At 33.1% G+C, this 1153433-nt stretch overlaps 4 protein-coding genes and 2 non-coding genes across 7 annotated transcripts in view; 4 read left to right on the forward strand and 2 right to left on the reverse strand.

Moving 5' to 3' along the window:
• Positions 1-34259: 34259 nt before the first annotated feature.
• Positions 34260-806802, forward strand: LOC140443448 (protein-L-histidine N-pros-methyltransferase). Of its 2 annotated transcripts, none has more exons than XM_072534711.1 (5): positions 34260-34706; positions 274567-274757; positions 769072-769281; positions 799184-799362; positions 806591-806802. In XM_072534711.1, exons 1-5 carry the CDS (start codon positions 34536-34538, stop codon positions 806797-806799), a joined length of 960 nt encoding a protein of 319 aa, XP_072390812.1. In that variant the 5' UTR covers positions 34260-34535; the 3' UTR covers positions 806800-806802. The 2 variants fall into 2 exon arrangements, with proteins under 2 accessions (XP_072390812.1, XP_072390813.1); XM_072534712.1 differs by lacking the exon at positions 34260-34706 and adding an exon at positions 109303-109445.
• A 21642-nt stretch (positions 806803-828444) lies between these two features.
• On the forward strand, positions 828445-828528 carry TRNAL-UAA (transfer RNA leucine (anticodon UAA)). Its single transcript has one exon. It is a non-coding gene; the product is annotated as a tRNA-Leu (tRNA).
• An 18666-nt stretch (positions 828529-847194) lies between these two features.
• Positions 847195-847278, forward strand: TRNAL-UAA (transfer RNA leucine (anticodon UAA)). Its single transcript has one exon. It is a non-coding gene; the product is annotated as a tRNA-Leu (tRNA).
• Positions 847279-855765: 8487 nt separating this feature from the next.
• Positions 855766-861139, reverse strand: ATPsynD (ATP synthase, subunit D). Its single transcript, XM_072534713.1, has 3 exons — positions 860929-861139; positions 860550-860768; positions 855766-856148 (listed from the first exon to the last, which is right to left on the reverse strand). The coding sequence occupies exons 1-3, from the start codon at positions 861048-861050 to the stop codon at positions 855965-855967; spliced, it is 525 nt and encodes a 174-aa protein (XP_072390814.1). The 5' UTR covers positions 861051-861139; the 3' UTR covers positions 855766-855964.
• A 6913-nt stretch (positions 861140-868052) lies between these two features.
• The window catches only part of LOC140443451 (tyrosine-protein kinase Src64B-like), a 459485-nt gene continuing 174104 nt past the window's right edge, over positions 868053-1153433 (forward strand). The window contains exons 1-2 of the mRNA XM_072534716.1: positions 868053-868243; positions 1100975-1101010. The gene's annotated coding sequence lies outside the window, so the exon portion shown is untranslated. The remainder of the gene's footprint in view (positions 868244-1100974; positions 1101011-1153433) is intronic.
• Positions 1034929-1064492, reverse strand: LOC140444347 (uncharacterized). The gene is made up of 4 exons (XM_072536096.1): positions 1064169-1064492; positions 1061712-1063466; positions 1059303-1061150; positions 1034929-1035159 (listed from the first exon to the last, which is right to left on the reverse strand). Exons 1-4 carry the CDS (start codon positions 1064490-1064492, stop codon positions 1034929-1034931), a joined length of 4158 nt encoding a protein of 1385 aa, XP_072392197.1.

Below are 1153433 nucleotides of genomic sequence, written 5' to 3' on the forward strand. Positions count from 1 at the left end.
TTGTATAGTAGCTTGCAGGTGGCAGAATCATAACATGATCTTTGTTTGGAATGGGATAGATTTTATAGGTAGTATAAGGAATTTCATGGAGTATAGGGATTTTAATTATTATGAGCATTGTATTTGAAGTTACACAAACTAAAGTTTTTGTTGACTCTATAAGTTCGTAAGGGTGTTCATTACTATTGGGAATTGAATTTCTGGGATAAATTTTGAGAAGGTTCTCTTTAAGGTCTATTATTTCCTTTAAAGTGAATAATTCTATATTAGAGATATTAAGTTCAGATAAAGTAATGGTTCTTATAAGTTTCATTAGAAATTCGTTTATATTTTGGAGATTTATTATCTCATTGTGTAGAATGATATAGCTGTCGAAATCAGCTGATAATTTGTTGAGTGCAGATATGAGAATTGAATTATCAGAATTTAGTTTTTCTAAAAGTTTATCGAATCTCGTGTTAAAAGAGTTTCCATAAGATATTTGGTTATTAAATTTTTTTATGATTTCGTTTTGTTTATTTTCTAAAGAGATTATGTGTGATTTTAACAAGTCTAAGTCAGAGTCGTCTGGATTTCCAGTCACGTATTTGATGGCTGTACCTAGAAAATTAAAAAGTCCGCGTTTCTGTTTTCGCGTAATCTTGTGTAGATCGTCTTTTGTTTGTTCTTGTATGTGGGTGTATTGGGAGTACAGTAGCGAGAGAGGTGCATTTTTGAAATGATCTTTGAAATAGCTTGTCGGACTAGCGTCAATACTGTCGGATAATTTGTCTAGTGGAATGTGAAGAAAATGTCTGTGATAGTGGGAGATTTCTCTTGATTTGCCTATCTCTTCAGCATAGTAACCATTATTCGGAATCTCCTGAATATTGAGTGGATGGACCAGGGCGAGGATTGTCCTGTGAAAAATTTGGGTCTTGAGTAGGTTTATCTACATGTTTTCGTATTCGTTTTACATATTTAAGGTGAGTGCTTGTTAAATTTTGTTTATCTGTTTTACCGATTATTTTTGTTTTGTCTTGCGTTTCTGGATGAATAGTGGAGAAAGGGGCTTGTAATTTGGACTTATGTTTTTTCTTAGAAACATATAGGGATTTTGTAAGGTCTATTTCCGGAATATCTTCGGCATTTTCGTTTTGTCTATCTAAAAGTTGTTGTCTTTTTTGTTTTTGTTTATTATATAGTTCTGCAATAAAGGGTTGGAGTTCTTCTTTATGTCTTTGATTATATGTTTCGTATATCGGAAGATCAAAGTCGAAATGTATTTCTTCTGCATAGGGTCCGTACAGAATTGAGAACGGGGAATAATCTGTGGAACTGTGGATTGATTGATTGTAAATAAGAATGGCGTGTGTTAGAATGTCATCTAACGAATCATTTGGATTTTGGGCTTGTAAGGTCCTAAGTTTTTCAATAAGAGTTGAATGAAAGCGCTCTACAGGAGAGTTTGAGGAAGAATTGTTTACTGTTGTAAAATGTATTTCGATTTTGTGGATATTTAGGAATTCTTTAATGACTGCGGAATTAAATTCGGTGCCGTTGTCGCATACAATCTTTTTTGGGTAATTGTGGTGCGAAAAGTAGTGTCTTAATTTATTTAGTATGGAAATGGAAGTTTTGTCGGTGAGCTTATAGCATTGACCGTATTTGGAAAAAGAATCTATTATTGTGAGATACAGGTTTTTATTGCAGTGGAATAGATCGATATGTAATATATCAAAAGGTTTTTGACCTAACAACGGTCCTAATTGGGGAAGTTTATAAGGGCGTCGTTCGTATTTATTTTTTAGGCAAATTTCGCATTTATTGATAAAATTAGAAATAGTTGTCTGCATTGAGGGCCAATAAAATTTTTGTTTTAAATGTTTGTAGGTTTCAATTATTCCGTTGTGATTTTCTACGTGATATTTCTTTATGCATTCTATTTGTTGGTTTTCTTCTTCTATGTCCTGAAGTAGTATATTGCAAAATATTGCTTTGACTGTGGGATTTATTTTTTCTTTAAAATAGTTACAGATAAAAGGTCTAAATTCGTGAGGGATTGTTATTGCAAATTTTTGATTTGGTCTAAGGATATTTTGGAAGGTATTTGCTATTTCTGTTTTCCAATTATTTGTTAAAGTGACAGTGTAACGGTGTTTGTTAAAAATTCTTTTGTATTTAATTTCAAAATTATTTGACTCTGGTTTAAAAATAATTTGGTTTGAGGATAAATTAATTGGTTCAGGTGAAATCTCTATTCCAGTGATAGGGTTCTCAACTGATGTATGTTGTGTGTTAGTACTGTTTTGTAAGTTGTCAAAATCGGCAAGGAAATCGTCTATGTCGAAATTGTCGGGTGGTTCAGCACATTCTGAATTCGGGGGTTCAGCACATTCTGAACTCGAGCTTAGGGCATTTATTTGGACTCGGCTAAGAGCATCAGCAACTTGATTCTCTTTGCCTTTTTTATATTTAACTTCAAAATCATATTCTTCTAGTTTAAGTCTCCATCGGGCTAATCTAGAAGTGGGGTCTTTAATTTTGTAGATCCATACGAGAGGATTGTGATCTGTTTCTACAGTGAATTTTTGGTTGTATAAATACATACGGAAGTGTTTACAAGAATCTAGTATGGCTAAAAGTTCTTTTTCAATAGTGGAGTAGTTTCGTTCTGCGGAATTTAGAGTTCGAGAATAGTAGGCAATAGGGTGATTATTTTGAGATAATACTGATCCTATAGCTATATTAGAGGCGTCTGTAGTCAGTACAAAAGGCTTTTCGAAGTCTGGATATTGTAAGACTGGAGAATTAGTTAACAATTGTTTGCATTTTGCAAAACATTCTAAATAATTTGGATTTGTGGGGTCGATAGTTGCTCCTTTTCGAGTACATCTCGAAAATGGGGACGTTATTTTTGCAAAGTTGGGTATGAATCTTCGGTAGTAACCGATTAAACCAAGAAATGATTTAATTTCTTTTACTGTTTTTGGTAGAGGATATTTTTGTATAGCTTCGATTTTTGCTGGGTTAGGTTTGATTCCTTCGGTTGTCACTACGTGACCTAAGAAAGAAACTTCTTTCGTGAGAAACTCAGATTTGTCTAACTGAATTTTTAAATTATTTTTTCTAAAAGTGTCAAAAATAGTCGCAATATGAACTAAGTGTTCTTGCAGTGACTTGGAAAAAATAATGACATCGTCCATGTAGACGAAGCAAAACTTATGAATAAAGGGCCTAAGAATATTGTCCATTAACCTTTCGAATGTTGCTGGGCTATTCTTTAAACCAAAGGGCATACGTAAAAATTCAAAGTGACCATGCGGAACTGAAAAGGCTGTTTTCCGAATAGAATCCGGATGAACTTCAATCTGATGGTAACCTTGAGCTAAATCTAATGTTGTGAAATAACTGGCTTTTCCTAAGTTATCCAGTATCTCATCTATCTGAGGAAGTGGGTAGCGATCACTTTCAGTATGATCATTGAGCTTCCTATAATCAATTACTAATCTAAATTTTTTCTGACCTGAGGCATCAGCTTTTTTTGGTACTATCCAAACTGGAGCTGAGTACGGTGAAATTGACGGTCGAATTATCTTATTATCTAATAAATTATTTATTTGTTTTTTTATTTCTTCCTGCATTGCTTTGGGATGCCGAAATCCCTTTACATAAATTGGATTTTCATCCTTAGTTTTAATTTCGTGTCTAACAGCTGACGTGAAAGTTAAATTTTTATTTTCGTCGTAGAATACGTCTTTAAATTTTTTGCAAAGACTTATAATTTTATATTTTTCTTCGTTATTTAAATGCGAAGTACGGATTTTGTTTTCGTTAAAATGCGTCGTTGGAATTTTTGCTATATTATAATTACAAAAGTTCTCAACTTCAATTCTCTTATTAAATTTCATAGGCATAGGTAAGTCGAAAGTGTCTAGAAAGCCGTTTTTTGCAACGTGAATAGAATTGGGAATTTTGATACCTTGAAAGTGTCTTTCGCGCAATAAGACTTCGCCATTATGAACGCTTACTGGAATTTTTTGGTATAAAGTTTCAAATGGAATGCTAACGTGAGGATTCTCAAAGGTTAAAGTATGAGTTGCGTAGCTAATTGTGGCGTGGAATCTTTTCAGATCGTAAGTTCCAAGGAGGAGGTCAAAGAATTGACTAAAGTCGGCAATTTTTACGTCGAATGTTTGTGGAATTCCATATTCTAGGAATAGTGGCGTCTTAATATTTAAGTCGTGCTTGGAAGTAATTTTCATTGACGTTAGCGAAAAAGGTTTTCGATAAATATGATTTTTATCAAATAGTTTGAGAGCTCGCGGATTTAAAATTGAATGGGAACCGCCGGTATCGATTAAAACGCGTAGATGTGTTTTGGGTGTAACGAAACAGGGTAACCCAGGGGAACTTTCGATATTATGTAGGTTTATACAGGGGGTGGATGATCGTCTAACGGGATGGCTTGAAAATCCTGATGATTTTCATCATGCAAATCGGGCTCTTGTTCGGATTCGTAATTTTCGAAATCGTTTTCGAAATATTGGGTATCATTTGAGTCTATGTGAAAATTGTGGCTTCTATTAGTTGTAATTGTCATGGGCTGATGGTTTCTGGTTGTGGTAGTTTGAACACCGCTCATTGGAGTAGCAAAATTTGGTTGGGGTCGAGGAGCTTTATATTTATTTAATCTTTGTTGGTTGTTTTTCGGAACATTGTTTCGTTGGAAGGATTGATTTTGTTCGTGAGAACTGAAATTTTGTCTCTGAGGAAAATTATAGTTCTGTTGTGGAGTAAAGTTAAAATTGGGCTCTGTGTTGTGAGTTGAAGGTCTCACATAATTCGAATGCGTGGGTTGGAAGTTTGTGGATCTTTGATTATTCGAAGATTGATAGGGTTTATTTTTGAGTGGGGCCTTTTTGTTTTGTTGGCTCTTAAGGAAGTTCATGTATTGTTGTTGATTTTTGTGGTTATCGTAGGCAATACACTTTTGAAGGGCTTCTTCTAGGGAATTTAATTCAAAATGCGATAAGTATTCGCAATAAGGCTCGTTGATTCCGGTACAGAAAGTTTTGAGGGCAATGTTTTTGAAATATGGAGTTTTAAATGTTACTGTCGCGGGATTATCGTTTAGGGTGATGTGTTGGAGTAAGTCGTTCAGATTTGTAGTTATTCTCTGATGATAATTGTCGTAGGATTCACTATGTTTTTGGACGGTAGTGGATAGTTGTGTTACTAATATGTCTTCGGAACGTCTGTCTCCGTATTTAGTTAATAATGCTGGACGAATTTCTGTCCAATTGGTTTTATTAGAATAGTTTAAGAAATTTCTAGGTTCTCCTTTAATTCGAGATACGATATGGGAATTTAAGATAAATTCTTGGGACGGATTTAAATCTTGGGTGCCTAAGAAAACTATTAAATTATCTACTGCTTTGATAAAGGTGGAGAGGTTGTCTCCAGAAGAGAATTCGGGCAGAGTTGAGCAAAGGCTAGCAATATCGCTATTGGTCATCGGCATTTTGGAACGTAATTTAGATGCAGGCTTAGATTTAGAGGTTTGTAGATTTCTTTTTATTTTTAAATTTAAATTGTCGAATAGTAAACTTAAATTTTCGATACTATTTTGGGAAATATCATTCAATGTACTCATAAAATATATGCAAAAATATAAATGCAAGTATATATAAAAATTCGTTGAAGTAAAATAATATAAATTCAATAAACAATAAATAATAAATTCAATGTAAATGTTTAAGAATTCAATTAAAATAATAAATGCTCATAAACAATGGTAAAGAAAGGAAAAACTTACGCAAGGATGATCGTGTTTGATTTCCAATACATTTTTCTCTTTTACCAGGTTCTTCAGGATTTCATTAAACTAATGTAGACCAGGAAACGACTATGTTTCTGTATGAAATATCCTGTTCGCAGCGCCAGAAATGTTTCTTCAACGTCGATATTCCCAAAAAAAAATCTTTATTTCGAAACAAAAAGTTACAATTTTTGAGAAATTCTACAAACTACTACATTTAATGATTTAAAGTTGACTATTGAAACATAATAATTACAATAATAATAAAAATATTGATTTCTTCCTATTTATAACGTCGGATATCGGAATCTGCTGATTCTTAATAGTAAGGGAGCTTATGGCTACATTTCTATATATATATATATATATATATATATATATATATATATATATATATATATATATATATATATATATATATATATATATATATATATATAGAAATGTAGCTATAAGCTCCCTTACTATTAAGAATCAGCAGATTCCGATATCCGACGTTATAAATAGGAAGAAATCAATATTTTTATTATTATTGTAATTATTATGTTTCAATAGTCAACTTTAAATCATTAAATGTAGTAGTTTGTAGAATTTCTCAAAAATTGTAACTTTTTATTTCGAAATAAAGATTTTTTTTTGGGAATATCGACGTTGAAGAAACATTTCTGGCGCTGCGAACCACAGGATATTTCATACAGAAACATAGTCGTTTCCTGGTCTACATTAGTTTAATGAAATCCTGAAGAACCTGGTAAAAGAGAAAAATGTATTGGAAATCAAACACGATCATCCTTGCGTAAGTTTTTCCTTTCTTTACCATTGTTTATGAGCATTTATTATTTTAATTGAATTCTTAAACATTTACATTGAATTTATTATTTATTGTTTATTGAATTTATATTATTTATAACATTTTACTTCAACGAATTTTTATATATATTTGCATTTATATTTTTTGCATATATTTTATGAGTACATTGAATGATATTTCCCAAAATAGTATCGAAAATTTAAGTTTACTATTCGACAATTTAAATTTAAAAATAAAAAGAAATCTACAAACCTCTAAATCTAAGCCTGCATCTAAAGTACGTTCCAAAATGCCGATGACCAATAGCGATATTGCTAGCCTTTGCTCAACTCTGCCCGAATTCTCTTCTGGAGACAACCTCTCCACCTTCATCAAAGCAGTAGATAATTTAATAGTTTTCTTAGGCACCCAAGATTTAAATCCGTCCCAAGAATTTATCTTAAATTCCCATATCGTATCTCGAATTAAAGGAGAACCTAGAAATTTCTTAAACTATTCTAATAAAACCAATTGGACAGAAATTCGTCCAGCGTTATTAACTAAATACGGAGACAGACGTTCCGAAGACATATTAGTAACACAACTATCCACTACCGTCCAAAAACATAGTGAATCCTACGACAATTATCATCAGAGAATAACTACAAATCTGAACGATTTACTCCAACACATCACCCTAAACGATAATCCCGCGACAGTCACTTTTAAAACTCCATACTTCAAAAACATTGCCCTCAAAACTTTCTGTACCGGAATCAACGAGCCTTATTGCGAATACTTATCGCATTTTGAATTAAATTCCCTAGAAGAAGCCCTTCAAAAGTGTATTGCCTACGATAACCACAAAAATCAACAACAATACATGAACTTCCTTAAGAGCCAACAAAACAAAAAGGCCCCACTCAAAAATAAACCCTATCAATCTTCGAATAATCAAAGATCCACAAACTTCCAACCCACACACTCAAACTTCCAACCCACATACTCAAACTTCCAACCCACGCATTCGAATTATGTGAGACCTTCAACTCACAACACAGAGCCCAATTTTAACTTCACTCCACAACAGAACTATAATTTTCCTCAGAGACAAAATTTCAGTTCTCACGAACAAAATCAACCCTTCCAACGAAACAATGTTCCGAAAAACAACCAACAAAGATTAAATAAATATAAAGCTCCTCGACCCCAACCAAATTTTGCTACTCCAATGAGCGGTGTTCAAACTACCACAACCAGAAACCATCAGCCCATGACAATTACAACTAATAGAAGCCACAATTTTCACATAGACTCAAATGATACCCAATATTTCGAAAACGATTTCGAAAATTACGAATCCGAACAAGAGCCCGATTTGCATGATGAAAATCATCAGGATTTTCAAGCCATCCCGTTAGACGATCATCCACCCCCTGTATAAACCTACATAATATTGAAAGTTCCCCTGGGTTACCCTGTTTCGTTACACCCAAAACACATCTACGCGTTTTAATCGATACCGGCGGTTCCCATTCAATTTTAAATCCGCGAGCTCTCAAACTATTTGATAAAAATCATATTTATCGAAAACCTTTTTCGCTAACGTCAATGAAAATTACTTCCAAGCACGACTTAAATATTAAGACGCCACTATTCCTAGAATATGGAATTCCACAAACATTCGACGTAAAAATTGCCGACTTTAGTCAATTCTTTGACCTCCTCCTTGGAACTTACGATCTGAAAAGATTCCACGCCACAATTAGCTACGCAACTCATACTTTAACCTTTGAGAATCCTCACGTTAGCATTCCATTTGAAACTTTATACCAAAAAATTCCAGTAAGCGTTCATAATGGCGAAGTCTTATTGCGCGAAAGACACTTTCAAGGTATCAAAATTCCCCATTCTATTCACGTTGCAAAAAACGGCTTTCTAGACACTTTCGACTTACCTATGCCTATGAAATTTAATAAGAGAATTGAAGTTGAGAACTTTTGTAATTATAATATAGCAAAAATTCCAACGACGCATTTTAACGAAAACAAAATCCGTACTTCGCACTTAAATAACGAAGAAAAATATAAAATTATAAGTCTTTGCAAAAAATTTAAAGACGTATTTTACGACGAAAATAAAAATTTAACTTTCACGTCAGCTGTTAGACACGAAATTAAAACTAAGGATGAAAATCCAATTTATGTAAAGGGATTTCGGCATCCCAAAGCAATGCAGGAAGAAATAAAAAAACAAATAAATAATTTATTAGATAATAAGATAATTCGACCGTCAATTTCACCGTACTCAGCTCCAGTTTGGATAGTACCAAAAAAAGCTGATGCCTCAGGTCAGAAAAAATTTAGATTAGTAATTGATTATAGGAAGCTCAATGATCATACTGAAAGTGATCGCTACCCACTTCCTCAGATAGATGAGATACTGGATAACTTAGGAAAAGCCAGTTATTTCACAACATTAGATTTAGCTCAAGGTTACCATCAGATTGAAGTTCATCCGGATTCTATTCGGAAAACAGCCTTTTCAGTTCCGCATGGTCACTTTGAATTTTTACGTATGCCCTTTGGTTTAAAGAATAGCCCAGCAACATTCGAAAGGTTAATGGACAATATTCTTAGGCCCTTTATTCATAAGTTTTGCTTCGTCTACATGGACGATGTCATTATTTTTTCCAAGTCACTGCAAGAACACTTAGTTCATATTGCGACTATTTTTGACACTTTCAGGAAAAATAATTTAAAAATTCAGTTAGACAAATCTGAGTTTCTTACGAAAGAAGTTTCTTTCTTAGGTCACGTAGTGACAACCGAAGGAATCAAACCTAACCCAGCAAAAATCGAAGCTATACAAAAATATCCTCTACCAAAAACAGTAAAAGAAATTAAATCATTTCTTGGTTTAATCGGTTACTACCGAAGATTCATACCCAACTTTGCAAAAATAACGTCCCCATTTTCGAGATGTACTCGAAAAGGAGCAACTATTGACCCTACCAATCCAAATTATTTAGAATGTTTTGCAAAATGCAAACAATTGTTAACTAATTCTCCAGTCTTACAATATCCAGACTTCGAAAAGCCTTTTGTACTGACTACAGACGCCTCTAATATAGCTATAGGATCAGTATTATCTCAAAATAATCACCCTATTGCCTACTATTCTCGAACTCTAAATTCCGCAGAACGAAACTACTCCACTATTGAAAAAGAACTTTTAGCCATACTAGATTCTTGTAAACACTTCCGTATGTATTTGTACAACCAAAAATTCACTGTAGAAACAGATCACAATCCTCTCGTATGGATCTACAAAATTAAAGACCCCACTTCTAGATTAGCCCGATGGAGACTTAAACTAGAAGAATATGATTTTGAAGTTAAATATAAAAAAGGCAAAGAGAATCAAGTTGCTGATGCTCTTAGCCGAGTCCAAATAAATGCCCTAAGCTCGAGTTCAGAATGTGCTGAACCACCCGACAATTTCGACATAGACGATTTCCTTGCCGATTTTGACAACTTACAAAACAGTACTAACACACAACATACATCAGTTGAGAACCCTATCACTGGAATAGAGATTTCACCTGAACCAATTAATTTATCCTCAAACCAAATTATTTTTAAACCAGAGTCAAATAATTTTGAAATTAAATACAAAAGAATTTTTAACAAACACCGTTACACTGTCACTTTGACAAATAATTGGAAAACAGAAATAGCAAATACCTTCCAAAATATCCTAAGACCAAATCAAAAATTTGCAATAACAATCCCTCACGAATTTAGACCTTTTATCTGTAACTATTTTAAAGAAAAAATAAATTCCACAGTCAAAGCAATATTTTGCAATATACTACTTCAGGACATAGAAGAAGAAAACCAACAAATAGAATGCATAAAGAAATATCACGTAGAAAATCACAACGGAATAATTGAAACCTACAAACATTTAAAACAAAAATTTTATTGGCCCTCAATGCAGACAACTATTTCTAATTTTATCAATAAATGCGAAATTTGCCTAAAAAATAAATACGAGCGACGTCCTTATAAACTTCCTCAATTAGGACCGTTGTTAGGTCAAAAACCTTTTGATATATTACATATCGATCTATTCCACTGCAATAAAAACCTGTATCTCACAATAATAGATTCTTTTTCCAAATACGGTCAATGCTATAAGCTCACCGACAAAACTTCCATTTCCATACTAAATAAATTAAGACACTACTTTTCGCACCACAATTACCCAAAAAAGATTGTATGCGACAGCGGCACCGAATTTAATTCCGCAGTCATTAAAGAATTCCTAAATATCCACAAAATCGAAATACATTTTACAACAGTAAACAATTCTTCCTCAAACTCTCCTGTAGAGCGCTTTCATTCAACTCTTATTGAAAAACTTAGGACCTTACAAGCCCAAAATCCAAATGATTCGTTAGATGACATTCTAACACACGCCATTCTTATTTACAACCAATCAATCCACAGTTCCACAGATTATTCCCCGTTCTCAATTCTGTACGGACCCTATGCAGAAGAAATACATTTCGACTTTGATCTTCCGATATACGAAACATATAATCAAAGACATAAAGAAGAACTCCAACCCTTTATTGCAGAACTATATAATAAACAAAAACAAAAAAGACAACAACTCTTAGATAGACAAAACGAAAATGCCGAAGATATTCCGGAAATAGACCTTACAAAATCCCTATATGTTTCTAAGAAAAAACATAAGTCCAAATTACAAGCCCCTTTCTCCACTATTCATCCAGAAACGCAAGACAAAACAAAAATAATCGGTAAAACAGATAAACAAAATTTAACAAGCACTCACCTTAAATATGTAAAACGAATACGAAAACATGTAGACCAATCTACTCAAGACACAAATTTTTCACAGGACAATCCTCGCCCTGGTCCATCCACTCAATCTTCAGATTCCGAATAACGGTTAAAATCCAGACGACTCTGACTTAGACTTGTTAAAATCACACATAATCTCTTTAGAAAATAAACAAAACGAAATCATAAAAAAATTTAATAACCAAATATCTTATGGAAACTCTTTTAACACGAGATTCGATAAACTTTTAGAAAAACTAAATTCTGATAATTCAATTCTCATATCTGCACTCAACAAATTATCAGCTGATTTTGACAGCTATATCATTCTACACAATGAGATAATAAATCTCCAAAATATAAACGAATTTCTAATGAAACTTATAAGAACCATTACTTTATCTGAACCTAATATCTCTAATATAGAATTATTCACTTTAAAGGAAATAATAGACCTTAAAGAGAACCTTCTCAAAATTTATCCCAGAAATTCAATTCCCAATAGTAATGAACACCCTTACGAACTTATAGAGTCAACAAAAACTTTAGTGTGTGTAACTTCAAATACAATGCTCATAATAATTAAAATCCCTATACTCCATGAAACTCCTTACACTACCTATAAAATCTATCCCATTCCAAACAAAGATCATGTTATGATTCTGCCACCTGCAAGCTACTATACAAATAATAAATGGTTCAACACTTGTATAGGACAAGGCGATAACATAGTTTGTTCCAACTATGTACAATCCAAATGTAACATACCCAATGTAGATAATTGCACAAAAACATTAATCACAGAGAACTTTTTCCAAGAAACCAGCAAAGTCATATTGCTAGGAATAGTTCACCCAATGAGAATCCAGCAGATAGAAATTAATTCAACCAGCCTCTTGACGACAGATGTACCAATAATGATTAAAGGTATCCAATGTAATAAAAAGACGTCTCAAGATATTTCCATTCCAAAAATTGTTCCAATAAAATTAATACCAAACCATGAGATGAAAATTGAAAAATTAACAATCCCAGAGACACATGGCCAAATTCAACCAATAGATACCATAGAAGTACTACCCCGATTATCCATAGGACTGAGCACCACTTCTGTTATAATATTTTTAACTATTTTAGCTTTCCTAATAATCTTCCTAATTAGGAAAAGAAAACGAATTTCCAAAATCCTATTTGGAGAAAAATTGCATCCTGCCCAGATCCAGATACTAGACGAGCTGATAGCCGAAGTAACCAAAACTTCGAGGACGAAGTCCCAACCAATGGAGGGAGGAGAAATGTAGCCATAAGCTCCCTTACTATTAAGAATCAGCAGATTCCGATATCCGACGTTATAAATAGGAAGAAATCAATATTTTTATTATTATTGTAATTATTATGTTTCAATAGTCAACTTTAAATCATTAAATGTAGTAGTTTGTAGAATTTCTCAAAAATTGTAACTTTTTATTTCGAAATAAAGATTTTTTTTTGGGAATATCGACGTTGAAGAAACATTTCTATATATATATATATATATCTTTAAAACCTAGAGCATGAAATTTTAGTTTTGAGGTTTGGCAACAAATGTAAGGCATTTGAAATGTGCTTAAAAATGTGCTTAATTACACTAGTACGTTTTCAAAAGTACTTAACTTCTACTATACATTACACCCCAAAAAGGTCTTTTTTGCATCTTTTTTGGGGATCCAAAATTAATATACTCGGCAAAATTTAGCTTGTTCGTATGATTTTTAGGGGTCACATCTCTGACGACTGGACGACGTTATCAAATAAACAGAATGTAAAATGTTAATTTTGCTTTAAAATTTTGCTGCAGAATTGTTAGTAGAAGTATTAGTAATTACTAATTTACTAATGTTTGTATTTTGAGAACGATTTCCGAAGTGGAAATTGAAACGTCAATAAACGTACTTTAACCTTTAATTGTGGCTTATTCCCATTTAAATAGTAATTACTTTAAAATGCCACAAGAAAATAGCTTCAGAACAATAATATTTACAGTGTGTTGATGTAATAGCTAACAATAAAATTATTTAAAGAAAGAAACATTGTTTAGCTCAAATAATTTAAGCCAATTTAAGTGCAGCTGCTACTCTCTAAAACAAAGTTAACATATTATCAAAATTTTTAATTGAAATTGAAAAAACCAAAAAAAAGTTCCTAATTATAACTATTTTTTTATGTAATAAAGTCGTCAAATAAATAATATATAAGTTAGAGCTAAAATTAATACTATTACAGATATTAATATTAAACTCAATAGCCTTCCGGGTTGAATCGCGTCGATTATCATGGCACCGAACTTTCGAAATCCTCTTCGATGTATTTTTCAAGGCTTCCGAGGTCTCAGTCTCCCGAGCCACCTGATACTACTACCCTGACCACTAACCAATGCATTACTGGTGCTGGGAATAGAGGCCGGTTCATTTATAACGTCAACGGTAGCGTGGTTTGGTTTGGGTGGAGGTTGACGTGGGGGTGACAGTAGAATTTTGATTCAAGTGGAGCGGACGATATTTTCTTTATGAAAGGTCTCCAAGTCGAAGGAAACAGTATACCGTCATCTCTTTTATTGAGACAATTTGGCCTTTTTTCAATATCTATGGCTTCTCGGATATGTAATTCTTGGTTTATAGAAGTAGGGGACAGTGTGGTTACCTGGACCGTCAGGTTAACTAGACCACCGTATTTTCAATTTTTTCGCGGCACTGTATTGTGCTGTTAAACGTTTGTCGATTATTCCCGAGCTGTGCCAAAACCCCGTGCAGAATAGGTACGCTCTACCTTTAATTGTTGTTTCGTCTGCAGTCGATTGTGGTTTTTTAAGGTGGAAAGTTACTTTTAACGTATTTTTGCGACGACATTTTTGGGATTCAGTTTTAGTTGTATTTTATTAGCGGCTGAATAGGTAAGTACAATAACTATTGTAGAATACGTGTTTATGCAAAAAAATAAGTTATTACGAAACGATAAACATGAAAAATATTTAAATAACATTTTTTTCACAGTGCGGTTGACTGGACTACTTGTAGGTCAGGTTACTTGGTCCTGGTCTAGTTAACCCCACAAACATTTTCGCACGTGTTATAACAAAATCTTTTAATTTTACAGGTTACAATGCCACGTAATCGTAAAAGAACAACTTAAAATCGTTCATTTGATCCAGAAAATTTGAAGAACGCTGTTCGAGAGGTAGTAGAAAATAGGTTGGGAGGTAAAAAAGCTTCAAGAGAGTTTCAAATACCTAAAACAACGTTGTTGAGATTTAAAGCTAAAGCTGATGCTATTGGATTTGAAAATGTGAATTTTAGCCCTAAGAATCAACACCTGAAGGTTTTCTCTATTGCCGAAGAAGAGGCCCTTGCTAAATATATTAAGCAAGCATTAATGATGAACTACGGCTTAAATCTGAAGGAAGCACGTAAACTGGACTTTGATTATGCTACAGTAAACTAAAAAACTATTAGAAAAGGTTTAGAAAATTGGACTAAAGAGATGATGGCCGCAAAAGAGTGGTTACTGGCGTTTCTGAAGAGATATAATCTTTCCCTTATAACGCCAGAGCAAACTAGTGTAAGCCGAGTCTCGAGCTTCAACCGTCATAATATTGCCATATTTTATCAAAATTTGAAAACAGTTTTAGAAACCAATAATCTTGAACCGCAAGATATTTATAATTTAAAAGAGACAGGTTTGTATATAATTTTTCTATTTGTCAAGTTTTTTTACTTAAAATATGAATGTATTGATTTTAATTTTAATTTATTTTGTTCTGGAGTGTTTAACTGTTCATAACCCCCAAACATAATCGCAGCCAAAGGTATACGACAAGTTGGACAAGTTACCTTAGCAGAAAGAGGAACCTGTACAGTATGTAGGCTGTACAGGAAGAGTTATTCCCCCTTATCTAATTTTTCCAAGAAAACATTTCAAGGATCATATGTTGAAAAACGCACCTATTGGAACTAAAGAAAATGCCACATCGTCGGGATGGATGCAGGGAGAACTATTTTTAGATGTTTTAAAGCATTTTGTCACTTGTAAGAGACCAGCCCCTGAAAGGCCCAAATTAATTTTGCTCGATAACCACGAGAGCCATTTAAATTTAACGGCTCTGGATTATGCTAAGAAAAGTGGAATTATCCTCTTAACATTCCCACCCCACTGTAGTCACAAGCTACAGCCGTTAGATTTATCAGTATTTGGTCCTTTTAAAAAATATTATTATGATGCTAGTAATAGGTGGATGACAAATTACCCCGGCAATGCAATTACTATATACGACGTTGCCGAGCTTGTAGATGATGCCTCCCCAAAGGCATTTACATCGCAAAATATTAACACTGGTTTCGTAAAGGCGGGGATATGCCTTTTTAATGATGATATATTCACAGACGCTGATTTTTTACCGTCATTCGTTGCAGACCGATGCTTAGAACCATATTTTAGAACCATATTTTATCGAATGACGTACATATGTATCGGCAACTTTTCCAATATGTCTAAAGAGATCGAACGATCTGATTCAAATGCCAATATGTCCAAAGAGATAGGCCAATCTAATTCAAATGAAGTTTCAGACGTTCAAATGGATCAAAATAACGATTTGAATAAATTTGACAATAGCCAGCCGGGATGTTCGAAATATCCCGATAGAGTGACCAAAATACAGCAGGTTTGCCCCAGTAAGAAAACTGGCGAAGAAAAACAAATTGTTTTTCCAGAAAAAAAACGTCCGCACAAAAAAAGATTACCCGTAAAGTTCTCCAATCTTCCTCATCTGAATCAGAGGAAGAGCCGCCATATGAAGATTCTTCTGATTGCTCTGATGAAATTAAGTCTAAAGAAGCTACGACTTATAAACCGCCCAATGAATATGACGTAGGAAATTACCTTATTGTAAAAGTGCACGGTAAGAAAACCTCCCGAAATTATGCTGCAGAAGTCATAAAAAACTGTATAACGGTTATGAAATTATTTTTTTAAAGAAGCAGAATCCTTTAAATCGTTTTAAATACACAGAGGATCCCCGTTTTATTTCTTATGAGGATATAGTGTGTAGTTTACCAAATCCAGTTAAATATTCGATATGAGAATATGCTTTATTTTAATATTGATGTGACTGAATATAACATTTGTTAATATTTTAATATTTGTTTCTAAATACAGCCTAAAATATTAATTACAATGTATTTTTATCAACCTGCAGTATCTTATCTGATTAGGAAGATTAAAAAGAATCAATCTGATTAATCACGTTAGGTGGACCACTGGGTAGGTTAACTGGCCCACCGATGGTACACCTAACCCAACGGGATAGGTTAACTGGTCCAGAGAAACAATTTTGAAAAAAGGGTGCTTACATAATTTATTTAAATATTTGAGATATTATAGTCACTAAGTATATTGATATATTTTTCATTAATAAAATGTTTATACATCGTAAAATATATCTTAATAAAAAAAGTGGTCCATATAACCACGCTTTACCCTATATAGGGCCTATGGTTCTGGAGTTTTCAAAATCAATATTGTGACGTACGAAGATGGTGTTGACCTAGAGCTGAAATTGAGTCGAAATTACGAACAGAAGGGGAATGTTCATAAATTCAATTTTTGATTTTACGATTTGTTTGGCCTATGTAGTATCGGGGGCAGTCCCCGATACTACATAGGCCAAACATATTTTTGTTAATTTGAAATTTTGTCTTTAATTGATCGAAAAAGAGATGAAAGTTTTTGTTGGGGGGTAAATATTGTCTTTATTTAACACACAAATTAAAAAAGAATTGGACCTGCAGCCACTTCCAAAAAAATAAAATATATTTTTAAGTTATGTGCAGTCGACCTATGGGTCTATAGAAGTCATAGACATATAATGCAAATAGACTGACTCTTGCAATATAGACCCATTTCTCCAGTGCGATAGAGAAAATTAAAGCAATTCCTGCATCTCTTTCTAATGGTCCAGGTTTGTCTACCACATGTGCTTCTGATTGGTCGTTTAGGTCACGCAGTCGATAAACCCGGAAAATTAAAAAGAGATACAGGGGCTGCTTTACATCAGTCTTCTCTGTCGCACTGGGAGAACGTGGCTATATATCAGCCATTTGTATTATATATCTATGATAAAAATAGACAATGCGTTATGTAATTTTTTAATCACATAAAAAGTGAAAATATAAAAATTTATTCAGGTTGTGTCGATGTCAAAAATATAATTAACTTCGCCAAAACCTTTAAAACCGTGAAAAACATGGCTTTTTTTGGGGTGTTTCGCACAATTTTTTAATATCCCAAAGGCCTCATTCGGCGAACTGAAATTCCGCTGAGCATTATTTTTTAAATACATAGAACGTAAAAAAATTGAAAAATTAAATTCTGGGATTGAGGGCAATGTGCCTATCTTAAGAACGTAGGTGCAAAATTTCGGGCCAATGCTTTTTAAATGCATTCATTTTTTTCGAATCCTGAGAAAATTTAATAATTTTAATAATTTAATAATAATAAATAAAAGTATTATTAATAAGTATTTTTGAAAAATTTAAACGCAGAATGAAAGAATACATTATTACTGAGGGCCGAAAGTCCCTGAAAACTTCTATATTGTTTATTTTAATAAGTTACAGGGGTGAAAAAAAAGAGAAAATTTTAGTATGATTTTTAATTTCAAATATCTCATTCAAAAAATTTTTTGTTTATTCTAAGGGACTTTCGGCCCTCGGTAATAATGTAATCTTTCATTATGTGTTTAAAGTTTTCAAAAATATTTGTTAGTTTTCTCAGGATTCGAAAAAAATGAATGCATTTAAAAAGCATTGGCCCGAAATTTTGCGCCTACGCTCTTAACTGTAGGATTCTGCTTCTGCTTTAGAATATATTTGGAAAGCATGAGTACATTAGAAAGAAACAAATTAAAGACTTTCGACATTTATACCATGACTACTCCCACAAATACTTAAACAAAATCTGTAATGAATTCATCTACCAACCAGAAGAAACAACTCATATTGTAAAATGGAAAAAGCTATTACTCAACAAATGGGGCATTAAACAGAAACTCTATCTGTGATATCTAATCTCTAATCTGTGATATAATAAAAAATGTATATGTGGCGTGCAGTAAGACAGAAATTCTGCATGGAGTCTCTTTTATGGAGGAGTATCTTTTGCATGCAAATGACACGGCTATTCAGATTGCCCATTTTTGCAAAGAAAAGATTTGATTTGACAGAACACGGAGTGTGCAATGAACAAAAGTGTTTTACAAATGATATGAACCGGAAGCACTTCCAAGTCTGATTAAAATATGTTATCTTTGACGCACTAAATATAATCTGCTAGGTCTCATAATGGAGACAAATACTAAGACAAAAACGTGACTGGGAAGAGAAAAAAGACATGATAAAAAAATGTAACAGAATGAAAAGACATGATAATGTTTTCACTTCTAAGGATCGCACAAAATTTTTATCAATTTGCCTTAATGATGTTCAACATTCGGTAATGAAGGGATGAAGAGGGCAATTAAATAATTAAACGAAGTTATTATTATTAGTTAATTTTATGAATTTTAAATTAAATTTTTCATTAAAATGTTTTTCAGTGTATCTGCCATTTATTAAGTCAAACACATCCGTCCTTGATTGAAATGGAATCAAAAAAGAGTATTAACCGGAGAATGCCGGGTACACTGTTATTATAAACTTTGATGTACGATTACAAATTCGTTTCCGACGCGTAGTGCCATGGTCATTGTCAGTCTGACCGCAAATTATCAATAAGATTACTTCAGATCTCAGTCGCAGGTAATGGCAGAACTCACAATATCAAGGATTCTTCGGTCTAATCCGTTTTTGTTGCATTAACTGACCGTTCTGATATAATTATACTCGCAGTAAAAACAGTTAAAGCTTACTTTCATCAGAAATCGAATGTTTTAAGATTATAAAAATTACGAGGAAATTACATTGCCTAAATACAAACAAAAGCAATGAATATTATTAAAATGTAAAAATATTCAATGACTGGCAACAGAAATCATAATGCCATTGCTACACTTATTGTTAATTGTTAATACAGTGTATCCGATAATTTGGAGAAATAGAAGTTATAGTCATACACACACACACACACACACACACACACACACACCTATACACGTTTCGCAATATTTGTGGCATCACATACTATATCCTCAATTGTGGCAAATCGGTGTAAACATACCATGATACTGGCACCCGTCGTGCAGAGTGTTTATAGATAGGAATTGCTTTGATACACTCCATGGTTCTAATATTATCGACGAATATAATTGTGGCACCGGATTCCACAATTATTTTGTCATCAGAAACTGTGTGCAAAAGATGCCACAAATATATCCGTAACACATTTTCTGTGTTTGGGGGTTCCATAAGTATTGCTGTATATACAGTGTGTTTGAAAGCCATGTTGCCATATTTGTTATAGGAATAAGTTGGTGCTTTACCTTTTCTGTGATACGGATACTCTGTTGGCTACTATTATATTTTTTTATTTAGTGTACGATAGTGTTATAATATTTTAGAATTAAATATAAGAAAACTAAAAACGTCTTCGACTATAGTTACTATAAAGATCTTCGAAATGCAGTTACTAACGCAGTCCGTCTGGAGAAGAATGGTTACTTAAATTATCGGTCTGCTTCTTTGATTAAAAAAGATCTTTGGAAAGCTATGAGGTTATTCAAAATTGTAAATAAACCAGTTATAGAGATTCCTCATGAGCTTAAAGATCCTGTATCTATAAATAATTATTTTACATCTGTCTTTAGCCCTGTAAATTGTTGTCCTGAGACAACCCAATGGTATCAGTCAAATATTTTCAACCCAGATATTGTTTTCTCGTTTAAAATGGCCACTATTGATGAAGTTAAATTCGGAAGCTGTTGGATATGGATGTGATAATATTTCTGCAAAGATGCTACAACTCTCCCTTTCTATTACTGCTCCTTATATTACGCACATTATAAATTGTTCTTTGGGGGTTGGTTATTTTCCGGACACTTGGAAATACGCTTTGGTAAAACCACTGCCCAAATCAAATAAACCTGAATTACTTAATGATCTTCGCCCAAAATAAGCATTTTACCGGGACTGTCAAAAATTTTAGAAAAGGTTATGTATAAACAGATATACGATTATATTTTTAGAAATAATGTAGTTACGTATATACAATCAGGATTTAGAAAAGAGTTTAGTACAACGACTCTGCTTCTTGACTTAACAGATAATATACTTCGATCATTTGATGCAGGAAAAGCAACCTCAGTCATCGTGCTTGATTTTTCTAAAGCCTTCGACACTATTGATCACGCTCTTCTGTGTGCTAAATTGAAATATTTTGGATTTAATGATACCTCCTTACAGTTTTTCAAATTTTATTTGGTAAATCGTTATCAAAAGTCATAATCGATAATAATTCATCAGAATTTGCATCTGTCAATTCAGAGGTGCCTCAAGGTTCGGTTCTTGGTCCTCTTCTTTTTTAAATATATATTTCCGATCTGTATAAATCTTTAAATAATCTGAAATTGCACTCTTTTTTAGATGACACACAACTGTATTTCTCTTTTGAACCTAACACTGTTCAGGATAACTTAAAACTAATTATAAAAAATGAACCTCTAAAAAATGTTAATAGTTGTAAAAACTTAGGAGTCATATATGACTGTACGCTACGTTTTCAAGAGCATGTCACCCTTTTAGTAAAAAAATGTTATTTAGTTATGAGTCAACTGTATAGAAGTACAGGCATTTTAAACTTTAAATTGCGTAAGTTACTTTGTGCAACTATCGTAATGTCAATTCTTAATTATGGGCTCTTGGTATTTTACCCTTGCTTAGATCAGGTTACGAAATTAAAGTTGCAAAAAATTCAAAATAATTGTTGCAGATTTGTCTTTCGCATAAGAAAATATGATCGTATATCATGCAAAATAAAAGAACTTCAATGGTTAACCATAGATAATTTATACAAATATCACCTCGCCTCATTGATATATCGAATTATTTCGTCGTCAAATCCTATTTATTTAAAGAACAAATTAGTATTTCGTGGAGACGCTCATAATCTGGATCTGAGATATCCTCATAGTCTTATGCTGCCAAGATATAGACTAGCTATTTTCCAGCGATCGTTTACTTACAACGCTGTTTTAGTGTTTAATAGTTTAACAAAAAATTTAAGAGGTAAATCTCTTGATTTCATGAAGCGGCATTATAAGAAATTTTTACCTACAATCGCAGTAACGTTATTATTATTATATAGTATATTGTTGTCGTTATTGTTACCATTAGAATTTTTTTTGTTTTTATTTATCATTCATATCATTTATCACATAACATTACAAATTATTTTCTTTATCTTATTTTTCTAGTAGCCACATGACTATTTCTATCATTTCAATATTATATTATCATTTATGTCAATTTATAAATCATTTTTTTTTCATGTTCTACTTATTTCAAACTGACTTTGTAAACTTGAGGTTAAGTGGAGTAGCTCTAGCTAGACTTCGCCTCATGTATCTCGTGTTTGTAAATTTTTACAGACTAAATAAAGGCAATTTATTATTATTATTACTATTATATATAATATAATATAATATAATATATGTGGATCCCCCTATATAATAGAATAGAGTTATTTCTGTCCTTGTTTAAAAAAAATATAAAAACGATGACACCCTTCGACTTTTAATACATATAAATGTGTGCCTTTTAAGGAAAAATTTAAATGTACAGGATAATTCACGCATGCCTAGCATACTGCATAAGTTTTATTTTTAATAGACTTCCCTGTATATTTTTTATTTTTAAAAGCTGCTTAATAACCTGATCTCGACAAACTATATCTTGTATTATGTAGGGTCTATTATGAATAATACAGGGTGGAATTTTAAAATTATACAGTGTGTAAACCACTCATGGAATACAATTGTTTGCGTCCTTATTTTAGAAAATTATAAAAAACCGCCTCACCTGTTACTTTTAAATTCAAATGTGCTCTTTAAACATGAATTTAAATGTACAAGATGATTCATGAGGGCAGAAGATTCAAGGACACAAACAATTTTATTCCATAAGTGGTTTCCACACTGTTTAATTTCAACATATTAACTACCCTTTAATACTCATAATAGACTCTACATGACATAGTTGGTTGAGATCGGGTTATTAAGGAGCTTTTAAGAATAGTAAAATATACAGGAAGTTCCATTAAAAGTAAAGCTTTTAGACTATGGTAGGCTTGCCTGAGTCACCTTGTCCAGTATATTTAAAAAGCGCATATTTATATTCGACGTGCTTCAGCATTTTTTATAGGACCATTAAGCTTGCGGGGGCACATAAGCTAAATCCGATTTAACCTTTGCAATATTTTTTCACCGATTTTTCACTAATTTTTGACCACCAAACCACCCTTAAGTGGAGTAATTCTGCTGCCTTAAAGTTCAAGCTAGCAGAATTCAAACAAAAAACTTTTTGTCTATGACATTTTTTTTTTCACACATTTTTCACTAATTAATTACTACCATCATAATTTTTCACCACCGAACCACCCTTAAGGGGAGCGATTCTCCTGGCATACGGTTCAAACTGGCAGAATTAAAAAAAATATATTTTTGCCTATGCCATATTTTTTCACCCATTTATAAATTATAACTTTTAAATAAAATAAAGTGTTCTGTTCTGCTCCCCTAAACTAATCTTGGAACGTCTGAGGTGAATAGGGCATGTAATGCGGATGGAACAAAATGACCCAGCTAGAAAACGCTCCTTGATAGACCCATTGGTCAGATAAGAAGAGGAAGACCTAGAACAAGGTTCCTTGATAACATCGATAAAGACATGAAAAATATGGGAATACGTGCTTGGCGGAGAGAGAAAGGTGAGGGTTGGGGACGACTGGAGAGAAATTCTTGAGGAGGCTAGGACCCACGTAAGGTTGTAAAGACGGAATGATGATAAACCAATCTTATTTGAAAACGTTACTGCTAGCTTAATATCCGAGCCAGTGGAATTGGAAAAAAAAATATTTTTGAAATGCCACAGTGTTCTGCTAGGATTTTACAAATTCATTACCACCGTAGTAATTATTCACCCCTCAATTTACTCCTATCGGAAGTCAATAATTCTGTTACGTTAAAATTTAAGGAGAAAAAATATTCTTTAAAATTTCACCGCCCTGTACTTATAACTGAAATAAAACAGTAGTGTTCTGCTGTTAAGTTTTTACTAAACTTTGACCATCCTAATCATTTTCCCCCCTAAATCAATCTTATTTAGTAAAGTTCTTACTAGCTTAATATTCGAGACAGCGAAATTTAAAAAAATAGTTTTAAAATACCATCATGTTCTGATGTGATCAGGTTTTTGTGAATTTATTACCACCCTAGTAATTTTTCACCCCTTAACTAACCCATTAATACCCCAATACTCTGTTAATTTTTACCTATATCCAACTGACAATAAATATAATATCGACATAAAATTAAATAATATAAATATATTTAAATTTTTGAAATGCAGCTAATATAAATCTATTTTACTACTCAAATAATCTAAACTAGCTGTTCTATCCAACTTGTAATTTCCGTCTTATTTTAATATTCTTAAAATATTTATCTGCTAAAATGTTTTCCAAGTAGTATAAACTCTTTATGTTATACAACTAACCTAAACAGTATATTTAATACCCTTATTATTTAAATAATAATAAAATATTTAATACCTAAGCTTTTTTCCAAATTTTCAGGTACCTATCCGGTATCTTTTAACAATAGGTGTGCAAGGTGTCTCGATCCGCCTTTACAATTAGCTAATTAAAGTAATGGATGTAATAAAATTATTGGAATTTAAATATTTCTTACCTGCTAAGTATTATGTTAAATATAACAATTCCATTGTATTTACTAAAACTCAACTTGATTTCAGTTATTTTATATTCATAAAAGGGTACTCACGACGCGAATCCGAGTAACTTTTTTAAAACAGTTAAAATTTATAATTTTTGTAACAAAGTATTTTCATATTTTCAATATTTAGACTATTCTATATTTAAAATATTCAATATATTTAAACATTTAAAAAGTATATATTATTTAGCCCCGAGTAACATTTGAGAATGCTTTTTAATTTAAGTAGTCGAGAAAAAAATGACTAGTCTGTTAAAAATATAGTAAAACACAAAAAATATAGTAAATGTGTGGCTGATAGAATTGGTTTGGTTGGTTAACATTTAGTAAAAACGTGTAGTTGGTTAACATTTACTAAAAACAGATCAGTTTCTTATTTTGAATAAAGTGCAGTATAATTACAAAAAAATTCTACCCCTTTAATTTTAACCTACCAGAATTATTGACTCCCCACTAGTGTTAGTCTTGGGATAAAAAATTACTAAAGTACTAATAAATTCGTAAAAACCTAGCAGAATACTGTGATATTTCAAAATTTTCTTTTTTAATTCACTGCCTCGAATATTAAGCTAGCGGAAACGTTTCCAAATAAGATTGATTTAGGGGTGGAAAATTATCAGGGTGGTCAAGGTTTAGTAAAAACAAAACACTTTTTCATTTCAGTTATAAGCGGAAGACGGTGAAATTGCAAAAGAAGATTTTTTCACTTTAATATTATCTAAACAGAATTATTGACTTCCCATAAGGGGTAGTTGAGAAGTGATAAATTACTAGGGTGGCAATAAATTCATAAAAATCTAGCAGGACACTGTGGTATTTCAAAAATATATTTTTTTAATTTCGCTGGCTCGAATATTAAGTTTGCGGGAACTTTTCCGAATAAGATTGGTTTAGAGGTGGAAAATTCTCAAAGTGGTCAGAGACTTTTTTATTTCAGTAGAAGTAGAAGATGGTGACATTGTTAAAAAGATTTTTTCACTTTAAATTTTAACCAGAGTTATTGACATTTTATAAGGTCTATTGAACATAAAATCGCTACTTTTAAAAAGACGATCTAGAAGCAGTCGAAGTTAATAATTTTTGTTTAAATTGCTTTATAACACGATAACGATTTATTTTTTTATTTATTTATTGTATGTTATTATCATTTTTTCTTTAAACGTCGATTTCGAACGTCGAAAAATTGTTTGTTGACGAACATTGACAGATCCTGAGCATTGTTTTTAAATGGAATGTTCCATACTTTATTACATAATTGGATAGGTTCTTCTGAGAGAAGAAGATTGATACAATTACTATAGCGTTATCAAATCATATTAGAAAATTGGGGAAGAAAAATCCGGCCTACAATGGGACTCGAACCCACACCTTTTTGTCTGGCATACACAGCCTGATTTTTATCTTTGAATTTCAAAATATCATTTGATACTAATCTCCATCAGATCAGAAAGTAAACAATAAATGCTATAGTGTTTTGATAATTGGTTGTTGAGTTAAAAAACGGCATATTGTATAAAAACGCTCAAATTTGACAGCCGTCATTTTTGTGGCAACGCTTTGATTTGTGTTTTAAGTTATTATATAAACCTCTAAAAAGAGGGTATCATATAATCTCCCATTATATTTAAAAAAAGATCCAAGATTAGCATTTTGAAATACTTATTTGCAATAACTGAGGGAGATGTTTGAAAAGCATTTTATTTCATTTGACTCTAAAATTATAGTTTTCTAAGATTTAAAAAAAATTCTTCAATTAAAAATAAAATAGTTTCCATATGTCCGAAAATGTATAGTGAGGACTCTACCAACAATAATTCCAAAAGTTTTTCTCCAGGCTGGTCGGAAGCAATTCTTGTGATAAGTCTTTTATTCATTGATAATGGAAAGTTCATGCAGCTGCTATTTCAACTCCAATTTTAAATTGTCTTAGACTTAATAAAAATTTTAACTTGAATAACTCACAACAGACCCTTTAATTTGATCTAAAATTTAAGGCATAGTATTTCAGTTTTCTTTATACTTAAAAGTTTATTTTTCACATAACTATTCGCAACTGGGTCATATGCACCAAATTTCAATTTAATCGGTTTCGTAGATTCGAAATACATTTTGTGTAACAGAGTCAGACGGACGGATGAATAGACGACCAATTTTATATTTTTTTTTAAACGGGTCTACAGAACTCTTAAAGTGTAATTTTCATAAGTCAAACTTACATAATTTGCATGAAAAGTAGGTGTGAAAAGTTATACGAATGGCCACATTACATCACTGAATATAGAAAACTTTATTTTAATTAGTATCTGATACCCAATCTAACTATAATGGAGAAATAATACGCTTTTTTTTAAAGTTACTATTCCTTTAATCTTTCCATAAATTAATATTCTATTATTTCTGGTCAACATCGCCATCGCGTATAAGAAAATTGTTGCACTTTTGTGGCACCTTTCACACACTTACACGTTTTATTCCCAAAATCGAAATAAAAATCATTTTATTTCAACTGAAATGGGCAACACCGCAAGGCCATCTCAGAGGGCGCCACTTTACGACCACGCCCACGATGCCACAATTACGTGTGTAAATTCAATCTGCCTCAACCTGATTTCTGGCAACATACGCAGAATCGGCGTAATACAATTTTTATTTAAGCTCTATTCGATCCTATGTATTAAAAACAATATCTATTAAAAGCACATGAGAAAAAAGAGTATTTAAAGTTATTTAGACAGTAAATACTACTAAAACAAAGAAAATGTTGGGGAATGAAATTGTGGTAACGTGTGTAAGTTACCACAATTTACGAAGTTACCATAATACAGGAATATGTTCACACACGTTACCACAAATATCAGTGCACACACACACACACACACACACACACACACACACACATACACACACACACACAGACACACACACACACACACACACACATACACACACACACATATATAATATAAAATTAGTATTTCTTAGGTTTAGGTTCAATAAGATATATATATTACTAGTGGAACTAGATTTTATTTTCCATAGCAAATAACGTTTCGGCAGGAAACCCTTGCCTGTGTCAAGATTCAAAACGTAAAACGGGACACAGACATTAATGAACTTGATTAATGTCTGTGTGAGTTCATTCTCTCTCAAGTCGATAAAGGTCATATGTGTTTCAGTGTTTTTTTCTTTGTTCTTTTCAATCACGTGTCTCATAATGAATATATTATCTAAACATGATCTGGCTTTTCGGAATCCGGCTTGTTCTTCGCTATAATGGTCCATGTGTTGCTCTAGTTTTTCTTTTATAACTGATGAAAAGATTCTTGCTATTGAAGGCATTACACTGATCCCTCTGTAGTTATTTGGTGACCTTTTGTCACCTTTTTTGAAAATGGAGGACATGTATGATAAATTCCACTCGTCGGAAATCTTCTCTCCTGCTTCGATTTTATTGAACAACATTCGTATAAAGGATACTATCCTTGCGCCTCCATATTTCAGCAGTTCCATTTTTATGTTCCCTGGTCCTGGTGCTTTATTGTTTTTGGATTTCTTTAGTGCTTTATTTATATCTTCCTCTGTGATTTCTGCTTCCTCAGTTATTATTGTCACAGGGTCGTATATATACTCCGGCCTATTCTCTTGCAATAATTTTGTGTAATGCTTTGTCCACTCCTTTGATGTAATTATCTGTATGGTATTTTTACTTCGTTTATTACTTCTGATGTTTTTTATTTTTTTCCATGTTTCCGTTGATCTGTTATACCCTATCGTGTTGTCTATGTCTCTGCACATTCTCGTAACTTAAATCGTAACTTAAAGAAACATCTGCTGAGAGTCCTGCTCTTTTGTATAAACTTTAGCATTTAGCATTTTCATCAGTGGGATAAGTATTGATACGCAAGCCGAATCGGCTGAAAGATCTAGCCTCGCTTGGTGAAAACATGTTAAATCTGAAATTAAATTGTTTATCAGTTCCCATTCTGTTGAACTGGGAATATATATATATATATATATATATATATATAAACTAAGGTACACTCGAAGAGTGGTGGGTTTTTCGGTCAAAGTGGAGAAATAAAAGACAAAGAAGGTGGCTACTTCATCTATTTATTGAAGACGTTTCGCTTTCTGCTCAGAAAGCATCATCAGTTCATCTAAAAAGAACAATATGAAACCACACATCCATAGAGAAGTTACAACAAAAGTGTGTTACCTTACAAAGACATGTAGCAGTCAATGATGTTAAAAATATGAAAAAACTTACGAAACTGGACATTCAGAGTTAACGTTGTATAAAATAATTAATTGAAACTAGGTATAGTTTGCAATTTAACAAAATTAGCACAGCAAAAGAACATGTGATAAAAATACATGTATAAAAAAGTTATTATAAAAACTTAAGTAAAAAACATTAAGGTTTATTTTAATGTGTAAAGAACTAAAAAGATCATACGAATGCACTTCCAACAAATTTATTTAATAAATTAGATTTTAATTTTAACTTTAGGTAACATTATAAGTTATTTAGATTAATAGTAATAAGATAAAATGAAGTTACCAGTCTTTAGCTTACTGAGTCTCGCCGATAAATGAATTTACAGGTTTAACACCCACAAAAACACGTGAAAATAGGTGGCCTTGAGGTTAAAGTGACATAAACAGCAAGGCAACCTACCAACCTCTATATATAAGGCGGTATATTCAAAAATTGTTATAAATTTGGTTGACAGCTTGTCGTTAAAAAACCAAACAATGAAAGGAAAAGGTGGTTAAAATCACCACTCACCCCAACAGTGATTGATCTGTCAACAAAGAACAAAGCATGCGAAGTCAATCCAAAATATCATATATTATAATATTATGACGTCACTAGTTAGCCAGCTAACAGGTGAAGATTAATACAACTTCCACAGTCCAAAGGTTCAAACATTTAGGACCGTAATGAGAAAGATTCTATGAATCAATTTCAGTTTAATTTTATCAAACAAGTTTATCAAAAAGAACAATTACTTAATTATGTAAAAGTGATATTGACAAATATTAATAAAATATAAGTTGATAAATCTAAGTTAAGGAAGGAATAATTTATTTTATTTTATTTTTATTTAAATTTATTATATGAAAATGTAATAACAAAACCCCAATGTGGGACAAAATTTAAGTAAACAACATATCAAGCCTAATTCTGTAAAATTAATGCATGATAAATTTGACTCAAATTACTAATGTCGGTTCTCTTATTAGGATGTTTTAATATTGAACACATTTCTAAAAACTGTCTTTTTACGAGATTGCGTTCAGTGCCAAGAATTTTAACTTCATTAAAGTTTACTTCGTGCTTAGTGTTGATAGCATGTTGGGCAAGAGCACAAGTATGCTTAGATAAATTAATATCACTGCGGTGAGTCGTAAGACGCCCTCTCAGTGATCTCCCTGTCTGACCGATGTAACATGAGTCACACTCAGCACAAGGTATATGATATATTACATTAACTTGTTCCAGAAGGGACAGAGGTGTTTTAGTTTTAGAAAACAAATTCCTGACAGTCTTATCATTCTTAATAGCAATTTTAACCGGTACGTTGTTATGTTTGTACAGTTTAACGAGTTTCTCAGTAACTTGAGGAAAATAAGGTAAAGATGAGTAATGGGTAGTTGGATTCCCAAGTACAGTATTAGGCAGAACAGTGTTATTAATTGAATTATTTGATATTGTTCTGAGTTGGTCACCATTGGGTATGTCATTTAAAGAAGAACCATAACTTTGAGTATAAAGGTATTTATTAATAAGGGAGGATGGATAGGAATTCTCAATCAGAATATTTTTAAGTAATTGAAAGGATTCCCTTCGATTAATCGGATGTATCAGTCTATTTAGCCTGCAGCTTAAAGCTTTAATAATGCTCTAAATTTACAAATAAAATAAATAAATTCATTACACACTTAAAAAATATTAAGATCATAGATCAACCACTTGCAAAATTTTTACATAATTATAATGGATATGCTCCCAGATTTTACTGTCTACCTAAAATACATAAGCCCACATTGAGCATGAGGCCAATTGTTTCCTCTATTAATTCACCTAACATTAATATTGCTAAATTTTTAACTGACATCTTATCTAAATCTTATAATTATAATAACAACTTTAATATTGTTGATTCTTTTCATTTTAGTGAATTTATTAATAATTTTGAACTTCCACAAGGTTACATTTTAGTGAGTTTTGATGTGGTATCTCTTTTCACTAATTTACCTCTTTCTAGCGTTATTACCTCCTTAAGAAATCACTGGAACTCCATCCAACCTAACTGTCCTGTATCCTGGGATGTATTTGCAGAACTTTTACAATTAATATTCGACACTAATTTTTTGGTCTTCAATGACAAATATTACCTTCAAATTTTTGGGACACCTATGGGTTCCTCAATCTCTCCCATCCTGATTAATTATGTACTGGATGATTTAGTATCTGACCGGCTTGGTCGTTTAGATTTCCAAATCCCTTTTATTAAACGGTATGTTGATGACTTATTACTAGCCTTACCTCCAGACAAGATTCAGGCCATCTTGTCTTTATTCAATGAGTTTGATCCTCATTTACAGTTCACTGTTGAACTTGAGGACTCCAACACAAATAGTATTCCCTTCTTAGACATGCGTGTCATTAGAATGGGAGATAACACCCTTACTACAAGTTGGTACAGGAAACCAATGGCCTCTAATAGGTTTCTCAACTACCACTCTTGTCATCCCTTTAAATATAAATTAAACCTTATTAAAGCTTTAAGCTGCAGGCTAAATAGACTGATACATCCGATTAATCGAAGGGAATCCTTTCAATTACTTAAAAATATTCTGATTGAGAATTCCTATCCATCCTCCCTTATTAATAAATACCTTTATACTCAAAGTTATGGTTCTTCTTTAAATGACATACCCAATGGTGACCAACTCAGAACAATATCAAATAATTCAATTAATAACACTGTTCTGCCTAATACTGTACTTGGGAATCCAACTACCCATTACACATCTTTACCTTATTTTCCTCAAGTTACTGAGAAACTCGTTAAACTGTACAAACATAACAACGTACCGGTTAAAATTGCTATTAAGAATGATAAGACTGTCAGGAATTTGTTTTCTAAAACTAAAACACCTCTGTCCCTTCTGGAACAAGTTAATGTAATATATCATATACCTTGTGCTGAGTGTGACTCATGTTACATCGGTCAGACAGGGAGATCACTGAGAGGGCGTCTTACGACTCACCGCAGTGATGTTAATTTATCTAAGCATACTTTGATAGGTATCTATCAAAAACCGACCCATTCTGGTAGATACCTTAACTACAACTCATACCATAATAATTCTACCAAAGTCAACTTAATCAAACAGATGAAAAATAGAGTAACAAAACTATCAGATCCTTCATTTCATACAAAAAACCTACAAATCCTACAGAAACTTTTTATTTCAAACGCTTATCCAACACCATTAGTTAATAAGATTTTGTTTAATACTATCCATGACGAAGATATTTCACCTTCCTTCGCGACTAACAATGCTGATCCTGATGTCTTAAGTGGGAACCCAGTCTCGGATACTCCTATAAACAAATATTTTTCATTACCATATTTCAGAGATATCACTCCGGGGTTAACAAGGATTCTGAAAAGTGTTGAAAATAGCTTTGGCAATAATAATAACAACATTAAACTTAATGTAGCTTGTAGATCAGCCCTAACAATTAATAATCTTTATTCTAAGATAAAAGATAAGACTCCCATAGATAGGCTTAGTAATATTGTCTACAACATTCCATGTCTCTCTTGCAACCATTCCTACATCGGTCAAACATCTCAATTATTGAAATCACGTATTACACTACACAAAAGTGATTCTCGACTTCACCCTGACCGTTGTGCATTAGCCAAACATGCCCATTCCACTGGTCATCTCATGGACTATACTAACACCACAATTCTCCACCGTGAGAACAATAAATCTAAAAGAGAGTTCATTGAAATGTCTTATATTTTCCTTAACGATTTCTCCATTAATGTTAAGAGTGACATCAAGAATCTAAGCGATATATACCACCTGTTACTTAAATCAGATACCAAGAACAATACTATATCACAGATTACTAACTTGACTGATATATCCATTAACAACTAACATACCTTTATAATTAATTTTCATTAACAAAAAATATATAACATTCCCTTGCTTTTCTTAGACACGTCTCAATAAGATTCAATAATACATGAACAATATAATATAATTAAATAAAGAAAATCAAAATAATATTTCCCTTTACTGGGATTTAAATTCATTCGTTTTTTACCAATGAACCTTAACGACATAAAGATTCATACGAACTAATAATGAAGTTGTCAGCGCTTGCGTTCTGGCTTAAACAGAACCTCACTTTTAACTATCTAAAAATCAAAAAATTTAGTTATTGCCGACATTTCAAAGAATTACCTCCTTTTAAATGTAGTTGCATTGGGTTTTTCGATTAATCTTGGGTAAGCCTTTGCGTGTCAAGTTCGAAGCTACCATACATTTCAATCCTTATAAAAAAACTTTTTTTGCACATAGTAACAAAAAACACCACTAGTTACTAGCAAAGTTTTTTAATATTCTAACTCTACAATTCTAAGTTACGGTAAGATCAATAATGTTTTAATAGATAATATATGGTAGCTAATTATAATTTATTCTCTTTCAGCCCTGAAGAAGCCAAATTAATTCTCTTTGGCGAAAACGTTCGGCGAAACAATTGATACGCATTAGAGTATTTCTTGCAGATTTCCCCAATATTTAAGAGTTTACTATATATATATATATATATATATATATATATATATATATATATATATATATATATATATATAACATGGGCCATATAAAAATTGCATTTTCCTGTTCGAATTCCACATCCTGAATTAACATATGTTTTGGCAAATTGCAAGTATATTGAAACTGCCTTAAGTACCTGCACGTTTGTCCACTCCTTTTAAAATGTTCCACAATTTTTCATTTTTTAATTGTCTTATCAATTAATTCCTGTTTTAATGAAGAATCATGAATTACAAAATGTAATGAGTGAGAAACACATCTTAGAGATGTAAATTGTGTAAAACAAATAGTTGCGACCATATTTGCTGCATTACATGAATTTTGTTTTCTATTTTGAAATTTTTAATTATTTCATTAAGTTTACTTTAATTTAACTTTAAGACGTTTTGGACTATGAAGAAAATGTCAAAAGAGAACAGGTTTTAGCAGGATTGCTCCAAACGTTTGTGGTAAAACTTATCCATTCGGCTTTGGAAACTAAATTAGACACTTTTTTCCAAACCCTATTCATAGGTAGCTGACATTAAACTAGTTCTAAACTAATGCAGCACAAAGTGCCGTTTCATCCCTAACTGGAGTACCTTTTGTCATTTAAATATTATGTCTGTACTGTACCAAGTGAATCACTCTTTAATTTTAAAAAATATAATAAATCATGCTAAAAATATTCTTAGTGCAATACGTCCTTACTAAAATCACGTACTTCTCGCCTATACGTGTATTTTAACACCTAACTTTTGATTTTACACCGTAACCACATAACCACAACATGGCAATTATAATCTCTTAATACACTTATCATACAAAAACAAAATTTGTTTGCATTATAAAAAGTGTAAACCAAACGCATCGCCCTGTAACTTTCAACGTCATCATAGGCGATTTGTGTTTAAAATTTGCCGCTACGAATCATCTGTTCGCGGCGACAGTGTCTCCACCAAAACAAACACCATACACTACCTGCTTTTAGGATTTGATTTTAAGTGTCAAAACATTGTTACAATATTTTACGTAGTTGCTAATAAGATAATTAAAAAACTCATTGTATTTGTGTAATAATAACCCTTGCTCCACGATAACGTATAATTTTACAATTTTCTGGTGCATTAACGTGTATAAAACTAAAGAACTTCCTATATAACCTCACTTTATAACAGTTTGTGAACGCAACATAATTGGTAGTAATATTTAAACAAAACGATAAAATAGTGAGTTAATATGGAAAACGGACAATGTTTAAGTGATACTTGTGATGGAATAAACTGTAAAGGTATTGAAACACCTCATTTAGGACCTTCATTGAGTTTTAGACCCAAAGGTTCTCTTGCTAGGGCTCTGTATGAAAAACAGAAGCATGATGAGTTCTTAGAGCAGTTCGACAAGAACGAGGTATGTTATATATTTATAAACAAAATATTAATATTAGAATACAACACAGAACACAATACCTGCAATTGTATGAATAGGTGTTGATATAAATATTTTTTATATTTCAGAATACATAGTGGGTTCTATTTAAAGTTCTGAAAAATAAATGATCCCTATCTTTCGTTTAATAATTTTAATTTCAACAATAAAAATAATTATAGAATTGTTACGAAATTATAAACATAACAAAGTTGATTTGTTTACAAACTACATTATATGGCTAATATTACTTTACTTTGTAACAAGATTTATATGCTCTGCTGTAGTAGTTCATAGCGTTCGTGGATTGTAAGCGTGAGATGTGAGTTCAATCCCGCTTTCGGTTAAAAACTTTTTGTTTTTTTTTAATGAATTTTTAATTTATAATAATATTATTTATAGTATTTATTGTATTATTTATTTTATATACTTAAGACACAAGATTAAATATCGTATATACACTTATAGATTATTCGATATCTCACATCTGGTAAGAAATTGTACTTATAAAAATATAATACAAAATACGATGAATTGTAAATTTATTTTTTAAAGTTAATTTTTAGACCTTAGGCATTTCTTTGAATGGGTGTTTGTATCGCATGTTGTGAAAACTTGTCAATTTTAAAACAAATATTCTTATTACTTATATCTTTCGATAAAATAATTAGAGGATTTTTATAATCGTTACACAATTGTTAACTATATTGACTTGAAGTAACAAAAATTGGCTAGACGAATGGATCTAGTACTTTCTTGCACCAGGGGGTTCATTTTCTGATCTAGTCCGTTTTAGTGAACATAGTGCGTCGAGTTTGATTCTTAAACTTCTGTTTAAGTATATTTCACCTGGTAATTTCTCACAAGAAAGTGGTGTCGCTCTATATTTTAAAATAATTTCCTGTAATTTCTTATGTATGGATATACGAGCAGTAGACATAACTTGTCTTATTTTTAGGGTTTAAACAATCGTTCAGTTAAGCCATTAGTAGCTGGAAGACTAGGAGCAATAAACTTTTGAAAAATTCCATGGATATTTGAAAACTCTTTAAATTGATCACTTAAAAAAATTGTAGCGTTGTCTGATAACATAAATTAAGGATATCCATGAACAGAACATATCTCTAACAGAAGACTAACGTTTTTTTCTGATGTTGGCGCATCCCTAAGAACTTTGATATCAGATCGTCGTGATTAAACGTCAACCACTACCAAAAATTAAAAACTTTAGAATGGACCCGCTAGTCAATATGGATGCTCTCCCAATTTTCTGTTGGAGTACCCCAGTGATATACTGGTGCTTTTGAAGGAGATTTTCGAATTTTAGCGCAAGGTTGACATAATTTTTATATTTGTATCTATGTTTTTCCAATAGTAATATTTTCTTTTCAAGTTGCTTCATCTTTGTAATGCCTATGTGGGTGCTATGGAGTTCTGATAGGACTAGTTGTTGGATTTAAGTTCTTCTTCTTCTTCTTCTTTTTATGTAGACATGACTCTGTCTAATTTTCAATTTACCTCCAGTAAGTTGTCGTCCCATCATTTTCGTGGTCTTCCTACTGATCTTCCTATCGGGGAACCATCTCTTGCCGTCTTTACTACTCTATTCGTTGTCATTCGGCTGATATCATCGTTCCATTCTACTCTTCTATTTCTTACCCAGTCTGATGACTGTTTTGTAAATGCTGCCTTTAATTTTTTCCCGATATTTTTATTTCTCTATATCGTTTCATTCAGGCAGCCTGCGGCTCTGTTTTCTCTATTCACTTGATCTTTCACTTCAGTTTCGAGCTTTCCGTAGCTAGATAATGTGATGCCTAGATAATTAAACTCCATCACTTGTTCTATTATCTGACCTTCCAGCTCCAATTTACATCTTAGTAAATTTGCGGTTGTAACCATGCATTTTGTCTTTTTTGGGGAAATTAACATGTTAATATTTCTGGCGGTTATGTTAAATTGGTGCATCCAATTAGGATACATTTACAACGTAGCATACGTGGTAAATCGTCTTCACTTTGAGAGGGTAGTATTGCATCCTCTGTAAACTGTAACTCGTGCTAATGACCATAGATGTCACATACGTGGTATTTTAAATAAATAAATAAAATTTTTACCTCTTTTTGTTAACTTTATTAATAAAACAGGGCACCAAAAATCTTTCACCACAGTTTATTTTAAAGGTCTTTTGATGAAATATGATGCTTAAATTGCTTAAATTCTTCTTCTTCTTCTTCTTCATCTAGCCATTCACGTCCACATCTGAACATAAGCCTCTTCAAGTCTTCCTTTCCATTGTTTTTTATTGTACGCTACTTGTAGTCAATTTTTCCCGGCAGTCCTTTTCAGATCATCTGTCCATCTCATAGGAGGTCTGCCTCTGGGTCTTTTGTGTTGGTGTGGTCTCCAGGTTAAAATTGATCTGTGCCATTTGTTTAGATCGCTCCTAGCTATATGTCCAGCGTATTCCCATTTCAACTTTAATGATTTTTGCACCACATCGGTGACTTTGGTTTTCTGTCTTATCCATGTGTTTGTTTTCTTGTCCTTAAGTGATATACCTAGCATTGCTTTTTCCATCGCGTGTTGAGTGACTCTAAGTATATTCATATTCTTTTTTGTGATTGTCCATGTTTGTGCCGCATAAGTTAATATCGGAATAATGCATGCATCAAAAACTTTAGATCTAAGATGTAATTGAATTTGTTGATTTCTGAGTATATAGTTCAGTTTACCGAATGCTGCCCAAGCTAACTTTCTTCTTCTTTTTATTTCTTCAGTTTGAATTTCCCTATTTAGTATTATTTTTTGTCCTAAGTATATATATTCTTCAACTTTTTCTATAACTTTATCGTTTATTATTGTCACGGTGTCTTCGGAGTGCATGACTTTTGTTTTGTTTAAATTCATTTTCAGTCCTTAAATTATTAATAAATACAAATATAGGAAAAAAATAAAAAGCTTTTGGTATTCTACCTATACAGGACCTAAAAGAATTATGATGACTAGTAGTTACAGTGACGGTCAAAACAATACTGTATTTTTGCTCATTTCCCTGAGCTACTATCGTAAGTTTGTATTAGTCTTTAAATATTTAATGCTAATAATTTTCTCCGACAAATTGCTTGCTTTAATCTTTTGGAAATAATTGTATCAGGATGACTAGTAATATCTCTAGATAATTGCCTGCAACGTACGACGGGACAGAACTGCGAGGAAGAATATTTGGAATTATGTTGTAGCAATGAGAAAGAGAAGGTTATATCTTTTGATTTTTCACAATAGGCCAGTGATGATAAATACTGAAGCGTTTATTTTGGGCCACATAAAAGTGATATAAAATTGGTTAAGCCACACATTGGTCGCGTGTTTCCCATTTTTTCTTTTTAAAAGTATCTTTTTTTAGTTTAATTATTAGATGATTTCTACTGATATTTTTGAGAGTTTTGTTTGAACACTGAACAGGATAGTGCCAAATTCTTACCATTTAAGGACTTTTGTCAAATTTTTTGGCATTTGACCGGCATTGCCGGTCACAAGGCCGGATAAGAAAGGTTATAGTGAATGGCTATTGATAGGTCTTAGTGGTAGTATCCATGCCAAGTGGATGCTGTCAATAAATGACAACTAATGTCATGTCTACACATGTAAATGCCACTAGAAAATCTCACCCATGAAGGGATGGGTGAAGGCGAATTTCCATCGCCTTTTCCATTTCCTGGAACATCTTGGCTAAGGTAGGGTAACCCTAACAGAAGTGTCCATGGTACTCCAAATTAAGGGGCGGGGCAAGAGGCTAACTCCCTTATCCTGTAAAATCCTATTTTTACGAAATCTAAGGACAGAAAAACCGGACTCAGTTCAAGACTAGTACTTGGAATCTAAGAACGCTATATACGACAGCGGAAGTGAGGTTGCTTTAAGATTAACTTTTAAAATATAGAACATACATTCCAGTTATTCAAGCGATTCGATGGACAGGAACCAGCATTATGCAAAAAAGAATATGATATATATATTACAGCTGCAACCTGCATGAAACAAGTTCAGAACCGCGTTCCTAGTATCAAAGAAAATCAAAAAACCTATTATTGGTTTTAAAGCCATAAATGATCGGTTATGTATTTTGCGCATACAAGGAAAATTTTTCCTTGTATGCGCAAAGTAGGTATGCATGATCAACGCATGCACGTTGATCCAACGAGGATAATTTTCGCCAACCGAGGAAAAAGACGAATAAATTTTAAATATCAGACCAATGGTGAAAAATTGTTAGGAATATTGGAAGAAATCACGATCCTGAGTAATAGGGAATCGACAAGAGAGAACCAAAAACGAAATTAAAATAATCATTGGGGATACATGAACGCCCAGATAGGAAAAGAGATATACTACCAAGATTATATTGGTAAATACAGCCTTCACGATGTTACTAATGACAATGTTTTATTGCCCAAGACATGATTGTGCATGTATTTACATGTTTTAACTCTTTGAGGGGCAAAAGTTTTCATGCAAAAAATGCTCTAGTGGAGCAACAATATTCTATTCACAAGTAGATAAAAAAAATACACAAAGAGGTTAATTATCTACTATTGATAAACAGTCAGATCTTTTTTTTTGCTACCAAGTTTTTATTCTTTTAGTTATGGGGTGGTATAGCTTTAGTAAGGGAAGTGCGGGTATTGCCGCCGACTTAAGCAATTTGTTGAATTAAACAAAAACTATAGGTCTTGAAACAGAATTTCAACTGTCAAAATACAGTCATGTTATCGACTTCTAATTATTTAAGCCTGAAAGTGTTGATTTACTTTATTTTGCGGAGTATTACATTTATATTCACAAACCTACACTCGGGCGGAATTATCCGACCATGCGGGTAATTGCGCCCAGTGATGGTATAATACCGCCCAGGGTTACATTATATGAAAATCAAACACAAAATAATTATTTGCTCACAAACAACATCTATATATTTATTATGTAAAAAAAAACATATTCAAAGAACTACTTAATTAAAAAAACGAATATAAAAACATTTAAAACTACACTCTATTTGCAATAATCGCATACAAAAGTTTTGTGATTATCGTAACCACTGTATTCCTTATGCGCCCATTTATGGCAAACTCCGCATCTGTACCACATTTCAGATTTTCCATATTCACCACAATACATGCATTCTTCTTCTATGTCGCTGTTGGGATCATCGGAACTATGATCGTTGCAAATTTCCATTTCATCGTGGGATGAAGCACTTGAACAACTATCGTCAAACTTGACTTTCCTCGTGGCGCGTTTTACCTTTTTGCTGACGTTTTTGACAGGAAGTTTTTGCTTTCCTTTCTTCTGTAATTTTCTATTCTCTTTCTGCTCCAATTCTATTTTTTCTGGAGTTGCCGTCAAAATCTTTGAAATGCCTAATTTTTTACCCCTCTTTTTTAATTTATTTTTATTCACTACGCACAACGGTGTCATTTGTTCAATAGATATATCTCCTTGTCTCTCGTTTATAAGCTCCGATTTTGATGATCTGCGACATCTGCCTGAGCTTCGATGACTTTTGATGTACTTGGAATAACATCAGGTTCATTTATTCCCAAGACTGCATCTTTTGAAGGTACTCGATTTGGTTTGGAGGTATAGGGAGTAATATCAGCTTCAGGAAGTTGTAGTTCGACAGCGGGAATGTTAGAAAGGGTGGAAGGCAAAAAATCTTCATCCGTGAAAATATTCGGTCTATATGGAACAATACCACTTATTTCAAAGCCTCTTTGAGCTTTTTCCATGGTGGCTACATGAACGAATGCTCGATTGAAAATTTCCGATATATCAAATGGTGTTATTTTTTGGTGAACATTTCGTCTCATATAGAGAGAACATTCACTCGAATAGGCAGATTTTAGCGGCCCAAAAAATGTCAGATCTAGTGTCTGTAGCTTATGGGACGTGTGGGGCGGAAACGATAACATACTGATCCCATTTTCACGGCAAAATTCATATGCAGATAAAGAACAATGACTGCTGTGATTATCAAGCAACAGCAATGCTAGGTTTTCCTTAGAAGTAGATGCATGTTTATTAAAATGCTTAAGCCAAATCAAGAATAAATCTTCATTCATCCAGCCTTTGGCCGAGCATTGCGTTTGGACCTATCGTCCTACGGATCTAAGGACCTACCGGTCCATTGCGTTTGAGCTGATCCGACATTCGGATTCTAGGATAAATAAACATCGTATATATATCCCTGATGCACTTACTGAGCAGCACACAGTTATATTTCGACCTCTCTCCCAACTTACAGCTTTTCCCAGTTGTTTGACACCTTTTGGGGCTATAATTTTGGATGGCACCTGCACCGTGGTAATACCTGTCTCGTCGACATTAAATATACGGCAGGCTTGAAAGTTATATTTTGTTAAGACTATATTTAAATTTGTGAAAAAAAGGCCTACACTTTCAGCATTAAAACCCGAAATTCTCCCTAAACTGGTTGCCTCGGGTTTCCTCAAACTAAGATTTGGATGCCGTTTTAAGAAAGCTTGAAGCCAGTCTTTACCGGCCATTTTTTTGTCATCGTTGAAGCAGTTTTAATATTATTTTTAACCGCAAACTCGTAGACGATTCTTCGTAAATCAGTGGCCGTTAGACCATAGAACATCTTCGCCAGATAGATGCAGCGATCAGCCACTTGCTGTTCTTGTTCACTGGAAAATATAGGTTTACGACCTAGTTGTGCTGCACAAGCATTGTTGGCATTTAGTCTATCTTTTAATGTAGAATATGGGATACCTGAAAAAAGAACATTAGAAAATGGATTAAAAAATAGAAATCCTATATTACCAAACTCTCTTGCACTTTGCCTTTTTCCCTTTCCGTTTCTAACTGCATTTATAGCTACCTGAAGTTGTTCTGCACTCCAAGTTGCCTTTTTCTGTGAATTCACCGTTGCCTTTGGCATTCTTTATCCTAAATTAAAAATGTATAAATTAATGTTTAATACCGCTCACTGGAGGGTAATACCGCCCAAGTTGGGCGAAATTACCCGCCATCGCCATATTATAAGCAAAACAATTGTTAATCGTTATTTCTCAAAATATTGAAAGAATTTGTTTCGATCCATATATATAAGAGGACCGGTCACTAATTAATAAAAAAATCAATAAATTAAGTATAAAAATAAGTTACTTACAAATTATTTTCGAGCACGTAAATATTATAGCGGCACCACACAAAATACGTTTATCCCTGTCAAACAACTAAACGTGCTTATGGCTGGCGATCTTGTTGCTCGCTTCTCTCGGTAGTAACGTGACGTCACTTCAACGTTGTCAAAGGTACTATTTCTCTATGTTTAACATATTGTATAGAGTGGGCTATATTTGCCGCTGGGCGGTAATACCCGCATTTCCCCTACCACCGTACCAGTTGGTGCAAGTTTGCAGACATAAAGCTAATATGGTCTAATATAAAAAATCGAACCTACAGTTTATTGTAATATCTCATAAAGCATAATTTGCTTTAATTTTACACACAGAACAAATCCATTCACTCCTAACTTGTGTGTGATTGCAACTCGTAAGATATCCTCTTTTTGGAAACAATTTGATCTGACAATAATCCATTAATAACAGCACGGTGAAAATCTTTTAATTTTAAAGACAGTATGCATTTACAATCGCAGTATCTAATAAATAAAAAAAATATATTCGATGCTACCACTTTTGACTACGACGATCAATTTTGTAACCTGATAACATCTGGTCAAATTTATCTACACTTTACTGACTCCTTCAGTATTGTAGAAGTTGAAAAAGTATATGCACTACTCTCCTATCGTTCCATTTTACTGCTACCAATCCAGAATCGGCGGTTAATCACTGATATTTTCCTCGATTCATTTTTTGACGTCTTCAAAGTAGGCAGATAACGGTGAGTCACATTTACAGTACCTACTGCATGGATGTTGTGTCTCTTCAATTCCTCCATCAAAGGTACAATATAAGCTGTCAACAACTAATAAATTATATGGGGTTGGATTACCAAGGTCTTGAATACAGTCAGGTTCCTCAGAAGGATGTGTAAAGTTTTCAAGAGAGATAGGTCTATGATTAGTTGATCATATTGGAGGTGTATAAGCAGAAGTATAATTTTCCGGTCTAGGAGCTCTAGCTATATCTGTTGTCACCTCTAGCGGAAATCCAGACTCCAGCTCTTCACATGCTAGATTATAAATTTCTTCTACAGATGGTATTGCCTCTACATCTTATTTATATTATCCAGTTTCGCTTGTAATTCGTTCACGTCATACCAATTAGGGTAAAAGATATATCGTTCTTTCTTAATCTTGACATTTTCGTTGATAAACATTAATTTTTGTAAAATATCATTTGCGGAGTAGTGGTACGAAGATTGTACCACGAGAATACTTTGTGGATTTTCAATTCCCACATAAATATTATCAATCAGGTTAATTATTACTTACCTAGCAAAATAAACACTAGTCTTGAATACAAATATTTTGTAAATACTTCAGTTTTCAGTAACTTATTAACCCAAATCTATCGACAAGCCTCAGTTCCCGATACGAAAATCTGGATTTAGGCATACCCGTGTGTTTGTCTACTTTTCAGTAGATGGTTGTTTATAATCGTCATCATCATCATCATCACCATCATTATCATCATCATCCAGCCTTAAACGTCCACTGCTGAGCATAGGCCTCTTCCTCGTGTTGTCAACCCCGTCTATCTTGCGCCACTCTCATCCAGTTTTTATTTTGTCTTCTTAAATCGTCAGAACATAGTGTAGGTGGTCTTCTCTTGTCTTCCCTTGGTCTCCATTCCAATAACTCTTTGTCCACCGCCCATACGTCATTTTAACTATGTGTCCTGCTTATCTCCATTTTAGTCCGGCTATCCTTTCGAGGACGTCAATCACCTTGGTTCTTCTCCCGACCTCTTCATTTTTTATATTATATCGGAGTGTAATTCCTAACATGGATCGCTCCATTCTTCTCTGTGTAACTCTGAGTTTGGTAGCGGAGGCTTTTTTTAAAGTAAGTGTTTCTGCATCGTATGTCAACATTGGGAGGACGCATTGAGTAAATACTTTTCTCTTCAGTCATGTGCGGAGCTCTCTTTTAAAAGTTTCTCTTAGTTTTTGATATGCTGCCTACCCAAGACCGATTCTTCTCTTTAGTTCATGGGTGTGATTATCCCTGGCAATCGCAATTTCATTGGTTGGATGATTGTTGTTACGGTGGTCGAAAAGTTGTACCACACCAAATATAAACACCACAAACCAAAATAACCATGTTATAATTGACAACAAATTACTAGAAGAGCAAGACTAGCATGGGCAGGATTTGGAAAACTTAGTTGGATACTTAAGAATCACAAAATACCCCAATACTTGAGGAGCAAAGTGTTCAACCAATGCATCCTTCATGACATATGGATGTCAAACCTGGACCTTAACCAAGGCAAACATGAATAAACTAGCCACAACAGAAAGAACAATGGAAAGAGCAATGTTAGGTATAAGAAAGTAAACGACTAAGAGGAAGACCACAGATGAGATGGGTTGATGACATTAAAAGAATAGCCGGAACAAATTGGAAATATGTTGTTCAGGATAGAGACCGATGGAAGGAGTTGGGAGAGGCCTATGTCCAAACATGGACGACAGAAGGCTAAGAAGCGGAAGAATAATTGTCGAGGCCCTTTACAAATCTAATGGAAGTCAGAAGTTACATAGGCGCAAGTATTGACTAATTAGCAGCTGAAAGCACATTGGGAATATTTCGGGCACAAGAGAAAACCGGCTGGTTCGACCAAGATTGCAAAGCAATAACAGTTGAGAAGAACGAGGCATTTAGAACCATGCAATAAAGACGAACTGGGGCAGCAATGAATAGGCACAAAAACTTAAGGAAGCAGGAGAAACTCATATACTGAAAAAAGAAACAGGAATCAGAAAACACCATATTAGAATGGCTTGAAAGCCATATGAGTCAAGAATAAACAAGAAAATTCTACCAGCAAAAGAGGAACCTACTAACAACAACATAGAACTGTAGTACTCAAACGAATGATCTCCTACTCTCCAACGCTTGAAACGGACAGGCACCCTAAGAAGAAGAAGACCGACATGAGGAATGGTGTGGAACTCCCCCCCCCCCTTCGGTAAACGAAGTGAAAAAATCTATATAACAAAAACCAAAAAAATGACAAATCTACTTCCCTCCGTAGAAGAAGCGAAAATATTTATAGAAAAAAAAAAACCAAAAAACCACAAATCTCCAGACAGCGATGGTATTCCAGTAGAGTTATTTAAAGGATTGTTGGAGATCACACAAAAATAGTTTGTAAAATGTGGTCTTAGCAGCAAATGCTTAAGGAACGGAGCTTTAGATATGTACCACTTTTTTGTCGATATTAAAGCGGCATATGACAGTGTCAGAAGGCATTCTTTAAAATGCTATGAATAAGTTGGGAATTTCAAAAAAACTCATATGGATGCTAAAAGTAACAAAGACCAAAATGCTATCAGAACTAAAAAATTAAAACGACTCGTCAACCTCATTTGAATTACACAGGACGTTAAGGCAGGGAGACACGGTGGCGTGTAAGTTTTTTAACATCGCCTTAAAAAAAAGTTATGGGAGACACTTTTTTAGATATCAGGGAAACTATATTTAATAGATCCGTCAAAATTCTAGCATATGCTAGAACCACACAAATCCTAACCGAGCTAGGGGCAGCAGCATAACGAATGGGATTACATATGAATCACAATAAAACCAAAATCATGCCGACTAACATAATCACAAGAGCTGGAAATGTTAACGCAGATCTAATTTCAATGACCAGTCAATGACCGCAGTCAATGACCAAAACTCAGAAGCGGTAAAAGAGTTCATATTTTTCTCCCACAGAATCTAGACTCTACCAAGAAATGCATGACTGAAAAATTCGAATTAGTAGAAAAAGACTTAAAACTACGAAAGAAAATTTCGAAAGCGTACACGAAAAGTTTGACAGTTTATTGGCAGATAATTTCATTACGGGGAAAATAATGCTCTTGTGCACTGAAACAAAAACAAATCAAACTCTAAAGGCATCTTCGATGTATAAAGCTGCAGGATAGTCACAGGAATGTCTAAGACGTTGGTGGTTTCGTTACGACGTGGTGAACTTCAAATTAGTTAATGTTCTCGGACTTGTAGGATAAATCAAACATTTTTTGGGAAACACTAACCAAAGTCATGGAATTCGAAGCAGTGCAGAAGAGTATTTTAAGAGGTTTAAGGTTTAAGAGGAGAATCTATTAAATGCTTTGTTTTACCCAACGTAATATTATAGAAGTTACAGAAACAGTTAAAAAAATAATCAACAACCACTTCGTCTCCTACAACATTTCACGCTGGCAACAGAAAAGAGAACGTTGATGACCACCCTGGCAAGAAAAATAACAAAAGTTCTTCTGTGACACCGCTAGTATAATAGACATAGTTCATAAAGGATTATTGAAGCTCAATCAGCTTGAGAAAAAATTGTTAAAATATGCTACTATGACAATATTGTTGAGATTTTATTACATCTGAAATATGTTCAATTTGCAACATACAGCTTGATAAAAACTATTTTCGGGTTAGTCTATTAACCCAGTGTTCGTGCTGGTGAATTCTATCTCTGTTTCTTGTCTAGCTTAAAGTGAAACATGTAGGAAATAGGTCAAGGGAATGCCTTTTTTATTGGTAGAATGTAGAAAACCACGGTATAAATCAACTGAGTAGCCAAAAAGTTTACACAATTAAAATATCAACGAGAAGAAAAAGATATCTCATTAACAGAAAAAGATGAAAATAGTAGAAGATAAATGTTTTTTTTTATCATCAGGTCAGTGTCGGTATTAACTGGCCTATTTAATCTGAAATTGTCCATAGGTGCTGTTTTTGCTCTAACCATACAGTTCCCATAAAATATTCAGAGAGCAAATACTAATTTATTATTGAATAATTGTTAATGATTATTGGGCGCTTTGATGACCTACACGTAAGGAAAATTGCCGATAATTGGACTGTACTACTCTATTCAATTATTTATGCAATCATTATTTGTAACGAGGGAATCTAAGAGTGCTTTATGAACAGAAAGATTTTTTCCAAGTTCATACATTATTGTGAAAAAGAAAAACCACTCAATACAATTCGAAATTATATTTATTAAGTTGAACATCAAAAGAATTTGAAATTACAGCTTATTTGTGATGATTACATTTATAACAGGAGTTGGCGTGTTTTAAACAATTTGTTTTGAATGAGCTCTTCAAAACAAAAATACTTTTATGTCAAATAATGCCAACTCCATAATATTTTATAATTAATAGATGATTCCACCCATTTTTTATATCAAACGCTTTACCATTATTTATACAAGTGTGACTGACACAAAAGTAGGAAATTATAATTATTGTGTAGCAATACGAATAATACAGGATGTATAATTATTGTTTTTCATCCTGATAAAATATGGGCATAGTTTGTTGATAATTCTTTTCCTTGGCATAAATACTTTACAAAACTGACAGAGAATTAAAAAAAAAAACATGTCGCAGTTTTTCATTTTACACTGTATAGTGGGTGATCTAATTATTAGAACCAATTAGTTATTTAACTTTTTTTACAAAAGTAGTATATAATTGAGCTATATATGTAATATATGCATGCGTTTGTTTCCATTTTATTATGTTATAACACTTTATGAAATTACAATAAACTTTGAATAGGATTACGCATCCAGTTGTTGGATCCAAGTTTAATAGGATTATTAATATGTTAAGTAGAATTTTTTCAACTAAAAAGTTGCTGACAGAATCAAATCAATCATACTTAATTCATCTGCAGATATTGATTCCAAAAGCTGAACTTCTTTAGACTGAAATCCACAAGGAAACAAAGTTCCTGTATTTGGCTGTATACTATATATTAAAAAATTTTTTTTGAATAAAATCCTTTATAAAAAGGTATATAAAAAACCCAGTTGGGCTATGTTGAATTGACAAAACGTTTTCGGAATAAGTATTCCATCATCAGTGTCCTAAAATAGTATTTAACCACTTAATTAAAAAGAACATGAAATAATTTAAGTTTTGACTAAGGTTAATGTAAAATGTGGTTAATACTTACTAGTTAATACATGGATGTAGCCACTAAATATGTGGGTAAAAACCCTTTAAAAATTATTAAATGAAATTTAGTTTACATTATGTCATTTTTAACTATCTTAACCGGCTAGACCCTTTATTTTCAGTAGCTTAAAAATTAAAATTTAAATTAAATATTGTAATTGTTTTATAGTAAATAAGTTTTATGCCATTTCCAAGAATGTTCTTAACCTTTTGTTTATTAATTGCTTCATAAAGCCAAGATTGTATGTTTTCAATGTCATTTTTGTCCCCCCAGGTTCTATCGCATTTTATATATATACATCGGTTTAGAACGTCTTTCGACGTTGTCCGATACCTAAACACCATCTCTTCCTATCTTCGCAGTCGTTTGTTGTTAAATTTCTTTCGCTCATGGACTTGTTTACGCCGTGTTGCCATTCTAATCTGGGTCTTCCTCTTTTCCGTCGACCTATCGGTTGCCATTCTATTACTTTTTTGGGGAGTCTTGATGCTGGCATCCGTTGAACATGCCCATACCACCTTAATTGTTTCTTCTCTATATCTTGAGTTATATTTCCTTCTATTCCCATACGTTGTTTTATTACATCATTTCTGATTCGGTCTCGTCTGGAAATACCTAAAGATCTTCTCATTGCATCCATCTCTACTGCTTCTATTCGCTTTTTGTTCTTTTCACTAATTCTCCATGTTTCAGCGCCATAAAGAAGAGTAGTTTTAATCATGGTCTCATATATATTAAATTTCCTTCCTTTCGTTATCTCTTTACTCCACAGTATACTATTGAGACATCCTAAGACTTTCTTTGCTTGAGTGATTCGTTTTTCTATTTCCCGTGTATCAGTTCCTGTATTGTCAAAGGCAACACCCAAGTAGTCATAGCTCTGACAGCAGGAAATATGTTGTCCGTTTTCGAGGTCTATGTTATCTGACTCGTTTCCAATACAAAGATATTTGGTTTTTGTTGTATTGACATTCATTCCCCAGTCGTTATATTCTTCTATCAGTTTTCTTAGCATGTACTGCATGTCTTCCCTGTCGGTCGCTAGCACTACCTGGTCATCAGCAAACTGGAGTGTATATATACATTCATTGCTAAGCTCTATACCTATCCTATGTACCTTTCTTTTCCATCTTTCCAATGCCGCTGCAACATATATCTTGAATAAGGTTGGTGAGATACAGCATCCCTGTCGCAAGCCTTTTGTAACCAGGAATTCTTCCGTTAGATATTTTCCTGTTTTTATCTGTGCCTTAGAATCTCTATATAGTTCTTGTACAGCATTTATCAATGTGTGGTTGATGTTAGATCTTTTCAACGTTGTCCACAGTTTTGTTAAGGGGATGTTGTCATATGCTTTTTGCAGGTCTACAAAAGTAATATGAGTTTCTAGATTCTTAGCCGATCTTTTTTCTATTATTTGTTTAAGACAAAATACGTTATCGGTGCACGATCTTCCTGCACGGAACCCGCTTTGTTCTTCCTCTTCATTGTGCTTATATTCTTCCTCGATCATATTTCTCAAAATTCGTCCATACAGTCTGCTCAGGGTGCTGGTTACAGATATGCCTCTATAATTATTACAATTCCTTTTGTCCCCCTTTTTGTGTATTGAGGACATGTATGCCGTTCTACATTGTTCTGGTACTGGGTGTCCATTTAGACACTGATTGATCACATAAGTTAATATTTCAAATAGTTTATGAGTTCCATTCTTAAGCATTTCAGCATAGATTCCCTCAGGTCCAGCGGATTTACCATTCTTTAGGGTCATTACAGCCTTCCTTACTGTTTCGATGTCTACCCTCGCTTCCTCTCCTTGTATATGTACTGACTGTGTTGGGGAGTTCGCTAGGTATTCTTGTCTTGTCTCTGTCAGCAAGCTTTCATAGTGATCTTTCCATTGTCTTGGTTTTATGGTGTGTATGTGTGCTTTGTCTTTTCCTGTATTTTTTACTGATTGTATAAAATTCCATACCTCTGTACATTGCTTCCCTCCGATGTATGTATCGCATTTTATTCTGACTTAAAATCCCCTTCCTATTTCTGGATAGCACCAACTTTATCGATGTCATTGTCGTTTACAAAATTTTCTTTATCACTCGAGTATACCTATATACACATTTATACACCTATAATTATATTTCTAAGTGCTTCGGCATCTTCTGTATTATCGATTTTAAAATTATTTTTTCTGGTAGCTCTATTTCCAAAAAAGTACATTTTTGCAATCATTCCATTAAACAAGTTAAATTTACAATATACAACAATATGAAACAATAAAAATATAAAAACTTACATAAAAGGTCTCTTGTATGTACCATATATGACAGAGGTTATAACTACTTAAATAAACTAATCTCAAGTGACAAAATTTGACAACGTATTAGCATTACTAAAACAGAGAAATAGATAAAAGCACGAGCCCTCACTTGCACACCACGTACCACATACGCACGCCTGTAGGAAGGTTAATCAACTATACATCTTAAATTTCCAGAATATTATTATATTTATTTAATTTCACTTTCGACATGCGTACGGTACCCCTAGGGGTTCGCGAGTCTCAGTTGAGAAACGCTGATCTAGGGCATGTACTTATTATTGGAGATTAATGAAACGACATAGTTTGGTCCAAAGACCTCACGACCAAGTTCCGCAGAGAAGTATTTATCTAAGAAGAAGAAGAAATAAAAGAAAAAGCGTTCATTTGCAGAATTCGCGTCGATCTTCGAAACGATGAATATGCATCCGTGAAATATTTGTTGTTGAAAGACATGCCTGATAAAAAAAAAGAAAAAAACTTGGTTAAACTACATTGTATAGCAAAATATCTACATGTATTTATTTATCACATATCAATTCTAGGAATACCCTATCATTAAAAAATATAGAAAGCTTAGCTTGTAGGGAAACGTTTCACTACTGCGTTTATATTAAATAATTATGTCCATAAAAGATCAATATAAATAACTGTAGCTGCTGCAACTTGATTAACAACTTTTAATTAGTTCATATGCATTGACTAATTACATGTTATCTTACATCTAAAGCGTTGTAATAATCACACATAAAATGTCAACAGGTTTTTTGCATTTAGTATTCTCAAATGACATGTAATTTTCTCTGAATGTATTAGAATTTGATTAAATGGTTTACACTTTCGAACATTATATGCTAAAGGTCGTGGCATATTATCCTGCACGTTGCGTTTCCAGCACATAGCGTTTAGTTTTCGAAAAATATAATTTAAATGGTTTTAAATATGAACAACGCACACTGTCCGGAACATAGCGTTTCAGACACTTAACGTTTCCGTTCAGTATATTTGAAAACAATATTTTACTGATGCCGACGGCTACGTAACGAGTCGTAACCGGTTGGTAAGGATAATGTGAATTAGATGTCCGTCGTTTTGCCCCCGTTGTTTATTTAGGTATTTGTTTGATTTTTATACAGAGTATTTAAAAAAATAATTTTCGAGGCTATTTTGTCATTTATGCATGTGTTTTTATTGCTTTGTGACAATTAATCACGGAAGTGGTGAACAATTAGGACTTTTGTACGGAAGTGATACCTCTTCTTTTTAAAAATTTGTGGTGGAGTATTTATTTGTTTTTATTCCGCGTATGGCTACATCACAGATGAGTTTTGTGTATAAACAAAGAGAACAATACATTACAAACAGTAAATAACAATAATTAATTTTTACAAAAAAGCATTTAGTTAACAAATACATCCAATTGACTCTTTGATCGTAACTAAGAAACCGGACAGATTGCTACTGTAGGATCTGATCGGGCATTCCTTCACTAGTTGTTTAACCGTTTATTTTGCAGTACCGCAATCGCAATTCAAAAGCGGAAGAAGGAAGGAAGGCGAAGACCCCATCTAAAAAGTAAGTCGGAGCAGCTGCCACAGTTTGTTCTTATTCTGTTCAATGTGGCGCAGATTCGTCTTGGTTGGTCGAAAAGCTTTGGCTTGCTTGTGCTACATGGCATATTCCTGGTGGCAGGCGGTAAATTCATCTCTCATTCTTCTCACCAACGGTCGGTTATCTTGAAGTTCCTTTCAATTAGAATTCTTGCAGGATCTAGAGGGTTGTTTCTAGAGCGAAGTCTACTTACGTCTCACAGAATAGGTGTACATTTTTCTATACTCCCTGACAAGGGCATGTTCTCGGCAGGGATGTGAGGAGGCTATGTGGCCCACTGCTTGTAGTCAGTACGTTGGCGTGGCCTTGATTGTGCCTGATATAAAAAGCAAAGCCTAGTTTAGTTGGCGTCAACACGTTTGGTATGCGGGTTGTTGAGCCACATCTGTACACAATCCTTCGTAACGGGATACACGAATCTCAGTGCTGTTGATCTAAGTGTAGTCGCTGTGGAACCCCATGGGGTGGAACCCCATGGGGTTTCACAGCGACATAACTTCACCATATAACTTCTGCAGAATATTATTTCATGTTTTAAGTTTTGCAGTCGTCTTTGTGAGATGTTTTTTAAAGCTTAGCGTTCTATCGAGTATCACTAGATAGATATTTTGGGTGATTAGTATGACTGAGAAGTTTGTTTTTTGGATTTTTAATTGGTAGTTGGCCAGTCCGTTGTTTAAATGGAATCATGATACTTCCGTCTTAGCGCATCGGGTTGCAATCTCCAGCGGCAGAAATATCTTCCGAGGGTAACCAGGTCGTTTGTTAATATTTACTCAATTGTCTCCAATTATTTATAGATCATATCGAACTTCTTTGAAATAATTTCGGGCATGTCTGCTATATAAACGCTAAATAGTAGGGGGGCCTGCACCCATTCTTACGATAGTCCATTGTTCAGTTTTATTTGGGTACTAGTCTTATTACCCAGAAACATCTGTTGCATAGCATATGAATAATGACATCAGTGATCTTTCTTCATGGAATCGCTCGCATTACTTTATATCTAGTCTCCATACGGTATCGTACGCTGCTGATAAATAAATGACAACAGTAAATATTTTTAGTTGTTTTTGAAAACCCGTTTTTGCACAGGTAGTCAGTGCTAGCACTTAGTCTTTGCAAGGTGCGGTTTGGTCGAAATTTTTCTTATTCTACAGGTACGTGTTGGAGTATTATTTGACGAAATTTGCCCTTTTTATTTCATGGGGAACATTTCCCGTCTGAGAAGAACTTTGCAAACCACTCCCTAGTAAATCTGCCACTGTGCTTTAGAAACTCATCATGAATACTATTAAAGCCAGTGGCTTTTCCAGTTTTCATTTCAGTAAGAGCTTGTTTGATTTCTTTACCGGTGAAAGGGTTGGAATACTCTGTTTCAAAAGGACAAGTGGATTCTAAACTTTAGAGGCCTTTTTAACTTTAATTGGGTGCAAGCGGTTTTGGAGTTCTCTTGAGGTGGATATAATGTGGGAAGCCACTTGACTTGGTGTTAATACATTAGTTGGGCGGTCAGGTGGGTTACTGCCTCGTAGTTTTCGCCGCAGTGACTAGACTTGTTTACTCGAGTTTTTGAAATCTAGATTTTCAACTTGTAGTTCATTTCTGGCGCGAAGCGGTATCAATCATCCTCATCATCAACTAGCCTCTAACGTCCCCTGCTAAACATAGGCCTCTTGCATGCTTTTCCACTTAGTCCGATTTTGCGCCATCTGAATCCAATTTGTAGTCACTCTTTTTATGTCATCTGACCATCTCGTTGGGGGTCGACCTCTATTTCTGTTAGCTTGTATTTGGGGTCTCCATTCCAAAATTCTTTTTGTCCACCGGTCATCAACTGATCTTGCTAGATGACCTGACCAGTTCTACTTTAGTGTTGTTATCCTTTTAATAACGTCTGCTATTCCTGATCTTTTGCGCATTGGGTATTCTATCACGTAGAGAAATCCCTAACATTATTCTCTCCATTGTCCTTTCCTCAACTTGTAGTTTACTCACTGTTGTTTTTGTGAGTGTTCGGGTTTCTGCGCCGTAGGTCATCACTGGCAAAATACACTGATTAAATACTTTTCTTTTCAGACACATTGGACTCTTAGACCTAAAAATATCCTTTATCTTTCCAAATGCAGCCCAAGCGAGGTTTATTCTTCTTTTCAGCTCGATTGTTTGGTTGTCTCGACTTATTCTGATCTCATGGCCCAAGTATTTATAGGAGTCAACTGGCTCAATATCTTTGTCTTCTACTGAGATGTTTTTGTTGTGGACTAAATTTGTCATAAATTGTGTTTTTGAAAAATTTATTTTAAGACCAACTCTTTTTGTGCCAGTATGGTGATCTATTCTACATTGTGTTAGAGCTTAGAGCATTTCACTTTGATTGACCGTATCAAATGCTTTTTCAAAGTCGACAAAGACAAGTATCAGGGGTCTATTATATTCAATGGTTTTTTCAATCAACGATTTAATGGTTTGGAAATGATCATTTGTTCCGTATCCAGCTTTAAATTCTGCCTGCTTGCAAGGTTGATAGAAGTTTAGTTTTGATGTCAACCTATAAGTTATTATCTTCATAAACAACTTATAAACGTGAGATAATCAGCTAATATGTCTATAGTTCTTTAGCTCTGTTATATCTCTCTTTTTGTGCATGATCACTATAACAGCTTTATTCCACTGAGATCGTGTAACCTCTTTTAAAAGGCATACGTTATATAATTGTATCAATGCTTTCAATACTATCTTTCCTCCTGCTTTAACTGCCTCAATAACGATTTGGTCATCACCAGCTGCTTTATTGTTTTTTATTCGATTTAATGACTTTGAGACTTCTTCGATTGTTATTTCTGGGATATCCTCTGAACCCACATTCTGGACTTTTCTCAACTTGGTGCCATATTTCTTACCCCTTTCTCTATATAATTCTGTGTAAAATTCTTCACTACCTTAATTATCTTTATCTGTTACCACTTTTCTGGTATAGTTATCTGTTATGTATCAATGCTGTGGAGTTTGTCTGCAATTTCGTGCTTTCCGTGTTCCCATAATTTTTATACAGTTTTTCGCTTTCTTCAGACATTCTATTCTCCTAGCATTACTGCTTGTTTTACTGATTGTAGTGGAGTCAAAGCAGTGTGAAAAAGACGCACGCACGTACGCATGCAAGAGGTAAGCATGTTCGTAATTTATAATCGGGTATCCATTCTTGCGAAGGAGAGGATTGGCACCTGGAAAAACCAGAGACAAACTGTCCCAGTCTCAACGCTCGCCAGATACTCCACCACCAATTTCCCACATATAATTCCTATTCTGGTTGATTGCGTGGCATTCCCGGTATGGTCTCTCTTGATGTGTCATGGTCGTGTTGAGTACATATCGACGTTGCTTAATTCGCCGCCCCGTGTGAGTTATCCCCTGTGTTGTTTTGTGTTTTTTAGTAATTTGTTACTGATGCCGTTTTGTTGGTTTTCTCATTTTTTTTTTGTGTCCGATGACATTGTAATTTTTTTAAATGGGTATATCTAGGAACTAGGAACATTTTGTTGTTTAGTTCTTCTGTATACATTTATTTTTACATTATCTTAAGTACTCTGATCTTATGCGTGTTTTTGAACAGAAATTGTTCAGCCACACAAGGGGATACTTTTGCTGCTTCTCGTAGGGTGGTTGGGTTTGCCTCGATTTTCTTTTTTTATTATTTGTTCTACACGTATGTCCCCGGGACGTATGCGGGCGATGCATATGTCGGTAAAATTAGTATTATGTCGTTATCCAGTCTTATTTGAATGCTAGTTTGGTTCTTCTTTCTACGAGTCATCTTATGTTTGCTTGCCGATGCTTTGTGGATGATTGCGTTTAAGTGGAGAGTAAACGTCAGGAGTCCATTAAAATGTCTAGGTACTTAGCTTCGTTTCTTTATTCGATGAGTCTATTTTACACTACCAGGTTTCTGTCTCTTTTCATTTTTCTCATTTTCATTTTTTTAATATAGCTAGTTTCCTTTAAATGCACCAGTCTTCATGTGTGTTTAGAGCACTCTGTAGATTTCTTACACTTATGACGTGCTTTGCCGCAATTGAGGTGTCGTCCTCTCATAAACCTGAACTTCCGGTCAGTTAGGTACGAGATAATCAGTTTTGTTATGATAGTCCCTCTCTATCCTTAGTTCTTCATTTCGTATACCAATCCTTTATTTGGCACTCTGTCCTCGCCTTTGTTTACATCCAGAAAACTGGTCCTGTGTGATGTTTATCGATAAAGCCAGCAAGTGCAATAAAATATATAAATTCATGGTTCAAATCTGAACGTATTTTCTTCTTACTTCCTTGGTTTTCCTATTTTTCATTAACAATGCAACATCAGAAAATTTAAAAAATGAATAATTAAATCTCCTTGTTAAAGGACCAAAAACAAGATACAAGGAATGAATACATGGGTTTATTAAGTACCTATGTTATTTTTTTAGCTACCTCTGAATCGATTATTTATTGTTAATAATTTGACAGTTTTTGAAACCAAAAGTGGGAAAACATGTAAAGGAAATGTGATTACGAGGCCAAAACATGAATGAAATATGAGAGCTCCAATGGATTCTAAGGAGCGATAAGAGACCAATTCCCTACACGGCGAAAACGGTATTCCCTATTCCAAGGAAGACAAAACAGAGTTGATAAGGAGAATTCTCGAAAGAGAATTATCCCGAAACTATGAACAACTTAAAAGGTGTTGACTTTACCAAAGAAGTTGAAAAGAAAACACTGAAAACTTTGTTTTCAAAACTTCCACAAAATTTATTTTAAATTCTTATCACTACAGCTGTTTCGGCTGATTGCCTTTCTCAAGTGATCTGTTTTTGGCATGGGTTTACACTTTATAGTCTCTAATGAAATAGGTTGAGGAGGGGAGAACTGTTTGTCTCAAGCTGGTCATTCAGAATTATATCTGTGTTTTTTAATTTGTTGATTTCCATAGATTCTAACAAAGATAGCTTAAGGCCTTTATTTTGAATGTGTAGAATTTTAAATTCGTCATTAAAAGAATGATTATGATCTAGAAGGTGAAGTGCGTATGTAGAATCTGTTTTTCTATTATTGAAAGCCCTTTTATGTTCTGCTATTCGTTTATTAAAATTTCTACCTGTTTGACCAATGTAAGTTTTTGGGCAGTCGCCACATTTAAGTTTGTACACACCACTGTGTAAGTGTTTTTTATGTTGGCTCTTATTGTTTTTAATATATTTGCCTAGGTTGTTATTTGTTCTGAAAGCTGGTGTTATTCCTTTCTTTTTTATGTGTTTGGCTATTTTTGTTGATATTTTGCCTGTATATGTAATCGAGCTGAAGGTACTGGGTTTTTTCTCTGGTGGTGGAAATACTAAGTTCAGGGCTTTCTTGTGTAGTTTTTGATTTAACATTTTATTAATTGTTTGTTCGTTGTATCCATTGTTTACTGCTATTTGTTTAATGATATTTAATTCTGTCTCAAAATTGTATTTTGACATAGGAATTGCTGTTAATCTATGTAACACACTATGATAGGCTGCCAGTTTATGTTGTCTGGGATGGGATGATGAATTTTGAATAGTCGTGTCAGTATGGGTAGGTTTATGAAATATGGAGAAGTCATGTTTGTTTTTAAGTCTGGTAATTTTTAAATCTAAAAAATTTATGGATTGATTTTGTTCTGTTTCTATTGTAAATTCAATATGACTATGAAGAGAATTAATATACGATAAAAATTGGTCGAGTTGCCTGTTAGTTCCTGTGAAACATACCAGTACGTCGTCTACGTATCTCCACCAATATAAAAACTGTTTGAATATGGGAGGTTTGGAAATCTTTGTCTCTAGATGATCCATAAGAATATCTGATAGCAATGGGCTTAGACGATTGCCCATTATAAGTCCTGCACTGTTATTTGTATATAATTCGTTATTAAATTCAAAGTAGTCTTGGTTTATGCAAACTTCAAGAAGATGTAAAATTTCAGATGTAATGATTGGATTTGTACTATTTTGGTCTAAAAGGTTTTTTACTAGAATAAAAGTTTCTGTAGGAGGGATACTAGGAAAAAGATTTTTTACGTCAAATGAAATTAATCTGGAGTTGTTAGGTAACTGAAAATGTTGTATTTTATTAACTAGTTTTATTGTATTTTTTATGGTAAATTTAGGTGAAAATTTAGTGTGTTCTAAAATAATCTCTAACAGTTTTTTTGAAAGTTTATATGACGGAGCTGTATAAATAGACACTACAGGTCTTATTGGGTGATCCGGTTTGTGTAGTTTAATGAAAGAGTATAATTTAGGAGGCTGTGTGACACACAGCAAATAGCAGTAAACAATGGATACAACGAAAAAACAATTAATAAAATGTTAAATCAAAAACTACACAAGAAAGCCCTGAACTTAGTATTTCTACCACCAGAGAAAAAACCCAGTACCTTCTGCTCGATTACATATACAGGCAAAATATCAACAAAAATAGCCAAACACATAAAAAAGAAAGGAATAACACCAGCTTTCAGAACAAATAACAACCTAGGCAGATATATTAAAAACAATAAGAGCCAACATAAAAAACACTTACACAGTGGTGTGTACAAACTTAAATGTGGCGACTGCCCAAAAACTTACATTGGTCAAACAGGTAGAAATTTTAATAAACGAATAGCAGAACATAAAAGGGCTTTCACTAATAGAAAAACAGATTCTACATACGCTCTTCACCTTCTAGATCATAATCATTCTTTTAATGACGAATTTAAAATTGTACACATTCAAAATAAAGGCCTTAAGTTATCTTTGTTAGAATCTATGGAAATCAACAAATTAAAAAACACAGATATAATTCTGAATGACCAGATTGACACAAACAGTTCTCCCCTCCTCAACCTATTTCATTAGAGATTATAAAGTGTAAACCCATGCCAAAAACAGATCACTTGAGAAAGGCAATCAGCCGAAACAGCTGTAGTGATAAGAATTTAAAATAAATTTTGTGGAAGTTTTGAAAACAAAGTTTTCAGTGTTTTATTGTTACATAAAATGAATTTCCATCAAGTAACGGTCGAATCCATCAATTAAGTTGAAAAGACCTAGAATAAAATGCTCGACAATAATACAAACACCCATTAAAGTCAAAGAAGCAGATGTCGGTAGCAACTTATCTCTAGCGATACAATCCTAGTACTTACAACATATGTTGAAGCTGGATTTCAAATAAAGCAAAAGACTTCTATCTTCATAGATTTATATGCGGCCTACGACACTCTCTAGAGACAAGGTTTTATCTGCAATCTTGTGCACGAATACTTAAGGACCGTGTCTCTTGTAGATGATATGATCTTGAACACAAAGGATAGAAAATAAATACATCATAACAACATTCAAAACAACCAACACACTAAAATCTATTCTAACCAAAACCAAATCTAACAACACACAAGAGGGATCAAAGAACTGCATTTATAAAATGTCCTATGAATGCAAAAATTTTTATGTGGGAGAAGCCGTAAGACTACTAAGCGTTAGGATAAACGAACATGTAACATGAAACCGACAAATCTCAGATATGCAATTATGCGATGCTTGGGATAGCGAGCACAATGGAAAATGCGTCAATAATCATGAAAGAAACAGACATTAAAAAGAGAATAGTTAAAGAATCATCTCGCACCCTAATTAATGAAGAAAAATTTGTATCACACCCATTAGCAGAATGTAGCAGGCTTTGGCTGTAAATACTAAAAGAAGAAGCCAACAACAAGAACATACCAACAGTAGCGGATTAAAGGAAGTCGCAGAAACATTACAATTATTCGAACAAATTCAAATATGGAAGGAATTTATGGAAAAATCCTTTGCCGATGACAGACTTGAATTGCAACAGATATCCTAGACATAGAGGTAAAACACACGGTGCAAAGAATTGATAGATGATAAGCTTTATTGAAACAAAGAAGCAACCTTTAAATATTTAAAATGCTCTATTAAAAGCGTTAGTATACAAAGAGGTATCCGACAAGGATGTGTTATGTCTCCATTACTCTTTAGCTTGTACCCTAAATGCACATTCCAACAAGCACTACACTGCGCCGAAATTTGAATAAAAATAAAGTTTAATGTATTCCCAATATCAGGTATGCAGACGATACAGCTCTGATAGCAGAAAACATGGAAGACTTACAAAATATATATATATATATATATATATATATATATATATATATATATATATATAAATAATGCAAGTAAAGCAATGGGACTGACAATAAATCTTTAACAAACTAAAGTAATAGTAATTAGAAAAACAGATGAAAATTGTCGCATTGATCTCAATAACACTTAATTAGAACAAGTTTACAAATTCAGATATTTAGGAGTAGCACTAAATGATAAGTGGGGTCCAGATATAGAAGTCAAAACACGAATAGAATAGGCCAAGAATATGTATAATAAATGGAAGCATATTATCTATAACCGAAAACTAAAGTCCTTCTGTATGGAGTTGAAGTCTGGACATTAAAATGAAATACCATGAATGAGACGGCTAGAAGCCTTTGAAATGTGGCTTTAAATCGAAAATCGAAACGTAAACGTTAGGTTAAAATATAATTTTCATTACAATCAATTGTGGCTTGATCTCATATAAACATGATATTTTACATCATGAATGTGTTGCTTGTGTGAGTCCATTTCAAATAGGTAAAAGAAATAAAATAAGACTTACTCACAATCAGTTTAATTTTACTACCAAAACGACCGATTTCGCTTTCTACACTTTGCAAAGCATCTTCAGGTCAAACGGTACAAAGTAAATTAAACGCTGAAATTATAAAAGCTCATATTAGGGTGCTGTCTTATAAAGATAAAGATCAAAAAACTTATAGTAATTATGCCAATATTACAGGTCTGTATCTATCAATATGCATAAAAGTGATTAAGCAGACAAAGTAAAAACTCACAAATTGGTAAGAGATAATCTATTGAATTGTAATAAATTAGTAACAAACAAAATACTACTCACATGCCGGTACAAGAATTATTAGTTAATGATTCGTGATACATAGTTCAAACTATCTTGTATTGCTGATGATGGGTGATCTTCGGTTAATATTGTAACTGTCTAACAATTAGCAAGGAAGCTTCTTAAGGGGAGAGATGTTAACAAATGAAATAGGGATAAGGTAAATGTGATTGTTTGTGAAATGAAGTGATGTTTTGTATTATTTAAATTATTAAAAGTTATTCATATTTATTCAAGAGATATATTTTAAAGATGTGTGTTAATTTATTGAAATTTTTACAATAAGAGGACACTTGTATGACAATGAATGAAATTAGATGTACTATTTTGTGGGTGTGCAATTTCTTTGACTTGTAATTATCAAATTTTTTTTTGATAAAGTGCATTTGATTTATGTTTTGGCAAACAATTGTGATGTCATATATGTTAAAATTATAAAACTAAAACATATAAGGACAATTAGGGACAAACAGAACACAATTAAAAGGACAAAACAGACATTAAATTTTGAAAAAGGGAGTTACTGGCACTACATCAATTTGTAGGAGAGGAACTGGTAAAATTGAGTTTTTTTGTTGTCTACTAGTATAAGAGGTAAACTTGACAAGCTAATGTAGGTTAAAGTGTGCCAGTTCTTCTTCTATTTCTTAGTGTTGTAACTAAAGTTAAATAGTTTTGAAACAAACAGACCTTGCTGAAATAGTAATTAAACATTTAAATGGAAATTGTAAGCTAATATCTATAATATTGGCATACTTTTAACAATCACTAAATGAATTAGATTAAAATTTAAATGTGACAATCGAAGTAATTGAAATAATTTCTTATTTAAGAAAATTTTAAAAAGTCAGAATTACAAAACAAACTTTAGGTGAGTATTTGGTAACAAAATATTAATCCAAATATGTAATAAATATATGTACAAATTTTTTGAAAAACTTTGAAAAAACTTATTGTCGGCGTGGGTGAGCCATCTGTAATGGTATGTGTAAAAATTTTTCAATTTTAGTTCTAATATATTAATGTGGAAACTAGAGAAATAGATAAATTGTTGATAGCAAATTTATTAACAAATTCCAGAAATTAACTGAGTTATTAAATTAATAATGAGGTTGGCAATTCTGGTATATGACATTTAAGCACCGGATATGGGCATGCCTGTCGGTAACTGATGTACTATTTAAACGGTGTCACAGTAAATTTTAATCTTATTAGAATTATTAAAGAAATATGTATGTAGTCTTTAAAGACTTTTGCAATTTTTTAAGACTGCCTCAAATTTAGGATTGGCTTTCTTGAATAACAAGGACAGAGGTGACTTATTTGAGTATAGTGGGGTATATAAGTTGAGTTGCCATACCTGCAATGCGTGTTACATCGATAGAACCTTTAGATCCTTCAACATTAGATTGAGAGAACATCTTAGATATATAGAACGTCCAACATCAGGGCAATCCCATTTATCATAACATATTCGACGTACAAACCACATCTTTGATCCACAGACAGATTTCACAATTCTTTATATTTGTAATATAGGTTTCTTATTAAATAACCTGGAACATTTAGAAATTTTAAAATCTTTAAAAAACCCCACATCAGATACATTAAATGCCTAATTAGAACTTGAATTCACATCAGTCTACTCAGTATTAATATAACTATTTGAATATATAAAATAACGTTACCTGATTCTATTCTACTTCTTTTGTCTACTCTCAATCTATATACATATTTGATGGATCCCCTAGTTTCTTGTTTTCATAAGATTCATATGGGATCCATTATCACCACGTGGTATTTAAAAGTAACTTCAACATCATGTAAAATCCACATATATATTTCATAACTTCATATATAGTCAACACAAATTATAATACATTTAATACACTTTATTAATTATTCCAATCTTCAACAAAAGATTTCAAATTTGGATCCGACGATATCCTCACATCCACAATACTCTTCTTGATATATTTCCAATAAACTTTTTTTTATCTAAAACTAAATTAAGTATGGTAATATTTGACTGTTATGGTACCTCAAGATATTTGTCACAAATTTTCTAATATAGTCCAACTGGCTTTGAATATAAAATATGTACTTATTATATAGAATTTGATTTAAGTCAACACGTGGTTTAAAATTCCAACACAACATTGAAGAATCGTTCAGACTAGTATTACTAATTAAATCAATTTATTTTAATCTTAAATCATATACAAATGTCACGTTGTCGAATAGAGATACTAAACTTATAACCATAAGTGACTATAAATTTGAATTTGTTAAAGTGTTGCAGAAATTTATTGTAGAGACTTACCAATGTCGACGTGGACGTTACATCTTGTCTTGGTACATTATAAACTCAAAATAAGATTAAAATTTCTGTGACACCGTTTAAATAGTACATCAGTTACCGGCAGTCATGCCCATATCCGGCGCTTAAATGTCATATCCCAGAACTGCCAACCTCATTATTAATTTAATAACTCAGTTAATTTCTGGAATTTGTTGATTTATTTTTCTATCAACAATTTATCTATTTCTCTAGTTTCCACATTAATATATTAGAACTAAAATTGAAAAATTTTTACACATACCATTACAGATGGCTCATCCACGCCGACAATAAGTTTTTTTAAAGTTTTTCAAAAAATTTGTACATATATTTATTACATATTTGGATTAATATTTTGTTACCAAATACTCTCCTAAAGCTTGTTTTGTAATTCTGACTTTTTAAAATTTTTAAAATTTTCTTAAATAAGAAATTATTTCAATTATTTCGATTGTCACATTTAAATTTAAATTTAATTCATTTAGTGATTGTTAAAAGTATGCCAATATTATACATATTAGCTTACAATTTCCATTTAAATATTTAATTACTATTTCAGCAAGGTCTGTTTGCTTCAAAACTATTTAACTTTAGTTACAACACTAAGAAATAGAAGAAGAACTGGCACAGTTTAACCTATATTAGCTTGTCAAATTTACCTCTTAACATACTAGTAGACAACAAAAAAACTTATTTTTACCAGTTCCTCTCCTACAAAGTGATGTAGTGCCAATAAGTCTCCTTTTTAAAATTTAATGTCTGTTTTGTCCTTTTAATTGTGTTCTGTTTGTCCCTAATTGTCCTTAACTGTTTTAGTTTTATAATTTTAACACATAATGACATCACAATTTTCTGCCAAAACATAAATCAAATGCACTTTATTAAAAAAAAAAATTTTGATAATTACAAGTCAAAGAAATTGCACACCCACAAAATAGTACATCTAATTTTATTCATCGTCAGACAACTGTCCTCTTATTGTAAAAATTTCAATAACTTAACACACATCTCTAAAATGTATCTCTTGAATAAATATAAATAACTTTTAATCTTCTTCTTCTTCTTCTTCAGCCTTCATTCATCCATTGTTGGACATAGGCCTCCTCCAATTGTTTCCACGCTTCCCTATCTTTTGCAATTCTCATCCATTGTTTTCCAGCTACAGCTGTTATATCGTCTATCCATCTCTTTTTGGGTCTTCCCACGCTTCTTTTTGTTTCTCGAGGTCTCCAGAATGTCACTTTATGAGACCATCTGTTGGTGTCTTGTCTTGCTACATGTGCTACCCATTGCCATCTCAATGTCGCTATTTTTTCCATGATGTCGGTTACTTTAGTTCTTCGACGTATTTCGGTGTTAGGAATTTTGTCTCTGAGGCTTATATTTAACATGGCCCTCTCCATGGCCCGTTGAGTTACTCTTAATTGTTCTGCCATTTTTCTTGTTATTGCCATAGTTTCCAATCCATAAGTTGCAACTGGTAGTATACAAGTGTCATAGGTTTTTCGTTTTAAGTGTATTGGGATTTTTCTGTCTTTTAAAATGAAGCTCAACTTCCCAAAAGCAGCCCATGATAATTGTGTCCTTCTTTTAATTTCTAGGGTTTGATTTTCCTTTTCGTTTTTAATTGCATGTCCTAGATATATATATTGTTCTACCTTTTCTACATTGATGTTATCTATCGTGATGTTTTCTAGGCTGTTGCTTAATATCTTTGTTTTGTCGAGATTCATTTTTAATCCTATTTGATTCGATTTGTGATTTAAATCTTGTAGCATTGATTTTAGTTCATGGATATCTGTGCTTATTAGTACTATGTCGTCTGCGAAACGCAAATGGTTAAGATATACTCCATCTATTTTTAATCCCTTTTCGACCCAATTTAGTTTTTTGAAGACATTTTCTAATGCCAAAGTAAATAACTTGGGTGAGATGGTGTCACCCTGTCTCACGCCTTTGCCAAGGTCTATTTTCATAGTTTCCAGATCATCATCTATTTTTACGTGAAAAGTAGCATCATCGTATATATTCTTAAGGAGGGCAGCATATCTTGAATCTACTCTGGCGTCGTCCAATGCTGTTAAGAAAGCCCATTTCTCGATACTGTCGAATGCTTTGTGATAATCGACAAATGCCAGATGTAGTGGTATGTTGTACTCTATTGTTTTTTCAATAACTGTCCGGATTGTTTGCAAGTGATCGATAGTGCTAAAACCCTTACGAAAGCCTGCTTGTTCCACCGGTTGGTATGCATCTAGCTTAGCTGTCAATCTATTTGTTATTATTCGGGTTAGTAGTTTGTAAAGGTGTGACAACAAGCTTATTGGTCGGTAGTTTTCTATATTTGCGGCGTCTCCTTTTTTATGGAGTAGAATGACTTCCGCATTTTTCCATGGTTTTGGTATTTGTCCTTCCAATAGGCATTTATTCAGTAATGCTCTCATTGCCTCTTCTAATGCAGTGCCTCCCATTTTTAGCATCTCTGAAGTAATTTTATCTTCTCCTGGTGTTTTCCCATTTTTCATTTGTTTTAGGGCGGCTCTAATTTCTGATGTTATTATTTCAGGGAGATCCTCTGAGCCCACATTTAAGATATGTTTTGTTGGTATACCGGGGTTCGGAATAGTAGAAGTATACAGCTTCTCGTAAAATTTTCGGATTTCTCTAACGATCTCTTCCTTATGCGAGCACAATGTTCCACGGTCGTCTTTTATCTTTATGATTTTATCCCTGCCAGCGGATTTACATGTTTTTAGTACTTTCATGTTCTTATTGTTCTCTATGGTTTCAAGAATCTGGTTTGTTCTATAAGCTCTGAGGTCTTTTCGAATATTTTTCTTAACGCTTCTGTTGAGCGCTTTATAGTCCGGGTTATCTCTGTTCGTTCTTCTTCTTTTCTCTATCTGTTCTAGAGTCTCGGGTTTTAGTTTAGCTTCTTTTTGTTTTCTTATTCTGCAACAAAGTTTCTTAGTGACTGTTTGTATGTCTTTAGTTATTTTCTCAGCTAGTTCATCTATATTCTTGTGCTCAAAGGTATTTGCTACTAGTTTCCGTGCTAATTCCTCTTGATATTTCTCTTTATTACTGGCTAGGATGTCTGCCGTCGGTAAAGGGTTTGTTGTTAATAGTTTTCGTCTTTCTCTCTTTACGTTAATATGTATATCGGCACGAACTAGTCTATGGTCACTGCCAGTATTAAATTTGTTCAGCACCTCGATGTTTTTACATATTGATCTATCACTGGAAAGGATAAAATCTATTTCATTCTTAACCTGGCCGTTCGGGTTACGCCATGTCCACTTTCTTTGTATTTGTTTTTTATAGAACGTGTTCAGGCAAAACATTTTTTCGGTTCTTATGAAATTTGCTAATGTCTCTCCTCTGGTGTTTCTGTTACCTAGACCGAAGTTTCCTATGTAGTCTGAGTCGCCTGGTATTCGCCGCCCTATTTTTGCATTAAAATCTCCGGTGATGATAACATAATGTGTTTTTTCTAGGTCTTTAGCTCGCGTTATATCTTCGTAGAGTTGTTCTATTGACTCGTCATCCGCAGTGGAAGTTGGAGCATAGCAATGTATTAATTGTAAGCTATATCGTTTATTCAGTTCTAATACAAGATATATCACTCTTTCCGACACTGCTGAGTATTTTACAATCTGGTGTTCTATTCTTCGGTTGACCATGAAAGCCACTCCTCCTTGACCGTGGTTCTCTTCTGAATTATATTGGTATAAAGTGTGCCCAGATTTTAGGGTGGTCTTTTTCTCTCCTTGAAGTCTCGATTCACATAAGCTTACAATATCCCATTTAATAGCCCCTAGTTCCTGCTCTAATTCCTCTAGATGGTCGTTCGTTCTCATGGTTCTAATGTTGTATGTAGCAAATTTAAATTTTTGAGAATTTTTATTATTGTCATGTATTTTCGATCTTCTGCCTCCCCCAGAATCCGTGAGGCAGTCCATATTGGAGTGGGATTCTGAGTTATAAACTCTACCCACCTGGGGTACTTTATTTTTGAATCTCGATGTATACATGGATATATTGAAGGGAAAATGGCAATTAAAACGCCACGCTTGCCGAGCGGGTTGGCGAGTTGACAAGGATGTAGGTGAGGATGAATTGGGAAAGACAGGAAAGGGTATAAGGACCCGACTCCCTCGAGTGAGATGTAGGGATGTCAGGGGCTAGCATGGGGCAGAGTCACCAAGCCCTGTAGTAGCCTATCCTCTACCGGGATCGTAAAGGAGTGCCACCCGCTACCCCTTTTTACTTTTAAACTTTTAATAATTTAAATAATATAAAACATCACTACATTTAACAAACAATCATATATACCTTATCCCTATTTCATTTGTTAACATCTCTCCCCCCAAGAAGCTTCCTTGCTAATTGTCAGACAGTTACAACATTAACCGAAGATCACCCATCATCTGCAATACAGGATAGTTTGAACAATATATCACGAATCATTAACTAATAATTCTTGTACAGGCATGTAAGTAGTATTTGGTTTGTTACTAATTTATTACAATTCAATAGATTATCTCTTACCAATTTGTGGGTTTTTACTTTGTCTGCTTAATCAATTTTATGCATATTGATAGATACAGACATGTAATATTGGCATAATTACTATAAGTTTTTTAATCTTTATCTTTATAAGACAGCACCCTAATATGGGCTTTTATAGTTTCAGCGTTTAATTTACTTTGTACCGCTTGACCTGGAGATGCTTTGCAAAGTGTAGAAAGCGAAACCGGTCGTTTTGGTAGTAAAATTAAACTGATTGTGAGTAAGTCTTATTTTATTTTTTTTACCTATATGATATTTTACTTTTACTAGGTTACTTTCTAAATCAATTTCAGTAATCGTTAGTGAGTCAAATAGTTGGTAAAACAAGAAAAACAGTTAAAAAGTACCCATTAAAAATTTTTCTTTAACTTAAGTTAACGCAATCATGCGCTTTTATCTAACCTAACCTAACCTTGATCGTCGATCCCAAATTGTCTTAAAAGTTTGGAATATCTTATTATCAGTGGATATCTGTTCAATCTACTAGTAGCTAAGTACATAATATAAATATGTATGTATAGGATTAAATTATATATTAGAGGTATTATTCTATTATGTAGTATAGTTATTATATAATATATGTATTCAATATTCATGGTTAACACAAACAAATAAGCTCAACCAGAACCAAGTTGAAACCAGATTACCAGTAGATACTTAACTGAAAGTTTTTGGATAATCCTAAGACAAAATTTCAGAACAATTTCTTTGAACAAATGAAATAACAAATTGTAGGTAATGGTTGTTAATAAGTACTTATATCTTGTATAAAATATTATGGATTTACTTATAACGTATAGTATTTGTAAGTTACGATTCCGAACTAGATTTTTGCATTTAATATCCACATATGACTCACTTATATTACATTATGTATGTCAACTTAGTTGTTAACCAGTTAAATAAGTGCACACGATGACTGAACACTCGTTTACTGTGGATACCCGCAACCCAAATAAATACTCTAAGGTAGGCACTTGCATTGTCTCTGACGTAGATGAATATATTTTAATAGATAGAGTCATACGGTTTTTAGTAAACAATATACCACGCACGAACTTTTGCATTAGAATGTTTGTAGGCTTTTCTAGGAATCCATAAATTTGTTATTTATTACTATGCATGTTACGAGAATATATAAAAACTTGTATTAAAAGCAATAATGATTTTCTGTTATAAAAAATTACGCCCTTTAGCTGTTGACTTATTATTAGTGCAATTAATCTAAGCAGACAATGTTTAGTCCTCTCTTCTGATTAAAAGTTATGCCCATCTCAATTTTGATGAAGTTATATGGTGTCCTTATAATTAAAATATTTTCTGAGATCAGGTCTTGGAGGTGATCTCTAGACCAAACTTCGGAAATGTTTTTGCATAATAAAAAGAATACATTTTGTGGAAATTTTTGATTTTTTAGAGAAAGAGTGTATAAGAGACCAATTTTAGCTGGTTGAATTATTGTTATTTATTTGATTCCATCTGATCGTGTTGAGCTTTGACCTTAAATATAGGTATGATGGGATGCTCTCTGATTTCAGAGGAAAATGTTCATTCCGTTAGTACATTTTCTCAGAACTATATAGACTCAAGATCTCTGCATTTGGCAATACAAAATTATTTTACACTACAAAGATGGAAGTCTACTGAGATGTCAATCTAATGGCCAATATAAATTTTCCAATAATCCTGGTGACATGGTTTTAAGAATGTGTAAACACATTTCTGGTTCACGCATTAACTTTACAGTTGATAACTGTTTTACATCAGTTTCAGTAATTTGTAAAAAAGTTGCTTCGGGATTTCAAAATAACTAAAATTGGAACCCTAGGAAAAAATAAAACAGAATTACCAGTCGAGTTTTCAAACCCCACTAAACGTTCAATCCATACAACCATGTCTGGCTTTACACAGGTAATATCACTAAAATAATGGCGATATTGATATCATCATCATCATCATCATCATTATTATTCTGGCTTTACAGCGCTGCGTGGGTCCTAGCCTCCTCAAGAATTTCTCTCCAGTCATCCCTATCCTTCGCCTTTCTCCGCCAATCACGTATTCCTATATTTCTCATGTCTTCATCGATGTTATCAGGGAACCTGGTCCTGGGTCTTCCTCTTTTTCTCTAACCGATGAGTCTATCAATGAGCGTTTTTCTAGCTGGGTCATTTTGTTCCATCTGCATTACATGCCCTATCAACATCAGACGTCCTATCTTACTATATTTTACGATATCAGGAGCGCTCCCAGGTATACAAATTCCTTCCCTGCTTTGATGACGTCTTTTTCTTTAATAAGTGGCCGTAGGATTTGTGGTTACGTGCTTATTCTCATATACTTCGTTTTATTGGTGTTTATTATTAAACCAATTTTTGTAGTTGATTCTTTTAATGCTACATACGTCTCTCGTACAGCGTTTTCCGTTCTCCCAACAATATTGATATCATCAGCATAGGCCAGGATTTGCACTGACTTATTATACAGTGAACGGCTAAATTATGGAATATTATCATTATTTCTAGAACCGTCGAGTTTTGAGGGAAATCCCGAAACAGGTCGATTTTTGTTATAAAATACCCATGTTATAACGTACATGGAGTAGGGACGATGTGGATGTAGTGACGTAATCTTTAATTTTTTTAAATAGAAATCGGTATAATGCGACACCTCATTTAAACGAGAATTTAATTCTTTATTTAACGACATTACATTTTTAACTAAAATATTTTTTAAGGGATATTTAAGATTTTCTTTAAAGAAAAAAGGGCCAATGATTCTGTCAATAATGATCCCTGCCCATACATTTACTTTCTGAGGATATGGCGTGTGTGACTCAGTCATCCAATGTGGGTCTTCTTGACTACAATATCTGCAATTTTGATAATTCACGGTACTATGTATAAAAGATGTGGCTTCGTCGGAAAAAAGGATTTGATTGATGAAATGTGGATTGCGGATACATAAATCCTGCATAATTTCAGAAAATTGAAGCCGGCGATCGGGATCGTCGTCGTTTAATTCCTGATGTAGTTGAATTTTGTAGGGATGGTATTTTTCTTTTTTTAAAATACGTAATACCGATCGTTGGGAAACTCCAGCATATTAACCCATTTGTGTTAACTACTGTGAGGATTATCATGTACATTTAATAAAATATCAAGTTTACATTGCCTTCAATTTTAGGACGCCCAGCGTTTGGAATATGTTTAACGTGCCCAGTTTAAAGTCTAAAGCCGAATTGGTAAGGTGGAATGATATTGTGTTCTGTGGTAAAGTCTATGAGTCTTTCTTTAAGGATCCTTTCGAAGACTTTAGCCAAGACATTAAGGAGAGATATCGGCCTGTAAGAGTTTGGATTGGTACGTGGCTTGCCCTTCTTTAAGAGCATGATTGTATTGGCTACTTTCCATGGGGATGGAAAGTAGTTTGAGTACTACAAACAACGACACGCACCCTCAAGCCGAAATCAGTGGAGGGGAGGCGAGTGGGAAATATAAATATTGCCTCCGTAGTCCAACGCAGCGTCATTTTCAGGTTACAAGCGAAGCAGTAACATCTCCAGAAGATGCCAACCCCTAGTGTTGACGAAACGTCGAGAACTAATCTCAGAAGACAACGGCCTAACAGCCCGAAAACAGTTTAACAAGTTAGACGATGGCCGTGAAAGCCTAACGCAGTTTAGTTATTTTTATTTATAACTTTTTATTTTCCATTTTACGATTAAAAGTGGTAAAAATTAAGTTGTAGACAATTTAATTTACTACAAATAATGTCTGATAACATTTTCTGTAGTGCTACCAGTTTACGAGATACAGCGCGATAACCCTTTGCACCCCTTTTTCCAAGATGGCGGCCGTGGGACAAGGGTGTCGACCCTACAAACTTGAACTTAAGCCTATTGTACCCCCTCCCCCAATATATCAAAAAAATAAGTTGCGTCTTCTCAAAAAGGCAACCCTATGTAACTTTTCAATAGAGTAAAAACAGAAAAAGACGAATTGTTAATTGAATTGGTCAAATGCAACAGATCAATTCTTCTCTGCAACAAAGACATTAGATTAGAACTGAGGGTAAGAGCACTGAGATGCTACGTGTTTCCGATACTGCAATATGGACTTGAAAGCTGGACATTAAAGCAAGAACACATAAATAAGTTACAATCCTTTGAAATGTGGTGTTACAGGAGGATGCTTAGAATAGCATGGACACAGAAGAAAACTAACAGGAACTAGTGAAAGAAATGGACAAAGAATGCGAAATAATAAACTCAATAATAATATAAAAAAAGTTACAATATCTGGGACACATAATGAGGGGACATCGATATGAACTGCTAAGGCTAAGAAGGAGAGTGTCATGGTTGAAGAATTTAAGGGATTGGTTTAAATGCAGATAGAGTAAAGATAGTGATGATGATATCCAACCTCCGATCGGGAGACGACACTTAAAGAAGAAGAAGATGAACAGATCAATAAAAGATGCCAGTGGTAACAATTATAAAAACAATATTGAAAAACATAAATGTTGTTTTGTATATGTATTAAGTAATCATCATTCTTCTCATCCACTTCGAGTCAAATAAGAGTCAACACTGTTTGATCATCCATTTTTAAATAAAACAAGTTGAAAGGTCGCACTTGACTGATACAGATGCGAACATTATGCGCTTATGCGTAACGTTCTGTAGTGACTACGTGAAGTTGTTGGTTAAGCACAAACCCTGTACGCGACGCGACTTAAGCAAAGGTTAAGGTAAGCCGCGCCTGTCCCTGCCTGGTCGGTGTGAAAATAATCCTATGTATTTAGGCAAGCCTGACCAAAATTCACCAGCACCCTGACAACCCGTGTGCTGGTAGTCGGACTTAGACTTTTACCGGAATGAACGTTTAATTCTGGTTTCAGGCACCTGACACCGATTTGATTTTTATTCGTTTAAAGTGTAATACATGATGGATATCGAGGAATTAATAACAAAGGGGTTTTGTGGTAATTCGCCCAGTTCTTTCAGCAAGGTTCCTTAGACAAGGAGTAGATATAAGAGGGCAGCCAATAATAGACTGGGTCGTACAAAATAAAGGAGACATCGTCATTAGTGGCTATTTCCTAATAATTGACAACACTAGATACAAACTAATGAGAGTCACAGCACTTCCGTTGTCGGTGAGAGGTGGTGTTGTGCGCTCGTTGTTGGTCCCAAGGAATCTACTTGCAGTAGATTACAATAACTACTTACACTATTTTGAAGTGACATAAGAAGATAAAGGAATGTGTATAGAATTAAACAAAGTAGAGTTGGCATGTTCACCAATGGGAATCATTAATATGAATACCCAGCCAAACTGTATCTTAAATGAATTATATGATAGAACTACCAACACCACCTGCAATATAATAGAGTACACGATAAAGGAACCCAGTTGGTTGAAAATGAGCACATCTAACGTGTCATTCCACCATACGTTATAAATTTAGCTATAATGTGCGACGGTTCTCGATCTGAACCTGAACATATAATCAATCAAACGAATTTTATAAAGCTGTCACAAAATGCGTTGCTCAGACCTGAAACATAACATTACTTACATCCAGTAATCTTCCAATTGCTTGGAAACAGCAATTGGAAGTTATTTAAAGACTCCTATTAGTCCCATTGAAGAGCTTATGCAGATGCCAATCATAAAGCAGATCAACATTTCCAGAAATAATATAGATATTCGGGGAGATGAGTTGCCAAATATTGTACTTGAGGCAGAGCAGTTTGACCAAGATATATCCGAACACACGTGGAAAACCATTGCTTTTGTGCAGTGGATTTCTCATATAACCACGGGACTAGTCACTATATTCATTGTTATGTTGATTGTCATTATGTGGAAGGTAGTCAGACATATTCGAAACTTCAAGAGAGCCAGAAAACAAAGGCATCAAGGTTCTTGCATCCAACCTCATCCAGCGCCTCGAAGACATACGGTATCACAACCAAATTTAAATAAAACTTTAGAGAAAGCCCCTCCTAGATCAGTTTCACTTAATGAGCTTAGATTTGAAATAGATAGTTTAGCTGAATCATAAATTCTTAATATTCAAATTATAGGTAGCACTGCTGGGGTGAGATAATAATTCAAAAACCGAGTGAATTAGTGTTTTGATTAATGTTATATTATTATTATTTTATATGTGTTTAGATATTTTCTATTGGTCGTCTGTTTCTTTTATATACTGGCCAATATGTTCAATCACAAATTAATCCCTTAATTTGTAATCTCACATTATTCTTAACTTCTTAACCTTTTATAGTTTCACCGTGTATAATTAAAACATTGTGAAACATACCGAGTAATATTTTAATAATCAAAGTCCATTCAATCTGCAAACCTGCAAATTTAATAAATTGCCAAATAATACCTATATTTTTTAACTCAACTTCCCAAGTGTTGCAATAACGGCCTAGATTAAATTGTATTGTAAGCTCATAGTTCAAAGTTTGTCAGTATGATAGAAGCATTAACCTCTGTGCTGAGGTATACATTATTTGTGAAATTATAAATTGGAGATTTGAGCTCATTTGAACAACTAGAGTGTAATTATCAGTAGCTGTCAATAAAACTATAATTTTTACTCCACACTTCAACTATTTATTTACCATCGTCGATCGAGAAAAATCGGACAAAGGGGCAGTAGAAAACAATTCGATCCTGATATTTACATCGAATTGTCCAGTAAGTCTGTATTCCGTTTTTGACAAAATAAAATAAAAGGTGTTCGGATTCATTCTGAAATATTTGAAAAATCGGTTTTCGTCTGCAAGTAATTGCGGATAAAGTTGTTTGTACTCACTGTAAATATGCCCTAACTTATTAATTGGATGTTTTTCCCTTCTGATTGGTATTAAATTTGTAAAAACATTGTCATTAGTTCCATGCTACATTTATTAGTCAACGCTGTACACAGAGTCAGACAGTCTGAGTTCGAAAATCTGAAGATGACCTAATAATAAATGGACCCTCTACAAAATTAACAGAAGGATCTAACAAAGCCTTTGGAAAACAAAATATATAGAACTTTGTATAAGTTTAAAGATTATTTAACAAATTATCAAAAACGAATAATTACCCCTCATTACCGCGAGAAAACTCATTTTTACGGAGTACCGAAAGTTTATAAAGCAAATACATCATTTAGACCTATTTTTAATACACTGAATTCTTCTTATAGCCAATTGTTAAAATTTTTATTAAATATTATACAACCATGTGCAAATAAAAATGGCTTATTTATAAAAAATACACAACATATTTTAAATAAATTTTCGAATCTTGAATTTAATTCAAATAATATTTGTGTAAGTTTTAACATAAATAGTTTATTTACAAATCTGTACCCTGGAGGTAAAGGACACTATGTCCATTTTCTGACTTTTTCAGGAGAGCAGTTTTAACATTTTTTAAATTTGTAATCAGTAAATACTCCAATGTTTCTTATGTTTAACCAAGATTAATATATTATTATTGTTATGTGTATAATCGTTTTTCCTTCCATGGAGTGTTATATACCTGAAGTTTACCGTTCATTGTCTACAAATTTTTTAAAAATGTGTAGTTGGACATAGTGTTGTTTACCTCTATAAACTTTTTTAAATAATGTGACATTGCTTGTTAGTAGTGTTGCCCAAAACCGGTCTTGGTCTTGCAGTCTTGGTCTTGTTCTTGCGTTTTTGCAAGACCAAGACCAAGACCGCCTAATTTTAGCAAGACCAAGACCAAGACTGACCGTGCAAGATTTAAGCAAGAACAAGACTAAGCCTGCGAGACTCTTGCGTCTTGCAGTTAGGACTGAGTGTGGTTTTAGCGAGTATAGTAGTTCGGGTATATGCTTAAAGACTCTATGAGACGCAAAAAAATATGTAATAAAAATTTGAAAAACTGGACTTACGCGCATTACAAACAATACCATAAATATACATACCGAATCAAAATATTCATTAAAAAACCACATTTGACCCGTGCTCAGAGGTCATAATTACAATGTAAAAATAAAATATTTTGTACATTCTTTTCCAGCAGACGACTTCTTCGCTCTGAAATTAATTGTCCATATTTTGAGAATAGCCGCCCTCTAATCATAAAAATAATATTCTTGCATTGCGACGCCGACAGTAATATCGTATCGATATATTTTTTAAATATGTCACCCTAGCTAATAAAAAATATAATTGTTACGGACACCCACTTAATAATTCAATTTTTTTCCCATTATAATTTAGTCAGGAGGAATCTAAATAAACAAATCTTATCGGCCTAAGACTATAAATTGTTTCTGCTGAGTTTGCGATGAGATCATTCGGTTAAACAAAATTTGCTGAAATAGCGTGGCTAATATTCAAAAGTACCGAGACAAATTAATAACAGATAATGTTAGTAATGAAGTATTTAGAATAACGAAGTAACGATATATAATTCTCGGTTTGTTATTAGATACTTAGGGTATTGGATAGTAACGAACACAAAGTAACTAGTAGTATAGTAGTTACTTTTTCGACATCACTTAACTTTATTCCCAATTGAGCTTTCCATTGAGTCTAATGTAATAATTGTTTTTCATCTAATCCTTGTTGTTCCCTGAGTGACAAGTTTACAATTTGACATGAGGGACATTAGAGTTATAGATCTAAAAGACCTAAAAGCAAATTTGATGAGTTTTTCGAAATAATTCATGCATCCCAAATTGCTTTGTGTAAATTGTGCCTACATAAAAAGATTAAAATGAGAATGATCAACAGAAACACGTCAGATTTAAGGAAGCATCTAATATCTTTTCACAAAAAGGAATTACAAATATTTCTTCCCGAAAAACCAAAATTAGGTGGAGATATCACAAGCTTTTTAATAACCTCTAGAAAAGGTGGACATGTAAAAAAATATAGTTATTACCTTGTTACCAATTACATATATTATGTACCTACTACTTTATTTTGGCAAATTAATGTATTTATTAAGTAGGATCTCCTTAATTTAAAATAACTTCTTTTGATTACCATTGCTTTTTTAACTATTCTTTATTTTTTCAAGTTAGTTTTTTATATAAAAGTAGAGATAAGATTGGTAAAAACATTTATTTTGCTTTAATAAGTGGATTATAGTTTGTTATCTTATCACCTAAAAAATCTGTGCCCTTGATACATGTATGTGGATTTTTTGCCCATCATGTCCATCAATCCCTTTCTAGGCAGATAATGTTCTTTAAAATACAGGCATGCTTATGTCATTAATTTGTTTTTTTTTTGTTTTAACCATGTTTTAGCACATGTAAGCTTAGTAAATGCAAACATTTATTAAGAAACAGATTGACTTCCGTGGGGCCTGGTAGATAGCCGAGTTAGTTAGAGCATAGGCACGGATCGCTTAGATCGTCGCTTTAAACCCCACCCGGTGTCAGTTGTTTAGACATTTATTAATTTAGTTAGTCTTTATTATGGCTATGTTAATTCAAGCTTAAAATGTACTTACTCTGTTACGTTGTTCTAAGATCTAAAGTAACGTTTAATAAATAGCAATAGGCTAATTAATGGGTAACTGCAAGACTTGCAAGACTCTTGCTGCAAGACCAAGACCAAGACCAAGACTGGGAGTGCAATACCAAGACCAAGACCAAGACCAGGTGTATTGGCGCAAGACCAAGACCAAGACTGTCTAAGTCTCGTCTTGTTCTTGCATTTGGGCAACACTACTTGTTAGGGTCTCTACGAAATAAACAAGACAAACAGAATAAACAGCCTATACTATTATTTTAATAGAGATAAATATTATAATATTATAACAATTAAGTACAATTATAGACAAGTCTCAAAATTGTTAAAGAGGCTCCATATCATCTTTATCTTCCTGGGGGTAATCGTTTGTGGCTACATCGCTGTGTTAAATTATGATAAAAAGGAAGGCAAACCGACGGAACAAAAGGCAATAGTGCAATTAAGTCATTGCACTTTTATTTTGTGATTGGTAATGGGATTACTGAGACTTGATTTAATTGGGCTGAAAACGTTACTTGCTGTCTTCGATACCTCATGAAGTCCACCTCATGCATATTTTGATTATTGAAATCGGTCTTATAAAAGAGCTTTCCATTGTGTTCTTGTTGGACTTGCAGGAAAACACATGTTCACAGTAGAACAGGTTCTTTCTTAACATTCTTTTTTCTACTAACAAAAGAAGGATTAATTGACAGTTTTTTATCGAACAGCGTTTTGTTCAACAAGTTTTTGAAATCTGCAAGTTTCATATTTTGCACTATGTATTTACCTGATGCTTCGGTAACTAACTGTTGCCAGTCCCATGGTGTTAAAATAGCCAAATTGGAAAGTTTCTTTCTTTTCCTCTCGATCAAAGCATGAACACTGTCTGCTTCCGTATGTGTGTGTGCCCTTTCAATAAAACCTTTTGAGTGATCATCTTTATTTGAGGGTACGTATGCAGTATCCAAAAATGGCACATTATAATACTTATATTTTTATTTTGTCCATAGCAGTTATCGGTCCAAAGAGTGATGTCCTCTACTTGACTACCTGGAATTGTATTGTCAACCCATTTCAAAATTGACGAGGCAATTTCATTTGCACCACGGGCCCCTTTCGATTCGTCCCACATCATACATTGTACAGAAGAATCACTGGCACCATATAATGTAAAATTTAATGTCCAAAGTTTCCTTTTGTAGAAACTAATTTGATTATTTTTTAGTGGTGAAGGCAAATATTTTTGCAAATCATCAGATAGTACTTTGTGTTTTTGGTGAATCTTTAGCCATTATAAAGTCTATTTGTTTTAAGTTATAGCGAGTTTCAAATTCAATTAGGTGGGCATCATGATCAGCCTGGTTAGTTTATCTGCAATAAGATTATTTTTCAATTGAGCGGTGAATGTACTGCATGAATTGCAAGTGTCTATTTCGGGTGCTTTAAACGACAACTTGAAGTCTTTATTTAAAATATCTGCGTACAACCACTTTTTTGCTCTTAGCTTTGGATCCACATGTCTTTCATTGCATTAATCAATGTACAGTTGATACATCTTTTCTATTGTAAGTTCTGTGCCCAGATAATTTCTCTTGCTCCTTTCTCAGGAATAATGACTCTCGCACTTTGGGAAGGAATTGATATGTTGATATATATATATATATATATATATATATATATATATATATACTATTTATGGTTTCGGTAGGAATTTTCTTTTCCCGCGATAGTTCGGATCCATTTTGCAATATTATTAAACAAGGGATTTATTATACAACTTTTAAAAATCTAACACTACTGCGAACTAAATAAATTGGTTACAATTATTTTAGTTCATGAAAATTCCACCAGATAACAGGGTACGTAACACTATGTCCGGATGGTAAATAACAGTGCACACATTTAGTAGAGGTAAACAATTCCAAGTCCACATGGTGTTGTTTACCTCTGACTGGAAGTGGACTTGGTGTTTACTAAAAAGTCGGTAACTTGCCGTAGAATTGCCTCTGGACATAGGTTTACCTCTGTGTAGAGCCAGAAAAGTTATATTCAAAAGTGCAATAATCCCAATTTTGATAAAAATGGATATAGTGTCCTTTACCTCCGGGGTACAGAAATGTACCATTAGATAAGACTTTAAAAATATCCAAACCAAATTAGAGAATGATGATATATTGGAAAAGAAAAAAAGAAGCGGTTCTAATTATGCTAAATGAATCAGCTTTTACCAGCATTCATCTTGGACGTACCCTTAGATTTGGAGACGCCGTGCTACCTAATGGATAATTATAGAATATTCATATTTTTAAAGTTAGTTGTTAAAAATGTGTAGAAGCCAGGAAATTTTCAATTTAATTTAATTTTTATAATATAGAATTGGCACTAAAACCATTGTTCAGTTGTGAAATATTAAACGGATTTAACAGCAAAAACAATATTTTCTAAAATTAACTTGTTGTATTTATACCTATATTAAACCAGTCACTTAAATAAGTTTTGAAATTTATTGCCTTCTACATTATTCAATATTTCATTACACAATATTGATATTATACTATGAGGTATTTGCCGCAACATAAATCTTTCAATTCAATTATATTGGTTTCAACGTATTTTATCAAGAACATTATGTCGTTGAAAATAAAACAAAATTATAAAATAAACTGTTTTTTAAAGTTTTGTTGAGACACTTAACGCTAAATCAAGAGTTCATTTTATAATTTGTAATTAGTTTCTCACAAGACATTTTATAAAAGTTAATTTGCTTTTCGAAAACATTTCCAACATATTACAATTTCTTTTTGGGTGGTGAAACTGTTTTCTTGTGGAATATTTAAGTAAAATATTGTTTTTTTATTATTATTATGGGATTAATGTTTATTAATTGGTGCTGTTTCTGCCAATTTGAGTGAATTTGAAATTATTAGAGAATTAAATATACAAAACACTACATAAATTGTACCTGACATATTACCAAAGAAGAACACTAAGACCCCACTACATCAGGACCCCGCACCTGTACGGTGTCCCAAAAATACACAAATAAATCGAATCTCTCAGAACAATATCCAGCAGCATGGGTTCTCCTTGCAGCGAACTATTAGTCTAGGTGCCAGGCGACATACTGTATCACTCATACATAACAGGCTACAATTTTCAGGATAGCTTCATAAGACCTCGACCCCCAAATATCTCTTGGGATACTTTCTGTATCGGGTGCTTTTTCTCTCCAGCTTATCCAAAAGTGGTCATTTCGAAGTGATGTATTAAATTTATTAATAACGTATTGCTGTTTAATGAATACAAAAGTCGACTTCGTGAAATATCCGAAAAAAATCTTGTCCGACAAAAATTTTGGTTCCATAAGGGAGTCCACCAAACTAAACATGCCAAAAAAACAATTTCACAAAATTTAGTAATAACAAGCTGATTTTGTCTGTATCGTTCAAAAATAACGTGAAAAATACTATTTTTACATTGGCCGACAAAATGTACTCGCCGTTTTTTCCGTCCGACAGTGAAAATCGGCTTTTCCACGAGTCAGTGGAAATTTATTAATAACTTTTTTTTTTATGATCTTTAGTTTTTAAATGAAAAGTTCAACTTAAAGAATGAATTGTCCGACAAAAAAATTTGTCATTTTATGTAAAAATTATAAAAATATACAGTCGAGATTACTTTTTTGTAGAATGTGTGAGCATTAAAATTATAGATAGCTATATCCTATTTATAAATAACAAGCTGATTTTTTCAAAGCTGTTTTATAAAATCTCGTAGTATACAAATGTAGAATTGACGGACAAGAATCTTTTTCCGATTTTTCAGTCGGACACGGTTCGTCGTACCCTTCGCTGAAATTGTGCATATAAATTTTTTTTTAATTGTAAAACTTTTTTTAAAAATATTTTTTGCTCAACAGATTTTGGCAAATTATTAAGAAATAGAACTTTTAAAGAAAAGTTTGTGGAATTTCTCATTGAAGACTGGTGCAACGACGAATTTGCTGAGATATGTGAAGGAAAAATATTAAAATTGAATTATTATAATTGTTACGTGTATGAAGTTTTCAACAATCGAATAAAGAGATCTGTAGATTATAATTCGTCTTGTACACATGAAGAAGCAGATACAAAGATTGTATACCATATTTGTTAGATGAACACGAACTACCGAGTGACAGTTCCTTGTACCGATTCTAACATACCTATAATTATGCTATCCAATATGGATATTTTAAAATCTAATGTGGAAGTAATTATAGATATGTCAACCAACAAAAAAAATGGAAAATTTTTATATTAATGATATTTATCAAAATTATGAAGAGCAAATGACACGAGCTCTAACAGTACGTCGTGTTTTTACTGGCAATGATTATAACCGTGCATTTTATAGAAAAGGAAATATTTGATATTTTGAAGAAAAATCGGTTGCCTGTAAAGTCGGTTTTACGGGCGAAGATTTTACGTGACAACGTCTTTTTCTCGGTAGAATATTTATTGATATGAATATTATTAAATTGCACAATAGGAACAAGGAATTGAATGAAAATAAGAATTGCACAAATTTTAACTATAGAAATATATTTTGTTTACTAAAACATTGTACATGTAAACTTAAACTTAACTAATTTCTATTTGAGTGATTTTGTTGAGGATAGGACGATGATAGGAGAAATATGAAATGAAAGGAAGTGTTTCTGCTGTAATGTGTCTTGAACGCCAAGAACGCTCGAGAAAGACAGAGACACAAGCACGGAAGCACGCACCGATTCAACGCGCCTAATTCTCTAGTGCTGCGCGCGCAGCGGACCGATCATGTTTGAGTGGGAGAGAGACGCAAGACATTCGCCGGTCCGGCGGGCCTCTCTCTCGTTCGGTGACTCACTGTAACAGACGTGAGCGGGCGTTACACTTTTTCATGAATGACTCCGAGCCACAACCTTATTTAAGACGTTGTCACGTCAAAAACGAGAGATACCAGGTAGCCTTCCTGGATCTTTTAAGAATCCCTCCATCTGAAAAGAGTACTTCAAACCCAACATTTAAAGTCATTGAATAATTTATTTGTAAAGTTTATTCCTTAAAAAGCAAAGACGTCAACATGGGGCGAGTTGAGCTCTTTGAGAAGGCTTTTGGAAACAAAAATCACGATGAAATGGTAATAAAAGCTCAGTTAAGAGGTTTCGATGCATCAAGTATACCTCCATCTAAAGAAGAGCTTTTGCAACAAATTAAAAGAACAATTTATATATGCAGTGTGTGGTGCAATGCACATTTAAGATCACCAACAAATTTAAAACCTGAAAATTGTGGATGGACACTGATGGAAGAAAAATATTACCACCATTGATTTGATGGCCCTCCGTGTCCTACATTTGATGATATATCTTCAAATATATCACGCAATAATATTTTATGCTTGTTATTTATATTTGAAATATAGTACTTGTAAAAAATCATAATCTATTATTATTTCAGATACGGAAAGTCAAAATGAAGAGAACGATGAGGACATTATTAGTTCAAGTGATGAAGAGTTAAATAATATTTCTGATGTAGAATGACAAAAAAAAGTTTAATTATTTAATTATTTTTTATTGTATACATTGTATATATAATATGTTTATATTACATATATTTATATTATCTTTACAATTTTTTTTAATAATTATACAAAATATAATATAAAATATCAAATACTTACTTAAATACCAGTAATCCTTGTTATACGCATGATTCTCAATAACGCGATTTAATAAATGCGAATTTTTGCATTTCACGCGAAAAATAACTGATTTTTTCATGGGGCGCTCCCGCACCACATGATTTGTGGGCCAATAGAATTAAACATTAAATAATTAGCTAAAAAATGAACTTTGTACTTAGTCCGACGGTTATTAATAAAATTTAAGCTTTGCGTAATATCTGAAATTTATATAGATTAAATAAATAAAAAATTACCATTTTTTGTCGAACTGCAATTTGGGTACATTATATTTGTCGGACACATGTTCCATTTAGTATGTAAATCTTTAACAAATCTAATTTTTTTTTGTCCGACAGTTATTAATAAATTTTCACAGACTCGTGGAAAAGCCGATTTTCACTGTCGAACGGAAAAAACGGCGAGTGCATTTTGTCGGACAATGTAAAAATAGTATTTTTCACGTTATTTTTGAACGATACAGAGAAAATCAGCTTGATATTACTAAATTTTTTGAAGTTGTTTTTTTGGCATGTTTAGTTTGGTGGACTCCCTTATGGAACCAAAATTTTTGTCAGATAAGATTTTTATCGGATATTTCACGAAGTCGACTTTTGTATTTATTAAACAGAAATACGTTATTAATAAATTTGATACAGCACTTCAAAATGACCACTTTTGGATAAGCTGGAGAGAAAAAGCACCCGGTACAGAAAGTATCCCAAGAGATATTTGGAGGTCGAGGTCTTATGAAGCTATCCTGAAAATTGTATCCTGTTATGTATGAGTGATACAGTATGTCGCCTGGCACCTAGACTATATCCTCTAGATATACTATTTCTCCTAGATATCCTACAACCATTTCCTTAAAAAAAAAAACTAGTAAAAATAGATTACGATCCTAATGCCTTTGACACCAAACAACAAAAACAGCTTAATCTAAACGAAGCTTAAAATAGGACAAAACCTCGCAAATTTTTCGGAAAATACCGATTTGTATAAAAATTTGGGATTAGGTTTATCTTATCCGCTGCTTCAAAATCTATATTGTTCCGACGGCCGCTTTTTATTTTTTAAAGGTGAAAATTATTGCCAAAATCTATAAAAAAAAAAAAGATTAAAAAGTGTAAAATTTGGTTCAAATGAATTAAATAATGATTGTCTGATACTCTATTAGGTAATGATTGTCTATAACTGTTAACAATTTTAACCCCTTAAAAATACATTTTTAAGGGTGAAAACTACCCCTAATTGCTAGAATTTATAAAAACAGCTTAAAAAGAATAAAATTTGGATATTGTGATTTAGGTAGTAATAGTTCGATATCCTTAATATCATTTCTGACTATTTCAACTCTTAAAAATTTATTTTTTAGAGGTAAAAAATACTAGACTTTTAAAAAGAAAGTTTATAAACAGTGAAATTTTGTAGATGAATTAAATAATGATTTTTGGTGGTCTAAATATAATTTTTAAATACGTCAATACTTTAAAAATTCATTTTTAGGGTTAAAAGTAGCCCATTATTGCCAAAATGTATAAAAAATCTGGTGTGAGAAGATAACAAAATTTGGTGTGAGTTACGTAATTATAATCGAAGTAAAAAAATAATACAATCCTTTAATATATGTATTTACAATTATAATAATACAATTTTACATACAAATATTTAAAAATCATATAATAATAATTTAAAAATCAAATCTCATTTATAATATATATATATATATATATATATATATATATATATATATATATATATATATATATATATATATATATATATATTCAGGGATTCTACAGTATTGCCTTCCATCGCTCAACCGTTTCCATCTCTCTCTGTTGTTCCATTCTCCATCGTTTAGGCCTCTCTTACTCATGGCGTCGTCTACTTCGTTCCTCCAGGATTTTCGGGGTCGTCCTCTTTTCCTCCTTCCTATGGGGCTCCATTTGGTTATTCTCTTTATCCATCTGCTGTAGCTAGTTCTTCTTACATGTCCATACCACTTTGGTCTTTTTTGTTCTAAATATGTTAGTATGTCTGTTTCTATTGATGTTCTTTGCTTTATTTCGTCAGTACTTCTCCTATCCATTCTTGTTACTCTGCAGCATCTTTGCAGGCATTTCATCTCTGTTGCTACTATCTTACTGCTGTTTTTCTTGTTTATGATCCAATTTTCAGCCCCATATGTCATAATACTTCGCACTAATGTTTTAAAAATCTGTATTTTTGTCTTCATATTTAGGTGTCTGTCCCACCATACTGAGTTAAGTTGTCGGATTGCTGTTCTTGTTTGTCCTAATCTTTTTCGTGATTATAAACCCGTAAATAAAGTATTTGAATTTATCCTTTACTTTGATTGTTACGTTGTCATCAATCTGTAGATCTTCTATGTCTTCTTCACTTGTAGATAAGTAGTCTGTTTTCGCGAGGTTAATATCTAGGCCAGCCTTGGTATATTCTTCTTGTAGTTTCTTCATCATGTAGCTGAGGTCGTATTGGTCTTGTGCAATCACTACTTGATCGTCTGCAATGCTTAACGTATATAGGTATTCGTTCCGTACCGGTACTCCCATGCCTTCGCATTTTCTTTTCCATGTAGTCAAGGCTTTCTCTAAGTATATTTTGAATAGGGTTGGAGATGTGGAACAACCCTGCAGGAGCCCTTTTGTTGTGATGAAGTCTCCTATGATTCTTGTTCCCATTTTAATGGACACTTTATTTTCTTTATACAGAGCTTTTGTAGCTTCTATAAGTTCCGTCTGTATTTCCAATTTGTACATTGCCTCCCATAGTTCTGACCTTGGTACAGAGTCATACGCCTTTCTCAGGTCCAAAAATGCCAAATGTATGTAGTGTGTATATGTGGTCTATGCATGATCTTCCTGCCGTGAAGCCTGCCTAATCCTCTCCGATTTTACCTTTTATCGCTTGCTCTATCATTTCTCGCAGTATCTTCCCATATAATCTTCCTATTGATGATATTACGCTTATTCCTCTGTAGTTTTCGCATCGTTTTCTATCTCCTTTCTTAAATATAGATGTCACATATGCCTCCGTCCATTCCTTTGGGAGCTGTTCTCCATTTATGGCTTTCTGAAATATCCATTGTATCATCTTATTTATATTATATATTTATATTATACATTACTAAATTTCAAACTTCATTTTTGCCACTCGTGTCGCTTCTTTCACCATCTTCTTCGTTATCTTCTATTATTAGAGTAACTACTATTACTGCAATTATCATCAGAATAACCAGAGCAAGTTTGGTTACAATTAAACCCCAGTTTTCTGCAGCTACATGAGGCACCGCCACCTTTCTTGCAGTGACAAAATATCATTTTTAATTAAGTTCTTCAGGAACAGGCGATTCTTTCATTTTAATGGATGCAACGATCCATCTTTTGAAAACCACCCCCAGTCAGTTTGATGAATATTGTTGTTTCCAAACCACTGCTGGATCTAAAGGTAAGTCCTTTTTGAGTGCTCATCTAAAGCATCTACAGTAGCTTTGGTGAATGACTCGTAGTTTATTTGCTCAAGTAAAACCTTTAGGTCTTCACCTTTTTTCAATTGATTGAACTATAGCAGTTCCGTACAATAAAATTGCACAGTACCTGTCGGCTGTTAAAATGTTTTCACTTTCAGCAGTATTACTGTAGAAAATTCCGCCTGTTCTCTTATATCTGACCTTCTTTCTATAAAATGAAAAATTTTTTTTGCCTTAATTGTGAAATGCAGAACAAGTGTCACATCTAGTAAATGCATGTAAATAAGCGATTGATTTTGACCTGTATGGGTTGATGGGTAATCTACTTCAAAACTTTCACTAAAATATATTACTCATGGAGCATTTGGTAATGAAATTGTGTAAAGAAATAAATTACCTTGTCTTCTTACTTCTGACTCTGGCAGTTAAAATTACAGGTATGGCGACATCTTCCATTTTTTTACAAAAAATTTATTGGTTTTTTTAACCGTTAACTTGTTCATTTTTGGCCTTAGAAAGATTTGTAAAAAAGCATTTTGTAGGTTTTTACAAGAACTACAAGGCTATTAATAGTAAATCCTGTTAAAACCTTCAGTTTCAAAAAAGAGTGACTTTGAAAGGGTTGGTAAAGGTAGTTTTTGCATGTTAATACAAACTTTAATTATCAATATCTCACTCAATTTTTGCCGTACAAAAAATTTGGCAAGCCAAATTCTTGGGAATTAAAAAAGCTACAATTTTATATATAAACATTTTTTTGTATCTTTAATGCTAGTCATTCTATTTTGAAGAGAAGGTCATTTTTTACCAAACTACAAGAATTTGTTATTCGCTTTTAACTCCATTTTTTTAAAAAATCATTCGGTTAAACAAGGTCGGTCAAACTTCTGGAATGTATTAATAACACATAAATAAAGAAGACTGAACAAGGCCAAGAAGATAAAGGAACTCACAACAAAGAAAAGCTACAATATTTTATCGAAAGGGCTATGCGATGATAATGGAAATCTACAACTAGACCCCGACAAAATAGTTAGAATCTGGAAAACTTATGTGGAACAACTGTTTAATGATGACCGTCCTAGTGGGTATACACTGAGCAATGATGATACTGGCCCTTCTATTCTAAAATCAGAAGTGGAGAATGCTATAAAGGGTCTTAAAAATAACAAAAGACCAGGCAACGATAACGTATACGGGGAAGTATTGAAAATGTTGTGCGAAACAAACAGTCAATTTCTAGACTCACTCGTCAGACTCTTTAACAATATTTATAACAGCGGGGAGTTTCCTGAAGACTGGCTAGAGTCAACTTTTGTTGCCATACCTTCTTCTTCTTCAAGTGCCGTCTCCATCAATGGAGGTTAGCGGTTATGGTGGCAAACGTTTGTCTATCTTCAGCTGTTCTTAAGAGTTCCTCAAATCCAAGTCCTGTCCAGTTTCTGATATTACGTAACCAGGACAATTTTTTTCTTCCAATTCCTCGCTTTCCTTGCCATACCGAAAAAACCAAAAGCAAAGTCTTGTGATCAACATCGGATGATAAGTCTAATTAACCACATTTCGAAGGCATACACCAAGGTTATTTACAACAGAATAAGCAAAAAATGCGAGGATAACATTGGAGATTCGCAGTTTGGGTTTCGGAATTCTCTTGGGACAAGAGAAGCACTTTTTAGTCTACAGGTACTCATCCAGCGCTGCAGAGATATGAACAAAGACGTATACATATGCTTTATAGACTACGCAAAAGCATTCGATAACGTAAAGCACGAAAAGATAATTGAAGTTCTCCATAAGATCGGAGTCGACTACAGAGACATTCGAACAATAGCGAGTCTCTATTGGGGCCAAACAGCTAAAGTGAAAGTAGGATCTACATTGACCAATAAAATTGAGATCAAGAAAGGTGTACGACAGGGCTGTATCTTGTCTCCTATTATCCTTAATATATACTCAGAAGAAGTATTTAAGACAGCGCTGGAGGAAAGCACAGAAGGCATAAAGATAAATGGAGAAATAATTAATAACATAAGGGATGCTGATGACACTGTGATTCTAGCAAGTAGCATGGAGGAACTGAGTTGCCTAATGAGTAAGATACAAAAAACAAGTGCACAATACGGACTCAGACTAAATATCACAAAAACCAAATGGATGTTAGTAAGCAAAACCCAACAACCACCTTCTTCTTCTTAACATGCCATACACCAAAGTGCGTAGGCGACTATCTCATTACTAGAATTCTGTTCTTGGCGGCGTGACACAGCTCGCCTGTATTGTGTATTCCTGTCCATTCTTTAATATTTCTTAACCAGGATAATTGTTTGCGGCCGGCTCCTCTCCTACCTTCGATCTTCCCTTGTAGGATTAACTGTGGTATTTCATATTTTGCTCCTCTCAATATGTGCCCAAGGTAACCAATCTTGCGTTTTTTAATTAATTTAAAGAGTTCTCTTTCCACGCCGGCTCTCTTAAGGACGTCATCGTTTCGAACTCTATCCACCCAAGGTATGCGCATCATTCTTCTTAATGACCACATTTCAAATGCTTCAAGTTTGTTGATAGATGTTTTTTTCAAAGTCCACGTTTCCATGCCATAAAGCAAGATGGACCATATGTAGCACTTGACCATTCTATAGCGTATTTCGAAATTTAGGTTTTGATTACATAGGAGCGGTCTGAATTTCACAAAAGCTTGTCTTGCCATTTGTATTCGGGTTTTTATCTCTTGTTGTGGATCCGATTGGTCATTGATTGTGGTGCCAAGGTATTTAAAAGTTTTCACGCGTTTTATGCGATCGTCACCTATGCATATTATCGGGTTTTCTGGAGGGTTTCTGCTAATGACCATATATTTCGTTTTCAAAATGTTGATTTTGAGGCCATATTTTTTACCTATGCTATTCACCCTATCAAGTAATAACTGCTGATCTTCCAATTTATCAGTTATAATCACTGTGTCGTCCGCATAGCGTAGGTTGCTAATTGGTATGCGGTTCACCTTAATGCCTAATTCCGTGTCTTCTAATGCTTCCGCAAATATATTTTCAACATATAAATTAAAAAGCATCGGAGAGAGTATGCAGCCTTGGCGGACACCTTTCCGGATTTCAAATTCATCCGTATATTGGTCTTGATCAATCCTCACCTTTGCCATTTGGTTCCAGTATAGATTCTGAATAATTCTGATCTCCTTCTGGTCAATGTTGGCCCTATGTAGTAGTTCCATCATGATATCATGTTTAACATTGTCAAATGCCTTCTCGTAGTCGATGAAGGTGAGGTAGACATCTTTTCGTTGATCTAAACAGTTTTGTATTAAAGTGTTCAAACATAAAATTGCCTCTCTTGTTCCTAGTCCTCCCTTAAAACCGAATTGTGTTGACCCGCTAAGTTCTTCTAGTATCTTGTACATTCTTGAGTGTAATATTCTAAGGAAGAGTTTCAGCAAGTGACTCATTAAACTGATTAAGCGGTGTTCATTGCATTTTGTGGCATTAGCTGTTTTTGGGATCATCACAAAGGATGACTGCAGCCATTCTCGCGGAATGTAACCAGTATCATAAATTCTATTGAACAGCTTTACCAAGATTTCGATATTCTCCTCGTCTAGTAGTTTTATTGCTTCTATATTAATTTCATCTGGGCCTGTTGCTTTATGCATCTTTGTGGTTCTAACTGCATATTCTATTTCACTTCGCATTATTGATGGCCCTGATAAGTTTTCGGAAGGAAGTTTGCGCGTTGGTTGTGTTGGTCTTTCGTCATTAAAAAGTCTTTCTGCGTATTCTTTCCACGCCATTGCTATCTCCTCTTCTGACTCTATGTATTCGTTTCTGTCGTTGCGTATTCTTGTTCTGTGGTGGCTTTTGTGTATATTCGATATTTCTTTGATCTTCTTATGTAGTCCAAAACTATCTCCTTTTTCCTGCAATTGTTCTATTTCGTTGCACCTTTCCACCATCCAACGTTCTTTTGCTTTCTTAATTTTCTGGCGAATTTCTTTGTGTATCTGTTTGTATTTGTCTTGATTACGTTGTTGTTTATGTTGCCTGCGCTTTTCCATTAGATCCATAATTTCGTCCGTCATCCATTCGTTATGCTTTCTCTTCCTGATCTGTGTTTTAACTTCCCTGTTTACTGCCAGAATCGTTCCTTTAATATCATTGACCATCTCTTCGATATCATCATTTTGTTCTATTATTCGCATTCTTTCATTAATTTGATTTGCATAACTCTTCTTCAGATTTTCGTCTCTCATCAGTTCTCTTGTATTTATAGGCGTGCTGGTGTTTGTATTTGTTCTCTTAATTTTTGCTAGTTTTAACCTCACATCTGCTATTAGCGGATTATGATCGGATGCAATATCAGCACCTGGATATGCTGCGATTCTTTTGATAGCGTTACGAAATCTTCTGTTTATTAAAACGTAGTCAATTTGGTTTCTAATTATTCGATTTGGACGGTCTCCTGGTGATTTCCAAGTATATAACTTACGAGGTGGGAGCTGAAACCATGTGTTCATGACGACAAAACCGTTTTCCTGGCAGAATTCACACAGCAGGTCGCCTCTTTCATTTCTTACTCCAAGGCCGTACTCTCCAATTATGTCTTCATATCTTCCTTTACCCACCTTGGCGTTAAAGTCACCCATTATTATGATTATGTCCTCTTTCTTTGTTAGTCTTATTGCTTTTTCCAGATCTTTATAGAACTTAGTTATTTCTTCTTCTGACTTATCTGCTGTTGGTGCATATGCTTGTGTCACATTTATATTTACTGGTTTGCCTGTCATTTTGATCAACATGACTCGTTCGGAAATTGGAACAAAATCTGTCACCGATTTACTGGTCTTCTTGTCAAGAGCAATAGCCACTCCATGTCGGTGATGTCTATCTGTTGGGTCACTACACGAGTAATACATAGTAATTTTATCTTTCGTAAACTGTCCAGATCCAGTCCATCGGACTTCACTGACTCCCATTATATTTATTTTCAGCCGATTCATTTCCTTTATAAGGTTGTGTAGTTTTCCTGGTTCGTAAAGACTATTAACATTCCATGTTGAAATTCGTTGGATATCATCTATTTGGCACCGGGAGATTCTTCGCACCCTCTGACCATCTAAGGCCTGCCCGGGACTGAGGGCCATTGTTTTGTTTTGTTCTGCCATAATGAGATGAGTTATCCTGGGGAAAAGGTAGTGTTGTGGTATCCCGTTACTTTCAACACCGCAGTACCACAGCCATTCAAACTGTCCTAGTCATGCCTGTGGAATTCCAATAACAAGCCGGTCCAAGATAATTTCTTTTGCGCCTTGTGTTGGTACTGGTGATCGCTGCTGCCCTTCACCAGGGTTGAGGACTAGGAGAGATACATATGGAGGGTGTAGGATAAAGGTTATGGGACATGAGATTCCACGGTGTGGGATGGTGGAATATCATGAGCTAGCGTGGGCAGGGTCGCTAATCCCTGAAGTGGGTCTGTTTCCACCGGGATCGTGAAAAGTGATCGTGAACAACCACCACAGCAACTGATATTAGACAATGAAAGAATTGAACACGTGGATTCGTACATCTACTTGGGAACAACAGTTAACTCAAATTGGGATCAAGCAAAGGAAATACGTATAAGAGTAGAAAAGGCAAGAGCATCGTTCACTAGCATGAAGCAAATTTTCACCTCTAAAAGCCTCACCCTACCTCTCAAAATTCGACTTCTGAAATGTTATGTATTCCCGGTTTTGTTATATGGAATGGAGGCGTGGACAATGACCGCAACAATGATGAAAAAAGTAGAGGCCTTCGAAATGTGGGCTTACCGACGTATATTACGTATATTCTGGACTGAGCACGTGACCAACGAAGAGGTACTACGCCGGATAGGTAAAGAGAGAGAGGTAGGAATAAGTATAAAGAAAAGAAAGTTGGAATACTTGGGTCACGTTATGAGACATAATAAATATAGAGTACTACAACTGATCATTCAAGGGAAAATAGACAGCAGAAGGGGTCCAGGGAGGAGAAGACACTCGTGGCTCCAAAACTTGCGGCAATGGTTCGGATTGTCATCTGCTGAACTATTCAGATCTGCCGTAAACAAAGTCAGAATAGCCATGTTGATTGCCAACGTTCGGAACGGACAAGGCACATGAAGAAGAAGAACAAGGCCAACGACTCATTTTAATTATGGAGGTAACTAGGGGGTTAAGTAAGTAAGACCAATCCTAACATATGCAGCGGACACAAGGACCGATACAAGAAAGACGAAACAACAAATCAACAATATCATTAAGAGACAGACAAACCAACAGAAGTATCCGCAAACAATGCAAAATTCAAAATATTAACAGGTGGATAAAAACAAGAAAAAAACACTGGAACGAACATGTAAACCGAATGGGACCAGATAGATTAGCGAACATCTGTAAAAACAACAAGCCGTATAGCAGAAGACCCGTTGGAAGGCCGCCAAAAGGTGGAAAGACAATGTACAGTCAACAACGACTGAAACAGAATAAGTGGCAGACAAACAGGAGTAATCCTAGTCGCGCGAAGAAGAAGAAGTAGAAGACTAGGTGGTTGTTTCCGCTCACTTTCTCGCGGAAAAAAATAGGGACTGACTTGCTTTTTATCATAAGTCAGTCAATATTGTTGCTAGAGACTTGACTTTAATTTAGCATTCGACGAAGAAGAGCCAACCTATAATAAAGTATAGCTCAATTTATATTAGGCCTAAAAAAATATAAAAAAAGACTATTTTGTATTTTTTCAAAAGGTAGCTTTTTGTTAATTACATTTTTTTGATAAAACTGATTAAAAACATTCATTTTTTTTTTTCGATATAAAACAAACACTTTCGATAGCGAATAAATCGAAGAATATTAATTTTATTTAAAACATGTGTGAAATATTTTTTGCTTAGAATAAATTTTTCTACCAATACTACCAATACCAATCTACGGTTGTTGTCATCTTTGGCATTGTTGGTTCATTATCGTCAGTTTTAGCAAACAGGAATCGAAAGTTGTCTGTCCATGTTTCCTTCTGAATGTGTTTCGTTTTTCGAAAATACCTTGCGAATGTAACAATTTTTGTACGGAGAAACTGCAAGACCACCAAGTGTTGTAATAAACAAGAATGAATCATACATAAAAAACATAAACTTAGACATATCCCACATATGCAAACATGCTTGAGACAATTAGAACAGATTATAATGCTACCCTTTGAACGAAAACTGTCGTAACTCATTTTGTTCCATTTGTGAGTTATTACTGTTTTAGACATTTTATAATACTAATAACAACTCACATATATTAATATTAGCAACACAATATGCATTAATGTAAATATCGTAAATATCTCGATCCCCTCCGTACGTTACCGCGAAGAAAGTAGTAATATGGTCTTACGAGGTATAGTATTCGTTGGAAATTTGTGAGAAAGAAACGAGACATAAAACAATGTTCTTTCAAAAGGTAAAAGAAATAATAAATTAGACTTACTCACAATCAATTTAATTTAACTAATCAGACGACCGGTTTCGCTTTCTACAATATGCAAAGCATCTTCAGGTCACGATACAAAGTTAAATAAATGCTGAAAATAATAAACCCATATGAGGGTGTTGTCTAATAAAGATAAAACAAAGATAGGTGATATAAATTATATAAATTACAGTAATTATGCCAATATTACATGTCTGTGGTTTTTAGAACTGTGTAATTTAGGATTGACTTTCTTGAATAACAAGGATAAACGTAACTCACTTGAGTATAGCGGAGTATATAAGTTGAGCTGCCATACCTGCAATGCATGCTATATCGGTAGAACCTTCAGATCCTTCAATATTAGACTAAGAGAACATCTTAGATATATAGAACGTCCAACATCGGGTCAATCACACTTCTCCCAACATATCCGAAGAAAAAACCACAGCTTTGATCCACAAACAGATTTCACAATACTTCATACTTGTAATAAAGGCTCCTTACTAAATAACCTGGAACATTTAGAAATATTAAAATCCCTAAAAAATCACACATCACAAAAAACATTTAAAAAAATCAGATGATTTAATTCGTAAACTAATTAAAATGAAATATTTTCTTCCATTAAATCTATCACACATTTTATTAACTGCCAATAGAAACACTTTAGAACTTCTAGTAAATTTTATTAAAGAAGTAAAAATAGAAATTTAAAGCAGCATAACCCACAACTTTGTATTCATATTATAAGAAAAGTTCTGTATACAACTTTCTGTGACAAATGGACTTGATTCCGTGCCATTATCCTTCCACACACACATCACACATCAGATACATTAAATGCACAGTTAGAACTAGAATACACACCAGTATACTCAGTATTGATATAAAATTTAATATAAATAATATTACCTGATCTCACTCCATTCCTGGTTTCCACACCAAAACCCATATACTTATAGAATTGATTCCCCAAAATCAACTTTCATATGAGGTTTCCATATAGTATCCATTATCTTCATGCATTTTTGGAATTAACTTCAATATCATGGTCAAACAATACTTTATTCCAGAATCCCATATACATTCAAATACATTTGATATACTTCTTGGATTATTTAAATTTTCTACATAAATTTTAAAATATGGTCCCCCATGGATCTAGGTTTTTTGTTCACAGAATTTCATTAACATATTACTAGAAACTAGAGGTGTGCTTATTAGTTCTTTTATACGAACTAGTTCAAGAGAACTATTTCACAAAAATGAACTAGTTCAGTGAACTAGTTCGCGAAAGAACTATTTGTAGGACCGAAATCGAAATCCAACCCTAACATAACTGGTTGCCATATGTCTCGTCTTATTATCACACAAGCTCGGCGCCGGCCGCGCGGTTTTCAGTATTTCAGTCAGTCTTTCACTCTTTCACTACCGTACAAGTAGTTCGGGTTCGGAACCATTTCTTTTGATCATATGTTTAGGTTTAAATGTTTTAAATTTATTTCTCAAACGTTTTGCAAACAACATTTTTTTTATTTGCAAAAAATTATTAAGATTTGTTTTTTATTAACCGTTATAAATATAAATATGGTTCACGTATGATTTATTTTTATATTTACGTATATTTAAACTCATAGGTATCTATATTAGGTTATTTCTAAAAGAACCTTACAAACAGTACCATAGGAACATTAAATAACACATTTTCATTCTCACTTTTACATAAAATTATATTTTATGTAGATGCATCAATCATTTTAACCACAACTTAAAATTGTTATTTCAAAATTATAATACGAGAAACAACACAGCATGTCAACGTTCAAGCCAATGCATGGGCATAAGATCCGAACCATTATGATATTAAGATAAGACTGCTTATGTTATTGTCACGTTCATAAGAATTATGATCTGTTATCTGAGGCTAATCGGCACTTCTTTTTTTAAACTAGTCAGTCCATCCCATTCACAAAATAGAAAATATATGATCTCATCCATTCATTATTTTCTTCTTTAAAAGTTGAGACACAATTTATAATGCAAATCGTTCGCAGTGAACTAGTTCTATGAAAATTAATGAACTAGTTCAATTAGTTCAGTTGAAAGAATCGTTCATTTGAACTATTTCGATGGTGAACTACACATCTCTACTAGAAACTACATTTTCCTAAAACTATATTAAATATCAGTATTGAACTGGTATGGTACCTCAACTTATTTAACCCAAAATTATTATTACATCCCATCTGGTTTCGAAATACACTCATTTTACAAAATATTTGATTTCAAATTCAACACGTGGTTTGATTGTTCCCAACACAACATTGTAAAGTCGTTCAGACTAGCAGTATTAATTGAATGAATTTTGTTATTCCTAATAATATGCAAATCAACATTTTTACTGATGTTGATATCTGATATATAACATAAAAAACTCATTGCCTCCAAGTAAGAGATGTAGTTCTGTTAAAATCCTCCCCTTTTTAAATTTAATGTCTGTTTCGTCCCCCCGTTTTTTAAGTGTTTTCTGTGTGTTTTCTGTGTGTCTTAAAGTGTCTCAATTTTAATTTTTAATTTTTAACTTTATATATTGGACTTTACAACCATTTGCCATATATTGCAACATAACTTTATCAAAGAAATTTGATAATTACAAGCTGATATAATTGCACACCCACACAATTTGTACATCTATTCTTATTCATTGTCTCACAACTGTCACCTTTCAAAATAAAAATAAAAATCTCAATAAATAACACACATTTCATAAATATATCTCCAGAATAAATATAAATAACTTTAAAGAACTTAATGGTATAGAACATTACTTTCATCAAACAAACAATTACATTTACCTATCTCTACTTAATTGGATAAAATCTGTCTCCTCAAGAACTTCCCCGTTTACTGTTAAACAATTACAATAGTTGACTTGAGTTCTGCAATCAACAATACAACAAGATAGTTTGAACCATGTTCTTTCAACCATCAATTAATAGAGTACCGGCATGTAAGTAATGTTTTATTTATTTGTTTATTTATTAATTCATTACAGTTTAATAGACTAATTTACCAATTTGTGGGTCTTACCTTGTCTGCTTAAACATTTTATTCATTTTGAAAAACCACAGACATGTAATATTGGCATAATTACTGTAATTTATATAATTTATATCACCTATCTTTGTTTTATCTTTATTAGACAACACCCTAATATGGGTTTATTATTTTCAGCATTTATTTAACTTTGTATCGTGACCTGAAGATGCTTTGCATATTGTAGAAAGCGAAACCGGTCGTCTGATTAGGTAAATTAAATTGATTGTGAGTAAGTCTAATTTATTATTTCTTTTACCTTTTGAAATGGACTCACACAAGCAACACATTCATAATGTTCTTTCAATTTCTGAAACTTCTCATAGCACTGCATTAAAAAAAAAACGAGTGAAGGTGGTACAATGATAGAACAAGACAAGAGAGGGAAACATAACTCTAGACCGCATAAAATCCCAGAGGGTATATAAGATAACATTGTGGAGCACAATTAAGGCTAATTATATTTGTACAGAATGCACGTAGAATTTGCGAAACAGGGGTGCCCTAAACTCACAATTATGGAAAGAAGAAGAAAATTACACTACCCATGTTTTAAACGAATACTTAGACATCTAAAATATACTAATAAAAATGAACGAAAAGTTATAAATCATTTTAAAAAATATGCTTTAATTTGGAGAAGGTATTAGTAACGCCTAAGATCGTAAGTAACTTTTATTACAAGAATAATATTGCAACGTATAATTTTACTGTATATTCTGACAATTACGGATACTCTAAGAGCCAGGGGTGGTTGAGTATACACTTTTATGTCCACTCGCTACCTTTACATCAAGGTCAACAGGTTTATTTAGAGCGGCGGTAGATAGAGTAATGTAATAATGTGATAAAGGATAGGTACTCTAAGAAAAATAAATATTAAAAATTTGTATAGTCAAAAAAAAAAAAAAATGTTACATTTACCATTATATAGTCATCGTTGAAGTCATCGGCCTTTTCGCAAAGGCCTAGGAACACGTGAAGCTCTTTTTTCACTTAATATACTAATACAAAGATGCCTGGACGTCAATCAAGATATATACGCATGTTTAATTGACTATAATAAAGCATTCGATAAAGTTCGACATAAACATTTAATGAATGTCCTGAAATCAAAGAAGATTGACTACAACGACCTCAGGATCATATCAAATTTATACTATAAACAGCGAGCAAAAGTACGTGTTAACGAACAGCTGTCAGAAGAAATTGAAATTAGATGTGGAGTAAGACAGGGATGCGTATTGTCGCCAATTCTTTTCAATGCCTACTCCGAAGAGATCCTGAAAAAAGCTCTTGAGGGTGAAACAGCTGGAATAAAGGTAAATGGAGTTCCCATTAACAACATTAGATATGCGGACGACACTGTGATCTTAGCCGAAAACATTGAAGATCTTCAGAGACTGGTGACCAGATTAGCAGAGTATGGAAAAAAATATGGTCTAACAATGAATGTCAAGAAGACGAAATTTATGAGAATATCGAAAACTCAAAGAAATAACGAGAATCTTCTAATAAACGAAACCAATGTCGAACAAGTGGACAAATATGCATACCTGGGAACAATGATTAACTCCACAAATGATTACAATCAGGAGATAAAAATAAGAATAGAAAAGGCTAGAGCAAATTTCAACAAAATGAGAAGAGTTCTATGTACCAGGGATTTAAAACTGGAACTAAGAGTTAGGTTGGCGAGGTGCTATGTTTTTTCGACTTTATTTTATGGAATGGAATCTTGGACCTTGAATGCGACATCAATGAAAAAATTGGAATCATTTGAGCTGTAGGTGTACAGAAGAATTCTGAAAATATCATGGACAGAACACGTCACAAACCAAGAGGTTCTGGGAAGGATGAACAAAGAAATGGAAATTTTAAATTTCCGAATAGTCCAAAAGTCCGAATAGCTATGATGATTGAAGACCTCCGCCGCGGAGATGGCACTTGAAGAAGAAGAAGAAGTCATCGTTGAAGTTTAATTTTTACAAATCATTTTTAGTTAATATATCTTTCAGAATCCAAAAAGCTGTTTGTGTTAATTTACTATCTAGTCCCAAATAATTCTTATCCTGCCAAAAATATTGCAATTATTTGATAAGTACTGTAACTTTCAGAACTCAAAAATAATTTTAACATTTATCTAATATTATTTTGAATAATTTTTTCTCAAGTTAGTCTGCTAACATTTCGTTGTATTATCTTTATTTTTTATCTTTTAATACTTTTCGTGTGAATAATATTAAGTACGTGGCTCAAAGCCGTGCGATCTTGACTATTCTGATTACCAAAGCCGTAAAGAACATTTGAAATAAATCGAAGCGTATACTATTATTATAAACGTATACTTTTTTGTTTTATATCTCACCAATCTGATCATCAGTAATGAAAGTAGCACCTTAGTTTTCTTATTCTCCAGGTTTAAATATTACTCTACTATACACGTTGTTTTTTGGCCAACTTATAGGTTTTTTAAAATTTTAAAATCTTCGCGAATTTATCAGAAGTGTTCAAAATTCAATAAATGATATTAAAAAAACTTCAACAAAAAAAGTTCACCATTAAATGAATAATTTCCCAATTCTTACATCGACGTTTCACTTAAACGCTTTGATTTGGTTCATCTAAATTGACTGATGACGTATATGTAAAGAATCAATGGAAGGAGTGTATCGATATTTAAAAAAAAATTGCTTCTGACATCACTCTTTAGTCGTTTATATCCATTAAATATATACACCTTCTTTATATACGCCAAGCCATTCAAATCTGGTTAAGTCTGTACTATAAAACAGGATTTTAATCTCGTCACCGATGGTAATATTTTTTATCAGATCCTCCCAAAACGGTCGCTGATTGCTTGACCACACAGTAAAACTAATCCTATTAGTCCATACAGATTGATATGTAGTGTGGATTTAACGTAGAATGCACTGATCAGATAGGTGAGCACTTAAACAGTTCGTGCCTCATTTGACAGTTTGCGAGATTAGGACCCCTCCGGGATGTAATTCGCCCGAGATTTCATTCCATTTGCTATTTCGTTCTTTTCTATGCGTCGTTGAGGGAAGTGGCCATTACTACGTCTTTAAACTGACAGGGTATTAAAATCTTTTGTATATAAGGTACTTTACTATTTTATAGCTACTTAAGACATTTACATTACGTGATTTAATCAGCCAGTATCCTTATTCCTTTACACCTCGGCTTTCTTTATATGGCCCCTGAGAATAGAATATTTGCTTAAGAGTTCATCGATTTCGTTTTAAAAATTCAATCAGTGAAGTAGTAATTTAGACAGTTCTAAACATACTTAATTTTATTATCTTAAAGGTATATGTTAATTTCCATAAAAATATGATATATTTTTGTAAACTATAAACATTGATTTGACTGATAAAAATTTATTTTAATAAACACTGAATACAATTATTGTTTTGTTGTTTTGTTGTTATTGACGAACATAAAAAACGTCTATCTCATTGTTGTGCCATACGTATATTTTGACCGTAGTCTAACCCCCTCCTGTATGTACAAAGTGATCCAAAAGTCTGGAAACGCTTAATTATCTCTTAAATAAATGGTCCGAATTGTATAAAAATTGGGATAGGCCTATTCTGGAATATGGAGATTTCAAATGTGATACTTGCAATGTTGCCAGATTTACTATGTTTCTGATATCATTATCATTATTCGCTTTGGTATTTTTATTACAACACTCTGTATATTACATTATTATTTTAATCTTTACTTCAATATGAGTGCAACCAAATATAATACTTGTATTTTATCTAGTCACAAAGGTCTGAAATAAATAAAACTTCTCAGTGCAAATAGTTTTGAAGTAATTCAGTGAGTATAGAATGCTGTGATTTTGACATTAATTCATAAAAGTATCATTAGCTTGACATTTATTAAAAATTTTTGTAAAATAAATTGTATTCATAACTAAAGCTGACAGTTGTTTTATGTGCTTTTAAAAGCTCTATTTTAAACATGGTTTTTAATGAAAAAGAGCGAATTACTGTTTCCATGATGAGGGGCTACGGCGATATAATAAGATCTTATAATGAAATAGCCAACTTATTCAACGATACTCTTTCAAACCACTCTGCTATCCATAAGGCGACAGTACCAAAAGTTGTAAAGCACTTTGAGGAAACTGGACGAAAAAAAGATGGCATTCGAACAGCTAGACCAAAAACTGTTATAAATTACATACTAAATACATCCTCACGCAGAGCTGTCTCTTTCTTCTTCAGATGCAAATCCACTAATGGATGTTAGCGATCACATTTTCCATTAATTCTCTATTTCTTGCAGTATGTATCAGAGATTGTATGTCGTTAATCCCTGTCCATTGCCTTATGTTTCGGAGCCAGGACATTTTCTTGCGTCCCATTCCTCTCTTGCCTTCAATTTTACCCTCGATTATAAGTTGGAGGAACTGGTATTTTTCATTTCGCATGATGTGACCTAGATACGCCGTTTTCCTTTTCTTGATGGTTTCGAAAAGTTGGCGTTCTTGGTTTATTCTTTTAAGGACATCTATATTTGTGATTTTCCTGTCCATGGTATTTTTAGGATACGGCGATAGAGCCACATTTCGAAAGCTTCTAATCTGTTTATATCCCTCGTTTTGAGTGTCCAGTCCTCTACGCCATATAGCAGCACTGACCACACGTAGCACTTAGTAAACCTTAGTCTCAGTTGAAGATCGAACTCTGAACAAGTCAGTACCTTCTTGAATTTTACGAAAGCTTGTCGAGCTTGCTCAATGCGACATTTTACTTTCCTGTCCGATGCCCAGTCTTCAAAAAGCCACGATCTCAGGTATTTAAATTTACTCACTCTTTCAATGGACTTAGTATTCAGTGTTATGGTGGAGTTTTCAAGTGCATCCAAGTTTCTGGAGATGATCATGAATTTGGTTTTTTTGTTATTAATCTCTAATCCCATTCGCTTACTGTATTCTCCGATTATAGTGACAAGTTGTTGAAGATCGACTATGTTGTCACAAATTAAGACACCATCATCAGCATATCGTATGTTGTTGATCAATACTCCATTCACTTTGATTCCCATCTTTGCATCCTCTAAAGACTCTTGAAATATGGCTTCCGAATAAATGTTAAATAAAAGAGGGGAAAGCACACATCCCTGTCGAACGCCCCTTCTTATATGTATGGGTTTGGGTATAGAATTGTCTATTTTTAACTGTGCCGTTTGATGCCAGTACAAGTTTTCAATGCATCTTATGTCTTTTTGGTCTATATCAACTTTCTTGAGGATCTGCATTAACTTGTGGTGTTGGACACGATCAAACGCTTTTTGGTAATCTAAAAAGCATAGGAACACATCCTTCTTCTGATCGTAACAATTTTGGACCAGCACCTGTGTTGCTACTATTGCTTCTCGTGTTCCTAAACCTTGCCTAAACCCGAACTGGGAGTCACTGATATCCCATTCACATTTTTTGTATAATCTTTGATGTAGTATGACTCATCAGGCTAATGAGTCTGTGATCCTCACATCTTTTCGCAGAGCTGTACAAATACATAATATAGGTCTTTCTTTAAACTTGCATGTATTACACAAGAATTGATTTAAACCTTACAAATTCCAGTTGAAAGAATTGAACGAAGATGACTACAACTGTAGATTACAGTTTAATGAGGTAATGATGAATAAAGTTGTAACTGACGAGAACTCTGTAAACAAGATATGTTTTTCCGACAAAGCAATATTTACACTTTGTGGGAGTGTAAATCGCCAAAATTAAAGGTATTTAGTGAGGCAGTTTTTATGATTTTATTTAGCTGTAACTTGCCTTAGAGTATTTCTTTGATTTTTTTGCACACTTTCACTAATATTCTTTTACTTTTATCAGAAACTAGTTTTGGTGGACTGGGCTTTTACCTTCTTCATCTTAGATACTTTCTATTTCCCTATAAAGCTTAGTGATATTTCACACAGTAGTTTTAGCAATATTAAGTTTATCTGCCACTTCACGATTGTTTTTACAGTAATAATTTTTAATTACCAACTCACGAATTTTTGCTTTTGTAAAGATACCACACATTAGTTTATTAAAATAATACAGTTAATAATAATAGAATATAGTGACGTGTGTTGGAGTGTCTGGCTGTATTGTTTTCGCAGCTTACTTGCTTTATCTTGTTTGGTTTTTAGAGGTTAGTTTATACTGTCCGACTATTTAGTTGTCACTATTTTTTAAATAATTTGATGATCATTGTGACATTAATTTTTTATATGGGTTGTATAAAAAAATAATAATTAAGTTGTGAGTATTTCTCATTTCAAATTTTGCTCATTTAGCATCAACACCTAAATTTAGTTTGAGGCTTATTTTTAATATCAGTTTATAAAAATTTTAGTTGCTAAAAGTAAACAGCTTCAGAATAGCATTCTAATCTCATGTTTTAACTAATAATAAAGAAAAACGTAGACAGGTTTGTCAATTTTTATGCGTAACTGATCAAAGTTTTTCTGCTCTATAGAAATGGCCCCCTCTGTTCTCCACTAGTAGTTATAAGATAGAAAAATGAATAAAACGTCGATAATTGAGTTTGCACAACCACACTGGATTATTTATGTAATCTCTTCGCGAGAGGGGAATTAAGTGCCATCAGACCCAACAAGCCACTATAGGGATTTTTAAATCCCAATGCTTTTTCTCGAAAAAGCGACAAAAGAATAGGGCAGAGCACTGGCGTAACATGAGAATATAACAGATATTATTCTGTAAAACGACAAAACTTTGCTGTATCTGTAATATCTCTGTAAAATAAAAATTTCTGTCTTAGAAATATAATATGTTATAGTCTTATCTGTTTTCTAACTTTCGTAAAAATGCCAAAACATAGAGTCATCGAGTCTAAACACTCAAAATTGTTTATTCTTCTGAAATGGCTACCGATGGTAGTATATATGTCCGCTAGCCGTTTCGCTGACCGATGACATGGGTTAGGTTAGCTGGGGCTTGTTATGGGTTCGCTGTGGTTATACGCATAACGCCATCTAACAACAGAACACAAGTCGTTGGTGTCTATATGATCCAATTCAATTAAAAAGGACTTGCCGGTGATAACCTGGACTAAATAAATATGGACTGTCGACGCCATCAGCCCAAAATTCACAACAAGCAGTGCCATTATCTAGAGGCATTGGAATCTCTTGGATCTCGTCTGGATTTTTATTATCCCAAATTCGACAAATCTGTTTTTGGTGTACCCTTTCATCCAAAAATAGGCCCGATCGCCGAAGATGATTTTTGATGAAAGTAAGGGTCAGTTTCCACCTACTTTAGAGCCCGTCGTTGTCTATGGTCGTTTATCTTCCGTTCCTGGGTCAGTTGAATTTTATATGGATGCAGGCGATATCACGACGCAAAATTTGCCAAGTTGTGGTCTGTGAAAAATTGATTTTTTGTGAGAGACGTGAAATCGAATGCCTCGGATTCTTATACATATTCTTATAAATAGATGCAGTATTTGTAAAGCTTGCAGATCTTGCAATCTTGCAGATAAAACAGTTTTGTCATTTGTACGTATTATTGTACGCTATATCCATGGTTATTTGGCAAAACAGACTAAATAAATGATATCCAATTGACAGATATAGCTTCAACAATATGGCCGCTACCAATTGTCGAAGTTCGGAAGTCGTTATTGCGGCCCTACATATAAGGTTTAACAGATTTCTATAACCGAGATTTGGATAAGTTAATTGTACCGAGGAAAAGGTATTTGGAATATTTTATTCTTACTAAGAATTTTTACATTTAATATTTATTTCTAATATTATCATACTGTCATGGATTAAAAACTAAGTCACAAGATCGAAATTACTTTTTTAAAATGGTTAATTTCAGAAATCAGTGACAATTTAAGTAACATTGAACTCTAAAGCCTATAAAATAAACTTATTCAATAAGCATTTAAATAAACATTTTCAATACCGTTGTAACAATACAATAACCGATGTATAACAGTGAAGTAACTAGCTATAACATTGGGTGTTAATAGAGGCGTTTTTTGTAAAAACCGTGAAAATTTGTCGTGAATTGCAAAATTGAAGAAAATTCTGAAATTCTCAAATTAGTGATTTATTGTTTTGATGATTACACACATTTGTCAATATAAATAACATTCTTCTTTCCTTTGGTTTTCTTACAAAGCTTATTTTCTCATTCGACATACTGGGTTTTTGCAGAAAATTTTCATTAACGTATAGGAAAAAGGATATTTATAGTATCAAACTAAAATGAAAAATAAACGAAAACTTCTATTTGAAATGTATACAACATATTTAGTCTTCATCACTTACACCACTGCTGTTATCGTCTAAATCGTTAATCCTTTTAGACTGATGACCAGATTCTGTGAGCAGTTGGTTACAAAAGTTTTGAGCCTGTGTTTTTTTTTCAAATATAGGGTTAAATCTTTAAGGTTTTTTTCCCTGTGGAATATCACAACGCATACTAATTAACGGTTTAAATTGAAACTCTTTCGATATACCACGTTTGTTTCTTATAAGGGGTTTTTCCCAGCTATCTGTATAAGTCTGTGTTACTAAAAGAATGCCAGGTTCATCAACTGAATATACGAACATATGTGCGGTTTTGATTTTCACTAGAGGCCGAACTGATGTAAAAATGGTGATGGTTTGCTCTTCGCATCCTTGATAACGTTTTCCATTATTTAGGCGTTTTGACGGTTTTAAATTTTTTATTATTTTCAATCAATGAAAAATCTTGATCGCAACTTAAAAATGAATGGCCTCGAATAGGAAATACATGTGTGGTAGTGTCAAACATGTGTAAACCATGGACAAGCAGGTACCTTACTAGATTGTAAATATTGGAACAACAATTAATACTTATATTTTGTACTTTTCTTCCAATGGTTTCATCGTAATAGAACATAGCTGTAGTATTATTTTCATTATTGTGCACCATATCTGCCTAGTATAGAAAACTCCATATAGTCAAAGGACAAGCAACTGTCTTCTGGTCTCTGGATCAGCACGTGCTTTTAGTTTATATTTTCTTTTGAGTTCATAAAAGATCTCAGCTTCCCTTGAGTAGAGTTCTTTGTCAAGTCGTATGGATCGTCACAACTCACTAATAGTTTACTTTGATACCGATCGCAAGTACCACTTCTCGGTAAGCCAAATTTAAGATTCAATTCGGTATGGAATATTTTTTAATATACTTTATAAGAAGACTTGACACCGAGTTATACAATATACATTTTTTGCACAGTTAGCATCTCAGGAATATAGTAGGTACTCGGTTTTTTTCTTCTTGAATAATGTTAATCTTCTTGAGTTAATTGTTAGTTATTATAATCATATAATGAAATAAAATGTATTTTAATATACCGTCAGTTGCGCACTAAGCCTAAAAGGCACATGATTATAAATATCATTTATTATTACAGTAGCGCATTAGAACAGAAATGCTTACGTCAGAAAAACATGAAAAGAAATAGCAGTGTAAACCAAAACTTAAAAAAATGGTGAGAATAAACCGATAGAAAAAGCTATCGAACTACCCGACATCAAACCAACCTGTTTAAATCAGAATATCAGAAATTTGGACGTCTTTGGATTTGGTGCAATTCCACATCAGACGAATACTTTTTGCAATACATACCCTGTAATATCCTTTAAACCCTACACATATTTAAACTTGCACTTTCAAGTCAAAATGTCAAATAATGTTTGAACGAATTTATTAAAAAAAACTTTTTAACACAAATATAACTAACGAATTTTAATAACTCTGTGAGCATTATTGTTTCTCAGAACATCCTGGGCAAACTTTAACTTGATGTTCTGCAAGGGTGAATTCACTTTCCTTCAAAATACCCTTGATAGCTTCGTGAAGATATACTGGTAAAATTCGCCAAGTCAATCTTTCTCTAATATAGGGCTGCACGAGTGACAAAGCTAAACTTTTTAACGAAGGGTTCTCCTTGATACGTAGTATTGGTGCCAAAGCTTGTGTATACTATCAACCCTCTCTTTTGTGCTGTTGTAGAACTGTATTACCTCGGGAAATTGAACACTGTTATTTTTATCCGTTTCCTCATGCATGCTGGATAGCAATATAACAGTTTTTTAGTTTTAGCTTTGTATTTCAGCTTTATTCACTTTCATAGTACCTACAATTGTCCTCCGATGTTCTGTTAACAACTTTTGATATGAACTTTTGATCTGAATAGAAGTGAACCAGTTATCAAATGTACAGTTTCTGTTTGTGCCGTGGATGGGCTTGATCATTTCAACTGAATAATATTCTGCAACGGGTATACCTCCAGGAGTTGAACCTTTTCCAGTGTAAACCTTGGCATCTATCATATAAAATATTTTTGCGTCATACATCATTACAATTTTAATGCCATATTTATCAGACTTTGACGGAATGCACAGCTTAAACGGATAGTTTCTTCTGACTGCAAATAGCTGCTCGTCCACAGTGCAATATTCGGATGGGACTTATAAATCCTGACTTCTCTGAAGTAAATGATCAAAGAGAGCTTTAATAGGGGCTAAGCGATCTAATTTATTTCTTTCTTCCCTGCTATTGCGATCCTCAAATCTTAAGCAGTTAGTCAGATACTCAAATCGGGCTTGGGGCATCGTATAGCGAAAATAGTTTACACCTGAATACCTATCAAAATAATTTGTTTATTGTGACATGATTCGTGTTCAGAACTGCTACCAATATTTAGAGCCCAAATAGTGTCTTCAATTCGATTACGGTAGTATGTTTGGTAAAAATGGGTAATACGGCAGCATTCACCAACTCTGCTTGGTCTCCCACCCGCTCACGCTCACTGTTATACTGAGGATGCTGTCTATCTATTTCTTTGTTTTTTTAATCTTGTATCTGTTATATAATGTCATCGTTAAAAAATAAACAGAATGCTTCATACCCTGACTTATATCGAGGTTCATTTTTATTCCCTGGTAGATGAACTACAATATTTTTGCAGCGCGTCTAGTACGATTGATGGGCCTCACAACACTCCATTTTAATTTGTTTTTACCGTAGTCCTGTAGGTACACTAACAACGTTTACCACGTATCCAGAATCTTTCACTCGACTTTTATTTTAACCATCATTTTCCGCTTTATCGATATCTTCCGTTTTTTTTTTCAAATCGTTCCAAACAATGGAACTCATGTTGTTTCAAATACTTTGATTGCCACTTCTGTCCTTGGCCCCAACTAGTACTAGAATTTGGAGCATCCATAATTTTATTCTATAAAAATACGTCTAAGTGAGTATGTAAAATCTACAATAATTGTTATCAACATATAACTGGGATTATGAAATAATATAACTTACCGGAAACATTTATTCAAACGTCTAAATTATAATCACAATTTGTTACACTTGTCCTACCCAGGGGTACTACTGTACTCCAACACGTCTATGTAGCGTGGTGTATCGGGAGCAACTGAACAAAACATACGCTGTGCCGAGCCTAATAGAATTTTAGGAAAGTAAATGGAGGACCGGCGCTAAATCTTTAAAATTTCAAAAATTATAATAAAATTAATTTTACTTAGGTACTCTAATACTTGGGCAGGGTTTAAAGGTTTTAATGTCCCATTGGTACTATATCTTTAATTCCAAGTCTTTACGTCCTCCCCTTTTTATTTCAATAGATTTTGCTTGGATCAAGAGGAAATTATGTACTAGGTTTAAAGAGTCCACATATTTTCCTTTAAGAGTTATTGCACAGACAGACAGACAGGTTTTGTCCGGTCCTTAATTAAAAATATAAAAAGGAAGTGCTGCCTAATCACTAGAGAATTTTTTTTGCAGTGCGCCCAAGTTGGAACTAGTCATATTTCCAATGTTTATCTTTGTCGAATTTGTAATTATGTTAAATCAAATAAAAAACATTTCATTTCATTAGATATCTTAATTTTTAATAATAGTTGACCTTGAACAGTTTTTCATTCTTGAGATAGTGATGTTATTTAATGGGACCTTAATTATTTAATAAAATATTTGAACGCCTTTGTATATAAAACAATATTAGATAAAAATGTAGAACTCACATACAATTTAATTAGATTTGTCATTGTTTAAAATACTTTTATTATCATGATAAGAAAGGTGCACTGTACCTATATGTTATCAACGTTTTATGCTTCCGCATGTAGTTGCTTCTGAGATACCGGATTTTCTACGTCGCGTTGTGTCTATAGTTTGTCTTGTGTTTTCTATCATCAAGTGCCTGTTTTTGGAATCAGTTAAATTAAATAAAAAAAAAACAATTAAAAAATGAGGAGATACAAATTGAGGATTGAGGTAAATAATAATACAGCATTTATTTGTTCATCATGTATTTCTTGACATATAATTGAAAGGTTAGAACGTTAATAAGAACTCCAAAAAATAAGATATATGGAACACAATGTTTTATTTTAATTTTGACAATCTTTCTTCTCAAACCAACAAAGTTTTTCTTCTTACTATTCTTTTCAATCAAAAATAAACCAGTTCTCCAAATACAAAAACACTCTTTATAATCTACCTGAATGAGACACTGAAGAAATAAAGGAGATCATGTTCTGGAATGGGTATAGGGAGGAAACAACCTAGATCTACAGCTGATGACAAAGCGATTAATAAAAGAATACGAGCGATGGAGTCTGAATGAATTTAACCAAAAAGGAAATACATGTGCGTGGGAGGAGTCGAAAACGATAAATTTAACTTAGAAGATGGAAAGGTAATTTCATCATGTTCCGAATATATCTATTTGGGGACAAAGATCGACAGAAATGGAATTGAAATACACATCGAAGAAGAAATTATACAAGGAGAAAAATAATAGGCATACTGAACTCAGTACTTTGGTCTAAAATTATCTTTCGACAGAAAAAGATACAGGTGTATAATAGTATTTTTACAAGCGTTGTACTTTATGGATGTGAAACCTGGCAACGGTATATCCTGAATGATACACGTAACTAATAAAAGAATTAGACAAATCATGAACAGAACAGCCACCATCATACAAGAAAGACAGTAAAAATAGCTTATTTGGTATGGATATATACAGAGAATGACCCACCATTTCCTAACGAAAATAATATTAGATGGGAAACCACCTGAGCGAAAAAACGGAAGAACAAAAGAAATACCTAGCTTAAAGGAGTCCATAACTCAATGTAAGAGAGAGAGATCTGCGACTAGTAGACTGGGCCGAGAGACTTGAATGGAGACTGGGAACCGGAAAGTGCAGGACAATATGAACCTAACATTATTATTACCATTCTTTTGTCGTCGATTTTACTAGTTGTTAATTCGAATATTATTATTTTCCAATATTTGATATTCGGCTATTTGGCTATCATATATCTCAATATGTGTTTTCGGGAAATATTGAACCTAGGTCTTCTTTATTCCCTACGAAGGTCAATGGCAACCATAATTTTCGAGGATTAAAGAGATCTTTCTTTTCACTGGTATCTCTTTAGTTCTATTTTTCATCCTTCTCTACCTAGTGTGTTTCTTAGGATCGCGAATCCATCGCATCTGGATCTTCCTCTTGCCCTGTTGTATTCTCTTAGTTACTAGTATATTATTTTCCTATACAGTCTTGCCTCTTTTTTTCGGATGATATTACCTGCAAATTACCAATCAAATACTCGTAAATGTTCATCAGTAGGAGTATTACAGCCCTTACAATGCCTTGGTCTTCTTATTTTCGTGGCACACTGTTCTGTTCTATTTTTGAGTTTTCCAGTTGGAAGCACCGATCTTCTTAGCATCTTACGTCATATTGTGTATTCACCTGAGCTTAAGTCTACCCCGTTTTCTGGTACTTAGTGGTTTCCCGTTTGTGATTCTTTTTATCATATTAGATTTTAGTGCCTGGGCTATAATGTTCCACGTATTGTTGATAAGTAGTTCTATCTGTGCTTGCATTTTCCTTCTTTATAAACAGCTCCAAAGGTATTACGTAGTATTTTTCTTTTGGTGATAGATTAAAAAGGGTTTATCGGATTTGATTAGGTTTCGTCCTGCTGGTCCAAATGTGAGGACCAAGACTATCAGCGCCATTCTTTTTGGTATGTTGCCTATGCATCCTTCCGCATGTTGGCAATCATCATGGGTATCTTCACTTTGCTAATTTGAAATATGTTATTAAATATACTATTTCCGTCTTCCTCCTGATCCGTTGTTGCCATTTACCTACTCTTGGTGAATCTATTAGAAAAGACCGTAACGTTTTTGGGTTCTTACTATTCGTCATCATCATATAGCCTTCTGAGTTCAATGTAGAACATAGACCTCTCCTAGTTTCTTTCAGTTCTGTCGGTCTCGAGCTTCCTGCAGATTCTTTTGACATCGTCTGTCTAGCGTTCACGGGGTCTACGTCTGCTTCTTGTGTCTGCGTGTGGTCTCCACAATGTCATTTTTTCGGTCCTCCACTTGTCATTCATTCTGGCTATATGGCCCGCCCAGTTCCACTTCAACTATGCTATGCGCTTCATGACATCTGTGGTGCCTGTCCTTCTCATTTACTCGTTTTGAACCCTGGCTCTGAGAGTCCATCCAGGTAACGACTGCTCCATCCTTCTTTACGCCAATCTGAATTTGGTTTCTGTGGACTGGGTTAAGCATAGTGTTTCGGCGGCGTAAGTCATAACTGGAAGCACACATTGATGGAACGTCTTCTTTTTCAAATAATTTGGTATGCTGCTTTTGAAGATGTCTGATAGAGCTAAGTGATTCTTCTTTGCAGTTTAAAAATTTGTTTATCCCTGGCAATTTGGATTTTATGATCTCAGTATTTATATTTATAAAAAAATCTCTTGCGTTGCAGCCGGATTTTGGATTTTTGCTTGGTACCAGCTTTGTCGTGTATAATGTCTCTTTCCAAAATTTATGTTCAAACCAACTTCCTTACAGGAAGCATTTAGCTTAGTAAGCATAGTAAGTAAGCATTTGACGTCCCACATCAATTTTTTAAAAGCAAGTTCCAGAACTGTTGGAAACAATTTGGAAGATAACATGTCTCCTTGTCTGATTCCTTTTTATAGTGTTGCCCAAAGTCGGTCTAGGTCTTGCAGTCTTGGTCTTGTTCTTGCGTTCTTGCAAGACCAAGACCAAGACCGCCTAATTTTCGCAAGACCAAGACTGACCATGCAAGATTTAAGCAAGAACAAGACTAAGCCTGCGAGACTCTTACGTCTTGCAGTTAGGACTGAGTGTGGCTTTAGCGAGTATAGTAGTTCGGGTATATGCTTAATGACTCTATGAGATGCAAAAAAATATGTAATAAAAATTTGAAAAACTGGACTTATGCGCATTACAAACAATACCATAAACATACATACCGAATCAAAATATTTATTAAAAAAACACATTTGACACGTGCTTAGAGGTCATAATTACAATGTAAAAATAAAATATTTTGTACATTCTTTTCCAGCAGACGACTTCTTCGCTCTGAAATTAATTGTCCATATTTTGAGAATAGTCGCCCTCTAATCATAAAAATAATCTTGCATTGCGACGCCGACAGTAATATCGTATCGATATTTTTTTAAATATGTCACCCTAGCTAATAAAAAATATAATTGTTACGGACACCCACTTAATAATTAAATTTTTTCCCATTATAATTTAGTCAGGAATCTAAATAAACAAATCTTATCGGCCTAAGACTATAAATTGTTTCTGCTGAGTGTGCGATGAGATCATTCTCTTAAACAAAATTTGCTGAAAGAGTGCCGCTAATCAAAAGTAATGAGACAAATTAATAACAGATAATGTCGCCTACCGCGTAAACAAAATACCGAAAGTAACTAAACATAAAAACATAGTAGTAACTAACATAACATAACATAAAGTAACATAGTAGTATAAATAGTAGTTACTTTTTCGACATCACTTAACTTCATTCCCAATTGAGCTTTCGTTTTACTCTAATATAATAATTGTTTTTCATCTAATCCTTGTTGTTCCCGGAGTGACAAGTTTACAATTTGACATGAGGGACAAAGATTCAAATATTTCTAGTCGGAGTTATAGATCTAAAAGACCTAAAAGAAAATTTGATGAGTTTTTCGAAATAATTCATGCATCCCAAATTGCTTTGTGTAAATTGCTCCTACATAGAAAGGTTGAAATAAAAATAAACAACAGAAACACGTCAAATTTAAGGAAGCATCTAATATCTTTTCACAAAAAGGAATTACAAATATTACATATATTATGTAACTACTAATTTATTTTGGTAGGTATTTATTAAGTAGGTATCTCCTTAATTTAAAATAACTTCTCTTGATTATATTGCTTTTTTACCTATTCTTTATTTTTTCAAGTTATTTTTTTATATAAAAGTAGAGATAAGATTGGTAAAAACATTTATTTTGCTTTAATAACTGGAATATAGTTTTTTATTTTATCACCTAAAAAATCTGTGCCCTTGATACATGTATGTGGATTTTTTGCCCATCATGTCCATCAATCCCTTTCTAGGCAGAAAATGTTCTTTAAAATACAGGCATGCTTATGTCGTTAATTTGTTTTTTTTTGTGTTTTAACCATGTTTTAGCACATGTAAGCTTAGTAAATGCAAACGTTTATTAAGAAACAGATTGACTTCCGTGGGGCATGGTAGATAGCTGAGTTAGTTACAGCATAGGCACGGATTGCTTAAATCGTGGCTTCAAACCCCACCCGGTGTTAGTTGTTTCTTCTTCTTTAAGTCCCATCTTCTATCGAAGGTTGGAAATCATTATGGCTATGCGGACTCTGTTGACTGCCGCTCTAAAAAGTTCTGCACTACTGCATTCAAACCATTTCCTTAAGTTCTTAAGCCAGGATATTCTTCGTCTTCCCACATTTCGCTTTCCTCGGATTTTGCCTTGCATAATAAGTTATAATAATGCGTATTTTTGCCCTCTCATCACATGTCCTAAGTCTCAAGACTACGTCAGTTGTTTAGACATTTATTAATTTGGTTGGTCTTTATTATTTCTATCTTAATTCAAGCTTAAAATGTAACTTAAGCTTAAAATGTACTTAAAATGTACTGTTTTTCTAAGATCTAAAGTAACGTTTAATAAATAGCAATAGTCTAATGGGTAACTGCAAGACTTGTAAGACTCTTGCTGCAAGACTCTTGCTGCAAGACCAAGACCAAGACCGGGAGTGCAATACCAAGACCAAGACCAAGACCAGGTGTATTGGCGCAAGACCAAGACTGTCTAAGTCTTGTCTTGTTCTTGCATTTGGGCAACACTACCTTTTTGCATCTTTGTGTAGCTTTACGGTCATGGCTGCATTATTATATACGTTAGCGATCGGCTTGAAGTATCGATAATCTATACGACTTCCTTCCAACGCCTCCGTTGCTCTATTAATTTCTGTCGTATCGAGTGCTTCATGAACGTCTGCGAAAGCCAGGACCAATGATCGGTTGTGTTCAGTGGATTTTTCTATTAATTCTTTTATGCAGTGGACGTGGTCGTTAGTGCCAAAGGTTTTCCTAAAACCTACCTGTTCCCTAAGTTGATAAAAATATAATTTTGTTTCCAGTCTATTTGTTATTATTCTTGTAAATAATTTGTACAGGTGGTTTAAAACGTTTTTGGGTTATTAATACTCGAGGTCTGTTGGACCGGCTTTTTGTGTAATAAAATGGTAAGCACATTGTGCCATGTTGTAATCTGCACTTTGGTGCAGATATAAGTTGATTAGTTCCTTTATATTTATTTGATCAAGGTCTGCCTCCTCCTGAATTTGCTGTTTTTATAACTATGTGATCTTCTCCCGGTGCTTTATTTCTTTTTATTTTCTGCAGTGTGTTTCTTATTTCGTCAGTTGATATATCAGGCACAAAATCCGATCCTTGGTTGATTAATCTTTTTTATGAATTTTCCAACTTTTTTGTTAGTTGTTGCTGTAATTGCTCTTAATGCTTTTGTTTACTTCTGTATAATTTTGTATAGAAATCTTCTACTATCTTTAGTTCATTTCATGTGTGTTCGTGATGATATTTCCATCTTTATCCTTTAATTTAGTTATTTCTCTTTTATCATTTGTTAATTGTCTCCTCAGAACTTTGAGGCTCCCGTTATATTCAATCATTTGTTTGATTTGTTTACCTTAATGCTTTTGGTTGTCCAACCTAATAGATTTTTGTATTCTTTTACTTATCTCTCTGAGTTCATAATATTCTGTATGTTTCAGATATTGTAACTTCCGAGTTTTTATTGTCATTTAAATTTTACATTCTTTCGAATAACGAATGCAGTTATTGATTTTATTATGGATTGTTTTATTTCTGTTAAATAAGACCATTATCTATTTAGATTGATGCCGAGATGTGTATAATACTCTACTACTGGAAGTTGAGGATTGGATGTTTACTAATTTTTGTTAATCGTCTAGGTTATCTACAAAAACTATGGTGTCATCTGCATGCTTGATGTTATTTAGCCATTCAGTCAATAATATTCCTTTGATGCACCCTTCCAAAGCAGATTTGCCTTTTGATATCTTTTGATTATTCGTTTGGCTGTTAATATTTTAGTAACGTTGAAACTGAACGACAGTTTTGCAGGTCCAATCTATCTATATATATATATATATATATATATATATATATATATATATATATATATATATATATATATATATATATATATATATATATATATATATATATATATATATATATATATATATATATATATATAGATAGATTGGATATATATATATATATATATATATATAATTTTATCTGTAGAATTATGATTATGGACACATTCCAATTGTTATTAATTTTTCTTCGTCATTTGATTCATTAGAGTAAGAAGAGTATTGATGATGATCATTTCTCTACTTTGAGCCTTTTAACACTAATGCCATCTTGTCCAGATATTTTATTATTTTCATATCATTCAATTCTCTCTGTATTTAAATTTTGACAATTTTCGTTTGAGTATCAGAATTTTTGAATTCAAATTCAAAACTGCGATTTAATGTTACTACAAAAAAAAGTAATGTATAGAAATTGCACTTATCTTTTGAGTACAACTAGTCTGCGACCCCCTTCTACTCTTTAGATCCTATTAAAAATGTACAAGTATGCGTGAATTTCTCGGTAACTGTAGATGCTATGAAATATAAATGCAGTTTAAAAAAGCAGCTGCTGCTGTGTTAAATGTTAGATGTTGGATTTTGAAGTAAAAAATTTATATGCGTTGCGGCTTTTTATACAAGTTTTATTGCTTACACCTGAGACGTTGCCACAATACTGTTAAATATAAAATAATAAAAAATTACACCTTAAAATCGTGTAAATCGCTATTAAGCTATTTATTTCTAAATTATAATGAAATATTAGTTATCTAAACGATGGATGAAAGCTATGAATTTTATTGTTCCATTCATCTTTTACAAATTGTCCCTAACTGTAAGTACTGTTAAACTGTATCTGGATTAATGATCTAATCTTGATTTAACACTAGATGTAAATTCGTGTAAATAAAGATATTTTATACATATCTATGCAAAGAGCCATTTACTATCAGATAGAAATTGAAAATTTGTGTAAAAATACCAATATATGTGCATTTCCTCACAATCTTAGTGTATCAGCATCTTTTAATTCTTCTCCTTCCTCTATATCAGCAATTTTGCTTGTTTATTGGCGGATTGTTGCCTCTACGGAAGATTGTCGTGATTCTATCACGTGGTGATATGTTTCTTGATATTTTAAGGGCTCTTGCGTCCACCATTCTTCTGATGTGATTGTTCTATATTATTCCTTATTCTCTTTATTACAAAATGAAGAACTGAAAATAAGCAGATGGAACATAAGAACGATGTTGGCATCAAAGCGCCAATTAATAAACAGTTACAGGTTAAATAACTTTATATTTAAATTATTTTCTTAAACAATTTCCGGAGATTAAATGGAAACGTCAAAAACAAACGTAAAATATAAATTTTATTTCAATCACTTGTGGTTTAACTCCAGATGGTCCAGTCGTCAGATATTTGACCTCTAAAAAGCATACAAACAAGCTGAATTTGCTGAGAATGTCAATTGCGGGATACCAAAAAAGATGAAAAAAAGTTTGCATCTCCCCTTCTCGTAGGGGAGAAACGGAAAGTATCGATTTACCAAGAATATGTACGCCGTAACAAAAAATGTTTCAAACAGGAAATGTAGCTGAAATAATTTTGAACAAAAATATGGAGGGGGTCCAAAATGTTTATCAAAAAGAAACCATGGTAATCGCTAAAATAGTGAATATTAAGACAAAATTTTCAATATTTCAAGAAAACTCAATATTTTTGGAGTTATTCGTGACTGAAAGTTAGAAATTCTAAGGCAAAAAGCATGTTTTCAAACGGTTTTTCGCGAATAACTCCCAAACTTTTACATTTTATTAAGAAAACTGTTAGGATATAAAATGAAGCTTATAAAAAACAGAGATTCGTTTTTTTATTATTATCGTAAACTTAATACTAACAAAGTTAGGATTTTTGGTAAGTAGACTTTTATTTATCAAATAACAGATCCAAACGTATGATGTTGAATAACCGGAAAAAGGTTAAATAAGTTTTACATGGAAAACTTATAACAAATGTTTTAAAGATCTGAAAAAAATCTTTATAATGATCACTGCAATTTGGATAAAAATTAACGTAAGCTGTAACTAAAATAAAGTCTGCTAATATTTTTTGTGACACAAAAAGTAACACACCCCAGTCAAAACCACCCTGGTTGAAACTATTTTTAGTTCACGTACAATGTGCTCCACTTATATACAAACAATACATTCTAGAAGTTTAACTGGTTTAAAAGATGTAGTTTTGAAAAAATGCTCCGTCACTTTCATTTACCAGTCGTAGTAGATTTTCCATTGTTAGAGTTTAATCTTCAAAACCTATAACATTAAATTTCGATTTTGAGTTTTGGCATCAAATATGAGCGATTTGAAATATGCCTAAAAAACGCAGAATTTAAACTTTTACCCTACAAACGATCGCAGATCACAGGAAAGGTCTTCACGAAACAACTAAGCCAAATATATTAAAAACAACAAGAGCCAAAAAAAGCACTTACACAGTGGTGTATGCAAACTTGAATGTGGCGACTGACCAAAAACTTACATCGGCCAAACTGGTATAACTTTTAACAAACGGATAACAGAGCACAAAAGGGCTTTCAATAATAGAAAAACAGATTCTACGTATGCACTTCACCATCTAGACCGTAATCGTTCGTTGATGACCAATTTAAAATTCGTGACATTCAAAATAAAGGCCTTAAGCTATCTTTATTAGAATCTATTGAAATTAAAAAATTAAAAAATACAGACATAACGAACAGTTTTCCCCTCCTCTACTTATTTATTTGAAGACTATAAAGAGGAAGTGATGAGGAATGAGGAATATGAGAGGTAATTATGAGCAGGGAGCTTTAAGAAACTTAGACCAAATTATGGAAAAATATACAATAGATATCCTTGCCCTGCAAGAAACGAAAAAATTTGGGAAATAAAATAATAAAAATAGGAAAGAGCATACTGTTCAAGAGTGGGGGGACCAAGAGATATTTTGGAGTGGGATTCATGGTGTCGGAGAAAGTAAACAAAGTAGTTGTAAATTTTCAACCAATATCAGACAGAATATGTTACTTGAGAGTAAGAGGAAAGTATAGGAAGATAAGTAACATTAATGTACATGCGCCCACTGAAGATAAAGACTTAGAAACGAAAACACAGTTCTACGAAAAGCTAAGCACCCTAATAGGGAGTATACAGAAATACGATATAAAGATAATCATTGGTGACATGAATGCGAAAGTCGGAAAAGAGGAAATATATAGAGGAATAACAGGAGGATGAAGTTTACACAAGGAATCAAATGCAAATGGGAAAAAGTTAATATAATTTGCTACAGAGAACAAAATGAAGATAACAAGCCCAGGGTTTGACCACAAAGACATTCATAAGGTAACATGGACTTCTCCCAATGGAAAAATATAAAAATCAGATAGATCATCTCCTAATTGAAAGCAAACATGATATGGCAATAATCAGTTGCTGGAGTTGCAGAGGGGCAGATACCAACAGTGACCATACACTAATAATAGCAAAACTAAAACAAGAACTACCAATAATACCAGAACCTGTTAGAAATAGATTAAATTATCAATTAGAGCGCCTTCAAGAGTAGCAGGTTGTAAACAAACTAGAGGAAGAAATAAATAAAAAACTAGAGAATCCAGTCAAACAGGATACAGATGAAGAGTGACAGACCGTACAGACAGCCATGTCGGAAGCAGCGGAAATAAGAGACTTAAAAAATACCAAAAGTGCAGGAGAAAGTCGTATCCCAGCTCAGATTTTTAAGGAGGGTAGATATGTAGTAATAGATTTATAAGCTATTACTCTCATCATCCAAATAAGATGAAAATGAACCTTATAGCAGGATTAAAAGAACGTGTTTTAAAACTTTCTCATCCAGATTATCTACACGATCTTCAATTGTTAAAAAATATTCTAATTGAAAACTCTTATCCTCCAGATATGCTACATAGGATGCTTTTTTCTAATATTGGTAATATAAATAACTTAACACCATTTTTGCTAAATCTCAAAACATTGTATCTAACAATCAGAACATCTATTATCATTCACTACCTTTTATACCATCCTTAACACCTAAATTAATACAAACACTAAAGGTTATTGACAATATAAAAATAGCAACAAAGAACATCAAAACTATTTCATCTTTATATTCCAAAACTAAATATCCTATAGACAAATTTGAAAAAACGAATTTAGTATACAGCATTAGTTGTACTCAGTGTGAGGCTGAATTTGTTGGTGAGACCGGAAGAAATCTTTCAAATCGCATTATTTCTCACAAAAGTGATTGCAGAATTAAAAAACCATCTTGTGCTTTGGCAGAGCATGTAATCGATAAAGACCATATTATGGATTTTGATAACATTAAAATTTTATGTACCTAGTGAAAGTAATAAATTTAAAAGGACTTTTTTGGAAAGGGTTTGTATTGGCAAAAGTGATAATAATTTAAACAAAAGATCAGAAATTCAAAATCTAAGCAAAATTTATAATTATATTCTTTCTTTATGATTTATATATAAAACTTGTAAAATGTCATATTTAATTCTCCATATATCTGTTACATTTTTTCAGACATCTGTCAACGGTAAATAAATCTTCTTCTTTTTTGTTACTAAACAAAAAATAATGTTTAAACGAAATTTTATTTTTGGCAATATAATTGTCAAAAATAAAAATTTTAAGTTGGCATTTATGCCATTAAGGCTTATTTGTAATTGGTTGCTATTTTAACTTATTTATAAATTCAATTGAGGGGCTGAGAGGAAAAGTGGTACAAGTGACATTTTGTATAAAAGTGAGATATGTGCATGAGTGGCTAGAGGATGTTGAGATTTATTAATATAAAAATGGTACAAGTACAAAACACACTACAGTACGGACATCTGTATGTGAGAAGTAAAAGCTCTCACCAATTTCTGGTAATGGTTTTCTGTATAAGTGGTCCAAGGTTACATGTCCCACTTTTGTTCTAAACCTTATGTAGTTGTTTGTGACAGCCACGTTTTAAAAGTGTGCAGGAATATTAATACAATTTGTGAAATAGCCTTAAAATAATGCAAGGTAAGTCTTCAATGCGTTTTATATTTTTTCAATTGTTATTTTATAGGGTTATTTTATTTATCTATGTCTTCAAAAAGTAGTAGTTGAAAGAAACTTATAGCATAACCTTAAAATGTTTCTTTTTTGTTTCAGAATCTGACAGTTATTCGGAATATGACGATTCAGAAGAGGACAGAAACTATAATCCAATAGAAGAAAGTAGTAGCGATAGTAATCATGATCTACAAAACATTGCAGATGTTCATTTAAACAAGTCATTAAAGAAAAAGGGCAAAAAACGTTTGAGATATAGCGATTTAGATAAGAGGCAAGTAAGAAAACGAAAAAGAAATGCAGGTGAGGAATACGTAGGCTATAAAAACAAGTTAGTAAAAGCAAGAAGTTTGCAAAATTATATACATACTTGCAGATTTCAGTGTCAAAAATTCACCGATGAAGAAAGACAGGAAATATTTAACCAATTCTGGGGTCTAGGAAATTGGAATCTGCAGAATGCATTCATTACGTCTTGTACAGAGATCGCTTTGCCCAAACGACGACGTACAGAAGCTGTTACTAATAAAGGAAAGAGCGTTACTATCAAACTAAAAAATATGAGAGTTTGCAAAATGTTTTTCTTAAAAACTTTGGATATCAGCAATGGACGTTATTCGAGAATTTTAAATGGGATATCTGACGTTGGAATCACCGCTGTTGATAAAAGAGGAAGAGCTCCATGTCCTAATAAACTATCACAGGATGTAATTGATAAGGTAAAACGACATATTGATATGTTTCCAAAATATACCAGTCATTACACCAGACATTACAATCCCCGTAGACGGTACCTTCCTTCATTTTTGACCATAAGAAAAATGTATAAGTGTTACCTAGAGCATTGTCAAGAAAATAACGAAGCTCCTGTCAAGGAATGGTTCTACAGGAGAGTGTTTAATACCAAATTTAATCTAAGTTTTCATCATCCCTTGTCCGATACTTGTAATAAGTGCGATAAGTTCGAAACATCAATAAAATCGTGCACAAGTGAGTCAGATAAAAAGAAAATAATGTGCGAGAGAGAGCTTCATCACCGAAAAGCCGAATCGGGAATACAAGCCAAAAAAGAGGCAAAAATAGTGGCTGAAACTTCAAGGAATGAAGAAGTGGTATCAGTTTGTTTCGATCTACAAAAAACTTTACCTACACCAGCACTTACAACCAACAAAGTGTTTTATATGCGAGTATTATGGACATATAATTTTGGAGTCCATAATTTGGGCAAGAAATGTGCTTCAATGTATATGTGGGATGAATCGGTAGCATCCAGAGGCTCTATGGAAGTTTCTTCATGTCTTTGGAAATTTATTGCTGGTCTTAATCAAAATACACGACATCTTATTGCATTTAGTGATTCTTGTTCGGGACAAAATAAGAATAAAAATATTGTGAAATTTTTTATGTATGTGGTTAAAGAAACTCAGCTAGAAATAATAGACCACAAATTCCTTGAACCGGGACATACCTTCATGGAATGCGATGAAGATTTCGGAGTCATTGAAAAGTACAAAAAGCAAGTACCTTATATTTTTGTACCCAGTGAGTGGATGAATGCTGTGAGAAACAGTTCTAAGAAGTTTAAATGTGAAGAAATGAAGATGGAGCACTTCATTTCACTCGAAAACTTCAACGAGTACGTGCAGGAAAATATTAAAAAGGATGATGAGAATAATCAGATAAAATGGAGAGAAATAAAATGGATTCGGTTTGAGAAGAAAGACCCATTTACTATGAAATTCAAGTACACTCTCAATGAAGAGACTGAATTTATAACTGTTAACTGTATGAAGAAGATGCGTGGAAGACCACCTCAGAATATTAGTCTTAGCCAACTGAATAGTTCACCCATGAGTCTGAAGTATGAAAAATGGAAGAATTTACAAGACCTACTATGCTTTGTGCCACCAATTTACCATCAATTTTACAATCAGCTCAATCACACTGCGAAGAAGGGAAAACAAGGTCAGAAAAAGAAGCCAATGCAACCTGAAGAAAGAAAAGAGAAGGACAATGAAGATGACGATGAGGTAGACGACAATGATAAAATACTTTTGAGCGACTATGATGATGAGGAAGATATTTAGCTCAGTTGGTAGCACGTCTATATAATATCATTTCGTTATTATTTTTATGCATTTTTTGTTCCTGTATTTTTGTGCAATATACATTTTGTTTTCGTATCTAATGTAGCTTCTTAAATAAATGTTCAAAAAATTACGTGTATTTCTTTTATAAAAGATATTATTTATTTATTTACTCATGGTAATATTTACTTGTACCATTTTTACTCTAAACAACAAAAATGGTACATGTACATTTTGTAAAAAATGTTTCAAAAAAACTAAATGTATATGATTGTAAAAACTGCACATGAAAACATTAAGAACTTACTAATAATAATATCTTGATTAGATTTTAAAATTTTGTTTGGTCTTTTTGTGCCACTACTTAAACTTTAACTCTCATTTTCTCAAAACTATCTAAATGTCACTTGTACCACTTTTCCTCTCAGCCCCTCAATTATTTTTGTATTTAAAAAAATGTTTTCAAAATTATAGTAAAAATTTTCAGAGAAGCATTTATTAGATTAGGACATTTTTATATTAATTATTTTTAAGATGTATTAGCAGCAATTTTTATTTACTAATTTAATTTTTATTTGGTAAGTTAACAAAAATTGTTTTTTCTTTCTAGTTCAACCTTGTAAGATATTTTGTCTTTTTTAGCTCTTGATAATAATTGTAAACACAATTGAAAGCTCGAGATATAAAAAAATAGTTAACCAATAGCCCTTTTACTGACTCCAACCCATCCAAAACAGTTATATATTTTTTCCAAACGAGTCAAGTACTTCTGTTTTCTCATATATATATATATATATATATATATATATATATATATATATATATATATATATATATATATATATATATATATATATAAACAAGTATATGATATAATTCAATATTGGGTTTAACAAAAAATGCATAAATATATACCTCACTTAATAAAAAATAATACATGTATTCTACACTGACTACATTTTTAACATCGTGACGTAAACTAACGTAAGATATAAAATAGACCGCTTGACGCCATTTGTTTGGTAAGCCAGAATGTTCGATACGCCTACCTAGTTCCAAATCTAAAATATTCCACATGATGGAAAATTTTTCGTCGTATCACCTATTGCCAGCCTTCGTGTACATATTGGCATATTAAGCTGATCTGGTCGATCTCCGGTATATTCTGCTCTTCTTTCCGGCACTCCTGTCTCTCGTTTGCATCCGGGGATGCATTCCGGGAACCTGTTTGTCGCTTCTCTCGATACTGAAAAAAAAGACAAAATACATATATGGATTTTATCATTGAATTTTGTTGACTTAAGGAACTTTTCTAGTGTTATACTTTTGATTTTAGGTTATTTGAAATAGTGAAAATGATGCAAAAGTCGTGCATTGTTTCTTTCTGTTATACATATAAATATTTGATATTTAAAGAGAATTTAGTTAATATACGACTTAAATTTAAAATTAAATTTAAACTTAAATTTAAATTTACAATTATGTTTGTCACATTATGCAAATGTTAAATTTAATTAAGTGATATGCTCCTATTAAAAATTATCTTTTTAACCTAAAATTTTTCTTACCACAATGAAATTTATATAGTCATAGTATTTACAACTCATCATTTTTATATCAATAATCGGAAAGCTGTTTGGCTTATTTTTTTAGGCTAAAACTATGTTGTCTACTTGTATGTTTGTATGTTCATATATTGAACTACTTATCATCATCAAGTCTCCAACGTCACTGCTGATCATAGGCCATGCAACATGCTTTTACACTTAGTCCGATTTTGCGCCATCTGAATTCAATTTGTAGTCACTATTTTTATGTCATAGGTCCATCTCGTCGGGGTGCTAACCTCTATTTCTGTGAGCTTCTATTAGGGGTCCTCATTCCAAAATTATTTTCGTCTACCAATAACTAACTGCTCTTGCTACATGGGCAGCCCAGTTTCAATTTAGTGTTGATATTTTTGCACGAACTCGTGAGCAACCAAACCACTTGTGGTAAATGGGCGACTTAAAGAGAAAGCCAAACATAGAAGCTTCAAAGTAGAAAATCGATGAATTTAGGGACATGGAACGTCAGAGGACTTCTCCAAACTGGAAAACTTCAAATAGCCGAGAAAAATCTAATAAGGCAAAATATAAACACATGTGATCTAGCAGAAACACACTGGAGAGATCAAGGACATTTTAAAACAAAAAACCCCACTATATACGTATTAGGATATGAAAACACAGGATATAATAGAGTAGTCATACTTAGAAACAATAGAACATCGAAATATATCAGGCAATATAAAACAATAAACGATAGATTTCTAAAAATAACATTAGAAGCAAAACCAGAAAATTTCCATGTCTTTTAGGTATTGTTATGTTATTTATTTCAATGTCTATTTAATTTATAATGTCTTGTTCTTATCTTAATTCATTAAAAGGCACAATAATTTATATCAATTTATTTAAACGAATAATACACATAATTTATTTAGGCGAGCGTAACAACAATATCGCGAGCGCGAATCTTCTTTATTAACTGTCCCTCCATAACCAAAATTCCTCTATAAATATAAAGTCCTGTTATTCGAGAATGAAAACAGTTGTTTCTCGAAACACATCGAACATAGACCGCTGTTTTGCTGAAAGGCCTTCTAGACAGAGCGGCGAATTGTTCTCAGAACCGGTATGGTTAAATCGGCTTGTCTCCAGAAGGTTCGAATTGTTGTTTTTATTACAAAGGGGGACCCATCGTGTGTCAGGTAGGCATTACCTAAAAAATACGTGAATGAATGAAAATATTAGTAATAAATATATTTACGGTTTTGGGTCAGAATTTATCGTAACATTGCCCCCCTCTTAAAAGATTGTTCCTCCTGGAACCTTGTCAGGACTGGAACCGGAACGGTATGCTGGTATCGGCAACTGGACCCTCTTTTACAACTTCCAGTTGTATAAAAATGACAAGGGACGGTTTTCTCTCCGCACCAGTAACTATGCGGATTGCAACAGACTAACACCTGGACTTCGGTGTCTTTAAAGATCTCTTCCACCATATTTCGGATAACCCTCCAATCTAATTGGCGGCACTCCAACTTTGGCATGGCTAACTTTTGCACGTCGGACTCTAGTACGTGCTCTCTCAATTGAAGTAAGGCTTCCCATACATCTCGGTAGGTAGGTTGGTCACGGGCAGTGTCTTTTGTTACCAAGTAGAAAAGGTAACGTGATGCATCTTGGAGTTTCAAGGTTTTACCGGGAGCTGGCACCTGGCATTGCAGTTCTGCAACTCGACCAAACTTCCTTCGAAAGACGGATGCCAACCCTGGTGCGTCTTTGATACTGGCCGGGATGGTAAGGGCCAGCGAGTAGTCATCGGGGAGCGCGAGTAGATCTTGCTTTTCTTCAGTGGTAACACCATGTCTCGCTTTACCGGTACCTCCATAGGCACCCATGAATTCCTCAAACGTGAGGTCAGACACGTCTTGGACTTGGTTTACTTCCACTTCTTCATCTACTTCGTGGTCACCTTCGAAAGACGCCAGCCGGTTATGGTGTACTATCATCGGCTTTCCCCTCAGAATCTTGTTTATTCGGTAGATGACATCGTTGATCTTCTCCATGATGAGGTATGGACCTTCCCAAAACTGCTGCAATTTGGGAGAACAACCTTTCCGCTTCTTGGGATTATACAGCCAGACTTTGTCGTTCTTCTTAAAGCAACCCTTTTCGGCTTGTGTATCGTACCGTTTCTTCATTCGGTCGCTAGCGATCTGAAGGTGGGAACGGACCAACTCATGTACATCGTCCATTCTTCTTCGTAATTCGATCACATAATCTTCACCTGCTACATCTTCTCCAGGTCGACACCCAAACTCTAGATCACAAGGTAGTCGCATTTCGCGTCCGAATAGGACTTTGGCTGGTGTCTGGCCTGTTGATTCGTTAACAGCAGATCTGTAGGCCATTGTGAAGAACGGAAGGTATTGGTCCCAGTCTCGCTGATGATCGGACACCATCTTTGTCAAATACTTGCCAACTGTCCTATTCATTCGTTCTACCATACCATCCGATTGCGGATGATACGCGGTAGTTCTTGTTTTCTTCATGCCTAGTCTATCACATATTCCTTGGAATAGATCGCTTTCGAAGTTCCTGCCTTGGTCACTATGGATCTCCAAAGGCACTCCAAATCGGCTGATATATTCTTGGATCAACTTATCTGCAACGGTGGCGGCCTTCTGGTCGGGAAGTGCGTAAATCTCGACCCACTTAATGAAGTAATCCATTACTACCAGCATGTACTTGCCTCCCTTTTCACTTTCTGGAAATGGCCCAGCGATGTCCAAAGCTATTCTTTCAAACGGGCTTCCAACATTATATTGTCTCATAGGAGCTCTCCTTTTTCGGTAAGGCCCGTTACTCGTGGCACAAATAGTACATTTCTTACACCAGTCTTTTACATCGTCGGAACTGTTCATCCAATAAAACCGTTCCCGAATTCGCTGAAGGGTTTTCCTTACACCAAAATGCCCTCCCGATGGACTGTCGTGTAACTGACGAAGCACTTCGGCTATTCTGCTCTTTGGGATCACCAACTGTCTTCTCTTCTCTGAACCGTCATCATTTTCCAGGACTCGTTTGAGCAAGCCATCTTCGATGATAAATGAGTCCCACTGGGCCCAATACGTCTTAACTACTGAGCATAGGTTTGATATTTCCTGCCAAGGTGGTCGACGGTTTTCCTCTTTCCATTTTCGGATTTTCTGTATAACTGGATCTCTCTCTTGTTCTTCCCTTATCTTAGTAGGCGTCCAGTCGTCGTTGACAATCGTCGTTCTTAGCACTGCTGCTTCCTTGGATTCCGTTTTGTTGCAGTGGGAACACTCTGCTGGGCATGGCCTTCTGGAAAGAGAATCAGCGTTTCTGTGGCTAACTCCGGCCCGGTGCTCAATCTTAAAATCGTATTCTTGGAGTCGTTCGATCCACCTGGCTATCTGACCCTCTGGATTCTTAAACTGCATCAACCACTTAAGGGCGGCATGGTCGGTTCGGATTAGAAACTTTCTGCCATAGAGGTATTGGTAGAAGTGCTCTACTGATTTAACTACTGCTAGAAGTTCTCTTCTCGTGACGCAATAATTCCGCTCAGGTTTTGAAAGGACTTTACTAAAATATCCGAGGACTCGTTCCTGTCCTCCTTGAATCTGAGACAGCACTCCTCCAATTCCCACGTTACTTGCATCCGTATCTAAGATGAACTCTCCTTCTGGCAGTGGATACCCCAAAATTGGTGCTGTTATTAAATGCTTTTTCAACGTTTCAAAGGCATTTTGGCAGTCTATATCTCAGCGGTATTCTCTTGCTTCCTCTGTAAGTCGCGTTAATGGCTTAGCGATATCTGCAAACTTCTTAATAAACCTCGGGTAGTAAGTACATAGTCCAAGAAAACTTCTCACTTGATGTTTGTCAGTTGGTTTTGGCCATTCCTTAATGGAATCGATTTTTCCCTTATCCACGGCCACTCCTTCTTTACTGACTATATGACCCAGATAATTGACTTTACCTTGAAATAGCTGGCACTTCTTGGGGTTTAGCATCAATTGGGCAGCTTTATGTCGATTAAAAACGTTTTCTAAATTCCTCAAATGATCTTCGAATGTCTCCCCCAAGACGATTATGTCATCTAAATAAACCAGGCATGTTTTCCAAGATAACCCTCTCAACACATTTTCCATAAGCCTCTCAAATGTCGCAGGAGCATTACAAAGTCCAAATGGCATAACGTTGAATTGCCACAATCCAGATCCTGTGGTGAAGGCTCTTTTCTTTATCGACTGGGTCCATTTCTACCTGCCAGTATCCAGACTTCAAATCTAAAGTAGAAAACAATTTACTTCCAGCCAATGTGTCCAATGTGTCATCGATCCGAGGCAGAGGATAACTATCTTTCTTGGTAACGTTGTTCAGCAAACGGTAATCCACACAGAACCTCGTCGTTCCGTCTTTCTTCTTAACCAGGACCACCGGAGAGACCCATGGACTCGTAGAAGGTTCTATCACCCCGTCTTTCTTCATTTCCTGAACAATCGTTTTAGCTTCCTCTCTCTTCGCCTGTGGTAATCGTCGAGCTGTTTGACGAATTGGCTTAGCATTACCAGTATCAATTTTATGCTTAACAACGGTAGTTCTTCCCGTCTTTCCTCCTTTCGGTACGAAAATATCACGATACTGCCGAAGAAATTCCCTTAATTTCCTTTTCTCCATCTGATTTAGAGACTGTCCTGCAACTGCAACCATTTGGTCGAATTTGTCGTTGGAATTATCAGATGTTGTCGCCTGACGAATTATGGATGTCACAGGTACACAAGTTCCTACTTTTGTCTCTTTCTTTATGGTCACTGGGTAGTCGTTGACATTGATAAGTCTCACAGGAATTTCTTTAGCCGAAGTCACCAATTCCTTTCCAATTATGATTCCACGGCCAACCTCATCGTCGTGGTTCCAAGGCTCCATCATAACAGGTCTCCCTTCGTCTACAATTCCCTGTAGTCGCGCTACTATGATCGTTTCGCTTCTCGCAGGCACAACTGTATCTTCTGTAATGGCTGCTTGCACAGTGTTGTCATTATGTGGATGGAGAAATACCTCCTCGTTGCCAACTTTGATTACCTTATTCTTAAACTTCCAATTGGAATCCATGCATATTCATTACGTCCATTCCTAATATAACATCCTCTTCGATGTCAGCAACTATAACAGTATGGACAAACTTTTCTGCCCAAATTCCCAATTGTACCTGGATTTCTCCATGAATGTTGGCATTTTCACCTGTAGCGGTCCGAAGTCGTAACCTTGTTGGTAACAGTTTCTTTCGGCTGTTTATAACTGTCGGGCGTATAATGGTTCTGGTCGCTCCGGTATCCACCAACAACGTATGCTTTTTACCATTTATGTCTCCATCTACATATACACTATCTTCACGACATTTCAAAGAAGCTATTAGTATGAGAGGGTCTTTGGAAAAGTTCTGGGTCGAAGCTGCCTCCCTAAGGCTGACCCGTTCTAGTTTTCCTGGTGGTGAGTTTCTTGATTTGCGTCGTACCTAGGGTGCTTACAGGAGCTTCGTACGTGTCCTATTTCGCCACAATTCCAGCATCTGATGGTCTTCGTTTTCTTGTATGTCATGCTTTTTATCATATTAACGAGCTGGTCAAGTTTATCTTCATCTTCTTCCTCTTTTACAGTCCTAACTTTACTGTAACCGCCAGAGGCCTGCGTAGCTGACTCATATTCGAGGGCGGCGGATAAGACATCAACCAGCGTCTTGTGACGAGCTAATCGTAGTGTTCTCTGCATTTCATGATCACGAAGACCATCAATAAACGTTTGAACGGCCAACTTTTCCATCATGTCTTCGGGAGCTGTTGGATAAGCATATCGTACTAATCTGGCAATATCTACTTCATATTCTTGAAGAGCCTCATCTTTCTTCTGTCTACGATTTTTAAGCTGCGACTGATATACATGCTCCAAATGTTCGTGGCCATATCGCATATTTAACCTCTTCTTCAGTTGTTCGAAATCATCGGTCTCCTCTACGGCTATGGTCTGAAGCACATCTAAGGCATCTCCTCGAAGAGCGATAGTCAGGTTTACAGCCTTTTCTTTTTCAGACCATCCATTCGCTCTTGCAGCTGATTCGAACTGTTTCATGTAGTTGTTCCATGACGATTTTCCGTCGAAAGTTGGGACTTTGACATGCACAGAACTTCCACTTCCTTCAAATTTCGGCCGTGTTTCCAACTTACATTTCGTCTCGTCTTCTTTTATCTCTACTCTAATTGGATTGTTTCCTCTCTCTGCTGTCCCTGTTTCCTCCATCTTCCTTTCCATCTCTTTCCATATCTTTTCTTCGAAGGCCAACATATCGGCAGCAACTTGGTTTTTTAACGAAGACACTCTATCGTCAAGAGCAGACATCTCAGAAGTGACTTTAGAGATGTTAGCAGAAACTTTGCTTTCCAGAGAAGAAATCTCGTTAGAAACTTTGCTTTCTAAAGAAGCGATGTCGCCGGAAACTTTCGAAATATCGCCAGAAACTTTGTTCTCTAATGATGCGATGTCGCCGGAAACTTTGGCTACATCACCAGAAACTTTGGCTACATCACTAGAAACTTTGGCTACATCAGAAGAAACTTTCGAAATATCGTCAGAAACTTTGTTCTAAAATGATGCGATGTCACCAGAAACTTTGTTCTCTAATTTCGAAATCGACGAGATGACAGCATCTTCAAATATATAAGTCTCTGGATCTAGACCTTCTTCTAGCAAAGCGTTCTTTAGTCGTTGGACTAACTCAGCCTTTTTTCCGGTAGAAGCTAATTCTCTGTCTTCGAGATGTCTTCTTAAATTCGTCACTGTGAGCTCATAAATCGTAGCCATTTTCACAATTTATTTTACGTATTCCACCATTCCGACACCAATGTTATGTTATTTATTTCAATGTCTATTTAATTTATAATGTCTTGTTCTTATCTTAATTCATTAAAAGGCACAATAATTTATATCAATTTATTTAAACGAATAATACACATAATTTATTTAGGCGAGCGTAACAACAATATCGCGAGCGCGAATCTTCTTTATTAACTGTCCCTCCATAACCAAAATTCCTCTATAAATATAAAGTCCTGTTATTCGAGAATGAAAACAGTTTTTTCTCGAAACACATCGAACATAGACCGCTGTTTTGCTGAAAGGCCTTCTAGACAGAGCGGCGAATTGTTCTCAGAACCGGTATGGTTAAATCGGCTTGTCTCCAGAAGGTTCGAATTGTTGTTTTTATTACAAAGGGGGACCCATCGTGTGTCAGGTAGGCATTACCTAAAAAATACGTGAATGAATGAAAATATTAGTAATAAATATATTTACGGTTTTGGGTCAGAATTTATCGTAACAGTATATATACCCACAACAGATGCCTTAGATAAGACATTGACGACATTAACAACATAGAAAACATCTTGAAGAAAATCCCACAAAAAAACCAGTATATAATTATTATTTAATAATTAATAATAAAACTTTATTGCAAAGGTGGGAAAAACTGAAAATGAGCCACATTTGAGAGATATTGTAGGGTCATTTGGCTCGGGCATTAGAAACAACAGAGGAGAACGTCTTGTACAGTTTCATAAACCTTCATATAAAAGACAGGCTATTAAAAAAAGTAAACCGAGCATACCTAAATAACTTTGGCCACATAGCTAGAAGAATAGGGACCAGGGAACTGTTGCTAGTAGAAGGAAAGATAGAAGGCCGAACATCAAGAAAAAAATCTCCAACATGATGGGCAGACCAAATAAAGACTCGGTGAGAAAATGCCTACATGGAGTCATCCATGTGGCACAGAATCGCAGCCAATGGTGACAGCCAACTACCAATATTTAGAGTGTCACCACGTCCTGATAAGGACCCAAGTAATGAGGAAGTTTCAATTACGTCTGTTACAGAGCTTTTGCGTACAGTAGCATATTCTAGCACGTAGATAAACCCCTTAATACGTAGTTTACTCGCTGTTGTTTTTGTGATTGTTAGGGTTTCTGCACCATATGTTATCACTTGCAGAATTCACTAATTAAATACTTTTATTTTCAGACAGATCGGAATCTTTGATCTGCAAATATTCTTTATCTATCCAAATGCAGCCCAAGCTAGGTCGACAGGTTATAGAAACTGTTCATTTCATCCCAAAATTCGCCTCTAAGCAAATATTTTATAGTTAATACTATTTGAACTTGTGATAGATCTGTCAAATTCGATTTTTAAAACTATTTTAGTTTAGTACATAGTTCAAAGACACACAGTGGTATCTATTTCCTACTATCCAAGGTAGATATCACTCACATAATCTTGTCCATCCCTGGTGGGACATATGGATGAGAGATTTACCACTATCTGAAAATCTGTAATAAGATGAACCATATAGTTTGTATATATTTTTACATATATTTTTATGTTATAACAAGCTACATGATGAGTATTCCATAATTATGCGTCCTTGACACTAAACCTTTTAGTGTCAGATGTAAATTGTCGCGTCGTCGTCTAAGTTAATTTCAGAAAAGTTTTAATAAATAATTAGTAAAGTATCTAGTGAGCCATAAATGGAATTTGAGGTTGCCCCTCTATTTAGATTTGAATATTTTTATATCCTGTATTGTTTACTTCTTTTAAAAAAACGGATATATTTTTAATATAGATTATTTGAAATGGTTTTACCACAATGTGGTGAAATACCACAGTTAATCCTACAAGGGAAGATCGAAGGTAGGAGAGGAGCCGGCCGCAAACAATTATCCTGGTTAAGAAATATTAAAGAATGGACAGGAATACACAATACAGGCGAGCTGTGTCACGCCGCCAAGAACAGAATTCTAGTAATGAGATAGTCGCCTACGCACTTCGGTGTATGGCATGTTAAGAAGAAGAAGAAGAAATGGTTTTGACTATAGATATTTTTAAGATCGTTTGTAAAAATCCTTCTACTCTGTCCTTCATAAGCATTCAGTAACATTATACTTTGACTGATAGTTGTAAACAGTCTATTATTAATATAAGTTCTACTAAGATTGAGTTGAAACGATATTTTAATAAAACTAGAACTTAAGAAAGGCCGAAAAAGATAATGCAGAAACTTTAACTGTTGACCATTGTAGCATTTTTGTTGTCCATTCTGTATAGGGTTTTAATTTTGGTCTTACACTTAAATATTCGAAAGAGAGTTTTTTCATAAACATTTGAATTGCATCTTTAGATCTTCGAAGAAATACACTCTTTTGTCTCTTTAAGTAAAAGTAAATAATCCAATTGTTTATTTACATTGCCAAATGCCTCTACCCAGATAGATATTTATTGTTTTTTTCTCAATTTATTTCTTCTCTGTTTCGCGAATAGTAATTTAAAAGTAATGGCTGAGTTTTTAATCGATGTGTCAGCGATTGACAGATCCTTTTCTACGCGTTAAAAATAAAACTCTTGAGACCCACTTGGCGCGGTACTGCGGAGGAAGAATTTTTTCGGAGAGCACTTTTCGTCTGGGCAGTGAGAAGGCCGGTTTGTAGTTTGAAATGTATGGCAGTAGTGTTGAAAATAGTATGCAATAAATAAAATAGTCTTAAGTAAATTAAAGTATATAGTAACCCAACAAGAAAAAATTAAACAAGAAATAAGGATTAAGTTAGTCCAGAAGGGTCCACTTTTAGCTGCGGTGAAAGAATGCGTAACTGTAATGCTTTACCTTTTTTATATTCTACTAAGCAGATTCAATTACAATGTTGAATATTTTCTGATGGTGATATAGTTTTTTCGATGGGGAATATTCCTTTTTTAGGTTGTTTGAATGACCATTGTATTTTATAATACACTACATTTATGTGTAAATTGTAATAAGAGATAAATTCTCCTACCTACATTATCATGATATAATGATCAAGCTAAATTCTAATTTTCCATTTTTTGTTAAATTAAGTCTTAATAGGTCAAGGTAAACTGTGTTTGTATAAGTTAGCCAGTGTTAAATACAGGTAGTAGCTAGACCACTTTGTATTTTTTTTGTCATAAATTGAGTGTGATTGTTCTTTTTTTTGAACATCATAGGAAAAGATCTAATTTATGTGCTCTGTTGTTTCTATATTTTTTATGAATCCTCTAAAATATAGAATCCTTGAGTTTTCCTTGTCATTCTAAGAATATATATGGTGGTGACTTTTTCCTTTTTATTTGGCTATTTTTTTGTCTATTTTCTTTCAGTAATTACGATTCATGTTTTTTAATATTTCTGACATTAGTATTAACTCCGCCTGAGTTGTCTGATGGGTGAATTGAGTAGCTCATTGGATGACACTCCCGGTCCCAAGCCCGGATAAAGGAGGAGGGCCCCTAAGGTGAGGTTAGCCATCTACCTGTGGTAAAGAATCCATACTGGCTCACAGAACTGAAGATACAGCCTCGGATACCGGACGGAACTATCAGATGACGACACGCTCTATGACAACGGAAAAACGAATTGGTAAACGAAAACCTAAACACCCCATTACAAGAATCGCATGCTGGAACATAGCGTCGTGGAACGGAAGAGACCAGGAGATCATAATAGAAATGAAGAAACATAATATTGACATCTGCGCAATCTCCGAAACAAAGAAAAAAGGCCAAGGAACATCAAAATACGAAGAGTTTACACTCATAAACAGCGGAAAAGCTAAACAAGAAAGAGTACATTCAGGAGTCGGAATTTTGCTGCACGATAAATACACGCAAAGCATCGAAGATATCGAATACATCAACGATAGGTTATTAAGAATCTCTATCAAACTGCCTACAGCAGCAACTGAAAATTTCTATCAGCAACTACAAAACACCGTAGATAATAGAACATAAATTCTACACACAAATTTATCGTATTAGGGGATCTTAATGCAACACGATGACATACCAGGTATAAAACAAAAGTACAACAAAGAAGTAATTAATGAAAACGGCGAAGTACAAATAGACTTTTGCGCTAGAAATGAAATGAGAATCAACAACACATACTTTTCTCAGAAAAACCAACATAAATACACTTACTTACCAGCAAACTAGAAGAGATCGAGTTACAACCAGAATTGGGAGTATAAGATACTTGGCAAAAAATCAGGAAATGCATCAACCAAGCAGCAGAAGAAGCAATTGGAAGGCGGAAAATTAACACGAGGGCGATAAACCACACCAAACCATGGTTTTGTCAAGAGGTAAAAGAACTCTCTGAATTATGTCTCTGATATGTCCAAGTAAGAAACGAAGTAAACGCAAGAATAAAATCAATTTAAAGAGAACATTGGGCTAAATTCACAAGCGACATGGACTACGACCTACGTGGTACCCAAAAGAAAGTATGGAAAATGCTTCGGAACAGGAAAAAACCAGTTAACGAGTTCGTGCAGACCAAGGGAGTACCTATAGAGACATGGCAACAGCCTTTTAAGGAGCTATATGATGCTGAAGAAACGCTGAATATAAACGAATACGAAGTAGATATAAGTGCTACAATGTGGTACAATGATGTAAGACGAATGGATGAGAATAGATTCCCAAAAATTGCCCTAGAAAACAACCCGCCTGGTTCAATACTTCTCGGAAGACAACCTAAAAAATGGAGGGATAGTTGGCAATCTACCTCCCATGAAATTATGAGGCAGCTTCAGAATTTAACAGATCGAAAGATATCCAAGAAGTAGAAGAAGAAGAAGAAGACATCAGTATTCCTCTCAATTAGAGATCTGTATAATTGATATATTACCCAACTTCTGGGCGTACTTTCTTGCCATCTAGGTGTAATTTTTGTTACACCATCAATGCGAAAACATTTAACAGCATTTGTTTAAGTTGGAAAAGAAACCCTTAAAGCACGTAGAGAAAAACGGAAAACCTTAAATGACAGCAGAAACTCTTGAGCTTATGGAAGAACGAAGAAAATATAAAGCAAACTATGTAAATAAATACAAATATATTCAGAGAAACATCAAAGAGGTGGCTCTCAGACAGATGCAAGGAAATGTAAGATCTGGATAAAAAGTATGATAGCTTTAATTAACACAAAAACATCAGAAATGTGGCGGGTTCTAGAAATTGCACAAGAACGAATATTCTTAAGCACACATTGAAAAAATAAATATGAAATAAATTTTCGTAAACTATTTATCCGTTGTCTATTTCTATAATAGTAGCGTTTATTAATTCAATATTGCAATATTTATGATTTTTATAAATAAACAAGCATATAAAAATTCTCAACATTTTTCGCATTTTGCTTTTATTTTTAATTTACAACGAAATAAAAAAAGGTAACCCAAAAATAAATATTCCATTTCCATTCCGAAAATAATTCCAAAAAAAATTATAAATTAAGAATTTATAATGTTTATAACCTGTAAATTTTTGACGTTTTGGGGCAAGCAATTTGACAGTTGACTTACGTGACCTTGGTCGTGTAGAAATATTTGTAGCCATATTTTTACTAAAATTCTGAGGGTGATGTTGTACCTTAAGATTGAATCAAATTCTGACATTTCTGTGCTTATCTAGTTAATTATATTTATATTTTGTTTTTTAAAACAATTTTCGGATTTGTAATCGAAAAGTCAAAATAAATGTAAAATATAGTTCTCTTTACAATGAATAATAATTGTGGTTTGATCCCAGAGAAATACAATTTTTAGGTCAGTCGTGCTAGAGAACAATAAATATTAGGTACTCTTTTTATTAGTTATCACTTAGTTTTCACTTATATCTAGGTAGTATTGACTTTTTGTCTTTTAATTGATTAATCTTTACATTGGTGACATTCTGACGACTACCTTTTTAAAGGTAGCCGTTTAACCTGTTGGAATTATTGCAAATTAATATTCCATATTTCCTTACGTAAACAACAACTATTACGTAATCGATCTAAAGCAAACAATGAACTTTGCGATTATATCGGAATACCTAGTGCCATTATCAAGATTCATTTAATATTTACTGACATCCGATGGGAACTATCTCCTTAATAATCTTTTAATGATACTTAACAGTGGTATGGCAGATATATTTAAAGGAACCTTTAAATATAGAAGACTAGTTTAGGGCATTCTCAACAAATTTATATTTTTAATAATTTTGGTTAACACTCAAAATATAATCAAAATTTGATTTTTAGTGAAGTATTTAAAAGAAAACTTTTATACGCTTTGCAAAATTTATATTAGAAATATAAATATACGAGTTCTAAAAAAAATAGAAGTAATAAACCAACTTAAGTAATTATTGTTTTCTGGTTGGGAGAAAATAATAAAACGTAGAGTTGAAATGAAAAGAGTAGCTCTTATAAAATGTGACATATTACATGCTTGTAATATTATGTGGTCTTCGTTGACGCCAGAGCACACTCCTCTTTTAAATATAATTGTCTTTCGTTCTTCTTCTGGGCTTTTATATATTGTGTCCACTTTCCGGTTTGTAGTATAAAGATACTTCGGGTATTCTTTCCAGTGAAATTCTATCTATATGCTATTTTCATTTTTCTTTATCATTTATTACAGGTTCCTGTACACTTTTGACATTGATTTTATTTCTATGCAACATATTATTATAATCTTCTTAGGAATTGCTTTTCTAATTAGTTAAGTTAGTTAGTTAGTTAATTTTTCTGCTTCCATATCTTCGTAGTTTGATTCGGGACATAAACCTGAATGATTTTGCTCGTATATATTTTGGTATCTGCTTTTTAATACCATACATTATTTTTAATTTTATCGTACTTCTGCCAGTCCTATCACTGTCTATTTTAATTTCTGGATTTCCACTTTTAATTCTAAGAGATATCTTTTAAGATTATTATGGGTTTGTTAAATGTAGCTATATTATTTAACTCGATTATATTTTGTGTCCGTCATTTGTATGTCTACCAATATTTGGTATACAATTTCTGTTCCCTTTCCTATAACCTATGGGACTGTCTAAAGTTGCAGTTCGATATTACTCTACTGGCTTGGAGTGACACGTTTTGAATATTTCATATTTACAAATGGGTATTTTAGCCTTTACTACACACACAAAATATATTTGTAATTATTAGTGTAAGTCCAAGGATTTTATACCTCATCTTCATACCAAATGCAAGATATAAACTTAAGGTAATCCAGACATATCTTCTAACGACTACCCACTCGGATGAAGAATTTTATGATGACCTAGAAACAGCATTACATGCTACACATGCGTATTACATAATAATTGTGTTATAATGGAACAATGTATTCATTGTTTGTATTACAAAAACAAGGAGCCATAACAGATCTAAAAAAATACCGTCCTATCAGTTTGCTCTCACACATGTATAAACTTTTTATAAAAATTATCAAAAAAAAGACTGGACGCTAAGCTAGACCTCTATCAGCCTAGAGAACAAGCTGTATTTAGATCGGGATTCAGCACTAACGACCACTTACTAGTAATAAATAAATTGATAGAGAAGTCTGCAGAATACAACAAACCATTGGCATTGATATTCGTGGACTACGAGAAAGCATTCGATACCATAAGCCAGCAGAAAACTAGCGTAAGACTATATCAAAAACAGATAAATTCTGTATACAGCGAGAAGTACGGCTAGGAGACACCGTCTTTCCAAAGCTATTCACGATGCTTTTAACATACTTGTAAGAAGGCAGATCTGAACGAGCATGGTGTCAACATAAATGGAGAGAAGCTCAGTTATTTGAGATTAGCAGATGACATCGTCCTTACACCGGATCGTATGAGTGATGCAATAATAATGTTGGAAAAATTATATTACGCTTTCTTGGAGGTCGAGCTAGAGATTAATATGAACAAGACACAAATAATGACTAATCTGGTGCTAAATCGCAATATTTCTGTTGGTGGAAGGGATATTGTGCAGACTGCATCGTATAAGTACTTAGTACATGAAATTTGGTTGGGCAGAGGTAAACAGGCATGTCAGCTCTCACGTCGCTTATGATTAGCCTGGGCAGCGTTTTGTAAATTAAACTATGTATTTAAATCGGACCATGTGCCTCAAAAGAAAAATCTTTGATCAATGTGTGTTACCTCTACTCACTTATGGAAAGGAAATACATGTACACTCACTGGGATGTCCTTCTGAGAGACCGTGTCTCAAACGAAGTAATCAATATAATCAATGATAAGCCAGTCCAGAATTATTTGCTACTAAAGATTTCTGCTGCCCTTTATAAGACAAAGGAAAGTATTAAGAAATTCTTTAGATGTTGAGTAAAAGACCGGTTATGACAAAATGATTCTCTGTTAACAGAAGTTACCAAAAAATCATAGCTCGAGTGGGCAGGATATATATTTTATTGTGTTCCAATTAAAATTGAAAAAAAACTTCAGAAAAGAAGATTTGAGAATAAAGAGATCTGGTTGCACTTAAACGAAGTTTAAGAAAAAATAAAAGAGAAGAGAAAACCATATGAAGTTTGTTAAGAAAGTAAAACTGAAAATACTGTGACATTTGTTACATGATGCAGAATAATTGATAGGTGGATACATGAGCTGTCTGTCGTGTTGATTGAATTTATTTTTAAAACTTTAAAAACTATTAAATTCACGCTTCTTTTCAGTACTTGTTTTTTAATTGAGAATTATGCATAGTACGCTTTATCTTTCCTAAATCTATCTTCATTTCTTATGTCCCTCGTGTTTCTTGTGTCCGTCTATTAATTATTTTATCGTGTGTTTTAGTATGAACGAAATCATAATTAACAACTTAAATACTTTGGACATATGAACTTACATACACTAGCTACAAGTACCATTGTTAGACAGATTTTAATAAAAGGTAACTCTTCATGACAACCAAAAGAGGAAAAAGTGTCAATTTTGGATGTGTTATAGATATCGGAAATATATCAGCTAATATTAAAAGGTAAATTAGGTGACCTAAGCCCCCTTTCAGACGAGGATACTGTATCCGAGATACGCGTATCCGAGACGCAGATATTACATAGACTCAAATGGAGCTTTTCAGACGGGACGCGCGAGGGATACAGTATGTGAGATACCGAATTCAGTATCTCGGACCCTCCTGTCGCCGACGACTGAATGCGTATCCCAGATACAGAAGAAACATTACGTTAAATGAACGCTTTCAGACACGAATACTTTTGCACCACATTCCATAGACGCGCGATTTTCTGTCGAATAATTGTGAATAAGCAACGAAAGAAAGACGGTGTTTTCTGAATATAGTTATACGTTCCCTTGGTTTCTCTTAATTCTACAATAGGATGAGCCCACAAATTACGTCGTCTTTTCAGTTTCTTTTTCTTTTTATTTAATATGTACCACAGCATAACATACTCTTCTACATCCATACTCCAAAAATATAACCGCACTGCACTGCTACTATTTTCATACTGACGAGCATGCCCGTGAATCCGATACAGTCGCCATCGAAAATTCTGTATCTCGCATACAGTATCTCGGATACAGTATCCTCGTCTGAAAGGGGGCTAAGAGTGGCGGAAGAAATTAACAGCGGCTGAAAAATGTAGTTCTTCGACAACACACGGATTAGGACAATAGATCTGGCTATGGACAACAGATGAAGTAGTGGGCGAAGCAAAAAGTTGAGAGACCTTTAAAGATATTATAAACGTTCAAAAAAGTAAATATCTGGCTAAAAAATAAAGCAATAATTTAAAGCCAACATTAAACCAAGTTACATGAATTATTTGCAATCCAAGGCAACTATATGATTATATTCGCATTCGTGGTTTCTTATTAATTTTATTTGATGTGTGGTATCTGAGTTACGCTGTAGTCAACCACGTTATTTGGTGATAGCGGTAAATTTTTTTAAATGTTCAGTATATTGCACATATTTAATTCGTCATAATTTTGTAGAGCGAGAAAGCTATTAAAGCAGTGTCCTTATTTTCTTATTTATCAGTCATATTTTCGTATTAAAATCTTGTGTTTTGCCATGTACCGATGCAACTAATCTACATCTAGTTTGATTATTCTATTCTATGTTATCTCGAGTCTTCTTTTTAGAAAGAGTTAGAAAATAGAAATGTCAAACATATAGTCACTAGTAATACATAGCAATATACTTATGTCTTGGATCCCGCAATATGATTTTGTATTCTTATTGAATGTACTCTCCAATGAATTCATTTTTATTGAAATTCAATTGATGCTGGAATCCATTGATATTGTTATATAAAGTTTTAAATTTTAAAAAATATTTCAAAATGTTTTATTCAATATTTATATTTACCACATAGAAGATCGTGTAAGTGATAATACGATTAATTTCCCTATGCACACCACTGAATCTTGAGACATATAATAATATAATCCTATAACAGCGTCTTTAGTCTGTACAGCCTGCTTGGCGCCTAGAGGCGTGCAACTTGTGCTAATCTAAACTGTGGATCAAAGTGGTCGATGAAGAAATTTTAATTAGGTAATGATGGTTAGCGTTGGCCGTCATTCGGCGAATGTGTTGTTTAGGCGCGAAAGAACCCAAAAGAGGGTGGATTACTAGAGGGGAAGTGATAAAGTTATTATATGGGAATGATTGATAGGGCTATTTAAGATATATACAATGCATTACACGGTGTGTCGATAATGGTTTTGTAATCTAGGATATAGCAGTCTATGAGTCACGTTACGTAAATATTTTCATTCAAAATCAAAAACCACGATAGCAGCTAAATTTGCATGAGGAAGAAAATTATTTAAATAAGGTACATAAAATGAACCAAAGTGATTTTAATGAAAATAATAAATGACAATAATAATAGTGTGTGATTAAAATATTATAAAACAAACAAATAATTTTAAATAGTTGAATTTTAAATAGTTTTTAGAAGGCCCGTGGCTCCATTTTTTTCGGTCCCCTGCTTTCTCTCTCCAATTTCTCACGCCTATTTCTGACAAGTCTTGCTTTACTGCTTCCAACCATTTCTTCTTTGCACGCCCCCTTCTTTTTTTCCCCATTTCTCCCTCCTTCAGTATTGTTTTAACATTTCGATTCTCTAGCATTCGAATAATGTGACCAAGATATCTAGCTCTTTGGGCTCGTATTTTTGCCTTTTACCGTAATTGCTCGTTTTCCATACATCCTTATTACTTTTTTATCGGTTATACCGGAAGTTGCTTATTACTTCATTTATTTTAATTAGACACTCTGTATATTTTTTAATTTTAGAAATATTCACGTTATTCTGAACATTTTTTGTTAATACTACCCTATAATTATTGTGAACCGTTTTTGAGTTATAATGGTTTTTAGATAAAAATTACATTTACCTACCATGTATATAAAGTTCAATATCCTCTAATGTAATTTGAATAAAAGTTTAAATTCCGTAGGAACTTATAAAACACATACAGCATTATTGTTTACAATGTAAAGTTGCCTTTTTCATTATACAGCGTGCTATCAAAATTGGCGTAAAACCTGTATCCTAAATTTTCGCCTATTTTTTTTTCAAATGGGACACCCTGTATGTGATTCATTGTTAAAAAAAATAGTTTGTCACTATCGATATGTATTAGTATTCCCTATAACTCATCAACATCCTTATGAACTCTTTTAATCAGATTTTCATTAGTAGCTCTTGATATTGATTCTCCATCTATTTCATTACGAACTTAAAGGACATTATTTATTATAGCTTCCTCAGTAGTGACAGGTTCAGAGAACACCTTATTTTTCAAAATATCTCCAAATATAGTAATCTAATGGTGACAACGGGATCTTGGTGACCAGAGAAACGGATCATTATTAGCTATCCATCTATCCCTAAATATTTCATCAAGCAATGTGTCGACTCCTCGAATATTGTGAGCCGGTACTCCATCTTGTTGAAACCAAGCCCCGTTAGGCATGTTAGGCGTGCAGTTCTGGTACAATTACTTGCCGTAAAATGCTGCAGCAACGTACACCCTTTAAATTTTCGTCATAAATCATGAGAACGACTAGCTTATTATTTTTCACAGCACAAATAACATTGAATGAAAAGAATGCTTGAAATTTACTATCCCACGTAAGCTGAGGATTTTTGTCATTTCAGAAGTGACTATTATGGTGGTTAAACATACCATTTTTTGTAAATTTCGATTCATGACACCAAAAAATTTTTTTGTAAAATCTTGATCTTGGTATTTCATTAAAACCCATTCACAAAATTCTACACGTCTTACGTAATCTCCAGGACGTAAATCTTGAGCTAGTGTATACGAATAAAGGGTCCAATGATGTTTTTTAAAATTCTGAGAATTGTTTGAGTCGATACCTGTAACAATTGTTCACATTACCATAAGGATGAATTTGGATTAGCTGCAAAATATCACAGGATATCTATTTTGTAAGTCTTTATTATCAACATAGGTCCTTTTAGTTATAAACTGACCAAACTGGAAACAGTTGTTCAACAAACGTTTGACTGTTTTATGATTTGGCCGAGGCTTCTCAGGATATCTCTCAGAAAAAGTTCTGGTTACTATTCTGTTACTATTTTGTCAAGAACATTAGGCAAATTATTATTATAACTGTCACCCAATACAACAAGGTTACTATTAAACAGCAGTAACTGATATTTTTGTCAGAATATTCCATAGGCTACTTGATAACTAAATTTTTTGTGGCAAAAATGTATTAAGTTAATTTATTTAAAAACTACAAGAGATAGGTATAGAGAATACTAATACAGATCGATAGTGAAAAATAATTTTTTCTAAAATAATAAATCACATACAGGGTGTCCCATTAAAAAAAAAGGAATTAGGCGAAAATTTAGGAATTCGGTTTTATGCCAATTTTGACAGCACCCCGTATAATGAAAAAGGCAACTTTACACTGTAAACGATAATGCTGTATGTGGTTAATAAGCTGCTTAAGAATTTAAACTTTTTGTCAAATTAGATTAGAGAATATTCAACTTTATATACATGGTAGAAAAGTGTAATTTTCATATAAAAACCATTATAACTCAAAAATTGTTCACAATAGGTATAGGGACGTATTAACAACAAATGTTCAGAATAACGTGAATATTTCTTAAATTAAAAAATATACAGGGTGTCCCATTAAAAAAACGAAGTTTTAAGCAACTTCCGGTATAACCGGTACAACACTGTCCAGGTATATAGTTTAAAAAAAAGAATTTTATTATAAAATATATAAAACTTGTCAATTTAAAAAATGTATGATACAATAAAAACAGTTTTCTTAATAATTATAGTTTAAATTTACAAGTAGAGAAATACAATATGAAAAATAAGCAACAGATTGAATTAGTTGTTTCACTTTTTTTACCGATAACCCCATTGCAGTAAGCCTGTTTATCCCACTATCTTTGTAATAATGAGTGTCCCAAAATTTACGCAAGATTTGAATTGAATAGAAAACACCAGAGTAAGAGAGGCCCTGGACGTAGACGTATATCCTCGCTGGCCAATCTTAGGAAGTGGACTGGTCTAACGTCAACTGATCTATTTCGAGCTGCTCTAAATAGAATAAGATGGGTCAATGTGGTCGCCAATATCTCTAGAAGATAGGCACATTTAGAAGAAGAAGAAAACACTTTTTTTTCTTTAGTTTGTATTTTTTTATTGTATCATAAAGTACATAGGATATTTATGGTTATGTATGGAATATCACCATCAAGCAAATTGCCTCCATGGCTTTGCTGACACATACGCACTGTTTTGTCTAAATTTTCGGTGGCTATTTTGCATAAATATGGCTGAATTTCGTCTTTCAATACACGGGTGGTTGTGGACTTGTTGGCATAGACCTTTGGCTTCAAATAACTCCATAAAAAAAATCCAATGTTTTCCAGAATCTTTTCCACCTCAGTGATAAGCATACAAAAATGCCATCTACTTTGATGGCCATGAAAGAAAATAGTTTATTAATTATTGTCTTATTTCCTTTGAGAAACACGAAATGTGCATCTTATAAATATTTACATCTTCTAGAAAAGCTTTGTAGAAGATCTAAATATTTTTTAGTAGAATAGGTGTTTTTTTTTTCTTCTAAAATGCCATTTCCTTTGGAACGAGTATTTTTGGCTGTCTTATATGATCTAGTTTATTATATTTACATTGTGAATACAGATATCCCTTGATGTGTATCGGTTTAGTTTCATATCCTAGATAGCCTATGCCACCAAGATTAAAGCAAAATAAGTGTAAACTGTAAGGAATTCATTTATTTCGATTTGACAGAAAAACATAATATTTACCTATTATATTAACTTCTATTAAATATAAAAAATTTCTAAAAAGCATACATCAAAGGATATATAGACTACGCGAAGAAAAAATCAGCCGTATACAGTGTGGTTTTCGGAACGCAGTGGGTACGAAAGAGGCTCTCTTTCATGCTTCATTGATTATCGTAAAGCATTTGATACAGTAAAACACGACAAACTGATGGAGATATTAACAAATATTGGAATAAACACCTGTAATCTAAGAATTATTAGCAATCTTTACTGGAATCAAACATTGTCAATTTGTAGAGAGGCAGGAGAATTCGACGATATCAAAATCAAACGTGGGGTCCGACAGGGATGTATGCTATCACCTTTGCTGTTTAACGTATACTCTGAGAAAATCTTACAAAAAGCAGAAGAAGATGTTGAAGCCGGAATTAACGGAGAATGTATCAATAACATCAGATACGCCGATGACACGGTGGTATTCGCTGACAGTTATGAAGCCCTCCACGAGTTAATGAATAGAATCAAAAAAGTGAGTCTGAGATATGGACTTTCACTGAACAATAAGAAAAAAGAATGTATGATGATCTCTAAGAAGGAACAGCAAATTGAAAGAATCAGTGTGAATGGTCAACCAATAGAAAGAGTAAAAACGTACACCTACCTTTGTACGAACGTTAACGAAAATTGGGACCATTCCCTAGAAATTAAATCTAGGATAGGGACAGCAAGATAAGCATTTCAAAAAATGGCTAAGCTATTTAAATGCCATGATTTATCAGTATCCATAAAAATCAGGTTACTACGATGTTATATCTTTCCTATGCTGTTGTACGGAGTTCAGTCGTGGACTCTCACAGACGCTACCTATAAGAAAATTGAGGCTTTCAAAATGTGGATTTGTCGTAGAATCCTGAAGATATCCTATACCGACCAAGTTACTAACCAGAAAGTTTTAATAAAAATTCAAAAAATAAAAGAGTTGTTAACCACAATAAAAACAGCAAAAATTGAATACCTCGGTCACATCATGAGGAACAGCGAAAGATATGGCTTGCTGCAATTAATTCTTCAAGGAAAGGTAGACGGAAAACGACGACCAGATAGGCGAAGAATTTCCTGGCTGAACAATCTACGTACGTGGTTCACCACAACAACCACAAATCTTTTCAGAGCCGCAGTTTGTAAAATACAGATTGCCATGATGGTCGCCAACATCCGAAACGGATAGGCACTACAAGAAGAAGAAGAAATATAAAAAAATATTTTTGCACTGATGGCCGTGGCTATAAAACTCAAAACTTTAGTGACGGTTATTACGTATTTATAGCTGGATAGATCGTGATTAAGAACCCCAGCCGACACATAAAAAGACATATAAATTTGGGAAAATAATACGTATTGACCCCTAATTTAATTGGGTTCTTCCTTCTACTACGAGGTACTCATGTAGGTACCAAGTTTCACGACTAGTTTTCCTTAAAAAAAAGAAATGGAATATAAATATAAATAATATGAAATATAAAACTATGGAAAGACCTGTTCCTCCAAATTCAACATGAAAAACTATTAATCTCAAATTCAATAGGCTTCTTTCTTACGCTAATAGCCAACTATGTATTAAAGTTTTTATTGGTGGGACATTTCCTTCAAGGAGAAGAATCGCATAAGAATAAGAGAAGAATATGAAGACCTATTGATGCCAAAAGCAGTAATATGCTTTTTTTTAATCAAAAGCAACCTATATTAAAAGTTTCTTGACTCAAGCACTTTTCCTCCAAGAAGAATAAAGGGCATAACAGTATGAAGAAGACCTATTGTTCCAAATTCAATAAGATTCTCCTTTGTACCAAGAGGGTACCATGTACCATGTTTCATGTTTCATGACTACTAAAATTTTTCCTTTAAGAAAACCTAACGCACAAAAATATGAGACCCTTTCTCCCCTTCCTTTTACCCTATCAGGTTGTCAGATTGAATATGAGACACAAAAGAATAGGCACATATACATTTGATTATATTCTTGTGCTATTTGCTGTTATCGTCGTACTATAATTTTCTTGTGTACCAATTTAGTTTCAATTTAAATCTATATTTAGATTTTTCATTGTTTTAGTTTCGAGAGCCTTAGAAATTTAGCTTTCGTAGTTCAATTTATTTGTTTGCAATCGTAAGTAGCATAATTCAATATTTAACTTTATTTATTACATCATTCCACGTGCATGAAATAAGAAAGAATAACATCTACACACAAACATGTTTTTTGTAATACCCGCAGTCATTTTCCAGTTTTTCTGCGCTCTGTCAAAAAGTGACAAAGTAATTTTAAACTCCCCGAAACACTTACATTTATTTTGTAATCCCGCACGCTTTTTCTGAATACAATTTGTTCCTGTAGGAACGTTCCCGAGGAGTTTCCAGCATCAGCGTGCGCGCACTCCTATTAGCCGCCATCATTATGCGTATACAGCCCTTTCTAGCAACTCGAATACATAACAAAAGAGTCCCGGTTGAGCGATACTTGTACCTCGCATCAAAGAAGTATCCAGAATATTTCTTGGGGAACTTCTTTTAAAAAAAATATTATGATGACTTTTAATAATGATCCCACAACGAGATTACACTCAACTGGTTTTGCCGTTATGGTGGGAGTTTACCACTTTAAACAGATCAATGAACTTTTATATAAAAAACTGGACAATAAATTTGGAAAAAAATTTTTCCTTCTTTATATCCTTTCGCATTTGTATTTCCAGTTAATTTTTAAGAAATGCTTAACAGAATGAATACGCTTATTCATATATTACCCTACCAATTAACCCTTATGGTAACCTATTTGGTGCAAATACAGCAATAACTATGTAAAATTGAAGTTTTCTTATGTAAAGGTATTAAAGTTATAGAAATTAACTCTTAACCTCTTTAAGATAAATAATACGGATATTGTTTAGAAACCAAAAAGGTTGAAAAAATATTAAAAGTGAATATGCGTAAAATAAAAGATATTTAAAGAACAGACAGTTAAGATTTGATTTCACGTACAGCGCCTCTGTATATTCGCTTATACGTATTTCATCCTAGCAGGAATCATCAGAGCGACTGGTACAGAAGCTCTGAACTTGACATCAAATATATTCAATCAAGTAGAAATCCGAAGATTTCTTGGTTGTCGAAACCAAATTTTTGGGTGCTTCGATAAATTACAAGGCAAAACAGACCATGAAAGATAATTACCTCATAATCGAGAGTCGTGGACATCGCAGCTGTTTGATGGGATCTAGAAGATTTTTTGAATTACACTATGAGTAGAGAGGATAATTGATGACGTCTGGCTACTTCTCTGTCGATTTTTGTGTATCTCGAGATCTTTGTACTTGGGGATCTTCTCGTTTTATTTAACACGCAGATTATCGTTGTTAGGTATCGCACATTACTAAGTGTCGTTTTCGAGTTAGTTTGTTAACTAATATGAGATCTGGTCCATTGTGTGCTGATTGGTATGTGCAAAATACGTTCCGACTATAGCCTATAGTTGCAATCTCAACTTCACTGTAAATGACATATTGATGTCATTGTCATCTTTCGTACTCATCTATAAGTCATACCGTTATTTAACAGCAGTTCCGACAAATGCAGGGCAATTCCTGGTAGGACGTTGGATGTTCCTTGGCCTTGACATTCATATCGGAATTTGACAATATATTTCAGATAGTTTTTGTTGGAATTACCTAATCCAGAATGGCAAGTACGAAACCCTCTGTTTGCGAAACATTATTTCTGATGCCAACCAACAGTTAAACGCTATGTTGTCGATATAATCCTGACTGTCTTCATCGATATGTGTTCCATGCAGAGGTTTTTTTTGTCCATTTGCTCATTTCTCTTTAGATAGATGGGTTGTACGCATTTTTTGTTCTCTAAGTTTAAACAGTATCGTGTCATCTACTGCACAAATTGCGTATTGAAAAGTAAATACCCCTGGCTTCTTCTGAAAGATCTTAAATTAGTAACTTGTATTTCTACATTTTTTCACAAGTCCTGCAGTTCCTACATACCGCAATAATGTTTTTATCTACTGAACTGCGAATATGATGTTTCTGTGCCTTTATGGAAAGTGTTCTCACTTTCCGTTCTTACATTTCTCCGGGCTGAACATTTTCTCTGACTATATTTAGAATACGGCACTTATTCTAAATATATTCTAAATATAGATAAAGTTTCTACAGTTTTTAGCATTTGATCTAGGTGGTTTCGGCAGCATGTCATTAATGTCCAATCCTACAAATTCACAACTATAGTAGTATTATTTTTTATCCTAACATCTGAGTCACTAGAGTTCAGTAGTTAAAATTGACGGTTCATGTTAGACTGAAACACAGTGGATTCAACAAGTCTCCCTGGAATAGGCCTCAGTTGATTCTAATATTTTCAGTTTCGATATGGTTTGCATCAGATTTTGGTTTTACAATTTGTTATATGCTTTAAAAAGTGTACTATATTATCATAGATTATATATATTTTGAGTATACCTAAATCATGTTGCATTGAGTCTTTAGTCTAAGGCTGTTTCGCAAAAAATAAAAGCAGTTTTTCCAGATTTTCCTAAATCAAATTATGTAATTTAATTCCTTCAATTATAATACAAGCAGGTCCTCCATTATCGCCCTATTTTTAAAAATATTCAATTAATGAACACACGAGTACCTTACAACGAGTAGTCAGTTGTTTTGGCATTTCTTTTTTTTTGCTATTAAAATACAATAATAATAATAATAATACTTTTTTATTCACATTATTTTTAGGTTTGATTACATTACACAAAACTTTTTAATAATAATACAAATTACGTCTGACTCTTAAAATAATACTAACGGTTGGTAACAGTTATTTTTACTTCATAAATTAAAGTTGAAACGGCATGTTGTTTTTTCAGTTAAATTATTGTTTCAAAGCCCGATCATGTCCTGATAGTATATTATCATCAGACACGTGATAAAAAATAATAAAGAGAAAAATATTGAAACATAATTATATGACCTTAATCGATGGAGAAAGCATACGATAGCGTACCCAGTAAACAACTATGAACTGTAAAAGAAACAGAGGTGCAAATAAAGTTGAGCAATGAAATAACAAAAACAATCACCGCAACAACAAGGCCTCAAATGGGGATGTGGTCTGTCACCTACTCTTCTTAACATTATATATATATATATATATATATATATATATATATATACATATATATATATATATATATATATATATATATATATATATATATATACATATATATATATATATACATATATACATATATATATATATATATATATATATATATATATATATATATATATATATATATATCCATTGTGATCCTTTCCAAAGATAACATGCTCCGTTTCTAACTTGGCTGCACCGTACTGAAGACGACCATTGCCTTCCACCGATATACCTTTTTTTGTTTTTTGTTTTGCGAGACATGCCATTACATTTTATTTTTTTATTTACTTATATATATATAGGAAGAATATGATAAATATGTGTTAAACCGAATACTTATGTATTGAATCCGAGGGAGCACATTTGATCTTCATTTTAGAAGAAGATACTATTAAGAGTTGTAAGACTTGAAATGGTTCTTGTATGAAGGATAAACAAATAATATAAGAAAAACAAAAGCACTCAATTGAGTTATATAAAACAACACTCTAACCAAAGAAAACAAAAAAAAAATTTTCATAGCTTAGTGATGAATATAACCCTACTATATGTAACAGAATGGAAGTAGATTGCTCAATTTCAAAAAAGTTGGAAAACAGAGCCCTGTGGGCACTGTCCTTACACTGATGTGGTACGGAAATGTACAGAGAATTCCAGAGCACAGGTGGCGGAAAAGAATATTAGACTGGGATCCGCTGGGAAGAAGCCGGAGAGGAAGACCTGATAAGAGATGGAAAACGTATATAGGAAATTATATGATAGATAGAGACCTCAGAGAAGGTGACTGAGAGAATAAAGTGTTGTGGAAGACCAAAACGACGAACTTATAATGGGAAAAAGCCGGAGAAGAAGATTGTTGTTTTTTGAGTACCATATTTTTTCTATAAATGTCATTGCATTGATAATAATAATTTATAACAGTCAACCTAATTTTAGAATTATTGCTAAGCAGTCACAGTTGTATTGTGACGAAGTACTCTGATATTGAGGAAGTACTTAACAAACTACAGATAAGAATTGATATTGTTCTTGATAGTGGCCAATTTTAACGGAATAAATAGAATAATATGGTTTTTCATTGGCTTCTTGCTTTAATTTATTTTCCTAATTGCATGTTGTCTGTCCATTAAATAGCGTGGAAAGTGCATACGTAAATCCTCTTTGTATTATTATAAAAGAACTTAATTAATAGTAGTATGAAGATAATGCACAGCAATCATTATATTTTATTTAAGTAATTTAGGATTAAGTCACAATTGATTTTATGAAAATTACATTTTCCAGTACTGTTTAGCGTTTTGATTTCCACTCCGGAAAAAAATTGTGCGAAAAATGTATAACCAGCAAGTTTTTAGCGGGTTATGTTTTTCCAAAACTGATAGTTGACATACCTGGCTTTAATCTTATTGGCAATAGCCACGTTTTTAGTTATCTAGGAAAATATTCCGATGCGCACTAGCAGAACAAATACCAACGAACTTGCCACTTAAAACAGAATTACAAATTGAAAATGCGGTACAACAACTTACTACCTCCATACAAAAGGCAGGTTGGATTTCTACTCCTGAACAAACAACATGGAAGGAAAGCATAAACTGTTCGCAAAGTGCAAAAAACCTGATCGATGAGAAAAGAAAACTTTTCTCATGTGGCAAAACATCCACGCTCCTATTGACAAACAAAATTTAAACAGAATTACCAGAAGACTTAAAAATCTATTAAAAGAAGAGAAAAACAGGGGGATCCAAACTTACTTAGAAAATTTGACTTCGTCCAAAGACACCAATTATTTTCTATGGAAGGCGACGAGAAAGGTAAAAGGGCCACAAGACGTCATACCTCCTCTAAAAAATGTCAAAGGTAAATGGGCAAGAACAGACACAGAAAAATCTGAGACATTCGCTGAACATCTTTCTACAGTATTTAGTCCATTTAACAGAGTAGTGCCATTAGAACAAGAAGAACCATTTAATTCTTTTGTTGAGGCTCCATATCAAATGGATCTACCAATCACCAAGTTTAATATTAAAGAAGTAAAACAGATAATAAAGAATGAGATACAACCCAATAAGGCTCCGGGATTCGACCTCATAACGGGTAAAATCTTCCAGGAACTAACCAATGACTGTTACAGAATAATCACTATGATCTTCAATGCTATGCTTAGTCTGCATTACTTCCCTCTGCAATGGAAAGTGGCACAGATTATACTCATTCAAAAACCTGGTAAAGATCCAAAAGATGTCAACTCATACCGACCGATTAGTCTACTCCCAGTCATCTCTAAGGTCTTCGAAAAACTTCTGCTACGAAAAATCAAACCAATATTGGACGAAAAGTATCTCATATCTGACCATCAATTCGCTTTTCGTAACCAACATGGTACAATCGAACAAGTTCACAGACTATACACAACAATAAGAAGTAGTCTCGAGAACAAAAAATACTGTACTGCAGCCTTTTTAGATGCCTCTCAAGCTTTTGACAAGGTATGGCATACAGGACTTCTGTACAAATTAAAGAAAAATTTACCTTACCCTTACTTTAAACTGCTTTAATCATACCTTACAGAAAGAGGATATCTGGTAAAATATAGTGAAGCCCGGCTGACTTGCCAATAAGCAATAACCTAACGCTTGCAACATTCGCAGATGATACTGCTTTCTTGGCCTCTCATAGCAATCCAATAATAGCATCAGAGAGACTGCAACTACATCTGAACAAAACAAATGAATGGCTTAAACTCTGGAGAATTAGAGTAAACCCCTCAAAATCCACACAAATTACATTCACTCTAAGAAGAGGTTCATGTCCACAAGTTAACCTCAATGGACATCCTTTGCCCCAAAAGCATGACGTTAAATCACCTTGACAAACGTCTAACTTGGACCAAACATATATGGACGAAAAGGCTTCAATTGGGAATTTTATACAGAAAACTTTACTGGATGTTGGGAAAAAACTCTCACCTATCGATTCACAACAAGCTGCTGATATACAATACAATAATAAAACCCATTTGGACATATGGCTCACAGCTCTGGGGTTCAGCTAGCAAATCTAATATTATGATAATACAAAGATTCCAATCCAAAACTCTGAGAACAATCGCTAATGCACCTTGGTATATCCAGAATGATGCAATACATAGAGATCTTCAGGTACTAACAGTCTCTGAAGAGTGCAAAAAAACTTCTGAACAATATCAAAACAGGTTGCGGGTGCATCCTAATACCCTGGCACACAATCTTCTCAACAACCAACAAGCGAAGAGATTAAAGCGACATGACCCCTTGGACCTACCTCACCGATCCTGACAGAGCCTACAGCAGTGGGAGTTACGCCTTCAACAGCACCCAGCCATTGTGATCAGTGCCGCTTTTAGTGCTCGCGTATCAGTGTATGTGCGCATCCTACCGGTAAAAAGCCAATTTGTGTCGTGATGATTTGGTCACTGGACCTTACATCTCTGTCATGTAAAAACAAAAAATTTTACTTATTGTTTTCACTGCAAAACAGAATGTAAAAATCTTAAATGTAAAAAAAAATCAAATTTGCCATGGAACAAGGATGTGTTAATCACAAAAGGGGATACAGGATATGCAACCAAAGTTTACAGTAAACCAACCGACACAAACAGACTATTTAAACTACCTCTTAGACCACAACGTAAACATTAAAAAATCATTGTATGATAGAGCCAAAACACCTGTTCTAATGAAAATGCATTTTAGGGAGGATATATTCTGGTAATAAAGGTTTTGATAAAAAATTATTACTCTTTGTTATTTATAAATCAGATTTATTATTTAGCGTATGGCTCAATACATGGAGTAAATACAGTAATAATTGTAAAAAACGTAAGTACATAATTCAAAAATACAAACATAAGATTATATAAAAACGAACATAAACAAATAAACAAAATACAAGATAATACAAACAGCTAAGGTTATATCTTTAAGTTGAGCTATCCATTTAAGGCTTGCAGGCGTAGTTTTGAAAAAGTCTTTTGGGTCCCCTCAATATGCCCTCAATTCACATGTCTCCACTATGTGTTGGATGGTTTGATCTGGAGCTCCCCAGTCGCAGCTGGATGTAGGCTGTTTTCCCCATTTATGTAGGTTGTGTGTGCATACTGCATGTCCCGTTCTAATTGGGTTTAGGCTCTTCCATATGTTTCGTGGCTGGTTGAAGCCATCAGGCTTTTGGACTGGGTCAATAAGGTTGGATACTTCAGGTATGGCTTCCTCAGTCCACAGATTGGTAGTTGCAAGTTGCTATTTACTTTCGAATACTCCGTTAGCAAGGCCTTTTGTCTTCGTAGAATAGGCGGAGGAATATGGCTAAGGATCGGAAGCCAATATAGTGGAGTAGTCTTAATGCAGCCGCTAATCATTCTCATTGCTATATTAAGCTGCATATCAACTATTTTCACATGACGACTATTTAGCCAGACCGGTGCACAGTACTCTGTGCCCAGTTGGTACCACAAAGATTCTGGATAAGGTTATTTCTACTACTTATTTTTTGTGCAGTTATTTGTAGATGTTTTTTAAACGAGAGAGTCCTGTCTAAGGTAACCCCCAGATATTTTGGGTAGGGTTGGTAGGGTAGTGCTACATTTCCCATTTTGACCTCTAATTTTTGGTTTGCCTGTTTGTTATTGAGGTGAAAACAGCTTACCTCAGTTTTATTTAAGTTGGGTATCAGACGCCATTTTGTGAAATATTCATATGGTTTGTTGAGGTCGTTTGCCAGCACGTTTTGAGTAATTTCAAACTGTTTGTGTTCTACTGATATTACTAGGTCGTCAGCGTAGCCAAATGTGATTATAAATCAGAAATTCTACAAGATCCAGAGTCCAAAAACACTCTCAAGAAGGGATTTAAAGATTACAAAAATACATGTGTAAAGAGCTTATCAGGGATAGGCAATAAATGTAACATCACAACAATATTCAAAACAATCAATACACTAAAATCTATCCTGTCCAAAACCAAACCTATTAACACACAAGAAGTATGAAAGAACTGCATCTATAAAATACCAATACCCTGCTGGTGCAACAATTTCTATGCGGGAGAACTCTAAGAGCCCTAAGTATCAGGATAAATGAGTATGAAGCATACATCAAAAACAGAGACTTTAACCAATCACAGATATGCAAACATACCTGTGACAATGAGCACAGATTATAATGGAAATATGCATCACTAATCATAAAAGGAACAAACAAAAGACAAATCAGAGAAGCAGCTCTTACCATAATACTTAATGAATGGAAATGTGTAGCTAACCCATCAGCAGAATGTATAAGGCATTGGTGGCCAATACTAAAAGAAGAGGTCAACAACAAGAATATACCGGCAATAGTGGATTAATAGAAAGTCGGGAACACATCATTTACAATTATATGTAATACATATGCAACATATAATACATACACGTATAATACATAAAAACAAAAAACACAAATGCATAATACAAACAAATAACACAAAAAGCACAAAATAGTCAGAATTTGGTATCCCAAGGGTACAAACATCACCCTCAGATATTTTCAAGTGCGAGGCTATTCCCTACCCGATCGAGGCCAGGAAAGTCAACCATCAGTTTTGAAAAAACATAACCTGCTAACAACGTGTTGGTTATACATTTTCGCACATTTTTTTTTAAATATTCTTATTTGAAAAGGATTTCCGCATGTTGGAATTAGAAACGTGAAAAAGTAGTTAAAAAATATATAAATTACAATCAATTGTGACTTAATCCCATAATATACTATTTACAAAACAGCTTTAGAACCTTATTAAATTTGATACACTAGCAAGGTTCTGAAACTACTCTCGAGCAGATACACTTTTGTCCGGAATATCGTAATGAGTTCAGTTTTACCTTAAATTTTTACCTGAAGAAATAACACTTTCGTCCAAGTCAAATATTTTTGCATATACACTTCCGTCCAAGGGTCGAGCTCCGCGAGGATCAATCCCATAATTAAAAAAAAAGTTGTCTTACTGCGTTATAAAATTTATTATCTTAGATTAGTGAATTTCATTTACAACTTACAATATAAATAGCAAATAATAATAAACTTACTTAAAAACTAAAATAATGGGATGTTTATTTAACATATTCCAGCCTAGTAATAGTTTTTTCATTAAAAGTTTCTATTTTACTTTTCAAAAATTTCTCACGAGCTATAGTTTTGTTATTAGGTCTGTTACATTTATAAATACTTTGAATTCTAATGTAGATCTTATTTTGATATTGATTGATAGCCTCTAAAAACGGGAATATATTCGGATGGTATGTATTAAGGGAATGTAAATGTGAATGGAAATATTCACATGCATTGGTTGTTTTCGTAGTATCTGATGATTTTGCAGCCCAAAGTATCGGTGGAAATGTTGAGTTTCCATCAACATATGTCTCAACTAAATAATCAACAAAAGCATTGTAGTCATTTGTTAAGCCAAGTTCTTGAATTTTACGCCACCAAGCCTGCGAAAGATGGAATCTACATCCGATTATTTTAGAGTGACCCCAAACTGATTTAACAGCCTTATGAATTGATTTTTCAACATCAATGACAATATCTTATGGGAGAAAATTTAAAGTTAGCTCTGAACATTTGGTCGTTATTAAATTAAAACACGTTTCATATGTAGATGATAATTTATCTTGCAATAAACAAAATACTAGTGGAATGTAGTGGCCATTGTAGTATCTATGAATTGTAAACATTTGATAATAGAACTTTCTACAATATTTAAATGTACCATCCATATATATTCTAGAGCACTTACATAAATGTCTGAGGTTTTTCTCACACGATATAATAGTCAATTTTGCACTCTTATCATTTACCAATAAAACGTTTTCATTTCTAGACGTGATGATAGGGTCCTCTAATTTTTCCAATGCTTTCAGTACTTCTTCTAACGTTTCTGGTAAAACTGGGAGCAATTTTCTTCTTACATTATAAATACTTCGTTTCACTGATTTCAAATTTATAATGGTTAAATTAGTATTTTCTTCTTTACTAAAAACGCGATGTAAAATTTTCCTGGGTTGAGTACTTATATCTTCTGCAGTTTTACGCTTAGCTGCTACTCTAACAAATTGTTGTTGAATGCAGTTGGCATCCAGACTTTCATGAGAATGATTTAAGTTTTGTCTAGAAATTACTACATCATCCCCGATTGTGTAGACGGCAGCGTTACAACCTTTGGTACGACATCTCCAGCGTGATTTCCCACTTTTTAATTTTTCGGCAAAATTGAATTTATAGTTATTCACGAATAAAAGAGGAGCACCTCTTTTCGTTGCATTTTTTTTACCACCATACGTTACCACCATACGTTTGTCGAAATTCTCCATAACGTTTCAAGAATAAATGATTTTCATAACACAATTCAAGACTATAGCAATATAAACACTTTGAGAATATTTTCACAAATGAATAAACAGGCAAGCAAGCAATTTGATTAAACCCAGCCAGTGAGAAATGATCACCCCAAGAATTACGTTCAGGTGTAACAATTCATTGGAGCGAGGTGTGTTAACCCGAGTAAAAACAGGAATCACCTCACCGCGCTCCAATGCTCCAGACCATCCCTTTCTCCCCTATAGCACTCTGATGCGCGATAGGGGCACAACTATCAGCCAAATGCTCTTCATGTGGAGGTCCTGGGTAATAGAACCCCAACATGGTTTCCTAACCGAATGCAAAAATCAGGACAGCGCATTGTCGCTATAATCCTGAAATAAAATGAATAAACTCGAAGATTCGTACATATTTATATATTTAATATTAATTATTGCTTCTTCGAAAAGCATTACGAAAATTTACCTGACCCTTTGCCCTTTGGACGAACTTGTATACCTCAATTTTAGGGGCTTGGACGAAAATGTATACCAACTTTTATGACACTCATTATTTTGGACGAAAGTGTAATCGCCGCTACTCTCTTGTGGCATGTTTAATTTAAATATTATGTTTACATGGAAATAAGCTACAATTATTGGTTGTGATGAAAATTACATTTTTAACTAACTAATGTTTTAACGTTTCGATTTCCACTCCGTAAATCGTTCTCAAAAAAAGATTAATATGTATATTTTGGAAAATATGTAACCAAAGTTTCTGTTATTGGTTATGCAATTTTCAATTTCCTTAGACATGTAATACGAGATACAGTCTGCTGCGATACAGTCGCGTTTCCCCAGTGTGACATAGGAAACTGACGCAAAGCAGTCCTTGTATCTCTGTCTAATGAGTGGCGTTTATCGACCACGTGACCTTCTCATTGGTCACTTAGGTCACGTGGTCGATAAACCTGTCAAATTAGAAAGAGATGCAGGGACTGCTTTGCGTCAGTTTTCTCTGTCACACTGGGAAACGAGCTGGTATTTCAACGATCAGTTTATCTTGTATGATATGTCTATGGACATTTCATGCATATCAATTATAAAATGACATAACCAGTAACAAAAACTTTGGTTATACATTTTGATATACTACTTGAACAAAAAAGATCAAATAATTTTGTACTACTTTTACTTGTAATTCGAGTTTCGGTGTAAAAAGATAAACTCCTCATCAGGTTTAAAAAATTTTAGTGGTTACATGTTGTGATTCTCAGATGTTCGTTATTGAGCTTTGGTGATGTGCCAGCAAATCCAAGATGCCACCATCGATTTTAAAACAAAGTGCTAGAGTGTTTAAAAAAGGCATTACTACGTAGGTACTAGTGATAATATTGCAACGTGCAAATGCAGATAACACTGCGATTATTGCTGAAAACCAGAAACTTCTTCAACAACTTCTTAATCAGGTTATTCAGGAAAAAGGTTCATTGTCATTAAAATAAAAAACACCAAAACGAAGATAATGATTCTTACTAAGGGAAATAATCCATTACCAGACACGAATATACGTGAAACATGTAAAAATTGTAACAAGTTTAAATACTTGTTTAAATGTTCCTACCTAACAAGTATTTATCTAGATAAAAGAGTTGAGTTTGTTTTTATAAAGAGTTCACTTTTGATTTCTCTCTTAGCAGTTCAGCGGTCCCACAAGATTGTCATGTGGGTCATCGTCTCTTTAACTTGTTTATTAATGATATTCCTGAGGTAATAAAGTTTTGTCAATTTTAGCTATTTGCTGAACACCTTAAGCTATCTTCAAAGTTTTAAGCCTATCTGACTGTTTAAACATCCAAGAAGACATGACTTCCCTATATAATAATTGATCTCTTCCCAATAATCTCTAGTTGAATAAAGATAAGTGTTTTGTTATATCCTTTAGCAAATCTAAAAATAATGTTGTGTTTGACTATTACATTTATAAGTCTTCTCTTAAGAGTGACTGAAATAAAAGGTTTTGCGGTGTTATTTGACAGTTCCTTGTTATTTTTCCCTCGAACCTTTAATTTGTCAAATAAAGCATACCACAATCTAGGTTTTATCACAAGAAACTCTCGAGATTTTTTGGTACCCAGATATATAATTTTATATCTTACATATATCAGTTACCGAGAAGGCTACAGAACTCAATGTGATCAAGTTTATCTCTATAAATTACTTGACCATACCACTGAATTTTCTGATTTATTAAGTCTTATGAACTTTAAATAGTACTACTAGAATTCTTAGAGACATGCCTTTGTTTCCTATAAAACACTATCATCCAAACTATGGCGAATTCTCTCCTATTAACAGAATTCAGATACTGGGAAACGACTTTAATGAATCCACAAGGAAACTAAGTTCCTTTAGCTGGCTGTATACCATGTATCACAAAAAATTTTAAGTAAAAATCCTTTATAAAAGATATATAAATTAAAAACCCAAACGTTTTCGGAATACATGTTCCATCATCAGTGTCCAGGTGTACATGTTTTGAGCCACTAAATATTAGGGTAAAAATCCGTTAAAAGTTGTATGTTACAAGTTAACATCTTTAACATCTTAAAATATAATACCAAATAATGTAAACTAAATTGTAACATATAACTTTTAACGGCTTTGTACCCTGATATTTAGTGGCTCAAAACATGTACACCTAGACACTGATGATGGAACATGGATTCCGAAAACGTTTTGTCTTCATGACATAGTCCGTTTGGGTTTTTAATTTATATACCTTTTATAAACGATTTTTACTTAAAATTTTTGACTTTAATGAATGTTATGATCTAGTGGATATAAAATCTGTAAGATTTAAGCATTTTTTGATCGAGTTTGTTAGGGGTCGAAGTTGAGTTACCTTTATCTTTAACTTGGAGTATTCATTTCATTTTAATAAGATTTTCAAGAAATTTTAATTTATTTTATTTGTTTTAAGTATTCTTGTTACGGTTAAGATATTCTATTTTTGTAATTTTTTTTGTAAACATGGGGACATTCCGTGAATAAATAAGTAAATAAACATTTGACTTAGATTCTGATGTAGATGATTGATTTCGAGTAGAACAGGCATGATTGACATTGGACAACATGAGAAATCTCTTATGGAACTAGTCACTTAACATCAGTTTACGCTTACTTTTTGTTCACTACTATGTTTACTTAGCTTTCTTATATGGATGTAAAACGTTAAGACTCAAGGTAAATACTTTAGGACGATTAGAAACTTTTGAAGTGTGTATCTATAGAAGACTCTTAAAAATGCGCTATACGGATCACGTACGCCACGAGGAAGTTATTTAAAGTCTCATTAAGAAAGGAAGTTAATAAAAAAAGAGAAAAATTTCATAAATTTGCCATATTCTAAGTAACAGTGAAACCATGCTTTTAAAGACTCCCATTTACTGTTTCCAACTGCACAAGATAGACATCACTTCGCTAAGGTTGTTGCCAACCTTCAATGGAAGATGGTACCATAAAAAGAATAATGTGTGAAACAATAATAGACTACTCAGACAGATAAAACCGTTTGAGTGATAGAATAGAACGAAAATACCGATTATGATTGCCAACCTCCGTAGGGAGACGGCACTTTAAGAAGAAGAACCGATTATAGGTGTAAACTTATTTTTTTTTGTGCTCTGTCCTTCCTTTGAAGGTTCTCGTTGAATTCTAACTTTGCACATTACCGATTCAAATATTTCGAAGGTTTGTGTTCTTGATTTAGAGCCGTTAGTTTTACTAGTTGCAATTACAAAGATGTATGAGCCTGTAAATGGTAGCTCTATTTTAATGTAAATAAAAATATATTTGAAACAAATAAATAAAATTAAATTCCATCTTCACCGCTCATCAATGGAAGTGGAACTTGCGGTGGGACTGCGTGTGTACAGAGCGGTGGCAAGCGGGCGACGATAGCTGGCGATCAAAATCGGCGATAAAAAAAAAGTTATTGATATAGTATTTTTTGTGGTATAACGCTAATGGGCACTAATTATTTACTAATATCTTAGATGATACTTTTGCTAATTTAAAAGAGCAATCTTATGTGGCAGAATGGAAATAAAAGTAGATATAAGTTGAATAACAAATACTGCGGTATACTAAACAACGCATATTAAGAGATTCCCTCGTATATAGTTGATAACCTATTAAAACACATTTATTAACCTTTTTTGAAAGCTGTCCATTCATTATCCCTTTTCCATCCCACTGGTAACTTCCTTGCCTGAGTTTGTATGCAGTGAGAAAAACGAAACGAAAACCCTCCCTCTTCGCGCCCTATTTCCATCAAAGCCTTCTCTTCTCGTGCACACTGGGTCGCTGCTTTGCTAAAAGGGAAGGTACGTAACAGAGGTTAGCATGCCTTGGGGACCACTCGTAAAATACATCTCGTGACAAACTGGCCTGGTCTACATGTCACACAGACAAAATACGAATGTCCACATACTTCAGATAATACGTTCTTGGTTCTTCGTATCCCTTCATTCGTACGGGCGCTACGTGAATACGGAATTACTTATGTCTGATGAGATTTTTTTCAAAAATGAATACATTTTTACTACATGGTAGAAGAATATAATACGAGGTACTCTTTAATATTTCCTATAATAAATTTATTAACTGAAATTTATTGGTTTTGTAATTAATTAATGATGTATTTGGTATCTTTTTTGTTGTTTAAGTAATGCTACATATTTTTTATTCTGACCTGGTTGGGTGTATTCTAATTTTAATGTTATCATAATGTCAACCTGATCTTCAGGGTCATATGTGATTTGTACTATCTACAAAGTTGTATACAAAGTGTGCATATGTATTCGTTTCTTACTGCAATCTCCATTTTTTATTCCATATCTTTAATTTGTTTCCAAAATCTTTGTGGAGTATTCATGAGTGCTTAACAGCATTAATTAATCGCACTAGTTCTAATCCACACGAAATGCCATCATTCCCAACCCAGGGAACAACTTATTTAATACCAAAGGATCAAAATAACACCCAAGATCCAACGAAGTATCGCCAATTACTTGTCTTCAACCTTGTATAAATTAGTCACATCTTGTGTAGTCCAGCGCATCTGTACACTGTGCTCTAAACAATATCATAGAGCCTTAACAGAAAGGATGCGCTAAGGGTTCCATGGACTGCAAAGAACAAGTTTTCAACGACTCTGTCATTTCTAATTAAGCGTATATCAAAAAAAAGGAAAATATTTACTGCTTTTATTGACTATAAGAAAGCGTTTGATTTAGTGCCACATGAATGGGTTATGGATATATTAAAAATATATGAAGTCGATGGTAACATAGTGACCTTTTTAAAACATATAATTTCAAATTGGAAGACAACAATTCACCTCCAAATACCTGGTGAAAGCAATAGCGCAACTGAAAATATTGCAATCAACCGGGGCATATTCCAAGGAGACTCTTTGAGTCCACTGTGGTTCTAGCATTGAACCCTCTATCCCAGCTACTGAACTCAATTGAGACATATTTTAGCATCAAAGTAACACTACTGTAGTGGCAAAGCTTAATCATCTATTGTATATGAATGATTTGAAACTATTGGCTTTCACTCGAAGCCACCTCGATCAGATGCTAAAGACTGTGGAAACGTTCTTTAATGATATTAGTATGCACTTCGGTCTTGACAAGTGCCGTATTTTAAATATAGTCAGAGGAAAGGTTCAGCCTGGCGGATTAGATATGCAAAGTGGCCAGAACATCGACGACATGGGTAAAAATGATATGTATAAATACCTCGTAATAAAGCAATCGCGAAAAATTGACCAAAAGAAATGAAAACGTAGATATCTACGAAGTTTATACGAAGGGTAAAACGGCTGTTTCTTCACACCTTAACAGTAAAAATTTATTTAAGGCACTAAACATCTATGCATTTTCCGCCCTTAGCTATTCATTTGGTATTGTTAAGTGGACAAAAACGGATATAGAAAATCTTCAACGAAAAATACGAACACACCTCACAAAGGCACAAAAACACTATCTACGAAGTGCAGTAGAAAGAACGACATTATCGCGGTATTTAGGACGACGAAGAATTATGGATATAAGTAAGCAATTAGAAAAACAGATAACTCATTTAAGAACTTATTTTCAGATGCTGGCTGAGACATCTACTCTACATCGAGCGATTTTCGCAATAGATTACACAACACTGAGGGAACCAAAAATGCGCATAAAGCATCTTACTAAAAACGAAAAATTGCGCTTCTGGGTGGGTAAACCTGACACTATAGCGTAGAAATATTTGTTGACATCAGGAAAGATGTTCCCTGAAACAGAAGGTTTATTAATCGCCATTCAGGATCAGGTTATACCAACAAAAAATTACCTGAAATATATCGTCAAAGTCCCTTAAGTATATGCAAAACTACAAATGCCGATATGGATGTCAAGCCCAAGAAACCATCCAACATCCTACCGGAGGCTACCAGGAATTTGCTGAACATAAATACCAGGGCATGATTATATGATAAGGGAAATCTATAAGAGATACCTATGAAACTGGGACTTCTCCAAAAAAACCATCTCCCATATTATCAATACGTTCCAGAGATGTGGCGGTACCTAACAACAATAATCTGTATGTAAAATACAATGAAAAGATCGCCAAATAAGGAGATCTGGAAATTCAAATACGAAGATAATGGAGAATGGCAAATACTCAGACAATACCTATTATGCTTTCTACTGCTGGAGTCATCCTCCGATGTATCAAGTCCAAAATCCCCAACAGAGCTCAATCCTTTTGATATCGTAGATATCTGGGATGAATGAACTTTCCCCTTAGAGGGAGTGTAAAGAGAGTGATTGTAAATATATTGGATGTAAAATAAAAAAAAATCGGCGGGATTCGAACTTACAATCCCTGAGTTTTTACCTTAGTAAGTTTCTTTGTGGTGTTGGTAATCTTCATAAAGACCACTGGGCAGGTAGCCCAGCTAGTGCTGGTTTTGGCACGTAGTGGACCCATGTACACGAAATTCCTCTTGCGAGTCCTGCCCACGCATACATCAATCACTGCCTGCCAGTCTTATTTGGACCAAGGCCTTAAAATAGAAGAGGCACAAAGGGGAGAAACCTTTGAAAAAGACCAGTATATGAAGTATAAAGATATTAAAAAAATGAAAAAAAAAACAAAAGGTGTAAAGAACCGAAGGAGTTACAAAGATGTAAATATATAATATAATAATAGGGTTAATCACAGATTAAAATATAATAAATATGATTAAACAAAAAGGTATTCAAGTATTAAATCGTACTTATCCTTCACCCCGTGCACCCTCGTGCTCTTTCTAGTGGTCACCTTTTTTAAATATTCTTCCTAATTAGGTCCTTCTTTGTAGGTTTGTAGCAACACATATTTATCCCCTCTCATAACGTAGCCGAGATATTGTAACTTTTTTATCTTAATCGTATTCATGATTTCCATTTCCTTTGTTTCTGAGGACCTCAACATTTGTTATTCGGTCTACCCAACTTATTTTTAATATTCTTCGGTAGGTCCACATCTCGAATGCTTCAAGTCGATCGCTCACCTCTTTCTTTAAGGTCCAGGCCTCCACCCCATACAGCAGCATAATTAGGTCCACTATATTATAAAAAATTCCAACATTTTTTGTAGCTCTCTGAGTTTTACTCTATGGCTTTACATCTTCTAGTCTTATTCTCATCTATTGTCTTGGGTTTAATAAACTTTACATCGAAAGGTGCAGTACTTCGCATCATCCCTTACTATACAGTCAATGCATTTGTCATCTATTGTCTTTTTGGTGCCATAGTATAATATGACTTAATGGACCATGTCCGGTCCGGAATTGCGTGAAAAAATAATTTGTTCTTTTGCAATTATACCACGCTATCAAGTCTGGTGTAAGTCTCTTTGTCCATTATGTTTTCTATCAGTGCCTCCCATTTGGTTTGCCATTCGTTGAGCTTCGATTTCGGCTCTCAGCTCTAATTCTTTACGGTGGAAATTTCTACTGCCATATAAAGTTTTTCTTTCTTTTTCTAGGATGGGGAGCGTACTCACAATCACTTAGTCTTACTCGATGTAGTTTGGTATGCACTAACTGCTTTTAAAAGGGGTTTAATCGCTGCTCAGGTCATAATTTCTCTGTATTTAGCCATACTTAATATATTTATATACACAGAGGGTTGAATGTACTATATGTAAGTACATTCTCCTTTTATTGCAGCTTGACCCGCCTACACGAGTCATGACCTTCATTAGGGCTGTTATTCTTGTCTCTGCTCTCTGAACTATATTCATCAGGTTTTCATTAATCACTGTAAATGCCCGAATATTTTTCACAGTATGTAGGCTCTATTTTCATCATCAGTGTATACGACCAACTTAGTGTTTGTGCCACACTGTATTTATAGTACTCCATTGTACAGTATATTCCACAATGTTGATACAAGTATGGAGCCTTGTGGCCCTCCTGCGGATAAACTCATATCCTTACCTTTAGCCACTGTTCAATATCTGTTAGTAAGATATTTTTGAATTATATTTTATTAGATAATCTCACATTCTAGCTATATCGAGTTTGCTAACGATGAGTCGCCAAAGCAGTATTAAATGCGTTCTTTGAATCGAACATTACTAGGATAGCCCATCACTTCCTCGTTCTTTTTACTGTGTCATAAATAAATTTGACTACGTTTATGGCTGATCTGGTTTTTAATTAGATTTTTGTTAAATACCCAATGCAGTTCAGTAGACATATTGGCCTATACGAATTTGCTTCGTCCGGATTTTCACCGGGTTCAAGAATTAATGTATGTAGGTCTGGCTAACTTCAGTTCATTTCGGAAATCTTGTTAGTACAAGAGACCGTTGAATATTCTTCTAGCTAGTTATGGTTTATATCTTACAATTAACTTGATCACCTTTGGTGGTACAATGTTGGGACCAGGGCTTGTACCTATTTTAGTTTTTATCAGCAGCTTTGGTAATCTTTTCTGGTGTGAACTAATTAAACCGAACGTCTATGTTTTTATGTAGTAATGTATGCGTTATTACCTTTTTTGCGTCTTTTTCTAACACAAAGGCTATTGGTGTCTCGGAACTCGACAGTTTTGTGTTTTGTATAGCTTCGCCCCATATATCACAACTTGAGCGCAGAGTACAGGTTCTGCCTACATTTGGATTTGGCCCTCTTAATTATTTTGTCTAGTTCTTTTTTGATGCAGGTTTCTTGGTGTTCTTGTTGGGTCCTGTTCTTCTGTGCCATTCGCCTAATCATTCTGCCCTTATATTTTGAATATCATTATTCCACCAATAGATTACTGTATAGATAGTATAACTTTTAGTGGTACTGTTTTTGTATGATTCTATATTTCCTCGGAAATTTGTAAAATTAATAATTCCTTTATTTATACTACTAATTTGATTTTTAAATGTCGCTTTCAAAAGGTTTATAGTCCGTTGACGCTCTTTTCATTGTGCCAACAAAGAAGTTACATGAAATACTTATTATCCTGAGCTATTCTGTTGATTATAGGCAGGTCTACCTATCGTCTTTAATAGTTTCTAGTTCTAAACTAATTATAATCCCTGATACAAGTTGCATCTCTTAACCCGTTATTTCAATCATTAACTATGTTGAATATTGTTCTTCTTCTCCTTCTTCGTCTTCTTCTTCTTCTTTTTTGGTTTCAACATGATTCTGTCTGTTTTTTAATGTGCCTCCAGTAAGTCGTCGTTCCATCGTATTCGTGGTCTTCCTATTTATCGTCTTCCTATTGGGGAACCTACTCTCGCCGTCTTTACTACTCTATTTGTTGTCATACGGCTTATATGATCGTTCTATTCTACTCTCTATTACTCAGTGCTTGATGTTCTCCACCTTGCTTCTCTGTCTTATATCTGTAGTTCTTGCTCTGTCCCAGATTGCTTTGCCATCGATTTTTCTAAGGGCTTTCATTTCTGCTGTTTCTATCATTCTTTTTGTCTACTCTATGTCAAGTGGTGTTTCAGCCGAATATGGCATTATTGGTCTGATGACTGTTTTGTAAATTCTGCCGTTTATTTCTTTAAGTATATAGTTATTTCTTCATATTGCTTTATTCAGGCAACCTGCGTCTCTGTTAGCTCTATTCACTTGATCTTCCACTTGTGTTTCGAGATTTCAGTAGCTAGATGGTGTGTTGCTTAGATATTTAAACTACATCACTTGTCCTATTGTCAAACCCTCCAGCTCTAATTTTAATCTTAGTACATTTGCTGTTATAACCATGCATTTTGTCTTTTTTGGGGAAATTAACATATTAAATTTTCTGGCGGTCATATTAAATTGGTGCAGCATCATGGTTGTATTGTAAATTATCTTCCCCTTGAGAGATTAGTAATGCATCCTCGGCATCTTCTTAGGGTAAGTGTCCGTTTCGAAGGTTGGCGATCATTCTGGGTATGATGACTTTGTTGGTTGCTATACGGAATATCTGTGTTGAGGTCTTTTTATACCATGCTTTCAGGTTAGCAAGCCAGGATATTTTTCTTCGTCCTGGGGCCCTTTTTTCTTCAATTTTACCATGCAAAATGCAATGGAGTAGCTGCCTTGATTTCTCATTATATGTCCCAAGTACTGCCGCTTTCGGCCCTTTACGATGTTGACCAAATCCGCGGTTGTGTTCGTCCTTCGTAGTACTTCTTCATTGGTGACTTTGTCTATCCATCTTATCTTCAGGATCCTTCTGTATAACCATAGCTCAAAAGCCTGAAGTTTTGATAGAGTTTCCGACTTTAATGTCCACGTTTCTACTCCGTACAGAAGCACTGAGTACACGTAACATTTAAGGAGCCTTATTTTTATTTCAAGGGTGAGGTCATGGCTCTTGAACACAGAGCTCATAGTCAAGAACGCACTTTTTGCCTCTCCGATGCGAGATTTAATAACTTGGGTATTGTCCCACGACTTATTTATTATAGTTCCCAAGTAGTTGTACCATGAGACACGTTTAATTCCCATTTGGTTCACATACAGATTTGCTCCAGTAATGTTTTCCTTGCTGATGATCATTAGCTTGGTTTTGCTAGTATTTATATCCAGTCCATATGTTCTACTTGTTTCCGTTATTTTGTTCATTAAGTTTTGCAGCCCTCCTATGGTATTGGAAAACACTATTGTATCATCTGCATACCGCAAGTTATTGAGCTTGACTCGATTTATTGAGATGCCTTCATCAATATCTTTTAGGGCCTCTTAAAAAATGTGCTCTGAGTACGATTAAATATCAGTGGTGAAATTATACACCCCTGTCTCACTCCCCTTAAGATTTTAACCTGATCTGTATATTCTCCATCTATTCGGAGCACCGCTGATTGATTCGAATACAGGTTAACTATTATTTTTAGGTCTCTTCCGTCAAATTCTGTCCTCTTCAGCACTTTCATCATTTGTTCATGCCTGACTCTATCGAAAGCCTTCTTGTAGTCGATCAGGCATGCAAAAACATCACAGCTGACATCCCTACATTTGTGAAACCATATCCGCACGCTTAATAAAGCTTCCCTCGTACCAACGGTTTTTACAAATCCAAACTGATTGGACGCAATTTGTTCCTCGCATTTCCGGTAAATTTTTTTCTGGATGACTTTTAAAAACAGCTTCAGCAGATGATTCAGATTATTTTAAGTTGTTTTTCTCCCATTTGGTATCCGTTTTTAGTTCTTACTGTTTTTATTATTTTATCCATGATCCGATTGAACAATACAAGACTCAAAGAATTCCCTGTCTTATCCCATTGCCAACTTCAATTGGGTCAGTTAGTTATTCTTCCACTTTTACTTTTATTGTTTTGTTTTGTTAAATATTTTCGATCGTTTTAATTCTTGCTAGAGGTATCTATCTTGCATACAATAAGTGGATAATATCCTTTAATTTGACTCTGTTAAAGGTATTCTTAAGTTCCACGATACGTAAATATAAATAAATAATGTTCTTTTATTTCTATATTTAACGAATAGTTTTACGTAATCAAATTACTTCTTTTTTATTGTTATAGAGATTACTTTGAACTGTATCTTTGTTTAAACTCATTGAACTATTGTAAACTGCTGTTTCAAATTTAAATATATATTTATACATACAAAATTTTCAAATTGTGAACGCCAGAAGCATAAAAATATCCTGATTGATCCAGTCATAAAATAAATAGAAAATAAAACTGTAATTCAGTGTAAAACCCTTTTATTCTAGACTATTAATATTGTACGCAAATTTCAGTAACTAGTATAACGTCCTCTGGATATTCATAGTATTTCGGTGTTTTTGCAAGGTTTTTTATTAAATTATTGATTAGATTCTGTAAGATATAAATTTCTGCACACTTCTTATAAGCCTTGTATCGCATAGTAAATATTGCGAACTTTAATTAAAATTATTTGGTATACAAAAAGTCCGCCATACCGGTATTGTGACGTAAATATTGTGTGTTAAGTCGATACTCACGATCACAATTAAAAGATTTACAGGCCTTAATACATGATACTAATCAGACCAGTCAAACGGTGACTATAAGACGACTAGAATCAATTGATTTTGGGTTAGTGCGAAGTTAGCAAACAAGTAAAGGGCTATTTTTATTAGAATTAACACTGCAGGACAATATAACATTATACATTCTATAAAACTAATATTTTGCAACGAAATACTTTTTGTAGAACAAATATATATGCTTTGATATATCAACTCATATTAGAAAAAGTATACCTATGTCAAATTGTACTTATTGATCAGATAGGAGATTTGCGTATATGGAAGTTTTCTTTCTAGTATGAAAGAAAAACATGCAAAGCAGGGGTAGGCTAATATCGCAAACCAAAGATACGCATCAGAAATAAGTAGGTTTTCACATTTTTACGCTCTTCCTGTTCTGTCCTTGCGGTATAAATAGCTAACTTAAATATAGTTGTTTGGTCTAGTATTCTGATGAAAGATTGACACCTGTTATTAATAACTTTCAATGTTATCAATACATTATAAAATTAAATATACTTTTGCCTTCAATAGCTGGTTAAACCAATTACAAATTTTTGATTATGTCATGAGTGTAAACACTTATTTAGGTATATACGAAAAAAAAATTTTGTCACGCAACTCGAGAAATAAATAAGTTAAATACAGGAAAGTTAGCCTTAAGAAGACGTCTTTTAACAACTAAATGTATCACGATAAATATGTTTATTTATCGCTAGAACATTGAAATAAAGCTTTTTTACTGCGTAGTGTACTTCTGTATAGCACAGCAACAAAACGTTTTATCACGTTGTTCTCGCGACTAACAAACACACCTAATGTGTTGTACTAGAGCATGGAATCGGTTGGAAACAACCGAAACGGCAGCATACACGTATGGCGGGTGAGGAGAGTACAATTTATGTTGAAGACCGTTTAGTGCTATAGATTACAAAAAGAAAACAACAGGTAACGCTACAACAGCAAACAGTTTTTTCGAGTAAGCTGATAGAATAGTATATTACTTTATGAGGCGGAGAAGCATGACTTTTCTTGACGCGCCCGTAATAGAGGTCAAGTCAAGAAAAGTCGCTTCTTTGCCGAATAAAGTATACTATTTTTTCTTCAAACGTAGCAATTTTCAAGCATAAATAGTACAATTCATACGCTATTTTTACTCGAAATTAACTGTGACAACTATCAAAGTCGTCTAGATGCTAGAAATTAAAATAATTAAGTCGTCGGTGGGATTTGCGTCTCCCTGGTTACAGTTATTTGACAGTTGTTTGCAATTATTAAAGACAACTTATTGTTGTTGCAACCGCAAGCGCAAATTTAGTGCGAAAATGGAAAACCTAAACGAAATTGAGTCCGCGGCTAATGATGCAGTAGCACGTTTGGGGCCCTCTAAGTCCGGAATAAAGTATCGGTTAGCGTACAAGCACTTCCAAGAGTGGTGCGATACAAGAGGAGTACGGCAAGTTACCGAAGACGTTTTACTGGCATATTTTAATATAATGGAAAATGAAAATAAATGGAAATCTTCTACAATGTGGTCACGATACTCTATGATAAAATCCGAGTTAGTTACTAGAAAAAATGTGGATATAAGCAAATTTTTAAAGTTACGTGCCTTTCTGAAAAAAACAAGCGAAGGATATACTGCAAAGAAGTCTAAAGTTTTCACTAAAGACGAGTTTGATAAATTTTTGTTTGAAGCGCCAGATAAGTTGTATTTAGGATTAAAGGTAAAAAAAATTATATTGCAAAGCATGTAGTATACTCTACTAAATTATAAAAATATTTCAGATTGTTTTGTTAATTTAGGTTACCGGCGCCTGTCGATGCGACGAGATGGTAAAAATGAAGACTGTGGACATTGAGGATAAAGAAAATGTAATAATTATCAAAATCCCAGACAGTAAAACACGACAAATTAGATCTTTTACGATAATTGGTCAAAACTGCATTAAACTGTATAAAAAGTATGCATCACTGCGGCCTGAAAATTTCACAGAAAACCGATTTTTTATCTAGTACCAAAATGGAAAGTGTTATCGAAGCGTCATGGGAATACATTCGATCAGCGCAGTAGCCCAAAAAGTAGCTAGTTATATAAATTTAAACGATGCAAGCGCATACAGGGGTCACTCTTTACGACGAACTTCAGCAACACTTTTAATTGATGGAGGCGGAAATCTAGAATGCCTCAAACGACATGGGAGCTTGAAATCAAGCACGGTTGCCGAAGGATATATAGAGGATTCAATAAGAAATAAGAACGATAATGCTCAAAAAATTTTAAACCCTCATGATTCGCCAACATCGGGAATGATTGCTGAAAATTGTTCTCGACCATCAGTATCATCAACAATTACCAATGCGTATTAAGAGTCGGAACATTTTTGCACGGTTTCAATTTTGAAAATTCCTCATTAACTAATTGTACTTTTAATATTACTATAAATAAAAATTATGTTTAATTGTTGTTAATGACATTTGTATTGTTGCTTTGTGACATGTTTCATATTGGTGCCATGACAACATTTTTCCCTCCGCCGTAAAGAAATGGGGAAAAAAACTGCTGCCGGCGGAGACATCAAACTTTGACAGGATCAAGTTAGATAAGTAATGTCATCATTATTTGGCGTTTGAAGAAAAAAGTAATTATTAGTCGGGGTGCAGTAGTGAGCGTGTAAATAGTTGTGAGCACAAGAACACAGTAACTGGGTTTTCAAACTTTTATGCATTTTCTATTTACCGACAAGTTAAGATTTAATTTTGTACACGTGCTATGAACCCGCACTACTTAAAGGAAATAAATTGCGATTTAATAAAGCTTATAAGAACGCGTTTTGATAGTGAATCAGTTTATATTTAGAAAGAAATATGTTTTGATGGTCGAACTGACTTAGTAATTCCTAAGAATGAAATTATTATTGCTGTTGGATTTGGGTCAGAGTCAAAGAACTGACAATTATTGCGTTCTTACCGATGTTTTAATGCCTATTCCCCATCCTCCGTCACTCTCCACTATGCAGGAATTACAAGTGACAATATAGAGTTTCATGCAATGACAAGAACGCAGTGACTATCCTGCTCGCTAGGCATGAGGTGTATTGAACACATTTGGACTAAAATTTCGAAGCAATTACACTTTATTAATTAATTTTTACTATAAAAAGAGGCACTGGAGGATTCCAAGGATGGAGTCAAGGTAAGTAAACTTGCACAATAAACAGGCACATTTTAGAAAAGGTCAATAAGTTCAAATACCTGGAATGTTGGATTTTTTTTCTATCGCACTGGTGGAACGGGCTGGTATTGCAACGATCATTCTATCTTGTATTATATGTCTATGATGACGACAGTAAAAGTTCCTAACCTAAATAATACTTTATTAGGTCATCAATAAAGTCGCGAGCTGTCGCAACCGAGGTCTTTGTCCTCCTTGCTGTAGCTAACTTTCATAGAATTAGAAATCAGAAACTATTGGCCTAGTCTGGTTATGCAAAAATCATCAATTTTACGGCAAAATTTTTCGCAGATATCTGAAGCTTTTAAGACATAGGTGGGGGTTACTGGATGACGAATATATGAAAAAGTACTCGTATTTTTACCTTGCGTTTGTTTTAAATAGTTTTAAAGTTATTTAATTTATTTATGCCTGAGGCTAAATATTTAAACTATTTAACTTGCTTTATTAATGATGATAGACACACTTAGCAAATTTCATAAGATTCTTGAAGACTTAAACTATCTCAGAAGTTAAATGCATATTGCGTTTTCATCGAAATTATTTACAAAATAAACGTTTGAAAATGGGGTATGTTTTTTTACTTTGTAATAACTTCTCTATTTTTCAAGGTACAGACTTGTACGTACAGCCGTTGGATAGCTGGTAAAAAAACTCACATTAAAAAAAAAACCTTCTATGACCAATACGAACGAAGTTAGGTACTATTTTTTAAAACATCATATCTCCATTGTATTACATTAACAAAAATAAAAACACTTTAAATTATGAAACGGACAATGGACAGTTAAGTAACATATATTGGACTTGAAGTGACCTATTGTTCCATCAATTCCTCGTAGACACTTCGTCTCAGGACCAGCAACTTCATGTGGAGTCATACGTCGCCATGTTATCATATCTACTGATAACTTTAACATCTTAAAATATAATACCAAATAATGTAATCTAAATTGTAAAATATAACTTTTAACGGGTTTTTACCCTGATATTTAGTGGCTCAAAACATGTACACCTAGACAATGATGATGGAACATGGTTTCCGAAAACGTTTTGTCTTCATGACATAGCCCGTTGGAGTTTTTAATTTATATACCTTTTATAAAGAATTTTTACTTTAATTTTTTTGTGATACATGGTATACAGCCAGCTACAGGAACTTAGTTTCCTTGTGGAAAATTATTTATCTTACCGACATGGTTCACCCATTGTCCGTTGATTTACTTTGGTGCCTCTGTTTTTCAGATATTCTTTGCCCTTCACTCACGCACTTATAATTACTTCATTTTTATCAATAACTTGTTTTAGTCCCTTTGTGCGTTGTTTAGGAATAACTTCCACAGAACGAGCCTCCTCGGACGGCGACGTTGTAAAAACTAAATATTTAAACATAAACATATTCAACGCATGTCCCTTGTCACGGAGACGTTAGAAGAAGAGAGGCTAATTAGCCCAAGTGATGTGTTGGTCTTCTGTCAGTCACAACTACAAGGCAATGTGAAATGCGAAGTTATGTGATTTAATTTGAAAAAAAAAAACAGACTTTGAAAACTAGAAATGAGAAATCGAAATTGCTCTAACATTTTAAAAAGTAAATGTAATAGTACCACTGGAGAAATACTTTATTTTAATTGTAATGGACGTAAATCAAATATGTTAATATATGTAACTGAATAATTAAATATTCATCGATTTATTCTTTATAGGTTATGTCCCAAAAAAGACAACAAAGATCTAGATTACAAAAGAGTCAAGGATCACATAAGATGAGCAATTCATGTACTAGTACAATAATTAAAATATGACAATATGAAAATTCAATTCTTGTAGAATGGCAAAAACGTTGTTATGGCCATACCAAAGAATTTCTTTAGTCATACTTTTGATGCACAACCTATCAATTTAAAAAAGGAAGATAAGAACATGATAGGTTCAAAGCTACTAATCGGAGTCCCACAGCAAAGTTAGAAAAATTGTCTTTCTTTTTTTTTCTTACTGACAAAATTTTCTCCGATGGTATTAGACATTTATTTCTGGTCGTTTTAGAATTCTAGAAACTAAAAAGGCATATTGATTCACAATTTAGATTTTTTTCCATAAAAAAGAAGACAGTGCAAGGACACTCCAGTCTCATGAGATCTACTAAACAAGAACTCGATATTAAAGAAAATTTATTACATTCCAATGAAGAATCATTTTTTATATTTAAATCTGTATCACCACCACAACATGAGTATCAATATTAAATATATAAGTATACATTTTCTAAAATGTCGAATTTTTATTGTCTTGCAACTTGCAAATTAAAATTTATTAAATAGAAATGTTGTGTAGTTTTTACGTACGAATGTTGTAATTTAATGTACTAATTACATTTTGAAACAGTTGCTTTAAAATAATAAAAAAATTTACAATTAATGCTAGAGTCAAACAGAAGCGTTAGGACAATATTGACCTTTTCCTTTTAATATTAAGCCCTTACGAGAATAACATCGTAACCGACAGTATAAAAATTTTATAAGTAAAGTTTTGTTTTAAATAAAGTATGTACATATTCCTTGCCATTAACGAATCAAATACTCAAAGTATTTATTTATTTTAAAAAATAACTACAAAAATATTTCATTCATTTGTTAGTAACATGGAAGACTTTATTCAAAACAAATCGTCACTTGTAAAATTTTCATTTTGATGGTTACGATGTGTTTCCTGAAAGGGGATTATTACGCCTGCATCATTTAAAAATCGCGCTAAAATCTAGTTAACGAAAAGCTGGCAACATTGGTACCGCTTGGGTTAATTAGCTTGTAGTGATAAACACCACATATCCAGGACTTGTGGAGTTTGTCGAAATGTCATATTTATGAACATGTGGGATTTCTCAAATAAGCGATTCAATTAGTAAAGAGCAATAAGGCTTTCGACAAAATAGGTCTACAGTAGACGCCATATTTATAGCCAAACAAATTGCCGGGAAGCATTGGAATACAATAAATCTGCATAGACTAGTACGTGCTTTATAGATTTTACTAAAGCCTTCGATTGTGTCAGATTAGAAGATGTGTTTTCTGAAGAATTAGTTAAGGAGAAAAATCAGCCCAACAAGATGATAAAGAAAATTAGAGAAATACAAAGAAAAACCAGAATAAAAGTTGGAGATGAAGTAGAAATCAACTCGGGAATCCGTCAGGGCAATATATTGAGCCAATTACTTTTTAATTTTGTAATGGATAGGACAAGGATATAAGATGAGAGAAAAACAAATAAAAATCCTCTGCTATGCAGACGACACGATCTTAATTTCCGTTAATGAGAGTAACCTACAGCGCATGACATAGACATTCAACATAGTGGCGAAGACTTTCAGCATGAAGATATCAACAGCTTATTCCAAATCCCTGGTAGTGGCACGGGAACCGATACATTAATTAAGTAAGTCTCGAGATGCAAGTCGAACTATCTAGCTATAGAGATCTTATAAAGAGCATCCAAAAATAGGCAAACCACTTGGCTTTCTTGAGGGATGCAATCTGAGAAAATAAAGATATGGGGTTGGAAGGGAAAGTAAGTTTCTATAAATCGTGTGTAAGACCGGTAATGACTTGCATAGAAACAAGACCCGACACAGTGGAAACGAAGATAATATTGAGAACAATAAAAAGGAGAACGCTGAGGTCAATAACTGAGAAAACACTGAGAGATAGAATACTGAACAACCCAATAAGTGATCTATAACATAAAGACATATTACGTTGGGGAAGACAGAGAAGACGATAATGGAATCAGCATATCACGAGAGCGGGAAGAGCGAGAATATCTCAAATAGGAAGAAATCAACAGGAATATCCTTTAAAAGGTAGCGAGATAGCCGATAGTCAACATAACAGCATAAACATAAATACTTAAACTAGAAACTGCTAAAAATAATAATAAATGTTAAATTAAAATTAATAATAACAGATGAAAAGGTATATGTTTTTAACATATTAACTGTGATAATAACTTTCACACGATAATGGTACCCTGAGAAACAGAATACCAAGCGACTATCGCAGATTAGCGCAATGAATAAAATAAGAAATTTTGGTTTAATAACATCCGAGAATATGCGATTCATTATCTATGTAGGTTAAAAATAACAGGATCTTATAAGACTAGTCTAGAGGTATATTTAAGGGTTACACTAAAAGCAAAGAAATAACACAAGAGTATGCTATAGTCATGAACCAACTGACACTATGCAATAACGAATGTGAATTTAAAATGTATCAAGAGTGTCAGATTCCGGATTCGATTCCAATACTCGATACATACATATATTTTTACTTAAGAACGCCGTACGGGGGTAGGGACTAGTGCTTCGCACAATATATAGGAATTTATGTATTTCCGAATACCTCGGGGCGCTCCATCACATTTTGATTGCGCCTAAAATAAAATACCGGCGAAAAAATATCTATAGATAAATTTTTCTCTGAAGTAGGTTTCATTTTGCATTGTTTTATTGACGGAAGTTGGGGAACGTGATACAATGGAATACATATAATTTGTTTCATAGAAATTTGAAATATAAGCAAAAATATAAATTGGTCGTGGATCTTTTCCGATGCAGAAATGGATGTCGTTTGTAAAATGGAAGGCAAATTTGAAATATATGAACCGTATTTCAATAATTCTTCCGGTGTAGTTATGGTTTAGAGTTGAGAATACATATTACCTCTTAGAATGTGCATGGTTGTGTTGACTGCTCTACGAAACAGCTCCGCGGTGGTTATCCTAAACCATTGTCGGAGGTTTTTTAACTACGTGATACGACAGCGTCCCGGTCCCCTCCTGCCAAATACTTTACCCTGCATAACGAGTTGAAGAATTCGATATTTTTCTTCGTTCCGCAACACGTGCCGCGAGGTACTCAAGGTTACGTTGTTTCACTAAATTAAGCACTTATTTTTCTTTTCTCATGCGCTGTAGCACCTCAACGTTGGTGACATGGTCCACATACGATATTTTTAGTATCCTCCTGTAGATCCACATCTGGAAGGCTTCAATCCGATTTTCTGTAGCTTGCGTCAGTGTCCAGGCTTCAACTCCATATAGTAATACTGGAAGAATGTAGCATCTCACTATCCACATTTTGGTTCCCAAACTGAGATCACTGCAGCACAGCAAGGATCTCAACTTGATAAATGTAGACCGTGTCATTTTAATTCTGGATCGAATCTCTTGAGCGTAGTCCCATTGTGAGTTGAGGGTAGTGCCGAGGTATGTGAATCTGTCAACTCTCTGAATCTCTTGGCTACCTGCCATTAGATGCCCCGGGATCTAAATTTGCACGGCTGACAACCATGAATTTAGTTTTCTTAATATAAAGTTCTCTCTCGGTCTAGTAAGGCTTGTAGATCATTTAGGCTGGTTGCTAGTAACACAGTGTCATCGGCGTAGCGGATATTATTGATGTATTCACCGTTCACTATTCACCGTTCGCCCCCCGTTTGTGAGGGCTTCAGTAAAAATTTCCTCAGGGTATATATTGAAAAGAGTCGGCGAGAGCACACAGCCTTGCCTTACTCCGCGCATAATCTTTACTTGGTCGGTCAGCTGATCTTCGACCTTGACTTGAGCACGCTGGTTCCAGTATAAATTCATGATGATCCGAATGTCCTTCTCATCCAATCCTACTCCTTGTAGGGCGGCGAACATTTTCTGGTGCTGACAACGGTCAAATGCCTTGGCGTAGTCAATAACACAAATATATAGACATCACAACTGACATCGCGGCATCTCTGAAGTAGGACTTGTAAGGTGAAAAGTGCTTTACGTGTACCCATGGAATTGCGAAATCCAAATTGCATTTCACCGACGTTTTCTTCGCATAAATCTTACCAAAAAAATATAAGCTATCTATTGAATGTGAGATGAGATATTGAGATGTAAGCAATAATAAGATAGCAATCGAATCGGCGGATAATTGTTATTCATGATCGTATTTAATGTTGAATAGCTGACGCTATAAAGTCTCCTTTAGTTTACTTTTTTTTTGTCCGTCCACTTCTACCAACGATTTACAGGTAGAGGTATTTCTGCTCCATTTTTTGCTTACATGTGGGTCTTTTGTAGGTAGGTCCAAACTTATTTCCAGGTAGATTTCCAGGTCAAATTTATACATCTCCGTATAGGGGAAAAATTTTATTACTTTTGCTTATTTCCAAAATATAGAGGAAAATAATACAGAAATAAATGTGATGAAATCAATAATACAGAAAAAATGATATAATTATTTACAAACAACAAGCTGTAAATAAACTACAGATAGTTTGAAAATTATTCTTGAATATACAGGGTTTTTTTATAAAAAAGTTACCTTGTTTAAATGGAACATTTAAGTTTAAATTTAAGTTGGCTTCATTTTTCTCATATACATAAAATAGAGTTTTCCTATTTTAAATTGGACACTTTCAAAGACGTAATGTTGATTTTAGGTTAAAATTCTAACTAGGATTTCAAGCGGGACAGTATGTTGTCATGGCTTGCGTCACGTCTCGCTGTCCCGCAAAGCTAACTTAAATTATGTTTTCTAAATAGATAACTATATTTTTATAATAATTGTATAAAGAAAAATTTAATATATATATTTTTTTGAGCTTATTTTGTTTTTACAAATTGTCTTTAGGCCAATTATATAATCTTCAGTATATTTTATACACTTCAGTTTCTATTGTGGCACCTTTTCCTGTACAACGTATATAAAAATTTATATTTGTTTCGAGATTCTCCTGTTTAAATTGTTTCAGATACTATATATACTATATAGGATCATTCAAGTAATAATTAAATTAAAAGTTTTCAATGTTTTAGTGTCGTATATTTCTGAAAATTTAGACCAGGAGGGGATGTAGAAGATGCTCCACCTTATAATTTAACATTTTTTTATTATTACTTTGGTTTGACTGAAAATCGCTCTAAGCTTTCTTATTTTAAATGCAGTATTGGAATTGTATGAGTAATTTTGGAGTAATATTATTGATTTATATTATTGATAATATGTATATTTTCATTTTTTTTTTATTTCCTAATAATTTACAATTTGTCTATACATAGATGTTTAATCTAGGATGCACTAACCAACGAATGAATTTTTGACAGCAAATGTCTAATCGCTAATTAGAGTTTATAAAATAAAAGAAATGACACCTCTACTAACACGAAATTCAGACGTGATTGATGATATAAACCGTAGTTTTTAAATGGAATCAAATTTTCTTAATAACAAGTGTCGATATTGTAAAAAATAAAAGTACCTACTTTACTCTTCATAAAACTCATATTTTTTGACAAACTGCATATACGACTGAAAAAAATTAATATCTGATGATTTTATTTTAGGTTTTATAACATCCAAAACTTCATAAAGACTAACTTTTTTCATAAAACTAAAAATAGAAAAAATCCCATTTAGTGCCTACTTAATTAGACAGACACACTGTATATATTATAGAGTCACAAGCCATACTTGGACAAAAATATACTTATTTCAATATCCACTTATTTTACAAATCTTCATTTATAAGTATTCGGTAATTAAATTAGAAAATATCTTTTGTCCATGACTGGACCTATATGATTTCAGCCACAGATTCCTGACTGAGCCATCTTCTTTGTTTCCTCATGGTCAAGCCAACTCTAGAAAAGAGCGTTTCTGCTGGGACGGATGTAGCTGGAATTAATAGGATATCTCTGGCCAATTAGCCATGGAGGGAAATCTATTCTTGGTGTTTTACCAGCAAGATAAGATGTCCACGTTTCTGTCTTCGTCAGTTCGTCATCAAGGAGCACCTTCTTCTTGTACAGTGACAAAATTTTGAGATCGTCCTCGCCACAAGTGGACCGAGAAAAAGCTCCAACTTCCTTGTTGCTTCCAGGTTGAAGCTCTTGTTTTCATATTTTTTATATAATTCTCTGAGCTTTGTCTCTGTTTCTTGTGTTAAGGAACGGCAATTTTGATAAATCGAAAGCATCCACTTTATGACGGGTATCGATTACTAGAGAAATACAGTACACCCAGTTTGTTTTATTATAGTATTTGATAATCTTACTTCTGGCTACTATAAAAGAGTTTTTCAAATTGAATTCCTCGTCATTGTTTTGGTCAGTATTTATTTCTAATATTTTTTAGTAGAGATATTCGAGTAATAAATGTATGTTATGACCATACTGGGAAGGGTTACATAGTTCTTCTCCTCTAGTAAATCTGTAAATTTTTTGCAGTTTTTTAAGAAACCGGTTTTATTAAATCTCATTCTGCTTCTTGGATTCTGAATGGTATTAATTTTGAATTACTGACAGAATAAAGTAAGGAAAAGAAAGTTCTTTTTATTTATCACGTTCACAGTTACATTCAAAGGAATCATTATCTGGTGGTGTCGCTGTAACGTCGGGTGGCGCTTTATTAGGAGGACCTAAACCAAAACAATATTTTGCTTCGCAATAAATCAAAAATAATTGTCGAAAATATTTTAAAATTTTCTGTAATTCTAAATGTATTAATTATGTTTCATCAATATGAATTATTAAAACAGAAAACCTTTTAATTTCTATAAATATTTTTACGTTGCAAACGTAATGCAGATACTTGTATAACTTTAATTGCCAAATCGCTACGATAATAATATGAGTGCAATTTTCTGAGAAAAATTTCTGTCTCATCCCGCGTCCCGTCCCGCAGCAAAAATCTCTGCCCCGTCCCACAGGAATTCTAACGCATTCAAACTAAAGCCTGACAGTGGTTTATTGACAAAGAGTTTTTAAAATACTCTAGTTTTGTCCCAATAATTGACCAACTTTGCAATCATTTTATTTGGTAAATGGGGTAAAAGTTAAAGTACCTGTCCATAATTTTATTTCATTTTTTCTAGTAAAACCTACACTATATTTTATAGAAGAGCAAGAAACTACTTTTAAAATATCTATATTGTGGAGAACATTTTCTATAAACCTTTAAGTTATTAAGTTATTTCGTATTTTACAAATTGCTTTACTGCCATTAAAAAATGGCGACGTTTTTTCTAGCGTTAGCTTATTTTACATATTACGAAATTAAAGTAGAAATTTAATGTCTTATACAGATGCAGTTGCAAATAGCAGGAAAAAAACGAAGTAAAAAGTGAAAAAACTCGAATATTAAATGAATCTTTTTTAAGTTCACATTGTTTAACACTAAGTAAACATATATTTATTTCGTTATATAATTTGATACGTTTGATTAAAATATTGAATCTTCTTCCTGTGCCCTGCTTGATTATCGTGCATTGGCTATCAAATTGACTACAGTAATTTTGTTAACGTCAGCTCGGAAAAGCCACTGTTGACCACTTCCGTAATTTTTTTCATCCGCTGCAAATAACCTCGTTACGCACTCTATCTGCCCAGTTTATTTACAGAATTCTTTAATACGCCCGGATTTCAAAGACTTCAAGTTTTTTTAGAAGTGTGTATGTTAAAATCCAACCTTCGACATAATATAAAAAAATAACATCCTACTAATCTAATTTTTAGTCTCAAAGTAATAATGTTTCCGCATAAGATTTTTTTCATCTTAAAAAATGTAGCTCTGGCCTTCTCTAGATATGTATACTTATTTCTTTGCTCATGTCCCAGTTCTCATTTAAATTGCAACCAAGATAAGTGATAATCTTGGTTCTCTTCAGTTATTCTCCATAAGCTGTTATCACTTCTGGTTGTATTGTCGTTTTACTGACAACCGTTACCTTTATCTTTATGGTGTTTAGCTTCAGTTTATATTCATTACACATTGTGGTAATCCTATAAATCATTTATATTTTATTAAATTTATATCAATTTTGACGGAAAAGAGGAAGACCCAGATTAGAATGGCAACACGGCGTAAACAAGTCCATGAGCGAAAGAAATTTAACAACAAACGACTGCGAAGATAGGAAGAGATGGTGTTTAGGTATCGGACAACGTCGAAAGACGTTCTAAACCGATGTATATATATATTTATATATATATATATATATATATATATATATATATATATATATATATATATATATATATATATATATATAAGTAAACGTTAAATAATGGGTTTGCAGCAATAAAAAATGAAACGTGTACTCTTTTAAATTTTTATTCCAAGCTTTCGGACATTGGTTATGTCCTTCATCAGGGAGCTACAAATGTAATTAATAAATTGTTGGCGTTGGTATAATTAATTAAAAATTGTTTCTACTTACAAACTTAATGAGGTTGTATCAAAGAAGATGTATTATGTTGATAAAATTTATCATAGTCTCTCATCTTTTTTAATATATAAAAACTATTTTTATGTTTAAAAATTTAAAAAAAATTACTGTAAATCCAAAAACACTTAATTATTCTAAATAAATACGTGACATTATTTTGACAAAATTCTTTCAAATGTCAATTGATAAATTATTATTTGTGTTATTATTGCATTTATCTAGTAGTAACAAATAGGAGAACATTTCATTTAGATGGCTAATATCCGTTCTATGATTCATTGCATTATTATTTTGGCAAATGTAGGCCATTTCAAGAAAAAGTCTTTTGGTGATGTTACTTTCCTGTTCTACTACTTTGATGTTATTATAATCTATCTGATGCCCATTTTTAAATGCATGTTCACCCAATGCAGTTTTTTCAGGATGCAGTCTATTATCTGACTTGTGGGATGTAATGCGATCTTTAAGGCATCTTGATGTTTGACCATAGTATACTTGTTCACATGATCCGCACGGTATACAGTAAACAACATCTGTTAAAGACAAGAGTGCGGATTGGTCTTTAAGTTTAGAAAAAACTTTGTTAACTGTTAGTACCGTTTGATGTGCAATTTTGATATTATTAATTGATGAAAAAATTCTACTTAGTTTCTGTCCAATGTCCTTAATGTATGGAAGAGATACATATCTAATTGTAGTTTGTTGTGGTAAAGGATCTACAGGTCCAATTCTATCTTGTGATACAGACAGATTTTCTTCGTTTCTTAAATGACTAGTTAAATTTTGTGGAGTGTTAAACAAAATTTTCTTTAGTAGTATACTTGGGTATGAGTTTTCAATGAATAGGTTATAAAGGATTTTTAGATTTTTTTTATGGAAAGCGGTATCGCTGATTTTAAGGACACGATTTTTTATTTCTTTAACTAAATTAAGTTTCATCGAATATTTATGGTATGACCAATAATTTAGATATCTGCCTGAACTGAGAGGTTTTCTATACCAATCAACCAGTAAATGGGTACCTTTTCGTATTAACTTGGTATCTAAAAAAGGTACTGAACCTGTAGTATCTTCACATTCTAATGTGAATTGAATGTAGGGGTTGTAACTATTGAAATACCAAAGTATATCATTTATCCCTGTGCTTGGTAATGCTAATATTATGTCATCAACATATTTTTTTATAAAATGTAATTTATAAGGTAGGGCACGGATGATGGTGTCTAGTATGTGGTCCATTACATAACAGGAAATTATTGGTGATATAGGGTTCCCCAAAGGTGTACCAAAAGTTTGTTTGTAAAATTTGTTGTTAAATGAAAAACTGTTTTCGAACAGAAAAGTTAACAGTTTTAAAAATGGGCATCAGATAGATTATAATAATAACATCAAAGTAGTAGAACAGGAAAGTAACATCACCAAAAGACTTTTTCTTGAAATGGCCTACATTTGCCAAAATAATAATGCAATGAATCATAGAACGGATATTAGCCATCTAAATGAAATGTTCTCCTATTTGTTACTACTAGATAAATGCAATAATAACACAAATAATAATTTATCAATTGACATTTGAAAGAATTTTGTCAAAATAATGTCACGTATTTATTTAGAATAATTAAGTGTTTTTGGATTTACAGTAATTTTTTTTAAATTTTTAAACATAAAAATAGTTTTTATATATTAAAAAAGATGAGAGACTATGATAAATTTTATCAACATAATACATCTTCTTTGATACAACCTCATTAAGTTTGTAAGTAGAAACAATTTTTAATTAATTATACCAACGCCAACAATTTATTAATTACATTTGTAGCTCCCTGATGAAGGACATAACCAATGTCCGAAAGCTTGGAATAAAAATTTAAAAGAGTACACGTTTCATTTTTTATTGCTGCAAACCCACTATTTAACGTTTACTTCCTTACGTTGTCAGCAAGTACTTCTGGTTCATTATATATATATATATATATATATATATATATATATATATATATATATATATATCAATTTTATTAAAAAGATAACGGAGAACTTTCTTTACCAGAACTTTCGAAGTGTTTTATTATTTCACTTGGTATTTCATCCGGCTTCGTCGCTTTCCTGGTCGTTGCTAATCTTATTGCTCGTTCACTTTCGTCCATAGTCAGGTCCTGTCACTACTTCTTCAATTTCAAGATATGGCCTTTCATCACCAAATAGTTCCTAAATGTATTTTTTCCATCTATCTATTTTATCCAAATCAGTGATAATCAGTTTGCCGTCTCTATTAACGATGTTATTTGTTTGTTTTTTTTTGTACTGACCCCTTACTTCTTTTATTTCTTTATACATATTAAATGCATCATGTTTTCCCTGTAACTTTTCAATTTCCAAACATTTATTTTTGAAGTATGTTTCTTGTGCTGCTCGTATTTTAGTCCTTTTCCTTTAATATTTCGTTTATATATCTCGACTTTTTGATTCTTAAATTTGCGTCTTTTGTGCATTAGATTCAAAATCTCATCGTTCATCCACTGTTGCTTTTTTCGATGGTTATCTTTTAAGTTGGGCTGTTTATAATCGTTTTAATTCAGTTCCAATGACCCTTGATAGATTTTTGTTGTTCGTTATTCTCAAAATTGCTCTCTAAATTGTTTGCAATTACCTGACTGTTGTTTCTAATAAAATTGATATACAGTTTGTTCCAGCAGAAGATCGCTGCTGTTTTATCCCTTTTTAATTCGTCCCGTGAGGGATAGCGCCCACTAAGGGTTATGTCTCCTCTTCCTCATTCCTTATTCACTTGTCAGGTCGTGATGATATTCTAAATATTATTGGCTTGCTGCCTCCATTGGCTGCAATTCTGTGCTATATGGACAGCTTCATGCAGGGATTTTCTCACCTTCATGTCTTCATTTGGTCTGCCCATCGTGTTGGAGATGTTCCTCTTGTTCTTAAAATATCTGGATTTCTTCGACGTAATTCCTCGTATACCAACTAGATAATTTTTTTTTATTTCTTAAATAACCACTAACTTTTTTATCAACTGATGTAATGCACGTTGGCTTCATTTCAATTTTACTTTACTCTGCGCTCATTAAATACTGGTGACTATCCGGTTTCATTGTTTGTTTACCTTCGAGGTTGCCCAGCTGCCATAAGTAATATACTACTATCGAAAAAGTGGCATTTAGGTATCTTGACTTTGCTGATAAGAATAAACCCTCCATACTTAAACTGCAACGTAATAAACAGTAAATTTCGTCTGCTTGGTCTATAACAGGTGTTAGCGGCAAAAATAATAATTGAGAGGTTAATATGTAAAGTGGTAAATACATCAGGATTACCTGCCTTTCACCAAGTGTTTAGGACTCAGAAAATGGGTTGATGACAATCATATTGAATTTCAATAGGATTGAGTTTAATAGTGAAGTTTAGATATAGGCTTTCTATTTACTTGATTGTTTTAATATGCAAATATTAAATCAACGGCGTATTCTAATTCAAAGGCAAATTGTTAATTCATTTCGTTACTTCTTTGTATTAGAGATTTTTTAAAGCGAATCTCTTCATGAATGTTTAATCGTATCGAATGCGGGATTCTTTATCAATTTTTAAAGTAACTCTGCTACCACCACTACCCAGATGTTCCGCTCCATCGAAATCCTATACCGGCTTACAATTCTTTTCTTTTGAAGTATTTTAGGGAGCGTTCGGTAATGACGTGCCTCTGGTAATCCATGCATACTCGGGACCGACGGCAACCGACAACTACCCCGCATACCCCACGCACACACACACACATTCGGTTTCTTTTATTTTGCGAATCGAGGAAAAGATTTGATGAAAATCCCCCCGTCCGCAATGTCGAACAGAAACGGTTTCAGAAGCTACCAAAAATTTAAACATACAGTGTTTGTCAGTACAGGATAATTCATTATTTTGCATTTAATATTATAGGATATAAATATTATTATATTCTAAATGTTACTGTATAAAATTTCATATATAGCTTTTCTACAGATTACATAAAATGCATTCAAGTTATATCAATGTCACTCGCTAATTCCGTTTAATTATGAATAAACAAACAATGTCTAAGGAACATAACTGTTATTTGTCGTTTTTTAATAACACTTTTTTCTATAATATAAACGTCTTTTTTACTAACTAAGATATATCATAAAAATAATCAGTCAATTGCACTGTTTTATTAAGGTAAAAGTAACAGCACCTAAAATTTGTTACCTTGTTTCACATTGTAAAAATAAGTAGCGTCAAATTTTATAGATTAGATCCAGTAAAATTACATTGAGCTTACAACAATATAGTTTTATATAATTTTAAATAAAATAAATCTACGTTTTGTCTCTACCTGAAGGATGGTAAAGTGCCTTCCACGAAAACGGGAACAGTTCAATGGTGAAACATGATCCCAGCCTATTACTATGTATCACCGTACATCATAATTTAGACTAGAATACAGTACGTTAAGTTTTAAATTAGATATACACACTATAAATGGCAACACTGCGCGCCGTCGACTTTCGAAGAATGGAGTGTTGTGAAACTCTACTAACGAAGGCTAATGATGTGTTGTTTACCGAACTCAACGTCCTCAAAAACTTAACGTCTGGACTGACATTTTAGAAGACCACATAATAGGTCCATTTTTTATTGAGGGCAACTTGAATGGTAGAGTATACCTCAAATTGTTACATTTTCAGTCTTGATGACAAGAAAAATCATGTCTTTCTCGCTATTCTTAATCTTCCTAATGTAAATATGGAGAACATTTGGTTCCATCAAGACGGCGGTTCAGTTCACAACGCTCGAATAATTAGAGAGTACTTAAACAATACTTTCCCGAATCGAGTTATCAGTGGAACATGCGATATTAAGTGGATTGCGCGATCTCCAGATCTTACACCTATGGAGTTCTTTTTTTGGGGACATTTAAAAAGCATCATCCTCCGTCATCCTGAGGCTAGAGCCCAAAGTTTTGATGAATTAAAAAAAAAACTAATAAGAGAAGTCTCCAATTCTGTTACAGCAGAAACTCTTCTCTGCAGAAGTTTTTATGACAGATTGTGATTCTGTTCAGCCGTAGAGTTCAAATATTTGAATCATTTCTGTAAGGCATAAAGAATTATTTCTTATGTTATTAGGAATTCTAGCGCATTTCTTTTTAAAGAAATGCGCTTTTATTTTTCATTCAACCATAAAAAAATGTTCACATTATTAAAAACCGATTCAAATGCACCGCCTTATAATGGTTAGTGTATTTTTATCGAGTTTATGTTATAAGAAATGAACCGGTATACGTAACGATGCATATCCCTTGCGTTGTTATGTGTTACTAAATTGTTTTCGTTTTCTCGTTTTCTGTCTAGGAGTCTAAGGCTAAGGTGTCGGAGGACATAGTAGAATTACAATTACCTCGTACCAAGCAATGTTGCAGATTTTAGCGCTTTATGTAGTTTGCAATATCTAATCCAAAACTTACGTATTGTATCATATCTCGAACACCTCTGCTTACATTTCTGTCCCTCTTTCGACCAGGTTCTCTCCAGATTCTCATTCGTGCTGAATGGTTTGGAGAGGATCCAGTCGACAAGAGGAAGAGAGACATGGAAGAGGTGTTCGTGATATGATGTATTAATCTAAATTGCGACGTACATGTACAGGGATACAGGGTAGTAGACTGTGAACTGAAACATTGATAAAATATGATATCATTACTACTATAATCTAACGAAATGTAAATTATAATGTCTGTCTCTCTCTCCAATGGCGCTACAGCTTAAGACGAGTCTTGGCCTCCTCCAGCATCCGCCTCCAGGTGTCCCTTTCCTTGGCTGCGCTTCTTCAGTTATCATCCACCCTCAATATCTCTTTAGTATCGGTTCTTACTCGTCTATTCACCTCTTCTTGGTCTTCCTACTGGCCAACGTCCCACCTTAGCTCCACTATGCGTTCTACTAGGTTTTATGTTATTATCCTTTCTATTAGGTGTTATAATAAGGTGATTTGCATAACGCAATCTTTGTATTTATGCATAACAATATATATTTATTATATAGGTTTCTCCAATATTGAACTTTATTCTCCCCATACCTTTGCCTCAGATGGGTCCCAATATTCTTCTCAATATTTTTCATTTAAAAGCATTAATAAGCTTTATTGTTTTTTTCTGTCGTGATCCAGGATTCCATTGTAAATAGAAATTGTAATGTCAGTGATCCTGATTAATTTTATCTTATCATGCCTGATTCGAATCAGGGCTTCAAGCGAAATGTGACTGTCATTGTGGCACCTTAGGGTTTCTTAATCTTGGAAGATAATTACAAAAAAAAACGCAATGAATCTTTTGGTTTTGTTGAGATTTAACTAAAGTATATCTTATATGACTTGCTAGATTTATGACTTTAAGATTATTATATTTCAAAGTATGCTTTTGTTTCATATCCCATCTTAATTATGATGCATATACTTTACGATCATCAGTTTTGCTTCAAAAGTCATTTTTCAGTTTTTGCTACTGTATTCAGAACATAATTTTATTTTTGTATACTGGTTCTTGCTTCTCTCTCTCTCTCTCACTCTCTCTCTCTCTCTCTCTCTCTCTCTCTCTCTCTCTCTCTCTCTGTCTGTCTTCCTCCAACACCTGGCTAAAGTTTAATAATAAATGCAGATTGTTCGAATAATCATTATCTACATTACTAAAAGGTATTATTGATCGAAATTGAATGATAAAATAGACGATTTTAAAGCAATCAAATTTCAGATACAATTTAATATCGGTGGTATTAGAAACAAATATTTAGTTAACTGATTTTAGTAATGTTTGATAATAATAAAATAATAAATCTACTATTTTCTAATTTTTTACAAATGGCAGCATGCTTTTATGTACAACTGTTTGTGGTTGGAGTTTAGATGGATGTGTATTTTTTAATGGCATAGACTAGGACTAAATCAAAAGATGAATGTGGAGAATTTAAAAGGTTTTATTAAATGAGTGTTTGTTTTTCAATAGTAAGTGAATCTGAACTATTTTTGTAACAATAAAACACTGAAAACTTTGTTTTCAAAACTTTCACAAAATTTATTTTAAATTCTTATCACTACAGCTGTTTCGGCTGATTGCCTTTCTCAAGTGATCTGTTTTTGGCATGGGTTTACACTTTATAGTCTCTAATGGAATAAGTTGAGGAGGGGAGAACTGTTTGTCTCAAGCTGGTCATTCAGAATTATATCTGTGTTTTTTAATTTGTTGATTTCCATAGATTCTAACAAAGATAGCTTAAGGCCTTTATTTTGAATGTGGAGAATTTTAAATTCGTCATTAAAAGAATGATTATGATCTAGAAGGTGAAGTGCGTATGTAGAATCTGTTTTTCTATTATTGAAAGCCCTTTTATGTTCTGCTATTCGTTTATTAAAATTTCTACCTGTTTGACCAATGTAAGTTTTTGGGCAGTCGCCACATTTAAGTTTGTACACACCACTGTGTAAGTGTTTTTTATGTTGGCTCTTGTTGTTTTTAATATATTTGACTAGGTTGTTATTTGTTCTGAAAGCTGGTGTTATTCATTTCTTTTTTATTTGTTTGGCTATTTTTGTTGATATTTTGCCTGTATATGTAATCGAGCAGAAGGTACTGGGTTTTTTCTCTGGTGGTGGAAATACTAAGTTCAGGGCTTTCTTGTGTAGTTTTTGATTTAATATTTTATTTGTTATTGTTTGTTCGTTGTATCCATTGTTTACTGCTATTTGCTTAATGATATTTAATTCTGTCTCAAAATTGTATTTTGACATAGGAATTGCTGTTAATCTATGTAACATACTATGATAGGCTGCCAGTTTATGTTGTGTGGGATGGGATGATGAATTGTGAATAGTCGTGTCAGTATGGGTAGGTTTATGAAATATGGATAAGTCATGTTTGTTTTTAAGTCTGGTAATTTTTAAATCTAAAAAATTTATAGATTGATTTTGTTCTGTTTCTATTGTAAATTCAATATGACTATGAAGAGAATTAATATACGATAAAAATTGGTCGAGTTGCCTGTTAGTTCCTGTGAAACATACCAGTACGTCGTCTACGTATCTCCACCAATATAAAAACTGATTGAATATGGGATGTTTTGAAATCTTTGTCTCTAGATGATCCATAAAAATATCTGATAGCAATGGGCTTAGAGGATTGCCCATTATAAGTCCTGCACTGTTATTTGTATATAATTCATTATTAAATTCAAAGTAGTCCTGGTTTATGCAAACTTTGAAAACCTAAAAGGTTTTTTACTAGAATAAAAGTTTCTAAAATAATCTCTAACAGTATTTTTGAAAGTTTATATGACGGAGCTGTATAAAAAGACACTACAGGTCTTATTGGGTGATCCGGTTTGTGTAGTTTAATGAAAGAGTATAATTTAGGAGGCTGTGGGTTCATGATACTGAGGTATTTCTGTTCTATTGGATTTACTATTGATTTTGAATTTTCTAACGCTAGCTTAATTTGTTTTTGATACTTTTCTGTTGGATCTTTGTGTAACGTTTCAATGTTTTGATTATTTAAAAATTCTATTGTTTTGGTTATTATATTCTATTTTATCTATAGCAATAGTAGTGTTACCTTTGTCTGCTTTTGTAAACCCTATGTTGTTTTCTATTGATTTATTTTTAATTGAAATGGCTGTTTTATTCTCTTTGTAACAGGAATTTTTGGTTTCACTACACACATCTGTAATAGATTTTGCAATTATACTTTTTTCGATATTGTTAGCAGTTTTGTTTAATGCTACTTCACATTCTACACCTAAATATTCTAAAGTTTTCTGATTATTATGTTGGGGCAAGTTGTGTTTAAATCCTTTCTCTAAAAGTTGTATCTCGCTATTACTAAATTTAGTATCTGTTAAATTTATAAATCTATTGAAAAAATTATGGTTCGAAAAACTTCTTGTATAATGAATATTGGGTTTTTACTATTGCAAATTAGATTATTTAGTTTTTTTACACTGTGTATTGAATTTTTTATCTATTATATTATCTATATTAATTCTCACGTTAGAATCTAGGATGTCAAATTCTATATTATTTAATCTATAATTTAATTCTGAGTGACATACCTTAAGATAAACAGCTATGATATCTCGCTTCTTGTATTGGTATTTTCTGTCGTCTTTTAGCCATCTGGTCTGGCCGTGATGTATTGTGGCCCAAAAACTTACATTGGTCAAACAGGTAGAAATTTTAATAAACGAATATCAGAACATAAAAGGGCTTTCAATAATAGAAAAACAGATTCTACATACGCACTTCACCTTCTAGATCATAATTATTCTTTTAATGACGAATTTAAAATTCTCCACATTCAAAATAAAGGCCTTAAGCTATCTTTGTTAGAATCTATGGAAATCAACAAATTAAAAAACACAGATATAATTCTGAATGACCAGCTTGAGACAAACAGTTCTCCCCTCCTCAACCTATTCCATTAGAGACTATAAAGTGTAAACCCATGCCAAAAACAGATCACTTGAGAAAGGCAATCAGCCGAAACAGCTGTAGTGATAAGAATTTAAAATAAATTTTGTGGAAGTTTTGAAAACAAAGTTTTCAGTGTTTTATTGTTACATAAAATGAATTTCCATCAAGTAACGGTCGAATCCATCAATTATGAACTATTTTTGTTGTCAAATTATTATTGTTTGTGTTTTGGTTTGCATTTTTTTTAAAGGTTCTTCTTTATATACCAATGTAAACTTTTGGATTTTCGGGGTTTGTTAGTATATTTTTAATTAATTGTCTAGCAAGTTTGATATTTCTAAAATTTGAGCATTTATACGCCAGCTGTTTGGCTCTTTTACTTTTACCGGAAAAAGAATCGTTCAGAAATAATAAGTTAAGTCTTTTATTACTATCGCTTAGAGCTCAAGATTATTAGGGACAAAAGCCAAAAGTCATAGATTAATATTTCGATACGTGAAGTCATATGACTTACGTAAGTTCACTTGAAAATTTATATTTTATGCTTTGTATGCAATATATTGCTTTCGTTCTTTATATTCTACCATATTTTAATTTTTTATATAAAGGATATTTGTAGCGTGAAACCACTTTAGGTTACTAAGGCCACTTTTAGATTTTTAGTACAATCCACAAGGAATCTACGTTCCTGTATTTGGCTGTATACCATATATTAAAAAATTAATTAAAATCATTTGTAAAAGGTATATATTTAAATATATACCTTTTACAAAGGATTTTAATTAATTTTTTAGTACAAAATTTTCAAATAGAAATAGTAAAAACCGGTTCTGCTTTTATTTTGGCTTCGTCCCCTGGCGTACCGCCCCAGCAACCTTGGAGGCTGCCAATCAACATACACACACGAGATGTAGAGTTTAAGATCATTATTGAATCGGAAAATCGAGGAAAATCTATTAAATAATCTTCTGCGTGTGAGAAAACTGACGGAGGGTTGAGCAGAAAGACCTTCTGAGAGGATTGTGAGTAAAATTTAGAAAAGTTTTGTTCATTGCCAAAAATTTAGAGTCGACGAATTTGAAGCTAATTGAAAATCATCTCTGTTAAATTGGATTCAAATAACACTAATTTTAGAGACGAAATATGAAATGATTAAATTTTTTTTCGCTTATTATCTATTGTTTTTAGTTTTATTATATATCCTTTTATGTTCATAATGTTCTTCTCGATCGTTAACCTGATGCAGGTATCGTGATATGATGAAACTCTTAGCTGATTTTTCCGATATTCTTCCATATTTGTCTATCTTTTGCAATTCTAGCATATTCTGTGAGTAAAGTGCCAATAGTAGCGACAATATGGTCCTTGTATTGTTAGGCAGCTCTAGCTGGAGTTCAATACCATTTCTTGGAAACACCTATCCAGAATAGCCTATCATTTGTTCTGATATTTGCACTCTTAGTCTTTTCTTTATGTTTAATCGATTCAGTATAGATTTATTTGTTCTTCGGTCTACCCATGGCATTCTCAGCATTTGCCTTCGGCAGTACATTTCAAATGCATGTATAACCTTTTTGTATTTCTCCATAATGGTGTAGCATTCCGATGCATAAGTGAAAACTACAAAAACTAAATTTCTAAGTAGGCCTATTTTTGTGTTAATTTGTTGTCAATAGTTATTTCATGGCTTTTCCAAATTTTTAAAAATTGCCATAGAGATTAGATTTTTGCAAGTACTGACCGCTTTATTTTCTCAGTACATCCCCCGTTGTTAGTTATTAAGGAGCAAGATACAAAATTAATCTACAACAGCGATATTGTTTATTACTCATAGATGATTTTGATTGTTGTTAACTCTGCCAATGATCGTGATCCTGGTTTTGTCTCTGTTTATTTTAAGTCCCACATGGCCGATGACAAAGAGAGATGAAGAACGTTTAAGATGCTTTGAACGTAAAATCCTCCGGCATATCTATGGAGGAGTACAGGAGGGCGGATTATGGCGTAGACGCTATAATTTCGAACTTTACCGCCTGTATGACAAACCTGATATTATTAGGTCCATCAAAATAAACCAGCTGCGGTGGTTAGGTCACATAGAGAGAATGAATGAGATGGAGCCGCCAAAACATATTTATAATCAAAGAATAGATGGAGTGAGGAGAGGCAGACCCAGAACACGATTTAAGAATCAGGTGGAGGAAGACTTGAGAATGTTGGGAGTAAGAAACTGGAAAGCCAAGGCGAAGAATAGGAGAGCGTGGATACTTATCCTTGAGCAGGTCAAGACCCACCATGGGTCTGCCAGCCAATGATGATGATGACTAAAAAATGTCTTAAAAAATCACGTATTTAGAATAGAACTTATCATATTTAAGACAATTTGAGTATTAGTTTAAACTTGCATGTAATTTTTTAATTTTTACCAGGTAAAAACGTAATAATGTGCTGGACAAAACAATTTGCTAAATAATATATATATTTGTACAAAACATCAATTTATATTTATTTTTATGCTTTTAAAACATACATTAAAAACTACATTTCGGTAAAAAATAAGCGAGGTAAAACATTAGGTACTACTACTTATTTTGTGGTAAAATTTTTAATGTGTGTAATCTGGTATTTTAAAAAGTTGAAAGGTCAGAGACAAGACAATAAGACGACGCTGATACAAATACAGGTGAATCTCGGCATCACTTTTGTTTTAAATTATAATTTTATCCCAGCACTTAATAAAATTCTAAAGATATAACCCAGGATAAATGTGTACAGTTATAATTAATGATATAATTCCCTCAGTTGTCAGCAAGAAATAATCACTCGAGGTGTTCGTCAAAACGAGCACCACCTTATGAATATTTATACGGTGTATGCATAGAAAATCGCGCCTTTGGTAACTTGCATTATTTATTATTCATACCCCCAAAACAAAAAAGACGAAATGTTAATTGGTCCCGTCATTGACGTGGCTCTTTAGTTTCCTGGAGGGTATCCATGATTTATAAGGGCAATTTGGGCTGTCAACGTTCTTGTTGTATATTTATTCAAACGCTTGCGTAATTAAAGACGTCGTACTTCATTTCAAAATTTATTAGACAAATCGATTTTTATACGGGGTCAAAACTAAGAGAACGAAGATTTGTTGGAATAGCTTTAAAATGCACTTGTTAGTATTAACTTAAGCAATTAGACTGTTAGAATTTTAAGCATGTTTATAAAAAAACTTATCTGGATGACAGCTTGAACATAGTTTATAGCTTTAACTTTTATTTAAGGTTTTAAAGTACATAATTTCAAAATAATGAATCACTTTAATGTTAATTTGGTGACTTTTATACCTATTGATCAATACAAATAGTTGTGTCTTGTGTTGGACAAAAAGTTGTTATGGTCTAAACATGTCCATACATAAAGTATTTGCTAGGAGAGGACCGGAACGCCGTCGTATCTCGTGATTGAAAAACCTCCGACAATGGTTTGGGATGACCTCCGCGCAGCTGTTTCGCAGAGCAGTCAACAAAACCATGATAGCCTTGATGATCGCCAACATCCGGACCGGATAAGGAACATATTGTACGATTCATCTTCAGACTCTCATTTATTCAGTGTTACGAAGTCATCGTTACATCATTGAATTCTCGCTGAAGCACAAGAGCATCCGTTAACTATTAGAAGACAGGTTTTATGAAACAAATGGTTAATAAAATACAAAACATATAATGGATTTGTATTGAACAAAATGGTCAACATTAACTGTTTCAACTTAACCAATCCATATGGTAAAGTAAAGAGTTTTTCACTGTTTTCTGATCCTTTCGTTGATACCAATCAATATAGTCATCATCATTCTCTCGGCTTCCCTAATTACATTTCTCCATATGTTTCTATTTTGGGTCATACCAGTATCAATTCACTTTACGGACATGTTCTGCCTAAGTGCCTCTCCCCAGGTCTTCTTTACTACCGTACAAGGTCAAAACGACACTTTCAGAAATGAAAAATAAAAATTCCCTGGCGATGATAGTGATTAGCTGGAAAAAAAAGCATCCAAGCTTTGGCCAAATTTTCCACCGAATGCATCTACCAAGGAAGTGACCTAAAAAACTACTGTCCTATTAGTTTGTTATCACACATGTATAAACTTTTTATAAAAATTATCAAAAAAGAAGACTAAGCTAGACTTCTAGCAGCCCAAGAAACAGGCTACAGGAGTACGAGAAAGCATTCGATACTATAAGCCAGCAGAAAATACTAACCGCATTGACATAATGTCGAATAGGCTATCGCTACACTAATATAATAAATTATATTTGCCAGTGTCATGCATAGCGTAGGCCTATCTAACAAGGAACAAAATTCTGTAAAAGCGAGGAGTACAGCAAGACGACACCGTCTCTCCAAAGCTATTCACGACACTTTAAAAACATACTTGTCAGAAGACAGATCTGAACTAGTATGGTATTAACATAAAAGGAGAGAAGCTCAGTCATTTGAGATTCGCAGATGACATCGTCCTTATAGCCTATCATGTGGATGATGCAATGGTCGGACAAAAGATCAACATGAGCAAGACGCAAATTATGATTAATCGTGTGTTAAATCGTAATATTGCTGTTGGTAGAAAGGATATTGGCCAAATTGCGTCGTATAAATACTTAGGGCATAAAATTCGGTTGGACAGAGATAACCAGGCATGTAAGTGCCCACGTCGTAAAGGATTAACCTGGGCAGCGTTTGGTAAATTAAACTATGTATTTAAATCGGACTTACTCATATGCCTCAAAAGGAAAATCTTTGACCAGTGTGTATTCCCTATATATGTATATATATATATATATATATATATATATATATATATATATATATATATATATATATGTATATATATGTATATCTATGTATATATATGTATATATATATATATATATATATATATATATATATATATATATATATATATATATATATATAATCTAGTTCTGTGCAATAACATTCCTCATCTGACTTACTCTTGTTCAAAATTGTATAATAGAAATATTTCAGGTCCTTATATCCTTTTTAGTTGCTGTATATAACAAAAAGTGTATAAACTGTTCATTTTTAAATTAAAATTGAATGAAAAAAACAACATTTGAATGCTGTTGTATATTATTATTATTACAATCTTTCTGCATTACAATTTCGTTAAACAACATAACTCACTTATTCAAGAGTACGACATATAGTTTAAGGTTAAATTTTTCTTTATTTTATTTTTAACTTAGATTAGTAGAGTACAATGTTATCATTATTATTACGATATGTGCCTAATGGATTAAGCCCAAAGCCAAAATTGCTCTGCATACACACAAACAAATCTAGTAATCATGGTCGATACTGAAGAAACTAGGACTTAATTATATCACCTAATTAAAGTGGATTCTTGTTGCGTTTTGGGTACCGTTAAAATTTGCTCATATTATTATCAAATGACTAAGAAAACTCGTATATAAGACCTTTTTTAAAACTCTTTAAAGTCATCTGATTTTTCAAATTTGCTTAACCGTTCTTTATAAGATAGTGAATGATATCAACATTTTAAATGACTAAATCTTAGTCCCAAGATGTGTAATGAACGCAAGGTTGTGATCATCAACACATAACGTATGGTGTCAAGACTAAAAATTAGGTTAACACTATTAAAAAAATCTTTTATTGGTTATTATTGGAAACTAGATATAAACATATAGATAACCACTATGGTAACAGTTTACGCATAGTAATCATCACACTCGATGCCTTTGATTTTGTCCTTTTTGTCACTTTACTAATTCATCAAAGTATTCTCATTTCCTCCACATGCATTAGTTGTTCCCCTTTCTTCTCAACTGCCAACATTCAGTTCTGTACATAGTTTTATATGGTTTTATTTTGTAACGTTATAAACGTCACATCTTTATTAATTTATATTTTAATAATTATTTCATTTTAATTTGTTTATTTATTTATTAATTTCTTTATCTTCAGTTTAATTTTTACTATTTTTGATTTATATAAGTAGTTGGCGCCCTATGTTTTTTTCTTTTCTTCCTCTATCTTTATTTTCTCTCTCTTTCTGTCCCGTAGAATAAATATTCGCCCTCTCACTTTTTGTTCGGCAGACTATTCTGTTCCGTGTTGACAGACAAGCTAGTTTCGTGATATCTATAGCAACATCCTATGACATCTGTGCTAACTTCATTCAGTCTCCCACTTTCTGTCAAAACAACTTTTCTGTAGTGGGATTATTTTTTGCCTCTTTTTGAAATTTATAAAAGAAGGCAAAAATTATTATAAGACTCATTTTTATGGTCTACAAATTCTCTTGGGGTAAGTACTTTCATTGTGATATTTATTCTATAATTCTGACCGCATTTCCAATGTAACCTTACTTTCTTTCGAAAGCACATTTTTTTTCTGATATATGCATTAGGACTCTTTAACAGAATTTAACTAAGTAGTAACATTCATATTTCATTTTATCCTTGCCATACGCTATTTGTTTAAGTGTAATTTTGTAAGATGGCAAGGAAGTTAAACCTTTCTTTTTGATGTGTTTCTAATGCAAGTTGTTCCTTTTAGTTTATTGGTTTATTGGACAGTTCATTGGTTTATTGGACAGTTTATTGGTTTATTGGACATTTTATTGGTTTATTGGACATTTTATTGGATTCATTGAATTTATTGGAAATATTGGTTTATCAACAACTTAATTGACCAGATCGAATTGATTGGCCACATTCAATTTTACTAATCAGGACATACAGCCACGTGTGATTGCAGCCCTCCAGAAGCCACAACTTCTAATTTTAGGACCCTACAGCTAGAACACACAAGCAGCCCATCGAAGCAATAAGTAACACTTATTAACTGTTAAGCTTTGGCAGGGTTAATTATTGTTTTTTATTCATTTAAATAAATATGTTTGGTTAAAATTTGTCTTATTTGCTATCAACTGAGAACTCAGGTTCAATCCCCAGTTTAAGAAAAGACGAACTCACCCTTGAGATACTGAGCTAGGCAAGGTATAGGCGATAAGCTCCCATGGTTGATTGAGGTATTATTTTTACAATAGTACTTCAATTCTCTTTGGTAGTCCTATCGTTACAATTTTTAGTCTCGTTGGAATCATTCTGACGCACATGACACTACTCGCCTTCTTTCGTTTCATCAATCTCGCCTTAACTTTACTGCATTCATCTCCATGTATTTCCCATTCCTGTGTAATACCGATCCTAGGTACTTGAAACTATTTCCTTTCACAATCATGTCATAAGTTTTCTACTTATTTGAAGTAGTATCTCTAAATTAAAATGAAGATTCCAAATACTCTGTTTCTGTCCTATTAATTTCCAATAAAGCTTTGTGTTCAAAAGTTTGTCTCCACTGTTGTAACGTTGTGGCATTTGCTATACATTGTTTTATCTTTATAGAAAAACATTTTATAGAAACTCATGACACAATATATAAGAATCAAATAGTAAGAAGGTAACGCTATTATTTTTACACTTCTTACACTATTGTATTAACAAAACATTTAAAATAATGTATTAAAAATTCAGTTAATAATAGTAATACCAATATTAATACATATAAACTTATATTCCTTAAACATAATATTACTCTATCATCCGTCACTGCACTGCATTATGGTTTTTGCCAAGGGCCTTGCTTCACTCATCTTGCAATTTTTTAACAGGCCTAATAGGACCGTGCATATTGTTATCGGGTAAGTAAATGATTTACGATGTTTAAGAACCATTTATGATGATGGTAAAATAGTGAGTTTAGTTTGCTTTGGGTATAATTGTATAATTTATTTTGTTAACAAAATATATTTATCACTGCCTATAAGACAACAAGGATAAAGTGTAGAATATAGCTAAAAATTTTGCTAGAGCAATATTGAATTTTTTTTTGTTTATGTGAAATTTTACAATTTAGTTAAAGCCCCGACCAGTTCTCTCATTAATGATAAAAACGTTCAATTATTTCTAAGGATTGTGTCCGTAACTTCGAAAGTTTGGATAGATTTTTATAAAAATTGTAGTTTTTCAGAAAAAAAGAATTTTTCTTTTGAAAACTCTTGTATTGTGACATTATAGCTTTTATCAAATGCTCTCTTGGGAGTAAACCACAAATTCTAGACTAAAGTATTTGCAATAAAAACTTTACCAATACAATCGCTAAGAAACGCAACATAGCTTAAAACATAGCATTGTTTTACCACTTATCATATCTGATATCTCGGCTTATCATATCCAAAGGAGTAATACATGACAAGGATTTTTTTTAATAAACGCACAAAAGATTAACGTGAATCTAAAACGGAACATGAGGGACTTCAAAAGGATCAACTACCAGAACTGATGGAAAACCTCAACAAGACCCTAGAAAAAAAAATTTTAAAAGTGTCTCGAAAGAAGTTATCATAAAAAATCAAGAGCTTTACTGGAGTAAATGTATATGAGGAAAACACTGTAAGCTTTCGTTTAGTTCACAGAGCTGTTGACAACACTCTACATTGAGGAAGCATAAAAGTATGGTAAATGCAGTGGCGGATCCAAGGGGGGGATCACGGGAGTCATGACCCCCCAAACAAATTTAAATATCAATCAAGTAATCCTAAAAAAATAATTTAAAACCGATCAACCCCATAAGCAGGAAGATTTGAAATGATTCAAACTCATTTATTCTAGGGGTGAGTGTAGAATTATGCGGAAGTCTTTTTACATTGCTCTTTAAAAAAATCAACAGTTCTGAATCCAGTAATACCTCGACTAACGCTAGCCGACTTGTCAATTCCGACTCAAATCTTGTCAATTTGTCATTTGAGTGCCAGAGAATCGTTCGATTATCGATGAGATAAAATTACCGCCCACACATTATTGCTCATTCAATGTACCGTTCGCGTCATAAAAAACTGGTACAACTCTTATAACCAAAAATCGTGTTTTTTAAGTTGTGTACGTTGATCTTGTCACATGTGTCATTCTAATTTCTAGGGCACTGTTGCCAGTTCAACGAAAATATTATATGAAACCCGCTAAAAGCGGGGCTGTGCGACAGACCGCCAGTTTTGAGTATACTAAAAACTAAAACATTATCGAGCATTCTCTATCAGTCAGTCACATTTATTTAAACATGCATCCTAAAATATTCTCCTATTACTATTGTAATTTTCCATAATCTCAATTAAGTACCCACAGATTGATTTTTGTTTTATTATAATTTATAAAAATATTTCAATTCAAAAATATTGATAGATAATCAATATAAACATAACTTTAAATTATTATAATAAAACATTACAGTGATATATTGGATTGTAACTGTCACGTTTTTAAAAGCCTTTTTTCGTCGCGGATATTTTATAGTTTATAATCTACGTAGGATAAAGTATAATGTCGGTTTTTCATATTTATTGTTCTTGTAATAAATAATAATTTAATCTTGGTAGTTTGCCTGTTACTAAACTTATTGACACAAAATACAGTTCGTGTTCGGTAGGTAATTAAAGTATAAATTTACAGTACATGTACAGGTACATGCATTCCAATGTTCCCTTCAAACATTTTGGATATTAGCTCAACCCTATCTTTGGTTATTAAATTTATTAGATACAGTTTTTTGTTGTTAATGATAAAAATAATACCTATCTAAAAACTTTATACATTTTTGAACGTTATTTTTTATATTTAGATTTTGTGCAATTCCGTTATCTGTGATGGCAACAGCGAATTGATTCACGGACCATTGTATCCAGTATGAACACAGGTTTACATTGGGAAAAAAAAGTTTACCAGTTTTATATGACGGGAAGTGTACATGACATAACTTTTCGCACAAAATCAGCACACTTTTATTTAGGAATAGGTATTTCTTATCTTCAGTTTTGTCTACGAATTGGTTGTTTGTAATTTGAATATGTATTATAATTGTTGAGACTGTGTGCTACATTTTATAATTTATCTATAATAAATATCAAAGTGAATATTGTTGTTGCATTAGCTCTGTCTGATGCGTTAGTGAAAACAAATAAAGGCACTAGGGCTACTTATATCTTAACTGATTAAGAAGAACGACTTTCACCGAAAGTTATGAATCTATTTAATCTTCGAGTTGTTTTACCTAAGTGATAACACACTAGAAGATAAGGTTGCATTAAAAAATTATTGACACCTTCCAGGATATTATTGGACCATCTACTGCATATTCTACAGTAGAACAAGAGTTTTCACTGTGGATTTAAAAGTGGAAAAGAGTCATGCAAAATAATGGAAAACTTCCTGATTCTATTTTAGAAGTATTGGAAAACTGCGATATTCATATATATCCAAATATCAGAATATGTCTGTCGATCGGATAGCCAATCGGGCTGGGCGGCTGGCTTCTCCTTCGCTTCAATGCGAGAGATGTCAGTTCGATCCCCGGCTGGGTGTGCAGAAAACAAAAATTCTAACGCAGCAGTTTAAAATTCTAAAATGAATCTGCGGCTTAGTCTAGAATATGCTGGTAACTGATCGGTCTATGGTGGAGCGGTACGGCCAGAGATAAGGGCTTGCGGCTAGGTGATACTCCTCCATAGATCCCTACCGGAAGGGCGTCGAACGCCTAAATACCGGGTATATATATATATATATATATATATATATATATATATATATATATATATATATATATATATATATATATATATCAGAATATGTCTGCAAATATTAATTACACTGCCAGTCAGTACAGCAGAGTATACTTTTTCTACGCTTAAGCGTCTAAAGACTCGGCTTAGAAATAAAACTTCGGAGGAAAGGTTAACTGGTTTAGCACTCATCATTGCTAAATCGGATAGGCGTAAAAGAATACATTTTATAAAGTTATATAATATTTACTTATCTTATTCTTATAGTTTTTTTAATCACTGATCTTTTATTTACCACTCATTGCCAGCTGTTACTGACAATTCGTGAGAAAAATTTTAATACCGAGTAAAAAAATATTTCACTCACTTATGGCCTAATATGCCTAATTATAAAAATAACTATTCCTTAATTATATTATGTTTTTTGTTGAATAAATTAATTTAAATAAAATGCTGTTTACACTTATTCTTAAGGTTTCTTCTTCATTACGGAAGGGTGGCTATAACTACAGCTCTATCTTGAGCTGCTTTTAGTATCGAATGTGTGTCCATGCCTGTCCAGTCTCTTACATTCTTCAGCCAGGAGCATTTTCCTGGATGGATCTCTTTTTCCTTCTACTTTTCCTTTCATTATGAGTCGTAGAAAGTTACATTTTTCTCTTCTGTAAATCTGTCCTAGGTAACTCGTTCTGTTGTTTACAATATTTAGGAGTTTTCTCTCAGTTCTCATTCTTCTCAGTATCTCGTTGTTGGTCACGTGATGTGTCCACGAAATCTTTAGCATCCTTCGAAAAACACACTCCACTCCGCAATAAGGAATAAATTAATGTTTTTACAAATTGATATCGGATATTCAACGATTAGATAGAGTTTATTAGGAATCTTTATACATTCATTAATGTTTACACTTACATTGAGTTATTGCATTTAAATTTGTTAACTTTGGTTTATAATTATTTATCCTTGGTTTGTTCTTGATTTTGTAGCCATAGGATAGGTGGGATTAAATTAATTGTCTTTAAAATACCTAGTTTATATTGACAGTCCTTGATTTTTCAGTATTTATATTTTAATAACTTTTCTTTAGTGTAATAGTCTTGTACACTTGATTTTACTGTCATAGAGTATTTGGGTTTAAATTATTTTTTTTTTGGTTTAAATTTTAGACCTCTTAATGGTGTATCCTTCTTTGCACCCGTAGGGTATTTGGGTTTTAATAACTTCTCATTGGTTTAATATATCGCTTAAAATAATTATTGAGAAAATGGTTCCCTTACATGAGCCATAAATCATATCTATCGTAAACGTGCAAAAATCTAAATCCTAATCAAAATCACCCTCAAGACCCATGACCCCCTCCCCCCAACCCGGTGACAAATATGTCTGGATCCGCCACTGTGTAAATGAACATTGTGCAAGGACACACGTACTTTATGTATGCGAAATTTTTAGTGGCATGGGGTGGACACCTATTTTTCACACCATGTAGTTAACAGATCAATATAAAATCGCTATTTAAATTTATTCAGCCACCCAACACTGCCACGAAAATCATCTTTCTCTGTAATTTTTTATAACATATGATTGCTTTTGTTTTTAAAATGTCTCCAGATATAAGAATATTTTTAGAACGCTCTCGCATAAACAACATATAAAGAGCGTTTTCCATCTTTGGACATTCACCAACATTGATGCTTTACCGTTTCCTGCTCCAGATCCCATCGTCTTCACATAGTCCACCATATTTTGCACACGCAACTCCATATTATTTTAAAAAGGAAAAGACAGTTAAGATTTGATTTCACGTACCGGGCGCCTGCGCATCCGCTTATAAGTATTTCGGCCTAATAGGCCTTATCAGAACGGCTTTCGCAGTCGCTGTGAACGTGAAAATAAATATTTTCTGTCTTAGGAAGCAACTCTAACATAGCTTCGTATAGACACAAATAGCGACATCTGATAATAAAATCCGTAAACTAATTTTCGAAAGCAAATTCAGAATTTCGCTTTAATCTGTGCCTTCTAAGAATTGCAAGGCAAAACAGACGTTGATAAAGCTGTTATTAGAGACATGGGGAATCTAAAAATTGCATTCCACAACATATCTCCTCAACTAAGCAAAATTCTTAGAGAATTGGTTTCTAGTACTCGTACAGAGTATATCGGAATAAAAAGGAAAAGACAGTTAAGATTTGATTTCACGTACAGGGCGCCTGCGCATCCGCTTATACGTATTTCGGCCTAGTAGGCCTTATCAGAACGGCTTTCGCAGTCGCTGTGAACGTGAAAATAAATCTTTTCTGTCTTAGGAAGCAACTCTAACATATGTTCGTATAGACGCAAATAGCGGGTACACGTAAACTCATTACCATTTACCATAAATACCCTCGTACATAGTACAAACTCATCACCGCCATAAAAGTAGGGTTTTCAAAATAGACCCTAAGAGATTGGTAAACTGATCACTGGCCTACCTACACCCCGGATCAGATATAGACCATAAAATCCCAGCAAACGGCTAGTTTTTGGTAATTTCACAAAATAATCCAAATCAAAATGTCTTAAATGCAACTGGAATTTATTGGTTTTTATTTGGGAATTTCACAAAATTCTATAGATAGCTACCTAAAATCATGAGAAAAGAAAAATTTCTCTTTATTTGCCCTTGTTTCTTCAACATGGATAGTAAACTGCTAATTGATTACGTCCTGAGCCAACGCGGACAAAAATAATGGTTATCAATAATTTCAAATTTTAATTGCGAGAAACTCTAAAAAAAATCGAATTGCCTTTTGTGAACTTGTGCGACGAAAGGGTGTAAGGCTAAATGTCATACAACTGGTAAGTGGAAATTTTATACCGTTTTTGTTTAGTTGTTTCGCCCTGGTTTTCGCGAATCATCCTGATCAAACAGAAAAAAATCAGCGTAATTAAGTTCTTTACGTTAACTGTATAAGATGTTTCTTGTAGGCAAGGCATAATATTACTTTGTTGCTGTAGATTACCTTTTCCGATATTACATTTTGAGATTTCTAATTAAATTGTTAAAGTCACATTGTTATATGTATATATATATATATATATATATATATATATATATATATATATATATATATACAGGGTATCCAAGTAAGTCGACACCATATGTGAAACCTTTTTATTTTTAGTTTTATGAATTTTGTTATATAAAATAATTATGTTACATAAAAAGTTTTGAATGATCTAAAGCCTAGAATACAATGATCAGATATTAAATTTTTTTTAGTTGTATACGCGGTTTGTCAAAAAAAAATGAATTGTGGATATTCTCAAGTCTCAATGAAATTCATGTTGTTAAACGAACCGCGTAAATGACTGAAGAATACTAATATCTGATTCTGATGATTAAAGTTCTAGATCATTCAGAACTAGAGAATAAATTTTTTTTCATAAAACTAAAAATTAAAAAAAAATTTCATATGGTACCGACTTGGACTACAAAACACAACTACATATTTGGGCGTGCAGCCGAAGATAGGACAAAGAAGTACTCTTTTTAGTCTACCAAGCTTTCGCAAATCTTTATATGCATCATCAGGGTGCTACAATAAACAAAATTAGTACAAATTACACAATAAAAATTATTTTGTATCTTACACTAATTGAAGTTAGTTGTCATGATGTTTATAAAATGAAATGAACAACTCATCTGACTCCTACAAATAATGGCGAAAACTAACCAAAAGATGTAAAAAAATTGCTTTTAAAAGCACTCTAATTGTGGGATCTTGAGTCTAACTACTCTAAGTCATTGAAAGATAAAGTACAGGAAACTGTACTTAAGCATTTTGATGCATTCTGTCTCAATAAATGAATTGCTGATTACTTTAAATTTAAAAATTTCCGCCAATGATGCCATAAAATGTAAAGCTTTGCACGTGTAAAAAATTAAGTTTCCTTCGATTTCAATGCACTAATAGCACACTCAAGTTTTTAGCTTTTCCTATTTTTTAGGTATTTTATATTTACTAACTGTCCAAAATCGTCTATTATTTTCAAGATAGTCAAATAACGCCAAAACGGTAAGACTTAGACCGAATGTATGCTTAACAAATTATCTCGAGAATTCAATGATAAATATAAAAATGCAATGAAAATCAAATAACGAAGTTGGGACTACTTCCGATATAAACAAAAATAGCACATATTGACAAATATTTTCATTTTAAAGTTCACTATCGAAATCCTATGCAACTAAATTTTTAGATCTCAAAACCATTTAGATTGGCAGATACGTCTAATAGGACACACCGTGAGACATATTAATTATCACATAAACGAGAAGTATAACAGGTAAGAGGCAACCTTTCGCATTAGAAACCAGGCAAAAATCCCGGTGATGAGTTTACCTATCTGCGGTGATGAGTTTACCAATCTCCAAAGGATGCCGGTGATCAGTTTACTATATCTCCGAGGGTCTAATAATTTTATGGGGGGCTATATAGTGATGAGTTCGTACACGTCCCAAATAGCGACATCTGATAATAAAATCCGTAAACTAATTTTCGAAACCAAATTCAGAATTTCGCTTTAATCTGTGACTTCTAAGAATTGCAAGGTAAAACAGACCATGATAAAGCTGTTATTAGAGACATGGGGAATCTAAAAATTGAAGAGATATGTTGTGGAATGCAATTTTTAGATTCCCCATGTCTCTAGTAACAGCTTTATCTACGTCTGTTTTACCTTGCAATTCTTAGAAGGCACAGATTAAAGCGAAATTCTGAATTTGGTTTCGAAAATTAGTTTACGGATTTCTTATTATTTTACTTTTTTGCGCATGGAAATAAAGTCTACAGGCCGTACCATTTTATTAAAGTGATGTTAAATCTATGGTGTAATTGCATTGATTAACTCAAATAAATACTTATACCTTTAAAAAATGAAGTAACTAGTGTGTAAATTATGACATAACACTGCGGGTTACAGCGTGTTTGTATATTCCAGGGAACTATTTGGATAAATGTTTCAAATATTTAAATTATGCAAAATAAAAATACCATTTATTTTGACCCGCTTAATTTTGTTCATGATTTGAATATAGTTTAATTATTTTTCCAATTAACTATTTGAAAGTAAATGTCACATTTTAATACATTTTCCTTGCTACAACGTACTTTGTTAACTGAAAGTTAAACGTCCATAGCACTTAACAATAAGTAAACAGAAATTGTATTCTCATAGTAAATAAAATAAATATGTATAATAAACTGTCGGAAAATACTTGGCAAAACAATCTTTTGAATTTACTAAAGACGTGCATCTTTGTCTTGTACTTTCATTTTTATCATCTGCGCACCTCACTACTTTTTGCTATTTTAGTCTAGTGTGTGCGTTCCTGAATATACTGGAAGTAAAACCCAACATTTTCTTAATTATTTCTCGTAAAATAGTAGTTGTCTGTATAATAAATATTACGTGAAACCCTAAAAAACTCTAACTTTCTTAGACACAGTTCATTAAATCTGCAATCTTTACTAAACTAATTACCGTCCACGCCCAACTTAAAACTAAGTACCGTTAATTAAATATCGCGGGATTTTTCTCTTAGTATTATGTTTAATAGGAAAACATGTGATATAATTAAACCATTAACTTACATTTTTACGTCGTTTCATTTAATCTTACAGTTTCATCATACGTTTCACCTGGTCAATATAGCTAATAACTGCAATTATATCACGTCCAGATGTATCTTCATACTAAAAAAGTTAATAGTACAGTGATACTTTTAAATTTTGTAAAAAGTTTAGTGGATAAGTTTGTAGAACAATGTTGGAAATATTAATCAGTAGATCAAAACAGCAATTTTTATATTTTTTTGCAGAATCCAAATAAAACCATAATATTTTAAAAAGGTTGAAAAATACAGTTTAAAAAGTTTTGTATATATATATATATATATATATATATATATATATATATATATATATATATATATATAGTAAACTCTTAAATATTGGGGAAATCTGCAAGAAAGACTCTAATGAGTATCAATTGTTTCGCCGAACGTTTTCGCCAAAGAGAATTAATTTGGCTTCTTCAGGGCTGAAAGAGAATAATTTATAATTAGCTACCATATCTTATCCATTAAAAACATTATTGATCTTACCGTAACTTAGAATTGTAGAGTTAGAATGTTAAAAAACTTAGCTAGTAACAACATAGTGGTGTTTTTTGTTACTATGTGCAAAAAAAGTTTTTTTATAACGTTGGAAATGTATGGTAGCTTTGAACTTAAAACGCAAAGGTTTACCCAAGGTTAATCGAAAAACCCCATGTAACTACATTTAAAAGGAGGTAATTCTTTGAATTGTAAGCAATAACTAAATTTTTGATTGTTAGAAAGTTTAAATGTGAGGTTCTGTTTTACCAGAACGCATGTGCTGACAATTCAAGTAGTTCTTTTGAACTACTTGAATTGTCAACTCAATAATACATGAACAATATAATTATATTATATTGTTCATGTATTATTATAATAATATCTTATTGAGATGTATATAAGAAAAGCAAGGGAATGTTATCTTTTTTAGTTAATGAAAATTAATTATTAAAGTAGGTTAGTTGTTAATGGATATATCAAAGTTAGTTATCTGTGATGTTGTATTGTTCTTGGTATCTGATTTAAGTAAGAAGTGGTATATATAGCTTAGATTCTTAATGTCACTCTTAACATTGATGGAGAAATCGTTAAGGAAAATATAAGACATTTGAATGAACTCTCTTTTAGATTTATTGTTCTCACGGTGGAGAATTGTAGTGTTAGTATAGTCCATGAGATGACCAGTGAAATGGACATATTTGGCTAATGCACAGCGGTCAGGGTGAAGTCGAGAATCACTTTTGTATAGTGTAATACGTAATTTCAATAATTGAGATGTTTGGCCGATGTAGGAATTGCGGCAAGAGAGGCATGGAATGTTGTAGAAAATGTTACTAAGCCTATCTATGGGAGTCTTATCTTTTATCTTAGAATAAAGATTATTAATTGTTAGGGCTGATCTACAAGCCACATTAAGTTTAATGTTGTTATTATTATTACCTTAGCTATTTTCAACACTTTTCAGAATCCTTGTTAACCCCGGAGTGATATCTCTGAAATATGGTAATGAAAAATATTTGTTGATAGGAGTATCCGAGACTGGGCTCCCACTTAAGACATCAGGATCAGCATTGTTAGTCGCGAAGGAAGGTGAAGTATCTTCGTTATGAATAGTATTAAACAAAATCTTATTCACTAATGGTGTTGGATAAGCGTTTGAAATAAAAAGTTTCTGTAGGATTTGTAGGTTTTTTGTATGAAATGAAGGATCTGATAGTTTTATTACTCTATTTTTTATCTGTTTGATTAAGTTGACTTTGATAGAATTATTATGGTAAGGGTGGTAGTTAAGGTATCTACCAGAATGGGTCGGTTTTTGATACCAATCTATTTTAATGTTGTTGTTTTCCCTGATCATCCTTATGTCGAGAAAGGGGACGGACCAATTACCATCTTCCCTCTCTATAGTGAAATGGATGTAGGGGTCATAACCATTGAAAGTATCTAACAGTTCATCTACCTTGTCATTGGGTATAGCCAAAATGATATCATCAACATATTTTTTAATAAATGGAATTTTAAAGGATAGTAAAGGAATGAGTGAGTCTAATACATAATCCATAACGTAAGTTGCAATGATAGGAGAAATCTTTGCTCCCATAGGGGTACCGAAAGTTTGTTGATACAATTTACCATTAAATGAGAAGTAAGTGTTGTTAAAGAGAAATTTGACGATGCTGATGAATCTGTCATAAGACATGGAACAACAACCTCTAATACGGTCCCAGTTGATCATCAGAAGATGAAACCCTGAAGAAGCCAAATTAATTCTCTTTGGCGAAAACATTCGGCGAAACAATTGATAAACATTAGAGTCTTTCTTGCAGATTTCCCCAATATTTAAGAGTTTACTATTTAACTTATCTGCAAAGATTAAATTTCTTTTATATATATATATATATATATATATATATATATATATATATATATATATATATATATATATATATTAATATATATATAACAAAACTTCCAAAGATTTGTGAGGTTACGATCAAAAGACCTTTGTAGACTCTTTTATTGGAAGTCGAGCTTTCGAAACTGTTGTTTCTTTTTCAAGACAACTAAAATGTATTGTATGTAATTAGTTTTATGACATTTTATTCGTAAAAACTTTAGACTTTAGACGAATTAGTCCCATGAGTCACTCTCTCAAGCTACTTCTTAGGATAATTCCTAATAGAATCAAGCAGAAATGTGAAGGCACAATGGGAAACAAACAATTCGGTTTCAGGGAAGGAACGGGAACAAGGGAAGCTTTGTTCTTAATGCTAACACTACTACAACGATCATGGGAAGTAAAGAAACCAATCTACGTCTGTTTTATAAATTTTGAGAAGGCGTTTGATAGGGTTCAACATGGTAGGCTGTTCGAATATCTAGAGGCAATGCCTCCGTAATTGTCACATTCATCCCTTCTGCCTTTTTTGTGTATGGTGGATATGAATGATGTCTTCCACTTCTCTGGGGTTGTCATTCCATTAATGCAGTTTTGGAACAGTTTGGCTAAACTTGTATATAGTTTGGTTGTACAGTGTTTAATTAACTCTGCAGGGATGTTACCTGGACCCGATGCTTTGTTATTTTCTTTTGTTGTTATTCGTATGGGCAAAGTTAAAATATTTATATTTTGTGTTTTGTTGCTGTCTTTAAATTGTGGTCTATCTTCCCTTAGGAGTTTCTCAAAATATTGGTCTCAGTCATCCATTTTTATTGTTGACTCTATGTCTCTCTTCTTATCTTGTCGTAAAGATTTTAAGACTCTCCAACTTTCTGTGCTTTTTCGTCCTCCTAGATGTGAATTTATCATGTTACACTTTTGTTGCCATGCTTCGTTTTTCTTCTGACATATCATTTTTCGTACTTTAGCGTGAGACTCCTTGTAGATTATTTTATCCGTTATATTCTTTGTATTTAAGAATTTTTGATATTGGTCTCTTTTCTTCTTTATTTCTTGTTCTATTTCTTCATCAAAACTTCTTCATTGCTATTAAATTGTTTATTTTCCAACTTTTGATTTAATCTATTTCTGTATAATTCTCTCACGCTTTCTTGTTCTAAGCTGATTAGGTTATACCTCTTCTGTATTACTTTCTCCCTTTCATTTCGTTTTTTTTTTCTTCTTTAGGTTTATTTACTTCAAATGTGATCTTAGCTTTTAATAAGTGGTGATCGCTTCCACAGGTAGCTCCTCTCAATACTCTTACATCTTGTACAATCATATTTGTCTTTTGTCGTATGATTGTGTAGTCTATGATTGATTCTAACCCTCTCGTATTTTGCGTCGTGGTGTATTTGTGTATGTCTCTGTGTTGAAAAAATCCATTTGCAATTTTCGGGCGACTTAATAAAGATGATAAAAAAGAGAAAACTCGAATATTTGGGGCATATAATGAGAGGAAGCAGATACAGGATAATGCAGTTGATACTCAACGGAAAGATCGACGGGAAAAGAGGAATTGGTAGGAAGAAATACTCATGGCTCCGAAACCTTCGTCAATGGAGTGGCTTATCTTCAGATGAATTATTACATACCGCGCAAGATCGAGAACGATATCGGCAAGTCGTCATGGAAGCTACCCGCTCCTAAAACTTGGGCACGGTACTCAAAGAAGAAGAAGAATTCGTAAAAAGTACTTACCAAATATTGAGATTGTAATAGTTCGTTAGTCATATTAACATGAGAAACAATACAGTACATAATTATGAAATACAAATTCTAAAACACAATATAACATAATTTTACATAATTTGACATAAATATGGCAAATAATTATTCAGTTAATTTTCAAAATATACAATTTAAAATTTATTTTGAGGGCTGCAAAAGTTCTAAAATTGACTGATTTGAGATACAAAAGCAATTTCAACATAATTATCCTGTTTTTTATGCAGATTTACATATTAAATATTAATATTACATATTACATATTAATAACACCAAAAAAAGCAATGAATCAGAAAAGTGACATCAATGACTTTAATGAAGTTGCATTAAAAAGGCAAAAGAAAGAAAACTCTTAGATCAAAATCAAAGAAGTCTAAAAATTAATATACATAAGGTAACACTTAGAATGTGTTAACAAATATCTGAAAATAAATGGATAGTGATAGTTCTGAAATTGAAAATACGTCACCAGAACTGAGAGAACAAGTCCAATCGTTATCATTAAATTCATTACCTTTAACTTCAAGAGAAAAATATGAATTTAGAAGATTTTTTTTAGCAAAAAGTGTGGTTGCAGAAAAAATATAGTGTGTAACACGTGCGGAGATTCGTCTTATATGAGGAAAATTCTTCGTTAAAAGAATCGTATCGCCCGCCTAGACATGCAGCTTGCTGGAGTTGTCTGATCTCAGAAGAGAAATAAGACGCCTCGCTGATAGGGCAAATGAATCAGGTGATTGGGAAGCATATAATGCTGAACTGAAAACCTATAATAAGACAATCTTTCCCACTAAGGAGTTCAAAAATTAGAGGAGGATATTAGTGAGACGTAGTTCGAGCTCCGAAATGGAACGGGTACTCGAGAAGGACTATTTACCATCAACATACTAATTTAGCGATGTCGAAATGTAAACGTTGACCTACACTTGAGCTTTTTTAAAAAAGCTTTCCGTAGAGTAGGACATGAAAAACTTCATCAATACTTATGAATAAGCCAATTGACAGTAAAATCATAAAGATGATCCAAACATTATATTGGCACTAAAGTGCCATAGGTCAAATTGATGGGCAACAATCAGAAGAAATGAAGATGTGTAGAGGAGTTAGACAGGGATGCGTTTTATTGCCACTTTTTTTAAACTTTTCAAAAACATGCTCAATAATATCAAAGCGGGAGTTACGGTTAATGGAAAATTAATTAACAACTTACGGTATGCTGACGACACTGTGATCATTTTAACGAGTCTAGAAAATCTACATCTAAACGAAAGCGTAAGTTTGAATAGTGCTCAGATGGGAATTACTATAATCGTTAAAAAAACAATATATATATATATATATATATATATATATATATATATTAGAAGTGATTATTTCGACCAAAAAATAATTTCTAAATACGTTCAAATTATCGGGTAAAGTGGTCTATAATAAAAATCTTTCTTTTTTCTAAATTACTCAATATTTCGCTATTTATTTAAAAGCTTCCTCAGGAGTAAACTAATTTCAAATTGTTTTTAGTTTACTCCTGAGGAAGCTTTTAAATAAATAGCGAAATATTGAGTAATTTAGAAAAAAGAAAGATTTTTATTATAGACCACTTTACCCGATAATTTGAACGTATTTATATATATATATATATATATATATATATATATATATATATATATATATATATATATATATATATATATATATATATATGCTAATTACAAAAAGATCACAAAATATACACCATATATTGACAATTAATGGTTACGTGATAGAACAAGTAGAAAAATATCAGTACTTGAAAACTTTGATCAATAAAACCAATGATCATACTGCAGAAATAAACAAACGAATAGGGATTGCCACATCAACTACACATCAATTACACGAATGAAGCCACTCATAACGTGCAGATCTTAATTTGGAAATCCGACTTCGTACGATTTGATGTTATATATTTTCAATATTATTGTATGTAGCTGAGACTTAAAAATTAAAAAAATGAAATTTAAAATGAATCAAGGCTTTCGAACTCTGGTTATACCGCAGAGCGCAGAGTATTAAAAATATCATGGACTGATATAATTATAAATAAAGAAGTACTGGAGATGGTTAGTTAAGAAACTAATCACCACTATACAAACCAGAAAACTGGAATTCCTAGGCCACGTGATGAGGGGAAATTTTGGTACTCATAACACAGGAAAAGATTCAAGGAAGAAGATCTCTTGGTCGAAGGCAGAATTCTTGGTTGAAGAATCTACGTGACAGATCGATTAATTTGTTTAGAGCAGTAAGCTTAGAAATAAAAATAGCCATTATGATTTCCAACCTCCGTAGGGAGAGGTCACTCTAAGAAGAATACGCTAAGGAAATATCCTGAGGAAAATTCTGTGAAATTATTAAAAGTATACCTGAAAGTGCTAGAGAACAAAATCCTCAAAAGATATAACATTAATAAACCCTAGTAAGGTAAATTACCCAATGGTAAGTATACGGACACAAAGAAAGAAGCTGTAAAGCATCTTTTAAATGTTCACTTCTTAATTAACAACCACACACGCAAGTAGCTAGGGGTAATAATCACCAATAAAACTTTAACTTAACCTAAAATGACTGGCTGACCTCTAAAGTGACCTTTGCTTCTCAGAAGCTCAGATGAGCTATTGGAAGATTTGAACCATACAAAATTGTGGTACCGGATGGCATATTTCATAGGCTACTCCAAGAAGGATTATAGCTATTACAGCTATAAGCTGGACATGCTCTGGGACATTCCCAAAGCTTGGAAAAGAGTAAGGGTGGTATTTATTTCAAAACCAGGCAAAAAGGATTGCACTTCATCAAAAACATAAAGGCCTATATATAAGTCTGACTTCATTCACGTTGAAAACCATGGAAAAAATCTTGAATGGATATATTAACAATAACAATCTTAATGAAAACCCACTGCTTCAGAGTAGTGAAATGGGCGTATCAAGCAGGGAAATCAGGTGAAGCCGCCCTGCATGATCTCGTGTCGGAACTCGAAAGAATTTATACCAGAAAGAAGTCGCCTTTGTTGCACTTTTAGACATAGAAGAAGCATTTGATAACACCCCCATCGAGTCAATACATAGTACACTAGTGACGAATAGAATCAACAACACAACATGCAAGTGGATTATTCCGATGCTTTAGAGCAGAATAATATCTACAGATACGTATAAAGGTATCGTAAACCTGAGGGCAACTAAAGAGTTCTTCACGGTGGTATATTGTCACCAACATTATGGAATATAGTCGTTGATGACCTGATTCATGGGCTTAGCAGCCGAGCAATCTGGATCCAGACTTCATCGTATTAGTGGCTAGGGTGATCCTTTTATTACATGGACAATTAGTGTCTGAAAGAGAGTAGAATGTGCACAGCCAACAGATGCTATTCTGGGATGAATCCTTCTTTTAAAGTCTCAAATATATCGAAAAATACAACAGTGAAACTCTACCAAACAATGATATGCTCAGTATAACATAAAGCTCAGAGAATTTAACTTTAACAAAAGGTAGTGAAAATATGTTAGGATGTTTTGACAGAAAAGTACCTGGAAGAATTTGCTGAGTGATAATGGAAGAGGCGATACAGTTAAGGATATACCAGGGACCAAATTTCATTAAACACATCAAATAGGATGTCTGAAGTAGATGTGATACATTACATAAAACATATAACACACATATATAAACATATACTCCTTAATATACTTACTGGCCAGAGAAAAAGAGGGAGATTAGAAGAAGATTTGTTTCGAACATTGACGAACACATGAGAAACATGGATATACGCGCTTGGAAAAATAAAGGAATGAAAGAATAGGAAAGCCTGGAGGGAAATTACTGAATATGTACCGCCTATGATTAGGATTCAATTTTAGTTTTGTGTACACGTATGAAAAATTATGAAGTCAAAAAATTAATGTGGTTTGAAAATATGTTAAGCTTTTAATTTTTAACTCAAACGCTGTAGCTTCTTATGGGGTTATTTTATTGTTTTAGGATGGAATTGGAACTTAAATTGATGTTTTAGTTAAAAAACAACTTGTATGTTTTAAAAATTGACTGAAATTTTGTAGTTTTCTATTACAAAAAACGATAATATTTATATTATTAAACATTTGAATCGATTTTTAATTTTCACAATTAACCGTACTATGAGTTAACTAATAGCAACCTATATATCAGATTAATATTATTTGCCTTCGCAGTGGAGTCGATGAACTAAAACATTGTCCGCGAAATAATTTATGGCAATTAATAAATATGATTTACTGAGATTATCCGCAATTACTCAGAATTATGAACCACGAGCTGGTCTGTATCAGCGTCCATAAAGAACAGTACTAAAAAAGATAAAATATAGTTTCTTCAGGTGTTAAAATAGATCACGAAGTTATGTAAATAAACAAAGTTATTTTATTTTACACGGTAGACTATATTGCTTAATTAAATATCATCTAAAATGAAAAATAGCGTATAAATAAAAAATTTTGAGAACTACTACTTAAAAAATCACACACAAAGTATTCTCCATAAATAGAAAAAAAGAAATAAAATAAGACTTTCTCACAATCAATTTAATTTTACCACCAAAACGACCGGTTTCGCTTACTACACTTTGCTAAGCATCTTCAGGTCTAACGGTACCAGGTAAATTAAATGCTGAAATTACAAAGCCCACATTAGGGTGCTGTCTTATAAAGATAACAATTACAGTAATTATGCCAACATTACATGTCTGTGATTATTAATATGAATAAAAATTGATGTAGCAGACAAAGTAAAAACCCACAAATTGGTATAAGATAATCAATTGAATTGAAATAAATTAGTAAATAACCAAAATACAACTTACATGCCGGTACAAGAATTATTAATTAATGATGAGTGAAACATAGTTCAAACTATCCAGGATTGCTGGTAATGGGCGATCATCTGTTTTATTGTAACTGTTTGATAATTAGCGGGGAATTCTCCTCTATATTTAAATAATAAATAAATTAATAGTTTTTTGTACTGAATTTCCCATTTTATTATTTGTACCCGTTCTTCTGTTGTATAAACAGTCGGCATATCAAATGTTTATCTTCACATTTACGCGGTTACCTCCAAAAAGAAATACATAGCATAGCGTTCGGACTGTCTCGTTGAAGAGAACGGATGAATGGTGATGTTGCCAAAATTATCTTGTTTTATTGGAAATTAGGTTACAATTTCGTCAAATAAAAATGCGAATATGTAAATTTCCCATGCGTTTAAGAAATTTTGTACCAGTGTTTATTATTATTATTACATAGTAATAAGAGCAGGGGTCATAAAGACCCATAAGCCCATTTACAAGAAAAATGAAATAGTACATTACAAAATAATTCGTTACGCAAATAAACTATGAACTAGTAAATTTTATACAGTATTACTCAGTTTACAAACATGTAACAGTCTAGTTGGTTTTTAAAAGAATGGGAAAGAATTATAGATGGGGATTTATAATTTCCGTTGGGAGAGTGTTCCATATACTAAAAATATGATTACACAGAAAATGTTGGCGCCTTGTCCACGAAAAGGATTCCTTCTTCAGTTTCAAACTGTGTCCACGTAGTATGCTGTGATGATCTAAAATAAAAAAATGCTGCCGATTTCCATATCCATATTCGGAAGGTGATAATTAAGTCACCACGGAGTCGACGAGCTTCAAAAGTTAGTAACCCTGCTAAAGAAAGTCTTTGTGGGTAATCTAGCCTTCTTCGTTTGAAAGATAGTCTAGTGGCTTTCTTTTGGACATTTTCGAGAAGAGTTCTATCGCGCACTAATTCTGGGCACCAAATTGTTCCATAGTACTCCAGTAGGGGTCGGACAATTTTATACAAACGAATAGAACCCGAAAAGGATATTTTTGTAAAAGTCTTATTAAGTAGGTATAATTTACTATTCGCTTTTTTAGTGATGTTTGAAATATGCTCTGACCAACTCAAATTTTCAGTAATTGTAACACCAAGGCACAGTATGATTTCACAGTATCCAGTAAATGCCCGTCTATCGAATAAGACAAACGCGGGTTATTTTTTCCAAATATGAAACTACACACTTATCTCTATTTAGAGGTAACATACAATCCGAACACCACTTGAAGATCGAATCTAACTTACTTTGTAAGTCCTGTCCATTCAAAAGTGGGTCAGTAAATATTTTTGTATCGTCTGCGTAGAAAGCTTTCCTAGATATGATATGAGAATCAAGATCACTAGCATACAACACAAATAGTATTTGTGTCAATTAGTGTGTCATTTTTGATATCATCATCCAGTTTTGAATGGCAATATAACCGCGCCACTGATCGCCAATTTTTTTAATGAATTCAATGTTTTAATTCAAATATGTAAAAGGCAACCCTGCCGCTGTTTCTTGCGTATAAGCTGGATCGCAAAAAATCGTCTGGCGTTCACTACTGGGCGTGCATGAGGAGTGTGGGGGGAATACATACCGACCATAAACTTTTACCTACACCGTATAGTAGCACAATTGAAGTACATAATGATATTTTACAAAATGTTTTTCAAAAAGCTAGCTAACTAAGAAGTCAACTTAAAATCTAATATAGACAAATGTTTCTTACTATCCGAAGTACAATATTTATGTCATATTTTCGGTGCCCCCGGTATGTTTCCTGATAAAAAGAAAATTGAGGCTGTTTGTTAACTAAAAAGACCTAACAATGCATCAGAATTAAAACGGTTTTTAGATATGATAAATTAACTTGGTACTATATATACATATATATATATATATATATATATATATATATATATATATATATATATATATATATATATATATATATATATATATATATATATATATATATGCTTTGGAGGTGTTCGCAGAATCTTCCTCTTGTATTTACATATTTAAGGGCTTAACATTTATTTTAATCTTTATGCGAACTATTCTTTCTGAGACATATTTACAGTCTTCTACTTGATTTGCAAGTTTCTGGTGTACTAATAGAGTGATTGTATCTTTGGCTTTGGTTTATTAGACAACATCACTTCTTCTTCTTCTTCCTATGCCGTCCCCATTAACGGAGGTTGGCGACCACATTTCTAAAAGATTCTCTGTCTTTTGCTACGTGGAATAATTCGTCTACAGTCAAGTTTGTCCAGTCTCGAATATTTCGCAGCCATGACTTCCTCTTTCTACCTATTCCTACAACATCACTGTAGAACATTAAGTAGTTATCTAGTCCTTTTTCCTTGTCTCTTGAAGTATACAGATATCCATATTCTTCTTTTTAAGTTCTCTAGTTATTTCTCGCTCTCTGCGGTTAGTGATTTTACGTTTTGCTTACTGATTAGTTGTCGTTTTCCTTTTTCTCGCATTGGTCGTCATCATTGAATCCGATGCATAACCCGTTCTCTATGAACAAAGTATTTATAGTCCAACAGTAGGGTGCTATCCTTACTGAGGTCTCCCTCTTCCTTTATCCGGGCTTGGGCCGGCAACAATACTGTTAAGCTACTCGATCCACCTAATAGCACTGCTGGCGGAGTGGCTCGTGTTACTGACGAGACAGATTGTTAGAGTATTGATTGAAAGGTACTTTCCTACATTTTACTAAAAAAATACACATTAAAGAAATTGGTACAAGCTTTGTTGGTACATATTATCGTATAATCCATTCCATACGGCCATTTTAGGTTCTTTTAGATAGATATGTTGTGGACGGACTCAACTTTTGCGTGCGTTGAAATTACTTTTTTTTTTTTAAATTTTATATACTGTCCGCAGTAATATTTTTAATGCAGCAACTAGTCTGGTAAATAAAGAATTGTTGAGTTATAAGTATTTTATAAATAAACACAGATTTAAATGTATCACATACGTCTCTACCACATGTGAAAGGTTTCGAACGTCCTTCATTTCTTCTTTTCAGCTCAAGATATTCATACAGATTCAGCACAAGAGTTATTTACTTATTTATAAAAAAAAACAAACAAATGTTTAAACAATAAAACAGAGGAACAACCTTTTTCATAAACAATATAGTCATAAAATTTCAGTAAAAGATTAAATATCAAAAAATTTTAAGATAGTAAATACGTCATACTAATTATAGAAAGCATTAAATTAGTTTTAATAAAATTCTTGCTGACTCACTGTTTTCCACCGAAAAATACACCTTCGCATCCTGAAGTAGAACTAATCGTTCCATACCTTAATCAAGATTAATTAATTACGAGCCAGACAGTTTAATTGTCATTTGAAATGAACGCTTCGTCATTTAAATACATTTTAATAACTGTTTTCTATTGTTTGGCCGGATACTCATTAATCAGTTCCGAGTAAAATTAAAAATACAGTCCCCGTTTTTTCCTTTCAGTTTCGATGTTTTTCTGTCTTGCTCTGAAGGTGTCACTTTTTATATTTTCTATACAATGAATGTCGTCAATGGTTATTAATCAATGTTACTCATTAAGGTACAGTTTTCGAACGATGTGTTGTAATGTCATTACCGTTTTGTGCTGATAATTACTTGTACTGAAGATCATTGGTGTACCACACACCGTCTCTACCAATTGACCACAATTAAAAATTATATATGAATATATATATATATATATATATATATATATATATATATATATATATATATATATATATATATATATATATATATATATATATATATATATATCTTTAAGGAATATGACCGTTTAATTTAATATAAAAAAATGTGCACTCGTAAGTGAATGGGATATTTTCGGTCAATTTGGAGATAAAAAAGACAAGAGTTGTACTACTTTATCTATTTATTGAAGACGTTTCGCCCAATGTTCATTGGGCATCATCAGTTCATCTAAAAGAGTATTATAAGCGATACATCTATATGAAAAACAATTAAGTAAATGATCTTACCTTTAAAAGATCTGTAGCATTAAGATGTTATTATTGTGAAGAAACATAAAATATTAATATATTAAATAAATCAGCAAAAACAAAGAAACACAGAAGGCCGGAAGATTCCCAATTAAAGTAATTTTATATTATTCTTTTTTTAATTTAACTTTTGAAAACATTGATTGATTCTAAAATCTATCAAAAAATGTAATTGTCAATTTTGAAATGTTATATTAACAAAGGCAAGGCTAGGGATCTTGACTGTTATGATCATATCATGCAAAATAAAGTATTTGAAAGCTTGAATGTCAGAACTGACAATCAGCTGGTGAGATTTAAGGAAAAGTTTTGTAGATGCCAACATAAATGTTATGATATAATAAAAGAAGTTGAAGAAGAAACAAATAATTTAAAAGTAGAATACGGAAGAATCAATTTTGTAGTATTAGTGCATGGTAAATTTGGCTTAAGTTGCTGATATCAGTTCTCTTATTTAAACTGTCTCTTATTAAGGTTACGTTCTCTACAGAGAATTATAACATCATCAAAATTCACAGTATGTTTGGTGTTGATTGCATGTTCTGCAAGGGCACAAGTATGTTTAGAAAGTTTAATGTCACTACGATGTGAAGTAAGGCGTCCTTTAAGGGAACGGCTAGTTTGACCAATATAACATGCATCACATTCAGAACAGGGTATGTGATAGACTACATTCACTTGTTCCAAAAAGGAAAGTGGTGTTTTAATTTTAGAAAACAAGTTCCTGACAGTCTTAGCATTATTGATAGCAATCTTAACCGGGATATTGTTCTGTTTGTACAATTTAATAAGCTTTTCAGTAACATATGGGAAATAGGGTAGTGAAGAGTAATGAGTGGTGGAAGTTGCAATGTTAGGAGAAAGTAGAGTACTGTTGTTCATAATATTATTAGAAATCATTCTAAGTTGATCACCATTAGGTAAATCATCAATAGGAGACCCAAAACTTGTTGAAAAAGGGTATTTATTTATGAGAGATGTAGGGTAAGAATTGTCAGATAGTATACTTCTGAGTAACAAAAGAGAATCCCTTTTGTTATCAGGATGTGTCAACCTATGTAGCCTACAGCTGAGTGCTTTTATAAGATTTATTTTGTATTTGAACGGATGGCAAGAATGATAGTTAAGAAACCTATTACTAGCTATAGGTTTCCTGTACCAACTTGTACTTAGTGTATTGTCACTATTTCTAAAGACACGCATGTCTAAGAAAGGAATACTATTGTTAGAAGGATCCTCGAGTTCATAAGTATTTTTTTTCATATATTTCTGTGTTTCTGTGTTTTTGCTGATTTATTTAATATATTAATATTTTATGTTTCTTCACAATAATAACATCTTAATGCTACAGATCTTTTAAAGGTAAGATCATTTACTTAATTGTTTTTCATATAGATGTATCGCTTATAATACTCTTTTAGATGAACTGATGATGCCCAATGAACATTGGGCGAAACGTCTTCAATAAATAGATAAAGTAGCACAACTCTTGTCTTTTTTATCTCCAAATTGACCGAAAATATCCCATTCACTTACGAGTGCACATTTTTATATATATATATATATATATATATATATATATATATATATATATATATATATATATATATATATATAGATTATTAGATGTATCCGAAACAAAAATAATTAAATACTAGTCCACGAACTTGGATACCAAAAAGCAATGCAAAAATATTTTGATAGTTTTTTGAACTAAGAATTTTAACAAAAAACAATTGAATTAACAGACACTAACAGCAATGGTCACCAAAATAATAAACAAGGAAGTTAAAGAAGCACCTCTAAAAATAAAAGAATTTCCAGCAGTTGAACTAGATGATATCCCTAGGGAAGTGTAGACAGTTTTAGGAGAGACAGGAACTGTCTGTTTAATTGTACTGTGAAGTAGGATAAATCTCAGATAAATAAATGTATAAATATAAACAAAGGAGATGTCTAACAACGTACAAATTACAGAGCCATAAAACAAACCACAAAATCCGAAAATTAGATTGGCTTTGTGTAAGGCAAATCAACAACATATGTTGTTTTTTATTATACGGCAGCTAAAGTTCGTGTAACCTTAACGACTATGTACGTAGCCAATACCAACGCTTTTACGCGCCCTCCAAAGCACAGACAAGGCATCTATCCACCCTGTGGCGCTACAGTCCAATTTGAGCCTTAACTCCCTCATCAAACCTCTGCATATGTTACGGTCAGTAGCCATTTCCCTTAACGATCGACTGCTAAGACGGTTTCTAGCGTCCTCGTCCACATCATCCTCCCATCACTTTCTCGGTCTTACAACAGGTATCTTCCCTTGCATTCTTGTACCTATTCAACAGTTTTTTTGGAAGCCTGATTTCTTACATCCAAAATACATAGCGGACATACTGAGATAAAGGTGGTTCTTTATATATATTATATATTTCATAATTGTAGCTGATTTGCTACCTGTTGTTCTCCTTTTGTTATCTACCTTCCTAAAAAAAAGAAATGGAATTTTTGGGTTGTTTGAAAATGATTGAGTCATACGCCTGTGTAAAATCGACGAAAATATTATAGACATATATGTCATGTTGACAGGAGTTGCTTAATACCTGTTTAACTGTAAATAGTTGGTCGATTGTTAATCTTTCCTACCTAAATCCTGTCTGATATTCTTCTATGGTTAAGTATACTGGTAAATATTTTATATCCACAACACAGCAAGGAGATTTCCCTATAATTGTGACAGAAAAGCCTATATCCCTTTTTATTAATTTGGCAGATGATACTCTTATTCCACTCTTTTGTCATTTTTTCTTGTTTCCATAGTCTGTGTATGACCTCATAAGATTATAAGGCCTTAACCCTTTCACTGCGGTAATAATATAAGAATATAGACCTGTGCGGAAATATTTTTTTAGGTATATTCAAATATGATTTATGAATTATGTGAAGGAAATCTGTTGAGAATCTGCTGCTGGTGGTCATTTTACTTACTTTTTGTTAGACGTTAATTCGTGTCCTCCGCACATTTTTGGAAATTTTGCATAAACTGAGGAAATCGCGAATTCGCGTCCCAATTAAAATTAATAAAAACCTATTATGCTTTACCGAATTTATTTTGTAGCTCAGAAAATATTTTGTCGAGGTTAAATGGTAAAAAAATGTGCAAACTTATTTTTTATTAAAAATGATTTTTATAAAAAAAAATACCAAGAAAAAACAGAAATTTCTACCAAATGATAAAAAAAAAGTGAGTAATAAAATTAAAGTGGCAGGAAACTTCCTAAGGTAAGATGTTTTATTTAATTTTTGCACAGATTTCTTCGACTCAAACGCTTTAGACCAGGGATGCACAGACTTATTAAGACTAGGGGCCACTCGGGCAAATCATGAACTGATGGCGGGCCGCCGCCAGAAGTATAGGTAATTAAAGACAATAAAGAATTGATAATAATTTATTAAAATTGAAAAATAATTTATTAATTTGAAGCGTGGCACTGCATAGTACTTACAATCTTTTTTATATTTGGCTCAAATTTACTTGTAGCAACACGTAAAACTGCTTCCAAACTTTCCTTTGGCAAGGCGGTTTTGATTTTTTGTTTTATTATTATCTAGTATTGAAAAAGTTTGTTCACATATATAGGTAGAACCAAAGAAGCTGGCACATTGAGCGTTTATGCGCAACTCTTCGTACATATTTTTATCAATGCAGCGGTAAAAGTTCAGCAAGTCTCCTTCGTTGAATTTGTTGCGTAAATCTTGGTCGTTTTGAATGTCGATAATTTCTAACTGCATTGACTCTGGCGCATTTTCAACTGAAATCGTGAAAGGATTGCTGAATATGTCCAATAGAGGTTTCACTTTTTTAAACTCCGAAAATCTTTCTTGAAAAGATTGAATCAAAATATCTAGCTTTTCTACATAACTGAAATTAATCGCAGTTTTGTTGAATTTTTCAGCCATTTTCTGATAATTCGGAAAATGATTTTAATTTCCAGAATTCAACTGTGATCTGAAAAGTGTCAGCTTGCATTGAAAGGATGATACATGAGCGTAGAGCTGGGATATCAGTTGATTTTTGCCTTGAAGCCGTGTGTTCAAGACATTCAAATGATTTGTAATGTCAACTTAAAAAGCCAAATCACACAACCAATCAGGATTTTTAAGTTCCGGGACATCCCTTTGCTTTTCCGCCAGAAATATTCCAATTTCTTCTATTAAATTTAGAATACGTTCCAGTGTCAATCCACAACTTAGCCACCTTTAGATCGTCTAAAGTTTAGACGATCTACGATTTTGTACATATTAATAGTACTCCTTTTTGGTTTTTTGGTAAATAAATTCAGGTATAGAGAAAGAGAAGTCAGAGATCAAGTACAAAAGATCAACAGTTTAGCAGGATGCCTTAATAATACCTGAAATTAAATTAAGAATTTATAGAGTTATTATAAAACCGATTATTTAATTTAATTTCGTTTATTTATTTCAGTCCCAAAGCATAGTTATTAGACTTTTATAGATATTATTGGACTAACGTCATTAACGATTAAATAAGATGATTTGACAATAGAGACGTGGTTCTTGTGAAGATATTTAGCCTAAATATCGAATCTATTATATAAAAACAATCTAAGTTAAAAACACTACAAAACTTGAAATTTGTAAATCTACTTTAAATATATTTTTAGACTTTACGGTCATACATAAAAGATGATATATCAGAAAATTTACACAGTAACATTGTTCTTCTAGTCTTATGCCTTAAAATTATTCCAACTAATTAGAACCCATAAAGCGATGGACACCTGGACCGTGATTAAACTCGCATTCCAAAAGGCATTCCTTTGCTGCAACAAAAGCAACTTTGAAAATTAATTTATTCACGACAATAGTTTGTTTCCTGCGTCTGAAACTGCATGTATGTTATCGAATATAAGACAACTTTAAAATGGTTACTTAATCCCTTGTTGCTACACCGGTTGTCCCATTTTATAATTTAAAATAACTTGTGTAAGCGAAGAAATATTCTGTGGAGTTCGAGGTGGATTGGGCCTTCGGGTCTTAAGTGTTTGTGAAAATATCTTGGAAAGTAAAGAAAAATGTTTTGAATACATTTGAAATTTTAATAGATTATTCCATAAAGTTAATCCTGAAAAATTAATAAAAAAATTTACGAAGCTAACAGGCAATGAATTCCGATTTCTTACCTTTTTCGAACAGACAAACTCACTACTTATGCTTTACCGAATTTTGATCAGTCTACAGCTGACTGAAATATATATTATAATATATAAATTAAGTAACACTCGAAGAGTGGTGGGTTTTTCGGTCAAAGTGGAGAAATAAAAGACAAAGAAGGTGGCTACTTCATCTATTTATTGAAGATGTTTCGCTTCCTAATCAGAAAGCGTCATCAGTTCTTTTAAAAAGAACAATATGAAAAACCAAACATCCATGGAAAAGTTATTATAAGTGTGTTACCTTAAAAAGATATGTAGCAGTCAAAGATATTAAATGTGTAAAGAAGCTTATGATAATGGACATTATAATATTATGTTGTATAGACAATTAATTGGAACTGAATACAGTTTACAAATTAACTCAACTTAGCACAGCAAAAGACATGGTAATGGTACATGTATATAAAAAATATGTAAAAAAACTTAAGAAAAAACATTAATTTATAGAGAACCAAAAAGATCATAAGATGCACTTCCAACAGTATAATATTAGTTAAATTTGATTTTAACTTTAGGTAACATTATTAAAATTGAATTATAAAGATATTTAAAAAAAATATATATAATGAAGTTACCACTCTTAAGCTTCTCAGTCGCTGTCGATGAAATGTGACAAGCAGTTAGATACCACGCCGATTCAACTTCCAGCAGTTCAAGGTTCATAATATTTGGAACTGAGAATAATATAGATTCTATGAATCTATGTTATTATAAAATTTTTTTTTTTTTTTATTTAAACAAATATACCCGCATCAACCACTAAGGGTTATTAGAGGGTATTATAAAATTATATTAAACTATTTGAGCAGAAACAATTATTTTAAATATGTAAAAGTAACATTGACAAAATAATCAATAAAATGTAAGTTGAATAAATCTAAGTTAAGTAAAGTAAGAAACTATTTTATTTTATTTTAATTTAAAATTATTTAATATGAAAATATGATAGAACATACACCTTAAGGGACAATTTTTAAAGTAAACAACATATTAAGCCTAATTCTGCAATATTAATGCATGATAAATTTGGCTCAAGTTACTAATGTCCGTTTTCTTATTAAGAGCGTTAGGGTGTTTAAGTATAACACATTTCCAAAAACTTTTTTTTAACGAGATGCGTTCATTGCCAAGAATCTTAACTTCATTAAAGTCCACTTTGTGTTTAGTGTTAATAGCATGCTGGGCAAGAGCACAAGTATGCTTAGATAAGTTGATATCACTGCGGTGTGTCGTAAGACGCCCTCTCAGTGATCTCCCTGTCTGCCCGATGTAGCATGAGTCACACTCAGCACAAGGTATGTGATAGATGACATTTACTTGTTCCAGAATTGACAAGGGTGTATATATATATATATATATATTAGTAGATTTTATTGGGCTTAGGTTCTTTAATAAGATTGTCATAATACTATACTCGTTGCCAACAAGTAAACATTAAACGTCACAATTAAAATAATAATAAAAGCATAGGACAGACCCACTAAGTCACTATATGTAAAATGTATTTTAAAATTTAATATGTTGTTTATTGATATTGATTTATCATTTAAACAATCAGTTATTTTAACATCATAGGCGTCCTGAGATTATCTTTTTGTGTGTTTTTAAATTAAATTAAAATATATCTTGTTTAAATTTTTGACATCTTTTTTATCATTTATTGCATTATTACTCTTTTTGATTTGTATAGACTCTAGGAGCTCCCTCTTCTTCCTGTTATGTTTACTTTTTAGGATCTTGGTTTTGTCTAAATCAAATTTAGGTTTCTTTTCGTTTTCATGTTTTGTGAGGGCGGTTGAGTTTTTTTTTTGTCATAATTGTGAGAACGTAGTCTCGAGTGAAGTAGCTGGCTGGTTTGTCCAATATATACTCCATCACAATTCGAGCAGGGAATTTCATACATAACATGCGATTTTTTTAATAAACGAGCTTTTATTTTTAATCGTGTAAAATTCTTTTTCAAAAGATTGTGCCCTTTATGAGCAACCGTAATGTTATGTTTAGACAGAAGATTTGCAAGTTGTTCTGATAAACCTTTTATATAGGGGTTGTATTGTCATTATCGTTATTGTTAAATGTATGCAGTTGCGACTTGAAGTGTTGTCGATAAGGTGGTGTGGGTATGAATTAAGTGTTAGTGCTGTTTTTGCTTTTTTAATGGCCTGAGGTCTATTAATAGGATCGGATAATCTGATAGCTCTATCGATGAGTCCGATAACTACAGATTTCTTTTAAGACAGGGGATGATGAGAGTTGAAATTCAGATATCTTGACGACCAGGTTTTTTTGGTGTACCATGACCATAACTTTCCTGGTCCAAAACCTGGTCGTCGAGATATCTGAATTTTAACTCTCATCATTCCTTGTCTCAAAAGAAATCTGTAGTTATCGGACTCGCCGATAGAGCTATCAGATTATCCCATCGTATCAATAGACATCAGGCCATTAAAAAAGCAAAAACAGCACTAACACAAAATGCGTTTTAAAGGTGAAGAGAGCAGTGTTCGTATGCAATTTTTACATTTTGACTCAAATGAAGTCAGTTTCTATAAACATATAAAATCAATAAGCATTTAGCGATTTTTACGATTTTTTACGATTCTCGTGAGATCATTAAAATTTATCACTTTCATTAACTGGTTACTATGCAATTTTTAATATAGAGTTTAGTCTTCAAAAATACAGTCTGAAATTTGGGTGTTGAATTTTAATGTGAGGCATTTCAAATATGTCTAAAAAGTGCTGAATTTAAACTTTTGCATTATAAAAGATCTAAAACGTTTAAAACTGCTTCTTTTTCATTACACAAGTTCGTTTACAAAACGACACAACTGTAGCTACAAATTACACCTAATACCGTCTTCATAGAAACATTTTCCTTGACGTAATATCGCTTGTGATGTGAATATTTAAATTCACGGTTTTTTGGGCGTATCTTAAATGCCTCATATTTGTTGTCAAAACTTAAAATCGAAATTTCATGTTTTAGGTTTTGAAGATTAGGCTGCACCAATGAAAATTTTATAGCTACCGGTCAATGGAAGTGATAAATTTTATTGATCTCATGAGAATTGTAAAAAATGGCAAAAATTTATTTATTTAACAGATTTATAGAAATATATTAAATTTTTACCGTCGAGGTAATACAAATTTTATTTAAAATTGATTTCGCGCGCGTACCTGATATTAAAAATCACCGGAAAAAGTGCTAAGAAACATTCTTGTTCAAAATTATCTCATTTTTTATTTGAAACATTTTTCTACTGCCTGCCGAGTCTTAGTAAATCGACTTTTTCCGTTTCTCCCTGTACGAGGGGGGATTTACGGGGAAGCCTTGGGTTAAAAAGGTCATTTTTTGCATCTTTTTGGGGTACCAAAATTGATATTCTCAGCAAAATTCAGCTTGTTCGTATGATTTTTGGGGGTCATCTCTTTCACGAGTGGACTAATTTTTTTTCAGTTTATTTAATTCTCCATTTGTCCATTGATGCTTGTAATTTTCTGGCTGCATCAGTGTAATCTACTTCTACTGCTAAGATAGTAGTGTCATCAGCAAAGGCAGCAGTTGTGTTGTTTTCTGATTGTTTTCTGTTGTTTGATTACTTGATTTACTGCTCGCTGCTTTATTTGTACTGGTTGTCGCTGTTTAGCTATATGATTTATCAACTATATCTTTTCTTAAACGTTGAATGTTCTGTTTCTTTATCCTATTGGGTTGTGTAGGTAAACTAGAATTTTTTAACGTATTTTTCATTTTGAGCTCTTGCATATCTTTAGCAACTATACAACCCCTGTAATTTATAGGATGATTCTTGCTATAGTTTACACATTTTGGTTCAGTATCTTTTTGTTTTTTACATAAATAAGTAAGATGCTTATCCGTACATTTGACATATCGTGATTCTCTCGCACAGTAAACTTGGGTATGTCCAAAAGCCTGATACCGGTTACACTATGGAATTAGGTTTGACTTTTTGATCGACTTTATTACTACTGTACTTCCTAAAATAGTTTTATTATTCTTCTTCATACTCGAATGTCAGAAGAAACATGATTAATGGCTCCTTGGTTTTCTATTTTAGTTTGTTCACCACTCTAATGGCTTTGTATCCCCTTACCTAAAGATTCCTAACAGTATTTTCTGGTTCGCACGTGTAATGCAGTCTTTCGACTATTACTTTGACAGGTCTGTCTTGTTTATTCTCATAAGAATAGCACTGAAAACCATTTTCAGTTATTAATTTGATTGCATTTCTGTAGTGGTCAGCATCTGTTACATTTATTTTCATGGCGTTATTACTAAGAAGTTTATTTTGAGAGTTGATTCCTTCCTTGTTTAAGAATTTATTTATATTTTTTTACATTCTCCACAACTATTGCGGGTGATAGCAGTTTCTTTTTATTAATAATGTTATCTCAAAACTTTGTCATTTCTGACGAGATTCATCCAAAATATTCTAAGATATTTATTATAATGTCCTGAAACTATGGTTAAATACGTATGTTTTTAACCAAATCGCTAGACTTTAGACGTTTGGCAGAGGCTTTCGTTACATTAAAGAATTGTGCCAGGTCTTCTATATTCCATTACGGCTGCTTAGTGTCGGCCGCTAAAGAAACAGCACCAAGGCCCTGGTTTTAGCCGTCGTAAAAAGTGATTAATCGATAGATCGGAGCTGTAAGGTCGTCACTTGAGGTATTCAAAACGCACACAGGACGCGACCTGCTAGAGCTTTGTGTAAAAGGCAGTAAAGTGACTGTCGTTTTAGGTATCGCTATAGGGTAAGGCGCTACTAGTATCCAAGATGACTTCGTGATACTTACTGGTTACCGGGCAACGTTTGTGGTATCCGAGACGAGTCTTTTGTGAGTCCACTTTACTCTCATTTCATATAACCTCTAGAAGGAAATATCAGAAGCATAATCGCTTAGTTCAATCTAAATGTGCTTTGTCTGGAGACGAGTAGTCCCCTCAGACGCTCTCCAGAACAATTTATTAAACTTACCAAGTGTGCTAATTTACATATGATCAGTAGCTTGCCTCGCGGGGTTACAGGTTGCAGGACCGTTATGAAACACAGGAACTACAGCTACCTTTATCTAGAGGACTGATACGGACGTGAGCTCTGTCTTCAAATAAGATAGTTATCGTTTTACTGCACTGCGCACAAGTTTCTGTTTTTTTTTTTATTTTTTTAACTTCTGTACTATATTTATAAATTTACCAAATAATCCATCCCCTTTTTAACTTCAGAATAGATTTTTGCTATTTACAACATCTTAGTATATTTTTTACATATATATTGCTGAATATAAATCGAAAATTATAATTAAAATTAATTTGGTAATTTGACTTACAAACGAACTTTGACTTTTTCGAAATATGATATGTGTTTTGGATATTGTAATTTATTCCTAATAAGATATAAATAACTAAGACGCCAGAAAGAAGCAGTTTCAGAACAATGTTACTAATTTTAGTTACTACTAATGCTACAATGCTAAGTTTACTAGAAATTAAAATAAACAACTTCCAGAAAATATGTCCAGTAAAATCTGACAATATGCAAACACAAATTATATGACAAATATCTACTAAAATGTATCAAAATCTTAAGTATGATTAAAATTACAATTTTTTATCTTTATATCTTTACATTTAATTTCAGCCATTATTAAAAAGTAAAAAAGCTATTCTCGTCCGCAAAATGCAATCTAATTAATTTAAACTGTTTTAAGTCCAGAAGGAGCAGAATTTTATTAAAGGTATTTCTGTTTAACGCGAAAGCCTCATTAATTTGGTGCCAAATAAATTGATGCTTTAACGCGCCGGCCTTCTTTATCACTGTCCCTATTTATTAATTATAATAACTAAGACATTATGTTCCCTTAAACAGATAATACACATACGGGAAAAATTTATTGACTATTTTTCTTGTTTCAGAGTTATTGCCTTCTGTCCTTAGTTTATATTCTATAATTTCCCAAAATAAAGCAATTTTTTATACTTTTATACTTTTCAAATCAAATGTACAACTTATATCCGGTTTTCTAACAACAGCTTCTCAAGTTAGATTAAAAAGTGTTGTGAGAAGGCATCACCTTGTCTAACTCCATTTTCAATATCAAAGGCCTGCGTCATATCTCCATCTATTCTCACCATAGCTTTGAAGCCCTCCAGAGTCATTCGTATGAGTTTAACCGTCATTCGTAACTTATTGGGTATCCCTTATATATATATATATATATATATATATATATATATATATATATATACAGTGTGGAAACCACTTATGGAATAAAATTGTTTGTGTCCTTATTATAGAAGATAATAAAAAACTCTGGGACACGTTAACTTTTAAATTTAAATGTGCTCTTTTTATACATAAATTTAAATGTACAGGGTGATTCATGCAAGTCTGGCATAGTCCACAATCCTTATTTTTAATGAAACACCCTGTATATTTTTATGTTTTTAAAAGATTCTTAACAACCTGATTTCTACGAACTATATTATGTAGGGTCTATAATGAATAATACAAGGTGAAATTTTTAAATTAATAATTTATCACGTGTTATGGTATTATTTTAAATTAGCTAAATACAGACAATACACTTCTACTCTAAGTGTCAATATATTGGGGAAAATTTCTGTTTAGTAACCGTGTTAACATTTTTTGTCATGAATAGGTAAAAACTGGCTAGATAGTCTTCTAATTAATCTAAATCGGTAAATAATACGGATTGTTATCAATCAGTTGTTGGTGTGTTGACATTTTACATTAAAATAATAAATTCCTAATTAAAAGCTAATTTTTTGCAGAAATAAAAATTAAATATTTAACTGAGACCCACCGAATTAAGATTTTAATGATGATCGGTTACGGGGAGAATTGTAGAAGTCAAGTTGAAGTGGCAAACTTATTTAATCAGAGGTATCCTCAGTTGCCTAATATTGCACAAGGTACTGTGTCTAAAATTTATGCACAATTCAGAGACTTTATACATGTTAAACCATTAAAAATAAAACCGAACTTCATTGAAGATGAGGTGAAAGGGGGTATTTTGTTAAGTGTCGCAGAGAATCCAACGTCAAGTTCACGTCAAATTGCACGTCAAAATAATGTGAGTCAGACAACTGTCCTAAGGTGTCTCCATGAAGAAAAACTTCATCCATATAAATTTACTTTTATGCAGGAGCTAACAGAAGACGATCCAGATCGTAGAATGAATTTCTGCGAAAGAATGATGGATAAAATTAACACAAATGATATAGCTCTTGGCACAATTTTTTTTCTGATGAATCAACATTTACATTGAATGGAGAAGTAAACCGACAAAACTGTAGATATTGGTCAGCGGAGAATCCTCATTGCATGCGTGAGACACACACTCAGTATCCTCAAAAGTTGAATGTTTGGGCAGGTATTATAAGGGATCATATTATTGGTCCTATATTTGTAGATGGTAATTTGACATCGAAAAAATATCTAAGCAAGCTAAGAGACGATGTTCTTCCTCAATAGGCTAACTTATATCCCAATCCAATAGATCCGACCCTACCGCATGAAACTGTCTGGTTCCATCAGGACGGTGCAACACCCCATTATGCTTTAATGGTGAGAAATTACTTGAATGAAATCTTCAATAAATGGATTGGACGAAGGGGTACTATTAAGTGGCCAACTAGGTCGCCAGATCTTACGCCTTTGAATTTTTTCTGTGGGGTTATCTCAAAAACAAAGTATATGGTATATAAAAGATAACTACAGAAATACAGAATATTTCACCTCAAACTTTAAAAAAAGTTCGGGATGAGTTTTAATAGGAGACTGTGTTATTGCCAACAACAAGGTGGAGAGCATTTTGAGCATTTATCTTAATGTAATCCAATCAATTACCTCGGGTATTCTATGAATTAATTGTCTTGAAAAAAATTATACTTAATTTCAAAATTTCACCTTGTATTATTCATAATAGACCCTACATGATATAGTTCGTTGAGATCAGGTTGATAAGGAGCTTTTAAAAACATAAAAATATACAGGGTGTTTCATTTAAAATACAGATTATGGATTATGTCAGGCTTGCGTGGATCACCCTGTACATTCAAATTTATGTTTAAAAAGCGCACATTTAAATTTAAAAGTTAAGGTATCTCAACGTTTTTTATTATTTTCCAAAATAAGGACACAAACAATTTTATTCCATAAGTGGTTTCCACACTGTATATATATGTTCGGATAAGTTTCCGCGGTCAGATAAATGAAAATTACTGAGTTCTCGGGAAGAACCGCGTTGAGAATTTAAAGCTCGACGTTTCGGCACCCATTTTGGAGCCATTATCAAGAGTGATACGATTCGGTTCGAGTTCGGGGTCTCAATCTGCCTACTCCCCTCACTCGAGACGTACCAGTATCGTGTTCTATATTGCAAGAACTGTCTCTCGGCACTGAGGTCTTAATCTGCCTACTCCTCAGTGTGGAGTGACAACCGGTCTTACCCTGTGTGGCTGCTTTTATACTCGCTGTATGCGCGGGAACGGTATGCGCTGACGTGGTCTGAACTGACGTGGCCTGAGCGGTGTGGGCGGGAGGTCGCTGAAGCAGGGGTCGCCATGTTGCCGGCAATCGTTTCGCGTCATCGCGCGTGTTCAAGCTGTTAGGCCGTTTTTCGATTTCGATAGCTTCACGAATGATTCTCGCTTTTAATGAGCGGATGGGAGCGATGGTTTTTGCTTTTTCGAAATCTATTTTGTGGCCTGTCTGAATATGATGTTGGGCTAGGGCTGAAGTGGTATCGGAATGTTTGACTGATAGAGAATGTTCGTAAATACGGTTATGGATTCGTCGGTTTGTCTGTCCTACGTATGTACGTGGGCAACTGGAACAAGGTATCTCGTACACCATGGTCTTCATTGGGGATTTGGTCTTTTACGGATCTGACGAGTTTGGACAATTTGGAGTGAGTGGTGAAGATGGTTTTGATATTAAGAGGGATAAGAGTTCTACTGATCTTGTCAGTGACACCTTTAATGAAAGGTAAAAAGATTTTGGGTTGATCCGGCGGCAAGGTTTCTTTTTTGGATGGAATGGGGTTTAGAAGTTTTTGAATGCTTCTATTGATTTGGGTTTTGTGGTACCCGTTTTATAGGAGTGTTTGTCTTATTGAATTGATTTCGGATGACCTGCGATTGTTGTCGCTAAGTCTTATGGAACGGGAAATAAGAGTGTTGATGACTGAATTAAGTTGGGCGGGGTGATGATATGGCTGGGCATTGAGATAGCGGTTTGTATGAGTGGGTTTCCGGTACACGGAATAGGAAAAACTGTGAGGTGGATTTTTCTGAATAAGAACATCAAGGAATGGCAAAGACGCTTCAGACTCAACTTCCATCGTGAATTGAATGCTGGGATGTATTCCATTCAGGTGGGAGAGGAAGAGATCTAATGTGTCTTTACCATGGGGCCAAATGACAAAGGTGTCATCAACGTACCGTAACCAGCAGGTGGGTTTGAGATTTGACGAGGACAAGGCTACTGTTTCGAAATGTTCCATGTATATATCTGCTATTACGGGAGAGAGGGGCGATCCCATTGGGGCACCAAAGTTGTAGATAGGTATGTTATATTCAACACATTTTTCATGTATACCTCTTAACATATGTATTTGGTCTATAGTTGACCTCTTTGGTCTGAGGCCACATTGGTAGACGACATCTAAAATTGTTATGCCCCTATAATTTTTGCAGAGTCATTTGACTCCCCCTTTGTACATAGGAAGTATGATTTATAGTTTCCAATCATCTGGAATGGCTTCTAGTATCCATATGCGGTCGATTAGTTTATGGATACGCCTCCATAGCGCATGTCCACTATTCTTTATCAGTTCTGCAGTTATTCCATATGTGCCATGTGCTTTGTTATTTTTCCTTCTACATATTATTTTCTTTGCATCTTTTCTGAGTTATTCATATGCCCTTCTATTCAATCAGGAATCCCTTTGTAGACTACCGCTTAATATATAGGTATGTATAAATTTTATTTTTCTTCTATAATTTATTGAACTTGAAGTTCTCTCTCCAATGGCGCTACAGACCAAATCCATCAAAACTATATAAATCCAACTGTGCCGGCTCCGCGCCGACCTCCTCCAGGTTCTCACGTCTAGTAGTAGAACTTGTAGTTCTACTTAATGTAAAACCTAAAATTCAACTGTTTTTTAATTTTTTTAATCTTGTACGGGTTGTGCCAAAAAAATGAATTTTGTTTAAGAGTAAAGTAGCTTTATTTTTGGAAATATTAAAGAAGGTAATAAAAAAAGTTTACACATTCTTAATACCTGGTAATCTCATAAGTAACCTCCTTCGACGAATAGGGCAATGCGATGTAAAAAAAACATGAGGTATAGAAAGTGTAAACTTTTTGGTATGTATAACAAATTTTAGCGCGACAGCTGCTAAAGTTAGCGTCTTTGGAAAAATGACGCATATGGAGCAAAATTTTCGATCTAACATTAAACATTATTATTTAGGCGAGGTTCCGAAGCACTAAGAATAAAAATTTTTCGCAACAAGATGAATCACTTTGCAACTTTTTGCATTCTCTTCGGGAAAGTTTGTATTACCTGGCATTCCATCAGTACTAGTCCACCCTGGGCACTAGGTAACTTTAGGACCCTCGTCGTTATCATATTCGTATTCAGCGACCTCGAAAATTCCAGAGTAACAAAAATGAACTTATTGCTGTCGATATTTTCCGAGCTGCAATTTTTTCATTTTCTATACACTTTGGAAATTCATCTTCCTTATGCACAAAATGCAATTTTCATTTTACCACCATGAATTTTATTTACAAACTTTTCTGACACTTTCCCGAATCGCAAAAAGTTACAATGCGAGTCATCTTGCTGCAGGAAATTGACGGCGTAGGACACAAAAGAAAAGCTGGATAAATATTACGTAAATAACCCTTCTTCAGTCTACACTGTCAAATTGTGGTTTCGTGAATTTCGTATTGGCCCTCTGTATTTATATTGGATGAACCACTTACTGGATGGCCCTCCGATGCAGTTAAACTGGAAAATGTGAAGAATGTCCATGAAAGGAGCTGATCCTAAAGCGAAGGTGAGTAAATTGGTAGAGACCACAAGATATGTAAAAATTGCACTAGATATATTTTGAAACAAGTTTTGAATATGAAATAATTATCCTGCTGATGGTTTGCTGACCACTGACAAAAAACATCACCCTGTGACTATTTCTCAGCAGTGTTTGAACCTTACGAAGGGAGCATATAGAACGCTCGGCAGTGCACTGAAGCCACAAAAGTGCTCCGAAACGGCCAATAGTGGCGCAGTTAGTTGGAAAGGTTATGGCCACTATATTTAGACATTGCAGAGGCATAATTTTAATTAGCTATCTAGAAAAAGGTAAAGCTATCAATAGCCTGTAATATTGTGCAATATTGTGCAATATTGGAAAAACTAAAGCGGGAATTCAGTAAGAAACGGCTCCATAAGCAAAAAAAGTGTTATTTCCCAACACATTGCACTGGCTCACAAGAGCGTCATGACTTGACTTAAATATGCAAAAAAAGTGAAAAATATGCGCATAGGTATGCACCAATTTACTCAAAAATATGCACTTCTTTTAGAAAATATGCATTAAATATGCATTTTTTTTTAAATATGCATACTGTCAATGGAAACATATTTAATAATGGTATATTAATTAATGTTTATTTTAATAATTAGAAAGCAAAATGAATAACTTTAAAAAATAAGTAGGTAATTGTAATGTACTAATTAATTGTAATAAAAGTAGTAAAAATAAAATACTATTCCTTGGAGTTATGGAAACAATAAAGGCCCAAATGTTTTTTCAAAATTTTCCAATATAAAATTAGGGCTTCTATCTGAGTACATATATTTGTAAATAGAGAAACTTCTTTCCACATCAACGGATATAATGCGAGCATATTTTAAATAGTACACAAAAATATTTGGTTCTAAATATATTTCTTCGCGAAAGTTACCAGAACAATTACAAGAACGTCAGCTACCGCAGTAAGTTTTTGAAAACTATTGTTTTTCTGAATTATTATTTCAAATTTTTGAAAAATATCTTTAAACCACCTTTAAAATTTTGACAAGCATTTCTTTTATTAAGGCTATGCTTTCTACCAAGGACAACTTTGATGATTCTAATTGAGTAATAGTTTTTTATTATATATACAATAGCACTAAAGGCCTTAGAGGCCCATGGCTTGAAAAGTTTGTTGTTTCTTCATTTTCGCTTTCCTTTATGTACTGAGATCTTCTCTGGCTCGATAAGTGATTTTTCTCAATTCCTTCTTGTTATTCATTTTTCTTTTCTGGCCTTCTAGTCCAATTTCTTCCATATCTTTTTCTACCTCTTGATTCCATCTATTTTTTGGCCTTCCTTAATAGTTTTTTGAAGCAAACTAAAATTTGATTTAATCAATGAAAGTTGCTGCTGAAGAACGTTGTTTTTAAAAATGTGTTTAGGATCTAGCAGAGATTGGGAACTTTCATCCGTTAAAGCATCAATTATATTTTTTAAACCTACGAAATAGTCTGAATAGAAAAACGCGGCTTCCAACCATGTTCCCCATCGTGTTAGAACGGGTTCTTGTGAAAGAGGAATATTTGGAAGCATTTCTTTATAAAATTGCATTCTTATACGAGTTTTGAGGAATACTTTTTTATGCTTGATGTCAGAGAGTTTACAAAAGGAAGCTTTTTTTCTAATTTCTTCCGCAACTCTGTTTATTCCATGTGCTAAACAAGCAAGGTACTGGTTGGCTTGAAAATCGTAAAAGGCACAGATTTAGGTATTAATTTGAATTTCGTTTTGAAGACTTAGAAATCTTCGGTTTTTTAAGCTTTTGTTTTTACTCTCAGATAGAGCCTGTAGCGTCCGAATGAAGTTATGTTATGATTACGTGCTACGGCGGAAAAGATTTGATTTTACGTTTAGGGCTTCTACATCAGTCGCTCTGATGAGTCTTATAAAGACAAAATACGTATTAGCGAATAGTGAAGGCACTACACGTGAAATCAAATCTTAACTGTCCTTTCTATATCTGATCAATACACTTTGTTCATATTCATTGATAGCTCTTTATGAGGTTTAATGCAAGTAGCGATACAGTTATTTTCGGCATTTTAAAATCAAAGTAGTTAACAAATTACACAAGATTAACTGACAATGCTTAAGTTTTTACTTTCACTTTTGAGAAGAAAATGATTTTCAAAATTACAATTCTATTTACATCCCACGCAATAAACTTTTGAATCACCCTTTTATTACGGGATTATAATCGGTTACCTGCTACAACAATACCAAGAATATTAGGCAGTATCTATAGGTACTATCAGGAATATTGAAGACTGAAATATTGAAAAAAAAATGAACATTGGAATTATAATTTACTTAGTCAGAACATTATCTTTGGTTAGATAAATATTTTTTTAAAATCCGCAAATTAAAATAAATTGACGTTTATGCATTTTATACCATTTTTTTTTGTTAATATAAAATTGATATATATATATATATATATATATATATATATATATATATATATAAATATATATATATATATACATATATAAATATATATATATATATATATATATATATATATATATATATATATATATATATATATATATATATGCCAAATCCCCAGATATTTGCATAAAATATGCAATATATTATGCATTTTATATATTTGCGTAAGTCTAGTCATGACAATGGCAAAAATGGAAGCTGGGCTTCCAATGGCTTTTTTATCTGGCTTTTTCTCCTGATTTGACCCCCTGATTATTTATGTTCCCAATTCTGAAGAAATGGCTCTTAAATAATAAAAAATAAGCTTGAACGTAAAAATTAAAAAAAAAAACAAATACTTATTTTGCAGAGCTTCCATAATCGTATTATTCGGACGACATAAAGAAGTTGGAAAATTGCTGGAATTGTTTTATTAAGCTAAAAGCAGATTATCGAATAAAACGAAAAAAATTCTGGAAAAATGAAATTGACCAGAATAATTGTGGACCTGATAATGTGATGTATGATGACATCATTATTGGAGTAAATTTATTCTCAAAAGTAGTGGTCACTGCTTCATCACAAAACACCATTAACAGCACTAGAATTTTTGACTCAGTAAAGTAATCAGTTTCTTATGCTAGCTCATTTTTCGAGGTTTTCCTAAAGTTTAGAACTTTTGAAAATACTTAAAATAGGCCAAATGAGGTTTGACTTTGAATGCCTTGGTTATTAGTTTGATTTTTTTTTTGGGATAGACAACTTTTTTTATATGTTATAAAACGTGTTTTTAATGAACTTACTTTTTTATTTAGTGTTAAAAGTATCAAAAAAAAAGTTTTTCTATTGTTAAAATTTTAATAGTATTTTTAAAGTTAAATACAGTAATTTTATTATTTATTTATTTATTTTATAGATTTTAATAAAATTGATAAAGTTTATATGTTGTATAACAGATACTCCTCATAGCTTAAATGAACTCTTCCATCTGTTTACTGGTACTGCTATTTCGTAAAAAGCCATATTTAATATGTGCAGCTTCAAAAATCCCTCTTAACCTATAAATATATAAATTCAATTTAAAATGGTTTACTAGTAACTCTTTTTGTCGCACTTTAATACAATAAATGAATTGATAATTGTAAAAATCCGACATTGTATTTGATGACTTTTAAATTTTGACCATTAGAGAATCGTTGCCAATCGAATTCTACTATCGATCTTTTATTTTTCTGTTTGTTTTGCTACATCTGGCATTTACAGATGCTCTTTCAACTTTTTTACTTTTTATTTAATAACTGTATTTTGTTAGTTATTTTTGATGAAGTTTTTAATTTAAACCTGCTTAAAATAAATATATGATGACTAGAAGCGAATTGATGGAGAGTAGTGAATCGATGTGAAGACCGCTATTTCGTGACGCTACCCGTGATGCCGTCTCGTGGCGCTTCTTCCTTGACGCTCATCTTAGCATTTTACAAAAGAAAAAAATTAATACAACGACAGTAAAGAAGCTTCGCGTCAAAATGCATGTACTAATTTAGGGTATGTGTTAGGTATTCTTGTGTGGATGTGACTAACCTTTGAACCATTGAAATTGTTATTGCATTGCCTCTTATATTAATTTTTTGATGGCTTCACACTAAATTTACTCCAGCGAAAGAGAAAAGAAAGAAATAACGTGCATCGATACAAAGACTGTACAGTAAATAAAACCGAAAAAATCCAGTGGATGTAGAATTAACAAAATCGTAGAATCTTGTTAACGTAAGAATGGGATCCCAATCCGAAGTGTAAAAGAGTATGGTGATAGACATAAATAATTTTTATCAAATAAATTTTTGTTGTTCTGAATGCTTTAAGCAACGTTTTAAGTTTTTAACAATGGACGACTTTATGTCTTAATACCAGTTGGTTACTTTTGTTTATACCTTTTATTGACTTTTGAAAAAACCAATTTGTGATGCTAAAACTCTGTTTCTTGAAACGTCAATGTATACGACTTCGTTTAAAAGACACAACAATCGACAGTCGGCCTGTTGGTTTTTAAGACAATCCAAGTATGCCAAGAATCGAACTAGCCGCCTTAGATTTGGTGTATCGAACACCATAAAAATACCTTCGCTGTTAGTTTTTGTTTATTGAGAACTTGATGCCATTTAACGTATGCGAAGATAGTTCTTTCTGACGTTGGACTCTACATTTTAATTCGTTTATTATGGATATGAACATTTAATTATCGGCCAATATGGACCTAACCTCAGCGATTTGTTCACTTGGTGATTTGTATCGCTAATTAAAAATGCCATTAGTTGCAACATCATTAGTTTTTAACAGATGTAACAGGTTTTTCCATTGTTTTCTTTGTTGCACTTACCTGAAACGACTGTCTGCTTATTTTGTCCAACAATTTATTTCTTTCCCTGCTTTTTAAGCCGATTTTACTATGATTTTATTTTCTACGAACTATAAAGAAACAATTTATTTTTTGTGCTAATACGGGTGACTATTGACATAATAATTGGAATATTAGATGGTAAAACATTTTCTAGAGCGTTATCTTTTTATTTTTTTCTTTCTATTTGGTCAGATTGTTAAAGGCTTTATACAGGGTGCGGCATTAGTGTAAGCGTTTGCAAGGAAGTCCAATTACTCATTTGTCGTAAGAGATACGAAAAAATTATTTAGTTATAATTTGAAGAATCGATAGGACCATTATATATTTTTTAATCAAACACCCTATATATTTTTACATTTTTTGACTCTTCCGGATGTTCTTGTTTTTTTTAATATTTGGCAGTTTTATGAGGTAGTTTAAAAGATAATTACATTTTTTATTAATTTCGTCGCAAAATTAACACCCTGTAAAATTGTAGACTTTTGACTTAAAAAAATATATTTATATTTTTTATCAAGGAACCTTGTTCTGGGTCTCCCTCTTTTTCTCTGACCAATGGGTCTATCAACGAACGTTTTTCTAGCTGGGTAATTTTATTCCATCCGCATTACATGCCCTATCCACGTCAGATGTCCTATCTTAATATGTTTTACGATATCAGGTTCCTGGTATATTCTAGAAAGTTCGAAGTTGTATCGTCTTGTCCACACTCCATTGTCATTCACTGCTCCGTAGATTTGCCTTAATACTTTTCTAGATGATGTTCGAAACATTCTAACATGTTTTCATTATTTTTTGTTAGAATCCTGGTCTCTGATCCATATGTTAATACTGGACGTATTATTGTTTTGTAGAGTTTTATTTTTGTATTTCTCGATATAATTATGGATTTAAGGAGGAGATTGAGCCCAAAATAGCATCTGTTGGCAGTGGAAATTCTGCGGTTTGTCTCTGCGGTAGTAATATTTTCAATGTTTCATCTATGCCGGGCAATCATAGATGACAAGCCTCTTTTTGGGAACGATGTACACCCTGACATCAGAGCTGTTGAACGGGAATATCGGACGATCTTTTCATCAAGATCGCTTACAGATGACGAACCAATTTCATATTAGAAGGAACCGCTACTGATCAGCCATGCTGTAACAGAAGCGGAAATCCTCGGGGCCTTACAAACCATGAAATCTCAAGCAGCCGGTCCTGATTTTATTAAGATCCGATAGCTGCGTAAGGTACCTAAAAACGTACTTGCTACCGAAGTATATCGACAAGTTGCAGAGTCCTACCATCAGTATGAAAACGTTGAAGGGCTTTGACACGTCCGTGCGTATAGCCGTTCAGAAGTTTGTGTCCCTCAATCATACGTGCGCCGATGCTTACATTCATGCTTCCACAAAAGAGGGTGGCCTGGGCGTCATGGCCATGGCCATGCACGTCCCGGCTATCATGAGAAGGAGACTGACTAAATTGATTAGCTCAGCTACTGATACCACGTCATTAACCCTTAGTCTACCATATATGTCACATCTCGAGGAGAAAATCCTTAAATGGACAAGAACATCTTCAGACAATTCAGCGTCGATCGCACGTGAATTGAGCCAGAAACTTGAGGACGGCTATAGCGGAAACGGACTTGGTCAGGGCTCTTCACATTTCGAAAGATCAGCGTGGATAAACAATCTACCTACTGGTCGGTGAGAGATTTTATCAAGGCAATCCAACTGCGAGGAAATCTTCTACCAACGAAAGGCATCCCTTCAAATCCACCACATGAAAGGAGGTGCCAAAAAGGATGCGAACGTAACAAGAACATTAGTCACGTTTTGCAAAAGTGCCCCGCAGCACATTGGTACCGCATCAAGAGATACGATCAGCTCGTTACGTATCTTCGAAAAGCAGTGGAAAAAGCAGTGGAGATGCGCGATAGCTGACCTTGTCGCGCAACAGGATGAGCGAGTAATTGTCGTGGAGGTTGCCGTCAGCTGGGAGGGTCCTGAACCCCTAAGTACAGCCGCCGCCAATAAAATGGCGCTGTACACAGAGCCTCGATTCCTTCAGACCATGCAGACCCGATATCCAGCGAAAACCATTTGCATGGCACCTTTAATCGTTGGAGCTCGCGGAACATGGTGTCCGTCGAATTCTCGTATCATGAGAATTTTAAACCTTTCAAGGTTCGACGTCCGCAATTTTATCACTAAGGCAATTCAGGGTAGTATTCACATTCATAGTCCTAACATAAATGACTTATGAGAATTTCACTTCGAGTATGTATACCGGATTCTTTCCTATGGTGGGGTCTACGTTCGTCTAGTTAGGGTTTTACTACATTACCACGTAGATGTTTGTGCTCTCCTTTATGTTATGTGAATGCCCCATTTTACTTATACTGATTTTCAAAACTATTTTTAAACTTTTTTATATTATTTATTAATAACTTTCACATAGTTATTCTATATTTTTCTAAGACCAGCGATTTTGGCATGGCGACATTAGTAAGTGCAGAGGGGGGTGGTGGATTTCTCGGATCGATTTAATCTGGTCAAACATCGGGCCATAAAGGGCCATACGCTTAACAAATGCTAGTTAGAAGGGAATATTTCGTCACACTGGTTAAATTCTAATATTGTTGTTATGTACAAAAAAGGAGACATTACCGACCTCGAAAATTATAGAGCTGTATGTAAACTATATACTGAGATAATAACCGAGAGATTAGCAAATAAAATTTATTTTTTTCTTGAAAAAGAACAGGCATATTTTAGATGATGATACAGAACCAATAACGATCTTCTCGTAAAAAAAAGTTCTGATCAAAAAATGCATTGAATATAACAAATCTCTTATACTTGTGTTTGTAGACTTCCAAAAGGACGTCGACTCAGTAAAATCAACAGAAACTCATAGATTCCTTAGCCAAATGTATAATAGACCATAGATTATTCTTCTTCTTGTAGTGCCTATCCGTTTCGGATGTTGGCAACCATCATGGCAATATGTATTTTGCAAACCGCGGCTCTGAAAAGATTTGTGGTTGTTGTGTTGAAGCACGTACGTAGATTTTTCAACCAGGAAATCCTTCGCCTTCCTGGTCTTCGTTTTCCTTCTACTTTTCCTTGAAGAATTAATTGCAGCAACTTATATCTTTCGCTGTTCTTCATGATGTGACCGAGGTATTTAATTTTGGCTGTTTTTATTGTAGTTAACAACTCTTTTCCTTTTTGCATTCTTAATAAAACGTCCTTGTTAGTAACGTGGTATAGGATATCTTCAGGATTCTATCTAGACCATAGATACTTAGCAACAATTAAATATACTTACAAGAACGCCACATCAAACGTTAAAGAGCCAAACAACCAATACACAAACAAAATCAACAATCACCATAGACAGAGGGGTACAACAGGATACTATACTCTTCTCAAAAATATTCGTGGCCTGGCGAAAGATATTCTTAATAAGAGATCGTGGAGATAAGATAAGATAAGGAACAACATGGATGGAGAAATGTTATATCACCTATCTATATACGTCGCGCGTCGTCGAATTTCCTGTTGTTGAGAGTGTTGCCTAAATAAATGAAACTTTCACCTTATTACCCATTTTAGCATAATTAGGATTTACTCGATGATTTTATACCAAATCTAAAACAGTTTAAACTTTAATGAAATAGGCTGTACCTTTAAATTTGCCATCTTACCTCTTACAATTTTTGAAAAATGGTTTTAAAATATTTTTACTCAAAACCTTTATTACTGATGAAATTGTTTCCTCAGATTTCTTTCGTCATGTATAATAGTAGTTGCTACTGCACATATTGTTGTTATTAACATAGCAGTATCTTGAACTTTTAATCAACATAAATAATAACTGCTTAATTAAAATCATACCTCATACCATAAATGGGAGGATACCAGCATTAACACCTGACTTAATTTCCGAAATAGATTTTAATGGGTAGTTACGGTTATAACATATGGTATATTAATTTAATATTTTTATGTTTGTGTTTGTCACATGGTGAATAAACCCAATTTATAATATTTATTATGCCATATTAAAATTAAGCACGTATGACAAATATGTATTCTAACGAAAACAAGAAAAGAATTACAAAATGTTTAAAATATTAAATGTTAAAAATATTAGAAAACGAGGCAAAATATTTTGATCCTAGAAACAAACCAAGAAAAGTCGGTCATACTCGGAAATACAGAGCAACTAGAAGAGGGGCAGTTTACTTTTATATCTAATGAATCAAGGGAATATAATTTCGAGAAAGTGGTCCATTTTACTTATCCGGGGGTTAATATAGAGGAGAAATGTCAGGAAGAATGGAAACTGAATGAAAGATTAGCAAAGGGAAATATACTGAGAAGCCTAAGACCACTGATAAAATCCGATATATATCGAGAAAAACAAAGGTAAGGATATATAAAATTATAATAAGGCCATCAGTGATATATGGTAGTGAAGTGTAAACCCCCTTCTTCAATAACTGCTAAAGAACCTTATATTTCCAGGTACCAAATGTTTATTTAAGACATATAGAGCCTTAATAATAGTCCAATTTCACTGCGTTCATTAGATAAGTGTATTGATGTCCCCCGCTTTTTTTACTCTAATAATTTTTGAAGTCATCCTATTTATACTTTTTACAATTTTCAACGGTATCTTTCACAATATATTCCTTGTTAACGTGGATGGTTTCTATTTCAACTAATGGGTAGAAGATTTCTGCACCGATTAATATGTCTATACCTCTAGAGATATTAAAATCTGGATCCGCCGTAGATATGTTATTTGGAAAAAGGGAAACTGAGTAGCTTTGTTGCTATACGTCCAATTACCAAAAAGCCTAATGTAGTGTTAAATATCGAATTGATAGACGATATAGAAATGTATGTTTATTAATGTTAATATTTGTAGCACCAACAACCATTATTGGTATATTCAATTTTTCTGAATTTAAACGGAATTTACCGAATAAATCTTTACTGGCGAAATAAATACTTAAGAGAATGGTTTGAATGCAGTAGTGCAGAACTTTTTAGAGCGGCAGTCAACAGAGTCCGCATAGCCATGATGATTTCCAACCTTCGATAGAAGATGGAACTTAAAGAAGAAGAAGAAGGCCAAATTCGATTGAGGGCTGCTATTTGAAAGAGCTCTACACTGCACTGCTCCTTTAATATATGTTGCCAATACAATAGTCGTAGGTAAAAGTATTTGCCCAAATTTGTTTTTTGAAGAGCTCGTTAAGGCAATGTTATCATTAACAGAAGCTTAAGATGGCTTGTCAATATGCAATAGTTTTTTATGATGCTTAATTTAGAACACGTTCTAAATCCTTGTGCAGTGCAACCGTTTAAATTATGATTAGCACATAAACAATTCTGACGTAATTTTAATTTCCTTATTTTATCCACTCGTGAAGATACGAATAAATCTTTAAAGGTTTTACATCGATAAATTAAATGAGAACCGCTACAATACGGCCATTTAATTTCAGATGTAAGAAATGTTTGCGATTTGGAATATGATTTGGCGCGGCCATAGGATTTGTCATTAAATGACGAATACGTTTGTTTATATTTAGTAGTTTCCTTTGCCAAGGATTCCACTTGACTGCATCTTCTTCTTCTTTGGGTGCCGTGTCCGTATTCAGACGTTGGCCGTCATCATGTTTACAGTTTCCTGAAACCTTTCTGTGTCGGCTGCTGCGCGAAATAATTCTTCTACTGTGGAACCACACCACTGTCTAATATTACGCAGCCATGAAAGTTTCTTTCGACCAATCCATCTCTTTCCTTCAACTTTTCCTTGTATTATAAGGCGAAGTAGATGGTATTTAGGTCCTCTAATTATATGGCCGAAGTATTCTGTTTTTCTCCTCTTTATGGTGTTTATGAGCAGACGTTCTGAATTGATCATTTGAACAACATCTTCATTGGAAGTGTGCGAAACCCACGATATCTTTAGGATTCGTCTATAGTACCACAATTCGAATGCTTCTAACTTGTTTAGCATTGTGGTTTTTAACGTCCATGTCTCACAACCATACAATAGGATGGACCACACATGACATTTCAGGACCTTCTTACGAATATTCATCGACATGTTTCTGTTACATAAAACTGGTTTCCAGGTCATAAAAGCCTTACGTGATATTTCGATCCTGGTTACTATCTCTTCATCAGAGTCACAATTTACATTTAACCAGCTGCCAAGGTATTTGAAATGATTTACCCTTTCGATCTCCTCTCCATTAAGAGAAATCAGACCTTGATCTATATTGATATTTTCAACTGCCATCCACTTTGTCTTTGAAATGTTGATTATTAGGCCTTTCCGATAACTTGCTTCACTGACTAGATTAAGTAATGTTTGGAGATCTTGTAAATTTTCTGCAAGAATGGCTGTATCGTCAGCGTATCTAATATTGTTGATTACTTCTCCACCTAGTCTTACTTCCTCTTGTCTGTCATCCAAAGCCTCCCTAAAGATTTCTTTAGAGTACAGATTAAAAAGAGTGGGTGACAAAACACAACCCTGCCGTACTCCACGTTTGATGGATATTTTTTCAGTCAGACTGTCTTCAATTTGGATAGAGGCTACTTGATTGTAATATAAGTATTTCAGGCGTCTTATATCATAGTCGTCAAGTCCTGCTGCCCGTAGGCAATCGAAAAGTGTATCGTGTTGTACTCTGTCGAACGCCTTCTCGAAGTCGATGAAACAAACATAAACTTTCTTTCGGAATTCACAACTTTTTTGTAATATAACGCGCATACAGAATAGTGTCTCTCTAGTTCCTAGACCGTTTCTAAATCCAAATTGCTTATTACCCATCCTACTTTCGCATAGAAGGAATACTCGGTTTTGTATAATTCGTTTTTGACTGCATCTATCTGACTAAAATTCAAGAAACTCATTTAATTTTGGTTCCTTAATATGTTTTGTTATGAGAGACTCATCCCAAAGTTCATCTTCCAATCCAATTTTGAAGTTAATAAATGAATCAATAAAGAATTCCCCTGCCTCTACAGATTCAACTGGTAATTGTATAGCAATAAACCGAAAATTATCGTTTAAATTTAGCATATTTCGTTTATATTTCTCAGAAAACACTGTTAGTGCGAATAATGAGCGAATAAAATAAAACATAATGATCGATGAACGAGAATGTGCTGGATATGTACTATATTTATGTTTGTCCCAAGAAGATCCCTATGATTTTCTGCATAAATCTAGGAATGCGAAAAAAGGGAAAGACTCACCCGTTTCTGCTTGCGCCGCTTGTTGCTTTCGATGACGTCTCGCTCAGGAATTCTGATCTTAATATACTATCCGGCTGGAAGGACCATGAAATGAACTGTATAATGTATCAACAACAAGATACAAACCGCTTCATTTAACCCGAAAATGATTAAAAAACCAAATACAGTATATAGCTTAAAAATGGTTAATTTACTTAATACTTAATTAAATTGTCTCTTTATTTTTTACTAAGGCCATTCCTAATACTTTACAGGAGTTTGTTTGTAATTTTCATTTATAATACGAAGTGATCAGAATAAGGTGTTCTACATTATTATTAAATGTTCCTTCTACACAATTTACTATTTTTACTGGGAGTTAACCATGATTTTAATTTAAAATATGTTTATTTTGACACTTAGATTTCCACCTCAGAAAACTTGCATTTTGAGGACGATACAATTGTGGCTAATTTTAGGTGAAAATAGTAAGTTGTATTAAGATACCGTAAGAAAATATGTTCCTATTTTGTTCTTTTTCCGAATTTGGCGTCCGCCACAAATGTAAAAAAAAAATAAAAGTAAAAGTGTCTTACTTTTTCTTTTACTTTTTTACTTTTTAAATCCTGGCTACTCAGAAATAGTAGGGAAACCTTGTTACAAGTGAAAAAGAAGTGGTTGTGGCTAATTTCCCGTTATTATTTATTATCTTGGATAAATATGTTAGCAGCCTTAGATTTTTAATTAAGGGATTATTTAATAATTCTAAATAATTAATGCCATCTCTGCTATAGTCTTTCTTCCCTGAATAAATTGTAAAAACGTTAATCAATAAGTAGACAGACTACAGACACATCAGACTTAATGAATCACATTCCAAATAAAAGATTCAAATCCGACCCGTATACCAGTATCCACATATAAATTCTAAGTCTTAATAAAGATTTGTGGAAGGTGTAAAATTTATCGACGTAAGTAACACTCAACACGCCTCTTATAAACTTTACGATGCCCAGAAAAATTATCGTAGATTTATAACATTCACCAAAACAAACTGAGAGGTACACTTTTACTCTCAGAAAAACGACCAATATTATGGACCCCAAACAGAGAAGACACATATCTGGAACCCGTACAAGATGTTAAACTGATTTTAAATCGATTGCATTTGAATATTTAATGAATAAGTCGACACAAGGTAGATATACAAGGTGACTTTCTTTCAACATCTTTAAAAATAGTATTAATATACTGTTCTTCTTTCGTAACTAAAATTATTAAAGTACAGAGTAGTCTCTGACGTCTCTGTATTAAGATATACTGGTATATATTGATAGTTCGGTTTTTTAAATATAAATCAGTTTTCAAAATAAACAAAAATTTTATGTATCTATTCTATTTTGTCATGAACAATACATCTTAGTATTCAAATTGGTTTCATTATTAGGAAATATAAAAATATAATAAACAGGCGATTTTAGGGTCTGATATCTAAGGTCTAAAGTATAAGATAAAAAAGATGTACTAAAATATCCAAGTTGCAAGTATACTTTTAATACTTTACGAAAATTGATATACGTATATTTCCATTAACATTAAGTAATTTATTTTCTTTCATTTTATTATAATATCTTACTTCTATTGTATTTAATATATTTATGTCTTAAGTTCGTATTATTTTGTTTACTTATGAGTCTCGTGTCGCTTGCATGAAATATAAAATTTTATGTTTGTTTTCTAGTCCCATCACAATCTTTTAAAATTTGGACAATTTTATGACAGTTCTGACAAGTCCGGTATTATATGTACGAGCCCTAACAACTAAATGTTCGGACAAACGAAAATTTATTGAAAACGTTCATCTTCACGATCTTTCTTATTGAATCAAAGAACGAGATCAATAATACATAAAAATCTATCATCAATAAAAAAATACTGAAATGGCTCGGTCTTTATAAAGTTTGAATTGCAGCGTTGGCGGCAAAACAAACGAAAATGTTGCATAACATCGTGACAACTAAATGTTCGGACAATTCAAGAAATAACTATTTGAATAATAATAATTATTATTATCCCAGATTTAGCCATACTCTCACACTCCCTCTAAGGGGAAAATTCACTCATCCCAGATACCTAAGGTATCAAAAGGATTGAGCTCTGGTTGGACTCTTTCCATGTTAACGAGTCCTAGGTGACTTGGTACGTCGGTGTATCTCCCAAAAATGTTCGCACGCATCTGAACGTCGAAAGTAGCACAGCTTTCTGCATGATCTTATATAGACGTTCATTTAGACCCAGCTTTTTTATATTTTCTAGGAGGTTCTTCGGGATGACTCCAGTGGTAGAAAGAATAATAGGTATCGTCTGGGTACTTTCCATTCTCCATTGTCTCCTTATTTGTATTTCCAGATCTCTGTACTTGGCGATCTTTTCGTTGTACTTAACACGCAGATTATTGTTGTTAGGTATCGCCACACCGATTAGTGTTGTTTGTCTTGTTAGTTTATTAACTAGCGCGAGATCTGGTCTATTATGTGCTACAGTTTAGTCTGTGAGCACAGTGCGATCCCAGTACAGCTTCTAGTTGTCATTCTCAAGCATACTCTCAGGAACGTATTGATAATATGGGAGATGGTTTGTTTGTAGAAGTCCCAGTTTAAAAGCTATCTCTTGATGGAGGATCTTCCCTACTGAGTCATGCCGTTCCTTATATTCAGTTGCAGCAAATCCCTAGCAGCCACCGGGAAGATGTTGGATAGTTTCTTGGGCTTGACATATCGTGATTTGTCGTTTTGGACCTGAGGGTCTTTGACGATATATTTCAGGTAATTTTTGGTGGGTATAACCTGATCCTGAATGGCGAGTAATGAACCTTCTGTTTCAGGGAACATCTTTCCTGATGTCAGCCAACAGTTCGACGCTATATTGTCGACATAGTCTGGACTGACTTCATTCGGATGTCGCCCATGCAGAGGTTTACCCATCCAGATGCGCATTTTTTCGTTCTTAGTAAGATGGTTTATGCGCATTTCTTGTTCCCTCAGTTTGATCGGTGTTGTGTCATCTACTGCATAAATGGCGCGATGAAGTGTAGATGTCTTCGCCTGCACCTGAAAATAAGTTTGTAAATTAGTAATCTGTTTTTCTAATTGCTCGCTTATATCAATAAGTCCTCGTCCTCCTAAATACCGCGGTAATGTCGTTCTTTCTACTGCACTTCGAGGATGGTGTTTTTGTGAGGTTTGTTCGTACTTTTCGCTGAAGAGTTTCTATATCCGTTTTAGTCCACTTAATAATCCCAAATAAGTAACTAAGTGCGGAAAATGCGTAGGTGTTTAATGCCTTAAACAAATTTTTACTATTAAGATGTGAGCGGAGAAGCTGTTTTACTCTTCGTATGTACTCTGATGTTAATTCGATTTTCATTTGTTTATGGTCAATTTTCCGCTCTTGCCTTACTCCTAGATATTTATACATGTCATTTTCGCCATAGCCTGGAAGTTTTGGCCATTTTGCATATCGAATCCTCCGGGCTGAACCTTTCCCTTGACTATATTTAGTACACGACATTTGTCCAACCCAAAGTGCATACTGATATCATTTGAAAAAGTTTCTACAGTTTTTAGCATTTGATCTAAGTGATTTCGAGTGGAAGCCATTAGTTTTAAATCATCCATATACAACAGATGATTAAGCTTCGCCACTACAGTATTATTGTTTTTAGTGCTAAAACCTGAGTCATTGGAGTTCAATAGCTGGGATAGTGGGTTCATCGCTAGACAGAACCACAATGGACTCAGCGAGTCCCCTTGGAATAGGCCGCGGTTAATTGCGATATTTTCCGTTTCGATATTGCTTTCACCAGGTATTTTGAGGTGAATTTTAGTCTTCCAATCTGTCATTATATGTCGTAAAAGGTCACTATATTATCATCGACTTTTTTGGTGTATGCCTGGTTAGAAATGACTGAGTCGATAATAAGTTGTTCTTTGCAACCCATGGAATCCTTAGCGCATCCTTTCTGTTGAGGTTCTATGATATTGTTTAGAGCGCAGTCTTGGTAGATACGCTGGGCTACACAGGATGTGACCAATTTATACAGAGTTGGAAGACAAGTAATTGGGCTGTACTTGGCTGGATCTTGGGTATTATTTTGATCCTTCGGTATTAAATAAGTTGTTCCCTGAGTTAGGAATGATGGTATTTCCTGCGGATTAGAAATAACACGATTAATTAGTGTTGACAAGCACTCATGAGCACACCAGAACTTCTTAAGCCAGAAGTTTTGAACTCCGTCTGGTCCAGGAGATTTCCAGTTATGAAGCTCTTTGATGATATTAGAGACTTCTTCTGTGGTGAAGGGTTCGTAGATAGTTGTACGGTAGTGTGGACAGCTGTGCTTCGTATCTTCTATCCATCCAGCATTGGTGTTAAGAGCAGCTGGTGTGGAAAGTTGATTTCCCCAAACCTCCTGAATTTCTTCTTGGCTTGGGTATGATTTATTGGCACTTTCGGCAGTGGAATTGAATTTCTGATAGAACGCCTTCTCGGCATGCTCAAAAAGCGCATTGTCACATTTTCGGCTGTTACTAACTTTGTACCTTCTTAGTCATCCTGAATAAACGGAGAGTTTTTGTTTTAATGTATCCAGGCACTGTTGGGCTGTGTTGTTTTCTGGATCATATTGCGAGTGTCTGGCAGTGCTTAGCATTATTTGATCAGCTTTTTTAATGACTTTTCTACTTGTTGTTTCTCGTATATATTCTGTCATTTGACCAATGTTCCTACGCAATAATTCAATCTTGTTTAGAAGCCGTTTCTCCCAGGGTGCAACTCTATTATCTGTCCTTCCGGCATTGGTACCCCGTCGTGTTCTGATCTTAATTCCCATTAAACTAGTTGTTGCTGACTTGACCTAAAGAGAAGGTCACTGTACTGTACGACTAGTTGAAAAAAATATCTTTGGAAAAATCCCATTGCATCCCCTTCATCATTGCAAAATATCTGGGTTTGAGCGATCCTGACAAGTATCCTAACAGTCGCTGTCTGCTTCGAACATCCGCAACTCTTCTGGCAGATGCTGGAGACAGTATGATAATGTTGAAGTGGCATGGTGGATGGAAAAGTACGTCAATTGCTGGAGGATATATGAAGAGTAGTATATCTTCAAATGAGGTTTTAGGGACGCTGGCAGGCATACTTTCTGGATCTGGCTTTTCCTTGCACAAAGGGATGCTGACAGGCATACCTTCTGCATCTGAATATATCTGAACTTACATAGTTTTCTTACATAAACTTTGAAACGCAGACAATGAAACATAATTCAACATTTCGTGCTGGCAATCTGTCTATTATAGGATCTTTCCAGAATTGCCAATTTTATGTGAATTCCACTAAATAATGTTTGAAATGTATGAATTATTTTAGCCCGAAAAGTATTCTCCAAACTCCTTGTGGACTTAATATTTCATTTTGAGATCCACGTTAATTGTTAACTAAAATGCTAATATTTCCCGTTTTTAAGGTTAAAAAATGTTAGTTCTATAATCTTCCTTTGAAACTCCTTTGAGAATTGTTTAAAATAAAAACCTTCGTTCTAAATATAACAATTGCCTTTTTTTCTTATATAACAGGGCCGCTCATTAAGCCCTAGGAAATAACAAGTGTGTGATATGTTAACTATATCCAAGGTAAAATAAATAAATAATATCCAAATGAAAAATAAAAATACAATAGGTAATGAACTAGTATGACATAGTAAAAAAAAATAAGCTGTGTTCTCCACTTATTTTCGTAGTCATTGATTTTGTTGTCTCTGGTTATTCTAATCGTCTAATTCATTATATCTGTACTGTTTAGTCACTATAACATTGTCAACATTGAATTAAACGTTGTCTCGATTGTAGCTGTTTGTTTTATAGTTGCGATTAAAATTTATGGACATATATTTAAAAAACATTTAAAATGTAAAAGGGAAACAGAAAAAGACTTTCTCATAATTGGTTTTATTACAATATAGACGACCGGTTTTGCTTTTTATAGCCCATCATCAGGTCCACTATAAAAAAGGGTTACTTAACCAATAACGGTACAAGTTTTAAAGTGAGCACTATTAGCTCTATTATTATAAGCGAAAAAGATACCAGCATCAGTTTGTCGCAGAGTGTTTCGCAGGGTTTAGTACTAGGTCCCACCCTGTGGAATGTCCTGTACGCCAGGCTATAGGTGCCAAGGGAATGCACTCTGTAGCTTATGCCGATGATCTCGCACTGGTTGCGAAGGCTAGTCAGAAAACGGACATGGCTAATGCGGTTAACGCAGCCCTGCATCGTATTAGTAGGTGGATCAGAGAAAACGATCTACAGCTAGCACCTCAGAAAACTTAGGTGGTAAAAACACCGGTTGCACCGGTTAAATCGGTTAAGTATCTTGGAGTCTGGTTGTTGTAGGGACTGAGGTTCGGAGTACACATCCAAAAGACGGTAGAGAAGGCGAACCGAAGCCTGGAGGCGTTGATACGGCTAATGCCAAACATTGAAGGCCCAGGTAGCACCAAAAGAGGGGTGCTAAATGGAGTGTTCAAGTCGGTGGTAACATACGCTGCCCCCGTTTGGTGTAGCGTACTGAACACTGCGAAATACGCCAAGCTGATGGAGACTTCGCAAAGGCGAATGCTCCTCAGGGTATCTAGCGCATACAGGGCGGTTTCAAATAAGGCTTTGTATGTCATTGGAGCGGTGATACCGATCGTATTGTTGTGTAAAGTGCCAGCGAGGGTGTATGCGAGGAAGATGGAGGGAAATACAGATGAGAATGAGAGAGAGAGAGAGAACGATAGAGGAGTGTTAGAGAGAATGGGTGAATGATAGCGGAAAGGCAAGGTGAACGAAGGAGCTTATTGCTGATCTGAGGCCGTGGTGGGAATGTATGTTCAGGAAACTAGACTACTTAGAATAAGCAAATCTACCTCGTCACACTTTACTGTTTGTGCGGTACCGGATGCTCTCGCACACATTTTTAACTGCCAGAGATGGGCAAATAAGACGGAAGACATCGAGACGCGAATAAGTTTTAGGCTGGATGAAAGAAACATGGTAAACGTAATGATGAGAGGAGAGAAACAATGGAGAGAACTACAGTGTCTGATTTTTAGGGTGATGAAGAAGGAGCAGGAGGACAGAGGAGGAAATTGAACCAGGGATTTGAAATCTTGTTTCTTTTTCTCGAGAGCCAAGAACCGGTTAGTACCAAAATTAGTTCATGGCCTCACGGAAGTATTTTCGTTCTTTTTATTTCTTTTGGTAATAGGCAATACTTTTTTTCTGATTTACGGTGATAGGTATGGTTATTTGTAAGTTTTTCCTTAATATAATATAGTTATTCTTCTTTTAAACTAACGGTTAATATAAGTATTTTAGTTGTTTATTGAGTGGCAAGACCACTACTCTGGAACGGTGGTGAAGGTTTTAGCCGGAACACAATTAATCGGGCACTATCCAGGCGTCTTCTGGCTTAGTTTCCTACTCGGCCAAATCCAGAATTTAATGGATACCCTCTTAGGCTCTTACTGGAATCTGACAAGACGCCAATTAACAAAAAAAACTTGATTATTGCCAGGGCGATAAAACAAAATTACTGTGCATAAAAATGAGGACGGAAAAATATAGTGCATATATTCTTATACACTGAATTTTTGTGTGCAATTAAAAAAACCGAGAAACGAGAAACAAAAATGAAAAACACCACTAATCTAAAGGGACAACACAAAATAAAATAAAAACCAATAAAAATGTCAAATAAAATAGTGGGAAGAAGTTATTTTTCTGTTTATATATTGAAAAATGTTTTTTATGCAAGGATAATGTTTTGATTTTTTATTTAATGTCTTATTATATTCAACAGAATATTTAAAACATTCTACAGATCAGTCAAAATTACTCTAGTCATTACACAACATCGATTTTACCAATTCTTAGATAATACTATATATTTTGTATACCGGTTTACTGGACTATCGGACTTTTTATACTGGTCTACTCTATAGAAACCGTTTTATTATTTCTCTCCTTCGATAGCCTACCTTGTTCTTGTAACTATATGCGTAAGAAAAATTACGATATGCTATGCCTGTCTGGATTGAAATCATTTTAATTACCAATAATTAAAAAAATATGTGGACGTAAATATCTGAAATGAATGACTATTGTAAGTAGTTAAAAATGCCGTGAGCTATCATCAACAACTTTGTTACCTAGCTGGAAGTACATCTCATATTTTAGTGTCTCAGCAGCACTCTCAGTTCTCTGCATAATGAGACAAGAAAGGCTAAATGACGATATTTGTTAGCTTAATGTAAAGACTTCAAACACCGTTTTAAGAAGTAATTGAAGAAATTATATTTTTAATAATCCAATAATTTTTTCAATGTGTGTAGTAATTTCATTAAATCTATTATTAAAAATAAACCACAACTTAACAAATAGAAATACTTTCTTGTGATATTTGGTCCTCCAGATCGAAATCCGTTTTCAAAATAAAATTTGGGAATAAATTAAAACTAATTTATATATTTAAAATTAATAATTATTAATAATAAACTTACAAAAGTACAAAACAATCCGCTGATACTATCTATCAACTGTCCTGTTAGCGGCTAATATAATAAAACAGCAATTCTCGAAATTGATAGAATGGCTCATATTGCAGAATCCATGCGATAATACGAAGTTATTTGGCCCGAGAGTTCAAGACCATAATGCAGGAGTAAAAACCGAGATAGAGAGCATTGCAGAGACATGGAAAAATGTCTGCTCTATACTGCTAGAATACAATAAAGATGCAATCAGAGAGGTGGAACCAATAATCTTACGAGGAGAAGTAGAGAAGGCTCTCAACCAACTAAGAAACAAAATATCACCAGGGATCCATGGTATAACAGCGGAGACTCTACAAGCAATGGGCGAGATTGTCGTAGATGTAATACTGGATATGTGCAACATGATGTGGATCTCAGTTGACTGGCCTGATGAGTGGTGCGTATCAACCTATCACGAACTGTATGCACCAATTACAGAACTATTGCCCTTATTCCCCATGCAAGCAAACTTCTACTATATAAAATCAATGAACGACTAAAGAATCTTCCACTTCTAGAGATAGCCGAGAACAATGCGGATTCGTACCACGAAAAGGAACGGGGGAGCAGATATTGAACACCAGACTGATAATAGAAAAAACGAGATAACACAACATACCAATGCTTCTCTGTTTCGTAGATTACACAAAGGCTTTCGATTTAGTAAAATGGGATCCCCTCTGGAGTATAATGAACAATATTGGAGTACCCAACCACCTAGTTAACCTAATAAGAAATCTGTATGATGAGAACTCAGCCACATTTAAAGTACACGGAATATATTCAGATGCGTTTAAAACAAAGAAAGGAATTAGACAGGGCTGCATACTATCACCATTATTGTACAACATATATTCTGAATATATAATGAGAATATAATGAAGTCGAAATGATTACCAACACTGAACGGCTAAGCTGGATAAGCAAAGAATTTGAACTCCAGATCAACACCGGAAAAACCGAAATAATGATCTTAGACAGAGCAAATAATAATCTACCGCACATACACCAACTGTCGAATTTTGATGTGCTAGACAGATTTATGTACTTGGGTTCCCTGGTATCCGCTATTGCCTCTCAGAAATCAAGCGTAGACTATCAATGGCCCTAACCGCAACAGCTAAACTGATTAAAATGTGGAAACAGTAACAAGGAATACTAAGCTCAGGTTGGTCAATGCCCTTATTTTTCTCATTGCTACATACTCAGCTGAAACATGGACGCAAACAGAAAAATTCATAGGAGTAAGATCGAAGCTCCTCAAATGTTCTTCCTTTGGTTCCTATTCGTTTCGAATATTGGCGATCATTCTGGCTATATTTTATTAACTGATTAACTGATGCTTTAAATAGATTAGTTGTTGTTGTGGAGAACTATTTCCTCAGGTTTTTTAACCATGATATTTTTCTTCTCCCAATTCCTCGCTTTCCGAATACTTTGCCTTGAAGGATTAGTTTCAGTAATCTAAATTTAGTATCGTTTCTCATTATATTTCCGAGATATTCTAATTTTCTCCTTTTAATGGTATACATCACCTCTATTTCTTTCCCCATCCTGAAATGTAATTCTATACAAGAATTCTGCGCGTGTTCTGGACAAAACGTAGAAACAACCTATCAATTCTAGAAGAGATTCATATAAAAGATAGGCTATTAAAAAAAGTTAAACAATCATATCTAATTTGCTTCGCCCACATAGCTGGAAGAACTGGGACCATGGAACTATTGATAGTAGAAGGAAAGGTAGATGGCCGAAGACCAAAGAGAAGATCCCTAAGACGATGGACAGACCAAATAAAGTCTCTGGTGGGAAAATTTCTACATGGAGCTGTCCATATGGCACAGAATCGCAGCCACTGGAGACAGCAATAATAATATTTAAAGTGACCACGTCTCGATAAGGGTTCAAGGAGTGAGGAGTATATATATATATATATATATATATATATATATATATATATATATATATATATATATATATATATATGAGCCCCTTCCCATGGCAGTTGGCCCACCTACGGAATTTGCAGTTTAAGTCGATTGCCATAAACAAATTATATTCTACATGTTTTTGTTAGTTCCTATATTAATTAATATGGCTTTTTTATTAATATTTATTAAAAACATTACCCTTATGGTTTTTTATTTATTTTCGACAATAAAAAAAATTCACTAAACCCTGGCTTTGCATTCAGTTATGCCAACATACGTTGATTTTTTCAAAATTACATTAAATCCAGAGTTACCTATGGAAAAATGACATCAAAACAATAATATTGTCAGTTAGTGTCAAATGTATTTTGTAGTATTGTATAAAGTTTTTGCCGTTTGTGGATTTTACAAACGGTCGAGGTAAAGTTATCGATGAGAAAATTTGTTCAATTATTATTAGATTTTTTAATTCTGGAAAATCCAATTCGGAAATCGCCAATATGTTGCAATTAATTATGACGCTATAGTGTAAGAAATATAGTCAGAAGATACCACAAGAACTACAGGTTCGGTCGTCACAAAACCTAGAAATGTACGAAAAAGTAAAATAAGCGAAGCAGATCAAAGTGAAGATTGGACTCGGTTGCAATGGAATTCAATACAATGAAGTGATGAGTCCAGATTTGAAGTGTGTGTTGAAGAGAGTAGGAGTCGCGTGATTTTCAGGAACACTGAAGCTTTCCATCATGACTGTCTGAAGAGAAAAGTAAAATTTCCTGCATATGTCATGATCTGGGGCAGCATGTCGTCTAAAGGTGTGGGAAAGTTACCTACATATTATCGATGGGATTGTAAACACGGACAAATATTTGAATATTTTGGAAGAATCTCTTTTACTGATTATGAAATACCGTTTAACATCAGCGGAAGATTTTGTCTTCCAGTTTGAAAAACTTCTGCTTAAAAAGTTGAAAATTTTTATCGAAGACGACTTATGTCCGACCATAAAATTTGGACTTTGAAATCATCACTTTGTTATTGATCAAAGATTACATGAAGGATAATCTATCAACTTAGAAATATCCTTCTCATTTAATATCCAAAAATATTAAAATCAGATCTCAGAACGATATTTCACGCTGCACCACAAGTAAGTGTATTGATGCTAGTCCCATCTCTGCTTTGCACTAGTGACCTACCGACTCATGAGTAAGATGAAAATATATTTTCCCATGGAAAAAATTATATTGTTAAACTAAATGTTGGCCAATTTGGTTTTTGCCACTTTCTAACACATACACCATCAAAACAAGATTATAACAAACTCCTTTGTTTTTGCAAATATGATATTGTATTGATAGGACTACCAAAAGGCATTCGATTGTGTAAACTCGATAAATCTTTGGTCCATTTTAATAGTGATGGGTACACTAATACACCTGGTGGCGCTTAATAAAAATCTCTACCAGTCCAATATCGCAATAGAACGACTAGATCAGAAGTTCTCAAATCAGTTTAAAGCTAAACGCTGGATTATGTCATGATGAGTGGTTTAGAAGGATGGATCGGAAAATCTTCAATTTATGATTTGCCGATGACACACTTGTTATTATTGGAAGTTATTCTGGCAGAATCCATAACTATCTGAGTTAAACTAAATTTATCATAAGTATTTAAACATGAATTAGATGAGATGGAAAGATGGGATGAGATGAGATGAGATTAGATGAGATAGAAAAGATGGTGCGATAATTTAAACAATTTAGGAGACTAATATTGACGAAGGGGCTTTAAAGCCTACATACAAGAAAGAAGAAGAAGAAGTATTTAAACACTATTATTGAGAATAAATATTGCTGTTTAAGTGAAAAGAACTTAAGACGATCTTTCAAATCAGATATCACGTGCCATATCCTCCTATTTATTATTTTCTTACATCCTGGCGCCCGTCCGCTATTTTATAATATATTATTTTATAATGATTGCCTCACTAAAACGTCAGGGACTATACAGCTGCCTTAGTGGGGTTGATTGGAGTGTTATAAACTTACACTGTATATGCTTTATTTTACAATGCTACATTAACACCTAAATAAATGTTGTGAGTTTATTATTAATAGATTGTTTAATAAAAGACGGACCGTGTTGATGGGTTGTATCCAATTATCACCATGTAAATATCAACATGTTATCTAAAAAAGGTAAAGATTTTGGTCCCAAGGTGAATGAATCCTACTTACTATGTATTGAAATTATATTTGGAAGAAATGGACAGAAAAAATTCAGTACCGTTAATAACAATTCCCATAGTTTTGCATGTTATTAATTTAGTTAGACATGATAATGAAACTGTAAAAAAAAGTAACGTGATATAAATGCATCAAGGAGAAAATAGGAAACTTAGATTTAAATGCAGGCATCTAGTGACAACCTACATGTGAGTACATTTATCATCACGATAAAATAAATTTATGAAAAGTTATATGCAGTTTACTTCCATTAAAAGAAATGTAGGGAAAATATTGGTGGGAAACATTTAAAAAAATGGCATGTTTATATTATACTAATACAATAATTGCTAGATTGATAGATTTCAATCCATTTTACTGTTGACAATAGTAAAAGAATGTCACTTTCTTACAGCTTAATGAGTCTCTTTAATTCAGATAGATATCAAACATAGAACAAACTATTTTTGAGAATAATTTTGAATGTAGGGTAAATCGAGGAGAGACGGCGCAGGAGGTTAGATGGCGCGGTACGCATAAAACGAGATGTACTGTACTGTAACGACAAACGTAGTTTACCTTGCTCCGGCATTGGAAAATGATTACGTGCTTAAAGCGTGTTTAAATGATCGAAAAAGCTTTACTATTTCTCCGAAAAACTTGTATATTGTTTGTGAAGGGTACAACAATTGTTATCAAAGATTTTGCATCCAAGATTTGAGGTAATTTTTTTCATATTTTTGGTTACCTATATTAAGTATATAAATATGTGAGGAAACCTTAAATTATAATTCTAACCTAAAAATTCCTAGACATGTGTAAATTGAGAGTAGTTATTCAATGCGTCATCTCCCCTCATATAAATAGGAAATGGCTCACGTATTGAGAGGAGAGATGGTGCACTTGCAAGGAGAGGATTATTTGATATAATAATAGTTTTTTGTATAAAAATTTGGTAATGTTTTATTGTTTTATTCATAGAAATATTCTATTTCAGAAATGCCTACAAAATACATAAGAAAGGGTAATTCTTGTCGAGGTCAATGGACTGAGCAACAATTAACAGAGGCAGTTAATGCAGTAAATACTAAACAAATGGGAGTGAATAAAGCTGCACGTGAATATAATATTCCAGCTTCTACATTACGTAGAAGAATATCAAACAATGATTGTAAAAAAGCGTACTTTGGGACCATCTTCAACACTGGGATTGGTAGAACGCAAAATTGTAACTCATGTTAAGAAGCTGCAACAACGAGGCTTTGCTTCGACTAGAGAAGATGTACGTTCCATGGCATTCAAGTTAGCTGAACGCATGGAAATCCCACATAAGTTTAACAAGAATACTGAAAAAGCTGGATATCCTTGGTTAACATTATTTATTTCACGAAATCCAGATTTGTCCGTAAGAAAAGCCGAAGGGGTGTCTCTTGCTCGTTCTAATGGAATGTGCCGTAAAGATGTTGAACAATACTTCATACTTTTGGAGTCTTTTCTCATTGAACTTGATCTATTAGATAAACCTGGCCATATTTATAACATGGATGAGACTGGACTACAGCTAAATAATAAACCAGGATATGTTTTAGCCATAAAGGGTTCAAAAAACGTAGCAGCCATCACATCTGGTGAGAAAGCCATTTATTCCTCCTGCATGTATTTTTATGCAATATTTATTCCTCCTGCATGTCAAATAATAGAACAGGTAAATTCCATAAAATATTTGGGAACAAATATCAATAGTCAGTGTAATCCAAAAAAAGAAATCCTATCAAGAATCGAACAAGCAAGGAAAACATTCATGAGCATTAAAACATTTTTTACAAGATCAGACCTTAGTCTACAGCTTAGAATCCGAATGATCAGATGTTACGTTTTTTCTATCTTACTGTATGGCTGTGAAAGTTGGACAATGGACTCTGAAATAGAAAAAAGAATAGATGCCTTTGAGATGTATATATACAGACGAATGTTGAGGATTCCATGGGTACAAAGAGTTACTAATGTTGAGGTACTTCGTCGCATGTGTAAACAAAAAGAATTACTAAGAATAATCAAAGAGAGGAAAATGCAATACTTGGGTCATGTGCTGAGAGGCGAAAGATATGAATTACTTCAAGTTATACTGGAAGGAAAAGTACAGGGCAAAAGATCAGTAGGAAGACGCCAGAACTCGTGGCTGAAAGACCTGAGGAGATGGTTCGACCGCTCATCCGCAGAGATCTTTCGCGCAGCAGTTTCCAAAACTACAATTGCCATTTGGATCGCCAACCTTCGAAAGGAGACGGCGCAATGAGAAGAAGAAGAAGATGTATTTTTAAGGGAAAAAATAAAAAGAAAGAGTTTGAAGACGGAATGCCTCCAGGGTCAGTGGTTTACATGTCTGAAAAATCGGCTTATATAAACAGTTCTATTTTCTTGGCCTAATTTACTCCACGAAAACCACAGGGCAATGTTTTGCTGATTGTGGATGGTCATTCTTCGCATTGCAGCGATCCTGACATTCTTGAATATGCGGAACAAAATGGCATAACCCTATTTTGCCTACCTAGCCACAAGACACAGTTATTGCAACCTCTTGACAGAGCGCTTTTTAAATCATTAAAATTATATTACCAATTTGCTCGCAATTCGTTCATGAAGAATAACCCAGAAAGAAAAATAACTCGGCTTCAATTTGGGAAATTACTGAAATTTGCTTGGGGAAAGTCTGCTATGGTTAGTAACGCAGTATCCGCTTTTGAATCAACTGGAATTGTACCTTTGGATTCTTCTGTAATTCCCGACGATGCTTTCTTGTCGGTGGAGGACAATGTACCGAAGGAAAAAGAAATTAACTCTCACCTTTCAAGGCCTGAATTACAACCTAAAGCTGGTTATAGCAACTGGAGTGATTATCAGCTTGACAAAAGGGGGGGACTAGATTTGTTACAGAGTACAGAAACTACAAGCAAAAATCACTCTGAAATTGATATGTCGATTAGAACTGTAACATCTGAAATTACTCCAGGAAAATTGCTTGATGAAATCTCACCTCTACCAAATAAACGTGAAGTATCTGCGGTCAGAAAGAGAAGCAAACAGATAGCAGAGATTCTTACTTCCAAAGAAACCATTGCTAGAAAGAAAGAAAAGAGAGAAAAGAAAAAAGAGAAAGAAAAGCAAGCTAAGGCTTTGAAAAAGGTGAGTTTTAAAAACAAATAAAAAGATTATTTCTAAAGGCAAAGAAAACAAAACCAAACAAAACAAAATAAACACAAACAAAATCAAACTAGTTTCAGAATCTTCTGATAATGAGTCAATAACAGTAAGCCCAAAGATGATTCAGATATGGATGATGATTCCGATGCAGAATGTTGTGCAGGATATTTAGAAATATATTCACAAACTTCCAAATCGGACGACTGGCTTCAGTGTATGCATTGCAAGAAATGGTTTCACGAATCTTGTAGCAAATACTTTAATTTCTGCGACCTTTGTGGCAAACTTATTTATTCAACCTAACTAAGAAGTACCTAACTAGTTATGTATCATAAAAATTAGTTATATGTAACGTAAAAATGAGCTATCTTAATTTTTTTTATAATACGCCATCTCACCTTCTTCATAGAGCCAACTCTCCTCCGTTATGTGGGTGAGATGTTTTTTTTTTCATACTTATATTTTTTAACATAAACTAATATATTTAAGTTTCATTATAACTATAATCATTATATGAAGTTTTATTTTACTTCCAAATTTCAAAAACTTTTAAAAATACATCCATTCTAAAAAAAGTGGGCCATCTCTCCTCGAATTACCCTACTAAAATGTGAAACTAGATTAAACATAATAGTTTATGCAATACTACTAACAAAATGCTATTTAAAAAGTTATACGCTAACACTTTTTGAGAGGAACACATTAAGCATCCCTGTAGTATTTTAATATACTTATGGAAGTATATCCAACATGCGAGTGCTTTATAGACTGATCTAAGTTATGTGTACTCCAGAAATGGCCAATATTTTTCTAAGGAAATATTTCATGGTGCAAGTAGCGACACAAGTCGACATTAATAGGTGCAAGGAATGTCACCTCGTCTCGCAATGAGCCTGATGCACATCTCGCGCCAGCAGCACTAGTCGGGTTGTTTAGCCAACAGAAACAGAGGCACACAGGTAAGTGATGGATGGGTCCCGCGAGTCGCCTTCCATCATGCCGATGCCGGTCCAATCAAGCAAATGCAAATTTTCTCCTCAACCCGCCGACTATTCACCCAACCTTCTTCCTTTATTGGGGATAACTGGAGTCCTAGAAGGAGCTTCTTTGCATTCAAAGATAATGCGTCAAATTGAGAGAAATTCACGACTAAAAAAGAATGTCGGTCGTTCGAGCCTACAAAGAAAAAGCTCTAATGAGCCTTAAACTTATTTCTAACAGTAACATTAGTCGACCCATTTCAACTTATTTCAAATGTATGTGGTTTTATTTTATTATGAGGGGATAGAAAAACGTTAGATACACTTCATGTGTATACATATACATATTCTAATATATACTCGCATTTTTTAATATCTAAATATAATACAATTATCATTAAATAAAAGCAATTGAAAATTATTTTATTTTTATGTTAAAGGATCTAAATGGGAATATTCTTGACATTCCGTAAGGTCTTTAACGGCAGAAAATTGGTTGCCACATTATCTCTATTTTGCTCTCTCTCTCTCTATCTCTCTCTCTGATCTTATAGTCAATTACATAGAAACGGAAGATTTTCTAGTATGAATTGTGAATTTAATATGGATATAATTAGATAAAAATATTCGAAAGCTGTAAATAGTTAAGGCCTACAATAATTATTCTTAACACTTATCTTTGTAGTCCACACTCACGCAGGGAATGGCCCAATTGTCCCAGACCAATAGAGCACACCGAGTGAAAAAGCTCAAAGGATTTTGGGCGTAGAGTGTCTCTGTCCGCAAGTGTTGATCAATAAATACATAGTTTGCAGCGCTTAATGGTTTTGGTTATGTTATTGACATGATATTTGACATAAAATCTTTCCCGTCTTAGACAATAGTTATCAAAATAACTATATACGCACGTAACTACGCCATCTAAAAACAAAAAGAGAAATCAAACTATTTCTGCCTAGCGAAACCGAATTCAAATGTTTACCACTGTGCTTTCTAAAACTTGCAAAGTAAACATCTTGATAAATTACTAGGCAAGAGAATCTAAAATTGCATTCCACATGCCGTTCATCATGGTCAAAATTCGTAGTGAATTCAGTTTCTGGTACTCTAAACGGAGTAAAGCAATAAAACATAATGACGGTATTAGATTTTTGTTTTGATACAGGGCAGCGACAGCCGCTTATACGTATTTCGACCTCTTTAGGTCTCCTCAGAGCGGTATAGCCACTACTCTGAACCAAAACAAAAATTTTTCCCGTCCTAGACAATAGTTATCAAAATAACTATATACGGACATAACTACGCCATCTAAAAACAAAAAGAGAAATCGAACGATTTCTGCCTAGCGAAACCGAATTCAAATTTTTACCACTGTGCGTTCTAAAACTTGCAAAACAAACAGCTTGATAAATTACTCGGCAAGGGAATCTAAAATTGCATTCCACATGCCGTTCATCATGGTCAAAATTCGTAGTGAATTCAGTTTCTGGTACTGCAAACGGAGTAAAGTAATAAAACATAATGACTGTATTAGATTTTTGTTTTGGTACAGGGCAGCGACAGCCGCTTATACGTATTTCGACCTCTTTAGGTCTCTTCAGAGCGGTATAGCCACTACTCTGAACCAAAACAAAAATCTTTCCCGTCCTAGACAATAGTTATCAAAATAACTATATACGGACATAACGCCATCTAAAAACAAAAAGAGAAATCGAACGATTTCTGCCTAGCGAAACCGAATTCAAATTTTTACCACTGTGCTTTCTAAAACTTGCAAAGCAAACAGCTTGATAAATTACTCGGCAAGGGAATCTAAAATTGCATTCCACATGCCGTTTTTCATCAAATGAAAGGCAAATATCGAGCACAGTTTATTAATTAAATCTTGCCCAAGTACTTTCGCTTCCTAGAGCATCTTCAGGGGCATTTCGCCAATTTTGGCCTATCCAACAATCTGTTGAGAATGTCATTAACATAAAATTGTACATTACAATACACTACACAAGGACAAACAGTTTAAAATTTAAAAAAAGGAGCAATAATGTAGCTTTGCCGTTTTTTAAAAATTATAAACTGTTGGTCCTTGTGTAGTGTAGTGGAATGTACAATTTTATGTTTATGAAATTCTCAACAGATTGTTGGATAGGCCAAAATTTACGAAATGCCACTGAAGATGCTCTAGGAAGCGAAAGTACTTGGGCAAGATTTAATTAATAAACTGTGCTCGATATCTGCCTTTCATTTGATCAAAGTTAATAATTAATACAGCTATTGATCAATATTTACCTTTACTTGATTGTGTACGTCAAAACCAGATGAAGAAATTGATTACGATAGAGCTTAATCGGTAATATGCAAAACCTTTGTAATTGTATATGGTGATTACTCTAAGTTTACTCTTTTGAAGCTCTAAGACTATTTTGGGTAACTAGGAGAAGGTTATAACAATCTTTTTGTTTTGCCTAGAATGTTTTTATAGGCTACACTAGGTTCCTTTTTCCATTTTCGAAGATACTTCACCATACAGATTTTTGTTAACTGTTTTACACGGTTTTGTTTAGACAATTAGGGCAATATCAATGGCTTCTCGTATAATTCTTTGGTTTATAGAAACGGATGGAGGCTATAGTTCTAAAATTTTAAAAATCAATTGTGTAACCTGTATGGAGATGATGTTGGTCTAGATTTGAAACTGAATCGCAACTGTGAACGGAAATGAATGTTCATGGATTCTGTTTTGTAGTCTTCGGTTGGTTTGGCCTATGTAAGATAGTGGACAGTTTGCATAACGAGTTTCATAAACACTATGTTGTTCATTGGGGATGTTGTCTATGACCTATCTTATAAGAGATGAAAGTTTTTCGTGTATTTGGGCATTGATGAGGATAGTGATCGGGTCAGTGACTTCTTTAATATAAGTAAGAAAATCTTTTGTATGATAATGGTCTTATTCTTTGGATTGTATTGAATGGGCGTTAGCTACCATTGGATGCTTCTACTAATATGATTTTCGCGGTAACCACTTTAGACGAGGGTCTGTGTACAGAACACTATTCTGCAGATCTATATGAGTCGTCGAAAAGGCCTATTGGTATAAAAATAAGCGTATTAATGATTTGATAATTTTGTATGAGGTAGTTAGCATGTAAGTAGTTAGTATAGATGAATTTTCAGTAAAGTGAGTAATGGAAACCTTTAAATTGATTTTTCTTTGTGAGAACGTCGAGAAATGGTAAAAATGAATCAGTTTCCACCTCCTCCGTAAATTGGATCCTAGGATGTATGCCATTCAGATGGGTTTAAAAAGATACCAAAGCGTTTTTGCCATGAGGCCGAATGACGAAAGTATCGTAGCCAACATTATGATTTGTCAATGATGAGAATAGTGATCAGGTCGTGAAGTCTTCCAAGAGGATATTGGCAATTACTAGAGAGAGTGGGGAACCCATTGGGGACTTTTCTGTAGAATTTATTTTGGAATATGAAATAAGTGTTGTGACATAAAATGTTTAATAAGAGATAATTGATCTTGCTGGATATTGTGTTTAGATATTGATGGTTTCGTCCATAGTAATATTTATATAATATATTGTGATGACTTCTGTTGTTTTCTACAGACGAGTTGTTGTATTATAAGAAACAAGTTTGTAGTCCGGAGTATTGTTGAAATTTGCTTAATGAGTTTATGAATAGAAGAAGAAGTATTTAGGATGGCTGTGGCGTTTCCTTTATCGGCAGGAAGAGTAACTATATTTGGATTTTATTACTGGTCTTATTGAATGGGTCTCGTATTGATGAATCTTTGGGGTAGAAGATTTCTGAATTTCGAAGAACTCTGAAGTGCATAGCTATTTCAGCATCATCAGAAATAAATTGGAAATGGCTTCTTTAGCGTGACAGATGATTGTCTCAACTGGATTGTAACTCTGAATAACAGAGAAATTAAAACATTTTGACTAACCTTAAATGACAGTGATGGAAAAGATGTGAATCACTATTGGGTTCAAATTGTACAGTTATAGGATTTGTATTTTGTAGGATAAATAGGTATACTGATAAAACTCTTTTTCAGTTATGGATTTGTATTCAAATATGTTTAAAGTTTTCTGTGTGTTTACACCGTCGAAACTAGCCTATAATTTGGTATGTGTATTGAGATAATGAATAGATGACCAGGTCTCAAAAATATGGGTATTTGCGACATATAATTTTTAAGCACATTAAATTGCGTCTAATGGAATGAATACTACATATATATATATATATATATATATATATATATATATATATATATATATATATATATATATATATATAATGGGTGTTTTTTTTTAGAGGTATAGAAATAGAAGTTGGCAACACGTTTTTAAGGGGCGGCCATTTTGACAGCTCTCAGGTGATTATTATTTACTTTAGTTTGACATTTCAATATGAATAGACTGACGCCTGAACAACGCTTTCAAATTGTGCAAATTTATTTTGAAAATCATAGTTCTGTTCGGAATACGTATCGCGCACTACGTCCATTTTATGGTATACATAATCGCCCATCAGAGCAATTAATTCGATCAACTGTGGAACGTTTCGCACCACGTTCACTCTTAATGATAATACGCATCCACAGAGATGTCGTACAGTGCGTACAGAAGATGTTGTTGCTGCTGTTGAGCGTAGTATAGAGGAATACCCGAATCAGTCTATACGCCATCGTGCACAGCAGTTGGATATTTGTCCATCCACTTTATGGAAGATTTTGCGAAAAGATCTTGGTTTGCGTGCTTACGAAATTCAACTCGTGCAGGAATTGAAGCCACACGATCACCTAGCAAGGCGTAGATTCGGTGAATGGGCCCAAAACGAAATCGCCGTTGATCCCGACTTTCAAAAGCGAATTTTGTTTAGCGACGAAGCTCACTTTTGGTTAAATGGCTACGTCAACAAACAAAACTGCCGTATTTGGAGTGAAGATAATCCTCAAGTGTATGTTGAGAAACCACTATATCCAGAAAAATTGACTGTTTGGTGTGCTTTGTGGGCTGGTGGAATCATTGGTCCGTACTTCTTCAAAAACAATGCTGGCCAGAACGTTACAGTCAATGGTGACCGCTATAGAGCCATGATTACTGACTTTTTTATTCCTGAATTGAACAACCATAATGTGCAGGAGCTGTGGTTTCAGCAAGACGGCGCAACATGTCACACAGCTCGTGCCACAATGGATTTATTGTGGGAAACGTTTGGTAACCGCATAATCTCGCGTTTAGGACCCGTGAATTGGCCTCCAAGGTCGTGCGATTTAACACCGTTAGACTATTTTCTGTGGGGTTATGTGAAGTCGCTAGTCTATGCCAATAAGCCTGAAACAATTGACGAACTGGAGGACAACATTCGCCGCGTTATTGCCGATATACGGCCACAAATAGTGGAAAAAGTCGTCGAAAATTGGACCTCCAGATTAGACTACGTCAGAGCCAGCCTTGGTGGTCATATGCCAGAAATCATATTTAAAATATAATGTCAAAAAATTATCTTTCAAATAAAGTTAATTTCCTGTTCATACAAAAAATAATCTTTGTTTTATTCCACTTTAAAGTTCTATACCTCTAAAAAAACACCCGTTATATATATATATATATATATATATATATATATATATATATATATATATATATATATATATATAATATATATATATACAATATATATATATATATATATATATATATATATATATATATATACGTACAAGATGAGATATTTTAATGGTCTAATAAAATTTTCCTTTCCTTTTAGTGGTACCAGTGTAACCTAGACTCTTTGCCAGCATTAATATCAACGAAATTTGTTCAGCTGGGTCCAGATCAAGATACAATAGACTTTTTAGAGCAGTCTGAGAAAAAATCAGATTGGCTTTTTATGCAATTATGGCATTCATTGGTTAAACTTTTCCTGGGTGTATTTATGACTCAAACTTCAATAAATGGGTAAGTAATTTTCGTTAGGTTTTAACTAATTTTTTGCTATTTTTCCAATTGAAATAAAATTGGTTTAATCTAGTTTACTGCATTACAGAAAAGCCTGTAGTAGAAGAACATTTTTTAGTGCCCTGTCTTTGACAAAAGTTTTAAATCATTAATATAATTGCACTTTGTCCTTCACTTTTCAAGAAAGTTATACGGTTCTTCCCTGTAATCACTTTTTAGGTTTCTTCTCAAAAAATACCTATTTTACACGCAGTTTCGATGTATTTTACCTTACGAGGTATTTAGCAATACTCCAATACAATATTATTTACCTCGCTTTAGAATAATAAAACACAACAACTGACTCGTAAATGCCACGAGGATTTAAAATAATAGGCAAGCAATTATACAGATGCTGGAATAATAATTTCAAAAACGGACGAAAAATACTCTATCGAAGACCACTGGAATTAGATCAAAACCATCATGCTGCCCAAACAACAAAAATGGTACAGTAGGCGATACTGTAAACTAGCGCAAAGCATCATACCACGTTTACTGTATTTTAAAATTTAAATTATATTTTTAAAATTGAATAAACTGATTTTATTATTAAACTTAAAAAGTGTCTGTGTTGTCGGAATATAAGGTTAGAACTACACCTGAAAATGCTTCGATGTTACGTGTTCTCTACTCTTCTTTATGGCTTGGAAGCGTGGACACTAAAACAAGTCCATCTGAATAAGTTGGCCGCCTTTGAATTTTGGTGTTACAGAAGAATCCTACGAATATCATGGATTCAAAGAATGTCAAACGTGGAAGTAACTAGAAGGAAAGGAAATGAGGCGGAAATAATATTAACTATCAAAAAACGAAAACTTGAGTACTTAGGACATGTGATGAGATTAAACCTCTGAATTCACTAGTTGAATACTTTAGAAATATATATATATATATATATATATATATATATATATATATATATATATATATATATATATATATATTGTTATGAAATTAAAGCTCCTAAACAGTTTTTTTTTTATATGAATAGTATGAACATAAAACAAAATGACAATATTGAATATACCACATATATATTTAACTCAAACAATTGTATTATTGTTGTTAATTTAATAGTTGAAACTAGATTCAACAATAAGAAAGAAACTAAAAGCAAAAATAAGCAGAATTCACAGACATGTAACAAACCAATAACGACTATATTGTATCACCAGATTTAATTAATGTTTTCAAAATAATTTTATTATTATTATAATTAAAACCAGTTGGTTTATTATAAACAAATTTAGCATAATAGAAATAAGATTCTTTTAATACGTGAGTTATTATAGCCACTGAGTTATAGTTGGTTGATAAACACTTTTCAATTAAAAAAAAAATATATAAAAAATTAAACCAAAAACAATTGTTGATCATGAAATTGATTATGATTTAAACTTAAGTTATTGTTCGTTATATATATTATAATATTTATGTAAGAGATACTTACAGAATAAGCCAATATAGCCACAACATAAAGATACAAAAAGCAAATATCAAACCACTTCGGATCGAGTGGAAATAAAAACCATAAATTTGTATTTATTAATTAATTTCATTTTTTATTATAATCCAAATTCTAATATATACAAGTCAATAGAATCTTCAACAGTCCTAAAACAGATAAAATATTTAAGTCATTTATTCACAAAGTAAGAAGTTTCAATTTGTTAGTAAACATACAGTTAACATGGATAGAGCTCGGAAAATAAAACGTGTTAGGAGGTGAAATAGGATATAGCTCATAAATAAGAGTTCAGAATGATATAATCTTTAATGGACAGGTAATCTGAAGACAATTCTCAGTGATTCAATATCAAAAGTGCTTTCAGATAGCTTTAAAATTAAATAAAAGCAAAATAAAAGCAACTAATTCATGTTAAAATTGGTGTATGTCAAATTTGTTAGTAAAAATTTTAATATTTAAATTATCATTTGTTGTAGAAATTATGTCAAAAGAAAGCTTAAATTCTCTAGTATTTGTTTCAATTCATTTCAAAAGTCAATATAGTTCTCAAGATTTAACAATTTATTAAAATTTAAAATATTTTTTATTTTAATCATAAATGTCAAAAATATACAAAAATCCTGTCAGATCTTTAAAAACATTGTCAAAATGCTTGGAGATCTGGTAAGCAATGAAAAATAAGAGAATAGAAAATCAATAGTTACGAAGAGGTCCAGAAATTTTTTGATTTTTCAGCAGTCACAATTTTTCAAAAGTATTTTAAAAACCTTGAAAAAGTCCTGAATTATAACAAAGTATATTCAAATTACCTTGCCGATAAGAAAACCATCGTTTCTGATCAAATTTCAGCAGAGCCTGCAGATTAACAGTACATTTTCCGATAAGGGAATTGTTAGCAGCCATCATAAAGAGGTCAACAGTTACCAGAAAGGTGAGTTTTTTCCACTCATTTGAATTCTCGCTGAATAAAGAGACCGTTTGGTGTTTATTTTGGACTGAAGATCATTTAAAATTCATTTTGGGTACTTATAAATATTTCTCAACCATTGGAGAGATAATTCTGATAGTTTGCACAGAGAACATTATTTTATATCACAATTTTGCGGCCCTAATCCATTAGAAGACGTCACTGAAAGATGCAATCTTTGTTATTGAAGATTTCCATAAAATTTTCAGAGAAGGGATTATCTGAAAGACGAAAGTGAACTTTAATAAAGTTAAACGCAAGTTTTGAAATTTCTTTAGAAATAATCTTACCTTTTTAAAACAGCCTATATCATTCTAAATCATCTTTGTGTTAAAAAAAAAAATTAATTTGAAGTCAAGTTCACAAAAATTTTATTATCGCTTTTGTAATATTAACCAAATATAATTCGCCGTTTCTTTTGCTTCCTAAAATCATTAAACAAAACAGTTAATCGATATTAAACTAAAAATTGAAGGATTATAAACCTTTGTTTTCGCTCTAAAAAGATAGTGAGTGAGGTTATAAATACTTTGACAAACAAACACGTATTAGAACAAGTATTTCTTGTTGCAACTTCACAAAGCACTAATTTCATATACTTACTTCAATATTGTATTACGTCATAAATCTAAATCCATTCATATTAGTATTAAACGGTTAAGTATTGGCTTATTTATTGGAAGAATCTTAAATAATTTTTTTTATATATTATACAAGATATCGTTGTGTAATATTTAATTGATATATAATAGTCTCCCGTTTTATACCGCTGTCGCGACTTTGGGAGTATAGCAGGGTAGTCTGCTATATCTAGGGCCTACGGTATACAAGGAAGGTAACATGGCCAGTGCTACGCTTCAACCGTCTATTATTACCCCTGGTTTTACCCAAGGTACTCATTTTTATTCAGGCTGAGTCGACCTGGGGCCTATAGACATTTTTAAAATGTCTAGATGTTCTTGCCGGCGGTGGGATTCGAACCCCGGACCACCGGCTTGCGAGTCAAGCATCCTACCGCTTGCGCTACGCAGGCCCTATCTAATTGATCACTTGTGAATAATTGCACAGTACATTAAAAATAAAACTTCTTGTGTGGTGAATTTTTTTCTTTATATAATTTTGTATTTCTTTATCAAGCACTACAGGTCACAGAACTCGCTTGAGTTAAGAGTCTGCATGTTCTAAGACAAATAAGAAAAAAAAATTCAAATTCAAAATACAGCACGTTTCTTTCTATACTTTAGATAAACAAACGAAATTTTCTTTTATCAATAATAGAAAAGAGATTAACTTTGCATAAAAAAAAGCAGTATCCTGTGAGATTTAGAGAATACAAGGTGAGTAGAATAAATGTTTGTCAATTTTTTTATATTTTCAGGCGTTCAATAATTTTTTTATTAAAAGCATTTCTAAATTTATCAATATTACAAATTAATCAACTTAAAAAAAAAATTATTTTTATATTCATAAAGCTAGCCGGTAAATAAGAGCAACTTGTAGTTTTCTTACATCGCATTAACATATCATAACAATATATATATATATATATATATATATATATATATATATATATATATATATATATATATATATATATATATATATATATAAGCACTGGTGCTTTGTTTGTCTTCAGTCGAGAACCATCTCTAAATGAAGCCAAATGTCCGTGTTTAAGAAAATGTTTAAATCTTCGTATCTACGAATATGAACATTATTTTCTGCAGAGTTTGTGTATTTTTTGTTTTTTTTTTATTAAGTTAGTTTTAAATAATGAGTAAAGTTTACAGTACATATATATTAACATCGATAATATACTACATATTGAGTTAGAACTGATGAAGCTTGTAAAATTATGAAGTAGTTGACTTCTTTTTTTATTTACCGGTCTGACGGTCGTAGTCTTTTCAATACTATATATATATATATATATATATATATATATATATATATATATATATATATATATATATATTTGGGTAAACAACTGATACTCTTTTTCATTATCCAATATATTTCGCCTATTTTCATAGGCATTATCAAGGAAAGTAAGTGAGGATGTTTGTCAAGATGTTAGAATCTAAGCAGTTATACATCAGGTAATTGTTTACTTGTTTACTAAATAAGATTTCTCATAGTTCCTACCGAGGACGAGTTGTAGTCCTTCTGCCGAAATGAAAGATGATGTTCATCCTTTGCCGGATCTTGGACTCCGCCTTCCATGATCATATTATTACTATCATATCATTACATATCATATTATTTCTTGTAATATTTTCCAAGGTGATATGACTGGTGGTACTCTATAAGAATTTATTTATTTTTATACTGTTTATCATTTGTTGATTCCTCCGCCGTTGGACTTAATTTCTTCCCCATGAAAAAGAGTGCTACATCTTACCAACACATCCACTTAGAAGTATTGGGCGGTTAGTAGCGCATTGCTTATACCGGCAGTCACTCGATCTCTATATGCATTGGCCATCCAAATGGATGTTGGCCTTCATGTACCAAATAGAGGTAAAGATTTGGATTTTCGTTTGCTCGAAATCGACCTTTTGGAATTTTTCAATTTCTCCAAAGCTTTAGAAGATCGTAATCGTGGAACTAATTAGTTTGAATTTGACTCTCCAGTTAAAAATAAAAGCCTCAAATATTCAGTTTAGTTTATATTTTATGGTTAATTGATAATATAATATTTGTTATAAAATATTTGATAATAAATAGCCATCTAATAGTAAATCCTGTAAAGTTACAGTTTGACCCATATTTTGTAATTCTAAATCATATCGAGAGATATAAATAGTAAATTACTAATATCGTTATAAGCTTTATAAAAAAAGTTGTCGTTTTTTAATATATTATGAGCTATGAGAACGAAGATAATACGAATGAAGTATTCAGCGTCATTAACCTAACAACATTAAAGACTCGACATATATGTCATTAAGCTTGTCATAACGGTAAACAAAATTAATTGCTCCACGTAATTGTAATTGTATGAAAAATATTTAAATTAATTATCGGAATATACTTATAAATTATTACGTTATAAGTTATTGAAGTTAATTATAAATTAACTCTGGAAGAGCAATTTCAATTAAAATTGGCCGTGTACAATTTCCAAGATTATAGGACATCTGGGTATCTGGTAAGAGAACGTAAAAAATAGAGGTTCAAGAAAGAACGCTAATGATACGAAAAACTGATTAAAATAATTTTTCATAATTACAGTTCCTTAGCACTGTTGTTGAACCAGTGGCGGGACTAAATTTAACTAAAATTTCGTATTGTCTTGTTTTGTCATAATTTGGTTGTTTTTTCCATAAATATTTCTGTTTTTATATTGACATTTTTGTTACATAATCGTGTTTTGATCTACAACCCATATTCTTTTTAAAATATGCTTTGTTGAGCAAAATTGCATGTTTTTTTTCTTATTTTATTTGGTTCTTGCTCGTATGTGACTGTACTAGTTAGAGAAATTGTGTCTACTTATTTACCCAACGTAAAGAAGAAATCGCACGCTCCTGGCTATTTATTTACTTGGTACTCGGACTTTGTAAATAAAGCAATAAACAATAATTTGGTTTTATTAGGTTATCGGTAAGGATTTTACAAATTCCCGTTAGAAACTTTGGGATAAGAAATACATATCTCACGTTTTTTAGATAGAACAACTATTCGCTCTAGTACCACTCGCAACTACTGGCTTTTCGCATAATTGTTTCATTTATGATCCGCAGTTAGACCTCCACGCGACATCGGTCTTATTGGCATTTATTTATTGTGAAACGTTCAAGTTATCAAACGTGTGAAACGTTTTAAGTTATTAGATTTGTCTAATAAGGACTACCAAAAGTTCTAAAGTGTGTAGTACGCGAATCAAGGATAATATGTAAAAACTACCCCAAGCATCTTTGGGGCAACAGTTGTTGGTCAGTTTTGACCAATTATTTTTAAACGATAAATTAAATAGTTTTATTATTTTATATCTTATTTTATTATTTCGACAGTTGAGCTGCTGATCCTCCAAGGAAGTGTAGGAGAATAGCTTACAATTTTAGTTTTTCATAAACTAGTTTACTGCTCGCTCATTTATGCAATGAGTTTTCAAACCAGCAAAAATTTGTGCCATAAATTTTATTTCCCTCTCTTATCAACGCCGCAGCCCGAGCGCCCTTCCTGTCATAAGCGCTTCATTAGCGATTAAAAAACAGTGTTTTAAAATTAAATAAGCCCATAATACCTATCGAAAAATGATAGAACGAGGTTTAAACTTGAATTTTGCCCTTGGTAAATTTAAAAATAATATTTTTTAGTTGTGTTTTTGATCAATGAAAATCGTAATTTTGCGTTTTTTCATTTTTAAATTATTTATAACTCGAAAACAATTAAATTTACAGAAAAATTACAAGAGACCCATTTTTTTAGAATGCTCCGATAAAATTAAATAAATTGTCTGTGGCAAAGAAATTCGTTTTTACAATTTGTTTTAAAACAAAATTTGAACAACTTTTCGTCTGGGCGACCTCTTGAATTTTATTTTGGGTATCTCATAAAAGTGAATATGCAAACAAGTCTCATGGGAATATATTTCCAAACGAACCCGAGCTTTTTGCCTGGTCTAATGGTAAAGTAAATAAAATAATAAAATAGTAAAAAACTTTTTTGCACGTATGAAGGCTATATTCACAATTAAGATAAGTTCCTCTTCGTTCGATCCTGCCTATCCATTCCGGACGTTTGCAATCATCATAGCTATTCTTCCCTTAAAGAATCAATTCAAGAAGGCCGTAACGTTTTTTATTTCGCATTATGTATTCCAGAAGTTCTATCTTTTGAATTTCAATTTTAATCGTCATCAAAATTTCACAATCCTTCCCCATTCTGCACAGGACTTCCACATTGGTATTTCTGTCAGCCCAGTTGTAATAATTACTTGCATAACCTATGCAGCTATTATTATAATAACCTATAACTCGGACGAGGCCAAATCTTATTTACCCTATAGGGAAATATGGCCACCGTACAATTCCGTTTTATACAAGCTATTATTTAGCATACATGTGAATATCATTTCAAGAGTACATAGCATGTTATTTCATTACATATTATTAATATATATTAAGGGCGGATGCAGTTATCCACTAAAGACACCTGAGCGTTGCAGAGAAAAAGTCCATTGGATCGTTAGGGTATACTCTTGGCTCACATTCCTCAACCAGATGACGAATGAATTGACTAGCAGCTCCACAGTCGTAGTTTGATGCTGAGAGTTTTACAAAAATTGTTATTAAATTCAGCGTTTGGCATACAAAGACTTAATGAAAAGTAAGTTACTGAATCGTGAGTCTAAGCTGAGAATCTACAAAACAGTAATTAGACCAGTGGTCACATATGGATGTGAAACGTGGACCCTCTCAACCACTGATGAAAATCAACTGAGAATATTTGAGCGCAAAATACTAAGGAAGATATTTGGACCAACCCAATGCAGCGATAGTTCGTGGAGAATTAAAATGAACCACGAGCTGGATGAACTAATGCAGAGCGCAGATATTGTCAGATTTGTAAAATCACAAAGACTAAACTGGCTTGGTCACCTAGAAAGAATGCCAGATAATCGAGCTGTAAAAGTAGTCCAGAGATGGAAGCCCCAAGGAAACAGAACAAGAGGAAGGCCGCGTAAAAGATGGATATACGACGTAGAGAGGGATCTTAAAACCATGAACATCAGGCAGTGGCGAAGGAAAGTATCCGACAGGGCAGAATGGAAGAACATTGTTAAGCAGGCCAAGACTCACAAAGGGTTGTAGCGCCATTAGAAGAAGAAGAAGAAGAGTTTGGCATACACTTTAATATCATTTCAAAAGCACATAGTGCGTTATTTCATTACATATTATTATTATACATTAAAAGCAGATGCAGTTGTCCACGAAAGACACCTGAAGTGTTGCAGAGAAAAAGTCCATTGGATCGTCAGGGTATACTTTTAGCCCACATTCTTCAATCAGATGACGAATGAATTCGCTAGCAGCTTCGCAGTCGCAGTTTGATGCTGTTAGTTCCTTTACTTCCATATACTTTCATTAGCCATCACCACCAAGCTGTGTAGTAAGGCGCCAGGGTATATTTCTGAATTGCTTCGGTTTGTTGTCAGTCGGGGTGCATCTCTATGGATGGACATACTCCATTATTAGTGCTTCCGTTCGGCGCAGAGAGGTTGGAGCTCTAACAGATCTGATACAGCCAGTAACCATCATCATTGTTTTATGCAGTTGGACGTCGATAATTTTAGAGTGGGAGCTGTTCAGTCAAATTGATGCACAGTATTCGTCCACCAAAATTAGACTCAAAGCTGAAGTTGGTAATATGTTTGCTGCAGCTCCTTACCACAGAGCTTTTGAATATTTTTGTTGCATGTTCTTAACTTGGAGGCAGTACTTTCATTATTTTTAAAAAATAAGGTTCTGTCTAAAATCATTCCAAGGTGTCTGGACAGTATTATTAAAAAAGATATTCAGTTGTTGGTTTGTTTCCTGTTATTTAGGTGGAATCAGGTTGCTTTAGTCTTATTTAGGTTTGGTATGAGCCTCCATTTTTTAAAGTATTCACTAAGAGTGGACAAATAGTATGTTGTCTGTATGGTATATATGTCTCGGTGGCTTCAAATTTATTACGTTAAACAGCTAGAGCTATATTATCAGCGTACCCAAATTTTCTTGCAGTAGTGTTAGAAAGGTCTTATATATGGAGGTTAAATAGAGTGGAGGACAAAACAGATCCCTGTGGTAGTCCGTTATTTACTTTTCTGTTTGCGCTTATATTTTTACATTTTAGAACGCGGAAATACCTCTCTGATAGCCTGTTGTTAATTAGTCTCACTGTGGTGTGGCAAAACATCTCAGAGGAGGCTCAGAAGAGAGGCATTATTTGGAATAAATGTGCTCATGCAAAGAAATCTAGATATGAACCAGGTTTTCTACACATGCTTCATTATTTCCGAAAAGGCTTTCGACAGGGTCCAACAAGGTAAATTAATTAACATTCTAAAAAAAAAGGTGTTACACTAGGCAGTGCAGTAGACTAGCGCGAAGCTTTATACTATGTTTTCCATATTTTTAAAGTTTAAGTCATATTTTTTAAATTTATTAAAGTAATTTTACTATTAATTTATTATTTATATTTTAAACAAATTATATTATATTGTAGGCCCCTGGCTTCTAAAAACTTAGTTATTTCCCTCCATCTTTTTCGGTCCCTTGATTTCTCTCTCCAATTTCTCACGCCTATTTCTGACAAGTCTTGCTTTACTGCTTCCAACCACTTCTTCTTTGGACGTCCTCTTCTTTTTCCCCATTTCTTCCTCCTTCAGTATTGTTTTAACATTTTGATTCTCTGGCATTCGTATAATGTGACTAAGCCATTTAGCTCTTTGGGCTCGTATTTTTGCCGTAATTGCTGCTTTTCCATACATTCTTATTATTTCTTTATTCGTTCGTCTAATCCAAATATTCTCTGCCGTCTTTATTCCTCCGAAGATTTTTCTGAGCACCTTTCTTTCCCAGATCTCTATTTTCTTTTCTTCCTGCTGGTTCATAATTTACGTTTCACTGGCATACATCACTGCGGGTCTGATTACTGTCTTGTAGACTCGCAGTCTAGCTATTCTTGACACATTTTTGGTTTCAGTAATGACTTTAGTGACCCTATCGGTCTGCTTTCCTTCATTAATCTTTTATCTATCTCTTTTTCTTCTTTTCCCGTGGTTTTTATGGTTACCTACTCCAAAGTATTCAAATTCTGACACTTTTTTAAAACTATACACAGTCTCTGCTTCTTTCATTTTGATATATTTGTTATTATTTGTTATGCCTCCTTTCATTTCCATATATCGCATTTTTGTTTTGTTTATTATTAATACGTGTCTTTTCGCTTTTTCTTCAAATTTCTGGAAAACTTTATCTAAATGTTTTTTTGTTCTCGCTAGTATCACCACATCATCGGCGTACGCTATGCACTGTTCCCTGCTATTGAAAATAGTCCTGTTTGTGCTTATATTTGATCTTCTTACGATTTGTTCTAAAACTAGGTTAAATAAATTCGTTGATAGCGGATCCCCTTGTTTTAAACCTCTATTCACTGTGAACTGTCTGGAAAAGCTTCCTCCTTATTCATCGTATTCCTAAGCGTCATTCTTACCAACTCTATAAGCTTTTCTGGTATTTCTAATGTTCTTATGGCCTCATATAGCATCGTTCGATTTATGACTCATTCTGTCACCGGCTTCTGCACGCAATGTAGCTATTCTTCGATAATTTTAAAGTTTTTGTTTGTCCTTTTGTAGTGTAGTATGGTGTACAATTATATGTTTATGACATTTTGTTCTTGTCGAATAGGCCGCAATTGACGAAATGCCCCTGAAGATGATCTAGTGATCGAAAGTACTTTGTCAAGATTAAATTAAACTGTGCTCGATATATGCCTTTTATTTGATCAAAGTTGATAAATTATTACCTGAGGTATGTGGACGACGCGGTTACATTTATTTTACCTTTACAGACATTGGCAGATATATTACAACTTATGAACGGAAACTGTCACAAATATGGCACCAGAATGAACTTAAGAAAGACATAATTCATGGTTATCACAAAACATGCTGGGGACAACGACGCATTAAAATCGCTAGAGCCAAATTTGTAAATATGAAGAAAGAAACCTAAGCATAAGGTCGCTTTATTTTTACAATGCTACTCTACTGCTCTGAGGCCTAAACGCAGAAACAATCAAAGATCGAAAAATTAGAGGTACTTGAACGCTTGTGCTATCTTAGAATGCTGCTTATATTATGGATAGACAGAGATACCAATATTGAAGTCCTAGCAGAATTAATAAAAATGAGGAAGTCATTCAAACTATTAAAAAACGAAAACTTGAATATCTTAGACATGCCAAGAGAGGATTTAAGAGATGAGGTTATAAACTACTTCCTTCTGTATACCACCACTGTATGCGATAGAGTATGGAAGGTAAAATGAAAGGTAAAATAGATAGAGGAAGAAGGCGAAACACCTTGGTTGCAAAATCTGTGGGAATAATTTAACTTGAGCTCCATTCAACATTTAGAGCTGCCATAAATAAAATGAAAATTGCCATGTTGATATTTAACCTTCGATAGAAGGCGGACTTTTAAGAAGAGTTTTTTTTTATTAACTATCTTAACTTTCTATAAATTGATTTTTTTTTGTGTCGTATGCTATATAGGTACTATTATTCCCTGTCAATTACACCCCAGCCTGGTGTCTCAAATCTCAAAAAGCAATATGATAATGTATATTTTTACTGATTTTATCGATCTTTACTCATAGTACCTAACTATTAATACCATTAACCGAAATTATAAAGGATGTCAATTGCTTTAATTTCCAATATAATGGATCCGATTCCTGCGCCACTGGATATGATCAAGTCAAGAAAGAGCACATCGTCACTACCTCACAATAATAATTATCGAATAAGTTTTTTTTCGGTAAGCTTCGGCTGCCTAATGACTGTCGAGTTGCTACTAAAAAAATGTAATTATATAATTAGTTATGCTCAAAATGACAGTCAGGTAAAAGATAGACAAGCCAATGTATTATACTTTTTAATGAACAAGCATTTTTCAAACAAGGCCTTTTATCTGTATTCTTACCGTTAAAAAGAAAAACAGGATGCGGCTACTGTTGGTATAAATTGGATTTTAATGAAGTCAAAGCCTTTTTGCAAATGCTAAAATATAAGTCATATGGTAGTATAGATAGATGATAATTTGTTATTTATTATAATACTTAATTTTATCAATTAATTATATTTTATGGCGAATGAACTTCAGAATATAATCATGACATAATATTGCAACCTATTTATAGCATAATAAGCAAACGATCAAAATTTCAATATTATCGAATCAACTTACAGGGGTAAATCAACTAATAATGTGTTGATGTTCCTCGGTGGGCAACACATTCTTTTATGCACTAGACTCGCTTCTGTTTAAGTGGTCAACATCCTTCTGCAGTATCTCGTTTTATGTCCTAATTAATTCCTCCCAAAGTGCTCCCAAAGTTTGAAGAGGATGTTCTAAGTTAAGAAGCTCCGACCCTCATGTGTCACACGTATTTAAGTGGGAATTCTGGGGATCTCGGGGGCCTTAACAAAAGATTGACTTCAGTCTGTTTAAACAAATCCATGGTAACTCTCGCAATGTGTGGCATTGCATTATTATGCTGAAAAATTAAATGTTGGAGCGTCTGAAGCTAGAGTATGAGGTGAGGTTCCAGAATTTCTTCTACATATCGCTGAGCTGTTATGTTCCCTCTGACGAAGATTAGACTTAATCTTGAACCATAAGCGATGGCATCCCATATCATAAACACAACATCATGGTGCACGTGCCGTTCGACAAAAAACTGTGTATTTAGTCCTTCACTATGTCGTCTTCTGACCCTGGCTCGCCCATGATTCATGCCTAAAAAGAATCACTAAAGATTTATTTATCACTAAAGACAACCGGATTCCATTCCTGGTCTCTAGTCAATCATTATCTGCACCATTCAAGACGATTACATGGATAAGACGATTACATGGATGTTCAGGGGTAAGAGGTAGCACCCAGTGTGACCGAAATGAAAAAAGTCCAGAACTGCAAACTCCACGATAGGTTGTTCGCATCCCAATTGGTCTTCGATGTCCTGCAAACCATTCATTTACAATAAATCTGCTAGTGGAATAGCGGTGTCTTAGAGCCATCAATGTTAGGCGACGATCTTTATGCTGTGTTGGTCTCTGCTGTGCCTCTTGATCTTTATGCTGTGCCTTCTCGATGCCATGTCCGGTAACATTTAACACCGTATCTAAACTTATGTGAATCATATTCACAATTTTCCTGAAAGAAAGTTCAGCTTTTATTATGCTAACTACCCCCCCCCCCTTTATTAGGCTTAGTGGATGGAAATTTGCACGTGTTTGTACTCTAGGTATTGTAAACGACTTTCAAAAAAACCAAGAACTGCAATCTGCTTAGTTTTGATCTATACTAATCTTAAAAGTTAAAATTTTTAGGGTTCAACAAATTTAGAAAAAAGAACACCCAAACGGTGGGTGGTTATATTTCTGTCACTTAGTTTAGCTATAATAGAAAACTGCTTTAAATGTTTTAAAGGAAAGGTAATCTTCAAGTTATTATTATAGGGTGACATTGTATCAGGTAGTCAGAAATGAAGAAAAATATAAAATATTGAGGCTAAGAAAATAAAATTAGACATGGCAATAATTAAAGACAATAGTTTTTTAAGTTCTGGCCCAGTGCACTAGAGAAAAAGCGCTGTGAAAAATATGCTAGAACTGTATTTAGACTTTAGACTTGATTTGTTGGTAAGAACAATGAAAAATTAAGGTAAATTACCACTTTACTAAACTAAATAACTATAAGGTTCTGAAACTATTTTCTTGTGGCATCTCTAAGTTAAGTACTATGTTTATATAAGAATAAACCACAATTTATTGTAATGATAATTACATTTTACCTAAAAAAATTGATGTTTCAATTTCCACTTCGGAAATAATTCTCAAAAAGATTATTAAATAATTTAATTGAAAAACGGTGTGTATAACCGTCAAAATTGTTGACATGACCAAGGTTATGTCATGTCAACAGAATTGTAGGTTGTTTCACTTTTTCCTATAACACCTTGGTCAAAGTACGTTTTAGCGTTAGTATTTTGTCTCTGATCTAGTGTTCTTAGACTGGGAGCCAGAGTGGTTATTGCGGTCTCCCCTTTGTTTTGTCTTGTTGGATGACCATAGCTTATAACTGGACCGAGCTGTATTTCCATAAAGCAATTAGTCGGATAACAAAAATTGAGGTAGTAGCTTCAGTAACCAATAGTGACGGCCAATGTGTATCTATAACGGACTGCCATTGTGTACTATTTAATTCTTCTCCTAAAGTCTCTTCGTTTATGAAGATATGCTTACGACTGGATCTCTGCACTATTTCAGCGGCGTGGTTGATGAAGACTTTTAGGTAACCAGCAACAGCCGTTTCTACTCCTTTGCTAGAGTTGCTTATAGTTGTAAGGTGATGTTTCTAGTCTGAGCTATACATTTCGGGGGCAGTTTCAGGAAGCTGACTTTTTCAATGATTCGCTTCGTTTTGGACTCTTCACATATAATGGATAAATAAATCGTGGTTGGTGTTATAACTAACCATATATTGAGAGTGCCCATCTTATTTCACTGAGCTTGCTGCACTGTGTAACTAACAGGATAAGTGCTGTTTTTTATTCTATCGTCGAGTTTACCCAGGATGCAATGAGATCTGGTATCCATATTAATAATGGATGCTGGAGAACACGCCATCGGAGAACGCGATAATTCTGTACATATTTTGCTATCTTCAACAAATAGTTCAAAGTAGAGTAGTGTATTATAACATAATATCAGTAGATTCCCTGGGGCGGGAAAGGAATGCACCATACTCCCCTCCATTTTCAGCAGGATAGCTGTATTCAGCATAGTGTATTTATTCCTACTCGTTATCATGAAGTAACCCGTAATCGGTATGTATTTTATGTCATGACTGGCTTCGGTGTTTATTATGGGTTGCGGCTATATTTATACTCCTTGTGGTATACCGTATACTATTGCTGTATACAGTGAAAATATGTAAAAAACTCTTTACCCATAGTAGCTTAAATCAGTGCTATTAGTTTTTTTTAAAGCAGGTCTATCAACTTTACTATAAAAAGGAAACCATTTTAAAAAATTAAAAATTCAGTAAACAAAATTTTTGGAACGGGATCTTTGGTACCCAGGCCCGTTGACTTTCGCCAACATGATATTTGTGTGTAGCGACATTTTATTCAATATTTTCTGAGTTAAATTTTTTTAAATTTGCAACTCTGGGGAGTTTCTTATGCACAAATGAATTTTTTAATTTTTTCATGATCGCATTAGTTCACAAAATTCCCTGATGCTCTCACGAATCGAATGCATCAAACTGCATCTCAATCCGTCTGTCTGCGCCGATTTTCGAAGGTTCATAACTTGATTTTTCGACTATAACAAAATATTTGATTTAGAATTATCTCACGGGACAAAGCAAGCAAACAATTTATAAGATGTAATAAACAAAACTATTCTAAGCAAAAATCAATAGATCAGAAAATTAAAATGGGAATTTACAATGCTGTAGTACTCACTACTAGATCTAAGATAGCTAGAACTAAAAATTTCTCTTGTAGAACTCTAATATTCTTGTTTCGAGCAGGGATCTGTATGTTCCCTTAAAGTGAATTCCTCTAACACAGACCTCGTGTCACAACATTTTTAAAAATTTAATATGTCAATATACAATATACTCTAAGGGTTATGTGGCTAGTTTTTATTACTGTTAAGCACTGTTTTCACTTCTGACAAAACCGAAAACGTTCTGAAATTTTGTATGCCTTTGGATAATTTAAATGTTATAATAAATTTATACTATTATTCATTAGAAATTTTTACTTCAGTGTAAGTTTTTCTAAACTATGGCGTTGAACAAATTCCCTTCGTTGGCTCAGTGAAGATGTTCGTTCTGTTGTAATGGAAACACCAAATAATAGTAGCAGAGTTTATTGTTGAGACGTACACTATGGGTGTAGACCCGGGATTACTTTGAGTAGAGACTGATGAAGTTGATCGTTGAAGACTATATGTTCGTTGAGTGAATATTGATTGAATGCTTCTCTAGTCAAGAGATATTAGTTTTATATAAATTCTATTTGGGTCAATATTTTTCGCGTACCTAGCGTGATATGTGTATTTAATTTATGTAAATTGTTTAACTTTGTCAGTACTTTTGACTGATGTCCAAATTATTATTTATAATTGACCAAATGTGTATGTAACCTAATTAACTACGTGTGTGTATTTAATAACAAATAGATTCATTCGGTCTACTGGGTGATAAAATTATACTGTCCAATTTCGGATATGAATTCTGAAGATTTGATATTGGACATACTGCGGAATCGGGCAATCTGGCCCAAGTGTCAATACTCAAAGTTTACATATAAGTATTACATAACATAGTAAAATTCAAACATGATAAATTATAAATAGTTTAAGAATAATCAATAATCTTCCAACCGTACCCTAGCTATCAATGTCCGACTCTATCTCTAGATTAAAATTAGGGCAATTGGATGAAAATGTGGAAAGTGGGATGTCAACTTGGGAAGTCGACCGTACATTGTTGTGCCGATTACTAACTAATACAGGTACTTCCTGTTCGTTAGTCTGAGTTTGTGGATTCCCTGAACGACATAGTCGTGCAACAGGACGGTACTTCCATAACGTGAGTATCCCAATTATTACCATTATAGTAATGATCCCGGTGGCCACAAAATAATGCCAATTAGATTCGTGAATCGATCGCCACTGCGTATGCGTCATTTCTTGTTCCAGACTCTCCTCCTCAAGTAACACATGACGTAGCTCTCCTCCTGGTATGTCAAGGTAGGTGTTTAGAGGCGTGTTAAACTTGCGGGGTGTCCTCGCCACCAGTTGGGCCACGGGAGTGATTGGCGACTTCAGGTAACTCGTCACTGCTCTGTCCACCCCACTGCTAGTGGGGAGTAATGTAATATTTTTCGTTTGGGCGATACATTTGGGTGAAAGCTTCAGGAATGTGACTCGTTCCAGTACTCTTTCGCTCCGATTTCCATCGCAAATAATGGGTATGTGTATCGTGACTGGCGTGATAACTAGCCAGAGGTTGGGAGTACCCATCTTACTCCATTGAGCTGTCTGTATTGTCCTGGCTACCACTGGACATGTGCTATTCTTAGATCGCTCATAAATTTCTTCTAGTATGCAATTTGGTTGGGTATCCATGTTTCTTATAGCCGTTGGTGAGCACGCTATCTGCGCCTTTGTCAACAGTAAGCACCTTTCTCTATCTTCCGTGGTCAATTCGAAGTAGTGCAGTGTGTTATAATCTACGACCAGTAGATTCCTTGGGGCGACAAATGTGCGCAACACCGACCTCTCAACGTTAAGTGGTATGGCCGTGACTTTGAGCATGCTGTACTTATGTTTCCCTGTCACTATGAAGTAGCCGATGACTGTTATATATCTGTCGTCATGACTGACTTCTGTTTCTATAATGGGTTGTCGTCGTATTTCGACCCCTTGAGGCAGTATCTGCCCTGCTTTCCCTATTAATTTGGTTATTTCACCCGGTTTCACTATATCAATGAAGTGTCCGTGGTTATAGTGAAGGTTTAATATTCCCTCGTAAAATTGAGTATATTCGTTTATGAAGTCCATAACTTGTAATGCTATCGTTTGTATTCGTAACGTGCTATATTCGGTTTCTAGTTTTTGTGCTTTGTCTTCTACTTCGTTAAGTCCTTTAGATATTTCTTGTAGACCTGTGATTAGTGCTTTGTTAAACTTGTTTATTTGCTCGTTTATCCTGTTCTCTGTGTGATTGATTGATGTTATTGTTTCTAACATTATCTTCGCCTGGTGCTGTGATTCCTTTATTAGCTCCTTTTGGTTATTATCTAATGCTTCAATGTTACTGTAGGCTTCGTCATTGACTCCAAATACTGAGGTTAATATTGTTCCTAATATTCCTCTTCTTTCCCTTCCTTTTATTTCTACTGTCAGCCCCTCGCTTACTGACTCCGCCTTTCTTTGTCCTTCCTCCAATTTCTCTATTATATCCTTACAATTCACGATTTTTATCTCATGACACAGTTCTCGTACGCCTTGTATCATATTTCCTATTAGTTGGTGCTCTGTTCGAATTCTTCCTTTTTCGAGTAACACCTTTATTCGAAATGTTCCCCGGTCTATGACGACCTCTCCAAGGTCTTCTGTGAAAAATCCTGGTACCGGATTATATATTTTATACGGTTCTGTCTTTATGGGTTTTAACATCGTTAAAAACATTATAGCTACTAGTATTTTCTTCCATCTTAGTGCTGCTGCCTTTTTCGGCTTTTCCTGTTTCTCTTCTTCCAGTCGTATTAGCTTATGTATGGGTCTTTTAGTCAGTTTCCCGTTTGCCTTTCTCACTGTTACTACTCTGGTTAATCCCTCCGCTCCAGGGTGTGTTTCTGTTACCCTCGCTAATGGCCATCTGCCTGGAGGTGTATCCTCTTCTTTAATTATAACTATTTCTTCTTCTTTTATGTTAGGGTGCGCCTTATGCCATCTATTTCTCTGTTGTAATTGGTGCAGGTATTCCTGTTTCCAAATTTTCCAGAAGTCTCTTTTTATTTTCTCCACTAATCTCCACCTCGTCGGCATCTTCAAATAAGTCGTAAGCTCTTTTTCCCGATTTGGTGATATAATTTCTCTCCCTATAAGGAAGTGAGCTGGTGTCAGGGCTATTTTCCCTTCAGGGTCTTCTGATGACCCACATAATGGTCTCGAGTTCATACATGCTTCTATTTGTGCCAGCACCGTACTCAATTCTTCATATGTTAGAACTGTTTCCCCGATGATTCTTTTCAAGTGATATTTCATTATTCGCACTGCGCTCTCCCATAATCCTCCGAAATGTGGTGCATATGCAGGTATGACATGCCACTGGGTACCTAGTGCCCGTAATCCTTGTTTTATCTCGTCATCTATTTTTTGATTTTCTTTTTTCAACAAATTTGCTGTTCCTACGAATGTGGTTCCGTTATCGCTGTATACGTTGTTGCACTGTCCTCTGCGTGCCGTAAATCTCTTGAACGCTGCGATGAAAGCATCCGTAGACATATCGCTTACTACCTCAAGGTGTACTGCCTTCGTTGACAGACACACAAATACTGAGATGTAGCCCTTATAGCTCCTCTGTCCTCTGCCTCTCGTGGTACTTATTTTTATTGGCCCGGCATAATCTATCCCTGTGTTAGTAAAGGGATGACTCGGGTTCACTCTGTCTTTCGGTAGATCTCCCATTAATTGTTGTGCTGCTTGGCTTTTATACCTCCTGCACCTTAAACATTTTGCTAGATGATCTTTCACGGTTCGTCTGCCGTTGATTATCCAGTATTTCCTTTTTATGTACTGTAGTGTTTGTTGTAATCCGCTATGTAGATTTCTTGCGTGACTATCTGTTATAAGTAACTTTGTTAATGCACTATCCTTTGGCAAAATTATCGGATGTTTTTCTCCGTACTTTAGATTCGTGTGTCTCAGTCTTCCGGTGACTCTTAGAATTCCTTGTCTATCCAGGAATGGTACCAATGACGCTAATTTATTTTTCTTGTCTAATTGCTGTTTCTTCTCCAGCTTATTTATTTCTGGTTTGAAGTAGGCGTGCTGTGTGTGCTTTATCACCTTTAATAGAGTTTCCTCTAATTCTTGGACTGTAAGCTGACTTTGTCCATTGTCCTTCTTTTTTCTGCATTTTTCTGCATTTGTCTGCAAATCTCCTACAATATGAAAGTACTCTTCTCATTCTTTCTAAATTTGAGAATCTCTCGCATATGTCCTCCTTTATCGTTGTCGTGTGCACCGTTATTTTCGTTTTGACTTCCTCCTCATTTGTCTCTGGTATCTCTTCTGATTCCTGAGTAAAAGTTTTGTTACTAGTCAGCCAAGTTGGTCCCTTCCACCATAGCTCTGCTTCTAATAATTCTGATGCGGTACTTCCACGTGAGAGGATGTCCGCTGGATTTTCCTTTGTATCTACCTTATGCCAATTTTTCGGTCCTATAACGCGTCTTATTTCCTCTACTCTGTTGGCGACGAACATTTTCCACCTTTTTGATGATCCCCTTATCCAAGCCAGGGTTATCGTTGAGTCCGACCATGCATATACCTCAATGTTTTCCCTGTTCAATGCTTGTAGGGTTTTCTTCATTAAATTTGCTAGTAGTACCGCGGCACACAGCTCGAGCCTCGGTAACGTCGTTTTCCCTTTCAATGGTGCGACTTTCGATTTTGCTATCATTAGATTCGTTTTAATTTCTGGGCCTAATACCCTTGAGTAGATTACCGCTCCATATCCTTTCATAGACGCATCTGCAAATCCATGTAGTTCTACTCTGTTTATCTTGCTTAAGTTGTTCCACCTGGGCAATGTTATTTTCTCCAGATTTACTAATTGCGCCTGGTATGTATTCCACCTGCTTTGTTGGTTGCTAGTTAATTCTTTATCCCAACTGGTCTTTTGCTCCCATAATTCCTGTATGAACATTTTCGCCTGAATTACTACAGGTGCTATCCATCCCAGTGGGTCGTATAGTTTTGCTACTTCTGACAGTACGTGTCTTTTCGTTATTTTCTTTGCCGTCGTTATCCCTATTTTGAATGTGATTATATCCTCTTTAGGTGACCAGTGTATTCCTAACGTTTTCCGTACTTCTTCTTGTTTGAATGCCTTCGAGTCTACGTTCCTCATATCCTCCGGTACGTTCTCCATTATTTTTTCTTCGTTGCTCAACCATTTTCTAAGAGTGAAACCTCCTTTTCTGAACAGTTGTATTAATTCCTTTTGGGCTGTTTCTGCTTCCTGCACTGTCTCAGCTCCTCCTAGTATATCGTCTACATACATGTTTTCTTTTACAATTTTCGATGCCAACGGGAACCTCGCTCCTTCGTCTTCTTGTAATTGTTGTATTGTTCTTAACGCTAAAAAGGGTGCTGCGGCCGTGCCGTATGTCACCGTCGTTAAGTTATACTCTTGTATGTGGTCCTTTGTGTCCTTTCTCCACAAAATTTTTTGATATTTTTGGTCTTCTTCTGCCATTCTGATTTGTCTAAACATTTTTTCCAGATCCGCTGAGTATGCTACCTTATTGGATCTCCATCGTAATAGTATATTTGTCAAGTCTTGTTGTAATTTCGGCCCTGTGTGCATAATATCATTCAGGCTTACTGCCGATGAGCTTTTGCTTGATGCGTCAAACACGGCTCTTATTTTCGTTGTAGTACTGTCCTCTTTTCTCACTGGATGATGAGGTAAGTAGTACCCATCTCCCTGGTTTTCTGCTATTACCATATGACCTTGGTTTTCATAATCTTCCATGAATTATCTGTAATTCGCTTCTAACTGTTTGTCTTTTGCAAACTTCCTTTCTAGTTGCATCAATCTGGCGAATGCTTGCTGTTTAGATTCTCCTAACTTTGCGACGTCTTCCCTAAACGGAATTTTTACTTCGTATCTCCCTTCTTCATTCCTTTTTACAGTCTGTCGATACAGTTCTTCACATTCTTGTTCTTCCACTGAGAAACTTGTATCTTGATTTACTTCTTCTAATTCCCAGAAGTTCTTTATTTGTACGTCCATTTCTTGTCTTGATATCATACAGCTTACTTCTGCTTTTATATTCTCCCTTTCTCGTGCTATTCCCGAAACTATCCATCCTAGTTTGGTGTTTTGACTCAGGAGTCCATTACTTATTCTGTGCATCCCTTCTGTCAATATGTAACTGTATTCTTTTACTCCTAGTAGTAAGTCTATCTTCCCTACCTTGTAATATCTTGGATCTGCCAGTATTGCATTTTTCTCGTTATAGTCCGGTAGAATTATATCCTTTTCCGGTAAATTCCTTGTTATCTTCGGTAGTACTAGTGCTTCTATTTCCATCTCGAAGTCACTTTCGTAATGAGTTTCGATTAAAAGTTTCATACTCCAGTTGGCTGTTTTTTCTCCTGACGAGCCTATCCCGGATATGGTCGCCTGTATGGGCTTCCTTGTTGTTCCTAGCGTCGTCGCAGCTTGTTCCGTTATAAATGCGCATTGTGACCCTTGGTCGATTAGTGCTCTCATTATGTGTGAATCTCCTTTCGCATCTCTTATGCGTACCACAGCTGTCGCTAGTAATGCTTCACCTTCCTTATGGCTTGCACAGTTTACTGAATTCTGCCCTCTTTGCTGGTCGTTGCTATTCCTAGGCCCATTGGTATCTTGTGTATTTTCTCGCCTTCCGTTATTTTGTTCTCTGGCGTTGTATGGATTATTATTTCCTCCTCTGTACCTATCAGCTTGGTACCCGTTTCTTCTATTGTTTGAATCTCTTCCATTTCTTTCTTGTGTTTGTTCTCGTTTCGTTTCATTGGAGTTTCTTTTGTTGCTTGTGTTTCCTTTTTCATAATGCAACATATGGTGGTGGTCTCCGCCACAGTGTCTGCACCTATATTGTGAATAACATTGTTTTTCTTTTTTATGTGCTAGGCAGTTTGTACACAATCCTTTTTCTTTTATCATCCTGTTCCGGTCTCTTACATTGAGTTCCTGAAATTCTCTGCAGTTCGGTACTCCGTGATCTCCGTTGCATATCACGCAATGTGTTCTTGGTTTCCTAAGAGATCCTCCTTGCTTCTCTTGTCTTTTTTCTGACTCCAGCAGTTCCAGTGTCTGAAATCTTCGCTGTAAGAATGTTTGTGTCGATTTGTACGTCGGTATCTCTCTACTGTCTCCAATGTGGTTTTCGTACAGCCTCCTAGTTTCATTGTCCCATTTCATTATGATAATTCGGGCTATCAATGGGCTCCACGCTTCCGTGTCTGTTCCTAACCCTCCTATGGCTTCCAGACTTTCGTGGAAGGTGTCATGTAGTGATTTCAATGCTCTAGCAGAAGATTCCTTTACTTCCTGCGCTAGTAGCATCCTGTCTATTAATTTAAACAATATCATCCTTGGGTTCTCATACCTATCTTTTAGCATGTTCCAGGCCACTTCGTAGTTGGCCTCGGATATGTTTAAGTGTTGTATCATTCTGTTGGCTTCCCCTCTTACTTGAGTTTTTAGGTACTGCATTTTTTCTGCGTTTGATAACTGGTCGTTTTCATGTATTACTTTAGTAAACAGATCGTGGAAAGTTCTCCACGTTTCATATCTGCCTTCATACACAGGGATTTTTACCTGCGGCAATGTCACACCGTCCCTCCTCTGTGTGCTTTCTGGCCGTTGCATTCCTGGCCTTATTTTCTTTAAAACTTCCCTGACTTTCCTCTTTAGATGATTTATTCTCTCTACTTCTCCAATATCTGTAGCGTCCAGTTCCTCATTTACTGCTGCTTCAATCATTAGTGTATTCACCTTTTCCATGTATTCTCTTAACTCTGACTGCAATTCTTCATCCTCCTGCAAGTCTTGTTCATTTTCTGGCCGTAATAATTCCTCGATTCTTTGTTTTCTTATCTGTATCTCCTTTACTTTCGGTGCTTTTCCTCTTTTCAGCACCCTTCCATATTCTTCCAACAGGGTTTTCCCCTCAATGTATGTCTTAAATACCTGATCATAGTATTTTGTTTCAAAATATTTTTCTTTCGTTATACCCCCTTCTAGCAGCTTTTCGTGGTTATTTAAAAATTTTGCCCAATATTCTTCTAATTTTTCCTGTCTATCCCGGATGTATTGTTGATTTTTCCGAGATTGGGAATCCTTTTTTGTATTTGAAACGAGTTTCACTATTTCTGTTCCTATTTCCGCTTGCTTAACGTATAGACTCTCCATGATTATTTTAAAAAATTTTACATTCAGCGGTAAATATATTAGACAATACTAAATGTACGTTATGTATTAAATAAGTATACCTGTATTATAACACTTTCTTTTCTATCGGAATGTGCAATTTAGCGAAATATGAGTTTGACCTTGCCTGCTGTGCTATTCTTTGCATTGAGGTAGGTCAAGATGTAATCCACACACTCTTATAATGATATATATATACATATAAATATATTGTTATCAAAATAAATGAAATTATTTGCTACGTAATTATTTTAATTTTTCGAAATAAAATATTTAATTGTAATTAAAAGCAAGCTATATGTATGAACGTTTCTTTTTTCAAATTGTCATACAAAATTACTGTTTAGTTAATTATAGTTGTGAATGACGTTTATTTTTGTTTTATCAATTCTCTGTATTATTTAAATGGTATGCATTCTAAAGTACATTATTATACGATTGATAGAGTGGAGATTGTTGTTCTAAATTGTTAAATTGTAATAAAAAAAAACTTGTTAAATTGTAACATTGTAAAAGTTGGAAGATTTTGTAATTATTCAAAAACTTACGGTTTTTTGTGTTCTTAGACGTTGAGGATCCCTCGCTTCTGGTGGGTTCTGCAATCGGTCCTGTCCTTTGGCTGCTCTGGTATGGCTCTCGGCTTTGGTACTGCTCTCGGCTCTAGTATGGCTCTCGGCTTTGGTACTGCTCTCGGCTCTAGTCTGGCTCTCGGCTTTGGTACTGCTCTCGGCTCTAGTATGGCTCTCGGCTTTGGTACTGCTCTCGGCTCTAGTATGGCTCTCGGCTTTGGTACTGCTCTCGGCTCTAGTATGGCTCTCGGCTTTGGTACTGCTCTCGGCTCTGGTACCGCTCTCGGCTCTAGTATGGCTCTCGGCTTTGGTACCGCTCTCGGCTCTAGTATGGCTCTCGGCTTTGGTACTGCTCTCGGCTCTGGTACTGCTCTCGGCTCTAGTATGGCTCTTGGCTTTGGTACTGCTCTCGTTCTCCCGGGTCTAGTGGTCTCTCTCTGCTACTGAGGGTGTTGCTGGCGTGGACTGTATAGGCTCTCTCAAACTTCCTTGAAGTATTCTGTTTCTCGATAGGACCATGAACAAATTCCCTTCGTTGGCTCAGTGAAGATGTTCGTTCTGTTGTAATGGAAACACCAAATAATAGTAGCAGAGTTTATTGTTGAGACGTACACTATGGGTGTAGACCCGGGATTACTTTGAGTAGAGACTGATGAAGTTGATCGTTGAAGACTATATGTTCGTTGAGTGAATATTGATTGAATGCTTCTCTAGTCAAGAGATATTAGTTTTATATAAATTCTATTTGGGTCAATATTTTTCGCGTACCTAGCGTGATATGTGTATTTAATTTATGTAAATTGTTTAACTTTGTCAGTACTTTTGACTGATGTCCAAATTATTATTTATAATTGACCAAATGTGTATGTAACCTAATTAACTACGTGTGTGTATTTAATAACAAATAGATTCATTCGGTCCACTGGGTGATAAAATTATACTGTCCAATTTCGGATATGAATTCTGAAGATTTGATATTGGACAGGCGTACAATATTTTTTGTTTTTAAGTTTTTTTTGTCGCGAATTTGAAAAAATATTTATGGTATGTTAATAAGGTCTTGTGTAATTCTATAATTCCAACAATCTGAAATTATCCAAAACAAAATCTTCAGTTTTTATGATTTCCTCTTTTCAATAATTCGTGTTTGTGGTTTATCAATCGAACTGATCACATTATTTCTAAATTTAGAAGATATCGGCTACTTTGTATTTGAAAACTTGTGCATTAGTGCTATTCCTTTTTTTATTTGGTTTTTATCTAAGTCTAATGTAGTTAAATAATTCAATATCTCAATCTTTTATAGCGATACTAGAAATATTGTTATGAACTATTTGCTTTTTAACCTAGTACATAATCCATATTTTTGTAATCTCTTGATAAAGATATAGAGGCTATAAAAATAACAAAATAATTTGACTTAACATAGTACTGAAAGTATTAAACATCCGAAACAAAATCGAGTAAAGCCCTTTATATTCAAGGTAATATATTTACATATTTTCAAGTCAGACCTGAAAACATTTCCACAATAAATTCGAGAAATATTTCATATTTTCGTTGAATACACGAAGCAAACTAAACAATGGTTTCGTATATATCGAGTATAACCACAAGCAATAATCGTTATTCTCAAAATCAAGCCACTTTTTCAACATAATGGTGTTTAATTTAAATTCCAATCTCAGTTTCTGAACTACATCTGTGGCAATGGCGAGGTCGCTGGTCGATTTAAATTTGAATTAAGGGGATGCCTGCTGCAACGTTACCGGCGATGCATCGCTAGTCTCGTTTAAGACGACAAATGGCTCGACTAAAGCGCTCTCAGTTGTTTTTAGTTGAAGCTTCCGAAATACAAATTGTCTGTCCTAAGCTATTATTTATATTTCCTATCCTTTTCCACATTTGATCTAAATAGTATTGATGTTGTATTTAGATTTAAAAAGATGAGTAGAAGTATGTATTAGCTTATACGGCGCAAAACCATCAATTGTATATTGTAGAATGCGAAAGTACTTAACCATACTACGTACACTTTAGAACTAGAGTTGAGACAACTTTAGGAATAATGTTAGAAAAATGCTAGAAAATATCCTTTTGAACAATTATATAAGAGAAAGGTTAAAAAGGCCATATAGTACAATTTTTATGGTAGTTTAAACTAGAATCTTTGATAATCGCAGATAATAGTTTAGGATACATCCGTCTTCCTAACTGGCGTGAATTATTATGACTGTTATGTTTTGTGTATTGTATCGTGTGTGTTAAACCACATTGCATCCATATATAAGAGCCTTTTGTCAGACATATAATAGATCTGTCTTCGAAGATTCTTCGTTTTTCTTCTTCAGCTACTTTTGTTATAGGCCTCTTTTAGTGCTCTCCAGTTTTCTCTTTTTTCTTTCTAGAATAACCGGTACCAATTTAGTATTCCTATTCTTTTTAAGATGTCGCATCTTTTTTGTAGTCTTCATAAGCCTCTTCTTTCTCTCCATGGTATCCATCTAGTCACATTTCCACACTCCAGCTGTCATATTCTTCGGACTATGTTTTCGACTTTTGTCCGTAGATTAATTTATTTGTTAGTTTTCCTATCTCTTAAAGTTATTTCTAAAAGTTTTCTTTCTATATCTCTCTATAGTACTTGTAGTTTAGTTATTGTCTTCTTGTCCAACAGTTCGGTTTTAGAGCCATATGCGATGACTGGTAGGGAACATTCATTATAAATCTTTGTTGTCACCTTTAGAGGACTTTTTATATTTAGTATGAATTTTATTTTTCCATATGCTGTCCAGCTCAACTTAGTTTTTTTTTTAATAATTTCGTGTTAATGTTTCTATTCCTCATTATTTTGCAAAGCATAATCAAGAAATCTGAAATACGACAATATTTCCAATTTTAGCCAGCTATTTTAGCAATAATGATAATTTCGACGCCTAATCCACATCCTAATCCTAAGCTGAACAAAATTTGGCCAGTGTACGAAAAATTATGTGCCAAGTTTAGTGACGCAGTGAGACCTGAAAAACATTTAACCATCGATTAAAGCCTACTATTATACAAAGGTCGGCTTGGATGGATCCAGTATATTCCAATGAAAAGAGTCAACTTTGGAATAAAAACTTATTTATTGTGTGAATCAAAAAGTGGTTACGTGTGGAATTTTCTCATTTACTCAGTAAGACAAACCAATCTTGATCCAGATTACGCAGACCTTCCAGTTTCAGCTCAAGTAGTCATGACTATGTCGACGCCATTAATCAATCAAGGATACTGTTTGACTATAGACAATTTTTATAATTTACCACAACTTGCTGATATACTTATTGTCAATAAAACCGATGTGTACGGGACATTGAAGGTATCCAGAAAAGAAGTTCCAAAAGAATTAAAAAATATACAAAATTGCGAAAAGATGACATTATAGCCTTTACAAGAGGCAAGGTGTCTGCTCTCACATGGAAGGATAAAAAGGATATATCATTGATTTCAACTGTCGATTCCAACGCTACCCCGGAGCTAACAAAAAGAAATGACGCAAAAGTTAAGCCTACAGTTAGTATCGACTGTACCGATACGATGGGCGGTGTCGATCAGTAACTAACATATTACAATCTTCCACGAAAAAGAGGAAAAAAGTATTATAAGAAAATTTTCGTTCACCTATTAGACTTGGCGTGGAATTCCTTTGTATTATTTCGCAAAACTGGAGGGAATAAATCATCATTAGTTTATAGACTGGAACTAATACAACTTATAATGGAAAAATTTCTCATGTCATCTCGTCGAGAATATTCTGGCTACGGCAAAAAAAAACCAAATACAAACTCGTCAATGTGGAGTATGTAGCAGAGTTCGAGATGCGCGTGGAAAGAAGATTAGAAGAGAAACAAGATATTTCTGCCCTAACTATGATGTACCTTTGTGCATCACTCCCTGTTTTAGAGTGTATCATACTGTTACCAATATTTAAAAATACGTGAATTATGGTTTTCTTCTCTTACTTTTAGTATTTTTGGTGTAAAAAGATTATGCCCAAGTTAACTCGGGTGAGCACATGAGGTTATTTGTTATTTTATATTTTTCTAATAGGATATGCTTTTTTTACTTTAGATTATATCTAGTGGAATGTGGAAAATACCATGGACAGAAAGAGTAACAAATCAAGATGTTTTGCTGAAGATGGGGAAGGAATGCGAAGTCATAAAAACCATACAAACGAAAAAACTGGAATATCTGGGCCACATAATGAGAGGAGAAAAGTACTCTCTGCTTAGACTCATAATCCAACGAAAAATCTCGGGAAAGAGAAATGTGGGACGTAGGAGGATTTCCTGGTTGCGAAATTTAAGGGAGTGGTATGGGTTCAGTTCAATACAGTTGTTCAGAGCTGCAGCCAACAAAGTAAAGATTGCTGTGATGGTAGCCAACTTCCGATAGGAGACGGTACTGCGAGAAGAAGAAGATATCTAGTGACAATAGTCTTGTTGGTAGTTTATTTTACTGTAATAAAATAAATAGATACTTTTGTGACGTATTTTTGCAAATAAATCTGTGGGTTAAGCGGTTAATTTGATTGGACATATTTTCACAGATTTCTAGCCTTCGGTCGAGATCATCATCTGAAAGTTGGTGCGCAATTTTTAATTTGTATGGATGAAATTTGGATTTAGACAACACTCGGTGTACTGTCCTTTGACTGATTTCACAGATAGACGTAACTTGGGCTGTAGAAGAAGTAGGGTTTAGTACCATTTCTGAAATTATGTAAATTTTTTTGTCATCACTAACTGTTGGTCGACCAGAACTTTTTTAACAAATAACCAGAGACGAACGTTAGAATCTTTATTAATTAGAGACGAAACTATAATTTGACTATTTATTTAATTTATTTATGAAAGTCAAAGTAAAAGCAGACAAAATTAATGTGGTTGAATAGGTATATTCAATACCTTTCAAACAATGTATCACTTGCTATAAGATTCCATTTAAAATTATCAGTCACAGTGGCACTGTAACGTTGTTAGTTGTTCTGTCATTGTTGCTCTACAATCTTTAAGTAATTCGTTTGGTATCCCGTCTTTACCTGCTGCTTTTTTGTTCTTCAGCTTTTCAAGTATTTCACGAACTTCGTGTAAATTTATATTTATTATAATATATATACACTCGCGATCATAAAATCCGGGTCACCTTGAAAATCACCGATATTTCATTTTTAACGAGCTTTATCGTAAATAATAATAACACAAATACAAACTAATGCATGTTTCTGAGAATTGTTGTCAGCTTAGCGGTTTCCTTTGCAACAAAGAATTTCAATAGTGCCGATTTCGCGGGAAAGCGCACACTTCCCAAAATGAACGGTACCTGTAACTGCCGCTTGTTTTAAATGTCTCATTTGTGCTTCGACTTTCTGTTCAAACGCAACGAACAAACGTTTATTATTGCCACCATTAGTGTTTATTAGTGCCATTATTAGTGTTTATTATTGTTTATTTTTTGCCAAAAGTACCCTTGACTGTCGTTGAAACGACACAAATTGTTGCGCTTGTGAAAGACGGTCACACTCAACGGCAAGTCGCAAGAACTGTTGGCGTAAGCCTTTCTTCGGTTCAACGAATGCTTCAACGCTTTCAGGAGAAGGGTTTGCTATCCAGACGACCTGGCTCTGGACGAAGAAGAATGACCACGGTACGAGATGACCGTTTTCTTGTGTTTCAGGCTTTACGAAAACGGACCTCAACTGCGATTATGCATCGAAATCGTCTACAGGAAGTACGAAATCGCAATGTTAGCGCTGCAACAGTCAGGAGAAGACTTCGTTCTTTTGGACTATCATCTCGGGTAAGGGCTACAGGACCTTAACTTCGCCTAGCGCATCGAGTTGCACGACAAGCTTTTGCTCGACAATACGCGCATTGGGGAATTAACGATTGGACCAAAGGGTTATTCTCAGATGAATCCCGTTTTGGCCTAACTTAATCCGATGGACGTGTAAGAGTTTGGAGGAGAACCGGTGAATGATTTTCACAAGCTTGCATTGCTCCAAGAATGCCATTTGGTGGAGGCTCGGTCATGGCTTGGGGAGGTGTATCTTCCGACTTCCGCACAGAATTACCCTTCATCGAAAATGGGTCCTTAACTGCACGAAGGGACATTACGGAGATTCTGGAAGAACAAGTTATGCATACCATGACAAGGCTTGGAGAAAACACACGGTTTTTATGCAGAACAACGCTTGAACGCACGTTGCCACGATCAGTATGCAATACTTGGACGAGGTTGGAATTACGAGGTTACCCTGACCAGCTAGGTCTCCGGACCTGAATCCTATCGAACATATCTGGGACGATTGGAAAAATCAACCCCTAACATCTCCTCCTAACAACGGACAGGAGCTTAAGGATCTGTTAGTGAGAGAGTGGAATAACATACCACAACATGTAATCCAGAGAAAAATTGAGAGTATGCCCCGTCGTCTGCAAGAGGTCATTAGAGCAAGTGGAGGCAATACACGATATTAGTCATTGAAATCTTCATTTGTAGTAATTTCTGGTATTTCCGATTCGACCGTCGTTTGTTCTTCCTATGCATAGGGCTTCGTTAGGTAGTCAATCCACGTATCCTTTTCTATGTGGTTTGGTTGTTCTAGTTCCTTTCCTCCGTTGTTTGACCTCTTATAAAACGTCACATTTCCTTTTGCAGAGCGTAAAAATCATGTTCCATTTCTGTCGAAAAGCGTTCCCAGTGACCATTTTTTATTTTTCATACAAGTGCATGTCTTTCGTTTCTAATTGTTATGAACAAGTGAGAGTTAAAAATGTGTTTATCTAGTGACAATGGTAATAAACGAAAAAGTGATTTAAAGAAGGAAAGCCATGATGATACTTAAAGACAGACTTTACAAGTATGAATCACAATCATATTTTCCAGTCTAGTACCAGAAAATAAGCCTTAGTTTATTCTCAGGATAAACTGGGTACTTGTTCCTTCCATTCTATTTGATTTCTTGCTCTGTTTTTAATTTACCCTCATCTTAGTCCAATTTTTTCGTATTCTGCCGTTCTTTTCCAGCCGTTGTCTGGTCTCTTTATTTTCCCCTCTGGTTGGTATTCAAGTGCTTGGTTGATTATGTTGCTTTCATTTTTCCTCAAGGTATAATCCATTTACATTTTTTTTCCTTGACTGTTATATTAGTTTGCTTTGTTCTTTCCCATATTTTTGTATTGGTTAATCTGTTGGGCCAGTATATTTTTAGGATTTTTCTTAGATTTGTTTACAAAAGTTAGCAGTATTTTAGTCGTGGTTTTGTCCTGTTTCCAAATATCATGAATATAGATACTATAAATTTATTAATTTTTAATATTTTTTAACGTCAATAGATATCCAAAATAAAAATAATAGTTTTTAATGATTCTGTAATTAATTTTAATGATTTCGTTACTTACGAACAGTTACATAGGAACAGTAAGTAAAATAATTTTAAATAACAAAATTTTACGTTGACGTGCTACTAGGCACCACGTTGAATTAATTCAATACGAAACGTCCGTCTCTGAGAGTTCTCCGGTTATTAAGCCGGGCCAGGCAGCTACTGTCTTACGCAAGGAATTATGATATTGATGATATCACGAGTAAAGATTGAAGCAGTTGGCCGAGAAGAGTAGAAGATGAGATGGAGAAAGCTCTGCTTGGCCTTCACTCTAACTCTTTGGATAATGAGAATCATTGTTCCTTAGACGGAGAATTCAGACATTACTGTTGGTAATTGAAGACTTGAAACTTACGGTTATTGTGTCGAATGGCTGAAGACAAAATATTATCTCTGCAAAAAGGGGATTAATTTTATACATATTAAAATGTGTATAAAGCAATATTGTGAATATAAAGTAGCTTACACATACGAATACTATTAAGACATTATAATTTATTAGAATTTTTAAGTAACGTTAATGTTAATACCGTGATTTAATTAAAATTTACTTCGTTGTTTAGCACATCTACGATATTTAAGATATTATATTTTTTTGGAGAATTGTGTGAATAATTAATACTAAATGCTAAAACTAAATACTAATACTAAATATAATAATGAAAATATAGAGGAGGTCGCTGATAGTATATCGGAACGGTGTGTTTATTTTTGGCTCTCCAAAATAGTTTAAATGAAGTGAGAACAAGTTTTCAAAATTTAACTACGCTTTGTGAAGTTATTAGTGATCAACTGAACTCACTTTTGCTAGTCTGTAAGTACAGTTTTACTGTAAATTTCACCGAAAATATATAATTAGTACGTATTTAACATCATTGAAAATTTTCATATCCATAAATTAATTACTATTTAACTGGGAATAAGCCACAATTAAAGGTTAAAATACGTTTATTGACGTTTCAATTTCCACTTCGGAAATCGTTCTCAAAATATTTTGAGAACGATTTCCGAAGTGGAAATTGAAACGTCAATAAACGTATTTTAACCTTTAATTGTGGCTTATTCCCAGTTAAATAGTAATTAATTTAAAATGCCACAAGAAAATAGCTTCAGAACAATATTTCATATCCATATTTGCTTGACGATAAACAAAAACATTTAATTACCATTGACCTGTATCTCCGGTCGGTTTTTTTCTGGCGGCGGACATGTCCGTCTTTAGGAATGTTTAAACATCAACGAATATGTCGTTACCAGGTAATTCTCAAATGGATAATTCTACACAAAGAAGTTACTCTACCGCACTAACACAACAAAAATTTCAGTCAAAACGGCAAGTTATCATTGTTAATTCCATTGAAGATGGGAAAATACAAGATTACCTCCTCCCCCTGGGAGAAATCATCCATCCAAAAAATATACTATTCTTCTCTAGATTATCAAACAGTAGAATATGTTTATATTTATCATCTGAAAATATCGTAGAAAAATTCATGAATGAAAATAACGGCAACATTGAAGTTAATAACCAGATTATACAAGCTCGGCGGTATATAAGTCCCTCCGAAAGAATCATTATCTCTATTGTTTGCCCATCCATTCCTCATGATGTATTAATTAAAGAACTTGAATCCATGGGGCTGGTTATTCTATCTACAATGTCCTTTTTAAAAATTGGTGCACCGTTACCCGAATTTAATCATATAATGAGCTTTAGGAGACAAATCTTTATCAGCCCAACAGATCTCACAATTCGAAAATCGTTTTTAATTAATTACGATAATACTTCATATAGAATCTTTTTATCAAGCGGCAACCTAAGGTGTTACAACTGTAAACAAAATGGGCATACGGCAACTAACTGCAAAAACCCTATCAATCCAAACCCAAATCCTACTTCTCCAACCACAGCAGAAGAAATCTCAACATGTAGCCCTCCAGAAATATCAACCATCACACCGACATCTACTTCAAGTCAAACAAACACCCCAACTGCAGAAAATCAACTAAATATAAAACAAACTGCGAACAAAACAACTACCTTACATATGAAAATTGAATCTCCACAGAACAGATCAAAAAGAACTATTGACGATACCTTAAGTCCTCCTCCGCCTTCCAATGATACCACTAATAAACCGAAGTTTACCAGTCCAGCAGAAATACCATTTAATCCTAAGAAAAAAACAAAATAAAGGTAAATCTCTAGAAGCATTCATAAACCAGCAGTCACCACCATTTATTTTAAGCTATGTTCAGATAAAAGACCTATTCGACAACATAAAGAATTCACCCGATCCACTTACTACCGTTGAAAATTATACAAACAACTTTACAGCTCTCATCGATATGTTAAGCAAAATATATCCCTATACTCAAGACAGATCTACAAAGACACGAAATACCAAATTAAGAAAAATTCTTCTAAAACACTTACAGATGCAAATCCCACACGACCTAGTATCCGATACAGACAGTGACTACTCACAAACCAATCATTAAATAAATTTATTTAATAAAATAGAGTTCAATAAATTAATACAGTGGAATATCAACGCAGCAGTTATATCCTCTAATATGTGTCAAAAATATAAGTTGCCAATACACTATAGTACTCTTAATGCAGAATTATATGCCATATACGAGGCACTCACATGTATTATATCCTCACGAAATGAGAAATATATAATTTTGACTGATTCACTAAACTCACTACAATCTATAGGAAGAATATACCCAGAGAATCATATTCTTGAAAAAATAAAACAAAATCTAATAGAGATAGAAAATTGTAATAAGGAGGTAATCTTTATTTGGATCCCATCACATAATGGTATTAGAGGTAATGAAGAAGCAGATAAGTGTGCGCGTGAAGCTGTCAATTCAGCTGACTCTATTACTGTGAAATACGTGATAGCTAGTGATGTTTCAAGTGTTATCAAATCGCGGATCCTAAGTGAGTGGCAAAACCGGTGGGAATTTTCAGTGTCCAATCTTCGGAATATTAAACCGGACATTAAACCATAGAGATGTTTCCCCACTAAAAGAAGGGATCAAGTGACAATAACTCGTCTTAGATTAGGTCATACCAGTGCCACGCACAAGTTCTTAATTACTAAAGAATCCGAACCAAAATGTGAGCAGTGAAACGCTAAACTCTCGGTGAAGCATGTTGTTGTAGACTGTCCAGTTTTCTCCACAGCAAGAATCAATTATGGTATCTCAATAAACTTAGAGAAAGCACTTGGTACAAATTGTTCATTCACAAATATGTTAAACTACTTAAAAGCTATTAATTTTGTTAATATATAATATATTTAATATTGTAAATCCGATTCTCGCTAATAACCTTCGGGTTGATGCGAATTTGTAAATAAAAAAAAAATGAAAATATATTTTTTTTCACAGCGCTAAGACCTAAACCCGATTCAACACCTCGGAGGTTTAGACCCTGTTTTGTGTTTTGTGTTTTATTTTTTTTATTTTTTTTTTGTATCTATTTTTTTATTATATTTATTTTTTTATTATGTATATTTTTTTTAATATAAATTTTCATATTTGTTGATGATTATAAACAATTTTGTCGAAATGTATATTATGTGTACATAGAATGGCATTTAAATTGGTGGTGAGAATAATAGCTTCTGCTGTAGATTTTTGTATAACGTTTGGTTTAGCATCTGGAAGTTTGCACAATATTCACATATTTTATATATCACATATTTTAATGTACCCAACTCTACGCAAGTGTAGTTTTGAGAACTGACCAATCCTAGTTTATTTTTGTGTGATGGATATAAACCGTGTTTGTTCCTTGCTCTGTTTGAGATCTTAATGAAGTGCCGATTTGTAATACCATAAAACCACGGTTTTCTATGAATTTTTGGTTGGATATCATGAAATATTATTCCTTTCAATGAGATGTCATATTCCTGTTGCCACTGTTTTATTTGTTTTTTCTTAAACCATTGTCGTAGAAAACTGACTGGTTCTTCTATTGTTTCTCCTGTTGTAGTAGCATTCTTTGCTAATCTATCCACTATTTCATTTCCGTTAATTCCATAATGGGCCTTAATCCAAACCAAATAAATTTGTTTACCTTTATTCATAAGTGACTTGACCGCTTCTAAAATTCTTATAATCACTACTGATGAAGAGCTTGATAATTTAATTTGTTTATTGTGTCTATCGAACTTTTGCTATCTGTTAATATAACAAACTTACTCTTGTAATGGGCATTAATATACCTCAAAGCCTAAAGAATTGCGATGAGCTCTGCAGTGTAAATAGACATTTGACTTGAAAGTTTAAATTTTTTGGATATATTTTGATTTGAATGGCAAAAAACGCATCTAGTAGATTAGTCAAATTTGGATCCATCTATATAAATACAATCTGACTCGGGTCATCTTTTTAGAATTGTTTGATTAATAAACGCTTTTATATTAAATGTATTTTCATGTGTCAATAAACCAAATCTCAACAAGAGTGGTCTACTTAAACATCAAAATAAACGTCAGATATATCCTAAAGTTCATTCAAGTGTACGCCCCTACTACAGGACATCCAGACGAAGAAGTCCAAATATTCTACGACCAAATATCCTGTGCAATCAACGAAAATCCTGGCCACTTCTTAATAATAGGTGGTGATTTCAACGCCAAAATAGGCACTAAGGAAGACCCCTGTGAAATAATATTGGGAAATTTTGGAAGCGAAGGCAGAAATGATAGAGGCAAACAACTACTGACTTTTCTTTTGGAAAACCATATCTATCAAATGAACAGCTTCTTTAAAAAGAAAAAACACAGAAGATGGACATGGGAAAGTCCTGATGGAAAAACAAGGAACGAAATCGACTATTTCTTAACAAACAAAAAAGAATTATTTAAAGACGTAAATGTGCTAAACCAGTTCAGTACAAGCAGTGATCATAGGTTAGTAAGAGCTAAAATAACGATATCAACCGAAAAAGAAAGACTCAAAATGATAAATAAGAAACAACCAAAGAAATGGACAAAATCAACTAACATTCAGGAGTTATACTATATATATATATATATATATATATATATATATATATATATATATATATATATATATATATATATTGGTAATTCATTGAAGGATACAACAACAGCAGACATCAATATATTGAACAAACAAATAGTCAACACAATGCAACAGGCTCAAACTAAATATTGTCCGACAAGCAAAAAAGATGAAAAACTGAGTCAACCCACGAAAACCCTTATAGAACTAAGGCGACAAATGAAAGGAGATAACACCACAAGCAAAGAAGCGATAAATCAAATAAATAAGACGATCACAAAGGCAATAAGAAAAGACATAAGAAACTACAATATAGAAAAAACAAAACAGGCAATAGAGCAAAATAAGAACATGAAAGTTTTGAAGAGGAGCGTACAAAAGGGAAAAATAGAAATTAACAAACTGAGAAACAGAACTGGAGAAGAAACAACAAATACAGATGAAATATTAAGAATAGTCGAAGAGTTCTACACAGAGTTATATAGATCAAGAAAAAAAGATAACAATACGGAACCTTCAATTACACTAAAAACTGGGATATTAAACCAAGGATCAGATTTAATGCCCGATATAACAAAATCAGAAATCAAAGAAGCCCTGAAGAAAATGAAAAATAATCGAACCCCGGGTGAAGATGGAATAGTATCAGAAGCACTAAAAAATTGGAGGGGATGTATTACTTGAAAAAATTAAACAACTTTTCAATATCTGCCTTCACAGCGCCAATATTCCAACAGACTGGAACAACGCTACTATGATTCTATTACACAAAGCAAGAGGCAAAGCAAATTTAGAGAATTACAGACCGATTAGCCTTCTCAGCCATATATATATATATATATATATATATATATATATATATATATATATATATATATATATATATATATATATATATATATGTATATATATATATATAAGTTGTTTACGCGAATACTAGTTAAGAGAATGGAAAGAAAATTAGAGACTTATCAACCAAGGGAACAGGCAGGATTCCGAAAAAGTTACGGAACAAATGACCATCTACTAAGTATAAAAACCCTAATAGAGAAAGCAGTGGAATACAATAAACCTCTAGTTCTAATATTTATCGATTTTCACAAAGCCTTTGACACAGTTGAGCTAAGCAAAATATTACAGGCGCTTAAAGAATGCAGGCTAGACTATAGATATACTAAATTATTATACAAAATATACCTGCAGGCAACAACCACTGTCAGATTACATACTAACAGTATTCGCATAAAAATAGAACTGGAAGTTAGACAAGGAGACCCAATGTCACCTAACCTTTCTAATACGGTGCTAGAACATGCTTTTAAGAATTTGGATTGGATGACAAAGGGAATAAAAATAGATGGAGAATATCTAAACAACTTACGTTTCGCCGATGATATACTTATAATAGCTGAAGATCTAGGTATGGCAAGAGAGATGGTACATGAAGTCGTTGTGGCTACAGAAAATGTAGGTTTAAATATAAATATCTCGAAAACAAAAATCATGACCAATTTGGTACCCAACCAGAACATCAGTATTGGTGGAAAAGAAATAGAACTCGTAGATATATATAAATACCTGGGACATGAAATTATGATTGGCAGGGATAACCAGACTCATGAACTGAAGAGAAGAATCGGCCTTGGGTGGGCAGCATTTGGAAAACTGAGAGAAACTTTTAAAAGTGAGCTGCCCACATGCCTAAAGAGAAAGGTATTTGATCAGTGCGTCCTCCCAGTCTTGACGTACAGAGCAGAAACACTTACCTTAACAAAAGCAGCAGCTACCAAACTGAGAGTCACGCAGAGAAGAATGAAGCGGTCCATGTTAGGAATAACTCTGCGAGATAGAATAACCAACGAAGACATCAGGAGAAGAACCGGAGTGACTGACATCATCGAGAAGATAGCCAGACTAAAATGGAGATGGGTAGGACACATAGCCAGAATGACAGATGGGCGATGGACAAAAAGGTTATTGGAATGGAGGCCAAGGGAAGACAAGAGAAGCGTCGGTCGATCACCTACAAGATGGACTGACGATTTAAGAAGACTCAATAAAAACTGGATAAGAGCGGCGCAAGATAGACGAGGTTGGAAACATGAGGAAGAGGCCTATGTTCAGCAGTGGACTCTTGAGGCTGGATGATGATGATGATTTTCATGTGATTTAATAATTAGATAATAGTAAGGGATACGTAATTCTAATAGGTATAATCAGAATTATAGGAGGTAAGGAAGAATATTTCATTGCTATAAAACTCGCTACTAAATTGAATTAGGTGGTAATAACTGTTCATATCACTTTTGGATGATTTTTACGTCGCCAGAAGGAACTATCTATTTTGGAATTGAGTTCCTGTATTTTGTCATATCTTTTTTGTGCTAGGAGGTTTGACATAAAAACATCATACAAAAATTGTCGTCTAAGATACAAAGGAGGCTCTGCTTCTTAGATTTTTAAAATATTTGTTGGTTTGCTTTTTAAACATCCAAGATAAACTAAACACTTATTTTTTATTTTTTCCAAAATCTTGAGTTGAGTCAAACTTGCATTTCCATATAAGATACATCCATGGTCTATCACTGAACGTATTAGCGCTCTGTAGAAGATTAGTGATATATTTGGGTCTGCTCCCCACTTTGTGTGACTAAAAGCTCTTAGTGCGTTTATTGCGTTTTCACATATGTTAGACAAATGATGAGTATGTTCTTTTCTAGAGAGCTTCTGATTTAAAAATATTCCAAGGTATTTAGCTGATGTTTTGTATGGAAATGTCAATGGTTTTATATTAATTTAGTTTGGTGACTGATATCGTCTTCTTGTAAATGAACACATGACTGATTTTTCTTGAGAGATGCAGAATCCATTTCTTTGCGACCATTCAACAATTTTTTCCGTGGCGTTTTCTAATGCATTGATGGAAGCTTTGATCGACTTATTTTCCGTATAAACGAAAAAGTCGTCTGCGTATTGAAGTAATCTGGTTTCTTCAGTAATAAAACTCCGCAGTGTACAACCTAAATAATAATGGACGTAGGATGCTTCCTTGTGGCAATCAACTACAATAAATGTACAAACTACTGTTTCGACTTTCAGCTTGAAAATAGTTTACAGAATATAATTTTTTTTAAATCAAATGTTTCTTATGTATTATTCATTAAATACAAAGAAACCTAAATTAAGTGTTCAAATTGTAACTTTTTGAACCTTCTCTATAACTTCAGGAGTTATTTGTGCAACCTCAATACGTATCCTTTATTTGACTTCATTGATATTTTTTGGTCTGTTTTGGTACAGTTTACTTTCAAGTATTCTCATAAAAAAATCAAGAAGAGTCAAATCAGGTGACCTAGGCAGCCATTATATTGTTCCTCTTCGACCTATCCACCGATTTGGAAAGACGTTGGTTAAGTAGTTTCGCACCAAGACAGTGTGGAGGCGCACCATCTTGCTGCAGCTATAAATAATTTCTGTTTGGAATAAAACCGGTTTAATTCGGGGAGCAAGAAGTTTTGAAGAAATTCTAAACATCGAGGGCCTGTTAAGGTTTCTTCGAAAAAGTAATTATTTATTATTCCCACGCAAACATTACCTTTCTCTGGGTGTTGAGTACTGTACTCTTGCATCCAGTGTTGATTTTACGTAGCCCAGTACCGATAAGTTTGACGATTGACATGACCGTTTAGTAGAAATTAGCTTCATCAGAGAAAAGAACCTTTTTCACAACATCGGATATCTGTTATTTTGTTCCATTATAATTCACAGAGTTCATTTGGTCTATCAAAATCATCTTTCATAAGTTTCTGTACTAAACTTACTTTTTAGGAATGCCACTTGTCCTAGGCTAACAGAACCTCTTGTTGTTTGTTTTTAGATATTGGTTGTCTGTTATACCTTTAGGGATGTCTTTGACATGAACCGTTTCTCTCAATTTCTTCTCAATTTTGTTTACAGTGGGTTGTGAAATCAGTTCTTCGTTAGGGTATTTATTATTACATAACGTACATACTTCTTTCTGCGTACGTGTTTTATCTCCACAACCAATCATTGTTAGAATCTCAATTCTTTGCGTTTGAGATCAGCTTCATGTTAATAGATATAAAAACGTTTTAAATACGTCTACTACAATAACACTATTAATCACTTGACAGAAAGATAATTGAGTTTAAATGTCCACGTATTAATGTTAATGTTGATAAGGTAACTAAATATTTAAAAACGGTAAAAAGAAGGTAGCTAAGACATGTTATTACCAGTGACGGCCTTTACAAAATTTATTTTTGGGTGTCAATAAATACATTATACCAATACATTTTATTAAAAAATATTTTGAAATGTCATCAATAATATTTGTGACAATACAAAAATCAATTACTGTACATATTGATATGGCTGAATAGGTATTTAAAAGACCACATTTCCATTTAAAAATTTTAGCAATGACGTAATCACCTTCACATAGATGACGTCAAAAATAAAAAGTCTTCACGAATAGTCTGTTTAAAAATAAAAATCGACAGGTTTCAGGATTTTTCCTTAAAGTCGCCGTCTTACGAAATAACGAATTTATTCCTTTCATTTGCACCATACTCTGTATACATTTTAGCTTGAATATTGTAAAATTCTATTGTCAATATTTTTGAGAGGCGTTGCTAAGACAATTTTGTTTAGTTTCATTAACCACTATAGGAAGTAATTTATTCTTTGCTGGTTACATTAAAACAACTGCACAAGATTGGCAATAATGGGGGAGAAATAGTAGACGCGACCAAGACTCACCTACCGTTGTAGAGCCGATGATGATAATCATAAAGTAGTGATAGCATACGGTTGTCTTTCATAATATGTATTAACCTTTTTCTTCTTTATGTCATATCAGAATAATTATTCGATGTGGGCGATCACTATACCTAAAGGTGCATTTAAATCAAAGCGAACACAAACGAATTCGTTCGTTAAAATTAGTGTATTTAAATAGCGAATCAAACACGACTGAACGAAGTCGTTCAAGTTCGGACATGTTCCAACCGATGTCGGTAAATAGGGATGTTCACTAATTTTTAAATATTGTTAAATTCAATAGGTTATAGCATATATAAAAACATAGCAAACATAAAATTGTTTAAAAATATATATTTCTTACGATAAATCAATTCTTAATTTCAATTCTGATGGAGGCTAGAAAAACGGCTCCTCGCAGCGAGGCTACGGTGTGTGACGTCAGTAGTCGTATTGACAACTTGTTTTGTATACGTACTTACGAAGTGCGACCAGTTCTTTAAGTATTTAATCACTGATAATGAAGCCAAATAAGTGGTTTTTTGTTCCTGGGTGTCTAAATACATATAAAAACAATTCTGAGAAGATTTTTATTACAGTTCCAAATAATTTAAAACCATATTCACTTAAAATTGTCAAACCACAGGTTTTTATATCTGTACCACGGACGGATACAACACTATGTAAATTTTTTCCATTTTGACACTTTTACAGATTAATAATTACCTTTTATAACTTTATTTAAAGGAATAGAGTACTAGGTCCTAAACCATTTGCTGATAAAAAAAGTGACCTTTAAAAGAACACCAAGTCCATTTTTACTTAGAGGGATAAAACATCATGTGGACTTAATGTTTTGTCCCTCTACGCATGTGAATTACCGTCGCGCATATCTCTATGATGATAGGTAGACTGTTAGTGATCTAATAATAATACTTTTGCCATTTATGGTGTGTTTACAGTGGTTTGTTACTAATAATAAGAACAATGAACCATAATTCTCGTAGAAGAAAGATTCTTGAAGTACCTACTAAAAAGTTCTGCGAATTCTTCTACTGCATTTACAGGTAAGCTACCTTTTTGCTCATTATTTTTAAATTATTAAAAAACATAACCTCAAAAGGGTAATGTAGTGATTTGATACCAACCTTAGACTAGCAGTATTATTAAATCTTTTACAACCAATATTATACGCCTTGTTTAAAACAAATCAAAGATGTTCAGAATCAAATAATACACCAAGCAATGATGTTTTAAATGAAGAGCATATTATTAAAGATGCCTTGAGTTTTGATAACAAAGATCAGTCTGATATAGACAAAAGTTCTGATAAACTATTCGTAGTGGAAATGAAATAAGATCTGCATTACTAAAATGGGCAGATACCGTCATTCCTGACAGTAACATAGAAGAAATCATACTATGGTTTTACAAATGTTACGGCCAAAATAAAAATGTTAGCATTAATACCTACTTGTTTAAAAAAGTAAAAATTATCATCCAGAAGTTTCTACTAAAGAGTAATACTCACATAGAGGCGGACACTGTCCATGCGCTGATAGAGCGAAAGAGAAAAAAAACTTAACATTTCTATTTACACGCCCTGGGACTGGCAGCAGTTAGTCAGACAAACCTCAATGAAATATACCGTACATAATATGGAACTAGAAGATTTTAAATATTTAAGATCTTTGTATGATGTCAAAACATCTTAAAATCCGCCTTTGAATAATAAAAAAGAGACATTAACAAACAACAAGTTCTTCTGTCAAACTGTGTTTAACTGCAAGTTAAACAAAACAGCATTGGAACTCTGTTTTTAAAAAGTAATTTTCATGACGAAAACCAGGAGATTGACCTTGTTAGATTTCGAAGGCGACACCTTACATTGCCAAAAGATTTGCAACTGGTATCACAAAGTCCAATACTTATATCACAACAAACGTATAACGATCTATTGGCATTACTGTCATATGTTCCTACATTTTGCCACGATTTTTATCAAAACTTAAAGCATACCTACTAGTAATACTAATAGTGACTATCCAGAAGGAGACTTACTTGAAAATTACTGAGTGGTTTGTACCTAAAATGCCATTTTGGTTAAATACATATATGTATTATTTGTATTTGTAAAGGTAAATTGTATGGTTAAATAAATTTTGTCAGTAAAAGTCAAATAGGATTGTAGTTGTTATTGAATACTCCATACTAATTATTACAGTACAATAACTTTATTAGATGGATACAACACCATGTCCGTTAAAAGGGTTAAAAAACACAGGAACAAATTTGTTTTTAATTATAACAAATGTATTATGTAAATAACAATAAACAGAATGTTCTATTAAAATATTGTTTCGATATCTCAATAAATAGCTGCAGCAATAATACTTTTTGGTGAAAAAAAGTTTAAAACTGCTCTCCTGTAAAGTTTTAAAAATGAACATAGTGTTGATTCCTTCCGAGGTACAGATTTGCATTTATTTTTTTTTTCTAACTTGCATAATAACTGCCTTTTCTAGTTTTTTCCTCTCTTTGTAGCAAACACCACTTATTTGGCTCCACTATCACTGTATAAATACTTAAAGAACTGGTTACACTTCGTAAATACGTATACACAACAAGTTGTCGATACGACTGCTGACGTCACACACCGTAGCCTCGCTGCGAGGAGCCGTTTTTCTAGCCTCCATCAAAATTAAAATTAAGAATTGATTTATCTTAAAAAATATATATTTTTAAACAATTTTATGTTTACTATATTTTTATATATTTTATAATCTATTGAATTTGATTGAATTTAACTATATTTAAAAATTAGTGAACATCCCTATTAGCGAATTATCAAAAAAAATCGGGGTTCAGTGGATAGAAGGTAGCGAACGAATTCGTTGGGAAGTACTGTGTTAATACTAATTTATTTACAAATTAGTTTGAGAGGGCTGTTTGTTGTTAGTGCTGAGAACTTGCATGCTTAAATAATTTTGCAATATGGAATGGACGAGTGAAAAGAGGCGTCAATTAATCGAATTATGTAGAAACAATGAATGTCTGTAAAAAATCTGAAGTCAAAATTATATGAAATAATAAACAAAAAAACTGATGCGTGAAACAAAATTTCTGCTGATATGGATTATTATGTCTCTGAAGTAAAAAAAAAGATTATTTCGCTTTCAGCATCATTTAGACTAGAAGATCAAAAAAAAAACTTTAAAGGCTTTTCAAAAAACTCAGGTAGTAGAACTGGCACAATTTATAATTCTACGTGGTTTGCTTTTAAATTTCATTTCAAAATCATCCATAGACAAGAAACTTGTATTAACAAGAAACTTAATAGAAATTTGTAACTTGACCTAAATTGTCAGTCGTTAAATCAATTAGCAAGGCATTATCTGCTCTTGCTTTTTCTCGTTTGTAACAAATTTGAACAGTACATTCTCCTTTTTTTTTGGAAAGTCCTGCAGTAACTGTAAAACTAGCAGCGCTAATGATTACATTTTCATCTGTATCAGACATTGCCGACAAATCATGAACGAATATCAACGTTCGCTCCAATGTAAATGGTCGTACTTTGTAGAGAACAAATGTCGCGAAACCCTACTAATTTGTTTCTTCGTTTGTTCATTTGTGTTTGCTTTGATTTAAATGCATCTTAAGAGTCTACAGTATTCAGCCATATGGGAAGGTTGCTCTGCATTTCCTCACTATAGGGGTTTTTTTCGTTTAAAGTAAATACTTCTTATCGTTCAGTATAATGATTTTACAATGGCGCGAAATAATATTTACGATGACGCGAAACATAGAGAGGCGTGCAGTAACCTTGCAGTATCTATCTATTCTATATAAAAGGCTAGGACGACAAGTCACACTGTTTGTCCAGTAGGGTAACTACGCCACCTAGTAGAGAAATCTGAACTATCAACATCTGACATTTCAATTATATTTTGTTTTTGAAACAATACGGTTGATTTATTATTGATGATTCAAATATCCTTAATCGGAAATTTTACTATCTACTTCATCAGTAATTATTTTTTTTTGAAAAATTGCTAAAAATATAGGTTACTCTAATTAAAGGTAAGATTTACATACATTTACATATATACACTTAGAATAAAAATAAAACGTTTATTTAACAAAGGTCAACGGTGCACCAAAATAAAATAAAATGATTTAAAATTAAATAAAATAACTAGATGAGTAGAGTAGAGTACAGTATTTATTTAACTACATAACATATACAAATATTGTTTGTAGCAAGTCAAAAAAAACCATACATAGTATTAAAAAAAGGAATATAAAACGTAACTTAAATAATACAAACAAGAAAACATATTAAACAGAAAAATATTTATGGCAAAGTTACGGTAAGCAGTTCAGTGGATGTTCTGCAATGAGTCATATATTCTTCTGAGCAGTAAAAACAATGTTTTAAAAGATATTTTTTTATAACTTTATCGAAACTATTACAACTTAGCTATTTTATACTTTTTGGTAAAATATTGTAATAGTTATAATTAAGACTATTTTTTTCTGAAAGACTTAATCTACAGCGATTTGTTCGTAGGTAGTGACAGTTTCGCGTATTGTGAACATCATGGACATCAGACTGCTTTATTAAATGGGCAGGTTTTCTGTTAATTTCAGTTGAAACTTGAAATATCAACAGAGTAGGTAGCAGAATAATTTTGAATTTGATAAAGAAAGGTCGGCAGTGTTCTAGATAACTAACCCCTGCTAAAATCCTGACAGCTTTCTTTTGTATTCTAAAAATTTGAAGTGTATTTGTTGAATTGCCCCATATAATTACACCATAGTTTAGGTGAGAGTGGAATAAAGAAAAATACGTCATTTTTAATGTTTCAAAGTTGACAACCCTTGCTAGTTGGCGAATACCAAATAATGAACTTGATAGCTGTTTTTTAAGGTGTGAGATATGAGCAGACCAGTTGAGTCGATTATCTATGGTTATTTCCAATAGTTTAACAGTCTCTTTGTTAACTAGATCATTGTGTAAATTACTTGCAGATATAACCAAATTTTGCGTTTTATCAGAGTTAAATTTTAGTTTGTTTGCAGCAAACCATGAGCTAGATTTAGATTTCTCATGAGACATTTTTAAATCATCATTATTTTTTTCCTGATTTACACTGAATTACATAGTAATTTAATTTGTGGAGCAAAATGTTGTGTGAAACGCAATCAAAAGCCTTCGACAAGTCGCAAAGAGAAATTGCTATGCGATTGCCGCGGTCAAGCCCCTCAATCACCTTGCTCACAACATTAAATATCGCGTTCGTAGTAGAACGAGCACTTCTAAATCCATATTGTGGGTTGCTAAAGTAATTATTTGACTCAAAATAGTTGTTTGATAACCTTTTTAATCACTTTCGCAAAAGTAGAAACAATGCTTATGGGTTTGTAATTGTCAGTTTTTGAGGAATCACCTTTTTTGTAGATTGGGAGTACTTTTGAGTATTTTAGTACTTCTGGAAATACTCCAGTTGATAGAATTAAATTAATACGATGAGTGAAAGATGTTAAAACTATTTGGTAAGTTTCTTTTAAAATTTTGCTATTAATCTCGAGAACGTCCCTACAATTAGAATTACTAAGAGACTTTATTATATGAGAGACCTCTTCTTCCAGAACGGGCCGAAAAAAAAAGGACTTGCTCGGAGAAGGATAATTTCTATAATTGACGATGACATCGACGTTAATAGTGGGAAGAGATGTAATTATATTCTCTGCAATAGATTAAATAAGATAACTCCTAATGCCACCTAGGAAAAATCTGAACTACTAACTGACATTTCAATCATATTTTGTTCTTGAAACGATTTAGATCGTTTAGAACAAGTTTAATTTATAATAGTAGTGTTTATATGCAAGAAGTTGATTGTTTTAACATTTATCGAGTGGCTGTAGCTAACAATAGATTGGATACCCCGTCGCATGCGATTGGCAAAATCACTAGTATAGTAATATACACAATATACATACATAATTACACTTAATATAAAAATAAAATGACGTTTAACAAATGAACTATTACCGAATAAACTAAATTTGGGAGCTGCTATTAATGTTGTAGTTCGATTGAGCAGAGAAATACCGTCCAATAAATACCACAAGCTCTTTTACGATAGTTATTTTTTTAGTATACCACTGGTGTCATATGTCAAAACTAGGCAAACATAGCGCAACAATTCGTACAAATTGAATTCTGAATTATAAAGCTTTGCAAAAGAAAGAAATTAAAAAATTACAAATAGGAAGCTTCAGGAACACTCTGGCACTTATGAGAATAGTGCCATACCCACCATACATGGTAATACATGGATAACATGGTAAATGCCTCTGGTAACTCTAACATCTTAACATATAAGATCTAATAATGTAAAACAAATGTAAACTAATAACTTCTAACGGGTTTTTACCCAGATATTTAGTGGCTCTAAATGGATTCCGAAAACGTTTTGTCGTTTTGATATAGCCCGATTGGGTTTTTTAATATATACCTTTTATAAAGGATTATAATAAATTTTTTAATATAATTTTATTTTAAAAATAAATTTATGCAATAGAGGGTTAAGGTCATTGCTGCGAAATACTTTTGACAACCTCCAAAAGTCCAATCTTATTTTATTTATTCTACATATGATCTTCAAAGAATAGAAATATACCAAATGGGATAAAAATGACCAACTTTTACTATAATAGGGCAAATACTGTTGGGTATCATATAAAAAAGGAACATAATATGTAAAACCAAAATTGAAGTTAGTTTACACATAGAAAGAACAGAATTCGTTAAAATAACTGGATTGGGCAAGGAGGCTCATTAGGCTTACTAAAATTTAATCCAGTATTAGATGAGGTGATCAAACAAACAATAATAAAATGACATGCAATTAGCCCAGTCTGGTTATGCAAAAATCATCGATTTTAGGGCAAAATTTTTCGCAGAGATCTGAAGCTTTTAAGACATAGGTTGGGGTTACTAGAAGACGAATAGATAAAAAAGTATTCGTATTTTTACCTTGCGTTTTTTTTAACAATAATTTATAGTCACAATTTGATTTTTTGTCTATACGTTTTTTTCCTTATAGTTTACATAAACAATATTTATTTATATCAAGAATATCTTTATTTTCCCGTTTTTTAAATTAAAATTGATAAATAATTTACAGAGATATTTGCAAAAAAGCAGTTTTTTTGCACTAATTCATAAATGTTATTAATTTTTTTATTAAAAAAATAAAATGTTATTAATACATTTCAACATCGAGGAATTACCGTCTTTTAAATTTGTGCGAAATTTCCCTCCGATCGGACAAATACTTTAAAAATTATTTAATTTTTTTATCCATGAGGCTAAATATTTAAACTATTGAACTTGCTCTATTAATGACGCTAGACATATTTAGCAAATTTCATAGAATTCTTTAAGACTTAAACTATCTCAGAAGTTAAATGCATATTGCGTTTTCATCGAACTTATTTTCAAAATAAACGTTTGAAAAAGGGGTATGTTTTTTACTTATAAACAATTGTAATAAGTTCCATATTTTTTAAGCTACAGACTTGTACGTACAACCATTGGATAGCTGGTAAAAAAACTCACATTAAAAAGAAACTTTCTATGACCAATAAGAATGAAGTTAAAGACTATTTTTAAAAAAATCATATCTCCATTGTTTATAAACATTAAGAAGTAAAATTTGCACGAATTGTGAATGAAAATCTAAACTTTATATTGAAACTTATAGCTGTAAAATTCATCCAATTTTTCGAAACTTACAGCCCTTCGAAACGGAGGTACTTTCGAAAGATCGACATTGGAAAGTGGAGGGGATGACTGTTTCAGCTCCGTTTTTTTTTTCGAGATCGGATCTTCAAATTGAAACGCGTAGGAAAATTTTACATTATTCGGCTTCCATTCCAGCTAGAAGCCTCTTTTTTTATTCTGGGGTAGGTCGTCGAAATACGAATAACTACATAGTTTTCACTAGCTGGGAAATATGGGAAACCTCGGAAAAATTGTGTCCATTCCATTTGAAATTCATCGTAAAAACTTACTTAGTCTGTCGCAGTAATAATAGTGATGACATAATTTTTACCCCACCCCCCCGGAAATCTCGGAAAATCCAGGAAAATCAACATGTATTTTTTTTCATTTTATATCACTGATGTAATAATACTAATTTTATAAATTAAATTTGAGGTAATTTTTTACACAATATATTATTAATTCCTTATATTAATTAAAATTATGTTGACTTTCCGGGATTTTCCGAGATTTTCCGAGATTTCCGGGGGGCTGAAAATTATAGACTATTCTAGCCAAATTAAAAAAAAAAGTAAGTTTTTATGTGAATTTCACATGGACTCAATTTTTCCCGACCAGTGAAAACTATTTACCTAGTTATTCATATTTCGAAGAACTACCCAGATTAAAAAAAAGAGGCTTTCTAAAAAAAGAGAAAGCCGAGATAATGTAAATTTTTCCTACGTGTTTCAATTTTAAGTTCCGATCTCGAAAAAAAAAACGGAGCTGAAACAGTTATCCCCTCTACTTTCCTATGTCGATCTTTCGAAAGTACCTTCGTTTCGAAGGGCTGTAAGTTTTGAAAAATTGAATGAATTTTATAGGTATTAGTTTCAATATAAAGCTTAGATTTTCATTCAAAATTTGTGCACATTTTTCTTCTTAATGTATATAAACAATGGAGATATGATTTAAAAAAAAATAGTCCTTAACGTCGTTCCTATTGGTCATAGGTTTTTTCTAAATGTAAGTTTTTTTACCAGCTATCCAATGGTTATACGTACAAGTATGTAGCTTAAAAATATAGAAGTTATTACAATTGTTTATAAGTAAAAAACATACCCCTTTTTCAAACGTTTATTTTGAAAATAATTTCGATGAAAACGCAATATGTATTTAACTTCTGAGATAGTTTAAATCTTAAAGAGTCTTATGAAATTTGCTAAATGTGTCTAGCATCATTAATAGAGCAAGTTCAGTAGTTTAAATATTTAGCCTCAGAGATAAATAAATTAAATAACGTTTAAACTATTTGACCGATGGGAAGGGAAATTTCGCACAAATTTAAAAGACGGTAATTCCTCGATGTTCAAATGTATTAATAACATTTTATTTTGTTAATAAAAAAATTAATAAAAATTATAAATTAGTGCAAAAAAACTGCATTTGTTCAAATATCTCCTTAAGTGATTTATGAATTTTAATTTAAAAAACGGGAAAATAAAGATATTTTTGATATAAAAAATGATACAAATATTGTTTATTCAAAATATAATGGAAAAAACTTATAGACAAAAAATCAAATTGTGACCATAAATTATTGTTAAAAAAAACGCAAGGTAAAAATAAGAATACTTTTTTATCTATTCGTCATCTAGTAACCCCCACCTATGTTTTAAAAGCTTCAGATATCTGCGAAAAATTGTTCGAACTTTTTTTTAACCAGACTGGGCTACAATGGGAAATAAGGAATTAAATATAGTATGAAATGCAGATCTACAAAGAATTTTACATTAGTTTAATACTAATGCTAAGGAATTGAACATGAATATATCACTATGAAACCTAAAAAGTCTAGTAGTATTAAAAAGCCACTAAGGTCACACTTATTTAAAACCAAATAGTAGAATTTCGAATGTCGTCATTAAATATAAAAGATAATTGATTTTGATTAAATTTCGCATAATTAGACACTTAAACTGTTATTCGATCATTGAGGCGAGAAGATGAAGAAACAACGAAAACTGTAATGGCAAATATATAATGAAACCCAGGTCACACACACGTTGCTTGTGGTCATTATAAAATTATTAAAGAATGACAATGACAACAGGAAGACGTATTTTGTTCGGTTTTTAACGTGTAATCATAAGCACATTACCTTATAGTGACATGAGTTCGTAATTATAACCATATGTCCATTGACCCAGAGTTACTATTATCCGTAGGAAATCGACAATTAAACAAGCTGTAAAAAGTTTAGCAGATGATAAGGGCATTAAATATACAACAATTTATACAAAAATTACGTTTTTCGAATGTCGTCAAACATCGGTTGGTCTTTTAGTTTTCTTGTAACAATATTTTTGTGAAACTATTCGTATATCATATCATACGTCTTCTCCATACCTATTTTACATGTGCGCCTCTAAAATGAATCATGTAATTTTGATCTGTCTATGAGCTTGATTCTCTGATTTGTTCAGCCTGATATTTTGATCCATATATTTAACAGTAAATATACTTCACTGCTGTAGGTGATTATGCTTTTAATTATTCCGTTAGATATCCTATGTTTGTTACTATTTGTTATTGTTTGGTTCCAAAGTATATTATTTAGAACGGGTTTTGCTTTTCTTCTCTGGTCGTTTCCTTCTTTTATCGTATCGTTTATATTTCCTTCTTTTGTGATAATCATATCTAGGTGCTTACATATGTCGCATTCTCTTGTAATTTCTCCATTCCGATGCGAGGTCTTGCTGTATCCCACCAACACACATATGTTCTGTCTTTCGTATGTTAATTTAAAGCCCCTATTTGTTATATTCCTCGATTAATTTTCTTCTTTTTCTTCTTCCTCTTTATAAGCAATTCTGATTGTTCATTGGCGGATTAATACCTCTATCGAAGTTTGTCACTCCATCTTTTGCGCGGTCGTCCGATACTTCTTCTACCGATTGGTGACATAGCTCTTGCTATTTTGACGACACGCTATATCTCCTCCATTCTGCTTATGTGGTTATTCCATTCTTTTTTCTATTTTGTGTCCACTTATTTATACACTGTACGTTACATTTTCTTCTAATGTCTTCTCTTCTTCTCTTTCTTCTCTTTCGATCTCTCAGCGTATTTGCTGTAATTCGTCTCAGTAATCTCATCTCTGCCGTTTCCAGTAGCCTTTGCGTTGTGGCTGTGTCGGGCCTTGTTTCTGAGGCATATGTCATTATTGGTCTTACACTGGCTTTATAAATTCTTGACTTCATCCCAATGTCAATGTGTCTGTTTCGCCATATAGTGTTATTAAGGCATCCTACCAGTCTATTTGCTTTTTGTACTTGATCTCTCACTTCTTTGTCTAGGTCTCCATAGCTAGACAGTGTAATTCCCAGTTATTTTATTTCCATTACTTGTTCAATACCGGTTTAATTTCATTAAACCGGTCTTCTCTCTTCTTAACTTTTGTCCTCGGTCTGTTGCTTCTATTATGTATGCTTGAATATACACCCATTCTTCTTTCAAATTCTCGTATCTGGTCTTTCCCGTCCTTTATTTTTTTCCAATACTGCTACGGCTTTATCTTGAGCCAAATATTACTACCGCAATCCGATTTGATATATTCCATTTTTTTTTGGTATGCACTCTTTGGTTTTGACTGTGTTAACAATCTCTGCTAACCTCTTAACAGTGGATTATTGTTGTATTATTTCTTGTAATTAACATATCATCACCGTCATTGGTGCAACAAACCGAGTTGAGCCTCGACCATCCTAAGTCAATTCTTCTACTCGGTCCTATTCTGTACCGGTTAATGCCAGTTAACAACGCCGATCTTTTTTGCATCCTCATCTACACCATTCCTCCATCTCAACCTTGGTCTACCCTTTCTTCTAAATCCCTCTAGCTTCGACAGGTCATGCAGGGTAAGTTTTATTTGCTGGCTAGATGTCCTGCCCACCAAAGGCATCTAATTTTTAATGTAGTGCCTATATCTCTGGCTTCGGCTTATTGATTATACTTATCGTATAATAAATTATATTAACGACGCCGGGTTCCATTTTCATTTATTGGACCTAGTATTTTCCTCACCCACCTCGGTCACATCATGAGGAACAGCGAAAGATATGGGTTGCTACAATTAATTCATCAAGGAAAAGTAGAAGAAAAATGGTGGCCAGGAAGGCGAAGGATTTCCTGGTTGAAAATCTACGTACGTGGTTTAACAGAACAACCACAAAACTTGTTATAGCAGCAGCTTGCAAAATACAGATTGCCAAGATGGTCGTTAACATCCGAAACGGATAGGCACTACAAGAAGAAGTATTTTCCTCAGGACTTTCCTTTCTAATATTAATAGCCTACTTTCATCTCTGATAGAAATCACCCATTTCCCACAACCGTACATTAGAACTGTAAGTATTAATGTCATGATCTTTGTCTTCCTTGTTAGTCAGTGGCTTCTAAAGTGTTTGGTTAGTCCATAGTAACTTATATTTGAGAGCCGTATTCTATGGTTTATCTCTTCCCCATACTTTGTTCCTAGTGTTTACCATTCGTCCTAAATAAAATAATTATTGAACAACTTTAAAATTATAATTACCGATGTTAAAGTTATGGTGAGTTATGTTAAGTTGATGACCATACCTGAAATGTGGTTGTACCGTAACATACTGTGAATACCTTTGACCGATAGAGTGACCAATACAGAGGTATTGAGACAAATGAGTAAAGAGATTGAATTATTAACAACGGCTAAAAGGTAGAAAGCGTGTTATCTGGGTCATATGTTCCATAATGATAAGTGCCATCTGCTACAGTTTATAGTGGAAGGCAAGATTGAAGGTAGAAGAGCTGTGTGCGAAAAGAAAAAATCCTGGCTGAAAAAGTTAAGAGAATGATTCCAAATACTAGAAGCTGCAAACATAATAAATGTGACACAAAATAGAAAAACCTATCGTTTGATGGTCGCCAACCTTCGGTAGAAACGAAGATGAAGATGACCAGACCCATCTTTCCTGTCGCGTTGCAAAGTGCAGCACACGTCTCTCTGGATTTGAGTCGTAGGTGCAAAAAGGACTACGTCATCTGCGTATGCTATTATTTGGTAGATGTATTAAAAATTGTACCATGGTGCTTTATTTGTACTGATTTTTTTTCTTGGATATTTATTTTATATGTGGATTTTGACATTGTCTCGTTACCAATTCTATCGGTTTGACAAGAATTCCAAATTGTTGCATTTATATACTTATCGTACTTTGTACAACGCTGTCATATACTGACAAAAAGGTGAAAGGTGTCGATCTCAAATTCTGTTTTTTTTTAAGGATCTGCCCTAATACGAAAATCTGGTTTACTGTTGACCGTCCAGGTCTGAATGCACTTTATATCCGCCAAGAATTTTCTCAGTGTATGGGTCAGACGCGTGATCTTATAGACTGTGTTTAAATGTGTTATACTTCTGTAATTGCCACATTCAAGCTGATCGCCTTTCTTGTATATTGGGCATATCGAACTGATATTCTATTCATCAAGCTTTTGTTCTTCTTCCCATACGCTTGATATAATCCTTTAAATAACTTACAGCATACTTAATTGTCCATCTTTCATGTTACTTTAGTTATAGACTTATTTTCAAATTATGTACTAACTATTTTTGTACAAGATGTGAACCTGATCTAAATATTTTATTTATTTTTATAAAGAAAGTAGACATGAGATGGACGTTTTTACCTTGTTTAGGCCTGGGCCTCTTCAAGGAATGGGGTACTCCCTTTTTTTTCTCGGAGTAGTGGGGGTGTGGTAAACGGCAATCACGTGAAATTGTTGTCGAGAAGTAGTGGACTACTAAGAAGCAGGGGGGAATCTGAAGGTGGCCATATTGTGTGGACGATCTGAGAAGATCTAGAAACGCACAAGAGGAAGTGGGAACTGCCTAGCATGCCAGTTTAGGTACTTCAGGGGTTACCAGCCAAGTGATAGAAACGGCTCTTTATCAGCATTGTTGGCGCGCAGTCTTTACCTGCGATATTGGATGGGGAATGATTCTAGAATGTCGAAATACTTATCAGGAAGTTCTTGTCCACTGTTGTGAAGAAGTTTAGCTGGAGGAAATGGAACTTTTCTAATGGGAAGCCTGGTGAGTATTTGCCCTCTATGGTTGTAGGTTCTCTTCAATGTTCGTTTGGCTCTGTTGTTCGAGCCAGCTATGGTTCTTAGGACATATTTCCTGCTGAGGGTTAGGATTCTGTAATTTATTCGTGTTATTTTGGCTAATGTATGTGTGTGGGTTGATGGATACAACCAGTTATTTCTCATGCAGTATCTTAAGATACGACGTTCGGTGGCCATGATGGCATTGAGTTGGTGTGTCTTGAGGGAGACTTGGACGCATGCCTTGTATTCGACTATCGGTCTGATGAAAGTTTTGTATGTGTGCAACAAAGTTTTGGGAGATGTCCCGCCCAGTTTACCGGACAGCACTTTCAGGAGGTTGAACCTCTGCCTGGGTTTCCTGAACGTCAGCCTTCCAGTTGAGAGTCCTTGTAAAACGAACTGCCAAGTAGAGAACCGAGGTTCTGAAGATGAGGTCTTCTCCTAAAAGTGATATCCGGCCCCAGACATCGCGACAATAAGGAGATGTAAAAAGTATAGCTGTCGAGATAGTTTTGCGACCTTTCGAATACCGACCGTTGCTGCCCACGCTCCCTGCGAGAGCCTAAGGTAAGGATGGCCGTATGCCGTATCCTTGCTGTGGGCGAGGAATGTCACTATTGTATACTGTGTATAGAATTGGAGCAAGTATTGAGCCCTGGGGTACTCCAGCTGGTGGAGTGAAGGGAGTGGACAATTTAACGAAATGTGTGGGCAATACAGTAAGGTGGAGTTTTTCAATTTTTCAATCAGGCCTGTGTGCCAGACCTGATCGAATGCCTTCTGGACGGCTAGGAATATGCCTATAACGTGTTTCCTTTCCTTAATTGATTGTGAAATGAAGGTTGTTGCTTCTACCAATGCATTTTCTGTGGAATAACAAGCCCTGAATCCGAATAGGTAATCTGGAATTTGGAAGTGAGCGTCTAGGAATTCTATGAGTCTCTCCTTGAGGATCCTCTCATAGACTTTACCTAGGGTGCTCAGAAGTGAAATGGGTATGTACGATTCAGGATTTGTGAGGGTTTTCCCTTTTTTTGGGATCATGACTATACTGGCTACCTTACAAGGAATAGGAAAGTAACTCAGTGATAGAGATGCATTGATAATATTAGTGAGCAACGGGATTATATTCTGTGGAAGATTTTTGAGACATCTTCTGTGGATGCCATCAGGGCCAGGAGATGTGTTTTTCCCAATGTTACACATCTGTCTGACGGTGTCCTCAGTCACAGGGGCCATCATCGGGTGAGGATGTCGTCCGTCATGTGCCTGAGGGTAGTAGAATATATCTTCCACTCTCCGGTTGGCGTCCCTCTTGAATCTTTCGCTGAAATTTGGGTTGTTTGGGGAGATGAGGGTGGCCTGTAATGTGTTTTTGAAAGCTTCGGCCTTGTCTTGTGGATTGTTGAGAATGACGTAAGAAAGTAGAGATATCTTGTTTCTTCTTCTTCTTCAAGTGCCCTGTCCGTTGCGAACGTTGGCTATTAACATGGCAATTCTGATCTTGTATCTTGTTTATTTATTTAAATCTTTTGAAAAGTTTTATTCTTTAATTTAAATTATGTTACTTCGATAAAGTTTCGTAATTTATTTTAGATGTCCACTTCCCCTCAATCCGTGCTTTATTTTCTTCATATAGTGCTATTCCATATGTTCTAGTTCTATAAACGCCATGTGAACTTCTTTTATAAATGCCATTAATAATTATTTCATATATGATATTAACAAATATTTCTCTTTATATTCCGTATCAAAAGTAACAGAACTGTTTCGATTAATCAGAACAATCAACATAACATATTTAGCGAAATCCGTCATCTGTCCAAATCGCCGCACGTATTTTCTACCACTTGATTAACTAATAACTTAGCAGGATGTGAGCTTATTAAGAATTATCAAATTTTCAACGCATACTTGGACTTACGTTCGGACAAACGAATCCAACCACTTCAATCAACTGTGATGAAGTTTTTAATGCACGGCAGTTTCGTTGTTTTTTGTACACTCTGCTTCTGCTTCTTTCGAGCTATTAACACAATCTGTTTAAGCGTGAAGGTTATGCCGTGCTCCAAATTAAAAATTACCAATTGTAGGATTCTTTGTCGTGTCAGAGGTGGAGAACAGGTAATAAAATTAATGCACTTGATGAATTCAGAAATTTTCGTTACTTTTTTGATATTATAATGACAGCAATTTAATAAATACCATCAACGTGCCTATATAACGCATCTAGATATGATAAGCTTGTGTATTTTCTACTGTTTCCAAGTTTAGTAAAACGTTCTAAAGAAATTAATGTTGGTTAATATCCTTATCTTCTTCTCCTATTCAATGAAGGTTAGTTATGACCATTGCAAAGTCTATATCTTCTGCTTGTCTTAAAAGTGTCTCTTTCTTTAACCCAGTCCAGTCGCGAATGTTGTTTACCCATGATATTTTTCGTCTACCAGAACCTCGATTTCCCTTGATTTTACCCTTCATAATCAGCTGCAACAACTCGTACTTAGCATTTCTAGCACAAATATTTAAGAGTCTTTGATACATTTCCCATTTCATTTTGATTTTCAATTTTTCAACAATCTTTAAATTTAAATAATCTTAATTTTCTATGCATGACACATATTATCAGTTGTCATTATTTGAAGAGGCATTTAAGCATTGGATTCTACTCATTCTGTCTGTCGCCTTAACTCCATCCAGATGGTTGGGTGCTTGCACCGATACCATAAACAAAACTTTTGTATTTTGTGTAGTTTTTTTATGTTTTTTTGGAAACTTTCAAACTTTTAAAGTTTTTTTTGACTTTTTGACCAATGGCGTCTCTCTTTCGTCGTGGTCTTTTTAAATTTTGATTTAACATTTTAACAGTTAAATCGTTACTAATGGTTTTTAAATTTTTAGTAATTTCTTAAATTGTAAGGTTAGATTTTAGTTTCATGGTAACTTACTCATTTTGAAGGTGTCCGACTTTATCCATTGTGCAACTTTAATAATTAAGCTTCTTCGCGAGTCGAGACCACTTTGAAATTCAAATTCGGTTTTTATCATCTTTTTTTCTTACTTATATATTCGCGCATGTATGTATTTGAGGAAGATTTTTAGGACATGACTCATTAAGCTTATTGTACGAAATTCTTTCCAACATTTAGCTTTCAGTAATGTAGATATTATTTAAAAATGTAGTAAGCAATTCTGTATGGTTTCATGATTCAGCAGTTTTATTATTTTTACTGGTATGTCTTTAGATCAGCTACTTTTCAATTTTAAGCTAATTTTCTAGCTCTCTTACCTCAATAGCCCTCTCATCCAGAACAAAGTGTCAGACAGGGATATATACTATCTCCACAATTATTTAATATATAGTGGAAGCATATGTAGTGTATGCTGATGACACTGTGATTCTAGCAAGTAGCATGGAGGAACTGAGTTGCCTAATGAGTAAGATACAAAAAACAAGTGCACAATACGGACTCAGACTAAATATCACAAAAACCAAATGGATGTTAGTAAGCAAAACCCAACAACCACCACAGCAACTGATATTAAATAATGAAAGAATTGAACACGTGGATTCGTACATCTACTTGGGAACAACAGTTAACTCAAATTGAGATCAAGCGAAGGAAATACGTATAAGAGTAGAAAAGGCAAGAGCATCGTTCACTAGCATGAAGCAAATTTTCACCTCTAAAAGCCCTACCTCTCAAAATTCGACTTCTGAAATGTTATGTATTCCCGGTTTTGTTATATGGAATGGAGGCGTGGACAATGACCGCAACATTGATGAAAAAAGTAGAGGCCTTCGAAATGTGGGCTTACCGACGTATATTACGTATATCCTGGACTGAGCACGTGACCAACGAAGACGTACTACGCCGGATAGGTAAAGAGAGAGAGGTAGGAATAAGTATAAAGAAAAGAAAGTTGGAATACTTGGGTCACGTTATGAGACATAATAAATATAGAGTACTACAACTGATCATTCAAGGGAAAATAGACAGCAGAAGGGGTCCAGGGAGAAGAAGACCCTCGTGGCTCCAAAACTTGCGGCAATGGTTCGGATTGTCATCTGCTGAACTATTCAGATCTGCCGTAAACAAAGTCAGAATAGCCATGTTGATTGCCAACGTTCGGAACGGACAAGGCACATGAAGAAGGGAAGCATATTTTGAGAAGAGAGCTTGATGGATGGGAAATGGGCATCTTAAAAAATCTCAGAAAAATAAACAACCTACGTTTTGCAACAGACTACATTGCCCTTCTTGCAAATAGTCAAGAAGATTTAATTGATCTTATACTTGTTGAAAACGAAAGTCAAATATTTGGTCTGCAGTTAAATATCTCAAAGAGAAAGATAATGATAGTAGTTAGACTAAATAACAATCATCCACACATAACCACAATTGACTGGTTTAAGGTTACGAGTTCATACTTATATCTGGGATCATTGATCACAAACACAGGGTAACTACAGGAAGAAATAAAACGTAGATGTGATCTAGCAAAAATCGCTGTAGGAAAGATGGCCAAAATATGAGCTTGATTAACTGCCCGATATTCCCAATACTGACATACGAATGTGAATCTTGGACCCAACGACAAGCGGAAAGAAGAAAAATAGAGGCCACCAAAATGTTGTGTTGGAGAAGAGTGTTACGAATTCCGCGGACCGACCACAGGACAAATAATTTTATTTTAAATTAGCCTAAGGTCAGCAAACGGCTTTCCAGCAAAGTCCGTCTCCAACAATTAAAATTCTTTGGGCATGTTACGAGAGCAGACACAGAAAACACGAAAAGAGTTATTATCAAGGAAAGGTAGAAGGCTGAAGATCACAGGGAAGATCCCCAACAAGATGGATCGACCAGGAATATGCAAAAGACCCAATAGTCCAGTCGGGTTAGATGAAAAAAAAACCTAACCCAACTTTTTAAGATGGTTAGTGTGTCGCCAGCCTTCAACTCTAGCACTTTTAATCACATTTCCGCTATAATCTTTTATATTTTAAATAGAATATACTCTTTTCAGTGCACCGACATTTTCATAATACTTTCCGCATAGAACGACATTATACGTCTACATTGGATTAAAGCACAGCCTGTTCACTTTGAAACCCACATACATAAATAACATAAGTCGTTTTTGAACTGACCGAAAAACATACCGATCTACCATACATTATTTTAAACAGTAACTTGCGTTGTTTTCGAGCGGAATGGTTGATTTCAGACCTGAAATCATCATAGCGTCGAAAAGTCATTTTATTTATTCATACATATATATATATATATATATATATATATATATATATATATATATATTAAATTTTCATTATATCTTTGACATCTTCTCCTCAGAATCGTCTTGGTCTACCTCGTTTTAATTTAGTGGGTGGAGACCATTTTTCTATTTATTTTGGCTATCTATTTTCAGGCATTCTCGGCAGGTGTCCGTAACACTTTAGTCTTTTGGCTTCAATTATATCTAGTATATCTAGATCAATTTTCATTTCTCTCCTAATATTTTCGTTCTTCGCACTATCAAGACTAGTGAGCCGGCAACCTCCTCTCCAAGGGTTCATTTCCATGACTTTAATTTTTGATTTGTTTCGCAGATTTCGGCGCCGTACACCCAATGCTTTCTATGATTGTTTTATAAATTCTTCTTTTATTTTCTTTTTTTTTTAAGCACATAATCTATATCACACTTGTCTTCGGCTAAAATGGATTGGTCGTCAGCGAAGTGTATCGTGTACAATATTTCGTCTTCGATTGAGATGCCCATATTGCAGCACTTTCTTCTCCACACCTAGAGCGCCGCATTCAGATATATTTTGAAAAGTGTAGGTGATATGCAGCAGCCTTATTTTAGACCGTTAATAATATAAATTTGTCTATTATATTTGTTTCCGGTTTAAATGTTTACCGTCATATTTTTGTAAAGTTGTTATACTGCTTCATCATCATCATCATTTTGGCTCTACAACCCTGTGTGGGTCCTAGCCTCCCCAAGAATTTTTTTCCAGTCGTCCCTATCCATCGCCTTCCTCTGCCAAGCACGTATTTCCATATTTCTCATATCTTGATCTATGTTATCTAGGAATCTTGTTCAGGGTCTTCCTCTTCTTCTTTGACCAATAGGTCTATCAAGGAGCGTTTTTCTAGCTAGGTCGATTTGCTCCATCCGCATTACATGGCCTACCCACCTCAGACGTCCTATCTTAATGTGTTTTACGATATCTAGTTCCTGGTATATTCTATAGAGTGCGAAGTTGTATCGTCTTCTCCGACACCATTTTCATTTACCGCTCCATAGATTCGCCTTAGTATTTTTCTTTCGAAACATCCTAACATGTTTTAGTTTTTATACTGCTTTTATATATTTTTATTTATTCCATGTTTTTCCATTGCTTCTCAGAACATTGAAGTCAGATCTATAAAGACTATATGAGTTAAAAGGTTGTGGGCTAATATTTTCTCAATAACCTGCTTTAGAGAAAATATCTAAATATACTCTTTTTCAATTTTATTTTTTAATATTTTTCCATACTCTTCAGAATTTAATTTGCGACAGTTAGCCCTCTAATTATTTCGATTTCCTTTTTTGTAGATGTAATTTGTTAATATATCGTTTTGCCCACTTTGGTGGTAAGTCATATCCTTTATAAAATAAGGTGAAAACATACGCTAGTAATTCCCGTAATACTTGTGGGCCGTGTTTTAGCAATTTATTCAGACACCTAGTGGTCCGCATTCTTTTTGATATTTTAGAGTTCGCTTTGCATTGCATTTTGGAATTCCTGTACTGTTATTTGATTGTCTTCATCGTATTCCACTTCATATGTTGTAATGCTGTTCGAGAACTGCGTCTTGTATTAGTCATAAGTTGTTAATAATGTTCGATCCAAGATCTTTTTTCTAATCAATCTATTCTACTCGCTTCTTTTCTGTTTGTTCTCAGGTGTTTTACCGTTTTCCATGCTTCTCTTGACCTTGGTGACGCTATATTTGTGTTAAGCTCTTGGCATTTACTTTTTAAGGAAATATGTTCTGCTTTATTTACTTCTCTATTTGGTTTTGCATATTTTCGTATATCATTTGGGTCATTTGTTTATATTTACTGTTCATATGCTTTTTTCTTGTTGTCTACTGCGTTATCAATGTCATTTCGAAGAATTCGGTTAATGTTCCCCATTTTCATTTGTTTCAGCGTTCCAGTATTTTCCTACGACTTTGTCATTTGTTTTTTTTATGTCCAAGCGTTAAAATCTCCCAACAGCACAATTTCTTTGCGACAATGTTCTGATAAGGTTTAGTAAAATATTTGTTTATCTATTTTTGATGCACTTTCTGATGGCGCACATATTCCAATAATTTCGAGGTTGTGCCCTTTCCGCGTAACAGATACTCTAATATTTTTCCCATTGATTTGTTCCCAGCTGCGAGTCGTCCATGTATCTGATATTATTAATACATTCTCCATTAATTCAAATTTCGGCTTTTTAACATCCTCTAAAGATTTCTCTATTTCTATCTCTTCACACTGTGATTTTAACCAATTTTCTTTCGGTCTTTGTATTTCAGTTCTTATTTTCTTCTGTCTTCAATGAGTTGTAGTATATTTTTATTTATCTTACTGATTCTCTTCTCTGTTTTTTCTATTAGATATTTTTTTATGATATTGTTAAAGGTTTCACATATATTCTGGAGTGATTCTTCTGCAATATATGTATGCTCCATGTTACTTACCAAGCTTTTCTGAAAGAATCAATGCGACTTTCTAATTCGTTTCCTTACCTTTTAGTTTTCTGATATCTCATTTTTTGTTACTATTCTTTTTTGTAACCTTCTTAAATCTAAACCGAAATTTACCAACACCTTCAATGTACCAACAACAGGAACATGATGATCTATTAGATCAGATATATTACTGACCTATGTTATCCTCTCTCAAAAAAACCACTACCTCCGTCTCTGCAAGAACTACGTGCTTATTTTAATTATTCCGTATATTAAACACGTTCTATCATCAAAGAAAAAAGAAAAAAGTTCTGTTTCTTTGTGTTCTGTGGGTTTAATTTTCTTAAATTGCCCGAGCAGCGATTATCGCAGCCGTGATCGAAAATTTCAATTAAAAATTCATGTTTTTATTGACAACATTATGTGCTGCAGGTAAAATCATCGTATTAAGTTTAATGTAGTTCTTTTGGTGGTATTGTATTGTGGAAATTCATTTACTGCCTGACCACCATATTGTATTACGTCAACAAAATTCAGTAGTGTGCAGAGTAATTAATATCATAAGCCATATTCTAAAGGATATAAAGAGGGATATTATTCGACAGTCACTTTGGACATACCACACATTATTCTGTGATAAATTATAGTCTAATATTTGTTCCTTATATTTGGAGATTTAAGTTATATAACTTCTCTGATATAGCTACTAAGTAGCGAAATTTCATCACAAATAAATAATTTCCAAAGTTCTTAGCTCAGTATGTTTCATCTTTTAACTCATAAACAGATTGCATAAATGTTCCACCTAACAACAGCTTACCTTACAATAAAATAGGAATGGTGAATATACAGCACCTACATTTATGTCGTTATAAAAAAATATTTTTATGTTTCCTCCTACTTATTTTGCTATTATTAATTTACAGATTTTTTAGAAAATACATTTTTTTTATTTTAGAGGTTTTTTTGAAACGTTACGAAATTGTCACAAAACGCCTTGGTTGAAAAATAAGTCATGATTTAAATTTGGAAAAGTGTTCATTTTCGCTTAATTTTACACACAGAATAATGCATAACATCTATATAAAATACAATAAATTTTAAATTTGAAAAAAGAAAATTTATTATAAATTCAATACAAAAATACAAGTTTTTACATACATAATTTACATTTATATTCACATAATTTATGCAAAATTATGTTGTATGGAAACGTATAAAACAGTTCTCATCCTTTATAATGCACAGGTGTACTTTATATTTGATACACATATATACTGGAACACGTTTACAATTGATATTTTTACACCTACCTCTATCTGTGACCACGGGCAAGTGATGAAGCCCATCCAACGTATGTCTGCTACCGTAATACTTTTAGTGGTTGGACCTTGCTTTGTCTTTTTTGAAAATTCTGCATCTGTGTTGGTTATTGATGGATGACCCCTTTTTCATTGTTGGGATCTTTTCCCTTTCACTAGCAGTGCCTCTGCAATGATCATTTTGAATTCTTGGAGATTAGCTATGTTTCTTTTAGGTACCTGTAAGGATTCACAGTCTCTTCTGTAAATGAACCAAAAGTTTACCTCAGTAACAGCTAAAAAGTGAAAAATCAATTTGTGTTAAAACTTTTTAGATCTAATGTGAATTCTGTAACGAGCAATAAGTGGGTCCATTAGATCTACCCCACCCATAAATTGGTTATAGGTTTTCACAATAGCTAGACAGGTAATCGTAATATTCTGTTTAATCATTTTGTCATATCGCTCGCATGTTCCATTAGGTTCTGTAGACGCAAATGTTGACAGAAAATTTACTACCCGATTATCAGCCCATTTTACTGCTCTGACTTTAATATCATCTACTAGAACCGAGACTTCTTGGAAGAATCCTTTACCTTCTTTTTAGTAAATCTTTATCCCTGTTTAGAAAAACTCCCGATAAGCGATTTATCCTTACTGTTCCAAGGTAATGAATTTTCTTTTTTGTCAAATAATGGACGAAATAATACAAGCAGTACGTAAAGGTCATGGTTACAGAATGGGGAACAAAGAAATCCAAATATTATGTTATGCAGACGACGCCTCATTAATCGCCGAGACAAAAGACGAGCTACAAAGATTAACACACATCTTCAATACAACAGCCAAGAAATACAATATGATAATATCAGCAGAAAAAACCAAATGTATGACAGCATCTAAATACCCACTACGATGTAAAATCGAAATTGATGGGAAAATAATAAAGCAGGAAGCAAGGTTTAGATATCTGGGAATAGATATAACTAGTTACGGAGATGTGGAGAAAGAAGTACGACAACAAAGCTTAAAAGCAATTGAAGTGGCAGTATCTCTTATTAACCCAATCTGGAAGAACAAGCACCTAAGACAAGACACAAAAACAAGCATCTATAAAGCAGCAATTAGACCTATATTAACATACACGGCGGGGACAAGACCTGACACATCTAAAACGAGACGACTCCTAGAAACAACAGAAACGAAAATACTCCAACGAATATCAGGGAAAGTCTGTTGAATAGGGAGAGAAGCGAAAACATATGAAGAATATATAACACATAAATGGATGGGTGACAAAACGGAAACAGGAGTGGAACGAACACATTAGTAGAATGGCAGAGGATAGGATAGTACGAATATCACGAGATAAGTCACCAAATGGACAAAGAAGTATTGGCAGACCAAGAAAAAGATGGTGCAATAATTTAAACAATTTAGGAGGTTAATATTGAAGGAGAAACAGGCTTTAAAGCCTACATACAAGAAGGAAGAAAAAGAAGAAGAAAGTCAAATGCACCATCAGAGCTAGACAGGTAAACCATTTATCAAAATATAAAAGATGATTTGGAGCTAAAGGAATATGAGTGGCTAATTGCACTACCACATTGGAGTGCTCTGGAGTGGAGAGATACTGGTTGGATTTTTTCATAATACCTATATAAAAAAATTATACCTAATTCCTGTGCCATCACAAAAAACTAATAATTTGTAACCCCATTTGTGTGGTTTGCTGGATATATATTATTTTATGCTATATCTGCATTTGAATGGCACAATCTATTCATCAATACATAACATTTGAGGCATTGGAATTTCTTTTAATTTCACGTGCAAATGATTTATAAACGGCATTATTTTGAATAGTTTGTCATATTGTGCATTATTTTCTGGTATTTTAGAATTATCTTTAAAATGGATTTTGGATTTTATTTCTTCCCATCCTTCCCTGGTCATTACTTCTGATACAATTGGATAGTTTAACTTAGTTTTCCAGTAGTCTTGAGTAGAATAGTTTTACCATAGACATTGCCAATAAAGACCCTAAAAATTGTTCCAATTCAGGAATTGACAATGACAGACTTTTGTTAGGATTTTCTTGAATGGCATACAAGTTTGACTGCTCAATGATGTGAGTCAGAATATCTTCCGAAAAATGTTCCACAGGTCGCTTTACAACTCCTGACGACTCTAGTTGACCTAACCACATAGGCAGTGGTTTAGCAGAATCTTCAGTTGACATATGCCGCCAAAGTGGATGGGTTTTACGATTCGTTGATGTTGATGCTTCTGGTTCAGCTACTGTTTCTTCACTGGCTCACTTTCTGCAGTAGTATCATCAGATGCATCTATTATAAAAAAAGTATAAATGATTCAAATCAAACTATAATACAAAGAGACAAAATAGGCAATACAAATGACTAGAAAACTATAAAAAGAACTACATAAATAATCACCTAAATCCAGAAATTAATATGAGAACCATCTTCTGTATTTGTTCTACTATCCTTTATCAAGGGAAGACGTTTTTAACATGAAACGTAACAAAATCCATAATTATTTGGAATAATCTACAAAGATCCAAAAGACGAGATTTACGATTTCGTAAGGCTTGAAATTTTCAAAAATATACACAAAAATAATCTTCTAGAAGTATGTAAAAAAATCCAACCTTCATAATGTTGCTTGATTAATACAAACAAGCACAATATAACCAAGTTTTTCACTACTATAGGCTATTGATTATGTTCAGAAAAATAGGGCTAAAAGGAACTACAACGTAAAACGTGTTTTATTGTTTCATATGGTAAGTGGACCCTCAAATATGGAAAATCGCGAAGTGCTACCATTTATAGTGGTGCGTTTTTGAGAAAGTGGTGAATTTGACCCTATGCACTAGGGTGCATTTGAGTGAATTCTCTGCAATTTTAGTACATCAACATTCACAGAAAAGTTCTTTAAAATTAAATTTTCGATCAATCTGTCACCTTTCAAAGTCAAAAATAATTTTTTTGACAAAAATATATTCAAAAAACAAAGTAAAAAAACAGAAACAAACGTGATTTTGCTTTTTTGTCCCGCAACTTTTTTTCACGGAGGTATAGGTATTTGCATTGCTCTACACAAAAAAAACTATTATCCTTACTCTTTAAAATGACGTTTGGTAAAAGTACTTAGAATATACAGTATCCCAGATACGATTTTTCAAAGTTGGCCACTCACATAATTTTTTGGCCATTTTCCCTATTTCTTTGCTATAGAACATTGTTCTATAACTTTTTTATGCAGTTTTAGGTATATGCAGTGGAACATTTGATAGAAGAAAAAATCAATTACCTATAAAACGGTCTAAAGATTTTTACGGCTATTTTTTAAATGCCCCATTAAAACTTTTTTTTTGTACATTTAGGTAACGGTAACCAAGATATGGTTTGTCAAATTGTGATGCTTACAACGATTTGTATATGCCTAAACGTACATGGAAAGAATAATACTCCAGTCGCAGTCGTCAGAGACGAAAATACCATTATACCTCTTAAACTCGTACGATAAGCTGAATTTTGCTGAGAATGTCAATTTTGAGACCTCAAAAAATATGCAAAATAAGTTGCCACCACTACCCCCGGGCCCACTAATAAAACCGCCACTCGAAGGAGGGGTAGGAAACGGAATTCATCGATTTACCAAGAATCTGTACGCTGTAGAAAAAAAATGATTTAAACAAGAAATGTATCTGAGATAATGTTGAACATGTCCTCCGGAGGCGTGTCAGCCGGGAGCTGACAGCCGTGCCGGACGCATCAAGGAATTTGGATATCGGTCAAAATACTTGGGAATTCCAAGTTTGGCCAAATCCAAATTTCTAATTGATTCGATGCAGGGAAATTCTACTTTTGCTACGTTAAACAAAGGATTTGTTTTACATAAAAGCAGGTAGATTTTCTCTCATCGATCAGTCGAGCTTGCCTCTTCTACTGTAGACCTAGTCGGTGCTATTATTGTTCCAACTAAGTTATTGTTTTATTTCTGATTTCCTATATACCATTTTTATTTTAGCATTATTGTATATTCAAACCTTTTCAGATTAGAATATTACATTGATCTATATTTGTTCATGTACTGATTGTTTGATAAATATTTGATTATTTTGATTGTTTATTCTTCTTGTATTTTGTGTCTAAGTTGTTCTTCCGTAAGTTAAGAACACTTAGAAATATTTATCTTGCTTTTTCTATTTTATATTTTGATTTGTACTTTGTCTAAGTAGTTCTTTCCGGTAAGTCAAAGAACTCTTAGAAATATTTCTCTGAATATTTGACTTGTTATTTTAATTGTTTGTCTAAGCCGTTTTTTTCCGGTAAGTCAAAAGAACACTTAAAAATATTTTCATAATCATTGTTGCATTATTATTTCCGATATTTTATCTAAGATATTTTCTTCCTCAAGTTAAGAAAATACTTAATACATTTTTCTCTTTCATTTTCTATTTTATGCTAATTTGTTTCTTCCGTAAGTCAAGAAACACAATATTTCCACATCTTTCCTATATTTGATTTTTCTTATTTTCTATTATAAGTCGTTCTTCCGTAAGCCAAGAAACACTTCTTTGTGCATTTATTTTACTATATTTGATTCTCTTGTTTATTTTCTGTTCTAAGTTGTTTCTTCCGTAAGTCAAGAAACACTTAGAAACATTTTTTTCCTTGCATTATATTTTTATACCATTTAATTTACTTGTTTACTAAGTTATTCCTTCCGTAAGTCAAGGAATACTTAGATCATTTTTACCTATCTGTTTTCCATTTTTACTCTGTTACTTTGTAACTGTTCCTTGGAACCGTTACCCATAACATATATTTGTCACTGGAACTGTTATTTATAACAGCGGTGGTATTTAACCTTTCTACCAGCGACAAACCAAAGATGGTGAATACCCGATCCAATTCCGGGGATAGGAAGAAGCCCGAAGAGCCGGCGATGGGTCCTACAGGCCCAAATGACCCCTCTCGGCAACAAACAAAACTGTTTATTAACACTTTTTCTGTAGAATAAACCGTTCTCTCAGAAACAACGCTTGAAGCGACCAGCGATTTGTACCATTGCATATACCTAAAACTGCGTAGAAAAGAATTATAGAACAATTTGTGAGAAAAAGTAGGGAAAAAATGGCCCAAAAATGGTGTGAGTGGCAAATTTTGAAAAATCGTATCTTGGAGACTGTAAATTCTAAAGACTTCTACTAAATGTCATTTTGAAGAAGAAGGATAATAGGGTTTTTCTGTAAAGCAACGCCAATAGCTATATTCCCGTGAAAAAAAGTTATGGGACAAAAAAGAATGTGTTCCTGTTTTAGTAAAAGCCAGTGACGTCATTATTTAGCGTGCGTTATGACTGTATTTTTGGTACACGTTAACTTACCGATTTTTTGGTGTGTTTAGTGTTCGTATGATAGACAAATATTTGTGATTAAGGAAAGAAAAGCAGAATTATTGAGATGTCTCAAATATTAATTGTAGTAAATCAATGTGTATATAAAAATATATATATTCAGGTTAGCAAAATATGCATTTAGTTAACATTACTTGTACAAAATTATATTAAAATAATTTTTTTAAGCAAGATAATAATTATTATTATTGTTAAAACTCAGAAAATTATTTTTGAATTCGTTTTTGCTTTAATCTGATAACGGTTCGATCGTCACCTTTAGGTCTTCCTTTTATTTTAATTTTGGGCGGTAGTACTATTGTACTTATAACTAAAAAATAATAATTTATAGCGATTACAAATAAAACTTATCTATGAAAATCTTACTTTTGATCTTTTTTGTTGCTTTCCATAGTTAAAACTGATTCTTCACGTTCACTTTTGCAATATTCAGGAAAATTTTGTCTTTACCGTTTTCGTTAGTTTTTGTTCTACTAAAACGAATTTCATTTCGTTAGATACCAAAATTTCATTTTACTGCTAAACTTCATAATAGTTAAGGTCTTCCTTTAATTTTCGCTTTAAAATCTTTTCAGTCATCTCAATACGTCTGCTATCCTTAATTTTAAATGTTTGTCTCTTTTTTACTACTGATGAAGTAGTAAAATTTCCAAGTAAGAATATTTGAATCATCAATTTGTAGAATGAATTTGCTATAAATTAACCGTATCGTTTGAAGAACAAAATATAATTGATTAAGACTCAGTAAGTTGAAATGTCAGTTGGTAGTTCAGATTTCTTTTGTAAGTGATGTTATCGAGACGAGTTAGCATCGTCCCGGACAAACTACGTCTACTCTTGACGTCTCGCCTTAGCCTTTTATTAGATTAAATAATATAATAGTTTTATGTGAAGCTCTTTTGAATATGGCGTAATAATTTGGTCAAAATACTTTTAATGCCGTAGAATATGTTTAACCTAGATGCCTAAAATATATATACTTGAAATCCTTGAGTGTTTAGCCTAGAAAAGAATTTGGCCACAAAATCTGTCTAGATATAATAACCATATCTCTGTTTTGTATACTAAACGTAAGATTATACTTACTTTTGTAAGATTCTACACTATACAGTAAATTGTTCTGATCCATTATGTAAAATTTCTTTTTTGATACCTAAGCTTGAATCACGCTATGCTTTATTATCTGATACACCTACACCCAGAGCTAATATCCTTGTTTATTTCCCAAATATAAGGATGCGTAACTTAATAAATGAAGTCCATTTCAATTGCGATATCCATTCCATTCTTCGTAAACTATAAATTAAATAATAGGTCCAATAGCTTTTTGCGACATACCTCAATTCCATTTATGAAACATATAATGTAAGTTTTTTAATCTTTAAATATTGTTAATCATTTATTTTTGTTATATTAGAAAACATAATATGTTTTGTTTAGTTATTATTTACGGTTATTTTAATATTTCCTGTGATTAGGTGTAAGCCTGTTGAAAATAAAGGCATTATTTACAAGTCCCAGTATGAAAGAAAGAGCAGCCTGCTGCCTCTAATACATCGATCGTGACAGTTCTCTTTAGACATGTAATTGCCTTGCAGGTTTAGGTACGGTACAATACGTCTTTCAATTGCAGTGGCAGCATTCTTTTGGCCTCAAGTCCAATCACCACGTCAAGGTAGAACAGCACAATGATCTGAGAAACATGTGATGCCCTTATACTACTAATAAAAGGTTTTCTATGCATGTTAATGTTTCTATAAAAATTAGCGTGTTATACTTAAAAAATATCTGTAAAATAATAAACAAATTAATAACATTAGAAGAAATAAGAAATTAACGACATGAAGTGGGAGTCTAATTAGGCGAATGGTATTTTCTAGGAGAATTCTTATTTGTTTAATAAAAAATCCGTATTGTTACATATGGCGAATTGCCGGTATTTTACCGAGGCGTGGGAATTCAACTAAATTTTTAATTGGTAATTACGATTGAAAGCAGCCTCTGTAATTGCCTCGAGCACCAACTTGTTATTAAAGTGCTCTTTTACATTTTTTTTTAAATCCTAATTACAGCGTTAGTCCTGTGTAGTTCAGATACAAAAGTATAATTACTCCAATTTTTTGATTAATTAATTAGGGAGTATATTTGATTGAGAAAGAATTATTGCCTTCTAAGTAAAGGTACTAATTAATGAGTGTTTTAATATTACACACCGTTCGATTATGTAAATGCAAAGGTGTAGCTTACTGATTTTTAAAAAATGCGTTTTAGAAATAAAATCTTTGATTTTACAATTTTCAGAATAAGTAATAAACTATCGAGCTTTATTTTGATTTTTAATTTTTCAATGCTTTCATCTAAAACATATTAAGATAGGACGTCTGAGGTGGATAGAGCATGTAATGCGGATGGAACGAAATGACCCAGCTAGAAAAATGCTCCTTGATAGACCCATTGGTCAGAGAAGAAGAGGAAGACCTAGAACAAGGTTCCTTGATAACATCGATGAAGACATGAGAAATATGGGAATAAGTGCTTGGCGGAGAAAGGCGATGGATAGGGATGGCTGGAGAGAAATTCTTGAGGAGTCTAGGACCCACGTAGGGTTGTAAAGCCAGAATGATGATGATAATGTTCAAAGAGTGAACTTGTCCAATTTTTAAATTTAAAACTCTGGCTAAGAGATTTGCTAGAACTATTCAAATTGTTACATTGATTTATAATGGAATGAGTCAAAGAGAAGTGGCCAGACAGCATGGAGTCAGTAGTTGTATGGTCCAAAAGACGTACCAACGATTCATAGTGATTGGATCTCACAAACTACGACCAGGATCAGGCGTGAGAAGAATCACGACGGCTAGAGAAAACCGTTCTTTACAACGCACTTCTTATCAAAATCGGTACTTTACGGCTACTTCCACAGTGAGAAGAAGGTTGAAGGAATTTGGTTTAAGAGCTCGCTGCCGAGCAACAGGACCTTTGCTAACAGCAGCACATCGACAATGCCGACTTGAGTTTGTTAGAGACCACGAGCATTGGACGATAGAAGATTGAAAACATGTTTTGTTTATTGATGAGTCCAGGATGTTTCTTTATGGCTTAGACGGTCGCATCAAAAGGTACAGAAGACCTGAAGAACGATATACTGCTTGTGTTTGATGAGCAGGTGTTGCTTTTGAAGAAGGCTCTGTAATGTTTTGACAGGCATTTCATTCGAAGGCTGCACTGATCACGCGTTTATTAATAGAGGAGCTTTTAAATGCTCACCAATACATTAACGAAATTCTAGACGAGCATACAATGCCTTTTGCTGGATTTGTGGGCAAAAACTTTATTTTCATGCAAGACAACGCGCGGCCACACGTAGCCAGGATCGTATACTTGGAAATCGTAATGGAAATACCTGGAAACCGTCGGTTTGTCTAAAATGAATTGGCCGGCTCAAAGCCCAGATTTAAACCCGATTGAGCATGTTTTGGGACCAACTCAAACAAAGAGTAAAAAACAGAATACCTGCTCCAATAAATCGTGAGTAGCTTCGATTGGCGCTTAAGGAAGAATGGGAAGCTTTTCTTAAAGATAACATCTAGAATTTGATCTGCCGTCGCTCTCTGTTCTCTAGACAGTTCTTCTCGGCAGACTTCTCCTTAGTTTCTCCCGCTCATTGCCTTCTAGATGTTAGTACCCCACTTTGTTGTTGACCCTCCTCCACTTTTATTCAGCTCTGTTGGTTTCGAGTTCCACGCTGCTTTCGAAAGTCACTGAGCCATTCATTCGGACTACATGTCCATAACATCTTAATTGTTGCTGTACATCATGTTTCACGATTGATTGTCATTTCCTCCACAATTATATTTTTTATTTGTGTAATTATTTTGACAGTGTATTATAGGCTTTTATTTACCTCCTTGCTGATATTCTTGTGCCACCATATGTTATTTATTCTTCTTAGAGGTCTTTTGCTTCGGTTATTTCTTATTTAATTTCCTGCTTGTCGGTTTCTATTTACTATTTTTTACTTTAAGTTAACTATAGTGTTTAAATCGTCTAAATCTGTCTAAAATTATGTCTGTTGTCTCTTCGCCTACACTGTGGTATTTTGCTTTATTTAGATTTATTGTTAGCTCTACATTTTGCTATTTCCCTTGTAATTTCCATGTCAAGTCATATTTTTCTCTGTGTCAGTATTATCTGGTTATTAGCGAAATTTAATGTATCCAGCTCGTGGTACTTCTTTATTCAATTTATATTTATATCTCACTATACTACTTCATCGATTGACTAGTTTTTTGTCCAAATTTCACTTTAACTACGCAGATCCACTTTTGAATTTTATATTGATCTGCTTAAAATATTTCGAACTGAAACATGACTCGAAACATGAATTATGTTTAAAAATTATGCTTATATGAAATTAAGCCGCAATTAAGCCACTAAAAAAGAAAGATTATTTAAGAATTGTATTGAAAAATGTGTAAAATTTTTTAAAGAAATTATGTCTTTTCATTCAAAATTGAATGTTGATTTACTTGGTCGCGGTATATGTAACAACAGTTATGATTTTGCTGAAAAGCTTTGAAAATATATCAGGGGCTGTTTTTTGCCCTCTGGAACTTCAAACTCTGATTATTCTGTGTGTTTCTACATTATTTGTATATACTATAGATGTTTGTATGTGCGACTGTTGGCAAACTCCCGTTCTAAACTTTACTTGTAGAAATATTTTGAGTTGGCTGGTTCAAATAGTGGGACAAAGTCGTTCCGAAGATGTATTTATGTTAAGTCGTATACCTTCTACCTAATCTAGTTATCATTAAAATATTAAGATTTATGATAGTTTCAACTCTTTAAATGTTTTTCACTGATTATGGTCCTACTGGACCGAAAACGTTTTCAAGATTTGTAATACTTTTGAATATATTTTAAATAATTTTTATTAAGAAATATACTATTATAGACCAGAAGTCTTTAATTTTATGTAAAGTTTTTTAAACTACAGTATACAGTCAACCACTGGGATTTTTCCTTTTACTTTGTAGAAATATTTTATTTCGAGAGGGACTTATGGTTCCCAGTTAGTAATCCAATTACATCGGCATTTTCCCGTTTAATTTAATACTTTCAAGCATATTTTCTTCAATATAAACCCAACCACTATTTGGTTTTGCGATTAGTTACGCAATTGCTCCAAAAAGTTCACTGAAGATGTACTGATTAGTCCGAAAATATTTAGAACTTTATTCCATTTATTATTTTATTAAATTATATAATCCATTTGGATTTTATAATTTAATTTTTTAATTAAATATACCATTTACAACAGAAATTTTTGTTTTATTTTGTTCGAGCTTTTTAACTAATATGATATACAGCCAACTCCCGGGAATTGTCCCATTTTATTCAGCATAAATTATTTTATTCTTCAGGAATATTGGCACTTTTACGGTTTCTATTGAATAGTCTATGGATTCCGTATGTTTATATCTAGTATGTAGGTTTTAATGGTTCTATCACGATCCTTGATATTTTTAGTTGTGTTAGAAATTCATGTTTTCTGTTATGAAAAGTTGTGACTTTTTACCACAATATTAATTTATACATTACTAGAACTACATGAAATATATTCAACATTACAATAAACTTTTTGTTGTTGTTTGCTACCCTAAATATTTCTAGATGTTTTTACGTTGTTTCTATATATTTCTGTCTCACCTTCATTTAAAAATATCATTGATGAAAACAGAATACTGCTACTATAAACAGTATGAGCACCAGACTAATAAAACACCTGGACCAATTATTTTAAATATTAAAACTCGAGAAAAATTGGGCTATTAAACACAATATTAAACCAAACTTATCCGAAATGTCAAGCTTGACAAATAGAAGCACGGGGCATTTATCATAACTTAATTTAACCCACACCTTTAGAAAACTCAGTCGAACAGACCCGTACTTATAAAACTTTAGATTTTGTTCGTATTAATAATTTAACCTACAATATTTCCGAATTTTCTAATCAAACCCAAGAATTCTTTGTGTTTTTCATTCTTGATATTTGTGTATTTTTTAATAATTTCTATTTTTAATTAAGTAAAGTTTGAGATTTCTATTTATTGATAAAGATTAACTTGATTGCGGGAAATAACAACAATTTAAATATTTTAAAAATGTTATAAATTGCAATTATATTTAGTTTTTACATTTGGAGTTCTACTGTGGAGTTATTTTCTTCATATTCCTATACCCTGTCATCATTCTTCCAATATTGTGTACATTAATCCTTTTTATTCTTCTATTCTTTATATTTTTTATGTGTTCTGGAAGCCTGAGGCTTCATTATGTCGTCTCCGGTGTAATTAATAAACGTATAAATGTGTTAGCATTTTGGTGCAAGTTTCCATGTTTATTAATTGTTCTGCACTCATATGGTGTAATATTGCGCAGTTAGCCGGTACGCTCTTATTGTGGCATTGTCTTGAAGAGACAATGCCTTTATGGTTTTATTGTTGATGGAAATAAAACACAGTCTTTCTAAGAAGAAAAAAACTCAGCTTCAGAGTCTTAGAAACTTTGCAGAGCCCTTCGAGCAAAGTGCTCTAGGGAGCTACCCTACAAAGGTAAAACCATGCACTAGACACTACTGACTTGAGATCCGAAAATGTCCCATATTTAAAGATAAATTAACTTTTATATGAAACTTTTTCATTTCTCAACCAATTAAATTTAATTATAAGTTCCAGAAGGAAGGGCAATGCACGTCGAGGTGCGTGATTGGTGGCACCTGACGACAATTACGTATACAAATTATATAGTATATATGTGTATACAAATTGTATCATTCGTTTGTTTTCATTTATTATTCTGCTCCAATACAAATTCCTCTGGAAATTGTTTTCACAATTTTTACTCTTCGTCTTTTAAGCTTTTCTCGTAGTGTATATTGGTTTTGTCTCCAGTTTTTCCAACTGTGCGCTAATTAAATACTGACAACACATTCGATTCCATTGTTTGTTTATATTCGAGGTCGCATAGTAGGCATACCCAGTTTACTACTATCAAAAAATATGATAATCTTGCTTTCCGTCCATTGAAATTGAGTTGTTTTTTAACTGTTCTGAGATAGGTAAACCCTCGATATTTAAGCTGCACGCCGCAGTAAATAATAAATTTCACATGACTAGTTTACCTTTTCTATAACAGATGTTAGCGGTAACATGACAATTGATAAGAAAATTTGTACGGGATAAAAAAATCAGTACCGTTTGTGGTTGTTGTCAATCCTCATGTGATACTAGCCGTAGTGGTGTCATCGTTTCCTACATAGCGCAACTAAAAGGACTACGACAAAACTAATAACTAGTTTAATTTCTGCGATAAAATTTTAAAGGTACGAAGTTACATATTTCACTCGATCATGTGTTCCGCTCCAAAAACACACACTGAAGATCGAAAATCAGGCTATACAAAACTATTATCAGACCAATAGTATGTTATGCATGCGAGACATGGGTGAGGACAGAAGAGACAAAAAGAAAACTGGAAGTCTTCGAAAGAAAAGTCCTAAGAAAGATATTTGGACCTATTAACGAAAACGGAATATGGAGATCCAGGTACAACCATGAATTCTACCAACTGTTCAAAGAGACACCAATCTCAGAATTCGTTAAACTTCAGAGACTTCGCTAGGCTGGTCATCTAGTAAGAATGGAGACAGAAAGATTGCCGAAAAGTGCCCTATTTAGTAAAATGCACGGCGTAAGACCAAAAGGAAGGCCACGGAAAAGATGGGAGGGTGAAGTGGCAGCGGACGCGCAAAATTTGCTAGACGTGAGAACCTGAAGAAGATCGGCGCGGGACCGACAAGATTGGAGGAGGCCAAGGCCCGATTTGGGCTGTAGCGCCATTGGAGAGAGAGAAGTTACATATTATCAACAAATTGGTATTTGTAGTAATTACACTTTTGTATACAAGGTGCCTTAAACAGGACAACACGTATACTGAAATGAATTTTAAAATAAACGAAAACTATAAAATGTCAAATAAAATAATGCGGAAACTCTAACTATTGATTATGGATGAAAAAAATTAAAAATTCCCTTGTCTTTATTTAAAAATAAATCCTCAAACTGCGTATATAAGAAATAGAACCTTAAAAAAAGCAGAAATTGGAGGCAAAAGTGATTTTTCGACAGATGCAAAGAAATGGAAATATTTGTATAAATATTTAATTTACATAAAAAAATCAAAGAAACAACAGGTTGTAAAAATGGCGTATTAACGAATACCCTTAAAATGTTGATGGTGTTTTAAAGGAAAAATTGCTTTAATGTAGCAATTACATCCAACAACTATTTATTGGTGCAAGAAGAAAACTGCAATTATAAATCATAGAGAACATACAAGAGACAGCATAGCTGCTGGGGCAAACAATGTGTTCATCGAATTATTAAAACTTAACTGTAACAACCTGCTCAGATCACAGAACCATAGCTTTAATGAGTTACATAATACTTAAAACAGTCTTGAAAATCATACACAACAAAATTGTTTAAAACGTTTGAATATGAAATGTGATGCAATTTGGGTTTAGAAATGATATGACTACAAGAGAGGCTTTGTTCCGATTGAATAAGTTATCTTAAAAATGCATAGACATAAATCAGGATGTGTACTTATGTTTTTTAGGCTTTGGAAAGGCATTTAATTAGATTCAATATAAATAAAAAGCTTGTAGATATATTAAAAAATAACAATATTGGTAGTCATGATATACACATTAAATCTCATCTATATTGAAATCAAACTACCAAGGTTGACAAAATACAAAGAGAAGTCTGTCGTGGTTGTGTTTTGTTCACGCTACTCTTTAATATGTACAATGAAGTGATATTTAAAGAATCAGTTTTAGATCCAATAGAGGGCATCTATCAATCGTATCTATAAATGGAAAAAATTTGAATATCTTACATTCTGCCCACGATACAGTAAATATAATGGATCATAACAATGATTTACAGAACCTAATTGTAACGTCTTATTGCATGCTGTCGTGAAGAAAGGTATAAGATCAATTTAAAGAAAAGTAAGTGCCTGGTCATACTAAATCAGCAGTTGAAATCATCCAACTGGTTGTTGAAAATATTGTAATTGAGAAGGTGAATATCTACAAATACTTAAGAACGTGAATAACATCAAGTAGAGACCAAAACAAAAAAGGTTTACTAGCAGGTCCTAGATTCTTCTCCGCATATATTTTTACTCGTTTTTTTATTAGTATGGTAACTTGGTCCAATCTTGGGGCATTTCTTCGGCGTTCCACACTTCTACTATTAACTTACGAAGTTTTTTTCGTAAAACATCTCCTCCATATTTTAAGTTCTCTGTTACAATGCCGCTCTTCCCGGGTCTTTTTGGATTTTTCATATATCATTTTTTACTTCGTTTTTCTTGTAATTTTCTTTAATAGGCTTTACTTTATCCTCCATATACTTTCTTTTCCGCGCCCTTAACATGTTCTTTACTTTTTTCCTTGTTCAGCATACCTTTCTAAGTCGTCTTGTTTTTATAATCACATACTTTTTATTCTATAATCTCATCTTTTTTTTTAACTCAATGTAACATAGTACATTGAAAAAATAAAGAAAATGGAAAGGTTTTCTTGTCATCATTTGAAAATATAATAGAAATATAAAAATATCTTCACTAGAATCGAAGAAGCTGTAAGAAATATAAAAGTTAATATTAAAGCCATACCTGTCGTCATCCACCATCCGAATTCCAGATCAGGACTCATTTGCATATTCCATAGCTCTTTAATTAAAATGACTAATGTTTATTTAACATAACAAAACATATAATCATAAAAATCAATGCAGCACTCAAGGCGTGTGTGGCCCACACCCGTTGGAAGGTGAGATGATGCAGATACAGCGTTGCCACATGGAACCTCATTAATAAAACAAAAGGAGACAATATCTTGATTCAAATCAGTATTTAATTTACGCCGAGAAATTGTAATTTTATAGGGAATTTCCGGCAACCTAAAGCTAATATGTGTAACGATAAATTTAAAAGGTAAGCCAACTGTTCGATACGCAATAAATTTTAATTAAATATGAAGTGAATATTTTATAAATTAATTATTATTATATATTATAAATTAAGGCAGTATATAGTAATACAGTAGGGTTTGTAAAGAACATCCTGAGTATAAATAATGTATAAATTACATATATATATATATATATATATATATATATATATATATATATATATATATATGTATGTATATATATATATATATATATATACCGTCTTCTTCTTCTTCTAATGTCGCTTCTACCTGTTGGAGGTCTAACCTGCCTAACAACGTTCTTCCATTCTGCCCTGATAATTTTCTTCGCCAGTGCCTGATGCTCGTGATTTTAAGATTTTCCTCTACATCTATCCACCCTTAACGGAGCCTTGCTCTTGTACTATTTCCTTAGGGTTTTCACCTTTAAATATATATATATATATATATATATATATATATATATATATATTATCTATAAATTATATTGATTTTGTTAATATAGGGAGAGAGAGAGAGAGAGAGAGAGAGAGAGAGAGAGAGAGAGAGAGAGAGAGAGAGAGAGAGAGAGAGAGAGAGAGAGAGTAAGAGGGAGTCAGAGAGCCAAACTGTAACTTTGACTCTACTGTTCGACCGGCAAGCTAACGTATTAGCCGACAAACATTTACTAAGATACCAGATTTATAGGATTTCTATATTGTTTAATAAATCTCATAAAATTATATTAAAATAGAAAAAGGGCTAGATATAGCCTTAGTAATAATAATGGTAAGCGATAGAATAATTATGAAAGAAGAAAACCCTACACTATATAACAAGACTACGGATTGGATATTCTCTGCATATGATTTAGAAAATAGAATAGAACTGAACGTAGGCAAATATTTAAGGGAGCTTTCATATGAAAAATAAATGATTAGTAATTATGAAGAGTCGCGAGGAAAATCAAAAGACGAATAAGACGGAATCCACTCATTAAAAAAATCTGATAGTACCAAAATTAAAAGGGTAATTAAAGGTTTTGATTAAAACTAATCAAGGGAAACGAGATATATTTTCTGATTATTTAAAAAATACTTTTAATCCACATAATATGCAATCTGAGTCTGACAACTTTTCACGAGTAAATGAAAATATTGGAGATTCAATACAATTGGTAACATCTAAAGAAATTAGAAATAAAATACAAAAATCAATCTAATAATAAGGCACCGGAGTATGACCTCATAACTGGAAAAATGTTGAAAAATTTCGCTCAGAAAGGCAATAGTTGCCCAGAGAAGCTCACAAATGTATTGACTGCATCTATTAAACTTAATTACTTCCCAAGATGCTGGAAGGTAGCGAAAATAACTATTATAAAGAAACCTGGGAAACCGTCAATTGAGATGTCATCATGTTGGCCAATATCGTTGTTACCAATTATTTCAAAATTGTTTGAAAAGCTCCTGTTAAAAAGATTAAAACCTATAATAGATCAAAAGTGTATTATCCCACTTCATCAAGTTTAGAAACAATCACGCAACAATAAGTCAGGTCCATAGAATCACTGACCAAATGAAAAAAGCACTAGAAGAAAAAAGGGTGGAGATAGTGCAAACACTCCTGACCATGGAGCTGCGCGAAGGCGGAGTCAAAATTCACGTAAAGGCAGAAAGGTTCTATTGTAAGTGGAATTATACTAACCAACTGAAACGTTCGACCTTCGACGTTGCATAGTACAGTGCGTTTCGCAAGGAAGTGGGGACTAAACCAAATTTCGTCTACTGCCCCGTGGTCAGGAGTGTTTGTACGATCTCTAGTATTAGCGGCTTTTTTGGATGCCGCCCAGTCTTTTGACAAAGTCTGGCATAATGGGCTAGAATACAAACTGAATTTACTTTTATCTAAAGAATACAGTCAATTACCAAAATAATATATTAGTAACAGACTATTAAGAGTAAAATATGAAGATTACGACTCCAATTTGAGAACAATAAATGCTGGAGTACCCCAGGGTAGTGTTTTGGGTTCATTACTTTATCTGCTATACACCTACGATCTACCAGTATTAAACACCACCATAACTGCTACGTATGCTGATGACACAAGTATATTAGCTGTTCATGATAAAACGAAAGCAAAAGAAAAATGGCAAGGAACGCTTAATGAAGTTAATGCATAGACTAAGTAATGGAGTATTAAACTTAATGGGACCAAATCAATACACTTAGGCTTTGTCAACGAAAAAGTAAAAAAACTCTAATTGTATTAAATGTCACTGCTATACCATATGCCAATACAGCGAAATATCTGGACATGAATCTGGATGTCAAACTAAGATGGAAAGAACATATCAAAATGAGAAAAACTATTTGTTGTCATTTGGCTTATATGATCGTTCCATTCTACTCTTCTATTTTTTACCCTGTCTGTACTTCTAGCTCTGTCTCTTAGTGTTTTACTGGCAATTTTCCAAGTTGTTTCATCACTGCTGTTTCGAACATCCTTTTTGTTTTCTCTGTGTCAGGTCCTGTTTCTGCCACGTATGTCATTATTGGTCTGATGACTTTATATTTCTCCATATTGTTTCATTTAGGCAACCTGTGGCTCTGTTTGCTCTATTCCCTTGATCTTTCACTTATATTCTGTTATTAACAAAATAAACAAATATAATAGAGTTTCTGGAGAAGATGGTGTAGTCATTGAGACAATTAAACTAGGTGGTCCACTTTTGATGTCACGAATCCAAACACTTTTTAATATGTGCATAATGAAAACATTCCAAATAAATGAAAATTCGGTTACAATCTTCCTCATAAATCCTCATCCAGTAAAATGGTTGAATTGGGGCATCTTTTCAGGCAATCTTGAGAACAAAAATCGATTGCTAGTAGTTCTGCTTGAAATATCGTAAAAGTATTTCCGAAGGCTATGGAAAACTTGGTGTTAGAACCCATAACCTATTTTCTTATTCCTTCTAGTGTTTTTGACCCATCAGTACGAAAACGTGAGGGTACCTCTTGTAATTTGTGCGAATTAGTTGTGTGTCAACTCAAACTCGTTTGTGATAATATTAAGTTTGAGTTCAAAATCTTGTTTTGCAGATATAATGTATGTGAGTAACTTCATAGATTTCGTTAATCTAACCCTTAAAATCTCTCTAGATTCTTAATTAGTTCTCCGAGTTTTAGATGCTGAACTGTTTTTAGCCTAACAAACAGTACCTTTAAAACCAATCTACACACTAGCTTGAACCGACGTCACTAAAACCGTGACTATCTTCACGTCTATTTACTTTTTTTACGTTTCACACGATTTCCCGCTGAGGATAACTTTTTTGTATTTTTAAATCTATTATAATAAAATACAGGGTGTCCAGGAACTCTCCTGACAAACGAAAACGGGAGATTCCTTACATCATTTTAAGACAATTTAACCCAATTCACCTAGTCTGAAAATGCTGCCTAAGGAAGCTAGAGCTATTTGAAGATGGTGCCGGGTAGTTACTTTTTTTAAATATCTCCAGAACGCTTCTATTTAGAAAAACGAAAACTGGTACTGTTATTTTTCATCCAGAGTTAAATCGATTTCATCATTTGCGAATTTCTAGTACCGGTCATAGGCGTCCATTTTGGGTAGGTTAACGCGTAACTTTTTTCCCTTTACTTTTTAAGCATTCATTATATCAGATTATTAAATTTTTACGTATTCTAGTACCAAAAGGTACTCTTACTATAAGTTGGTAGGGTACACTGTTTTTTAGAAAAATCGATTTGAAAATTTGAACGTTTTTTTCGTCATGAAAGTTAAATTATTATTTTTTGCTCCAGTTGACCATGGACCTGTCAAGAGAAGTATGACCAACGTTTTTCATTGTCAAATTGTGGTAGTTCGCGAAGTTAATCTTTTTGTTTTTTGCTTTGTCGCATTCAAACATAACAATTTCAATTCCACAAAAATGGTTTTTAATAATAAGGAATACGCTGATATGCTTTAGTTTATGGCGAAATGAGGTGTAACGCTCGAGCAGCACAACGTAAATAACCTGAAAAATTCAGAAACAGGTTCGGTGGTCTTAAAAAATTAATGAAAGAGTGCGACATGATGATGTAATAGCAGCACATGAAGAAGTTGAGGAAAATCCAGAAATTAGCGTTCGAAGACAATCTGCCTTGTATCCCACAATTTTAAAATCTTCCGTAGGAGATATCATACACAACGAAAATTGATATACTTTTCATTTTACAAAGGTACAAGCACTGCTACAAGGAGATTTTCCTGCTCGTGAAGAATTCGCTTCTTCTTCTTCAAGTGCCATCTCCGCGGCGGAGGTCGGCAATTATCATAGCTATTCGGACTTTTGAGACGGCTGCTCTGAAAAGTTCATTTGATGTACATCCGTACCATTCTCTCAGGTTGCGCAGCCATGACATTCTACGCCTCCCTATGCTTCTCTTTCCTTTCCTTTTCGCTAGATGGTTACAAAATTAGAAAAATCAAAATGACCATTTTTTCAGATACATTTTGTTTTGCGACAAAGGTACATTTACAAAAAATGGAATTTTTAATGTGCATAATGCACAATATTATTCGTACGTTGGTGACTATATCCACGTTGTTCAAGAATTTAAGCATCAGTAAAGGTTAGCATGAGCCTGTGGAATTGCCTACTCGTTTAAATGGTGGTTTCTACATGACGGCTATTAGCCCACTTTAGCCGGAATGTACGAGACTTACTTGAAAATAAGTATAAAAGCATTTGTTTATTCCGTTCCGAAACAAAATCGTGCACAACCCTGGCTAAGGATACAAGATGCTTGAAAAGAATTTAGAAATAACTTTGGAATTTTTGCAAGAATTCGGCGTTTTTTAAGCTTAAAAGAAAATTAATACATAGAGACTAATGGTTATCACATCGAGCATCGTTTGTAACTATCTACTTTTGTTACTTTTTCTTTTGTGTTAGTTTCGTTCCATCGTAATAAATACTTTGTTTTTAAAACCCTTTAAATAAAATTTTGTTTTAATTTGATTTTTTCGTTTTTTTTCCCAAACTTTTAGGTACCTATTAATTTAACTTTCATGGCGAAAAAACGAAAAATTTTCAAATCGATTTTTCTAAAAAACGGTGTATCCTACCGACTTATAGTAAGAGTACCTTTTAGTACTAGAATACCTAAAAATTTAATAATCTGGTATAACGAATGCTTAAAAGTTAAAAAAAGTTATGCGTTAAAATAACCGTTAACCTACCCAAAACGGACGTCTATGGCCGATACTAGAAATTCGCAATTGATGAAATCGATTTAACTCTGGATGAAAAATAATCGTACCAGTTTTCGGTTTTCTAACTAGAAGTGTTCTGGAGGTATTAAAAAAACCAGTTACAAGGCGCCAATTTCAAATAGCTCTAGCTCCTTTAGGAAGCATTATCGGACTAGATGAATTGGGTTAAATTGTTCTAAAATCTATCTCCGAAGAATCTCCGGTCTTTGTTTGTCAGGAGAGTTTCTGGACACCCTCCTGTATAAGGATAATTAAAATGAAAAACATAAATACAAGATAATAATGAAAATGTAAATGATGAATAAATTATATCTTATATTCAATCATCATCATCATTCATCATCATGCAACCTCTTCTGTCCACTGCTGGACATAGGTCTCTTTCATTTTTCGCCACTCTTCACGGTTCTGTGCTTCTTGTTGCCATTTCTTGGATATTCGTTTAATGTCGTCCATCCAGCGTGTTGGTGGTCGTCCTCTGCTGCGTTTGTCTTCTCGTGGGCGCCAGTCAATTAGTTTTATATTATTTATAACGGTCCTCGAATACGCCTTTAAAATGCTAGAGTGGGAAAATAGAGGAAGAGAAGTAGATGGAGAAATGCTCAATTATCTGCGTTTTGCCGACGACATAGTACTTATTACCGAAGATCTGGGTGAAGCACAACAAATGGTACAAGAATTAGAAAACGTATCTTCAACAATAGGTCTAAAAATTAACATCAGTAAGACCAAATTTATGACAAATTTAGTTTCCAGCGAACACCTAATCATCCAAAATTAAGTGGTAGAATTGACAGAAAAGTACATATATCTTGGTCATGAAATCAGAATAGGCAAGGACAACCAGACCTGCGAATTTCAACGACGAATAACACGTGCTTGGACGGCGTATGGTTCACTAAGAGACATCTTTAAGAGCAACATCCCGATAGCTATGAACCGGAAGACATTTGACTAATGCGTTTTTTCTATTATGACATACGGAGCAGAAACTCTCACGCTCACAAAAATAACAGCACTAAAAATGCGAGTGGCACAAAGGCGCATGGGAAGATCAATTCTCGGCGTGACAAAAAAAGACAAAATAAGGAATCAAGACTTAAGGAAAGAACAGGTATCAGTGATGTCGTCGAACGTATAGCTAAGCTGAATTGGAATTGGGCAGGTCACATATCGAGACTGAAAGACACAAGATGGGCCAGAAAACTAATTGACTGGGAAACTTTTAGAAAAAAGTTTCTAAGGTTTAAAAAACTAAAACTAATTGATAATCTTATATTCAATAAATTTTGAAAATTACTAAAATAATTAAACAAAATTTAAAAAAAAGAATTTTAGAATTTTAAAGAACTAAAGAACTTAAATGTATGGTGTTATTATAAAAATATATTAACAATTCAGTAATAAGCAGACACAAAATTTTATTAATCATCATAACTACCCAAGGGCCACGTGCCATTTTTTAGTATTTTTTCAGATCCATTTTATTTTCGCTGGAATAAATTGATTCAGTTCCATAGTTTTCGGACGGGACAGCATTGTTAATCTTCCGTTCAAAAAAATATTACTAATTATTTTATTATTACTATTTATTTACTAACTTATTTATTTAGTAATTAGTAATTAGTCTAATAAAGTATTTGTCCAGTTTAAAATAAAGTTGAGACTTCCAGTTTTAATTGAGACAGGTCTCAATTAAAACAATTTATAATATAATATGATTTTATCCTATAGGTACTCAAGTCATTTTAAACGAGCTGCTCGTAGGATATCGCGGCTAAGAGGTCTTTAAAAAATTCCTTACCAACTAATTAATCTTAAATTTGTTTTCGTAATAAAGTAATTAAACCTCAAATTAATTTATGCAAAATTGGACCCGAAAAACAAATTAATCCTCTCAACTTCTGATTTAAAAAATACCTTATGTCTTTAATGACGGCTTTTCTCGTTTTTAATCATGGGCAAACATAAATATTCATCACAGTAAAAATATGACAGGGAATGTGTCAGCTCCCGCCTCCTGTCTGCACCCTGCTGTCCGTCTTCTTATTCTTCATTTCGGATTTTTAACGGGGTTCTAATGCAGGTAAACCTTGTTGAACGTTGGAATGCGCGCGGTTGCCAAATTGATTAAAAAATAAGTTAATTTGCGTCAGCAGCTTTTGCATTTGGTGCATTAGATTTTTTAGTCCCTTATTTACTCGGTAAACATTAAGAAAACAAGTTTTGCACTTTATAAGACGGTAATGAGGATATATAGATATATATATATATATATATATATATATATATATATATATATATATATATATATATATATATATATATATATATATATATATATATATATATTATGATCTGCTTTGTTTTAATTTTTGTTAATTCTAATTGAATTAAACTAGATCAAATAATATTAAATTTCTCAGGGTTCTTTACTATACAATAAAATTTATTTTACGTTCAATTCGTGACTTTTAGCATTTCTTGGATGCTGAATTTCTTTAGGATAGACAAAGAGAATAAATATTATAACACAATTTATAACCTTTTAAAACAATCACTATTTATTTCAATACCATATCTAATTATCAACATAAAAATTGTATACACTCTATTCCTCAGAGCAAAAGAAAACTTAATTCTGTTATTTCCCTTTTAAAACCAATTTATTTAATTTACTTCAAATTTGTTCTCGTTAACTTTCTTAAAAACAAACAAATTTTATGCGAATTTTCTGACTTCTTTTTTATCAATTGCTTTATATGAGTTTAAATAAAATACATGGTGTACATATAACGCTTATTTCACAAACAAATTGACCGACCTTTTTCATCTTCTTCCTGCGATGTCTCATAACGGATACTGACTTAGTCTCCGTATTGTGTTCCCGAAATACAGTCCAATTTTCCAAAACACGTGTGGCTCTTCTTCCTCCCTACAAAAACTGTTACACAAAAAACAGCACTTGTTCAGTTTCTCTACAAATTAAAGAAAAACACCTCCGACTCGTTTCACAATAATAATAATGGAACTCTTTCCGAAAATTGCGTCTCCCGCCTCTAATGGTTATCTTGTACAAACTTTATATAACTTTTTTACTTTTCTTACAGATTTAGGAGTCTCTTCGGACACAAGGAGTTTGAGATTCCCGACCTGGGTTAGATTCGTCTACAACTATTCTGCTCACCAACTTAAAATCACACACAAAGACTTATACTTCGTTTTCACACACTGTTCTCAAACTGGATTTCTTGTTCTGGCTATTAAAACACACAATAATGATTCCACACACTGTTCTTAAAGTGGACTTCTCGTTCTCGCTCTTAAAAACACAATACTTCAAATCTCCTGGTTCAATTTTCAAGTCGACTGCCTGTTCAACATGTCGGCCAATCAACATTCATTCGTACAAATTCATCCCACTACCAAACTTCAAATTTTCCTAATTTTAAATTTCAGGAAATCAAGCGTGTTTACTGTATTTGGTTTTTCCCCCAATTAACAGGATATGAAATCGACTAAGCTTTCTTTTGTTTTGCTACAGGCAAATGCCTCTTTGTAAAAGATAACATCTATTCATAGCATTACCTTCGAAGAAAATAATATACAACCCATTATATACGTAACATTAATTTGGAATTCTTATCTGCTACAAAATCATGTATCATTATTTGTAAAATTTTAAACAATACTTTCTTACTTTCTAAATAATCCCGAATTGTTTTTCTATACAAATGTTCTTAGAAACTATTCACTGTTATTAACATAACAAATCCCCACCTTTGCAAACGATAAAATCCATTACTCCTAATATTTGTATACATCGTGAATGTTGTACACCCCTCTGATCTTTTCTGAATCTCTTCATTTATTAAATTTTCATAGTCTTTTAAAAGCAAACGCATCTCCTTTTCTTTGCCTTTGCCATAAAAACTATCAGGGGGTCGCATTGCTCCTGTAGTGATCTTTTCCCAAGTTAACATGCTCCTTTTCTAACTTGGCTGTACCGTCCTGAAGACGACTAATAGTCAGAAATACGTACGTATGTACGGTTGCCTTCCATGGATATGCCTATTTTGTTTTTTGTCTTCCTGTTTTTCGAGACATGCCCTTACATTTTACTTTTATTATTCACTCGCATTAACTTTTTCTATTTGTTTTAACGTTTGGCATTAACTGGTAATGTAATTGACAGGTTACAGTGAAATTTAGAGCCTAATCTTCAATACCTATAGCACGAAATTTTGACTTTGAATTTTGGCAACATATATGAGGCATTTAAAATATGCCCAAAAAGGCTGAATTTAAACTTTTACATTACAAATGATTGGACGTCACAGGAAATGCTTTTACGAAGATGGTATTAGGTGGAATTTGTAGCTGAAGTTGTGAAGTTCCGAAAAACGTACGTGTATAATCGAAAATAAGCAGTTTTTTTCAAATAGCTTATATTTATTCCCAAACTCAAAATCTAAATTTCATGGTATAGCTTTTGAAGATTGGGCTCAAACAATAGAAATTTTATAGAGACCGGTCAATAGAAGTGGTAAATATTATTGATCTCCTAAGAATTGTACAAAATAGCAAAAATCGCGCAACGTTCATTTATTTAACATCTTTATATAAAACGACTGAATTTGCGGCAAAATGTAAAAATCGCATACAAAAATCTACTTTAAAGCGTATTTTGATTCTTGTTGATAGGGTATTTGTAATCAAAAGATATTGAATTTTTACCGACGAGTTCATACAAATTTTATTTAAACACCTGATTTCGCGCCTGTAAATGAAATTCGAAATCGTCGGTGGCTTTAAGCGTTGTTTCTAAGAGAACGGTACATTCTACAGAAAAATTGCTAAATAAACATTTTTATTAAAAATTATTAGATAATTGGTAAACTGATGTTTTCGGTTTCCTCTTCCCATACGAGCGATGCTTTTATAGGGAAGTCCGGGGTAGGAGTGGCAAACTTTTTTGCTTTTTTTGAGGTCCCAAAATTAATATTCTTGGCAAAATTCAGCTTGACGTATGAGTTTTAGATCTTCAGTAGGATTTTTGTCTCTGATGACTGGACTAGATTATGAGTAAAAGCCGTCTTAATAACGTTTTTACAAAAAGCATTATAATATTCGAAAGATGTAATATTTTGTGTAACAACATAAATAATAACAAAATGTTAGAACATAACTGCAAGTGAAACATAATAAGCACTTTTAATCTGAATCTTTTATCCCTCCGTACATTTTCATTCTGTTGTCTAACAACTGATAGGACAGTGTCGGCGAATTAGCATTAATGTGCTGCTATTGTACACAATTCCGACAGAATGCCTTTTGTGTACGTTAGTTATTGCACCGTCTCAAGATTAATGCCATGAATTAATGCAAAACCGCCGTCGTTTGGATCTGTGTTTGTATGTGCCAGGACCTTCGCTTCGTTCCCATTTATGTGTTCAAATTCTTAATGAGAATCGTTCATGATTAGCGATATAAGAAAACCATAGTACATATCACAGAAAGTTTCTTGTTAAGTTTATTGGTGTAATATGAACCAAAACAATAAACGATATATGAAGTGAATATTTAAATAGTTACTAAGTTACATTTGTATCAACCTTTACAGCAGCAATATGTAAGAAAACTGCAAACAGTCACACAGAGACAAAAGTTCAATAGACAGAGCTGGATGGAAGTGTGGGTGTTCAAAATATGGGGACTGAATTTTTTGTTATCTATTACGTATAATGCTTTAGTGTCATTGTAGTTATTATTTTAGTGATAATAGTTTTTTATTTTGATCAAAAGTAATAATAGGTTCAAATGTAATAAAAATAAAAAACAGATAATTTTGATTAAAATAGTAAAAAAAAAACGGTGTTTTTTTAACACCGAATATATATATATATATATATATATATATATATATATATATATATATATATATATATATATATATATATATATATGTATATATATATATATATATATCGTAGCAACAAGACAAAACGTTGCTACGAAAAACACCCTTCTTCGTAAACTTGTTAGAAGCAAGGGGAGTCCAAATCAACAGGTCTTGGACTCAATGTTTGAGGCCTTGTTTTTCTTAGCAGGAAAATATATTTGTCTCGTATAGGGTAGATCTAGGTACGCCCAACAAGTCACCACTGCATTAAACAAAACATGTAAACTACCGGCTGTTTGAGATCGACCCTCTACCCTTACTGTATTGAGCAGCTGATTTATATCACCAGAAGACCGCAGATATGCCTTTCAATATGTAAAGAAGTTTGGGCAAACTTTAATGAAAGACACCAATTATACGAGTTAGAGGAACCGCCTGTTTCTCCTACGCCCAAAGCCACCACATATAATGGACCTGAACTGCAGAACCTGGCGGACATTCAACGTAGCCCGATGCTAGCCAGAAAATTGTAGTCGTATCCAAACTCGGCCTCGGCAAAAAGTGTTCATCAGCTTGTCGCAAGCTCTTGATAAAGTATGTATATCACAAAGGATTTATAGAGAAATTAAGCAAGATTTTACCAAGAAGCAATACATAATTATTGGAATCATTTAGTTAGAATGTAGTATTAAGCGTTTAACAAGAAAAGATCCACACAAAACTTCAAGAAATTAATGCACACACAGGCGCCCAACAAGGCAGTATATTAGGTTCAGTCATGTATCTATTTACACTAGTGATATTGGTAAAATACATAGTAACTTAATAGCTACATTTGCTGATGATATTGCCATTTTAGCTATAAGTGAAGAACATGATGACGTAAAATTAATTTAGGTATCATCGAGCAATTTCAATATAAAGATCTAACGGGCATTGTTTTCGTTTCTTGGTACTACAGCAATAGTTACCTGTATCTGTAAAGACCTATAAATGGATACTGTTTGAAAAGAGGCACACTTAAAAATTTGCTACGACAAGCTTTGCTGACAAATTAGTTCCACACCATTTAGATTTCAAGATTTCAAAAAGTGTTTATGTGGCCTTGGTTGAATCTAATTTGAGATTTTGTATTGCTTTTTGGGGTCTTCATCAATTCAGCAGACTTTTTATGCTACAAAAGGGAGTACTCAGATATTTATGCAAGGTCAAGTTTGGTATATCATGCAGACCTGTGTTTCGGAAACAAGGGATCTTGACACTTCCTTGTATATATATATATCTATATATATATATATATATATATATATATATATATATATATATATATATATATATATATATATATATATATATATATATATATATTTGAAATAGCGTGCTTAATTTTTAAAAATCCTAAAAAGGATATTTGGACAGATTCCTTTTATAATATCGGTCTAATTTATGTCATTCCACTTCCAATTCCCTCTACATTAATTAAAAAATCATTTATTTATACTGAAAAGGAAGTGTTTAATCACTCATCACTCGATATAAGATCCTCAAGTAATATCTTTGTATTCCGTAGAGCAATCAAGAAGTTTGTATTATCTAAGTGTTACTATAATACCGAGGAATTGTTTGAGGACAGTTGCGCTAATTGATAGCTTTGCTATTAGGAAAATTTATAATTAATATTTTAATGCATGTTGTACTTTGTTTGTACTGTGTCATGTTATATTTTATAAATGTAGCTAATTTTAGAGACATTAAATTTATCTCCCCCTCTCTCTCTCTTATTGATTATATTGTAATGTTTATATGTATTTTATTTATTTACACCACATTAAGTCCTTTAAAATTTTAAAAATCTTAATTTTTTTCTTTAATTATTACGTTTCACAATTTTAGTAATTTTCAAAATTTGTCAAATATAATATAGAATTTATTCATTATTTATATTTTCAATAGTAATACCACTAGTGATTCAATTTTCGCGATAAGTCTGTCGATTTACTTCTAAACGAAACTGAGTTGCTTGAAAACACCACGAGTCCGTAGGACGAGTGGTGTTTTCTTTAAGAAACTCAGTTGAGTTTAGAAATAAAAGACAGACTTATAAGCTAAATTAAATCACGAGTGGTATTTTATTAGACTATTTCATGAACAAAGTGATAGGTCAAAAATTCAGTAGAATGAGAGGAAGGAATTTAATAATGATACATTTGATCTAGGTAACCCAAATCTACCCATTTTTTGAATAATTCACAATTAGTCATAATCATGAAATATTTATTATAACTATAAATAATTTGTTATAATTATTTTTCAACAATTTTCTCTTACTATCACGAGCCGTTCTCGCTTCCTTGAAGGTTATATCTTTGAAGGGATCAATATGTCTCTGATACTCACAGAAATATTTTTCTTGTACCAATTTTGCAGTAGTGTTCCATATGGTTTTAATAACACTCTCCTTGTAATCACTACCATCAATTTTTCGCATGTTGAAGGCCCAGTCTTTTAGAATGAATGCTAGTCTTTCGTTGTTATTTTCTGCATCTAATTTGTAGTTGCGATCCACACAGAACATCATAAATTGTCTCCATATATAAGATTTAGATTTTCTTGTATTACTCGGTATATTTTCTTCAATGTTTTGGTTTATAACTTCGTTTGAAGTACCACTGAAACGACTCATTTTGACGTATACAGCTACAATAATTTTTTTGGCAAACGTCAAACGTTACGTCGTTGAAAACACGAAGCTGATAGACCAATCAGAATTGAAAGACAGTTGGTGTTTTCGCGATAACACAAGCTGTCTTTGGTTTGTGATTGATCAGATTATGTGAAAATTTTAAGATGAGTGAAATAGTCATTATTATCTTCCATTTATGTTTAATTACTTAAATTTGGTTATCATTATATTTTGTTATAATAGATTTAAAAAAAAACAAAAAATTTCTCCTCGGCAGGGAATTGAACTCGTCATTCGCATGAAAAGTAAAAAAAGTAAATAGACGCGAAGATAGCCACGGTTTAGTGCCGTCAATTCAAATGAGTAAGTTGTTTTTACTATTGTTCTTACAATTTTCTTACTTTTTAATCCTTCCTTGTACTCATATAAATATTTGAAAATTAAAATTGCCCAAATTGATCCAGTCGTTCTCGAGTTGTTAAGAAAAAGGTATAAAAAAATAATTTTTATTTTTATTATAAGTCTAGATGTATGTATATTACTGTATACCGTAAGGATACTGCACGCGTTACGGTAGATATTATACAGGCATACCGAGCGATAAGCAGTATTTACTTCAAAAAAACTTGTACTTCTAGGTATTTTTGGAACATATTTTTTATTATTTCTCCAGAGAAATTGTCAAAATCAATTGTGCTGTGAGTTTTTCTGTACGTTTTTTCGTAATTTCCATTCGATTTTCTATGTTTTCTATTGAGTTTACCATTATTTCGATTTCCTTTTCAATTTTTTCGTTATACCTTTTTGGACTTCGATTTCTTGTCTAGTTAGCACGTTTTTTTGTAATCTAGGAAACCGTACATCTCTCTTCTTATAACTCTGTTTGTCTGTTTCAATCCCGTTCTGTAATTCAGTAATCATTCGAAATAACATTTATGTTATTTTCTTGTGTTGGTGGGAGCTTGGTGTTTTTTGGATCTCTTGAACACCTCTTCTTTTATTACATATTTAGTACCTTAGCAGGGTAATCGTATGTTAATTTCGTCGAATATTATTTGTCACTTATATAGTATCCTTATTTTTGTATGTACTGCTTTGAAGATGTTTCATATATATATGAATATTTTATAATTTTTCAAAGAACATGCTCATGTTTCAAGATACATAAGCTTCCGTTACTAAAGACCTTTTAATAAATAAAAAAGTACCGATATATTTAGCTCATTTTTTATAATACTCCGAACATACATTAAATCTCCTCGACTATATTTTTTAATTTACGACCAGATCTTACCCTTTATCTTCCATTCTGCGATTTCCATTCCAAAACAAATACAATGAAAAACAAATTAACCAAAGTTATGATCTCCATAAATTACAATCATAAGTTTCGTGGATGCGTTTTGAGTTTTTTAATAAGTCATATCACGCTGTTAAAAATAACTCACACTTATTAAGATTCTTCTCATTTCAGCAATAAAATAAGAGTTTTTATCGATGTCGAAAAGTTCTTATTTTATTTGCAGCACCATGTGACGATTACTAATTTATATTTAAATTAGCCAGAGAGGTATAGTAGGGTTGCTTACTTGCTATTTTGGTATACTTTGGTATAGTGGAGAAAAGCAAAGACAGTTGATAAGAATTGCAAAGGATACAGGCCACAGTAAAAAAGATCAACCGATCAATACGGACTCAAATCTCCTAGAACCATAATTGGAAACATACCTAGAAAAAATTCATATCAACATCATACAACAGGATATATTAAAAAAATTCTTAGCATACTGTAGCCGCAAAAAAAATTTGAACGTTAAAGAATTTTATTATTTAACATACTTTCAATTAAATTTTTTTTTTGCTCTTCAAACTAGGCCTCCACAGCTTCTATCGCCTCTTCGTTTAAAGAAAATATACATTTTATACTTTTCTTAGTTAAAAAAAAGACACAATAATGGGACGGAGCCACACCTTGTGAATTATGGGGGCATTCGAGTAATTCGAGCTTAGAAATTACGAATTGTTTGCATAGCAATATGCAATTTGTGTGCAGGGATATTGCTCTTAACAAACAAAATAACTTCGGACAGCTTTCCGCTTCTTTTCTCTATATTTTTTCTCGTAGAGTGTCGAATAGTAATTCCGAAATGTTAGTTTCACACTACACTTATCGAGTGGGCGGGGAGGGGGTGGAGTGAGCCGGTAGAGATAACGGCCTACAGGAGGCTCATGACCATGACACAAGCGGACAGAACAAGTCTGCTGCGAGTGGCATGCGCCTACATAACTGTGTTTGTGGCAGTTTTGTGGACCATTAATGGATGTGTTCCGCTGTATTTGTTGGAAGTGGAAAGAAAGTAGCTGTATAAGAGAAGAGACCTAAGCCTTACAATGGCCGAGAGAAGGCAGGAAAGGTCAATTGAAAGATGGCAAGAAGAATGGAGCAACACGAAGAATGTGGCACAGTAGACAAAGATGCTAATCCCGAACATAAGAGATTGGGCGGACTGTGGTCACAAGCGACTGGATTATTGCCTAACGCAGGTGCTCACAGGACACGGGTGTTTTAATGCCTACCTCTCTAGGTTCGGAAAGGCTGGCACAGATGAATTCCTATACTGAGGACACTCGGACACTGTGACACATACGATGTTAGAGTGCAATAGATGGGTAGTATAAAGGAACATAATGGAAAGAAAGGCAGGTGTGAATTTTATTACAGTGAAATAAATGATTGAGAGCAAGAGCCAAGAGACCAATAGCAAAAGTAAAAGAAAAGATGCTGAAAGTTGAAGGTAGAAAAGTGAGTTAGACTGTACGAGTTAGACTGTATCGAAGGAGGAAATGCAAGTCTAGAAGCGATGCCATGCTAGGAGCGATGAGGGGCATTCACTAGCTCCAAATGAAGGTAGTTGGCGAAAAAGATGTCGACCTTACAGCAGCCATTCAGCTTTCGGATCGCTGGATGGATGGCAGAGGAGGGTCTGGTTTAGCAGGTAGAAGTTCGGCGTAGACTTGGCGACGAGAGGACATTTTAAAGTACCTCGAGAACTATCGCCGGGAGTACGAAGAACGAATCCTGCACTAAAGTCAATCAGACGGCGTCCTGTATTGAGATGTATTTTGAAGATTCCAGACCCCCCCAATGTATATGAATGGAAAATGAATGAATGAAGGTAATGCTTCGGAAGTTATGCCGGCCTTACAGCGGCCATTCCGCTTCCGGATCGCTGGATGACAGAGGAGGGTCTGGTTTAGCAGGTAGGCGTTCGGCGTAGACTCGGCGACGAGAGGGCATTTTAAAGTACCTCGGGAACTATCGCCGGGAGTACGAAGAACGAATCCTGCACTAAGGTCAGTCAGGCGGCGTCCTGGACTGAGATGTCTTTTGAAGATTCCAGACCCTTCCTCTATAAAGACGAAAAAAAAAATTAAATTACGATTACTTCTTGACACTCAAAAAAAAATGGGGTCAGAACTTTTGCAGCAGATTAAAAAAAAATTAATAAAACTTGTTTTGCCTTTGGAGAGTCAAAGCGTCTCCACTCCGTTGATTGCTGCTTTACTTCTAGGCCGTAGAAAGTTACTTAAGATTCATCCATAGTTACAACATAGCTTAGGAAGTTTGTCTCTTTTTCAAACTGCTTTTTCGAGTACAGATCGAACGCGATGTATCTACCCTTGCACGCTTCTAGTCAGCATTTCGACATTTGGGGATCCATTTTGCAGAAATCTTTCTCAGAAGATTCAGAAAACTGAAAAAAATTAGAAACAGAGTAAGGGAACTGGGAAATATACAGAAAAACTTTTACTGAATGCAATATAGAGATCAGAAGAGCGAAAAGGAAATCTTGGAGGAGGTTCTGCAAAAGTGTTTCAGATATATCTACCAGCACTAGAATCCTTAAAATTCTGTTCAAGGATCTAGCGCAGGAGACCAGGCCTACTTAAAAGACCTGATGGCACCTTTGCCGAATGTAAAAAGGAAACGTCAGAGCTTTTATTACAAAACCACTTCCCAAGTTCAACAATTATTGATAAGCAGATTCAGGCTGAAAACCTAGAACGACCTAAACGTCCTTGGAAAGCAGACTGGGAATTCTCTGCAATAAACATCAAACCGGAAAACGTAAAGTGGGCCATAAACTACTTTGCTCTATTTAAGTCTCCAGGGTAGGATGGAATATTTTCTGCCCTACTACAAAAAGGATTGGACTATTGCCAAAAAAAATTACCCATCTAAACAAAGACAAAGAACTTTACAACTGTAAGGGTAGTGTACATACAGAAATAGGACGAGAAGATACCGTCCTACCTTCAATCAAAAACAAAACTCGTCGAAAACAATCAAAAAAATTCTCGATAGAAACCATTGAGGAGAAGCCATTGAGAATCGCCCTCTTAATAGCAACCAGCATGCATATCAGTCTACGTCAACCAATCCCCTGTAGAAAGAGTGACGCACTACAACTATCTCGGCACCATAATAAATGAAGAATGGACCAACAACCAGGAGATTAGAGCATGCATCGGAAAAGCTAGATCGGATGGGGGCCTTCTTCAAGAGTCACAACCTCTCTCTTGATACAAAAGTAAGAATGCTGCGATTCTACGTCTTCTCTGTCTTTTTTTATGGTGTTGAATCATGTACCTTCAACGAAGATATGTGCAAAAAACTGGAACCATTTGAGATGTTGATATCTGCTGCAGATAAGATAAAGATTGCCATGATGATCGCAAACATTCGTAACGGTTAGGCACATCAAGAAGAAGGATGCATATTAGGAAAGAGAATCAACAGAAACAGCTCTGGACGAAGTAGTTTATAATATGTCGCTCCATTAATAATGGATAGATGGCATTAACCGCCTTAGTCTTTTATAACCTGGTCTATACTCCCATCTGTTTTGTCTTCTTGAATATTTTACGGTACAAGATATTTATTGTTGCGCATGTTAAGTTCTAAATATAAGTAGTTGTAGTTGTCCTTCCTTTATAAAAGATATATAATTAAAAATATCCTTTCGGACTACATCACAGAACGTTTTCGGACAAAAAAGTCTATCATCAGGACCAGGTGTACAGAAGTCAAGCCACTAAATATTTGGGTAAAAACCATTAAAACGGTACAACATTTTTGTTATATTTTTCTTAAAAAGATGGTGTGATGTTAAAGTATTTAACAGATATGTTCTTGCATTACCTCCATGGCATCATAAAACATCCAATGGGGGTTGCTGCTGACTCTGAGACAATGTCTCTATATGGACTCTAGATGTCAACTCAGCTTATATAAATTTTATAAATGATTTTTAATAAAATTTTTATTAAATATAGCTCCAAATATTGACATTTCTTTCTTCCACTCTACATTTAATAACAGGAAACTTTTAGGATAGCCTCTAATATTATTTCATGAATGGCTTCTTAATTATTGTACAGAAGACAAAAGTAAAAAATGCAAACAAGAAACTGTAATACATGGAAGTTGATTTAAATAATTTGATCTCTAATTACATACAGAAGCAGTCATATAAATAATATTCATGATATGTAAATAAATGTAAATAAAATTGGTACATGGATTTAATAAGCACAAACCATGAATATGCAATTGAGCTTAAAAACTAAGTTTTATCTTTTTACTAATCTTTATATTGATTCTAATTACTCTATTATCAACATGCTTTTATTTTGTTAAATATTGTATGTCAGCAATTACAATCTTATCGCAACAGGTTAATTATTGGATTTTCTAAGGTAATTATGTATTTATTATACGGTTTAACGTGTAAAGGTGTATTAAATGACTGAAAATGAATACGAGATTGGAAACGAAAATGTACCGGGATAAATGTTTGGATATAATAAAAATGTATGTTAATCAAAGTTGAATATGGTAATAACTATTTGTAGGTAAATTAATAATGATAATTAAAGGTAAATATATGAAAAGTAGTAACTGTGTCAAATTAATCACAACACCGTTCTTTCAAAAATGAGCAAAAATAATACAATGTGAAATGAAAATAAATTGCTTCGGATCAGTATGTGAAAGAAAAGTGAAAATCGAATAGTTCATATCGAATTTCCTAATAGAAATTGTAATCCTAATCCCACATCTTCTAATGCAAAGGTCTAACTCCCATTTCCATTCTTAATGAAACAAAGCTTCTATGCTGGAGTTATTTTTTTTTGAACCTATTCTCTATCCTTCCATTGTTGGATGTAGGTTTCCCCCAGTTCTCTCCATCTTTCCCTATCTTGAGCTGTTCTCTGCCATGTGGAACCCCCTTGTTTCCTGATGTCATCTTTCCACCTCATCTGTGGTCTGCCTCTTGATCTCTTTGCATTGTATGGGCGCCACTTTCCGATGGCATCGTTCCATCGTCCGTCTTGGAGACGTTCATTGTGTCCAGCCCATTTCCATTTCAGTTTTGCTGCTTGTTCTATCGCGTCTACTGTCTTTGTTCTGGTTCTGATCCACTGGTTACGTTTTCTATCTTTAAGTGATATACCCAACATTTGTCTCTCCATCGCTCTTTGTGCCTGTCTTATCCTATCCAAATTGGCCTGTGTAAATGTCCATTTCTGTGCTCCGTATGTGAACACCGGTATTATACAGGAGTTATATACCTTGCTTCGTAAGTATAGAGGGATTGTTTGATTTTTTAGAACGTAAGAAAGTTTGCCGAACGCTGCCCATCCCATTCTTACTCGTCTCGATATTTCGGCTGTTTGATTTTCTCTGTTAGCTCTGATTGCTTGTCCTAGATAGATATGCTCATTTGCCTGTTCTATTTTTTCTCTTTGTATTTTTATTGCCTCTTGGTCTTTCGTGTTTGTCATTACTTTTGTTTTGTTGAAGTTAATTTTTATGTCTTTTTGCAGTGAAAACTTCATCAGATCAACTTCATCCATCGAATTCCATTCGATAGAGACGTTTCATCATCTCAATAATACCCCGATTCATTGATTGAGCAATGGATGTAACATTGGCTGAATAAAAAAGGACAAAGAAATTTCTACCGTCAGATTTTAATGCTTTCTTATTGGGATGAGCAACATCAATTCAGAAGAAGAAGAGCCTTTTGGTAAAACTTTTCCTTCTTTGAATAAGATTTAACTTTAGGAGTGAACTTATTATGGAATCTTGGAAGATGTGACAAGTTATTCAGGGAGTTTTTGACTTTCCACTTAGAGTCAGCTTTATTATACGGTTGTCAGACTCATTGGCATCCAAACGCATTGGCACAATACCAACATTATTTTCCGGTCTTTAACTTGTTTGTACCCCGAGGGACTTAGGTCATTACTTGCAGCTAAGGTTTTTGTAGGTTTTGCTCGACAGTGTAAACCTATTCTGTCATCGCTATAAAATGGAGAAATTTTTAAACTATTTTCTGTTATTATGGTCTCCAATTCATATCAAAATTTCACCATTATCTCTTTGTCGACACTAAGCTTTTCATCTTGAATAGTAAGCTCACGGATCCCGTGACGTTTTTTGAATCGATGTAACCAACCAATCGATGCTTGTTTAGAAAATATTGGTCCAGGGCCATTTTAACATTTAAACTCCTGTTTAAAATCTCTAGTTTTTTTTAATCGTTAAAACATTTCTGTTACATTTTAACATTGTTTGTTGCCATTTTAAAACCAAAATCACGTTTTAAGAATATAGAAGAGTATTAACCTTTCCCTAGCACGCAACTAAATCACACACAGTCGGCGTAACACGCAGCGGCAGGTGACAAGCAAATGATTTTTAGTGATTGTCGCTATTGATATTGCTTTTTGCATCTCCCTTACGGCATATACAGAGTGATTTAGGGTTTCCGCGTACTAGGCAGCCAGGCTGCGGCAGTCACTCAAACCCCAACGGTTTACGGGAGCCCGCCCACTAGGCAGCCAAGAATCCCTGGCTTCAGCAGTCACTAGAACGTGGATGTTGCACTGACAGCGTTGGCCAAAGCAAGTGAGGATTGTGAAGGGAAATTAATATGGCTGCCTTCAGTGTCCTCGCTCTTGTCGTGTCAGCCAGACCTATACCCAAAGTTTTTAAAATGACTTTTGACACCAAAAAATTAATTCGAGAAGGTGATAGTCGTTTTGGGATAAGGAAACGTGAATTGGGATATATTTTCTTAAGAATACAGTGATCGAGAAGGGAAAAAATGGCGATGGGAAGAAACTTCCAATGGCGATAATAGTGAGGGCGATTTGCCAGCCTTTTCTTTATATTGCGTTATTTACGAGACAAACGGTAAATAATTATGGTCTCTTCCACGTCCATATCGCTATTGGCTCCATATTAAAGAACGCTCATATTATGTTGGCTGCCGCAGCGAGGCTGCCTAGTGTGCGGGGGCCCTTACGGTGACGCTATTTGATGAATACACTTTCGTGTTTGTTATACTTTCCTATAAGTGTCCGTATTGTCTATAGATGTTCTATGGTACTCTAACTTTTGCGAAATTCCGCTTGTTTAACATAATGAATCTTAAGAACAATTAAATGAAGTTTCCAGAGCGGTAGGCTTAAAAATTAACTACAGTAAAACAAAAATAATGAGCCAGCACCAGACAAATATAACAATGCAAAACCATAAAAATGTTGAACATTGTGTATATCTGGGCCATTTTATCAAACTTGGAAAACTAAATGGATAGACTGAAATTAAAATAACACAACTGGCATAGATCGCTGTAGGTAAACTAGCACATATCTTGAAAAACACCTCCATTCCTATAAACTTAAAGAAAAAGGTGTATAACACATGCATACTTTCAGCTTCTACCTAGCAAGATCTTACTAGAAAATCTGCCAAAAAACTAGAAGTAACGTAAAGGGTAATGGAACGAATCATGCTTGGAATATTACCGAGAGACATGGTTAAAAACAGCGAGATAAAATGTAGAATGAAGATCAGGTATAACGTGGAAGAAATTAAAAAATGAAATGGCGCTGGGCCGGTCACATAACCATATATGACGATAATACAGGTGAACATGGAGAATCCTAGAATGGAGTCCAAGAAGGATGACAAGAAGCAGGGAAAGACCTCAAAAGAGATGGGTAAATGACGTAAGAGCAGTGGCAGGCAAACAGTGGATTATATTGGCGCAAGCTAGAGAAAGTTATAAACAATTAGGAGAGATCTATATTCAGGAGTAGATGGAAAATGGTTGACAAAGAAGAAAGAAAGAGCTTAACAGGTTGGTAAGTATCGAACTTATTTGATAGTCTGTTGGTAATTATTTTGGTAAGCAGTTTTGCTATTTCACCTAGAAAACTGAACTTTTTACACAATATTGCTCATCATCTGAGTTTTCGATTCCAGTTAAGAAAAAAAATTTAAGTCGTTGGGGAGGGGTGCTATAAATTATTTTAGTGTGTACCATTCTCACCCCACGAAGGTGGTGAGAATGGTACATCACCTTTCCTCCGTATATAATAGATCGGAAACATTATAAATAGATCTTCTGTACTATTCTCACCTGTCAAGCTGTTACTGCTTATCAAAAAAATTGGAAAACCCACCAGGAGGGTAAGGGGGGGAGGGGTAAAACGGAAAAACAAAAGGTAAATTAAATAGGTAATTTTTTTTATAAAATCATTGTTTAATTGAGAAAATTGTTGCTAGAATAAAAACTTAAATTAAACTTACTAAAGAAATCATTTGAAATAGTTAACATATTGTATAATAATAGATACCTACCTCCTTCTTGAATGGGCCCATCAACCAAACAGTGCTTAAGGTTGTAGTCTGTTCTGTAACAACCGGTGTGGCTGCTGGCATTAGTGTAATATTTCGTGAAAGTGCTTTTTCTTCTAGAATTTCTTCTTCACTCTCCTCGCCCATATCTTCAGGACACCAAGTGAAACCATCCTCACTTTCGGCATATGGAATATCATCCAAATCGATACTATCTTCTGAACTGGCTTCACCATTGAGCTCTTTCCTTAGTGACTGTTTGGTTTTTCGTTTTCTTGATATATCCAGAATTTTCTTTTTGGTTGTAGATCTAGAAGTGCTGGCTGCAACGTAATCGTCGAATGTAATCCTTTTTCCTGCCTCAACTATTGAAATATTGTAAAAACCGTTAAATACAGGTGTACCATTCTCGCCACCTTCAGTAAAAACTTTTACAATATTTGTCAATTACATCCATAAAAACAGTTGTACGAAAATATGACTTTACACACACTGTGTTAGATTATAAGTAAACAGAATATGATACTTACCGATTGCTTTAGTTGAATCGAAATTAATGTCCCAATGAAGGTTTTGTCAGGCAGTTGAAAAATCACAAAAATTAGCTGTTCACTTCAATAAAACTTCTGTCGGAGTGGAATCTTCCACAATAATAAGATTAATCTAATTTCGTCCACTACTAGTGCGACATCTATGAGCTACCCGAAAAAATCCACTAGTTACAACAGAGTTCGACAGGTGGCACTGGAATCAAGAAATGATGTCACTGTAATATTCTGACCACCCTGTACTATTCTCACCCCAGTTTACGGTACCGTTTGACCTGAAGATACTTTGCAAAGTGTAGAAAGCGAAACCGGTCGTTTTGGTAGTAAAATTAAAATGATTGTGAGTAAGTCTTATTTTATTTCTTTTACCTATTTGAAATGGACTATTGGAGTTTAATAGAAAAAATGACCTAATTATAAAAGTTTTAGTTTACCGAAAAATCCGTAACGTAAATCTCATTGACTTAAGACCCAGAACTCAGAGGTGTGGAAAAATATTCAAATCTAACTAAAACGGCCCGTAGTAAAGGAACGATTAAGTTTTCGGTTAGAAGGCGATAGGATTATTTCCACGGTTAGATGATTTGTTAAAAGAATGAGTAATGAACGAGACCACGAAAACAATTTGTTAGCAGCCGCCACAGGAATAATTAAATTCCTCCGGTAGCCCCGATGAGAAACGCGCCATCGTCGGTTACACCTATCACGCACTACACCAGGAAACGTGTTCTTGTAGGATTAACATTGAATCCACCAATAATACCAAATGTAAATGTTTATAAAAAGTGTCAATTTAATTTTTTCTAATTATTTCTTTTCTGTTTAGTTTAAGTTTAGTTTTAAACACCTGGGTCATTAGCGACATTAGTTATTCTTATTACATTATATTTAATTATATAAAGATGTTTCTTTTATAAAACTAATTAAGTTTTCGGTATTAAAATGTTCATCTAATACTGTTTTTAAATCACTGGAAAATTGTTATTTTGTCTGTTCCCTGTATATTTTTTACATTCTGTTTAACAGTAATGTTGACATGATAATATTAATACACTGGAATGTCTTCCTTAGTCATTAGGCACTTACGCCTAATATTGGTATGACCTAATCGAAGTCGAGAAATTTTGACATGGTGAGCTCTTTTTAGGTTTACTAGGCGCCACTGCTTCGCTGTCGATTTAATTTCTTTTAATTTAGATTCCGATATGTCTTACTTATTTTGCCACGCGCTGATCACTTTTTCTTTGACGAACTGTTTTATATCACTAGAGATAGTCTTTGACACTATTATTGCATGATCGTTTTTGGTAACTTCTCTTGCTTGTAGGTTAGGTTTTCATTACCTTGTATTCCAATGTGAGATGGAACCCATATAAATTTTTTAACATGGGAACTAGATTCTTGTAACGCTGCGAGTTCTTTATTAAGAAGTAAGACTATAGTAGTAGTATAAAGTTGACTAATTGTTATTAACGAGTTCAGAGAATTTGTGATAATGACGGAGGAAAAATGGTTTGTACTTTTAATTATGATTTGCGTCTTACCTATCGTTTTATTTATTGATTTGTTTGAGTCAGCTAATCCTCTATTTATTTGCCTGTTATTTTTTTTTTCGATGATTTTATGATTTTCGAATCTGCTCTACTTGGCTTTATTAAAAGAGTTTTAGTAGTAATAAGCAGATGGCACTGATAGCAAATCTTTAATAATTTTTGTGAACAGACTTCTGGTACCGACACATTGGCCATAAGCCGGTCGATATGTGGGTATGAGCCAGTAAAGTGATTACTGGACTAGGTGAGATTGGTAAGGTTTGGGTAGACTGGTTTAGATTTGGTTTGGTTAGGGTAGTTTTTGTTACAGTAGGTTAGGTTAGGTTAGTTTTGGTTTATAGAAATGTATCAGCTATATTTGTCTGCATGACCGATGATAATGGGAGATGTGACGAGAAGATCACGTCAATCGCGATTTGACAAGTTGAATGAGATGCAACATTGAAGATAGTGCAGTGGACAAAGTCGTTGATCTCGGATATGTGAAGCTGGATATGAGCACATACGTGTAGATTATTATATGACGCAAGTGCTTTCAGGTCATGGTTGCTTTTATGCTTACCTTTACAGATTCAGAAGTACAGATTCAGAAGTTCGGACACTGTGACACATACAATGCTGGAACATGTCAGATGAGCGGGCGAAAGAAATAATCTTGAGAGAGTGTGAAATGAGGTTCGAGGTTGTGGGGCAAATGGTGGAGAAAATGGTATCGTGTGAAAGGTGGTGGAAAGTGGTCAACAAGTATATAGGGACTATGTTTTCAAAGACATAGGAAGAAAAAGAGCTAAAGGGACAAACAATGGCGACAGCAGATGGATGGAAGCTAGAGGATCTCCAGTTTAAGATGTATAGGTTAAGGCTCATTAACTGTGAGATGAAATCAAGAATCTATAAGGCCAGTATAAGACCAATAATGACGTGAGCACCAAAAATAATGATTATAGAAACAGCAGAAATGGAAACACTTTAAAGAATTACAGGAAATACGCCTGAGAGGCCGAATAAGAAGTCACGAGATCAGAACAAAATGTACTGTACATGGTATAAATGAGTGGACACTTAATAGCAAAAACGAATGGAACAATCACATCAGTAGAATGGCGGACACAAGAGTCTTAAAAATAGCAAGTCGTAGACGTATCATATAGAGATAAAATTGAGTAAAATTTAATTTAATTTAAATGATAATAATGTATGAACTATGTGATGATACATAAAATATCTCAGCATTGATGAGGAAGTAGTATGGAGGGTCAACAAAGATAGAGTATTGCTAAAGACTGTCTAACATCGGAAAATATCTTATCTGGAACATATATTGAGGTCAAATCGATATAGGATATTACAACTAATCCTTAAAGGAAAAATAGAAGACCGTAGAGGTGTAAGAAGAAAGCAGGTTCCATGGTGACAAAACCTTCGTGAATGGCCTGAAATATCAAATGCAGGACTATTATTTCATATGTGGCAGAAGATCAAGAAGCCTTCGCAATGGTGATCGCCAACGTCGGATAACTCTGATATGACACGTGAAGAAGAAGATCCTTTTTTTAATAATTAGATTCTACAATAAATGTCTAAGCTGTTAAAATGCCCTTATCGATAAGAAGAACGCATCTTTAATTGATTTTCTGTACTAGATAGAGCAAGGGCTAACCTACAAAACTCTCTATGCCAACTATACAATTCTAAATAAAAAATATATAAATCAAACTATAGACCACACTTAGCATTGACAAAAGTTACCTGACAACAAAATTTTCAATTTGTAAAAATTGTACAAGCCATCACCGTGTTTCGGAAGACAGGTAAAGCCGTAAGTCCCCTAGGCTGGTGCGCATCGACACTAACCTAAAACAGGGTTAAAGATGCAATTAGCGCCGGTGTAACGTTAAGTTTTTAGTCCGTTAAATTTTTACTCTGGAGTAAAATTATATTGTTAATTTTTTACTCTATGTGTTAAAATTGTACTCTCTCATTTGAAGTAAGTACTAGATTGGAAAAGTTGATCTATTGTTAAAGAAAGATATTTAGTTTAGTTTAGTTTCCCCCCTGAATTATGGAAGTGACCAATAATGGACCAATTAGAGAACAATGTTTTGGAGCTCTACAGCACTCACCTAACTTCCTTATCATAGAGACTTAAAACGATTTGAAAATTATTTACGCATCTGCTTTCATTTATATTTTCTCTGTATAATACCTAGGTTACTGGGAGAAAAAAGATGATTAATATTAAACTACGTCCTACATGCACTTATTTATTTGTTTTTATGTGCAAATGCAGGAGGAATTCTAATAATTCAGTACTTTACTATAGGACCTGCATGTGACGCTGTTTATTATATTTCGGGTTAGGGAGGATCTGACAGGGTTGTGTAATTAAGCTGGTAATTATTAAATCAACATTTAATGAAGATGTTGTCATCATTGTATACCTGTAATATAATATTTAAAAATAAAAAAAAATAAAATAAAAATTGCTGCATCCCGTGAAGAGCTCGGTAATATAAGTTTATATTTTTATATCAGAATTAGAATATAAAATATTTAGTAATTTTAAGACAATCACATTTAACAACACAAAAATGCCTTTAAGATTTCTTCGTCTTCTTCGTATGTTTGGCCTTAAGGCCTGTTGTTTCCGATCTGATTTTGCAGTATTTGCGTTGTTGAGTGCCAGCTAGCTCTTATATTTTATGAGGCCTGCCTTTTGGTCTTTTACCTTCTGTTTTCCATCTCTTACCGTTCGGGCAAGTCTGTCTCTTCCCATTCTGTTAATATGTTTGTTCTATTCTCGTCTTCTTTGGCGTCCTCAACTGACGATATCATGTACTTTACATATGTCTCTGATTTGTATATTGGGGATTCTGTCTCTTAAAGTTTTACCTGCTGTCGCCGATGTTTTTATCTCCGTTTTTTTTAAGATTTTGTTTGTAAATGTTGTTTCTGCTCTTGTTTCTATAGCATAGGTTAATATCGATCATACACACAGCTTATATATGCGGGGTTTTCCTTCTTAAGATTTTAATTTATTTTAACATAGGATAAAAAGAGTAAAATTTTAACACAGAGTAAAAATTTAACGTTACACTGGAACCTGTCCGAAAGGATCTTCCCAGCAAAAATATCATACGATATTATTATCCAGATTTAGCCATACGGCAAACACTCCCTCTAAGGGGAAAATTCACTTATCCCAGATACCTACGGTATCAAAAGTATTGAGCTCTGGTGGGACTCTTTCCGTGTTATCGAGTCCTAGGTGACTTGGTATGTTAGAGTATCTTTGAAAAATTTTCGTACACATCAGGACGTCGCGAGGAGTACAGCTTTCTACATTGTCTTATAGTGATGTTCATTTAGACCCAGCTGTTTTATGTTCTCTATTAGGTTTTTGGGTATAACACCAGTAGTAGATAGAATAATAAGTACTGTCTGGGTACTTTGCATTCTTCATTGTCTCCTGATTTGTATTTCTAGATCTCTGTACTATTATTTCTAGATCTATATTATTATTATTATTATTATATTATTCTTTAATATAATATTTCAAACAAGATACTCGTGGTAAAATAATAAGGCAGGCTTCCAAGAGCTAATTATTTATTATTCAGGATATCTATTACACGCATGCTTCAAAAAGCGACTCGGTGGTTGAGTGCGCAGTCATCTACGGTAATAGGATGACTAAGACAAATGTTCTGTCCCATTTCTCGAGTCTAGATACAGGTTAACTGTATAGAGAATACAAAAATTCTGGAGCATCAAATTATTCGATTAAACAAATATTTTTTTAAATCTTCAGCTACAGACAGATTCCTATTTTAGGTTTAATGCGCAAAAATCAATAAGATCGTTGAAGCACATCAACGGCAAGCTGCATGAGATCCAACAGAAAAAATTATTTTAAGATGATTAAGATATTGAGCGTATTAGCCCTTTCGCTGCGGACGACGCACATCTGCGTACATCTAAAAGTATCATAGCATATAAGTTTATAGATATGTATCAGCATATTGCTAGATATTCAGCCTATTATTAGTCAACTTTCGTTGCTAGTTATGATTTTTATTTTACGCTCTAGATGGCGTCCCGTTTTAGGAATGTCAGAATTGAGAATTTAATGGTTTTTGTACATTATAACCTTATTTTCCTCGTTAGACACTCTGGTGTGTAAATATTATATTAAAATGGCAGATTTAAGTACAAAAAAACGTAAGATTATACAAATGAAAATCCTAATAAGTTAACAGTGGAAAACATTACGTTGGTATAAGAAAAATAAGTTTTTGTATCATTAAGTTATTATTTATTAATTGTCATATCCTATATAATAAATTTTATGGCGAAAAGAAAATACTGAGCAGGTTTAGACAGGAGATCTTAAAAAAGTTGTTACCAGAAGTTTCATCTCCAGGAAAAGGCAGGATACAAAATGTTGAACACACGCCTTCAAAAATTGATGTCACCAATGAATACAGTAAAACTTTAAGAAAAAGATGCCAAATGTGTTCTACCAAAAAGATACGAAAAAATAGTATTTACCATTGTTTAAAATGTGAAGGAAAACCAGGACTTTGCCTAGGAGTATGTTTTCAGGAATACGATAAAAAATAATAGACTTCATATTTTGTGAAATTTATTTTTGTTATTTTTTTTAAGTTGCAAATAAACATTAAACTTTCCTAAACAAATGGTTTTCAATAATTTCGTGAAAGCTCATATGTGCGTCTAGAGAAAAATTTGATTCAAACCTACAAATATGGTTTTATAGAGTCTTAATAACATAAAATTAAAGTTGTTTATATGAATATTTTCATTTTTAAGAGAAAAAAGTGAAAAAAGTGACTCTTTCCGTGTTATCGAGTCCTAGGTGACTTGGTATGTTAGAGTATCTTTCAAAAATTTTCGTACACATCAGGACGTCGCGAGGAGTACAGCTTTCTACATTGTCTTATAGTGATGTTCATTTAGACCCAGCTGTTTTATGTTCTCTATTAGGTTCTGCCGCAGCGAAAGGGTTAGTAACTACTACCTAAAGTAGTATTAAAGTACTAAAGTGTTTGGTAGTACTAAAGTACTACCAAACATTAGTAATTTATTTTATGAATAAATAGTGCAAAAACAGTAAAATCACAAGATAAGGTTAGTTTTACATAAGTAGCAATTATTTGATTCCACTAATAAATAGGTTAACATGCTGTTGCCGATGAGTCTTCAAAAACGAAGTTAAGAATTAGAATTAGAAAGTAGAGGTAAATATTAGGAAAAGGGAAAATTAAAGATACAATATAGATAAAATACATAGGAGTAAAAATAGATACGATTGACGAAAAAACTTTCTTAAAATGTAAATAGCAATAGCAGTAGACACAAAAACGTATCTAATAAAAATGGTTGATAATGAAGAGTAAAATAAAATAATAGAAAATAGAAATAAACTTAGCAAATACTATTCATTAATGATGACTTGACAGTCTTTAAGAGAAAGATACCAAAAAAACTGGAGTAAAGGTCAACGAGTTAAAAAGTAAAGGAAAAGAATATATTAAACAATGCTACCAGAAACTAACGACCGAAAAGAAAGTCTGTAGATGGCACAGTAAATGGCGAGTTTTTAAATACTGTGTCCACAAAATTGAGCAAACTATCCAAGTAAACCAAGAAAGACAAACTGACAAAATGGTGCAACAATGGTGAAGTAAATGGATGAAATTTAGGTCTTGCAGCATTACAAGAAAGTTATCTGAAATGGGAATGATGTAATCAAAGTGGACAACTGTATTTTGTTTACAATCGGTGGAAAAAGCATGAGATATGGGATAGGCTTCCTTATATAAATTAAAAAATAAAACGCGGGATAAAAATATTGGATTTTAATTTAATATCAGATAGATTATATTACTTAAAGATGAAATTTAATATAAGAACAATACAATTAATAATTAAAAGACAGAATGGAAGCACTGGAGAAAACAAGTAAAAAGTAAAATCAGAAACTAAAAAAAAAAAGCATGGAAACATTCATATCTCAATAACTGCAGGCTCAAATAAAACTGAGAAACGCAGTGAAAATAGGAGAAACAGTCTACCTTATACAAACAGAAACCTTCTCGGATAACATTGATATATTAAATAAGAAAAGTAAGCTGAAGCATCATAAAAAACGCTTCTTTATAAATAATGATCTGACATCGAAAGAAACGGAAATAAAGAAATTAATAGTTAAAATAGTAAATGAAGAAAAAAGTAAAGGAAAACAGATAGAAATAGGGGATAGAAGTTGATTGTGAACGAGAAGGAATGAATATGGCGTAAAAAGAAAGAAAAATTAACAGAAAATACCACAGAACAATTTTCAAAAAACTAATAGAAGAGAAGCAGCTCAGGAAACACGATATCGAAACGGCAAGGAAAAGAAATACGACCTTGAAAAAATTACGACACAAAATGTAAGAAGTACTTATGCACAAAAAGCTTTTAGAAACTAGATTAACTAATGAAAAATTATACAATACTTATCCTTGCCCTGCAAGAAACGAAGCAACTAGAAAATGAACTAATAAAAATAGAAAAGAGCAATATGTTTAAAAGTGTGAGACCAAGAGATATGTCAGAGTGAGAATCGTGGTGTCCGAGAATTTAAACAAAACAGTAAATTTGCAAGCAATATTAGATCGAATATATTACTTGAGAAATAGAAAACTGGGGCCCACGTATTGCCCACACGCGTAACACGCGTGTCTTATTTCAAGACACTCTCGCTAGTTACACACTTTAAGTTAACCTTGTAGATTTAGCAGATAATAAACTGTATGGCCTAGTAACGAGTTGATTTGTAAGATGATCCTGATGTTATAAAAATGTAAACAGAGAGCAACCGGGGCCACTTAATAACTTAGTATTATATAAATCATTAACTATAAGTTGTAAATATGGTGTCCTCAATAAAGATGTAAGAAACGTGTATACGTACGTATATTCTGACCCTTCGTACCCCAAAAAAGAAATGCTGAGATAGGGAGAACGGCCAGAACGGCTATTTAATATTGTAATTATTTTTAATCTTCATATGGCAAGGAAATATTTTAACATATAGCAACATATGATGTGGCTACCACAAGGTTAATTTTTATAGTTTTTTGGCCTTATTAATTCTTTTTTTCCACTTTTTGGTGGGACATATCGAAACCACATAGGTCGAAGCTCCTGAGCCACATCAGTGCCACTCAGTGGCTTCATATTTTCTAGAATTAAACAAGATTTAACTTGTGGAAAAGAAATAATCAATAGGTTTCGAATGTTAAAGTTCAGCCTTTGGTCAAGTTTATATATCTGAAACGCAGCAGTATATCAATTTTTTTATAGATTTTATAAACTGACTTTTGCATTAAGTATGAACTAAAAATTGAATTGCCCATTTTGAAACTACTTGATCTAAGTTTCCATCTCATATTTTTTGTTTTTTTTTTTTTTAAATTAACCCGAAAAATGCTAAAACTGGCCTTTTTCAGCCAAAAAGTCATAAGAATAACTTTCGTCTTAAAATAATCCAAATTATTAAAAAAAATGTTTCAAGGCCAAAAAGCAAAATTTTATACGTAGTATATTGGCATCATAAGCTATTAATTAAAACAAGTTTTAGCTTGTGGTTATGAAATCAAATTTTTTCGACACAAGCTACCCACCTAGAAAGATAGGTTTAATTAACGCACATGTGCCCAATGAAAATAAAGATGTAGAAACAAAACAGAAAAGCTACGCACCCTAATATAGTGTGCAATGCCATGAAAGTTGCACGATGGCACGATGTATGCGAAAATCGGAAAAGAGGAAATATATAGAAGAATAACAGGGGATGAAGTTTGCATAAAGCATTGAATGAAAATGGCAAAAAGTTAATCGAATTTGCTACAGAGAACAAAATAAAAAAGCTAGCACAAGTCTTTATCATAAAGACGTTCGTAAGATAACATGGACCTCACCCGATGGAAAAGTAAAAAATTAGATAGACCATTTCCTAGAAATCAAACATGATAAGGCAATAGTCGATTGCAGAAGTTACAGAGAGCAGATACCAACAGCGACCATGCACTAGTAATAGCCAAATTAGAACAGGAACTACCGAAAATCCTAGGATATTTTATATAGAGAATAAATTACCAATTATAGCGCCTTCAAGAATGACACACCATATAGACAGCTATATCGGCATCAGCAAAAAAGTGTATAGGCAAAATGCGTGTAAAGTGACGTCAAGACTGATTCGATGAAAAATGCATAAATGCTTTGGTAAGAAGAAACAAGACAAAAGTAGAAAGAGAGAGGAAACACTGAAAATTCTATTGAAAACTATGTGTCTATAAGAGAAGTTAAAAGAATTTTTAGAAGGAAGAAAAGACAACAGATGGAAAAGCAATTGAAAAATATAAAAGATTTCTACCTAAGTAAAGAGGTAAAAAAATTCCACCGAGAAGTTTAGATCTCCAGAGAAACTAAAACGAATAATATAAAGTATTTTAGAAAAAAAAGGAGGTTCTAGAAGAAACTATAGAAAAATTAAACAGATGGACGGAGTACTACAAAATGTCTCTTAAATACAGACCAGCAAGTGGACCTGGAGGGAAATGAGAATTGGCAAGAAGATGTTGCCAGATCTTGCGAGGAACCAACTCTGAATGAAGTTAAAAAAGTAACAAGAGACCTAACAGATAACAGAAGAGCTGGAGAAAGTGATGTGCCAGCTGAGATTTTCAAGAAAGGCGGCGAAAGACTGAAAGTAACCAGTGTTAGCAGTTTGGCAAAAGAAGGAAATGCCTAGATAATAAAATAGAGCTCTTATTTGCCCGATCTACGAAAAAGGTGACACAGTGGAATCCAAAAACTACGTAGATATAAACACTATTGGAAGTAATTATAAAATACTAAAAAAAGATTAATGACAATGAAACAAAGTTACAGGAGAATTCCAGGAAGGGTAGACCAGGAAGAACAACTACTGATCAAACAAGTATGTTACCATTAATAAAAAACAATAATTACAAACAAAACTTAGTATTATATATATATATATATATATATATATATATATATATATATATATATATATATATATATATATATATATATCGTATTTATGTATTTATTTTAAATAGGCATACGTCTCTTTAAACTGTAGATGCTGTATGAGACCATAACACCATTAAAAATTAAGAACTCGAGAAATAGGGTAACGATTGAAGATATCTTTTCAAGACAGTTCACAGTAAATAGAGGTTTAAAACAAGAGTATCCAATATTAAATAATTTATTCAACCTGATATTAGAACAAATCGTAAGATCAAATGTGAGCACAAGCAGGACCATGTTCAATATCAAGGAACAGTGCATAGCGTATGCATGTAATGTGGTGATACGAAAAAATATCTTGAAAAAGTTTTTCAGAAATTTAAGGCAGAAGCCAAAAGATACAAAATAACAATAAATTAAATAAAAATGTAAGATATTGGATTGGGACGAGACATAATAAATGATAGCAAACAACAAAATAAAAGGAGCAGAGGCTGGTTTTTGATTTTGAAACAATGATACAATTTTAATACTTAGGTGTAACCATAACGAACACGGGAAAAGAAAGAAAATAGTTATTTAAAACATTAATAATAAAGGAGGTCAGAGTGGTAGGGTGACTAAATTCAATACTGCAAGTAAAAAATATGTCAAGTACAGGGAAACTGCGAGTTTACGAGTCAGTTCAAAGACCCACACTGATGTATCCCAGCGAAACATAAATTATGAACCAACAGGAAGAAAAGAAAGGAGAGATCTGGGAAAAAAGTTCTTCTAAAAAATTATCGGAGAAATAGAGACGGCATATAATTTTTGGAGAAGACCAACAGTGAAAGAAATAATGAGGATGTATGGCAAACCAATAATAAAAATACGAGTCCAAAGAGCTAGATGGCTTGATCACATTATACGAATGCCAAAGGAGCCAAATAATAAACGAATACCGAATAAGGGAGAAATAGAAAAAAAGAAGACGACGTCCAAAGAAGAAATTTGACGTTCATGAAAATGCAAGGTACCGGAAAAATTGGAAGGAAATAATTAAGGTTCTGGAAGCCAGGGGCCTACAAACCCTGTAGCGCTGTTGTATATATGAGTTTTTGTTTAATCCCTAGTTTATTTATATCATTGTACAGGGTTAGCCATACGATACTAAGAATGAAGGTATAATTATCCCCCATTCGTGAAAAAATGACAGAGCAGTTTGCAAGAATTACATATATATCACGCTGCTAAACGTAGCATGCAAGATACTATCAAATATATTATTTATGACAAGTTTATGACAGCATCGTAAGTGGATGGCATGTGACGGATTATGTCTAGATGGCCATGAAAAATATAAAAATAGTAAATTCTTCTTCGCGTGCCATCTCAGAATTATCCGACGTTGGCGATCACCATTGCGAAGACTTCTCGATCTTCTGCAATATGGAATAATTATTGTCCTGCATTTGATATCTGAGTCCAGTCACGAATGTTTTTTAACCAAGAAACTTGTTTTCTTCCTACACCTCTACGGCCCTCTATTTTGCCTTTAAGGATCAGTTGTAATATTTTATATCGATTTCCCTTTACTATATGCCCCAGATAAGACATTTTTCGATGTTTAACAGTCTTTAGCAGTTCTTTATCTTTGTTGACGCTCCTTAGTACTTCTTCATTAGTTTTCCTTGCTGTCCAAGGTATCTTCAGCATTCGTCTATGAACCCACATTTCCAATGCTTCAATTTTGTTCATGATCGATAGCGTCGACACTTGCACTATACAAAAGTACGGACCAAACATAACACTTAACCACTCTTTGTCTTAGTTCTAAACTAAGATGATTATTGCAAAGAAATGACTTCATTTTCATAAAAGTAGTTTTAGTCATTGCTATTCTACGTTTTTCTATGTTTTATTTCTATGCCTGGATCTAGTTGTTCCGTTATTACAGTTCCCAAATATGTCATTTTATGAACTTTCACAACTTGGACTCCGTTTGATTAAAGCTTGGCATCGGGATGTGTGTCACGACTAAACACTAAAAATTTGGTTTTGTTTGAGTTTATTTTAATGCCTATATCCTCTCCTACCTCATGAACACGATCAAGCAGAATTTGGAGACCTTCAATATTATCTGACAGAATTACTGTATCGTCTGCATATCTAATCACATTAATTAGTTCCTCGTTGATCTTTATTTCATATGGTTGTCTCTCAAGTGCCTTTTTAAATAACTGGTCCGAGTAAACATTGAACAATGTTAACGACAAAATGCAACCTTGTCTGACTCCTCGTTGTATGGAGATTTCATTGGTGTAGTTATCTCCAATTTTTACGATAGCAGTTTGATTCCAGTACAAATTTTTAATGACACGAATATCCTTGTCATGTATTCCGATATTTTTCAGTATTTGCATTATTAGCAATAAAATCAGATTATTTATTCAACTAAAATATATATTAAGAGTTTAATGGCTAAGGTTAAAGTAGAAAAACCTACCACGAAAACTTTTTTTATTACCAGTGGTTTAAAACAAGGTGACGGGCCATCAACACTACTTTTTAACATTGTGTTACATATAGCCATCAAAAAAGCTAACATAAAGCGGGAAGTGTTCTCAGAACAGGAACTCCGAATAATAACATACGTACCGTAAGCGCGGTGGTACCATTAAAAGAAAGAAAATATTTTTGTAAATAAAAAAGGAATAAAAAAGAATAAGGCTAAACATCAATAAAAAGAAGAAGAAATATATGCACGTCGACCGTAGGGTATGGTAACAAATAAAAAATACGGGCTCGAATACAAAAAGCTAACAGAGGTTTCTATGCACTACAAGGTATACTAAAATTAAAGATGCTATCTACAATATCGAAGATTCGAATATATAGAACAGTAATTAGGCCAGTTAAACATAAGTCTGCGAAACCTGGACCATCACGAAAGAAGACAAACTACTTCTAAGGCGTTTTCAACGCAAAATATTGAAAAAAAATATATGGTCATATAGTTAATAGCACAACTGGGCAAAATCAAATTAGATTCAATAAAGAATTGGAAGGTATATACAGCCACCCAAATACAATCAACAAAACAAGGCTCACAGGATCAAGGATCCAGAATCCAGATAATATGTAATGGACCGAATTAGATGCAGGCTAATCACAGATGGAGGCGATAGTGGATATGTTGAGATAGAAAAAAACTTACATGGCGGCATTGCCAAAAGGACATAACATGATATCTTTGGTGTTTTTAGTCACATTGAAGCGTGTGACTAATTTAGGTTTAAATAAAAAGCCAGAACTTTAAAGAGAAACTATTTTAAAATTACAAGAACTTTTATAATTTTTTAATAAATAATACGTAATATCTTTTTTTTTTAATTTTATTTCATAACATAAAAACGCTTTTTAAATGCGATAATTCTTGGAATTTTATTTAGAATAGTTCAGTGTAAGCTAGACTTTATCATGTTTAACAGAAAATTTACCCATTTAATTTGTATTGAATTTTTGTCCAAGGTTGACTTAAATGTCTACCACAGGACACCCACTCCAAGTTAAACTTTCCATTTTCCATGCTTTTTATATGGATGTCTAGGATCCTATAATCAAATTCTCCATCCTCTTTTATTTAACGCGTCACACAGTCAAATCGGACCAATAACAACGGATATTTGATGTAACGCACTTATGACCATGCCGCCATGTATGTTTATTATATCTCAACATATTTGCTATCGCCTCTCCTTTCGAATGGTATATCATACATCACGATCCGGCGAACTATTCTAACCCCAACACAAAAAGCGTCAAAAATGACAAGAATGAACCGTAAATTTGATTCCAAATTTTTCCAGATCTAGGGAAAAATTGAATTTCTCCCACACTCTAACACAGCGGTGCTCAAAAGGTCGATCTCGATCGACCGGTCAATCGCCAAAGTTTTGAAGTCGATCGCGATTCACCGAGAAAATACGGGGACTGTCTTAACTCACCACCCGTGCATGATCGAAATAATTATGATGCTATGTACTTTTCTTTGCAATTTGACGAGTCAACCGATATGACTGATACCGCTCAGTTGTGTATTTTCATTCGGATGGTATTTTCTGACATGTTGGCTAAAGAAGAATTGTTAACAATACTGCCTCTGAAAGAAAAAACTCGCGGAAAAGATATATACAACCTTTTTATAAATTTTATGAAACAATACGAGCTATCGATTTACAAACTCGTATGTATTACAACAGATGGTGCACCATCCATGACTGGCGTTAACAATGGATTTGTTGCATTATGTTGAGCTAACGATGAATTTCCATCGTTTTTTTTTTTTATTTCATTGCATCATTTACCAGCAAGTGTTCCAAAATTTTAAATATGGACGACATCATGAAAATGACAACAAAAATTGTGAATTCAATCAGAGCGCGAAACTTGCAATGAAGTCTTTTTAAAGCGCAATTGGAAGCTAGCGACTGTTGAACACACTGATTTACTTCTGCATGCAGATGTGAGGTGGTTGAGCCATGGAAAATTTTTAGATAGGTTCCAGAAGCTACTTCCCGAAATAATTTCTTTCTTAGAAGAACGAGGAGACGATATTCATCTACTTCAACACAAAAAATGGCTCAGTGATCTAGCTTTCCTAACAGATTTAACTAATTTAATAACAATTATCGATATGATGAGCGCAATACATTCTTTTGTCAACAAATTGAAATGATTAATTAAACAAATTAGCAGAAAGGATTTAAACAACTTTCCATTGTTGAAAAAAAGGGTAGCCGCTCATTTAAATTATGTTTATTACGAGACGGAACTGCAGTTGCGAGTTTGAAAGACGCTTCGCTGATTTTAAAAAACTGACAGCTATTGTAACATTAGTGTCTAATCCATTTTCCTGTCAAGACGTGGAAAAAATAGCCACTGAAGTATCCGTTACGTTCAATATGGAGATTATTTCCTTCCAAAATGAGGTACTGAAAATAATTTCGGATATACACCTTAAATCCAGAGCGACCGATACGAAATTTTGAGACAAGTAGCTCTGCAGCTCACAGCATTATTTGGATCAACATACTTGTGTGAGTCTGCATTTTCCCAAATGAAGATAATGAAATCAAAATATCGTAATCGGCTAACTGACGAACATCTCTCTTTATGCTTGCGTTTGGCCCTCGGTAATTACGTACCATCATATGAAATACTTGTGGATGATATGCAGTGCCATGCATCAACATCCAAATAAAATTAATATGAAAAACATGACTTTAATTACAACTCTCTGTAGTTACAACTTTTTATTAACTGGAAATGTGCAATAAATTTTTTTTATTTTCAAAATTGTTTTTTTTTACTATGCTTTGTTTTTAAACCAGGAGGAGTATACTAAAGAGACAGATTCACACCCAAGAAAGTCACTAGAAAAGTTACCAAATACATCTTCTTTTTTGGTTGATCATATCGGCCTTCGACGGTAATAATCCAAAAATATATAGTCGCTAAAAGTTCTAAAAACAACTGTTTTTATATAAAAGCAGAATAAAAATCTAAAAATTAAAAGAATAACTCAGAAAACACAAAGAATCGCCGATATAACTTAATGAACTTATAAAATGCCATAAGTGTGAAAATTTCGTAACAGTGGAGTAAACTTGCCTGAGGTTGGACCAATTACAAACAAACATTGCGGCGCGGTAAATTTGAATTACTCCTCCTGGTTTAAAAACAAGGTATAGCAGTCGATCTCCGGACGCTTGCAGTTTATGTGGTAGATCCCATGCAGTATAAGTCTGAGCACCACTGCTCTAACACATTGGCTCTTATGGAAAGCACTGTTGCCAGCTGTTGCAAAATACCCCGTTGTTTATAAGATATGGAGAAAAAGTATTATTTGGAGGCAGAAACGGTATTACGGCAGAAGCACCTTTACTTGGACTAAAACCTTTACACAGAAAAAATCGTGAAACAAAAGTTAATAAAGCGTAGAGGAAGCAATTAAGAGAGATAACAAGGCAAACAAAATGTATAGAATAAAAAACAAATACATTAGAAAAGTAACATCTAAATTGATAGAGTTAACTTGAGACTGAGGAGGAAGTGAATAGATCAAATGAAATAAATCTTAAAATAAAATCACTGATAGTAATAAAATGATTGAGACACAATAGAAAAAATAGAAGAGGTGGAAAAATTGTGAATATGAGATGAAGAAGAATGAAAAAAGATTGTATTTTAATGAAAATTACATAATTAAAACATTATAATATAATTAAAAAAGGTTATTTTACATATTCATATGACTACTACCCTTAGTGTTTTCAGTTGAGATTTTTTCTTAGTGTACCCTGCTCCAGTAGCTTCACCGAGAAACGCTCAATCGTCAGTTACACCTTCTTCTCCTCCTAGAAGGTCGGGATTGAAAGTCATACGGCGAGCGATGCCCATTTTTTATCTTTAAAATTTAACGAAGGAGCTCTTTCTTTCAGCTTCTTGAATTTAAAAAAGTAAGACGAATTGAGATAGATTTTTTAAAAGGTGAAATAAGAAATTAGGTTTTAACCCTGACTGGCTTAATACCACTCATTTTTAGCTTTAATTAAATGGTGTAAGAAGTTACTGAAAAAAAAAATGTTTATTTCAATAAGTTACGATAATTTAATGCCTACAACAATGTCATTAGGTTGACGAAATTAAAATTTAAATTAAAATTTTGAAAAGTAATCTTGTCTCCGTAAATACCCCTGGAAAGTACAGACTGTAAATTGTAGATTGTGTATGATCACATAGGCCATTTCGCCTCTCTTCACTTCGAGGTATCACGATCTTTTGTGCATAATACTGACATACTGGGACTCAAGAGTACAAAAACTGCTGGCGAAGTTTATCAAATGTCTAGAAGGCGTGATCATTATTTTTAAGTTCCTGAAAGTAATCGCTTATAAGAACTGGGGCCGTTTGCAGAAACGTACTGTGCAGTTGCGTATTATACGCCCTGTTGGTTCTTTTTCATTTTCATAACAAAATTTTTGTGTTAGCAAATGCTAACAAGATTACTGAACTGTTAAGATATTACTGAGAAAAACGTGGATGGAATCGTGAACCATAATCCAAGCTCTAGTCAGATAGAGATGAAACCTGAAAAATTTTTAGATCGGAAAAGGCTATACGGTTACTAAAAACTTCAATCACCGAGCGATAACGGCATAAAGGCCGAGATATTTCGAGCAATGGAAGAAATAGGTGTCGAGACAATCTATAAGCTATGTATATGATATAATTTGGCAAAATGATTAGTGACCAAAGGAATAGTGTGAGTCTATATACATACAGTTGCACAAGAAGTTCTGAACCATAACTGTTGTGTCACACATATACCTAATGATTAAACAGGAGTTATGCTTAACGGCATAAATCCCATGGCGTGAAAGGAACGAGGGACCAAATTTTAATCGTCTGATAAGTAATAGAAAAAGCGTTTAAATTTAATGTTAGAACCTATTTATGCTTCGTCGACTACACTAAGGCATTCAATTGCGCGAAATGGAGAAGGTTATGACTGATCTTGGAAAATATGGGATTTCCAAAACTGTAGTTCATCTACTTAAAAGTCTTTATGAAAACAGTTTCGGAAAACGTAAAGGTTAACAATGTCCTTTCTAAAATCTTTATACCAACATCTGGTGTAAACAAAACTGTATTGTTTATCTGGTGTCCATATTAGAAAGGCGTAATAACGATAGGTGGCAAAAAATCACTAACCTTAGATATGCCAATGATATTCTAATATTAGCCTGCTCAGAAGCTGAACTGGTTTAAATAATGAACAAGTTGGACAACGTCAGCAGGAAATACGGTCTTTTGCTGAACAAAAAGGAGACCCAAATCATGATAATAGATTGCATTTCATCTAGCACCAAAAGAATTTCGAAGTGGTCAGAAGGTTTAATTATTTCGGGTCCTTCATTACAGACAAAAGAGGCTGTGATGGGTAAAGCAAATTCAGATTGTCAGTATCACGTATCGCAACCATAAAACTAACTCATATAAATAATGTGAATACTTATGAAGTTTCATCATCATCATCCAGCCTTTATTTATCACGTCCACTGCTGGTCATAGGTTTCCCTTAAACTCATCAATTTTTTGCGATTTTGTGCTCTTTGTTGACAATTTTTCGTAATACGCCTGATGTCGTTGGCCCAATGTGTAGGTGGTCTTCCTCTACTACGTTTGTCTGCTCTTGGCCTCCAATGTGTAATTTTGCTTGTCCATCGTGAGTCATGCATTCTCGCTACATGGCCTACTCAATTTCATTTTAGTTCCGCTATGCGTTCCACAACATCAGCAATACTCGTCTTTCTTCGCAGATCTTCGTTTCTTATTCGGTCCCGCAATGTCACTCCCAGCATAGACCGCTTCATTACTCTCTGTGTCACTCTCAATTTGGAAGCCGTAGTCTTGGTTAGAGTCATAGATTTCGCCCCATAGGTCATGACTGGTAATACGCATTGGTCAAATACTTTTCTTTTGAGGCTAATTGGTATGTTGGCCTTAAGTGTGTCTTGCAGTTTTTCAAAGGCTGCCCACGCTAAAGTAATTCGTCTTTGGATTTCGCATGTTTGGTTATCCATGTTGATTCTTATTTCGTGACCCAAATACGTATATTTCTCCACTAGCTTATTAAGTTTACCGCTTTACAAAATCAATTTTTCTATCAAATAGAAAAATCCACCATAGAGGCTTTGCATTGTCTTCGTAAAGATCTTGAATAAGCTATCTCGTTATAAGAAGTGGTATTATGTGTATTTATAGGCATAGAGCAAACATTTGATAGTACGTCATTGGAGTCTTAGAACGCTGCTTTAACAGGAAAAAATATACAAACTTCCACCATCAAATGGATTCAATTCATGCTGACAACTAAGAATGTAGTACCTACCTCGGAGATCAGTCGATCACTATAGTAACAGTGAAATTTTTCCTTGAAGAGAAGTCTTATTACCTCTAGTGTGGCCAATAGTGGTTGACGATCTTTTAACTAAGCTCAAAAGAGAAGGATCTGGTACTCTGAGCTGTGTGAACGATCGTGTAAAAGATGAGCATGTATTATTGCTAAATGCTACTGCTAAACGTAGTAACTACTTGGTGTTTCATAGAAGAACTACTTGGTGTTTCGAATAAATTGGCCCTTTTTCATTTACATATAGAGAAAATTAACAATGCAGTCAAATGGGAATATACAAAAACAAGATGGAAAATCTCAGATGCTAATCGGGAACTCTTTAAACTAACTGTAAAAGGACGCGCATATGTACTCAAATATCAAAATAACATAGACGAAGACATAAAACAACTAAACCATTGCATAGTTTCGTCCGCAGAGGAGTGTATCGGCAAATACAAAATTAACCCAATAAAAAAACACGTTCCCTGGTGGAATGACTCATGCAAAACAGCAATTCAAGAAAGCAAAAGAGCCTTAAACAGATTCCGAAAATCGCGCACTCTAGCTGACTTAATAGATTTCAAAAGGCTCAAAGCAAAAACAAAACGCATAATAAAAAACAGTAAACAAAATTCATGGAATCATTTTACCAGCTCTATTACAAAACAAACCCCACCGACTCAAGTATGGTCAAAAATAAAGAGAATGAAAGGACATTACACATCATACAAAATTCCAGCTCTCACCGTTCAAGACAAAATAATTACAGATGACCAACAAATCAGTAATATGCTTTCCCAACACTTTCTCAATAAATCAAATAATCCTACTAATCCACATAACGAAATTGATGCTACTTACAAAACTGGCAATACTAATCATCCCATTAATATACCTTTTAGTTTCCAAGAACTAAACGATGTCATTTTTTTGACAAAAAGCTCAACTGCAGGCCCTGAAGATATTCCCTCTATCTTTTTAAAAAAACCTTCACCAAAATACATACGAGAAAATACCCCAACTGTTCAACAACATTTGGTCTTCCCAAAAATTCCCATCACTATGGAAACAATCCATAATAATTCCTATCAAAAAAGGCGATCAGTCCCGAGACGCGCTAAACTCATACAGGCCAATCTCTCTCACCTGAACATTATTTAAACTTCTAGAAAAAATGGTTAATAAAAGATTACTTTGGTACCTTGAACCAAATAAAATCCTCGACCAATTTCAATCAGGCTTCAGACCAAATCGATGCACCATGGACAATCTTATACTTCTGCAATCAACAATTGCGACTGCGCTATTTATCAAAAATGAAGTGTTTGCAATCTCCCTTGACATCGAAAGCGCTGTTGATTCTATACCGATTTCTGTGATACTAAACAAACTAAACCAGACCAAGCTATCCGGTAATATATATTCGTTAAAAAAATTTCTCACAGAGCTATCATTTAAAGTAATTACTAATGGCAAAACTTCCTCACAACACAAAACCTCCCACAAACGGTGTCCCACAAGGGTCTATCCTAAGCAGCACACTATTTCTCCTTAGTATTAACGATTTTAGTTCATTCATAAACGACCCTGTACAATACGGAATATATGCTGACGACATAATATTATTCTGTCATGGAAAGGTCACATCCAGCACAAATACTTTACTACAAAACACGCTAAGTAAAATAAACAACTGGGCCAGTCAATCCGGCCTTATCTTCTCACCATCCAAATTCAAAGTTATTCATTTTACCAGAAGACACAACACGCAATCTCCAACCATTACTCTGAATGGAAATTTTCTCCAAGTAGTAGATCAAATAAAGCTTCTTGGCATTATTTTCGATAAAAAACTTTCCTGGAGACCACACATTCGAGAACTTAAGGGTAGCTGCCTTCAAAGAATGAATCTTCTTGAATCACTAGCTCATTATAGTTGGGGAGCCGATGAGGAAACACTACTGAAAATATATCGAGCTCTTATTCGCTCCAAGCTTGACTATGGTAGTGTTCTCTACATGTCGTCAAGTAAATCACTACTACGTTCACTAAATGTAGTCCAAAATACATCTCTTCGACTCTGTTAAGAAGCATTCCGATCCAGGCCGGTGGAAAGCATTCATGTAGAATGTTTCGAACCTTCGCTTCATCTAAGACGACAACAACTTCTACTGCTTTGTTTCGCTAGAGTTTCAGCAAATCCCACAAGAAACCTCATCTGTAATAGACAATTACCAGTTACTAATAATCCTAGAATGGTACCGTCCACTGTACAGATGTTAATTGCTTATTTAGATATCAATCTGTTATCGACCAGCCCTTTCACGGTCCCCCAAACTCCTCCATAGATATATAAACTTCCAAATTTCAATATCGAATTATCCAAATATAATAAGAATGAAATATCACCTTCCGTTATCAAACAAAGATTCTATGAAATACTACATCAATGCAACTTCGATAAGATCCTTTACTCAGACTCATCTAAGACTGAAGAAGGTGTTGGCTGTGCTGTTACAACGACTACAACCACCGTCAACTTGTTCCGACTCTCCAGCAATTGCAGTATTTATACTGCTGAACTATATGAAATACTACAAGCGGTGAAAACTCCACTCAACGATGATAAAACGATAGCAATCTGTACGGACTCTCTCCACCATGCAGTCCATAAGAAACGTACATTCTATCCACCCAATAGTTCAAGAAATCCAGAGTCTATGTAATCGCCTTCAAACTAATGGAATTACAGTAACAATATTGTGGGTCCCATCACACGTTGGTATTCCAGGTAACGAAAAAGCCGATCAAGCAGCAAAACAAGCATGTTCTCTTAACGTAACAACAGACATTCAAACATCATCAGATCTAAAAAGAACACTCAAACATAAAATAATGGACCTTTCGAATGATCTTTGGAAAAGAAGCAATACCAAGTTAAGCGTTCTACAACCAAACATTTTCTACCACCAGCTCCCACCAATGAAAAGAAAGGACAAATCTGTCATTCGAAGATTGAGAATAGCGCACACACGTCTTACACATGGACACCTAATGAATTCCAGTAGATTTTGTGCCAGTACTGCAACAGCACGACTTCCGTAACACATGTACTTCTTGACTGTCAACACTACCTAGCGGCCAGAAGAAAATACAATCTTGGTAACAACCTAAAAGACATACTTATCTCAAACAGCAGCAACTATGAAAATGTATTAAACTTTTTAAAAAAACCAAAGTTATACAATTTAATTTAAAACAAAATGTATTATAAAAAATGTATTGTAACTAATTTGTACCCAATGTAAAGTATTAACCATGTAAACATGAATGTAAATTATACCTGTGTCAAAGACCATTAGCTGTCGAGACACATATTTTCGAAATAAAAAAAAAGTCAATAACCACTTGAGGATGCATCATTTATGTTTTAAAATAACCTACATATTAAATCGGAATTTGGTAGAGGAAGAGGAAACTAAATGTAAGACCAAATACTTATCATGTCGGTATATCACGAGGTTTTTTTCCTGCTTTTTTCCCCTTGATTTACTACGAGATAACTAACAGGATAAGTATTCTTAGGTTAAAATTGATTTCATGTAACCGAATGAACTATATTTCAGTAAAATCGTCCCAGGAAGGCAACTCAAAAATGTTGACATTATCATTTTAAAGTCATCTACTGTAAAATGTATAATCTATGTCTGAATTGCCAATATGAATATTTCAGATAAAATTAACAAAATTGGTTTGATTTTTTAATGTTTTGTATTTTCGGAATCTAAATGTCAAAATAAACTTATTTTAAAGTAAAACTGTGGCTTAATCCTAATAAAAACAGTAAATTGCTTTACGATACCACAAGAAAATTGCTTCAGAATAATGAGAAATACTTAACCTAAAAGTTGGATAAACGATGTTACTTTTGCCTTAGTAAAACAGTTCATTTTACTGATTAATTTTCATAGCATGTCTTGACACAGTATATTGCTTAAAAATAATTCTTTTTAAGCAATATACTGTGGTCTTGATTTATAGAGAACAAGTTTACGGATCGAATGGTATGCATTTACAAAGAGTTTTGTTGAAAGTACAGGAATATTAATCGTCCTACTTCGATATTGTTCGTATATATACGTCCAGGTGATCCTCATATATTTTTTGTAAATATCTTTTATAATTCTTGGAAGAGAAAAGAGGTGCAGCAATGCAAAATACTTAAACTGTAATTAAAAAATTCTCGCATATTAATTTTTTCTTACATCGCATAAATTCTGCGAAATCCCAAACCCAATTAAAACCAAATAATTGAAGCGAGAAAGGCAAAATAATTACCTCCTTTAATTACACAGCGTATGAAATATCGAGTTCATGCAAGGAAAGTTATTCTTTTGTTTAGCTAAAAAGTTAACACCGTTCCAAACGACACATTCCTTGGCGAGCCGTGCAAAAAGCTGGGCGGATTTCACACAAAGGACAATGCCAACAAAAACCAGTAATGCCAGCAATATATCAAACCAATTAATACACGATTATTTATTATTATTAAGAGAGCTGCCGAACTATGCGTCAGCTTGCGACTCACTATAGAGGTTGCTCGGCCTTGCTTAAAGAACTTTAATACGGTTCGATTTTTGTAAACCTTATTATGTTTACTTCGGAAAACGACTTGTCCGTTTTTTTTACCTACATAATAAATTTAATATGTCAAGTGAAAATAGAGTGTTAGTCACAACAATCTTAATCGCACAGTTATTAGACTCAAATAAAATTAAAACTAGATACAAGGAAGATAAGGTTAGTTATTAAGTCAGTTAAACTGGTGTGTTTTATGTACTTTAAAGACCTTTCATTATATAATTAAATAAGTGAATGTATTGAAAAAAAACCTGTAAATTAAATTATCTTTGCTCTTATCTATTATTATAAAATAAATAAAAAGAGACGTTACAAAGTAATTGATAAAACAATTAAAGAAATTTTCAGGCCATCTTGATTCCAGGATAGATGGATTTTTCATACCCAGACTCAAGTATGCAACAGCATTTGGTTTCCATTGAAGTGGTTTCCAAAAATTTGACTACTAATTAATTGACTACTATATTTAATGTGATTAATAGAGTACTATACTTACGCGTTATTTACTATAGAATGGATAAATATTCAACTGAATACAGGCAATAACAACTTCATATGTGCCTACACCCCACAGGTAGGATGCGAAAAACAGGATAAGGAAGAATTTTGGAGGGCCCATGATTGCGAGATGCTCGAGAATTCTCTAAACGAAAAGTGTTTTATTTGAAGTGATTTGAGTGGATATATTGGTAAAGATAGAGCGGAAATAGACAGAGTTCATGGAGGTTTGAGAATGGGAATAAGAAATGATGAAGGAAATATTGTTACTTTACAGTAGTATGAGATTTGGCTGTCATTAATACGTTCTTTATGAAGACTGAATAATAGTATGTAACCTGTAGAGTCAGTTAAGAAGTCAGCTAAAAGAGGTTACGAACTGTAAAGTAATAAAGGGTGAATGTGTAGCTGGTATCACCGACTGGTGATAGTGGATGAGGAGATAAAGGTGAGGCGGAAAGGAAAGCAAGTAGGATACCAGAAAGTAAAGTGGTGAAATTTAAAGGATAAGGATTTAGCAATGATCTGTAAGGGTAGAGTGCTGGAAGAGCTTTAGAAAAAAGATACAGTAAATGTTTGGTGGGAAGCCAACAGTAAAATTGTGGTGCGAGTAGGAGAGGGAGTGCTAGGGAAAACATCTAGTAAAGGGCCTCCTAGAGACAAATAGACTTGGTGGTGGAACGATGAGGTGCAACAGAAGGTTAGAGAGAAAAAAAAAGCTAGAAAGAGGTATGACAGGTCTAAAAAAGAGGAAGATAAGGATATATACAAGGTGGCAAAGAAGGAAGCAAAGCGCGCTGTAGCTACTGCTAAAGAAAGATCGTCTGCACATCTGTATGAAGAGTTTAAAATACCCGAGGGGATGAAAAGGTTATACAGCTTTGCTGTATAAACATATTTTTACTTTTTTACAGCTTTGCTGTATAAAAGCATAAAACATAAAACCAAAGCAGCTTTGCTTTGGTTTTATGTTTTTACTTCCCACTTTAACTACAGCTTGTTTTATATTCTCCCATTTCTAATCAATGTAAGATCTACTTTTATGCAGTTTTTGGACTATAATTTAGTTTTAAAACCGTCTAATTTAAAAAGTCTAATTGTACTTGAATGGGATCAATTATCTAGATGTCCAAAAAAGAATTGGAGACCTTCGCTGCCATATATTAATGACGTGAAGGTATGGACGGATTCAAGTCTCTTAAAATGTGCTGTTAAAGCGGCATGCTTAGAATTTTATATGTGTATGATGTGACCAATACACATGTGATGTGATGGAAAATTTTCACACCATAAGAATAAAGAATCTGTTCTTCTTCTTAACATGCCATACACCAAAGTGCGTAGGCGACTATCTCATTACTAGAATTCTGTTCTTGGCGGCGTGACACAGCTCGCCTGTATTGTGTATTCCTGTCCATTCTTTAATATTTCTTAACCAGGATAATTGTTTGCGACCGGCTCCTCTCCTACCTTCGATCTTCCCTTGTAGGATTAACTAAGGTATTTCATATTTTGCTCCTCTCAATATGTGCCCAAGGTAACCAATCTTGCGTTTTTTAATTAATTTAAAGAGTTCTCTTTCCACGCCGGCTCTCTTAAGGACGTCATCGTTTCGAACTCTATCCACCCAAGGTATGCGCATCATTCTTCTTAATGACCACATTTCAGAATCTGTAATATATTGGATATGTTATGAGAAATCTAACACCCTATTTAGATCAGCATTTAACAAGATTATCTGGACGCAGTAATAGCCACTAACCATGAAAGTAGAAGGAAAAAATATTTTCTTATTTTGTGAAGGTTTTTTTAACAATTTTGTGATGTTTTCACAATAAGTAATGTTCTCCTATACTGGTGTTTTCTGTTTTGTTGTTAAATATTTACAAATTCTAAAAATAAATCTATCGTTTTACTTTATTTTTATTTTTGGTAGATTATTCCTAAAGGCATTGTATGTAGTCCGTCACTGGCAAGTCTAAATGGAAATTAGGGATGCGCGGTTGCGGTCGCTTTTTAATTTCGATTTCATTGTTAGTGAGAAAAATAATTATTATTTTAATTACCAGCTCGGTGTTGATCAAAAACCGTCGACGAATATGATTTAATGACTTGCGACATTTAACGGCATTGATTATACTGGTTATGGAATGCAGTGCCTTGACGTATTCATAACTGACAGTTAGTTTTCATTTTGCTTTAATTTTAATTAAGTACATTTTTGATATATTATAACTTTAATTTTATATTAATGATACATACTTGCTACATACTGAATATTCTGTCATGTCGCTGCCTTAAAAAAAGTGCGCCTAATCGCACAATGGTATCGCTTGCAGAAATTCCATTTTCAGAACTGAATAAATGTCCAATATCCTTAATATCCACTTAAGAGCTATGTCTTTTGTCTGTTTTGGAATAAGACATATACTAATCTGTAAGAAAATTATGACCGAACATTGACATATTCAGGTCACGCCCCGTTAGAAATTCTAATTCCAAAACGGAACAGTTAAAATGCTTAGACCAAAATGTGCTTGACTTGGTATTTACGAATGCATAAAGTCAACCGATAGATAAGTACTACGGTTAGAGAAGGCTCACGAGATGCCGACAGCTCATTTGTAAATTAAATTAATTTATGTTCGTGTGAGTCATTGAGCAAAAGTTGCCAAAGATCGCCAAAATATGAAAGGACTCTCAAATTTCACGAACTCTACAAGTGAGGTTGATCAAATGCTTAATATTCCCAATGCTGCTATTCGGATGTGAATCTTGGACCCTACGATAAGCGGAAAGAAGAAAGATAGATGCGACTGAAATGTTCTGTTGGAAACGAATGTTACGAATTCCGTGGACCGATCACCTAACAAATAATTCGATTTTTTCAGAAGACACAGAAAACGTTTAAAGACTTATTATCCAGGGAAAGGTAGAAGTCCGAATATCACGGAGAAGAACCACAACACGATGGATCGACCAAATTACAGGAATATGCAAAAGACCTATGAGACAGACAATACACGATATCACGATGACACTCCCTTCGGAGGGTTATGACTGAAGAATGACAGAGAAAGAGAGAGAGAGAGAGAGAGAGAGAGATTGATTAATGTTATAAATAGAATAATATGCTAAATAAAAGTTGAAATGAGAAAACAATGTCCATTAAACAAATATTCTCCCTTTTTCTTATATGAAATTATTCATATTTCTTGCTTCAGTCCATGTTGCTCACTCGTTTTTAGTATTTTCCCTACAACTTTGTCGAAGTTGCCTTGGTGTTTTTTTCTTTTTTTAATATCATGGAAAAATGGTATATATGGCCTATAATAACACACGAAGCTGAAATATGGTATTTCAAATTACAATCAATAAATTGCATAGAACCATTGGAAATGCAACATTCGAAATTCTGAATATTGTGTAAAATACTGTTTATCAGTAGTAATATCCCTAGGACATTGATAACAGACGAGATAATTTCATGACAATCGAAAGCTCGTTCCTTGGTAACAGCACGAAGCCGAAGGCTGAGTGCTGTTACCAAGCAGCGAGCTTGAGAAATTTGTCATGAAATTATGAGGCATTCATCAATGTCCGAGGGATATTCGGCGGATAATTTTTCGAAAAAAAAAATCATAACTCAACATAACGAAACATTTATTTATTAAAAGTACAGTTAGTGAAAGTACAATTATTAAAATTTAAGTTAACATTAGATTCGTTGCTGTTCTCTACTATAGAAGATCTATTACCACGCATAATATTTATAATCTTATTGTGGTGTTCTTGATCGAGATTCAAGTATGGTTTTATAGAATTCCATGAATATTCCCCAAATATATTTGTGACTGTAGGTTGTGTTTCTGGGAATTTTTTCTTTGATTAGCTCATTTATACTTTGAACATTCTCATTGCCGAAACGTGACATTTTGAAATTTATTCGGATGAAGTTGTCAAACTCGATCGTGTTGTCATAGGGATTGAAAATTGCACTTAATGCAATTATCAGTCCAATGTTGACATGATTGGGTGAAATTGTTCCACATGACACAAAATGACGAAATTTGAATGGTTGTTAGAACAGTCGAAAAATTATCACATTAATTGATTATGTGACACACTAGGAAGTGTTAAGAAGACGTGCAGCAAAAAGTAAAATTTTATAAACTATAAAACAATAAAAAGATATCTACTTAGGACATAAAATACGAGGTGATAAATATAAGCTATTTTATCTGATTTTTGCTGATTTTATTGGGTAGGACAGAAGGAAAAAGAGCCATTGTGAAAATTTTTACACTTGTTAGAAAGGAAATTTTTTTTTAAATCACAGATAAAACTCTACATCTTTTACGCGTATGGCTCTTGAAGAAGTTAATCGATATATTATATACCAAACTGTAGAAGTTTTATAAAGTTTGTACTCTGTAATGTTATGTGATTATGATTTTAAAAATAAGAAGCATAAATAAATTAATGTTAATTTTAACCAGTCATCAGTTTTCAGTATTGTTTGATGCTTCATGATTGTATAAGTTTTTTTGATTAGGTTCAATAACTACTTCTGAATATTAAGTTCACGTATTTTAGCACTTCTTCTTTAAGTGCCATCTCCGCGACGAAGGTTGGCAATCATCATGGCTATTCTGACCTTCGAGGCAGCTGCTCTGAACAATTGCCTTGAGCTGCAACCAAACCACTCTCTCAGGTTCTTCAACCAGGAAACGCGTCTTCTTCCTACGCTTCTCCTACCCTCTACTTTTCCTTGAATTTTAGCACTGGAGTTGTTTATAGTTCGTTCTTAAGTAATGTTGGTAATGACCGTTTAACCCTTCTTGGCCGTTTAATATTAAAAGCCACTGAAGTAAGATGGAACTGTCAGTCAAATTACCAATAGCGGAGAGAACTACATTTTTTAAACAAAAAATAATTAATTGCAATTGACTTATAAATATGTATAAATATAGATATTTATAAGCCAAAAATGCGTAGAAAATGCCGAAAAAAAAATGCTAAAAAAGATTAAAATCTACCTTATGCCAATATGTGATTTTTCTCTAGGGGTGCTTACCACCTCAATTCGGGGTTGAAAAAATTTATTTAAAAAAAACATAGTAGTCGCTAGAATAGTAAATTTTAAGACAAAAAGATTCGTAAGAGTTTTTTTAAAAAGTCAATATTTTTGGAGTTTTTCACAAATTCACAAAATAACACGTCAGAAAAGCATGTTTTTGAACGTTTTTTCGCGAATAACTCAAAAAATGTACATTTTATCGGGAAAATTGTTTGGTTGTAAAATAAAGTCCATAAAGTAAAGATATCTGTTTTTTATTATTTGATACCTTCAAATTAATATTAACGAAGTTATGGCTGCTCGAATCATAGAATACAAAAATCAAAACATATGATGTTGAGTAGCCGGAAAACAATCAGTCCTTCATGGCTAAAAGAGCTTACCGATTTTATGCAAAGGAGAAGGATTGGTGTACTTTGTGTGCTGGAAACTCGTTGAAAAGTTAATAAGTCGAGAGATCTTCGAGATGGATGCAAGTTAATATATATTAGTTCGAACAGTTACGGCAGAAATGAAGTACGTATTATTTTGAACAACGAAAAGAAGGAACATTTTGAAAGATGTGATTTGAATGAACATACTGGTACAGAAAGGACGGGAATAGAAATAGTTAAGAACCGATGTTAAAATATAGCAAAGATGGTATGAGTACTTTAGTAAGTTGCTTAATGAAGAACAGCAGAGGAGAGGCAGAGGATGCGGGATCCCAAATGAGAATGAAATACCGGGGATAGCGGGAGATGAAAAACAGTAAGGCAGTAGGACCTGATGGAATACCTGTGGAGATTTGAAGTCTCTAGGAGAGAAAGGGGTTCATATTTTGTGGCAAATGTGGAGTAGGATATATGAGGAAGAAAGGATGCGTAATGCATGGAGAGAGTGTATGATGGTATCATTGTATAAAGATAAAGAGGACATTCAGTATTCTAAGAACTATAGAGGAATAAAGTTAATGTCGCACACAATAAAAATTTGGGAGAGAACTGCAGAGCAAAGGTTAAGAGACAGACGTCGATAGGAGAAGAACAGTTGGGGTATATGCCAGGAAGGAGAACAACGGATTCCTTGTTTGCGTTAAGACTCTTCGAGAAATACAGCGAGAACAAAAGAGAGCTATATTTGATATTTATAGATCTTGAGAAGGCGTACTACATAGTTCCTACAAAAGAGCTATGGAGATATGAGAGAGAAATGGATTCCTGAGATGTAGGTAAGGCTCGTGAACGGTATGTATGAGGGAGCGTACACAAAAGTAAGCAGTGCTGTTGGATTGACCGAAAGTTTTCCAGTAACGGTTGGTTTACATCAAGGCCCTCCACTTAGTCGTTACCTGTTTAGTCTTGTTATGGATTTGCTGGCAAAAAAATTTACTCTTAATGTTAGCAGGTCGAAAACGGAGGATTATATGTGGTTGGGAGGCAGAGGAATAATTGGGTGCGTAGAATTGCTTGGAGAAAAGCTATGACGAGTAGGAGAATTTAAATATCTTATCTCCTACGTATCGGAAAATGGGACACTAGATTAAGAAATTGCGCACAATATACAGGCTGGTTAGTTTAACCGGAAGCGAATGAGCGGAGTACTGTGTGATCGAAAAATCGGATAAGGGCTAAAAGGAAAGATATACAAGAGTGTGGTGAGACCTGTGTGGGTTGGTGTACGGCGGTGAAGTGTGACTTGTAAAGAAGATCCAGGAAAAGAAGATCGAGGTAGCTGAAATAAAAATGTTATGGTAGATGTTGGGTAAGACTAGAAATGACAAGATCAGCAACGATTTGATTAGGGAAAGAGCTGAGGTGACTACAATCCCAAAAAATATTCAACAACAAAACTTCAATGATTTGGTAATGTCAGACCTAGAGATAAAAATTATGTGGGACGAAAGAGAGACCTGTTAGAAGTTGATGGAAGATGAGGTAGAGGAAAACCGAGAAGAAGATGGATGGACTGTTTGGCAGAGCACTTGAGAGAGAAAGATTTACGTGAAGAAGACCTGATTCATAGAAATGAGTGGTGACGAATAGTACGGAACAGCTGAAAAGGGAAAACCTGAGAAGGAAGAATAAGAAGAAGAAGAATAAATTTTTTATGTTATACTTATACAAACTTTTTTAAAGATCTTAAAAAATCCTTTAAAATGACCACTGGTAAAAGTGATTTGCATGAAAATTAAGGTAAGTTATAACTAAAATAAAGTCCGCTTATATTTTTTGTAACTCAGAAAGAAACAAACTCACTCCCGCCAAAACCACATTGGTTGAAACTATTTGTTCACTTACAATTTACTTCATTTTGTTATACGAACTTTTATATTTAGTTTATTTTAAAAGCTACAAAGTGTTGTATATTAAATGTTTTCAAGCCCTTCGTTTTAAAAAAAGTTGCGCTGAAAGAGCTTGAAGATGGTGCTAAACGCATTCGAATACAACTTTTAAACAATCATATCTCGTTTAATTTTTAGTCTATAGAAATAAAAAAAAAGAAGTGAAATCTTCAGTAAAACTGTATTCTAACATTTTTCTGTTTTTTTTTTATAGTTGTTGTTAGTTTGAAAAAAAGGAAATTTTTTAAACAATTCCTAAAATAGTGTCTTTTTAAACTCGGATTTTTTTAAAACTAACCTTTCTACACCAGTTAAACTTTCAGAATGTAATGTTTGTATAAAAATGAAGTAAATTGTAATGAATAATGAATAGTTTCAACCAGAGTGGTTTGGGGGGCGGAGGTGAGTTTTTTTATTTTTTGTGTTACAAAAAATATAAGAGAACTTTATTTTAGCTATAACTAATCCTAATTTTTTTGCAAATCACTTTTTTCAGTGGACATTTTAAACACTTTTAAAAAAGTTTTCCATGAAAAACTCACCTTTTTCAGTTATTCAACATCATAATGTTTGGATTTTTGTATTTGGTGAATAAAACTTTCGCACAGACATAACTTTGTTTATATTAAGTTACCTTTAAAATAATACAGAACAAATCTTTTTGTTTTATGTCCAAACAGCTGTCTTGGTAAAGTCTAAATTTTTGCTGTTATTCGTAAAAAACCGTTTAAAAACATGCTGTTTTGACATCTAGTTTGTGAACTTTTAGTCACGAATAACTCCAAAAATATTAACTTTTCGAAAAAACTCTACGGAGCATATTTGTTTAAAAATTCACTGTTCTAGTGATTACTATGTTTTTTTTTATAAACTTTTTCCACCCCTGGTTGGAGTGGTAACCAGCCCCAGAAGAAAAGCATATATTAACATAGGGTAGGTTTTGATCTTCGAGCTATTTTTTAATTACTGTTAAAATTTCAAGCAAATCGATGCACATAACAAAAATTCAGAGGTTTTCTACTATTTTTACCGTCAAATCGTGGACTATAAGAATTATTTTCTATTTATCGTTGAAAGTAGACGCAGTTGGCTAGGTGCTGAATTAAAAAAAACATACGTTTGCGTTTAAAATTCTAACTTGCCTGTATCTGACAGAAATGTAACTCTAATGTGAATCGAGTATGATTGTACTCCTTGGACAAAATCCGTGAAATAAACAATATAATATTTTTGTGGTAAGCATATCACATGTTTGTATTTATTCTAATTTTTTTATCGATATTATTGATTGTACGACGATGCTTTGTCTCGATGGAGGAACAATATTTTTATTTCATGTTTTTTTTCTGTGTTTTTAGACTGTAGCTTGTTCCGTTTGAGTTTAAATTTTGTGCGTGACCTATATCTTAAGTCCGAGATACATTTAATATTATACTGTTTGTATAATTGATTTTCTTCATGAAAAACTTTGGGAGCACCTCTTAACTACAAAATTAATTCTGTTTCTTTTTTTGTTTCAGGTATGTCTTGATTTACCATTTTTGTAAGTATTGTTAATTAACTTTATTAGTTTAAAATGTTTTTACAATTTTATGTTTGATTAAAACATATAATTGACAGTTTTATTAAAAGATATAATTTTTAGGAATTATTACATCTTCAACAGATTTCTATATAAGTTTAATAATGAATACAGAAAATATTATACAAGGAATTACGAAAAGTAGTAAGAAAAATATTTAAAATAATAATTGTTTTCGAACAGTTTAACTTTAAATATCACCATTTTATTGAATATAGCAAGATTGTAAGCTGTATTGTAGATTTTCTTGAGAGAAAAGAAAAGTACGTACTGTGCAAATAATTCCGAGGTGGTTCAAATTTAAATGTTTATTAGTTTTAATTTATAAAAAAGTGCGGCTTTCACAATTTGAGACATATAAGGCAATACAGTGTAACAACATTATACAAAATAATACGGCATTACCACATATAATACTTTCATATAATCTCATTTAACCAAAAGGAATGGAAATGTTTTTGGAAGCTGTGGAACTCAAGAAACACCGAATATATATCGTATTATACGCATTGATGAAAAAGAAACTAGGGAAAGAATAGTTGTATTGTGTATCGGATCTATAGTTCAAATCTGAGCGATATCCACACTAATAGTCTTGTAATATCTCTTCTGTATATACAGACACCCTTCTATGTAGTAGACTTGATAAGACATAAAATATACGTTAATGTATTATCTATCTTTTTTATAGATTAGAAAAAATGAGATCGGCTCTCCATTCCTCAGCATATTTCACACAAATATCACAGAGCACCACAAGGTAATCTAGGGTAGATAAATCAGGTCATCGTAACGACCACTCAATGAAAATTTTTTTGCAAGCCATTGTCTAAAAAATGCTTCATTCAATAACTTGCGGATTGTGGCAAAATGTGGAGGAGCTTTGTTCTTTGTAGTATTAGGTTATCTTCAAGATATCTGTTATTTTTTTTATTATGTCTGTTGGATAAACAATGTCGTTGATCAATCCCAAATATATATCTCCAGTCGAATTAATAAATCAAATTAACAAAGTGGACCAACTACATTTTTTACTACTATTTTTCTGGTTCTCCAGTATGTATTTCATAAAATACTCTTGAAGTGCAATCTGACAGTACCGTTCAGAAAAACCTGCATTCATATGAAAAAAAAATAGAAAATAAAAATTGTATCTTGTATAGCACGTGTATTAATTATTTCACGACAGTAAGTGACTTATTTCAGATAATTTGGCAAGCTTTTGTGTATAAAGAGTTGAAGCCGCAGCAAACAGTTCTAAAACCGTTACCTTTTATTATCCACAGATCTAGTTTATCAAAATTTTGAAATAAGTTTTAAAACATACGTAAAACGTACTTGGGATTAACGTATTTGTTTGGTTGTTGCTTATTGAAAATTGTACTAAGTTATGGAGAGTGAAGTTACAGCGCTTTTAGGTAGATACTGCATAAGAAAAAGTAAGTGATTTCATTTGCCTTGGATGTTTCATTAGTTTCGAGAAAGATAGAGACGTTGATCACAAAATTGACAGGGTTTAATTATATATGCGTAACAATTTTTAGAATATTAAAGAAACAATACCAGAAACGATACAGCGTTTTGTATTTGACTGCAATTTTAAGTATTGTGACTTATAAATGGCGTGAAAAAAATTAGTGTAGTGGTCAATAAGTCCACATTTATAATCAGCGTGCGGTTATTCAATTTTTGTGTGCTGAAGGTTTGCAACCATTGCAAATTCATATCCGAATACAACCAGTGTATGAAAATGAATATTTTGCGTCTTCAAATCGCCAAATTTCAATCAGCAATTTCAGAAAACGTTGGTGTGGGTATAAAGTCTGTGAATAACATCAAACAAACTTTGTTACAGCAAAGTTTGTGCACAATGAGATCATTGCCTGTTGTCAGAGGACCGAAAAAGCTTACTGATGGGTTTATGTTTGCAACATCTTACAGAATATAGGAAAAAAATAATCACTTATTTTGCGTCAATAATTCATGTCGGTATTTCTTATATTTCTTAAGATACATATTGTCATCGAAAAAATGTGTGGATATAGTTAAAACACTACGTTGTATATATTCTTTTCTTTATATCTGGTAAACTGTCGTTGATAAAATTCTTCTAGAAGCTAATATGCTTTTCATATCAAGTTTACCAAAGTCTGTTCCCAAATTGATTAACGCTTGGGCAAATTTTATAAAATCCTTACTTAAAAGGTTACCATAGTTAAAATAGGCCATAAAAAATATTAATAAACACTACCTTTCGTTATATTTCGTAGACGAAATCTTTTTACAATAAAATTGTTGCTTAAACAATCACTTTCTTTTTTGAAGTTGACAGCGATATATGTAATTGTAAATATTTTGAAGTATGGTTGACTGTCTGTTTTAGTTTACCGAAGAGAGGTTGAAAAGAACATTTTAAGAGATTTGCTGTGCTGCTGCTGGAAATATATCGCAGTATCTTTGTACAGGAAACAAACCATACAAAATATTGAATAACTCTTTTAAACTCGAATAATTCAAAATTACCTCACACACTACTTTTTGCATTTTTATATTTTAGGACTTTATATCTTTCGTCAAAAAGATTTTCCCAAGTTTCTTTCGGTTTCATTCTGACAGCGGATAATGTGACGAGATGCAAACTGTCGAATTTTTAAATTTTCAATATGCGTTATACTGCGACTTGGCTTGATTAGTAACATTACTGAGATTAGTCACTTAATGCAAACCGCCGCAACTGATGTAATTTGCGGGGGGCGTCCATCGTCCTTACACTGCATCGTTTACGTTCACATCCGAGAAAGTTACCCAAGTTCAAGTCGTGACCCGTCGTGAATCCCTTTATTTCACGTCACGCATCTATTAGATACTGTTAAATATTAAGCATAGATACATTTTCTGTTGTATCTCTTGTCGCTCCATCCACAATTTCATTGCCGTGATAATAATTATTGCCTAATCTTTTACTTAAAGTCCGAGTATAATATATATGTTTTTAAAATTCTTTTATGTTTTCAATATGGATTAGATATATTTTTAATAGTTAATTTATTATTGAATTTACTGCAGTTTGAAATAAAAATGATCTCAACATTATTATCTTGTGTGAAAATAACTATTAGGTTAGAACCAATATGAGTGGGTGCTTAACCACCCTTCTACTCGACTTAACAGGTCTATTGTGGCTCATCCTTAGGTTAAAGTTGTTTCTTCAGCCCAGCCTTTTTAGCAAAGTCTATTATGGCCTTAGTTGACACTTTTTTAAAGTCGTAGGTCTCGAGTTAATAATGCTCAAATGTGTTGAGAATTGTCCTATCCAACCCTGGGCAGTTGCGCAGAACGTGTTCCGCCGTCTCGTCATCATCCTTACTGAATCTGCAACGCGCACTCTCTGTCAGTCCGACTTTGTTCATAGGCACCTTAGGACAACAGTGTCCTGATAGAAGACCTACGATAATTCGCAGATCAGGGCCATTAATATCTAGTAGTTCGTCAGACCTACTCTTCGAAGGTTTATGTATAAAAGCCTTCGAAGCTTTGAGATCAATTTGTTCGTTTTTGGTTACGTTTTATCCTTTTCACACAGTCCGATATTATCCTTTTGGCTATGCTTCTTGCTATGCCAACGACAGGTTCTTGGCTTATGAATGTTTCTTTTGCAACCAGGCAAGTTGGTCCTTTTTTCGTTTCCTTTAATCCCATTATGTCCAGGTACCAACAGTAAACGTAATTTCTTACTTTTTCCGATTCCAATCAGATTCTGAAGACAGTTCCATACTAACTTGAAATCAATTATATTCGATTCCAGTGGCTTTAATGCCGCCTGGCTAGCAGATATCATCATCATCATCACGTAGCGCTACAACCCTGGGTGGGTCTTGGCTGACTATACAACTTTTTTCCAATTTGTTCGGTCTTCCATCAACCTAGGGTCAAATGGAATGTTCATTTTCCGGAGATCTTCTTGGATGTTATCTCTCCATCGCATTCTGGGACGTCCGAGTGGTCTTTTGCTCGTGGGAATCTTCTCCCATACCAGTTTTACAAGTCTCTCGTTATGCACGTGGCCTGCCCATCTTAGTCACTGTGATTTAATTTCTTGGGCAATATCGGCGTCATTGTAGAGTGCTTTTAATTCAACATTGGTTCTGATCTTATACTGGTTTGTGGTGATGTCATGGTGAGGTCTGAATATTTTTCTAAGTATTTTTCGTTTAAAGCGTCCGAGCTTCTGTTCGTTTGCTTTGGTCATGGTCCACGTTTCGCATCCGTATGTTATTACAGGTCTGACGATGGATTTATAGATTTTTATCTTTGAACTTCTTGTCAGATTTTTTGATTTTATGAGCTTATTCAGTGCGAATAGACAGCGGTTTGCTGATTGGATTCTGTCTTTTATTTCTTCAGTAACATCGTTGTCAGCTGTGATTATGGCCCCCAGATACTTAAAACGTTGTACTCTTTCGAAATTGAAGGTGTTGACCGTCACATTTTGTCCTATTCTGTCTCTTCGTGTCGTTCTATTTATACACATATATTTCGTCTTTTCTTCATTAATCTTCAGCCCTACTTCACTTTTTGCTCCTTCTACCTTGTTGACGATGTCTTTCGTGGATAGTATGGAGTCTCTTACGAGATCTATGTAATCGACATATGCGAGTAATAGCTTGGGATCTTGAACCGATAGCAATTCTGATTTTATTTCGGCCGACCTCATGGCTTTCTCTAATACAAGGTTAAAAAGTAGTGGAGATAACGCATCACCCTGTTTGAGTCCACTGTTGATTTCAAAGCTGCCAGACAGTTTATTATTTACACGTACTTTAGATATTCCACCCTCCATACAGACTTTGGTCATCCGAATGAGTTTCTTTGGTATTAAGAACTCCGCCATGGCATTCCATACTTGGCTTCTTTCTACGTCTATCATATGCCTGTCGAAAATCTATGAAAAGATTGTGTATGGGTCTGTTATACTCCCATCCCTTTTCTAGAACTTGTCTCAGCGTGAATAGTTGATCTATTGTTGATCTGTTTGCCCTAAAACCGGCTTGATATTCGCCTAGGACATTTTCAGCATAAGGGATTAGTCTACTAAGAATGATGTTTGAGAGAGTTTTATATGCCGTGTTTAGGAGTGAAATTCCTCTATAATTTGCGCATTTTGTTTTGTCCCCTTTTTTGTGGATGGGCACTATTATGTTATCCTTTCATCGTGCTGGTTATCCTTTCTGGTAACCGTATGTGCGTTATTAGCTGGTGGATTTGGCGATGTAGTGCGTCTCCCCCATATTTCAGAAGTTCTGCTGGTATCTCGTCCATACCCGGCACTTTGTGATTTTTCAGCTAATTTAAGGCCTTTTGGGCCTTTATATAATTTTAATAAAACTGTTTCTGCAGTTCCTCGTGATTAGTTCCTGCAGGCACATCTTTATAGCATAAATTAGTAGAGTTTCCTAGGCTTTCACTAAGGCTTAACCTTGGTTTCCCTCCGTATACTACATCTCTGACTCCTTTATCGGTTTTAGAGCCGTTAGTATACCAGCATTGATCTGCCATTATGAGATTCATTTTACTCGACTTCCTTCCTGGAAAAAGGACGGTAAACGGTTATGCAAAATTATATTTAGGTTTCATTGCATCTGGGACAATTTTCAACTCTGCTTTCTGGCAACTTGTCCGCCTACCGTATGCTTCTCCTTCGCCTCTTTCTCCATCTATATATGTAATGGAGGGAAGTCAAGCATGACCTCCATGGAGCCGGTTGGAGAAGTCGACAACGCTCCTGTTATAAGCTTGATGATTTTTATTAAAGCTTATTTACCTTTTTTTTTGGTAGTCTTTTGTTGTCATTTAGACCATCATATTAGTGCGCCATACGTAATCATAGGTCTGACTACAGTCATATATAGCCAGAACATCTGTTTCATGGGAAAGCTTTGCTTTGTTGGTTATTCTTACCAAATTTTCGTTTCATGTAAGCCACTTTTCTAATATTACTCCTAGATATTTGACCTCTTTCGCCTCACAGTTTCTCCTTTCTCCATACAGAGCGGGCATCCAGATGTTATCTAGGTTCCGTCTCCTCATGAAACTAACTGCTACTGTTTTACTACGATATATTTTATAACTGTCTTAGAATGGAAAGATGCGGTTCTTGAAATAATAAAATGGTGTCCCCCGTGGAATAAAAATTGACATATTCTTGAAATTTTCCAAAAAAAATTACTCTGGAATAATATTTCTTATGCTCCTATTTATAAGCTCCGAAGTGATGTACTTCTAAATATAGATAGTTAAAACTATATTATACATATCTAAGTGTTAAATATGTCTAAATTGATTATACCAATATATTTCCCATTAGCGACAAAAATCTATTTAAATATATACTAAAAGTCGATGGGTTTTAAAGATTATTTTAAACATAAAATCCATCTTATATAAGAAATGGTCTAATTTTGCATTGTCTACCTGTCAATTATTTCCTCTTCTATATATAGAAAAATGTATTGAAATCCTCTTTATATAAAATGCCCGTTTAGTGAATTATTCATGATTCTCAAATATAAGGCGGCAAATGCATAAAACATACATTCTCCTGGTATTAACAATTTTTTTCGACACAAGTGCGGTCTTATCATAAATGTGTATTTTGTATTTTCTGGTCGCAAAGCCTTTTTTGGGTAAAAGAATTACCCAGGATAGGGTTAGTAACGTTGATATGTAATACCGGACTGCGTACATAGATCACATTCTAATGTTAAATAAAAAATATTTGTTAACTTTTTTCGGCTTGATATTTAAATCATAAATAAAATATAAAATAAATTATGTTATATCGAGCCATAAAAAATATTAATTAGATACGTTTGTGAAATTGACTTTTAATTAACGTAAGTCGGTAATTTAGTTATCCATTAGACATCTAATGACATGGTAGTTATGATTTGATATTCTTCTTCTTTGTCAACCATTTTCCACCCACTCCTGAATGTAGGTCTCTCCCAATTGCTTCCATCTTTCTCTATCTTGCGCCAATCTAATCCACTGTTTGCCTGCCACTGTTCTTATGTCATCTACCCATCTTTTTTGAGGTCTTCCCATGCTTCTTGTTGTCGTCCTTGGTCTCCATTCCAGAATTCTCCGTGTCCACCTGTGTGCCAAGCGCCATTTCGTTTTTGCAATTTCTTCCACAATATCCCTAATCTTCGTTCTACGTCTTATCTCGGTGTTTCTAATCTTGTCTCTTAGTAATATTCCAAGCTTGATTCGTTCCATTGCTTTTTGCGTTGTTTCTAATTTTTTAGCAGATTTTTTGGTAAGGGCTACTGTCTCCAAGCCGTAAGTACAAACTGGTAGTATGCATGTGTTATACACCTTTTTCTTAAAGTCTACAGGAATGGAGGTGTTTTTCAAGATATATGCTAATTTGCCGAAAACGCCCCATGCCAGTTGTGTTCTCTTAATTTCAGCATCTTGATTTGGTTTTCCTAGTTTGATAACATGACCTAGATATACATAATGTGCAACATTTTCTATGGTATGATTTTGTATTGTTATATTTGTCTGGTCTCGGCTCAGTATTTTTGTTTTGCTGTAGTTCATTTTTAAGCCTACCGCTCCTGAAACTGGATTTAATTGTTGTAACATATCATTTAGTTCTTGGATATTATCGGCTATTAAAACTATGTCATCTGCGAATCGCAAGTGGTTTAAGTATGATCCGTCGACGTTGATACCCTTATTGTTCTATTCTAGTTGCTTAAAAATGTCTTCTAGAGCAAGGGTAAATAGTTTGGGAGAGATGGTGTCTCCTTGTCTTACTCCCCGTTGTAGTCTTATGGAATTAGTTTTTGTGCTTTCGTACAGCTTTGTCTGCATGGTGGCATTTTCATAAATGTTTTTAATTATGTTAGTGTATCTTTAATCTATACGTGCATTTTCTAGAGATTCAAGCACTGCCCATAATTCGTTGGAATCGAATGCTTTATGGAAATCGGCGAACGCCATATGAATTTTAACATTTTACTCGGTGTATTTTTCTATCAGTGTTCTTACGGTGTGCAAGTGGTCAATGGTACTAAAATGTTTTCTGAATCCAGCCTGCTAGATAGGTTGATAGAAATCGAGCTTATGTGTTAGGCGGTTGGTTATGATTTTAGTTAGTAATTTATACAGATGTGAGAGCAAGAATATTGGTCGGTAATTCTCGATGTTTGCTTTGTCTCCTTTCTTGAATAGTAAAATGACTCCGGAGTTGTACCATTCTTGAGGAATCTTTCCTTCATCAATTACTTTATTAAATAAAATATTTATAACCTGTTCTATTTTTCTTCCACCGATTTTCAACATTTCGACTGTAATTTTATCCTCTCCCGGACATTTATTCGTTTTTAGTTGATTTGGGGCCATTCTTGATTGGTTGATTTTATATAGTTGTTATAAAGATTAATAATAATTGTAAACCTATATTTTCCAATAATTTTTTTAAAATATAGAGATTTTTAAAATAGTATCCAAAACATCAAAAAAATATATGTCTTATTTCTACGTGCAAATTCTTAGCACTTTTTCAGATATATTGGCCGAATTGTTCGCAAAACAGGAAAATTATAATCATCTAAACTAAAGCTAACTGAAAAAATTAAAGACATTAAGTAAACATTAAAAGAGGAAGTGAAGACAAAATGTGAAAAAAGAAGCAAATCTGTTTACAATACAGAGCATAACAAACATAACAGGTATACAGCCACTATAAACGAATCAGAAAGGAAAATTATACTTTAGTCAGACAAATAAAAAGGAAACACGGGCAGAGCTTTTCAAAACAGATGGAACACGACTTCTACGGAACACAGAAAGAAATATGGAGAATGATCAGAGTGCAAAGAAAAGAGATGAACGAACTAATAAAAACGAAACACATTCAGAAGGAAATATGGGCAGACTACTTTCGATCCCTATTTGCTAAAACTGACGATAATGAACCACCAACACCAGATGTGACGACAAACGAAGAAATAGATATTGAGAAGGAAGAGGTAAAGGAAGCATTAAGGAAATTAAAAAATAAAAACCACCAGGTTAGGAAAAAATACAGAACGATCTGCTAAAGTACGGAGAACCAGATCTGACAAAACAAATGTTAAAACTAGTCCAAAAAATAATAGAACAAAACAGAATACCACAAGAATGGAGATCAAGCATCCTTATACCCTTTTTTAAAAATGAAGACTAATCAGACCCGGAAATATACAGACTTATTAATTTAATAAACAAAACACTAAAATTAACAACCAAAGTGATAACAAATAAACCAAATAAAATTGTAACACTAGCAGAAGAACAACAAGGTTTTAGGTCGGGAAGACCATGCACCGACGATATATTTATAATAAGGCAATTGCAAGAGAAATCATTGGAATAGAAAAAACCGGCATATCTACATTTCGTGGACTTTAAGAAGACATTTGACAAGGTCAAATTACATTACAGGTTCAAATAATAAAAAAAATTAAAAACTAAAAAGGGATACCAAATGGGAGAGAAATAGCTTAAAATTATCTGCTAGGCAGACGACGCAATACTATTCTCTGAAACTGAAAATAATTTACAACGTATGCTGCACCAATTTAATATAACCTTCAGAAAATTTAACATGTTACTTTCTCCAAAAAAAGCAAAATACATGATTATAATAACAAATTTACTAAAATGTAAATTGTAGCTTGAAAGTCAGATAATAGAACAAGTTTTTGAAGGAGTTTAAATATCTAGGCATCACACTATCTAGCTACAGAAAGCTCGAAACAGAAGTGGAAGATCAAGTTAATCGAGCAAACAGAATCGAAAGTTGCCTGAATGAAACAATATGGGGAAATACAAGCATCGGGAGAAACGAAAAGCGAAATTTACAAAACAGTCATCAGACCGATAATGACTTACGCGGCAGAAATACGACCTAGTCCAGGGCTGGACAAAAAGAATGTTAGAAACAGCATACATGAAAACTTTTAGAAAATTTATGGTAAGACACTATGGAACAGAGCTAGAATTACATATATTCGACGTAGATGCAAGGTGGAAATTATCAAGGACTGGGTAAAAAATAGAAGGGAAGAATGGAACTATCACATAAGCCGAATGACAACAAATTTGGTAGTAAAGACGGCAAGAGACGGTTCCCTAATAGGAAGACAATCAGTAGGAAGACAACAAAAACTATGGAACGACAAGTTACTGGAGGCACAATGAAAAGCAGAAAGAATCATTTCTAGAACATCAAAATTCTCAAAACCATTGATTTCAGCTGTATCATAACAAGCACATTTGTTATATATTTGAGCTAGTCCCAGTAGATTTTTAAATACTACTGATATGTTATCAATGGTTTAAGCATAACCTAAATAGTACACTAATTAATATAATAAACAGTGTTTTTTATTTTAATTTTGGAGGAAATAAGGGGTGGCTTAATATGTCCCCAAAATATATCATCGCTATGTTGAGGATGACGAGAATTCAATATCAAAGTTTTTTATGGCAGAATAACAGCGGGAACACTAAAACCGCATTTTTAACTAGATCATTACCTTCATAATCTAGAGAAACTTAGAAATCACTTATCAGTAAAGTGTGAGGATATTTAACTCAACAAAAATTTTACACAGTTTTACGGTGTTGTAAGGAAGAGTTATAGCATTTGCATTGAAAATACCAAGTAATATACAGTGCATGCGTAAAGTGTGGAATCATTAAGATATCTATAATACCCATTATAATATATTAACAAATGTTAGTTATGTACATTAGATGGACAAACGATTTAAAATTTTATATTTTCGAACAAATAAGCCATTAACATGATTCTTTTTACATTTGGATACGAAGAAAACAGGAGCAAAGCATTTAACATAGAAACTATTTTGGATCGTAAAGTAGAAATAATTTCTATCAAAAGGTCAAAACTGTTTCCGCGATAAAAGCAATGCCAGGCTAGTGATATACTTCAAGTATGTGAGAGAGCCATGGTGAAGTCATCCTACTGTACAAAATACAAAGATATTGAACCAAATTTGTAAACTCTAGCAAGAACCATCCAGAAATTTACGAACGCTCTTTAGTTCCTAAAAAAATCGAACGCCGATTATTAACCTAAAAATCGAAGAATATAAAAAAATTTGTGAATCTGAACAACTTCATACTAGTACTAGTTTAATGCATTATGTTTAGAAAATATGCAATAAATATGAATTCATTTTTTTTTTAGAAAATATGCGTACTGCCAATGGAAACATATATTTAATAATGGTATATTAATTAATATTGGTTGTTATTTGAATAATTAGAAAACAAGATAAATACATATTGACAAGCTGATCTAATTTTGATGATTGTAACTGATTAATAGTTTTTTGAAGCAAAATAAATTGTTATTTATGAATGAAATTTTCTGCTAAAGAACGTTGGTTTTAAAAATTTGTTTAGCATTTAGCGAAGATTGGGAACTTGCATCCGTTAAAGCATCAATTATATTTTTTTAATCTACGAAATAGTCTGAATAAAAGAAGCGACTTCCAACCATGTTCCCCATCGTGTTAGAACGGGTTCTGGGGGAAGTGGAATATTTGGAAGCATTTCTTTAGAAAGTTGAATTTTTATAGGAGATTTGAGGAATACTTTTCTATGCTTGATATCAGGGAGTTTAAAAAAGGAAACATTTTTCTCATTTCTTCCGCAACTCTGTTCATTCCATGTGCTAAACTAATAACGTTTACTAAGTTGTTATAAAATATTTTTAAATTTTGTCCTGCCTTGATCATATATGGTGCTACATCGTATAAAAAAAACAATAATTTATGGCCAGGAACAGCTGCAGGAAAAAAAATTGATATTTTTGTACAAAACGTGTTTGTTGCAGAGTTGGTTTTTTCTAATTGCTTGCATGAAGTTAAATAGGATTTGGGTAAGATCTGATCGCTTAGAATACCAATCATTAAATGAGCCATATATCTTCCTGACGAATCAGTGGTTTTGTCAACACACACGTAGAAGTAATCGTCACTTATATTAGTTTTTAGATTATCTATTACTGACGAGTACAACGAGTTGACATGGTTTCTCTTTAGAGTCCTTTTACTTGGAATATTCAATTTACAATACTGTTTTAAATAAGAAGTTAGGTTTTCATTGGATAATTTTGAAAGCGATATATTTGAAGAGATTGATGCACGGCACAAGTCTTCATTAAAAGTATTTTGTTCATTTCTTTCTTTCAAACTTGACCGAAAAGACTTAGAAACCAAAGCTTGATATTTTTCTATCTTTTTCTATTTTTCTATGAAAATAGTTAAAAAATTAAACAAGCTCGACTGACGACGCTTAAGTTTTCACTTTCACGTTTGAGAACAAAATGATTTGCAGAAAGACAATTCTATTCATACCCCACGCAATATACTTTTGAAACACCGTTTTATTACGTCATTATAATCGGTTACCTGCTACAACAATACCAAGAATATTAGGTAGTATCTATAGGTACTGTCGGTAATATTGGAGACTGGAATATTAAAATAAAATGAATATTGGAATTTCCAGTTACTTAGTCATACCATTACCTACGGTTGAATAAATATTATTTAAAATCCACAATTTGAAGTAAATGGACATGTATGCATTTTATGCAATTTTTTGTCTAAATATGCAAAATCCCCAGATATTTGCATAAAATATGCAAAATATGCATTTTGCATAATTGCCTAACTCTTCTGGTAAATGATATAATCAAGTGGCGGCCAGTTCAACTAAATCAAGTACCAGTAAATTAAATAGTAGTATCAGTAATATTCTTCCAATATAACACCAACGAACTACTGTGTCATTAACACGGATTACAAGCAGACTCAGACATAGAAAAAGCGACCAACTTATGTCGTAGACGTATGTAAAAAGGTTTTAAAAATTTTCAGCGGCAACTATTATAATATGCATCTTCTTTGGTTCTATACCAATTTTGACGGTAGATAGTCTTTCTGCTCATATCTGTGTTGTGCGTCATATAGCAAAGTGAGCATCTTCACCTGTTATTAGGAACACAAATGAACCTAATTTAACTTTGATTGTGAACGACTAATATTATAGGAGCTGTACTATCTGATACTTTTATATTTTTTGTTTGTAGTGGAAATCGAATTCACATCATTCGGAACTACAGGCGGATACACTCCTAAATAATATACAGAGGCTGTAAAATAAATATCGCCATGCATAAATGATATGGCGAGTCATATTTCACTGTTAGTTGTAATTTTCGGTTCGTTTTTGTAATTTTTGCCAATAATTAAAGATAAAAGTGTGATTTCCTAATGATTGCAGTTTTGTACGCTCTTTCATTTTTTTTCGTGTTTTATGGCAACAGACAGGATTCTGTTTTATTCATTTCTATTCGCATCATAATTCGCTATTTTCTTTTGCTATAAAGGTAACCAATAAGTCGTAAACCATTTTATCAAAAGAGCAGACTATGGTCTAAATATTCGCTAGTTGAGGAAACTTAAGTTGAAATAATAAGGACATAAAAGATGTTCTTTTATTTTTAGATTTAAGACATTCAAACAATATATGATGTGAATTCATCAGTGTACTATTCTCTGAAGAACAATTAGGTGAGTGTACAATTTTAATCGTATATAAGCAGAAATATGCATGTGATCTATTATCAATCGTGTAATAATATAATAAAGCTTTTTTACAGCCGTATCCTTTCATCTTTTTACACTAGTTTTAGTATTTATTCCCTGATATTTCTTCAAGTAAGTTTGTTGAGAGATTGACGTTTGCAACCAAAAAAATACGTACATTAATATCAAAGCATTTGGTGAAAACCTGAATTTGTGGATAAGCCGGCTCTGTATTCATCTGCCATGTTTGGTCCGTTTACCATTTTGTATAAATAATATGAACACTTGATATTCTTGTTACCTGTCAAAAAGTATTATCTTTTGCGTTACATGTAGCAATAAAAGTGAAGTTGTTTTCGAGATGACGGAAATTTGTCATAAGTGGTCTTTAATATAGATTCTTTTATCATTATTTTGTCTTGTTGAATTTCAGAAACCAGAATTAAACCAAAAGATTTACGTTTAATGTCAGCACTTAGTAGTAGTCAGAAGGTGAAAGTGACGTTTAGAGAATATTAAACAAAAAATCAAGTTCTTGCTTTAAATATAATTTAATTACCGCAGTTATTTAGATTCCGCCAGTAATTATGTTAATAATGCATGTTGTAGAATTTCAAACTATTGTGAATTTCCTTCTATCCTATATTTAACAGGAATGTTGTGATTGTTTTATTGGGAATAAGCCACAATTTTACTTAAAATAAGTTTATTTAGATGTTTCGATTTCCACTTTTGAAATAAATTCAGTGCTACCTTTACCATCTTGCATTGTCGCTTAGCATTAATAGAACTTTATCGCGTAGTATATTTTCTGGTAGAAAAAAATGTGACAACTCATCTTGAATAAAACATGTTATGGTCAAATTGTTGGTTTTCTCCAATCGCTTTGATGCAATAAGGTAAGATTTATTTTTAAAATCCACAAGGAATCTACCTTCCTGTAGTTGGCTGTATACCATGTATTAAAAAATTAATTAAAATCCTTTGTAAAAGGTATATATTTAAAAACCCAAACGGGCTATGTTAGACAAAACGTTTTCGGAATCCATCATTCCATCATCAATGTCTAGGAGTACATGAATGTAGCCACTAAATAAATGGATAAAAACCCGTTAACAAAATAATTAGTTACATTTGTTTGACAGTATTTATTATAAATTATTAGGATGTTAAAGTTACCGTTGGATTAGGTAACATGGCGACATATGACTCCACGTTGAAGTTGCTAGTCCTGAGACGGTGTGTCTACGAGGACTTTATTGCGAGTTGTTTCCATAAAGTATTTTTCGTTTAAAGCGTCTGAGCTTTTCTTCGTTTGCTTTGGTCATGGTCCACGTTTCGCATCCGTATGTTATTGATGGATACTGATGGTACTGATGGTACTGACGATGGATTTATAGATTTTGATCTTTGAACTTCTCTTATATATATATATATATATATATATATATATATATATATATATATATATATATATATATATAATAAAAAAGGGGGGTTGAGGTTAATTGGGTATACAGCTGATTGAAAGCCAAGTGTACTCTGTTCAACAGTTCATTATATTTCGTTAATTTTCATTGGCATCATCAGATGAGAGTTGGTTGAGGTTAACAGCAGTGTGATTTATTTTAATAACATCAAGTAATGATTTGTGGTTACAATATGGATTGCAGTTATCTTCGACATGTAAAATTTAGTTGTATAATTTACGTTCACTATTAAAATATAAGAAACAAACACCTAACTGTGAAAGTAAATTATACAACTAAATGTCACACGTCGAAGATAACTGCAATCCATATGGTAATCACAAATTATTACTTGATGTTATTAAAATAAATCACACTGCCGTTAACCTCAACCAACTTTCATCTGATGATGCCAATGAAAATTGGCGAAATATAATGAACTGTTGAACAGAGTACACTTGGCTTTCAATCAGCTGTATACCCAATTAACCTCAACCCCCTTTTTCATCTACCAGATCAGCTGTTATTTTACAGGATATATATATATATATATATATATATATATATATATATATATATATATATATATATATATGTATATATATATATATATATATATATATATATATATATATATATATATATAACTATACCTAATGCGAGAATGCACCACAAGAAAAAAATGAAGCCTACACAAAGATGCTTAACCGACGAATTAGAACAACTTTGGAAAATTCTATCAAACTATCCCCTATGGACAAGCCACCCATTAACTATTGACGTAACATTTACCAAGTAAATCCCAAATCAACTATAAATTCCACAATAATTAAATCTCTATTCATGAAAATTCTAGACCACTATCCTAATTATTTGCAAATCTTTACCGATGCCTCTAAAACTCCCAATGATCACGCTGCTGCCTACTACTGTAAAGAAAATTCTTATAGCATATCAATACCAACCAACTGCAGTATACTAACAGGTGAGGTTACAGCTATTTTGGAAGCCTTTTTTTTCTTCGAAAATAGTAGAACGATGATGTGCATTAACAGACTCATTAAATGCATTACTGGAACTGAAACAAATATATACCAACAACCCTATTATACAGAGTATAAAAAACGAACTAGAAAAATTTCGATCATTAGGAAAGGAAGCGGCTTTTATTTGGATACCTTCACATACAGGTATTTACGGAAATGAAAAAAGCAGACCAACTAGCTAAAAAAGTGGAATGAACTCAAAACATCCTGCAAAATTGAAGACATATCCGTACACCGATCTGAAAAACCTGGTTAAAATCCACTGTATTAATACTTGGCAAAATTATTGGGAAAAATTAGGCACTAAATTAAATGTTATTTGCTCAAAAATAACTGATGTCCTGGAGACTTCTTTAAACAGAAGAAACCAAGTCATTATTAATCGTTTAAGGATTGACCATACTGCCTTAACACACAAATATCTAATAACAAAAGAACCACTACCTATCTGCTCCAGCTGCTATAACCCACTCACTGTGAAACACATCCTGCTTGATTGTCCTCAATTCAAGGAAAAAAGAAGATCCCACGGATACACAGATGATGATCTCAAGACAGTTCTCACCAAAAAAATTTCGACAGTGTTAAGCTATTTAAAAGACATCAAGTTATTCAATTTTATTTAATGTAATATTTCATGTATTTGATATATCCACTAATAACCCTGCTCGGTTGATGTGGTTTTGTGTTTAAATAAAAAAAAAATCAGTACAAATCCTTGCCTATGGTGATGATATTAATATTGTTGCTATTGTTGCAGGTGCTATTTTAGCTCAATCTTCTTAAATTCTCAATTATATCGAGAAATAAAAAACCAAAACTCTACAAAACAATAATACACCCAGTTCTAACATATTATGGTTCAGAGACCTGAACTCTAACAAAAAGTAATAAAAACATGTTAGGATGTTTCGAAAGAAAAGTACTAAGGCAAATCTATACAGAAGTGATTGACAATAGAGTGTGGAGGAGATGTTAGATCTTTGAACTTTATAGAATATACCAGTAACCAGATATCGCAAAGCATATTAAGATAGGACGTCTGAGGTGGGTAGTGCATTTAATGCAGATGGAACAAAATGGCCCAGCTAGAAAAACGCTACTTAATAGACTGATTAGTCAGGAAAAAAGTCGAAGACTCATATCAAGGTTCCTTGATAAAATTGATAAAGACATAAAAAAATATGGGAATATGTGCTTGGAAGAGGAAGGCGATGGATAGGGACGACTGGAGAGAAATTCTTGAGGAGGCTAGGACTCACACAGGGTTGTTAAGCCAGAATAATGATGATATAGAATAATTCCCTTTCTTCACTTTCTATTCAAAGAGAGGAAAATACAATACTAGTGTCATGTGTTGAGTGGTGAAACATATGAATTACTGCAAATCATATTGGATCATTAATTTCTGCTGTAATTCTTCTAACATTATATTAATTTTTGTTTCTTCATACACGAATAAGATAATATCATCATCATCAGTGATATCCTGTTGTTGAATATTTTTCTCCTGCAATGTTTATTCGCAGGATATCCTATTCTGATTCTTTAAATATAAGAGTGCAAAGTTTAGAGGAAATTATATCCCCTTATCTTAATCCTCATTGTATCGTTAATTCTGTTACTTGATGTTCTGTATTCTAAAGGTTGTTTAACTATAACTATTTTTACGTAGATTAAATAATCGTTCATCTATTCTGACATTTCGCGTGTGTTAAAGGCCTTCTTGAAATCTACAAAGGACATCCATAAGGGTATATTATACTTATTTGTCGTTTCTACCATTTTTTTGACTTTATTTAGGTGTTCTGTTTTGCTGTAATGCTTCCTGAATTCTGCTTGCACCTTTGGTTTGTATAGCTCAAATATCCTTTCCAGTCTATTTGTTATGATTTTCACATAAAGCTTGTATGTTTAGGACGGGAGGCTTATCGGTCGGCAATGTTCCAAATCATCTGGATCAAATTTTTTGTATATCAATATGACCAATGCTCTTCCCCATTCGTCTGTGATATTTATTTCTGTTAGGCATCTGTTAAATAGACTTTAACCAGTTTATTTTTTAGTTCGATGGTATAACTTCTACTTTCCTTTAACAATTTAGGTAAAACCTCCTCGTACCCTGCAACTTTATTATTTTTTATTTGTTGAAGTACATAATCGATTTTTTATATTTGGATGTCATGTATTTCGTCAGAGTTAATATTTTTTATATGTTTTACATTTTCTACATATTATAGTTATCTTGCTGTGTTTTGTATAGTTCCGTACAATAATTTTCTGTGAATTTTAGCGTTTCGATAATATTTCCATGTTTATCTTTTAGTCTCATAATTCTTTTTTCGCTATCGTTCTTCTTTTGAAAACCTTTACTCTTTTGTTTTTTTTTTTCAATATTTTTTACTATAATAGTTTGGTGTTTTGGTCAAGTATGCCTTCTTTAGCCATTTTTATTGCTTTATATATTTCTGTGTAATGAATTGTGTCCCTGCTTTTATAAAGTTTTCTTCTCTGTTCTAGTTGTTTTGTTTTAAGGAAGAGTTTGTCAATGCTATTCTGATGATGAATAATAGTTCTAATGACTGCTTCAGTAGTAATTTTAGTAATTCTATCATTTTTCTCATCGAGACTATCTTCTGCGGTTGAGACATCTGGGGTTCTCATTGAATATTTTACCTAACTATTCTTTATATTTTTCGTTTTTTATTATGATTTGTGAATTGTATTTCTTAAATTTTTGTGAGGCAGTTTATAACTATAGTTGGATTATCGTGCCGGTGTATAACCAGAGCTGGATTTGTTATCAAGCAGAATACGTGGGAGTGAACAAAAAAATTGTTACTGCCAAATGTATTTTATTAATATTAAAAATATACTTAATTTTTGACGAACAGTTAATTACTACTTAGGTTTTTAATCATTTTTATCTCTTGTTTTTTGACGTATCAAAGTTACTGACTTTAGATGGCCTTCATCATAATAACATCCAAGCGTATATTTTCTTTAGACAATTTTTTCAAAGTATCGCACCAATCAGTATATTTTTTTGATACTCTCTAAACCATTAAACGTACCGAAAGTTTTTTGTAGCATTTTGTTTACGAAAAAAAATCTTGTATATCTGTGTCTGATCCGACACGAAATGATAAAATATGGGATAATTAAAGCGGGTTGTTGAATCGCTGCATTAATTGACCGCGTCTCGAACAGTAATTAACAAGAACTTGTTAGTCATTAATTACCACCGAGCAGAGAAGAGGGTCAGGTAGAATTCGAATCCTTTGGTCGGTACTTCTTTCCGCCGAATCGCCGTTTATTCTTATTTAGATGAATTTCAGGCGAAAAACCGCAGCTTTTGCATTGGTTTAGGCTTTGTCGCAAGCCGCCCAGCGTAGGATATTCTATAACAGGACCGAATTTATGTAGGTAAAGGTTAGTAATAGGAATAATTTTGCGGAAAAGTAAAATTACGCATAGACAAACCAAAACATTCGGTTCTTTATTTGCGCTCAAAACACTTTCTATGCATTTATTTGTACAAATATCTTTGCTGTATCGCTTTTAAAGCGAATGTGAACAGGGTTATAAACAATTGCAGGAAATTGTTATACATATGCTGATAAACACTTGTAGATCCTTAAAGAGTGTAGAGTAGACAATTTAAATGTCTTAAATATTTTATATGTGTTACAATTACAAGTCCTCGGGAAGAACCGCGTTGAGAATTTAAAACTCGACATTTCGGCACCCATATTGGAGCGATTATCACGAGGGATATGCTTTCGTTTGAGTTCAGGGTCTTAATTTGCCAACTTCCCTTACTCGTAAAGTACCAGTATATTTTGTTCTCCAGAAATACAAAAACCGTCAAACGGGACTGAGGTCTCAATCTGCCTACTTCATCGAGTGACGATCGGTCTTACCCTCTTACCCTGTGTAGCTGCTTTTATACTTTCACTATGCTTAAACTCAAATAAGATGTTGCTATCATCAAGTCCTCGTAGACACTTCGTCTCAGGACCAGCAACTTCATGTAGAGTCATACGTCGCCATGTTACCATATCCACTGGTAACTCTAACATCATAAAATATAATATCAAATAATGTAAACCAAATTATAATAAATAAATTTTAACGGATTTTTACCCTGATATTTAGTGGCTCAAAACATGTACACCTAGACACTGATGATGGAACATGGTTTCCGAAAACGTTTTGTCTGCATGACATAGCCTGTTTGGGTTATGTCAATGTTTAAAACATTTTAGGAAAATTGCGTCACATTGCATGAGAATGAACGTTCTGTATTTTGATTTTAATTTAAGAATGATAAGTACTTATACGAAACCAAGTATAAAATTGATACAACCTGTTATGTCAAAAAGCTTGTAAACAGGATATAACTTTACCACTGGGTACAAAGGCTTGGATTTCAGAGCGTCGAATCCATAAGCGACAGAAACATATATCCACTATGAAAGTCCTAGCTGTGCGTAGCACAATAATCTGAATCTTCCACAAAAGGCTCTGCCCTCATATCAGGTAATAAAACATAACAGCAGATCGAAAGTGTCATGACGGCTAATAGAATAACATGGCTTCAAAAAAATCATATTATATTCCATCATTAAATTGACATCTGGCCAACAAAAATGGCCTGGGCAGTAGCTAGTGCTCCTGATGGGGGTCTAAAATAAGTATTTATTTGAAATATGAAAGAAAAAGTGAAAACTTCGGCTTAGCTCGTCAGGGACCAATAGTACACATGCGTTCTTTGTGCTGTATGTTTAAAAAAAACAGAAAACATTGGCGATATCTGGAAGGTAACTATCGCTTGGATTTGTGAGACCAAATTCGGAATTGACTATGAGTTGGCAGTTGGGTTCTTGAAAGGTAATTTGGATGTTTCCGTACTTGGCTGATAGGAGGCAGGATTAACATTTATTTAAATATTTATTAGGGATTATAATTTGAATGAATTATAAAGGGTTAACTTTTAACGGTTACAATACTAAATGGCAAGTCGATAATTCTTTGTTTAGGGAAAAACCTTGTTTTTATAATTATCCTTCTATATTCACAAGTCGTTTCCCTTCAAGATGTGGTGGTGTTGGTCTTTCTACTGCACTGCAAGGATATTTCTGTGTCTTTGGGAGAAGTTAAGAGTTAATGGTAGGTATCGAAGAGATCCAGAGAGTCAAGAGATACACTTACCTCAGAACTACCCTTGTCTCACAATGGGACTACGCTCAAGAGATTAGATCCAGAATTGAAATGGCATGGTCTACATTTATCAAGTTGAGATCTTTGCTGTACTGCAGTGATCTCAGTTTGGGAACTAAGATGCGGATAGTGGATAATAAGGTGCTACATTCTTCCAGTATTACTATATGCAGTTGAAGCCTGGACACTGACGCAAGCCACAGAAAAGCTGATTAAAGCCTTCGAGATGTGGATCTACAGAAAGATACTAAAAATATCGTATGTGGACCATGTCACCAACGTTGAGCTCCTACAGCGCAGAAAAGAAAAAGAAGGGCTTAATTTAGTGAAACAACGTAAGCTTGAGTACCTCGGGTACGTGATGCGGAACGAAGAAAAATATCTAATTCTTCAACTCGTTATGCAAGGTAAACTATTTGGAAGGGGAGGACCGGGACACCGTCGTATCTCGTGGTTAAAAAACCTCCGACAATGGTTTGGGACGACCTTCGTGGAGCTGTTTCGCAGAGCAGTCAACAAAACTATGATATCTTTGATGATCGCCAACATCCAGACCGGATAATAAACTTAGATTGATCGGATAATGTTACTGTAATTTAACTATTATAATATAACTATTTAACTGTTTTCATAGGAATGCAGCCAAAAATTTAGCAAAAAATCCGACCTGTACAAATAATTTGTACTTACAGTAATTCACGTAAATCAGGTAATACACTTACTTCACCTTTATACTCTTACGATAATTGAAGAAAATACGGACTGATTACTTCTATGTTTTTCCAATGATGACTAGCAAATCCTTCTGATATTATAAACGACTGCTTTTTCTTAATGGTCAGGAAGTCACGTCTAGTTACTTAATTTGAATATACAACTTCACTTCCTTTTAGTCTCTTTCCTCTCCCTGTCTTTCTCTAACCAATCAAATTTGAAGTTTTTCAATTATTCTTATCTAAAAATTTTTTGAAAAGATAGACAATGGCTTATTCTTTACACCAGCTTTGAATTATAAAAAGGAGAGAGGAGTACAACTTCTTCTTCTTCTTCTTCTGGTTCCTATCCGTTTCGGATGTTGGAAATCATATTGGCAATTATGACCTTGCTCGCTGCGGCTCGAAACAGCTCCGTTGAGGTTTTCTTAAACCTTAAATTCTTAAATGTTCTTAAATTCCGCAGTCATGATATTCTCCTTCTACCGGGTCCTCTCTTACCTTTGACTTTACCTTGCAATATAGACTGCAGCAGGGAGTAACGGTGCTGATTTCTCATAACGTGTCCCAGATATTGCAATTTTATGCGTTTGATCGTAAACACAATCTCCGGTTCCTTCTTCATTTTTTCTAGAACTTCCTTGTTCGTGATCCTTGCTGTCCATGATATTCTCAGCATTCTTCTATAAAGCCACATCTCAAATGCTTCAAGTTTTTTAATAGTAGTGTCTGTAAGCGTCCATGCCTCCGCTCCGTACAACAACACAGAGAAAACATAGCATCTCAAATGTCTCATTTTTGTATTTAGGGATATGTTGTGACTTTTGAAGATGGCGCTCATTTTGTTAAAGACCGTTCTTGCCTTTCCTATGCGGCACTTTATTTCCTGTACATTGCTCCACTGTTCGGAGTACAACTAATCTGAAAAATTAAAATATGGTAACCTATGATTGGCAAACCAAAATGATCGGACTACAAAATGAATGTAGATATTAGAAAAGTAGGAATAAAAACCAGGAGAACAAGCTGCAGTGGCAGAAAAGAAAGAACAAATATTTTAGAGGAAGCACCTAATCAACTGTAGAATCAAAAACGATAAATGCGGTTGATTTTCTGCGACAAATGAATCAGAAAAATGCAGTGATTGTGGCAACCACTCCGCTAAGAGTGAAATTTTTAGGTAGAAAACTTGTTTAAAAGTTTGCACCATGAACGTTATATATATAGTAGGTTAATTCTAATGAATGTTTAGAACTAATTGTTGTTAGAAGTACAGCTCCACTTTTAATATCAATCATTGCATATCTATTATTTTAAATGTCTTTTATTGCGAGAGCAATAATTTTATTAGTATCCAGTTACAAGAAGGTAATGAATGTGTACATATTAAGATTTATAATTTAATTAATATTGAACGCGGAGCAATAGTAAATAATTCCACTTAACCGTTGAAGTTAAATGAGGTATCGAATGCATGGGTGTATACTTGATTTATGTGACACCCACGATTAGTAGCACTTAGTTCGGGTAAGGTAATTGAAAAAATACAAAAGCACGAATTGCAAGATGATTATTAGATAAGTAACTCTTAAGAAGTACCTGACTTAATATTATGATTTTTAAAACTAGCATTTTCAGTTAAAAAATTTATTATCTAATGGAAAACAGAATATTTCAATATTTCAGTAGGGAGGAAAAAAATAACAATGTTGTAGTTCTTTTTCCATTATACTGGCCTGTTGAAGACCTACTGATTACTGATAATAATTGATCTATGAAAAGATATATGTTCATCGAAGAACGTTTTTTCTTTCAGAAAAAATTCTGTATCTCCTACAGGGTAAATTTGTGCCCCTACAGGGACACAAATCTATTGACTATACTTTCCATTTCTGGTTGGATTCTATCATCCGTTTTTGTTGTAAAGACAAGTTATATTAATATTAGTCGATTTTTTGTTTTCATAAATATTGGTTTGAATCTTATGGGACAGGCTATACCTCTTATCTACAAAAAAATTCGTTAAAGTGTTTTATAAGTGTGTTATTTAATAAACACATTGATGCCACAATGTCGGACCTTTAAGTAAAATGGTGGGTAAATTGTGTCAGGCCAAAATAAAGTTAATCGGAGATGGTCTTAAGTCGATAAGATATTCAAACCCCGGTATAAATGTACAATTTTGTAAAACAAACCTTTTTATTGTAAAATATTTTTTGAGTAAAATAGTCCCTTGTTATTAAATGTGCTATACCAATCGACATTTTTGAATTTCCTAATTAAAGAAAATATTTTAATACGTAATGAAAACTATTGATTAAATAGAATAATAGCAAATTTAAAAAAACGCATAGAATATGTAATATTAACTAAAAAAAAATGTAAAAGTTTACCACTGAGTTACATCCCCTTTATTTTAATGACATCTACAATTCTTCGCAACATAGAGTTTTTACCAAATTCTGTCAAAATTAAATAATGTAAACGAATCCTATATTTCTTACAATTTTTCCTTCAACTCGTTGACGGACCTGGTAGGATGTTTTCTCAAAGGTTTTTCAGGTCCCCATCAGGGATAAGTTGGGACTGTTAGAAACCCATTCCAGAAGTGGTATGCCATGGTCTTCAATCCATTTTAAACTTCTTTTTTGAGGTATGACAGATGACAGCCTACGCCGTCCTGTTTAAAGATCAAATCTTCCGTTGATGTTAAATGGTGTTCCATAATCGGTATAAGAGATTTTTCTAAAATATTTAAATATTTGTCCGTGTTTACAATCCCATCGATAAAATGTAACTTTCTCACACCTTTAGATGACATGCTGCCCCAGATCATGACAGATGCAGGAAATTTGACTTTTTTCTTCAGACAGTCGGGATGGAAAGCTTTATTTTTCCTTCGAATGACGCGACTCTTACTGTCTCCAACACACACTTTAAATCTGGACTCATCACTCCATTGTATTGAAACTCATTGCGACTGAGTCCAATATTTATGCTCTTTTGATGATCTTAGTCTAATTTTCTTTTGTTGTAATATTAAAAGTGGCTTTTCCTTAGCCTAAAATAAAATGAAATTAATTAAAAACAATTTTTACTAATTTTTTCAACTATAAAACTTACTTTGTAAGTACCAAATCCTAATTTGTGGGCCTCTCAGTGACATGTTGATTTAGAAACGTGTCTTTCAATAACGTCACTCCATAAAACGCTTAACTCCATATAATTGGCTCGTCGATTTTTCACTATAATGCGTCTTAATGCTCTTCGATATGCTTCGGTTATTTTACTTTTTCGTAGATTTCTAGGTTTTGTAACAACCGAACCTGTAGTTCTGTATCTTCTGACTATATTTCCTACACTATAGCGTGACAATTGCAACATATTCGCGATTTCCGAATTGGATTTTCCATAATTAAAAAATCTAATAATGATTGAACAAATTTTCTCATCGATAACTTTATATCGACCCATTATACAATCCACAAACGGCAAAAAGCTTTACAAAACTACAAAATACATTTAACATTAACTGACTTAACTGACAATATTACTAAACTGACAATAACTATTAAACTGACTTGTTTTGATATCATTTTTCCATAGCTACCTCAGGATTTAACGTAATTATGAAAAAATCAACGTATGTTGAGATAAGTGAATGCATAGCCAGGGTTTCGTGAATTTTTTTTAATGTTGAAAATAAATAAAAAACCATCATCATCATCATCATCATCAATCAGCCCTGAGTTGTCCATTGTTGAACATAGGCCTCCTCTAGACTTTTCTATCTGCTTCTGTTGTGCGCCTCTGCTATCCAATTGGTCACGATTCTTTTGAGGTCGTCGGTCCATCGCATTGGGGGTCTTCCTCGGCTTCGCTTGTCAGCCCGTGGTCTCCACTCAAGCAATTATTTTGTCCAACTGTCGTCTTTCATTCTTGCAACATGTCCTGCCCATCTCCATTTTTGCCTTGTAATATGTTCGATAATGTCTTCTGTAACATAAGGCTAATGTTTTTAATAAATAATAACAAAAATGCCATATTAATTAATATGGGAACTTTAGTCTCCCGATCCCCAGACAATACTACACTGATCACCAATCAATGCACTACTGCCGCTGGGAACAGGGGACGGTTCATTTATACCGTCGATGGTGACGTGGTTTGGGTGGAGGTTGGCGTGAGAGTTAGCCTGGGGATTGGCGCGGGGATTATGGCGGGGGTTTGTACGAACATTTCTGACAGTGTGATTTTGATTCGCGGATGGAGCGAACGATATTTTCTTTATGAAAGGATCTCCGTTCGAAGGTAACCGTATACCGCCATCTCTTTTATTATGACGATATTCTTTTTTGTGTTTGCAAAAAAAAGAAAGTTTACCACACAAATATTTTTGATAAGACTTTAAAGAAATACTTTTGATCCAAATAAATAACCGTATACAAAGTCTTGCATTTTTTTGCCATCAATATATTTCATATGCAAAATGTTAGTTGTATTACGAACACCTTGAATTATAGAGGTATTCAAAATTAAAAAAGGATACGTAAAAAAGCATATCTCTTTTTGTTGGAAAGAAAAAATCAACACTATACCCAGGAATATATGACATAATAACGATCGTATGAAGTCTATCTCAAGTAACCAATTTTATAAATACCTACGATTACATTTTGTATTAACTGTTTCACTTTTAACTTATTTTTAAAACTAATGAGTAATTTGAATATGTTGTGTAACGATAAGACTACCAAAGAGAATTGAAATACTATTATAAAATAATACCTCAATCAACCATGAGAGCTTATCGTCTATGCCTCGCCTAGCTCAGTCTCTTAAGTGTGAATCCGCCTTGTCTTAAACTATGAATTAAATTATGAAAATTTAGCTGGTAACAAATAAAACAATGATTTAACTAATCATATTTATTCAACATAAAAAATAATATTTAAATAGCAAGAACAACCCTGACTAATGCTTTACATTAAATAAATTTAGAACTGATACTTATGGCATCGATGGGCTGCTTGCTTCTAATTACATGTTGCCTGCAGATTATGTGGGCAGGTCCTGTTGCTGGCTTCAAAGCATGTGAGTAGGTCTTGAAAATAAGTATTTAGGCCCACATCACTCCATAAAGTAGTTTCAATAAAATGTTCTAATAATATCCCATAAAATATAAATAATAATATCCCATAAAATGTTCCAGAAATATCCCATAAACCCAAGAGATTTCAGCAGACGATAAAATGAACCTTATAATAATTTTTACCTTCTTTTATAAATTTCAATTACAGACAAAAAACATATCCCACTACGTTTGAAAGCTGATTCACAGAAGGTAAGTGGGAGACTACAATGAAGTTTGGCGCAGATGCGATAGGACGTATGCCTATGATGGAATTAGCTCTTCTGTCAACATAGAACAGAATATTTAGTCTATCGGACAGAAAGAGAGAGAGGGCGCCAACTACTTTATTGAAGAAAAAATTGTAAAAATGAAACTGAAGGTAAAGGAATTAATAAATTAATAAAGAAATTAAAATAAAATAATTATTTAAATTTAAATTAATTGTGAAGTTTATAACGTTACAGTTGTCCTTTTTAAAAGTTCGGTGTTCTATTAGACGCATGCTCAAATACTAGGTAACGAAAACTAATTCTGACCTATACATAGACGTACTGTAACAAAAACCGTGAGTGTGGGCGTAGGACGCCAATGTAACAAAAATTTGTATGTGTAATGTAACATAAGTATTTGGGATAATGTAACAAATTACAACAGAGCGCCAATGTACCAAAAAACAAATAAATTAAAGCTGGCTAACAGAATGTGCCAAAAAATGTGGCACTTAAAAGAGAATTCGGCCAATTTGCATGCCCTACAGAGACCGTAATATATATATATATATATATATATATATATATATATATATATATATATATATATATATATATATATATATATATATATACATATATATATATATACGAATAATGTAAATGAAAGTGATACGACTCTAGAAGTTGCTCTAAGATGTGATTGGGCACCAGGAAAGTGTTAACATATACCGTCCAAGGTATCTTGTAAAGCTGTATACGCCTATTGCTGTAATGAAAAGGAAAACAGGTATTAATTAAAAGACTTAGTCTTCACATCAAATTTAATACCTATCTAAATATATACAGTGTAATACTTTATATGCTACTCACCACCATTTATGTACAGTTAACCTAGTTACTTATATACTAAAAAAATTCCCTGGTTGTACATAATTGATACTTGATGAACTGAATTTACAAATAATAAAATATAAGAAAAAATTTAATGATTCTACCTAAAAAGGTAATTTACTTGCCTACTAGAGATGTAACTCTATACTTCGGCTTTTAATTAAATGTCCTAATAAAGTAATAAGGACACTATCCTAAAGGGATAGATGCCCAAAGGTTTAAATATATAATAATAAAATATCAATAAAGAACTCTCTGACTAAATGTGTACACATAAAACCGTACAACAGAGTTGATATTGAGGATTTAAATCCTCAAACTGTAGTTGACAATTAGTCCTTAAATGTTAGGTATTTAGTATTATTTAAAAAAATGACGGGCCTTTATTATTAGATGAAATAGTTGATTTAAAGTTGAAAAAAATATATTATAAAAACAGTAGTAGTAGGCTAAAAAGAACCTTTAGTAGGCTAAAAAGAACACTTTTATTAGAGTTACTTCTTACTCTTAATAAAAAGTAGGGAAAAACACAAGGTTTATTAACCTTGAAAGATAGTACAAAAAAATACTGGGAAGCTTGTATGAAAGCAAAAAGCTTTAATGATTTTGTAAATAATGTGACCTTCGCATGGTTTGACAATGTTTTATGTAAAATGGATTGATTAAATAGATAATTTTAACGAAAAGCATTATCTGGATATATTTTCGAATATAAAAGACCGGTATGAGACAGAATATTTTTATAGATATTCTTAATAGATAGTAGATAGTTTTAAAGATATATAATTATATGTTTTTTAAGGCCGGAAAGTAAAAAAAAAATTGATATAATTTTATATCATTACTATATCTAAATCCAGAATATTTCTTAATGAAATAATGTGAGAAATGACAGATAGATATATCAACTATCAAAGGAAAAATGACGATATTATAGAAATCAAAATGGTTTTTATACTTTTTATTGATCATTGGATCCACTTAGCTCTAAATCAAACGGTATACACAATAAAACAACTAAAACTCTTTCATCTTTTCTTCTTCCCCAAAAAAAATACTATTCTTAAAACAAATTTAGCACTACTCCCGCCGCCTACTTTTTTAGTTAACCCTACTTATCTTCCCGAAAATTAGAACCAGAGTGAGCGGTAATTGTCAGTCAGATGAGCATGTCTGCCAAAACTGCCGCTTGGAGTCGCTGTTTAATACCAACTTCGAAATTAAAAGTTAAGAAATATTAATGGAATATGGATTTTAAAATTTTATTTAGAAGTGATTAAAGAATTATTGAAGTGACGCACTCGTTACAGTACCAGTGCTCAGTTGAGTGTGTGTTGATTTTTGCCACGATTACATACTAATTAAAATTTTTAGATTTGTTTATTCTGAGCTATTTTATTTTTTCTTTTCCTTTCTTTAGTGTCGAATTTATAGCATGAGTTTTTTTAATCTGTTTTGACGATAGCGAATTTCGCTTGCGTTTGCCCATTTTGTAATTTGAACGTTTATTCCCAGATCTCTTTTTTTGGCATTCTTGATATAGTTTGCTCTTTTCTTTTAATTTTTTTGTGAAATCTGTTTGTCTACCTACAGGTATTCTTATTTTAAGTTTACTTTTTGAATTTTTAAAAAGTTTAATTGCAGTATCTTTAATAAAACTGGTCATATTCTTTAAATTATACTAGGATTTACTTTTATGTTACTAATTTTTTTATTTTTAATCTGAATATCATTGTTTCTCGCCTTCTAACATTACCCATTCGATCTTTTCTGAATTCACCTGTTTTTTTGTTTTCACTTTGCCTGTTACTTAAGTTTTCGTCGCAAGTAACTTATAGGTGTCTATTTAGTTTCAATATTATGATAAAGTCCTTCAATTTACTTACATGTTCTTTTTTTATCATAAGGACGTCTATGTAAGACTAACGTCATTTATTTTTTAATGCGATCAATAATTGGCTTTATTTGTTTTTGTCAGAATGCTTAAACAATCCATATAATTGCAGCTACTGCTCCCCGCTCCTCCATATCTTTATCTCCTGTTTTGGATTGGCTTTCACATTAACAATTTGAAATTGATGTGAAAACCGACTAACCTTAAATCAAATTTATAAAACAGTTGGTGTTATCACTATAATTTTTGTTGCCGTGCAAATATTTTGTTTAAAATTTAGATTAAAAATAGTCTACCAAACAGAAATTTAATTTAGCCATCCTGTATATATAAGCGGTAAATATATTGAAACATGCCCGTTGACTGATTAAATGCTTAGTTATTTCGTAATTAACGTGAGGATGGATCATCGATTTCTGAATATTGCTCGCATATTATTTCCCAGAATAATCTCCGTTCCAATGAGACCACGTAATTAAACCCTCGGTTAATTACAGGCTGTAAATAATACTTTAAGTGCCGTTTTAACGCGCCTGTAAATGTCACGGCTCGAAATTTCAAGGTACAACTTCAACTCGCTAAAAATACAATATACGAAATTAAATGAAAAATACTCATAAATGTCAATCTCTGTTTGAGGCGTAAGCATTGTGAATACAATGGGAAGATAGGAGATTAGAGCAGAAGGTTGTGTTTTGTGTGGGTTAGTCGCTGCTTTAAATGTAGGATGATTTATTTGTTTAAAAAAAATAAAAGTTACAAAAATAAAAAATACAACAGAAAAAAATTATGTTTCTTACAAGACCATCCCAAAGAAACTGAAAAATTTGTATTAATGATAGTATTTAAATAATATATTTATTAAATTGTTATAAATAAATTACCATTCAAAATTTTAAGAAGCTTTTTATACATTTTTTATAGTCTTAACCCTAACATAAAAATTAACAGGAAAAGAGAAGAAGTTATAAGAAGTCTATCTTTTTTATTTTTTAATAACTTAATTTTTCCCAGTAAAAAATTGTAAAACCTGAACTTTAAAGTACCGCCCGACATTAAGTGTCTTTGAAATTTACACTACTCTTGAAAAGTTTTTTGATGTTAAAGTGAGCTTTTAGTTTTTGAGGAATATAAACGACATCTTCTTGCGAAAAAGTAAAAACTACGTATTTATACATTATTTATACGCAAATCATATTTAAGTATCTGAAACAAACATTTGTTTATTGTAACGAATATATTTTAAGATAAAGTGCAATTTTTAAACCCTCAAAAATCTCGCTTATAGGAATATTTTAAAAAAATATAAAAATAAATATTAAATGTGTAAAAAATATATAAAGAAATAAATGGGTTTTTAATATATATATATATATATATATATATATATATATATATATATATATATATATACATATATATATACATATATATCTATATATACATATATATATATATATAAATATATATATATATATATATATATATATATATATCGAATAACTACATGCTTTATATTTTTACCATAAAATCATTCAAGAGAGAGTTCCACCATACCTGTACAATCGAATAACTTATAGGACTAACGTTCATAATCTTAATCTTAGACACATGAATACCCTCACTTTACCTAAACATACAACATATTTTTTAGACGTTTATTTCGTATTTAATTGCTTGCAATATAAACCGATTGTCCTACAATATTAAAAATTTGTCTAGTGTTCAGTTCAAGAGATTAATAATTTATGAGCAGTTGTTAGCTGAACAGTAATGATCCATTGTAAAATACATATATATATATATATATATATATATATATATATATATATATTATATAGTCTATCTATCCTATCTTCGGGGAAGAGCAGTTGTATGCCGCTGTTACACTCTGGTATAAAAATTGAATCTCGCCCTACTGATATAATATTTTATTATAAAGGAAAATTAATTTGTTTGTTAATAAAGACATTTATTAATACTATTCATATTTAGCCATAAGGCTCACACTCCCTCTCATTCCAGATACCTACGGTATCAAAAGGATTGAGCTCTGGTGGGACTCTTTCCGTGTTATTGAGCCCTAGATAACTTGGTATGCTGGATTATCTGCCAAAAATTTTCCTACACATCTGGACGCCGCGAGGAGTACAGCTTTGTGCCCGGCCTTATAAAGACGTTCATTTAGACCCAGCTGTGTTATGTTCGCTAGGAGGTTTTTGGAAATAACACCAGTAGTAGATAGAATACTATACTGTCTGGGTACTTTCTATTCTCTATTATCTCCTGATTTGTATTTCTACATCTCTATACTTGGCGATCTTTTCGTTGTATTATTTAACACGGAAATTATTGGTGTTAGGTATCGCCACATCAAGTGTTGTTTGCCTAGTAAGTTTATTAACTAGTATGAGATCTAGTCTATTATGTGCCACTGGTTGGTCTGTACGGTTCCAGTATAGCTTGTAGTTGTCATTTTCAAGTATTCTGTCAGGAACGTATCGATTGTAAGGAAGATGTTCGGTTTGGAGAAGTCCCAGTTTGTCAGCTAGTTCTTGGTGAATAATCTTTCCTACTGAGTTATGGCGTTCTTTATAATCAGTACCGACAAATACCTGGCAGCTACCGGTTAGATGTTGGATGGTTTCTTGGGGTTGGCATCCATATCGTCATTTGTCATTTTGGACTTACGGATCTTTAACAATATATTTCAGGAAATTTTTAGTTGGAATAACCTGATCCTGAATGGCAAGTAGGAAACCGTCAGTCTGAGGAAACATCTTTCCTGACGTCAACCAATAGTTCTTGGCTGATCTCATTGAGATGTCGCCCATGCCGAGGTTTACTCATCCAGGTGCGCATTTTTTCTTGTTTAGTCAGGTGGTTTATGCGCATTTCTTGTTCGCTCAGTTTAAGCGACGTTGTATCGTCTACTGCGCAAATTGCTCGATATAAAGTAGATGTCTCAGCCTGCACCTGAAAATAAGTTCTTAAATTAGCAATCTCTTTATCAAGCTGTTCACCTATGTCAAGTCCTCTTCTCCCTTGATATCTCGATAATGTTGTTCTCTCTACCGCACTGCGTGGATGGTGTTTTTGCGCCTTTGTGAGAAGTGTGCTTACTTTTCCTACTACGTGTGTTTTTTGACCGCTTGACAATACCAAATAAGCAGCTAAGCGTGGAACAGGCGTACGTATTTATGCCTTAAACAAGATTTTGCTATTAAGATATGACCGATTTAGCTGTCTTACTCTTCGCACAAACTCAGAAGTTAGTTCGGTTTTCATTAGTTTATGGTCAATTTTTCGCACTTTCTGCTTGCTAGATATTTGTACATATCATTTTCAACCATTGCTTTGATGTTTTGGCCATCTTGCATATCGAAACTTGTGGGCTGAATCTTTTCTCTGACTATATTTAGTATATGGCACTTTTCTAGTAAAAAGTGCAAAATAATATCATTTGAGAAAGTTTCTACAGTTTTTAGCATCTGATCTAGGTAGTTTTGGGTAAATGTCATTAATTTCAAATCATTCATATACAACAGATGATTAAGCTTCGCCACAATATTATTGTTATTTTTGATGCTAAAACCTGAGTCAGTGGAGTTCAGTAGCTGAGATAATGGGTTTATCGCTGGACAGAACCAAAGTGGACTCAACGAGTTTCCCAGGAAAAGGCCTCGGTTGATTGAGACATCTTCAGTTTAGACATTATTTTCACAAGTTATGTAAAGGCGAATTTTAGTCTCCACTCCGTCATTATATATTTAAAAAAGGTCACTATATTATTATCGACTTTATACATCTTCAATATATCTATAAGCCATTCACGCGGCACTGAATCAAAGGCCTTCTTGTAGTCAATGAGACAGTAAAAAGGTTGCTTTTTTGGTGTATGGCTGGTAGAAATGACTAAGTCAATAATAAGTTGTTCTTTGCAACCCATCAAACCGCATCCTTTCTGTTGAGGCTCTATGACATTGTTTAGAGCACAGTGTTGGTAGATACGCAGGGCTACGCAGGATGTGACCAACTTGTACAAAATTGAAAGACAAGTAATTGGGCGGTACTTAAATGGATCTTGGGTGTTGTTTTGATTCTTTGATATTAGATAAGTGGTTCCCGGTGTCAGAAATGATGGTATTTCCTGTGGATTAAAGATAACATGAATAATCGACATTGACAAACACTCATGAATACTTCAAAACTTCTTTAGTCAGAAGTTCTGAACTCCGTTTTGTCCAGGAGATTTCCAGTTATGGAGATCTTTGATAGTATTTGAGACTTCATCAGTGGTAAAGGGCTCGTAAGGAATATTATTGTACTGCTGACAGTTGATCGTTGTGTCTTAAATCCATCCGTTATGAGTAGCTGGCGTTGAAAGTTGATTTCCCCAAAACTCGTGAATTTCTTCTTGGCTTGGATATGATTTATTTTTATTTTCCACAGTGGAATTATTCTATAAAACGCCTTCTCTGCATGCTCAAAAAGTATATTGTCGTATTTGCGGTTATTGTTAACTTTGTATCTTCTCAGGCGTAAGATAAATAGAGAGTTTTTGTTTTAATGTGTCCAGGGATGTAAGGTGTGTTGTTTTCTGGATCATATCGTGAGTGTCTTAGAGTGTTAAACAATATTTCTTCAGCTCTCTTAATGGTTTTTCTACTTCTTGCTCTTCGTATGTATTCCGTTATTTGTCCAATGTCCTTACGCAGTAATTCAATATTCCTCAGCAGTCGTTTTTCTTAGGGTGCTATTCTGTTCCCAGTCCTTCCGATGTTGGTATCCCGTTGTGTTCTGATCTTAATGTCCATAACATTAGCAATTGCTGTTGCTGCACAGTAAATCAGCATATGCAAATATTCCAATGTGTGGGCTTCTGTGATATAATTGGATAGAACTTCAGTGTTTACAATTTGTAACAGTGCAGTGTCCTACTGTGTATTATCAGGTTGAATTTCTTGTATGAGAAGCTCAGGAATCAGCTCATAAGGGATTTCATTAGGGACTTGGTATGCAACTTCCTCTAGGTTATGGATCTCCCGTTCGATTTCGCTTCTGATCATGTCGCGTCTAGTCTCTGGGATAAGATTGTTTCTTTTAATTACCCGGTATTGGTCTGCTACTCTTTGTTCAGATACTTGGATTTCTGGGTACTCCCTGCAAAAATTTGACATACAGTTGTTGTCGATAGCCTATCGCTTCTTGACCAAGGTTTGTCACCTTATAATAAAAGCGCAAAGTATTTTCATTTATGAACACAGTCCATTTCATGCGATGCCTCGGTCGTCCCGCTTGAGTGAGCGCCGGCTGTTGTTCCAGCGCAGCACCTTCAGCGAGTGGAGCTCTTGTTGTTGGTTATTGTTATTAATAATATTATCTGTTTATAATAATTTTAAAGCAAAGACCATATTTTAAATTTCTTTCAAAAAGTATTAATTTTTAACAATTTTCTATAGAATTAAATGTGTTATGTGCAAATGCTTGTTATGGAGATCCAAGCGTTATAGAATGCATTAAAATCATCTACGGAAATAATCCAAAATAACATATTGTGATAAATTTGATGATTTGATTTGAGTTATATTTTAGCAATATCCAAGTTTTATAATACTCCATACTCCATTACGTCATAGGACAACTACTTCAATTAGGTATCAAGTTATCCTCATCAACACATTTTCAAAATATTGCTACTTTGAATCCAAATTTTAAACACATTTTAAGGTGTTGTATTATCCATATATCACAATCAAAGTTCTCAAACGCTACCTCAATTCTGGCTAATTTTTAACCAGACCTTACTGCATTTTTCTTGCACATGAAAGCATATTGAAAATATAACACAAATACTAGCATAACGCTAGTAATTGTCCAAACACATTCACCCTCACACTAAAAAACAACACCGAACCAAGCACCATAGGACACTCAAAAGAAATTAACAGTTATTCTTCGACATCCAACCAAACACCAATTATATTATTAAAAGCGAAAATGTAGAATTGTCAAAGAAATGTCCAACTCTAAACAGTCTAAAACTTCGTGAGTTCATGGACACCGCTAAAACAAGTAAGAATAGTACAAAACACAGTTGTTTCTGAAATGATAACTCATCCTTCTTCTTTTCCAACTAAAAAAATTAAAATAAATTTTACAAAGCAAAAAACCTTTAACAAAAAAGATAAAACACAATAAATAACAAAATTCTAACGAATTCATAAACTAATCAAATAAAAGAACTATTTGACGACCAAACTAAATTATACATCACCAACTAGTAGATTTCTTTGAAAATGCAACAGGATCTAAATATTCATTAAATGTATTAAAAAAGTCCACAGAAAATATTTAAGAACTGTTGACACTACAATAATGCAACAATTAATCCTTCCGTTATTAATATCTAAAGCACTAGAAAGTGATTTAAATATGTACATCAGTTAAATGTTCTCAAGAATAATGTCTTCATAGATACCATTATTCAGTCTAATTCTAATAGATTACCAAAACTATTATAACTTTTTAAAACTTAAATATCAGAAAGAAATTCAAAAATATAAAGATTCTCGTACCAGAGATGCAGTGAAGAACAAACAGGCACGACTAGTGAAATTATAGGTAGTGACACGACGTTAAAACAATATTTAACTCTAAAATCCAGTGCATCTAACGAAGTGAATAATAATGTGTAAGCAAAGTAACTTTCCTTAAAGAAACTCAACTTTTCCATCAATTTTAAATAAATTAAGTGATGTTAACCTAAAAGTAAATAACAACCACTAGTAGTTGATGCACTTCAAAAAATATATTACGAATTTTTCCGTAAAATGAAGCGTTTTTCTGTTATTATGTGTTAAAATTTTTTGTTAAATACGAAATTGTCACCTTCAATGAGTTCTAACTCGGATTGTGTTAAGCTTACAGCAGAAATAGATAAACAATCGTTTTGATTTTTTATAAGCTACACTTTATCTATTCAGCTATCTTCTTCTTAAAGTGCCTATCCGTTCCGGATGTTGGCGATCATCACGGCTATCTTTACTTTGTTTATTGCAGCGCGGAACAGTTCAGTGGTAGTCGTGTTATACCACTTTCGTAAATTTTGAAGCCAGGAAATGCGTCTTCTTCCCGGTCCTCTCTTACCATTTACCTTCCCTTGGAGAATCAGCTGGAGAATGCAGTAACGTTCTTGATTTCTCATTACATGTCCTAGATATTCCAACTTTTTAGTTTTGACGGTCATGAGAATTTCACATTCTTTCCCCATTCTACGCAGGACCTCCACATTAGTAACTCTGTCAACCCAGGATATACGTAAGATGCGCCTATAACACCACATTTCTAAAAGCTTCGAGCCGATTCATAGATGCAACAGTCAGTGTTCATGCTTCTATTCCGTAGAGCAGAACTGTGAATATGTAGCAGTTCAATAGACGGCATTTTGTTTTTAATGATATGTCTCGACTGTTGAAAATGGTTTTCATTCTAACGAATGCTGCTTTTGCTTTTATTATTCACTGTTTAATTTCTGTTGGGTGGTCCCATTGTCCAATTGTCCAATTGTCATAAATTTGGTTTTCTTTATGTTAAGAGCTAGTCCGTATCTGTTGCTGACTTCTGTTATGCGATTTGTTAATATCTGTAAGTCATTCAGATTATCGGCAAAAACTATAGTGCCATCTGCATATCTAATGTTATTCAACCATTCACCGTTTATTAGTATTCCTTTCGCACAACCGTCTAAAGCTTCCTTAAATACCCATTCAGAATAAATATTGAACAACAATGGAGTCAAAATACAGCCCTGTCGTACTCCACGTTCTATTGCAATTTTATCAGTTAACTAGTCTTCTATTTTGATTTTAGCCGTTTGATTGTAGTAAATGTTTCTGATAATTCTAAGATCTTTGTTGTCAATTCCAATTTCTTGCATTAGAGTCATTAATTTATCATGTTTTACTCTGTCAAATGCCTTCTGGTAATCTATAAAGCATACGTATATGTCACAATTCACATCCCTGGATCTCTGAAATAGCACCTGTACAGCAAAAAGGGCCTCCCGTGTTCCCAGAGCATCACGAAATCCGAATTGTGTTCTTGTTAGTTGTTCCTCACATTTTGTATATATTCTTTTGTGAATGACCTTTAGAAATGTTTTAAGTAAATGGCTCATAAGGCTTATAATTCTATAGTCTTCGCACTTTCTCGCATTGGGTTTTTTTGGATGATTTATAAAAGTTGACACTAACCATTTTTGGGGAATTATGCCTGTATCATATATATTGTTAAATATATTTGTCAACCATTTTATGCCATCATAGTCCATAAGTTTTAAGAATTCTGAGTGAAAATTATCAGGGCCTACTGCTTTACCATCTTTGGTGTTTTTGATGGCATATTTTACTTCTTTGACTGTAAATGGTGGTCCAGATTCGCAATTGGTGTTTGTTGTAATACCAGTGTTACTTCGTATATCTTCAAAAGTTTTTTCCACGTATTTAATCCAAATATCCCTTTTATGCTCTATTTCCAGTACTATGTTTCCCTGATTATCTGTCAGGAATCCAGTGTTCTTGTGTTTATATAAGCCTGCCGCTTCTTTAATCTTTTTATGGAGGTTAAATGAATCATGTTTTTGTTGTAATGACTCTATCTCTGTACACTTCGAGCTAAACAAATTTTCTTTTGCTATTTTAATAGCCCTTTTTATTTCGTTATTTATGTTGTTGTAGTAATTCTTATTATCTTTAGCGTTTCTTCTGTCTTCCATCATACATAGAATCTCCTCCGTCATCCATTTCTTTTTATTTGTTCTTTCAGGTTTTAAGTATTTCTCTATTATTTCTTGACTTACTTTGTGCAAATTTTCTAGTTCTACATCTGTGTTATCTGTTTCTGTACGAGCCCATGGTTTTTCTGTACGAGCCCACGTTTTTTCTTTTAGGCGTTTTTGTACTTTTTCCTTTACTGTTTTATTTTTCAGTTGGTTAATATCGTACTTCATACTTTTTGGTCTTTGAACTTTCTTTAAACTAAGTTTCATTTTGGCGATAAGTGGATTGTGGTCCGAATTTATGTCGGATCCCGGGTACGCTTTAACAGATGTTATAGAGTTTCTAAATCGTTTGTTAATAAGAATATAGTCTATTTGATTTCGTACTGTGTGATCTGAAGTATCCTGGGGAGATGTTCACGTATATAGTCGTCTTGGAGGAAGATCATAAAAGGTGTTTGTCACTACGAGCTGTTCTTCAGTTGCAAATTCAATCAAACGGTCTCCGCGTTCATTACGTTCCCCTAGACCAAAGGATCCCACTAAATTTCCACTTTGTCCTTTGCCAACTTTGGCATTAAAGTCTCCCATTATTAGTATTATTTCGTTTTTCCGAATCCTTTTGACAATATAAGTAAGGTCATTGTAAAATTCTTCTATGATTTCTTCTGGGGCGTCCGCTGTAGGAGCGTATACTTGAATAATGTTTGTTTTTATGGGAGTTGTGTTTAGCTGAACTAAGAGCATCCTTTCTGATACAGGTACAAAGTGACTGACACAATTAGCGATTTTATTATTCATAATTAGGCCCACTCCATTTATATTTAGGTATAGCTACACTATATCTATAACAGTTTTTTCTTTAAAATGTAAAGTTTATGGGTTATTATGAAAAATCGATTGAAACCATAAGAAACATTGAAATTTTCAATCACAAGTCTAAAAGCATTTATTTTTCGAAAAAGATTCTATAGAATATTTTTTGCTTACGATATATGTTTCTATCCATTGTTGAGGTTATTTTCAATATAGAGGTTTCAACCCACTAGTTGGAGTAGATTCCACTCCCAAGGTAAAAGGCTTCGGCTTACGGTAGATTTTGAAGTTAAGGGTAAATAGACGTTTGTTCCAAAATAAAAGTCGATGCGTGTTGATAGAAATCGGAGGTTATACCATATTTCTACTGTGGTGATACACTCGACTACTGGGAGTTATTAGAACTACAAGATGAGTAATATTGAACTTTTTTTTGGCAATTTGGTTTTAAGATAATATGGTTCAAACGGTTCAAAAAAAGGTTGTTTTTGATGAGTTTTGTTTATTTCAAACTAAGACATTTTTTGAATACAAGGATTTTACATTTCGTTTACAGTTTTTATTTTGATAGAAAATGTGCTGATTGTTTTTATTTTTAATATTTTTACTTACACTTTTACGAAGCTTTAAGGGTGTCTTCAAGTAATTTCAAAAAGATTATTAAAGTTTTAAGCTACAACTTCTTATTTAGCTTAATGTTTAATGTATCGACTTCAGATTTAATCAAATACTCCGTCACCCTCATCAAGCAAAATCTTGGTTTGTATTAGTGATGGGACGTTTTCACTACCTCTGATTTAGTCACGGTGATTGGGATGCTATTAGCATTGAAAGAAGAAATAGGTTGAGCGACAAAGATTATTTTTTTATTATTTTTAAATGCCTATTTTAAATATTTATATCTCTGCTATTATCTAGATCTAGAGTAATCACCTAGACCGTAGTAGTATTTAACGGTGTTCCTTCGTTTCCTCTTGATACATGGCATTATTTTTTAAAGTACACAATTTTCTTTTTAGTTTAACCTTTTAATGGTGGCTTTATGAAATATTTGGAATAAACAGATAATATGTAAAAGGTCTTTTGATTTTTACATACTTTAATAGATTTTGAAGTAAAAAACAATATTCCTGCTGTATTTTGTCTTCACCATGTTGTTCGCATTTTGGAAAAGTTGACATGTAAGGTATTATGTATTTTCTAAAAATAAAATACTTAACTGTTTAAAAAAAGGTTTATTATTAGCACAAATGTCTAAAATAAATAAAAATAAGATAAAATATAAAACAATTATTTATTATATGTATGAAATTGGTCGAAACATTCATTTTTATGAAGTCGTTTTTCACATTTACTGCACTGAAGTCTAGTATTTTTATAGCACACAACACAACGCCCTTGGTTAGTGACTTCGGGAACGTGATTTATCATGTCAAATTTTATGTCGCTTAGAACAGGGGCAGATGGGCCACCTTTTCTTTTGACCTGATCCTGCTTTTACAAGTGCTTCTTCTTCTTCTTCTTAGCCTTCTGTCGTCCATGTTTGGACATAGGCCTCTCCCAACTCCTTCCATCGGTCTCTATCCTGAGCAACATATTTCCAATTTGTTCCGGCTATTCTTTTAATGTCATCAACCCATCTCATCTGTGGTCTTCCTCTTGGTCGTTTACTTTCGTAAGGTCTCCAATGTTGTATTGTAGTATTCCAACGTTGGTCTTTTTGTCTAGCAATGTGGCCCGCGAAGCTCCATTTAAGTTTGTCAATTTTTGTTGCTATGTCCTCGTCTTTTGTTTTGGATCTTACCCAGTCGTTCCTCTTTTTATCTGACAGTCGTATACCTAACATTGCTCTTTTTATTGTTCTTTCTATTGTGGCTAGTTTATTCATGTTTGCCTTGGTTAGGGTCCAGGTTTGACATCCATATGGCATGATAAGAAGGATGCATTGGTTGAACACTTTGCTCCTCAAGTATTGGGGTATTTTGCGGTTCTTAAGTATTCAACTATGTTTTCCAAATCCTGCCCATGCTAGTCTTGCTCTTCTAGTAATTTCCGCACTTTGGTTCTCTTTGTCAAGTCTCAGGATTTGGCCTAGGTAGATATATTCCTGCATTTGTTCTATCTCACTGCCATTTATAGTTATACGTCATATATATACGTCATTATATACAAGTGCTAGGGCAACGTTTCTGCGAAACTCAAGGTGTGTTATATTTGTTCCTGCATTCACATGTTGAAAAAATCGAAAAGCTGCCACAACCGCCAACTTCAATACATGAGCAAACCGTTCCACCACCACTTTTTTGATCTAAGTCGGGGACGATAAGAAGAAGCTAAACGACACCGCCCATTCCAAAATTATATTGTCTTATCAAATTTGATTGAGTTACATCTTTTTTATGTCCAGACTTCACTCTTCTGGTTGTATTTTGAACAGGGGTTACTACAAAATGATTACTTGTGATTGTTTTTTGATGGTTGACGATGAAATTAAAGGACATTTGTTGATCCTATTTTCTCGAACTGTACCACTAGCCCGTATACCGTTTTCTGATAAAGATTTCAGAAGGGAGTAACTGGTGAAAAAATTATCAAAATATCAAAATATACAACATGGCTGTTCTTATTTTGCAGAATTTCTAACATATTATTTACAACTCGAGTTCCTGAGGGAGTTTGAGCATTTCCCGATTTTCCGCAGTAAATATCAAAGTTATATGGCTATCTATCATTTTCACAGAGCATCCATAGTTTGAATCCGAATCTAATTGGTTTATTTTTTATAAACATTTTGTTTTATATAATCATTTTAGCTGAGTGATGGTTATGATATGGAACCATTGATTCATCAATGCTTACATGTTTATGAAAAACTCCAAACTGCTGAATAATAATTTTTCTATAAGTGGTAAAGCTTTAGCTACTTTTGAGTTAGCTAAATTAGAGTTGTCACAAACGTGAAAATATCTTTTTATTGCTCTGAATTTTTCACGGCTCATTGTTTTCTCAAAGATTGGAGCCTGCATGTCATCCGCCATTGACCAGTAGTCATTTTCGCAGGGTAGATTATTAATATGCACTAATCAGGAGCAAGCCAATAAACTGACGAATATCTTCATCAAAAACTGTAAAGTTATGAAAATTTTGATCCCTTAGAGCATAAGTTTCGCTTTGATTACGTATAAAACTAATAATTTCCATTACCGTAGGTATCTGGGATGAGTGAATTTTCCCCTTAGGGAGAGTGTGAGCAGTATGGCTAAAAACGAAAGTTACGAAATTCTTTTAAATAAATTGAAAGTATCTCTTCCTTTTTTTGTGGTTTACTTGAATTTTTTGCTGTAGGTTTAGTAAATTTGTAATTGGTCTCCATTCCTTCGCCACAACGACGTCATTGTTTATGTCTTCTCTCTGATACTTCTCTTAAAAACTTATGAAATGCACAGCACGAAAGAACAATGTCACCATCTACCGTCTCAATACTTGTAGTAGTATGTAATTTTATGAGTTCTCTTATGTCTAGTTTGTTAAGTAAATGCATGTGCAAATAAAAAATATGTCTTTGCAGTAACTATTTCTTACACCACAATTTTTTTTAAATTTTTTACTTTGTTATTGATATCATCCGAAAATAATGCGACCACTAGAGTAGCTGTTATCTTTTTCGAAACGGTTGGGGCTATGATGAATAATAATAATTGATGATCAAATAGGTATTGGAACTGAAACTGAGCTAGTTGTACAACCGATCGCTTGAAACCTTTTCAGATCTATGGGCAAAACGTTCCACGGTCTTTATGACTTCATACAACATTAACAAATCGTATCGTCTGTGGACCGTTTTAGACGCACACTGTAACTTCATGATATTCCAACGAAACCGACTTACTCATAATATAACAATAGGAAGTGATACTAAAAGATGTTTAGATATGACTGATATAGGTTGAGTAGTTGATAAATAATGCATTACCTCATAAAACATTTTTGTTAGCAAATAAATTGTTACGAAAAATTTTTAAAATGAGTGCCCTATAAAATCAACATGCTAACTGCATAATTACATTTTATATGCGATGTTGTCATTTAGCTCTAAGTAAACAACGAGCTCTCGTTTCAGACCCGTATAACGGTTATTTACTTCATTGTAGTCGAAATCGAAAAACGTTTCTTTTACTATCGTTTTAAGGCATCTTGTTTCGATTTTACATTCACTCTCTTTATTATAGTCAATTTAAATTGCGACAGAATGATAAAAAATCAAAGTGAGCAGGAATGCAGTAGAACTAGCGAAATGCAGTCTGCTCGGTAGATAAACTGAGCCTCAGGTAAATAATGTAAATTGAGTGTGACGAAGGGCGAAGGGAACAGTATTCAGTGGTGGAGTATTATTTATATTAAGTAATTGTGGCATTGTAATTATATGTTAAAAATGATTTGGTACCCAGAGAGGCAGTTAAAGGCAAATTGAAAGTTTAGAGAAATCTGTGTTACATGCTTCATAATAAAAGTAATTTATATGGGATTAAACCACAAATTGATATTAATAAAAATTATATTTTTGTTGTGACGTTTCAGTTATTTTCCAATCAAGAAATCGTTTTTAAAAAATATTACAAATAAGAAATTGTTAACCTGTGATGATTACCATAATTGCAAATTTGTATTGTAATCAAACATCAGATTTAGTAGATGTTTTGGAATCACAACCTCTTAATATTAAAAGAGGAAAACGGCAGGGATGCCTCTTCTCCTCCCTGCTTTTCAACGTTTACTCCGAAAAAAAATTCAGAAATGCACTCTCTGAAAAACAAGAACTAATAATTGTGCAGGTCTGGATCTGAACATACGAAAAACCAAAATACGCCTAATAAGTAAATATCAGAATATAAAACCGAACATGTGTCTAAATTGTACCAAGCTTAAGCATGTTGATCAAATTATTTACCTTGGATATCATTTAAACCGTAACGCAGAAAGTCACTTTAAACTAAGATCCAGAATTGAGCAGGCCAGAGCCGCCTTTAGAAGGGTATCCAAGGTATTATCTAACAGACCTAAAATTGGCATTGCAGATTCACCTACTTCGCTGCTACGAGTTCTCGGTCTTACAATATGGTGTCGAGTTTTAGACTGTAAATAAAAGTGATCTAAATCTCCTTGAGGATTTCTAAATGTGGTGCTATAGGAAAGTTTCTTGGATGGGGAAGATTCAAAACTCCACAATACTCGAACGTATCAGCAAGACTACTGTGATTATAAAAAGCATAAAGAAGAGAAAGCTGGAGTACTTCGGACATGTAATGAGAGGTCCCAAATATAGATTGCTACATAATATTATGCAAAGGAAAATATCAGGCAAAAGCAGTCCAGGACGAAGAAAGACTTTATGGTTGAAGAACTTGCGAGATTGGAATGGTATTGATACAAACATGTTATTTAGTGTGGCAGTGAATAAAATTAGGATAGCTATGGTGATGACCAACGTTCTGAAAGGACATGGTATATGAAGAAGAAGAAGATGTTTACTAATTGGAGCTTTGTAACTGCCAATTTAACAGTTGACTTACTCCTCGATCTGTAAAACAATTAGTCAGGTTTTGAGATTAAATTCGAGGGTGATGTACTCCGATTGATATCAAATTCTGATTTTTGTCTGCTTATGTAGTTAATTGTAGATTATGTTTCTCTGACCTTCTATGAACCCATTAATGTTGGTATATTTTTATTGCTGACTTCTTTTATTTTTCTTCATTAAGTAGGGCTGCTTCTTTGATTTTTTTTTTCGCTGTATTTTCTCTTTCATGAATATTGATGCATCTTTCTATTTTACTCTGTGCTCATCGTCCAAGACTTGTGTTCATATCTGGGATTTGTCAAAGTCCCTATTTTTGACGTATGATTAGTGCTCATTTATCCTAATACTTAGTGGTCTTTAGGTTTCTCTCACATAAACATTGTTGCATTCACAAGGTATTTTATAAATAAAGCAGTTCTTTGATCTCTCATGTGTGTTGTTTGTTTTGGTTTTAAACAGACTCGATATCAATGTGTTGGTTCTTTGGACTGTTGTTGTATCGTATTTATAACCTATTCTTTTTAATTTTTCCGATAAGCCCCTTCTTTTCTATATGGTATTGTTGTCATCTTCAAATCTTCTCTTGTGAGCTTTTCTAGATTTTTTTTAGTGTTATGTTGTTTTTTTTTCTACAATATTATGAAATTTCTTATTTATAAACGATAATATATAATCATTTTCTTTCAAGACCTTTGTTAGCAGGATTTTTTTTCTGAAGTGCATTTTCGTCGAAGAAGCTGTTTTGGGCTCCGTTATATAATGATTTGGTGATTCCCTCTTTCATATTTATGTTGTGGTTTAAGTAATAATTTAAATATTTGTTGGTGTGGTGTAGTTTTCCGTAAACTGGCATATCCTGTATCTTCCTTTGTGATTAATATATTCAGAAAAGGTAATAAGTTGTTGGTTTCTTTTTTCATGTTTAATTTTATTGATTCTTCTTTACAGTTCTTTAATGTCCGTCAAAAATTTATTCAGTGTTTCTGGTCCACGATGCCAAATGGAGACCACTTCATTTGCATATCTTTACCATACTGTGTGGCTAATCGAAAATCTTGTACATAAAATCATTGTCTAACTGTTATATATAAATAGGTGTTGTTTGTGCCTAGTGTTCCAGCTCATTCCTATAATAGCTCCATTATAACTAATATTATTCAGTTTGGTTTTTGCTGTCAATGTACCCTCTTTAATTTTATTCGTATTATTTAGTTTTTTTAAAAGGCACATTGGTCAAAAGCTACTTAAATGAAAACTAACTGGTATATTATAAGTATTGCTAGTTTTTGCAGAAATTGATGTGAATTATTTATAAATGTTGTTGTGCTATGTGCTAATGGTTATATTTTATCTAAGAGGAACTTTGACAGTTTGCTGCAAAGAGAACACACGCTGCTACAAATTGGTCTGTAAGTCTTTGTCGAATATGCAAATAAAAGAGTAAAAAATATTAGAAAACAAAAATTCTTAAATTTTGTATTTAGTTTTGTTTAAAGCAGCGGACAAAATCTTAACTTTTTAGTTTAAATGGTTAAAATACTACTACTAGTGAGATACTTGTATTTTTTATACTCTCTGTACTAATTAGTCAATTACAGTTTCAGCTTTTACACAGCTATTGTTAGGTCGCAATCGACGCACAGAGTGGTATTCTACATAAAAAGTTGGCCAAAACGAAAATTTCAAAAACTGGCATTTCTGACCGATTCTTGTCCCTCAAGCAGGTAGTTATATATGACGTCATCTGGCAATATCTCCTCTTCAAATAGCCTAACCAAATAATTCAAGTAATTTTTGTAAAGAGGTAGTTATGAATATGCCAGAAGAAAGTAAGTGCTGAATATTGAACCAATTTTTAAACAATTACACTTCTAGAACTTCAATCAAAATTAATCCATTGTTTTGTATAATTTTCAATATAAACGAATATTTTTAGTTGGTTTTTATTCATTGATACTGCATACGAATTATTTCATAGTGAAGATTACACTATTTACTTTCATAAACAGTTTTCAAAGTTTTCACAAGTTTTCACAAAATTAAATCCAGACGAAAATATTGTGAGTAGTACAAGCTGATTTATGAATTTTTTTATTAAACACCATGCATCCCAAGAATAAAAAATGTTTGAAAAAAATAGCACTTATGTTTTTCAAACTACACTTTAAATTTGAAATACCTTGAACCTTCTAGCACTTTCGTTTATACCGGAAGTAACTATTATATGAATGGAAGTGCTAGAAGCTTCAAGGTATTTCAGATTCAAAATGCAGGTCAAAAAACATAAATGCTATTTTTTTCAAATATTTGTGTACATTTGGATGAATTAGTCTAGTAGTAGTCTATTAGTAGATAGTCTAATCTTTATTATGAAATAAATCTTATGCAGTATCGATGAGTAGAAAGTGACTAAAAGCATTCGTTTATATTGAAAATTATACAAAAAATTAGAATAATTTTAATTGCAGTTCTAGAAGGGTATGTTTTAAAAAATGGTTCAATATTGAGTAGTTACGTTCCTCAGGCGTATTCGTAACTGCCGCTATTACAAAAATCACTTAAATTATAAAAATAAAGAAACCACAAATCGTACAACAAAGTGTAGTAAAATCTCAAAACTAAACGCAGCCAAAACGTGTTGGGAAGTGACAGCTGTCAAATTTGTTTGGTTTAGTTATCTGGGGAGGGCATATTGCCAGATAACGTCACATATAATTACCTACTTTAGGGATATCAATCGGTCCAGAATGTTAGTTTTTAAAATTTTGGTTTTGGCCATTTCTTTATTTTTATTTTTCTGTTTAATTGTGATTAAAACCAGAGCCGATAACGTGTCTTACATAAGTCGAATAAAAGTCGAATAATAATTAATTGGAGAAGACTGTGTGACTTGTTCACACTTCTAAAATATAGGTCAAACTCACAACAGGTTTATGTTTTCAAAAAAAAATTTACAAACTGTCAAGTTTTTGAAAACATACACCCCGCAATGCGAGGCAATTTTTGGGCGTAGAATGTACCGTTCGATCCAAAATTTTTCCAATGTCAAGAGATAGAAGTGATTTGTCATCGTCGAATCGGCCTTCATTTTTGAAATTTTTTAAGAACTTCTGGTAATTGTAAGCTATCGACAACAAATGGATTTTTGATCATGTGCCATGTTTGTCACTTAGAATTAATATCTAGGTAGTATCGGTTAAAAGTAATATATTTTCAACGGATACTTTTTATTTCAAACCTGATATTATGAAGCCCTGAATAGAATTACATTGGTTAAAATGTCCTTTAACTTCAAGTTTAACTCATTCAATGTTTTCAATATCCCTGACAATAATGATTGAAAATAATGATTTTTAAGCATCTGCATGAATCTTTTATTTTTGTTTGAACTTATTTTTTTTATTTAGCGCATGACAGTACACGGTAATATCATAAATTTTATTTTATTTAAATTTTGTATTATTACTAGCTGACCGGCGAACTTCGTAATGTGTCTAAAAAATTAACAGAAAATAAAACCAAAAAAAAAAACACTCAACTATATTATACACGAAAAAATAATACGTTGGTTGGAATCATCGGTATATGCGATATCAAGACATCCTATCCTTGATATGTTTCCTTGATAATCGTTGCTTCCTTGATAATAATATCAATATATTATTTTTATTAGCCTTTTCACAGTCAGTGTCGTTCCATTGCAGTGTTGAGGTTGCAATGTACTTTTTTGGCAACAGGTCTACCAGAAAAACTTATTTTAACTTCGATAATGCAGAAAATTCCAGTTATGACTTACGTTGGCGAAACACTTTCCTTAACCCAGACCACAGTAACCAAACTCAGAGTAGCCCAAAGAAAAATGGAACGCTCGCTACTTGGACTGACTCTCAGAGACAGGTTTAAAAACGAAGAAATAAGAATAACATATGACATTGAAAACATACAATCTTGACTTTATGAAGCATTTCAGAAAAAACAAGGTTGAAGCAGTTTGATACTTGGAAATGACATAAAACTCAATTAGACCAATACAATGACAATATTTAACTCAAATTTATATATTTAAGCTACTAAGTTGTGTTAAAATAATTAAATTTAATATTTAACTTAGTTGTAGTTCTTGAATACCTTATTACAACGCAAATATTGAGATTTTTACTTCTATAATGATTTCATGTCTACATCAATCTTTTAAAATAGCCTTCTGCAGATTTAAATAAATAGTATATGTTAAGGTTATTTTCAATTATCGCTTAAAATATTATAACTAAAGACAAAGACGCGTGTCATAGATACGACCGACTTTTCTAGTTACTTTGGTGGACGCGCCTATCGGAAAGTCAAAAAATTAATTTTTTGTTAACTCTATTAACTGAAAAAAATAATATTTTTTTGTAAAATCGATAATTGTGAAGTGGCGGAAGTGTATTAATTACTAATCACACCTTTATAAGGATATCTAAAATTGGCACGCCACTGCTAATCCCACTTCTGATCGAAGGTACCTCGACGGACTGTCCGAGGTGACGGATGTGATTGGGATTGAGTGACAGCCGTCAGTTTGTCTGGGGACCGGGTCTCATCATGCTCTTATAAGGACCATGCAGAAACAGAGGCCACACATTACATGTTTGTCCAAGAGCTTTTGTTCATTTTTATTATTCTGCTTCTTTTTTCATTTTTTCCTTCGCAAATACTTTATAAATGCTAAATCTGAAGATGCTATTTGACGATAAAACTGGTTTACATTTCAATAAGCTTTGTAAATTTTGAATTTGTGACAGAGATTGATGCTTAAAGAGTTATTGGATAAAAGCCAGTTGTGTTTTGAATCGTTTGACTGTTCATTTGCATCTGTTGGCGAAATACGAAACGGTTTTGTTTTTTGTGTATTTTAATTTGCGAAGCTGCATGTGCAAAATTGATAATTTGCATTGAATACAAGTGGTCTAAATAAGGAAGATGGTCATTTAAAACGATATGCAGATAAAGTTTCTGTCTGTCGAAATAAGCATTGTATTAAATAATAATATTTGATTAATGTCATGGTATCCGTATATCAATCTACACGGTGTATCGATCTTAAATATGACAGACTCGATGAAGCATGTAATTACTTATTAACGATATGCAAAATATAAAATTAACGCAGCTATTAACACCTCATTGCAAACTATTAATTCAATTAATTAGAATAGCAAACAATAATACCGCTTATTAAAAACAATATACAATATACCATATCTTATGCAGTTATCAATTTTTCTTTCTTTTTCCTTTCGTTGAGTGGTTAGTATGACATTATCTTTCGTCAGCTCTCGTTTGACAGACTATTAAAAGTTTATAGAACGTGACCAAGAATATGTTATTCTATATACTAGTCTTAGTTTTTTCCACGATACACAAATACCGGTATGCTACTCAAGGAATAGAAATGTGTACTCCGACGAGCATGACGTCACCCGCGAAGCAACAGTACAGGGTACTACGGTGTTCGAGATGTAGGATTCCCTATCCCGGTAGATGTATTTGTGCATCGTGTGATAGATGAATTGTTTTTACAAATTAATCACCCCTGTGATAAGTCTTTAAATATTTTTGTTTTTGCAGATCCTCCACATTTGATTAAACTTGCCCAAAATAATGGAATTGATCATGGTTTTATTATTTACAATAAAATAATCAACAAGGATTACTTTGAAGCGCTACTAAATATATTAACTGCAGAATTAACAATAGCGCATACATTGACACTACATCATCTCTGTTTAAAAGGCTTTATGAGGCAAAGAGTGGCAAAGAGTTAAATTATTGTCAAATTATGTAGCAAAAGCTATTAGTTATGCTGGAGAAAATGGACTTATGTCAAAAGATAGTTACTGGAAAGAAGCTGCTGTAATTTTTCAGCTATGTAATGATTCGTTTGATCTATTAAATTTTCAATGTGAGTTCGTTGCCAACTCTCCAACAAGAAATGCATATGGTACAGATTTAGATAAGCAGTCACTTCTACAGGATGAAATGTCGGAAATGGTCAATTCAATGCGGGTTGGTAAACATAAAGGACTTATTCCATTTCAAAAAGGGACATTGCTTACTAATAGATCTCTGAAAGAGCTACTTTCTTACCTACAAGCAAAATACAACGTTGACTACATTTTAACTTCGAAGTTGAATCAAGACGTGCTAGAGAACTTCTTTTCTTATATTCGAGGAATGGGTGGTGCAAATGATCATCCTTCGCCAATAGCTTTTAAATATAGACTAAGCTGGTATATTTTAGGAATTATTGCGATCTTTACAAAATGTCGCAATACTATTGAAACTAGTGAATCCTGCATAAGTAATATCTCAATAGAAAGTCCTCAATTGCCAAGCGATATTTCGGCGTCAGAAGATATTTGCTTGACACAAAAAATGCTGTCTAATTTTGTAGAAAAAAACTGAACGTTCGAAAGAATCTCAATCTGAAGACGACAAAATATTTGAAAATATATTTATAGAAGCTCACTACTTGGAGGAGGATCATATAATTAATGATGACGTTTTGAAAGTCGCAGACGATTATGAGGCGAAAGAAAAAATTCATCGGGACTCTTTGAAGTATGATGCTGGTTTTGTTGCATACAAATTCAAACATAAATATAGTTTAGAAAACCCTACAAAAACTTATTAGATATTTATGGAACCATATTTTTTACAGACAGTCTCTAGAGGTTTTCTTTTGTACCCAAACGAAGAACTGTGGGAAGCTACACTAATAATGGAATCATTATTTTGTATAATCCATGGAAGCTCTTAATAAAAAAAAACCTAAAATCTTTTAACAGCTGGCACAGAAAACTTTAGCTCAGTTTGAGAATACCACGAAATCACTTGAGGTACTCCTATGTCTCAGTAGGACACGCACATATACACGATTAAAAGAAATGAACAGAGATTAGTTTCAGTAACTATTAAAGAAAACTCGACCAAAATATGTCAAAGTTCATTAACTTTAAGAAATAAATTTTAATGTTGTAGAATAAAATATTCAATAAATCTTTATTATGAATTATCGGAATTATGAATTAGGATTCATTACTGAATACTAATGAATGAGCTAATATTGGAAAATGCAAGTCAAAGTTCGTAGATATTTTGTAACATATTCATTTAAAAAAATTTTCTCTAATTTTAAGTGATCAGGTAATACATCCATTTATAACAATATTCCCTAATTTTAAATGTTAATTAAGTGATTTCGAAAGTGTTTATAATATTTAACCATTCTACATAATTTGTTCAAAATACACGATTTTGGAAATATTCCAGTACTTAATGAATCCGACCATCGAAATATGTATAAAATAGAATTAATTTTTATGCTTATTAATTTAAAAGACATTAGTATATTCCTACATTAATATGAATATACGCACTTTATGTAACGAAACGCCGAAAAAAGTTTTTTTATTTTTCAATAATCAGAAAACCTATACCCAAGAAAAAATAAAAACATTTTATATAAAGTGCTAAAGATTCATGCTTATATATATATATATATATATATATATATATATATATATATATATATATTTGATTGCCTATATATTTGATATTAACCGACTAACAGGGCAAGCGTTAGTGTTCTAATAGAAACTTTGCTTCGCATGTGACGTCACACAGTGCGAGAGAGATAGGGCTAGCGTGCATAATAGCATACCGGTATTTGTGTATCGTGGTTTTTTCTTTATTTTTATATCGTTGAATCTAAGCATGGTAAGCATATTAGAACCAATATTTGTAACTATTCCCAAGAAAAGAAATGCCAGACAATGTAGCGACTATCGACTTATTAGTTGAATGAGTCCCACGCTCAAAATTTTTATGAAAGTATTGCATTGTCGCATATATAAACTGTGTGAGGTGATAACTTTTGATGAGCAGTATGGTTTCCGAAACGGTATAGGTAGTCGGGAGGCTATTTTTTGCATGCGAATACTCTTTCAAAAGAGCATTCAGTTTAGAAAAAATATTTACATATGTTTTATAGATTTCAAAGAAGAATTTGATAAAGTACCACATACACTACTACTTCAATGCTTGGACTCAGTTGGTCTGCATGACATTAAATTGCTCAAAAATCTTAACTACAATCTTACCGCTTGTATTAACGTGGATCAAGAAGTTTCATCTAAACCTTCTATTAAGCGTGGTGCCAAACAGTGATGTGTTATGTCGCCGATGTTGTTTAATGCCTACACTGAACCAGTCTTTTGAGATAGCGTTAAATAATAGTCGCGAAGGTGTTAAATCCGGTAGTGAAATTATTAATAACATCAGATACGCAGATGACACAGCCATAATGGCAGGCGCAAAGGCTTAACAATTAACACAATGGTGGAACACTTTAGATATCTGGGTAATTGGATTGACTGCAGGGTTGAAAATGACGAGGAAATTTTGACCAGAATAAAAGTTGCACGAAAAAACTTTATTAACTGGCGCACTGTATTGTCCAACAGAAGTCTGTCATTGACCACACGTCTAAGAGTATTGAAGTGCTACGTCTGGTCCGCTTTGTTCTTTGGATGTGAAATCTGGACAACAAAAATAAAAAATCTTAATAAATTAGAAGCGCTCAAGTTGTGGTGTTACCGTCGCATGCTCAGAATCTCGTGGATAACACACATATCTAACAAACGTGAGCTAGAGACCATGCACAAAGAGCGAGAACTGATCAATATCATAAAAATAAAAAGGGTCCAATATTTCGGCCATATAATCAGAGTATCCAAATATCGCGTACTCCGGTTGATCATTCAAGACAAAATCGAAGGATTTCTTCTAGCTGCCGATCGAGAAACATTTCATTAGCTTGTTAATACGACAATAGCCAACGCTTGGGCAACAAGCACGGTACACAAAGAATAAGAAGCATGGTAAATTAAAACATCTGGATCACCATTTCTCATTTTTTCTGTGATTATATTTATTCAACGAGTCGTTTAAGTGCATATTTGGAAGAACTTTTTGGTGAATAAAAAAGTGGTTGTATACCAGGTAGGTCTACAGTAAACTGCATTTTGTACACGGTGAAGCCTCAATAAACTTGGCATCCCTAGTCAAATAATATGGCTTGCAAATCTATAGTGAATACAATATTTTGCAGAATGCTAATGCAAAGCGATTTTTCACAAGTCTGAAATAGATGTTGCTATTTAAACAGAGATAAACAACAGGGGAAAATAAAGGCATACGCTGATTTTGCCAGCTAGACTCTCTGATGCCCTTGATGATTTGTATATACATTCGTATCAAGCTCAGCCTTTGTTGTTTTTATAAATGTCGTACGAGGAAAGTAGGCATTTAGAAGGCATCTTATGTTTTCCGTTTTGGTTTTTGTATCCACCGTTTAGCTTTTTAATTTATCTAATAGCGGTAAAGTGGTCATTTGATATAACCTCTTGGGGGTGCAATGCGGGAATTAAATTTGTAAACCCCTCACAGAATTGTCTTCACGTTAATATTTTGGACATTCTTAGTTCATTTTTATTCTGTTTTATTTTGTTAGAACCTTCTTATATTACCCCAGATTAACTGAACATTTGGATATGTTGAAAGTTCTCTGTTTACATCCTTTAGTGTTTTCTATTCCTTTTTCCACTATGCAACATCTCTAATGACGAGATTTTTTGTTAATGCAATAAGCTTCCTTAGAACAATTTATTATCGTACGATTCAACCAGTATGAGACATTTTCGAATGGCTCTGTGGTCAGTCGTATAGTTGACTTCGTCAACAACTGACTTTACTTTGTTTTGCTATGAACACCAATCAGTTTATTTGAGTATCTCAAACTAGAATTAGAGGATTTTGTGGCTGACGTATACTGGTGGCTGGTTATATCCAGCACCCCTCTCTTTGTTGAAGTGATATATAAGTGGTTGTCTTACTTTTCGATGATAATGTCTGTGTTACAAGAAGGCAAATATTTTTATAATTACTCACCTCGTTTGCTTTACTCCATAGTATTATTTGCGTCATATATAATAATAAGTTTGTTGTTTGTTTTTTTGAGTTGATAAGGTTGAAATTATCACTTACGCTGGTGCAAGATCTTTGTTAATAAATCTTAGAGCAGAAATAGATATACTTGAGTTTAAAATGAATAAATAGACTTGCTCTGACAAGTCCTTTATAAGCCCATGGCCCTTGAATGGGTCCAATCATCATCATCATCATCATCATCATCACTGGCTCGACAACCCTTTTTGGGTCTTGGCCTGTTCTAGGATTCTTCTCCATTCCGATCTGTTTCGTGCTTTTTTTCTCCAGTTTTTTATTTTTAAGGTTGTTATATCATTTTCTATTTGTTCTAAGTATCTCAGCTTCGGTCTTCCTCTTGTTCTTTTTCCTACTGGCATCTGTTTGAATATTTTGTTTGGTATTTCGCCTTCTTCCATTCTTTCTAAATGTCCTATCCAACGCAGCCGTCCTATTTTGATGAATGTTATAATATCCGGATCCTGGTATATTTTGTATAGTTCAGAGTTGTATCGTCTTCGCCATATTCCGTTTTCTTTTGTGCCCTTATATATGTGTCGCAAGATTTTTCTTTCGAAGGTGGCTAACAACGTTTCCTCTCTTTTAGTAAGTGTCCAGGTTTCTGAGCCATATGTGAGTACCGGTCTTATTAGGGTTTTATATATTTGGCATTTTGTCTTTCTTGCGACGTTATCTGATCTTAGGTGTCTAATTAAGCCATGGTAAAATAATAATAATGGGTAATTTTAACGCCAAAATTGGACGAAATATTATGCAATTCCTGGAACAAGAGAACATGTATGACATGAATACCTTTTACACAAAGAAACATAACAGAAAGGGGACATGGATCGCACCTAACAGAAAAGTAAAAACGTGGGATCAGAGGTTCTACAAAATACAGAGGGATGCGAAATAGAAAAAACTTTAAAAGAGCTAAAAAATATTCAAGCTCCAGGGTACGGAGGTATAATTGCCGAGCTTTTGAAAACAAGCTAGACAGTAACACTTCTAATACTAACAAAGCTATTTAATAGACGCCTCCATAGTAGCAAAATCTCCAAAGACTGGAACTAGAGTCTAGTAATACGCAAAAAAAGCAAATGTGACCTAAAGGATTATATATATATATATATATATATATATATATATATATATATATATATATATATATATATATATATATATATATATATATATATTGTTGCTAAGTCAAGTCTACACACTGTTTATGAGAATTATTAGCAACCGGTTGACTTACAAATTGATAATTTTGTACACCGGTAAAACAGACTGGCTTTCACAAAGGATCAGACCATCTGCTGACAATAAGAACATTGATAGAGAAGGCAAATGAATACCATCTATCCGTATTTCTTGACATCGTGATTATAGCGAGCAAATTCGATGAACTACAAACTATGGTGGAGGAACTCGCAGACAGCTCCCAATACGTCAGCCTAAAAATGAATAATACAAAAACAAAAACAATAACAAACACAGATGACCCCCAAACGTATAACTACAAATGGCAATGAGATAGATCAGGTCCAAGAATATATGTACCTAGTCCAAATTCTGAAACTTAACAAAGAGAACCAAAGTGCAAAAATCACTAGAAGAGCAAGACTGGCCAATTTTCCAAATCCTGTCCATGCCAGTTGGATACTTAAGAACTGCAAAACACCTTAATACTTAAGTAACAAAGTGTTCCTATCATGGATGTCAAACCTAGACCCTAACCAAGGCAAACACGAACAAACTTGACACAACAGAAAGTGAAAGCAAGAGGCAATGTTAGGTATACGACTGTCAGAAAGAGGAACGACTAGGTGAGATCAAAATCGAGGATATCACAACAAAAATTGAAGAACTCAAATGGAGCTTGGCAGGCCACACACCTAGACAAAAAGCTCTGACAAGTCCTTTATAAGCCCATGGCCCTTGAATGGGTCCAATACCGCTCTGATAAAGCTTCTACTCAGCATACTAGATACATATTTTGAGTGATGTTTGTTCAGTTGCACAAACTTAATAGGTTTCGTGTAAGTCATGTTAAGGATTCATGAAATCTTTTTTGATGGCTTATAATCCCTGCAAATCTCAATTTTTGTTTGTTCCTTTACTTTATTGTTTGTTGATAGGTTTGAAGATATAGGTGAACAGATTACAAGACCATAGCATCATTAGATAAATATGGTAACATCCAAACGGAACAAATATAACGAAGGATGCCGTTTAGCGTTTATGAGTAAACCTTTAGATTAAGCAAATATCTAAAACGCAAAATTTTAAGTCAAAAGTGCTAAAGAACGATTCGTAAGACATTCCACCAGTTCTGACATATGGACCGGAAATATGTCTGAAACAGACTCAAATTATCTGCCTATCTTCGAACGAAATATCTTAAGAATAAGTTAATGGTTCAATAAGTTAAATTCAAATCCAGAGAAGGCAATATAACTTCAAAGTTTACAAGAAATATAAAGAAATTTCAAATGGCAGGGATAGCCAGGGCCAAGACGAGCTCTACTATCGGTACTTATGGGAAATAGGAGTGGTGGTAGGTCAAGGAAAAGGGATGGTGTAGATGAGAAAGCATGGAAGATTTCAACGTAAAGGTAATAAGGATTGCAATGTATAGGAACAACTGGTGAAACACGCTAAACAAGTTGTAAGCTTTACGAGCCTGTAGTAATTTTTTAAAATATTTTCTGTTTTTAAATATTCATGCTCAACACAGACATTATATTCAGAGAGTGATCTAAAACATTGATGTAACTTAATAAAATGTAGGTTTTAAGTAAATAATTAACGTTGTAATTCATTAGAATCGTTGTAGAGATTCCTGATGTTTGTAGGATTGTTGTGGTAAAACAGGAAATTTTAATGATGGAGTTTCATTTTAAAATTGGAGGACTGAACAAGTCTGGTAGGTAAAAATTGTTTTAAAATATTTGTAAGCTTTTTTTTAATTTCATGAATTATACTATGGACTAGATAATTGAAATGGTTTCTCTTAGACGTGTAAATTGTAAAACAGCTCAACACTCTTTGTTTCATTAAAAAGTTAAACTCAGCAAGTTGTCAAAAGATGTTTCGTTCCTTACGTTTATTAATGATTACCTCTCAACGAATCATCAACTAGCTACACAATGCGAACAAACTCTAATAGCTACCAAGCTACACATAATGATTTATTCCTTTAGCGTTGCCTACCCAGATTTGAGAAAACAAATTATATAAGGCGGCTCGACCTTCTTTTCTTTTCAGCATGACTTGTTACTTTTTTAATAATAATTAGCTAATTTCGATCACAATTAACGCCGCGGTGGTGTCTGTCTACCGAAAAGTAATCTCGACTTGTAAGGCCGAATCTTTAGAGGCGTGGTAAAAGCTTCTCACAACATTAAAGAGTAATAATCCCTGACAGGGTGGAGCAGGTTGGCTATCAATAAAGTTAAAAAAGCTCAGCAAAGTCACCTTATTAGGAGGATGTAGATTTTTATATACCATCTGGATATTGCTTATTACACAAAGTGACCGAATCATATATAATGATTTTATAGATTCACCTATTTCAGATTGCTTTAGTTACTTATTAGAAAAAAATGGTCAAGGCTAAAGTAAAAAAAAATGAATAAAATCACTTTTATAAATTACCCTATACTTACTTAAATAAGAAACAGATGACAATAATGATGTAAAAATCTATGGAATAATTACAAGGAACTGCTACTGGATGCAGCTAAGGAAGTGTGCGGAACAAGTAAACAAGCCTCAACAAAGAAACCGACAGCGTGAAGAAATTAAAAAGCAAGCAAAAGTGAAGAAAAATGCATGGAAACAATATCTGAAAGACAAAACAAATGAGAAGTACAATAAATATAAAAACGAAAGAAAAAAGGTTAAAAAAATGGTAACAGCAACAAAGAGAGATAACTGGGAAAAGCTGTAAGAGAAAATGGAAGAAGATGGCAAAAGTAACCAAAAACTATTCTACAGAACCTATACGATGATAAGAACACAAAAAAAAAACATGAAATATACGGCATTAAAAATAAAAATGGAAAATTAAGTAAATAACTGCTAAAAAATATAAACCAAGACGGCATTAATGAAGAACAAAATATTATATTGAAAGATAATACAGAAAACTCAATAAACTAGGAAGAACTAGAGTTAGGAAAAAGCTCATGGATTAGATAGAATAACAACAGAAATTATAAAAAACATGGGTAAAGATGAAGAAGAAATATTATTAAAATAACAAATATAATAAAATAATAATTCAAATATGGAAAAATGAAGATATACGGGAAGATTGTCACTAATAGTACCCATATACAAAAAGGAAAACTCTTGGAAAAAATAATAAATAAACGATTAAGAACAATGACATAACACAAATTAGACGAAGTACAAAGTGGATTTAAAAGTGGTAGGAGTATATAGGATCATATATTTACTTAATCACATAACACAGATAACACAAAAAGCGCTGCAAGAGAAAAAGGGTATATACGTAGCATTCCCTGACATAGAAAAAGCCTTCGATAAGGTACAGAAACTATGGAAAATATTAAAAGAAAAAGAATCGATAACAAGTTACTAGGAATGATATAAAATTATACAACGAGGAAAACAATGCCTTAGTTAGTAATAATACAACATCAGAAACGTTGACAATAAATGGAGGGTTAAGACAGGGAGAAGCGCTTACTCCAGCACTATTTATAATATTTATGGACGAAATTTTTAAAACATGCGCAATAAGAAGTAAAAAACTGAATGTGGGGTTTAGAAATCTGCAAACAGTAGAAATCTTTGAAGGAATATTTGTTGACGATTTGGTGCTAATTGCAAAAACTGAAAAAGAACTTCAGAATAATTTGGAAATATGAAAAGAAGTACTCAGTGAAAACGCAATGAAGATAACTATTAAGAAAACAAAAGTTATGCAGCGTTATGCAAAAAATAATATCGCAGCGATTGAGATGATAAGAATACATTTAGAGGATGTCAGATGGCAGGCAACCGAAAATGGTACTATTAAGTACAATAGGAGGATGTCAGAGAATAGGTAGACTTAGAACAAGGTGGAAAACGGGCGTAGGCGAGGATCTAAAGAGACTTAACGACACAAATTGGAGGACGAAAGTAATGGACAAGAAAAAATGGGGAATAATGATCATAGATATTTTTATTATTATTTTATGTAGTGCTGGAGAAAATTTTTCTATTGTTACTGGGAACATCATTACTGTTATGTATCTTCTGACTGTACTTCTTACTTACCAAACTCTTGTGATTTTCATATGTACAGGGTGGCCAGAAAGTCCCTTTACAGTAATAATAATTTTTCAATACCGCGCCAAAGTTTGTAGACCAAGTTCGCCAAAGACGAAGTACTCCAGCTGAAACTTGTGCGACATGGAAGAATTCATCAGACGTGAACCGATGAAGTCGAGGCGCAAACGCTCTGCAGAGTTTGGTATTCCTTGGTCAACAATGCAAGATTACATGCGAAAAGATTTAAAAGATTGAGATGGCCTTCCGGCAAGTATATGTTAATGAGTTTAAAGGTAATAATATGGACCGCCGAGTGCAGGCGTGCCAATTGTTGTTTTAACGCTTTCCGAGATACTCTAATCGTCAGAGACGAAAATACCACTGAACCTCTAAAAATCATACGAACAAGCTGAATTTTGCCGAGAATGTCAATTTTGTCACTTCAAAAGATGCTCTCTTCATCTTTAAAACATATTTTCATTTTTCTCGATAGAACACTTTGATCAAAAGATATCGAGTGTTTACTGTCGAATTAATACAAATTTTATTTAAAATTAATTTCGCGCGCGTAACTGACATTTAAAATCAACGGTCTCTTTAAGCGTTGTTTCTGAGAGAACGGTTCATTATACACAAAAAGTGCTAATAAACATTTTGTTTAAAATTATTTCAGCTACATTTTTTATTTTAAACATTTTTTTCTACGGAGCGGCCGGTGTACAGATTTTTGATAAACCGATTTTTTCCGTTTTCCTCCCTACTAGGACAAATTTTAGGGAGAAGCCGGGGATAAAAGTGGTATACTTTTTTGAGGTCCCAGAATCGACATTGGCAGCAAAATTCAGCTTGTTCGTATGATCTTTAGAGGTCAAATCTCTGACGACTGGACTAAGAGCATCCGACAAACAAAATGTTCTGTTCACTGTTTATCGCAGCAGGTGAAATCGAAATGTTTATTTCTGGGCAAAGGACAAACCTCACTTATTTGAGGAAGAGGGGAAACAACCCGCCTCATGTCATAATATGGGCTAGAATGACTTCAACTTATTCGTTTGTGCCATATTTATTTGACGGATGATCAACGAGTGGTTACTACCATAATTGGGATTTCGGGAAACTGCTAACACTATTTATTTTTAGCGATATGGCGCTCCACGCCATGCTGCCCTCGTTGTCTGCAACAGCCCGAATGAAATCTTCCCGGGCCGATAGATTGGACGAGGTTCTCCAAATTGTCCTGCACTAATACCTTGGCCTCCAAAAAATCCAGATTCGACAACTCCGGAGGTTAGAAAATGCAGATATGTTTCGAATTAGAACTTACGAAACGGAGTTTGACAAGCTTTTACATCAGTCACTCCGGACATATTGAGACATACGAACATGCGAACATGGCGTCGTATCATGTTATGTTGCGGAAATAAAGATATGCATACCGCTGTTTAAGATAAAAAAAATAATTAATAAATAAATCACAAACAAAATTTTGTTATTATTTTTTCCCTCTGTGTTATAACAAAAACAATTCATTACTCTAAAGGGACTCTACGGCCACCCTGTATTCCTTTTGTCTTCTTTTGAGATTGAGTTCGTCGACTACGTCTGTATATTCCTCGGCTACAGCTTCTTATATAGCTAGTTTTGCTTCCCTTTTAGCAACTTTATAATTTTAAATCTTTTATCAGACATCCTATTTGCCATATTTTATATATATTTCTTTTCTTGTATACTTTTTGTTACTTTCTTTAAGAAGCCTTTTTTAATTTTATTTCTTTTTGTTTTATATAATATAGTTTTGCTTTTTCAATTGTCAAGACTGCCTTTCGTGTGCGGATATATTTGGGTTTGGAATACCCGAAAAATCCGTATCTCAACAAACCTTTCGAAGATGTCCACGAATGTAACAACTGTTGTTGGTTGCTAGGTCATTTTAAATTAAAAAATATGACTTAATTTTAGAGCGTAGGCGCAAAATTTCAGGCCAATGCTTTTTAAATGCATTCATTTTTTTCGAATCCTGAGAAAACTAATAAGTATTTTTGAAAAATTTAAATGCAGAATGAAAGAATACATTATTACTGAGGGCCGAAAGTTCCTGAAAACTTCTATAATTTTTATTTGAATAAGTTACAGGGGTAAAAAAGAAGAGAAAATTTAGTATGATTTTTAATTTCAAATATCTCATTCAAAAAACCTTTTTGTTTATTCTAAGGGTCTGCCCTCGGTAATAATGTAATCTTTCATTCTGCGTTTAAATTTTTCAAAAATATTTGTTAGTTTTCTCAGGATTCGAAAAAAATGAGTGCATTTAAAAACTATTGGCCCGAAATTTTGAGCTAACAGTAAAGTTTTTTCTTTTAGAGAACAAAGTACATTCTGCAATATACTTTGTTTTTGTGCGATTTTAACCTATTATATTATGTTAAATGATTTCTAAGTGGAAAATATACATTCCATTAAATATAACATTTATTTTACGCATTAGTAGGAATAATTTTTATTTAGTCTCGCTTTATACCTAATAGATATGATATTTACACATTACATTTTAGCACATCTAATAGTGGATAAACAGTGGAACGCCGTAGGCGGGGTGACGAAGTTCTTAACTCAAACCTTTCTTGAAAAGTACAATGTTCTGTAAATAATCAGTTTAGCGTAATAAATATTTAGGTGCAAGCTGATATGATGCATTCTCTGTAATTTGCAGGAGTTCATTAGACCATGAAACTGAAGCTTTTCATTAAGTAAACTGCTTGATGCACCCAAACGCGTTATTACCGTATCACATCAGGTCAAACATCCATTAAATGTCTGTTTGATTATATGGATCGTGCTTTCGAACAAACAATGTGAAAACGTTTGAAAAAACTGTCGTACTGAAGTATTATTACATAATGTCTTCAAGAAATTAAAAATAGTTTACTTTGATAAGCTGTTATATGTGGTAATAGTTTAATATAGAAATTTCCGTACATTATGAATTTGATTCTAGGTTTCTGTGTAATGATCTTTGAAGATATATATATATATATATATATATATATATATATATATATATATATATATATATATATATATATACCTATAAGGTGGGGAGAACTGTTTGTCTCAACTTGGTTATTTAGAATGATGTCTGTATTTTTTAATTTGTTAATTTCCATAGATTCTAATAACCATAGATTAAGGCTTTAATTTTTAATGTGAAGAATTTGAAATTCGTCATTAAAAGAATGATTATGGTGTAGAAGGTGAAGTGCGTTCTTATAATAGGTTTTTCTATTATTGAAATCCCTTTTATGCTCTGCTATACATTTGTTAAAAATTCTATCAGTTTGTTCGATGTAAGTTTTTAAGCATTCGTTACATTTTAGTTTGTATAGACCACTGTGTAAGTGTTTTTTCTTTTGGCTCTTGCTGTTTTTAATATATTTGTGTATTGTTTGTTCTAACAGCTGGTGTTATTCCTTTCTTTTTTATGTGTTTGGCTATTTTTGTTGATATCTTACCTTGCCAGGTTTTTTGACCAGCTAATCTGGCTTGGCTTATTGCACTTTTGCTAGCTTTAGCTTTTCGTTTCGTAATTTCTAGGATTTCCTCATTTTTATCTGTTAACGTTACTTCAAAGTAGTTAAAATAATCAACAATATTCAATATATAATATAAATCAATCAATTCTGTGTTCAGTTGTTGGGTATTTATCATAAAACACTGGCCAATATGTGTACTGTTCGTTACCCCTTATTTCCATTTAATGTTGTATTTTCATCTATATTTCTAGTCTATATATTTCTTGTCATTTTTTACTAGGTATTATTTTTTACTATGTTTCGTAATTTTGTATTTCTTCGCGTTATTAGAACCAAATCGCCCGCATATGCAATAAACTGATGGTGGATTTGGCCCTTTCTAGCAATTTCGCAGCAGATTGAAGATTTGATTAGCGACTTACATGGTCTATAACCTGTCTAGTACTGCTAGCCTATGCAGCTTTTGGCTTGATGTTTAATTTTATCTCTTACTACTAGCACAAATATTTCCTATACTGTGTCCTTTAGAGTTATACCCACATAATTCCCTACACTACACACACAGAACCGAGCAGTAGCTAACCAGACGTCGAGATGAGCGCATGTACAAGTTTGCGCCGAAGATGTCATTCTCCCCGGTGCTGCTATCATAAATTTCTTCTTACCTCTTCTTACCTCTTAGATATTGCCCTCGCTACAAATAATTTACATTTTAACAAAACGAGTTTTTCCAGAATTGATAACATTTATGAGTTATGCCAAGTGTTTTTTCTATTTTACAACTACATGTATTTTATTCCATTATTTATTATTTTTTAATTAATTGGATAACTAATTTCAATACGTACTACTTTATTTATATTATTATGAGTGATCTTTCATCATAGAAAGGAGTGAGGATGGGAGATGATTTTAATACATATGTGGGTAAATCTAAGGAGGTATGAGTATGAATACATGGAGGAATAGGCTTTAGAACTAAAAATGCTGCTGAAGATGATATGCTGAAATTAGCAACATCATTGGATATAGCGATTATTAACAGATACTTTCAAAAGAGAGAAAGTATTACATACAAAAGTAGACAAAATCATTTCTAAAAAGAATATTTTATGACAAAAAAAGAAAATATACGTGAATGTAAGAACTGCAAGGTAATTATTAGTGAGACTGACCTAACAACAAAGTTGCTTGTGCTGAACATCGAAGTAAAAAAGCGAAACTAAACCAAAATATATCGAATATGACCACAAAAAATCAAGTAGGGTATGTTAAAAGCAATTAATGATAGAGTCTGTAGCATAATAATAAAGGGCAAATGGTTCAATCTATCGATATTCTCAGTGTATGCACCAACCGAAGAAGCAGCAGAGGAAGAGAAGGAAGAATTCTATGACTCCCTAACCCGATTATACACGGAAGCCCCAAAACATGACATCAAAATAATATTAGGGGACTTAAACGCAAAAATAGGCAAAGAAGAACACATAAGGCCGGTAGCTGGAAATCAGAGTCTACATGACATTACCAATGACAATGGTTCAAGGCTGATTGAGTTTGCAGCAGGGTGCAACATGATTATCAAAAGCACCCAATTTGCCAGGAAAAACATATATAAGGTAACATGGAGATCAAATGATGGAAGAACGAGGAACCAAATTGATCACGTATTAATTGATGGGAGGCATTCCAGTAGTATAATAGACGTAAGAACTAGACGGGGACCAGATAGTGATACAGACCATTTCCTAGTAAAGGCCAAGCTCAGAACTAAAATCTCAACACAAACAACAGACAAACAGATGAAGATCGAAAGATGGAGAATGTGTCTAAATTGGAAGAAGAAGAGGGAAAGAGACAATACCAACTAGAATTGAGAAACAGATTCCAGGTGTTGGAAACGAAAGAAAATGAAATAGAAAATATAGACCAGAAATGGCACTCCATTAAAACGATCATTACAGAAACAGCAGAGAAGTGTATAGGTCGGAAGAGAAAAGCAAAAAGAAATAAATGGTTTGATGAAGAATGCGAGGATACCTTAAAAGAAGCAAACAAAAGAAGAATCGACTACCTAGCAAACCCGACGGATGAAAAGCGTGAACAATACAATAGAGAGAGAGCCTTAGCCAGAAGAACAGTAAGGAGAAAAAAGAAGAAAAAACTAAATACATGGTCGTATCAAAAAAGGAACGACAGCGAATAAGACAAAACATTACCATAAACGATCATAATTTTGAGGTGGTCAAAGAATTCAAATACCTAGGAGCAACAATTACCAGTGAAAACACAGGAGAACGGGAGGTTGAAATACGAATACTGGCGGGGAATAAATCATTCTTTGCCATTCAATATCTAATGAGGTCAAAGCTTCTCTCAAGGCGTGCCAAAATCCAAATGTACAAAACCATAATACGATCAGCAGTGACATATGGAAGTGAAACATGGACATTGAGAAAGAAAGAAATCAATATATCAATTATATATGGTCCTTGCAGGGACAGCGTGATAAATGAATGGAGGAGCAGATACAACAATGAAATAGAGACTCTCTTCGGGAAAGGAAACATCGTAAGATACATAAAAGCCAATAGATTAAGATGGGCAGGCCACGTGGTACAGAGTGATGACGACAGACTGATTAGCAATGTGTTTTGGGAAAGACCAGATGGTAGAAGATCGACAGGAAGGCCTAGAAAAAGGTGGAAAGACGCAGTCAGGGAAGACCTGGAGAAGATGGAAGTAAGGCCATGGAAAATAATAGCACAGGATCGGAATCAATGGAAGGCAATAGTAAACGCGGCAAAAACTCACGAAGAGTTGTAAAAGCCAATGATGATGAAGATGATGTTAAAAGATGAGAAAGATGGCCCATTCCGGACAAAAAAATATGCTGGAATGTGAAAGGAATTCCTAATACAATTTGTAGGAATATAGTCAGTATTTATTAAATACTGCTATTGAAATACTTGGAAAACCACAGAAAAGAAGTTCAAGAATAAAGAAAACTGGCAGTGGTCAAACGAAGTTCAAGAAAAAATAAAGGAGAAGAGAAAATTTATAAATAGTGCCAAGCAAATAATTTGGACAATGTTTTTTAAAACTACACGGTCGTCAAGAACGAAGCAAAAATATAGAGCAAGAAGAGATGAAAATAATGAAATACTTGTTCACGAAAAAGATGTCAAAAAGCGATTGAAAAAGTTCTTTGACAGAGAACCAGTTGAGTTGCAATCGCAATGGCAAAATAATAAACTAAAAATTGTTTAAGCAGTTTAAAAATAAAGAAAGGCAAAGAAGTCTTACCAAATATTTCTGGGAAAGTATGGACAATTTTACTAGAGATAGGAGCAAGTTGGCTAACCGGTTTATTTAATAGAATTATGGAAGTAAGACAAATGCTAGATGAATGAAGAAGCAGTATATTAGTACCTGCTTACAAAACAAGGGAGATATATAACAATTCACAAATTGCTGGGCCATGAAACTAATTACTCATAATATTAAAATATGAAACAGAGTAATTGATAGACGGATACGTAAGGAAACGGAAATATCCGATACTCAGTTTGGTTTTAGGTAAGGCAAATTAACAACCGTTGCAATTTATATAAGGCAGCTGATGGACAGATTGATAATACAAGAGGAAAGAAAAGAGGAAGAAGGAGTGTAGAAAGAAAGAAAGTGTTATGGTTGAAAAATTTAAGGAACTGGTTTAGATGCAATTCAGTAGAACCCTTCAGAGCAGCGATAGAGAGAGTAAAAATAGTGATGATGATATGAAAACCTTTATATGAATCAAGTGGCATCTACGAGAGTAGGACTGGAATCTACATCATATTTCTCAATCGAAAAAGGTGTACGACAGGGTTGTGTTCTGTCACCCGTCTTTTTTAATCTTTACTCTGAAACGATTTTCGATAGAGCCTTAATTGACACTGAAGATGGAATCAAAATAAACGGACAGAATATTAGTAATCTTAGCCAAGAAGCGCTAAAACTACTAATAGATAGAATAAACACTGAAGGAGAACGACTGGGATTGAAGATTAATATAGACAAGACGAAGGTAATGGTGGTTAGCAGAACACGAAATACGCAATTAAATATAAGAGTAAACAATAAGAACATTCAAAAGGTCCCCAAGTTCAGATATCTCGGTATTTGGATAACTGAAGATCTAGATTCCGACATAGAAATACGTAGCAGGATTAAGCAAGCCAGAACAGCATTTACTAATATGAGAACTTTGCTAAGCAATAGCAACCTTGACTTAACGCTTCGATATCGCTTTGAAAAATGTTACATTTACTCCATACTGCTATATGGTGTAGAAACCTAGACCATAAAGGCCAATGTGATGAACCGATTGGAGGCCTTTGAAATGTGGGTATCTAGAAGACTACTTAAAATTCCCTAGACAGATCAAACAACAAATGTCGAAGTAAAAAATCGAATGGGCAGAGAACGAGAATTGCTGTCAATAATAAAAAGAAGAAAAACTGCTTATCTGGGTCATATATTTCGAAAATCCAAGTACCAGTTCTTGGAAGCTTATTATGGAAGGAAAGATAGATGGAAAACGGGGCATCGGAAGAAAGAAATACTCTATGGCTAAAAAACATAAGGGATTGGACAAACCTCGACGCCCATGCACTCTTTAGAGGCACACAAGACCGAGAGGAGTATGCCAGAATTGTCGCCAACATCCACTAATTGGATAGGGCCCTATAAGAAGAAGAAGGTCTTATCAATGTTAATGCCAAGTCCCATTTCTCTCCTCCCTCAGCCATAATTAACGTATCGTTTGCAAATCTTATGGTTTTTCTTATTTAACCGCCAATTCTCATTCCTCTTTTCGTTCTTATAAGGCTTTTTTAAAGATGACCTGATGAAGTATAAATTGAAAAGCGTCGAAGACAAGACGCACTCTTACTGACCGCTCTCGCAATAGGTATATTATTTGTTTCTATCTCCTTCACCTTTACTATTGCTTTTGCTGGAGCTTTTTCATATTGTAAAATTCTGCTCTAGCTCTATTCTCTATTGTCGTTCTATTCTAATTTCTTTGACTTGTTCCCAGTTTGCATTTACATGGGAGCCAAGATATATAAGATTCGACATGGTCAATTAGTATGTTGTTTATCCGCAACTGTCGAGCATGTTGTTGCTTTTTGCTTATCAACATCCATTTTGTCTTCTTAAAGTTGAAACTCAGGTGATGAGAGCTCTTGTCGTTAATACCTGTTTTTCTTTCCATATCTTCCAAGTCTTCTTTTCATGTCTACATTTTTATTTCTACTGTTGACTAATACTTCCAAACATTTGAACCTCTTCGAAGCTGTGTGCGACTTGTATTAGTTCTGTCATTTATGTCTTCTTTTTCTTGCTTACATTCATGTATTTTGTTTTATTTTCATTTATTTGCAGTCTTCTCAGTTTGGCTTCGTTTTCTATTTGATAAAAAGTTTTATTTAATACTCTTTTATCTGTTGCTACTACGGTCATATCGTCCGCATATCCTATTATTTGTACTACATTCTTGTTAGTAATTTCTGGGTTTGATATTTGTTTTATTATCTTATCTAGTGATAAAATAAATAGTACCGTTGAAAGCACATCTTCTTGTCTTTCTACATTTTTTATTTTTATTATTTCTTTCCTTTCTCTTCCGAGAAAGAAGAAGACTTTCTTGTAAGTCTTGGATTATGTTTTTTCTTAATTCTTAACTGTGAAATATCTTATGCACTTAACTATGATTTAATAATTTTTTTATTAAATTGTGAGTTGGTAATAGCCTAATTAGTTACCTGTCAAGTTACTGAATAACATGGAATATACTGTTCTATCATTTGAGGTCCGTCCCTGAACTTTACCCATGAAGTAAACACCGCAATTAATGAGTGTTATTGTCTCAGCTTTCTGTCTTTTCCCTTTATGGAGAAAATATCACCCGCCATTAGAAATCAATGCCTACTTGATACCGTGGACACTAATTAGTAAGAAAACTGCTAACAAGTCGTCGTGTAAGGGGAAAGATACCTGACAAACAGACAGGGCGATGTGAGTTATGTAATTAAGTTGTTTCTTGGTTCTTGCTTGTGGACTAGATGATAATTATTGCGTAAAGGAGTGTATTTATGTCTTATCATGGGCGGGGTACAGGACTAAATACTAGCAAAGAACATAAGTTGTTGGTGTTGCGTTGTCGATAAAGCGAAGTGTTTCAATGTCTGGAACTGTAGAGAGACTATATTATTAAAATCTAAATTATTACTAAAACGATTGTAGATAGCATTGATTGTTATACAGTGGGATTGTTTCAGTTGGCAACCTCTAAGTTAGAACGAGTGTTCTATGCCACTAAACTATTAACAGAATGTATATATATATATATATATATATATATATATATATATATATATATATATATATATATATATATATATATATATATATATGCATAACTTACAAAAAAGTTCAAAGTTCAGCCTAGGTTTTTGGTATAATTTGAAGTTGAAGATAATTAAATAATTTTGTGAATATTTTTCGATGATGAATTACGGTAGTATTAAATATGTTAAATAAACTATTTATTTAACGTTTTGGCTTCCATATCGAAGCCGTTTTGAAAAGAAATTCTGAGAATTAAAGAAAATGTTTTGCTTTATGATGTTGGCAACGATAAACTAATTCTTTTCTAATTTATATTTATTTGCCTCACTTATAGCAATAATTTAGAAATAATATTGTCTTTTTAAAGTGGACGTCCTTAAAATGGTAGTCAGTATCTTTGAGACGCATACCATAGATGACTCTATTTAATCATAGTTTATTTGATTCTACGAAATTTACCAAAAAATCTGTATTAAGAATAATAATAAATTTGAATAATATTACTCCACCTTAACATTTGCCTGACTACCGGGTGCTAGGTCGTAGGCTGCAAGTACTTTTTGGAGACTACGAAATGATTTTAAAAACAAATGATATATATGTATCTACTAGACCTGTACAAGTGATTACAGGGATCTATAAATTATGGAATGGGTATTTGGAAGAAGCTTATTGCTTACAAAAAGCCAATTGGTAACACTACGACCAATGTATCCAATCTTAACCAATAACGACAGTAAAACGGACTGTTTTATAGTATAGTTTCGAAATTGTAGACACTAAATTCCAAGAAATGGTGATGAATATTTTGACTTCCACTGTCTTCCAGTGGCGTACATTTTTTTTGTAAGAGTGAGACGTAGTGCTACTTGTATTGAAGAATTTTTACAATTTATTTGTAATGATAGTAATTGTTGTATTCCCTTCATCTCGGTAAAAATTTACCTATATTGCAAGATTCGACATAGTTTTTTAAGCATTGTATATAATTGGTCCTGGGTAAACGGATATAAAACAATTTGTGTTGTTTAGTTATCGTTAATAACATTACCATGTACACAAGCAGGACCTTACAAAGTCAACTTTGAAAAAATATGATCGATGCATAAAATTGAGGTATTTGCCACTTAAGTTGGCCACTAGACACTATTACTAAACTGATCAGTAAAATATTTCTACAAGTTTATTGTATTTAGAATTCATTTTATATCATTCGTTTTATAAAACATATTTTGTATATATGTTAGATAATTAAATATATGTTAGGTTTGAATGTCTTCTCGAAAGCCGCCTCTAAGGAATTATTTATTATTACCAGGAGATATTATAGCAGTTTAACATTCATACTGACTTTTTGTTTAAATATGCTTTAGCTGGAATACATTTATTTCAAAATGCTTGTCAGTAAAATATTTGCCAAGACTTTGTAATACATTACAAAACAAAGTGTTTTTTTACCCAGATTGCAGTATCACCCCCAATACCTGAGCGACATTGATTGGCCGCTAGATAAAAATCAGCTATTAGGCTATTGATTTCAATCAAAAAAATAGAGCTAAAAGGAACTACAACGTTAAAGAGGTTTTATTGCATATTTTATATGGCCAATGGACCCCCAAATATTAAAAAAACGTGGAGTGCTACCGATTCTGGCGATTTCTACCGAAAGGAACGATTCTGGCAGTAAACAGGGAAGTTAAAACACAGATCAGAAAGAGGAAGCATAACGAATGGATGACGGAAGAAATTATGGATCTAATGGAAAAGCGAAGGCAACAGAAACAACAACGTAATCAAGACAAATACAAACAGATACACAAAGAAATTCGCCAGAAAATTAAGAAAGCAAAAGAACGTTGGATGGTGGAGAGGTGCAACGAAATAGAACAATTGCAGGAAAAAGGAGATAGTTTTGGACTACATAAGAAGATCAAAGAAATATCGGATATACACAAAAGCCACCACAGAACAAGAATACGCAACGACAGAAACGAATACATAGAGTCAGAAGAGGAGATAGCAATGGCGTGGAAAGAATACGCAGAAAGACTTTTTAATGACGAAAGACCAACACAACCAACGCGCAAACTTCTTTCCGAAAACTTATCAGGGCCATCAATAATGCAAAGTGAAATAGAATATGCAGTTAGAACCACAAAGATGCATAAAGCAACCGGTCCAGATGAAATTAATATAGAAGCAATAAAACTACTAGACGAGGAGAATATCGAAATCTTGGTAAAGCTGTTCAATAGAATTTATGATACTGGATACATTCCGCGAGAATGGCTGCAGTCATCCTTTGTGATGATCCCAAAAACAGCTAATGCCACAAAATGCAATGAACACCGCTTAATCAGTTTAATGAGTCACTTGCTGAAACTCTTCCTTAGGATATTACACTCAAGAATGTACAAGATACTAGAAGAACTTAGCGGGTCAACACAATTCGGTTTTAAGGGAGGACTAGGAACAAGAGAGGCAATTTTATGTTTGAACACTTTAATACAAAACTGTTTAGATCAACGAAAAGATGTCTACCTCACCTTCATCGACTACGAGAAGGCATTTGACAATGTTAAACATGATATCATGATGGAACTACTACATAGGGCCAAAATTGACCAGAAGGAGATCAGAATTATTCAGAATCTATACTGGAACCAAATGGCAAAGGTGAGGATTGATCAAGACCAATATACGGATGAATTTGAAATCCGGAAAGGTGTCCGCCAAGGCTGCATACTCTCTCCGATGCTTTTTAATTTATATGTTGAAAATATATTTGCGGAAGCATTAGAAGACACGGAATTAGGCATTAAGGTGAACGGCATACCAATTAGCAACCTACGTTAGGCGGACGACACAGTGATTATAACTGATAATTTGGAAGATCAGCAGTTATTACTTGATAGGGTGAATAGCATGGGTAAAAAATATGGCCTCAAAATCAACATTTTGAAAACGAAATATATGGTCATTAGCAGAAACCCTCCAGAAAACCCGATAATATGCATAGGTGACGATAGCATAAAACGCGTAAAAACTTTTAAATACCTTGGCACCACAATCAATGACCAATCGGATCCACAACAAGAGATAAAAACTCGAATACAAATGGCAAGACAAGCTTTTGTGAAATTCAGACCGCTCCTATGTAATCAAAACCTAAATTTCGAAATACGCTACAGAATGGTCAAGTGCTACATATGGTCCATCTTGCTTTATGGCATGGAAACGTGGACTTTAAAAAAAACATCTATCAACAAACTTGAAGCATTTGAAATGTGGTCATTAAGAAGAATGATGCGCATACCTTGGGTGGATAGAGTTCGAAACGATGACGTCCTTAAGAGAGCCGGCGTGGAAAGAGAATTCTTTAAATTAATTAAAAAACGCAAGATTGGTTACCTTGGGCACATATTGAGAGGAGCAAAATATGAAATACCACAGTTAATCCTACAAGGGAAGATCGAAGGTAGGAGGGGAGCCGGCCGCAAACAATTATCCTGGTTAAGGAATATTAAAGAATGGACAGGAATACACAATACAGGCGAGCTGTGTCACGCCGCCAAGAACAGAATTCTAGTAATGAGATAGTCGCCTACGCACTTTGGTGTATGGCATGTTAAGAAGAAGAGGAGTGCTACCTTTTAAAGTGAAATTTTGGGACCACAAAAATATGCAAAAATTGTTAGAATTGGTAGAAAAAAATGTTTTAAACATGAAATGTAGCTGAGATAATGTTAAACAAAAATGTGTATAAGCACTTTTTCTGTAGAATGAACCGTTCTTTCAAAACAACGCTTGAAGCGACTGGCGATTTTAAATGCGTTACTCGTGCAAAATCAATTTCTTAAATAAAATTTGTATCAACTCGACGGTAAAAAATCGATAGATTTTGATCAGAGTGTCTTATCTACAAAAATCAAAATGGGTTTTAAAGATAAAGAGTGTAGCTTTTGTACACGATCTTTGCATTTTGCCGTAAGTAGCAAAATCGTTAAAAGTAGAAAATTTGAAGAACCGTATCTTGCTTAAAATTAATCCTAGAGTATTCTACTGTAGATGCTTTTAAAGGTTATTATTTTTTATTTCTATTTAATGTAGTATTGTATATACCTAAAACCGCGTAGAAAAAAGTTAGAACAAGTTTTGCAAAAAAATAGGAAAAATGGCTTAAACATAATGTGGTGAAATTTGTTAAATGCCATTTTGAAGAAGAAGGATAAAAGTTTCTTTTCTGTACAGCAATGCCTATACCTATTCCCCCTTGGAAAAGTTGGAATGGGACAAAAGAGAAAAATCACGTATGTTCCTGTTTTTTCGAAAGAGGGCATTTTGATAGGAAATTTAATTTTGAACAACGTTTCTGTATATTTATATGTATGAAAACTGTAACAAATATACTGTATAAACTGTATACGAAAACGGAAACGAAAAAATTCACCCCTTTCTCAAAAACGCACCCCTTTAAATGGTAGTACTCCGCGCTTTTTTCATATTTGTCCATATGCTCCACTGACCCTATGAAACAATAAAACTACTTTAACGTCGTAGTTAAAGGCAAAGTACATAATCAATAACCTATAGACAATAATATACGCTGAAGATTTCCATATTTCAGACAAAAAAGTGATGGAATTAAAAACTTATAAAAACTGTTATTATAACTAAGAGTTGATTTTCAATTTTCGAAATAACTATTGGTTATAACAAGAGCTCTCTACTTTCAAATATTTATTTGAGTACGATTTCCGGAGTGTAAATCGAAAAGTCAAATAACAATTAAAAAATGTAATTTTCATTAAACATAATATTTAACTTGGACATGCTACAAGAAAACAGTTTGAGAACCTTTTTAGATTCATACTACTTAAACATTTGCGTTTTATTTTATGTGGCAAAACATTTCGTTAGGTTAGTTTTTATCAATAGTTAGTCCTAAAACTTGTAGATAAATTAACTCTAAATTTTCTACATTTAGTGTTATTTGAGGTGTTTCTGGGCTATTGTACCTCCTGGTGAATTTAATTATTTTAGATTAAGTGGAAGAGAACATGGCATTTTCTACTAGAAAAGAGGTTGCAGTTTCAATTTTCCTTGGCAATAGAAAATTATTGAAAGTAAATATACTGATCTCTAGTAATTACGAGCCCCTTCCCATATCAGTTGGCCAACCTATAGAATTTGCAGTTTAAGTCGATTACCATAAACAAATTATACTCTGCATGTTTGATTTTATAAATTCCCATATTAATTAATATGGCATTTTTATTAATATTTATTAAAAACATTACCCTTATGAATTTTTATTTATTTTCAACAATAAAAAAAATTTCACTTAACTCTGGCTATGCATTCACTTATGTCAACATACGTTGATTTTTTCATAATTTTTTAAATCCAGACGTAGCTATTGAAAAATACCATCAAAACAATAATATTGTCAGTTCCTCTCAAATGTATTTTGTAGTATTGTAAAGCTTTTTGCCGTTTGTGGATTGCACAATGGGTCAAGGTAAAGTTATCGGTGAGAAAATTTGTTCAATCATTATTAGATTTTTAAATTCTGGAAAATCCAATTCGGAAATCGCGAATATGTTGCAATTGATACGCTATAGTGTAAGAAATATAGCCAAAAGATATAAAACTACAGGTTCGTTCGTCACAAGACCTAGAAATATACGAAGTAAAATAAGCGAAACAGATCGAAGGGCATTAAGACGCAATATAGTGAAAAATCGACGAGCAAATTATATGGAGTTAAGCGTTTTATGGAGTGACGTTATTGGAAGACACGTTTCTAGATCAACATGTTGCCGAGAGGCACACAAATTAGGATTTGGTACTTCCAAAGTAAGTTTTATAGTTGAAAAAATTAATTCGAATTGTTTTAATACATTTCATTTTATTTTAGGCTAAGGAAAAGCCACTTTTAACATTATAACAAAAGAAAAATAGACCAAAATGGTCAAAAGAGTATAAAGATTGGACTCAGTCGCAATGAGATTCAATGCAATGGAGTGATGAGTCAAGATTTGAAGTGTGTGTTGGAGACAGTAGGAGTCGCGTCATTCGTAGGAAAAATGAAGCTTTCCATCCCGACTGTCTGAAGAGAAAAGTAAAATTTCCTGCATCTGTCATGATCTGGGGCAGCATGTCGTCTAAAGGTGTGGAAAGGTTACATTTTTTCGATGGGATTGTAAACATGGACAAATATTTAAATATTTTAGAAGAATCTATTTTACCGATTATGGAACACCGTTTAACATCAGCGGAAGATTTTGTCTTCCAACAGGACGGCGCAGGTTGTCGTACTTTAAACAAGAGTTTAAAATGGATTGAAGACCATAGGTTACCATTTCTGGAATGGGTTTCTAACAGTCCCGACTTGTCCCCGATAGAGACTTTGTAGCGCGAAATGAAAAAAGCTTTGAGAAAACATTCTGCCAGGTCGGTCAACGAATTGAAGGAAAAATTGCAAGAAATGTGGGATTCGTTTACATTAGAATTTTCTCAAAATTTGGTAAAAACTCTGCCTCGAAGAATTGTGGATGTCATTAAAAATAAATGAGATGTAACTCAGTGGTAAACTTTTTTTTGTTAATATTAAATATTCTATGCGTTTTTTTTTAAATTTATTATTATTCTGTTTAATCAATAGTTTTCATGACGCTTTAAAATTTTTTCCATAATTAGGAAATTCAAAAATGTTCGAAGCTTTACAACTTCTAAAATTTACGCTGCGCTTTTAGTTTTGTTCTCTGAAATTTAATTTTTTTATCAATCTAACGTTGGGTCAACTGATATAGGAAGGGGTTCGTAAAGGACGGAACTTAAAATAAGAATCTTGGGAAACACAATTTTCAGTGATATATAACTCTGATAACACTCCATGATACAATAAACTTATAACATAAGCTGTTTATACATATTGCCTGTAAGATTAGTTTCTATAAGTGTTTTATTTTATTTATTTATGTACATTTTGTATCGAATACAATAGGTCAAAAAGAACAAAAAGTATATCGGTTATGTCTTGTTAGACAGTTGGTATATCTGTTTGGAAAATAACTAAAATATCAGTAGTACTTCCATTAGATCTTAAACCTGATTGAACATGATAAAGAATTTTTTTCAGGATACTAAACTATTCGCCTGTTGATCATTTTTTCTAATAGTTTACAGCGGGTACATGTTAGAAAGATTGGCCTAAACGAGTTTGGAGAGTTGGGGGAAGAGTTACTTTTTAATTAGAAATATAATTAGTTCCTCTTCATGGAAAAAATACACCTAATTTATTTGAGATAGAAATCGTTCATGATTTATCTTTTATCGTGTTATGGTGAAAAGATATTTTTAGAATATTTCCAGTGAAGATAGAGGATATTTTCGTTAATTAAGAACGTTTTAGGAAATTAGGGTTTTTAGATTTTTTTACTTTAAAAGTCTATATAAGGTATTCCAACTATCTACGATTAAACTTTTTAGGATATTTTAAATTTTTCTATTTCTTTGTAACTTGAAATTAAATCGCCATTGCAAGCAGTATATTTGGCCTCGAGATTCACTATTTCATTATCTTTTATATCATATTTTTCAAGCGAATGTCATGTTACTCAAATAAATTTTAAATTTATATATCTGTATTATATATACCTTTATACCTTTATTATTTAATTGAACTTTCAGATAATTTTTTTTTTTTTACTAAAGACACAGAAGTGTACTTACATTAAAATCTGGTCAGTAAGGCCAATTATCAATTTGTTTCTAACTTAAATTATTAATGAAATCTTAAAATTAGGTGTCTACTCACTAGTATCTTTTTCTATTATTTCTAATAACTAGCATTAAATTTAGCATGCATACTCGCACAACATTTTACTCTGCTTTTCACTCACTCATTATACCAGTTCAAAAGGCTTTGTTCTTTTGAGCCTTCTCTCTAGGTTCGTATCATCAAGGAGCTGGATAGCCTCGACGTTTACATGATGATGGAGTCGTTGTTCATGGCTCCCTGCAAATTTCTTGATTATCTGATTGATGTCTTCCATCTTGAGGTCCCGGTGAAGGTCCTTGTTCCTAACGTACCAAGGCGCATCTACGATGTTCCTCAGCACTTTATTCTGGAATATCTGGATTACTTTGATGTTACTAGGCTTGGCACAGCCCCAGAGTTGGCAGCCGTAGGTCCATACTGGTCTCAGTATTTGTTTATAGATTAGGAGTTTATTATTTATGGACGACACCATAGCTACCTTCGCAGATGACACTGCTGTCTTAGCGGTAAGTGACACCGTCGAAGAAGCTACAGAAAAACTACAAAATTCAATAAATAAAATCCATGAATGGACCAAAAAATGGAAAATTAAGCTTAATGAGAATAAATCAGTCCATATAAATTTTACCAATAAGAGAATTAATAATATTCCAATTAGAATAAATGATGTCCAAGTGCCTATTGCAACATCAGCAAAGTACTTGGGGATCACTCTTAATGCGAAACTTCGCTGGAAAGCTCACGTGAAGAAGAAAAGAGAAGAACTAGCCATCCGCTACAAGAAAATGTATTGGTTAATGGGAAGACATTCCTCTCTATCCATAATTTTTTTTTTTTACTAAAGACACAGAAGTGTACTTACATTAAAATCTGGTCAGTAAGACCAATTATCAATTTGTTTCTAACTTAAATTACTAATGAAATCTTAAAATTAGGTGTCTACTCACTAGTATCTTTCCTATTATTTCTAATAACTAGCATTAAATTTAGCATGCATACTCGCACAACACTTTACTCTGCTTTTCACTCATTCATTATACCAGTTCAAAAGGCTTTGTTCTTTTGAGCCTTCTCTCTAGGTTCGTATTGTCGAGCAGCTGGATAGCCTCGATGTTTACATAATGATGGAGTCGTTGTTCATGGCTCCCTGCAAATTTCTTGATTATCTGATTGACGTCTTCCATCTTGAAGTCCCGGTGAAGGTCGTTGTTCCTAACGTACCAAGGCGCATCTACGATGTTCCTCAGCACTTTATTCTGGAATATCTGGATTACTTTGATGTTACTAGGCTTGGCACAGCCCCAGAGTTGGCAGCCATAGGTCCATCTATTAATGATGCTGGTCTCAGTATTTGTTTATAGATTAGGAGTTTATTATTAGTGGTATTAGCTATGGTGTCGTCTTCTAGTTCAGGTATATCACACGTGTATATTAGGTATAGGATATATTTATTATATATATATTTCAGATAATGCTTGCAAAATAGAGTCCGATAAACCTAGTTCTTTCTAAATCTTTCTAATAAGTGCTAGAGAAAACTTAGTGACCTAAGCTTCTGAGTTGGTTAAAGTAGGAATAATATAATTTTGTAACAATTTTTCAAATCTTTATATGTATTGGATATAATTTAGTAGCAATAGGAAGAAGCATAGGGAGCACCTGTAACCTAGATGATAATGAACGCAGGACCGATAAAACGTATTGTTGACTTTATTTGATTGTTTATTTAAAAACTATGTGATAAATAAATGTTAAAAGGCGTGTATTGTGCCATTTAAACTTTATTTGGTTTGTTTCATAACTTTTAACTAGCAGTTCATTAATTTTCTCGGTATTTATTTTATAAGGTTGTTGATAGATAAATTAATTCCAATACGATTTTCTCGCACCAACTTAAATCTGCATATGTGATTTAGGTTCATATTTTCCTTAGTATAATTAATAAACAGTATTCAGCTACACGTCGCACATTGAATACAAATCGGACTTACCACTTTAATTAAACTTTGTCGTCGCACCCCGCTGACAAGAGCAATTCCACAGCGACGTAAAATTACAAATAACCATATATTCCGAGGATTAAATTTCTCGAGGATGGGTTTCTGGCTAAACGTTCCTTGATTATTCTTAAAAGGCTAGTGGCTTGTCATCCACTGTATACATTTCCACCGGCCTGACTTTCAAAGAACATCACTAGAAAAAATCCGTAAATTATAATCCCTGACTTTAAATTTACAGGCCAGGTTTTAATCAAAATCTTTTGCAAGGGTATTGAGTCTTTTACGAAAGCACAGCCAGGCTTTTTAGATATATCGTCCTTTTTTATTTTAATTGGAAATGTAGTTTTATTAATATATTAGGTAATAAGAGTAATTTCCGCACTTTGTCTTTGGTTTTGACAGCAATATAGTGTTTTTTGACAATTAGACTTAAGATTCGGATTCCTTTAAAGTTTAATTTGTCAAGCTTTTTTCTCTTCATTGTTGGCTTTATAATATTCTCTTCCCTTTGTACTATCTGCTTACTGATATTTCTAAACTAATTTCAATAATTCTTGAAATATTATACTAATTCTGAAGCCTATTGACCCTCTGATGTTGGGGTCAGTAAAATCTAATCCTACTATTCTGTTTTTCTCATTACAATACGTAAGGGCATAATCTCTTCTGATTTGTGTAATTTTATGTTCTGTTAACTCATACTTGGTTAAGATTATATTTATTGTGAGTTTGAAATCTTGTTTGCATTTTTATGGATGGCGTTGTCTCAAATCTTAGAGTCTCTAGATATTTAGTCAAGTCAGCGCTCTTCAGATGATGACCCAGTACTAGCGTAGGACATTTTAAAGCTATGATCCTTACATGTTTATATAGAGGTTGAAAATCTAGCCTTACGTCTAAAGCTGTACAAGCGAGCCTTTTCTACAGTCACATCTGGATGCTTTCTTACGATAAATATTCTCTTATATTATAGGTCCACGTGTATCTTGACTACATCTTAAATTATGTAAATTTAATTTGATTGCAAATATTGTTATGCAATAATATCATACCCTCATGTTACTTCAATTATCTATCCAAATCTGTTGTTTGTATATTTTCACCGCATGTTTCTTGAGATTGTCGCTTTATCTCATAGAAGTTAGAAATTAGGATCTGTAAATTTTCAAATTTTATTAATAGTGATGTAGGGTACTGTAAACAGTTTTGGACACGGCACCAGTAATTTACATGGCACCAGTGATGGACATCCAACAAATTAATGCACATTACCAAGAAACCTTTTACTCTAATTGACTCTACAAACACGAAAAACCTTTAATAGAAATCCGTATTCTTTGCTATGTGACAACTGCCTCATACAGAGGCCGCTAGTTGTATTAGAGTCAACATAGTTTAGCACATGTCAGTTTTGGCGCCAAGACAGAAACAAAAAAATTGGTGTTTTATAAAGTTTACTCAAGTGAATCAACAGTAAAGGTATGTAGTTTAATGTGTATTTATTGGTTTTAATTGCTTTTTGTCGTTAAATAGATTTACTTTTGGTGTCCAATACTGAATCTACAATTCGTAGACGTATGTTCATAAAATAGACAAGATGTCCATTTAAGAAACATACGTTTTTATTTGAAATTATTGGTAACTACATAGAAATAAAAAATGCTATCTGATATACAGGACGTCTATATGTTGAGGGGATCCAGTATTCGACATGTCCAATAAATGAGTGTCCAATAATGGATAAGAAATTATCCAATACTGGTGTCAAGAAATAATTTTATTCCATTATTTTATAGCTGGTTATTTATGATAGATAAAAAGGGGCATAAGAATTATACCACCGCTCAAATGGTAGAAGCTTTATCAGCAGTTAAAATGTGTATGCCAATTGCAGCTGTAAGTAAGAGATTTGGTGTACCTCGTATTACATTGCGCAATAAACGCAAACTCTTTATTCTTTGTCTTTGACTCAATAACTAAAAATCTGCATCATTCGGAAGGTAGCTATGACCAGGGTCTTGTACGAGTTTGAGCAGTGATAGACTTAGTTTATTATTTCCTTTCTGGCCTGTACAACTAACAGTCCGCATATAAAATGGTATTATTACAATTTATTACAATTTGCAGCATTCATTTTTAAATGTTTTGTCAGGCAGGAGGCAACTTCTTGTGAACCTCGAGATCCCTCTGTTGCGTCCCACATAAACATGTATCCCTTGTCGTTGAAACTATAAATTCTCAAATTATAATCATATAAGTTCATCTTATAATAAGCAACAGACGTGCTTAGTTTGGGAAAAAGCAAAGTTTTTTGTAGATAGAATGTAAGAACATAAATGTTTTCATCAGCTAAATTTTTATCTTTGTTAAGCGAATCTCTCGCTTGTTTTGCCATTCTGAGATGAACTTCTTGATCGGTTTTTGCTTTCTTTCTTGCCCTATGATCATCTGCAGGTAAATTGAAAACATCTGAAACAAATTTCGGTAGTCAAAGTGTGTAAGTCAAAAAAAATTTTTTTTCAATAAATATGATATAATTTCAGTCACAATAATATGTTTTGTGTTTATCTTTAGTAATAATTACTATAACATTTAATCTATCGTTAACAGAAAAAGGATAAAACATTTTAAAACATTAACATTTTTAGGTTAAGAGTTACTTACTTGAATCAGATGAATTATTTCCACTGTTAGGAACGTATTCTGATTCACTATCCGAGTAAGGATCATTTTTTTCTAGTTCTAATGGTAAATCAACTGTATTTTCACTTATTATAACCGATAAAAGGGTGAAATAAAATTAAAATCACACTGTGACACGCCAAGATGACTTACACTAAATGACTTCCTAACATTTTTCAGTTTATTTCTGACGCTAAATAATGTAGTTCCATCAGTTGGTTTTTCTGTGAATCATTGCGTTAGGCGTTTTGTCTGTAGAAAGTTTTAACTGTTAGAAGGAATCTTCAATACGTAACTCAATTTTTAGTGAAAAATGACTTACACTGATTGGCTTCTGAGCCCTCCATACATTTGAATATGTCAGAAAAACTTACCGGTTATCGTGACCAACTAACAAAAATTGATATACGCAATTGGTTTGTAATATTGTTGCAAATACATACGGTCTGAGCAACAAGCAGGTATTTAAAGTTAATTAAATACTTTTTTATTAATAATTACCAGTAGAAAAACAAAATTTATGGTTCTTAGAGTGTCCAAGATTTGTTCCATTACCCTATATAAAATTTTATTTAAAAATCCTTTCTAAAAGGTATAATAATATAAAATATCCCTTTCGGGCTACATCACAGGATCTTTTCGGAATGACTATTCCATATCAATGCTTTTATAGGTTTACCTTTTTGAAGCCACTAAATATATGGGTAAAAACCCTTTGAATATAGTTAAATACATTTTAAGTTACAGTGTTGCTGAAATTTTTTTTGGTTATTTAAATTATTGAATGTTATGCGAAATAGTTATGCGGAATTTTCAATTTACTGCATGGCAACGTAGGACTGCATCACTGGGGTTGCTGGCTCTTAGAAAAAGTGTCTATTTATGAGAACTTGTTGATAGCAACTATCGACAAGTTTTGATGCACATATTGAATGTCCTTCTCGTTCATCTCATTTGAATACTTAAGATTATTTTTGTTGGAAATACTTGAAAAGTAGCATTTATAAAACTAACCAGCAGGTGTTGCAAAGCTCAGGCAAAGAATTATGGATGAATCCATATTAATTTCTTGATAAAAGTAGATACATGTAATAGACGCATTCTATCGTCGTTTAGGATACTGTCAAATTAACAACAGAAGACATGTTTAACACTTGATTAATTTAGCAATGTAGTAGGCTTATTAAATGTTAAATTATTATGTTTAAATTTAGGTGTACATAGTTTGAATCAAAAAATTATTGAGACGATTAGGCGTTTCTAGACTTTTGTTTTATCTATTAAGATATTGGTAACTAAATAAAATCGAAAGTATTGTATACGGTTGAAGAACTCATATTGAAGTGAAGATGTCAATAAAGGTACAATATACAGGGTGTTTAAAAAACCAAAGTGACTAATGATATCAGAAAAATGGTATATCTGGCAACGTTACATTAAATTACAAATCTTTATATTGTCAAATAGGCGTATCTCTATTTTTTGTATAATTCGGACCATCAATTTAAGAGATAATTAGGCGTTTCCAGACTTTTGGTCGACTCTGTATTTGTATGCTGTAGTTTTTACAGCATCCCGTTTTTTGGAAAAAGGTACATAGTAAAAATAAAACTGTAAAGACGTTAATTTATTGAGTTGACACTTAAATTTGTTTTCAGCAATTTTATATGTAAAGAAACTTGAAACTACAAATAAAGTTGGTTTTAAAAAGGTACCTTATTTAATGAGTACTTTTTTACTGAAGAAAAAAAAGTTTATAAATCTAAGACAAATTATGCATTTCTGCATAATTTGAAACGCTAGTTTGACTATAAAGCAATTCTGCTGTTTTAAGCAGCAGTAGATAACTTAAAAATCATTGTCATACCTTCTGAACGAACGATAAAAAAGAAGAAGAAGGTAAACATCTTGTTTGCAAATATAAACTTTGTGTTATTTTTAAAAATATTTTATTGATCCCTATGCAGTTTATACGAAGTAGTAGTCTAAGAGTTGTATTTCCCAAAACACCTAAACTCGTTTCGTACAATCTTACACGGAACTTTTGGTAAAACTAACAAAATTACGAATTAGAAACTATTATCTCTCGTCGACTGTATTCACAGACGTTATTTTCAATAATACCAAACTCGCATCAGCGAAGGAAAGTTTGGATTTAGAGATCTGCTGAATGCAACAGATGCACAATTTGTTATATAAAGTAAATCTCTGCAGTATTGTATCGCATGCTTTATTGATTAAATTTGAGATTTACCTTTAAAGCAAGAATTTCAGTGATATAATATGTGCATGCTTTTGTTATTTTTCGATAGTTAAACTAAAATTTTAATACGTCAACTTTAATAATAGTAGATTAATTCAAGGGATATTTGATGAAAATTCATTGTATAGTTGAGCTCTGAAATCTACTGCTTTTTATTATAACAGTAAATTAATAGACTCACTGTATACAAACTTCGTTAGTTTGTTATTAATTATATTCAGCCCATTTTTGTAATGGGTGTTTTCGTTTGTGACTAAATTTAAATCTATAAAGTGATTTTCTAGAAATTTCAAAATCAGAGACTGGTCTATAACGAAAAAATATCTATAGAAAAAGTGTAAATTATAATCCCGGGTGTGTACCGTACAGCTTGGTCAGTGTCCCGGTCGCTTTGGCCGTCGGCACAGGCAAGTTAGCCGATCTCGCGGATTAATCTAAGCGTGCATCTACATATTACGTCGTGTCTCCGGCCTAATTAATGTCCGCGACCGTGATTTATGCCTATCTTTGTTAGGCAAAAGGCAAAGGCGAAAAAGACACCGGCTGCCGGCTGCTGCTGCCTCGACCGTTCGCCATTCGCGCCCGGCTAATTTGCCCTTTTGTGGATTGCTGCTGCTATTGCTGGTCGGTTCGCCTTAGCTTGGCTGGCTGATCGCTCTTCTGAGACTCGATGTATACATATACGGAAGATCGTTCCGTCACATTAGAGCAAGAAAAAAATGAAACTTTTTCGATTTTAAGCCAATTAAATTTTATTTAGAAATGAGCCATTTAACAACTGCACATTTTTTAAACGATTTATGATTTTTTTTTAATCTAAAGCATTTTAATTAATTTTTATCATAAGAAGAAAAAATAAAAAAACAAACATTAATAAGTAGGTAGTATCCATAAAATACCCACTAATTCATTAAAGTTTAAAAATTGTATATTAAATGAAAATACACGAGGAATAGATTTTAGCCAAAGTAAATACAGTCTTCGGATTTAGCGACTAATATAAGGACAAATATTATAAATAGAGATAATTATCCATTTTGTATGAAAATATGTTAGTAGTGTTCACAGATGCTGCACCGTATATAATATATAAAACTATGAGTGGTTTACAGGTACTGTATCTCAAATACGTGGTTCTTGTTTGGCTCATGTTCTCCATCATGTTACGGAACAGGATAGAGTTTTATATTCACAAGTCAATGCATTAATTTCCAATTAAAACGATATTTTTAAAGTCTCCGGCTCGTATAGAAACATTAAGAGCAATAGTGGAAAAGGTTTCATTATCTCCAGCCCCAGTTGTGACTAGATGGGGTACTTGGATAATTGCTGCTATTTCCTATGCAGAAAATTTTGATTTGCTACTAAACATAATGAACGAATTTAATTCGGAAGACTTTAAGCTATCAAAAAATAACACTATTGCAGAAAAACTGAACATTGATCTAAAAAAAATGTATGCTGTAAAATGTATGTATGCAAAAATACTCTATCTGTATCTTGCGATCTTGAAAGAATATTTTCTGAATATATATGTACAGGGTTTCTCATTAAATTTTAACCCTCCAGTTATTTTCCTTAATTTCGGGAATACAAAATAAACTTTCAAATTGAAGTTGTATTATTTTATCTGTACCGACCAACAGTGTAGCTGTAGGGGATGTAAGTTAAATCTTATTAGAATTTGACGTAGACTAATACAAAAACAAATCACTTAAACTAAACTGTATTGAAGAAAAAGGCACATGTAAAATATTTTGTAAGCGAATAATTTAAAACTAGCGCCTTCTTGTAACGATGTTGTGATGAGACAGTAATGAGTCTGTCTTCTGTCCGCAACCTGTAGCCCCTCCCGAGGGGTGTAAGATAAAGGTCGAGTAAAATTTAACTGAAAGTATATTATACGGGGTTGCTCAAAAGTTTTAACAGTAGCAACAGACCAAATTTTGTATACAGGGAGTGCCCAATAAAATGCATCTTCAATATTTCAAATGGGACACCCTGTATTTTTTTTAAGTTTTGAGTAGCCCTGCATTTCCTGATTACAAATATATAACATAGTGTAGCATTAGTTTTGTTCTATAATAGCGTATGGTACTACTATTTATACTATACTAAGATAAGAAAAAAATATATTTAGAAAGTCAACAAAATTAATGACTTACAATACTACATTTAAGATTACAATATATGATCAAAGTGCTCTCCATTGTTATCAATGCACAAGTAATATCTTCGTCTCAAATTTTCTAATGCGTCAGATATTGTGTTATTATGACCATTTAAATTTTCAATTTCCGCGCGAACTTTTGCCGTGATAGTGTTAATATTTGTATTTGAATCAAAATACACTTTTTCTTTTAAAAACCCCCATAAAAAGCTATCACATGGTGTTAAGTCGGGACTATTTGGTGGCCATGTAATGCCCTGGCCCTTATTGTCGATCCACACATTAAATTGATTATTTAAATATTCTTAAACGGCTACGACATTATGTGGCGGCGTTCCATCTTGTTGCCATATCATACTATTTAATTTTGTGTATAATTTTGATTTAATAACTCATCCACTTCGGTAATGACTGTGTCCAAATATGATTCCCCAGTTAATTTATAATCATAAAACAATGGTCCAACTATTTTGTTTTGAAATATTCCGCACCACACATTTATTGATTTTCTTCCTAACTTTTTTATTTGCTTAATTTTTATTTTTCTATTATTTTTCTGTTCCCACGAATACCTATTTTTTTTATTAAAAATGTCTGAAGTTGAAAAGTTTGATTCATCTGTCCATAAAATGTTGTAAAAATAATTAGGAATATTGTTCAAATTTGTAAGCATGTCTTGACAGAACTGTAAACGCTTTCTCTTATGAACATCGGTGAGTTCTTGTACCGGTAATATTTTGTACGGCTTATAGTTGTGCTTTTTTAAAACTCTATGTATCGTTGCAAGGCTATTCTCTGATGCATTAGTAGCATTGTTTAGACTAGTTTCGGAATTTTCTAAAATAAAAATGTTATTATAGATTTAATCAATTATTTAAGTATTTAATTTTTTCCTTCAAAGTAAAGCAAAGTATTAAGATCTTCATCATCATTTCATACGATAGTACGTTTCTTCCGTTTAAACATTTTTTCATTTATGACATGACGATAATTATATAAAAATGTATTTGCAGAAGGAGTCTGTTGATCTGGATAAATCAGCCTATATTCTCTTCTTGCCGCTTGCTTGTTTTTATTATTTTTTACATAAATTGAGAATATATCTACTTTTTCATCTGCAGTATTTTCCATTTCGGTATGAGGACTGACAGTTTATAATTGAAATGTCAGTTGCATAGCCACCTATGGTTACCCTTTTGTAGTTCCATATGCCATTATAGAACAAAACTAATGCTACACAATGTTATATATTGGTAATCAGGAAATGCTGGGCTACTTAAAACTATAAAAAAATACAGGGTGTCCCATTTGAAATATTGAAGATCGGTACACTTTTGGATAATACGAGGAAATTGAAATTCAAACATTTACAGTATCACATGGTGATTAAATGCAACCGATACCTATTAACCACTTTTTAAATTTTAGTTGACTTAGTTTAGTTTTTAGGGCAATATTCATCATCTTGATTTTAGAATATTTATATGATTTTTATTATGCTGCCAATATATTTCGAAAACAATGTGTATTCGTGTATTTTTAATTGTAATAGAGTGGTCCTGTTATATGTACAGGGTGTCCCAAATTGTTATGTTTTGCACGGTATACCGAAAACTAGAGGAGATAGAAAAAAAGTAGTCAAACTGTCATGACTTCTTTTTTCGTTAAAGTAACGATTGTCCAACCAAATCATCAACAGTCCTCCACATTAGTAAGATACAGGGCGATTATTGAAAAATGTCGAAAACGACAGGGTTATAATGTATCATCTCTATTAGGAAAAATTTAAAATATAGAAGGGTTCAGTGGCGTACAAGAATTTTTTTAAGGGGTCTCGCTACAGAAATATGATACCAACTTGTATTTTATATGGGACACCCTATATATTTTGACATTTTTTGTTTATATTTTTAATTCTCTTTCGACTAATATAATATATATATATATATATATATATATATATATATATATATATATATATATATATATATATATATATCTACTTTCAGTTGTTGGAGGTACTCTACAAATAAAATGTTTAAGAGATGGCCTCATGTTAAAGGCACTTAAAATAAAACACTCGGTAGCATAGTATAAAATTTTGTTATGAGCATACTAATCCCTTACGGTTTTATTTATTAAAAATGAAATCGCTACATATCTAACTTAAAAGTAGGTCAAGTTTTAACTGCTTATTGTTGCTTCAAATGAATTAGGTATTATTTTTAAATTATTTGAAGAGGAGGTTTTTTACTGGCGTTATGTTAATTTTTCTCTATAGTAAAACGCAAAGCGGATCGTCACGACACAAAACAGTTCTTCACGTCCCGAAATAGATCCTATCAACGTCACTACTATTTCTATTGACGTTGTATTAATATTTCTATTTTTAATTTAGTTTAAAATATAAATAATAAAATTACTAACAATAATCAATTTTAAAAATATTATTTAAATTTTAAAAATACAGAAAACATTTTTACCTTCCATATTTTATAAATAAAATTATCACCAAATAGAAAACACTATTATCTTATTTTATCTTATTATCTTTTTCGTTTCCATTTATAATTTTTTTACCCGATATAATACAGTATAGCCCAAAATAAACAGTACTGAACTTGTAATTACTTTATTGTTTTTCTCATACCAATATTCCAGATTTCTCATAATGTTATGAAATAAAGGTAGTCTCAAGTTTGCGAAAAAGGCTCTAACGGCATCCTTTAACTCATTGATGGTTTGTCGTACCCGTTTAAAACGGCAGTTTTAGCCATGTCTCAGATGTATTTGTCTGGAGGTGTTAAGTCTGGAGAATGTACAGGATAGAGAAGCCAGTAAATCGTGAAATGAATTTGTTTGGAAAATGTCCCTGAAGAAATTGACGAACTGCAATAGCAGTATGGCAAGTTGTCCCATCCTGCTGGAAAAATTGGTCTCGAAATGCCAAATTACGTGCACGACACAATTGACGTAGATCAGGGCATGTTAAAATTTGTATGTACCTCTGTTGATTAAGTGTGACTTACCTACCATTTTCTTTGATATAGTATGGACCAATGATTCCGTGTCCCAAAACTGCACACCAGACACTCACTTTCGCGCTATGTTCAGGAATTTCTTGAACTTCATCTGGTCTGGCAAAGCCTAGAAATGGATTTGTGCGACGATTTACATGGCCTGACAAATGAAAATGTGCTTCGTCTGAAAACCATACATTTTTCAAAAATTCAGGATTTTCATACTGTAGTGCAAGAATTCTGGCACAATATTCCACTCTACTGTGATAATCCCTTCCCAGGAATTGTTGATGTACCTGAATCACATACGAAAATTCACCCAGTTCCTTCAGGATTCTTTGCAAGGAAGTTCGTTTTAACCAATATGCAACGCTGTTCTTGTCTGGCTGGCTTTCGGATTTTCCAAGATTCGCTCAAAAACACTTTTATGGTCATCGTTGTTGTTGACTGTCCTGGGACGCCCTGAGTTTCCATTTCGTTCGCACAATACATTACCCGTATTTCTAAACTTTTCAACAGATTTCAAAATTACAGCATTACTTGGAGAAAGTTTATGAAACCGTTGTGTGAATTGATCACACACGTATTGCAAACTTGCACTATTACGTCGACCGATTCCGTCTGAGCGAAAATAATGCTCCACAAGAAACACTTTCTCCTCTGTACTTAACACCATTTTTAACAATTAGTCTTTAATAATTAGGCCTTAATAATTAATTGTTTAAGGATTACTTGACAGGTCTATACTAGTTAATTTGAATATGACAGCGCGCACAAAGAGACATCTATGTTTCAGTTTCAGTACTGTTTATTTTGGGCAATACTGTATTAACTTTAGTTAAAGGTATTCAGAAATAGTGATGTTTTTCCTTAGTATGGAATAGTTGCGTTAAATCAGAGTTATGCAGCTGATTTCTAATATGCAATTATCTAGAAAACTGTTAAGATTTGTAGTTATTAACAGTTGTATCTTTTTTTTTTTGTTAAAATAATGTATCTTTAATATTTTTTGACATAAATAGCGCTAACTTGAAAAGAAAAAAAAATTAAGCGCAAATGTATGCCACACATTTGGCATATGTCCCTCTATTCGTTCTTTGCTGCTGGGACAGCGTCAGCTAGGACTTCGTTCTGTGCTGACGGGAGGGGATACATGTCACGTTTAAAGCACTCATATCGGCCAAATTTGTCATCACCGTAAGATTTATATAACTTATAGTTATACATATAATTATTTAAAACTATGGTAGACAATATTTGTTGCATCCCAAACTGCTACAGTAATAGTAAAAGCGGTTGCACTTTTTATCGATTTCCTCGTGAAAATCATAAAAAGCATCAATGTGAAGTGTGAATTGCAGCATCAAATCTGAACAGTAATTAATTTTTAAGAAATGATGTACCAATAATTCAATATGTTTAGTCTTAAAATTTAAAGAAGAATTCAGGTATTTATATTATTGGTTGACGACATTATAAGAAAAAATTTTACTCAATTTATGTATTCAAAACAGTAAATTTGTATTTACGATTCGACAAAAAGTGAGGTTAGGATTAGGATCTCAAAAAAATCATTATTCAAATAATTACTTAAACTCGTTTTTAGCACAGATAATCTCTGTAAATATATAAATTGGTATAATAAATATAAAATATATAAAATTGTATAGTATTGTTCAAAAAATATAAAAAATAAGCTTGTAAAATGTTTATAATCTATAAATTTAAGTTACTGTGTTTGTAGAAATATCATCGAAATTTGAACTTAAACCAATCTATTGGTAATAATGGGATTTTTTCGAGATATAGAAATTTCAAATAGAATAAAACAAAGATGATTTTTTAAATTGACATAAAATTGACTTTATTCAAACGGAATCTTTTGGAATTATAATTGAAATATGATTTTTGGCATATGACCGCCACGGCTGGCTCAACAAAATTCGCTTATGAAAATCTGGATCAACGGAAGTCTCGTTTTGGGCCCATTCACAGAATCTACGCTTTGCTAGATGTCGTGTAGCTTCAATTCTTGCACGAGTTGGATTTTGTAAGCACGCAAACCAAGATCTTTCCGTAAAATCTTCCATAAAGTGGATGGACACATATCTAACCGCTGTGTACGATGCCGGATAGACTGATTCGAGTCTTCCTCTATGCGACGATTTACATCAGCAACAACTTCTTCTGTACGGTCTGTACAACGTCTCTGTGGATGCGTATTATCATTTAGAGTAAACGTGGTGCGAAAACGTTCCATGATTAATCGAATAGCTGCTCTGATAGACGATTATGTTGACCATAAAATAGACGTAGTGCGCGATATGTATTTCGAACAGAACCATGATTTTAAAAAGTTAAAAAAGTATTGCCAACTTACATTTCTATACCTCTAAAAAACGCCCTTTACATAAATTCTATTATGACGTTTTTTATATATAAATAATTAATATGCAGACAATAATTAAGATTAATAAGTTTTTCATTCTATTACTGCAGATTTGTAAATGTTTTCAATGGTGTAAATCTTATGGTGGTGATATAATAACAACCTATAGAGAGCGACACCTGTTCAGCTGCATGAAGCGAATAAGTTACACAAAATAATGCATGAAATTATAATTTGTCATATTTAAAAGCCCCTAGTTATAAATTTTTATACATAAATGACATTGTAAATGTACACAAACGTGAGAAAAATAAAATTTTGAATTTCAACTTTAACACCCTGTATCTTTCTTAATATCCACATTTAATTAAAGGAAGTTGGCTTAAATCGTAAAATTTTGAAGTGTAGGATCTACTGTTTCTTTGTGTACAATTACTTAAGGACCATCCTGTATATACTATGTAATTCTCGTTGTTTTGTCACGAATAAATTTAAAGTAAATCAAAACACATAGCTAAGTATAATATTTTTCTATAGATTTAAGTCGTTTGTTTGCTTATTGGCGTAAATTAGCACTTATAGTATAGCACTATCTAATTATAAAATACTCATTATTAAAGGACTTTCTGTAAAAGAAGAGTTGTTTCGATTTCTCAATATTTAGCTTCTTTTAAAGTTTTTCAAAATATGTATTATATAATATAACTTTATATTATATATTTATCGTTAAATACTGATTAAAAGTTTAATTTGATTTTCAACTAAACTCAGTAATTAGGTATTTCTGTTACCATAATAACTTAATAATTTTTAACGAGATTAGCTTTAACTTATTTTACATCGTAGTCCTCGGTTTTCGCTCATTCTTTTTTCTAGAACTTTTCCCCGCATTGGTGAAGGTCAAGAGTAGCTATTAAATAAAATCAATATCTCCTACGAATATTTTACTTAACATTATTATTGTGTATACTTTTGCTTCAACGCAATATAATGTAATTTGATTTTTTGCTTAGAAACTCAAATATTTCATTAACGAAATCACTCCTTTTCGCTGCGCAAGAAAGACAAAACTAATTTCCAGGAGTAAAGGAAAAGTCGACCAATTAAACCGTCTCAAGGCCAACCCTTTCTTCGTATGTTTTCCCGGAGGCGGTAGGCCGGAAAACAAAAGCCAACGAATCCAATGAGTGCGGAGTCGGCGTTAATGAGTTTGTTAATTAAGGCGGAGGCTGTGGAAGGGTTGGTCCAGCGCGCGCATCCCCCAACTAGCTCCAATCTAGCCGCCGCCGATTAATTAAAGGGGTGGCCGGACGTCGTCACCGATGCTGTCTTCAATGCAGTCGCTGACACCGCGCCCGCCGTCGGTCGGGGGGCGAGAATTAATCACGGTGACCTGAGGGCTGCGTTGCCGGCTCCTTTATTAATTACACTGGCTACGGCTGTAGCGATTTAGATAACCTGAAAAGCCATGAATAATGCGGTAGGTTAATGATGGTAAATTACGAAAACTTTGGTGCAGGGTGAAGGAGGATACTTTAAAACTTGCATTATACAAAAGATTTAGTTATTTTTAGAATAGACCCAAAGGCCAACCAAACCTAATAAAAAAGCACTCGCCCTTATCGTTGTTGTATACCATAAAGCTCAAAAGCATCAACATTACTCCTCTTCTTATTATTATGTTACCTTCCAACGCTTGGCAATATATATTTCGATTGTAACTTTAAAAAATTTAGCCCGAGAGATCTCCGTAGCTGAGTAGACAAACCATCCTCTCAGTAGATATATCTATGAATTATTGCGTTTTCCTACTGATTTTTAACTCTCGTATTTGTCATTAAAACAATTTCAGTATAAACATTAGCATTAGATGAACTAAAATATCAATTTTGACAAAAAGATATTTAAATCATAAAGGCTATATATTGAAACTAGAAAACAATGGTAAAGGTGAGCAAGATTGAAACCAATAATATACCGATTGATCATAAGATTTGCACACGACACGGTAATTATGGCTGAGGGCTGGGAGTATATAAGAGCCACAAACTTTACTGGATGCAGCACATAACGAATACATCCAAATGGAACATTAACATTGATAATACCAAGAAAAATATAAATATCTGAATAAGATCCGGACCAGAAGACCAGAGTACGAATAAAAATGGCAAGACAGCTTTCTTAAAGTTCAGGATATTATTATGTGATAGAAATCTGAATACTGCGTTGAGACTAACGTTTATTTAATGTTCCTTCTGGCCACAACTACGTTAAGGGTTGGAAACATGTATGTTAAAAGCGTAAATAGCTAAGAAGATCTAAGTCTTTAACGTTGGTGTACCGGCGAATGCTAAAAATTCCATGGAAGACCAGAGTCACCAACGAAAAGTGCTGAGAAGGATGGGTTGTAAACAAATAAAGTAGTAAAGACGGCAATAGACGGTTCCACAATAAGAAGACGATCAGTAGGAAGACCACGAGGACGATGGAACGACAATTTACTGGAGGCACATGAAAAAACAGACAGAGTCATGTCTACATACACAGAACAATAAGAAGAAGAAGACTGCATCTACTTAGGAATAGGTAGGAAGAAAAAGTCATGGCTGCAAGGTATTCGTGACTGGACAAACATGGATGTAGAAGAATTATTCCACGCTGCTAAGAACATAGAAACTTTTAGAAATTTGATTGTCGACCTCCTTAGGCAACTCCAAAACTACTTAGGCGGTATTAGAGAATATATATTTTTATTTTATGAAATAAATGGATGCTGTTAGTATTAGTTAGATTAAGAGAGTCACGCATTGCTTATTATAAATATTGTTTTCTATGTAAATTGTAGCAGCAGGCAAAAGTACTGTTAACGAACAGCTGTCAGAGGAAATTAAAATTAGACGCGTGGTGAGACAAGAATGCGTATTGTCGCCAATTTTTTAATGCGGAGTGATCCTGAAAAAGCCCTTGAGGGTGAAACAGCTGGAATAAAAACAGCTAGAGTTCCCATTACCAACATTAGATATGCCATCTTAGCCGATAATATTGAAGATCTTGAGAGACTAGTGACAAGAATAGCGGATCATGGAAACGAATACGGATAAACTTCAAGAAGATAAAATGTATGATAATGTCCACAACTTAAAGAAATAACGAGAATCTTTTAATAAGCAGAACTAATATCAAACGAATGGACAAATATACATGTCTTGGAACAATGTCTAACTCCACAAATAATTAGATACTTCCAGGAAATAAAATTAAGATAGAAAAAGCTTCGACACACTTTAAAAAAGTAAGAAAAGTGCTCACTCCACAAGAGATTTACAGTTGAAGCTAAGGGATAGGTTGGCGAGGTGCTATGTTTTCTCGTCTTTGTCTTATGGAATGGAATCTTCATTCCATAAAAATGGATAGCGACATCAATGAAAAAACTGGAATCATTCGAGTTGTAGCTGTATAGAAGGATTCCAAAAATATCGTGGACAGAACACGTCACAAATAAATAGGTTCTAAGGAATATGGATAAAGAAATTGAAATTTTAAATACAATCAAAACAAGAAAATTAGAATATTTCGGACATATCACATATCATTTTTTTTAATTGCGGTATTGCCATATTCTAGTAAGAGCCTAAGAAGGTATCCAACGGTGGGGGACTTTTTTGGACATCTACGTCACGGAACAAGACACCCTGGCATCTTTCGGTCGAGTAGGATACTAGGCCAGAAGAACCCAGGGTAGTAACCGTGTTCCGACTAAAACCTTAACCACCTTTCCAGAGAGTGGTCTTGCCACTCAATGAACAACTAAAATAAAAACTAAAAATTTATAAATAACCATACCTATTACCGTAAATCGGAAAAACTAATAAATAATAAACATAAATTTCAGATTCCTGTCTCAATTTCCTCCTCTATCCTCCTGCTCCTTTTTCTTCATCACACCAGAAATCAGACAGTGTACTTCTTTCCATTATACCTCTCCTATTAACATTATGTTTACAATGTCTCTTTCTTCCAGCCCGAAACTCATTCGCCTCTCGAAATCTTCCCTCTCATTTGCCCATCTCTGGCAGTTAAAAATGTGGGCGGGAGCGTCCGGTACCCCACAAACAGTACAGTTCAGAAGCAGATTTGCCTATTCTATTTGGGAAGGTACCAAAACTACCATGTCTGGTCAGAAACTGCGTCAGGAAGTAGTCTAGTTTTCTGAACTTACATTCCCACCACGGCCTCAGATCGGGAATAAGCTCCTTCGTCCACCTTGCCTTTCCGCTATCATTCGCCCATTTCTTCTGCTACTCTACTATCGTTCTTTCTCTCTTATTCTCATCCATATTTACATCCACCCTCCTTGCATACACACTCGCTCGCTCTTTGCACAACAAAACGATCGGTATCACCGCTCCAATGACATATAAAGTCTCATATGAAACTGCCCTATATGCACTTGATACCCTGAGGAGCATTCGCCTTTGCGAAGTCTTCATCAGGTTATTTCGCAGTATTTAGTACGCTACACCACACGGGGGCAGCGTAGGTTACCACCGACTGGAAAACTCCAGTTAGCACCTTTCTTTTGGTGCTACCTGGGCATCCAATATTTGCATCAGCCGTATCAACGCCTCCAAATTTCTGTTCGCCTTCTCTACCGTCTTTTGAATGTGTACTCCGAACCTTAGTCCTTCCGACAACAAGACTCCCAGATGTTTAATCGATTTAACAGGTGCAACCTCCACACCTTCCACTATAAAGCGAAGAGAGGATTTTTCCCGGCTGCCTTTGAGAACTAACACCTAAATTTTTATTGCCCTGTAACTGTGTATAAAATATCATTTTTTTTAACTAATCCTCTAAGTTTTAGTTAATTCTTATTTATAATTATCATTTTCATCGCATTTTTAACTAGAGTTATAGTGATGATGGTTCCATCATTTTTGGTTACTCGAACACAAGCGTTAAATAGCAGTTATAAAATAGAAGTCTGAATATAATTAGAATAATCTAAGAATGTATTTTGCGACGTTTTAGGATTCTATTCTCTGTTTGTCTATTCTTTCCAGTGGTCAGAGACGAAAATGCCACTGAACTCCTAAAAATTATACGAACAAGCTAAATTGTGCTGAGAATGTTAATTTTGGGATTCGAAAAAAAGATGCAAAAAAGTTTGCCCCTCCAACCCCCGTGCTTTCCGTTCCCTTCCCCTGAAGGGGGGGGGGAACGAAAAACATAGATTTACCAATTTACCAAAGTAACCGGCGATTTTGAATGTTAACGCGCGCGAAATCAATTTTAATAAAATTTGTATTACCTCGACGTTAAAAATTCGATATCTTTTGATCAGAGTGTTCAATCGACAAAACTCAAAATGCGTTTTAAATAATGAAGGCTGCAGCTTTTGTATGCAATATTTTTATTTTGCCGCAAATGGAGTCAGTTTCAATAAAGCTGATTTTTTACGATTCTCATGATATCAATAAAATGTATCACTTCAATTTACCAGTACCTGTGGAAATTCCATTGTTAGAGCCTTATCTTTAAAACCTCTAACATGGAATTTTGAGTTTGAGTTTTGACAACAAATATGAGGCATTTGAAATATGCCTAAAAACTCTGAATTTAAACTTCCATACCTATTCTACTAGCTTTCACTAACTATTCTACTTGAAATAAACCAGTTTCACCGTACAATATTGCTACTATTTGTGTATCACAAAGTTACTTGTTACACTACACTCGTTATTAAAAACAATAATACTTGATTTTTCATTTTTAGATGTTTGAAGCAGTCCAAAATATTGTTTTTATGTGTTTACAAAAATAAATATTTGGGAAACAACTTTTTTGCAATGTTTTCAATCTATTTCATGCCCTTGAACATTTTATGCCCACCGTGTTGTACTTTTCCTACGACTATAATATTATAAAAAAATAATCTGATTTTATTTTATTTTCTGCAAATTACTAAGTGTATGGGTTTTATGTAGTTTATTATTTTGATTTTTATTTGGCTCATTTATAAATGGCAACTCATTTAAGTCACGAGTGTTACAATTCTGAAACATGTCAAAACTACAGCTATTTTTTGCTTATGGTAACTGCTCGTATTATTTTAAAAGACGGTTTTCAATAAGCGTAATGACTTTCGTGAGTACTTTTAAAAATATGTTTTATGAATTTAATTTGAAACTAAGACTATTATCTCATGACGTGGTTGTGTCCATTCAAAAATGAACAACGGGCTTAGTCTTTCGTAAACTAGAAAGGATTTAAAGTCTGTATAATAACAATAAAGTACAGTATGCGCCAAATTATACAATATTGCCGACATGCGCATGCCCGTCCGTCGGGCATAACAATATATTAATATATTGTTAGTTGTGTAACGAACATTATGGCCATGTGGTTGGAAGTACAAAATGTTGATAGTGGAGTATTATTTTTGCTCGAACGGATATGGTTATTTAGGCGAGCCGAGTTTAAAGACATAAGTGGATTTCCGTACCGAATACATCGATTGACGGATGTCTCAGGATTGAATATTATGCAAGACTTTTGGCCATGGTAAACGCGAATTTAGATTTCTTGTTCAACATTGGTTCTTTAACGAATCGCCAAACAACTGGCTCGCTTTCTTTTGAGAAGCCAGACTTTATCGTCCAGAAACCACTACATACTGTGCGTGTGACGATTTGGTGTGCTAGGATGATAATAATAGTACACCTATTACTGTTACCCAGCAGCGGTATACGAACATGGTGGTCAGACCATTTATTCGGCATCGAAACAGATTTTGTGGTATCAGGAACATTCTGAGGAATAACCAGTGGTTCCAACAAGAGGAGTATACCTGTCATACCTCTCGACTGTCTGTGACTTTGCTATAAGAAACCTCTGCACAACGAATTATTTCCCATGGGAATGTTTTCTTCTACCAATCACATTCCCGCGATCTGACACCGCTTCATGATTACATCTGGAGAATGTTTTCCACAGGTATAAGCAAGGAAGGAGAAAATTTTTAGATGTCCAGATCAACTCAAAACTGTGCCTGAATTATGCCAGAAGATTTTCACAGAACAGCTTTCCAAATATTTCGAGAAGTTAGTCAGAGTTTTATCTTGTTAACTTTTCTGTTCAATACGTCTTTGAAAAAATAGTCAGAGAAGCTTTAGAAAGATGTGGTGGAGGTTATATCAATAAATGATAACATAGACAACAATTTGAGATATACAGACGATACTGTGCTATTAGCAGATACGGCGGAACGTCTACAATAGATAATAAACATTGTGGTAAAAAATATATTCAAATAAAAAAGGTTCTTTACTTGGGTTGTATGTTGAGGAAGGTACGGTATTCCATAATTTAAATAGAAAAAACAATCAATTGCTTCTAACGGCGAGGGACCATGACTGATGACTAATGTAACTTTCTAAAATTGTTTTAGATCTAGTGCTTAGCTTACTTAGGATATCTTGGCCCTATAGCATCACTTATGAAGTGTTCCTAGAACGAATTGGAACCTAATCAGAGATCTTAACATCACTGAATTCTAGATAAGTAGTGTCTTTTAGACACGTGCGACATGAAAGGCAAACGCCATCCACCAAACTGATCTTAAGTGTAGTTAATACATTTATTGGACCAATGTAAGCGTATACATCCATATAGTTTATATACTAGAATAAGAACTTTGAAAAAGATATAGAAAAAAACTCATTGACTCAGTGACTACAAAAATATGTTAAGAGGTGGGCAAGAATAAAGATGCTCTAACGGTCACAACTGTCTTCCTTTCAATGGTAACAGTTACGACCATTGTGACATCGCCTTTTATAATGCCAGTCGCAGTTATACATGAAGCTATAGAAAAAAAAAATAATTTTAGACCACTTCGTATACACTCCGAAAACCATGCATCATTACCAACACATTTATACAGGGTGAATCATAAGGAACTTTACATACTCCTAACTCGTGTGGAGGCCTCTATGGTAAACAACAAATGATCATAACGGTATCTGCTATCATTATTTAATAATATACAGGGTGAGTTGTGAATGTGAACTGAAATTTCTATTCATTATAACTTTTGAACGGTAAGTTCGATGTATCTCATATTTTGGTTAATTTTGGCAATTAGAATGGCATACTAATTTTTTCCACACGATTACTTTATTTTTAAATAAAAAAATCTTACTATGAAAAATTTTACTATGAATAAAGTTTAGTAAAGTGAACCATAGATGTAAAAGAATGTAACTTTTCTTTCAAAAATTAGTTTTTTGAACAAACATTTAATTTAAAATTTAACAAATAAACCGGAGCTGATTTTTTTCTAGTTTGATTTATTCAAACTGAAGAAAAATCAGGTCCAGTTTTAAAAAATTAATTCATAGAAACAATGTCATCCTGTATACGGTTTTTGAAAACTCTTATAAGAATTTTATAAATAAGATAAATAAGCATTCATTTTTCATTAACTCAGAAATAAAGCTGATTTTTTTTGTAAGCCTAAACTGTAGCCTTTTTTTTTGAGAAAAGTTAAAATAGAATTCTGAGACTTCAATAAAACAACAGTATCGATAAATTAATAAACAAATATTATACAGGACAATATGTTAATATTATTTAAAACAACTACCTTCTGAAATTCTGGAAATGGTATTTAACTTGCCTCTTTGTCTAATCTATAAAATTCTTATTATAGTTTTTAAAAACCGTATACAGGATGAAATTTTTTTAATGAAAAAAAGGAACTAATAATAAGGTTCAAAATATATATTACTACGTTTTTTTGTGAGTTCGGCGATTAAGTGAATTGCACGTAGTGAAGCTAATTTTATTTAATTCACTTAAAATAACAAATATCTCATTATTAATTTTAAATACACTGATATTTATCGCCGACAATAATTAATATGGGTATCGCTTATAAAAACTTGTCTAATTACTGTCTAATCAAAGAAGCCGAGCAGTTTATATACAGAAACATCTGCTCTATAATTCTAGCCAAGAAAGGAATAATGAATAAGCAGTTTAACACGAGATTCCAGAAAAATATGGATAAGGAGTTCGAGAACTTTGCTGTCAAAGTGCTTAATTCGACTTCTAGAATTACTGTTACGCCAGGACTGTAATTAGGGCTTTGTGACTCATAACATCCCCCCTTTTTTCAGTCGGTTTGCCCTGAACAATACCTAAGTGGATCATGCCCGTCGATTCTGCCCTTCATAAGGACATCGTCGCTTAACGTTGATGACCTTCGGCTTAGTTCGTGGCATCAGTTGCACCCCATATAAATGATCGTTTATCTTCTTAGTAACCAACTGCTGCAACTTGAGACATAGACCTTTTCTTTTGGTTGGTTGGTAGAGCCAAACTGCATCACCGTCCTTGAAACTAACAGGAGTAGATTTATGATTGAACCTTAACTTCATCCGGTGACTGGTGAGTTGTAGCTTGTTCCTGGCAATCCTGGCAATCGTGAATCCTTTAGGCTACGTGGCTGACATACTCGAGGAGTGTCTCTTGGTCCTTCTTTACGTTTGGTAGACTGCCATGTAGAAGATCGATGGAAGCTTCATCTCTCGACTAGTCAATAACATTTCTGGAGTGTAACTAGTTGCTTCATGTTGAGAACTTCGGTAGGCTAGCAGAAACGGAGGCACCAGTTTGTCACAGTCTCCTTGATTTTCATGTACAAACAGGAAAAGATAGTTGTTGATGGTCCGGTTATGTCTTTCTACCATGCCGTCGGACTTAGGATGAAGTGGCGTCGTTCTGGTCTTCTTATTTTCTAGAAAAGCCATCATGGACTAGATTTGGATATTTCTTCTGCTCAGCCTAGAGGTTTTCCTTGGTTAGAGCTTCTTCGTTACTTTCGACCTCTATGGTATTCAACTGTCGAATCTTGCCTCCTCGTTCTTCTTGGCGCTCGCAGAATTGGCAGTTGAACTCCTCGCATAGTTTTCTCGAGAGGTCGTAGGCATTCGCATGACTTCTTCCTGCTTGGTGACTATTGAGAAGTCCGTTTAAAATGTCGCTGCTTCGTCTTATTGTGGATATTGAGAACCTGGGACTGCGCTGTTGTAATTGGAATGGCCTGTTGGTCCATTTTCTGTCCTCTGCTCTTACACATTGTCTACAATCACGTAAAAAGTGGCCTACCAATCGACAATTGTAACACTTTGGGCACCCTTAACAGTTTTGTTTTTCAAATAATCAGCTATTAGGTCAATATATTTCTTGAATAGGGCGACCAACACCTGGAGCAGCGTATTAAGATCGTCTTCTTCTTCTTCGACAATACCTCTTACTTGATTAACTTTGCTTAGATAGTAGGACATATTCTTTACGGCTTCATACTCCAATGCGTACTCTTCCTAGGCAGGATTTTTTAGGCGGATATTTTCAAGGTTTCTCGTTATCTCATCAAGTCTTTTCTATACTAGATCACTTCTTTCTTCAACTTCTTTAATCATGTCTTCTTTTGTCTCTTCGATTTGTCTTTCATATCTTCTTTACTCACTTTTGAAGCCTTTATTTTTGATCAAAGTCTCATGAGCAACTCTTTGTCTTCCTGACGACGTTTTTCTTCAACCTCTTGTCGACGTTTTTCTTTTTCTTTTTGTCGTTGCTCTATTGCGGCAATCGTATCTTGAATTTCCTCCAACTTGGTCTCACTTCTTGTCTGATCATAAAAATTCTCGACAATAACTTCTTTCATTGTTACATTTTTCTGTGAGTTCAGGGATTAAGTAAAGTAAACGTAGTAAAACTAATTTTATTTTCACTCAACTACAAAATAAACTCACTAAATAACAAATATCTCGTTATTATTTATAAATGCACTAATATTTATCGCAGAAAATAATTAATATGGGTATCACTTACAAAAACTTGTCTAATTATTATCGAACCGAGCAGTTTATATACACGAACATCTGCTCTAGAATTCTAGCGAAGATACGAATGATGAATCAGCACTTTAACACGAGATTCCAGAAAAATACAGATAAGAAGTTCGAGACCTTTCGATAGTTAGTAAACCCGTGTATCTCGGCAGTAATATCAATGAAAGCTGGGTTCCAACCGTAGAAATTAAAATCCGAATAGAACGGATCCGACAACATTTGTAAAAATGTATACCTCTATAATTTAGCTCTCTAGGCTTTGACGGCCCATGGCTTGGTTTACTATTCTTTTTTATTCTTTCCTGTTTGCTGCTTTATTTTTCCAATTTGGGATTTTAAATTCTTCTATGCCTTTTAAACATCCTTTGTCCACTTGGTTTTCGTCCTACCTTTCTTTAGTTAGTTTTGTTAGTATACTTTTGCATTAAGCAGGAAGCAAGGTATATAACTAGTTACGGAGATGTTGAAGAAGAAGTACGACAAGAAAGATTTAAAGCAAGTAAAGCGGCGGGATCTCTTAATGATATAGTCTGCAAGAACAAACACCTAAGGCAAGACATAAAAACAGGAATCTATAAAACAGCAATTAGACCTATATTAACATACGCGGCGGAGACAAGACCTGACACATCTAAAACGAGACGACTACTAGAGACAACAGAGATGACAATACTCCGACGAATATCGGGGAAAAGGCTGTTGGATAGGGAGAGAAGCGAAAACATAAGGAGAGCATGCAATATAGAAGACATAAATGGATGGGTGTCAAAACGGAAACAGGAGTGAAACGAACACATTAGTAGAATGGCAGAGGATAGGATAGTACGAATAGCACGAGATAAGTCACCAAATGGACGAAGAAGTATTGGCAGACCAAGAAAAAGATGGTGCGATAATTTAAACAATTTAGGAGCCTAATATTGAAGAAGAAACAGGCTTCAAAGCCTACATAAAAGAAGGAAGAAGAAGAAATATTCTTTTGGACAGTCTCGTGTTTGGCATTCTTTGGATATGTTCCAACCATCCCAGCATCTTCTCTTGGTAAAGATGGGAACCAAATATTATTATATATTTCCAATACTACTACATAGACTCTTTCAAGCGTTTAAGCATGATCTCACTTAAAGCTGTTAAGATATGGATATATGTACGACTACTTAAACTAAGCTGGGTCAACAGAGCTATAGATAAAGAGGTTCTTAGACGGCTATACCAAACAACACGATTTTTCAATGGAATAAAAAGATGCAAGCTGGTTACAATATAAGACATCCTGAAAAATATGAAGTTCCAGTAAAAATTCAAGGTAAACATAGTACTGGCAAAGAAAGAACATCATAGCTTGAAATTGACTACAATATTTAAAGTTGCTGTCGATAAGCCATGACAGCGAATAGGGTAACCAACATAATATCCGAAGATTCGTAACGGTTATGGAACTGGAAAAAGATAAAAACGGAACGCGATAAAAAAAATCAGCAATCAAATAAATACAGATGTGCAAAAATAAGCTCTACGCAATTAAGTGTCATGAATTTAGAAAGAACAGGTAATATGCCTAGCACAATGATAAATAAATAAAGAGAAGATTTTTGGTTCATATATTAACTTTTATTTGAAACAAATATTTTATGTAGAAAGGTTATTACTTTACATGTTTTAAAATTTACCAAATTAAATCTAAAACAATTTTTTCTTTTCATGTATTTCTAGTAAGTTAGGGTCATGTATGATTAAGTGATTTATATGTAAAAGATCTCTTATATGAAATAGTTGTTGCTTTACATTCTGTGCAATTATACTAACTTTGATTTAAAACCTTAATTATTATAATATGTAACTATAAATTACTTCATAAAAATAAACTATGTATTACTCTAAATTTTTAGATGCTTTTTGATGCTTTAATCACTAGGAAAAAATTTTGCTAAAGACTTAATTACGTTGATGTCGGCAACAGCGCTTATTAGGGAGCTGCCCTTCGTGCCGCCACCGACTAATGAACAGCCAACAGACGGAGAAGAATTAACCAATTAGAACTGAGAATTGGTGGAAGTAAAGATAAATATTTTGTGGAAAACCCTTAGAAAGAAATATCTCCGTCCTTTTACTTTTACCAATAGAACACTTTCTGAGTTAAGTGTTAGATCGGATTGATTGTTAATAGTACACAGAGAAACGTGGGAAAAATATAATTTAAAAACACACTAGAATTGATATAATACTTCCAATTTAAATATTTTACTTAAAAAAATAATATTTCTATAAAATTTATGTAATATTGTTAATACTGAATTTTTTTTTGTAACATTCGTCTGACTCCTTGCTATTCTTCATTCTATTGGCTCTTAAATCTGATTTCAAATACTTCTGATTCTCTCCATCTTCTATAAGTAAAGAACAAGGCTCAAGAATATATTATAATATTGACTATAATATTTTCTTTAATTTTCTGTTTTATGTTCTTCTTGTTCCTAAAAAAGTTGGTATCAATCTTCATTAGAAATACCTTGTCTATTGATTCTTCTCTACTTGAATTTAGTAGCCATAGCCAAGCCTCAGTGCCATATATAAGGGTATTTTTATCTGTCGTTCTATTTTACTTTTTTGTTCTATTTTCTGATAAATTTTCGCTGAATATAAACTTAACCGCAAAAGTTTTGCACCAGAGAAAATTATGCTGATTTTGATAGTTTGATTAGTTGATTTTCTCGCGAACGGATTAATGCATACCGCTATTTTTTTATTTTAGACTTTTCTTTGGTATTTACACTATTGGGCAAAGGTTTACTCAAACTTCTTTTTTGAGCTTATACCAGGCGGAAGAAAAAAAAGATTCTGATGTTAACTTTAAGACACCTTGTAGGGAGTAGAAGGTACAAGGGTGGGTTTACAACAAAACCATGTTGTAGTCTCATGTTTTATGAACTTTTTTTGTTATCAATTTCCATGATATTTTTAAAAACAAAGAACATAGACGGTTTTATTCTTTAACATTTGTTTTAACTTGAAACAATAAAAAATAACATCAGTTAACAAAACTTTAAAAACAGAAAGAAACTACGTAAACTAATCTCGCGTGTTTCTCCCTCTAATTCTAATAACAGCTTCACATCGCCTAAGCATGCTGAATATTATAAGGGCCGTTTGATTTTAGTTGATGAAGTTTCAGATAGTAATAACCATAGTTTCTATATCTTGCAGGGAAGCAGGAAGGGGCTGACGAAGTCTTAAGTCGAAGACAATATCATATAAGTGTTTAAAAAAATTTATATCGAAGTTTTGGTTATAGGAAATACCTTGTTCGATTTACCAAATTGTAGACTATATACCTAGAAATCACCAATAGATCGAGAAACAAATAATGTCAGAAACAAAATACACTTTATTTTAATTAGGAACATATACAGAAATTGAATGAAACCAGCAAAAGCGTACCCAGGCGCTTATATAAACTACGTTGACAAAAATTCAATTGACAAAATTAAAGAGGTCAAACAAAAATTAAAATGAACTTTGAAAATTAAAGGCAGATATCGAGCACAGTTTTAATAATTAAATCTTGTAAGTACTTTCGCTCCCTAGACCATCTATATAAAATACTAAAAAAAATACCCAAAAAAGAATTTGATATTACAAAACTGAAAATGGGTAGAAATTAAACAAGTCCTAACGGATGCACAAGAAAAAATACTCGGACAAACATCAAAGAAAAAGCATATCTGAATAACTTATGAAATATTAGACCTCATGAATTAAAGAATACGCAATAAAACAATAGTGGATAGTATAAATTAAAAAAAAATAAATTGCAGGATTATAAAAGAAATAAAAGCAGGGAAAGAATGTTGGCTAAATTAACAGTGACGAGAAATTGAGGAATACGAAAAAAAAATATGACAGCTTTAATGTTTATCGAAAAACAAAGAAAATGACAATGAGAAGACAAAAGTACGTACATATAATAAAACACTAATAATGAGAATGGTGAAATTCTCACAGAGACAAAACATCAAGATAGTCGTAATATGTAAAAGAATTCTTTAGAGATGAGAGGCAACAAATAACAGATGAGCAAATAGAAAAAACAGTTTAAAAAATTCTTAGACAAGAAGTAGAGTATACACTAAACTAAGTAAAAGTGAAGAAGGCGACGGGCTTAGATGCCATCCCAATTAAGTTCCTTAAACTTGTCGATAAGGAAATGGTAGACATTTTGGTACGATAATATTTATAGTACAGGCACCATACCAAAGGAATCATGCATCGACATTCATTAACATTCCTAAAAAACTTAATGCGAAAGAAAGAGTGCTCACAACACCGGACAATTGCACCGATGAACCATACGCTGAAGATGTCGATGAGAATAATCCATAATAGGATTTTTTAAAAGTTTGATGGTGAAATTATCGACAACCAACTAGGCTTTAGAAGCGACGTGGGCACTAGAGAGACCCTATTCGGAATAAATTTGCTTATGTAAAGAAATTTAGATATCAACAAGGATGTCTACACATGCTTCGTTGATTTAGAAAAGGCTTTTGAAAGGGTTTAATATGACAAATTAATTAACATTCTAAAAACAAAGAACATTGACACACGTGACATCAGAATATTATATATTGGAATCAGAAATTCAAAATAAAAATCGAAGATCAATTGTCAGAATTCTTGGGGGAGGGGGGAGGTAAAGATAGGGTTTACATTGTCGCCGATGATATTTAACATATACATTGAAGCCATCTTCGAAGAGGCTCTAGAATATTGTAGGAATGGCATTATTATAAATGGAAAAATTATTAATAACCTAAGGTATGCGGATGACACTCTTAGTTACTTTAACTTTACAGACATTGGCAGATATATTACGACGACTTAACAAAAACTGTCACAAATATGACGACATCAGAATGAACGTAAGGAAGTCAAAATTCATGGTTATCACGCAACATCCACTAGACAATAAACCATTACATATCGACCATATTCAAACAGAAAGTGTAAACCGGTACAATTATTTGGGAACATGGTTAACTCATAATGCGGAGTAAATTTCGAGAAATTAAAAGTTATATTAAAATTGCTAGAGCGAAATTTGTAAATATGAAGAAAGTATTATATGATAAAAATCTAAATATGGACCTGAGAACAAAGCTACTGCGCTGCTGCTGCGGCTCTGAGGCCTGGACGCTGAAACAATCAGAGATCAAAAAATTAGAAGCTGGTGCTATGGTAGAATGCTGTGTATATCGTGTATAGACAGAGTTACCAATATTAAAGTCCTACACAGAGTTAATAAAAGTGAGGAAGTTGTTCAAACTATTGGAAAGTGAAAACTTGAATATTTTGAACATGTCGTGTTTCTGTCTTAAAGAAGGGATTTTTATATTTATTTATATAATATACTAATTTTTATATTTTAAAATTTTTATTTGAATTTCAAGATGGTTCAGATATTTTTTTATGTGATCTTTATCTCTTTATATTTTGATGTTCATCATATATCATCTGCTATAATTTTTTTTACATAGTGTTTATACTCTAAATTTGGTATCTGTTATCATTGTTTTGGTTATTTTTTTTTTGTAGTTTTTTCCATTCTCTTGTTTTTTTTTTTTGTTATAAAAGAATAGGTTTCATCACCCCTCTGTGCTGTAATTATGAGGAAAGTTTATCACCTTTCCTGTTTCTCTTGATGTTAAAAGCTCGAACCAATAATTAACAGGAGAATACTTCTTCTTCTTCTTCAAATTCTGCTCCTATCGGAGATTTGAAATGATTCTGGTAATTAAAATGTTGTCTGTTGTGCATATGAATAGTTTAATTGAACTATAGCCAAACCTTTTTCGGAAATTGCGTAGCTATGAGGTTTTAGATCTTCATGCACTTCTCCTGCCTTTGATTTTTTCATGCATATTATTCCTTAAGAGTTCGTATTTCTCACCTCTCATAATGTGTCCCAAGTATTCCATTTTACTGCCTCAAACTCCATATAAAAGGGTAAAGAAAATATAACATCGTAGCATTCCTATCCGCAGCGTTAGATTGATATTGCGATCACAAACAAGTTTTCTCATTATATTAAAAGTTGACCTTGCAACTTCTATGCGACATCTAATTTCTTTTGTTTGATCATTATCGTCTATGATCCATGTTACCATGAACTCAGTTTTCTTCAGATTTATTTTTAATTTATAATTGTTGAAATGCACATTGAGTTTTTGAGCAAGGTATTGCAATTCTTCTAGTGGTCCTGTCAAAAGGACGGTGTCGTTCTTTATACTTTTAGCAAGCGCCAATTCACAGATTGCTTCACTATATAAATTAATTCACAACAATTGTGCATGCAATGCAATGGTTCACAACATTTTTAACTCAGCCTGCATTGACCACTAGGTAGATCGAGTAGCTTGGTGGGTGATGTTGCCGGTCCCAAGCCCGGATAAAGGAGGAGGGTTGCAGGGTTAGGTTAGCAGCCTGTCATATATAAAAATAAAAAAAAAACCTCAAAGAACCGGTGGCGAGCCTCGGACTAGGACAGAAAATATGGTAACGACGACGGGCGGCGAACTAGAAAACGAAAAATATAATGAGAGTGGCGACGTGGAACATAAAAAGCCTAAATAACCGAGATCAGGAAATAGAAAAAGAGTTGAGAGAATATCAAATAGATATCTGCGCTCTACAGGAAACAAAGAGGAAAGGTAAAGGACAGACGCCGCTTGGAGAATATTTCCTAATATAGTGGGGTTCCGAAACAAGAAAGAGCAAAGGAAGGTGTAGCAATAATGATCAAAACAAAATATAAAGATCAAATTATAGAGTGCCAGTACATATCTCAGAGAATACTTTAAAAATTATTAACATAATAGGGATATATGCACCAGAAGACTGCAAACCTGACAGCGATAAAGAAGAATTTTATGATCAGCTACAAACATTAGTGGAAAGAGAAGTGAAGCAAAATGAATTACTTATATTATTGGAAGATTTTAATACCAGAATAGGAGACGAAGTAATACCAGGAATAAAACAAAGGTTTAATGAAAGAGTTATCAATGAAAACGGAAAAAGAATGGTGGAATTCTGCACATCAAACGAACTAAGGATAACCAATACATTTTTTGATCATAAAATTCAACACAAATACACGTTTGAAAATACAAGAGGACATAGATCAATGATAGATTATGTGGTCACAAACAGAAATATTCACCATAAACAGATACTGGATGTGAGAAGTTTGACTGTCGTGTTCATGTTGATGATGAAATATTGAACTTATTTCATAATGCCAACACTGACCAAGAAACAAATTCAAGATAACATCGCCAACATCAACGCGGCGAGCATGAGACTTTTGTGGGTCCTTTTATTCCACTCCTCTGCATTCCCTATGCATACGGTACACTATCAGTAAAAGAAATGAACTTCGGTATAAATGCTTTATTCTCTCATTTTATTAGTAACAATAAGGATCTACATTTTAGTATTCATTGAAGTTACTGTATACAAAATAATCTGTCCTTGTTGACAGGCAAGTACAAAATTCTATTAAAAAAAACTTAGCTTGTGGTCTGCGGGCTTCTTCCGGTGCTGTCCTGGGTTATTTCCAGCTCAAGATCTTCTTCGTGAGGCTTCAGTTGGTAGTTTTCATTTGTTGTCTCTGGAACTGTTGTTTGTGAAACTGCTGGGTTTTTTTTTAAAAGGATGGATCCATCTGGAGAACTGCTATTACATATTATATTATATTTCCTTTATTTCTGGGAACTGGTACCTATTACATATTTCCTTTATTTTTGGGCAACCGCTACTATGTATTATTTCTGGGAACGAAACATCGTAATATCAGGGCCACGCCCTTCTCCTGGGTGCCAACTAGGAACTTATTTTCGTTAGACCTACTTGGCGACTGGAATCGATAGAAAAATCACTCAATGGGACCAGCGTGGTATTTATAACAGCAAAAGAAATTACCTGAAGGCCAGTATTAGCTGATAAGGAAGCAGAAATTTCTATTGAGACTGCCAAACTTTGAATGTTTTAAAATTACAAAAAATTAACGACTTGATAAATAATTTTGCTTCGGAATAAAATATCGTATAAGAATGACTATTTTACGGGAAATAATGTAGGGATTCAAAATGAAAATGGCAATAGTATTTTCTCAATAAATACTATTCGGGATAATGGAAATACCTTTTGAAATCCGAATCGGGTCTCACTATGTGCATTATAAAATTGAAAATGTATTATACCGGGCGGACACAAAATGTAGATGGACCAACTAACAAATATTTTCTAAAATGAAAATAAACACGGCTAAATGAGAGGACCTCTAATGCAATGTGGGTATTTGAAAATTGATTCTAAAAAGTAGCGGATTTGCACGCTACACACCCCCCATCTCGGAAAAAAAAATTTACAAATATTGGAAATTTTTTTAATAAAACAAATAAAGAAGATAAAGAAGACGAAGAAAATATGGAAAGAAGAAGAAAAAATAATTGAAATTAAAAGTGAAATTAACAGCCATGGAGGAAGAAAGAGAACAAAAACAAAACGGAATAATATATCGGAAGAAGATTCAAAATTCTTATATAACAGTATCCTCAGGAGATTGCAGAAAAAAAAAATAAACAAAAAGAAAAAAGATTAATCACCACTAACTAGATTTAAAAGGCATTACTCATTTGCAGCACTATCAAGTGATTAAAAAAAATGTAAATAGATTCACCAATAAATTATTAGTAAATACAAGAAAAAATATAGTATAGTATAAATTGCAATAATAAAAACCCAAAAACCCCAAAATATTAAATAAATATTCACTACATAAGTACATGTATTTATCAGTAACCTAACGTAATATAGCATTACCATACAATAAAAAAATATTTTCACCGTGCACTAAAGCAACACGACTCTAAAATGAAAATTTGACCATCAGCACAATGTAATGGAAAAATTCCTAGATAATACAGTATACTCCCTTTATAACGAACACGGTTATTACGAGGTTTCGCTTATAACGAGGTACATTAGATGTCCCGTGAAATTTCTATTGAACTATAACCCTTTATAGCGAGGTAAATTTGCTTATAACGAGAGAAAATAAGATTGCAAAACATGTTTTTTACGTTTTGGCCCGGCCGTAGCTATAAATAAATATCCTTTTTAACTGCGGGCCGCCCGCAATAAACTTCTTACAATTTATGATTCTTAGTCGGAAATGTAAAATTTATGATTCACAAATGTCATTGTATTGGGTTGACCATTCACACCTAATAATATGGGTCCTAATAGACAAGATGTGGTAAGTGTTTTAAAGGTTGTCAGAAACTTTATCCAAGGACAAAACGCAAATAAAGAAGCATAAAACTGTTTCACATCTTTAGAAAATATGATAGATAGAATACTGGACAATTTAAAGCAGTCAAAAATGACAAAATAACTTTATACGCTTTATACATATTTACAGAATACAGATTTTTGTTTTAACATATATCATTGACAGTAAAAGTAAACAACTCTTTTTTGTTTTAATGCATTTCATTGACAATAAAAGTAAACAACTTTGTTTTAAAAATGCCATTCAAACAATATTTATTAGCATCTTATATTGCTCCGAATGGCTTCACTATAGAAAGTTAATGTTTTAGAAAACTACATATTTATATGTATGCACAATATTATTGTTGTTGGATATAACGAGATCCGCTTATAACGAGGTAATTAGTCTGCCATTTCAGTTCTCGTTATAGAGGGAGTCTACTGTATTTAAATAGGTATAGGTAAAACAAACACTCCTGACCATGGAGCTGCGCGAAGGCGGAGTCAAATTCACGTAAAGGCAGAAAGGTTCTATTGTAAGTGGAATTATACAGTGCACAGTACAATGCGTTTTGCATGGAAGTGGGGACTAAACCAAATTTCGTCTACTGCGCCGTAGTCAGGAGTGCTTGCACTATCTCTAAGTGCTCTTCTTACTGTATTTAAAAAACAGGCCGTCCATAGACTAAAGCCTCAGGGAAACATAAATGATACATCCAGTATCCATTTATGCGATAGAGTAGCATTCTTGCTCACTCTCAAGTGTAAATTAATGTTCCTAACAAGGATACATCAAGTTGAAGTGTCTAACGACCACTTCTTATAATAAAGACTGTCACAATCGTCACAAGTCTAAGGATTCTCTACAGATTTCCTAAAATTTACTCATTCTAACTGAACTGGTAAAGGTAAGCATATATATAAAAACTGATACCCATTATAATACCAGTACAGAATAGTGCATGAAATTTATAAATTTACCACTTATTTCTAAGCAAGTCAAAAATTGAGATAACTAACACTAAACACGTGAGAGAACAAAAACAATAATGAATTTAACAAATTAACGATTTAGAAAACCTCGCTTTGAAATCTATGTCTTGATGAATATGTTTTGTTGTTTAAGAAAATTATAGTCTTGGTGTCCAGATGGAAAGCAAACAAAGTGGATAAAGCTCATAAATATAAGAGACAAAACCAGTATCAACAAGAAGCCAGGCGCCAGCATTTAGATGAAAATGAAAAAGTAGTAAGCAAGATTACAAGAATACAAAAAATTCGCAAGAAAAAAAAATAAAGCATATTAATTCCTGAAAGGAGTGATCGTGATTACACAAGAAGAAAACTATAGCATAATGCACTGAAAATCCAAAAGAATAATACGCAAGAGGGTGTATGGTTTTAGCAAAAACCAACAAAAATGACTCCAAAACGCCATGAAATTACACTCAGAGATCTCAGTCGAGTATAGCATAATAACATTTGAGTTTCAGACAGAAAGAGGGATATAATTTTACGCAAAAATACATCACAGGCCTAAGCACAGTGAGAAAAAATATATAGTGGACAAATCAACCACTAAAAATAAAGCGAGTTAAACGTAACCGCTAAAAAAAAAACGTAAAATATATAATAAAATGGCCAAAAATGAAAAAAAAAACTAAAGCATAATAGCATGGAAGCTTTACATACATGTACTAAGCAAAGCTATTCAAGTGTAAACTGAACATCAAAGTACTAAGCGAAAACTACAAGAACAAGCAACTACGAGAACAAATCAAACTAAATACAAATTTATAATTTCAAGCAAGATTGATGAAATCAAAAAAGCAAAGAGTAACTGGCAAAATGTTAATCCGCACAAAAAATTAAGTTACTGAACTATCATCATCAGAGTTGGTAACATCTAACTTGATATCTCTCACATGAAAGTTTCCAAGATCTACACCATTAACATCTTTAAGGTTGTAGACTAATGGAGAAATAACTTTATTGATAATACATGGTACAAATTTCGGAGCTAACTTAGCTGAGAAATTATCAACAGCTTTCGACTGAACAAAATTCTTTTTCCAAACCCTATCACCAACATGAAATTGTACATCCCTTTTCCGGAGATTGTAACGTTTAGAATTTGCAACATGAGCCTGACGTAACCTTTTCTGGACCATTGCAAAGAGAGGGGATAACTCGTCGGCAGGCCTAGGAGTAAATAACTCGTTGTTAATTTTTAACGCATTATTCGCTCTTTCCTCAATGATGCCAAAAAAGGATCCGTCAGTTGGGATGTTTCTGGCGAAGGTCAGAAAAGAAGGAGAAAACTTTGTAACTTCGTGTTTGGCAAGACGGATTGCCTGGGCTATTTTGAAGATTTCTTTATCCCATTCTTTATGATCATCATGAATAAAAGAACGAATAGCTGTAACAATGGTTTTATTTACCCTTTCAGTAGGATTTATCTCAGGAAAGTATCTAGCGTTATACCATATCTTTTGAACATTATATTTGGACATGAGGTCTTTAAAGTCTTTGGAAATAAATTGTGGACCATTGTCAACTGCAAAAATCTGAGGGACGCCAAAAATGAGAAAAACTTGGTTTTCTATGAACTTGACAATACTCTTAGATGTTGCTGAAGACATGGGATGTACAAATATAAACTTGGTAAACCAATCTACAACCACTAGAAGGTAACGGTTACCATTTTTTGACCTTGGGTATGGTCCTAACAAGTCAGCAGACAAAAATTGAAACGGGAAATTAATATCTCGATATTTTCCAATCTTCCCTGCAGGCGATAGATTAGAAGACTTTGAACGGCAACATATTTTGCATTTAGAAATATACCTAATGACATAAGCTCTCATTTTAGGCCAATAGTAAAGCTCAGAAACTCTAGCTAAGGTTTTAGAAATGCCTAAGTGTGCAGCTGTAGGCTCATCATGATACATTCTGAGAATATCTTGTCTGTGAGATGTGGGAACAAAAATTTTCCATTCCGGAGAAGCGTCTGAGAACTTAGAGTTTGAAAAAACATGTTTGTAAATAACATTACCTTGCACTTTAAACGAAGGATACAAGTCGGGATTACTAATAATTTTATTTAATAATGAACTATACCAAGCATCTGCTTTTAAGTTATTTAAATTAAGAATTGCAATATTTGAATACGTTTCAGGAATCCTTGATAATGAATCAGCCACTACATTTAATGATCCACTACGATGAACCACATCGAACTTATGTGACGACAATTTCATAACCCACCTAGCCAATCGTGGAGAGGGGTTTTTCATTGTAAAAAGCCACTGTAGAGAACTGTGGTCTGAAATCACAGTAAATTCAGTACCTTCGATATAACCTCTGAATTTTTCAATCGATAAAAGAATTGCAAGGAGTTCTTTTTCGGTAGTGCTGTACTTACGCTGACACTTGTTCAATGTTTTGCTAAAATAAGCAATTGGATGGTCAAATCCATCTTCTTTTTGAAAAAGCACGCCTCCAACACCTAAATCACTAGCATCACAAGCTAGGAAAAATTTCTTGCTAAAGTCTGGGCTTGCAAGGATCGGAGCAGTGGTTAGAAGATCTTTAACCTTAGTAAAAGCTTCATCAGCTTGACTATTCCACGAAATGGGTTGACCTTTCTTTTTACCTTTTAAAAGATCTGAAATCGGAGCACAAACTGTACTAAAGTTGGGAAGAAAACGACGATAATAACCAATCAAACCAATGAGACGACGGATTTGAGTAGAAGTTTTTGGAACGGGATACTCGAGAATGGATTGGACTTTCTCTGGATCAGTTCGAAGACCATTTTCATCAACTATAAAGCCAAGAAATTTCAATGAGGATCTACAAAACTGGGATTTTTCAAAATTAATAGTCAAATTGGCAGACTTGAGTTGCCTAAAAAGGGACGAAAGAACCTCCATGTGGGTTTTGAAATCTGGAGTGACCACTATAATGTCATCAATGTAATAGAATACATAAGGATCCAATTTTGGACCTATAACATTGTCCATTAACCTACACATGGCTTGGGCACTATTGTTTAGACCAAAAGGGAGTACATTAAAACAGAATACCCCGCGATTTGGAACAGCAAAAGCAGTCTTAATTTTAGAAGATTCATCTAAAGGGATTTGATAAAAAGCATGACGTAAATCAATTGAAGAAATGTACTTTGCATCTCTAACTTTAGAAATAATAGAGTCAATGAGAGGCATCGGATAGCTATCTGGAACTGTAACCGAATTCAACTTTCTACCATCAAAACAAATTCTATGCGTGTTGTCCTTTTTTTTAACAAGGCACAAAGGATTCAGCCAAGGAGTGGGAATATTTAAAGGTTGAACGACTTGAAGTTGTATCAACTCGTCTATACCAGCATTCAAGATTTTCATCATTGCCGGAGACAATGGAAACTGACGTTGTTTAATGGGTTTTGCATCACCTGTGTCAATATGATGTGTATAGAGACTGGTGCGCCCAATTGAATCCGTAGGGGCTATTTCTTTATAAAGCTGCACCATAGAATCAAGCTGTGCTGATTGCAACGGAGAAAGACTCATCCTATCTATTATAGTATTTACTACACAAGTCGAAAGTTCAGATGAATTAAATGAAAATTTTGCAAAATCAATCTTAAGTTCAAACTTCGAAATAAAATCCATGCCTAAAATTAGCTTATGGGAAATAGAAGGGACAACTAAAAATTTTAAAGTGTGGACAGTACCTAACAAATTCACTGGTAACTCTACAAAACCAATTGTATTCTGAATACTACCATCAGCAGTAGTCAACTGAATGCAAATATCATAATTTAATTGCAAGTTAAATTTTTTAAGTAAATACAAACAAGGAAAACCAATAATAGAAGCATTGCTACCACTGTCTATCAGTGCTGAAATATTTTCATCATGGATAGCGACCGTAATGTAAGGACGGTTATCAGATTCATGGACATCCAATAATGGGTAAGCATGTATATGCTTTGAAAGATTTTCTGCGTCAGAAAACTGTAGCCCTAAAATTTCATTAGAATTTTTATTAACCGAAGGAGCAATTGGAATTGGAGAAAAAAAAGAAGAAGACGAAGAGACAGAGGCATGAGAAATTGAGCCTTTTTTATTGAATATTGTTTCAGGATTTGAAAGAGGGCAAGAAGAAGAAGAAATAGAGTGGTTTTTCGAGGAAACCAACTAGATTCTCCTTACCGGTAAACTTCTGTAGATCCCACTTGTAAACAGGAATTGATTTTGGGATTCCTACCTGTGGCAATCTATCAGGCGAAGCAATTGGTGTTGAGGCTGGTGCCTCTGCAATATCATCCTGCTAAGGTGTTATTTTCTCCTCTAATACCCCTTCCAACATTGACAACTTCGTCGTGAGTTCCTTTTTGTCCTTTTGCTCCTGCTCCGTATTTGTTTCCATACGTCGCAGACGGTTGGCAACATGACTTAGGCGATCAATAAGTGCCTTATACTGTGTCGACTTGCGGCTACCAATGAAACCTTCAACAATCTCAGCAATATTTTTGACAGACTCTGAAGTTTGTTTGAGATTTTCAGCAAAATCCATGTCCACGTTAATGGAAGAAGTGCTTCGATTTGAAGACTCCTGTGTTAGAAGACCACGTAATAGTTGTCTTCTCTCATCAACCGTTTTGGGAACATTTTGACCTCTAATTTCAATCTCGTAAGACAATTCACTGGCTTTAAGATGGTTCGGGTTAAAAGGCAAAGGCATTGTGGAAAATGTGTTGAAGAAAAACAATCAATCAGCAAAAGAAAATCCCACCTTAGCGGCAAAAAAAAACAACGACTAATTTAACCCTAATAATACATACACGTATGTTTATGATCAAGATATTAAAGTAAATGAATTACTGAGTTAATATCAATTATTAAAAATTAAAATACTTTAAATTTATGCAATTTAGTTATATCAGCGAGAGACAAATTACTGACTATGAATTAATACGTTATCAAGCAAAATAAAATGAGAAGTTATAAAACAGATATACCAAAATTCACCCAATACTAACAGTGCACCACATACCAAAGAAAACAGAGAGTAGAATCTAAGTTGGGGCGCCAATTTTGTCGTGTTCATGTTGATGATGAAATATTGAACTTATTTCATAATGCCAACACTGACCAAGAAACAAATTTAAGATAACATCGCCAACATCAACGCGGCGAGCATGAGACTTTTGTGGGTCCTTTTATTTCACTCCTCTGCATTCCCTATGCATACGGTACACTATCAGTAAAAGAAATGAACTTCGGTATAAATGCTTTATTCTCTCATTTTATTAGTAACAATAAGGATCTACATTTTAGTATTCATTGAAGTTACTGTATACAAAATAATCTGTCCTTGTTGACAGGCAAGTACAAAATTCTATTAAAAAAAAACTTAGCTTGTGGTCTGCGGGCTTCTTCCGGTGCTGTCCTGGGTTATTTCCAGCTCAAGATCTTCTTCGTGAGGCTTCAGTTGGTAGTTTTCATTTGTTGTCTCTGGAACTGTTGTTTGTGAAACTGCTGGGTTTTTTTTTAAAAGGATGGATCCATCTGGAGAACTGCTATTACATATTATATTATATTTCCGTTATTTCTGGGAACTGGTACCTATTACATATTTCCTTTATTTTTGGGCAACCGCTACTATGTATTATTTCTGGGAACGAAACATCGTAATATCAGGGCCACGCCCTTCTCCTGGGTGCCAACTAGGAACTTATTTTCGTTAGACCTACTTGGCGACTGGAATCGATAGAAAAATCACTCAATGGGACCAGCGTGGTATTTATAACAGCAAAAGAAATTACCTGAAGGCCAGTATTAGCTGATAAGGAAGCAGAAATTTCTATTGAGACTGCCAAACTTTGAATGTTTTAAAATTACAAAAAATTAACGACTTGATAAATAATTTTGCTTCGGAATAAAATATCGTATAAGAATGACTATTTTACGGGAAATAATGTAGTGATTCAAAATGAAAATGGCAATAGTATTTTCTCAATAAATACTATTCGGGATAATGGAAATACCTTTTGAAATCCGAATCGGGTCTCACTATGTGCATTATAAAATTGAAAATGTATTATACCGGGCGGACACAAAATGTAGATGGACCAACTAACAAATATTTTCTAAAATGAAAATAAACACGGCTAAATGAGAGGACCTCTAATGCAATGTGGGTATTTGAAAATTGATTCTAAAAAGTAGCGGATTTGCACGCTACATGACGTCACCCAATGTGGGAAGCGATCACTATTTGGTACTTGGTAAAATTAGATTCAATGAAAGATGGAAAGAGAAGCTTAAACAAACCAATGCAGAGGAAATAATAAAAATAGAAAATTTAAGAGATGACTCCATAAAATCATTATATCAAAAAAGGCTAGAACAGAAAATACAAATGGAGAATATCGAAAATGAAAGCAATGTAGAGACTAGCTGGAGAAAACTTAAGAAAAATATTCTGTATGCTGCCCGAGAAGCCCTTGGAACGAAAATAATAAACAAAAACTGGTCAACGAAAACACCATGGTTTACACTAGAGGTTAAACAAAAATGTCACCAAAAAAAAAGAAATCTTTCTTAAAATATAAGTCAGAAAAAACGAATGAATCATATGAAGAATATAAAAGAATAAGAACTGAAACTCATCAATTGGTAAGAAAAACAAAAACAGATTACTGGGAAAGATTGACAAAAGGACTAGAGATGGATTTCTATGGACAACAGAAACAAGTGGCGCTTCATAAGACAACAAAGAAGCGAAATGAAAGAACTAGTTGAAATATAACACATACAAGAGGATACATGGTTGGCCTTTCTAACAGAAAGGTTTAAAAGAACAAAACGAAGAACGTTTACCAGAAACGCCAAATATAATAACTGAGGAAAAGGCCGAAATCTCCCAAAACGATGTAAAAGAAGGAATAAACAAATTAAAAAACAGAAAGTCACCAGGAGAAGATCAAATACCAAATGAACTCTTAAAATATGGAGGTGATCACCTTGTACAACAACTGCAACTTCTTATTAATAAAATAATCACCACGAACAGAATACTTAAATTGACAACAAGAATAATAGCGACAAAAATAAACGAACGAATATCTCTGCAAGAGGAACAGCAAGAATTTCGGACAGGAAGATCTTACACGTATGCAGTTTTTGTAATAAGATAAATAAAAGAAAAGTCGCTGGAATACAATAAACCAGCATATATGTGTCTGATAGATTTGAAGAAAGCGTTTAATAGAGTGAGAATTCGGGACGCGATACATTTATTATTTGAAAAGGGAATATCACTGGATTTAGTAAAAACCATTGAGAATATATATAAAGATAACGTAGCTATGGTAAGATGTAAAGGAAAACTATCGCAACCTATCAAATATGAAATTGGCATTAGACAAGGAGATTCGCTGAGCCCATTTATATTTAATCTGATAATGGATGAAATCATAAAGAAAGTTAAAAAAAGAAGAGGATATAGAATGGGATAAAAGGAAATAAGGATAATATGCTACGTCGACGACGCCATAATAACAGCCGAAAATGAAGATGACCTATCAAGATTAATTAAAGAATTCAAAGATACGGCGCTCATATACAACATGGAGATCTCAACAGAGAAAACTAAAACGATAGTGATATCAGCGGAACCGAGACGATGTAAACTAGTCGTAAATAACAAAATAATAGAACAAGTGATGGAAACTGAATACTTGGGAATAAAACTGTCAAGCTACGGAAAAGTGGAAGAAGAAGTACAAAAACAAGTGAACATAGCAAACAGAGCAGCAGGATGTCTCAACAACACAATCTGGAGAAACAAATACCTCACAACGGAAACGAAAACCAGGATATATAAATCAACAATAAGACCGATAATGACGTACACAGCGGAAACAAGAGCAAATACGGCGAAAACACAAAGACTACTGGAAACAACAGAAATGAAAGTCTTACGAAAAATAACAAACCAAACTCTAAGAGACAGAGTAAGAAGTGAGGAAATACGAGCGAGATGTGGTATAGAGGAAATAAACGCGTGGACCAAAAGAATAAAAGTGGAATGGAATCAACACATCGAAAGAATGACAGAAAATAGAATAGTACGAATAGCAAGAGACAAATCGCCAAATGGAAGAAGATCATTGGGAAGACCGAGGAAAAGATGGTCAGACAACGTCAATTAAGGCTAAAAACCGAAGTAAAACAGGCATTAAGCCTATTTATAAAGTAGGAAGAAGAAGAACAATGGTGATTGAATATACCCTTGGCGCAACCTACGTTCATCTTTATTCAATTTCGTTGTTTGATTCCAGTAATGGTTACATATAATTCTAATGTCTTTGCTGTCTATGTTTTTGTTTAACCAAATTTATTTAAGACAATAATGCTGCACTCAAAATTCTTTTCGAAATTAATGAAACAGGCATATACTTCCCGATTCGTATCCAGTTATCTTTACAAGAGAAAAGTCACTGCAAAAAGTGCATCCTGAGTCCCTACACGTTTCCTAAACCTTATTTGTGTATTACTTATGCGTCTTCGTCTATTTTCTTATGTGTTCTATTGTGAATTATTCTTGAGAATAATTTCAAGACATGTTTCATGGTCTATAGTCATTCACTGCATTCCTTTGCATTGGCTTTTCTGGGAAGCAGTATAAATGTCGAGGAGCCGTTTTTAAGGTATTATTCCTGTTCTATATAAGTTGTTGAAAAGATTCAAAAGTAAGTTAATAGACTTAATTAGGACTTAATTAATACCGTTATTTTTTTTTTATTGTGGAAGTCTGGAAGTTTTTCGATCTTAATGGTTTCTCGTTTTATCTGTGGTTCATAACAATTAAGAAAAGCCATAGTTTTTGAAAATGTAAATTTTTAACTAGGAAATTTAAAAATCAAACTCAGTTTTGGTTTAAAAACGTATAGCCTTAAATTAAAAAAAAAATAGCAAGATACGATGATGTTCTTTGTTCTTTTATAACGTCCATTTTTGTTGCCAGCTATCAGATTAAATATGGGTGATATTAATTAAGGGTATACTATTTTACCATTTACTAATAAGAAATGCTAATAAGATGTGATATCTAGCTGCTTGATTGAACAATAAGTTTGTATCACACCTACTAACTCAAATAGATTTACACTTTAAAATTTTAAACTTTAAATGCACTCAACAGATAAAAATTTAACGTAGTATTATCATTTTCTCTTTCTGAACTGTCAAGACCACCTATCTGTGTTTACATTTGAAATCTTCTGTATTAATCCGTTAACTTAAGCACTGACATGTTTAACAACATTCTTTGGTGCCCATATTTATTCCATTTCAGTGTTACAAAAACCGTGATTCATCATCGACACTTGGTAATAATAATATTAATACTGAATATATCAAGCTCTAGGAGTCGCCTCTTGAGATATTGTTATGTAAAATACTTTTTTAAGTATAACGAAGTATCTTCTGTGCATAATTTATATGCGTAATTATGTATCAATTTATAAAGTTAAGTCTACAGAACGCTTGGGGCGTGTTATACAAATGGTCGACTCTTACGCAGCTAAATAATAAATACATCAATTACCAGTTTCGCTGCTTAGCACTTAATCTGTTAGGATTAGGAAGAACGAATTGACGTACTAACTGAGATTTTCGCACCGATGCAAATTCTTTTCAGTGTCGTAACAACGCTTTTAATTTCATAGTATTGATTATAATAGTAATCGATGTTAGCACTTAAATACTTTGTAACATACTTCTATATTGCTCAACTTTAATAAAAAATTACATCGGTTACAACATTGTTGACAAAATTTCGAATACTATGGAATCTTTTTTTCAGAAAAGATCTTTTATTTTAGAAAGTATTACCGAAAATTTTTTTAATAATTTAGTGGGAATTATACCCAATGTTCCCGCAACTAGATCATGGGTTACGGTTTCCTAGATCTGGATGGTACAGATAAAATGAAAGTGTCAAGGAATTTGAAAATGATTGATAACACAAATTTTGTTGCACGTGAGATAAAACCCAATATAACGTCATAAAACAGTGACGGAAGATTTTCTAAAATAAAATATTCAGCATTGTTCTGAAAATGCTTGGGTTTTACCAAAAATTTTTAAACATACCAATTTATTTCAATTCATGTCTTAAATTTAATTTTGTAGTCATTTTAATCAATAAACGATATAAGTATGTAGTCTGTACAGGTACAAAATACACTGCTACAAGAAATTAACGCACCACTTCAATAAATCAATTTTATTTGTAAACATGCAAAGAATAAAAAAATAAAACTTCACCAGATTCATTCTACATTTTATTAGTAATTATAACAATTTATCTAATCATCAGAAAATGTTGAAGTACAGGAGAAAAAAAAAATAAAACGGAAAATTCTAAAAAAATAATGATAGAAAAGTAAACTAAAATATGAAAAAAGCCTTAATAACGAGTGTTTCCACCTATACTACATATAACAGCACCACATCGTTGGCCCACACTTTAAATTAATTGCCGTATTTCATTTTGGTCTAGTTCTCTCCAAATCTGGATCAGCCTCTCCCCCACTTCCTGTAAGTTGTTTGGTTGGATCGGTGTCGCTCTTAATCGCCTACCAAGGATATCCTAGAGGATTTCAATCGGATTTAAATCCGGCCTATGGGCTGGTCATTCCATCGTGTTAATTTCTACCTCTTCTAGATAATTTCTGACGATCTGTGCAGCGTGAGCTCTGATATTACCATGCATTAGTAAGAAATTTTCACCGATATAAGAAGCGAATGGTACTACAGGATCTCCAATATGTACCTTTCAGCTGTAACAGTTCCATTTTGTATGACCACTAGGTCCGTACGTGCGGTCAAAGAAATGCCACCCCACACCATAACGGATCCTTCACCAAAAAATGTGGTGTGTGAGAAGTTACACTGAGCATATCGTTCGTTGGGTCGTCGCAACACACGAACACGTATGTCGTTATTGTACAAACAAAATCGAGATTCATCAGTAAATAGCACTCGTTTCCAGTCAGCCTCTAACCAATTAACGTGTTCTCTGGCAAAATGTAGTCTCCCCCTTCGATGCTCTGCAGTTAATAGAGGACCTCGGGCGGCAATCGTAGGTGTTAAGTTGTATTCCCTAAGTCGCTGGCGAACAGTTTCAGTACTAATTTGTATAGCATGCACGTCTCGAAGCTGAATTTGTAGACTTCAGTGTGTTACAAAACGTTGTCGAAGAGCAGAAATTCTTAAAAATCGATCTTGAATAAGGGTAGTTACCCGGTTTCGTCCTTGCCCTGGTCTGCGAGTATGATCCCTGTTTCGAGGAATCTTTCTAACACCCGTGAGACGGATGTGTGGGACACATTAAACCGATGACCAATTCTTCGGTAACTCCAACCTTCTTCCGACATTATCACTGCTTGGGCACATTCATCTCGGGTTAAATTACTTGATTGACGATCCATAATAAACAAAATTAACAATAATCAACAATTAAACAGTAGCCGAATAAAATTCGTGAACACTTGGAAATTAGTATATTTATAGAATTAGTTTATTTTTTGCTTCTTTTTGTTTTGTTGCAAAAAAAACTATAGCGATAAAACACAGTCAATAAATATAGAGTGTACGAATAGCATTATACAAGGGGCTTGCAAAATATAACATTACAATGGAAATCTTTATTAACGCTAATAAAATATTTTAATATTTCAAAGTGGTGCGTTAATTTATGGGGAAGTGTATTTACAATTTCCAAAAAGGTGAGGGTCAATTTATGAGCCTCCATAACTTTCTCAGAAAGGATTAAAATTTCCGAGCGCAGAACTTGTTTTACAGATTGTAAATCGTCTTCGTTAAAATTAACATATTTTGATTGTAAAGTTCTGTGATTACAACACGCAGAATTGTTAGTTCCATAATCAAAAGCGATATCAATAAGTGAACCTGTGTAGTTAAAATTTCACAAACGTCTAATTTTACTCCTGTGAAATTAAAATGTCATTTAACCGTGCCAATGAATACTTTAATGGTAAATCTACATGATGCTCTTTTACACGAACATTTTATAAGTACTGTTCGGAGTCTAGTGTTTAAGTTTCAGATATGACTGAAGTTAGAGAAGCAACTATTTATAGACTTTTAAACCAATGAAAGAGTGGAAGTATTATAGAAGCACCTAAAACGTCAACAGGGAGAAAACCAAATCATATAGACGATAGTGTGAAACAATCGATTCGAAGAAAAGTTCATTCATTTTATTTAAAAAAAAAGATTCCTACTTTGGATAAACTTTTATTAGACATTAATGGAGATGAATCTTTACCAAACATTAAAAGAGATAAATTGTGGAAAACTTTACGTGAATTAGGATGTTATGAAAATAACAATAGAAAATCTGCCCTGATAGAGAAAGAAGAAATTATTTGTTGGAGGAGGCAATATTTAAGAGAAATTCGAAAATTGAGGTGAGAGAATTGGGGTGAGAGGCAAAAATTTGTTTTATTTAGATGAAACATGGAAACATAAAGGGCTTTTTGTAAAAAAAGTTTGTGAAGATAAACTGGTTACAAATGCTAGGCAGGCATTTAAAGAAGGTTTGTCTACGGATTGGAGTAGATAAAGGATTTGTTGATGGAGGCTTGCTAGATTTTATTTTAAATTCTACAAACGACTACATAAAGAAATGATTGCTGATGTTTTTGAGGAATATTTTAGTCAAATGATAGATTTATTACCGATCAATTCTGTAATAATTATAGACAATGCCAGTTATCATTCAAGATTAAAGGAACCGTTACCTAACACTAAATTGAGAAAGCAAGAACTCTTGGATTGGCTAATAACCAAAGAAATACTGGTGCCAGCAGGAGGTTTACTCAAAAAAGAGTTATTGCAACTATGCAAATCATATTCACCAACTAAGAAGTACTATTTAGATGAAATAGCAATAGAACATGGAGTTAAGCTGTTGCGATTACCACCTTATCACTGTGAAGTTAACCACATAGAACTAATCTGGGATCAAATGAAGAGATATGTCGCAAGGAATGATGCAACATTTAAACTTCAAGATGTTCGTCAACTATTATTTCACTTTATATAAAAAATTTTATCTGACAATTGGCAAAATGCTATAAGACGTCTCATAGCAGAGGAAGAAGTATTCTAGACTAGAAACTCGATATATTATAGGTAAAACAAACACTCCTGAACATGGAGCTGCGCGAAGGCGGAGTCAAATTCACGTAAAGGCAGAAAGGTTCTATTGTAAGTGTAATTATACAGTGCACAGTACAATGCGTTTTGCATGGAAGTGGGGACTAAACCAAATTTCGTCTACTGCGCCGTGGTCAGGAGTGCTTCATTTCTGTCGGAAATGAAGAAACTAATGATGATGATGATGCCTCCTTATCGGGGAAGACAACTTATGTATTTAGGTATGTAATTATATATTTATATTACTAATTATAAGTTTATATGACGCTAGTATCCGAAATATATTTTTTATTTAATTGTAAGGAAGTGTCTTAAACCAATATTTAGTATTTTTATAAAAATTATTGTAGGTACGTAATATTTACATTTTAGTTTTTTTTATATTAAAGTAATTTTATGTTCTTCTTCACTAAGGCGTTCAGTTATTGCTTAATCCCTTAAGGGTTGCTCATTGCTCATATTAACGTCGAGTGAAAATTCAGATAAGAAGGTATCAATTGTTACGTATTTTCTGCATTGACCAACCCTGTATCTAGACCTTTGCTATAACATTTGTGCTATTAATAATTTTCAAATGTACTATAGCGTTGAGCAGGATAATTGGCTGTTTCCGCAATGACCATATTCGTTGTACATTATTCTCCCGGGTCAATCATGAAAATGGAGGCAATGCCAAAAGGCCCGAGTAAATACTATACTGCATAATGCAGATTGTATTATTGATTGCAAAAATGTTAAAAAAATACACAGTAAGTTTCAAGCTTACGTAAGACATAACACCATTAAGAAAATAGGTTTAATAGACATATTAATGTTGTTCTGAAAATATAATTCATTTGTTGAAATCGTTCGATTTGTGGGGAACTATTTATAACAATCATACAGTAAGCATTTAAGCGATTACCGTCGTATCAAAGGGTATTATCATCGATGGACAGAAATGAAATCATCGCTGATATACGTATGACATTGTTCTCATAGGAGGCGATTTGGAGAAGCCATAGTTATACTACGACTACAGCAAGTAACAGGAAGGTCGGTTTGAGGATAAGTTATACAAAATCCAAAATGATGACAAATCTCGTTCTCAATGAGCTAATAGAAATCGAGAAATCTTAGAAGAGTCCGCTTAGGATAGCTAACATTTCGAATCCATTTAAAAAAAAGTTTTCAATCGATGTGTATTACCAGTTCTCACGTACTGAACAGAAACCATAACTCACAAAACACTTCAGGATTAGACGGATACGACCAAAGAGAATGTGTGTAATATTCCGCACGTATATAATCTTTGCATAAGGGGTGATTTGTTTAATATGTTCCAAGGCAAATTAACTATAAACCTAAAAGTCTTCAGCAGACTTGTAAGAAATGCTAGTTTGTAAATACCTGAATTATGTAACAACTAATAAAACACAGGGGTCCTGTTTCTATCTATGGTTATGGATGAGGAAGAAGACCAACACGAACAGGAAGGCGGAGATCAGACAGGAAGACCCTGTGGAATTGGCAACCCTGTTTCTAGGGCTAGTATATAAGCAATAGGTCCCTCGATGGTACTTGATGGTCCCTGAGAAAATATCTAAAAGGCCGATGAACTTTTTGTGTCATCAACAACATAAATGTATGCAAAAGGCAAGGGAAAACCACTACAGTAAAGGTTCACATAAAGATCTTAAGAGAACAAAAATGGCGAGTCGATCAAAATTCTGACCCCTAATCCCTGGCACACCTTCGGTAGTTAAGGAGTGCTAAGAATCTCCGCGAAGACAGCTTTCCTCTACCTTTATTCTTTTTCTTCCTCTTTACAATTCTGCGTGTTCATTGACGTATTGATACCCCTATGGAAGGTTGTCACTCCATCTTCTGCGTGGTCTTCTGATACTTTTTCTACCGATTAGTGATTTACCTCTTGCTAGCTTGATCACAAGGGGCTCTTTCATTCTGCTTAAGTGATTATTTCATTCTTTTTTTTTTTTGTTTAGTTTCCAGTTGTTTGTACACTGTACGTTACCTTTTCATCCAATGTCTTCACTCCTCTTTCAATTTCTCAAAGTATTTCGTATGATTTTCTCAATTCTCTCATCCTCGCCGTTTGCAGTAGCATTTGTGTTGTGGCTATTTGGGTCTTGTTTCTGATGCCTACGTCTTTCTTGGTCCTACACGGGCTCTTTAAATTCTTTACTTCATCTCAGTGTTAATATGTCGGTATCTACCATAGCGTTATTAAGGCAACCTACCAGTATATTTGCCTTTTGTACTTGATCTCTCACTTCTTAATTATTTTCCTCTTATGTTAAATCTGTGAACTAGTTTTTGTAGACATCTTAAAGAACTTTGTAGGAATGACATTCCCTAAATAAATAAATGTAAATTATCTTCATCTTGGTCTATCATTGTTGCGTTGTCTGCGTATCAGAGTATTCTTACTTCTTTGCTTCCGATTCTGTATCCTCTTCCTTTGTTGATACTTTTAATGACTTCATCTATGATTAAATTGAACAGCATGGGGTTTAATGAACCCCCTGTCTCATTCCGTTTCCTATTTCTATTCATTTTGTAAATTTTCCATGTAGTTTAAGTGCCATTATGTTGTTTTGGTAGACGTGTTCAATTGTTTTTATGACATCTAAAGGAACTCATCCCTTATATAGAAGATAAAATACATCTTCGAGTCTTACTCGCTTAAATGCTTTCTTCAAGTTAATCAGACATAGGAATGCTGGCCTAGTGATTTCTCGGTAATTTTTTTATGCCGAATATTACGATCTGATCTTCTAGTCGTAACCGCCACCCGAAAGTGCAAATTATGTTACTTAATTGATATCTAAAGTAAGTCTCACCATTTTTGCCGTCAATACACAAACAAATTATTTTCAAGCACAAGTATTACTATGACAAACTTATTAGGGTACCATTAATTAGGCCTATTTTATTCTCTCAGAGGGAACTGATTAGAACCACAGTAAATTCTAGTTAAAAACTAATCAGTTTGTAAAAAATGATTTGTAAATTTAAAATAAAAATATGTTTCCAAAATCCAAATATTTTCATAACCTACTTAACATTGAATTGTCTTTAATGTTGAGCAAGAAATATAAAACTGCTAGGTAAACATTTCGACGTAAAATGTACATTGCACATGAATTATGTCGAAAGGATTTACTGTAACTAACTTCTTAATTATTAATATGTGCTATAAAAAAAATTATAAAAGGATTTTTTTATTTCAATTTCAATACTTCTTATGCCGTACAGTAGAGTGGACTATTGGCTGCCGAGTATCTAGCGATAATCCAAAATAGACGTAAAAATCCATAATAATATAGCGATAATCAAAAATAGACGTAAAGTCGTGAAAAACAGTATAGATGCACAATTACGAATTTTTAGTATCTCTCCAGTCATTCAGACAAGACTGCCTAAGTATTGACTCATCTGTTATCTTTTTTATAATAACTTGCTCAGCGTAGCGGTTTATTTCAGGACCCATGATATCGATGAGGTCATCGTTTGTAACTTGAGCAAACTATTTACTTAAGTATACAAACAATCTAGGCTTTTCTGCTCGTGTCGGAGAGTTTAGGTGCGGTTCTTTTAAAAATCATATAGAAGTTGTTTGTATCATCTTTAAAATTAAAATAAAATGGGCGCCATTCCGTAACAGTTTATCTTCGTAAGGAAACGAGCTCAAACAAAGAAATAATATGAAAAATTTTAAACAAAACTATCCTTTTATTATTTTGTAACGAACAAAAAGTAATTAAAAGATTTTACGTTAAAAAGTTACGTCATCCCAAAAAAGAAATAAACAATCTGTGTTAACGGTATTTAATTACACATGAGAAATACTTATGCGAAACTAAAATTAAAATCGTATCATAGGAAAACAAACATTTTATATCTTGGCATTAGATTATGAATGAGAAATGTATTAAAATAAAATTATACTTTATCCCAAATTTCTAAATTCGTTTCCATAAAAAAATACATTAGTTTGTTAGGTAGAATGTAGATATTTATTGTTTTTAAAAGATCAATAATAAATCACTTCACTATTTAGTACATGGAGAATCTTCACTGTTCAATGAAAAAAATATAAAATGGGTACAACCTGAATTATCCAAATGCTTGTATGGCATGTAGAAAGGATATAATGTTTTTTAATATAATTGTTTTTAACCTCTAGGTACTCGGGCTGGTAGAAACGTTAAATCTGTCAAAGCAGGAACATAATATCAACCAGGAAAATATCTAGGATTGGCTGGCTAAGTAAACGGGATATTCTTCGAATTTTTAGTTTCAGAACTTCTTCTTCTTCTTAAGGTGCCTTCTCCATTACTGAAGGTTGGCTATAACTACAGCAAATTGCTCTCTATATTGAGCTGTTCGTAGTATCGAATGTGTGTCCATGCCTGTCCAGTCTCTTACATTCTTCAACCAGGAGAATTTTCTTCTTTCTGGACCTCTTCTTCCTTCCACTTTCCCTTCCATTATAAGTCGTAGGAAATTGTATTTTTCTTCTCTGTAAATTAAAGGATATATGGTATGTGTTTCAGAACATATATCCATAGCTATTTAGATAACCTCGGGCCAATAAACATAGTTCTAGCAACTATTAGGGCTCCCGGAAAGGGTCTAAAATAAATATTTATTTGAAAATATATAAAAGAAAAGAAATTTTTTGGCTTACCCTCGTAAAGAGACCACTCAAACAGAATTTTCGTCTTGTCTGTTGGACGTTCAAAGAGAAAAGGGGAGAGAGATGAATTTCGCGTTCGAGTTAACGAACGCTCTGATTTTGAGGCGATGGTCGGAGCTATTAAAAACTACAGTAGGAACTAATTTAAATGCACTCGGCGGATAAATGGTGTGACCAACATTGATTTGAATATTTACTAGAAATAAGTAAATTTTTTGAAACGGTTACACGTTGACAAATAATTTAAACATCAAGTTCAGTGTTTGTTGTTAACTCCACTACAACTTCTGGGGGGATTCCGTGAGTTTTATCAAAAAGATTTTTTTTAAATTGATGCCAGAACACTTTCTCCGTGTTATATTATGTTCGTCAAGAAATAATTTCTCGTCTATATTTGATAATTGCTGTGAGGGTGGATTGGAAGTATAAGTGGAAGTCGATTCTTGGGAATTGGATTCAGCGATCTCTTTAGAAGACAATATTCATTGCTCAAAATGTGATAAACTGGATCGGTCTAAACTTACAGTCAATTTTAAGGATCGCTCGAAACCTGGAACAGCTTGCCGAACTTGTAGCCAACCTTCTTTGACGAAGACGGCATCACAAGAAGAAGCAGTTGAGCCGTAGTAAACTAAAAATGGAAATAAGAACAGCAGAAATACTTAAACAGATGGAACGTAGGACCTTGAAAAGAGACATAATTTAAAATGTTTAGTGACCACTCCATATAAATTAATAAATTCATGAATTTTTCGAATCGAAAAAATACAGTTAAACTGTACGTACGTATATCTTGTTAGTGTTACATATACACCATAAATCGACCAAGTACAAAAAAAGAATGCGAAAACAAAGTTACAGAAATGAATAAAACAAACCGACTCTTACTTACTTCCAGAATGTCCGTAATGCACGGCTGATGTACTGTCCCATTGTTATACCTGGTGGGACACCTCGTTGGAATCCGAACCCACGATAACGTAATTTACACAGGCGTTCGGTGACACAAATCTGATAATTTAGCGCTAAAACGACTGCAGGAGGTTCATCAGTACCTTATGAATAATTATTCGGTATACCGCGCATGAATAAATTTTGCTTTGGGTAAATAAAGCAACCGGAATCGCAAGTAAAACTTCAACATTTGTTATTATTAAAGATGCGCTTTGTTTGTATAAAAATTGGAGAATTAAAGATTTTTAAGTACTGGACAAATCTTGTTTTAGGGGAAAGTGGGGTAATGTGGGATAGCTAAACTTTAAAATTAAATAAATGTTACAATTTTTAAAATAAAATTTTGTAAACAACATATCTTATTACAATACAATTTTTTGTTATGCAAGTGTTTGTCAGGCATTGTCTTTTTTCCACTTTGCTCCGCATGGTTGGGTAAAGTGAAATAGTTGGTAAGGTAATGTGAGATGTAGCTAGCATATATAAAAAGTATTTATAAAGAAAATGTAATTAAAAAAAATAACACAAAAAGTACCTTTTCTAATAGTGGTTACAAATGATAATTTAAAAATATTAAAAACAATTATGAAAATTTAATTATTCCATCGCGATGTGAAGAAAAATGTATAAGAATTTCTACAATTTTACATTTTAAAATAACACTGTCGTCGGGTATATCTGGAAACACGAATGAACTGGGTATCAAGAAAGGGGACTGAGCATAGATCATCCTCATGTTCGATTGTGAACTGTAGTATTTAACAGTTATGACTCTCTACTACAGTTTACAATCGAACATGAGGATGATATATGCTCAGTCCCCTTTCTTGATACCCGGTTTATCAGAACCCATAACAACTCCCTGATAATCGACTGGCATAGAAAACCTCATAGTTCTGGACGTTTTCTTAATTATTGTTCATATCATCGTTATTCAATAAAAATCAATTTGCTGAAGCAAATGAAAGCTAGAATTACATCTATCAGTAATCCTTCTTTCCATCAGAAGAACCTGAGAATCCTTTATAACCTTTTTATTGACAATTCGTACCCAAAACACCTAGTCACCAAGATATTATTCAGTTTGACACCTAACATAGTACGCCAAAATGATGAGTTGCAAATTACTGTCACAAGCGAAGAACCGAATACCAATTGCTTATATACTTCTTTAAAATACATTAAAGACATAACACCCAGACTGGCAAGATTGTTCAAAGATTTTACCAACTTAAAAATAGCCTTTAAAACCTCATTAACTTCAAGATCTATATTTTCTACAGTTAAAGATAAGAATGACATTAAGAATTGTTCCAACGTTGTCTACCAAATTCCATGTAACAATTGTAATTTAGTATATGTGGGACAAACCTCACGCAGTTTAAGTAATCGCTTAATTAGTCACCGGAGTGATAGCAGATTATATCCTGAAACATCTGCTTTAGCAGAACATGTTAACAAAGAACATCATAAAATGAATTATGAATCGGTCAAAGTTTAGCTATAGAGTCTAACTACACTAAAAGACTTTTCTTAGAAATGGCATTCATTTCTCAGAATTCCAATGCAATGAACAAAAGGAGTGATATAAATCAATTAAGCACTATTTACTCCTACATATTATATTTGGATAACCATTCTCTATTCCAATGATGTCTCATCAATTGATTAATTGTAATTTTTTAAATTTCATTCTTCTATCTTATAAAAAAAATTTTAGTTTTCCATTTTGGGTTTTAAATAACTTTCTGGTAAATTTTTATTTATATTCTATTAATAGTAATACTTCATAAGAATAAGAAAAAATAATAAAAGGAGAAGTTGTGTCATTTGCAATGTCCAAAATGACATATTTTCTTAATCACAATTCACAGTTGGCTGGCACACTTCTCCTTTAAAACAGTTTTTTAATTTTGTCTTTTTCTTATGCGTCAGTTTATGTAATTTGTCAATTTAAAAAAAAAATTTTTACACCATGTATTTTTTAATTTTTAACTCATTTTATGAGTGGTGCCTAAAATTGTCACATGTTAGTGTAACATCCAAGAAATACTAATCTCAATAACGTAAGTAAAAAAACAACTTTTACATCTTTTAATAAAAATTTTTTTTGAGGATGTTTTTCTAACATTAGCACTTTATTTCAGTTTTTTCCTGACGATGAAAATAAACATTTTCGAAAGCTTGAAACTCAGTTAAAAGAGTTCACTTATTTCACCGCTACGTATCCCAATAATCCTCAAAGCTCCGTTTTAGATATATATATATATATATATATATATATATATATATATATATATATATATATATATATATATATATATATATATATATATGTATATATATATATATATATATATACATATGTATAATTCAATATCCTCTAATGTATTTTGAATAAACGTTTGAATTCCTTAGAAACTCACTAAACACATACAGCTTTATCGTCAACAACGTTAAGTTGCCTTTTTGATTATACAGGGTGTTGTCAAAATTGTCATAAAAACGGCATTCCAAATTTTCGCCCCTAATTCCTTTTTTTTAAATGGTACACCCTGTATGTGATTCATTATTTTAGAAGAATACGGTTCTCACTATCGATCTGTATTAGTATTCCCTATACCTATTTCTTGCAGTTTTCAAATAAATTAACTTTATAAATTTTTGTCACAAAAAATTTATTTATCAAGTAGCCTATGGAATATTCTGACAATTTCAGTTATTGTTAATGTCTATTTAATAGTAACTTTATTGTATGCCGTTGGGTAACAGTTATAATAATAATTTATCTAATTTTCTTGACAAAACAATAATGCTAATTTATGATATACAATTGACGATTTTTTAAATTTAATTTTAATTTACGGTAAGTGTAACAGAATAGTATCCAAAACTTGCCGTGTTTTTGCTGAAAGATATCGTGAGAAGCTTCGACCAAATCATAAAACTGTAAAACGTTGGTTGAACAACTGTACCCTGTTTGGTCAATGTATAAGTTAAAAGAGAAAGCCCAAAACCCACTTCGACAGTGAAGACAAATAGATATCCTGGGATATTTTGCAGCTAATCCAAATCCTCCTTACGGGAATACACCTTATTCGTATACACTAGCTCAATATTTACGTCTTGGAGATTATGTAACACATGTAGAATTTTGTGTATGGGTTTTAATGAACTGCCAAGAAGATCAAGATTTTCCAAAAAAAAGTTATTTGGTGTAATTAATCGAAGTTTACAAAAAATGCTATATTTGTCCGCCATAACAGTCACTTCTGTAGTGACGAAAATCCTCAGCTCCCTAGGATAGTAAAATTCAAGCGTCCTTTTCGTTTAATGTTTTTGCGGTTATTGTTTTTAAACGGAGAGCGTTACTGCAACATTTTACGGCAAGTAATTGTACCAGCGCTGCACGCTTTACACAATGAGGCTAAGAGGCTTGGTTTTAGCAATATGGAGCACCGGCTCACAATATTCGAAAAGTCGGCACATTGCCGGATGAAATATTTAGCGATATATGGATAGCTAATAAAGGTCCGTTTCTCTAGCCACCAAGATCAACACAATTGTCACCGTTAGATTACTATATTTGGGGATATGTTATAAATAAGATATTTTTTGAACCTGTCACTACTAAGAAAGACATGATAAATAAAGTTCGTCCAGTTTTTAACAAAATAGATGGAGAATCAATATCACGAGCTACTAATGAAAATCTAAAAGAGTTCATAAATGTTGAAAGTTGATGGGCAACATTTTGAACATTTATTACATTAATAAGCTATTTTCTAGCAACTTTTTAATTGTTTAATGTTCAACTTATAATATGAAAGTTGTAAATTAACACAACAAAGGCTATAAAAAGTAATTTTTTGTGACAAAAGTTTATAACATACAGGGTGTCCCATTTGAGAAAAAGGAATTAGGCAATAGTTTAGAATGCCGGATTTATGATAATTTTGACAGCACCTTGTATAATGAAAAAAGGAACTTTATACTGTAAACGATAAAGCTGTATGTGGTTAATAAGTTCATAAGGAATTTAATTTTTATTTAAATTATACTAGAGTACATTGAACTTTATATAAATGGTAGAAAAGTGTAATTTTCATATAAAAACCATTATAACTCAAGAACGGTTCATAATAGGTAATGGAAAGTATTAACAAAAAATGTTTAAAATAACGTGAATATTTCCAAAATTAAAAAATATACAAGGTGTCCCATTAAAAAAACCAAAAACAAACAAAAACAAACAAAAACAAAGTAGAAAATAGATGAAAATATTTTCATTAAATAGTTCACTCGTCAAAACCCCTTCAATCCAATTTTCATGATTCATGAATTCAGTTCACAAGATATTTATATATATATATATATATATATATATATATATATATATATATATATATATATATATATATATATATATATATAAGCAACGTGTATCAACAAAGCTTACTGTCTAGTTGTGTTAAATGTTTTTGAACATTTTACTTATAATACCACTATTGTGGTAGATTGCAAAATAAATTTTCAAAACAAAAAAAATAGTAATTAAGATATTAACCAACTCGTTAAAATGCAAGTGATAAACAAAAAGTTCTTCCGCGAATGGAGCCACCACTGTTTACAATCCAGTCAATGTTTACAAGTCGTACGTGCTTATCGACCATTTTGTGGCAGTAGTCTGTCGATGTTATTGAAAATATCACGATTTATACATTTTTGGGCGACTATTGAAAATATAATTATATAGTAAAATCTGCAGGTGAGTGTATTTGCTAATTCTTCTATCGTATTTACTAAACATATTTTTAAAAGTAACACACAAAAACAGTAATACTTAACTATCTTTTATAAAAAATATAGATTGTTAGGTTAGGGTTAAAAAATTTTACTGGACAAAGTATTGCTTTCAAATCCGTTTGGGGCAATGTCAAATGGTAATAGATGTGGCAAAGTGAAATATCGTTTCACTTTGACCCACATGTAATTATAACTGATTGCCACGATTAAAAGAGAATATCTGTCTTTTCAGGTGTAAAATGCGAAATTATAAACGAAAAACGGCACAACAACAATGGGCTGTGGAGTCAATGAATGCTGCAATTAGATCTGTTCAAACGGGCATCCTTATCCAAAATCAAGCTGCTATGCTCGTTGCTACGTTAAATCACATGATCAAATCCGGAAAAAATGAGAAAATCCGGAAGAAGCGCCAAAAAAGAAGCTACGCCGATTTCAAACCGTATTTAATCCGGAACAGGATAAAGCATTAGTTGACCACCATATTTGTATGAATAAGTTATTTTTTGTCTTTCTTATTTAGAACTAAGAAGTTTAGCTTTCCAGTATGCAGAAATTAATGAAATTCCAAACAAATTTCATAAACAAAACTGTTGAGCTGGTAAAGGCTGGTTGTATCTATTTTTAAGAAGGGCATCCCTAACTGACATTAAACACTAGAAAACACATCAGCAGCCAGAGCTCCTGGCTTTGCAGATACCAAATTTGCAGACATAGATTTTGCACCGTCACAAATAAAAAAAGGAGAAAATATTTAAAAAAAAATCCCAGATCATTTTCCAGCAATAGATTCTGTTTAACCTAAGACAATATGTTGTGAACCATTGGCCTAAAAAAATAAGGCAACTAAAGAGTTGAACCTGATATTGAAGCTTCAGCAGGTAACAATAATGAAAACGATCAGAAAATTCCGAGCAGGAGTGATTTAGTAATTTCTTGTCGTTTATTTTATAATGTAAAGAACACTTCCAACAGCTCACACAGGTCTTCTTTAAAAGAATTAAGATCTCCAAGTGATATTTTTCCATTGCCAAAAGTAATACCAAAACGGACAAAAAGGGTGGAAAACCTAGGCATGGTAAAACTGCTATTATAACACCTGCGCCGTATTTGTTAGACGTAAAGCAGAGTTTCGAAAAAACAAATCCAAAAGCCGTAAAAAATGTTAAATGAAATTTGAGTCAAGAAAATGTTAAAAGTAATGCTAAAAAAATAAGGAAGTCCCGAAAAACATCGACGGAATCTGAAAGCTCTTCGAAGTCCACGAATATATGCCAGGATTCTGAGTCAGAAGAACTTATTTCACTAGACGATGAAATCGAAAAAACACAGTTACCCCGTCGAAAAAAAAAAAAAAGAAATTTACTTTAACACAGAAGCATATTTAGTGGATTTAACACTATAGGACAGTGTTTAGAGAACATTTACAAGGAAGAAGCGAATGATATAACTTACCTGGGAAACTATAGTAACCACCAGGACTCATTCGTGTTTCCAGATATACCTGACGACAGTGTTATTTTAAAAAGTAAAATTGTAGAAATCCTTATAAATTTTTCTTTACATCGCAAGGGAATAATTAAATTTTCATAATTGTTTTTAATATTTTTAAATTATCATTGGTAACTAATATTAGAAAAGGTACTTTTTGTGTTATTTTTTTTAATTACATTTTCATTATAAATACTTTTTATATATGCTAGCTACATCTCACATTACTTTACCAACTATTTCACTTTACCCAACCATGCGGGACAAAGTGGAAAAAAGACAATGCCTGACAAACACTTGCGTAACAAAAAAATTGTTGACTTAATTTAATTTATATTTCGAAATAATGATCTAAAACGTTATTGTAATAAGATATGTTGTTTACAAAATTTTATTTCAAAAATTGTAACATTTATTTAATTTTAAAGTTTAGCTATTCCACGTTACCCCACTTTCCCCTAAAACAAGATTTGTCCAGTACTTAAAAACTTACCTATCTTTAATTCTCCAATTTTTATACAAAGCCCATCTTTAATAATAACAAACGTTGAAGTTATACTTGCGATTCCGGTTGCTTTATTTACCCGAAGCAAAATTTAGGCAACAACCAATTTTGACAACACCCTATATAATAAAATGGGCAACGTTTAGTAAGTTCCTAAGGAGTTCAAACGTTTATTCAAAATACATTAGAGGATATTGAATTATATATACATATATATATATATATATATATATATATATATATATATATATATATATATATATATATATATATATATATATATATATATATATATATATATATATATATACAGTGTGGATATTAAGTCTTACCCCCCTAGTGAACTCCGTTAGTTAAGACAAAGACGAAAAATGCTCGGTCCGTCAATTTTTATTTTAATAGAGGTATTTCATAACATAAAAAATTAGTCACCCCTTTTATCCCCTTCACTTGACAGCTACCCCCTCAGATTTTTTCATAGTCGTGCGATAGTTTGTTGGAAAGCGTTTGAAAAGAAGAATTCAAAAATGTATAAGTTTGAAATTTTGTATGACATAATGGTTTTATTTAAAATAAAATATACAAAAAATAATGTATTAAATTACATCTTTAAAATTAAAGAAACTGGCAAATTACCCTAAAGAAAACTTAAATTACTGCAGGAGATGCTCGAAATGTTCTCCATTTACTTCCTGGCAGAAGTAGATTCTTTGTTTCGTTGCCTCCCTAACCCTTTGTAGGGTCTGCATATCAATCCTATCACATTCTTCGATTATTCTTTGACGGAGTTCATCAACTGTCGTCAACTGGCTCCCATACAGTTTGGATTTAAGGTAACCCCATAGGTAAAAATCTAGAGGAGTAAGATCTGGTGATCTTGGTGGCCATTCAATGAATCCACGACGTCCAATCCATCTTCTCGGATACAAATTATTTAAAAAATTTCGAACGCCAGCATCGTAATGAGGCCGAGCTCCATCTTGCTGGAAAATAATATTTTGGGTGAATTCGCCTGGATTGATTCTAAGCACATCATGAATTGCAGGAATTATTTGTGTTTCCAATAGATTAAGATAGCTTTCCCCCGTTAAATTGCCTTCGATAAAAAAAGGGCCTATAATGTGATCCCCTAGTATAATACCTGCCCACACATTTAATTTAGTGGGAAATTGAGTATGACACTCTCGAAACAATCGAGGGTTTTCGTCAGACCAATATCTTACATTTTGTCGATGTACATGACCATTTAAATAGAATGTAGCTTCATCAGAAAAACAAATATGTCTTAAATAACTTGGATCTTGTGAAATATTATTATCCATAGTTTCACAATATTGCAGTCGTCGATCTGGATCATCCTCTGTCAATTCGTGCCCCATTTTCATCTTATAGGGATGAAATTTTTGCTTTTTTAAAATGTTTAAGACAGTCCTGTGACTTACTTCGCATTCGCGAGCAACATTTCTAGTTGAACTGGATGGATTTACTACAAATTGAGACAAAATATCTACTTGCTTTTCCTCAGAAGTCTTTTTTCTACCATCCCGTTTCTTGTTTTCGACAGAACCAGTTTCACAAAATTTGGTGACAAGTAGTCTATAGTAATGTCCATCAATTGGACGATTCGGACAACGTTCATTAAATATTCTCACAGCTTCATGGTAGTTACGGCCTGCTTCGTTAAATATTAAAATTGCTTTACATTTGTCTACTAATCTACGAGGTGGTGCCATTTTGATTATTTTGAATTTTGAATACTAAAAATTTACAGTCTACCACTAAACCTCACCAAATCTCAAGTTCTTGTCAATATTCTTGACAATCAACAGTTCTAATTGCTTGGTTTTTATGACAGTTGTTAAAAACTATACACGCCAACTAGATTATTTAAAAAATTGTTCTAACCATGATATGTTTTAACGACACAAAAGTATTTATTCTGCAAAAAAATAATTCGGTATAAACGTTCAAGAATAAAAATTAAATAAATTTTGTTATACCGAATGTCCCATATTAAAGCAAAACCAGTGTACCTACTTTTATATTGTTGTATCGCAAAGTGTATATCCAAACAATAAATCGTTATTAACAAACAGATCCTTAAAGTTAAAGTAAAGTGTGATAGATTTTAGAATTCTTCTTTTCAAACCCTTTCCAACGAACTATCGCACGACCCCCATTGCCATTTAAAAAATCTGAGGGGGTAGCTGTCAAGTGAAGGGGATAAAAGGGGTGACTTGGGTGAAAAGGTGATTTTTTATGTTATAAAATACCTCTATTAAAATAAAAATTGACGGGTCCGAGCGTTTTTCCTCTTTGTCTTAAATAACGGAGTTCACTAGGGGGGGGGGTAAGACTTAATATCCACACTGTATATCTATATATATATATATATATATATATATATATATATATATATATATCTATATATAATATATATTCTTCTTCTTCTTCTAATGGCGCTACAACCCTTTGTGAGTCTTGGCCTGCTTATATAATATATATATATATATATATATATATATATATATATATATATATATATATATATATATATATATATAAAATATATATATATATATATATATATATAGTGAAAAGGAGATAATGATGGGAGATACCCTTTTATCCCTGAGGAAGCAAAATAAAACACTCGGGTGTTTCGTTAGATGTGCTTTTTAATTAATAGTCTAAGCTTTCGCCAATGATTATTGACATCAGAGTAAACTACAAACAAATAAGAGAAACAATATACATACAATTTTTGCTATAATTTGGGTAAGTGTTTTACTATTTTTATACTTAGTGTCCACCTGTTCATTGTTTGTTTCTCTTATTTCTTTGTAGTTTACTCTGATGATGTCAATATCATTGACGAAAGCTTAGACTATTAATTAAATAGCACATCTAACGAAGCACCCGAGTTTTATTTTGCTTCCTCAGGGATCATTGACGAAAGCTTAGACTATTAATTAAATAGCACATCTAACGAAGCACCCGAGTTTTATTTTGCTTCCTCAGGGATAAAAGGGTATCTCCCAGCATTATCTCCTTTTCACTGAATATTACTAGTACCCGTTATAATCTTTTTGGTTATATATATATATATATATATATATATATATATATATATATATATATATATATATATATACATATATATATATATATATATATATACATATATATATATATATATATATATATATATATATATATATATATATATAGTAGGAAAGTGTAATTTTCATATAAAATCCGTGATACCTCAAAAACGGTTCATAATAAGTAGGTATAGGGAAATAACAGAAAATGTTCAGCAACGTGAATATTTCTAATATTAAAAAATATATAGGGTATCATTTAAAAAAAAAAAACGAAGTTATATGCAACTTATAATATCCGGTTATACAACGAAGGTATAACCGGAAGTAGTAGATAGATAAAATCAAAATCACTTCTATCCGATTTTCATGATTCAGTTACCTTTAGTTTTCGAGATATTTCTAACTGGCTATGATGACAAGTCACACCGTTTGTCCAGTAAGGTTACGACGCCCCCTAGGAAATAAATCTCAACTACTACACTGAACTACTTCAGAAATTGAATTTTTATAGATATTATTAGCACAGATTTTTAATTTCAATCTAAACGAAATTGTTTATTGTATATATTTGATCTTTTAATTTGGCTTAGATCTTAAAATATTTGCACACGAATATATTTATTTTAATACTGTTAAGAATTAGATATTTCTGTTAATGTTGAACAGAATTTTATATCTAGTTAAAAAATATATTCAAATGTTAAAGAAAAAAATAAATTCTGGTGTTCTATTTTATAAAATATGTTTATTGCTTTGTTCTTCCTAAAATTTTCAATTTCAGACACACATTTTTCCAGTGTCCATCTGTTCATTGTTTGTTTCTCTTATTTCTTTGTAGTTTACTCTGATGATGTCAATATCATTGACGAAAGCTTAGACTATTAATTAAATAGCACATCTAACGAAGCACCCGAGTTTTATTTTGCTTCCTCAGGGATAAAAGGGTATCTCCCAGCATTATCTCCTTTTCACTGAATATTACTAGTACCCGTTATAATCTTTTTGGTTATATATATATATATATATATATATATATATATATATATATATATATATATATATATATATACATATATATATATATACATATATATATATATATATATATATATATATACATATATATATATATATATATATATATATACATATATATATATATATATATATATATATATATAGTAGGAAAGTGTAATTTTCATATAAAATCCGTGATACCTCAAAAACGGTTCATAATAAGTAGGTATAGGGAAATAACAGAAAATGTTCAGCAACGTGAATATTTCTAATATTAAAAAATATATAGGGTATCATTTAAAAAAAAACGAAGTTATATGCAACTTATAATATCCGGTTATACAACGAAGGTATAACCGGAAGTAGTAGATAGATAAAATCAAAATCACTTCTATCCGATTTTCATGATTCAGTTACCTTTAGTTTTCGAGATATTTCTAACTGGCTATGATGACAAGTCACACCGTTTGTCCAGTAAGGTTACGACGCCCCCTAGGAAATAAATCTGAACTACTACACTGAACTACTTCAGAAATTGAATTTTTATAGATATTATTAGCACAGATTTTTAATTTCAATCTAAACGAAATTGTTTATTGTATATATTTGATCTTTTAATTTGGCTTAGATCTTAAAATATTTGCACACGAATATATTTATTTTAATATTGTTAAGAATTAGATATTTCTGTTAATGTTGAACAGAATTTTATATCTAGTTAAAAAATATATTCAAATGTTAAAGAAAAAAATAAATTCTGGTGTTCTATTTTATAAAATATGTTTATTGCTTTGTTCTTCCTAAAATTTTCAATTTCAGACACACATTTTTCATAACAATTTCATTAAAAGGCTCTTCACAAACAATTATGTCATGGAGAATGGCGCAATCCATTATTTTGTGAAATTTTATCTTTTGCGACAACATTTTTAGCATGTAAATACCGAAATCAATATCAGACTAGTCTGGTCAAAGCATAGGCGGCGTCAGAATGTATTTAGAATTTAATGTACCATGATTTGAGGATATTTATTGAGGGTCTATAACATATTCTCTTACATTTACGGATCATATCTAAAATATACTTGTGCAATATAGCAATATAAACTATAGCAACTACTAATGAGTAAGCACTTAATAATTGATTGTTGGAATGCGAAAAAGTATATACATGGTGCTACCAAAAAGTAAGCCAAAAAGTATTATTGCGCTGCATTTTTAGATATAACCCAGATTACCCAGTTTTAAATTTTTAATGCGGTTCTTCCCGAGAAATTAGCAATTTTCATTTACCTGACCGCGGAAATTTATCCGAATATAGATTGAATTTTTGGGTTCTTTACTACAAACAAAAATATTTTACCTTCAATTCACGGCTAATAGTATTTTCTGATATGCTGGCTTTCTTTAGAATAGACAAGGAGAATAAATATTATATACACAATTTATGACCTTAAAAAAAAACACCATTTATTTTAATACCATATAAAAATATAAAAATAAAGATCGTGTACAATTTATTATCTATTCCTCAGAACAAAAGAAAACTTAATTTTGTTATCTCCCTTTTAAAACGAAGTTATTTAATTTACTGTAATAATTGTTCTAAACTTTCTTTCTGTTCTAAACTGTTCTAAACAAACAAAATTTTATTATCTGCCAATTATATGATTTCTCCTTCCAAAACTGTTACACAAAACAACACTCGTTCAGATTCTCTCCAAAATTAAACCTCCTGCTCGTTTCAAAATAATACTAATGGCACTCTTTCAGCCAAATGGTTTTCCTGCGTCGACTGGTTATCTCGTAAAAACTTTATATAAATTTTCTTTCTTTACTTACACAGTTAGGAGTCTCTTCGGACACAAGGAGTTTGGGATTCTCGACCTGGCCTGGATTCGCCTTCAACTATTCTGCGATCATCAACTTAACTCACAAACAACAACTTATACTTATTTTTCACACACTGTTTTCAAACTGGACTTCTCGTTCTGGATGGTAAAAACACAATGATTAAAATCTCCAGGTTCAATTTTCAAATCGACTGTTCTATTTTCCTACCCTTGTTCTTCCTAGCCAATTTTACACATTCATTCTTTCTATATATCTTCAGAATTTCTTATTTTTAAATTTTAAGAAATCAAGCGTGTTTTACCCACTTAGGTTTTTCCCTAAATTAACAGGAGATAATACCAACTAACCTTTCTTTTGTCTCTACAGGCAAATCCGTATTTGTAAAATATAACGTATAATTCATAGCATTACCTTCGAAGAAAAATATTATACAAACCATTGTCTATCAAACATTAATTTGAATTTCTTATCTGATACAAAACCATGTATAATTATTTGTAAGATTTTAAACAATATTTAATACTTTCTAAATAACCCCGAAATGTTTTTCCTATACAAGTTGTTCCTAGAAACTATTCACTTTTGAAGTCCTAACTTATACAGGGTCTTCAATATTTATAATCTCATGGTATTTTTATTTTATTCTTGATCTATTTTAGAATCATAATATATATATATATATATATATATATATATATATATATATATATATATATATACAGTGAACGGCTTAATTATGGAATATTATCATTATCTTGAGAATCGTCAAGTTTTGAGGGAACTCCCGAAACAGGTCGATTTTTGTTATAAAATACCCATGTTATAACGTACATAGAGTAGGGATGATGTCACCGGTGTAGGTTTAGTACGTAATCGTTAATTTTTTTTTAAATAGAAATCGGTATAATGCGACACATCATTTAAACAAGAATTTAATTCTCTATTTAACGACATTACATTTTTAAGTAAAATACTTTTTAAGGGTACAAAAACAATTTTTTTTTAATTTAAATTCAACTAAATTACAACTAATGATTTAATTAATAATGTACTTTAAAGTAACCAAATTATGCATAATAATTATTTTAAACTAAATGTTCGAAATGTCATCCATCGGTTTCTTGACAATATGCGAATCTACGGACACATTCATCAAGTACATTGTGGGCGACTTCTGGAGTAATTATACTCATTTCATGCCTAATTCTATCTTTCAAGTCCTGTAAGTTTTGGGGTCTATTGACCATAAACTTTTGATTTTATGTAACCTCACAGGAAAAAGTCTAGAGATGTTAGATCTGGCGACCTTGCTGGCCACTCTATAAAACCTCGTCTTCCGATCCACCTCCTGGGAAAGCAATGATTTAAAAATTGACGTACTTCACGTGCGTAATGCGAAGGGGCTCCATCTTGTTGAAACCAGATATTTTCACTAGGTAAATTTGGATTATTGGCATTTGGATACATGTTAGCAAGGACAGGTATAAGTTGATTTCTCAAAAAAGTTAAATAACGTTCTCCTGTTAGATTTTCTTCAAAGAAAAAAGGGCCAATGATTCTGTCATTAATGATCCCTGCCCATACATTTACTTTCTGCGGATATTGTGTGTGACTCAGTCATCTAATGTGGGTTTTCTTGACTCCGTCGTCGTTTAATTCCTGATGTAGTTGAATTTTGCAGGGATGGTATTTTTCTTTTTTTAAAATACGTAATACCGATCGTTGGGAAACTCCAGCATATTCATCCATTTGTGTTGAACTACTGTGAGGATTGTCATGTACATTTAATATTATATCAAGTTTCACATTGTCTTCAATTTTAGGACGCCCAGCGTTTGGAATATGTTTAACGTGCCCAGTTTCTTCAAATTTTCGGACTATTTTACTTACTGTTGATTGGCTGATGGGTATGTCTGAATATTTTGCGTTGAATAAATTGCATACCTCGTTCTGTGTTCTTTTTTTATCTCCGCATCCGCTAAGAATTAATATTTCTATGCGTTGTGTTTCATTTTGGTAAGCCATAATTTAGTATTCCAAAGTAAAAATTACAATTGACAATCACAATTCACAAAATCAAAACATTTACGTCAATAAATATTACAGTAACTATGCCGCTATCACTTGCTTGAATTAACATTTGACAAAAGTTTCAGTGTTTAAGAGATAAATTTTTGTGTCCATTATTATTTTTACTTATTTTTGCTTTTTTAAGTATTTACTTTAGAAAATCATGGCAGGAACCGATGGATGGCATTTCGAACATTTAATTTAAAATAATTGTTATGCATAATTTGGTTGCTTTAAAGTACATTATGAATTAAATCACTAGTTATAATTTAGTTGAATTTAAATTAAAAAAAAATTGTTTTTGTACCCTTCAACATATTATTTTAGTTAAAAATGTAATGTCGTAAAATAGAGAATTAAATTCTTCTTTAAAATGAGGTGTCGCATTATACCAATTCCTATTTATTATGTCACTACACCCACACCGGTGACGTCATCCCTATCCCATGTACGTTATAAGATGGGTATTTTATAACAAAAATCGACTTATTTCGGGATTTCCCTCAAAACTCGACGGTTCTCGAAATAATGATAATATTCCATAATTTAGCCGTTCACTGTATATAGCTTAGTTTCTATTTCATCATTTATTATCCTATCGAGATCGAGTACCTGGTATACAACTCTTAACTCGTCTTAGAAATTTCGTATAGACTTTGGTTGGTGTAACTTTTCTAATTTTATGTCCTACACTTCTGTTACACAAATATTTTTATTTTACTGGTCTGAAAGTCTCTTCAGATAGGTAGAGGGGACTTTGTAGAAGTAATCTCCAATCTTTGCTGACAAGATAGCACCTAAGAAGGAGAGGAGGTATCACAGATACATTGTGGTTGATACATTTCTTTCTGTAGCGATATTTTATCTAGAAAATTATCACTAAATCGTCTGTCTATAGGAGAAAATTGAAGATATGTTTATTAGGTTTAATTTCTTTGTCATAGTTTTCTTTTGATTCCTGCATTAAGTTTTCTACGGATATATTAAAAAGAGTTTGAGAATTACAGCAGTTCTGTCTCACTTTCATGTTTTTTATATATCTTATATATTTTTCGTTAAGATGGTTTATATTTACGTATAGCTCTAACTACACTTATCAGATGTCTCGAATAACTTCTTTTCTCATCTATGTTTACATTATCAAATGTTTTTCGCATGTCTACAAAGTAAATTTGCGTTTCCTTTTTAAAATTGCTGGCGTTTTACTATTATGTGTTGTATTGTAAATACTTCATCAATAATTTTGTCATAAAAATAAATATAAAATATCACTAGTGCACATGTAGAAGTCGTGAGTGCCTCTTTATTTTAGCCATTGTTACTTGCCGCATATTGGCAATGTCTAACTATATATTCTTGGGTACTTAACCTTAAACTACACGCGCGCGGACTGACAGTCCGCGTTTGATTGAAATATAGAATTTCTCGCATACCTTCCACTATTTTCTGTAGCCGCTTGTAAGTCTTCATCCACTCGGCTGCTTTATGTTAGTTTAGACTGCGAAGTTGGTACGTTAACTTGTTTTCAAATTATAAGCAAATACGGATTGAGAGTCCGCGCGCATGTACTGGTGTAACTAACATAAGTTTTATATTTATTGGAGTATTTAATTAACAAAAGGTAAGATGATATTTTTTTCAACTTATATTATTTTAGTTAGTATGTGAGCATATATTCCTATAATATTCATGTGCAAATTAATCTTTTTTCTGCATAATCATACAATCAAAATCAATTTTTTTTATAAACAAATAATCTTGGCAAATAATTAGGAAGAAGGTAACGCAATTTTTTACTAAGTTTATTTTTTCCAGGTGGCGTCTTACGAATCAGATCAGAACCGCCTTTAAAAGATGATGGAGGAAGCGTTATTAAAAGATGAAAAAGAAGAACCTTTCTATGATGATGATGACCATCAAGAAGAAGATTATGTAGAAGAAAGAAGTGATAATCGACTTGAAATCTGGAAATACTTTGTTAATACCGATAGGTTAAAAATTTACTTTACTTCAAATCTTGACGTCTATGTAGGGCAGCAACCTGATGGCCCTTATGCTGTGAGCAACTCTCCCAATGCGGTAGTCTTGAGATTATGTGAACCGATATATGGATCATAAAGGAATATTTCTACCGATAACTGGTTCACAAGTAGGAATCTGTTAGAGTCGTTGTACACAAAAAAGCTAACGTTAGTTGGTACTATTCGTAAAAACAAAACAGAATTACTACCTAAGTTTGTCAACCCCTGAAAGTCACGGTTAGTTAACAGTAGTTTATTTGGCTTTCGACAAAATGCCACTCTTGTGGCATTGTGTCCTACAAACCCAAGCAAAATAAAAACGTCCTACTGTTATCCAGTCTTCATTGTGATAATAAAATAGACGAAGTAACAGATCAACTCGAAGTTATAATGGATTATAACAATACTAAACGGGTTGTTGATACCGTGGACAACCTGTGTGCTGCCTATAAGACTGCAAGAAATACTAGGAGATGGTCAATGGTAGTTTTCTATTCGATGCTAAATCATTATTAATGCAAATGTCATTTTCATTGCAACAATCCCGATAATGTAACCAGCAGGAGATTCTTTTTACAAAGTTTAGCTAGACAATTAGTTGATAATCACCTTCGTGCTCGTGCTACTATTTCTTGTTTGCCATCATCAAAACAGAAATTAGGAATTACAGAAATGGTTGAATCTAAAGATCCACTACCGCCTTCAGTTGGTAATATTGGCCAACAAAGGGATACTGCATATTCATGTGTTAAATGTGGAAAATATATATACAAAAATAGCCAAACACATAAAAAAGAAAGGAATAACACCAGCTTTCAGAACAAATAACAACCTAGGCAAATATATTAAAAACAACAAGAGCCAACATAAAAAACACTTACACAGTGGTGTGTACAAACTTGAATGTGGCGACTGCCCAAAAACTTACATTGGTCAAACAGGTAGAAATTTTAATAAACGAATAGCAGAACATAAAAGGGCTTTCAATAATAGAAAAACAGATTCTACGCACTTCACCTTCTAGATTATAATCATTCTTTTAATGACGAATTTAAAATTCTCCACATTCAAAATAAAGGCCTTAAGTTATCTTTGTTAGAATCTATGGAAATCAACAAATTAAAAAACACAGATATAATTTTGAATGACCAGCTTGAGACAAACAGTTCTCCCCTCCTCAACCTATTTCATTAGAGACTATAAAGTGTAAACTCATACCAAAAACAGATCACTTGAGAAAGGCAATCAGCCGAAACAGCTGTAGTGATAAGAATTTAAAATAAATTTTGTGGAAGTTTGAAAACAAAGTTTTCAGTGTTTTATTGTTACATAAAATGAATTTCCATCAAGTAACGGTCGAATCCATCAATTATCGAAAATATATATGTTTACAAAATTGCACAGATATTTGTAATGAATTTGTAAAACATGTTAACTAATTAATAAATAAGTGTTTGTAATAGCAGTTCATTTTATTTTATCAGAAGAATTTTTTAGTCCGTCTCATACTTGCTATTTCAATATGCGGACTTACAGTCCGCAGCGCGTACTGATGCAACTTTTTGGGGCGCGTGTACTGAAATGTTTAAAGCATTTTTTTGCTATTAGAATAAATATTTAGTATACATCTTGAACAATACATTATTTTAATTCCACGTGTATACCAAGTTAAAACTTTTATGCGTATGGAATATGCCTTTTTTGTGAGTCTCTAAAAAGTTCAATAAAGTGCAATAGTCATATTGCCAAAAGCTCTAGCTTTGTAACGAATATCTTAAATATCTAAACTTGCTTTATTCATGTAGAATTAGTCAATAATGTAAATTACTACACAACAGTACAATTTTCCCTGATTTCCATATTCGCTCTTCATAGAGGTTTTGTCTTATTTTTTTATTATTATACGTATATGCTCTGATCAATATCTTACTGTCTATATTTATTGTTTAAACGCAGCGATTATCAAGATATACCGGCAAGCTCGAAATTACTTGACCACGAACGTAATTATTAACCGTTTATTAGCAGCTTCGGCTAATTCGGAGCAAAAAGCTTTAGGTCTTATCTACCTCCCGATTAAGCAACACTGCAAACTTTTAGCTATTTAACCGTCAAATTAAATTAACAAGTATCGACAACTTTTTTGCCCTAATCAGCAGTATAGTGCTCGAAGCTGTTCTTTCTTCTTCGCAGACCGCAATTATAAGCGAACGCATGGGATCGATCTCTATGGAAATTAGGAACAAAATTGAAGTTTGAACTTATAATAATAATTATACTTCATTATTGGTTCTCACGGTCAACTGTTTCATGCACTACACCACCTCATTATTCAAACGGCTTATAGTTCAGGAATCGAAGATTAATTGGTTAATATGAAGGGCCTTTGTAAAGGTATCCTTATTTAACATTTTTCTATAACAATTATTATATTTAACAATTATTACAAACTAAGCACGAACTATATGAAAATCTGTTAAAATAAAACTGAATAGAAGATGAAAAATAAAAAAGAGAATCAGGCATAAGGATTACCAAAAGTCATTTATTGTCTTTATCCTTATACGGAGTAGACTTTGATCATTACATTTCTGTATAATTATATATATATATATATATATATATATATATATATATATATATATATATATATATATATATATATATATCATCATCATCATTGGTGCTACAGCCCTATAAAAGAGCCTCGACTTTCCCATGTCTATTACGCCAGTCAGTTCTATCCATTGCCAACTGTTGCCAGTTTGCTGCGCCTATTTGTCTACCATCCTCATCTACACCATCCCTCCATCTGAGTTTTGGCCTACCCCTACTTCTACTTCCCACAGGTTGCAACATAAGGATTCTTCTAGGAGGGTTGTTCTGCTGTGATCTTGACAGATGTCCTGCCCATCTTAGTCTTCCTATTTTTATAAAGGATGCTACTTCTTTACCACCAAGTATATGTTTATATCTGTGATATATCTCGTAGTTGTACCTCCTTGCCTAGTTGTCATTATTGCAGACAATCTGGAAGGTTTGTAGACACTTAAGGGTAGGAAAAGTGGGTACATAGGAGCTTTGGACTTGACTTTAACATCAAAAAAACAAAATACATGGTTATAAGCGAAAACAGGATAACACCAGGACAATTATTAGTTAACCAATAACTGGTATCCCAAATCACCAACTTTTACTCTTTGGGTGCGAATTTAAACAAACAGTGGGAATACTCGACTCAAATTAAAATAAGGATCGAGAAGGCAAGATCAGCTTTCATTGAAATAAAAAAAATGTTTAACGGTCATGTTATAAAATTGAAGCCGAGTCAGTAAGAGACTTGAAGGTGCATATTGAAGATTTCCTGGATGGACAAAGTTACCAACGAAGATATTCTGCAGAAACTGGGAACAGAGCGCGAACATATCATAAAACGTCGCAAACTGGAATACTTGGGCCATATAATGCATCATAAACTAATAATTACTAGTTTATTAATGCATAATTACTCATTTCTAGAAAGAAAAAGAACATGCTGGTTGCAAAGCCTATGAAAATGGTTTAACTTGACTACTACAGAACTTTTTAGGGTAGCAGTGAATTAAGTATAAATAGCTATTTTAGTGTCCAACATCCATAACAGATAGGTGTCACAAGAAGAAGAATAAATTTCTCTCTTAGGAGATTAAATAATAATCCGTTCTCAGACATGCTTTGTCTAACAGTTCTCAACCATGCCTTTATTAATATTGCTTTTCTACTTCTTCCCATCTTTTTATTCTCTTCTGTTCTATTTTATTTTCTACACCTCATTATGAACTAGTATTTGAAGAATTATTACATGCATTAAATTAAGGGAAGATTAATTAGGGACTTTAATAAGACCATGAATATGCTACTAGGAGTGAAAATTAACGTATTAAGAAGACTGTATGAGCTATAGACTGCATTTAGGTACGCAGTATGTTATAATAAAGGGAACACATAAACGACATCAATAATATATTCATGTCATGAAAATTAGGAGGAAAATGAGTCAGAAAGCACTCGCAAGTATTTCCGCCGGATATATTGAGGAATAGTTGGCCATGTGTTTGTATTGATGTATTTTCCATGAAATATTACAGCAATGAATCGGTATTAACACATTAAAATATGTTATAGAAGAAGAAGACCACATCATCAATAAAAAATATGCACCATGGAATGTTGCCTTGGAATTTCCCTGTTACCTGATAATAAATCTAATAAGGATACATAAAAATTCTGCTTTCACATGAAATATACCTATCAGTATATTCTACGTCTATCACTAATACTGGTTGTTAGTGACATCTCCCACAACCCTTGCGTATGCACCAGGACTCCCTTCTTATTTAGTGCCCATCAAAAATCCTATATTTTTTATTCCAGTAGCCCAAACTCACATATGGCCATTTACGTATATATTTAAAAAAACTAAATTGGAAATTTACCATACTCGAAAGCATCTTAGTATATAGAGCTGATGGCAAATGATAGAATATTTTAAAAAGAAGGTGCTCTCAATAAAAATGGGGTTTTGGAGACATTTTTATAGGCTAACATTCACAATAACGCGATACGGAAAAAAATGGATAATTAGCAGCGGAATGGGTATTGAAACTACAATAATTAACACCATTAAAGCCAAGAGTTTGAGATAGAGACAGAAGGCCAAAGAAAATGATGGAGTGGAGACCAGTTCAGAGAAGAAGAACATAACGTTCGAGAAAGACGTGGCAGTATGACATTAGACAAGCTATGAGCGAAAGTCATGTACAGGATCAACGACTTTAACAGAATGCCAAGTTACCACACAATTTTGGTTTTAACAAGATGGAGCGCTTCTCCACTATTATCGACGGGTAGGAATTTTTTGTATGCGAATTTTCCAAATCGATGGATTAGAGGTAAAGGATTCATAGAGTGGTTTATTCGTCCTCAGGAACTTAATCCGTTATATTTTTTTCGTTAGGGCTATCTAAACTCACGGTTCTATAGTAGGCGATCAACACGTTTAAAGTGATCATTTAAAGTGATTTTTGTTATTATTCTCATTGAAGTTGATAAATAAATTTACCTATTATTTAACTGTAGAGTGAAATATTTCTCATTTTAAAAAAATTTTTCTACCAAACTTGATATGTATGAATTAAAAAATAACACGTTCTTTTAAAATCTGCAAAAAATACTGACTTATTTAAATTATAAATTTTACGAATCTTTTTTGTTTCAAAAATATTTAGTTTGTTCCATACTTTATCCCAACCCTAGATAAATTAGAAATTATTCTACGAATATTTTCTGCATCATTTTGACCATGACCAAATTAAATAAGAGACGGATAAGACTGTTTTCTTCCATAGGTATTAATAGGTACGTATTGCTTGTATGCAACTTCCCCTACAGATTTCTTCCTCTTTTCTGAAGATTTTGCATATTTGCTTCATCGTTTTCAGAAGACGAGCTCCAAAGATAAACACACATCTTCAATACAACAGCCAAGAAATACAATATGATGACATCAGTAGAAAAAACCAAATGTATGACAACATGTAAATACCCACTACAATGTATAGTCGAAATTGATGGGAAAATAATAAAGCAGGAAGCAAGGTTTAGATATCTGGGAATAGATATAACTAGTTACGGAGATTTTGAAGAAGAAGTACGACAACAAAGCTTAAAAGCAAGTAAAGTGGCGAAATTTCTTAATGACACAATCTGGTAAAACAAATACCTCGACTAAGATACAAAACAAGAATCGATAAAGCAGCGAGATGAAAATACTTCAACGAATATCATGGAAAAGTTTGTCGTATAGGGAGAGAAGCGAAAACAGAAGAAGAGCGTGAAATATAGAAGACATAAATGGATGGGTGAAAAAACGGAAACAGAAGTGGAAAGACCACGTTAGTAGAATGGCAGAGGATAGGATACTACGAATAGCACGATATAAGCCACCAAATGGACGAAGAAGTATTGGCAGACCCAAGAAAAGATGGTGCGATAATTGAAACAATTTATTATGCTAATATTGAAGAAGTTACAGGCTTTAAAGCATATATACAAGAAGGAAGAAGAAGAAGGAGAAGAAGTTTCATCGTTTCTCTCCTTGTGAATAACTCTCTAATATACTAAGGAGGGCTTAGGAAAAACTTCACCATACCGTGGTTTATTCAGGTATTAACATATAATCAATTTAAAACTTGATAATAAGTGATGATGGATTGTAATTTTATGATTGGGGCAATGAACCAAGAACGATACCAAAAAAAAAACAATAGATCAATCAAGATAATTTTAAATTTTTTACTGCTATTTTTTTATGAAGTTAGATATTGTAAAATACAAGTCAATATACTAACATCAGTAATGTGTATTATAAAATTGTGTACTTATATTAGGTAGTTACAAGTAATTCTCCATCACATCCCATGTGTCTCAAAACTTCTGTATATTCTTGCATTATGCATTAGTTGCATAATGCATATTTGCAAAATAATGCAAATGTGCATTATTTTCAAACACCAGGTTGAATACTAATTTCTGTTGTCATTATCATTTGAGCTCGGCCTAGTTTTCTACTGTTTATACACTAGCGATATCCCTGAACTGGAAAATGGAATAATCGCAATATTTGCGAAGGACAATGATGTTCTGACAGTGGAAAATATTAATGAAGAAGCTACAAGAAATCTACAATCTTCAGTGAAGAAGATCGATGATTGGACCAAAAAGTGGAGCATAAAATTGAATGAGACCAAATCAGTGCATGTGAATTTCACTAATAAGCAAAAGCAATATGTGCTAATTGAAATAAATGACACCGAGATCCCAGTGGCAGATACTGCGAAGTATTGAGTATGCATTTTGATGCGAGACTTTGTCGGAAGATCCATGTTGTGTTTTTTATTTTCCATAGGGCGCTGGATTTAATGATGATTATAGATTTTGATTATGTATATTTGTCTTATCATTGTTACATGGATGGATGGTTGGTGGATATGAATAGGTTATGGATATATAATTCAATATGTCATGTCAAACAATTCAGTTGTACTAACTACTCTGTACAAAACAAAACTAATTACTACTATCCTATTCCAATAATATCCTACTAATTCATATAAAGAAAAATCGACAGGAACTTAAACGGAAATACAAAAATGGTACTGGTTGCTTGGAAGAAACTCAAAGCTCTCCATAGATAATTTTTGATCTGTAAAAAAATACTGAGGCCGGTATGATCATACGGTGCTCAGCTCTGGGATTGTGCCAGCAAGAACAATTTTTTAAAGATAAAACGCTTTTAGAACAAAGTATTAAGGAGCAGCGTCGATGTCCATTGATACGGTAAAAACAGCAACATTCACCGAGACTTGAAGATGGAGACTGTTGAAGAGATAATAAGGAATTGCAACAATCATGAGCAAAGATTGCATTAACATGTGAATATCGAGACTCTCCAACTCCTGGGTAATACAGAGTTAGTAAGAAGCTCTTCATGTTAATGTATTGACTAGTTCAAAAGCAGAGTACAGTGCGGCTTAGTGTTCACGAGTCCATAGAAACATTATTGAATGTAACTATAGTTTTAAGTATTTATTAGTATTAACTTACGACGCAACACAACTGCCCATTGATCTTTATGATCAGATTGCAGTGTGAAAGCCACCTCCTCAGAAGTGTTCTATTAATAACAAAAATTATCATTTGAGCTGACAGTTTATTCGACTATAAATTTTATATGAACTGAGTCTATTTTATCTACTGCTTTGGTCTTTATTATTAATATTAGTTTGTTATTTTTAAGTGATCAAAGGCATTTCTAAAGCATTATTACGATACTAAAGAGTGCTTTTTAAGTCACCAGTTCTTTCCAGAAGCCAAATTGTTCCTCACTCACGTATTGCTTACATGCGGTTCTTATTCGGTGGTGCAAGATTTTGAAACAGAGTTTTTTTAACATATGACTCATTAAACTGTTTAATCTATGATTAAACAGTTTAATGTAAATCTGAGATTGATGTTAACGTTAGATGTTCATATTGCTGTTTATTTACACTTAATCCAAAATAGTTTCCAACCTCAATACAGGCGTTTAAATACAGACTTAATTGGCCTGAATATTTTGCAGACTTCGATTCTGTTAAACAAGTTTTGGACCGGTTCAGAAGACGACTAAGTAGAAAAAAAACTATTCCACCGAGAGCTATGATACAAGTAGAGGTACCTTCATGCTTGATGTTTGAGGTGAACAACACCAAGTCAAAACTAAAGATGATTTAACTCCGGCTTAAGTTTCATTGGCCTTCTCCTGCCATGATGGGCTCAGTCGAGAGTAACCATTCATTGTCTAGCTTCTAGTGGAAAAAGATTGGATCAGGATCAAACCAACACAGCAAACAAGAAGAGGTAATACTTAAAACTAGTCAGAACATGGACGGCGAACCAAAAACATTTAAGTACTTTGAATCAAGCTCTCCGCCTTAAATACGTTAGGCTGCAGGCGCCGAAGCCTATCTAAAAGCTACAACTATATACAAGCAAAATTGTAAAAAAAAATGAGAGCTGGTTCAATTGGAATATGAAATAATTTTTCTCAACTAATGGTCAACAACGGCATTAGATATATGAGAAGGGGAAGATTATTGGTAAAAGAAAATACAAAATATTTGGTTTTCCAAAACAATATCTTATTCTTTGTTTCTACACATTAAAAACATTAAAAAACATTCTACTAAGAGAGATAATTTTAGCAATTATTTTATTGCCTGGTCTATAACGCGCCATCCCATTTCTCCAGATTTAATTTTGCATACATTATGATAGTATGGAACCGCTTAAGGGATGGGCGAATTAAACAATTTGACTAATTTTGCGTATATAAATGTTTTTTAAGGAGTGGTTCGACAAATTTAGTATGCAAAGCTTCTAAAGTTATTCTTTTAACGTTTACAAGTATTATGTGAGAGGATTTGAAATGAAAAGATGGTGGGAATGTTAAAAATATCAATATTAATCAAATAATTTTTTGCATAATGAATACGTCCGTTGAATCGGTTATCGTTTGTGGAGAGGATTAACACGAGAAGTAAATAAACAATAAAATATAATTGCTAATGCAACTAAGTACGAGGGAATCTTAAATGTATATTAAGCTGTAAGGCCACTCTAGAAATCTTAAGTACTGCGTAATAAAAAGAAAACTAAGAGGATAATAATATCAATTTATAAAATTAACCATGTCTTTCATATGTTAAAAAAATATTCAAAAATAGTACAAAATAGTGACTCTCAGCAAAAATGTGTACTATATTTTGAACCAATATAATAATGGCTAAATTTTATTTATTTAGCGTTTGGCCTACGTGGAGAATTAAATGAATATAACATACTATAAAAATCAATGTATATATTATATATTATAAATACAAATATTCAACAAAACATATATATGTTAGATATGTAAAATATTGCCACAGATCGCACAAGATCCACGGATTACACTATTCGGCAACCGAGTAGATTAAAATTACAGCTGATGTTCTGAGAGTGGTGGCATTTGCTCCTCAGGACGTTAAGCATGATTTGTGGATGATATTTCATATAAAAGTTTTAAAGTTTATAAAAGGCCTCTATCATTCCATTCAAGTTTAGAAAAAGCCTGTATCAGGAGAATAACTAACTTGCCTATTTTTCAAGTGTATATTTTGGCGGCAATATTTTCTAGATATTTTTGAATGAAAGCATTTTATCCATTGTGATGCCTAGAATATTTTCGGTATGAATTAACCGGTAGCAGGTTGTTTTAAAATATACTTCAGGTGCTTTACTGTGTCTTCTATTGTCTTATGGTGGGCGACTAGGGCTAAGTCATTAGCATATGCATATGACTTTGCTATCGTTGGGGATTGTCAGAGATATACATATTGAAGAAAATCGAAACAAGCACTGATCCTTGAGGGAGCCCATTTTGCATTTTTCTTACTCTGCTTTTACTATCACCAGTTTTTATTGGGAAAGACCTATAGACCAGTATAGTATTGAATAATTTACAAGTTTGAGAAATATAATTAAACAAAATAATTTGTATGAAAATGAAAATGTCAAAATAAATGTATTTTAAATTGTGGTTAATTCCAAATAAATAAAATAGATAAAACCTAATATTAAAGCCAAACTATCTACCATGTAGACAAAGATTTAAAGACTGGTCCGCGTATATTTGACATGCAAACTGCTACATCTGCTCTGAAAATATTTATAGACCCCATTTCTATGGACGCGCTAGTAGAATAACGACAAAGACTAATGATGAGTCCTGTAAAGAGAAATTATTAAGACCAATTACACAACAACTAGCCCTTACGAATAAGAAAAATATGTCTGACTGACTTAAAGAAAGCATTTGAGAGAGTAAGACTTAACGATGTAATCCATCTTCTGTATAATAGAAAAGTTCCGTAGATATCATAAAAACTATTAATAAAATCTACCAAAATAAAAAAAGAGTCAGAATATCTGGACAACTTACAGAACCTATACACGTAGGCAGAGCATTAAGACGAGTCATTGACCCTGGATAAAATCATCAAAAGTGTCAACAAAGCAAGAGGATACATAATGGAAACACAGAAGTAAAAATACTCTGTAACAATAAAACACTGAAAACTTTGTTTTCAAAAATTCCAGAAATTTTTATTTTAAAATTATTATCACTACAGCTGTTTCGGCTGATTGCCTTTCTCAAGTGATCTGTTTTTGGCATGGGTTTACACTTTATAGTCTCTAATGAAATAAGTTGAGGAGGGGAGAACTGTTTGTCTCAAGCTGGTCATTCAGAATTATATCTGTGTTTTTTAATTTGTTGATTTCCATAGATTCTAACAAAGATAGCTTAAGGCCTTTATTTTGAATGTGTAGAATTTTAAATTCGTCATCAAAAGAATGATTATGATCTAGAAGGTGAAGTGCGTATGTAGAATCTGTTTTTCTATTATTGAAAGCCCTTTTATGTTCTGCTATTCGTTTATTAAAATTTCTACCTGTTTGACCAATGTAAGTTTTTGGGCAGTCGCCACATTTAAGTTTGTACACACCACTGTGTAAGTGTTTTTTATGTTGGCTCTTATTGTTTTTAATATATTTGCCTAGGTTATTATTTGTTCTGAAAGCTGGTGTTATTCCTTTCTTTTTTATGTGTTTGGCTATTTTTGTTGATATTTTGCCTGTATATGTAATCGAGCAGAAGGTACTGGGTTTTTTCTCTGGTGGTGGAAATACTAAGTTTAGGGCTTTCTTGTGTAGTTTTTGATTTAACATTTTATTAATTGTTTGTTCGTTGTATCCATTGTTTACTGCTATTTGTTTAATGATATTTAATTCTGTCTCAAAATTGTATTTTGACATAGGAATTGCTGTTAATCTATGTAACATACTATGATAGGCTGCCAGTTTATGTTGTGTGGGATGGGATGATGAATTGTGAATAGTCGTGTCAGTATGGGTAGGTTTATGAAATATGGAGAAGTCATGTTTGTTTTTAAGTCTGGTAATTTTTAAATCTAAAAAATTTATAGATTGATTTTGTTCTGTTTCTATTGTAAATTCAATATGACTATGAAGAGAATTAATATAAGATAGAAATTGGTCGAGTTGCCTGTTAGTTCCTGTGAAACATACCAGTACGTCGTCTACGTATCTCCACCAATATAAAAACTGTTTGAATATGGGATGTTTTGAAATCTTTGTCTCTAGATGATCCATAAAAATATCTGATAGCAATGGGCTTAGAGGATTGCCCATTATAAGTCCTGCACTGTTATTTGTATATAATTCATTATTAAATTCAAAGTAGTCCTGGTTTATGCAAACTTCAAGAAGATGTAAAATTTCAGATGTAATGATTGGATTTGTATTATTTTGGTCTAAAAGGTTTTTTACTAGAATAAAAGTTTCTGTTGGAGGGATACTAGGAAAAAGATTTTTTACGTCAAATGAAATTAATCTGGAGTTGTTAGGTAACTGAAAATGTTTGACTGACACGACTATTCACAATTCATCATCCCATCCCACACAACATAAACTGGCAGCCTATCATAGTATGTTACATAGATAGCAATTCCTATGTCAAAATACAATTTTGAGACAGAATTAAATATCATTAAACAAATAGCAGTAAACAATGGATACAACGAACAAACAATTAATAAAATGTTAAATCAAAAACTACACAAGAAAGCCCTAAACTTAGTATTTCCACCACCAGAGAAAAAACCCAGTACCTTCTGCTCGATTACATATACAGGCAAAATATCAACAAAAATAGCCAAACACATAAAAAAGAAAGGAATAACACCAGCTTTCAGAACAAATAATAACCTAGGCAAATATATTAAAAACAATAAGAGCCAACATAAAAAACACTTACACAGTGGTGTGTACAAACTTAAATGTGGCGACTGCCCAAAAACTTACATTGGTCAAACAGGTAGAAATTTTAATAAACGAATGGCAGAACATAAAAGGGCTTTCAATAATAGAAAAACAGATTCTACATACGCACTTCACCTTCTAGATCATAATCATTCTTTTGATGACGAATTTAAAATTCTACACATTCAAAATAAAGGCCTTAAGCTATCTTTGTTAGAATCTATGGAAATCAACAAATTAAAAAACACAGATATAATTCTGAATGACCAGCTTGAGACAAACAGTTCTCCCCTCCTCAACTTATTTCATTAGAGACTATAAAGTGTAAACCCATGCCAAAAACAGATCACTTGAGAAAGGCAATCAGCCGAAACAGCTGTAGTGATAATAATTTTAAAATAAAAATTTGTGGAAGTTTTGAAAACAAAGTTTTCAGTGTTTTATTGTTACATAAAATGAATTTCCATCAAGTAACGGTCGAATCCATCAATTATTTAAAAATACTCTGTTATACAGACCACGCAATATTGATAGCCCAAGATGAACATTTAGTGATTTAGATGAATTTAGATGAAGTCCACAGATTTAATATAAAAGTAAAAGAATTTAATATAAAAATCTTAACTCAGGAGACTAAAACAATAAAAAATTTATTTAAATATCTTTATAAAAGGTATATATTATTAAAGAAAAACAGAGAAGTCCAAATTGTGTTAATCGCCATGTCTCATTCAATCGAGACTTCCTTCCGCTCCATCGCCAACTATTCTCATAACCCACATCCATTTAGCTTTTATAAAGGATTTTAAATACATTTTTTGTGAATGGTATACAGCTAGCTACAGGAACTTAGTTTCCTTGTGGACTAAACAATAGTAATCAGCACAGAACCAATCAGAAATAAAATAGAAATCGATGGTATCAGTATTGAACAAGTAATCGAAATAAAATACGTGTTAAGTACACTGTCAGTTATATACACCTCGACAAAGAAGTGAGAGATCAAGTACACAAAGTAAATGGACTGGCAGGGTGCCTTAATAACACTTTATGACGAAACCGACACATTACATCTGAGATGAAGTCAAGAATTTATAAAACCAGTATAAGACCAATAAAACATAATATGCATCAGAAAAAAAAACCCGACACAGCCACACCACAAAGGCTACTGGAAACGGCAGACATAAGAGTACTGAGAAGAATTACAGGAAATACTCAGAAGAGATCGAAAGAGAAGTGAATACATTTGAAGAAAATGTAAAGTACAGTATATGAACGAATGGACTTTAAACGGAAAAAAAAGAATGGACTAACCACATAAACAGAATGGGGGAGACCCGTGCGGTTAAAATAGCAAAAAATAAATCAAGAATCGGTTGAAGAAGAATCGGACTACCGCGCAAAAGATGTAGTGACAACCTTCCGTAAATGCATCAATCCGCCAATGAATAAGCAGAATTTTTTATAAAGAGAAATAAGAAATGGAAGTAGAACAATTACAAACAAATTTGGTGAGACTCAAGAAACTGAGATGTATAATAGTACAACCTGATTTTGTTACATCAGGTTGTACTAGAAAAATTAGAACATAATCATAGGTGGGAATAGATAAAGGTACAAAAGACAAAATAACACTTTCATAAAACAAATGTCATGTACAAAGTTACATTCGGACGAAATACTTAAAATACCATAAAAAATTAATTGATAATAGTTTTAGTTAAAACTCGAATAGACTTATGAAAAAAAATTACTTAACTAGCGAAAAAAATATACTGATTAAATATTAAGTACTTTAATATATTCAATATGTATATAATTTTATGGGCCACAATAGCGTGATCTTCGTTAAAAATGCAGAACTCTGGCATGAACACGTATTCTTTACCGTGGGTCAAAGAAAAAATAATCATATTTTTAATTAATACGGCATCGATTTGTTCTTTTATTCATTTTCAATTATTAGTGTATTAAACAATTATTTCTTTTAATACTAGTACTTCTAATCGAATGTATTATCTTTTCTGAACACCTATCTTGAATTTCGATTTTAGCGCATGATTTGCTAGTATCTGGTGAATTTTATTTTATATACATAAAAATTTGGTATTTCATATTACTTTTTTGTTTCAGGTAAGATCTTTTTTGGGATAAAGAAATAACTGGTAAGTTATGTAAGGATTTTTGATAAAGTACCAAATTTTACTTAGTTGATGGACGTCCGTACATATTTGTACCTATTTATTACTAGCTGACTTGACAGACATTGTTCTGTCTTAGCTGTAAGAGTCAAAAAATTAATAGAATCTGGCCCGTTTAAAGAAACCAATATTGGTGTTAATTTGATTTGGCCACTGGCGTAACACAATTAAGAGACTTCTCATTCTGTGTCTCTCGAGAAACATATCGGTTGGAGTAAACCCATTCTCCGTTAATTCTTTGGTTATTTCTAAAATACATTTCGAGTATAGATCGCTTTTGTTCATCCGTGAAAACCATTTTTAATAATAATTTTGTTTACTAAAATTTGAAAAGTCGAAGTTAACGTAAACTGAACATAGTCAAAGGTGACGTAAACTGACAAGTATATCTGAATTAATGATAGACCTGCGCTGTATAGCTATCTCTAGATGACATAGAGCCCACTATGATGACAATAATTTTGGATCAGTGGATATTAAAAATATTATTTTTCATGTTGGAAATGCCACTCGATTTTCCGTGTATGGAAGTTCTTATGTCCTATAATTTCTTAATAAATGCTGAGCGTATTTTTTAATAGCGCGAATTTCTGTTTTGAATAGAATTGATGTACCAGGCTTTCTTTATTTTTTCATTCGTGGTATATATGAGGATATTTTAGATCTATTCGTGTATCTTACAATTAATGTCTTATTGTAAGCGTCTGTTAAGCGTCTATTCCTCATCCTCGTCATTTCCCTCTAGTAGGTATTCTTGATTGGTTGACTCGCTTGTTTGTGAGGGACTGTTTGATTTCTTGATTTATGCCTTCCACAAAGATACGTCCTTGTTTCGTGCTAATAACATCTGTCTTTCATACAGCCAGTACTTGTACACTATACTTTTGATAAGACTCAAAAGGTATATGGTCTATTTCCACAAAAGGGCCTCTTCTTATTTTTCTTATTCCAAGGATTAGACATTGGATGCCTACACCGAATTTAAGCTTCGCTCAATATTTTAAAGTGACATACTACACATCTTTTTAATTCCACGCTATAAATGAAGGCACAGAAAATCCTAGTGTAGCTGTTACATAGGATAGACAATTGAACGTGAGATAAGAAAAACTATTAAAATTCTTCTTCTTCTTAGAGTGCCATATCCCTACGGAACGTCGGCGACTACCATGCTTATAATATTTTTATACTGATCTCGGTCTTGCGCTACGTGTAGCAATTGGTCCGCTGTCAAACCTGTCCACTGCCGCAAATTCCTCAACCAAGAGAGTTTCTTCCGTCCTATCCATTTCTTTCCTTCGATTTTACCGTTGAGAATTAGCCGAAGGAACTCATATCTTGGTCCTCTGATTATATGTCCAAGATATTCTAGTTTACGCCTCTTAATAATATTTAATAGAGTTCGTTGATGTCCAATTCTTCGAAGAACTTCTTCGTTTCTAGTTCTGCTAGTCCATGGAATTTTTAGTATCCTTCGATACAACCACATCTCAAACGCCTCGATTTTATTCATGATATCGGCGTTTAAAGTCCAAGTTTCACATCCATACAAAAGTACAGACCACGCGTAACATCTTGTAAACTTTTCACGGATTTCCAAATTTAATGAGTTATTGGATAATAGAGGCTTGAATTTTTGAAATGAATTTCTTGCCTGTTCAATTCTACATCGAATTTCGAAGGATGGATGTAGATTTTGGGTAATCCAACATCCAAGGTATTTGAATCTCTGAACTCTCTGCAGCGGTTGTTCGTTTAATATCAGTTGGGTTGCGCCGATATCCACTTTACTGGTCACCATGTATTTAGTTTTATCGATATTTATCGACAGTCCCCAATTTGTGCATTCCATGTCAACTCTATTGATTAGCTCCTGCAGATCGTCGATGTTTTCAGCTAGAATCACAGTATCGTCGGCGTACCGTATATTGTTAATTATTTCTCCTCCTATGATAATTCCTTTTTGATCTTTTAAAGCTTCCCTAAATAGATTCTCAGAATACTCGTTAAAGAGGGTGGGAGATAGTATACAGCCTTGTCTTACGCCTCGTTCAATACTGATTGGCTTTGAAAAAATTAGGAAGTCTTAATATTTGGCTCTAAAGTCTAAATTTAGTCTAAATCCAATTAAAGCAGAGATTAAATAGTGTAGTATTCTGGGACCTGTTCTCTACCTGATATTTAGAGAGATTTGGCGGAGACACTGGAGAATAAAAGTAAACGAGAGCAAATCAACCAATATACCATTCGCTAATAGAAAAAAACACATGCCCACCAGTGTCTTTAAATAACGAAGAGTTACAACATAAAGATCATGTCAAAGACCTGGGGATGCACCTCGACAGCCAATTAATATGGAAGAAGCATATATTTATAAAAAGAAAACAACTGGATCTTTAGCTTAGCAGACTTTACTAGTTACTAGGTAAAATAACACAACTATCTCTACATAACAAGAATCCTTCGAAATAAAACAAGCTTGGCACAACTAAAGAACAATAAGGCTCCGGACCCAGATGGAATACTTGTAGAAATGTTGAAGGAGGGGAATGAAATTATTCTCGAAGAATTAAAAAAGTTTTTAAACGAATGTTTTCACAGAGGAGAAGTCCCAGATGATTGGAATAGAAGTTTGACAATACTTCTCTTTAAAAAAGGGTACAGGGGAGATCTGAAGAACTATAGGCCAATCTCCCTGCTGTCTCAAATGTACAAACTGTTTAAGAGAGTAATAACTAACACGTTAACGTCATAGCTCGATAGCTATCAACCGCTAGAGTAGGCAAGATTCCGAAAGGGTTACAGTACAGCGGATCATCTTCTTACATTCAGAACGCTAATAGAGAAAGTCAATGAATATCACTTGAACTTATACATTGGCTTCGTTGATTATGAAAAGGCATTTGACTCCATACAACTTTGGGCAATAGAAAGAGCTATGAACAACTGCAGGATAGACTCCCGATACAGAATGTTCATACATAATATTTACAAGAAAGCTGCAATGAAAATACAAATAGATGCGAAAACCAAAGCTCTACCAATCAACAGATGGGTTGGACAGGGAGATGTTATCTCACCAAAGCTATTCACACTTGGACTGGAAGACATTAACTGGGCAGATAAAGGAATAAATGTTAATGGAAGAAAACTGGGTTATTTGAAATACGCTGATGACATTGTAATATTTGCTATTCGGCTTCGAAAAAAGTAGGTTTAAAGATGAACTTGAAAAAAAAAACAAAAATAATGACATAATACACCTAACATTAGAGAAATAAAGTTGAACGACATAAATTTAGAAACAGTAAGCGAATACATTTACCTGGGACAGATAATGCAAGGTAACAAAGAAAATCAAACTGCCGAAATTACCAGAAGAATAAGGTTAGCGTGGGCAGGATTTGGAAAACTGAGTTGGATCTTGAAAAGCACTAAAATAGAACATATTTGAAAACCAGAATTTACGACAGTGTATCCTCCCTATACTCACGTATGGTCCACAGACGTGGACACTCACCAAGTCTAATGTGGATAAAATAGTAAAGGCACAAAGAGCGATGGAAAGATCAATGCTCAGGGTGAGACTTATAGACAAAAAAAAAACAAACAAATGGATTAGAAGAAAAAACCAAAGTAAAAGACGCAGGAGAACATGCTGCCAAATTAAAATGGAGCTTCGCAGGACACAATGCCTGACTAAAGGATAAAAGATAGAACCACGAAATACAACAATGGAGACCATGATTAGGAAAGAGAAGCAGAGGAAGACCACAAATGAGATGGGCTGATGACATTAAGAAGATCGGAGGACACAACTGGAAGCAAGTGGCGCAAAATAGAAAACACTGGATTGATTTGAGGGAGGCCTATGGCCAAAGTTGGATTACTTAAGGCTGAAGAAAGAAAAGTTTGTCAGGCGAGTTGTTTTTTGTACAGAAAATCGATGATCCTGGTGATCTATATTATACGATTTAACAGGCGTTACATCAAAATAGAGAAACAAGTAAAAAGTATTTAGTTTTTAACAAGATTTACTTGCCACATCAAATTTCTTCGGCTAACAATACAAATCTTAATTGATTCACACCCGGATTCTTTATGTTGATATTGTAAGTTTCTTTTTTCATTCAAATAAAAGATTTTAATTAATCACACAGTCAGTCAAATACTTTTGATTACTATTATAAATGTAGCCGTCACTTTTGATTTTATCTTAATTGCATTGAAATGTAGAGACAAGGCAGTCGTTTCCATCGTTACATTCGATTTTGGCGGTATCGTTAGTGGTAATATTCGTAATGAATTAATTAATAATCAGAAATGTACTTATTAATTTAGTCACATATCCGGTGAAATTATTAGACATACTTATAACCCACAAGCACATTATAATATATGACTTGGCAGAATTTCAATTAAGTATGATTTGATTGCTCTTGTCTGTTTCATAGTCCGGTTCTTAAGAAATGTTTAGTCTTGTCTTTAGATGATTTAAATTATGAATTGGATGTACATTCTAATCAGAAAAGCTTTTGTTGCTTTTTAAACTTTTAGTTTTTTTTTATGAATGCAATTATTTGCTTCTTGAGTTTTATTGATTCTATTTAAAGTTATCTTGTTTTATAGTTCGACGAACTACTATTTACCTAAATTTGTTTCGTATCATATTTTGTTGCATATTTTTATTTGATTCTGCCCTACTAATCAAGTTTTGTTCTTTATACGTCGTCGTTCTCTTTCAATGTTGCCAAGGTAAGGCAATCGCTATATCTTTATATATGTTTCTCTATATTTTTACTATATTCTTTTCTTGTATTATATCTTCTATCTTCTGATAAGTTTGCATTCTACACTGTCCTTCTGTTTATTAGGTCTTAGAATTCGTTTCATATTTTTCTTTAAAATATTTTTACAATTTCTTCTCTTTAATTTATTAGCTCTTGATATTCACTTGATATGTGGCCAATATATGATTTAAGCGATATCGTTTTGAAGTATTTGCTAACTTTTTATTATATTGCTTATGTTTTGTGTTTAGTTTTCCACCTTGGTTCTATCTTACACTTGCTCCTGTTCATATTGCTTCTGTTCCCTCAACACTAGATTTTTTTGTTGTCGTTTCGGCCTACTAAGTACCAAGAAGATTTTTTTATGTTTCTTATGACTGGGTTTACCTTCTCTGATGGTAAATTTTCATGTTAATGTAATGTTCCTCTTTCCTTTCTTCTGGCCACTTGCTAGCTATGCGAGGATATGATTCTTAGTTGATTTTACCTTAATCCAATCGTGACATTGTTATTAATTCCATTGTAGAATATGAGGAAAATAAGGAAGAAAACTGTACTACTACACGGTCTTGCTTTTAATTTACTCTCAATATCAATAAATATTCCATTTGACCGATATAATCAAAAGTTATAAAATGTACTCAGAAGATGATTTGTTTTTCCAACAAAACAGCGCTCTTCCGCATTGTAGCATAAACTTAAGGCGATTTCTTAATGAACGGTTTCCCAGGCAATGTACTGGACAAAGAGGTTTTATTGAATGGTCAGCGAGATCCCCGATCCCCTGTATTTCTTTCCCTGGGGTTATTTAAAATGCAAGATTTATAATTCCATTCCTGCTTAATTGGAAGAAATGAGCTTTCATGTGCATGAATATAGTCTAGTTACCTCTAAAATGCTTTGAAATTCGTCGTAATTTCGAATAGCAATTTAGTAATAAATTGTAGGTATGTTGATGAATATAATTTTGAACATTTAGTTAAGTAATTATTGCTGATGAATAAAATGTTTTCAATTGTGAATGTATTAATTTAAAATTTTATTCATTTTATTTACGTTACATTTAATAAAGTTTCCAGTTAATGTTGCAAATTTTGTTCTAATGTAGTTTTTGACGTGACGTGGAAAAATTGTAATTGACTCTAGCAAAACAGGGGCCCGTGTTTAGTGTTTAAGAGGTGTTACACCTTCAGTAAACTGATACTTTTTCAAAAACATAAAGGTAATATAGAAAAAAAATCATGGTTGCCTGAATTCTACGGAGACATACCTGTCTAATGATGTGCCACATATAGTATATTCCCTATTTAAAATTAAATGTGTATAGTACTGGGAGGTAGGGGGTTAACAAAGGATATCTATATCGTTAAAAGATGTCCCCCTTGGAATAAAAATCGACTTGTTTGAACATTTTCACAAAATTCAATAAATATTGCTAAATATCACTGTGGACTCTTTTGAGTGGCCAATTGCGTAATCGTTGAAGTCTGATTGTGTTAAACTTCTTCTTCTTCTACTTCTTGGAGATCTTTCGATCTGTTTAATTCTGAAGCTGCCTCTGGTTAATTTCCTGGGAGGTAGATTTTCAACTATCCCTACATCTTTTAGGTGGTCTTCCGGGAGGTCTCGAACCGGGCAGGTTGTTTTTTAGGGCAATTTTTGGGAGTTTATTCTCATCCATTCGTCTTACATGGTTGTACCACATCCTCTTATGCTGCCTTCCCCATCTTACAATATGTTGAATTTTGCACTGCTCTCTGACGTTTGTATTTCTCACCCTGTATCTTCTTGTTTTGCCCACTATTGTTCTTAGGGTTTTTATTTCGGCAACCCTTAGCGTCTGGTTGGTATCTTCGCACACTTCTATGCCACATGTCGTGATCGGTCGTATGCAAGTCTTGTAGATTCTAATTTTACTATCTGTGCGCATATACGAATTTGCCCAGACTCTCTATTGTTGATCTGACTCCTTAGGTCCTTTACTGGGTCGTGTGTGCTTGATATATCTATGCCAAGATATCTGAAATGCATCACCTGTTCTATGGGGTTGTTCTCAACCACTAACTTACATCTGAGCGGATCTTTTGCTATTGTCATACATTTAGTTTTGTTGGTAGAAATGGTCATATTTAGTTCGCGGCTTATTTGAAAGAACTGAAAGAGCTGTCTCTGACACACCATACCAATTCTTTTGTTGCCCATTCTGTATCCGAGATTGAGAGATGTTACTTTATTTATAATTTTGCCCATGAGTAGGTTAAACAAGAAGGGGCTTAAACTGTCGCCTTGTCTAATTCCTCTCGGTGTTGGAATATTTTCAGTGAATTGGTCTCCTGCTCTAACTTTGGTAACATTGTTGTTATTTAGGTTATGGACCATCTTTGTTATGTTGGTCAGTGTTTTATTTTCTATTAATATATTTAGAATGTCTTCCAGGCGAATCCTGTCAAACGCCTTCGTCAGATCAATGAAATAAATATACACTGGCATGCCGAACTCTTTTTTTATTTGTTTTATTATGAATACTGCATCTATTATAGACCGCCCTCTTGTAAAACCTTGTTATTATTCAGCATTAGTGATTTGCATTTCCAATTTGTCCTTAAGAATACTCGTGAAATGTTTCATCGTTTTATTTAAGAGGGTTATTCATCTGTAGTTTTGTGGGCAAGTTTTTTGTCCTTTTTTAAATATGGGGATTGTGTTGCTCTTATGCCATTCCTCTGGTATTTCTGTGTCGTTTTAAGATTTTGTTAAATAGTTGTGACAGTTTACTTGCAACTTCAGGGCCTTAATATTTTAAGAGTTCTTTGGGTATACCATCTGTTCCAGGTAATTTTCTGTTTTTTAGCTTCTTGATCTTTCCTTCTACCTCTTCGTCATTGATTGTAGCACTTACATGTGCTTCGTATTCGTTTATATTCAGCGTTTCTTCAGCATCCTATAGCTTCGTAAAATGCTGTTGCCATGTCTCTATAGGTACTCCCTTGGTCTGCACGAACTCGTTAACTGGTTTTTCTTGCTTTCCGAAGCATTTTCCATACTTTCTTTTGGGCACCATGTAGGTCGTAGTCCATGTCGCTGGTGAATTTAGCCCAATGTTCTCTTTTGATTGATTTTATTCTTGTGTTTAATTCGTTTCTTACTTGGACATATTCTGCGAGAGCTTCTTCCGATTCTGTGCTTTTACATCTCAGATAGCATTTGCGTTTTAATTCATACAGTTCTTTTACCTCTTGACAAAACCACGGTTTGGTGTGGTTTATCGCCCTCGTGGTAATTTTCCGCTTTCCAATTGCTTCTTCTGCTGCTTCGTTGATGCATTTCCTGATTTTTTGCCAAGTATCTTCTACTCCCCATTCTGGTTGAAACTCGATCTCTTCTAGTTTGCTGGTAATCTTGTTCTTTTAAAGGAGTTTTGTACTCTCTGTTGCTAGCGACTCTATATTGTGCTTTTCGGTGAGCATTGGGGATTTTCTGTTTCGTTGCGGACGTTCTAGTAGCATCTTGCATAAAACAAGTGATTTGTGATTATAAAATCTATCATTGATCGCTGGCCTCGATTATTGTTAAAAGTGTATTTATGTTGGTCTCTATGAGGAAAGTATGTGTTGTTGATTCTCATTTCATTTCTAGCCCAAAAGTCTATTAGTGCTTCGCCGTTTTCATTAATTATTTCTTCGTTGTACTTTTGTTTTATACCTGATATGCCATCGTTTCCGATCCGTGCATTAAGATCCCCGAATACGATAATTTTGTGTTTAGCATTTATGTTATCTACGGTGTTTTGCAGTTGATAATAGAAATTTTCAGTTTCTGCTGTGGGCTTAGATATGTCTGGGGCATATGTGCTTGTGCTTATCAGGTGTGTTGTGATGTTACGCATTTTTATAGAGATTCTTAGTAACCTCTCGTTGATGTATTCGATATCTTCGATGCTTTGCGTGTATTTATCGTGCACCAAAATACCGACTCCTGAATGTGCTCTTTCTTGTTTAGTTTTTCCGCTGTATATGAGTGTAAACTCTTCGTATTTTAATGTTCCTTTGCCTTTTTTGTTTGTTTCGGAGATTGCGCAGATGTCAATATTGTGTTTCTTCATTTCTATTATGATCTCCTTGTCTCTTCCGTTTCACGACGTTATATTCCAGCACGCGATTCTTGTGATGGGGGGTTTAGGTTTTCGTTTACCAATTCGTTTTTCCGTTGTCATAGAGCGTGTCGTCATCTGATAGTTTTGTTCGGTATTCGAGGCTGTATTTTCAGTGCTGTGTGCCAATATGGATTTTTTACCCCAGGTAGGTGGCTAACCTCACCTTAGAAACCCTCCTCCTTTATCCGGGCTTGGGACCGGCAGTGTCATCCGATGACTTACTTAATTCACCCATCAGACAACTTAGGCGTTTTATTTTAGCAAGCTTTTCTGGTAATAGCTTTTGTTGTTTCGACAAGTGGTCACAATTTGTTAACTTTTCTATATCTGCATTATGGTAAGGCTATTTAATATGTTTTGCCAGTTATATGTGACTCAAATTAAGAATGAGTGATCCAAGTGTACTTATTTTTTATTAAGAATATTTAGAACCTTACCTTACCTTAGAACCTTTTTACTTCCGTCGATTTCCATCTTCTGTACATATCGGCAATCATATTGGCCCACATCACTTTGTTGACAAATTTGGGAATAAATCCACGGTGTCACTCCCGCTCATTGTCTCATAATATGTAACCTGTCATTCGACGTGTCTTGAGTTCTTTCACTTTCTTTCTTACCTTGCAAAATTATTCGCATATTCCATAGATTCCATTTATTTCTTCTATCGTTAATATATTTTTTTATTTTCTCAAAGTCGGTTGTTTTGTTTGTCGAGTAATGCATTATCCATTTGTGAGCAGTTCCCTCCTGTAACTGTCTTGATTTGTTGATGTAAACTAAAAGTATCAGGAAAAGATTTGATTGCACGTTTAGGGCTTCCGCACAGGTACTCTGAAGAATCATAAAAGAATGAAATATGAATAAGCGAATAAGTGGAAGCAGTATACTGAAATAAAATCTTAACTGTCAGGTTTATATTTTAGCCATTACATTTCTATCTATTGGTTCTACAGCCACAACTGTTCTGATTTTTTACCTTTTTGATGCTGGTTCTGTTTTATTTATTTATACATTCCTTTATATTTGTTTCTATATTGTTATTTTCCCATGACCTCTATTTGTTTGGCATCCACGGTCTTCCTTGTCGACATTTGGTGCTTAATCTTCTTTTTCTTTTTATTTCTTGGCATATATTCTAGGACTGCCTTCGGGCATTGTTATTCTTCCATCCGCATAACATGTCCATAGTAAATTAACGGGCATGTTTCAATTCGCTGTATGACTGTTTTTCTATCCTTGTTATTTGCCTTATTATAGTGGTTTTGCACATGTTGTAGTATTTATATTCTACATGAGCATATTAGGTAATCCATTTCATCTGCTTGAACTTTCTATCTTTATTTTCATTTTTCAGCGATCTGCCATATGAGTTAATATAGGTTCAACAATAGTTTAATGTATTCGTGATTTGATTCTAAATAGAATAGAGTTAAGCATTTGTATACATCGCCTTTCATACGACACACTATTCTGAACTTCCTTCTCTATGTTTCTTTTTTTTTTAAATTATGGGTCCTAAATGTATCTCCTCCCACGTTTAAATACTTATTTTTGTCTATATTCATAATTTCTTCTCCAGTTTTTTATACATGTGTTGGACGGTCTCCGTCGACGGATACCTCGTCGGTAAGAATTATTACTTGATCGTCCGAAAATAAAAGGGTATAAATACAGTCATTTTCTACTTTGATTCCCTGGTTTTAACATTTCCTCTGACTGAGACATCATTTTATTGTCAAATCATTGGCACTCAATGATCTAGGTGATAGCTTTATTGTTACACAATGGTGGCTATTTTGTTACATATTGGCACTCAACGTGTAACAAGAGTGTGTCTCGGACGGCATGGGATAATCTTTGTATTGTACCTAATGATCTGGGTGGTAGCTTTATCTTTACTTATTGGTGTCTATTTTCTTATACATTGGCGCCCAACGTCGGGCCAATGTGTAACAAGGGTGGTTTATGGACGGCTCGAGATAATCTTTGTATTGTACCCAATGATCTAGCTGGTAGCTTTATTGTTACACATTGGTTGCTAAGTTGTTATAAAATTTAACAATTCCCTCTAGTATTGTCACATCAGTGAGTGAATTTTTATATTCCCTGTTCTTGGTGAACAGGGAATTTCTAATCAAATGTTATTTTAGCAGAATAATTGGTTTAGAGATTACGTACTAATAAATTAGTTTTAAATATTTTTTTATTAATATTTAAAATAGTTATAAAATAAAAAAGTCAAAATCCCTTTAAGCTTCTTTTAGTCATGATTGTGTAGGTTTTGGTTGATTATCTTAGTAAGTACTATGTAAAAAAGTAAAAGTATCAAGAATTACTCGAATAGAAACAGGGGAAATGTGAATACGTAGATAAAGGTTCCTTGGATAGCTTACATAACTAACAGTGTAATATTAAGAACAGTAATAGATAATTACTATAACTGTTAAATATAGAAAAATATATTATTAATGTATATTTAGAGGAAATGTGTATAGAATAGCGCACCTGATTCTCAATTAAAAAATAAAAAGTCCAGACTAACAATCAGATTTCTTGCCTGAAAAACATTCGAGACGGAACATTAAATACGAAAGTCAGTGCCACCTTGAATTCCTTGTCGTAATGCTCTACAACGTCAGATAGTTCTGATATTGCATGTAAAAACGAAGAAGAAACGTTCTTTCATAAATAAAAATTAATTGTTATTTCTAAATTATCAAAATATTGTTATTGGTCCTGTGCAAATGAATTAGTAAAAAAATAATGCAATATATTGCGTTTAGATTTGCTATGTTTACTCCATGACTGGCCTGTTGATAATAATCTGACGGGTCGACTATAAGAGTAATTGTTTCATTCAAATATTCTTGTTTGTTCTCTGTAGTTTTAATAAGGTTTTATTGACACCTGCGATAACATTAAGCTTACCCGGAGAATGCTTAGATTGTTTCTAGAGAAATGACTGGTATGTTTCATGTATTTTTCATTAGTAATCAAAGCTTAAATTTAACGATTTTAACAGTTGACTGAACCAACATCAATAAAAATAAACTGCATTATACATACATTAATAAAAAATTTAATTTAAAAATGAATTGTTTTATATCACGGAAAGCTAAGAGACCAAGAAAAATGAAAGCCCATATCGTAGTAAAATTTTGGGTTTTATAAAAAAAAATTGCAAAAGGGTCTGAACTAAGTACTGACAGAATTGAGATATACATATTGAGATAACATCGCAGAAATATGAGATCTTAAAAAATAACGTATTACACTAGCAGTATTTAAAACACTCCACTACACTACCTCCTTAAAAGCAGAGGGGAGGAAGAGTCAAAGAATAACCACCATAATAAAGGATTTTTATTTGTTTTCTGCTCAGCTTACATTCTTGTCCTGAATTTATATTTGCTTATAATATGTGCTTAATCTATCTCCACGTTGGATTTCCAAGTCAATATCTACTCCTTTATTACTTCAATTTCAACTTTAATTCTAATTTTCTTGTGTTATTCTCTTTAATTGCCTTTACCATTCTGCTAAGCTAATTTTGTAACGATTATTTTTGCCTACCACCTAGGGTATTACTATAGGGGGTTGAAAAATGGAGGCAGAAATTACGGGGCTAGAGATAGGGTAAGCAAATCAAACCGAAACTTTTGCGAACGGCTACTCGGGGTTTGTTGGAGAGCTGGGCCGTAGATAAGTGAATTAAACAAGGGGATTGGATTGGGGTAACTACAAAAATGAAACAAAAAGGGGTACTTACATGAATCTCCTGGAACAAACACAATACAAGAAGGTTCTTAAGCTATTTAAAATAAGGACGCCTATTAGAAGAATCTTCCTGCTGGATGAAAGAAAGGCTCTTTCTTCCTAAAAAATATAAAAAAGTATAAGAAACTTTTTAAAAGAAATAATACTCTTTTTAGGGAAAAAAATTACATATTTATTGTTGTCTCACCACAAATAGTTACAAATATAAACAGTAATACAAAATAACAAAAAAACAAACTTACTACGTTAATATCGGTTTACAAACTCTTAAAGTTGGAGATACTATGAGAACTTACAATTGTTAATGGGCGATATTTTGTAGCAGAAATAAATTATTACAAATGATAAATATTTTTTTAAATGAAACTATGCATAGAGGTTAACCTTTTTTTAAAAAACAAAACAAGATCTCAATTATGATTAGGTATGTGTCAGTTGTCAAAAAAAAAATAAAGCTAGCTGTCAGATGTCAATATTAAATTTTAAACTTCAACTTGTCATGAAAGCAATTATTGATGGAATTTGTCTTTTTTTACTTTAAAAGTTCAACAAAAAAGTTACCTGAATTTACTAAATGTGACTTTTTTTTCTTTAAAATTTCTGGGGTTGGAACTGCACTCGAATTCACTGCAACGCAAAAAAAACTGCATCTCACACTGCGAAATAGCCTGAACTGACTTGGGACAAACAAATTGAGGATGAAAGCTAGGCACTGGACGCAAACTTTGAAACCCGGCTTCTTAAAAACCCAGACACCATGGAACCATGTGAGTATCCTTCTAAGTTGTTGGAAACGCCGTTTTAAAAATCTCTCAGATAAGAGACGGCCGAAACAAAAACAGTGACTACTCTTATAAAAACTGACACATTACAGTCGAGTATAATTCACTGTTTTTTATAACAAATGTACCGGTTCCTCCAGACTAAACATGCCGCGTCTGCTCTCTATAATATTTCTTCCAAACCTAACCTCATTTACTGCACAATTAACTGCCACGATACACATTTCCATGACAAAAACAAAAAACAAAAAAATATTAAGAACTTGAAGAAAAATTCGGACTAACACCGAAACCAACTGCCTTCGACAGAGGCTCCACTGAGAGTAACTTCAAAATCCTCAAAAATCATTCGCCTCCCCGCATAACGTTCCCATCAACTCAAGTGGATATTTAGTTGACGCGCAATACCTCCTAAAGCGGCTCTCGATCAAAAGAATACCGAGGAAAATACGCATCTGTGATATATAAATAAACTTTAAAATGTGTTTATTATCAATTCGCGGCAACGCAAAAGGATTGAAATAATATTTCGGTGTTTCAATACATACAAGCGGATTTGAAATGCTACAATTTTGTCGTTTAATTATTTCAACACATGTTCTAGCCTAAAGCAATTTACTAAAAATTAGGCATTAGTAAAACAGTACATACAGGCAGGTTTTGTACTATATTGCGTCAATTTTGACATATTTTATCAAAAGGGTTCTTGCTATTCTGTTCATTTGGTATATAAGCAGGCATTTTGTAATTTTCATGACTGATTTCTTTTATATGACTTCAATGCTAACTGTATCATCAATGTCTCTTTCGTTAACTTCTGTAGATATACTACTATCTCCATTGTAGCTATATTGGATATCCATTTCCCTAGTTTGTTTGTCTTTGTTTCGATTTTTATAATATGTAATGGACTTTTTACTTTTATAAGTATGCTTTCCTGTTTGATGATGTATGTTTCCTGATGAGTTTTAATATTTTTGATGCATGTAAGTTGATTTTTCTGACTCCTTTACTTTCATTTTCTGCTTGCACTATGTTAAATTCCGGTTTTGCCAACACCTCGTTTCCCTTTTCTCTTTTTGTTACAAGATTGATGTCAAAACTATTTTCTGTAAAACTATAGTCTGATCCAATGGATTAAATATTACAGTAAAACCTGTGTCAACTGTCACCTGTACTAACGGGCAGTTTCAAAATTTGCCAAATCGATGATAGATTTGGCCGAGAAAGCTGGAGTATTTCGGACATGTAATGAGAGGTCCCAAATATAGGTTGCTACAAAATATCATACAAGGAAAAATAGCAGGCAAACGCAGTCCAGGACGAAGAAGAACCTCATGGTTAAAGAACTTGCGAGATTGGTATGGTGTTGATACACGCATGCTATTTAGGGTGGCAGTGAATAAAATTAAGATAGCTATGATGGTAACCAACGTTCTGAAAGGACATGGTACATGAAGGTGAAGAAGATGATAGATTCCCTTATTTATGACCTGTTATTTACGGCCACCTTTATAATACGGACGCCACCAAATAGTCTGTCCCATTTCATAGAAATTTTCCTGTTAATATACCTGTTCATATCGGCCAAAATATGTTTGTCTATTTGTTGATGGAAATACCCAATTACGTATTTAAATAGGTATCTATCTAAAAAGGAGTTAAATAACCTACATAATTAGGGTTAGTTTTTCTGAAATACACATATTTCGTTATTTTAAAGTTTTTTTCCTGTTCGAAAGGTTGCTATAATATTATGTCGCAAAATACGAAACGTTTGTCACTAAAAGACAAAATAAAAATAATCGTTGAAAGTGAAAAGTATGGTTAAAGTTCCCGAATGCTGACCGAAAAATATGGAGGTTGTAAGAATTGAACTGAATTGAATTGTTCAAATTGAAGATATTATAAAAATAAAAATGAATTAAAAAAGAATGTTGAGTCATAAAGATTGTCAGTGGAACAAGTCGTCTACAATTGGTTTTGCAAAGCCAGAAATAAAGCTATTCCAATATATGGGCGGCTACTTCAAGAAAAAGGATTAGGAAAGCAAGCAGTTCGAAGGTGAAAAATTTTGCATCATCAAATGGATGGTTGGAGCAACATGTTGCAGCGTCATAATATAACCTTTAAATTAATTTTAGGTGAGTCTGCAAAGTTTAAATTGAACGAAATAGAGGATTGTAAAACTAAGTTACCATTAATATTAAGGAATTATTCTCCACTAGATGTATACAATGATGACGAAACCGCGCTTTATTATCGAGCCATGCCTAACGAGACATTTGAATTAAAAAATTAAAAATGTGCAGGGAAAAAGGCAGCAAAACAACGTTTGACTATTTTGCTATGTGTAAATATGAAAGGTTTGACAGAAGATTCATTAGTAATTGGAAAAATTAAAAATTGCCGCTGTTTTAAGGGTAGTCATATTGACAAATTATCCTTAGAATACGTTTCTAACAAAAAGCCTTGGTTGGCAACAGAAACTATGACAAGATGGCTGCATAAATTTGACAATAAAATGAAAAAACAAAATAGAAAAATGTTTCTTTTACTGGATAATGCCACGCCACATTCTAAAGTTCCATTAGAAAATGTTAAAATAGTCAAGAAATAATTCAGAATTTCAAATTGATGAACCGAATTTTTTTATTAAATGACTTCTAGCGTTTATTGTATAAAAAAAATATAAATTTATCCAGTGCACTTATCTGTACTACAATTGTTTGGAAAAAAGTATCTCACGTTACAGTTAAGAAATATTTTTCTAAGGCTGGTTTTTCTGATGAAGAGGACAATATACACACATCTCTTTCCTACAGCCCCTAACGAAATTTTAGATTTGGATGAATTTGCTTCTATTGACAGTGTTATACCTACAACTGCTAACAAACTACTGACAAAATACTAACAAACTGGAGACCAAAAGAGAACAGGCGAGAAGTAGGCAGACCACAGAAGAGGTGGGCAGTTGATATCAAACAAGTCGCGGGCAAGCAGTGGATGAGAATTGCCAAGAGTAGAAATCAAAGGAAGCAAATGGAAGAGGCATATGTCCAGCAGTGGACGAATACAGGCTGAAGAAGAAGATACCTACAAAGAGACCTTACTTCACTATTACGGACATTCTTGAAGAACTGCGCGATATTGATGAAAAAGACAATTCTGACAATAGTGATGTGGACGAATGTGAAACTACAAAATCCACTTTATCTAATATGAGCGAAGTGTGTGCAAAATTGAGGAACGTAGAAAATTATTTATTGTGCAAAAATAATAATGAAATTTGTATATATTTGTCTCGAATTTTACTTAATTATGAAGCTGATGTTCGTAAATCAAAGTTAAAAAATGTAAAACAAACAAAAATTTACACATACTTTAAAAAGCATAACATCTGTTATTTTCTTAGTATAGTATGTAGTTTGATGTTTTGTATTAGCATATTTAAATAGTTTTAGTAGTTTTTCCGTTTATGTACAGAATTATATTTGCTTTAGTTAATAAGAAAACAAAGTTCTAAATATTCTTTATGTATTCCTGGACTGCAATACCTGACAATAGTGGCCAAATTTATATGCAAATTTTAAGCAGGCATTTCATTCTTAGTGGCCGTTGTTGACAGGTTTTACTGTATATTTAAATGGGATTAAACCACAATTGCTTGTAATAAGAATTAAATTTTACATTTATTTTGACTTTTGGATTTCCAATACGGAAATCGTTTTCAAAAAATTTATAATTTAGGAGAATATTATATTAACCTGTAAACCAATTTGACAGTTGACTGACTTGATCTCCTTGATCCAATGGACACTTTGTTTATATTTTCAGAGTATTCGGGTGATGTTTTGGATAGTTATATTTTAATTAGAAATTTACCCGGCACCAATTTCTGATCTGACCCTATATTGAGCGACATTAGTGCTATTGAGAGTTTGTATAGGTGTTATTTCTCTATTTATTATTATATAGTCTATTTACAAAATTTAAGAAGCAAATTAAATTGGCAAATATTCAAGATAAATAATCGCATGCCTATTATTAGTAACTCTCCTACTTAAACAAAAACCACAATTCATAGAAAAAGAGGACACATGAAGACAACGAATCAATCCTAAGAAGAAATAATTACAAACAAAGGAACTCAAAATAGTAGAAGATACTCATAAAAGTTATAAAAAGAGATCAAGAACCATGTCAGGGCGTGATGATATTCTAAATATTAGTAGCTTGCTGTCTCCATTGGCTGCGATCATTTGCCAGATAAACGGCTTTATGTAGGGAGTTTCTCACCGGAGTCTTTACTTGTGCTGCCGATCGTGTTGGAGATCTTCATTTCGGTCTTTGGCCTTTTAAATTTCCTTCTACTGCCAATAGTTCCATAGTCCTCGTTCTTCTAGCTATGCGGTCGAAGTAATTTAGGTATGTTCAGTTTACTATTCTTCTGTATACTCACATTTCAATTTTTTTGAGAATCCACGTAGCTACGTATGTAGCAATGGCAAAAATAAAAGCATTGACCAACCTAAGCTTAGTATTTCTTGTTATTATTTGGTCTTTCCATATTTTAATTAATTTAGCTGTTGATGTTCAGGCCATTGCTAGTCTACGCTTGATTTCTGAGGAGCTATCGCCATTATCGGTTACCAGGAAGCCCAAGTATACACATTTGTCTACGAATTCGAAATTCTCCATTTGGTGTATGTGCGATAGATTATTATTTGCTCTATGTAAGATAATTATTTTTATTTTTCCGCTGTTAATCTGAAGTCCGAAGTTTTTACCTATACGGCTTAGCCATTCGGTGATGGTAGGATGGATTATTTCGACTTTATTCGCTGTTAGAATAAGTGCGTTATCCGCATATTGTCGGTTACTAATTTTTCTGCCTCCTATAGTAATTCTCCTATCCCATAAATTTTCCCGGAATCCCATGCTCCCAGAACATATGTTATATAATAATGGGGATAGTATGCCTCACTATCTAGTTCCCTTTTTTTGTTTACCATACATTACATATACCAGTAAACAGTACTCTATTATAGCAGCAATGTGATTTTGGCACAAATATTATAGGTTGTACTTTACCCCAATGGAATGGTAGCTGCAGCACCGAAAACGATGTCTTCTTCGACATTTAGCAACCACAAAAGTTTGGCGAGGTAGCGAGTTCTATCCCTCAACTCAAACACATATCTGTGTAGTTCGGTAAATGGAACTCGTCTAACTGGACAAGGCGGTTGGTTAACTAATTGCCTTTTACGAGCTGACGCTACGTGTTGACGATAACTACCCAAGCGATCTACAATGCTATTGAAATACACTCATTTTTCTATGCTTTATTGTTTACAATAAGTACGAATGAGCAGTATATTCTTTGCAACATTGTATCAACAACCGTTTAATTGTTCGATAGTGTCTGCGTAGCAGCCTTCGATATACCCAAATTTCGAAAGCTTGAAGTTTATTTAATAGAGATTTGGTGGGCCTCTAGCTTTCAACTCCATACAACAATATCGAGAAAATTTGATGAGTCTTATTTTTAGGTTATGATTAATACTTTTTCACGTAATACGTTTTTCTTCTGAGGAATACTGTCTTTTCAAAGCGGATTTTTATCTCTTTGCTCATATCCCAATTGTCATTTATATTGATTATTGAGATCAGTTATATTCTCGATTTTTTTTCTTCCGCCGGTGTTTTGCTGACTAACATATATCTAGTTTTCAAAGTATTAAGTTTTAAGCCATATTCTTCGCATTTTCAAGTGAAACAGTGAAGTAGTAACTGTAGTTATTACGCAGAACTCGTAAGAAATACAGTTTCATTCGCATATCTCAGATCACTGATCTTAATTACTTTGACTGTGATTTCGACATTAACCCTGCCAAGTTCACTTTTGAGAATATGCTCAGAGTACAGACTAAAAAGCAGTGGTGAAAAGATGCACTCCTGTCTAACCTCACGGAGAATTTTAGTTGATCCAGAAGTATCTAGGCCAATTCTGACATTTCTTGCTAGTGATAGTATAGATTTTGTATAATTATTAACACTTTGTCATCTATTCATACTCCTTCAAGAATTTTTATCAATGTCTAATCCTGTCGAATGCTTTCTCAAAGTGTATAAAGCACATGTACACAGGATGTTTGACGTCTATACATCTCTAAACCAGTACTTGCACGCTGAATCGTGGCGCTCTTATTCCAAGATTATTCTGGAAACCAAATTGCGTTCACTAATTTCTCCTTGCATATTTGTAGCATAAATGCTGGATTAAATTATCCGAAGAAAGGTTTTTAAAACGTGACACTTTTTAGCATTTCCTTTGTTTTGAAGCATCACAAATAGAAAGTTAAGCCAGTCTGTTGGTATTTCCCCTATTTCGTATACTTTATTTAAAAAGTTGAGAACTGATTTTTTCCTTTATGTCTAAGTATTTTAAGTATTTTCTTTAGTATTTTATCTTGTCCTGTAGCTTTTTCGCTTTTGTCTATTTTTATATTTTTATTGCATTTTCTTACTCTTCCATTGTTATTATCGGACCACTAATCTTCTTCCTCCTATGCCGTCCCCATTAACGGAGGTTGGCGACCATATTTCTAAAAGTTTCTCTGTCTTTTGCAACGTGGAATAATTCGTCTACAGTCATGTTTGTCCAGTCTCGAATATTTCGCAGCCATGACTTCCTCTTTCTACCTATTCCTTTTTTGCCATCGACTCTATCCTGCATGATGACCTGCAGAAGACTTTATCATTCCTCAGTATGTGTCCAAGGTATGCAGTCTTGCGTACTTCTATTGTTCTCAACAATTTTTTGTCTCGACCCATCATTCTCAGCACTTCCTTATTGGTGACCTTGGCAGTCCATGGAATTCTCAACATTCTCCGCTATATCCAAAGTTCAAAGGCTTCAAGCTTCTTAACTATTTGCGCTTTTAACGTCCATGTTTCTACCCCGTACAATAGTTGGGACCAGACGTAATATTCAACAAACCTCAGTCTCAGCGCACTATTCAGATTTTTGTCACAGAACAATTGCTTGAATTTTAAGAGCGCTGCCCTTGCCATTTCTATTAGTACCCTGATCTCTTGGTCTGGATCTAATTCTATGTTGATGTAAGCTCCCAGATATTTATATTTTGTCACTCTCTCTATTTGCTGTTCACCAAGGGTTAGTTGTTCATTATTTATTGGACTCCTTGGTACTATCATAAATTTGGTCTTATCTGTGTTGATGTCAAGTCCCATTTGAATGCATTCACTATTTATTGCATCTAGTAAAGTTTATAGTTCTTCTATACTCTTAGCCATAATTACTGTGTCATCTGCAAATCTCATGGTGTTTACGATTTCTCCACCAATTCTTATTCCCTCTTTTTTTTCCCATAAAACTTTTCTGAATATGACCTGTGAGTACACGTTGAGCGTCGGAGACAAGACGCATCCTTGCCTGACCCCTCTCGCAATCTGTATATTATTTATTTCTATATCGTTCACCTTTGCTACTGCTTTTTGGTTCCAGTATATAGCCTTAATAAACTCAATGTCTTTTTTGTCTAAATTGATGTTTTTTCATTCATCTATTAACTCCATATGCTGCACTCGGTCAAATGCCTTTCTAAAGTCTATGAAGCATACATATGCACTCTTGTTATATTCCCGACATTTCTGCAAGAGTACCGTCGACGCAAATAATGCCTCTTTTGTACCCATGCCTCCTCTGAAGCCAAACTGCGTTTGACCTATCTGCTCCTCACATTTCTTATAAATTCGGTTTTGAACAATTTTCAAGAGAATCTTTAAAGGGTGGCAAATTAGGCTTATCAATCTATAGTCATTACATGATTTGGAATTGTTGTTTCTTGGTAGAGGTAAAAATATCGATTTAAGCCATTCCTCCGGGATGTTGCCCTCTACATATATGTGGTTGAGAATTCGGGTGAGTCTCTTTATATTACCGTCATCTAAGGCTTTTAACAGTTCAACTGGAATTTGATCAGGACCCGGTGCTTTTTCTTGTTTTGCATTATGTTGGGCATTCTTTACGTCTGAGGGTAAAATTGGTAGATATTGTTATTCTTCTATTGTTCTAGGACGATTAATACAATTTTGTATTTCTTTTACTTATAATTCATCGCTAAACAGTTTTTTAATATAATCTTCCATTTTTTTTTTTTTAGTTTATCGATATCGTTTAAGGTTACCTTCTTTATCGAAAATGTTGTATTATCTTTTATTTCGTATACCAGCAGCCTCTTTTATCTTTTTTGTGTAAATTGAATACATCTTGCTTCTTTTGTAGATCTTTCCGTAAGGTTTAATATATGATCATTCATCCATTCTTTGTTTTTTGTATTTGATTTTTCGTAAGTTGGAAGAAGTTGTGTTTTATCACAGTTTTAAAATGATGCCAGTGATCTTCAATATTCTGAAACACTAAGTCTTCAAATTTTTATTCTCCACACTAGTTGCGAGTGGTTATGACAGTAAATCTGACAGGTCTAATATTTACTCAAATGAGTTTAGTTTTTTATACATTTGAACTTTCTAAATTGCAGGTAGTCGCTATTTGAGCGGTCTGTACTTTTAATATTTTTAGATCTTTTATAAGTTGGTAGCACATACTACATGCAGCTGTTAGATCCGTTGATATAATGGAATATTTCGCAATAAAGTAGTATATATAGAACCAAACCAATATAGTAATTCTCCGCATGTTAATTTTATTGTAGTAAATATTTCTTGTCCCATTATTTTTTTATATATATACCAATATGAAGGTGTAAAATTCCAAAATTTATGCTTCCAATCCAATTCGTTTATTATTGGTAGAGTAGAAACTAATTTCGTCATGAATTTATGGCTTCAATTTGGCCAGTTCAAGTGGCAAGGCAGCCCTCGCTAATTCAACTGGTAATTGCAAATACCAATATCTGCATAACTGTTCATTCTGAGGAGGTGGTCCGGGCTCACTACACCTGGTCATTCGAGACTATTTATGTAGACATTTATGTGCTTTCGAGAGTTGCATTGTACACCACCACACGGGCGTATGTATAGGGTTCAAATTTGGGAAATATTTTTTTATAATTTTATAGTAGTAAATTTTGTCTACTTAAAAAGATTTAAAAAAAATGTTTACTGTTAGGCGAAATAGTAAAGCTATATATGTATAGAAAAATAAAAATACTGTTTTTCTGTCGAATTATTAATGATCCGAATAGAATAACAAAAGGAAGAAAAGGGACTATAACAAAGACGGCTTTTTCTTATTGTGTAATGGCATTATTTAAATATAAGTGGGTGGTGCTGTAAGAATTGTGCTTTTACTGTCACTGTTGTTTTTTTCTATTGGTTAATTGTCATTAAATTAAATTAAATAATTAACAAGAAATGTTCGATTTTTGATTTTGTGTGTCTCGCTTGTCAATAATGAACACTATGTCCACTAGAAGTGGACAATAATTTCCGTAGAATGTGTCATTAGTCATTAGTGTGTTCTTTAAGAACCGCGATAAAAACCCTATATTTATGTTATTTAAAAACACTCATTGCTCATAAAACTATACACAAACAATACATCATAACAATATATATATATATATATATATATATATATATATATATATATATATATATATATATATATATATATCATCATCATCATCATCATGTGCAGCTTTATCAACCGTTTCCAATTACGGTGCAGCCTCCCTTATTTCAATGTTATTCTATATTCGACGATGTCTTAGTTATACGTTGTTCTAATAATTTGCGCTCATTTGCGCCCATATTTTTCTATCTTGTGCTATTCGAGACCACGTTGTTCCTGTTAATTTTCTAATATCATAATCCCATCTGAGATTCGGGCGCCCCTTTGGTCTCTTAGCGTTCCTGGGGTACCACATAGTTGTTCTAGTGGTCCATCTGTTATCTGTTCTTCTTGCCATATGTCCTGCCCATTGCCATTTCAGGGATTTTATTCTTTGGATTACATCAGTCACCTGGGTTTGCCTCCGTATCCATTCAATTCTTTTACGATCCCTCTTTGTTATCCCTAGCATACATCTTTCCATTGCTCTTTGAGTTACTTGGAGTTTCGACGTTATTTCTCTCTTTAATATCCAAGTTTCACATCCATATGTCAAGACGGGTAATATGCATTGATCAAATACTCTCTTCTTGAGGTATAGTGGCATTTTGGACTTGAAGACTATGGAATTTCGTCCGAATGCTGACCACGCTTGTTTTATTCGTCTGTTGATTTCCGGAAGTAGTGATCCCGATTTATGTATGAGCTGTCCCAGGTATATGTATTCATCTACTACTTCTAGCGAGGTTTCATTAATTTTTATTTCCACGTTGGCGATCAGATCATTGCACATTATTTTAGTCTTTGCTAGGTTCATTTTTAGGCCTACCTCATTGCTGGCTGTATTAAGGTCATTAATTTGCAGTTGTAATTCTTCAGGACTTCTAGCAATTAGAATGATGTCATCAGCGAATCTAAGATGGTTTAAATATATATATATATATATATATATATGATAAAGGTAAAAGATATCGGCATAGCTGGCAACAAAGAAAAAAATATATATAATGGAAAGCAACCGTATATACGTATTTCTGACTATTGATCGTCTTCAGTACGGTGCAGCCATGTTAGAAAATGAGCAGATTAACATGGGAAAGGATCACTACAGGAGCAATGCGACCAATTTGTGGCAATAATGTTAGAAGACTCTGAGGTTTCCAGGGCAACAACCAACACATCCACGGATGTATATATATATATATATATATATATATATATATATATATATATATATATATACTGAACGGCCACACAAAAAAGTATTATACTTAAGTAAAAATAAAAATTCATTGGAAGTTTTATGCACCGTTTCATATTGCGTCTCAATTTAAATATTTTTTGCGATCATGTATGCTTGTTTTTGACAGTTGTATTTCGCTCGACTTTGTGTAGTCGCTGTTTATCGTCCAAGTTGAAAACATTTAATTTAAACAGTAATTTAGCTTTTTAAACGTGAATTTTGACTGAGTGAATAATTAAGATATGGTGTTATCTAGAGTAGATGTTGCTCAAATTGCTACCAGAAGGAAGAAGTCAAGTTTATGTTTTCAAAGCTTTAGGTATTTTGAAAACTACAGTACGGGGAGCTTTCGATCGCTATATAAAGACTGCTACATACTCACATCGAATTGATTTCGGTCGTAGAAGGGTTACCTCACAGGGATGATCATTTTATTATAATGGAACTTTTAAAAAATCGTCATTACACTGCAATTGCTGCAAGAAACCGTCTGTAGGAGGTTTGAAATGTGAATGTAAGTTAGAGAACGGTTAGAAGACGCCTCAATAAAAGAGAACTAATGGCAATAATGCCGGCTATTGTTCCCGAATTTCAACCCAGACACTGCAGGAATCGATTATTATTTGCTCGATAACATCGACACTGGGATATACAGGATTGGAGCCGAATTCTCTTTACTGATGAATCGCGGTTCTGTTTGAAGTCTGGCGTTGGCCGAGAGAGGGTTTGGAGACAGAGATATGACAGATATGCCCAATCTTGTATGTCTCAGAGAAGAAAGTTTGGCGGTGGTGGTGTCATGGTTTGGGCTGGAATATTATTTGAAGCTCGAACTTATTTTTATTAGTGGCCCTGAATGCTCACGGGAGGATGTTTAAACAGAAGCAGTAGTTCCATTTGGTTCATTTATTGTGAAAAATTTCGTCCTCATGCATGATAATGCACGGCCGCATACTGCAAGCATCGTGACAAATTACTTGGGGGAAGTAGGAATTAATACTCTAGAATAGCCACAGCCAGCAGCCCTGATCTAAATATCGTAGAACATCTTTGGGATGAACTTCTTCGTAGGGTTGGAAGTCAACCAGGACTGCCAGGAAGTCTTGCAGAACTTCAAAACATGCTTCGTGAAAAATATGAACGGGTTCCTCTTCAGAACAGAATAAAAGGAAACTGTAAAAAAGATGGAATAGTAATTGTTAAAAAGACTTAATGTATAAACATATAAGATTGGAAAAACGATAAATAGAATAGAATAAAATAAAATGAAAATTGTAAAAAGCTCTGCACTCATTTGAGATATAAAAATAGTTACGATGTTCATGTGAATGTTATAACATTAAATAAAATAATTTTTTGTTATACGCTACATTTATTAGCAAATAACCAAAAACTATATTGCACTAAGGTATTTATTTCATATTTCCTTCGGTCGAAAATGGCACGGCATTGGTGCTCTTGAGTTCAGTTTAACACTCCTGCCATGAATGTTTTAAAAGTGTAACTATCAAAAGGATTATTTCTGCTTGAGTCCAGTCTCGCGCTGCGCGACTCATAACTTAGGGCCCTAGTTTGAGGTACTGTAACGTTATTTTATGGCGTCATTCTTAAAAAGTTGCAGAAATTTTGACATATTTTATTGTTGTTTTTTAGAATAGTAATTATTAACACAAACATACACTGATCGTTGTGATCAGGCATACAATTTCGTTAAGGCTGATATGTAATATAAATTTTTTTCTTTTATTTTGAAAATTACATTTTTTTATTAAATGCACAAAAACGAAGAAACGACAATAAATACAATCAATAAATGTAGCTAATATAAATTTTATTGATAGAAGATTACTTTACGTTTAGAATCCAGAAAATGCTTTTCCCGGATTTAATATAAAATGTGGGAGAAAATGCAGTAAAAGTTGAAAAAATAGCATGTACTTTAATTAAATATCGAGTCGCATAATAAAATTGCTATACCAACAATAAAAGATGAACAATTAAGAAAGAACGCTCAAAAATATGACGAAATAAAATAAAATGAGTAGATAACAAATGCGAGAATTATGAATATTATTTGTAAGTATGAGCAAATCAGTACAGAGCACTCTTGGCGAAGGAAGATACTGGAGAAGAAATAAACGAGGAAGAGGATACAGTGGAAGAAAAATAAACAGATGAAGTAATCATTGAAATCTCAAAAGAGCCAACAATAGATGAATTAAAAGAAATAATACAGACGAGCAAAAACGGAAGAAAAACTCCTGGTAAAGACCAGATCACATGGAACTTATAAAATACGGAGGAAAGGAGCTGGGGTAAAAATTGTAACGTTATTGAAAAATATCTGAAAAAATAACAAGATGCCAGGTGACTGTAAAATAGGGCAGGTACAGTGGAACCTCGATTATCCGTCAGAGCACCGGACCAAGGGTATGACGGATATTCGATAAGACGGTTAACAGAACATTAGAAAAAATTAAAAATTCATAGTGCAACTCTCTAATTTTATTTGTATGTTTTGTTGGACAATATAAGAGGGAATTGTATTCGTACAATCAAATTAATTTGGTTTAAAATATTTTGAAATCTTTGTTTTCTGTTTCTTTACATTTTGCAACGTCTGAATATTTAATCGGCGTAAGATCATGCAATATACTTTATTGACTTCTTCTTGTCGAGAACAGTTTCTCTAGATTTTTAACGCAAATTTTTGTCAGTTACAATACCACCATAGACATCGCCACCGTCAAATTCCAAGTCTGTGTCAGCTTCTGAATCTGTTTCGTTTGCATTTGTTGCCATTTCAACGATTTCATCATCTGTCAGCAATCGATAGCCGTTTGCGTCCTCATCATAAATTAAACATTCATTGATGTCATCTTTAGGCAACAAAAACAAAACAGTTGATTTAGCCAAAAGTTTATTTGTTACTGCACCACGCTCGGCTGTCACGGACGCATTTTCTTCTTCGGTTGATTCAAGCCGTAATTTATTCCATGCTCTTTTCAGCATTACGAAACTTCAGCCCAAGCATCCGCACCATCGTCGACTGTGTGTTTTAAATTGTATGCTTTAGAGGTTTTCTTGCAAAGAACATACCTCTTTAACATACATAACTGAACATTTCCGCGAATTTTGTTTGGCTTATCGCAATGCTCAAACAAAATGAATTGACGATTTATGCTTATGTAGTCAATACAACTTATGTACCGACCCTGACGGTTAACAGAGGTGATGGTTAATGGAGAGACGGATATTCGAGTTTCCACTGTAATAAGAATACATAAAAAGATAAACCAACAAATTTGTGAAAATTATAGAGGTATAACATTACTGAATACGACGTATAAAATAGTGACATTAATACTACGAAGAAGATTGTCGAAGATCATGAGGAATAGAATGGGACAATACCAATGTCGATTAACAGAAGGAAGAGCAACAATAAATGCTATACACACAATAAAACAAATAATGGAAAAAGCAAATTAATGAAAGATTGATAACTTTTTTAAGACTATTTCAGCTTAGCTTTTTTTAATAAAATATTGTAATAGTTATAGTTATAGCAATTTTTATAGGAAAGAGGCAATCTAAAGCGATTTGTTCGTGTCGTGTGACAGTTTCGCGTATAGTGAACGTGAACATCAGACTGCTTTATTAAACGGGCCCGTTTTCTGTGATTTTCAGTCAGAACTTAAAATATCATCAGAGTAGGTAGCGGCATAATTTTAAATTTGATAAAGAAAGGTCGGCAGTGTTCCAGATAACTAACCCCTGCAAAAATTATGATAGTTTTCTTTTGCATTCTGAACATTTTAAGTGCATTTGTTGAATTGCCCCATATGATTATAGTTCACTCGTCAGAGATTTGACCTCTAAAAATCACATGAACAAGCTGATTTTGGACACCAAAAAGATGCAAAAAAGTTTACCACTTTTGTTCCCTGGCTTCACCGAAAAATCCCCCCACCTAGACGGGTTGGGGCGGGGGGAACGAAAAAAATCAATTTATCAAAAATCTCTACGCCGTCGACAATTTTGTATAAAAATGTTTATTAGCTTTTTTTGTGTAAAACGAACCATTCTCACAGAATGTAAGTCGTATTAACTCGATGTTAAAAATTCGATATCTTTTGATCAGAGTGTCCTATCGACAAAAATCAAAATACGTTTCAAAGGTGAAGAGTGCAGATTTCGTACACATTTTTGTATTTTGCCACAAATGAGGTAGGTTTTTATAAAGGTGTTAAACAAATAAACGTTGGGCGATTTTTGATATTTTTTACGATTTTCATGGGATCAATAAAATTTATCACTTGCATTGACCAGTCATAATGAAATTTCCAATGCTAGAGTCTAATCTTCAAAACCTATAACATGAAATTTCGACTTTAAGTTTTGGCAACATATGAAATATGCTTGATATAATAACATTTGAAATATGCCTAAAAAATTCTGAATTTAAACTTTTAAAGTACAAACGATCACACGTCCTGGAAAAGCTCTCCACGAAGGAGAGGTATTAAATGAAATTTGTAGCAGAAGTTGTGTAGTTTCGAAAAACATATTTGTGCAATCAAAATAAAGCAGTTTTAAATATTAAAGAATCGTTTTGTTTTGATGTTTATCGTTTTTAGGCATATTTCAAATCCTTCACAGTTATTGCCAAAACTTAAAACCGAATCGTGATATAGGTTTTGAAGACTAACATCTAGTAATGGAAATTCCATAGTGACTGGTCAATGAAAGTGATAAATTTTAAAATATAAAAAGAAAATTTCCAGTGGTTGGCTGTATACAATGGTATAAAACTTCTTTTTTTTTGGTAAATGTTATTGATTTTAAGAGAATCATAAACAATGGCAAAAATCGCGCAACGTTTATTAATTTAACACCTTTATAAAAGCTGACTTTTTTTTATTTTATTTATCCGCATCAACCACTAGGGTTATTAGCGGTAGGTTTGTGATACAGAGAAAAGAAGATACATTTTAGAAGTTATGACTTACAACAATATGGTACAATGTATTATACATACATATGTATTATACATACATACATTATAATACATGTATGTACATGTAACAAAAATTAAATCATAGTTTATTATAGAGTTTGCAGTAATTTAAAAAAGACAGAACTTCATTGAATTTTGTAACCAGTGCTTCTTTCAGGCTGTTGGGTATCTTGAATATCGCCTTGGCTCACGTATACTCTGGACATTCTATTATTATATGGTTGACTATGAAAGGTGTTTGGCATCTTTGGCACATTGGTAGTGGTTCTTTAGAGATTGTATACCGAGAGGTAGATAGAGGATGTAGCCGTGCGTAAGTCGTGTATGCCCAAGCCGGAGTCTGCTGATAATTACCTGGTCTTTTCTTTTTGGTAGTATATCAAGATTTTGATGAGTCTTGAATAAAGTTTTAGTATCTGATATTGGTATCCCTTTTGTAGTCGGAATGTTCACATTGTTTATTTCTTCAAACGCTGTTTTGTCTGATAGCTCATTACCAATTATTCGGACATAGGATGGAATCCACATAAATGATATGGTTTTTCCAAAAACTGGAGCTACTGCCCTTTGCGTCTTTAATCAGGAATAGATTGATGTGTGTAGGATAAACATGTTTAATGGCCTGTAAAGAAATTAATGAATCTGATAATATTAGTATTTATTTTTTATTTGTGGTTTGGCAATGATTTAGTGCGTCAAGTATTGCTTGGAGCTCTGCGGTATAAATACTACAGCCGTCAGTTAATCTGGTGGCAGAAATTACGTTTTCTGATACAGTAGCAGCTGCTACTCCGTTGCAATCTTTGGAGGCATCGGTGAAGAACAATTTGTAAGTGAAATATTTGAGTAAATTTGCATGATACTAAAGCCTGACCTCAGCAGAAATGTGTGAATGCTTATCATAATTAAGTAAGGAGAGATCTACTATTGGTAAAGAAACTGCCCAGGGAAGTGTCTGATATATTTTTATGGGTGCCAAGGTGATTTGATTGATATAATACTCGTAACTCGTTCGTAAAATGGTACTGTCTTGCTGGTGTAATTTGTATATTGTTTTATTGCAAAAAAAGGTGACTTTATTTGCGGCAAAATACAAAATTTTTATACGAAAGTTGCAGTCTTCGCTTTTAAAACGCATTTTGATTTTTATCGATAGGACACTCTGATTAAAAGACATCGATTTTTACTAATTTTATTTAAAATTAATTTCATAATTTCGCGCATAACTGACATTCATTGGTCGCTTCAAGCGTTGTTTCTAAGGGAAAAGTCTATTCTACACAAGAAGTGCTAACATTTTTGTTCAAAATTATCTCAGCTGCATTTTTTATTTAAAACATTTTTTTCTACTACGTACAAATTTCTCGATATCGATAACGTTTTTTAAGTTTTCACCCCTCTACGAGGGAGCGTTTAAGAGGGAGGCTGAGGGGTAAAAGTGGTATACTTTTTGCATCTTTTTTGGGGTTAAAAAATTGACATTCCCAGCAATATTCAGCTTGGTCGTATAATTTTTAGAGGTTCGGTGGTATTTTCATCTCTGACGACTGGAGTATTAATCCATAACTTAGGTGTGAGTGAAATAGAGTGAAGAAAAATATGTTATTTTTAATGTTTCAAAGTTGACAACCCTTGCTATTGGCCAATAACAAATAATGAACTTAATAGCTTTTTCTTTAGTTGTGAGATATGAACCGACCATTATTTATGGTTATTCCAATTGTTTAACAGTCTCTTTGTTATCTGGATCAGTATGTAAGTTACTTGCAGATATAACCAAGTTTTGCGTTTTATCAAAGATAAGTTTCAGCTTGTTTTGGATTAGATTTGGTAGAAACTTCCTCGTAAGACATTTTTATCTCATCATTATTTTTCTTGATATAACGTATGTCGTACCATCTGCGAATGGCACGTATTTGTACGGAGATATGAATTTAGGCAAATCGTTGACATAAATAATAAACAAAAATGGACTTAAGACCGAACCTTGTGGGACTTCATGTTTTAAGGATAGAAAATCGGAGAGATGACATTTAGACACTACTGCATGGTGTCTGCGACGATCTTTCCTTAGCAGTAGCCACAGCGCACTTTGCTTCCCTCTTTGCTACCTTGTATATATCCTTATCTTCCTCTTTTTTAGACCCGTCATACTTTTATAATAATAAATAATGTAATATTAATAATAAATATTTTCTAACCTTCTGTTGCACCTCATTGTTCCACCACCAAGTTTTTTTGTCTCTAGGAGGCCCTTTACCCGCACCACAACTTTAATGTTGGCTTTTCACCAGTCATTTACCGTATCTTTTTCCTCGAGATCTTCCAGCACTCTACTCTTAACGACTAATAATAATTTTCGCCTATTAATAATATTAATATTAGCCTAATAATAATATTAATATTAGCCAAATCCATATCCTTTAACTTCCACCACTTCACTTTCTGATGTCCTACCTGCTTTCCTTTCCGCCTCACCTTTATATCTACATCCACTATCACTGGTCGGTGTTGACTAGCTACACACTCACTCTTTATCACTTTACAGTTCGTAACCTCTTAAAGCTGACTTTTTCTACACAACACAAAATATATCTGACTTATCCTTCCCCCGCTACTATAGGTAACATACTGGTCTATAGTCTTTATAAAAGCAGCCAAATCCCATGTCGCTGCAAAGTTAATCACACTATTTCCTTCATTTCTTATTTCCATCTCCAAACCTCCATGAACTCTTTCTATTCCCGCTCTTTCTCTACCAATATGTCCATTAAAATCACCTTCGATAAAACACGTGTCGTCTACAGGAATCTCGAGCATCTCGCAATCAAGGACCCTCCAAAATTCTTCCTTTTTCTATTCTTCACATCCTACCTGTGGGGCCTTAGACACATATGATGTTGACGTTGGTATTGCCTGTATTGAGTTAGTCACTCATTATTCTATCACTTCTTCTGGTTACTCTTACAAGATGTTTCTTCCATTCGTTGTTCGAAATAATACCTACTCAATTTCTGCCGTAACTGCTCGAACCACTACATATTAACTTTCATCTATCTCCAAGTTCTCTTGATTTATTACATTTCCAACGAGTTTCCTGTACACAAAGAATACCAATCCTTCTCCTCTGCATGAAATATCGGCGAGCTCTCTTCCTTTACCTGTCATGCTTCCGACGTTGAGAATTGCAACTTTCAGGACTAGCTTCTTTGGCCCCTTCCGTCTTCTAAGGGGTAGCCTTAGCTCACTTTTTGCAGGGGACAACCGAAGCCGCAACTGTCGGGGAACGCCCTAGCCTCTAAATATTTTCCATATTCCTTCTTTCCATAATTTTAGCAAGATTTTTACTGCCGTATGCCCTTCCTGACACCAACCTTTCTCCTTTATCCGGGCTTGGGACCGGCACTGAGAGTTACAGAGCTACTTAATTCACCCAGCAACTGCCAGAGGCGGAGTTAGTTATATAATTTATTAATTAAGTTAAATAGTTAATTAATCTAGATCAATTTGGGGTACTACTGATACTGAACTAAAGGTACCTCAAGTAGGACAGGCTGCATGTAAAGGCGCGTGTTGATGCAGCGTTCACAAACTGTTGGATTTCCAGAACTCAGTAATCATGCCTGAGTTGAGTGTGACCCATTCTTATTCTTCTAATTATTGCTGTGTCCCTTTGTTTGTGTAGAGGGATATAGGGTGATCGATTTCTTGGTGTTTGGATGTGCTTCTAATCCATTGATTGTTCCAATTTTCCAATACGATTGTTTGAATATATATTTTAGGTCTTGACATAGCTATATTCTTTCGACTGGAAGATTGCAAGAATTAGATTTTTTCGCTGTTTGATCCGTTTTTTCATTACCAGCGACACCAACGTGTGAGGTGATCCAGGTTATAGAGACTGTAGTTAATAGCTGGTGACAGTAATTGTGTATCTTAATAATAATTATTGGGTTTTTTAAGCTTAAGGTTCTTAAAGACTGAATCGCTGACCGTAAGTCGTTGCTTATGGCTACGCCTTTACTGCTTTTAGGTGTACTTCCAGAGCTGTAAGTGTATAATTTCACTGTGTGTATACTACAGATTGTTGGAAGACAAAATGACACTATAGTTTTATCTATCGAAGAGGTTAAACTTCTCCATATCTATCATATTATAGAAATCTTGTTTAAGTAGAAGGGTAAAATTTTCCTTTTTGTTCTAGTTACATATATTAGTGTCAAAAGAAGGCAACTTTCTGGTGGGGATAATGGATATAAATAGGGGTCATATTTGAGAAATCTATATTGTCAACTAAGTGGTGTAATTTACTTTTAATTGGACATACTTTTATCTGTGGCCACGATTTGTGGATATTTGGCCACAATATTGGCAGCTTGGTTTGAGGCGTTAGCAGAGAAGTTTGTAAAGTAATTCAAAAGGAATCTTTGTCACCTAATGGTCAGCAGAGATTCATAGGCTTCGATATGAAGACTTTGTGATGTACTAGATCTAAAGGTGCCAAGGCAAGAAAGATCTGTTTTAAATCACATGAAGAGACTTTAGAAAAGAGTTTAGAAAAAAGTGCGAACATGTAGAGTATGCTGCCATAATATAGTGTGGATCAGATTAGAGCTCGATAAATTATAAGTAATACTTTCTATTCAGCTTCCCGTATACATAGATAGCGTGCGTATCTAGTGCTTTTACATAGTTTATATAGTATTCTTCAATGTCTTGTAGTTTAGTGTTCATATGTTCCTCCTACTTATTTGTACAAATCGTTTTCGAAATTCTTCTTCCAGCTGCTGATTTATTTTTTTAGTTCTACGTCTTTAATTCGTGTGTCTCGGACTACCTTTTCCAAGGCAATGTTAAACAGGAGGCAAGCCAGGGCATCCCCTTGTCTGAGTCCATCCTTTATCTCAAAGGATCGAGATATGCTGGCTTTTAAGTTAGACATTGCCATTCTCGTTAATGGGATAAGTTTTTCTGGTATACCAAACTCACGCATTGATTGGTATAGTACTGATTTCTTAACACTGTCATCTGTATCTGTAGAGTAGGGAGGGCGAGTTAAGTTTGACAGCACTTAGGCCACAATTGACCCATTGTGCATCCTCCCAGGGAGCTGTCACCCTTAGCTCATTGTCCATCCTGCCATTTCTAGAAAGGTGGACAAGTCACCAGGAGACATCTCTCTTATGTGGGCAGGTGTGGACCAGGACTCGCCGAACGCGTACTCTCGTATTAACGATAACTCTAAGCATTCACATACGACATGCTCTACAGTTTCGTCTTCTCGTTCACACTTCCTACATAGAGGTGTGTCTGCTAGCCCCAGTGTATGGAGGTGTTTGCTTAGTTGACAATGACCAGTTAAAAAACCAACTGCCAAACGTAGGTTTTTCCTGGTCATCCCAAGTACTTCTTAGATGTTGACTCTTTAAGGTTACTTAGTGTTACCCTGGCAAATTTAGATCCTTTCCCTTCTTCTCATCTTTTTACGGTTTGCGTATGGGAGTGACATTTGACAATTTCCGCGATTGTTGTAGTTGACCAACCAAAAAGATCCCCAGGTCCTAAGAGTCTTAGGCCTGCCGCCTTCCTAGCTAATTGGTCAGCAATGCGGTTACCTTTATTCCTATTGTGTCCTTTAACCCACCTCAGGATGATGGTATTATCATCCGAAGCTTGAGTTAGTGACTCGTGACACTCCATTACTAAAACTGATGTGACACGTGGTCTATTCAAGGTTAGTAGCGCTTGTCTGCTATCTGTGCAGATCATTATAGTTTTACCTGCTATACCTTTTTGGGTTATCTCTTTTGCGGCTATGGAGATACCAGTCAGTTCTGTCTGAACTACGCTGGCATTTTTACCCATACCCCACTTTATTCTTAGGTTCAGTGATCTGGAGTATATCCCGCATCCTGAGCCTTCTTTCATTTTGGAGCCATCGGTGTATATGTAATAGGCATTTGCCACGTTTGTCTCCATATACTGTCCTGTTTCAATTTTGTAGGGTTTGTTAAAGACAAATTTTGGTTCAATTGAGTCGCAGCCTGCCTGTAGGAGTGGTAACGCATCCAACTCTCCTCGCCAGAAACGAGTTCTCAATTGTCCCATTCCTACATCAAGGTTTGCATCAGCTGAGCGCAGTCGCATCATTGTCACTAGCGCCACCTCTTTGACATATCTAGAGGCGTGATGCCAATGATCAACTCCATTGCAGCAGTTGGTGTTTTTTTCATGGCACCTATTATATTTATGCAAGCCATCCGCTGAATATGGTTTAGTTTGTTAATCGCTGTTGCCTGTAGCACTTTTGGTACCCAAGCAATAGCTCCGTAAGTTCACATTGGCCTAATGACAGCGGTGTAGACCCAGGCGATCACCCTGGGCGTGAGGCCCCAGGTGCGTCCGACTGTTAGTCGACACTGCTCATAGGCAATATATGCTCTTTTAGTTCTACCATCTAAGTGTGAGTTCCATGTTAACTTCTTGTCAAGGGTAATACCAAGGTACTTTATCTCGTCAGAAAAATTTAGACTGTAGTTGAGAATCCTTGGGGGTATTAAGCCCGTGATTCTTCTTTTCCTGGTAAAGAGAACCATCTCTGTTTTCTTTGGATTTATAGAGAGTGAGTGTTCCTTGCACCATGTTTCTATTAGTCGGAGAGCAACTTGTGATCTCTCACATAGTGTGTTCTCAAACACTGTCATATGCGACCTTGAAGTCGACGAATAGGTGATGGGTTTCAATGTAAATTCTAATGTTTTCTAGAGGATTTGAATGAATCTGGTCAATTGTTGATTTTTCTGTAGTAAATCCGGCCTGGTATTTTCCCATTATGCCAATTGTGTACCCTTGTAGCCTTTCGTAGAGAATATTTGTCAATATTTTGTAAGCACTTAACGGGTATATCATGCTTTGAGACCATTCACAGTCTCATTTTACCAGACAAGAAGTATATCGATTGCTTAAGTGCAAAACGTCGTAACCCACAAATATTTGAAAAATTCGATTTTAGCGCCATTTGAATCATCCGCCCTACTTGCACATTGTCACACATCATCGTAAGCCACAGCCACTTAGAAAATGCATTTTGCAAGATGCAAGAAAATATTTCTAAGTACTCTAGGAACGAAAGAAAGATCAGTTAGAGATTGGGTGATGAATGAAACTATCCATGGGATGCCAAAATGTAAAGAAATAAAAAAAAGCAAACCAATGAACAGCAAAAAAACAACGAACGAAAAGACTTGATGATAGAATTTATAAACTCAATCCCAAAATTACCATCACATTACTGCAGAGCAAATACTAAAAAATTATACTTGCAGGAATCGTTCAAAAATAAAACGGAGGTCTACGATTTATATAAAAGACACTGTGAGGAACAACTAAGGTTACCACTGTCTATCTGTGCCTTCATGGCAACATTGACTGGAATGAATATTTCTATTCATCAACCAAAAAAGGATCAGTGCGATATTTGTTGTTCTTACAAAGTAGAGCAAATATCTGAAGAAGAGTACAGGCATTACATAAAAAGAAAAGAACTTGCCAGAAGTGAGAGGGGAAAGGATAAGGAATCTGTGTCCAATGTTGTATGCCAGCAAACTTTATTTCAGAAGCAAATTGCAAGTGCACAATTTTTCTATTTATAATTTAAATGATCATAATTGTGTAAATTACTGCTGGAACGAACCAGAAGGCGAACTTGTATCAACGACATTCACTACCTGTATAATAAAGCACTTAGAGGAATTTTGCCTTGTCGAGAAAAAACCAGTGATAATTTATTTAGACGGATGTGGCTACCAAAATCGGAATGTTGTACTGGCAAACGCACTTCTTAATTTTGCAGTGGAACATGGTGTGACCATTTTCCAAAAATTGTTGGAAAAAGGTCACACCCAAATGGAAGTTGATTCCGCTCACGGTTTGATAGAAAGGAAGTTAAAAGGACGAGAAATTCATCTTCCAAGTCAATACCCCATTTTCATAAGAGAATCTAGAAAAAATCCTTCCCCTTTTTTAGTTCACTATCTAACCCACGAGTTCTTTATCAACTTTGATATTAGAGATACTTTCAGATATCCACCTATTACACCTGGCCGAAAAACCGGTGATCCTACTGCTAATGATCTGAAATGTCTGCGGTGTGGCCCAGTTGGCATTATCTGTTATAAAACGGACTACGAACAAGAAAATTATACACCACTTCCGCAAAGTCCAAATAATTGTTCAATTGGAACCTTCATCAAACAACAATTATATAAACGTAGGATTTCCATAACTAAGCAAAAATATGATCATCTGCAAGAACTGACACAAGTTTTACCATTGGAGGTAAAGAAGTTTTACGACGACCTTCCTTTCTGCACCCAAAAGAAAGATAAATAATTTTTATTTGTTTTAATATGAAAATAATGTTAATTTGTAATAGGTAGGATTATAATCTCTGTTTTCGTATATTTTAGAATAATGATAAGTTGATAAGTGCTTAGAAAGTATTATTTATAAGGTCGTATACCACAATCAATTTGAGTACCAAATGTCGTAACCCACTACGTTTTTGAAAACAAAAGTCAAAATTATACATGATTACGAAAAATGTTAGAAAATGATTAAACTGAAACATAAAATCATCAAAATCAATTGCATATTATAAAGTTTTCATACAACCAGAAAGTTTTTTGTTTGCCCTGAACAATTGTGGTTATTGGGGATACGACGTTTTGCACTTAAGCAATCGATATACAGTTTATGCAGTGCTGGTAGCAGGGCTTCTTCACCATTCTTGTAGACTTCACTACAAATTTAATCAGTTCCTAGTGCTTTATTATTTATAAGCTTTTTACTGGCTTGGGCAACCTCTTTAGTTGTAGGTTGTCTTTCGTTTGGATTAAATAGATTCCAATTATTTCAAAATGCTACGGTGTTAGTTAAATTTTTCGTCGAAAAATTCAACCCATCGGTTCAAGATTGAGACCGTATTACTTAGTATGTTTTCTTCTCCATCCTTACAACTCCCTATTCTTGGCATAAACTTTTTACTCATTTTATAGAACTTTCGAGTTTCGTTTTGATTTCTTAGCCATTCTGGGTTTTTAAACTGCTTTTCTTCAAATTACCTTTTTTTCTTCCCTTTTTACGGTCCGGTATTCCTCCTTTGATCGTGTAGTACATCTAGCCTTTATTTGTTTTTAAGTATGCGTTATTTTTGTTGCTTCTTGGCACTCCTCGTCAAACCATTCGTTTTGTCTAACTGGTTTGGTTTTCCCCAATATTTCCGATACCTTCTTAGTTAATATATTTCTATATTTTGTCCACAATTCCTTCACATTTTCCCCTGCTTCCAGGCTCTATTTCCCCATTCAGTTGTCTTCTATAGTCTCTCGCAACGGTTTCAATGCGCATATTATCAACATTAATTATGTCTTGTTTCATATGTTTATCCTTCCTTAGGTTTGAAATTTTTTCTCTGATTTTTGTCATTCTTCAACCTCTTCCATAATGGGTTTATTATTTAGTTTAGCTAGACAGTACCTTTAGGCTGCAAATCTATTTGTCTTTTATCTCCTAGAAGATCTGTAGATAAAGGAAAGATGTTTTTGACAGAGTTTATGAACATTGGTTCAGTTGTTTATTTTACTTAATTATGGGCATAGATTATGACTTTTGGTTCATTTCACATAAATGTATAAAACGGTATAAAGATAAACAGGATTACTTAGGTGAGCTGAAAGTTTGGTTGCGTACTGTAGACAGGGGCGTAATCTCATTCGACTACACAACTAGTTCTGCAGGCTTTTGGGAATTTATCTGTTTGTGTTTTTTATTATTTATGTATTAAAATATATTACTTGATTTAATTTAGCCTTTGATATAAAAAAATAACCTTTGATATTTTATATTATCAATAGTTTATATGTAAGGTTTTTTTAATCACCCTATATAAAATATTTGCGTCCACTTCTCGGTCTTCCACTGAATTTATAATGTTTGTTATCCGATCTGAATTGAATATTCAGATCCAGATAGCGAGGCGCTCATTTTTATATATTGTATAAGTAAAGCGACAAAACTCAAAAACCAAACAAGAGAAAAAATGAAAGAAATACAGTCTGGGACCGTACACGGCGCTCTCATTTGAATTATTGGTTCTAAATTGAATGGTAGTGTACCATTCAGGTTGGTCTTTACTAAAACTGGCTGTAAATCAAATGGGGATAGATATTAAAACGTGATATTGAAATTGATATACCTGCATCAGCCAAGTTTAATACATGCAGTTGTCACAGAACAAAGATATATGTAGCGGGTGACCAACAACGACGGCACGTTTTAATAACTTCTGCGTTATATCATATATCTACATATATTGGATTTAGGAAGCTCAGGAGGGGTGTAAGATTATAAAATAAATTTACATATTTTGCAGAGACCTCATCACGCGCTGTATTTGTATATTATTTTATCCATATATGATTTGTCCCCAAAATCTGGAATTTTATATTAAATATAACAACGGGTTTTTTACTTTTGTTATACGGCTATAATTATACTATATTGTAGAGTGAATATTTGTTTAGTTCGTTTCCGGTAGCTATATAGAGGATGAGTTTTTAGTTCTACATTGGTTGATTATGATAATGGTACAGAATATGTATCCTTCCAGGCTCGGAAGGTATGCCGAATTCTACAGGGTGATTAACCCTAGATTGCTAACCTTATTTTTACTTTTATTTACATTAACGATCGTAAAATTTAATACGCTGAGAAAAAAAAAGGTCACTGAAAAAGTATTTTATTTATCTTAATTTCACAAATTATTTTGAACAAAGGGATATTTCTAAAATCTAAGGGCCGATTGTTCGAATGCTAATCAAAACTTGATTGTAATCAAATATTTAATTAAAATCAAATCGTCAGATTTTGAGGTTACGTTGACTGATTTATTTTATTCAATTTTATTATTTGACGTTTTAATTTAAAATAAACCATAATTAAACTCTTTCTGATGTTAATTTCATGTTTTTATTTACAAATCAATAATAATAATAAGCAATTTTTAATAATTTTGACAGCTGCTGTGACGTATTTGACTGTAATTAAATATTTGATTACAATCAAGTTGTAATTAGCGTTCGAACAATCGGCCCTTCAAATCACAAAAAATCATAAATTCTATATTTTAAAACTACACTGCTGATAACAAAGGGTGGATGTTCACTACAGAATGGACGTCGGCAGTGCTCGCAATGATGGGTTGTCATTCGACGTTTGTTAGACGGACAAAATTGACACATAGCACGTTTTGACACAATAGGGTATATTCGTTCTTGCTGCGGCTCCAGATTTACAATATCTTCAATAAGCAACTTTATCAAGCGGTTCAAAGTTGGCCAATCTACACGATCTTGTAGCCAAGGTTTCGTTAGTTGATCAGACAAAATGTCCATAATTTTTTTTTTTTTTGTGATGGTTCTTTTCTGCTGTCGTCGTTGGTTATGATTATAAAATATCCAAGAATTTATGCAAGCTATATTTATCATGCCATAGAATAACCAAAGATACCATCTTCTTGTTTTTCTGGAGATGTTCATGTTTCCGCACATTTGCTCAAATGTGTCTACTCCGTACTTGGTTGCATTATAAAATTTAATGATATCTGGTTTTTCAGTTGACTCACATTTTACTGGACCGTTGTGGATTGTCGACAGAAGAAGCACAGACTTATTTACTTTTGTGTTATAGGATGCCATTGTTTTTTCACCATCGAAGCAAAATAAGCAATGACCAATTTCACGATTTTTGAGATTTATTATCTCGGGAGGTATTTTTCTTTTATTTTGCCGTAGAGTACCAACTGTAGTTAAATTGTAAGCAGGTTTTAAGACCTCTGATGCTAGCGGTACTGACGTAAACCAATTATCCATGGTTGTGTTACGATTACTTCCGGACATACCCTGAGTTAATTGTTTTAGTTCCCTTTCCTAAATACAATTCTATATCGAACATATATTTGGTATCTATGTCACACAGCATTACTATTTTCAGTCCCTATTTAGCTGGCTTACTTGGGATATACATCCGGAAAGGACATCTTCCCCTAAAAGCCGGTATAAGATCATCCCATATTTTACGAATGACTGCTAATAGGTCTGTTTCTTTTGTCTGGTCTAGACATTTTATTATCAAAACGTAAACATTCTATAAGAAATTCAAATCTTTCCCGGCCCATAGTTGCTTTATATATGGCACCATGAAACATTTGTTTTGTCGCTGAGGACCACCTGTGTCCATTTTTACCTTTTAGACTAGACGGCAACCGAGTTTGCTTCTCTTTAGCTGCAATTTCGATTCTACTTCGTTTGATGGAGTGTGCTGAACAGGACATTTCTTTCTCTTGTCGATTTTAGAGCCATTACTTTCTTTTCTTGAAAACACTGAAGTAAACTGTTTTTCCAACTCATTACTCTTTTTAGAACTTCTTTTTCTTTTTTTACTACTGTATGCAAGTCATGGTCGGAATCTGAGTCATTTTCGCTTGATGGTTCGAACTCTGATTCAGATGGACTGAATGCTTCTAAAACGGCATCTTCTATTTCAGGTCCACTTTCTGATTTATCAGAATTGTTATCCGATTCATCTGGTCAAAGTTCTTCCAGGCACAATTGCAATTCAGCTTCCAACTCCCGCTGCGTGACAGGTCTGTGCATATCTCTACTTTTCGTATTCATATTTTACACTAAAAAAAAGCTGATAATATCGTTGTTTCTGCAATTATAACGTTATTACTTACAGTTCGTCAAAGTTATTGTACCTTCGTAATATTTACGAAGCTGTGCTCATTTGCAGGCACTTCACTAATAATGTAAGCGTAACTGTAATTGTAAAACGTTTCAATATACACTCATGTAAGAATAGATGAGCGGGCGAGAGATACTGGTGTACCCCTTCCACAATGTATATTTTCTCATATTTAAATCGTAAAATCGTTGTATAGCGGTAGTAAGCTATTTTCACAACTTATACAATGGTACAGTGGCCTTTGTTAAATCTACAAAAAGTGTATTAGTCAATCTGTCTGTAGTCTTCTTTTTTGTCATTGATACTCGTATGTGTTGTGCAAAGATGTGGTTTATACAAGATCGTTCAACGTGGAAACCTACTTGTTGTTATATTTCTAGATATTCGTATTCTTCTTAAACTAACGATTTTAAAATTTTCCTGTACCATCTACTTAAGTTGCTGGTTACGGTGATACATTGATTTCTTGCAGTTCTCTAGTGATTCTTGCAGTTCTTGCAGTCTTCTTTGTTGCCTTTTTTTGTGGATAGGCTTTTTCCAGCCTTCATCCATTTTTCTGGAATATCTTCTCCATTTAGATACCTACTGAAGCATTCTGTTAGTTTTTGTGTGAGTTTAGAAGTCCCATATTTTATTAGTTCTGCTGGAATTTCTTCTGGTTCGCTGGTTTTTTTATTTCTTATTGATTTATTTTGTTTTTCTAATAGTTCTTCATTTATACTTACTACTGGGACCTGCACATTATATCTTTTAGGCGACTGGTTTGTATATTCAACTCCTTGTTCTTTTAATTCTAGTCCAAGTAGCAGATTTATTTTAATTCTATACTACTACGTTTTTCTTTTTGTTTTCTGTCCAGAGTTTGAACGATCGATTCACTTAATCATTCGAAGTGAAGTAAATGCGTTTTCTTTGCCTATCCCACTTATATATATATATATATATATATATATATATATATATATATATATATATATATATATATATATAATTTCAAAAAAATATCATTCAAATCTAAAATTGAAAAGTACGCCGATTTCTTACGTCCTGTCTCAATGTTTGTTTTGTGACCCTGTTCTATAGTCTGGCAAATATTAAATTAAACTATAAATCACAAATCACGCGTCGTAAGTGATCAAAAGTAGCCGAAATCACATGTATATCATGCATTCTCGGAAATTTTGAATTCAATCATTGGCGGCGCGTAAAAAAATATGTTTTCTTGTTGGCCACTAAAATAAGTTTTCATTCACAGTAATAGTGTATAGATTGAGCGGATGTGCGGAAGTTGGCTATATACCTAAAGATGTAAAATACTTAAATTAGTGTATTCTTTTTATTTCTGGAAGATATCAATTATTTCGTCTCTCAATAGAAAGAATGCTAGCAACCGCAGTTGCTTGTTTGTTTTGTATGTACATAATGTCTTTTAAAAACATGCCAAAACGTGTTTATTTGGAAGAAGTTATACATCGAGTCATGCATGACATAAATCATATTGATACAAATACAATACTCCTCGCAAGTAATTCTACGTATTGCGTTTACTGCAGTAAACAGAACGAAACGCAATTATGAAGATTCGAAGTTTATGTATGAGAAATATTTAATTCTCTTGAGTGTCAAATAACCGAGAAGTCTATTTAATAACGGATTTAATCAACGTCCTGACATTATGTCGAAATGAGCTTACACAGCAAAATAAAGACACAACAGATGAATCAACAGATTTCCGCAACTACACAACGAAGCAAATACTTTCATTTTATACGCGTCAATAAAAAAGTAATAATTCCGTCAAAGGAAGAACTGGAATGCAAAGTAAGCGTTTAAACGAATTTTAAATATTTTTGGTGCTCTGGTTTCCAAAGTGACTTCTTCTTCATAGTAGTGCTTTTTTTTGGAATCAATGGTATAATTTTAACTTCGAAAAGAAGATATACAAAGGCACCTGGAAATCACCAGACCGAGTTACAGTAAATATGATAGATCATTTTATTGTAGAGTCAAGACACCAATCCAATATAATAAACGTTCGCACCAGAAGAGGAGCAAAAGTAGGGTGAGGGCCAGAATTTTAAACGTTTAAAAAAAGGAAATAGGTTCTAGATATGAACAATACAATGCAGAAGGACCTAAAAATACAAACAAAAATAGAGAATATAAACAAAATATAAACATTAAACTAGAAAACAGACTAAAAGATGAAAACATAAATGAAGAGTGGGAAGGGTGCAGAAACATGAAAAAATAAGCGGAAGAATTACTAGTCATGAAAGGTAAACAAACAAGAACAAGAACGAATGACTGTGACGACGAATATCAGATTATAATAGCGAGAAAAAACTGAGCATATTTCATGATGCAACAGGGGTACAGAACCCGACAAGCAGAGGAGGAATATAAATAATTACGCAAGAAATAAAAGAAAATGCACCGCAGAAATTAGAGAGAAACTATGAACAAAGAATTTTAAGAACTACAAGATCTAAGTTAGCCAATAGAGACGAGAAAATTTTTACCAGAAACTGAACAAAAGCAAAAAGGAATTCAAACAAAAGAAGTAAGGAGATAAGAAGAAAAGAAAATATTGACAGAACAACAAGAAAAACTAAGAAGATGGAATTCCTGAATGAGACCGAAAATATTTTAGATTATATTGATATATTAGATATTTGTTTATAATACTCTATTTAACGTTTTTTATAAAATATTGCTTTTAATTATGTGTTCTTAATATGCTATACGCTAAATAAAAAATTAATTCTCGGCTACTCATACGCTTCTTGGTAAAACTTATAGGGAAAACTAAATTATTCGATAACTTACGATATCACTCGTATGACTTATTTCATTATTTTTTTGCTGGAGTATAGTATATAGTCTGTTCTATGCTTTCATAGTATATTTTTTATTTTACTTGTACGAATTGAATTTGTAAATTTGTAAATGTAAAAATAATTTATTTATTGGAGAAGTTTTGAAGATTTTTGAATTTATAAATTAAGGATTTATTTTCGTCTCCAGTAGAAATATTTCTTTTTCGGTAATGTTTTTGGGGAATTTTAAATGTTTAGTATAAATACTTAATCTAAGCAAAATATAAAGATGTTGAACGATATTCTAAATATCTGATTATATAATTTTCTATCAAATTACATGCTTCCAGCTACAACAAAACCACTAAACTTTTCTTCTGCAAACAACGTTTTATTTAAGACCAAGTTAACATTTACAATTTCAGCGAAAACCATTTACATAGAACAACACATCAAATTAATTTTGTTTACAAGAATTGGAATACGCGCAAGCAAACAAATCATTTGGAAGAATTTAAATATGGAAATTTGTATTGCGGATTTTACAGGATAAATATATTTCTCGGTTCTAAAACAGTATTAATAAATCTTGTGCTTAAAGTTATTTATTAATATATCAGCTTAAAGAGACTAAATTTTTAGATGATCAGTTTTTTTTGTTATTTTGAACGAATTAAACTTAAATTGAGAAAACCTTGTAATAGGTTATGTTAGGTTAGGTTAGTTTGGAGAAATCCATAGACATATAATACATGATAGACCGACTGCTGCAATACAGTTACGTTTCCTCAGTGCTACAGAGAAAACTAACTCAAAGCAGTTCCTACATCTCTCCCCAATGGGCCGGGTTTATCGACCACGCGACCTTCTCATTGGTCATTTAGGTCACATCGTCGATAAATCTAGCAAATTAGAAGAAATTCAGGGACTCCTTTGCATCAGTTTTCTTTGTCGCACTGGGGGAACGGGCTGGTATGACAGCGATCAGTCTGTCTTGTATTATATGTCTATGGAAAAATCATGGGACTCACCATAAAAGATTTAACTGCACATAAATTAAACGCCGAACAAACAATTAGTTAAAACCAATACTGGTAGTACTAGCTAACTGCGTCAGTGTTTCAAAATCAGTGTTATTGTCAGAGATACAATACTCGACAAAATGGGGAAATCGTGTATCCTGGCAGAAACGTAACTTAGAGCTGAGATCCAAGCCTATAAACGTTCTTTGCAACCAGGAATTTAGTATTGACTTTCGAATTAAATTTACACATTTTTATACCGCTCCAGTGTATGTAGAGACGTGTATGCTAAGAAAGGTTATTATTAAACGATTGGAAGCCTTGGAAATCTGGTTATACAGACGTACAATAAAGACAAGCTGAATAGACAGTCAGTAATGGGAACGTGTGTAGACTGAGCATAGAAAAAACGCAATTGGCTAATATAATAAAAAGACGCAACTAGAATGATTCAGTCATGTTATGAAGCACTCTGAAAAGTATGAAAGTTTGCATCTGATTATATAGGGAAAGATCCCGAATAAAAGTGGTCTTACTAGAGGAAGAACATCAAAGCTTAAGAACTTAAGACAATGATTCTGAAAATTGTTCAGAGCTGCCGTCAATAAACCCATGATAGCAAATTTGGTAGCCAGCATGATCCAACAATCGATAATGGCATGGGACAAAAAAACTAAGAAAAGCTTATAAATATTAGAAAATTAAAATGGTTTCGCAATTGTGCACATTTTTAAAATCTAGTATGTTTATCATGTAATTTAGAGATTTTTATACTTATATATGTGGCTAATTTCAACTACTTTTAAGATGTTTCACTGACGACAGGACCGAAAACGTTTTGAACAAAAATTTAAAATTATCCTTTTGGATTAAATATCGTCATATATTTCACCTTACAAGTGACTTTTTAAGTTAACTTAAACTGATGTTAAATAAATCCACATCTGAGGTACTCAAAAATCTCATATATCTGTAACGTATCATTACTACTACTACCATATATGATGTTCTGTAAAGGTGATTTTAAAAGTAGTAATATGGCGCAAACCTAAATACGGAACATTAAATCTGATTTGATTCAGAAGGTAAGGGCAATCAATATGACTATTTATATAACAATAAACACTGAAAGCTTTGTTTTCAAACCTTTCACAAAATTTATTATATCTTATCACTACACCTGTCTCGGCAGAGTGCCTTTTTCAAGTGATCTATTTTTGCCTCAACGTAATAATCAAAAAACTTTAGAATATTTAGCTGTAGAATGTGAAGTAGCATTAAAAAAACTATTACCGATGTGTGTAGTGAAACTAAAAAGTCCTGTTATAAAGAAAATCAAACAGCCATTTCAATTAAAAATAAATCAATAGAAAACAACATAGTGTTTACAAAAGCAGACAAAGATAACACTACTATTGCTATAGATAAAATAGAATATAATAACAAAACAATAGAATTTTTAAATAATCAAAATATTGAAACAGTAAACAAAGATCCGACAGAAAAATATCAAAAACAAATTAAACTAGCGTTATAAAATTCAAAATCAATATTAAATTCAATAGAACAGAAATACCTCAACATCACGAATCCACAGCCTCTTAAATTATACTCTTTTATTAAACTACACAAACCTAATCACCGAATAGTTTCTTTTCATACAGCTCCGTCATATAAAATTTCAAAAAAACTGTTAGATATTATTTTAGAGCACACTAAATTTTCACCTAAATTTACTGTAAAAAATACAATAGAACTAGTTAATAAAATACAACCTTTTCAATTACCCAACAACTCCAGATTAATTTCATTTGAGGTAAAAAATCTTTCTCCCAGTATTCCTCCTACAGAAACTTTTGTTCTAGTAAAAACCCTTTTAGACCATAATATTACAAATCCAATCAAATATATGCAAATAACAGTGCAGGACTTATAATGGATAATTTCTAAGCAAATTACTATCAGATATTTTTATGGATCATCTAAAAGGGACAAAGATTTCAAAACATCCCGTATTCAAACAGTTTTAATATTGGTGGAGATACGTAGTCAATGTACTGGTATGTTTTACAGGAACTAACAGACAACTTGACCAATTTTTATCGTATATTAATTCACTCCATAGTCATATTGAATTTACAATAGAAACAGAACAAAACAAAATCAAACCATAATTTTTTTAGATTTAATAATCATCAGATTTAAAAAATAAACATGAGTTCTCCGTATTTCATAAACCTACCCATACTGACACGACTATACATAAACTGGCAGCCTATCATAGCATGATACATAGGTTAATAGAAATTCCGATGTCAAAATACAACTTTGAGACAGAATTAAATATCATTAAGCAAATATCAGTAAACAATGGGTACAACGAACCAACAGTTAATAACATTTTAAATCAAAAACTACACAAGAAAGCCTTAAAATTAGTATTTCCACCACCACAGAAAAAACCCAGTACCTTCACAGATTACATATACAGGCAACATAACAACAAAAATAGCCAAACACATAAAAAGAAAGGAATAACACTAACTTTTAGAACAAACAACAACTTAGGCAAAAAAAAACAAGAGCCAAAATAAAAATCACTTACATAGTGGTGTATACAAACTTAAATGTGACGACTGCAAAAAAACTTCGACATCGGTCAAACTGGTAGAACTTTGAACAAACGTATAACAGAACATAAAAGGGCTTTCAATAATAGAAAAACAGATTCTACATCCGCACTTCATCTTCTAGATCATAATCATTCTTTTAATGACTAATTTTAAATTCTTCACATCCAAAATAAAGGCCTTAAGCTATCTTTATTAGAATCTATGGAAATTAACATATTAAAAAACACAGACATAATTCTGAATGACCAACTTGAGACAAACAGTTCTCCCCTCCTCAAACTATTTCGTTAAAAACTATAAATTGTAAACACAACCAAAAATAGATCACTTGAGAAAAGCACTCTGTCGAAACAGCTGTAGTGATAAAATATTATAATAAATTTTATGGAAGTTTTGAAAACAAAGTTTTCAGTGTTTTGTTGTTATTTAAAATGAATTTCCATCAAGTAACGGTCGAATCCATCACTTATGAATATTTATAATTTTAAAAATAAAGTGATGGTAAGAATAAAATTTGGTTGATATTAGTATAATCATGATTTACAACAATATTATGAGTTACAAAAGCACAGTATTGTAGAATCCTATGTTGTGTAGCCTCAAATTTGTCAACATGACCTTGAAAGTATAATACTTAAAGTACGAAAGGTGACCACACTACACAACAATATAGTAAGATGGATCTTACAAGGCAACAATAAACTAATCTAGTTGCATTAACGGAAAGATGCATACAATTTCTTGTGACAAACTTAAGTAATGAAGAAGTTTTTATGAATATTAAGTCGATATGCTTCACCAATGAAAGCCTTTCTTCTAAAGGAAATCCTAAATCTTTAATGGAAGAGACATGTTTAAGAGGTTGCTCATCAATGAAATAAGTTGTACCAATCCTGTTTGCTTTTTGATTAAAACTGATATAAATTGAAGACTATTTCTACTGTTGCATAAACGATCAAAATCAGTTTGTAAAGGCAATTGATCTGTAAAATCATCAACAACCATCCAGAATTTCAAGTCATCGGATAACATTAAACACTGACATCTTAAAAAACAGCTAACAATATCATTAATGAAATTTAAAAAAAAAAAACAAAAAATAGGCGATGTGGGTCTCCTCTGGGGAATACCTGAGGTCACCATTATTGACTCTGAAAGCTTACAGCTGCGACCTGGCAACGAAATTTTGATCCATTCAACAAACTGAGCATGAAATCTCACAGAAAGCAATTTTGCAAGAAGAATTTGATGATTTACATGATTAAATGGTTTACTGGAATCATTATGTATAGCATCCACCTGCTTTTGAACCTCGATTTGCTTCATAAGCTCAGACTGATAGCAAACTAAATTTGAAGCTGTAGATCGTTTTGCACAAAAAACATGGTGACTCTCTGAGATACGCCCACTGCACAACCAAGATAGCGTTTAGCTATCAAACTATCGAAAATTTTAGGTATTGGAAACTGAATGCATATACCTACTTTTGCAATTTGCAATGTCTTTTTTCTGTCCGCATTTAACCAACGGCGTAACAAAACTCTCCTTCCAAACATGACTGTATTAAGCTATTAAATAAAGTATGTAATGGCATGGTAAAAGTGCAAGCACACTCTTTTAAAAAATAATTGGGAACACCATCAAGTCCAGAGGTAATCTTATTTGGAAGAGAACTTATGCAATCCAAAATATAAATGAGAGTAATTTGAGAGACATAATGTGTACCAAGATTGCTATTGATGGGGATATTAGAAATCTAAAGGTAATAAACCCCAGAAGGATAGGCAGTGTGAAGGAAATATTTGAATAAATTAGCAATTTCTTCCCCATTAGAAGCAGAATGATACCTTTAAAACTATGACTAGAACCTGTATCATTACATATTTTCAAAATAATTTAGCATTGTTTTTCAACTTAGCATCTATACATATACCAAATTGAGTTTGCATTTTGACCGAAGAAGAGAACATTTATTATCATTTGCATCGATACGATATTTCATATAAAATGACGGGCATACCTTTTCTCACGCGTCAAATTTATAAGTTTATGTAATTTGTATGTAACATTTATGGAAAGTTGAAGTTCTGTATCTCTTCAGATGTATAAAGTAAAAAGTCCGTAGGGAAAGAATTCCATAGAATATATTAATTAAAACATTAATATCATTGTGAGCCTAGCAGTCCTGCCAATTAATAGAAACCAAAAAATTCCCCATAAGCTAGTCTTGATGATTTAAAAATATATTTAAGATTGTTAAACAATATTCATGGGCAATTTAATGTAGATTTAAGTTCAATAGAGGATCACTCACATTTACAACATTCAGTTCAATACTGCTGGAAAGAACCAAATCCAAATTTCACTTGGTATATAATTGATAAAAATCATTAACCAATTCAGTAGCTTGGTTCTAAAAGGGCCAATTTCATCAAATGCTGTTTTTGGGAAACCGCTTTGGAAGATTTTTATACAGAACGATCTACAGTTATTACTAATATTTTTTATAGTACAACACTGTTTTTTTTTGTCGTGTCATTCTCACATCGATTACGGAATGTTTGGAATCAGTAAAACTGACCCACAATTGTTTTTTGTTATTGCAAATATGACATTGGCCCTTTTAGAATATAAAAAAAATAAACGAAAATGTGACTTTGGCCCAATTAAGGAGTAATAAAATTGCAATCATTTAAAGGGATAAATTTTTATTTTATAAAAACATGGTCACATTTAGTAGGATTACAATGCTAATATTATGTCTCTATTATATCATTATCTTGATCGTACTCCTCATCTGCAATAAAGTTATCTGTTGTAGTTGGTGATGTAGTCAAAGTATTGAGAAACTGAAGGTAATACGGACGACTACTCTCCTCAACGTAAGGTAACATGTCTGTCAGATGTGATTTATTCGCTGGTATGTCCAATGGTTTATCAGAAATTGGTAATAAAGCAGTAGTTCCAGAATTTCTAGTTCTTGTTGTTAAGAAGCTCAATGTTTTATAAGGCTCATCGTTGGTAAAGGAGTTTTTGTATTTCATCACGCCGAGATTTTCACTTGAAAAGTAGATAAGCCTTATTTTAGACGACACTATTGGTTGTCCTTGACTGATTAATGATTTAAAACAAAGAAATTCTTCTTGCTTTATTTCATGAACAAAAATTGGTGATTTTCTGAGTATTAGACGAATAAGGTTAGCCCAGTCTCTAGGAATATCCACTAAATTTGGATTTAAGGAGTAAAGAAAGCTTATCGCAAGTAGTACACGTATCATTATACGGTTTTTTAAAACACAAGTTAAATTCTTCTACGAAAATTTGTCTGTACAGTGATTCGTTTCTAGGTGTCATGTTGTTTTCTTGGCAATACTCACAATATAGCCTATACATTTTTGAAATAGAAAGATCGAGAAATAAATATTTCTTTGCAGTTTTCTCTCGACAGTAATGACTTTAAAATGAAGGAAAGATAAGAATGTGTTGCCTTATTACATATTTCTCCTCTTCCTTTATTTTTGGATGGTTCATATGTGTTCCACGACCGTCGCTTAAGCAAATATTTGATGTTGAGGAACGATTTTGTTTACTATTACCCGAACTTTTTTAAGGTTACATCTAACGTTGATAAAAACATAACTTGGCAAATTCAATTCATTGTGAGTTACAGCCTAAATAATATTGTCTGGTATACTTTCTTCTACTGGTTTCATTAGGGCTCCTATTATTTATACTGCCTATTCTTTCTTGGATGTGACTGACAATAAACTGATTTTGAGCTTCCCAAGAAAGATTATAAAACTGACTAAAAATGTTCTGCCTTTCTTCATCTGATAATTTCTCAAAACATTTCTTTCTGCATTGACATGGATTTTTTAATGATTTCTCTGAAACCTTTTTACCTTTAATTTTAACATGTCTCTTTTCCTTTTCTTAGAGTTTTCCTTTCATTCTTTTTCCAATTATTTGGATCACGCTTTCTTTTTCTAATTTTTTCTCCGCCCAGAACTTTTTTCTTCCTCTTCTATAAGAAGTTTCATTCCAGGCAACCATCGTATTTGCTGATTCTGCAGTAATGTGATTGTCTTTTTGTATTTTACTAGGTTCTGAATTATCTGAGTCAGAAGAGTCACTATCATAATGTTGAAATTCATCACTTGTTGATGATAACTTCTGAGTTATCATCTGCTTCTTTATATGTCACAGAAGATTTCGATCTCAGTTTACTCTTTATTGAATTTTTGACGATGATTGTTCATTGGTTATATCTTGTAATTCATTGTCTGAAACAAAGAAAACAAAAAATTGATATTACCAGTAATATTACCAATGTTTAAAATAAATTTAATATATTTACTTACCGACTTGTTTATTTTCTTCCATTTGGTCCAACTTACACAATTTAACAAGTTTCTTGCCAAGGTATAATTGCTCCATCACTTTTTGTATTTTAAACCACACACTCAGAGCCACTGTTTATTTTGTAATGCAAAGATTACTATTATTGCACTCACAATAATGTACACACAGAAATCTAACCTAGAAATAAAAAACCAATGTCAAATCAAATCGAAGAAGGTTCTGTTAAAAAAGGGGCCAATGTCAACATTGGCCTGTATAGAAATAAAATTGTTATAAGCATTGGGGCTGAAGTCTACATTGGTCCTTTTTGCTTTATAAATTAGTGTTCATTAGACATAAACATTGGCCAAAAGTAATGCTGTAAGTCTGTTGATATTCAATCTACACATTGGCCACTTTTACACAGTATTGTTTGTTTGAAATCTAAGTCAAAAACGCACATAAACCCAAACAGTCTAAAACTGACATTGGCCCTTTTAATTAATCCATAGTTCAATTGACTAAGGTTCAGAACGAGTAAATGTTGAACTTCGGTTATTTCAGGAAATACATTTCTCATTGGCAGTTCAGGTGTAGTTCACGTTCAACACCTTTATGATCGTTGGCAATGCAAAAATCCCTAGTTTCTAGTGAGTTTAAGATGGTAAATTGGTGCATATGATTCTCAACTATTGGTAAATTGTTGGTAATTGTTGGTATGACGTGATATTTGACAGTTAAAAGTCAGAAGTTGTGTTTGTTGGTGTTTGTTTAGTTTGTATTTTGAACAATAAAATGACGAAAAGAGTTTCAAATTTTTGAAAAACTGAGGAAAAAGTTTTAGTTTTAAAATTAAAAGATTTAGTTCTAAAAGATTTAGTTTTAAAATATAAGGACTATTTAGAATGTAAGAAAACGGACATGACAAATAATATAATGAAGTTAATATATTGGTTATGTTAACCAAAGCACATCGATAATAATAGGTTATATTATTTGATTGTCAATGTCAAATTTCAATAACACTACGCATGCGTAATCTTTAAATTAATTCAGAACTGGGTTCTGAACGCTCGAATTCTAGCGTTCCGATTGAACGCAGTTTAAATCGTCAAAATTGGTTGAACGGGCATTGAGAAAGACGATTTTGACTTTTAACTATCGGTCACTAAAAGTTCAGGTTAAACTTGAGTTGAACTCCATATGAGAAAGCGGCCCTTAGAACCAAGCTCCTGAATTGATTGAGCTATATTTTTTCCTGGACATTGAACTAATACCTAATTCTCATGATTAAAGTACAATCATACGGTGAGATTTGCACTGTGACTACTGCTCTCCCAAATCACTAGGTGTAGCATTATCATGTATCATTTTAACTCAGATAATGTCATTATAGTGATGCCATTGGTATAGTTTTGTTATGTTCATTCCGCACTCGCTTACATTTTTCTTTATATGCCAGAATCCCTACTTTTAGGACTGTGAGTATATTGTTGTATAAACACACCACCACCTCCGTGATAGGTGGCTTTTTATACTGTGTAATTATTTGTAATTGTGTCTTCATTATGACATTGTCTTAAGATATGCATATATTATATCCTCTATATTATTTTTGCCTACATATTTCTTCGCGTTACATTGTAAAAAGCAAGTTATACTAACATTTTGGATACTTTCAATTACACCAAAAGATAAAGACCACAATTTTGGTCAGATAATGTAAAACTGAATATGAAATTCGGACATAAATCCATAAGTATCATTTTATTTAGAGATGTTTGTATTTCAAACATACAAACAGTTTTATGGGCGTTTTATATAAAAAGTAAATAAAAATATAAAAGGTTCTTGTCTTGAGAGGAAGGGTAATGGTCTCGAAGAGAGGATATTGTTCCCCAAGGTCATAAATAATTAAATTTCTTGCATTTACTCGTGCATTGGAATAAATATTTATGAATGGAAACAACACATTTAAATCAATATAAGTAATTGTTTGTCGTTTAAACGTTGTTACGCGCCGCAATAAATAGCACAGTAGTAGGCATGGTATATTACACGCCATAATGTTTTTACATATTGGTGACAGTATATTTGTTTATCTTTCCTATAGATTTTTTTCGTAATCATTTGATGTCACTGAATAGCTATAGGGTGTTGCTTTATCTTTGTAATAGTGAAGAGTGTAACGAGCACTATGAATTTACAAATGATGGAAGTAATAATTTACGATTCTAATTGATGTAACGTATATTTTAATTTATTGTATCAAAAAGAAATCCAAGGAACAAAATAACAGTTTCTATTCTTCTACTAAAAAAAATAATACTAAAAATGCTATAGTCCTTTTCCATCATATTGATAGCACATTATGTATGCAAATCCTCAAAAGGCCAAAAAACCATAGGTGTCACCCTATACTTGTTTTGAAATTAATAAAAAAAATTAATATTTTAAGATGCCATCAACAATTCATTATCTTTTAAAAAATCTTCTGTAAAATAAGTGTCCACTAATCTCACTATACCTTTTTTATGCGTAAGAAACGTCGGTATATATGCCACACGATTATTGTTAATTCTACACGGGTGATTAATGAGAGAATTCAATGTTTAACGAAATAAATTAATGTAAACAGTAATTTAAAGGTGATTATTGTTTTCTATACAATTTATCGCCTGACACAAAAAGAATACCTTCTTTGAACGATTATCTGGAGTTCCTGATAAGGCTTCACTAATGATAGTTTAAGTAGTTTTTATGCCACATTACAGCTTATGCCAATAATATAAATTCGAAATTGTTTGCTTCTTCCATTTAGTTTGTAGATGTACATTGTTCATATCTTACCTACCTGCGTTTTTGGTGTCGATATTTTGTTATTTGCATTTAAAAATGACGTCGACAACAGGTTTTATCCCGGTTAAGTGTAGTTTTAAGGTGCCTTCAGTCTAAGAGAGAAAAATATAATATTAAATGTACACGATGCACTTGCACATCAACGCCCTTTAAGTAATGTTCGTGAAATCGTTAACATGTGTTCAAATATGACAGGGGTTGGAGAACCAACAATTTATAGATTCCTAAAAGAAAGAAAAGGAGGAACTGTTTCATCTCACAAGAAGAGTGGAGGGAGTAAATCCTTGGAAATTGAAGAAATACATAAAAGCATGATAAGACGCAGCGTCCACTCATTTTTTTTTTTTTTAACAAAGAATTTCCAACATTGGACAAAATCCAAACATTAATTAGAGAAAACGAAGAGTTACCAATCATAAGCAACAAGAAATAATGGGGACTATTGAGAGAGATGGGATTTCGTTGGCAAAAGAATAGAAGAAAATCCGTTTTAATTGAAAAAGATTACATTGTATGTTGGAGACGAGATTATCTAAGAACTATTAAAAAGTACCGAGAAGAAGGGAAAACAATTTTTTATTTGGACGAGACTTGGCTAAATGAAGGTCATACTGTACCATATCTATGGGTTAATACAAATGTGAAAAGTTAACGTCAGGTATTCATCGAAGGTGTATCTACTGGAATAAACAATATTCCCGTTGGAAAAGGACGCAGACTGATAATAACCCATATTGGAAACGAATACGGTTTTGTCAATGGTGGATTATTAAGTTTTGCCTCAAAATCAACCAAAGATTACCACGAGGAAATGACGGCTGACGTTTTTGAAGAATATTTTGAGCAAATGGTGGATTTAATTCCAAAAAATTCTGTCATAGTCATGGATAATGCTAGTTACCATTCAAGACTAGCAGAAAAATTGCCAACAACGGCATGGAAAAAAGGAGAGATAATTGAATGGTTGGATAAACACGCAATTGAGTACAAGGAGAATTCGACAAAAAAGGAATTATTACCTATTGTAGGGCAACATAAAGCAGCTTATAAAAAATATATAATTGATGAAATGGCATTAAACCCATGTAATTATTTTACGTTTACCCCCATACCACTGTGATCTGAATCCGATAGAAAATATATGGTCTCAAGTAAAGGGTGAAGTCGGACGCAACAACAAAACTTTTAAACTAGAAGACTTACAACAATTATTAGAACATTCCTTATCAAAAGTAACTCCAGAAAATTGGAAAAATGCTGTTAGTCATGCTCACAAGGAAGAAAATAAAATGTGGAATTTGGATAATATGACTGATGCAATGCTGGAACCGATAATAATTAACATTGGAGTTGAAGGTTCCTTAGATTCTGAAGAAAGCAGTGAATCTAAAATGGAATTTGATTAAAATAATATTCATGTTTTTACAAATCGGCCCCTGTTACGACCACAAATTATTTTATATATAACCAATAAAATAAACATCTTACATTTCTTGCAAATTCATTAGTACCTGTTAATCTCCATCACTACGACACTGGCAACTTTATTTAGGGATTAGTAACCCTCAAAACTATTGTATTCTGTTCTGCTTCAACCTTTATACCTGGTGGTCATACTTAATTTAAAATTGTTTTCCTATATACTTCTGTAAACTTGTTGACAAATATCTATTTTTTATTGAGTCACCCGTATCAACAGTTTAGGGATTTGCATACATAATGTGCTATCAATATGATAGAAATGGACTATAGTTGTTGTTATTCTTAAGTTATATTTTTCGTAATGGGAATCAAACCAAAAATCGGTGAATCTGAAAAATACAATTGTCATAAATACGCAGTGGTGTGACAATATTGTGTCACTTCTTCAGTTTTAAGATAATTGTCATGTAAAAATTCGTAAACTTTAACATGTGTCAATTAAAAGTGGCAAAATATAAAGATATTGAACTGTTCAAGTACAGTATCATTTTACAGTAAATTATAACCTAAAAACATTTATTTTAGTAGTGAATCTTTACAAGTAAAGCAATTAATTGTTTTACTTTTCATTGAAAAGAATCGATGATCTAAAAACTGCATTTGGTCAGCAATCAGGAACGTATTTCGGTATTATCAAGAATTTAAACTTGGTCGAAATAGTCCTAGTGATGAAATCCGTGAAGGACGATCGACAAAAACAGCACAATTATATTTATGTTGTACGACGATAATAATGGCAGTTTTCGACACAATTAAATTAGATTAATTCAATTTTTCGAGGGTTGGTATTGACCTGGTATATACAACGAAAAATGTAGTTTAGTATTGACCAAAGGTGCGTGTATTAATATATTATATAAATGTGCAGCTATATGCCTTATTTTTAAACCATAAATAAGTTTGATTTTTTTTGGTATTGGCTACCGCCAATCAGCCAGTCATAAAAATTTTATTATAGTTTCATATATCAAAGTTTAGGGGTTGATTTTATTTTTCCAAATAAATTCCATTAGGCAGTCATATACCTTTTTCATATTCAGTGAAAGTATTTATCACAAATTGTAATAAAAGTTCAATAAAATCAGTTTTTCTTCAAAGGTCAAATAATGATGACATTACTTATCTAACTTGATCCTGTCAAAGTTTGATGTCTCCGCCGGCAGCAGTTTTTTTTCCCATTTCTTTACGGCGGAGGGAAAAATGTTGTCATGGCAACAATATGAAACATGTCACAAAGCAACAATACAAATGTCATTAACAACAATTAAACATCATTTTTATTTATATTAATATTAAAAGTACAATTATTTAATGAGGCATTTTCAAAATTGAAACCGTGCAAAAATGTACCCGACTCTTGATACGCATTGGTAATTGTTGATGATACTGATGGTCGAGAACAACTTTCAGCAATCATTCCCGATGTTGGCGAATCATGAGGGTTTAAAATTTTTTGAGCATTATCGTTCTTATTTCTTATTTCGTTTAGGTTTTCCATTTTCGCACTAAATTTGCGCTTGCGGTTGCAACAACAATAAGCTGTCTTTAATAATTGCAAACAACTGTCAAACAACTGTAACCAGGGAGACGCAAATCCCACCGACGACTTAATTATTTTAATTTCTAACATCTAGACGACTTTGATAGTTGTCAAAGTTAATTTCGAGTAAAAATAGCGTATGAATTGTACTATTTATGGTTGAAAATTGCTACGTTTGAAGAAAAAATAGTATACTTTATTCGGCAAAGAAGCGACTTTTCTTGACTTGCCCTCTATTACGCGCCGAACGAAGTGAGGCGCGTAATAGAGGGCAAGTCAAGCGGGCAAGCAATATCGGGCGCGTCAAGAAAAGTCATGCTTCTCCGCCTCATAAAGTAATATACTATTATTTGTTTTAAGAGTGTACTTTGAGCACTCCTAAAAGATATGATTTATATCCCGATCTTTTTGGCAATCTGGACATAAGTTAGATTTTAAAACATTAATTTTAGCTAAATTTATAGCTGCAAAAATAGGAAAAACTAAAATAGATGGCCATTTGAAAGAAACGATAAGTGAGCATAGCTTAGGCGAGCGAAATGAACGAGGTAAACGGCTCTTTCAATTTGCCATCGATATGGATAGTAGTATAGTAAACACAATGTTTAAACATCACCCGCAGAGATTTCAATATGGTCTTCGTCTGGAGGACGACACAAGAACGAAATAGATTATATTCTTGTCACTAAACGATGGAATAGATCAATAATCAACGTAAAGACAAAACCAGCTGCAGATTGTGGTTCTGGCCACAAAATGTTACAAGCAGAATTTCGCGTTAAGGTACACAGTAAAACAATCACAAATAAAAGACAAACATTGGTTCCAAAACACCCGGAAATGTTTAGAGAAGCATTAGCAGAAGCTGAACTACCAGTGACTACCAAAGACCCTAACAAAACGTGGAAATGCACAAAGAAATGGATCAGTGAAGCCATCAACAATACTAATCCCAAAGACAAAACGGCTAGGGAAAAACATTGGATGACTGAAGAGACTTTCAATCTTGTAGAAGAAATACAACTATAAAACACTTGTGCAGAAGGGACAAAAATAATTATATTAAAAACATATGTGTACAACTAGAGGAACATGCTGACCGCCAAGAATCTAGAGAACTTTTCTCAAAAGTCAAGTACAAACCGCCGACGTATTTTTTGTTTTGTACTGCTTTTTTGTTTTTTTCGGTCTTAAAATGTCGTCTTCATCCGATAATAAAACGTCAGAATCTTCCTCTGGATCACAAGAAGGGTGAGAAGGCTCAGAAATAGATGGAGCTGCTTTTGAACCTAAAACCATAGTTGTTAATTTTTTCTTAAAATCAACAAACGAGAACTTACTTACCACTGCCTAGGTTACTATTAGTCTGTCTATTTTCTGGCTCTGGCTTTTCATCTGCTTCCTCTTGATGTTGATAAGATTCGGAATCGGAATCTACGTGTTATTGCAGTTGTTAGTCACATTAAAACAAATTTGAATAATGATAAGTTACCTGTATTATTTGATTGTACATTCCTACACATTTCCAGAATTTTATTAGCTCGGAAAGACCTCATTTTAAACTGTTAAAACTGTTTTAAAATTTGTTACAAATACGCGCTTGACACTTATTTTGAAGTTAGAACGCCACGTGTCAACAGATATAAGTTAACTGAATACTGGTGTCAAGAGACAAAAGTTGACTTATCACTAAACGCACGGGATGTGCTAATGATGCTATTGGATATAAGTTATACTCCTTTGCACGCAATGAATGATAACATTTTGATTTAGTCATTGGTCACCAACTCGTATCTAGATAACGGTGTTTTACAACGTAGTGTACTTTTCTCATTTTTCACCAAATGTATACTTGTACCCCTTTGCACGCATACCAACGATATAACGATGTAAACATATTATGCGTCAAGTTTTTGAGGAATGGCAAGGTGGAGCAACGATAGGAGGAAGAAAAATCAAAAACCTACGTTATGCTAATGACACCAGAAGAACTGGAACAAATTATGAATAGGTTAGGTACGATGAGTACGGAATATGGTTTGAAAATAAATATGTAGAAAACCAAAGTGATGATCATATATAGAATCAGAAACATATATATATATATATATATATATATATATATATATATATATATATATATATATATTTAGGGATTCTACAGTATTCACAGCCTTCCCTCGCTCAACCGTTTCCATCTCTCTCTGTTGTTCCATTCTCCATCGTTTAGTCCTCTCTTACTCATGGCGTCGTCTACTTCGTTCCTCCAGGATTTTCGGGGTCGTCCTCTTTTCCTCCTTCCTATGGGGCTCCATTCGGTTATTCTCTTTATTCATCTGCTGTCGCTAGTTCTTCTTACATGTCCATACCACTTTAGTCTTTTTTGTTCTATATATGTTAGTATGTCTGTTTCTATTGATGTTCTTTGCTTTATTTCGTCATTACTTCTCCTATCCATTCTTGTTACTCTGCAGCATCTTCGCAGGCATTCCATCTCTGTTGCTACTATCTTACTGCTGTTTTTCTTATTTTATGATCCAATTTTCAGCCCCATATGTCATAATACTTCGCACTAATGTTTTATAAATCTGCGTTTTTGTCTTCATATTTAGGTGTCTATCCCACCATACTGAGTTAAGTTGTCGGATTGCTGTTCTTGTTTGCCCTAATCTTTGTGTAATTTCTTCCTCTGTTGTTGCCTTTTTCGTGATTATAAACTCCAGGTATTTGAATTTATCCTTTCCTTTGATTGTTACGTTGTCATCAATCTGTAGATCTTCTATGTCTTCTTCACTTGTAGATAGGTACTCTGTTTTCGCGAGGTTAATATCTAGGCCAGCCTTGGTATATTCTTCTTGTAGTTTCTTCATCATGTAGCTGAGGTCGTCTTGGTCTTGTGCAATCACTACTTGATCGTCTGCAAAACTTAATGTATATAGGTATTCGTTCCGTACCGGTACTCCCATGCCTTCGCATTTTCTTTTCCATGTAGTCAAGGCTTTCTCTAAGTATATTTTGAATAGGGTTGGAGATGTGGAACAACCCTGCAGGTGCCCTCTGCAGAATCAGAAACAACCAAGCAGAAATAAGAAACATGGCAGGTTACGAAGTGGTTAGGCAATTTAATTACTTAGGCTTCGTTATTACTAACAGTGGGCGATGCAAAGACGAGATCCGTCGACGCATCACAATGGCCAGATCGGCAACAGCCAAATTCACAAAAAATTGGAAGAACACTGACATCACAAAAAACAAAAAATTACGCCTTGTTCGAGCTTTGATATTTCCTATCGCTACCTATGTTTCAGAAACTTGGACAATAAAAAAGTCGATTCAAAGCGTATAATGGTATTTGGAATGTGGTTCTACCGTAGAATGTTGGACAGAAATAGTCAAACAAATTACATGACGTCACTACATCCTTACGAAGGAGAAAATATTGAGGAGGGGTAAAGGTAAACAGGCATGTCCAAATTTCATTCTAATTATAGGGGTTATATATCTACGAGGAACCGAATAATTTTTAAACCAGTATTCAGTAGGCACTTTGGGTTAAATCTTCGCATATGAGAAGGATATTTGTTTACTGGATTTATTCCATGCTCGTTTCCATTGTTCTTTAACACATTATTTTTAATGATTGTACATATATCTGGATTAAAAAGTTTTATATTAAGTCAACTTAATCACAAAACTTAACGCACAAAAAATATACTTGTCTTTGTTTTTTTATAGATTTCATGAAGTATTTTTTTAATTTTAAATACGTAACTGTTTAAGTTAAGACTTGGAAACATTTTTGTCAGAATAGCTGTCAATACAGAAAGTGAGTCAGAAACAATTACTACAGACTTCTTTTGTCTTTCTTTAAAATATAATAAAGCTTCATAAATTGTTGTTGCTTCAGCGCTGAAAATTAAGAAAGCCTTATTTAATTTAAACATTTTTTTATGTTGCTTGATGCAATATAAAAGACACATCCAGTATCAGAAGTGGAATTCGACGCACCTGTGGAGATAATTGAAGATTTTGCCCGATCTTCTAAGAAACTTCTTAAAATATTGGAACTAACAGCTACATTTTCAAGATAACTTGAATTTCGATATTCTGCGAAATGCTTCACAAAGTGGAGGTGAATTCTTAAGTTTCCGTTATTGATTGGTTAGATCTGCTTCATTCAATTTGCTTGTATTTATATAAAGAGAAGGATCTTTCTATTGTAGTTTAATAATAAATTTTTTGCTTAGATAATCTCTTCTATATTTTAGTGGAATTTCTAAAGCTTCACCATGTAAAGCATTAATTGAAGTTGATTTCACAGCACCCAAAACAAACCCGTAGAACTGTATTTTACAAGATTTTCAAGATTTAAGATTTATTTAACTACGTTTACAAATTTTACATTTGTTTGTAGCAAGTCAATTATATGTATAAGTAAAAAAGATAATATATAACATAGACAAAATACAATAGGAGATAAAAATACATTAATGCACATAACATAAAATAAAATATAAAATATACAAAATAAGACATATACCAACATAGTGAGTACATTCATGTTCATGTTACTGCCTTGAAGTGATCAAAGTATTCACTAACAGAGTAAAAAGCAAATCTCAAAAGGTATCTTTTCAGACTTACTTTAAATTTATTTATCGAAAGTTGTTTTAAATCCTTAGGTAGGACATTGTATATATTATAGTCAATTGAGTTTTTTTGTGATTTACTCAAACGATACTTAACTGTTCTGATGTTATTTGCACCTCTTGTGCTATAGTTATGTAAGTCAGAGTGTTTAATTAAAGTATCAGCGTTTTTATGTATTTCTACATTAACGCTGTATAACCCTAATGTTGGCAAGGGCATTATCTTATATTTAATAAACAACGATTTGCAAGATTCCAAATAGCTAACTTTTGCAATTATTCTTATTGCCTTTTTTTGCAATTTAAATATTGTTAGGGCATTGCAAGAGTTTCCCCACAGAATAACACCATAGCTTAAAAATGAATGAAAAAAAGAAAAGTACGTTATTTTCAAGGTATCAACACTTGTAACAAGTTTTAATTGTCTGAGTAAAAATAAGGTACTAGAAAGTTTACCTTTGAGGTGGTCAATATGGTTATACCAAGTCACTGTGTTGTCAACTGTTATGCCCAACAATTTGACATTATTTTTTTCAACACTCACATCGAAGGTAGACAAAAAAATTAAATTTTGAGTTTTCTTATCATTTAGTTTAAGTTTATTTGCTAAGAACCATGATTGTGCATTGGAATTTACATACTCAGACGTGGTTTCTAAAACTGAACGATTTTTATCAGAAAAAACAAAAGTAGTGTCATCTGCAAATAAAACTGTTTTAAATGGAGCCATGAAATTGGGCAAGTCATTAACATATATTATAAATAATAGAGGGCCCAGTACTGATCCTTGTGGAACTCCGCTTAAATTCAGAGAGACTTCCGTTCTTGACTGCTTGGTATTTATCCTTTAGATACGATGAAATTAGTTCCAAAGGACTACCTCTTATACCGTAAAAATGCAGTTTTTTTAGCAAAATATCATGAGAAACACAGTCGAAGGCCTTTGAAAGATCACACAGCGTTATGGCAGAGTGATTATGCTTCTCAAGGCCATCAACTATGGCACTCATCACATCTAAAGGTGCATGTGTTGTAGAACGATTCTTTCTAAACCCATATTGTGAACTAGTAAAAAAGTTATTTGTTTCGAAGTACGATATAAGACGCTTCTTCAGAATTTTTTTGATTATTTTACTAAATATCGAAACGATGGAAATTGGTCTATAATTGTCTACAAGTTCACGATCGCCCTTTTTAAAAGGGCGTATCCAATCTTGGAGTATATAAATGAAGTTGGGAATATCCCGATTGAAAAAATACTAGAGATGTGTTAAAGGTTTAGTAATTATTTCACTAGTGCTTTTGATAAAAGATGCGTTTAGCTCATTAGTATCCAAACAATTTGAATTTTTTAATGTTTTTATAACTGTAGATACTTCCTGTTGATTGGTTGGAGACAGAAAAAATGAATTCGATGGAGCTGGAAATTTTTGATAGTTCAAAATTGTATCGTCTGGTGTATTTGGAAGGGATTTTATAATATTCTCAGCAATTTCAACAAAAAAGTTATTGAAAGAGTCACAAGATATGTTGGTTGTTAAATTATGTAAACCGTTTGTTTTATTTCGCTCACAGTTAATTACCTACCAACACGTCTTGGATCTACTCTTTGACGTTAATATCAATTGATCATATGCCAGCTTTTTCGTTCTTTTCAACTCAGCGTTGTAATGATTTTTATATATTTTATATTTGCTGTAATGTACTGGGTTTTTCGTATTTTATATGTTTGCAAATGATTTCTCATATTTTTTAAGTTGCCATTGAACCAGTTTACCGGACATCTTCTATCTTTGATAACCAGTTTTTTTATTGATAAATATTGAGATACTGCAAGATTATAATTATCTATTAGAAACGTTGCTAGGTAATTTACATCAAGATTATCGTTAAAAATGTTCCAGTCTAACACGGATAAAAAGTTTCGCATTTTTAAGATACCCTTCTGCGTAAAGGCTCTAGTGCAAACACTTGACTTTTGCTAAATTGATGTTAAGCTTATACTGATATACTGACCGCGATGATCAGAGAAACTGATCTTCTTCAACATTTGTCATAATATTGTCTATACAAGTGGCAGATGTATCAGTAATCCTAGTATAGTCATGGATTGTTTGTTTTATTCCAAATGATGATATTATAGATGTCAGCTCACTAGTATTTGTCGTTTTCGCAATAAAATTAATATAAAAATCTCCCAAAATTATTACTTTTAAATTTGGCCTCATAATGGAATCTAATAAATTTTCGAAATTTGTAAAAAAAAAGACTTAAAATCGTTACAATTACTCGATCTATACACTGCCCATACAACCGTGTTAATATCTGGTAGAACAATTCCACAAAATTCAGATGTTTGTTCGATATTAAATTTATCACAGTTAATAGCTTCGAATTTTAAAGTATTTTTAACATATATTACAGTACCGCCGTTCTTTTTATTTTTCCTACAGAAACTGCTAGCAAGTAAATATCCATCGATGTTTATGTATCGGAGATTTGCTTCACTCTGCCAGTGCTCTGAGAAGCAAGCAACATCGAAGGTAAATTCCAACAAAAATAAATCTATCATTTGTACTTTATTTGCTAAACATTGAACATTAACATGGAAAATACTCACCAGGCTTTCACTATTCAAAATATGAATTAGTTTTTCAGGAACTTCTAAACTTCCTACGTCTCGATCTAGATTGTTTCCATTTGTGCGGATTGCTGCATTTCCACTACAGTTTTGTAAAGTCTTGATATTTTTGATTACAAAGGAGTTTTCTTCCCGTGTCTCTGCTGCAGGCACATCTGTAGCTGTAGTCAAAGTTATGAATTGTCTGCTGAATGCGTTCTTTCCCGAAAATTTTTAATGAATTTGAATCTTCTTACGACAGATCCACTGGGCCATATAGATGGGTTGTATACATTGTCTAGACTTTCTAAAGGGAAGGACACTTTATAAGATGATTGCTTATCAGTTCTATTCCATTCCTCACAATCAAAACATATTTCAGGCGCCGTTTCTTTTAAAAAATCCTTCAAATCATTTGAATTCATATCGGCACCGACACGTGAAACGTGCAGATGCCCCCGTCGAGGGAGTGTATTAAAATTAGAAGAAATTTTGCTACCGAAAATCGGTTTGTTGTATTTATTTATTTTATTTTGTGTCGGGGAATTTCTTTCTTAATCTCCTACCGGTTTTGTATTTGAACCAATATTTTGTTCAGTAGGTTTTTGTTCAGGTTCATTAGCCGACACAATTTTTTGCTCGTTTATTTTATATTTACTTTTTCTTGAATTTGTATTTGTTGTTGATGTTTTAATAGAATCTGATATTTTACTGGTAGATGGCGGTACATGTTGCAAAATGGAATTAGTATTTTGTAGTTTTAACAATAATAGTAAATCTTCTTGTTCTTGATTTCTTTTTTCAAGTTGATAAGAAAGTCTACCTACGTTTTCAAGTTCTTTTTTAATAACGTCATAATCTTTCGCAAGTCTTCCACAATCACATGATAAATTTTCACTCGTGTCATGAAATTTGTCTTCTTTATCACTGTCTATTAAGTTCGTAGCTTTATCACTAAGTTAATTTACATAATTTATTAACTGAATGTTTGTCACTGTCACTGGTAACTTAAAATTAACTAAAATGTCCACAAGTTCGTTCTTTTTCAATTTATTTAATTCCGTGGTAATGATGACTGTTAAACTACTAGCCGCCATTTTTGAATGCCCCTTATATTTTTGAATGCCCCTTTTACATGACATATATTGTGCTTAGAATTCAATCAGATGCAGAACCAATATAGTATACAATCATAATTTTCTAATAGATCTAATATAAAAAAAGTAAGGATGTTTCAACATCAGTTCCCCACCAGGTTTTTGAGATTGATTTCAGAAAATTTAATCCTTTATTACATTTGTTCAGCATAAACTCAATATGTGATTTCCATGTTAGTTTGCGATCAAGTATCATGACCAAATATTTGATGGAAGTTTGGAAACTATACTCATAATTGCTTAGTTGTAATTTATCTATTTTTGGTCATTTATGTCGTGTAAAAATATAAAATAAGTTTGATAATATTAAAATTGTATAACATATTTTTACAGCTCAAGCTTAAAAAACATCACCTTTTTATTATTTAAGAAAAACATATATTATGAAGATATGCATAAATACACTCCAAAATTAATGCACCACCTTAAACGTACCTTAAGTTTGAAGCTGTTTTTTTTAACCGTTGACTGAATTTCGATAATAATTATTTTTACATTGAAGATCTATATACAAACAATTACTGTAGCAATGTTTTGTGAGAAATGTCAACGTTTTACCTATATACTGGATGTAAAAATAAATAATTTTTCATCTTATTTAACAATACCCTGTAGAATTTATTAGAAACAAATGCCATATATTTGCTTTATTATTAATATTGCGAGATAGTTTCATCTTTTCTCAACATATTCTCATCAAAATCGTCTCAATATCTCTATCAACAAAGATTATACAAAACTTTAAATGAAACAAGTTTTTAGAGACATTTAAATAATCGTTAACAAGTTCCCTTTCTCAAAAACACTTAATGACGAGTATTTCCGCCTCTATTTCTAATTATTTCTTCACATCGACTAGGCATACTTAACATCAAGCGTCTTAGTTGGTCATGATCACTTGTATCCCGAACTTCTCTCACCATAACCTAACAATGTCGTCAAGAGAGACTGGTTGTCGGCTCCTGAGTTGACCATCAATGATATCCCATAAACTCCCTATATAATTTAGATTAGGCACGTTTAGACGTGCGACATGTCATTATCATGCATTGAATGAAAATTATTTCCTATGTAAGGACCAAAGGGAACTAAATGAATCGGAATCGGCCGAACATAAATTAACTGCAACTACAGAGTTAACGCGCACAATTAACCTGTAGTTGCATATCATGGCCAACGCCATGGGTATATGTGAGGTACATCATACCCCCTTTAAGCTAACAAACATAGCTCCTAAACGGATAATAAGCTTTCTTAAAAGTCTACATTTTAAACATACATAGATACACATACAGCAAATTTCAGATCTTAGTGCGGAAACGTAGACGAGGTTAAACGATCCTTTTGAAACTTATGGTTCCTACTTAAATTTTAATAATTAACCTTGTTTTGTGATAATTAGATGTTATAATAAATTAAATATAGTGCGTAATTTCTCAAAATTAAGTGTTTTTGATAAGAAAATTCGTATGTTTTGAAATAACACAATCATCTAAAAAACAAAGTTAATTTTATAGCTGGTAGAGCTACAATTCTCTCTACTAACAAGATTTTTTGCTGTTCTAAATTCTATTGGCATCTGTTACAGGCGTTTGTTTTTAAATCGAATACCCTCTCCTCCCCCAGAAAATTACAACTACCGCTCCGTAAAATTAACCGCGGACTTAAAAGAAAAGAAACCACTATCGGAATATAATTAGTAGCTTGGAATCAAACAATTATCACAGAGGTAAAAAATAAATTTAAAAACCAACTCCTCCCATATCCATTGAGATGCCCAATGGAGAGGAAGTGGTAATACTCGTACCCATTGATGAGTGCGCTTGAAACAGAGAATTGAATAAAAGGAAACGTCATCATTTGTATAAAACACCGTCATTAGAATCGTTCGTATAATTATAATAAAAACTGAACAAAAAGGTCCTTGTCCCCTGAGTGGAATGGTCTTAAGATTATTGCAATCCAAGGTCAGTTATAATTAATTTTTTGTTACGGTGCTCCTCTCTTCGACAAAAATTTTATTAACTCCACACAAAAAGTTTTTTATTCCATCTGGTTTGGTTTTTATTTCCTCAAAGTATATAGGGTGAGTAATCAACATCATTTAAATACATTTTTTATTATTTACTCTAAGCATAATATTATGATCATAGTCATCTTTAGCTACCATTTGTTTAATGATGTTTAATTATTTATTGTAATTTAAGTTGATAAAGAGATGATTTTTTTAATTGGCGGATTCTAGTTCCATCTAGTTCCAAAGTGAATGTAATATTAGGGTGAACTTGGTTAGTTTTAAGAAGTAATTGTCGAGCCAAATCGGAATTATATGAAATGAAAGCTAAACAGTATCAACGTAACCAAACCGTGTAGAATTTCAGAATTTTTTATGATGTAATTACATTCTAAATGATCCATAAAAAGATCAGCTAGGAAAAGTAACTCACCCACCAAGTTGATTAAAAATGTGTTTGTAAAAAGTGTGATAAAATGAAGAGGTCTTTTAAGTAGATTTAAAATTAAAGAAATATTAGGGGGAGAAATTTACTTATTTAATAGGAGTGAAATTATAAAACCAATTGTTTCTTGTTTGGGACCAGAAATAAATAAATTTTCAACGTTGATAGAAACCATTGTAATGTTGAGGATGAGTGTGATATGTTGATATGTTTACCTATCAAATAATGATAGGTATTGTTTACTAAAAATTGTGGAAGGAAGTTGGTTAAATTCCATCCATCATCGGATGTAAGCATCCCTTAGGTGTGACCATTCATTTCTGTTTGTTGTTTTTGCATTAATTCTTGACCAGCCATTCGCTTGATGTCTGCCTCTACTTCTCTTGTTTGCTCTTGGTCGCCATTCAATAATTGTCTTCGTCCAACGGTTGTTCTTCCTATGTATCCTGTCCAGTTCCATTTTAACTTGGTAATCTTTTGGATTACATCTGTAACTTTTGTTCGTCTTCTTCATTGTACTTGCGATCGCTGCGCTTAATGTTGAGCATTCTCCGTTCCAAAGCTCTCTGAGTCACTTGGAGTTTATGGACTGTTGTTGTTAAAAGCCCATATTTGAGTTCCATATATCAGTACCGGCAGAACATATTGATCGAAAGTTTTTACCTTTTAAAGTATTTGGTAAGTTTGATTTTAAATTCTGTTTATAATCTTCCGAATGCTGCGCATGCTAAGGAACATCTTCTATTTAAATCAGCCTTTAAGTTAACCTTTGTTAATTCGATTTTTTGTCCTATATATATGACTCAACCTATTCTATATTATTATTGTCCAGAGTTATACCCTCAGTTATATCTGGAGATTCGTTTGTTAGATATTTAGTTTTTGCTAGATTTATTTTTAGTCCTATTTCTTTTGATTTTGTATTTAGGTCTAGCAGCATTTATTGCAATTCTTCTCTGTCTTTTGCTATTAAAGCAACATCATCGGCAAATCTCAAGGGATTTTCAGGTTTTCGCCGTCTATCGTCACTCCTTTATTTTCCGATTCCAAAGTTCGGAACATATCTTCTAAAGCTAAAGTAAATAGCTTGGGTGAGATAGAATCTCCTTGTCTAACCCCTCTCCGTAGTTTTATTTTTTCTATTTTTTCTTCTGTTGTTACTTGCTATATTGCATTGTCATTTATATACTTAATGATTTTTGTATATCAGTTATCAATTCTATTGTTGCTTAAGGCGTTAAGGATGACCCAAATTTGTATGGAGTCAAATGCCTTCCCGTAATTTACCATAGTTATCCAGAGTGTTATATTGTATATTACTTGTATATGATCTATGGTGCTATAACCTCTTCTAAATCCTGCCGGCTCCCGAGGCTGATAACGATCCAGTTTATTTGTTAGACGCAATGCGATTCTCTTCATAAACAGCTTATATAAGACTGATAACAGGCCAATAGGTCTATAGTTTTCTAATTTATATTTATTTTCTTTTTTAAACATCAGTATTATAAGAGCATTTAACCAAGCTGTTTACTTCACTTATTTCTATACATTTATTAAAAATGATTTTTAACATTTTTATGATGTGTTGTCCGCCATACTTTATCATTTTTAATACTACTCAGTGTTCATCTGGAGCTTTTTTATTTCGCATAGTGCTCATTGCGTTTCTTATTTCGTTCTCTGTTATATCTGGTATATCGTCAGATCCAACATTTTACTCTATTTTTCGGTGTTTTTCGTCTTTACCTGGAGATGGTGTTACTGTTGATTCGTATAATGTTTGATAGTAGCTTTCTATCATGGTGGTTATTTTTTGAATTTCAGTAATTTCCCTGTTTTCGTCATTAATTAGTTTTGTAATTAGATTTCTACCTTTGCTTGTTTTCTTCTTTCTGTCTCGTATGCCTTTCTTTTCTTGTAGTATTTCATATCACTGTGTTACTTTGTACTTCCTTATGTCTTCCCTATAATTTTTCTGAATTATTTTGTTGATTTCTGTTATTTATATTTTATTAAGTGTTAAACAAATTGTTGTCTCTTTTTTATTAAATCTTGTGTTTCCTTGCTGAGTTTTTGAACTTTATTTGTTTTATTATGGATCGATTATTTTGCTACTGATATTTTAGTAATCGGTAAATTTTTATTTGGGATTTCAAGATTTGAATCTTTGTCTTATAGTGCAGTATGTTCTGTCCGTTTTTGTTCGTATTCGATTTTTGAATTTTAGTTCGTCTATATTTATTTTTTTTTGCCTAGCGTTTTTTTTTTTTTTTTGCCTTGGTATTAATTCTTAATCGTGTACAGTCTTGGAATTAAAGGATTACTGGAGAATTTGTAACATAGGACTTCATGAAAAAAGGTTCTGAATCTGCTTGCTTGTTGCATGTCAAAGTTAAATGTTATGTTTATATAAGATTAAGCCACAATTTATTGTAATGACAATTATATTTTTACCTAAATAAAGTTTGACGTTTCGATTTCCACACCAGAAATCGTTATAATAAAATGTTGGAAACGATTTTTGTAAAAGGTTTTCTGGGGTGGATATCGAAACATCAAGCTATATTTAGACAAAAATGTAACTGCCATTACTATAAATTGTGGCTTAATCCCATTTTAACATAACCTTTAACACAGGACTACATTTTCAAAAAAAATCAGGATATTTCCTAATACAATCTTTGAATTCTGAAATGAATTTTTTGAAAGGATCGTATGATGAACGGTGGTTTTTTATGTTGAGTTTTGGTGAGAACATAGCTTTTATGTTGGATTTGGGAGAGATATATGTAAAATTTGATTTTTATATTTGTAAATACAAACGGACTAAAACGTAATAAACCTTGGTTTACCCATGAAGTGCAGTGAAGTGAAGATAGCGGCTAAGGAAAAACGAGATACCTACATAATATACATGAGCAACAAAATCCCGGAGATAAAAAAGAAAGAAAATAAAAGAGAAAATACAGACAAACATTATAAAACCTGAAACCTGGACAGAACACCTCAAAAATCTGTACAATGACACCGACGTATGCACCTAAGAATAAGACCAAAGTAACGTAGATATTGACAATGATGAAGATATAACTGGTGAAGAGGTACACATACACAAGAATTTTGCGTTGCATAATAAGATCCAATAATGAGTAACTTTGCCCTCTCATAACATGGCCTAAGTACTTAAATTTTCTTGTTTTCGTAGTCAATACTATTTCAGATGAAATGAAATCTTCTAGTAAGACAACATAAAAAATTAATAATAATTCTGTTGTACCTGAAATATGCTAAAACCTAAAAATCGGCGGTATTGTTTTTTAATATCAGACGACTTTGAGTCTAGTCAACTAGTCAACTGGTTTCAAGATTTGACTTGAATCGTAAGAATGGGTGACATCGTAGCAAAAGTGGAGTTAAGATTCAGTCTCCAGATTATCACTGCCGCCATGAAAGACAAACCAAATAAAACATTACTTATGAATGCCCTCTCCTAACATATCCAGGGATGTGACTTCTTTCAGTATCACCTGAAACAATAAACTGGATACGTATTTTCGACGTCAAAGTTTAATAAACATAGTTTATTATTTAGTTACACAGATATAGGATAGAGTACTCGTAATAAACTAATATAATTAACTGTATGCCTATAAACATCTTCTTTGTGTAGTTCCATGATCGTTATCGATCGTTGAATATCATGTTGTCTACCATATTCGGTATCGTGACTTTATTGGCAGCAGCTCTAAATAATGATGTCATTGATTTTCCATATCATTGTCTTAGATTTTTCAGCCATGATGTTTTTCTTCTACCAGGACCACATTTACCTTGGATCTATCCCGAATAATCAGATTTTAAATGCCAGAAGGCAGCCAACAGTCACAGCACCCGAGCTGGTTAATGAATTACAGCTTGCACATAATGTAACAATTAGCAGCAGTACTGTGAGGAATCGTCTCCATGAAGCCAATTTTCGTAGTCGGCGACCACTGAGATGTCCACCTCTATCTAGAGGCAATCGCGCTGCAGGATTAACCTGTTTTCAAGACTTTCAGAATTGAACTGACAATGACTGGGCCACAGTTTTGTTTAGTGACGAGTCTAGATATGGATTTCATCCAGATTTTCGTCGGACAAGAGTTTGGAGACGACCCGGAAAGGGAGAATTATCCGATTAGAATGTCCCGATTACGACATCTTCAAGAAGTGTATGCATACAGAGGTGGTACATTAAAGGTATGGGGCGGAATCATGATTGATGGAAGAACTGACCTAATTTTCCCACGTGGCTTTCTCACAAGTCAGCAATGTTTGGACACTAATCTTGAACCTCTTGTGCGCCCGTTTGCTGCTGCTGTTTGAGAACATTTTTACTTTATGCATGATAACGCTCGACTACATGTTGCGCATATTTTAACAAACTGGTTGGATAACGAGGGTATTGATGTATTGCCGTGGCCAGCACACTCACCGGACTTGAATCCCATTGAGCATGGGACATGCTCCAACGAAGAATTACTCCACATATGGGCAATATCTACAATGAGTTTCAATTAAAAGAGCTTCTGAGAGAACAATGGACACAACTACCTCAAGCAGACATTAACAATGTGATTCGGAGCATGAACAGTAGATGTAGAACTGTGATAAACCAACGTGGTGGCCATACTTTATTTTAAGTTTATATTTCGTATATTTGACATTTTATGGTGGTACGTGAAACATGGGTGATTTGCAATACATTTTTTTTGCTCCAATGTTCTGTTTTTTTTTTGCAATTTATGGTTTTTGACATTTATTAAACAACAATTTAAAATACAAATTTTGTATTACTTTTTTTAAATTGATTACACATAAACAAAATACGTCTATTTATAAAAATATCCCTAGACGTTTGCGTTATATATATATATATATATATATATATATATATATATATATATATATATATATATATATATATATAAACTAAGGTACACTCGAAGAGTGGTGGTTTTTCGGTCAAAGAAAAACTTTGACCGAAAAACCCACCACTCTTCGAGTGTACCTTAGTTTATATTGGATTGACGGTCGTACTCCTTTTCTCGATATATATATATATATATATATATATATATATATATATATATATATATATATATATATATATATATATATATATATATTAGAAGTGATTATTTCGACCAAAAAATAATTTATAAATAAGTTCAAATTATCGGGTATAGTGGTCTATAGTAAAAATCTTTCTTTTTTCTAAATTACTCAATATTTCGCTATTTATTTAAAAGCTTCCTCAGGAGTAAACTAAAAACAATTTGAACATTATTCATTATTAATGTTCAAATTGTTTTTAGTTTACTCCTGAGGAAGCTTTTAAATAAATAGCGAAATATTGAGTAATTTAGAAAAAAGAAAGATTTTTACTATAGACCACTATACCCGATAATTTGAACTTATTTATATATATATATATATATATATATATATATATATATATATATATATATATATATATATATATATATATATATATATCTGAAGAGAGAGTTGTATATAGTAAACACATCGGTGTGAATCTTTATAAAATATCTACAATGTTTTTGATACGCTGTTTCTCCACCTTTATACTAAACTCCGTCGTTTCTTTTCTCTCTAGCTTGACGATCATGTATAACGTCTCAAAATGGTTTCATAAAAATGTTGAAATACTCTAACTCTCCTGGAATCGAGTGTTGACAGATGGCAGCACGTTCCGGTCTCGTACAGCTAAAGGTGTATTACATCAAGTTTTGTATGAAAATGGCAGTATACATATACATGTCCGTATAAAATTATTACAGCACATATGGTACATATTTTTAGTCAACACAAAAGATAATATTACGATTAAAATTAATTTAAAAGTACTGTGTACCAAAAAATCTTTGGTACACAGTATACACAGAGATATATGTACACAACTGCTAAATAATAAATAAATTTGGCATAAAGCTTACTTATTACTTTTCCTCAAAGCTCAAAGAAGAGTACAACTAGATGGAAAACAAAAATCAGAATTTAGGCTTTAACTTCGAATGACTTTTTATAACATTGTATTCTATGCACCCTCAGAAATATACAAATGGATAAGTCATGGATAAGATCTATTATGTGTATAGAAGAGGAACTGCTAAACTAGGATCAACAAAATAGATATGTAAAAAGCCAAAAATATTATAGGTATAGTATGAAACAAATAATTGACAATTCACAAGTTGAAACAAATAACAACAATGAGTGTAGAAAAGGTGGCTTAATAGGATTCTCGGGAATAGGTACATATAAAAAATATAAGACTGTTTCTGGAAGAATAGAAACACAGGGTGACTCAATATAGTAATAGAGACTGAAAATACTAACTTTGTATACCAATAACACAGATATATACAATATCGTTAATATTTTCAAACAATGATACGCTGAAAATTATTTACCTAGACAGACCACATTTACCTTTCTATACTATATAAAAGTTACCAGTATGTAACTTTTCCATTCCTAACGCATAGTCCAAATCGCCAAACATAATTTTACTTGAAATGTTAAAGCAAGCAGAACAATCTTGTCAGAAATACATTTTACTTTAAAAACAATGGAAGTACAATACTTTATCTAACGAAAGTGAGGTGAGATGAGTTCCTTGTCTCAACGTCACCACATTGGAACGAAAGCAAACGTTCTATAACTACAATAACAAACTCCCATCAGACTCTCTACTCTCTCCACTCTTCTACTCCCGCTTCCTTCTTTCTATACTCCTTCTATATCTCGGTCGTCTCGCCGAGAAAAGAAATGGGAGTGGCTATTTGAACATAGGTAGTAAATGTTAGAAATAATATTTATTATATTATATCTTCGAAAGACGTCACCATTAATTTTTATGTGTCAAAATTTCTATAAAAAATTACATAGCACTGTATTATTTGTATATACTCGTATATATATATATATATATATATATATATATATATATATATATATATATATATATATATATATATATATATTAAACCTAGAGCTAAGATTAATATTATTACAAAAATTAATATTAAACTCACCAGTCTGTCGGGTTGAACAACGTTGATTATCATTGCGCCGAGCTTTCGACATCATCTCTGATGTCTTCTTCAGGGTTTCCGAGGTTTCAGTCTACCGAGCCCCCAGACACTACTACACTAATCAATGCATTACTGCTTCTGGGAACAGCGGACGGTTCGTTTATACCGTTGATGGAGACGATGGATGGTTTGGGTGGGGTTTGGCGTGGGGGTTGGCATAAAGATTGTCGTAGGGATTGGCGCAGGTATTGGCGCGGGGGTGGGCGCGAACATTTTTGACAGCAGGATTTTGATTGGAGGGTGGAGCCGACGATACTTTCTTCATGAGTGGTCTCCATGTCGAAGGTAACCGTATGTCGCCACCTCTTTTATTTAGGAAATTTGGCCTTTTTTCCATTTCTATGGCTTCTCGGATAATTCTTGTTTTATAGATAAATTGGAGTTCTTAAAATTAATTTTGTGACCTGTATCAAGATGGTGTTGACCTACAGCTGAAATTGAATTGGAATTGTGAACACAAATGTAATGTTCATAAATCCTATTTTGGATTCTACGAGTTGTTTAGCCTATATAGGATCAGGGGAAGTCTGCACAATGAATTTCATAAACTCCGTGGTGTTCATTTGGAATGTTGTCTTCGACTGTTCGGACAAGAGATGGAAGTTTTTGTTGGGGGATAAATATTGTCTTTATTTCTCTTAATTTAAGAATTTTTTCGAATTACCTCCTTCTCCAGGAGTTAATCACGTATTCATCAATGAATATTATTAATATGATGGGCACATTGTTTAGGCCAATTTTATGTAATTGACCCATCAGAAATCTTCTTTTGACATTAGTGATTATTCTGTTTCTGATTAAGGTCTTTGCCATATTCATCAATATTCATTTTTTTTTGTTATTTCTTGTGATATTTCTCTCATAACTTTGATTTTTATAGAGGGTAAAATTATTTTTATCCAGGTTTTTTATTTCCTTGTGTCTGTGTTTTGTCTCTGTCAGAGACTTTTTAATTTTCTTCCAATTATGGTAAACATTTAGTGTTCTTAAATATATGCATATGAGCCGCAATAAACGAAACAGAGATAAAATCTAACAGAACATCACCATCGATGACTTGAATTTTGTGCGCGTCAGCGAATTTAAACGACCCATAGTGATGTATGGTAGCAAAACGTGGACGATAACAAAGGCAAAGGAAGAGCGACCACTGATTTGGGAAATAAAAATCCTAAGGAAGATTTTTGGGCCTATGCTTGATGGAGCAGGAGGACAATATAGGATAAAAACTAACAAAAAGCTCGAAGAACTATATCCAGACGCTAAAATAATAAAATAAATAAAGTCCAGAAAACCCCAGTGGCAGGACACCTCAGAAAACATTCTGACTAAAGAATAGTAAAGCTGATATTGGAAGAACTCTCAATTGGAAGACCACGTGGACGACCTGGACTCCGATGGAAAGATAATATATGGACGTGGAGAATTGTGTGGAGATTTCTCAAGACTGAGAGGAATAGAGGCATTTTTTCAAGTCAGCTAAACCACATAAAGGGTTGTAACGCCACAGAGTAAGTAAATAATTTACTGTTTTCCCATGGTCTTCTTTGACGTTTTTTTTTAATATATTTTTCCTTATATATATTGCCCCCTTTAAGCCTTCTTACATCAGTATTTTTTCCTTTGCAGCCTTTATTTTTAATCCCTTGGCAAAAAACAGGGTTGTGGACGGAAGATATGTTTACTCCTGCATATATTTTTGCTGATATTACGGAATTTCGATATCTTTTGTTGACTAGAATAGAATAAATTTGATTTTTGATAATTTTGCCGCTACTGTCAGCTGGTGATCTCTATATGTACAATCTTCTCTATAAAGTTTGTTTGAATATTTTTTTTGTAATTAGAAGTTACCTACTGATAAGGAATTCCATGAATCTATCGCTCATTCTTCACTTCAAATATTTAGCTCCCACAAAAATCTTCGCATTTACTTGGCCAACTTTAGCGTTTAAATCGATCATTATAATATATGTCACGTTTTTTTAATTTGTTTTGAAACATTGCCAATTTCTTTATAGAAGTCTCTATTGTTGATGATTGAGATGGTAATATAAGTAGAAAAATTCAAATAAAATTGTGTTTTAAAATGTGTTTATCGCAAATGTGCACATGATAAAATTCAAAAAAGCAACCTTGTGAAAATTGAGACGATAATGCTTCGCTTATTCTCTTATTCTCTATAAAAACTACACAACATATCGGATTATGAAATGATTTCAAGAAAATTTATACTAAAATTACCAACTTCTAATGCAAACCTATGATTATTATTTAAACCTAACAGTTTACATTACTCCGTACTTGGGGGTATAAAAATTCTGTGTTAATATCTTCTGATGGATCAAATGCATGTGCTCTTCCTCGCATCTTCAGATGGCGCCAGGCAACTGTCAAAAAAAGTTCCAATGTCCTTAAATTTTTGAAAGAATATACAAAATCCCCTTAAATACAAATATATATTAAAAAAATATTCATGCAAAAAAGGATTCAGTAGGCGGTACTGTAGAAGAGCGTGAAGCTTTATATTCATCAACAAAATTGCCGTTTTTAACATTCTCTTTACAATTTCATAATATTTTTAATCAAATTTCTATTCAGCAGCAGTTTTTGTAGGTTTATCTTTGTTAACCTTTTTTTATGCTTTATCGCATTCGTTAGTAAGATCTTTTGTACGTTTCATTTACAAAAAATTATGAAACATTTCAAACATCAAAATAACAATATGGTCAGTTTTGACATTTTGTATACCTAAAGGGCCATCCCCTCATTGGAAATGGATATCTTCTTCTTCTTAAAGTTCCATCTCCTATCGGAGGTTGGATATCATAACGGCTATGGTCACTTTGTTAGCTGCTGCTCTGAAAAGTTGTAGTGAACTACAGTTAAACCATTCTCTAAGGTTTTTCAGCCAGGAGATGCGTCTTCTTCCTATGCTTCTTCTTCCTTGGATCCTTCCTTGCATAATAATTCTCAGCAGCTCATATTTTTCTCCTCTGGTTATGTGACCCAAATATTCTGAAATGGATATGAAAATGTATTTTTTCGCACTTTAATACAATAGTCGAACTGATAATTCCAAAAATCCAACATTGAATTTATATAAAATTATATTTATATTAAATTATGAAAGTATAAATAAATATAATTTGGTAGTAAATTTAATTATTATATAAACTGAATAAGATGTTTGAAAATAACAAGTTATATTAAAAAAAGTGAAACAGTAGTTAGTATGTTTTCTGTATTTTTAACTTTAAATAAAGTAGATTTAAAATTTATTTATTTTTTATATTTAGAACAAATTCAGTAAACTATTAACGGCATCTATTAACTTATTGACAAAGTATACGTTGTGTACTTTACGAACCTTTCAGATTCAGACCAAATTTTAATAATAAAATATAAATATCATTTGATAGTAAATTTAATTAATTTATAAACTAAATAATATGTTTAAAAATAATAATTATATTTATATAAAATTATTTTAAAACGAGAATTATTATAAAATTTTAAACAGATGATTCGATGCTGTTATTAATCGTATGACATTTACTTTTATCAAATTTTGACAATCGTTACAAATCAAATCTGTTAGTGACAGATATTCTTTTAATTTTTTAGTTCTTATTTAATTTATATATGTTGTTACTTATTTTTCATGCTGTTTTTAAATTAAGCTGGAAATTGTTTTCAGAAAGTTATATTATCTTTTAATATAACTTTTATTGAACCCTAAGAATCCTTTATAAAGAGAAATCATCGCTGTAAATACCAATGTTTTAATAAAATAAAAAGTTAAACGTTTCAGTAACCATCTAAATGTTCATTTTTAGTTTATTTATATACAAATATTAATAAAATATCTGGTATTACAATATGAACTATAATTTATAAGTATGTACATAAATATTATTATGTAAAAACTGCATTGAAAGTTTTTTAATAATTAGAATATGTAATTTCTTAATAATTTGAATATTTAAGTTGTGTAATAGGTTGCATAGCCACATCCTAGAGACAAAATCCTTTCGCATTGTTCGTCGGCCAGGTGGCAGCACTGTCCAGCATTCTTAGCATCAGGTAAGGTAAGAAGAACGGCGGACTAGTTAGGGCCAAAGGGGGGGGCGATCGTCTCCGCCGTTTCTTGTCAAGATAATAAAGGGCGGCGAAGGCGGCTCGCGAAGCTGAGACGCAGAATCTTATTAAATTGCCCGGGCGTCATATCAGGCCGAGGCTGCGTTGCCAGGGTAACGGCCGGGACACTTTGAAAGTCTAATGCATACATCTCACACTTGTGGGGGTCGGTAAGAAGGAGGAGGAGGAGGTGGCTTCATTTTGTTTTCACCCGTTCTATACTCCTACTATTAGATGAGAGAGTGTGTATGTATTTGCCGGTATACTACCGGTAGGGTATTGTCTCTTTCCATTCCGATACATCTTACGGTATAACCGGGAATTTCTCTTTGCGTGTTGTGTCGGGATTCCAACAAAAATTGCTCTATGAATGAAGAAGGGCATTTTTATGGCATCATTTTTGAACTGAGTTACTTTTGGTACTTCAATAAGAAATATAGGGGGGAAAAGTTTGTCATTTTTTATAAAGGTCTTCCTTCGCACATTCTTTATATATTTATACCTATAACTTTATAAATTACCAATTCTTGTTTCTTTCGTTATGCCATTATTTATTCAAATCTTTAATTTATAAAATCTTGATATATTTTGAAATTTTTTTAATAGTACTACAATATTAATATTTTTTACAGTTACTTATAGGATGAGTTACTTAGTAGTAAGTTAGTAGGGTTCGGATAGTTATGCATTTAAAATTGGTAAAATATGCATTAAAAAGCCTGAAAATATGCATAATGAACATGTAGCAGGATTACTCTATTACTATTAAAAATAAGCAAACATACATTGTTTTAGAAATATATTGGCAGCATAATAAACAACATAATAGATATTTTAAAATCAAGATAATAAAAGATAATCCAAAAAGTAATAGTACTAATAGTATAAGTACTAAAAGTAAAGTCAAATATAAAAAGTGGTTAATTGGTTTCAATTGCATTTAATCACCACGTGATACAATAAATGTCGAAATTAAAAGTTTCTTCTGTCATCCAAAAGCATACATTTTATATTCAGAAAATATTCTTTCGACATCAAAGGATACAGTTGGCGCATATATTACATTATTTTTTATGCACTGTTCACTATTTAAAACAAAACTTTCATTTTTCAAAGTTTGATAAACCACATTGTTTTAGAAACACTGTTCAGTTGTTCTGCAATAATGTAGTTTTGTTTGTGGCTTAAAGTCGTTCGTATTTTCATTATTAAACGCTTTTTATTAAACTTTGTCCTTTTGTTTCAAGTAATTCAATTGCTTTTGACAAATAAATTGTTTTTAATATATTTCAACTCTTCATGGAAATTATTATGGCAACATGTATTTTGGGCTTCTATTCTCTATTCTACAATGTTAATAATATTATGTTTTTTTTGCTATTTAATTGATATCTAAATTCAACAGTTATTAATATGACAATGAAATGTTGGTATTATATTGAAAGCAAAATATTGCAGTATTTTTTATTATTAAAAAATATAAACATTTTCACTGTGCGTTTTTGCGGGGTTCTGACCGCCTTTAACACGCACACATTAAAAATGTTTTTATTACATAGAGTGTTTCCAAACTACATGCGTAAGCAAAAGCGGGTAATTTTTTAGCTTTAATTTTCTTGATAAATGTTGCACATACGAAAAAATTAGGAGATATCAAAAAGTTTCTTAACAACACCCCAAATTTAATTTGTTTTTTATAGTTTACCGTAGGCGCAATGCAAAAAAGTTTAGGGGATGAAAAGGGTGCTGGACTTTTTCAAAATTATCACCCAGTACATTTTTACAACCACTTGGTATACTTATAAAAAAATATTCCTATGTCAACCCACCATACATAAGAGATTTAGTAGTAATGACATTGGCACTTTGTATCCGATAAAATAAGTTTTTCTGGCGTGAACACTATTACAAGAATTAATATTAAACTTAACAATCTTCCGGCTAAAACCGCGTCGATTATGATTGTACCGAGCTTTCGACATTTTCTTTGATGTCTTCTTCAGGGCTTCTGAGGTCTGTCTTCCGACTACCCAGGCACTACTACACTGATCACTAACCAATATATTACTGCTCCTGGGAACAGAGTAGTCGATAGTGACGTAGTTTGAGTTGATGGTTTGGCGTGGGGATTAGCGTGGGGATTGGCGCGGAAATTGGCGCAGGGGTTGGCGCGAACATTACTGTCAGTAGTATTTTGATTGGCGGGTGGAGCGGACGATATTTTATTTATTAGAAGTCTCCATGTCGAAGGTAACCGTATGCCGTCATCTCTTTTATTGAGACAATTTGGCCTTTTTTCAATTTCTATGGCTTCTCGGATAATTCTTGGTTTAAAGAAGCGGATGGAGGCTATGGTTCTGGAGTTTTCAAAATCAATTTTGTGACCTGTATGAAGATGGTGTTGATCTAGAGCTAAAATTGAATTTAATTGCGAACAGAGACAGAATGTTTATAAATTCTATTTTGGATTCTACGATTTGTTTGGCTCATATAGGATCGAGAGCAGTCTGCACAAGGAATTTCATAAATTCCGTGTTGTTCATTTGAAATGTTGTCTTTGATTGATCGGACAAGAGACCGAAAAAGTTTTTGTTGGGGGGTTAATATGGTCTTTATTGCTCTTGATTTAAGAATTTTGTCAGTGACACCTTTAATGTAAGGAAGAAAAGCTTTTTAAGACTGAAACTCAGCAGCGCAAATTAGCGCATCTGATTGCCGAAGAAATTCCAAAAGCCCCAACGTTGAAACCCACTACAATGGGTATCAATATCTAATTTAACTGAGTTGGTTGCTGCTACGTAAGTAGTCATTAACACTAAAACCTGAGCCAAAAGTGATGACAAAAAACGATTTACGAAAAAATACACCATAATATATCAAGTTTGGTAACAGGCAATATACCACCAGGAACCAAGAGGTAATGAGCCACAAGTTATTATAACTTAAAATTCTTACCCCGTTTTTCGTAGAAATATCAAACTTTACTTCCGAGTGGTTTTAGATATTTATATTATTCATTATTCAAGCAAAGCTGTTGGCTGACCCTTTTTCAAATCACTACTGTGATTTTAAATAGTGACAAGTTACTATATATATTTCATAATCGGTCATGGCTTCTTTTCATAATTGATAAGTACTTGTGATATTATAGTACATTTACATAAAGATATTTATTAGATTTGTATGGAAGTAAGTTATGTTAAATATTAATTAACAACTCGTGCTCTTGCCAGATAATATGAGCATCAATTCGAGTGGGTAGGTAACAACCTCTTGGATCCTAGAAATGCAAATGAATTTTATTTTATTTTAAGGAACTTTTACGGTGACTGAAATTTTAGAAGCAATTAAAAACTTGGAGCGAGACGAAATAGCCCCAGACGGCAGTGTTATAGCCACCGGAGATATAAAATAAGCCAGGAAGATTCGGGAAATAAAAACTGATACGATCAGGATAATTCATACCACGCCCATTTAAATGCGTTAGCTGAATTTTACCTAAAATTTCGAAGATAATCCTAATCATCCGGAATCATCAAAAGATACATCGAATTTTGAATCTTCACTAAAAATTATGTAGTCAGGACTAATCTTCTACCGACCAAAAAAGTTTAAATTTTGCCCAAATGAGCCTGGCACGCTTTTTGCTTTTAACAGCTTTTCCTTTGCCACTGTTAAAAATATTTTAAAAATTGTAAAATCAGAGTACACTTTTAAGTTGTTATCCGTAATTCAACCTTATAAAACTTTAATCCAGATTTATGTTTCCACTTGCGTCAGCATTCCATTGACAGATTTGATCAATTTTCATTATTCTATTCTGAGAACAAGAATATCAGAAAATTTCTTAGCGTCCTTCTTCAGAAGAAAAGGGGTTCAGTAGGCGGTACTGTAGACTAGCGTCTACAGCTCATTAATACAGCTCATAAAAAGCTGTCATTAATTAACAAAATTGCTGTTTTTACTATTCTCTTTACAATTAAATAATAATATCATAATGTTTTCAATCAAAAAAGTTATGAAACATTTTAAAAATCAAAATAACAAATTATGGTCAGTTTTGACATTTTGTATACCTAACGGTCATCCCCTCCTTAGGTACACTCCACAGCTCTTCCGCTGTGACTGTATAAAATGAAAATGGTTTACTAATAACTCTTTTTTTTATCACACTTTAATAAAATAGTCAAAGTGATAATTGCAAAAATCCAACATTGTATTTATACACTTATATAAGTTTAGTATCTCTATTCGACAACGCGAATTGTATATGATTTAAGATTAAAATAAGTTGATTTAATTAGTAATACTAGTCTGAACGATTCTTTAATGTTGTGTTAGAATTTTAAACCACGTGTTGACTTAAAACAAATTCTAATATAATGAGTATATATATTAAAAGCCAGGTGGACTATATTAGAAAATTTTGTGGTAAATAAGTTGAGGTACCATACCAGTCAAATACTGATATTTAATTTAGTTTTAGGAAAAGGATTTGATTTTGTTCAAGTGTTGCAGAAATTTATTGTACAGACTTACCAATGTCGACGTGGACGTTACATCTTGCTTTGGTACATTATAAACTCAAAATAAGACTAAAATTTACTGTTACACTGTTTAAATAGCACATCAGTTACCGGCATTCATACATCATGCTTATATCCGGCGCTCAACTGTCATATTCCAGAGTTGCCAACCTCATTATTAATTAATATAAACACAAACATAAACTCAATTAATTTCTGGAATTTGTTGCTATAAACAATTTCATCTATTTCTCTTGTTTACACATTAATATAATAAAACTAAAATGAAGAATTTTAAACATACCATTACAGATCGCTCATCCACGCCGACAATAAGTTTTTTCAAAAAAATCTTTTTCAAAATTTGTATATTTATTACACATTTGGATTAATATTTAATTACCAAATGCTCATCTAAAGTTTGTTTTGTAATTCTGACTTTTTAAAAAAAATTTCAAAATTTCCTATATAAAAATTATTTCAATTATTTTCACTGTCACACTTAAATTTTAAAGTTAAATTTAATTCATCTAGTGATCGTTAAAAGTATGCCAATATTATACGTATTAGCTTACATTTTTATTTTCATTTAATTGTTTAACTACTAATGTCTGTTGGCTTCAAAAACTAGTTAACTTAGAAATAGAAAAAGAACTGTTACACTTTAACCTACATTAGCTTGTCAAATTTACCTCTTAAAATACTAGTAGACAACCAAAAAAACTAAATTTTTACCAGTTCCTCTCCTACCAAGTAATGTAGTGCCAATAAGCCCCCTTTTTTAAAGTTTTATGTCTGTTTTGTCCTTTTAATTGTATTCTGTTTGTCCCTAATTGTGTTTTAGTTTTATAATTTTAACATTTAACATCACAATTCTTTGCCTAACAGAAACTAAATGCTTTTTATCCAAAAGTTGATAATTACAAGTCAAAAGAAATTGCACAACCACAAAATAGCACAACTACTTTCATTAATTGTCATATAACTATCCTCTTTTTGTAAAAATTTCAATAATTTAACACACATTTCAAAAATATATCTCTTTAATTAATATAAATAACTTTAATAATTTAAATAATATAAAACATCACTCTCTTAATCAACAAACAATAACATATACCTTACTCCTATATCATGTGTTAACATCTCTCCCCTCAAGGAACTTCCTCGTTAACTGTCAGACAGTTACAACATTGACCGAAGATCACCCATTATCAGCAATACGGGATAGTTTGAACTATGTATCACCAATCATTACATATAAATTCTTGTACTGGCATGTAAGTAGTATTTTGTTTATTTCTAATTTATTACAATTCAATAGATTACCTCTTACCAATTTGTGGGTTGTTACTTTGTCTGCTAAATCAATTTTATGCATATTAATAAACACAGACATGTAATATTGGCATAATTACTATAACTTTTTTGATCTATATCTTTATAAGACAGCACCCTAATATGGGCTTTTTATAATTTCAGCATTTAATTTACCTTGTACCGCTTGACCTGAAGATGCTTTGCAAATTTTAGAAAGCGAAACTGGTCGTTTTGGATAGTAAAATTAAATTGATTGTGAGTAAGTCTAATTTATTTCTTTTACCTATTTAAAACTATAAATTTTTACTCCACACTTCAACCATTTTCTACCATCGTCGATCGAGAAGAATCGGACAAAGGGGCATTACAAAACAGTTCGATCCTGATATTTACATCGAATTTGTCCTTCGAGCCGGAAGGAAGTCGGATTGGAAATTAGTTAAAGACTCCCGTCAGTCCCGTTGAAGAGCTTATGCAGAGGCCAATCATAAAGCAGATCAACATTCCCAGACATAATATAGATATTCGGGGAGATGAGTTGCCAAATATTGTACTTGAGGCAGAACAGTTTGACCAATATATATCCGAACACACTTGGAAAAGCATTGCTAACCATCAGTGGATTCCTCATTTAACCACGGGACTAGTCACTATATTCATTGTTATGTTGATTGTGTGTGATTATGTAGAAGGTAGTCAGATATATTCAAAACTAGAGAGCCAGAAAACAAAGGCATCAAGGTTCTTGCATCCAACCTCATCCAGCGCCTCGAAGACATACGGTATCACAACCAAATTTAAGTAAAACTTTAGAAAGCCCCTTATAGATTAGTTTCACTTAATGAGCTTAGATGTGAATTAGATAGTTTAGCTGAATCATAAATTCTAAATATTCAAGTTATAGGTAACACTGCTCGGGTGAGATAATAATTGAAAAACCGAGTGAAATAGTGTTATGATTATTGTTATATTATTATTCTTTTATATTTTTATATATGTTTAGATATTTTCTAGTGGTCGTCTGTTTCTTTTATTGATAATAAATTTGAAGGCTGTGTTTAGCTTTACGTTTTGTGTTGAAGGTTCGTTAGTACGTGTTAATAATATAGCAGCACTATTCACCTGTATTGTAGTATTCTTCGGTTAATCAAGAGCTTCTTTCTATAGAACTATCGGCTAAACATGTGCGAGTAAAGGAATAAAATAATATTTATAATTAATTTATATATAATTTCGTTGTGTCACACTTTCCCTACAGCTTAATATTTGTGTCTGGTGGTATCTTCATTTTTGGAACATGGAATGAAAGTATTATAAAAGCGTCATAAAATTAGCCTTTGTTTTTTGACTGCTCTCAACACATCAACAAAATATCAGTATTTAAATGATCAATAATGAAAAAGTTCTGGATGATACATATATACGTTGTTTGCACATCCCTACTGATGCCATAGTGAAGGATATTAATATTTACATTGAGTTACCTTGACTTTAAGTTTATTGTAATTATACCCTGTCAGTTGATCCTTTCTACAAAAGTTTTCATTAATTTATAAGAATTAAATGGAAATATTTACTTCAAACTTATAAAATCTAGATCAGAATTGTAAAATGGCTTGAAAAAAATTTTTTTATATAGTTTATTGGATTTTAAAAACTTAGTATATCATTTTCACTCAGAGATTGATTGGTCTAAAAGGTATGATTGAGTGGACGGCAGGACCACCCGATTTGATATTTTCATTTTTTAAAAGTGAATGAAGTTAGCTTTTTTGTGATATTCACTCAACCTACCTTGCCATACAAAAAGAATATAAGATTTCTGTAATTTTGTATCCCAAAATTTCATAATCATAAGTTTATGTATTTCAAAGGTAGGATTTTGTTTGCCAAACTTTTTTGCAACCCTGTATATATTAGGTTATGTCGAAACGTCAAAAAAAGTTAAATTTAATTATACGTCAATGTAAAACAATGATTTGCTGAAGATAAAAAATGTTAAAAATGACTTTTTTATTGTTCTGTACACTTTTATTTCTATATATTAATATATTTAGTAATTTGCCCCTTTTACTTGAATTTATAGCCTTTCTTCGATTTAAATATATTCTAAAAATTTATCTACCATTTCTATCGACGTCGAGTATTGTCTTTTTTCCTGGCGGGTTGTCCCTATTCTCGACGACGCTTTTTTACATTTCGATACATCCTGCGGCAGGACCAAGGACTTCAATTCGCATGCCGCAAGGATTCGCCAAAATCGACGCTATAAATTAGGAACCGCCTCGTGCTTACTGCCGCCGGGCGATCTTTTTTTTTCGAATTGACATTTAACAATTTGCTAAATTGTGGTTTCGGTTTTTTAGCTTTTATATTTTTCTGTGAGTTGGATGAATTTAAAAGTATAAGTTGGTCTTAAATTTAAGAGGAATAATCAAACAAATAAATAAGAAAATAATGAAAAGAAATAAATAAATAAAAAACATAAAAGTATAAGTATAAGAATTATACTGCGATTAATTTATTTTTTCAACTTTGTGCACCAAGAAGGTGGAGATGATGCTGTCTACTCTTTTTCCTGATGTCTGATTGTAACTAGAGGAATACATTTATTTTAAAACTTTTCTTTGAACCATTCTTTTTTTTAGTCTGCCTCATGTTGCTTTACTTGCGCTTGTCACATTATTCTTTATGTTCTGTATTCATTCATCTTGAGTAAATAAGGGATCCTGTGACTAAGAATCCAAACCGTAGTTTTATTTTCTATGTATATGGCTAAACCAGAGTAACTATTTTATTTTAATATCTACTGTTACAACATGTCAAAAATCCGGTACGTTACATCTTGTCCAATTTTCGCATATTTTATTTAATTTTATAAAATCACCCTGAACATGACTTTAAATTTTTGGAAGTATTTTCTCACGAAATCAGTTTGTTGGTACTGCCAATAAAATCTGCGTCATATTGTTACCACTTACCTGTCTGGACTAATTTGTTGCTTTTTGTTTAAAAATATGGAAACTAATCCCGTATCGAAAAATATGCCGTTAGTTGGGTAAATTTCTGTGCTGTCACGGTTTGTTTGCAAATATTTAAACAAGCAGCTATAATCAATCTTTTTTTTCTCAAAAATTTTTCTCTTAAATTTTGTACTTGTCATACTCGTCTCTAAATGCGGCCGCAGTATCCAGTAATTCAATTTTTAGATAATCTTCCTCGAAGAAAATGTTCTTTTCGATTAGCCAATCGTTGATTTGCCTTTTGTTTCACAATTTTTTCGGGAAATTAAATTTGCGGTAGTGGTATGACGCGTTATCCAAAACGACAACGTTTTCTTTGTCTTTCGACAAGTTTCTAATTAACGTCTTCTCGAACCATTCTTCATATAGATCCCCGTCCCTTTCGTAGTGGTAATCAGTGGTTCCCTTCTTGGCCAAGAAAGTTAATTCGGCCCATGCCACAAAAAAAGTTTCGTTTCCAGCATGAAGAAGAACAAACCGATGACCTCTTTGGTTGGAGCTTTCAGTCCAGTAGAGAGCCCTTTTATCAAGGCATCTCGTGTATTCTTGATCTTTGTGTCCTTCCATTCCTTTGATTGAAGCACCGATGTTAATCCAAGCCTCAATGGTATAAACAAGGTTTACATTATCCTTTTTCCTTAATGTGTTTATTTGTCTGAAGTACTTGTGTCTCCAGGATATGATATCTTTTCTTTCCATCATTCTTGACCTCTTTTACCATATTCAAAATTCATGTCATTTAGTAGCCTACGAAATGTGGTTTTTGAAAAAGCTGGTAGGTCTTCATCATCCTTCACTCTGTTCATTAAACTATTGACGGTTTTGCACACAAAGAATATGTTTACAATGAAAGGCTATTAAAAGTTGATAAATATGTATTGGTATTGTTTAGTTTGATAATGTAACTAACTCTCTTATTTATATATCGATGATTGAATCTTCCTTTAGTTGAAACAATAATGATAGTCTACAACCGTAGGCAATTTTTGTATGCGCGAATATTCCACTGATATGATTCTTAAATCTGGTCCTGATGCGCCGCTCGGGGCAAACCGGCAACGTGGTCCGCCGGTCTCCCGTAAGAAATACATTGCCTATCTTACCTGCACTGCATTATAACTGTGGCTTCTACTATAGTTGCGCGCACATAAAGTAAGTAATATTTGTTAATTATTGAATTATTTAATCAATAATATAAAGAAAACCTCAAATGTTATGTGAATTAATAATTAATAATATTGGTAAAAATAAACAAAAAAAATTGAATTATCAATAATAGATATATTTCTCAATAACAAATAAAACACCCAAGTGAGAACAAAGCGATAACTGCCAATGTTGATACAAAAAGTTAAAGTTCATTCACAATAATTATAACAACTGACTTATGCAGAATTTAAAAGTATCCCGCTGATAAAGTCGAAGCCATAGAAGGGATTTGCCTCTTCGGGTAAATAGTAAAAAGGGTCGGCTTAACGAATTTTATATTTTTTTTAGCATTTACATTACATATTTAATTTAAATAAATATCTAGATAATTAAGGGAAAAATTTATAAACTGATGAAGTATTAGAATTCATGAATTATTATATTTTTCTGTGTCGATTCGTTATTAAAAATATCCAAATTTTGAAAGTAATAAACAATTTTTGTTATGTTAAACAAACTGCAAGTGAAATAATAAAATAGTGCAAGAAAAAAATTTAAATGAATTAATGTAGGTATATACACACAACAGCTAAATCAATATGTGGAACCACAAGAAATAAAAACAGAGGGAAACGAACATCTTGGTGGAACGATGAAGTGAAAAGAGAAATAAAAGAAAAGAAGAAATTATGGAAAGAATACATACAAGACAAAACACAACAAAAATATGAAAATTATAATAGACAAAGAACAAAAGTTAAAGAGATAGTTAAGAAAGAGAAAAAGAAAAGTTGGGAAAAATTCGGGGAAAAAATGGAAGAAAACAGCACAGAAAACCTAAAATTATTTTACAGAACACTGAAAAACCTAAGAAGCAACAAAGAAACGAAACTGAAACAAATAATGAATAAGGAAGGAACAATAATAAACACCGATAAGACAGTAATGGAAAGATGGAGGGAACATTTTAAGCTGATACTGAATAGAAATCAAGCGAATACAATGGAGAAGGAAAGCCATAACAAGAGAGTATCCATGAGAAACACGGAAAATTCAGAAACTATAGAAAAAGAAGAACTGGAAGAAGCAATAAGAAAGATAAACATTGGAAAAGCACCAGGAAGCGATGAAATAGCACCAGAAATGATGAAATACATAGGAGTAAAAGCAAAAGAAAAATTGTTATACATATATAAGTTAATATGGATGAGAAAAGTAATACCCAGAGAATGGACAAATGCAGTAATTAAACCTATATACAAGAAAGGAAACACAAGAGACTGTAGGAACTATAGAGGTATATCACTACTATGTGTAGCAGCAAAAGTATACGAAACCATAATAGAAAGGAAAATTAGAAAAGAAATAGAACATAAATTAGAGGATGTACAAAGTGGATTCAGGAAAGGACACAACACACAAGACCATATATTCACCATGCAACAAGTAATAGAAAAAGCCTTAAAGAAAAATAAAGAAATATATCTGAGCTTTATAGACATGAAAAAAGCATTCGACATTCGACGAAAAGATTCGAAAGTCAAAAGAAAAGATATATGGGAAAGCCTAAAGAAGAAACAAGTAAGTGAAAAACTGATAAAGCAACAAAGAGTATATACCTGAAAACAACAAATACAGTAAGAATGTTAAATATACAGTCAGAACCATTTGAAACAACTCAAGGAGTTAGACGAGGGGGAAGTCTCAGCCCAGTGCTATTCATAAATGTAATAGATGAGATAGTGAAAGAATGTAAGAAAACATTTAAGAAATACTGCATCGGTTGAAACAGAATGCAAATGATAAATGCTGAGATGTGTATATTTGAAGACGACATAGTATTAATTGCGGAAACTGCAGAAAAACTGAAATACAACTTAGAGAAATGGAACGTAGAAGCAAGCAAATACAACTTAAACGTAAACAAAGAGAAGACTCAGATAATGAAAATATCAAGGAAACAAGGGACGGAAGATCAAATAGAAGTAATGATAGACCAACAAAAAATAATACAGACAAATTCATACAAATCATACAAAGGAGACATCGATGACGATCTTAACAACAGAATGGAAAACACAGGAAAACTATTCCAAGCACTAAATAGAGGATTCCTTAATAACAAAGAAGTATCAACAAAGACCAAGATGACAATATACAAAACAATATATAGACCTACAGTGACATATGGAGCAGAAAATTGGATATTAAACAAAAGACATCAGAGCAGAATTCAGGCAGCAGAGATGAAATGCATCAGAAGAACGATAGGAGTAAAAAGAACTGATAGAATCAGAAATGAAGAAATAAGAGAAAAACTCAAAATCAAACCGATACTCGAGTCAATCAAGGAGAAAAAATTCGGCATGGTTCGGACATCTAACCCGGATGGACAATAATAGACAAGTAAAAAGAGTGTGGGACGCCAAACCAATAGGGAAGAACAGAAGAGGAAGACCCATTAAAGAATGGAACAGTGACATCTCGCAGATACTGCAAAGTAAGGGTAAGACTTGGCAGGAAGCAACACAGATGGCATCCAATAGGAAGGAATGGAGAAAGTTCGTTAAGAGCTAGGACACCTCAGAAGACTGTCAAATATTGTTATTTAATGAATTGTATTTTAAACGGCCCAACACCGAAAGGTACAAATGGGTCTACTGATTAAGTAAGTAAAGTATATACATATAGCTGAATATGATTATATTTTATATTCCATGTAAGGGAAGAAGTTTTTCAATTGTTAGTAAGGTATAAACTATGTCTGAAAAAGTTGACAACAAATGGGAAATGTCTTTATTATTAATTTCATGAAAAAAACTATTCTTCATAAAAATTTCTGCATTGCATAGAAATCAATAATCAATAATCAAATTTATAAAATTTCAAGTGGTATACAGCGAAAATCAAAAATATTGGTTTATGCTTAAAAGTGAAGTGCTTTTAAATTTAGGTACAGAACAAAATGTCATTTTAATTTGGTTGTAGGAATTAAAAATTACATTTAAATTTATATTCATGGCCTTTTAATGATGTGTCAGTAAGTGCATTAATTTTTAATTTAATTTCTAATTTACCTCATTCAATATACAAAATCAACAAATGCAAAAGTATTTTTTTATTTACTTTTTACTTTAAATGTATTATTTAATTATTAGTTTTTTATTTACTTTTTACTTTAAATGTATTATTTAATTATTAGATGGCCATGAATCTAAACTTGGACATAATTTTTAATGCCTACAAACATTTTAAAATTACATTTTCTTGCATATCTAAATTTAAAATCACTTTCCTCTTCAGTATTAATTTTTTTTCCCTATCTACCACTTAATATTTTATAAAATTATTTATTAATGATTTATATGTGATCTTCTTCTTTGGGTGCCGCGTCCGTATTCAGACGTTGGCCGTCATCATGTTTACAATTTCCTGAAACCTTTCTCTGTCGGCTGCTGCGCGAAATAATAATGCTGTGGAACCACACCATTGTCTAATATTACGCAGCCATGAAAGTTTCTTTCGACCAATCCATCTCTTTCCTTCCACTTTTCCTTATATTATAAGGCGAAGTAGATGGTATTTAGGTCCTCTAATTATATGGCGGAAGTATTCTGTTTTTCTCCTCTTTATGGTGTTTATGAGCATATATGTGATGCATAACCTTTAATGAAGAATAATTTTTTTTTTCATGAAATTATTAATGTTTGCCAACTTTTTCAGACATAAAACGGAAAACTTAAACATAACAAGTCGACATGAATAAATATGAACTTTTTAAAACGAGTAAATCGGTACTCACTGGAGGGACCGCAGACGTTCGGATACAATTATTAGGGTCTCTTTAAATCTCTTTGTAAAGACAATGAAGTCGACTTTACTAAAGTAACAAGACATTTACTCAACACAGACACTACACATTACTCCCCTGAGATAGTGATAAGTTATAGTCTAAAAAAATCATTATGAAATTGACTGGCCAGTTGGTTGTGAAAACCTATGCCAATAAAACACAAAACACACACACACACACACACACACACACACACACACACACACACACACACACACACACACACACACACACACACACACACACACACACACACAAAACGAGTATAAATATTACATCATATAGATATTATGTCAAATCTGTGTCACTATCAATGTCGTGTCTTAAATGGATGATAATATTTTGTATATTATGTGTAGGAAACTATGAATTCTCAGCTTTCATGATATGTGAGACTGCATAGAGATTGGGTTAAATACACAGGAATATGGCGGAAGTCTTAAAATCGTATGACCCATATTTTCGGCATAATTATCACAAAAGTATTCCTTTTCAATGCGAAACTTTTTAAAATGTCCAATAAATCCTTCTTAGTATTATTTATGTGAAAATAAATATATTTGTCATATAAGTTATTCTGCATTGTTATTTTCATATTGCTTGAACTGGGAATTTTATTTAATTGCCTGCTATGATATGTTGCATTATCCATAACTATAACACTATTGGGTATTAACTTATTTTTAAACCAGTCTTCAAATATATCTGAAATTGTGTTGTCTTGGTAATCGAGACATGAATCACTGATGTTTTTAGCTGATAGGGTTAAGGCATTTGGAACCCATACATCGACTGATCCAGCATGGAATATTGTTATTTTTTTCCTCTATTAGAAGGCGCTTTTGTTGAACAAGATTGACTATTATCTACCCAACCTTTAGATGGCGTATCGTGAGTATCAAACCACGTTTTATCTAAATAAATAATAATTCGTTTCTCTCGACGATACTGTTTAATTTTGTTTAAATATTCCATTCGCCATATCCGTAAACGATAGGATTCCATAAGTACCTGTCTTTCATCTACTTTTTTTGTATTTAAACCCTATACGTTGCAAACACTTCCAAACAGTTGTTCTACCGCACTTAATTTCAGTGTTGTCGACGTGAAGCCTGTCAACTAATATATCTAGTGTGGGTACAATTTGTTCTTCATACAAAGCATATACTTTGTGACTATATAATACTGTGTTGCGACCCTAGGCCGATGACAATGGATAAAGATTTTAATACTTAAAGAGCAACATGTTTCTTTGCTCAACTTGAACACATGGTTCTTGTCAGTTGGTTTGTGTCGTTTTAACTAAGTAATTTTTGATAATTTTTAATTTACTGAAACTGCTTTCGCCTTAAGCCACAGAAACAGATAAGCTAAAAAACTTAACTTAATGCCAGCGCAAAATTTGGAAATCAAGGAATGGAATCATTCTTGAACAATTTTGCTTCATTTATAAAATTGGACGCGGAATACGGCCGCCCGCGTGCAGTTCACGCTCTGGACACCCATTATATGTCTACCTCGCAAGCTACCTTTAATATATTATAGTGTCAAAATTAAAAAAAAAAGTTGATATTAAAAAAATATACACAAATTATCTATCACTTCTCGGTCAATAAACCGTAGAATATATAGTATATAGATAGAGTATTATTTAGAAAATTATATGTGGTCTATGTTCATTGCTTAGCTTTCCAACCCTGTATAATTAACAGTGATTAATAATATAAAGATAATTTAGTTCAGTGGATTTGTTTTAATTAGTAACCACAAAATGTAGCAGTATAGCATCGGTGGTTAAATATCGGGATTATTGCTAGAATTGACCTCCACCTTGAAGAAGATTTCTACTCAAAACTCACCGAGAATTTTTTTCTTAAATAGTGCAACAAATAATGAGCACCATTCGGTTGTTTTTTGAAGTAATTTCAGAATGTCTTGCTTCTGTTAATAATCTATGTTTATTCGCAGGGTCTGGTAATATAGTCTAGGTATTATAGTCTTCTGCAGGTCATCATGCAGGGTAGAGTCGATGGCAAAGAGGGAATAGGTAGAAAGAGGAAGTCATGGCTGCGAAATATTCGAGACTGGACAAACATGCCTGTAGACGAATTATTCCACGTTGCAAAAGAGAGAGAGAAGCTTTTAGAAATGTGGTCGGCAACCTCCGTTAATGGAGACGGCATAGGAAGAAGAAGAAGATTCGCAGAGTATGATTACATAAAAAATTAAACTTTTTATTGGCATAAAAAAATGATTCAATGTGTGGTTGGTTTTACCTTATTTTCGCACTGTACTTTTTAATATTTCTATTATTTTTTTTAGACTATAAACCATGTTTGTGGTAAAACTAGTGGGTGGAAGACGTTAATTTTCACCTTTCCGCCCGACACCACACGATAATATAAAGTGCAATAAATATAATAGTGTGTTTTCCGAATAAGTTAAAGAAAGAATGCTTCAGGGGGTTACATTGTCACGTTGAGAGGGCGATAAATATGCAAATTTCGTCTCGCAGACGGAACAGAGAGGGTGATCGAGGGGATCGGACGTAGGGGAAAGGTCGAATTTTAGTCTTCGTCTAAGTTATCTATGTTTCAGGACCATTTGATATTCCAGCTACATTATCTAGTTTCCTTTTTGATCCTCGTATAGACATATTTTGATATTAGTTACATAGTCTGTCGAGAGAAGAACTTAGATTTTAAAATGATGATATATATGTTATAAAATGAATACTTGTACGTCCGAGAAAATAACATGTAACCAAATGTCTGTGATAGACCCGTAAGCACTATGGGCAGTCTTGTCTGTACATTGTTACCGAAAGAAAATTTATTTTTCAGGTCTGGGGAAATATTTCAGCAAGTGATTACAAGATTTAAAAGTAGGTTTATATCTTAGATTAAATCAACAATTTCTTTAATCTTAATTGATAAAAAATAACATAATAAATTCTTAACGGCATTAATTTAAATCAATTTATATTAAAAAATAATTTTATAATTTTAAATAAAAGTATTTTAAATTTTAAATTTTCAAAAAGTCCACAACGTTTAGCCAATCTATTGTATAATTGCCTTCGAGTATTCGACAACATTTCGGGTGTTACGGTTTGAAAGGCCTAAATGATTTTTTGACGTAATTCATCTAAATTTCCGTTACTTTCATGCTAATGTCGATAAATTTGTTGCTTCACATAACCCCATACGAAAAAGTCCAAAGGTGAAAGATCAGGAGAGGTAGGTGGGATTGTTATGGTAACTAGGTATTTACGACGACACAAAGTGCCCACAATGAAAAAAGGGCCAATTACGTTGTCACCGTAATACCAGCCAAGACGTTGACTTTTTGACGGTATTGTGTTTTGTAAGGAACACTTATGTTCCTATTTTCTGTAGAGTACACTATGGTAACAGATGGATTGTGATGACTAGTTAAAGTAAAAGAAGACTCATCTGTAAACAAGATTTTTTTCATAAAATCTTCGTCACGATTAGTGTCTTCTATCATATTCTCACAAAACACCATCCGTCGTTCATAATCAGCAAGGAAAATTTCCTGAGTTTTTTGCAATTTGTAGCAGTGATACTTGTTTCTTTTTAAAATCTTTCGTATAGATCTAGCACTAATACTAGTTTCTCTTGAAATTAGGGTGCTGTTACAAGAAAACACCGTGCTGTTAAAATTGGTTTCAGCTAGACTACATCATCTAAAATAGACAAAGAAAACAGTTATTTTATTCTGGGTTAAAATACACTGAGTAATTGGAAACGCAATAGTGGATGAAACGACAAAAAGTAAATCTGACATAATATAAGTAATTACAAAATGTTTCAACTTTTAAACATTTGTTTCCTCTTATAAGGAATATTAACAGGAAAAGATGGAGGTTAATATATAAAGAGATGCCGAAGACATCCAGAAACTATTACTTTACTGTTCATCCATGCTTACCAAAAAGTACTCCTCATTTCAACTATGACTATACTATATTTGGTACACTATACTGTGTACAATATACATTAATTGGTTAAGGTTGATAATCAGAATAGTTTTGTCCAGTCGATTGTATGCAATTGGTAAATTGTAGGTTGGAGACGAAAGTATATAGGAAAAAAGGTACTGTAGACGGTACAGTAGAGTAGTGCGAAGCTTCATACTATCTTTTTTGTATATTTAAAATTTAAATATTTTTAAACTTTGAATAAAGAAATTTTATTTTTTACATAATAAACAAATTTTATTATATTAAAATAATAATATAAAAAAATCAATAAATCATTATGTTTGTTTCTAACGCCTCCTGCTAATATATTAACAAAGCATACGTTATTTACTTATGACAGATTGTCAAATTCAGACGAAATAATAAATTAATAATAAAATATAAATAAATATCATTTAGTAATAGATTTAATTATTATATAAACTAAATTTAAAAATAGTTATTGTGTTTATATGACAATATTTTAGAACGAGAAGTTTCATAAAATTTAAAAACATGATTCAATATTGTTATTAATTGGATAATATTTATGACTTTTAAATTTTGACAACGACTTCATACCAGTGAATGATAAGTCTATGCACCCACATCAGACCACACTGATGAGGAAATATCAGAATTTTACAAACAAATAAGCAACCTTATAAGAGATATACCGAGACATGAACTCCTTAAGGGAGCCTTGTAACTGGCTACCTACATAAGAGGGTTGGAAATCTTTGGATTCCAAGCCTTACTTCAAAGGACTTGTGAATGGATGTATCTCCATAGGTTTGGTTCTTCAGTGACCGTTGAAGGATAAGGATTCTTAATATGAGCAAATATAGCTCCAGAGAAATAAAAGCACTTTTGAGTTTATCGATTTATAATTAAATCTTTTAAGAGTAGAGAGGCCCAACACGGCCGTAGCTTACTATACAATATCAAAAATTCTTTCTTTATAACACGTAAAAGAAAACCGGTATGAGAAAAATGCCCGATTTCGGCGGAGAGAAGTATTTAATACGTGAATTGAGAGTTTTTAAATACTCGATGCCTCGATGGCGATGTGTGAACTTGAACTGATAAATCACTACTTGATGCGTGAACGTGAAGATTACTCCTATTTTATTTAGGTGTGAAAAAATATTTAAGAGGGTCAGACGCCAGTCAGTCGGGTGTCGCGAACAAACTTGATGAAGTGACTATTCTAGTTATTCTACACTAAGAAAAGTCTAAAGAATTACATTTTTATTTTATATTTTAAAACAATATGTTCATTTCTGGAACACATTAGATTTCAATGCTAAAATAGGTAACTGAAAAGAAGGGCAACATATTGGTCCTTATGGATTAGGAGAGAGAAATCATGGAGGAAAAACAATGAGTGTCTTTAAACATGACTCAATCGTGCTAAACGCATTTTAGAAACTACCACCTAGACGCCTGTATACGTCGAAATCACCTAGAGACAAGGGAGAAGACGTTATTATAAGAAACCAAATAGACTATATACTTGTTAACACAAGATATCGAAATAGTTTCAACAGTGTTAAAACCTACACAGGTGCTGATGAAAAAGTGCGGAGAATATAGGCTAATACGTCTAATGAGCCATACACCAAAACTTAGTAAGGCGTAGGTACGAGAGATGTACTGTTTATTCTACAGGCATTATTCCAAAGATGCAGCGATATCTACACCTGCTTTGTGGACTACCAAAAAGCATTTGACACAGTTCAACACCGAAAAATGATGGATGTTCTAAAAAAAGCCCAAATAGATGAGAAAGACCGGCGTTTGATACAAAATTTATACTAGAACCAATCAGCCACAATAACAACAAATCTTAGAGATGAACCGACGGAAGCGATCCAGATTCTGAGAGGCGTTAGTCAAGGATGTATACTTTCACCTATATTCAGAGGAAATATTTAGTGAAGCCTTGGAAAATTGCGATCACGGAATCCTTTTAAATGGAGAACGCCTAAGCAGATGACACCGTTATTTTTGCAGATAGTTTAAACAGTTTACAGCAACTAATAAACAAAGTAAATGAAGTAAGTGAAATATTTGGACTACAAGTAAACCTATCAAAAACTAAATCTATGGTCATCAGCAAAAATAAAATTAGAGACGTCCAACTGCTTATCAAGAATACACCAGTGGACCGAGTAAAACAGTTTACCTATCTTGGAACAATAGAAAACGAACAATGGGATCACTCACAAGAAGTAAAATGTAGAATAGAGAAGGCTAGGAGTGCATTCAACAACATGGCCAACTCTTTAAAAGCCACAACCTTAATCTGGGGATAACAGTAAGGCTCCTACGATGTTATATCTTCTCCATATTATACCAAGGAGTTAAATCCTGGATACTTACTGAAGCGATGGAGAAAAAACTTGAAGCCTTCGAGATGTGGATATCATGGACGAACAAGATAACCATCGAGACTGTACTACGAAGAATGGGGAAAGAAAGAGAAGTGATATATACGATTAAAAGGAAAAAGTTAGAATATCTCGGACACATCATGAGAAACGGCACTAAATACAGATTACTGAAAATAATCCTTCAAGGCAAAGTATTCGGAAAGCGAGGAATTGGGAGAAGAAGAATATCATGGTTAAAAAACCTGAGGAAATGGTTCTTCACAACAACTAATCTGTTTAAAGCATCGGTTAATAAAATAATTATAGCCAGAATGATCGCCAATATTCGAAATGAATAGGCACCAAAAGAAGAAGAAGAAATTTTGACAATCGTTACGAATCGATTATTGTATTGCCAGATATTCTGTTAATTTTTTACTTCTCATTTAATGTCTGTATTTTGCTAGTTATTTTTTATACAATGTTTAATTTATTTAATAATTTAAACCTATGATGACTACAAACGAATTGATCGAGAGTAGTGAAGCGATGTGAAAAACCGCTATTTCGTGACGCTATACGTGTCGCCTTCTCGTGGCGCCAGTTCCGTGACGCTTGCCTCAGCATTTAACTATAGAGAAAAAAGTAATACAATGTATAGAAGCTTTACTTTAATATCATAGGACAGAAAACAAGAATATTTATTATTTAGATATGACGTGGATTAATGAAAGGCATTGTTTAGGAAAAGTCTGGAAAGATAAAAACAGCTCAAGAAGCAGTTCTAGAAGGATATTTAACTAGTTTAAAAGAACCAGCCGATAAGATAAGGTTGGTTCCTTACCCTGTAAGGTCGACGACTACTTATAGTTCTCTATAGTTTCTATTGGTAGTGCAAATGGATTTCTAGCGGAGGGTCTCTTTTTGTTTGAATTAAAGAAAACTTGGGATTATCATGAGGAGATGAACGAAAAAATGTTTGAAGGATATTTTGAACAAATAATTGCATTCATACCTAAACATTTAGTTTTTATGATGAATATATCTGAGGTATAAATTATGTATTTTTTGGAATGTTTAAATCATAGGAGTCAAACTAGAAACTTCTATCTACACTTAATCTGTCTCAACATTACTATGCCAATTTACATCAAAAATATGTTATCTTATTCAAACAAATCAATAATAATTTAATTAAGTTTGTAAACGAATCTCAGATACTATACAGAAGGTGTTTACTTCATAACAAAACTCTATAGCCAAAGATTCTTATGTAGGGGAGAGTGTTGTACCTCGGACCGGGTTGTACCTCGGGTCAGTTGACTTTCTTTCTTACCCACTGCAGATTTCTCTTCGATTTGGTTGAATTAGTGGTTTAATAATATCAGCGGTAGATGGCATCTAAATACACTTATCAAAAAATTGCAGCGTGGTGACTTGCAGAGCGTTTTGTGTTTTGTTTGATCGTAAGTAAATTATTTACCTATTTGTTATCTGTTAAAATCCGCTTCAAATGTAAATATATATATTTTATTATTATCTGTAATGGACAATATATATTTACGCTTGATAATCATGAATGTATTTTTTGTCTAAACGCATAACCTAATATTAGAAAACAAAAAACAGCTGAAATTGTTACGTTGTGTACCTTGGGTCACCGGTAGGTCGTGTACCTTGGACCGGACCAAGGTACAATCTTATTGCGAATTAACATTATTTTAACTTTTATTTAAATTAATTGGTGTGTCTGTTACCAAAAAAACCTTTTATTATTGTTTCAGATAGTCATTTTAAAATGCCGAGAAGTAAAGTGGGTATCAAAAGACCACATTTAAATGCCCAGGATTTAACTGCAGCCGCAAATAAATGCATAAGTGGTGAATTATCAATTAGGGAAGCAGCAAAGTGCTATAACATATCAAAAACCACGCTGATCAGGCACGTAAAATCCTTCAGGCAGTCGGGGGCTTCAGAATTTTCTTATGTTGCTGCCAATAATGTAAAACAAGTTTTTAATAAAGAAGAGGAAGCTGAGTTAAAAATATATCTTCTCACTGCTGCACGCCTCCACTATGGTTTGACGAAAATGGAAGTTCGTACTTTAGCATACCAGTATGCAACTGCAAATAACAAGTCTTATCCGCCTTCTTGGGACCAAAAAAAGATAGCTGGCAAGGAATGGCTGAGGCAGTTTCTTAGAAGACATGAAGATTTATCACTTCGTAAACCAGAACCTACAAGTTTGGCCAGATCAACATCCTTCAATAAAACAAATATATCTTCCTTTTTTAAGAACTACAAAGAAGCTTTGTCTCGTGGAGATTTTTCCCCAGAAAAAATTTGGAATTGTGACGAGACAGGGTTAACGACTGTCCATGTACCACCAAAAATTGTAGGACCTAAGGGAATAAAACAATTAGGTCAAATGACAAGTGGAGAGCGAGGTCAAAATGTAACCTTGATAGCCTCAATAAATGCAATCGGAAATCCGATTGCATCCAATTCCGCCAATGATGATATTTCCGAGGGTTAATTTTAAGCCTCACATGCTAAAAGGTTGTCCAGTTGGAACTATAGGAGGTGCAAATTCGTCCGGCTGGTCAAACGAAATATTGTTTTTGGAATACCTACAACACTTTAAAAATCATGTGAAACCAACAGTTGAAAATCCAGTTATATTACTTTTGGATAATCACGATAGCCACGTGAATGTAAGTGTCATTAATTTCTGTAAGAAGAATGGAATTCTACCGATAACGTTTCATCCCCACACCAGCCACAAAATGCAACCGCTCGATCGAACAGTTTTTGGACCGATGAAAACTTACTATAATACCGCCTGTAGTGAGTGGATGATTATGCACCCTGGACAACCTATTACGATTTACGATATAGCCGAACTTGCAGGTAAGGCATTTCCAAAAACATTTACTACATCTAATATCCAGAAGGGATTTGAGGTGAGCAGTCTCTATCCCGTCAATGAAAACATTTTTGAAGATAATGAGTTTCTGTCTTCGTATGTAACTGATCGTCCTTTAAACCAGCTTACTGACAGTCGCGAGCAAGTCAATGTTGAACAGGACGGGGAAAAAACTAAAACTACAGTTAATGAAATGGAAGTCTCTACTCCTTCTACCTCAAATATTCGTCAAGCAGGAACTTCAGGAAGTTCTATTACACCTGAAATGTTGCGACCCTATCCAAAGGCACCTGTTCGCAAAAAGAAGTTAGGAAGAGCAAGAGGAAAGTCACGAATACTTACCGATACTCCAGAGAAAGATGAAATAGCTACGCTTAAAAAGGGAAAGACGGTATCATTTGAGAAAGTGCAGGCAGTTACAAAGCAAATAGCGACAGAAGATATACAAAATGTGCCAAAGAGAGCTGCTAAGTATGATAGTGAATCAAGTTCAAGTGATGGAGGTACATTTGAGGACTTGGTAACTAGAGAAGAAGAATTATTAAATGACCAAAAAATATATGACTTATCTGAAAATAACGAGATTAAAAAAGGAGACTTTGTTTTAGTAAAAGTGGCAGGGAAGAAATCTTTTGTTTATTATGTTGCCGAGATACTGAACAGTGGAATTAATAATAAACTTAGATATTTACGTAGAATTCTAGATTCCAATAAGTTTATAAACGACTCAACCGAGACTTTTTTTGCAATGATATTGTACGTAAACTTCCACAACCGCACAAAATAAGCGGAACTGCACGTCACGATGCGCACCTGAAATTTAATGTTAAATTTAGCGGATATAATGTCAAATAAGTTTTTATTTACTAAATTAATCATTAGTTAATCATAATGTTCCGATTATTTTGAGATATTCAATAAAACATTTCAAGATTTGTTCTATTTTTTTTATAACTGACCCAAGGTACAATATAATGCTGGTCCAAGGTACAATATATGCTGGTCCAAGGTACATTACCAGTTTGTACCTTGGATCAACATGCAAGGGCCTGCTAAAATATATTTTTTAACTAACTACTAAGCTTAAAATGTGTCAATAAAAAGAAAGCATGTAGCCAAATAGACAAAGTAACTAATACATTGGATAAACTTTGCAAATATATAATTTTAGGATTTAGAAAAAAATAAAAACTAAAAATTGACCCAAGGTACAACACTCTCCCCTAATGTCATTTTCCTCTTCACGCGCACACAGCGCTTAATTTAGAATGTTTAGTAGCATAATAAAATTATTATAAGTGGTGCAGATATGATTAAATTACGAAGAGAATTAATTTGTTTTGTTTCCAACGTAATTTTTTTCTGGAGACTAAAATGTCGAATAAACAATTAATTATATAATTATTTTTATTCCGAAACATTCATTTTTAAAAATTCCTTTAGTTTTGTGTTCTTAGTATTCTGCAATACAATATTTTTAGTGAGTTCCTTTTATGAGCTTTATAGGCTCCATCAAAGTCTATAATTTCAAGTATCCCCCGAGATCTCTCCTATGACGTGATTTCCTGCAACAGAAAGAAACATTAATGCCAAGATAATCCACTCCACGATATAAATCATGAAGATAGAGCATAAATCATTAAATAATGCTGGTAATTTCTGGCGCACCGAATGAAATTAAAGCACACCTTAATAACTTCATAAATATCTATAGAGAAATAATTCCGAATGGAAAGCACGGCCCGAGTTCCTCATATTGTGTCGGCCTGGCCCGGAAGATTAATGTTTCCGAAACGTTTAGTCGGGGGTGGCGAGTTCGACCCATGAATAAAACAATGCATTTCCACGCTGGCACCGACCAAAAGAGGGTGCCGGTAATCTTCTTATAACGCGGAGGCGATTGCTGGAAACAGGTGAGGTATTTGTCGCTACTAAATACTAATTATAAATGTATTTTCCAAAGCCTAAAAAAACGGTATTATAGCACTATAAACAGTTTGCCCTGTTTGTATATATAACCACGAGGCGCTTTGTGAATTAAAAAGAATTTATTTGATATCAAAAGTGATGGATATTCCTATTTTAAAGAGAATATTCTCATAGTATTCCATGTTACAAAGTAGTCTAAAACTTTTAATTCATTATTTCTTCTTTCTGTTCTTTACAATACCTTATGTGTTTAGAAGCATATGTTAACAGACTCTCTCTTTTTTTGACTTAGTATCTCTTTTTCGTCATCGTTTTTCTCTTTGCTTTTACAATGTTTTCAGCTATTATTGCATTTATAACTTTTTATATGGTTGGTTGGTTGGTATATTCTAACTACTCATTTACTTTAAAAGTACAGTTTCTGTACTTTTATACTTTTTTACAATGTGTAACGATAAGACTACCAAAGAGAATTGAAATACTATTGTAAAAATAATACCTCAATCAACCATGGGAGCTTATCGTCTATACCTTGCCTAGCTCAGTATCTCAAGGGTGAGTTCGTCTTGTCTTAAACTAGGGATTGAACCTGAGTTCTCAGTTGATAGGAAATAAGACAAATTTTAACCAATCATATTTATTTAAATCAATAAAAAAAAAACAATAATTAACCCTGCCAAAGCTTAACAGTTATAAGTGTTACTTATTGCTTCGATGGGCGGCTTGTGTGTTCTAGCTGTTGGATCCTCCAATTAGAAGTTGTGGAATTAGAAGTTGTGGCTTCTGGAGAGCTGCAGTCACACGTGGCTGTATGTCCAAATATGCCAATAAGACCAATAAAATTTCGATATGTCCAGTAAGGTTTTGATATGTCCAATAAACCAATACGGTTTTGATATGTCCAATAAAAATAAACTGTCCAGTAAACCCAAGAGAATTTGTAGACTATACAAATGAGTCTTATAATAATTTTTGCCTTCTTTTATAAATTTCAAAAAGAGGCAAAAAATAATCCCACTACAGAAAAGTTGTTTTGACAGAAAGTGGGAGACTGAATGAAGTTAGCACAGATGTCATAGGATTTTGCTATAGATATCATGAAACTAGCTTGTCAGTCAACACGGAACAGAATAGTCTGCCGAACAAAATTGAAAGGGCGAATATTTATTCTACGGGACAGAAAGAGAAAGAAAATAAAGACAGAGGAAGAAAAGAAAAAACATTTTGTGGGCGCCAACTATTTTTATAAATAAAAAAAAAATAGTAAAAATTAAACTGAAGATAAAGAAATTAATAAATTAATAAAGAAATTAAAATGAAATAATTTTTAAAATATAAATTAATAGAGATGTGACGTTTATAACGTTACACACTCCTACCACCCATCAGAAAAATTTCGAACACAACTGAGAAAGTTTTCTCAAAGAAAACAAGAACACAATGTTCTACCTAGGAATAAATATATGCAGTAGTAATCCTTAGTAACAAATCAAAAATAAATAGTTTATAACAAAGCAATCAAGTTAATGAATATAATAACAAAAGAATGATCATAAAAAAATTTTAGAGTATTAATCAGGGAAATTGAATACTTCACAACGAATTGTAGTATCCGTCAAACTAAAATTTGTTATATGTTATTTAAAAAATATATATAACAAAATAATTAAATTAATGAATATAAGTAATTAAGTTTACATTACTATTCATAAAAAATTTAAAGTATAACTCAAATTTGCTATATTTAAAAAAAAATAACAAAATAATTTTCAGATGTTAATCTGGGGAAAATAAAAAAAATTACCCAATGAATTGTAGTATTCATCACACTAAAATTATTAATCTAATATTAATAAATTACTACAGAGAATATCTCTGGAAAAATAAAAAAATTATTCAATGAATTTCAGTATTCATTAAACTGAAATAAAATAGGTACTGTTATAAAGTAAGCAGTAAGATGGTGTAGCATAAAGTTTATAATAAAAATTTTATAATTATAATATACAGTTTTTGAGAGAAACGCTCAGGGGAATATAAATGCATATTACCCAATGAATTTTAGTATTCATTAGACTAAAAATGAATGAAGAATATTAATTTAAATTAATCGGGTATCTGTAGACTTTGGTACTGTACATGGACCCTACCAAAGGATCAATTGAAACCATGTTGGTATGAACGCAGTAGCCCATAGCCCACGGTTAAACCACGACAGCGCTCCTCGGAGACGACAGCCCTATGAGCCATGAACCCCCCGACGCCATACCCTGGAGACAACCCACCATTTAAGGAAGATCCAGTGGTACGAATGTACATCTGCATCAAAGCTCAGGCCCACAATAACAAAAATAATAATAACAAAGGGGCAATGTTTCATATTCAGATATACATTGTTGAAGAATTCTGTCTTCAGAAATTCTTCTTCGGAAGTACAACAACTTCCTTTGCAAAATAGCATTCTATACACATAGTATGAAGTCTAGTTAATAATCAAAGTCAAAGGTAAGTATACAAAAATAAAGACAAATAAGCAAAGTCAGGTAAATACATAATATAGAGATCATATCTCACAAAAATGAATAGTTAATGGATACTGCTAATGAATGAACCTCAAAAAAAAAAATTAGTACTTAGGATAACTGAGTACCTAAAGTAAGGTAACAATAATATCAAAATTATAAAATGAGTAAAAGCATGTAGACATTGATATGCAAATGTAATTATTGATAAACAACTCAAAAATACATATAAACTTTACTTGATATGTCAAATAAGAGAAAGTTCTACACAAAAGAGATATAGTAACTGCATAAAACAAGTCTTAGAAGACTAAGAGTAAGTTAATAATGAAAATAAGATAATGATACATAGGAAATGTTATTCTCACTAAATATAAACCAGGGATCTACACAAAAGAATAAAGTACTGCATAAATATAGTTTACAAAAATAGAAGAAAACAAGTGAAAGTAGGTATACTACAATCAAACTTCAAAGCGCCATAATTCTACACCAGATTTCTAAAAGTAGATGCATAGAATTATTTTAACTCCAAAAGAAATAAAAAAAAAACACATCATCCAAAAAATATATATATATACCTACTATGGTATATTAATTGTCTCTAAAAGACCAAAAAGGAACACAGATTCATATAATCTGGCCCAAAATCTCCTTAGGATATACGTATCCTAGGAAAACTAAAACACCATGTATGCAACTAACCATGTTGTCATACATAAAGTGCTGGATGAGGCTTTTAATTGTATCAAAATCAAAAACAATTACCCAAAGTAAAATAATAGGAATATATAAACAGTTAGGGTAATGTCAAATAAATAAGATTAATATGTTTATCATAACTACAGAAATATCAAAATATAAATAGATAAAAGATAATGCTTTACTATATTATACAACATTATTGAGACTCATCATCACTAGAATCAGTAACATCTAACTTAATATCTTGCACATGAAAATTACCAAGGTCTTTACCATCTAGATCCTTAAGATTATATACTAAAGGAGATAAAATTTTATGTATAATACAGGGAATAAATTTGGGAGCTAATTTAGCAGAAAAATCATCCACAGCATTTGAAAAGATGTTATTTTTCTTCCGGACTTTAGCACCTACATGAAATTTTACATCATGTCTACATAAATTGTAGCATTTAGTGTTGGTATTGTAAGAGTGACCTATTCTCTTCTGAACTTCATTAAAGACAGGAGAAATATTCTCTAAAGGCTTGCAAGAAGCACAAACTTTACATTTATGAACATAGTTCACAACAAAAGATCTCATTTTAGGCCAGTAATACAATTCTGAAATCCTAGAAAGGGTTTTAAAGACACCTAAATGAGCAGCTGTAGGATCATCATGATAAATTTGCAAAATTTCCTTCCTATGTGGAGAAGGAACAAAAATTTTCCATTCTGGAGAAGAATCAGAAATTTTCTTCTATTCAATAAATTCTCATTGTTAAACTGGCTAACACATTTAATATGTTTTAAAGTTCGAAGAAATTGACTTGTCTTTGTTATTTGGTCTCGCAAATCACAGAAAACGCTGTAAAATATTAAATTTCTGTTATCACTTAGTTAAAATTATCGTCTTTCAAAAGCCCATTACAATAGCGCTAATTTATGAGGATACACTTGTCCCATGGACCACCTAAGAACGGTCAGAGCGTACGAAAAGCATCTCCAGTTGATCGGTTACGTCCCTTTGTTGTGCCTCGGCGCCAAGCGTCGCGACGCGCAGATACAACTCTACTATTGTACTGCTTGCTATGATTAATACACCATATTTTAAAGTTAAGTGTACAGATAACAGCAATGAGTTAAGCCCGCCATTTTTCGTTATATTTATATTAATTGCTAATTTAGTCACAATCAAGTTAATTTTTTTTTCTTTATTTTTCTAATTCATTTAACCAACGACCTCTAAGTTTTACACAAAACAGATACAACTGATCTCTGTACTTGTATGTGTTACATTTCCAGTGTTATTTCTACACAAGACCATATATAGCAAGATCGGAGCTCTTGGCAGCTATACTGTTGACTGATCTAGTCATTTTTCTCGTCATGGACAAGTCTCGTCCAATTTTCATGCTCGCTCTGATTCGACAAAATTGAAACTCTTGACAGCCGTGCTGCTGGCTGATCTAGTAACACCTTCAAAGAGTTTTTCGTCCGATCTTCCAATGTCTGGTCTGATGCGGCGATGCAAGAACGGATAGCACTCTCTACTCGGCATTATGTGCCTTCTAATCAAAACCCGTCTGATTGTGCTAGTCGTGTTTTATCACCACACAGTTGTTACAATTTTTATTAATCTGACATTTTCCTACCATGGAGCAAGTCGAAATATCAGTACTCCCCGGCTGTCGTTGAAGACTCTCTTTTGAAATGCGACACCACGCCGAGATTTCGACGCTGTTCTTCTTTTTGTTTTTTCGCACCCACGGAATTATTATAGGAAAAAAGACCAACGGTATTCTGTTTGACACAGTCTTCCTAGTTAAGTAGGTCGAAAAGTTCTACTGATTCGACGCTATTTTTTTTTAACTGATGGTATTGTACGCGTTGTTAATCTGAGCACAGTTTTAGGTGGCATCCAACAATGTCCTGTGGTCAGAGTATGCCCGCCGGTTATTTGTCAATCCATATTTTATTTTTACTTACTTCTTTATAAGTATATCGATCTTTTCATGTCTATCCTTTACACTTATACTTTCCGCTGTTCATAAAAGCATTCGTTATTGGAGCGGGAGAATATGTAAACTAAAAATTTAACCTTACAATGATTGTTATTCATAGACAGCAAAAAATTACACATGTCGTTATCTCTGTTGAAAAAGAAATCGTCTTAAAAAAAGGTAATAATAAGAAATAAATACAACTTTTAACAATGATCATGAAATAATAAAGGACTCTGTGTACAAAATACATTCCTTTAAGCCACATAAAAAAAATAAATCTCGATTATTATCATTCTCTTTGATAATATTAAAAACATTCTAGTTTCATTGAAATCTTTCTGTCACACAACTCACCGCTCGCTTCCTTTCGTTCCATTCATCCCGCCGTAACCTACTGTATGCATCTTCATATATTTCTCCATTACTCTGTAATACCGATCCTAGGTACTTCAAATTATTACGTTTGATAATCATTTCATTACCGAAAGGTATCATCTTATTTGTATTAGTAACTCTATCTTTAAATGAAGCCTACGCATTGTTGCAGCTTTTTTTCTAGATCCCTTTCAGTATTTCCTAGCAACAAACACTACATCATTAGCATACATAAAGGCGGGTACACATATGCGAGCAGAACTGTTCGCGAACCGTTTGTGAACGCTATATTCGTTAATTTGTACGACGGGACGAACCGCTTGCGAGCTGTTCGTTCGTTGCTCGTCAGGAACCACAGCATGTCGGTTTTTGGGACGAACACAAAGAATGTTCGCAGAACTATAAATTGTGTCTATAAATTGTTTCTGCTAAGTGTGCGATGATATCATTCGGTTAAACAAAATTGCTGAACAAGCGCGGCTTATCTAAGTAACGAGAGAAATTAATAACAGATAATGTAAACAAAATACCGAAATGTTTAGAATAACGAAGTAAATTAATTCTTGGTTTGTTATTAGATAGTTAGGGTATTGGATAGCCTGAACATAAACATATTTTCGACGAACTCTTCGCGAACAGCTCACGAGCAGTTCGCAAACAGTTCTGCTCGCATATGTGTACCCGCCTTTAAGCACCAGGCAGTGTTACCTTGTAGTTTATCTATTATCTGAACTAATGAGAATACATAAGGACTAAGCACTAAGCTCTGATACAGTCCTACTTTCACATGAAATTTCACAGGTCTCTCCTACACCTGTCCTAACACTAGTTGTTATTCCACAAACATATATCTTCCACTATTTACAGACTCGCTGGGAACTCCTTTCTTATAGAGCATTTACTACAGCACCTCTCGAGGAACTTTATCATATGTTTCCCAATGTCAATGAATACCATATCAGTGTTTGTTTCTGTTTTAATGTATTTTTTTATCAGCTGCCTTTTAAGGAAAAATGCATCTGTTGTTAAATTCCTTTAATAAAACCAAAATTAATAAATAAGTGATATATTCCATCGTTCCTTGATGCAAATTCATTTCATTTAAAAATAAAACAATGAACACTTTTGTTTTCAACACTTCCACAAAATTTATTATAATTTATTATCACTACAACTGCTTCGGCAAAGTGCCTTTCGCAAGTGATCTATTTTTAGTATGCGTTTACACTTTATAGTCTTCAACTGAATAAGTTGAGAAGGGGAGAACTATTTGTCTTAAATTGGTCATTCAGAATTATATATGTATTTTTCAGTTTGTTAATTTCCATAAATTCAAATAAAGATAGCTTAATGCCTTTATTTTGAATGTAAAGTATTTGAAATTGGTCATTAAATGAATGAATAAGGTCTTCTTCTTCTTGCAGTTCCTTCTCCTATCGGAGGTTGGCTATCATCACAGCTATCCGTACCTTATTGGCGGCTGCTGTAAAAAGATCTACTGAGCTGTAACTATACCATTCTCTTAGGTTTCTCAGCCAGAAAATTGTTCGTCTTTCTATGGATCTTTTACCCTTGATTTTACCTTGCATTATGAGCCTTAATATCTCATATTTCGTACCTCTGGTAATGTGGCCTAAATATTCCAGCTTTCTTGTTTTTATGTGCTTTATGACCTCGCAATCCTTTTGTAGCCTTCTTAACACTTCTGCATTTGTAACTCGTTGGGTCCATGGTATTTTCAAAATCCTTCTATACAGTCTAGAAGGTGAAATGCGTACGTAGAATCTGTTTTTCTATTATTTAGCAGAACACATAAGGGCTTTCAATAATAGAAAAACAGATTCTAGGTACGCAATTCATCTTTTAGACCATAATCATATTATAATTTAAAATTCCTATTTTTGCTGACCATAACAGTACATTATACTTACTTCTTATACCGACTCTCTCAATTGTTGGAATATCTCTATGAGGAAGTATGTCCTCTAATTCATTATAAAATGCTTTTAATTCTCACTCAGACTGACTTGACAAGAACACAGACAACCAAAAACACACATGAACACATGCACACACGCAAACACGCCATACCCACACACATACACACATTCCCACACTCACGCATACACCCACACACGCACACACCCGGTACGTAAAAGTCTTATCAGAAAACTTAAAAGGTTAGAAAATAACATGACAACATTTAAAACAACCAATACATTAAGATCTATTTTATCCAAAATCAAACCCAACACTGATCAAAAGAGAATGCCGTACTGCAATATTAAAATATTGTGTGAAGAAGACAATTTTTATTTGGTCTTTAACTTCAAAACCACTTAATCTTGGAAGAACCAAGCATGGACCTTGCTTGTAGACACAGAATTTAATAGATTTAAACAATGTTTGTTAATCGAGACCTTCCTCTGGAGCTGAGGATAAGAGTCTTAAGATGATACGTGTTTTCGACTTTGTTGTATGGAATGGAAAGTTGGACACTAACAGTGGATAATATAAAGAAGTTGGAATCATTTGAGATGTCGTGCTATAGAAAGATTTTGAAAATACCATGGACCCAACGAGTTACAAATGCAGAAGTATAAGAAGGCTACAAAAGGATTGCGACGTCATAAAGCACATCAAAACCAGAAAGCTGGAATATTTAGGCCACATTACAAGAGATGCGAGATATGAGATATTAAGGCTATAATGCAAGGTAAAATCAAGGGTAAAAGATCCATAGGAAGACGAAGAATTTCCTGGCTAAGAAACCTAAGAGAGTGGTATAGTTGCAGCTCAGTAGATCTTTTTAGAGCAGTCGCCAATAAGGTACGGATAGCTGTGATGATAGCCAACCTCTGATAGGAGAAGGAACTATAAGAATAAGAAACTTTTTTTTGAAGAAACATTTTATTCAATTAAGCAAATTTAGTAGCAAACTCAACAGAATACAACAGTATCTGGTTACCGATACTGAAAGAACAAGTCGACCATAATAAAATACCATTAATAAAAACATATCAAGGATATCTCACAAGAAAATACTTTCAGAAAATAAACTCCATTATACAATAACATATTAACGATTTTTAACGTAATATCAATTTTAATTATTATATTATATTATGTATATCGATATTTGGGCTAGGCCCAACCATGTAAAACTTTACCCATTAAATATTTTTAAACTGATTTACCTGAAAACATTCGTTTTAAAAATTTTAAACTATACGCTTTCCTAAACTCTCTGAATAAAAGCTGATAACTTTTGTCTGGGCTTGAGACTATTGTTTACCCATACACGGGATGTCCCTCAAAGCAGTTGCTCATTTCACGTCTTATTGTGTTCATCAACGTTTCTTTGTATCTGGAAAAAGGGATGTTTAATGCCGAAGGGGGTTGCAAAATATAATACAAAATCAGATTAGTCTGTATTTAAGGTACATGGGAAAATTAGTCTGTCGAGAAAATAAATTTTGGTTTGGTATATTCCGTGCACTTACAGATAACTATAACATGAATTATTTAACCAAAATAAATTAGTATTGTTCGATTTTTGGATTGATTATACACTTTTTATGGAAAGAATGCCACTACATATAAAATACAAATTAAGATGCAGTTGTCAGAAGAAACAATTATTGGTCTGGTAAACATTTAAAAATTGTAGCAATATGTAAAAATCTTCAACATATTAAAAATTTTATAAATTCGCAAGAAAGACTAAATTGTTTTTATTTTGATACGTATACTATAAAAAGAACCAAAGGGAAAGATTATACGTAATAAAAAGATTAACCAGTTGACAACATAAAAGTCAGAAATCAAATAGATTATATTATCGTTAATAAAAGATATAGAAATTCTATAATATCATTCACAACTTATCCAGGATCGGACATATCATCCGATCATAATCCGCTAGTTCTGTCGATGAGAGTGAGACTAAAGAATGTAAAGCACATTAGCTCCAAGAAAATCATGGATACAAGGCGGCTCAAAACAAGACAACACCTATGCGGAAACGAAATTTAAAATAAACGAGAATTTAGGGAAAGTCAAAGAAGATAATACACAAACTGTAACTATTGACCAGAAAATGGGGAAAAATTTAACATGCCCTTGTGTTAGTTGGAAAAAAACCCTCACACCACTTTGAGGAAAAACCAAACCTTGGGTATATTCTAATATAATAGTAAAAATAGTAAATAAATAGTAAAAATTCTTGAACTTATAAAAGAACTTATAAAAGAACAAGTTCTAGAAAAAGCACAAGAACGAATATCAGACATATCATTTGATAAGTTTCAACATAAAAAGCTTGTAGAATTATAAAAATTCAAAAATATTCACAGTCGTAATATGAAAATTATTTCTAATCTATATTGGAATCAAACTGCCAATGTAAAAGTTGACAATTAGAACACCCGAGATATCAAAATACAGATAGCAGTCCGCCAGGGTTACGTGCTGTTGCCACTACTCTTCATTGTCTACAGTAAAACGGTATTTAAAAAAGCGCTCTCATATTCAATAAAAAGTATATCTATCAATTGCGAAGTTTTGAATAACTTTTTTTGCAGGTGATACAGTAATAATGACGTAGAACAACAATGATTTACAGAACGTAAAACGCCTTAATGAATGCTGTCATGAATACGGACTAAGGATGAAGTTAAAGAAAACTAAATGCATGATCATGACTAAACATCAGCAGATGCAAACATCCAATCGATTGTAGAAGATACTGTAATTGAGACTGTGGATACCTACAAATACTTAGGAACATCTTTCTTCTTAGAGTGCCATCTCCTTACGGAGGTTGGCAATCATAATGGCTATTTTTATTTTTGAGCTTGCTGCTCTAAACAAATCAATCGATCTGCATTGATACCAATCACGAGCGACAGTCAACAGGGTCTGCATAGCCATGATGATTTCCAACCTTCGGTAGAAGATGGAACTTGAAGAAGAAGATTGTATAAACGAATAAATAATCAATTTGGTTTGCTTTTAATATATAGTTATCAAACTGTTACAGATGTTGAACTCACTGTTATAATTATAATCATGTCCCAGAATCTCAAGTAATCCATTTCACTTAATATTCCTCCCCGGGAACTTTGTATTTATTCTCTCATTTGATTTATTCCGGCAGCTCTGTTTATGCCATCTCACTTTTGATTCCTTTATTTTGATTAAGTGTTTTTTTTTTCTGTTGTAAATGTCATAGTTTCATGAGTTGATTTTTTCGATGTTACTCTATCTCTCTCTATTATCTGTAATTCTTGCATATTTTGGCAGGGAAACAGCTACCAAAATGTTGTCCAAGTATGTTGTGTTTTTTATCTAAGTGTCCTACCCATCTGTATTTTGAGGCATCTATACGATTACCTGAGTCTTGAACTCCTATGTTGTTGAAAATCCATGTGTTTTTTTTCCTTTTCTTAGTGTGAGTCATATTGAGGTAAGGTATCGTGTAAATACTTTTTGTTGCGTAAAAAAAACTCTAGACTGATTTTGAATTGCCAAATGCTGTCAATGCAAATTGTGTTATTGTTTGATTTCCTCTGGTTCTGTTGGATCCGATAGCCTGAGACTTTTTCATCTTCCTCTTTTTTAGGCTTTGTTCGTCCACTGTCGTACATAGGTTTCTTCATTTGTTTCCACTGATGTCTACTCTTAAGTCTAATATCTTAGGAAGTTCTTGGTGAAAGAAATATAAATAAAAATAAATCGTCCCAAGGCGAAGAACTCCATGTTTTTGTACAGAACTGAAGAAAAAATGTAGAAAAAAAAAGCTTACCTGAAATACATGTCAACCAAAACACAAGAGGCATACCATAATTACAAAACAATTAGAAACGAAACACATCAACTTGTAAGAAAAATAAAAATGATCACTGGGAACGTTTTTCGAAAGAAATAGAACATGATTTTAATAGTGTTGTAGGGGCTTTACATACATCTGTTTGCTACCTGAATTTTTCCTTTTATCTTTTCCGTGATATCCTTTTATGTGAAACATTTTTGAGAGTTTCTTACCTATCCAAACTCTGGATCTACAGCCATTTACACATATTTTAACGACCTGGATAAATTTTTTGGAACTGAAAGTTTTGTCATTACATTCCACATCTTATCCCTTTTAATGCCGTAGTAGGCTTGTCGAAAAGCTAAGAAGAGATTATGGATAGTTCTATTGAATTCCCATCCCTTTTCAATCAATCAATCAATCAATCAATAATGTCTTTTTATTTCCCATTCAAAAAAAATACAATTTTCTCTTTTAGTGACATTTGTTCTCCTTGGCACATGCCATCAGGAGGGTTGGCAAATTACATCATTACATCTAGCAAGTTCATTAAAATTAATAAAAAATAAATTAAGTAAATATTCATATAAATGTAAGTAATAAACTAAATGTGTATATCCTACTAAGTAGCACTTCGCCCTAGACTAAACAGTAATAACAAAGTATAACAGTAAGGTATATATTGCATTTAAAATGATTGAATGTGTCCCTTAGAGGGGGTGAAAGCTCTTGATATAATAATAATAATAACAAGATAGTCAAGATAGACAAGACAGATAAAAAGATAATAGCTATTCGCAAACAAATTATTAATACTAATTTTAATATTTTAATACTATTGAAATAACACCATGCTAATAGATTTAGTAACTAAATAGGCTCACTAACTCATACCTATACGCCCATGCTTCCCTACAATAACCTGCTAACTCAGCTTTTCCCTGTCTCATCATTGTAACTACTTCCACTCTACTAAGTTCATGTCTACCCAACCACTTTAACCTAATATGTCTCAACACCGAACATTTTCCCAAAAAATGTATCACATCTTCCCTTTCCTTCGTGTTACACATTGAGCAAAACCTTCTTTCATCATTTCTGCCAGGTCGATCATTCAAATATAGAACTCCACATCTTAATTTGAAGAGCCATCGAATGTCCCCAAAATTTTCCATTTCCAGTAGATAATGCATGTTTACTCCTTCTTCTCGCAGTTCTTTGTAGTGTCCATAAAAATTTGATTCGAGTGCCCTATTCTCAGGCTGACGCTGTATCTCCTCCTTCTTTTTTTCTATCATATTCTCAATCATACTAGGCCAGCTTTCTCTCCATTCCCATTCACACCTTACCTCAATTTCAAATTTGTCTCCCATGCTCATCCAATCTTTCCACCAGCCACACATTGCTCTTATCATTTCTTTCAAAAGAAATTTTGGCAACCTTTCACTCGAATATCCTAGTATTTTTTTAACATATTTTTGATGTAAATTCATTGTATATAGGCTGACTCTAGCAATACCTGTCTCCAAATCTAACATAAAGTTAGGACAATACCTTGGACAAGAGAACATTTTTTTTTATATAAAATCTTCTGATTCTTTTCACCTCATCGTACTCAAAAAGACCCCATACCTGAGACCCATAAGTCAAAATTGATCTTATCACCGACTCATACACTGTTACTTTAGCCAAAAAGGGTATATCAGCCTTAGACACTAACCTACTCCAAGCCGTGTGAATCGTTACTTTTGCCAAACTCTGGCGCTTTTTTAGATGAGCTTTAAACGACAACTTGGGTGTTAGTATCATTCCCAAATAATTATAGTTATTCACTACCTCTAATACTCGATCATTCAGCTTCCAAGATTCCCTGATCACAGCACCTCCTCTTCTGAATACAAGAATTTTGGATTTATCTAAATTGATTTTTAGATTCCACATCCTACAGTATTTTTCCAGTTCATTAATCCTCCGCTGTAGCACCTTCGGATTGATTGCCATCAAAACCAAATCATCTGCATATAATAAAAGTCTTATAATTAAACCATTTATCTCCAAACCGCCTCCCAATGCGTCATGCAGGTCATTCACAAAAAGCGCAAACAGTAATGGACTTAAAAGACATCCCTGTCTCACTCCTGCATTACAGTCAAACCATTCAGATAGACCTTCCCTTGACCAGACTGCCGATTTTGTACTTGCCAACATACTTTTTAACAAATTCAGCACTTTAGTAGATAATCCTAAGCGACTCAACTTGTAAAAAAGGGTCCATCGATCAACTGTATCAAAGGCAGCACTAAAGTCCACAAAAAATGTATAAACATTTTTTACTCCCCGTGCATGTTGGATGTTTACTATACTCGTAAGATTAAAAATGTTGTCTATAGTTGAATAGCCAGTTCTATATCCTGCCTGAAACTCATTTAAAATGTTATTATTTTGTACCCACGAGGTAAGTCTGGTTAAAGTCAATGCCGCAATGAGTTTGGTTACTGCATTTAAGAAGCTAATACCTCGATAACTTTCTGCACTTTCCATATTTCCTTTCGTATAAAGAGGAAAAATTATTGCATCATAAAATCCCCGAGGAAAGTTTGGTTTGACGAAAAAATTATTAGCAAGCCCAAGTACAAGCACTTTTCCATTTTCTGGAAGAAACTTGTAGAACTCAGCAGCAATTCTATCCACTCCTGGTGCTTTATTTGGTTTTAAAGAATCCAATGCTATTTGAAGTTCTTCCATACTAAACGGCCGGTCTAAATGTTCATTGAGGATAAACGGTTCTGCATACAACACAGGATCTGCTGTTATCTCCGTATTCAAATGTCTTGCAAAATGTTGCAGTAAACTATTTAAGTTAACACCTTCCCCAATGGCCGAACTTCCAAACTTATACAGTCCAACAGCCTTCCAAAATTCTTTTGAATTTTTAGTATTTCTTAAACCCAATGCAGCATTCTTATAAAATTCTTTCTTTTTAAAGTCACAAAGGTGTTTGTATTCCTGTTTAACATTCCTGTATATGTTTGTTGCATAAGTTGAGCTAATTTTTCTAGATACTCTGAGATATGACATTAGTTGCTTCCTCTTTCTTGCGCACTCACCATCAAACCATTGCTGACTTTGTTTATACTCCTCCTTTGCCTTAAAAAGCTTACATTCTCCCTTGTGTGCTGACTTTTTTATACATTGCTGTAGTAACTCTAAAGTTGTCTCCGGTTGATCAGTCCACTCATTCACCCTATTAATTTCACAAGACATTCTTTCTTTATATTTTTCCGAATCAGTTTGGGTCCAAGTAATTTTAGGAAGCAGTGGCAAAACTTTACTCGTTGATCCCTGACCGTCATTATCGAAGGTCAGCTCCACTATTAGAGGCATATGGTCAGAATAATATTCACAACCTATAAAAAAATTATCTACTAAATTTAACATCGGTCTTGATACACATGCAAAATCTATGACAGAACTGCCTAACGGCCCTAAGAATGTGTACTCCCCCTCTATATCGCCTTTTGTTCTACCATTCAAAATAACCAAATTAAAGTCGTCACATAGTCCAATTATCTTTTTCCCATGATAATTAATCAACTTATCTTTAGAAACTCTCCTTTCACTCAGGCTTGTCCTTCTGTATACCCCATCTTCATCAAGCTCATCACCTAAAATCCCTTCCTCCCCCAACCTTGCATTAAAATCACCTACAACTAAACTATTTTCAACATTCTGATCTAAATTTTCTACTAAAACCCTTTCAACATTTTCAAAACACTCCGCCCAGTACTCTCCTGGCCTCAGATATACTGGAATAATGCTTACTTTTTCATCACCTACTTTTATATCTATAATCATTTGACCATCCACTTTCCTCAACTTATGTTGTATCTTATGATTAACACCACACAACCACCCTCCACTCGCTCTACCAAAATTGGAAAATCTCACAGCTGCCTGTGTATATAACTTATATCTATTATTAAAAACCTTATCAGTAAATACAGTTTCTACATGCGTTTCACATAATATAAATATTTCAAAGTTACTTACATATTTTACAAATCCTATTTGATTAAGTTTTGATTTCAAACCTGCTATGTTATACATAAGTATTTTTAACAAGGAAAAGACAGTTAAGATTTTATTTCACGTATAGGGAGCTTGCGCATCCGTTTATACGTATTTCAGCCCAATAGGCATCATCAGAACGGCTTTCGCAAGCGCTCTGAACGTGAAATAATTCTTCTCTGTCTTAGGAAGCAACTATAACATGGCTTCGTATAGACGCAATGTAGCGACATCTGATAATAAAATCGTAGACTAATTTTCGAAACCAAATTCAAGAATTCCGCTTTAATCTGTGCCTTCTAAAAATTGCAAGGCAAAAACAGACGTTGATAAAGGTGTTAAGAGAGACATGGGGAATCTAAAACTTGCATTCCACAACATATCTTTTCAACTAAGCAAAATTCTTAGCGAATTGGTTTCTAGTACTCGTACAGAGTATATCGAAATAACAAGGAAAAGACAGTTAAGATTTTATTTCACGTATAGGGAGCTTGCGCATCCGTTTATACGTATTTCAGCCCAATAGGCATCATCAGAACGGCTTTCGCAAGCGCTCTGAACGTGAAATAATTCTTCTCTGTCTTAGGAAGCAACTATAACATGGCTTCGTATAGACGCAATGTAGCGACATCTGATAATAAAATCGTAGACTAATTTTCGAAACCAAATTCAAGAATTCCGCTTTAATCTGTGCCTTCTAAAAATTGCAAGGCAAAAACAGACGTTGATAAAGGTGTTAAGAGAGACATGGGGAATCTAAAACTTGCATTCCACAACATATCTTTTCAACTAAGCAAAATTCTTAGCGAATTGGTTTCTAGTACTCGTACAGAGTATATCGAAATAACAAGGAAAAGACAGTTAAGATTTTATTTCACGTATAGGGAGCTTGCGCATCCGTTTATACGTATTTCAGCCCAATAGGCATCATCAGAACGGCTTTCGCAAGCGCTCTGAACGTGAAATAATTCTTCTCTGTCTTAGGAAGCAACTATAACATGGCTTCGTATAGACGCAATGTAGCGACATCTGATAATAAAATCGTAGACTAATTTTCGAAACCAAATTCAAGAATTCCGCTTTAATCTGTGCCTTCTAAAAATTGCAAGGCAAAAACAGACGTTGATAAAGGTGTTAAGAGAGACATGGGGAATCTAAAACTTGCATTCCACAACATATCTTTTCAACTAAGCAAAATTCTTAGCGAATTGGTTTCTAGTACTCGTACAGAGTATATCGAAATAACAAGGAAAAGACAGTTAAGATTTTATTTCACGTATAGGGAGCTTGCGCATCCGTTTATACGTATTTCAGCCCAATAGGCATCATCAGAACGGCTTTCGCAAGCGCTCTGAACGTGAAATAATTCTTCTCTGTCTTAGGAAGCAACTATAACATGGCTTCGTATAGACGCCATGTAGCGACATCTGATAATAAAATCGTAGACTAATTTTCGAAACCAAATTCAAGAATTCCGCTTTAATCTGTGCCTTCTAAAAATTGCAAGGCAAAAACAGACGTTGATAAAGGTGTTAAGAGAGACATGGGGAATCTAAAACTTGCATTCCACAACATATCTTTTCAACTAAGCAAAATTCTTAGCGAATTGGTTTCTAGTACTCGTACAGAGTATATCGAAATAACAAGGAAAAGGCAGTTAAGATTTTATTTCACGTATAGGGAGCTTGCGCATCCGTTTATACGTATTTCAGCCCAATAGGCATCATCAGAACGGCTTTCGCAAGCGCTCTGAACGTGAAATAATTCTTCTCTGTCTTAGGAAGCAACTATAACATGGCTTCGTATAGACGCAATGTAGCGACATCTGATAATAAAATCGTAGACTAATTTTCGAAACCAAATTCAAGAATTCCGCTTTAATCTGTGCCTTCTAAAAATTGCAAGGCAAAAACAGACGTTGATAAAGGTGTTAAGAGAGACATGGGGAATCTAAAACTTGCATTCCACAACATATCTTTTCAACTAAGCAAAATTCTTAGCGAGTAAGTATTTTTATTGTGTTCCAACTCTCATTACCAATAGCCATATTACCAATAGCCATTCCATGTTCCAAATCCACGACATCATCATCTTCACTCTCTATCAGATCTGGTTCACCAACCCTCTTCCTGATTCCCCCGACTGGATATTGGAGTTTTCTTGATTTATATTCTCTGAATGATCCATCACTTCTGCTTGATCACTATTAATACTTGGAGAATTAAACAAGAAGTTTAAATCGACGTTCCAGTCCATCTTCAAACGATTCATACCATTATCCTTTCCACACTTTAATCCATCCCTCGAGTCCCAACTGTACTTAACTGATTCCACCAATAACGAATCAAAGACCAGTTTCATTTTTTTTTTCTTCATAATTGCTCTCAGTCTCGATCTTTTCTCCCTGACTTCGTTGGTATAGTCTCTGTCAATGTAAATTTCAGGACCTCTTAATTTTTTAGTCTGTCCCAGAATCTTAGAAATATCAGTATCCCACTGCACATGAGCTATTATGGGTCCCTTTGGCTTTGGTGGTCCAAGTGGGTGTGCTCGATTAATCATAACTTGATCTTCAATACCTAAAAAGTTTTTACAAAAATCTGAAATTACTAAAGCACAAGGCTCTCTACCAGAATGACGAACACCTCTAAAAATAAGATTATTCCTCCTTTGTCTTCCTTCTTGATCCTCTAGCATTCTTCCCCTAACTGTGTCCCTCCTTTTCAACTCTTCTAACTCGTCAGATATCCCAGATACTTTAGCCTCTAACATCTGAACTTTTAATGTTAATTGTTGGTTCTCTACTCTCAATGACTGGATGTCCTGACTCAGCCTGTTTACATCATCCTTAGTGGATACATTTTCCAATTTTTTGTTAACCGGGTTTAATTATTTATATAGAATTTGAAAATGAAAAAGACAGAAAAGATTTTATTTCACGTTCAAAGCGTCTATGTATCTATTGATACGTATTTCGCTTTAATAAAGCTCATCAGAATAGTTATTCATAGCCGTTCTTAACGTGAAAAATAAAATTCTCTGTCTTATTAGAAGTAACAATAACATGACTTCGTTATGGACGCAATAGCGACATCTGATAGAAAAATCTGTTTCGAAACTATCTTACCGATTTTTATATAGAATTCTTCAATAATTGTTTTTAGTTCCTCCTTATTTATACTTATACTATCCATTTCCATATTATTTAATTGTGGTGAACTTTGACTCTTTCGTCTCTTTTGGTTAGGCTTGGGAGTAAAAAAATCAGTTATTTCTAGATTATTCATTGAGTTATCTCTAAATATAGGTGCTATGTAGTAATTACAATAACTTGTGTATAAAATATGGGCACACCATAAAGTAAATAAACAAACAGCCTGTAATTTGTGCTGCCTATATGTAAGGGGCCGAATTTCGTAGTGTTTAGTTTAAATTGATGTTTTATTGAAAGTTGGTAAACAGGTTGTCAGTAAAATCAGCTGATTCAGAATCTCAAAATATTTGTTTTCTATAATTAGTTGATCATTACCTTGAAAACATAATCCAAGCGATTCAAAATAATCACGACATTCAAATTCACCAGACAGCACTAAATCTAGTATTTAATTTTCCAAATTAGAAGTAAACTTTTATAAAACTAAGGAGCAATACAGAATTTGGTATTGACACTATCAGCTCAAGGCTGCCAACCTTCCCATCCCTTTTCAAGGAAGTGCCTTAAAATAAAAATCCTATCTATGGTCGATCTATTTTTTCTTAATCCAACTTGCGATTCCCGTATGAAATTTTCTACAAAAGGTGTTAGCCTACTTAATAGGATGTTCAATAAAATTATGTACGCGGTATTAAGTAGGGAGATGCCTCTATAATTCGAGCGCTTGGTTTTGTCTCTCCTTTTATGGACATGGATTCCTACAATTTTGTACCATTTTGTTGTTGTTTTACCTTCGTTTCTGTGCTTAAGGAATTCAGCCAGTCGGAGCCTGGATCTTTTGCATTCTTTAACTTGTTAGTTGCTTGTAATGTTTCGTCTATTTTTGTGTGCTTTACCAGTAGGACCACCCCAAGATATATATCATTTCCATGTTCCTCCTCTTGATGTATGTTAAGTAAATTTTTGAAATATTCTTACCATGTTTGGTGCAGTTCCCCTTAGTTTAAGTTCATCATTATTTTTTCTTAGTACGGACACGCAGTTAGGTCTAAAGCCTCTCTTTTAATTTGACACCGATTTGCTTATCTATTTGACTGTTGTCTATTCCTTTCCATTTTTTCCTGTTGCTGTTATTTATAGTTGCTTTTTTTTGTCTCTGATTATTTTTCTTGTTTCTTGTTGTAATGTATAATTTTCTGTACTTTCTGTTTTTTGTTGATCAAACATATTGTTTCGCTTTTTTCTCTTTATTATGCAGCTTTGCTTGGCATTCTTTATCAAACCGTTTTTTGTTCCTGTCCTGCTTTTTCCTATTATTAGTTTTGCTGCATCTGTAATTGATTTTTCGATTTGTTGCTACATCCTTTCGACATCATTGCTTTGCTCTAATATGTTGAGATTTTTTTGTCATTTTCTGTACGTAATTTTCTTGGATTTTTTCATTTAGCATTTTCTAGATGTTCCACTGTCCCAATGAGTCCTTCGGTTTGAGTTTCGGATTAATTTTTCATTTCTTTAAATTTTCTATATTGTCGGATATTATAGCTGTATCGTTGCCGTATCTAATATTACTAATAGGAATACCACTTATTTTGATACCCTCTTTTTCTGCTCTGCAAGCTAAGATGTTTTTCTACTTAAATGTTAGAGAGTGGAGGAAAAGTGGGGAGAAAATGCAACCATGTCTCACGTTTTGGCTTATTTCCATTTGTTCTGTATACAGACCATTGGCGATATTTAGTTCTGCTGTTTGATTATAGTAAAGTTGATGTGTTATTCTTTTGTCTTTGTCATCGATCCCAATTTCATTTAACGTCAATATTAGTAGCACATACCTTACATATACTGCCGAAACAGTTTGTCCTCAACAATGTAGTGAATTCATCGCTTTTTAACGCAATATCTTGGTCTCTTATTCATTGATGACTTCTGTCTAGCAATTTTTACTAATCTCTTTTGTATCATTCTATTTATCGCAGTTTTTATTCGCCTGTCTCTCTCGTTAATTAATTAACTTTCCGTGTCTATTTCGGACTGTTTACACCAGAATTTCAGTGGTTTCCAGAACCATCTGTGGGTTGCTATTTTTGGACTTTATTTTAGCAACGTGTGATGTCCATATATCTTCGCCTTAACGTTGGTACGGCACGTTTACACAGTGCCTCTTTTCTTATATAGAACAACATTGCATGAATCAAAAGGAAAAAGAGACAAGTTCTTTGCATCTTACCTTTTTCTATTTACACCAACATTCGAAATTTATTATATATTCATTTCAACGTCATAATATGTGCCTAGAAACAAAAAAGAGTTATTGTAGTTATTGTACTGGGAGTTAATTTAAAATAAATTTCGCAACTCTACGAATCTTTCCAAAGTCCAAAGAGGGCGTCAATCGCCCCGTCAGGAGTGTGAATGCCGAAATGATGATTATTGTCAGCCCATAGTGATCCACTGCTGAACATAGGCCTTCTCTGAAAAACTTTCATTCGGATATATCTTGGGCTGTTGCCCTCCAGTAGATACATATTATCTTGGTCTTTACTTCAAGGTTTTTTGGTCCATCTATTATCTTTTATTCAATGTGTCCTACCCATTTCTATTTAATTTCCATTTCCTCCATTTCCATTTAATTCTTACCCTATCTCTTAGCGTTATGTCCAACAATGATCTTTCTACTGTACTTACGTCACTTGGAATTTACTTACAGATGTGCAATAACAGGTAGGACACCCTGATTAAAGGCTCCTCTTTTTAAGCGAATAGGTACATCACCTTTAAAAATATCACGTAGTATTCCTAATGCTATTTTTCTATATGTGATTAATAATCACAACGACTCCAGTATTTCCATTATCCCACTTTTTCTTTGCTCTCGGTATATCTAGAAAAATTGCCTGTAACTGAATGCTTATTCAGATAGCAACAAGTAACAAGAACGAGCCAAATCGAAAAATGCTTAAATCATTTATCATATTAATGTGATATATAATTTGTTCAGCAAGGATATATTTTCACATGTAAAAAATTTCTACCTCTTTCTGTATTTTTGGCATAAGCAGATACAATAATTACTCAACATTATCCTTTCAATGGTGTACCATTAGCTAAAAATACAGGCCAGCGGTGCACGACAATTAAATGATTAAAAAATTCCCAAAATCTGGGCAAACGTGTGTGTGGCAGACAGTGTCGTGGTCAGAAAGGTTAGTCTTTCTATTGAGTTAACATAAATAATAATATCTTCTAAAGATAGAATACTTGTTATGTTTCCCAGAGAAGCGGAACTTTTCTTATTATCTTCATTAAAGAGTAGTTGCTGGAAAAAAGTTTGTAGATACTTTATCGGACAAAGTAGAAAAACACTTTAAACATTTTTTCACATACCGATGTTTCAATACTATATGCGTGATTGTAACTCATTTAAAATAAAATTTTTGATGCAAATTAACAAAGCGTCAAAAGTATAGCATACGTTTAATTTTTTACAGAAAAGAAATTTGCAGGCATTTGCTAAACCTCGAAAGAAGGGGCAAAATCGAAAAGGACAAGAAAAATAACGTTAACATCAACAGGGTCATTAAAAACACTTTCTCAAAATTATCCTTCATAACTTGTAAGTATTCACCTAGAATTATTACAGAAATTTCGAAAATTAAGGTTCGCCCACGAACAAACAACAGTTGGCCCAGTTCAGATAAGGTTAGTATAAGCAAAATTATTCTGACTACTGAAAAAAAATTGTAAAGTTCCGAAACCCCAAATAGTAGTAGAAGAAATATCAAAGCCCACAAGAGAAGAAATTGAAGAAATAATAAAAGATATGAAAAATCAAGAAAGCCCCGGAGAGAGTGGCATTGTGGCAGAGCTTTAGGAATCCAACTTCGGGAGCTAATAGTAGAAGTATGGGATGCCGAAGAAATGCCCCACGAATGGAACAAGTTCATTATAATTCCTATACACAAAAAGGGAGATAGAACTGAGTTTAGAGGAGCATATAGAAAGTGCTCGCCATGCTAATTAAAAAAAAACGATTATGTGGAGAAGAATCTAGTTGAATAGCAGGGAGGATTTCGCAGGGGAAGATCAATAACCGATCAAATTTTTATGCTAAAACAAATCCTGATTAATTGCTACGAATACATTATTTCAGCAAAAAGTACTTTACATTGATTACAAAGCCGCCTACGATACAATAGACAGAAACAAATTAATAACTACGCTAAAAAAATGTCCAAGTGCCAGAAAAATAGTAAGATTGGTAAAAATGACAATTACAAAAACCATTTGTACTGTAAAATGCAACGGTACAGTCTCAGAATAATTCAAAGTGAAAAAAGGTGTACGCCAAGAAGACTTGTCGTCTACCTTGCTATTCAATATAATACTAGAAAAAATTGTAAGGACTAGTGGAATAAATAGTTCCAACACTCTTTTATACAGAGAGTACCAATGTTCAGTATATGCTGATGATGTGGTTCTCATTGCAAGAAATGGAAAAGAACTGGCAAGTATAGCAAAACGACCGATTCGGGAAAGCTTTAAAATGGAACTGAAATTTAATATTAATAAATCTAAGTACATGGAAATCTGGAACAAAAAAGGAATAAATAACAGGAGCTCCTTTAAATTGGAGGGGAAGGATGGCTCAGTTGTAGAATTCCAGAAGATGGATGAGTATATGTACTTATGTACCCTTATTGATTAGATATTTAAGGAAAAAACTGAAATCAACCTGAGACTGACAAGAGCAATAGATGTGCTGGGGCCATGGACAAAATAATTAAGGTTAAAGATATATCTAGTAATACAAAAATAAGAGTATACAAAACTATAATTAGACCCACAATGCTATACGCTACCGAGACATGAACAAAACCATACAGAATAGATTGGAATCATGAGAAAGAAAGATAGTTTGTAGAATGTTTGGTGGAAAATTATTATAGGAAGAATGGAGAAGACGAACTAATGTAGAAGTGTACCAATTGTATGTTAACCCTACAATAACCAAAGGTAGTGAAAAAATGCAGACTAGAATTGCTCGTATTCAAATAATTTGGATATCCTAGGTAGTGACGAAATTGGCATGTAGGAGGCAGCTTCATGCGTAGGTTTGCCTGGTTTCAGCATCATAATTATTTCTGCAACTTTTCGTGTTAACGAAATATATTTTACACTAGTAGCATTAATGGGATAAGTCGGCTTAAACCGATCTTTTCTTGGAAGTTAATTTAATATTTCTCCTGTTTATCAGATATGACCAGGGGTTTTCTTAGTTTCATAATATTAATTACCTTCGAAACTTCACTAGTAGTCGACTAGAACATGAACTGCCTCCTGGCAATTCCTTCAAGTATATCATCATGTAAGTGCGGCTGGAATATTTCTTCCCGGTGAGAAGCAAAATAGTCTGTTCTTTGTCGAGAACTTCTGGCCCAACTACCATCCTGTTGTTTAATGGATGGAATTTGCATAAGTAAACTTTTTAATCTCTTGATAAATTTTCACGATAATCTATTGAGGAATTATTGCTCAGTTCTCGAATGTATGAGTTTGTTTATTTATGTATGTAATGTAAACTATTGTAATTTTATATGAAACTTATAACATTCTAGAGTAACCCTACAATTGTAAGGTTGTCGGTTTATATAATGTTTTTTTGCACATGGCTAGTCTTTGTTTTAAATTACTTGTAGAAGTATTATATCTTAGATCAGTTTTTCAAAAATGTATTAATTACTTTGTGGTTCGGAAAATGTATTGCAGCAATTATTTATTTAATAATAATCCTTAAAATGAATCTTAGCGATTTTTGCGGTGAAACTCATAATTGTTTTAAGATCGATAAAAGGAACTTTAGGAATTTCCAAATGCGCTATTACTTGCCATATGATACTATATAAAAAATATCTTGAAAATAGCACCTGCCCGCGATTGCTGATGATGACGTCACTGAATTATATCAAAAATTATGATCAGTTAGAATATTATTAACACTATGCCTTAGCTCAGTTATTCAAAATTGTAATAGTCTTTCGAGTATCACCATTCTCCTACACATATTTCGAGGTTTATCTGTTGTGTATCTGGCAATTATAGAAACATCATATAATATATAATTATATATAATAATCAATAAACACCAAGACATATTTTAACGAAGGAACATGAAGTTAGGCTTGACGGCGATTGAAGTATAGAATATAGACGCATATGCGTGTATATTTTTTGGTATGATGCTACGAATATCTTGAAGAAGATGTGGAATATCAAATCGTTCTGGAATATTGTGGATATAGTTCTAAGCATGAATTTTTCTTCCAAACAATACTGATAGAGACCAAAGATATAAAACTATCAATTTGAAGTGGCAATATATACCATAACTCCTTGGAAAGCGTTCAAAACAAAATTAAATCCTTCTTCTTTTGCCACATTTTTTCCGTGCACCCATAAACAAACTCGAGATTCATCTCTGGACAAAAGTTGATGTCATTTATGTCTTTGGACCAAGGGCAAATGAAATACGGTCTATAAAACTCCAATCTAAAAGTCCTGATACGATGGACGATTTTCTACGATATTGTTGCTTTTACTCTGTAGTTCAATATTCCAAAATCGACGTACCGTGGACACATTTGTATCAAACAAATTGCCAATTTCCCAAAACAAACATCGTGCTTCTCGTAGCCCCGTAAACCTATTCCGTTCAAACACACTTCATTGATTAAAATTAGGACGTCTTTTCTGATGAAGTCTTAGTAATCAATGTTTGCGAGCGTCGAAAATAAATAAACTAAATTATTTTATACATTCAATGATTCTTTATCATTAGCCGTTTTGCGTCCACTGGTGGACATAGACCTCCTATAATAATTCCCTTCCATCTTGAGCACCCTGAACCCAGTTGTGCTGGAATTGCTTGATGTCGTTTGACCACCTTGTTGGAAGAAGTCCTCGATTACGATAAGTATCGTGTCTAGGGCTTTTTAGGGCATGTAATTTTTTTAACTGCGTCCGTAACAACAGTTTTTCTTTGAACTATTTGATTTGAATCTCCCTTTCTCTCTGAGAAATTTATTCAACATTGACCTCTCCATTGCTCTCTGTGCCACTTATTAATTACTGGTAAGGGTCAATGTTTTTGCGCCTGATCTGATCTAAAGACTTTCCTCAGTTTTCCGTAAGCTGCCCTTGTTAATTCTATTCTCCTGTTTAAATCTGTTGTTTGATTATCTATTTCTAATTTAATCTCGTGACCCAGATACTTATATTGACATATATTGTGTTCTGAAAAAGTTAGTTTTAAGACCAACTCGTGTACAAGAGCTCTGAAGGTCTTGAAGAAGTTGACAGACATGATCTGCTCGGTGTGTAATAAGGATTATGTCATCAAAGATTATATATAAAAAAAATAAATACTGTTTTCAAAAAATCGTTTGTAAAAGATTTCAAAAAATTCAAATTTCTACAACCATTTCTACAACCTTTTGCCTTGATTTATTTTGGAAAAAATGCTGTTGTATACAATTTTTTCTTTTTTCTTGAACTCTTTGAAGGTATAACTGGCCAATCTTGCACATTTGAAAGATATATCTGTGAAAGGATCGATTTTTATGCGGTACTCCGTAAATTATTTTTCTAGTACCATTTTTGCTGTAGTATTCCATAATGACTTTACAGACGACTCTTTATAGTCTGCACCATTGCCTTTTTTCATGTTAAAGGCTTAATCCTCGAGAATTTTTACTAGTTCCGTTATGGTATCTTTCAAGCGTAAAATTTCTCACCCGTAGGAACTCCGAAAATTGTGTCCAAATAGAGCTACTGAACCTCTGCGTGTTCAATGGTTCAATTGTTTTCCGAAAACAATTTTTTTTCTTTACCTGACTGGCATCCAAATCTTGATTTTTCGTCTGAATTCATTATGTCATGTTTATGTCACATTCATTATGTCAAATCACGTTTGTCGAACAAAGTCAATTTGACAGACAGAAACCAGACATATTCGTGACCGATCTGTCATAATTTTGTCGCTGAGAAATCACGGGCAGGAAGGAGTTTTGTCAGTAAGAAACGTGGCGTTGCTATGACCTTTTATCAGTTAAAAATAGTCTAGTGAAATAGTCAGTACAATACATTAGTTGCTGAAATTTAGTTAAGATTCCTTACGTTTTACTGAACATGCTTTATTTTTATGTCTAAACTTGCACATACTAAACAAATACCTTATATTGTTCTGGAACTATTTTCTGGTGATATATCGATGCAATTTACTATTCTCATTCTCATTTTCTCCGAACGAGTGGAAATCTAAACGTCAAATAAACTTAATTTTAAACTAAAATTGTGGCTTATTCCCAACAAAAATAATAACATAACTTTTAATATTTTTTTGCTCTTTTATTGTTAAATTTTTAAGACATTTTCTAAGTATTAGATATATTTTTTATTTGATCCCTGCCACTGGTATTAAACCCTATCGAAAACATGAACTTAAACCAGCATTTTAATAAAACTCTTGTTGTTACTCTCTTTCGCAAAATTACTATCATTCTTTCGTAATTTATTCATAATATAATGTGCAAGAACTTTTATAAAAGTTCCAGGTATTTATTACTGGGAGAAACAGCTCGCGAACTTTTAATTATATAGGATGTTGTTCCTTACAGAATATGTCTTGTCAAAAATATATAGTAAAGCGATACATTATGTTTGAAATATGCAAAGCAGAAAATCGATGGCCTCGAGTAAAAATTTTAATTTAAAACTTAGATATTCATTAGACAATATGCGAAAGGTTACTGAGGGGTTAATTGAACGAAAAATACTGTAAATATTAAACGAGCGAAATGTGCTTATTATTGGTAAAAATTATTTCAAAGTAATTAGAAAATATATACAGAAAACCAACATAGCAATTAGTTTTTGTATTATGAATTTTTAAAAGCTGCTAATATATCTATAGCATAGAAAAAAAACAATTCTACAAAAGAACACCGGAGGCATGGTGGAATTTTTTTAGCTTTAAATGTTTGACCAGGTATGTTCCCTCTATAAATTCATCAACTACAATACTAATTATATAGAACAAGGTACGTACTGTCGAAGGTGAACATAAACCAACTTAAATTAGTACCCTGCTTAATGAAACAAGAAATTAGTAATACCAGCTATTGACCTCCATCTAAAGATAACTCGACCAATGACAATTTAGTTACTTTTCTAAATGATACATATGAGTATTTTAGAAATAATAAACAAGTAATGTCCATATAAGTAAAACCTTTGATGGTGCATGGAGATACCGCATCCAAAAAGTGATGAATAGCTACAATAAAACTGTCTAGACTTTGTAACTACCTTTGTATCTAATAATAATAGTCTCCCGTTTTATACCGCTGTCGCGGCTTTGGGAGTATAGCAGGGTAGTCTGCTATATCTAGGGCCTACGGTATACAAGGAAGGTAACATGGCCAGTGCTACGCTTCAACCGTCTATTATTACCCCTGGTTTTACCCAAGGTACTCATTTTTATTCAGGCTGAGTCGACCTGGGGCCTATAGACATTTTTAAAATGTCTAGATGTTCTTGCCGGCGGTGGGATTCGAACCCCGGACCACCGGCTTGCGAGTCAAGCATCCTACCGCTTGCGCTACGCAGGTAGATACCTTTGTATCTACCTAGGCCAAATCCTGAGACTTGACAAAGAGAACCAGTGCGGAAATTACTAGAAGAACAAGGCTAGCATGGGCAGGATTTGGAAAACTTAGTTGGATACTTAAGAACCGCAAAATACCCCAATACTTGAGGAGCAAAGTGTTCAACCAATGCATCCTTCCTATCATGACATATGGATGTCAAACCTGGGCCCTAATCAAGGCAAACATGAATAAACTAGCCACAACAGAAAGAACAATGGAAAGAGCAATGTTGGGTATACGACTGTCAGATGAAAAGAGGAACGACTGGGTAAGATCCAAAACAAAAGTCGAGGACATAGCAACAAAAATTGCCAAACTTAAATGGAGCTTCGCGGACCACACTGCTAGACAAAAAGACCAACGTTGGAATACTACAATACAACATTGGAGACCTTATGAAAGTAAACGACCAAGAGGAAGACCACAGATGAGATGGATTAATGACATTAAAAGAATATCCGGAACAAATTGGAAATATGTTGCTTAGGATAGAGACCGATGGAAGAAGTTGGGAGAGGCCTATGTCCAAACATGGACGACAGAAGGCTAAGAAGGAGAAGAAGAAGACTTTGTAAAAATTTCATGAATTACAAGAAATTTTAAATACGCGTTAGATTAGGTTCAATATGAGTAGGCACGTAATCACCCTGCGAATGAAGTCCCGTTTGTTCGTACAGGTGGTTACGTTTCAACCGTTCCACCCAGTCTTTTGGTTGTGTTTCTTGCTATCCTAGGACTATAAATGTTTCTTTTTTTTTTCTCCCCTGGCAAATAGGTCCTCTTTTTCGTTCCCTTCAATACCAGTATGTCCAGGAGCACAGAGGACTTCAAATACGCTTAAATGATATTAATTGAAAGACTGATTATTAAAAATAAAAGTATCTATATTTCGACGACCTCATAGTTTACACTATAATTTGTCAACAAAATCTCTTGCCACAAAAATCCTAGTCATCCCTGTATAAATTGAAAGAATGGTCCCACAAAAGTGGTTTTATTTTTTCTAGCGAAAAATCTTGTTTGACTATCTTTAGTAGAAATAAAAGCAATGGCAAACCCACTCTTATTTTAAATCGTGTTAACATAAAACAAGTAGATTCAACTGACTTTCTAAAATCTGACTATATCAGATATAGGGGTGGTGAAACTACTAGTATGTTACATTTATATCAGTTACACGTCCGAAATAAATTAGACTACGGCGCAATATGATACCAGTAATTCTTCTTCTTCAAGTGCCGTCTCCATCAATGGAGGTTAGCGGTTATGGTGGCAAACGTTTGTCTATCTTCAGCTGTTCTTAAGAGTTCCTCAAATCCAAGTCCTGTCCAGTTTCTGATATTACGTAACCAGGACAATTTTTTTCTTCCAATTCCTCGCTTTCCTTCTATTTTGCCTGATACCAGTAATATTGTTCATAAAACCTTAGACGTTATCCAAATCACATCTTTAACTCTTATGCTAGGTGCCTTACGTTCTAGTACAGTGACAAGTCTTCAAGCTGCACGAACCACCTTTATTTATAAAAAAGACAACATGTTTCCTTAAGATACGCTAGTAAACTGTATGTTAATATCAGAAATCCTATCTACTTGGTCCTACATAAAAATCATATATCCAACGAAAGTAACAGACAATCAGGATATTTATTTACGGTTTAAAGAAATCACGGCAATAAATAAAAACAAGAGAAAAATATTAAAAACTTAAATAAGAATTACCATATGGAACATAAGATCGCTCAACACAAAATCCCAAAAAATAACCCAAGTGCTAAAAGATAAACAAACAGATATATGTAGAGTAGCAGAAAAAGACAGGGTCAGAGAAGATGTAGCCTTACTAATACACCAAAGATACCAAAATCAAATCAAAGAGTCTTAGTACTTATCAGAAAAGATCAACAAAGATAAGAATTGAGAAGAAAGACCTGAACATCATCGGAATATAGGTCCCAGAAAATAAAAAGCCTCAAACAAAAAGGAAAACATTTTTTGAAAAATTACAAGTAATAAAGAAGTCAGAGGGAAGATGATAATACTAGTGCTGGGATTTTAATGCTCGAATAGGTAACTAAGTAATACCCGTAATCAAGCAATAACATAATGAGAATGATTACAACGAAAATGCAAAACTGGTGATAAATTTCTGCACGAATAACGAATTTCCAAAGATTCTACAGATCACAAAGTAAAATATGGACAGTCGTCAGACCAATAATGACTACACAGTAGAAACACGACCTGACACAGAGAGGACAAAAAGAATGCTAGCAACAGCAGATATGAAAACCCAAAGAAAAATTTAATGCAAGATACTCTAGGACAGGGCTGTAAGTACAGATATAAGTTTATATATATATATATATATATATATATATATATATATATATATATATATAGTATATATATACATATATAAGTTAAAAGTTTTATTAACAATTATTTATAAGAAATATGAAAAAGGAAAATACCAGAAAAGGAAAAACCGACAATGGCAACGAACAAGGGAAAGTGATAAAAAGAACAAAAGCAAATAATAATGTATATATAAGAACTTGGATTATAAAGAGAATAAACACCGCGGGTTATTTTAAAAATACAGAAAGGGGATGCAAAGAATACGATATTCGTATTGGCTGTACAGGAAATAAAATAGAATAAATACCACGGGCACTAAGAAATGGGAGATTTTATTTTATTTTACTCTATTCTGAGCACAGTTTTCCGCCTAAACAAAAGAGTCAAAAGTAAAGTAATAAACTTTTGGCCAATATCCGATAGACTATGCAAAATAAAGCTACGAGGAAGGTACAGAAATGTTACAATAAATTATCAATGCACATGCACCCACAGGGGATAAGAAGATGGAGTAAAGGAACAGTTTTACGAAGTCGTGCTTTGACATGAAAATTATATTAGGTGATTTTAATGCGAAAGAAGGTCAAGAAGAAATTTTTTATGCCGGCTATATTGGTAATTTTAGGATTCATGAAATATTCAATGAAAATAGTCTTAAACTTATCGAAATCGCGAATTATAGACGGCATAAAATGGGAGATACGATGTTTGGTTAGAAAGATTGTAACAAAGTAACAAGAAGATCGCCAGAGCCTACATAATGGAAATATAGGGATGCCGAAGCTAATACTGATCACTACTTATATACTACCAATAGTAAAAATATAGTAACTCTAGAGCAGGAAAAATGAATTATGTAAAAAATGTTACCTATGATCAGTCACAGCACAAATACAAAGGCACAGCACAAATATAAACTAAATAGCTGCCGAAAGTACAGATTTAATTTGGTACAGGAACCAATGGTTTAATAAGGAATGTAAATACTAGATTTAGCAACGAAATGAGACAAAAATGAAAATGCTCACTAAAAACTCTGAAGGAAATAAAACAGCACTGTCGATATTAAAAAAATTATAAAGACCACGTGTAGAAATAAAAAAGAGAGTACATACCTAGAATAGAAAATACAAACAATAGAAGAAAATTTCACTAAGAAATATAAGAAACTTTGATCAGGCATCCTAAAATAAAATTGTGATTGATCTTAACCTGTAAATTATTTAAAATTATAAACATTTAGAGGTTGAGATCATTCATAATTTTAAAAAATAAATGGAAAGAAAACTAAGTACATAGGAATGAGAAAGGCCAAAGAAGCAATAGAAGAAAACCTAGAAATTAATAACGTTATTAAACAAAAATCTATTAATCAATAAAGATTTCAGTGTAAAAAAATTTCATCTATCTGAGAGTGAACATAAACAACAAAAAAGAAGAAAGCAGAGAAATCAATGATAGAATAAATAAAGGTTGTAGGAGTGCAGGAGCGGTGATCAAAATGCTAAAATCAAAGATTTTATCAAGAAGAGCAAAAGAAAGACGCTATAGAACTGTTGTATAGATGGTTGTAAGACCAGTTGTACTTTATATGGAGATTATATAAATAATTAAGTAATGGATTCGACCGTTTCTTGCTGAAAGTTCATTTTATCTTAGCAATAAAACACTGAAAAGTTTTGTTTTCAAAACTTCCACAAATTTATTATCACTATATATATATATATATATATATATATATATATATATATATATATATATATATATATAGTGATAATAATATAAAATTTATTATTACTACAACTGTTTCGGCAGAGTGACTTTCTCAAGTAAGCTATTTTTGTTATGCATCTGCACTTTATAGTCTTTAACTGAATAAGTTGAGGAGAGAAGAACTGTTTGTCTCAAGTTGGTCATTTTGAATTATATCTGTATTTTATGAATTTGTTAATTTCCATAAGTTCTAGTAATGGTAGCTATAGGCCTTTATTTTTAATGTGAAGGATTTGAAAATAGTTATTAAAGGAATGATTATGATCTAGAAGGTGAACTGTGTACGTAAAATCTGTTTTTCTATTATTGAAAGTTCTTTGTGTTTTGCTATACTTTTGTTAAAGGTTCTACCCGTTTGGCCGATACAAGTTTTAGGGCAGTCGCCACATGTAAGTTTGTATACACCACTGTATAAGTAGTTTTTTTTGGCTCTTGTTGTTCTTAATAAATTTGCTTAAGTTGTTGTTTGTTATGAAAACTGGCTTGATTCCTTTCTTTTTTGTGTGTTTGGCTATTTTGTTGATATCTTGCCTGTATATGTAATCGAGCAGAAAGTACTGGGTTTTTTCTCGGTTGGTGGAATGACAAATTCAGGGCTTTATTACGCAGTATTTGGTTTAAAATTTTGTTTATTGTCTGTTCGTTGTACCCATTGTTTACTGCTATTTGTCTAATGATATTCAGTTCTATCTCATAAAAAGTTGTTTTTTTACATAAGAATTTCTATTAATATATTATGTAAGATGCTATGATAGGCTGCCCATTTATTATCATCATACCATCCCTACACAACATATATTGACTTTTTCGCTTATATGTTTATTAAATCTTCCTTCTTTGCACATTTTGAATACAGTCAACTTCCTGTTAGCTTCTCAACCCAATGTTGATACAATTGCAAGAAATTGTAGTTGAAAATATTTAGTAGTATTATCTTATTACTAAATTAAAAGGAATTATACACCAAAACTAGCTGACTGATTTGTCCAATATATACCGCATCGCAATTTGAGCAGAGAATTTCATATACAACATGCGATTTTTTGAATTAAAAGGTTTTGTTTTTAGTTTTATAAAATAATTTTTCAAAAGATTGTACCCTTTATGCGCAACTGTAATATTTAGACAGGAGGAGATTTGCAAGTTGTTCTGATAACACTTATGTATAGAGAAGAGACATATAGTTCTTCTCCACCTTATTACTTTTGTTTTTATTCTTGTTATTGTAGAATATATGTAGTCACGACGTGAAATTATTTTCGATAAAGTGATGTATGTATGAATTAAGTGTTAGTGCGCGTTTTGCTTGTTTTAAGTCTGAAATCTATTGATATATGGTCGGATAATCTGATCTGATAGCTCTGTCAGCGAGGCCGATAACTACTGATTTATTTTGGGATAAGGGATGATGAGAGTTGAAATTCAGATATGTCGAGAACCAGGTTGTTTTTGTGTACCTGAAGTAGTTATAGTATTTACTATTTTCTCTATGTAAAGTCAGGCCCAGAAGATTGATTTGACAATTTTTTTTAACTTATAATGTGAACTTTAGTTTTTGATGATGTTTGGTTTTCAATTCATTTATTAAATAATTCATTTTATCATCCGGCGCTGCACTCAAACAGTATATAACGATAGAAAAAAGGTACCTATATCGAAATCTATTTTATTTAGAACAATTTCTTCTAGGTGCTCTAAAACTAATTGAGCGATAGCACTATATATTCTGCACCCATAGCCCATCAGTCTGTTTGTTGAAAGATATTGTTTTATATCTAGGAAATAGGAGACATCACTCTAGAATTTCTATTAGCAGTCGAAAAAACATTAGTCAACTTACTACTAAAAAATATATATATTGAGGTTCAAGAACCAAATTCAAACAAACAATATGTACACACACACACACACACACACACACACACACACACACATATATATATATATATATATATATATATATATATATATATATATATACTGTTATGATTTTATCAGCTAAAGAGAAAAATAAAAATTAATAAATAGACCATTTAAATAAATTTTCAAGACATCCTGGTAAACAAAATTTATGTCTTAGATTAAGATAAGATTAGATTAACAGAAAGTTTTGCCTGTCAACAACTGATTTTTAAACATTCGCAGGTAAAATCTTTTTATATAGAATTAGAAAGCCCATACTCATTATAATCTCTTCATTGTTTGTATATGACCTAGTATTAAGATATTGTAGTTAACCTTTTCTTATAGGAATGAATTATGTATTTGTAACGAAAGGTAAAGCCAGTTTTAAAGCAAAAATTTTAGTTTCAAAAAACTCAAAAAAAAGTTTTTTTTTGTGAGTTTGGATACCGGCATTGTGAAAGGAAGTTAGCAGAATTGTGGAAGGAGATTACAAGTTGATGAAAAGATATCCTTTGATCTAAAGTGGGCAGTTTCTGGAATATGTAAGAAATAGTTTTGGCGGCACCAAGTTGATAGAAAGAGGTCTTTGTGTCATTGAGAAGTAGCAGAGTGTTTTGGAGAATTAAATTTCAAGTGTTAATTGTTGGAGAATTGAGTCAGGTGTGTCGGACAGTCGCTGCAGGAGGATTGCAGATACGAAAAAAAGAAAGCCGAGGCGAATAGTGGCAGATCACATTGCTGTGAAGCGTGGACGATTCTGGGTATGGTCCAAATACAATCTACGAAAGAAAGGTCAGTGATTTTCTGTTTAGAATTGAAAACTGTGAATAAAGTTTGTTGACATCATTGTCGTTACATTTTAACTCAAGAGTAGACTTCATTTGTAAAATGTTTTAAAATTTTGTTTTTGCAATAAAAAAAATATTGAAAAATCAGAAAGATAAAAAGTTTTAAAGATATTCATTGAAATTGGTTTTAAATTGGTTTTGTCTTCAAAAAGACTTAAAATATTCTTTTTGTTTAAATTTTATTGTATTCATTTACGCTGAATGATAAGATAACGGCAAAATTTGATAATTGTTTTATTCTTCTTTAAATAAAATAAGGAATACCAATTTTTTTGTAACATACTATTTTTATTATTATCCTTTTTTCTCTATCCCGATAAAGGACAACTAGGAAATCTTTGGACCCACACAACATAGGTTAATATAAGGAGATTTTTCACCCTGAGACCAATTAAGTTATGTTTTTGATATATATATATATATATATATATATATATATATATATATATACTATATCTATTGAAATATTTCAAGTTTACAATATTTGGTGGAAACTAGCAACAGTTGTGTGCTTTATCAACTAAAACTCAACGTTAAGAAAACTAAATATATGATAGTTAGCAAACAAAATTATATATAGGATGACGGTATAAAAGTCGGAGATGCCACACTGGAAAGAGTAGAGAAAGTCGTGTATCTCGGCAGTAATATCAATGAGAGCTGGGATCCAACCGCAGAAATTAAAAGCCGAATAGAACAAGCCCGAGCTGCCTTTGTAAAAATGGGAAACGTACTTTGCAGTCACGATCTTAGCATTGACCTTAGAGTTCGAATGACATCTTGCTACATCTTTCCTGTCCTGCTGTATGGACTGGAAGCGTGGACTTTAATTGAGGCTATCCTTAGACGCTTGACAGCCTTTGAGATGTGGGTATACAGACGACTACTGAAAATAAGCTGGGTCGACAGAGTTAGAAATGAGGAGGTTCTTAGACGGTTGAACCAAATAACACAACTGGTCAATATAATAAAGAAACGCAAGCTGGAATACTTCGGTCACATTATGAGACACCCTGAAAAATATGATCTTTTACATTTGATCATTCAGGGAAAGATCCAAGGTAATCATGGTCCTGGTAGAAGAAGAACATCATGGCTGAAAAATCTAAGGCAATGGTAAAAATCAACTATATCGTTATTTAGTGCTGCTGTCAATAAAGTCACGATAGCGAATATGGTAGCCAACATGATATCCAACGATCGATAACGGTCATGGAACTAGAAGAAGAAGAAGTGTGCTTTATGTGTGCTTTATGTGCTCTATGTTATTATCCATACTGAACACAATATTATTTCCATTTATGTTTTCATTTTTTCATGTTTTCCATTTCAAACAAAATAGGTACTTACATCGTTCGCGTATAATAGATAGGCGCAATACTTTTGGTAAAAATTATCACTTAAATATTTGCAATCCATGTGTAGTTTAATTAACTACTATTAAATACTTAAATTAATAGAGCTAGGATATTAAAACATATTTAAATCCCCCATAACTGGATTTGCCCTAAGCTAATATTAAAAAACCAATGTTATTCAGGTTTTTATATTCAGGCATAAAAACATAATTATAAGAGTAAGATTATCAGGTTCATTATATGATATATATGAGTACATTGGTAGAACAAAAAATATGTGTACTACTTTAAGAGGATATTTTAAATTAATTATGAATAGCAGATATGAATATCTGCATAGCAGATAATCAAAATAAGAAAGAAATCAAATGAAATTATTTATATATTTTTATTCACAGGATATCGCCATTTTACACAAATTTAACAAAAGTAGAACATCCAAACCATAACAAAAACTAAACAATGTTAAACAAATGATTAAATTAATATAACTTAAATTTTTCTGAAAATATTATGTAAATGAAATGAATATTAAGGTCATGAATGTAACAATGCCGTTAAAGATCACTCATCTTCGATCCCTAATATACTGGGTCAAAGAGAGCGTAAATCTTACAGATTTTATACCCACAATATCATAAGATTGAGTAAAGTCATTTCTGAGTGTCGGAATTCTGTTAATAGGAGAGAATTGCACTCTAAAGGGACACTCTGCGTCCCTAATTTACTTGCCGCCAATATACTCTGAGTTAATGTTCTATCAAAAATATTGCAATAAGTAGATTCATAAGCTTTTGAAGCTGTAATCCTTATATACCTTAGCTCAGGCCACAATGGGCAGTCATTTTGATTTAGAGTTGCTAATTCAGCTTCTTGTCATGTATTTAGTATTGCCATTACATGTTTACAGTATTTTACAAAATCAAGAGGGTTGTTAGCTCTAATTGAAGACTGATGATAAAGAATTTCATCAGATGATTGTTTGTGTCATCAAACATTGTGCAATAATTTTTAACCACTGTGAGGAAGCTTTCAGTATTCAAAGTTACTGGCACAAACTTACGTTTAGGTGCACTATAAATTTCCTTAGCTTTTATAAATTTTAGGCTAGTAGCAATTGATGATAATTTGGATTTTTCCAATAACATTTCTGGCTAGTTGTTGATAGATCTTCACTGCACTAGTGTAGCCACGCCAAAAAACCGTTTATATTTACCTGAAATAAAACAAAAGAAATGTTAATGGATCGATATTTATATTATAAAGTAATATGTAAATAATATTTAAAACATGTAGAACAACAGAAAATTACATCTTTAGACCAATTACATCCAACAACTATTTAATGATAAAAGAGGAGAACTGTTATAAGAAACCACGGAGGATACCAATATTATGAGAACAAGTCATCTATGATGTCAAAAACATAAAAGACAGCAAAGTTAATGAACCGGATGATGGACCCATTAAAATATTAAAACTCATTGATAGAGATGTTATTGATGTAGGGATTGAACTATTTAATTAAATGTATACAGCCACAACCCTTATCTTCAACTCAACTACAACTCATTATGAAATTCAAGGCAAGCGAAATGTCAAGATACTGAAGAAAGTAATAGTTAAAACATTAAAAACAATAAAAAATCCTACACAAATTAACTTGGATATAAATAGAAAATATCAAGTCATAATTCTTCTTTTTTAAATAAAAATAAAAACAATAGTGAGATCGATTGCCTACTGCCGAATAAAGTAGAACTACCTCTTAAATGTAACATCATAGCGGTGTGGTTTAATAACCAATTAGATTTGTGGGCATAAGAGCAGGTCACTGAAGCTAAACAAGTAAAATACTTTCCTAAATATGCAGCAAAATCTTCACATTAAACAGAGGGAATATTTGCTTTTGTTGCAAGTGCAAGTAACAGCGTAACATTTCTGTAGGACATTATGCTCAGGTGTAATCCGATCTTTAACTATACATCTCGTTTCACTTGGAGATAGCCAACTGCTGAATCAGCGTAAGATTCTCTATAAATGGTTATTATTATTATCCAGATTTAGCCATACGGCTCACACTCCCTTTAAGGGGAAAATTCACTCATTCCAGATACCTACGGTATCAAAAGGATTTAGCTCTGGTGGGACTCTTTCCGTGTTATCGAGCCCTAGGTGACTTGGTATGCTGGAGTATCTTCCAAAAATTTTCAGACACATCTGGATGTTGCCAGGAGTACAGCTTTCTGCGTGGCCTTATAGAGATGTTCATTTAGACCCAGTTGTTTTCTGTTCTCTATGAGGTTTTTAGGAATAAAACCAGTAGTAGATAGAATAATAAGTATTTTCTGGGTACTTTCCATTTTCCAGTGATAAAGAACATGTTGGTTAATAACTGTATTCACATATAATTTCGTATCACCAGCGTAAATATAAAGGTTACTGGATACAATGAATGGAAGATCACTAGTGTACATACAAAAAAGTAGCGGTCCAAGTACTGATCCTTGTGGGACAACTTTCTTGACTGACTTATCTAGTGAGTAATGCTCCCCAACACAAACCCTGAAGTATCTGTCGGATAGAAAATCTTGAATCCAAATGTTTAACTTTCCGCGGATACCATAGTGAACCAATTTAGCTAGTAATAGACGTTTTGGAACACGGTCGAAAGCTTCGAAGAAGTCTAAGCAGACTACATCAACAGGCATGACAGTTTCTTTAAGGAAAAACTCAGACATAGCTTCCGTAATAATGGATTCCATGACCTTGCCGACAATAGGAACTAGACTGATTGGAGGATAATTATTGCAATCAAGTTTATTTCCTCTTTTGAATATAGGAGTAACTGAAGCCAATTTCCAGGACAAGGGGAGAGAACCTTGATTAAAAGAAGCATTCAATATAAGAGATATAGGGATGGCTACAGATTCTGCACATTTTTTGAGAAAGGAGGTTACTCCGTCTAATGCGGGTGATAAATTATTGCGTAGTTTCCATAAATGATGTTTAATTACATTCTGTAGGAAAAAAATATTATCAAGAGTTTTAGGGAAATGTGGGCACATTATTTGAGGAGTAGTATCGTTAGGTTCATCTGTAAAAACCTGAGAAAAAAATAACAATAAACATTCCGAAGATTCGTTAAAGACCCGTCAGCTTTTTCAAGTAATGGTATGGAGACTTTAGAATTTGAAGATGTGTGAATGTACCGATAAACTGTTTTACTATTAGCACTTGCAATGATAGATTCTTCAAATTCTGTTCTTAACCTTAGCAACGTTTGTTTGACTCTGTTAGAAAAATTACGGTGAGCGAGAAAATTATCAAGGGAACCAGTGGGTTTATATCTTCGCTAAAGCTTTCGCGTGAAGGCATGAACACATGAAGGCGCTATAGATGCATTCAACAATCTCTTGAGTAAAGAAACATGGCAAAATGTTTATCATGCAACTGATGTTGAGAGTAAATATAATGCCTTTCATGATAAATTACAGTTCTATTTCAATATTAGTTGTCCTATTAGAAAAACCAAACATTACCAAAACCAAATAAAAAAAAGCATGGGTCACACAAGAAGTAAAATCTTCTTCAGAAAGTCTGAAGGATTTGTATATTTTGAGTAAGGCATACCCTGACCCAAAAACTCTATACAGACAAAAAAAATATCAGCACAAAGTTCTTGTTGAGGCCACAAAGGGTCAGTTTTATTTTAACAAAATCTCTGAATCCTCTAACAAAAACAAAACCACATGGGCTGTTATAAATGAACTTAATGGAAAACAAAAAAATCACAAAAATAGATGATGCTAGGATTACAGATTCAGATATAATATCTAACAAATTTAATGATTACTTTATAGATGCACCAATAGATATAATTAGTAAAATAATTAAATCATTTAAATTTTCAGCATTCCAACGATTTGATTCAAAATAGTTTGTTCCTATCTTATGTAACAGAGGAAGATATCTTAGACATAATAAAATATAAAATTAAAAACAAACCATCGTGTGGTTTTGATGAAATATCAGGTATAGTAATTAAGAAAATTGCGTCTCAGATTTTGACACCACTTGCTCACATTATAAATGCTTCTTTTAATGCTGGTGTTTTTCCCAGTTTGCTGAAAACTTCTATCATTTCACCGGTATTAAAACAAGGTGATCCTGAATTAATGTCAAATTTTCGACCATTGTCTGTTCCATCTGTGATATCTAAGATTATTGAATATGCAATGCTAAAACAACTTTTATTATTTTTAGATATCAACCAAATTATCACAAAGCATCAACATGGATTTCGAAATAAATTTTCTACTTCCACAGCCATTAACAGTTTCTATGAGGAAGTCTTAATCTCTATTGAAAACAGTGAAAATCCAACTGCCATTTTTTGTGACCTCAGTCGTGCTTTTGATTGTGTGCAACACGATGTACTCCTCAATAGATTGTACAGATATGGTGTTAGGGGAGTTGCCCATAGTTGGTTTGGTTCCTATCTGAAAGACCGGCACCAAATAGTTAGAGTGAAAAATAACTTCAAGATTTCAATGTCTGATCCGATTGTTATTAAGAATGGGGTACCACAAGGCTCCATATTGGGTCCGATATTATTTATTTTGTATATTAATGAACTACCAAATGTAATGTCTGATGCATTTGTATCAGTTTATGCTAATGACTCAACAATGCTATATCGCGATAACGACATAAATTTTTTACAAGACAAAATAACAAACTCACTGAAGACCTTCTCTGATTGGTCCAGTAATCAGTTACTCCTGTTTAATGTTCACAAAACTAAATTTTTATCATTTACATCTCGTTCAAATTCTACTAAACCTAATTTAAGTATTTCCATCAATGGTGAGGGTATTTTGAGTTGTAGTGATGTAAAGTTTTTAGGAGTGACTTTCGACTCTCATTTATCGTTTAAGACTCATTGCTTGAATGTATGTAAAAAACTCAATTCTAAATGTTATCAATTGAGAAATTTGGGTAGAATACTTAGTCACACCTTCGTCCTTTTTATTTTGCTGAAGTACAATCGACAATGAGTTACGGTATAACTGTCTGGGTGGCTCTTCTAGTATAAAGGACGTTTTTAAGGCCCAAAAGCGTATTGTCAGATGTATTGCAGGTGTTCCGTATGGTTGGTCTTGTAAAAACCTATTTAGAGATTTAAATATATTAACAGTGTATGGAATTTACATTTTGGAATTATTGATACTAATTCATAAAAATAAAAGAACTTTTTTATGTAACAGTGATATTCACTCACACAACACAAGAAATAAGAGACAGTTTGTAGTACCCTATCGACATTTAGAAATAAGTAGGAAGTCATCTACTGTCTCTGGTTTACTACTGTATAATCAACTTCCTCAAAAATTTAAAAACATTCATTCAACTACAGCTTTTAAAAACCAAGTCAAAGAGTACCTAGTGACCATGTGTCCTTATACATTAGGTGAATATTACCAGAGTGTATCTGTGAATGCCCAAGCTGCAACATAACCAAATTTAATATTATTTTAATTATATTATGATGTCCATATTGTACGTTTTATATGTATTTTAATGTTTTAAATATTTTTAGTGTATTGTTTTCATTTTTTTTGTAATGACTTTATAGTGATTTATATTATACTTTGTAATTATTTAAAATTTATATTTATAATTTTAGTTTTGACTTGCTGTAAACCTTGTTGTAACTTACAGTCAAATAAACTATCTATTTATCTTATGTCGAATTAAGCGGGTAGCTGAGAGGTTAATCCAAGGTTTTAGTCGATTTCTGCATAGCTGCCGTTCGATTGTATGATCAGAAATTGTTGTTATAGCAGTATGAAGAAAAGAGTCCCACAAGAAAAATATATTGCCAGTTTGCCAAAGAAATCAGTAGTGGCATATGTTACGAAATTATTTTTGCAAAGTGGTGTTAAAACTAATTGAATGTGAGCAGTAATAAGCGAGTGGTCAGAAAGACCCACAGCAGAGGACACTTCAAGTGTAGAAATTAATTGATCATCATTTGTGAAAAACAAATCTAAAATTGAAGGATTATTGTTGGCTCTAAACCTTATAGGTTCACTTATCAGTTGTGAACCTTATGAGTTGTTGAATTTGAATTCATGAATTCATACATACAATAGCATCGAGGATAGAAAAATTAAGCCACGGATCTGTTAGGAGAATAATATGAGGTTTCAAAAGTTGAATAGTACTTATAAATTCATTAAATTTAGACACAACAGAGTTTAGATTCGTATACATAAGAAGCCAATTCGTAAATTGTGGTGCAAGAGAATTATGAAAGAAATTTCATTTGGACAGCCATTCATACATTTGATCGTAATGTCATTTTCTCGATTATTTTTACGAGTTTCAAGCTCAGTACGAAGTTCCTTTAACCGAAGTTGCTGCATAGCTGGCTTGTCATCAATAACAGAAGTTTCAGTAGATTTGTTTTCCAAAAGTTTATTTTCCTTACGAAGAATTTTTCGAGTTTGGTATGCATAATTATATATAAAATTTATGTATAGGTTATGTTTTGGTATATTATAAACTGTATTCATCTATGCATTTATGAATAAAAATCTATTTGATGGACTAAATTATATTGTGTAACATAATAATTACCGTGCAACTTTCACTCCTCTGGTTTTTTGTGCTCGTAAAATCTAGATTTGATGCAAAATATGCTGTCATCATAAATGCATCTATTTTAGGTAAATTGTCCGATTGTGCTTCGACAAAACCAGTTTCAATCATGTTCTTAAATTCACTATAAACCTACATTCACTAAAAATCAGCAAAATATATTCATTAGAAATACAAATTCAAACTATAATTCTCACACAAAAATAATACTTTATGAATGTCATTGACGTCACATCGAATAATTACTCAATAAATTTAAATTATATGCATATTCCCTATTGTTTACAACGATTTGGCATTAAATACTTTAATTGTTATTAAACATTTGAACTGAGCTAAATCGTTGTTTGTACCCTATTGTTAAACCTAAGTATATCTAATAGTTACAAATTAGTGCACTAAATTAATTGAAAACTCATTTAAAAAGAAGTTACAATCAGTTTGACAGTCTTTCTCGAATCTGTTTATGTTCCAAATCTTATTAATAACGAATCTAATGTGTTTTCAACAACACTCATTCAGTTGGATTACTCCTAACCTTCTTTTGTCTGTTTGCTGGAAAGAGTATAGTAACATCATGTCCCAAGTGCTTTGATCGTAGATTTTCATCCTACTCAATATATTAATCACATAAAAGTATAATATTCATAATAAAAACCATAATATTTATAAGAAAAAAGTTAAATTTAATTTTAAATTAATCTTCTTTATAAGTTAGTTGAATATCTTGCTCATCTGGTAATATCGGTATGGAAAACATATTATAATTCAGATCTTACAGATAAATCCTTCGGCTGAAAAAATATTTCTTCTGTATTCTTATGGTTTATGGAGAAACGTTAGAAAATTATACTCGGGCAGCCGCCAATCGCCTTCAGTTGCATATTTATAAACTGATTTAGGTACAATTGAATTTACTATGAAAAGTAGCGCATATAATGCTTATTGCGATATATCAAAATTATATGGCGAGCGATTTATAAAATTTCTGTAGTAAACCGTAAGAAGCTCGCAGCATCCCGCTTTTAATATTTTTAGATCCATTCCACCAAAAGATAAGTCAGTGAATATGAAAATCAACGAAGAAGTATCTTTCCGCTTTCGAAAGGATCATTTTGTTAGGCTCTCAATGTCCTATTTATTCCTCAATCTTTCCTTTTTAATAAATCCATGATGACATCAGTTTGTACCATCCTTGGTCCAAAATACATGCAACAGACCACGAAATTTCTAATTTATAATGCGTTTGGAATCCAATTTTTCAAATGCCTAGTTTCTTGCGTTTGAGTTACTATTTTGAAGTTACTTTCTTGGTCAGTGAAATCTGCTCTTGAAAATGAAGTTTTTCCTTTACATAATTCATCCGCTATGTCAGTTGAGGCTATGTAGTTAAAGTATTTAAGAACCTCATATTCTATAACGTTTTTTAGTTCTGGTTAGTTCTTTCTGAGACTATTTCGAATAGATTTGGTTTACTTTTAATAAGCTGTTCTTTTAGTGTGTTAATATGCTTGGTGTCAGTGGTTTTTAGAGAATCCTTAAAGTACTGAAGTAGTGAATTTAATATAATAAATATTGTATTTGTATGGGATTAACCACAATTGATTGTAATGGAAATTACATTTAACATTTGCTTTTGACGTTTCGGTTTCCAATCCGGTTTAGCATTACGACTAGTATTTAGGACATAAGTTTTAATGTTATTTCAAGTTCAAGACTAAAAAGAATATTACCAGCATAATTATCAAATAGTAATTATAAAGTTTCGCACGAAAACCACATCTTTATTTTCAAATAATAAGTATAGCAAAATGAAAGTTTATCTAAAGAGATCATTTCTAACAGAATTTAAAATTAATTATTACATATAATAAAATTACAATGAAGTGGAATAAGTCGAGAGACTCTTTACAAGTCTTAATAAAAAAGAAAAAGAGAAAAATGGACCATTAAGAAGCCGAGGTGTGAACACATGGAGAGTTTTATATAACGGGAAATGATATGATAAATGCAATAAGAAAAAATAAAAATCGATGTACAATAGGCGATTCTTTTTTTTCAGCGATTTCTGTCGAAGCAATTTTCAGTTTTTAAGTCTCTGGCGGTCTCTGAATCTTCCACATCTTCTCTCCATTACCGTCTTGGTCTACCTCGTTTTCTTCTAGTGGGCGAAGTCCATTTTTCTATATTTTTTGGCCATCTATTTTCAGGCATTCTCTGCAGGTGTCTATACCAGTTTAGTCTTTTGGCTTTCATAGTGTCTATTATGTCTGAGTCAATTTATTTGTTTCTTTGATATATTTCTCAGTGTTCGTCGCCGTACAACCCAATACTTTCTGTTATTGTTTTATAAATTTTTATTTTATTTTCTTTTGTTATTTTATTATTTCGCAATAGTTCATGTAGCTGTCTAGTGGCTAATCTTGCTTGGCCAATCGTAGAATGTATTTCTTTGTTACTCACTGCGTTTGATGTTATTTGGACTGCCAAATATTTGAAGGTTTCAGTTAATTTTATAGTTCCCATTTTAATTTGTAGGCTTTCTGGTTATTCTCCTGCAAGTAAGTACTCGGTTTTTTGTATATTAATTGTAAGGCAACACTTGGTGTACTCCTCTTCCAGTTTTCTAAGCATATAGTCTATATCACTTTCGTCTTCAGCTAGAATGGCTTGGTCTGCAGCGAAGTGTATCATGTACAATCTCTCGTCTTCTATTGGGATGCCCATATTGCAGAATTTTATTCTCCACACTGAGAGCGTCTCATTAAGACATATTTTGAAGAGTGTAGGTGCTATGCAGCAGTCTTGATTTAGACCCTTACCAATAGGAATTTCTCTTGTCAATTTGTTTCCAGTTTTAATGTTTACCCGTCATATTTTTGTAAAGCTGTTATACTGCTTTTATATATTTTTTAGTTATTTCTTGATTTATATATATATTCTAATATATTCTACTCACTTGTTAATTTTTTGTATTTTGAAGAAGCTAAATAAAGTTTAATGTTGAATAACTATTTGACTTTGCGTGAAACAGTTTTCCAAAAATCTGTTATTATTTATACTAGGGTCATTCGTAAAAAAATTTTACCTACACCGCTGAGAAAGAATGCAAATTACTGGGAGAAATATGGTAACACTGCCTTGCTCATCAACTCTACCTTGTCTCTCCCCACCACTCTCTCCTCGCTACATGGCTTAGTGGCCGGCCTAGAAGGCTTCGAAGGTGGACCTTCCGATCACTGTTACCGCCAGGTACGAAATTCGTACTGTGATACGTTTTTTAAATGCATAACGTATTTCACCTATTGACATTCACCGCAGTTGATCGGAGTTTATGTGAAAAAATCTATATCTTTTCCACATGGTCGCAAATAGTGTAGAGAATTCAGTGAAGATCGAAGGGAAATTCACGATGAAGATCGGAACAGAAGGTCCCATCTTTTACGACAGGAAGTGCCTACTGTTAATCGACTTTTTGCCTCATGGAACAACAGTTAACTCCGACAAATATTGTGATACATTAAAAATACTGAGACATGCAATCCAGAACCACCGACTAGGACCATTGTTCAGTGATGTGAGGCTTTTCCATGACAACACTTAACCTCATTTTTTACATCAAACTGAACAACTACTAAGAGATTTCGGCTAGACTGTTGTGTCCCACCCCTCTCTATAGTCCAGACCTAGCTCCAAGTTATTATCACTTATTCTTATAATTAAAGGAACACTTGAGTGGCTTACGCTTCAGTACTGATGAAGTCGAGGAAGAGGTCTCGAGTCTTCAAAGGATTGGTGGCAGAATTCTATATTATGGGGTCAGAAAAGTTAGGGCATCGTGTTTGGACAGAAACGGCGATTATGTAGAAAAAAAGCGTAAATTTGAAGTTTTATAATGATGTATGTATAACACTATGAACAAAAATAAAGCTGTCTATTTTTAAAATTCATGGGAACCTTATTTTATGAATGGCCCTCGTATATTGAGCAGTACTAATTATTTAAATATATTTTGGTAATCAGCAACAATAAAACGATTTTAAATAAACAATATTTGGACTTGAAAATTTTAAAAGGTTTCTTGCACATAGACTATTCAAGTCCTATGTTCAAGCTTCAAAATATTTATACATTTTTCAGCAATTTCGTGAGACCAAAGTGAATATTAAGGCATAAATAACCAACATCGATAAACTATATAACGTTTTATTTAAATTTTTTTAGGCTATTTAGTAAACTCCCGTAGAAGGTGGAATAAATTAGGTAGAATGGAATTACTGGTTGTTTGATACACCTACGATTTCAACATATCTGAAGTTTAAAGCAATTTTGTTAAATTTATGGAAAATATTTTTATCAAAATTAGAACGGTTACTACAGTTCCATGTTATTAAGTGACGGATAAATTTTATCGCACAATTATTAGTGTGCAGACTGTTATTGTGTTGAGGAAAGTTATCTAATTTTCTTGTCATAATTTTAAAATTGTATATATATATATATATATATATATATATATATATATATATATATATATATATAGAATATATATACATACATATATATATATATATATATATATATATATATATATATATATATAGAATATATATACATATATGTATGTACAGGGCGAGTCATAACTATTGGGACATAGACTAGTATTTTATTTACAATTCCACTATCAAATACCAAACTAATAAACACAGTTGCAACTAACGTAAGGTTTCCGTTTTGACGATAAATCAAAACTAAACACACTTTAACTTAAAAGAACTCACAAAAACTCAAACCAAATGTTCTACATGGTCTCCTTCGATTTCTATGCCTTTTCTAATTCTTTTTATAAAGGATTTTCGGACGTTAAAAAAAATATTATTCTGTCCCCTTATAAGATTAGCTGCATTTTGAATGTATCTCCAAAGTTCGTCTCGTGTATTAATTTCATTGGCATAAACTAAGGACTTCATATGTCCCCAAAAATAAAAATCTAGCGGGTTGTACTCAGGACTTCTTGGTGGCCATTGAAAATCACTGCCTCTGCCAATCCATCGTTAAGGAAATACGTCATTAAGATGATTTCTAACAGCTAATGAAAAATGAGGTGGCGCTCCATCCTGCATAAACCACATTTTTCTTCTTACATCCAGTGACAGATCATCTAAAATATCACTAAGAGTATTTTCCAAAAAGAATAAATAAGAATCTCCATTTAAATTCGGAGGAAGAACATAAGGCCCTAGTAGTTGGTCGCCTATAATGCCACACCCAATATTCAATTGAAACTCATGCTGAAAATGTCTAGCTTTAATAGCATGCGGGTTTTCTTCTTCCCAATAATGACTATTTCGCCAATTAAAAACCCCTCGTCTGGTAAAAGTTGCTTCGTCGGTGAACATAATATTCTTAATAAAGTGTCTTTCATTGCGATGTTGAAGACATCGCAATGGAATCGCATCGGAAGATCTGTTGAAAGTAAATTTTGAACAGGAGTGAAGTGATAAGGAAGGAGGTTCTCTTTTTTTATAATTCTAGTAATAGACGACTGACTTACTCCTGTTGCTGCTGATAGATGTCGTGAACTTATTTCAGGATTTTCATCTACTCGAACCAAAAGTTCATCTTCTTGATTAGGTGTGATTTGTTTCGGTCGACCACCCCGATTTTTAGTGTGAAATGACCCAGTTTCACCTAAACTACGATATAATCTTGCAAAAGTTTTGTGATTTGGTTGCCTTCTGTTTGCGTATAACATTCCATACCTTCTGGCTGCCGAGCGACCGCAAAAATTTTCTTGTGCGTATACGCAAATCATATCTCGTATTTCTTCATTAGTAAAATGATTTGACGAGGCATTTCAATCAAAAAAAGTAATGATTACTTTTAAAAAATGCAACATTACACTACACTGTCACATCAAAAATAATTTACTCTGAACAAAAGACATTTACCAACAACAATTATCTGACAGTCCAAGGCATACTTTTCATAAATGAAATAATATTTGAAATCCTTTTTTAAGACTCTAAGCAGTTCGACTGCGTTTTTATCGAAAACGGTTGAAATTATCATGTTTAAACAAGAGTACCAATTTTACGTAAAAATGATGTTTACGTCATATTTTCTAATAAAAATTACTAAAAAGTTTCATCAGAAAAAGTTTAGACTCAATTTGATCATTAGGAATGATCCACGTGGCGCCCTCTATGACAAAACGTAAAATTGTAAATAAAATACTATTTCTTATCTAAGATTATGCCTCTGTGCCAATTTTGATAGCAATTTATAAATATACAGGGAAACTATTAGCAAAAAACGAAAAACAAAAATTAACACCTGGTATCTTTTTTCTCAGCAACATTTCATTAAGGCATATTTGGCAGCCATATTTTGGTCCAAATAACCTGTCCTTAGTCTATGTCCCAATAGTTATGACTCACCCTGTATATATATATATATATATATATATATATACTCACCTTCCATCTTATACACATATTTTATTATATTTTTCTCTTTTTATTGCGAGCTATGCCGATATCTTTTACCTTTATATATATATATATATATATATATATATATATATATATATATATATATATATATATATATATATATATATATATATATATATATATATATATATATATAGTAAACTCTTAAATATTGGGGAAATCTGCAAGAAAGACTCTAATGAGTATCAATTGTTTCGCCAAACGTTTTCGCCAAACAGAATTAATTTGGCTCCTTCAGGGCCGAAAGAGAATAAATTATAATTAGCTACCATATATTATCTATTAAAACATTATTGATCTTACCGTAACTTAGAATTGTAGAGTTAGAATATTAAAAAACTTTGCTAGTGTTGTGAATTTATTAATTGTTATGTCTTTAATTTATAATGTCTTTACTAATTTATTATCTTGTTCCTACTTTAATTTATTAAAAGGCACGATAATTTATATAAGTTTATTTACAATATACATATACAATAATTTATTAGTAGGCGAGCGTAACAATAATATCACGAGCGCGAATCTTCTTTATTAACTGTCCCTTCCAAATAAAGTTCCGTTATTATATACCAGTGCCGTTATCTCGAATAGTCTAAAACCTTCGATGGCGAAACGGTAAAGGCAACTGGATTTCCCTCGCATCGGTTCTGGAAGGTCGCTCAGGTAAATCGAGGCCTCTCGTAAACTCTACAACATATTAGATTAAAAACATGTTTTAAAGGTTAAAACTATGACTCATATTTTTACGTAACATTGCCCCCCTCTCAAAAGATGGTTCCTCCTGGAACCTTGTTGGGACTAGAACTGGAACGGTATGCTGGTATCGGCAACTGGACCCTCTTTTACAACTTCCAGTTGTATAAAAATGACAAGGGACGGTTTTCTCTCCGCACCAGTAACTATGCGGATTGCAACAGACTAACACCTGGACTTCGGTGTCTTTAAAGATCTCCTCCACCATATTTCGGATAACCCTCCAATCTAATTGGCGGCACTCCAACTTTGGCATGGCTAACTTTTGCACGTCGGACTCTAGTACGTGCCCTCTCAATTGAAGTAAGGCTTCCCATACATCTCGGTAGGTAGGTTGGTCACGGGCAGTGTCTTTTGTTACCAGGTAGAAAAGGTAACGTGATGCATCTTGGAGTTTCAAGGTTTTACCGGGAGCTGGCACTTGGCATTGAAGTTCTGCAACTCGACCAAACTTCCTTCGAAAGACGGATGCCAACCCTGGTGCGTCTTTGATACTGGCCGGGATGGTAAGGGCCAGCGAGTAGTCATCGGGGAGCTCGAGTAGATCTTGCTTTTCTTCAGTGGTAACACCATGTCTCGCTTTACCGGTACCTCCATAGGCACCCATGAATTCCTCAAACGTGAGGTCAAACACATCTTGGACTTGGTTTACTTCCACTTCTTCATCTACGTCGTGGTCACCTTCGAAAGATGCCAACCGGTTATGGTGTACTATCATCGGCTTTCCCCTCGGAATCTTGCTTATTCGGTAGATGACATCGTTGATCTTCTCCATGATGAGGTATGGACCTTCCCAAAACTGCTGCAATTTGGGAGAACAACCTTTTCGCTTCTTGGGATTATACAGCCATACTTTGTCGTTCTTCTTAAAGCAACCCTTTTCGGCTTGTGTATCGTACCGTTTCTTCATTCGGTCGCTAGCGATCTGAAGGTGGGAACGGACCAACTCATGTACATCGTCCATTCTTCTTCGTAATTCGATCACATAATCTTCACCTGCTACATCTTCTCCAGGTCGACACCCAAATTCTAGATCACAAGGTAGTCGCATTTCGCGTCCGAATAGGACTCTGGCTGGTGTCTGGCCCGTTGATTCGTTAACAGCAGATCTGTAGGCCATTGTGAAGAACGGAAGGTATTGGTCCCAGTCTCGCTGATGATCGGACACCATCTTTGTCAAATACTTGCCAACTGTCCTATTCATTCGTTCTACCATACCATCCGATTGCGGATGATACGCGGTAGTTCTTGTTTTCTTCATGCCTAGTCTATCACATATTCCTTGGAATAGATCACTTTCGAAGTTCCTGCCTTGGTCACTATGGATCTCCAAAGGCACTCCAAATCGGCTGATATATTCTTGGATCAACTTATCTGCAACGGTGGCGGCCTTCTGGTCTGGAAGTGCGTAAATCTCGACCCACTTAGTGAAGTAATCCATTACTACCAACATGTACTTGCCCCCATTTTCACTTTCTGGAAATGGCCCTGCAATGTCCAAAGCTATTCTTTCAAACGGGCTTCCAACATTATATTGTCTCATAGGAGCTCTCCTTTTCCGGTGAGGCCCGTTACTCGTAGCACAAATAGTACATTTCTTACACCAGTCTTTTACGTCGTCGGAACTGTTCATCCAATAAAACCGTTCCCGAATTCGCTGAAGGGTTTTCCTTACACCAAAATGCCCTCCCGATGGACTGTCGTGTAACTGACGAAGTACTTCGGCTATTCTGCTCTTTGGGATCACCAACTGCCTTCTCTTCTCTGAACCGTCATCATTTTCCAGGACTCGTTTAAGCAAGCCATCTTCGATGATAAATGAGTCCCACTGGGCCCAATACGTCTTAACTACTGAGCATAGGTTTGATATTTCCTGCCAAGGTGGTCGACGGTTTTCCTCTTTCCATTTTCGGATTTTCTGTATAACTGGATCTCTCTCTTGTTCTTCCCTTATCTTAGTAGGCGTCCAGTCGTCGTTGACAATCGTCGTTCTTAGCACTGCTGCTTCCTTGGATTCCGTTTTGTTGCAGTGGGAACACTCTGCGGGGCATGGCCTTCTGGAAAGAGAATCAGCATTTCTGTGGCTAACTCCGGCTCGGTGCTCAATCTTAAAATCGTATTCTTGGAGTCGTTCGATCCACCTGGCTATCTGACCCTCTGGATTCTTAAACTGCATCAACCACTTAAGGGCGGCATGGTCGGTTCGGATTAAAAACTTCCTTCCATAGAGGTATTGATAGAAGTGCTCTACTGATTTAACTACTGCTAGAAGTTCTCTTCTCGTGACGCAATAATTCCGCTCAGGTTTTGAAAGAACTTTACTAAAATATCCGAGGACTCGTTCCTGTCCTCCTTGAATCTGAGACAGCACTCCTCCAATTCCCACATTACTTGCATCCGTATCTAAGATGAACTCTCCTTCTGGCAGTGGATACCCCAAAATTGGTGCTGTTATTAAATGCTTTTTCAACGTTTCAAAGGCATTTTGGCAGTCTATATCCCAGCGGTATTCTCTTGCTTCCTCTGTAAGTCGCGTTAATGGCTTAGCGATATCTGCAAACTTCTTAATAAACCTCCGGTAGTAAGTACATAGTCCAAGAAAACTTCTCACTTGATGTTTGTCAGTTGGTTTTGGCCATTCCTTAATGGAATCGATTTTTCCCTTATCCACGGCCACTCCTTCTTTACTGACTATATGACCCAGATAATTGACTTTACCTTGAAATAGCTGGCACTTCTTGGGGTTTAGCATCAATTGGGCAGCTTTAAGTCGATTAAAAACGTTTTCTAAATTCCTCAAATGATCTTCGAATGTCTCCCCCAAGACGATTATGTCATCTAAATAAACCAGGCATGTTTTCCAAGATAACCCTCTCAACACATTTTCCATAAGCCTCTCAAATGTCGCAGGAGCATTACAAAGTCCAAATGGCATAACGTTGAATTGCCACAATCCAGATCCTGTGGTGAAGGCTGTCTTTTCTTTATCGACTGGGTCCATTTCTACCTGCCAGTATCCAGACTTCAAATCTAAAGTAGAAAACAATTTACTTCCAGCCAATGTGTCCAATGTGTCATCGATCCGAGGCAGAGGATAACTATCTTTCTTGGTAACGTTGTTCAGCAAACGGTAATCCACACAGAACCTCGTCGTTCCGTCTTTCTTCTTAACCAGGACCACCGGAGAGACCCATGGACTCGTAGAAGGTTCTATCACCCCGTCTTTCTTCATTTCCTGAACAATCGTTTCAGCTTCCTCTCTCTTCGCCTGTGGTAATCGTCGAGCTGTTTGACGAATTGGCTTAGCATTACCAGTATCAATTTTATGCTTAACAACGGTAGTTCTTCCCGTCTTTCCTCCTTTCGGTACGAAAATATCACGATACTGCCGAAGAAATTCCCTTAATTTCCTTTTCTCCATCTGATTTAGAGACTGTCCTGCAACTGCAACCATTTGGTCGAATTTGTCGTTGGAATTATCAGATGTTGTCGCCTGACGAATTATGGATGTCACAGGTACACAAGTTCCTACTTTTGTCTCTTTCTTTATGGTCACTGGGTAGTCGTTGACATTGATAAGTCTCACAGGAATTTCTTTAGCCGAAGTCACCAATTCCTTTCCAATTATGATTCCACGGCCAACCTCATCGTCGTGGTTCCAAGGCTCCATCATAACAGGTCTCCCTTCGTCTACAATTCCCTGTAGTCGCGCTACTATGATCGTTTCGCTTCTCGCAGGCACGACTGTATCTTCTGTAATGGCTGCTTGCACAGTGTTGTCATTATGTGGATGGAGAAATACCTCCTCGTTGCCAACTTTGATTACCTTATTCTTAAAATCCAATTGGAATCCATGCATATTCATTACGTCCATTCCTAATATAACATCCTCTTCGATGTCAGCAACTATAACAGTATGGACAAACTTTTCTGCCCCAATTCCCAATTGTACCTGGATTTCTCCATGAATGTTGGCATTTTCACCTGTAGCGGTCCGAAGTCGTAACCTCGTTGGTAACAGTTTCTTTCGGCTGTTTATAACTGTCGGGCGTATAATGGTTCTGGTCGCTCCGGTATCCACCAACAACGTATGCTTTTTACCATTTATGTCTCCATCTACATATACACTATCTTCACGACATTTCAAAGAAGCTATTAGTATGAGAGGGTCTTTGGAAAAGTTCTGGGTTGAAGCTGCCCCCCTAAGGCTGACCCGTTCTAGTTTTCCTGATGGTGAGTTTCTTGATTTGCGTCGTACCTAGGGTGCTTACAGGAGCTTCGTACGTGTCCTATTTCGCCACAATTCCAGCATCTGATGGTCTTCGTTTTCTTGTATGTCATGCTTTTTATCATATTAACGAGCTGGTCAAGTTTATCTTCATCTTCTTCCTCTTTTACAGTCCTAACTTTACTGTACCCGCCAGAGGCCTGCGTAGCTGACTCGTATTCGAGGGCGGCGGATAGGACATCAACCAGCGTCTTGTGACGAGCTAATCGCAGTGTTCTCTGCATTTCATGATCACGAAGACCATCAATAAATGTTTGCACGGCCAATTTTTCCATCATGTCTTCGGGAGCTGTTGGATAAGCATATCGTACTAATCTGGCAATATCTACCTCATATTCTTGAAGAGCCTCATCTTTCTTCTGTCTACGATTTTTAAGCTGTGACTGATATACATGCTCCAAATGTTCGTGGCCATATCGCATATTTAACCTCTTCTTCAGTTGTTCGAAATCATCGGTCTCCTCTACGGCTATGGTCTGAAGCACATCTAAGGCATCTCCTCGAAGAGCGATAGTCAGGTTTACCGCCTTTTCTTTTTCAGACCATCCATTTGCTCTTGCGGCTGATTCGAACTGTTTCATGTAGTTGTTCCATGATGATTTTCCGTCGAAAGTTGGGACTTTAACATGAATAGAACCTCCACTTCCTTCAAATTTCGGCCGTGTCTCCAACTTACATTTCGTCTCGTCTTCTTTTATCTCCACTGTAATCGGATTGTTACCTCTCTCTGCTGTCCCTGTTTTCTCCATCTTCCTTTCCATTTCTTTCATCTTTTCTTCGAAGGCCAACATATCGGCAGCAACTTGATTTTTTAACGAAGATATTCTATCGTCGAGGGCAGACATCTCAGAAGTGATTTTAGAGATTTCCGAAGAGATGTTAGCAGAGACTTTGCTTTCCAGCGAAGAAATCTCGTTAGAAACTTTGTCTTCCAACGAAGCGATATCGCCGGAAACTTTGGCTACATCACCAGAAACTTTGGCTACATCAGAAGAAACTTTCGAAATCGACGAGAGGACAGCATCTTCAAATATATAAGTCTCTGGATCTAGTCCTTCTTCTAGCAAAGCGTTCTTTAGTCGTTGGACTAACTCAGCCTTTTTTCCGGTAGAAGCTAATTCTCTGTCTTCAAGATGTCTTCTTAAATTAGTCACTGTCAGCTCATGAATCGTAGCCATTTTCACAATTTATTTTATATTCACTTGTATTATTATTATAAGTCTAATTTATGTTCGATCTCACTCTGACACCATTTGTTGTGAATTTATTAATTGTTATGTCTTTAATTTATAATGTCTTTACTAATTTATTATCTTGTTCCTACTTTAATTTATTAAAAGGCACGATAATTTATATAAGTTTATTTACAATATACATATACAATAATTTATTAGTAGGCGAGCGTAACAATAATATCACGAGCGCGAATCTTCTTTATTAACTGTCCCTTCCAAATAAAGTTCCGTTATTATATACCAGTGCCGTTATCTCGAATAGTCTAAAACCTTCGATGGCGAAACGGTAAAGGCAACTGGATTTCCCTCGCATCGGTTCTGGAAGGTCGCTCAGGTAAATCGAGGCCTCTCGTAAACTCTACAACATATTAGATTAAAAACATGTTTTAAAGGTTAAAACTATGACTCATATTTTTACGTAACACTAGTAACATAGTGGTGTTTTTTTTTTACTATGTGCAAAAAAAGTTTTTTTTTAAGGTTTGAAATGTATGGTAGCTTTGAACTTAACACGCAAAGGTTTACCCAAGGTTAATCGAAAAACCCAATGTAACTACATTTAAAAGGAGGTAATTCTTTGAATTGTCGGCAATAACTAAATTTTTGATTTTTAGAAAGTTTAAAAGTGAGGTTCTGTTTTAGCCAGAACGCATGCGCTGACAAATTCAAGTAGTTCTTATGAATCTTTATGTCGTTAAGGTTCATTGCTAAAAACGAATGAAATTAAATCCCAGTATAGGGAAATATTATTTTGATTTTCTTTATTTAATTATATTTTATTGTTCATGTACTATTTAACTTATCTGCAAAGATTAAATTTCTCCTATATATATATATATACATATATATATATATATATATATATATATATATATATATATGTATATATATATATATATACATATGTATATATATATATATATATATACATATGTATATAAATACTATTACTAAAGCTAACATAAATACTATTACAAGAATTAATATTAAACTCAACAGCGATTATAACTTAACTCGATTATAACTGCGCCGAGCTTTCGACATCCTCTTTGATGTCTTCTTCAGGGCTTTCGAGGTCTCAGTCTCCCGAGCCCCCAGACACTACTACACTGATCACTAATCAATGCATCTGGGATAATTCATTTATATCATCGATGATGACGTAGGTTTGGGTGAAGGTTGGCGTGGGGGTTGGCGCGTACATTTCTGACGGTGAGATTTTGATTGGAGGGTCAAGCGGACGATATTTTGTTTATGAGGGGCTCCATGTCGAAAGTAGCCGGATGGCCGTCATCTCTTTTATAGAGACAATTTTCCTTTTTTTTTTTCAATGTCTTTGGCTTCTCGGATAATTCTTTGTTCGTAGAAGCGGAAGGAGGCTATCGCTATGGAATTTTCAAAATGAATTTTGTGACATGTATGAAGATGGTGTTGACTCAGAGCTGAAATTAAATCAGCATTGCGAACCGAAATGGAATATTCATAAATCCTATTTTGGATTCTACGATTTGTTTGGCCTATATAAGATTGTGGCAGTCTGTACAAGGAATTTCATAAACTCCATGTTGTTCATTTGAAATGTTGTCTGTGATTGATCGAACAAGAAATCAAAGTTTTTGTTGGTTTGTTGGGGGTCAATATTGTCTTTATTCCTTTTGATTTAAGAATTTTGTTGATTGTGTCGGTGACACCTTTGATATAAGGGAGAAAAGCTTTCGTATGATGAGAGTCTGAGTCTTTGGGTTGAGATTGAGTCGGAATGTCTGTGGATGCTCCTATTGATGTGATTTTCGCAATAACTGTTTAGGATGAGGGCTTGTTTTAAATTAGAGAGCTCAGCGTGTCTACTTGCATCACCGCAAAGGCGTATTGATCTGAACACAAGGGTATTAATGACTAAATTAATTTGTAAAGGTGGATGATGAGAGTTGGCATGCAAGTAACGATTGGTATGGGTGGGTTTTCGATAAACGGAGTGATAAAAACTTTGGGATTGGTTTTTCTTTATAATAACGTCGAGAAACTGTAGAGATGAATCATTTTTCATCTCCAACGTGAACTGGATACTAGGATGTATACCATTTATACGGGTTTGAAAAGACCCCGAAGTATCCCTCCGTGGGTTTGAGCAATAATGTAGTTAGTGCTTGGGTCTCGAAGTCTTCCATAAAGATATTGATAAGACGATAATAGTAACAACAATAATAATAACAATCATTGATAAGATATTAAAGACATTTTGGTACTATTCATTTGTCTCTAGAATTGATTTTGGAAGATGAAATAAGTGTTGGACATACAATGTTTAATGAGAGATGTGGTCTTGCTGGATACTGTATTTAGTTTTCACAAACCCGATATTACACTGTATAAGTGCACGGCCTGGAGATTCGCTTTCGTCCTTTACCTGGAGCCGTATGTCTTTTCAGGGTTTCAGACTAGAAACTACTTCCTTAAGCCATTATATACTAGGACTGTCTACATATTATGTAATTACGAGACAACCTGCATTGAATATGCTCTTTGCTAGCTTTATTTGTGGGCCGTTCCTCGTTACTCCCTCCAAAGCAGCCAAAATGAGGGTTTTCATAGCATTTAGCTATGTGTGTCCCATTAGAGCTTCGGGGAACTCTTCACAAACTGCTGCCACTTCCACAATGGACATCTCCCTTCTTGGCCTCTTCCTGACGTCTGCGGGTGGAGTACTATTATACAATCGTGGCCGTTTCTTTCCAGGTTTCTCTTCTGCCATTTCCGGCATTTGCTTCACCCTATTAATATTTGTGTTGTTTAGCTTTGTTCACCAAGTGTTTGGCTTGGTGACTAATGAACAAACAAGTGCTAATGAAATCTTTGCCTCTTTCCACCATTTTCTTCAACCTCATGTTGAAGTCGACGTACAGTCTGGCCATTCTGACTTCATATTCGGACATCAGATTCCCCACCTGAATAGAGGTAACTCTCACGGCTCCCTTTTTCTGATATCGTAGCTGTTTATCCCTTCTTTGCTGGGTCCTGTGTATTGACCAAATATTTGGTCTGCTCGAGTGGTGCCCCATATGCTACAGTTACTGTGAAGTATAAAACTAATGTGAAGTACGAGCTTGCCTGTTTTTTTTTATTTGCACTTTATAATATCAACCACGTAGGTGGTTGATTAGTGAGATTACAAACACAATAATTTAAGCTTTATTACTTTACTATTACATTAAGTAGAAAATTCTATATATACATAATATACAATTTTTATATTTTAGATAATTTATTATTGTTAAAATATATTCCATCAGTATGGTATAAGTCAGCTATGATTCCATGTGTTCTTCTTTCTTCCCTGAAGAATGGACAGTCAAGCAGAATATGTTTTTTCGTCAGTGGAACAGAGCAGTTGGTGCATATTGGTAGTGGATATTTTTTTATTAAAAATTTGTATTAAATTACTTGGTGGTCTCTTCTAGGTAGAGTTATTTATTCAAGAAGGTAATTGTACAGAGAATTTTATTCAAATTTTTGTGGTCAATATACTTTATAGTTATTTTTGTATGATTTGGGTTTACAAAAATACAAAAATAGCAAACAAAAGCTGAACTCTCTAACTTTAAAATTCATCTTAATTTTTGTAGATAGGAGATTTGGATCAAAAGATATCGAATTTTTACTGTCGAGCTGATACAAATTTTATTGAACATTGATTTCACGCACGTAACTGACATTCAAAATCGACGGTCGCTTCAAGCGTAGTTTCTGAGACAACGGTTCATTCTACAAAAAAAAGTGCTAATAAACATTATTGTTTAAATTGATCTCAGCTACATTTTTTATTTAAAATTTTTTTTTCTACGGCGTACAGATTCTTGGTAAATTGATTTTTTTTAATCGCTCAGTAACATGTAGTCATGATTAAGTATTGCTGGAAAGCATGTAGGTGTTTAAAAATTAAGCAAACAGTTTCTAAAATATATAAAGGTTGATGAAGTAAAATTCTGTGATTTTTTAAGTAGCTTCTGCAATGTGTTATTCTACTGAGACCAAAAAAATACTGTATTGCTCTTTTCTGTAATTTAAAAATAACATCAGATTGAGCAGCTGACTAGAACCCTAAAAAGAAAGGCCACATCGAAGATGAGACTCGAACAAAGAAAAATATGTTCTTTTGGAAGATGCTAAATTGATTTCTTTCTAAACAGATCTTATTACATAGCAGGCTGAGGCTAGTTTCTTACTCAACAAATTGATATGGAAGGACCATTTAAGGTTGCTGTCTAAAAAAATACCAAGAAATTTCTCTATTCTTTTACCTAATTGAAGTCACTTCTGTTTGCCGGTCATTCGTCTCTCTCTTCATTCGTCTCTACGATCATTCGTCTCTACGATCATTCGTCTCTACTTCATTCGTCTCTTCATGTATCTTTACTACTTACTACTACCTGTGCTGTGCCTGTTCGGCTGCTTCTCTTTTCGTCTGCCTAAATCAATTTGAGAGATTACGGATTGAAGATCGTAATTCTTTACCATACCTGCAGTCCCAAGTACGTGTTGCGAGAAAAACGTGTCAAGTGTTTTTATTGAGAGCCTTCTATAAACGAACGTCACTACCAGTGCCTACCTGTTGCCTGTTGAATTGTGAGTACCTTTAATTTTTATTGACTAAAGCTCATCTTCGCTATCTAAGTCGTAAGAAGTTGATTTACAACATTCAGTTTAGTAACTTTGCTATTTATGGTTAACTCTAACCGAATTAACTATCACGGGTATAAACTTGCGATAAAATATATACATAAATTACGAACCATTTGTTTTATTTTAATGTAGGTTATATTTATGATAAATTTCATGCATAGATTTGAAGTGATCACGTTCAAAAAAAAATTAGTAAATGTTTACGTATTCTCAAGGCATAATAATAACTTATTTGACTAATATTGACAATTATAATATTCCTTTTTTTTGTCTATTCTTGAGAATACTAAAATATTCCTAATTATTTTTCAAAAAAGATATTTTTTGTTATATTCAATAATAAATTGTGCAATAACTTACCTCGTTCTAACTGTTCAGTAAAAATTGTTATAGTGCATTTACCTTAATTACTATACCTCAATATAACCTTGTTGACGAACCGTTTGCCTTTTATTTTTTTTTTGTTATGATATAAATTTATATTTTTGTGCATGGTGTATCTCTTTCAGGCATTTTTATTGATTTATATTATTATTTGTTTTATCATATAACTAGTAAGTATGTGTCGAAATATTAAGTGTGTACCGCACAATCATAATACCTTTTCTCTCACGGTTTACTTTATTCTCGCATGATTATCTTACCTTTCTTGTTATCTTATTCTATATGTCTTAATGTTTCCCTGTTATGTTAAAAAATAGGGTGGTGCCCAAATATTTCCCTTCTTTTATCTTCTAACATCTCTTCTCTTTATCTTTTATTTTCTTGTCCCTGTATGTTCAGTACTTTTCTAACTGATTCTTAATATTTGAGCTGTAATAAGAGCCCCGACGAGGAGTCCGACAAGGCGATATAATTTCACCTAAACTGTTTACCTTGACGCTCGAAGATATAATAAAATCAACAGATTAGGAAAACAGAGGAATATGTATTAACGGAAAGTACCTAAATCACCTTAGATATACGGATGATATCCTCCTGATCTCCTCGGAACGACAAGAACTAGAATTAATGCTGAATGAACTTCATGAAAAATCACTGCAAAAAGGCCTAAAATCAATCAGAGCTAACAGAGAAAATCAAACGGCCGAAATATCGAGACGAGTAAGAATGGGATGGGCAGCGTTCGGCAAACTTTCTTATGGTCTAAAAAATCAAACAATCCCTCTATACTTACGAAGCAAGGTATATAACTCCTGTATAATACCGGTGCTCACCTACGGAGCACAGACATGGACATTTACACAGACCAATTTGAATAGGATAAGGAAGGCACAAAGAGCGATGGAGAGACGCGAATAGACGCGATAGAACAAGCAGCAAAACTGAAATGGAAATGGGCTGGACACAATGAACGTCTCCAAGACGGACGATGGAACAATGTCATCGGAAAGTGGCGTCCATACAATGCAAAGAGATTAAGAGGCAGACCACAGATGAGGTGGAAAGATCAGGAAACAAGTAGGTCCCACATGGCAGAGAACAGCTCAAGATAGGGAAAGATTTAGAGAACTGGGGGAGACCTACATCCAACAATGGAAGGATAGAGAATAGGTTCAAAAAAAAAAAAAGACCCCCGACCAAGATACCTCTACCAGACTGAAGCCGTATACTAGTACTGTCCTTTGTGTAACTTTTAATCTGTCATTAAAGAGGGTACATCACTATATTTAAAAAAGGTATATTTCCAGAGTGCCTAAAGACAGCCATTATTATTCCTCTATATAAGGGTGGTGAAAAATCGAATGCCTGCAACTATAGACCTATTGCTTTACTACCGGTCCTATCTAAAATTATTGACAGACTTATAAAAGCCCGACTTATGTCCTGTCTCGTTAAAAACAACATTTTATCACAAAGTCAGTTTGGCTTTTTATCTAATAAATGTACCAGTAATGCTATGTTTTCTGTACTAGATAACGTCTATCAATCAATAAACAATAATCTTTACACTGCCACTGTTCTTTGTGACTATGTCGAAGCTTTTGATTGTGTAAATCACGACATTTTGATAAAAAAACTAAATTTATACGGAATTTTGAAATTGAACAATAGAAACAAACAGAAATAGGAACAAATAGTTACGGCAAATTATACTGACTTAATCACAAAAGTATTGTTAGTGGAGTACCACAAGGTTTAGTACTAGGTGCTCTACTTTTCCTTATCTTTATGACATCACTAACTTAAAAATCGATGGGAAAATTTTTCTTTTTACTGATGATACCAGTATCACCTAAGTTACTGGAAAAACTCTAATTAATATTGCAACTCTTCATGCAACTATAACTTCTGATCTACTTAAAATAAAAACCCACTCTAGTTTACTCTCTTTTAACGTGGATGGGACAGTAGCATTATCCTATAAAGGAGCTCTTCAACCCTTGCTTCTTAATAACAGCCAGATCAGTATCGTTGATTCTGTGAAATTTCTTGGTGTTTTTATAGATAGCAACCTTAAATAGTCCCTTGATATCGATTTGTTGAGTAAGAAAGTAGCCTCACTCTGCTATGCAATAAGATCTGTTTAGAAACAAATCAATTTAGCATCTTCCAAAAGAACATATTTTTCTTTGTTCGAGTCTCATCTTCGATGTGGTCTTTCTTTTTAGGGTTCTAGTCAGCTACCCAATCTGGTGTTATTTTTAAATTGCAGAAAAGAGCAATACAGTATCTTTTTGGTCTCAGTAGAATAACACATTGCAGAAGCTACTTCAAAAATCACAGGATTTTAACTCATCCCTCTTTATATATTTTAGAAACTGTTTGCTTAATTTTTAAACACCCACATGTTTTCCAGCAATACTACTTAATCATGACTACTTCACCAGAAATTCGACCTTTGATGTGTATTAACCGATCTTGTACACTGAGTTAGTAAAGAAATCTACATTATATTCCGCCAAAAAATTATACAACCATCTCCCCTTGCAACTTAAATCTGCAACTTTTCTTAATTTCCGTAAAATGACAAAAGCATATTTATCTGAAATACCATTATTCAGTGGATGAGTTTCTTAACGAATAACTAAGAAATTACTAAGAAATAACTTAAGAATTAGCTAAGAAATTAAAGTACGTTTATGTACAAGTAACTAAAATATTTTTATACATATTTGGGTATCACATAGAGCAACTTATACTTATTAATTTGTAAGGTTTTATTATGCAATTTGCAATTTATTTAAATTTTTCAATGGATTGTGTATTTTATTATTTGTGATATTGACGATTAATGTACTTTTTGTAAATCTTAAAGTGTTATTGTTATTTTTCTGACTTTTGTAAGCTTTGTCCATAAAATTTTACAACAATTTTTAGTGACAATAAAGCATATTTCTATCAGCGATTTTTATTGCAAAAACAAACGGAAAGAGAACTGCTACCTGCACCTAGAGTAATAATTGGTCTTTCGGATTCAAGTAATATGTATCTTGAAATTATGTGTATTTTTAATGAAAGTAATTGAGTATATTGAGAATATTGAGAAAGTAATAAAGTAAGATGAATACGGATTATTTATCCAGAGGTGAAATGACCGACCCCGATTATATAAACAATTAAAACCATTAGATAAAACGCACTAAAAATTCTAAGCTCCCGTCATTTTCAGTCTCTACTTCGGTACAAGTATGGGGGTAGAAATATTCTTTGGTAAAAGGCATTAAAAAGCCATCGGACGACAATGTCCGGCTAGAGGTGACAGCGCGATGCCGTTCCATCCCCTCGCGGCGGTCTCCAATCAACCCCTGCTAAAAAACTCGATCAATACATAAAAATTTCATATTGAAAATGATTGAGGGCGAGATGTAGACGAGAGGAGGTGAGGAGACGGACAAGGAAACAGCGGAGACGGGAGCTCCATTTTCCTCTTTCTTATTAAACTATTTTTCTTCTCTCGGTAAAACTTTATTATTCTCCAGAAAACTACTTTATTCCTTAAAAGTCAGAAAAGTTACCAGAGATCAAAAAGTATTAATTAGGTTTGAGCGATTCGAAGAACCGAAGAGGACTTAGAGGAACCTTTTATGAACTTAATAAACTGCAAGAGTTTAAAGTTTTCGAGAGTTGTTCGATCGATAATATTAGTTCCGATGGATTCAATGTCTTATTTTATTTGGTTCTTATGTTTTACTTAAATAATCTAAAATAATATTGCTTGGCAAATAGAACATACCATTTTTAATTTTAGGGGTAATTTAACGATTTAGGGTTATATTTAGTATATTCTTTATATATATATATATATATATATATATATATATATATATATATATATATATATATATATGTATATATATATATATATATATATATATATATATATATATATATATATGTATATATATATATATATATATATATATATGTATATATATATATATATATATATTTAAGCCATACTGCTCTCCCTCTCTGTAAATGTAAAATTCTGATTCATTCGCTAAGTAAGACCCATCCGTTTGATATTTTCTAGAAGGTTCTTTGGAATAACACCAGTAGTAAAGAGCATAATAGGTACCATATGTGTACTACGAGTACATTATACATTCTCCATTATCTCTTTAGTTGTATTTCAAGATGTACTTACTGATCTTCTCGTAGTTTTTAATACGCAGATTATTGTTGTTAAGTATCGGCACGCCAATAAATGTTCTTTGTCTAATTAGTTTATTAATTAATATGAGTTTCAGTCTATTGTGTGTCACTGGTTGATCTGTGATAACTTGATATGTTCAGAGTATCTGGGACATATTTCTAATAAGGAAGATGATCAGTTTTGAGAATTTGCAGTTTATTGGCTAGTTCTTGATAAAGTATCTTTATACTGAGTCATGTTTGAGTTCCGACAAATGCTTGACAATATAGTTGGTGATGGAACTTTGACTGATCTCCACCAATTGTTCGGGGGAAAGTATATTAAATTACTTTCCCCTGCGGGTACAGTGCCAGATATTTAAGCACCATGGACTGTTACAGCGTTTCCTTCGATATATATAAGCGGACTTCACGGCGATGATTCCTTATGTGTTTGGTTTGGTAGGGTTGTACTTAAGAGAAAAATAAAGAGTAATTAATCGATACCACACATTTAATAACTAGAGAATATTTACAAGATCACTACTACTAATTAAAAAGAGTTTGCTTTAACACATTGTTTATGTTTATACCGGCGTTTTAGGGGAGCGCGAACATAGCAAAATGTCACAAAGTTCCGGTTGAAGAGTGGGACCTTTGAGTAAGATATCATTTAACGAGTAACTACTAGAGCTTTTCATTGAACCATCGAAAACAACCCTAAGTTTTCTGTTAAGGATTCTTTCTTTAATACACAGTGATGCGGGAGAAAATATTTATTTTCTAAATTTTGATTAGTAAGAGAGAGAGGGACTATTCTAGCATATTTGAGAAAAAGATATTCATTAATGAAAGACTTATATTGAGCGTATGTATTTTCATTTTTTAAGAGCCTATTTTCTAAATGAGTAAATCTCTTTAAAGCAACCTTAAAAGATTCACATAATTTTTTATGAGCATTTTCGCAGACACGTGGAAGGTTTACTTGAAAACGACCCGAAGGTAAAATACGAGTGGTTTTATTAAATATTTGTTCAGTCAATTCCTCATCGGGGGTTAATTTACTAACGTGGGGAACCTCTTCAATTTCGAAAAATTGTTGTATCAATTTATCTAAATTATTCTCTTCGGATTGGGACTGAACAAAGACAGAAACATTTTACTGAGAAATAGCCAAGTTTGAACTCCGATGAAAGACATGAGGGCGAAAAGTACCAAAAGTAACATAACCTAAGTTGGTATTCTGAAGAATGGGAAGATTCTTTCCTAAACGAATGAATCCATCAGTCAATAATTCGCTATAGATGTCACCAGCTAGAAGCAAATCAATTTTACCGGGAACAGAGTACGAGGGATCTGCGAGAGTGAGATTAGGTGGAACATTTATTTTGCTTCTATCTAGGGTAGCTTTAGGAAGCCTACAGGTTATACTATCAAGTACTGCAAAAGAAGTTTTGAAACTTCTATTTTTCACATTATAAGGAAAGAATTCTATGTTAATCATTTGATTTGACAGTGAGGTGTTTTCAGAAATTAATGAATGTTGACTCCCATTATCCAGGAGCGCTCTAGCATGCATAGGCCTGCCATGTTTAGAATACACTGTCACTAAAGCGGTAGCCAACAATACATCAGTTTTAACTGATAAAGCAGAGAGAGAAGTGGCTGTATGAGAATCTGCAGTGTTTTGTACTTCTAAAGGAGGTTTGAACGAACTGGTAGAAGCTTCATTTTGGGTATGAGCATTATAAGAAGGCGGAGTAGATGTGTGAGCAACACGACTGGAAGAGCCTTGGGAATGTTTGGGAGCTTGAGCGTTGCGATCAATAGAGAAATATTGCCTATTCGTGTTCCTAGAAGAAGAGACATTTTCAGAGGTACTATGCAAGAGCGAGTGATGTATTTTCTTACATATACTACATGAGCGTAAAGAGTTGCAGTCTTGAGAAAAATGTTTATTACCCAAACAATTCCAACAAAGTTTCTTACCTTTTACAAAATTAAATCTTTCCTGTAAAGAGAGACATTTAAAATCATCACACTGATAAATTTTATGCGAATTACTTTTACAGCATATACAATTAGTATCCGAAAAAGAGTTTGTTTGTAAGTTAACTGATGAAAACAAAGATGTTTTTAATTAAGGTTTATTAAATTTTTTATCATTATGAGAAACGTTTAATTTTTCTTGTATATCACATTTTTTCTCGAGAAAACTAAAAAATTGTGAGAGAGTAGGTAAAGCCTTTGAACCTATTTCATACTTAAATGACCTGTGCGTCGCGAAATCTAATTTTTGTAAAAATACTTCGATTAATAGTAAATCCCAATGTTCGATAGGTACAGACATATTTTTAAGAGCAAGTAAAGTTTGTTTACAAAGAGTTAAAAATTCTCGTATTGCGTTACTTTTAGCTAAAGATGGAACCTTTAACAATTTTTGGATATGTAAACTAATCACACGCGATTTATTTTCATATCTATTCTTAAGCGTTTCCACAGCGATCCGGAAATTTTTTTCTATAACTTTTATATTTTCAATCAAATGTAAAGGTTCATTTTATAAGAAAGATTTGAGATATATAAATTTTTGTACATTGTTCAGCTCCACATTATTGATTATTAGCGTTTCAAATAGCTGATAAAACTCGTTCCAATCGGCGAAGTTTCCTGAGAATACCTGCATTGTAATTTCCGGTAACCTAACCTTAGCAGTGGCTACAGTTGGGGGAGTAGAGTTTGAGCTGATCGAGTGAGAAGGTAACTTTAAAGCTTCCATCTTATGCTGCAGTCCAGATAGTGTAGACAAGTATTTTTTCTCCATCAGTACCCTGTCTTCTGTTTCAGAATCGGTTTCATCAATTTCTTCAATCTGATCCATCACCTTTTCATATTTCAGATAACATGTTTTTAATTCTGCGTGTCTGAGTTGAAACTGGAGACCGTCAGTTTCTGCATCTGCGTTTTCTAGCAGTCAGTTTGCTATTCTGGTGATCTTGGCCTTCAGTGGCTTCCTCTTCTTCTTGAGATCTTTCATTTCAACTTTATCAAAAGGTACTAGTCCAAAAACAACTGCCTAAGGCCGTGCAAACAGTCGGTATCATTATAACAAATCCAAACTTAAATGTTGTTTGGGCTTGACATCGATATCGACATTTGTCATTTTGCATCTGACGGTCTTTGGTGGTATATTTCATTAGTTTGTGGTTGCCTGATGCTGCATGGTAAGTACAAAACACTCTGTTTTGGGAAACACCTTTCCTGATGTCATTTTATAGTTCAACCTGTATTGTCCTGGTTAATTGTATATTCGTGTCTCCCGTGCAGAGGTTTTCTCATTCAGTTGCCTATTTTTTCTTTCTCAGATATATGGTTGGGGTGTTTTTGTAATTGCTTACCGACATCCTATGTCTACTTTCCTATACCTTCCTCTTAGGGTCTGCGATAATCTTGTTTTTTTCCATTGCACTACGAGGATGATCGTTCTGGCCTTTATGAGAATTGTTATTACATTTTTCTTAAGAGTTTACATATCCCACTTATTTCGAACACCAAACTTGTAGCTAAGTACGGAGTATACATATGTATTTATTGCGTTAAAAAATTTTTTAATAATAAGATATAAGCGATTTAGTTGACTTACCCTTCTTATAAACTTAAAAGTTAAAGTAATTACTACTTAAATGGGAATAAGTCACAATTATAGGTTAAAGTTCGTTTATTGACGTTTCAATTTAAACTTCGGAAATCGTTCTCAAAATACAAACATTAGTAAATTAAGCAAATTTTGTTTTTTTGTTACTTAGTGAAAAATTCTTCTAATAATTTAATTTTATCTGACTCATCTATATTGACAATTCAGACATACATTATACATTTTAAAGTAGACGACTTTAAAATGAACTTCAGAACAATATTGAAAGTTAAGTCTATTTTAATTTGTTTATGGGCAATTCTTTGGTTTTACTTTACTCGAGATATTTGTACATATCATGATGAGTTCATTAGCTAGAATCCAATTATAGACAGAACCATCTGGTAAATCACGGTAAATTTTGATTTTTCGGAGGCTTTTCTCTTTTTTTTTTTTTATTCTTGTATAGTTGTTCATTTAGTGCAAGCGACGTTGACAATATATTCTGTATATGTGATATATATGTGTGATAAAATTTACAATATTGGGGTAATAAATTAGAGGAATTAAAATTCATACGAATTCTGTTACCGTACAGGTCCAAAAATTTTCTTCAGTACCTATATTTCGAAATATTTAAGATCATATTTGCTTTCTACAGCAGAGTCTATATTTCACAACCATGGGATTACAACCATAGGTTACAATTAGGATTACACTCAGGTCACATATATTTAGTTTTAATCTGATTTCCGCGTAATTCTACTTCTAAATTCTACTTCTACGTCTTCGAATGCTAGTTGCGCTCGAGTATAATTTTATGTCTTAGAATGCTTCGGTGTTACGTATTCACTACTCTTCTTTATGTCTTGGAAGCATGGACATTAAAACAAGTGCATCTAAATAAGACCACCTTTGAATTTTGGTGTTACAGAAGAATCCTACAAATATCACGGACTCAAAGAATGTCAAACGCAGAAGTTACTAGAAGAATAGGCAATGAAGCTAAAATAATATTGACTATCAAAAGAAGAACATTTAAGTACTTAGGCCATGTTATGAGAGGGCAAAGATACCTCATTATTACAGCTTATTGTGCAAAGCAAAATTCTAGGAAAGCGAAATGTGGAAAGACGAAGGATATCGTGGCTTAAGAACTTGAGGTAATAGTTTAAATAATGCAGTAATACAGAACTATTTAGAGCGGCAGTCAACACGGTCCGCATAGCCATGAGTTTTTATTTCGTAGCTGTGATCCCAAGTATCCTTAATATTGCAGCCCAAATAGCATATTTTTCCACTCTTTTTAACGGTGTATCGCGTATTGTAATTTGGGTATTTATGTCGGTGTTCTTATTGATTATCATTATTTATATAATAATATTTATTATATAATAATATTATTTATTATTATTTATAAATATTAATAATAGGACTACATTGTTTGAATATTGAATATAGAAATTAACTAGAAGATTACTAGAACCGGGAATGAATATGTATAAACACATATAATTACATTCTTAGAATAAACTAGCTAAAATTATTCTGTAGCATTCTGTTTGGTGGACTTAAACAATACTGGCTCCAAAATATAAGACAGTGGACTAGAAAACGCAAAGGTCTCTATTCATCAAAAATGCTAGATATAACTAAGAAATATATTGAAATAAATTCTAAGCTCAGACTCACAGTTGTGTTTCACATAAATATGATTTTTTTGTTTGACTCTATATCGTTACGATTTTTTTTAAGAATAATGGAAGGATCATAAAATTCAAAATTTTAAATTTTTACCCTATCGTATTTCATAAAGATTCTTTGTAACTAAAAATCATTTTAAAATTCTGGTCGTAAAAATCGGAGATTTTAATTATTGTGAGTGCTGAAAATATCCAATTTTATTGCAGGACAAGGCGATGGAATACAAACTTGCACCGTAAACGTGAAACGAATATTTATATTGTGATGAGAAAATTCTCGAATACAAAAATACTTCTTTCATCTACAAAAATTAGTTCAATTTAGTGTGGTCAACATAAATATTTCAATGTCACCAATTAAATTAATATACATAATATGTACACTAATAACCGAAATCAAAACACTATGAGTATTAACTAAGAATCCAACATACAAAATTTAAGGGATTCAATACGAGCTTTTTAAAATAACTATTAAAGTATATATTAACATAATACTAGATAAGCGGCTTACATGGAACTCCCAACTGGAATATATATATATATATATATATATATATATATATATATATATATATATATATATTATATATTATATATTATATATTATATATTATATATTATATATTATATATTATATATTATATATTATATATTATATATTATATATTATATATTATATATTATATATTATATATAATATATAATATATTATATATTATATATTATATATATTATATATATATATATATATATATATATATATATATATATATATATATATATAATATAAAGTTTTATTTTGGGGTTGCAGTCATTAATAGTCATTTTCACATCACTACCTTACATACCAACATTAACACCCAAACTAACTAAAGTCTTTGCTAACTATTCTGATATTAAAATTGCAACTAAAAATGTTAAAACATTAGCATCATTGTATACAAAAACTAAATCACCTATTAGCATTATGGAAAGCTCAAATGTAGTTTATATAATACCATGCGAAAATTGTGATAAGTCATACATCGGACACACATCTAGAAATCTAATAGGCAGACTAGCATCACATAAAAGTGACCTTAGAAATAATAAAAATACGTGTGCATTAATAGATCATGCAATTAATAAAAATCATTCATTTAATTTCAATGAAACTAATATATTAAGACATGAAAACCAATTAAATAAAAGAGAATTCTTAGAAATCGTATGCATAAATAAATATCAATGTTTTAATAAAAAAACTGATATTGATAAACTAAGCAATATCTATAATTACATTCTGTCTTACGAAAATTAATACTATAATTTCATAAAAATTTAAATATTCATATTTGGCGCCACTTTGTACGTAACCATAATAATAATCAAGAGCTAGTTATCAACAACAAAAAATATAATAAACAGAAACGAGTGTCTTTCTGACATAAATCAAACATCAACATAATCAATGTCATAATGAATTCGTACAAAATTAAATAAAATTAAAATATTGTACTTATATAACTAGATAAGTTAAGTTTTAATGTTTTGTAAATTTGAAAATTTTATGGATTAACCTCATGTTATAAGTTTTTATACTAGTTTTATACAATGCTATTTAATTTTAATTTCATTGTATTTACTGATACCATATTTTAGCATATCCTGAAGAAGCAAATACATTTTGCGAAAGCTAGATAAAGAACAAAGAGTTTCACTTTCCTGCCCTATTAATGACTGCAACCCCAAAATAAAACTTTATTTTACATAACTGTCAGTCAATAATACCTAACTACTTTATATATATATATATATATATATATATATATATATATATATATATATATATATATATATATATATATATAGTAAACTCTTAAATATTGGGGAAATCTGCAAGAAATACTCTAATGTGTATCAATTGTTTCGCCGAACGTTTTCGCCAAAGAGAATTAATTTGGCTTCTTCAGGGCTGAAAGAGAATAAATTATAATTAGCTACCATATATTATCTATTAAAACATTATTGATCTTACCGTAACTTGGAATTGTAGAGTTAGAATATTAAAAAACTTTGCTAGTAACATAGTGGTGTTTTTTGTTACTATGTGCAAAAAAAGTTTTTTATAAGGATTGAAATGTATGGTAGCTTCGAACTTGACACGTAAAGGCTTACCCAAGGTTAATCGAAAAACCCAATGCAACTACATTTAAAAGGAGGTAATTCTTTGAATTGTCGGCAATAACTAAATTTTTGATTTTTAGATAGTTAAAAGTGAGGTTCTGTTTAAGCCAGAACGCAAGCGCTGACAACTTCATTATTAGTTCGTATGAATCTTTATGTCGTTAAGGTTCATTGGTAAAAAACGAATGAATTTAAATCCCAGTAAAGGGAAATATTATTTTGATTTTCTTTATTTAATTATATTATATTGTTCATGTATTATTGAATCTTATTGAGACGTATCTAAGAAAAGCAAGGGAATGTTATATATTTTTTTGTTAATGAAAATTAATTATAAAGGTATGTAAGGTATGTAAGGTAAGATCTAGACTAAAACTAAAAAATTTCTTAAATACAATCCTGAGCTCTTAGTGACAAAAGCAGACAAAGGTAATGTTACAGTCATCTTAGAAAGAACTCACTACTTACAACTGTGTTCTTCTCTTATAGATAATGATAGATCTTATGTTTCACTTACATCCAATCCCACTTCTTCTCTGCAAAGAAAATGCAATACATTAATCGCATCCTTAGCCTCTTCCAATGAGATTGACCGTAACACAAAGAAAAAACTAACAACATATAATGGGAACATTGCAAAGTTTTATGCTTTGCCAAAAATCCACAAACCAACACTATCGGTTCGTCCCATAGTAGCTTCCATTGGAACACCCACTGAAAATATCTCAGCTTTTGTTACAGACATACTTACTAATGCATATAATTATTAAAGTCAATATTACATTAAAGATTCTTTTGAGATGGTAAATAAATATAATGGCTACATACTTCCATCAAATTATGTCCTCGTTAGCCTTGACGTTGTATCCTTATTCAGCAATGTTCATCTAGGAATATGTTTGACATCAATAGAGATCAACTGGGACTGTATTAGAGGTTGTTGTTCCATGTCTTACGACAGATTCATCAGCATCGTCGAATTTCTCTTTAACAACACTTACTTCTCATTTAATGATAAATTCTATCAACAAACTTTCGGTACCCCTATGGGAGCTAAGATTTCTCCTATCATTGCAACTTACGTTATGGATTATGTATTAGACTCAGTCATTCCATTACTATCCTTTAATATTCCATTTATTAAAAAATATGTTGATGATATCATTTTGGCTATACCCAATGACAAGGTAGATGAACTCTTAGACACTTTTAATGGTTATGACCCCTACATCCAGTTCACTATAGAGAGGGAAGATGGTAATTGGTCCGTCCCCTTTCTCGACATAAGGATGATCAGGGAAACCAACAACATCAAAATAGATTGGTATCAAAAACCGACCCATTCTGGTAGATACCTTAACTACAACTCATACCATAATAATTCTACCAAAGTCAACTTAATCAAACAGATGAAAAATAGAGTAACAAAACTATCAGATTCTTCATTTCATACAAAAAACCTACAAATCCTACAGAAACTTTTTATTTCAAACGCTTATCCAACACCATTAGTTAATAAGATTTTGTTTAATACTATCCATGACGAAGATATTTCACCTTCCTTCGCGACTAACAATGCTGATCCTGATATCTTAAGTGGGAACCCAGTCTCGGATACTCCTATAAACAAATATTTTTCATTACCATATTTCAGAGATATCACTCCGGGGTTAACAAGGATTCTGAAAAGTGTTGAAAATAGCTTTGGTAATAATAATAACAACATTAAACTTAATGTAGCTTGTAGATCAGCCCTAACAATTAATAATCTTTATTCTAAGATAAAAGATAAGACTCCCATAGATAGGCTTAGTAATATTGTCTACAACATTCCATGTCTCTCTTGCAACAATTCCTACATCGGTCAAACATCTCAATTATTGAAATCACGTATTACACTACACAAAAGTGATTCTCGACTTCACCCTGACCGTTGTGCATAAGCCAAACATGTCCATTCCACTGGTCATCTCATGGACTATACTAACACCACAATTCTCCACCGTGAGAACAATAAATCTAAAAGAGAGTTCGTTGAAATGTCTTATATTTTCCTTAACGATTTCTCCATTAATGTTAAAGAGTGACATCAAGAATCTAAGCGATATATACCACCTGTTACTTAAATCAGATACCAAGAACAATACTATATCACAGATTACTAACTTGACTGATATATCCATTAACAACTAACATACCTTTATAATTAATTTTCATTAACAAAAAAATATATAACATTCCCTTGCTTTTCTTAGATACGTCTCAATAAGATTCAATAATACATGAACAATATAATATAATTAAATAAAGAAAATCAAAATAATATTTCCCTTTACTGGGATTTAAATTCATTCGTTTTTTACCAATGAACCTTAACGACATAAAGATTCATACGAACTAATAATGAAGTTGTCAGCGCTTGCGTTCTGGCTTAAACAGAACCTCACTTTTAACTATCTAAAAATCAAAAATTTAGTTATTGCCGACAATTCAAAGAATTACCTCCTTTTAAATGTAGTTGAATTGGGTTTTTCGATTAACCTTGGGTAAGCCTTTACGTGTCAAGTTCGAAGCTACCATACATTTCAATCCTTATAAAAAACTTTTTTTGCACATAGTAACAAAAAACACCACTATGTTACTAGCAAAGTTTTTTAATATTCTAACTCTACAATTCTAAGTTACGGTAAGATCAATAATGTTTTAATAGATAATATATGGTAGCTAATTATAATTTATTCTCTTTCAGCCCTGAAGAAGCCAAATTAATTCTCTTTGGCGAAAACGTTCGGCGAAACAATTGATACACATTAGAGTATTTCTTGCAGATTTCCCCAATATTTAAGAGTTTACTATTTAACTAATCTGCAAAGATTAAATTTCTTTTATATATATATATATATATATATATATATATATATATATATATATATATATATATATATATATATATATATGTGTGTGTGTTACACTTGAAATTTCCGCAGGAGTTATATATGCTTTCTGTAGTTTTCCGGGTTTGACTCCGCGTTGAATAATTTTGGTTTTGATGAAAAAAATTGTTTTGACGATGTTTCGGCAAGGTCGCACTTGCCATTGTCAAGTCAGGTAGTGGCGCTTCTCGCTAATGCTTGAAGTTAACTAAGTTAACTTCCTTAAACCAGGAATATTGTATACCTCATGAACACATTAAATGCCCCTCTTCTCCATTGCAGAAACTGTCCGAATTCGAAAACAGGGGCCAATATTTAAACCTGCCTTGCCCTAATATACCAACGGCTCATTTAATGAACCATTGAAAACAAAGAGAAAGAAAGAGAAATAAAACAAACAATATATGTGTTGCCTACACATATTGTTATTTAAATTGTTAATTCATATTTAGTATCACTAAGATAATAATTGAGCCAATCTGATAAAATTTTAAATAGACGAACACTCCGCAAAAAGAAAGATGTTAGACCAGTCCCGCAAACATATTAATTATGCATATTTATAACAAATTTGTTATTCCACAAAATGTAAACATTATACTTTTGGTTTCTGTAAATTCATCATTTGGCTTTTTAAATACTTCAGTGTCATTGGAACGGTCCTAGAAATAACTTTTGGAGGTGTACTGCTAGGAATAAATTGATAATTTCTTCTTAGAACTGCCGTCAACCTCCTTTTAGACCTTTGTAATTCATCTTCATCATTCTCGCTTTACAACCCTATATGGATCCTAGCTTCCTCAAGAATTTCTCTCCAGTCATCCCTATCCATCGCCTTTCTCCACCAAGCACGTATTCCCATATTTCTCATGTCTTCATCGATGTTATCAAGGAACCTTTTTCTAGGTCTTGCTCTTCTTCTCTGACCAATGGGTCTATCAATAAGCGTTTTTCTAGCTCGGTCATTTTGTTCCATCCGCATTACATGCCCAATCCACCTCAGACGTTTTATCTTAATATGTTTTACGATATCAGGTTCTTGGTATTTTCTATAAAGTTCGAAGTTGTATCGCCTTCTCCACACTCCATTGTCATTCACGGCTCCATAAATTCTCCTTAGTACTTTTCTATCGAAACATTCTAACATTATTTTTTGTTAGAGTCCAGGTCTCTGAACCATATGTTAGAACTGGGCGTATTATTGTTTTATAGCATCTTTCCATAGGCATATTTTTTTTCTTTTGTTGCATTTTTGCATTAATCGTCAAACCAACTATTTCTTCAGGAACAAATTTCTGTTCCTATTTCCTCTTTCGCTGCTGCTTCAATCTCTTCCTTTATTCTGGTCCAGTAGGAGTCTATATCTGTCTGGAATTCTTCATTTACATTTTGATTCCTTAGCCTGTTGATGATGTTTTTCGAGTACCGTTCTGCAATTGTCGCATCTCTCAGCTTTTGCACATTCCATGTTTTGTATCCATTTTATTTTCTTTATTAGTATTTGAAATTCTAGCCCTCAATGTTACGATCACTAGGCAATGATCTGAATCTATGTTTGCGCCTCTATAACTTCTGCAGTTTATTAGGTCTGTTCCATCTCTTGAATCTATTAAGATGTGATTAATCTGATTCGTTGTTCTTCCATCAGGAGAGGTCCAGGTTCCAGTATCCTTTTTAGAGTCCTCCCAGGTTCCAGAACTTTTGGCTTTATTGAAAGCTAAAAGAGATCGGTAGATATCCCTAATTAAAGAGGATTAAATCAGTATATTGTTATGATAATTTTATTGAGACCTCAGTTTCTTTGTTAGTGGCATAAAATGGAAACGTCCGAAACTGCGAATTATTTTTATATCGCACTCAACTCTTAACTGTTGTATTTAAGTTTTTTGTCTATTTTACTTCAAAGTTGTTCTATCCATGAGATAATAAACTCAATATACCTACAAAGTGTTGTTACTAGATTTTTAGGAACCCATAATATTTTATTGAGTTTCTTTAATAAGGCTAAACGAAACCTCATAAATAAATTATTTTCTAACATCTACACAATAATCTAATAGCCCATAGGACATTTTTAAGGGGTCATTTGACCCAACATGAATCGCATATAAATTAATACTACAAAATGTAACAGTAATAACTTTACAAACTATGCCGTCAATTTTGATCGGTACATGTGACTACACAGGTAAGGTAAACTTACCGCTAAAGCGGGCGAGAGGGAATTTTGATCAAACATTTTTGTACGGCATTTATATCTTAGTTAGGTACCTAATACAAAATAATTTGTACAAAAATATTGGTCAATCTTTGGTAATTGGTCATTGGGCAGGGACAATCTTTGATTTTCGGAAAATTTTAACCCCATTTTTGGCAATATGATACAGTACGGCATGTATCTACATAGCTTTCGATCATTATTTAGATTACTTTTTTTGCAGTGCCATACATATCGGCTGGTACAGGGATAAGAAATCTAGGGCGCACCCATCTATTTTTAAGTAGTACATTTGAGGCCATTTGAGCCAATATGAAACTCACTGATTTGAATTTAGTTACATTTTTGGACATGCCGTACATTTCTCACGGCACATGTGCTTATGAGAGGAAAACTAATTTCCCTCTGATATGTGGCATGTCACGATTTAAATATTTCTCTACGGCATTGACATATTTTGTTAATATTGACAACAATTATCAACAAAAACAAAATGCCGTACAAAAAAAATTGTTCTAAATGGCTTTAAAAGTATTATAGTCCAGGTTAGGAAGCCGCTTCCGTGGAAAAACTGTTTCTGATTCGGTTTCTTTACGGATTTCTGTTTAAGAAATTGTTTAAACAATTTTCTTAAATAAATTCCAAAAATACCCTTTTTTGTTTCGAGAAACATTTTTTTAGGTGTGCTGGGGCATTTTAAACAAAAAGGTCTGTTGTCATTTTTCTCTAAAGTTGATAGTTTTCAAGTTATAAACAATTTAAAATCTCAAAAAAGCCAAAATACTTTCGAGGCTGGAAAACACATAAAAATTATTATTTTTAAGGTTGCCAATTGCCCAAATTGAAGAGCAATTTTGAGAAGATCTATTAAATTTGTTTTCGTCTTTTTATTACCAAGAAATTTATCTTCAGATTATTAATAATAATAAGTTTTGGGGTGGCGGAAAGGGGCGATAATAAATTAATAATATAATAAGAGTAATGTTAAGAAAATGATAAATTGATTTAAAATTATATGAATAAAAAAATATAATATACTAGAAAACTGAGTCTAATGGTTTGTGTTTATTGTATTCTTACGAATAATCAAGAACCCGTTCAACGTCGGACGCGGTAAAACCCAGAAAAATTAATGCAATTATTTGTAGTGAAAATTATTCTTTGAAAAATCCTGAAAAAAAATTTTTTCAAAAGTTTTTAGTTATTTTTGTTAATAACTATTTTGTTTTCCATTTTTCACTAAAAAGTAATGGAAATAAAGTTGTAGACAATTTAATTAGCTACGAATAATATTTAATATAATTTTCTGTAGGGTTGCTATTTCACGAGATACGGCGCGAAAATCCTTTGGAGCCCTTTTTCCAAGATGGCGGCCGTTAAACAATGGTGGCGACCCCACAAACTTGAATTTAAGCTTATACTCACCTCACAACCCACATTCGCAACACCTCAAAAGAATAAAATTGCGTCCTCTAAGAAATGCACGCTAAAGGTCGTGAAATATTATCGTGCACGTTGCGTTTCCAGCACATAGCGTTTCCGAAAAATATAATTTAAATGGTTTTAAATATGAACAACGCACACTGTCGGGAACATAGCGTTTCAGACACTTAACATTTCCGTTTAGTATATTCGAAAACAATATTTTACTGATGCCGACGGCTACGTAACGAGTCGTAACCGGTTTGTAAGGATAATGTTAATTAGATGTCCGTCGTTTTCCCCTAGTTGTTTATTTAGGTCTTTGTTTGATTTTGATACAGAGTATTTAATAAAATAATTTTCGGGGCTATTTTGTCATTTATGCATGTGTTTTTATTGCTTTGTGACAACTAATCACGAAAGTGATAAACAATTAGGAATTTAATAATAATTAATAGGTTTAACAATTATTTTAGAATGATTGGGATTCAGTTTAAATATGTTTTAAATTTAATTTCACCTTCAGTTAAAAAACAAAAAACTACATTTAACGAAGCCATACATATCAAACCAAAAAGTATTTTTAAAAAGAAGAGGTATCACTTCCGTACAAAAGTTCTAATTGTTTATCACTTCCGTGATTAATTGTTACAAAACAATAAAAACACATGCATAAATGACAAAATAGCGTCGAAAATTATTTTTTTAAATACTCAGTATCAAAATCAAACAAATACCTAAATAAACAAGGGGAAAACGACGGACATCTAATTCACATTATTCTTACCAACTGGTTACGGCTCGTTACGTAGCCGTCGGCATCAGTAAAATATTGTTTTCAAATATCCTGAACAGAAACGTTAAGTGTCTGAAACGCTATGTTCCGGACAGTGTGCGTTGTTCATATTTAAAACCATTTAAATTATATTTTTCGGAAACTAAACGCTATGTGCTGGAAACGCAACGTGCACGATAATATGCCACGACCTTAAGCCCTAAAAATTGCAACGAAGTTATCGATATCGAAAACCTGAAAGTGGTCTACGTGGGCGAAAAAGAAAATGAGGGTCAATAGCAATAAATTTCAATCATCAATCATTGTCGAACAAACAAATATCTTTGTGCCTTTTATGCAACGAAGTTTTTAGCAATGGCGGTATGAAGCCATCTAAGATGGAAGATCATCTGAGAATATTTTACCCTTATAAAACAGAAAAAGATTTGAAATATTTTCAAAAACTTAAAGAAAAACTTCACAAGAGACCGGAAGAGAAAATCCGGAAAACAGCATACTATCGAAGAATAGTTAATTTTGCCAGCCATTGTAATGGTTTAAAAACTGTTCTACACAAACTTGCATCTGATATCATTAAAACAATAACTTTAAGTAACAACACAGTTTAAAGATGTATTGATGAAATGAGTTATGATGTTGAAAGCTTGTGTAATTATTTTCAAACGACCCATTTCTCTATATAGCTGGACGACTCAATTTTACCTAGTAATCAAGCATTATTATTGGCATATATGATCGTTTTCTACACTGCGTCATCCAGAGACAATATTTAGTTGCTAAAAATATGAATTCAAGATTTCATGAATATCTCCAATTTGTCATTGATGCAGTAAACCGAATCCGAAACAATGCGTTGATTACGCGGTTATTTGCGCAGTTGTGTTAAGAAAATGGCGATAACTTCCACCAATTACTTCTTTACACTAATGTACGCTGGCTGTCGAAAGGCTTATGCCTGACAAGATTTTTTACACTATTTGAAACTGTTTTGAGTTTCTTGATAGTAAAGACAAAAATTTGAAACAAAATTTATTAAGGAAAAAAACAGACATTGCCTATTTAACAGATTTATTTTTGCTAAATTCATTATTGAAACAGTAAATTAATATTTTCGGCATCACTTACTGTCAAAATTTTTACTGAAAAATATATCAATGATTTTACTTTCATTTATACGGATGCTCCAAAAAATTGTAACAAAGTAGGTTTTGGCATTTACATTCCCAGTATCAATTACAAATTTTCATCCAAACTACCTGATGACCTGTGCATATGTAAAGCAGAAAACATGGCTATATATCAAGCAGTTAATTTGTCCATTAATGGACAGATCAATAAAGTTATCTTTTCCGATTCTCTTAGTGAAATTTCTAAAATTCATCATCATTTTGGCTTTACAACCCTGTGTGGGTCCTAGCCTCCCCAAGAATTTTTCTCCAGTCGTCCCTATCCATCGCCTTCCTCCGACAAGCACGTATTTCCATATTTCTCATATCTTGGTCTATGTTATCTAGGAATCTTGTTCTGGGTCTTCCTCTTCTTCTTTGACCAATAGGTCTATCAAGGAGCGTTTTTCTAGCTGGGTCGGTTTGCTCCATCCGCATTACATGGCCTACCCACCTCAGACGTCCTATCTTTATGTGTTTTACGATATCTGGTTCCTGGTATATCCTATAGAGTTCGAAGTTGTATCGTCTTCTCCAGACACCATTTTCATTTACCGCTCCATAGATGCGCCTTAGTATTTTTCTTTCGAAACATCCTAACATGTTTTCTAAAATTAATAGTAGCAATATTTCTGCTTCGGTAGATTATTGGTACCTTAAAACAAAAAATCTTATTTCATCTGCAAATAGAAACGGGTTCGAAATAGTTATCTCATGGATACCGGGTCATTCCGATATACGGGGCAACCTACAAGCTGACACACTGGCCAAAATAGAGAGAGATCTTAATGTCCCGTTGAATATGAAATTAGATTCCCAAGACGTGTAACCCATAATAAGGAATCAAATTAAAAACAAATTCAAAAACACTTGGAAAACTTCAATTAGTAAAAAATCGTATCAATATTACAGCGTACAAAATATTTTCCCTAATAAGACATTGTTTCAAAACTTTTCATATAAAGATAGGAGACACATTACAACTATTATAAGAATGCGGACCGGTCATTATTTAACAAGTCAGCATCTTTTCAAACTGAATTTGTTGGACAACCCTTACTGTAAATGGGGCCTAATAGAGAACCTAAATCATGTATTTTTTGAATGCCGAATAAGGATCATGCCTGGTTTTGACCTATACACAAAATTCATTTATATGGATTATAATTCACCAATTACTATATATTCCATTTTAAATAAACTTAATGGATTTTTTTACAAAATTATTTGGCACAAGTAAGTGGCCTCGAGTTGGTTTAGAACCAGACTTTTTTGGATTCAGAGCCAGACAGTTTAAGTTTGATAAGAATAAGGTTGATGATTTCAGCGATTCTTGCCAGTATTAAACTGATGAAGCAAAAAATTGGAAAATACGAATTTTCCCAATTCTTCAATTTGTTCCAGGTAATCTACCAGGAAGATGATGTTTCAATCTATGTCCAACATTTGAAAGCCATCTATTGAGATTTTTTAACTAGATTTGAGGATATTTTGACGCTGGTAATACCGCACTGATTATCAATTTATTTAGTGATATTGAAGAAACGAGAATACATTACAAGAAAAATTGATTGGAATAAGCACTAACAAAGAACTTAAAGGTGCAGTTTAGAAACGGATATCAACAATTCTGGCTTCAAAAAGACATATCTGTTACTTATCCCGTATCATGGAATACCGCGAGAAACTTTTTAATTGCTTTTTCTTCTTAATAGTAGTAGAAAGGGGTTTCAACTCAGTAATGGATCCCATAACCAAAAAAAAGTAACAAACTGGACATCATTAACCGAGGAGATTTAATATTAAACCTAACTAAATTAATGCTAAATGTTGATAATTTATCATTAAACCATCAAGTTCATCCCTCCCATTAAGTGAACTAATGTTTTGCTGATTTTTTCATAACGGATGGTCCTAAAGTTTTGGGAAAAATTTCAAAAGCATATAACTCTGACCACAATAATCTTATATTTTTATTAAATTATTCAACCATTTTACTTAACTATCCTTATTATAACCCAAAATTCAAATGACAGACAAGGGACCATTATTTTCGATTTGCCTAATAATTCCCCTGACACGTTGCATCATCCTTTGGACGACCTCGGCGTCAATTTCTCTAATTTTTGTATATATGCGGCGTCTTAACTGTCCTTGATTTTGTGCTTCCCATCCGTTATTATAGACTTTCCGACTTAATATTGCCCAGAACTCTTCAATTGGACGAGCCTGAGGTAGGTTGAGGGGATTGTCTGCTTTCGGTACAAAGGTAATGTTGTTAGTTTCGTATCAGTCCCTTGTGATTCTCGCGTAATGACATGAAGCAATATCTGGCCAAAAGACTATTTGATCATTTGCATGATGTGTGTTCACAAACTGAAGCAATTTAGAGAGACATCTTTGAATATAAATATTTGCGTTTAAGGCTTCGCCTCGAACAACACCAATGTAGGGCTGTGAGATAAAGCCAGCCTCAGAAATTGCACACCATAGGTACCAAAATTTTGTCCTCAAATTTTTTCTTACTTTTGAATTTTATTTCATCAGGTACATTTTCGTAATCGTTCGTGTAAAACCCATCGTTACCCTTCATCTCAGAGTTGGACAAAGTAAAATATTTTTCATCGTCCATCACGATCAACTTGTTGACGAAATGCACGCGCCTTAACGCGCGGCAACATCTCGGAATTCTCTCTAATTGATCCTCTGTGTATTTTGGGGCTTTTCTTCTTTTCCGGTAGATAATATTGTTACTCGATAGGGTCCTGTATACTGTAGTTTTTCCAGCATGAAATATTCTGGCCAGTTTTCGTTGTGAGACTCCAATTTTGTTCTTCGCTGCTTCAATCAGTCTTGCCTCTCTTGTATGGTTCAAAATGCGCGGTCGGCCACTTTTACGCAAGTTAACACATGGTATCCCTTCTTCACATTCTCTGATTGTGCGATAAATTGTCGATTTGCTTATGTTTTGATCTCGATAAATATTATCCATATTATAAACACCTCGACGAATATCAATTTTATAAGACATTTTGCAGAGCACAAACCAAAATATTCTGCTTTGTTTATTAAATGTCAATAACTGATGACATTTCAATTCCATAGCCTTCTTTGTTAAATGCATTTTGCTTCTCAATCAGACCAGGTGAAATTTTTCCCAAAACTTTAGGACCATACGTTATAACGAATACTATATTTTTATTTAAATTTAATTAATAAATGTGTAGAAATGTCTCACTACTGTCAGAAATTTAAATCTTTTAAAGTGAATAGCAGGGGGTCTAAAAAAAGTTTAGCAAAGTTTAAAAATGTACTGCTTTGTTTTTTTTTCATTTGTTTTCTTTTAGATATCTAATAAAAGCCACAGTATTTAAAATATATCATACACCACAGACTACTTTACCATTTGCAAGAACCATAACTTTTAGACGGCATAGTTGCCAAAAATTCTTTGCGCATCAAGTAATCATTTGGAATTAATGCCACACATTTTTCAATGACCTTAACGAATATGGGTTAAAATCAAGGGTTGTGCCCTAGATTTCTCACCCCTGTACCAGCCGATATGTACGGCACTGCAAAAAAGTAATTTAAATAATGATCCGAAACTATGTGTATGAATGTCGTACTGTATCAAGTTGCTGAAAATGGGTTCAAAATTTTCAGAAAATTAAAGATTGTCCCTGCTACTGGTACCAATATTTTTGTACGGCATTAGGTCGCAGGTCATTATTTTTGTATTACCTACCTAAGTTATAAATGCCGTACAAAAAAAAATATCCCCCCCTTTACCTTACCTGTGTAGCCATCTGTACCAATAAAAATTAATGACATAGTTTCTAAAGTTGTTATTACATAAATGTAGTAGTATTGATTTATATGTGATTTATGCTGGGTCAAATGACCCCTTAAAAATGTCCTACGGGCTTGTAGTCTACAAAGAATGATTCATTTGGTTTTACATTTTGACAAAAATTTAACGATAGGTTTTTGGTTACAGGTGGCTTCAAAGAGGTTCTATGTTTGTGGTGTCTCAACCACAGGTCAGAAAACTGTTAGGAGTAGATGAAGACTGGAGATGCAGAAGTCTTTTAGATATAGGAGCTGGAGATGGAAAAGTCACGGACCAAATAGCACCAATATTTCATAAAGTTTATGCGACAGAAGTTTCAAGTACCATGAGAATATTACTACAAAAGAAAGGCTATGAGTAAGTGATCAACACTTTTTAATGTTGGTTGAGTTTGATTATCCATTATGTTGAAAGTAAGAAAACCAGTCATTAGTTTTAGTCCACTTGACTAATCTTTCAAAAACACATACACACACAAACAAACGCGCGCGCCTGTGTTTTAACATTAAATTAAATCACAGCATATTAGTCTGAATATTGTATAATAAAATCTATCAAAAAGCTTTTATTGTTGATATGTGACAGCAATTCAGATTTTGTGAGCTTCAAAAGTCTTCCTCTATGTATATATTCTTAAACTTTAACTACCCGCGCTCTGGAATCTCGCGTAGCTACCCGCGCGGTTTATTATCTATACCACATCTATTAATGTGAGATTGGGAGCCTAGAGATAGGAAAACACGGTGCCCTGATTTTTTATGTTTTTTTAATGAAATTTATAAAAATATCACAATTATTCTCGAAAAAAGACAAAATCTTCAAGAAAGGCAGAACTCAAGAAAAATAAAGAAAAATGTTTGAAATGAAGACGTCCCATGTTTAGGGTTAATTTGTTTTATTTACTACTTGGTTTGCCATTTTTGCAGAAATCGCATGTAACTGTTGTCAAATGTTATTTGCAAACTGACACATTGCAACTTCAGCAGATGATCGTTGTGACTCGATTTTTTTCCAACCGCAGCAAATAAAACACCACGCTCATCTCTTTACAGGTTACAGGCTCCTCATTGCCTTTAATTGAATTTGTTAGAAATCATTTTATAGCATTTGACAATGATTGTATGCTATCACGTTTATATAGGTATGGCTTTAACAAATCTAAGAACAGCATCTTCAAAAATTATTGTTTATATATTCATTGTTTTAATTTTAAGTTATAATTTTTTTCTTGGGGCAGATATTCCCATTCATGTAACACTGCTTGAATACGACAATTTATATTACTAGCAGGATGTTTACCAGCTGTAATCTTTAATTTGATTATGTCCCATAAGTGCTCTGTCATATTAAGTTTGGTTGAACAAAAAGGTTATTATAAAATAGTTACTCCTTTCTTGTGTAAAAAATATTGCAAAGCTGCTAGTATGTGAAGATGCATTATTGTGTATTATTAAAAGTACCTCTCCAGAACCTTACAATGTACTAGAACGAATGCCACATACTTTTGGCCAGTTTAAGTCCTACAGGAACTATCATAGGTAAATTAACTAACAGGAATAACTATTCTTTATCCTATCTTAATCCTATTCTACATAACAGTTCCTCCTTTGATTTTGAGCACATACAGATTAACTTAAAAATAAAGTTAAATAAAATAGCGAATGCGAACAAAAACTGGAACAGTGGAGACAAGCTCGTGAGGAAAAAGGTTTAAAACTTAGTAGGACAAAAACAGAGTATTTGGAATGTTTATTTAAAGATGGAGTTAGTACAAATTAAAGGATAGTGAAATGATTGTGAAATGTAATAGTTTTAAGTATCTACTATCGGTGTTACAGAGTAATGGGGGAATAGATGGAGATGCATGCAGTATAATTAGGGTTAAATGGAAGAATTGTAATTAGGAGTGTGCTGTGTTGTGTGACAGAAAAATTTCAATGAAGCTGAAGGGAAAATTCTATAAATCAGCCATAAGACCAGCTATGATGTACGGAACTGAATGTTGGGCAATTAAAAAGAAAGAGGAACAACGAATGCATATGGCGACAATGAGAATGCTTAAATGGATGAGTGTAGTGACAAAAAAGGATAAAATTAGGAATGAGCATAGGTTAAGATGTTTCTGAAGAAGGTCATGTTCAACGTGGAGACCTTAATCACCCAATACGAAGAATTGCTGATCTGCGGGTTCCTGGATGTAATAGGAGAGGAAGACCAAAAAAGACCTGGGGGAGACGCTTAGGCAGGACATGTCGGTAAAGGGTATTAGATGACCCAAGATAGATCTTAATGGAGAAATGTAACAAGAGAAGAAGGTCAAGAGAATGATGATGATGAATGATGATGACAGATTAACTTGGAGCCTAGTTTGTATTTCAAGACCTATCACAATTCGAACTCTTGATTTTATGATGCCTGGATTGCTCTTTACTTATTTTTTGCTGAATAAGTCTTGAGTGCAAATTTGCGATCCTAAGTGCGTCCTAAGTCTCCTATGCTTTTTTTCCTTGGATCTTTTTCCTTGTATAATCAGTTCAAGCAGTATCTATCTCCACGTGTAATATATCCGAAATATTCCAATTTTCTTATTTTGATTGTATTTAAAATTTACATTTCTTTACTTATCCTACCCAGAACCTCTTTATTTGTGGTGACGTGTTCTGTACACCCACAACACTAATGATTCCAGTTTTTTCATTGATCTCGTATTCAAGGTCCAAGCTTCCATCGCATAAAACAAAGTCGAATTAACGTAGCCCTTGCCGTAGCACTTAGCTCTAACTTTAAATCTTTTTGGGCAAGGCACTCTACTCATTTTGTTGAAATTGGCTCTAGCTTTTTCCATTCTGATTTTTATTTTCTGGAGTTAATGAATGTTCCAAGATTGCATATTTGCCCACTCGTTCGACATTTGCTTCGTTTATTAGAACATTTTCGTTATTTCTTTGAGCTTTGGATAGTCTTATATATTCTGTATCCTTGACTTTCATATTCTTTTCCATACTCCGCTATTCTAGTCATTAGTCTCCATTAGATCTTCATTATTTTCGGCTAACATGACAGTATCGTATATATCTATTATTGTTAATGGGAACTCATATCACATACATCATTATCACACATATCTAGTGTTGTTAATGGGAACTCCATTTATCGTTATTCCAGCTATTTCACTCTCAAAAGATATTTCAGGAACTCTTTCAAGTAGGCATTAAAAAGGATTGGCGGCAATACGCATCCCGGTCTCACCCCGCGTCTAATTTGAATTTCCTGTTACATCTGTTCGTTAACATGTACTTTCGCTCGCTATTTATAGTATGATTCTGAGGTTATTGTAGTCTATTTTCTTTGATTTCAGGAAATTTATTAATTGTTTATGTTGTACTTTATCTAATGCTTTATTATAGTCAGTAAAATGCGCATATATGTCAATATGTCCAGGCACCTTTGTATCAGTATATAAAGAAAGAAAAAGAGCTTCACGCGTTCTCGGTATAATCTAATGGTCTATTATGTCTGAAATGGGAAAGTACTGATGGAGTACGTAAAGTTCGACAATTGGTACTGCCAAAATAACACATTAATAGTGTGTTGCAAAAGCTTCAAAGAAGCCCTTCTGGAGGACAATTTTGAATTAAAAGAACACTTTCCAGAGTTCTAGACATATTTTACTAAATCAATTTTCGCAAGATATGGAAGATTGATGTAATAAATGCGATTTTTGTAACGGTAGAAAAGGTCCTAGAACAATAAGTCGTGATAAAATGACGCAATATTTTTTCGGGGAGCCTTTTGAACGACTTCCAGTGGATATTCTCGGTCCAGTTCAGATGACAGAGAGAGGAAACAAGTACTTAATGGTCAAAATGAAATATTTTTCAACCTGAAATTTCACCTCTTACTAATCAAGACGCGACTACAGTAGTAGAAGCACTCAGAGCACACGTCCTATCAAAACATGGAGTTAGTTTAGAGTTACATTCTGATCAAGGCTGATATTTTAAATCAGAATTATGGCAAGAATTACTAAAAATATTAGGTATTAAGAATACTCGTACTACATCTCTTTTTTCGCAGTAAGACGAAATGGTCGCAAGACTTAATAGTACTATTTGTCAATACCTTTCAATCTTTGTCGCTGATAATCAAAAAGATTGGGATACTTTAAATCCTCTATTCCTGCTAGCCTATAGTAGTTCCGAACATGAAGCAACAGGTTATTCTCCATCGATGATGATTACTGAAGAGAAATGCAGCTTCCTCAAGATCATATTTTTACAATATCGACTCCCTGTGAAGGACATTTATTCCTGATGTACATCGGAAATTTGAAAGAAAAATGGGAAAAAGTCTAGAAATTTGCTCGTAAAAAATTGAAGCTTCAAAGTGAAAAGGTCAAGGCCAGGCTCGACATGCGTGCTACTAGGACAACTTTCGATAGAGGTGAGCTAGTATGGTTCTTCTTCTTCTTCTCGTGCCACTCCTAGCGGAGATTGGAAATCATCATGGCCACTGCGACTTTGTTAGCAGCGCGCCTAAAAAGTTCAATCGAACTACACCCGAACCATTCACGTAGATTACGAAGCCACGATATTTTTCTTCTTCCCACACTTCTTTTGCCCTTAATTTTGCCCTGCATGATATTTCTTAAAAGTTCGTACTTTTCACCTCTCACAATGTGCCCCAAGTATTCCACCTTTCTAGTTTTTATCTCATTTAGAGAGCAGAGGCAACAGCGCGTTGTGCGAAATAAAAGTGTTAAACATTTTTACCAGTGTTTATTCCGATTTTTGAGGTAATAGTGAGAAATAAAATCCAAACTATACGTGAAAAATTGTATGAGGACATAAACTCTCTGCAGTGCAAAGAAAATTGGCAAAAAGTGACCTGTAAGTAAGTTTTAAAACATTTTATTGTATTCAAAACAAAACGACATTTAGAAATTCCAGTTCTTTTAATAACAGATAAGAAGACAAGTCTTGATCAAATTGAATCGACGTTGCCGGTTATCCAAAAAGTTTCAAAAATCCAAGAAAGGAAATCCGCTAATTAATAATATTAACTAAATAAACAAAATTTAGAAGAAATAAAATATTTAATAAATTTAAATTTCATACTCAATTATTGCTTGAGAAGTTCTAGAGCTTCTGACGGGTTGACCGGAGAACTAGAACTTACCGCTTGCTATAATATAGAGTAAAAAATACATAAAAAAGAAATAAAAATGGATAGCGATGATGACTACACCTCAGAAGACAATAAAAAAAGAAGTCGAAAGGAAGATGATGAAGATATTTTCAACAAGAGCAAGAAACTTACCAGAACACCAACCAAACAACAGAAAGATGAAAACAAAATAGATCAGCTTTTAAAAATGATGCAAAATTTAACAGATCAAACACAACATCTAACAACGGAGGTAAAAGGAATAAAAGAAGAACAACGAGAATATAGAAATGACCTCAGAGAATTAAAAAAAGAAATAAATGAATTCAAACAAAGTAACCAACAACTAAAAAAGGAAAATGATGAAATGAAGCAGGAACTAAAGATAGTGAAAATGAAGGTAGAACAGCTCGAGAAAGAGAGAAAGGCTAACAATGTTATTGTCCAGGGTCTACCGATGGATACAAATAACCCAAATGTAGTCAACGAGATTATGGCAAATTTCGTGGAAAAAGAATTAGGCATTAAAGTAGAAATAGAAGATGCTTATAAAATAGGCGACAAAACATGTCTTGTAAAACTAAAAAACAGAAATGAAAAAATTAAAATCATGAAGAACAAAAACAAACTAAGGGCATCAAAGCCAGAAATATACATCAATAACGATCTAACGCAAGAAGAGATGAAGATCCAACAAGAAATACGGAAAATTGCAAAATTTCAACAAGAAAAAGGTATGAACACCAGAGTAGGTTATCAAAAATTAAATATTGACGGGGCTATATGGAAATGGAACAAAGAGAAGAATGAACTGGAAAAGGCAAACCAAGACACGCCAAAAAACCGATAAAACAACAAATATCGTACACACAACAAAAAACGGAAACGAAAATGACAAAGGAAAAGGACATGAATAGATTAGATAAGATAAAACAGACGAGCAGGAAAAAATATAATAGAAAAATGAAAAAACGCGATGAACTAAAAATAAGTACGTGGAACATCAGAACAATGCTTGAACCAGGAAAAATGCAGGAGATTGTCTCAGAACTAGAAAGATACCAAATTGATATTGCAGTGATTCAAGAAATTAGATGGGCAGGTCAAGGAGAAATAAATAAAAAAAACTACACACTACAGTATTCGGGACATGGAAAACAAGGTCAATATGGAGTTGCTTTCATAATTATGGGAAAAATAAAAAATAACATTATGCAATTTAAACCAATAAATGAACGTATGGCTTACCTGAGAATTAACGCCAAACCATTTAATATATCAATCATAAACGTATATGCTCCAACTGAAAGTGCTGCTGCGGAGGAAAAAGACAAAATGTATGAGGAACTTGAACGAGAAATGGAGAATTTACCTAGAGAAGACACAATACTGGTAATGGGAGATTTTAACGCCCAAGTAGGTAAGGAAGACTACATTAACCAAGTAGCAGGTAAACACACATTACACGAAAAAACAAATGACAATGGTCAAAGATTATGTAACCTAGCAGCTAGTACCAATATGATTATCATTAGTACAAATTTCGAACATCCTAAATACCATAAAGTAACATGGATTTCCCCAGACCAAAAAACATGGTCCCAAATAGACCATATTCTGATTACAAGAAGGAAACAAACATCGGTTACGGACGTGAGAACTTACAGAGGTGCGCATGCAGACACAGATCATTTTATGGTGACTGCAAAGGTAAAACAAAAAGTCAAAAGAACTCTAAAAAACACGACAATGAAAGACAAATGGTACGTAGAAAAACTGAATGCTCCAGACATAAGGATTAAGTATGCTGATGACATGAACAAAAAACTAAAGGAACAGTGTAAATATACCAAGGATATAGAAACAGAATGGAGAAATTTAAAAAAATGTATAAATGAAACAGCGGATGTACACATAGGAATAAAAAGAAACAAAAAAAAACAAGAATGGTATAATGAAGAATGCCATAACATGCTAAAAAAGAAGGTAGAAATTAGACAAATGTGGATAAGAACAAATAGACAGGATTATAGGGAAGAATACAATAGAATAAGGAATGAATGTAAGAAAAAAATAAGGAAAATTAAACGTGCCTGGTTAGATGATAAGATAAAAGAAATAGAAAAAGAAAGTAAGAACAGAAACACAAAAGCATTTTATAAGAAAATTAGCGAGCAAAACAAAACTTTTAAAGGAAAGATAAAAGGCATAAAAGATAAAAATGGAAAAGTATCAGAAAATGATGAAGAGTATAAAGAAATTTGGACTCACTATTTTAAAGAATTATTAACAGAGCAAGAAGATCAAGACCTAAATGAAAACGTAGAAGAAGAGACAATGATGTTAGGAAACCAGCTAGAAAGACCAACAAAAGAGGAAGTTGAGGAAATTATAAATAGCAGCCGTAATGGTAAATCTTCAGGATCAGACGGGATCAATATGGAACTTATAAAATATGGTGGTGAAGAATTAAAAGAAAAACTGTACAATTTAATAAAAGACATATGGGACGAAGAAAAAATGCCGGAAGAATGGAACAAAGGACAAATTATCACGATTCATAAAAAAGGAGACCAACAAATGTGTAATAACTACAGAGGACTGACGCTATTAAACACAGCATATAAAATTATGTCGACCTTAATACATCGAAGACTGACCAACGCTATGACGAATATCATAGGACACTATCAATGCGGATTTATTAAGGGAAAGTCTACAACAGATGCCATACATACAGTTAAACAAATTATGGAAAAAGCTCATGGATATAAAATAGAAATTGAACTGCTTTTTATAGATTTTCAGCAAGCATTTGATACAATAAAAAGATCAAAATTAATGGTAGCTCTGAAAGAAATGGGAATACAAAACAAATTAAGACGATTAATAAAAATGACAATGAGTAGAACTATAGTGAGTATAAAAACTCAAGTAGGAGACACAGAAGAATTTGTCATAAATAAAGGGGTTAGACAAGGAGATTCGTTATCAGCAACCCTGTTTAATCTTGCCCTGGAATACATCGTCAGGAAAATAAACAAAGGTACCCTTAGAACTAGAGAAGGACAAATAATAGCATACGCTGACGATATTGTGCTAATAACAAAAAATAGAAAAACAATGGAAAAAATGTTAAATGAAATGGTAACAGAAGGAAAAGTAATGGGATTAAAAATAAACCAAGAAAAAACAAAAATAATGAGATTTGATAAAAACTTCGAAAACAAAAAGGTTAGACTAGGCGAATACATTTTTGAAGAAGTCGAAAAATTTAAGTACTTGGGAATATTAATAACAAACAATGGAGAAAGAGAAACAGAAATCAAAGAAAGGATTATTACAGCAAATAAGACCTTCCATGCAAATAAGAAATTACTAAAAAATAAACTATTGAGTAAGAAATCGAAAATGAAGGTATACAAAACAATAATTCGACCGACGATGATGTATGCAGCCGAAACCCTCAGCATGACAAAAAAACAAGAGGAAAACCTTAGAATACAAGAAAGAAAAATACTAAGAGCAATACTGGGACCAATAAAAATAAATGAAAATGAATTTAGACAAAGAACGAACCTTGAGCTACTGGAAGAAATTAAGGAAGATATAGTGTGTAAAATAAAACAACAAAGAGCAAAATGGCTAGGACACGTATGGAGATCAGGATCAATTACGACGATATTCTCAATATTGGAATGGACACCAGCTGGCAAAAGAAGACGTGGAAGACCAAGATCTACATGGTTACAAGAAGTTGTAAATGATCTCAACAAGGCGGGCATACGACAGTGGAAAGGAAAAACCAGAGATAGGACACAATGGAGAAAAATAACTGAGAAAATTAAATAAGGAACATGAGGACTGATCTACCTCAAAACATAGATCTAGAGAGCGTAAGCGGCGTAACCCCTAAAGGGGTGTTTAGCCACATATATATATATATATATATCTCATTTAGAATTTCGCATCTTTTGTCTAAAGTTTGGAGTACTTGCGTGTTAGTGACGCGGTCCATCCATGATATTCTGAGAATGCGCCTATAGCACCACATCTCGAAAGCTTCGATGTTTTTTGTGGTCAACTGTTTTAGTGTCCAAGCCTCTACTCCATACAACAGGGTAGAAAAGACATAACACCGCAGCATTCATATTCGTAACTTTATATTGATATCACGATTGCAAAAGAGTTTGCGCATTCTATTAAAGACTGATCTAGCGATTTCTATTCTACATCTAATCTCTTTTGTTTGATCAGTATCGTCTGTGATCCAAGCACCTAGATATTTATAACAGGACACACGCTCAATCGTTGTATTGTCTATTACAAGATTAGCTCTGATGTTCTTTGATTTCGTGATTACCATAAATTTAGTTTTTTTCAAATTAATTTTCAAGCCGTAACTGTTACAGTATATATTGAGACTTTGAACGAGATGTTGTAGTTCTACTAGCGTTCCCGTTAGGAGAACCGTATCGTCAGCATACCTTATATTGTTGATCGTCTCACCATTTATTATCAGACCAAGATCTTCTTCCTCGAGTGCTTGTTCACAAATAGCTTCACTATACAGATTAAATAAAAGTGGCGACAAGATGCATCCCTGCCGGACTCCTCGACGGATTTGAATTTCTTCTGTTAGCCTACCCTCAACCTTCACATTTGCTAGTATGGTTATACAATCCCAAATGTAAGAAACAAAACTTCGACGAAACTGGGAGGCTCCGTGCACCGTCCTGCAGAAAATAAACGATCTGATCTACCACATCTAGTGTTCGGCTGGAACTAAACCCAAGATAGTTCATATCCATACTAAGGAACTAATCCAACGTGTTGGCTTCGGTCGCTATAAGGGAAGAAGCAGTGTTACGACAATTCCGTAAAATTGATTTCTTAAAGAGAAGACCCTTGACGAAAGAGAAGTATTAAAAATCTAGAATGTTCAAGATGTCATCGACATATTTTGAAATGTTTCTTATGGTCTGAAACATCAGAAAATGTATAAAAATAGGAAGTTGGCATTTAAGAGTAGTAGTAATTGAGTTTTGAATCATTTTGAAGTTTAGTTAGGTGTTATTAAGTATTGTAATATTGTTTGGGTTTTAATAAAAGTGTATAAAGAAGGATAACAGTATATTTTAATGAAATTGATTGATGATCGACTGACAGAAAAATGTTATGTTATGAAAAATATAAGCGTAAGTATCTAATGACTAAGGGAAATATTCCAGTGTGCGAATATTGTCAAGTCTCAACATTACGGTTAAACACCTAACAGAATGTGGAAAATATACAGTGAATAGAAAAAATAATATTTCCAGTGATTTAAAAACAGTATTAGGTGAACATTTAAATACCAAAAACTTAATTAGCTTGCTTAAAGATACATCTTTATATAATTTTATAATGACCTAATGTCGCTAATGATCCAAGTTTTCAAAGCGACTTTTGTTTGTAAATAAAGAAATATAAGGAAACTATATTCCTATACTTAACACCACTATGTATATGGGTAAATCCATAATCGCAAAATTTTTAAAAAATTGACAAATTGATTTGAAATATCCACCAAAAGTTAACTTTAGTAAAGACAATAAAAAAGTATTCTTACGACTTTTTGATAAAATTACACCTTTTACACTCTACCGGCCTTTTAAAAATGAAAAAAAATGTTGGAATAACAATCACAAAATTAAAAAAAAATGACAAATTGAATTGGAATACCCACCGAAAGTTACCTTTAGTAACGGTAATAAAAAAGTATTATTACGACTTTTGGATAAAATTACATCCTCTGCCCTGTACAGGTTTTTAAAAAACAAAAAAAATGTTGGCATTATTAACAGAAGCCTGGTTCTGGCGGTCCTGGTTTGTTTACTCTAGTCTCATCTACGGGGTTGCTGCGACTGTCAATCAGTAATGTTTGTAAATCCGCACGTTACGCATGTACATTAGTTTGCAGTTAGTCGTGAAAATAAAACAGCTTTGTGGTTTTCGGCGATCGTGTCATAAAATCTGAATTCTTCAAAGATGCGTTATACTAGGAAATACATTGAGTATCCGTTAACTGGTGTCTCTGCAGATTTTAAGGGCAACGTACTTCCTTCAAATGCTGATGTTTTACAAATGTAGCGAATGACAAAATTTTAAGTATGTGGCAGAAAGCTTCAATTCCTACCATAACAAGAAAACGTGTTTTACAATTTTGAGGTACCTGGAAGTTATGAAAAATGATAGTCATAAAATACGTATCTAAGAATTTCAAACTGATAACACTCGTCTATTTGATATCAGCGCTTGCAAATGGGAAATTTATGAACAATGTTCTTGCCACAAGGAAAAATGTATCTAAAAATGAACGGAGGTTTTTACTAGATCAAAGAAGACCAAGCAAAATAATTATTGGAGATATCGCTGTAAAGGAAACCTTAAAGCTAACAAATAAGGCCAGAAAATGAAAAAAAAAAGAGATGTAAAGAAAAGAACTACAACAATTTGTTTAACATAAAAGCAACATTAACTTATCAAGAAAGCGAAAGCTAAAAACTAATATAGAAATATATTATGAAATGCCTTCCACTTCGCATGCCAATATTAATACAGAAATGCAGTATACACAAAATTATTTTAAACTTCTTACCTTGGTTAAAGTTTGTGACTGCTATTGGTTATCGGACAGATCTGCCGCAGCTGTGGCAACGGTAGTGCTATCCCTTGGAATTGTTACCAACGCTAACGCGAAAAACGTAATAGACCAGAAATAAACTGATGATAACAAGAGACCAATCAAGAAAAGGGTATAATCAAAACTGCTCCGAAACTTTGAAGACCATATATTTTGGCGAAAGGAAAGATAAAACCTTAGTTATCGAAAATATTGAAGGTAAGCCCCACAGAAGAACCGCACTCGAAGAGCATGTTTCATTAGTTCATGTGACGGGCTCTATATTTTTAGGTCACACAGTACCCCTTTCTGAATCAACTCTAAGCGTTTGTCAAAGTATTGTTAACTTTTTAGAGAGCTATAAATATAATGTAGAAGAACTATTGGTAGTAGGCTGTGACGGAACTGTGGTAAATACGGGAAGAAAAAATGGTGTAATTTCTTAACTAGAGTTTAAGTTAGGACACCCTTTACAAATATTTGTCTGTAAGCTTCAAGCTTATGAATTGCCTTTAAGGCATCTTTTCCAAAAGCTTGACGGTCAAACTTAAGGTCCAAGAGCTTTTGCAGGAACTATGGAAAATCAAATAGTGCAGTGCGAAAATATGACAGTTGTAAACTATAACATTATTGACTGTGAGTTACCAGAAGTAGATTTAATTGACTTGAGTGCCGATCAGAAATATTAGTTTCAAATTTGTGTCGCAATTTCTACAAGGAATGTTCTGTCGATTTAATAAACCGAAGCCCTGAAAAGTTAAATCATTCTCGATGGCTCACGTTGACAAAAGCATTCTACGTCACTTTTATTCTCTATAAAATGATATGTGTTCGTTGGAGAATTAAATAACGTAACTCTGAATGAAATGCACAAATTTATTTAGATGTTAACAGTTTAGGGTATAAGACTATACTAACTTAAGAATTAAAAACTATTCTAAAAACCTCTCATAGTTCTTGATAATATCGTAAACACCTCGAGATACTCAGCGTGGATGTTTATCATCTTCTAAGTAGTCTGAATATTGAGATAAAACACACACACACACAGTGGCGTGCTCGCCATAACACCTCCCTCCTGAAGACCGAAGCTGGGGTGTCCAAGAAGGGCTTCTTTTGCAGCTTCGAAGTTTTGACTTGTAGTGAAGAGCCTCTCATACTCCGTACAGGGCAGATAGGTCCACATGGAACAAAAAAACCAACTGGCAATAACTTATTCTACTTTTGTTGTTATGAGAAAGCCGTAGATGAAGTGTACCACAAGGTAATCGAATTATATATTGCAATTATTATTGATTAAAATTCCTTTATAATCTGGATAATTAAAGCTCATATCTACTACTTGTCGTGTTACACTTCAACTTCGTTTAGTTAATCGCATCATAAAAGGGTTTTACATTATTAAAATGAAATTTTCGAAATGATATACATTTCTGTCATTCTCATCGTATAGATATAAAATATTCTTATTGTTAACGTCTAAGATTTGCTCATTAGAGTAGGAGAAATTATTTAAATTTAAGTTAGTTTTAATATTCTCAAATTCGGTATATTCATTTTGTTTTTGATGGACATGGTTTAATCGAATTCTTGGCAGAGCTTCTAATTTTAGTTTACTTACAATAGTCATTTTTTCAGTTACGTCAATAACATTATTACTTCGGACTTGATGTTCGTGTATATTATTTACACTAAGTATATTATGTTCCTGATCAGATTGAAACAATGGGATTTCCTCGCGATTAGCAAATAAAGTATTTAAACCAAAGTCAATAACACATTTATTCTTTTCTAAAAAATCATAACCAAGTATTCCATCAAAAGGAGAATTTATGTCAACTATATAGAATTTTTGAACACCCGAAAATAACTTAAAGTTTACGCTCTTTGTAACTTGAATTGGTTCGTTATTAATACCAAATATTTCAAAATTTTCATGATTAAAGTGATAAGAGTCTAAAATTTTACCTGGTTTCAATATTGATATAGCTGCCCCTGAATCAATTAATAATTTTATATTCAAATTTTTAATATGCGCGTAAAGAAGCGGTTTATTTGCTACTTGGTAAACTGTAACGTTGTCAGCGGCACTTGCTCTAAAAAAATCCTGATCAACTTCGATTTCTATTTCTTTTTCTGAACTATCGTTGTCGCAATAGGTATTATGAACAACATTGTGAGATTGTGGTTTACGATAACATTTTTCTGCTTTATGTCCATATTTATGACAAACAGTGCACTTTGGAATGGTTAATTTAATTGGTGGATTTATCGATTGATTTGTTGAACCGGGATCAGAAAATGTTTTTTGCGTACCTGCAGTACTTGAAAAAATTTCATTGTCATTATTTATATTTAATTTAGAAAAATTGTCATTCGTTTGTTTGAAATATTGTTGGTTTTCATAATCGTTTAAAATTTGCTTAATTTGAATTAACGAACTAGGATTTAAAGAGCGAAGCATTTGACACAAAGGTTCTTTTATGCCCGTAATAGCGGTCAGAATTGCAGTTTTACTGTGAAAATTATTTAAACATTTTTTCTCAACATTGTTCAAATTTGAATCGTATTTGATAACTTTATTGATTCTTATTAATTGTTTTTCAATTCTATCAACGAAATTTGTAGGTTTTTCATTAGAACGTTGCTTAAAATGACATAACTCAAAATTTAGACACTGCAAATCCAAATTTTCACCAAACTGAGAAAGGAGAGCATTTTTTATCTCTTGCCATGTCGAAAATTCTTTCGAGCCAATGAAATCAAGAGCTTTTCCCTCTAACCTGCTTTTTACTATAAAAGGAAAAATTTGCAATTCCGCTGGGTCAAATTTTGCAAAAATGAAATCAACAGAATCTATAAAATAATGTAATTTTGAAGAGGACCCATCAAAAACATTTATAAGCTTGATAGCTTTGTCACAATTAATATAATTATTAGAAGTGGTAGCGGAAATTATTGGCGTAGTTGCTGTTACGTCGTTAGTTGCCATTGTATTATCAAAAATAAATTAAACAATTAAAAAAAATGCAAATACTAGATATGATAGCTTAAGAGTTTGAAAATTGCGAAACAGAGTAAATAAAAAAAAATGAAAACAAATAAAAAATTAATATAATTCGACTAACCTCAAGTATTTCCGTGAGAACGTGGCTTTACACCGGAACTGGTCGAAAACGTTGCAGCGTCGCAGATCAAGTGGATTTACACTGGAACGGGTAGAGAACGGGTGAAGAACGTTGTACCTTCTGGATCAACTGGGTTTACACTGGAACTGGTCGAAATTCTAAACTGTATGTAGTCGGAATGGTAGCCGAGATGTTGCTTCTTCTGTGGAAATGCTTCACCGTTTCCAGGGTCGAGTGGCTTTTCACTAAAGCTGGTTGAGAAGATTTCACGAAGTTGCTAGTTGCGCCTCCCCAGAACTTCCGAATTACTTTGTGGCTTTACACAACAAGTGGCCTTACACTTGGAATTCTTCGAAGTTGCTTACGGGTTCATTCAGTTTTCCTTCCTCGTGGCCTTACACTCGGAACTCAAATACTAAGTCACTAATTCTCCAATTTTCCAATTAACGATAAAAATCGATTAAAAAAAGGCTTTACTTTTTCTAATTGGAAATTCTACTGACTGCGCTACTTTTATTCTCTATAAAATGATATGTGTTCGTTGGAGAATTAAATAACGTAACTCTGAATGAAATGCACAAATTTATTTAGATGTTAACAGTTTAGGGTATAAGACTATACTAACTTAAGAATTAAAAACTATTCTAAAAACCTCTCATAGTTCTTGATAATATCGTAAACACCTCGAGATACTCAGCGTGGATGTTAATCATCTTCTAAGTAGTCTGAATATTGAGATAAAACACACACACACAGTGGCGTGCTCGCCATAACACGTCTTTATGTTAATACTGAAAATCCAACATCAGAATTAAACGAACTGACTTTTATTTTCACGGCTTATGCTCCTTTATGGTTTAAGATTAAATGCTCATTTAAATTAAGTGTAAGTGGTGCAAAGCATGTATTACAAACAATAAAACGTGTTGAAATCTAAAGAAAAATTTAAAAAGTATTATATTCCCTGCCTTTTTTGTACATCCGAAAAATCTCCTTCTATGTATGCTGCACGACACTCACCTGCATATAATGATTCATCTATATCCGACCTTTTATTATTCCTCAAATTAATTTTGACCCATATTGGTCTGATTGATTGGCAAAACAGTAAAATAACTTGCTCTCCATTGCTTCAAAGTTTGAAAGTAAACGATTGGAAAAATATTTTTCTAGTTCTCCTGAAAAAATCAGCGGCATTGCTGAATTTCCTTGTCACACCAAATCTGTAGAGAGAGTCGTGAAGCTCGTAACTGAAGCATCTTCATCGGTTGTTGGGTCACAAAAAAGAGACAGTTTTATTAAGACAAAAATTAATTCGCGCAAAGATATGCCAAATTTAAGCCAAAAAAAGATTACAAACAATAATAATCAAAATAAAAAGTAGGTTAGTGAGTAGGTAGAGGAGTAAAAAAGACATATTTCAAAGATAATTCAGTTGTATATCATTTTTATACTAATAACATGTACCTACTTATTACTTAACTTTTCAATTAAAATCATTCAAGTTCGTATTTTTATTTTTTCAACTCCCGGTAGAGGACAGAAGATGAACATTTTTTGAAAAATCGCAAATAAAGATTAGGTTTGTAATATCAATAGGCAACTTTCATTATTATTATTAATATCAATTATTTCAGCAACAACAACGCAACAGTTTTCGAAACCTCGATTTTTTTTTCGATGCACCCTAATGTACATTATCCAGGAGTTCTTTATTCTTCCTTTTAGCTATACCAAAAACTATTTGCTACAATTTTGTTTCGAAATATCTACTTATCCTTGTATAGCGTCTTATATAATTATGTCGAAGATGTGGGATGTGTCAAAGATGCATTCGATCAGGTCTTTTCTCCCATTCTGCAGTTGCAGAACACTGCCAAGAAACCGGTCATTCCATATTATTCGAAAAAACCCATATTATTTCTAAGAGCCCCTTCTTTTATTCCAGGAAAATCCGCGAATCTCTAGAGATCCGAAAAAATCCACATAATATCAATCGAGAGGAAGGATACTACTTGTCTCCCATCTGGAATCTCAGTCTAGAGCCGCCGTCCGGTCCCGCTACCACGATGCAGCCACATGATTGGCCAGCGCGCGCTTCTTGACGTTCGCGCCACGGAGTGTGCCGATACGTCCCGACACGACAGGTCACCGCAACTATAAATAGAGCGGTAGCGGAGTAATCGTCGGATTCACTCCCTGCTTCTCGACGCGTTAGTGTTCTGAGCTGTTGGACGTGAATCCCTGTCCTGGCATTTGGTTTTCACCTCTGGCTGCGTTGAGTAGTTGAGTTACTGTGACCAAATGCCCATCTTGGTAGTTAGTATTCGCCTCTGGTTGCGTTGAGTAACTGAGTTACCGTTGCTAACTACCCATCTTCCTGTCTCTTGTTTTTCTTTTTCTTTTTTGTTCTCCTGAAGAAGCTACATACAATTGTAGCGAAACGTCGAGATGAACCCACTTTTGGGTCACTCACAAATGACACGGTCCAAACCCGGAAGACGAATAAACTATAATTCTGACTCTGGCCGTGGAAGCCTACGATTTCACGCGTTAAATATCGTTGGATGAAACATATTGAATTTATGAAAAATATATCCTTATTGTAATAGGGTTTTCAATTTTCTCTATTGTTATTTTCAAATATGTAAATAAGCAAAATGTGGTAAATACTTTACGTGATTACTTCTTAAATATTACACTAGTGAGCCATCGTCATCGTCATCGGGAATAAAATTCGTCGACACTTTTATATTTATTAATGCGCTGCTGGCTCCTTTTCGTTCGAAAAAGATACCAGTAAGTGGGCACTTAATATTTTATTGCTGTTCAATTTTAGTGAGTACTTTTATAGCGCATAAAAATACAATATTATTAATGCAATTAATGATAATGGTGCAGAATCCTATACGAGTGTTATAATTTTTAAGTGTTGCCGTAAAATTTTAAATAATTTGCGGGAACAAATTGAAGAGCGGGATATATGCTGTGTTATTCCTTAATTTACAAGGCAATTTGGCCTCGTTCAACAAAAAGTTTAAGAAAGCTATAATAATTAATGTAAATATCTTGGCAAGGAAGAGCATAACCGTGTTAATTTTTACGAGACACTTAAAAGAATGGTAATTGGGATGTAGGTATGTCTAGACTTAATCGTTTCTGTTTTTCTACTCCCACATCTTCGACATAATTATATAAGACGCTATACAAGGATAAGTAGATATTTCGAAACAAAATTGTAGCAAATAGTTTTTGGTATAGCTAAAAGGAAGAATAAAGAACTCCTGGATAATGTACATTAGGGTGCATCGAAAAAAAAATCGAGGTTTCGAAAACTGTTGCGTTGTTGTTGCTGAAATAATTGATATTAATAATAATAATGAAAGTTGCCTATTGATATTACAAACCTAATCTTTATTTGCGATTTTTCAAAAAATGTTCATCTTCTGTCCTCTACCGGGAGTTGAAAAAATAAAAATACGAACTTGAATGATTTTAATTGAAAAGTTAAGTAATAAGTAGGTACATGTTATTAGTATAAAAATGATATACAACTGAATTATCTTTGAAATATGTCTTTTTTACTCCTCTACCTACTCACTAACCTACTTTTTATTTTGATTATTATTGTTTGTAATCTTTTTTTGGCTTAAATTTGGCATATCTTTGCGCGAATTAATTTTTGTCTTAATAAAACTGTCTCTTTTTTGTGACCCAACAACCGATGAAGATGCTTCAGTTACGAGCTTCACGACTCTCTCTACAGATTTGGTGTGACAAGGAAATTCAGCAATGCCGCTGATTTTTTCAGGAGAACTAGAAAAATATTTTTCCAATCGTTTACTTTCAAACTTTGAAGCAATGGAGAGCAAGTTATTTTACTGTTTTGCCAATCAATCAGACCAATATGGGTCAAAATTAATTTGAGGAATAATAAAAGGTCGGATATAGATGAATCATTATATGCAGGTGAGTGTCGTGCAGCATACATAGAAGGAGATTTTTCGGATGTACAAAAAAGGCAGGGAATATAATACTTTTTAAATTTTTCTTTAGATTTCAACACGTTTTATTGTTTGTAATACATGCTTTGCACCACTTACACTTAATTTAAATGAGCATTTAATCTTAAACCATAAAGGAGCATAAGCCGTGAAAATAAAAGTCAGTTCGTTTAATTCTGATGTTGGATTTTCAGTATTAACATAAAGACGTGTTATAGAGAGCATAGAGTTCAGCTGTATAGATAGTACTAACATTAGATAGTTTGAATTTAAGGACCTTCTCTGGAGTTACTACAGACGCTCTCACACCTTCGGATGATTTTGAATCATCAGTGTATATCTAGGTATGATTTTTATAACGACTAAGGATTTTTCTAAAATGGGAAATAATTAAATCATGATTAGTGGAGTTTTTGTCAAATGACGTAAGTTCAAAGTTATATGATGATATATTTGGAATCCAAGGTGGATTATGGTCATATGTGTATGGAAGACATTCAGGTATGACAATATCAAACAGATGTAAATGGTCTTTTATTCTTTTATAGAAAGGTTTAACAGAACGGTGATTTTCATTGAGGTTTGGGAAATTATCAGTAGTAATATCCCTAGGACATTGATAACAGACGAGATAATTTCATGACAATCGAAAGCTCGTTCCTTGGTAACAGCACGAAGCCAAAGGCTGAGTGCTGTTACCAAGCAACGAGCTTGAGAAATTTGTCATGAAATTATGAGGCATTCATCAATGTCCGAGAGATATTCGGCGGATAATTTTTCGAAAAAAAAAAATCATAACTCAACATAACGAAACATTTATTTATTAAAAGTACAGTTAGTGAAAGTACAATTATTAAAATTTAAATTAACATTAGATTCGTTGCTGTTCTCCACTATAGAAGATCTATTACCACGATATTATATATTCTCATTGCCCAAACGTGACATTTTGAAATTTATTTGGATGAAGTTGTCAAACTCGATCGTGTTGTCATAGGGATTGAAAATTGCACTGAATGCAATTATCAGTCTAATGTTGACATGATTGGGTGAAATTGTTCCACATGACACAAAATGACGAAATTTGAATGGTTGTTAGAACAGTCGAAAAATTATCAGTAAAAGTATTTCTATAGACATGATTTTTTGCATTATCCTTAATTTTTGTTGCATTCGTTAGACTAGGGTAAGCTCTTCTATCATTTAACGACAATTCATTTGCTTCGCAAAGTAAACTTTCAATCGGTATTGTACAAGAGGCTCCCAGACATATTTTGAGTGCTGTGTTGTGAATAGTGTCGAGCTTTTTAAGTACTTATTTCGATGCTGAGTCGTAAGCTATAGCTGCTTAGTCTAGCTGTGATCGTATAACAGTTCTGTATATAATTAACAATGTACTCCTGTCTGAAACCCAATTCTTGTGTGGTATAATTTTTAGTAAATTTAATGTTCTGTAACATTTACATGTTAGATTATTGATATGTTCTTTCCAATTCAACTGTCTGTCAAAAGTAACTCCTAGCAATTTTAGCGAATCTTTTTGTTGTAGTGATTGGTTGTATAGATATAATGATATTGGTGTACTGACTTTGTTTATAGAAATACCATATATTTAGTTTTAGTTGTTGAAAAGATAAATCCAGTTTCCTGTGACCATTTTTCAATATCTAACAAGAAATTCTGTGCAAGTTGTGAGAGGTGGTTTAAGTTTTTGCTTTGACCAAATATTACGAGATCGTCAGCACATAATCGGCCTTTAAGTGGAAGTTTTAAATTTCGTAGAACATCATTTATGGCGATTATAAATAGCGTAGGACTTATAACAGATCCCTGAGGAATTCCATTTTCTAACTCCACTTTTGACGACAAGTTACCATTTACTCTAACTTGCATATACCTTTTATATAAGAAGTTTTTTATAAATGCAAGGCAGTGTCCTTTAATTTCTAAATCGTACAGTAATCTGATGATTCGGTGGCGCCAAGCTGTATCAAAGGCTCTTTCAATGTCGAAGAATATTTCAATACATTTTTGATTAAGGGAGAAAGCTTCATGTACACTGATTTCTAGGTCAATAATATTGTCTAGAGTTGATCTATTTTGTCGTAAACTACTTTGTTCTGGAATAATATTTCGATCTTCAAGTGTCCAGAGGAGACGACGGTCGTCCGTTTTTTTTTTGCATGCAGTACATGTTAGTGCAATTGGTCTATAAGACTCAGGATCTGTTTTAAGACATTTTGGTTTTAATATTGGTATTATAATAGAATCTCTCCACGCTGTTATAAATTTCTTTTCTGTCCAAATAATATTAAATATGTTAAGTAGATGATTGTGTGCATTCTCAGGTAAATGCTTAATAAAAACCATTGAGATATTATCTGGACCCTCACTAGTCTCTTTAATCTCTAATTGTTTCATAACCTAACTTTTATGTATTTTGTGCATGATTAATCTTATTTTTCATTTTCCTGCCTTTTATTTCAACGCCCAGTAAAAAGTGATTTGCCTTTAAGTAAATAATTAAATTTTGGAGAATACTCATCATCCCCTCAATTCTTTATAGCATTTTAAAGTTTATCATCTGTAAATTCTAAGTACTAATAAATCTAGAAATAGATATCATTAATGCTTCATGTCCCATTAATTCAAAAGATATTTACCTCAAGATTTAAAAATGTGTGCTCTCTAAAGACAAGGAAGAGGATCACGTCGGAGGGATGAGAAACCTTATTTCAAGGCTCATCAGTAACACTAGTGGCCCATTATATTTCCTATTAACGCTGCCAGATAACCTATTTGACATCGATATTTTATTAGATAGATACCGAACGGGTTTTATAGGTGCTTTATTTTCGCCCGTGTCTTCTAAAGCGCTTTTAAAGGAAAGACACATTTTTTATTTTCGACCTTCGCTATTAACCTTTTTCCGAAGTTAACCGGGCTTTACATAATCTCTGAACAAACAAGACACTTTAAGAATCTAAGATTGGAAAATTTTACATTCAATTTAAAATAACACGAAATAATTTGTAGAGCGTAGGCCTCCATGACAACGTCATTAAAGATCAAAGATCTTCAATGTTCGATCGTGTGGATTTTAAGAAACATATTTATTATAACTGTAACCTCAAGACTAATACCAACCGACAAGTTCTCATGTATTACCAATCTGAAAATGTTTAATAGTAAAGAGTTAGTATTGCTCTTTTGAATTCCATTCTTGCAGTGTTTTGTAAAAAATTAATACAATATCTAAAATACCTGCACCTGTTTTATAATTATTTCATAAATACTACATGAAAAACTAATTACGTAAATAACATTACCAACGAAGTACGTAAAGTACCGCCATTAGGTCGAAGAGAATCATATTTTGCGTGGAACTCGCATCTACTGCAACTCGTACTAAGCATGTTTGTAAAATGTTGCATTTTTAATTAGTTGGTCACTTCACGGTGGTACGGTTACGGTTGCAAGAGCTCACAAAACATAAACTCGGTGCTTCTGAAGTAAAAATACGACGGATCATAAGTTACAAAGCCGTAGGGAGCTGGCAGAAATTAAAAACAATTCACAGTTCTCAAGATTTACACGACAATTAAGTTTATCACTTTCGCTGTAGTCCGGACATCATAAAGTTGTAATAAGTAGGATAGTGTCATAAAATATATACGATAGCATGAAATATACTTTGTGGTGTTTATTACTAAGCAGTTAGTAGTCGATGTTTTAAAGTGACCCTTGTTTCTTTATTTAATTGATTGCTTGTTTAAATATAATTATAGATACCCTGAATAGTTGCGGTAGGTTGCTAAAATAAATATAAATACGTAAATGAATTAAGAGAATTCAAGATAAAAAAAGTAGGAAATCTGATTAACAAGTCTAAAATACGGAATTATTTTAACAGAAAAGAAAATCGGAAAAGTTATAGAAAACATCAAGAACAAAAAGCATCCAAACCTAGACCTATCTTACCTGGACTCAAAAGCCATATCACACATGTACACCACTCAGAATGATGCAAGAGATGTTCCAAGTAGCCATAAATGAAGAATAACTCAAAAAGGAATGTACATTAATATAAGCATATATATATATATATATATATATATATATATATATATATATATATATATAAAGCATCGAGAAAAGGAGTACGACCGTCAATCTAATATAAATTAGGTATAAATAGATAGATGAAGTAGCCACCTTCTTTGTCTTTTTGACGTGACAACGTCTTAAATTAGGTTGTGGCTCGGAGTCATCAAAGCACTAGAGAATTAGGCGCGTTGAATCGGTGCGTGCTTCCGTGCATCATCGTCCTATCCTCAACAAAATCACTCAAATAGAAATTAGTTAAGTTTAAGTTTACATGTACAATGTTTTAGTAAACAAAATATATTTCTATAGTTAAAATTTGTGCAATTCTTATTTTCATTCAATTCCTTGTTCCTATTGCGCAATTTAATAATATTCATATCAATAAATATTCTACCGAGAAAAAGACGTTGTCACGTAAAATCTTCGCCCGTAAAACCGACTTTACAAGCAACCGAATTTTTTTTTTCTCCACTTTGACCGAAAAACCCACCACTCTTCGAGTGTACCTTAATATATATAAAGTAATATTAAATTTGGAACTAGATTTTATTGTCCATTGAAATCAACTATTCGGCAGAAAACTCTTGCCTTTGTCAAGATATAGAACGTAAAACAGGACAGTGACATTAATGAATATATATATATATATATATATATATATATATATATATATATATATATATATATATTGCTAATAGCAAATCTGTTTGTGCAAGAAATAGAGCAGAAAGGAATAGGAACAGCTAATCACAAACCTAAGCTTTGGCTTGGGTACGTGGATGACACTTTTATCATCTCGACACATAGAGAAGCAAAACTAAAGGTATTTGTAGAACACCTCAATAATATCAAAATAATACCGAAAACCCACACATATCGATAGATATCTACATCTACAATATAAAAATAAAGAAATGTATAATGTGAAAACGGCGTTAAGAAAAAACAGCTTCTCAACATACATCATCGAAAAGGCCCAGAATGCTTAAAGAAGAATTAAGGACCCAATAGAAGACGAAAACCCGATTGCAAAAAAAATCCTTTTATTTTGGAGTTTTGGATTTGTTTGCCAGGTGACCTGTTGAGCTTCTTAAGAAGAAAAGCATTAGTTTTCTTCTTTTGTATAGGTATATTTCATAGTTAGATGTATGTTGTATTAACTTTACTGATTGTGACACTGGAGTTGTCTGTGACAATTTCATCCCAAAATTTGACTTACAGATGTCGGTTTTCTTGATTTTGTACCTACTACACATAACATTTTAGGTATATGCGGACTTATCAAACCTTCAACAAGCTAGCTAATTTATCACTCTTCTGCTTTACTCTTCTTGCTATTAAGTTTGAAATTTGTATACCAAATTGGATTCGATTAGATGTTAAAAATGTTTTACTGTTTAACTTCTACTGTTGTATTGTTGGTATGTGTTACATACAACAGCATAATTTTTTTTTATTATTGTAGATGGACTCTAATGTTTTTCTGCTCCTTTGGAAGACTCTTATGATTTTTCTGTTCCTTTGGAAGATTGTAATAATTTTTTTGTTTCTTTTAAGGACTCTTACGTTTATTTGTTTCTTTTGGAAATATTAGTTTGAGACTGAACTGTTTATGTATCGATTATGACTTGTTGGCCATATTCCCGTTTTATTTCTTCTTTTCCAAAATTGTGTCTTAACATTTTGGATTTGTTTTCTTCTGTTGTCCTTCTGGGAGTTTGCTGACTTAGAAATTTTCCGCTGTGATCAATCTACCCGGAACTATTGTCCATCCTGTTTTTTTTGTGTTAATTCGAATTTAAACCAGTAGTTGGAAGTTTGAAAATTCATTGTTTGACTGTCGTAATCAACTTCATTATTTTTTTATGCTATTTTGAGTATCTATCTAGTGAATAACCATGACGAAGCTTTGATTAAGCTACTTTGTTGGCCATCCGCCTTGGTTGAGCTGGAAGCACCCCTCTTCCAGAAACTGCAACAATGATCTGTTCCACTTTTTTGGTGAGTCTAGAGCCATATTCATAAAAATCTGCCATTGTTCGTGGTTCCTAGGAGCCAAAGAACAGTACCTGGTGTAGATTCATCAGGTCGAGCATCCAGTTTAATGTTGAATGTAAATATGTGCCACACTTTAGTGTGTCTTCACTCATAATAAGAGAAATAGTGTTTAGTTGTGATTTTTGTTTGTTTTTTGTTTGATACACTGTAGTTGGGATGCACTTTAACATATTTCATGCTACCTCCTAATACTCGCGCTGTTACAATAGCTAGAAAATGCTACTGTTATTCCAACTTGAACTATGTTTGCCCTAAACGAAAACTGTTCCTGTTTGTCCAGTTTCTGCTTTTACGTGGTAATTGTGTAGCATTTTTGTTTCAGCCCGTATATTATAAAACACCGAAAAATATTCTTAATCTTTTTGCGTTTTTGGGATTGATAATCTAAACATTTTGGAGTCTGTTTATAATAAACAAATTTCTCACCCGTTTGATATTAGTTCCACCTAGATATTTACGCAGGAAATAAAAAACAATATTTTCGCTTATGCTAATAAGATACTGATTTTTGAGTGATGATTTCACTTCTCGGGAGAGCACCGTGAGTGGCGATCGCTTTCATTGTTGAGGTCCGAATTTGGTCATCGGGACTTCGATTTTAACAGCCGGAGAGTACGATGAAGTTTCGCTCAGGTATAGCCGGTTTTTAGTTTGTTTTGTCGCAATTGGGCACATAGCCCGTAAGTACTAGTCGTTGTATTGCAGTACTACGAATAAAACACAGTTAAACCAAGATAAAATAAAGTGATAAGTTTTAATTCAGTTGAAAATTAGTTAGCGAAGTCTACAGCAGTATTATGTTAATTGAAATTAATTTTAAAACTTGTCCGAATGTTGGAGATAAGATCGCTAAATGTCTTCTTTCTGGTCAACTGCAGAAATATACATGCATATTTTTATTGTCTACATATCTAGTGCAGTGCAGTGCGAAATTTTTCACTTTTAATATTTCCTGTTATTCCGTAATAATCTTTGTTTGTAAATATAGCCTAACAGTTTGCATGTCAGTGCTCTGGTAATCAAAGGGAATTGTTGTGCCCTTTTGTTCAGCTAATTAATATGTAAAAAAAAATATAGATAGTAAGATATATTGCCGATAATGTCATGATATTATGCTATAACTGTGGTAATGTCTAAGTATTTTTGATAAATTTTACTATTTGAATTTATTTTGTAGTTTTATTCAGTTACAAAGACATTCTACCTAATTTTAGAGCTATTTGCTTAATACCAGATTTATCTAAATATGTATTTTTGTCTTTTTGCTATCTGTTTTATTTTATTTATGTTTACTTGGCGAATTTGATAACATTCCATCATACGTTTATTTGGCTGAACTTTTGAGTAAAAAAAGTGTTAGTTTGTAGCCATTATTTGTTTCATGCTCTCCTATAATCTTCCTTTCTTCTGGTAACTAATCAGAAGGTAAATCTGATGACCTCGGAAGCCTTGAAAAAGACATCAAGGAGAACATCGAAAGCTCGGCGCAATGATAATCGACGCGGCTCAACCTAGAAGACTGTGTTGAGTTTATTAATATTAATTCTATTATTGTAATACTATTATTCTTAAGTTTAATTGTACTAACCACGGAAATCCTTCGGAATATTTATATATATATATATATATATATATATATATATATATATATATATATATATATATATGTATATATATATATATATGTATATATATATATATATATATATATGTATATATATATATATATATATATATATATGTATATATATATATATATATATATATATATATATATAGCAATAATAAAATAATCAATAAAATGACTATAGTGTATTTTTATGTATGAGAGAGTAATAAAACAATAAATTATGTATGCAAATCCCTAAACTGTTGATACGGGTGACTCAATGAAAAACAGATATTTGTCAACAAGTTTACAGAAGTATATAGGAAAACAATTTTAAATTGAGTATGACCACCAGGTATAAAGGTTGGAGCAGAATAGAATACAATAGTTGTGAGGGTTACTAATCTCTAAATAAGGTTGCCAGTGTCGGAGTGATGGAGGTTAACAGGTACTCATGAATTTGCAAGAAATGTAAGATGTTTATTTTATTGGTTATATATAACCAATAAAAGTTTAATAAGTACCTACCTATTTGCAAAATAAAGTTTAATTCTTTAGATAAAATAAAACGTTTTATTTTATCTATTTGCAAAATAAAGTTTAATTCTTTGCCTATTTGCAAAATAAAGTTTAATTCTTTAGATAAAATAAAACGTTTTATTTTATCTGAAATGAGTGCATTCCACGAAGTAAGGGTTTCAACAATCAAACATTTAATTCTTTAATTCCAGGAATCTACGACAGTAATTGACTAGATAATTACCTTCTAAACTTATTCCATAGAAAATGTGATAGTGGGTTTTTCCATTTTGTATATAGGAAGGTCCAAGTGGCGTATTCAAAATTCTTAACAGTTTACTAAAAGTAGGTACTTCAGTTGCAAGGTGCAGTTTATTGTGTATACTAGTGTTATGGAAAATTTGGAAGTGCCGTGTAAACGCCGAAAAATTGGTCCTCTAACAGTTAATGAAAAAACATTAATATTTAATTGTTTTAAATCATTTACAGACAAACGTTTATGTGAAAGTGTTGATGAGACCGTTGAGTTAGTTAGCAGTACACTTGGTGTTGGGAAATCTACGATTTACAGAGTTATTAAAGAAGAGAAATGTGGTAGTTTTCAAATGCCACGTAATGCTCCAGGGAAACCAAAATTTCAAATAGAATATCATTTTAAAGAAGGACTTCGACGGAAAGTGCATGAATTCTTCTTTAGACATAAATTTCCAACATTGGATAAAGTTCTTGTCTCAGTTCGAGATGATAAGGATTACCCAGAAATGAGTCGAAGTACGTTATGGAAACTTTTAAAAGAAATAGGCTTCCGCTGGAAAAAGAATCCCAGAAAGTCTATTTTATTAGAAAGAAGCGATATTGTCATATGGAGAAGACATTTTCTAAGAACCATAAAGGAAATGAGAAACCAAAAAAGAAAAATATTTTATCTTGATGAAACATGGATCAACGAGGGTCATACACCAAATAAATTTTGGCAGGATGAAACTGTTACAAGTCAAAGGCACGCTTTTGTAAATAACTTATCTACTGGTTTAAACCCACCATCAGGAAAGGGACGCAGGCTGATAATAGTACACATTGGCAGTTCAGACGGTTTTGTTGAAGGTGGTTTATTAACTTTTGAATCAACTCGTACCGGTGACTACCATGAAGACATGAACGCTGATGTCTTTCAAGAATGGTTCGAACAAATGATAGATCTTCTTCCTAAGAACTGTGTAATAGTAATGGATAATGCAAGTTATCACTCCAGACTTATAGAAGGACTGCCCACAACCAAGTGGTTAAAAAAAGACTTGCAGAATTGGCTGAGTTCAAAAAATATTACGTACCATCCCGGATCTATAAGAAAGGAACTTTATTCGTTGTGTGCCCTTCATAAAGAAAAATTTAAAAAATACGAAATTGATGAAATTGCCAAAAATCGTGAAATGACAGTACTTAGATCCCCACCATATCATTGTGAATTAAACCCGATTGAACTGGTATGGGCACAGATAAAGAGTGAAGTTTCAAGAAAAAATACCACTTTTAAAATTCATGATGTTAAACAGTTGTTTTTGGAGGCCGTAAATAATGTAAAACCTGAAAACTGGGAAAAGGCAGTAAATCACACTATTACAGAAGAGGAAAAAATGTGGAAGCTGGACAATATTACTGATAAAATGATCGAGCCAGTTATTATAAATCTTGGTTCTGAAAGTTCATCTTCTGAATCTGATTTGGATTTGTAACAAGTAGCTGTAAGTTTTATATTAATATTTTTATTCATCTATTTAACATACCTTAGACGGTTTTAAAAACTCTTTTTCTCTTTTGTAATTTTTAAAAATTAAAAAAAATGTGAATTTTTTAAAACCCTTTTTAATGTAGGCCAGTCAGTTCTAATATAGTGTGTGATAAAAGAGGTCACTTTTGTTTACATACACATAACACTTTATAACACTGAAATAATTCATTTATTTTTTACAATTATTCAAAGTAATTTTTCAATTAATCTTGAGCACGCCCATGGAGTGGTCGGAGCTACCAGTTAAAATTATGCTAATTACTCTCTCGTTCATAAAAATAAACTATAATAAATATCACAAACACATTTTTAGACGTCCATTTAAATTAGTATATATGGCAATTTATTGTATTGCAAAAGATAATAATGAGATACTTACAAACCAAACAATAGTAGATTTACGAAATTAAATGAATTTAGTAAGAATATAAAATTAGTTTAAACAGTTAAAAACAATTTAAACCAAAAAATGATTTAGATCAATTTTAATAACATAATTTGTAAATGATACTTCATTCTTCATTTATTTATCCCTCAAAAATGATCACCAAATTACAGGAACGGCAAAGATCAAGTGCGTTTGAAAATCTCATTCTGTTAACGTCGCAATGTTAATACAGAATCATTTTTATGTTAAAAAAAATATGGAAAGTTACTCTAAGCGGTATGCTCTAAATCACCAGACAAAACAAATAATTTATAATGCTTTAAAGTTCCTAAGAAAAAAGATATAAATGCAGCATCAGTTATCAGTATGTGACTATAACGCAAAAAATGTATCTTGGCGTGTAGTAAAGAATTAATACTGAAAAACTAACTGATAAGACTGGAAAACTTAGAACATGTTATTACAAGAAAATTTATGTATTTCAAAAATTTTGGTTTTGAACTGAAGTGTACATAACTAAGACAGAATGTATGCGCGGAAGCGGAGCCCAATAAGAGATTAGAATATTATTAAAAACAAATGCATCAAATAAAATAGTAATCATATACAAATAATGGATGAGAGCGGGATACGGGAATGAACATCAAGGGCAGATAAGATAAATCAGGGAAAGATCTGGAGGTACTAAGCAATGAAGTTTTCTTCGTTTTTGGCGTCGCCATATAAAAGTATGCTAATGATAACCTATAATGAAGTTTGGAATAAATCGATTTTTAAAAGTAGTTTTTCAGTCTCTTTATTTATTTGTAATTTTTTTTTCTTTTTAGACTACTGGAAATTAATGACTGGTTTGTGGACAAAAAATTTGATTTTATATCATGTCTCAATGTGATCGATCGCTGTGATACTCCCCTAAAATTATTACATCAAATAAGAGATGCATTAACCCCAAACGGAACACTACTATTAGCTGTTGTACTACCATTTTCCGCATACGTAGAAGCAGGTAAGACTTCTATCATATACATATACTTACAATATATTTATAACGAGTGCATTGTGCATTCATAAATTTAATTTTTTGTAATTAGATATAAAGTATCATATCTAAGTTTTTTCCTTCCTCTGTATTATTTTATTGTGTTAAAAGGCACAAACAAATCTTACAGTTCTATGGAGAAATAGTTTCCACCCTATAGAGAAAAGGAAAATAATTTTTCGTTGTTTCTTGTACGCCCTTTTGTATTTTTTGTTTCTATCTTCGCATAAGTAATTTTGACGTCATTTTCTCAGCACTTCGTGTTGATTAAGATATTTTTAAATACGTATTCAAACCGCGTTCTCAGCGTTCAAACAGTAAAAGCTATACAGAAAAATATCAAATGGATAAGGACGAGAAATGGAAACAATAAGGAAACATGAACAGTTGCTTTACGCTGTAAAGGAAAGTTAAAGGTATCGTGGAGAAAGTTTTGTAGGTTAAAAAATGGTAAGTAGTGAGTATAGCTAACCAAAAGCAACCAAAAGAATAAAGATACCCGTCTTTATAGTTGATGTGGAAAATCTTCATATGATACGATCCGACAAGTATAAAACGTAGGTTATTATTTCTATCCGCTAAAATCATCCATCCGTTGGAAAGGACTTGGTGGAAAATCTGTCGCTACATCCTTTCTAGTCTCTTATCTGTTTACTCTTGCATTTATTCTACAACACTCTCACTACAAATATATTGCTGCCACCTTCTCTCCAGTCTTCTGTTGTCTTTCGCAACTCTCGAAGTCATAGTAATCTCATCTCACACTTATATTTTTCTTTCCTTTACTTTTGTTTACACACGTTAATCTTCTGCTTGACAATATATATTGTATGTTTCAAGTAGGAACCAAAACAGTTATGCCTCGTGAACAACTGACTTTGTCGATAGTATACCTCTCTATGTTTGTGTCTGATTACGAGATTAATGATAATACGCTCTGTTCACTGACCGTCTCCCTCTCTTTCGCCTATTTCCTTTGCCGTTCATCCATTACTCTCACATTTTCGGTCCCACTCTGTTCCCAATCTCTAGTGCGTTTCTTAGTCATCAGATATATCTCACTTGCTTTAGGTTCACCAATATTCACTATCAGTGTACCCAGAACGCACGTAGCTGGCCTCTTTAAAGAGTAGATTCTTTTTTACCTAATGTTTTCACTACTTTTATCAGTTGAAGCGCAGCATACGTTACAAAAAGAATAAATTTTTCAGCAGGAACAAATTGAGGCAGAAAAAATTGAATTAAATTTTTGTGTATTCCTCTTGTGACATGGACGCTGTTGGTATTTTGTAATTGCTGAGAATCTATTAGAAATGGCTTACATTATAATATCCTCGTGTAACACACCAATAAGTACATGAGTAATATATAGCTCAGAGGACTCCGTTGTTTCATCTAATACGATACAAAAGTATTGTTCTGCTACAGTTTTTCTAATGGAATTGATTCTCTGTATATACGATTTCTACATTTTTTTTATAAAGAACTTTCTTCTATTACGTTTTTGTTGACAATATTTTTGTAAAGATCCACAGAATATGGGATGTTGTAAATTATTTAACGTTATATTTGCTGCATCATGGTGGCAGGTATTTGTTAAACTTTTTGTTCGACGCTTTTTGAGCTTTTATTTATTTATTTTTTTTTTTTTTTTTAACTAATTTAAGAGAAATTTCAATGAGAGATCATGAAATACAAGATACCATTATTACTGTTACGAGTAACGAAGTTGAAATAAATAAAGGTGCAATATTCTTTCTGCCTAGACATAAATTATCATATCAACAATGTATATAACGAGATTATATCTAAACTGGGTCCAAAATTTATAATTGGAATAAACTTTGAAATCAGAATTCTCATAAAAAATAACTAAAAATATTTTGTGAACCCTTTTGCCACAGTTCTTGCACTAAAAGTTTCCCATTGACAATTAAGGGATTAACCATCCCTAACGGATCAAAGGAAGAACTAATAAACGAAAGTGACAAATTTTGTCTCTTTGTTAAATTTTCTACTTTAAAATCCAGATTAACTGCTAATTTACAATGATCTATTTTGGGATTCTATTTTATTTCCAAAATTTTACAAAGTGTGTTATCAAAATTTAAGACAAGTTCTAAGTCGTCTTTCTAAGAAATATCTAAGAAACGGGAAGAGTTAGATAACACGTGTAGTCGAAATACGTGTTTGCTGACATGTAATTTAGTTCCTTCTGGAACGGTTCTAAATCAGAAAAGTTATCTGTTCCGCCTAGTACAACATCAATATATGTTTGAGGCAGTACAGCGTTGGCGACGAGGGACAATTGGTGGTTTCAACAATATCTTTAAGGACGCCTATAGCTAAAAAAGAAGAACAGTATTGTCTGAAACTAAGACGATAATTCTGTGCATTTCAGTTCACGTTAGGCGAATTTTTCTGTAAAATGTTCTGTAAATAGCGGTGCTTTGGCGACATTTCGATTTCCCAATACATCATCTTGATGTTAACGGTCAAAATAAATTTAAACGTCCGAAATCGACAACGAAATTATTCTGGATCTGATAGCCCTTATATATGTCAAATTGTTTTGTTTTGTGTAAAACTTAATGAGGTCGCTGATTAAATGACTATAATAATAACAAAGAAAATGCAATATTTTGATTGTGAATAAATTAGCAATTAATTTAAATATCACGAAAATACCTGGCTTAATCCATTAATGTTATATGTACAAATGAAAACACTTACCTTTTAAATATGATGTATTAATTGTAGCAAGTAGTAGAAGAGTAGCATCTGCGGGTCGCGACGCAAGGGACGCATACGTCCTGGTCAAACTGGATGATTACATCTCGATGCCTCTTGATTGTCGGGATGATTCAAAAGTATATTTTCTTGATATAAAATAGTCAGGAATTCTCTGACCACCCTTCTTAGGTGGTCCGTAGGTTAGTCCTATTCCGTAGGTGGTCCTATTGTAATGCGCTTTTGAAAGACGATAATTTAACAAAATGTTTCACAGAACTTTGATATTTTGTAGGGTTTTCTGTGCTCGCGAGGTAGTTCACAAATAACAAAGGCAAGTGAATTTCTTTGAACTTAAAAACAGATTACCATATGTTAGCCAGTTTAACAATGAGAATTTACCGAATAGAAGAAAAATAATAAACTGTAATCTTTTAAAGTAAATAATTAATTAGAATATAGCATTAAACAAGATCATATTATAATACAGTAAAAAATATTAAATGTAAAATATGTAAATAAATACTAAACATGTTTAATGAATATCTCTAACTAGATTTAGAAGAAAAATCAGCAAAGCGTAACTTTGTAGATATCGACTCTTCCTTAATTACAGTTCAATGTGGTATAAAATATTTAGGTTCTTTCGCGGCGCTATCATACAGAGGTAGAGGAATTACTTTTGCGTGATCAAGTGTCAAATATTCGTCAATCACCCTTTTGTATTTATTATACAAATTTGCATCGTTTTCCAATTTTTTCTATAATCGTAGAAACCGTTGCTTCGAGGCCACAAATGAATCTACTAGTTTCTTTTAAGTTTGTTGGAGAGACATTTCCACCTGATACCGTCCGGAGTCTCTAGATTTTTTGTAGTATGTTAGAAAAGCATTTCTATGATATTTTTATTGTTAGAAGGAACCGACGTATATCCGAGCTCCGCGATCTTCCATAACTTCTTTAACATATTCTCCATTTTCGTATCGTTTTCTAAAGTCATTTTCACGAGACAAAAAAGCGTGTGTTTGGAAACCAAGGAAGCATATGTATAATGGCCTTTATGTTGTTAGGTTCCTAGAGAGAGGTGCGGATCTATTAGTTCACCCATTAAATACCTTATACAGTAAACTCCCTCTATAACGAAAACTGAAATGGCAGACTAATTACCTCGTTATACGCCGATCTTGTTATATCAAACAACAATAATACTGTGCATACATATGAATATGTAGTTTTCTAAAACATTAACTTCCTGTACTGAAGCCATTCGGAGCAATATAAGATGCTAAATAAATATTGTTTGAATGGCTTTTTTGAAAAAAAGTTGTTTACTTTTATTGTCAATGAAATACATTAAAACAAAAAAGAGTTGTTTAATTTTATTGTCAATGATATACGTTAAAACAAAAAATCTGTATTCTGTAAATCTATATAAAGCGTATTTTCAAGGATAACATAAACTATTGATTCTGCATTATGCGATAGTTTCTTACAACGTTTAAAGCACTTTCCACATGTTAAAGCACCTTCTTATTATTAGGTGCGAATGGTCAACCCCCTACAATGACACTTGTGAATCATAAATTTATTGAAGAAGTTTATTGCGGGCGGCAGTTAAAAAGGGTATTTATTTATAGCCACGGCCGGGCCAAAACGTAATTTTGATCTTATTTTCTCTTGTTATAACCAAATTTCCTCGCTATAGTTATAGTTGAATACAAATTTCACGGGACATCTCATGTACCTCGTTATAAGCGAAACCTCGTAATAACCGTGTTCGTTATAGAGGGAGTATACTATACTTGAAAGTCATTTTAGATTTTGTCATTGAAGACTAGTTAGACAACCTTACCTTATCTGCGGTCTACTGTCCTCCTAGCCAATACATTAACGAAAACAACTTTAATATCTATTTTAGTTCTGTTGGACACAAATTCATAGCAGGAGGAGACTTTAACTGCAAACATCACCACTGGGGCTCTACAGTAATTACAACAAGGGGTAGACAACTCCTGAAATCAATAATGGGAAACAAACTGGAACATATTTCTCAGTGCACTTACAGAACAAATATCAATGTTTTCAAAACTTCCACAAAATTTATTATAAAAACTTATCACTACAGCTGTTTCAGCAGAGTGCCTTTTTTAAGTGATCTATTTTTGGCATGCGTTTACACTTTATAGTCTTTAATGAAATAGGTTGAGGAGAGGAGAGCTGTTTGTTTCAAGTTGGTCATTCAGAATTATATCTGTGTTTTTTAATTTGTTAATTTCCGTAGATTCTAACAAAGATAGCTTAAGGCCTTTATTTCGAAATAAAGATAGAAATGCATTGGTTAGAGACTCTATGGACCTAGCTATGGTGTCAATGTCATCTGCATATGCGCCAACTTGCACAGATTTGTTAAAGATAGTGTCATTTGTGTTAATCTGGGACTCTCGAATTACCTTTTCTAGAACAAGGTTAAATAAGACACATCAAACTATCTTAGTCCATTTTTGCAATGGAAGGGTCTTGAAAGATCGGTCTGGATTGTGACCATGCTCACTGCTCCTGTGAGTGTAAGTTCAGTTAGCTGAATAAGATAAAGTGGTATTTGGAATTCCACCATAGCCAGGAGAAGTTTATATCTACTAAGTCATGTGGCTTTAAAATCCACAAATATATGGTGATTGTCGACGCCGAGCTCTAGGGTTTTTTCAAGAATCTTCTTCACTAGAACGACTTTGTCCGTTGTTGATTTATTAGGGCGGAAGCCGCACTGATGTCCTCCCACTATTCGTTCGGCGTAAGGGAGCATTCTTTTGTATAACACGCTAGAAAGTACTGTATATACTATATCTGGTAGAGTGATGCCTCTTTAATTATCATACACCATCATGTATCCCTTTTTGTGAAGTGGACACAGTATGCCTAATTTCTCGTGTCAGATTTCAGTTATTAATTTGTGGACCAGTTTCAAAATGGTGTCGCTGCTGTATTTAAAAAGTTCGACAGGGAGATTATTCGAACTGGGGGCTTTAATATTTTTCAGTTTTAAGATGGCTTCCCTAATTTCTTCTTCGGTAGGAAGTGGCTGCTGATAATTTTCATTCATTTGAATCATGGGAACCTCCATTCCATCTTCATGATTGCTATTAAGCAGTTCCTAAAAATGATTTTCCCATCTGTTAAGTATCTGTTCCTTATCACTAATTACAGAACCATCCGTATCTGTACATGCTATTCTTCTGGGTTTGAATTTATTTACATAATTATATTTACATGCTATTATTTTACAGTTGTTTATCTGTTGGTAGAATCTCCGTGAATTTTTTTATTACGGTGGTTAACTTTTTCGTTTAGAACGTTTTCATAGTGCTCTTTTTTTTTTTTCTTCTAAACGTTATTTTTTCCTCTCATTTCATAATCCTTCAGAGTTAATCTCGTACTGCGCTGCTAAAGCATCTTATACGCTTCATTTTTTTGTTGGTTCTCTCTCTCTCTCTCTCTCTCTCTCTCTCTCTGTCTCTCTTTAGTCCAGACCCCTCGGAGGGAGTCATCGTGATGTCATGTATTGTCTGTACCTCTATCTCTGGTCATTTCTTTTAACTCATGAACCCATGCATAGGTCTTTTGCATGTTCCTGTAAATCGGTCGATCCATCTTATTGGGGATCTTTCTCATGATTTTTGACCTTCCATCTTTCCTTGTATAATAATTCTTTTTATGATTTCTGTGCTTGCTTTCACAGCATGTCCAAAGTATTTTAATTGTTGGAGATGAACTATGTTAGAGAACCGTTTGCTGACCTTGGTTCATTTAAAATTGAATTATTTGTCCGGTGATCCATCAACGGAATTCGGAATATTCTTCTTCAACAGAATATTTAAGCGGCGTATATCTTTCTTCTTTCCGCTTATCGTAGAGTCCAAGATGTTGATGATTTTGTTGGTTAATAGATCTATATTCTTCCTCGAACAAATCTTCGTTTCATCTCATCTTGTTAGATTTTAAAACGTCTTTACCCGCTGTGTGCATAGGGTCTATACATTTAGTCCAGTGTTCTGCTATGCTTAGATTTTCTTCGATTTTTGATACTGAAGTTTTTAATGGAAAACTCTTTATTGTCAAATATATCATCGTAATTTTTATAAAAGTCTGTAAAATTACTTAAGTTTATCACTAGAAACTACAAGTATTTTTCTACTGTTTAATCTAATGTTGTCTTGTTGGATCTATTTTAGAATATTGTTGGATGGTCCGATATTCATTTTATAAATATCATGTTAAAATATTAGAAGTTCTCGTTGACATTGTGTATTTAAAATCCAGTAAACATTCACCACAGTTATTTGGATTTAACAGTGCACAGTAACACTGCACGAACACCCAATAATTATAATTAATTCAACCAATCAAAACATAAACATAAAAATAAGATTTATTCATAATTGTTAGTTAATAAATATTTATGTTTTAGGAACAAATCATAAACCCCAAGAACTATTGCCCATAAGCGGACCTAATTTTGAAGATCAAGTTATGAGTGTAATAGAAAATGTCTTCACTCCGGCCAATTTTGAAGTCATTTCATGGAGTAGAGTTCCTTATTTATGTGAAGGAGATCTACAACAGTCCTACTACTGGTTGGATGATGCAATTTTCGTACTTAAACTAAAAGATTGCTAAATCTGAACTACCTACTGAAAGACACATAATTTTGTATTGTGAAAATCTCATGAAATATGTATAAGCTTAAAAGAGTGTTTTTAAAGTTTGTTTATTTACAAAATAATTAAACCAAATGATAGAGAGTAGGTAGGTATATTTTTAATCGTTTACGTAACAATAAAAGTGCAAACCAACTGTTAAACATATGTGGATTCCAGAAGCCAAGGGATCAAAGAGCAAAAATTAGGTTTTCAGATAATTGAAGTTGAAATTAAAAACATATCAGGTCATGTTTGTAGTTACGCTATATTTTTAACGTAGATTTTTATTCTATAGCTATCTTAACTCATAAAAACTCAGTAATTCGTATTAAAAAAATCTTTTGCGCAGTTTTACGCAATTAAATTGTACATAGTTTTGGATACTGCACTTGGATCTGTTGTAACACTGCACTTGAGTATCTTGCCTTTTAAGTGCAGATGAATAATGACACCGATTGAAATAAAAAATATTGTTCTATATTGGTCATACATAAAAATATAACGTGTGGTATAAGTTATTCATTGTCTGTTATAAATCTTATCTCTGTTGTCACATTATGCTCATGTTCATATTGAGCTTGAGGCTAAGTACTTAGTGTATGCAACTCCCTATAAAACTTTTGATGAATATTAGAAAATTAGAAAATCAGGGTCTACAAAACTATTATCAGACCAATAGTAGGTTATGGATGCGAGACATGGATGATAACAGCACATACAAAACGAAAGCTGGAAGTCTTCGAACGAAAAGTCCTAAAAAAAGATATTTGGACCTATTAACGAAAACGGAGTATAAAGATCAAGGTACAACCATAAACTCTGCCAACTCTTCAAAGAGGCACCGATCTCAGAATTCTTAAACTTCAGATAATTCGATGGGCTGGTTATGTAGTGATAATAAAGGCCGGGAAATTATCAAAAAGAGCCCTAGATAGTAAAATGCAGGGCTCAAGACCAAAAGAAAGGCCACGGAAAAGGTGGGAGGATGAAATGGCAGCGGACTCGCAAAAGTTGCTAGACTTGAGAACCTGGAGAAGATCGGCGCGGGACCGGTAAGGTTGGAGGAATAGTTTGGAGGAGGTCAAGGCGCCATTAGAGAGAGAGAGAGAGAGAGAGAGAGAGAGAGAGAAAATAGGCGGTACAAACTGTAGCAGTTAATTTGGTTTTTCATTTTTTCCGGTTTAATTGTCGGCATTGAATTTGCTGGTTTTAGAGTCAGCAGGTTAGAATCCAATTTTCATGGATTCACTGTCTCGGGCTTCCTGCCATTTTTTTATGAAATAGTAGGCTAGTAGGCGTTTTTCTTAAATTGAAGAATTTGAGTTCGTCGGATGTCTTTCACTTTTTCAGGGAAAAAATCGTTCAGGTTATCAATGTTAACAAAAACTTTATCCCTTATTTTAATAACAATAAATTTCTAACTTAATGAGGCTACATAAGGTATTCAGTCTTCTGGAACATACATCTCCTTAAGTATCTACTACCTATCTATAAAAAGGTAATTTCTCAAAAACTAACAATTACAGACCCATAAGCATTGTTGTACTACGAATGCCGTATATTATGTTGTGAGCGACTTGTCAAAGGCTTTGGCAAAATGTCGTGTGAAACGGCGTTTCACACGACATTTTGCTCCACAAATTAAATTACTATGGGATCAGCCGTATCCCTCTTAAGCTTATAACGTCTTACCTATGTGGCAGAGACCAGGCGGTAATGTCTAAAGGTCATCTCTCTGATTTTCGATCCGTAAAACATGGAGTCTTAGAAGGTTCGATCTTAGGACCTTTTTTTGTTTATTATTTATGTCAACGATTTGCCTTATCAACGATTTGCCTTAATTCATATCTCCGTACAAATCCGTAATTTTCGCAGATGATACGACATACGTTATATCAGGAAAAAATAATGATGATTTAAAATGTGTTACGAGGAAGTTTCCACTAAATCTACCACATGGTTTGCTGCAAAAAAACTGAAACTTAACTCCGATAAAACACAAAACTTGGTTATATCTGCTAGTAATTTACATAATGATCCAGATAACAAAGAGACTGTTAAACTCTTGGGAATAACCATAGTTAATCCACTGAACTAGTCGGCTTATATCTCACAACTAGAGAAAAAGCTATCAAGTTCATTATTTGTTATTCGCCAACTTGCAAGGGTTGTCAACTTTGAAACATTAAAAAATTACATATGTTTCTTTGTTTCACTTACACCTTAGCTATGTATTAATCATAAGGGGCAATTCAACAAATGCACTTAAAATTTTTAGAATCCAAAAGGAAGCTATCGGGATTTTAGCAGGGGTTAGTTATCTAGAACATTGCGAAATTTCTTTACCAAATTCAAAATTATACCAGTACCTACTCTGGTGATATTTTAAGTTATGACTGAAATATAAAGAAAACGGGCCAATTTAATAAAGCCCTATGATGTTCTCGTTTACAATACGCGAAACTGTTAGTAGGTACTTACGAAAAAATCGCTGTTGATTGCGTCTTCAGATAAATTGCCTTAACTATAACTATAACCTACAATATTTTACCAAAACGTGTTAAACACATAAGCTATAATAGTTTCGAAAAAGTTATAAAAAAATATCTGCTCTAACATTTCTTTTACTGCTCAGAAGAATATATGACTCACTGCAGAACATTCACTGAACTGCTTACCGTGACTTTGCCATATATCATTTTCTGTTAGTCTGTGTTGTTGTTTGTGATATTTTAAAGTTACGATAAATATTTCTTTTCTATGGACTATGCATTTTTGACTCACCACAAACAATATTTTTATTTGTAAAGAAGTTAAGTACATACGTCAATCAAATCAGTCAATCAATCTCTGGGTTGTTATTTTTCTTTTGGTTTTCTCTTCTAAAGTCCAAAGTCCAAAATCTTAGTCACATTTATTATACGAGTAGCCAAGAACAAAAAAATGTTGAGTGACTGGCTTAATGACAGTGTTTTTGACTACATAAAACTAAAACATTGATGATATGTAGCCTCCACAATAGTCGTATAATGCTTTAATGGGTTATACCTAGCTGGATAGGGACTGGATATATTTTAAGAGGCAAGTGGTTATTTGTTGTAAGCCCCTGTTTACTTGGCCCTCATGCCACATGAACATATGTTCAATTCTATCTTTGAAACTATAGCCATTAAAGTTCAGTATGTTCAAAAGTGCCGAATGTAATTAGTTTTATAATTTTTAAAATCATTCATTGGCATCATTTTTTGGAGCTGAAAACGTGTTGGTACCGTATCTGTAGATGTTTTCTTCTTGCTGCTTTTTTCTTTCAATTATTTTGTAGCTCAGCTTTTCTCAAGTGAAGTTACATAGGTATCTATCTCTGATCTATACAAACTTTAATTGAACTTTATTTGCTATTTATTGAATATTTTGCTATAGAAACTCTCTTTTTTGGCTTGTTTTATCTTTCTTTGGCTGTCTCTTTATAGATATATGATTGTCGGGTTTAAGTGTGGATTTAGGATTTTTTTTTCACTGCTATAGTGCTATATGTACTAAGTAAAGCTTCTACGTCCTTCAATAATTATCACTCTTTCTTTCGTCTGGAATTTTGTTTGGAGGTTCCATATTATCTTTTATCTCACAAAGTAACGCCGGGTGGAATTTGTTTCTTTTTCAGAGTGATATTTCTTACTCTTTCATTTGGTCCTCAAGAAAAACTCCTTGCCTACTGTGTACCTGGCAAGATTATACTCAACTGACAAATATATATTTCCTACCTTCAGTTGTTGGGTTTCTTGCTTTAACAGGCGTCAGTAAGTTCCAATATGGTTGTGAAGGTACTCACCAACCTCCATAACTGCGTGATAGTTTGACTTTCGCTCTCGGTAAGCCTTGTATGAGTATCATTTTGCTGACTCATCTTAGTTTAGGCTGCTTAGTGGATGGAATTGCATTTTGCGGCAAATCTTCTATTCGTTCAGGTTCTAGTATATCTGTTAAAGTACAAAAAAAGAATTTTGTTTAACTTGGGTTAAGTAAGGTTAGATTGAAGTAAGTTTGGTTTCGTGTTTTGTAAACAAAACAAGAAAAACTGTGATGACTTGTAGTTTCATCATCACTCTCTACAACCTTGTTTGGATCTGTATCGCTATCATGTCGAAAGAACTTATTTACAAAAAAAGAAAAGAAAGGAAAGTAGTCAACTTGCTATAATGTTCTCAGAAATGTGCAAAGTAACTTTGCTCAGTTATAGTTTATAAAATCCAAATACCTAAATGTATAATGAAAAATTCAATCTAGCAAATACAATATCCTCATAATACTAATAATGTGGAAACTACTTATGGAAATTATTTCTGTCCTTGTTTAAAAAAAATATTAAAAACGCGGAGATCTGTTGACTTTTATATATAAATATACCCTTTTTAAGCATAAATCTAAATGTAAATGTTGACTCACGCAAGCCTAGCGTAATTCATAAGCTATATTTGTAATGGAACACCCTGTATATTTTTATATTTGTAAAAGCTCCTTAAGAGCGTAGGCGCAAAATTTCGGGACAAATGCTTTTTAAATGCATTCATTTTTTTCGAATCTTGAGAAAACTAATAAGTATTTTTGAAAAATTTAAACGCAGAATGAAAGATTACATTTTTATCGAGGGCTGAAAGTCCCTAAAACTTCTATAATGTTTATTTTAGTAAGTTACAGGGGTGAAAAAGAAGAGAAAATTAAGTGTGATTTTAATTTCAAATATCTCATTCAAAAGAAACTTTTGGTTTATTCTAAGGGACTTTCGGCCCTCGGTAATAATGTAATCTTTCATTCTGCGTTTAAATTTTTCAAAAACATTTATTAGTTTTCTCAGGATTCGAAAAAAAATGAATGCATTTAAAAAGCATTGGCCCGAAATTTTGCGCCTACGCTCTTAACAACCTGATTTCAACGAAGTATATCATGGAGGGTCTATTACGAATATTTGTTTATTCTTCCACATTAAAGCTCTACTTTTTTATATTACATAATATCTTTTAATTTAACTTTCCAACGCTGCGACATGAGAGATCTTTTGTGTATACCATACAGTTTATATTTAGTCCAGCAGATCTACGTGAGATATTTATTATCTGATCAGGTTTTAAAAATACCTCTTTCTTAAAAAGACCAGAATGTGCATGTTGTTCTATCCACTTTAATTATTTTATACAGATGATAGCTCAATTAGTGTCTAGTCAGAACATCTATAAGTACTGAGAGTTGTCTTTTGACACTCCGAGATAATTTTTGCATAGCGAGAAGAAGGTGAAATAACCTTGGAATGCCTGAAATGTTAAAGCTAAACTACTTTCATTTTGCATTTTAGGACATCCTTCACTTTGTGGATTTTTGTTGCATCGCAGAATGTTTCTGGTCCGTTAAAAGGAACGAGAGCGCTTTCTTTACGAAGTCTATGGGCAATATCATGACAAGCAATACCTTGATGCCTGACACCCACCGCACTGGCACCCAAGTTACTTTGTTATATCAAGTCATTTGGTTAATGGACTGCTTGCAGTTCCAAGCTATAATCTACTTATAAGTTGTAGACTAAAGAGCCCTTAGTACAGTTTTTCTTTCTGAGGTATTACAAATTTTGGCTGAATTGGCACTCTCATATTGTATAATATTTTCCGAGAACTATTAGGAGCCTGGTGTTAGGTTCAGTAACTCCTCTTCTTACTTCCTCTTGTATTTTTGACCCATTAGTATATAACATGAGGGACATGACCCATTAGTATATAACTTTTTTTTTGGCGTAGACTCCTATGTTTAATGTATTTCTCTTTTGTGTTTTGATAGTTTTAAATGTCGGATTGTGAAATCTTGATGAATTTTTATCGAGCAATGTTATTTTTGCTCCTTCTTTATTTCAGTTTTCATTGCAGTACTAAATATTCACCAACACCACCAACTGGGCTAAAATCAACACCCACACTGTTTAATTTAGCACTCGAATATATTTTTAGAAAAACGTCAAAAGGTTGGAACAACTCACATATCAATAGATCAGTCCAACTGGCAGCATATGCAGATTACATAAATATCATAAGCAGAACCAAAGTAACAGGTGAGAATACGTATACGGAACTTAAATCACATGCTAAACAAATAGGTCTCTCAATAAACACAAAGAATCTAGCATAAGAAAATTCTGATTTCTTTAGAAATGTATGGTTTTCGGACGAAAGTCACATATACCTTAACGGTTGTATCAATAGACATAACTCGATTTCTTGGATTTGAACGCCCAGATATCATTGGATAGAAACGACTCCTCAGTGAACGAGGTACCATTTCACAGTGTCTGGACATGGGATCATTGGCCCTTATTTTGTTGAAGATGAGAACGAGTATCCAGTTACTGTTAATCAAAATCGTTACAGAAAGAACATTATTGTTACAGATTTCATAAATTTTTGCCTCATATCAAATCTACAGATGCACGGGCAATTGTTTCAACAGGATGGCGCAACGATGCCATGCAGCTATTCGTATACGCTCCCTAGCCTTACTTCAGGACCATTTTGAAAACAGAATAATTGCTAGGGAAACAGACTTGGAGTACCTAGCTCACTTGATCTGTCAACACCTGATGCATACCTACAATTGGGGCATGCGGAAGGTATCAGAATTTTAAGTCAGACGTTCCGCCAGCAGATACTGGAGAACTGCGACAAAAGATAATAACCTGTTTTCAGCAACTTCAGCAACCACTCTTTATAAATATGTTGAATAATCGGTAAAATCGTTAGGAAGCTTTGTTGCGCCTCAATTGTGCACATTTTGAACATGTAAATTATGTAAATTAAAAACTAAAGACAATGTTCACTTTCAGTACAGTTTACTTTGCCGAATACTGTGACTAATATTTATATTACCAAGGTATAACAATGTAACCATAATAATATTCGCGATGTCAAATGAAAGAGGCGACAAGGTGCGTCAAAAATTCGAATTAGAGCACGTAGGACAGGAAAACATTTGACATTTAGTTAAATAGTTATAAATAGTGTAACTAATATTAAATAAGGCATAAGGTACCATAATGTTAAAAAGTAAATGCAAACAACACTGTTCTGTACCGCAATTCAGTCATTCTCGTTCGGAAGCAATAAGTATGCACTTTTTCCTCGAGATAAAAATATACAACGTCGTTGGGCTAGTGAATTAAAATTTGGGAAATCAATAACAATAACAACGGTATGATGGTCTGTTCACAACATTTTTTTATCAACAGATTTTTTTTCAACTAAGTTTTCTGAACATAATTGCAAAATTTATTATGTAATATGTATCTAATGTATACACTAATACAGATCTTAAAAGTCTTCTGTTGAAGGTCTTACTGTGTGGCCTACGTACTTAAAAATATCCATAAAACGAACTTTAATATCTTTATTTTTCATTATTAAACCAACTAAAAATTAATAGAAAGTATTGGCAGAGCATCTGACAAAGCGCCCCCTATAGTTCGTCTACATCGCGAATATGCATATCAACTATAGTTGAAGTTATCATTAGATCAGAATAAATTGAAATACGTTCTGGCATTTGTTACCTGAGTTAAATAGTTAAAAAGTTAATATTTTTGATAGGTAAATAAAGTACTAGACGAAGTTAAGAAAAATGCAAATAAATTATGTAAAGGAAAAAACGGAGATGTGATGCAATATGCATCACATCTACACTAAACTACACTAAAACAATAAAACATAAACTATACTGTATAGCGGTAAAGATGAAGGAAATAAAGAATTTGGAGTAGCCTTTATCGTAGATAATAAAATGAAGCACCTGATAACAGACTTTCAAGCCATCAATGAAAGAATCTGCAAACTTAGGATAAAAACGTATTTCTTTAACATAACCCTTATAAATGTACACTGTCCCACAAATGAACAGGAAGAAGACACTAAGGTAGCCTTTTATCAAGATCTAGAACGAATCTATGACTCAATACCAAGAAATGACATGAAAATGGTGATAGGCGACACAAACGCTAAGATCGGAAAAGAAGAAGAGTACATAGGGGTAATAGGAGAACATAGTTTGCATAGAGACACAAATGAGAATGGTCACTTTCTAATAGATTTCGCAGCTGGAAAGAATATGATTATCTGTTCGACATGCTTCCCACATCGGGACACACATAAGGGCACCTGGATATCACCTGACGGAAATACAATCAATCAAATAGACCATATACTGGCTGAAAAAAGAATGGCGACGAGTATATTAGATGTAAAAAGCAGACGTGGCGCAAGCTGTGACTCAGACCATCTGCTAGTACAAACACGGTTTAGATGCAAAATCAGTCGACAGGTAAAGGAAAAATATCCAAAACAAGAAAAACTAAACTTAGATAACCTAAAAGTCTATGAGGTAAAAGAAAGATTTAAGAGGAAAGTGGATAAAAATTTCTAGAAGAAAACAGAGCAGACTCCACAATAGAAAACCAATGGAACACCATAAGCAGTATCATACTCAACACAGCGAAAGAAGTCCTAGGAACAAAGACACAACGGAGAGAAGAAACATGGTTCGATGAAGAATGCAAACAAGCTATACAGGAAAGAAATGAAGCACATAAGAATTACATACTCAGACTTACTAGAGAGAGAAAAACAGAACTTGAGAACAAAAAACGAAGAGCAAATAAACTGTGCAGACAGAAAAAGAGAAAGTACGAAAACCAACGGATACTAAACATAGAGAGGGAGTTTAAGGAAAATGAAACACGTAGTGCATACCAATTTATCAAACATCTAAAACAGGGATACAAACCGAAGACTAGCCTCTGCAAAAATAAGAAGGGTGAAATCATTAGCGATATGGACGAAATTAAGAGAACCTGGATGACATATTTTAAGGAATTACTCAACAAAGGGACACAACCACCATTACAACAACAGAGGCAGCAGCAGGCACAGCAGGAGGTACAAAAACAAGAACTGGGGGAAAATGGAGAAGAAAATTAATTAACTAGACCCCCAACGCTAGAGGAGGTCCAAACGGCAATCCACATACAAAAAAGCCATAAAGCACCGGGAATAGATAAAATACCGGCAGAACTACTCATGCAAGGAGGAAGGAATTTGACACAACAGATGTACCAGCTAATACGAGAGATATGGATAGAAGAAATCGCCCAACAATGGAAGAAAAGTATAATCTGCCCTATTCATAAAAAAGGAGACAAACTGTTGTGTAAGAATTATAGAGGCATCTCTTTACTTTGTTCGGGATACAAAATACTCACAAACATCATTAATGGAAGACTCCAACCTCTCACGGAAAAAATCATCGGGAAATATCAAGCAGGGTTTAGGCAAAATAGATTTACCATTGACCAACTATTTACAGTTAAACAAATACTAGCCAAAACATGGGAATATGACATTGACGTTTACAATCTGTTTGTAGATTTTAAACAAGACTATGATTCAATAGATAGAACAATTCTACCTAATATATTGGAAGAATTTGGCATACCATCAAAATTAATACGACTAGTGCAAATGACAATGACAGAAACAGAAGCACAGGTATGTATTCAGGGACAGATCACTGTTGCGTTTACGATAACGCAAGGACTGAAACAAGGCGACGGACTGGCTCCAACGCTCTTTAATCTTGAATATGTAATTAGACGGTTGACGGTGAGCGGAAATAACATACTTACAAACAAATCTATCCAATTAGCAGCATACCCAGATGATATAAACATAATGAGCAGAACAGTGAATGCAGCGGAAGAAACCTACGTTGAGTTGAAACAGAGTGCAGAAGCAGTAGGGCTAACAATAAATACAAATAAAACAAAACTACTCATACAAACCAGATCAAATACACTGGCGCAACAACACTTTATTGACGATATAGAACATGTGAATAGATTCACACACCTAGGAATGGATCTGGTCGCAAGCAGTGAAGAAGAACCGGAAATAAATAGGCTTATGCTGGCAAATAAAGCCTATTTCGCGATGGGCCACATATTCGAATCGCGAGACGTACACCGGAAAACAAAACTCCGGGTCTATAAAACAATAATCAGGCCCATAATAAGTTATGGTTGTTTGCATTAGATGTGTTTGAAAGAAAAACATTACGTAGGATACTGGGCCCAATAAGTGAAAACAACAAGTGGCGAATTAGGTGTAATAGAGAAATATACGAGCAATATAGCGAACAAACTCTAGCACAATACACTAAACTGCAGAGATTACAGTGGGCAGGGCAGGGCAGGCACTCGTGGTCCGCATGCATGAGAATAGAATCCCCAGAAAATTACTAAATGCAAGAATGCAGGGAAAAAGACCTGTTGGAAGACCTAAAAAGAGATGGGAAGACGAAGTCGATGAGGATGCCAGGAACTGCCTGGGAACGCGTTCATGGAAAAGAACAGCGGTAAATCGAAATGATTGGAGAAGCCTGTTGAAGGAGGCCAAGGCAACATTTGGGCTGTAGTGCCATTGGATGGATGGATGCAATATGTGTTGAAATGGGACAGTCTACTTTGGATTGGAGGTAGCGAATAATGTAAAACCTTCCGAGGCCCTAATTTTCAGAAAATAATAAAATAAGTAATGAGGTAGATAAATAAGATAAATACTAATAATTAATATGGAAGAAAGAGAAAAACAGGAATATAAATATATAATCCAGATACCAAGAAAAATAACGAAAGACAGTTTCAACATTGACTTACATCTTACGATCCGAGATCTTAAAAATAATTGACAAACTAGACAGGAAAAACACCATAAAAAAAATTTCTTCTTTGAGTTCCATACAATTCCAGGGTGTAGACGAATCATCTGCAGAGAAATTAAAAGATATTAAAATATCAAATGAAATAATATAATAATAAGTGGTCACAAATTCACATATTTGGGCTCACTAATGACCAATGAGAACTATTTTGGGATGAGTAGACACATAAAAAGTAAAAACTTAAACCATAAAGCAAAAACAACAATATACAAAACCCTTATACTACCTGTGCTAACATATGGATCGGAAACATGCTCCAAAGGTAAATGAGAGAAATATTCGGTGGCATCTGTGAAAACAGTAGTTGGAGAAGAAGGTACAAGTATGAGATATACAAACGGATATCTGGTGGTAAAGACGTATATATATATATATATATATATATATATATATATATATATATATATATATATATATATTTATATATATTTATATAGGAGGACTAAGAATTGGGTGACGGAGAGGTAGGTCAAAACTTACATGGAACGATAGCATAGAAGAAGACGCTATAAAAATAGGTACACTAAACTGATCATTGAGAATGAATATACGATTGGCGAAATGGACTTAAAAAGGTAGAAGCTCTAATATAGGACTGTAGCATCATTGATGATGATGATCCTAAGCAAAAATAGATTCAGAGTGAGAATTGTTCAAGTGTCGATATAAGTTCATTCAGATAATAAATTATTAAGCGCAAATCCTATAAATAAGAATGAGGTATAAAAAATATGATATACAAAAATGTGGGACAAAAAATATGCCGTATGCCGACAATGAAATAAAGATACAAAGACTCCACAATCTTGGTAATGGTCTAATGTGACACGGATTTATTGGCAGTGCAATATGTATTTTAGGAGAAGAGTTCAATTGCTTACTTCAGCTCTTCAGAGCAGCAGGAAACAGTATGTATATACATCTAACTATTAGGAACTATTAGAGCATAGACTAGGGTTAGGTTACTTGGACCAAAATATACCCATTGGCGCAAATATGGCTTAATAAAAGGTCGGTGGAAAATATACACTGTGTAAATAGTGATACTTTGGTCTGAATAGCCAGCATTTAGTTTATTTCCTAATAGTTATAACACACCCTGTACAATCATCCATAACTTTCCATAATAATCATCATGACTATCAACCTTTGAAAGAAGACAGCATCTTAAGAAGAAGAAGAGGAAGAAACATAAGGGATGATATAACCATTACGGCAACCGAAAAGACAACATTAAAAATATTATTCCAAGGTAGTAGAAGTAAAGTAAAGGATTTAAAAGTTTATATAAACTTTTTTTTCTTGCTAGAGAAACATTTAAACCTATAGTTCTTCTTTTAGAGAATACTTTGTAGAATTTACTATTTGGCTTTGATTGGATGTGTGTGTGGTTAAGATATTGACTGGGAAACCCATTGTTTTATACGCTGAACAATAAATAATGATCGATTTTTATTGCTACGTAAACGAATTAAAAACACCTTTACGTAACTGATCTGAAAATAAATAGATTTACTAACCTATCGAAACATGTGTTCAAAACTGAAAATAACAACAATATTTACTCCAATTAGAAAATGTTAAACTAAGATATACATCACTGTATTTTTATTAACTGTATCTGTCTATACTCCTTTTTATTGTAAATAAAATACAAATACCTAAGTGTTAGGTGAATTATTAGTCCTTTTAATATTACCAGTTATACCTATACCTAAATTGTTACTGACAAAAGTTAAAGGACGCATTACTCTTTTCTGCCAAAAAGAAAGGGAAATTCAATTGAGTTATCGCTCATTAACACTTATCCTTCTTCTACTTCTTCTTTTAGTACGCCTTAGGCCTGTTTTTGTCCCACCTTGGCCTTTGGTCACATTTGTAACTTTGACTGCCAGCTATCTCGCCGATTTTAAAGATTTTCTGGTTCCTGTTGATTTTAAATATTTTGTTAATTATGCTAGTCCCTCACTATCCATTCATGTAACATGCTCGTTTTATTTTCGTTTTCTCTGTCTTCATCGTGCAATATTCTGTATTTTACAGATAGATAGATTCCATGAGGAGGTTTATTCCACTGCGACCTTTTAGTTCTATTGTGGTCCTCTAACCCCAGATTCCATTCTCTAGCCTGACCCTTTTTAAAAGGTCTAATAACTTCGAGACTGAACCTTCCATGTAGCTCTTTGGTGGAGGATTTTCTTCACATATTGCAAAGAACCGCGCATTTGCCAGGCTTTTCCACTGACAAAATGTGCTCTGCTCTTTCTTCTTCTAGGTCACAGAATCTTCTTAAGTCATCAGCTTCAACGGCTTATTCAGTTTACAGTGCCCTGTTAGCAGACCTACTATGTCTTTTTGACATAGAGTTGCGACAGAACTTTTAGGATCAAATTAAAAAGAAAAACGAGAAAATGCAAATAAAGGTAGTAAGTGTGGAACTTGTGGATAAACATTATAGAGAAAATAATATAGTTATTCAAAGTCTATCTCACAGTACCAATGAGTTCCTTGAAAAAGCAGTGGCAGATCTTCTTTGGAAAGATTTGGAAGTGCAAGCGGAAGCCAAAAAGCAGTTAAAATAGGAAGAAGCACGTGCCTAATTGAAATAAAAAGTAATAGTGACAAAAGACTGGTTATGCAAAGTAAATATAAATTAAAGAATGATAAGGGAGAGAGAATATACATTTTTATCATGATATGATCAAAAAAGAACAAAAAATACAAAAAAACTTACGAAAAATTGCAGGGGAGGAGAAACAAAAAGGAAAGATGGTCAAGCTGGCTGCAGGAAGATAACAATATTCATAATAATTTGTAAATGGAACAGCAAACATGAGCTAATAATAATATAAACAAAAAACCTTAAACAGACATTGCTTTACCGAAAATCGACCTGCCAATGCAAAGGAAGAAGATATTGGTAATTAAAAGAAAACTCATACTTAGAACCTTGAATGTGAAAGGCATTTTCAAAGAGGAGCTCTAAATCAGTTGGCAAAAAAAATTGATATAAATTAAATGTGTTAGCGCTCCAAGAAACTAAACAAAAGACAAATTTCACAATGGACATAAACGAATACAGTTTTTTCAATAGTGAAGAGGATAAGGGAATGTTGGGAGTAGGTTTTATGGTACATAAAATAAATAAACACATGATAAATAATTTTTAATCCAATTTCATTTTATATGTATCCTGAATGTGCATGCGCTAAGCGAGAATAAGGAGGACGAAGAAAAAGCTTTTTATGAAAACATACAAAAAGATTTTTACTCTTTACCAAAACGGGATATAAAGATGTATATTTCAATGCAAAGATCGAAAAGGAAGGGCTGTATAAGCCAGTAGTAGGCAGTTTTAGCAAAGACTAAATTACCAATGATAACGGACAAAAACTAAAAGTGAACTTAGTAAAAATAGAAGGAATATCTGTTCTAAGCACAAAATTTGCCCATAAAGGCATTCATAAGGGTTTCTGGTTATCTCCAAATGATAAATATACAAATCAAATAGGCCACGTGCTTATTCAAAGAGAATATGAGAAGATAGTAACAGATACAAGATCTTACAGAGGAGCAGATGCAGGGAGCGATCATTTTCTGGTAATCGCAAAACTTTTGACTTGTAAACCAAACATTTGAAAGAAAAATAAAAGCAACATAACCTTAGAAGCAACTTTAAATATACAACAGCTAAAAGAAGAACAGCAAAACACAATATACATGTTACCCGAGGAAATATGAATGAAAGGTAGAGAATCATAGAAAGAGTTATTGAAATTGCGGCAAAACATGTAATTCCAAGAAAAACAAAAGGATGCAAAACCGAGTTGTTTGATAATACCAAATGAAAGGAATCTAATAATGAGAGAAGGAATGCAAACGAAAATATGCTACAGATAGGAAAAAAGAGGATAAGACTAAATATTAAATAAAAAGAAGAACGGCAAAAAGTATATGTAGGTCAAGAAAACGAAAATTCATTGAGAAAAACATAGAGAAAATAGAAAATATTGAGAAGAATTTTTGAAGGGGAGGGGAGGTATAAAGAAGAAAAGCCAAAAGAGCACTTTTTAAACACAACTTTACAATAAAACTGACACAACAATATTAGGTGCGTCGATGAAATATGTTGCAGGTTATTTAGCTTCAAAATTTTCGTCTAAATCTGGCTGTGACCATTGTAAAACTTCTTTTACGTGCGAAAATAAAAATTTTAAACCAATAACGATCTTAACATATTTTGTAAATCATCTAAAATTTATGAAAAGATGATAATTTGGATAATGTTTGCGATCCTATAGATTATTTTACGGCTATTTATGGAAAATCAAAGAATATTTCAAAATCGATGGAGAAGAAGATATTTTATAAACTGAAATGGTTAAATGGTGATAGGACGGGCCCAAATAAAGTCAAGATAGCAAAAACCATTGAAGAGACACTAAAGAGACTTTCAACCTTGTAGAAGCCAGATGAAAACTTAGAAGTGGTACATAAGGAGAACTTTTCTCAAAAGTTAAATATCTAGTAAGAGAATTAAAACCACAAACACAGATCATCAAAGATATTAGTGAAAATACCATAACAAACCCAAAAGGTATCGCAGCGGTGTCGAAACAATATTGCGAAATATGTACTATTCTCTAACAACGACTTAGACAATAATACTGTGAAAAGAAATTATCACAAAGAACCACAAATACTAAAATCAGGCGGTTATAAAAAAAGCTAAAGTTCAGACAAATGACTGGGGCAATCTCACTTTTATTCCCATGTATAACAAAGTTTCACCGACAGATTGCAACAATTACCGTAAGTAGCACTGATATCCCATGCGAGCAAAGTAGTCCTCAGCATCATCAGTTCAAGACTAAATTGATTCTCTTATTACAAATTCACAAGAATAATGCAGATTCGTCCCAGGTAGGGAAATATGAGAAAATATTCTTAATATTTGTCAAATGTGGCTTATATCTAGGGAAATCGGTAAACCAGAACATCTAATATATTTATTACAAGACTATATGTAAATATTAACGCTAATATAAATATGCTATACGCTAAATATGCTACGCTAATAATGTGGTTTCAAAAAACTTCAAATTAAAATCTGACATTGTGCTCAAGTTTTTAAGGAATGGCAAAGTGAAGCTAATATAGGAGAAAGAAAAATAACAAAACTACGATATGCTGATGACATGATTATATTGGCGTTTTTACCAGAAGAACTGGTACAAATTATGAATAAGCTGGACACGATGAGTACTGAATATGGTTTGAAAATAAACATACACAAAGCCAAAGTAATTATCATCGATAGAAACAGAAACGATTAAGCATGGCAAGGAAGTGGCCATAATTAAATTACTTAAACCCCGTCATCAGTAGAGGGTGCATAGACGAGATCCACCCGCTGACGCGTCAGAATGGTCAGATCGACAACAGTAAAATTCACAAAAATATGGAAGAACGCTGACATTTTGAAAAAAACACAAAATTACGCCTTGTTCGAGCATTAAAATTACCTATCTGCATCTAGGATTCAGAAACATGGATCATAAAAAGTCGATTCGAAGCGTATGATGGCATTTAAAATATGGGTCTACCGTAGAATATTGCGCATACCATGGACGACAGCGCACACATATTTCAATGCTAGAAGAACTTGAAATAAAGACTAGGCTCACCACAACTGTTATCCAAAATAAACTGTGATATTTTGGACATATAACTAGAAGAAGTGAAGGCATGGAACAAATAATAGTTGAAGGCAATATAGTGGGCAAGCGATCCAAAGGATGATTTCCGGTATGATGGTCGGACAAAATAAAGTGCATGACTGGTTACTCATTCTCCGAAGCAAAACAACACACATAAGAGAGAGATAATTAAACAGAAATAGTCAAACTAATTACATAACCCCACTACATCCTTACTAAGGAGAAAAGATGGTGGGGTGGAGGGGTTCTGAATTGAGTAGGGGCTCTTCAGTACTTCTTGGAAAACACACTCGGAGGGGGGTAGTTCTCAACCTCAACACGGCGCGTCCCAATGGCTGATAGGGAACGCTCTACAGATATGTGGGACAGGTGTGAAGAGGGCTTTGCCAAATAAACACCCGCGCATCAACTGAGAGGATGGCATAGGGCAGCAGCTATGTCATTATAGGATCGGAGCAGTAGAGAAAAATCTCTTTATCGGTCTGATACTGAATAATCACAGACGGTAATTATGATTTAACCAGTTGTGATACTGCCAAGTAACCGAACGATTACCCATAAAAGTAATCCCCCATTTGTTAGTCAACAGCTACGGGTGGAAGAACTGACATGTGGTAGGGCACTTCATTACCCTGGAGCTGAGAAATTGACTCCAAAGGCGGAAGAGCTAAATTAGACAACGGCATTGGGATGTGGAAAGCCACGGGATGACTACCACATTAAAGATCCGTAAGGATATCCCCAGGACACCACAATGGCTGAAAATCCAAAACAAACGGCCCTCAGTCCTGGGCACCCCTTAAGTGGGGAGAGGGTGCTAAGAATCCCCCGGTCAGCCAATAATGTCCCAAAAGTTAAAAAAATCGTTACGTGGAACATTCGAAGCATGTACCAAGCAGGCAAAGCAGCAAATACTATTCAAGAAATGACTCGCCTGAACATAGATATTTTAGGATGCAGTGAAGTTCGATGGCCAAATTCTGGAATACGAATTATAGATGAATGCCATATCTATTATTCTGGAGACGACACAACAAGAAACAGAAATGGCGTAGCGATAAAAATAAAAAGGGAAATAGCTAGAGCAGTAATATAATTTACGCCCATATCAGACAGAAATTGATTAAATAGAAATACCGCTATTGAAAATTAACTCAAGTTCCACTGAAGAAGAAATAGACAATTTCTATCAGACTCTAGAAGACTCTCTAAAACTGACCAAAAAACATGAACTTACTATTATTATGGGCGATTTCAATGCCAAAATAAGATAAGGTACAGTCGAGAATGTAGTGGGGTCATATGGTCTTGGCACAAGAAACGAAAGAGGAGAAAGACTAATCCAATTCTGCCAAGAGACGGATATGGTTGTAACGAATACACTTTTTAAGTTACATCCAAGAAGACTTTATACATAGAAAGCACCCGGTGATACCCCAGGGAAAACTATAAGAAACCAAATTGATTTTATCAACATAAACAAAAGGTTTAGAAATTCTATCACCTCAATAAAAACATATCCAGGCGCAGATTTCTTCTCAGATCATAGTCTATTGGTTGCAAATATCAACATACGACTCAAAATAATTCATAAGAAAATGAGGCCCAAGATAGATATAAGACTACTAAAAAAAATGACACCCAGAAAAAAGTAAAAACAGAAATTAACAAGAATTTTGCGAAAATAGTTAAAGACACTACTAGAGTCATAGAAGAACAGTGAAACGAAATGAAAACATCTATTAAGACAATTTCGCATGAATATCTAAAATCAAAAAGAGAAAAGAAGCAAGAATTGATGACAGATAAAATATTGCAGATGACATAAGAGCGAAAAAAATTAAAAGGTAGAAATGACAACGAATACAAAAAGTTGCATAAGACTATACTAAAGGAGATAAAAGGAGCAAAAGAAGCATGGCTGACGGAGAAATGTATGGAAGTTGAAACACTACAACGCAAACATGACGATTTCCATATGCACAAAAAAATTAAAGAGATACAGAATACCAGAAAACAACGCAATACAGGCATAGTTGTAGACATTGAAGGCCAAATTTTGACCACCATTGAAGGTAAATTAAGAAGATGGAAAGAATATATGCAAGAATTATTCGAAGATGCAGCACGAATTCCGACTGAAATAAACAATCCCTACGGCCCACAAATAACAAACGAAAAAGTTAATATGGCCATTAAGCGGATTAAAGATGGGAAACCACCAGGACCTGATGAGATGCATGGTGAAATTTTAAAGCTATTAGAGGCACACCAAATCACAGCTCTTACAAAGCTATTCAACAACATCTATGAGACTGGTTACTTACCAAAAGACTGGCTAGAAAATGTGACGAACATAGATTAATTAGTTTGATGAGCCATGTACTTAAAGTACTGCTTACTATCATTCACTCGCGCATATGCACCAAATTAAAAGAACACCTGAGTGAAGTTCAATTTGAATTCAGAGCATGACTCAGAACGAGGGAAGCACTTTTTAGTTTGCAAGTTCTAATACAGAGAGCCAGGGATGTCAACTGCGATGGTATGCATATTTTATTGATTTCGAGAAGACATTTGATAAAGTCCCACATGGGAAACTAAACTAAACCTAAACACATCAGGACTCGATGGTAAGGATATAAGACTGACCTCAAACTTATATCTCCAACAAAAAGCAACAGTACGATTAGAAAATGAACTGTCTGAGATCTTCACAGTCGAAAAAGGAGTTAGACAGGGTTGCATATTGTCACCGGCATTATTTAACATATACTCCGAAAGCATATTTAGAGAGGCCTTGTGCGAATTAGAAGATGGGATTGCTGTAAATGGTCAACTTATAAACAACATTAGATATGCAGACGATACAGTGTTGCTGGCAGATGGTGCGCAGGGGCTCCAAAGGACAATGGATAACGTTGTAGAAGCATGTAACAAAAATGGCCTAAAACTAAATTGCAAGAAGACAAAAATAATGATCATTAGTAAGAACACCGGCATAAACGCCCAAATTACAATTAACGATACACCGTTAGAAATAGTGGAAAAAATATGCGATTTGGGCTGCAATATTAAGGATACTTGGGATCACAGCTACAAAATAAAAACTGGTATTGAGAAAGCCAGAAGCTCTTTCAACAGTCTTAGGAAGATTATCTGCAACTTATCTTTAAGTATCAATATACGCAGAAGAATTCTTAGATGTTACGTCTTTAGTGTCCTCCTCTATGGAGCTGGAGCCTTACAGAGGATGCCATAAAACGATTGGAGGCATTTGAAATGTGGTGCTATCGACGTATGTTGAGGGTCTCATATATACACCACACAAGTAACATAACTATTCTTCAGAGGCTAAGAAAAGACAAAGAAATTATTAACACCATAAGAAACATAAAATTGGCTTACTTCGGCCACATCATTTGTAATGATAAATACCTACCGACTTCTACAGTTGATTCTACAGGGCAAGATTGAGGGTAAGAGAGGCCCTGAACGTAGACGTATATCCTGGCTGGCCAATCTTAGAAAATGGACTGGTCTAACGTCAACTGATCTATTTCGAGCTGCTGTGAATAGAATAAGATGGGTCAATGTGGTCGCCAACATCTCTAGAAGATAGGCACATTTAGAAGAATTTAAAACTAGTATTTTTTCCAAATATTCCCTAGCTGTGGGAACTTACATTAAACGATTTTTTGTTTTAAATATAACAATTTTTAAATATCAGTGAATTGAGATGCGATATTCGTCATAAAGAGAATTACCGAGTGTCTGATTGACTTGAAAAAACATTTGGCAGATTAAGACTCCCTTAGATAGAGAATTTCCCTTAGATATCATAAAAACTATTGAAAACATCTACCAAAACAACAAAATGGAAGGCAGAATAGATGGATAACTACAAAACTTAGAGACACAGTCAACGGAATGAGCTCTCCAATTTAATCATGGATGAAATCATAAAAAGTGTCAACAACGAAAGAGGATACAGAATGGGAAACAAAGAAGTAAATATACTCCGTCACGCAGGCGAAGCCATATTGATAACCTCAGATAAAGATGGTCTACAAAGACTATCGCAAGTTAGCAAATCATAAAAATAGGAAACAGCAAAGAATCAACCAGATATAAACTAAAAATCGATGGCATCAGTATTGAATAAGTCATGGAAATAAAATACCTTGAAATTACACTGTCCAGCTATGGAGACCTGGAGAGAAAAGTGATAGATCAAGTACAAAAATAAAATAGATGGGCAGGATGTCTTAATAACACTATATGGCGAAACCGACATAATAATACTGGGATGAAGTCTGAAGTCAAGAATTTATAAAGCCAGTGTAAGACCGATAATGACATAAGCACAGAAACAAGAATTGACAGATTCACAACACAAAGTCCACTGGAAATGGCGAAGATGGTTGTACTGAAAAGAATTACAGGAAATACGCTGAGAGATGGAAAGAGGAGTGAAAACATTAGACGAAAAAGTAACGCTCAGTGTATAAATGAGTGGATACAAAAAAAATGGAATTACCACATAAGACATAAGCATAATGGACGAGATCCATGTGATCAAAATAGCAGGAGATAAATCCCTAATCAGTAGAAGTATGGGACGACGGTGCAAAATATGTAGTGACAACCTTCCACAGAAGTATCAACCCACTAATGAATAAGCATAATTGCTTATAAAGAGGAAAAAAAAAGAAATAAAAATCCTTCGGGCAGTCAACTCGTCGCGCCTTGGGTTCACAGCTGTAATAATTGAAACTGAGGCTATTAAACTGATTCTATTCGATTAATTGATTAGTTATTATTTATTTAACTTAGATTTAATATGGTGATCTATTGTGGTTCTCTAATCCTGGAATACATTTATTTAACTTATTCTTGGAGGATTTTTAATTCTTTCGCAAGTACTACTTACTCACTTTTATGTAACTTTTTATAACTTTTGCTTAATTTGTTTAGTTGTAATTCTACAGAAAATTATAGTTTATTATACAGTATAAATTCAAATTCCATAATATAACATTTTATAATATTGCACAAGTTTGAAATTCATTATATACTTTATTTTTACCAAATACTTGTAAGTCAGGTTGGCCGAGCGGTCTAAGGCGCCAGATTTAAGCTCTGGTTCCCGAGAGGGAGCGTGGGTTCGAACCCCACACCTGACATATTAAATTTTTGTTTTTTATTTTATGTATTTTAATTAAATGGTATGTTTTATCATAATAAAATGTTTTTTATGATGTAATCATTATAAAATGATTTACTGTACTCTATTATAATACAAATAACCAAACAAGCATGAAGTAATGTTACGATCCTAGTTTTATCAACGAATTTCATCGAATACACGGTAGGTATGTATGTTCATGTTTTGAATAGCATCCCAGTAATGACAAAGTAATCTTATCAATTTTTTGGTTCCATCACTGTTTATAACTTTAAAAGGGGTCAAAATAGTATTTGACAACATTTTAGCATTAATCTCTCAAAAAATTGTGTTTATAGAACATTAAATAAAATTAAATTTCCTACAAGATGTCTTGAAAAAATTTAAGTTTTGCCCCTGGTGTGAATATAGCGGCGTGCAACAAAATTACGTTAAAAGGTTGTTTTCAAATGGTTTAGAACTATTTAGATATGTGGCTTGATACTCCATGTGGAGTAACGCCGCTCAAGGGGCTTTCTAGGCCTATATTATCAAAGTAGATTATAGTAGACCCCATTTTCATTTTATTGTTTCACATATTTTTTTTCCATCTTACTATATATTGTTCTTATTGCCCTTACTATATATTGGGGTAGCGCGTAGTACTCTTTTACAGTTCCCAGTAAAGGATAGACTATTTCAGGGCTTGGCAAGCCTGCCCTTACTCCAGCTACTGTTTCTCTCCTAAGCTCCCCCTAGGAGAAAATAGGTCCCAATCTTGTATCCGTCTAACCCCCATAAATCCTTCCCTTCCCACACCTCGACCGTAAGGTCGTTTAATATTCCTAACGGATGGCAGCAGCGACCAGCTGTACCAAGATAAGGCACATAGGAAATGATCGTGGACCGGCTTATCATTGGATTTTCACAAGCGGAGCTGTATTAGCAGAATTTTTGTGATACTGCGATGCGAGAGGGCAGGATAAGAGAATGCCTCGGATGTAGTCACGCAGTCCGGGTGACGACCGGCGCTACCTTGAGTCCGGTTCAAGGAATGCGAAATTGGCCATCCACCACGCGAATGTTAGAGATCAGGCATCGTGTGGAAATTCAGTTACTGGTCCACAGAAATTAAAACTCAAAAAATTAATTAATGTTGGTACATGGAACATATAAGGGCTAAAGACAATTTACAGTTTACAGTTTACAGGTAAATTATCAGTTATTGAAAGAGAGCTGGCAAAGTATAACATTGAAATCTCCGGACGCCGAAACGCATTGGTTAGGAGAGGGCCATTTTAGAACACACAATGGCAATTATGATTACTTCTCTGGCAGCGAAACCCAAAACTATACAGGTGTTGCAATTCTGGTGTCACCACGATTACAAAAGTCTGTAGTCGAATTTAGAGCTGTGAACAATATAATAGTTCTTCTTAAACTGGAAGGAAAACCATATAAACTCAATATTATACAAATTTATGCGCCAACCAGTACAGCAGGCGACATAAAAGACGAGGCATTCTACGAAAAATTGGGAACAACAATTACCAACATTCCAAATAAAGAGCTAACCTTAATATGCGGTGACTTTAACGCAAAAGTCGGTTCTACACAGAATGACGACCTAAAGAATGTAGAACGACCAAATAACGGTTACTGATGATGATGATGATCCAATTCATAACTATTCTTGTATTTTCTTCATCATTGGTCCTGATTACGTAATCCAACCAACTCGTTTATGCTGCTTTATCTTGGCCACTATATCAATGTTGCTAAGGGCATTTATCATTTCCTAATATCTTCTACTTCTAAATGCATTTTCTACTTGCAAATGCCAGTACTTATAATTAGCTATCTATATTCCGGTTTTTTAAGCGTACCCGCTTTTCCGGTGGGAATCTATGGAGGAGTATCACCGAGACACAAGCCCGCATCCCTTGTTGTACTGTTCATCCATGGGTCAATCCGATATACCAGCGTATTTCAGTCCTAGTAGTAGATTCATGTAGAATTTTAAACTACTAAGTTAGTATTTTTGTTTTCTGACCAGGGCCTGAACCATCGTCCGCGATCATTCACAGTGAGATTAATGCGATTCGGCACACTAAGCCCGCTTGACTATCTGGCCGACGACTACTTCTTTATATTTCATAATTCCTATACTTTATATTATTTTTGATCTTTGTTCATTAATTTTAAGTCCTTCGCTACTTCAGTACATAATTTTTGTAATATTATATATCTGCTTTTCGCTATAATAACCAGATCTTCGTAAGTCACTAGTTGTCAGGCTCTTGACTTTATTATTTTTTCATTAATTTTCCTTGTTGTGTAGTGCAGTGTTTTGTTAAATAGTGTTGTATATAGTGCATCTCTTTGTTAGAATCATTTTTGTTAGGTGTAAATACATTCGTTTCGCCTTTAAGCTTTGGGATGCTAATCGTAGTTGATTTTAATTTAATTTAATTTTAAAGTAAGGCGTATAATTCTTCTCAGTTTGTTGAATTTCCTTCAAAAAATCAGCCCTAATATTTTCTTATTACTTGACTTGATGTTTATCTGAGTATTTTTTGTGTAATAGCTGATAGCACTTTATGAGTGCGTACCAGGTCGTGTTTAGGAGCGTTATTCACCTCTGTAATTGATACACTCCTCTGATCTTTAATGTATATCACTGCGATTTTCCCATTCTCCCACCCTCTGGGCATTCTTTCTTATATCCATATTATTTTAATGAGTCAGTGAACATTTTCTATTAATGTTTTTCGTTCATATCTGTATAATTCTAGATTTATTCCATATTTATCTCGTGCTTTGTTACTCGGGTTGTTCTCAACGATTTCAGTTACTTCATCTATTGTATTGTATTGTTATTCATCTTTAATAATTTTTCCTTTTTTATTTTTAATATTACTTGTCTTTAGTTTATAGATGATGTTTTGTTCTTTAATTTTTGGATAAAACTTTTTCTAGTTGTTTTTTTACTTCTTCTTTACGGTTTCGATTACTTTTTCTTCTTCTCAGATTCTCTTACTTGATCTGATCTTTTTACTTTGTTTTTTGACTAATTTCTTTTCCATTTTTGCTTATCTTCCTGTCAACTTGTTCTAATCCATACTAACCTTGCTTTTATTCCATCTATCCTCCCTCAGCATTCCTTGGAAAAGGGATGCTTTAAGAAGAACGACAAAGTCTGGCTCTATAATCCCAAGAAGCGAAAAGGTTGTTCTCCCAAGTTGCAGCAGTTTTGAGAAGGTCCATACCTCATTGTGGAGAAGATCAACGATGTCATCTACCGAATAAGCAAGATTCCGAGGGGAAAGCCGATGATAGTACACCATAACTGACTAGCGTCTTTCGAAGGTGACCACGACGTAGATGAAGAAGTGGAAGTAAACCAAGTCCAAGATGTGTCTGACCTCACGTTTGAGGAATTAATACCACTGAAGAAAAGCAAGATCTACTCGCGCTTCCCGATGGCTACTCACTGGCTCTTACCATCCCGGCCAGTATCAAAGACGCACCAGGGTTGGCATCCGTCTTTCGAAGGAAGTTCGGTCGAGTTGCAGAACTTCAATGCCAAGTGCCAGCTCCTGCGAAAGCTTTAAAACTCCAAGATGCATCACGTTACATTTTCTACCTGGTAACAAAAGACACTGCCCGTGACCAACCTACCTACCGAGATGTATGGGAAGCCTTACTTCAGTTGAGAGAGCACGTACTAGAGTCCGACGTGCAAAAGTAGGCCATGCCAAAGTTAGAGTGCTGCCAATTAGATTGGAGGGTTATCCGAAGTATGGTTGGGGATATCTTTAAAGACACCGAAGTCCAGGTGTTAGTCTGTTGCAATCCGCATAGTTACTGGTGCGGAGAGAAAACCGTCCCTTGTCATTTTTATACAACTGGAAGTTGTAGAAGAGGGTCCAGTTGCCGATACCAGCATACAGTTTTAGTTCCAGTCCCGACAAGGTTCCAGGAGAAACCATCTTTTAAGAGGGGGGCAATGTTACGATAAATGTGACTCATACCCTAAGCTGTAAACACGGGTCCCCCCTTATACCTGCGATTGGTACTTTTCAGGTGAGGGTCGAATAAATTCGTTGGCGTTCCGACCGAAGGTCAAAGAAGCGGGCACAAACTTCTAGATGAACAAATCAGGTATAAAAACAGACGATTTGAGATTCTGAAAAGGACAGTCTGAAACAAGTGTCGATTAATGCATTATTCACGCGGCTGTTTAAATTGTAACCGGTGTGAATGTATTAAATAAATTATATAAGTGTATATGAATTAATATTTAAGTGTTTCTATGTAGATTAAATAAATAAATGTATGTAAATAAACTCGTAAAGTGTTGTAAAGTGTAGAACATTTTATAATAAATAAAGTTAATATTAGATTTATAAAAAGAGTTCAATATACTTATATATATATATATATATATATATATATATATATATATATATATATATATATATATATACACATATATACACATATATATATATATATATATATATATATATATATATATATAATATGTATAATATATATATATATATATATATATAAATATATATATATATATATATATATATATATATATATATATATATATATATATATATGTATACCTAAATCTAAATCTTAAACTCATCTTATTGTTTTTTGCCTTGCTCTGCTCGTTCCTCTTGTTCCACTTCTTTCCGTTTGTTCTCTATTCTTTGGCTATTATCTTCAACTATCAACTATATCAAATATAAATATAGAGAATTGTAATTGTTTAAAAGTATTTCTCTTTAGGATCTAAATTACTAAATTAACATGCGCAAATCAAAGTCTCTTTGTTTTTTTGCCAAATTGGCGATTATTTTAAAAATTTTAATTGTCTATAACTTTGACAATAAAGATACCAGCAATTTCGTTAAAATAGAAGATACACGTCGTCAAGCATAAACAGACCTTTTAAAAAATCTACTAGATATTTAATTAGTCGTAAAACTTTCAGAAAATTTTGCATAATGTTATCATATGAGCTAGAAGAAGTGCTACCCCAGTCCTAACATATTGTTCAGAGACCTGGACTCTCACAAAAGTAATGAAAACATGTTAGAATGTTTCGAAAATCATCTAGAAAAGTAATAAGGCAAATCTACGGAGCAGTGAATGACAATGGAGTGTGGAGAAGACGATACAACTTCGAACTTTATAGAATATACCAGAAACCAGATATCGTAAAATATGTTAAGAAAGAACGTCTGAGGTGGATATGACATGATTGAACAAAATGTCCCAGCTGGAAAAACGTTCCTTGATATACGCATTGGTCAGAGAAGAAGAGGAAGACCCAAAACAAGGTTCCTTGATAACATCGATAAAGACATGAGAAATATGGGAATACGTAATTGGCGGAGGAAGGCGATGGATATGGACGACTAGAGAGAAATTCTTGAGGAGCAACCCACGCAGTGTTGTAAAGCCAGAATGATGATATGGAAGTGGTACCTTTGGTATTAGTATGAAAACATACTGATGTGGATGAAATAAAATCAGCTATTCAATGAGACTTGAATTCATCAAGCACGTTTTTCGGTGGTAGATCAGTTTGTAAATCGAGAGAACTATGTTTTGATGACCACAATGTATACCGGTAAAACCCGAGAGTAAAAAAGAGACCCCGAGACAATACCATAACTCTAAGCAACAAAGAGTCGCTAAAAAACCAAGGAATTCTAACGAGCAGACTAGATCGTATGGCAATGGCACAAAAGTATTCAGAATGGTGGTGGTAAACAAACATTATCCTGATACTAGATCAGGCTCAAGTAGACCTTAGCATCAACTAACAGATACAAGCTGTGGATGGAACTTCTATCGGAAGTCAAAATAAATTTCTGCAGTTCCATGAAATAACGTTTAGCACAGGTACATTGTGGGTAAAATGTACTTAAAATTAAGCAAAAAAATGGAATATTGATTTAGTGGGACTATGAAGATTTTGAGGAAGGAAGCAGACAAGTGTACTTAATCTTAACATAATGAAGCAATTATCAGAACCCGTATAAGGAAACAATTCGAGATTTTAAGATAGAAGACTGATTGTTGAAAAATCGGAGGAATGGGGAGGACGCACAAATCCTGATCTACATGATCGACGAGGTTTCCTATGAAGCTTTGAGCGCTGCTTATTTTCATCGTATTACAGACTTTAAAAGGTATCCTTCAAAACCATTATAGGTCTCGATGCATACAATAAAATGACTGCAGACGTGCCTTTAACATAGTAAGGCAGCTTAGGTAGAACTTAATCTGGCTGTGAGAAGGTCAGTTTTGCTTTAATACAAGAGACCTGGATTTGCAAGGGCCAAATAAGAGGTCTATTGGGCATGTACAATAGTCAAACAACATATTTTATAATCTTGGATCCGCCATATACGACACCGAACAATCACCACCAAGGAAGTTGGAACAGCCAGTGAAATATTTGAGAAAAATAGGCTGTAATTTATCATTGGCTGTGATCAGAATGCGCACCATCGGTCCTAGGATAGTACAAACACCAAGGAAGGTGAGACATTACTACAGTTTGTTATGGAATTTAATTAGCATTAGACTTAATTCAAAGGAAGATAAGGCTTACACTGGACTTAGACATGACTGCCGAACAGTTTTAAGAGGTTGCCGTGTCGGCGTTTGACAATTAAATTTCCAAGATTGATTGCCAAGAAATTTTTTAGAGATGTGAAAAATACCAATAGGAAAGTACCTACCCCGGTAGAATGACAACCTTGCATTTTTCTATTATAATTTCTCACTGGGTAACTTGGAAATAAATAACAATGAACCTGTAACTTTTATGTGTTTTGGTGTTACAATTGAAACTAAAATACATTGTATAGGTATACCTTATATATTGTGGGTACATTTACTTCTAAGCTAACTTCTGCTGTTTGCTTTGTATTTCCCACAACAAAAAATATTATGTCTTTTCTTGGTTAATTTTAAATCCAAATTCTTGGCCCTTCCTGTACGGTTCCTTTATAATGATCATATTGTTCTTCTTCTAGTACAAATTCGTCGCAATCTGCTGCTTTTCTTAAAAGCGTCTACCCGGTCCAGTTGCAAATGGAACATTTTTTCCTTCATTTTTACCCTTCATAATCAGCTGCAACAACTCGTACTTCTCATTTCTAAGTATGTGCCCCAAATATGCTGTGTTTCTCCTTTTAATGGTGGTCAAGAGTTCTCTGTCTCTTTCCATTCTGTGCAAAACCATTTCGTTCATAATATGATCGGTCCATAATATTTTCAAAACTCTTCTAAAAATCCACATCTCAAACGCTTCCAGCTTTCTCATTAAGTCAACATTAACAGTCCAAGCTTCGGCATCATAAAGAAGAATAGAGTGGATATACCATTTTACCATCCGATATCGGATTTGCAGATGGAGTCTTTGGTTACTCAGAAATTTCCTCATCGTCAAAAAGGCTGCTCTTGATTGCTCTATTCTTGATCAAATTTCTGATTTGGACTTAGATCTTCAGTAATTCAGATTCCTAAGTACTTCATTTTGTCCACTTGTTCAATATTTTTAATTTTTATCTGGATCCTTGTTATGATTTTACGCCCCTTACTGATAACCATGGTTTGTGTTCTCTTAATGTGTATTGTTAAACCAAACTGTTAAACCAAACTGTTCCCCAATATAAAAAATTGTATTTAGTAGCGTCTATAGGTCTTTCTCACTTTCAGCGATAATGACTGTATCGTCGGCATAACGAGTGTTATTTATATTTATATTTATATTGTTGTATATGTATGTGGAATGTAATGAAAATGGTGTTGAATGTATTTTATGTTGCTTTATTTCACTAATTAAAAACATGTGTGTGGTCATACACTGATCTCAAGGATATTGAAGCAGGTGTTCCACAAGGGAGTGTATTGGGTCCAGTCCTGTACCTAATATACACGTGTGATATACCTGAACTAGAAGACGAAAAACTACAAAATTCAATAAATAAAATCCATGAATGGACCAAAAAATAGAAAATTAAGCTGAATGAGAATAAATCAGTCCATATAAATTTTACCAATAAGAGAATTAATAATATTCCAATTAGAATAAATGATGTCCAAGTGCCTATTGCAACATCAGCAAAGTACTTGGGGATCACTCTTGATGCGAAACTTCGCTCACGTGAAGAAGAAAAGAGAAGAATTAGGCATATGCTACAAGAAAATGTATTGGTTAATGGGAAGACATTCCTCTCTATCCATAAATAATAAACTCCTAATCTATAAACAAATATTGAGACCAGTATGGACCTATGGCTGCCAACTCTGGGGCTGTGCCAAGCCTAGTAACATCAAAGTAATCCAGATATTCCAGAATAAAGTGCTGAGGAACATCGTAGATGCGCCTTGGTACGTTAGGAACGACGACCTTCACCGTGACCTCAAGATGGAAGACGTCAATCAGATAATCAAGAAATTTGCAGGGAGCCATGAACAACGACTCCATCATCATGTAAACGTCGAGGCTATCCAGCTCCTCGACAATACGAACCTAGAGAGAAGGCTCAAAAGAACAAAGCCTTTTGAACTGGTATAGTGAGTGAGTGAAAAGCAGAGTAAAGTGTTGTGCGAGTATGCATGCTAAATTTAATGCTAGTTATTAGAAATAATAGGAAAGATACTAGTGAGTAGACACCTAAGTTTAAGATTTCATTAGTAATTTAAGTTAGAAACAAATTGATAATTGGTCTTACTGACCAGATTTTAATGTAAGTACACTTCTGTGTCTTTAGTAAAAAAAAATGTGTGTGGTAACCTACATAACGTAACTCCATAAGTAATAAAGTGAGTAACGTCCCATGACATCTGTCACTGTACAAGTGTCATGTCATGGAACTACTAAAATGTCAAGTATATGACAACTCTCCTCCTCGTAAGGAAATGTTAAACTTGTAAGGCTAATAAATTAAAAACAAAAACAATACTTACAAGTCCAGCCTTACAGGCTTTTTATGACCCGTTGGGACCTTCGTAGTACGGGGGCGTCATCTGAGCTAGCTGCAGTATTTGTAGTATCTAGTATTTGTAGTAAGCAAGTTGAAGTAATATTTGAATCATTGATACCTGTATCTTGAACTGGACTAGAACATGGTACTGCTTCATTTGACGCAAAAGTATTTGTAACAATTGGATTATTACCCAGGTCAAAATTTTTACCCAGGTCAAAATGTCAAAATATTAATGTATACAGGTGTATTTCCACTATAAATATGATTTGATCTATATGTGTCTTCCATATTCTTCTACCGTCTAACTGTATAAGATAGTGTAATTTCCCTAGTTTACGTTTGACTCTACCAAATTCCCATCTATCAGCATGTATGTAATCACGAGTTTCTACTCTCTTTCCCAACTCTAAGTTTCTTACCTTGAGATGGTTTTGATTTTGTACAGGTGTTTTGTAAAACGGTTTCTGGATCTGGATCTGTAAGAAATGTATCCAAGCGTTGCTACGCCACTGGTAGCAATTATCTTACGCGTCTTAAAATCTACCGAGGTAAATTCTCCAGCAAATTCCCATAAAAGCCGATAATGTATTCAAAAGATATTTTTACCCGCAAATTAACTTTTTCCGACCAATTCCAAAAATTTCCCTGTTAGACAAGAATTCAAAAGGTTGGTTTTACCTACCTCTGTATAGAAATATCGAAGTTGTCCCCGACCCCCGCAAATCAATTGCAATAGTCAGGTATTGAAAATCGGAATTTTAGTCAGTATAACATTGTATCCCAGCTTAGCTGGTCGATCTCGCATATTAGTGTTTGGTTTCGTATTCGATTAAATTCGACGCATTTCTGGTTTAAGAGTTTAGACTCTTGTGTACAGTATCAAATTGTATCCCAGCTGAGCTGGTCGCTTCTTGTTTTTGAGTATTATCTTTCAAATTTTAGTTATCGTTACATAGCTTATAGTTAAAAGCTGAACGCTCATTATTAATCAAGTATATTCATATAGAAGAAAACGTCCTTAGTTGAAGTGATAACTATTAGTAACATTTTAATCTGTATCAGTGCTAGTGTAGTGTGTCGCGGACTAGTGTATGGAAAGTGATCGGCTGTTTTCAATAAAAGAACTTGCAATAAAACTTTGGCTAGATATTAATTTAGTTGTAGTAACATTCAATTATTAAACTACGTATTGTTTAAACTGATTGTGTTCTTATTTCCCACGTCAGTGAGTGGTCCTTCAAGTTGGAAGTAATTACAAAACTTAGTACGCTCTAAATGGTAGCAAGATCGCCATCCTAATTTGATAAACAAATGTCCGTTTAATTCTAACAGTTTCAATAAATCTAATCGTGTTCGGATCTCTCTTCCAAACATCAAATTTGATGGACTGACACCAGTTGTAGTATGTGGGGTTCTTCTGTAATTTAGTAAGAATTTGTTGAGCTGTAGCTCCCTTTCATTATTATCTCCTTTTTGTGCACGTAGCGCTTGTTTGAATGTTTGTACGTACCTCTCAGCCATTCCATTTGTAGCTAGATGATATAGTGCACTGAATTTGTGAAAGATTCCATTTTGCTGTATAAATTGTTTAAATTCGTAACTAGTAAACGTTGTGCATTATCTGAAACTAAACAATTTGGAATTCCAAATTTACAAAAAAAATTTCTTAGTAAGTTTATGATAGTGTAATGTTTTTATTAATTCTAATTTATTGTTCTTATTTTAATTTACTAAAACGCGATAATTTATATCAATTTATTAAACCACTGTACAACAATTTATTTGACTAATAATTACATAATTTATCTATCGGACGTTACAATTTAAACGCGAGCGAGAGCTTCTTTGTTGACTGTTCTCCTTTAATGAAAGCTCCGTTATTATATATGAAAATACAACCGGTCGAGAATTCAGGCAAATCCCTCTGATTATACTAGAAAGTAACTCCGGGTCATCGTTCGACGGTTTCTGGAAGCTTCGAGGCGACCGTTTCAGGTAGATTTCTGCCAGCTGATCGAAGGGTCTCGTAGAATCTACAACATATTAGTGAATAAACAACATGTTTACAGGTTTTTAATATGACTTATATTTTTACGTAACAGTAGGTTTGCTTGTTAAATCTTTAACCATATGTATTTCTGGCCATCTAGTATAGGCATCCACTAGAATAAAATAGTATGAATTTATGAAAGTATCCTCTTGCAAGCATCTTCATCTTGACTATGCCAAAATGAGCAGTATGTAATTCATTTAAAACTTTTTTTACGTAGGTTAGTTGGAATTACTGCCATTTGTTGCCGAAAAATACAATTTTCTTGTAAAGAAAATTCTATCTGTGGGACATTGAATTTATCCCTAGTATCGATCAGTTTTCCAGGTCCTAGAGCATTGTAAAGATTTTGTAGTGTGGGGTCTCTTGTAGTTTCACAACTTAATTCTTTAAAAGTAACAGGTAAAGTTTCTATTTGACTGATTTCACACTAATCTCTCACGTCGTAATCGAATTCAGAAGTCAGGAGATAATCTTGACATTGCATCAGCATTTGCATGACTTTTTTATTTTTATACTTAATTGTGTAATTAAAACTTTGAAGAAACAGTGCATAATGTTGCATTCTACTTGTAGTTAGTGTAGGTAAATTTTTAAATAGAGAGAATATTTGAACTAAAGATTGATTATCCACATAGAGTGTAAACTTTCTACCAAATATAGATAATAGTAAAATTTTTTAATACCAAAAATTATGGCATATGCTTCCTTATCTATTTGAGCATATTTTTGTTGTACTTTTGTAAGTGTTTGTGAAGCAAATTGAATTGGTCTCTCAGATCCATCCGGATATACACATATGTACAAAAGTTTGAAATATTGGTATATTTCATCTTTTTATTGATGTTTATATATAAACTCTTCTGAATAGTTAAACATCATTTTGTTTCAATTTTCAACAATACTAAATAAATCTCAAAACCAGATAAACGATATGCAAAAAAATTATTTATTCTCTTGGAGTGAAAAACTTACAATGTACAACTTACATTTAAAAATAAATTAGTATAGAAAAAAATTATTTTTAATAAAACTAATAATTAGTATTTCCTCCATTGAACTGGGCTTGCGGAATTCTCTCCCATTCTTCACGAGCAGCATCTTTTAGTTCTCGAAGTGTAATAGGGGGATTTTTTCGCTTCTTGATGCGTGTTTTGAGAATGCCCCAAGCATGTTTAATAACGTTCATGTCGGGGGAATTCGAGGGCCACCGTAATGTAGATATTCCTTTTTCTTCCAGAAAATTTTGTACTGCTGCTGTTCGATGAGGAGGTGCGTTGTCATGCATAAACACTGTTGTGTATTTGGTATTTCTTACTTAAATAAGGTAATAATTAATAATACAACGTGGTTTTATATCATTAACCTTTATTGCCCAATAACTGACTAACTTCATTCCCTTGTGTCCGTGAGCGGTGTTGCCTACCTGTGTTGCCAAGTATATAACACCTCCTCTCTTGACCAAAATTCATAAATACAGATTGAAATAAAGATGTACTTACAAATTCATCCTCTGAACAGGTTTACATACTCTACTTGAACGTCTTAACACTGGTTCAGCTTCAGTGTGAGCCTCAGGTACTGTTGGCTCTATTGTATCATTTAGAAGTTCTTGTACATTTGTAGGTGGTGAAACGGAATTGGGTTCAGGGACAGATACCTCCCTTGGAACTATACTATGTGTAACTGTATCAGGAATGAAACAAGTTGGGTTATATTCTATAGGTGTATCCTGCCCAATTACTCTCATTTGGTCAATATGACGTCTCCACGTCCTACCATAATCTAACTCAACTAAATAATGTAATAATCCTAACCTTAGTATAACCTTGCCAAATTGCCATTTGGCATTAAAGTAATCTCGCACTGAGACTCTGGTATCTATAGCAACATTTCTAAGACTCTGGTCTGTGTAAGCATTTTTGTCATGAGTAAAAGGTTTAAGTAAATCTAATCTATTTCTAATCTGCCTTCCTAGCATACGTTCAGACGGGCTTTTGCCAGTTACTGTGTGAGGTGTTCTACGATACTGCATTAGTAACTTGCACAATTCAAGTTCTCTGTCTTTCTCTTCACTGTGCATGGCTCGCAGACAATTTTTTAGTGTTTGGACATATCTCTCCCCCTGGCCATTCGTGGCTGGGTGATAGGGTGCAGTAAATTTATGTGTGATACCATTATTCTTCATAAATTCTCTAAATTCATGAGAATCAAATTGTCTACCATTATCAGTAACAAATACTGTGGGTATTCCGAAAGTAGTGAAGATTTTTCTACAAATTTCGATTGTAGTTTTTGTAGTAGTGTCTTTCGTGAAATGTATTTCAGGCCACTTACTAAAAGAATCGACTAAAATGAAGTAATAGCCTCCGTTAAAAGGTCCAGCATAGTCAGCATGTACTCTTTCAAAGCAAAATTTAGGTGTTTCCCAGATGTGGGAATTGTCCTTAACAGGATTGTTTTTGTGCTTGTTGCAATGAAAACAATTTTTACATAAAGATTCAATATCCTTGTCTATGAAAGGCCACCAGCAGTAACTCCGGGCTAAAGACTTCATTCTCACCATACCAAAATGCGCAGTGTGTAATTCCTGCAGAATTTTATTTCTTAATTTCATTGATATTAAAACTCGTTGTCCTCTCATTATGACTCCAGACTGTAGTGAAAACTCTGATCGATCTACGTTAAATCTGAATTGTTTTTCAACAACCTCACCAGTTTGTAAACCTAATAGTAACTTTTGTAAAGTAGCATCATTTTTGGTATGAAAAGATAAACTGTTAACATCTGTAGGTAAATTTTCAATCTGATTAAGTTCGAATATGTCTGGTTCATCATGAGTATAATTTTGTTCATTTTTAATAGGTAAACGTGAAAGAGCATCTGCATTAAAATGAGAATCTGTATTTTTGTGTCGAATATCATACTTTAGACCTTGTAAGAAAATTGCATAATGCTGCATTCTTGTAGCACTTAAAACTGGTAGACTTTTATCTGGTGAAAAAATCTGAACTAAAGGTTTATGATCAGTGTATAAAATAAAATTTCTAGCATATATGTAATTGAAGAACTTTTTCACACCAAAAATAATGCTGTATGCCTCTTTATCTATTTGAGAGTACTTCTGCTGTGTAAGGGTTAACATTTGAGAAGCAAATTGTATCGGTCTTTCTGTACCGTCTGGAAAAATATGGGACAGTACTGCACCAACACCATAAGGGGATGCATCAGTTGCAAGGACTAATGGCAAATTTGGGTCGTAGTGACACAAAACATTTTTAGAAGAAATAAGCCTTTTGGCTTTATCAAATGCCATTTGACAATCTCGGGACCATTCAAATTCAACATGATTTTTAAGTAGATTTGTTAAAGGTTTTAATATTGTAGAGGTATGTTGTAAAAAACGTCTGTAATAATTAACTAACCCACAAAAACTTCGGACTTGAGATTTATTTTCTGGTATTGGAGCATTTACAATTGCATCTACTTTATCTGAGCTACTAGTAATACCAAATTTATTTATTTTGTATCCGCAGTATTCAATTTCGTCTTTTAAAAATTCACTTTTGTCTAAATTTATATGTAAATTATGTTCAGATAATTTTTGTAACACTTGTTCAAGTCTTTGTAAATGTATATCAGTATTTGGGGCAGTAATTCTTATATCATCTAGGAACACAGAAATACCATCGATTCCTTGTAACATTTGTTCCATTAAACGTTGCCATTTGGCAGGAGCACTTGCAATACCGAACATTAAACGGTTTGGGCGGTACAGACCTTTGTGAGTATTAAGTGTAAGTAAATGTTTCATTTCACTTTTTATAGGTAAATGCAAATAAGCTTTTGTAATGTCTATTTTTGAATACTTATCGCCCCCTGCTAACTGAGATAGAAGATCATCAGGGGTAGGTAAAGGATATTCGTCCACTTCAATACAGGGATTTAAAGTAATTTTAAAATCCCCACAAATGCGTATGTCCCCATTGTGTTTGACAACTGGGACAATTGGGGTTACCCAATCTGAAATCTCTACTTTTTGTAAAACACCCTGATCAACTAACGACTCTAACTCAGCTTCCACTTTAGGACGTAATGCAAAAGCAACTGGGCGAGCCTTATGAAACCTTGCTATACTACCAGGTTTTAAATGAATTTCAGCTTCTAAACCTATAATTTCACCAATTGACTTTTCAAACAAATGTTTGTATTTATCTAGTAAACTTGAGACTTTAGAGTTCTCATGTGATATTGTATTTACCTCATGTAGTTTAATTCCAAGGGCACGTATCCATTCTCTTCCAACTAGTGATTGACCCTCACCATCCACCACGTACAACTTTAACATTTGCCTTATTCCCTGGTGCTCAACCTCCACTGGAGTTAACCCTAAAACATTTAAATGATTTTTACAGTATGTAGTTAATTTTACATCAGATTTCTGTAATTGTAGTGTAGAAAAATATGTGTCAAATACATTTTTGTTTACAATGGTAACAGCAGCATCTGAATCAATTTCATATTTTAAAATATTGTTGTTTACTCTTAAGTTTATAAAAAATTTGTCTTTTGAATTTACAGTACTAATCTTAAAAATTTCTTGAACTGAGCAAACTGAAGTTACTTGGTTAGACCTAACATTTTGGGATTTTAAACAAACTTTTTGAATGTGTCCAACTTTTTTACAAAAATTACAAGTTAAATGTTTTTTTGAACAAGAATTTGCTAAATGTGAAGGATCTCCACATCTATAACATACATTACTATTTGTGTTTGAAGAATTTGCAGCAGAGTTATTCTGAAATTGCATCCTATTATTATTTGCACTCCTTGCTTTTGTATTTAATATATTGACACTAGAATTATTATAATTTTGATTATGAAAAAATTGGTTACTGTCCTTTTCTGATGCCTCCATGCTTGTGGCAATCTCAACGGCTCTATCTAGGTCCAGTCCTTTTGATTCTAGAAGTCTAGCTTGTATTCTTTTCGATCGTAGGCCAAAAACAAATTGGTTTCTTATAGCACTTTTAAGATATGTAGAGAAATTGCAGTTAATTGACAACTTTTGTAGTGAATGAAGGTATTCTTGTATTGTTTCTCCTTCCGCTTGCCTTTTTGATTGGAATCTGAAGATTTCTGCAATTTGCAGGGGTGCAGGGTTGTAAAAATTATCCATTAAATTGACAATGTCGTCGTATGACTTGTCTTCCGGAACTTCTGGGGCTAACTTGTCGCATAGGGTGTCGTAGGCCTCAGAACCCATGTAGTGTAGTAGATAAGGTAATCTCATTTCGTCTGGAATTTTAAATACCTTGTAAGCACCTTCCAGCCTCTTTACCCACCTGGACCATTTGGTGGCAGACTGGTTGAAAGATTCAACGGAAAATTGAAATGTAGATACTTGTGTAGACATAATTGGGGATGTAGTATAATAACAATGTAAATAACTGTACTTGAAGTTGAAGTAGCAATGGTAGTAGTCGTAAAAATCTCTGTAGTAGTTGTTATTACCATCATATGTATCCCATCCTCGTCGCCAATTGTTGTGTATTTGGTATTTCTTACTTAAATAAGGTAATAATTAATAATACAACGTGGTTTTATATCATTAACCTTTATTGCCCAATAACTGACTAACTTCATTCCCTTGTGTCCGTGAGCGGTGTTGCCTACCTGTGTTGCCAAGTATATAACACAACATGTATAAACACAAATTCATCACCTACTGCCCCTCGGAATAGACGTACGACAGGATTTAAAACTTCCTGGATGTACACAGCACCAGTGACTCTTCTCTCCAGAAGCAGCAGTGGCGTCCGTGTACCAGTCATAATACCATCCCAAACCATAATACTGCCACCTTTAAATGGGACACGCGGTTGGGCTACTTCTAATCGAGCTTGTCGTCCTGGGGCACTCCAAACCAGTGTTATTCGCGGATCAGATACCAAGCCAATTTTTGACTTATCAGAGAACATCACGTTATTTAAGTTAGGACCATGATGCATCATTTCTCTAGCCCATTGCAACCTTACTATTTTGTGTTGGTAGGTTAGTTTAGGAATACGTAGCGGTCTTCGACTATACAAACTTACCGCATTTAGTCTGCGTGTTATTGTTTGCCGTGAAATATTCAGTTCTTGAAGCCTAGAATTATATGGCAGTGTATTGTATTGTATTTTTATATTAATAACAAAATTAATAATGAATTTTACTGCAGAGTATGTGTAAAAATTTTTTTTTGCATTCAACTCCTTTTATACATATATGAAAATAAAAATATATATTTTCATTAAAATATTGATTCAATCTTATTTATTTAATTTAAAATCCTTCATTTACTTACTATACTCCTATTACAGGTCAAATGTTTATATGCAGCAAACGATGCACCATATACCTGTATACCTAATTCTTTTTCTCTTTCTGCTCTCTCTTACTTATAGCATTACATATGTAATGATTGTGCAGATTGACTCCCATATAAATTTGTAACGAGGAACGCGTGTATAGAAGTATAACTTCTACCGGCAGTCCCACTGGACTGCCACACCCGTTTTTTATTTATTATTTCAAGTGTTGGATTGAACGGCACACACATAATCTAAAATTCAAATTGTTCCTAGTTCTTGCATTATTTGGAACATTAGATTTCATTATATTGAGTCGTAGGACTGTTTTAAATATATTAAAGTTGCTCATAATGTGCCTTTGTGCTTAATGTATTTTTTAGTGAGCCCATTTGTTCCCTAATCGATCTGCGTCTCCTAAATCCTGCTTGGTATTCTCCCATTTCTTTTTCTGTGTATTTATTGTTTTTTTCCTATGCACTACACTAGTATATACTTATGGGATAGATCTCAAGAAGCTACGTATTGGGTATCTACATATTGATGTCAAAACCTAATCTTCTAGTGTACCTACTACTTCTAGGATATTTACTCAATCTTCAGGTAATATCTAGTAGTCACATATTTATTTGATTAGACAATATAGGTATGTATTCTTGCGGTCGCTCGTCTTAATTTTATTGTTTATGATATTATCTTCGTTAAGTACCCCAAGACTTTATTGTTTTTCAACTATTTTATTATACTTCCTATTTAATCTTTGTTGATATTTCTATTATTTCTACTTGTTTTCCTCTATTGTTTACTTGTTGTAATTTTTCCTCTAAAACCTCACTAGTTTTTATAAACTAGTACCTAATTGGAATTTATTATTGGAATTTCTCTAGTTTGAGTTGCAGAATTTTTGTAAGATTTTTCTCATTTTTTACCATACAATTACGGAATATTTTTAAATAATACAGATAAGGGATCAAATTATATCTAAATAGATTTTTAACCCAGGACTATTGTTTTTTAACTGGTTTATTGTACCTTCTAGTTTATATTTTGTTGATAGTTCTGTTATTTTTACTTATTCTCTTTGGAATTGATTAACGGAATGCCTGTATTTTGGGTTGCATAATTTTAGTAAGTTAAGTTGGTTAAGTAATATTTTTATTTATCATTGTTTACCATACAATTTTGAATATTTTTAAATAATACAGATAATGTACTATCAAATTTTAATTGGATTATTGATACCGAAGTATGTCAGGTTGGCCGAGCGGTCTAAGGCGCCAGATTTAAGCTCTGGTTCCCGAGAGGGAGCGTGGGTTCGAACCCCACACCTGACAATCCAATTTTTTAGAGAATTCTCTTCTGATTAAATACTTTGTACATAGACGTGTGTGCTAAATCTATAAATATATGGAAGTATTAAAACAAGTTTATATATGTAAAACTTTAGTATCTAATATTGTTGAGTTTATATAAGTTTGTTATTTTTACATTGACTTATAGAATTTATATTTTATCGTTTATCTTGTATATTCTTATTTTTATGTTTCTTGGAGATAGCTGGACTTCCATAGCTCTAGTACTACTATGTCCCTATAACTCTGCCTCTCCCCATTCTGAGTATTAGATGAACAGCTTATTTCAGAAAGGGACTCGAGTCATTTAACTAACTTTTGAGAAATATGCAAAAAACTGTCTGGATATGAAAATCCTTACTTTTGTGCCATGATATTTTTTTCTTTAGTCAACTACATCTGTACAAGTATATTATAACTAATAATTTCCAATTTAGTAATATTGTTCATTTATAAAAAATTTATTAATTTGTGTTTTTTCATGTACTTAGGTACCTTTCTGCAATAAAATTACAGACTCACTCCATTAAAAAATTTATTTTCATGTTCCACATTATAACACATTACAGCATATATTGCTAAAATACTAAATATTGCTACAAGTTATTATCAACACTTATATTCTAATGATTCTGCTCTGAACAATTTATAATACCTACATAGAAATCTTCAAATTCATGGGGAACGTACTTTACAGCTTTCTAAAGGTCCTCAATGTTTTCTTTCTTTAAAGGTAGCATTCCAGAAGTATAAGCTTGTGCTTTAGGAAGCTGAATGGTTTATGGGTCAACTATACTAACATTGAAATTACTATAGTAGTAATCAGCATTATCATCAGCATTGAGTGTATGAATAATGTTTTAATATTACCCTTGTTGTCAGAAGAATATTCAAAGTAATGATACTTTGACCTATTGAAATATTCTCGCTCTCTCCATGAGAGAGCAGCACTCTCAGTTGAACAGGCTCTCTTCTTGTATACATGATGCCACCAATTATCAAAATCGATTATACTTTTTGTGTCTATGAGTTTATGACAGTATTTTTAGATTTGCGGTTAGCAGAGCAAATCAATTCACACAGCTGATATATCGTGTATATCGTGTTTTATGATGCTAAATTTCCTATCACAGGGCAAGAATGAATGCCCTCTAAGAGGGAAGAAATGTTTAATTGTTTTGAACCGGTCGTTGATGGTAAGAATTAAGAGGACCCGAATCAAAGTATGATTTTTATTCTGACCCGGACAATTGTCAGAAAATAAATGAAGTTCAGTTACTGAGTCTGGAACATTTTCTTTAATGTAGTCTACAAAAAAAGAAGCTACATTATTTGCTCCTTTTTTTGCTTGGCCTTCGTGATATAAGTAAAACTGAGCATTGTCAGTTTTTAAATTGTAAACACAAAAATTGTTCATAGTCAACTGTCGAAGGTAGTACATCTCTTGCACTGGAAATTTTGGCAAATCTACATTATACCTAAAATCAAAAACCAAACCCAAAATGTTGGCATTTTGTTTTGATAATTCTTTAGAATTCGTTAATAAAGTTTCGTTTGGTAACGTTTGGTTTCGCTGGTAACTAGTTACCAGCTGAAGTCCGTTTAAAGAGGTTTACTCTCCGGGCACTGGAACTCACTTAAAGCATGGGTGTGTGTTACCTGAAGTAAAATTTAATTAAAATATTAAACATCAAATAATATTATCAACATCATGTACAATCTTTGGTAACATAATACATTTTAAAGGGTTTTTACCCAAATATTTTGGTGGCTCAGGCATGGTAACTTGTATTTTAACCTGATGATGGAACTGTTGTTCCGAAAACATTCGTGTTTTTAATGTAGCCCCTTTTAAGGGTTTTTATAAAATATACCCATACAAAGATTTTTTTATTTTTATTTTTATAATAAATACAGATTAATAAACTCAGTTCATCGGTGTCAGAAGAGTGGAATTCTAAATAAATAGTGAAAATGACTACGATTTATGAGCTCACAATTACGAATTTAAGAAGACATCTCTGTTTCTGCTAACATCTCTTTGGAAATCTCTAACGTCACTTCTGAGATGTCTGCCCTCGACGATAGAATATCTTCGTTAAAAAACCAAGTTGCTGCCGATATGTTGTCCGTCGAAGAAAAGATGAAAGAGATGAAAAGGAAGATAGAGGAAACAGGGACAGCAGAGAGTGGATACAATCCAATTACAGTAGAGACAAAAGAAGACGAGACGAAATGTAAGTTGGAAACACTGCCGAAATTTGAAGGAAGTGGAGGTTCTGTCCATATTAAAGACCCAACTTTCGACGGAAAATCATCATGGAACAACTACATGAAACAGTTCGAATCAGCTGCAAGAGCGAATGGATGGTCTGAAAAAGAAAAGGCTGTAAACCTGACTATCGATCTTCGAGGAGATGCCTTAGATGTGCTTCAGACCATAGCCGTAGAGGAGACGGATGATTTCGAACAAGTTAAGAAGAGATTAAATATGCGATATGGAAACGAATATTTGGAGCATGTATATCAGTCTTAGCTTAAAAATCAAAGACAAAAGAGAGATGAGGCTCTTCAAGCATATGAGGTAGATATTACCAGATTAGTACACCATGCTTATCCAACAGCTCCCGAAGACATGATGGAAAAATTGGCCGTGCAAACATTTATTGATGGTCTTCGTGATCATGAAATGCAGAGAACACTGCGATTAGCTCGTAACAAGACGCTGCTTGATGTCTTATCCGCCGCCCTCGAATACGAGTCAGCTACGCAGGCCTCTGGCGGGTACAGTAAAGTTAGGACTGTAAAAGAGGAAGGAGGTGAAGATAAAATTAACCAGCTCGTTAATATGATGAAAAGTATTACATACAAGAAAACGAAGACCATAAAATCAAGAAACTCACCATGAGGAAAACTAGAATGAGTCGGCCTTAGGGGGGCAGCTTCGACCCGGAACTTTTCCAAAGACCCTCTCATACTAATAGCTTCTTTGAAATGTTGTAAAGATAGTGTATATGTAGATGGAGAAATAAATGGTAAAAGGCTGCGACTTCGGACCGCTACAGGTGAAAATGCCAACATTCATGGAGAAATCCAGGTACAATTAGGAATTGGAGCAGAAAAGCTCGTCCATACTGTTATAGTTGCTGACATCGAAGAGGATGCTATATTAGGAATGGACGTAATGAATATGCATGGATTCCAATTGGATTTTAAGAATAAGGTAATCAAAGTTGGTAACGAGGAGGTATTTCTTCATCCACATGATGACAACACTGTGCAAGCCGCCGTTAAAGAAGATACAGTCGTGCCTGCGAGAAGTGAAACGATCATAATAGCGCGGTTACAGGGAATTGTGTGCGAAGGGACACCGGTTATGATGGAGTCTTGGAACCATGACGACGAGGTCGGCCGAGGAATTATAATTGGAAAGGAATTGGTGACTTCGGCTAAAGAAATACCTGTGAGACTTATCAATGTCAATGACTACCCAGTGACCATCAAGAAAGAAACAAAAGTAGGAACTTGTGTACCTGTGACATCCATAATCCGTCAGACGACAACATCTGATAATTCCAACGACAAATTCGACCAAATGGTTGCAGTTGCTGGACAGTCTCTAAATCATATGGAGAAAAGGAAATTACGGGAATTTCTTCGGTGGTATCGTGATATTTTCGTACCGAAAGGAGGAAAGACGAGAAGAACTACCTTTGTTAAGCATAAAATTGATACTGGTAATGCTAAGCCAATTCATCAAACAGCTCGACGATTACCACAGGCGAAAAGAGAGAAAGCTGAAACGATTATTCAGGAAATGAAGAAAGACGGGGTGATAAAACCTTCTACGAGCCCATGGTTCTCTCCGGTGGGCCTGTTTAAGAAGAAAGACGAAACGACGAGGTTCTGTGTGGATTACTGATTGTTGAACAACGTAACCAAGAAAGATATTTATCCTCTGCCACGGATCGACGACACATTGGCTGGAAGTAAATTGATTTCTACTTTGGATTTGAAGTCTGGATACTGGCAGGTAGAAATGGACCCAGTAGATGAAGAGAAGACAACCTTCACCACAGGATCTGGATTGTGGCAATTCAACGTTATGCCATTTGGACTCTGTAATGCTCCTGAGACATTTAAGAGTCTTATGGAAAATGTGTTGACTGGGTTATCTTGGAAAACATGCCTGGTTTATCTAGATGACATAATCGTCTTGGGGGAGACATTTGAAGATCATCTGAAGAATTTAGAAAACGTTTTTAACCGACTTAAAGCTGTCCAGTTGATGTTAAACCCCAAGAAGTGCCAGCTATTCCAAGGTAAAGTCAATCATCTGGGTCATATAGTCAGTAAAGAAGTAGTGGCCGTGGATAAGGGTAAAATCAATTCCATTAATGCTGGCCAGAACCAACGGAAAAACATCAAGTGAGAAGTTTTCTTGGACTATGTACTTACTACCGGAGGTTTATTAAGAAGTTTGCAGATATTGCTAAGCCATTAACACGAGTTACAGAGGAAGCAAGAGATTACCGCTGGGATACAGACTGCCAAAATGCCTTTGAGACCTTAAAGATGCATTTAATCACAGCACCAATTTTGGGGCTGCCACATTTTTATAATAAATAAAGTTAATAAATTAGATTAATAAACTCAGTTCAGTACAATAGGAAATTTTTAAAATATGTCATAAATAGTCTGAACCGAAAACCAGACATATTTTTTTTAAACAAGGTTTTTTTAACTTAGCTAAAGTGATATTTTGAGCCAAGAACCTTCCTTTTTTAACCGGGCTTGGGACCGTCAACAAGAACATTGAAATAGTAAATCTACTCAAAGATCATGTAGGCGGAGTTAAAAAACCTTGACTTACCAAAATGTAAAATTACTAAGCTAAAATTAAAATTTCTAACAAAAAATAAAATAATTACGTTTTCAGAAAATTAACTGAAAATCAAGAAAGTCTTAAAAACCTATCCATATAGATTTTATTCATTCAGTAAAACGCTTTAATTGATAGTACCTACTTGAAAGATATCATTTATCTACAAATCAGACAAAACCCGCACTACTTAATCAACACACAACCTTACTAACATTATAAAGAATCTTCTATGACATAAAAGATCTAAGTGAAATTAAAAGCCTCCAAAAAAAGAACGTCAAAAGTTTTAAAATCGCTAACTTCCAGCTAAATTAACTTCCACATATTATATCCAACGTGATAGCGTGATTAAAATACAACGAACGGCACCAGAAAAAAAAATATATCAAAGATATAAGATAAAAGTAAAACTAAGAAACTACCAAACCCAAGAAAAATCACATATTTAGAAGACTTCATAAATTTCTGAAATTGATAGAATTTTTAGATGGTTGCATTTTTCTCGGAAATGAAAGACGCTGCACAAAAAGTCAAGATAACTGATAGTCCATAAACCAGTCTTATGTTTCTACCGAAACATTTAGGAGTCCAATATCACTGTGGAACGAGCGCCAGCGACTGGGTTATCACCAAAGGTTTTTTCTAGAATACCATTTAGCAGCTGTCTGTGAGTATCTATGGGGGTAGATTTTTAAATTTACAAGGAAGACAAATTAAAGCTTACTTTGTTTAGTATTATTGAGGACCAACTATTAAGAAAATTCCTAAAATAAGGAAATACAATATCAGAGAAGTATGTGATAGTAACAAGCAATAGTTCTTACACCACTTTGTTTAGTTAGTGAATAAACCACATACAGTTCCCTGGATGCGTTCCTGCATGCCATAATACTTTGTCAGCCCTATTACTTATTGTCTATTATCTACCTAAACATTTAGATCGAGATTGTAATAAATGTGAGGTTAATAAAAAAATCTGTGGTTACATTATGTACGTAATAAGGAGTCCTTTAAAGGCTCAATAAAGAAAGGCAGTTTATTGGTAATACAAAAAAGAAAAAAATACATATTGGCTATCTTATAAGAAGCAGTAGAGAAAAGCTTTTGAAGTTAATTATAGAAGGAAGAATAGAAGATAAGAGAGTACTGACAGGATGCAAACATTCGCTGTTGAAAATAAAAAGATTTGACTCACATTCACTGTTTCGAGCTGTATAAGATATACATTACTTCGATGAGATTATTGCCAACCTTTAATAAAAATAGTACCATAAGAAGGTCTGTGTGTCTTACAATCAGCTAGTGCAGCGATTATTTTGTCTTGGTCCACTGAGTCAAACACAGTCTCTTAATATATATTCCACACATTGTATTCTACAATACCATAACTGGATCTTAAAGCTGCTTACTCTTTTGATTTATGGAAATTTGATTTAGGACTTAATCGTCTTGTTGGAATCTTTTTGAATAATTTGTATAAGTGGGAGAGAAGACTGATCAGACAGAGGTTAAGATCTGTGCAACACATAAATCGATATTTGAGATTCAATGTATCGTCCACACAGGATTAATATACCATATTGGCAAGTATCTAATATATTCAAAAATGTAATTGTATTACATATTACAAAAACAAACTATTTAAAAAGGGAAATAATCTATTGATGTCTAAGCAGTAGCTGTTGAAGTCACTCTCCACTTCAAGTTATGTCATATTATGTGTTTATAATAAGTATTGAGCTTCATTTCCTGTCTTTTTTGTTTTTTTATTTATCCGCATCAACGACTAGGGTTATTAGCGGTAGGTTTATGATACAAATAGAGAAAATAAGATACATTTTAGAAGTCATGACTTACAACAATATGTTACAATGTACATGTACTTAACAAAAATTAAATCATAGTTTATTATAGAGTTTATAGTAATTTAAAAAGACAGAATTTCATTGAATTTTGTAACCAGTGCTTCTTTCAGGCTGTTGGGTATCTTGAATATGGCCTTGGCTGGGGTGTACTCTGTACATTCTATTATTATATGGTTGACTGTGAAAGGTGTTTGGCATCTTTGGCACATTGGTGGTGGTTCTTATTATGTAGCCGTGCGTAAGTCGTGTATGCCCAAGCCGGAATCTGCTGCTAATTACCTGGTCTTTTCTTTTTGGTGGTATAGGAAGATTTTTTGAAGATATGTCTGGTTTGATGCTTTTAAGATTTGTGTTTGTTTGATTCCATATTTCTTGCCAGATTTTGTTTACATGAGTATTGAATAAAGTTTTGGTGTCTGATATTGGTATACCTGTTGTAGTAGGAAGGTTCACATTGTTTATTGCTTCAAATGCTGTTTTGTCTGCTAGCTCATTACCAGTTATTCAGACATGGGATGGGACCCACATAAATGATATGGTTTTCCCGGAAAATTGGAGCTGTAGCAACGCGTCTTTAATTAGGAATAGATTAATGTGTGTAAGATAAACATGTTTAATGGCCTGTAAAGAATTTAATGAATCTGATATTAGTATTTGTTTTTCATTTGTGGTTTTACAATCATTTAGTGTGTCAAGTATTGCTTGGAGCTCTGCGGTATAAACACTACAGCCGTTAGTTAATCTAGTGGTAGAAATTACGCTTTCTGATACAGTATCAGCTCCTACTCTGTTGCAATCTTTGGAGGCATCAGTGAAGAACAATTTGTAAGTGGAATATTTGAGTAAATTTCCATGACACTGAAGCCTGACCTCAGCAGAAATGTGTGAATGCTTATCATAATTAAGTAAGGAGAGGTCTACTATTGGTAAAGAAACTGTCCAGGGAGGTGTCTGGTATATTTTTATGGGTGCCAAGGTGATTTGATTGATATAATACGGTAGTCTTGTAACTCGTTTGTAAAATGGTACTGTCTTGGTGGTGTAATTTGTGTATTGTTCATTCCTGTCTTTATTTGTTTAGTATTAGGTATTTCTGCACTTTGTAAATATTGATTTGTATTTAATAAAACTAGAAAGAAAAATGGCACCACCCAAAAGCAATGTTTGGTTCCAAATTAATAATCTTAATAAAAAATAATGTGCTCCTGTTGCAATTTTTGCTCCAAAGTTTTAAAAACATCATAAAGTACCTCTAATATTAAAGGGATTTTATATGTAAATGCATCCTTTTAAAATTTGAAGAAAACCTCATCCTTTTATTTATTATGTTAATTAATCACACAGGAATATATCGATATACTTTTTCTGATATATGACATATATCGATATCTTGATACAATGTATCATATGACACGATATATCGATGCATATTTTTTTGGGATCCCTAGTTTCTAAGCAAATAAGACTTTAGGAGCATTTATTTTTTCCTCTTTCTGAGTCATGAGCTTTTAAATATTTTATATTTTATTTTATATAGAAAATATTTTATTTCTTCTGCTAAATTTCTTCTCAATTTTTTTTAAGCTTTTATTCTATTACTTCTATATAATATATATCTATATATTCTATTACTTCCTAAATATTTTCTGTATTGTAATTTCATACATTGTTCTTTATTTCTTTTGCCTTTATAATTATATATAAAAAGAAAAAAGAAAATTGTGGGTATTTAAGTTTATTCTAATAACCAAAAAAATTTTCTAATCAAAAATGTAGTAGACACAACTATAGAACTTAGTATATGACAAGTAAAAATACTTTCAACTGCAGGAAACAATCACTATAGTTTCACAAACTTTTCATTATTGAATGTGTTATTCAAATCACTGCATTTGAAAGCATCACCACTTTTATAGTATTAATGGTGGCTGGGCTGGGCATCTTTGTCAACATAGTCATGTTGTTCCTCAGGAGTGTGTGGCCAGAATGAAGGCTTGTTGATGGGGTCAATAGCATCTTCTGGGTAAGCATCACGGTAATCTTCCAATGTCATTTGATCATATGGAATTAGACTGGCGATGTGGGCCAATTGCTTTTTGTACCTAAAATTTAAAAAAATAAACTTTATTTATTGTATACAAACAAACATAGAAAATGTATTTGTTGTTGGTAAACTCAATAAAAATAAATAATCAGTTGAGGCAACAATACACAAATGATGCAAAATAGTAAATATTTTGTTTTACGCAATCTATAATTTTTCTGTAAAGAAATAAATCCAAATTCTACTAATAATAAGAGTTGTCCTCCTATGTTTGCGTCCAACATTGCGAATTCCATTCAGCTTCCTTAGAGTTCTTGAGCTTTTTTGGCTCTGCATTTTATGATCATGATCATTAATCTCCATATTACATTTTCATTAAATGATCCAAAAATCTATCTTAGAATTGTTCCTTCAAAAACTTCTAATTTTCTCTATTGACTTAATGATTGTGTTATACATCTTAATCTTCTATTCCTCATAAACAGTTTTAAAAAGAAATATGTGAGTCAACAAGAAATATACCTTTTTCTCTAGAACCTCTAGATACGTGAAGTTCTTCATTGCTTCAACATTGTCTAATATTCTAATTTGATTACTGTTTCACCTTGTTCTTGCCCTGTGTTGTTGGTCTTTTTTATGTGTACTTCTAGTTGAATTTCTGTAGTAACTTCTCTAACATTGTTTTTACATTATTTTAACTTCTATTCCCTCTATATGTTGTCTATGTTAATGTTTTTTGTATATGTATTCTGGTCATCTTGGACCAACTCTTGGTTGGTATATATCTCCTTGACCATCTCAGTAGTGAATATATTTCCTATGTATTTTCTTATCTGTCAAATATTACATATTTGTTTTGCTACTTATAAGGAAATAGTAAGAATAGAATATTTTATAAAATATTTACTGAAACGATGCCATACTTCGATCCAGCTTTGTGTATGTAATATGTGCCAACTCTACAGTGGAATAATTATGCTTTTTATTTAATTAAATAATTTATTAGAATTATAAACTCATAGTCAAAAATATCGAATATTTTGGAATTTTCAAAATTTTTTGTAGTCACTATTATTTCAAAATAATTTTAGATTACTGATGTTACTCATAAAGTAGGCTGATGACGCAATTCGTTTAAAATACTTTGACGTTTATTGAGCGTTTAGTGTCATTAGTGCATTTTATCATAAAAAATATTTTTCAAATAAAGGAAAAACCATAGTAAATAAATTTAATTAAATACTGTTTTGATTTAACTAAGTTTAAAACAAGTATATCACCAACTGGACACTGCGATGAAACCCAAGCATACAGATTGTAATTGTGTATGAGGAAGGACATACCCAAAAAGATATCGCAAGTGGTCTCAGGAGAAGTCAATCTACAGTTTCGAATACTCTAAAAAGGTACCAAGAGACTGGAAATTTTGAACAAAGACCTGGTCAAGGACGCCCAAGCTGCACAACCATAATTGATGACCATTTTTTGGTTCTTAATTCTACATGAAATCACTCATTGACATCGTTGCACCTCACTTCTATCAGCATGATCAGTAAATGAGCTACTAAATGTTAGATAAGTTAATGTGAGTTCAAAAACAGTTAGACGAAGAATAAAAGAAGCAAAAAAGCCTGGACACCCTACCAAAGAAGTTCCACGTCTTCTCCAAAATCATGAAGCTCGTCATTTAGAATTTACAAGACCACATATTCAATGGTATATTGACAACTTGAAAAATGTTCTTTTCCCTGATGAGCCAAGAATCCTATTATGGAAGCCAGATGGTCAAAACCACGTCTTTTTTAGCACGTCTATAGAAGAGTTAGAGAATGACTCGCCACTGGCAATCTTGCCCAGACTGTTAGTTTTGGAGGTGATGACATAATGCTTTGGGGAGGCATTAGTTGTGGGATGGACGCACCGCACTTGTGGAAGTGATTTGACAGATTACTGGTGACTCTTACATTTAAAACATCCTGTAAGATTCATGTTAATGCACGATAAAGCTCAACCATATGCCGCTGGCATAGTGAGTAATTATCTTGATGAGGTCCAAATTCAAAGATTGGGTTGGCCACTATTTAGACCTGATTTAAATCCAATAGAGAATATGTGAGATAAGCTGAAACACTGCATATGACAAAGAAATCCCGTTCCAAATACAATAGAGCAGCTTGGGCTTGCTGCACAGGAAAAATGGAATGCAGTTCCCCAAGGATATGTCAAAACTTTACTTGCAAGCATGCCGAGAAGGAAGCTAGCAGTAATAAGAGCTAGAAGGGAAATTCTCTTTTTTCTGTTAAAAATACTTGTTTAAGCAATTTATATTAGCATTTAAATTTAGAGTATATCCTTATTTACTTAACATTAACGATTATTTTTTTCGCAATTTTTTCCACACAAAAACTTACAAATTGTTCAAAATTGTTCCTTTAATTCAAATAATTTAACAAGCAACACATTGTGTTGATCAAACCATTTAGGCATCTTTTAGAAGGTTTTAAAGTAATAAATTGTTGTCCATTTGAAAATTGTACAATGTGTCATTCAAAATTTATTACCAGTAGAGTAAAAGCAAGCAGTGAGTAGACCCGTATTTAATTATTATATATATATATATAAAGATGTTATATAAAGATATTATATATATATGTTTATTATATAACACCATATAAAGAAGACATTTTAGCTCCAAGTACAGTAGCAGAAGCACTGAAAGCCCCAAAAGGAACAAGATCTCCATTACCAGTAATACAGTCTTCTGGGCCTCAAATTGTACCATCTGCAGATGGATTTACTGGTTCAGGTATTGTCAAAAAAATATTAAGAAATTATGTAGACATCTCATTTTCTTTTTCCCTTTTTCCAGGTATAGATGCAATAAAGAAGAGGCAGAGGCAACAACAATTTGCCAGATACTGTGACACATCTATCATCACCAATGCAGTATTTCAATTATTACTTCAATGAAGAAGTTATGACTTGATGAAGAAACAAATCGAGCCGCTTTTATTGCCAACTCAAATTTCACAACAAATTTTGAGGAAATTTATCATTATATAGGTATTTTACTGTACGATCTATGTCTACTGTACGATGTCGATCTATAAGTATCCAAAACTGGAAAGTTATTGGGGAAAAACGCATTTCTACTAATACGGTCCTCTATGAAGCTACAGAAATTTGAACTGATCAAAAGATATTTATGTTTTGAGGATGAAAGTTGACATGTAGAAAAGGTGAGCCTGGATATGACAAGCTCTCAATTTTTGTATTAGAAGACTGGCTGATACAATAAATGAAAGATTTTATTGCATTCTGAAAATAGCTCCTTTATGCATAGACAAGCAAATGTGTACTACCAAGATCAAGCATCATTTGAAAAAATACCTTCCGAATAAACCACATAAATTGGGAATAAAGCTCTTTGTATTATGTGACTCACATGATTACTCTTCCCAATTTGAAATATACAATAGTGCAGGTGACAATATCATTTTACCTAGTACGCCAGATCTTGGTGCTACAGCTAATAAAGTTATATAATTGTCTCAAACAGTACCTAATTTTGTCCATCATATAACATACTTTGGCAATTTTTACACCTCATTACCTTTATTAGTATGTATATTTTTATGCAAGAGGTATTTATGCACTTGGAACTATAAGAATCAATTGGATTTCAAATTGTAAACTGCTAACTGATAAGAAACAAAAGATGCAGAAAGAAGAGATTCCATGGAATATGTGGGCACTGCATATGGTAATGATGTGAATATGGTATAATGGAAAGATAACAAAACTGTGAGACTAGATACAACATACATTGGGATTGAACTATTTGCTAGAAACCATCCAGTAGAGACTCAACTAGCTAAAATATCACAATATGATAGTAAAGAAAAAAAAATACACTGAAGATGTTCACCAATAATACGAGAGTATAACAGTTACATGAGTGGCATAAACTTAATCGATTGACTGATGGGTCGTTATCACATCAGACAACGAAATATCCCTTGTTTTATTTAACTAAACCATTATGTCATCCTTGAGGATGTTTACGTCAATGTAAACAAGGTAAATAAAATATAAGTATGCTGGATAACCAATGATTCAAATATTAATACCTAATAATCTCCTTGCTAAAGAACCCGACGATATGGTTTTAAGCAAAAAGTACAGAGATTTAATGCTGCTGGTAATAGGCACAAAGAATAGTCATGATGGTTGCCAACATTTTTTAATGAATTGGCACCAACAGAAAAATTATAATAACTTTGTGCGATCATAAGAAGAAAACATTTGATACCAATGTCTTAAAAGTATAGCACTTCTACAAACCTAAAATCTATATCAATGAATTCTGCTTCAGTTAGTGATTAATGTATAATGAATTTGATTGTGTGATCAGAATTAATCTTTATATTTTCTATTTAAAATGTATTTTGATACTTACTCAGCAATACGAGAATTGGATTCGGTTTTGAATTTTTCAATGTCACTTTTGATTTCTTTTTCTAAAGCATCTAATTGAGGTTTGACAGTGTCAGCAGGGAATGCAATAGATAAAGCTCCATACTGCTTTTGGAAATCATCTACCATTCCAGCAACTGGTACTTTGGATTTATAGTAAGCCCAATCAATGGCTGGGGCTTGTTCAGGATTTGCTAAGACACTGAAAATTTAAATTTAAGATTTAATTATAACTGTCCTAATTCTGTCTAATAGTTTATTATCTCTACTATTACATAAACATATCGTTTTCTTTAGTTTTTTCCGATATTGTAAGAATATTAAGAAATAAAAATGTTATATAAAGACCATGGTGACCTTACCGCCTAAGATAGCCGTCGGATTTAGTTTTAAACGCTAAAAACTGTGCACGCTGATGTTCAGGGACCCTTTCGCTTAAAGCCGCCCAGTTTACAGCACTTTTCGTGATTCTTCTAGAAGCCATTTCAGCAGATATCCTCGTAATACCTTACTGGAAAATATGGATGTCCCTTAAAAAACCCACTTTTTGGTTATATAATTTCAAGATGTCAAAGTCATTTTTAGAGAAATGACAGATGATGATATGACGTTTATAAAAGTATGTTCCCATAATACGGTTTCTCCATGTCTAAGTTTTCAGTAGCAGTGTGTAATTAGAAAAAATAAAAGGCAACATTTTTTTTATTTGATATGTAGATAAGGACATGGTCAACTGGTTTATTTTTGAAATTAAAAAAAGTCATTTGTTTATTATTATTTAAAAATAGAATGATTTTAATGAACATTAATGAATATACATTTCCATTACTCTTGTTTCAATTAAAGAAGTTCGTGACAGTAAGTTTATTTTAGCTATTAATAATGAGTTGTAGGAATTTTTATATTGTATGTTTCCGACAATGATTATTAAAATATTTCCAAGCCCAGTGAATCATCTATATCCAATAGTTTTTATTTCCCACGAGTACGAAATGTATGTAGTGTAGCCAAGTTCAGCAATGCATACGACTGAGAAATCAGCATTCCACGCTAATTACACAGTATACTTTTTTTACAACTCAGCCTGTCTCAAGCCAGGATAAATGAGGAGGGACTATTGGTAAGCCAGTAACCTGCGAGAAGACGATTTTTTCTTAGAGCCAACAAAAATCTTCAAGTGTAAGCGGAGTTCCTAAGAACGACAGGGCAATAGAAGACGTTGCTACATAAGTACACGAAAAATGCACAAAGAACATTAATAGCGTAGACTACGTACCAGAAAGAATGTTGATGGTAGATGTCGAGTCAATAACTACTTAATATGTTTACTTGAAAAAATCCCTTATCAGCGCATCGGCTTTCCAGCCGAGGGCTGATGTGACGTAATTAAATTTTACTACTTTTTCGTCAGGGAATGTAGGTAATTAAATTTTACGACTTTCTTGTCAGGGAATGTAGGGAGTACCATAATATTAATATTAAGGTTGCGTAGATATAAACACTCGTATTTGTACCACCAAAGCAAACTGTATTGAAATAAAACTTTAAAGCCACACTTGTGTATTTCAATACGAAAGTAATTTTTTTGTACTTCGAATTTAATTTTGTATTATTCAGAACCCGGAATCTTTCTCAGAAAGTAACTGCGAGACGTTCCAAACCTAACAATAGAGATAAAAGATGAAAATTAAAACTTAAAGTTAATAAGTGTATACATTATATATGTAAGTGTAACGTCTGTATTTAGTTATTTTTTATGCAATTTTTAATACCTGCTTAGAATAAATATATGATGGCTAGAAACGAATTGATTAAGAGTATTGAATCGAGGTGAAGAACCGCCATTTCAGGACACTACCCGTGACGCCTTTTTGTGGTGCTGAGACGCTCGACTAAGCATTTTACTATAGAGAAAAAAGTAATACAACGCCAGTATAGAAGATTCTCTTCAAACAAATCATTTAATAAAAAAAAGTCAGTTGTTAAACTAGGACAAAGTGCATTTTTGAGGCAAAGCTTCTATACTGGGGTTGTATTACTTTTTGAAGCGAAGTTTCTATACTGGCGTTGTATGACTTTTTTCTCTATAGTAAAATGCTGAGGCCAGTGTTACGGAACTAGCGCCACAAGAGTCGCCGTCACGGGTAGCGTCATAAAAAAGCAGTTCTTCACATCGATTCACTAATCTCGATCAATCCGTTTCTAGCCATCACATATTTATTCTAAGCAGATTTAAAATAAAAACCGCATTCAAAATAACTAACAAAATACAGACATTAAATGAAAGGTAAAAAATTAAAAGAATATTTGCCAATAAAAGAGTCGATTCGCAACGATTGTCAAAAGTCATTTTCATTCAACAACGTTGAATCATCTGTTTAAATTTTTATAATAATTCTCGTTTTAAAATTTCGTATAAATGCAATTATTATTTTTAAACATGATATTGATTTGACATGACATTAAATGATATTTATTTGTATTATTTATATTACATATATTATTATTAATATTATGGTCTGTATTTTACAGGTTTTTTATAAGCCAACAACTTAGGTATGCTTGGTTAATATCCTAACAGGTGGCGATAGGAGCAAACATAATAATTTGTTGAATTTGTTTAACATATAAAAAATAAATAAATAATCTTATCTAGTTTATATAATAATTAAATAAACTATCAAATTATATTTATTTATATTTTTATTAATATTTATAAATACAATGTTGGATTATTTCAATTATCAGTTGGACTATGGTATTAAAGTGCGATAAAAAGGGTTAGTAGTAAAACAATTTCATATTTTATATAGTCACAGCTGAAAAGTCTATTTGTGTACCTAACGAGGGGTGGTTAGGTATATAAATGTTTCATAATTTTTTGTACACGAAAAGTAAAAAAGATCTTACTAACGTATGCAATAAAGCATGAAAAAAGGTTAAAAAAGATATCACTGAATGGAAATTTGATTAAAAATATGAAATTGTAAAAACAGCAACATTGTTGAATAATATAAAGCTTCGTGTTAGTTTACAGTACCACCTACTGAACCTTTATATATATATATATATATATATATATATATATATATATATATATATATATATATATATAATCACATATATATATATATATATATATATATATATATATATATATATATATATATATATATATATATATATATATTAAACGTAGAGCTAAGATTAATACTATTATAAAAATTAATATTAAACTCACCAGTCTTCCGGGTTGAACCGCGTCGATATCTTCGATATCCATTGGGCCGAGCTTTCGACATCCTCTCTGATGTCTTCTTCAGGGCTTCCGAGGTCTCAGTCTCCCGAGCCCCTAGACACTACTACACTCAGTAGTCACTTCACTACCACGGCACGACTCGGACCAGGGGATGGTTCATTTATACCGTCGATGGTGATGTGGCCTAGGTGGGAATTAGGGTGGGGATTGGGATTAGGTAACCTTATGGCGTCATCTCTTTTGTTAAGGCAATTTTTTCTATTTCTATGGCTTCTCGGATAATTCTTGGACTCAAGAAACGCTGTTTCATTGTTTACTATAACCAAAATCGGATTAATCTGGTCTACGTGGTGGTCAAAGAAAATGACTACTACGACCAATCAAATGTTCAGGAAAGTTGGTATTTAAATATGTTCTCACTGCCCTCGTATAATGTGGTGGTGCACCATCTTGCATAAACCACATATTTTTCCTTAAGTTAAATGGCAATTTTTTCATCAAATCAATAAACTTATTTTGTAAAAAATGTAAATAGTTCTCACTATTTAAATTACGAGGTAACTCACATGGACCTAAAAAATGATTACCAATGGTTTCACAAAATACGTTTATTTTTAATTCATGTTGGAAATGCCTTTGTCTCTTAACATGATGATATTCAGTATCCCAAAAATGATTTTTCCCTAAATTAAAGCATGTAAATGTAGCTTCGTCCGTAAGTAATATTCTATCGATGAAAGAACAGTCAAGATTTTGCCTGTTTCGAATATCATTTGCAAATCTGCATCTTAAGGGTAAATCTGCTGGTAATAGATTTTGCACAGGTATAAAATGGTAAGGGTCAAAATGCTCATGGTATAGGATTTTTAGAACTAAAATTTTAGTGATTCTTAACGCTGGAGATCTTGATCAGACATAATGACTTTCGGTCGGCATAAGTTGTCTCTTTTAAGGCGAAATGAACCACTTTCGCCTAAATTCCGAAATAAATGTTGGAAGGTTTGGTAATTAGGTTGCAACCTGTTTGGGTAACTTTTTAAATATTCCCTTTTCGCTGCACGCCAGTTAAAGTGTTGCTGACAATAAATAGCAATCATATCTCTCATATCCTTATTAAAAAAGTTATTATGCCTCGGCATTTTCTGCTTTTCTTTAATAAACCAAAATAAACTAGATATTACAAAAATCACTGATTAATCAAATCAAGAATTATTTTATTTTTATTAAAAGCATTTGTGACATCAGCCTACTATGTTAAAATGTCCCGTAATTTATTGGAGTTGTCTAATGACGACATCAAAACTAGCTTTAAAAAGTTGGTAGGTACAGAATCTGGTACTGTAGACTAGCACGAAACTTCATACTATGTTTTCTATACTTTAAATTTAAATATTACTCTTTAAATTTAATAAAAAAATTTTATTAATTATTTATTATTTATATTTTAAACAAAGTATATTGTATTCAAACAATTCAATAAATTATTATGGTTGCTAGTAGCCACATCTACTTCTGTCTCAACAAAGCATACGTTGTTGACTTCTGACAAACCCGTCAAAGTCAGATTAAATATTTTTTATCAATAAAATATAAATTTGATATTATTTGATCATTACTTTGATAGTAAATTAAATTATTATATAAAATAAATAAGATGTTTAAAAATAAAATTTGATTATAGTTTAAAGGAATTTGTTAACAACTAACGTTACACAATATATGACTAGAAACAAATTGAAGGATCGATGTGAAGACCGTTAGTGCGTGACGCTACCCGTGACGCTGACTCGTGGCGCTTCTTCCGTGACGCTCGCATTAGCATTTTACTAAAGAGAAAAACTTATATAACGTCCGTATAGAAGCTTATAGAAGCGATAGAGAAAGGTTTCAGGAAATTGTAAACATGATGACGGCCAACGTCTGAATATGGACACGACACCTAAAGAAGAAGATAGAAGCTTCGCTTCAATAAAACATTTAGCAGCCATAAAAAAGAATTTTGTGATGTTACAGCACCATTTTTGAGTTGTTTTTATAAGAATAAACTATTAATTATGCTTATCCACAGGAATTCAGAGCTTTATCCCAAAAATATTACAACTAAGACTTATTATGCAGTTAATTTCGAAATCTCGAAAACTGTTGAGTTTTGAAGTTATTAACAAGTATACCTTTTTTGTGTTAAAATAATGTGTCTTTAATATTTTTTAACAAAAATAGCGCTAACTTGAAGAGCAAATAAGTTAACCGCAAATTTATGCCACATGTGTGGCGCTCTCTATCAGCAACATCAAAATGTGTATCAAATTATAATTTCTCATAATCAAGACCACCCAGTTGTAAATTTTTATACGTTAATGTTTACAAACATAAAAGCTATAGCGGCAGATAAAATTTTAAATTTCCTTTTTAACACCCTGAATCTTTCTTAATGTCAACATTTTATTAAAGCAAGTTGCCTTAAATCGTAATATTTTAAAGTGTAAAATCTACTGTTTGTTTTTGTACAATTACTTAAGGACCATCCTGTATATACTATGAAGTAGGGGGGCCCTCATTTACGGTCTGGGCACCCACACGAAAAAAATGCGAAACACGCCTATGAGTGCCTATTACTCCAGTCGTCAGAGACGAAAATGCCGCTGAACCTCTAAAAATCGTACAAACAAGCTGAATTTTGCTGAGCATATTAATTTTGGGACCCCAAAAATGATGCAAAAAAGTTTACCACTTTTAAACCCCACTCACAGGGGGTAAAAACGCAAAAAAATCGATTTACCAGGAATCTGTACACCGTAGAAGAAAATGTTTTAAATAAAAAAAGTAGCTGAGATAATTTTAAACAAAAATGTTTATAAGCATTTTTTTGTGTAATGAACCGTTCTCTTAGATACAACGCTTGAAGCGACCGTCGATTTTTCATGTCAGTTACGCGCGCGAAATCAATGTCCAATAAAATTTGTATCAGCTCGACGGTAAAAATTCGATATCTTTTGATTCAAGTGACCTATCGACAAAAATCAAGATGCATTTTAAAGGTAAAGAGTTCAGCTTTCGTATGCAGTTTTTGTATTTTGCCGCAAATAAACTTAGATTTTATACAGGTGTTAAGTACACCTGTATTTAACACGTGTATGATGTATACAGGACATGCAAAATCGACGGTCGCTTCAAGCGTTGTTTCTAAGAGAACGGTTCATTCTACACAAAAAATGCTTGTAAATATTTTTGTTTTAAATTATCTCAGCTTCATTTTTTATTTAAAATATTTTTTCTACGGTATACAGATTCTTGGTAAATCGATTTTTTTGAATTTTTACCCCCCTACGAGAGGGATTTTAGGAGGAAGCCGGGGGTAAAAATGGTAAACTTTTTTGCATCTTTTTTGGGGTCCCAAACTTAATATTCTCTGCAAAATTTAACTTGTTCGTACGATTTTTAGGGGTCAATTCTCTGACGCCTGGACTATATGATTAAAATAAATGGGAGCCGCATATTTCATAAATATGATTGAATTACTTAATTGAAACAATAATGTTAAAATCTAAAACAACCATTTACCCACAGAATAATAAACAATCAGAATGCCCACTCTACTTGAAAAAATAAGTACGCGCATCTCGTTCGCGCAGACGGAATCAGTCATGTTTTAAACGGAATCAGTGCTGTTCAGTGAAATTTTATCTGGTGTGCATAAAAAAACTAACCTGGTTTAATTTATTTACGGTTTATAGACATAATATGCACTATTTTATTCGTACTTTTAGTTGAAGAATCGATTAAATTATTTCAAATGTACTAAATTATTAATCTCTAAAAATTTAAATTACAGTTCTGTCGTACCTTGTCACAAATTTCTCAATTCGAGTCTATGTTTCCGTTTAAAATATGGCGATCGCGGGCTGACAAACTTCAAAGGCGGCATCTGTGAGTGGGCATTCTGATTTTTATTTATTATGTGATTTAACCTTGAAGTAAACCACATACTGAAACAATTTATTGTTTCTTATTTTCTTGTATTATCCAGTAGTAATAATCTGAACGCAGCCTTACGTTTCCTTTTTACCACAGAACAAATCGTTGTTGTCGTTTTATTGGCAACATGGGCGAAGGAAAGTCCTATTTAGTCACGTATACGTAAAGTTAGACAGAACTGACCTTCTATCTCTTACTTTTATATATTTTCACTGCTCCTGCACACTATTTTAATTCATACCACGGCGAATTGGCCATTGGTTTACTGATTTTTAGACAGACAGACGATGTAAAATGGCTGGCGGAGAGGTTGATTCGTAGTCTCTTGGTGTTTATGTTGTGATTTCTGATTTGTAAAAGATTTTATATAAATAAAACAGTGTTGTGCGGACATTTATTTATTGTTTTCACAGGAACATTGTTTGTGCACAGCTTCAAACAAGGTATGATTGATGATTTTGTGTTTACCGATAGGTCATTGTTTGCATTTTTCTAATAAGGAATTATTGGTTTTTAATAAATGGAAATACCCATGAATCCTATAGAAATTTGCAATATATCTTCTTTTCTTTATGTGTTTGATTAAAGTTGCATGCTTAAGTTAAAAAAAAACTAAATAAAAGAATTCAGCTGGTCTCCCAACTAGTTTTTTTGTAGTAGTTTTATATCTCCGTCTAGTTTTTTATGCCAACAATAAATTTATACATGGTTGGGTCTATTAAATTTATTAATGTTTTGTTCAAACAGAAATCGTTTTAAATTACGAAAAGTATATTCCAATTTTTTATTTATAATTCTTTTCTAAATCAGATGTTCCCTTAAGCGCATTTTTTTTGACATAAATAAGTTATAAGTTTTTTACTATTACTCAAAAACGAATAATATATAGACTATGGATTGCTATAACAACTGTTGCAAATATCATTAACGATATAATTTATTATTTTCAATGTAATTTAATAAACTCGTTACAATTTTATGAAACAATTAGTGTGGACTATATTATATCAAAGTATACCATAACAATAGGTTGTAGATATCTAAAAACCATTAACAGTGTTGTAAAAATGCTTTATTTATTTTTTAATGATAATTTGGTCGTGCTTTTAATTTATGTTTTAATGATTTAATAGTTATTAGTTTTCAAACTTCGCTTTGCAAAAAAATGTCAGTGTAAATGGAAATTATGTTTTTTTTTTTAATTTCAACTTATAAAAAAAGGTTTCATTCTATTTATTCTGTATGTATTACGTATTAGAGTTTTGGAGTAGAGGATAGTCAGGTTAAAAATAGATGTTATTCATAAAATAGAGAAAACTTCATATTGATTGTTGGATAAGGGTTCGTTCTTGGGTGAGGAAAGGGTTGTATTGGAGAATGACAAATTCTACAAGCATAGTTTGGAAATCATAAATATTGGCCCTAAAAAATTCTAAATGAGTTAAATAAATTTAAATTGGGATTAATTTTGATTCCTTAATAACCAATGATTTTCTTCTTTTTTATTTTTCATGATCTTTTATTTTAATCACCAAAACTTTGAGTTTTTAAATGTTGTTTGATATATCAAAGAAATAAATATACACAATACTTATCACAAATATATCCAAATACTTATCCCAAGAACATGAGATTCGTCATGTTCAGTTAATATCAAAAAATGTTCAGAAGGCCCTTTTTGAAATTTAGTTCTATAAAATTATAATTGTAAAATTGTAAATGAATCTTATTGTACAAACATTTCACACAAAAACGAGCTTTATTAAAGCAATTAAAGTAACATTTACATAATATATATTTTTGCATTTTTTCTACTTCTGTTCCATTTTGCCTTTATCTTTAAACATTACAAAAAAGCGTTTTTTTACTTATTTATCATGTTACACTATATTTTCATTGTGATCTATTTTGTTTATTTCTTTTCTTCTAATATCTCTCTTTCCTTTTTTATTATATAGAATATAAGTACAGTGTTTTTCACTAGATTGCACGTTAGACTGATCTCTGAATCAAATTTGAAATCTGTCTATTTGCATTTCCTCATAACTGTAGCTGATCTATACGTCTAAAATATTTACGACTTGCGATCACTTCCGGTCAAACCGGATGTCGTCATCATCATCACTTTTATTATCACTTTTATATCAGTATATATTATATTTTTAGATTCTGTGTAAAATTCTACATATTTTTATAAGGTACTACATATCAAAAATTTATATAATATGAGGTACTTATTTTTTTTTTCAAAATTTTTTATAGTAAATCACTAATCTAAAATAAATTTATGAATGTAAAAAAATATGAATTTGCAACATATCCAATTTTTATTGCAGTTGGCCGTGTTATTTGTATTGTTGTTTGCATAGTTATGTTAAGTTCAATTTTAATTTTTTTCTGTTGTTTTGGTGTATATTCAAATTGATTTTAGCTACTGCTAAAAATGCCTCTTTATTTATTTGAAGGAGGATTTTAATGTATTACATAATATGGCAAATGCAACAAAAACATTGTACTTACTTGTAACTTGTAAATATCAAAGACTTCTTGACCAAGGTGTTTCTTTCAATAAACATCTCGACGATATACTTACAGTAAGTAACAAGTTTATTGAAAAATTGCCCACAAAATACAGTGTATTTAAACCCAAAATTTCCAAAAACTGATCTATAATTAATTGGTCTTTGCTCTGTGTAGGAGTTTCAGAAAGCGTAAGCAAAAGCAATTAAATTACCATTTATTACATAGTTTTAAAGTAAACGGCCATACTTTAGGAGCAGTGGTGGCTGGTGATAATTTTGTCCAGGGGGCGATAATCCGACAATACAAAAAAATAAATAGATAAGTACTTATGAAACTTAATCCTTTATGTTTTTAGGAGCTGAACCTTTCTATCCTCTTTTCATATTTCAAAATTTTCTCGATGGACAACCCGGAAAGCGTGGTCAGTTTTTCTTCCGATATTGTGTTCGTTAGAAACGTCTTGATCAATTTCAAAGTTGAAAGATATATTTCAATTTCTGCAGTTATCATTGGCATCATTATTCAATTTTATTAAAACTTTACTTATTTCACAAAATGTTGAATCCAAACCATATGACACGATTAAAATTACACGAAAAAAAGTACGTAAGCAACCGATTACACTTTCGTTTTCTTGTGTTATTTCTGAATGCGAGTAAAATATTGTCAATTCCAACTTCAGGGCATATTTTTCAACAATTGAAAATGCATCGCAGAAGATATCCATGTCTTTTAAAGGTAGTTCCTTTCTATTATGTTCATAATTTTCTCTTTGAAACAATTTTGCACCAGATAGATGATTCTTAAAAAAGCAAAACAATTCCTAATTTGAAATATAATATTGTCACAAGTTTCGCAGATAAATTTAAATACTGATTTCGTACCCGTCGATTCCTTTTGGTCCCTTCGATTCTTGCATATTTTCCGGTACAGAGGGTAGGCCGTTTTTGATGTTAACAACTATTTTTTCAAAACTGTCAATAGGATATTACAATTTTACAGTCCGTTTCAGTTTTCTGCAGTTGGTTAAATAATGTGTCAAAATGTTGCATTATTTTGTAAAAGAAATCCAACCAGTAGTGAATCTAGAATCATTAAATTATTTGACGAAACTGGTAGCTTGAACTGAGGTCTTCATATTATATATTTTAGGATTTCCGCACTCTATATTTCCAAAACATTCCAGAATGCTGTCTCGTTCTTCAAATCCAGTTTGTATCGCTCAAGACTGAAAATTTCATTGTGTTTGCTAAGGGTTTTCAATTGGTTTATTCATCACTTACTTTAATGCTGTTGTTCTGACACTATGAGTGTTTGACGTCGCATTTTGCAATAATTTGTTAAATTGGTGTGCCTGTGTGTGTAGATTTGTCGGATTTTAGTGTAACCGCATGCCTTTATCGGGTATTAGGAAGTTAGCCCCGAATATAGTGCGGACGCTTACAACAAAACAAATGTAATTATTGTAAAAATTAGTTTGGTTAGATAAATATACTTTAATGGAATAAAGCTTCAATAGAAAAGTGAATGAAGTTTCAATAGAAAAGTGAATGAAGTTTTAATAGAAAGATGTGAATATGAAAATTTGAAATACAATTAATTGTTTGTACATCATTTTTCAAGGGTGGGCGGCGCTCTGTTACCCTCTCTCACTAGACGTCACTATTTAGTAATGAGAGAGTTTTCTGAGTTTCTTGTTTTGTACTTGATAACAAGATGAAGATGATTTTAAAAACATGATCATTTTGTCTGATGAAGCCAAATAAAAAAGAGGTGTGATTTTTGTATTTGATTTCTCTCTTCTTTCTGCAGGTCTTCATAGCTGGACAGTGTAATTCTAAGGTACCTATTTTATTTCCATTACTTGTTCAATACTGATGCCATCGATTTGTAGTTTAGATCTGATTGGTTCTGTGCTGATTACTATTGTTTTGGTTTTCTGAGTTGAGATAGTCCTTGACTAGTCCTTGTAGACTATCTTTATCCTGGGCTATCAATATTGCGTCGTCTGCGTAACAAAGTATTTTTACTTCTTTGTTTCCTATTCTGTATCTTCTTCCTTGGTTAACACTTTTGATGATTTCACCCTTGATTAAATTTACATTATACTTTCGTGATATTACACTCTCTAGGTAATGAAATATATGTAAATGCAGATTGTATCATCATATGCAAAGTCAGTCAATCGGGGTTATGTATGGGTGATTGTTATGTAGTCTATCCACTATCATGATCTTTGTCTTTGATATGTTTAACTGCAGACAAAATATTTGACTTTCGTTTTCAACCGGTCGCATAAGATCGATGTCTTTTGGATTAATTGCACGAAGGGCTATGTTATCTGCAATGCGTAGGTTGTTTATTTTTTGACCATTTATTGAGATGTCCTTTTCCCATCCCTCAAGCTCCCTTCTCTTAATATGCTCCCCATATATTTTAAATAATTGTGGCGACAGTATACATCCAGCAGATATTGGGTCAGACCACAATCCAGTAGTGGCACAATTTCGAATAAAACTTAAAAGAGTACAAACACCTAAGCCCAAACAAGTAATAGATATCGATCGTTTAAATGGTGAAACAATTAAACGTCAGGTAGAAACAAGCATTCAGGCAAATCTTGAAAAACTTGAAAAGACAGGGAAAATACCAGAACTATTAGACATTAATAAACACTGGGCCATTATTACGTACTGGAGCCCGCTAAAAATATTCTGAAGAGAGAAAAACCAAAGAAACAAAAAAAATGGATGAGTGACGAAATTTTGTTATTGATGAATTCTCGAAGACTACCGAAAGGCAAAAATGAAAAACAGTATAAGCAAATTAACACAGAGATCAAAAGAAAAATCCGCGACGCTAAAAAACAATGGTTACAAGACAAATGTAAGGAGATTGAAAACTTGGAAGCCAAATATGATTCGTTCTATCTTTACAAGAAAGTTAAAGAAATGATCAACAATAGAAACAGGAAGCAGACAGTACTTATAGACCAACAAGGGAACATGATAATGAAAACAGAGGAGAAACTAAAACATTGGCAGACATACATAGAAGAACTGTTTGACGATCAAAGACAGCCTCCTTGTGATAATTTTCCAGAGGAGACAGGTCCAGAAATAAGCAAAGAAGGAGTAATGCAAGCGGTGAAGTCATCAAAGAATAGCAAAGCTCCAGGACCAGACGAGCTACCAGCGGATATACTAAAGTTGATAGACGAAGATCGAATCCGTTAGTAGACTTATTTAACAAGATTTATGAAAACAGTATAATTCCTGAAGAATGGCTAAGATCAACCTTTGTCACTCTTCCCAAGAAGGCACATGCTAAGCAGTGCAGTGATCATCGCACGATCTGTCTGATGAGCCATACCTTAAAAATATTCCTCAAAATAATTCACAATAGAATTTACAGAAAATTGGAAGAAGATATCGGAGAAACTCAGTTTGGATTCAGGGAGGGATATGGAACTCGTGAAGCAATATTTGCCTTTAACATCTTGACACAGAGGTGTTTGGATGTGAATCAAGATGTATTTGCTTCTTTCATTGATTACAACAAGGCGTTTGATAACGTCAAGCATGACCAACTTTTAGAGATCTTGGAAGCTAAACAGTTAGACACTCGCGATATAAGAATAATATCTACTCTGTATTATAATCAGAAGGCAGTCGCACGCATCGAAAATAGCACAACAAATGAAATTCAAATTAAAAAAGGAGTTAGACAAGGATGTGTGCTGTCACCAATGCTATTTAATCTTTATTCGGAAGAAATTATGAAGAACGCATTGGAGGAAGAAGAGATTGGGATAAAAGTTAACGGCCAACCAACTAATAATATTAGATACGCAGATGATACGGTTTTAATGGCGGAGACAGTAGAAGACCTGCAAGCCATTTTAAACAAGGTAGTCACAGCTAGTGAATAGAAAGGGTTAACAATGAACGCCAAGAAGACGAAATTCATGATTATTTCAAAAAAACAAAGATTTAATGCAAACCTGTACATTCACAATAACGAAATCGAACGGGTGCACAAATATAAATATTTGGGAACAAGCGTTAATAACAACAATGACATCACAGAAGAAATAAAAACTAGAATTGGAAAGGGTCGAGCTGCTTTTGTTAATATGAAGGACATTCTGGAAAGTCATGACATTAACTTAAACCTGAAAATGAGATTGGTTAGATGCTACATCTTCTCGATACTGCTGTACGGAGTAGAGACTTGGACTTTAAACAAGAGCAATACCGATAAACTAGAGGTCTTCGAAATGTGGATATACAGAAGAATTTTGAAAATACCTTGGACAGACAAAATAACAAATAGTGTAGTTCTTCGAATAATGAACAAAGAACGGGAGCTGTTGATCACCATCAAGAGAAGAAAGTTGGAATATCTTGGTCATGTGATGTCAGGGAAAAAGTACCGATTGCTCCAGTTAATTATCCAAGGAAAGATTCAGGGGAAACGAAGCGTGGGGAGACGACGTATATCTTGGCTGCGCAATTTAAGAGACTGGTTCCAGTGCACATCTAACCAATTATTTAGAGCAACAGCTTGAAAGATACGAATAGCAATGATGATTGCCAAACTCCGTAGCGGAGAGGGCGCCTGAAGAAGAAGGATACATCCTTGTCCGTGTTACCTTGTTCTGGATGGAATTCGTTTGAGAGTGTGTCAAGCACTTTAACTGTATAATTCAGTTATAAGTGAAATTAAGTGTTGTGGTACGCATATTTCTTTTAGTATCTCCCATAAGTATTATCATTTGATTGTGTCGAATGCTTTGCGATTTATAAAACAAATGTACAGTGGGATCACAAATGTACAGATTTGCCTTTGGCAAATCCAGTTTCCTCTTGGGGTATTTTTCTTTTTAGGAAAGTTTTCAATCTCTCATTGATTATGTTTAGCATTATTTTGGTGGCATGTGAGATAATAGAGATGGTTCTATAGTTTTCGCATTTATGGAAGCTGCCTTTTTTTATATATTTTCTATATTTATATTTTGTCTGTGAAGCAATCAAGTGAAGCAATTTTATTCCGGTTTCTTCTTATCTGGACCTGGTGCTTTGTTATACTTAAATTTACTGATCGCCAGTCTAAATTTATTTTCAAGTATATTAGGTTCTTTTTCAATTTCATCAGGGCTTTGGTGAACAAGTTCCTGGCGTTGATCATGTTTATATAGATCCTGGCAATATGATCTCCATGTCTCTGCTATATCTTCACTGTTGGTTCTCAGGGTTCCTGTATGGTCTTAAACGCCCCGTTGATACGGGTCTGAAAATTTCAATTGAACTATTTCAATTGTCATTAACGGAGATTGCGCAGCCACGAAATTTTACGTCTTCCTACGCTTCTTGTGCCTTTTCTTTGGCTGTGAATTATATTCTTTAACAGTTCGTATTTTTCTCCTCTCGTAATGTGTCCCAAGTATTTCAACTTCCTGATTTTTCTTGAGTTTAAAACTTCATATTGTTTTCCTAGTTATTCGAGAACTTGTGCGTTTGTTTTGTGATCCGTCCATTTAATTTTCAAAATACGTTTTTATATACAAAGTATATAAAAACGTCGTTAAAACCACATTTCGAATGCTTTTAGGTTTTTACTATTTGATTGTCCCAGTGTATAAGCCTAAACTCCATATAAAAGAGTGGAGCACAGAGTTCACACACAACCTAGAGGTCGATCTCCCTATGATATTATTAATAGATAATTGAATTATCTATTTTCGCTAGTTTTATTATAAGTTATTATTTTTTTATTTTACGATTTTTTTTCCAACCATCGATTTATAAAGTCTATTTTACTTATTTTAAATTTTTTTGTAGCAACCTTGTTATAGATTTTAATAAAATTGAAAAAGTTTACATGTTGTATAACGGACTCTCCTCATCGAGTAAATGGACTCTTGCAAATATTTCGTGTCACTAATTTCGTAACGATCGCCTCAGCATTTTACTATACAGACAAATTAATATAACGCCAGTATAGAAGCTTCGAAAAGTTCAAGCGTTCAAGAAGAATTGTTGAATTTCGATATTTATTAATAATTGTATTAAACATTACAAGAATGTAGGTATATTAATAAAACAATTTACGTTGTTGATAAAACGTTCAAGAAATAAGTATTTAGTTAGTTCATGCCTTTTTGAAGTAGCATTTACTTTTTCATTTCTCTCTTTTCCCAGTGCATATAGTCTAACCCTAAGGTATTCTTGGCTAACCGTCTTGATGAGCCCGAAGAAAGGTTATTTACTACAGACAGAACAATGCCATTGACTATCTTAGTATTCACACACGAAACATTTATGAAGTCACCAGTTACCAAGAACAGTGCTTTTTCTGTTTTTTTTTCACAACCTGAAAAGTGCCTTTTACCATATTTTTTTTAATTTACTTATCTACTACTTACTACATAAAAGCATACGATCCTTTAGTTTAGATTTCTCATCTCCTATCAACACAATATCCAAGTCGTCCGAAGGCAGATCTATGTCAGTTTATTCTTACTTTAAAGTTTTGAAAAACACTCTCACAAACTCCACCCTTGGTGTACCCCACAGCGAATCTGGATAGCCACTGTCAGTTCATATTCAACTTTTACTTTCGCTGTTTGATTCCAGTATAGGTTACATATAGTTCTAATGTCTCTGCTGTCTATGTTTTTGTTTAATAAAAATTTTTTAAGACGATTATGCTGCACTCTGTCAAACGTCTGTAATTGCCAAAGTCTTTAACGTACTTAACATTCAGTTGGAGATCAGCAGATTAATCAAAACTACGTCCACTATTAGTCATGCAGAACAAAGCTCTAAAACGACTATTTCATTTACCTCGACTATTCCTCATAAATGAATTGCACACACCTAATAGAATCATGAACATTTATTCTGTATACATATCCTAGGTTTGTGTACATATTATACTTCTTCTTCTTTGAGTTCCGTGTCCGTATTCAGACGTTGGCCGTCATCATGTTTACAATTTCCTGAAACCTTTCTCTGTCGGCTGCTGCGCGAAATAATTCTACTGTGGAACCACACCATTGTCTAATATTACGCAGCCATGAAAGTTTCTTTCGACCAATCCATCTCTTTCCTTCCACTTTTCCTTGTAATATAAGGCGAAGTAGATGGTATTTAGGTCCTCTAATTATATGGCCGAAGTATTCTGTTTTTCTCCTCTTTATGGTGTTTATGAGCAGACGTTCTATAGCAGACATATTATACAAAGAACTTTAAATCAGGAACTACAAAATTACCAGTGACTACAAAATAATCAAGTTCATGACCGGCGGAATATTACCCACATCCGGACAGCTTTTATAAGAACAGCATAGGTCAAAGAAGTTTATTGTCTAAAGGAGTTCGATTATTCAACAAGATTCCTGAGCCCATAAAGAACTCAATTGTACTTAAAGAGTCCGATTTTCTCTTACTTGTTTAAAGATCATTCATATTTGGAATATTTCTAATTTGATTTTACTTCATTTTTTACATTTCTGGAACTTTATTTTATGGAAAAATTACGAAGCTTTATCTTTATCATATCGTTGCTTTTTATATTTTTGTTCATTCTTACTTCTAAGCTACATTTTAGAATTAAGCTGAATGTGTAATGAGGATGAGGTAGAACTGCGTATTAAGGTTTTCTATAAATTGCAATCTATTTAAAATCTTCAAATTTATTATGCTGATTATTAGCTATTGTATAAACTTGGGAATGTGGAAAAAGTAAAAGTTTTAGAATATAAATCTACTTTATTTTGTAGTGTGGTTAATTTAATAATCATAATGCTATAAAATTAAATGTAATTAAGAATGTTATTGTAATATACAATTTTACTTCAATTACCAACTTTCTCAACTCAGAAATAACTATTACATTGAAAGTTTTATTTTTTCCTATAACTTGTGGTAATCATCAATATAATAGATATTTTTATAGTTAATAACTTAATAAACCAGGTTAAAACTTACTGAAAGAAGCACATTAATCGAAATATAAGACAAATGACGAAACACGTGAGAACAAACGAATGTTTCGATCTTCATAAAATTCCCGGGAATGTAGAATCTGTGTAACTAATCTCGGAAATATTTTTCCTTAAAAATTACAAAATACTTATGTTCTAATGATTCATGAAATTGTGAAATTATGTAAAATATTTCATCCTACAAAGGGCTGGCCTAAATTGTTAACTGCTATAACCAGTTACACAGTTGTAATATTTTTCTTAATTCTAGGCTGCTTTTACTCTGCCTACAGAGCTTCTGTACAAGTCTCTCTCATGAGTTGGTCGAAATACGTATAAGCGAATATGCGAAAAGCAAGCGCATTTCCCAAGCTTGGAAAAGAAATATTAGAAAATTGCAAAGAAATTATGGAAAAGGATACATAAGTAGTAGGAGTAAAACTATTGAAGCAAAGAAACAAGGGCCCAGACATGAGTGTCGTAACCGATGCTTTGAAAAACTGACGGAAATGGATAAAGATGCAATATTTACTGCATTTTATGCAATGGGAGATAAGAACATTTAAGATAGTTACTTAGGGTCGCTCATAGATGTAAGCAAAGTCTTCAGAAGGAGAAAAATTGGCGTGCGTGAAACGAAGAAGTATTATTATTGCTATAGTGTTAAAATGGGTACAAAATGTGTAACAGTGTGATGCTCATCACTTTGTAACTGACACGCGGTTCACAAATCACGAGTATTGAAAATTGCACATTCAACAGCTTCGGGTGTGTTGCTTGAAAAGGATGCCCGTGGTAAACACCATAATCGACCAAAAAAAAAACAAGAAAATATTGTGAAACAGATTGTGGAGCACATAAATAGTTTTCCAGTGCGTGAATCACACTAAACATGAGATGAAAATAAAAAGAAATATCTATGTCTGTTAAAACAGCACGAAAAAATAAAACCAACAGATACATATGATTACTATTATAGGTATTTCACAGAACATTTTTATTTGTCATTCGGTTATCCGAGTCCGACACTTGTGATACTTGTGATCTGTTGAAAATACAACTTGATGCTGCTTCTACGGACGACCTTAAGTACCAGCTGAACGTTCAAAAAGAAGTTCATCTCCAGAAAGCCCAAGCGTTCTACGATGATTTGAAAGAAAAAATGAAACTGTGGATACTATTACCAGCAAAATTTGCCATTTCCTGTTTTGACTACGGGGGAAATATTTTATGCTAGGCAGATCTGGATTGACACATTTTTACTCTAGTTCTAATAATAAATCAGTCAGTTATATGTTTGACGAAGCAATTGCAATGAAAGGATCCATAGAAACTATCTCGTATTTGTGGCATTTCATACAAAAGTATAGTCCGTCTAGAAAGTATCCGGAAAAAAAAAGCAGAATTATAATTTTACGGTATTTATTTCTATCACTTGAAATATAAAATTTCAACAAATAGATCATCATATTTACTTACACAACTTCCATTTAAATCTAAACACTTAACTAAACGTCCAGGTACACCCGAAACTAGGTCAAAGCCATAATTTTCGGTAATGGTGTTCCAGGCCTGTAAAAATGACCGAATCAAAGCTTCTTTATCTCGTGGCGCTGCTCGTTCCACTTTAATCTTCATCAGTCCCCATATGTTTTCAATGGGGCTAAGATCTGGAGATGCTGCTGGCCACGGAATTGTTGCCAATTCGTGTTCTTGCATTAAAGCTTGAGTATAAGCAGAAGTATGGCATCTTGCATTATCTTGCTGAAACCTCCACCCCTCTTGTTATAAAACATGAGCCTTTTCAAGAAGAAAACCATTTAGGATGTCACAATATTTCGCACTATCAACAGTATAATTAACTACACAGAGAGGTGTAGCACCACGCTGAGATATTGCTCCCCAAACCATTATTTTAGTGGGAAATTTGGAAATTTGAACGGTAACATTTTCTCTTGATAGGACTCTTAGATGATTTGCACCAAGCTGGAAACAACTTTCATCAGATATAAAGACATTATTAAAATTATCTTCTCGAAAACATTGACAAAAATCTATTTCTTCGTTGCCTTTGCAGAGCAGTCATTGTAGGGATTTTTTTGGATTCCTTGATATGTAGCCTTGTTTTTCAGTGCCATGCAGACAGTTTCTGGGCACACTTTTATTCTTCGTTGATTTCCAAATCTGTTCGCTAATTTTCGAAACCCTAATCGCGAATTTTGCCGTCCTAAAGCCACTAAAGCAACTTGGCTGCGCCGTACTGAAGACGACCAATAGTCAGAAATACGTATATACGGTTGCCTTCCATCTTATACACATATTTTATTATATTTTTTTCCTTTGTTGCGAGCTATACCGATACCTAGCTTTACTTTACTATGAACTCGTATAAATCTTTTTCTTATATGTATATATAAATATACGAATATATATATATATATATATATATATATATATATATATATATATATATATATATATATATATATATGTATATATATATATATATATATATATATATATATATATATATATATATATGTATATATATATATATATATATATATATATATATATATATATATATATGTATATATATAATGAGTTTTTGGTTATAGTACAAATGCAAAATTCACATTATTTCAACTGACTAAATGACAAGTTTTCTCATGTTCCTCAAAAATATGCAATGTACACGTGAACGGTTGTTGCACCAAGCCCTTCAATTTTTAAACTGAGTTCGTTATCTATTACAACTTGTGCTCTTTGTTTCCAGTAAAGGTTTGTTATTATTCTTAAGTGCCTTTTGTCTATGTTTTTTGTCTTTAGAATTTGGACTAATTTTTCATGACTTACTTTGTCAGATGCTTTTTCAAAATTAACGTAACAAACATGTACATCCACATTCATATCTATGTATCTTTGAGCTATCACACTAAAAGCAAAAACGCCTCCCTGTTTTCTAGTCCATTTCTGAACCAAAACTGGCTATCATCTATTTCTTCTTCCAGCTTTTTATTTAAACGACCATGTTTCTATTATTTTCAAGAATAATGTAAGAACATTAATTAATAACGATATTGTTCTGTATTCACTGCAGTCTTTAGCGTCTGTATTTTTAGGGATAGCGCAAAAGGTGTAGAGTAACCACTGGTTCGGAATATGTCCTGTTTTGTATATTGTGTTAAACAAGTCTACTATAATGTCTAAGGTTTCATTCATTATTTGTGCATTTTAAGCATTCTACTGGATTTGGTCTGAACGATCCTTAAAACTACACCATCTTCTAGACTACTGCAAGCTGTTCTGTTCTATTGTCTTTTAACAACTCATTGATGCATTCTGTTCTACTGCAATCTGTTCTGTTCTATTGTCTTTTAACAACTTATTGATGCATTCTGTCCACCGCTTTTTCATTAGTAATTAACAGTAGTTCCCCATTTTTATCTTTTAGTATTTCCGGTTTTCTTTTTCTATAGTTGTGAGTTATTTTAAAAATTTTTTGTGCGTTAAAACTATCATGTCTTCTAGTGTTTTATCTTTAACTGGTAATAATAAAAATATCCATACTAACCTTTAAATGAACCATAATTTCCTACAACGTGATTCTTGAGAATATCTCGAGTCAGCAGTTAATATAACACACCCTCAGATGTACTATAAAATATGTTTGAGGGTCTTTTAAACGTACATTATTTTGATTTATATCATATACCACATGGCACAAGTTATATTTCCGAATATGTACTTTCTAAAAATAGAAAAAAAAAACTGTTATGATTTTTAACATAAAAATTAATTGCATGGTAAATTGAAGAAAAAAGAACTTGAATTTAATTAATCATAAAAATTTACTAAAGCTAAAATACATTCCTAGAAATAATGAGTAATTAATTACACGTAAATAGTGTTACATGACAAAATGATTATTGTCGAGAGCATGACAAAATTACCCATTTAAAATTATATTGTTTAAATTTCGATCTTTATTTCTGTTACATAAAATATCACTTTTTATTTAGTTTGTAATACAGTTTCATGTTTTTACATTCTGTATAATTCTAATAAAATATTTGGCGTTGTGTATATTTTATTCGTTTTTTTAATGTTGATTTCTTCCTGCAACTTCTATAACTTGAAAATGTAACTTTTATGTATTGTATGAATTTCCTCCTGAATTATTGTGTTGATATAAAAATATACAATTTATACAATATAAATTTCTTCTTCTACTTCTTGGAGATCTTTCGATCTGTTTAATTCTGAAGCTGCCTCTGGTTAATTTCCTTCATCTTTTAGGTGGTCTTCCTGGAGGTCTTGAACCGGGCTGGTTGTTTTCTAAGGCAATTTTTGGGAGTCTATTCTCATCCATTCGTCTTACATGACTGTATCACATCCTTTTTACGCTGCCTTCCCCATCTTACAATATCTTGAATTTTTCACTGCTCTCTAACGTTTGTATTTCTCACCCTGTCTCTTCTTGTTTTGCCCACTATTGTTCTTAGGGTTTTCATCTCGGCAACCCTTAGCATCTGTTTCGTTTTGTTGGTATCTTCGCGCACTTCTATGCCATATGTCATGATCGGTCGTATGCAAGTCTTGTAGATTCTAATTTTACTATCTGTGCGCATATACGGATTTGACCAGACTATCTCCCGCAGACATCCCGACAATGCGGATGCTTTATTGATCTGACTCCTTAGGTCCTTTATTGGGTCGTGTCTGCTTGATATATCTATGCCCAGATATCTGAATTGCATCACCTGTTCTATGGGGTTGTTCTCAACAACTAACTTACATCTGAGCGGATCTTTTGCTATTGTCATACATTTAGTTTTTAGTTTTTTAGCTGTCTCTGAAGATCATCTTCTGATTTGGCAATAATTGTTGCATCGTCTGCGTAACACACCATACCAATTCTTTTGTTGCCCATTCTGTATCCGAGATTGAGAGATGTTACTTTTTGTTATATTTGGATGGACGGCGTTTTGATTTTTTTGGAGTTCGTACTATTTTTCTGGGCTTGACATTCACATTAATGGGATCTTTTGGTCGAAGACCTTTGAAAATGGCAAAGTCCTTGTCAGACAGGGCCATCACATATCTTCCTCCGCGATGATTTACCATGCCGTTTTGCGTAGATGTTGCTTTGTTTATAATTTTGTCCATGAGTAGGTTAAACAAGAAGGGGCTTAAACTGTCGCCTTGTCCAAGTCCTCCCGGTGTTAGAATATTTTCAGTAAATTGGTCTCCTGCTCTAACTTTGGTTACATTGTTGTTATTTAGGTTATGGACTATCTTTGTTATGTTGGTCGGTGTTTTATTTTCTATTAATATATTTAGAATGTCTCCCAGGCGAACCCTGTCAAACGACTTTGTCAGATCAATGAAGCAAATATACGCTAGCATGCCGAACACTATAGCTTTTTCTTTTATTTATTTTATTATGAATACTGCATCTGTTATAGACCGCCCTCTTGTAAAACCTTGTTGTTCTTCAGCATTAGTGATTTGCCTTTCCAATTTGTCCTTAAGAATACTTGTGAAAAGTTTCATCGTTGTTTTTAATCATTTAAGAGTTATTCCTCTGTAGTTTTGTGGGAAAGTTTTTTGTCCATTTTTAAATATGGGGATTGTGATGCTCTTATGCCATTCCTCGGTGTTTCTGTGTCGTTTAAGATTTTGTTAAATAGTTGTGACAATTTACTTGCAAGTTAAGGGCCTCCATATTTTAAAAGTTCATTGGGTATACCATCTGTTCCAGGTGATTTTCTGTTTTTTAGCTTCCTGATCTTTGCTTCTACCTCTTCGTCATTGATTGTAGCACTTATATCTACTTCGTATTCGTTTATATTCAGCATTTCTTCAGCATCATATAGCTCCTTAAAATGCTGTTGCCATGTCTCTATAGGTACTTCCTTGGTCTGCACGAACTCGTTAACTGTTTTTTTTCTGTTCTGAAGCATTTTCCATACTTTCTTGTGGGCACCATATAGGTCGTAGTCCATGTCGCTGGTAAATTTAGCCCAATGTTCTCTTTTGATTGATTTTATTCTTGCGTTTACTTCGTTTCTTACTTGGACAGATTCTGCCAGAGCTTCTTCTGACTGTGTGCTTTTATATCTCATGTAGCATTTGCGTTTTAATTCAGAGAGTTCTTTTACCTCTTGACAAAACCACGGTTTGGTGTGGTTTATCGCCCTCGTGTTAATTTTCCGCTTTGCAATTGCTTCTTCTGCTGCTTGGTTGATGCATTTCCTGATTTTTTGCCAAGTATCTTCTACTCCCCATTCTGGTTGTAACTCGATTTCTTTTAGTTTGCCGGTAATTCTGTTCCTATAAAGGAGTTTTGTACTCTCTGTTGCTAGCAACTCTATATTGTGTTTTTCGATGAGCATTGGGGGTTTTCTGTTTAGTTGCAGACGTTCTAGTAGCATCTTGCATAAGACAAGGTTGTGATCAGTCCCCAAGTTAGCAGATGTTAGGGCTCTGACATCAAGTACTTGTGACGCTGTTATCTCTCGATTTGTGATTATAAAATCTATCATTGATCGCTGGCCTCGATTATTGTTAAAAGTGTATTTATGTTGGTCTTTATGAGGAAAGTATGTGTTGTTGATTCTCATTTCATTTCTAGCCCAAAAGTCTATTAGTGCTTCGCCGTTTTCATTAATTATTTCTTCGTTGTACTTTTGTTTTATACCTGGTATGACATCGTTTCTGATCCGTGCATTAAGATCCCCGAATACGATAATTTTGTGTTTAGCATTTATGTTTTCTACGGTGTTTTGTAGTTTGTAATATAAATTTAATTTATATAAAATTATGAATTTTTTTTATTACATTTATATGCTCGGCAACTATGGCCACTCGCACGGAGGCGATTACAAACAAGAATAAAGAGGTGTATGTAGTAGCATTAATAAGTTATGTCATATAAAACATGTTTATGATACAATATTTTTCTAAAAAACTGAAGAATTCTGTCTATCTGGTTGGGATCACTGGGAATGTCGCCTAGCTGCGGTTTAAAAGTTAGCTGTTGTCTTTCTACACTGTATTGAGGACATTCGGTAAGAATGTGTTTTACTGTTAGTTGGCACTGGCATGTTTGACAGATAGGCCGGACATCTGATGTCATCAGGAAGTTGTGTGTTAGTTTGGTGTGGCTTATACGGATTCTTCTTATAATCGTAAAGTCATTTTGTCTAATTTAGAAGAAAGTGGAAGGGTCCTAATATAGTGATATCTCTCGAAGTGTTTTTAATGAAGAAGTTTGGAATTCTTTGCATTGGTTTCAAGAAAAACAATAAGTTGAGTGGAATTGAGTGTAAAATTAGCTGGATTATCTTTGTAAACCGTTTCTGTAGCGGAAATTCAATAGGTTTTATCGAGTAATCCGATCGAAGATTATATTTGGACCTTTTTTTTGGGTTTGGGTGGCATCGAGAATTTTAAAGGAGGAAGGAAGAAAAGAAGTTGATGGAGCAAGAATAATGGATGGAGAGAGAATGGTAGGAGTGTTAGGAGGACTATCGTCAGAGTGTCCTCTTTTGTGTCCTACTGTCAATATGGGCTTTGAAATAGTATGTTGAGGAATAGACTCAATTTCTGAAGATGGAAGTTTTTTTAATGAAGTTAATGAGTCAGCTGAAAACGAAGAAGAGGGGGAAGCATTAGCTGCAATAAGTGTGTGGTCTGGTTCACTGGGGACTTTAGGGCAAGACTCCGCGGTATGACCCGTAAGCGTATAAAGAAAACATTCTAGTCTGTCAGTGGATAAAAATATTCTAAAAAGTGTATTTTCATGGTTAATTAGCAGGGAAGATTGCACTTTGACTTCGAAGTCCTCCTTGTCGGGGATTACAAATGTTACCCTACGAAAACTCAGGATATGTGTGTATTTAAGACATACATTTGAAATCAGGATTCTTTTGGCCGAAGAAATAAGCCTGCGGATGGAGACGACGATGGAATTACACCAATATAGCCACAATTAAATTAGAATTTTAACATATTAAACCAAATTAGATACTCGTTTCCTTATCATATTGTGATTGAAGCACTTCGCTTCGTATTATTTAACTCGTGGATTAATGAATTTATCTATTTAACACTGTTTAAATCTTTTAAATCCGTGAGGAACTTTAAAAAGCGTGTTTTAAATTATGAATTTAATTCTTCAGCTTCTTACAAAAACGCAAAAAAAAAACATTCAGATACTGAACCAGCACTAAGCTTTTTCTGAATTTGTAATATCCAATAAAAAATGGCCAATTAAATTATAAATACAGAGTAAAATACCTATATTTTTGACAGTATTTATTAAATACATTATTTGCAATCCTGAAATCATTAGTATTTCAATATTAGATATCTTTCATTTCTGTGTGAACTAGAAGAACAGTTGAAGACATGGAAAAACTATATTGAAGAACTCTTTGCAGATGATAGACAACAATCTGAGCTAAGTAACATACAAGGAAACGAAGGTCAAGAAATAACGGAAGAAGAAGTAATGTACGCACTAAAAAGAATGAAAAATGGTAAAGCCCCAGGTCCAGATAAAATACCAACGGAAATCCTTAAATTAATAGAAAAAGACTCGATTCACATTTTAGTTGAACTTTTCAATAGCATTTATACATCAGGAAAAATACCACAAGAATGGCTTTTATCCACCTTTGTTATTATACCAAAAAAGATAAACGCCAAACAATGTAGTGATTACCGTACAATTAGTCTGATGAGCCATGTACTGAAAATATTCCTAAAAATTATACACTCTAGAGTACACAGAAAACTGGAAATGGACATCAATAATACCCAGTTTGGATTCCGAAATGGACTTGGAACAAGAGAGGCATTGTTTGCACTGAACGTTATGTCTCAAAGATGTCTTGACATAAATCAAGATGTATTCATGTGTTTCATAGATTACAACAAGGCCTTTGATAAAGTGCGGCATGATCACCTAATCAGACACCTGACAGAAAAGAATTTAGATAAACGAGACATCCGACTAATAGCAAATATATACTACAATCAGAAAGCAGTAGTGAGAGTAGAGAATAATACCACTGAAGCAATCCGTAGGTATTAAAATAAATGGTGTTAGATTAAACAATCTGAGATTTGCCGACGACACCGTTCTGATCGCAGAAACACTTGAAGAGCTATTGACATTGGTGAATATGATAGCAGACTGCAGCGAAGAATATGGACTATCTTTGAACATAAAGAAAACTAAATTTATGGTAATATCGAAATCAACACAAAATATCCAAAATTTATATTCACACAATGAAATTATCGATCGAGTTAGCAAATACAAATATTTAGGCACTTTTATAAGTGAAGACAACGATAGCTCAGCAGAAATCAAAATAAGAATAGAAAAAGCATATTCACTAAAATAAAGAGAGTGTTCTGCGGAAGAGATTTGAGCCTTGAAATGAAACTTCGCCTGATGAGATGTTACGTACTTTCTGTGCTGTTCTACGGAATGGAGTCATGGACGTTGAAAAAGATTGATACCAAAAAATTAGAGGCATTTGAACTGTCGACGTATCGCAGAATCCTGAGAATATCATGGACCGAGAGAGTCACAAATGTCGAGGTCTTGAGAAGACTGAATAAAGAAAAGGAAGTCATATTTACGATCAAAAAACGAAAACTACAATACTTGGGACACATTACAAGAGGCGAAAGATATGAACTGCTTCGAATAATTATGCAAGGGAAAATAGCAGGAAAAAGGTCCATAGGAAGAAGACGAAACTCCTGGCTAAAGAATCTACGGGAATGGTATAGCTGTAGCAGCAACGAATTGTTTCGGTCAGCCGTTTCGAAAATACGTATAGCCCCGATGATCGCCAACCTTCGGAACGAAGATGGCACTTGAAGAAGAAGAAGATTTCTGTGTCAGCTTATCACCATCATTCTCAGTAGTTGTTTTCCGTCCAGTTGTGCTGGATACGCTTGATGTCGTCTGACCATCTTTTTGGAGAACGTCCTCAACGTCATGTGTCAACTATCTGTATTAAATTAAAATTATACAGAACATCATTAAAAATTACAATCATAAAATAAGAATGTTAAAACCTCCAGTATACATTAAGACCACAATTACAAATAAAGATGTGATCGTATACAATCAGAGAGATAATACTGTATCACTTATTAAGAATTCATTACTTATTTTAGTGTACTTAATATATTATTGGGCAAAAGATCAGTTGGAAGATGCCATGTGGCTGAAAAACCTGAGATGGTTTGACCACTCATTAACAGAAAACTTTTGTGCAGCAGTTTCCAAAGCTACAATTGCCATTTGGATTTGGATCGCCAACCTTCGAAAGGAGACGGCGCAATAAAAAGAAGATTATATTTTTTTTATATTATATTACGTGGGTCGTCCAGAAAGTAAAAAAACGATTGCGCATTACGCGAGGCGCCGATCCCCCAACATCGTGATTTCGTGCCCGCCAGTTACCTCTGTCTGTCGTCTGCCGTCAAATGTGAAGTACGCCGGTTTTTAAATGTAAGAGTTCAATTCACGTGGAGTTTATGCCTGGAGGTGAAATAATAAATTCAGAAGCTTATTGCGAAACCATTCAAAGACTTACGAATGTGTGCAATACAGAATAAACTACGCTTCGTTGTCGACGCAGATGTTTCTGATTCATGACAATGCTCGGCCCCATGCATCGGCAAGAACTTCAAGGTCTACAATGGGAAGGGAGTACCCTTCCTTCTGCCCAGACCTCGTGCATTCCGATTATCATCTGTTCCCGAAACTGAAGAAATTCTTAGGTGGAAAGGAGTTTGGAAACGACGAAGCGTTTGGAAGTAGAGGACTACAACACCGACATCGAAAAACTGATTCCACGATACAATAAATAAAGCATACGTATAAGCGAATTGTAGACTATCCGTGAAAACAAATCTTAACTGTCTTTTCTATATCTTTATTTATATTTTGAGTATTAGAAGCCAGTTCATGAACGGTTCTTACTTAGATGAAGCGATATGATGTGGAATGCAATTTTAGATTCCCCATGTCGATTTATTCATCGTTTTTTTCTTTGTATATCGTAGAAGGCACAAATTGGGGTGAGAATCTGAATTTGGGTTTCGAACAAGTAGAATTCTTCGCATTTTTACTTTTTGCTTTATTTCCTTGATATTGTTTATGATGTTTTCATTTGCCATCTTATATTCTGTGGTTTGCTTTGTTCTACGGGAGAATTTATTTTACTTACTAAGACATTTGGGTATTATTGTGCAAAATTGTATTTTTGTAATCTTGTAAAAGAAATTATAAACAGTATTCATGTCTCTAGGACATTGTAAGTTGATTTTCCTTTATGAACATGTTCGTGCACGAGCTGCAGAAGGATTGTTAATTAACATTTTTAGTAAAGTATACAACACGTTAATAACTTATGTCACCGGAAGAAAAATATATTTATAGCCCATTTCTTCGTTTAATGCGTTTATTTAAACTCATCAAATGCTTTTTAAAAACTGCTCAAAAGTATCGTTCGGATATAGTTATAATAAATTGTCTTATTAGGATGTTTATATAGATCGTAGTAATTAGTATCTTCGTTTATTCGTTGCAATGATAATGTCAACTTTGTCTAGATCTGTAAACGCTCGTGAAATATTAGAGTGTTTTTTAGAACCCTACTAGGCCCCAGTATTTTCTATTATTAAACGAATTTATATAGAACTGGTGCTATTATAATGACGGCGAAATACTTCTTTACAGTATTGTAATGCCGGTGACTAGGAAATGTATCTACCTACTATAGTCTATTCACCTTTCATATACAAAAACTCACGACCTCAAGGTCTAAGTCATTCGCTTCTAAGTATATTGTCATGTATTCATTTATTTTCTATTTCTTTTTTATATCAATTGACTGTTAATGAGTAACAACTTAATTGAATCAATATTATTATTGATTCATGACGTAAGTTATGAACAATTAAACGCCCAAGCCTTTAGGTAATTGTTATATTATTTTGTTCATTTTCAAAAGATAATGGGATTTTGTTAAAAGAGGTTATTTATTATATAATACGTGTATCCTTGTCAAATTCAATGGAAATTTAAAGGCCACATCAATGGAATCTGCCAATACTTGATGAAAATTCTTTGTCGTTTATCTTTTGTAAATGTCAAGATCCTTGTTTTATATTTGTTGGGAAATTTACATTGTTATATTATTCGATATTTCTATTTATGTGTCTTTCTATATGTAATCACGTATCTTAATAAGTGTTTTGTTATAGTGATGTCTATCGGATGGGAATAATATTTAAAAAATTGGATTGTTTAGTTTTAGCTGTCCGCCTATCCGTCTATTAGTGGAGCCAAAACTGAAAAAATACAGAAAATCTGATGTATGATGAAAAATGATTTGGATTCAGCATTAAAATTTATTATTTTTCTTCACTTCAAGGATTAGGTTTCAAGCCTGTTCCCTTCCTCAATCTTGCCACCTTCCATGTCTTTTCTTCCGCGTGGTTTATGCAACCTTTCTTACCAATCTATATTGTTTCATTATTTCAATGTGTTTTATTCATTTTAACGTGTTTTGTTGTATTCTGTTATTAATTCGGACCTTATATGTCCATTTTTGATTTGGTCTCTCAATGTGCATTTTTGGCTGATTGTATTCTTTGGCTTTTTTGTTTTCGCACCGTCCAAGATTCAGTCGGTGCTGTTATTTATTACTTTATAAACTTTAATTTTTGTTTCTTTTCTTGTTTTATTTTTGAGTATTCTTTGGATTGCACTACACGTAATCTGATATTTATATCTCTTGTTGGTAATATATTTTTCTTATTCATAACTTATTATGTCACATCCTAAAAGGGTAAAGTATGATACTTATTCTACGGGTTCTTCATTTATTGTTGTCTTGATATTTTCCTTTAAAAGCCACACCTTTCGTCTTTTAAACTGATATTTTCAAGTTATAATTTTTACTTATTTGATTCAAGCGATAGATAGCGTATTAGATGATCTTATGTTGTCTGTAGTATGATTGGTCATCTGCAAACAATACTGTATTTATACATTTCTTAGCTGGGGCTAGTAGTATTTCAGGGTTAACTTATCTTTTACATTTTCTTACAATATCATCAATATATATGTTAAATAAAGTTGGTGATAGGTCTTTGTCTGACTCCTTTATTGATTGTTATTGATAGTCCAGGCGGAATCTGTCGAAAAGCAGACTATAATGGACATTTTCCCTAGGAGTCTATTTTTTTTCTGGAATCACTTTGGGATGTACCTTGTATCAATAATCACGATATGCGCCAGTCGCAAACTTTTAACTTAATTTTTTATTTAACAAAATCTGAAAAAAATCGAAAATGTTTGCTTTTTGCGTCCATATTTTTGCCTATAACTCGAGAGGTATTGCTTGTACAAAAAAAGGTAAAAGTTTCATTTTTCAATTTTACATAATATTTAATGAGCTAGAAATTCAAAATTTAATGTTTATTTAAACTGTTTGTACTTTGTCTAGTGTTAGTTTTGTGTAAATAACATTTATCGAAGTATATCATTGAATGTATATAACATTCATCGAAGTGCTAGGTAGCCTACATTTTTGACGAAATCCCCTTAAGATGCTGTGAGGGCGAAAGTACTTGGCAAGATTTAGTAAAAAACTGTGCTCGATATCTGCCTTTTATTTGATTAAAGTTAATGTTTATTGTTTAAAAAATAGCAATAATTCGAAAAAACAGTACAAAAAATGAAATTTTTCCTTTAATTTTTTTTGCCCTTAGACATAACTTACAACCTTCATTTTCCTCCTAGAAAAACTTTATAATACAACTAAAACGTGCTAAATTTGTGGGTTAGGATCGGTGTAATAGTTTTTGAATAATAATTCAGCAATCCAGGGTCTGCAAAAAAATTGCAAATTTTCAAAATTATGCTGTGCATACGATAAGCACGATAATAAGTCGAAAATTTTAATACTTATAAAGAAAGACTTAAGCTTTCAAACTCACTTTAAAAAATTGAAATCAGTCCACTAGGGGTGCTTAGGGAATTTTTTAAAGGTGTAAATATTTTTTTCAAATTATACGTCATTTTCAAATACAAAACAGCGAGAGTTTCGATGAAGAAAATCCAATAAACCTTAATATCCCAGATACAGATCAAACGACAGCACATTAAGTTTCTCGTAAAGGAGAGATCATAGAAATGAAAATCAGCTGTAGAAGATGATAGAGTTGAAGAAAATATGAAGAATTTCGAAAAAGAAAATGACACTGCTGGAAGTGAAAGCTCAGAACAAGATCTGGAGTAAACAGAGAATGAAAATTCCGATGAAGTAGAAGATAAAGAAGACTAAATAGAAAATAAAAATCCAGTAAATGTGGAAGATAAGGAAGATAGAACAGGTGATGAAGAGATAAAAACAGCTGATGAAGTAATTACCGCTGATAAATAAACTACAGCTGATGAGGTATATACAGCAGATGACAGCTCGCAACTGGAGGAGAACAGAGGAGAAGGATAGTCAGGATGTATCAATAGAGCAAAATGGCGAGAACACATACGAAAATTTAAGCCAAGACATGGAGGACAATGACAGAAGAAACGGAGCTGAAATAAAGATGTAACTGAGTAGCAAGAAAACGAAGCCAATGGAGACATAGACAACGGAGAAACAGACAATGGGGAAAATAGACCCAGATATGATCTATGAAAAAAGCTGAGAAGATATAAAAAAGGGGACTTGGTGGCAATCAAGAGAACACAGTTTGGTGAAGGAGCCAAGCTGATGAGAAAATATTTAGGCCGTACCTAGTAGTAGAAGTTAAGCCAAACGACAGATATGAGGTAAAAAAATCAGGATGTCATACTGGACCCTCAGAGCACGTCAACGTGTGTAGAGTATATGAAGCCATGGATAGAGAACCACCCAGAATCCGAGTCGGATTCGGAACAGGATGGCCGAATATAGGATATCTTATTATGTATTATAATAATATTACATTTTATTATTTAAGTTTAGTGTACAATTTTGTTTATCTGTGCGCTCCTGCATACTGGTATAAACACATGTGGTTTGAAAAATAAAGAATTTTAATTACCAGATAAAGCAACCCCTCGACATCTGAACCAATTTGGAAGTACATATATGCTAAATTCTCAAGTACCATAATCAAAGAAGGAATTTGGATACAATCAGTCGAAAGCAGATCCTTAGTCGAGATTCAGCGTTCAAAAGAATAATATATGTGTCTGGGATAGTTTTAACGACGATATTAAATTGACGTCTCGGTCATACAAGAGTTGTTTAAGACGAAATTATTTTAAATTCATTTTCTTTTTAAGAACAAGTAACTTTGGTTGCATTAATTCACAATACAAATCTATATTTTTTAGTAATTTAGTAATCTACAGTATATATACGCAATTACCATTTATTTATTTATGTGTGCTAATTAAAACTGTTTACCAACACACGGACTTTTACTTCACGTGTCTTCAAAGTATCCTACATATAGGTAGACACTACAAATTTTTAAGATTGATAAGGGAGGGCAAGATCGAAGGAAGAAGGGTTCGACCTGAAGACAATGTAATGGCTAAAAATTTGAGTGATTTGACCGGTTTAAATTCACAACCACTTTTAAGGATCATTGTACTTAACTTTCTGTGAAGAAGACAGCACCACAAGAAGAAGATTGCTTATAGACTCTGAAAACCACCTAACTATTCACATCATAGACATTACCTTTAGCAGTTGCGTGTAAACGAGTAAATTTATAAAGCAGCTTCGATATTTATTAAATTTCCAGTTGAAGCCCTCTTGTGAAGAAAGGCAAAATAAATAGTCTGAAACAAGGAAATTAGAGAAAATTGGAGAGATAAAATTAATGGTTTCAGCAACCAAGGCACAAAACTGCACTGTGCACCTGTCAAAGTACGAGTATAATAAACTCTCGGAAGAGAGGTAGAAGTCGTTAATAAATCTGTGTTTTTGTTCATGTCGGAGAAAAATATGACCAGGGTGATTCCTGTGCCTCCTTCCGTAACAACTACAATCAATCGAGCAATCAAAATTGTTTAATATAGTACTTTCAATCACAAATTAAACCATTCATTTTTAATCACATATTAATATTAACGTACCATATACCTATATAATATTTGACATATTTAATGGATATATATATATATACATATATATATATATATATATATATATATATATATATATATATATATATATATATATATATATACGAGTATATATATGTGTGTACTTTAATTATGAGGTTAGAGTTGGGTAGAATTGGATCAGTTGCTAAATTCTGTTTGCAATAACTTCCTAGTTTGAATTATATTTGTGTAAGCACTTGGTAGAGGTAGACCGCCTACACGTTGTACAGACGACGTCAAAAGAATGGCTGGGAATTGGCTGCAGAACTGGAAGAAATTAAGAGAGGTCTATGTTCAAGATGAAGCACTCGCTTCAACGTACAAATCACAAGGTGCAAGGCAATGACTTTTTTAATGAATTGTAGTTTTATTTGTGAGTTTATAAATTAGGGTTGAACTCTTGTGAGCTCGTAGTCTAAAAGAAATTATTACTTCAGTCAAGTTACCTGAAGTCATTGTTTGAAGTTACGACGAGTGTATCTATTATGAAGCGAGCAATAAAACATTTACTATACACTTCGAGAATTATTTCACATCCTCGATCGAGAGGTTCGGACATAAGGCATTCGAATTTATATTCGAATTATAAAATAGTCGCTCTAAAAAACTTATTGTGTTGTAGGGGCTCTTTATGTTCAGTCTTCTTTTTTTTCTTAAACCTAACCCAGCCAAACTACTGGCTTACGATTTCAACATTTCTTTTACCTAACAGTGTTTTGAATCGAATTTATTTCAGTAACTTGGTTTTCAAGTGTTTCATCCATGTTTTACAAGCTCTTACTACTTCACTAATGTTTCTAATTTAATTGCTGTGTTTTGCGGATTTATCTTTTTATTTAAAACATATTCTAATTAAATTTGAATCTTTCACCTTCCCATTAACAAAAATTGTGCAACTGTTCATACTACTAATAAATGCCTAATTCAAAATTTCTTTCAACACTTCGTGGGTACCCGTATTGCATCTTCACCTAAAGTACCCAAATATTTATGAGGGTACTACATCATAAACAACACGAACAATGACTTCATAATCTTTCCAGCCTCAAGCAAGGTAAGAAATTCGTCATTGGAAGTAATTTTATAATGAAACAATTACCTATGTATACCGTATTTTTTTTTGAGAATTAGCTGCAATTTTACCGTCACGTTTAATGAATATTCGATGATGAGTTTTTACCAAGGTCACGCCGAGAATTTTTTCCTCAATAGGGATGCGGGAAGCCGTGTTTTCTAATTAACTATTAATTAGTCACTGTAATGACAAGTTAAAAGTTTAAATTGAATTACTGAACAGTATTATTGATTATTTTATTAAAGTATTTGATTTTATGATAAAGTAACCTCTTTTTTATAAAATTTTAACTATAAAGCACACCCAGAAGCGGTTTGAAAGGATATAAAAAGCTGAAAGCTAGATTTTGGCGAACATTTTTAATCAATATAGACACTTAGCCTTTAGCAGAAGAGTGATCTTATACTCCCCTAGACGCATCTAAAATTAACCCACGAGTAACAATTTTTAAAAATACTGAAGATATAATGCTATTATCTCTGCTTTAATATATTAATCGTCTTGCAAATAGTCTTGGAATCTACTCCACGTTCAGCAGTATTTGATAAATCTCTATTATTCTTTACGCTTTGATCTTCTTATGTAGATTAAAATTATCGTGTTTTCTTTGGTTTCTTTGATGTGTCTTTTGATGGTTCTATTATATTCATTTGTGTTATCTCGTTGTAGTCTTGCCTCTTCTATCTTCCTGTTCTTCTTAGCCTTCTATCATCTATCTTTGGACATAGGCCTCTCCCAACTCCTATCGATCTCTATCCTGAGCAACATAATTCAAATTTGTTTCGGCAATTTTTTTAATGTCATCTACTGATGTTATCTGTGGTCTTACTCTTGGTCGTCTGCTTTTGTAAGGTCTCTAATGTTGTATTGTGGCTTTCCAACGTTGGTCTTTTTGTCTAGGTATGTGGCCTGCGAAGCTCCATTTGAGTTCTTCAATTTTTGTTGTGATATCCTCGATTTTGATCTTACCTAGTCGTTCCTCTTTCTGACAGTCGTATACTTAACATTGCCTCTTGCATTTCACTTTTTGTTGTGTCAAGTTTGTTCGTGTTTGCCTCGGTTAGGGTCTAGGTTTGACATCCATATGCCATGATAGGAACACTTTGTTTCTTAAGTATTGAGGTATTTTGCAGTTCCTAAGTATCCAACTGACATGGACAGGATTTGGAAAATTGGCCAGTCTTGCTCTTCTAGTGATTTTTGCACTTTGGTTCTCTTTGTTAAGTTTCAGAATTTGAACTAGGTAGATATATTCTTGGATTTGTTCTATCTCATTACCATTTGTAGTTATACGTTTGGGGGTCATCCGTGTTTGTCATTGTTTTTGTTTTTGTCATATTCATTTTTAGGCTGACGTATTGGTAGCTGTCTGCGAGTTCCTCCACCATAGTTTGTAGTTCATCGAATTTGCTCGCTATAATCACGATGTCAAGAAATACGGATATATGGTATTCATTTGCCTTCTCTAACTGTTGAAGGCTATTTTAAATTTTGCCAGTGGTGTAAGCAACCAATGATCATGAACATAAAAGAAAACAGTTAACATTCGAGAATTCCCCATTTAATGTGTCAAAATACTGCCATATTTTAATTAATTTATTTTTTCTAATATCGCGAGACATCCTGTATATTCAATTATTTCTCTGTGGTACTTTTCCACGATATTTTTTATGATCACTTTACAAATTTATTTGTAATATAAACACTAATAAAAAGTTCCGTTAGCCCTAGATGTTTCATTTGAAATATTATAAATAATAATCCCTTTTAAAGATGCACCCGAATAGTTTGGTTTACCAGACCACTCTGGTTTATATTCAACCTTTGTCGAATGTAATTCCGGAAACCGTTACGTCAACCTAGGTGTTTTTTCGCTAAGTATAAATAGATATATCTAGGGGTACGAACTTTTCGCAAATAAAAAACATGAATTTCGCATTCACTTTTTTTATAATTACAAAATTTCGCATTTATTTCGCATTTATTTTTAACTACGAGTAAAACAACAAAAAACATTAATTAAAAGCTAACATCGTTTTAATTTCGACATTCGACTCTTTAAGAGCTGTTCTTCGATCTTTCACTACAATATTATATTTGATGAAGAATCGTTCTGCGTCTACGCTGTTCGTTGGACTCCAGATGCTCTGTAATGCTGCTTTAGCAAATGACGGAAAACTGCACTGTGTACCAAGCAAAATATCCTTCACATTGGGATCTTCGTTCCTTCGTATCGATTAAAATATTAATCTATGAAAGTGAGTATATCCATCTATGTACTCCAATTGTGTCATTGTTCTAAAAAAAGGAATTTTAGAAAAGCTTTCTGAGAGTACACTCGGGTTCACAGTAAAACTTGCACCTATACAGGGGTTAAATAACTGTCCAATGTATAAGAAAGCCTCGTTTATGTCTTTTAAAGTCATATGGAGACTTTATTAAAGGCTTTGTTGTTTGCTTTCATAAGCATTTTCTTCAGTGTAGCGTCAATTTCTTCGTTTTCAGTGAGCAATCGAGATTTTTTTACATCAAAATAACCTTAGCGATGGTGTTCAAGTGACGATTTTAAGTCCTGTAATTTGTTCCATAAAAGATGGGCGAATGGATAACTGGCTCCTTCCAAATCGTCTATTAATTTCATTAATTTTGGACAGAACTCGGTGGTGAAGGTCATTTGAATTTCTAGTTTACGTCTGACAGTTTTATCGGGGTAATTGTCTTTGAGAAATTTAATACTGGAATTTTCATTCTCCCACACATCAAAAAATTGAGTATGTGATTAAGATATTCATTTAGATACGACACTGCTGAGTTCCAAGAGTTCCATCTAGTTACAACTGGTGTTGGATAAAGTTTTGCTGGGAGATTGGGTACGTTTTCTTTAAAATAATTCAAGTAAGAGTTCTTCATTTTTCTTAAAAGACTAAAGGCTGACTTGACTTTTGCTGTAAACATGTTTAACTTCTTGAACTCCTGTACAAAAACATCACCAACAAGATTAACTTTATGAGCCCAACACTGGTAATGTAAGATATGTGGCCCTATTAGAACTTTTAATAGGTTAAAGCAAGCAGGCATGTCTCTTGCTGAATCTGATACCAGGCCTTTAACTTGAGAATAATAAATTCCAAAGTATTTTAATGTATCTATAATTGCCTGTGAACACGTTGATGCATTGGCAGCATCAAGGAAGTTAACACTTGCTAAAAAATATTCTTGATGTAGTACAGAATCTATAGTTCTGAAAAGAATAGCAAAATCATATCTTCCTTGTCCATCCGAGGTTTCGTCTGCTACTATTACAATGGGCTTGTCTTTCAGCTGTTGCTTTGTATTGGCTTTTTCAGACAGCCCACACCGTGACACTACTTTTCTCTTTAAAGTGTCCGCACATGGAAGAACACTCGACCTTGGCACATATTTATTAATATAGTCACGCACAGCTGAATGATTCAATTTATGAGGTGGAATGTTGGCTTTCAAACACATACTAACTGTATCCTCCACAAAAGTATCATTTTCTTATTTTGCTCGTTTCTGTCTCTCAAAGCCACTAGTAATTGACATTTGTCGCTTAGTTCCTGAAGTAGATGCTATAGATTTTTTCTTGTTAGTGTGGTTAGTCGACTTCACGTGTGGTTAGTCGACTTCACATGTTTCTGCAGTGTGTCCTTTTTATCACCTTCCAAACGAGTATTACAATACTTACACATCACAATATTTGTGTCACACAGATATAGGCCATCTGTTGCAAGTTCTTTGACTCGATCACTCAAAATTGTTTTAGGGCGTTTTAGGGGATAATTTAAGAAACTTTATTTTACTATGAAAACTTTATTGATATACTATGTTCTCACTCAGTATTTATATGTTTAGAAAATAAGAATTAGCCGACTTTTATCCCTACTTAGATTTTTACCAATACAAAAGACCGAAATGCAGATAACAACAGTCGGCTTATTTATATTTCTCAAAGAATCAACATTGAAAAATATCAATTCCTTATCGTATATTTAATTTTTCCAATGGAGTAGTTTTCTCGTCAGCTATTAAAGAAGTTTACCGATTTGTGTTACTGCCTGTGTTTGTCGAATGACCCCTTCTTTAATTGGGTAAAATATGTTATAATAAAAAATAAAATTGTCAATAAAAATAACTTCAAAAATATTTATTTTTTGGAAAAAACAGTTTTTTAAAACAAATTATACTAACACATTAATAATAAATTTAGCAACAAACTGTATGTTCTTAATACACTAAAAAAGTACATACGGATTGAAAAAAGAAGCATCACAATCCATAAACAAGTTTCATATACAGTCCATCTAATTTACTTACCGTTGCATTATCATTGACAGAGATCGAAGTTGACATAGTTGCCAAAGTATAAAGAAATCCTGAATCCATTTTAAATCAAATAGGTCACATAATTATTGCAAAAGTGGATTATACAACAAAACAAATTAATATTTAATGTGAGTAAGTAGAAACAAAACAAGAGTTAAAAAATAATCTTGTTAAAAACAATTTGATCCGCTTGTATGCGTCGTATAAAGATGTAAAATGGAATACATAGATATTTATTTTATTTTATGTAAAATGTAAAATAAAAAGTGTCAACACCGCAACTGTCAAATAAGTGTTATAGTTTGTCAAACGTAGGAAAAAGTTTAAAAATCTTACAATCGCCATAACACTGCATGGCGATTGTAAGATTTTCAAACTCTTTCCTACGTTTGACAAACTATACCAATTTATGCCAAAATATCACCTTCGTTCGATTACAGTTACAGTGTGTTCCGAACAAATGTTCTTCATAAAAACGCTTTATAACGCATTTATACAAATTAAATGAAACATATTATTGTGTATTTCTTTAAGTTAACATTAATAGAAATCTTTAAATATTATTTCTACGCGTATATAATAAAACATGTCTAGTGGCTGTAATGCCAGTGTACTCGGCAAAGTGATTTTAAAAAAGAACACACCTACCGTCTATTAAAATATTTCGTGTTGGTATTATGTGACCTCACGGGTCATGACGCGGATGACGTGCAAAGGTAAGTAAATTAGATGAAGTATATTGCTTTTTAGATTCTAAAGAATTATTGCCGTAGATATAAAGGTTTGAAATTGCTGTATCATTATTTGATCGTGCGGATTCGAAACGTCTCCCTACTCCCTAATTCGAGCTTTATATTTGTTTCGCTGACAATTCCGTCAAAACGAAATATTTTTCAAACTTTGCACACAAAAGCTGCAACTATTTACATTTCAAATAGCCTAATTCGGTTTATGTATACAAAAGTATAATGTTATTTATAAAAAAAAAACGATAACTGTGTCCCAAACTTATCTAGGAATTTATCTAAATAGGCCTAAGAATGTACGGTTTTCTAATAAAAAATACCTTTTCTTCTGGCAATAATACTGAAATTTTTTTCTATAATCTGCCCCTCTAGAAAAGTGTAGGCTTTTGTTCTTGAGGCCAATACTACTTAAAAAAAGCTTGTTATATGCTTGGTTGGGTCATATTCCTCGGAAAAGTTTGCTTCTCTAAGTTAGTTAGATCCTACTCGATCTTTCAGATCTGAATCTGTGTTATTCACTTGAGTTATTGTAATCTGAGTGCAGATTAAAATAGGCGTATAGCTCCAATGGCCAATGTCGTATTTGTCTTCCTTTTGCAGGAATATCACTAGATTATAATACTATGTTTTAAGTCGCTTCTCGAATTAATATTCCAATTTGTACAATATCTAAAGTCAACAAAATTAGTATAAATATATTAGGTCATATTGGTATAATGCTAGATAAAATTTTGTACACGTATATATTAGAATTCTCAGCGCAATAATTTATCGCGCTATTCATCTAATTAATGACTATTTATTAGTTCCGTAAAAACGTTCTCCTTGCGGAAGTTCACCGTTTTAAGTTCGGCCTCTTAAACTATTCATCTTATCATACCCGCATTGCACCATCCTCTCTGATAGTTTAGTAAAGGTGTTTCGGTCTTATGTATTAAAACTAGATAAGTACACGATAGTTTCACTCCGATTCAACTTTTGATAATATTGTTCAGGTACTTATCATTACTGTTTCCGTCGTTTTTTATTTGTAGCATATATCGTCACAGCGGATGTTTTACCACGAATTGCCAAGAATTTCTAAATTTGTTCGTTACTATAATATATACGAGACAGCTAATAATTATCGCTTTCGAAATATTACATTAATTTTTAAAATGTTTTTTACATAAGTTTACAAAAAATTAGGTATATTTAGAAAAATTTTAGTAGATATAATATGAAATAGCGAAATTTTTAATAGTGGTATAACAAGAGAACGTTGAGGTCTTGTTTAATGTCTTCGATTAGCTCTCTGATTAGATGTAAAATCGTTCTTGTCTTAATATAAAATACACAACGAGGAAATCAGATGTTACAAATATGAATGAAAATTAATTTACCATATCTATTGAGATACAAACAGCAAGTAAACACTTGTTTATGTTTTACACAAGTTTAAAATAACAAAATCTCAATTCTGCATAAATTTAATTAATAAATCAATAAATACTAGTTCGTCTAGTGGATGCTTAATAAAATAATTAATTACAAAATTTGGAAATAGAAAGCAAGAGCAAGAATAATTTTTATCTACAGTGAAAATCCTAAATTACTAAAGCATATACTTTACTTTCCGCTATACTACTATGTAAAGATTATACCGCTCACCGGCAGAAATTTTTCATGCCGCAATTTCTAAAGCTACAATTGCCAATTGCTTAACCCATTAAGCGCCGTTGATGTGAAAACGCAACATTTTAAAAGGAATTTTTTTTATACAACTAAATATTTTGTTTTTAGAAAATTCTTTATATGTTTTAATTCCTAAAGGCTTGATGATATTGAAATATATTTTATAGAACAAATATAATTAATTGTTTATCTATTATAAATTAATTTCTTCAGCAGTTTTTTACATGATTCGTCATGACTATATAATCTTCTTGTAGAATTTTCACTTTGCTTATAATATAATGGTTTATATCATTTTTATAAAGCATAAACTACAGATTTAGCAATAACCATACAAAAAAATTAAATAATTTTATCAAGAAAAAGTTACATGCATTCAAACTTATTGTTGCGTTTTCGCATCAACGGCGGAATGTGCTGTCTCTAGGTAATAGCGCCTACGCTACGTGACAAATCGAGTGTAACCGTATTTGACTAGTTCAGTCTTGTCTAGAGCGTTTTAGTATAAGCATATACAGCAATAATTGTGTTTCTCTGTATTGTTGCGGATAAAACATATATAATGAGTTCTGGCAAAAATAAGTGGAAAGATAATTATGATCGGAATAGACCTCTTACTATTCAAGAATTGGAAGCTGCTATTGAAGAAATTCAAAATGAGACCGAAATTGATGCTGTTATAATACCACCAGATGTCGATAAGCTTACTGATGAAGAGGAAATAGATGACGATTTATTGGAAGGTATTATACGGTATAATTATAAAAGATACTGTTATGTAACTTTTATTTTTTTATTACTTATAGGCCATGATAAGCCTCAAGACACTGCTGGGACATTCGAATTGATGGCTGAGGACAACACAAATGAATTTGAAGATAATTATAATGAACCTTCTACAAGCCAGGCTGCTTCAAAGAGGGCAAAATCTGTTCAATATAATCCAAACTGGAGCAAAAGGGACCCCGTATACAGTAATTTTCCGGAATCGCAGGAGCACATTCAAAAACAACGTATAAAGGACATGCTTTACGGTAAATCACCAGTTGAAGTATTTTATAATTTTTTTGACGAGGAATTATTAGACATGATTTTAAAATACACTTTAAAATATGTCAAGGACAACAATCGACATGATTTTTCAATGACAGTATCAGATTTAAAGAAATTTATTGCTATTTTGATCTTGTCAGGATATCACACGTTGCCACAAATGGAGATGTATTGGAGCAGGGATGAGGAGTACCATTAATTAAAAATTGCATGAGTCGAAATAAGTTTCGCAATATAAAAAAATATATACATATATGTGATAATGCTCAACTTGACAAGCAAGATAAGTTTGCTAAATTGCGCCCATTATTTGACAAAATAAACAGAAGAAATCTGCAGTTTGGTGTATTTTCACAAAATTTATCAGTCGATGAGGAAATGGTTCCTTATTTTGGTAGACACTCCGCTAAAATGTTTTAAAATTTGGTGTCTTTGTTCTCAAGATGGATATTTGTTTCAGTTTAGTCCATACGCTGGAGAACGAGAACATAAAAGTGATATGGGACTGGGAGCAGATGTTGTTATAGATCTATTAAAGGTTCTTGAATTTCCTTCTCAACACAGAATATTTTTTGACAATTTTTTTGACAACTATTTCAATATCTTACTGAATGATAATTCAATCGTTATTATGATGTCAAATAATATACCAATAAATCCAATTCAGCAAGTAAAACGGTATGATAGAAAACAACGAAAAGAAGTAAGTTTAAACCAGCCATTTCTAATAAAAGAATACAACAAAAATATGGGGGGTGTTGATTTACACGATAACGGCATAGCCAATTATCATATAAGAGTAAGAGGAAAGAAATGGTGGTGGCCTCTTTTTATAAATACTATAGACAGTACAATCGTCAATGCATGGAAAATTTATAAATTGGCAAATGACTCTACAATATCCCAATTAGAGTTTCGCTCTTATATTGTTATGGCGCTAATAAAATCAGAAGAAAGTAATTCATTATCAGCCAGCGATGATGAGGATACATCAGCTCCTAAATACAAAGGACGAGGAAGGCCAACAAAGTCAGAAATACCGAAAGAAATGAGAACTGAAAAAGTGAACCACATCGTAATACGCCACCCTGAAAAGTCAAGAAAAAGATGCAGACAATGTAAAAGCCAAACTATATATATATGTATCAGAAGTGCAATGTACATTTACACTCTACATGTTTTGACAGCTTCCTTCTTCTTCATGTGCCTTGTCCGTTCCGAACGTTGGCAATCAACATGGCTATTCTGACTTTGTTTGCGGCAGATCTGAATAGTTCAGCAGATGACAATCCGAACCATTGCCGCAAGTTTTGGAGCCACGAGTGTCTTCTCCTCCCTGGACCCCTTCTGCTGTCTATTTTCCCTTGGACGATCAGTTGTAGTACTCTATATTTATTGTGTCTCATAACGTGACCCAAGTATTCCAACTTTCTTTTCTTTATACTTATTCCTACCTCTCTCTCTTTACCTAGAAGAAGAAGAAGATGTTTTGACAGCTTCCATAAATTGTAATATTAGGTTTTATAGTTTTTTTACAAATATTTTATTTAGTTTTACTACTTTTGTATCTTTAATTTTGAAATAAATCTCATAATCCATAAAAGTGTATTTCATTAATTTCTTAACAGATTCCGCCAGTTTTGTCTTTAAAACACCATAAATAACTAACCCTTATATTATTTTTATAAAAAATTTACATATTTCATACCTTGGCGGTTAATGGGTTAAGCTAGATCGCGAACAGTCGACAGATCGTTCTGGAATTAGTTCGGAACATTGATTCATGATCTTCTTTGAAATGGCTATTTGTATTCCTGTTTGATCTTCTCGTCTACTTCCATATAATTCCTCGTAAAACTCTTCGACGACCTGTATTAACTCGTCTCTACGTGATATTATTTCATTTTGCTTGTTTCTTAATTTATGAATTTTGCATTTCCCATTCGTTAGCTTTCTACCTAGAACTTTTAGTCTGTTATTTTCCTTAGTTTAATATTATCGGTTTTAAATTTCTTTATGGCTGATATATGTCTCCTGATGCCTTCGACACAGTTTTATTCATTTCTCTTAGAGTGTGGTTGTCTGCATTATTATCGCTTCTCATTTGTCTTCTTTGATTTATTTTTTTTACTATCTGATTTTCTTTTAGGACAGTGCACTCGGTGACTTTCTTGTAAGGCCTTTATGATGCAATTATTTAAGTCGTTAAAACCGTCCTCGGAGGTTTCATGCAGTAGTAGCTTATTATTGATATGTGCATGATATTGGTTGATATCTAATGGGGGTGTCCAGATACCATGAGATTTATTTTTAATGATTATGTTCCTTTCTCTTTTTATGCTGATTTGGACTTTCGCTCGCATCATTCTGTGGTCACTGCTTGTGGTGAACTTGTTGAGTACTATTACATCTTTAATTATTTGTTTTTTGTCACTTAGGATGTAGTCGATTTCGTTCCTTGTTCTACCGTTTGGACTTTTCCAGGTCCATCTTCTGTGCATCTTTTTGTGAAAGTAACTGTTCATGTTGAATAAATTATTCTGGAGTAGGAATCCTAGTAGCGTTTCTACTTAATCATTTCTTCCTGGGAAACCGAATTTTCCCAAGGATGTTCCTAGTTCTGCTTCTTTTACACCTATTTTTGCGTTGTGAAATCGCCATATAAAATTGTGAATTGAGTACGAGAGTCATTAAGCTACTGCGCTTAATGCAGCAGCTCTTTCTAACTTCGCTGATACATATGACATCCCATTTAATTTTATTAATTTTAGTTTCCATTTCTGTGAATCCCTGTCATTGTATGCACTAAAGTAAAAAGATATGGGATTTTTGGGTTTCCGTATAGTCAGTTTTTTGACCCCCCCCCCCCCCAGAATCCTTGGGACAGATTGATAAATCAGTGTGTGAGATTTTGGACGCGTCCTACTCACCTGGATTAAATCTGTATTTGTTTTAAAATCTGACATTGCGTTTTTAAGAGGTATATTGGCATTAAAACACCACGCCTGTCAGACGGGTTAGTGAGTGTGCACAGTATCACAGCCGGTTAAATCAACTTGATTGCCGCCTGCGACTTTGTGGTACCGCACCTGTCAGGAGTTGTATTCCTCAGCCACGGGCCACTAATGACACAGCTGCTGACCTGTGTCATGTCCTCAGTTGATCCGCGATTACTTATTTGGCTAAGCCTTATTCGTACCTATACCTGCGACCTACCTACCTAAAGATCCATAAAAACCAGCATTAACGATCCATTACGATGCGCCCCACTCAATCGATCCTGGTAATGCTCAATACTAAAATAAATTCTGGAGTAAGTCCTCCGATCGGGTTTCCGGGGAGGTCAGTTTTAGGTTCACCAAAAGACGATCATTTGAAGTACAGAGAGAATAATACCTAGCAGAAAAAATGTGCAATGCAATACAGGAGATGAAGAGAATGCATATAAAAATCATGGGAATAGCAAAAATGAAGTGGCTAGATTCTAGAAAAATACAAGTGGAAGATCATAAGGTATACTACTCGGGAAAAAGTGATCGATCACATGAATATGTAGGCGGATTAATCTTATCACCCAAGGTTGCCAAATGCGTTACTAACTTTACACCAATATCAGAAAGAATGATTTTACTAAAAGCACAAGCCAACTACATCAATATAAACATTATCCAAGTCTATACTCCAACTGCAGACAAAGAGGAAGAAGAAGCAATTGAGTTTTGTTAGGAAATCAACAGAATCATACAGAAAATTCCACGATTTGGGCGTCAGAAACGAAGAAATTCCTAGAAAAATTCGCAGAAGACTCAGCACTAGTTGTCACCAAAACATTCTTCCAATTACCACCTCGAAAGCTGTATACGTGGAAATCCCCTCAGAACAGACTCTGGAGAATCATTAGAAATAAAATATATTACATTTTAGTAAATAAAAGATTTCGAAACAGCTTTACATTTGTCAAGACTTATCCTGGAGTATTCCGAGTGAAACTTAAAAGAGTGCAGAAGAGATAATCACAACCATACGATCTACGAATGCAAAAAGTCCTTAATATGAGAATGATGGTTCAAGCCACGTTAAATGAGCAGGCCATGTAATTAGAGACGAATCAAAAGAAAAATAAACGATTAAACAGATTACAGAAATAGTTCAAAATATAAAGGATAAACATTTAAAGGCAGATACATTAATCAAGAAAAATTCGTGGATAACAGATGAGATCCTTAAACCAATGGACGAAAGAAGAAAAGCCAAAAATGACTCTGACATATACAAAACGATAAATATAACAATAAGAAGGAAAATCAGTGCAGCGAAAGAAGCAATGGAAAGATGCGAAGAAATTGAGACTCTACAGTCACGGATGATAGTTATAAGTTATAATGTACGTAGGAAAGTCACAAAATTTTTTTTTCTTTCTAGTTCAACTTTGTAAGATATTTTGTCTTTTTTAGCAGTTCTTGATAATAATTGTAAACACAATTGAAAGCTCGAGATAATAGTTAACCAATAGCCCTTTTATTGATTCCAACCCATCCAAAACATTTATATATATATATATATATATATATATATATATATATATATATATATATATATATATATATATATATATATATATATATATGCTTGTGTACGTTATACCACTAATAACCATGCATGGTTGATGGATTGTATGTTTCTAAATAAAAAAAGATTTAATATTTACAATATGCTACATTGCAATATTGTTATTTTTATCTGCTTACTGCAAAATCGAAAGTTATAAATGCATTACTGACAGACTTAAACACTGTTTTTTATTCCGCAAAGATCTTGTCTCACTAATTCAATTTATTATTTATGTTTAAACTCTAATAACTAATTACCTTATTGTTATGAATGAGTAGGTACTTTCTACAGTTATATCTTGTTTGGTATGTGGAGCATGCTGATTGTCGACCGCGTCAGTGGTGGCTAAACAAAGGAAATGGAGGGATGAGATTTAGATCTTGTGTATAATTTAGAATAATAATCAGAAGGAAATGTGAAATAAATCTTGTTGAAACACATTTGGGATTTCATTATTAACTTGGTACCCGAGAAGCACTATTTTTTAAGAATATATATATACTGTTCGTCTTTTGCTATTTCCCTGATAATAAAAAAGCTTTTGGTCGTTCAGAAAATTATAAACTAACAACGAACACATGAGTACGTACCATAAATAGGCAAGAAATTAATAATCCGTAATGGCGTTAGGAATCAAATATAATATTAGGAATATTAGAAACGAAAGCCATATAATTCGTACAATACAATAGACATTATATTGCCACCCGTATTTTGTAATTTGTACTCTAATATTCTTTTGTAAATGACATCACCAACACTGAAACTGAAGAGTAGAAATAAATAAGGGCTTTATTTATTATTTATCGTGTTACAAATAAGGGAAATGCATGTAAATTACACATTTTACATGAAAATACTACAAATAACATTAAAATATTTTTATTAAACCTTTAAATAGGAACTCGTATCCAGATTATTGCTTCAGGTGTTGTTTCAACGAAGTTACTCCATGTTCCTAGATATCCTCTGAGAGTGCATTCAGAAGTAATGTATTTTATGTCTTTTATGGCCGAAGTTCTCAACCTGGATTCAATCTGGACACTGAATTTGCCAGAATCTCAGTAAGTACATCTAGAGCAACGAGTACGGATTTTATTTAATGTCACCCATGCCCTACGATTCAAATAACATTGTGGAACCAGTTGACTAGGATGGAATACTACGTGAATGTGCGGTTCGCTGCTTTGTCCTCATTTATTTTTCTACCTATTTTGGCCTCAAATTAGTGTGATATTAAGGGCCTGGAAGTTAGCAGCGGCGGGTTTCTGGATTTTACCTATTTATTATTTAAGTCGGGAATATCTTAGTGTATAGGCAATATTTCTGCGAATATCAGGTCAGTTATTCCTGATAGGACGGGAGTACTATTTATTGGAGTGGGGTGCATCTTAATGATCCTGTTATCGTGCGCATACTACTATGAATTTGAATAACGGCATATGGTGTGTTCATCCATAAAGGAGCACAATATTTCGTTACAGAATATACCAGGGCCATGAAGGAAATAATCCTGGATCGACTTGAAACTGGACTACTACAAGCATGACAGGAACAGTTTGAATGGTTGTGGTACTGCGATAAGGATGGCAAGAGAAACCACCTCATTACATTACCCCAGTATAAACATTACGGCGCATACTGAAAATACCTATGAGAGATTCAGAGTGACCAATACAGAGTAATTGAGACCATCGATATAATATATCAAGTATGGAACATGTTGATATTTTACATGTAGCTGATAAACGACGAAACTGACGTCACATTACTAGCTACAATGTGTTCAGTAATGATAAGTACAGTTTGCTACAGCTTATAGTGGAGGGCAAGATTGAAAGTAGAAGAGGCTTGAGCAGAAAGAAAAAATCCTGGCACAAAACATAGAAACCTATCGTATGAGGTCGCCAACCTTCGTTAGAAGGCAGCACGTAAAGTAAAAGAGGTATAACCATTATGACAAATACAATTGAAATAATGATCCTTAGTCCCCGACAGTACTTCAATTTACAAAGGGAAGGAGCGAGTCCATCTCCGGTTAGAAACTAAAAATTGGAACGTGGAATGTCAGAAGTCTTTCCCAAGCTGGCAAACTGCGTCACTTACACAAGATGGCCCGGTAATGGCAAATCCATCACTGATGATGGAATGTTATATTATTCCGGCAGTGAGGACCGACAGAAACATCCAAACGATGTTGGAGTGTTGGTAGACAAAGAAACAGATAAATCTGTCATCAGTTTCGTAGCCCTTTTAGTGAGCATATTGTTAATACAGATGGTTAGAAACATAAAAAAAAAAACAAACAAATCTTAAAATTTTACGTTCCAACGTCGCAAAATCGAAGTAGAGAAATCCATTAATTCTCTGCAAAAACAGAACAGTTATGGACGAATATTAAGAAACTTGAAGTGACAATTATTCTGGAAGATCTAAATGTCAAGATTGGAAGTGGCAGATGTGAGGATCTCATTGGAGAATACGATTGGGGTAGCTTAATAAGAGAGGTAAAAGACTAGTTGAATTTGTCCAAGAAAAATAAATAGTCGTAATAAACACCTGTTTTAAACTACCACGTAGATGAGTGTATATATGGATGTTATAAGTAACAAGATACAAAGATGAAATAGTAAAAAATCAAGTCGATTATATTATGATTAGTTAACGTTACAGATATTGTATATTCTCGGTGAAGACATCCAGGCTCAGGCATTGCATTCGACTTTTTGTCGTAGACCCGTAATTGCAACATTTAGACTAAATTTAAAAAGTTTTAAACAAACCAAGAGTACCAATGTAGACGTCACAAAATCAAAATACAATGAAATTAGATCTAAAGTTGAAAATGAATGGCAAATGAGTTTCAAATTGCACACAGTATTGATAAAGAAAACAAGAAAAAAAACGACTGGATGTCTGATAAAATTCGCAAATTTTTTAATCAAATAAGAGAAGTTAAAGCTGCTAATGACAAAATATGTAAAGAATTACATCGAGAAATACAAAAGAAAGTAACGGAAGTAAAAAACATTGGCTGAATGAAAAATGTGCGAAAATCTAAAAAATGCGAAAAGTACATGACTGCTTTAATAAACACACAAAGGTTAACGAAATTACAGGAATTTATGAAAAGAAAAACACTAATGTGCTGACTGATGACAATGGAGATATAATGATAGATATAGCAGCAAAACTAGTGGAAAGCTTATGTCGAAAAACTAGTCGAGGGCGATAGAAACAGACTACTTCTCTCTGAAAAAGAAATATATTATGTGCTAGAAGTAACAACAGAAAAAGTAGAGTATGCACCTGACCCGAATGGACTGCCTATTACTTTTATAATAATTTCTAAGAAAACTAACTGAAGATTACGTAGACTTATAAGCTTAATGAGCTTTTCACTTAATCTTTTCCGAAAATAATACATAACAGTGTGTACAAAAAATTGAATAATGACATTAGTGAGACACATATTGGATTCTGCAATGGCATTGGCACAAGAGAGGCATTATTTAGTATAATCGTGCTAACTCAACGCTGCCTAGATGTTAACAAAGATGTGTACAATTGCTTTGTGGTTTATGAAAAAGCATTTGGCAGAGTCCGACATGAACAACTAATGAAAATTCTGAGAGAAAAAAACTAGATATTAGAGATATCATAATTATAAAAAATTTATATTACGATCAAATGGAAAACGTCACGCCCAATATACCGAAATATCAAGATTAAACGCAGAGTACGACAGGTCTGTATACTTTCACCACTATTGTTCAGTATGTATTCAGAAGTCATTATGAGAGAAGCATGACACAATTGAACAGAGTAGTAGTTAATGACATTCCTATAAGCAAAGATTGGTTCAAAAAGTTTATGAGACTAGTAAAATGTTATGGTTTAAATATGAACCTTAAAAAGTCAGAATTTCTGATATTTATTAAAAAACAATTAACAGTAAACCATCAGATTATTAACAACACAAATGTAGAAAAAGATAAATGCCTGCGAGATGTAGTTGTAAGGAAAGATACTTCGGATATCGTATATAGGTAGAATTACCAAAGAAGAAGTCTTGTGAATAGTCTCGAAAGATTTATAATAGAGTCAAGAAATAAAAATATGTGGGCCATGTGATGCGAAGTATAAGATGTAACTTACTACAAGTAATCATTCAAGGAAAAATAGTAGGAAAACGCAGCATAGGTAAAAGACGAATGTCGTGGCTCCGAAATCTTAGGGAATGGTTTAACCGATCATAGAACGTCCTCTTTAGAGAAGCAGTCAACAAAATACAAATAGTCATGATGGTCGCCAACCTTCAGTTGGTTGTCCATATATTTAAAACTTTATAATTTTTCTATGGCAGGTTTTTTCTTGAGAATTCATCCGGTATTTAGTCTTCCTTCCATCATATTCACCAATGCCAGTTAGAGAGAGGACTAGATACATTTTTAAGATTTTCTAAATTTAAACTTAATATTATCATAGGATTAAAGTCAGAAATATCACTTCGAAGAAAGAAAAACAATGGCAGATATCTGCTTTATTGAAAGCTTTGTTATCGCGAGCTAGAACGGAATGCATTGATCAGTGCAATGAATCGCACAGAGGTATGAAAATATAAAAACAAAAGAAAACTATTATTAACATCAATTAAGCTGGAAAGCTGAAATTTTTGGATAGAATATAGTTGAAAAAAAAGTTAGAAAAAAAATATTTTTTCCTTTTTCCTTTGGGTTTTAAAAGTTACAGATTAATGTTTATTACATTTAGATATTAAAATTTTAAAATGGTTACAATTTTTGTAAACTAAACTAAAATACCTTAAAAAGGTAATTGACATAAACGTGAAATCTAAAGAAAAAAAAAATGCGATACAAAAGAAAAAACCTGAGTAACACATAAACGGTTAAGACCAAAATCTAAAATAAATAAGAAACACTTAAAAACAAACACGATTATTTGAAGGCGGTGCGGTGGGTGCTTCATCTAAAATGACGTATATCGTTTAGGTTACGCCACTGGCTTGTACTGCATTTTTCGTTGTCCTTGGCACAGCCCCATTAAACTTTTTTGTGGTTCAGCTCCCAATGCAATATGCAAGTTGGATATACTTTCGTTTCGAATGATTAATGTTAGAAATTATTCGCATGTAGGATATGGAATTTATTAATTTTTAGCGATAAACTTGAGTGCGTCTGAGATATAGCTGGGAAGTAATTTATAGAAGGCTGCGTACTCGATGGGCAGCATTTTATTTGTGAATATTTATGGTGGAACTGTTTTATATTTGATTTACGCTGAGTGCACTTGTTGAACGAAGCATCACCCCGACGGTTACAGGAAATAGAATTCCTATAAAAGTCAAGTTAATCGAATTCAATTGGAAGTTGAAAGTGGAAAATCCGAAAATGTGTGGTAGTGGCGAGAAAATATGTGTATTCAACTTGTTTACATGATGTATTTGCACCGAAAATTTGATGCTCAAAATATTGAGGAAACACCACTAACAACAGCAGTGAAGTTTTAAGACAAAATAGTTTAAAATTATGTTTTATTGGTATTATAATTCATTTGAATGTCATCCATATACATGAAAACCACAAGCATATAAATCAAATTGATTACACTGTAATAAAGAGATCTATATAGAAATTCAATCCAGCAAAAGCGTATCAAAAAGCTAAATAGAAAATACTTAGACATAAAATTATCTTATTGCTAGAAAAATATAAAAGTAAGAAAGGTAGTAAGGAGCAAGGATAAAAGAAAATATAAATAAAAGACTAAAATCTCTCAAAAATAACATTAGTAGAAAAGGTTATTAGTAAATTGAAGATGAGTTAAAGTAAGGAATGAGGTAAGGAATTCATTAATAAAATCAGATAAAGCCGCATTAAGGAACCCATATTTGAACACGACCGATTGTTTTTAGAGAACTAAAGTAGGTTTAAAGTCGTTTTCGTTGATGAATTGGCCAGGACAGTAGACCACAGATAAGGTAAGGTCTGCCTAACCAGTCTTCAATGACAATGCTAGTTGATTTTATGCACTTTTCACTTGACTCATTTAATTCATGATTTTTTATATTAGATTTGATAATTATAGCTGTGCCACCGTTTGCTTTATCATTTGGATGTTTTGTGTAATGAATATTTTGGAATTTTAATATAATTTTTGTTTGTTAGATTAGCTTCTGATACAAAATGAAATCAATTTTCTTCTCGTCGAAATTTTTTTTTATTTCTTGTGTATGCTGCGTTAGGCCATTTTAGATCCCGTTGGTTATTTTAAGTGTGTGTTACATTAGTGCATTTTGGAAATCATAGTGGTAAGGAGATTAACCACAGTGTCCATTCTCTTCATTAATTTTATCATCATGTTTTCAAGGTTGGCAATTGTCGTTAAATGGTTTGAGACATTACTTTGTTGGTTTATGATTTCAGCCGTTTGATTATTTCCTGAAGTTTTATGAGCGTAAGACCAGGGATTACTGTTTGATTGTTAGTTTCATTGATGTCTGTTCTATGGGTCTCTTATTTCTTTCTGAGTAGGGGGAATTTTTCTTTTTTGTATTTGTTTGTATACGCTGCATTCCTTATAGTTCTTATAGTTGGCCGGATGGTTTTCCATACAAAGAACACACTGTACGCTATTGCTGCGTTCGTTATATGGACAGTTTAAAGTATGGTGATTACTTGCACACTTTACGCATCTTGCAGGCAGGTGGCAGTTTTTTTTGGTGTGGCTACAACGTTGACAATTGGTACATTGGACTACCTGACGTCTGGGATGTGCTGGTTAAAGGAACACATCATGTTTTGGATTTCTCTCACTTCATTATTTACTTTAGTTCTTAGTTCTACATAAAAAAAGGAAACACTGTTTTGGATCCATCATTCTTTTATATATATATATATATATATATATATATATATATATATATTAGATATGTTGGTCTCCTTGTCCCATTTTCCTAACTCATGTCTTAAAGCTTCTTTATCTACTGTCTTATGCATACTACGAGGCACAACTCGTAATGTTCTTTCTTCCTTTTTGTTTGATAGGTAAAATATTGGTTATTTTTCTCATTAAGTGCTTTAGTTATGTTTCGGTAATGTTCAGAGGTTGTGGACTAGATTTTTACTAAGTCGTTATAAAGACATTTGATAGAGTATCCCAGTGGGGATATTGTTTCTAACAGATGTCTAAGAGGTTGTATATTGCCTACATCTGTAACAAATATGGGTAGGGGTTGAATACTTTTTTATCTTCACCAGTTCCGGTTTGGTTAGTTTCATTAGGTACTTCAACTAAGCTAGCAAATCTATTAGACGTTTGTGTAGGTGTGTGTAGGTGTTTTGAGCAAGTAAGCGCTTATTATTGTTTCTTTTAGTTGTCTATCAGCTTCAGAGCTATCATTTCTTACTATTTTGCGGAATTAAACAGTTTCCCATTATTGCTCTTGATTTGACAGGGCTATCTTGTGGATTAATGTTATATAATTGTGATGGTTGATAAAAAGAAGAAGCATGATTAGAAAGAAAAAAGTTACCCGATTGTTCGTGTTGATTGTTAGTCGACTCTGTCTCTTGAGGCTGTGTTTGCCGTGCATTTTTCATTGCTTTGTGATTCACTAGGCAAGGTTGTATTTGTCGATGATTGTTGCATGACACTTATTGCAAGGTAGTGGTATTTTCTTCTGAAGTTGATATTCTCATCTGAGATCTGCTCACTTTATTTGTTATGGAGAATGGATTGTTTATCTCCTTCACGATTTGTCGTTCGTCATGTATCACAATTAAATGTTTTATACAGTATAGGGATGCCTATGAATTTATCTGTCGGTGTTTTGGCGTATAGAATTAGTACTTGTTTTGTTTTATTTCGTTTTATAGAACACTCATAATTAATTGTATTTTATATATTGCGCATCCGCACCAATATCTACATTAAAGGTTTGGTACACACAAACATAGTTTATAAACCAAAACATTAAACACTATAGCCTTCTCTAGAAAATTAACCATTCTTTTGATTTTAAAAATGTACAGATTTTGGAAAAAGAACAGAACTACAACAAAAGGTGTAGGTATATTGGAGATGATTCACATAAAAAATATCAAAATTGTATCGATAATTAGACGTTGTTCGTAAATGCACCTTTGGCAGATATTTTAAATAAGACCCTGAATCAGTCGTCCTTTCATGTGTGGCAATGTGGTTGCAATGTGGTTTTAGTTTTATAAATAAATTATATAATTATGTATAATTATTTAATTTATTTATTTAATTAAAGTGCTTCTTGAAAATAACTAAGGAAACCGAAATGTTTAAGTAATAATTAAGTGACAGATCGATATACCACGAATTAATAAAGTTTCTATATCTAGATATATATATATATATATATATATATATATATATATATATATATATATATATATATATATAAATATATATATTATTTCCTGAACGTGAATTTTTAAATAGAGCCTTTTTTAACTCCTTAGTTTGTGTCGGCCTGTTCTAAATCTAACACTTAATTATTGCTTAAACGTTACGGTTATTTGCTTTTTCAATAAGCACTTATATTTTAAGTATGCACTTTTTAATACTTTAACATGAAATGCAAAATTAGTATCTGACCCTAATATATATACGCACACACATATATATATATATATATATATATATATATATATATATATATATATATATATATATATATATATATATATATATATATATATATATATATATATATATATATATGGGGCCTGCGTAGCGCAAGCGGTAGGATGCTTGACTCGCAAGCCGGTGGTCCGGGGTTCGAATCCCACCGCCGGCAAGAACATCTAGACATTTTAAAAATGTCTATAGGCCCCAGGTCGACTCAGCCTGAATAAAAATGAGTACCTTGGGTAAAACCAGGGGTAATAATAGACGGTTGAAGCGTAGCACTGGCCATGTTACCTTCCTTGTATACCGTAGGCCCTAGATATAGCAGACTACCCTGCTATACTCCCAAAGCCGCGACAGCGGTATAAAACGGGAGACTATTATTATATATATATGGCAGGTACTTCAAAATACGAGTGTTTCGTGGTCGTATTTTAAATATCTACCAATGGTGCATTTAAAAAACAACTCAATTTATTAAATTATGATACATATTGGAAAGATCTTTGATATCAGTCTTATTATTCATAGAATTTTAATATTTTTTATGTTAATCATCTTCAATATGCATCCCTGGTTGCAGTTTTGTTCTTTTTCCAAAATCTGTACATTTTCAAAATCAAAAGAATGGCTATCTTTTAGAGAATGCTTGGTTAATGCTGTAGTGTTTAATTTGTTGGTTTCTACACTATATTTGTGTGCAACAATCCTTCTATGTAGATACTAGTGTGTTTGTCCAATATATGTTGAATACCAATCTTTTTAATTTATTTTATAAATAACATCCGACTGATGATCTTTATTAAAGGTGGGTTGACATGATCCAAGTGTAATTGGTTAAAGTCTGCTTGGAAATTGCGCGCGCAACACTTGAAAGCTACTTTGATCGTGTCACCTGTTCATCCAACTACACTTCTATCAACAGGTTCTATCCAAATTAAGTAGGACGCTGGCCAACTTCCTTGGATCCAAGTAGTGTGGTATTGTAAAATTAAATTGGCGTCGGTGTCGAAAAATCGAAAACGAGAGGTAAACACAAAAAGAAAATGGTCTGAAAGGGAGAGTGTTAGATTCATGGAGTTATACGAAGCTGAGGAAGCATTATGGAATGTACGGATAAAGGAATATAAAAGTAAGGATGCTGGAAGTGCGGCATTTTTTTTTATTCCTTTTTTCTGGATTTCAAGCTCATGTATCAACATATCAGCAACCATTAGAGCACCTTCCACAATCACTTCCGCCCTCTTTACAATGCTTATTTGACATCCAAGTTATTTAACCGTGGCAACCAACTTGGTACAAGTACACTTGTACAAGTCCACTTGGTCCAACTTGGAATCCAAGCATTCTTGGATCGTGTCAACCCGCCTTAATATTGGATTTGAATTTTGAAAAATATTTTCCGGATGATTTTGACGATTTATATTTTCGACATTTGTTCAGAGAATCCATTAATGTGTGGTAAGGATATTTATAGTGTTTGTTTGATTTAGTGACATCAGTAATGTCACATTACTATTATTATTGCTAGGTATGGTTTGGGTTTGTTCTGGATTGGTATCGGAATTAGATTGATTTCTGGTAATGCAACATCTTTTTTTTTATAAGATGGGTGTAAAAATATATTGAATAATTATTTTTTTCTAAGATATCTTTTTCAGATTGTCCAAATGATATTGAAAGCTAGATAGCTTAATTGCTCTATCAGTAAGACTGAATACAACACTTCTTTTATGAGTTATAGGTGCGTTGGTATTAAAATTTAGATATCTTCTTGACCAAACATCTTTTGTAAACCAGTTAGTTGTTGTCAGTCGGTTTAGAATATAACAGCAATAACAAATGTGGCCTGTTCCCATTTAGCATTTACAGTTGTACCAAGGTGATATTTATTGTATTTGCAGGAGATACTGCTTAAGAATTAACAAATATTCGAGTATCAATTAATTTTTATTATCAGCCAATGGTTAAATGTTTCACTTTAACAGAAATTATGTCTTTGACCATAAAGGTTGTTCTGAATTATATAAATAAAAAAGCATTACATTAATTAAACATTATTTTTTAATGTGAATTAATATTTTTGTTTCAGGTGAGTCTACTTTCATGCATCTCATTATTACTGGGTATGCAGCATTTGAACAAACGTTTTCTGGTACTCATGGCGAAAAAAGTGAGTGCGATATTTTCAGCTATGTATTTTATATTTGACATAAACTATTTCAGTAAACGATACATTGACCGTGAATTCAACAACTCAATGACTTCATAAGTTCACGTTGAGTACATTTAATTATTTTAATAATTTTCTATTTTGGGTATTTTGAGATGTTCAAATGCTTTCTGGTTCTTTAAAGATTTCGCAAATTTTCCAGATCTGCCATATTTGGAAGATTTATTCTCCTTTAATTTGAACATAATCACATGTGTAGTAATGCTTTTAAAGACTTTATTTCAAATAAATAATTATCGTTTTAGATACTAAAACACAGTTGCAACCGAATTTATATTTCAACAATAATATTTTAATTTCTTTTATTTATTCTTTACTATGTTTTACCTGGGTCTAGCCACAAATCGAGATCAAATGACCTTTTTTGCAAGTATTAAATTTAAAAAATATTATGTACACGAGGTCGACGTTTAAGGATTTCACTTTAAAAGAACATACATGTCCCGCTCTAAAATTGGACGTAGTCCAGCCGAATGATACCAGCCACTCTGAGTTGGCTTAGGAGTAAGGATGAGGATCGGCGAACACTATGTTCAAACACTACGGTAATCACAAAGCTTCTCCTGATACAAATAGTCAATAACACTGCTTCTGATCTTCTCTCATTTATCTTATTGTAGCGAAAATTCCTTTTAGATGGTTTGAATTCTAATTTGGTATTGAAGGCACCAAATGGCTCGGAATTTTCCAACTACTTTTTTCCACTTTACTCTGTCCATGGCTGCAGTTCTCCAGTTCATTAATCATATATTTATGTCCTGCTTACAAGCTTTAAGCTCCTTTTTCGTGGTCTTCCTCTTTTCCACTTCCCTACTCTTCTCGGCATGAATCCTTTTACCGATTTTTAGTTGGCTAGTCTTACCAAGTGTAAGTGTAGTGTAACCATATAAGTCTTTTTAATCTAATAGTCTGGTTTATTGTAGGTTTCCTGTTCAGCTCTCTAATTTCTCCATTTTTTCGTCTCCTCCAAATATTTCCTTCGTATTTTTTGTTCATGATGCAGGTTTTACTATGACAAAGAGACGTGTGCTTGATTACATTTCGGTATAGTCTCAGCTTTGTCGCTCTGGAGATATTTTTTGCTTTCAATAATTTGTGTAGCGCTGCAACGGTACCCTTTCCTCTCTCAATCCGCTTTTCAATTTATTGGCTTTCTTCCCCTTTGTTTTGTATGGTAATCCCTAAGTAATTGAACTTGTATCGTCGCTTCTGCCGGAAAAACGGAATCCGTACGTCATACTATGCATTTGTCGTTTTTTTGCGGTGGCCTGATACGGTATATACAAAAAATCTTTCAGATTGCTATGTGGAAAAGTCTACAATGACAAACGACCTCTTAATCTAAAATATGTCTAGATTTTCTAGATAATGTAAGATTTTCTATGTCTAGGTAAGAGAACTATTATTTAAAAAAATTGTTAAAATAGGATTGCGACTAAGAATAGAACCTTGTTGAATTAAATTTTTTAAGAACCTTGATTAGTTACGATCTAATATTATTAAAAAGTTACAAATGTGACTAAAAAACTATCGTGATAATAATTATATTCAGTTTTTTAAAGCATTTTGTACTGGAATTAATTTAGTCTGACAGACAAATTTATCCGTTGATTATTTAGGAGTTAATTCGGTACAACGGTTTTAGCTGAAACAATAAAAGGATACTTCCATTTAACGAGTTACAAGATAGTGCACTTTTGATTTACTTTAATTTGAAGAAGCGGGAATCCGAGAGATTGATTCAGCTGTTTATCGAGTTAAACAACTGAAGACAATCCGAGTAAGTGTTTTTAGACGTTATAATGGATCTAACAATGCTGAGAAACAAAGAAATAAATGCGCTATTCTAATAAAACCTCATCTTTCTTCGCATTAGCATTTTACAATTACTAGTAGACATTTAACAAATCGAGTGAATTAGTAAAAAATACACATACATTTTTTATTTTGTAGTGAACCTACGTTTGTATCATAATTAACGCCCATTTTTTCAATTTTAAAAATATCATTTAGTACAAAAATAAGGGATGAATCCTACAGTGGTTTCAAAACTAATTTTATTATATACTGTTATTAAAATTAGCATTATGCCAAAAAAACAGAAAAAATGAACAAACACAAATATTTGAAAAAAAAAGTTAACAAATCTCGTTGTTCATACTTGAAAATACGAGGTGATTTGTAGCGGTTATATTTTTCCTACCACATTGGGTATCACTTGTAGGGGGTTGAAGCTGGGGACAGAAATTACTGGGCTGGGGATAGGGTAAGCAAACAAACCGAAACGTCTGCGAACGGCAACTCCTGGTTTGGTTGGAGAGCTGGGTCGTAAGTGAATAAAAAAAGGACTAGAAGAGGTAACTACAAAGAAATGAATAAAAAATATATGCCGTTTAAAAGAATCTTCCTGCTGGATGGAAAGAAAGGCTTTTATTCCCTAAAAAATATTAAAGGGTGTATTAATATTATAAATATAAATATTATATTTATATCAAATGAAATATCGTCAAATAAATACATACATTAAAACGGATTTTAATATTTTTTTTTCTGAATTTTTCCAAGACGCATGTGCGCTGTACACAGTTTTCAAGGAATTTCTTTTAAAAATGCGGAGGACGCACTTGTGCGCTTTGATACAAATTTTTGTATTTAGTAAATTAAATCGATTTTTTTTATCCAAACTATAATTATTTTATTCATAAAAACAGTAAGTAAAATAAACAAATAACATATAACAATGTAAAATAAAAGTATACAAAATATTAATTTTTTTGGTAATGTCTTTCTATATTGATAGATGATATTCTCTGAAACATTTGCCCAAGCAGAGGCCAGGTTTATCGGAATATTCTTGACAATAATAAATAGTATCCATACGTATCTTATTTTTATTGCATGTCCGACATTTTTTTCTAAGAGTTTTAACATGTTCATTATGTAACTCAATTTTTCAAGGTATAACTACTGTTTCTTGACATTTTTCCGGTAACAACTTTTCAAGTATTGACAATCGAAACTTATAAAATGACATTTTGTTATTTCCGTGGTGCTTATTATACAATCTATGAGCATTTTGCAAAATGTGCAAAATGTGAAGAAAGATTCAGTTGTTAAAAATGATATTGGAAAGTTGGCCTCCATTTTGTCGGACATATTCTTGCAGTTGTGGTACAAAGCTGTTTACGACATTGAGTAACATTTCTTGAGGTATTGCATCCACTTATTCGAGTATCCTTTCCTTCAAAGCCTCAGTAGTTCCTGATATACACTATACAGTAGTTCAAACACCTTTAGCTACCCCCACATAAAGTTGTTGCATAGGGAGACGTTCGAACTACGAAGTGGCCAAGGAATATCGCCGTTTTTACTCATAAAACGACTGGGGAACGGTTGTCTCAGTATAATAAAACTTCTTATTGAAGTATTATCAAATTTAACCTGTTTTTGTATTTCAAATCTAAACCAAAGTTTTTTGAGAAGGCAAGCAAAAAAACTTGTAGATTACAATATAGAACTTTTCTTTGTCCATAGGCGTACTTTTCACATGTTTAATAAAAGAAATTGTGAAAGTGACAATGTATGCGTTTATCAAGCCCCTTCACCAACATGTCCTGTCTAAGTGTCTCTCCTCAGATCTTCTTTTGTCTTCCTATCCTACTCCTCATTTGTCGAACACATGCATTTGTTGTTTTATAGACTTTTTCTGTCACTTTTATTGGAATTCTTCTGTCACAAAACACACCACTCGCTTCTTTCCACTTCATCCATCCCACTCTAATTCTACTGCACGCATCTCCATCTATTTAGTCATTACTCTGTAATACCTACCCTAGAATATCTATAATCCCTTCAAACTATTACATATTTTTCACCATTTAATGTTATCATTTAGCCAACATCAAGCCAACCACTTTTTGCAAACACCTTGCCCGGAAGAATCAGTTACAATAAACCATATCCATGTAACGGTGACTCCTAAAGACAGACTCAATGTTAACGAACGCTGATATTGCTTTTACTATGCGTTGTTTTATTGCAATAGAGTGCTCCATTGTCTGTTTATGTGGGTACGAAGGTATGTGGTACCCTGTCAATTGGCTGGAGGTTAACCAAAAGCTATGTATTTAATATTTCGCACTTACTGACCACCATTGACTTTTTGATCTTCTTCTTCTTCTTGATCTTTTTGATTATGAACGAGTGGTTCGTAGCCCCACTAATTCAGTATTAGCAGTCAAAACATATCCAAGTGCAGTATACCAACAAAGCATAATATTTCGGTAGGAAAATAAAACTCGTATTAAAAAGTGTTGCTAGGGCGAATAAGCAAGCAGGTACTATAAGATAGAAAAGTATGTGAAATGATTCCGTAAACAAGAAATAACCAATGTACTAGAACAAAAAATAAAGTTGACATCAAGCAAAGAGTAAAATGCTGTTGAAAACTGGATAAGAATGAAAGATATATTAAAGACCGTTCAAGAAACAAAATTATTCAGTAGACAAGAAGCAAACAAGGGTGGATGGCAGAAAAAATACTGAGGCTCATGGACTAAAGATGTCAGAAATAAAGATAAAAACGAATACAAGAGAATCCATGCAATAATCAGGCAGAAGATAAGACATGCGAAAAGGCAATTGTTTCACCTACATAAGACATTAAAAGAGATCGCCCGGAACAAACGGAAAAACTATTCCAAAGTTTAGAAGACAAAAACAGTCACAGAATGTTAGATATCACTGAATAATTAAAAGAATGGAAAACTATATTTCTCAATAATTTGAAGATAAAAGAGTACAACACTAGATAACGATTACCGTAACAGGTCCATCTATAACAAAAAGTGAGGTTACATGGGGAATACAAGTGGCAAAAAGTGAAAAAGCGCTTGGCTCCGATGACGTGAGTGCTGAAAAAGTTTTTTAGGAGAAAATGAAATTAAAGCACTGTATAGTTTCTTTAACAGAATTTATGAAACTGGGATATTACCGATTGATTGTTTAAGTCAACATTTGTCACAGCACCAAAGAAAAATCGTGCAAATACATGCAGTGATTATCGGACAATAAGTCTGATAAGTCAAGTTTTGGAGATCTTCCTGTGAGTAATACTATATATAATAAAAGTAATTATAATATACATGATTTTATAGGAGAGAATTAGCAATACTCAATTCGAATTTAGAAGTAGCTAACGTTAAGAAAACAAAATATGTGATAGCTAGCAAATAAAATTATATACAGGGTGACGGTGTAAAAATCTGAGATGCCGTACTGGACAGAGTAGAAAAGGTCGTGTACCGTATTATCAATGAGAGATGGGATCCAACCGCAGAAACTACAAAAACTGGTCAATATAATAAAGAGACGCAAACTGGAATACTTTGGTCACATTATGAGACGCATCTGATCGTTCAGGGAAAGATCCTAAGTAAACGTGGTCCTGGTAGAAGAAAATCATGACTGAAGAATCTAAGGCCATGATCGGAAAATCCACTACATCATTATTGAGAGCTGCTGTCAATAAAGTCACGATGGCGAATATGGTAGCCAACAAGATATCCAACGATCGATAACTGTCATGGAACTAGAAGAAGAAGAAGAAGAATAAATTATTTATTTATCTAACGTATTGAGTTTTAGTACTATTATACCTAATGTAAATAATGTTTAATAAAAGTTTTCGATTAAACTACTATAATATGCAATGATACGATAAACTTATTTATATTGCAAAAACTGTAATTTATAACCAGTTTGTCATGAATATATGCTCTTATTATACTTACACTAAAATGTTCTGCTTAACAGGATATTCGGTTCAGTATTGTCCGTATTTGCCACACTATTGTACATAGTATTTACTCATAAATGTATAATTAGCGTAAATAGGAAAATAATTGTGTTACAGTAATTGGCAAGTCCAAGTTGTTATATTTCTGAATTTGTACTGGCCTACCACATCCGATATTATCTTATCTTACCAATATGAAAGTATAATTTTTAGTGATTATTATTAATGAGGGAAACGGAGGAAATGGTTTGGGTCAACTTTAAAATAACCATATTTTATAATCTTTGTTATTATAAATATTCTAAATTTTCTTCCATTGTGTTCATCTTTGTATTAAGGTATATTGCCTTTTCCTATTTTTTGCTGCTCTTAATGGGTAAGCTAAATGGTGTATGAGAGAAAAAATGACATGAACCGTATAAAACAAGTATATATTAATTTTACATATACCAAAAAGAACAAAATCGTAAGTCACATCCGAAATGAAGTTATTACTAGTCGGACATTATGATGCCAATATGCATAATACATTAAAATTAGAGCTTTATTTATTCTTCTTGTTCTTCTCTTAACTCATTTTATCCGTTAAGGTGTCGGATTTTTTGTTCTGTTGGTGTCTATTCTCTTTTTCCATTCTTTTTTATTTCTCAACATCATTTCTATTTCTGTGTAGCTCATCCCTCTGTCTTTACCTGCTTTTATATTTTATTTTATCCAACTTTCTCTCGGTCGTCCCCTCTTTCCTTTTTTATTTTCCAATATTCCCTTTGGCCATCTTTCGTCTTCCATCCGCTGTACGTGCCCAAACCATTCCAATTGTTTTCTGGATATTTTACTTATGGATTTTTTAATCATTTAACCAGTAATAAACATAATTAGTAGGTAGACCACTTTGTATTTTTTTGTCTCTGCTAATCATACCTTCTCTTGGACAGCAAATTAATTTTAATAATTTTTAAGACCAAATAAGGTAAGTGTGATTGTCCCTTTTTTGAAACATTTTATGAAAAGATTTAACCTATGTGTTGTATTGTTTTTATATTTTTTTATTTCTATAGAATCCTCTAAAATGTAGGATCCCCGAGTTTTCCTTGTAACTCAGAGAAAAGATAAGGTGGCGCCCTTTTTTCCTTTTTAATTAGTTTTATTTTTGGTCTACTTTTCTTTAGTTAGTATGATTCTTTTTCTTACCTTCTTTGTTACTTTTTTCAGTATCCCCCTTAATTAGAGATCTGTAGGCCACTTCGCAAAGTTCGTTGTTGTGTCCTTCAAAACACCTGAGAGCTGTCGCGTAGTCAACGACTTTAAACCTCGAATTCTTCATGTATCTTAAAATCTTCATTTCTTTTATCCTGATAAGCTTAAAGTGTTAATAAGGGAAATAAAATTCAGGCTTGTGTCTTCTTCTATTTTAAATTTGCAGGTGTATTACTCTTTTCAGACTTGTTCCATTTTGTATTGTTTATGTTGTATATTATTAGTTATGTCTGTTATGGCGTATATTCCTATTCTCTTTTGCCTTTTTAATGCTTTGATCTTATTCCAAAAGGATCTACTGTCATTTTTATAACCTTCATTTAAGTTGTTACAAAAATCCTTCCTAGAATTTTTGTATCGCATCTCGTACTGACTTTTTGGCAATTTTAGTTTCGTTGTTATATAGTTTTTTGTCCATTGGATTCTTTGTTTCACCAACTGTTTCGCTTTTGGTTTTTGATTATTTTCTTAATTCCACAGGATTCGTTTGCTGATTCGTATATTAATTCCTTCAATTTTTTATCTAGTGAGTCTTTTTTTTAATCTTTTCGTATTTCTATAGTGTATTTTTCATTTTATTTTGATAGCTGTTCCTTATTTTGTTTATATTTAATATTTCCTCATGTTTATCATGCGATACTGAAGATTCTCTAATTCAATATCTGATATTTCTGCTATTACTAGTCTATGTTGTGTGTTCAGTTGGCTTCATTTATTACTTTTACTTTTAATATCGTCGTTTCTAGCTCTTGTGAAGACGTTATGTAATCTGTGATGCTTTTTGCTTCTCTTTCCTTGGCTATGGAGGCATATCGTTGATTTATTTGTTGTTTCCATAAACTGTTTCCTATTTTCATATTATTGGCAATACAGAATTAGAGCATTCTATCTCCTTTTGTATTTCTTTCAATTTCTCCTTATTCTCCAACGCATCTCTGTCGTATGTTTGTATAATATCCTAGTCTAGCGTTCCAGTCTCCTATTATTAGTACTCTTTTTCTCTTTAATTTTATGTAGTGTTTTTTAATTGAGTGTAGAAGTAGTCCATTTTGTTATCATCTGATCCTTCAACTGGGACTATTATGTGTAACGTATTTCCTCTTTTATTTCTAAACTTAATGTAATTATTCTTGGCGATATTGCTTAATATTTTAAAATTTTCTTTTGTATGGTCTCATTTACTATTATTCCTACTTCCTCTTTTGCTCTCGTGTTCTCTTCTACTCCGAAGTAGTATAATGTGTTTTTATCTTTTTCCCTCATTTTCATCCCTTTTACCTTTATTTTAGTTTTAATTTTTTATTTATTCATTTCTATTTATTTACAATTTAGTAATGTTACGTTCCAGCATACTACGATAATGATATTTATATATTTATTTTATGGCTTTCAATTGGTACTTGCGTTAATTGTTTTTTGGATCTGTGTTCTTACTTTTATTTCCACTTTTGTACTGAGTGGAATCGTGGACCTTGTCCGAGGCATCTATGAAGCGTCTTGAATTATTTGAAATATGGTGCTACACACGGATACTGAGAATCTCTTGGATGGACAGAGTTACTAATAATGCGGTCTTGCAAAGAATGAGGAAGAAACAAGAAATCATTTTTTTTTTCTAGTTGTTTTTGAGAGTTTCTTCAACATATCATGTTCTCATTCTGTAGATCTTTCGCTAGCTATTCTTTCTTTCCTATTTTGTATAATCTGTTGTGTCTCTGTCGTTGGTTTATTTGCTTCCTTTCGGTATCCTAATATTTTTGGGGTTCCCATTCTGCTCAATTTTTAATCTGGTATCGTGATGGATATTTTCTTTGATCCATTATTTCTTTCGAGAAGGCTTCATTTATAATTATGTTCCTTTACGTTATTTAATTTTCTCAATTATTGTTTATTTTTGGTTATTTCCAAGTATTTCTTATTTAATTATTATATTTTTTAGTACATGACATATTTAACATATAAATTAACTTTCTGGCCTATTACACATGGCGAAAAGCTCCGGTTCGTTCGGAAAAATATTTCCATGAGATTTTTTGCATAATCATTTTTCTGAGATACTAGTCCAAGTTAATGTCTGACGGGTTTTTGTCCTACTTACAAAAACATATTTTTAAAAAAGGATTTTCTGCGCGAGATTTGTTGATAATTTCTATTTATAAACAAATTAGTGTAAAAATGTACTTTTTTGCGTTTTTGTTTGATCATTGAAAAACGTAAGGTCTTGGATGGACATAACCATCTTCTAGAACATACAAAAATCTTCAAAATGACGATTAGCGAAAATTTATATACGTATTTGTTGTTTAGATAAATTCGAAAAAAGAGAAAAATTTCGAAACAATTAATTTATTTATATCTCTTGCAAAAATTGTTCTAAGGCTTTGAAATTTTTCTGAAAGTTGGGTCATGTAATGCTTAATATGTGATAAAAATTTAAAAGCGATCCGTTGAATTGTTTCAATTCCATTCTATTTGTTTATCCCACAATGTTGTTTTTTGCAATAACATAAGTCATAAAAATTGAAGTTAGATCCATTTTTTGATTTTCAAATGAAAGAGTGAGGGCCGGTTGTTCGAACGCTAATCAAAACTTGATTGTAATCAAATATTTAATTAAAATCAAATACGTCACATTTTAAGGTTATGTTGACTGATTTATTTTATTAAATTTTATTATTTAGCGTTTTAATTTAAAATAAACTATTATTAAACCCTTTCTGATGTTAATTTCATGTTTTTATTTACAAATCAATAATAATAATAAGCAATTTTTAATAATTTTGACAGCTGCTGTGACGTATTTGCTTGTAATTAAATATTTGATTACAATCAAGGTTTGATTAGCGTTCGAACAACCGGCCCTGAGTCTTCTTCTTTAAAAATGGTAAAAAAATAAAAGAAGAAATATTATCGAAAAATAATTCTACAAAAATATGCTAATTTTTTATTTATAAACAAATAGAATAACTTTTTTGTTTTTTTTATTATTTTTACATATTTATAAACCGTATATTTTTCACGACTACATAAATTTGACCAATTAGGTCAAATTAAGTTCAAAGTTAGCCAAATGTTTTAATAAATTCACAGCTTATTTGTTTATAATAATTAAGGGATGAAATTTAAGCTGTTTTAATTATGAATTGCAAAAGTTTATGCAAATTGGTTCTATTTTCACTTGAGGAGAGTCGTCGGTAAAGCTTTAAAACTGAAGTATATCTGACCTCTTTAATGAAGTACAAAAGTTGAAGAAAATTGAGTTTCAAAGTTCTAAATCGGTATACGTAAAAAAATGTAGTTTCTTGGCTTCCAAGGCAGCAAGTTTCTTCACTCTTTTATTAAACCGATGTTACTCGAATGGAGACGTCTGGAAAACGTATTCCAGATGCTTTAATTTTGTTATAAATAAATTTATTTATTTATACTCCAGTCGTCAGAGACGAAAATAACACTAAACCTCTAAAAATAATACGAACAAGCTGAACTTTGCTCTGAATGTTAATTTTGGGACCTCAGAAATGTCAAAAAAAAAAGAGTATTACTACTCCTACCCCCGTCTTCCCCTTAAAACCAACCCTTCTCATAGGGGGAAAACGGAAAAAACAGATTTACCAAAATTCTGTCGGCCGTAGAAAAAAATATTTCAAATAAAAAATGTGGCCGAGATCATTTTAAACAAAAATGTTTATTAGCGCTTTTTCTGTAAAATGAACTGTTCTCAAACAAACAACGCCTGAAGCAATCGGCGATTTTGAATGTCGACAAAAATCAAAAAACTTTGAAGAGTGTTCAAGAGAATTCAATTTTCTTCAACTTTTGTACTTTATTAAAGAGGTAGATGAACTTCATTTTTAAAACTTTACCGACAACTCTCCTGAAGTGCAAATATATATTCTCTTTGTTTATAAGTAAAAAATTAGCATATTTTTGTAAATTTATTTTTGGATAATAATTTTTTTTTCAATTTTTTTACTATTTTTAAACAAAAAGAATTACTGTTTCATTTGAAAATCGAAAAATTGCTAAAAAACTTCATTTTTTTCTGACATGTTATTACAAAAAACAACTTTCTGTCAATCTTCAAATGTCAAATCGTCATTTTAAAGCTTTTTGCATGTTCTAAAAGATGGTTATGCCAATAAACCTTCAAAACCTTAAGTTAAACAAAAAGTATATTTTTTACACTAATTTGTTTATAAATAAAAATTACCAACAAATCTCACGCAGGAAATAGAGTATGTTTGTATAAGTATTATACATCAAAAAAACCTTTCAGTACCATGGCTTTTTGAGAGCCACGAACAGGGTATATTTTTGCCTTATTACCCTGGACTATACCCCAAACTAAGGCTTAAGGTGTCACCCCGGCGAAAAGTTTTCAATTTTTTTAAGCAGTTTATAACAATAAATTTTTTTAGCTCGGATAATTTTTTTATATGTTTTTCGGATTATGTTTATCGCAACAAAAAAGGTATTTTGTGTAATTTTGATTGTTTATGAGTTAAAAATAATTTAAAACTTAAACAAACGCAAAATGACGATTTTAAAGCTCAAAACCACGAGTAAAAAATATTATTATTACAAGTGCCTATTACAAGTGCCTAAATTTAAGTTCAGGCCTATTTCTATCAGCTCCCGATGAAAATTCTGGCTTAATTTTATTTTTAAACATTATTTTTTAATTGTTAATGAAGCGCGTCTAGCAGGACGGGCGCTCATTTGTACAATTAGAATTCAAACCAGCAAAAACCATATATCTTGTTTCTCTCTCTTATAAGTGCAAGCCGCATCCCGAGCGCCCGTTTTGCCCAAGCGCTTCATTAATGATTACAAAACAATGATTTAAAATTAAACAAACTTAAAATACTTATCGGGAAATAATAGCAACAAAGTTTGAAGTTGAATTTAGGTCCTTGGTGAATTCAAAAATAATATTTTTTACTTGTGTTTTTGAGCCCTTCAAATAATAACTTTGCGCTCTTTTCAGTTTTCTATTGTTTATAACTCGAAAACGATCAAATTTAGATCAGAAAAATTACAAGAGACCTACTATGTTCAGAATCATCCAAAAATTAAAAAAAAAAATTGCACGGACCGAAAAAATTGTTACAATTTGTTTAAAAAAAATGCTAAAAAAATAACTTTTCGCCTAGGCGACCTCCTGAATCTTATGTTTGGGTATCTGATGAATGTGATTATTTAAAAAAGTCTTATGGGAATATTTTTCCGAACGAACCAGAGCTTTTCGCCTTGCTTATATTACTATTACTAGACACGGCGAAAAGCTCGGGTTGTTCGGAAAAATATTTATGAGAAATGAGATTTTTTGCATAATCATTTTCATAAGATACCTCAAAATAAGGTTCAAGAGGTCGCCCATGCGAAAGGTAGTCCTAATTTATATAAACATTTTTTTAAACAAATTGTAAATCATTTTGAACAAAAAATTTTTAATGTTTTTCTAAAGTTTTGGAGTTATGAATAATTTTAAACTGAAAAAAAAAAACGAAAAATATCCATTTTCAAGGCTCAAAAATATAAAATATGAATAAAAAATATTATTTTTGAAATCATTAAGTGCTCAAACTCAAGTTCAAACCTTTTTCTATTAGCTTCCGATACAAATCTTTAGCTTATTTTATTTTAGGAAGTTTTATTCTAATTGATAATAAAGCGCTTATAGGCGCAGGGCGTCGCTCATTTGTACAATGCGCAATCAAATTAAAATAGCAAACATTTGTAGCACAAATCTTGTTTCTGTCTCTTATAAGCGTTTGGCAACTAAAAAATAATGTTCTAAAATAAAATAAGCCAAAAATTTTCATCGGGAACTGAGAGAAGGTTTAAACTTGAATTGAGGTACTTACTGATTTCAAAAATAATATTTTTTTACTTGTGTTTTTGAGCCTTAAAAATATCATCGTTTATTTCTATATTGATTTTTCAAAATTGTTTATAACTCGAAAACGATCAACTTTAGAGAAAAATTACAACCGACCCTTTGTGTTCAAATTGGTCCAAAAAATCTAAAAAAAAATTGCCTGGAACGGAAAATTGATTTTTACAATTTGTTAAAAAATTGTTTAAATAAATTAGAACCACTTTTTGCATGGGCGACCTCTCGAACCTTATTTTGTGGCATCTCATGAAAGTGATTATGTAAAAAATCTCATGAAAATATTTTTTCGAACAACCCGAGCTTTTCACCTTGTCGTTCCAGATTATTGAAGTCCGCAATTTCACTGGTTTTTTGGTACTCAACAACTTCATTAATATCTAATAAAAACCTCTAAAACTAGCTCCTACCTATTTGGAAGACAAATATAAACGTGTGATTTGCCAGTGAATATCGAGTCCCAGCTTTATTTAAAATTTTTAAATAAAAAACTACGCTGGTCACAATTATTAGTATTTTGCTGGTGGTTAACTAAATAGGAGATGGACTTAGAAATCATTAGAAACAGGAAATTAAATACATCGATTTTAAAAGAGTATTTAATTTGTATACTTCTTTTTATCTCCTTTATTTATCTAAACTTGAAATCGTACTTTCAAGAAAATATAATACGACCCACTAAAATTAAATTATTATATATATCTATATAATAGTCTTGACATTGAAATGTTAGAAATTTCAAATTTTAAATTAAGTGTTAGTCAATCGAATAAATATGATTTTTTTTTAATTATGTTTGGGTATATTGTCCATGATTTTAGTAATTGATTGGAATATTTAGACACGGAGAAAAACTTTTGACAGTTTTGCATCAAAAAATGGGAAAAAATACAAAATCAGTTTGTAATCTTGTCTACATGTAAATATTATATGTATAACCATTATTCGCAAATCAGTTGCTTAATGTTAATGATAAGTCGTTCACAAACAATCCGGATTTTTACCACCGCACATACCTGTGTAGCATGATACAGTAAGAATAGAGAAGCCTATAGTAAGAAGTAGAGAGGCAGACAGAGAGAGAGATAGAGAGATAGAGAGAGATAGAGAGGCAGAGAGAGAGATAGAGACAGAGAGAGAGAGAGTTTCTAGCTCCATACACTCAAAATATAGTATACACTTATACATTGTTATATATAAATGTAGAGAAAGTAGATATATATTATGACTATGACAAAAGCTTTTGTTTGTTATTTTAGGATTGTGTTTGTTTTTCATTACATTATAATGAAAATCCGCAGATATTTTGAAACGTATGTATTTCTAAATATTCTTTGGTCTCTATTGCTATGTTTTAACTTTCATATCTTTTAAAATTCTCTTCCTTAAAAGATCATCGACAGAAATACAGAGTAACCTCTATCTTGAATATTTTCCTTCAAGATCATCACAAGTTAGCATTAGCTCAAAAGTAAAAGGTCCATGAAAATCTACAATAGTGGAATTTTATTGCAATTTAGAATATAGGCCACTCTTCACATTACCGTGAATGTCACCATCTTTACATCTTTATCAACGTCGGTTTTGCCTTGCAATTCTTAGAAGGCACAGATTAAAGCGGAATTCTTGAATTTGGTTTCGAAAATTAGTCTACGATTTAATATTAGATGTCGCTACATTGCGTCTATACGAAGCCATGTTAGAGTTGCTTCCTAAGACAGAAAAGATTTATTTCACGTTCAGAGCGTTTGCGAAAGCCGTTCTGATGATGCCTATTGGGCTGAAATACGTATAAACGGATGCACAAGCTCCCTGTGCGTGAAATTAAATCTTAACTGTCTTTTCCTTTTTATTTTGATATACTCTGTACGAGTACTAGAAACCAATTCGCTAAGAATTTTGCTTAGTTGAGGAGATATGTTGTGAAATGCAATTTTTAGATTCCCCATGTCTCTCTTAACCTCTTTATCAACGTCTGTTTTGCCTTGCAATTCTTAGAAGGCACAGATTAAAGCGAAATTCTTGAATTTGGTTTTGAAAATTAGTCTACGATTTTATTATTAGATGTCGCTACATTGCGTCTATACGAAGCCATGTTAGAGTTGCTTCCTAAGACAGAAAAGATTTATTTTACGTTCAGAGCGTTTGCGAAAGCCGTTCTGATAATGCCCATTGGGCTGAAATACGTATAAACGGATGCGCAAGCTCCCTGTACGTGAAATAAAATCTTAACTGTCTTTTAAGTTGTAAGTTGATTGTAAGTTTTAAGATCGTAAGTCAACTTACGCTCAACTTACAATCAACCAACAGAATATCGAAAGAGTCGAGCAATATACATATCTAGGCACCAATTTAAATAGCCAATGGGACCACTCAACAGAAATTAAACAGCGAATAATAAAAGCAAAAGCAGCATTCGTTAGAATGAGAACCATTTTCAACAGTCGAGACATATCATTAAAAACAAAATGCCGTCTATTGAACTGCTACATATTCACAGTTCTGCTCTACGGAATGGAAGCATGGACACTGACTGTTGCATCTATGAATCGGCTCGAAGCTTTCGAGATGTGGTGTTATAGGCGCATCTTACGTATATCCTGGGTTGACAGAGTTACTAATGTGGAGGTCCTGCGTAGAATGGGGAAAGAATGTGAAATTCTCATGACCGTCAAAACTAAAAAGTTGGAATATCTAGGACATGTAATGAGAAATCCAGAACGTTACGGCCTTCTCCAGCTGATTCTCCAAGGGAAAGTGAATGGTAAGAGAGGACCGGGAAGAAGACGCATTTCCTGGCTTCAAAATTTGCGAAAGTGGTATAACACGACTACCACTGAACTGTTCCGCGCTGCAATAAATAAAGTAAAGATAGCCGTGATGATCGCCAACATCCGGAACGGATAGGCACTTTAAGAAGAAGAAGAACTGTCTTTTCCTTTTTATTTCGATATACTCTGTACGAGTACTAGAAACCAATTCGCTAAGAATTTTGCTTAGTTGAGGAGATATGTTGTGGAATGCAATTTTTAGATTCCCCATGTCTCTCTTAACATCTTTATCAACGTCTGTTTTGCCTTGCACTTCTTAGAAGGCACAGATTAAAGCGTAATTCTTGAATTTGGTTTCGAAAATTAGTCTACGATTTTAAATAAATATTAGTTATTGATACACCAAGGGTGATATTGAGATCGTAACCACTGAACAACCCATCAGAAACGATGGATGCCAATGGGTAGCAATATTACTACTTCCGAAAGTTGTAGGGAGCCAATGTAGAACAATAAAACTCACATCTGTCTTTGGGAACCAATTGTTAGGCCGCATTTGGCTCAGTCTCTCAGGTGTGAGAACTTATTCTTAGAAGTAAATCTGAACAATGAGATTGGCTGGGACAAATAAACCAAGATATTAAGTAATCATATTATTTATTATACATAAAAATCTATAAAATAAATTTTAATAAGATATTAAAAATAAAGTCTTGCCTATAAGCTTTACAAATATAAAATATAATGCTTATGTCATCACTGGATAACTTGTTGTTGGCTTCAAAGGATTGCAGAATGTAGTGGATAGTTGCTAATGTTGGCTTCACAGGATAACTTGCTGGAGATGCCGGGATCGAGCCCGTTTTATTTCTGAGCAACTATTATTCTATGCAGCTATCAGATTCTGCATATCTACTGCCGTTGTCATCTCATGTGTGTGGTGCACCATAAGGCTTTTATAAAGCTCCACCCAACAAGGGGGAACAGAAATATAATTAGGCCAAAAAACTAAAAAAAAGTTAACCATGTGTTAGCTTTGCATGTGTTTTAAAATATTTCCTTGCCATATGAAAATTGAAAATAATTACAATATTAAATAGAAAATAGCAAATTGGCAAGCATAAAATGGATATAATGGATATACTAATTATTATTAAATTATTAAGTTAAATCATAATAAAGATATACTAACTGCATATTGGACGAGTTCTAAGTTTAACAGAAACATTTGTGGAAGAGGCTATGTATAATTAAAAGAAGTCAAATTTGAAATCATCATATAATTTACCCCAGAGAAGATTTAATGTATAAAATGAATTTTGACCCGAAGATCCAGCTTAAATAAGCAAAAGTACTGTAGAGGGGATGAAACACTTCAGTAAATGTGTATTGAATGATGAAAAACTTTGATTTTAAATGAACTTTATTCACACACAAGTTACATGCTGTTGAACGAATTCGCCATCTTTTCGTTCTCTCTTCAGCACAGCACACGTCCGTACATCGGATATGCTGTGCTTTACAAAATAAGAGGTGGGAAGTGGATCGCTAATTTCAAATACATCTACAATTTATACAAGTACCATAAAAACTAATAATCCACCTCCAGTTGAAATGATATGAATAAGCAGAGTTTTTAACTAACAGACACACTGCCTATAATAGGAGTGAGGCATAGAAATTTATATGTTCCATGTCTGTGACATAGAACACACTGAAGTCAAATATAGGAATTATAACTAAAATAAACGAACAGTAAGAAAGAAAAATTTAACATTAAAAAAGAAAAATAAAGATTGAATAGAATATTTAGTTGCTTGAAGAATTGGACGCCAACTATTTTTAGAATAAAAATAGTAAAATGAAAAAAAAAATAAAAACGAATAAAATCAAAAGAAATTGAAATAAAATAATTATTTAAACTGACAACTACATATATAATCAACAATCGTCAAAATATCAAAAACTGTCATAGACTACTTAAAATAAATAAAAAAAAATGATTACGCTCATCCAGCAATATCCATCCTTCGGGCCAGAGGCCCTCTGGCTGGTTTATATTGCTCTCCGAGCGTAATCATTTTAATAACACCTTTGTGCATAAATAACTATTATAGCACTTTTTATTAGAGTTCTAATGATTTTGAAATAGAATTAAATTTGTTTGTACTAACAAAACTTTGCTTTAATTAGGCGCACTTCTTACCTGACGCTGGATTAAATAAATTCAAAATGATCCTTTGTTTAATTCCCCTTTTTCCAACTTCCTCATAACTTCCATCTATGTATTCTTCCATTTAAACAATGTTTACTAGATATACAGACATCATAGCTGATCCCCTACCGTTTAGAAGGTTAATGGAATCTTTAGAAAAAAGAATAGACTTGTGTATTCGCGAAAACGGAGGGCATTTTGAACACTTACTGTAATTGAATTTTATTTAATGTTCTTAGTCATTAATTTAATTTTCTTCTTGTGAGTTTTGTTTAATTACTAACTATTTTATACCAGCATCAATTATTACTTCATAATTTTCAAATCAAAAATATTCCGAAAACGGTACACAGTATCGAGTTTTACCAAGAGTACCTTTTTCGTGTAAAATTGAATGATGTTTAAGTTTACTTGAAATTTTGATTAATAATTATACTCTTAAAAAAGTTATATTGACTAATACTTAGCACGATCCGTGTAACTAGCGCCCTCTATGAGATTCAGATATAAAAACAAATTCATGGGATGTATCAGCTTCCAAAACATATTCGTATAAAATTTCATTACAATGTTGCCAGTAGTTTCGGCAAAATCGTAAAAAATGCGTAAATTTTTTTTTCTTTAACGCCCTGTATCTTGAAAACGGATGGCATTAGAAAAATTTTTTACGAAGCAAACCTACCTACTTATTTTTCAGTTTTTTACCTACCCTAGAGACGGGGTTACCATTTTTTGAAACACCCTGTATAAAAATTAATGTATACTATTTTTATCTCCCATTTTTAAAATTGGATACTAGCAGCGTGGTTATGATACCATTTGGAATTTGCTTAACGTTCAAAAAGGAGTTAATTCACGTGACAACAAAGTTACCATTCGCTGAATGGATTGCTCTTGTGTCGGTTATTTTCATTGAAGGACCTTGTGATATTCTATATATTTCGTTGTGTTGTCAGCGGCGAGAATGAATAAAGTTGATGGTTTACCTACTCGTCAACATACTACGTACAATTTACCATAAGAGAAACAATTATTCTTTATATTCAGTCCGCCAACATTCAAGAATTGGCCTTGTAATGAGTTTATCGTCATGACGAATGCAGGACGAATCGTATGATAAATTCGTTTGGATTCGAATGGCATATCCGTTGGTATCATCTGAATTCCCGTATGAAGAACATCCTCATCCTTAAATTTTCCTTTTAGTATCGTCGGTTGTATTATATAGTCTAGGCGTTTTTACATCAACAAACGCGTTCCGTTACATAGTTTTAGTTGGTTTAGGTTTCAAATTATGATGACGACCGAACCAACCTTTAGTTTTAAATCCTGCTGTGGCAACCCGAGCACTTCTTCAAGCACATAACTTTTTTTGACTCCATTTTGAATTTTGTGTTTAGCAAGGATGTTCAGGTACACTATATTAATGAGTTCTGTCTTCGTGGTGACGAAATGTCAAAAATTCAGTGGAAATGAAATGATTCATTCGTTGACAAGGATACAGCCATTACCGATATCCAGCAATTTCTTTGAAAATTCTTCTGGAGAAAGAACGTGTAGCACTGCAACTTACTTGTTTGTCGTCAGCCAGTTTCATTGACTTATCGTGCATTTCCTTCAATATATAAAAAATTACTAGAATCATGTTGAATTGAAAGTTTTTAAATTGTAATAATAATTTCGCTGTGTACAGTATTTTTTTTTAATAAAACAGTATCGACTTCGTAACCTCCATTCCCACATATTTAATTTTTACAACAATTTCATGTACAAGGCTCATGTAGTAGTTAGCAATTTGAATTTAAAGGTGTGGTAACTTTTATCAAAAATAAATGAAATAGAAACACTTGTGACTAAATCGTGAGATAATAACTCTCACGAATCATTACTTTTTAATGTTCTTAATTATACAGTAGCTTTGTAATATTGGACAACAAAAAATTAATTAAAGACTTAAGTAATACACGCAGACTCTTTCTTCTATTACCAAATATTTGAATTATTATGCGTATGAACACGTAAACTAATATTCGTTATTATTTAAGGAGCTACCGTACCATGTGTGTCTCAAAGTATCATTCAAAGTATTGACCATTATTATATAATTCTATAAAGTATGGTGTACAAATTGTATTTGCAAAAAAAAACTTATTCATTTCAATATTTGGGTAATTTTTTTTATAGAAAGTATGCCTGAAATTATCTCTAGTATTTCTTTGATGTTTTCAAAAATTGGCTGTCTAATAACTTTTTATTTCCAAACTATAATTTGTATAGGCTTTGGGACTTTAATCGAAGATCGATTGTTTATTAAGAAATATATAAGATAAATACGATAATATGTTCATTATCGAACATATTACAAGGCAAAAATGGAGATGGGCAGGACATGTTGCAAGAATGAAAGACGACAGTTAGACAAAAAAATTGCTTGAGTGGAGACCACGGGCTGACAAGCGAAGCCGAAGAAGACCTTCAACGCGATGGACCGACGACCTCAAAAGAATCGTGACCAATTGGATAGCAGAGGCGCAGAACAGAAGCAGATGGAAAAGTCTAGAGGAGGCCTATGTTCAACAATGGACAACTCAGGGCTGATTGATGATGATGAAGATGAAGATAAATACATTTTCACTTGTTATTCTAGATCCTTAATTAATATATCCGCCTACTTTTATACACTTAATTACCTTAAATACCAACTTAAAAATGTCTTTTATTTCGTTATTCTTATTTTTGTGCTGTAAAAAGTTTACGACGAACTTTCGTTGAATACGAGAGATGGCCAAAAGTATCCTACATTCATTAATCACGCGCCAAAAACATTCCAGCGCCCCCTCGAGTTCGAGCGTAATCCGTAACTCTTCACGAACTGACTGTATTATCGAAATTACCAACATTTATAATGTCTATTTCTAATATCAAGCTATTGCTTATGCCGCATTATGTTAAAAATGACGGTGAGATGCGAGCAATAAATTTACATGTGCAGCTTTAAATAAAAAAAATGTGTGTCAAAACTGTTTAAATAATCCAGAAGTTCTTTAAAGATAAATGTAAAGCACAGGTAAAAAAAGGTTTAATTAGTTTAGAAATAGCTACAGGCTGTTGAGAGTGACAGTTCTAGTCAATCTTTCAACATTAGGAAAATATTGAATGTCCGAGACTTACGATTGAAGAAGATCGTTGTTTGACTGTACGAAAGCTAAAAAGCGGTCTTGGAATTTCTAAAATTTCGTTTTGGAATTTTAAGCGAGGATCTGGAAATGACTCGCGTGTCTCGCTGAATTGACTCCAAAATTGTTCACATAAAACCAGAAAAAGATTCAGAAAAAGTCGATCCATACAACTTCAAAATGGTCGCAAATGATGAAAAGATATCTTAAAAAGATCATTACGGGTGACGAGTGGTGAATTTATGGTTGTGATCCCGAAACAAAACAACAGTCTTCATCTTTTATTATAAAGCTTTTGGACATTATAAAATGCTCCAAATCTTTATGCTCAAGTTTTTAAAAGAGCGTGACGCGGAGAATAGGAAACGGTTGTATTTTTGAGTTAGTTTCTTGATCACGGTAATTGAATATTATCTTCGAATCCTTTGCAACAGTTTGTTTAAACCACAAGATTACACACAACTCTAACAAAGTCAGTTCCGATATAATGTCTTCATTTTGTAGCTAATACTGATTACGATGTTATGAATAAAGTTCGGGTATATTTGGAATAGTCCTCGTATTTCTTAATTTTCCTAATTCTTTGAAGTGCATTGGTCTTGTTGACATTAGTGATTATCGCATATATTTAGTACAAATCGTTCAGCAAAATTTGGTTGAAAATGAATTTTAGTATAAATAAATTTGATACAATGTGGAAACCACTTAAGGAATAAAATTATTTGTGTCATTATTTTAAAAAATTATAGAAAGTGCTGGTACCCGTCAAATTTTAAATATAAATGTGCACTTATAAACATAATTTAAATTTACAGGGTGATTCACGCAAGTCTAGAGAGTCCAACATGTATATTTTTAATTAAACACCCTGTATATTTTTATGTTTTTAAAAGTTCCTTAACAACCTGATCTCAACGAACTATATTATGTAGGGTCTTATTATGAATAGTACAAAGTGAAATTTTGAAATTATGTATAATTTCGTCAAGAAATTAAATACATAATATTTTGAAATTAATAATTTATCACGCAATATCAGTATTTTTTAAATTAGCTACATATAGACATCGATTTTTTAAACTGAGTATCAATATATTGAGTTTCCTATTTAATTTCTAAGTCTAATTAAGTTTTTAATTCAATTTAAGTGACCATTTACTAAGTATAAAAATACTTATAGAACGAGCAAATGAATACCACATTCCTCTATATATAGCGTTCATAGATTTCGAAAAGGCTTTCGACAGTGTCGAACATTGGGCAGTGAAAAGTTCTTTTATTAACAGCAGAATTGACCACAGATATACGGAACTAATAGCCAATATATATAAGGAAGCCAAAACAACAATTAAAGTATATGAAGGATCAAAATCAATACAAATAAATAGAGGCGTGAGACAGGGTGACACAATATCACCGAAACTTTTCAATCAGGCTCTGGAAGATATTTTTAAAAGATTAGAAATGGGAAGAAAAAGGTATAAAAATTTGTGGACAACGCTGGAACCATCTATGGTACGCTGATGACATCGCATTGATAACCGATAAAAAAGAAGAATCATTTGAAATGATAAAAGAACTGGACGTAGAAGCTGGAAAGATAGGCCTTAATATGAATTACAGCAAGACCAAAATCATAACAAATACAGATGAAGACATCACAATGAGAATCGGACAAGATGAAATAGAACAAGTTCAGGATTATATATATCTGGGTCAAATTATAAAACTTAACAAAGAAAACCAAACAGCAGAGATAAAAAGACGAGTTAGACTGGAATGGGCGGCATTTTGGCAAACTAAGCTACATTCTTAAAAACAAAAGATATCCACAGCATCTTAAGACCAAAGTATACAATCAATACGTACTCCCTGTTCTCACTTATGGTTCCCAAACGTGGACATTTACAAAAGCAAACATCGACAAAATCATAAAAACCCAAAGAGCAATGGAAAGAATGTTGCACATAAGATTAATGAATAAAAAGAGAAATGAGTGGATAAGAGAAAAAACAAAAGTGAGGGATGTTAGACAAGAAGTTGCAAAATTGAAATGGAGATTTGTAGGACACAATATAAGACAAAAAGAAGACCGGTGGAACAAAATTCTTATAAGTTGGAGACCGTGGGAATATAAACGAAGCAGAGGAAGGCCCCAAATGAGATGGGCAGATGATATCAAGAAGCACGTGGGCTCTAGGTGGATGACTATAGCGACAGACAGAGAAGAATGGAAAAGGATTGGGGAGGCCTATGTCCAAAGATGGACCGAAGAAGGCTAATTAGATAGATAGATTTAATTTCTTGACGAAAAGTATACATAATTTCAAAATTTCACCTTGTAAAACTCATATAATAGACACTACGTGATATAGTTATATAGTGATGAATGATGATGATATATAGTGATGAACGTCAAGAAGACGAAATTCATGATTATTTCATAAAAACAAAGATTGAATGCAAACCTGTACATTTACAATAACGAAATCGAACGGGTGCACAAATATAAATATTTGGGAACAAGCGTTAGTAACAACAATGACATCACAGAAGAAATAAAAACTAGAATTGGAAAGGCTCGAGCTGCTTTTGTTAATATGAAGGACATTCTGGGAAGTCATGACATTAACTTAAACCTGAAAATGAGATTGGTTAGATGCTACATCTTCTCGATACTGCTGTACGGAGTAGATACTTGGACTTTAAACAAGAGCAATATTGATAAACTAGAGGCCTTCGAAATGTGGATATACAGAAGAAATTTGAAAATACCTTGGACAGACAAAGTAACAAATAGTGAACAAATAGTGAACAAATAGTTCGAACAAAGAACGGGAGCTGTTGATCACCATCAAGAGAAGAAAGTTGGAATATTTTGGTCATGTGATGAGAGGGAAAAAGTACCGATTGCTCCAGTTAATTATCCAAGGAAAGATTCAGGGCAAACGAAGCGTGGGGAGACGACGTATATCTTGGCTGCGCAATTTAAGAGACTGGTTCCAGTGCACATCTAACCAGTTAATTAGAGCAACAGCTTCAAAGATACGAATAACAATGATGATTGCCAAAGTCCGTAGCGGAGAGGGCACTTGAAGAAGAAGAAGATATAGTTAATTGAGATCAGGTTGTTAAGGAGTTTTTAAAACTATATGAGTGGGGTGTTTCATTAAAAATAAAGATAAGGAACTATGCTAGCCTTGGGTGAATCACCCTGTACAGTATGTTTAAAAAGCTGCACAGATATGTTAAAAAAGTAGCACACCTTTATATTTAAAAGTTGACGGGTCTGAGCATTTTTTATAATTTTTTAAAATGAGGAAACAAATAATTTTATTCCATAAGTGGTTTTCACACTGTACAAATAAAATAAATTACTTTTGTCCTATCATAACAAGTTTGCTCAAACTTACATTGGTTCATTTCATAGTGCCTCTTTTTAAGTAAGCTTTTTCAACAAATGAGCTGCTGATGAAAGGAAATGGAAGAATTTATAAACCGCATCTTCCACTGGGGGTGATAGATAGAACAAAATACAATAATTACAACATAAAATTACAAAGTAAATTACAATTTCAGTTGGTATGTTAATTAAAAATTAAAGTTCTTTAATATTAAGATCTATGAAACATAAAACTATAAGTTACATAAATTTTTAAAATTGCAATTAGGTCCCAAAATTTTGTCAGGTATTAAGTGTTTCTCATTAATGTATTTAGGACAATCTACCATAATATGTGCTACAGATGTACCACAGTGACAATATTCACATAACGGCAGCCATGAGTTATTCTGTTGAGCCCTATATACAAAGTTATTAACAGATACCCTGCATAGCAACGTAAGGCGCCCAATGGGGTTTCTGAGCCTGAGACGATGTCTCTGTATGAGCCCTGGATGACAACTCGTCTCAGGCTCAACAACCCCATTGGGAGTCTTACGTTGCCATGCAGACTATATGTTAATAACTTTAACATCACACCAACTTTTTAACAAAGATATAATAAATAACAAATGTTGTACCATTTTAAGGGTTTTTACCCACATATTTAGTGGCTAGTATGTACACCTGGTAAATACACTGATGATGGACTAGTAAGTCAGAAAACGTTCTATTGTGATGTAGTCCGAAAGGGTCTCTTTAATTAAATACCTTTTGTAAAGGATTTTTAGATTAAAGAAAATCCTCAACTAAGTAACATTTTATATAATATAGGGATAAACCACAGTTGATTGTAATGAGAATTGCATTACATTTCACACAAATCACTTTCAAAAAAAATTTTTTTGAACACCCATTGTGATTTATTGAAATTCTTGAAATTAAGGTTTAACCTCACATAAAATAATATTTACCTTAAACATGCCACAAGAAAACAGTCTCAGAATTCTCAACTGATCGGTAACGAAATATTGAATGCCAAAATTTAAACTGGAAGCAAATAATAAAAGTTTAAAAATGCTTTTGCATTATACGATTTTTATTCATTCTATACCAATAATATGGAAAAATATGTATATCCTCTTTAGGTCTTAATTTTATCGCAGCTATAGATGACGAAAGTCCAAAATGAGATAGGCAGCGTAATCGATTTGGAAAAACCAAACGCAATGGAAATCGCTTATCACCCGGAGAGCGCGTCATGAAACTTGCTCTAAAGTTATTGTAAACTGAGAAAGCTGATATCTGGCTAAATAAATGCAAAAATATGGTAAACTCACTGCAAGATAAAAAAGCTATAAAACATCTTAATTTTTATGCAGCAAAGGATGAAATTTAGTGATCAAATATTGGTTTTGTCAAAAGAATATAATTACTGTTCTATTTAAATTCACAAATGACCAAAAAATGATTACTCAAAGACAGTTCCAGTGTATTTTTTCAAAAATATGTAGAAAATATTTTTATGATATGCCTTTTCTTACTTTTTATTTAACTCTTTATTTATTTATTTATTTAATTACTTTAATTAATTATTTAATTAATTATCTAAGTGTCGCAAATCATATAAAAAACAAAACAATCTCAGAGTGCCATTTTATAAAAATAATAAAGGTTATACTTATATTTTCTCGTGGCTTCAAGTATCTCTTAATTGTTCCTTCTCGGGATAAAATAAGGAAAAGAAATAAATAGAAATAACATAAATATACAAATAGAAATATATTTTATTATCAAAAGAAATAATATGAAAATTTTTAAATATTGCAATTTTTGTTCATTTTTTTTTACAAACAATTCTGAATATTATAAAAAGAAACCTTCTAAATTTATTACGCAATATTTATAATTATCATTTGAAGTAAAAAAAAAACTTTTATAAACTTGATGGTATCTTAAATAGCGATAATTTTTGTTCTTCTGATAGTATAGAGTCTTTTATTTGAAACATACAAAAAAAATTGTCATAAAAATTTTTGACTGACCTTTTACCTCACACACGACGATGTCTTCTTTCGACCAGAACAGCTCCCCCTTGTTGATTATGTTAGGCTACCAATCAAAGCCTTGTCCGTTGTAAGTATCCACCTGTCAGCATACCAGCAAACTCTTTCTTCAAAAACACGAGCAGGCCTCTTTTACCAGTACTTGTTCAACAAACTCCAAAATTCTCTCCTCTCTTTCATATACTAACAACCTTTCACTTGGACTTTATAGAATCCAGGAGGTATTCGACTTCTCAGCTTAGATCTATCTCTCGTTCCACCTTTCAGCCAATCACTTCTAATTATTTAACTACTGGCACTTGCTTCTTAATTGACTACACAAAACCTCCACTGCTTCTCTCCGATGACCATCACATAATTATCTTTTTTACTCCAAACTTTCAAAACATTCACTCTCTTTTCCCATTCCAAACTCGCTAACCAATCAGAAAATTTCTATATCCCGCCTCTTAATTTATATCAGAAAAACCAAGCATGGCTTGTAAACAAATTTCTTTGAAAATGATAAAGGTTTTTTGTGACTTACTTTCTAAATATAATAACTAGGTACCTGGCGGCTTTTGGCCTTTCCAGCGAAACAAAAACAAAGGCTTTTAGTATATCTACAAATACCGGGAAACAATTGTCTATTCACTTTAAAGTATTTACTAATGTTTTTCAGTCCTTCAGGGTAAAACTCATTATGGATAAACCCACTGCTTAAAACTAAGTTATAACAAATATTTACAAATCGATGTACAGGGCGTTGGAAATTTATGTGCTCGCGTTCTATAACAAAATCAAATTTTTATTCTATCTTTGATTGGTAAAATGAATCATAACAATATATTTAGTTGTTCCTTAATCGTGCAGTAGCGGACGGCTAACAAACATTTAACTAATAAAAATGCGTGATGTAGTCGCTAAGCATTTCTTTGTAGTAGTATTAATGAAGAAGTCAAAACCTTAACATTATGTAATTCTAATTATAATTATTGTGGTTTTATTTATTCGCTCTACAGGATTTGTAGGCTTCGGGAGGAAATACATTATTATAGTAGTTTATAAACAAAATTTAATTGCTAATAATTTATAACTGTGTATAATTAAAAGTGTACTCAAAACATATACATGTATTATTTCCCACGTGGAATTTTCATTACTATTCTCTTCCATTCCACTACATCCAGCGTTGTCTTGTTTCAGTTCGTATTCTATCCGTAAAACATGGAATCCCACAAGGTTCGGTCTTAGGACCTCTTTTATTTATTTTTGTTTTATGTCAACGATTTGCCTAAATGATACGATACCCCATGATACGACATATGTTATACCAGGGAAAAATAATGAAGATTGAAAAATGTCTCATGAGGAAGTTTCTACTAAATCCAGCACATGGTTTGCTGCAAACAAACTAAAACTTAACTCTGACAAAACGCAAAATTTGGTTATATCTGCAAGTAATTTACACAATGATCTAGTTAACAAAGAGACTGTTAAACTATAGGGAATAACCATAGATAATGGACTGACTGGTCGGCTCATATCTCACAACTTAAGAAAAAGATATTAAGTTCATTATTTGTTATTCGCAAAAAACATAAAAATGACATATTTTTTTTTATTCCACACTCACCTAAACTATGGTGTGTAATCATATGGGACAATTCAACAAATGCACTTCAAATTTTTAGAATGCAAAAGAAAAGTATCAGGATTTTAGCAGAGATTTTATCTAGATCACTGCTGACCTTTATCAAATTCAAAATTATACCCCTACCTACTCTGTTTATATTTCAAGTTCTAACTGAAATTCACATAAAACGTGCCCATTTAATAAAGCAGTCTGATGTCCACGTCCGCAATACGCGTAACTGTCACTACCTACGAACAAATCGCTGTAGATTACATCTCTCAGATAAAAATTGCCTTAATTATAACTATTACAATATTTACCAACAAAGATTAAACAGCTAAGCTGTAATAGTTTTAAAAAAGTTATAAAAAAATATCGTCTGAAACGTTGTTTTTACAGCTCAGAAGAATATATGACTCATTGCAGAACATCCACTGAACTGCTTGCCGTAACTTTGCCATAATTATTTTTCTTTTTAATATGTGTTCTTGTTTGTGATATATTTAAGTTACGTTTTATATTCCTTATTTACATACTATGTATTCTTTGACTTGCTACAAACAATAATTGTATTTGTTATGTAGTTAAATAAATAAACTCTAAACTCTTCAGTAACATTCATATTACTTAGGTCTCGCATACTGTCAACTTTAATTTACTTCGTTTTCCTTGTCTTCTTTTCAACTTCCTAATTAGGTCATTTTAGGCATCCTTCTATTATCCATCCTAAAGACATGTTTACTTTAGTTTTTCGTGATAAAAATTCTGAATTTATTATTGTGTTTAAGTTCCCATACTTTTTGTTCCCCTTAGCTATTCTAGATTTTTTTCTAGTCTTCGTTTCTTTTTTTATATATTACAACTTCTGGATAAGTGATATTTTGTACCATGGAGACGTTGCAAATTTCCGTTTCTCTAGAGTATCTCCCAGTATTATATATTTTATTTTTCGTGATATATTGCTAGTCCAAACTTATTTGCTTCCAAGTGTGACTCTTTAAAATGCTTTGTTTTTTCTAGTTACAAGACCTCTGTTTTTTCAAATGCATCTGAACTAGTCCCTTTAAGGGGGTATGTTCTACCCCGCAGTTAAAATCAGTGGCATTCAAATAAACTAACGTTTAACATTTTTTTGAATAGATGGTAGCACGTGCATCATATTTTGAACACTCTGAACAGTGACATTGTTGCCAACGAGGCCAAGTACTGGAACTTAAAATATAAAATACGATCGGTAGAATCGGTATAGTTCGCTCTCAGTCGGCAGCCTTGTTCAATGTAAATTGAAATTAGCTATTATTTGAAGTTTCACAAATTCTAATTTTTGGATTGGATCATTCGATATAATTTTTTAATTTTTGTATCGAGTTGTTGTTCATTTACATTTGAAGTTAAATTGCTGTTTTGGTTTTGTTGTGTTGTTTTTTTTTAGTTTTATAAACATTTTAAATAGTGCATATTAGTCTTGTTTCCTAATTAAATTCAAAAATTAAATTTCAAGTACAAAAAATTACTTATAATAAAAATATACACCTGTAAACCTCATAATTTATTAACCGAGCAGCGGACGCTAAGGACTGATCAGTTCTTTGTAATTTTACATTTTTCTTGGCAGCAAGACTATTGAATATATATTTATTTTCAGCCGGTAAACGAAAACCTTTCGTCGCTAAATAAATTTTTTGTTTATTTTGAACTTCACTCTGTAAAAAGCTCATTAGCCCACTCAATCTTGTTTCTAAAGTTGTAACTTCTGCAATTTTTCCGATATTTTCCATGGACACGAAAACAGAAGATGCCACATATGCCATAGTCGAACCATATCATCTGGCAAACATGACTCAATAAGAGGATACAATATCGCCGCAAACTTGTCAGCAGTTTTGTCTAAGGTCTCAAGTGAACGAAGTTGCCTATCAATCATATCATAAAGAGCGGATATATTACAAGGACTACTAGAAACTCGACTTAAAATTAACTTTAAGAGCTCTCTAATGTAAACTTCCAATCTGGAGATCCTCTCTGCCAAACCTAGACTGCAATATCTGAATAATTTTTGAACTCGATTGGAGGTAATTTAAATTTGAGCTTACCTTTACACTTGATGACTTTGAACTTAATGAACCTGTTCTGTCATCATATTTGTACTTAAGTTTAAAGTACCTTGCACTGTATTTATCCTTTGCCTCCATCTCACTGATTAACTCTTCTCCGGAAGCTTCGTCGAATATACTTTTAAGTACCGCACTCTCCACTTCACAAAACTCATTGTATTCTTTCCCCTGAACCTGGGAACTCTAAGAGTTCCCAGATTCCCACTGTACGCTAATTTTCTGTCAGACTCGCGTGTCTACCGGTTCAGCTAACAAACTGTCCAAAACAATAGCAATTTTCGTAAATGCACTACGAACTACCGTTCTGTGTTTTCTCAGAAATAATACGTTCTCCGTTTTCTGGGTTCAAAATAATACGAAATTAAATTTTAAGTACAAAAACTTACTTTTGTATTAAATTCCACAAGTAGTGTGGTTTTATTTTAATACAATTTGCTTTGATGGTAGGTACAAATTCGACCAACTGTATCTAATCTATGCAATTCTAATATTATTATTAATATGAAAGATGATACTACATTCCCAGACGAAAAAGTCGTAAAAATTAATTGCGTTACACTTATTACACCTTACACCAGCACTCAGTTTTTAAGTAAACATATTACGTATACATACATACATTACATATACATAAAACGTTCATTCATTTGGAAATATTTTTTTACTCATATTTCAGGCGACAATTCTGAATTATCTACCTGCCCAAAAATATCTATTCCAAACTGGTAAGAAATTTGCAATTGTTTTAAAAACAGGTAAATAATGATCAAAAATTATGGGTTTATGGTAATTGAACTATTTATGTATAAAAACAGTGTTTATAAGAAATCTAAAATATGTGGGTCAGTTGAAAAAGACTGTCACTACAATAACAATTTTTTTCATATCGAATGTCAACAGGGGAAGTGTTTTCCTTAGAAAATTTCAGATTTTCATCATATTTCTAATTATGACTCATTAATAATCTTTTTCACTTACTGAAATAATTAATCGACAAAATTTAATCGATCATTACATAATATTGTTTTGTCTATAAAAATTAAATTTGTTTAAAATTTAATAAAACTGGAATTGTTTTTATGTTTATGTATTATATAAAACCAGTATAATCCCGTAGTAAACGTTACTGACCGTAGTTTGACTTTCAACCACGATTATATAACGCCAGGGTGCCAAGGAAAAAAAATGGTATACTTGTATATTTAAGATATTGTGACGTTATACAATCATGATTGAACATTGAAAGTCGAACGAAACGAAGCCAAAATATTAACTGGGAGGGGCGCTTTGCTAAACAAAGCCACGTGATTCGTATTACCATGGTTACTGCATGACACATAGACAATAAAACACCACAAAACTAGTTTTCTATGTTTTGCAGATTTTTCTTAAATTCGGCAAACTAGCATCTGTCGCAATTTAATACACCACTGCTGCCTTATACTAAATGACACGTGAACTTATTTTCTCATCTCTTAAGTGAGAGCCGAACTAATTTCTCACTATCAAAATGCCAACTTATTAGGGTAACATCAACAAAATCCTTAGTTTGCAGCTTTTAATTGTAATTTTATCTTTAGGTACAGTTAATTTAAAAATTACGGCAGTATGGATAACGAAAATTTGCTTAAAATAGAGGTTTTTGGATAGTTTATTTAATTTATTTATTTATTTAATTTAACGTAGTTATTTTGTACCTAAGTTCAAAAATTAACAATACCAATTTTTAGGCACGTTACCACGTAAGTTATGACATTGATTTATTTAAGTACAGTTATGAAAAAGTTACTGCTTTCTTTGGAAATTTTAACTAGATATCATTAAAATAGAAAGTTTACAGTTTACGTACATAATCATAAGTTGGAGATTTGTTTTGAAATAGTGACGATAACTGTACCTAAAAAGTATATAAATTTTAACATTGTAACATACCACCTTAACTTTCCGTTGCTCAGCTATTCTTTAAACCGATTTCATATTCTTTCAAATTTTTCTCAGCACATACGTTTGATATACCCCTTAAGATTCGAGATAATATTTTATACATGTTTCCGATAAATGCATGCCTCTCTAATTTTCACATATATTTTTAACACTTTTTTATGCAAGGGAAGCAATAGAGGCCTTTGACTTTGATTTAGTTGGCATTGCTTTTTCCTTTTAGATGTTAATACGAGTTCATATAGTCTTTGCAAAGTTTTCTCTTCGTTTTTTAAGCCTCTTCAACTCAGTTCTTATATCATCCTTTATAATTTCAAATTCTGTTATTATCATTATATTCGTTCACTTATTACGATTTCATCATATCAAATAGCGTCAAAGTTATATAAGAATCTTTGTATTAAAACTATATTGAATACTAAAAGATGAAAATATTATGTGAGATGATTATGTTTTGCATTTTATACGAGAAAACTTGCGTTTTATATGATTTGATATAGGTAAATATGGTTTCTGCAAGAAATATTCCCTTGAAAAATATTCGTAATATAAAAATGAATATTGTTTACTGCGCTTTAGTGTTATTTTTAAAAATGAAAGAAATATTACAAGCATACACGGTTAAATTAAAAACAGAATATACAACAGACAATATATTTACCATATTTACTTTTTGCCAATTCAATGAAAAAGAGTATGGAGCTTCATAAAAAGCAATATACGTACATAGATATGATCAACCGCTTTATAACAAACACTATTTATTAGAGCAAAACCTATGAAAAGCCATAGACGAATTAGTCAATGATTTCATTAAAACTTCTCAAAACTGAAAATATAGATCTGCAGCAAACTAATAAAACATATCAAATATAGTATAAAAAAATATTTTCCTTAAATATTTGTCTTCAAACTTTTAGAACATTTGTATTTTTTTTTTAGAAGTAGATAGATTCAAAATATTTATTTCGACGATTATTTTTGTATTTTTCAAGATGCCAAAATTTATTTTTAATAGATTTTGTTCTTAATATATCCGAAAAAATACGAGAGTGAAAAATAAAACCAATTACACGGTAACTTTAAAATTTAAAATTTAATTTTCACTTAAAAGTTTTCAAAAAATTAAGGTAATATGAGACGCAATATTATTAAAACTCCTAACCGAATGATTTTGGCTGAAAATTTTATATGAAATTTTTTTAATTAAACTTTTTTTTTTAACTTTAATTAGAACACAGTGTGGCTTCCGAAATAAAAAATATACACACGAATCATAATTGCTCTATCAAACGATCACTTTCTACACTTCATACAGAATAATTTATGAGTTCATGTTCATATGTTATATAATCAAATATTCGGTAGAATAATAATTATATCAATATGAATATTAGAACTGAGCCAAATCGTTCCTTTTAATGATTCGATCTCGTAATATTGGGTACCTGCTAATAATGGATTTTTTTCATTTGCCCATAGTTCACTTTACTAATATTTTGTATATAATAACGGAAAAGAAAAAAAACTAACGTAAGTAGTAACTTAAAATTCGAATATTCCAGTCGTCAGGACTTTAACCCCCGGGCTTCCCCTAAAACCTCCCTCGTAGGGGGGTAAAAACACAAAACAATTGATATACCAAGAATCTGTACGTCGTAGGGAAAAATGTTTCAGATAAAAAATGTAGCTAAAATAATGTTAAACAAAAATGTATATAAGCACTTTTTGTGTAGATTGAACCGTTTTTTCAGAGAAAACGCTTAAAGCAACCGTCGATTTTGAATGTCAGTTACGTGCGCGAAATGAATGTTCAATAAAATTTTTATCAGCTCGACGGTAAAAATTCGATATCTCTTGATTCAAGTGTCCTATCGACAAAAATCAAGAAGCGTTTTAAAGGTAAAGAGTGCAGCTTTCGCACGCAGTTTTTATATTTTGCCGCGAATAAACTAAGTTTTTATAAAGGTGGTAAATAAATAAAGGGGCACACTTTTGGTCATTTTTAAGATTCTCGTGAGATTAATAAAATTGATCACTTTCATTGAGCAGTTGTAGTCAAATTTCCGTTTTTAGAGATTAGTCTTTAAAACCTATGACGTGAAATTTCAATTATAAGTTTTGGCAACAGTTATGAGACATTTGAAATGTGAATAAAAAACGCAGAATTTAATGTTTTACATTTCAAACGTCGCACGTCACGGGAAATGCCTCAAAGAAGACGGTTTTAGGTGTAGTTTATAGCATAAGTTTGGTTCTTTTGAAAAACTTATCTGGTTTTATTGAAAATAAAAAGTTTTAAACGTTCTAGATTGTTTGGTATGTGAAAGTTTAAATACAGCGCTTTTTAAGCATATTTCAGATGCGTCACATTTGTTACCAATACTCAAAACTATAATTTCATGCTATAGGGTTTGAAGGTTAGCCTCTAGTTATCGAAACTTTATAGTGACCAGTCAATAAAAGGTGTAGATTGTACTGGTCTCATAAAAATCATAAAAAATGGCAAAAATCGAGCCACGTTTATTTATTTAACACCTTTATATAATCTACGTTTACTTGCGGCAAAATGCAAAAAATGCATGCGAAAGCTGCACTCTTTGACTTTAAAACGCATCTTGATTTTTGTCGATAGGACATTTGGATCAATCGATATCGAATTTTTACCGTCCAGCTGATACAAATTTTGTTAAACATTGATTTCGCGCGCGTAACTAACAACTGACATGCAAAATCGACGGTCGCTCCAAGCGTTGTTTCCAAGAGAACGGTTCATTTTACACAAAAAATGCTTATAAACATTTTTGTTTAAAATTATCTTATCTACATTTTTTATTTGAAACATTTTTTTCTATAGTGTACAAATTCTTGGTAAATCGATTTTTTTGCTTTTTTACCCCCCTGCGAGGGGGTTTTAAGGAGAAGCCCAAGGGTAAAAGTGGTAAACTTTTTTGCATCTTTTTTGGGGTCTCAAAATTAATATTCTCCATAAAATTCAGCTTGGTCGTATGATTTTTAGTAGCATTTTGTCTCTGACGACTGGAGTAGAAATGAGTCTGCTGGTGTCTGATTGACCTATGGAGGAGCAGTGTACGGCAAGACATGAATGAATGTTTGAGACTTGGTGTACTTCATACCAAGTCATACCATAGTCGAAGAAGCCATGGACCGTATTAATCGATCGCACAATATCATTTTGTATAACGTCCCAGAAACTAATTCTGCTATGGAAGATAATAATAAAGTAAATGATATTCTAACTACAATACAAGGTGGTAATGCAAATCCGATTTCTGCAAGACATGTACACAGAATTGGTAAACGATCTAATAAGGCCCGTCTAATGAAAGTGACCTTTTCAACACCCGCGCAGGCTAAGTCTATTTTGCGTATCAAGAATAAATTAGCCACATCTACTTTCTCTGCTATTTCAATTTCTGATGATAAAACACCTCGACAGAGACAATACCTAAATGAACTCCGGACAGAACTGAAACGTCGAACAGACAATGGAGAACAAAATCTGATCATTAAGTATGTAAGGGGTAGACCTACCATAGTCAGTAAAACTGAGAGCTCTTTAAACTAAATGTGTCCAGCAATTCCAGATCAAGTAAATCCCAACACGTTGAAATTACATGTTATTACCAAAATGTACGCGGCCTTAATAGCAAAATTTCATTGTTTAATGCCAACGTTAGTGATTGTGAATTCGACATCATAGCATTAAGGCTGTTTTAGCAGTTCAAGTACACTACGATTTGAAATGGGCGTATCACTTACTTTTCTACACTGCTTACGCGAGACCATCTTTACTCAGTGCCGCCGGCCGACGGGTAGTTTAATGACAACAAATACATTATTCTCCATTCAAATTAGTTTTAACACGAACTAACTGACCGTACGTTCATGAGATTTGACGTCACGAAGGCGATAACGATGAAACTAAGCCTAATGATGAGTAACACGTTTCACTATTAGATTTCAGTATTTCTTAGCAATTTTCTTTAAAATTGGAACACGCTTTTCTCGACTATTACTGGACACAGAAAGGTGAAACAAAAATCAACGATTACAGAAAAAAAAACTCTTTCGAGTGATGGGCGTAAAAAGTTTGGTTATAATAGAACGTTAAACAGTATATTCCAATTTTTCAACAGAAGTTTCAAAAAAATAAAAAAAGTAAAACCATCAGTTTAAAGGCAACATAATTTCGAATAACGTGTCCAAATTTCGAGACATTTTGTCAGTAAATAACAGAGAAAACACTGTCCCTAGGTTTTGGTGCACCGATAAAACAGCCTTGTGAAACATGGTTACGCAGTGATGTTTCGAGTATGGAACTCTTTCCGAATAATTATGTCGTATACAGAAAAGACCGAAAATTCCATGAGGTGGACAAGGTGAAGGGTGGTGGTGTAGTGCTCGCGTTAAAAGATTTCATAACATCTGAAATATTGGACATTACGGCTCTCGACGCACAATTTCCACTTATTGATCTTATTATTGTCAAGTGCCGGATTGGTTACAAATATTTTTATATAGTTGTTGTTTATTTACCTGATAGGTTAAGTTTGGTAGACTTTGAATATTTTCTCGATTGCTTAGGGCAATTTGATTACTTAAATAATGACTGCATAGTACTAGGCGATTTCAATGTTTCAAGGTTTATAGATAATGATATGTCTGATTTCAAAACTTCTGTAGTTTTAAGTTTTGCGGGCTCTACTGGCCTTAGACAATTTAACAATGTTGTTAATCACTTGGGTAGACTGCTATATTTGGTCTTATCGCATTTCAGTTGTGAAGTGAAGCATGATGACTCACCTTTGGTCTATGAAGACTCTCATCACCCAGCTCTTCTAATAACATTTACGGATATATTTGTAAAAGAGCCTAAATTTAGGTATGGTTTGGAGCAATTAACTTACAACTTTAAAAAAGCAAATTTTCCTGCTTTATATCGAGAACTGTATGAAACGGATTGGAACTCTCTGGATACTTCTAATGACGTTAATGAAACTTTAAATAACTTTTATGATAAGATTTTTTCTGTGTTCAATAAGTATATTCCAGTTTACAAAAACTTTAGCCATAAATACCCACCCTGGTTCGATGCTGAAATCATTCACAACATCAAATTAAAAGCAAGGTTTAGAAAAAAGTTTAAACGATTCAAAAATCAGTGTGATTTGCTTGAGTTTCAACGGTTAAGACACCTTGTCAAATCAAAAATCAGTTTGGCCTACAATGTATATGTCGAGAATATCCAAATTGCTTTATCCATCAACCCCAAGAAGTTTTGGTCGTACGTAAATTCAAAAAATAATAGTTCAAGAATTCCTGGTGTGATGAAATATAATGACATTACTACCTCCGACCCACAAAATATTGTGAATATGTTTGCAGAATTTTTCAAGAGTGTTTTTCTGTCATCAGATATTAATTTCAAGGCTAACTCTTCCTCAATTAACGCAGATTACTTAAATTTTTATCCTATTTTAGAGTCTGAGATAATTTTGGCTAGTAAGAAATTGAAAGACAAAATGACGTGTGGACCTGATAATATTCCATCCTTTTTGGTTAAGGATTGCATAGGTGCCTTAACTGTGCCAGTATTAAAAAATTTTAATTTATGTCTTCTTAACAAGGAATATCCGAGTCTATGGAAGGAGTCAAAAGTGTGCCCAATATTCAAAACTGGTGAAAAGGGTCAGGTAGAAAACTAAAGACCAATTTCCATTATTTGCAATCTATCGAAAGTCTTTGAAATAGTTTTGTATAATCGTATTTACTCACGCACTCGTAATCAGCTGTCTCAATATCAACATGGTTTTGTCTCCAACCGGTCCACTGTGACAAACTTATTAATGGTCACACAATATATCTCAGCGGCCCTAGATAATAGAAGTCAAGTTGACGTCATATATACTGACTTTACGAAGGCGTTCGACAGAATTCACCACGGCGTATTACTTTCTAAATTGTGTCTCTTTGGTCTTTCTGAGGATGCCGTGACTTTTATGAGGTCTTACTTGTCAAATAGAACGCAGTTTGTTGCTTATAATGGTTACAAATCGGAAAAGTACCTAGCTTCTTCAGGGGTTCCACAAGGTTCTAATCTAGGTCCATTATTGTTCTTATTATTTATTAACGATCTGTGTGAATCAATTTCTGCACCATGTTTATGTTATGCCGATGATTTAAAGATTTATTCATTGATAAGTGACCTTAATGATTGTCATTTTTTGCAGAGTGAATTGAATCGTGTACATGAATGGTGTAATGCAAATCATTTGAATCTTAATGCCAATAAGTGCAAAGTAGTTAGTTATTCTAGGAAACAGTCTAATTTATACCATCCTTATATTATCAATGGCAATGAACTTGAACGTTTAAATAAAATTAAAGACCTTGGAGTTACATTTGATTATAAACTCACCTTTGTTGAACATGTAAATTTAAAGGTTAAAGAAGCACTTAAATCTTATGGATTCATAATTAGAAATAGTCGAAATCTCACTAATATTAAGGCAATTAAATTACTTTATTACACTTTTGTACGCTGTAAACTGGAATATGCCTCTGTCATTTGGTCACCTTTTTATGATGTACATATCCAACTTATAGAGCAGGTGCAGCGTAAATTTTTAAAATTTTTGTCTTTCAAAATTAATGGCATATATCCCAAGAGGGGCATCAGCAATAGTGAGTTGTGTAGTGGTTTGGACGTAGTATCATTAGAATCTAGACGAATTAATGCCTCCCTAATATTCCTGTACAAGTTACTACATAATCTCATTGACTGCCCTGATATTCTTCGACAAATAAATTTTAACGTTCCATCTTATCCAGTGAGAAATTCGATTACGTTCAGAAATACACAAGCTAGAACTAATCTTATGTTAAATTCTCCTCTATTTCTCATGTGCAACTATTATAATTCCTTAAGTGCTTACTGCGATATATTTCACTGCAGTTTAAAGCAGCTTAATAGGATGGCTGAGATCTACCTTGGTGACTGAGTAGTTTCTTTATGTTAAGGTAAAATACTCGATAAATGTGTTATTTAGTTAGTACTTATGAATTATTATTATTATTTTTTAACTTTAGTATTGTATTTTGTCCTATAAATGGATTCTGTTGGACAATAAACGCTATTATTATTATTATACCGTTTTCTGTATTTTAAAAATTGAAATAATATTCCTAAAATTGGGTAAAGTAATTTTATTATTTATATTTTAAACCAAATACTTTATATTAAAATAATTCAATAAATTATTATGTTTGCTCCCAACGAAACCTGCTAACGTATGAATAAAGTTCCGCTGTATATTTCGTCTGCATTGTTGCCAAGCATACGTTGTTTACTTCTGACAGACCCGTCATAGTGAGACTAAATATTAAATTAATAATAAAATATAAATAGATAGCATTTGATAGTAAATTTAATTATTGTATAAACTAAATACGATGTTTAGTATATTATTTACTTTAATGTAAAAATACAATTTGTGTATAGTTTGAAATGAATTTATTAACATGTTAAAATATTAATACAAAATCAGTATAAAAGCTTCACTTTAAAAATAAAACAAACAACAGCCGTTAGCTATTAGTAGGTATATTTAAAAACACGGCACAATGAGTATTTGGTGGGATAACCTTTGTTTTTTAGCACAGACTCGTTTGTGCGAGGCATGGAGTTCACCAAACGCATCTTCTAGTGTAATAACTCCAAACCCGTTTTGAATAATGGCTTCTATTAGTTCTCTCTTGTTACTAGGGTTTCGGCGTGATACTAACACTGTCAGCCTTGACCAAGATTTTTTATTGAATTTAGATTGGGACCATTTCCAGACCAAGGTAGGACAGTAACGTCATAGTTTCTTAACTATTCTATTGTAGTCTTGGCCGTATGATGGAGGAGGGCACTCCATCCTGCTGGAAGATGTATTATTGAGCATTATTTCTTCTTGATATTTTTTTTGCATTAATATTGCCCTCTATTAGTGCCAAATAGCCAATTATGTTAGTGGCCATACAAGCCCATATCATGATACTCACTCTTCATAGTGACCATACTACTCGAGGACAAGAGATCTCCGGTCGGCGGCGAACAAACTTCACTCCATCGTTCCCAAAGATCGAAATTTTGGTTTAATTACTCCAAATTACCTTACTTTACTGTTCTTCTGTCCATTTTCTGTGCATTAAAGCCTAATCCATGCGTTTTTGACTCTTGTGTTCAGGAACGGCTTCTTTCTAGGGGTTCTTGCTCGCAATCCATTTCCACACAACTTTTTTTTATAATGCGGCCCAATATTTGTAAGCTAATTGATTTGGCAATAGCATTAATGTCTTTTGCGGGTCTGCGACGATCTTCTAAGGATATGCGGCATATTCGGCGCTTATCGCATTGACTAACTTTCAGTTTTCTGCCTGTTCTTTTTGCTGATTTTGCCATTTCAGGGTTATGATGACGTTTACAAACTTACATTACACCTGATTGTGTAGCGCCATCACTCAATTTGATTACTTTTTCTTGATATCTGTAAACTTCTTCCCGAACGGGGAAGCTTTGGTTCCCTTTTCTGGCGACCAGTCTACACGTTTTTGGGTTTCCGTGAGCCATTATCATTAAATTGACACTAATGTGTTTCTTCCCCGACAATTAAAAAATATCATCTTAGTAACAACTACCTAAAGTCATTAAAACACACTGGAAGTCGCAGGAAACTGTACTAAACGCTTCCAATTGGACGATTAAATCACGCCACTGGTCGTTGACTGACTATCGAAACACCGACGCGATACAGTATTGCCGGTGATGCCATTCACAAATCTCAAATTTTGAGCGTTGCCAAAGTTTCCAGAATTTTGGCCAATAGTGTATATCTGTGTGTGTATTTGTGAAATATTTCACTGGGGTATGGATAAAATAATTTCCTAGGCCTCAAGACGACCTGCCTATAATGATAAAATTTGTTGTGTGTCAAAAGATCCATTTCTCGCGACAATAGAAACATATTTGTTCAAAAGAGTGAAATTGAAACATGTGTGTCATCAAAAATTTATTTTTAAATTTAAATTTAGTAATTAAAGTTGCGTTCGGGAGTTTTTTTTTTAATTTGGTATCACATTGTTGTTATAGCTTTTATTTTCAAATGAACACACGAATATGCCCGAAATATAAACTTAAAACTAGGCAAAACGGTTTAAAGCGAAATTCTAAATCAACTATAATAAATTTAGCAGAATAAGAATCGATTTATTGGATTCCTGCTTTGTCGTTCCTAGTGACCAACTCGTTCGGAACCCAGTCACCTCTAATGCATATAGCCGAGGGAAAAATTTTGATATCGAAGTTGGTCCTGTTTTAGATGTCTAGTCAAAAGTGTTATAAATTATTAAGTAAAAGTAAATTATTTGAAAAGTGTATGCAATCAAATAGATAGTATATTTGGACTGTCAGCGATCGATATATATATCTTGATTGGATTTTTTAAGATACATTTTTGGCGCTCCTTAACATAGTTATTGTATGCATACGAGTAAATTCTGCAGTAATTTTACCTGAGGCTACTAAAAAATAATCTAGTTAAAGAGTGAGAGCATAAGTATAAATTTTCAAAGATGAGAGATTTGTTTGTAATAATTTTTTGTATAAGCCAATTATCAAATAATACATTAGCTATTGAAGTACAGTACCAAAACAGATGATTCGTGAAAATGTATCGATAGTTTTTCTTTCAAACATTTCCATAATCAAATTGTCCGTCATGGTGGACGACTTTGGTTTTGAGGAAAATGCATGACCAGCATGCAATATCATATGATTCTTTCTCCTACTATCATTATCTTTTATGGATGTTATTATACTAACCCTGCAAATTTCGTTTTGTTCCGCCTTTAACAAAAATCCACGTTTCGTCTTTATACATAAATTAAGGGAATTTTTGTTTGGAATTGTAATTATATTCTTTTGTTCAAACTGTTAAACATTCTTTGGAGACTTACTTTGAAAATGTCATTTACATTTAATTAATACATTTTTTTCTTTCGATTTTTCATTGAATCTAAAGATACATATGCTTGGTTTTCACGCATTGTATATAACGTCGCTAATCATTCAATGTGCCTACATCGAGGATTTTATATTACAAAGAACATCGGAGCTTGCCGCATTTATGTTACGTTGGAGAGGTATCGCTTGTTCGTTAACGATATAGACTTATATTGAGACGTATATTGAAATTCGCCTACTATAGAATTTAAAGTTTTATATTTTTGAAATTTGAAACGGTAAATAAAAATAAAACTTGAAAAATGTTTTCAAAAGAAACAAAATTTAAAAAGACAATACATTAAAAGCAAAAAATAATCAAATACAATACTGTTTGTTTTGGTATGCTTTGGACTATCGGAATTCAAGATCGTCATTCCCGTTTTAGCTCCAATAGTTTTAGGTCGGGACTACAGCCTGGCAACTCCATCTGAAAATCGACTTCTGAAATATAGTCCTGTAGTAAACTTTTCTCTCTTAAATTGAACTGATGAAAGGCATCACTGGAACTACCAGAGTTTGTTGAATATTTCAAACTGCTGTTAAACGTCCTCTCCTGCGATTACCACTAGGCCTGGTCCGTTTGTGCGTCTAATAAAACCTCACCCTAGATCATACATGAACTACCGTCATGCCCAATCAGCTTGTGAAAGCAGCCCTACAGTAAAGCTCTTACCTCATCCCCTGTACACTTTCTTCCGTCGGTCACTGCCATACAGACATATTCTGGTCATGTCAGAAAAAACATTCCTCTATAGGACCAATGTGTATTGTTAATGATCTTGTGCAAAATTAAGGCGTGCTTGGTGGTGAGTAGCATTTATTGATATCATTGCATGCGAACTGCATTAAACTGACAGTTTTTGACAACCTGGATACAAGAAAGTGGTAATCACGTTCGATTGTACAAAACTTTCTGTCTATTTGTTTTCTACATACATTGGCTCAGACCATTTTCAATAAAAAGAATAATTTGTGCGGCTGAAATGAGTGTTTATGCCAGTCCCAAAAAATTTAACGTTAGTATATGTGAACAGTTCCGTCTAATAAGTCTAATGAGCTACATCCTAAAACATATCTAAAAAAGGTTCATCACATAATATTCCGAAAATGCAACACCGATATAACGATGTTTTTAAACTTGATTTTGGAGAGAAGCGGTCTTCAGCCTATCGTTTCTCCTACAATAATGTACAGATCAGAAGAAAGTATAGATTTGATTCATAGATTACACAAAATCGTTTGACTGTGTCCAACACCCTGAGTGAATGAAAATTCTAGATTAAAACCGCTGGACAAAACGACGCACATACTCTGTTTTACTTATATAGACACCAAGTGGCGCCAGTAGGACTGAAAAGTGGCCTAACAACGGAAACAGCTATTAAATGTGGAGTAAGACAACATTGTGTACTATCGCCCATTATGTTCAATGAATATTCAGACTGCATCTTTCAAAGAGTGAAAGAAAACATAAAAATAAATTGAGGCCCCTATTCAATATAAGATACGCTGGCGACTCAGCAGGATTAACAGATCTCGAACAGGTAACAATCTCGACCTGAAAATTAACACGACTAAAACTAAGATCCTGGTCATGTACCGAAACCCTAACTTGCAGACAAATATAACTATCTACGACAAGCCAGTATAACAAGTGACAAAATCAAATATTTGGGCTGGCGGATAACAGACATCCTAGATTTAGACCTGGAAGTAATAACAAGGATAGAAAAGGCAAGAGCAACTTTCCTTAAGATAAAGACCTTACTGAGCGCCTGCAATCTCAGAATAACTACTAGGCTCTGATTTATCGAATTCTATGTGTACTCTGTCTTGTTGAATGGAGTAGAGGTTTGAGTCATGAAAGTCGGTACAATGAACCGCCTAGAGGTCTTGGAAATGTGGACATACCGACTTATGCTTATAATTGTGGGCCGCAGAGGAACTGGCTGTAGACAGTGTTCCTGATTGAAAAAAATACGTTATTGTGCAAAACACAATTCACATACACTCCTGAGCAAGGCACAAAATAGCACACTGTTCGCTAAAATTGTTGCCAACCTTTACTTATGGAGGCGGCACTTAAAGAATATACTCAAAGTGTAGCACGGCAAACACTTTAAATCTGTCAAAAGTTTGATTAAATTAGTGACAACTCTCACATAATATGCCTTTTCTGTTTTTTTATTGTCTAATGTTAACTAAAATAAATCATCTAATGTATGTACATTCCATTAAACATACAATTTCTAAAAGATAACAATAAAGTTTGGCGATGTTTGTATTATGTATTCTTTTTTTGATTATTTTCACCTTTTAGCATTTTTAAAATTTTAGTTTTGTTTTGCAAATACAGAGGGAATTAGACAGGAGTGATAAAGGAAATGAAAAATCTTACAAGAAAAAAAATTCTATGTCTATGTGTCTAATAATTAAATTAACACAAAATAAATCCAATAAAGTAATTTTCCAAAATAAAAAAACTCTTCTTCTTAATGAGATGTTTGAGTTCAAGGATAATGTTTTTAATTTAGAGGATAATTTTTCACACATTTAGATTGGTATTACCTATCCCGACAAATTTTAAAATTCATTTTCTGCATCACCAGACAACATAAAATAATAAAATTCATATGTTTGCATAGAGTATTATACATATTTCACAATCGATAAGAGCTTCCATGAATTTTTCGATGCTCGATGAACGGATGCCGACAGGCAATATTTCAAAGAGAAGCGGATATCATAACGTAGTAAAAGGGGAGATTTTGAATCGGTTTTATTACCAGGATAAAATAAATTAATAAAAGAGTTGAAACATATTTCTATTATTTTGGTAAAATACTAGCGATTACAGACAGTTGTCGACACCGGGATCGATAAATTATATATGCATGATCAAAACTGTTGAATTAAAATATTTAAAACTTTTGAATCCATTATTCAATGATGTTGAGTTATGGGCTTGATTTGATAGTTTATCGAATATTTAATTTTTGATTTGGTATTTTCGTATCTATATAGTGAGTATCAATGTAGTGTAATAGAAATAAGACAAAATGTTTAGAATATCGATTAATTAGCCTAATGAGACACAGATTTTAAGATTTTCCTAAGAATACTCTACAATAGAATTAGACTCAAATGTTAAGAAGATCTGGAAAATGTCTAATTTGGTTTTAAAAATGATATGGAACTAGGGAGGCAATTTTTGCGCTAATACAGAAATGCCATGATCAAAGAAAAGATTTTACATGCTTCTTGAATTTCGAAAAGGCATTCGATGAAGTACAGCATGTAAAATAAATGCAGATGCTAAAAAATATAGGAATAGATGAGAAAGATATTCATGTCATTAAACATCTGTGCTGGAATCAAACTGCTACCGTAAAGATTTGAAACAATTACACCGACGAAATCTCCATACAATCAGGAGTCAGACAAGGTTGTATTTTGTCTCCAATATTGTTCAAGGTTTACTCGGACCAGCTATTTAAAAAGGCACTGGAGCCTCTAATTAGGTACGCGGACGATACAGTAATTCTGTCAAAAAATAGTGAAGGTCTCCAAATTCTGATTGATCGTATTCACGAAGTAGGAGAGGAAATGTTTATTAAAATAAACTAAAACAAAACCAAATTTTTTGTCTTTAGTCGTAACTGACATATAGATGCAGATCTTCAATTAAATGGAGTCCAAGTTGAGAAAGTTAGAAATTAAACGTAGAATAGCAATGACTAAAACTGGTTTTATGAAAATGAAGTTATTTCTTTGCAATAATTATCTCAGGTTAGAACTAAGACAAAGAATGGTTAAGTGCTATATTTGGTCTGTACTTTTGTGTGGAGCAGAACTATGGACACTAAAAGTATGAAGTATGAACATAATTGAATCATTCGAAATGTATGAAATTATTGAAACAAATTGGTTCAACGGAATGTAAGACTACGATCAGTAAAGGCAATTGTACTTCTCCACGTAACGAGAAAAGACGCAAAGCAAGAATCTTCCGGCTCAAAATAGTAAAATCCTAAATTAGGTTTAGCACATCGAACGTTAAAACTCTTTACCAACCAAGAAAATTAGATAATGTCATTCAAAAAATGAAACGATTGAATATACAAATATTTCTGGAATATTTAAAAAAAGAAGACGGAACATTATATTACTGTGGAGATAATCAATGCCATCAAAATGTAGTCGGAATTTTGGCTGTTTTCAGTATACAAAATATATAAAAAATTTCACATCTAAGAGAGCCGTCCTACACGAATGAATAGGACAATTGTTTGATATAATGATGAAAGTGTTGCTGGTGTGAACACATATTCATGAATATTAGAGAAATGTCTTATACTCACAATCCGTAACAGGTTTTTCATTAAAACATAGACTGGACGACCGGTTTCGCTGTTTACAACTCTTTCAGCATCTTCCTGTCCTCAATAAACTTAATACTGAAATATATGGTACATCTAAACAAAGGTGTATATAACAAAAAATTATAAGTAGTATAGAAAGGACTTAGTCAGTTATATAATAAACAAAGTGTGTTTCAAATGGACAAGCTTCACTAGTCAACATCAGAGTGGTCCTGGCGATGATGGAGTAGTGATCAAGGCGATCAAACTAGGTGGAAACAGAATCATCCAGGCTTTGGTCAAACTTTTCACCGAATGCATCTACCAAGGAAAAACTCCTTCTCAATGGAACAATGCAGTCATTGTTTAAATACACAAAAAAGGAGACATAACAGACCTAAAAAACCTACCATCCTATCAGTTTGCTAACACACATATGTAAACTTTTCAAAAGAAATATAAAAAACTGGAGGGAAAGTAAGACTTCTAACAGCTTAGAGAACAAGCTGACGATTTAGTTCGGAATACAGCACTAACGACCATTTACTAGTGTTACCTCCCTCCCCACATATCCTTATTTTTTATTAATAATTTTCTTATTTTATTTTTATATTTAATTCTTTAATTAACGTGTATGTATGTCTATATACATAAACTAATACGGGCTGAATGCACCGTCCCTATGAGACTTAAGGGAATCGAAGCTACAAGACTACACGCACCTCAGTCTTGTATAGATCAGCGCGATAAACACTCCAGTTTTTTTGTGTAATCTCAACTACGCAACTTTAAGAAGATTCTGCCCCCCTGAGTTCCCCCAGTTCACTGTGGAAGAAGCAGAAATGTTAGTTCGACATCACAGGTACCGTAATTTGATTGCATATACACAGAATATTGATATTATTTGATAAATTTTACATATAACTTATTTTCGTATAAAAATAATACCAGCACCTAAATAAACATTATGAAAAAGTGTCTCTTATAGAATTTACATTTGTACAACTAGTGCTAAAAAATAAAATACAACAAACCATTGACACTGATATTCGTGAACTACCAGAAAGCATTCAATACTATAAGCCAGCAGAAAATGTTAAAAACATTCTTTAACTGTCTAATAGACTATAAACATAATTCAACATATAGCAAAATGCCACGGCTCGTGTAAGGCTATCCGAACAAGAAACAAATAAATTCTGAATACAGCTAGGTGTAAGGCAAGGAAAAATTGTCTCTCCAAAGCTATTCACGACAGGTTTAGAACATACTTTGTAAGAAGGCAGGCCTACACGAGTATGGTATTAACATAAATGGAGAGAAGCTCATTCATTTGAGATTATAATAATAATCTTATCTTATAAATTATATCACGCTTCTTTGGAGGTCGGACTAAAGATCAACATGAACAAGACGCAAATAACGACTAATCTGGGACTAAATCGTAATATTGCTGTTAATGGAAAGGATATTAAGCAGACGGCGTCGTAAAGGTAGTAAACAAGATTCACGTGACTTAAAAGTGCTATGGAGCGTCAGATCTTGGGTGTCTCTCTGAGAGACTGAGTCCCAAACAAAGAAATACGTCATAGAACAAAAAAAATAGACGCAATAGAAAGACTCACGTCGCTAAAATGGAATTGGGCATCACGTCGCTAAATTACCGATGATCAAGACGTATTGTGGAGTGGAGGCCAAGACAAGAAACACTCCGGGGCAGATTCTGTCACCAACTAGATGGACTGACGACCTGAAGCGTGTTAGCATTAACTGGATGTACGCCGCATAACAGAGACAGATGGAAAAAGCTGAGGGAAACCTATGTCCTGCAGTGGACGCGTCCAGCTTAAAAGTACAAAAAATTAATGCTTAAAGAACATTTGAGTAATAATGAATGCTGGAAAACTGTAAAAAATGTCTAATTATATATAAATAAAAGCAAATTTTCCCAAAATAGAAATTTCAGAGGACTTATCGAAATATGTAAATCACTACAAACATTGAGGTCACGAAGTAAGAATTTATAGTAAGAACCAAAAATATGAAATAATATAAGAAGCGTAATAAACTGCACGATTCATTTAAGAGAAACTTAGCTAAACAAGATATTTATATTTTGCAGCAGAAATGATTACACTAATCGTTTTGTAATTAACAATTACGAAAAGCAATGAGTAACCGGAAGTTACAATAAATAATAAGTTACACATATTAAAGAATTCGTAGCAAATCTAAAATGGAAAGTGTGGATAATAGATTTCTGTTGCAAATAAAGAATAAAGATTGGAACGGAGATCCTAAGAACATCTCAAAGTAACTAAGATGAGGGTTATATATTTTATACATACCATACTGCTTAGCTCTGAATTGGTGAAGTACACAGTAGAAAATTGGAAGATTACTAAGGGGGTTAATGATAAAGACGTTATATAATTAGCCCGGTCAAGATAGACATTCAAGTTAATAAAAATTAACATAGAGCTAAACATTGGTACGAATATTCGGGACACCATTATAAATGAAATGTGAAAAGTTCCCATCAATCCCACGTTTGCAAAAAAGTTATTCAAGGTCAAAGGTCAAAAATATGGGTTTTAACGTTTTTCTGCTTAACAGTAAGTTTTATTAAAAAAATACATCAAACAAACAATTTAGATCATGCAATTAAGTATCTATAAAAATTGTCAATATACTTTTTTCTCCTAAGGGTCAGCGTTTCGGAGATATAACGATTAAATAGTTGAAAAATCTGTGTTCTTCATAATATGCACACGCTTCCACGCCACCTGTGAGGTAGTGTATTTGGGCCGTTTTTTTACCGTGGTTTCTCCAGTAGGCCTATTCCACGTTCTATTGTGATCCGGTTTAATGCAATATTGTGTATGTGTGTGTGATTGGGGATTATTGCTTTGGTGTCAATGTCCATTCGTCGTCGTACCTTTATGGGATTATTTTGTATTTTTTATGCGGAAACTCTACAAGCGTGCTCCTTTTTTACGTTCGCATTTGTGAGGTAGTTATATAACCAGATTCCTGCTCTAATTCTACAAAGTTACATAATTAGTTATTTTTTTATTTCTGTAATTAGTTCATCATATTTTTAACGGTTTTCTTTTGTTTTATTGATTTATTTTTTTTATCTTCCGTTTTTTATATTTGTACAATTTTTTTTATTCTTTTATATGTTATTTTTTTAAATATATTTATGGATATCAGACTGGAATACACATTAGACTCTCGGGGTGGATTTAGACGAGATAGGTGGACCTCCGATAGACGTATTTTATATTGACAGCTCGCTTAAACATAAAATAACTCTTAAAGGAAATTAATTCGGCTTCAGTCAAAAATAATTTCATATGTGAAACATTGCAGCTCAAATGGATTCTAGTAAATCAAACTCAATGCGGAGGGACGTGTTTTTCATGGTTGTCATTTGCAAATAAAAATTTAATCAACGTTTTATTTATCTTCACTGTGTCATGTTTATGAAATCTGATAAAACAATATGCGAATTATTTCTGTCATGTAACTTGGAATTTATTGGTTAGGGCCGTTTGAAACTGTAATAGGGTTAAATTTTTTAGTAGTCCAGATATTGTTACCGTATATTTGGTTGAAAAGAAATTTATGTCAGGGTAATCTCGTTATTTTTATTGATTTTCGTGCAACCCAAATACGGAAAAATATGCTGTGTGTTTGCTCAGGAAGGGAAATATTTTTTTGCATAAAATGAATATAACATGATATGTCGTTGAAAATAAACCACAAATTATCAAACAAATTGTTTATTTTGACATTTTGGCTCCTAGACCAAAAAGAAATATAAAAGTATTTTTTTTTAAACGGACAGAATTTTCAACCTAACAAAGTTTGCTGAATGTTAAACTTCTGTTTGGCGATTTGACCTCCATTTAATCATTATTTAATATGTGTCATTTCATTATGATAAAAAAATGCACAGATAACGGTAAAATTGAATTGTGATGATTAAGAATTCATGTTTATGCTTTCTGGTATATGTTGTCAACAAGTTCAGCATATCTGAATCATATATGTGGGGATATCATATATGTGGGGATATCATATATGTGGGGATTTTATATTCATTTGCTTAGGATTTTCACATTTAACGAGTGGTCACTGGTGCTAAATTCCTTTTTGAATCCTGTCTGGTATCCGTCTAATTTTGTTAGTCTGTCAACCTGTTAGTAAGAATTTTTGTTAGGAGTTTATAAGTCGTATTCAGTAATTTTATTGACGAAAATTTTTTAAATTAGGTGTCTTGGGTGATCTTCTTTTTTTCGTAATATTTTACTTAAAAATTTATAGTGTATTGATAACGGCCTTTCCTCCATTCTTTAATATTTCTGTGGTGACTCCATCTTTTCCTAGCGATTATTGTTTTCATTTGCTTAAGTGCCTTTCGTATTTCTACTTTACTAATTTTAGCCTGAAACTCGGAATTTACATTCTTAATTTTAGAGTTCAATAGCCTATTTAGTTTTATAGGTACTTTTTCTATACTGTTGTAAAGTCCTTGATAATATTCTTGTGTTACCTAAAGGATCAGCTACCTTTCTGCTGCTGGTCATTTCTCCATTATTACTCTTAATAATAATAACGTCATTGAAAAAAATTTTTATTAAACTTTATATAACGATGTACAAAGATATTAATTTGTGATGAAATTGCTATTTGTAAGACCTAAATTAATATGATCAATCTTTTTATGTGTTTAATTGATAATAAATATGTGATAAATATCTTTTATTTATCTATATATGTATTTCGATTATTGTTTATTGTATTTGTTTATATAGATATCTTGGTTTTGAGGTTTCTTCTCTTCCTAGTTTTCCTTCTTTTTAATTTTCCTTCTGTTTCTGAGCAAGTAAGAGTGATCCAAAGAACCACACCGCAATCTCCTCCGAATCTGAGCAACGCGGCCTCATTCATTTTGTGTGCCTCAAACTTTCCAACGTTTGTGTTGCTACAAAGGGTCTCATATATACACCATACAACTAACATAGGTAACTATTCTCCAGAGAATAAGAAAAGACAAAGAAATTATTAACACCATAAAAAACAAAAACTTGGCTTATTTCGGCCACATTATGCGTAATAGTAAATACCGACTTCTACAGTTGATTCTACAAGGCAAGATTGAGAGCAACAGAGGCCCTGAACGTAGACGTATATCCAATCTGACCAATCTTAGGAAACGGACTGATCTAACGTCAACTAATCTATTTAGAGCTGCTGTAAATAGAATTAGATGGGTCAATGTAATAGGATAAGATAGGCACCTTTAGCAGAAGGCGTATGTGACTAAAGTAGTTAATTTTTTTTCCTTCATTGTAACGTTTCCGTGTTTGCTACGCGTTGTGACCATGATATTTTCCACATTCTTCGATAACAGCACAACTTAAAGCTGGGAAGTCTTTTTTCAGTTGCGTCCGTAATTCTCCAAGCTTTAACTCCATATAAAAGGGCAGAGACTGCGTAGCATATCAATACTCTAGTTCTAATTTCGATTCCGTTTTTAATTGCATAATATTGCTTTCATCTTATTCAACTTGGTTCTTCTTCTTCTTCTTCCTCTTTATAAGCAGTTCTGCTTGTTCATTGGCGGATTAATACCTATGGAAGGTTGTTATTCCATATTTTGCGCGGTCGTCCGATACTTCTTCTGTTGATTGGTGACTTATCTCTTGCTATTTTGACGACACGGGTATTCGCCATTCTACTTATGTGGTTATTCCATTCTTTTTTTCCATTTTGTGTCCTTTCATTTATACATTGTACGTTACATTACTTCTAATGTCTTCACTTCTCTTTCGATTTCTCAGCGTATTTCCTGTAATTCTTCTCAGTACTCTCATCTCTGTCGTTTCCAGTAGCCTTTGCGTTGTGGCTATGTCGGGTCTTGTTTCTGAGGCATATGTCATTATTGGTCTTACACTGGCTTTATAAATTCTTGATTTCATCTCAGTGTTAATGTGTGTGTTTCGCCATATAGTGTTCTTAAGGCATCCTGCCAGTCTATTTGCTTTTTTTGCTTGATCTTTCACTTGTTTGTCCAGGTCCTCCATAGCTAGACAGTGTAATTCCCAGGAATTTTATTTCCATTACTTATTCAATACCCCATCAATTTCTATTTTACATCTGGTTGGTTCTTTGCTAACTACTATTGTTTTAGTTTTCTGAGATGAGATTGTCATATTAAATTCTTTTGCTCTTATGTTAAATCTGTGGATCAGTCTTTGCAGACTATCTTCATCTTGGGCTATCAATATTGCGTCGTCTGCGTAACAGAGTATTTTGATTTCTTTGTTTCCCATTCTGTATCCTCTTCCTTTAACGGATTCTCTTCCTTCCGGTTAACGGTTTTGATGATTTCATCCATCATCAAATTGAAGAGCATGGTGCTCAATAAATCCCCTTGTGATAAACTTGTTTATTAAGTTTAAATATACTAGAGGGACGCTTATTGTCTTACGTATTATAACTTCTTTTCAGCTAGTTTTGAATTGAATTTCTTACAGTATCTTTTGTGATGTCGCAGAATCGTTCAGAGCCTTCTATTATTTTGCTATCGGATCGGTTAGTTCATGCTATTAGGCTCCTTTAGCATATATATGAGAGACACTATATTATCTCAAGCCAGTTTATTTTTTATTAATTTGTTTTTTCGCTCTATAACACTCCTTGATGATTTCACCGGTGCTGACTACAAATGCAAATTTTTCAACCTGTAACGCCGTAAAGTGTTGTCACAAACTGTATTTACTGTATTTGCTTGTCTGTCCTAGGACTCAGTTCCATAGCGAGATAAAATATCGTAATATAATTACTTCATCTGAAAAATAGGTTCCTCAAGTATCACACCAATAACATTTATGCTACTATGTTTTAAGTCTTACGATGGTCTAAAAGGCTACCACCGAAATGTGGAGCAATAGATAGCCTCTAATGATGCTATACCGTTCATGTACGTTTTAGGGCTCCTATGATATCCAGGAACGGAGCTTCTTTTGTTGAGTGCTGAGACTGGCCATACACGTTTATACTGCCATTTTTTTCACTCCATGACAGATACAGACATTATCGTTGATCATGTCACGGCTTCATACAACACCTTTGGTTTTTACACTTTGTTTTTGTATCGATTTTTATAAATAAAACTTTCATTGGACATGAACCATAATAATTATAAAATAAACTCTTGACATTTCGGCTTCCAGATTTGATGTCGAATATTTTCAAAATATTTTATTGATGTTTTATGTCAGTATTAACTGTTTTAAGTTAGTTAAATACTATTAATCTCGAACATTCACTAGAGAAAACGAATTTGTGACTACGATGATTCTGCAATAAAATTGCAGAAAGAACCTAAAACATTAAAATTAAACCTAATAAAACTTTTATCCTATTTACGCACTCAAGATTTCCGACAATAAAAAAGATCGTCTTGAAATTCAAGAAATTTATGACTATCTCATAACCGTTCGAGATGTTTAATGTTTTGAGATGAGGTCAATACAAAGTTTGAATTAATAAAATTATAACATAAATTGCTGTCTTTTTTTATAAAAACGGTAACGGTCACCCGCAACCGTAATTAAGTTATTTAAAATGCAAGCCTTTAAACTTCGACCTCATTTAAAAAAGTTAATAATATTAAATTAAAAATTTAGATTAGAACAATAAACTTTTTTCCAAGGAGATTGTACTTTAATCCATACTTGATATTGATCTAAATAGAAAAGGAGGACAGGAAACTGCATATTTTGTCTCATAAATTTTAATAAAAATGAAATAATATTCACCATCGTGTCAAAGGTTATTTCCTGCTATATGATTTTATCTGTTATTTCGATTCTACAAAATTAGAAATGTTCAAACGAAGTAAAAGAAGCAACTCTGTTAAAAGGGGTATGAGAGACTGGAATAGGCTTACAGAGATGACTTGTTGACAGATCGAGAGCCTGAAAATTGTAATATTTTTTAGTAAATATAATTAATAAAATTTATTGTCGAAACTTTGGAGTCATACAATTCTATCATACATACACGCCCTATTTTCTGTATTTTTTTTATTTTGTCTATCTACGAGTACTTCAAAATAGTCTATTTTTATATGTCTAGATCCACTTACTGAATTCATATATTAGTTTTTTGACTGTATACAATTGATCAAGTTCTACAACACTAGATATAATAGATGATTAAATCAGATTGAGTGAATATGGCTAAAGAAATAAATATAAGACTTACAATTAATTTATTGTACCGTGGACGACCGGTTTCGAAAACTAAACTTTGCTACTCATCGTCAGGTCTCCGGAAAGGTCACTTAAAACTATAAGTTATAACTATTAGGGTCGGTTTTTCGAACGCTAATCAAAACTTGATTGTAATCAAATATGGTGAATGGATGAATATGGTTTGACACGCGATCAAGTGTTCAATGCGGATGAACACTGAAACTGGTTTAAACTACAAAGCATTGCCAAGGAAAACACTCGCTGCACTATCTGAATATGCACCCGGATTTAAAACGCAAAAGGCACGAATCGCAGCAATGATGTGTTCAAATGCAAGTAGTGACCATCGCCTTCCTTTTATTATCGATTAGTACAGAAAAAAAACCACGTTGTTTCAAGGGCATAAATATGAACGCGTTTTCCCACAACATAATGCATGTATACCCCAGGAAAGATTCGCTGACTGGTTCAAAAAGGTATGTACTGCAAACCAAAATTTGTTTATCTATTTTTCTAACCTCTTGTTGATGATGCTATTGCAACTCACAAAGATTCGCGTAAAGAAGCTAGAGAAGCTGCATCAATTCATCGAGTGGTATTCTCGGCAAGAAGAAGCAAATAAGGTAGATTTGATTATTTTACGTCGATTAAGAAATTCAGCAATTGCAAAATGAGAAGTAACAATAAAACAAATAAAATTTGAGAGCTATACTATGAATTTTTATTTTTTTTTTAATGTTCTCTTAACCGTCTTTTCGATTATCCGTCATACCCTTGGTCCGGTGCCCTGACGGATAATCGAGGTTCCACTGTATTATGTTTTGAAACCAATGTCGATTCGACATGATCAACAAATATTTATAATCTATGTGCGTTTCGAAACTATTTCTTGTAATTATTCTGGCTAGCATAAATTTAGTCGAAGTCATTGATATTCTAATCCATAAATATTGTTACAAAACAAACTCGATCTGAAAACTATTATTAGATTAAAGTTTAACGAGATAATGATCATTTAAATGAAGCCATTTTATATTGATTCGCAATCGTCAGCCTCCGGTTCGCTTTTTCTACCTTACAATCAAACAATTAATTACTAACATCAGGTACGTGCGTTGTTATTTAACACCAACGCTCTCATAAAAAGCTGTCCTCCCCAAAGAAGATGAATCTACTTTCTCATTGCTGTAACAAGAAGAGTTAACTGGCTAAATTATAATCTTGATTTTATTTCACGTTATTTGGCAGTGACTAATGTTTCCGCGTCTCTTCTTTACTTTTACGAATTGTATGTTTCGTATAACGCATGGAGTTTTTATTTTAAGGTTTAAACAGGTTTGTTAGTTATTGCATGTATTTTTTCCCACTCTTTCTTTGCTGGAAGTATTCCAGATATTTTCTAGACATTTTTTGCTAGCGTCCAAATTCTTTCTTTCGGTTGTGTCAGACTCAATATAATTACTTTTATAGTTTTATATGTTATATCATTTGAAAACTCTGTTTCCTCCATTATATTTCTAGATTTTTGTGATTTCCTTCTCAAAATGGCGACCAATAATTGGGGAAAAGTATCTTAAATTGACTTCAAGTAAACGAATTACTCGTATTACTATAATTAAGGATACTAATTAATACTATATATTAAGGATAAAAACATGAATAAAAAAACTTCTTTCAGTAAATGCTGAAAATGACGACGATTGATAACTTAATCGTGCACAAGTCTAGAAAATAATTCTTCTTGGACATTTCGTATCATTTCTGGTGAAGTTTTTCATATTTTTGTTCCTAAACGATACTTAATATCATCAATACAAACATTAGTAAATAATATGTGTTACTCTTCGGAACAAAAACTTGAACCTGAATTTCAAATAATCACATAAAAATTAACCTTTGCAGGTCATATTAGGTGACGTGACTCACCATCGAATGCTAACTCAATCCAATCTGTCAATTCCAATTTCCTAGAACAAATCGAGATATTCCCGAACTTCTCTTGTATAGTGGGACACAATTAAGATATCAAATTTCGTTTTGAACCATGTATTAAAAATAATATTTAATGGTAAACCATTAGAACTCTCTTTGTATGATTGACTCTATTCTTTTTATCTAAAATCATAGTTACAAAGAACAGGAAAGAACAACGGCTTGTACTTATAAAATACCTTGTGAATTGGGAAACGTTTATTTTGGTAAGACTTTGAAGAGTTACTACGAATCTAAGAAAGAAAAGTATTGAGGACCATATATGGCGGAGTTAACGAACAGGGGTCTGTGGAGAAGGCGATATAATTTCGAACTCTATAGAGTTTTTGGTGACGCAGATATCGTGAAAACCATCAAAGTAAACCGCGTAAGATGGGTGGGCCATGTTATGCGGACGGATGAAATTGATCTTTCTAAAGTAACCATGCTAAATAGGCCAGTCGGAAAAAGAAGAAGGGGCGACCTAAACTAAGGTATCTGGACGATGTGCAGGACAATTTCAGAGAGATTGGAGTAACGGGATGGAAAAGACAGACACTCGGCAGGGAAGAATGAAAGAATGATTTGAGACAGGCCAGGGCTCACGAAGGGCTGTACCGCCTACTGATGATGATGAATGTCTTTCGCCATGCATAACATGCCCCAGGTACTGCAGCTTTCAGGTTTTGACGGTGTATATTATTTTCGTACTCTTGTGCATTCTTCTTATGACTTCATTGTTTATTACATGATTAAACCAAGATATTTTCAGGATTCTCTTGTATACTCACAATTCAAATTTATCCAGTTTCTTAATTGTCGCCGCCTCTATTCCATATATTAGAGTCGAGAAAATATTGCCAACCTTACTCTTAAATCCAGCTGCAGATCCCTTTTATAAAGCAAATTCCTCAAGTTGTTAAACTTTTTACGTGCCTTTTCTATGCGCACTCTGTGATTAATAATTATGGTTTTAAGACAGTAGTAATGCTCTACTTGTTCAGGAATTTTCCCGTTATCTCTTAACCTTTTATCATTATTTTGTGATGATTTTTAATAATTCATAAATTCTGTTTCCTTGGTATTTATTGAAAGACTGTAAATTATTTTGCATCATCAACTATCTTGTTCATCACTCTCTATTCGCGTACTTTTTTTTATCAATAGGTGGGGAATTCGTAAACAGACACCAGAGGTAAACATTTCTGACAGTGCTGGGTTCCTAAACTAAACACAACTTCGGAGTCACGTCACGTCGACCAGATTGACCCTGAGTCGGACCTCCCTGCCCTCCGTAACTCCGATCTGACCGGGACCTGTTAAACCTCACCCCTCTCATACTTTTTTTTTCGAGGGTGGAAATTTCTAAAAACCGTACCAGGTTGACCAATCCCTAGAGATCTGCCTACCAACTAAAGCCACCCTCTCCTACTTGTGCGCACTTAACTGTTCTTATCTAGATCTTGTCTTTGTCGTTGCTCCAGCTGGTGTTACTCTTCTTCTCCTTTCTTTTTAATTACTATTATTTGGTTGACTCTCGCAGAATATATTTTTGTAAAAAAAAATATTTTTTACTTTAAAAAGTGACATTTTGATAGGAAATTTAATTTTGAACAACTTTCTTGTAGATGTATATGTATAAAAACTGTATTAAATTCGCACAAATGCACCCTAGTGCATAGGGACAAATTCACCCCTTTCTCAAAAATGCACCCCTTTAAATGGTAGCACTCTGCGGTTTTTCCATATTTGGGGGTCCATTGATAATATACAATAATAAAACTCCTTTAACGTTGTAGTTTCTTTTAGCCCTATTTTTTGAACATAATCAAAAGCCTATTAAACTAATATTACTTTACGTAAATTAACGCTTTTTACAAATTTTCTGTACGATGAAAATTAATCTTGCAACTCGTTCTGAATTATTATCAGGTCTGTAGTAAAAAAAAAACTATTTCTATATATATTTTATATATTTTTCGCTGTCTTTCAGCTGGTTCTGCTGTTTTCATCTACTAATGTTGCTTTCACTATTAGAGAGAGAATAATTTTCAACTTTACTATTACCACGCCCTCTACCGTTCCGTCGGTTTCCGACTTTCCTATGAAAATGACTGTTCCTATATTTTTATTTAATATTAAGTGTCAATCGCTTATCATAATATTGTTAAAATATTTACTAAATATTATTATTATATTGAAATTTTAACACTTTCCTAAATATATCCAGCAAATGTAAAAATGACAAAACCCTGGTTGATCATTTGCCTAGTTTAAATTTTAGTTTTTATTATGCAATATATAAAATACGTAATATATTATAATATAGGCCAGGAATTTAGAATAGGACGAGATAACTAAACCAACGAAATTAAAAGACGAATAGAATTAACATGACTATTTCACTCATCTTAAAATTTTCACATAATCTGACCAATCACAAACCAAAGACAGCTTGTGTTATCGCGAAAACACCAACTGTCTTTCAATTCTGATTGGTCTATCAGCTTCGTGTTTTCAACGACGTAACCATGGATACCGATCGCAAAGCAAAGTTTGACGTTTGCCAAAAAAATTATTGTAGCTGTATACGTCAAAATGAGTTGTTTCGGTGGTACTTCAAACGAAGTTATAAACCAAAACATTGAAGAAAATATACCGAGTAACACAAGAAAATCTAAATCTTATATATGGAGACAATTTATGATGTTCTGTGTGGATCGCAACTACAAATTAGATGCAGAAAATATAATACAATTATTTATTGTTATAGGTAAAAAATAATTATATCAAATTAATAGGGTTACCTAGATCAAATGTATTATTATTAAATTCCTTCCTCTCATTCTACTGAATTTTTGAACTGTCACTTTGTTTATGAAATAGTCTAATAAAATACCACTCGGTATTTACTATCACTCGTGATTTAATTTAGCTTATAAGTCTGTCTTTTATTTCTAAACTCAACTGAGTTTCTTAAAGAAAACACCACTCGTCCTACGGACTCGTGGTGTTTTCAAGCAACTCGGTTTCGTTTAGAAGTAAATCGACAGACTTATCGCGAAAATTGAATCATTAGTGGTATTACTATTGAAAATCCTGTAATCAGACCCCACGTGTGTGACATTATTAAATAATCTCAGGATCGATAGGTTTTTGGTTCACTGATATAAAGGTAATTAGTTGTGTACATAAGGTACCACTGTTTTATAAAAACATAATTATATACCTTTTATAAAGGATTTTTACTTAAATTTTTTGTGATACATGGTATACAGCCAGCTACAGGAACTTAGTTTTCTTGTGGATTTTATAAAAGGCTTAAAGCTAGCCCGATAAATATAAGTGTGAGGATTCATTTTAACACACTCTAAAGGTCGTGGCATATTATCATGCTCGTTACGTTTCCAGCCCGTAGCGTTTAATTACCGAAAAATATAATTTAAATGGTTTTAAATATGAACAAGTCACACTGTCAGGAACGTATCATAATTAGACACCTTACGTTTTCGTTCAGTATATTCGAAAACAATATTTTACGAATTCGACCGCTAGGAGTCGAAACCTGTTGGTACGGATAATGTGAATTAGGAGTCCGTCGTTTTCCCCTCGTATTTAGGTATTTATTTAATTTTGATACAGATTATTTAAAAAAATAATTTTCGAGGCTGTTTTGTCATTTATACATGTGTTTTTATTGCTTTGTGACAATTAATCACGGAAGTGATAAACAATTAGGACTTTTGCACTGAAGTGATACCTACTGAAAATATTCTTTGGTTTGATATTTACAGTCTTATAGTACAAGTTAAAATGGATTTCAAAAAATTAATTGAACTCATACGCGGTGAAAATTTTTTATATAAATACAAGGATAAATGCTATTATGATGCAACTTAAAAAGAAAATATTTGGAAAAGCGAGATCACATCTTTACCGCACCAAACTAAAACGTTCTATGTATGAAAATGTGAACGCGCAGTCCGATTGCTGGACTGGAAACGCTACTTGCCGGAAGCTATACGTGCATGATAATATGCCGCGACCTTAAATGAAAACTTAACAAAAAGTCAATGTCCGGAAACTAAAACTATGAAATTGTATATTTAATAACGTTCCACCAACTAAGAAAGTCTTCTCTTTCCTGTCTTCAGGTCTTTAACGGGAAATAATATATGAGCTCATAAGATATATGCTCTTGACCCTATGGGTTCATGGGTATCACTTACCCAGATTTATTCCTGCAACTCTTTCTTATAGCTTCAAACAGGAACGACGTACAATTCAAATGCAACGAGTCTTATTGAGATTTTTTTCAAACTTTTTAAGTCGTTCACGACATACAAGTAAGTACTTGTAAGACACTACGACTGCTTATGTCTTCTTCCACAAACATATATCGACTATCTATTGATGTTGTGTTTTTAGTCACTTGAGGTAAGAAATAGAAGCTTCTATCTGACGTCAGCAGATGTTGGACTTTCCTATCTATTGCACCTATACTGTTTTTAAACCATTCACAATAAAAGGGATCTGTGTACTTTTCTGAAATTAGTGGCTGGGTGTACTTGTGTGCCATCAAGGTGGAAATAATATTCTGAATAGATACATATCTAATGACTATTTTTGTGAGAATTTCGAACAGATGGTTTTCGGTAGACTAAGAAGTACGTAGAATGTAGAATAAAACAAACTGACCTATAGGCAATTAGAGTGATTATAAAGGTGACAATATTTTTAAGATGTAATGTAAACTATTGTATCAGTTATTATTATTGTTATACGCAATTAATGTAGCTACTAAATCCATCTGCTAATAACTGATAATGGCAGACGCAGTGTATTTTGCATACATACATACATAATCGTTCTCCTTCTACCGTTAGGTGTCGAGGGAGTTAATTTTAAATTATAAATTAATTAATTTACCATTTTTACTTGGAATTAACCACAATTTTAGTTTAAAATAATTTTATATTAAATCTTTGTATGTAGGTATATTTAAAAACCCTTAAAAGGGCTACATCAAAAAACACAAACGTTTTCGGAATAATAATTCCATCATCAGTTTAAAAAGCCTAAAATAAGTATAAACCATTTAATTAAAGCAAACGTGATTGAAATGTTGACTAAGGATAAAAAAGCAAAATGGTTATACTTACAGGTTAACATGCCTGAACCACCAAAATATTAGGGTACAACCCTTTACAAAAAATTGAAGTTACCAAAAAATGTACATGTTGTTGTTTAAAAGTGAGTGATGTTTAATACTTTATTAGATTTAACTTCAGGCAACACATAACCATGCTTCATGTTAGTACCAGCGTCCGGAGAGTAAACCTCTTCAAACGGACATCAGCTGGTAACTGATTGACAAAATATTCCTGCCCATCTCACTTTCTTTTATTATTTTCAGTCATTTTATATATCAACCATCTACTCATTTGTTTTAAACTCAGTAATCACTCAAACAAAATTCACAGTCCAACAATTTATCAAAATTCACTAATTCCTTTCTCAGACACAGGTCCATCTGGTCTCACCTTCCAAATTATTAATTATTAAAAAATCTTTGTTCAACCACTGCTCCCCCTTCTTAGTCAACAACTTAGTACAGCACACTCATCCATTAAGTTCACGGTTTATATAAACCGAATTTAATATCGCCAAAATAGATTTTTTTCTTAGGGTGCTAGATGCTTTTTAGCATTAAGGACCTCTATTATCTCTAATTTGTTGATTAATTCATTTATTTTTACTTAAACCCACCCCCCCTCTTTAGTCATGTCCTGTACCTTTACTCTTTTCAAGTCTCTGAGGAGCTCAACCTTCTCATGCTAAATTTAATCCCATAGGTTATTATTTTAATTTCTTCAGCCGGAAGATTTTTAATCTTCAGTTAATTTATTGGGCCACCTTATATAAACCTTTTACCCTACGAGCAGTCAAAAACAATTTCATTTAAAAATGAGATCTTATATTAGCTACAATTATGTACAATTCAATTTACCTTGTCCTAGATGTGATCAACATAAAAGGCAATATCATATATCTAAGCTAATCAATCATAAATACACCTTTTAGACCACACTCCATACCAGTAAACATGACCTTTACTTCCATCGGTAATTTTACATCCTTCATATCCAAAATTCAAAAAATATAACCAACACTGTTCCATGGTGCATTGACATTCTGTTTTCGACACCGTTTATAGGTATTTTGTCAATCAGTTACCAGATGATGTCCGTTTGAAGAGGTTTAGGGTGCGTTCATTACGGAGACCATGGAATAGTATCCTCACCTAGAGCATAGCACTGACAGTGAACGCTCGCATTTAAAATAATGCATTTATTTTACGTGGCGGTGATAATATAATACCATCCTATGATCCGATCGAGGGTCGGCGCCTCGTTATGAATGCACACTTAGAGTATTGACAGTACTGACTGAGAGTCTGGACGCTGGTACTCACGTGAGGCATGGTTATGTGTTGCCTGAAGTTAAATCTAATAAAGTATTAAACATCACTCACTTTTAAACAACAACATGTACATTTTTTTGGTAACTTCAAGTTTTTGTAAAGGGTTGTACCCTAATATTTTGGTGGCTCAGGCATGTTAACCTGTAAGTATAACCATTTTGCTTTTTTAACCTTAGTCAACATTTCAATCACGTTTGCTTTAATTAAATGGTTTATACTTATTTTAGGCTTTTTAACCTGATGATGGAATTATTATTCCGAAAACGTTTATGTTTTTTGATGTAGCCCTTTTAAGGGTTTTTAAATATACCTACATACAAAGATTTAAACCTCTTTTTGTGATACATGGTATACAGCCAGCTGCAGGAATTTATTTTCCTTGGGGATTTTTTAATTTTATTTTGACGTTTTGATTTCCACGTCGTATATTTTGTATTTTGAAACGTAAAAATAAACTTATTTTAAAGTAAAATTGTGGTTAATTCCCAGTAAAAATATTAAATTGTGTTAAGTTGTCACATAAAAATTGCTTCAAAACAATATTTCAAAAATAAATATTATGAATACTGGAATTTTATATTTATTTAAACATAGTGTGTATATAGGCTTCTAATTTAGACTTAAATGTGACTTGACAAAATAAGATTGTCATCACATGCATATACTAAACCCAAATTAGAAACATCTGTGATGAAAAGAAAACATTCAATTTGGTTGTCAGCTGTTGCTATGATCTGAAATGATAGAGTGTAGTTTTGGTGTATTTTACATTGATGTTACCAGTTTTTGTTGACAACAAAGCTCTTCTTATAACTGCATTTAGTTACATATACCAACAAAAAGCTTCTTTACCATGTGTGAAAGTTGAAGCGGACATAGCACATAGTTGGTATTTGAAAACAAATAAATCATAAGTTTAAAATTTGTAATTTGCTTTTAAATTTAAAATATTTATACACAATTATATCATGTCAATTTTTTAAATTATTTTTACACCATAGTATCTATATTAATCAACATATTATTTATTATTTTACAATACAAACTTAGTTAACAACTTGTAAAATAGATAGAAATAGAAATATTTTAAAATATAGATTTCAGGTTTTTATTCAGTTTAATCAAACTTCGTCCTGCAAAAGTCCTCAAGATTCACTCCATCTTTTCAAGGAGCGTCGTAACGGGTTCTTCCTTTCGGTTTATAATTTATTATTTGTTTAGTTGATTTGTTTACTAGATACTTTATGTCTGCCGATTCGGCCAAAGGCTTTTTCAATCCCTATAATTGCTATGTCCCAACTAAAGGTTCTGGGCCTATGAATGTTTCTTTTACCTCTCCCCTGGCAAGTAGGTCCGCTTTTTCATCCCCTTTAAATACCGGCATCTCCAGACACTCAGAGCAAACTTACTTTGTTATTTTTTCGATTCTAATGCCTTTAACGCCGCCTGGCTATCAGATATATTTTTTATAGATATGTCCCTGCAGTTCTTCTTTATTAGTTCCTGCAGGCACATCTCTATAGCATAAATTTCCGGTTGGAAGATAGTAGAGTGATTACCTAGGCTGTCAGTAAAGCTTAACCTTGGTTTCCCTCCGTACACTTCAGCTCCAACTCCTTCATCGGCTTTAGAGCCGTCAGTACACCAGCATTGATCTGGATGATTTTTAATTATCTCTCCAGATTTGATCCCGGTATCCTTTTACCATGCTTCCTGGCACTGGCATATTATCTCTCCTCTGTGCTTCTGTTGTACCTTTGCCTCCTTCTTCTTCCGTATATGTAATGTGAGGTCAAGTATGGTCTACATGGAGGCGGTTCGGGTAGTTGTAGTTGACATCGTTCCTGTTATGATTGATTGAGCATGCGTGTCATTGAATCTTATTCTACATCTGTTTGGTGGTCCTTTGTTGGCATTTAGACCATCATATTACTGCGCCATACATAATCATAAGTCTGATTACAGTCATATATAGCCAGTACATCTATTTCATATCCCATTTTTTCCCGCATATCTCTCGACATGTCTAAAGGATGTTTCTTTTTTGATTATTATTTCCAAATGGGCGTTCCATGTTAGTCACTTATCTAGTATTACCCCTAGATATTTGACCTCGTTCGCCTCTTTGGCAGTTTCTTCATACAGAGCTGGCTCCTTGTGAAACTGGCTACTACTGTTTTACTAGGATTAGCAGTTTTTCCCTGTCGCACCACCTAGTAAAGATATTTAATATTCTTTTGAGTGTAATGGATAGAATATTGCCATATTTTCCTCTTACCATAATTACTAGATTATCCACATAGGCCTGCACTTTTATCCCATGTGAGTGAAGGAGCGAGATCAAGCCATCCACTAGGAATGACCACAGGAGGGGAGAAAGTATTCTATATGGTAGGCACCCGTTGGCCTACTACGTTTTGGTCAAATTCTCCTCTCCGTGAAGGTCTGTTAGAATCAGCCTATTTTCTAGTATTGCTTTGATCCAGTTGCATACGGTAGCGGATATCCCTTTTGATACTGCTGTGTCATAAAGAGAATGTGGTAGTCCAGTATTAAATGCTCCTTCTACATCTAGAAAGGCGGTTAATGCAATCTCTCCATTATTAATGGAGTGACTGATTTTCTGAACTACCAGTGATGTTTACAACTTTCGTCCAGTGCTGTTTCTGTTGATTTCCCTTCTTGGTATGCATACCATTGAGAGGATGATCTCTTAATGACATCTCGTTAATACGTTTATTAAGAATTTTTGCTATGGTTCTTAACAGAAATGATGTAAGACTGATCGGACTGTAAGATTTAGGTATGACGTTGTCTTGTCGTCCGTTTTTGTATATGTACACCATCCTTACAGTTGTCCAAGTCTTTGGTATATAACCAAGTGCTATAAAGCCCTAAAGATTTTTGTTAGGATTATCAATAAGACGTCCAATCCTTTTTGTAGTTTGGCAACAAATATTCCATCCTTCCCTGGATTTAAATGCAGTAAAGCGGTTTATGGCCCACTTTACATTCTCATGTTAGATGTTTCTTGCAGAGAATTCTTAGTCCTTTTTCCTAGGACATTTAGATCGTTCTGGGTTTTTAGCCTGAGTCTGCTAATCAATAATTGTTGATCCTGGGAAGTGGTTATTTAGTAAGAGCTCTGGCCTTTCCTTTTAGATTCGGCAAAGGTGCCATGAGGTTTTAAATAGGCCTGGTCTCTATACTGGATCCTTGGAAAGAATCTTATGAAGTCAAGTATATTAGAAGGTATATACTATACTATATACTACTGCCTTCCCTTACGCATTAGGCATCTCTTGCTCATGGCGTCGTCTACTTCGTTTCTCCAGGATCTTCGGGGTCGTCCTCTTTTCCTCCTTCCTATGGGGCTCCAATCGGTTATTCTCTTTATCCATCTTCATACCACTTTATTCATTTTTGTTCTATATATGTTAGTATGTCTATTTCTATTGATGTTCTTTGCTTTATTTTGTCATTACTTCTCATTTCCATTTTTGTTACTCTGCAGCATATATATAGCTGCATACTCTGTTGCTACTATCTTACTGCTGTTTTTCTTGTTTATAATCAAATTTTCAGACCCATATGTCATAAAACTTTGGACTAATGTTTTATAAATCTGTGTTTTTGTCTTCATATTTAGGTGTCTATCCCACCATACTGAGTTAAGTTGTCGCATTGCTGTTCTTGTTTGTCCTAATCTTTGCTTAATTTTTTCTTCTGTTGTTGCCTTTTTCATGATTATAAACCCCAAGTATTTGAATTGATTCTTTTCTTTGATTATTACGTTGTGGTCAATCTGTAGATCTTCTATTTCTTTTTGACTTGTAGATAGGTACTCTGTTTTCGCGAGGTTAAGCCTTGGTATATTCTTCTTGTAGTTTCTTCATCATGTAACTGAGATGTTCTTGGTCTTGTGTAACCACTACTTGATCGTCTGCAAAGCTTATTGTATGTAGGTATTCGTTTCGTACCGGTACTCCTATGCTTTCGCATTTTCTTTTTTCCATGTAGTCAAGGCTTTCTCTAAGTATATTTTGAATAGGGTTGGAGATGTGGAACAACCCTGCAGGAGCAATAAATATTTTGACGAATTTTAAATTTTTTACAATATTTTCAATTTTTGAAAGATTGGTTTAATAAAAGATATTATTTTGAAAAGTACCTTTAGAAAAACCGTGCAATAAATCTATATACCGGCATGGGAATAAAAAACTCTGAAACGAACAGGTTTTATCCAACAATGAAAATATCCGACAGAAACAAACATTTCCTTCTGAAATCCATGTTGACCCTTAATTAACTGAGCATATGTTTCGAATTTAATTTTAGAATCAGCGCATGTAAATTTGTGTTTATTTGTGTGTATACATATCTCACGATTGCAACCGTCTCCGGATTATTAGCAAAACAAAGGACTGATTTGCATATTAATACAATCTGTAACAAAAGAAACTTTACAAGATGAAAATGTGACGACATTTTATTATACGAGTACTAGTCTGTAACTTCTTGATAACCAGGAATTTACAAATTGTATTAAAATAATTTTGTCTTTTCTCATGAAATTTTTTATAAAGTAGGAATTCTTAAAAGGGTTGTAATGCAGAATGATATAAAATTTTATTATTTTAGAGGTCACAATATGAGGCTGCGAATTTTCGTAACGCAACGGAATGCCGCTCATTTCAAACTCTACAACAGCAGTGACAATTTATGTGTTCCCATTCTTCGTCTATAACACTTATTGGCTTTTACTCATTTTTTATGTTATTACTTGATCTTTCCTCTAACTCCCCTAACAAACGTACATTCATCTAACAGTATTAATTGGTAAATTATGTAAAAAATATTTTTTTACGCATTATCTTTAAAGTTCTTTATATTTCACCGATTTGTTGAATTGAACTTTTTAACTGTTTATACACTGCGCGTTATTAAAAAGAGGCCATCTAGAATTTTATAAGAATTTTTTGATAATTTTAAGTTTATGCAATTTATTCTATTGTAACTAAACTCCCATTATGCCGAAACACTTTTAGGCACCGCCACTAGGTGCGAACAGGTCAATTAAGGGTAATAAGTTTGCAGAATTGATATCAGTTTTATGACTTCGGTGAATGCACGTGTTGTCTGTACATTGTTTTTCTTCGAATATGGCTTTTCTGTTTTTCAAAAAACTTTCGTTAGTGTACATTTGTTCAAAGAGTGAACGTGTGCAATTAATTATGGCTGAGAGATTTGCTAGATCCATTCAAATTGTTACTTTGAGTGATAATGGAATGAGTCAAAGAGAAATGGCCAGATAGCTTGGAGTCGGTCATTGTATGGTCCAAAAAACATACCAACCATTCGTAGAGACTGAATCTGACGAACGACAACCAGGATCAGGCGTGAGAACAATAACGACGGCTAGAGAAGACCGTTCTTTACAACGCACTTCTTTGCAAAATCGGTTCTTTACGACTAGAGCAATCCAAAACCGTTTTTAATATGCTCACGGAAGGACATTAAGCACTTCTACACTGAGAAGAAGGTTGAGAAAATTTGGTCCAAGGGCTCGCTGCCCAGCAACAGGACCTTTGTTAACAGCAGCATATCGAAAAATCTGACTTGGGTTTGCTAGAGAACACGAGCATTGGACGATAGAAGATTGGCAAAATGTCTTGTTTAGTATTGAGTCCTGGATGGTTAGACGAGCACGTATTGCTTTTCCTGGGTTTGTGCGGCTACATGTAGCAGGATGGTAACGCAATACCTGGAAACCTTCGGTATGCCAAAAATGAATTTTCTGGCTCAAAGCCCAGATTTTAACCCGATTGAGCATGTTTGGGACCAACTGAAACAAAGATTAAGAAACAGAATACCTGCTACAGTAAATCGTGAGCAGCTTCGGTTGGCGCTCATGGAAGAATGGGAACCCTTTCCTCAAGTCATCATCCAGAATTTGATCAATTTAATTCCAAGTCGAATGAGTAGTGTAATTAAAAATAGAGGTAATAATACAGAATATTAAAAATCACGCCTTTATTGTAATTTTTATAAAGAAAACAGCAAAAATTACAATGTTAATTTTTGAAATTTTTTTTTATATTTGTTACTTAAGAAATGGTTGCATACTGCTTTAAAACATATTGTTAAACATTACACAAACATCTAATGACAATCAATTTTTTGTACGGTAAAAATTAAAAAATGACAAAAATTCTAGGTGTCTTATTTTTAACGATGCGCAGTGTAGTTAGAGCGAATAAAGTAAAGAAGCGTTAAAAAGTCGCATAACGGTAACTTTATTCTTAAGGTGATACAATTGGTTAGTGCAATTAGTCCACACATTTCCGAAACTAAAATATCAAGTCCCATATGACTTTGACAGCACATGAACTGTTATAAATTACACATCAATTATTTATGTGACGTTCATATATTTCTTAATAATTCAAATAATTCTATTTGGCTTTTTATTGTCTTTAGTATCCAGATTTAGCTATACGGTTCATACTTCTTAGGGAAAATTCAGTCATCCCAGATATCTACGGTATCAAATACATTGAGCTCTGGTAGACTATTTCCATGTTATCAAGCCCTAGCTGATTTGTTACATCGAATATCTTCCAAAAATTTTCTTAGGCTGCATGGATGTTGAGAGTAGTATCGCTTTCTGCATGGTGTTATAGAGATGTTCGTTAAGACCCAGCTGTTTTATGTTCTAAGAGACTCTTCGGAATAACTCCAGTAGTAAAGAGCATAATAAGTATCGTTTGGGTAATTTCTATTCTTCATTGTCCCTTATTTGTATTTATAGATCTCTGTACTTAGCGATAGAGAACGGTTTCAGGAAATTGTAAACATGATGATGGCCAACGTCTGAATACATACATGCCACCTAAAGAAGAAGAAGTACTTGCCGATCGTTGTATTTAACACGCAGATTATTACTTTTATATATCGCCACATCTATTAGTGTTGTCTGCCTACTAAGTTTATTGTGCCACTAGTTGGTCTTTGAGCACAGTGCGGTCCCAGTATAGCTTGTGGTTGTCGTTTTAAAGCATTCTGTCGTGGACGTATTGATAATAAGAGAGATGGTCGGTTTGGAGAAGTCCCACTTTGCTAGCTAGTTCTTGGTGAATTATCATTCCTACTGACCCATGACGTTATTTTTAATCAGTTCCGAGAAGTGCCTGACAGCGCCCGGTAAATTGTTGGATTGTTTCTTTGGCTTGATACCCGTATCGGCATTTGTCGTTTTGGACCTGAGGATATTTGATAATATATTTCAGATAATTTTTAGTTGGAATATTCTGATCTTGAAGGGTAAGTAAAAACTCTCTCTCTCGGGAAACATCCTTCCTGATGTCATCCAATAGTTCAACGTTGCATTGTCGACATATTCTTGGCTGATCTCATTATGGGCGCCTCTAGATGGCGCCCATGTAGAGGTTTACTCATCCAGGTATGCATTTATTCTTGCTTAGACAGGTGGTCTCTGCGCATTTCTTTTTCTATAAGTTTAGGCCGCTTGCACGCGCAAGTATAAACAGTTTTTTGAAAATTCCATCGCTAACTGCGCAATATTAAAATTAGGTCATATTAAATACAGGGATATAATTACATATTTATTTTATTGTTTTGTTGAAAATAAAAGATTTAGAAGAAGAAGGCAAACATCTTGGTTGCCAAATCTAAGAGAATGGTTTAACTTGAGCTTCATCCCACTTTTCAGAGCTGCCATAAATAAAGTGAAAATTTGTTGATACTGAATTCTTTAACCCCTATCCGGAAAAGGTGTGTCCAAACGAATACTGCGTAGAGGATTTCCACAACGAATCTGAATCAGATGACGATCATTTGTCAGAAGCTAGCAAAGAGGAGGATAAAAAATTTCATAGGAAAATCCATGTAAGTATAAAATAAAACGTAGATTGAGACTAATATGCTTTATGATAAAATTTCAGTTTTTAAAGAACACATCAGAAACAGTCAACCAGACATTTATGTTGCTAAAAATAAAACTAAGTGGTCATCACAACCTTTTCCGACTGGACGAACACGAGATCAAAATTTAAGAAAAGGACCACTACACAGACTTCAACTTCCACCTGGAACACGGATTGAAGAACCAATAGATAAATTTCGCTTATATTTCAATAAAAATATTGTGGATGACATTGTCCGTTACACCAATCTAGAGGCTTATCATGTATTGCAAAAGGAACCATGGAAGTCCTATAATAGAATTGAAAAGTATGCTTTCTTTAGTCTCCTGTTCACCGCCGTACATCTAAAATCAAACTATGCAAGTTCTGAAGCTTTGTGGAATTCAGTTTATGGACCACAGATTTTTCGAGCCACTATAGGTATAAGTCGGTTTAAAGAGCTTTTGCGTTTTATTGGTTTCGACGACAAAACGACAAGATTCAAGAGACGTAAAAAAGATAAACTGGCTGCTATACGGGATATATGGGATCAAGTAATAGGAAAATTGAAAAATCATTATTTGCCAGGACGAAATATAACAATCGACGAGCAGTTGATTCCTTATCGTGGAAGATGTCCGTTCAAACAATATATTCCCTCAAAACCCGACAAGTATGGAATGAAAATATGGTGGGCATGTGACTTTATCTTCTAAATGCGATTCTATATATCGGCAAAGAAGGTAACCAAGTAGCTACTGGTTTGGGACGTAAAGTGGTAGAATCACTAAGTGAACCTTATTACCGGACCAACAGGAATGTAACATTTTATAACTATTTTACGGACTTAGATATGGCTTATAATATGCTATCTGATGGTTTATCTGATATTTCTCCTAAGTTTCAACCATGTAAGAACAAGGAGCCATTGTCTTCTCCATTTGGTTTTACAAAAAAGGCAACATTGATATCATACGTGCCTAAGCCTATGAAAAGTGTCATAGTGTTGTCAACATTGCATTACCCGAATGATATTAGAGAGGAGATGAACCATAGACCAGAGATTATTCTCGACTATAATAAAACAAAAGGTGGAGTTGACTCGCTTCACCAGATGATGCATCAATATATGTGCAAACGTAGAACAAACCGCTGAACTTTCGCATATTTTATGAATATGTTAGATGTATGCTGTCTAGCATCTTATGTTATTTCGATCAACCTGCATCCAAACTGGAACATAAAAAGACACGAAAAAGGACGTCTATTCATAATTTAAACAGCAGAATCACTTATAAAGCCCCATATTATCCACAGGTCGAACGCAGGACTGTCTAAATCAACTAGATCCCTTATGTCGAACTTTGTAGGAGAAGCAACTGCCACAAGTGCCACACCTGTCAACACAGAAAAGAAGATGTTATTTATGTCCATCAAAAAAAATCAAGAACACAAAAACAAAATTGAAACAGTTGCAGCAAGAACGTTTGCAACGAGCACAGCAATGTAAAACGTGAGTGTATTAGTTGCCTAAGAAAGTAAAAAAATGTCATATCCTTGTAGATACTTCAGAATTATAGGTTAAGATTTGTATTATTTTTTAATTTTTATAGACCGAGCACTTACTAATTACTAGTTTATTACCTAAAAATAAAAATTCAAAATAATTAATACATATTTTATTAGTTATAACATGAAATGCCATAATATTGATACCGTGTGTCCGACGGACACACTCTGTCCTACTACGTCAGAAAAAATAAGTGTCCGGATGAGGGTTAATAAAGGACAAATAAACAGACTTTATACAATATAAAATTTGTATCGTTCAGTGAGCTAACTACTAACCGTAAAATTGCAAGTTATCACTATAATTAGCTTGTTTGCACGTCAATGATGGGCTTACTTCAAACTTTTTAGAACAGGCCTCGTACAGATTAAATTTTCTAATGGCTAATTATTATGTATGGGATTTGTGGAATGAATGGGTTTTTTTAATAGGAAAAATAGGGGGGGATATGTTTGGTTGGTTGATGCACTATGAACTATGATTGTTATTAAAATATTTGACACACCCAGTGGGTTCCATTGTATGATTGATTTATGTACAGAGCGTACTACATCTTCGTTATTTTAAAATTGGCAGTTACATTTGTGAAAGTGATACCATAGTCAGTTAGCGTTACGTGATGTTATAAGAATAAGTGTAATTAACTCCAGCATACAAAAATTATTAGACCATCGGAAAGCTGTAAAATCAAACCGCTTTAGCAAATAGAGGCTAACTGCATAACACCAAGTAATACTTTGTATCAGATTTATATAATAATTTTAATATTGAATTATACAACTTTTAAACTATACAGTGCTAGTCAAAAGTCCGTTCCCCATTCGTATCCTCGTATCTTTTGAACGGTTATACTTATAATAGTAAAATTTGGAAGTAGGTAATAAACAGACGTAGGCTTCTTAACTAGTCATAACAAGAGACGTAAAAGTGGAAGATGACGTCACAGCGCCACTGTGACAGATAATTTTAAGTAGGACCTTATGACAAGTGATACCTTGTTTGAAAGATATTGAAAATACCTATTCAAACATACTAATTTTATTTGAGTTTAAGCTAATTTTGATGAATAAATTAAATAAATACTAAAATTGTAGTTTCGCATTTAATTAATAAATATTAAAACCTCCGCCTCTGGTTACTTGTTAAAAAGTTGACGTTTTTCAATTCTCTAATTGTTTTTACGTCAACATCAACTTTTTTGACAATTAACCAGAAGCGGACGTTAGAATATTTATTAATTAAAAGCGAAACTACAATTATTTTAATATACCTATTCAATCATACTAATTTTGTTTGGATTTAAGATAATTTTGACGATTAAATTAAATAAATACTAAAATTTTAGTTTGGCATTTAATTAATAAAAATTCTAACGTCCAATTTTGATTATTTGTCAAAAAAGTTGACGTTTGTCAATTCTCTAGTTGTTTTTAGTTTGCAAAAGCGATTATAGCTCAATATTTAGTTTCTGTTTCTGTTTAGTTTAGTCAATTCTCTAGTTAATTTTAGTTTCCAAACGCGTTTGAATCTGAATATTTAGTGTCTGTTTCTGCTTAGTTTAGTCAGTTCAAGTTGTTTTTAGTTAGTTGTTCTTAGTTAATATTTAGTTTAATTATTGTTTAACGAGACGTTTAAATTTTTACAAATTCAGAATGGTACGTACTGTAGCCGACAAAGTAGCAGCTGTGTTAAAAATTGGTGAATATCGAAATAATTTCCATGCAGCGGAACGTCTTTTTAATGAGAGGTACCCCGATCGCCCTACATCGAGAGCTTATTTGAGGAAGCTTCTTCGGAAGTTTAAACAAACCGGTAGTGTTCAAGATGTCAAACGATCTGGTCGGCCCACAATAATTAGTGATGACAAAAAATTTGACATAATTTCAGAAATGGTAGTAAACCCTACTTCTTCTACAGCCCTAGTTGCATCTATCTATGGAATCAGTCAAAAGACAGTACACCGAGTGCTGGATGAAAACAAATTCCATCCATACAAATCCATCCATCCATAAAAATTGTGCACCAACTTTCAGATGATGACCCCGACCGAAGACTAGAATTCTGTGAAAATTCTGTGAAAAATGTCCAATAAAATTAACCAACAGCCCGATTTCATAAAAACAATTTGTTTTAGTGACGAAAGTACTTTTTCTCTCAATGGAAATATTAACACACACATGTGAGGTATTGGAGTGACACAAATCCTTACGTCTTTAAGAGCATAATCTTCTATCCAGTTATTTCTGTCTTTCGATAATTCTTACATCTGTTGATTTTTATTTCTGTTCCTGTATCTATGATCTGATCTATCGATTTTTTTCACGATTTCTCCTTTTTCTTTTACCATACCTTTTAATGTTTATCTCCAGGTTTATTACAATCCCTTGGTATATTCTGTTGATATGTTAGTACAAGTTTGGTTTCCTGTATTTTAGTTTTTGAGATATTTTTTAATAACAGCTGTTATTTATTTGTACAATTGAAAGAGCCCTTCGGAATAGTAGATCACACTTTTTCAGTCCCAGAAAACGATGTCCATCACCTTCCCGGCCGATCGGACAGTCGTCTTCTTCCTCTTCTTTAGCCTTCTTCGGAGCACGTTCTCTGCTATCTCTCTGCAAAATGATTTTGATATAATATAGCTACTTGTAATGGATATGTTTAGGTTGTGGATATTATCCTAAGGTGGTTTTCTCAAACAAAAGATAAGTGAAGTGGAAAACCTTATTTTGCATGTATATTGGATGATATGTAGACTTTGTGAGCTCGTTACTAGTGATATTTTAAACAGACAAAAGACAAATTAAAACACAGTAGGACAAACAGAACATGTACATAAAATGGTCACACAATATACAAATACACAAATTTCTTTTAATAAAATCACTACATTTTGACGCTACTTTTTTACTTGGAAGAGGTTAAACTTTTCAAGAAGGCCTTTGGACCACTTTTTATAAATTTATTTAGGAGGTAAAATTACTCATGTCATTTAAAATAAGGTTTGATGGAGAAATATGTCCATCCAAGTGCCAAATTAGATAAATTGCTCCAGACGGTTTTAAAGTTGCCGAAATGTTTCAACCCAAATTTGTTCAATGAAATCCATCACGTAGCCGCTGTTGCAGATTCTAAAGAGAAATATCCACTAGTCCGTAAAAGGAACTGTGAGCCAGGTCCATCTTCCAGTGGAACATATAGCCACTACCTTGTTACAGCCCGTTTATACGGCATGCAAGATACAAATAGTTTATTCGAAACAAAATATTATCGGACCAAATATCTTTAGTCCAGAGTACTAGTTGGGTTGTGGCAACGGTGAATAACGTTTGTTGCGATATATTGGTATCTAAAACTGCGACTCAGAATGTATTGGGAATATCTGGGAAAATGTACTGCTATATAAACATCAAAATTTCCACGTGCACTTTACCCATTTTGTACGTACTACAACTACGTCAGAGACATTAAATAAATAATTTAAAATTCCCATTATACAATTTAACTGCTTCTCTTCTTCTTGTAGCACTACAATCCGGAGTGGGTCTTGGCTGACTTCACAACTTGCTCCCATCTCAAACAGTCGTCTATTGAGTCTATGGACATGGCCAGCCCATTTTAGACGTTGGGATTTAATTTCTTGGCCGACGTCGCAAGCCTTAGCTTTTTGACCTCAGCATTTGTTCTCATTCTCTATTGGTTAGGAAATCGGAAAACATGTTCCGTCAGACAATATATTATTTTAATTAAATAGCTTAAAAATTATGAGAACAACGCGAAAATAAAATTGTCTCATCATAAATATAGGTCATTCAAGGCGTCTGACGACTTAATGTCGGAAAAATGAATGTGACGAAATTCATAGATGACCAGCAAATTTTTTCAGAATACTTTCATTAGCAACAGCAAAAACAACTTTTCTTATCTCTTTTCAAAAAAAGTCGCAGGGGGAAATCGTGTCAGAAGCGGCCTAATAAATCGATACCCAAATTTTGGAGGGAGTAACTATCATAAATGTCTGGGTAAAAACCCTTAAAAAGTTACAAAATTTGTTATGTGTTAAATTATTGTTGAAAATATGTTGTCATGGTAATGTATTTAACAGACTCCCTGCATGGCATCAATAGGGGTTAGTGCTGACCCTCAGACCTTGTCTGAATTGGTTCTAGATGTCAACTAATTAAAATAACAGTATTTGAACATATGCATGAACAAAGCAGTCAATGTAACTTGTGGTATGTGTCTTAAGGTCGCGCGCGGCATATTATCATGCACGTATAGTTTCCGGCACGTAGCGTTTCTAGTCCAGCAATCGGACTGCACGTTGACATTTTTATACATAGAACGTTTCAGTTTGGTTCGGTGAAGATATAATCTCGCTTTTCTCGACAAAAATTATGTGCAATTGCTCTTCTACTTAACGATCAAGAAAGAAAAACTGTAGTAAAAAGGTTTGAAGTACGTCCAATGCTAAGAGAAAGGAAAAAGGAAGGTGAATACCTTTAGTTAAAAAACAAAATACTACATTTATTTAACGAAGTCATACATATCAAACCAAAGAGTATTTTAAAAAAAGAAGAAGTATCACTTCCGTGCAAAAGTCCTAATTGTTTATCACTTCCGTGATTAATTGTCACAAAGCAATAAAAACACATGCATAAATGACAAAATAACCTCGAAAATTATTTTTTTAAATATTCTGTATCAAAATCAAACAAATACCTAAATAAATAACGAGGAGAAAACGACGGACCCCTAATTCACATTATCCGTACCAACAGGTTTCGACTCGTTCCGTAGCCGTCGGCATCCGTAAAATATTATTTTCGAATATACTGAACGGAAATGTTAGGTATCTGATAACGATACGTTCCGCACAGTGTGAGTTGTTTATATTTAACCATTTAAATTATATTTTTCGGAAACTAAACTCTACGTGCTGGAAACGCAACGTGCATGATAATATGCCACTATTCATATCTCTTCTTAATTTAAATATACCATCTCCACAATTTTATATTTCAACATGTCCCACTGTTGGTCAGTTGGTCGTGAGTAATGCTTTGACATTTTAATTTTATGGTTCTCCCATTGACTGTGGGTTGAACTGAACTATTGTTATTATACCCCATTTATACACTTTATTTTCAATTTTGATTTTTAATTCTAAGTATTTCAATTTCATAGTTCGATTTCTTCTTTTCTACAGTATTGGTATTGCTTGGTAGACTTTTTTTATTGTAGTCAACCACCCACTATCTAATAGATTGTTTTAGTTTATTTCTTACATTCACAAGTCCACTTCAGTTGCCCCCAAACTAACACCCAAATTATTAATTATTACTGACAGGTTTGAGTGTGAGATCTGGAAAGTAATCTATATAATTTCACATTTCATCAGTTGACTTTATATAGTAGTGTCAGTTGGACCCATGGTCAATGTTCAGTTTCATATAATTTTGAAATGTGCAGATGACATCACCATGATTGTGATGTTATATTTCAGAGGTCACTTTAACATTTCCGTTAAGACCAGAAGCCATTCTCTCCTGCTGTCACCCAATATGTAGCTTCTTCAATTTTATAATGATTTTTAAACTGTTTGTGCTTTGTCTCGTGTTCTGTAAATTTGTCCTTCAGTTGAAAAAACGTTTCTTGGCTTATTTCAGATGTTCCTGAAGTCTGAATATGCTGTAGGAGTGACAGTATTTAGGGCAAGATTTAATTAAAAACTTTGTTTGATATCTGCCTTTTGTTTGATTAAAATTATTTTATTTTATTGTTCCTTATAAAGGTAACAAACAAGAATATGTTGGGGTTGAAGTGTGGTATACCCTGAAAATTTTGTTAAACCTTGTAATGAAACTATTGTTAAGTATGGAAAAATGTTTGAATCTAAGTAGGCTAGCATCAATACATATTCCTAGTGGAAAAAGATAAAAGAGATATTGATAAGACCCTTTATGTTATAAATTAACATCTGGTGCCTAGAAATTAAATGGAAGATGCATGTATGATGTTGAGTTATTAATTGACAAAGACAGATGGTTGAACTGTTTTGTGTATATAGAGTTGGATGTAGAAACCTACAGAATAAAAGTATAGAAGAGTTATATTGTAATTTATAATTTATCTTCAATTGTTGTGTTTGAAAATTGTGTAATAATTATTGAGATTGAATGACAAAGAAAATATTTGGGTTGTAAGTAGGCAACCATCAATACAAATACCTGCTATACTTGCGATAAATAAATATTAATAAGAAATAATTCCCTGTATTTTTGTAATTAACATTTGGTACCTGAAAATTATATGGTAGGTATGTGTATGATGTGAAGATAATATTACTTGTTAATGATCGAGAGTGAAACTGTTTAATGTGTGGATTTATTGCATATAGAAAACTAATAATGGGTCAATTATAATTCACTGACGAGTCGAGTATGTATTAGTCAATATATGGTAGGGTGAGATGTTAGGAGTCTTTATTTAGAATAGTAATTAAATTGTAATACTGAACGTTTATTGGATTTTGACAAATTGGTTATATTGGAAACAAAGGTTAATTAAAGTTCAAGGTATAAAAGTATGTGTGTAACACTATGTAGTCGATTGTAGTTATGAAAGCTGGTTAATTGTAAATGTATGTCGTAATAAGGTCCTTTATGTTGTACATTTGGTACCTGGAAAGAATTTTTGTGTTGATTGGATGTACAGTTGTTTTGTAACTGAAAAAACATAAGATCTCCAGAGCTTCAACCATAGACCACAGAAGAATGTGTGACAAGTTTTAATTAAAACTGTCGAAAAGTTAGAGTATGTTTATAAATGTACCCTACACCACTATGTGGTGGGTCACAGTTGTAAGAATTGATTAAAAGTAGAATTATTGGTTAATAATACGGCCCTTTATGGTAAATTATTTTCATTGGTTGTGTGTGTAGGGAAAAGGTATTATTGTACTATTATTCAAAATAAAAATAGACTGTTTTTATACAGGGTGGTCCTTAAGTAATTGTACAAAATGAAACCGTAGATTCTACACTTTAATATATTACGATTTAAGCCAAATTGCTTTCATAAAATGTTGATATTAAGAAAGATACAGGGTGTTAAAGTGGAAATTTAAAATTCTATTTTTCGCTATAACTTTCATGTTTGTGAACATTTATGTATAAAATTTATTTAAAAAACTGGGTACTAGTGAATATCAGGAATCATAATTTGATGCATACTTTGATGTAGCTAATGGAGGGCGCCACATATGCCACATATGTGGCATACATTTGCACTTCACTTTTTTGCTCTTTAAGTTACCGGTATTTGTGATAAAAAATATTAAAGACACATTATTTTTACAAAAAAAATGTATACTTGTTAATACCTTCAAATCTCAACAGTTTTCGAAATAATCGCATTTTACAACTCAACTACAAAATTCTGATTTAACGCAATTACTCCAGTCAACTAAGGAAAATTAGAGAAAATCATTAATACTTCTGAGTTTTGGTATAAAGTACCTTTAATAAAGTTAATAATTAACTAAATATTAAATAAAATAAATATATCAGTAGGATAATTAATAATAGGATTTGACAAAATAACAGAATAATTGGATTTAACATCAAACATTTTACGTTTTGTATTAAATTAAAGTCATAATCGAAACATTTTATGTATAAACCAAATTAAGAAATAGTTAAACTAAACAACATTAAAGTTTTTGTCACAGTAGGTGTTCGATATGTCTATCGTTTTCTTTAATTCATTTGAAATATATTCCATAAAAGATCGTCTCATTAAATTATGAATTAAATAATTATATTAATATCTCAAATATTAAGTATGTTCTCACTGCCCTCTCTCCATAATGTGGTGGTGTACCATCTTGCATAAACCACATATTTCGCCTTAAGTTTGATGACAATTCTTCCAATAAATCAATAAAATCATTTTATAAAAAATATAAATAAATCTCACCATTCAAATTACAAGGTAATTCGTATGTCCGTAAAATAATAATAATGAGATTTATTTACATTTTTTATAAAATGACTTTAACTATTGCTTTATTGGAAGAATTGTCATCAAACTTAAGGCAAAATATGTGGTTTATGCAAGATGGTACACCATTACATTATAGAGAGAGGGGAGTGAGAACATACTTAAATACAACTTTCTTGAACGTTGGATTGCACGTGGTAGTCATATTCCTTGGTCATATGGTGAAATATTAATATAATTATTTAATTCATAAAAATCGCAAAAGAATACTTATTATTATACTTAAAATACTTAAAATAAATACTACAGCAGTTTATTTAGAACCAATGATGCTATTTAAAATGACAAGATCTTTTATGGAATCTATTGACAAATGAATTAGAGAAACTGGTGGACATATCGAACACTTAGTTTGACAAAAAGTTTAATGTTATTTAGTTTAACTATTTTTTAATTTGATTTGCAAATAAAATGTTTTGACTATGACTTTAATTTAATATAAAACGTAAAATGTTTGATGTAAAATCATATTATTCTGTTATTTTGTCAAATCCTATTATTAATTATCCTGCTGATATATTTTGTTAACTATTAACTCTATTAAAGGTATTTTATAACAAAATTCAGAAGTATTGATGTTTTTGTCTATTTTTCTTTCGTTGCCTGGAGTAATTGCGAGTAATCAGAATTATGCAGTTCATTTGTTAAATGCGATTATCTCAAAAACTGTCGAGTTTTGAAGTTATTAACAGGTATACCTTTTTTTTTGTTAAAATAATGTATCTTTAATATTTTTTATTACAAATAGCGGTTACTTAAAGACCAAAAAAGGTAAAGTGCAAATTTATGCCACATATGTGGCATATGTGGCGCCCTCTATCAGCTACATCAAAGTATGCATCAGATTATAATTTCTTATATTTAATAGTATCCAGTTGTAAATTTTTATCCATAAATGTTCAGAAACTTGAAAGTTATAGCGAAAAATAAAATTTTAAATTTTCACTTTAACACTCTGTATCTTTCTTAATATCAACATTTTATTAAAGCAATTTGGCTTAAATCGTAATATTTTTAAGTGTAGAATCTGCGGTTTCTTTTTGTACAATTACTTAAGGACCACCCTGTATATTGGTTATAAAATTGAATATAATGAGGGTTTTAGTATGATATTATGCGGTTAAAATTGTAAGGGGAATAAAGCTATTACATGCGGATATATTTCTGGAGAATTAACTTAAGGGTGGATTACTCATATAAAGATCAAAAGTAGATTGTTGAGATTGGAAAAAATAGGGGGGTGATTAAGAAAAGTTAACCGATCTACTTTAGGTATAATTATGAGTTGGCTTTAAGACAGATTAGGTAAAATAGAAGATATGCAAAAGGACAAAGAAGAAATGGTTAGAAAGAAATGTAAATAGGAGAGGTTGTATAAGACGTGGGTTAAGAGAATCCATAAACACATTTTTGTTAAAGTCTTTCCACACATACAATAGTTTCATCACAAGTTTTAACATAATTTTCAGAGTATACCACCACACTTCAACCCCAACATATTGATGTTTGCTACTGTTATAAGGAACAATTAATTAAAAATTTTGAAATTTCTCAACATATTCATTTCACATTGTGGGCTGATGTCACATTAAGACACATACTATACTGCTTTGTTCATGCATCCGTAAAAACTGTCATTTTAATTAGTTTTCATCTAGAACCCAGTATGACAAGGTCTGAGAGTCAGCAGCAACCCCTATTGGGAGTCTTACATAACATAACAAATTTTGCAACTTTTTAAGGGTTTTTATAGATATTTAGTGGCTTGGCTCATGTATACCTGATAAGTATTTAACCACATTGCTTTTTCAACCTTAATCAAAATTTAACCTTTATGTTTGCTTTCACTAAAGGGGTATTTACTTATTCCAGGTAATAATACACTGATGATGGACTTTTTAGTCCGAAAACGTTCTGTGTTGCAGCCCACAAGAGTATTTTCAATTATATACCTTTTATAAAGAATAGGCACTTAATGTGTAGTTCAGCTCAAGTTAAATTATTGTACAAATAATAGGCAAGAATTGTATTGCTCAAATTACCCATTATTTATAATGACTGATAACGCGAATATAGGTTATTTTTTTATCTACAATTAATTATTACGCATAACGACTGATTATACAAATATACTGTTAATAGTTAGTACCTATACAAAATTATTATAGGTCTACTGTCAGTATACGACACGATATAGTTTAAAATACTATATTTTAAATTAGATGCAGCCTATTAGTATATTATCAAAGTTTAATAATTTACTAATATATTTATGCATTTTTTATTTGGCAAACGATTTCATGCTCCACTTATTTTCCAGAAAACAAACTGATATTCCAAATATGCTGCAGTTCCTCTATGAATAAAAACAAATACGTACAGTTAAACATTATAATTATTCGAATTACGCGAAAAAGAAAAATAAACGGTGACCTTTCACAATACCCATTACTTAAAATAACTCGTGTTAAGTAAAGTTTAGAATACTTATTATATAAATAACCATACATAATATTTGGCTTTTAAAATAATTATGCTGAAAATCATTAATGATCTCGTTTTTATATGGTCACACACCGGGTCTGTTAGTTTACCGTTCCTTTTTATTTATGTATAATTAACAGCTTAAAAATTCACAAAACCGGTAATCTACTGTTGATTTGTAGGATTTAATTCAGGTATCAGTTAACATGTGACAATATAGTTTAACCTAAATATCGCATATTTTCGGCGTTCTTAGCCTCCTTTCACAAGCAGTTAGTGACGTTTTATAAATATTTTTTTTAATTTGTTTTTTTGTTAATGAAGTGTATCTAATAGCAATAAAACAACTACTGCAATTTGCAAGTGATAGGTATATTTTCAACTGAATCTTCTTTCTTAATTAAGGCTTGCCGTGTAATTGTTAATATAGGTTAAGTATACTTTTAGTATCATTTTTCTACTGGTGGTTCTAATGTTATTCTACATACTCTCATACATAGGTATACTTAACTGCATCTTTACTTAATACTTAGTACTATATTTATTTGTTCACTGGGCCTTGTAAGTTTAGGGGGAGTATATAAAGGCGGTGACTCAAAGAGTTGCGGTGAGATTCGCCGTGTTGGGGGACCATGCCCAAAATCGGAGGGCCCAAAACTGAGAGGAGAAGAACCCGTCTGTTGTGCAATGGATCGTCTTCTATACGGCGCTTGTCTGGGGTACTGCAGTTTTAACAAAGGCGTACAAAACCTATCACCTAAGTAGATAGGACGAGTTTGTAACAGTCAGTTATCATCGGGTGTACCTATATACACAAAAGGAGAAAATTATACGAGAGAAGAAATGAAGACATAGCAACAGAACGTCTAAAAAAGAAGAAAGGGAGAAGTCCATTATAGTGTGGCAAGAAGAATGGGACGAGATGAGAAGGGTGGCGCAGTGGACGAAGTCGCTAATTCCTAATCTAAGAAGATGGATGGACGGCGGGCATCGGCGTTTGGATTACTTTCTGACGCAGATGCTCACAGAATATGATTGTTTCAGGGCATACCTTTACAGAATTGGAAAGGCAGAAAATGACAAATGTCTGTACTTTGAAATATCGGACACTGTCTTACATATTCTATTTGTATGCGATAGATGGATATCCGAGAGAAGTCTGCTTGAGAGAGCTAGAAAGTAGGGTGCAATCATTCACGGAACTGGCGAAAGAGATACTTAGGTCCTCAGATCGGTGGAGAGGCAGGTTGCCCAGGAGCAATCAAGAAGATAAGGCAGAACGAGAAAGGGTGAGATTTAACATGAACAGGGAGGAACAGAGGGAAAGAAGGATTCAGTCGTAGTGAGAAAGTGCGAGAATGAGAGGTCGGATGAAGGCCGAGCCGACGTTGCGTCCCAATCAGGGCGGTCCTGCCGATAATTCATAGTTTAGGAGGGTGTTATTTTAGTAGGTAGGTCTTTGGCATTGACGGCGATGGTGTCCGAACAGTCCCTCTGCGGTTGCAGATATCATCGTGGCCATGCTGGAGGAATCCTGCATAACTGAGGCTAGTAGGCGGTTCTGCCCACCTTCTAGGACCGAGGTATGTTTCGAACATTTTGACCGGGTCCCCTCATAAAATACGAAAAAAAAGGTTAAGGCGTATGGTCCATCTTTTACATTATTAATTTCACAGATTTTACATTACCTTACAGTTCACAAAACTATTTTTATTTTATTTGTGTGGTTTCTATTCCTCCCCATTCACCTCCATATGCGTTTACTATTCCACCTTCAGTGTTGTTGGCTACTTTTTTCCAGTCAAGTACTCCCATACATTTTAGATCTTCTACAACATTGTCATACCACCGTTTCCTTGAACGTCTTTTCTTCCTTTTTCTATTAGGAATTTTTTTTATATTATTATTTTATATTATTTTTTATTATATTCCTATAATCTTTTGTATCTACCCCATACATCACAGTCTTTGTGCTCTTACGAAATTTGTAATATTGGGTACAGCATACAATAATTCTATTTTTTTTTTCATTCTTTCACACTCATTTTCAGTCCTTTTCCTCCGTAGATTCCTCTCAATATTTTTCCCTTCTAACCTTCCTACTATTATTTCCTCTGATTTTCTTGACACCCATCTTTACATAAGTTATTGTTGGTCTTATAACAGTTTTTTGCAGTCTTATTTTTGTTCTTGCAGATACATATTTTGACTTTATTATCATTCCTACTCTCTGTTGAGGGTATATATTCTTCCCCTTCGTCACAGATAGATATTATGTGTTTTTTACTTTGTGTCTTCCATTATCATGTATTTTGTTTTGCTAATTTGGATTTCTAGTTCATATTGTTTAGATTCGCCAAATATTTTCTTTATGTTCTTATTAATTTTGTCTTGGTCTTCGCCAGTATAGTCACATGATCTCCAAAGGCTAAACACCGATGCTTATTGTTAAATATACATCCGTTTGTCTGTATTCTTATTTTTTCTCATGCCTGCTTCTAGTTTGTTCTTTGCTTACTCTTAATGTTTCTGATCCGTACTATTTCCAAATCATCCCTTTTTCAGTTAGTGTCAGTTTTATTAACTTTATTAATTTATGTGTTTGAAATCTATAAATATTGCATGAATCGAAAGTTTATAAAAAAATTGGTAAGATAGTTTCGAAACAATTTCAGATTTCTGCTTTAATCTGGAGCCTTCTAAGAATTGCAAGACATGACCAGACGATGATAAAGATGTTAAAAGAGACATGGAGAATCTAAAATTTGCATTCCACGACATGTCTATTCATCTAGGCAGAAATCCTAACGAATTTGTTTCTCGTACTCATACTCATATTCATTTTATTCGAAAGTTTATACTTATAGGACGTGATTTGTATTTTCTTTAATGAAAGTATTTGATTCGTTACGGTCCTATTATTTCTGAATCCAGATTGATATTTCTCTAGCTTTTGATTAGCGTACCTATTCAATTTTTTTTATCGCGTAGAATATTCGCTAGTATTTAGTAACGGTTGTTTATTGGTGCTATCCCTCTGTCCATTCATTTATGGATCCACATTTTATGGACCATCGAGGGCTATTTTCAGTTTAGTACTTGTTAGATTTAATTAGATGTTAAATATTCGATTTTCTTGGAAATGTCAATAGCTTATGGCTAAGAGTACATCTTTTCCTATGTGATTATAGGTAATTGATTTCCCAAACCTATCCCAACTGCTCTATGGAATATGCCCCATCGAAACGCCAACAAACTATCTTCAATCTATAAATATTTGTATTATTTGCAACTCAAGTTATAACACTAACTTTTATATAGTCACTAAGAGCCTCTGATGTAGATGCCACAATTTCGTGTGAAGTAAAAAAGAGCTAGCAATAGAAATATCTGACTAAATAAGAAATAAGAAATTTGGATTTGTGATTTTCAAGTAAATTTGATAAATACCTACACTTTTTGCTACTTCTTTTTATTTTCTTAAAAATTGTTCACTTTTCTCACTTTGATCGCGTGGTTTGTTATTTTATTTCACTTTTAATTGTATTAATAACAATTACGATTATAAATAATAGGCTTCATTCTAACAATGATACGTAAATAATAATTATAATTTGTATATAATACCTCTAATTTTTATCTTTATTTTTCAGGTATGTATTACAGTCTCGTGCGAATACCAATTGTTATATGTAAGTAATAATTAATTATTATCTAGAAAATTATTTATGATCAATACGACCGTGACCCCACAATACAACAGAATGTGTGTAGACAATGAAACACAATATAGGATGGACGTTTACCACTAATATCATGTTTTCTGACAGTCTTCAATAACTGACTGGAACGATTTCTTTATTTGTTTTTCTTACCGCATCTATCTCCAAGGGTTACACCGGAATTTCTGACATTTTAAAATTTTATTACATAACAGTATCTATAACAATTAAGATTATATATAAGAAGAGATTTTTATTTAACAATAAAACACTGAAAACTTTTGTTTTCAAACCTTTAAGTTTATTTAAAACCACTAAGTTTATTTTAAATCCATAACACTATAGCTGTTTCGGCCAGAGTGCCCTTCTCAAGTGATTTACTCTGCCGAAATAGCTGTATTGGTAAGAATTTAAACGAAATTTTGTGGAAGTTTTGAAAACAAAAGTTTTCGGTGTTTTATTGTTATATAAAATTAATTTCCATCAAGTAACGGTCGAATCCATCACTTATTTAGAAGAGATTTTTATTTATTTTTTTACAATCTGGAAAAGCACTGTCACCTTACAAACGGTAAACAGATAGCACACTCTTTATCATCTGACAAGAAATTCAACAAATATCCGACACAAACTCTCAAATTATCCAAGATCTGATCATACAACATGATACAACAAACCCTGAAGATCATCAAAGGATCCTAAACAAAGACTAAAATACATGTTCATCACCCTAATTAAATAAAGAATCCTTATTTTTTTTAATCGAACATTGTTAGTCATATTCATCATACAGCAAGTAATAGAGATAGTGTGTGGCTTTATAGGCATAAGAAAAGCTTTTGACTCAATCAAAAGAAAAAGTATATGGAATAGCCTAAACAGGGAACAAGTTAACGAAGAGTTGATCGAAGTCCCAAAAATATATACACAGTAAGAATGCCAAATATGCTATCAGAACCTTTTGAAATGTACTCGCTTCGGCAGGACATATACTAAAATTAGAACAATACAAAGAGAATTCCACAGGGCTCGAATCTAAGCTTAGCACTATTTTTAATTGCTACTAACAATGTTGTGTCGTATTGCAATTGCACAATTAAAACTTTTGGTACGCTAATGCTCTGATAATTTTAGCAATAAATAAAATCATATCTGCTCATAATCGTATTGCTGAAGCTCTTAAGTCGATAGAATCGTGGTCTAAGAATATTGGACTTCAGTTTTCCACCACAAAAACAAAAGCTATATATTTTTACATAAAAAAAATAAAATTCCTAGGGATGCAACTGGACTCAAAATTAAGCAGGACAAGTCACATTCGCTTGCTAAGACTATCGTGCCAAACATCATGAAATCGTATCACATAAAAATTGGGGAGCAGATTTTCTTACTTTAATACATTTACATAGAGCTCTAATTAGATCAAAACTGGAATACGGATGTGTTGTATACCACTCAGCAAACCAAATATTGCTCAAAACTTTGGATACTTTAAAGCTGGAGGGTCACCTTTAACCCAAGAAGAAAATGCTTAACTCTATCGTATGTCTCGACTATAAAATCTAACCCTAAAAATCCATCTAACCTCTAACCCTCCCTATCATGCTGTGGCCTAACAGATTTCAGGAAGTATATCAAAAAAGAAATAGTGGTCCTATTCCTTTCTATGAACGAGCTAATATATACTTATTAGATTTTAATATTGAACTACCTCCTATGTATCTTACCTGTGAAATAAATTAATGTTTTCCTTGGGTTATTCCCTCTCCGCTTTGCAACCTTAAACTTACAGCATATAACAAAAATAACGTGATCCTCAATTTTTTTTAAACTCACATTCTCCATGTTCTCACACAATACAAAAATTACCATCTTATATACACCGACTCCTCTAAGACCATAAATGGAATAGGAGTGTACTTTTTGACATCACATGAACATACTAGCTATAAATTGTCTCCTTGGACAAGTATTTTTACAGCAGAACTATTTGACATAATTAAGGACCTCACCTTTATTCTAGAAAAAAACCTCCCAAATCTCTTATAATATCTGATTCACTTGGCAGTATGACATCAATTTCTCAGGTTTATCCCTCTCTTTCAACATTACAGCAGATTGAGTTAAGTTTATTCCATATATACCGAAACATATGCGACTGTAGATGTTAAGTCTGGAGAATGTGCAAGATAGGGGAAGTCAGTAAATCGTGAAATGAATTTGTTTGGAAAATGTCCCTGAAGAAACGAACTGCGACAGCAGTATGGCAAGTTGCTCTATATTGCTGAAAAAATTGGTCTCGAAATGCCAAATTACGTGCACGACAAAATTGACGTAGATCAGGGATGAAGCGTGTTAAAATTGTGTATGTATCTTTGTTAATTAAGTGTGACTTGCCTACCATTTTCTTCGATACAGTATGGACCAATGATTCCCTGTCCTGAAGCTGCACATCAGACACTCACTTTTGCGCTATGTAAAGGAACTTCTTGAACTTCATCTGGTCTGGCAAAGCCAAGAAATCGATTTGTGCGACGATTTAGATGGCCTGACAAATAAAAATGTGCTTCAACAATACATTTTTGAAACCATGTGCTTTCTGAAAACCATATTTTTCAAAAATTTAGGATTTTCATACTGTAATGCAAGAAATTTGGTACAATATTCCACTCTAGTGTGATAATCCCTGGGACGTAATTGTTGATGTACCTGAAGCATATACGAAAATTCACCCAGCTCCTTCAGGATTCTTTGCAAGGAAGTTCGTTTTAAGCCAAGATGCAACGCTGTTCTTATCTGGCTGGCTTTCGGATTTTCCAAGATTCGCTCAAAAACACGTTCATGGTTATCGTTGTTGTTAATTGTCCTGGGACGCCCTGAGTTTCCTTTTCGTTTGCACAATACATTACCCGTATTTCTAAACTTTTCAACAACCTTTAAAGTTACAGCATTACTTGGAGAACGTTTATGTGAATTGATCACACACGTATTGCAGACTTGTACTATTACGTCGGCCGATTCCGTATGAGCGAAAATAATGCTCCACAAGAAACACTTTCTCCTCTGTACTTAACACAATTTTTAACAATTAGGCCTTAATAATTAATTGTTTAAGGATTACTTGACAGATCTATACTAGTTAATGTGAATATGAGAGCGCGCACAAAGAGACATCTATGTTTCAGTTTCAGTACTGTTCATTTAGAGGAATACTGTATTTCAAGCACTAAACTTTCCTTAATAACAAAGAATTTTTCAAAACAAAAAGTAACAATATAGAAGTAACTCTTACTTTCGAATATCACTTTTATCTTAGTAAATAAATAAGCATTTTTATCACTTGTAACCATTCTTGTATATTTAACAATACTTTTGAAAATAAGTAATACCTTTTTTTATTGTATATGATATTGTATAAATATGATTTACAATAAACAATAATCGATGCTGTTCTAAAGTGACATTTGGATATTTATTAAAACTAAAATATTTCCTCGTTAACTTACTAAGTGGATTTTGTCGCACTTTCATGAGTGATCATGACTCGATAAATATAGAGATTATATTCAATTGTGCTGTCTTTGGCAGACAAGTTAAATTATTCTGAAATGTAAATTCAGTAGACAGTAGAACTGTTTTTATAAATGAGCTCTTTGGTGCTAGGTCAAGAATCAGGATAGGACTTCTATTCTGACGTAAAAGCGTGTCTATAATTTTGAAACAACACGTCAAAATTAGAATTTTTAAATCAAAACACTTTTATAACTAACTACAAAAATATTGTTCTTTGCAGCGTTACTAAAATTAAATGATATTTAAAATATTTAATTATTACGTGGATAAAAATAAATATGATAGTTGATGATATATGTTAATAATTATTGTAGTAATTCGAATTAAAATTAAATTTTAATCGCTATCACTTTGTTTCTGCAATTTAAAGCAATAACCCTCAATTCCTCTTGTCAGAGTTTTTGGATAAAATTCTTCATTCCCTTCTTCTGTCAAGTCTCATAATATACGAGGCTTGCTTCAAAAATATATTAGATCACCTTAACCTTAATTTTGTTGTTATTATTCCACAACAAGAGTCATTAAATTATTATTGCAGTATTCCATGGCAGTATTGCCATCGAAATTTAAGAATAATTTTCATTAATAATGTTAAAACTAAGTGTATTACTTAATGTTACAGTAGTTGTGCTTCATTGTTAGTTAAATTTTAAAATAAGTTTTATATGTGGCACGTGTATTTTTTATCTTTTGAGGATTATTTCAAATTGCCAGGCGTCTTTTCACCCTTCTGTATTATAATTTAATTTTATACGTATATAAGAATTACAACTTAACAAATCTATCTACATATATGAAAAAAATGTTTTACTACATTTTACTATGTGATTTATTAATCTTCACAACCATTTATTTGCTTTTACCAACTGAAAATTATTACTTCACATGTAAATACTTTTTGTAATAAGTATCGGTTTTCACTTTGCTGGAAAATGCCATTTTTTCAATCGATACTCTCCAGTTAAAATTGTTTTCTTCTCAGAGCAACTTTATCTTTCACAGATATGGACTGATGCTGTTTTGTAAACACAAAACGAAACGTTTTTGCAATATATGAAATAGTTCACATTCCAGCTTTCTCTTTTCTCTTCATATTTAACTGATATCTTCAAGAGTTACAATGTAAAAGGGTTTTTCATTTACACCAGTCCATTGTTCTTCACTGCTACTTATACTCTATATATATATATATATATATATATATATATATATATATATATATATATATATGTTCAAAAAGGCTCCCGCAGTTAGTACAATTAAATATAAAGCTAAGATTAAATTATATTGATAGTCAAAAAAATGCAACACCTAGGACAAATATTTTTTAAATATTTATCTAAGGAAGTATACTTCTTCTTCTTCTTCTTCTAATGGCGCTACAACCCTTTGTGAGTCTTGGCCTGCTTAACAATGTTCTTCCATTTTTTACGGGGCCTTCCTCTTGTTCTGTTTCCTTGGGGCTTCCATCTCTGGACTACTTTTACAGCTCGATTATCTGGCATTCTTTCTAGGTGACCAAGCCAGTTTAATCTTTGTGACTTTACAAATCTGATAATATCTGCGCTCTGCATTAGTTCATCCAGCTCGTGGTTCATTTTAATTCTTCACGAACCATCGCTGCATTGGGTTGGTCCAAATATCTTCCTTAGTATTTTGCCCTCAAATATTCTCAGTTGATTTTCATCAGTGGTTGAGAGGGTCCACGTTTCACATCCATCTGTGACCACTGGTCTAATTACTGTTTTGTAGATTCTAAGCTTAGACTCACGATTCCGTAACCTATTTTTCATTAAGTCTTTGTTTGCATAAAAGCACTTATTACCGCTAAGAATCCGTGCTTATATTTCTTAAATGATGTTGTTGTCATTTATTATTGAGCCTAGGTAGGGAAAAGTGGAGACATATTTGTAGGTATGGTTGTCTACCTTCAGATTCTCATGTTCATTCGATTTTGTGCACTCCATATATTTTGTTTTGCTTTCATTTATATATATATATGTATATATATATATATATATATATGTATAATATATATATATATATATATATATATATATATAGATATATATAATATATATATATATATATATATATATATATATATATATATATATATATATATTGAAATGATATTAAATAGAAAATAATTTATAAGTTATATACTACATAATATTAGATATAAAAAAGTATTTGGTTATTTTAAGAAGTTATATACTAGAGAATTTAATAAAAATTATTTATGTGAGGGCATTTTTAAGAAATTAGCATATAATAATTGTAAAAAGTTGTAGTTTAATGTTGTAAATATATTTAAGTGAGCCATGTGCATAGGCAACCAACTATACATGTGAGTGATAGCCAGATATACATACTCTGAAGTGACGTTTAAGAATTTTTACGAATATAAGTGGGGTTATAGTTTTTTAAAATGTGTAGTTTATTAAATTAGAATGTTAAATTACTAATTTAATTATATATTCTGATCTGAAAAGCCTAAATGTAAACAAAATTATCAATAGAAAATTAAAGAATTCTCCAGAATGCAGAATTTGACCTTTGTTGACGGTCGAACATTCTGGAAATAATGGTGATGTCTGTGGATCCAACATATATTTTTTTTCGAGAACATCCATATAGAAGAAATAGAACAAAATCGAACATGATTTCTTACCAGATGGTTCTGGAAGATTGAAAAGATATAAATACCCGTGATTTGGATTCAAGATGGCCAGTTTATTATGAAAGTTAGTAGAAGATAGACTCATTAAGTTAGTGAAGTCAATTGTTCAGAATTTTCAAGATAGTGCAATCAGAAAAGTTTAGTAAGAAAGTAGGTCCAGTGCATTCAGTTAGTCAATCAGTTACAAATAGTCCAATTGTTTAATATAGTGAGTTAAATGAAGATTAAAAATTATGCATATATTTTAATACACATTTATAATTATACACAAATAATTATTGAAGATTAAAAAAGTATATTAGAAGAAGATTGGATGGATATTGGAAGAAATTAAAATTATATTATGATTGGAGATTAGTATAAATCAACTTATAATAATTGGATATTGGTATATTAAAAAGAAGAATAAATATAAATGCTGTTTGCTGGTTTGCTTGGTGGTTTATAAATGCTGGTGAAGAAAAATATATCTTAAATTGGTAGAAGCTGATAATTGGAAAAAGTAATTTCACAAAAACAAGGATAACCGAAGTACGAAGACATTCAGTGGTGATTAGAATCTATATAGTGGAAAACAGTTCATTTAGGCATTCAGTGAAAGAAAGGTACAAAATTTTGTTAATATAATTTAGTTAGTGTCATAACAATTTCAATTTTGAAGATAGTTTGTTTAAATTTTACATTGTCTATAGAATTTAATTAGTTTTATAAGAATATCAATTTAAAGATAGTTTATTTTAAATTTACATTGGCTAGGTTAGATATATATGTGTGTTTCATAATAGCTATAATAAAGATAATTTAAAAAAGTACTTACAAACTAATTCTTTGAGAACCGCGATAAAAACCCTATATTATTAAAAATACTCATTGCTCATCATTCAAACAAACAATACATCATAACAATTTGGCGCCCAACGTGGGGCTCTCTATTTAAAAGAATTAGTTTGGGAAGATAAGTGCTCTCATATAATTAAATTAATTTTCATAAAAAAAAAATTATAGATTTTATTTTTAATTATATTTGAACAAGTAAAGTCTCAAAATGTCTCAAGGAAAGAAAGGTACAAGAAGCAAAAAGAATGAAGAAGATGTGGAAGTAGAAACACAACCTATACAAGAGGAGAGTTTAGTTCAAGTTCCACAAGATACTGCAGAAATGAATCCAGAAAGAGAGGAAAATGTCAATATGGCAGCTTTGATGTCATTAATGATGCAGATGAACAAGACAATGGAAGAGAATTCAAAAGAAATCAAAGAAGACATAAAAAAATTGGAAGCGAATTCAAAAGAAGTCAAAGAAGACATGAAAAAAATAGAACAAAAAATGGAACAGAATTCACAAGAAGTCAAAGAAGACATGAAAAAAATGGAACAGAAATTGGAAGAGAATTATAAAAAATTAGAAAAGAAAATAGAAGATAATAATAATAAAATTTTAAAACAAATGGAAAAACAAATGGATAAAAAACTTGAAGCTGCAGAGAAAAAAGTAGCAAATGAAATAAAAAGTATACGGAATGACTACAAGAAAAGGATAGACAATGAGAGGACAGAAGTAAAGAGGATTATTCAAGATAATAAGATAGATATAGAACAGAAAATAGAGTTGCAGAAATGTAACTTAGAAGTAAAAATTAACGAAGACAGGAGAAACGCAGAAGAAAAATTAGACGATATACAACAAAATATCCAAATAAATAGTAATCAAATAAGAAATGTGGAACAGAGAATAGATGATATTTCACAAATGAGAGACATAGGAAGACCTTACTTAAATTTAACAAATGAGACTGGGATTAAATTCACTGGTAATATAAAAAATTTGCATCTTAGAGTATACATAAATAGTTTAAAACATAAATTAAGATTCGTGAATAATATTAATGATATTAAAGATTATATTAGAATGACATTAAATGACAATGCAGCAATTTGGTTTGCTAGTATTGAAAATGATTTAGATAATTTTCAAACATTTGAAAATAAATTTTTAAATTATTATTGGGGTGAACTAGAGCAAGCCAAGTTTAGAGAAATTCTATATTTTGGAAAGTATAATCACAATTTAAAATCAAATATGGTAGATTATGCATTGAAACTGATAACAGTTGCAAAATATTTAGAACCACCACTTAGAGAGGATGAAACAGTCTTAAATGTATCTAGACATTTTGATGCTGATGTTGTGCAAACCGTAACTGTACAAAATATTCAAACAATAGATAGTTTTATTAGTTTTATTCAAAGAATACAAAGAGGCAATATGACAAGTAATAATAACAACAGAAAAAACAATAATAACTTTCAATATAATAAAAATGATAATCAACAATATAGACAATCATATAATAATTATAGATATGTTGATAGTTTACAAAATGTTAATAATAATAACAGTAATCAAAATAGACAGAATTTTAATAATAATACTAGTTATAATAGACAACAATTTAATAACAGTACTAATAATAATAGACAAGATTTTAACAATAGAAGAAATACAGAGCGACCTAACTATAACAGACAGGTAAATTGTATTCGAAGGAATAGAAGCTGCGAAGACAGGGAACGAAATAGTACAAGGCAAGAAAATGTGAGTAGAAGTCATAGTAGGGAAAGACATAGGACATCAGATCCAAGTGGTCAGATACAATCTGAAAATTCTAATAATCAAAATTTTGTTCAGTAAACTTTCTGAATTACAAGTTAGGCCATTGCTATTATGAAAAACCTTCTGAATTTATTTCTTTAGATGAAGATAAAATTATTGACTCTATTAATTTAATTTATATAAATGCTTTGGCCAAAAATAAAATGATTAAAATTATGATAGATACTGGTTCAGAAAGTACTTTAGTCTCGGAGAATTTTATTTTTAATACATTAAAACTATCAGATATAATAAAGATTCCAAAAATTAAAATTGTTGGTGCAAATAATAAGAAGTTGGGTGAAATTGATAAACTAGCCAATTTTAAAATTAATATTCTTAATAAAGAAATTAATATGCAAGGATTTATTGTCAAGGATTTATGTGTTGATATATTAATGGGAAATGATGAATTGGAAAAGAAGAAAGTAAAGATAGATTTTGAAGAAAAAATGGTAACTTTGGAAGGGCAAATAATTAAATTTATGCAGAAAGATGAGGTGGAAGAAGGAATAAGAGTTGATAGGATATTATTAAAAGAAAATAATGATGTTTATGAAGAAGAAATGTATTTTGATGATAGGGAAATGTCCCAAAAGAATGTAAAGAATAATTATTGTAGTGAATATTTAAGGAATGGAAATTTTAAGCAGATGGATGCCTACGAGGTGGAGTGCGTAAAATTGGAAGAAAGGAATAATGAGTACATAATGAAGAATAATTTTATTTGTAAAGAAGAAGATGTAATAAAAGTTAATTGCCCTGAAGAATATAAATCAATAGTCGTTTCCATATTGCAGCAACACAAGGGACTTGTCAATAAAGAAAATAGAATTGCACAAAATTATATCCATAGTATAAAAGTTAAAGAAGAAAAAGATTTTAAAACAAAATCATACCCAATACCATATAAATACAGAGAAGAAGTAAATAAAACAATTAATAATATGTTAGAAGATGGAATCATTGAGAAGGCAGATACACGTTTTATCAACCCTATAGTAGTAGTGCGTAAAAGATCAGGTGAAATCAGGTTATGTTTGGATGCAAGGAATATTAACAAGATCACTGAAAAGCAATTTGAAGCACCAATGAGTATAGATGGAATACTAGGAAGAATTACAGGAATGTCATTTTTCACTAAAATTGATTTACAGCATAGCTTTTGGTTAATACCTCTAGAAAGAAAAAGTAGACAGTATACAGGATTTCAGATAGATGGAGTAGTATATCAATTCAAAGTAGTACCATTTGGACTTCAATCATCTTGCAGTGCTCTATGTAGATGTCTTCATGATATTTTGGATCAATATGAACATTTTGTAATTCACTACATTGATGATATATTAATTTTTTCTAAAACGGCTGAAGATCATGAGAAACACCTAAAAATTATAATAAATAGATTAGACAAAGTTGGACTAAAAATAAATCAAGAAAAATGTACATTTTTTCAAAAAGAAGTAATATATTTAGGTTATAAACTTAATACTAAGGGAATCGAAATGGATCCAGAACGGACACAAGTCATTCAGGAATATAAAACACCACACAATTTAAGAACTTTAAGAGGTTTCATTGGAATAATTAATTATTATAAAATATTATAAAAGGATGATACCAGATCTAAGTATAAAAGAAATTCCATTACTTGAACTACTGAGAAAAGGTGTAAAATGGAGATGGGATCAGAGAAGAGAACTAGCATTCCAAGAGATTAAAAACATTTTTCTGTCAAATTTGAAAATATACTATCCTGACTAACACACAGCCATTCATATTAAGAACAGATGCATCAATAGAGAGATTATCAGGGGTATTATTACAAATACATGATGGGGTCGAATACCCAATACAATTCATTTCAAGAATTACAAAGCCACATGAAAAGGGTTACTCAGTTTCAGAATTAGAACTAGCAAGTATAATACACTGTGTCACAAAATTAAGATTTTATTTGTTGGGTAATGAATTTACAATAGAAACAGATCACCAAGCTTTAACGTCTATATTAAATAACAAATATGGAAACAGTAGAATACATCGGTGGAGTCTAATACTTAATGAATACTGCGTTGAAATCAAATACATTTCTGGAAAATCCAATATAGTGGCAGATGCTTTATCAAGGTTAGAAAATACACCACAAAAAGGGCAGCGAACAATAAAAATTGGATTAAATCAATTAGTAGAAAGTACTGGATTATATTCTAAAGAAGAAATTATAAGAGATCAGATCAATTTGAGTGAAAAACAAAAAGAAAGATGGAGTTTATTATAAAATAATATTTTTTAAATAATACACATAATTTGAATACAGAGGAAGTACCAGAATATTTAATGTTTGGCCATATAGGAAACAGAAAGTGGATTAGTGAATATAATCAGGATATGTTAGAACAAGTAATGCAGAAAGTGAATAACCGAATTAGGAGGAAAGCTGAAAAATATATCAGAAGACAAAATCGAAATATAAAAAACCAATCACATTTCAAAAAGGAGACCTAGTGTTAATTCGTTCACTTAGAAAAAGTAATGTTAAAGAAAACCGTTGTAAGAAATTACAACCAATGTTTGAAGGTCCATATACAATTGAAAATCAGAATGGACTAAATAGTTATGTGTTAATAGATGCAGAGAACAGACTAAGAGGCATGTTTCATATCAACGACATTTTTCAATATCATGAAGAGATTGAATAATGTTTTCTATACCTTTAACACAAATATAACAACACTAACAGCTTACTTATATATCCATTTTATTCAATAGACTTGATTTGTTAGATAGATGGCAGAATTCATTGTTGTGAATAAATTTGACATCATACTTGTTGAATTTTGTACACATGGAAATTGTTTGGTACCCTAAAAATCATAATTTGGGGTTAGATACAGAATTGATTGTGTAAATGTCTTTATAAAAAGTGTAAAACTTACCAATTCATATGGATGAAAGCCTGTTGAATGGAAATAATTCCTAGATTTTGTTTATAAATAAACATAACACAATAATAGATGATTAGATTATATGTTTATTTTCTGATAGCCTCCATTTTCAATTGCTCCATTTGACATGACAGTTTGACATAGACAGCGAACAGGGATGTATTTGATAGAACAATTAAAATAGGAAATAATTTATAAGTTATATACTACATAATATTAGATATAAAAAAGTATTTGGTTATTTTAAGAAGTTATATACTAGAGAATTTAATAAAAATTATTTATGTGAGGGCATTTTTAAGAAATTAGCATATAATAATTGTAAAAAGTTGTAGTTTAATGTTGTAAATATATTTAAGTGAGCCATGTGCATAGGCAACCAACTATACATGTGAGTGATAGCCAGATATACATACTCTGAAGTGACGTTTAAGAATTTTTACGAATATAAGTGGGGTTATAGTTTTTTAAAATGTGTAGTTTACTAAATTAGAATGTTAAATTACTAATTTAATTATATATTCTGATCTGAAAAGCCTAAATGTAAACAAAATTATCAATAGAAAATTAAAGAATTCTCCAGAATGCAGAATTTGACCTTTGTTGACGGTCGAACATTCTGGAAATAATGGTGATGTCTGTGGATCCAACATATATTTTTTTTCGAGAACATCCATATAGAAGAAATAGAACAAAATCGAACATGATTTCTTACCAGATGGTTCTGGAAGATTGACAAGATATAAATACCCGTGATTTGGATTCAAGATGGCCAGTTTATTATGAAAGTTAGTAGAAGATAGACTCATTAAGTTAGTGAAGCCAATTGTTCAGAATTTTCAAGATAGTGCAATCAGAAAAGTTTAGTAAGAAAGTAGGTCCAGTGCATTCAGTTAGTCAATCAGTTACAAATAGTCCAATTGTTTAATATAGTGAGTTAAATGAAGATTAAAAATTATGCATATATTTTAATACACATTTATAATTATACACAAATAATTATTGAAGATTAAAAAAGTATATTAGAAGAAGATTGGATGGATATTGGAAGAAATTAAAATTATATTATGATTGGAGATTAGTATAAATCAACTTATAATAATTGGATATTGGTATATTGAAAAGAAGAATAAATATAAATGCTGTTTGCTGGTTTGCTTGGTGGTTTATAAATGCTGGTGAAGAAAAATATATCTTAAATTGGTAGAAGCTGATAATTGGAAAAAGTAATTGCACAAAAACAAGGATAACCGAAGTACGAAGACATTCAGTGGTGATTAGAATCTATATAGTGGAAAACAGTTCATTTAGGCATTCAGTGAAAGAAAGGTACAAAATTTTGTTATATAATTTAGTTAGTGTCATAACAATTTCAATTTTGAAGATAGTTTGTTTAAATTTTACATTGTCTATAGAATTTAATTAGTTTTATAAGAATATCAATTTAAAGATAGTTTATTTTAAATTTACATTGGCTAGGTTAGATATATATGTGTGTTTCATAATAGTTATAATAAAGATAATTTAAAAAAGTACTTACAAACTAATTCTTTGAGAACCGCGATAAAAACCCTATATTATTAAAAATACTCATTGCTCATCATTCAAACAAACAATACATCATAACAATATATATATATATATATATATATATATATATATATATATATATATATATATATATATATATATATATATATATATATATATATATATATATACCAAACGTAGCAGCTTCTCGTTTCAGTTCTATAACTTTTTCGCTTAATACCCTTTTGTTGCGGCTTATTATAGCAACATCATCCGCATATGTGCATATTTGCATTGATCTTGTATTAATACAGCTGTTTATATCCAGTTTTCTAACAACAGCTTCTAAATTTAGATTCAAAAGTGTTGTTGATAAGGCATCACCTTGTCTAACTCCATTTTCAATATCAAAGGCCTGCGTCATATCTCCATCTATTCTCACCATAGCTTTGGAACCCTCCAGAGTCATTCGTATAAGTTTAGCCAACTTATTGGGTATCCCTAACATAGATAGTTGCTTTAACATCTTTTGTCGATCGACTCCATCAAACGCCTGTTTGAAATCGATATACAAGTTGTAAATAGGTATGTTATATTCAACACATTTTTCATGTATACCTCTTAACATATGTATTTGGTCTATAGTTGACCTCTTTGGTCTAAAGTCACATTGGTATTCACCAATAATCTCCTCCGAAAACGATTCCAGGCGGCTGTATATAATTCCTGATAATATCTTGTAGACAACATATAAAATGGTTATGCCCCTATAATTTTTGCAGAGTCGTTTGTCTCCCCCTTTGTACATAGGAAGTATGATTCCTACTTTCCAATGTTCTGGGATGACTTCTAGTGTCCATATGTGGTCGATTAGTTTATGGATACTTCAGTTCTGCAGTTATTCCATCTGTGCCAGGTGCTTTGTTATTTTTTAGATGTTTTATGACGTTTATTGTTTCTTCCAATGTTGGTTGCTCAACTAGTTGTTCTGCTGTGTGGTGAATTATTTCTTCATCTTCGTTTTGTTCTTTTTCTGGGTTTAACAACTCTTGAAAATGCTCCTTCCGCCATTAAGGAAGTATACATTATAATATTATTATTATTTGATAACATTATAAACAAATTTGCAAAGTCATTTTCGTCAAAAAATTAATGAGTGACTCCTCCTTGCTTTTCTATACACTCAGTAACGCTATGGAACATTGATCAAATTAGGTGGTCTATATCATATTGCTGAATACTCATCCAGATTCTTCTTATGGCATGCCACAGGTCTACTAAGTTTGCTGGAGGATATGGCAATCGATTTCGGTTTCGACCTACCATATCCCACACATGTTCGATGGGTGACAAATCAGTTAATCTTGATGCTCACTCCCAAGTCTCTATACTAGATTCTTGTATTAACTCCATGGTTTCACGGGCAATATGAGGTATTGCGTTATCCTGTTGAAAGATGTCATTTGGAATGGTTTGTAGGTAAGGATATAAAACCGGTTGCAGTACTTCGCCAATATATCGTCGAGCTGTCAGAGTGGCCATTAACAAGAACTAGAAGTGATCTGCTTCCCAAACATATAGCACCCCATACTTTAATGCTTGATTGTCTTGCTGTATAACGTTCAACAGCCAAGTCTATATATCGTCTCTCACCTCGAAAATGTCTTAACCTTATGCGCCCATCAGAGCCACTTAAACGAAAGCTAGATTCATCACTGAAGCAGACAAAATTCCATTGGTCATTCCAGTTTTGCCGAGCTCTGCACTATTCTAAGCTTCGAACCTTATGCTGTGGTGCCAAAGGTAACAATAAAAGCGGACGGTAAGCTCTTAGTCCCATTCCAAGTAATCTTCGATTGTATGTTCTTCTTGAGACTACCCTTCCCGTCGAAGTTTAAGATGGCGCATATCACGGCCTTGCAATATTCTAGGACGTCCAGACCCTCCACGGTGCCGATAAGTCTCACCATTGGACAATCTCCTCCAAACTCTTAATGCCGTTGATGGATTAGCTTTAACTTTTCGTGAACTTTTCCTCCTTTTTCGAAGTCATTTTTGGCATTTTGGCATCGAACTTTTGGCATTTTAAATTTTTTGGGTAAATCAAAAACAATCCAAAATGACTAAAAAGTTAAATACACAGAGAAAAACGTTCTCTTTTTTATTTTTGCTAAAAAAGAAGAAAAAATCTTTAGTTATAGAAAAGATAGTGAGGTAAAAACTTTATCGCATTTATATTATCAAGGCGCTACTGACTTGAGCAAATTAACTTGCACGTATGCTGTGCGTCGATTTAGTTATATACAAGATTTCGACAAGGAAAGAGATCATAATAGCAAGTGTAGCCCACGTATTAATTCATAGTATACCTAAACAGAAAAAAGTCAGGATAAGCGTTGGTGGATAACACAGTTGTATAGAAGCAGGCGTATATAGTGGATCCGTTTTGTTAAGAGATTTAAAATTTAAAGAGACTAGTGGACAGTTTTAAAATTTTGTTCGTATATCTTCGATAGATTTTGAAAAACTAATCAATATGATCGGATGAAAATAAGCAAAATAGATACGAAATTTAGAACCGCTGTTCCGTTTAAAGAATGACTAGCTATAACTCTAACTATAACTGAGCTTTCGACTTCCTAACTTTCGACTTCCTCTCTGAAGTTTTCATCACAGTTTCCGTGTCGGAGTCTCCTGAGCTCCCAGATAACGTCACTTGTACACTTCTGACTGCACTACCACTAGTAAAGACAGTCCATTTATACTGTCGATGGTGACGTGGTTCACTGACTCGTGAACCATATCGAGAAGAGGTCTCCACGTTGAACGCAACCGGGTGCCGTCATCTCTTTTGTTGAGACAATTCGGGTGTTTTTAGATCTCTATGGATTCTCGGATAATTTTTGGTTTAAAGAAACAGATGGGGGCTATAGTTCCGTAATTTTAAAAATAAGTCTGTGACTTGTATGAAGATGATGTTGGCCTAGAGCTGAAATTGAATCGGAATTGCGTACGGAAATTGAATATTCACAGATCTGATTTTGGATTCTTTGATTATTTTGCCTATGTAAAACCTAGAGTCCCAAAATTGACATTTTAAGCAAATTTAGCTTATTCGTGTGAGTTTTAGGGTTCAGTGGCATTTTCGTCTCTAGCGACTGGAGTAATAGTCAAAGCTTGTATAAAAAGTTCTGTGAATTGGATTTTGAATAGAACACTTCGTGTATTTAAAACACAACGCGTGGTTTTGTTACTCAAAATGTGTCCCACAACCAGTGAAAAAAATTGCATTTCCGATCAAATTGAGTTTAAATACTGACTGGCATTAAATGAAAATAATTATTTTATTATTTTACTATAATTATTTTATAGTATTATTGTTTATCATCCGTGCATGTAAAAAAATCAAATCAGAAAAGTTTCGGGAGCAAAATTGACAAAACGTATGTTTGATGCGTACGCTTTTCTATACAAAAGTAAAGTTGTTAAACATGTTTTTCAACAATTTGATTTTATTCGTGAACACAATTAACGCAAAAGATAGAAAACAATAATTAAAAATAGTGTTAATTTAAGACTATCAACGTAGAGATGGCGTGTTGATCGTCTGTGCACGGCACAAGAACCTTGTGCCATGCAAAAATGAAAAAAAAATGCGAAAAGATATCGTGCATCTATTGCATAAAGAACATATGTGTACCTCGGAGGTAAAGGACACTATGTCCATTTTTATCGAAATTTAGATTATGGCACTTTTGAATACAACTTTTCTGGCTCTACACATAGGTAAACCATGCTATGTCCAGAGACAATTTTACGGCAAGTTGCCGACTTTTTAATAAACACCAAGTCCACTTCCAGTCAGAGGTAAACAACACCATGTGGACTTGGTGTTGTTTACCTTGACGATATGTGTGCACCGTCATTCACCATCCCCACATAGTGTTATGTACCCTTCTACATTTCCCGTCATATAGAAATGGTACACTTTTTTTTCAATGTAAACCATTGTTCAGACCAGAGATATATAAGAGAGCCTCTCTTACATATCTCTGGTTCAAACTGGAGACAATGGTTCGTGAAACAATTCATTGTTGCCATCACAGATAACGGAATTGCACTAAATCTAAATAAAAAAAATAACGTTCAAAAATGTGTTTAGATAAATATTATTTTTATTATTAACAACAAAAAACGGTATCTAATAAATTTAATAACCAGAGAGACGGTTGAGTTAATGTCCAAAATGTTTGAAGAATTTTTTAATAATGGAGATATGACAAAATACTATTATTTCAGCAGTTTCGAATTATAATACATATATTTAAATTCCAGACTTGTTCACTGTAAAAGTTATTCATTTTGTATTAATTTCAAATTCAATTTTTAATTTTTCCAGTGTGTTTTATTTATTCTAGTATGCCACAACTCAATACAGTTTTGTGCTACACTTTACGAGAAACGAATGACAGCTCTCGATTTGAAATTAAACATAATAATTTAAAGTCATGTCTCAATTTTTTATTTTTTAACATTATTTTTGAATTAAAATATTTTCATAAATTATAATAAAACACGATTCAAGTCCTTCTTTTAGCTGGTTTGTTAGCTGGATATTGATAAAATCTATGAGCCTCTAAGTGGTGAAAGCTCAGAATCGGACGACAATGATATGAGACGTATAAGTAAACCAGCCAAAACAAAGGTAAAAGAGAAAGCTATTATTACTCCTACGATTAGCGATTAGTGGGGCAATAAAAAAATCTTCTTTAGGACGATTTATCCCTAAGCAGTGATGCAGGTAATTTCAATGAACATAATGAAGTTATTTTAGAAGAAGAGAAAAGTGTTAAAAGAAATGTATAAAATATAACTAAGTGCAAACAAAAAGGTAAAAAACTTGTAGTAAATGAACAAAATTGGGCCTGTAATGTTCGCAAACGAAAAATAGCTGGTGGGAAAGAGTATCTCAGTAAAAGAGGCAAAGACATGCCTGCAAAAATGTTAAAGCCTCCTTGCATGTGTCGCATGAAATGCTCTGAAAGATGGCCAGAATACGAAGGACAAAAAATTTTCAACTCATACTGGACTGAGACAAACGTTTCAGATCTTAAAAAGCAATTTATCTTCTCATGTATCGACATCCAACCTACTCTTCGACCAAGAAAAAAAGATCTAAATTCTACCAAATCTAAAAATAATACACTACACTACCATTTTACAGTGAACAATCAGCTATTGAAGGTGTGCAAGGTTATGTTTGTAAACACACTTTGTATATCTAATTTAGTAGTAGTAAATATGTTGAAAAAAATTGAGCCAGGAGGTATAATAAAAGCTGATCAAAGAGGTAGACACATGCCAACCAATAAAACTCCTACCGAAACCATAAATAGTATACATCAACATATTAAATCATTCCCAAAATACGAGTCATTATTGCAGAGAAAGGAGTAAGGGAGATTATCTGGGCACAGAACTTACAATAGAAAAGATGTATCAACTGTACATTGATGAATGCAATGAAAGACATGTAGATCCAAAGCTCAGAGCAAAAAAGTGGTTGTACGCAGATATTTTTAATAAAGACTTCAAGTTATGAAACTTCAAGTACCGAAAGATATATTTGCGATACATGCAGTACATTCACCGCTCAATTAAGAAATAATCTTACTGCAGATGAACTAACCAGTGTACAAGCTGATCATGATGCTCACCTAATTGAATCTAAAACTCGGTATAACTTAAAAATAATTGGACTTTATAATAGCTAAAGAGTCACCACAATACAAAGTACTATCTGGTGATTTGCAAAAATGTTTGCCTTCACCACTAACAAACAATTGTATTAGTTTCTACAAAAGGAAGCTTTGGATATTAAATTTTACATTACATGATGCCAGTGATTCTTCTGTACAATGTATAATGTGGGACGAATCGAAAGGGGCCCGAGGTGCAAATGAAATTGCCTCGTCAATTTTGAAATGGGCTGACAATACAATTCCAGGTAGTCAAGTAGAGGACATCACTCTTTGGACCAATAACTGCTATGGACAAAATAAAAATATAAGTATTATAATGTGCTATTTTTGGATACTGCAAATAAAGACGATCACTCAAAAGTTTTTACTGAAAGGGCACACACATATGGAAGCAGACACTGTTCATGCTTTAATCGAAAGAAACTCTCCAATTTGGCCATTTTAACACCATGGGACTGGCAACAACTAGTTAGGCAAACATCAGGTAAATACACAGTGCACAATATGGAACTTGCAGATTTCAAAAACTTCAACAAAACGCTGTTCGATAAGAAATTGTCATCTAATCCTCCTTTTGTAAGTAGAAAAAAAAATGTTAATAAAGACTTTGTTCTACTGTCAACATGTATTTTCCTACAAGTTCAACAAGAACACATTGGAAAGTTTTTTTATAAGACCGATTTCAATAATCAAAATATGTATGAAGTGGACTTCATGAGGTATCGAAGACAGCAAGTAACGTTTCCAGCCCAATTAAATCAACTCTCAGTAATCCCATTACCAATCACAAAACAAAAGTACAATGACTTAATTGCATTACTGCCTTTTGTTCCGTCAGTTTGTCATGCGTTTTATCAAAATTTAACACATAGCGATGTAGCCACAAACGATTACCCACACGAAGATGAAGATGATATGGAGCATCTTTAACAATTTTGAAACTTGTCGTCTATAATTTTACATAATTATTATAACATTATAATATTTACCTCTAATAAAATAATAGTATAGGCTGTTTAACGTGTTAGTATTGTTTATTTCGTAAAGACCTTAACATGCAATGCCACATTATTTAAAAAAGTTGTTAGAGGTAAACAACACTATGTCCAACTACACATTTTAAAAAAAAATTTAAATAATGAACGGTAAACCTCAGATATATAACACTTCATGGAATGAAAAACGATTATACACACCACAATAATAATATATTAATCTTCGTTAAATATAAGAAACATTGGAGTATTTACTGATTACAAATTTAAAAAATTTTAAAACTGCTCTCCTGAAAAAGTAAGAAAATGGACATAGTGTCCTTTACCTCCGAGGTACCGATATATACACGCATTTGTTTTTAAAATTTCATACATATTTTATTTAGTTTGATTATAAGGCAAGGGTTTGCATGCTAGCTAAACATTTAACACCGATCGATGGAGTGCAATAGAACTTCTATATATTATAAATAATGCATCATAGGAATGCATAATTTAAACGACTACCGATAGTCTTTGTTTTGTATATCAATAATGATGAATTAATTCAACAGAAACGCTCCTGTACACTTCCTCAGTAAGATCTAAATAGGTCAAGAGAGCATAATATATTGCTCCACCCTCGTACGTCGTTCGCTTCTTCAGATCCATTAATAACTCGAGCGTGTTTTTGTGGCCTCGTATATCCGGCGAACGTTCCAACAAGAAAAAGAAAATGATTCAGATGTTGAATGACTAATGGCAAAATGAAAAAATATCCAATGATGAATAATTTATGATTTTCCTGCATTGAACTGTGTGTTTAATAGAGTGTGCAAGAAAGACGAATTATCCTTAGAGGTTTGCAATTAAATATTTGTAAAAATTAGTATGGATAATCTAAAGTTGTTATGAAGGTTTAAAAAAAGCTACAATAACCGATAATTTCATTTTTATAAATATCTACTTTTTTTCATTTACGTGAAAATTATACACGTGGAAAGATCCCCTTGTACCCGCACTTTACATTCAACTTTCCTCATTGATCTGATGGATGATATGTGATCAATGACAGATCTGTTTTTCCAAAAATCTTTTTGGGAGGATCCTGTTATATTGTCAGTATACTGTGCAAATCGTATCAGGGACAAAATTTTGTATGCCTTATTAAAAAGGGAAATCCCTCTAAAGTTGGAACAGACAAGCACGTTTCTTTTTTGTCCGTATATAATGTCATATTTTGTCTGGCATATAATTCCAGTATTCCAATGTATACCTTCTGGTAAAGCGCGTTGTTGCCATACCTTTGTTAATACCATTGTTACCATACCATTATTAACAGTTTGCGAAATGTTACCGCTGCAAAGTGTTTGACTGCCGCATTTAAATATTTTTGAGGGCAAGTTATCTGCTCCGGGTGACTTGTTTTTGACTATAGATTGAATTGCTTTATTCTTTTCTTCCAAAGTTGGTAGCCTAGTTTCCCCCTGATCTAGTTCTATCATCTCTACCTCCAGCTCTACTGTCTCCAGTAAGTAGCGTACTAAAGTGTTCTTGCCACCTTCTCAGTACTTATACTCTGTTGTTCAAAAGAATTCCATTATCAGCCTTGACTTGGTTCGCTTATGGCTTGAAAATTTTATTTTTATGTGAACTTGTCTGTAAAATTATCTGTGTACGTGTTCTCTATTTAATGTTTCCATTTCTTCGAACGATTTGTTGCCATTTTTTCTGTTTGTGCCTTTGTTTTTCCTCTCTTGTCTGTACTCAATATTCTTCAACATTGCTCCTAGTCCTCCTGTTCATCATTTTCAGATACGCGTCATTCTCCTCTTTGGTTACTTGTTTACATTCCTCATCAAACCAGTTGTTTCGCTGCCCTTTTGCTACCTCATCGACTTCATATGTGTGTTAAATTAATGGAATCTACTTCAGTTCTGTAATGTTCTGATAGCTTACGGTCTATCCATACTTAAAAGTTTCTTACGACTTCAGTATATTTTAATTTATCGACGTTATATTTGATTGATGGATTCGACCGTTACTTGATGGAAATTCATTTTATCTAACAGTAAAACACTGAAAAATTTTGTTTTCAACACTTCCACAAAATTTATTTTCTCTATTATATTTGATTATTTTTGGCTTAGTCTTATCGTTCCTGGCTTTGGATATACGTGCTCTGGGACTTTCAGCTATGAGATAGTGAATATATCTGAGTGAATATTAGCGCCTCTATAACTTCTACAGCCTAGTACATTTGATCCATGTCTTGATTTTGGTCTATCTGATTTTGGGTCTGTTGATCTGGGGATGTTTACGTCACTTTATGTATACGCTTATGTTGGAAGTATGTACTACTGATCGTCATATTCAGAGATGCTGCGAAATTTACAAATTATCATTACATTCTTCGTGTATGCTATGAGGTTGTATGGTTGATCTGTACATCTGTTCTTGTCCTACCCTAGCCATTATGTTCGCAGTAATCAACTTAACATGGTTATTGAGACATTGTCTTTATGTTTGTTCTAATTTCCCATAGAAATCTTCTTTTTCTGTCTGTTTTATCCTCAGTGGGAGCATGTGCATTTATGAGACTGTAGTTAAAGAATGTTCCAAGTATTCTTAGAACACATATTCTATGATCTCTAGCGTCAAAACCTATTATTAGGTTACTAACTTTTTTGCTGACTACAAAGACTACACCAAAGATATGTTGCATTTCTTGGCAGCTATAGTATATTGTTTTTAAATTCTTCTGGATAGTACATGTCCTTTCAAATCATACCTTCTGTATAGCTGTTATGTCCATATTATATTTGTTAAGAGTATCTAAGAGGCATCTCATCGCTTCTGCAGAAGTACCTGTTTTCACGTTCCATGATCCAAATCGAATGTCTCACATTCTAAACAAAATTAAATGATGGTTTAAATTTATGTTGTAGTACATTTTTCTATTAGAATATGTGGGGCTTCCTGTTGTAAGACTTCTATAATAATAAACAAAGATATACGAAACTAGTTGTCCAAAATATTGTAAAACTATTTATTCTTTACGATTCTCTCTTTGGAGCAAAGATCAAATCAAACACAAAGACGAATGATATAAAAATGTTCGCTATTAGTGTAACATACAACATAGTAAGATTTACTTGTAAAACAACGAGAAATTAAACTCTACATATTTTACATTAACATAAAACGCTGTAGTACCTAATTAAGATGCGACAAAACCAAACAAGTTTTCGAAATTCAACTAATCAAACAAAAAAAGTGATAATGAATGAAATAAACAACATAATAATAAAAATAATCAAAAATGAAGAAGTTTTAATGGAACCTGCGGTCATTGCGTTGCCAATTTGACTGATAAATAATAAAATTGACGGAGCGACAACACTGTTTTGTGTATCTATACTACGAGTATGGTACACCCTAAGCACAGTTACGCTACGTGTCGTATTCCGTTATGCCCTCACTTTACTTTAAAAACTTTTACATGCAACTTTAACAAACAAAAAATCCATAAGGAGAACAGACATTATTCCAATAATTTCTAAAATTTAAATCGCCTGAATACAGATATCTGTTGAATTATAGAGTATAATGGTTGTCCCTATGAGGAATGCGTGAGAATGTCTAACACTCAGTGTAAAATTATATGCATTCTCGCTATATTAAATTTCCAGCTATATGGCTATATCTGACCTACTATCTGGTAGAGAATTTTGAAAGGAATATTAGGTTTATTATGTGGCGTCTACTATAACTGCCAAAAGTTTATGGCTCTTCGTTATATAATGATGCCATAAACCTTCGTATTTTTACCTCTGGTCCATAAAGGTAATAATAGAAATGCAAATTATTACGTATTTGAATGGATATGTTTTTTAATTGTTTTTTTTTTGCGATTTCAACTTCAAAAATGTTTTGGAGACGAAATATAATGAAAAATAATACTGTTTATAAAGTAACAGAATAAAATCAAATCACTTGCCTAATCAATCTTCTTCACCTTCTTCCTAATTTCTTAATATGCTTGCGCCTGTTCGGGTTCCTTATTACTCACCGGCACGAAAAATGGAGCACTTGCATTTTTAAAATAAAAACATTAAATTTTAATTCTCTTTAAACTTTTATTATAATAAAGTAAACTCAAACGAAACAAACTGTTTTAAGTAATTTCTAATAAAACTCTAAGTGCTTATCCAAAAAAAACGGTGTTCTCGAAATGAGGACCGCTACCTGAACAGCCAAAATAAGTGCACCGAATTACGGACCGAACGAGATTTTAATGAGTAAGAAAATATTTAATAATAAAATATAATTTTAGATTTAGTTGATTTTGAGCTTTCTTGAAAGGTAGTCAAAATGAAAAAAGAGGTTAAATCTTTGTAAATGGGTATATTTTAAAAAACCCTTAAAAGGGGCTACATCAAAAACACGTACGTTTTCGGAACAACAGTTCCATCATCAGGTTAAAAATACAGGTTACCATGCCTGAGCCACCAAAATATTAGGGTAAAAACCCTTTAAAATATATAAAGTTACCAAAGATTGTACATAATGTTATTAATATTATTTGATGTTTAATATTTTAATTAAATTTTACTTCAGGTAACATACACCCATGCTTTAAGTGAGTTCCAGTGTCCGGAGAGTAAACCTCTTCAAACGGACTTCAGCTGGTAACTCTGAAGTCTTCAGTTTCAGCGTCATTTTGTTACATTACTTACGTTTTTTTCCTTAATTTTTAAATTTTTATCTACTTCAACTATTATCTACTAAACAGGTATTTGTTCAAAAGTTAAATTTTTATTAGAAATTACTTAAAACAGTTACTTTCGTTCGTTTTCACGTTATTATAATAATGTATATACTGTCGGTTTACAACGTTCTTCGACGTCTTCCGATTTCCAATCTCCATCTCATTCTATCGTTCCATAGATCGTCCTCTAGTTCTCTTTCTCTGATTTCTTTATCAACTTCTTCTCTCCAACTTCTTCTAGGCCTTCCTGGTCTCCGCCTACCTCTTGGTTGCCATTCAAGAATTTGTCTTGGTATTCTATTCTCCGGCATTCTCCTTACGTGTTCGTACCATCTGAGTTGTGTCGTTTTGATGTCATCAACAATATTATGTGTAACCCCCATGATTTCTCGGACTCTCTCGTTTGTTATTCTGTCGCGTCTGGAGATTCCCGCCGAGCGGCGCCAGAAGTCCATTTCTGTTGCTCTAAGCATTTTCTCTGTTCTGTCTTTTAGGGGCCACAATTCGCATCCATATGTTGTGATACTTTGTATTATGGTGTTGTATATTCTTCTTTTATTTTCTTTAGAGATGTTTTTATCCCATAGTACGCTGTTCAGTAAGGCTATGCCTTTCCTTCCCTATGTATTTCGTTCCTTAATGGCTGCATCTAATATATCTACTCGTATATAATAATAAAAGTTTAAAGAGAATAAAAATTTTAATTTTTTATTTTAAAAATTCAAGTGCTGCTTTTATCGTGCCGGTGAGTGTAGTAACCACTAGATTTCTTCAATTTCGTCCATCTTAATCTAGTTCTTTTAATGACATCATCATTTATTTCTCCATGGCTTTGTAATACCTATCTTATACTCGAAGTACGAAATAGTTGTCACTGAACTCTCTACCCAGTGGGTAGAGAGGGTTTAGTGACAACTATTTCGTAGAGAGAAAGTCGAGAGTTATTTATATTTCCAGTTAGTTCCTTTATTTTTTTTGAGGAGAAATTGATTATTGTCTTTTTTCTGTAAGTCTTCTATCTCTTCACATTTTTCTGTAAGTCACTTCTCCTTTGCCACCACTATCTTACTTCATCATTAATACTCTTTTAGATATTCAGATATTCTTTAAATTTTTTACTTCTCATTTAATATTTTGTTAGTTATTTTTTAAGCAGTTTTTCATTTAAACCTTCTTAAAGTAAATATATGATGGCTAGGATCGAATTGATTGAGAGTAGCGAATCTTTAGAAATAACCTCTAGATCCGTAACGCTCGCCTCAGCATTTTACTATAGAGAAAAAAAAATAATACGTCAGTATAGAAGCTTCGATTAAAAAAAAAAACAAAATAACCACCACATTATCAGCAAACACAACGTCAATGAATATTTATTTGGAACTACTCTGTTATCTGCTATGTTTCGTATACCTATTAAGCTGTTGTTTACTCACTGTATCTGACCATCAATAATTACTCTTTGCCATGTTTTCATAGTATGGATAAATAATTGTATCTCCTTATAATTTTTATATTGTGATTGATCTTTGTGTTATATGATAAATAACAAAATTAGATGCCTTTTCTATACATCTGTAGGAAATACTTTTGATTAACAGGATCTTTAGACAATTATTGTTGTAATAATAATTGAAATTTACGACTCTGTTTTATTTGGATTACAATTCCTCCCACGCTACATCAGTCAAATTGATTGCATAACTGTAACAATTTTTTTATTAGAATCCTAGACATTGGCGCGCAAAGAACCAGTAATGCCATTTTATTCGATCGTTAGCTACGATGTAATACTATGTTATTAAATATTTTATGTTGTTTACATTTTATATTTTCTTCAAGTCGCCTCGGGATAAAACAAATTGATCTAAAAATTATGATATTTATTATATTGATTGAAGAATGTAACTGCAAGTACCGTTTTATCGTATCGATACTTAACGATACTGTAAAAAAAAGAAATGCCGGTAAAAGATCTTTTTGAAGTAGGTAATGAATCAGACATAAAATAACAATTGAAGGGCTTGGGGGAAAAAGGTAACAAGCCACAAAAGTAGAATATGGAGAAAACCTAGTTTGAAACTTTCAATCAAATCCTTAAATCAGAGTTTTTATTATAAAACAACAATATTTTTTTAAATGAAGCTTTATTCTGAATATAACAAATTATTTACAAACTAAAAAAAAAACAAACGCAACTCTTAACTAAAAGAGAAAAAATATTTTTCTTGAGTAACGTGGCTTACTCCTTTTTTACAAAAACATTGTTGTAAGATTTTCTTATCTAAGATGATATCTCTATTTTACTCGTCAAAGTCAAAATTCTCCGCTTCCGGATCTTCTGCGAGGCCTATTGACTGTTGTCGAACGCCCAGATCAACGTAAAAGTCGTGATAAACTAAAGGAATATAGTTCCCTTAAATTTTTTAGCTTATTTTCGTTAAGACGTACAGATGTGGTATATTTTGGAGGAAGATCTCTTAGATTTTTTATTCGATTTCCATCTTTTACTCCTCGCTTACCAATATTGACCGATTTAAACTCTTCATTTAAACAGTGTTTCACAAGCATTGTGTTGGGTTTATTCGCCTCAAATCTAAAACATCTAACTTGACTAAAACGTAAAGGTTCTTTTTCGTCTGTCGTCTGTTTTTTGTTACTTACCTTTGCAGCTCGTCAAAGGAAATAAAATATTTTTGTTGCATCTTGATAACTTCAAATGGATTGTTTTTTTTGGATTTTATTATAACGTCGCACCATTGATTGGGATGATAGATTTGTGTGGTAAATTTCTTTTTCTTCCCAATTAGGGCGAAATCACGATCTGAGGGTAAGCGCATATGCCCACTTACAAGAAAACGATGTTCGATAGCCAAAAACTGTTTTTCTCTGACTATTTGCGTATATACTGACATCAGAGCCCAGTTTTTATTTTGACCCCCACAGTTATCGGTGTAAATGATAAGCTCTTTATTGTCAGTATTTGTTAGGAACATTTCGATATATTTCAGTAGTGCACTGGCAATTTCATCACTACCCCTTTTTGCCACATTTTCGGTCCAAGTGAACATGTACCCCTGCTCTCTGTTGCAGTTATGGATGCCCAAATTGTACATCCATGCCTTTCTCAAATAAAATGCTTTTCCCACAGTCAAATTCGGCACTGACAATGCCTGTTGTAAATCAAATGAAATTACTTCCTTTTCATCTGTTAATTTGGCATGTGCAGACTCTTTTATCAAGTCCTGTTGCATCGCCTCAACCCTTCTTTGATGCAACACTAACTTTAACTTAATTTGTTGACATTCTTCAGCATTTTCTTTATTTGATTCGAGCGAGACATTGTATGAATCGCATGTTTGGCATGTATCCGTTTTTGACAGTTTAAATACTATATTAAATTGCGAACAAAAAACTCTTCTGTAATAATTTTCTTTCACTGGACAATATGTTTGGCATTGCACCAAGGTATATAATCTGTATATAAAGATGATATGGACAAATCGTGATTGATGTAAGTGCGGTCGGGGTTATCTTGCCTGCTGTAATGGCTGAAATATTTGGGTATTGCTTGAATATGTCGATGGATGGACAGAATTCTCTCTTCAGATATTTTGTTTTTTCTGTTCGTATGTTTTCCTCGCTTATCAGTTTTTGGAATAGACTTTCCTTCCTTTATTTGGCAACAGATATTATATATCCGCTTTTTTGACTGCTGGAGACCATGAACTGCCAAAAATTCAGATTTGCATACTTCTTTGTCGGTGGCATTAATCTTTATATAGTATTTAAATGATACACTTCTACAAGACGTTTGGCGTTTGATTTTTTTTGGGTAATTTGGGAATGCATTTTATTCTACCAAATAAGTAGTTAATTTGTTACTGTCGAGTCCCTAGATTCCAAAATGCATGAAAAATTTCTTCTTTTTTCCCAATCAGGCTTGTTCAACATTTGTGTTTGCATTTACATGGTTCACCAATAGCTTTAGGTTCCATTTCAGTCCCTTGGTATGTTTTGTACTCAGATTTCTTCTTGTTTTCTCCCAGTCCCTTTTCATAGAATGAACTTTTCTCCAGCGTGAGGGCGTTGAATTTTCTGGAAAACTTTGATAACCTCTAGAAATATCTTGTTTCTGATCCGAGGGATCGTTGGACTCATTTTCGTCCTGAAAAAAAAAAAAAAAGATGTATAATTTTTTGCAATAAGGTAATAAGCCACACACATTTTTCGTAGAAATTCTGCTAGGCATATGAACAAAAATACTGCAGCCGGAGATATAACGCAGTACACATCGTAGTTACACAACATTACTGCGTTATGTAGACGTATTGTACGTAAAGGCAACAATACATATTTCGATACATAAATACATATTTAACTATGTTTTCTATTAATTGAAGTGAATTATTATGACAGTTGGAACTTACTTTTCTCGCTCTTAGTGTGAGTTCAGCTATTTACTATACTTGCATTGAAAACTATCTTGAAGGGTCTAAACTTTCTTTTTTTATTGTTGGATTCATGTTGATTTCTCCAAACATTCAGTGATTTTGATGTCTCACCCAAATAATAGTTTTTGCATTCACTGGATATTTTATAGATACAGTATTTCTTTGTTGTTCATTATTTGCTTTCTTTTAATTACAATGTTTTGGTTATTTTAAATGTTATTCGTAATTTACACTGCGTGTTTGTATATTATCTGTTTGTTTATTATTCGTTTATGTATTGTGTGGTTGTATTTGTATATTGTGTTACATTATGTGTAATTGTAATTGATATGTCTCAGACTTTTATGCCAGTACAAGTACATGACCGTTTTGTAGTGTAATTTTCCTCGTCACAACGGACTTGCTTGAAAATTTGGATTTAGGCTCTTATCCTCCAATTTACTTGTGGACTTGACCCAAGATTGCATTTGCTTGGGGGTAAAAGCCACCCTTCTCGGGAGTGAAAAAACGTACGTTCAAAATAAGTCCGGAAATAGATATATTGACTAATCCTAAGCAACTTTTGTTCAATAGAGTTTTTTACTAAGTCAATACTTTTTGAGTTATTTGCGAGTGAAAATGTTAAGTTTTCAAAAGAGAAGCCACGTTTTCAGACGGTTTTTCACAAATAACTCAAAAGTATTTTATCAAAAAAAAAATGTTCTTAGCAAAAATGTAGATTATACAAAAACTTGATGTGCTTATTAAGTTTGTAAAACCAGTAAAAGCGGAGTTCTAGCTGATGAAAAGTAGGTTCTTAACGCATAACCAAAAAATGACGCACTTTCGGAAAAAACGTCGTGAAAATCACCCACTAATTAGCACCCCAAATAACATTAATCGTTACCGCTTTTCAGTTTATTTTATTTATCTATTGTTTATATGATCTGTAAGTTTAACTGGTTCAAAGTGCTTATTTTTGAAAAAAATTGGTTTTGAAGTAAACAAACAATTTTTGAAATTTTGCAAAATAACTTTGGTATTAGTGATACGAAAAATCTTAAGAGTAACAAAATAGAGGTTTTGCTTTTTTGAACATTTTGGTTTGGTTTTGTTTTTCTGTAACTAAAATTGCTTAAGATATGGCTTTTCAACCCTTTTTCGAATCCCTTTTGTAATTTTTTTGAATAAATTCATTTTGACGCTGCATTTTTTCTCTTAATGCAAATTGTTGCCTTACTTGTCGACCCCTACGAAAAGTACTAAATTCCTGACTTCAACTGAACTCTTCCCTATTAGAGTTCTCAAGATTCATTAAGAATTGTAGAATTTAATAGTAAAATAGCAGTTTTTTTATTTTTTTGCCAGTTTTAGCCGATATTCTGAAAATGTATTAAAAACAAGAAGACAAGACAAGACAAGTTAGAGTGTAGAGAGACAAAAAGGAGACAAAGATGCACATTTGTCTTTCGCTATTTTTATTCTACCAACATATTCTGAAGTCCTTCTATTTTATAGTGATACATCTACAAAAGCTGTAATTTTTAATTTTACTTGAAACTTTTTTTTCGAAACATAATATTTTTACAATGTTCTCCCTACAAATATATATACTGTATTAATGTTTCTTAATTCCCAAAGTAGTTGAACTGAATTAACTATGAAGAAACAGGTTATTCGCAACGCCATAATCAAAACTACAAATCCTCTGTGACAACATAGCAGCTGTCAAATCATAATTATCCCTTGTTACCTTGAAGTAGTAATCAGAAGAGTGTTCGGATTCAATTTAGAACAAGCTTATTGTCTTATTGGTTTATAAAACAATTTACAGTTGATCCCGTTAAATGATGACAATGAAAATTATATTGTTAAAATAATATGGAGAATTATATTGTTATATTTTATTTATATTAATTTATTTAAAAATATCCACATGAAAACATTTTTTTTTTGTAATAGTCATCTCAGTTTAGAACTAAGACAAAGAATGATTAAGTGCTATATTGTGTCTGCACTTTTGTAAGGAGCATAAGTGTGGACACTAAAAGTATCAAGTATGAACAGAATTGAAGCATATTAAATGTGGATTCATAGACGGACGCTGAAGATACCTTGAACGGCAAGAAAAACTAATGAGGTAGTACTAAGGAGGGTCAATAAAGCATTGGTAAAGACGTTTAAACATCGGAAACTGTCTTATCTGGGACATTTTCCATCCAATGGCACTACATCTCAAATCGGGCCTTGGCCTCCTTCAACAGGCTTCTCCAATCATCTCGATTTGCCGCTGTTCTTTTCCATGAACGCGTTCCCAGGCAGTTCCTGGCATCCTCATCGAGTTCGTCTTCCCATCTCTTTTTAGGTCTTTGAACAGGTCTTTTTCCCTGCATTCTTGCATTTAATAATTTTCTGGGGATTCTATTCTCATGCATGCGGACCACGTGCCCTGCCCACCGTAATCTCTGCAGTTTAGTATGTTGTGCTAGAGTTGGTTCGCTATATTGCTCGTATGTTTCTCTATTATACCTAATTCGCCAGTTGTTGTTTTCACTTATTGGGCCCAGGATCCTACGTAATATTTTTCTTTCAAACCTTATCTGGGACATATAGTAAGGAAAAATTGAAACATTCATGAATGGACTCAAATATCAAATGCAGGACAATTATTCCATGTGACAGAAGATGAGGCCTTTACAATGGTGATAGCCAACGTCGGATAATTCTGATATGGCACGTGAAGAAGATATCCACCGTCTTTTAAGGTCGTAGCGTCTGAGTAATTTTCTTTGCCTTGGTGACGTATGACATGTAGGATATATACGAGTACATTGTTTTGCGGATTTATAGACCGTGATCTGGAATTATCTGTTCCTGGTGTTTCATCAGCGACTAAAGCAAACGTAGTAATTGATGCAACAACCGTCATAACTATGCATTGTTTGCTGCTATTCTGTCTCTACTACTAGCAGATTTGCTGTAAGTGCAACCTACTTCCACCAAGTAAATACACTGCAAGCAAAAGGGATTGTAGCAGGTATGTGAATACCGTGATTCACTATAAGTTTCCTAGATCTTCTGATCTTCTCATAGTCTTTTAATCTTCTTTCCATTTGATGGTTAGACAGTTCACTCAGTAGTGCGTTCTCAGCGTGGTCTCTAGCAGGATAACACTGGGTATTTGTATTCAATCTTATGACTTCGTTTACATAATGTATGTTAAATCGTGATGTTGAGTTCAAGTGTGGTTTGAGACATAACCGTTGTCATGTGCTAAGTATAACAAACTCACGCTTTAATTATTTGCATTTTTCTCGTTAATTTTTCATCGAAGTAAAGTGTCAGGTAGTTCTTTTCTGTTTTGATGGGTACAAGAGTATTGTCGATTCTAAACGCTAGCGAAGTGCCTTTTGTTTCTTAAATGTTACATGTCTTATCTTAACCTTTAAATATGATTTAATAAAATTGTATTACATATGTAGCCAGTCACTTAGTATTTACAATTTTTGCAACTATGTTAGGAAGGGTGAGTCAGTAATTTAGCAGATACTGTATAATAAGATCTAGTTGGTTGCGTAGATGTTTTAATTTATACAGCCATCTTTTGTGTCAGAATTTGTCAAAAGCTTGTTATATATCAGTGAATACGGAGGTACACTTTTTTTTGTTTCAAGCATTTTTCGATTTTATTCCCTATTTGGTGGCAATGTACAATTCTAAGATTTCTTTTATCTTATTCAGGAATATTATTTTTATTACTTATGATATAGTTGGTATCAGGGTCATAGGTCTTGTATGAGCTAACTTCGATTGGTGTTTTGCCCAATTTGGGGATTATATATATATATATATATATATATATATATATATATATAGGTTTTATCCAATTGGAGTGGAAAGTAGCACACACAGCAAGGTGTTAAATATTGTCAGTAGTACGATTGCTTCTCGTAGAAGATTCTTTATACGTACGATCTAATAAATCACATCTTGGAGTTTTGTGTCGATTTAGTTGTTTTCTAAGATACTATGTGGGATATAAAGTTCTTATTGGAAAGATCGACATAACAGATTCAATATGCTGCTTATTCAAAGTCAAAATAAATACGTAATGTGAAACATGGATGCATAAGACAATGATTTGAGGGCGTAGGCGTCATGAATACAATATTGTGAAATGATGTTTTATAGTGACCACAAAGAAGTGGATACAGAACGAATGAATGAAGGAAAGGAACTACATACTACTAGAAAATCTCAAGGGGAAGACGAAATAACAGCGGAAGCACTGAAAGAAGTGGGAGGCCTGAGAATTAAAATAATGTTCAAACTATCTTCAAACAAAAATGTCATTTATTTAGATATGTTAAAAAAAATTAAATTTTTACTCTTATAGTTGTAAGTATTGAAATATTCACTTTGTTTACATATAATAATTAATTATTCTAATAAATTTACAGTTTTCTCCTGAAGAAGTCACAAAATCGTGACGAAATATTGAGACAGAACAAATAGAGTTTTGTTTCCTACAGACCGATTGCTGATACTATAAATCAATATTTAAAACAGTACGGACGAAAAATAATTTGAAAAAAAAACGACACTCATTTTGGAGCCATTATCAGAGGGATATGGTTCCGTTCGAGTTCGGTGTCTCAATCGGCCTACTAACTTCACTCGTGACGTACCAATATCTTGTTCTCCAGAAATACGAGAATCTTTAAACGGCACTGAGGTCTCAATCTGCCTACTTCTCAGTATCGAGTGACGACCGGTCTGTGTACCTGTTTTTATACTCTCAGGATGCGCGGAAATGGTCTGAGCGGGATCGGTTGGGCGGGAAGTCGTCTTAAGCATCAGTCGTCATGCTATCGGTAGTCTTTTAGCGTCATCGCACGTGTTTAAGCTATTAGGGCGTTTTTCAATTTCGATTTCTTCTAGAATAATTCTCAATTTTAAGGAGCGGATATGAGCGATGGTTTTTGCTTTTTCGAAATCTTTGACCTGTCTGAATATTATGCTGGGCTGAACTAGTATCGGAGTGTTTTACAGATATAGAATGTTCGTAAATACGGTTGTGGATTCGTCGGTTTTTCTGTCCTATGTATCATCATCAACCTCCTATGTATATACGTGGACAATTGGAACGAGGTATTTCGTAGACACCATGGTCTTCATTGAGAATTTGGTCTTTTATGGATATGATGAGATTGGACAACTTGGAGTGAGTATTGAAGATGATTTTGATGTTTAGACGGTGAAGACTTCTACTGATCTTGTTAGTGACACCTTTGATAAAAGATAGAAAATTTTGCTTTGATCAGGCTGCAAGGTTTCTTTTTTGGATGGAATGGGGTTTAGATGTTTTTGAATGCTTCTCTTGAGTAAGAGTGTTTGCCTAATTGAATTGATTTCGGATGATCTGTGATTGTCGTCGCTAAGTCTTATGGAACCAAAAACAAGAGTATTGATAACTGAATTGAGTTGGGCGGGCTGGTGATGTGACTGGTCATTGAGATAACGGTTTGTATGGCTGGGTTTTCGGTACACGGAATTATCAAATTCTCAACGTGGTTCTTCCCGATAACTTAGTAGTTCTTAATATAACTTAATAAGTTATATTAAATTTTGATCTAAAGACGGCGTGTCCTTACCAAAATCATCAACCAAAATATATTAAGGTATTTTGGACACATAACCAAACGAAGTGAAGGTATGGAGAGATTGTTGGTTGAAGGGAAAGCAGATGGTAAAAGAACTCGAGGAAGGTGACCACTTCAATGGTAAAATCAAATAAAGAGTATCACCGATTACTCTTACTCTAAGGCAGCACACCTTGCACAGGAGAGGGAAGAATGGATGCCAACCATAAGTAGAATACCATAACGTCACCATACCCTTAGGTTAAGGTAAAGGACAATTGATGCATTTCGATTTGATCGATACCACTTAATTCGATTCATAATAAAAGGGAAACAAACACAGCATGGGCATTAAGGAAATGGTTCTTGTTAATCTGTCCATTCATGTGAATGGACTGCAACCATCCGAGAGATCTGCTAAGTTAGCTTGAAGAGACACACGTGTATACAAATGATGATGTTTGTTTGGCATATTTAGTTTAGCTTTTAAAAATGTATTTCTAATAGTATAATAATAATACGGCAAGACAAATGAGGCAACTGTTTTATTTTAAATTAACTAAATATAGGGATTCAACAAAAAGTTTAAAATACACGTGCATCATAAAAAAAAGAGTGCATATTGTACAGAATTAATTAATTTCATCATCTTTTTAGGACGTACATTCATTTACCCAATTTCTGCACTCAACTTACAGGATTTAATTACTTAAAGTACGGCATTTTTAATTTAAAAAAGGAAATTTAATTTAGCCACGGTGGTTAGCACTTGCTATAATTAATATAAAAAGAGAAATGAGGAAGATGTCTCGCAATCAAGAAATTATTACTTAATGGTAATATCAAACACTACAGGTGGTTTATTGAACGGGATCACATTTTTCTTCAATTGTATGCTTCCGTATAATTGTTTTTTATTGTAATAATTGACTCAATTGTATATTGTACTTAATTTGTTTCTCATTTTTAAAATACGATTTGATCGATAAAAGCATTTGTATAACCAAATAAGAAACGAGTGCCATTTAATGAAGGGAAGAAATGAGACTGCCACCTACGAGAGTCCTCTACTCTACTTGCTACCATTGCTGGTTGTGTTTTCGAAAATACTCTAAAGGATTGGAACTCCAAGAAATGAATATACAACATATATATCATGCAAAGTCGCATAGAATAGTCTACTCATTTGTTTAAAAAAAGTCACTACTGCATTGTTTAGTGAGTTTAGTGTTAATTGCTCTAGTGAGATACGGTTATTTATACTAGACTTTGTTCAAAAACCAAAAAGACAATATTAAAAACTTGATTTGGAACCTAAAAAAAAGTTAACAAGTTACCGATATCTCGGTAATTTTTACTGGTATACTATTGGGTATATAACACAAAAGGCATACATGTAATAAAATAATGAATATTTAAGTATTTTTGTTCATCCTTTATTGAGTTTTGCAATATTTTCAAGATCTAATAAATTATTAATTTTTATTGACCTTTCTGGGCTGATGTTGTTACATCGTTGTAATGTTTTACTGAAAAAAAAAAGACAAAACTGTCGCTGTCAAAGCATAACCGAATAAAAATTTTCACTCGAACTATCACTGAAGATTTTGAAATTGAATTTAGTTCTAATAATAACTGATTTTGACAAAAATATTGAAACTGAAAATAAAAACGAAAAATATAAAAAATCATTCATTGGCTGTTTAACCTCGATTATAAATGAAAATGAGTTTTCTGGATTTTATCAAATTTCTCGTATAAAAACTCGATTGTGTTCCAAACAATTACAACCAAGACGACAAGTGACTTCCTTTACAATTTTTAAACAAAGCTTTTAAAGAAGTAACATAAAATATTACAGCGCTTTAGATATACAATAGACTCCCTCTATAACGAGAATTGAAATGGCAGACTAATTACCTCGTTATAAGCCGATCTCGTTATATTAAACAACAATAATACTGTGCATACATATAAATAGGTAGTTTTCTAAAACATTAACATTAATATAAGATGCCAAATATTGTTTAAATGGCGTTCTTGAAAAAAAGTTGTTTACTTTTATTGTTAATGAAATACATTAAAACAAAAACGAGTTGTTTACTTTTATGGACAATGATATACCTACGTTAAAACAAAAAAATCTGTATTCTGTAAATCTGTATAAACCGTATTTTCAAGGATAACATAAACTATTGCTTCTGCAATTGGAAGAAGTCTGTCATTTTTGACTGCTTTAAATTGTCCAGTATTCTGTCTACCATATTTTCTAAAGATGTGAAACAGTTGTATGCTTCTTCCTTCATTTGCGTTTTGCCTTTGGATACAGTTTCTTACAACGTTTAAAGCACTTTCCACATCTTGTCTATTAGGACCTTCTTATTTTGAGGTGCGAATGGTCAAACCCCAACACTGACACTTGTCAATCATAAATTGTAAATTTCCGAAGAAGTTTATTGCGGGCGGCAGTTAAAAAGGGTATTTATTTATTGCCATGACCGGACCAAAAACGTAAAAAAACACGTTTTTTGATCTTATTTTCTCTCGTTATAACCAAATTTGCCTCGCTATACAGGGTTATAGTTCAGTAGAAATTTCACGGGACTCATAATGTACCTCGATATAAGCGAAACCTCGTAATAACCGTGTTCGTTATAGAGGGAGTATACTGTATTAGTAAAAGGGCCCAGTGCTCACAATCCAAATTAATTATTTTATTGATATAATTGCGTTGCGTTTTGCACATGCAATTGCCTCTTTATTTAATAAGAGAAGAAGAAAAGGATCTGGATATACTCGTTTAGTCTAGAACCCCGATACTGGCTCATACCCTTCGACCTCAAAGTAGGCATTTGCTTTACAAATACAAAAATTAGAGAAGTGGACTGTAATTTAAAAATAAAAGAAAGAAACTAAAAAAATTTACATTTAATTTAAACTTACTCTTTGTACAAAAAATACATGATTGGACAATGACACAAAAAGGCAAAATGAAACTAACTAAAGTCCTTTTACCCTATGACGGCCGATATGCAATTAAGATATGATCAGTGGGCCTCAAACAGTGGGGTGTTAATATTTAATTCCGATCGCTTGAAAAGTAAAAATATTTAATTTCCTGTATTTTATGTTCAGTAATAATATTGGATTTTACTGTATCAAAGGCAAATAAAATGAATGTAATATGTATAACCAAGGTGTGTTAAAAGAAGTGGGACGGAATATTTCGAATACTCGAAAATATTTGTCGACATCAAATGTTCATCAAGGTCTCTACTTTCTATTTTGCGTAGAGTGAAAATTATACGAATGGTTTTGCATGCAGTAAAATTGGAAAATACTTGCCAAGTTGCTGATATGTCCAAATTTGAATAAAATACATCCAAGACTTTACTTTCTGCAGACACTGTATTAAATATAACCTTGAAACAAATTGGCACTAAATCACTTCCGAGTTTTCAGCAAAACAAAAGGTTTAAACACGTGTAGTCCAAGCTATTGAGAGTACGCAGTCCAGTAATTATACCGAAGGTACTTTATCGTTTAACTCAAAACACACCACAAAGTCCGAATTGAATTCCCGAAACACTTTTTTGTTACTTCTTTTTAGCAAACGATTTGTCCTATTCATTGTCTGATATTTTACTATCAGAGTCGTCACTATCTGAATTGTTTATCCGAATAATTAGAGGCCGGACCTCATATATAACTAGCTCGGTTTGAAAAGACTGAACGATTTTGTCTTCTGTTGTTTTGGATGCATGTTTATCATAAAAATTTTTGGCTATACCCCAAACTAACTCAATTGCATTATCGTGGCAATGGTAGGGCGGAAGTCGAAGAACTTCATGGCCATATTTAAGAGCCATTTGGTCAGTACCAAATTTCTTTTGAATTTTGTGCTCTCCACACCTTTGAAGTAAATCGACTTTTAAAAATATGTTTCTGTGATAAATTTTCTTTTCTGTCAAACACAACTTTATTTCTTCTTTTGTTCAGCTGCTTCAAGAAGATCTCTCTTCTACTCATTTAGTGGTAGGATACATTATCCAACACTATTGTGAATTGAATATAATATATATATATATATATATATATATATATATATATATATATATATATATATATATATATATATATATATAATATATATATATAATATTGAATAAAACCCTCATCATTTCCAGCATGAAGTATAATGTAGCGTTTACCATTACCGGAACAACTAGAAGAATAACATTTCGTGGTGTCGTCTTGACAGGATGATTTTGACATATTTCCTCTAGCGAAAATACAAGTTTGATCTAAAAATACAACTTGCCTCGGACTATCAGACGTTTTATTGTTCATGTATTTTCTTAAAAAATGCCACCGTTTTGCAACAACATTAGAGAGTTCACACAATACTTATCTATTATTTGTCTTTTTATATCGAAAACCTAAATTTTGACCACTCTCCACAAACTTGTTAAACTAACATCACACAGTTTCTTGTCTTTTATTTTTTGTAACACAGCACTAATTGTTACATATGTTCTTTGGCTTTATACATATTATATATAATATGTTTAATTGTAAGTTTAATTGACTGGTGCAAATCTAAAGTTTTTGGATGTCGACGATTTCTCTTGCTTACTTTATTTATTTCATCCTCACTCATGTTATTAATTCTTCGGAATGTCCTCTCTGAGATACCGCAAGCATCGCATGTGCGTTTCTGAACTGCTTAACATATGTCAGTGGACCCTTATTTTTTTTCCAAATTAAATAACTTTCGACTTTCAGCACTAAACGCCGTTCTTCTGGAGATAACACTCTACGTTTCGACTGAATTTTACGCATTTTACTTTAAAGTACCGCTTCACTACACTACTATAGAAAAATAGGTACTTATATACAACTACTACACCCTAAAAAAAGGACGAGGGTTGTACAACAGACGAAACAATCGAACACAAAGTATTTAACAGCCAATACCAAACAAGCATAAACACTGCATTGATTGTGATTGCAAAAACCGTTCGCATGTTTTAAATAAGATTTTTGCTGGTTATGTATTTTGCTAAATTATTAAGTAACACCAATACAACCCACGATCATCAATTAATTTTTAACGATAAACAGAATTGTAATATGATGACAAGCTTGAATTTGATCTACTTTGTCGATTACAGTGTCGTTAACAAAAAGATATTTTTAAATAGCATGAATTATTTTTCAATGATTGTGTGGATTTAAGAAATAAATTACTAAACAAATTTTTAAAGTGTTTATAAAGGAGATAACAATTATTATGACACATAGTACTCCTTATTTTTCAAATAATTGTCAGAAGAAATTAAAAAAAATTAACATGTAATAAATTCACTGTTTAAATAAATATTCCGTACTCGTACTATTACAATAAAATATTAAAACCAATAAACGATAACTTGTTGAGCAGTGCTGATTGAAACAACAGAGCAGTAAAATGTTATTCATAAAGGTAGTGTAAAATATATCGCCGCTTATCTGGTCCGCTAATAATAAAGTTACCAGCATTTAATTGCAAAGCGGTCTTTTTAGGTGGAAAATACTTTAGTCAAATTTACATTTAATTTTTAAACATACTCGTTCTACAAAACATGCATGACTTGGACAATGACACAAAAAGGCTTATTTTAAGGTTGAGATTAATTATCAAAATGATTATACATACACAATAAATCAATGGAATATTTTATTATCAAATATAATATAAAAGACCAATATTTAGCAATAAGAAACTATAACCGCTTTCACTAGCTGGAGAATAAAGGAACAATATTAAACAGGTAATTGCACGAAACCAGGGTACATGTATCAATAATCCAGTCATCATATATTTGATCTTTAAAAACGAGATGAAAAATATGAATTTTGCTGAAAATGTTAATTTTGGAACCCCAAAAAACATTTTATTGAAAATTTTATTGATCTCATGAGAATCATTTGCTGAAAAATACAAAAATTGCATACTAAATGAAAGCTACACTTTTCACCTTTAAAACGCATTTTGAATTTTGTTTCTGATTAAACTATATCGAATTTTCATGTTGTTGAATGAATATGTGAATGAATATGTTGCAACTTCTTCCGCAGCGGGCGAAAACGGATCTTACAACTCAATTTCTAACGGGAAAAATGAATATAATAGAAAGAGTTTGTCTTTTTATAGGAATATATTTATATAGAAAGATACCGTTGAGTTGGTGTGTGGTCTAAAATAAACGGAACTGAAATTGACCCAACTAACGGGACATCTTCCGGCGCTTTTTTGAGGGAATGGTTACTATATTTACTACTAACCCTTGTGTGCATACCCGGTTACCCGGGTGTCTACCACGACACATTTTTTCGTGTAATTGATTAAAAATTAAAATTTAGCTTTGAACGCCCGAATCGTCGTTATTTAACTTGTTTGTAAGGCAATGGTGCATTTTGAGATATTTCAGAATTTTTTTATTATTTTCATAATCAATGAGGTATGAAGCGAGTGAGGCAACGTCTAGCATGTTAAAAAACATGACCACTGGCCATCTCAAAGTCCAAGTATAGTATATCTACTGATCATTTGTTATAATGTGGACGCTTTATATTTATTGTAATCTGTGATAATATGTGGCTTCTTTTTAGCATCATCGTTTACAGCCTTGTTGGAATGTATAGTTGATAACAGTATAACTGCTTTATTTTTTTTTTTTCGGTACGTAGGAGCACATTCTTACTTTTTCGTGGAATCCAAAGACATTAGATCATACTTCTCTCGATTTATTCATAGCTCTTATCAAAATCCATTATCTCCACGAGCTATAGCATGCCAATTCATTTACAAATGCTTCTGATACTCATTTTTGATGTTTATTTACTGAGACAAACGTTAAGGAAACCATTTCAATTGCATAAATAATGAAAAAATCGAAGAAATTGGAGGTGAGCTACAATTCTTTTGAGAGAAAATATTTATAGAAATGTATGTACAGGGTGAAATAAAATTTAATAAAATTAATAACGAAAATTTTGATATCGGAATTTTGACACTTTACAATGATTATCAATCAACTCTGAAACAAACCCCAATCTTGAATATTATGTAACATACACGTTTTCAGTTATCAGAACAATTTAATTACGTGGGAACAAACTCAGCTCACTCAAAAATAGTTTTATAGTTAAGAAAATAAGACGTACAGTTTGCAACCATGTAATTCATGTTAATTTATAGGTTCTTAACTATAATAACAGCAAACATGCAATAACTTACAAAAAGAAATAAAATTTATTAACACTGGTTATTTACGGAAAATACAGAGTAGCGGTTTTATAAAACAGCGAATTATAACAATCGAATAAAAATATATATCCGCTTCGGATTTAATTAGTTCTATATAGTTTGTATACGAATCGTATAATAAAGGCATTAAAATAATTTTAAAACGCTCAATTAATTGATTTGCAATTAATTTTATTTCCACAAGATGTATTAAAATGAATCCAAGAAAAGGATAACGGTTTAAGTTGTTTGTATTTCCGTGTGGTGGCGAGCTAAAAAGACTGCACGCTATTTTCTGTAAGTCGTAGAATATTCTAGGGAATTAGACGATTCCGACCTAGAAACCTCTGTTATTTTAGATTTGTTCACTTTTCTTCTACCTTTTTCTCTGTCTAGGGAATAATTTGTAACGATCAGTAGAGTTGTTATTTTCCATCGTTCAATTTATTTATTTCTTGTTTTGCCCTTTTTGTTTTTATTACGTTTAACACCTCGGTTATAATTCGGTTCATCTATGAAATCATCAGAATAAATACCTGAACCATAACCTAATAAAGACTAACTAAGAGTTTCTTGGCTATTAAGTAATATCCGCGAGTTATCTTCAACGAAAAAGAACGTGGAAAACTTACTTTGCAGATAATAATAGCAAGCGGATTTTAGAAGTAATTAAAAAATTTTAGTAATGTTACCTCCTTTCTTCTGTGGATGATAATGGGTAACTGAAATTAAGAACAGGAGGATACCATTTGCGAACGGCACTCAGTTTTTGGGGCGAGATTGGTCATGGATAAAAGTTCCAGCAAGATATAAAACGCGCATGTATATAAAAAACGAAGAAATTGAGGAAGAACCGCTTTCAAATTTTCTCTGTATCGTTGGTACTACTGAGTTTTATGCCTGCATATTCTCCTAAATCGGTCCTTTTTTGCATAAGTTCAAAACATTTCTTTTTACCTTTATTATAAAATGCTGTTTTCCTGTTGTTACGAAAAAAATCTTGCTCTCCTTTAGCTCTGGCAGTCAAAATATCTAATACGTCGGCATCTTCTGCTACTGTAAAAATTAACTTACACGTTTGTGATGGCTCTCAAAGGGGGATCTTCTAGTGTTTAACAAACCCTTAATCAGCTTGATTCATCACTTAGTTTAAAAATTGTTCAAATTGTTTATCCCAGAGCTTATTTTTTTTTTCGAATAACATAAGACATAAAATAGGATGCTACCTAAAGGTCCTTATAGATTAAGACCATTATGTCCATTATAGCTGATACATGTAGTCTTGTTCTAGTTGCAAGAACCAAATCTATCAGCTATAATGGAGTTATTGAATAAAATAAATAAAATATAAAAGAAGCAACTAGAACAAGACTAAATTTTGTATCAGCTATAATGGAGTTATTGACATTATGTACTGATAATACCTATTTTCAACTAAATAATGAACTCTATAAACAAAATTTTGGTCTAGCAATGTTCGGTCTAAATAAATATTATTTCTAAACAAAATTTAAAACCTACAGTATGGTGAAGATATATAGATAATGTATTCTAAAGATGGCCTCATGGATCAAAGTTGTTGGATGAATTCCTCAATGAAATAAACGATAAAGAAGAGACAATAACAGTTACCATGGAAAAGGAATGTAATAGCACACTACCTTTCTTGGATGTTTTAATCTCAAAGGACGATACTGTGGACGAGCCAAAATTACTTGTTCTATCGAAAAGTTTTTCTTAGAGGATAAACTTTATCTTTTATAAATAAGAAATTTTCAAGATCGACCGAATGGAACAAAACAACTTAGAACGGGATCACAAGGAATAATATGAGGAAAGTAACAATACCATAAATAAAAGGATTATCAGAAAAACTTTAAACGATAGGAAATAAATTTAACATTTCAACAAGATTAAAAACAACAAACACATTGAGATCTATTTTATCTAATACTAAACCTAACAATAAACAAGAAAGAATAAAGAATTGTATTTATAAAATACCTTGTGAATGCGACCAGTTTTATTAAGGTGAAACATCAAGGCCATTAAATGTTAGAATAAGTGAACATCAATCTTATATTAAAAATAGAGAATTTGATTGATCTCAAATATGTAAACACGCATGGGAAAATGAACATAGGGTTTAATGGAACGATTTAAGTATAGTCTTTAAAGAAATATTTGATAAAAAGAGGAAAATCAAAGAAGCGGTTCTGATTATGCTAAATGAGACCAATTTAGTCGCAAATTCGTCTGCAGAATGCAATAAGATCTTATTACCCATGTTAAAATAGGAAATTAATAAAAAGAAAATAACACTATTAGTAAGTTATTAACATATCGAGGATACATTATTTATATTTTTAAATAGCATACATATAAAATCAGAGTTTGGTGTTTATTGAGAGTAAGAGAATAAACTAAATGTAAGACAGCATGTCGGGAGGTTTTTTTCCTGGTTTTTTCCTCATGATTCACCAATGGAATCACTAACAGGAGAATTTTACTGTCATCATCGCATGTGTTTGTCTCTTTAAAGACGAATTACATGTTATGATTTTTCTGACGGATATTCTCAAGTTAAAGTTGATTTCATGTAATCGAATGAACTATCTTACAATACTCGTCTTAGGAACGCAACTCAGCAATATTGGCAATATCATTTTAAAGTCGTATACTTTAAAATGTATAATATATGTCGGAATTGTCAATATGAATGACTCAGACAAAATTAAATTATTATTATTAGTAGAATTTTTCACCAAGCACCAAAAAAAAAACAAAATTTGTTTAATTTATTAATGTTTTATACTTTTAGAACGATTTCCGAAGTTTAAATCGAAACATCAAAAATAAACTAATTTTAAAGTTAAATTGTGGCTTATTCCCAATAAAAATAGTAACTACATTTTATTTCTTTACAGTTTCTTTCGATAAAATGTAAAGTTTTTGAGATATTCGTGAAAAATCAATAAAAACCTAAAAATTGAAATTTTCAATCACGACTAAGTCTAAAAGTAGATTTTTTGAAAAAGCATATAACATTTTTTGCTTACAATATATTTTCTATCGATTTTTGAGGTCATTTTCACTCCTTTAGATTTTTTTCACTTCACTGGCTACACTAGATTTTTCTTATTAAGGTATTCCCTACTTCGAAATTTCAAAAAAATCAATCCATACTGATGGAATTCGGTGTTAAAATCCATGATACACTGGAATGTAATGACCATTATACTAGAAGATAGCCCATTAATTTCGGTTTAAAAAATCGCAAACAAAAAAGGTTATAGGCGGCTTCTACAGACAAACTAGGTTACGATTATTCAAACATTTGCCGCCGCTAATAAAATTTTCAGTCTGAAGATTACCTAAATTATGTGGGAGTATCTACCGGTCTGAGGTGTGATACTGATATTTAGTAAATGTACAGTTATGTACCAGCCCACACTTTCAACTTGCATATGCTTTCAGAGGACAATGCATCATCTAAACATATTTTGCCGAGATAATTATAAAACCAGCAACCTAGACCGGTTTGCGAAAGAAAATTATAAAACTTGTCTACCTTTTAATGGATTATACAGATCAAGTAAACTAATTTCGTGTTGTGTTGAATTATAATACTTGTCAGTTGGTTATAACTATAACTGACGTACTGAAACATTTAAGCCTTCTCTGAAACATTTAATAATATTATCTTGTTGTTATATTACTTTAATTAAAATTTATTAAAATAGACATTATCTTAATGCAGGTACATGGAACTGTATTAAATTTGGTTGTTTTGTGCAGACAATTTATTTTTTATATTTACAAATTTTATTGGTATATTATTTCCGTATGTGTAGAGTATATGTAAGTTAGGGTTATTTACGCAATTATTAAAATGCTACCTTAGCTATCACGATCACTACCAAGTCAAAACGAAGATAATATATATACTAAAAAAAAGTAAACAATCACTAACCTTGAAAAAGCAATAACGTTGTTAAAACCTGCGTAGCTCCTAAAAAATTATTCCACTTGACTAATAAAAATAATCAAATTGGTACTTAATATATACATAAATGGGGAGCCTGTACTAGAGACATGTCAAGAAGGATGGATATTTTGTTATTGGTTACTTTTTGGTGTAATAAATAGGAATTCACAATAGCAGCGCCAATAACAAGCTTGATTGCCAACTTCCTATACCATTTAACTACGTAGAGATGAATTATATGATTTCATCTGATCTAAAAACAATTTTACAGTAACAAAAAAATTTTTTTTAAATAATAAAGTTACCTAATAAATCAGTATAGGCCTTATGTTTGTTGTATTCCAGCACATTTTTGGGCTTCAATAATTCACCTGAACGTCTGTTGACCACCACCATTTCCGGTAAAAATTTTGTGTTTAACATAAGGACATCCCTCTTGTCCTTCCATTTTTCTACAAAAATGCCAGTATTGCTTTCTTCCGCAATAACTTCTCCACGTTTTAATTTGGCTTGCAAAACAGTTTTTGGGTTTAATTTTCTGTTGCTACGAAGAGTTCCAATTATATGGGTATTATTCTCTAGCAATTTATGTGAAAAATTCTACTAATGTGTAATAATTGTCCACTACAATGGCTCTTCCGCTGTTTAGCAAGTCTCTGGTTAAGTTCAGAACAACCTGAGATGGAGCAGAATGCTCTTCTGAAACCTCTTTTTCTCTTCCACAGTACACCTTTAGGTCATATAAATAACCCCCCTCCAAACACAGTTTAAAAAGTTTAATTCCAAATTTAAATCGTTTGACTGACCGGTTTCTAGACAAAACATGTTTTAGTGAATTTTGATACAAACTTTTTTTGACCAATAGGCAGAAAAGGAAGGAAGCTGAACTAATCCCATCCACATAAGGGAGTGTTTAGAGGTATTTTTAGCTTTTTGTTGATGTGCATAGATATTGGTTTCCCGAACAAATAATTGAATAATTTCAGCTGTTATCATCATTTTGTAAAAAAAATATGGAGTCTGTTCATATTGTTCGTAAACAGTTGCCTTGATTCCTGAATCATTTATAGTATCAGGAATATTTTTTTAAAAATTTCCTGTTACCTGGCCCCATTCACAATTTATTATTGGCGAGGGTTCAGATTCATCATAAATATAGTCCATATGGTGTGCTATAACTGACTCAATTATGTGGTCTATATTAGTGGATGCCGTATTTATGCAACTAGACGTTGATGGTTGGGGGACTTGATTATTACTTTGTATCTCTGATTTTGGAAAAACGTTTACTTGTTGGTCAAATTTATAACTTTTGTTACCCGCTGCCATTTTTAATCAAAACTAGGCAATCTTGTTCTTTTTTTTTTTTGGCGTCAAGGGATCATCAGAATCAGAACTTTCGCTATTTGAGGGCTCGTAGTCGCTTACATCCGGCGAAAAATTGTGTTCATCTCCAGAAAGAACTTAGTCCCACAATTTCTGCAATCTTTCATGTTCACGTTCGTATTCACCCATAATTCACAAACTAAACTCGAAACTACTAAATTCAAAAAATAAAAACTAATAAATTCACAAACTAACTCGAAAATATTCATAAACTATCACGTACGTATTTTATAACCTCGCCGATTGCAGTTTTCACGATACTACCAGTCTAAACACGAAAACGCGTCAAATGCGCGTGCTTCATGTGTCGGACACGCATGTCCACGACGGCCGTTCTGAGAAAAACATGTGTTATCGCCATGGGGGGCAAATGCTGTCAGACAAAAAAAAATATTTTTTTGTTTAAAAAATATTAGTTTATAAATAAAATAAGTTATTCATATATTTAAAATAATAAAAAAGTTTCAAATAAATTAAAAAACTTAGCCGGCCAATACGGACAGTTTAATATGATTTCCATTGCGGCACTTTACGTGTTAATGTTATTGTATTATGTAGATAGTCCTTGAGAAGGTTTAATACGCTTTGTAATAAGATATGAAAAATACGCGTTAAGGTGTTTTATTTTTTATACATAAAAATGGCGCATGAAATGAAAATAGTGTATCATTTTTTTCTTTAATTAAATTAATATTAACAAATATGAATATTAATGAATATAAAATTCTTAATTGTATGGCGAAAAAACGACAAATAACTACCTTTTAAAACCCACCAAATTTCATTTGCATATCTCAACCAGTTTCAGAGCAATAAATAAATTGTCACATTGTAAGAAAAGTTTCAACACCATGTATGTCGGAAAACTAGTTATCTATCTAGTCGAAAACCCTGTTGTTGCACTTATTTACTAACACCCTGTATATTATACAAGTATGTATTATTCAAATGGACTAAAAAATTGAACTTCTGTAGCTCAGAAACAATTGATTTCTGAGTCTTGAAGCAATGAAAACTTTTAATCATTATGACCAGGTGTCCTTGTGTAAAAATCATCAGCTTTTCAAATATGTAAAAAAATTTTGTCTAAAAAAAGTTTAAAATAACGGTAACTTTATAAAACAATTTTTGGTTATAATTTTCTTATTATTTTTTTGGTGTTTTTTAAAAGAAAAAGTCTTTACTTTTCCTAAGGTACCCTTATTGTATCTTTATCATTTTATCTCTTATGTTATTACAAAAAAATGACCTCTGGGATAAACAATTTGAATAATTGTTAAACTAACTAATGGATCAAGCTGAAATTTTAAGGATTTGTTAACACTAGCTTGGCACAAGGACTTGCCCCCTTGAAGAGCAATCACACAAGTGTAAGTTAATATTACAAAAGTTGTAAACAATTAACGATTTGTCTTCTTTTGTCGTTTTTGGATCAACAAATTAATTTAAAAAAACTTAGATTGCGTCATTTTGAATGTTTTTCTATTTCTTAACAGTCAAAATGTTTATATTTAAGTATAAATAATTTTTAATACTTTTTTGACGGTAAGAAAAAATCGCATTTTTCGCAAGCAATTGTTAATAATTAAAAAACTACACCGAAATTTCTGCCGAAAACGTATAGGTTTGCTTACTATAGGCATAATATGTGAAATATCTCTCTATTGAGATGTCCTAAACCCTCTTAAATTTTGCTTATTTCTTTGGAGTAAAGTGGCACTTTAATTTCACAGGAATAAAGTTAGACGTTTGTGCTATTTAACGCTATTAGTAGAAAACTCACAATTCTGACGATTATAATAATTTCTGTTTTGTAGATTTTTTATAACATTTCTAATAGGAGTTAATAATATATATTTTATAAATTATTGTACAAATTCTTTTTTTCCTTCAATTAACTCAAATGATTATTTCTTCTTCTTTGGGTGCCGTGTCCGTATTCAGACGTTGGCCGTCATCATGTTTACAATTTCCTGAAACCTTTCTCTGTTGGCTGCTGCGCGAAATAATTCTTCTACTGTGGAACCACACCATTGTCTAATATCTACATGTCTAAATGATCATTTACATGTACATATATCCTAAAATAAGAAACGATTAAACATTTGGTAAACTCCATTCGCTTAGCTCGGGCATATTTTGCCAGATTCATTGTCGGAAACCTACAACACAACAATTCCTACTTCTCAGTATTAATAGCTCAAGTATCCTACTATTGCAGACTTCTTTCTTAAAAAAAAAGAAGAATTAGTCTAAATAGTGGAAGTGTATACTAAACCCATCAAATTTTGGGTAGTATATATTTAAAAAATATATTATAGTTGTTATAATTTAACATAACTATTTATTATATGGTGCAGATCATAAATATTGATTGTCGGTAATTCGCAAAGTTCTATTTTATTTACTATTTAGTTTGTTTACTATTGATATTAGCTATGAGTACGTGTGCTTGGTTGTATAGTAATTTCCAGCCACTTTTAGGCTGTCAAAAAGTAACTAACTTCGCAAAAAAATAATTACTAAATTTACTAGACAGTTCGGTCTGGGAATAGCGAACCGAGTTTATTTAGAATTAGTTCTTTTTTGGTGTGTCCATAAAAACGTGTGTTTGGTGTGTTTTTTGACATTGGTGCATTAAAAAAATTCCATAAAGATTCAAACTATTATTTTAAATATACTCGGGAAAGAAATATCGAAAGAAAATTAAGGGGATAATTTTTCGACTGTTCTAACAACCATTCAAATTTCGTCATTTTGTGTCATGTCGAACAATTTCACCCAATCATGTCAACATTAGACTGATAATTGCATTCAGTGCAATTTTCAATCCCTATGACAACACGATCGAGTTTGACAACTTCATCCAAATAAATTTCAAAATGTCACGTTTTGAAAAGAACACCACAACAAGATTATAAATATTATGCGTGGTAATAGTTCTTTTATAGTAGAGAACAGCAACGAATCTAATGGTAACTTCAATTTTAATAATTGTACTTTCACTAACTGTACTTTTAATAAATAAATGTTTCGTTATGTTGAGTTATGATTTTTTTTTTTCGAAAAATTATCCGCCGAATATCCCTCGGACATTGATGAATGCCTCATAATTTCATGACAAATTTCTTAAGCTCGTTGCTTGGTAACAGCACTCAGCCTTCGGCTTCGTGCTGTTACCAAGGAACGAGCTTTCGATAGTCATGAAATTATCTCGTCTGTTATCAATGCCCTAGGGATATTACTACTGATAATAATTAGAGACGCTTGAACAGTCATTTCCTACTACAATGCCCACACAAATCATAGAATAATTTGATGTATATGCAACGTTTCCAAAGGCAGGAAATACCATAAAAAATTGGGAACATTTTTGTTTAAGTTGAGATTAAATAACCCAAAGCATTAAACGTGTTGACTATAGAAAACAAATTCTTATTTAGAAAATGTTTTATTTTACTTATCCTTAAGTTATTTTAATTCTTTTTAATTGTAGATAATTTCATAATTGAACTAAAGATGCCCTCGTCGCCAAAGTTCAATTTTTTCAGTTCTTAATGGCTTTATTTGTACACTTGCGACATGGTTTAAACAACAGAAACGTTATAATAAGTATCAATACAGTATCGTATAAATCATATTTTAATAGCCCATTATTAAAAGTTAAGAAACTTATTAAACTGCTAATCTATGGTTTATATTCTAAAGTATTTCGTAAGTTAATGTTTTTACTCATTAGTGAAATATTTCCATTTTACAAGTAACATCTGTTACTGAATTCTTGTAGTATGAGGATAATATATCTAATGTAGCCTTTTATGTAGAAATGTAAAACATATTTTTTTTCATTTGTTTTATTTGTTTATTTAGCAATTCATTAAAATTTAATCTTAACAATAAGCTTTAATATGGGACAAATAAAGTAATTATTGAAGATCTTAGGCCAATGAGCCTTTTAGTATAAAACATTGAATTAATCGAGCCAAATTGGTAAATGCTGGTGGAGATAGCAGTTAACATCAAAGCATAACATTGTAACTAAAATAAAGGTAAAATTAAAGATTGAAAAGTTAAAAAAAAAGAATCTTGAGGAAATATAAGTATGTAACCTTAAAACTGCCTGCAGGGCTGCCAGGCAGTGGCGAAGGAAAGTATCCGACAGGGCAGAATGGAAGAACATTGTTAAGCAGGCCAAGACTCACAAAGGGTTGTAGCGCCATTAAAAGAAGAAGAAGAACCTTAAAAACTAGGTGCAGCAATTAATAAAAAATTAGATAAAACAGAATCAGATAAAGTAAAAAATGGACATCCGGTATATAAGCTGTAATAAATAAGCAAAAAGGAAAAGACAGAAAAGACTTAAAACTTATAGATACTGTTTATGGTTCTCGGCTTACTCTTAAGATTTCTCCATTCTTACCTATTCCGCGCCTTAGTTTTCCAGTTGGTTAAATATTGAATAAAATCCACAAGGAAACAAAGTTCTTGTATTTGGCTGTATACCATATATTAAAAAAATTTTGAATAAAATCCTTTATAAAAAGGTATATAAAAAACCCAGTTGGGCTATGTTGAATTGACAAAACGTTTTCGGAATAAGTATTCCATCATCAGTGTCCTAAAATAGTATTTAACCAGTTAATTAAAAAGAACATGAAATAATTTAAGTTTTGACTAAGGTTAATGTAAAATGTGGTTAATACTTACTAGTTAATACATGGATGTAGCCACTAAATATGTGGGTAAAAACCCTTTAAAAATTATTAAATGAAATTTAGTTTACATTATGTTGGTGGAAAGGGTAAACTTTGTTGCCAAACTATCCACATTTAAGAGAGGCGTATTTGAACACCTAATTGCTTCAAAATATTTATCAAGGACCACTGAAGCAATAAAACAATTAAAATGTATTTTCCTTCGATTTATTTACACAATAGACTTAAGGGCTGGTTCAAACATTGACAATTATCGCAATTCTGACAGTTACATAAAGAGTTATACAAATATTAGCTTTACAGTGAGTGCGGGGAGGCAGTAACAGATATACATGAAATGATAAAATTGAGAGAGACCAACTATATACGTTTTAACACAAAACACCGGGTTTACAAGCGCATTTATCGCTTACGCACCATGCACATTTTCGAGATCACACACACACGGCCTTTTCTTGCCGAGAGGCAAATTGGCACTGTCTGTCTTAAGTTACATATCGAGGGGAGGACGGGTCCCTTATGAAGGGCATCAGTCGCACACACGTTAACACGAGAGCTGCCGACCTGAGCTCACAATTTGATAAAATAACTATACTACGATTACAATATTATACAGGTTGTTTTTACAACATACTGCCCCCAGTTGAAGCACTAGCTTTAACATTATAAAAAGCATTAAAAAGAAAAGAGTACATAAAAAAAAAAAAAACAATATGAGTAATAGTATACAAACAACATATGAGTAAAGGTACTAAACCTAATAACATTAACATAAGCCTTCACTAGGAAGGGGACACAATTTTGTTATCGTGCGTTTGAAAATCCCATCCTTAGTTTTAACAGATGCAATTCTCACTCGGCCATCTTTACCCGGAAAGACATCCATCACTCGTGCCAATGACCAGTAGAGAGGAGGGAGATTATCTTCTTTAACTAACACAAGGTCATTGGGTTCTAAATTTTTGAATGGGAGAAACCATTTTGGACGATTTTGAAGTCGATTCAGATAATCAGTCGACCACCTTTTCCAAAAAAGTTGCTGGAGCTTAGAGAGATTTTGCCAGATGCTAAGTCTATTTTCCGGGATAGATGTATACTCCTGGTCGGGTAGCGAGGTGAGAGACCTTCCAATTAGGAAGTGACCAGGGGTAAGATATGTGAAATCGGAGGGATCATTAGAGAGGGCACAAATGGGCCGAGAATTAAGTACGGCTTCAATTTGGGTAAGCACGGTACTGAATTCCTCGAATGTAATTTTGAGATTGCCCAACAATCTATAGATATGATGTTTAGCGCTCTTTATAGCGCTCTCCCAGAGTCCTCCATGATGAGGAGATCGAGGTGGTATTGTTTTCCACCGAATTTGAGAGGAGGCTAAAAATGCCTGAATAGAAGAGTTAGTTTCCTTATTTTTTAAGAAATTATAGAGTTCGAATAACTGATTTTTAGCCCCAAGAAAGTTTGTCGCATTATCAGAGAATATAGTCTGAGGGAGACCTCTGCGACTGATAAAGCGCTTGAGAGTGAGAAGAAACGCTTCTGTTGTAAGCCCACTGACTAATTCTATATGAACCGCACGTGTGGACATACAGACAAACAGAGCTATGTATGACTTTATCAATGGACTTTTACGAAGTTTAGAGGCCTTTATTAGAAAGGGACCACCAAAATCCAAACCTACATGAGCAAAAACTTGAGCAGAGCATAAGCGTTCCTTAGGTAAATCAGACATGATTTGAGCTAAGGGTTTGGCATTAAACTTGAAACAAACATGACATTCGTGGACTATCCTCTTAATCTCCCGTAGACCATTCAAGGGCCAATATCTAAGGCGAACTTGAGAGAGAGTATTCTGAGGACCTGCATGATGGAGCCTGAGATGTTCTTTTTTGAGAATTAGACGAACAACATGATTTTTCGAGGGGAGGAGGAGAGGATATTTTTGATCAAAGGTAACTTCGGAATACCTAAGACGTCCACCTACACGGAGCATTTCATTTTTGTCAAGAAAAGGAGCAAATTGTAAGAGAGACTTATTAGAAATAATCTTATTGCCTTTGAGATCAGCAATTTCTGAGGAGAAACTTGAGTTTTGCAATAACTTTATAATTTTCATTTCGGAATTTTGAAGTTCAGATACTTCAAGCGCACCGGATAATTTTTGAGTGCCAGACCTTGCGTTATTACCAAATCTGAGTACATAAGCTATAGTCCTTACATATTTCGTGAAACTGGAGAACCTTTCAGAAAGCATGACAAAGAAATCAAATTGAGCACTTCGAGTGTGAAGAACAATTTTTCTTTCTTCAGGTAATTTATTAGAATTAAACTTCGGACTATATTCAGACAAATTTAGGTCAAATGTTTGCAAAAACTGAGGACCGTGAAACCAAAGAGTGGAGTTGAGTATGTTAGAGGGCATCATTCCTCTGGAGAGGATGTCAGCAGGGTTGTCTTTAGACTTTACGTGTCTCCAATGAGAGTGAGAAGAATTTTCTTGAATTTGAGCTACCCTGTTGGCGACAAATTGATTCCATCTGGAGTGATGTGATCTGAGCCACGCCAAAACTATCTCAGAATCGCTCCACATGTTTATAGAGGTAATAGTAGAGGGCAATTTATCCTTTATGATATCAACCACCTTTGTGGTGAGCTTGCTAGCCAATAAAGCACCCATAAGTTCCAGCCTTGGAAGCGTTATGGTCTTTAAAGGAGCAATACGACTTTTCGAAGCAATGAGAGAGCACGAGACATTTTTTGATTTGTAGATAACCCGTATATAACAACAAGCAGCATATGCTTTCAAACTTGCGTCAGAAAAAGAGTGAATTTCAATAGAAGAAATTTCATGACATGAGAAAAGACATCTGGGTATGCTTATGTCTTTGAGAGCAGCGAGATCAGTTATAAACTTCAACCATTCATTTAAAATATTTGAATCCACGGAGTCATTCCAATTAATTTTAGAAATCCAAATTTTTTGCATAATAATTTTAGCAAGAACAGTTACGGGATTAATGAGCCCTTGTGGATCAAAAATTTGAGCGATAATAGAGAGTACTTCCCTTTTTGTGTAATTATCCTTTATTGATAATTGAGGTACAGAAATTGAAAATGTATCAGTACTGGGGTTCCAACAGAGACCTAAAACCTTATTAGAAGAATTCTCTGGTGAAATGACATAGGCAGAGTTTGTAGAGAGAGTAGAAACATTTTCCAAAAACATTTTTGAATTAGAGCACCATTTATGAAGAGAAATGCATGCCTTGTTAAGTAGGTCAGTTATCTCATTATGAGCCTTAAGAAGAGTTTGCGTGTCATTGGCCCCATATAGAATGTCATCTACATAGCAGCCTGTTAAGAGAGCATCGGAGGCCAATGGGTAGTTGTTTTGATGAGTTTTAGCTAATTCCATCAAACAACGAGTACTTTGAAAGCTTGCGCTTTTTGTTCCATAAGTTACGGTTTGAAGCTCAAGACATTCGATGTCCTGTTCCGGAGAATCCCGCCAGAGGATATTCTGCAGGAATGTGTGATCAGGATGAATTTGTACCTGCCTGTACATTTTTTGTATGTCGGAAGTGAATACATAGGTATACAATCTAAACCGAAGGAGAATGTCGAAAAGTTCAGGCTGAAGAGTTTTTCCTTTCAACAGGATGTCATTAAGAGAATAGCCACTGGAACTTTTCATGGAGCCATCAAAAACCACCCGTAACTTGGTAGTTAATGATTCTTCTTTTATAACAGAGTGATGAGGTAAAAAGTATTTATTTTCTAAGTGCACATTTGTGAGAGAAAGAGGAACCTTTTTGGCATGTCCAAGAGAAACATATTCATTGATGAATGCTTTATATTGAGAGTATACATTTTCGTGTTTTAAGAGTTTATTTGCTAAACTAATAAACCTTTTCCTAGCCATATTGTAAGAATTGCCCAGCATTTTATGTGCTGTTTCAGAAATGAGAGGAAGCTTTACCTGAAACCGACCAGAAGGTAGAATTTGAGTTGTTTCAGTGAATATTTGTTCAGCCAGATCCTCAGAGGAGGAGATTTTAACAGAGGGGGTCACTTCTTCGACTTCGAAGAATTGTCGAATTATATTATCGAGCTTATCTTCCTCAGATGTGGACTGGACAAATAAAGAGACATTTGAGTGTGTAGGAGACAACTGTGAGCGATAAATTCCTTTGTGAAGTGCGTAAGGAGGTAAAGAACCAAACATAATGTACCCTAAGTGTGTGTTCTGGAGAACAGGGAGTCCTTTACCTAAACGTATTAAACCATCCGATAACAATTCGCTATATATGTCACTGGCAAGAAGAAGATCTATATTTCCAGGGACAGAGTAGGTGGGATCTGCGAGAGTGACTGTAGAGGGGATATTAAATTTACTTCTGTTTATGGATACCTGGGGGAGTCTACAAGTTATGTTGTCTAAAATAGCACAGGAGATTTTGAAACCATTACCATTTCTTTTGTATGGAAAAATTTCTAGATCGACCATTTTGTTCGAGAATGAACTATGTTCAGAGATAGTAGAGATTTGTAACCTTTTGCTGTAAGGAGAGAGATTTAATTTTTGAACCAAATCTTTAGAGACAAATGACGACTGAGATCCACTATCTAAAATACATCTAGCGTGTATGGGTACGCCATGCTTTGAATAAATAGTGACTAGAGCGGTTGCCAGCAGAACATCCTGCTTTATTGACAGAGCAGAAAGAGAAGTCATTACATTTGACACCTGAGAGGTTTGAGATTCAGAGAGAGAGACAGAATTACTTGGACCGGCTTCACCATCAGACCAAGTGTTTTGTACATTGCGAGAGGTTGCGTGATTTTGTCGTTGAAAAGATCTACTAGAAGAAGAGCTATTTTCATGGTCATTGTGCAGGAGTGTGTGATGCCTTTTCTTGCATATACCACATGAACGTTGAGACGAACAATTTAGAGAGAAGTGTTTAGTTCCTAAACAGTTGCGACATAGTTTGTTTTCATTAACAAATTTATACTTATCCTGTAAGAAAAGATTAGCAAATTTTGTGCATGCATAAATAGTGTGTGTAGCATTATTACAAAATACGCATGTTTTGGAGTATGAGTTATTTTTATTACTTGTCGAAGAGAAGAGAACCGTTTTAGAGTTTGTTTTAATAACTTTTTTATCGTTATTATCTGAGGAGTTTAAGTTTTCCATAATGTCACACTTTTTTTCTAAAAAATCAAAGAATTGATTTAGCGTAGGAATATCTTTTGACCCTAACTCGTATTCGAAAGACCGGTGAGTAGTAAAGTCCACTTTTTGCAAAAATATTTCTATTAATAAGAGATCCCAATGCTCGATGGGTACATTCATATTTTTTAGCGCGAGTAAGGTCTGTTTTGCGGTGACCAAAAATTCACGTAAGGCCTTTGCATTAGTTTTGACTAAGGATGGAACTTTCAAAAGACGCTGTATAAGCAAACTAATTACGCGCGATTTGTTTTCGTAGCGATTTCGAAGAGTCTCTATCGCGATTTGGAAGTTTTCTTCTAAAACTTGGATGTTTTCTACCAACTGGAGAGGTTCGTTGCGTAGAAAAGATTTGAGATAAACAAAGCGCTGGACGTTGTTGAGTTCCGGGTTATTAATAATTAACGTCTCGAAGAGCTGATAGAATGCACTCCATTCTGAGAAGCATCCTGAGAAAATTTGAATTTTAATTTCGGGAAGAGTCACTTTAGCACTAGCTAAACGTGGAGAAGTGGAACTGGACTGGTGTGAAGGAGGTTGGAGCATCTCCATTCTATGTTGAAGACCTGCCAGAGTTGAGAAGTACTTTTCTTCAATTTCTTCCCTATCGCGTTCTTCAGTGTTGTCTTCGTCCAGTTCCTCAATCTGATCCATGAGGTCATCATATTTGGCGTAACAATTCGTTAATTCAGTACGACGGAGTTGGAACTGCAAGGGATCCGTTTCTTGAGTAGAGTTATCCCTTAACCAATTAGAGATACGAGAGATTTTTGATTTCAACGGTTTGCGTTGTTTCTTTAATTGCTCCATTGCGGTTAGAGATGTATCGAAAGCTTTGCGAGATATTTATCTATGAGAGATACACGAAAAATAAACAATTTTAGAGTCTAAAATACAGCTTAGTCCACCCCGTATAATAAACAAGAGTCTCAGAAAATAATGTCTGTACGAATCCTGCGAAATATAAACTCGTCCTGTATACTAATAATATGCGTTCGAACTTTTGAATGTCCCTGTACCGTGATTATAAAAATATATTTTGGAACGAACTCACCAAATAGACATGAATCTAAAAAATCCATAAAAATCCATAGTCACATCACATGTTTCTTGTCAGCAATTTCACTTGAGATGCACCTCGAAGAGCGATAAATCTAACATCTAAGATTGTTGGGTGAAAACACTTCAAACACTTGCGTGGTGACGTAATGTTCCATGTGCCGTGAGATTGTTTATCTTATACGTTTTATTTTGTGAAGAGCACTCAGTAACGATATTTATTTTAATTTTTACGGGAAGAGAATTAAATAAGAGAAAATTAATTTGATTTATGAAGATAAATCGGAAGAGGAATTGCGATAAACAATATGCGGTTCGAAGAGACCACAAATGGTGGAAAGGGTAAACTTTGTTGCCAAACTATCCACATTTAAGAGAGGCGTATTTGAACACCTAATTGCTTCAAAATATTTATCAAGGACCACTGAAGCAATAAAACAATTAAAATGTATTTTCCTTCGATTTATTTACACAATAGACTTAAGGGCTGGTTCAAACATTGACAATTATCGCAATTCTGACAGTTACATAAAGAGTTATACAAATATTAGCTTTACAGTGAGTGCGGGGAGGCAGTAACAGATATACATGAAATGATAAAATTGAGAGAGACCAACTATATACGTTTTAACACAAAACACCGGGTTTACAAGCGCATTTATCGCTTACGCACCATGCACATTTTCGAGATCACACACACACGGCCTTTTCTTGCCGAGAGGCAAATTGGCACTGTCTGTCTTAAGTTACATATCGAGGGGAGGACGGGTCCCTTATGAAGGGCATCAGTCGCACACACGTTAACACGAGAGCTGCCGACCTGAGCTCACAATTTGATAAAATAACCATACTACGATTACAATATTATACAGGTTGTTTTTACAACATTATGTCTAATTTTAACTGGCAACTTTACCATCTTAACTGTAAATTAGACATAATGTAAACTAAATTTCATTTAATAATTTTTAAAGGGTAAACTTAAATTATTTCATGTTCTTTTTAATTAAGTGGTTAAATACTATTTTAGAACACTGATGATAGAATACTTATTCCGAAAACATTTTGTCAATTCAACATAGCCCAACTGGGTTTTTTATATACCTTTTTTAAAGGATTTTATTCAAAATTTTTTTAAATATTGAATACTCAAATATTCTTTTTCTGTCATGTACAAATCAGCCCATTAGCGATAAAATATTCTTTTCTATGGTCGTAACACGACCAGAATACCCTCTTCGGCCTGTCTAAATATTATAGCGGCGTCTGGTATTCCACAAAAGTCCCTCTTATTTGTTAGCCAGGAATGCTGTTTTCTATCAGATCATCGTTTTCGTCAATTATTCCTTATAATATTAGTTTTAGTATCGAGTATGGGGGTCCCCGATCAACACATGTTCCTTACGATGTTTTACCGTATTCAGCTACTACACTGATCAGTAACCAATCCATTACTGCTGTTAGGAACAGAGGACGGTTCATTTATACCATCGATGGTGACGGGTTTGGGTGGAGGTTGGTGAGGGAGTTAAGGTGGGGATTGGCGAGAACATCTTTGACAGTAGGATTTTCATAAAGAAAATATCGTCTGCTCCACCGGTCAATCAAAATTCTACTGTCAGAAATATTCGCACCAATCTCCACGCTAACCCTCACGCCAACCTCCATCCAAACCACGTCACTAATGCATTGGTTAGTGATCAGTGTAGGAGTGTCTGGGGTCTCGGGAGAGTGAGACCTCGGAAGCCCTGAAGAAGACATGAAAGAGGATATCGAAAGCTCGGCGTAATGATAATCGACGTGGTTCAACCCAGAAGACTGTTGAGTTTAATATTAATTTTTGTAATAGTACTTAGCTAGGTTTAGTATATATATATATATATATATATATATATATATATATATATATATATATATATATATATATATTGTTATGATATGTAAAATCGAGAAAAATATTGGTTTGTTTAAAATATTTCAAAATTCAATAACATTAAAATAATTCAGATAAGTAAGATAATATCCAACAAACATTTCGAAGAAGGAGAGTTATTAATTTCTTGAATTACCTGTACTAAACAAAAGGTAAGCTTTGCATAAATTATTTCTTTGTTATACTTGAGTGACCCGCATAATTTTAAGTGAAAACAAAAAGACAATTGAACGGGGTTTTCCAAAATACATTAATGCAGTGATTAGAGACAAATAGAAGAGATTTTAGAAAGAGGTTTTTGTTAGTTTTTAAGAATTATAGAAAATATTATTTGTAAATAAGTTTTAGGAAATTTTATAATTATAGATAAAAATTTGTTTGTTATCGAAATGAAAAAATGGGGGAATTGTGACGAGTTTTGATTGGCGGAGATTGAAAAAGGTGGGATAAGTGTGTAGGAAAAAGTTTAGCGAGATTGAGGAGAGGGAAGAGATCAGTTGGTTTTCCAAGTCTGTAAGAGGAACGGTGATTGTTCTCTGGCGGTTCCTGAAATGTAGCAAGCAGTAGTGTTGAATGTTAGTGAGTTTTTGTGGAGTTAGTGTATCTGACAGAAGCTGAAGCAGCAAAATATTGTAAGTCATATTTCTCTACTTATATTCCAAGAGTCACTGTTCAAGCCAACGAGAGATTCAGTTTATCGTAAAGAGAAGATATTCCAAGAGTCATTTTTTCACTCGGGCCAACGAGAGATTCAGTTTATCGAGAGGAGAAAGGCTATCATAATTTGAATGATTTGTGCTTTTGAAGGAGATCATTAAGGACGAGATACTTGCAACAATCTGTGTAAGATTGCTGATTACATAGGGAGCGGTTGAGAGGAGATAATATAGTCTACAAGGAACAAGGATTTGGACCACTCATCATCAGAGAGAGATATTTTTTGTTTCTGCAGTTTTTTTTTCTTTTATTGATAACACAAAATTTTACACGTAATTTAGAAAGGATATAAATATTTTGATTAGGAGAGTTAGAATAGTTTGGGATTTTGAGATTTCAATTAATATTGTTTGTACCATTAATTTTGATTGTTCACGTACGGAGAACAAAATTTTGAGAATCCTTATATGAGATTTGTTTATTGAAAACTTTTAAGTGTGAATTATTTCATTATTTTTATTTCAATATATAGTGTTAGATCATATGTGTTTTTTATTATTCCGGTATTCTCTGGACCTTACCTTTCACATGTAATAGCATAGATATTGAAGCACGAATTAAACCCTGAGATAAAAGAATTAAAAATTGTGATAGAGTCATAATCATATCATTTAAATAATTTTAATTAATCAAAAAAATTAATTAGCTAATTATTGCTTGGCGCACCAAGACTTTAAATATCACAATAACTGGCTTCCAAAACGTGGGGCTTAAAAATATCGCAGCTTTACATTTGAAGGAAGGGAAAGAGATCTGGAATAAGTACAGGTGATCCAGAGATAAAAACATATAACATTGAGGGAATTTGAATTTGAAAGTATTTTGACAATTTTTTCCAGGGAATATAAATTTGATTTATTGATTGATCGTAGTTAGTGGATATTTACTGCTATTGAATTATTTGATTTTATTGTCTTTAAAAATCGTACATTTGATATTTATTTTGAATTATTTGAATTTTACTGATTGCATATTCGATATTTGTCGTGAAAATTTAATACATTTTGGGAGAAATATTGTCGTGTTCTGAAACATATAGAGTGTTGTAAAATTTCACATTTGACGGGGACAAAAACAATAACAAAAAGTAACAACATGTCTGTCACAAGGAGACAAAGTAAAATGCAGGAAAGGAAGGAGGATAACAGAGAAGATGAAACAATTTTGGAAGAAGTATCGGATAATGAAGGAAATGTGACAATAGTTGAGGAGAGAAAAGAACTATCAGGAATAGATAAAATATTACAACTAATGCAACTCCAGTCACAAAAAATGGATGAAACATCACTAAAAATGGATAGAAATCAACAAGAAACATCACTAAAAATGGAAGAAAACCAACGGGAAACAAAACAAACAATAGAACTAAATAACAGAAATATAGAGCAGCGTTTGGAAAACTATGAACAGGAAATTAAAGGATGTGTTGAGGGGATAAAGAAAGAACTGATACAACAAATAGAAGAGATTAATGAAATTAAAAATAATATGAAAGAACAAGAAATGAGAATTAAAGATAATTTGGAGGGATTAGAAATAAAATTTGAAAATGCGCTACAAGAAGACAGGAAGGAAGTAGAAAGAAGATTAAAGCAAAATGAAAAACAAATGGCAGAAATTGAACTAAGAGGGGTAGAGAGAAAAGAAGTTATCATCCATGGAACAAGCGAGGCGAAAATACAATTTGGCGGGGATATTCGGAAAACACACCCAGTACCGTTTGTCAAAAATTTGAAAACCAAATTACAACCTATTAGATATTTTGACGATTGCAAAGAAACAATTAGAAACCATTTGAAAGAAGGAGCAGCGTTATGGTATGAAAGCAAGGAAGATGAGTTTGAAAATTGGACAGATTTTGAAAATAAATTTCTCAACTATTTCTGGGGGAAAAATAAACAGAGAGAAATCAACCAAGAGCTACAGAATGGAAAATATCACGAAAAAATGGGAATATCTGAAGAAAGATATGCTTTGCAGATATATAACAATTCAAAATATCTAGAATACAAATATTCTACCGAACAGCTGGTAGAAATGATCAGCAGACATTTTGAGGAAACTTTGGAAGATCACGTGATTTTGAGAAACTATCAAGATATTGATAGTTTGTGCCAATTCCTTCAATTAAAAGAAGCGAAAAGAAAAGAAATGAGAAATAGAAGACAACATGACCAATATAATGGAGCGGAAAGAAGGTATTCATCAAATTATGACCAGAGAAACCGACATCCCAGATCAACAAACGAATATAGGCCGAGAAATTACAATAATTACAATAGACAACAAAATTACGATAACAGGAATGACACACAACAGAGAACATATGAAAATCACAACAGGAATAGAGATGCACAAAATCCTCCGAATAGGAATACTAACGAACAAAGGGACGATAGAAATAACCAGAGCTTCCAACAACAAAATAGAAGGGAGATGAATCATGTAGCAATAGGAAACGACAGACAAATTTCTAATTCTAATCTAATATTTTTAGATGCATTTATAAAACATAAAGCGATTAAAATTGTGATTGATTCTGGATCGGAGATATCGCTAATCAATAAAAAACTAGTAAAAGAATTAAATTTGGACAGATTTGTGTATAAGATTCCTAGGGTTGATTTAGTGGGTGCAAACAATAAAAATTTGACGACAGTAAACGAAGGCTTGGGAGTACAGATAAGAGTGGGAAACAAATTCCATATTATGAAATGTGTGGTGATTGAAGATTTAAATCATGATATGATAGCGGGAATTGATGAATTGAGGAAAAAAGATATCACCATAAATTTTTCGGAAAATAAACTGGAAATCAGAGCAGAACCAGACAACACAGGAGAAGAAAAGCAAACAGATAGGAAAACAAATTCTGGAAGGATCAATGCACAGGAAAAACGCAAAGAAATCGATATGACTGTAGAGGATAAACCGAAAGTACAAGAACAAGATCTAACAGAAAAGAAAAAGAAAAAAAAAAGAAGAAGAGTTCGAAAAGAAAGCAGGAAAATAAGATGGAGACCAGAGAAAAACAGGAAATAGAAGGTACAGAAGAATTGTTGGCAACCGACGATAAAACAGAATGGAAGCAGGAAGAAAAAGAAGGTATCATCAGAGAAGTGAAAGGAATAGAAACATGGTGCTCGGAATACCAAAGGGAATTAGAGGATAAAAAGAAAACAGAAGAAAAAATGGCACTGATGGACGAGAATCCAGAATTTTGTGAAGAAGTATTATGGACAGTGAACACATGTGAACAAAAGGTGGATGAAAGAAAAATAAATTGTGGAAAAAACATGGAGAAGGAAATAGAGAAGATTTTAGGAAACCATGGAGATTTTGTTAATAAAGTAAATCAAGTGGTTAAAAATTATGAACTTTCTTTTAAGGGAAAATACTTGGAAAAATTTAAAACGAAAATATATCCAATCCCGTATAAAGACAGGCAATATACGGGGTATTTTAACATTCACGACATTTGTCAGTATCATAAGTAGATTTTAATAACATAGTGAAATAATTTGATCCTAGAAAACTTTTGTCATTTTTAAAATTTAACAAAGAGTTTTCGGCAGATCAAATGGCGGGGATTTGTTATGATATGTAAAATCGAGAAAAATATTGGTTTGTTTAAAATATTTCAAAATTCAATAACATTAAAATAATTCAGATAAGTAGGATAATATCCAACAAACATTTCGAAGAAGGAGAGTTATTAATTTCTTGAATTACCTGTACTAAACAAAAGGTAAGCTTTGCATAAATTATTTCTTTGTTATACTTGAGTGACCCGCATAATTTTAAGTGAAAACAAAAAGACAATTGAACGGGGTTTTCCAAAATACATTAATGCAGTGATTAGAGACAAATAGAAGAGATTTTAGAAAGAGGTTTTTGTTAGTTTTTAAGAATTATAGAAAATATTATTTGTAAATAAGTTTTAGGAAATTTTATAATTATAGATAAAAATTTGTTTGTTATCGAAATGAAAAAATGGGGGAATTGTGACGAGTTTTGATTGGCGGAGATTGAAAAAGGTGGGATAAGTGTGTAGGAAAAAGTTTAGCGAGATTGAGGAGAGGGAAGAGATCAGTTGGTTTTCCAAGTCTGTAAGAGGAACGGTGATTGTTCTCTGGCGGTTCCTGAAATGTAGCAAGCAGTAGTGTTGAATGTTAGTGAGTTTTTGTGGAGTTAGTGTATCTGACAGAAGCTGAAGCAGCAAAATATTGTAAGTCATATTTCTCTACTTATATTCCAAGAGTCACTGTTCAGGCCAACGAGAGATTCAGTTTATCGTAAAGAGAAGATATTCCAAGAGTCATTTTTTCACTCGGGCCAACGAGAGATTCAGTTTATCGAGAGGAGAAAGGCTATCATAATTTGAATGATTTGTGCTTTTGAAGGAGATCATTAAGGACGAGATACTTGCAACAATCTGTGTAAGATTGCTGATTACATAGGGAGCGGTTGAGAGGAGATAATATAGTCTACAAGGAACAAGGATTTGGACCACTCATCATCAGAGAGAGATATTTTTTGTTTCTGCAGTTTTTTTTTCTTTTATTGATAACACAAAATTTTACACGTAATTTAGAAAGGATATAAATATTTTGATTAGGAGAGTTAGAATAGTTTGGGATTTTGAGATTTCAATTAATATTGTTTGTACCATTAATTTTGATTGTTCACGTACGGAGAACAAAATTTTGAGAATCCTTATATGAGATTTGTTTATTGAAAACTTTTAAGTGTGAATTATTTCATTATTTTTATTTCAATATATAGTGTTAGATCATATGTGTTTTTTATTATTCCGGTATTCTCTGGACCTTACCTTTCACATGTAATAGCATAGATATTGAAGCACGAATTAAACCCTGAGATAAAAGAATTAAAAATTGTGATAGAGTCATAATCATATCATTTAAATAATTTTAATTAATCAAAAAAATTAATTAGCTAATTATTGCTTGGCGCACCAAGACTTTAAATATCACAATAATATATATATTGGTTTAAAATGTCTTTAAAACATTAAGTATAGTGCGTATTTCATAAATACAAAAAATGCTATCGATTATTACAATATTTAATAACTTCGTTTCTCTCAAGTTCAATTTAGATTTACTGTTAGTAGTTTGGTATAACGATAAACTTCGTTTAATTGGCACTTTTAAACATTCATAAGTGTTACGGATACCTTTGTTTTAACACTTAAAACATCCGTTATAAAACGAAGTACTTTTAATTAAAACCTTTCTGTAACCAATGTTTTGGACTATACTATATTGCATACTATTGCATATATTGCAAACTATATACCCTAAGTTTCTACCAATTTATAGTATGCTGTGTTATACCCATAGTCTCGGGTACTTAGAGGTATGCTATTTTCATCAGAAATTATTTGTACACATGCAGATTATAGAATTCAAAGTTTATCAGATTTATCCAGATACATACAAAATTATAATGAAAGCTTTGTAAAATTAGATAATATTGATTTTTGAGCATTGAATTTTAAGTCTGTGTCCATTTTATAAAGTTTCCCCTCAATGGAACACGAATCTCTCAAGCAACTCTCGAGCTCTTCACCTTATAATGTGATTTTTAGGACCACTAGACTGACTAAAAGTATAAATACGCACGTAAATTCGACAAGAGAGATCGGCAAATTCAAATACATCATCAACCACATTCCCACAAAATTCTGCGACCAAAATTCACTCCTTTTAGACACAAATATTCTCGAAGCCGTCTACGTCAACTGACCCGCAAAATCCGCTTACGTGTTCACCAAAATCCCAATATACACCAATTTCGTACGTCTTCACGGAGTCAGAATCCAAAAAGAGATTGCCAGAGATATTGACAAAGTGGACATCTTATCACAGAATGCTACCAAAAAACTAATAGGTGTTCCAACTGCGGATAAGAACACAAATTGCTCGCATTCCCTACAGCAAATGCTCCAATTTGTCCAAATTTCCAAGGCAACGCTCCCTATTCTTCCAGATGTTTACCAACAAGTACACATCAAACCCAACTATTACTACTCTCAAGCAAATTCTCATACACAAACTCACCTAAATCATGAAGTCATCAATTCATTCATGTCAATGATATTTTCAACGTTATCCTCCATAAATTCTGTAACGATATTTCGCAAAATATGTTCTGCCAAGCCGTATCGATGTCGACGTATTCCCGGACTTTTTTTGGGCACAAATTTTGCCTTATTGCAATATTAACTTCTTCCAAATACTCTTGTAAATCGTTTGCCAAGAACTGCAAATAATTATCACCATTTAAATTGTTGGGAAGAAATACTGGGCCTATTAGATTGTTATCCACAATTCCTGCCCAAACATTAACTTTGAAAGTCCTTTGGTGATGAGTCGTTTTTTTGGCGTGAGGATTTTCGTCTGCCCAATTGTGCTCATTATGATGGTTTGTTATTCCATTTCTACTGAAGGTAGCCTCGTCGGTAAACAAAATATTTCTAATAAAATTAACATTTCGAGTGTTTTCCATTAACAACCAATCGAAAATCCAATTATTTTAGGATAATCTTCAACCAATAACTCTTGAACCGTTGCTAAATGATAGGGTTTAAGCAGCTGATCCTCCAAACGCCTCCAAACCCTTACGTGAGGAATATTTAGTTGAGCAGCTATTACCCTTGTACTTGTTCCAGGGACTTCTTCAATGATTTCTAAAATGTCTTCATCAGTTGCATCCATTATTGGACGACCACTATTGCCAGCAACTTGCGGTTGGAATGTACCCGTTTCCCGTAAACGACGATCAATGGTCAGAAATAATCGTCTATCAGGTGTATTTCGATTATGGTATTTTACTGCATAATGCCTTGCAGCTGCTGCACTGTTTCCTTGACATACACCTACGATATTCCCGATAGTTTATTGAAATCATAATTTAATCTGATCCAACTTACCCAAAGTTAAATGCATATCTGCCATTTCCTGAAATGTGTAGGCCATTGTAATATCAAAATTTTTAATATTAATCTTATTCACACAATAAATAATAGCTTCAAATTATTGACTATTATTGATGGAACTGTGTGTAATTATTGTATCCGTAGAAACTAATTGTAATTTTATGGCCAACTAGGAAAAAACTAGTTTTTCGAAAAAGTGATAGGAGGCAAAAAAGTTTTAAAAATAATGTGTTAAACTAATGATGCCACAAAATTCATTTGATTTGAACGTAATCAAAAGTTTGGGGGAATTTAGGGATGCCCACCCCCTTAAAATTTTTCTGTGCGCTTAGATTTTGTTGTTTCTTTTGTATGAAAAATCAAGAAAGTAACGTTTCCATTTTTATTACAAAATGCCAAGTAGTTTAGGAGATAATGCAAAAAAAAAAATTTTTATTTTGTAACTTCAAAGGGCTGTAACTTTTTTTGTGTACACTTTTGTACTAAGGTAAGTTGGATTCAGTCAATTTATTTTTGTCCCCGGAATGCGTGATTTAATTTATGACATACCTTTTTGAAACACCCTGTATATCTTTAAACTAAGTAGTGCCCGCTTTAATATTTAAAACTTCCTCTATTTTCCAGAAACAAATTTCTGTAACTTATTTTAAGAGGATATCTCAATTATGCGCTAAAAAACAGCAATGCCCGTTTTTTTCTCTCTAAAAGTCTGCCTTCGTGCTTCGTCTAGGATATGACATGTTTTGTCTTTGTTGAAAACTTAGCAGGCAGTGCTAGAACCACCCCAACTTTACACACTACAATTTACGGATGACCAAATTGTTTCTAACGACGGTATACATTGACAAGGAATTTAAACAGCAATTCTACAAAGCAAGATTAACAATGAACTATAAAAAAGCTAACTGGTATAAACTGGACAAACTCAGCAAAAACAACCGGAATCGAAAAACATCGATTTGGTGGACCATCCTGCGTACAGTCCGTACTTGGCACCGTCTGATTTCTTTGTGTTCCCGAGAATAAAAAACAAACTATGCGGTAGTATGCAGTAAATGTTTTAAGACGCCAGATGAGGCGATCGAAGCATACAAAAATCTCATTTCTGAGTTACCTATTTCAGACTGCCATAAATTCTTCGACGATTGGTTTTTTATAATGCAAAATTGTATTGGTCTTAAAGGCGAATACTTTGAAAAACATAAACAAGTTCTTTTCCCTCTACTTTTTATGCCAAACTTGTAGTGTACGCCTCGTAAAAATAAGAATTTAGTCAGATTTTTCATACGATTTTGATTTTCTTAGTTATATTATAATATATTTTTTAATTTATATCTCCATGCTATTAATGGACCACAATGTCTAAATAATGTTTTCGTGCTAAAATCTACAAATACACAAATCCTGTTAGAATAATAGAAGTGGAAGATGGCGTAATTTTCATTTTAAAATTACTAGCATAGTTAATAAATGAAGCACATATCAGGTGCGGCCAAACCTTTTAGAATATAAGACAGTAGCAACAAAGTAATAGGTTGATAATGGCTCTATGAGTTTAGTAATTGGTTTAATTATAGAGGTTGTGCTTCTTTCTTCACTGCAAGCGTAGAAGCAACTATTATCTAATAAATGTGTGCCGGTAATACATTTTTCATGCATGAGTCAACAACATTTATTTCATGAACGAATATTAACATTGGGCATATTAAATGATACAGAATATAAAGCTAGATAGATGACTTACGGATGGGATTAATTCTGACACAATATTACGAAAAAGGCGTAAAAAATTATATCTTTTTTTGTCCACTATATATATATATATATATATATATATATATATATATATATATATATATATATATATATATATATATATATATATCACTATATATATATATATATATATATATCTCACAATCAAGCTTTTGGATTTAATGGATTAACCTCATGTTGTAAGGTTTTATGCTAATTTTATACAATGTATAAAATAAAATGTGTTTAATTCTAATTTCATTGTGTTTACTGATAAAATAATTGTAACCATATTTTAGCATATCCTGAATAAGCGAATAAATTTTGCGAAAGCTTGATAAAAGAACAAAGAGTTTTACTTATACTGCCCTAATAATGACTGCAACCTCAAAATAAAACTTTAGTTGATTAAATAATAAAACATTACAAACAACTGATGTACAAGAAATTAAAAGATTTCACAAATAGAACTAACATTGAAGTGTGTAAACTTTTGAATGTCAAGATTAAACTGTCCTAAGCACGTTCCCCACAGCAGTACGATAAGAAAAAATTAAAATTATTTCAAATATACACATAAAAACAACAATAAAATAAAAGAAACGTTGGAAGATTGATATTTTTTTGATGAATTATTAAGGTTAATTGTTATTAAGGTGAATGTTAGCTATTTTGTATATTTATAAATTTTGTTCAATACATTACAATATATGTTACTAAATTGTCCAGTGTCTGTTTTATAATTTAAAGTGTTTTTATTTTTGTTTATGTGATACATCTCAAGACATAATCTACTTTTGTAGTTATCAATCTGTGCCAAAATGCGAGCTTTGTTATAGTCAAGCTTATGCATAATCTACTGCACAAGTATTTTTTCCCAAGCGGCAATCACTTTTATGTTGTGTGATGCGTTGTTTTAGCCATTGTGATGTTTGGCCAATGTAGCTATTTTGACATCCTAGACACGGTATTTCATAAACAACATTACTTTTATATAGAGTTGGTACTGGGTCTTTGATTTTTGAAAATACTTGTTTGCTGTTCATGGTATATTTAGCTATACTAATATTAGGAACATTTTTGAATATGGATATGACAGAATGAGTTAGACCATTAATAAAGGGGAGTTTTTTGTATTTAATTGATTTGTTGTTAGAATCATGGACAGGACCATCATAGAAATTACTGCTGTAAATCAGTTTTTTTTTAGTTTGTTTAGGATAGCCGTTGTTACGAAAAATTTTGTATAATATGTCCAGATTTTTTTGTAAAAAGTTGTCATCAACAATGGACATTATCCTGTTTTTCATACCTAGTACGGTATTATGTTTTTGACAGGTGGTATGATTTGAATGGTAATTGTTCTTATTACCCTCGTATCTAAAAATGGTATACTAAAATTTGTCTGTTTCAATTGTAAACTGAAGATGTTTATTAAATGAATTAAAAATGTTCAGTGTGGTATTGATGTGATACGATGGAACTGCACATGTAATTACATGTGCAGTTCTGTCTTTATCATAAGTTTCCATAAATATTTTGCCCAAGCATTACCAACCAGTACTTTTTTAATCTTCTCCTAATTCTTCCTGGAACTTACAACTGTACAACGGCTTATATACATATATGATTTTTACAGCATCGCCATCATGATTATCTGTCTTTGTCATAAGTTTCCATAAATATTTTGCCCAAGCATAACCAACCAGTACTTTTTTAATCTTCTTCTCCTAATTCTTCCTGGAACTTACAACTGCACAACGGCCTTTCCCCAGGATATTATCCGGTCCATCTGCTTAACCATTTTTTATTTTTTTTTAAGTGCTTGTACAATTTTCTTGTCCAATTAGAATATTTGTTTTTTTTCTCTATTTGTAGCTATTTTCTATATCTTTTTTCCTCCTCTCAACTCATCGTATCATCATCATCATCAGTGGTGCTACAGCTCTAGTTGAGCCTTGACCTTCCCCAGTCTATTTCGCCAGTCGTTTCTGTTCATCGCCAACCGTTGCCAATTTGCCGCGCCGATTTTCCTTGCGTCCAGGTCCACAACGTCCCTCCATCTCAGTCGTGGTCTGCCTCTACTCCTATTTCCCACTGGGACCGATAATAGAGTTCGTCTGGGTGGGTAATTTTCATTTGCTCTTGACACATGTCCAGCCCATCTAAGCCTACCTATTTTTATGAAGGATATTACATCTCTACCATTTACTATTTTTTTATACTTCTCGTACAATTCGAAATTATATCGCCTTCTCCAAATACCATTCTCACAGAATGCGCCCATTATTCTTCTTAGTATCTTCCTTTCGAAGACGAGCAGAAGATTTGCGTCTGTTTTGGAGATGGTTCATGTTTCTGACCCATATGTCAGCACTGGTAGGATGAGTGTTCTATATATTATTAGTTTGGTTTTCTGGCTTAAATTTCTGTTTTTTAGCTGCTTGCTTAGTCCAAAATAACAGTTGTTTGCTAGCAGTACCCTCCGTTTTACTTCTTCAGATGTGTCATTATCGTTTGTTATGAGAGAACCCAAATATGTAAACTTATTTACTACCTCAAAAACTTATTTACTACCTCAACTCATCGTATAGATTTTTACATTTTGCTTCGAAGGTTGGCAATCATAATTGCTATTTTTATTTTTGAACCTAGTGCTCTAAACAAATCAATCGATTTGCATTGATACCAATCACGTAGATTCTTTAACCAAGAATTCTGCCTTTGGCCAACGGATCTTCTTCTTTGAATCTTTCCCTTTGAATGAGTCTCAAAATTTCATAATTTGCTCCCCACATCACGTGGCCCAGGTATTCCAGTTGTCCCTTTACCAACCTCTCTTCTCTGTTGGAATATCTCTAATATGTTTTTTATTATATTACTCGTTCTTACAACTTTTTTTCTTTAATTTCTCTCACTGGTTATATGAACTCCATTACTAGTATTACTTTTCTCTGCATACCATAATGTTTACCCTTCACCTAGTTCCTTCGCCCTTTTTTCTTTCGTCTCTTGGATACAAGCAATTTGTACTCTCCTTTTTTTCCTCCAACTCCACAGACTTTGCTGCAAAACTTTCTTGCAAATTTTATCTTATCCTGATTATTTTAACGTATTTCCCCGAAATGATCCTTACTTGAAAATACGAACGAATGCTCAACTAGCTTAAGGAACATTTTACCACAGAAGATTTTACCACTCCATTCAGTATAATTTTTATGTTGCGAAAGGTCTGTTCATTATTATGGTCTGAAAAGATATTTCGGCATTTGCCGCCTATATTTCTTTTTTGTTAGCATCTGCTCAGCACGATTATCGCACACCAATGCAACCAAAGTGTAATATTTTTGTGCGAACCCTTGTTTTCCCAAAACTCAGTTATGACCCTTTATCTGTACCATAAACAAGCAGACAAAAAGAAGAGTAGAACATTAGAGGCATGATATTGGAGAATACTTAAAATGTATTTACATAAGTGGTAACATTTTTTAGCCGTACAATATGAAGTGGCTATCGGTTGAGGGAAAACTGGTGGGAAGGAGAGCTAAAGAGCGATCACCAACGATGTGGACTAATGGTTATAAACTTTGCGAGTGCAGTAGGATCAACACACATTAGAGAAAGATGAAGAACTAGTGTCAAATGTGCAATAAGAACCGTGGAAGGACATCAACGTTTATAATTACTACACAACTACTAAGATATACAGAATAGAAAAAGGACTCATGATAAAAAGATGGTAGTATTGAAGAATCTGTTTCTGTCAACTCCTTTTGTTTCGCTCTGACAAAACTTTCTTATTAATTGATAAAACAGGAAGAACTTCTGTTTGTTTAAAGAAAACAATAACGTTTGTCGTATACATTATACGGATGGATCCAATTGTAGAGGGACTAACAAGGTACTTAAAATATGTACCTTGCAAACGTCCCAAATATCATTCACTCGACTCTATCAATGCTAGAGTGAATTGAATTAAAGAATGCGTTGCTAGAAGTTTCCGTAAAAAGGAAAAGGTCTACATTCGTTCACACAGCCAAGTCGCTTTAAACTAACAAACATGTAGATGTGAATTCCAGTAATAAAGGACTAAGTGGAAATGAAATTCTTTTGTGTAGAAAGGTTTGCAGAATTATCGCTTGAAACCTGAAAGTGCCTTCTGGAAATAAACTTTTTCGCCGGATAGTGTCCTCTAAAGTATCGGCTTAATAAGATGGATAAGTCAGATAAGTTAATCTTAAGTCGTGGGAGATTAGGAACATGCCCCCCAAAATCTGGTCAACTTAACCAGAGGTATTGGCATTCAAGAATTTAACTATATTAGGGTTATGCACAATATGACTTTACATAATCTAGAATTTACCTCATTTATTTTATCTACCCTGTAATTTTTTTCATGTCTTTCATTCCTAATGACTCTTTTAAATAATATTAGCATAATATAATTGTTCATTTGCTTCTTGTTCTTGTAATATCATTTACATGTTTAAAAGTATGAAAGTAGAAAAACCCACACTTTTTTTATAAAATTCATTAAATCGATACTGCAAATCAACTGTATTTTAAATATAAATTATTCTCTAAACAACATGAAAGTACTTGAAAAAGTATAACTTGTTTTTTATTTTGTCGTGTCTTTGGGAATAAAAAAATAGCTTAGCGTAAGCAATTAGGTGGAAAAGTAATCTCCAATAATTGCTATTGCTGGCGATGTATAGGGACATTACTACCTTCTTTTCCTTTGCCAATATTCGTTGGAGAACTTAATAGTTCTGGAACTTTACAAATGAAAAATAGTATTGGAATTAATTACGCCATTGCAAAATTGTTGTATACGATATAATGGAGGATGCGAATCGTAGGAGGGACCAACTTTCTTGTTTAGGGTGTAAAGATAATTTTTCTACATTATGCAATTTTAATATTTATCGAATTTTTAAGAGGGATCAGGCTCCTGATACTGGCAAGATCAGCATACAAGAGGGGCAAGCCATATAGCAACAATAGAGGGGTCAGGCTCCTGACACTAGCAAAATAATCATACCAAGGAAAGTCTGATTAATGATGTCAATATTTTGTAGCGCCTGTTTCAGCTCTATTCTTGTTGTACTGTGTGGTGTAACTTTTTTTTAGAATAGGAAAATTCTTCTCCGCCTCGTTTTACTAGCTCGTTTGGGATTTCGTCTGGGCTTGCTGCTTTCGTTTGCTTTAGATTTCTTATCACACGTAAAAAATCCTCCTATGTGGATTTTCGATTTCTTATATTGCCTTAAATAACTCTTCGTAATATTTTGACAACAATCTTAATTGTTGGTTTTTCTTGTTTTGTGATTTTATATATTTATATAGCTTTACATTATTCTTGCTATTTACTTGCAATCTTCTATAAGTTCATCAACTCATCGCTTTTTTTTTATTTGTACAGAATTTGTCTGAGTCTGTGTTCCTTCTTCTATACTCTTCCAAGTCTTCTTCTCTACCTGTCTTCAGCCATTTCTTTCGTGCTAGATTTTTTTCCCTGGTTGCTGTTTTGCAGTGTTCATCGTACCGTTCTTTTTTCCTTTTTCGTTTTTATTTCTTTATATCCTATTACTTTTTCTGTTGCTATCGAAATGTGACCTTTCATTTCTATCTATATTGTTAGAGTTTGAGGCTTTTAAATTTGCCTCCAACTCTTTAGAATAGTCTTTCTGAATAATATCTGACTCTAGCTTCCATTTTTTTCTTTTTGTGTATTTCTTTGTGTCTTTAATTATTTTCATTTCCATATTTCGTATTACCAGGAAGTGGTTAGAATCTTTATTTGCACCACGATACGACCTGACATCTTGAATTGTTCTTTTCCATTTTTTTAAATAAAAATATAATCTATTTGATTACCGTCAGTTGATCCTGGTGTTAGCTTAAGAGCATGTTATCTTATGCTCTTTTTTGTGTTTGAATTATGTGCTCATTATAAATGTGTCTGTTGCTGTTGCAGGTTACAAAGCATTCTCTTGTTAGTATTCGTAATTGTGTGGAGAGTTTTCTTTCCAGCTACGTCTTTGTTTATGTCTTCTTTTCCTATCATTACGTTAAAATCGCCTATTAAAATTAGTGTGTCATTCTTGGGTTCTAATACTATTAAGATAATCAAAACACGGAAAGTTTCAACTACGTATCGAGGGAGAGCTGCTGTGACATAGGCTTCTAAGCAGCCTACTTCTATCAGAATAACTACCAACGAGAAAATTACAAAAAGAGCTGAACTTTAAAATATTGTGCTGGAGATTATAAAACTATTCTAATGAAGATCAAGATAGAAATTATCTCCAAGAACTACCTGGCCGAAATAAGGTACATAGAAGACATAATAAAATGATCGTAGAAGCTCCATTTGCTCCTCGATCTGAAGGAAGTCGATATATGGACGGGTACTTTAAGTTCCTGTCATTAAAAGGGGATCTGAAAGTGACATTAGCCTATCTTGGAAAACAAAATAAAAGACAGACGCAAGGTGGAGCGCTTGGAGTGCTTGCATACGTGGCTAAAAAATTAATATCCATACTAGTGCCTTTGAGGGAGAAATGGACAATGGGAAAATAAATAAATTTGTGATAATAAATTATCAAACAATTTTTAAAAATTACTTTCAATTTATTATATCAAATAAATTTATAATTAAACCAAACATATAACCTATGCTTTAATATGTATAATTAAATTTAAAATTCTCTAATGTTTATACACAAATTGTCAATACTTTTTATGATTTGTACTCAAAAAGAAGATCTCTTAATTGAATTTTATATTTATTACGAAAGCAAATAGCTGAACAAAATGTTGAAACAATCAAATTAGTTATAATATCGTTACGAGTGTGGTTGAAAGTCCTTTTTTATTGTATATCAGACTGACCTTTTATTTACACAATTTTTCTATTGGCTCCTTTTCTCTTCCGATTGTGCTCTGACCATCTACTGCTCGTATTCTTGGATGCTTCACACACCCCTGTTCTCCTCAGCTGGTAAAAATCTCTCACACACATCAACGCCACTACAGTTTCTCCAAAATACCTATTGGATAAACACCGATCCCACAGCAACACACTTTCTTACTATTCGAAAGGATTTTCACAGCACTACATATATGCTACACCTATTTCCTTACTACAGGATGTAAATTCCGCTTTGAACTGCTACTACTCCTTTGGCTTGTTTCACAGACATATTGAACACTATACACAATTTTTATTTACAAGCAACTCTGCTCACTTTTACTGCAGGCTATGGAGCAACAAAACAACCAGCTTCTTCAGAACTTCAGAATACAGTAAAATCTCCTCCGTCATCGCAAAATCTGTTTGGCGTCTTTTCCCTCTGCCTTCCCAATCTACCAATCAGATTCCAGCATCATACACTCCACACCTTAAATTCCAACCAATCACATTCCATACTTTCTCAGTAAACAAACTCGCTGTCGTCATGACCTTATATCATTTGGTATTTCCAATTTCATAAATAATTCATTTCTTTTTGTTTACAAGTCTCGATATAACAATATAACTAAACATCAAGATTTTTATCTACCCTCATCTCTTACTGAAAGCTTCCTCCTTACTTTCAAAATTCTTAATATTTTTCTGAAGATATTTTCTTGTGGCATTTGAAAGTAATATCTATTTAAATGGGAATAAGCCACAATTAAAGGTTAAAGTAAGTTTATTGACGTTTCAATTTCCAATTCGGAAATCGTTCTGAATTGGAAATTGAAACGTCAATAAACTTACTTCAACCTTTAATTGTGGCTTGTTTCCATTTAAATAGTAATTATTTCAAAGTTCTCTGTACAAAAGATTTCTATTTTTTATTCAAAGAATTCCTATGCCTGTGCCTTTGACATAATTGTTTATTAAAAACCGACTATTGCTGTAATATCGATATCTACTTACTTTATTATAGCTTATAGAAAAACCATTACTCATTGTTATCTATTTCTGCGTACGCACTGCAACACTGAGCTGCTTATTTTTCCGAGAATAATACCTTGCAACGGATGGATTGTGTTTTTTATGTAATGAAAATGAGGATTCGTCAGAAAATAAAATATTTTTGAAAAAGTGTACATTTTCATTCTGTTTATCTAACATAAATTCACAAAACTCCATCAGCCTAAAGTTATCTTCCGGAAACAGTTTTGTGTTGGTTGTATCTTAAAACAGTGATACCCATTTCTTTTAAGAACTCGCTGCACAGTTCGAGCATTCACGTTAACTTCCCTAGCAATTTGTACACTATTGCAGGGTTCACTAGGTTCGACAAAAGCACAAATATCAATATCTCTGTTTTGACGCTCCTCATCGACAGGTCTAACACGTGGTTCATTACTTTCATGACACTTTTTACAACTATTTACACATCCCGAAGTTTGAAAATGTTTAATGGTATTTTTAACTGTTGTAACACTTGGTGAGGGTCTATTTTCGAAGGCAACAATAAATAAATCAATTACTTCGCGTATCGAATGACTCTTTCAGAACTTCGTTTGAAATTTTTAATGTCAATGTGACAATTACGACAATTCGTACCTACTGTGAAATGTGAAACTGCGTGCATCCCCATTTTTTATAAACCCTTAGCTACGTTCAAAACTTTTTAACTTAAAATGTATCATTCTTAAAAATATGTTCTTAGCTTTGATGTCAAGTGTGGATATAAAATGAATTATTAATAAACTATCAAAAGTTAAAAATATAGCTATAATCAATTTAAAACTTAAGTTTTCAAAGTATTAAAATCTTACAAATATACAATTTGTTAGACGGAGCAATTACACGTAAAACCATAAATTCAAAACCTTTTTATTTAAATAGAAACAGACCAAGACTGGTCTAACTGTCCGAGCAGTTTAGTTCATTGACTACGCAAACAGGAAAGGCAGTCTGGTATTGAAGGAAAAAAGAAATATGCTCGGACGAAAACAATAAAGGGCGGAATATAAATATGCGACATCTCGTGAATTGCAATTAGCGCTGTATGTGCAACACCTATATTCATATAATCATAAAAAGATGATGTATAGTTATTGGTTCGTGGAAGAGTGCAGGGTCAAGAAGCGCGACCATAATATATATTGTGTGGATATAAAATTAATTTTTAAACAATATTAGTATAACTTATTTACCTTCATTTTGGTTAGGTATGTTTTTTATTGGGTTTAGAAACATGTAATCACATGATGCGACACTATTAATTACTGGTTGTTTTTCTTTAAGACTTTTAACAGCCAAAGAATTTTATTACTATAATAATTAGTCGGTTTTCTATATGTTTAATTATATTTCTTCAATTTATTACTACCGATTAATGATTTATCTCTTGCTATTTTGATCACAAGTGTCTCCCACATTCTGCTTATGTGGTTATTCCATTCTTTTTTCTATTTAGTGTCCATTCATTTATACACTATACATTACATATATATATATATATATATATATATATATATATATATATATATATATATATATATATATTATATGAAGTTTTTCGCACTATTTGCTAATTTTCACTTCTGCCGGACCGTTATTTACAGACTTTTCGGATTTGGCACTTTGTGTCCGCCGATTTGCTCACTATCATGTAATTTACTCACTGCATATTAACATCATCCTCATCTTCTCTATCATCGCTATCACTTTCATTACTGTCACTGTCAACCGTCACATTTATTACCACATGATTAATATCGTCCATCAACCCATCACTAACCCAAATTTTTGCTCTTCCTTAATAGCAAGTTTACAATAGTTTTCCACTGTTACTACACCAAATGCAGTTCTTATTAATTGTTCCATAGCGGCGGTCTTAAACTCTGTGTTGTGGGAGGCAATATGTTTTTTGATTTGACTCCATACCATTTTAATTGGATTTAACTCACAATGGTATGGAAGTAGTCTCAGAATGGCAACATTTTTCTCTTTGCACATCTCGTGAATTTTATATTTTATGTATTTTTCTTTGTATGTGTTCTTCAAAAAAGATATCTTTCTGCAGCAACTACGTCTTAATTTGATCTTTATTGTGTCGGAATCACTTCTTCTCTCCTCGAATGGTACGAAGCGTTGTAAATCACAACAGTTTTCTTTGGAAGATTAGGAAGCAGCTTTTCCTTAAACCATTGTTCAAATATAGGACCATCCATCTCATCATGATAGTCCGTTGAGTTTTTTTTAGCTAAAAACCAAAAAGCAGCACCTTCTGCAAAGCCCAATTCGCTACCTGCGTGCACTATAACAAATCGGGGACCTCGTTGTGTCGGCTGCTTTAGGCCTGAGGACAACCCCTTAACAAACGTCACCCTAGTTGAAGTCACTGAGAGGTCCTTCCATTCTTTGGAAACACTATGTCCAACATTCACCCAAGTTTCGTCCAAATAAACGACAATCGTGCTTGACTTTACTCCTCGTTTGCAAAAAACAAAATTCATTTCATGAAGTATTCTCCACATTGTTGTGCGTGACATGTTTGCTAAATCTTATGTCTTTTTTAACCAGTGCAAAAACTTTGTTCAATGTCGGCGGTAAATTTTTAAAGAAAAAACTATGCACGATGGCACGCAGTCTTAGCTTAGCTTAGTCCTCCTTCCGCAGCTTCTTTGCGTATTTTAGAAATAGTACTAAAACTTGCTCCCGTCATAGCACTTACTTTATCGGTTAAACTTCTAACACTTTCACCACTTCTTAAATTTAGATGATAATTAAATACATTTAAAACAATTTGTTTTGCACGGATGTCCAAGATATTCGTTTGGCTTAATTTGTGAATTTCAATTTGAATTAACATTTGACGGTAAAGTCAGAATAACTACTAAAGAACCACAAAGCCTTATTATCAATATGTAGTCCGAGAACGACAAAATCGCTGACATACCCACGCCGTATTATTTTAGGTTGCAATTAGTAATTAGATATATGCATTCCAAGCGGTCCGTTTAATTGCTTATCTTTAATAGCAGGCAAAATGCATGATTTAGCTAAGCAATATTTTCTACTGATTTCTATGATTCATGGCATATGGTATTCTCACCGACAAACAAATAAACTGTCGTCACTATAATTAAAATAAGATAAAATAAAATTATCTTTTGTAAATACTATTTATTTAATTAAAATCATTTTCCCTACTTTTCATCTCTTGTTTCGAATGGGCACTTTTGGTCAATTACGTTAAAAAACATGAATTTAATTCATGTCTGTGGAAACGAAAATACAAATAATACAACCCTGAATCGTGCTTGTGTTTGTCATGGTATCGCCGCGCTTCTATCGTCCATAAGAAATACATGGACCTATCTCCGCAATGTTATTTTCTTAACGTGGAACGATCTATAGAAACGAATTGATCAAGAGTAGTTAATCGATGTGAAGAACCGCTATTTCTCGCTTCATCATTTTAGTAAAGAGAAAAAAGTAATACAACACCAGTATAGTAGCTTCTCTTCAAAAATCTGTGAAGTAGCAATTGGATCAGTAGTCACATATGTAGCTGAGACAAGTACCAGAAAAGTAAAGATAAAGAAAGGTTATTGATAGCTATATTTGATTGGACAATTTTAGGAAGAATTTGGATCTTACAAGAGGCTCATGGTACGCGTGGACAGAACTAGTCTGCTGCGGGTAGCATGTGCCCACAGGACTGTGTCAGCTGCTGCTTTGTGGGTGATCACCGGCTGTGTTTCTTTACATGTGCTGGCAGGTGAAAAGGCCAGGATTCATAGTCGTAGGGGGCGGAACATTGGAGAGCGCGAGATGAATGAGATAAGACTGGCCGAGAGATTAGTTTCAATCGGTCAGTGGCAGCAAAGTGGGAGGCAACACGTGATGTGGCGGAGTAGACGAAGTCACTAATCCCGAACCTTTGAAGCTGGGTGGACTGTGGGCATATGCAGCTGGATTATTATCTGACGCAAATGCTCACAGGCCATGGCTGCTTCCGCAGCTATCTTTTCAGGTTTAGGAGGGCTCAGTCCAATCAGTGCCTTTACTGTGGTCTCTCGGATACTGTGGCACACACGATGTTGGAGTGTGAGCGTTGGGCGGATGAAAGAGAGAAGTTTGTAAGAGAGTGTAACTGCAGAATGTTTGATTCCATGAAAGAAATGGCGGAGAAAATGATGGGGGACGGGTGGTGGTGGACACGGATCCACAAATTTATCAGGGAGCTGCTCTCTTCAAAAGAACGAGAGGAGAGGGAACTCATAACAGAATTCTAAAACAAGCGAGTAGCACCTCGGTGGGGTTTGGACTGTCGCAGGCCGAAATAGGAGAGTTCAATCCTGATGTCTGGTGTGATAGAGATGTTTTAAGTTGGACGCCGACCGTCTCGGAGTGGTGACAGAACGAAGTGTCAAAGGTCTAAATCCCTCGGGCATCTCGTCCTGGCACAGCTTCGTTAGGGTATAACCCAACACTACCTGTGTAAGTCACAGGTGTCTGTATGCAGATTTTCCTACTTCTCTTTAAAGATGTACAAAAAAGTGCCTCAAAAGTAAAGATAAAGAAAGGTTATTGATATCTATATTTAATTGGACAATTTTAGCAAGTTTGGATCCAATAAGGTTGGAAAATAGAGAACTCAGATGAAACATGAACCAAGAGATAAGAGAAAATGAAAGAAATAGATATAGTCAGATTCATCCTAGAGAGCGGAGGTTGAGATGGCTAGGACACATCGAACTAGAAATCTCTTGAAAATACTGAGAAAAAGGCCTAAAGAGAGATGAACGAAAGGCAAACTGGAGAATTATATAAAAATGGAGAAGAATAGAGAAAAATTCAATCTTAAGCTAAGTTAAGAGAAAATTTCTCAGAAGAGAAAATCGCAGCAATCATTCCGACAGGAATGAAAAACGTGGATGATGATTATATAGATAGCCTCATATTTTCATCGGCGATATTTTCATTTATTTTAAACTAATAATTTATTTTTATCAGCTTTATCATTCAATTTGTTAGATGACAAACAAGTACTCAGATAATCAAACAAAACCAACAAAATAAAGCAGTGGTTCAATGAAGAATAAATAAAAAATATTCAATCCCCACCCATATATGTTCGATGTAGGCAATATACAACCTCCTAAACATTTATTAGAAACAATAGTTCTACTTGGATATTCCATCAAATGCCTTTATAATGACAAAGTAAAAATCCAGCCCACAACCTCTGACCATTACCGAAGGATAACCAGCAGTTAATGAGGAAAAACTCATAATTATAAATAAAAACAAAAGAAGGAGGAAGAACGGGACACGAAGTAACCAACATGGCTAACATATACAAGAAATATATTATACAATTATTCAATAATGCATCTATAACAGCGATTTCACATTTTTATGTAGAACTAAAAACTAAACCAAATAATAAAGAAATATATATAGAGTCTCCAAAACATGATTGTGTCCTTCAAACCACCTCATCCCAAGGATCAGGTACGACAATGTACCAATTGTCAACGCTATGGATACACAAAAAATTCTGCCACCTGCCTACAAGATGCTTAAAGTGTCCAAGTAATCGTCATAATTCGCAGCAAAAGCGTAGAATGTTGACTTTGTAAATAAGTAAATTCAAAAAGAAAAATTCCCCCAATTCAAAAAGAAACAAATGACCCAAAAGAAGCACTAGTCGTGGGCGGAATGAAACCTGTCCAAAGGCTCGAATGCGACGGTATAGTGTACACATACTAACCGGTCTACCTACTACTCCAAACCATTGGTCAGCAATTTGACGCGTAGTAGCAAAACGGTCTCGCGGAGCCAGTAATCTAAAGCGCCTATCTTGACACTCTGTGGTACGCCTCGGTTGACCAGTTGGTCTTCTTCGTGTTCCTCTACCTTCGTTTGTCCGCACGACAGACACGCTACCTTTATTGCCGTACAATTAACACGACGGCCAATTTCGCAATACGACAATTATCTCTATACGCAATAATTCTACCCCTGTCAAAATCGTTAACATGGTTTCAGTTTTGGAGTCTTCGAACTCGAGGCATTTTCTTACACCGAGTACAATAACTAAAAATTTCTATACGAACCGGTTTTCACAAATCGGCCTCTTCACAAAAAAAATTGAAAGATAGAACTTTATTTTTACAAAATGTAGAAAAGATAAAACATTGGTATTGTTATGATAGCATGATTTAAATATAGTCATTCTGTTGCCAAGTATACTTACAATTAACTAGCATTTTCATCGAAGACAGATTAGGCAACCATACCATATCCGTAGTCTACTATCCCAATAGCCAATCAATCAAAGAAAACAGCGTTAGTAAGAGCAGCTGGATCACAGCAGCTTAAAAAATCACCACTGGTTCTCTAAAGTAATAATATCAAAATATAGACAATTACTGTAGTCAGTAATGGGAAACAATCTACAATATGCATCTACAGGAGAACCAACTTATTGGCCTAAAGATCCAATCACACCCTCTTAGACTGTTATGTGATTAAAGGCATCTCTCTTAACTATTCACTGATATAATCATGTTGGGACGTTTCGTCAAATCATTCTTCTATTCTGACCTAGACTTGACCTAGATTTCTAGTTCGTCTTCATAAATAAGCCTCCAGTCCTAACTGATAACCAAATAAATTACAACATAATATTCCGAAGTCTACTAGCAGAACAAATATCAACGAATTGACCACTTAAAACAGCAAACCAAATTGAAAACGCAGTACATCTTACTACTTGCTTACAAAAAGCAGATTAGGGTGCTACTCCTAAACAAACAATATCGAAGGAAAGCATAAATTATTGTTCTCTGAGTACAAAAAAATTAATTTAAAAGAGAAGAAAATGTACCTAGTCTAGTCTCAATTATTTTTTTAAAAACTTTTGTCATGAAATATTGGACAATAAGGACCTCATACCTGACCATTATTAGGATTTCGCAAAAAGCATGCTACAATAAAACAAGTGCCATATTATACAGAACGATGAAAAGAGTTTCGAAAACAAGCAGTATTGTACTGCAGCCTTTTAAGATCCAACTTAAGCTTTTGACAAGGTGCGGCATACAGAACTTCTAACTGATACCGTACAGAAAGGAGATTTCTAACACACACAAATCGGCTGACTTATTAACAAGTAATAACATAATACTTGCAACATTTGCTGCTAACCTCTCATTTTAATCCAGTAATAGCATCACAGAGATTGCAATTACATATAAATAAAATAAATGAATGGTTTAAGCTCTGGAGAATTAAAGTAATTGATCAAAATCTACAGACAATAAATTTACTCTAAGAGGTACATATCCACAAGTTAACCTCGATTCTTTATCCCAAATTGATGATCTAAAAGATCTAGGCATCCACATGAACAACCGCTAAACATGGGTCAAACATGTATGGAAAATAGACTACAACTGAGATTTGTATACAGAAAACTTTACTAAATGATGAATCGATCGACAACAAGCTGCTGATATACAAAGTAATAATAAAACCCAGTTGGTCATAATGCTGGCAGCTCTGCAGAAGGATGCCTTGCATAGAGATCTGGAGGTACACAGTCTCTAACAAGTGCAAAAAAATTTCTGAACAGTATGAATATAGGCTGCGCGTGCATTCTAATACCTGTCATACATCCTTCTTAACAACTAAGAAGCGAAGAGATTTTTCCTAACCGATCATGATAGTACCTACAGTAGTTCAGGCTACACCTTCAACGGCGTCAACCATAGTGTTTTGTATCGTTTTTAGTTTTCATGCTCGCGTATCTGTTTATATGTATCATGCGTCCCCCTGGCATTGTAAAAATAAACAATTTCACCCTAAGCAGAACCAGAAGAGACTAATGAGCAATATACTTTTCACACACTTTTACACTTTTATGAAAAATTTCATACACGTTTCCATTCTTTTAAGCATATCAATGTTAGTGATGTGATCAATGCAAAAAATACTGAGAATTCGCAATTTTTCAGGTTATGTTTCTGTGCTGCTTAGGAAGTGCCATAGACAATATACAAGATAGACTGATTCTTGCAATGTTTGTATTTTGAGAACGATTTCCGAAGTGGAAATTGAAACGTCAATAAACGTATTTTAACCTTTAATTGTGGTTTATTCCCATTTAAATAGTAATTAATTTAAAATGCCACAAGAAAATAGCTTCAGAACAATATTAAGAAAAAATATTGAAAAAAATAAATTTTATTTGAAAATATTTACTATCATACGAAAGAACCATTTTTTACAATTACTTCTTGAAGATAATTTCTTTTAAATGTTGGCCATGACTACGATTAAGTTGGTTTATTCTGAAGTTCAAGTTCTCGATGACTCGTTCCAACATTTCGATTTGTAGTTCACCAATGACTCGAGTAACATTGGCCTCCAATGCCTCAATCGTATCTGGTTTATTCATGTAGACTTTGGACTTTAGGTAGCCCCAAAAGAAAGAGTCTAGAGATGAGATGTCACAGGATGTAGGCGACCAATTCACTGGTCCAAAGCGTGAAATAATTTGTTCACCGAATCGTTCTCGCAGTAAAGCCATGCTTTCACGGGCTGTATGATAAGTAGCGCCATCTTGTTATAACCAAATGTCGCCGAGACCACGAGCTTTAATTTCAGGTACCAAATAGTACGGCACGATAACGGTCTCCATTCACAGTAACATTCTGGCCGGCCTCTGTTTTAAAGAAATATGGACCAACGATTCCGCCAGACCATAAACCACACCAAACAGTTGTTTTTTCAGGGTGTAGTGGTAACTCTTGAACTTCTTTGGGTTGTTGATCATCCCAAATACTGACATTTTGTTTATTAACGTACCCATTGAGTCAAAAATGGGCCTCATCTGAAAACAAAATTTGTCTCGGAAACAGTGGATCTTCTGAAAGCTTATCAAGAGCCCATCGACTGAAACGGTGACGACTCGGAAGGTCGGTCGGCTTCAGCTCTTGCACTAATTGAATTTTGTATGCTTTTAAGCTAAGATCATTACATAAAATACACCAAGTTGTTGTATATGACAAGCCAAGCTGTTGAGAACGGCGACGAACCGATTCTTCATTATTTTCGAGTACACTATCCGTTACCTGCGCTATATTTTCTTCAATACGTGCTGAATGTGGTCTGGTTGGTCGCGTATTATCTAATAATAAAAACTGGGTTTCAAACTTATTAATCGTAAAGCGAATTATACGTTCGGTATGCCGATTATGTGGACCATAAATTGCTCTAAACGCACAAAACACATTCCTCACAGAACTCCTATTTTAAAAATACAACTTCATAATTTCTAGACGCTGTGCCAGGCTTAGTCTTTCCATCATGAAATGTCAAGCAATACTGAACAAAAGCGAAATGTCAGTTTGACAGTATTCATGTACCTCCAATCAAATTCCCACCAAAAAAAGTACCTCTAAATGAATCACCCTTTAGTTACCAATAGGTCACCCAAATAAGCAGTTACAAAAAGGGCTATATCTCAGAAACTATTAAAAGTATAAAAAAATTGCTTTAATATATTTGTTTTCATTATTTTACGAAAGACAGACCGATATATTATGAAAACTCAATCCTTGTTGCAAAACGGTACCTTAGGACTGTAATTTTTTTTATTTAATACACTTTCATCTACTCATTCTTAAATTTTCATCCGTGATTTATTATTTTTTTTGTCATAGTGTTCTGTGATTGGACTATTTGGATGATTTTAAGTTTGTATTTTACACTTACGTTGGATATACAATCATATCTTTTTATTATGATTATATTAGAAATTATAAACTATTAATTAGAAATCTTGCTTTATGATTACACCTATATATTTTATAATTACTTAAATGTGATGAAAATATGACATAGCACAGTTAATAAATTTTCTTCACTTTACCCCACAAAAATTGTCACTAGAAGATACATTACAAAGTCATAATCGCATGTAATATGATTAAGTTTTAGTTTTACGATGATTAACAAAATATTTCAAGTCACATTTCTGGTTCACTTTATGTCCTGCAATAATTACAATGTAATTGCCTTGCTTTTACTATGCGTTACAATAATCTTTGAGAACTATGTTGCATATAGATTGTAGGTCAGAAAGACGCATTCTATTGAAGTTAAGATTAATGATTGGATGTTTGCTAATTTGTTCGGTAACTTCGGTAATCCTTTTTTATTTGCATTAAAAAAATCTAGTTCATCATGAAATATTACATAATTGTTTTAAAACAGTAAGTAGCATGATAAATACACATAATCTTTTATATATGTGAATTGTCTACTAATAGATTTTAGGGTAGCCGTTTTCTGAAAATAATAATTAGTGATTAAAGATGATTGCATTAGCAATTGTACTGCTTATTTAGTATTCTTCTTTCTCCTATTTTATATTTAAGTATCATATTTCAATAAGTTATAACATAAATAAGGGTAATACCAAACTATTGTAAAAGTATCTAAAATAATCGGCAGCTTCGGTAACTAAGAGATGAGTGAAACAAACAGAAAAACAAAGATCATTCTTAAGTCGGCTTTCGAGAGGCAATGGCAATTCACCAAGAGTAACTTGTCTACTATTGCTCCTCTTAACTTAGTCTGTTTTTTCTTTTAACTTTGTAATACTTTTCGATTAACTTTTTTTATGCTTCCTTTTATGCAATATTTTAACATTTACCACGTCTTATTACTTTTCTCCTTTAGATGTAACAAATAGAATTTATAGATATTCTCTTCTTCTTTCCCGTTTCCCTTCAATTAGCACTCACAAGGCCTACCATTTAAAATAAATGTTCTAATTTATTTTATTTTATTTTTTCATTATATTTTAATGGATATTTAGTATGGAATATGATGACAGGATTTTAAATAAATTATACCTAAGTCTAAAACCGTATTCAGCTCATTTATTTAATCCCTTTCATTAAATAGGTGACCTTCAACTAGATAGGGGAAAATTTAATCCGAACGATCAACCTACAGTAATTAATACGTTCAAAGTTTACCGCAAACAGCTCAAGTTAAATGGTGTGATTTAACTATAAAATAATTATACAGGTTGGATCAAAATACAAACGATATAAACAAAATACCATGTTGTTAAAATATCTCGGTATTTACATAGCAGGTCCGTCACGCAATATTAAAATTATAATATGCCACAAATAAATAGTTATCAAAGATTATGAAATGACAATAAAATCACACAGCTTGTTATATCGGATAATACCGATAGTCTTTACTTATAAACAAAACAATCGCTTTAGCAAAAATAAAGCATTTCCTAGGAATATAAATTTACGATGTAAATGATGCCAATTTATGCATCTCTTCCAGAAATGTCAGTGAAAGCGGCATAGGTAAAGATGTTTCAAAACTTCGGGGACCTAGTAAATACGCATGCCCGAAAAAATAAATGAACCCTAAAAACGTTTACCATTTTAATTTCATAGGAAATTAGGCGACAGGGTAGAATTTGCACGTGCTAATGATGTCGAATATTTCCAATAAACATGACATATTATGTTTCTCTAATCTTAAACATTTTAGTTAGTCATCGCATTTTTATTTTATCTCACATTGAAAGATGTAATAAAAATTTACGACTTCACTGCCGATAAGAATTGCTGTGTAAAAATGTAAAATATTTTCATTGCACTAATTTGACTTATAAATAAACCTTTTAAGAACTGAAAAAAATCTAGAGGATAAATAAATATCAAATCAATATATGATAGAAAAATAATAGGTTTTAGGTTTTAAATTCAGCAAAATATGTTTATACAAGAGGTCGCTCATACAAAAAGTGGTCCTAATTTATTTAACAGTTTTGTATAAATCCATTTTTAGGTTGTGATAAGGGCCTCAAACAACTAAAAACAACATTTTTAAATTAAATAAGCCCAAACTAAAGTATAAGAAACTGATAGAACAAGGTTTGGTGAATTCAAAAATAATTGTGTTTTTGAGCCTTCAATAATCATTTTTCGTTTTTTTCAGTTTTAAATTGTTTATAAGTTGAAAACGATCAACTTTAGAGAAAAATGACAATTAACCTTTTTATTCATAATGATCCAAAAAATGATAAAATATTAAAGGTCGCGGCATATTATCGTGCACGTATAGTTTCCGGCACGTAGCGTTTCCACTCCAGCAATTGGGTTGCGCGTTCACATTTTCATACATAGAACGTTTCAGTTTGGTTCGGTGAAGATATGATCTCGCTTTTCTCGACAAAAATGATGTGCAATTGCTGTTCTAGTTAACAATGAAGAATGAAAAACTATGTTAAAAAGGAGGTTTGAAGTACATCCAATGCTAAGAGAAAGTAAGAAGGAATGTGAATACTGGACTTTATACAGACAATTAATTGATGACGATGAAAAATATTATGAATATTTTAGAATAAATAGGATTCAGTTTAAATATGTTTTAAATTTAATTTCACCTCCAGTTAAAAAACAAAATACTACATTTAACGAAGCCATACATATCAAACCAAAACGTATTTTTAAAAAGAAGAGGTATCACTTCCGTACAAAAGTCCTAATTGTTTATCACTTCCGTGATTAATTGTCACAAAGCAATAAAAACACATGCATAAATGACAAAATAGCCTTGAAAATAATTTTTTTAAATACTCTGTATCAAAATCAAACAAATACCTAAATATACAACGGAGGAAAACGACGGACATCTAATTCACATTATCCTTACCAACCGGTTACGACTCGTTACGTAGCCGTCGGCATCAGTAAAATATTGTTTTCAAATATACTGATCGGAAACGTGAAGTGTCTGAAACGCTATGTTCCGGACAGTGTGCTTTGTTCATATTTAAAACCATTTAAATTATATTTTTCGGAAACTAAACGCTATGTGCTGGAAACGCAACGTGCACGATAATATTCCACGACCTTAACAACCAATGTTCACGAAAAAAAAAAAAAATATTAAAGCTATTTCACTAACGCAATCGTCTCTGTCTCGCTACGATAACGCACTGAAGAGAACTATAGTAAAATTCATTAACCGATGCAGGAAGATGTAAACATTACTACGTGTAGGCCTGCAACAGGGCCGCATTTGGGATTATCTTTTTGTTTAGTCAGAATATATATTATCTTATAAAATACGAAATTTATATTTTAATTTTGCAAAAGTGCTCGACAAAGAACCTGATTGTTTTAGTCGATATCCGATAATAGGAACCATTTATACAGGGCGAAAAACCCAAGAATTTATTTTTTTTGTCAACAATTTTATGTACAGAGTGCCTGCAAAAAATATTAGTTTTATTTCTAATTTTTACTATACTTAGTTGTTTGTACAATTCTAAAAAGTTTTATAATAATAATAACAAAAAAAATACTCATTACTCAATTATGTTGAAATAATATATATATATATATATATATATATATATATATATATATATATATATATATATAATTATATAATTATTAATATGTCGTGACTCGTCACTGTTAAATTATCTAGATCTGAAAATTTTGGGGAATGCATATGTAGGTACTATAAATATGTCATCAGAACAAAACGTAAAGTCTATAAGCTCTCATCTTTTGAAGATATTCTCTTCGCCACATCACAATGTCGTCTCTATCTAGTAAAAGAGCGTTTCTTCCCCTACATTTGTATTGAAAATTAAGTTTTTCAATATTCGGTAAAATGTGGTTTTCGAAAAATTTGGCAAATCAGGGTCATAGTTCACCTTCTTTGAAACCTTATCAACGGTGGGTATTTCGTTGCTCATAAAAAAATTATGAACCAGTCTTCTAATTTTGGCATTTTTGTCAAAATCATCAATTTTGTCAAACTTCTTTTTCCGGGTCAGATATACTTTTGGTCCAGCGAATTGATGATTCGTTTTGTATTCCTTTATCACCGTAAACACACTTCTATCACAAACTCCAACTTTATTAGCCACTTTTTTCACAATATCTTCAACCACTAACCCAGGATTTTCTTGTCTTTCACATTTAAAAACATTCAAAATGATTTCTTTAACTTCAACGCTAAGAGGGCTTCTTTTATTTCGTTTTCGAGGAGAACTGCATGTATTTTCAACCAATTAATCAGCAGAATCAGTGGATGACATTTTTGGTTTCAATATCAGTTATTGAAATACGTGGTTATTGTTACAGTAATCACAATTACGTATAGATAGGGTGGTCGTTATACAAATAAAAATATATACTTAAATAGTTTTAAATCACACAACAAATAATTGCTAATTCAACATTAACAGCATAAAAATAATTCATTGTCCTTTGACGATCAAGATGACTAAAAATATACTCACAAATCGATTCAAATTACAAAATTTCAATACCGAAATATAGTACCTACTTAAATCGTGTCCGAACCTGTATGAGTTCCGACGACGTCGGCAGTAACGAAATAAAGATGGACATTTCGGTTAGTTTTTAAATATTCTTGAAGAACTGTTACTTGCATGTATGCATAAAATATTCATTAATTTTTTTGCTTACTATGTATTCAGTAATAAAAATAATTTATATACTATGCAATAAACACTAATAGTTGAGAAAATAAAAAAATTAATAAAGTGTCATAATTATACTGTTACTTATCGGAACGAGTAGACTCATTTGGAACATCTTTAACAATCATCTGTTAAATTTATCTTTGTTTATACGCCCTGCATCGCTTAATGAAAGTAGGTATAGAACTGCATGTTTTTAGCAATGCCTGATTCTGATTTCATTGTTTGTTCGTAGACCGACGTCACTAAATGATTACGTCAGGTCCACGACATTATGAATTATCTCTAATAAATTGTACATAAAGTAATAGCCACATAAGAAGACCGGTTAGTAATTAGGCGATATGATCAGTGGGATTTAAACAATTTTTAAAATTTAAAATTTAATTCCAATCATGAATTTAATTTAATTCCAGTCAGTAATAGGTACCAAAAAGTAAATTATTTAATTTCATATATTTTATGTTCAGTATGCATGTTCGATTTTGTTCCTTTAAAAGCAAATGAAATAAATATAATGTTTATATATAATGTATTATTCTTCTTCTTCGGTGAACATCCGTTCCAGATATTGGCAATCAGCATAGCTATCCTAACTTTACTTGCAGCTAATATAATTTATTACACACAATAAAACTTATTTTATTAATAAAATTTTACATATAGTAATCATTCAGTTTACTGTACTATACTATAACTCTCTATACAATATAATGTCTCCTATATCAGGCCATGTCCTCTCCCAGCATCCGCTTCCAAGCATCCCTTTCCTTGGCTACTCTCTTTCAGTTATCCACCCTCATTATCTCTTTATCATCGGTTCTTACTTCGTCTATCCACTACTTTCTTCGTTTTTCTACTGGCCGACGTCTCACCATAGTTCCACTAAGCTCCTACTAAATGTTCTATTATTATTCATTTTTATAAGGTGACCTGCTCAGTGCAATTTTTGTATTTTTACATAATTTGCTGTAGTGTACTCTTTGTAATGGGTACCATCTCTAGACTTTCTATATTGCTCCGGAACAGCGTAGTTTCAAGTAGTCGTAGTAGTAGTTACTTTTCACGTTTCTTTTTCAACTTCTAATGACATTACAGTATTAATTCAATGTAACAACACTGACTACAGCAACGAATTTTTGTTTATTACTGACAAAGAACACAAAATAAAAAGGACGTACAATACAGTCGGAAGATTTGCCGTAAAACATAAACTAAAAGGATTGCCAACCTGGGACATTTTAATTTCATAGTTTTTTTATTTAAGTAAAAAACAGTGTTACTATTGCGGTGTTCGAACCCCCTCCCGCACCTATGATGCACCGTAACCTTTTACAAGACTCCCTCCTCCCAAATTGCTTTACGTAATACTTGAACGACCCCTAAATCAAAGAGTTCATTTTTTGTAATTATTGTAAATAGGGTTTGTTTATTAAATGGTGTTACATATCTAATATTTTATGTAGTATCCCAGGATCCAAGAGTATCTTTAATAATATATGTCACAACTTGGCTAAGTAAATTTTTTGTTGGATCCTTCGTCTTGGCTGACTCCATACTTGAGTTTTTTTAGTGGTCACTCTCATGCATTAACCCTGTTTGTTGTCTTCAGCCCAGTATATTGCCCATACTCAGCCCGTATTTTCAATTTATTAGATCGACATCAACTTGTGGATGCTCAACTTCTCCTAATCTTGCTTCATTGACGCCTTCAGTCTCCATTTCTTACATTTGAACTCCATCGCGGGTCAACACCATTTATTATTTGTTACAATACGCAGTGTCAATGGCGTTAACCTAAACTAAGCTAAACCTAAAGCTTTAAACTCGTAACAGCTAAAATCAAACCCATCAAAACTTAAAGCGTAAGTGCTTGCCAATCAAAAAATCTCCACTCCCTCTTACACATATATCTTATTTTACCAAATTTTAATTTGTTGAATAACTAATTCTTAGCTTTTGGTTTTTGTATTCTATCATTGATCTAATTTCATATTAAATCCACGCATATAATGTTATGAGAGCGGTTATAATCGCGGCCAGCCTTAATACATATCGCTTTGCTAAAATTAACCTGAAAAGAACCGTTCAACCCTATAAAGTGCAAACGTCCAATTCTAATAATAACACAAAACGTAAAAAAGGGACCTGTACCATAAGAGAATATTTTTAATCTCACCGGAATATAAAAAAATATTGCTTGCAAACCTGATACATATTTTAAACTATTTAGATGCACTTCTTATTCATCGACTTTATTCTGTAAAAACTGATTTTTTTATTAATAAACTACGAGTATTTTTACTAATTGTATCATTTTTTGTTTCAGAATTAAGATGGCCTGCTGACATTAGGATATTATAAGGTAAATGGTAATAAATAAGTTTATTTTTACGATGAACAGATTACGTATAAATTTCGGGACAACTTTTACTCTATTGGCAGTGGCGCACCCAGGGGGGTTTTGGAGGTTAACCCCCTCCAGGTCACTATTCCGACACAAATTTTAAGGGCTCAAAATGGAGGTAGCATAAAAAAAATTTCGGTGTCCAACCAAACCCCCCCTAACAGGAAAATGCTAGGTGCGCCACTGTCTAATGGTCATATAAGTAATATATCCTTGCTAATATAAAATGTGTTAAAAATAATTTTTGACTGTCAAGACTTATCAGTCTTGACCATTCTCATCCAACCTTTTTTCCTTTATCAGCCACCTAAGACGACGTGAAATGGGTGATTATATTAAGACTACTATTCAGCCAATGGCCTGAATAATAAATATACAACAATGCTAAAGTATCTTTAAACGTACGAAAGGTAAAAGTCATTCAGAAATCAAGTTCTGACAAACACAGTAAGAGAGCCCTCCTGTGAGAAGTACTGGACTCCTTGATGTTCTATAATTACTTTTTGCTTACGTCCTGTTAAGTAAGACTTTATCCAATGATAAGCCGGTCCCTTAATACTACATATATATTTCCAACCTCTCCAGTAAAATTGAGTGATCCAAACTATCAAAAGCATTTGGCAAATCTAAAAATATTCCGAGAGAGACAAAAAGTTGTTGTATTTTCAGAATCGGCAACAAGTTTGTCTGTTAAATTGTAAACAGCAATCCCAAAATAAAATAAAATTTGCCGTATTGACCTGTTTGGGAAAGTATGTAGTTACTTATTTTCATATTTTTATACTTTTTTTACTTACTTTTACTATACTATAATCTGATCTAATTCAATGGCATATTTTAACTTATTTGCTTTAAAATATATTGTTTCCGGTTATTTCATAAAATCTCGTAAAATTGTTAAACTGGCTATCTCATTTATTATGTTTTAAGTGCGGAGAATTTGACTTCTTTTGTTATTTTGTGTCGCCAATACATACAAAACGTGTAAAGTATCGTATTACCGTGACAATTAACTTAAATTATCACCATTCAAAATCGCAATACAATATAGTGATTTATTGGTATACCCTCTTGGTATACCGACCACCTCGAAGTTTGGCCAGAGGGTTTCTGACCATCTCGAGACGACACTTCGTTTTCATCACCGAAACAGTAACCACACGGGACGTTCCTTCCTTCTGTGCCTCGGATGGCGTCGGTGTCGTGACGCACCGCGACCAATCCTTCTGCCTGCTATGAATACATCAATATTTCAAAAGGTGAGTATATATTCTTTGTACAGACAACAGTATGAGATAAGACCAGTTAATTCTCGTAATTTATTCACAGTGGTAGTTGCTATTTTTCGCTAATTTAGTTACAGTCAAAATATTGCATTTTTCTTCAATATTATTTCTAAATATCATTTAACCAGCGACCTCTAAGTTTGATACAAAACAGACCATATTGTCAGCTGTCAGAGATGTACGATTGACATCCTGAATGATATCCACGAAGTTAAGGAGATATTAAATTAACTTAAGCCGTAATTACCGAAAAAATGTATTTTTAACGTTTCCACAAAATTTTCAACAACTTCATGTTATATTAGTAAATGGTATGTTAAATAATATGAATTATTTTAACTTCCGTAAAGAAATAAACTAAACTTAATAAAGCCTCTGACAGTAATATTTTTACAAAATAATATTAAAGAATACTTTGAAGGATACATGAATATCTCTCAATTGCAATTAATATTTCAGTTAATTTATTTTTGGAGTTTGCTTCCAATATTTCTGAAAGTATGTCATCTCAACGTACAAAATAATGTTTGTTTTGGCTTTCAACCAATCGGAATCGGGTATGAGTACTTGTCGTCACATTACCAATTTAAAAATTGTTTGTTTTCTTTTTGAATGCGTTAATGGCGACATTTATTTTAACAGCGAGGTCAGAAAAGTAATTATTTAAGTTTTACTTTTAATTACATAATAATAGTAATTTTATTTGAAGATTTAATTAGCAATAATACAATGGCGAGAATAACATTTTTATGTCAGTACCTTAAATATAATTAAATTTATTTTACACATGATAAGTAGATATGGCAGTTGTAAAAATCCAGATATATATATATATATATATATATATATATATATATATATATATATATATATATATATATATATATATCAGACAGTTGAAGGTAACCAAGAACGACCCAATACTAAGGAAGCAATAAAAAAATGGTGCTTCTAAGTGAGTGTCTTTTATTAAAAGTCAAGCTTTCGCCACATAATTTTGGGCTTCATCAGAACTTGCTGTAATGGAAAAACATTCTTTACAATCATTATACTTAAAGATGTTATTTTTAATCTTACCTTAATATCGACACTATCTCTTAGTGTATAATAAAATTGATATCTAACTACACATATTTTTAAAAACAAACCAATCGCATCTCCCAACTGGAGGAAAAATGGCAAACAAAGCCTTTACGAAATATTTAAAATTACTTTATTATAACCATGTGGCCGTCATTTTTGACAAGTAATTGTTAATTAAGTCATGTGTTGTTTCAACTGTCCCTTATCGAAACAGCACCTGTCTTAATCACTTCTTCTTTTTGTTAGCATAGAACACTAACATTATTCAGTCAGCAATATTAGACTTTTAAATGTCTATGTTCCATATCAATTTTATTATACAGTGTGTAAAAGCCAAATGGAATAAATTCATTATTTAGGTTACTGTACATATTTATAAAAAATCCCGAAACACGTCAAATTTAAATTATAACTTGACATTCTTTAACGTGAAAATGCAACCCCTACCTTCAACACCCTTAGAATGACAGGTACAACCCCCAATTTTTAAAATAGGAAGTATAGGCTTGTGATATATCGTTTGAAAGGTCTTTACATTCTCCATTTAAAAATGTTGTCGCTTTCAAGTTTATTAAGATTAATTAAGATAAAATAAATTAAAATCATGTGGTTACCGAAATTCGCTACAATACAATCAAAAACTAAAATGTAATGCAAAACGTAATAAAATGTAGAACACGAAAAAGAACTATGAATGTTAATGAAGTAGATGTTCAAAATGTTCACCGCGAACGTCTTGGCAACATCCTAATCTCAAATAAAACTGTATTCTAACATTATTTAACATAACAGGCGTGATCGACCTAATCGCAAGCGTTATTCGTTCTTTTAAGTCATTTAAATCAGAACGTTTAGTTTTGTACACATGGCTCTTCACATATCCCAATAAAAAGAAATCTAATAATGTAATATCAGGTGATCGCGCTGGCCATTCAATCGATCCTCGCCTCCCTATCCACCGATTGGGAAATATTGTATCGAGGTACTGCCGAACATTAAGTTGGTAATGTGGTGGTGCTCCATCCTGCTGAAACCATATCGTATTCGCTGGAACTTGAGGGTTTCCTGGATCAGCATATAAATTTGCCAACGTTGGAATGACATCATTTTGAAGTAGTGCCAAATAATTGTTGCCATTCAAGTTGCCCTCAATGAAAAAGGGACCAATGATATTGTTTCCTACAATCCCTGCCCAAACATTAACCTTTTGAGGGTATTGAGTGTGTTCTTCTCTCATCCAGTGAGGATTTTCCGTGGCCCAGTAGCGGCAATTTTGCCGATTAGCATGACCGTTAAGTGAAAAAGTACACTCATCAGAAAACATAACGTCTTCTAATTGGATAATATTGTTATCCAACATGTCCATCATTTGCTCACAAAAAAAAGTTCTCCTATCAAAATCGTCTTCCATGAGCTCCTGAGTAGGTATCATCTTATAGGGATGCAATTTATTTTCTTTTAATATATTTACTATCGATGTATGGCTTGCATTGAATGTAGTGGATGCCTGTCTACTCGATGTATGTGGATTTTCCTGAAACTCAAGCAACACATCTAATTTGAGTTCATCACTCAGTGCATTGACAGCTGCTTTTTTATCTGCCTTGCATGACCAAACTCGCGAATTTGCTTCTCTATTTTACTTATTGTTCCTTGGGGTATAGGCGGTAAATTAGGAAATTTCTCATGAAATAGGCGAGTTACTTCCTGTTGTGTTCGGGTGTTATCTCCGTAACCAATCATTTGTAAAACTGTTATTTTATGCATTTCCGTTAATCTAACCATTTTTCAGAATTGAATTGAACGAACTTTTTACTTAAATTAAAATACTGACAACTTAAATAAAACAATTTACTAATGCGTGTTAAAATGACGTTGCCACGGAAATTCTTTAAAGTTTTTTAATGGTTACCATCTAAAAACCACATTGCTATGGTTTTTGTTCACTTTCTCATTATCAGGACCTAAACGGGAAATAAGTTTTGAGTATATTTTAGCGAATTTCGGTAACCACATGATTTTAATTTATTTTATCTTAATTAATCTTAATAAACTTGAAAGCGACAACATTTTTGAATGGAGAATGAAAAGACCTTTCAAACGATATATCACAAGCCTATACTTCCTATTTTAAAAATTTGGGGTTGTACCTGTCATTCTAAGGGGGTTGAAGGTAGGGGTTGCATTTTCACGTTAAAGAATGTCAAGTTATAATTTAAATTTGACGTGTTTCGGGATTTTTTATAAATATGTACAGTAACCTAAATAATGAATTTATTCCATTTGGCTTTTACACACTGTATACTAAGAGATAGTGTCGACATTAAGGTAAGATTAAAAATAACATCTTTAAATATGATGATTGTAAAGATTGTGTTTCCATTACAGCAAGTTCTGATGAAGCCCAAAATTATGTGGCGAAAGCTTGACTTTTAATAAAAGACATTCACTTAGAACCACACGTTTTTTATTGCTTCCTTCGTATTGGGTCGTTCCCGGTTACCTTCAACTGTCTGTTGTTTACCAGTCACCTGTTACTGTCTATGACTTTCTTTTTATATATGTATATATATATATATATATATATATATATATATATATATATATATATATATATATTTATATATATATATATATATATATATATATATATATTTATATATATATATATATATATATTCGATTTTTGTCAAATTTTGTTAAATAAAAATTAAGCACATTTGTAACTGGCTCATATCGTGATTATTGATACAAGGTACATCCTGAAGTGATTCCCGCAAAAAAATAGACCTCTATGAAAAATTTCCAATTTAAAACAGATTCCGCCTGGACTAAATAAATAATCTAATTTAGTGATTTCTATATTCGTTTAGATGCATATCTCCTATTCCTGGCTTTCACAAACAATTAGTAATAAAAACAAAGTGCCTCAGTATAAAATATAGCCAATTAATTTTCTGAATTCGTAATATATACGAACCTATAAACAAAAATATTTACGGTGTGAACGTGGCCAACGTACAAAATTAAACACTTTTCCGAAATAATGAAGTTAATATGTATTACTGTCAGAAGCGTATAATCTCTAGATTATACCATATTTTCCACGATTATATAAAAGGGTTCAATTTTTCATAAGAATATTCGATTTTTTCCCTATCTGTAATGCAAAAGCAAACAGAAATTATTGGAATTTTACATATTTTTGAACTTATTCTTCTAGTATGACTTTTTACGTTTACGTTATCAGTACAATTTTATTTTGGTTATTTCTAATAAATCACCTTATTAATCTTTTCTGAAAAATATCAACGTTTTACCCGTATACGGTATGTAAAAAGGAAGTTGTGTTTGTGGAAGTTGTTTTCTGTGGAAGTTGGTAGAAAGAAATGCTACATCTTATTAATATTTCGGAATATCTTCATCCTTTCTCAAGATAAACATTATACAGAACTTTAAATGTAAGAAGTTTTTATTGACATTTAAAGCAAAGAAAACATTATTTACATAACCTTTCTTGACATTTAATACAACTAAAACCTAAGAAAACATAATCCTTACCAATTCCCTCTCCTAAAAACACTTAATAACGAGTATTTCCACCTCTCATACTTAAATTAAGCTACGAAGCGGCGTATTTGGTCTTGATCAATTGTATCCCAAAATTCTCCCACCCTAACTTATTTATCCTCAAGAGAGACAGGTGGTGGGTGTCTGCTCCTGAGTTGTGTCTGCTCCTGCGATCAATAATATCCTACAAATTCTCCATGAGATTTAAATCAGGGCTGCAGGGTGGCCAGTTCATGGTTTCTATTGAAACATGTGGTCGAGCATTATCATGAATTAAAAGAAAATTATTTGCTATTTAAGGAGTAAATGGAATTACATGGTTACACAAAATGTTTGTAATATACCTTTAACTTGTTAATGAATCTCTTAGTAAAGGAATAAGGTTCGCTCGCGCTGTAAGAGATATTTCTCCCCAAACCATTGCATATCTTCCATTGAATAAAGTAATAACTCTTACATATCTATCCAAGCTATATAAGCAATACGTCGATTGATTTATGTTTAAAGCTGGTACTGTGACTGCAGATCTTGTTCAGCGAGACGTCGTTGTATAGTATTTCTATTAATTTGAATGTTATGAACATCTGCCACTTGTATTTGTAAATGTCTCATTGTGGCAAAACGTTTTCTTATAGCACGATGCCTAATAAACTGATCTTGGCGTGGTGTTGTGAATTTTTTTCTTCCTTGTCCACGCCGTCTCGTATGGTCGTTTGTTTCTCGAAATCGTTAAAAGTATGAGATACTCCTAACCTCAAGCCTATTTCACGTTAACCTAACCCTACATCTGCTAAAATAATTACCTGCACACATTCATCTCGGCTCAGATTTCTTGAAATACGGTCCATGTCAACTAACTAACATACGCAAAATAGAAAACAATTTATTGCATTGTAAAAATTATTGACACTCTAAAACTGTCCTGTCAAATTTTGATTGTTCGATTTTTCATAGCCAACTAACTGCTTCCATTAATGAGTATTACAATTTAATAAAATCACGTTATATTTTGAACGTACTTTTCTTTTTTGATAATAAAGATATCGATGATTTTTTTACGAAAATGTAGAAAAAAATGAAGCTGTCTGGAAATATTAATAAGATGTAGCGTTTGCTTCTAATAAATTCCACAGGGTGTTGCAAAATAAGATGAAAAAACATAACTTTATTTTTACACCCCGTATATAGGTAAAACGTTGACATTTCTCAGAAAGCATTAATACATATAGTATAATCGAATACAGGAAAAGATAAATGGAAAAATAACGCAGTCTATATTAGTACAAAACGAAGTCAGGGTGACTCGTTAAGCCAACTTCTCTTTACTATAATAATGGACGAAATAATACAAGCAGTACGTAAAGATCATGGTTACAGAATGAGGAACAAAGAAATCCAAATATTATGTTATGCAGACGACGCCGCATTAATCGCCGAGACAGAAGACGAGCTCCAAAGATTAACACACATCTTCAATACAACAGCCAAAGAATACAGTATGATAATATCAGCAGAAAAAACCAAATGTATGACAACATCTGAATACCCACTGCGATGTAAAATCGAAATTGTTGGGAAAATAATAAAGCAGGAAGCAAGGTTTAGATATCTGGGAATAGATATAACTAGTCACTTAGATGTTGAAGAAGAAGTACGACAACAAAGCTTAAAAGTAAGTAAAGCGGCGGGATCTCTTAATGACACAATCTGGAAGAACAAACACCTAAGACAAGACACAAAAACAAGAATATATAAAGCAGCAATTAGACCTATATTAACATATACGGCGGAGACAAGATCTGACACATCTAAAACGAGACAACTACTAGAAACAACAGAGATGAAAATACTCCGACGAATATCAGGGAAAAGTCTGTTAGATAGGGAGAGAAGCGAAAGCATAAGAAGAGCGTGCAATATAGAAGACATAAATAGATGGGTGACTAAACGGAAACAGGAGTGGAATGAAAATTAGTAGAATGGCAGAGGATAGGATAGTATGAATAGCACGAGATAAGTCACCAAATGGACTAAGAAATATTGGCAGACCAAGAAAAAGATGGTGCGATAATTTAAACAATTTAGGAGGCTAATATTGAAGAAGAAACAGGCTTTAAAGTATGCATACAAAAAGGAAGAAGAAGAAGCATTAATGTAATATTTAAATAGAAATATCTCTATAATATGAAAAAAAATCATCGAAATATAATTAAGGGTTCAGCAGAAATATAGTTTCAAAATTATGGTCCATTTGAAGTGGTGCGTTAATTTTGGAGAGTAGTATATTATTAACCTTATTTTGTTAAGCATGAATGATTATGAAGAAGGAGAAGAATATTTCTTGTCCATGATTAGATTAAAGACATACTCAAATAAATATGATACTTGTGTCAACTTTGATAATATCCGAAAATTCTACTGTTTTATTTTAATTTGTAAAGGCATCACGTTCTTTAGTTTGGTGAAGATTTATTTTTTTATTTGTTTCAGGTTTCATGGTTATTGAAATATACGATTTTCTTCATGTCCATGCTATTTTTCTATACTGGTTATAAATGTTGTCATTGGTTTCAATGTTTGTTAAACATTTTTTGTTTGTTAAAAATACATCTTTTATTTCAGATTAATTAAAATATTTTGTCTCTATTCTGTAGCATCTATATTTTTTGAGTTATTTTACTAGTTGATTTGTTAGTGCCGATCATATGTCTTTTACTAGTATTTTTCATAGTTCGTGTACATATTTTAATTGTTTTAATTTTATTTTACTTAAGTTTCGTTAAGATTTTGAAATTGAGCGCCCCAGAACTGTTTGTTTTCATTTCAACGTTTATATAAATATGTTACATGAGATAGCCGAGGTAAAAATTTAAAGAGGATGATCATAGCATTAAGTGAAATTATCGTATATTTTACTATTATAGTAGACGTACTATCTAAAATTATCATTTAACACGATAACTATCATACATCTGGCAAAGCAGGATGGTATTTTAAACAGTGATAAATTCGATCGGAAACACTCAGGATTTAATCGGCAGACTAGGAGGATATATGATTTTGATCTCTGTCTAATAAGTGGAAACATAGTAGTATATCTGTTGTATCTCTCGGTTATTTTGTAATACCCACCCTAATTTTTTTCCGTATCTGTATGTATAGGAGCAAAATTATGGAATAAATATATTTTTTTAAGAATAGGTGACTTTGGAGATAAATCTCGAAACAAGTCGATTTTTTTTAAATTATGATTTTTTGGCATATTATTATTTATAGATGATTTTTTTAACGAGATTAGGCGTCGCACATACGTCGATTTAATCGATTAACGCGCCAAAATTATTTTACAGCATAGTTCTACTCAAATTGGTACAAATTAACGGAAATATTGTTTTTTTTTAATATTGACATTTATTTTTCATGGAAAAAATCAAAATCAAATTTTAAAATGAACAAAAAATATATGTTTTTGTTTTACCTCACATATCAGTGTCTAACATATCGGACTCAGTATTCGGGTGACCTGAAAAAAGCATTTGAATTGTTTCAGGGCAAAATGACCCTGGTTTGACCCTTTTCTGTACTAGTTTCTTGCTGTTTAAAATGGTTAATAGTGGGTCAGAAGTTAGAAGAAGTCTGTTCAAAATATCTAGGTTGCATTCCTCCCTCGAGAACTTTCGTGCATAGTTCCCGCGGTATAAAAAAAGCTTATTCTTAGCTTCTGCTGCCTGTTCCGTTAGCTGTCCCATGGGTAATAAGAATAAGGCATTTTCGATTATTTCCGTACTGTGAACTAATATTTTATGCATGGTCGATGTCATAGCGTGCCATCCATACAGATCGACATACAGTTTCGCTGTTGCTTTGGAATAATCATTAAATTGTTGGACGTCAAAATATAATCTTCAATCTATATATCAATTCAAAATTAAATTTTGTTACATCGGCAGCTACTTGAGGATTTTCAAAAAGTCTTCGGCTAGTATTGCCGTCATTAGTGTTCCCGAAATTGGCTTTTGGCATGTCGATTAGCAATCTAGTTTCTATTCTAAATCTTTCCTGAATATATTTTTTTGTGAGCACTTATATCTTCTTTTCTTCACCAGTTCTCTTTTCTCCATACTTTTTTATTGGTAATTTGTACGCCAAATGTAAATCGCTTTCAAGTACCGACCTGTAGATTTTGTATTAGTTGCAGCATTACAAACCATCAATCACGGTCATCTTAAAAATATGATCAAACATGAATGTGTTACCGTTCAAAACAACTTCAGTGCGTGTTAAGTTCTTGGCAGATTCTTCAACGTAACTGATCTCCTCGTTCATTATATCAACTGTTTCTTTCACAAAGCTAATCATCTGCTTCATCCGAAGCAGCGTCATCGTCAAATTTTTGTTTGTATCTGGCTTGTTGAGATCCGTCACAACTTCATTTACAAATAACTTTTAAAGATTTCCTTTCATTGTCATTTAGAGAACAAAGGATTTCTTCTAACCCCTCACTGATAAGCGGTGAACGGTTTATCTATTAAACTTTGTAAACTTCTTTCTGCACAAGTACTTGAAACCTTTATGCAGTCTGTTGGCGGGTAGGATTGTTTCAGCTTCAACAAACATTGCTAGGGCTTGCAACGGTGTAAAAGCAGTAATGTCTTCTTTATCTAATTTCCTGAACGCATCTCTATATTTTTCTGCACGAGTTGGAGAGTTTGTAATTTCTTTTAATATTTTTGAAGCATTTCTTTTTCCTCGAGCCTGTAATGTTGATTGTGCTGCATGAACGATAACTTCCCCATCAAGGAAAGAACGTATTTCTTCTGTTTTTCTTCTTTTCGGTTTCTTTCACTGGAGTCATCAAATGATCAGGCCGACCTGGTGCAAAATCAGGAGAGCGAAGTGGCATTTTTATGGTACCTTTTGTACTTATATCTCTCTATCTAAAAACGTAATGTCTAAAAATCTAACACCACCCGTGCATTGTCAGCCTAACAGCCGTTTTGCTGCAACCAAATTTTATCCATATTAATAGGTAATGCTCGAAATGCTGGAATTAAGTGATTTCTCAGGAGATCTAGGTTTTTGCGACGACGCCCACAATGAAAAAAGGGCCAATTACGTTGTCACCTAACAGCCCAGACGTTGACTTTTTCACGGTATTGTGTTTTGTAAGGAACACTTATGTGCCTACTTTCTGTAGAGTACCCTACGGTAACAGATGGATTGTGATGGCCAGTTAAAGAAAATGAAAACTCATCTGTAAACAAGATTTTTTTCATGAAATTTTTGTCATGATTAGTGCGTTCCATCATGTCCTCACAAAACACCGTCCGTCGTTCATAATCAGCAGGGAAAATTTCCAGAGATCAATCAGGAAGTTTTTTGCAATTTGTAGCAATGGAACTTGTTTCCTTTTAAAATATTTCATACAGTTCTAGCACTAATACCAGTTTCTCTTAAAATGAGCGTACTGTTACAACGAAATTTGAGTTCAGCTAGACTACATATGGCAGTTTCACGCTGTTCGCGTTCTTCATTAATTGCACGAGCTGGTTGTTTTTCATTTTCGTCACTATCCGTACATTTTCTACAATTCTTGACATCACCAGTTTTTTAAAATTTAAAAATAATGTGAATTGTAGATTTCGTTGGTACAGGGACTTTGAATGAAAACGAAAACCTACCGATTATATCGTCGGCACTTCTTTCGGAATAAGGCCATTTAATAATTTTAATTTTATGTTCATTTGTAAAGGTTACCATTTTCCTAACTTGAAATATCAATTTCTTTATTCTGTTTTTTTGCGAATAAAATCAAAATGATTACTAATGAAAAATAAACTATACTATTTCATACTATATTTGGTTTCTTTCTGTTAGCAGAACAACCTCATACCGTTCTTTTCGCACTAATTATGCGTGCTATATCTATGCTATACCTTATACGTACGACGGATTAATTAACTATAAAATTTGCGAAAAAAAATTTAGGTTAATTATATAATTTCTAAGTAATAAAACACAAACGGAAATTATGTCGTGTACGTTAACACTCCAAAAAAGTTTCCTGGTCTAATTACACTTCTTTCATCACCAAATTACTTGTTCAGCATCACTTTTGACAGTAAAAAAGGATATTTGTTTACAAGACCATAAAACAATTTCTTTGTTGTTGTGAAAAACATAACTGTTGGTTTTGAATAAATAATTTGATTACTGTATTCATCCCAGGACCGGTTCTAGAAAACGGACCTGTTTGTCATTAAAAAAACAACAACTGTATGTCTTATATAGTGAGCCAAAGATATTAAATAGACGGTGTACTAAGCTTTAAAAAGTATTGATTTTGCTTAGGAATTGATTATTTCATACCGCAGTGGTTGGATGCAGTTCGAATCGGCCCAGCACCGGTACTTTTCTGTTAAGTAAAAAGAGAAATTGTTGTGCCCATTATATTGGCAGTCGAAAAAAAGTGCCGAAATTGTTTGGCGAAAAATACAATAAGCGATTCAGACTAAGTGAGCACATCAAATATTGATAGGTTGTAATGAAGAGTATCTGTATACTGCTTTACGGCCCTATTGGTTAATCTACGAATCGATCCTACTCAACCAGAATTATACATCTGTGGATATGCATCGTCCCTTCATTCATTTATGTTTATATTTGGGGTCATTTATCATCTAAATTGTGTTTATTATCTTTTGAAGGTATGATTTTACCATTCGTAATTTAGTCTCAGAGAATGTAAAAGATTTTAATAGTTTGATTCGTTTCAAAGCTACGAATTATTAAAAAAACGTTGCGTTTACTTTGCATGTACACCAATTTTTTAAGATTGGATGTTACTCCCTCTAAAGGCAACAAGCCATTTTTAGAAACAAACTGTCACAATTTAATTACTCTATTTCAACTTCTATTAGGTATTGTGTAACGTGCTTTAAGATGACAAGGTGATCGGCTAAAATATAATTATTATATATACACATTAAAAATATCTAAGGAACACCATTATTATTATAACACCATGGAATACCATGGCATAATAAAGATAAACATGTAAATTAATTTGTCAATTGCACTCTTTTATTAAGGAAAAGTGACACCGCCTCAAATTCGTACGATTAATTGCTTCAAATTGCAAAGAAATAGTGCTTCAAATTTTAAAGATAGTCTGTATTTATTTTAAAATTTTACTAAAACAAGATTATTAAACGCAAAGATAGCCATGAACCGTCGTCATTTAACACGTGTTCAAATGGTAACTGCAGTGAATATGATCCAGGCTGGTCTTTCACAAGCTGATGTTGTACGTCATTTTGACATACCTCGGAGCGTGATTTCGAGATTGTGGCATCGATATCAACAATTTGGTAATGTCGCTGAAAACCATGGGGGTCGTCAACGTGAAACTCTCAACAGGATCGGTATGTGGTAGGATTAGCTCGTCGAAATGTGTATATAACTGCACGCGAACTCTTTGGATCATTAGAAAATACCCACAATATTACTGTACTTGTCCAAATTTTAAAGAATAGATTACATGAAACTGACCTGCACGCCAGACGTACATTGAGGGTTCTCATGTTACGTCATGGAAATCGTGGACTCAGATTAAGGTGGGCACAAGAACATGTGCAGTGGGGCCTAGAAGAATGGAATTCTGTGTTATTAACAGATAAAGCTAGGGGCCTAGAAGAATGGAGGTCTGTGTTATTCACAGATGAAGCTAGGGGCCTAGAAGAATGGAGTTCTGTGTTATTCAAAGATGAAGCTAGGTTTTGTCACCTTGATTAAAGAAGAGTGAAAGTTTGAAGAGGAACCTAGTCAAAACAAGAGATTCAGACATGTACAGGGTGTTCATCCATATAGTGGTCTACAAGTTATGATGTGGACTAGAATAATTTTTCATCATCGAACAGTTCCCGTTTTTGTAGAAGGCACTCTGAATCAATCTCAATATATTGATTATATCTTAGAACCTGTTGTCCTTCCATTTGCCACTGTTGCAAGTCCTGATTTGCGTTACATGCAGGATAATGCAAGGCCAAATACTGCAGCAACAGTAAGAGATTAGTTTCATAATGAGAATATTACACTTTTATCGTGGCCAGAACAATTGCCTGATCTTAATCCCATCGAGCATGTATGGGATAATATGCTTCAGAGACAGATTGCTCTTTATCTGCGCAATGTTTATACTAGACAAGGTCTTCAAGATCGTCTTAACCAGGAATGGATCCTAATGCGTCAAAACAAAATTGATAATTGATAATTTAATTTTAAGCATCCCAAGGAGCTGTCAAACTGCAATTAATGCTGCTGAAGGAAACACAGATTATTAAACACATTATTTGTTACATTTTGTAGATTATGTTAAAAATTTACATTAAATTAGTGCACTTCTTAACTTTTCTTTGACTATTTCATCGTAAGGAAATCATAGTACTCTAAAATTAAGCTGAATTTATTGCTGACTTATCAGGTGTTCTAACGGTATGTCACTTTTTTAAATTCAATCAAAATAGATGTATATATGAGAAAAAAACTTTGTGTTTCTTAAACATTTTTGATGTGTTTTATTCGTGCTTTCAGTGCCCCGTCTTCATCAAAGACCAGCTCAGTACCTGATTCTTCCTTCTAAATGACTAAGTTAAAAATACACTCCGTAAATTTTTCTCTTTTTAGCCTCCAAACGCGCTTCTTGTCAACAATAGAATGCTCGGAAAATCATAATTCATCCATGAATGGTGTCAAGTAGCAAAACGTAAGCTTTTGATAGTTGACACCATTCCAATTAAATGTTGACAATGCCGATCAAACCATCTGGTGACGTCTGGCGACTTTTGACTACTAACTTCTAAAATTTTGTTTTCCTTTTAAAAGGTATATAAATTCGGTCTTATTCGGAAATCTCAATGATAAGAATTAATCTGAACTGAGTTTTCGTTTAATTGTTTAAAAGGTTGTCAAAATTTTTCCATGATTAAAAAAAATATTGTAAAAGTGGTGGTTCCAGTTTTGGTGGTGTATTTTGTTGCCAATTTATGCACATGTAATACTTGTGTAAAATTACTGTTAGCTTGGAAGCTATATCGACAACCGTTTTTTTTTTTTTTTTGAGGTCAACTATTATTTTAACGCGGCAAACTGTTTAGGGTTTATAGGACAGTTTGCAAATAATAACTTATTTTTATAATAATATAATAAAAAGTTTTTAAAGGCTCACCAATCCAAAATAAGAAACATAAATATAAATAAACGATACAATATTCGCTCCGTGCGTGACTGACGCGACACCTACCGCCTTCATCTGACAGTTTTGGACCTACCAATTTTCAGGTTAAACATATGACATATGTTTGACCTTGTTAACTACAGGCGAAATTGACAATTATTAATAATTAACTTTTTAATTATATTTTTTCAGTTTATGTACAAAATAAATGTAGTATTAAAAACTGGGTTGCTCAAAATTCATCATAATATATCTTTTTAACCCCAAATGGAAAAGAAAGGGAAAAATCTAGTACTGGCAAATCAAGTTTTTCACGTGAAAGAGCATATAATTAAAAACAGTAATAGTAAAAGTTATGATATAAAAGCTAAAGTCATCAGGCACTCTGCAGTTAGCTTGAAGCCTTATAAAAAATCATTTAAGGTAAATTATTTAAATATTTCCTATTTTAATTGCATAAAATGAGGTTGTGATATTTACTTTTTCATATTAATAGCACGGATCCATCTTTTTTTTTTTTTCTCTAATTTATATGTAATCTTTGGGAACCTATAAAAACTACACTTACTATTTTTGCTATTATTAGCACAATTAAATACGCAACATGTATTTGCACACATTTTTGATAAAATTTATGCGTAAAAAGATAGGTCCAATTTTGTCATATTTCGCCGCTACGCACGCTGGCATCGTTTCAAGGTACCCCTACCATGGTTACGCACAGAGCGAATATTATTTAAATTTTTATGGATACGCGGTGTATCGTCTATTTAGTTATCGTAAACATTTTTTATTTTTTCTATTAACTAACTAATAGTGATGAGAAGGTCACGAACAATCCGTTCATAAAGATCTGATCTTTTCGAAGACCCGTGATTGATACAATCACATTCTGTGACCCTATCGTTCGAATGACCCTATGAATGACGCTGTCTAGTGTTTAAGAAACGAACTGTGTGATCGCGACACCGGACACGTTGCTCGGTCAAATTAATGCATGAACCGCGAACCGCAAAGGATCGTTCAAACGCTGATTTCAGTTTCCCAGAACGGCGAAACCCTTACGCTGCAAAACTGTAAAATTATATACATTCGAATTGTCGAGTCAATAGTCCCGAAGTCTGCTCTACTTATAAATTTATAGGAAATAAAATCCATTTTAAATGTTGCATTATCATTCACTCATGAACATAACAAATATGGAATTTGTAATTTTACTTAACCTTTTCAAGTATTTTTTTATATTTTAATGATTTCTGAAGATTATTTGAGAAATACAAATCTTAATGTCAGCCTTAAACTATATTTCATTCTTAAATTTATAGTAGCAATATCGAATTCTACACGTAAACAACAATATAATTAAAGTCGTTCTAATGAACGAATCTCTATGAACGGGTCCTGCATTATCATTAATTCATAATACTCTCAGAAAGATTCGTAAACATATCAATATTAAACTCTACACACTTGACTTTTACATAACAAATTTAATTAGTCGTTCATATGAACGAATCATTTTAATGAATGACCTGGAAGACCCGGGTCACTGAAACGAACTAGGTCTTCCCATCACTACTAACTAACGATCATTAAACTTATACATCGTGAAAATACATAGACCAGAGAAAACAACAAATAAAAAGCCTTTTTTGTGGGACTCTTTGATACAGGTATCTTACAACTGCTATTGATAAATATGGTATAAAAATATTTAATAATCAAAATATACAAAAGATTAAAAATCATTTTTTAATTATAAACAATATATGTATAAACAATGTAAGATTTGATTTTAAATACTTAAGGTGAAGAACGGTAAATTATATGGAAAAATGACACAATGTTGTTGAAAACGCATAGAAAATCATTTAAAATTAGGGTTTGTAGTTATTTATGTTAATTTGTTGCTTAATTAAAATTGCTTAAAATTATTGATAACTTTTATAAAAATGCATAAAAACTTTAGATTTCGTATGTTAATAAGAAGAATATCACAATTATTCAGCTTTAAAAATTTCAATAAGTTTCACTTAAGGGTTATTGCAAAATTGATATTGGTTATCCCAAAAAGCTTTAATCTACAACGTTATTATATTATGCGTAAACTCTTGAATCTACATGAATTCTAAAAGCACCAAATTGAAATTTTACTTATCAAATTTATTTTATTTAATTCATTTAACGAATAAAAAATTTATATTAAATATAAATTCCTTTAAAAATGAGCCGCCCATGATGCGCTACAGATAAAGGGTTTAAAGCGAAGGATTTTACTATTTTAAAAACTGAATTCATAAATTCAAATTTATAAAAGTCGCAATATCTCGGTTCTAATCAATGAAAATCGATGTTTTTTTTTAATTTGGTGTACCTCGTGGAATATCATAAAAATGCATTTAGTTAATTTGTGAATTGTTTATTTAACCTTTCTTTATTTAAGCTTTTTGGAAGAAACAATTTCAATTTTGCAATAACTGTTAAGTGAAACTTCTTGACATTTTTAAAGCTGAATATTTGTGATATTGTCCTTATTTTCACGAAAAGAGAATAAGGACAATATCTTTGAGCATTTTGTGCATTTTAAGAAAGGTTATTATTAATTTTCAAAAAATCTACTTTTGGGGCTATTTTTGCAATAATTTATCACCAAATTAATAAAAATACCTTTACAAACCATCATTTTAAAGGATTTTCTATGCTTTTTCAGTAAAATTGTGTCATTTTTCCATATAATTTACCGGTCTTCACTTTCAGTATTTAAAACCAAATAGCGATCTTACATTTTTTATATATTGTTTATAACTAAAAAACGTTTAATGTTATGCATATTTTGTTTATTACATATTGCTATCACCAAATTTATTAAAAGCGGTTGTTAGATACCTGTATCAACGAGTGACATGGGAAAATCGGTAGTTTCCTGGTCTAACAATGCATACACACACATTTCCTTAACGTTTTAGTTTCATTAAACCAGTAAATTTCAACCGGCCAACTTTGACCTGAATCATATTGCGTTTTATAAAATAACTTATTTCAATGATAACTCATGTCTTATTACCAATAACAATTTAAGTTCCCTTTGCACTACTTTGATGCCTTTTATTGCCTATTAATTACATCTAAGTGTACCTCCTTTCTAATGCAGTTTTATATTTTACTATACTTGATATATTGTCTGCAGTAACAAAAGCATGCCAGTAATTAGTTTTACGGTCAAGTGTTGAGTTATTGCATAGAAATGCATTCCTCAAAATATATACTTATATTGTAAACGATTTTAAATTTAAATCAGAATTAGAATTATTACAGTATTTAGAAGAGAATGATAGGATAAATTGAAAGTATAAAATTGTGACAGCATGTAAGCTTTTCTAGTGAATGTGCAACCATGCGGCCAAATTATTCATAATATTTTAAGTATTTATAGAAGTTAGTCAAAAAATTACATGAGTGGTTTTAGCCAAATTACCACTACACCCGTTACAAGAAATGGATATCCACTAGAAGGAAGACAGCATATTACGTCATACATGGAATTTTACTAAAGTCAAAGCCACGTACGAAGACCGCTTTGCCATTTAATGCTTATAACGTTTAATTTCTTGTGATGTATAAAGTAGGTTTACCAATAAATCAGAGTTCTGCCATTTTAAAAACATATTATTATTAGAAAAATAAGGTTCCATTACCATGAAATTCATTCTTTGTCATCATTATATTACATTTTTGTTGATGTTTAAAAATTAAATGATCTGGTATTATTTAAAATCTTAGTGGGAATTACATAGTAGGTAAATGGTCAATCGGCATGTTATGTAAAATGTCATTAGCACCTACAGTCACCATATGGACCCAGCTGTAAAGGTATAGTTTAACACAATAAAATTATAATAAAATAAGCAACCAACATTACGTTTACCGCATAAATACTTTATTTACACTTGTCTGAACCCGCGTTGATGAATACCCAGCAGTGTTTTATTAGATTTCTTAAGTGAAGGAAGTTATAAAATCGTATTATAGTAAAAAGTGTTTGATAATGGACATTCGATTTATGTAAGTATTTTCAGTACCTTTATTGGGAATACTAGGATCAAATCAATTTTACATATTTTAAAAGATCTTAAAATATAACGTAGTGTACATATTTTTGTATCAAGATTACAAGCGACAGTTAAAAATTCGTGTAAATATTGCTGTACCCATATGGACCCACTATGCGGTTATGTAGTCAACAACTGTACCAGACATTTTTTTTGAGCCGCCTGAATCCAATGTCCTTACGGATGAGGATTTAGGTGACGAAGACGAAGGTGGTTACCCGAATTACTTAAATGTTCGTAAACTTCGTTCAGGTGCGGAAGTTGTATTTGCAGATTCATACAAATTGTCCATGTGTTTCCAAAAAGGCGATGGAAAAGAGGGCACGACGGGAATATTGTTCGATATTGAATAAGGAAACTGGTATTCAATACGTTCGTTGTAGGGACAAAAAATTATAACAGAGCAAGCACATATTTTGGTGTTCAGCCGGTCAAAAATGTAGAAAGATATTCAATAAAGATAGCAAGACTATACAAGTACCTAGGCCAGATCTTCTTTCACAGTATAATAACAGCATGGACAGTAAGATATCTTGGAACGAAATAAAGAGCAATATTTCTATAAAAGAAAATATATGGGTAATTTTTTTCAGTTATGGAGTCGTTATTCGTTCCAAAAAATGGTACTGGCCAATATTTACATGAGTACCTCATCGACGCCGGTCCCCCATGGACTTGGACAAAATGAAACGTTGGGCGTTGTATTTCATATTTTAAACTATTAGGTACAACTGAAACAAATAAATGAATTTTTTCCATATTTGTTCTTGCCAATCTTCTAGTGGCCCCGTATGGGACCACCTTTTTTCCAAAAAAGACAGATTTTTTTTTATTTCGGCTTAAATTTAAGAAAAATAAGTTGTTTTCACATATTATAGTTTATTCGTCTTCCGGGTTTGGACCGTGTCATTTGTGAGTGACCCAAAAGTGGGTTCATCTCGACGTTTCGCTACAATTGTATGTAGCTTCTTCAGGAGAACAAAAAAAGAGATAAAGAAAACAAAAGATAGGAAGATGGGTAGTTAGCAACGGTAACTCAGTTACTCAACGCAACCAGAGGCAAATACTAACTACCAAGATGGGCATTTGGTCACAGTAACTCAACTACTTAACGCAGCCAGAGGTGAAAACCAAATGCCAGGACAGGGATTCACGTCCAACAGCTCAGAACACTAACGCGTCGAGAGGCGGGGAGTGAATCCGATTTTCACCTCTGGCTGCGTTAAGTAGTTGAGTTACTGTGACCAAATGCCCATCTTGGTAGTTAGTATTCGCCTCTGGTTGCGTTGAGTAACTGAGTTACCGTTGCTAACTACCCGTCTTCCTGTCTTTTGTTTTCTTTTTCTCTTTTTTTGTTCTCCTGAAGAAGCTACATACAATTGTAGCGAAACGTCGAGATTAAGCCACTTTTGGGTCACTCACAAATGACACGGTCCAAACCCGGAAGACGAATAAACTATAATTCTGACTCTGGCCGTGGAAGCCTACGATTTCATTTGTTTTCACATAGTTTTAGATAAAATTATTACATGTAAAAAGAATTTTCTTTTCTCGGCGCTAATGGGTTAAACACAAATTTTTTGATCCGATGCTAACTTCGCGAAATATTCAACCGTCCCGCAAGACGGTCTCTCGGCCTCTTCATGACCGTCTTGTTCTACCTCGTTTTCTTTTAGTGGGCAGAGTCCATTTTTCTATCTTTTTTGGCCATCTATTTTCAGGCATTCTCTGCAGGTGCCCATACCAGTTTAGTCTTTTGGCTTCGATAGTATTTATTATGTCTAAGTCAATTTCCATTTCTCTCATCGTCACTAATAGTCCATTTCCGTGGTCTTAATTTTTGATTTTATTTCTTTAATTGATTTCCGAAAGTTCGGCGCCGTATAGCCCAATACTTTCCATTATTGTTTTATAAATTCTTCTTTTAGTTTCTTTTGTTATTTTATTATTCCACAATAGTGCATGTAGCTGTCTAGTCGCTGATCTTGCTTGGGCAATCCTAGAATGTATTTCTTCGTTACTCCATGCTGTTGATGTTATTTGGACTCCCATGTATTTGAAAGTTTTAGTTGGTTTTTTAGTTCCCATTTCAATTTGTAGGCTTTCTGGTTTTTCTTCTGTAACTAAATACTCAGTTTTTTGTATATTAATTGTAAGGCACTACTTGGTGTACTCCTCCTCCAGTTTTCTACGTATATAGTCTATATCACTCTCGTCTTCAGCTAGAATGGCTTGGTCGTCAGCAAAGTGTATCGTGTACAATCTCACATCTTCGATTGGAATGTCCATATTACAGCATTTTCTTCTTTACACTGAGAGCGCGTTTTAATGTTTACTGTCATATTTTTGTAAAGCTGTTGTACTGATTTTATATATTTTTTATTTATTTCTCTTTATTTTCTTGTTTTTTCATTGCTACCCAGAGCATTGAAAGTGGTACACTATCGTATGCCTTTGTCAGATGAGTTGAAAGGTTGTGGGCTAATCTTTTCTCAATTATCCCAATCTTTTCTCTCACCCTCATTTTTGTTATGATGAAATTCTTATAATTCTCAAATGATTTTAGCTGTTACCTTCAAACGCCACTAGCTATTTAGGATTTCCTGATCATCATCATTTATCAGTTTATAAAGTTGTCCACTACTGGAGGTAAAGCCTCCTTGAATGCTTCCACCCTCTCTATTTTGTGCAGTTTGTATCTAGTTTGTGGATCTTCACATGATAACCATTCTTAAGTTCACTTATTCTCGTTGTTCTAGCGATCTGTTCTGTCCAATTCCACTAAATGGTAGATATTATTTCCGTAGTATCTTAAAAACTTTGATTCTTCTTTGGATTTCTGCATATAGAGTCCTATATCTCCTACGAGACATAGACCCAACTTTGATGAAATCTTATTGACCGTTCTTTTTTTAAGGTTAGGATTTTTACATCCTAGATGAGGACGGAAAAGACACATTGAATGAAAATCTTTGATTAAGTTATACGGGAAGACCTGATTTTAGATTTTAGAATTACCAAGGGCAGTCCTACTCGCTTTTTTGAATATCTACTAATACGTATTTTGTCGTTTAGATATTTAGACGAAGCAGTTTTTTCTATTTGAGTTCCATCGAGGTCGATACTACTGCTGAGAATTAAATTTGCAATTAGGTATGTTTTTGAAAAATTTATATTTAGATTTCTTTTTGATTTGATTGATTGATTTTCAGAAAACCTGAGGAAGATGTTGGTAACACTTAGTTTAGCTTTAGAAACGCAATTGGTACAAGCGAGGCTTGTTTGCGCTTAATGTATTGGCACAAAGATGTATTGATGTTAACCAGCCCATATATCTAACCAGTCTCATTCCTTGATCGATATTAGAATAATATTGAGTCTGTATATCAATGTCTTTAGGTATTTCTTTTATCTTTAGATCTTTTATCTTTATCTTTTAGATCTTTAGGTATTTCCAGACGAGACCGAATCAGAAATGATGTAATAAAACAACGTATGGGAATAGAAGGAAATATAACTCAAGATATAGAGAAGAAACAATTAAGGTGGTATGGGCATGTTCAACGGAGGCCAGCATCAAGACTCCCCAAAAAAGTAATAGAATGGCAACCGATAGGTCGACGGAAAAGAGGAAGACCCAGATTAGAATGGCAACACGGCGTAAACAAGTCCATGAGCGAAAGAAATTTAACAACAAACGACTGCGAAGATAGGAAGAGATGGTGTTTAGGTATCGGACAACGTCGAAAGACGTTCTAAACCGATGTGTATATATCAATATCTAGTTGTTTTTGTAAAGGTTGGTAATGAATTGTCAGATGAAATAGTGACACAACAAGAGGTAAGGCAGGAGTGCATACTTTCTCCGCTTCTCTTTAACCTGTTATCATAATAGATCTCTCTCTTCTCTCTTCAGAAGAAAGAAAGAAGAAATTATTTCAGCAATATCAGAAATTAGTCTGGAAAGGCATCCGGCTCCGATAAAATCCATCCAGAATTTTTAATCCATTGTTGCAAGTATGCTAGGAAGTGGATGGCTAATTTCTATACAGATATGTTAAAATCAGGAAAAATCCCCCATTCGGCCTTGCAAAAAACTCTCCGTTCACTTTGAAAACAGATTGCTCACTCATAACTCAACACCAAAATATCTTGAACTGCGTCTGGACAGAACATTGAGTTTTAAAGAACACTTACAAATAACGGCAGCAAAACTGAAAACGCGAAATAATATAGTCCAAAAGCTATGTGGTACCACATAGGGGTCCTCAGCCTCCGTACTCAGATCATCCGCCCTCGGACTTGTATATTCGTCATAAATTATTGACACCCAATTAAACCAGACAATTCGAATGATCTTAGGTACAATTAGACCCATATTGAACTATTGGCTTCCCATTCTGAGTCACAGTCCACCGTCGAAACTGCGAAGAAGTCATTTTCTTCTCAGAGAATATAAAAAAATCGAGGCTTAGTATCAACTACCCATCCACCATGATAAGCTTGATATCGAAATAAACAGACTGCGCTCCATATATCCTCCATTGTTAAGAGCCAACTCATTACATCAGGAACATTTCAAAATTACCAATGCTTTGAGAAGACAATGGGAGAGCGACTCACCACAGGAAGCACACCAAATGGCCTGTATCGATCAGAAACCGCCAGGCTTTGAACTGACCAGCAAAATATGGACAACGCTAAGAACAAGCAGCGGTGGATGTGCTGACAGCTTATATAGATGGGGGAAAGCCCTTACTCCTAGTGTGACTGTGGTGCGCAACGACATCGTTGAAGAATCCCTCCGAAGGTGATTCCCTAGAGTTTTCAATGAGTTCCTGAATGCGACCGAAAAAGATTTACATTATATTAATAATACATTAGATGTTCTAATTAAACCACTCACGTAGGTTAAGAATCCACGATATTCTTCTTCGACTGGGACCAATCTTTCCACATATTTTGTAATGCATAATAAGATGGAGGACTCCATATTGTTCTGGGTGTCTCATAAAAATGTGCAAAATAGTCTAACTTTTGCATTTTTACGATTTGCACTACTACGGTTTTTTAATGGTTGTAATACCTCTTCATTTGGCACTCTGTCAACCCATCTTATGGGTAGCAGCCTTTGATGCACCCACATTTCAAAAATTTGAAGTTTATTTAATATCGATTTAATGAGCGTCCAGCTTTCAACTGCATACAATAATGTCGACCAAGACGTAACATTTGACAAGTCTTATTTTCAGGTTATTTTTAATACTTCGTCTACATAATAGTTTTTTTATTCTGAAGAATACTTCTCTGGTCATTTCAATGTGTATTTTTATCTCATTTCTCATATATCTCAATTGCCATTTATATTTGATCCGAGATAAGTGATGTTCTCGGTTTTTTCTATTTCAGTACCATATGTTGTAATTATATAGTCATCTAGCGGTGTTTTGCTGATTACCGTATATTTAGTTTCTAAAGTATTAAGTTTTAAGTTGTATTCTTTGCATTTTCCAGTAATACTATGATACTATGAACTGTAGTTCTTCCGCAGATCTTACAAGCAATACAGTGTCCACAGTATCACAGTTGACCGTGCATCTTTAGGCAAAAGAGAGTTTAGGAGGCACTAAAAATAATATCAATTACTTTTCGTTGAAGAGTTGGTTGAAGAATTGCAGGTTCTGATCAATGGGATTGTAGATACTAGCCAAGAAGGCGGTCAGACTGATTATTAAAAAGACGAAATTCTTGACCATTTCAAAACACAACAACAAGATAGGTTATGAATTAGCGGCGAACTGTTTCGAAAGGTGGACAGATATACATACTTCGGAACAGTCGTAACCGAAATGAACTCAAGGAATCAAGGATAGTAAATGCCCGATCAACATTTAATAATATGAGAAAAGTACTTTGGTGGTGAAAATAAATTCTGTATACAGCAAGGAGTACGGTAAGAAGACACAGTCTCTCCAAAGCCATTCACGGCGCTTTTAGAACATACTTGAAAGAAGGGAAGGCACATCTGAACGAGCATGGTATCAACATAAATGGAGAGAAACTCAGTCATTTGAGACTCGCAGATTACATCGTCCTTGTAGCCGATCTTATGAATGATGCAATAATAAGCTTGGAAAATTATATCATGCTTCTCTGGTCAGACTTGCAGATTACATCGTCCTTGTAGCCGATCTTATGAATGATGCAATAATAAGCTTGGAAAATTATATCATGCTTCCTTGGAGGTCGGACTAAACATTTATATGAACAAGACGCAAATAATGACTAATCTGGTGCTAAATCGAAATATTGCTGTTGATGGAAGGGATATTGTGCAGACTACATCGTATAAGTACATGAAATAGTATAGGACATTATCGTATAGGACATGAAATTCGGTTGGGCAGAAATAACCAGACATGTGAGCTACCACGTCGGCGTCGCATAGGATTAGCCTGGGCAGCGTTTGATAAATTAAACTAGGTATTTAAATCGGATCTATCCATATCCCTCAAAAGGAAAATCTTTGACCAATGTGTGTTACCTGTACTCACTTATGGAGCGGAAACATTAACACTCACAAAAAAGGTAGTTAATAAAACTCGCGTGACTTAGATGGCTATGGAGCGCCAGATCTTGGGTGTCTCTGTGAGAGACCGAATCCCAAACGAAGAAATACGTCATAGAACAAAAACAACAGACGCTATCGAAAAAATCGCGTCGTTAAAATGGACACGTCGCCAGATTATCAGACAACCAATGGACAAAACGTATTTTAGAGTGGAGGCCAAGGCAAGAAGCAATACGGAGCAGAGGATGTCCAGAAACTAGATGGACTGACAACCTGAAGCGTGTTAGCAATAACTGGATGCAAGCCACACAAGACAGAGACAGATGGAAGAACCTTATTGAGACCTATGTCTAGCAGTGGGCGCATACAGGTTGATGATGATGATGACTTTGATGGATTATTGAGGTGTGATGTGTTTTCGGTGTTATTGTATGGAATGAAGGTATGGACGCTAAAAAATGACATTACCAACAGAGTAGAAGCGTTTGAAATGAGATCTGACAGGAGAATCTTAAAAATTAGTTGGTGGATTAGGTTTTGAATATAATTAAAATAAGGAAATTGTAGTATCTGGATCAAATGTTTGATTATTGTGGTATATCGGTGGTCTGTTTTACCTAAGGTGCTTTAGGATGAAGCTCTACATAATCTTAAGATAAAACAAAAAGGGGATGAGTAGATGACTTTAACTGTAGCTGATTGGTACAACAAATGTAAATTGGTAAACAATAAATTCAATTTGTTTTTCTTTGTTAATAATAAACTAATCAATAGTGTCACCAGCCGTTTAGACACGTATGACATTATTCCATGATGGCGAATTAAGTGACTAATAAATTATATCGTAGTCAAAAGAATCTTGTTCGATGTTGAACTTTTCATATTTTTACCAACCTTAGGAAATATTTACCATTTATTCTTTTGCGAATTCAAAGTCTACCATAGGTTAGTTTACTTAAAGTATTTTCTCTTCCTCGCGTTTTTCGTGTGTTTCTCTTAAATATATTATTTTAGATTTATGCGATGCTAACAACGGTCCTGAACTCTCTAGCTAGTTCAGTGAACAACAAAAATGTTTTAAACGTGCTAAGAAATCGGTGCGTTTTAAGCTTTTAAATGTAATGATCTTGGAAATCGCGAAACCGTTTTAATGTGCCTTTACGGCTAATTCAACCAAAAATTAGTTGCTTTCTAAACAATTGAGTATCATTTTTCTGTAACATAATGTGCTTCAACAAATTCCAGTACCATTCGCTCGTTTCTTATGTATTTTAACTGTTATAGTTATAATAAATACCGTTTTACGGCTTTTCATTATTGGTAAATTAAAAAAAAACAAACAAAACATTACATGATACTTAACACTACTTGGAAGAATCGTGTGACAAATCTGAAACGTATCGTAAGATATAGTCTTATTTACATACAGATGTGGATTATTCACATTCATTCTAAACGTACTCTATCTAAACTTATCCACTAGCAGTGATGAACAAACGTCCAATCCAAAAATAGCAAGGAAAGGTTTATTCGTAAAAAATTTAGGTGCTTTCACAAACTATCATCGACGTCCAAAAATTACGATATATGTGGATAATGTATAAGATATTGTGGCAACAATTCTAACTTAATGGATTCAGCAGAAGACAAAAACACAGATTTATAAAACATTAGTGCGAAGTATTATGACATATGGGGCTGAAAATTGGATCATAAACAAGAAAAACAGCAGTAAGATAGTAGCAACAGAGATGGTATGCCTGCGAAGATGCTGTAGAGTAACAAGAATGGATAGGAGAAGTAATGACGAAATAAAGCAAAGAACATCAATAGAAACAGACATACTAACATACATAGAACAAAAAAGACTAAAGTGTATGGACATGTAAGAAGAACTAGTGACAGCAGATGGATAAAAAAAATAACCGAATGGAGCCCCATAGGAAGGAGAAAAAGAGGACGACCCCGAAAATCCTGGAGGAACGAAGTAGACGACGCCATGATTAAAAGAGAGGCCTAAACGATGGAGAATGGAACAACAGAGAGAGATGGAAACGGTTGAGCGAGGGAAGGCAGTGAATACTGTAGAATCCCTGAATATATATATATATATATATATATATATATATATATATATATATATATAGGATTCAGCAGATCCTAAAACTGCTGCCAACACATTCGTCAACCTTTCTGATCGACACAGAATATGAAATTGCGAGAAACTTCATGTTTTTCCTTACGTAGTGACCAACTGGAAACCTGTGGTACCGATTAATGAAGTTTAAAATCACCACATGATAGTCACATCGATACAAATCGTGTAACTCTGGTCAAAATATACTTAATAAGGATAAAATCAATTTAACCTTCGCTAAATTCCTATTTAATTCCTTCTTCATGCCGCAAATGTACCAATCAAGTAGTGCCAGATCAGATTGAGTAAGCAGTGTAATCGAAGTTTGTTTCACGAGAAATTATATAGTTGTCAACATGTTTGTGAACTAAGGATGGAGTTTATGAAACTAGAAAGCCATAAAAAAGTTCCTAAATTTCCTCTCGCTTTAAAAATCCCTATAAAATGCTAATTCTTTGCCGTATAAAAGACGTCTCTCGTCCTTAGTGGGACAATCACATCTCGCGCTCCACTTACAATTGCATATCTCGCTCTCCCAGAAGTATCTCGCACTTTTAGAAGAATCACATATTCTCTAGTCCGAAGTCGGACAATTCATCTCGCGCTCTTATCTCGCCTTAGATCACATCGCGCTCTATATATGTATTAAACGTACATACTCGACATAGCAAAGTAATAATTTAAACTTAGTTATTTTCAAGACAAATTGTAAAAATAAAATTGTTTGTGAAATTAACTGTACTCAAATAAAATAAAAATACTTAAACTCGCAGTGTACAATATTTATTCAATATCGAGTTGTACCTTGCTTCGACGAAGATTCATTAATCAGAGTTTTTCATAATCAACCACTTAGAAGTTTGGTTCTCGTCTCGTGTTGAGGAAAAGGGACATCCAGAACACAGTCTACAGTGATTTCTATACAATGAAGTATGGTCATTCAAATTCAAAGAATCGAATTGTTTTGTAATTGGTATATCCGTTAAGAATAATGTGACTTTAATCCGAAAACCATACAGTTTTCAAGAAATCGTTGTACAGCTTACTGCTGTTATCAATAATAATAACAAATATAATAACGTTCTATAACATTCAGCTTGTTCCGTTTTCTATTTTCTGATTAAAAATTTAAAGTTAAGCCAAACCCACAAAGCTCATCTCCTGCAGATAAGAGAGTTCAATCTGATAGCTCTCAAACGCCAACGACCGTTCGAACCATTGCAAAAAATTTCAATTTATTCGTCTTTCCAGCACTCTTCTGTATGTAAAGTAAACAAAGCTTATTTTGAATCAACCGAAGCGAGCGGAAAAAAGTGTCTAGTGCTCATTTAAACAAATCTACGTTTTTTTTACAGTCGTTGGGTTTTTGATAATTAATAGCACGAGGGTTCATTTTTCATCAGAATTCCCCATTTAATGTGTTTAAGGGTATTCATTTGAATATTCACCCCTATGGCTTGATAGTGTGAGAGTTCGTACATATGCATGAGTTGTTTTAGCACTTAATCTATCCTTCACCCGCATTACCGTTTCGTAGCATGAGCATTTTATTGAATGATCGATAATATATTTTTTATAAAAATATGTAGACATTACATACAGTTATCTAAAAAATCTATAAAAATTCGAATTCATTAGTTAAGAATAATTTGATGCAATAAAATACTTTTATTGTCGAATCTATTATTTTTTTGTCACTCTGCTATTAAAGAGCACTGAGAACAATTCGGATAAAATATTTTCCACCAAAAAAGCCCGCTTTGCAATGAAATGCTGGTTTGCTGGTAACTTTATTATTAGCAGACCAGATAAGCGGGGATATATTTTACACTACCTTTAAGAATAACATTTTACTGCTCTGTTGTTTCAATCAGCACTGCTCAACAAGTTATCGTTTATTGGTTTTAATATTTTATTGCAATAGTACAGAGTACGGAATATTTATTTAAACAGTGAATTTATTACATGTTATTTTTTTTTAATTTCTTCTGACGTACCGTATAATGTAGGTTTGCCAATAATCAAAGTTATACTTTTACAAGAACATACTATTTCAAAAATAAGGAGTACCATGTGTCATAATAATTGTAATCTCCTTTATACACACTTTAAAAATTTGTTTAGTAATGTATTTCTTAAATCCACACAATCATTGAAAAATGATTCATGCTGTTTAAAAATATCTTTCTGTTAACGACACTCATCGACAAAGTAGATCAAATTCAAACGTCATCATATTTCTCTTCTGTTTATCGTTAAAAATTAATTAATGATCGTGGATTGTATTGGTGTTATTTAATAATTTAACAAAATACATAATCAGCAAAAACCTTATTTAAACATTCGAACAGTTTTTGCAATCACAATCAATGCACTGTTTATGCTTGCTTAGCATTGGCTGTTTTTGTGTTCGATTATTTCGTCTGTTGTACAACCCTCGTCCTTTTTAGGGTGTAGTAGTTGTATATAAGTACCTATTTTTTATAGTAGTGTAGTGAAGCGGTACTTTAAAGCAAAATGAGTAATTTGGAAGAAAATAAAATACAGTCGAAACGTAGAGTGTGTTATCTCCAGAAGAAGGGCGTTTAGTTTGAAAGTTATTTCAATTTGGAAAAAAATAATATGGGTCCATTGACATCTGATATGGCAGTTCAGAAACGCACATGAGATGCTTGTGGTATCTCAGAGAGGACATTCCGAAGAATTAATAACATGAGTGAGTAATTGTTTCAAAACGGTGGCAATTTTTAAGAAAATACATGAACAATAAAACGTCTGATAGTTCGAGGCAAGTTGTATTTTTAGATGAAACTTGGATTTTCGCTAAAGAAAATATGTCAAAATCATCCTGGCAAGATGGCACCACGAAATGTTATTCTTCTAGTCGTTCCGGTAATGGTAAACGCTACATTATACTTTATGCTGGATATGATGAGGGTTTTATTCCTGACGCTAGTTTAATTTTTTTGTCCACAAAGAATACAGGTGATTACCATGAAAATATGGATGCAAATATTTTTGAAAAATGGTTTGAAGAAAATTTGTTAAAAAAATTGGAGCGACCATCCATAATGGTGTTGGATAATGCATCCTACCACTCAAGAGTAGAAGAGAGATTTCCTTCAAGCAGCTGGACAAAAGAAGAAATAAAGTTGTGGTTGACAGAAAAGAAAATTTATCACAGTGACATATTTTTAAAAGTCGATTTACTTTAAAGGTATGGAGAGCACAAAATTCAAAAGAAACTTGTTACTGACCAAATGGCTCTTAAATATGGCCTTCGACTTCCGCCCTATCATTGCCACTATAATGCAATTGAGTTAGTTTGAGGTATAGCCAAAAATTTTTATGATAAACATGCATCCAAAACAACAGATGACGCTAGCGTTCTTAGTTTATGGAAAGAATCGCTAGAACAAATAAAGGCAGAACAATGGCAAAATTGTATTAGACATACGGAAGACATAATCGTTCAGTCTTTTCAAACCGAGCGAGTTATAGATGAGGTCCGGCCTCTAATTATTAGGATAGACAATTCAGATAGTGACGACTCTGATAGTGAATAGGACAAATATCAGACAGTGAATAGAACAAATCGTTTGCTAAAAAGAAGTAACAAAAAAGTATTTCGGGAATTCAATTTGGACTTTGTAGTACCTTCGGTCTAATTACTGGACTGCATACTCTCAATAGCTTTGGTATTAATAACTGGACTACACATGTTTAAATATTTTGTTTTGCTGAAAACTCGGAAGTGATTTAGTGCCAATTTGTTTCAAGGTTATATTTAATACTGTGTCTGCAGAAAGTAAAGTCTTGTATTTTATTCAAATTTGGACATACCAGCAACTTGTCAAATATTTTCCAATTTAACTTCATGCAAAACCATTAGTATAATTTTCACTCTACGCAAAATAGAGACCTTGATGAACATTTGATGTCGACAAATAATTTCGAGTATTCGAAATATTCCGTCCCACTTCTTTTAACACACCCTGTATATACATATTATATTCATTTTATTTGCCTTTGATATAGTAAAATCCAATATTATTACTGAACATAAAATACAGAAAATTAAATATTTTTACTTTTCAAGCGATCGGAATTAAATATTAACACCCCACTGTTTGAGGCCCACTGATCATATCTTAATTACATATCTGCCGTCATCGGGTAAAAGGATCACGAATTTTAATTCGTGATACCCATTCGCAATAATTTATTTTTGCTGTTACCCAAAAGAATATTAAACGAATGTCAGATCTAGACTTGTCAGATCTAGATAAAGACTAGACTTTTTCCTGGTAGCCGTCAGTTCTACATCGGTCGTAGTGCAGCTAATTGGCTCATTTTACATATTCCATAAACTCCTCGGACATTCGTCAGACCTGCCATATACTACTACCTAGCACAACCAGATGGATTTGATATACCTAAGAATCTTATATCAAGGTGACACTTTACCCTTCCATATCAAGAGTAAGCTCTTCGGAAATTGCCATATGGCGTTAAAATTCGCCTCTCTGCTCGTTGCATCTATATTTTTATTCACTAGTTCACTAGAGACTCTTATTTCCTCTTTTGGGGTCTTTTTTTTTGTTTCGTGCTCATTATATTCACACGAGTTGGGACGAAATGCTGTCAGACATAACAGTGACAGTGCATGCCAGTTCATAATGCCCCGGATCTCTCCACAGTTCTCTGGAGCATCGCAACACTTTACCGCAAAATGGAGGAAATTGTTCAATGGAAACGTGGAGAGGCTCTGAAACTTTCAGAGAAGCAGATACTAATGAATATTATTAATTATCATCTTAATCGGGATAACAAGGATTCTGTATCAAGTGTAATTAGGAAAGTGTCAGAAATAAGTGGTGCTTGCGAAAAGACTCTGTTTCGCATACGAAAGGAATATTCATCACCTGCTGGATTACAATCTCCAAAGAGCAGGCCCATGAAGCGAAAGGTTGGTAATTCTCGTGACAACAAGTACGATGAAGGTGTCAGGGGCCAAATTCGTAGAATAGTTCATCAATTTTTTCGTGACAACATACCACCAACAATAAACCATATATTAGCTGTTATAAATGTCGAAGAAACTTTGCCCAATTTTTCACGGGCCACGCTACATCGCTTGCTGAGTGATATGGATTTTGTGTTTATAAAACGTGGCAGAAATTCAATTGAAAAACCAGAACTCATTTCGTGCCGTCATCGTTATTTACGCGCAATTCGTAAATACCGTGCAAAAGGATACAACATAGTGTATTTGGATGAATCATGGGTAAATATCGGACACAGTGTGAAAAAAGAATGGATTGATAAAACAATTACATCTCATCGCGATGCTTTTGTTCGTGGTCTGACAACAGGATTAAAAGCTCCAACAGCTCGTGGTGCACGGTTTGTTTTATTGCATGCAGGATCTACCAGTGGATTTGTTGATTGAGCAGAGCTCACGTTTTTGGCAAAGAAAAATACTCAGGACTACCACGACGAAATGGATGGACCGACCTTCGAAGATTGGTTCCAAAAAAAAAAACTTAAAATAACTTAATGCTAAATTTGCCAGAAAAAACTGTTGTGGTAAAGGACAATGCCTCCTATCACAGCAGAAAGTCAGAACAAATTCCCAACAGTTCAACACTAAAAAAAGATATTCAAGAATGGCTTCTGTTAAAGGACCTATTTTTTGAAGAAGACTACCTAAAATGCGAGTTACTTGATGTAGTCAAGGCCTTCAAAGCAAAATATGAGAGGTACATAATAGAAGATATTGCCAAAAAGCACAATGTGAAGATTCTGGGGCTCCCACCCTATCACCACCCTTAACTCAATCCCATCGAAATGGTTTGGAGTGAAGTGAAACGGTATATAGCTGGACGCAACGCGAATTTTAAAGAAGCTGAAATGCGAAATTTAATTACAGCAGCGTACCAGGTCATTACACCAGAGAAATGGAAAAACTACGTAAACCACGTAATGGCAACAGAAAAAAAAAATGTGGGAAATTGACAATTTATTGGATGATATCGAACCAATTATTATAAATATAAATAACGGAGATAGTGATGACAGTGACGAAATAATGATGATGATGATAGTGAAGCAGAAACTAAATGTGACAGCAATTGACAGAAAATGAACTAAATATAATGGTGTACAATTACGATTACTTACACACAAAATTAAATACAATGACTTCTTTTATTTTTAACTTATTTATTAGTTTTATTTTCGGATATTTCTACGTTTTGTTACTGCGGTATATACAGTGCCGTTTTTAAAAGTCCTTTCCCCCTTAACTTTTGAACGGAACAATACATAAATAAAACGTTTCTTTATATTTTAGTTTTATTTTATTCGATTTTATTTAAATCTATAAACAAATGGTTTTTATCGCTAGCACATACTGTAGAATTAAAAACAAACTGCTTGTGTGACATAAATAAAAGGTATTCCTTAATTTCTATTTTATTTTAATTTAACCCAAGTATGTTGTAGCAAATATTATTTATGTTTGAGAACCACTGACAGAAGGAAGCCAGGCAGGGTCGTTAGTGGGCATTAGTACTTAAAGTTACCTTCAACAAAAAAGATGGATTGGGCTAAGTAGTAAGAAGTGACGTTTATTTTAATACAAGTTTGCAAAGAAGTATGCCATGGATGTTGTGCATTTACCCTGTACAGACTAGTCACTTTGAGACAATCTATAGTATATTCAATGGAGAATGAACCAATTAGGACTATTAGTTTTAAAAAAAGAGAAGTTCTTATTTGTCCTATATGGGATTTTTTTATTTGTTCTGTATGATGGGAGAGTGATATACCTGGCTCAAGAAGTTATCGATGTCGGTTATTTTATTTAGAAAAGCTGGATGTTTTGGAATTTGGCACATTGTATGTTTGATTATATGTATGAGATGACCCAAGTTAGTTCATATATGTTTATATCATGCACTGTTGTGTGGAACCAATTAAAATACCAAATCTCAACCAAATGAATTTGCAATGCTTAGCCTACCCCAGTTAAGATATTATTCGATGGTCCTATAATATATACAATATAAAGGAATACATGATACAACATAGGGAGTAATGTTATTCCCAAAAAAGATCATACAAATATTTTCTACGGAATCGTATTTTGATTTCTTTGGAATATACTGACCAAATAAAAATAACATAAGACGTAAATTTTAATCCACGTTTATGTCAAAGGCTTGTGCATAATAAATTGGGGTTTTGTGGATTCCACTTTATTTTTAGTTTATCTTTTAATGTAATTTCCTGTAAAAATTATCATTACGTATGTCAGTGATTCAAATCAGATATATTAAAAATGTGTACAATAAAAAATATCCGCATATAGTCGCGTTAGAGATAAATTCTTGTCTTAACCCTAACGCCTAACCGTAAGATTTATGATCGTGTTAACACATAATTGTTAATAGTACTTACACTAATAATCTACTTAAGATATGCTGGAAACACATCAGCTTTTAAACTACCAACATTACGAAAGTTTTCTGAAAAAAAAAGAGTTTAGTAGGCTGTACTGTAGACTAGCGCGAAGCTTTATATTAATCAACAAAATTGCTGTTTTGACTATTCTCTTTACAATTTCATAATATTTTCAATCAAATTTCTAGTCAGCAGCAGTTTTTGTAGGTGTGTCTTTTTAATCTTTTTTTCATGATTTATCGCGTTAGTTAGTAGATCTTTTTTACGTTTCCTGTACAAAAATGAAGATAACAAATTATGGTCAGTTTTTATATTTTGTATACCTAACGGCTATTCCCTCGATAGGTACACAAATGGACTCTTCCGCTGTGACTGTATAAATATGAAAAAATTTTACTATACTTGAGAATCAAATTTGTAGGCAGTAAATTCTCAGAACTGTGAATGCGATGAACCAACAACATCGTTGCCAGTTTGTAATGATAGATATTCTAGCAATTTATTATTGAATCATTGACATGCAGCAAAATTATCATATTAATGATCGTTTTGTATTTGTTAAGGTATATAATAAAATGTATTTAGTAACATCAATATTTATGTATAATATTATATTTATATACAATACTTATATATAGAAAACATCTAAAGTACGATAATATTCTTTGTAAAAGTCATACATGATAACATCGCATTCTAGGACCGGTAGAAAGGAATAGTAGATCAACGTTGTCATAATATAGAGAGAGATAAATTGCTCATTGACTTCCTAGCTTAGCATTCAGTAGCGTATCGTTCACACTGTTGCAGTGACTTTTAAAAATTAATCTTAATATAATATGATATGAGACTTATATTTAACTTTGAAGTGTATACTTCTTATCACAAAAAAACACTTACTTTCAAATTCCATAATTTTGTACAAAACATACGAGACAAAGAAACTTTCTATGGCATTTAATGACAAACTATAATTTTTTTTAATGACATTTTTTGTTTGTTACAAAAATTAATTATCAAAAAGGGGGGTAGAGAGATTTACCCTGCTGTTATTTCAATGAAAGGTTTCTTTTCATTGGAATTACTTATATTTTAAATATACTAATTTACATAATTATGAAAATCCAATTCTGAACTTGCCGATTACATGAAGTGAACTTTTACTTTTAGTGAACATATAAACACTCACACATATATATTATAATTAAATAAAATAAATCGAATCGAATATACCTAATATATATAAGAAGTATTCATTTTTTAAGAGCAAAGTATATTGGTACAAAATGTATTTTAGTTTGAAAACTAGGTTAACAAAACAAACTTACTTATATACGAAAATAATCTTAATAAAATGGTTCGACCTCCACAGGAAGTTAAAATATTAATCATCGTATGAAGACGACTCGTCGGCTGATGAAGAGCTATCGCGATCACTATTATTTACATTGATAATTAATGGTTCAACCGAAATGTCCAGTCTTGTGTCTAAGTCCCACATTCAATCTTCTTATTTTATAGTGTGTCTTATACAATTTTCCAAGACTCAGGTGTGACATTTTCTATGGCAGTAGCTAACAAGCACTTCACCTCCTCCATTTTAAAACTCAAGTTTTCCCCTTGCCACTTGATTTTTTATTTGAGCCCATATAAGCTCGATAGGGTTCAGCTCAGAAAACGGGTATATGTATCCTCGCGAGGTTTAATAATTGTACTTTCAACATGTTGTCATTGAATGGTATATTTTTTTGAGAGAGCCAGTTGATTATTTCACCTTTTCGCCAGGCAGTCGTTGGTGATGGCTATAACCGTCGATTGTGGTATGACGTATTGTCCATAACAACGACAGAATTTGCTTCAAGGCTTGGTAGAATATTTGAAAACCAACCTTCGAGTCTTTGAGCGTCCATTTCCTCATGGTAATCGTTGGTTTTCTTGGATTCGAATAGTAACAAGCCGTTGTCCAAAAAACCCGAATCGCTGCCTATATGTGTTATTATGAGCCTCCGTCCTTTACCCACTGGTGTTTTTAATCCTAATGAAAGCTCTTCAATGAAGGCTTGTCGACGACTTTGAATTTCCAAATCTTGCCACACCTTTGAGACAGTATGACCTTGATTTAGCCAAGTTTCATCTAAATAGTATACTTTTCGTCCTTCACGACGATACTCTCGGATTTTTTGTAAGTAATTTCTCCGCCACAAAACAATTTCTTTTTTTTCTAAAAGAACACTATTCCTGCTTCTTTTTATATATTTAATGTTCATTTGTTCTAATGTTCGCAATGAAACACGTCGTGATATTTTGGGTATTGAATTATCGGAATTTATTTCAACTTCAACTTTCTTAAGGTTGGGATTTCGTTCCGAAACAAGAAAGCATGGAATTTCCTCCGAATAGCATATTTGGTATGATCTTCAAGCTGAATGCGTTTTCTACCTCTGGTTTCAATGGTTTCGACAGGTCCATCATTCAATTTGCCTTCACTTTGTTTAAAATTGTTTACAATTCTGTATACACTTCTCGTCGAAACTTTAGTCAAATCACTACACAGGGTAACTACATCGTTGACCGACATACTTTTATTCCTTTCACGGAGTCCACAATACACATTGAATATAATAGTTTTTTCTCCCATCGAAAAATTTGGACGTCGTTTACTTTTACTGCTTCCACTTTCCATATTACTCACAACAGTAAAATAAGTGTTCACTGCTTAATCTAGTCCATATGTGAGTCATGTCCTGCGGTGGGGCCACGATGAGTAGAATACTATTTTGCTGACGTCACGTTGCATAGCAACGACGAATAGAATCGACGGTTGCTGGGCAACGTGACGTCAGCAAAATAGTATTCTACTCATCGTCATCACACGACTGTTTACTTCGATAGCAAAACAACTGAATACCTGAGTAGCCGACTTTCACCGACTATCGCGGTTTTAGGGAGGTGTAACTATTGTAAATTTATAAAACAATAATAAAAAGTAATGGGTTGTACAGCGATGTAGTATATCTTTTCTAAGTAAAAATATTAAGAGAATAAAAGTTTTGATTCTAAAAGTATGTCGAGTGGGAGATAAAAAAAATTGAACGTATTAAACGAGCACTGAAAGATGTATGTGGCGTCCTTCATCATTTTTAGTGGCGAATTTTGATTTCTTGTCCCAAAAAACTCCAGCTTACCTAATTTCGTGTTGTTATCCCATGCCTATCACGAAATATTTAAAAATAAAAGTTTAACTTTGACCCCCTTTATTTTGGTTATTATCAACTTTCGTACTAAAGTAAGTTAGTTTAAATCGGCCTATTTTAATCTCAGGAATTTAAGATTAAGTTATGGCCATTCGTTACCAAACACCATGTATATTATATTAATATATATATATATATATATATATATATATATATATATATATATATATATATATATATATATATATATATATATATATATATATATAATAACCCAAATGTCAACAATAATCATATTAAAATTAACATAATTATAAATAGGTACATATTTATTTAATACAAGTAGCTTTGTCGTAACTTCTTATGATATTTTTCGTACGCCATTGTAAGACCTACAATAGCAATGAACCATCACTATTACTTCCAAGAATTGACTGCCTAGATTTCTGGATTCTGACTATATACTTTATACTTTTTTTAATTTTAATTGTTTACTTATCAATAATTGATGCAGAATGAAGTACCGTTACCATTATATTGGCAATATCTTATGCCACGCAGTATGGTTGCTTTCGGTACGACGGCTCCAGAAAAAAATATTTTTCGTCGTCCACAAGGTTATTACCTAAAGCCAGTCGGGATATGTTTAGGGTTTCGTGTAGTAAGTTGTAGCTTAATTTTTTATTATAGAAATGTCTCCGGAAGGTTGTTTATCACTAAAATTTGAATATGATCCAGCTTAAAAAGTTCTGTAAAATGTAAAATCATAAGTTGCTTGTGCAGTTACTTGTACCAAATTTTCAGAAATTTTAAAGAGTTTTCTGATTTCTAATAGGCAAGTTACCACAAAGGTTAATTGTACAACGTTTTTTCGTGAATTTTTATTTCTAAGGGATGATTTTTTTACAATTGATAGATAATATACCCTCTAATATATAGAAGAGAAGCGGGGACAGTTCGCAGCCCTGTCGGACTCTCTGTATTTTGATATCTCGGATGTTGTGGTTGTCAACTCTTACCTTGGCAGTTTGATTTCAATATAGTTTAGAAATAATGTTTATATCACTATTATCAAGATTTTTGCTTTTTAATATACCTACAGGCTTTTTATGTTGAACCTTATCAAACTCAAATAATGAATTTGTTGCACATCAAATTTCGTTTAAGTCTACAAAACGTAAGTACATGTCCAGATTCGTGTCCATGGCACATTCAAACCAAACAACGCATGTTTTGTGACCATATTCTAAACTCAAAATATGTGTCACTAAGATTATATTAAAGAGTTTAAAAAATTCTGATATGTTTTATTAATTTTCATTGCTGTGTAATATTCGTTCTATTACTATTTTTAGAACCTGTCATTTCTTTGATTTTTTTTGTACCGATAAATTAAATCTATCATACTTTTTATCCATATCTTCTATTTTCATGCATCTGTTAGAAAGCCTCGTTTGGCTCTCTTCTCAATTTTCCTTTTGATTTTTTTCCAACTGTCATAAGGGCAGGTTGAACTTTTCACTATTTATGGTCAATAATTAGTGTTTCCGCATTGTCTTCTTTATCATATGTATTGTCCTATTTGAGCCACCTTGTATCAATGATTTTCTTGGAAGTAAGGCTCTTCACAGTGTTTAGTTTCACTCTCATCGACGAAACAATCTTGTGGTCGGAGTTGGTTTAATATTATAGAATTTATATATCTTATGTTGACGATAATGTAATCGATTTGATTTCTGACTATTTTGTTTATTTCAATTTATTAATGTTTTGTATTATGAGATTTCCGAAGTGGAAATCGAGCTGTCAAAATAAACTTATTTTAAAGTGAAATTGTGGCTTATAACCATTAATAATAATATATAAAAATAAATAATAAATGACATTAAGATGCCACAAGAAAATAGGTTCAGAACAATATTATCTTGTTGTTATCGTCAGCTGGTGACCTCCATGTGTATAATCTACGTTTAGGAAATATTTGCTATTATGAGTTCCTCATTAATACAGAAATCAACCAACGTATCGTTCATTCCTCTCCTCAGTCCGTATCGCCCCACACAATTATCCACTTCTCATTGGACCACTTTGGCGTTTAAATCACCCATTATAATATTTATATCATGTCTTGTTATTAGCTTTTGAAAATTTGTTCATAGAAGGCTAGTGTGTCTTTATCCTTACCTGTAGTGGGCACTGGGATTCGATTACGTTTTAAATGTGAGTTGAGAGGCAGCATCCATACTCGATCACAGCAAGGAACAAAGTTACAGCTTTTATAGACCTTTTGTCAACTATAATGCCTACTCCCTGTCTGTATTTTTTGGAGTTGCTACCGGAATAAAACATTGTTCTATTCATGTTGTTACATTTTCCTGATTTTGGCCCCAGTATTCTTCATTCTTCACATTTCCGACACATTTTCCAATTTTTAAGGTTATAGAGTTATTTATTATTTGTTTGACAGATATTTACCTTCATAAGGACCTGATAGTCCCTGTCGTCGTCAGTATACATTAGGCACCAATGAATTGAAGATTATTATTTGTGTTTTTGTAAATTTTCCATCAACTATGGTTTATACATTGTTGATCATATTTAAGTTTTTATACAAAGATAACTACTTTTGATATCTGTCAAACTTCCTATAATCTGTCAAATCTGTTAAACTATAAATCTGTAGTTCTATGTAATTTTATTAAATATACCTGTTATTTCTTGTTTGTTTTAATTCTATTAACACTTTAACAGAAACAGGGATAAGTTGACTGTTTAATGCAAATATAAAATTGGAACAATTTCCATATTAACGGAAAAATAGTAATCTAATTTACGGATTAGATGCTTTTGATATTTATTACTGTATTAGTCAGTAACGTAAGGTTTTTATCAGTCTCTAATCTACTTTGTTCTTTGATGGATTCACATTATAAATATTTTAAAATATACCTATGTGTATAAAATGTTTTAAATGTTGCTGTTTGATATTTAGTCTACATGTTACTCCCTTTATCTTTGTCGATATTAGTATTATAAAAATTACAGTTTCGGGAACGATATAGCCATAAATATAACCTGATAAAGATAAGTTATAGCTATAATTTATCTTGAAGTTCTAATTAAGTTTGGATAAAGTTATTATAAATCTATTTCGTTTTATCTGGTCAGTAGTAAGCGTTCCTGCAAACATGTTTTTTTTTTGAGGATACTCCTCATATGTTTCATTATCATCGTTCTCTTTAGATTTATCCCTATGCGAAGTCGGCTTCCCTAATTACATTTCTCCATAAATTCCTGTCTTGGGTCATATCAATATCAATCCCCATTACTCCTTATCTGTTTATTTATACGAAACGTGGATTTTTGGCAGGAAGAGTGTATAAAATCCATAAAACACCGACAGGTAGCAAGTGGATGTGAATGGCAGTATTGATGAAGCCGATTTTGTGTTTTCTTAAAAATCAAAATTGTTCTTGATTTTCTAGAAGACAATATGAATACGCAGATGTTTATGAAATATGCGAAAGAAAAACTGTTGTCACCTTTATAGGAAAACCATCTGTTCTGGAGTGGATAACGCTCTGGACTATTAAGAAATTTTAAATAATCAACAGACATATGTAATGCAAATAAAATAAAAGAATAGTTGACAGATAAAAATAATTAGTTTGTTCTTAAGTCGGAATTACTAACGTAAGTTAAAATGCATGACGAGCCAACAGTAGACGGAATTGTAAATAATTTTGAACATTGTGAGTTAAGATTTTTACCTTATCATTGCCAAGTCAATCCAATTGTATATATTTGCAGAATATGCAAGATTCTGTTATATTGGATGCATACGGTGACGAGTGTAATAAAAAGGAATCGATGTGCTATCAACATGCCTGACATTTGTAATAGTAGTCTTAGGAAAGACTGAGTTTGACACATTTGATGCCGCTTGTAAGAAGTAGCAGGTGTGAGCAATAACAGCAAAATGCTAAATTAGATATGAAGAAAAGTGACCGACATTATCGGAATAAACAGTGAGATAGTGATGACGATAATAACATCAGAAAGTAATATCAGACACATACAAATCCGCCCGAAAACATACATACACACACACACATACGCGCATTCACACATACCTCCACACATTAAACACACACTTATTTATACCACTGTCAGTGGGCAAATCACAGGCAGTCTTACCACAACATTTGCATATTCTGTGTCCACTTAAAATACTGAGCCAGAACTTGTTCCAAGAGAAACATACTCTGAGTCTATTATCAAAACACTCCTCTCTGGAGCTAAACAGAAGAGGATCAAGAGGCAAAAATTACTGCTGTGACGTAGGCTACATAAAATCCATATGAACCCAAAGCAGACGTACCGTCAAAATCCGAGGAGAGACCTGGAGAAAGTACCATAACGCGACCTGAGCCAGGAGTAGCCAAAAAACAAGGAACTCTAACGAGCAGATTGGGTCATGTAACAATGTCACAAAAGTATTCAGGATAACGGTGTTACATAGAACACCATCCTGATATTCAATTATATCAGGCTCAAATAGATATGATTATTAACATACTGGAACGAGCGGTGGATAAGGTTCCTACAGGAAGTCAGAATCAACTTCTGCAGTTGGATATATATATATATATATATATATATATATATATAAATATATATATATATATATACGAGGCATGTTTTTTAAGTAAGTACCGTTTTGCGATTCCGCCGCCGCAGCGCTACGGTCGGCGTTCCGCGCATGAGCGCTGGTTACCTACATCTCTTGTCTACGCACTGACGCCATTACAGTCTGATTCTTCATTGTATACTTGTTTACTCCAGTGTTTAAGATGCCTCCAACAATCGTGAGTCACGATGATTGTGAAGTACGGGCTGTTATACGATTTCTTAGTGCTAAATGCGTAAAACCGATCGATATTCATCGTGAGATCGTTGAAGTTTACGGACAAAACATTATGAGTGATGGAATGGTAAGGAAATGGGTGAAAGCATTTAAAGATGGCCGCACAAATGTGCATGATGAAGAACGGAGTGGGCGTCCTTCGGTCGTTAATAATAATTTGGTGCAGAAAGTGGACGAAAAGGTGAGAGAAAACAGACGCTTTACAATTTCATCATTGTCCGACTGCTTTCCTCAGTATTCTCGTAGTGTTTTGTATCGCATTGTTACCGAGAACTTGAATTACCGGAAATTGTGTTCACGTTGGGTTCCAAAAATGTTAACGGATTTGCACAAAACCCAACGTTTAGGCAGTGCATTGACTTTCCTTGAGCGGTACCACAATGAAGGTGAAGATTTTTTAGACCAAATTGTTACTGGCGACGAAACGTGGGTGGCCTAAGTCCCACCAAAATCGAATCAACAATCCATGGAATGGCGACATTCATTATCACCCAAAAGAATCCAGAACAAAAGACGTGGCAAGTTGAGTAAGGGTATCGTTTTGCTGCATGACAATGCCCGTCCACATGTGGCTAATCAGACCAAAGATCTCATCAAATCACAAGTGCCTCAATATTCACGGAAATTATGTAGAAAAGTAGATTAAGGTACAGGCTTTCATGTAAAAATAAAATTATTGCCATATCTTTGCACGTCTTTCTTTAATTCCAAAACGGTACTTATTTAAAAAACACGCCTCGTATATATATATATATATATATATATATATATATATATATATATATATATATATATATATATATATATATATATATATATATATATATATATATATTGTTATGATGTGTTTTTTGTTTGAATGATGAGCAATGAGTATTTTTAATAATATAATATATAGGGTTTTTATCGCGGTTCTCAAAGAATTAGCTTGTAAGTACTTTTTTAAATTATCTTTATTATAACTATTAAACACACATATATATCTAACCTAGCCAATGTAAATTTAAAATAAACTATATTTAAATTGATACTCTTATAAAACTAATTAAATTCTATAGACAATCTAAAATTTAAACAAAACTATCTTCAAAATTGAAATTGTTATGACACTAACTAAATTATATTAACAAAATTTTGTACCTTTCTTTCACTGAATGCCTAAATGAACTGTTTTCTACTATATAGATTCTAATCACCACTGAATGTCTTCGTACTTCAGTTATCCTTGTTTTTTGTGAAATTACTTTTTCCAATTATCAGCTTCTACCAATTTAAGATATAGTTTTCTTCACCAGCATTAATACACCACCAACCAAACCAGCAAACAGCATTTATATTTATTCTTCTTTTCAATATACCAATATCCAATTATTATAAGTTGATTTATACTAATCTCCAACCACAATATAATTTAATTTCTTCCAATATACTTTTATAATCTTCAATAATTATTTGTGTATAATTATAAATGTGCATTAATTATATGCATAATTTTTAATCTTCATTTAACTCACTATATTAAACAATTTGACTATTTGTACCTGATTCTCTGACTCCAAATAATCTTTCATATTTCTTACTAAACTTTTCTGACTGACTTCTTGAAAATTCTGAACAATTTACTTCACTAAATGTGTCTAATAACTTTCATAATAAACTGGCCTGACTTCTGACTAAAAACTTCCAAAAACTGCCATCTTGAATCCAAATCACGGGTATTTATATGTTTTTGGATTTCTAGAACCATCTGGTAAGAGATCATGTTCCAATTTGTTCTATCACTTCTATATAGATGTTCTCGAAAAAATATCTGTTCGATCCACCGCCATAATCATTATTTCGAGAATGTTCGACCGTAAACAATGGCCATCTCTGGATATCCAGAGAATTCCATTCTTTTCTATTAATAATTTTGTTTACATTTAGGCTTTTCAGATCAGAATATATAATTAAATTAGTAACTAACACTCTAATTTAATAAAATACACATTTCAAACAATATATTATATAACCCCACTTTATATTCCCTTATGATTAATTTCTATCTGTCAAATTACTCCGAGAGTATTTTTGGTTGCCTATGCACATGGCTCACTTATATATATTTACAATATTAAAATACAACTTTTTACAATTATTATATGCTAATTTATTAAAAATACCCTCACATAAATATATTTTTATTAAATTCTCTAGTATATAACTTATTTAAAATAATCAAATACTTTTTTATATCTAATATTATGTAGTATATAACTTATAAATTATTTTCTATAAACCCTAATCGTATCAATATATAAATATATATATATATATATATATATATATATATATATATATATATATATATATATATATATATACATATATATATATATATATATATATATACATATTATATTACATAATATATATTATATATTATACATGTATCACATAATATATTCATGCAGAACTATGTATGTTCTGCATTTCGTTCCTCTGAATAATTTTAATTTTTTAAAAAATATTTTTCTTCCAATATTAAAGTCTTAATTTCTAATTATGCGTCTTTCCGTCTATCCCGCTTATTAAAGAACTTTTATTAATAAAGCGAAAGGGAAGGTCTTAATTATTTTTATCGGGGAATATTCTTTTTAAATAAAGCATCAGCTCTTATCAATTAATTCCGAATGATCTAAATATAGGTGGAACTCGTCGAGTAGACGTTGGAAAATAAGTGAGCAAAAACCGAACGATAATAAATTACGAGAAATTACCATCATGAATGATCGAATGGCCTTGAAACGTTTAAGCCGTTGTAAAGTGATGCTTTGAACCCCGATTTAGTTAAGACAGAAATGTCCCCCAGGCAGACGTTCGCTCATATTGATCGTTTGTGGGCCGTCGTTATGGGGGATTTTTGAACGGGGAGTGACTATGGATACGGTGCGTTTCGTAATCTGCTTACACCTACAACTTCCCTAATAATAACTCCATTTTCTCGAATATACCAATTTAAATTTATATCTAAAATTAGATACGTAGCGAATAATAATATAAAAGACAATAAGCTGGACTGAAAAGAGTATCTGTAGGGTATCAACATCAGCAATCAATACAAAATGCGAAACTATTGTTGTGCGCTAAATAAAATACTGAAACCTATATAGTATTTTTAAAATTTTCCAAAACTCAACAAATTAACAAATAGCGTATCTCTGTAGCAATTATTATTTAGTACATGTTTACTTAGAATTTTGGTAAATATATTTAGATAAAGATATAATTAGCCGAAGTTAAGCTGTTTACTAAATTAGCCTGAAAACTATATGAAACATCTCAAAATGTAAGAGACAAAGCAAAAGGAAATCAAACAGAAAATGAATTTGTTTCTTTTTTCTTTTATGTTTGTTCCAGTTTTCTAGCGTCTTCATGTCTTTCACTATGAATCAATGAATAAGCTTCACGGAACTACACATCCATCGGCCGACTAGATTTTCTAGCGAACTTCAATTTAAACCTAAAGATTCATTTTAGATTTTATATTCAAATCCATCGACTGCTTTTTGAAAATCAATAACTACGCATAATAGTTTGTTAGATCTGTGTTTCTTAATCTATATTTTTTTATTAGCTGACAGCTGACACATGATAAAAATTACTTCTCTCGTCAAATAAGTTATATGAAAATTATTACATACTGCTCTGGTGCACTGCAAGCAAGCAAGCAATAGAATATATCCAAGCCTTTGAGACTGGTACACCCCTTATAATAATATTCGGGTGTTACAATTCATTGGGACGAGCATAGTTAATTCGTGAGATCAGGAATCACTCCATCCCGCCCCAATGCGATATACGATCTCTCTATCAGCAAAGTGCTTGTCATGTTAGAGTCCTGGGTACACTGACTCCCACATGAAATTCTAACCCGAATAAATGCAGACCAGCATTAGGCGCTCTGTTCCCGCTATCTTCTAGTGACATGTCTGAAACATAAACATCAATTAGTAAATTGCAAGTGCCATAAAAGCCGGGTTCTCTTTAGTGGATAGAGCTACGATTATCTAGACCTTGTTATATGTTGGCCAATATTTGCTGTTTTGGTCTTCTGTGCTTCCATCGATGTAACACATCATACCCTATTATCTTTCACGATATCGGGCTTGGGTGGTTATCTAGCTAATATTATCTATAGATCTGGTTATCTATAATAGTTTATTCTGGCTTTTTTTTCCATGATATTTATTTCCCTTATTTGTTTCAGTTCTCTGAACAGGAAATGTTTAGCAACATCCCTTCTGGATTTTCTCTTCTCTTTCTGTATAGAATAGAATAGAAATAGAAATACGCTTTATTGCCACTAAAAATTGTACAATTTTATGGACAAAGATTAGAAAAGTAAAAAAAAAATAATAACAATAACAATTAAAATTTACTAAAATTAAATAAATCGTCAATATTACAGAATAAAACCTAATAAAATAAAATATACAATTCATTGCAAAATTTCACTAAATTGCAAATTGCATAATAAAACCTTACGAACTAGTTTACCAATAAAAGTTGCTGCATGTGATACCCAAATATATATAAAAATACTTTAGTTGCTTGTACCTAAACGTACTGTACTTTTTTAATTATTCGTTAAAAAACTCTTCCACTGAATAATAAGGTCTTTCAGATAGATAGGCTTTTGTCAATTTACGGAACTTAAGGAAAGTTGTAGATTTAAGTTGCAAAGGGAGATGGTGGTATAATTTTGTTGCCGAATATAATATAGATTTCTTTACTAACTCAGTGGATGGGATCGGTAAATACACATCAAAGCTTGAATTTCTGGTGGAGTAGTCATGACTAAGTCTTGCTGGAAAAACATGTAGGTGTTTACGAATTAAGCAAACAATTTTTAGAATAGGTGTATAATATAGAGAGGAAAGAGTTAAAATCCCGTGATTTTTGAAGTAGCTTTGGCAATGTGTTATTCTACTGAGGCCAAAAAAATACCGTATTGCTCTTTTTTGTAATTTAAAAATACATCAGATTGGGCAGCTGTACTAGGATTGAAAAAGGAAGGCCATATCGAAGATGAGACTCGAACAAAGAAAAGTATGTTATTTTAAAAGAAGCTAAATGTATTTCCTTCGAAACAGATCTTATTGCATAGCAGGCTGCGGCTATCCATATGAAGGGACCATTTAAGGTTGCTGTCTACAAAAATACCAAGCGATTTTACAGAATCAATTATACTGATCTGGCTGTTATTAAGAAGCAAGGGTTGAAAAGCTCCTTTATAGGATAATGCTACTGTCTTATTCACGTTAAAAGAGAGTAAATTAGAGTCGGACCAGGTTTTTATTTTAAGTAGATCAGAAGTTATAATTGCGGAGACACGTTATAAAAGCAGATGACGACCACGAATGAGATGAATTGATGATGTGGAAGAAGACCTACAGATTTTAAGGGTTAGAAGATGGAGGGAAGTTGGCAGGAATCGACAGGAGTGGCGACTTCTTTTTAAGCAGGCCAAGAACCACAACGGATTGTTGAGCCACTTATGATGATGATGATGTCATTTATAAAGATAAGGAAAAGTAGAGGACCCAGTACTGAAGCTTGTTGCTTGAACACATACAATGCTTTTGTGACTAGAGTCACTATCATTTGCTCCTACTAGTTGTTTCCTATTCCTCAAGTAAGATTGGAACCAATTCAAAGAAATACCTCGAATTCCGTAGAAATTCAGTTTTTCTATCAAAATTTCATGATTTACACAATCAAAAGCTTTGGTATAGTCACAAAAAACAGTGGCAGTATAAAGATTATTGTTTAGTGCTTAATAAAATACCTCATGTATTACAGAAAACATCGCATCGCTCGTACATTTATTAGATAAAAAGCCGAACTGACTTTGTGATAAAATGTTGTTTTCAACGAGAAAGGACATAAGTCGGGCTTTTATAAGTCTCTCAATAATTTTGGATAGGACCGGTAGTAAGGCAATAGGTCTATAATTGCAGACATTAGATTTATCACCACCCTTATGAAGAGTATGAATAGTAATGGCTGTTTTTATGCACTCTGGAAATAATTGTAGACAACCGCTTTTGTCTTCTCTGAGTTTATGGATGTTTTCCATTGGATACTTCATTCTTCAATGTTATCCAATACAGTCTGTAGGTTGTTTATCGCTATATCTTGGTTTTTATGTTTTGCTGTAATCACTGTGTCGTCTGCATATAGGTTGAGTAATATTCTTGGGACATCGGTGGTGGATATTGTGTACAATAGGGGTGATAGTGCCAAACCCTGTGGTACTCCGGCCTCCGGGACTCTGTGATGAGACAGGACCTGTCCTATCTGCACCCCGAACCTCCGGTTACCAAGTACGAAGAGATTAGTCTCACCATGGCCCCGCTGTATACGTATCCTTTCATTTTGTACGTCAGTCAGTCAGAAAGAAATACGGAGGTTTACCTTCAGCTTTAGAAGATATTCGTGCTTCTAATTCGCGGTGTGAGGTGGATATTGTTATTATTCGTCTAGACCCAGATATGGTAACTGATGAGAAAGACATTGAGGATGATAACGTTATAGAGGGAAATTTGACACTACCTAAAAACGTTGTACGAGAACTGGAAGTTCATTGCTCTTCAGACGAAAACGAAGAGGATGTACCTTTGGCACTCCGATTAAAAAGATTACGAGAACAAAAGTGTTTAGGCCCGCAATGGACAAAACTTGTACAAATAGTAGTATGGTAGGAACATCAGGATTCAAGATTCAAGATTTATTTAACTACATTTACAAATTTTACATTTGTTTGTAGCAAGTCAATTATATGTATAAGTAAAAAAGATAATAATATATAACATACACAAAATACAATAGATGAAAATACATTAACGCGCATAACATAAAATAAAACATAAAATATACAAAATAAGACATATACCAACATAGTGAGTACATCCATGTTTATGTTACTGCCTAAGTGATCAAAGTATTTACTTACACAGTAAACACAGTTTTTTATGATTTACTCAAACTATACTTAACTGTTCTGATGTTATTTGCACCTCTTGTACTATAGTTATGTAAGTCAGAGTGTTTAATTAAAGTATCAGCGTTTTTATGTATTTCTAAATTAACGCTGTATAGCCATAATGTTGGCAAGGGCATTATCTTATATTTAATAAACAACCGTTTGCAAGATTCCAAGTAGCTAACTTTTGCAATTATTCTTATTGCTTTTTTTGCAATTTAAATATTGTTCGGTCACTGGAAGAGTTTCTCCACAGAATATCTGTTGCGTCCTGCACATACGATAACCTCAATATAACAATTGGGCCATCAGAAAGAGAGAGAAGATATTCTGTTCAATCCAGAACTCGCTGGTTTCCCCCTTTCGGATTGGGTATGTATATTCAAATAAAGAAAAGAAATGAAAGCCAGTGGACTGTATAAAACTCTATTTGCAATTAAATAAAAGCCAAAGACAAATATACATACGTTAAAATATAATAAAACTATAACGAGCTACAAATTAATTGCGACGTGACAAATATGTTAAAATCAATATTTATTTGTAACCAAGAATATATTTACATAAGAAAAGTGTACAGGCGACAATCACTCAAAAGACTAAAATCTCAGAACTGGTAAAATAAAAACATCGATACATATCAATAATCGGTGGTAAAATGAATCAGCCTTGTTAATAAAGACACACAAAATGCAATCCAAAACAATTCAATGAAATATATAATAACGTAATACAAATATTAATACAATAAACTCAAAAATATACTCGGTAATTCAAAAGTATACTCGGTAATTCAAAAGTATACTCGGTAATTCAAAAGTATACTCGGTAACAAAATACACAATAAATTAATAATAAAATTAAAATGCAATTAATAAACTCATCACGTAAAAGCTCTGATATACATACAAAACAAAAGAATGAAATTATTACAATATGAAAAATATACAAATCTACATAAAGGTAATGAAATGTTCTCAATAAAGTTCAATCGCGATCGCGGCACAACTGATAAAAAGTTCGAAGCAAATATGACATCTATATACCAAGTAAACGTACTTGATATATGCAGCAACAAAATTATTGTGTATTGTAGCTTACCCCATAAATCATAGCACCAACCGCTATTACCAACGACGTCTTCATCGACGTACACCAGGAACCACAAAATTCATATTGCAACTTTTCTGCATCAAACCGACTTCCTCGGTCAAAGGACCGATGCCAAGTCTCTTAGGTACCTTTTACCCAAACGCACATACACATGTGTGTGGTTTGAGAGATAAAACTCGACTCTTCCTAGTCTTACCTCAAATGTGTGTCATTTTGCAGATGGCCCGTCTCGTAATATGTAGTTTTTAACACAGATGCACCCTTGAACATGGAATCTTGATATACGGGGAGAATCAAAACTACCACAAAGTCTGTTAGTATTATATAAATGTTTATATCTCGTTGCGAAACTGCAACAATATCACCAAGTCTGTTAGTATTATATAAATGTTTATATCTCGTTGCGAAACTGCAACAATATCACCAAAGCTTAAAAATGAATGGAAAAGAGAAAAGTACGTTATTTTCAAGGTATCAACACTTGTAACAAGTTTTAATTGTCTGAGTAAAAATAAGGTACTAGAAAGTGTACCTTTGAGATGGTCAATATGGTTAGGTATACCAAGTCAATGTGTTGTCAACTGTTATGCCCAACAATTTGACATTATTTTTTTCAACACTCACATCGAAGGTAGACGAAAAAATTAAATTTTGAGTTTTGT

Source organism: Diabrotica undecimpunctata, chromosome 6 (genome assembly GCF_040954645.1).
Source record: "Diabrotica undecimpunctata isolate CICGRU chromosome 6, icDiaUnde3, whole genome shotgun sequence".
In the NCBI taxonomy this organism is placed as follows: domain Eukaryota; kingdom Metazoa; phylum Arthropoda; class Insecta; order Coleoptera; family Chrysomelidae; genus Diabrotica; species Diabrotica undecimpunctata.

What these genes read in the sequence shown, in the direction of transcription:
- LOC140443448 (XM_072534711.1), top strand. Translation starts at nt 34,536, where the DNA reads ATGGAAAACGGACAATGTTTAAGTGATACTTGTGATGGAATAAACTGT. An exon ending in ACTCAAACTTCAATAAATGG is followed by an intron (nt 274,758 to 769,071) that starts GTAAGTAATTTT and finishes TTTTGGTTACAG; the next exon opens with GTGGCTTCAAAGAGGTTCTA. An exon ending in CTACAAAAGAAAGGCTATGA is followed by an intron (nt 769,282 to 799,183) that starts GTAAGTGATCAA and finishes TTTTCTTTTTAG; the next exon opens with ACTACTGGAAATTAATGACT.
- ATPsynD (XM_072534713.1), bottom strand. Translation starts at nt 861,050, where the DNA reads ATGGCTTCTAGAAGAATCACGAAAAGTGCTGTAAACTGGGCGGCTTTA. An exon ending in TCCGACGGCTATCTTAGGCG is followed by an intron (nt 860,769 to 860,928) that starts GTAAGGTCACCA and finishes TTAAATTTTCAG; the next exon opens with TGTCTTAGCAAATCCTGAAC. An exon ending in TCCAATTCTCGTATTGCTGA is followed by an intron (nt 856,149 to 860,549) that starts GTAAGTATCAAA and finishes TTTAAATTTTAG; the next exon opens with GTACAAAAAGCAATTGGCCC.
- LOC140444347 (XM_072536096.1), bottom strand. Translation starts at nt 1,064,492, where the DNA reads ATGGAGCAATTAAAGAAACAACGCAAACCGTTGAAATCAAAAATCTCT. An exon ending in CACGTTTAGCTAGTGCTAAA is followed by an intron (nt 1,063,467 to 1,064,168) that starts GTGACTCTTCCC and finishes CTTTTCTTACAG; the next exon opens with GATAAGTATAAATTTGTTAA. An exon ending in TAACTGACCTACTTAACAAG is followed by an intron (nt 1,061,151 to 1,061,711) that starts GCATGCATTTCT and finishes GCTCCTTTAAAG; the next exon opens with ACCATAACGCTTCCAAGGCT.